This window comes from Saimiri boliviensis, chromosome 21, assembly GCF_048565385.1.
Source record: "Saimiri boliviensis isolate mSaiBol1 chromosome 21, mSaiBol1.pri, whole genome shotgun sequence".
NCBI classification, from domain to species: domain Eukaryota; kingdom Metazoa; phylum Chordata; class Mammalia; order Primates; family Cebidae; genus Saimiri; species Saimiri boliviensis.
Window position 1 is genome coordinate 17,613,622 of NC_133469.1, and position 1,153,433 is coordinate 18,767,054.

Consider the following 1,153,433-nt stretch of genomic DNA (forward strand, 5'->3'; position numbering starts at 1 on the left):
ATTTTTAACAAGAGACGGGATGTCACCATCTCGGCCAGGCTGGTCTTGAATTCCTGACCTCGTGATTCACCCGCCTCTGCCTCCCAAAGCATTGGGATTACAGGCCTGAGCCACCGCGCCCGGCCGACATTCTCTTTTTCGTGTGTGTTATACATAACCTACCCCCACCTGCACTCATGCGAATTCCCCGAAGACAGGAGACTTTGTCTTGTTCCCTGTTGCACTCTGGCCCTGGGGCCTCGCCCACAGCCTGGGGCATTTGCTCACCCGGGGCCCTGGTTTCTCCGAGGTGCCACCTGAGGTCCGGGAGATCAGCTGACTTTCTCAAAACTGAATTCCAAGGACACTGCACTCTTCGCACTCCGCGAGAGGCGTCTAGACACTCTTGGGATCCAGAAGTATCGGAGCTCAGACTGTGTAAGCCACTTTCCCTGCCTGGAGAGGTGAAACCGGCGGGGCAGAGGGGAGAGGCGCGAGGCGCGGGCGGGGGAGGGGGCGGGGGAGGGGGCGAGGGTGGGCGGGGCCGTCCGGGGGCCTCGTTGCCCGAGCCAATGGGGCGCCGCGGCGCGGGGAGGCCCGGACGCCGGGCGGAGGCGCTCGCGCGCCTCGAGGGGCAGAGGCTGAGCTCCCGGGACCCGCAGCGGAGCGACCGGCGGGCGCCGCGCCGAGGCACCACGGGGCGCCGCGTTCCTGGCGGCTCGCACGGTAAGCCGCGCGCCGCCGCAAAGTAAGACTTTGTGGGATTTCTGGCAGCCGGGAGACCCCACCCCAAGCGGGGGCTGCCGGTGCGTTCTCGCGTGGGGCTGCGTCCCCGGGAGCTCCGGCTGTGAGCCCGCGGGACGCGGGCGCCCTGAGGGGAAGGGAGGGAGGCGAGGAGCCGCGCGTCACGGCGTCTCCTCAGGCTGCCGCTGCCGGGCCCTGGGCCGGACTCTGGGCCGGACCCTGGGGCAGACAGACGGGCGTGCGGGGGCTGCCTGCGGGGCCGGGAGCCGGGGGCGCGCAAGACTGTGGATCCTCAGCCTGCCTCCACCCGGCGCCCGGCCCAGGGAAGAGCCTGCGGGGAACCAGGAACCGCGGCGGCCGGACCTCTGCTCTGCGCCGGCTTCTAGCACCTGCCTTAGGTCCCCAGACCCCTCATGACCTGTTGCCTTGGGGTTGGGGGTCAGATGTGTTGTGCCATTTCCGATTTCCACTCAGGGTGAAATGTCAGTGGTTCCCTGGCCAAGCTAGCAGCAGAGAATAGGTCTGGAAACCGCACCGCGTGTATTCATCCGGCACTTACTCGGCTCTTTCTGAGTGTCAGGCCCTGTGCCAAGCCCCTAGCAGCATGAAGAATGGCCTTGGGGAGCTCCTGGGGCTAAGAGGGACAGAAGGAGGAGCCAGTGGTAGTGCAGGGTAGTGTGGAAGACACGAGATGGAGAAGAGGACGGTGAGGAAGCCAGGAAGGCTTCAGAGAGGAGGTGACCATTGACTGGAAGTCAGAGGGTTTGCCAGGCTGAAAACCGTTGGGGGTGGGAGCAGAAATTCCAGGTGGATTTTCTTGTGTTGAAGGTAAAGAAACTGAAAAGGTCCAGTTTCCTGACTGAGAACATCAGATAATTCTACAGCAGATAACGGAGTAGGACTGGATCTTGTTGTAGGCAGGAAATAAGCTGTCGACATGGCAGAGAACTAAAACATGCACAGACCTTAAAAGTGCAACCCTAGAATATTTAGAATTTTATTCTGGAGTGAAGGAGGGCTGTGGAAGAATTCTGATCCTTGACCAGGTCACTTTGGCAGCTCTGAGGACAATGGATGGAGGCCGGAGCATCGGAAAGCTGGTAAGTTGTAGTTACTTTCTGGACCTTGGCTGCAGATACTCTACCCGCTTAAGGGTGGCCCCTTTGCCCGCCAGTCCTGCTCCCTGGCTTCTGGACATGAATTCAGATGATGTCCGTGTAAGGCTTGCTTCTGCAGCCTGCATATTATTTTGATATTGTTTCTGGAGCCTGTGAGCTCGCTCTTGTCATCAGAACTCTGAAGGGTGCCTCTGCTCTTCTTTTCTCATCTTCAGGCCCTCTGTGTGCCCTTCCCCTCTCCCTTCTCCCTGGGTTCCCCTTTCTGTTTCGCAGAGACTCCGTCTCAGGTCTCAGCCGTTGAAGGCAGGGCTGTGTGTAGATTGGGGTAGTAGAAAGAACAAGGGCTTGCTGGGATATCACACCACCAGAAAGTCACTTTAGCTATAGGCTCTAGGGACATTAGCAACCTTCATGAACCTTCTTTCTCTGATTTAAAAGGAAATCATCATGCTTACCTGTCATGGTTCAGGTTCCCTGGAGAAAGACTTGGCACTTCTGACGTTTGGGTGCAGTTAAGGGAAGAAGGATTGGACAGAGGGAGGTGCTGATCTGTGGTGCAGTGCAAGAGAGGCTTCAGTCCATCCCATGAGACAAAGAGAGTGGGCCTTCGAAGCCTAATGTTGACCAGCCAGTGGATACAGCCTGGCTCTAGGGAGGGAGCTAGGATGTCTTTTCAGCAAGCTGGTTCCTGACTAGGGACTCAGCTAGGAGCTGGAGTAATCAACAGTCTGGCAGCTGGACATGGGAGAGTCATGAGTTGGTCTTGGAGAGGGGTTGAGAGCTGCCCCGGGGCATCTGCTGCCCTACCTCACAAATGATGTAGTTCTTTGTACTGTGTCTGGTGCAGTAGTAGATATTTTTTAAATATTCATTTATCTCACCTTTACATCTCATGACTACAACTGAAAATGAGTTTTGGAATTTGAGTTGAGTCAGCTTTTGTGAGGAGCCTTTAATAATAATGGCCACAAAGACTACTGCTTCCCATTTTTGAGTGTCTATTATGTATACACATTCTCTCCTAGTTGTCTGGTAATACTCCAACTTAGGTACTTTTATTCTCATTTTATGGTAAACCCAGCGTTTTCCAAAACCCAACAGAGTTGATGTCCTTTTGCCACAAAGTAATAATTATAATAATAATGATAAAAAATCACCCACAACTCTACGATTTGTAACACTTTCCAAAGTGCTTTTATTGGTGAATTGATTGATCAATCATCCATTCATTCATCTACTAATTAATCAATGAGTGTGTATTGAGTGTCTCCAAGGGGTAGGTGCTGTCCTAGGTGCTGGGGAGAAAGCTCAGTCTGTTAGAGGAGATAGACATTGAATACCTGTACCTGGATTCATCAAAAGCAAATGTTGAGGGATGGAACATCACATTGCATAGCCAGGATGTGATAGAGAATAAAAGACTCTATGTCCAATTGACTCCCTGTCTTTCAGTTTCAATACAACCTTCTCAGAAAGGCCTTCTGTACTCCCTCCCTTTTATTCTCCCTTCATAACAGTCGTTTATCTATTTTATGTACTTTCCTGTTGTTGGCCCTCCCCTTTAGACTGCAGGCTCCAGGGGATCATACGTTGCTTTGTCCCAAGAGCATAACACAGGGTTTAGCACATATTTCTTAAATGAGTGAAATGAATGAAGGGTGGATGTGCTTAACAGGATAGTTAGGGAAGGTCTCCTAAAGAAGTGATATTTACACTGAGATCTGGGGAACGAGAAAGATCCAGCAATGCCAAGATCAAGAGGCAGCAAGAACAGCTTGTTCAAGTACCGTGAGGTGGAGGAATGGAGCCCATTGATTGTGGCTGGCGTTTGTAGTGGGCAAATTGTGTTGAGTGGCCTGAGTTTGAAGGTGATGGGGTCTTGGAGGCCATGCTGAGCTTAGATTTTTATCTAAAGTACAATGAATCATTGAAGGATTTTAAGCTTAGTAATGACCTGATATAATGGTGTATATCTGTGTGTTCTCTGTTATGCCTCTGGGAGGCAAACTCCCTGAAGAAAGGTGCTTAGTAAATTGCTTAAATGAATGGATGATCTGTTTTATGTTTTAAAAGGAGCCCATCTCAGCTACCAGGTGAGAAGTGGAATAGAGAGAGAAAAGAATGAGATCTTATCACAGTTAGAAGCTAGGTGAGAGATATATTGGTGTCTGGGCTAGAGGACAGTAATAGTGTTAGAGAAAAGTAAAAGGATTTGAGCTCAATTTAGGAAGCAAAATGGACAAGACTTGCTGATACTTTAAATGCAGGGAGTACGGGAAAGCGGGGGATGAAGGATGGTGGCCAGGCTTATAATTTAAGATTGGTTGGATACCAAAAGTCTGGCAGCTCCAACACTAAGTGACTGAATAAACAAAATGTAGTATAACATACAATGGAATTTACTCAGTCATAACAAGGAGTCAGGTACTAATACATGCTGCAATGTGGATGAACCTTAAAAATACTATGTGAAAACATGCTTAAAAAGCCAGACACAAAAGGTTACATATTGTGTGATTCCCTTTATGTGAAACATCCAGAATAGGTAAATCCATAGAGACAGAAAACAGATTGGTGTTTGTGCTGGTCTGAGGGGAGAGTGGGACTGGGCTTAACTGCTTAATGTCTAAGTGGTTTCCTTTTGGGGTGATGAAAATGTTTTAGAACTAGATAGAGGTGACAGTTTGCTCATCATCATGGGGGTAGTAAATGCACTGTTACTTTAAAATGGCTGGCTTTGTGTTATGTAAATTTCACCTAATTGGAAAAAACAGAACAGAACAAACAAAAGGTTGAGTGTATGGTAGCTCTATTCACATAATAGAGACTAGGAGCAGGTTGTGCTGAGGATACACAATTCAAATACTCTCTTGGAGATGCCCAAAAGACGTCCACATAGAGACAGGCATTGGCTGTGAGTCTGGAGTCTAGGAGGGGAGTCTGGGCTGGAGATATAAATATGGCAATTGTCAGCACTTAGATGTCAGCCAATAAAATGGATGAGTTCGAGCGGGAGAGAGAGAGGAGGAGAAAAATCAGAGCCTGGATCATTCTTTAATTTGATATTTGTAACTATTCATAGGAGAGTGCTTTTATCCTCATTTTTAGATAAGGACATCAACCCCATCTCCCCTGTCCAAACGAACTTGCCCAAAATCAGTTTATTTCTTTGAGTCTCCAGACGTCCAGTCCTTTGTCTTTTCCACCTCAGCATGATGCCGTTTAGAACTTCGGCAAACACTTTCTCTCCCTTCTTTCAGTCATGATTAAGTGTTCACATGTGGCAGGTACTGTCTGGGTATATGTTAGTACAGAAAGTAGACATGGCTCTAATCTCATGGAGTTAATCCAGTAAACAAGTAACTGCAGCCCACGACTACAGGAGACATTAAGAGCACAGAGCAGGGGCATCTATCCCAGGTTTGGGGGTTGCTGGGTGGTTTGGGAAGGCTTCCAGGAGAAAGTGATGGTTAAGCTGAATTTACAACAGACGCGGAAGGAATGAGACCAAGAAACAGAATAATATGACATTGTCTTCATTTCCCCATTCATCCCAGGTTCCTGGCATTTTCCAGCTTATCAAGAGAGTCCACATTTTCTGTGACTCTAGAGGCAATAAGTAAATAAATGGCTTGGTTTGACTTCAAGCAGGAGCTTCAAAGGGGTAGCAAGGACAAGTCTAAACAGCCTGTCTTTCAAAGCAAGGCTCCATTTCCTTCTCAAGTGACTTATCCTCTCTTAACCTGACTTTATACTTGAGATATGGACCATTGTTCAGTGCAGGGAATAAATTGAGATGAACAGTTTCTGAGTTCATCAGTGGTTGCCACAATGTGTATGCCATTTTAAATACAGATATCCATGCATCCTTTGTAGGTTCTGATGTAGATGACTTGAAGTGAAAAATGATGATCTGTATGTTTAGAAAGCACCCTGGATGAGTCTGATAAAAGCAAGTTCAGGAAGCATTGGTTTAAAACAAATCCTCTTTGAGCATGAAAGGGTTAAGCACTTAGAAGCAGAATTTTGCCTTCTAGGAATTATTAGCCAATGATGGTGCTGACCGATGATGTAATGGCTTTGGCTGGCGCTCCATTGGTTAAGTGTATTGTTTCTCTTGCTTCAGCTGTTTGAGGAGCGGAGCTGGAGCACAAGGGTTAATAATTTTGTGGAAGCAGTTAGAACTCTCTCTCTCTCTTTTTGTCGTTCCTCTTCTGCTAGGTGTGAGTATACAGCAGGGCCCAGCAGATTGTTGCCCTTCTCCTTCCAATAAACGTCCACACTCTCCTCCTTACACATCCACACTCTCCTCTCTACCTCCTCCCAAGTAAAGCACATGTGTCTATAGTACTACGGAGGAGGAGAAGGAGGAGGAGAAGGAAGAGGAAGAGGAGGATTCTTTAGAGAAGAGAGGCCTTTCAAAGTTCCACCCTGCAGTCTCTTACTGCAGTCTCTCCTTGCCACCAGGGACGGGCACAGCCCCAGGTCCCTCTGAATGAATTGCTAAATTGCCACCTGCTTCTGAGCATTGTTCAACCTGGCAGAATCCTTAGAACCAGGAGGTGAGCCCAAGGTTTTGGACGAGGGAGTGGGCTTGGTAAGAAGGAGCTATGGGGTGCGGGGAGGATTAGCCCTAGACTGAAGGTCAGGTGCAGGCTCAAGCCAGTGGCTACCACTGGCTTGTGAAATGAGCTTGGGCAGAATGTCTCCCTCTCTGGGTATGTTTGCTGAAGTACACAATGAGAGGCTTGGATTAGGGCCCTCCTAATCCAAGTTTTAGCAGGCACTAGCTAGGAAGTGTGCTCACTTCAGGTGCTATAAGAAAGCATGTTCTTGGTGTAGCTTTCTGTCAGATACTCCCTGAAGATACATGCTTTCTTTTGGGAATCTGGGTAGGTGGGGAGCTGGTCAGGTTATCCCTGTATCTCTGCAACCAGTTCTAACTCGGTTCCTCCTTATATTGTTTGAGCTCCCTCTAGAGCACTCCAGCTCAGTCCAGTGGCCCTTGTAGAATCTGGGCTGAGGTTTATCCAGAAACTCCTGAATGGTCTCATGGATTTTGATCTTGTCATTTGGGGGGACCTTTGGTTCCGTGACCCTTGAGTTGTTGGTGTTCCTTAATGTATTTGGGTACTTTTCTAGGTGTCCCAGGCTGGGGCCCTTAGGGGTGGAAAGAGGAATTCTTTTTGTATTATGGATGGCGTAATTGTGATTTTGTGTGTGTGTGTTTAATGGAACATGGATTATTGTCTCTGCATAAAACTTCTCGCCTTGCCCAGAAAGGGTCCCAGTGCAGGCATATGTGCCTCAAGATGTAAACTGAAAGAAGTAGATGTGGGGAAGGGAGAGGAGAACAGAACAGCTGGGGAAAACTGCTAGCAAGAAACACTGACCTTCATTTCATAAGTAATTCAAGAAATTCTTGCCTTTCATAGACACCCTGTGATGTTGGCTATCTCTTGTGGTCCTCCAAAAGAGTACAGAAATAGAAAGTTCTTCTATTTTATTTTTTCAGAATTGGTTTATAGATGAGGGGTTCCCAATTTTGGAGCATGGAGCCTACAAAGGGATGTCTTTGTTTGTTGTATGGTCCTTGGTGTTTGCCACCCTGTGTTCTAGGCCAGGTTTGCTGATACAGGTCCTTGAGCAAGTCGCTGAACCTTTCTGAGCCTCAGTGGCCTCACTTGTAAATCACAGAGTTAGAAAGGAGTTGGACTTGTTAATTTTTACAGCCCTTCTAGCTCTGGCCATCTGGGCTTCAGATTGCTATAAGCCTTTGGAATTTGACTTTGTTGATAAAGTGGGTTCAATGGGTAAAGAATGTTTGAATAAAGGGATACACAGCATATGTCCTCTAGGTGCTGGGTGCTTTACACAGGTTTTAACTTATTTTACTATTCCAACTGCACTGGGAGTAGGTAGAATTAACTCCACTCTAAAGATGTGAAAATCAAGGCTAAAGGAGGTTGAGTGACTTGTCCAAGATGATCCACTTGGTCGGTGGCAAGGCTGGTATTTAGACCTGTGCAGGCAGATGTACTGAGGCAGTGATCTATGGCAGGGTAATGGTGGGGCTGGAGCAGGAATCTTTTGTCTGCCTTTGTTTCCTTGCATGGTGTTCTCTGTGGTAAAAATCATGTGCTAGTTTTGAGATAAACTAGCTCAGCCAGGTCACTGAAGATTATCTATTTGCTGCCTGGGACCACACAAGATTGGAGAACTCTGGGTCTAAAAGGAACTTCACAGTTCTTTGGATCAAACCCCTCAATTTGTTTTGCTTTGTTTTGTTTTTCTGAGACAGTCCCGCTCTGTTGCCCAAGCTGGAGTGCAGTGGTGCGATCTTGGCTCACTGCAACTCCTCCTCCCAGGCTCGAGAGATTCTCATGTATCAGCCTCCAGAGTAGCTGAGATTACAGACATGCACCACCACACCCGGCTAATTTTTTGTATTTTTATTAGAGACAGAGTTTTACCATGTTGGCCAGGCTGGTCTCGAACTACTGACCTCAAGTGATCCACCTGCCTCAGCCTCCCAGAGTGCTGGAGTTATAGGCGTGAGCCACCATGCCTGGCCAAGCCCCTCAGTTTGTAGCTGAGAAAATGGAGGTCCACAGAAGTTAGGGGATTTGTTTCATGTCACTTAATGAGTTCACAAATGGGAAGAAGGAGAGACCAAGACTCCTTGTCTTAGGTGTTTGGAGTCGTATTTTTATGAACTTAAAAACAAAAAAAACTCCACAACACTTCTTCATTTAAGACCCGTGGAGTGAGTGAGTTGCATTTAGTTATTCTCACCTCCAGACCCTTTCCAGTACCAAAAGGTTGGAGTAGGCTTAAGGAACACCTCCTCTGCTTGGCATTGTGGCTGGTGTCTGAGACACAGAGGGCGACAGGCAAGCTGAGTATGAGACCTGGTTACTTTCCTCGAGCAGGCTCAGGCTGTGTTTCCTGGGGTCATCTAGCTCACAGGTCACCAGTCCTTCCCAATGGATGGGTCGAGACCCTGACGCTTTCCTCCTGCATGCGGCTGGCACCTAATCTGTGCCACTGTAATAGCATTTGCCACATGGTGTGTGGTTTCTGTTCTTTGTCTTCCCAACTAAGAGGCATGCTTCCAGAGAGCAGCTCCCAAAATATTGAATTTAATTAATTGGTGGAGCTGCCTAATGGGGAGGCAGGTGTCAATAGCTTGAATGAGCACCCAGAATAAAAACCGTCCAGTAGTTATTAAAAAGCACAATGCAGATACTTGACCCATTTCATGATCACTATAGCATTAAGAAAGTATCACCCAAATAACAGGCTTCAAAAATTCAAATTATTATAACAGGAAAGCAGAGTTATAATTATTCTGCAGGGCTGGTAGCTGCAGCAGTGGAAGGTGGAGAGGAGCAGATAGAGGAAGAACATGCTGATGGTGGAGCTGTCCAGCAGGGGGAGTCCACCTTCCAAGCCCCTGTTATCACTGAAGCCTGGGAAGGAGTGGAACTTGGCAATCTGTAACTTCCTTTCTAGAGCTAACATATCTTGATTATTTATCAAGCTGGAGTAAATTAGAGGAAGCTGAGGGTACAGCAACACTGCATCTTACTCATTCTTTAGTTTTTAAACCTGCAGTATAGTGTGAAAATCATGTGTAGCCAAAAATAGCCTCAAAAACATTTTAATCGCCAAAAAATTGCATTAAACATGGTTTTTGTGTATGAAACCCTGAATATTAATTCTCTGTGCTATCCAGTGTGCCAAACTCTGGCCCACAGCAAAAGAAGTAGGAAAAGAAGGTCTATATACAGTTGTCTGCATCTTCATACTGCTCTCTTTTTAAAGGAACTGTCAAATCTCTAGCTGGCATGGGGTGAAGGAGAGGGAATTCTTAAGAGTGTGTACTTGCTTGCAAGGTTTCTGTTATTCAGTCTGGATAAACAGCTTCTAATATATTCATATATATTGTTTCAGTCCATTTTGCATTGCTATTATGGAATGCCTGAGACTGGGTAATTTGTAAAGAAAAAAGTTTTATTTGGCTCAAGGTTCTGCAGGCTATACAAGCATGACACCGGCATCTGCTCAGCTTTTGGTGAGGCCTCAGGAAGCTTAAACTCATGGCAGAAGGTGAAGGGGTAGCAAGCATGTCACATGGTAAGAGAGAGAGCAACAGAGAGGGGAGGATGTGCCAGGCTCTTATTAACAACCAGCTCTGGGCTGGGCATGGTGGCTCATATCTGTAATCCCAGCACTTTGGGAGGCTGAGGTGGGCAAATCACTTGAGGTCAGGAGTTCGAGACCAGCCTGACAAACACGGAGAAACCCTATCTCTACTAAAAATACAAAATTAGCTGGGCGTGGTGGTACATGCCTGTAATCTCAGCTACTTGGGAGGCTGAGGCAGGAGAATTGTTTGAACCTGGGAGGCAGAGGTTGCGGTGAGCCGAGATCACATCATTGCACTCTGGCCTGGACAACAAGAGTGAAACTCCATCTCAAACAAACAAAACAAACCAAACAAACAAATAAACAAACAGCTCTTGTGCGAACTAATAGGGCAAGAACTCACTCATCACCAAGGGGAGAACACCAAGCCATTCATGGGTGATCTGCCCTCATAACCAAAACACCTCCCACCAGACCCTACCTCCAATACTGGGGATCACATTTCAGCATGAGATTTGGAGAAGACAAACATCCAAACTATATCACATGTTAATAGTTTTTTTTAATGATAATGAAAATTAAATGAGATAATATATGTAGAAACCTCCAGCTCAGGAACTATTGCTACATAGTAGGTGTTCAATAAATATTTGCTGGAATGTAATCAGCATCTTGCTTCTGTAGACTGGTCCATGCTGGTCTTTGAAACATTTTAGAGAAGAACCTGACCACTTGTGTCCAGGTTGGTGTTTCCTACTTGAGGTTGGCATGTTCTGCTTGCCTCCTCCAGGCAGTGTTCATTCTCATGCCCCTGAATATTGCTCCTAAAGTCCAAAGTGGAAAAAGAGTGGAGTTGGATGGACTTGAAGGAAACACAGATCTGAGTTCAAAACGCCAGACATTATCTATCACTGTGTGACATCGGGCATGTTACCTAACCTCTGTGTGTGTGTGTGTGTGTGTGTGTGTGTGTGTGTGTGTGTGTGTTTCAAGTGAAAATGGGACTAACAGGACTAACCTTGAAGGATAGGATTAAATGAGAACCTTCAGAGTGCCTGGAACCTGTAGAGCAAGTGTTCTGTAGATGCTCATGCAGTCATTCTCCTTGGAAAGGTGTTACAGAAAGGTGTTTTTATTTTATTTTTTTTCTTTCTTCAATCTCACTTCAAACTTCTTTGCTCACGTTAGTAGCACTTTTAGATAGCTTTCCGTAAGCACTCAGGAAACCTCACATGGCATTACTCTAAAAATGCTGTGCTTACAGCCTGGCACCTTTTGCCAGTTTTCTAACCAAGCACCAGAAAGCCACACTATTTAGGGAGATGTTGAACTTTAACACATTTTTTGAAAGCACCAATAGCTGAATTAAATATTCAGGGGCCACGTAGGCAGGTGATTTGAGGGTGATACAAAGAAATTTTTGAGTCAGAGTATGGCTTCACGGTCAAAGCATTGGAAATTTCATTATTGAATGTTTGTCTCTTGGGTGTGCTCATTCATTCATTCATTCATTCAAAAAATATTATGGAGTTCTTATCCTGTGTTAGGCAGATTCTGTGTGCTGGAGATGTATTGGTGAATAGTACAGATAAGGTTATCCTCATGTATCTTATGTTCTCAGAGGGAAGATAGAAAATAATCACAAAACAAACATATGATGCCACTTAGTAATGAGTGTCATGAAGAAAAACCATATAAGGGAAATACTATTAAAGATACTATTATAGAAAAGTCAGTTAAAGAAGACCTGTCTAAGGAGTGAATATATCAATAGAGCCATCATGTTTGGGAACGAGTTTTGGAAACATCTGTAGAAAAGAGTACCTGGCAGAGGGAACTGCAGGTGAGCTTCAGGATAGATAGAGAGGAAGGGGAGGGAAGGGTTGGAGAAGATGCCTTTAGAGAGGCTCCCAAAGCCAGGCCTAGTGTGGACTCATGGGCTGTGTAAAGGAGTTTGGATTTCATTCTGTGTTGGGGGTCTGAGCAAGGAGCTTACGTAGTTTGAATTGTCCTTTTAATTGATTTTATCTTTTAAAATTGTCGTATGGTAAAGTTGACTTTGTTTTGGTGTATGGCTCTATGACTTTTTTTTTCAGGAGTTTTTAAATTGTATTTTAGGTTTTGGGGTACATGTGAAGAACATGTAAGATTGTTGCATAGGTACACACATGGCAGTGTGATTTGCTGCCTTCCTCCCCATCACCTATATCTGGCATTTCTCCCTATGCTATCTCTCCCCAACTCCCCACCCCTCACTGTCCCTCCCCTAGTTCCCCCCGACAGACCCCAGTGTGTGATGCTTCCCTCCCTGTGTCCATGTGTTCTCTTTGTCCAACACCTACCTATGAGTAAGAACATGCGGTGTTTTGTTTTCTGTTCTTGTGTCAGTTTGCTGAGAATGAGGGTTTCCAGGTTCATTCATGTCTCTACAAAGGACACTAACTCATCCTTTTTTATGACTGCATAGTATTCCATGGTGTATATGTGCCACATTTTCCCTGTCCAGTCTATCGTCGATGGGCATTTGGGTTGGTTCCAGGTCTTTGCTATTGTAAACAGTGCTGCAATGAACATTCATGTGCATGTGTCCTTATAGTAGAACGATTTATAATCCTTTGGATATATACCCAGTAATGGGATTGCTGGGTCAAATGGAATTTCTATTTCTAGGTCCTTGAGGAATCACCACACTGTCTATGACTTTTAACACATGTATGCAGCCACCACCACCACAATGAAGACACAGAACAGTTCCACCATCCAAAATACTCCCTCCAGCTGTGCTTTTAGTCACAAGCTCTCCGCCTCTAACATTTGGCAATGACAACTCTGCACTCTATCACTATAGTTTTATCTTGTCAAATGCTATCTAGGCTGGATGTTTTGGCTCCCGCCTTTAATCCCAGGACTTGGGAGACTGAGGTGTGAGGATTGCTTGAGGCCAGAAGGTTGAGGCTGCAGTGAGCTACAGTTGCACCACTGCACTCCAACCTGGGCCACAGAGCGAGACCCTGTCGCTAAAAAAAGAAAAAAAGAATGTTGTATAAATTGAATCACACAGTATGCAACCTTTGGAGACTAGCTTCTTTCCCTCAGCATAATGTCTTCAAGATTTGTCCATGTTACTATGTGTCATTCACTTTTATTGCTGGCTAGTATTCCACTGTAGAGATGAACCATAGATTGTCTCTCTATTGCTTGGATTGTTTCAAGGGATTATGGACACTTGAGTTGTTTCTAGTTTTTAAGGATTATGAATAAAGCTGCTGTAAACCTTTGTATTTAGGTTTGTGTGTGGATCTGAGGTTTTGCTTCTCTCAGGTAAATACCCAAGCGTTAGATTGCTAGGACACATGCTAAGTTTACATTTAACTTTATGAGAAACTTGCAAACTAATTTCTAGAGTGGCCTTATCATTTTGCCTTTCCATGAGCAACGTATGAAAGTGCCAGTTGCTCTGCACTGGAATCAGTAGTTGGCATTGTTGGTATTTTTTTATTTTAGCTATTTTTATAGTTTAGTGGTATCGCAGTGGTTTAATTTGCATTTTCCTAATTTGCTAATTATGTTGAATGTCTTTTTGAGTGTGTATTTACCGTTCCTATATTCTCTTTGGTGATGTGTCTGTTCAGGTCTATTACACTTAAAAAAAATTTTTTTTTTAAATTGTTGAGTTTTTCTTTATATACCAGTACTTTCTTGGATATGTGACTTGCAAATATTTAACTTGTCTTTAAAGAATCATTCTGAATGCTGTGTGTTAAGAGAGCCATAGTGGGGGAAGGTGGGAGCTATAGGATCAGTGAGTGGGTCATTGTGTAGTTCATGGGGGAGAGATGATGATAGGCTGGACTAAGGTCCTTGGGGTGAAAGAAGTGAGAAGTAGTGAAAAAATTTTTTTGAAAGTAGAACCACCTGATTTGGTTGATGAATGAGATGTGGAATAGGAGGGAAAAGGAAGGTGAGAGTGGAAACACACGTGCAGATGCTGAGAATTTAAATATAAATCAGGCGAAGTTGCTACCCTCAAGTGGCTCACAGTCTGGAGAGAGGGGATATACTGTAAGCAGTTCACAGCCAAGCGTGCTGTCAAAGGTCATGCACAAAGTATCAGAGGAGCACAGATGAGGGTGAAATGACTAAACATAAGGTTTGCAAGGCTAGCTGTCTGGACAGCTGCTCTCAAACTGTGATGTGTTTAAGAATCATCTGGGAAGGGAAGGTTGTTAAAAATGCAAGTGGCTAGGCCCTGATCCCTAAAGTAGGAGACCTGTGGTTAGCAAGCACCAGAAATAATTCTGTGTAGTTGATTGGTTGAACCCACTATGAGAAACCCTGGGGGAGCTGGGGAGACTTCACAGAAGAGGTGATGTTTAAGATGGGATTTCAGTGTTTAGTAGGAATTCTGATTTGGAGAAAGTTGGGGAAATGACAACCAGGCAGAGGCACAAGCAGAAGTGAACATCTGGAATAAGGTTAGAGAATGGCTGGAGGCTAGAATAAACTTATGTTGGGTATTGGTGATGATGATTGATCAAAGAGCATGTGTCTGCTTAGGATGGCATTGGAGTTACTTGACCTCCTGTGCTCAATGAGTCTGTAAGTCTAAAGTGATCAAAGCAATTCATCAGCTCTTCAGTTATTAACAGGGGGCCTAGTGTGGTAAAATGTACCAGGCAGTCCAAGAGCCAGGTGTACAGAACGTCTGTTGTGCCTTCAAAGTCTCACGAGACTAGGCAGGTTTGAGGAACGATACCGCTACGGTGAACCAGCTGGCTGGAGGTGGTGTGTTGGCAGAAGGTTGGTGGAAGAACGCACTGTACCTAGTACCGCTTTAGGCCTTCCTTGAAGCTCACAGACTCTACATCTTCTTTTGTGCATCATCCTGCCCACTTTCTGAAAATACCAGAGCCACATCTAGTTATACTAGGTTGTTGCACCTTCACTGTGTGTGATGCATAGTTCAATGTACTTTATGTGGCTTAATTCACTTAATTCTTGCCGCTAGTTTATAGATGAGCCAGAATTCTTATTCTTGTTTTATGATGAGCAAACTAAGACACAGAAAGATGAATGACTGGCCCAACATCACAGGGCTAAGAAACAGAATTGCTGGGATGTTAACCCAAGTAGTTTAGACTTCATGGCTTGTGTTTTATTTATTGATTATTATTATTTTTGAGATGAAGTTTCACTCTTCTTGCCCAGGCTGATGTGCAATGGCAAGATCTCGGCTCAGTGCAACCTCTGCCTCCCAGTTTAAATGATTCTTCTGACTCAGCCTCCTGTGTAGCTAGGATTACAGGTGCTCACCACCATACCCAGCTAATTTTGTATTTCTGGGAGAGACACGGTTTTGCCATGTTGGCCAGACTGGTCTCGAACTCCTGACCTCAGGTGATCTGCCTGCCTCAGCCTCACAAACTGCTGGGATTACAGGTGTGAGCCACTGCACCTGGCCAGCTTGTGCTTTTAAACATGATACTGCACTAACCGTGTAGGGGCATCGTTAGAGTATGAGAAGGCAGAGAAGTAGTAGTAGCAGCAACAACATGCATAAGGTACTTACTATAGACCAGTCACTGGCTTATGTGTTATTTTCAGAGTTAGTCTTGTTAAGGACTATTTCAATAATATTCTTTTATGTTCTAAAGATTTTTCTTTTTTGATTTTAGTCCTTGGATCGAAACTTTCTCTTTTTCTTCCTTCTTGTCTAGTTAATAACAAAAGAGTATATGGCCAGTAAGACTTGAAGGATCAATAGGAAGTGTTAGAATATCATGGGATCAGGGAGGCAGAAGCCCCAGAACAGCCCCAGGGCTTCCACCTGGAGCTAAGGGATCCTTCCACCTGGAGCTCAGGGCTTCATGGAGCACCCCTTCAGCTAATCATGGCACAGTTTGGAGATGGGAGAGCTGCTCACTTATGACCTGACTCATCCGTTAAATAGGATAACTGGCTGCCTTGGGTTGGGTGGCAGGGGTTCCAGGGTGATTGGATTTCTCCTTCTGCTCCTGGCTGCCTCTTTAACAAAGTAGGGTGCAGCAGCATGCTCAGGACAGGAACACTAATGGGACCAGGTGTCAACTGCCCTTTAGGGTGGTTGTTCTATGTGGGACTGTTTGCTCTTATGAGAAAGGGCCTTGAATTACTATGTTTTTAGAGTTCTTCAAAATCTGTCTTTCTCCCTACCTGCTCTTGCTTTAAGCAGCCAGTGTACTTTCCTCCAGCAAGGTTCTGTCTGATTATTTACCACATCCATTGTTTACTAAGGAATAAGGATCTGACTAAAGGGCTCTGCTTCTTTTTGTAAGATTTAGAGAGGTGCTGTATACAGGTGGGCCTGGAGGCGTTTCCTGCCCCCTACCCTCATACTTTTATTTCCAAGTTATCAATTGTGTTGGTATCTTAGTCAGTTTGCACTGCTATAATAAACTACCATAGACTGGGTAGCTTAACAACAGACAGTTAGGGAGGCTGGGAAGTCTGAGATCATACCAGACTGGTCAGGTTCTGCTTGAGAGCCCTTTTTCCTGGTTTGCAGATGAGAGAGGAAACCAGCTCTGTGTCTTTTCTTTTAAATGCATTAACCCCATCATGAAGGCTCTACCCTTGTGACCTAATCACCTTCCAAAGGCCTCATCTCTAATTACCATAACATTAGGGATTATGGTTTTAACATATGAATTTGGGGGATACACACATTCAGTCATTAGCAGCTGAGTTAGTTGAGTTTGCTGCACAGAAGTCCTCCAGGTGATACAGAAGGAGTACAGCATGATCTTGGACAGAGAGGTGAGTACCTGGGAGGCTTCCCAAATGAGCTAATAACTGAGCTGGGTTTTGAAAAGTGCATGGAGCTCATTAATCCAATGGGATGGGGAGGGATTTTGAAGTGAATTAAAAAGGATGGCATTCCAGGAAGCAGAAACAGGATGTGCAAAGGCATGACATGCATGGCAGGTAAGAGGATCAGTGTCAGTGAGCTACTGTGCAAGGACACCCTGGTGGGAGATGAAGCTGGCACAGGTTAGAGAGTTCCTAGTGCTACATGAGAGCTTGGGCATTGTATTAGTCCACTCTCATGCTACCAGTAAAAACGTACCCAAGACTGGGTAATTCTTAAAGGAAAGAGGTTTAACTGACTCGTAGTTCAGCATGACTGGGGAGGCCTCAGGAAATTTACAGTCTTGGTGGAAGGGGAAGCAAGGCACCTCTTCAAAAGGCAGCAGGAAGGAGAAGTGCAAGCAGGGGAAATGACAGATGCTTATAAATCCATCAGATTTTGTCAGACTCACTCATTATCATGAGAACAGCATGGGGGAAACCACCCCCATGATTCAATTATGTCCACCTGGTCTCCTCCTTGACACCAAATGGGGATTATGGGGGATATATATATTACAATTCAAGATGATATTTGGGTGGGGACAGAAAGCCTAACCAAATCAGACATAAATCAAGGAGAAACTGTGATATTTCAGTGGGGAATGATGTGGTTAAACTTACGTTTTAAAAAAATGTGACAGTCAGTGATATGGAAATGGATTTGAAGGAGAATTAATTGGATGCATGGAGAACAGTGGATGCATAGCTTTGCTGTGGTCCATGGAAGAGATGATGCATGTCTGAGCTAGGGATTGAGAAAAATTAAGGGAGGGTCAAAGCATCCCTTTTATTTGTCCACACTCTCAGAATAAAGTCTTTTTTTTCTGTTGTGGGGCTGGATGGAGGTGAATTTTTAGGATCCCTATCCTTAAAAAGTGTATAATCTAGAGACATCTAAGAAAACAGTGATAATACAAGAGATAGATTCACTCAATTTTTTGATTTACAAATATTTTTTGACCATCTACTATGAGCTAACCCTTACTGGTAGGTGCTGGATATATGACAGTGAAAAAAATAAGCAAAAATACCTTTCTTTGTGTAGGTCACATACAAGTTGGGAGGGCACAGAAGTGATGCATTACAAATGTAAATATATAATATGTTAAATGATAATGGATATGATAGGGAAACTACAGAGAAGGAGAGAAGGGGTGTTGAGGGGAGGACTAACGTCTTTATAAAGGTGACATTTGAGGCTGGGCGTGGTGGCTCACACCTGTAATCCCAGCACTTTGAGAGGTCAAGGCAGGCCGGTCACATGAGGTCAGGAGTTCAAGACCAGCCTGGCCAACATGATGAAACTCCATCTCTACTAAAAATACAAAAAATTAGGCAGGCATGGTGGCAGGTGCCTGTAATCCCAGCTACTTGGGAGGCTGAGGCAGGAGAATCGCCTGAACACAGGAATTGGAGGTTGAGCCAAGATTGTGCCACTACACTACAGCTTGGGCAACAGAGCAAGACTCGTTCTCAAAAAAACCCAAAAGTTGACATTTGAATAAAGAGCTTAAGGAAGTAAGAAAATGTTATAAATATAAAAATATAGAGGCTAAAAACACCTCCTGGAGACATCATGGCATAGTAACTTTGAGCATGGGCTTTGGGGTTAAGCAGACCTAAATTTGCAGGCTGGCTCCACACTGTACTGCCTGGGTGACCTTAGACATGTCTTCTTACCTTGTTGAGTGTTGATGTCATTATTCATACAGTGGGGTTGGTGATGCCCATCTCCCAGGATTGCCGTGAGTCTGGGACACAGAGTCCTTGCTAAATGACTCATTCAGAATGTTGAGGATGATTCACATGGAGGCATCTCATGGGCTCTTATATAGAAGGGGCCTGGGAGATGAGCCCTGGAGACTTTGAAGCAGGAAGGAATTCCTGCCCAGGGCTCTCTGCTCTGCTGTTGCAGGTTTTGCAGAACAGAGTGCCAGGGACTTAGAGCAGAGAGGCAGAAGCCCCAGAACAGCCTCAGGGATCCTTTGGCCAGGGTTTCATAGAGCACTACCTCAGCTAATCATAGCATAGTTTAGAGGTGGGAGAGCTGCCCAGTTCTTTTTTTTTGAGACAGACTTTGCTCTTGTTGCCCAGGCTGGAGTGCAATGGCACGATCTTGGTTCACTGCAACCTCCGCCTCCCTGGTACAAGTGATTCTTCTCCTGCCTCAGCCTTTCGAGTAGATGGGATTACAGTCACCATGCCCGGCTAATTGTGTGTGTGTGTGTGTGTGTGTGTGTGTGTGTGTGTGTGTGTGGTTTCTTTTTAGTAGAGATGAAGTTTCTCCATATTGATGAGGCTCGAACTCCTGACCTCAGGTGATTTGCCCGTCTCGGCCTCCCAAAGTGCTGGGATTAGCCTCAGACTCCCAAAGTGGTGGGATTACAGGTGTGAGCCACAGTGTCCAGCCAAGAGCTGCTCAGTTCTAACCTGACTCTTACTCAAGATTCCCAACTTGACTCTTCTAAAATAGGATGACTGGCTGCCTTATGTTGGATGGCAGGGGCGCCAGGATCATTGGATTTCTCCTTCCATTCCTGGCTGCCTCTTTAATAAAGTAGGGTGTAGCAGCATGTTGGGGATGGGGCAGTCATGGGTTCTGATGTCATGCCCAGTTCTGTGGCCCTAGAGGCTTTCTTGAAGGCCCCCAGAGCTTGCTTTTCTGCTGTTCTGTGAAGGATTGTGTCCCTCAGCAGGTCCAGACCCTGGGGAAAGGATGCGAGAAGTGCTCAGTCAGAGCTCACAGTGGAGGTGAAGAGAGCGTGGGTGGGCTGGAAGGCGAGTCGGCTTTTCTTCAGCAGTTTAGCCAACCAGTGCAGCAGGAATGGTTGTTCTCTGCAGGGCTGGAGGAGGCAGCACCGCAGCAGTAATTCCCATCCTGGCTGTGAAAAATCCCTTCCTTGCCTGTGAGTGACAGCAGCTGGGGATCTTTTCATGGAAATCTTATGCCAGGATGTGAAGGCTCTGCTTCCCTCTGCCTGTGGCATGCCATCAACCTCAGGGATCCTGGTGCCTGGCCTAAGGGGGCATTACTGCTGCTTGGCTAAAGACCAGCCACTTCCCAGGGCTCTGGAAGCAGTTTTTGGTGGGGAGCCTGGGCGGCGGCAGCCCCTGCTGAGAAAGGGAGCCAGCAGGGCACCAGATTGCCTGGGTATTCTTTTAATCTAGTTCTTTTTTCTTGTTTCATTTTCTGGATCTTTTGTTTTCATTCCTTTTTTTTGTTTTGTTTCTTACTTTATTTACTTTTATTATTTCATTCATTCACTGCATTTTTCTTCTTTATTTTATTCCATCCTAATTTTTATCTTTCTTTTTCTCTTCTCCTTTTCTTTCCTGCCTTTCATCTACTTATTTGTTAATTCAGTATCAACCCATCTAGCATTTTCTCAGCCTCCTGCTAGAGCTGGAGGTACAGGTAACACCTTCCTTTCCCACTGGAGGAGCTCAGTGGCTGTGGGACTGTGAGAAGGAGAAACGGGCAAGCAGGCAGCACTAGTAGTTAAGAGCCTGCTAGTTCTAGACTCTGGAGTCCCACCAGCAGCTTCCTCACTGGGTTACCTCAGGCAAATTACTGAACCTTTCTGAGCTTCAGATGCTTCAGCATAAAATCAGGATAATAGAAGCTTCTTCATTGGATTGCTAGAAATACTGGAGAGAGTGCAGGGGAACTGCTTAGCCAAGTGCCTGGCATGTAGCAAGAATGCAACAGACTATGATTAATATAATCTGACAAAGACTATTAGAAATCAGGATAAAGGAAAGCAGAGAAAGAAAATGCTTTTCTGGCTGTGGTTCTTGCTCTTGAAAGTGAGAATCAAGATAGGCACCTGAGTTCTTCAGGACTGAGCTCCTCAATTTCAAATGAAGAAAGAAGCCCATTGGTAGGTTGTGTGGGCAGCAAGGAGCACAGGCTTTGGAGCCAGAACATCTGGGCCCAGTCCTATAGCTGTGGCAGCTGGGCAAGTAACGCCACCTTTCTGAGCCTTAGTTTTTTCCATTTGTGAAACAGAGATAATAACAAAGGATTGCCATATGTGGAGGAAAACAAACCCAAAAAGCCTTTTTCTGCTATTTGTCTTAGTTGCACTGGCCGAGGCCCTGTAACTTAAACTAAAAAAAGATTAACAAGAGAAAAACAAATGGAAGTTTATGAAGTGCATATACTTAATTTATTGAATGCAGCCATGCATGTATTTGGAAGCATTTGGAGTTCAGTAACTCAAAGGGGTGATTAGAACTTGGGCTTTATAGCTCTTAACAAACAAACAAACAAATACATTTTTAGAGAAGGGACAAGACAAAGGAAAAGGATTTTGAATTTCCAGGGCAGCAAATTGTGGGAAGGTAAATATATGGGGAAGCTGATAGAAGCCAGTAAAGTTTGTTATATAGATGCCTCTGGTGCCTTGGGCTGATGAGGGAAGTTATCAGTGATTAATTTCTGTCCTTTCTGCTAGAGGTTTGGGGGATCAGCTTTGCAAATTTCTGCCCTGCTTTTAGGCAAACATAGGGAGGGCAGAGAGCTTTTCTTATATCTGCTGCTTCTCGACTGCCTTCAGCTCAAAATAATCCTTATGCCAAAGTAGTATATTTTGGGATAGCATATTCTGGTCCCCTGTGACAAGTGAAATGAGTGACTGAGGCATAAGTCTCAATCATCGAGGTTTATTAAGACAGCTTCAGGACATGTCTGGGAAAAACATAAGCCACAGACATATCCAAGGCTGCTTTTCCGAAGAGGTTTTCAGGAAATTTAGTCTTCATACATTGTCTTAAAGAGAAGGAAGGCATATACGAAGAGAGGCAGGTAGGCAGTAAGGTAAATGGTTATACTTCTGTGAGACTTTCCTTAGTGCCTGGTAAATCTCCATTTTACAAAAGGTGAATGACTGAAGAGAAAAAAGGAGTAACGGAAGAGTCAGTTATGGATGTCTCTGGGTGGGCGGAGATTGAGTCCTGACTTTGTCCTGGACCTGGGAAGATAAGCTTGTGGTCAACATTATTAGCTTATCATAATGTAGAATCAGAGCTAGACTTAGGCTGGTGCTGTGGCTCATGCTTGTAATCCCAACATTTTGGGAGGCAGAGGCAGGAGGATCACTTGAGGCCAGGAGTTCGAGACCGGCCTAGGCAGTGTATCGAGACCCCTGTCTCTACAATAAAATATAAAAAAAAATCAGCCAGGCCTGGTAGTAGATGCTTATAGTTCTGGTTATTCAGGATGCTGATGTGGGAGGATCACTTGACTCCAGGAGTTAGAGTCTGCAGCCAGCTGTGATCATGCCACTGCACGACAGCCAGGGTGACAGCAAGACTGTGTCTCAAAAAAAGAAAGACCTTGATTTAGATTGTGGACCTAAAGTTACATTTGGCATATCCTTGTTTATGGGAGGCCAGCCAAGGCCACTTATGAATGATCTTTGGGGACAATACTTTGCAGATGCCTGAGGCCTTCTACCTTTCCACAGGGACGTAGCTGATGCATAATGTTAGTAGCAGCTATTCATTTGGAAGAGGGTGTTGCAGTGACTCAGCTTCTGGGCTTAACTGTCCCTTTTGCATAAGAAGTTTGAGGGGGGGAAACTGAAATTTTTAATTTTTTTTCACCTACAACTGTTAGCATTAATTGGTTTAATATATGAATGAAGGTTAAAATAGTACCTAGCACTTAGGAAACATTATATGAATGTTAGCTGCTCTTATTATTGTTAATAATTACTGTCGTCATCATCATTATTATTGTTAACGATCACACAGCAAGCCAGTGCTGGTGACCGCCCAGCTTCCTTTAGTGACAATATGCCCACACTGCTCCTTTTCTTCAGCAGTAAGGCTGCCTGCTTCCTAGCCTACAAATGGGGAACGTGTCCCCGTAATTGCCGCTGAGCCTGCCGTTCATGGAATTTTCTGAGCCAGTGACCAGATTCAAGGTCTCCAAGGTGAAGGGCACTGCAGTGGCTGCCACAGAGTCGAAGGCATCAGGTATCAAGGAGAACCCTATTGATCTTGGCACGAGGAGAGAAAACACGAGGGCCAGGCAGCAGACCAGGATATCACAGTGGTTGAAGGACTGCATCCCGAGATAGACTAAATTGATCCAGAGGCAAGATTTGCCTCTTACCTGGTGCATGATGTTCTGCAAGTTGCTGAAGCCCCCTGAGCTTCAGTTTCCTCATCTGTAAAATGGGTTTAAAAATAATTTCTGCTTTATGGGGTTGTGTGAGGAATGGTGCTTATAATTAGCTCAGGGCTTAATAAACAGTAATTAAAAATTAATTACTATTTTAACCTTCATTCATATATTAATAAACAGCCACATGATGGTTATTTTTATTTAGTTATTTAGGAGAAAAATGATCCCTGTCTGGAGAGAGGGTGAAGTGAGTGGCTAGAAAGTAGTACACACTGGCCTGGCATGGTGGGTCACACCTGTTATCCCATCACTTTGGGAGGCTGAGGTGGGCAGATCACGAGGTGAGGAGATCGAGACCATCCTGGCCAACATGGTGAAATTCCGTGTCTACTAAAAAAAATACAAAAATTAGCTGAGTGTGGTGGCATGTGCCTGTAGTCTCAGCTACTTGGGGGACTGAGGCAGGAGAATTGCTTGAACCCAGGAGGCAGAGGTTGCAGTGAGCTGAGATAGCACCACTGCACTCCAGCCTGGGTGACAGAACAAGACTCTGTCTCAAAAAGAGAAAACAAAAACGAAAACAGAAAGTGGTACACACTGACATCCTGAGAATCTTTTCCTTTCTTCTTTTTTTGAGATAGTCTCAATCTATCACCCAGACTGGAGTGCAGTGACCTGATCTCAGCTCACTGCAGCCTCTGCCTCCTGGGTTCAAGTAATTCTCCTGCCTCAGCCTCCCAAGTAGCTGGGATTACAGGCATGCACCACCACACTCAGCTAATTTTTGTATTTTTAGTAGAGATCAGGTTTCACCATGTTGGCCAGGCTGGTGTTGAACTCCCAACCTCAGACACACCTCTGCCTCCCAAAGTGCTGGGATTACCACTGTGCCTGGCTAGTTGTGATGGTTTTTAATTGTGACAATTGTACCTTGGAGACCAGTGTTGTGGCTTTGGCTTGCGTCTGCTTGACTGAGTGACCCTGGACAAGTTCGTTGTCTGTGCCTAGTCTCCCCGTTGACCAGTCAGAGTTGCAGGAGCTGGAGCCCAAGTGCCACAGTGTACAGTGCTATTATTCCACAGGAATCTCTCTCTTAGAAACTCTGTTTCTACCAGCCCAGAGCTCATGACCTCCTGGAGACCCAGAGTCCTCCAAGACATTTACCCCTTGTGAGTTCTGTGTGCAGGCACTGGATGAGGCACTGAGAATAGGTGGCTGAGTGAGAAGGGTCCCAGGCCATACCATGGGGGAGTGTGACAGGAAATAAAGCCCTTCCTGCTAAACAGAAAATACCATGGGATAATGGAAGAAGCGCGTAGTTGAAGAAGGCGAGAGGTACTGGGGGCTGCAATAATGGAGTGGTTATGGAAGAACTCTGAGGAGGTGACATTGGGGTGGGACCTGATTGACAAGGAGGAAGCAAGGGAAGAACATTCCAGGCAGGGGAACGGCTGGTACAAAGGCCTGTGAGCAGGAAAACCAAGCTTTGTAATGTATTTTAAAGAAGTTTATTCTGGGCTGGGCACGGTGACTCATGCCTGTAATTCTAGCACTTTGGGAGGCTGAGGTGGGTGGATCACCTGAGGTCAGGAGTTTGAGACCATCCTGGCCAACAAGGTGAAACCCTGTGTCTACTAAAAATACAAAAAATTACCTGGGTGTGGTGGCGGGCGCCTGTAGTCACAGCTACTCAGGAGGCTGAGACAGGATAATCGCTTGAACCCTGGAGACAGAGGTTGCAGTAAGCCAAGGTCGCGCCATGGCACTCCAGCCTGGGCAACAAGAGCGAGACCCCATCTCAAAAAAAAATTGTTTATTCTGAGCGCATACGCATGACCATGAACTAGAGAGAAGTCGAGGGGCCCTGAGAACATGTGCCTGAGGCTGTCAGGTTACAGTTCAGTTTCATACATTTCATGGAGACAGGAACTATAAGTAAAATCATAAATCAACACATGGAAGGTGTATATTCTTTCAGCACAAAAAAAGCAGGACATCTTGAAGCTGGTGCAGGGTGATGTTGGGGCACTTACAGGTCATAGGTAGGCTTTAGGGATTCTTTAGTTGGCAATTCGTTGAAAGAGTCCAGCTTTGTCTTAAGGCTTAAAGGAATGCTTCAGTAAAGATACTAGAATCAGGTGGAAGGTAAGCCGTGTTATATGGGATGAACTAAGAAAAAACATTTAATAAGGTTTTATGGTTTGTAAAGCATGACTTAACCTTTGCCTTGCATGGCCTCAGGTCTTGCTTATAATCTGGTACCTTATTGTCACAAAGACTAACATTTTGTCAGTCTAATGATCTTTTTTCCTTTTTTGAGATGCAGTCTTGCTTTGTCACCTAGGCTGGAATGCAGTGGCACAATCTGAGTTCACTGCCATCTCCCTCTTCCGGGTTCAAGCAGTTCTCCTGCCTCAGCCTCCCAAATAGCTGAGATTATAGGCACCTATCAACACACCCAACTAATTTTTGTATTTTTAATAGAGATGGGGTTTCACCATGTTGACTAGGCTGATCTCGAACTCCTGACTTCAGGTGATCCACCTGCCTCAGCCTCCCAAAGTGCTGGGATTACAGATTTGAGCCACCGCACCTGGCCAATGATCTGTTTTTCAACATTGATGCCGGTCAGTTCTGCCTAAACTTCAAAAGAGAGGGTGTAGAATGGGGCATGTCCGGCCTCTCTTCCCATCACAGCCAAGAATTCCGTTTTCAGGTTTCTCTGGGGTCCCCTTGGCCAAGAGAGGATCCAACCAGTTGGCTGGGGGCTTAGGATTTTATTTTTGGTTTACAGCCCTAAGGAGGGCATGGGAGACAGGGGTGCTGGGGGAATAGGGTTGGCTTATTTGAGGAAAGAAAGGACAGCTGGGATGTGGAAAATGAGAGGGGGAAGAGGGCCCTCAGGCCCTGAAGGAAGCTTGATTTACAAAGGACAGGGGGACTCAGAAGGGTTAGAAGAGGGCAGCTGCCTATGAAGAGTAAACAGGGAGAACCTGTGAGGAGGCGAGAAGCCAGAGGAGAGCTGCCTTTGTCCAGGGGAGCAATATTGGTGGCTTGGCTCCCAGTGTTAACCTTGGAATTGAAAGGAGATGGATTCTGAGGCTATTTTAAAGATAAGGGTTGGTAGTGGTTGGGGTCTGAGAGGTGAGAGGAAGGGAGGAATCCTAGAAGACTCCCATATTTCTAGTTTTAACACTGAGTGGGGTCATTTCCTGAGATGGGGAGGGTGGGAAAGGAGCAGTCTGCAGTGCAGGTGGCAGGACCCTAGGAGCTGTGTTGAGGACGTGATGCGTTTCAGACACCTGTTTACTTTGCCTTCCCTGCTTTCCAGAGGGAACTCGCCAAATTATTCAATAGGGCAGCACTCGGCTGCCAGAAGCAATGCCCAGCTGGCCATCTACCCTGCCTTAGGCAGGGGGCCATGGGCAACTGAAGGTGATAAGATTGAGAGCTGCCACGTTCAAAGCTGGCACTCAGCAGGGGCATGTCTCTGTGCCTGTGTCTCTCTGTCTCTGTTTGTCTCTGTCTCTGTCTCTATCTCTCTGTGTTTATCTGTCTCTATGTATATCTGTCTCTCCGTCTCTTTATATATCTTTGTCTCCATCTCTCTCAGTCTCTGTCTAGCTCTTTGTGTCTATTTGTCTCTATAAATCTCTGTCTCTCTGTCTCTGTCACTATCTCTGTATCTCTGTATCTGTTTCTCTCTCTCTGGAGGTCTATTTCTGTCTCTCTCTGCCTCTCTCTCGGTGTCTCTGTCTCTGTCTCAGTCTTTCTGTATCTGTTTCTCTGTGGGTCTCTGTGTCTGTCTCTCTCTGTCTCTATCTCTCTGTGCTTCTATCTGTCAGTCTATATTTCTGTTTCTCTGTGGGTCTCTTTGTGTCTCTCTGACTTATCTCTCTGCGTTTCTGTTGCAGTCTCTCTGTATCTGTCCCTCCGTGTCTATCTCTCTGTCTCAGCCTCTCTCTCTTCTCCGTCTCTCTCTGTTTGTATCTGGCTCTCTCTCCCCTGTAGATAGTTTCATCCAGGTATTCGAGGAGACTGGCATTACCCCTCATTTCAGTGTCTTCCTTTGCACTTCACATACATCATAGGCCTGAGTGAGGCTTCCAAAATGTCCCCTTTGTCTCTAGGAAGGAGGGCAGTTAATTGACACCATGTGTTTTCTTCTCCAGCAAAAAGGAGCAGCTTGTGGAGTCAGGTCTGGTTCCCAGATCTTGGCAGTGCAGGCATCTCTCACTGATGGGGTGCCTGGCTCTGCCTGCTGCTGTCTCCAACTCAGTGAGTCCAAAGCCAGGCTTTTACCTTTGTCCCAAACTCACAATGATGGGCTTGCACAGGGCACTTCAGGAACACACACCAGCTCACTTAGGCCCAATTGGTGGGTGAGGAGTAGTCAGGGAAGCCTTCCTGGAGGAGGTGATGAGCTGAGTGAGGATGAGTCAAAAATAGCCAACTGACGAAAGTAGGAAAACATAGGGAAGGATGTGCCGAAAGAGTGAACAGAGACATGAACCTGCTGTGTGAGGGTCAGGCCATGTGGAATGGTGCTCTAAGTGCCTCTGTATAACTGATCTAAGTTTGAAGCCCAAAAAGTCAGATTCCAGGCTCCTGGAGACCCAAGGCCCAGTGATGTAGTGGAAAATCCATAGGCTCTGGACCCAGTCAGAGCTGGGTTTGAATCCTAATACTGTGGAGGGAAAATGCTGCTTGGTGGTTAGGACTGTGACTACCAGAGCCAGAGTGCCTGGGTTTGAATTGCAGCTCTGCCACTTACTAGTGGGGTCACTTTGGGCTTCAATGTGCACATCTGTGAGGGCGAGTAATACCAGCACACCTGCCTCCTAAGGCTGGAGGGAGGATGGCGGCATGAGTTCAGGTGTCAGAGCAGTGCCTGACAGAGCTGTAATTATTGTAGATAATTACAAGTTAAGTGACTATAAGTAAATTATTTATCATCTTTAGGGTTGGGTCAACCCTGTAATCCCAACACTTTGGGAGGCTGAGTTGAGAGGATTGCTTGAGGCTAGGAGTTCCAGACCAGCCTGGGAAACATAGCAAGACCTTGTCTCTACAAAAATAAAAATAAACATAAACAAAGCTGGAGATAGTGGCCTGTACTTGTAGTCCTGGCTACTGGTAGGCTAAGGCAAGAGGATTGCTTAAGCCAAGGAGTCTGAGGTGACGGTGAGCTATAATTGTGCCACTGCATTCCAGCTGGGGCAACAGAGTGAGACCCTGTCTCAAAAAAAAAAAAAAAAAAAAAAAAAAGTCATCTTTGGACTTCAGTATCCTCATCAGTAATATGAGGTGTTAGCACTTCCTGACTTCCTGACCAGGATTGTCGTGAGAGTTGGAGATCATATAGGGACTGTCTGAGCAGTGACTGATTCTTAAAAGAGGCTCAGTTAATGGAAGCAACACCCCCCACCACCACCACCACTACCATCGTGGTTTTTATTATACTTCCTAGTGGGCTGTGCCAGCCCCTCCTTGCTGCTTACTCCCTTCCTCTGCCCAGCAAGCATCATGGATCATCTAGCCTGCAGACTGGAAATTACAAGCTATAAATATGGGCCATGGTTGCCCTGGAAAGATGATTTGCCTTTTGCTGGGCAGCAGCAATTCAAATGCTTTGCTGGCTGTGCTGGCAGCTGCATCCTCAGCTTCCCCTAAGTCACATGAAAGGCCAGAAGCATGGCCTTCTCTGAAGCTGATGCACATTAGCATTCCACAGATGGCTTCAGGGCTGGGTGCTGAGAAGGAAGGAACTATAAGTTCAGGGAAATCCTGAGGCAGTCTCACTCTCTGCTCCCTCCAATTATGTGGAATTGGATTTCCACGTGTGTTCCTTGCTGACGATGAGATTGGAGCCAGCATGCTGGACGGGAAAGGGCAGGGTGTGGGAACCACAGGCTGGGATTCCTCTCTGCTTTGTCCTTGTCTGCTTCTGATCTGGAATGTGTCCTGGGAAGGCAACATACTGTAGTTAAAAGTGGACCCAGGACCTAGACGGCCTGGGTTTGAATCCCAGCTCCACCACTGAACCAGACACACAGCCTTGGGGAAGGCACTTCTCCCTGTGCCTCAGCACATATTTAAAAGAGTATTAATAAGCTTTTGTGGCTAGGTACAGTGGCTCAGGACTGTAATACCAGAACTTCGGGAGGCTGAGGTGGGCAGATCACGAGGTCAAGAGATTGAGACCATCCTGGCCAATAGGGTGAAACCCCGTCTCTACTAAAAATACAAACATTAACTGGGCATGGTGGCATCTGCCTGTTGTTGTCCTTGCTACTGGGGATGCTGAGGCATGAGAATCGCTTGAACCTTGAACCTGGGAGGCAGAGGTTGCAGTGAGGTGAGATCGCACCACTGCACTCCAGCCTGGTGGCACTATTTCAGCTCACTGAACCTCAACCTCCTGGGTTCAAGTGATTCTCATGCCTCAGCCTCTGGAATAGCTGGGATTACAGGCGTCCGCCACCATGCCTGGCTAATTTTTGTATTTTTTAGCAGAGATGGGGTTTCACTATGTTGGCCAGGCTAGTCTCAAACTCAGGTGATCTGCCTGCCTAAGGTGAGCTGCCTGCCTCAGCCTTCCAAAGTGCTGGGATTACAGGCATGAGACACCATGCCTGGCCTGAAGTTTTCATTTTGTTTGTTTAAAAGAAATGATAATATCACATGACAGATTTTAGTTAACATCTGAATTAGAATATGTATGTCATATATATGTGTATATATATATATATATATATATATATATATATGAGTATGTCAGATAGCTATATATATCAGAGTATTTGGCACTTTATAGGTCCTCAGTAAATGATAGCAATTAATTTGACATTGGAAACACCACAGAGGGAAGTTCTATATTGAGTAAGAAATCATATCAACTCTCAAGTCTGTTTCAGATTCAAATTTAGTTCCTGAAAAAGCAGCTCTGATTTAATGACGAAATGGAAGATATAGAACCAAGAAGGAGGAAAAGAAAGAAGGGAGACTGGAAGTGTTGGAGGGAAGAAGGAAAGAAAGATGGTTTCCCCAAGAATGAGCCTCCTGGGAAGTGCCCTTTTCTAATGGGATAAAAACAGAAAAGATGGAGTTTGTGCAGTAAACAATCGCCAGGTCTTCTCAACAAAAACAGGATACTAATACTTTCTCAGTTTTCTTTGTCAGGGATTGAGGGAGGATTTTTAGCCCTGATTCTGGAAATGACTAGGGTGTGGGTTCCTAACTGGGTTGATGGGCATGGCAGCCATAGCCCTGGGAGCTTTGGATGCTCTCCTAGGAATTGGGGAGTTGATCTTCCCAGGGGCAACAGTACCCAGTCAAGGAGTAATATTCAAGGCAGACGCTAGACATTGGGACTCACTGGATTACCGGGAACTGGCTTCATAGAGAGCCCAGCTGGTAAGAAAAAAGAGGAGCCTAGGCTAAGGTCATCCCTTGGTTCACTCAGATATTTTATTTTTGAGGTAATAGGGTGTAGTATTTTGACCTGAGGATAATGTAGCAGTGCAGGGTACCATTGGATACCAAGCTCTGAGTCTGACTGTCAGAAAAGGTGATCTGGAGCACTCCAGGAGCCTTAGCCCTGGTGGTTGGTTTTGGAAAAATGTGTTGATCATCAACTCTTTCAGACAGGGCCAAAGAGAGTATCTATCAGAATTCTCCCAGAAAATGGAGAAAACTTCCATTTATTCTGTTATTAACTAAGGGCTCACAAGGTGCTATGGGTTCAGAGCTGAAATACAGATACACCCTCAATGAACCTGAGATCTGAACCAATGATCACTGTTAGGAGTTACTATAATAAACAACACAGACTCCCAGTGGCATGAATGAAAGACATTTGTTTTGCTTATGTGTCTTCAGGTTGGCTGGGAGTTGACTCATCTTGGCTGGGCTCTAAGATTCAGCCATCTAGGTAGCTCGAAGGTGCAGCTTGAGTCCAGTTCTTCTCTAACTTGCCCTTTGGATCTGTGGGACAGCCAGGACATGTTTTTCTCATGGCAGTGACAGAGGTGCAAGAGGGCAAGTAGAAACATAGGAAGTCTCTTAAGCCCATGGTTCAACACTAGTTACTATCAAGTCTCCCCTGATCAATCAAAACTGGTCACTTGATGGGGCCGACATAGTCACTACCCAAAATCAGTGAGCAGGAAAGTAGTCACTCAGCTTCTACTAGGAGAACTGCAAACTCACTTGGCAAGCTGCATAGACCTTGGCGGTGCTGGTAAAGAATTGTGGCTGATGATTCAAACTATGAATTGCCCTCCCCAACATAAGCATATTTATTTGTTTATAAATCATGAATACTTCGAAAGTTGCAGAAACCAGGATGAAATCATTTTTGTCAGACTCAGACAAAATGGGGCCAGGAAGGAGAGGAGACTCATACTTACATGTCTGAGATAGGAACTATTTCCAAGGACTTTCTAAAATCACTTTCATGTTCTTCATGCATCTCCTGCTTTGATAAAGCTTATCACTAGACATTCTTTGCTACCGCAGTAATTCACATAAAATGTTCTCAGAAGAACACTTGCCCAGTAATGGCATCTCCCCCAATGAACTAACAGCAGTCCCTGGAACCAGTGAACTGTCTTTCTAAGCAGCTTATGTAAATCTCTGATTGCTATAAAAGCTTCCCTTTATCCTTCCCTCATTGAGTACTGGTTGCTTGTCATTTCATGCATTCTGGATTGTAATCTTTGTAGTATTCCAGGACAAGCCCAGCATAGCTAGAGAGAGTTTTCTCTAGTGTCTTTTTTTTTTTTTTTTTTTTGAGATGGAGTCTCTGTTGTCAGGCTGGGGTGCAGTGGTGCAATCTCAGCTCATTACAACCTCTGCCTCCTGGGTTCAAGTGATTCTCCTGCCTCAACCTCCCGAATAGCTGGGACTACAGACATGCACCACCATGCCCATCTAATTTTTATATTTTTAATAGAGATGGAGTTTCACCATGTTGGTCAGGATGGTCTCGATCTCTTGACCCAGTGATACTCTCGCCTCAGCTTCCCAAATTGCTGGGATTACAGACATGAGCCATAGTGTCCTTTTTAAAGGTTGAAAATACTTTACTAATATATTGTGTCCATAAAATATATGTGCAAAAAAGAAATTTAAGGGGAAATCAAAGATTGGAATGAAAGTACTAGTCATTTTTTTTCTGTATTCCTGCGTATCATCTTGGAAATCCCTAGGGGATAAGTGTCCCATTTTGGAGATCTAAACCAGCTGCAGTGAATCATTTGGGTCATTTAGAGAGCTTCATCACAAGCAGTTTCCAGGCTACTACTTTTCCAGCTTATGGAATCAGAGCCTCTGGAGATGAAGCCTGGGAATCTGTATTGGTTAGAAAACTCCCCAGATGAGATGGGCGCATATTAGAGTTTGATACTTATGAATAAAAAATGCCATTGGTCTGTGATGGAAAGAAACTTGAGTTGACTCTAAGAACACTGGAACCCCACTCCACCATACCCAGCCTGGCGGGGTGCTGGTAGGTGGTCAGGAAAGCCATTCTGAATGATTGCTACAGGAGTTGAGCTCTGAGAAATAACAAGACTTAGTCATGCCACAAAAGAGAAGGAGGCTGTGCCCAGTAGATATTGCTGCCTATGGGAAGAAATGTCATTTAGAGAGCGCCTGACATACTCAGGGAACATATGGTATGTGTCCACACTCAGGAGAGGATCTAGCCCAGAGGGGCCAGCGTTCTAGATGATCACCAAGGCGGACATCTCCCCAGCTCCAGTTTGGAGCCAAAAAGTGCAGAAATAATATTGTGAAATAGACCAGAATACATATATGATTTATTTTACAGTAGGTGAGTATTGCTAAAAATCATTGAAATTTATTGTGAAGGGTTGATCGTGAGCAACAATCACAGAGGGGCTGAGGTGACCTTTGAGCTCCAGACCTCAGCTTACCAAGGGCCTCCATTTAGATTTTGTTTGTTTGTTTGAGACAGCATCTCACTGTCACCCAGTGTTCAGAATCATGTGGATTGTGCAGAGGCACAATCATGACTCACTGCAGTCTTGACCTCCCAGGCTCAAGCAATCCTCCCACCTCAGCCTCCTGAGTTGCTGAGACCACAGGCATGTGTCACCATGCCTGGCACATTTTTTGATTGTTTTATGGAGACAGTGTATTAGCCCATTCTCATGCTGCTAATAAATACATACCTGAAACTGGGTAATTTGTAAAGGAAAGGGGTTTAATGAACTCTCAGTTCCACATGGCTGGGGATCCTCACAATCATGGTGGAAGGTGAAAGAAGAGCAAAGGCATGTCTTACATGGCAGCAGGCAAGAAAGCATATGCAGGGGAACTTCCCCTTATAAAACTGTCAGATCTCATGAGACTTACTCACTATAATGAGAACAGCATGGGAAAAACCCACCTCTGTGATTCAGTTACCTCCCATTGGGTCTCTCCCATGACACATGGGGATTTTTACAATTCAGAGTGAGCTTCGGGTGGGGACGCAGAGCTAAACCATATCAGACAAGGTCTTCCTGTGTTGCCCAAGCTGATCTTGAACTCCTGGACCCAAGCAACCCTCCTGCCTTGGCCTCCCAAAGTGCTGGGATTACAGGCAGGAGCCACCATGCTTGGCCACTTAGATTTTTGACATGACCTTCAGATGAGGGTCCTGATAAGCTAGAGGCAATCCAACATGATTATTAGATAATTCAAAGCTTGTGCCTGGTTCTGGCTAGTGCTGTCTGTAGGGCTCTATAACTTCTGTTCATAAGTAAATCCTGTGACTATTTTGTGGATAATTCAGTTATCGTTACTTTATAATCTTAGGAGGTTAAATGCTTTAATTTGCTAAATGTAAGTGTTCATTTACATGAAATTTTTTTGGACCTTGTTTTGGCATTTCTCTATTTGAATATATTTCAGTTTGTGGGAGTGGTTGCAAATAAATGGAAGAATCTCATCTCCTTTCTTGACTTTGAGGAGACCCCCTCCCACAAAATTTCCTGACACCCTGGAGTGTTCTCCGACCAGAGGAGGGAGTTGTTTGTGCAGGAGGCTCACTCACCTACAAATCCTGTTTCTAAAGTCCAAATTCTTCTTGTCTGGGGACCCATAATGTCCTACTCATGGGAACAATGATGCTGCCCACAGGAGATCAAGGCCTGTGTGGGTGGATTTGAACTTATCAAAGACAGTGAATGTTTTCATGTTGATGTGTCTAGAAGAGAGCTTTGGGGACAAAAGTGCCTGCAGGTCTGTGTGTGAGAAGGGAGTGGGACAGAGCTGCTTCCTCAGCAGATGCATGTTGGACCTGCTTTTCAGGAAGTTAAGCATCTCTTAGCTTTGCAGCTGGAGTGACTCAGTCTATAGGGTTCTCAACCTCTCCCTAGACTTGACTCTCTGTGCTCATTAATACACTGATGAAGCCCAGGTTATGTTGTCTCCATTAATTTTTAAATTTTCTGCTTGTGCAGAGGAGATTTTAGCATTTCAGCATTAATTGCCCAGATACTGATTCCTAATAGGGAAGGAAAAAAATTGTTTTAGCACTCACTGAATGGAGAATTCATGAGCTGTGTTATGTTTACATGGGGGGCAGGGGAAATCAGATAGTCTTTTGTATTATTCCAATTTTGGTTCCACTTAGGCTTACTGTGACAGCTGCTTTCTTTTGTATGATCACAGATTGAATCTGGCCAAAAAACAAGTGAAGATAGTTTAACTTCATCCTTGTTGTTTTAAACAGGTTTACCCCAAAATATTGATTGAGCCTCTACTGTGTGCTAGGCACTGTTCTAGGTGCTTAGAATATATCAGTGGACAAATCAGACAATGTTCTCTCTCCCTGGGGAGCTTACATTCTATGAAAGGGAACAGAAAATGAACAATAAGCAAAAAAAATAAATTACAGTATATAGCTTATAGAAGATGGTGCATGCTATGGAAAAAAAGAACAAGTGGGATCCAAAGTACCAGAAAGTGACAGTCAGAGGGGAGACCTCACTGACAATGTGACATTGCAGGAGGACCTGAGGGAAGGGTGAGTGGGCCATGCGTATGTCTGTAGAGAGTTCCAGATGAAGGAACAGCCAGTGCAAAAGCAACAAATGCACAGGAAGTTCAATCACTGGAAATCATCTTCTTTCTTTGTTATCTAAGAAATGTGCCAGGCCTTGAATGTTTCTTATCTAATGTACCACTGTAGGAGAGTCAGGTGTTAGACTGTGAAACACTATGCCATGAAGATTAAAAAGCAATTTTATCGGGGGTGATAGAACGGTTTCATATCTTGGTAGTGGTGGTTCCATGAATGTGCTAAAATTCATAGAACTATATACCCCCAAAGTCTATTTTATTCTATGTTAACTTAAAAAATAAACATTTGGAAAAGCACTTTAGTGAATTTTATCTTGGTCTGCTCAAAGACCTGTGAAGTAGGAAGAGCAGGGTATTAGTATCCCCACTTCGCAGATGAAGAACCTATGGCTTAGATGTCACTCAGCTGGAAGAGGCAGAGGTGGATCTTAAAGTCAGATCCATGCCAAAGCTCATTCTCATATAAATACTGCTCTTCCTGCTGTGTTGCCTTCTATGCTAATCACACTGTCGGACCTTCTGGCAATGGGAAACACATTGTCTAAAAAGAAATTGGAATAATAGTAGCAGCTGTCACTAATTGTTTACCATGTGCCAGGCACTGTTCTATATTAAGTTGCAGGAACTCTATGAGGTAGTTACCCTTTTACCCATCTTGCAGATGAGAAAACTGAAGCACAAAGAGGCTAAGAAACTTTCCTGAGGCTTTGTAGATGGTAGGTAGCACAGTTGAGATTGGAACCCAAACAATCTGGTCCCAGGATCCATGAGCTTAACCTTCAACCTTACTGCGTACTGTCTACCTGTGTCCAGCACCAGAGTGCTGAGGCCATTGTGGTCCTTAGCCTGGGTTTGGGAGGGGGCTTACACTTGAAGACTTCCTTTTATGTAGTATTTGTTTTCAAAAGGGAAGTAAGGTGCAGTATTCCAGGCAGAGGAAAAAGCATACAAAGGACGTGGACTTTTGGAAGAGCATGACTCATAGGAAGAGTGGTAGAGTTTGGGATTTTTAGGCCTTTTCTATGACCAAATCATGCAAAAGAAATCTCTCCTCTTTTGCCTGTCATGGTGCCCAAAGTACCTTCATTAGAGTCATCTCATTGAATCTTAAAGACTGAGCTAAAAGATTGCTTTCAAGCCTTATACCTTATACCATTGGAAGAATCATTTTAATAGCATGATTGTATTGAAGTGCTGTAGGCTCTGGGCTGGGCATCTGGCCTGTCCTCTTCTTCAGACACCCTCTATTATGCTTACATAACCCATCTGCTATGTCCTGAGGCTTCTCTTGAGTTAGTGGCTTCAATGACAAGGTCCTGCCAAGAGAGCTGATCTTAGGGGTGAGGTATTGAGAGGAACCAGAAGTGAGGAAGAGGGATTTTAAAAGAAGTATAGGATCCAGAAACAAACCCCACCACATTTTCCATTTTCCTAGGATTGGGTCTATGTGAACACACACATTTCTATGGTTAACTATTCAATGGAATACTTCTCCTCTGAAGGAATTAAATCTGAGGGTGTTTGGTTAAGTACTTTGGGGCCCAGACTGAGGGGCCTCTATGTGTTCACAGAGTCTCTAAGCATTAATGACTCTCAGTGATGGTTGAATAATAATTCTGCATCTTGATGATATTATAAAGATGATGTTTTGTTACGATTATTTGTATATTCATTCATTATTTCAAAAGCACAAAGGACATGGACTTTGGTGCATTTTTTCATTTGATCTTCCCGATAGCTTCATGTGGATTGTTAAGAATAAACAATGGGGTTGGGCATGGTGGCTCACACCTACAATCTAAGCACTTGAACCCAGGAGTTGAAGACCAGCCTGGGAAACTTGGTGAAACCCCTCCTCTACAAAAAATATAAACATTAGCCGGGCGTAGTGGCACATGCCTATAGTCCCAGCTTCTTGGGGGGCTGAGGCAGGAGAATGCCTTGAGGCCAGAAGGCAGAGATTGCAGTGAGCCAACATGCACCACTGCCCTCCAGCCTCGACCCAGTCTCAAAAACAAAATCCAAACCAAAAACAACAACAAAATCAATTGTAATAAATAAATAATGGGAGTACTTAGTATGTGTAGTGCCTGACATGTCAGCCATTGCACTGTGTTACATCTGTCCTCTCATTCAGTGTTCACATCAATTTGTAAAGTAGGCATTATTTTTTATCCCTGCTTTAGAAATGAGGAAACCAAGGCACAGAGGTTGAGTAAGCCACCCCAGCTCTCACAGCTATTACATTAATAAGTGGCAGAGCTGGGATTGGAACCAGAGTCTGTCTGCCTTTGAAACCTGTGCTCTCAGCTACTGAGTTTCATGGCCTCTGTAGGTATCCAAGCAGTGAAGGAAAAGGGGAATACGGTGCAGTATTCCAGGCAGAGGAAAAAGCATACAAAAGGCATGGACTTTTGGAAGAGCATGACTCTTTGGAAGAGTTTCATCTTGCATGGCCAAAGTAGCAAGGAAAGAAGATGGCAGTGATGAAACCCTGAAGGTCTTTCTGGGTTAGGGTGTGTCCTTTTTCCTAGGAGTATGTGGAAAGCCATGAGGGGGCTTCCTCTAGTTAAGGCTGTAGTTTAGAAAGCTCTCCTCTCTTCTCTGTGGAAAGTTGATTGAATGATTGAGCTTAGAGGGAGGGAGCTGATTAGGAGGCTGTTGTAATAGGCAAGGGGAGAGAGCTTTAGCACCACATGAACCAAGACTATGGTAGGAATGATGGACAGGAGGGGATGATGCTGAAGATGTTTGTGGAGACAGAGTTGACAGACTTGGAGACTGGACTGAAACTCGCCAGGGTTAAGGAGGAGCAAAGTGTGAGACCTCAGTGAGTGGATGGGTCATAGGGTTTCAGAAGTGGGGAACCCAGGTACATAAACTCATCTGAGGGTGAGCAGGGAAATGAGTTTGGGATGTCTATGAGGCACCCAAGCAGACAGGTCCACTCTTGTCCAGACTCATCAGGGGCTCATCTCTTCTCAAAGTAGCTGTTGCTGCTGTGGGTCGGCTCTCATTCTTCCTGTTTTGATGCAAAACCTGTCCTTATGATTTTCACCTTACTTCTGGCTCTGGCGTCACCACCAAGTATGGAAAGTCTTTCAACCTTTCTTTAACCTTTCCCAATGAAGTTTTTCTTCATGCCACAGCTTCCAATAAGTAAGCTTGCAAAGTTGCCTTATAAAGTCTCTTTTTCCTGTCTGGTTTGGTCACTCCTGCCCTCTAGTGGCTAATGCTAGGGCAGCTGGGTACCCAGTGTGCTTGCTGGTATCCCAGCCTGTCTTCCTGCCCTTCTTTTCCTAGGCCTTCACCAGAATCCCTCTCATCTGCATCTTGTCTTGCCATCAGATTAAGTTTGGCATTGAAGTGATACTCTGTGTCCTGTCCTAATGATTCAAGAGGAAAAGACCTTGAAAATTACATAATCCAGCTCCCCACTTTCACACCTGTGGACCAAAATGACTACAATAGCCTTCTAACCTGTCTGGCTCCTTTCATAGACACATCCTCTAGGTCTATTTCCACACAGTGGTCATGTAGGCCAGATATCCCTGTTGTCTATAACCTCTAATGGTGTAATTTCAGGATTGGCTTCAAATCAAAATTGATTTCAACATGACCCTTCATGATCTGACCCCTCTCTGCTTTTCTAAACATTATCTTATAAGAATTTTGTTCTAACTTCCTGATGGAGCTGGCCATCCTTCTGTTCTTAAAATGTGCTTTGCTTTTTCCTACCTCATTGCCTTTGCATATACACTTCTCTCTCCCCATCCTTTATGTTTCAGCCTAAAGATCACTCCTGAAAGAAGTGAAATTGTCTCTGTTTGCTGATGACATGATCTTATATATAGAAAATGATAAAGATTCTACCAAAAAAAAACTGTTAGAGCTGATAGTCAAATTCAGTGAAGTTGTAGGGTACAAAAGGAACACATAAAAATTACTAGCATTTTTTTTTACACTAACAACAAACTATGTGCAAAGGAACTTAAAGAATCAGTTTCACTCACAATAGCACCCAAAAATGAAATGCTTAGGAGTAAATTTAACCAAGGAGGTGAAAGACTTTTATACTGGAAATTGTAAAACATTTATGAAAGAAATTGTAGGTGACACAAATAAGTGGAAAGGTATCCTGTGTTCATGGATTAGAAGAATTATATGCCCATACTACCCAAAATCATCTGCAGATTCAGTGCAATCCCTATCAAAATTCCAATGTTATTCTTCTTGGAAATAAAAAAAAATCCTAAAATTTGTATAGAATCACAAAAGACTCTGAATAGTCAAAGCAATCTTGAGCAGAAAGAAAGCTGGACACATTTGTAATCTGTTACAAGGCTATAGTAATCAAACAACATAGCCAGGTGCTGTGGCTCACGCCTGTAATCCCAGTACTTTGGGAGGCTGAGGTGGGCAAATCACGAGTTTAGGAGTTTGAGCCCAGCCTGGTCATCATGGCGAAATCCCCGTCTCTACTAAAAATACAAAAAATTAACAGGGTGTGGTGATTGACAACTGTGGTCGAAGCTACTCGGGAGGCTGAGGCAGGAGAATTGCTTGAACCCAGGAAGCAGAGGTTGCAGTGAGCCGAGATTGCACCACTGCACTCTCCAGCCCAGGTGACAGAGTGAGACTCCGTCTCAAAAAGAAAAAAAACAAACAATAAAAGACACAAAAAAAGGACATAATGATCGATAGAACAGCATAGAGATCCCAGAAATAAACTCACACAGTTACAATCAATTGAAATTTGACAAAGGTGACAAGAATACACAATGGAGACAAGACAGTCTCTTCATAAGTGATGTTGAGAAAATTGGATATTCACAGGCAGAGGAGTGAAATTGGACCCTTATCTCACTTCGTATTAAAACAAACCTCAAAATGGATTAAAAACTTAAATATAAGACCTGAAACTATAAAACTACTAAAAGAAAACAAAGGGGGAAAATTCCATGACATTGGTCTGGGCAATTATTTCTTGGACATTGTCCAAGTGTCTCCAAAAGCACAGGCAACAAAAGCAAAAATAAATGGAATTGCATCAAACTAAAAAGCTTCTGCACAGCAAGAATCAATTAACAAAGATGCAGCCCACAGACTGGGAGAAAATATTTGCAAACCATACATCTGATAAGGGGCTAATAGCCAAAATATATAAGGAATTTGGACAACTCTGTAACAAGAAAACAAATAATTCAATCAAATAATGGCAAGGAAACTGAATAGACATTTCTCAGAAGAAGACATACAAGTGGCTAACAGTTATGTGAAAAAAATGCTCATTATTACTAATCATCAGGGAAGTACAAATTAAAACCATAATGAGGTCTTACCTCACACCTGTTAGAATAGTTATTATCAAAAAAGATGTCAGATACCAGTGTTGGAGAGTGTGGAGAAAAGGGAAATCTTGTGTACCATGGGTGGGAATGTAAATTAATACGGCCATTATGGAAAACGGTATGGAGGTTCCTCAGAAAACTAAAAATAGAACTACCATATGATCCAGCAATCCCACTTCTGGGTATGTATCCAAGGAAATTGAAGTCAATGTATCAGAGATATCTGCACTCCTATGTTCACTGCAGCATTATACCCAGTAGCTAAGATGTAGAACCAACCTAGGTGCCCATCATCAGATGATTGGATAAAGCAAATGTGGTATATATACACACAATGGAATACTACTCAGCCTTAAAAGGAGAGCGGGCGGGTTGGGCTCATGCTTGTAATCCCAGCACTCTGTGGACCAAAGCAGGAGAATTGCTTGAGGCTAGGAGCTCAAGACCAGCCTAGGCAACATAGTAAGACCCTCCCCCCACCAAATTTTTTTTTAAAAACAGCTGAACATCATAGTACACATCTGTAGTCCCAGCTTCTCTGGAGACTGAGGTGGGAGGGTCAGTTAAGCCTGGGAGGTTGAGGCTGCAGTGAGCCATGATCATACCACTACACTCCAGCCTGGGCAACAGAGTGAGACCCTATCTCAAACAAACAAACAAACAAAAGGAAGGGAAAATTATTATATTTGCTACAACGTAGATGAACTTGAAGAACAGTATGATAAGTGAGATAAGCCAAGGACAGAAAGACAAATACCACATAATCTCACTTATATGTGGCATCTAAAACCGTTGACCTCATAGAAGTTGAGAGTGGAATAGTGGTTGCCTGAGGCTGGAGAGGTGGCTGAATAGCAAAAAGGGACATACTGGTCAAAGAATACAAAGTTTCAATTATGAGAGAGAAACTCCTGTGATCTTTTGCGCAAAACAGTGACTTCACAGTCACTGTAATGCATTGTAAATAATGAATTGTATATTTCAAAATTGCTAAAAGAGTAGATTTTAAATGTTTTTTTTTTTTCACAGAAAATGATAAGTATGTGAGGTGATAGATTTGTTAATCAGCTTGACTTAATCATTCCACTATGTAAGCATAGCAAAACATCACAGAAATAGATACAATTATTGCTTGTCAATTAAAAATGAAATTTTTAAAAGTAACCTTCTCAGAGAGGCCTTCCCTAACCATCCTATCTGAAGAAGCCCTGCCCCAAAGTGAATTTCAATGACCATACTCTGTGTATTCCTTCCTGCATTTACCCCAAACCATAAATATTTGTTTGCATTTTCATAATTGGCCTCCTTTTGCCAGACTGTAAGCTCCAGTGGAGACTGTAGTGGGAAGAAGTTACCGGGGAAGCCATTGACTAACATTGGAGTAGGTCAAAAGATTATGAGAGGTGATTCTTCTCAAAGTCAGGGAGTTCCTACCAATGGAAGGTTGACCAGAGTTCCTGAAGTAGGAATTGTTAAATAAACTCTTTGGTCCCTTGACCACTAATATTTTGTTAACTTTTCCATCTGGTATTTGAAAAATGGAAGAGGCTCAGTTCCAGTAATGACTCAGTAGCTTGTGTTGGGCTAAACATTTCCCAGATGATAATGATAAACTTTGGACAAAATATTTCAAATGATTTGAGGTTGCTGGAAAAAAACAAAAAATAGAATGTGGACAGGATTTGATCCTTGAAAGAAGGAAGCCACACCCACTTAGTGAAATACGCATTTAGGTGGCTGTTCCCAGGCCACCTGGCATGGGGCAGCTGGAACTAAAGTGGAGAATTGCAGCTTTGCTGGTTTGACAGATCAGTGGGCAGAGAATAAGCTCACAGTATGGCTGGATAATGAAGACATCTAAAGAGATGTCCCAGGTCCACGTGCCCAGTAAGATCAGCTGACGCCTCTGTTGAACGTATGGTAATTCAGTATGTCTCTCAGCCCAAATCTTTTCGTTCTTGCCCACAGCTGTTGAGCATGAATGGAAGCACTGCCTGATAAACTTCCTGTTTACAAGTTACCATGGGAGTGTCAGCTACCTGGGGAATTGGACTTGAAAACAATCTAAGTAATATTTGTAGAGCATTACACCCAACAACTGCAAAATATGCATTCTTTCCAAGTGCATCTGGAACATTGATTGAGATAGACTGTATTGAATTATAGAATTAATCTTAATGAATGGCAAAGGCTTAAAACCTTATAGACTATTTTCACTTATCCCAAATGAATTATATTAAAAGCATTAACAAGACAATATCTAAAGAGCACTGAAATTTGAAAATTAAATGCATGTTTTAGTAATACATGGGTCAAAAAATTATAAGGGATATAGGAATAATTTGAAGTGAATGATAATGAAAATACAACATGTTAAAATTTCTGGGAGGGAAGCACATTGCTTTAAATACTTATATTGGGGAAGTAAAGGGTTTAGAATTAATTACCTGTGTTTCCAGCTTAAGACTCTAGAAAACACACAGCAAATTAAACTTAAAAGTAAAGAGAAGAAAGGAAGCAATAAAAAACAGAAAGAAGTGAAATAGAAAACAGACAACAGAGAAAATTGAAAAGGCTGCAAGTTGGTTCTTTACAAGAGTAATAAAATTTATAAATTCTTAGCAACATGAATCAGTCAAAAAGAGAAAAAGCAAATTACCCGTATCAAGAGGAATCATAAGATCCTACAAGATGAAATGGACAACATACTTGAAATCACATATTGTCAAAATTAAGATAAAAAGAAACACAAAACGTGAATAGCTTTATAAAGGAGATTGAATTCATTATTGAAGACTTTCCCACAAAGAAAAACCAATCCCAGATGGTTTCACTGTTGAATTCTGCCAATAATTTAAGGGGAAAAAAAAACAATGTTACACAGACTCTTTCATAAAATAGAAAAGGAGGGAATACTTCCCAACCTATTTTGTGAGGTTAACATTACCTTGATACCAAAACCTGGCAAAGACATTGTCAAAAAGTAAAACTACAGACCAATGTTTTTGTCATGGACATAGACACAAAAATCCTTAGCAAAATATTATCAGATTGAATCTACCAATATATAAAAAGGGTAACACACTATGATCAAGTATAGTTTATGTAATTTGCTACATTGTTAAGCAAATAAATGGTTTCAAAAACATATAATCCTCTCAATAGATTTAGCAAATCACTTGGCAAATTCAACTTCCATTCATGATACGAACTCACATCCAAATAATAATAGAAAGGAACTGCCTGAATCTAATAAAGTGAATTTACCAAAAATCTACAGTTAACACCACATTAATGGTGAGATACTGAACATTTCCCCCCTAAGATTAGGAACAAGGTAAGGTGCATGTTTTCATGATTTCTATTCAGTATTGGAGGTCCTAGCTGGGACAATCAGATAAAGGAAATTAGTAAGAGGCATTCAGATTATAAAGAAGTAAAAGTCTATTTCTAGATGGCATGATTATTTAAATGGAAAGCATTAAGGAATCTATAAACAACTAGTAGAAACAATACTTGAATTTAGCATGTCAATATATTGAACATAATATTTTACTAGCAGCAAATAAATGGAAAGTGAAATTTAGAAGTGTTAAAAACATGCCAAAAAAATTGGAATAGATTTAGCAAAATATATGCAAGATCTCCATATTAGAAATCACAAAAAAATTTCTGAATGGAGGGGTCTACTGTGTTCATAAAGTAGAAAACCCAATATTTTTCAGCAATAATTCTACTCAGTCTATGCAATCTTGAACAATATCCGCACAGACTTTTTCATAAAAGTTGATTTTAAAATGTATATGAAAATAGGATCATAAGATCTAGGATACCTAAGACAATCTTGAGGCAGAAAATTTAAGTTGGAGGACTCACTTTACTTGAATTTAAAACTTTCCTGGAAAGCCACAGCAATCAAGAAACATAAGAATAGATAGATTAATGGAGCATACTGAACAGTCCAGAAGTAGACCCGTGAGTGTACAGCCAATAGGTGCCAACAAGGCCAGCAAAGCAATTCAGTGGGAGAAAAAATACTTTCATAAATGGTGCTGTAACTTGGATAAATGAGCAGAGGTGAAAATGAACTTCATACCACTCAAAAATCAAGCTTAGATGAATCCCTGACCTAAATAGAAAAGCTAGAACTATAATGCTTCTATAAGACACTATAGAACAGTATGATTGCCATCTTGGGGTTGCAGAGATTTTTAAGAACAGACACAGAAACACTAACCATAAATGAAAAATTTGATAAATTAGGTTTCATAAAATAAAAGTTTCTGTTTAACAAAACATGTATAATTTATTATACATATGCAGATATGTATAATAGATTTTATATATGTATATAGAAGTATATGTTTATATTTACGTATGTGTGTGTGTGTGTGTGTGTGTGTGTGTGTCTAGATACATATATATGAAATGATATGTAAAGTATTCCCAATACTCAAAATATGGAAGTGTGGTCTCATCCTACGGTATATATATTTTTTATTATTGGGTTGCTTTTATCTCAAACAATTCACTTTTTTAAGAGTTGTTTTATTCTGCTATGCTCTGCTCACGAAGAAAATGAAGCAGCAAGCCACAGAATGGTAGAAAATGTTTACAATATATGTATCTGATAAAGGACTTGTATCTAGAATATGTAAAGAACTCGTACAAATCAAAAATAAAAAGATAACCCACCTTTTAGAAATGGGCCAAAGATTTGAATAGGTACTCCACAAAAGATGATATGTTACTGGCCAGTAAACCCATGAAACTTGTTCAGTCTCATTAAGTATCAGACAAAATAAATTTAAAACACAATATGGTGCTATGTTACATGTACTAGAATGGGTAAGATGAAAAAGACTGATAACAACCAAATGTCAGAAAGGATGTAGAGCAGTGTGAACTCTGGAATGTGCAAAATCAAGCAACCACTATGGGAAACTTTTTGGCAGTTTCTTATCAAGTTAGACCTACACTTACCCCATGACCCAACAAATTAACTCCTAGATATTTTACCAAAGAAAAGATCTATTTCTCAATCTATCAATGAATCTATCTATTGATCCATCCATCCATCCACCCATCCATCCATCTATCTGTCTATCTCCACGAAGAGATTTAAATAAAAATTTCTTTTTCATTTTTATTTTTTTGAGACAGATTCTCACTCGTCACCAGGTGCCAGGCTGGAGTGCAATGGCGCGACCTCGGCTCATTGCAACTTCCTGGGTTCAAGCAATTCTCCTGCCTCAGCCTCCCCAGTAGCTGGGACTATAGGTGTGTGCCACCACGCCCAGCTAATTTTTTTGTATTTTTAGTAGAGATGGGGTTTCACCATGTTGGCCAGGATGGTCTCGATCTCTTGACCTCATGATCCTGCCTGAAAACTGGAAACATTTCACATTTCTTGTTCTTCTTATGTCTCTCTCTTTCTTTCTTTCTTCTGTCTGTGTTTCTATCTTTCTCTCTCTCTTTCTCTCTCTCTTTCTTTTCTTTTACTCTTCCTCCTCTTTTTTTGGATAATGTCTTAGTCTGTCACCCAGGCTGGACTGCAGTGGCATGATCTTGGGTCACTACAACCTTTATCTCCTGGGCTCAAGTGATTCTTGTGCCACAGCCTCTCAAATATCTGGTTATACAGGCACATACCACCACACCCAGCTTTTTTTTTTTTTTTTTAATTTTTATCTTTAGTACAGAGGGGTTTTCGCCATGTTGGCCCAGCTGGTCTCAGAATCCTATCATTAAGTGATACATCCACCTCAGCTTCCCAAAGTGCTAGGGTTACAGGTGTGAGCCACCATGCTTGACCTCAGATTTTCATCAACAGGAGACTGGAGTGGCAATTTGTGGTTTACCCATTTTACTGGAAGTAAAATGATATTCAGTGATTTTAAAAATAGAATGACTGCTGATATATACAACATATTGCATCTCAGAACCATTGAGGGAAGAAGTTATTAACAAAAGCATAATATGTTTGATTACATTTATATGAAGTTCAAGAACAGGTAAAATTAATAAATGTGACATGCATCAGAAGTGTATTTGCCTGTTGGGGGTGTGGATGGACTAGAAGGGGCACAAAGGAACTTTCTGAGGTAATATGCATTCTAGGAATATAATAAACATTATACCAATATATACATTTAGCAAAACTCAAAGAAGTGTATACCTAAGAATTGCGCATTTCAATCTTAAGTAAATTTTACTACAGTAAAAATACTGGCTGGGCGCAATAGCTTACACCTGTGATCCCAGCACTTTGGAAGGCTGAAGCAGGGGGATCATTTGAGGCCAGGAGTTTGAGACCAGCCTGGCCAACATGGTGAAACCTCATCTCTACTAAAAATTCAATAATTAGCTGGTTGTTGTGGTGGGTGCCTGTAATCCCAGCTACTTGGGAGGCTGTGGCAGGAGAGTCACGGAATCTGGAAGGTGGAGGTTGCAGTGAGCCAAGATCATGCCACTGCATTCCATCCTGGGTGACAAAGTGAGACTCTTGTCTAAAAAAAAAAAAAAAATACATTGTATATAATAATCATAACAAAAATATAAAGTCCAATTCCATGGTTTAGTCATTGTTCTCAATGAGATATTTTGATCTCAAATGAACTGTTTGGCTTTTTAAACTTGTTACTCTGTTTAGAAAAGCAATAGATGTATATATTGTCTGCTTGTGCTCCTGTAACAAAATACTATAGGCTGGGTGAGTTAAACAACAGATGCTTATTTCTCACATTTCTGGAGGCTGGGAAGTCCAAGGTCAGGGTGTCTGTTTTCCTGGCTCTCATGAGGGCCCTCTCCTGGCTTGTAGATGGCAGCCTTTTACCTTTGCTTTCACATGGTGCAGGGAAAGCAAGCTCTGTGGCATCGTTTCTTATGAGGGCTGTACTTCCATCATGGGGGCCACACCCTAATGACCTCACTAACCATAATTACCTCCCAAAGGGCTCATTTCCAAAGCATCAACATTATCTTCAACATATAAATTTGGTGAGGTGGGTGGCATGCCAGTCCATAGTAATATGCATTCTAGAAAATTTGAAAAATCTAAGTGGAAAGGAAAAGAAAAAATGGCATGTAGTTCTGTTACCAAAATATAATCACTGTTAACATTTTGCTTTCTTTTATTTCCAAAGTTTTTTTCTTTCAGCTTGTACATCTTTGTAGTCACTTGGTTCCTATAATTTTGAATCATTATCTTTTAAATTTATCATTAGAACACAAAATCGTTTCTGTTACTAAAATCCCTTCTTCAGGACACCTTTAAAAATAGCCACAAAAGGTTCATTGAGTAACTGCTGTAGTTGACTTATTTATTAAACTGTGGTTGAATGTTGAGATACTTCCCAGTATTTTGCCAGTGTAAATAATATGTGATAAACATATTTGTGCATGAAGCTTTTTCTGTAACTTAGAGTCTGTCTTTGGGATAGAATTCCAGAAAATGGAAATTGTAGGTTAAAAAGCTATCCTCTGAATACATGTTGCCAAATTCCTTTCCAGAAGGATGTCCTAATTTATGTTGCCACCTGCAGTAGGGCAGGAAAGTGCTGTATCTGTTTGCTGTTAAGGAGGGTGGAGGTCATTTCCACTTATGTATTTATTGGCTTATTTCCAGCAGGTAAATAAAGGCAGCTAAAGCTGACTGCTGGTTGTGCAAAATCCCCCTGGCTCTTCTGGCTAAAGTCCTACCACTCCCTGTACCTGGCAGCCTGTCTTCTGGGCCTCACCTACACACGTCTGGGTAGGAGCCAGTTGTCTCCATCCATCCACAGCCATGAATTTCCTCCGTCGACGTCTCTCTGACAGCAGCTTCGTGGCCAACCTGCCTAATGGCTACATGACGGACCTGCAACGCCCAGATAGCTCGACCAGCTCACCTGCTTCCCCAGCCATGGAGAGGAGGCATCCCCAGCCCCTGGCTGCCTCCTTCTCCTCTCCAGGATCCAGCATTTTTAGCTCCCTCTCCAGTGCCATGAAGCAGGCCCCTCAGGCTTCCTCAGGGCTAATGGAGCCTCCAGGTCTCTCCACGCCTGTTGTTCAAAGACCCAGGATCCTGTTGGTGATTGACGATGCCCATACAGACTGGTAAGCAGGAATTTGCAAATGCTACCGCCTTCTGGGACAAGAGAGGAGTGGGGATTATCTCATCTCTTGGGGAAATAGAAGGGGAGAGCTATGAGAGGCTCAGGTGCTCTCAGAACCTGGCTGGAGAGAAGGAAACTAACACATACTAAGTAGCTGCTGCATGCTAGGCTCACAGCACCTACTTTGTGCCACATTCTCTTCTAAGGGCTTTATATTTTCGAGTCCACAGTCCTTCACCTGCAAATACCAAATCCAATACACTCTGGAAACTAGAAAATATTTTGCAATTCTTTTGGTAGCAAAGCCTAATCTGCAGGAAAGCTAGGCTGTAATTATACTAAGTGTGTTTGTTCATTTGATTTGCTGCAAGCATCTGAATGCATTTGATATGGAGTACAGTTCAGAGCCCACTGGAAGTGTTATAAAAAATATGACATATTCACCATATTACCTTCCTAACAATGGAGAACTTTTAAAATCTGAACTACATCTAGGGGTACTTGCCAGATTAACCTTTCAGCCTCAGCCACCTTCCTCCCATAGAATGAGATTATTGTGAGGATAAAAGAAAGCAATACAAGTCCACAGTCCTTATGCCAAGCCCTTGGGATCAGAGTGCCTGAGTGTGCATCATAGCTCTTCCAGGTACTGGCAGTCTGGCTCCAGAGCCTGTCTTCTGAACACCAAAGGTGGGCAGACATGACCACTGTCAACCTCTTCTCAGGCAGTGCCCCCTAGCTGGTAAGCTTCCCAGGAGCAGAGACCTGACGCTTGTGTCAAGATCACTGCAGCAGTCATTTACCAGGTAGTTTACTGAGCACTGATTAGGTGCCAGGCATAGCTGAGATGTATGGGTATAGTAGGAAACAGGCTCCTGCTTATGTGGAGCTGCATTTGGAGACTTAGTCCCTATCCCAGCTGTTTGGTACTCAGAGGTGGTAAATGTTATCAGTCTAGGTGGAGACACAGAAATTGCAGTTCAGTGGGTGAGCCCAACTGTGGAGACAGGGAAGCATTGCATCCAGCGCAGAGGAATACATGGATGGGAACCAGAAAAGTCTGACAATGGACTCATGGATGGCCTTTGGGGATGGAGAACAGGGTTGCATGTGCATGTCTTCACATAGTAGATGTATTAGTAAATATATTCACCATATTACCTTCCTAACAATGGAGAACTTTTAAAATCTGAACTACATCTGGGGGTACTTGCCAGATTAACCTTTCATCCTCAGCCACCTTCCTCCCTAAAATGAGATTATTGTGAGGATAAAAGAAAGCAATACAAGTCCACAGTCCTTATGCCACATAGTAGATGTATTAGTCCGTTCTCATACTGCTTGAAGAACTGCCTGAGACTGGGTAATTTATAAAGGAAAGAGGTTTAATTGACTTACAGTTCCACGTGACTGGGGAGGCCTCAGGAAACTTACAGTCATGGTGAAAGGCGCCTCTTCACCAGGTGACGGAAGAGAGAATGAATGAGTGCCAAGTGAAGGGGGAATCCCCTTATATAAAACCCATCAGCTCTTGTGAGAACTCACTCACTACCATGAGAACACCAGCATGGTGTTAACTACCACCAGGATTCAATTACCTCCCTTTGTGTCCCTCCCATGATGTGGGGATTATGGGAACTACAATTCCAGATGAAATTTGGGTGAGTATACAGCCAAACCATATCATCCCATGCCTGGCCCCTCCCAAATCTCACATTTCAAAACACAATCATGCCATTCCAACAGTTTCCCAAAGTCTTAACTCATTCCAGCATTAACCCAAGTCCAAAGTCTCATCTGAAACTAGGCAAATCCCTTTCTCTTAGAAGCTTATCAAATTAAAAGCAAGTTAGTTACTTCCTAGACCCAATGGAGGTATAGGCATTGGGTAAATACACACATTCCAAATGGGAGAAATTGGCCAAAACATGCAAGTCCAAAATCCAGTGAGGCAGTAATTAAATTTTAAAGCTCTGAAATAATCTCCTTTGACTCCATGTCTCATATCCAGGTAACACTGATGCAAGAGGTGGACTCCCATGGCCTTGGATAGCTCTACCCCTATAGCTTTGCAGAGTACAGCCCCCCTCCCAGCTGCTTTCATAGGCTGGCATTGAGCGTCTGCGCCTTTTCCAGGCTCACAGTGTGAGCTGGCAATGGATCTACCATTCTGGGGTCTGGAGGACGCTGGGCCCTCTTCTCACAGTTCCACTAGGCAGTGCCCCAGTAGGGAATCTGTGTGGGGGCTCCAACCTCATATTTCCCTTCTCCACTGCCCTAGCAGAGGTTCTCTATGAGTGCCCCACTCCTGCAGCAAACTCCTGCCTGGACACCCAAGTGTTTCCATACATCCTCTGAATTCTAGGTGGAGGTTCCCAAACCTGAATACTGACTTTTGTGCATCTGCAGGGCCAACACTATGTGAAAGCTGCCAAGGCTTGGGGCTTGCACCCTCTGAAGCAACAGCCTCAGCTATACCTTGGCCTCTTTAAGCCACAGATAAAGTGACTGGGACACAGGGAACCAAGTCCTGAGACTGCACAAAGGAGGGGGGCCCTGGACCCAGCCCATGAAACCATTCTTCCCTCCCAGGCCTCCTGGTATGTGATGGGAGGGGCTATCCCCAAGATCTCTGACTTGCCCTAGAGACATTTTCCCTTTTGTGTTGGTGATAAACATTCAGCTCCTTGTTGCTTATGCAAATTTCTGCAGTGGGCTTGAACTTCTCTCCAGCAAATGGATTTTTCTTTTCTATCACATTGTCAGGCTGCAAAGTTATCAAATTTTTATGCTCTGCTTCCTCTTGAATACTTTGCTGTGTAGAAATTTCTTCTGCCAGATACCCTAAGTCATCTCTCTCAGTTCAAAGTTCCACAAATCCCTAGGGCAGGGGCAAATCCTGCTAGTTTGTTTGCGTGGCAAGAGTGACCTTTACTCCAGTTCCCAACAAGTTTTTAATCTCCATATGAGACCACCTCAACCTGGACTTCATTGTCCATATCACTATCAGCATTTTGGTAAAAACCATTCAACAAGTCTCTAGGAAGTTTCAAACTTTCCCACACCTTCCTGTCTTCTGAGTCCTCCAAGCCTCCAGGAAGTTCCAAACTTTCCCACATTTTCCTGTCTTCTTCAGAGCCCTCCAAACTGTTCCAACCTCTGCCTGTCACCCAGTTCCAAAGTTGCTTCCACATTTTTGGGTATCTTTACAGAAGCATTTCACTCTCTGGGGTACCAATTTACTGTATTAGTCCATTGTCACACTGCTATAAAGAACTACCTGAGAGTGGGTAATTTATAAAGAAAAGAGGTTTAATTGACTCACAGTTCAGCATGGCTGGGGACGTCTCAGGAAACTTACAATCATGGTGGAAGGTAGCAGGAGAGAGAATGAAAGAGTGCTGAGCGAAGAGGGAAGACCCTTATAAAGCCATCAGCTCTTGTGAGAACTCACTACCACAAGAACAGCAGCGTGGGGGTAACTGCCCCCATAATTCAATTACCCCCCACCGGGTCCCTCCCACAACACATGGAGATTATGGAAACTACAATTCAAGATGAGATTTGGGTGGTTACACAGTCAAACCATGTCAGTAGGCACCAAGTAACTATGTATTAACTGAATAAATGAATGCATCCCATTCACTAAGCATACCAGATGCTCTGTTAGTCTAATGTGCATGTATACACGCACATTCACTCCTTAAGACATTAACTTAGGTTGGGAATGATTAAACCTATGCTTTGCTATTCATAGTTTTTAATGTATACTCGATATACAGTCAACACAAGTATGTTCAGCCTATTCAGACGTCAGTCTTCACTTACCTGCTCAGAAATTGCCTCTTCTTAACTAGAGTGGTCATGTGAATCACCTCTGTTCTGTTCTGATGCAGTGTGAGTCATCTTAGGTGTTGCTGCTTGCTTAAAGGCATTTATTATGAAACTTTGTTTATCTCTGCTTATGCGTTTATGTGAAGCATCACTGTTAGCCTCTGGGCTTAGGGGTTGATGTCTGCCAGGGTGTTGCTTCCGGGCCCTCTTCCTGAACAATGCCCACCCGCCTATAGTCAGAATGCCTGCATGGTTCTTGAAGTTTTCTATTTCTCTTCAACCCAACATTTGACCTTGATTTTGAGTGTTCTCTGCTGGCTGTGTTATCCCTGGCTCAGCAATTTTCAGAGAAGTTACGTCTTTGCATGGAGGTTGAGCTTAAATGGCAGTATGGTGTAATGATTAAGAATACAGGTGTCAGAGCTAGGTTATCTGGGTTCAAATTCCATCTCTACCCTGAGGTAACTCTATGACTTTTGTAAGTTACTGCACCTAAATGGGAACAATAATAGTACCTATGTCATAGAGTTAATATAGTAAGTAAGTAGGCTTAAGATCTGAGTTAGTATAACAGTGCATAGGGTGGACTTTCAAGATGGCCGCCTAAGAACAGCTCAGGACTTCAGCTCCCAGTGAAAGTGCAGAGGGTGAGTGGACGCCGCATTTCCAGACGAACTCTTATTGCCCACAGACCAGGAGATACCCAGGCAGAGGGGTCGCCAGCGTCGCAGTCCCAGCCGGTGCGGCTGTTTTGGCCCCCGCGGGGCTGATTCCGCCCGCGCGGCTGCTGTGACCACTCCCTGTTGCTGCCATTCTCCGTACAAAAGCCACTGGTCTGGGAGCCCTCTTAGCTGGCGAGCAGAGCCTTGAGACGGCAGAATAGCCCATTCATCTGAAATAGCGAGCCAGGCCAGGAGATTCCTAGGCAAAAAATCCGCCAGGAGCCGGCGCCGCGGTTCGAGCCGACTCCGTGAGTCGCAGCACGGGAGATCCCGGCGCCTTTTCAACAAGCGACCGGAACGCGGGGTCGTTCAACTTAAAAGAAAAGACTCTGAGTCAGGGAGCCAGGTGATCAGGCTCGGTTGGTCCCACCCCTCCACCCCCAACAACAACGAAAACAAAAACAGTAACTGGAAACCCTCTGGGTTGAGCCCTTCAAACCAAGCACAGCTGAACCGGGAGGGTCCGGCTCCGTGGGGGAGGGGCTTCCGCCATTACTGAGACTCTCCACCGCTACGGAGGCAGGCTGCCGTTGCCGAGGCAACCCGCCGTTGCCGAGGCAACCTGCCACAACAGAGAGAGTCCGCCATAACAGAGGCGGGGCCACCATTGCCCAGACAGTTCTAACTACGCCCATATAAAAAGGACTACAGGGAAGAGCTCAGGGCAGCTGGGCGGAGCCCACAGCAGCTCAGCAAAGCCCCTGCGGGCAGGCAGAGGCTAGGCTTGCTGCTAGCTGGGCGGGTCCGACCTGAAAAAAAAAAAAAAAAAATCAAAAAAGGCAGTAGTGCAACGGAAACTCATAAAGCTCCAACTCCCTGGGACAGAGACAGACAACAGGTGGATAAACCCACAAAAATGGGTAGAAACCAGCGTAAAAAGGATGAAAACTCCTGAAACCAGAACACCTCTCCTCCTAAAAGTGATCACAACTCCTCACCAGCAAGGGAACCAGACCGGATGGAGAAGGAGGGTGATGAAATGACAGAATCAGACTTCAGAAGATGGGTAGTAAGAAACTACAATGAGCTAAAAGAACATGTTCTAACCCATCGCAAAGAAAATAGGAACCTTGAAAAAAGATTGGACGAACTGCTGACGAGAATGGACAGCATAAAGAGGAGAATAAGTGAATTGATGGAGCTGAAAAACGCAACACGAGAACTTCGTGAAGCATGCACAAGCTTCAACAGCCGAATTGACCAAGCAGAAGAAAGGATATCAGAGGTCGAAGACCAACTCAATGAAATAAAAAGAGAAGGCAAGAACAGAGAAAAAAGCGCAAAAAGGAATGAACAAAATCTTCAAGAAATGTGGGACTATGTGAAAAGACCTAATCTACGTCTGATAGGTGTACCTGAATGTGATGAAGAGAATGAATCCAAGCTGGAAAATACTCTTCAGGATATTATCCAGGAAAACTTCCCCAACCTAGCAAGGCAGACCAATATTCAAATCCAGGAAATACAGAGAACACCACAGAGATATTCCTCAAGAAGAGCAACCCCAAGGCACATAATCGTCAGATTCACCAGGGTTGAAATGAAAGAGAAAATTCTAAGGGCAGCCAGAGAGAAAGGTCGGGTTACCCACAAAGGGAAGCCCATTAGACTCACAGCAGATCTCTCAGCAGAAACCCTACAAGCCAGAAGAGACTGGGGGCCAATATTCAACATCCTTAAAGAAAAGAACTTTCAACCCAGAATCTCCTATCCAGCCAAACTCAGCTTCATAAGTGAAGGAAAAATAAAATCCTTTGTGAACAAGCAAGCACTCAGAGATTTCATCACCACCAAACCTGCTCTATAAGAACTCCTGAAAGAGGCTCTACACATATAAAGGAACAACCAGTACCAGCCACTCCAAAAACACACCAAATGGTAAAAAAGCATCAACACAATCAAGAATCTGCATCAACTAACCAACAAAACAGCCAGGTAGCATCAAAATGACAGCATCAAATTCACACATAACAATACTATCCCTAAATGTCAATGGACTAAATGCCCCAATCAAAAGACACAGACTGGCAAATTGGATAAAAAGCCAAAACCCATCAGTGTGCTGTATCCAGGAAACCCATCTTACATGCAAGGATACACAAAGGCTCAAAATAAAGGGATGGAGGAAGATCTACCAAGCAAATGGAGAGCAAAAAAAGGCAGGAGTTGCAATTCTCATCTCTGATAAAATAGACTTTAAAGCAACAAAGATCAAAAGAGACAAAGAAGGACATTACATAATGGTAAAAGGATCACTGCAACAAGAAGAGCTAACGATCCTAAATATATATGCACCCAATACAGGAGCACCCAGATACATAAGGCAAGTTCTTAATGACTTACAAAGAGACTTAGACTCCCACACAATAATAGTGGGAGACTTTAACACCCCATTGTCAATATTAGACAGATCAACCAGACAGAAAATCAACAAGGATATCCAGGACCTGAACACAGACCTGGAACGAGCAAACCTAATAGACATTTACAGAACTCTCCACCCCAAATCCACAGAATATACATTCTTCTCAGCACCACATCACACCTACTCTAAAATTGACCACATAATTGGCAATAAATCACTCCTCAGCAAATGCAAAAGAACAGAAATCATAACAAACAGTCTCTCAGACCACAGTGCAATCGAGTTAGAACTCAGAATGCAGAAACTAACTCAGAACCGCACAGCTTCATGGAAACTGAACAACTTGCTCTAGAATGTTGACTGGATAAACAATGAAATGAAGGCAGAAATAAAGATGTTCTTCGAAACCAATGAGAACGAAGACACAACATACCAGAATCTCTGGGACACATTTAAAGCAGTATCTAGAGGAAAATATATAGCAATGAGTGCCCACATGAGAAGAAAGGAGAGATCGAAAATTGACACCCTATCATCAAAATTGAAAGAGCTAGAGGAGCAAGATCAAAAAAACTCAAAACCTAGTAGAAGACAGGAAATAACTAAGATCAGAGCAGAACTGAAGGAAATAGAGACACAAAAAACTCTTCAAAAAATCAATAAATCCAGGAGCTGGTTTTTTGAAAAGATCAACAAAATAGACAGACCACTAGCCAGATTAATAAAAAAGAAAAGAGAGAATAACCAAATTGATGCAATAAAAAACGATAAAGGGGATATCACCACAGATTCCACAGAAATCCAAACCATCATCAGAGATTATTACAAACAACTCTATGCACATAAACTAGTAAACCTGGAAGAAATGGATAAATTCCTGGACACCTGCAACCTCCCAAGCCTAAACCTGGAAGAAGCCGAAACCCTGAATAGACCAATAACATGGTCTGAAGTCGAGGCAGCAATAAAGAGCCTACCACCCAAACAAAGCCCAGGTCCAGATGGGTTCACAGCTGAATTCTACCAGACATACAAGGAGGAGCTGATACCATTCCTTCTGAAACTATTCCAGACAATCCAAAAAGAGGGAATCCTTCCCAAATCATTTTACGAGACAAACATCATCCTGATACCAAAACCCGGCAGAGACTCAACAAGAAAAGAAAATTTCAGGCCAATATCCATGATGAACATAGATGCAAAAATCTTCAATAAAATACTGGCAAACCGATTGCAACAGCATATCAAAAAGCTCATCCACCATGATCAAGTAGGATTCATCCCGGGGATGCAAGGCTGGTTCAACATACGCAAGTCCATAAACGTAATTCACCACATAAACAGAACCAAAGACAAAAACCACATGATTATCTCGATTGATGCAGAGAAGGCTTTTGACAAAATTCAACAACCCTTTATGCTAAAAACCCTCAATAAACTAGGTATTGACGGAACGTATCTCAAAACAATAAAAGCTATTTACGACAAACCAACAGCCAATATCATACTGAATGGGCAAAAACTGGAAGCATTCCCTTTGAAATCTGGCACTAGACAAGGATGCCCTCTCTCACCACTCCTATTCAATATAGTACTGGAAGTTCTAGCCAGAGCAATCAGGCAAGAAAAAGAAATAAAGGGTATCCAAATTGGAAAGGAGGAAATCAAATTGTCTCTATTTGCAGATGACATGATTGTATATCTGGAAGACCCCATCATCTCAGCCCAAAATCTCCTAAAACTGATAAACAACTTCAGCAAAGTCTCAGGATACAAAATCAACGTGCAAAAATCACAAGCATTCCTATACACCAGTAATAGACTTCAAGAGAGCCAAATCAAGAACGAACTGCCATTCACAATTGCTACAAAGAGAATAAAGTACCTAGGAATACAACTAACAAGGAACGTAAAGGACCTCTTCAAGGAGAACTACAAGCCATTGCTCAACGAAATAAGAGAGGATACAAACAGATGGAGAAACATTCCATGTTCATGGTTAGGAAGAATCAACATCGTGAAAATGGCCATACTGCCCAAAGTAATTTACAGATTCAATGCTATTCCCATCAAGCTACCAATGACCTTCTTCACAGAACTGGAAAAAAACACCTTAAACTTCATATGGAACCAAAAGAGAGCCCGCATAGCCAAGTCAATTCTAAGCAAAAAGAACAAAGCGGGAGGCATCACACTACCGGACTTCAAACTATACTACAAGGCTACAGTAATCAAAACAGCATGGTACTGGTACCAAAACAGAGATATAGACCAATGGAACAGAACAGAGGTCTCAGAGGAAATACAACATACCCACAACCATCTGATCTTCGACAAACCTGACAAAAACAAGCAATGGGGAAAGGACTCCCTGTTTAATAAATGGTGTTGGGAAAACTGGCTAGCCATGTGCAGAAAGCAGAAACAGGACCCCTTCCTGACACCTTACACCAAAATTAACTCCAGATGGATTAAAGACTTAAACATCAGACCTAATACCATAAAAACCTTAGAAGAAAATCTAGGCAAAACCATTCAGGACATAGGTGTAGGCAAGGACTTCATGACCAAAACGCCAAAAGCAATGGCAACAAAAGCCAAAATAGACAAATGGGACCTAATCAAACTCCACAGCTTCTGCACGGCAAAAGAAACAGTCAGTAGAGTGAATCGGCAACCAACAGAATGGGAAAACATTTTTGCAGTCTACCCATCTGACAAGGGGCTGATATCCAGAATTTACAAAGAACTAAAGCAGATCTACAAGAAAAAAACAAACAAGCCCATTCAAAAATGGGCAAAGGATATGAACAGATACTTTACAAAAGAAGACATACAGGAGACCAACAAACATACGAAAAAATGCTCATCATCACTGGTCATCAGAGAAATGCAAATCAAAACCACATTGAGATACCATCTCACACCAGTTAGAATGGCGATCATTAAAAAATCGGCAAACAACAGATGCTGGAGAGGATGTGGAGAAATAGGAACACTTTTACACTGTTGGTGGGAATGTAAATTAATTCAACCATTGTGGAAGACAGTGTGGCGATTCCTCAAGGACTTAAAAATAGAAATCCCATTTGACCCAGCAATCCCATTACTGGGTATATATCCAAAGGATTATAAATCATTCTACTACAAGGACACGTGCACACGAATGTTCATTGCAGCACTGTTTACAATAGCAAAGACCTGGAACCAACCCAAATGCCCAACGATGATAGACTGGATAGGGAAAATGTGGTACATATACACCATGGAATATTATGCAACCATCAAAAACGATGAGTTCACGTCCTTTATAGGGACATGGATGAACCTGGAAACCATCATTCTCAGCAAACTGACACAAGAGCAGAAAATCAAACACCGTATATTCTCGCTCATAGGCGGGTGTTGAACAATGAGAACACATGGACACAGGGAGGGGAGCACTACACACTGGGGTCTGTTGGGGGGAAATGGGGGAGGGGCGGGGGGTGGGGAGGTGGGAAGAGATAGCATGGGGAGAAATGACAGATACAGGTGAGGGGACGGAAGGCAGCAAAGCACACCGCCATGTGTGTACCTATGCAACAATCTTGCATGTTCATCACATGTACCCCAAAACCTAAAATGCAATAAAAAAAAAAATACAAAAAAAAAAAACAAACAAAAAAAAAACAGTGCATAGGATGTACCTGGTAGACAGTAAGTGCTGTGTACATGTGCGTTATTATTGAAGACTATTGTGACCCTTCCTGTACAACATAAATAGTAGCCCCTTGTAGGCATGCCTGTTTAATTTCTTAATAGCAGCCCCTTGTAGGCATGCCTGTTTAATTTCTTCATGCCAAATACTGGGCAGTCTGGATTAGGATTTATCCCATTGTGCTATTTATTTCAGCCTTCGATCTATTGGTCACTCTTCCCTGTAGCTCCTGGGTGATAAAGTTGGGTCTTACTAATCTATGTTCCGCCAGTGTTCATGTGGTGTACATAGTGTACAGTAGGGTAGGGGAATAGTGAATGAGGCTGAAATACAATGAATGGCCCCAGCCATAACATTTAAATTTTGACTTTGGCATTCAGTCTCCCTAATTCACAGGAAGGACCAGTGTGTGAATTTTAAGCTATGTGCACTGGTGAGGACACTGCTTTGGCCAGAGAAGTTTTTCCTACTATATTTCAATTGTATGTCCTATGCCCACACTTAATTAGGACCTGAAATCGTTTGGTTTATGGTGTTCTTTTTGCCCCTCAGTAGGTGAAAAAGTGGAGAAGTAAGAAACTAAGACTCATTAACTCACTTGGCAGTTGGCCCTGCAATTATTAGATTTTTGGGACAGAGACCTCCTACCACCAACACATCAGCTTCTCCTACAGAACTCCATCCTAAATTCTTCACGAACTTCCTAACCTCTCTGAATCTCAATGCCTTCCTAGCTTTCTCCAAACTGATGCTGGCTGCTTAGAGTCTCAGTTCTGCCCTGAATAATCCTGGAACAATGCCTTTCCCCTGGCACCAGGAGCGGCCAGCAGGTGGCAGGGCATCCCCACAATGCCTGGGCTATTCTACAGAGCCCGGGTGCCTCTGGGCAAGCCCCCTCCCCAACCCCTCCTGCACTGTGTGAGCTGTCTCCCAGGAGAGGAAGTGGTTAAAAGGAAGCAGCCAGCTCACAGGGCCCCCTTCGTTCCCCTTTCAGATGATAATGAAGGGGAGAGGAGCTGCCTGTCCGGATGGAGAGTGAACCCGCCCTCACCCCAACAGGGACAACGATGCTGCCCCCTTTCTACCCTTCTCAGCCGTTCTCAGGAAGACAGACATTTGTCTGTCTTCCCATTCCTGGTCCAGGCCCTTCTGGTAGAATCAGGTTTCGTTGTGGACAGGTGGGGGAATTGCTGGATACCACTCTTCTCCGCTGGTGTGTCCAGTTTGTAGACTCCGAGCCAGCCTGGGTCCCCTGAGGACAATCTGAAACCTGGCTAGTGAGCTGGAGAAAGACCTTTCATCTTCAGGAGAAAAAGAGGGTCTCTAGTCCCAAAGCTCTTTGCTGGAAGGACTCATGGCCAGTCATTTACAGATCCTGTTAGGGGTGCCTGAGGAGGTTGAGCCTGGTTAGGCAAGGGTGTAAGGCCTGGCTCCGGATAGGTCTGAACTAAAGGTGGTGCTCTCCTTTGGGATGGGGTTGGGGGGACAATCGGCATTTGTTTGTTTTTAAATGAGATGAGGTTTCACTGTATTGCCTAGACTGGTCTTGAACTCCATGGCTGAAGTTATTCTCCCAAAGTGATCCTCCCACCTTGGCTTCCCAAAGTGCTGGAATTACAGGTGTGAGCCACCGTGCCCGGCCTGATCTGTAGGTTTAGAGAACCACAAGAGTAAAGAGAATTACAATTAATTGATACCGAACTCAGTTATTTTCAGCCCCACTGCCATTCCACTGCTTCTCTTGCCTAGAATTTTCTAGCAGCTCCTTGTCTGAAGCCTCCTATCTTGAGTTCACCTCCTGGTTACTTTCCATGTGACCACCCAAGGGTCATCTTTCTGAAACACAAACCTGACAGTTACACTTTGCTCCTGTCGGCTCCCTCCCCATGGATCTGCTTTTATTAATATAATCCTGTGGTGGGGAATTGTTGCCCTCAAAGTTAAAGTCATAAGCATGCCTGCCCTGCCTTCCCTCTAGTTCTGCCTCCAGCTCTGCTTCCTGTGCTGTTGTTTGTTTTTCTTTTGTTTTTTTAGGTACAGAGTCTCACTCTGTTGCGTAGGCTGGAGTGCAGTGGCGCAATCTCGGCTCACTGCAACCTCCACCTCCAAGGTTCAAAAGATTCTCATGTCCCAGCCTCCTGGGCATCTGGAATTACAGGCATGGGCCACCACACTCAGCTAATTTTTGTATTTTTAGTAGAGACGGGGTTTCACCATGTTGGCCAGGTTGATTTCAAACTCCCGACCTCAGGTGATCTGCCTGCCTCGGCTACCCAGAGTGCTGGGATTACAGGTTTGAGCCACCATGCCTGGCCTTGCGCTGTTTATTCTGCAGTAAGAGTAAACAGCTTGTAGTTCTCAAACACCTTTTTGCCTTAGTATATTCTGTTCTGTTACCTGGAATGCCCTGCCCTGTCTTGTACACCTGGCCAATTTCCATTCATCTTTGAAATCCTGCTCAGGTGTCCCTTCTTCTGAGAAGTCTTCCCTGGCATACTCCACACTGCCAACAGTGTTAATATTGACCTCACTTGTATAACTTAAGACATACTTCATTTGTGCTATCGGTGCACATACTATGCTGTATCTGTATTATGATCGTCTCTTCTGCAAGAACAAGGCTGGTCTCTTACTCTTCTTAATATCCCTGGAGCTCAACACACAATAACTGTTCAGTTAGCATATGTCATTGTCCTACCCTAGTCCAAGCAGGATAACTTTTACTGTACATAATGGAGTCTGAAACTCACCTCACCTTAGGCATAAGTAACATAGAACACACATTGGAAGAGTTTCTATTTTTATTCACTTCTGTATAAAATCTTGACTCTTTACTTACCAGGATGCCACAGTCATTGTAAGGCTGCTATTTGAAATTGTGTTTAAAAAGGACAATGGGCCGGGTGCAGTGGTTCACACCTGTAATACGGACACTTTGGGAGGACAAGGTGGGCAGATCAGAAAAGATCACAAAAGATACAAAAATTTAGCTGGGTGTGGTGGCGCACTCCTATGATCCCAGCTACTTGGGAGGCTGAGGGAGGAGAATTGCTTGAACCTGGGAGGTGGAGGTTGTAGTGAGCTGAGATCACGCCATTGCACTCCAACCTGGGTGACAGGGCTAGACTCTGTCTCAAAAAAAAAAAAAAAAAAAAAAAAAAAAAAAAAAAAAAAGAGAGGGAGAGAGAGGGTGGAGAGACTTTGTACTGTTCCTGTAGAGTTTACCAGAATCTCAGGTTTGGTTTTCAAAATGAAAACATTTAACATGACGCCAAAAATAAAACTAAAATAGACATAAGCAGGTGGAGTTGTTGTACCTCCCTGCCCTCAGTTTATCCCACAAGGTTTCTGAAGCCTGGATAAAGCAGGGGGGAGGGGCGTTGGCGTGGTGAATAGAAGCTGTTCCTCCCCAGCCCACCGCAGTCCTCCCCAGGTGGTCGGTCTCTGGAACCCTGACTCTCTTGTCCTCTTCCTCTGCTGGCAGTCTTGTTCTCTGAATATCTGCTATTCTATTTCCGCAGTGATCTATTGTTCTCTTTTATTCCCCACCCTTCCCAATGGTTTCTTTTTTCTTTTATTTGTTGGGGAGAAATGAAAAGGGTGTCCTTGGTTTGAAACCCTCCTCAGTTACCATCCATCCATCCAGTGAAGGGAATATCAGACTATACCTTCCTACTAAACAAGGATTATTGATACCCATTGTTAAGCACCTTGTGCATTTCTAGGTTTTCCAAGAATTATTACGCTGTATGAGCATCACTTGTGGGCCCTCCACCATTATCTGCCCACCCACTTCTACTTGGTGTCTGTATTTGCCCATGCCTAGAACAGGGCAGATAATAGGTACATAGGAAATGTCTGTCGACTAAATGAGGAATTTGGAAAGTGGTGCGATATTGGCAATGGCAAGGTTGGGAGTGTGATGATGAAACCGAAGAATGACATTGGTGGCATTCTTAAAATTCTCTTTTACCCTCTCACCTTGACTCAGTCCAGCAGAAAATCAGTTGGCTGTTGTGGGACCATTTACACTGTGGAAATTGGCAAATGCTAGAAAGCAGGGCTTTTTTTCCCCCATCCAGAGAACTGGTTGTTAAGCATTTGCCAATGAGCAAGAGTTGACTGTTGGCTCATTTAAAGGTGAAGGGGGCAGAGCATAGAGAAACCATGCACCTTCTCAAGGAGACAAAACAGAAGTGGGGCTGGGCTGGGACTTGAACTGGACTCATTCCTTCAAAGGAATTTCTAATGGTGCCACTCTCTTGCTGACCACTGCTAGGGCTTCAGCGTGTAGCACAAGATAGATACTGAAGAATGTCTGTCAAGTGACTGAACAAACACATGAATGACAGAGCTCTTTGAGGATGGGGTCATGTCTACATCATCATTTTTTTGGCAAGTATCTGTGCACTTCCCCGACCAGGGGTTCAATGGCTAGGATCTGGCTCAGGCCCATCCAAAGGACCAGCCTGGGCACTATAGTTCTTATGCCATTCCCCGATTACTCCCACCTGAAGCTCAGCCCCTCCTGTGCTACTCCTGAGGGCATTGGCTTCAGGAAGCAGGACCCTGGGACCTTACAACTCCCCCACACCCAGCGTTTGATAGCAGTGTGAGGCAATGGGCAGCAGCACTCCATGTTACAGTGCACAGCCAAGTGCAGGATTCCAGTGACCTCACCCTCAGAGGAAGGCACCCCACCTCCAGCCAGGCAGCCCCACCCTGCTGGAGCCCTCCAGGCAGCCAAAACATTAAAGGTGCCCAGGGAGAAGGGAATTCCCTTAGCCATACACACCCTTATCAGCTCAGGTTTGTAGATTGGACCTTTTACAAAAATTGTCCCTGAATGTGCATAGAATATTTTCCTCTTTTTAAAGTGCCAAGGATCTTAGGCAAGATCTTTTCTGTTCTTTCCCCTATGTTTTGGTATTAAAGATGTGCATAGAATATTTTCCTCTTTTTAAAGTGCCAAGGATCTTAGGCAAGATCTTTTCTGTTCTTTCCCCTATGTTTTGGTATTAAAGATGTGATTTCCTAATAATACGTGTCAGACATGATTCCCAAGACAGTTAAATGGGAAAGAAGATAATACTCAAGAGAACTCTAGGCTGACAGGTGGCAGTGTGGGCTTGAAGTCCCAGCCACTAACTATCTCTGTGGCCTTAGCCAAGATGCTATACCTTTTGGAGCCTCCGTTTCCTTGTCTGTAAAGTGAGATCACAATGCCACCACCTTCCTTATACCACTAACTTCACAGGGATGTTATGAGTGTCCAGTAAGAATGCTAAGATCCTCTCCTCCACGGCTGTTTTTCAGTGTAGGTGCTTAGTTTACCTGTGACTTTGTTTGGTCTTACCCATATAAGCTTCCCAAGGGCAGAGTTTATGCCTTCCCTATGCAACCACTGACCCTTAGAGCCTTGCACAATGCCTGGCTAGGATAGATGGATGGGAGGTTGGGATCGATGGATGATTTAAGGAATGAATGAATAGATGCTCTTGAATAGATGCTGTTACTGTTATTAAGGGAAAGTTCAGGATTGAGGATGCCTGGAAGAGAGTCTTAGAAATTGTTCCGTTGCCCTGGAATTCAGGGAGAATACCTGATACTTCCATGTTATTTCCAAGGCTTCCCCTCCTCCTTCTGGCATAGCTGGTAACTTGAGGCTAGCCTTTCCTTTAGAGGCCAAACTGCTTTAGCCTGCTTTAACTGAAGGCTTGAGGATTCCAGGGTGTCTTGGTGTGTCCCTGTGAGGACTGCAGTGGGCTTGATCAGCCCTGTAGTGATCAGGACATTTCTCATCTACCTGTGCCACCTGGAAGAAGGATGGGAGGTGAACTCAGAGCTGGCACCACCAGCAGTGGCTTAGGGGTAGGGTTGTCAGATTTAGCGAATAAAAATACAGGACATCCAGTTAACACTTAGATAGACAATGAATGAGTCTATGTCTATCCCATGCGATATTTAGGATAGTCTTATACTGCAAAATGTTGCATTGTTCTTTGGAAATTCAAACTTAACTGGATATCCTGGATTTTATCTTTATCTGGCCTCTCTGCTTATGGAGGGCAGCAACAAGAGATACTACTGGCCCTGCTACCACAGGGCCAGTGAGAGGCTGACCTTACAGCTTCCTTGCTTTCTGGCTGGGAAGAGCCAAACCAGATCCCCCTATTGACCCCATTCACAGAGAGCCACTTTCCCTGCCTGTGACAAGGAATGTGTGTCACCAGCAGGGAGGGAGCAAAGCCGAAGGGACAGTCCAGAGCCAGACAGCCTGGGTACTGTGGGCTCTGGTCCCTGTTTTCCTTCTGAGTTATGTGACCTTGGGCAAATACACCCTACGAACCTCACATTCTTCAGCAGGAAGGCAGGGTCATGGATCATCTTCCTGAAAGAAGAACTGGAAATATTAGAAATAGTGGCATAGGTGGAGCCGGTACATGGCTTAGGTGGTCCTAAGAGGCCCTGAAATGGAACTGTTATTAACAATTAATTGCAATTACTAATTGCTTGTGAATATAATTGTGGAAGCCAGGGGGAAGGAAGCCACTTGGCCTGCTTCGCAGCTTAGCTGGATGTGCTGGAGGGCTGTCTTCCAGAAGCTCTGGAGGAGGGTGTCGAGATCCTGGCGGGCTGGCAGTCCCTCTACTGTGAGGATGAGGTGTGGACTCCAAGTCAGTCCCCTCCTCCTAGAGTTGGTTGAGAGGCTTAGAGTGGAGACACACAACTCTCTGTTGAAGACAGTTGGCTCTGGGGAACAAACTCCTTGTGCCTCTCTCGACCTTCCCCTACCCCTAAGCCTCTCCTTGAACAAGGGCAGGCCCTGCCTGTTTGTTTGGGGAAGTGAAGGGGTTTCTGGGATGGCTGGAGGGGCTGAGGGCGTAATGAAAAGAGTTTTGTCACTTTCTGCTTGCTTCATTCCATGACTCAAACACACCACCCAACACCACCTGCAGTGGCTCTAGACTTCATTCCTTTCCTTCTGGGCACCCATGCTGCACCCCTTGCCCCTCCCTACCCTCTTGCTGTCCTGGCCCTGGAGTCTGGGGGAGGGAGGGGTCCTGGGCATTCCTCAACAGCCTACCCCATTGCCTGGAGACGGCTCCGTTTTCCCAGGCCCGGCCCCTTTTATCAGGGAGACAATGTGCACACAGTGAGGGCCTTGTGCAGCACCCAAGCCCCGAGCCCTTTGACTTGAGGAATTTTTCAAGTGCTGACCCCTCTCCGTGAGGTCTTCATGCCGTCCAATCCAGCCGCCTGATGCCCCTACCACTTCCTACCCAGCTCTTTGTGGGGGGGTGGGGAGGGAGAACAGTGAAGAGCTGTTACCCCCGCCCCGGTGGAGTCTTAGGGGAGAGTTTCACCCTCGGAAACTGGGGCTAGAAAATCTGGGAGAAATGTCTTTGAGCAGAAGAGAGTGTGGGAGAAATCTGATGGGTGCTGTTTCTTCCTAAATTTCTGTCTTGATTGCCTTTCTAAAGAACTCTGCAGATGCTGTGGGATCTTGGGGCTGGTGCTGAGGGGACACCTTCTTCTCTGGTCTCTGTTTCTATGTGAAACAGTGAGGAGGGACAAGGATCATGGCCCCCAAAAGACTTTCATCACAATGACATTAAGATTCCCAGACACCACCTACACCCGCTCTGTGTTGGATACAGTCCTTTGCATGAAAAAGAATTAGACTTTGGCCGGCTTAGACAAAATAGAGGTTTATTGAAAATGTATGGGGAAGCTCCCAGAAGCACAGAAAAATAAGAAGACCTGAGTGTCAGAAAGATGAGTCTGTTGGGTCCCTGGATCCCTGGGCCCCTCCGCAGATCTAGGTGGTAGAAACAGTCTCGAGATAAATCAGCTCCTAATTGCTTTCATCCTTGTTTCTCTCTGTTCAAAAATCAAATTCCTGGGGAAGAACAAGCCCAGCTTGTTCCACTCCTTGCTCTGCAGGCAGTTTGGGACAGTCCCACCAGGACTGCACAAAAAGAAGGCTTGCTTCCACCAATGCAAATACAAACAGAACTGCTGTTACCAGAAGAAGGCAGAATGGATACAGGACAGGCCACATGAAGACATCCCCCTACAGTGATGGAATCAGAATATCTAGACTGGAGCTCAGGAGATGAATTTTTTTAATGATGTAAAAAGTTTAGAAACCCCCAAGCTAGAGAACTTATTTCATGAGGCTCCCACCCGGTAGAACTGGAACCCATGGGGGGAAACAAAGAGGGAGATATATTTCAGCTCAATATACAGAAAATTCATCTAACTGGCAAAGTCATCCAGAGACCGAGTAGGCTGCCTGGTGAGGGAGTAAGCTCCCTGTCACTTGCAGGTGTTCAGACACAGCTTGGCTACCCATTTGGGTAAAATAACGGGGCCAGGCTACAAGCCTTTAAAAAGGAGGCTTGGACCTGAAGCCTTTTATTTTCTCTCTGATGTCTTCTCTAGTCACTTCTCATGTCCTTGCCTTGGGCAAACTCTGAGGAGTTTAATCATTTTACTTGTGAGTCTTGCTTTATCCTCCACAACTTGGCTTTCTGGCTCAGGCCCTCCAAGTGACCTTCTTTCCAAAGAGTCCCTCGGATTCACGGGTCTTCTTGAGCAATAGCTACTCCTGGGGTGGAGTAGATTTCTGCCTGAATAACAGTCTTGCCCTGGGGGAGGCAGGGCTCTGGGCAGATGCCAGCCTCATTACAGAATGTCTAGGAAGCCCTGGGGCCTGTGGAATCCTGCCTGGGACATGCATCCTCGACAGGAGAGAAGCCATCTGTGATGGCAGGAGAAGGGATGGTGCTTCATTTCCATTTTCCTGACTTCCTGCCCTGGGTTTGCAGGAGGGACAGGAGTGTGGGTTTCCTGAAGATTTGCACTGAGCTAATTGCAATCTTCAGAATAGGCTTAGCAAAATTAGGGGTTGCCTGTGCAGCTGCTCATTGGGGACCAATCAGTCAGTGAGTGAAGGGGCAGGTGGTAGGGAAAAGCACAGGCATAGAGAAACATTTCCCTGCTCTAAGAAAAACAGCAGCATAGGCTCTATGACAAATGTTATCTGCCACTTGGCTTCGGTTGCAGAGTTGACGGGGAGCAGTGGGTACTGTGTTGGGCCAATGAACTGATGCCCCCTCTGAGGCAGCAGCTGCAGGCCACGCAGCCAGTTTTTACCACGTGGGAATAAGGGCCTGGTGTTGTCGAGTTATTGATTTTCAAGAAAAGTCAGAAACCTGAATTTTCGTCTGAATGTTCTATTTTGTTTTTTATATGGAGTCTCAGTCTGTTGCCCAGGTTGGAGTGCAGTGGTGCAAGCTCAGCTCACTACAACCTCTGCCTCCTGAGTTCAAGCTATTCTTCTGCCTCAGCCTCCCAAGTAGCTGGAATTATAGGCATGGGCCACCACGTCTGGCTAATTTTTTTGTATTTTTAGTAGAGATATCGTTTCACTGTGTTAGCCAGCCTGGTCTTGATCTCCCTACCTCAAGTAATCTGCCCACCTCAGCCTCCTAAAGTACTGAGATTACAGGCATGAGTCACCTCACTGGTGAATGTTCTATTTTAAAAGTATACAATTTAAGTGCAACAAAACAAGACTGTGGATTCTATGGAGTCTACTAGTTGGCAACTTCTGATAAAGAAGACAGGAGTCAGAGTAACTATTTGGTCTAGTTCCTCTTCTGGGACTCTTTCCTGACTAGACAGTAAACACCAGGATGGGAAGGGGGCTGTTTTGCTCAGTGCAATTCCAAGGGCCTACCTAGCACAGTGCTGAGAATAGAGTACATCCTAGATGGATATGTGGATAAATGGGCAAATGGATGGGTGGATGGGTGTGTGGGCGTGTGGGTGGGTGGATGGATGGTTGGATGGATGGATGGATGGATGGATGGATAGGTGGGTAGGTGGGTGGACAAATGGATAAGAAGTGCTCTCAGTCTCTCTTTGGGTGCTCTGCATTTTTCACCTTGACAGGCTCCAAATTCCCTTCCCAAACAAGACATGCAATATCCCCATGATCCCCTTAACATCCTCCTTATGGCATCAAAAACCCTTTTCTGGAATGGTCAGATATTAGTCACTGGCACCTTGGTATCAATTACCTTTTAGTCTATTACCTTTCCTATGGGCATTTCCCCTGTTGAGCCCTTAGTAGTTGCTCAATAACTGTTTGCTGCAGGTATGATGTAGACTTCCAAATGTTAACCCTTTCTGTGGAATGAAGGTTGTACACTTGTAGACATCTGTAGAAATGAGGGTGACACACTGTCATGTCTTTTGAGAGGAGAAGGGTAGAGACTGGGAGATAACATTCTAGCCTGTCCCCTGCAGTCACTGGGAGTGGGTGTTTGATGACTTTGTTTACCCTAAGGTTCTGTGCTGAAGAGGAAGGGGAGCTTGCAGGGATTAGACAGAGAAGGTCTCCATCGTGCTAGACACCAAGCAGGGTTTCATTTAGAGCAAGGCAGATGCTGCCACCTTCTTCCCTTGGAGAGAGAAAATGTTCTCAGGGACATACCCAGCTAACCTTGACCCTCCACCCATCATGTTGAAGCACAGGAGGGAAAGGGATGAACATTAATTAAACACCTGCCATATGTCAGGAGTATCATTCATGGTATCCTTACAGCAGGTGTAGTAATGTCCTTATTTTTACAGATAAGGAAACCAAGGTTCAGGAATGTTGTTGTTGGCCTTGAGGCAGCACTAGGAAATAAATAGCTGGATGGGACCTGGGCTTGTCTCTAAGGCTAGTGGTGCTCACACACTTCCTTACCTGGGGAGATCAAGTTCCACCCCTGCAGCTCACCAGGGAGCAGCTCACTTGCTAGCACATTCTTGGCAGGTTACAGAGACCTTTAAAACTGTGTCTTCATTTAATCCTGTTGATAGCCCTGTGAGTAGATTTTCTTATCCCCACCTACAGAAGAGGAAGCAGAGGCTGGTCCACAATCAGGCGGCAGGTGCCAGAGCTACCCACTCAGACCCAGGGCTTCTGCTCTGTGCCTGTTGTACATTAAAGGACACACCCAGGAAAATTCATTATTCTTCTGGGTGCCCCCAGGGCATACCTATCTCCTTTGCCCTTGCTTGTGTCCTTTTGGCAGACACACATATCCAGATCCTGCTGTACTAATCATTGCACCCCTGGCAAAGACTGTGTACCAAACAGTGGATGGATGGCTGGATGGTGACCTCAGGAAAGTGGCCCTGGACCCTCAGACTGGGTTGGCTGCTGCTTCTGTGGGATGAGAGGGACTTCTGTGTGAATGCTCAGTGTGGTCATTTTCTGTGTTTGTGTTTGTCCCTCCCATTAAGTAGAAAGCCCCCTGAGACCAAGACCTAGCTATGTTGTCTTCGTGCTTCTTTCCTTAAAGCCTGCAGACTCTGGCGCATAGTAGTTTATCTGTGTATGTTCAGTGTCTTTAAAAGAAATATGTTCTACCAACTGAAGTCCAGTCTCCCCTGCACTCCACACTGGTCGTGCATGTTATCCATAGAACTCATTCTTTTTACCTGTTTTTTAAAAAAATTCTTTTTGTCTTTTTAATGAGCATGTAAGCTCTCCAAGAACAAGCACTACATCTGCTACTATATCTGCTCTATCTACACCTATGCCTGATATGATGCCCAGACCATATAAGTCTCAATAGTTATTGAATGAGGGAGTGAATAAGTGATGTGAATTGTGGGATCAGATCCTGCCCAGAAAAGTCTTCTTCTCTATTGTTCTCAGAGGCAAAAGTTGGGGATCATTTGTCACATCCTCTGGCTCAGGGCCCTGTTGGATCTCAGTTTTGTACCTCTGCAGATCCCCATACAGGTGCAGGGAGTTTCATTACTCATGAAGCATTTCTTTCCTTCCTAGTTCACTGGATGTGGCTAATTGCATGGAGTACTGAGAGGCTGCACCATTGTTTGGGGCATTGGGGGTTCTCTCTATCTGTCAGTGGGATGATGCCAGGAGGGTGAGCTATTCTCAGGAAAAAATAATGGAGCTGGAATCAGATCTGGGGTCCCTCTCTGTTCCAAGGTCTTTCTTCTGCTACGCCTCTGTCCATCCAGCGTGCCACGTGACTCTCTGGCTAACTAGAAAAGCCTGAGTGTTTTGCCTTTAACCATTTTCTGCATGGCCGACTGGCTGTCTCCCCTGCTTCTGCCTGGGTCTCAAATCAGCAAATGACATGTTGTATCAGTAACATGAAAATATCTGTCTCCACCCTAGCCCCTGTAAGGGTGACCTGTGGAAAGACAGCTGTGCCTGGGACAGGATACTCCTGACCTCTCCTTCCTTGTAATGACATCACCAAGCCCTGGCTGCATTGACTCTACATACAGGATCAATTTGTTGGGGAAAAAAAAAAGGCCTGTTTGAACACAGTTAGATCCTGTTTGTAAAAATTCTCCTTATTCTGCCCCTGCTGCAGCCACAAAAGAGCCCCGTACCCATTCCTCATCAGTCTCTCTCGTACACACATCCCACCTCCTCCAACTAGGGATTTCCCACCCCAGGCAGCACCGGTTTTTATGATATTCTTCTTTCTGGGGCCTCAGATGTGGCAGTAAAATATGAGACCACCCACAGAGACAGAATCTTCGTGGAATCCAGAGCTCCCCCCACCTTCTTTCCCAGGCCAAGAACTTGATTGATTGGCTGAGGTATTAAGGGAGCTCGTTATGAGATTGAACATATTAGGGCATGAGGAGGAGACAGCCATGAGAGACAAAGCCCTTGCACAGCGGGTCCGTCCATTTTGCCTGCGGTCGAACAGCCAGTCAATTACAGAGGCAGCAACCCCAGCCCCCAAAGGCATCTAGAATTCCAGACCATCCCTACTCTTCCCTCTGCCAGACAGAACCGTTCAGAGGTGGCTCAAGCCTGAATGAGCCCCCGGCAAGGAGGCAGCAGTCTGTGTGGCCCATCAGGAGACAGACTTCTGACTTGCAGCCAGGCAGGGGGATGGACTGCCTGACCCTCAGCTTCAGCCCCAGTCTGTCTGCCAGGCCCTGCAGTAAACATTCCAGAGATGGGCAAAACAAATGTTTCTCCTGGGAAGGTGAGGCCTCATTGAGACCACAGCTGCTTGGGTGGTATTGGTAGTAGTGCAAAGTGCTTCGGGTTCCAGGTTAGAATCACATTTAGGGCTGCCAGTTGCACAGGTTTGCCTCAGAACATGCCCCCACATCGCAACGGCTGTAGATCTGTAAATTTATTACAGTGGTGTGCCAGTAGATGGCAGTCAAGTGTCTCCAGGAAAGGCCACACTACGGTCAGCGAACATTTGTTAAGCCTACGTCCTCGGCCCTAGCTCATAATGCCGGATACTGAGACACACTGAGCATTGAGACTCAGTTTCTAGTTTCCAGGAGCTCATAGACTAGATGTTTGGGGGCAGAGGACAGATAAGTGATGCATAATGACAACGTGGAGTGGTAAGGGCTGGAATGGCTGTAAGTACACCGTGCTGTAGGAACCAAGGGAGGACACTCAGCCCAGCCAGGGAAGGGGGTGCTATTAAGGAAAACTCAACAGAGTAGATATGACTCATGGGGATCTTGGAGCATGAGAAAGAGGCAACCAAAGAAGTGCCAAGCAGAGGGGATGGCCTGTGCAGAGGCTTAGAGGCATGACAGCACAGGGAGTATTTAGAGAAGCGCAGGAAGTTGAATGTGGCCATGAAGTAGACGGAAGTGGAAGGGGTAAGTGGACCCCAGCCAACAGGGTCCAGATCATGAAGGATGCCAGAGCTCTGGACTGGATCTAAAAAAACCTAAAGATCACTTAGAGAGTATCTCCAGGAGAGGCTAGAAATTCTTCCCTCTAGGTTTGAATACCCAGCTCACTCAAGTGACTTTGAGCAGAGACTTCCCCATCTGGAACATGTGGGGAGTGATCCCTGCCCTACCACCCCTCAGGGTTGGCATGAGGGTCAAATAGGAAGAAGGATGTGAAGGGGCTGGCTGTCCTTATAGAACAAGGCCACCTCTTTATCCCCATCACCAGCCATCATTCCTTGCACTTCTGGGACAGATCAAAGTGAGGTGAACCATAATTCTGCTTTGTCATCCCCAAGAGGGTAAGATTGCTTTGTTTATTTGTGGGTCCCCACAACGCAGCCCCCACTAGGCACAGGGTAAACACTCAATAGCTCTTTGCTGTTGCGGATTCTGTTTCAGGCTGTGGGCTATACACTTTGGAGCTTACTATGTGCCAGGGACTATTTTAAGTGCTTTGTATGTCTTGTTCCATGTAATCCTCATAACAACCCTGTGAGGTAGCTGCTACTGTTATTCTCATTTCCTAAGTGTAGAAACTGAGGCATGTGGAGCTTGACTTACCCAAGCTTGCACAAGTGAGTGGAGGAGTTGGGGTCGTATCCAGGCTATCTATCTTGAAGCCACTGCACTTTCCTCCTTGTTGCACAGAGGATTAAATGACTTTCTCACCACACCCTTCCCTGGTAATGACTATCACCACTTGACAAATGAGGAAACTGAGACCCAGAGGGCTAAGTGTCTTGTCTTAGAACACATGGTTGGTGAATAGCAGAGCTAAGATTTTGCCCAAGCCTGTATGATTGCAAATCCATCGTTTTTTCCAGTATGCTAGTGATTGTAATCATAGGTTACCATTCCCGTTTCCAGGCCCAGCCAGTACTTCTTTTAAATTTGGAGCTTGGATTAAAAGCAAATGACTTGTTTAAATCCAAGAGGGACACCTACCTTGGATCCTGCTCTGGTCCTTATTAGCCACACCTCTCTTGACAGGCAGAGGAGTTAGGACTGAGGGGATGTACCTACAAAGACCCTGCAAATTGTACCCTTAGGTCCTGACCTGGGTACCCAAACTCTAGAATTCCCTCTGCAAAGGGACCTTAGCTCAACTTCAGGGCGTATATAAGCCAATTCCTTGGTCCAACCTTTATGTGGTGGCCAAAGGACAACCATTTGGGGACGGGAAGGGAGTAGAAGAAGCTTGGCCACATGGTCTGGGTCATCTACATACCGCCACCAGGAGCCTCAGTGGTGCAGGACAGAGGAGAGTGGGTGAAGAATTAGGGAGGATCTTGGGTGAGGTCTGAGAACCAAAAGCTGGCAATCCCCATGCTGCCATGTGCTGGGTAGAGTGCAAAAAATTCTGAGAAGTCTACATTCTGAGTCTTTAAGGTCATTATGAAGTTGTGTCTGTCAAGGAAGGAAGACAGACATCTTTTATTCAAATGTTTGCTGGCTTGATTTTGTCAATTTTAAATATTAGACATATGACACATAGGTTTCCATTTGTCACTTTGCCCCAGATGCTGCAAATACTAGATACGGGCCTGTCCCGGTGTCTGGAATTTGCTGATACTACCTTTAAGGATTCCTGATAAAGTTCACAAACTGTGTGAAAAGATTCTCTTTGCATGAGGCTGTCCACACAGGTATTTTATTGAAGACCATTGCTGAGAGAAAAAAAATAAAAATCTTGCTTTTGAGTCCCACTAATGGTTCCTTTCCTACTAAAGTCCTGCCTAGTTGACATCTAAGCCCATCAGGATATAAGAAAAAGTGGTGCTAATATCAGAGCTGTCAGTCAGTCTTGGGAAGAGATTAACTCCACTGGCATCAGCTAAGACTAGGTAGAGAGACTTTGGAAGCAGACAGGCTGAAGCAGTTAGTGAATTAATAGAAAGGATTCTTTCACAAATGAAAGGCTAAAAAAATGGCTGATGACACCAATCTTTGAAGGTAAAGAACAGGAGACTAAGAAGGTTCTTTAATGCTTAAAAAATTATCCATTAGAAATCAATCATGTGGCTGCACCCAGCTGATGGGGGCATTGGGATGCACATTTTTATGTACCAATCTGTAAACTCTCTTACTGAGGAAAAAGGAGATAATGAGTATTAAGAAGCAAAGCACTATCTCTGTCCCAGAGAAGGTTTATGGAAATGCTTAACACCATGCCCAGTTCACAGCAAGTCACCAAGAACTGTTAGTGTCATCATACCAATAATCAAAAAGAGAAAATGGAAACTTTTGTTACTTTTTGTGAGATATCTAAACCCAGAAAGACCCCAGTTTTCACTGCTATTTTTCAGAGTTGCGCAAAAGCACAGATATGGAATTAGAAGTCCTGGGTTCAAATCCCTTAGGCAAAGTATTTAGTCTCTCAGGGTTTCAGTTTCTTCATGTGTAGGTTGGAAATAATAATACCTACTTCATGGTGGTGGTAGTTGTGAGTGTTAATGAGAAAGGCTGTAGGTTAAACTCTATAGCAGAGTTTCTGGCACAGAGTTTGTACTCAACAAGTGTTTTTTCATTGGTCCCTTCACTCATGTATTCATTCAACAAATATTAATTGAGCTCCTACTATGTGTTAAGCACTCGAGTAGGTGTTGGGAAGAAAATGATGAAGACAATAGGTTGTTTTTGACCTCAAGGAGCTATATTATAGTTTAGTGATACACAGGCATTAAACACAGTTACTAATTATAATTAATTATAGTTGTAATAAATAGTATGAAGAAAATGTGAAGAGACTCTCAGTAGAGAGATGAATCATAGGTCAAGATTAGGGTGCTTATGGAGAAAAATGACCAGGTAAGTGAATTTGAGAAATAATTAAAATGTGGAATCAGTGAGTATAGAAAGGGAGAAAGAGATATCAAGGATGATGTCTACATTTCTATCTTAAGCAATGGGTAGACAGAGTTGTCATGTACTGATGATGGGGAAGACAGAGGCAGGGATGTAGAAGAAAGTCTATAGAAAGAAGGATGGACGGATGGATGGATGGATGGATGGATAGACGGATGGATGGATAGATGGTAGATGTTCAAAGGAACAAATGAGGACTGCTTCATTAGACAAAGAAAAATGAGAAATGGGCGAGAGTGGATAACTGATAAGTGTTTGGTGGAGTACATAGGACGTATAGGTATAACTCAATAAAACAATACTGTATTATTTATGCAGTATTCTCTTTTTTGGATAGTTAGAATATTTGGATAATGGGCATCACCAAAACATTGACTTTTGTTAAGAACTAAAATGCTATAACATTTTTAATGTTAAAAGAACACAAAAATATATACTTGAGAATGAAACTAGATTGAACAAAACTGTGTTTTCTAAAGTCTTTAAATTACACACTTTATAGCAATCATCATTCTTTTATACGTTCAACATATTTCTGAAGACTAAATTTCAGGGTGGGAGTATACCAAGATAAACCATGTGTGGTTTTGCCTTCAAAGGGTAGGGGAGACAGGATTAACATATATGTGAAAATCATGAATTTAAGAGAAATGTGGATAAAACACTGTATCCTTTAATTCTTTTAAAAATTGATACACAATGATTTACATATTTATGGGTAAGTAGTGGTGCTGTGACACATGTAATGTATAATGATTGGATTAGGGTAGTTAGCATAGCTTTCATTTAGAACCTTTTTGTGTAGGATTCTTTTTCTTATTTAATCCTCAAAGTAACCCTTAGAAATATGTAGCACAGTTATTAATATTGTTCTTTTACAGAGGCTAAAACTGAGATGCAGGGGGGGTCAAGTGACATGATAGAACCAGAACTTGAAACTGCAGTCTTCCTATCCACCATCTCCCCTCTACCACACACCACCCATAAATGATAAGAAAATCAGCAGTGAAGGTGGGAGGAGAGAGTAGGATGGCGAAGGGTGTGTCTCGGTATGCACCTCTCGGGTAAGGCCTTTGGGAGAAGGGAGAAAAGAGTAAAACAGCCTGCGTCCTTACCCAGCCGATTTCTTCTCCTTTACAGGTCCAAGTATTTCCATGGGAAGAAGGTGAATGGAGAGATCGAGATCCGAGTAGAGCAGGTAGGTGGGAGCTGCGTCTTTAGCACTGTTATATGCCCTTTTCTGCATTTGGGGCTGTTCTCACACTCAATCTTGGTCTCCATCTTATGTGGTCATAGTGAGCTAAGATTACCAGAAAAGTACAAGCTTATACCTGGGAGTCTCATTAAATTTCAGAATTAATTTGGTCCAGTGGTTTTCAACCTTTTGTGTATTAGCAGAGACCCTTTCTTTAAAGGAAATGTCAAACAGGAACTCATTCTACAAAAGAGAGACGTGTAAAGCTGCTCTGATGAAAATGGGTAGGTGAAGCCCAATGTCTGTCTGTTTCATACTGTTCCTTGTGGCCCCAGGGGCATCTCCTTGCAGCCACTGGGGCTAGAGAGCATAGTTTAGGAACATAATGAAGGGCCTTGAACCTGCCTCTCTCATTTTCTAGCTTTTAGACAGATGACTTAATCTCTCTCTGCTTCAATTTCCATATCATTGTGGGGATTAAATTATTTAATTATTTAAAACCTCAGAAGGCATCAGAACCACAAATACTATCTCTTGCTATTTCTTTCTTTGTTTCTTTTTTTTGAGATGAAGTTTTGCTCTGTTGCCAAGCTGTAGTGCAGTGGCATGATCTCGGCTCACTACAACCTCCGACTCCCTGGTTCAGGTGATTCTTCTGTCTCAGCCTTCTGGGTACCTGGGATTACAGATACATGCCACCAAGCCCAGCTAATTTTTGTATTTTTAGTAGAGATGGAGTTTCACCATGTTGGCCAAAATGGTCTCGATCTCCTAATCTCAAGTCATCTGCCTGCCTAGGCCTCCCAAAGTGCTGGGATTACAGATGTGAGCCACAATGCCTGGCTACTGTTGCTATTAATATCAATATCTAGGTCCCCCATTTTATATGAAAAGAAACAGGGATTTGTTTAGGACTGTGTAGGGAGGCAGTGGCAGAATCAAGAGTAGAAGGTGTGGTCTCCTGGGTCCAGATCAAAGCTTTCTCCTATTCATTCAGTGAGAATCTCCTCTCTGTCAAACACTGTGCTCAGCCTTAGGAGAGCACATTTGAGCATGGGCTCATGAGCCATACTCTAGGTTTGAATCCCAACACTACCCCTTATTAACTTTGTGACCTTGGTTGAGTAATACTTATGCTCTCTCCAGCTTGATTTCTTCATCTTTCCAACTAGGTTAATAATAGCATCAGCCTGTGTTCATAGGGTACTGTGAGGATCAAATGGGTTAGTCCATGAACAGGGCACTCAACAGTACCTGGCACATACCGGGCACTTAGTAAATGTTACCCATTTATCATTAGCATCATTATCTTCCTCCTCCTCCTCTTCCTTCTCTCCTCCTCTTCCTGCTTCTTCTCCTCATCAAAGGCAAACAGTAAATAATATAGACAAAGTGTTTGCTGTAAAAATGATTTCAAAATACAATTTTAAGATGGGGGATGTGACTGTTCTTCTCCCTGTACTTTTTGAACTTAGTGTGTCAGAGAAACAGAAAGATCTTCTAAGCATCAAACTGAGTTGGCTTAATAGTAAAACACCTACACTTTGAATTTCAATATGATACTGTGGCTTTCAAGTCAACCCAGTGTCTACTGGTTTTCCTTCCATGGCAAGGAGCAGGTTATTTTTGTTCATTTTGCAAATATTTGTCAAAAGTCTACTATGCTAGACAGCTACTATGTGGAGAACTAGTATATAGAAGCAGAGGCCCAGTCCCCAAATGCCTGTGGTCTAGCAGAGGAGATAAGCTAAGTCTTGTCTTTTCTTTCTTTCTTTTTTTTTTTTCTTTCTTTTTTTTTTTTTTTTTTTTTGAGATGAAGTCTTACTCTGTTGCTCAGGCTGGAGTGCAGTGGAGTGATCTGCAACCTCCGCCACCTGAGTTTAAGTGATTCTTCTGCCTCAGCCTCCTGTGTAGCTGGGATTACAGGCATGTGCCACCATGCCTGGCTAATTTTTTTTTTTTTTTTTTTTGGTATTTTTAGTACAGATGAAGTTTCACTGTATAGGTCAGGCTGGTTTCAAACTCTAGCCTGATCTGCCTCAAATGGTCTGCCCGCCTTGGCCTCCCAAAGTGCTGGGATTACAGGCATGAGCCACCCCACCTGGCCTACAGAACAATAACATTGATGATAGTCTCAAACTTTTATTGAACATTTACTATTTTGCCAGGTGCCACATTAAGTGTTTTCCATGCAACAACTCATTCAATCCACACAGTAGCCTGTTGCTGAGGAAACTGGGGCCCAGAAAGCTTAAATAAATTGCCCAGACAAGTCACATGCAGCAAAGCTGGGATTCTTACAGGTCCAAACTTGGCGCTCCAAGCAGCAGAGGTCACAGTCAACTGAAAGACTCAAATGTGGCCTTGAGAAGGGAGTGGTGTTTGAAATAGATCAAAGGATGGAAGGATGTCAACAAGTGGAGATAGTGGTGTGAAGAGGGTGTGAATAGAGGAGGCAGTGTGAGCAAAGATAAGGAGACCAGAAGTACAGGGTATTGAGTGACAGGGAGTGTGGTGTGGTTCTCCAAAACAGGACACATCATCTTCCCCTGCGCCCATCCTACTCCTCCTAATTCCCTAATTCCCCCTAATTCCCTCTCTCAGTGAAGAGTGTGACCATCTACTTTCCACCTTAGCCAGAAACCTGCACCAGCAGCTCCCAGACGTGTCCCTCTCCCTGTATCACTTCACCCATTCAATGACTGGATCCTCCTGACTCTGCATCTGATATTTCCTACCTTCCACTTCTCCCTTAATCCCCATTACCTAGATACTTGGCTGGACCACCCAAAACTCTTGTCCAGTCTTCCTCATCAACAGCCTCACAATGCCATGTTTTCCACCCATCTCCAATATATTCTTCATATCAAAGCTAGAGTGATCTTCTTAAGAAAGCAGATTCGGTCCTTTGAAATGTTAGCTTTAAAATCCTTTCCTCAAAGATTCCTTCTGAGCCTTTTCCAAATTTAAATGAGGTAACCTGGTTATTCCCTTTCATAGTTCCTCAACTTTTCCTTCCTGACCCTTATCTGAATTTTTACCCATACATTTTGGGTGGGATGATTTGCATGAGGGTAGAGACCATGACTGTCTGGATCTTACCCTAAGTAGCACTGGGCCTGGCACAAAAGAGAATTGAAGGAAATATTTGCTGAATGAATAACTGACAGATTCCACAGATTTCAGGCTGCTTGTCAGTTTCCAAGGGCAATAAGTCAGCACTTCTTAATCTCCCCTCACAAATCTGGGTTTTTCATAAACCATCTGGTAAATGCTTGGTTGCCAGCTGAGCTCACCCTGCCTCATCCCATTTGTGGAACCCCCAGGGGCATGTTTTAATTTTCCCATTTTATCTCAGCAATGCCATTGGCCTACCTTGTAAGGTACAAAATCTATGAGCAGGACCATCAGGGAATTTCTCTAAGAATAACTCCCCCAGGGGCTCTGGGGACCCTCAGCCAGTCTATGAGAGCTACAATCACACTGAAAAACCTTGGCTAATTTAGAGTTGTTCTGATTTCCAGCCATGCCCCTCTGTGAAAGGCAGAAGGTGAATTAGCCAGGAAACCAATTAGCAGGTCATTTGGGCATTTTTCCCCAGCAGACATACCTTTCCAATTCCATCTTGGAATCAGAATCACTTGTCTTTACCCATCTGTATCAATGGGTGGGACACACAAGCAACCCCCCAGGAATCTCACGTGCATCCTTTAGCCCTTGGGAAAAGTCTCAAGATGAAAGCCACTGTTTAGTCTGAGCTGGCTTCACATTTTGAGAGCCTGTTTCCCAACCAAGGGCCAAATTAACCAGATAATTGCACTGTCTGGGTTTTGTTGGACAGAGCGAATGAGTTAGTTGTGGTTGGCCTAGAGGAAGCCTCCGCCCCTTCTCTCAGTCCTCTTCCCCCAAATCTAAAAACTGCTTGCCTCAGCTTTTACGGAGCCAGGAATCAAGAAACCCTGGGGAGGCCCGTTGGGGGACAGCATCATTTTGCATTCTGTTACCCACAATGCCTTACTGGCTCTGCGGGGGCCTCACAGCAGTATGCTAGTAGGATCTGAGAGGATCAGGCCAGGATGGTTGGCATGTCAAACTCTCCTCTGTTTATATTTGAGGCAAAGGGTCTTTTTCTCCACAGGCACAAGTCACCCCTCTGTGGGATCAAGCAATGAGGTTGATGAATGGATTAATATTAAATAGACTCACAGTTCTGGGCCATCAGTGGACTAGGACTTAGTAGGGTAGAGCCTCAGTCTCTAACTTTTAAAATAAAAGACTGAAATCACCGTGGCCAGTCTTTCCTCTTTAATGCAGGTACCAAGGCAGAAAGAACACTAATGCCTTGCTCTAGCAGATGGAGAAAAAGGCAAGGGAAGGTATAAACCATGCTCTTGTGCAACTCCCAATCCAATGAAGAAAGCTGGACAAGCGATGGATTTACATATGAATACTATTTGCTCCTTTGAGTACCTGTCATTGTGTAATGTTGGATTGGGTTGAGGTTGGGATGCTGTCCAGGGAAGCTGCTGTTGGGAGTTCTGTTTATCTTCTGCTTTTTATATATTGAACATAAATGTCTTCAGAATGGAAAGGTGAGCTATTCCCCTTAAAACTTTAAAATTTTAAACACTTCAGACCCCGTATTTACATTTCCTCATACGCACTTCAGCCTTCAACCCTCAACTCTTTCTGGGACAACCTTTCTTAGAATGGTCTTTAGCTGTAGATATTGACCATAAAGACCATGTGATAGTTCAAGAAACAGTGGTCAACAAGGTAGAGAAGTGGAGGTTGGATGTTAATTCAGTTTGGTCAATTGGTAACAGGTTGAACATCATCCTTATTAGGAAATGGTTACTTGATAGAAATAAATTCACCTTGGGAGAAATCTAATGGCTTGCTGAAAGACTTTGTCCTTGGCTTTATTCTCCTTCTTAATAGTGACTTAATTTAAGTCACTATTAAGTGACTCAAATTACATTTGCTAATGACTTTACACTAGATAGGAGAGAGAATATGCCGGATTGAATTTGATGTGATCAAATTGAATAGGAATACAATATAAAGTAGAGTAGGTGGTGGCAGTTCCTGCAGCCTCAGTGAGAGTGAGTGCAGTTTGGGCTGGTTGCTGCAGCTCACGCCTGTATAATCCCAGCACTTTGGGAGACCCAGGGAGGATTGCTTGAGCCCAGGAGTTCATGACAAGCCTAGGCAACCTTGTGGGACTCCATCTCTACAAAAACTGAAGAAAGATGACTGACGACTTTAAGCTGATGGGCTGAGCTGTGAAGGAGCAGGATTGGGGAGACCCAGCTTATAAACATCACATGAGAAAAACCAAAAAGACCTACCATTTGAGTTTTGCACAGCTTAATATGTGTGGGAGGAAAGGTGGTGTAGGCGTTAAGATCATGGCCCCAGAGTAAGATAGACTGAAGATGGAATCTCAGCTCAGTCGTATTTTAGCTGTGCTTTTACTTAAAACATCTCTAAATCAATGTCCTCACCTGAAAATGAAGATAATAAATTTTATTCCCTAGAGTTATTGTGTGAAAAAATGAGTTAATATAATATGCTAAGCATTTTTTCTGGCACATGTATTAGGTGCTCAATAAATTACGGTTGAGATTGCTACTCCCCCAAAACCTGATGCCACTTCAGGCTGCACTATCAAGGCACAGCAGTTAGAATGCAGGAAAGTGATAGTTCTTCATACACCCCTTCTTACACACATGCACACACACACACACATACACACTCACACTGCTAGTGAGATACTCTAATAAGAGATGCAGTTGAGTGTCACACTGGAAGGAGGTTGCAGCAACCTGGAATGCCTTCTGAAAAGGGATTGGAGTAAGAGAAACTAAGGCCAATGAGGAAAGAGGACCTGTTTAAGGAACTAGAGATGTTTAGTCCAGAGGAAGAAAGGTCTCTGATAGGTCCCAGTCTACTCTTTACAAAAATCTACCACTTGAGCAAGTATGGTTGATAAAGTAAGTTACCATTTGTTAAGTCCTTATGAGATAAAGCTAAATGCATTTTATGGCTGAAGTATGTACTGTTACAACCTCCGTCTTTCAGAAACTGAGACTCAGAGAGAGTAAGTGGCTTGTGGCTTGCCTAAGGTTGCCCAGATAATAGGTGGCATGGGTCTGTTTTTGAACCCAGCCAGTCTGACTTCAGGGTCATCTTCTTATCCACTAGGTTTTTCTTCCAGTGTTATAAATATCAAGGACAATAACCAAAAGTATTGGTTAAAGCACTTGACATGCATAATCTTATTTCAACCTCACAATGCCTCTTTAAGGTGGATACTTCGGGCTGGGCGTGGTGGCTCATTCCTGTAATCCCAGCACTTTGGGAGGCCAAGGCAGGTGTATCACCTGAGGAGTTCAAGGCCAGCTGGCCAACATGGCAAAACCTCTTCTCTTAGCTAGGCATGGTGGTATGCACCTGTAATCCCAGCTACTCAGGAAGCTGAGGCACAAGAATTGCTTGAACCTGGTAGGCGGAGGTTGCAGTGAGCCAAGATTGTACCATTGCACTCCAAGCTGGGTGTGACAAGAGCAAAACTCCATCTCAAAAACAAAAACAAAAACAAAAACAAAAAAAAGATGAGTACTTTGTCCCTTTCTGCAGATGAGGAAGCTAGGCTCAGAATTGTTAAACGTGCAGCAGAAATGGGTGACTGAAGAGGAATCTGAACTCTTGAAGAGGTTTCTGTGCTGAGCACCACCCTCTATTGTTTCACTGGGGTTGGAGTTCAGTCTATTGGTGCAATCCTACAGGAAGATAGATTTCAACTTGGTATATACAGAAACTGTTAAGTAGTGCTAACTAATGAGGAATGGGCCATGCCCCTTTGGTAGGTAGGGCACCACTGTAGCAGAAACTGGATGGCTGACTTGGGGAATATTTCACGGAAATTAATGTGCTTAATAGGAGATAACCTTTATTAATCTTTTTCTTTTGGGAGGGTGGTAAAAGTAGTATATTCAAATGGTTAAAAATTGAAAAGCTACACGATAGTATGTGATAAAAAGATTACCCCCACCAATCTAGTTCTCTTCCATGTAGTTAACTATCACTAGTTTCTTGGGCAACTTTCCAGAGAAGTTTTAAGTGAAATGAGCAAATACACATATATGCTTTTCAAAAAAGGTAGTTGGTTAGAAAAACATCAACCATGCTATGTACTTCAGAGGGGAATTTAATAAGGAGGATTGATTACAAATGGATCAAAAGGGGAAATCATTTTACCCAGAGGCACAACAGTACTACATTCACTGTCACTGCCACTATTGTCACCAAGGAATCAGGAGCCTGCACTCTTTCTGTTGTTGTTATTGTTGTTTTGGTTAGTTTAGTTTTTGAGACAGAGTCCCCCTCTCTTACCCAGGCTGTAGTGCAATAGTGTGATCATGGTTTACTGTAGTCTCGAACTCCTGGGCTCAAGTGATCCTCCCACTTCAGCCTCCCAAGTAGCTTGGACCACAGGTTTGCACCAACAAGCCCAGCTTTTTTTTTTTTTTCCTTTTTTTAATTTTTGTAGAGATAAGGTCTCACTGTGTTGCCTATGCTGGTTATGAACTCCTGGGCTCAAGCAGTCCTCCTGTCTGGGCCTCCAAAAGTGCTGGGATTACAGGTGTGTGCTACCATACCTGGCTAAACCTGTGCTCTCACTGAGGCTGCAAGAATTGCCACCACCTGTTCAAACTCCTGTAGCTGTTGGTGAAACTTCTGTAACTACTACCAGAAGCAGAATGGTTGCTGCCTTCTTCCTAGCTTCAATTCCTGCATGGCTCCCATTGGTACAAATGAGCTGAAATCATGTGACAAAATGCAAATTTTAGGTTTTCAGCTCCCATAGCGCAGGAGAGAATATGGAAGGATGCATGGCAGTAGACAGTGACTGGCACAGTCCACCCCTTTGGCTGCTCAACATCTACACATGCCTTTCTACTTACCCAGACTCCTCTGCACCCTCCTTTTCTACTTAATATTTCTTGGCATTTATTCCATGAGAGTATATGCAGACCTGCCTCATTCTTGTTAATGATGGCGTGCGGTCTGTCATGTGGATACACCATATTTTGTTTTCCATAATTTTATGATTACAGATAATGCTAAACTTATGTGATTTCAAGCATTTATTAGTGAATCTGTAGGATTCACTTCTAGCAATAGGATAACTTGTTCCAAAACATTGCAGGTAGTGGATGCTGTATGAAGAACTTTTCTTCCAGCTGCTGGAATTGCTACCAGAAAGTAGCCTTCATCTGTCATTCCCTCTTGAAAGTGCCTCAGGTGAGGAGAGCTGCCTCTCCCAAGATCACATCTCCTTCCCGGTGCCAGTTATATCCAATGACTGGCCGTCAAAGACTATAAGAAATGCCTGTCCCCATCACCCCAGTTTGGGATAACTCTGAAGGGCTATCCAGCTTCAGAGCTTCTTGAAGATTTGCTGGGGACCTCTGCTGAGACTTCTGTGTTGCCCAACTTCTCACAGTCCTGCTTCCTTTCTTTTTTTTTTTACCCCTTCCAGTGATGGAGCTTCTAGAGAATTCCTTAAATAAACCTCCCCCAGGATAATATACATCCCAGGGTCTGCTTTCCAGAGAACCCAACCTGATATAACATATTTATAATTTTGATAGATATTGCAAAATTATTTTCCATTAAGGTCATATAGAATTTTGTGGTCTTGATTTCTAGGACTGTATGTGACCTGTGAGTTCTGGAGTCCATCCTGCACAGAATACTCTCCTGGTTACAGCCCAGGAATGGATGTTGAACTCTGAAGTGCTCCATAATTTGATCTTCCTATTTGACCTCCTCGTGTTTGAAATTCACCAGAGCTTGGTGTTTCTTTGCAGGACTGAGTCAGACAGAACTCTAACCACTCTGATCCACTAAACCTTGTTTTGTTAACACAATCCTGCAAGATTTATTTGTTTGGCTTGGCTTACCCTGACCTCAGACATTCTGTTTTGTGTTATTTTTAAAAGTGTGCAGGTCTCCATGGAGGCCTTTTTCTTTTCAAATCTAAGAACCAGCTGGGGGGATAAAAAAAAAAAGCAGGTGGAATACTAGGGCCCATTAGCTGAAACATAACTCATTAGAGGAGCAAGTGTTTCCCTTCTTAACCATGGCATTGATTAATGTAGGTTTATCAGCTTCCTGGATCTACTGTTAGGCTCAACTTAAGAAGTCTACAGAAAATGGAGAAACAGTAACATTGATGATGGATGATGGTAGCAAACTTTTATTGAACATTTACTGTTTGCTGGGTGCCACGTTAAGTATTTTCCATGTAATAATAACTCATTCAATCCACACAGTATGCCTGTTGCCTGTTACTGGGGCCCTTAAATAAATTGCCCAGGTACATGACACAGCTAGTAAGACTGCAGTGAAGCTGGGGTTTGAACCCAGGTCTGGCTGACTCCAAGGTCCTAGTTCTTAGCCAAAGTACATCTATCAGAATATATATTGGTCATGAATTTGGCTTACAAAGCTTTTTGCCTTTTCCCTCTTAGCTTGAGTATGTATCCCACAGTCTCTTCCTGTCTCACTCCACTCTTTTGATTTACTGAGTAAATTACAAATTCATAAAAGATATTTTCCCAGCAAAATATTCCTCTTTTTCTGATTAATCCCAATGGTTCTTACTCATCATTTCATGTTTCTGGCGTATTCTTGCGCAGTTCCTCTGTTAACAATTCTATTTTTTCTTTGTTTTCCCCCAAGGGTTGATGTTCATTATTGTCTTTAAACATAGCTGTCTGTCTTTATCTTTAAAAAAAAAAAAAAAACATAGAGACAGGGTCTTGCTATGTTGCCTAGGCTGATCTTGAATTTCTAGGCTCGAGTGATCCTCCTGTCTTGGCCTTCCAAAGTGTTGGGATTGTAGGTGTGAGCCACCATGCCTAGCTTAGCTCGGGCTTTGAAATATAATAGCTCAGACTCTGAATCCAGACCATCTAGGTTTGAATCGTGGCTCTGCTACTTCCCAAGTAACCTTGAGGAGGTAATTTAACTGTCCCGTGCCTCAGTTTCTTCATGTAAAATAATAAATGCCCATATAATTGTGGTGAGACTGAAATAAGTTACTGTATGAAGAAATAAGTTTCGGTAAGACTGTATGAAGCATTTGAAGCAGAGCCTAGCATATAGAAAGTGCTTAATAAACGTTAGAACTATTTTTATGCTCAGCCTCATGTCACCGAACACATATGCTGAGTAATTTCTAGGCTTCAGTTGCTTGAATCATTCAGAAATAGGATATAATCCATGCACTAAAGAAGTCTGCAGTGCAGTCTGTGGGATAAAAAAATATAAAAAGCTCATGCTTATATGTATGTTTTGATTATTTATGTGTATGTTCAATTATTAATTTTCCATTAATATACAGCACCCAGTTGGCACCTGCCATACATTTCTAACTTCTCTTTGATAGTAGATAGCACAGATTCCGGACCTGAAGAAAAATACGATGAATGTTTGTTGAGTGAATGTGTGAGTGAGTTGAAGGTGTAACATAGTCATAGAAGGATAGAGCCAAGGAGTGTCCTAGGAGATTATCTAATGCAACTCCCTTGTTTAACCACTGAAAAGTTTAAAGAGGAGAAGTGACTTAGCACACACATGAAATTATTGTTGGAGTCCAAAGTGTGGCGAACACTAGCTTTCATCTCCCAGGTCACCACTTCTCATACTACATTTCTCCCCTTGCCCATGCCATCTTTTGTTTTTCCCTTTCAAGAAGCCATTAGTCCCAAGCAATGAGGGCTGGAGAATGCCAAGACCAAGGCTGAATGAGCCCCACTGATTCTAAACACAACAGGGGCTGCGTTGCCCACTGCATGATCCTTTAGAGGAGAGTACAGCATCCTGGTTTGGTGGCACTATTCAGCACCTGCAATGGAGATGAGAAGGAAGAAGGGATGGGAGTCAAAGGGAGTCCATCCTCTTACACTGGGAAACCCAGCTCAGAGTTCCTTAGCCTTTAGCTGCCGTGTTTGGAAATTCACCTTTCCTCACTGCCATACCACTTCATCAGCATCAGCACTGGCCCTTCTTAGTGCCATTGATAAATGAGACTCCAGTGGAAACTAAGTAGACATTCTGAAGAACTCAGTAAGCCCTTTAATTTCTTGAAGGAGGTATAACAAACAAAACTAACAGAGCTTGTCTTATCTGAACCTGTTCCTTCATTCAAGAAACACTCACTGAGTACCTGCTCTGTACTTTGTCCTAATGACAAAGCCCTCCACACTCAAAGAGTTCTTTATCTGGTGAGAAGATGGACATCGAAGGCAGTGGCCATAATGTGTTGTGATGAGGGCTGTTGTAAAGATTTGTCTAGCCTTGGGATGTTCTTAGGAAATACCTCACAGAGAAGCTGATGTGTAACTGGGTTTCGGGACAAGAATTAGATGAGGGTGAGTAGGTAAATGTGTGTATTGGGCCTTCTAGCTAAAGAGCATGACTCAAGTCTCAGCTTGTCACATACAGGGCAAATGACCAGGGTATGGGGTATATGAGAAGGGGTGGTGGGAGACGAAGCTGACAAAGAAGTTGGAGGGCAGTCTATTCAGGGTGGGCTATTAGTGCAAGGCATGCAACTAAGAATTATGTCTTAGAGGCAGTATGTATGTACTGGACCTTTTAAGCCATGGAGTGCTATGATTGTGGTTTCATTTTAGAATGCACAGGCTAACAGTGGTCTTAGAAGATTTGCTGGATAGGAATGGTGGCTTGAGACTGGAGGCAGAAAAACTCAGCTCTGGATTTGGTGCAGAAGATACCTTATCCTTGAATACAGTGCTTGGGTATGAGGCACATAGAAGGGACTTCATAAGTGTTAAGTGAATGCATGTACATCCTCCCCACTGTGTCCCTTTGCCCCTTGAGCCATTCTCATACCTGTAATTCGCATTTGAAACTAGAAGAGAAGAGATGACCTATTTTCCTTAAGACAGAGAGGATGGAATCAGACCCACATGATGTGTTTGAGTTGGCATTTCTTGAAAGCGAGCCATTGCCAACTTCCTCTTGTTCACCACCTTAGTCCAGCCACTTGGACTGACCTATTTCACGTTGCACATTTCCACTTGCTCCCAATGTGCCTAATCCCCAGCCTTGTGATTCTTTCATCTGTTGATGATCTCCCTCCCCATGCTCTACTGCCCCTGGTTATACCACTTCTCCAGCTTGGCCTTCAGCTTTTGCATGGCTACTTTACATTTTCTGCCAGCTCTGCTGTTATCGCCATCATTTGGGGTCTGGCCCACTCCCTGATGAGAGGAATCCCCACTGGGCTCACCCCAGCCCTGCCAGCAGCCTCTGCCCTGATGTGCTTACACACTGGATTTGAGCCTTTGCATTTCAGTGGGAATCAAGGGTTATTAATTAACCTAGGGTGGAACCTATTATAAAACATCCCAGAAAACTGGAATGAACCAAAGGGACTTCTGAACTCACAGCAGGGAAAAATGCCTTTTAATTGACTTGGATGACTTCACTGCAAAAATCTGTCTGGCTGTTATGCTAAACTGGAAACTAATCTATTAGCTTGTCTGAGGAATCTCCCAGCCCACTCGAAGTAGTCTCCTGAGGAGGGGAGTGGGCTGACATATAAACAGGACTTACACATTGGAATTGCTTCCCTTGGATCATACACAGTCTGGGCAGATTTTCTAGTCCCTCAGGAAGGAGCTGGGAGGCTGATATCAGAGAATGATTTACGTGCCCTGCAATGTCTATCTTTAATATCCCACGTGATTTTAGTAGTTCTAAGGCACTGTTTACTTTAAGATAGAATTCAACCTACACTGGACCTGTCTTGGTCCAGTCTTGGCCCCCTCATCTCATGAGGTTTTAGAGGGTGACATGAGAGTTTCCACTGGTGGTGCGTGAGGCAGATGACAGCTGTACAGCCTGGACTCTGAAGGGATTAATGATAATAGCCAGTGTCTAATCATATGCTTACTAAGTGCCAGGCACATGCTAAGCATTTTATATGGATTAGTGTGTTTAATCCTCATCATCACTCTATGATGAGTAGGTATTATAAGTTGCCCCATTCTCCAGATGAGGAACCTGAGGCTTACCCAAGGCCACGCAGCTTACAAGTGGCAGAGCTGGAATTCAGAGTCAGTTTAACTGCAGAGTCTGTGTTTATGGTTCTTTTTATTTTACTTTATTGTTTTTTGAGACAGGGTCTCAAAGGGCTGGAGTGAGTGGTACAATCAGGACTCACTGCAGCCTCCACCTCCTGGGCTCAAGCCATCCTCCTACCTCAGCATCCCGAGTAGCCGGGATGATGGGTGCTCACCATGACACCTGGCTAATTTTTTAAAAATATTTTGTAGAGACAGGGTCTCACTATATTGCCCAGACTGATCCCAAAGTCCTGTGCTCAAGCAATCCCCACTGCTTGGCCTCCAAAGTACTAAAATTACAGATGTGAGCCATCATGCCTTCCCTGTTTATGGTTCTTAACCTTTATGCTGGCTTATCTGGGAGGGTGTATCCTGAAGAAGTAAAATCCAGGGAAGGCTTGGTGACTTTACTCTCATGCGTAAAATGCTGACTTGTGCATTAGACTTGTTTCATGGGTCTCAAGCTCTGCATACGAGGCCCTCTGTGAGCTCACTCCGCCTGCCTTTGCCTCCTCATCTCCTCCCATACTCTACCCCTAGACTTCAGTCTCACCAAACTGCTATGGTTCCCCAATGCCCACCCATGGTAATACCATCTTGTATTCCATCTCCATGGTTTTGCTTATGCAAGTCTCTCTTCCTGGGACATTCTGTCTTAGATTTGCCATAAATTCTTCAACATTAATTCCAGCATGATGTCTGTGCTGCTTGCTCTGCCCACCTGCTTCTTCCAGCCAAGGTGAGGTGCCTCTTCCCTGTACTCTCACAGCACCTCATCCCTAGTGTCTACCCTGACGCTTCCCAGATGACATTGAGATTACTAATTTACCTGCCACTTGCTCCCTCTAGACACTGGGCTCATTGGGAACAGGAACAGTATCTTTATTCATCCTGCAAATATTCATTGACTGCCTGTGTGCTAGGTGCTCGGATTACAATGGAGATTAAAAACAGGTGAACCCTGTACCTGATGGAACTTAACATCTAATGGCAGGGGACAGAAATTAATCATATTATCTCTCTCTCTTTCTTACACACACACTCATATACGTGCACACGTGTGCACACATACACACACCATAATTACAAACTGTTAGGAGATGTGAAAGTAGGGTACACACTGCTATGGTGGCCTATTGTGGGGAGGCTGGCAGGGCGCTCATTCAGCTACATAATAGGTACTCCAAGGACCCAGATACCTAATCTGTGTTCAATGTATATTTCTCAAACTTATCCGAAGTGGGGAAAAATGAAAGAAGCTAAAGAGAAAAGCTTCAGTCTACTTTAAGAACCCAAAGATCCTTTTGCATGGTAAACGACACAAACAAAGCACTAGCCCTGCAGGAATCTCATGCAGATAAATCACTGATACATTACAGTACAGTGCAGGTAAAGTAAGATTTGACATTAACATTTACACAATGGGCAAGCCACCCTCTTAAGCAGTTTTTCTGTAAACACGTACTTAATTTTCATCACCACCCCACAGAGTAATGATGGAACTGAGACTCAGGTTAAGTGTCCTGACCAAGGAGGCAACCCAGTTAGGAGATGGTAGAGCTGAGATGTGGACCCAGATGCTCCAGAGCCCACACCACTGACCCCTGCATTGAGCACCTTTCTATCTCGTCTGTGGAATGGGGCCTGATCAAGGTGCGGTTCCTTGCTTGGATCATGCTGCTGGTTACTGTAGACTCAAACTACTATCTGCCCTTGTCTCCTCCTTGCCAAGTCTGACTTCGGACCTCCTATGGAGAAGAACTTGGCAATGATAAAAGGTCAGCACCAGACAGGAAAGGGAGCTAAATCCTATCATGGGACATCAAGGGTTGTACTTGGGGAGTTCTGAGAATACAGTAAAGAAGGAAAATAAACTGTTAGTTCAGTTATGTGCTTTTTATTGCCCTAATGTGTTTAACTTCTCAACATATTTCATCCTTCAGCAAGTCCTGAGGTGTAAGTCTCATTATTGTTCAGATGAGGAAATTGAGGCTTGGAGAGGTAAAACAGGTCATTGCTTAGTTAGTGGGAGAATAGTGATCATACCCTGTGTCTGCCTGTTTTCCCCTGACTCACCTGTTGCCTAGATAAGACCTGAAAAATGACCTGCTTCTTACAACCTAAAGCAGTTTTTCAGATCCATGTTCTCAGGGACCACAGACAGCCTCTCTGGGTTTTCTGACCTCTCTTAATCCCTGTAGCTGGAACCTTCCTTTCCTCCCTAAGCAACAACCCTGAGGTTCATCTCGTGAGCTAATGGGTGAGTTCTTGGCCTGTTTAAAATGGAACAGAACCAGTGCCCTCCCCACCCAGCCCACCTCAGGGCCTGCCTTCTGTCCAGACATGGAGGAGACGGGAAGGCTCTCCCCTCTAGTGCTGCCAGGAAAAGCAAGGGAAAGCAGAGGGGCCTGAACCTCCCCTTGCTGGGCCAGCCAAGTGCCAGAAACCCCAAACTTTGCATTCATTGGACAGAACCAAATTTTGATTACTCGTCTTAATTTGCTTATTCTTGTACAATTGCTTTGGTCTCTCACTGGCTCCCTTAGCTCTCCACGGTGCGGGCTCCTCAATGTCTATTGGATGAAAGCCAAAGTCTTTAGGCAGCACCAAGGCCCTTCCTAACCTGGCACCAGCCTTGTTTTCTCACCACCTCTCTTTTCCTCTCTCTGCTTAGTGGTCCCCATGAGAGACATTGGAGGAGGCAAATAATTAATTTAGAAGGTTTCTGTTTATCGTGGCTTTCCCTCAAGTTCTACATGTTGGTATCCAAAAATGTTATTTCTATAAAATGAATACCTATGCATCTGACCATTTGTTCAGTAATCCAGTCATCCATCCGTCCACCCAACCATCCATCCATCCATCCATCCATCCATCCAACCATCCATCCATCCATCCATGTAATTACACTTTCTCCATCTCTCTAGAACCTAACTCTTTCCCCAGGCTTCTGTTTTGTGGTCTCTAATCAGTTCAGAACTAGGGTTTCCTTCCCCTAAACACCTTCATTAAATTTAGTGTTTTGGGCCAGGCATAGTGGCTCATCCCTGTAATCCCAGCACTTTGGGAGGCTGAGGTGGGTGAGTGGATCACATGAGGCCAGCAGTTTGAGACCAGCCTGGTCAACATGTTGAAACCGTGTCTCTACTCAAAGTACAAGTAAATAAATGAACTAGCTGGGCGTGGTGGCACATGCCTGTAATCCCAGCTACTCGGGAGGCTGAGGCACAAGAATCACTTGACACCAGGAGGCGGAGGTTGCCGTGAGCCGAGGTTGCACCACTGCTCTGCAGCCTAGGTGATGGAGTGAGACTGTCTCAAAAAAAGAAAAAATAGTATTTTGTAATAATAATAGAGAATAATAATGTCTTAAGCAATTTCTCTCTCTATATATAAATGTATATACACATATACATACATATACAAATCTATATATATACATTTTATGTAGAGAGAAATTGCTTGTCATTATTATTTATATATATAGACAGATAAATATTTATATAAAGAGAGAGAGATAGGTAAGTAGGTATGTAGGTAGCCAGATAGATGCCAGATACTCTGCCAAGATTTTACTGTATATAAGCAAATTTTCTGCTTACAGTGACCTTGTGAGTTATCTGTTACTATTACACATGAAGAAACTAAGGTTCAGAGAGACCCGGCAACACAGCTTAGAATTGGCAGAGCCAGGATTTGAACTTCTATCTGTCTGGCTCCCAAGATGCCCATGCTCTATAAAACACTGTATCCTCCTCACTCCCACAGCTAACTCACCCCTCATTCCTGGGATCTCATCTGCTCTCCTCATCATGCTGCTTCTGCATGGCCTTGAGTTTCTTTACATTCTTACCTCAACCATGCTCTGCATGTATTTAATGGGAAATTAAGTTAAGATTCTAGAAGTAAACGGGCTCCTTCTCACTGATTCCTATTACTCCTACATAGTATTTTCTTTGTGTAGAGGAACATTTTTTGCTGCCTTAGTAGGAAGAAGCCATATTTCGAGACACTTTAGTCTGATGGACAGAGCCATGCCTGGAATCAGATGGACAAGTGCTTGAATCCTGACTTTGCCCCTTGTTACCTGGGGGACTTCAAGGAAGAGGCTCAAGGTTCCAAGCTTCCATTTCTCTATTCACAAAATGGAGCTAGTAACCGCAACGCTACTATATCCAGCACACATTGAGAGTTTGGTCTGTTTCAGTTAACACTAAGGGAACTTTGGATCTCAGTTGACTAATTTGTAAAAGGAGGAAATGGAAAATATACAGAGCATGTGCAACATCCAGCCCTCCCCGAGCCACGGCAGACACCGCTGCTCAATGAAGGCAACGCCTTCCAGCCCAGCTGAGGGGCGGCCTCATTATCTTTCTCTGCACAGCAGCCAGAGCTGGCAGCAAGACCAAACCCACTGGATGACCTCAAAAGAACTTTCAGTTCTCACATTCTGTGGGGTTGCTACAAGGCTACTTAAACAGGATGGTAAATTATAGATAAGGTGGTTGGATCATGAGATGAGCTCAGTTGGTAAATATATGATGGGGGTGAAACCAAAACCCACTGACAACAAAACTCTACTTTTTCCAGCCTAGAGTGTCTACTAAAACAACTGTTTTCCAGTCATACTCCTTAAAGCCCGAGTGTACCACAGAGGTGCCTGGGATTGAGAACTGTTGGGCATCCTTGGAAGGAGAGAGAGAGAGACAGAGACAGCGACAGACAGAGAGAGAGAGAAAGAGAGAGAAAGAGGGAGAGAGAGAGAGAGAAAGAGAGAGAGACAGAGAGAGAGAGAGAGAGAAAGAGAGAGACAGACAGACAGACAGACAGAGATCTTAGGAAGATAAGCTTAACCCGGAAGATAAGCTTAGCCTAACCTGTCTCCTCTTCTGCATTAGTAGCTAACAACCAGTGATTTTTGCCCCCCTCTCCACAACAGGAAACATTTGCAATACCTGGAGAGATTTTTGGTGGTCACAACAGGGGAAAGCTCCTGACATCAGTGGGTAGAGAGGCCAGGGATGCTGCTAAACATACTGCAATACACAAAATAGCCTCCAGCAACAAAGAATTATCTAGCTCAAAATGTCAATAGTGCCAAGGTTTGAGAAACTGTCTTCTAGACTCAACAACCCAAAAACACATCTTTGTGCAGGAAGCCTCAGGGTGCCCTAAAGACAGTTTATGGTGCTGTGGGCCTCACTCTGGAGAAACTTCACTTTTACTCTCTTCTCCAATTCCTGCTAGCAGCCTCAGGATAGAGACAGGGTCGGGACCTTATGCCCTATTCTTACAGTTAGAGCCACTGAGGCAGAAGGGCCTGTGATTTCCCCCAAGATCCCACAGCTAGGAAGTTCTAGAAATGCATCTGAAACCCAGGTCCATCTGACCCCATGCTCAGGACTATTTGTGACATGAACCGTACCAGTCAGTGTGCCCCAGGCTTTGTACCCAGCAGCCCAGCAGAGACCTGTCAAAATCCTGAGGGGCTTGGTGGAAGCTGGGCAGAGCCTCTTTTTTGTTTTTATTTGTTTATTTATTTATTTATTTGTTTATTTAAAGATGCAGTTTTGCTCTTGTTCCCCAGGCTGGAGTGCAATGACATGATCTCGGCTCACCACAACCTTCGCCTCCCAGGTTCAAGCAATTCTTCTGCCTCAGCCTCCCAAGTAGCTGGGATTACAGGCATACGCCACCAAGCCTGGCTAATTTTGTATTTTTAGTAGAGACAGGGTTTCTCCATGTTGGTCAGGCTGGTCTCAAACTCCTGACCTCAGGTGATCTGCCTGCCTCAGCCTCCCAAAGTTCTGGGATTATAGGCATGAGCCATCACACCTGGCCTCAAGCCTGTTGTTTTAAACATACTCAGGATTTGTTTTACTTGAGCATGGAAGACGCACAGTCACATGAGTGACTGTCAGGAAGGAAGGAGCTCTTATACTCAGTCCACTAGAAGGAGGAGGCACAGCACCCCATGCCATATGTAGGCAGGGGGCCCAGGGGAAGCACCAGGGTTGTTCACAGGCAGGGGGAATGATGGGGAGATGTGGGCAAAAGCCTTTATTGTGGATTTGCAAGGAGGAGTGAGCAAGGCAGGGGAAACAGGTTTAGGATTGGTGAGTTTGAATTATTTCAGCCGGCCCTGGTGAGTAGGGGCTGCTCCTGGTTATCTAGTACCTGTCCCTGGGGTGATCAGGGCAAGTGGGCAGTACCCTGCAGTGTGAGAGCCCCACAGATAGAGGAGGTGGTTGGGAGTATGAGCCTGCATTGGTTGGTTTGCATTCAGAGGGCATGGTCCAGGCATGCTCTTTGGTATCTCCAAGACTTGGCTAACCTAGGAAAGGTAGTCTATCCAGGGCCAACAAGGCCCAGGAGTCAAAGCATCAGAATACAGACAACAAAAGACCTAGTTATGGTATCTGTCTAACTCCAAAGCCTCAGCACACTGCTGCTTTCTAACAGTTTTTCAAAATAGAACACTTTTGTTTCCAATTAAATCTTATGTAAAATTCAATATTTAAGCAGATTAAAAAATTTAAATTACTGCTCTGTTTGAGGCATAGCTGGAAGGTTCTAAACCTTTTGAGCCTCAAAAAGAAGTGTCTGAAGTCAGGCAGGGTGGCTCATGCCTGTAATCCCAGCACTTTGGAAGGCTGAGGCAGAAGGATCACTTGAGCCCAGAAGTTTGAAACCAGCCTGGGCAACAACATAGTGAGATCTTGTCTTCACAAACAAATTTTAAAAATTAGCCAGGCATTGTGGTGCATGCCTGTAGTCCCAGCTACTGGGGAGGCTGAGGTGGGAGAGTTGCTTGGGCCCAGTAAATCGAGGCAGCAGTGAGCTGTGATTGCGTCACTGCACTCCAGTCTTACTGACAGTCTCAAGGAAAAAAAAAGTGTCTGAGGCCTCTCCGTAGGCTGCCTCTTGGGAAGTAATTATTTATTTATTTTGAGACAATGTCTCACTCTCTCACCCAGGCTGGATTGCGGTGGTGCAGTCTTGGCTCACTGCAACCTCTACCTCCTGGGTTCAAATGATTCTTCTGCCTCAGCCTCCCAAGTAGCTGAGGTTACAGAAGCTGAGATTATGCACCACCATGCCTGTGTTAGTTCATTTTCACGCTGCTGATAAAAACATAACCGAGACTGGGCAATTTACAAAAGAAGGAAGTTTAATTGGATTTGCAGTTCCAAGTAGCTGAGGAAGCCTCACAATCATGGTGGAAGGCAAGGAAGAGCAAGTCACATCTTACAGGGATGGCAGAAGGCAAAGATGGAATGTGGAAGATGCAAAGCAGGCGTCCCCAAACTGCGGCCCCCCTGAGGCCATTTATCTGGCCCCCCACCACACTTCGGGAAGGGGCACCTCTTTCACTGGTGGTCAGTGAGAGGAGCACAGTATGTGGCAGCCCTCCAATGGTCTGAGGGACAGTGAATTGGCCCCCTGTGTAAAAAGTTTGGGGACGCCTGACGCAAAGGCAGAACTCCCTGATAAAACCATCAGCTCTCATGAGGCTTATTCACTACCAAGAGAATAATTTTATATATGGAGATAACTGCCCCCATAATTCAATTATCTCCCACTGGGCATTATGGGAGTTCAATTTGAGATGAGATTTGGGTGGGGACACAGCCAATCCATATCAAAACCCTACTATTTTTTTGTATTTTTAGTAGAGATGGGGTTTCACCATGTTGGCCAGGGTGGTCTTGAACTTTTGACCTTAGGGTATCCACCCGCTTCAGCCTCTCAAAGTGCTGGGATTAGAGGGGTGAGCCATTGTGCCCCTCCAAGAAGTAATTCCCTCACTGGGGTTCTTTTGTCCTGCTGCTCCTGTCACCTTGGACTCTACTGCATGTTTGGAGGAGCCTAGTGGAACAGTTGAAAGCAGGGACCCTGGAGTCAGACTCGTGTTTGCATACTTGGTTTGGCACCTCCCTGCTAGGTGACCTCATGAAACATACTCCATCTCATCATACCTTAGTGCCCCTTTCTAAAGTGGGGATACTAAGATCTATCTTATCAGGCTACTGTCAGGATTCATTACTACGTGCAAAGCCCTTAGACAGTGCCTGGCACATAGTAAGTGCTAAAAAAAAACACCATGATAAATTTTAATTTTAATATAAATATAGTATGTAATATTATTATATTGTCACTGGAAATACTACTGGTATTCATACAGCTGCCACATCTAGTGCTATTACTACTGGTATCACCATTTTTGTTTCTACCTCTCAAATGACTGCAACGACTACTTCTACTGATGTACTGGCTGGGATAACTGTTGTCATCACCACCCTTGGGCATTGCTACCATCCACGTGTGAAGATGTAGAAAGCAACATGGGCCGTCAGCGGGAGGCCACTCCAGACACACTTGTCCTGTTTTGCTTGTATCCTGTTTGCACTTCCCTTGCTCTGGGTCTAGGGGGAGTCACTTATGAAGTCCCTGAGATGTGTGGAGCTGCTGTTGATGAGGCTGTGGAAGTGATGCTACATTTATGAGGTGTTTCCTCTGAGCCTGCAGGGTTGGAAATGATCCATTACAGCTATTCGTGGACATTGGACATGTGAATTTCATTTTGAGTGGAGCATGTTGTTGTCTCAGTAGTGCAGAGGTCCTGCTGCTCCTCAAAATGTGGACAGAGAAACCTCCTTGCCTTTGCTTCTGGATGTGGAATGCATTGGCCACCGTGGGTTCTTTCCCCTGTCACTGTCCCTTGCAGTCTCCATTTTGGGGATTAGGTTCAGGTTAGCTCAAAGCTCTATCTGGGTCATGCTGTGTTGGAACCACGGTAGCCCCTTGGGAAGAAAATGAGCATCTGAGAAGAAGAGAAATTCAGCCTTTAGAAATGTAAGTCCCTATTGAGGGAAAAAGGATCAGGGAAACAACCCATTTGCAAGGAGAAAAGTGGCCCTTGGGCTCCCTCTTTCCTGAGCCCAGCCTTAATTTGAAGATATTTCACAGTGGACTTTTGAAGGGGTGACCAGTTCATACGAAGCTGCCTTAAATGCTTGGAGCAAAAGCCTATGGGGACTTGCCAATCAACCTCGGGAAGAGAAATTAGCTGTGTCTTGCTCCAGAGCTTGCTCCAAAATAAACACATAAGCTGTGCCTGCAGGGAGAGCACGGGCCTTTTTTCTTCTTCATTTAAAAAACTCCATGTGTGCATTATTTTAAATAGGCGCCAGCACATGAGGCCCTTTTAACAAGATTGAAAACAGATGGGGCCTTAGGCTGTTCAGTAGCTCTCAGAAACTCACATGAGAAGTGCTAAGCCATCCCGCATCCAGGCGATGCTCGTTCTCTCGTGGAAGCACAAGTCCAGCCAGACCTCTCATTCCCAGAGAGCATGAGTCTGCTTCCTGCATCAGGTGTGTCAGCCGGGGGAAGGAAGTATCTCCTTTCACTGCATTTACCCATGTTTGTATTTACTTAACCCTTGGGCAGCTTGGGAGAAAAGAGGATTGTGCTAGTCTTGGAGGCCCCATGCTTCTGGATTTAGAAGCATTGGGCTTAACTTCCTTATTGTAAATCAGATTATTCCTCTCTGCAGGTCACATCTTTCCAAAGGTGCCAGCCTCACTCCAAGCCTGGCTATCCCAGGCAATAGCCAAATTCCTTCCCACTACCTAAGGGCCCTTTATGATTAGCCTGCCCTCACCTTGTTCCTGACCCTATTTTCCTGGCTTACTCTGATCCAGCCACATAGGTTGCCTTGCTGTTCCTTAAAATCCAACAACAGAAAATAACAAGTATTGGTGAGAAGATGAAGAAATTGGAAGCTTTGTGCACTGATGTGGGAATGTAGAATGATGCAGCCACTGAGGAAAACAGTATGGCAGTTCCTCCAAAAATTAAACTTAGAATTACTGTATGATCCAGCAATTCTGCTTCTGGGAATTTACCCAGAAGAAATGAAACCAGGGACTTGAACAGATATTTGCATACCCGTGTTCACAGCAGCACTATTCACAATAGCTGAAAGGTGGAAACAACCCAGATATGCATCAGCAGATGAATGGATGAACAAAATGTGGTATGTCCATACCATGGAATATTATTCAGCCTCAAAAAAGGAAATTCTGGCACATGCTACAACATAGATGAGCCTTGAAAACATGATATTAAGTAATATAAGCCAGACGCAAAAGGACAGTGTATGATTCCAGTTATCTGAAGTACTCAGAGTAGTCAAATCCATTGAGATGCAGTAGGATAGAAGTTAGTTGGGGCAGCCAGGTGCGGTGGCTCGCACCTGTAATCTCAGCACTTCAGGAGGCTAAAGTGGGTGGATCATTTGAGGTCAGGAGTTTGAGACCAGCTTGGCCAACATGGTGAAACTCTGTCTCTACTAAAAATACAAAAATTAGCCAGGTGTGGTGGTGGGTGCCTGTAATCCCAGCTACTTGGGATGCTAAGGCAGGAGAATCGCTGGAACCTGGGAGGCAGAGGTTGCAGTGAGACAAGATTGTGCCATTGCATTCCAGCCTTGGCAACAGAGCAAAACTCCATCTCAAAAAAACAAAACAAAAGAGTAGATATAACATTTTTATTGGTGTATTAGTCAGATATATATATATATATATATATATATATATATATATATATGGGAGTTTATTAAATAGTATTAACTCACACAATCACGAGGTCACACAACAGGCCATCTGCAAGCTGAGGAGCAAGGAAGCCAGTCTGAGTGCCAAAGTTGAAGAACTTGGAGTCCGATGTTAGAAGGCAGGAAGCATCTAGCATGGGAGTAAGATGTAGGCTGAGAGGCTAGGCCGGTCTAGCCTTTTCACGTTTTTCTGCCTGCTTTACATTTGCAGGCAGCTGATTAGATGGTGCCCACCCAAATTAAGGGTGACTCTACCTTCCCCAGCCCAGTGACTCAAATGTTAATCTCCTTTGGCAACACCCTCACAGACACACCCAAGATCGATATTTTGTATCCTTCGATTCCATCAAGTTGACACTCAGTATTAACCATCACAAGTAGTAATGAAAAGTTCTGGAGGCCTGGCGTGGTGGCTCACACCTGTAATCCCAGCACTTTGGGAGGCCAAGGCAGGTGGATCACCTAAAGTCAAGAGTTTGAGACCAACCTGGCCAACATGGTGAAACCCCATCTGTACTAAAAATACAAAAATTATCTGGGTGTGGTGGTACATACCTGTAATCCCAGCTACTCAGGAGGCTAAGGCAGGAGAATTGCTTGAACCCGGAAGGTGAAGGTTGCAGTAAACTGAGATCGCGCCACAGTACTCCAGCCTGGGCAACAGAGCGAGACTTTGTCTCAAAAAAAAAAAAAAAGTTCTGGTGATGGTTAGTGGTGGTTGCATAACACCATGAATGTACTTAATGCCACTAAAATGTACACTTAAAAAGGATTAAAATGATAAATTTTATGTTGTATATAATTTACTGCAATGAAAAAAAAAACCTTTAAAATATCAAGCGAGTGCATCCTCCATCAAGGCCTTTGCACGGTCCCTTGTCCCCTGGATGTCCGCATGGCTCCTGCCCTCACTGTATTCAGGTGCTTTGCCCAAATGTCATCTCCTCAGAAATGCTTGCCCTTCCCCCAAACCCCTGTCTGAAATGGCACTTCCTTGCACACTTCTTCATCACTCTCTATCACTTCATCTGCCTTGTTTTTCTTCGCAGCATTTAGCATCCTGAGTGCTGAACCTGCTAGCCTTTCAAAGTGTCTGGCCTTCAGCTGGAGCTGTGATAGGAACAGCAGAGTCTCTGCATTTGAGGTTCAAATGCTGTATTCCTGGACGTCCCAGTAGTAGGAAGTGGTAGGTCCTCACCTGGGGGTGCAGGGCTGTCCCCTGGATATGCAGATTGGATCAAGTGGGGAGTAGGTGAGATATAGGGAGACAGCAGTTCTAGAATGAGAAGACAAGGTCTGCAATATGGGGGTAGCAATGAAAATAGAAAAGGAAGTGCCTTTTTTCCTTCCTACAATTCTGAGAATGATTTTGGACCTTTAAAATGAAAAAGAAAAAAAAAAGGATAAAGCATTTGAATTTCTTAGAGCTTTGATGAACAAGATGTTCCTCTCATCACATTATAACTTTGAATTTTCCATTTGGAAAAAAAAATTTACAGAAATATAATTGTACCAGCCCCACCTCAGCTCCTTCAATATGTACCCTCACTATGGTCTGCAGAATTAGAATCGACAGTGCCCAGCTTCAGCAGCGTTCAATGCCTTTTCTCACCCCAAACAGCCTGTCTTCCCGGGCTGCTTTCCTCTTGCAGTTTCTTACGCACCTGTGGTACTACTGAGTGTTAGCCCCCAACAATGGACTGTGCTTCCACCTCTTGATCTTAAAGCACCCAAAACCCATCCATCAGGAGAGCCTGAGGGCTGTCGGGAGAGTTTTCACACACTTTGCTGAACATTCAGCAGAATGGTGTCTAAATGTGTGGAGCCCAGCTCATAGCAATGCGACATGAATGTCAAGGAAACATTACCACTGTTCTAATTGTACAATCTAATTGTAGATTGTAGCTAAGCTGTGGTCTTAAAAATCTCTGAACATTTGACCTATCCACTGCAGATAGCAAAAGTTCATTGTATTTAGCAAAATTTATTGCTAAGTCTCTCAGCCTTCTAAAAGCTCTGGAGGTGGAGAGACGTGAGGCTGTGGTGGTCTGTTCCCCTTAAAGGCTCCCCTTTCTCCCCTTTAATGCACATCCTTGCTGTCCTAGGTACATTATTGAAGGCTCTCCCCAACCTTGACATCTCTCCTGGCATAGGGGAAAGGGCAATGGATATTTTACTTTGATTCTCAGGTGTGGTTGATTTTTGGGGGTACAACTCTCTCAGGAACCCTGAGCAGGAACGGGCAACTATCAGGACAGAATTAGGGCATTCTAGTCCTCTGGCTTCCAGTCACCAGAACCCCACCTCAACCCCTAACAAGTATACATCTAGGCTTTTGGGAACAAAACTTTGCCATTAAGAAATTTCTTAAAAATCAGAACAACACATCTAACTGGTGGTTTTTCTCAAACTTGACTCCCTGACGTGTTATATTGCCAAGTGTGTTGATGATGATAATGTTGATGAAAAAAGAGGAGGGGAATGAGGAGGAGAATCATCTCCATCATTATCTTTATTACAGTGGTGGAGATGATGATGTTGGTGGTAAGGATGGTAAAGATGCTAACATTCCCATCTCATGCAGAATAAAATAATAAATCCCTGCTATGATCCAGTCCATCATCCCCTCTCTGACCTCATCTTCTTCCCTCACCCCCTTACTAGCCCTGTTCCAGCCATACTAGCTTTCTGGCTCTTCCTTGAATTCTGCAAATATACTCCATACTCAGAGTCTTTGCACTTGATGGTCGCTCTGGTTAGAAAGCCCCCATCCTGGCCGGGCGCGGTGGCTCAAGCCTGTAATCCCAGCACTTTGGGAGGCGGAGGCGGGTGGATCACGAGGTCAAGAGATCGAGACCATCCTGGTCAACATGGTGAAACCCCGTCTCTACGAAAAATACAAAAAATTAGCTGGGCATGGTGGCGCGTGCCTGTGATCCCAGCTACTCAGGAGGCTGAGGCAGGAGAATTGCCTGAACCCAGGAGGCAGAGGTTGCGGTGAGCCGAGATCGCGCCATTGCACCCCAGCCTGGGCAACAAGAGCGAAAAACTCTGTCTCAAAAAAAAAAAAAAAGAAAGCTCCCTCCTTTGAACCTTATTAATGAATTTTGCTACCTCACTTTGCTGTTATCACTAATCAGATTTCACCTTCTCCTGACTCCTTTATTTAACACAAAACTCAATTCCTGGCACTTTATCTTCTTGCCAGGATTTCTCTTTCCTCTCCCAAAGTATTATTCATATTTATTGTTAATGATCTGTCTCCTGCAATAGAATATAAGCTCCATGAGGACAGGGAATTTTGTCTGTTACTTTCACTGCTGTGTCACCAGCCCCTAGCCTTGGCAGAGTAGCTGCTCAGTAAGACTGTGCTAAATGAATGAACAGATGCAAACACAGTCAGACTGACCCGAGTTCAAGTCCTTGCTTTCTGGCACATAGCTTTGTGATCTTAGCCAAGTCATTTGCTAAGATCTCCTCTTAAAACATGTCTCTTCTCCAGTTTTGCCATTGTCTGTGAGGAGGATAATACTTATGCTCTATCAGTGTTATTGTGATAATCAAATTAATTAATATAACCATAGTAGCTAACATTCATTACACATTTATTTTCACCTAGGCACCTTGCTAAGAGCTTTCAAGTGTATTAATTCATGTAATGCTCACAACTGCCCTATGAAGGCACCATAGCCTCTTTTTACAGATGAGAGACTGAAACATAAAAAGACTAACTTGCCCAAAGTTGTATATCAAGGCAGGGATGGAGCTCAGATTCAAACTCATTCAAACTCATTCATATCATGTGGTCTGATTCTGGCAAACGTTATGTTATACCAAACATTTTGTAAACTGCAAAACACTGCTGTTTATTTTTAAATTCTATTTATTTATTTGAGATAGGGTTTTGCTCTGTTCCTTGGGCTGGAGTGCAGTGGTGCAATCATAGCTCACTGCAGCCTTGAACTCATGGGCTCAAGTGATCCTTCTGCTTCAAGTCCCAAGTAACTAGGACGATAGGCATGCACCACCATACCTGGCTGATTTTTAAATTCTTTGTAGAGACGAGGTCTCACTAAGTTTGCCCAGGCTGGTCTTTCACTCCTGGGCTCAAGCAATCCTCCTGCCTCAGCCTCCCAAAGTGCTGAGGTCACACATGTGAGCCACTGAGCCCAGTCTGATTTTTCAAATGTAATGTGACTAACCTGTCCTAATTTTGAATATTCTAATATGTGAACATTTAGTAATATAGGTTTTTATTATTTTTTCTGTGTTTTTATATTTAGTTGGACATTTTTAGTATATTTGTTCCTTCCCACCCTGCCTGCCCACACATATACACACACACATTATTCACATGCATACACACACACAGGCATGCTATGATTTTTCTGGTAGGCCAGGCTTTCACTGAGATGCTGGGTGCTGCTCCTAAGCAAGATTTTCTTGTCTGGAATGAGCTACTAGGTGAGTTGGCAGACTCTCAAAGCCTTTTTTGTCTGCAAGGTGAGTCTGAACTGGTGGGAAAGAGCTCAGCCCTGAGATGCCAGCCAAGGAAGTCACTGATCCCCACCAAGTACATTGAACTAAAAATACAGCCTGTGCCGGGAAATGGACAGGAAGCAGGTCTTGCCGACTGCAGGCCTTGGGCCACCTGCCAAGTGTCTATCATCAGTGGAGCAGTCAGAAAAGGCAGAGTGGAGGAGGGGCAGGGGCCCATGGGCTTCACCAACAGATGCTGCAAACTGGTGTGCACAAGGCATGGAAAGGTGAAAGACAAGAGTGACTGTAGGCCAGAAGCTGAGCCTGAGCTGACCCAGCTCTGCACACTGCAATGGGAGTCACCTCAAATAACTGGCATCCACCTGATGTCACCTCCTGCCCATCAGAAAATTACACTTGTGAAGCATGTGGCCTGGGGTATGGGTCCCAGCTGACATAATTACCAGGGTGGAACTTGGGGCAAAGTCTCTGTGCTTCCTTAAGTCTTATCTTTGACACCTGCAAAATGTGCATTGGTTCATTGAGTGGTATTGATGGAGCAGTTGCTGCTGTATACCAGGCACCGTTTTAGGTGCTGAGATAGAGTGGTGCACAAAGCAGACAAAAATCTCTGCCCTGCAGAGCTTCTACTCAAGTGAGAGAGGTAGACCATTATTTAATAGAGATGAACATAAATCTTTATGTCACATAGGGATGAGTGCTGTGGAGAAGAATAAGTAAGGAAATGGGATATGGAGCCCAGCAGGGTGCTTTGCAGGGAGGGTATGGCTGGGGGTGCCACTGAGAATGGCCTGAGGAAGGTGGCCATGCTGCCAGCTCAGGGTGGTGGTGGGGACAGGTGGGGACAGGAGGCTGGAGCTTGCTTGGTGTGTTTGACAGTGTGGCAATGGCTGAGTGAGTTGGAAATGGGGGATGGTGGGAGGCATCAGAGTAAATCATGAGGGACCTTGTAAGTGATGTAGGGCTTGGGTTTTCTTTTTATTATCACTGCTATTGTTTATCCTTTCTGAATGAATCTCTTTGGCTAGGAAGGGACTTAGGAAGTGAGAAAGATCCCAATACATGCAGACTGCTGATGTTTTTTAAAAGGAATTTAATGATACAGTTTCATTCCCAAGAGGAAATATATCAATCTGCTAGGAATTAGGGTAGAATTTTGGTGATAATTTGAGAGGGCTCAGGAATGCCTAATCCTTCCTTGACAATCACCAGTACCACCCCCGCCACACCCATCATTCCAGATTCCTAAAGTGGCTAACAACCAAAGGAGGAACAGCAAATCATGGTTGAAATTACAGTCTAGTGTTAGCTGCCCTGGGCTCTACCTCTAGTTCCAGGTTCTCTGCTAAATCTGGGCAGAATCCCTCAGTTTAGGCTTTAGAACTAAGCAGTGAAGCCTCTTACTCACCCTTGAAGCCAAACCTTATCTGTGGATGTTACTAACTAGATATGTGGCTGTTCTTACTCAGTAGTCACATGGCCTCACAATGACAATATGAAAAAATAGCAGGACATCCAGGCCTCCTGGGAATGAGAAGCTCCTGGGAATTATAATTTACTGGTGCCAACTCATGGATTGGAAGACAGAGTTGCAGAAACATGGATGATTAAAGATAGCATCTTTCAGGACTTACAAAGCAGGAAAGAGGAAGTTAACACAGTGACTACCCAGATCAACAGACACGTAGCTACAGAAAGGCAGAATGTGGAGGCCAGAATCACCCCCGGCCATGACCCACTAGCAAAAGTAGCATTGTGACTACCTGACCAGTAAACTAACTGCTTCTCTTTAGGAGATGCAGTCAGAAAACTTACGGAATACAGCATAGGGTGTGCAGTCCTTCCAGCATTAGGAGAGGTGCTGAGAATGCTGACCCTTTCCTGTGAACTTTCTGTCTGTCTGTCTGTCTCTGTCTCCACCACTCTCTCTTTTTCTCATTCTGTTTCTCCTTCTGCAAAATATGTGAGCACCTAAGGTCATGGGCAGGGGAACACGCCTAAGGGTTGGGTTTAAGGGTATAGTCTGGACCAGATACTTCTTCACCAACTGACGGGAATTTTCAGTATCTTATCAGTCACCCTGGGATTCCAGACAAATCTATCTGCCAGCATCTTGCTTTTCTCAGGAACTCTGGACAACATCTCTTTGCGTCAAAATCCTCCCTCAGTCAGGCTTCAAGGTCAAAGCTGATAGCTGCCACCTCCATATTCTCACACATTCTTGGTTTCTTGTGTACATTCCAGTCAGTCATCCACTTCAAAGTCTCAATTTTTGCTTCTTCCCTATTGACCTGTTGGCCTAATAGCATGCTTCAACTTAGTATTATAATGATGATTACAATTACCATTTTCCATGCTGTCATCAACATTATTATCATCGCAAATGCAATTATTAGTAACTAGACATGAATACCCCATGCTTTAGTAATATTATCTGCTTGGCATTACATACTTGCCAGGTGCCAGTGCCGGTGAAAATGCAGCCAAATACCCTACAGGAAATTGAATGCATTCCATCTCTATTCCTGTGTTTGTGCACGTGTGTGTGTATGTGTGTGTGTTCCTGAAACTGGACATGAGTTTAATTACAAATAGGTGCAAATAGGTTAAGCATCCCAAGTCTGAAAATCCAAAATCCAGAATGCTCCAAATTCCAAAACTTTTTTTTTTTGAGACGGAGTTTCACTCTTGTTACCCAGGCTGGAGTGCAATGGCGCGATCTCGGCTCACCGCAACCTCCGCCTCCTGGGTTCATGCAATTCTCCTGCCTCAGCCTCCTGAGCAGCTGGGATTACAGGCACTCGCCACCATGCCCAGCTAATTTTCTGTATTTTTAGTAGAGACGGGGTTTCACCATGTTGACCAGGATGGTCATGATCTCTTGATCTCATGATCCACCCGCCTCGGCCTCCCAAAGTGCTGGGATTACAGGCTTGAGCCACCGCGCCCGGCCTTGTTTTTTTTTTTTTGTTTTTTTTTTTTGTTTTTTTTTTGACATAGAACCTTGCTCTGTCTCCTAGGTTGGAGTACAGTGGTACAGTTAAAGCTCACTGCAGCCTTGAACTCAAGGCTCAAGCATCCTCCTGCCTGAGCCTCCCAGGTAACTGGGTCTACAAGAGCATACCACCATGCCTGGCTAATTTTTAAAAAAGATATAAGGATCTTACTTTGTTGCCCAGGCTGCTCTTAAACTCCTGGCTTCAAGTGATCCTCCCACCTTGGCCTCCCAAAATACTGGGATTACAGGTGTGACCCACTGCACCTGGCCAAAATCCAAAATTTTTAGTGATATGATGCTGAAAGGATATGCTCGCTGGAGTATTTCAGGCTTTGGATTTTGGGATTAGAGATGCTCAACTGGTAAGTATTTATTTGCCTATAAATATTTATACTTCAAATATTTCAAAATCTGGAAAAAAAAAATCCAAAAGGCAAAACACTTCTGGTCCCAAGCTTTCAGATAAGAGATATTCAACCTGTACCTCCTTCTGACCTAGGAGAATGTCAAAGAGATATTCTTAGTGGATGATTCCAACAATATCTAGCACCTGTAACAGAGCCTGGAACTTAGAACGTGCTGTATAAATATTTGTTAGGAATTGAGTCACTCCCCTCCTCTGCAACCCTTAGTGTTTCCTAGTAGCCCCCGACAGCGTCTATGCCCTAGTCCCTGGAACCTGTGAAAATGTTACTCAAAAGGAAATTAGCAGATGTGGTTATAGTTATGGACCTTAAGACAGGGAGAGGATTCTGAGTATCCAACTAGACCCCATCTAACCATACAAGTCCTTAAAATTAGGAAATTTTCTCACACTGGAGATGGAGATGTGGCAGAAAAGAAGTCAGTAAAAATTTGAAAAGTGAAAAGGACTCCATGTGCCATTACTAGTTTGAAGATGGGAGTACAGCACCATAAGGAAAGCATACTACCCTAAGCAACTGGGATTCTTTCCCAGGAAGCGAGGACCTCAGTCCTATAATTGCAGATCGCTGACTTCTGCCAGTAACCTGGAGGAACCTTGAAGCAGCTTCTTCCCAGAACCTTGCAATAAGAGCCCAGCTGCCCAACACCTTGATTTGGGACTTGTGCAACACAGAACAGAGAAACAAGCCAAGCTAACCTGGACTTCTGACTTACATAGCAGTGAGATAAAATAAGTTTGTGTTGTTCGAAGGCATTAAATTTGTGGTAATTTTTTATGGCAGCAATAGAAGACTAATATGCTATAGAATGATACTCATGTTCCTTCACATGGAACTCAACATCTTCATGAAGTGGTCTCCCAGCAACCTTTGCCTTCTATTATGTTCTTCCATATACTCCATGTCCCAGCTACAAATGACATCTCACCATTCCATTGGCCCCATAGCCCTGTGTTCTCACCTGTGCTTTTATTCATAGAAACGTAGTTTGAGCCCTTCCGCTGCTCTCTGCCTGAAAACATCCTCCTCATTGTCACAGTCTGGAGGTCCTGGCAGTGCAGTTTCAGAAGGCAATTTACTTAATGTGTTTAGGTATCCATTCATCTGTAAAATAGAAAAATGGTATTTTCTGTGATAAGTATTTTTGAATACCTACTGTGTGCCAGGAGCTGGAACAGCTTTCTTTTAAAAAATATTCCCACTTGGCATTTCTTTCTTGTAAAGTATGGTATAATAATGGATGATTTCTTTGATGAGAGTCAGAAAACATTGATTGAGAAAAAGACAGACATGTAACAATTAAATAGACCATGAACATAATTGACTCAATTAATTATAGCTCTTTAAAGACGAAGAGCGTTAAAGAGTAGAGAGAAAGTGAGGGGTTTTCCTAAGGCCATGCACTGGGTCAATGTCAAATTCAAGATTTAGATCTCTGGTCTCCAGACTTCAGGCCAATCCCTTTTCCACTATTTCTTCATTCCTCCAAATACATGTTTAAAGAGTTATACACAAACAGAAAAGCTCAGACAGTCCAGTACATTCAGTTATCATTGAGATCAGTGTAGAAAACCTCTAATAGCTAGTTTAACAAGAGTAGCAAAATATCAAGAGCTCTGTCTGTGCCTATATATAGTCCGATCTAGAGACCAAAGAATTAAAACCAATTTGTTCTTAATGATATCTAGAGGTAATCTCCTACAAATGTGTAACATGGCTATTTTCCCTCCTAAAACAATCAGGGTTACATGCAGCCATCTTCATTTTCCAAAGCAATATATTATGGCATGGGGTCTTTTCTCTGTTAAAAATGAGGGAAAAAAACTTTTTAAAATGCACTGGCTAGCAACAAATGCACCAAAAATAATGCAAGTGAGAGAATGGGCTCACACTTTCAGCAAGGTGGAAAAGAAGTTAAAATGGTAAAGAATGTTTAGAACCATGCTGAGATCTGAAAGTTCATTATAAAGCAAAGAGAAATCTTCAGAGGTGTGTGAGCATGGCAATAGTAAGATGTCATAAGAGCCGTTCCTCAGTATAGGTGATGATCTAAAAGAATAGGTGAATAGATGTGCTTTTTCTCCTCCATTTATCACCCTCTCAACCAGCAGACTATATTAACAAGCTGTTGAGAATTGTGGGGTTTTTTTTATTTAAAAAAAAAAAAACACAACCTTTTCTTAACCGTTAAGAGAAGTGGGGACTTCCTTGAGGAGGTCTTTGAAAGGTCTGGCTGCAATGGTGGGTTGAGTGCAAAGCAAGGAATAGTAGAACACATTGTTTAGTCGATATTGTTAGGGAAACATACAATCAGCTTATTCAGGACAGAGCCTTTGAGGTCATCTGATTAACCAGTGTCTATGTATATTTTGCAGTGAGTAAACAGGAAGGCGTTTTATCTGATCAATAGGTTAAGGGGACAGAAGGTGGTCATCCCACATTGCCTTTGCTACTGTCATCACTAGGACTTGTTTGAGTCACTTCTGCCTTAGGATATTATACTATCTGATGTCAAGACTCACTGTAAAGCTACATTAATTGAGACAGCTTGAAACAGGATAGACAAATTGATAAATAGAATAAAGTAGAGAATTTAGAAACTTCATAGGTGGACTGCCACCTATGAAGTGACTTGATGGCTGGCAAAGGCACCGATGCAATTCTTTTGAGAAGGAGTGCTCATTTCAATAAATGGCACCAAAGCATATGAATAGCCATGTGAAAAAAAACCTGAACCTTAAGTCCTACCTCACATAATATATTTAAAAATTCTAGGTGGATTACAGACCTAATGTGAAATATACAACAATGAAGCTTCTAGCAGGAAACATTGAGAGTGCCTACATCACCTTGGGATGGGTAAACATTTTTTGAGCTAAAGATAATAAAACATTAACTGTAAAAAACATATTAAATTATACTTCATATATACATATGAAGTACAATATTTATTACAATATAAATATATTCTTCATTAAAAACTTAAGAAAGTTAAGAGACAAGTCACAGAATGGAAGAAGAAATTTTCAAATGACTGTATCCAGCAAAGAACTCATATCTAGAATGTATTTTAAGATACCTCTTACAAATTAATAAGATAAATGCACACAAAAATACAAATATAAACAAAAAACTTGAACAGGCACTTCCCCAAATTAAATTACCTAAATTGTTGCTGGGCACAGTGGCTTACACCTGTAATCCCAGCACTTTGGGAGGCTGAGGTGAGCGGATCACCTGAGGTCAGGAATTTAAGACCAGCCTGACCAACATGGAGAAACCCAGTCTCTACTAAAAATACAGAATTAGCCAGTGTGGTGGTGCATGCCTGTAATCCCAGCTATTTGAGAGGATGAGGCAGGAGAATTGCATGTACCCAGGAGGCAGAGGTTTTGGTGAGCTGAGATGGCACCATTACACTCCATCCTGGGCAACAAGAGCGATACTCTATCTCAATATAAATAAGTAAATAAATAACCTAAATTGTTAATTAGCACATGAAAATGTGGTCAGTGTCCTTAATCATCAGAGAAATGCAAACTAAAACCACAATGTATATTACTACACACCCACCTAAAGAATGGCTAAAATTAAAAATATTGACAATACCAAGTGTTGAAAAGACATAGAGCAACTATAATTCTCATGTTGCTCATGGGTATCTAAATTGGCAAAGCCACTTTGGAAAATTCTCCATCTATATCTTATACATACTCTATGCCTATCCTCTGACCTGGCAATTCCACTTCTAGATATATACCCAAGGAAAATCAACGTATATGTCCACCAAAAGAGATGTATAAGAAGGTGCATAGCAACTTTTTTCTTAGTAGCCAATGAGTAGAAATAGTTAAAGTGTCTATTATTGACAGATTGGATAAGCACATTATTGAATATTCAGACAATGAAATACTATGCAGAAATAAAAGAATGACTGCTGCTAACCACAATAGCATGAATGAATCATGGATATGAAAGAAGGCAAATACCAAGGTTCATGTACTGTGAGATTTCATTTATAGCAAGTTCATGAACATGTAAAACTAATCTATGGAGACAGAAGACATTAAAATGGTAGCATCATGGTATGGAGCAATATCAGCTGGAATGAGGATAAGGGAGCATTCAAGGGTTCTAGAAATTATCTATATCTTGATCTCAGGATTGATTACACAGCATAAATATATTAAACTTCTTCAAGCTATAAACTTAAAATTTATGTACTTTATTGCATTTGTTTTATCTCTATTTCCTTTTCAAGGTACTGTTTATGGTTTAAAATATACGTCTTTAGCTCATCAATATTTACCTTCAAATGTATTCCACTTCACGTAGAGTGTGATAACCTTTCAGCAGCATATTTCCATTTCAGTTCCCTTTCATTGTGTCCTTGTTGTTGTACATTTTACGTCTACAGGTTATAAACTCCCATAATGCAGTGAAATGTTCTGCTTTAAACAGTTAATAATCTTTTATAGGACATTTTTAAACTGAAAAATAAATGTTTTGTATTTATCCACATATTTATCATATCTAGAACTCTTTATTTTGTGTTGACACAAATTTCTGTCTGGTATCATTGTCCTTCTATTTGAAGAGCTTCCTTTAACATATTTTGGACTTATAATAAATTCAACTTTTCTTTTTTTTTTTTTTTTTAAGACCGAGTTTTGCTCTTGTTACCCAGGCTGGAGTGCAATGGTGCGATCTTGGCTCACCGCAACCGCCACCTCCTGGGTTCAGGCAATTCTCCTGCCTCAGCCCCCCGAGTAGCTGGTATTACAAGCACACGCCACCATGCCCAACTAATTTTTTGTATTTTTAGGAGAGATGGGGTTTCACCATGTTGACCAGGATGGTCTCGATCTCTTGACCTTGTGATCCACCCATCTCGGCCTCCCAAAGTGCTGGGATTACAGGCTTGAGCCACCGCGCCTGGCCAATTCAACTTTTCTTTGTCTGAAAAAGTCTTTATTGTGCCTTCACCTTTTTTTGTTTTTTGAGACAAAGTCTCACTCAGTCATCCAGGCTGGAGTGCAGAGGCATAATCTCTGCTCATTGCAATCTCCATATCCCAGGTTCAAGTGATTCTTGTGCCTCAGCTTCCCAAGTAGCTGGGACTACAGGTGTGTGCCACCACACCTGGCTGATTTTTTGTATTTTTAGTAGAGATGAGGTTTTACCATGTTGGTCAGGCTGGTCTCAAACTCCTGACCTCAGGTGATTTACCTGCCTTGGCCTCCCAAAGTGCTGGGATTATAGGCATGAGCCACCATGCCTGGCCTATGCCTTCAGTTTTAAAAGATAATTTTACTGGGTATAATATTCTGTATTGACAGTTGTTTTTTGGTTGGTTTTCTTTTCCTTTTTTTTTTTTTAGCTCTTTAAAGAAGATTTACTACTGTTTTCTAGTTTTCTGTTTTCTCACAAGAAGTTGTCTATCATTCTCATCTTTGTTTCTCTTTATATAAAATATATTCTCCCACCTCTGGCTGCCTTGAACATTTGAAGATTTTCTCATCATCACTTGTTAATAAGTTGATTATTATATGCCCTGTTGTTTATTTTCTTTGTTTCTTCTGCTTATGATTCATTGAACTTGTTGGGTCAAGTTTTCATCAAATGTGGAAAAATTCTGGGCATTTTTTTTTAAATTTAAGACAGAGTTTTGCTCTTGTTGCCTAGGCTGGAGTATAATGGTGCGATCTTGGCTCACTGCAACCTCCACCTCCCGGATTCAAGCAATTCTCCGGCCTCAGCCTCCCGAGTAGCTGGAATTACAGGCATGCACCACCATGCCCGGCTAATTTTGTATTTTTAGTAGAGACAGGGTTTCTCCATGTTGATCAGGTTGGTCTCGAACTCCTGACCTCAGGTGATCTGCTTGCCTTAGCCTCCCAAAGTGCTGGGATTACAGGTGTGAGCCACTGCACCCAGTATAATTTTGGTCATTAAAATTTTTTTTTTTATTTTTATTTATTTATTTATTTATTTATTTATTTTGAGACGGAGTTTTGCTCTTATTACCCAGGCTGGAGGGCAATGGCGTGATCTCGGCTTACCGCAACCTCCACCTTCTGGGTTCAGGCAATTCTCCTGCCTCAGCCTCCTGAGTAGCTGGGATTACAGGCACGCGCCACCATGCCCAGCTAATTTTTTGTATTTTTAGTAGAGATGGGGTTTCACCATGTTGACCTGGATGGTCTCTATCTCTTGACCTTGTGATCCACCCGCCTCGGCCTACTGAAGTGCTGGATTATAGGTGTGAACCATCACGCCCAGCCTATTTTTTATTTTTTATGTCTCTACCTCTTCTCTACTGAGACTTTAGACTATTTAATGTCCCATAACTCACCGAGATACTGCTCTTTCTTTTTTTTTTTTTTTTTAAGTATTTTTGTCTCTGTGCTTCATTTTGGATTGTTTTTATTGGTTTCTCTTCAAGTTCACTAGCATTGTTTTCTGCAGTGTGATATGGCTTGGCTCTGTGCCCCACCTAAATCTCATGTTGAATTTTAATCCCCATTGTTGGAGGTAGGGCCTGGCAGAAGGTGATTGGATTAAGGGGTGGTTTCTAATGATTTAGCACCATCCCCCTTGCTATTCTGATAGAGTTCTCACAAGATCTGGGTGATTAAAAGCGTGTAGTGCTTCCCTCTTTGCCCTTTCTCTCATGCTTCTCTGACTTGTGAGGCTGGTACTTGCTTCCCCTTTGCTTTCCACAATGATTGTAAGTTTCCTGACACCACCCCAGAAGCAGAAGTCTGTTCAGCTGACACGACTGGGAGCTGATTACACCTCTTTTCTTTATAAACTACCTAGTCTCAGGTAGTTGATAGCAGTGTGAGAACAGACTGATGCAATTATCTAATCTGTGATTAATCCTAGCAGTGCATTTTCTATTTCAGATATTATAATTTTGATCTCTAGACGTTTTATTTTTAATTTTTAAAATATTTTTCTTTCTCTCCCATTGTGTTGTTTCCCTCTATATTCTTGAGGATCTCTTTATAATAGTTGTTTTAATTCCATTTCTGCTCTTCCCATCATCTCTCCTGCATCTGTTTCTATTGGTTGATTTCTCCTTGTTATGGGTCATATTCTCCTGCTTCTTTGCATGCCTGGTAATTTATGATTGAATATCACTGCTTTTATGTTGTGAATTTGATGTGTTGGGTGCTGGGTTTTGTTCGATTCCTTTAAATAGTGGTTTAGTTTGTTCTGAGATGCCATTAAGTTACTTGTAATAAATTTGATCCATACAAGACTTGCTTTTAAGCTTTTCTTGGGACAGATCTACATGGAATGATCAATTATTCTAGTTTGCCTGGGACTAAGGAGTTTTCCAAGACATGGGACTTTCACTTTAAAACTGGGATTTAAGGGTTTCTGAGAAATGGGGCTTTTAGTTTTAAAGCTGGGATAGCCCAAGGGAAACCAGGACAAGCTGGTTGCCCTAGACCCAGAGCATGCTTTTGGCCGGGGATAATTTAGTCCCACTATGAAATTTTTGAGTAACCTATTCATATGAAAAGGTCTTTACCCTCTAGCTGGTGAGCACATTGATTATTTCCAGCCTTGTGGATTCTGGAGATTGTTTCCTGATGGCTTTTTCCTGGCCTTGATTAGTTTCATGTTTGCTCAAATTAGTACTCAGCAAAAGACGTAGATCCTCCTGCGGTTTCTGAGGTTCCTTTTTCTGTTTCGTTTTTTTTTTTTTTTTTTTTTTTTTTCGGTGGTGGTGGTGGTTGTTTTCTATGCAGATCCGTATTTCCCTATACTTTGTTCTGCAAATTTTAGCCACCATGGCTACCGTGAACTTCAATCTGTGTATCCTCAACTCAGTGAAACCGATGAACTCTATTTGTATTCTCCCATGCTGTTCTGCTGCCTGGAAACTGCCTCTAGGCCAGGCGTCCCCAAACTTTTTACACAGGGGGCCAGTTCACTGTCCCTCAGACCATTGGAAGGCCGCCACATACTGTGCTCCTCTCACTGACCACCAATGAAAGAGGTGCCCCTTCCTGAAGTGCGGCGTGGGGCCGGATAAATGGCCTCAGGGGGCCGCATGCAGCCCATGAGCCGTAGTTTGGGGACGCCTGCTCTAGGCAGTAAGCTAGGATAAACATAGGGATAATTTTGTTCACTTCCTTTTTGCAGGAATCATAGTCCTGAAATGTCTGTTGTTTAGTTCCTGAAAACTGATACTTAATGTAGTTTGTCTGGCTTTCTTGTTGTTTAAGATGGGAGTGTATGTGTAGTCTCTGGTGCTTCATTGTTGCCACATGCAGAAGTCTTTACATTTTACACCTCAATATATATTTTAAATGTATATGTTATAAACACCTGAAGGAGTTTGTCCTTTTTCAGTATATACCAGTTTCGATGCTTTCAGTTTAAGCTGACCAAGACAGTGGAATGTTTGAAAATAATAATGGCAACTATTTACTGAGTCTCAGCCTTGTGCTAGATGTTTCATATACATTGTCTTGAATCATCATAAAAACATTTAAAGATAGATATTATTGATATTATCTCCATTTTAAAGATGTCAAAACTGATATTCAAATCAGTAACTTGACTAAACTCATCAGCTAATATATGAAACAGCTTACATGTAAATGTGGTCTCTCTGAGTACTCATTTATCCATAATACAGTGCCTAATGTGTAGTATTAAAATGATATCACACTGGCTGAGTGTGGTGGCTTTCGCCTGTAATCCCAGCATTTTGGGAAGCTGAGGTGGGTGGATCACCCTGAGGTCAGGAGTTCGACACCAGCCTGACTAATGTGGTGAAACCCTGTCTTTACTAAAAATACAAAAATTAGCTGGACAAGGTGACAGATGCCTATGATCCCAGATGTTCTGGAGACTGAGGCAGGAGGATTGCTTGAACCTGAAAGGCGGAGGTTGCAGTGAGCCCAGATCGCTCCATTGCACTCTAGCCTGGGCAATAAGAATGAAACTGCATCTCAAAAAAAGAAAAAAAAAATCACTCAAAAAACAGTGGAGGTCAAAATAATTTGAGGTCAAAAGGTTAGCTAATGCAGAAAATTCAAGTAATTCTGATAATAGCCTTTTTGTGATACAGGTGAATAACTAACTCTTGTGTGTGTAGGGGGAGGAGAGAGAATGAATGTGGGTGCCGATTTCTGTGTGCCTGTGTTTGGTGAAGTGGGTAAAGGAGCTTTACCCAGCCACATTGACCTTCTTTGAGCCCTGGTGACTTTCAGTATGATACTGAAATTGCATTCAATTCCCAGAGTTACTGTTTTAGTTTCCTAGTTTCCAGGACTGTTCTAATAATTGCCATAAACTGAGTGGCTTAAAACAACAGAAATTTATTTTCTTTCAGTTCTGGAGGCCAGAATTCCCAAATCAAGGTTTCAGCAGAGGTGCATACCCTCCAAAGGCTCTAAGGGAGAATCCTTCCTTAGCTCCTCCAGCTTCTAGTGACTCTTGGCATTTCTTGGCTTGTGGCAGCATCACTCCATCTCTGTTGTCTTCCCGTGGTCGTCTTTCCTGTGTCTTTCTGTCTTTTCCTCGTCTCCTCTCTTCTAAGGACTTGTTAGTGGATTTGGTGTGCCTCCCCCGCAACTCACACCAATCTAAGATGATTTCATCTTGATATCCTTAACTGGATTACATCTGAAAAGACCCTAGTTCCCAAAGAGGTCACATTCACAGGTATTAGAGATTAGGACTTGGACATAGCTTTTTGAGAAATACAATTCCATTCACTACAGTTTTTACAAGAGCTCTGAAAGTTCCAAATGGTGGCTCTTCCATGTTCTACCATGAAAGCTATCAAGCTATCTTGAAGGGGAGGTGGTTTGGACACCTCTGTGTTCATTTCCATGGTGTTGAAGGTTTTAGGCAGTTAAATACAGAAGAATGCCCCTTTTCTTTGCTAGGCCAACTCTCTGCTTGATCCCACAGAGGCTGGCTACCTTGCAGCCCAGGCAGTTATCTCCTGTAATTATTCACAAACCACAACTGAGAAATAACTCTAGACACCCACCTCTGAACGAGATGAACCCCTAACTTGTATATCCAAGCCTGAGTGTGACTTCTCTCCAGGTATCTCTCTTTCCATTTGGGCAGCAAGACAGCCCTTGGGTCAGAGATTCTATCTTCCAAGATTCTGTTTCACTCCCTCTCTGCATATATTTGGTGACCAGGTATCCTGTTTTGCAACTTTCTTCTAATGTCTTTTTATCTGCACACATAAGCAACAACTTTTCTTCTTAATTCTTTGTGACCTTGCCAACTAAGAATCTTGAACGTGATAGGACTGAATTTTTTAAGGCGTTAGACTTAATAACTAGGTCCTTACCACTATTTACTAACCTGGACTCATTCAGAGTGATCTTTTCGCCTTGCCACAGCATAATGAGGTTATTAATTACAGCAAGAGGCTAAGTACTCCCAGTTTGCTTTAATGCTATCTGGGGAGATGGCTGGGTCTTTGGTCATAATTCCTGTTAAATGACTCCAAGGAGATACAGTTAAATTGCCATGAAATGATATTTCCCTTCAATGTAAACTTGTTTCTTCAAATGGGTTGTTTTTTGGGTCCCTAAAATTCCCATTTATACTCCACCAAATGCCTCATTCAGCTGAACAGTGCAGGCCATGGAGGGTGGCAGTTAAAAGCACAGGCCCTGGAGCCATGCTGCCTGGTTTTAAAAACCAGATCTGCTACCTACTATGTGATGTCATGCACATTATTTGTCTCTGCCTCCGTTTCCTCAACTGGACAAGTGCGAGGATTAAATAAATTCATATATGTAAAATGCTTAGGCCAGTACCTGGCACATAGTGAATGCCTTATACAAGTGAGTGGTTATGTTTATCCATTAAACACAAAGAAATTGCTCTTGGTATCTTCTGTGTATAAGGCACAGTTTGGTGCTATGCACTTTAGCTGTTGGTGTTACAGGTTGACTTGTGACCCCGAAAATTCATGTGCTGAAGTCCTAACCCACAGTAGAATGTGACCTTATTTGGAGATAGGGTCTTTAAAGAGGTAATCAACTCAAAGTAAGGCCATTAAATTAAGGGTGGGCTGGGTATGGTGGCTCACACCTGTAATTCCAGCACTTTGGGAGGCCAAGGTGGGCTGATTATGAGGTCAGGAATTTGAGACCAGCCTGACCAACGTGGTGAAGCCCTGTCTCTACAGAAAGTACAAAAATTAGCCAGGCATAGTGGTGGGTGCCTGTAATCCCAGTTACTCAGGAGGCCGAGGCAGGAGAATCACTTGAACCCGGGAGGCGAAGGTTGCAGTGAGCTGAGATCACACCACTGCACTCCAGCCTGAATGACAGAACAAGACTCTGTCTCAATAAAATAAAATAAATAAAATAATGAAGTGAAGGTGGCATATATGACTGGTGTCCTTATAAAAAGAGGAGCTTTGGATATAGAAGGAAGACAATGTAAGGAGACACAGGGAGCAGATGGCCACCTACAAGCCAAGAAGAGAGGTCTGGAACACACCCTTCCCTTACAGCCCTCAGCAGGAACCAGCCCTATCAGCACCTTGATTTTGGACTTTTAGCTTCCAGAACTGTGGAGAATGAATTTATGCTTTTTAATCCACCTGTTAAAGCAGCCCTGGGAGACTAAGACAGATGATCATAGCAAGAAATCCCAAGGAGCATGTCATCTGGTAAGAGAGATGTATGCCATAGGACTCTGGCTGTAAGCAACAGAAATCCACAAAAGCTTGCTTAAACAAATAGGCAACCCAAAAGATGAACTCACAAAATCCAAAGCAGGTCTGTAGCTGGCACATAAACGTCATCTCTTGCCCCTGCCCCTCTCTTGATGACTATGACATTCCTCTCTCTCCCTCTTCCTCTCTATCTCTCTCTCTCTCTCTCTACCCTGGTTTTCTGTGCTTTCCCAGTGCAGATGACAGAGAACATGGTCCTAAATGGCACCCAGGTTTGTGCATTAAAGATACAACCACTGAGAAAGAAACTGCATGACTCACTCACTCATTAATTCAAACTCTCAGGGAAGGATAGCTCATTCTTCCATTCCACGTCAGATGCTTACCCCATCAACTGTGACCAAAAGGGCAGTATGTCAGTGAACAAATAAGATGCTGCTGCTGTAACCAGATGGATGGAGCATTACCAAGCAAAGAAAACTGGGCAGATGACCAGGGTGGAGGGTGAGTCCATTAATAGCAATAAATTATCATGGAGTCATGATGCCATACTACTGTAGAATATGAAGGTAAAAAAAAAATCTAGAGAAAATGTCCCACTGAACAGCATCTGACATATTCTAGTCTTGGATCTGTAGTTGCTTCTTCCACCTTAAAAGAGGCAGAAATTGGCAAGGATTAAAAGCATATGTCCTTTAATCAGAGACACATGGACTTGAATCCTATTTGGCCTTGTATTAGTTATGCTGTCTTGGACTTGTCATCAGGCCTCTCAGAGCCTCAGCTTCCTCATCTTTCAAAAAGAAAGATGAAAATAATATCACCAACTTCCTAAGTTTGAAGTGAGCTTTAAAGGTGTATTTGGCAACTCTAAATACCTAGTATGTGTTAACCAGTGTTACTACCAATGGTATTTGATGAATCCTTTTTTTGTTTTGCTTTCTCCTTCAGGCTGAATTCTCAGAGTTGAACCTAGCGGCCTATGTGACAGGGGGCTGCATGGTGGACATGCAGGTCGTGAGAAATGGGACCAAAGTGGTGAGGTGAGTAGGACTAAAAAAAGCAGAACCTCTGAGAAGTGCATACGTGGAACCTCAGGTAGCCCATCCTTCCGTCCACTGCCTGCAACCTGAATCCTGTGCCACACATACATTCCTGTGCAGAATGTCTGCTTCCCAGGTGTGGTTGCAGTAGTAATCACCAGCGGCACACATCTTAGAGGCAGCACCTGTGGTGTCCTGGAGTGAGCCCTGGACTTAGAGAGAAAAGACTTGGGTTCCATTTCTGGCTTTGAGGCTCTTCTGTCCTCTACTTCTCATTTGCAGCATGATGATAGCAGCACTGAAGTTAGAGGCTGCTAAAGTTTACAGAAACTCATATGTGACAGCACCTTATTAACTCTAAAGTGCTGTACAAATGGAAGAGTTTATTAGAATAAATGAAATTCAGCTTCCTGCAGCATGGCAGACTAAATGTTCATAAAATCATCCCCTAGTAGACCAAAACTAAAAGAACTAGATATATATGTTCAGAAAAATCTGTCTGTAATTTATGCTGAATTGGAGAGCAAGTGAGGGGTTTCTTTAGAAGCCAGAAATGATAAGAATGTGTATATCCATAGGAGAGATAAGCATGTGCATAAATATATTGCTCTCTAGTTAAGTACCCAGAGAACGATACATATTAAATCTCATGAGAGTTTAGAGAAGGAAGAGATAGGATTCAGATTTGGGTAAGGAGGGAAAACAGGAAAAGCTTTGAGGTCACATTTGTTTTGAGCCTGGTCCAGTGGGAGAATGTGGACATTCTCAGATTGGGTATAGGGAAGGAGAAATATATTCTAAGAGTAGGAAACAGCCTCTGCAAATAAAGACAGACCCCCCAAAAAAGGTGCATGTTTGGTATATTAGTTCGTTTTCATGCTGCTGATAATGACATACCCGAGACCAGATAATTAATAAAGAAAAAGAGGTTTAATGGACTCACAGTTCCACATGGCTGGGGAGACCTCATAATCATGGCAGAAGGTGAAAGGCATATCTTACCTGATGGCAGACAAGAGAGAATGAGAGCCTGTGCAGGGAAACTCCCCTTTATGAAACCATCAGATCTTTTGAGACTTACTATCACAAGAACAACATGAGAAAGACCCACCCCCATCCATGATTCAGTTACCTCCCACCACGTCCCTCCCACGACACAGGGGAAATGTGGGAGCTACAATTCAAGATGAGATTTGGGTGGGGACATGGTCAAACCATATCATTTGGGAAATTATGATAATTCTACTAATTCAGCCATTCTTTATTGAGTGCCTGCTGTATGCCATGTAACAAGATGTTACATGGCGTCCTGTTTCCGGTAATGATGGGCTAGGTCATTTGGACCAGCTTTTCTACTGAAAACAACTTAAAAGCTACTAAATAATTACAGTCTTTCAAGGCCTTCTAAGAGTTTGTATGACAGTAAGGAATTACCAGAAAGAGACTGATGGGAAAATGAAAACCCAGAGAGGTAAATGAGTACAAAGCCACCTGTATCCTGAGAATATTTGCGAGGTCAGCCAAATTTGGAACTGGTTTTGAGAGCTTAGTGGGGGCAAGGGAGACAGAAATCAACACTCAGGGCCACTCAGAATAGGGAGTATAACTGTAGACCCTCTCCACAATAAGCTGAGATCCCCCAAAGGACCACACCTTCTAGGTAAACATGAATTACAAGTAGGTGAGCCCTTACAAGTACTTGCAGCTTGAATAACTCAGCCCTCCAGGAAACCTCAAGCCTTAAACTTGGTTTATGGTGATCCCAGACATGCCAGAAATAAGAGAAAATTCTATGTAAAGGAAGGCACTTTGATCCTAGGCTTCAAATGATCCTTCAAATAATTTTTTTGTATAATAGTGCATAGTCAAAGATAACCAGGTGAAACAGGAACAATGGACAATGGAGACAGAAACTCAAAGATAGAATTATCAGATTATTTTTAAAAACTATACATATCAAATTGAAAAAAGTCAGATTTGGAGAAAGCTACAGAGAATAGGATACTATAAACGTGATGTAACTAGGTGTTTTCTTTTATTTTCTTTTCTTTCTTTTATTATTATTTTTTTTTTTTTTTGAGATGGAGTTTTACTCTTTTTGCCCAGGCTGGAGTGCAATGGCATGATAGTGACTCACTGCAACCTCTGCCTCCCAGGTTCAATCAATTCTCCTGCCTCAGCCTCCCGAGTAGCTGGGATTACAGACCCATACCACCGTAACCGGCTACTTTTTTATTTTTAGTAGAAACTGCGTTTTGCCAGGTTAGTCAGGCTGGTCTCAAATGCCTGACTTTAAGCAATCCACTCGCCTCAACCTCCCAAAGTGCTGGAATTACAGGCATGAGCCATGTACCATAAATGAGTTTTTTTTTTAAAAAAACAAACACAACTGCTAGAAATGAAAACTACAATGATCAAAATTATTGTGTTTAACATCATATTGGACACAGCTGAAAAAACATTTATGAAATGACAGGTACAGCTGAAGAGTTTATCCTAAACGAAGCACAGAGAGGAAAAGATTGGAGGTGCAGGAAAGTTTGTTAGATCCTAGGAGAAGGTCTAACATTCATTTAATCAGATTCTCAAAAAAGAGAGGTAAAAAAAGAATACATCAGAGACAGTACTTGAAGAAATGATTCTTTCACAAAGATACCAAACCACAAAAACAGAAGCTCAGCAAATTTCAAGCAGGATAAATAAAAATAATTCCACAGCAAGACACAATAGTGTTATTTAGAAAGAAAAAGAGGAGAAAAGGCACATTACAGATGGTCCCCGGTTTATGATGGTTTGACTTATGATTTTTTTGACTTTATGTTGATGCAAAGCAGCACTCATTCAGCAGAACATTAATAAATTGCATGAGATCTTCAACACTTTATTATAAAATAGGCTTTTTGTTCAAAGATTTTGCCCAACTGTGGGCTGATGTAAGTGTTCTGATAATGTTTAAGGTAGGCTAGGCTAAACGATGACATTTGGTAAGTTAGGTGTAATAAATCCATTTTCAATTTAGGATATTTTCAAATTACAGTGGATTTATTGGGTTGCAGCCCCTTCATAAGTCAAGGAACATCTGTACTTAAAGTAACAGACTGACAGCTTCCAGAGAACAATTGTGGAAAAATGTCTTCGTGTGTTGAGAGAAATTAATTGGCAACCTATAATTCTGTCCTCAGAGTAACATCTTTTATGAATGATGGCAAAATAAAAACATTTACAGACCTTCACAAATGGAAATTGTAAAGCATGTACTTCAAGCAGAAAGAAAATGATCTCAGATAAACAGGGCTGCAAGATTATATGAAGAGAAAAGAAGGTGGTCTTAATAGATGATGTCTTCAAAAGACAATACAAACAATTTTATGGATTTAAAAATATATGAAGGATTAAAGTATACAACATTAAGTTAGTAGAGGTTGAGGGTAAATGGAATTAAGATGTTGGGAGGCCCTTATACTATCAGGGAAGAAAGTAAACATGGCCAGGTATGATGGTTCACACCTGTAAATCCCAGCATTTTGGGAGGCCAGGTGGGTGGATTGCTTGAGCTCAGCAGTTTGAGACCAGCATGGGCAACATGGTGGAACCCAGTCTCTACGAAAAATACAAAACTATAGCAGGGCATGGTGCACACCTGTAGTCCCAACTACTTGGGGAGGCTGAGTTGGGAGAATCGATTGAGCCCAGGAAGATCAAACCTGCAGTGAGTCATGATCGTGCCACTGCACTTTAGCCTTGGTGACAAAGAAAGCCCCTGTCTTTAAAAAAAGCATAAATAAATAAATATATTTATTAATAACAGGCTTTAAAACCCAACACAATAACACAAAGTAAATGGTTGATTTACACCCAGTATATTAACAAGTCTGATCTGATATCATTCTGAATTGCCTGTATAACAGTGCTGGTTATTGAAATCCTGAATTTTTGTTTTTGAGTTGGTAAATAGCCATTGCCTTGAGGCACCCTAACCCCGTGGGACTGTTCCTTTGTCCCCCAGCCCACCACACTCCTATCCTCCAGCCCATATTCTTGTTCTCCCCTGCCCAGATGTTGCCCAGACATTGCAGGGAAGAACCTCAGAAGTAGTAGTAGAACCCCAGAGAGTGAATGCCTGGTTTCTCCTGTCTCTTCAAGGCTATAAATGCCTGTGCATCTTCTGGAGTCGCCCTCTCATGGTCATTTGTGAGAATTGCAAACTTCGCAAAGCACCCTGAGAGTTGTTAAATATTTTTATCACCAAAGTATGTATACCGATAATTACATTAAATGTAAATGGACTAAATGCTCTAATTAAAAAGAAAGATTATCAGTGTAAAGTTTTAAAAATCCAAATGTATTCCATTCAATACATTCATCTAAAACATAAGATACAGAAAATTTGAAAGTTAAAGAAAGGGGGAAATATACTATGCAACTGGAGCAAAAGAAAGCTAACTGATAGAGCTGCATTAATATCTAGGGGAAAAATAGACTCCCAGGTGAAAAGCCTTACTAGGGAAAAAGAAATAAGTTATTATGATAAAGATTCATTTACTGAGAAGAAATAATAATTTTAAATTTATAAGCACTATACAAAAATACCTCAAGATATACATAAAAAATTGACAGAACTACAAGGAGAAATAAAGAAGTTCATGATTATTGGAGAGTTAGTGAATAATGCTAAATATATACATTCGTGTACTTTTTCATGGCACCCTCATTTTTCATATAAGAACTGTAAAAAGCCTAAAATGCTGTTATTTAGGGATCTGTCTGCACTCATATTTTATGAATGATGGCAAAATAAAAACATTAACAGACCTTCACAAAGGGAAATTTAAAAGTATGTACTTTGGGCAAAAGGTAGGACTTGTATCCTACTTCCTTATTTGGAAGGATGGCTGGATCTCCTTCATTTGTAACATGTAGAAACAAGAACATCTATCCCAGCTGGGCATGATGGCTCACACCTGTAATTCCAGCACTTTGGGAGGCTCAGGTAGGTGGATTGCTTGAGATCACGAGCTTGAGACCAGCCTGGGCAACATAGCTGTCTCTAGAAAAAATACAAAAATTATCCAGGTGTGGTGATGCACACCTGTAGTCCCAGCTACTTGAGAGGCTGAGGCACGAGCATTACTTGAACCTGGGAGTGGATGCTGCAGTGAGCCACGATTCCACTACTGTACTCCAGCCTGGGTAACAGAGTGAGACTGGGACACACACACACACACACACACACAAATCTATACCATTGGTCCTCAAATTTAGCTATGGACTGGAATCACTTAGGAATTATTTTAAAATCCTGATACCCAGGCAATGTCTGGGACATATTACACTGGAATCTCTGAGAGTGGGATTTAGGTATTCATATTTTTAAAGTTCCCATGTGATTCTAGTGGCAGCCAAAGTAGGAAACATTCCCAGCTTGTTCTCATGGTGGCCCTGCACTGGGGCTGGATTGGCTGAAAAGCTAAGGACACTCCTAGGTATGCTGCGTGAACACACGAATCACTTTGCAGAAATAGATATCTCCAAGTCTTATTCTAGACCTGCCATATTCTTCCTGAATTTACGAGATTGTTTACAAAAATAAAGTTACAGAAATGTTCCAGGTATTTGTTAATTGGCAGTTCTTCCAGTATTCGGAAATGGCAGACTTTGAAGGCAGTTGTTGTAAGTTGAATTGTGTTGCCCCCAAAAAAGAAAAAGATAAAGTCCTAACTCCTAGCACCTCAGAATGTAACCTTACTTGAAAATGGCATTGCTGCAGATGTGATGATTAAGGTGCAGTCATACTGGAGTCGTGTAAGCCCTTAATCCAATATGACTGGTGTCCTAATAAGAAGAGGGAAATTTAGACACAGGGAAAACGTCATGTTGGAAGCAGAGATTGGGGAGATACATTGATAAGCCAAGAATTGCTGGCAATCATTAGAAGCTAGGCGATAGGCATCTCCTGCCAAGCCCTCAGAAAGAGCCAACTCTGCGAACTTTTTTTTTTTTGAGACAGGGTCTCGCTCTGTCACCCAGGCTGGGGTACAGTGATGTGATCACTGCTCACTGCAGCCTCAACCTTCCAGGCTCAAACGGTCTTACCACCTCAGCCTCCTGAATAGCCTGGACTACAGGCACATGCCACCATGCCTACCTAAGTTTTAAATTTTTGGTAGAGATGGGGTCTTGCTCTGTTGCCCAAGCTGGTCTCTTAACTCCTGAGCTCAGGTGATCCTCCCACCTTGGCCTCCCAAAGTGCTGGGATTACAGGCATGAGCCACCATGCCCAGCCTGCCACCATCTTGATTTTGAACTTCTAACCTCTAGAACCATGAGAGAATACATTTCTGTTGTTTTAAGCCATCAAGTTTGTGGTATTTTACTGCGGCAACCCTAGAGAATGATTACAGCAGTGCCTCTTGAAATTTAATGTGCGTACACACCTCTTGGAGATCTCATGTTAAAATGCAGATCTTCATCCATTAGGTCTTCAGGTAGTGCTTGAGATTTTGAGTTTTCTTTGAACTCCCAGGTGAAGCCAATGCATCTGGTCTTACAGACTCAGTTTGAGCAGCAAGGATGTGAACAGGCTCCTAGATGCTGCTGATGCTGCCATTGGAAGATCACGTTTCGAGTAGCCAGTGTTGTGATGACAGTGCCTGTATAGCCAAAGGCCTGTGTTCACGTACCCAACGGCTGTTGAGATTTATTCTGTCTCATGCCCAGGATGGTGCTTATAATCTCAGCCAGCTAGCTCGCTTTAGCAAGATTTGTTACAGGATGTCAGACTCACAAGAATGTGCACACACACCAAGTAGCTCATGACTCAGTGTGTCCTGCAGTGGGGGGAAATCAGTAGACTCTTCCAAAGTATGATTTGATCTAGCAATCACATTACTGAGTATATACCCAAAGAAATATAAATCATTCTACTGTAAAGACGCATGCATGCAAATGTTCATTGCAGCACTATTCACAATAGCAAAGACATGGAATCAACCTAAATGCCCATCAATGGTAGAATAGATGAAGAAAATGTTGTATATATACATGGAATACTATGCATTCATAAAAAAAGGAGATCATGTCTTTTGTGGGAACATGGAAGGAACTGGAGGCCATTACCCTTAGCAAACTAACACGGGAACAGAAAACCAAATACCACATGTTCTCATTTATAAGTGAGAGCCAAATGATGAGAACTCATTGACACAAAGAGGGGAACAACAGATACTGAGGCCTACTTGAGGTTGAAGGGTAAGAGGAGAGAGAGGATAAAAAAATAACTATTGAGTACTAGGCTTAGTCTCTGGGTGACAAAATAATCTGTACAGCAAACTGCTAAGACACAAGTTTACTGGTCTAACAAACCTGCACATGTACCCCTGAACCTAAAATAAAAGTTTAATAAATAAATAAAAACAGTAGAATCTTCCACAGGCATATAGGGTCATACCAAGCCCTAGCTTTGTCTCCCAAAGCAGTAATCTTGAGCAGTGCTGTTGACTTGCTGTGTATTCTTCCAAAGACAGGTAGACATTGTATTGAAATTGTGTATAAGCACTTCCAGTATGCATGGTGAGCAAGGCCTGTATCTCCTGAAGTCTCTCTCACACAGAGCACCTTGTGAGAGAGTGCTTCTCACAAGTGCTTCCCTTTTGAGCATCTTCTCACAAGGAAAGATGATGTGATGGTTAACTTACCCAGAGAGTTGATAACACGTTATTTCTCTGTGTGTCTATAAGGGTATTTCTGGAAGAGATTAGCATTTGAATCAGTAGGCTGAGCAAGGAAGATCTTCCCTCACCCTGTGGGCAGGCACCATTGGGCGTCTCAGTAGAACAAAAAGACACAGGAAGAGCTAAATCTTTCTCTCTCATCCTGCGATATCTATCTTCTCCTGCCCTTGCACATCAAAGCTCCTGGTTCTTAGGCCTTCAAACTTCAAGACTGGTGCTAGCAGCCACCCAGTTCTCAAGACTCTAGCCATAGACTGGGAAATTATACAGTTGACACTCCTGGTTCTCAAGCCTTCAATCTCTGACTGAATCACACTATGAGCTTTCCTGGTTCTCCAACTCACAGCCAGCATCTCATGGAACTTGTCAGCCTCTGTAATCATGTGAGCCAGTCCCCATATTAAATCTCCTCTTAGATATATCCTGTTAGTTCTGTTTCTCTGGAGAACCCTGACTAATACAGGTGACCAGGATGGATGGCAGACCAGACCACTGCTGGCTTTCTCCATATGCATTCCTTCTCCTTTGGGGTACAGCACCTAGGATTTCATTGAGGTGACCCCCTCCTTAACTTGGCAGTCTGTGTGGTGAGTGCAGCTGATGGCACATGACCGGCCCTAGTCAATTGGAATATCTCACTGGGACACAGGCCAGGCCAATGCCAGAACTCTTGGATGAAAGGCACATGTGTTCTGCTGGGAACACTGAGCTGATGGGATGTATGTCTGGAGCTGCTGGTGGCTATCTCTCTCCTTGAGAGAACCAACTGCCAAGAATGAAGCCAAGGGTAAAGGAAAACACAGCCAGACAGAAACAGTGTTCTGATGATGTTATTCAAGGCTCTGGATCCAGACTCATCCCCAGACTTGAGCCAAAAAAAATCCCTTTTTGTTTAAGCCAGCTTGAATTGCACATACAAAATTCATGAACTTTTATTTATTTAGCAAACAACTTTTATAGCATTTCCTACGTGCTAGGCACTGTTCCAAGCACTTAACATGAATTAACTCATTTCATCCTTTCAACAACCCTATAAGGTGTGTGCTATTAAAATCACCATTTTATAGATTAAAAGGCTGAAACACCAATGGATGGAATGATAACATCCAGTTTTCCAGCCAGTACGTGGCAAAGCTGGTATTCAAGCCCAGGCAATTTGGCTCCAGGGTCTGTGTGTGGCAAGGGGCAAAGCTGCTTAAAGAAGCCATACGTTTCCCACTATGAATGACATGCAAGAGTACAATTGAACAACTACATGGAAGAAAAATAGAGAGAGGATCCATGCGTCTGACTTTTAGGCGGAGAACAAGGAAAAGTCAGTCACCACTATTGATGGGACCTTGTGCACCAGGGCTGTGCTAAGTGCTCATCATGGATGGTCTTCTTATCTAGTAATTACAAACCCATGAGATGGTCTAATAATAATGTAGACAGCCAGTATAGCCTGAAGGTTAAGAACACAGTTCTGGAGCAGGCTGCCTTGGTGAACATCCCAAATCTGCCATGGTAACAGCAGCCGTGTGACCATGGGCAGTAACTTATCTCTACTACTACTACTACTACTACTACTAATAATAATAATAATAAAAAGAAGAATCCTCCTCCTAGGGTTGCAGTGAGGATTACATGAGTTGGTATATGCAAAGTGCTAAGCAGTACCTGGATCAGAATAATCACTAACTTAAGTGTGTAATCATAATTATTATAGCACCATTTACAGAGGAAGAAACTGAGTCACAACTGGAACGATTAAGTCATTGTCATTGATTTCATTGCCTCAGATCACACTTTTAGAAAGTGTCAGCACTTGGATTTGAACCCAGGTCTCTGATTCTATACCAGGAGAATTTCCAAGTGTCTTGGAATCGTTACTCTGTCCACTCCACCAGCCTCTGGTCCTGTTGAGCCCACACCAGGCTGGCGTGAGTAGACACTCAGTCTCTGTACAGAAAGCAGCAGTATGTAGAGATTTCTCCAGGGTACAGAGTGAAGCTACAGCTCATTCAGGGTATAGTATGGGAGTGTTGCCCTCCCTTAGAAATCTATTGCTCAGGTATAAGAATTTACCTCTCTGAGCCTCAGTGTTTTTTAATGTGTAAAAGGTAATAATATTATTTTGCATACTTTTTGTAAGGATGACATGAGGTGTCATATGTGAAAAGTTTGTGTATTCATTCCACAAACATTTATTAAGGACCTACTATGTTCCAGGGACCATTTCAGACATTGGGTATTGTATCAGACAGAGACCAGGCAAAAGACAGAATTCACTCCTAAATGGTCTAAATAAAGAGGATTTAATGAAGGGGCAACTTACAGAAGAGTATGAGGGGCTAAGGGAATACGAGGTATTTAGAATCCAACAAGAGAAGGAAACCATTATCATCCCTAGGGGTGCAGGGACAAAAGGGGAAAATAGAATTACTAGACTAAATCTAGTAGGTTTAATCTATACTTGAGCAGGAGAGCTGGTCCATTGAAGCTATAACTGGGGAGGAACTCAGCTACCTTCCAAGTCATGGCACTAAAGCAGGCTGGGCACTAGAGAGAAGTACCACCCCACTTCTCTCCCTCTGCCTTCCAGTCTCCTGCTAGGACCTCACTTTGGCCGAAAGCAAGCAGAAACTATCAGCAAGGGAACTGAGTTGATGCTGCCCACAGGGACCCATCTTCTGTAGCTTAGAGCAGGGCAGAGAACAGTGGAAAAAGCATAGAGTGGGGTCGGGAGGGCACAAAAAGAGAGTAACTCTTAGGGGACCAGTGAACAAAACAAACCAAGTTTAAGTCCCTGCTCACAAGGTAGGGTTCTAGGAGTGCTTTGTAAATGGCCAAGCATTGCACACAAGTTGGTTAAATCATCAGTATTTGCAGCAGTTGCATTGATAGCCCTCCTTCCTCTGGTTTTTGTCCAAACCCAAACCCAGGGTGGATGACCCGCCAGCTCAAGATGTGTAAGCGCAACCCAGACATCCAGGTTCTCTGTTTAGAAAGCAGAGCAAGGACCATCCGGGGCATGTTAAAATTCATGCTTTGTGGGTGCCTTGGCTGTCCTGGACCCAAATTCCAGCCTGGCTCCACAAGGGAAAGATAAAAAGGGACAGCCATGTTTATACAGACAGAGGGGATTGCAAATACAGGGCAGGAGAAACCAAGAATGAAAAACACCCGAGGAGGCAGACATTAATGAGGCCCCAATCTAATTATGCAAGTCCTGCTCTCAGTTTCCAGCATTAGGCAACACTAAATTACAGGCACCCGTTCAAACCGCAGTGGCTGATAATGTGCTTCCGCTCATTAGAAGGTCAGACCTCAGAGAGGGCTGAAGAGAGGGAGCCAGGAAGCATCAGTAACGCAAGACCTTGAGGAGAGGCATCAGAGACTCTCAAATCCTCCCCCTCCCCAGCGCCCACCCTGGCTTACTGTTTGCAGGGAGGATGTTTGGGGCAAGAGGGAAATGAATGGGCTTGTCCCAGAGGAGGGGATGGTCTATAAAATCTTGGAGTTCCAGAGTCGAAAGAGTCCCTTAGAGTTTTCTATGTGCCCATTTTACAGATGGGCACACTGGCCTGGGGAAGAGAGAAGGGTGGCTTTTCCAAATCCTCTCAGCATATCAGCTCCTGAGCAACAATCAGCCCTCAACTCCTGAATCTCTATCCTGGGACATCTCTAACATCCCATCAAGAAATTTAATTTGTATAATAACATTTCTTTGATCTTACTTCATATATAATTGCCTAGATTCTTGTGGGCCTCCTGAACTTTTAATTTCAAATTCCAGATATTCATTCATTCATTCAACAGAATTTATTAGAGGCAAGTTCTGAGTGCCAGGCAGACTCTGGCAAACATTACACAGAGCAGAGTTCCTGCACTGACTTCCAGGTACCTGTGTGTGTTTGGAAAAGTGTTCCCTTCGCCTCTTCTAAATGTTTCCATATACATTAAGCTGCTTCCGCCTTTCCTTCCTTTCATTCATTATGTGCCAGACACAGAGGGTACAGTGGTGAATGAAACAGACGATAGCTCCTGTGGAGCTGATATTAGAGTTGCAGAAAACAATCAATAAGTAAGCAGACATGTGGGCTAAGGGCAGGTCGTGAGAAACGGGCAAAGCAAACAGAATACAGAGAAGTTGGCATTTGAGATGCATGAAGCAGAGAAGGCCTCTTGAGGAGGTGACTTAAGTGGAGAGGGAAATAGAGTGGGCAGAACGAGCCCTATGTGTATGGGGAGTGGAGCTTCACTCTCTCTTGACTTTGGGTGAACATGCACACAGGAAAGTGGCAGCTTGGGGGCCAGACGAGGGGAAGGAGAAAGGCAGAGACTTCCTTGGCTTGGAGCGTTCCTCACTGTCATCCATCAAGATTGTGCTTCTGTGGCCCCTTCTCTCATCCCACTCCGAAGTCGAATTTGGTGCCAGCTTCTGAACTCATAAAGCATCTAGGACTAGCCCAGGTAGGCGGCCTGGCTTCATGGCACAGAGGCCACCTGCATAGGCAAAGGAGGCTGCCTGGGCTGGATCTCGACTCTGCCTTCTCCCAGCTTCAAGGCCTTGGATCAGTCACTCCCTATTTCTAGCTCTTGGCCTCCCCACCTGAAGTGGGGACAAAGAGTCCTCACTTCCTAGTTGTGGCATATGTAAAGTATGTCCATGGTGTCTGGTGCACCAGCTTGGTGCTTGTTAGCTCTCCTTCTTCCTGAAGCATTCCCATGGATGTGACCACTCTCGCCTATGCACCTTCTGAGTTTCTGATCACATGTCCCGTCCTCAGGGAGACCCTGCCAGACCATACTGTCCCTAATCTCCAGGCCCAACTATTCATTTTTTTTCCTTCAAATGTTGATCACTGCCTGAAATGACTCTAGCTATACTGATAATATATTCACATATAATACTATGTAACATAATACTAAATAATTTAGATATATAAGACACACTATTGTGTAATTTATTTTGTTGTTTATTTTCTAGAACAGAAAGTCTAGATAGGCAGAAAGATTGCCTTGTTCCCACTGTATTCCCATATCACACATCAGGGTCTCAATAACCATTTGCTCAATGAATGAAGGAATGCACCAGCCCTTCACTAACAGCTATGTGTCCTGGTCTTACTGCTCTTCCTGTACTGTAACTGGTTCAGGAGGGTAATTATTATTTACTTCTCTCCTTCTCCCCCTGGACTGAACCTTCCTTGAGGATCAAGTTAAGAACTGTTTTTTCGAATTGTGGCCCCAGCGCCTGGCACAACGCCTAAGTCTTTGCTGAAGGCATTCATGACCAGCCGACTCTTTGCCTGAATAATACAGCTCTGCGAAGTGAAAAGCTCACGGCTGAGGGGAGTCAGGCCTTAGCTTGCACCAGGCACAGACTTCCTGACAGCACACCACCCACAGCTTTCTGTCCCCAGGAGGGGATGGGGTCTGTAAGGCCATGGACTTGGAGTCGTCCAGGGGGTCAGCAGAGCAGCCATGGAGGGGGAAGGCCCCATCTAATCTCTTCGCCCAGGGCCTCTGCCTTTGCCACTGCCGGAGAAAGCAGGATCCCTGGGGACTTGCAGAGGTGGGGCGTGGGAATGGGAAGAAAGCAGCACAAGAAAGAGGCAGTGTGAGTCTGTAAAGCGATGCCAGGCTCCACTGCTGTGCACCTCCAGCCAACAGGCCAATGGCAGATCTGCCAACTCCCCTGGGAGAGAGAGCTCGGGTTCGACGGAGAAAAACAGTGTGGCTCCTGATTCCCAGAAGCACAGAAACTGGGGATGGGAAAGACTGTGAGGCCGCTGGCTGCGCCTTGCCGACCCTGTGCACTTTCCCACATGCTGGAGCCACACCCGGAATGGCTCCAGCTCTGGGTCCCACTCCATCGTTGCACGGGGCCTGTCCTGCTTTGACACATGCCACTGTGTGAGAAATTGCCCAGTGGTCACTTCAGACTTTTGGCCTTAGCATCCTGGCCTATTGTCATTCAGAAGCAAACACCTTTTACTAAACGGCTGCTGGGTACCCAGTACTTCTCAGTGGTAGGACATTTCATCCTTTCTTTGAAAGAAGTGAAAGGACTTTTTTCCAAGGCCACATAGCTGACAAGTGGAGGAATGGGACTCAAACTCTGATGTGATTTCATATCACACGCTCTTTCCACCTGGTTAGCACAGCTTAATATCGGAAAAAACACTAGCACTGGTGTCTGGCAGTCCTGGGTTGAAATCTTGACTCCCCATTTGCTGTTTTTGTGGCCTTGCACAAGTAATCTTACCTCTTTGACTTCCAGGTTCCTTAAAATGGAAAGAATGCCTCTTTTTGAGGACTAAATGAGGAAGTCTTTCAATTGCTAGTGCCTGAAATACAGTGAATGCTCTCTGAATGTTACCTCTACCCCTGCTTTATCTCATACCCCAGGACTAGTGTTGCACAACTTTCCTGGATCCCTGAGATGAGCCTCATGGGGAGAAGAGCTGGGGGGGAGACCACCTTAGGGCCCCCACCTCACCCAGGCAACACAGTGTAGTGAGAAGAGCCCCATAACAGGGATGGACTGCTCCATTTAGTTTTCATTTGCTGTTTGCAAACTCTCCATCTTCATTTAAAATGTCTGTCTGCTTCCTGAGGGCTTGTTGATCCACTAGTTTGTTGACATTCAAACCTTTTGTGATGTGAATAATTTAGGAAACCTCTGCCCTACTTATTAAAATGCAAATGCTTGTGCCCTGGTACCAGAAAGTCAGGTTCCTGGGTGAGACCCAGGAGTGCATGTTTTCAAGCTTCACCTAAGTGACTCCAACACCAGTGGTCTACAGACCCTGCTTTAAAAGCCATTGCACAGCTAGCCTGGAAAAAGTAGCAACATTCAGGCAACTAAAACACAGAATGATATATTGTATGATTTTATTTTGTTCTATGTGGTTTTAAAATAAATTTAGAGATTTTAGTAACAGCCATAAACTAAGAAAAAGAAAAAATTGAACTTGAACTTGCCTAGAGAAGTTGGAGGATCAAAGTCTACCTCAACTACTTATTGACAGTAATTGTTTCCTTTCTGGACCTGTATCCTCATTTATAAAATGGAGATTTGTATAAAACTTATTGTGGAACAAACTACCCCAAATCTTTCTGGCGTAAACCCACAACCATTTATTTGCTTTCAATTTGTGGGCCAGGAATTTGAGCAGGGCTTGGCTGGGTGGTTCTTCTGCTCCATGCAGTGTTGCCTGGGATGACTCACTTGGCTGCATTCAGCTTGTGGCTTGGCTGGGCTGGAAGGTCCAAGTAAGCTTCACACTCAGTCTGGTGCCTTGGTGCTCCTTCAGGTGGCTATTGGGCTTCCTCATACCCACGTAGTCTCAGCATAGTCAGATTTCTCATGTGGGAGCTGGTTTTCAAGAGAGCACATTATAAGAGGGGCAGAAGCTGCAGGTATCTTAAGGACCAGCATCAGAAGTTACAGAGCATCACTTCTACCTCATTCTAGTGGCCAAAGATAGGCACAGGGGAAACCTAGGTTTAAGGACATCCCACCTCTCAGTGGAAGGAGAGCCAAAGAATTTGAAGACATGCTAATCCACAATTTCCCCCTTCAATCTGTTCTGTACACAGCAGCCAGAGTGATTCTTCTGAAACTAAATCAAATGCTAAATGCATCTTTAAAACCCTACAAGGGCTTCCCATCCCTCTTAGAATGAAATTCACAGTCCTGACTATGGTTTGCAAAACCTCATATGATCTAGGCTTCTGCTGCCTCTCCACCCTCCTCCCCCTTACCCACAATGGTACTTCCATCCTTTGCTGTTCTATGTAGGTCAAGCATATTCTCTCCTCAGGGCCTTTGCACTTGCTATTTCCTCAACCTGGAAAACTTTTCCCCTAGATATTAACATGGCTCACCCCTTCACTACATTTTGGCCTTGCTCAAGTATTACCACTTCCTTCTCTGACCATCCTATCAAAAATAACCTCCCAGGTGAATCTTTATACCCTCATCCTGCCTTATTTTTTAACAGCCCTCACTGCTACTGCTAAGCTTGCTTATATGTTCCTTACCTACTTCTGGCACCAGAATATAAGCTCCTTGAGGGCAGGAATTTTATCTGTTTTGCAAATACATCACTCCATCCCTAGAATGAATGGTACTATTTTGGCTGAATGAATAATTCTTAAAGTCTGCTTTAAAAAAATAATTTGCGGCCGGGCGCGGTGGCTCAAGCCTGTAATCCCAGCACTTTGGGAGGCCGAGGCGGGTGAATCACGAGGTCGAAAGATCGAGACCATCCTGGTCAACATGGTGAAACCCCGTCTCTACTAAAAGTGCAAAAAAAAATTAGCTGGGCATGGTGGCACGTGCCTGTAATCCCAGCTACTCAGGAGGCTGAGGCAGGAGAATTGCCTGAGCCCAGGAGGCGGAGGTTGCGGTGAGCCGAGATCGCGCCATTGCACTCCAGCCTGGGTAACAAGGGTGAAACTCCATCTCAAAAAAAATAATAATAATAATAATTTGCATTTGAGCCTACCTCCCCTACCAGACTGGCAGGTCCCTGAAGGCAGAGGTTAAGTTGCTTTCATCTTTGCAGCCAACTGGGTCCTTGGTTTGAGCCCCACTCCTTGCTTGAAGCTCCAAATTTACTCTTTTAGAAATCTCAATAGCCTTCGTTTTCAAACATGTACCAGCTTCTTACTATTTGCCATATAATGTGATAAACTAGTGAGCTTACATGCATTTTCCAAATTGATCCTCAAAATAACTCCACAAGATATGACCTGTTACTATCCCCATATTACTGAGGGGGAAACTGAGTCACCAAATAGCTAAATAACTTGCCTGAGGTCACCCAAAAAATGGAGCAGCCAGAATTTAAATCCAGATTGGCTTATTCTAAATCCATGCTCTTAACTTCTATACAATGCTGCTTTCTACATGATTTAGTCCTTGACTATAACTCATCTTTTTTTGCACTATTTCAAAACTGTTCTATGCATGCTCGTCCCATTTCCTCTGTTAAATTGGGTTTGTATCTTTTGATTCTCTCTTAAGCCAGCTCTGTCACTTACATTGGACAAGTTAATGAATCTCACTGTGCCCCAGTTTCCCCAAACACAAAATGGAGCTAATAATAGAACCTAATCCAAGGTATGGTTGGGAGAGTTAAATGAGCTAATTCACATTAAGCGCTTACCACAATGCCTTGCAACAATGCCATATAGTCAGCACCCAAAAACTCTTAGCTATGAATATTGTTGATTTTCATCAAAGCACAAAACACAGCTTTATGCTTGGAACATACACTTGGATAAATATTTTTGCCTCTTCCATTAAACAGGGAGACTTTTGCTATTTTCATTTGTTCCTGCCAATAAACAGTGAGCCCCGCCACAAAACAGCACCACAGGATGCCCACTCTCCCGCACAAAGAGCTCTTGTGTCCTGACACCTTTTGCGGTTCTTGGCATTGTCAATCTTCCCCACTCTGCCAGCGTGAATTGAACACTGCCCTGTGCCAGGCTTTCTGCAAGGCATTTCCTCACACACTGTGTCACTTTATATTCTTGTCCCCATATCACAGATGAAGAAACTGAAGCTCTCGGAGCATCTGTAACTTGCCCCTAGGAGCCCAGCAAGAAAACAAAAACTTCACTGGTCTACATTCTCCTCTACCCATCCCCAATCTCTTCTCTACATGGCAGCCAGAGAGTTTTTCTGTTTTTTTTTTTTTTTCTTTTTTTTTTTAATTTTTCTTTTTTTTTAAGACGGGGTTTCACCATGTTGGTCAGGCTGGTCTTGAACTCCCGACCTCAGGTGATCCACCCGCCTTGGCCTCCAAAGTGCTTGGATTACAGGCATGAGCCACCATGCCCGGCTTTTTTTTTTCTTTTTTTAAAAAAAGTAATAGACTTTGCTTCTTAGAGCAGTTTTCAGTTCATGGCAAAATTGTGCAAAAAGTACAGTTTGCATAGGCCTCTGCCCCTACACGTGCAGAGCTTCCCTCCCTTACTGTCTTGTACCAGAGGGGTATAGTTGTTACTATTGAACCTGCATCAACACACCATCATCGTCCAAAGTCCATAATTGACCTCAGGGCTGACTTTTGGTGTTATTTAGTCTATGGTCTTTGGCAAATGTATGACATGAATCTATCATTGCAGTATCATACAGAATATTTTTACTCCCCTAAACATCCTGTTTATCGCCCCTCGCACCCAAATCTTGGCAACCACTGATCTTTTCACAAACTTTGTATAGTTTTGCCTCTGCCCTCAGGATGTCATATTGTTGTAATTATCCAGGATTATCAGTATGTAGCCTTGTTAGAGTAAGTTTTTGTTTTTTTTTTTTCCAGAGACAGGGTCTTGCTGTGTTGCCCAGTCTAGAATGTAGTGGTACAATTGTAACTCACTGCAGCCTCTATTTCCTGGGCTAAAGTGATCTGCATGCCTCAGCTTCCTGAGTAGCTAGGACTGCAGATGCATGCCACCACCCCTGGCTAATTTATTATAATTTTTTAGGAGAGATGGAGGTCTCACTGTGTTCCACAGGCTTGTCTCAAACTCCTAGCCTCAACGTACCCTCCTACCTTAGTCTCTCAAACTTCTGGGATTACAGGTGTAAGCCACTGTGCCCAGCCAAGAGTGAGCTTTCTAAAACTTTAATTTGCTGTCTCAGCTTCAGCCACATCAACATTTTCTCAGCTATTCAATCTTTCTCTCTTCTTTCTTTTCCCAGGTCCCCACATATTCTGTTCCCTCTGCCTGAAAAGCTCTTCCCTCCTTATTTCACCTAAAAAAAACTTCTGCTCGTTCTTGCCTCAGCTCAAATGTCACTCACTCCTCAGAGAAACTGCTGATACCCTTTCATATTGACCTTCATTGTGCCCAAAGCTCTGTGGGCAACTGTCCATCTTTGCTGAGTCAGTGCAGGAACTGTATGTATAACTGCCATGTATTAAGCACTTGCTATGTGTCAGGAAACTGTGTTGGGCACTTTGCATTTATTATTGCTAATTCTTACATTCTCTCTGCTTGATTTGTATGATAAGCTACATCTTATAAATGTGAGATCAGGGCTCAGAAAGGTTCAGTGTCTTACCCAAAGTTCAACAGCTTAATGAAGGTGGAGAGTTGATCTTTGAGTCCAGCTCTATCTGAATTTAAAGTCCGTGTTCTGACAACGACACCATGCCACCTTCTTTTTCTTATGTTGGAGTGGGTGTTGGGCCTCTGCTAGTGACAGAGCATTGGGGCTTTCTGAGTGGGTGGGCTGGGGATTGCCCATTTCCATGGTTCAGGGGTCAGAGGAGAGGTTGTCACCTTTTTAATACCGTGCAGCAGCAGCTCTGCAGTGGAGCAATCACAGCATTTGTTCACCACATGATGGTTTGGCTCCTATTCAGTTTCCTGGGGAGAGCCATACAGCCATCTTTTATTACCACCTTCGGAGCTGAGAGAAAGAAACATAAAGAGATAAAGTGACTGTGTGGCTTACATTTGCTTCCTGCCTGTGCCGCCTCCATGCTCCTGCTGCCCCCACCCTGGCCCCCCAGGTGTCAGGGCAAAGTTGAGACCATTCTTTGTCTCCCATCTGGCAGCATTTATTCTCTCTGCACTTCTCTCCAGCAAACACTGAAGCAGGAGAAGAGTCAAGATGGTTGTGTAAGGTTGTGCAGCCTGTGCACTGCACAAAGGCATACGGTGTCTTCCAAGTAGGGGTTGAAAATCAGCCTGATGTCTGCCCATCTGTGCTCTAGCTTGGGGCTGCCTCCACCCTTTTTCTAATTTGGACAGATGTCTTATAGGTCATTAGGAAAGGCTGGAGAACATGGCTTGCAGGAAAGAACATTGTATAACCCTGGGCTCTGATAACCAAATACCTCCTCTTGGTGTAGGATCTGGATTTGCGAAGAGGCCCAGACCCCAGACTGCTGACACCAACCAGATCTCCTATAAGCATAAACCACTGCAGTCATCATTAGCAACTCTTCCATCTAGACTTGGAAACTCCTCGTGCAAATTGCTTTGACCCTATGTCTGCATGTGAATTCCTGGGTCAAGAACAAAGCAGTTTAGGCAGGTTGTTAAGGCCACAAGCCTGCAGTTAAGCTCACGTGGATTCACGTTCTCCCTCTGTCACTTACTATTGGTGTGACCTAAATGCACTTACTTCACCTCTCTGAGCCTCAGCTCCCTTACCTGTAAAACAGAATGGTACTTAGAAAGGTTAGCTATAATCTTCAGCCATGATAACAACTTACTTTCCAGATGAAGAATCTGAGCCACCAAGAGGTTAACAATTAGGTTGGTGCAAAAGTAATTGTGATGTTTGCCATTACTTTCTTTTTTTTTTTCTTCCCCACACCTTTTATTTGTTAATTCTGCTGCTCCACTCTACTTTGGATGTAGCCCCTGCTGCCTCTGACATGCATGCATTAGCAGGGCCTCTCACACTGAGGCTCCACACGCAATTACATTTGCACCAACCAAATAACTTGTCAAAGGTCACACAGCTGCTCAGTTGGTGTAGCTGGGGTTTGAATCAGAGCTCTCTACTAACTCTTGAAGTAAAGGACACAGAAGTAAAGTCCAGTCCCTCGCACAAAGAAAGTACTCAATAAATAATAGCCATTACTGTTATCAGCAGTGGCAGCTGTAGCTACCAGCATCCAAGGCTGCCAGGGCAGATCGTCCATCATGTCATGTGGTTCTCGAACCCTGTTCCACAGAGCTGTCTCCTAGTTTCTTTGAACTTTTGGGGGGTATGGGATAGAGTGGACAGAATTCCAGCTCCCCTCTCCACACCCCCACCTCTTTGAACCAGAAAATTAATTCCACTTTCATCTATTTATATCTCAAAATTCCAAGTAAAAATTTTTCTGGAAAAGAGTTCCACTGCCAGGCAAGAGTTTAGAAACTCATGGGCTAGCCTAACCCATTCATTTCAAAATAAATATGTCACAGAGAGGGCAAGTAGCGTGCTCAATGACACACAGAGTGAGTTGGAGATTGTGCCAGGGCAGAGCTATTTCCTGATTCCCAGAGCAGTGGCTTTTTGCTAAGCCTCCTTCAAGGTCTTGTTTTTTCCCCTCCAGTGCCAACCCGGAGAATGTATTTTGCTTGCATTTCCCAGAGCCCCTCATTCCAACACACCCTCTCCAAGTCTCCGAGCACACTGCCTGTATGTGTGTCTCCTCATGCAAATGCTGACAGGTGCCCCCAGTTCCAGGCTGACCGACCCGGGCACTGCCCTGCTTCACAAAGGTGAGTCTGCGAGGCTGGGCTCATGCTGCTGGCTCTGACTCTTGTCATGATGGTCGGACCTGAGCTCAAAGAGGAGAAAGAAGGCTGACAGGTTCATAGTGTTAATGGGATACATTTGAGAAATGCTAAACCAACAGTGTTTGGAAATTCAGGCCAGCAGCCAGGCACTGAGCTGGCCAAATTTCAGCTGGGGGGGAAGTAAGGGAGGCGGTATATTCTGAGACAGAATTAGAGTGTCTTTTAAAAACTGGATGAAGACATTGTTTGTTCAAGACCCTGGGAGCACAAAGATAAAACATGCATAATGGATTTGGGGTCTTTCAGTAAATGGCTCTCCTAAACTGTCTCCATCATCGTAATAAAGAATTGCTGCCATCCACAGAGGCCTACTTTGTGCTGAGCAGCTCTGCCTAGATCCTGTCCCTGTAGTAAACTAGTGCACAGATTAGGAAACTGAGGTTCAGAGAGGCAAAGTCATTTGCTAAGGGTCACACAGCTAATGATTGTGAAGGAACTGGGATTTAACCTGCCCTTAACCAATGGGGTATATTCAGTGTTCTACACTGAAGCTCAGAGAGTGAGGTTATGTCCACAGCCAGAAGAAAACAGAGATGGGGTATGAATGCAGGTATATCTCTAAAGACCATGACTTGTCAACTGAACCTTGCTCTGTACCTCCTTCATGGGTGCCTATGCATTCTTTTTTTCCCAGGGTTTAGCATGCCGCCTAGTCCAGGGAGGGGGCTCCATAAATGTTGACTGAATGAATGAATGAGCGAACCTCAGTGTATCATATTGTGATGAGGCTTATAAAGCCTAAAGAAAGAATTAGATGGGCCTTACTTGGGAACGTCCAGTGTTTATCTTGAGGTCTCATTGCTATGGTAATCTTCCGTAACAGCCTAAATTAATTGATAGGTTTAGGGTTTCTTAGGATGTCTTAATTCTCTCTTTATCTAGTGTTCTGCCTATCTCAAGTTAGAGTGTCTCAGTGGTCTCCATCTAAAACCATAGTATTAACCAGCTTAAAACACTTTGCCCTTGACCCTAGAGGTCACGGTCCTAGTCTGTTTTCAGCTTTGCAACCCATGTGGTCTCTCACTGCTACTTAACTCTGTCACTACGGCATGACATACACGGTTCACATATGATTAAGTAGAGCTGTGTCCTAATTAAACTTTATTTACAAAAACAGGTGGTAAGCCAGATAGGGCCTATGGGCTATAATTTGCCAACCTCTGGTTAAAAGTATGGCCTTGAGTCAGATGTTGAGCATATCTGTAGTTCTAGCTACTTGGGAGGGTGAGGTGGGAGGATCACTTGAACCCAGGAGTTGAAGGTTGCAGTGAGCTATGATCATACCACCACAGTCCAGCCTGGGTAACAGAGAGACAAAAAAAAAAAAAGAAAGAAAAAGAAAAGAAAGAAAGAAAGGGAGGGAGGGAAGGAAAAAAAGAAGGAAAGAAAGGAAGGAAGGAAGGAAAGAAGGAAGAAAGGAAGGAAGAAAGGAAGGAAGGAAAGAAAGAAAAGGCCGGGTGAGGTGGGTCATGCCTGTAATCCCAGCACTTTGGGAGATTGAGGCAGGCAGATCACTTGAGGTCAGGAGTTCAAGGTCAGCCTGGACAACATGGGGAAACCCTGTCTTTACTAAAAATACAAAAAATAGCCAGATGTGGTGGGCACCTGTAATCCCAGCTACTCAGGAGGCTGAGTCAGGAGAATCACTTGAACCTGGAAGGTGGAGGTTGCAGTGAGGCAAGATTATACCACCACACTCCAGCCTGGGTGACAGAGTGAGACCTCTCAAAAGAAAGAAAGAAAGAAAACAGATATGACCTCTTGGAGTGTGACTGTCTGGGTTAAAAATCCCCACTCCAGCCCTACTGTCTGTGTTGGCATTGGACAAATTAAAAGACTTCTGTGTGATTTAGTTTCACCATTTGTAAAAGGTGGATGATAATGATCCTTGCTTTGTAGGGAGATTGCAAGGAATAAAATAATACTTATAAGGCACTTAAAAATTAGTGTCTGGTACTCCATAATTGTCAGCCTCTATAATCCTCAGTTACCCACAGAGTGGTGTATGTGACCTTGTAATGGTATTAATACAAGCCTTTTAGGGCCATGTATGGTAAGAATTGGATGAGGTCATTTATGTAGCTCCATTAGAGCAAGGTTTTTAGTATTTTGTTCTTTATTGTTTTTTATTTCCCTCAAAACTATTTACAAAAACAGGTGGCCAGCCCATGTGCCATAACCTATTAATTTGATTTTTTAAATATTACACTAAAATACTGTTTCCCTTGATTACTGAATTTTTTGGCTCCCTACTCCCACCCCCATTCAGTTCCCAAGGTGAGTGAGTGCTTCACTCACCTCCCAGCCTGGCCAGATCTTAGAGTAGTTCCTGGCACATAGTAGGCATTTGCTGAATGTTTGTTGAATGCATGAAAGTACCTGGAAATGGGGCCTAGCACAGAGTGAGTCTTCAATAAATGGAACTTCCTACAGTGTTTGCATGCTGTAGGAAGGTCCTGAGAGGCAAAGTCACTTGCTCAGGGTCACACAGCTAATGGTTGTGAAGGAACCAGGATTTAACCTACCCTTACCCCAGCCCTTTAGACGTCAAGCTTGGGAATCAGACTGCCTGGGTCTGTGTTCTGGCCCAGCCACTTACTGTATGGCTTTTTACAGCTTCTTAGCCTCTTTGTGCCTCAGTTCCCTTATATGTAATTTTAGGCTAGTGAAAGTGCCTTCCTTGTAAGGATGTTGTGAGGATATTAAATGACTTAATTCACTTAAAATGCTTACAGGAATCTGGGACACAAGACAAGCACACAATAGATATTAATATATCTATTAATTAATGGTGGGAGTGTAAATTAGTTCAACCGTTGTGGAAGACAGTGTGGCAATTCCTCAAGGATCTAGAACCAAAAATACCATTTGACTAAGCAATCCCATTACTGAGTATATACCGAAAGGATTATAAATCATTCTACTATAAAGACACATGCACACATATGTTTATTACAGCAATATTTACAATAGCAAAGACTTGGAACCAACCAAAATGCCCATCAACGATACACTGGATAAAGAAAGTGTGGCACATATACACCATGGAATACTATGCAGCCATAAAAATAAGAATGAGTTCATGTTCTTTGCAAGGACATGGATAAATCTGGAAGCCCTCATTCTCAGCAAACTAACACAGGAACAGAAAACCAAACACTGCATGTTCTCACTCATAAATGGGAGTTGAACGATGAGAACATATGGACACAGGGAGGGGAACATCACACACCAGGGCCTGTTGTGGGGTGGGGAGCAAGGGGAGGGAGAGCATTAGGACAAATATCTAATGTATGCGGGCCTTTAAACCTAGATGATGGGTTGATAGGTTACAGCAAACCACCATGGCACATATATACCTATGTAACAAACCTGCACGTTCTGCACATGTATCCCAGAACTTAAAGTTAAAAAAATAGATATTAATATCTTTATTATTTTTCCTCTGGGGTTCAAAGTCACTGATGGGCAAAATGACAGAAATGAATAAGGCAGCTAAGGAAGAACTAGGTAGAATCATTTCAAAGAAGTGGGATTTTCCGTTTTTAAATTCTGGTGAGCATTAGAACTATCTGATGAGCTTGGTTACGTGAAGTTTCCTGTTCCCCACTCCAGGGGATCTTGATTCATTATGTTTGAGGCCTGAGAACTCCCTTTTTCAACATGCTAAGTGAGCTGTGTTGCAGAGGGTCCCAGGAGCACACATTGAGAAATGCCAGATCTTTGTTTATAGGGAAAGAGTTTTTTCTCTTCCAGGACGTGCGGCTTCCTGAGAACAACCAGACCAGCTACTTCCTGCCGCTTTTCTTCCCTCTGTGTCCTTGGAGGGGAGCTGCTTCCAGGTGGGGTCAGTTAGTTTCAGCTGCTCCTAGGTCTTTCCCATGGGCCTCCAGCTGTGCAAACCTTGGAATTTTTGTACCAGGATTTCCCAGTTAGAACATCCAGGGCTCTGCCAATGATACCAAACCTGCTGCACCTTTCTGTGAATGTTGGCTCTCTCTGCCGTGGGACGCCCTGCAAGCTGAGGTTTCCCTAGGAGACTTGACTCTTTGATTAATGACTGTTAAAGGACATGAAGCCCTTGGAGGGGGTGCCGGCATCTCTTCTTCAAGATCCAGGGAAGTGAGTGCAGCTTGAATCTCAGGCCAGAGCTGCCTGTATAGGAGGACAGAGGCAGAGTGGAGGGAATACAGGCGCTTGCAGCCACACAGACCTGCTTCAGACTCTGTGGCTCTGGTACTTACCAGCTGTGTGGGAGCCTTGATTAAGTGATGTAGTGTCCATATGCCTCTTAGGTTCCACTTATTTAACCAGATAGAATCATGCCCTCCTGGCAGTGTGCGTGTGAGAATCAAATGCTGTGTGAAAGCAAAACACCCAACCAGTGTCTGGCGCATGGCAAGTGCTCAGAGCGTATCTGTGTCTGCAGTCAGGAATTTTGAGGTGGGGTGGAGGGTGGCAGCCAAGGTAGGTCTCTTTCCCTCTGTCCCCTTTGTCTTCCAGACCATGCAGACTCTATGCCTTTCTCTCTGGCACATTTGTTGGTTCCCTAGGTGTGGTTTTTGTCCTCGCAACCAGATTGCAGGCTCCAGTGAAGTTGCAAGCTAAAGAAATGCTGTGTGTCACTTGCCACTTTACCCTAAAGTTTATTGAATACAAACTTTGTAGGAAACAACTAAAGGTGGTCAATTCCAGTTTCTCTGTTCTTTTCCCCAAAATACCTTATTTGTATCCTGCTTCATTTCATGACTAAGTGAAATAATGTGGGAAAGTGTCTGACTCATACAAAATATTCCTTTTTGTGAGAGTATAGCAAATTAGAGCTGGCAAGAGACTCTAAGTTTACTTAATTCCACCCTGTGGTTTTATAGATGAGAAAACTGAAGCTCAGAGAGGGGAAGGAGCTTGCAATTGGGGGTTCTCGTCTGAACCGCAGAACACAAAAGCACATAATGATGACTGTTTTCACAGTTCTCTGAGGGATGATAAATAATTTGTACCATTATCCATGGACAGGAGAGAAAATAATTCAAAGAATGCCTTACAACACTGATACTTTATTTTCTACCAGGACAATTGAGAAGGGCTGAGCAAATGATACCAGAGCTGTGGCTAGCCCAGACATCTTACCTCACCTGAAAGCTTCCCACAGTGGACAAGAGTCACAGCCCAGTGTTGAGTGGAGTGGAAGGAATAAACCGTCCCATTGCTTGTCCAAGTGCTTTATAAAATCCCATGACTCTATGTGCATAAGGAGATTTTTCTGCCTGTTTGACGGATGGTAGAAAAAAGTGTCACATGTACAAGCAAAATGCCTCTAAAACCCAAATTTTACTATGTATATTAGGGCAGCCTGACTGTTATGAAAACAACCAAAAATCAAACAAACTTGGTGATCTAACACTCACGAAGCCTATGTCTCTTTCACTCAAGAGTTGAGTGTGGCATTCAGCAGATGACCTTCTGCAGAGTTCCTCAGGAATCCAATCAGGCACCTTTCATCTGTGGCTCCACCATTGCTAGGTGCTCAGAGCCCTCTGCAGACTAGCTGCATCTGCTAGCCAAGGGAGGAGGAGAGGATAGACTACTTGGAAAGATTTTTGTGGGCCAGGCCTCATATAGCAGTATCACTAGCATTCCATTCATCCCATTGGCCAGAGCTCAGTCACATGCCCACACTCAACCATGAGGCCTACTGGGAAATGTAGTCCAGTTAGATACCCTGCCAGAAAAAGAAACAACTTTGACCAAATATCTCTGCATGCTGTATAACTTTAAACCTGTCTCATTTATTACACATCTTCAAACCAGGGAAATGAGGCTTACTTACATCAGACTTGTGCTGAGGATCAAGAGAAATAATGTCTGTTGCAGAAATAATGTTCTGAAGCAGGTGAACTGCTAAATACAGGTGAACTGCTATTAATTTCACCACCTCCTGAATGCCTGGCCCAGGGCCCACTACGTAGTAGGTCCAAAACAAACCATTGTGCAGTTGATGGTCTTCCCACCAGCCTCCTGAATGCATGCTTTGCTCCAGCTAGCTGGCGTTTGGTTCACACACACATCTTTTTGACAAGTCACTCATTGTTATCAGTCATTGCCGATTGCCCCTGCCAGCTATGAGCTGGAACACAGGAAGGGTTTTATCTGAAGCCTGAGACATCCTGAAAGGATGAAGCCTCCCTTCTTGGGTCCCTGGAAGGCTTCCCATTGCACCTCACATTCTTTACAGCCTGGAGGCCGATGGTAACTATGAGCTCTGTGAGGGGCTACAGCAGCCAGCCATGGAGGCTGCTGCTGGTCTGCGAAGCTCATGGCTTGTGGCCTAGAGACCTCAGTTCTTTTCCCAAGCTCCCTCCCCCTGACCCACAGGCTCTAGTGTTGCTCAGAAGGAGGAGGAAAAGGCCCCAGAGAAGCTGTCAAAACTTGATCATCAGTGGTGTGTCCAGTTCCCTGTACTATATGTAAGTGGGTGTTTTGAATGTTTAAGACACAGAACTTGTTAGATGGGTATTTTTTTTAAAAAAAATGAATGTTTAAGACAAAGATCATCTTTCAGGTTATAACAGCTTGCACTTACATAATGTTTACTATGTGCCAGGCATGTTAATTAATTTAGCCTTCAAAACAATCCTGTGAGATAGAGATAGTTATAGCAATTTTATAGAGGAGAAAATTGGAGCACCAAATATTCACTGGCCTTACCCAAGATCAGTCACAGGAGGGTCCCTTTAGTCAGGGCATGGACTCTATAGCTCACCATAGTCCCCACCACTCCCTAATGTATCCCAGACATAGAGACTAAGCGTCAATTATCATTTATCTGTACTTGAAAAGCAGTAGAGAGTGTATTACTTAAGACTATGATACTGAATCCAGACCACCATAGTTTAAATTCTGGCACTGTTGCATTTTATCTGTGTAAACTGGGAAAGTTGCTAACTGCTCTAAACCTCAGTGTCTTCAGTAAAATACATCCAGAACTACCAGCTTTTTTTTTTTTTTTTGCCTCCAGGGTTTATACTTAATGCAGCATACTAGTTTGCAAACTCTGAGTTGAGATATATTTACATCTTGTCTATTTGCCAACAGATGTGGAAAATGGAGCTCAGAAAGTTCCAGTAATTTTCCCATGGTCAGTGATGGTATCTAATCTTCAGTTAGAACGTAGGCCCATAAACCTGCCCATGAATCCCATCCTTCTTGCATTTGCTTGTTTTATAAAAGCCTCTATTCTCAGAACCTGGTATGAATGCTTTGGAGTGAACAGCTCTACTATTTATTAGCAAGGTGACCATAAGCAAGATACTACCTGAGCCTCAATTTTCTCATCTGAAAAATAGGCTATTAAAAAAAACAATGTATTTTTCACATCATTTCAGAGATTGAATGGAAGAGGTATTTCAAATGGCTTCCTCTACCTTTAGACCTTGGAGGTACTGGCCAGTCTTGCCTAGAACACCCTATGTCTAGTTCTTAGCTATATTAGCATTTATTGAGCATTTTTCTACATGCTGAGCACTATTCTAAGGGCCTTACATGGATTACTAGTTTAATCTTCTTAACAACCCTATTAAATATTAATAGTACTAGTATGACCTTTGTTATACACAGACAGGTTACATAACAGGCTGGGATGGTGAGCCTGGGCTTCCAAGCTGGGCAAGCCTGGCCCCAGAGTCCCTATTCTTTTTTTTTTTTTTTTCTTACTTTAGGTGTATACTGTATCGAGCATTTCTCCCCATGTTCTCCCTCCCCACCCTCTGCTGTCCCTTTCTACCCCCCACCCAACTGCCCCCAGTGTGTGATACTCCTCTTCCTGAGTCTACATGTTCTCATTGTTCAACACCCACCTATAAGTGAGAACGTGTGGTGTTTGGTTTTCTGTTCTTGTGTCAGTTTGCTGAAAATGATGGCTTACAGATTCATCCAAGTCCTTACAAAGGACATGAACTCATCGTTTTTTATGGCTGTGTAGTATTCCGTGGTGTATATGTACCACATTTTCTTTGTCCAGTCTATCATTGATGGGCATTTGGGTTGGTTCCAGGTCTTTGCTATTGTACACAGGGCTGCAATGAACATACGTGTGCATGTGTCTTTGTAGTAGAATGATTTATAGTTCTTTGGGTATATACCCAGTAATGGGATTGCTGGGTCGAATGGAATTTCTGATTCTCTTAAGCACTACTCTATGACTCCCTTTGAGCTCCTCACTCAGGGCCCCACATCTAGGAAACACTTGGAAGTGTTTGTTGGTTTCATTTAAGACCATTGTATAACCCAAGAAATAAGGCTCAGAGATGGGGGATAATTGCATGGGTCAGGAATGTTTTTAGCTGCAAGAAACAGAAAACTTGACATGTAGCAGCATAGGCAATAAAGACATTTCTTTTTCTCCCACAGCAAGAGTCTAGGTGTTTCCAGATTTGGTGCAGTGAGAGATTTGCCATCAAGGATCAGGGCATTCTTGGCCATTCTTTCCTGTCATCCTTAGATTGTTGGCATTTTGTTATCATGCTCAATACTATACTGTCTTTATTAGCCTGAGTCTCCAGAGCAAAAGAACCAAAGTAGATGATAGGTAAATAGATAGATGTACATGCAGGTATAGCTACAGATTTACTATGAGGAACTGGCTAACTGGATTATGGAATCTGAGAATTCCAGGATCTGCAATTGGCAAACTGGAGACCCAAGAGAGCCAATGAAGCATGTTCCAGTCTGAATCTAAGTCCAGAGTCAGGAGGAGACTGATGTCCTAGCTTTCAACACACCCGCTAATAAAAATTATTAATTACTCATTCATTGATCACCCCACACCATCTAACCGTTCTATGTGATGAAACTTTGGCTCACTTCTTGGTGCCTGCATAGTCCTCCAGTTCATTACAGGATTATTCTTGGTAATGTCCTACACACTAGACACTTAACTGCCTTCCCCTCAGTCACTCATATCAGCCAAGATGTAAAGTACAGCTGAATGGTTTGCTATTTTCATGGTAACAGTGCTTTAATACTTTTCATCTGCCTCTTCTTACACTGAGGCTTATACTACGGATCATCTACATTTCTAGAAACCCCTGAAATATTGGCATTATCCTCCTACTTGCAACTCCGACTTCAGCAGTCAAGCAGGGAGACAGAATTCTCTCTTACTCAGCTTTTTATTCTATGCAGGCCTCCAGCAGATCTGATGAAGCCCACCCACAATGGCTAGGACAACCTATGTTAGTCAGTCTACAGATCCAAATGCAAATCTCATCAAGAAACACCGTTACAGTCATACCTAGAATAACGTTTAATCAGATGTTTGAACACCTGTAACCCAGTCAAGTTGACACATAAGATGAAGCATCATGCTGTCCCAACTTGACTGCCACAGGTGGAGGCATCATGTCAGTGTCAGGTCAGGAGGAAAGGGTCATGCCTGGTGGCTCTTCTCCTCTCAGGCCTCCTCCTTTAAGGAGCAAACACTTTCCCAAAAGTCCCTAGCTGATTTCTGTGTTGGCCTTATTGGTCAGAATTGGGTCCCATGTCACTAGCACTAGTTACAAGAGAGTCTGGCAAGCTTAAATATCTGGATTTCCACCCTCTGCAATAGAAAGAGACAAATGAGAAGGTTGAGTTGTTGGGTTAGCCAACCAACAGCATTTATCACAGCAGCCTGTGCAAAGTCACAGAATCAGTAGTAGGAACAGAATTAGGACCCTTGACTGTTTTCTTCTTTCTATAATATTTAAAAGAGAAGGACATTTTATTCCCTAGGCTACAATTTGGTGACTGAAGCCTTCACTCCACTGTTCCTCCAATTTTTGTTTCTTAGCAGTGATTCACCAGGCCCTTGCTCTCAGCTTATTGTGTAGAAGACATAAGTATTTATTACAAGGTGAAGACTTTCAAAGGATAATCGACATATAAGTAAGCCAGTAACAGGGGCCCAGGATCCCATCTACACTAGAACAAGAGTCGAGATCCAGTTGAACAAATGCTTATTGAGTGCCCACTATCTGACTGTCATAGTATAGGCTGTGATAATGTTGCAAGAAAGAAGGTACCACCATCTGTACCTTCTGAAGGACTGAGGGCCATGAGAGAGGAACGTATGGGATACAGTGAAGCCCAGCGAGGGACAGACCAGCTCATTACCATGTTCAAATAAGACTTCTGTTTCAAAGAAGGGGATGTTGAAGCCAAGTCTGGAAGGATGAGTAGGTATTTTCCAAGCAGACAAAATAGAGGAGGGCATTTTCATCTAAGGGAACAGCCTTATGCATATTATGGAGATGTGGGCCAGTTGGGTTTGCTTAGGCCTAACCAGACTTTGGAGTAAATATGCTCCTTCCCCACACGTGGACAATCAATCACACAGCTGCAAAGTGCTTATACAACTATTCTCTTATTGGAGTTCTTAATTCCTAATCTCTACTTACTGCCAAACTCTACCGATTTAAATTTTAAGACTACTGAAGGATTGGCTCTTCCAGGAGACTATGTCAGCCTCAACTGACATAGGTTCCTTTCTCTGCTCCTGTGGTGTCCTCACCATATCCTTTGCCATGTTAGCAATGTCTGTATCTATGTGAGTCTCTTCCAGGGCTCCATGAGCTCTGTGACAGCAAAGGCTGTATCTCATGCATCTCCACAGCCAAGTGCCTAGGGCAGTGCCAGGTATCCAATTAATCCCAATATGTAGTTGAAGAATGGAGCAAATGGATAATGCTCTGGGAGACAGCAGAGCAAACATGATTATTCTTATATGCAAATGGAGGAAATGCAGATGAAAAAGGGTCAGAGTGTTGGGCCCCTGGTGGTATGAGTGAGAGAGTGAGGCTAGAACCCAGGCAAGCTGACCCTGATTTAGATCTTTCTATTCTACCATGTTGTCTCCAGAAAAAGCAGGACCTATCTCTTTTATTTTATAGGGTCCAGAAATAGATTCCAGACTATCAGAATTTCTGACCATCTCCTGGTTTCTTCTTCTCCCAAGCTTCTCTTTATGGTTCTGTTTCTCATATTATCTAAGCTTTTCCTCTCTTTTCCCCTTAAATTCACTTCTCTAAGTTTTCAGTATTCACTTATTTACCTAGCCCACCCCAGAAATAGATAGCTTCCCCCAGATTACCTCCAGTCTCTAGCAAACTGGCATTCATGAAGCCTCCCTGATAACCCAGGGACAAAGAACTCTTCATCATTTTCCTGGCTATGACCTACAGCAGAAGACTGGAGATGGGAGATGAGTGGGAGGTGATTTGGGGGCTGTGGGTGGCTGTGGTATCCAGTTTATATGTCCATTTAGCAGAAATGAATTCCTAAACCACCTCTTTAAAATAGATCTCTCCAGTACTTTACTTTCAGGGATCATAAAATACATCTCTTTCATGCTGGTACCAATGTCTGGTTTTTAATACTTAAGAGTCTCCAGTTTCCTTCACAGCACTCATCACAATTTGTAATTGCCTGTGTGTGTTTACATAGGTTTTGGATTTTGTCATGTCCCACACTATCCTACCAGACCAAGGATCACATCTATCCCATTCACCTCTGGGATATGGGATCACATCTATCCCATTCACCTCAGTATCCTCAACTCCCAGCACATTGCTTAGAATAGGTGCAGGGCAAGGATATTTGTTGAATGAGACAATGACTGTGCACAGAGTGGCTTTTTTTTTTTTTTTAGATGGAGTCTTGCTCTGTCACCCAGGCTGGAGTGCAGTCATGTGATCTCGGCTCACTGCAACCTCTGCCTCCTGGGTTCAAGCAATTCTCCTGCCTCAGCCTCCCAAGTTGCTGGGATTAGAGGTATGCACCACCATGCCAGCTAATTTTTTGTATTTTTTTTTTCTAGTAGAGACGGGATTTCACCATGTTGGCCAGGCTGGTCTTGAACTCCTAACCTCGTGATCCACCTGCCTCAGCCTCCCAAAGTGCTGGGATTATAGGTGTGAGTCACCATGCCTGGCTGGCTTTTTGGTTTTTTTTCTTCTGAAAAGGAATCTTGAAATGATACCTGGTCCCAAATAATGCTTTTATATAGACCTGGAATTTACTTCCAATTGTCTGATTTCCTCTGGTCCTCACAGCAGTTCTCTGAGGAAGGTATTAAGGTTCCTATTATTAAGGAAGGAAGCCGAGGCTTAGAGGGCTTAGCAACTTTCTTAGAGTCACATTAAGACAGGAAAAGGGAGCTGAATGAGTTATACGGAGGTACGTATTGAGGACCTGCTGCCCACCTTGGTGTGCATGGCCCTGAGAACAGGCCCCTATATTAGGCATTGCCATCACTATGGTGTAATTTTTACAGATAAGCAAACTGAGGCACAGAGAGTTTAAGCACCTTGCTCAAGCAGCAGTGGCTGGTCCAGGATCTGAACCAAAGTCGGATGGGAAACTCATTGGTTTCTACTATATCATTTGCAAAAAAATCTGGATGTGAAGAATTCTATAAATCTTCAGAGAAGTGCTAAATCAGGCGGGCACAGTGGCTCACACCTGTAATCCCAGCATTTTGGGAGGCAAAGGTGGGAGGACTGCTTGAGCCCAGGAGTTTGAGATAAGCCTGGGCAACATGAGAAAATGCTCCATAAAAGATACAAAAATTGCCTGGCACCGTGGCTCACGCCTGTAATCCTAGCACTTTGGGAGGCCAACGTGGGCGGATCACGAGGTCAAGAGATCAAGACCATCCTGGCCAACATGGTGAAACCCTGTCTCTACTAAAAATACAAAAATTAGCTGGGCATAGTGGTGCATGCCTGTAATCCCAGCTACTTGGGAGGCTAAGGTAGGTGAATTGCTGGAACCTAGGAGGCAAAGGCTGCAGTGAGCCAAGATGGTGCCACTGCACTCCAGCCTGGGCTAGAGAAAGACTCTTCTAAAAGAATGAAAGAAAGGGAGGGAGGGAGAAAGGAAGGAAGGAAGGAAAAGATACAAAAAGATACAAAAATTGGCCAGGAAAGGGAGCACATACCTGTGGTCCCAGCTACTTGGGAGGCAAGGTGGAAGGATCATCTGAGCCTGGAAGACCAAATCTGTATTGAGCTGTATTTGCTTCGCTGTACTCCAGACTTGGCAACAGAGTAATACCCTGTCTCAAACAAACAAACAAACAAAAAGCTAAATTTCAATAATTACCCAGGAACAAATGGAGGAAACTAGGAAATATTTTTTTTTTTAGAATCAAAAAATATAAAAGATCAACAGTGTTGCTGAGAGTAGATGAAACTGGCCTTTGAATAAATTATTGATAAACATGGAAATTAATACAAGTATTCCAAGAGGACAGTATACCTTTATACATTCATAACCTTTGATTCAGTAAGTTCCCTACTAATGACTTTTGATAAAAAGTTAGGAAAATCCAAAAAGATATAGAGGCATTCGCCCCAGAAGTCTTTATAACATATATATTTTTAAATCTAAATGCCCACCAACTGTGAAATACTAGATACTCAATAAAAACATCTAAAACTTTATATTTTGGCATGCAAAGATCCCTGGATTTGTTAAGTTTAAAAAAGATTACAGAATGGCATATATGTATGATTCTATTTTATTTACAAATATATGCATTGAAATGTTTACATGTTGAAATATGAGAGGGAACACATTGAAGTACAAACATTATCTTGAAATCCTGGGACTACTGCTTTTACCCTCTTCTTTATATTTTGCTGTGCCATTTGATTTTATTTTCTTTAAATAAGCACATGTCACATTTATTCACAGAAAAAATCCTATAAAAGTTTTTTTTCCTTGTGGAGGAAAACTTGGACCCTGAGAAGCTCATTTTACCCTTATTGCATTCCAGAAGCTTTAGAAAGCAAACCTTTCCAAGGCCCCTTCCCTCCAAAACAAGGGTGTTTAGAACCCAGGAATGGAGCTGGGGGCAAAGGTGAGCAATTACAGTTGCGGCAAGAGGAGAGGTGAGGAGGGAGATGAACTAACTTTAGCCTCCCTGATAGAGAGTTATTCCAAGATCCCTACAATCCTCTTGCACATGCTTAGCTCTGTCCTGCAGCCTCCACCCCAGTGACTGCAGGGCCGACACAGGCATTAATAGACTTCAGATTGTAACAAAATGCTTGAGATCTCCGCTGCTTTAAATAGAGGTGTTTGGCACCCTTTGGGATGCCACGTCTGGCAGAGCTGGGCTCCTCAGCACTCACCCTACTTTGAGACCCAGTGATGAATCCACTTGGAGGGCCAGCTTTCCCTTCAACCTCAATGTCTCTAAGGCAAAACTCATCATCCCCTAAACTGGGCAATACAGATTAACTATCCCTCATCCAAAATGCTTGAGACCAGAAGTGTTTTGGATTTCAGATTTTGGAATGTTTGCATTATACTTAGCAGTTGAGCAACCCTAATGAAAAAAATCCAAAGTCCAAAATGCTCCAGTGACTGTTTCCATTTTTCCATTGAGTATCATATCAGTGCCCCAAAAATTTTGAATTTTGGAGCGTTTTGGAATTCAGGTTTTCAGATTTGAGATGCATGACTGCTACCTCCTGCCCATGAAGTCTTCCATCTCAAATCCTGGGGGCATCTTGTATTCCTGCTTCATGTCCTCTGTTATTTAACCTTTTTCTTCTTTCCCCTTCTCCTCTATTAAACATCACTAATCATCAGGAAAATGAATATACAAACTGTAATGAGATGTCAAATTTAGAAAGACTGATAGTCAAATCTGTCAGTGAGGCTGTAGAGTAACTGTAACTCTCCTGTGTTGCTGGTGGGGATGTAACATGGTGCAGTCTCTTTGGAAAGTAGTTTGGCAGTTTCTTATAAAGTTACATATATAGGCACCATATGATCCAACTGTTCCCCTGCTAGACTTTTCCCCAAGAGAACATGATTTGGAACAGATTCTTGAAAGCATACTTTGTGGGCCCATTATGGAATCATATGACATTATCTCTAAGTGGCCTTAAAAATAATAACATCAAGAATAATAGTTCTCTTTTATTTAATGTCTATTAAATGTCAATCATGTTACATATATATGCTTTCTTAAAACATCCCAGCACTTTGGGAGGCCAAGCCTGGTGGATCACGAGGTCAAGAGATTGAGACCATCCTGGTCAACGTGGTGAAAACTCGTCTCTACTAAAAATACAAAATTAGCTGGGCATGGTGGCGTGCGCCTGTAGTCCCAGCGACTCAGGAGGCCGAGGCAGGAGAATTGCTTGAACCCAGGAGGTGGAGGTTGCGGTGAGCCGAGATCGTGCCACTGCACTCCAGCAAGGGTAACAAGAGTGAAACTCCGTGGAAAAAAAAAAATCCCTAGGGTAGCAATATCTTGAGACTCAAATAGCCACTTGACACAAGCAGATATCCAAAAATAGCCAACAAGCACATGAAATGATATTAAACATCATTAATCATCAGGAAAATGAAAATTAAAACTATAATGAGGTATCGAATTAAAAAGACTGACAGTACAAACTTCGGTGAGGCTGTGGAATAACTAACTTTCCTACATTGCTGGTGGGTATGTGACATGGTGTAGCCTCTTTGGAAAATAGTCTGGCAGTTCCCTCTAAAGTTAAATATATAGGCACCATATGATGCAATCATTCTCCTCTAGACTTTTCCCCAAGAGAAATGAAATATGTTCTCTAAATGACTTTTATAAGAATCTTCATAGCAACTTTACTCATCACAGCCCCAATCTGGAGACAACCCAAATGCCTGTCAACTCGTGAACAATAAACAAAATGTGGTACATGCACATAAGGAAAAGCTTCTTGGGGAACAAACTACTAAGAGATTTATATTAGTTGTCTACAAACTTATCAGCTTCGAACAACACATATTTATTGTCTCGCAGTTTGTGGGGGCAGGGGTTGGCCATGGCTTAGCTGGGTCTTCTGTAAGACTGCCATCAAGATGTCATCTGAGGCTCGGTTCTTATCTGGAGGCTCAACTGGCAATAGAACCACTTCCAAGCTCACTTGGGTTGTTGGCAGAAGTCGTTTTCTTGTGACTATGAGATTAAGGGCCTTGGCTTCTTGCTGGTTGTCAGCAGGAAGTTACACACAGTTCTGTTTTTTTTTTTTTTTTTTTAGTTGAGACAAGATCTCGCTGTGTTGCCCAGGCTGAAGCGCAGTGGAGTGATTGTAGCTTGCAGCAGCCACAAACTCCTGGGCTCAAGTGATCCTCCCACTTTAGCCTCCTGAGTAACTGGGACTACAGATGTGCAGAAAATGTTGTTTATTTTTGGTAGAGATGAGGTCTCGCTGTGTTCCCCAGGCTGGTCTTGAACTCCTGAGCTCAAGTGATCCTCCCACCTTGGCCTCCCAAAGTGCTAGGATTACAGGCTTGAGTAACATGGGCCTTTCCATGGGTCTTGCCATAACACCACAGCTTGTTACTTCACAGCAAGAAAGGGAGAAAGAGAATGCATCTGGGAGCAAGACTGAGACTTAATCTAACATAGCATTGTTATGGAGTGCCATCCCATCTCCTTTGCCATATTCAGCAAGCCAGTCACAGATTCCCACCCCCTCCACCCCCACCCAAGGGAAGAAGCATGTAGGGGCTTGAACGTCAGAGCAGGGTCCTGCAGTCTGCCTTCCAGTCTATACATCACAGTATGTAACTATGCAGACAAATCTCAAAGCCATTATGTTGAGGAAAAAAAAGACTAGACACAAAAGAGTCCATATTCCATGATTCCACTGACATGAAAATCTAGAACAGGTGAAACTAATCCATAGTCACTGAAAGATCAGTGGTGGCCCAGAGCCAAGAGAATAAAGGGCAAGGTAGAGGGGCACAAGGCCACTGTGAAGGTGACAAAAGTATATCTCTTATTTGGCATGATGAGTGTAGGGGTGTTACATTTGTCAAAGCTCATCAAAGTGTACGTTTCAAATGGGTGCATTTTATTTTATCAAATTATACCTCTATAAAGTATATATTTTTAAGTGGCCCTATGAATTGCACATTTTTATTCCCAATTTTGCCAATGAAGAAACTGAAGCTCAAAACGTGTCCACAGTCACACAGCTGGGGGAGCTGGGACCCTAAGCCAGGTCTAACTGCAAAGCAGTTTTCCTTTATGCACGACACCTAATTCTCCTCGAAGCTTCCATTTTCACAAGGGAGAAAAAGTGAGGCCCGAAGAGCTAAAGAAACATTCTCAAGGCCTCGCAGAAGTGACTGAGATTCTCAAGTTTATGTGTTCTGATTCTAAACCAAGGGGTTGCCAGACCTTGTTAAAGTCTTCTAGCAGATTTTGAGTTACTATTCCATTTTTAAAATTTACCCATGTATGTCATTGTAAATATACTTAGCAGTATTGTTCTTTAAAACACATAAGCTTATGAGCCAGTTCTTTACAAGAACCACATATGGCTGTCCGTGAAAATAAAGGTTTCGAAAGGTGTGCTATCTACTGTTGATTAAGCATCTTCTTTCATGCTTGCTAAATCTTGAGTTTATTCAGCTGTTTGGTGGCCATGTGCTTCAAGGAAACATAGGCCCCTCTCTGGTGCCATGAGGTGAATCTTGGTTTGTTTCAGCCAGCTGTGGTCATTCTGTTCCCACTGGGAAAGGGGTGTTTAGAAAAGGGAATATGGGCCAGGTATGGTGGCTCATGCCTGTAATCCCGGCACTTTGGGAGACCAAGACGGGTGGATCACATGAGGTCAGGATTCGAGGTTAGCCTGGCCAACATGGTGAAACTCTGTCTCTACTAAAAATTAAAAAATTAGCCAGGTTTGGTGGTGGGTGCCTATAATTCCAGCTACTCAGGAGGCTGAGACAGAAGAATCACTTGAACCCAGGATGTGGAGATTACAGTGAGCCAAGATCGCTGCCATTGCACTCCAGCCTGGGTGACAAGAACAAAACTCTATCACAAAAAAAAAAAAGAAAAGAAAAGAAAAAATAGAAAGAAAGAAGGAAAGAAAGAAGGAAGGAGAGAAAGAAAAAAGGAAAGACAAAGAAAAGAAAGAGAAGGAGAGAGGGAGGGAGGGAAAGAGAAAGGAAAGAAAGGAAAAAAGAAAGGAATGAAAGAAAAGAAAAGAAAAGAAAAGAAAGGAAGTATGATTCAATTCTGACCAGTGAGTTTTGAGAGGTACCTGCCAGAAGGATTCTGGAACATCCACCATGCTTCTTAAAAGCAACATAAGAAGGAGCTGTTTTTCACAGCCATGAGGGTATGGCGCAGGGCACAGGGGTGGTTCCCTGGTAACGTGAAGGAACAGTATGAGAAAAAAAGTTCATGTTTGAGAATAGAAGTCAGAAGGACACAAAGCATTTAGGTCCTTGAGTCTGTCATTGAGCCTCTGATTTACTCGTCCCTGTGATTGCCCTAGCTCAGTGATGTGAGCTCATACATTTTCTTTATTGATTTAGTCATCACTGTTATTTGAAGCCAAAATCATCTTCATATTCAGAAGATCGAAGCAGATATTGTCTTTTTTTTTTGCACCCAACTCCATGGTGCATAAAATTCTTATGAATACTTTTATGTACCACATTCCATTCAAATTTAATGGCAGGCAATTGAAATTATACGTTATGTGAGTGTTAAGGTTAGTTTCCATCTCAGAAGTACTTGTTAATAGCTAAAGCTTAGAAACAACCTAACTGTCCATCTGTAGGGAGCTGGTTAAATAAATTAGGGTAGAGCCACATACATTGTAAATAAAGAAACATCTCCATTTGTACTGATATGAAATGATTTTCAGGATATGCTACTTTGAATAAAAACAAGTTAGAACTGTATACAGGAGACTTTTAAATCCGTAGTCGTGGAAAAACATCTTAAGTTTATTGTCTCAATTCTTTATGTGGATTGACTTATATGATCTTCTTCGCAACACCATGAAGTACATGTTATTGGTACCATTTTCTTTTTGAAAGATGGGTACACTGAGGCATGGAACTGTTAACTAGTGTTCCTGGGATCACACAGTCGTTCAGTGGTAGAACTGGGACTTGAGCCCAAAGTCCATGCTCTAAACATGCAATTAATTGACCCCTGGGACTATTGGAAGGATTGAATGAGCTCATGTATGCTTAGCCAGTGTTGGCGTTAGCCAGTAGTTCCCAAAGGGTAGTCCATGCTCCAGCAGTGATAGAAATTTGTTAGAAGTATATTTGTTTAGAAATGTATTAGCTTAGAAATGTTTCCCAGGTTCGATCAGACTTTGTCTTACGTGATAGCTGCCTGCTATCTTGTTTCTTGGCTAGTATGAGTATACAAAGTCCCACCTAGCAGGGGAAAGAATAAGTCCCAGCTGAAACTTGAGGAAACATACTGAAGTATTGTTACCACCTTGCTGTCTTGTCCAGCAGCTATTGATCGGCCATCACTGTGGACTCAGCAGCAAGTTATCCTGTAATCAGTGATGTCTGATGTGGGCTTAGAAAGTACCAAGATTCTGCTACCACTCTGAGGCCAGCTCTTGGATCTGTACACACCAAAACTTGCCAAATGATTCCTCTCATCAATTTAGCTATGCCATAGGACAGTAGTCTCAAACCCTTTTCTTCCTCGGTGCATTTTACATAATAGCATAGATGCTCAGTAAATATACATTGAATGAAGACATCATCACAATTCACCTGGTAACAGCTATCTTTTTTTTTTTTTTTTTTTTTTTTTTTTTTACAAAGAGAACCTACCAGGAGTTCTCAGCCTTGGCTGCATATTACAATTACTTAGAAAGCTTCTCAAAATTCCCAAGCCCAGGTGGGCACTTCAGATCAATTCTATCAGAATATCTGGAGACAGGGAAGAGAAGGAAGGACTACTTTTGAGAGCTCCTTGGGTGATTCCAATGTACAGCTAAGATTGGAGAGCCACTAAGCTAGAATGAAGAGGGTTGATCTGACAACTGCCAAACCAGCAAAGACACACAGCCCCAGACACAATGGGTAAAACCCAGAGGGCTTTCTAGAAAGCTGTTCCTACCCTCTGCTTCTTTTGATGGGCATGCAAGCTGAGCTGGAAGCCACCAAGATCCTGTCGTAAGAGGTTCCCAGGTTCCTGTCCTCAGTGGAGGGTGCAGCTGGAAGCATTTATGCTGGAAACCCTTACTGGGTGATGATCCTAAAAATTACTGCCATATGTCGCCAACAGGGAGGTTAGGGCTCACATTTGTTTCCTGCACCCTCTGCAGCCTCATTACATAGCTGCTCAATTCTCACCCATGGGGGCCCCCTAAATAGCTCCTTTTAGTTTAATAATTTTATTGAGCTTCTAGATTCCTTGCAATTGGCCAGACCCTGGAAATTCAGATGTAAATTCAACACCACCCCTCCCTGGTGGAGTTCACAGCCTGGAGGAGGAAATGGGAAGTAAATCAACTGCTAGTATGTGACATGATCAAGGCCTGGTGGAAAATAGTTCAGAGAAGTGATGGCTTAAAGGAGCATATTGGCGGCAGAGGTTTCAGAAGACTTCTGAGGAGAACTGGTAATAGTACTGAGAGGCTTTTTTTGTTTTCTTTTTAAATATTCATGTACATATTGTAAAGTTCAGAACAATCTTAAACACAGATAGTTGAACACGCTAGTTTGACAAATATTAACATTTTGCCATGTTCACTTCAGGTCCTTAAAAAAAAATTCTGAACTATTTTAAGCCTAGAAAAATACAGAGAATAATGTAGCAAACACTCATAAACTACGGTGGTTGAGACTCCCACCCTGGAGCCAGGCTACTTGTGTCTGCAGTGTGACATTGGAGAGGCTACTTGGCCTCTCTGTGCCTCTGTCTCGTTTAAACACACACTTCAAAGGGCAACTGTCAGGATCAATTAAAGTAATACTCTGCAAAATACAAGTGCCCAATGCTCTTAAATGTTAACTGTTGTTTCCCTTATGTTCCCAACTGAGCTTGTCAAATCTTAACATTTTGCTGAATTTGTTTTAGATTTTATTTAAATGAAAAGAAATATCTCATAGATACTTTTAAGAACTCCTGTCTACACCCTTTCCTGTACTGATGACAGATAAAATGTTAGCCGGGCAGTCAGGGTGGGAAAGTCCGTGTTAGAACACAGGAAGAGGGAAGTCCCTGGCTTCTGAGGAAACCCTCCAGTGTGGTCAGAAAGGAAGGTGACCCGACTGACGGGCAGGGGAAGAGGCTGGAGACAGCCACAGCTTGTCAGGAAAGACCTTTGGGTGTTTCACCTGATGTCACATCCTGCCCTCCCCTGTCTCCCAGGAAACCCTCAAGGTTCCTTTTTTTTTTTCTTTTTTTTTTTTTTTTTTTGAGATGGAGTCTCGCTGTGTCCCCAGGCTACAATGCAGTGGCACAATCTCGGATCACTGCAACCTCCACCTCTTGAGTTCAAGTGATTCCCCTGCCTTAGCCTTCCGAGTAGCTGGGACTATTGGCACATGCCACCACACCCCGCTAATTTTTGTATTTTTTAGTAGAGACAGGGTTTCACCATGCTGGCCAGGATGTTCTTGATCTCATGACCTTGTGATCAGTCCGTCTTGGCCTCCCAAAGTGCTGGGATTACAGGCACGAGGCACCACGCCCTGCCTCGAGGTTCCTTTTCACGTCTCCTTTCCTTTAAAAAAACTACCAAACAATGGATAAAATAAAGCTCACCCACTCTTGCCCCTCAACCTGGAAAAGTCCATCCTGTGTCAGTTATCTTTGAGGGTAGATGGAGAAGCTAGGAAACCAGCGAGAAGTGGCTGGGCTGCCTGAGATCAGTGCCACCTGGGTGCTCTGGGGCAGAGATGGGTGATTCAGGGTTGTGGCCCAGGCAGGAGCGTTTAGCATCTTTCAGGCCCAGCTTCTCAGGCTTGCACTGAGTAACCAGCTAGGGAGGGGTACTCTACCAGGCAGATATTTTCTGCTGAGCAAGCTGATAAATGAGCCCTCTAACTAGTTCAATAGTTTACCTGATAGAGCACAGATGTGGCTTGTCAGACAGAGAGATGTTTGGGGAAGGCCTTGGGTATAAGTACATATTAGCACCCAGCCTGGGTTTGAAATGTGCTCTCCTATCACCCCTCAGCCATACCATCATTTTTCATCTCAAATTGGGCTTTCCCCTTCCCCTGCTCCTCTCTCCTCCCCTGACTCCCCCAGCATCCGTTCCAGCCGCTGCCGAGGAACAGCTGCTCTAAGGCCCATCTCTCATCAGCTGCCTTATCTCTCTGATGAATAATGTTCCCCTTCCCCAAGCAGCAGCCTGGCAGGAGGCCCGCCCCAGCGCTGAGCAGGCCGCTGACAGCACTGGAGCTCAGGCAGCTGTCAGAGCAGGACCGCCCCAGGCCCCCACGTGGGTGAGGGCTAACCCCTCTGCCTCCCAGAGACATGCCACCCGAGGCCCCATGGCCCTGGCGAGCTGCAGCTCACAAACTCGGCCCTTCCAAGCACATCTCAGCAGCCCCTGGGTGCAGTTACCTTGCTGGGTGCTGGGGAAACAGGCACTTCAGACATGGGCCCTTTCCTTAAGGGGCGAGGGCTGTTTACGAGACACGTGACTTGTGCCCAACAGTACAGATCTCTGTGCTTAGTAGTTCTTACAAACATACTTAACTACTCCAGGTTTCAGTTCTCCTCATCTGCAAAATGGGCTAGTAATAGTGGAGTGTAAATGTTTGTCGGTTCTCTGCTCATATCCTCTTTGCCAGCAGCTGCAGGTGTCATGGTAACACTGCATCTTTGGCCTTTTCCATTCTTTGGGCTGATGATAACTGCATCCCTGAGATAACTGAGAGGGTAAACCCTCTCCACCACCTCCCATCAGGGGTCAGTCACTGACTGCTCTTGGGGGTACAGAAGCCCAGCCCGCTTTCCTCAAGGTGGGTCAACTCCAAGGTACTGTTTTTGCCCCAGAGGCCACCTGTGGACCAGGCCAAGGCCGGAACTTCTCCAAGATGATGTCCCTCCTTGGCTTCTTCCCCTTCCTTGCTACACTCGACCCTCATGGTTTTCCTGAAGAGCACTCCCTCCAAGACTCACTTGCTCGCAAATCCCTACTTTAGCCTCCACTTCTAGAGAACCCAGCCCAAGAGAGGTACCTACTTATTTTTACTTCACAGGGGTTTAGAGTGAGGATGCTCTGAGATCATGTTGAAATGACACTTTTCAAGTGTCTGGCACTCAGCAAATACCCAGTAGTGGGTAATCCTGATTCTTACTAACCAGTAACACCTGACAGAATGTAGCAGGTGAGCTCAATACACAGCTACGATAGGTGGTGGGAGTTGAAAGCCTTGGCTCCAAGTTCTGGCTTGGGAGACAGTCATCCCAGGATGGTTCCCCAGAGGTCACATAGCCCAACTCTCCTTTGACCAATCAGGAACCCGAAGCTGAGAGAGGAGAAGCCACAATCTCAAAGACACAAGAGCAGAACTGGGACTAGAAGATGTCTTGGATTTTCCCTACCACTCCTCCTGTTATTTTAACCATCTTCTGATCCTCTGTTTTCTGTTATTTTTTTAAACGGTTATTGAATTTCTATCACCAGGACTCTGAGAAGGGAAGCCATTTCCATTGTGGAGCCATTTCCATGTGGATCCCCTGAGTACCTACTATGTGCTTAACACCTGCTAGGTACTCAGGGAAGGGGTCTCAAACGTATCTTTCTGTCCTTACCGCTGTGGCCTAAATGTCTGTGTTCCTCAGAGTTCAAATGTTGAAATCCTAACCTTCAAGGCGATGGTATTAGGAGATGAGGACTTTGGGAAGTGATTAGTCATGAGGGCCGAGTTCTCATGGATGGGATTAATGCCCTTATAAGTAAGAGACCCCAAGAAAGCTGCCTTACCCCTTCCGCTATGTGAGGATGCAATGAGAATGTACCATCTATGAACCAGAAAGTAGGCCCCACCTCCCCCAACACCAAGACCAAGGCATCAGCAGATGTGATGTTGGGGGAGGTGGAGCCTACTTTCTGCTTGGCCTCCAGGACACTTAGTGATTGCAGAGCACTTGACTGTTTTCAAAATGTGTGTGTGTGTGTGTTTATATGTGTGTTGGTTACTTTTTTTTTAAAACAGTCATTAGAGTGATTTTTTTTTTTTTTTTTTTTTTTTTGAGATGGAGTTTCGCCCTTGTTACCCAGGCTGGAGTGCAATGGCGCAATCTCGGCTCACTGCAACCTCCGCCTCCTGGGGTCAGGCAATTCTCCTGCCTCAGCCTCCTGAGTAGCTGGGATTACAGGCACGTGCCACCATGCCCAGCTAATTTTTTGCACTTTTAGTGGAGACGGGGTTTCACCATGTTGACCAGGATGGTCTCGATCTCTCGACCTCGTGATCCACCCACCTCGGCCTCCCAAAGTGCTGGGATTACAGGCTTGAGGTACCGCACCCTGCTAGAGTGATTTAAAAAAAAAAAAAATTTGAATGCATTGTCAACATTTAAGTAATTGAGAATTTCACATAAATATCCAGATTTAGACATCTTTTGGAAAGTCACAGGCCATGTAGGCCCCTCATTTCCACATGGCCGTAATGGCTTAGACCTTAGCCTGGGCCCAGATTTGCTTATTCATCTCTCCTGGTTTCTCTGTCCTCATCCTCCACAGAGGCTTCAGCTAGCTGCCCTTTGTCTTAGCAGTTGTACCTTCCTACAGAAAGGTGAAATATGCCTCATACTCAAGTCACTGTTGAGTGGAAAAATAAAAGACACGTGAAAGGACATGTCTGCTTCCAAAAAAGGTTGAAGAGAGCGTTGTGGAAATAAAGGATATTTCTATGTGCTTTATATGGAAACTGTGCCTGAGAAGAGACAACTGAAGATGTCCATCTCCCTCAGTTCTGATGGCACCTGCTTGGGCCCTTGGGTAGCGGCAGGGAAATCACATAACACTCAGTACTCGGAAGTGCAGACCCTGGACTAGGCCTGGGTCATAGAGAGGAATAAGATGAGGGACTTGTGTTGAGGATTTAGAAGCTATTAAGAAACTGTCTGTTAAGATGTCTCAGGCATGAGGCATTGGAGGAAAAACCAGAGTGGGAATAGGGACTAGGGAGTGTAGGGACCAATCCTAGACACTTCTGGAGGGAAGATTTAGCAGCCCTGGTGGCACCTTACTTAAGGAATGTCAGGGAGAAGAATTGCACATGACTTCAGGGTGACGGATGCCAAGTTCCTGGGAGCATAACAGACCTTTAACAGAAGTCAGCTGATCTACTTTGCGGGAAGCTGATGACTTGGGGTCCAGTCACATCGAGTTGGAGGTGATGAGGAGAGGTTCAGGGTGGTAGAAGGTGCTGGTTGCGTGGTGATTGTACACAGGATGTCAAAGCCCAGAGACTGGCACTCCAGTCTCAGCTGGACACTTTCTTGGCTGTGCCTAATCTCTCTATGCCTTTGTTTCTTGAAAAATGAAGCTGTTATTATAGTATCTACTTTGAAGAGTCATTGTGAGGATAAAGATAACAGAAGTAAAATCCTAAAAATGATTCCTGGCACCAACGAAGTGCTCTGTAAATCCAAATCACACTTTCATTATTGCCTAAGAGAACAAGGTAAGGGAAGTCCCTGAATGGAGATGATTCCGTGAAGCAGAGAACCAAATATTGAGCCTTGGAGAAGAGCTGTAGTAAGGGAGAAAATAGTGAAGGAGCTGGGAATTGGGAAACAAGGGCAGAGGGTGCCTTTGAGGCAAGATGGAAAGGGTCTGTAGAGGAAGGGGGCAATGATCATGCTGCAGAAGCCACAGAGGACAAGAGGAGCTCTGGAGTAGGACTTCTCCAGCAGGGTGTATTTCCACCCAGGGACACTTGGCAATGGCGGGAGACATTTCTTGTTGTCACAACTGGGCATGGGAGTGCTGCTGCATCTAGTGGGTAGAGGCCAGAGATGCTCCTAATATCCTGCAAGGAACAGAACAGCCTCCCACAATAAAGAATTATCCAGCCTGAAAGTGTCCACAGAGCTGAGGTTGACAATCTCTACTCTAGAGCCAACAGGCTGTGAGGTTTGACTCATGGTTCCATCACCAATAGTTGTGTGACCTTGGCGAGTTCCTTAGCTGCTCTGTGCCTCAGATTCGTTGTACAGTTTCCTTGTTAAGTTTAAATGAGTGAAGTTATGCAGAGGGCCTAAAGTCTCATTGTATTTTACTAGAGCCTCATCATATTTTAGCTATAATTAGAAACTGGGTAAGGTAAGGACACAGAAGAAGCCATCTGATCTGGGGGTTTCACACTTAGAAGTTACTTTGGAGCAATTGTATTGGGGTGGAAAGGGGCTAACAACCAGGTGCAGAGGGTTATGGAAATGGGCACGTGGGAATTGGGGCCAGTAGGCATAGACTGCCTTGTCCAACAGGCATAGTAATGGACAGAGGAAGGGAAATGACTAGCTATGGCTGCAAGGCCAAGTACAGGGGACTTATTTCTTTATCTATCTATCTATCTATCTATCTATCTATCTATCATCATCTCTCATCTGTCTATCATTTCTCATCTCTCTACTATTTATCTATCATCTGTCTACTTATCTATTTATGCAAAGTGTACCAACCAAAAGTTTTAGTAAATGCACAAACTGATATATTGAAAATGGAAATTTTCAAAAGAAGAGAAATCACCTCCTACCTGACCACCTTAACAAATGAGCAGCTTTCCATCTCTCCTTCTAGGCCTATCATTTTTACAGTGCTTTAGTCATAAAACAGGTCCTCTTTCCTGTTGTTTTATGTCACATGAAATTGTACCATAAGCATTTTCCATGATATGACTTCATTGTTACATTTTCTATTCTTTTTCCAGAATGAAGATAATCTCATTGTTTTTTCCTGAGTGTAAAAATGCTCTGCCCTCTTTTTTTTTTTTTTAAACACTGCAGACAGTCCAAAAAGTATGAAGAAGAATGTTATCATTCCCATTTCCCATCTCACTCTTCAAACAACCAGGTTAGCATTTTGGTGAACATCCATCCAAACAAACCTCCATGCATTTATCCATTTGTTGACTTATTCTTCTTTTATGTAAACATGAATGTGATTTAACTGCCAGTCCATTTGGAACCTTGAAGTGAAGGTTTTCTTATTGTTGAGGTTTGCTATGGTTTGAATATGTGTGTTCCCCCCAAAATTTATGTTGAATCGTAACCCCCAATGTGATTAGGAGGTGGGGCTATTGGGAGGTGATTAGGTCATGAGGGTGCAGCCCCCATGAATGGGCAGCCCCCATGAATGGGATTTGTGACCTTCAAAAGGGACCCCAGAGGCCGGGCGCTGTGGCTCACGCCTGTAATTCCAGCACTTTGAGAAGCTGAGGTGGGCGAATCACGAGGTCAGAAGTTCAAGACCAGCCTGGCCAACATGGTGAAACCCTGTCGCTACTAAAAATACAAAAAATTAGCTGGGCATGGTAGCAGGCACCTGTAATCCCAGCTGCTTGGGAGGCTGAGGCAGGAGAATAACTTGAACATGGGAGACAGACGTTGCAGTGAGCCAAGATTGTGCCACTGCACTCCAACCCAGGTGACAGTACAGTACGAGACTCTTCAGAAGGTGGGTAGTAAGAAACTACAATGAACTGAAAGAACATGTTCTAACCCAACGCAAAGAAAATAGGAACCTTGAAAAAAGATTGGACGAACTGCTGACGAGAATGGACAGCATAGAGAGGAGTATAAGTGAATTGATGGAGCTGAAAAACGCAACACGAGAACTTCGTGAAGCATGCACAAGCTTCAACAGCCGACTTGACCAAGCAGAAGAAAGGATATCAGAGGTCGAAGACCAACTCAATGAAATAAAAAGAGAAGGCAAGAACAGAGAAAAAATCGCAAAAAGGAATGAACAAAATCTTCAAGAAATGTGGGACTATGTGAAAAGACCTAATCTACGTCTGATAGGGGTACCTGAATGTGATGAAGAGAATGAATCCAAGCTGGAAAATACTCTTCAGGATATTATCCAGGAAAACTTCCCCAACCTAGCAAGGCAGACCAATATTCAAATCCAGGAAATACAGAGAACACCACAGAGATATTCCTCAAGAAGAGCAACCCCAAGGCACATAATCGTCAGATTCACCAGGGTTGAAATGAAAGAGAAAATTCTAAGGGCAGCCAGAGAGAAAGGTCGGGTTACCCACAAAGGGAAGCCCATTAGACTCACAGCAGATCTCTCAGCAGAAACCCTACAAGCCAGAAGAGACTGGGGGCCAATATTCAACATCCTTAAAGAAAAGAACTTTCAACCCAGAATCTCCTATCCAGCCAAACTCAGCTTCATAAGTGAAGGAAAAATAAAATCCTTTGTGAACAAGCAAGCACTCAGAGATTTCATCACCACCAAACCTGCTCTACAAGAACTCCTGAAAGAGGCTCTACACATATAAAGGAACAACCAGTACCAGCCACTCCAAAAACACACCAAATGGTAAAAAAGCATCAACACAATCAAGAATCTGCATCAACTAACCAAGAAAACAGCCAGGTAGCATCAAAATGACAGCATCAAATTCACACATAACAATACTATCCCTAAATGTCAATGGACTAAATGCCCCAATCAAAAGACACAGACTGGCAAATTGGATAAAAAGCCAAAACCCATCAGTGTGCTGTATCCAGGAAACCCATCTTACATGCAAGGATACACAAAGGCTCAAAATAAAGGGATGGAGGAAGATCTACCAAGCAAATGGAGAGCAAAAAAAGTCAGGAGTTGCAATTCTCATCTCTGATAAAATAGACTTTAAAGCAACAAAGATCAAAAGAGACAAAGAAGGACACTACATAATGGTAAAAGGATCACTGCAACAAGAAGAGCTAACGATCCTAAATATATATGCACCCAACACAGGAGCACCCAGATACATAAGGCAAGTTCTTAATGACTTACAAAGAGACTTAGACTCCCACACAATAATAGTGGGAGACTTTAACACCCCATTGTCAATATTAGACAGATCAACCAGACAGAAAATCAACAAGGATATCCAGGACCTGAACACAGACCTGGAACGAGCAAACCTAATAGACATTTACAGAACTCTCCACCCCAAATCCACAGAATATACATTCTTCTCAGCACCACATCACACCTACTCTAAAATTGACCACATAATTGGCAATAAATCACTCCTCAGCAAATGCAAAAGAACAGAAATCATAACAAACAGTCTCTCAGACCACAGTGCAATCGAGTTAGAACTCAGAATGCAGAAACTAACTCAGAACCGCACAGCTTCATGGAAACTGAACAACTTGCTCTTGAATGTTGACTGGATAAACAATGAAATGAAGGCAGAAATAAAGATGTTCTTCGAAACCAATGAGAACGAAGACACAACATACCAGAATCTCTGGGACACATTTAAAGCAGTCTCTAGAGGAAAATATATAGCAATGAGTGCCCACATGAGAAGAAAGGAGAGATCGAAAATTGACACCCTATCATCAAAATTGAAAGAGCTAGAGGAGCAAGATCAAAAAAACTCAAAACCTAGCAGAAGACAGGAAATAACTAAGATCAGAGCAGAACTGAAGGAAATAGAGACACAAAAAACTCTTCAAAAAATCAATAAATCCAGGAGCTGGTTTTTTGAAAAGATCAACAAAATAGACAGACCACTAGCCAGATTAATAAAAAAGAAAAGAGAGAATAACCAAATTGATGTAATAAAAAACGATAAAGGGGATATCACCACAGATTCCACAGAAATCCAAACCATCATCAGAGATTATTACAAACAACTCTACACACATAAACTAGTAAACCTGGAAGAAATGGATAAATTCCTGGACACCTGCAACCTCCCAAGCCTAAACCTGGAAGAAGCCGAAACCCTGAATAGACCAATAACATGGTCTGAAGTCGAGGCAGCAATAAAGAGCCTACCACCCAAAAAAAAGCCCAGGTCCAGATGGGTTCACAGCTGAATTCTACCAGACATACAAGGAGGAGCTGATACCATTCCTTCTGAAACTATTCCAGACAATCCAAAAAGAGGGAATCCTTCCCAAATCATTTTACGAGACAAACATCATCCTGATACCAAAACCTGGCAGAGACTCAACAAGAAAAGAAAATTTCAGGCCAATATCCATGATGAACATAGATGCAAAAATCTTCAATAAAATACTGGCAAACCGATTGCAACAGCATATCAAAAAGCTCATCCACCATGATCAAGTAGGATTCATCCCGGGGATGCAAGGCTGGTTCAACATACGCAAGTCCATAAACGTAATTCACCACATAAACAGAACCAAAGACAAAAACCACATGATTATCTCAATTGATGCAGAGAAGGCTTTTGACAAAATTCAACAACCCTTTATGCTAAAAACCCTCAATAAACTAGGTATTGACGGAACGTATCTCAAAACAATAAAAGCTATTTACGACAAACCAACAGCCAATATCATACTGAATGGGCAAAAACTGGAAGCATTCCCTCTGAAATCTGGCACTAGACAAGGATGCCCTCTCTCACCACTCCTATTCAATATAGTACTGGAAGTTCTAGCCAGAGCAATCAGGCAAGAAAAAGAAATAAAGGGTATCCAAATTGGAAAGGAGGAAATCAAACTGTCTCTATTTGCAGATGACATGATTGTATATCTGGAAGACCCCATCATCTCAGCCCAAAATCTCCTGAAACTGATAAACAACTTCAGCAAAGTCTCAGGATACAAAATCAACGTGCAAAAATCACAAGCATTCCTATACACCAGTAATAGACTTCAAGAGAGCCAAATCAAGAACGAACTGCCATTCACAATTGCTACAAAGAGAATAAAGTACCTAGGAATACAACTAACAAGGAACGTAAAGGACCTCTTCAAGGAGAACTACAAGCCATTGCTCAACGAAATAAGAGAGGATACAAACAGATGGAGAAACATTCCATGTTCATGGTTAGGAAGAATCAACATCGTGAAAATGGCCATACTGCCCAAAGTAATTTACAGATTCAACGCTATTCCCATCAAGCTACCAATGACCTTCTTCACAGAACTGGAAAAAAACACCTTAAACTTCATACGGAACCAAAAGAGAGCCCGCATAGCCAAGTCAATTCTAAGCAAAAAGAACAAAGCGGGAGGCATCACACTACCGGACTTCAAACTATACTACAAGGCTACAGTAATCAAAACAGCATGGTACTGGTACCAAAACAGAGATATAGACCAATGGAACAGAACAGAGGCCTCACAGGAAATACAACATACCCACAACCATCTGATCTTCGACAAACCTGACAAAAACAAGCAATGGGGAAAGGACTCCCTGTTTAATAAATGGTGTTGGGAAAACTGGCTAGCCATGTGCAGAAAGCAGAAACAGGACCCCTTCCTGACACCTTACACCAAAATTAACTCCAGATGGATTAAAGACTTAAACATCAGACCTAATACCATAAAAACCTTAGAAGAAAATCTAGGCAAAACCATTCAGGACATAGGTGTAGGCAAGGACTTCATGACCAAAACGCCAAAAGCAATGGCAACAAAAGCCAAAATAGACAAATGGGACCTAATCAAACTCCACAGCTTCTGCACGGCAAAAGAAACAGTCAGTAGAGTGAATCGGCAACCAACAGAATGGGAAAACATTTTTGCAGTCTACCCATCTGACAAGGGGCTGATATCCAGAATTTACAAAGAACTAAAGCAGATCTACAAGAAAAAAACAAACAAGCCCATTCAAAAATGGGCAAAGGATATGAACAGATACTTTACAAAAGAAGACATACAGGAGGCCAACAAACATATGAAAAAATGCTCATCATCACTGGTCATCAGAGAAATGCAAATCAAAACCACATTGAGATACCATCTCACACCAGTTAGAATGGCGATCATTAAAAAATCGGGAAACAACAGATGCTGGAGAGGATGTGGAGAAATAGGAACACTTTTACACTGTTGGTGGGAATGTAAATTAATTCAACCATTGTGGAAGACAGTGTGGCGATTCCTCAAGGACCTAAAAATAGAAATCCCATTTGACCCAGCAATCCCATTACTGGGTACATATCCAAAGGATTATAAATCATTCTACTACAAGGACACGTGCACACGAATGTTCATTGCAGCACTGTTTACAATAGCAAAGACCTGGAACCAACCCAAATGCCCAACGATGATAGACTGGATAGGGAAAATGTGGTACATATACACCATGGAATATTATGCAGCCATCAAAAACGATGAGTTCACGTCCTTTATAGGGACATGGATGAACCTGGAAACCATCATTCTCAGCAAACTGACACAAGAGCAGAAAATCAAACACCGTATATTCTCGCTCATAGGCGGGTGTTGAACAATGAGAACACATGGACACAGGGAGGGGAGCACTACACACTGGGGTCTGTTGGGGGGAAATGGGGGAGGGGCAGGGGGGTGGGGAGGTGGGAAGAGATAGCATGGGGAGAAATGACAGATACAGGTGAGGGGACGGAAGGCAGCAAAGCACACTGCCATGTGTGTACCTATGCAACAATCTTGCATGTTCATCACATGTACCCCAAAACCTAAAATGCAATAAAAAAAAAAAGACCCCAGATCCCAGAGAGCTGCCTTGCCCCTTCTGCCATGTAAGGACCCAATGAGGAGGCACCAGGTAGGGAACCTCACCAGAGACCAAATCTGCTGATGCCTTGATGTTGGACTTCCTAGCCTCCAGAACGTGAGAAATTAATTTCTGTTGTTTATAAGTCACCCAGTCTATAGTACTTTGTTCTAGCAGCCGAAGCAGACTAAGTTAGGGTTAGGAAGTGGGGAATGGAGCTATGCATGGGTATACACCAGAACAAAGGAAGCTAGAAAGTCCTGAAAGATACTAGAAAAGGGAATAGTGGGGACGTGCACTGTATTAGTTTCCTGAGGCTGCTACAATAAAGCACCACCACCATGGATGGCTTAAATCATAGAAATTCATTCTCCCATAATCCTGGGGTCTAGATGTCTGAAATCAAGACTCCCATGCCATGCTCCCTCCAAAGGCTCTGGAGGAGGATCCTTCCTTGCCACTCTCTAGTTTCTGAATGTCACCAGCAATCCGTGGAATTCCCATATTGTAGACACATCACTCCAGTCTCTGACTTCCTCATCATATGGCATTCTCTTCCTCTATTTGTGTCTATTTCCAAATTACCCTCTTCTCCTAAAGACATCAATCACTGGATTAGGGTTCCCTCTCCTCCAGTATGACCTCATCTTAACTTGATTACATCTGCAAAATCCTATTTCCAAATGAGATCGCAGTCACAGGTATCAGCACTTAGGACCTCAACATATGTTCTTGGGGACACAGTTCAACCCACAGTATGTGAGGTTTCCAGGGTGATCAGGAGGAAGAGGATAGAGCAAGGGCAGAGATTCAAGGACTTAGTCTCTGGAATGACAGGGAAGGAAGAGACCAGGATAAAGATAGCAGGATTCTGAGGCTAAAACAAGAGACAAGGAAGCTTTCTTCCTCCAGCAACTCATGTCTTGTGTTTTATTAACCTTCTAGCACTTTACAAAGAGGGCCCCCAGATTCAACAGAAAGCCAGGCTATCCGTAAACCCCACCAGGCCCCTTCCCCACCAGTGTGCATCTCTGGCAGCTGCCGTGAGGGCCCCACAGCCCTCCCTGCTGCATCCTGTTGTCTGCTCCTCACCAGATTCTTGGTTGGTTGCCACCTAATTTCTTTTCGGCCTGGACTAATTTCTTGCAGTCCTCAGGCTGGTGGGAAGCATCACTAATTCCCAAAATCCTTCCATATGGCCAATTCAAACCCCTCCATCTGCAAAGTGTGCACATTTTCTCGGCTTTATCCTTGCAGCACAATAGCAGTACCCTAAACCTGCAAGAGCATGAAGCTTGTTTCGGTGTTTTGATTCCCCCTCCTCATTTGCTGGTTTACTCAGTTCCCTTTGTCCCCTTCCCCAAGATTTGATACCCAAGGTTGAATTTTCCAAGGTGGAGTGTTATGGAGAGTGTGGAGACAGTTAAGAGAAAGCAAGAAGTCTCTCTGCCATTTGACATGGATGTCAGAAAGTCTGGAGCCTTCCCAGGCCTGGCTGGGATCAGCTCTGGGTGTGATGGGTCTCAGCATGTGAACAAAATCAGCATGAACATCACCCTTTGCCAACTTGGCTCTTGGGGACCAGAGGGCAGTTACGAAATAGTGGTCAAGTGACTGAGAATAATGAGGCTTCTGCTCATTAACTTAGGTCCCAGGCAAAGCCCAGCCAAGAGCTGTTCTTGCCACCACAGGCCTCTGCATATTTGAGGGAATTATTACACTTCTCCAATGGTTAAGAGTCACTTCACCTCTGGCCTTCAGCTTTTTGACGCTGCCAGAAGCATTCAGTAATCCCTCTGTGACGCATCACCTGTCCCATCTTTACCATTAATTATTTCTTGTTCTTGATTTTCTCTGAAGTGCCAACAGCCATTTCTGAGAAAGACTTGGGATCAGGAACCAAAATATTATAGCTCATATTAAGGTTAAAGCTGAAATAACAAGAAAACCCAGCTACAAAGTGTGGCCAGTATGTGCCAGTTTGTGTGAGATTAAAGCAGGTCTTGCCCAGGCACGAGAGACCCAGGTCTTGGGCTCAGTGAAGCTGAGCAGCAGGAAGGGAAGGAAGGGGCTTAAAGAGTTGTGGGATTTCTTTTCTTTTCTTTCCTTTTTTTTTTGGCGGGGGGAGACAGATTCTCTCTCTGTCGCTTAGGCTGGAGTACAGTGGCACGATCTCAGCTCACTGCAACCTCTGTCTCCCTGGTTCAAGCAATTCTCGTGCTCCAGCCTCCGAAGTAGCTGGGATTACAGGTGCACACCACCATGCTCAGCTAATTTTTAAAAAATTTTTTGTAGAGATCGGGTTTTGCCACATTGGCCAGGCTGATCTCAAACTCCTGGCTTCAAGTGATCCATCTGCCTTGGCCTCCCAAAGTGCTGGGATTATAAGCTTGAGCCACCGCATCCAGACAGCTTATCTAATGTCGGCAGATGTCTTGCTTCCCTCCTTATCTCTGTTCCCAGCTGGCACTTTTGCTACAAATGGGATTTCTTCATGTAACAAGAAAATGGTCTCCATCAGCCCAGCTTACACTACTTCAGTGTAGTTGGCCACTCCTGTCTTACAGAGCTTAGATACAACAACCCTGAGAATGTTCTCACAGGCCCATTTTACATCAGGGGTTCTGTCATTAGACCAATTACAGCCCAGGGAAATATGGTTCTGTGATCAGAGAGGATTTCCCCATGGGCTGTTTCTAGAAAAAGGAAGGAGGCAGAGCAGATAAAACAAAAACCAGCACAGTCCATTACACTCCCAACTATGAAGGCCCATTCGTTCAGTCACAGGTGGATGCCTTTCCCCTGGCCTAGAATACTCTCCAAACCTGACCCACTTGACAAACCTCAACTTTTAAGACCAAACCTTCCGGTACACATTTACTCACACTCATCCCTTAACAGAGTTGAATACATCCTTTGGACCACTTTAGCATCTTGTACATGCCTCGGTTATTTCACTCAGTCACTCACTCACTCCTTTATTAATTTAACAAATGCTTAGGGCACATTGCACCCAACGCCTTCTGGATCATGAGTTTCTTAAAATCAGGAATCGTCTCTCTCATCTTGGGTTCTCCAACCTCTGCCAGAATGCTTGGCCCACTGTCAGGGCTTGGTAACTACTAGAGGTCACAACCTTAAATGTTGGGGTGACTGCAGGACTTGGCCACTCGCTGGCCAGATAGAGAACCTGGGGTGCTGGGTGCAGAGGTAGGAACTGAATGCCACAGGTTACCCAGCTCAAGTCAGTAATTACTCTATATTCATTGCAAATCCATCATACCCTAGACTTTCAAGAAGGACTGTATGCATTCTGTAGCAGTGAATGGCAGAATTCAAACCATAGCACATGCCTGGTTTGGCCTGACATATTGTGCATGGAAAGTACTTATTTTTCACATGTTAGATCTGAGACTCTTAAGAGGTCATGGTGGCCAACTTGAATTCCCTGGAGTTACGAACTTCATTGTGGTGTTAACATACCTCCAAAAATGTGGAACTTGTTACCTTATAAGGCAACCCCATAGTTATGAGGGGCTACTTGCTGTCTCCTGGCTACTTTGTCTATCAGTCTAGTTCTCTTCTCTAGGACCACAAGGAAAGTGATCCCTCCCCTTTCCAATGGCCATTTCATATCATGTTCATTCATTGATTCATGTGTTCATATTATGTATTCATTAATGGAATCATTCATTTAAAAATACTTTTAAGGTCCATTTTGTCCAAGACAGTCAGGTCCTCTGTTCACATTGAACTGACATCTTTAGAGAAGAGAACTAGACAGTTAAGCAACTAAACAAAGAGGATAAATAAAATTATCAAAGAGCCATGAATAAAGAAAATAGGGCAAAATGAGGGTTGGGGCAAATTTTGATAGAGTAAATAGAACAGTGGCTTTGATGTTAAGGTGGCTACACACAGTGTGGGAGGAGAGCATCTAGGGAATTGAAGGAAGGAAAGTGGTCAGTGTGGCTCACATGGCAGTGAGGGAGGGAGAAAGACAGAAAATGAGGATGGAAAGCTGGGCAGGGTGGCTTATGCCTGTAATTCCAACACTTTGGGAACCTGAGGCAGGAGGATTACTTCAGCTCAGAAGTTCAAGACCAGCCTGGGTAGCATAGCAAAATCTTGTCTCTTAAAAAAAAAAAATTTAAAAAATTTAAAAAATTAGCTGGATGTGGTGGTGCACACCTGTACTCCAAGCTACTTAGGAGGCTGATGTGGGAGGATCACTTGAGCCCAGGAGTTTGAGGCTGCAGTGAGTGTGATGACACCACTGCATTCCAGCCTGGGCAACAGAGTGAGACCCTGTCTCTAAAATAATAATAATTTTTTTAAAAGGAAAAGGAAATAAGGATGGCATCTCAGGCAGGGGCCAACCGATGTGGGACCTTGTAGCCACAATAAGGAGCTAAGAATCTCTTGTCGGAGAGAGAGAAGCCTTTTGAAGCAGCAGAGTGATAGATAATTTTGAAAGAGCACTTTGCATGTGGGATCTTGAGGTAGATTTCCAAATCCATAAAGACAATGAGGAGCTGCCTGCTACTTTTATTTTGAGGAATCAGAAAGTTTCTGATTTAGAGGTGAGTTTCAGAAGTCCTGGAGAGAGTGCACCGTAATATCTGGAGCCAGAATTGGGGCATCCCAAAACAAGCCATGGGATTCTCCTCCTGGAAGGGCATCCTCCTTTTCCAGATAGCCAGGTTTGGTGTTTTTTGTTTTTCCTATGTCCCTCTTATGAATTCCTAGCAACAGGGAGAGAAATAGGAGGCTAGTCAGCAGGAGTTTTTTTTTATTTCCTCATGGAAAAGGATGGGATTATCCCTAGTGAGATACCAGTTTCGGTGCCACTGTTGTCGGTGATGGAACCTGTGCTGCCAAGGAAGAGTGGATGTCTCATGGTCAGAACCAGGGCCATGAACAATGTATTTATGTGTTGTTTTTTAAGATGCACATTCATTTAAACAAAACACACACAAGCAAGCATCTAGTAAAAGCATTAACACACATGATGGATAAAGGGCAGTATCCTTAATACACAGAACTCACCTCTGTGGGAAACCAGAGGACCTATATTGTCTTGAATGGAAAAGGATGTGAACGGATTTTTTTTTTTTTTTTTTTTTTTTTGAGACAGAGTTTCGCTCTTGTTACCCAGGATGGAGTGCAATGGCGCGATCTCGGCTCACCGCAACCTCCGCCTCCTGGGTTCAGGCAATTCTCCTGCCTCAGCCTCCTGAGTAGCTGGGATTACAGGCACACGCCACCATGCCCAGCTAATTTTTTGTATTTTTAGTAGAGACGGGGTTTCACCATGTTGACCAGGATCGTCTCGATCTCTCGACCTCGTGATCCACCCGCCTCAGCCTCCCAAAGTGCTGGGATTACAGGCTTGAGCCACCGCGCCCGGCTGTGAACGGATTTTTACAGAAAAGGAAATGCAGATGGTTAATAAAATGAATTTAATTTCACTAGAATCAGAGATATGCAAACTAAAACAATAGCAGGATACAGAATGTCTTTTGGGGGGAATTCTCTTGTCAAATTGGAAAAAATTTTTTTTCAAAAACTGCAGTGCTGGTGAGGCTGTAACGAGATGGACACTCTCATAAGCAATTTGTGAGATGTATCTCAAAAAGGGGACACTTTTTCTGGGTATTTTTAAAAAAGCTTATACTCTTTAATCCATTAGTACCACTTCTTAGGATCTATCTTATGAAAATAGTTTAAAATGATGGCACTTATTTGTGTGTAAAATATTGGAAATAGTCTACCTGATAATAGTAGATGATTGGTTGACTTAATTGTGATATATCATTCAGTGAACTATGTGTAGAAATTAAAAATTATATTTTGGAAGATATTTTTGGTAGTAGAGAAAATATTTGTATGATGCTATTATGTGGAAAACATCAAAATCATAATTAATAGAAAGTATAAAGCAATTATGAATGTGAACACATATTATATATTGAAATTGATCATTGGATCAAAAATGTATATACCAAGGTTGTTAGGAACTTTCTCTGCATTGTAAAATTATGGGTACTTTGTTTACTTTTTTGACATTCCAATAAATTTTTATTTGTTTTACACAAGGAATGTGTATTACTTTTGAAATCAGATAAAAGCAGCAAATGGTTATAAGTATTTCTGATTGCCCCAGCCTGGGCAACATAGCCAGACCCTGTCTCTAAAAAATAGAGAGCAGTAAGTGCTCCCTATCGCCTGTCAGAGACACCCACACTCTCCCTTTATTCCTTCTTCCATCACTCTGTTCCTGTAATTCCAAGATTCTAGCTCTAACCATAACCACAGAGTGATAGGAATACTGTCATACCGTTTTGAATATCAGCCTCATTCCTACAGTGAGACTGATTTTTTTTGTGTGACTTAAAAGTTAGGAATCCAAAAACAGTTTGATCTTTGGCAGTGAGAATCAAACAATGTGTGCGTCCTCCTGGGGCCCTATGATGGAGTAAAAAGCATGTGGACTTGGAGCCAGATAACCTGAGTTCAAATGCGGCTCTCCTGCTCCCAAGCTTTGTGATTCAGGAAAGTTCCCTGGGCTGCAGTGTTCCCATCTATAAAATGGGGACATGGTTCAGACCTTTACTAGGGTCTGTTTGTGAGCACTCCTCAGATCCTATCTCTAGAGGGACCTGGCAAACAGCCTGGCATGGACTTGGCCATCACATTGGTACTGTTGCTGCTTTCCAGAGTTTGCTACTTGAAAAAACATAAGACAGGTCATTTGTTTTGAGATCTGCAGGAACAACACCTGGAGCTGTAAGGCTACACAGACCCAGCCCTGCTGCCTCTCTGCAGCGTATCTTTTTGAACAAGTGACTTAGTCTTCCTGAGCCTCAGAGTACTCGTTTGTGTGATGGGAGCTAATGGCAACATCCGCCTCCCAGGGCAGTTGCCCTCACCATGGATAATACATTCAGTATTACATAAAAGAAGAATAAGTCAACAAATGGATAAATGCAAAATCTCAGTCAATTCACTAAGTCAGGCGTCCCCAAACTAAGGCCCACGGGCCGCATGCGGCCCCCTGAGACCATTTATCCAGCCCCCCACCACACTTCGGGAAGGGGTACCTCTTTCATTGGTGGTCAGTGAGAGGAGCACAGTATGTGGCAGCCCTCCAATGGTCTGAGGGACAGTGAACTGGCCCCCTGTGTAAAAAGTTTGGGGACTCCTGCACTAAGTTATTAGATATATTTTTTTCTGATTGCAAATGAAATAGATGTTCAATGTAGGGAATTTAGGAAAAAGCCTTAAAAACAAAAGAAAGAGAGAGAGAGAGAGGCCGGGCGTGGTGGCTCACACCCGGAATCCCAGCACTTTGGGAGGCCGAGGCAGGCAGATCACCTGAAGGTGGGAGTTAGACACCAGCCTGACCAACATGGAGAAACCCTTTCTCTACTAAAAATACAAAATTAGTCAGGCATGGTGGTAGGCACTTGTAATCCCAGCTACTCGAGAGGGTGAGGCAGGAGAATCGCTTAAGCCCACGAGACGAAGGTTGCGGTGAGCTGAGATCTTGCCATTGCACTCCAGCCTGGGCAACAAGAGTGAAACTGTCTCAAAAAAAAAAAAAAGAAGAAGAAAAGAAAAGAGCGAGAGCAAGAGCGAGAGCGAGAGAGAGAGAGGGGGAGAGAGAGAGAGAGAGAGAGAGAGAGAGAGAGAGAGAGAGAGAAAACATATACGTTTCCAGCCCTTTGGCTTTATAATGGAGTAGCTGTGCCTTTGCATCTGAGCCTGACCCTATCCCTCTCCCCCTCCCCCTTCTGAACTAAGCTGCCCACTTGCAGGTGATTGTTATCCCCAGCAAGCTGTGGCTGGACACCCTGGTGTTTCATCAGTGCCCCGGTGTGGTAACACTGCTGTTGGCTCTCTCAGCAGATCCTTCAAGCCAGACTTCATCTTGGTCCGCCAGCACGCCTACAGCATGGCCCTGGGGGAAGACTACCGCAGCCTGGTCATCGGCCTGCAGTATGGAGGACTGCCTGCTGTCAACTCTCTCTACTCTGTCTACAACTTCTGCAGCAAGCCCTGGGTGGTAGGTGACAGCTCAGGCTGACCTGGAGGGATCTGGGAGGCAGTGGGTGGCCTCCCATCCTGTGATGAGCCCACTCCCTAGCATGGAGGCCTCAGTAGTAAACATTCTTACTTAAGCCACTAAACTAAAGTTGAATCTCAGGGCTCTTGTTGGAATTGTTGCCTAACAATTATTATATTAATAATATGTTATATTTTATATATTATATATAATGAATATTTATAATACATTCACATTTATATATAGATGATACATGTTACATGTAATACATGACATGATATATATGTAATAATTGATCTGTGTAATACAGTGACAATATGTACTATTACTAATATATAACAAAACATGTTATTATGTAACATATTATGATACAGTATTATAATAATGTCATAAAGATGCACATATTGTTTTATGAACATTCTGTCATTATTGTTGTTAACAGCAGATACCATTTATTGAGCACTTACTATGTCCCAGAAAACTATGCTACTGGGCACTCATTCTGTTGCTCTCATGTGAAGTGAGTGTTATTCCTTCATTTCACGAAGACAGAAGCTCAGCTTCAGGCTGGTTAAGCAACTTGCCCAGTGAGTGGTAAAACCAGAACTTAAGCCATCTCTCCCCAACATGCAACGTTTAATTTCTCTTTTTTTATTCATTAGTTTTAGTCATTCATTTGATTTATTTGAGTTTCCATCCAAATGTTACTTAAAAGAAAGACTTCTTGGCTGGGTGCAGTGGCTGACACCTGGAATCCCAGCACTTTGGGAGGCTGAAGTGGGTGGATCACCTGAGGTTAGGAGTTTGAAACCAGCCTGGCTAACATGGTGAAACCCCTTTCCTACTAAAAACACTAAAAATTAGCTGGGTGTGGTGACACACACCTGTAATCCCAGCTACTCAGGAGGCTGAGGCAGGAGAATCTCTTGAGCCTGGGAGGTGAAGGTTGCAGTGAGCTGAGACTGTGGCATTGAATATTGAACTCCAGTTTGGGCAAGAGGAGTGAAGAAGAAAGAGAAAGAGAGAGAAGGAAAGAAGGAAAGAAAGGAAGGAAGGGAGGGAGGGAAGGAAGGAAGGAAGGGAGAGAGAAAGAAAAAGAAAGGAAGAAAAGAAAGAAAGAGAAAGGAAGGAAAGAGAAAGAGAAGGAAGGAGGGAGGGAGGAAGGAAGGAAAGAAGGAAGGAAGGAGGGAAGAAAGGAGACAGAGAGAGAGGGAGGAAGGAAGGAAGGAAGTTAGTTAGTTCTAAAAATACCACTCCTCCACTCGCTTGAGTGCTCTCAAATCCCTTACCCTGCTTTATTTTTTTTCCTACTTATCTCCACCTAGAATGATAAATTCATCCATTCATTTGTGCATTATTTGTCCCCCCGATTAGAAGTTGTTCATCATGCAACAAATACTTCTTGGGTACTTACTCTGTTCCAGGTACTGTCCTAAGTCCTAGGAATGTGGCAGTGAGCAAATCAGACCAAAACTCCTGCCCCGTGGATCTTACATTCTAGCGAGCAGGGGCATGTGTAGTGCTTTAATACGTATGCCAGATATACAATATGTGCTGTGATCAGTGGCAAGGGAGAAGATAAAGGATGGAAAGAGGATAGGTAGTGTGGAGTTTAGGGGTATGTAGAATGTGCTCTGTGAAACTCATAGTTGTCTGGTCTGTGGTGTTTCGCTATCTGTCTGTCTGATCACCTGGTGGTATAGGGTGGTAGTTGAGAGTGTAAGCTCTGGAGCCAGACTCTTAGGTCTAGGCTTCTCCACTTGTGAGCTGTGCTACTGTGAGCAACCCCCTTAACCTCTCTGAACTTAGCTTCCTTATTTGGAAAGTTGTGATCATAATAGGGCCTTCCTGGTAGGATTATGATGTAATAGATATAAAGTGCTTATAATGTGGCTGGCACAAAGTACACACTCAACAGGTGATAAAAATTATCACTGCCTTAGGTACCTGGAACAAGTCCCATGCAGAGTTGGGACACTCAGTATTTACTGAATGGCTACATGCATTAATTTAATAAGTATGGATAGACTTTACCACTATCGCTATGGCCCTGGTCTCCTTCTCATCCTGCCCTAACTGAGCTTTTTGGCCATTGGCACCCAAGATTTTCAAGTGCCACTGTTAGGAAAGGATCATAGATAGTTAGCCCTTCTCCACCTTCTTCCAGAGTCATCACAAGAGTAGCAATCACAATTTTTCAGCACTAACCGTGCGCTATCCTGAGCCCTTACCGTGCATACTGCGTTTAATCCTCAGCACCCTTTTGAGTGGGAGTTGCTAATAGCTCCATCTTACAGATAAGGAAACTGAGGCTCACATAGCTAGTAGTAAGTGGTAGAGCTAGGCCTCTTCAAAAGTCATGTGCTTAACTGTGGAATTACTCTCCTTCCTGGACTCTAGTTTCCTTGTCTGCAAGATGAGGGACCCCCCAACCACCCGCCACACACACACACACACACACACACACACACACACACACACATCATTTTCCATAGTTCTGAGTTCTCCTAAGCCCTCCAAATTGACTCCATGTGCTGCATCAGAAGGCTATACCCCAAGGGTTTGCCAACCAATCCTGGGCTGATGCAGAAAGTTCCTAAGTTACTCTGTTCTCAGCGTCCAGGCTCTTAGTATTGAGTGACCCCCAAGTCAGGTTGGCCCCTTCTTTAACCACTGGGCATCCACATGGGACCATAGATTTCTTTATCTTGTTGAGAATCCTATTCACTCTTTGCTTATATCCACCAGAAACTCTCCTTTACCTTCTGGGTGAATTCTAAGCTTTTTGCTCAGGCCTTTAAGGCTGGTAGTCTGTGATGGATCACCCTTCGACCTCATCTGTCATCATCACCTACACCTGATGCCACAGCATGGCAGCAGCAGAGGGTCTCCAGCACACACTGGTCTCAATGCATACCTGGAGTGCCCATTCTCCTTCTCTTATGTCATCTGCTCCGGGGGATCATCCTGATCCCCTACCCCATTCCCCTTCCAGGTCCCATCACCCACCATGCTTCCCTCCAGCAAGACATTAGTATCACAGTCATGCATCTGCAGCTGTCTTCCCTTTGGCCTACTCTCAATGTTCAGCTTGTTGCCTCAATAATAAAGCTTAGTGATGGAGCTCACCTTTGAGCTCTGGAGACAATAGCTAATACCTGGCAAAATAAGCAAGTGTTGAAGCAGGAGGAGAGAAATGGGAAGCTCAGGTGGGCTTGAGCTATTGGAAATGAGAGAGGTTGCAACAGCAGAGAAAATACTAATAATCACATCTAGCATTTTAGCACTGCTGTGGACAAAGCACTGTCTTTGACACGCTGCTTCCTTACAACAGTCCTATGAGTTTGGATCTCTCATTATCTCCAGTTTACAAGTGAAGAAACCAAAACTCAGAAACCTGAACTGATTTCCCAGGTCACACAGCTAATAAGTGGCAAACCGAGAATTTGAACCCAGGGAGGCTGGATCCACATCTACATCATCAATTACCATGCAGCGCTGCCTCTCTAGAAAGAAGGCATTGCAGGCAGGGAGTAGGGCATGAACATCAGCAGGTTGTACCGTGGAGAAGGACCTTGTGTGAAATGCTGAGGTTGTAGTAAGTGCTCATTAAATATGGTTGAGCTGAACCCAGTATTCTGCCTACTTACTAGGACTTGGGCAGAAATGGAGGGGTTAATACATATAGATGATGGAGAGTATGAATGTCCAGCCAAGGAAACTAGTCCTTATCCCATAGGCAGGGAGCACCTACTGAAGCTCAGCTTAGAACAGTCAGATACTTGAGGCCCCAGATCAAGTGGGAGGTTTTGCCATCCTGTGTAACAATGGTTGATCAATGTTCTCTCCTCTTCTATCCTAGTTCTCTCAACTCATTAAGATCTTCCATTCCCTGGGTCCTGAGAAGTTCCCGCTTGTGGAGCAAACATTTTTCCCCAACCATAAGCCAATGGTGAGTGCCCTTTTTTTACTGTTTCTTTTCATGATGCGGAGTGAATAACAGATGTCTTGTCCTCAGTCCCTTTGGACAGAGGAGGTGGACTCTAGGGGTTGTACACTGACCACGCAGACTCTAAAGCAGAGCCACAGTGTCCTTTGGGAATATCTGGCTTTCCTAAGGAAAGTCATCTCTCCAGGTGAAATTCAGGCAGTAGGGCAAATGACAAAGGTGGACCACATTTCTTGGACATTGGAGATTTTCAGCAAGTCAGGGGGCAACTTTTGCTGGAATGTTGGAGCCAGAGGCTGATTATAAAGGTAAAAGATGTTTTCAAGGTTGGATGTTGTTTTACTTGAGCCTTTTGTGGAATCTGATTTCAACTCACATTTTAATAAAAAGCAGTAATATTAATATTTGATTTGCATTGATTGTTGAAGGGCAGTTTCCTTACATGTCCTCTCCACTTTCTAATTTCTGAATGCACCTGAGATCTCCTCTGGGAAGCGGTGAGGGCTTAGCTCAGAGTATGTGGTACAGCTTCCCATTTGGAGGATACCTGGGTGGAAGAGGTGAATGTCTTTTTGAATGAGGTGAAGGATTCTCCACCTCAAGTCAGAAGAAGTTGGGGGTGGGGGAACTCTGAGCAGCAGGAAACAGCCTGCAACATGTCTGCTTGCATAGTTTGTGGTCTTCTTAAACTGGCCAAAGGAATACAAGGCTGTGACCCTGTGCTTGGCCTTGCAGGGAATGAGTCTTTGGGAACAGAATAATTAATAGGGTATCCCACAGTCCCAGCTGGGGACTTAAACTGTGGCTGTTTGTGGAATCCGAGCTCAAGCTGCTGGGCTAGACAGCCCTGTTTGGAGACACTGATGGGTAGGACTGCAGGTTCCAGGAGGAAGCAGTCTAACCAAGCAGAATTTTCTGTTGATGATCTTTCGCAAGAGTCACAGAATCCAGAATGTGCTGGTTGAGATAAGAAAGGCACATGTCGGCCTGGTGCGGTGGCTCAAGCCTGTAATCCCAGCACTTTGGGAGGCCGAGGCGGGTGGATCTCGAGGTCGAGAGATCGAGACCATACATGGTGAAACCCCGTCTCTACTAAAAATACAAAAAATTAGCTGGGCATGGTGGCACATGCCTGTAATCCCAGCTACTCAGGAGGCTGAGGCAGGAGAATTGCTTGAACCCAGGAGGCGGAGGTTGCGGTGAGCCGAGATCGCGCCATTGCACTCCAGCCTGGGCAACAAGAGCGAAACTCCGTCTCAAAAAAAAAAAAAAGAAAAGAAAAAAAAAAAGAAAGGCACATGTGAAATCTAGCATATCCCCAAACCCTGAATTTTCCCCACTATATGCGTGCTTACAGTGGAGAATATTCAGAGTTCGTTATCAAACCAGCCTGAGTTTGAATCCCCGTTGTGTCTACACACTAGGTCTTAGGAAAATGACTTTATCTCTGTGAGCCCCAACTTCTTCAGGTAAAAACTATGGATAATGGTGGAGCAACCTCATTGAGTAGTTGAGATTTCATGGGATCCTGTGTATAAAGTGCTGCACCTGGCATATGATAGGAGTAGCTTTAAAAGAAGGGTGAACACTACAACCTGGAACTTTGTCAACGGTGGGATGAAAGTTGGGTGAGGGGTCTGCAGCCAGCCCAGCCCATTGACAGGGACAGGCTCTGCTGTAAACTCTGAAAGGAGGTTGTTATAAGCACTGGGAAAAGGTCACCAGCTGTCGTGAGACCTCATGAGTCCCTGGTATTCCCAACTAGGCCAAGCCATACTTGGAATTTCAAGCAGGCAATTGACAGCAAAGACTGCTGTTTGCAGGCTGCCCCTCCCCACCTCCACCAGGTTGGATTCTTAGGAAGAAAACAAGGAGGGCTGAGTGAGGACTCCAATCTGGGGATATTTGTACCACTAGTAGGTGATTACATACAGATATATTAATAGATCCAGAGTCAGCAGAACTAGGGAAGACTCTAGCAATAGAATCAGGGAGCAAAGTCAAGGCAGAGCACCTCTCCTGAGATTTCTTCTGCAAGGGAAAAGGACTAGAGTGGGGTGGGGTCAGGCTGCAGAAGTGCATGGCAGGAGGGATGAGTCCAGGCCTGGAGTCGGGGACAGACTTCCAAGGCCTGCTATTGTGTAGGTAACTCCCAGTGGCAGTCAAAAGACAACAAGGCAAGAGACAGCAGATGTGTGATAGAAATAAAACCACTTTACTGTTTAGAATAAAGGACACACTATAAAAAGTGAACATTATGCAATATTACAAGACAATATACATTTACGGAATATAAAATTCATAAATAACATGGAGGAAAACTGTAAACAGTGCTACAAAATTTAGCAACAAATACATTCCTTCTAGACAGGGTTTTCTCTAGTTGGTTTCTCTCCATCACTTCTGGGTTTCAAGACAGCAGACTGGCTAAAGGGAAAGGTAGTTGGGAGAATTTAAGAAGCCCCTACCCCCAAAACATAAACCGTTCTCCAAGTTCTTCCTTTCCTCTTACCTCCAAAGAACCAGTTTGGAAGTTGTTATCACATCTACCTCCCCTACTTTCTCCCATTTTGGTTTGCCTTTGCCATCAGATTTTTATAATTTTCTCTCTGACTCTAGTGACATGTTTACCTTAGGTAGCCGAAGCCAGACACTTGGGTGCCATCTTGGTGTAGTCCAGATTGTCAGTCAGCATGTGCAAGATACAGGTCTGGGCACAGAAGGGTAGTATCTCCTGGGGGACACAGTGTCCCCTAGACAGGGCTATTTCGAAAAGTCATTTGTTTCTTTAATTGTTAAGAACCGTGTTGCCACTACGAGGCAGATCTGGAACTAGGGGAGGGTAAAGACAGGAGTCTCCCAGTATTACCTGCCCTGGACAGAGCAGAGCACTGGCCTGAGAGGTGAGAGCCTGGGCATGGAGCTTCCTTGACTGGAAGGCAGAAGAGATGCCCAAAGGAGGCAATGAGAACTTGGAATTATATCTCTCATGGCCCTGGATTCTTAGGAAAATCATGGCCTCCCAACTGGAAGGATAACAGAACTTGGGGTGAAGTAAATGGTAGTCTCCCCAGGGCCAGGTGGCATAGAACAAGAACATGAATGTACTTTAAACTTTTTTTCCTACTCCAGGAACCATTGGGATTCCAATAGGGAGGAGGCTGGAGGAGTCTCAGTTCCTTCTAGTTCCCTCAATTCACCAGTCTAGCTGCTTGCCTAGAAGTATTTTACTTTCCATTCCACTGTAGAATTTGATTCAGGAAAATGGCGGCATGTGGGTTTCTTTTTTTTTTCTCTTAAACACAATGTACACATATTACAGCCTACACATGACACAAGATTTAGCAAAATAAAATGTTCACGATATGATTGAAATACAGAAGTGTCTCAGCTACATAAATGACTTTAAATTATACAGTAAGTGAACGGGTGAAATAAACAAAGCTATAGCTTATAGAAAGCTCAAAACCGCCCTCTGACATTGCTTTGCGAAAGACCCTTCTTTGTCCAGGGCCTTCTCACCAAGGCCAAACAGATGGGGCTGTGGTTCTGCTAATGTATCAACTCTGCAGGGAAACTTCAGGTGCCTCACGCTCAGCCTTCACCCAGGGCCCTCCTTGTGTGAGAGGGGCTGACCACACCAGGGAGTGAGAATGGCCAGATGCCTCACAGAGAAGACATTGATGTCCTCTTGTGGGATGGAGCTTGCGTAGGTTGGTCAGTCATGCCCCACCATGTGAGACTTTGAGGTTAAAATAAGGACAATCCCAAAATACCAAGTCTGGGCTCATCCCTTAAAAACCACTGACCTGCTGGCCTCAGCTTCGTCCGTTCACACTGCCTCACAGAGAGGGCCAAGCCTCCCATTCCCTCACTGCCAAATGGCATGACCACAAAGGGAAAGGTACAAGGTAATGAAATCGATCCCAAGGAAACCCAATGCCTGTACTGTCTTCCTGATCTGGGGTTCTGCCAAGCACCTTGCCTGGGCATTTGTGTGTGTGCAAGACACTATGATGTGCTGTCTGCTGCTTTTTTTTTCTTCTCCTGTTTCAATTGGCAGCTCTGTTTCCTAAAGTGGAATGAACTGAAGATATAAACACTAATAGAAGATAAATACCCATAAGCTGAAAAAAGAGAGAGCAATCATGTTCCATGTCACCATCCTACCACTCCCCATTCTGTAAAATATACATTATCACCTAATCTTAGCATCTCATTTTTGACACTAAAACTTAAAATAATTTTATTTACTAGGAGAACTTATATTATAGTTTTACTTCAAAACAACACAACAGAAACCCTACAACTCATTGCAGACTCAGGCTTCCCCAGTGACCAACAGTTTTAATTCCAAGAGATGAGGATCTCAGGAGGTGGCATTCACCCACCAGGGAGCTAGGGAAAGGGGACCAACCTGTCTCTACACCCAGGAGAGGAGTCCCTCCAGCCAAGGCAGGACACTGCAGCTCTCCCTCCTGTGCCCAGGCCATTGACTACACTCTCATCTGCCATCTGAGCCAAGCCAGGAAGGCAGTTAAAGGAAGGCCCCCAAATATGAAGCAGGGAAAAGGAGACGGACAGAGGTCAAATGACCTGTGATAGGGAAGAGAGGGTGCTGAGGGTGTTCAGAATTTCAAATTTTAATTAAAATGAAAAAAAAAAAAAAAGTCAACTTGGAATGTCATGATTTTCTTCAAACAAGCAATAACAACAAAATAGAAGAGATTAAACTATTGGCATATTTAACAGCATTGAACAGAATTCTGTGTCCTGTAAAAAAAAATTAGCTTATGTCCCCTTGTGGGTATATGCAAAGGTGTATACAAACATATCCCCCTAGGTGAGCTAAACATTATTCTGGAAATAATATCCTCTACCCAAATCTACTTGGCTATATCTGTGGATAGTGTATGGTGTGTGTAGGTCTCCAATTTACATAAAGGCAAGCTCCCGGCCAAATCTACCAAAGAGTTTTCCAGGAGGAAATCTGGTGGGAGGTGGGGAGAGGAAAGACATTCATCTCAGTCTTTCACCTGAGCTTTTGTACAAGGCAGGCAGATTGCCTCCTGACCTCAGGCAGATGTTTAAGTCTTCACCAACTAAGAAAGCTGTTATTCTGGCTTGGGTGCTTGCTCCAGACTCAGGAACATCTGGTCAACCCAAGCATCACTGGACTGGGGAATTGTGTGTGTGCTGCATCATCTCCGACTCTCTTGTAGTTTCTTCCTTCCCTCCCTCACTCTCACATGCAGACACAGACAGAAACAGTCTGATTGGGATGCAGTGGCAGCTCCTGGTGTATAAGATCTTTCACATACCTTAAGTCTATCTGCTTGCTGCCTTTGACTGATCCTGAAATGGTTGGCCTTTCAGCAACTTCCTTGTCTGTGTCCTTAATGTATTGGAGGAGAAGGGCAAAGAGAGGAGAGTCTGGGAGATGTTGAGGTGGGGAAGAAGAAAAAGCGGTGGGAATTACAATGCCCAAATGGAATAGTTTTTCGATTTCTGTTTTCCTAAAAAAATAGAGATTATATTATCACGAAGAAGAGGAATACAGGTTCCTCATTCTTTCTGGCATGGCACCGGAAATTCCCAGGTGGAAATGAGTGATGTCAAAACCAAAAAGAAGGGGCAGGGTGGGGTCAGGAGGATAGTTCTCACTAAACCCCACATGACAGCATAGACCTTTCTTTAAGTGTTCCAAGTGCTAAATTTGCGAGAAAACAGGCACTAATTTCATTGTCATCATCTGGGAAGAGTTAGTGTCCGAGGGAAGCTCAGCGGGAAGGGAGGGAAGTGAGGTGGGGCAGGGTCTGGCGTTCAGGGGTCTGTGGCATTGATGATGCTTTTGTCTGGGGGGGCCCATCCTCGGTACCAGCTGCAGTAGCCTCCCTTCTGCCGGATGCAGGCATAGTGTTTGGACTGGTAGCCAGGGTAGCCGAAATTGGAGAGCATGTCGGTCCAGAGACACTCATTCTTGGAAGTCACAAAGCAAGGCAGGTAGTAGCAGGACTTGATCTGCAATTAGATAACAGCCAGTGGTTAATAGACTCCTTCATGATATGCCCAGGCCTGAGGCTGCTGAGCCTGGATTCAGACCCTGGGACCCCTGTAGGGGAAGCTAGCCACATCAGTCCCTCAGTGATAATAATATAAATAGCACTAGCAAACATTTGTTAAGCACCTACTATCTAGCAGACATTCTGCTAAGTGCTTTTATATTATTCTCTTTAATTTTCATAACAGTTTTATCTCCCTTTTTACAGATAAAGAAACTGAGGCTGACCTTAACTAACTTGCTGCAGGTCACACAGCCAGTAAGTAGCAGGATTAGACCACTGAGAGGGCTTTTTCATCTCATATAGTTGGGAGACCTCAGTTGTTTAAGGGAATTAAGGAATTAGAAAGGTTAGAGCTTTCTAGCTGCCCTAGGTTGGAAACCAGATTCAGTGAGCTGTGTGACCTAGGGCTAGTTACCTAAGCTCTCTGAGCTCTCATTTACAAAATGGAGATCATAGTAATTAAAACTACACAGGGTTGTTTTGAAAATTAAGTGAGAGAATGGCCCAACTCCCTCCCACAGCAGGAAGGCTGTGCCTTGGCCTCCTATACTTGAGCCAGTGGGGTGGGCCTGGTTGAAGAGAGACCTTCTGTAGCATCTGTTATTTGCAGTCCTGGGCCTGTTTGCCCACCTGGGGTGGGGTTACTGATGAGTCAGCTACCAGGGTGAGCCCACTTGAAACCACTTGGCAGAACCTGCCGGTGTCAGGATCCTATAACTACAGCCTTGAACTGCCAGGTGGGGCAAGGGACTCAAGTACCCTCTTTCTCCAACAGCTTCCAAGTTGTCATCATGGAGGCAGCTGATTACAGCAGAAAGGCATTCTTCCCTTCCTGCCTTCCTCACTGCCCCACCTGGGAGCAACATTCCTTACCATGTCTGCTCAGACCTGCCCCTCTGCCCTGGCTTAACATAAGCATAGCCTTCCCAGCACGAGGGCCTGGTGCCCAGCGTATTGGGAGCTGATGTTTCTGGGGCTGCAAGTCAGCACCTCCCCTCCTTCCCCTAGTGACTCCAGGGCTTACCTTGCAGTTACAACCCAGATGGTACCGATAGTTCAGCCCCTTGCGCTGGGAGAGGGTGAGCTGGTCCCACCTCTCCACAAAGTTGCACAGCCCTGTGTACATCTTGCCATCATAGACACGACCTACAGGAGGGAAGAAAAAACAAGGAGAGGGTTGTTTTGTCCAGAGTCTAACCAGGAAAGAATTCACACCTACTACATTCCCACTTAGCCCATGCACTGTGACTGGGTACTTCTCAGACCCATGATTTTATTTTACTCTCCCTAGTAAAGTGATTTACCAAAGGTCCCAAGCCCATTAAATACTGGAGCTAGGACTAGAGACCAACTCTTTACTCCCTTTATAATGATTTTTTGTTTTTGTTTTCTCCTTTACTACATTGACTGCCTAAAGATGAATACCTTTCAAAGACAGGCCTATCAGGTTGACTGTGAGGTAGAGAGGAACAGACAATCCCTTTTTATTTACAGTAAAGTTGAGAAACTACAAATTAGTAGATTCCTCCACAAGGTGAGTTGTGGAGCTAATTCTAAAGTCCAGCCTAGGTGTAGGAGCCTGAAGCTCTTAGCATTGGGTAAGTAGGATGGATTCAGTATTAGAGACTCCTTATAATTTGCTAGACATCCGATGAGTCAACTACTCCTGTGTTCTTCTGAAGTCAAGAAACATTGGATCTTGGCCAAACCCTGGCCTGGAAGCTAGAGTTGGCCGTTACCTGTCAGCAGGTACTGGTACTTGTTGACCTCCAGCTTAAGGCCACAGAGACTCTCAGAAGCCTCTGTGTGGATGTACTGCACGTGGGGCATCTTGGTGAATCCTCGGTACATCTGTGGGCAAAAGGAACATCATGACTTCTTCCTTTCCAATTTGGACACCCATATGATCCAGAATCCCACTGCTGGGTATATATCCAAAGGAAAGGGAATCTGAATATGGAAGAGGTGTCTGTACTCCCATGTTTACCACAGCAATTTCACAATAGCCAAGATATGAAATCAACCTAAGTGCCCATTAACAGATGAATGGATAAACAAAATCTGGCATCTCTACCCAATGGAATATTATTCATCTATAGAAAAGAATGAAATCTTGTCATTTGTGGCAACACCACTGGAACTGGAGATCATTTTATTAAATGAAATAAGCCAGGCACAGAAAGACAAATATACCATGTTCTCACTCATATGTGGCAGCTAAGAAAGTAAATTTCATGAAGATAGACAGTGGATTGGTGGTTACCAAAGGCAGGAAAGGTAGCAGGAAGGGAGGGAAAGAGACCCAATTAATGGGTACAGAAATACAAGTAGGCAGAATAAGTAAGACCCAGTGTTTGACAAATCAGTAGAATGACTACAGTAAACAATAACTTATTATATATCTCAAAATAGCTGGTAGAGAATAATTCAGATATTCCTAGCATAAAGATAAATGTTTAAGCTTATGAATATCCCTATTTGATTACTATACATTTTAAAATATATCAGAATACCACATGTACTCCCAAAATATGTACATTTATTATGTATCAGTAAAATAAAAGAAACACATGAGAGGAGGCTCAGCACCCAGAAGGCTTGCTGACATTGAGTCTGAGGGAAGCTTGCTACCCTATTCTGCTGTCAAGTGGCTGGTCATTCATCTACCAACCCCAGGGCCCCCTTGACCCCAGATGAAGCCGCCGATCCTCTTGTCTAGCCAGGTTAGTGCCTTTGCAGAGAAACTTTCCTGTGCAACCAGCCACACCCCCATTCCAGCTGCCCCACAACATTTCTTCAGCTACACAATTCTCACATCCCAGCACCTTTTCAGAAATGCAGAGACATAGCTGTGACGAGGGTCCTTTTTCTTTGTCAGCCTCTGGACCTAAGTCCCATGAAGGCAGCCAGCTTTCTCATGATATCTCTGTGACACTTTCCAGCATACAAAAACATTCTCACTCACATTCCCCTTGCGGTATCCTTACAAGGGCCCTGTGAGGGATGTATTATGAACCCCACTTTATAGAAATTCTATTTGACTGGTGAACGTTGAACTCAGGCTAGAATTCTCTATGTTTTTTATTCTTCGGAGCATCTGATGAAAGCATTGGGTTTCTTTATCCCAGATGAAGCACATAACATATCTACAAAGTTCACAGATTTTTAACTGTTAAACACTTATAATTATTAGACTGAACTATATGAAATTGCTGATATTTGGCTATTTGTATCTACGACATGATCTAGTACTGTGGTTCCCAACTAGAGGCATTTTGCCCCCTAGGAAATATTTGGAACATTTGGCAATGTCTGGAGACATTGTTGGTTGTCACAACAGTTAGTAGAGGGCAGGGAGGTGGCTAAACATCCCACAGTACTCCGGGCAGCCCCCAGAACAAAGAATTATCTGGCCCCAAATGTCAATAGTACTGAGGTTGAGAAACCTCCTTTAATATTAGCCCACAAATCCCCATGACAACCGTATGAGGTAGGAACTTATGCCCACTTTATGGATGAGGAGCCTGAGTCACAGGCAGGCTAAGTAACTTGTTAAGGCCATACAGTCGGGAAATGGCAGAGCTAGGATTCTCAGTAGGGGAACCTGCTTTCAGAGACCATGCTCTTACCCATTATCTTAGCCTGGCTTCCAAGACACCCTCAGAAGCCTAGGAAGGTCCCGGAAGCAGGCAAAAGCTATTTCCATTTATGGCCACTACTCCTCCTTCATTGGTGTGTGCTCAGAGTCACTGAGGTGAATGCAACAGAAGCTGAGTTCACTTTGTGATTCCAGGTCAAGTCCACGAGTATTACACAGGTCCAGTGTGCCAAGGCTATGCTGTGAACTGTGGGATCTGGTAAGGGTGGGTGGGGTACCAAGGCGTTGCACAATCTTGTTATCCCCTCAGTTCTCAGAGTACACAGGCCCTGGACCACTGGTGGTCTCTGGGCTTGTCTCGAGGGTTTATAATAGGAAAATGTCTCTACTTTGGTTCCTGGCATGTGTTATTAATTTACTTGTCATTAATATGAAGCCAGACATCACTTCATTGGTGCCTCATCTAAATGTCTCTCATTTGGCCTGTGAGCTCACGTTTTCTCATCTTTTAAGTGGTGACTGGTTGGCGGGGGTAGGTGATCCACAAGACCTTAACATCTTAACTTGGTCTGTTGGACCTACTGAGTTTGGGCGCCCCTGCTTTGTTAAAAGCACACATTGTTCTGATGGACTCAGATGGTCTTCCTTCTGAACCCCTCTTCTCCCCCGCAAAGCTTCCAACTGAGCAAGGAAATGCAGCCAAGTGCTGGAAGAAGGGCTGTCCACACTCAGCCTTCAATTATGCCATGGGGGCGTGGGTTGGGTAGAGTCACGATGATGACTTCCTCGAAGTGAATGGTGCCTCTCTAGCTTTAACAGGAACCATGTTTAAGCATGCTGCTGTGTGCCTGCCATGGAGTATGGCCTTCGAAGAACATCCCCTACTCTGATTTCTGTGCTGAGCAACTTATTTTTGTGTGGGTGTTCCTTGAGGTTTTGGCAGATGTTTCAACTAAGCACTCGCTCTAGGTCTTTTGGACCCAGCCCACTGGAACCTTGTTTCTCTGCGTCAGTCTTTCCCCTTGACTGCCCTACTGCTTTGTGGGTGAAAATGAAGCCCCTGGTTACAGTCCCAGTCACTTGAACTGCTCAGTAAGAACTCAACTCCTCAAAATCAGCTTGGCACCGCAGCTACTTTGAAGTTTGAAGGAACGTGCATTTTAACTCCTAGCATTTCCCTAGAGTAGAAATTTTGACACATTACAAATAACTGGCTCTGGCAAACACAGCGCTGTGTTTTAGGGTCAATTCTGAAAAGAACAACATGGCAAAGGTAGATTCTACTCACTTAGTTGTGTTTTCTAAATAATAATCCTACCTTGATTTAAATACTGATTCTAAAAGTATCATGTCGGTAATCGTAGAGATCTAGAATTGGTTTGACAAATTTAGGAGAGTTATAATAGGTTTAGAATGTCGTGACATCAGAGAATCCTAGAATCTCAGAGCTGGAAAAGATGTTAGAGATAATCTAATCCAAACCAATGCCATGGAGATGAATGGTAAATTCAGGTTTTGGAGACTGACAGCCAGAGTTTGAATCTTGAATCTTTTGTGCCACCTATTAGCCACTTGGAAAGTTGCTTAACCTCTTTGGGCCTCAGTTTTTTCATCTGTAAAATGGGTCAAAATGCTTACTCCATAGGGTGTTTGAGAGAAGCAAATGATTTAGAATAGCATACAACATTCAATAAAACTTAGCTTAGAACCAGTTACAGTGAAAATCGTAAGGAGAGGAGGAAAGAGTTTGATCCCCTTCCTCCTAAGTCCCTTCCTCATCTCTTAACAAGTAGTTAAAGCTGGTTTAGAACTTCAGACATAAGTGGGTTGTTCTTTTTCAGCTGGGTTCTACATGCCTTTGGGCCCCTCTTCTTGGTAGCATCCACACAGAGTTCCAAGAAATTAGCTTCCCTTGGAGTGAAGGGACAAATAAAGTAAAAATGAAGTTTCTGAGACTGGGGACATTTGCATAGTCCTTGTAAAATGTCTGGTCTTTACATTGACAGCACGAGTTGCTACAGTGATGCCAACTATGTCTTGCATGCCTACTGAAGATCAACATTGTTGTGGATGCTGGTTTACATCATGGATGCATTTAAACCCACAACTTCTTATTTACAGACTGACCGAGATACCAGGGGCATGATCTTTCTCCTACAGAGCAGCTTGTCTAGCAGGACAGGCAGAGAATGTGGAAACTGAGCCAGTCTCTGCAAAGGGCTAGATGAGAGTCCTACACCAGGAAGCACCACAGGCATTGCAAGAATGGTTCCCTGTGGGCTGGGGGTCAAAGATGCTTCCAGATGGAGCTTCAAAGGCGAGACCCTGCTATTGCTCATTTGATTAGACAAACCACTAAAGGAAGGAAGTCCCCGGAGGTCTGCTCTGCCTACAGTCAGGACATGCAAAGCACATTAGCAGCGGGTTTCCCCATGGGACCCTACCAGGACCAGCTGGGACATAATGCCCCCCACATTCTGTCCCCTGCAGCCAGCCAGAGAGCATGTCTCCACTACACAAACAATAACTCCTGGCACAGTGGACCAGTTTCTCATGGTCCTGATGGGGAGATAAGGCCCCCACAGCTTAGAGCGGCCAGTTCCGGAAACTTTCACTTTCACCCCACAGCCCAGGGCCTCAGCCCCAGCAAATCTCCAAGTTTGGGTTTGCAATAAGCTCTCTCAGCATTCTGACACCCTTGCTCCCTCCCACACACACATCACAGGTCTCTGCATACTGAAATTGTTCCTGAGAGTTGGGTCAGAGGCTCCAGTGTTAGCAGATGGAGATGCTCTGCTTGCATTTCATCAGTGAGAGAAGACAGAGGTCAGACAGGACAGCTCAAAGTCTCAGGTTCTCCAAGTTCCTTCAGTCCTGCTCTAAGGACTTGCTCACCTCATCTGACTCTCTTAGGGTAGAGTCTCTAATCCACTAGAAGAAAGCCTCCCAGGGACCAGTGCCAAAACTCATGCAGGCTTGCCTCTGTGACCTCTCCCCCTTCCCTCCTACAAAGATTTTTCTGATACACCCTTTGCAGGATGTTACAAGTCCAGCCCTACACTGCTGGATGATAAACCAACAAACCCAAGCCGACCGCTTTTTGCTCCATGGGGAGCTAAATACAAATGGAGTGGGCATTTATCTACCCTAAAGTGGGTAGGAATGATGAAATCAGCCTGCTGCTCCATACTGTGTTATCTCCTTACAGGCAAAGACCCTCTAGTTTTGCTAGGGTTTGCAACTTTCTAGCCATATGATCTTAACTGTTATATGACCTCTCAGGTCTCAGTTGCCTCACCTGTCAAATAGAGGACAAAGTGTTACCTATTTTACAGTGTTAGTATAAGGACTGATCTATCCAAAGGCCTAGCACAGGTGTCCCCAAACTTTTTACACAGGGGGCCAGTTCACTGTCCCTCAGACCGTTGGAGGGCCGCCACATACTGTGCTCTTCTCACTGACCACCAATGAAAGAGGTGCCCCTTCCTGAAGTGCGGCGGGGGGCCGGATAAATGGCTTCAGGGGGCCGCATGCGGCCCGCGGGCCGTAGTTTGGGGACGCTTGGCCTAGCAGAAAGTCTGGCACATAGCAAATGCTCAGTAAGTGTTACTTATGCAGAGTCTTATCATAATTATAACCAGTATTATCTTTGTATCTCCAGCTCAAAGCACAGTACTAAGCACAGAGAGAGGGTAGGAGGGAGCCATGAGAGGATAGATGGACGGACTATTACTTCTACTTCTAGCGTGTATCTTCTCTGACTTGCAGGCTGGTACCTAGAGACAAGCAGATTCCAGTGGCCTCTTTGGATAGAAGGGAACTGACCAGTTCTATGGATCCTAATACCTGACTGTAGGGAGGTCAGAGTGAATAAAAGGCATGAGATGGTGACTGATGATTAAAGTAAGATGGCAGGGAGATTTGGGAGCCATATAAAGAACACAGGATTGGGAAGGAATTCTGATACCTCAGCTTGGGCATTAGATCTGCCCTTAATTAAATGCATGGCTCTGGGCAAGTCATTTCTTCTTTGAGCCTCTGTCAGAAGTAGGACGAGGGATTTTACATCTAATTCCCAGCACCATGATTCATGAGCTCAGGTGAAGGATGGTGAATGGAAAGGCTGAGCTCACCAGTCTGGGGGTGTGAGTATGTATTCTCAAGTGATGGGCTAGCAAATGTTGTTTGGTCTTTAAACAACCCCCAATGGCTGGCCTGACACCAGCAAGGAGAAATGGGATATTCTGCCCACAGGAAGGGCTTCTGGTCACCCTGGTCTCCAGGCCCTGATGGTAGGAAGGAAACTAGGTGGGCTTAGGAACTGCTGCCTTCCAGCTATTTCTTGCTCAGCTCTCTGCTGACCACAAAGTATCTCATAATGAAGACTATTCCAGACCAGGCAGGTTCATGTGTTTTCTGAACCTCTGCTTTGGTCTAATAATCTTTGGCATTCCTGAGCTGGCTGCCAGAGGTTGCAAAGTGGGTTTTTTGGATTGTTGTTGCTCTTCCTGGTTCCCCACCCCCACCCATTCTTCTCTCCCCAGGGCCATCTGAAGACATAAGCTGGTCTCATGACCAAGCTTAGGCAGCCAAGGGCAACTGGCCAGGGCTGACTCTGGACATTACATAACCAGAAGGCTGTGGGTGTTTGCAAAATTGAATCCAAAGCAACAGGTTCCACAAAATTAGTGCATGTAGCCACAGGCCTCTGGACATGGGAATAAGGAAGCCTGGAGGTTGGCCTCAGGGATGGTTGGGTCCCCGACTCCCTTCTACCTGGACATTGTGGCTTGTCTCCTCTGGGGAGTTTCCAGGCCTGTGGAGTTTCACCCTCATGTCCCTATTAGACAGATAAACATTCACTAAGTCCCTTTTGCATGCCAGGTCCTACCCTAATTGCTGGGGATGCAAATATGAGCAGTTAAGTTAAAGGGCTGGACAGTTCCTATGGACCTCAGCACACCCCACATTGAACTTCTGATGAGTCATACACACACATGCCTCTTCTCTCCCACCTTAGGAACTCTAATTCCTAAAGGTGGAAACTATCTCCCTCACGGCCTCCCTGGCCCCTGGCTCAGAGCTCTGCATGTAGAGAGGTGCTCACAAAGATGGAGTGAAGAACCATTTGGTGAATTATTCAAGGTGAAGCCCCAGTCTTCTGTGTTAAGGCAATCACCAGTTTACCCTTCCATTGTATACCACCCGCTCCTCCTTACAAGTATCACAGCCCACATCTCAGGGTGATCAGAATGCCTGAGCTAGCGAGGGGCATCAAGCCCAACCCCACACTGTTAACAGATGGCAAAACTGTGGCCAAGGAAAAGGGAAAAGTTCAAGGTAAGCAGGCTATTTAGGAATGAAGCTGAAACTAGGAGCCAGGTTCTCTAGATTTCAAAGCTGGTGTTCTGTTTCTTGAGACATACCTCCTTACTGTGCTTCATGATGTTCATATGCTAGGTAATATGTTTAATGGTAAGAATATGCTTAGCAAATGTTGCTAATTAGCTAGGATGCAAGAAGACAATCAGCTGGGAAAATAGGGAAAGAAAGTGCAGTTCCTACCTTGGGATGAGCTTCCTGTGATCAGCACAGGTTTCGTGTAAAGATTTGAGGAGTGTAAACCTAAGCTGTAACCTCAGTGACTGCTTGAGACCTGTAAGCACTGTTGAATCCAGGATAGTCAGAGCTCAGAAGAGTCTGTAGAGATGATCTAGTTCAACCCCCTCATTTCACAATTGGGAAGATTAAAGCCCAGAAAGGGGCAGTGACTTGGCCATGGTCTCATGGTTACCAACTAACAAGGCTATCTGCCATCTGGCTCCAGAGCTGAGCCTTCTAACAAGTGCCTTGGAGTGACTACACCTACATGGGCTCTGGGACCAGGCAGCCCCATGCCCCTCCCTATTCATCCCTTAATGCTGCCTTAGCAGCATCCTCTCCAGCAGTTAGAAGGGCTGGGTCTGGCTGGTGCTTAGACACACACCCCAGTTCCAACCCACTTTGTCTCCCTTGGCCAGGTCTTTTCTGGCAAAAACCCAGATGACATTACCTACCTTCATCTGCTTGATGGTGTAGACCAGTGTGCCGAAGGGCCCCTCCTTTACCAACTTCTTCCCCACCACCTTGGCCCGGATCACTGCAGAGACAGCAAGAGGGAGACAATAGGAGGTTAGGGAGGCCCAAGCCACATCCGGAACAGCATCTCAGGGCAGGCGTGCTAACCTCCGTGGGGCCTGGAATTGCTCTCTTACTTTGGAGCCAACTGGAATAGATGATTGTGTTTATAAGAGTGGGAATTCCCGGCCAGGCATGGTGGCTCAGGCCTGTGATCCCAGCACTTTGGGAGGCCAAGGCAAGTGGATCACAAGGTCAAGAGATCGAGACCATCCTGGCCAACATGATGAAACCCCGTCTCTACTAAAAATACAAAAATTAGTTGAATGTGGTGGCACATGCCTGTAGTCCTAGCTACTCAGGAGGCTGAGGCAGGAGAATCACTTTAACCTGGGAGGTAGAAGTTGCAGTGAGTCGAGATCATGCCACTGCACTCCAGCCTGACAACAAAGTGAGACTCTGCCTTAAAAAAAAAAAAAAAGGACTGGGAATTCCCCGGGGTGAGAGGAAGGTTGGAGGAAAAAGCAGCAGCCACCATTCAACTTAATTACCCCAAATGTTCACAATTGCCAGCTCCAGAACTTCCTAGGCTATAGTCACCCCCTGACCCTGGGGGTTTTCCTGACTTTGTGGCTTTACCATAATCCAAAATCTACTTCTCCTATTAGAGCCATTGTCCCCCCTCCATTGCCCACCTGACAATGCCGTGGTCTCCCTGAACTGTTCTCTTTCCACTAGGACCCCTTTCTAACCACCTCATTTGGGGCTCTTCCTTTGCGTGCATTAACTCGCCACATCTTGACATGTCCACAGGATTGTGGTGCACCCCAACTTCCCACAGTGCCCCCATTTAGCATTCTGGTTAAGCCATTGGTATCCAGTGCTTAGATAGCAAGGGATGCATTAGAGTCTAAGCTTTATGGGGATGTGGTAGAAGAAGGAGCAATTGGGAGTGGGGGCTTAGGAGCCAGATTGAACTTTTCTGATCTTTGCTTCTGGTCTCCTCTTCTGTAAAACAGGAATCATACTGATACTAATCTCCTGAATTAAAGGGATTAGTCAAAATGATGAATATGAAACTCTTGACACTGTCTTGGACATAGCTTGTACTAAACAAATGTTATTAATATCATCATCATCACTATCATTACCAAAAATGAAATGGGCTAACCATGGAATGACTGTTCCAATGAAAACAACTCCCATGTATTGCATACCTACTATGTGCATGTACATTTCATTTATTTACTGCTCTTAACTACCTTATCAGGGCAGTATTAGCATCCACATTATCTAGATAAGGAAACTGACTGAGAAGTGAAGCCACTTCCTCTTTTGGAGCCTCAATTTTCTCATCTATAAAGAGGGTGTAACTCTCCTTACATCAGGGAATTGGAATGAGGATTGAACGAAATATCTTATGAAATTTCCCACTACAATGTCTGGCAGAAGGGAGTTACCTGGTAGATACTAGTTGACTATGAGTACAAAAATAATTACACCCAGTAGGTTGAGGGCTGAAAGAGAAACAATTTACCACATGCACTGGGAACACAAAGAAGAGAGGACTTGACTTTTAGATTCTATAAGGCTGTTCTTCTCTTTCTACTTTGTGTGAAAAAGAAGCACCCAAGAGCTGTCTTCAAGTATTTGTAAAATCAGCACACGGAGGAGCAAATGGACAGGTCTTGAAAATAAAAACTGGAAATTGCAGAGAGCAACATTATGAGCTCCACCAAAGAAAAAAATTCATCTAATAATAAAAACCAACAACAAAAGGCAGGGGGGCTGCCATCAGGGCAGAGAGTGCCTCTACCAGGGGGTGCGGTAGGGGTGCTGAACGCTTCCATGCTAGGACCTCAACAGGAATTGGAATGGGGCTTGCCTGTGCAGTCATACTTGGAATTACGAATTGAAATCCTTCAGCCCTGAGATCCTATCATTCTTTCTTATCTCAAGTTGCACTTAGCCCAAAAAGGAGTAGATAATACATGCTTGTTAAGTAAAATACCCTTCTCACTCACACACACACACACACACACACACACACACACTCTCTCTCTCTCTCTCTCTCTCTCTCTCTCTCTCTCTCTCTCTCTCTCTCTGGTAGCTCCATTATCCTTCCTCATTGTGTATATTCCACTATGTTTCCCAATTCTTTGACTCTAATCTCTTTTTAAAAAAAACTCTTTACTAAGAATGGATTCCACATTCTTACTGGATTCTGTCTTGTTTCTTTCCAAATGAGCTTGGATCCTACCCTTGCAGTCAGACATGAAGTCAGGGTTCAGATGAATCAATGGCCCCTTCAGACCTTCCCTGCCAGGGATGGCAAAACACATAGTCATTGGCAAAGTTAGCAATTTAGCTGAGGCAGCTCAAATTAGGAGGAGGCGAGTGGTTGTTTCCAAGTCTGCTGTAAAAACAAGAGGTTGGCAAGATCCCAGGCCAATGTCTCTCAAGATCCTGCATCCACCTCTGTTTCTAACATTGCGGTAGTATTCTCGGCGACATGCCAGCCTCCCGGAGGCCCTGGGGACTGTTTCCTCTATATTAACTCTCACAGACAGGTTATAACAGCTTCACCTCTGGGAGAGGCATGTCTGTCAGGCCTTTATCACTGATTCTTCCTGAAGTGATTTGGACCCATCTTCCCTGCTTCATTAACACAGAAGGTAAACAAGGGAGTGAGTCTTGGCAGGGAGGCAGGAGGGGCAAGGCAAAAGGGATTTCCTTTAAATAGCAACATCCTGGTTAAAAAATGGCTTGACTTGATTTAGACATAAGATGTCATAAGCAGACCTGCCCCGTAAAGCTGGGTGCTGCTGGAAGCTTCTATACCTACAACCAGCCAACTCGTTTCCTTACCCCCAATGGCCTGAGCTTGGAACCATTTCATCGGAGGATAGTTTAGTGAAAAGAATACATTTTTGTAGTCAGAAACCTGCATTGGTGTTTGGGTTCCACCATTACTGTATGATCTCTTTGGGCTTCTTTCCTCCTAAATCTCTCTGGCTTTCTTAGCCCAGTGCCTCTCATGTGGCTTACAAGTGATATGCTTATTACTGTTGGGACAGCAACATAGTATTGCATTGAAGAGCCTAGTCTCTTGAGCCTGATGGCCAAGGTTCAAATCCCAGCCCTGGTGCTGGCTGACCTTCAGGAAGTTGCTAACCTCTCTATGCCTTGGTTTCCCAATCTATAAGATGGGAATGATGGCAACAATGCTTCATAAATTTACTGTGAGGGTAATATTAATATAAGCACTAAGAACAGTGTGTAGTCCATCCCAAACCCCATGTGTTTGCTCTGTAAGCTAAGGCCTGGGAGTTCTCCCTAGGATGAGGAGAAAGACAACCTCATACAAATATTCTAGCCTTGCAGAACTTCAGAGAGAGGTGGAGAAGCACAGATGAAGTAGTCAGAACAAGGGTAGGAGGTATTTTGGGGCCAGGAGTGCCTACTCTATCACAGGTTCCCATCCCATCTCATCACCCATGTGTAACCCAAGAATGGCCTACCAGGACCAGACAAACAAGATCACAGTCATGGTTCCAAACATCTAAGGCAGAGATGGCCCAGTGAAGAGGCCACATCAGTGTTTTTCTTACAAAAACAAAACTTCATCAAACTGAACTAAAATTAAATGACATTCTGCCCTCCAAATAGATTCTCAGAATCCTTCCAAAGTAGAATTGCTGGCCAACCCCAGAGCCTCCTATTTGGTTTGTGTATTAATATGTCTGTATTGCTCCAGTTTCTCCTCTGTAATTAAAATGTGTGCTATTTTGTACTTTCCTGTTTGGCAATCAGGGTTCTCCAGAGGCATTTGCTGGCCTAGGGGCCACAGGGAACAAGGGAAGTGGGGATGGGGGGGGAGGTTGTGGTTTTCCAACAACAGAAGACACTTTTCAAACTGGTAGCTGGCAGCATGTCCAGCCATTCCTTCCACCTTGTGATGGCTAGAAGCCAGCTTTATAGATGGGAGAGGCTGGACACAGGTTGTCTGTATTCCCAATCATGCTGGAGTATGGCCCGACATTGTCTACCCACTGCCCCCTAACAGCCAAACCAACATAGGCGTGAACTAGGTTGGTGTCTAGAACACTGGGTTCGGTGCTGGTGAGGGTGACAACAAGAAATAGAAGTCCAATTTCCTGCTTCCACTAATGGCTAGTCTAGTGGGGAGATGAAGTTTAAAAGTTTATGGCTACAGGACTAATCTCCAAGGTACAGAAGCACCAGTTAGAGAAGGGAGAGGTGGAGCGCAGCCTGAATCTCAGCCTCTGAGCCTCTCTTGTCTCTCTAGAATCTCTTTTGCTCTTAGAAAGAGAATCTGGGTTTCTAGGGGTATGGCGGTCAAAACAAACAAGGAAGAGGCTGGGTGTGGTGGCACATGCCTATAATCTCACCACTTTGGGAGACCAAGGCAGGGGGATCACTTGAGCTCAGTAGTTCCAGACCAGCCTGGGCAATACAGTGGCACCTTGTCTCTGCAAACAATAAAAAAATTTTAAAAATTTGTTAAAATTCCTAGGGCATGGTGCCATGTACCTATAATCTTAGCTACTCAGGAAGCTGAGGTGGGAGGATTGCTTGAGCCCAGGAGTTCGAGGCCACAGTGAGCCATGATCGTGCCATTGCACTCCAGCCTGGATGACAGAACAAGACTCTGTCTCACTGGTTAAAAAAAAAGAAAAGAAAAAAAAAAGGCGAACAAGGAAGAGATTGATTAAGGAATAAGCAGTATTTTAATGTAAAAGTATCTAAGAAGAAACTAACAGGATGTGTGTGCCTAAATAATTGGCACATTGATCTATAAATATACATGGGGCCCTCTTGAATATATCATGCACCTGAGAAGCCAGGCATAAAGCCAGGTATATCTCTATTGAACTGTCTTTGCTTCCTTTGAATATTTGTTTGGGGGAGAGTGCTAGTAAGAGCTTACAAAAGCAAGGCAAACAAAGCACACGTCTTCCATAAATATAACTTCATGCTGCCTCTCCCCACCTCCAGCTCTAGCAATGTGGACCACAGTGGCACAAGTTTTGAACAAAGAACAATTTTCCAATGGCAGTTGGGATTGAGTTTCCAGCACAGCTTACTAGTATATCTCCAGAAACTGTACACGTGCTGTTCATCAGCATATTCAGAGTAGGGGAAGACACCCTTAAGCTGCCCTCCCTTTCTCTCTCTGCTTCCACCCTCCATCCAACCATCATCAACCAAACCCAGATCCTTCCCCCACCCCCCATGACTGATGGTTGGACTTTCCTGCCGGCAGGCTAGAAAGCCAAGCAACAAGCAACAGTGCTACCCATTTGGCTAGTCTGAGGATCAAGGACTCCTTAACTAATTAATGCGTATCAACTTAGGACTCTGAGTTCCGCCCATGGTAGCATCAAGGGAAGAGCAGTACAAATCTTCTCGATGAATTAGGAGTTGATTCACACCACACCACACACACACACACACACACACACACACACACACCCATTCCTGTCTCTCCCTTAGGCCCTGTAGAATGATTTTGCTGGTTTAAGGCATGGTTTCTAGAAGGAGAGCAAGGATAAGTAAGGCACATCTGGTTAGCAGGTAGACTGCATTTCTCCAAAAGCAGAAGTCCCTGTTAGTGTCAACCCCAGGGAAGGGGCTGCTCTTCTCACGGGACCCCAGCAGGCAGGTTTTAGGTAGAAAGAAAAGCCTGGACCATGGGCTCGAATTTTGGGTCTCAACTTGGAGGAAAAGAGGGATCTGGAAGTGTTAGAATGATGCCCATCCCATGAATGCACACTAAAAATGAGGAAAGAGTGATCTCTGTCGCCCAGCGTGTCTCATAGCCCCTTCATGTTTATTTTACCATCTCCCACAGGATGACAAAAGGAGGGGCCTTGCTGAGGCCAGAGTGCTCCTGGCAAAGGCAATTAAGTCAGGGCCCCACAGGGAGGCTGGCCTGGAGCCCACCAAGCCAGTCTTTTTCCTGCCCACCTTGGACACTCCACACTGTAGCCTGCCCAGGAGGGCAGAGCCAGGCTCTCTCACTCTTCCAGCTGCTCACCCATTCAAGAACTACAAACTGCTTGCTTTTCTTAGCATCACATCGGTGAACCTGGAGGAGAGGGAAAGGAACTAGAACATGCCGATAACAACTACTATTTATCCTATGCCTCCTAGGTGCCAAGCAATGTGTGCATGGTTCTTCCACTCTGTCCTCATGGTAACCTGGTAAAGTGGCTACTGTTGTGGTTATTAATGTCCCTATTTTCCAACTGAGACAATGGAGATCAGATAGCCCTGCAAGGAGTTTTGCATCCTAGTGGAAAAAAAAAAAAGGGGAGGTCCCCCAGGACAGCAGACCACCTAAAAACCTTTACATGGGATTCACACTTGTTGCAAAATAGTTCATAATTTTACTGCACCACCCCACTTTCACTGCAGAGGATCAGAGAAGACTGATACCTAAAAGGAAGGACCCTTGATAAGCTCCCAGCGAGCTCCAGATTCCTTTCATCACCCACCTACCACCCTTCCCAATCACTTACACACACACACACACACACACACACACACACACACACACACCCTCTGATTAGTAATAAAAATCTAGAAGTAATTGCCATCAGCAATATAACAATATATCATATCATCAGTTAGCCTTTTGTGTTCCCCAGCAAGGCTTTCATGGAAGAAAAACAAATAACTCAGAAACCACAAAACCACACTCTCCCTAAGGTTTCTCCCAACACTGGGAGTTTGAGGTTAATTAGACTGATTAATTAAATGAGACAATGTATACATACAAAGGTACTTTGTAACCCTGAAGCTAGACAGATGATACACTGTTATATTGCTGATTACTTGTAGGTTCTTATTCAGTCAAAAGCGGGTAATAGCAATTATTGGTTCATAGGGTCAGAAAACAACTGTTCAGCAACCAGGAAGGTGTTTGCGTATTGTGCTAGAAGTATATAGGGATATGGAGATAAATAAGCCCCCTAGGAACTCAAGAGCGAGAGGTAAGAGAGACCGGCAATAACACTCAAATAAGGCAGGCTCAGCAATATAAGCCAGGATGGAAATCCAGGACAGAGCCAAGAGGACATGAAGTCTGTCTCAGGAGAGGGGTGTCAGGAAAGCACCCCAGAGATGGCATCAGATCTGAGCCTCAGCCCATCCTGCAGAAGAGACTCAGTTTGCTCTGTCTGACTCAGTTTAAGGCAGAAGTCTAGACCTGATCTGGGTAGGGGGAGGTAAAGAGAGCATCTGGAAATGAGGCGGAATCACAGCTGGGCTCTGAGCAAAGCCAGAGCAGATATCCTGCCTTTCCAGGAAGATGATGACTCCCCCTTCCCACCACAAGACCACAGGGCCTAGGGGCTGGGGGCGGGGAGCAGCGAGCAGCCTGAGTGAAGAGGAACTCTCTGCTCTCCAGAAAAGTCCCACAAATAATCTCTTCCTGCATCCTACTCTGGTCCCCCAGGGCCCTTCTCTCTTGTCCATTTCAAAGGCCCTTTTTGTTGATGTCAAAGCCAAGGCCAGACCATTAATATGCACTCCCCATCAAGATAAGGAGTCCCAGTTCAAAGCCTGTCCTGACTAACTCTTTCCGTTAAGTAAAAATATTAATCTTGGTTTTATTTAAGTAGGTTTTTTTGGCAAGAAATGAACGCCTGTGGCTAAAAATAAACCCAAAGACACACACTCAGAAAATCTGGAAAGCTGCAAATCATTTCAACCCAAGTTTCCATCTCAGGGAAAGCTATTAAACCTGGAGGATATGAAAACCTCCCTGCCCAGGCACTCCTGCTTCTCAGTGCCTGCCTTGTGTTCCGGGGTCCCCAGGACAGGCCTGTCCTGGGGATGCGCTGTCTTGAACCTCCTGGGGAAGGGGACGAGGAGCCTTTGTGAGCTCCTGGCTCCCCTCACCTTGTGAGCAGGATGGATTTCTGCCTGAGTGGTCTGGGAAACACTCAGGGCCCCTGCTGACATCTGTTGTAGATGAAATGAAAAGCCAGGGAGGGGAGGGAACAGAGGCTCAGGAAGTTCAGGCTGCCTGGAACTTTGAGATTGCCCAAAAGAGCACAACACAAAATCGGCATCCCATGTTGGCTTTCATATGTTAAGCCACAACCTCAATTTTACACAATGAAATGACCAGATTTAAGAGTCACTCCTTCTAGGTATATGCCTAGACTTGGGATGAGTGCATTTGATGTTTAACAGCTTAAAGTCAGCCATACTTGATTTCTTCCTGGGGCCACCAGCAATTTGGCAGAAAGGTCCAGATCCCTTGGCCTGGAACAGGGCAGAAGTCCCAGGGCTGGCTGATTCCTGGATTCAGGGCCAATTTACCTGGAGAGGGAGGACTTTGCATCTCAGAAAAGTGATGGTGTTTCTGTGACCTGGGTTTCTAAGGGTCCATCGAGGCGACTGCCCCAAAGTATTCACCAAGCATGATTAGAATCACTGATGCTTTTACTCTGCAAAGGGCTGTCAGGTGAGAAATGTCAAAGCCCCAAAGGATAGACAGTGGGAAACACAGTCCTTCTCCCATAAGTCACCCAAATTGTCCCAGGAACAAATGGGATCCACAACCCTCATTTACATCCTCACCTACACCTCCCTTGGGTTTGCAGCATCTACAAGATTATTCTGCATTGCTCAGGGACATATATATGGCTCTGCAGAGCTGGGACCACACCTCAAGTCCTGTTACTCTAAAGCTTCCAGCCCATGTCACTATATGAACCTGTCCTATGGTGTCCCTTGCCTGGGTAAGAAGCACTTCCTCCCGGTGCATCTGCCTGCACCTTTGGCTTCCTGCAAGACCCACCAAGCTGAAATGCCACCTCCTACAGGAAGCCTTCTGCCCACCCCAGGCCAAGCTAGTCCACCTCTCTACTGCTTGACTTCCCTCTCTTTCTTTCAGCATGTGTTCTTCTTTAACGATCAGTTCCTTGGACACTCACTAGCATCACTAATTACCAGATGGCAGGGACTATATGTGAGACTCCAGCACCTGGCATAGAGCCTAGAATGTGGCCAGGGTTCCCAAAAATGTTGAATGAATGAATGAGGCTGTGGGAAGGAACCAGAGGTAATACAATAGCGAAGACGGCGGATGGTTTTGTGTTTGTCTTCTCGGAGTGCTTGGTCAGGAGTCCTTGTTCCATAGGGTTACTCAGAAAAGGAAGAGGCAGGTAAAAATGTGATCTGGAGGAGAACTTCTTGATGTGTCTGTGCAAGGACAGCACCCAGATGCTACCAAAACATGAGGAACCCAAAACTCAGCACCCTAAAGGAAGTCAGTGGTGACACCAGAATTAGCCCCAGGGAGTCTCCACCCAAGGCACTCCTTGCCAGACCTGCTGACCCCTCTGCAGGCCTCCTGGCCTGCAGCTGCCCCTCTTCCTGATGGAAGCTCTCAGGAAATATGAAGAGCCTGGCAGGCTGTTTCTTCAGGCCTCATCTCCAGGTCCTGTGTCCCTCTCTGCCTTAGTGTTTGTTGTTTGTTTTATTTTGTTTTGTTTTGTCCTCCTCCTCCCCCTTCTCCTCCCCTTTCTCCTCCTCCTCCTCCCCTTCTTCTTCCTCCTTCCCATTCTCCCCCTCCTCCTTCCCCTTTTCCTCCTCCTCCCTTCTCCTCCTCCTCCTACTACTCCTTTTTCTTTTTCTTCTTCTTCTCAAGTATATTGAAATTCATTGATTCACTCATCTGCTATTTATTCAGAAGTATTTGAGGAACTATGCATCTCAGATCCTGTGCCATGTCTTGGGGATTCAGTAATTAGCAGGCAGACAAAGTTCCTACCTTTAAGAACCTTATTTTATTCTTGTGAGACAAGAAGACAGGCAGTTATAGTCCAGGGAGCCACAGGAGTGTGCAATAGACACACCTGGCCAGCCTGGAGGTGCTGGAGGGAGACATCCTGCCTAAGCTGGGATCAGAAAATCACTCGAGACAGTCAAGAGAAAGAGAAAGGAAAGGCCCTTCTGGTCATGGTTGAAGCAGAAGGAGAGGCCTGGAGGCTGGAGAGTCTGGCCCATTGGGGAGTCAGAAAACAGAGAGTCCAACAAAGAACAGGTGGTAATTCCCAGCTTGTTAGGTTGGGTCTTGCTCCAACATGGGACAGTGCCATTTCTTGGGTGGGCTTCTACTCCCTGAGGCCACTGATAAAGACTTATCACTCTGTCACTGCCCATAGACTTTAGGATTGCATGTATCCAAATGGATGCCCAAACAGTCCATTGATAGGAGGCCCCCAAAGCCCCAAGAAACCCCTAGAAACAAGTCTGGGTCTTTACCTCAGACCCACAAGTGGTCTCATTCCAGCACACATCCCATTTCTAATCTCAAAGTGAATATTTAATGAATCTCTGTCTCCCTCTATACCTTCTCTCCTCCCAAGCCTTTTCACCTCTTGGAGTGGTTTCACCTTGGGTGTTTTGGCTGGGCATCTGTGCTGTGCTCTGAGGAAACACCAAGTCTAAGGGGCACACTAACCTCTCAAAAGATTAAGTCCACTCAGGGGTCAGAGGCGCCAACTTGCTCACTGCCATAAACACGCACTCGGCGAGGGGGGCTGAGACCACCCCCTATCCCCTGAGAGTGCTCTAGCCTCTCCACAGGAGCCCATGGGAAACTTTATCCCACACAAGTGGCCACCAGAATAGCAGCATGGTCTTCAACCACAGCCCCTTTGAAGCAGTGCCCAGAAAAATACCATGCCCTCAAACGGTTCTCAGAACTTCTAGCTTTCAGGTCGGGGCATTTGTGAAGCCCAAACAGCTGGCAACATCTCAGGAGCCATCTATAGCATTTTGATTTTCTCCTAATTGGGATTTTGTTTGCTAGGAGTGCTGAAGGACTCTGGGATAGGTCTAGGAGCAGGTCCACGGTTAGCCAAAGGACCACCCTCCTTTGCACATTAGACCTGCAGATGCGCCTTTGCAGACAGTAAATCTGTTCCCAGAATGCACCAGGAATGGGCAGGAGACTTTCTTGTGGTTTGAACAAGAGTCAATGGCTGCTGTGTCTCTGAAGTTTATACAGCACGATGCCAAGGAGACCCTGATACATCTATAACTTACCCTTCCTGTGGCTTTAAAAATAGTGTGGGCTTTCCTCACCTTTAAGTTCCACAAGCTTCATCCTGAAAGGTTGTGAACGCCCAGGGACATAGTTTGGAAGGCCTACCTGCTTTGGCAGGTGTTCCCTACCCAGGCTCACACAGTACCTCCCCACCAGCTTGCAACCACATCACTCACGTAGTGGGCACTCAGATAGAAACAGGTATGAGAAAAATGAGCCCATACATAGGTCTTCAAGCCCTAAGACTGTTATCAGAAAACCATAATGCTGAGGGTATGGAGGAATGATTAGAGATAAGATCCAAGTCCTTTTAAGGAAACCTTTGTTTTAAATAAAGTAAGTAAAGAATGCTAACTGCTGCCCTCTTTGATCAAAGTGGGTAATGGCAGAATGACAAAGCCAATCCTCTGTTATTTCTGCACAACTTGCCCTGGCCTCGCTGTGTGACAGGGAGATGGAGTTATTGATAAAGAAGAAAAAGACCATCTACCCTATAAACATCTTGTCTGTGCAATCATAGTGCTAAATCTCTTATTCATTCAGTATTCATTGAGCGCTTACTGTGTGCCACACACTGTGTCAGGTGGCAGAAACAGAAAAGCAAACGAGACAGACACACTTTACAAACAGTATATCTTATTCTTAAAACCAACTCCCAAAATGTGTAACTTTCTTTCCACTGAGTATAGAAAGAAAACAAGTCTCAGGATCGTTAAGAAACTTGTCAGAGGTCACACAGCTGGGAATCCAAATATGCATAGCAGCAAAGCTCATTCTCTTTCTACTACAAAACATTTAACAAATCTGAAACACCCCACCCAGTCAAATGCATTGGAAATGCAGAGACAGGGAAAATTCCCAAGGCTGAATTATGAGAGAAGGGCTTGTGTAAGTCACAGTTGGTGAGAACTTTGAGGTGGAGTTAACCCCCCATAACTCTTATAATATCTAAGAATCTCATCCAGTGGTGAAGTCTGGATTTGAATCTCCACTTACAGGCTGGATGGACTCCAGGGCTCTCAATGCCAGGTTGAGGGTACCTTAGCTTGCAGACAAAGGGCAGGAAGAGAGAAGTCCAGAAGCCCCATGGATTGAAGACAGGGAGCTCAGGCCTTAGGACCAAAGAGAATGGCAAGGGGCGAACAAGTATACATTTCTGGACATCTGATCAGCAGCCCTGGTCTAAGTTTCTCAGTTGCAAAGCCTTGGAGTTTTGCACATGCTGTTCTATCTGCATGAGACCCCCTTCTGCTCCCCATTACCTATCAACTGCCACTCATACTTCACATTTAAAATCAAAGGACACTTCCTCACATAAAGCCATCCCCAACCACCTCCTGCAAACATCAGACTAGAACAGAACCACTGTTTTCTATTCTCAGGGGCCCTAGTGTCTACGTAAGTATATGTTTGTAGATTCATTTGAGTAATGTCTGATCCTCATTCCTCCCTGCCCCACACACTCACTAAATTCTGCCAGAATTACATCTTGCTTTGCTCACCAATGTATCTAACTGCAGCATCTCACAGTGTCCGGAACATAGTAGGTGCTCAGTAAATAATTTCTGGGTGAAATAAGACATCTTTTCTATCTTGGCCTTATTGATTGCTTCCTAAGAAGAGTCTGTCACCCTGTTTTTCTCTGCTGTGCACTCTCTCACCCACTATATGCAACTAGCTGTAGCATTCCAATGCCAGTTCCACTGCGTGAGCTGACCCAGAAGAATGTGTAGGGTTTTGATCATGGAAAGAACAGAAGGAGGATGGTCCAGGCAATGAAAACAGCACAAACAAAGGCACAGCAAACAAACCAAGCCTGGCACATCAGAGGTCACATGGCTGAGGACTGCAAAGACCCTGACTGGAGAGAAGAAGAGGAGGCCACTAGTTCATTCTGACTGAAGCGAATGTCCAGTTCCCTGGGTGACAGACATAAGCTTGAATGGAGGACTCCTTAGGTCTGTTCCACAAACTAGGTCTGTTTGTAGATCCAGCAGTTTCTGGGTCTCATACAGACCCCTCTCCACATGCCAGGATGGTACCCTGTATCAGATGGGAATCATATTTTCTGGGCTTATGGGCCACCTGGAGTGCACCTCTTCCCACACAGCATTGAGCCGGCTGTCTCTTTGAAGAAGAGCTGTAATGATAAACTGCACATGCCTGCTTCTGGACACTGGAGTCCTCTAGTGCAATTACCACACCACAAAGTATCTGCAAAGCATACATAGCACCAGCCACCTCCCCCTGCCACCTCCACTGCACATCTGAAGGCTGGTAGGGTTTTGCCTAAGTGACCAGTGACTGCATGTGACACTTCTGGCTCTACCTGCACATGGGAGGCTCCTATTAAAAGGTGGGCTCCGCCAGGTGCAGTGGCTCACGCCTGTAATCCCACCACTTTGGGAGGGCAAGGCAGGCTGATCACCTGAGGTCAGGAGTTTAAGACCAGCCTGGCCAACATAGTGAAACCCCATCTGTATTCAAAATAGCATGCCAGTCTGGTTAGCCTGAATTGGGAGCCCCTCCTTTTCATCTCTGAGTCCTCCCTGCCTTCCAGGCATGTTTTAACTACAGCACAGTGGCATGGGCACATTTCACAGGCCACAGACTCTAGGTTGGGTGGGACCTGCAGGGTCACTCAGTGTAATCTCCTTTGAATTTATTCTACAGTCCCATCCCAAGGATAAGCTGCCCAATGTGCAACCATCTCTGACCTAGGTCAACCTGTTCTGTCAAGCCAGTTTTTTGACTGTAAAAAATTCCCCTTTGGACTGCTTCCCTGTGGCTTTCTCCCACCTAGTTGACATCTTGGGCTTCCAAGAAAACAAGATATTTGAAAAGAGTGGTCATTTTTCCAAGATCATCTCCAGGATAAATATTTTCATAGATTTGGATGGTCTCTCCCTGCTTAAGACATGGTCTCATGTCCTTTGACCATCTCAGCCTTGCTAGGGGCCAATGACTCTCTAACTGTTTTGTCAGGGGATAAATGCAAATTTCTTGGGAGCCACTGGTCGGTATACAAAGTTGAGAGTTCACCTTCCCTACTTGGAATATTTTTACTGCTGGTAGGACAGCTTAAGACTTTACCATCATCCATTAAGTACTTCTAGTGTTAAAACGTGTTAAGATGGTAGATCTTGCTGGGCACAGTGGCTCAGGCCTGTAATCCCAGCCCTTTGGGAGGCCAAGGCAGGTGAATCCCTTGAGCCCAAGAGTTTGAGAACAGCCTGGGGAGCATGGTGAAACCCCGACTGCACAAAACACACACACATACACATACACACACAAATTAGCTGGGTGTGGTAGTATGTACCTGTAGTCCCAGCTACTTGGGAGGCTGAGGCAAAAGGGTCACTTGAGCCTAGAAAGTTGAGGCTGCAGTGAGCCAAGATCACGCTACTGCACTCCAACTGAGCGACAGAGTGAAAAAAGGGGTGGGGGATGCAGATATATCTCATGTTAAGTGTTATCACGGTAAACTAAAATAAAACTGAGGGTTTTCAAACCAGACTCTGACTCCCAACTTTGATGTAATTTGGTAAACAAACCTACTCTACTAAATAACTGTACTCATCTGGGTGGCCAAGTACAATAATTTTTTTTGGAAAAACAAAAGAAAAAAGGCTTATTACGTAGAAAGTGTTGAATAGCAAGAAAAGCCCTGGGCCAGGAGTTGGAAGCTATATTCTCTTTCTACTTCTTCCATTCATTTTCTATATGAGTTTGACAAATCATTTCCTCTTGGAGCCCTTGTTTTTTATTGTACAAAATAAACACATTGGACTGGACATATTCTAGTGTCCCAATTAACCTTAGAATCTAAAAGTCCATCCCATCACCTTATATTTCTAACTCATGCATTTCACCTGTGTTCTACTTTCTCTTCACTGTAATGGTCCAAGTTGTCATGTGCTCCCTGTTTGCTAGGGTCTAGAATCACATGTCTGAAAAGTCAAACTTCAGCAAGACATTACGATGCTTCAGCTGCCTTTTCTGGCTTTGTCTTCAATCTGTTTCTCAGCCTAGGATCTATCTGGATGATCTGCACTTGCCAAAACCAGGAATAGAAACAAATACAGAGTTGGCCCCTAATCATCCCACCTCGTTCATCAGCTGCACCATTCAAACTGAGAGGGGCCCATTTGTTAACTAGTGGGACATTGCTGATCTGTGACAATGCTGACGTCCTGTCATGCCTGCCCCTGCCTGCCACTGAAGAGGGCTCATCATTCAGCTCCTTGCCTCAATTTTTGAGTGACCCTCAACAATCTGTTTTCTTTATTAGCCACTATCTTTCTTTGGTGGAGGTGGTGGCAGGGCAGTAACATCCTATTTTCCAGGTTGACAGTCCAGCCAAGAGTAAATTAGTAACAGTGAAACAAACCTGGGATAACTTCACAGGATAAAGTACATTAGGGGAGCACTGGACGTTAATGCCAGGTAGGGGCAGGTGGAGCCTGGTGTTAATGCTAAGTAAGGTCTTTTGCTCTGCCTGTTCCGAAATCTACATACAGAAGAATTCTAAGGAATGCTGAGAAGATGAGGGCTTCCACCTTCAATCTTCCAATTATATGCTAATCCTCAGTAATAAAAATGCTTCCAGGATAGGATCTCCATGGGGACCAGGCTCTACTGCCCCCCACCTCCACATATCAATTGGAGATGGTCACAGCCAAGAAGAGGAAAATCCAGTCCTCCTGCCCTGATCATCAGGACAGCTCTCACAGACAAGTAGACTCTTCAGAGGACATCAGCTTGCTCTAATGTTCTAAGTTAACTTTAAACAACTCACCTCTCTGGATCTCTTCAATTCTCAGGAACACCATCCAGCCCCATCTTCCCTCTTAAGAAAGGTGGAGCATCTCAGATGGCTGATTTCAAACATTCTTTGAGAGCCTCAGAAAAAAGCTGTTTTTAAAACAGGAAGGAGCTCTCTTCTGCCTCAGGCTCCCACACCCTCCTGAAGAGCATGCTTCAGTCATAAGGCCACGCTGCCACCTTTATCTCCACTTGAACCTCAGCCCAACATGAACCTAGCCAGCCTGCATCCCAGCCATGGAAGCTGTTATTTTTGAAACAGAAGGAATATTCAATATTTTCCCCTCTGTCAATATTTTTACCTTCATTTTTCTCCTTTTCCCCACCCCTGTGCCCCTGATTGAGGAAAAAAACATTTATTTAAAAAAAGGCTAAACAAAAACAAAACCCCATCCAGGCTGAGATCAGCAGATCATGGTGTTCTGGGTGGATTTTGCTACGTGCCAGCAAAGACAGTCAGCAAGATCTGCAGGAAACACCTTGCAGAATCCACTGGGAGAAGCCAGGGGCCGCAGAGAAGCATGCGGCGGATACACTTGTGGTCCATGTGACTGGCTGGCTCCCCAGCCCTGGGTACAGGAAACAACCATGGGATTCCAGGCCCTGGGGGGCAGACACACAGCTGTGCAGCGGGGGCCTGTGGATCCCTCTGGTGTTTTCCAGCGAGAATTCCTTTAACTTGCATATCTATTCCCAGCTGCCAGTGCAGGACCTGTGCTGAGGGGACACAATAAGAAAGGTTGCAAGCAGCTTCCCAATAGCTTTCCTTTCCAGGATTTGGCTGAAGCTCTGACACAGGGCAAGGACATGAGGACTCAGGCATCAGAGATCCTGGCGTTGAATCTCAGCTCCAGCTTCTCCTAGCTGTAGACTGTTGGGCAAAGCATTTAACCTCTTTTCACCTTGAAAAGGGAGACGCTATCATACAAGGCTCATAGCATGTTGTAGGCATTAAGGGAGAGACTGCCCTTGAGGGACTTTGCACAGCACCTGCTACAAAGTAACCACTCAGTAAACAGCAGTGGTGATGACTATTTTGCGAGAGGCCCCCTTTCCCAAGGCAGTGAAGAGGCTAGAGGGCAGTGGGAAAAAGGACGAAGGGGTTCCAAGAAGAGAGAAAAGAAAATGCAAAGTACTAGCTGGGACCCATATGGGGCCTTGCAAGCTCGCAGCAGCCTGGCTGCCAACCTTCCTCCTCCTGAAATGTCGGCTGCCCCACTTACTCTTGTTCGGGGCATTTCAGTTTCAGGTCAGGTTGAAGCGAGGGACATTGACTGGTATCAGTCCAAGTGCAGCGAACACCCCAGAGCAGTGCAGAGAGGCCCAGCAAGAGGCAGGGAGAGGAGGCGTCTCTGAAAAATGCTCGTTTCGCATCTTGGTCCCAACGGTGGGGTCCAGTTTGGTTGGGCCAAAAGTGATTTGTCAGAGTGCATTGTGAGGCGTCCCCCCAAACCTTCCTTCTGGAGGAGCTGTGGGTGTGGGAAGCCAGCGCTGATGTGCAAAGTGAGAAATTAGAGCCATGGAGTTGGCAGGCCTGCCTGGGCCAGGGTCAGTGCCCGGGGACCAGCATTGTCCTGGCTGGAGGAGGGAACAGCTAGTGGTCAGCAGTCTGTGAAGAGGCTGGGGTAGAATGAAGGCCAGACCCAGTCCAATTAGGGTCTAATGGAAACCAGGGCCATTTTTCACGAAACAGGAGGCGGGCAGCCCTGCTGCGGTGGGGACGCTGGCTAGATAGAGCATCTGGCACCGATCAATTCCCAGGCCAAGAAGCGAGCCTACATGTGGGTGCAAATGAAATGCCGAAGGCCTGGGGGCCCCCGCCCCCTCCATCTTTGCCGTAATGAAGTGCCAACTGGGAGCCAGTTGGGCAAAGGGGACATGTTTCCTTGCTCCATCCACTGTTTGGTAATAATTACGGGCATTCTTTCGGCACCAACAGGAATAGTAAGCTGGGGGAGCAGTTCTTTGAACCACCAGGCGTGATGATGAAAGGAGGGCTTAGATCAAAGAGCGTATCAATAATGTTCAGCGCAGCTCATGCTTCCCTGGCTTGGGACTGAAGCCGGCAATGGGGTGGGGGTGCTGCTAAGAAGTACTGAGCTGAATTAAGCAGTCCTCTTTCATCCCCGCCCGTCTTCTTCAGAGGTACACTCTGAGGGTAGAAATTGTGCCAGTTTCAGCTGGTTCCATGTGCCAAGTTCAAGTCCACTACAGGGAACAGGCTGGTGGTCTCCTTCAACCCTCAAGACTGCCCCTGGGGCAAAGTGGAGGTAAAGACCAATGTGCCCAAGATCTTTGTTTTTGTCTTTCCTTCCCCATTGTGGGGACCTCTAATGAGAAGGAAGAATATGAATTTCCACATGTGACTGTCTCCCCAAGCTTGGCTGATGTACTCTTCAGACGCTACACCCCTCCCCACCCCTGGGCTCCAGCATCAAATCTGGGAAGGCTCAGTCCAGCGTGCTGATGAGGCAAACACAGGGAAGGAAAGAACTCTGTCTCCCAGAACCAGCCAAGAGAGCCTATAATGGGTAGGCAAGAACTCCCGCCAGATCAGTAAACCTTGGTTCTAACTTCCTGGGCCACTAACTCATGGGCTAGCATTGGGCAGGTCACTTCCTGCCCCTGGGCCTGCTTTCCCAACTGGAAAGCAAAGAGATTGAATAAAGGTGCTTAAAGTCTAAGCATGAGTATCCCCTGCTTGTGGTCTAGAAAGCTCATCCAGGAGAGTAGAAAAGAATTTCTTCAATTCTGCTCCTTCCTTCCTGGGTACACAGCACCCAGCCAGGAGTTGGATCTCTGACCTCTTTCTGAGGCTGGCTATAACACAGCATCCGACAGATGGCAGAATCTCCCAGAGGCCTGTATCTCTGAAAGATTTTCTACTTCACATCAACATAAAAGAATGTCATCCTGAGAGGCTTTCTGCTCCTAAGTGGCCCCATGAGAACTTTTCTTCTTGAGTTTCACCCACTTGAAGGTTGGAGCACTGGAGCTAAGTTTGAGTTCAGCATAGCCACTCACTAGCTGGGGAACCAGGGCAAGACACTTCACCCCTCTGAGCCTCAATTTCCTAGCTGTCAAAAGGGCATTCTTTCATGCATTTAACAAATGTTAGAGTTTCAAGTATCTTCGAACAAGACAAACAAGATCTCTGCTCTCCTGGTGCCTAAGTAATGGTGGAAGAATCAGATGAAACAGTAAAACAAAAACCCAATGTCATGTCAGGTGCTAGGAGGCATGGGGGAATAGAGAATGAGGCTGGGGGGAGGGAAAGGGAGGCAAGGAAGACCTCTCTACAAAGGTGGCATTTGAGTTGAGACCTTCATGATGAGAAGGGGCCAGCCAATGAGTATCTGGAGATGAGGTGTTCCTGGAAGAGTGGATACCGAGTTCAGTGGAGACAGTGACAAACCTGGAGCCTGGAGAATTTGAGGAATAGCTAGAAGTGTGTGGCAGTAGCAAGCCCAAGGGAGACAGAGGCCAAATCCCATAGAAACTTCTAGAGCCTGCTAAGGAATTAAGCCACTGGAGGGCTTGAGCAGGGCATTGGCAGAGATGTTACTGACATTTTTTAAAGTTCACTGTCTGCTTGTTGAAGAAGGGATTGTGGTGGGGGGAGTAAAAGCAAGGGAGTTCATAATAGTCATGACCACCCCTTCCTTGGTCATTGTAAAGCTCACATGAGATTCATCCTGATGCCTAGAAAAGCCCAGAAGCACGGAGGAGGTAGAGATCATCACATGTTTTAAAATCCATCTGTACAAGTAGGAGCTTGCAGGGCCTGGCACCAGGCTGTTTGGAACTGTGTTCCTGTATAGATTTCAAGGAAACAGGGTAGGGTGGCAGATTCTACCCTGCCTGAGCTATGCAGCTGTCCAGGCCCAGATGAATTCACATATTTAAACTTGGAGCTTTGCTATAGGCCATGCCTGGCTCTGTTTTTGCCGCTGGTGCCGGACAGGGTAAGCTAACACCCAGCAATGTGGAGAAGCTGACACTCTACACAAAATCACTCACTGAATTCCTGGCCAAAGCTCATCTCTCCTGCCCTCATTTTCAGGACTGGGAAGGAAGGAGCAGGAGAGGCTGGAGATTTATTCACTAGGGGATTTTTAACTTCAGTGTGGGCCCCTGTGAGGACAATGATCGGCAAAACTCCAATGTTCCAGTGAACAAATCTCAGTGCTCAGAGCAGCAGGGACTGAAAGCATCTTGGGTTCCAGCTTGCTTCCTTCAGCTAGGGTTTGGAGCTGGAGGCCTGGATTCAAATCCAGTCTCTGCCTCTAGGTTCTCTCAAGTGGAATAAGATCAGTGGCAGCAACGTCCTAGGGCTGTCCTGGGGATCAAGTGGGAGAGCAGGACACAAAAACCCTGCTTCATACCTGCCACATGTACTCACTCCCCCATGAACTTGCTCTCCCACAAACTCCTTCTGAGTGGCAAGCTTGGGACTGGACAGTGGATGCCCTGGTGCCTGAAATGTTCGCAAAATCTGAAGACACATAGTACATTTGATTCCAGCTCACATATAGTGCTAGCTAAGATTCCCGGAAGTTAAGAGAAGACAATAGTCCACAGGATGACATGTAGTGAATATCCAGTTGTTGTTGGTTTTTTCTTTTAAAGTATTGACTTTGCATGACTCTGCCTGCCATCTGTATAATGCAGATACTGAACTTTCCCAAAATTTAACAAATTGGGACTGGCTTCCCACTTTCTCCATGCTCTTTATTTTCTTTTTAAATTTTATTTATTATTTATTTATTTTTGAGATGGAGTTTGCTCTGTTTCCCAGGCTGGAGTGCAGTGGCACAGTCATGACTCACTGCAATCTCCGCCTCCTGGGTTCAAGTGATTCTCTTGCCTCAGCCCTCTGAGTGGCTGGTATTATAGGTGTGCACCACCACACCCAGCTAACTTTTTGTATTTTTAGAAGAGACAGTGTTTCATCATCATGGCCAGGCTGGTCTCGAACTCCTGACCTCAAGTGATCCTCCTGCCTGAGCCTCCCAAAGTGCTGGGATTACAGGTGTGAGCCACCATGCCCAGCTCATTATTTCCTTTTTAACTTAAGTAATACAGCTTCACTAAAGAAAGGATGGGGGGATAAAAGTAAATGAACAAACAAAAATCTATAAAATAATTGTGTAAATAACCTAAACTCCCACTGTCCAGTTATAACTATGCTTTGTGTTTATGTTACCCTCAAGGCTTTTCCCTATGCTAATATAAATCTGTGGATATGTCCCCTCTTAATAGAATCATACAGAAAGTGCTTGGTGATCTGGTTTATTTCAATCCCAATATATCCGTTTATATACTCTGCCTTATCCCTTTGAATGGCTATATTGTTTTCAATTGCATAGGTACAGAACTGTTAGTTGGATACTTTTATAAACAACTTATGAGAAACATCCTTGTATGTTTATATCTGTACATACACATTTATACAGATATTTATTATATATACAAGCGCGCGCACACACACACACACACACACACACACAGCTTAGCATACTTACCTGATTATTTCCTCTGGTTCTAGAATTTATTTCCTCTTTCTAAACCTGTCATTTTAGTTGTAACTGAATCCATGTCAGTAACCCCTTCTGCCAGCCATCAACTGGCCACCCTGAAGACCTCTACATGCAGCATTCGGTATAACTAAGGAAGCCTTAGGTGCAGTTTCTCAGGTCCCACAAGCTTTCTTTTCCCTCCCTCATGTCCTTCTACCCACTGCTCCTGTCCCTACCCCCTAGAAGCCAGCTGTTGACCAAACCTGAAAGAAATCCTATCTGCCCGAGTCCTGTCCCTTTTCTACCCTCATTGTACCCAGCCTGTGATTTCAAAGTTCCAAGGTCTAGGTAGACATCCCAAGACAGGAGGGGCCAGGAAGAGCCTAATCATTTATGTCATAAAGTCACTGCTCAAGGCCACCTCCCCAAACAAGGTCCCTTTCTGCCTTATGTGTGTTCCTTTTCTTATAAAAGCACTCTGGTTGTCATGGGCAATCTTAGTATTCTGGATGAGTAGGGAGCATCTCTTTTGGACAAGGAGTGAATGCAAACTGCCATCTCTTTGCTCAGTATCAAAGACATCTGCTCGAACACTGGTTCAGAAGCAAAAGAACAACATCGAAAGCAGAGGAAATGGATCCAAATGTTTCCTATGAAGGGAGTCATCATAATAACCCATTCAGTGAATACAAGTAACTTCCTTTTATTTGTATACAGGGAATTTACACCATACATGCATGCCTCTAACCAGTCCACATTCGGGGATATATATGTATAATACATACATATATATATATACATATATATATAATACATATATACTCCATTTTAAAAGGGCAATCCTTCCCACCCCTCATTCTTCAGTGAGCTTTAGACAGGGATCTGCTGTTGTCTCTGGTGGTGCCAGTCCATGTCTTTAAACTATGGGGTTGAAAGACAGATCCCAAGATTGACTTTCGTGATACCCTCTCTCTCACACCTCAGCTGCTCAACCTGAGGCTACTTGACAACAAAAAAAATAGTGATCTGTCACAACACTGAAGGAACAGCTGGCTCAGGTGGAGTTATGGAGAGATGGCACTGTGTTTTACAGGAATGTAAGGCTTTTTGACTTTCTATGGGCTGACTTCATAAGACATCACTCCATGACTCTTATAGCTATAGGTGTCAAAAGACCTTCACCTATAATCACCTGTGGCAGGGCACTGTGGGGATGCCCCATCTTAGAGGAGTGGCAGTGGGGCTCTGGAAGTAAAGTGACTTGCCTCTGACCACATGGATGGCTGGGGAGTTCATTCTGACTGCACCCCACATCTTTTCACTCCAAGTCTGGAACTGCCTCCCTTGCTCCTATATGGCCTATTATTAGCACCAAGCGAGCCCACCAAGCTTCTTCAGGCTCTGCCAGTTACCATACTGTCTGTCCAGAGACATGCCCTCACACCCCCCTAAGTTGCTCTTAGCAATGCTTCTCCTTCCCTCCAATTGCTACTCTTGCTGGTGGCTGCTCACCCAATCCCAGACCACCACTCTCCAGGCCTGGTTGGTTCTGTGCTAATCCACTGGACCCTGGCTGTTTTGGGGCTGGGACACAGAGGGCCCACTGCATCCTGGATTCTGAGAGGAGACTCTCTTTGGCCACCTCCAGGTGCAAATTTGGCTCATCTATTTAAGAGAGAGGCAGAGGACATCCACCCCGCCCACAGCTTCCAAATGCAGTAGACATTTAGATTAATTTGGGGATAAACAATGGACTCCATTGCCTGGTTACTTCTTAAAACTAAATTTCTAGAAGTAAGGTTGCTAGTTAAAGGGTATGCACATTCTTCTCGGATGCACATACTTCCCTCCCCAGAAGTCACATCAGTTGCTTTTCCTCAGTGGCCTGTGAAGGTGAGAGACCAAACTCCACGAGGATAGGAAATGCAAGTCCCAGATTCCCCACGCTGCTCTGCCAAGTCCAGGGACATCATCTGGAAATCCCCAAAGGCATCAGCACATGAAGCACATCCCATGCAGGGGAAATGCCCTGTGATCACGATAGCGAGGAAGACTTTGGGCACTGTAGCCAGCCTCGGAGATGAGGAGTTGGGGAAAGGACACACAGAGCTCCAACTTCTTACAGAATAATCAGAAGGAGGCAGTGGGAGTCAGTGAGTGACGGGGGAACCATAAGGCCCTCTTTGTTTCCCAGGAAGTATCCCTCCACTAAGTGGGATATATGGTGACAAGAGGAGCTACATGGGACAGTGAACAAATACCTGGTTCAGAAATCCAACCCATAGAAGCTGCTTTCCCCGACTCCTCGCCCACTGTGTGACTTTGAGAAAGGGCTTCACTTCTCTGGGCCTCCACTTTTCCATCCAATTTGCCTTGCCCCTCAGCTGAGATCTTAATTCTGTGATTTCTGAACCAGCCTGAAGACCAGGGCAGACAGGTCTCCACTCCATCCCTGTCTATTTACCAGGTCATTCACCTTTCTTTGGACCATCCATTCTATTAATAACACACCCACCTTCTTTGACTTCTGAGTTTAATAGCACAGCACTGATGACACCTTAGCAGTTGGTAGAAGAGTAAGTGCAGATCTTCATTGGAATGTAAAGAATGTGCTTTTCAAATTCAGCTTCAGCTCAGCCTTTCCTGAAAGTCCCTGTCACTGCTGGCATCTCTCACCACCTGCATTATAAATGGGGTCTTTCCCACTTTGCAGTTGGGAAAACCAAGACTCAGAATTTACATTTTCGTCAACTAACTCTGTGGTAAAAGGCAAAAATGGGATTCCATCTCAATTTTCTTTGACTTTAAGTTCATCTCTTTCAATATCCTCCACTGTCTCTCCAAACCAGCCCTTCAGAAGAACCTGGGAGACCACACTGGTGGATATTCTTCACACTCAGAAGTATGAATTCTCGGCCGGGCGCAGTAGCTCAAGTCTGTAATCCCAGCACTTTGGGAGGCTGAGGTGGGTGGATCATAAGGTCGAGAGATCAAGACCAACCTGGTCAACATGGTGAAACCCCGTCTCTACTAAAAATACAAAAAAATTAGCTGGGCATGGTGGCGCGTGCCTGTAATCCCAGCTACTCAGGAGGCTGAGGCAGGAGAATTGCCTGAACCCAGGAGGCGGAGGTTGCGGTGAGCCGAGATCGCGCCATTGCACTCCAGCCTGGATAACAAGAGTGAAACTCCGTCTCAAAAAAAAAAAAAAAAGTATGAATTCTCTAGTGCAGGGATGAGATGATACTGAAAGCGCATGAAGCTACCTGGATTTCTCAGATTGGTCATGCTTGGCTCAGAGACCTTGAAGCCAATTAACATGTCTCTCTTTATCCTTTATCATCCATAAAATAAGCAGTGAGAGAATGAATTAGTAATATCTGCCAAAATCTGTTCTTTTTATCCTTCATACATCACTTCCAATCTAAGAAGAACCTCCTTCCCTCCTTCCAAGAATCCACAGCTATTGACTTGGCTTTTTTTTTTTTTTTTTTTTTTTTTTGAGACGGAGTTTCGCTCTTGTTACCCAGGCTGGAGTGCAATGGCGCGATCTCGGCTCACCACAACCTCCGCCTCCTGGGTTCAGGCAATTCTCCTGCCTCAGCCTCCTGAGTAGCTGGGATTACAGGCACGCGCCACCACGCCCAGCTGATTTTTTGTATTTTTAGTAAAGACGGGGTTTCACCATGTTGACCAGGATGGTCTTGATCTCTTGACCTCGTGATCCACTTGCTTCGGCCTCCCAAAGTGCTCGGATTACAGGCGTGAGCCATCGCGCCCGTTCCTTGACTTGGCTTTTAAATAGGTGTGAGTAAGCTTCTGTGATCCTCTACCCTAGAACATATCTCAAGCTCCAAACCTCCCTTTGGTCCCAGGTGCCCCTTGGTGCCAAGGGGTAATCAGGTCCTGGTGATGCCATGACTTGTGTTCTCTGGGACCCTGTCTATCCCTAAGCAAGCATGTGGCAGAAGCAGGATATTCCAACTAAGCATGAGTCAGGAAAAGTCTCAGCCTGACCCTAAAAACTGTCTCCATCCTTAAAGTAATGGGGTTACGGGGAAAAAAAGCCAAATAGCCAGGTGCCCGTGTGTCACAGATTTCAGGTGCAGGTTTTCCAGGCCCCCAGGTGATGCCAGGTGCTGCAATGGAATGGGTAGATGGGCAGAGGAGGAGGACACACACACGCAAAGGAGAAGGACACACAGAGTAGAACACACAACACACACACAGAGGAGAAAGGAAGAATGCTGAGGAACTGCCCTGTGATCATGCCCTGAGGGAGTGAAGAAGGCCTTGGGCACAGGAGCTAGCCTCAGAGATGACCTGAACAGGGTGAAAGGGCTGACTTGGCCCTGCTGAGCCAGAATTGACACACTCCACCTTCATAGGAATCGAAAAAGCACCCTCTCTAGGTGTTGGAAGCTTGCATCACATCATACACCAAAAAAAAAAAAAAAAAAAAAAAATCCCTTCAAGGCCCTAATTCCCTTGGGCTCCAAAACAAACAAACAAAAAAATGCTGATGGGTTTCCCAGGAAGCCATGTGGTAGGATGGATATCACAGAAAACAACCATGGTTGCAAGAACTTCCCTTGTGCCCATGGGCAGAACAGGAAGTCAGGTAGTGAGTGGGCTCCCAGAAAGTTAATTTGTTGGCTGCTTCAGAATCTTCCTCTTCTGTTTTTTGAACTTTTGAAAACAAAGATGTGCTGGGAAGCACAGCCCTAGAGTGTGCTTACTCCAGGTTGTTGATTGTCCAAACTATGGAGGGGGGAGGGCAGATCCATGCAAAGAGGGGGACAGGCTGTAGAGGCCACAGCTGATTCATCTTTGTGACCTTAGCACTCTGCCCAGTGCCTGGAATATAGTAGGTGCTCCATAAATCTGTGTTCAAGGAATGAATCTGTTTATAGCGTATGTATTAATGGGACCTTTACAGTCATTGGACATCCTTGGAAATCACATACCTACAGTTGGCTGGCAGTTGAGAAAAAAGGTAGAAGATGAGATACAGCCTTCTACACATTTGGCCTCACATACGGGGCCAGGCTGGGCCTCAAGAAGGAAACCACAGGACCTAACGAACAAGGCACCCTGGCCTCTTTATGTCCTGAAGATGCCTTCTCACTAAGCCTCTTTCCAGACCTTTAGTCTTGGGGATCTGCAGTGAGCAGAGAGGCAGCTCCTTGCGGGTAAAACCCCGCACCAGCCCAAGAGGCTAAGCCTCACCATGCCAACACAGCTTATTTCCTCTTTCACTACCTCACTCCCTAGTGGAAAAAACAAGAAAACAAAATTCCCTCCAGCAACCTGAAACCCTATGACCCACTGGCCAAGTGGCAGATCGAGCTCCACCTTTATCCCCTCCACTTTCCCCTGGCTCACCTATACTTAAGCGCAGAGGCCAGCCTCAAGGTTATTTATAACTGTGTCAGAGGAGGAGGAGGCAGGAAATAGGAAATTATGCAGGAGGGAGCGAGGAGTAGCTGCAGGGGCCAGGTGACCCCACTAGCTGGCTTGAAATCCACGGCCTGCCTGGCCCTGGCCAGTGGCTTCAGAACCCCATGATGGAATTCTTACCCAGCCTGGATTCCTCCTGGTCTCTGAGCCCTACCTGCTGCTGTCTTGCCAGCCACTTCCCCTTCTCCAGATCCAGGTGGAAGCAGTTTTGTCCTGAGACTTTCCCCCTAGGCCAGCCACAGCAACAAAGGCTTCTCTGACTGCAGTTAATGGTGCAAGAGCTGGAGGCTAAGCAGGAGGCCCAGCCCTGGAGGAGAGACAAACACCCAGCCCTGGGGAGCGAATGGGGTGGCGGCAAACATGCAGCCTTTCAAGTCCACCAGCCCTATCCTTCTGTTTCATTTCCTCCTCCTCTAAATACTCTGAAAGTGAGAGTCTGAACAGTGACTACTTGGGAACCCAAGACTACTTCTTATCTGCATCCGGAGGCCTAAAGGGAAGTCCACTCAACCAGGGTCACACTGCAGAAGGAGCAGAGCCAGGCATTAGGCCCCATCCTCTGGAGGCACTGGCCCCCTTTTTAACACTACCATACTGCCCCCAGCCGCCGGGGTAGCTAAGACTCTCCCAGTACAAATGTGAGTAACTCTGATGGATTGCATAGGCTGGATGTGCCCATCCTTGCTTTGCGCAGCAGAGCCATGTCCAGAAAGATGGCATTCCACCTCAAATCCTGTAGACTGCTGCAAAATATCCATCAGCCAATTTCTTCACCACAGTGTTCTGGGCAGCTGCTGAAGTGGCGATGCCATTAATTTCTAGACACTTTCAGACTAAGTTAGGTTACCTCTTTAGCGGCGGGGTGGGGGGCGGGTGGCGGCGGAGGGGGGTGGTTGTTGCTGTTTAAACACCATCCCTGACTCAGTGATACTCTAGGGCAAGTGTTCTAATGATCCAAGATAGCTTTTAGGAGAATTTCTGAACCTCTTGAAATATGTATGCAAAGCTTTAATCGGAATCTTAAAGGTGCTCGTATCCGTAAAATTATTAGGATGGTGACGTATGAGAATAGAACAGAGAGGGGAGAGATCTGGCCCAGATGACCAGGGAACCAGGGTGGGGTTGCACTGGAATGTGTCCTACTGCTCATTACTTGCTCCCAGAGTGCCTGCCCCATGGACCTTCAATCAGAAACATCTCACCTTCACACTCACCACACTGTCCTTCTATCATATCCTTAATGGTATAAACAAGATACTAGGATTTAAAAATCTGATGTGTGCCCAGAACTGAGCCAAGCACAATTATAAAACAAGTCATGAGTACAGGAAGGAACTTTAAATCTGGCAAATGTGTGACCTTAAAGGTCAGTCTTCCTTCCTCTTTTTTCTTCTAGTCCCTACAAAGCACCCACTGGCACCACTACAGCCATTTCTGTTTGGCAACCGTAGAAGAGCAGCTTCCTTGTGTAATGCAGATGATGTTTCTTACTTTCTTCTTCCCTACTCAGCAATTGCACAGCAGGCAAGTGGGCAAAAGGGGTTTTCAGAATCCTCATCTGGGCAGTGTGTCACCAACTGCATCTATAGGTGCTTTTTGGGAAAATTAGTTCCTTTGCTAGATATGTTCAGAGAACACTGGATTAAACTGAGCTGAACAAGTCACCGTGTAGCAGGATTTATCAGAACCTTTACTATGCTGATAGCCCCATGTATCTCCAAGAGGGCAATACAATAAACAGCTTTCCCAAATAACAGGGGTTTTTTTGAGACCCAAGCTGAGTACAGTGGCACAATCATGGCTCACTGCAGTCTCAACCTCCTGGACTCAAGTGATCCTCCCACCTAAGCCTCCAGAGTAACTGGGACTACAGGTGGAGCCACATTCTTTTTTTTTTAGTAGAGACAGAGAATCTTACCATGTGACCCAGGGTGGTCTTGAATTCCTGGGCTCAAGCGATCCTCCCTACTCAGCCTCCCAAGATGGGGTTACATGTGTGAGCCACTGTGCCTGGCTCCAAAGAACATTTCTTAAGATTGGTGGTGTGAGGATCACACCTTGAGAAACACTGATTTAGGCCTTCTCACTGTACAAAGAAATGTTGCCTGCCCATCCTTACAGCATACCTGATGACTTAATAAGAGGTGCTGCTGAATTCCTGCCAGGAAAGTGACCTTAGTTCTTCTCAGCAAGACAATGAGGCAGCCTTCAGGAAGGACCCGGGAGCTTGGTATTAGAGGACTATCCAAGTCTGATGGCAAATTGAGAGTGTTCCAGGGAACACTGAAGTCTTGAGGATAGGGTAAAAGGGAGTGATTCCATCTTTCTAACCTGGCAGGATAGCAGGTAATGAGGCAGAAACAAGGAAAAAGCAAGCTCAACTTGTCTTTCCCTGACATTTGAACTGCCTGCTCTTCTCCTCACCAAAAATAAAAAAGTTGGTCTCAAGACAACAAAACTGGAGAAGTAAAGCTAATACAGGTCTCCAGCCTGCAGAAAGACTCATGTAACCTCAGTCCAAAGTTCTTTTTATATAGAGCACAGAGTTTTACTGGCTAAGTGCTCATCCAATGTCCCATTTTTCAGTATTTGTTTATTCCTGTATTTCACCCAATTTTACTGAGCACTTACTGAGTATGATGGCTCACAGTCATGGATCTCCATCAATTTCCAGGCAGTGAAGCTATTCTTAGTTTTCTGATGTCTATTTAAAGAGTGTTAATCCTCTGGGCCCCCCGACCCCTGCAATTAGACACATACCACTTTCCAGCCTGGTATACTGACCTTGCCCAACTGGAAAGGCGGAATGAACAAGTGTTCTTCCCACCCTGCTTAACTTGGCCAAGAATCTGGCCTTCATGGGTTAGGGCAGCCTGGGAACCAGCCAAGCCAGAGGAGACGTGCCTGCACTGCCTGGACCCTTCAATCAGTGCTTCAGTCAAAAGCCTCCCTGTTCTGTTCCTTACTGGCAGCACAGTAAGGCAGAAAGTGCTGGGATTCAAGAGCAGAAAAATCTGGGCTGTATAGTGGGGCAGTGAAGACCACAGACCACAGACCAGACACAACTGCTCAAATACTGCTCTGCCATCAAGCAATGGGGTGAACATGGGCAGAACTGGTGAGATAGCTCAGACTCTGGAGTCAGGAGGCCTGGCTCAAATCCGGCTTCACTATGTAGGTACATACTAGCCAAGTTACTTAGCCTCTCTCAGCTTCAGTATTTTCATCTGCAAAGTGGAATGAAGTGGAGGAGGATGATAATACTAATAATTTCTGACACTTAGGTTTATAGTAAATAATAGAATTTATTTGTGTACATATGTATATAAAGATCTTAAAATAGCTGTCAATAAATAGCCGCTTTCATATTTAATTCCTCTTAAGTCTCATTTTTTTTTTTTTTTGATCTGCAAAGTGGAAATAAGAGTGCCAACCTCAGTGAGTGGTTATAGTGAGTTTAAAGGAGATAATGCATGAAAAGGTCTTAGCATATAAAAACAAGTCAATGCATGTTAAATATTATCAAATCGTTATTATTTTTGTTCCAGTTCCATCTCTATCTTTTAAACCAAGCTGCTGTACCTCTTTGGACCTCAGTTTTCCCATCTGTCAAGTGAGTGAACTGGGTCAGATAGCTTCTCCAGGGTCACAGAACTTGAGTTCCCTGCAGTGGGACCCACACGTCCTAGAAGTTACTTGCAGCAAAGCTTTCAGTAGCCTCTGAGTCCTGGTCAGCCCCAAATGTACCTCTAACAGCCCCACATCCCTGTTCACAGTTCGTGAAACAAGTAGAAGTGGGGAGGGGAAGATGCCTTGCCTTTGTGAATATTATCTTGACCTGTGCTGTAGTATTGACATGTTGGCTACTAACCACAGGTAGCTGAAATGCAACTAGTCTAAACTGAGATATGCTATGAGTGTAAAATACATATTGGATGTCAAAAACTTAAAGTATAGATCTCATTAATAAGTTTAAAATCGATGACATGTTGAAATGATCATATTTTATGCATATTGGGTTAAGTATAGTATTAAAATTAATTTCACTTTTTCTTCCTTTCTTGAAACATGACTATGGGAACATTTAAAACTGCATATATGGCTCACATATAGCCACCATACTGTTTCTCCTGAGAATACCAATCTAGCTTTTCTCAATTTCTGTCTCCCTACTCATGAGCCACCCAGTAAGAAACTCTTCTCAGAGGGATACCAAAAGGAATTTGAACTATTTGGAATTAACTTTTTAAAACAAAATAAAAGCCAGATGCTAACTATTCAGGTTGGGCATTGTATTTTAGCCTCCAGTAATGTCCTCTGGCTTAAAGGAGCCCTGAATAAATAAAACTTGTCCAGCTGCCAGAGCAGCCCATGATGTTACCATATTTATCAGCACCTGAAGTTCTAAATCTCCACTCTTAAGATGGGTCAAGCCATCTCTTGTCTTCTCTGTTAGAAAAAGATGGGCAATGGCTCCTGTTTTATTTTCCAAGGTACCTGCCACTGTTTAATATGGTAGCTTAGGAATTAGGAATGGCTTTTTCTCATTAAGCTCAGCTCCCAACATTTCAAATCTGACTCTCTCTCTCTCTCTCTCTCTCTCTCTCTCTCTCTCTCTCTCTCACACACACACACACACACACACACACACACACACACGTACACTATTGCCTAGAAAGGCTGGAATGCTATCTTTCTCAAATGTTCTCATTCATTCATGATCTTTTCATTGAATGCCTACTAACATCAGGCAATGAGCTGGTGAGCAAGACTTGGCTCCCATCTAAGGGGAGGCAGTAATACCAAGCAGTAATAATATGACGGCTGACATTTATCAGGCCCTTACTACATGCCAGGCAATGGGCCAGGCCTTTTATTTCCATTACGTCAGTGAATCCTCCCACAACCTATGGAGTTAAAAGCGCTGTTGCATACTCCATTTTACAGACAGGAAAAAAGAGACCAGGGAGTTAACTTGTCCACGGACAGGCAGCTAGCCATGAATGAAGCCAAGGTTCGAGCCAAGTGGTCTAACTCTGGAACCTGTGCTCCAGCTTAGAAAGTGTGGGAAGTGCAGGACACATTTTGCCAGGAAAAAACTATTGGTGTTACTCACTCAGAGATCTGAGAATTGAAAGGAAATTCGAGAGATCAAATGGACTCCAGGTCATAAAACTGGTGACCCACAAAGCTGAATCTGGCCCATGACATGTTTTGTTGGGTTCGTGGGTGTGTGTGTCTGTGTATGTGTGTGTCTTTTCAGAAGACTTTACATTAAAAATTTGGATTTCTTGCTTATCCTAAGAGACTGGAAATCTAGCATCACTGGGCTCACATTCTGGTAGGCTGGAGCTAGATAGCAGCTGTCCCCTCCAGAAGAGACCTGGACTGTATGGTTTACCACAGTTACTGCCACGCTGTATTGTCTCCCCAGCTCCAAAGGCACAGTTGAGATGCTGTTTATCATCACACTTGCCCACTGTTTTATTGCTTATCTTATAATAAAGAAATCATTTTTAGTACCTGTTTAACCCTCCAAAATGGAAACCAAGAGACTGGGGAACCATATACATACTTGGTAGGAGTGAGTAATATCTCAATATTTCTAATACCCAAGTATCCAGCTTCTTTGCCTGGTCCCTGTGGGTACTGGGTTTGGGACATGGCCAAATGACAAGTGAGGAAATCCAGGCCAAAATAGAATTCGCCAAAGAAGGAACTGGAACCCCCACCTACCTTCCCACCTCAACTATAAGCTTTTCCCACTGCACCCATGTGTTCAGAACTGCACCCTGGACACTGACACGGATTCTGAGATTCTCTCCAATCTCTCAGTCCTTCCAGTGGTGAAGTTTGATTCTCCAAACTTCCACAGGATCTTTGGAGCTTTCTGTCCCATCATTGGGATTTCTCCCTATGAAGGGAGCAGAGAGTGACTGCCCAATGGGGCACATGTTTGATCTGAGTCTTCCAAAGGCCCTCCTCATTCACTTAAACAAAGGTTCCATCAGATAACACATATATTCATGTGAGCCAGTCTTCCACGAGAGAAGTCCTCTCAGCTGCAGAAAATATTTGAGCTGGTCAGGTATGGTGGCTCATGCCTGTAATCCCAGCACTTGGGGAGGCCAAGGTGGGCGGATCACAAGGTCAAGAGATCGAGACCATCCTGGCTAACATAGTGAAACCCTGTCTCTACTAAAAATACAAAAATTAGCCGAGCATGGTGGTGCACACCTATAGTCCCAGCTACTAGGGAGGCTGAGTCAAGAGAATAGCTTGAACCTGGGAGGTGGAGGTTGCAGTGAGCCAAGATTGCAACACTGCACTCTGGCCTGGCAACAGAATGAGACTCCATCTCAAAAGAAAAAGAAAAAGAAAAAGAAAATGTTTGAGCTGAGCCATGAACCAAATTTTCCAGAGTGAGAGATAACTCAGGTAGACTGTGGATAAGGAAAGCCTTATTTGATGAGTATTGAATCTTCTTAATCCCATTTCTTGTCCATCAGTTTCTTTAGTGGTGTTAATGAGGTTCAATATTTACCAGGCCTTCCTACAATCAATGATAGGCCCTAAAGTGACCTTGACTCTTAATTCTTAGCCATCGACTAAGCCTGCAAGGTTGCTCTCTGTTTGGCAAATCAGCCCTGCTCCAACAGGAAGTCTGGTGGTCACATATGTCATCTGATAAAGTATCTCAGCTCATTAGAGGTTTTGTTCAGAACCGCATCCACTTTTGCAACCACAGAGATCCTGGCTCTTACCTTAATAGACAATATTTCTAACAAAGTTACCTACGAAAGGGTGTCATTGACAGATTTAGGTGCTCAGTTGTTCAGCTGAAATAGAGAGCCCTTTCCAACGGAACTTCAAGCCAGAAAAACTTGATTCATAGTAGGCATTCAGTGAAAAACATGTGGAAAAAAAGTGTATACACACCACGAAGAACCAGTCCTGTTGTTTTATAGATAAGAGACCAAAACCCAGGGAGGTCAACACCACCAAGGTGACTCCAGAGTCAGATGATGAAGCAGAACTAGACCTCAGGCCTCCTGACTCCAGCCATTGCTCCTCCTCCATGCCACACTGCACCCCCCAGCCCTGGCAGTGGATAGGGGAGTGGGTGCTGACTCTCCAGCCAAGTTCCTTGTTACCAACCTATTTCTAGGGCCCTCTCTTTGGCTACGCCAGTGACTTCTACTTCTGCTTATCAGTGGGAGATGTCTAAAGAGGTAAGGGCAACACCAGATCCTTGACAAGTGTTGGGCTTGGCCTCAGAAGACATGGGTTTCAGTCTTATTCCATGTATCCGCTGAACCCTGCCATTCTCAATACTGACATCCACTAAATGGGAACTATGACTTGCCCCCCACCACCATCCTGCTTTCCTCGTTGGGAGATTGTCATCAAATAAGATCAAATAGACTAAAGACTCTAAAATATGAAGAGCTGTGAAAATAGAGTAGGAACTTGTTGTTTCTCTGTCCTGTGGGAAGCACTGTGACAAAGTGAAACACATTAGATTTGGAGGTAGTGGGCAGTCAAACCAAGATTTTGAAACTCAGCTCTCTGTATATGACCCTGGAAAACATCACATCACACCTCAGAGCCCTATTTTCCTCACTGAAGATGAAGTGAGAATATCAGCTCTGCTCTATAATATAGCACTACTACTACTAAAAGCTCATGCTTATTATCATGGAGCTATTACTATATGGCAGATTCTGTGCTAAACATTCTGTGAAGTATTTAACTTAATTTCCAATGAAGTTACCACGTGGCACTTAATATATTTCTCCCCATTTTAGAGATGAGGTAACTGAGGCCAAAGAACTTGCCCAAGCTTGGAAGTAGCAGGGCTCACAGGAACTATCATGTTTCCAGATCTAAAAGGCAGGCAGTTTATTCATGATGATAAAGTCTGAGTCAAAAGAGAGCCCTTCCTAATACATGAAATACAAACACTTTAGTCAAACACCTCAAGTCAAGAAACTTAAGTCTTCATGAAGTCTGACCCTTGTTGCAAAACTCACCATCCCCACATCCTAATCCAGGGATTGCAGGAGCCCCTGAAATTTCTGAATGAAACAGCTCTTCTCTCCAGGCAGCTGGGCTGCCCTATGCCTGGCACCCTCATTCTGAGAGGGATCAAAGTTGGGCAGAGGCAGAAGGATAACTGCCATGTAATATTTAAGCTCTCTAGTTCTAGAAGGGCTCTCGGAGGCTTGGTCAGCTCAGGTCTTGCCCTCTCTGCTTCCCAGAACCCTCCCCCCAATCATTCAGGGCTCTGTTTTTCCACCAACTGAACTTTACCTTGGGTTCTCTGAGGCCAAATCATACAGCTTTTCTTCCTTTCCCTACCCCCACAAAAAGCTAGGTGGCTGCAGGCCTGGAAACACTTAAAGTTTCTTGTCTCCAAGCCATGAATGCCATCATTAGGTGATCGGATTTACATGAAGATAAATCAACTTGAGTGTTGGGTAGTGTGGACCATCCCTTCTGTGACAGCAAAGCCATCCTAGCCACACAGATAACCTCTAAATGGGTCAGAAAAGTTTCTCTGGGGCCCCTCTGCAGCTACAAACATTAATTTTTTAACAACTGAACAAAGACCTCTTAGTTCCACTACAGCCCAGATAGACACCTGTTGGCCTCCTGTCAAACAGTATTTAGTAAGTCTCTTTAGGTAGAATCAATACTTTGTGTGCCCCTGGATGCCCAGACATGAACATAAGAAAATACCTGAACCCACGTCCCCTCCTCTGAGAGGATTGGGACCTGAACCAGGACACATCAGTTATCTGCTGTCTATGCCAGGCATGGTGGCAACACTGTGGGTAACAGGGAGAAGTGACAATGGCAGTAAATGCATGGGGCCTGCCCACAGGGAGGAGAGATGCTAAGCTGGCATGAAACTAAAGCACCATTCTCACGAGGGGCAAAGGACAGTGATATACCAAAGAGGCCATGAGCTATTTTTGGCATATCAGTAAGCCAACCGAAATCCAACAATGCAATCACCCAGGAACCCATGAGAAAGCTTCCCAGGCTTATGAAAACACCAACCATCCTTGCTTTGGACTGTAATTAATTAGTGTATTAGCTGATAGTGTCAGAAGAATGACTGGCTAGTATAGGCAGTTCTAGTTATATTTTAATTTTTTTAATGGAAAATTAATCAATGCTCCATACATGAAATTGTGATGGATAATTGTTCCAAACACAGAACTTATTGAAGGGAAAAAGTAATAAGAAAAAATACTCCTTAGTGTTGAAAAAGCTGGGAACCACTGAAACAGTTAAAAGGGCACTGGGTTAGGATGTAAGGCTTGGTTATATTAGGATCCCAGAACTGACTATACAGTAATAAAATTTGGAGACAGCAGGGAAGGCATGTCTGGAGAGGAAGAAAATCAAAGATAAGCAGGCTGAAGGAAGTCAGTGGAAAAGTCACAAAACGGGTAGAATCTTCCCAAGTCTAAAAAGTTGTAGCCCTTGGTCTATGTAAGAGACCGACTGGAAACACAGGTTTTCGAGATAGCTAAGCAAGTGTAGGTTGCAAGTGGTGTGACTGTGGACAAGCCGTTGGCTTCTCTAGCCTGAGACACTTCACCAGGCTGCTGGGATGGACAACACCCACTTCACAGATGACTGAGATGCAAGGAAGGAGCTTGGTACAGTGCCTGGCACATAGTAAGTGCACCATACTTACTAGGGAAAGTAATTACAGTATTATGTTTGGTGATCAAAATATGGGCAAGGTTTCTGACTGTTCATCTGCACCAATGCCAAAGAGTGATCAGGGAAAGGAACCAAAGGAGACCTAGAGAATGAGAAGTTAATGAGGAGTGCTCAAAATCAAGGGGGTGTCATGGGCTAAATGCCAGAGAGACAAGAGTGTGAACAGCTGGAGCAGAAAGGGCCAGTAATGAGACTATGATGATGAGGTAGGCAGGGTCCATATTGGCCCTTGTAAAAGCCATTTTATGATACGAGTCCACTGAAGAGCTTTTATCACAACAGGAATTCTTTCTGGAACCAGCCCTTCTAGCTCCCATAATAATGATAATAATGAGATCCTAGTGTCCTTCTTGGCTGGGCTCCACCCATCCTCCCTCTCAGCAGTCCATCCTCCACCTTGTGATCATCCCACCACTCTCACCCAATCACCATCTATATGCAACAAGAAGGGAGACAGATGAATGCCTTTGCTGCCACCATGAGCCTGGCCAGTGGACAGCTTTGAGTCAGAAAGCAAAATCTTGTGCATATGTGTTCAAAACACAGCCACATATACCTTTGAACCTGAATCCATGTAAGTCCTCAAGGTCAAACAACTTCATGTAATAAATAGTCTACTGCTTATTATGAAAGCAAAATAAATATATAAATAAAACAGTCTTCAACGGAATGACTCCAACACTGCAACAAGTCAAGGGTCACAGCTTTCCTGGCATTGCAGCCTTCCTCTCCCTATGAAAATACTCACATTAACTTGGTCTCCGTGGCCCTAATTTTGCTCCGTTTGAAAGAGACAAAAAGAAGCGAAAAAAGTTCAGAAAGTCAATAAAAAGTATAAATTGTTTTCTATTTGAGAGAAGCATGGAAGTCTCTTAAGCACAGGGCTATAATATTCCTCCATCCCCTCATGTTGAATATACGAAAAGAACTATATTAACACAGTCACTGTGGAGGGCAAATTGGCAGAAACAATTAAAATGGAAAATGCACATTATATGATTATAATAATATGAGTATGTAGTTATATATAATAGACACAGTATAGTGTGATATATACTATAGTTGTTTAATATATTTTAGAGCCAGTGTGCAGAGGCTTAAATACTGCTATTCCTTGCTAGCAGTATAACCTTAAATGAGTTACCTAATTTTTCTAAGCTTCAGTTTCCTCAGCTGTAAAATGGAGATGACAATAGCACACCTCCCTCATAAAACTGAGAGAATTAAATGAGTTAATGTAAGTTAATAACTTAGAATGATACCTGGCACATAATAATCACTCTATAATTATTAGTGGCTTAAAATTATAATCTCATGGAATACATAAAAGAAATATATGTATGTGTGTGTATATATATATATATATACACACACATACATATATATATTTGAGAATATATATTTTGAGGAGATATATATATCTCCTCAAAACCATTAAGCCACAGTAATAAAAGAACTTGGTTTGTCTCACTGTGGCCCAGGGAGAAGTAAAGTTAATAGAGACAAGACATTTTGGGGCTTCAAGACTCTTTGCTTACAGGTGGGGGTGAGTTAGGGCTCCCCAGGGGAGGTATTTACTCTGCCAATGTGGTGGGAGGAAAGCTAGGGAGAGGTCAAGAGACTGGGTTCCAGCTAAAGAAGGTGCCCCTCTGACATCTATATATATATATATATATATATATATATAAACTTAGAAAGAGCTCTACTACACATTGTTGAATGGGAAACAAGCAGAATACTGTATGTGGTATTCCACTATGTTTACTGTCCTACTATTCATGCTTCTAAGGGAAAAACTACTATAAATTTGCTATGGGTACCTATGTATATCAATGTATATGAAGAAAAGGATTTGGAGAAGGGACTAGAGTTAGAAAAAGTAATCAAAAAGGATTTTACTCAGGTAGATAGATAGATGGATAGATAGATACAGATGGATATATCATACATACACACAAAGATACATACATGGACATAGGATGCATTCATATACTTGAAGCTTTTAAAATATAGATAAAAACAGGCCAAGATAGTACAAATTGTTATTCTCCTTATATAAATAAAACTAAAGCTTAAAGATAGCACATATATGCCTAGGCACACACAGCCAGCAAGCCCCAGAAGGAAGGAGTAGAGCTCAGATTTGCCCTCTCCATTGCCTTTCCACTACCCTACCCTGCCTCTCGAGGCCACCTGGGAGTTGACTACCACAAAAGGCAGAAGAAGGAGCCTCCTCATCCATACTGGCTGGAATGGTGAAAGCCAAGTGCAATGGAGAATTGTGTTGTTGTTTTTGTTTTTAATTAATGAACCTGTTGGAATGTGCCATTCAGCAGTGGAGCTGAATGATTCCTGCTGTTCCTGCAAAACAAAAATCCCTCCACCCAAGCCACTTCCATGGCCACTTTTCTAGCCTTATCTATCCAGGGACTATGAAAGGGACACAGAACTGTCAGAGGGACACCTTCTCCAGCTGGGACCCAGTCTCCTGACTCCCCCCTCCCCCACCGGCTTTCCTCCCACCACATTGGCAGACTGGGTACTTCCCCTGGGGAGTCCTAACTCATCCCCACCTGTAAGCAGAGTCTTGTAGCCCTGAAATGTCTTGTCTCTATTAACTTTACTTCTCCCTGGACCACAGTGAGACAAACCAAGTCCTTTCATTACTGTGGCTTGATGGTTTCGAGGGTCTTTTCCGGTTCTGATAGCCAAAGAACATTAGAATTTTCCTCTATGATACTCTAGAATAATAATAAGCTCTCCCTCCCTAAAGATAATGTGTAATGAAAACCTCTGGCCATTCTAGCTGTCTTCATATTTTTAAGGAAAATCCAAATGTAGAAGCAAAGCATTCTTCAAATGTTAACCATCCATTCCAACTCCTGGTCACTTTGGAATATTATGTGTCAAAGTTGAAAAGTTTTTGAAGGATGGTATAACTGATAATACATTTTAGCTTTAACATTTAGCAACTAGGTGGCGTTGGACAAACACAATCTCTTCAACCTCAGTGTTTTTCATCTGAAAAATGGGTATAATACCTACTCTTAAAATTGCTGGGCAGAGGAGGGGGTGAAAGAGAAGGCATTGCGGAAGTGCTTGCCACCAGGAGAGCTGTCTCTTCCCTTCTCCAGCTGCGTAGCAGCTCTCCTCCTTCCATGGTTCCCAAGACATCCACAGCCTGGGTCCCCTAGACTTGCCCTGCCAAGTGCTGGTGCCTCTCCAAAGTCTGATTATTTCTTTTTTCCTTAAGTTGCAAAGCCCAGTGTTGAGGTGTAATTGTGTGTGAGAGGGAGAGGGAATGGATCTGGTTTCTTTGAAAATGGCTTCTTTACTAAAACGACAACCTCAGATCTGATACTGAAAGAATCTGCTGGCACTGGGCCCTGTCAAAACAATTTGGAGATATCCAGGGGCCATCCTCCACGGCTGGCAGCCAGCCCCCAAGCTGAGCCTCACACTCAAATTCCCAGCAGGCACAGAGGCAGGCCCCGAACACGCTCCATCACACAGCCCCATTACTCCCATGCAAAGGATGCTGGAAAGAAAGAGAAGGGCTTGGCATTCTGAAGCAAAATTCTGTCTCTGCTGCACCCCTCACAGCACTGACTGAGAGAGGCACCCGGCCTCTCTACATCCTTTTTAGAGTTAAACATCTCTTTTGTAGAAGCCACACGCGCGCACACACACACACGCACACGCACATTTTCAGAAAGCCCTTGGCATTGCCCAGCCCTTCCTGAGCTGGATAGAGCTGCCAGAGCGGATCTGCCCGCCGAGGCCACCTTCTTCATCCCTAGCCCCCTCCTGTTCCTCCTCTAGAGTCAAGGTTTTTTCAAGAGTTTCAGGGGCAATGACTGGCTGGGGGGTAGGGGGAAACCTCAGATATCCTGCCTGCTGCCAAGTCCCTTTCTTTCCCCCACAGTGTGTCTTATAAGCCAGCACGTAGTTTATTCTTCTCCTAAACACTTCCATAGGGTGCAGGGCCTGGAGTTGCTATAGAAACACCTTTTAACTCCTTCTCCCCCAGAATGCTGTGCCAGGCCCTAGGATTTGGGGGATAAAAGACAAAAAGAGACACCTGTGGATGAGGAAAGAGAGGAAGAAAGGCCATCGGGCAGCCCCCCTGGAGAGGGCCAGGCCAGGCCTGCTGTGCCTTTTGCTAGGCCAACATGGCACCAAGCCATGAAGAGAAAACCACCATGAAGGTTCTAGAAGAGGAAGTTGGTAGGCTGGCATGAACACCTTTAGGGGGCTACAAAGTTGACTGAAAGGATTGTGTGGGTCCAAAGGAATAGGGAGCTCCTACATATTTTCTTGAGGTAAATGGACAGTTTTAAGCCAGACTGGAAACCAGAAAGGCTCTGAGCAAGGATACTTGGGAGCCAAGTACTGGATGCCAGTAGGGTGCTGTGCAGGCACAGGAGGTCGGCAGGCAAGCAGCCCACACCCACACCTCCCATTTTAAAAGCATTAGCTCATCCCTGCCACTAGTGCAGTGCACCAAACCCAGGCAGGACAATTTGGGATTCATGCCAGAGCATCGAAGATTTTTTGTTTCTTTTTTTCTTTTTGCTATCACAATCTCCTGGTCTTTGGGTACTTCCTGGTAACTTAGCTTTTCTCTGGGAAATTTATTAAAAGGCGTGAGGGAGCTATTTATTGAATCAATCCAGAGAAATTGTGAGAAACTTCTGCATCGCTCAGACTCACTGCAGGAAACCCAAGCAGTAAACATACTGGAGGGCCCATACTGGAAGCAGGATCTACTCATGCTTGTTTTCACTTCTCTGTGGTCAATTTCTAGAGTAGAAACCCCAAAGCAAAGGGCAAGGGGGAAAAATGGGGACCCACTCCCACTACATACCAAAAAAAAAAAAAAAAAACCCAGGTGAACCCACCCAGCCCGTTTTCCAGCAGAAGTGGACTTGAGCTGCACCCCTGCACACCCTGATTCCACCTGCCAGCCTCCTGGCCGGCACATGTGTGTGCTCCCGCTGGGCAACACCGGAACTCAGAAGCAGCAGCAACTGCCCATACTAATCAGGTGGGCATGTCACAAACTGGGATGAGGAGGGAAAGAGTAAGTGGAATGTGGGTGGAGGTGGTCAGAGGAGGAGGGAGGAAAACTTCCCCAGGCTTCAGGCTGCCCAAAAGGATCTTTCTAAGCAATCCACAAACCCAGCGCCAGCTAGGTTCCCCAGGGAGAGGGAATGATGCACGCTGCAGCCCCAGGAAACCTCTAACAAGGGTGACCTCAGATCACAAAAACACCTTCAGCTGACAACTGCACTGATTTTCTGGTCACCACACACCCACTCTGACCTCTAGGCTCAGTCCAGCCCACCAGCAGCACCCCTCCCGGCCTCTACTGCCTCCCCTGCCAAGCTCCTGCCTCCTTCCCCTCCTTACCGCAACACACTGGTAGAGTCCCTTACCCAAGACTCAGTGGAAAATTTCCTTCTCCTTTATGACTGTACTTAAAACACACATGCTCCATTCTTCACCTCTGAATCGACACAGGCAGAGGGCGGCAAGGCTGTCCCACCTCACGCCCAGCTCAGCACACACACACTCTCCCATTAGGGCCACTGGACTTGCATGCTTTATAGGCTGGAAAGGAGTAGAGAGATGTTTTCCAGCCAGATGCCACTCTGCCTTTGGCCAACCAAACACGGGTGTCCCAAACCCTCCCAGACAAGCCTCCCAGGATGCTCTCAAGGCCCTCTGTGCATGCTAAGGAGTAGGACCTCCTGCTCCTTACAGGGTCACTCTACTCAAGACACTAGGTCCAGTCTGGAACTGTCACCCTGATGTGACCCTTGGCAGCTTTGTTCTTTGGGTGACAAATCTGTTTTCCACTGCCCATTCTCTCCCTCCCCACACACATTCAAGGAAAAAAAAATAGCCTTCCTGTGAATTTTCACAGCTATGTGATAAGTGATCCCTCACACACGCCACCTTCTGCTGGCTATCAACACTCTCAAATACAGTGCCTCCAGGGGGTGGGTCAACGCCACAGCTTTCTCCTCCTTTTCCCCCTTAAATCCACCCAAACTTGGCAGTCCAAGAAGCTCGGTTTGCGCTTGCTTGGGAAGTCTGCAGTTGGGTTGGGTCTCAGTGAAAAGAATGAATTTCATGGGCACAGGAGATGATGCAAACTCGGAGTACTCCAAGTTTCTCCTGCAACTTTCCGTGCACATGGCTGGCAACTTTTTTTTTTTTTTTTTTTTTAACTAATTAACTTCCCAGCACTTTGGTTAGCATTCCAAGCTTTGGGAACCCTTTCCCCACCCTTCTCTTGTAGCCCTTCCTCCTTTAGTAGTGAATGGGGACATTTTCCAAAGGTCAAAAGAACTGGTAGGAACCTCACGCCCTAACTTAGGAAAGCAAAGGCGACCAAGGGCTCGCTCAGCCACAGCGAGTTTCCTCTGCAGGCCATCTTCACCTCTTGGCTATGCCAGATCCCCCGGCCAAGGACATTGAGTTTCTCCACCCCGTTTGCCCCTTTCTTGGGACAGAGGAAAGGAGTGGGGCTTGCCCTGCCTCCCTGAGCAGCGTTGCAGTCCCGGCTGCAGCGCGGGGCTCGGGCGGGGCACCGGTAGCGCTTACCGATGTCGGAGTTGCAGAAGGCGTCCTGGGGGTGGCTGGGTGAGCATGTGCACGCCTCGGCGCCCCAGTCCCCCAGGCTCCAGCTGCCCAGGAGCACGACGAGCCCGAGCCAGGGAGTCATTGCCGCTGCTGCCGCCGCTGCCGGGGCTGCTGCTCGCCTCTCCAAAGTTGCCGTGCGCACCGCCGGCGGGGCTGCTGCAGCCCGAGCTCGCTCGCCCGCCGGGCCGTGCGGGGCAACTTTGGCCTCCGGCGCGCTGCCCTCCGAGTGCCCAGCGGGACGGGATGGGGCGCGGCGAGGCTGCCTCGGCGCTGGTGCAGGACTCCGCGGGCGGCCTCCCGGCGAAGGAGCAGGAGCTGGAGGAGCAAGAGGAGGAGGAGAAGCCGTCTGAACGCCCGCCGCCGGCCTGCTGCCCGCTCTGCGCCGCTGCCAGGGCGGCCGAGTGATATAGCCTGGGCCCCTGGGGACCCCGCCTCGGGCTCTTGGGGCCCGCCCCCTCAGACCAATGGCAGAGCCGCATTACCTCATCGGCCCTCCAAAAAGGGGGCGGGGCCGGGGGCGCAGGGCAGTGGGGCGGGGCCACCCCCGGACCGTTCAGATCCTTATAGGGAATAATACAGCCGTGGGCACGCGAGTGGGTGGGCTGGGGCGCGCCCGGGACCAGTGATTGCTGCCGGGTCCTCCGAGCGGTGCCCTGGGGCCCCCTCTGATCTGCGCCCTCGCCCCACGCCACTGGGTGCCTCTGACCCAAACCAGAACCAACTACCACTCACCCACCCCAACAGGACCCCTTCCACGAGTCAGGGTTGGCCATGTCCTAGAGTCCTTGACTGCGCCTGGTGGAACAGCTATCGGGGATGCTAACTGCTACCCCTCCGGTTTCTCTGGAGAGAGCAGAGGAGAAAGACCCAAACACTCACTCTCCCTCTCTCTCTCTCTCTCTCTCTCTTTCTTTCTCTCTCTCTGTCTCTCTGTCTCTCTCTCTCTCTCTCTCTCTCTCTCTCTCTCTCTCTGGTTCTTGCTCTCTGGGATATGAGAAGCCATCTGCTGTTTGCAGCTGGCTATGATATATGATAGAAGATTGTTTTGCTGTGCTCCCCCAGAGCAAACGGGGTTCTGTATTCATTCAGCAAACACAGTTCAGGATACTGGGTTAAGCAACACAAAGCTCTTGCCTCCAGGGAAATCCATGAATGCACGGGGTGATTTTCTATGATGCTAGGGCAATGAAGAAAACAGAGTTCTGGGTTGAAGGTGACCAGGGAAGGCGCTGCTCTCTCTGTGCTAGCAAGGGGAGGGCTCCCTAAAGTGCTATCCTTGCTGAGAAGTGGGCAAAGAGGTGGATCCGCTCTGGACAAGCCACGGGAGAGGGTGCCAGGGAGGGGGAACACGAGTACAAAGGTCCTGGGCATGTTTGCAAGATAGAAATTAGAAAGACAAGAGGAAATGGTTCCCCACCCATGGCTGCTGACAGGTCGCCACCCTTCAGCAAGGGATTTGTGAGTGAGCTGATCCAAAACTGTAGTAAAACTAGGAGAACGATCCAGGATCCTAGACGACTAGCTATAATGGATGATTGCAAATAACGAACACAATTACTATCCTTATTATTAACATCTTGATTCTGCTTTGTGTTTTTAAAAACAGGATTTTGTACCTTACCTCATTACAGTGCTCACAATAATCCTTCTAGATTAAAAACAAGCACAGGTATCATTCCCACTTTCCAGGTGAGGAACCGGCACAGAAAGATGAGATGATTGGTGGCCAGCCAGGAACTCGTCACCCCTTTCCACTGTCCCTTCCCATCTGCAGAGAGACTTGCATTTCCCCGAACTTCAGCATCTGTTCCATATAACTGCAAATGGCCGTTTGCAGCTGGGATCTTCCATCTTTCTACACTCGTCTCTCTCCCTTTCTCTTCCACTTTATCCTGTTAGAAAGAGATTCATATGTTCAGGCTGTAGAGGTGCTACAAGTTTGGAACAAATAAAAACAGGGAGAAATGCAAGTTCAGCTTCTTTCTCAGAACTCCTCTGTTTACCTCTCGGAGAAGTGATATTGGGACAGCAGAGGCCAAAGAATTTGTGAGAAGCAGTATTTCCAAGAACGTTTTGAAACTCCTTTTCCCCCCTTGAGCATTTTAGCCATAGGAAAGGGAAACCAGTTTCCACATCATTCTGACTTGTTCCCCACCCAGCTTTAAAAACCCTGCATGTCTTCACTCTGTGTCCTAACCCATAGAGATGTTTCTGTCACTCAATGTTTTTCCAGCACTGTTTTCATTGTTTTATGAGGTATGATTGTATTCTTCCCAACCACAGTAGCAATACTTTGAGGCCTAAGATATTTAGCCACACTGCTTTTTAGCTCTCTGAGAACCAAATAGGGTCTCAGGAGACTGGAGCATGGGTGTGGCCAACAGCCCACTGAGTCCTGAGGAAAATGCCCTGGAGGCCAGTCTAAGGATCCAGGTTGAATGAGGGCATACGTGGTGGAATTTGAGAGATTCGATTATTCCCACACTCCACATGACTTATTCTACAGTCATGTGGAAGGTTTTATAAGACTTTCCAGACCAAATCCACTTTGGATAAGCATCTTACATGATAGAGGCCCTCTCTTGTCTTTCTTTTCATGTTAGAGTTTTGTCCAATCTGCCGATATTTTCTCCAAGAGAAAGCCTTTCCTGAAATATAAGTATCAAGTAGATAAGTTCTGCTGAACTTCAAGCAGCAGTTTCTCATAGAAAGCATCTGAAGTGTTTTATTCCGGCAGTTACTTAATTATGAAAGCGCAAGTGGAATCTGATCTTTTTTCCAGCTGAAAGGTAATGAAATTACCTTTTGGTTAATTTCCTCTCACTCCCTGTCCTAAGCTGGTCCATGCAGTGTCTCGAAGTTTAACGAATTCCAAGAGCTTTTCAGTTAGGATGTTCTGCCTTATTCCTAACCTGAGTCAGTTCTCCTCTGCCCACCATGTGAAGGCCGTTCAGTTCTCACCCTAAGGAATAGAAAGAGCAAACTCCATGAATCCTTGTGTAGGGAAGTCCTCCTGCTAGGGCTACCAGCTTCATGAGCCTAGTAATGTGTAAGAATTGTTTTTTCAATGTCATTTAATAAGCTAGGTGGGGTTGACTTGAGGTTAATGGCAAGAGTGAAGATATAGGCTCTCCTGCTTTCTCTTGACAGCTAAAAACAATGATAGATTTATAAATCTGGGAAGAACTCAGGAAGTTTCAAGATCTATCTGGCCTGTCTACACACCTACCAGAATGACCTGGTATTCCCTTTCCTGGAACTTTTATAGGAAAGATGAGTCCATATCCACCCTCTTTGTATCAAGTTATAGGATGCTGGAGTCTGTAGGAAGAGAAGTCATAAAAAGGACCTCAGAAACTACCCATCCTTATTGTAAATGTGGAAAAAATAGGTTCAGACAGGTGAAGGAACTTGCCCCTTTGCAGGCCTCAGTCCTCCAAGCTCTAGGGTGTGGCCCATGCTTGTACTGTGGCCTTGGACACACCAGCCTTTCACAGATCTCCTATCTGCTTTTGAGATCTGTCGATAGATCCGTTTGAGTCTTTTTGTACGGTGCCCAGCCCACAGAGAACTTTTACCTGCACTGATTAAATAATTCTCTACTATGATAATAATCAGCCTCTGAGCCAATCAGAAGAAATACAGGTTTGTCCTCATGACAGGTTTATCTCTTGTGTGTTTATTTTTTTCCCCTTTCTAAATGACGAGCTAATGCATTCCAAACATATCACTATAAAAAGGCACATGAAAACTTTGTTTCTGGGAAATGAAAAGAGAGTAGAGTGGGGGGAAAAAAATCAATAGACCTGGGATTTTTTCCAAACATTGCAGAATAGTTGTGCACCTGCCTTGGTCAAGTCATTTTGCCTGTCCAGGCGTCAACTTTGACTTCTGTGTTTATTGGACGAAAGATAGAACTTAGTGGTCCCCAGGATCTCTCTCGCCTCAGAAATTCTAAGGTTCCATGGAAAATCCTCAAGGACAAGTGAATATTTCTGAAGGGCAGATGGGTCTTGCTGTTTAAACAGGTTTGAGACACAGGAATGTACTTAAGACTGAAAACCATCCATCAGTTTCTCAGCCAACACTGAGTTCCTAAACTGCTACCTCCCCCAAGAATCAATGCTGAAAACGGAATTTCAGAGAAGACTGTGATGCTAAAGGCCTAAGAGAGACAGGGTCTGGCTTCTGGCGGCGCCCAGTGTAGTTATGTCTTCACCTGCCTGCTTGCCTCTTGGATCATAGCACTAAAAGGTTAGGAAGGTGTCTTTTTTATCTCCATTTTCTTTTTGGTCTTCGAAAGTCATCGAACTCTTCCACATCCTTCAGATCTCAGTTTAGATGTCACCTCCTCTGGGAAACCTCCTCTGATTCCCCTCCCATGTATCCCCACAGCACCCTGTATTAACTTCTTTGACAATGCTTAGCTGACTCGAATGTGATTATTTACCCATCTGTTTCCCTTCCTGAGCTGTAAGCCACTAGAAGACAGGATCAAGTGTTGGTAACAATGAGTTTAATAAGAATTGGTTGAATGGGTCCAGTGATCAGCACCACCGACCCCTTTCCAGCATTCAGACAGGCAGGTAGGTGGTGGGTGGCTCCTTGGAGAGTTCTCGGAGCTCTATCCCTCTGGCCAGTGCTAGGGGGCACTATAAGCCAGAGAACACCCATTTGCTCAGCCGGCAGTCCTGGTCGGTTGTCTCTATGTGAGGGTGGGAGAGCACATTTCCACAGTCATCAGTGGGGCGCGGGTGCCTTTGAGTGGGTAATGCTCACCCCTCCCCTCTGCCATGGCCACAAAGCTCTCAGTCAACATCCCGTCTGGGTTGGTGGCTGCCGGAGCTCCTCCACCCCTGAGCTGGCCACATGTCAACCCAAAGGGGAAACACTCTCTGGGGAAGCAACATAGTTGTGAATCATTGGTTTGGGTGCCTTAGGGCTGTCTGACAACACTGCAGAGGATGCCACAGCCCCACTCTTCCAGGGAAGAGCTGGGCTTTGGAAATTCAACCTGGAGAAGGTGCTGTCATGTCTGTTGCCTGATAGGGAAGCTCCTCTTTGCTTTCCTCCCTCTTCCCCTCCAGACCCTAACCACAGTGCCTTCCCACAAGTCCCATAGCCCATGTGAAAGTCATTATATTCAAAATGGTCTTTTCCAAGCAGCAGACAGCCTGGTCCACCCATTTCCCCATGAGCCCTGGCCAGACCCTCAGTGGGGTTGCTGCCTGGCACAGGGCAATTCTGAGCCTAAGATGCTAGGTACTGCAGGCTCTGTCTGTGTCTGGCACCAGCAGAGGATAAACACCTTTCCTTGCCTCCATCTGAAGCCAATTTCATGGCAGTAAAATTGCCCTAGCTCTCCCCCGGTGTTGCCAGTGAAGTGAAGACTCCTCTGCAAGAGTCTCTGGCTACATTCACGTGAATCCTGGAGTTTTGATAGTTCTTTCCACAGGGATCTACTCCCAGGGTTTTTAAGACAGAAAACACATGTGTGCAGTAAAGCCATGCTGTATCCTATGTTATCTAGGGTGGTGGGAAATAGGAAGCAGAGTCAAATATTCCAGCTTTTGTTTTCATGTGTGTGTGTGTGTTTGTGTGTGTGTGTGTGTGTGTGTGTGTGTGTTTTAGTGACCATATATTCAGCAGTCAATTATTTCTGTGAAGGGTCATATGAAATGGAAGGAGAACTTTTCCCCAACCCTGTTTTAATGTCTTCCTTATGCCCATGGAGTTCATGTGTTTTTCCTTTAAAAACAAGTAGCTCCTTTGTGGTTTCTTTGAAGGTTGCATGCTCAGCTTCACACAGAGAACACACATGAGTGTCTCCACCGGGCGCTCTCATGCCTTGGGAGGGAATGGGATGGACATGTGGTTGGTCTCCTGTTAGACTGGGCTGGAGGTCCTGTTTCTGCAAGGCACTTGAGCTGTCTTCAACGGAACCTGCTGGAACTAACATGGTCTTGTCCTGTGCTGTGGGGACCATCCAAAGGGTAGTTAACACCATTGATCGAATCCTTCTTTAAACTTGGCTGCTGAGACCCTGCTTTCTCTGCGATTTTGCTTTCTCCCTCTCCAGCTGTACCTTCTCAGTCTTCTTGGCAGACTCCTCAGGTTCTTCCTGAAATTAAAATGTAGCTGGATCCCAATTTTCTGTCCTTGGCTCTCTCTCCTACCCTTTTCACCTCTATACTCTCCCTGGCCAACCCCACACACTCCCATGATCTCTACCATGCTCTGTGCACTGGAGGGCACACAGCAAAGAGTGGTGTCCCTCTGATTGCCTGTCTTCTATCTCCAACTTCTTCCTGCCCAGTTTCACTTGGAGATCCCATGACCTTCTCAGACTCCAGGTGTCCAAAACTCATTGTCTTTTCCCCTCAGTCCTCTCTGGGATTACCCATTCCAGAGGATAACACCATCATTCCCCAGGTCCTACAGATTCTCACTCTCCACATCTCTTCTAACCCTCCCTTCCTCTCATGCTTAACATTTCCACCTTGGATCAGGCCCCCAGGGATTCTTTCCTGGCAAATTCAATACTGATATAATTAGTTATCCTCCCCAGAGTCTTTCTCTAGCAACCTCAACTTTTGCATTGCTCCTTCTGTACATTTTTTAAAATATAAATCTGAAAGCATGCTGTCCTTTGCTTGAAATGATTCACTCATGCTCTGTGGCTTTCTGAAAAAAGTCTTAAACTCCAAAGACAAACAAGGCCCTCTGTGATCTGGCTCTTCCCCAGGGCCCCAGATCCACAGCTGGAGGAGACCCTTTTCACATAGAATACAATGAGATGGCTGCCCCTGCATTTATACAACAACAGTCCCTGTTCTTGCTTATCTCTCTAAACCCATGCTACCCTCCTTCAACCCATTATATTCCAGCTATCAGTTTCTTTGAGCCTTGTTCACAATGCACTCTTGGCATGGAATCCAACCTCCACCAATATATTCCCCCACCCTCCTCCACCTCACCTGCCAGGAATCGTGTATTCATCTTTCAGGATTCAGCTAGAGTCACCACTTAGTGAATGTTTTCTGGTCCTCTCTCTGCCCCAGCAGAGTGAACCATCCCCTCTCAGGCCTCTCCTCTTCTCTCACTCATGTCCCACCCACATTGGGTCCGCTGGGCTTCCAGCTGGGCACCTCGCACACTCTGTTGCCCCTAGTGGTTGATATCCCTGGTTCTCCAATAGACAGCAAACAAATCCAGGTGCTTCTGTGACTGCCTAGCACAGCTTCTGCACATCGTAGGCTCTTAACAAATATTAAAGGAATAAACTAACCAATGAATGGAGTGGAGAAAAGGAGGAGTCAGAGTATCACCTTCACACATTCACCCCAACAGAGGTTCTGGGATCCAGCTCCTGGGATTCAGAGACTCAATTAAATGAGGCTCCCTCAGTTGATCAGTCTTGAGAACTGATCCTAAGAGCCCAACCAACCAACCACAATCCCACTGGGCTTGTCTCCCATGAGGTATTTCATTGTCACATAGGCTAGAGAACTCATGTCAACACCACTGCCATATTTTCCTCCTGATAGTCACAGAGAGCTTCATGTGAGGCTAGTTTCTCCTGAGAAGGTTGCTTTGGTGTGTGTAGAGTCAGAACACAGGGATTGAGGGCATCATAGGAAGGGTCTTTCAGCTGAGATACCCTGGAATTCTCCTTTTAATGGAAGCAAAGGCTTTGCTGAGGAAATTCCAGTGCTCACTACCACTGGCCAAAGCCTCTCTTCCTGAACAGTGATAGCGCTGGACACACAATGGCGACTCCGGGCTCTTGGGTCTTCTTGGTTTTTGGCACCAGGCTGGCCACTCTATCTTTCTATTTCTTTCTTTTCTTTGTACTTGGAATACTGGAATTCATTTGGCTCTACATTTTAGTATACAAGTCACCATCCAAAGATTTCCCCCAGTTCAACTAGTATGGGCTCTGGTATTTGCAGATTTTCAACTCTGCCCTTGCTGTGTCTTGATTTACTATCACAGCTGGCTAAGCACATGCATGGTGCATGAACGTATGCCTTCAGTAAGACAGATGGTCTTGTTTCCAAGTTGCGGGTGTGCCCTTAATCATGAATCCCCCACTGACATTCTCTATGGCCTCACAGCTTGTGTGTGTGTCATAGTGTGATGATCAAGTCATTGGAGGAAAGGGTCAGGGTTCTCTCCTCCCTTACTCCTTCCTTCAAATATTCACCAAACATTGACAGAATGTCTACTACTCCATGCTAGGCCCTGAAGATATAACCATGAACAAGGCATAGCCCAGTTCCCAAGGAACTCCAGTCTTCTGGGAGAAAAAGACAAGAAAATAATAGTTGGTGGTAAGAACTACAATGGGATAGTCAAGTGTGCCATGAGATCATGGAGCTAACTATCCAAACAGGCAGGAGGGAGGTGTTTAGGAAGTCGTATCATGGTAAGGCAGAAGGTCAGAGCTAGGAGAGAGCTGTAGGTTACCAAGTTGAACTCCCTCATTTTACAGATACAGAAACAGACCCAGAGAAGTAGACACCAGATTATTGGCAGAAGCAAACAAAGAATCAGACCCCTTAGTACCTCGTCATCTTCCCGTCACTCCAGGCGGCTCTAATTCTGCTGAGCCCATGAGAAATAATCAGTAAATAATTGTCTCCCTGCTCTGCAACTCATCAACCTTGGAATGATAAGCTGGAAAATGTTCCTAAGACAAGTAGAAGAGAAGGAAGCTTGCATTAGTTGAAAACTACTATGTGCAAGGCACTTTCAATGCAGTATTCCCTCTAATCATCACAACCCTTAATAATAGGTACTATTTTATGCCCATTTTATGGTCAAGGAAACTGAGGCTCGAAGAAGTTAAATTGCATGTTCAGTTTCTTACATGCAGGGAAGTGGCAGAGCTGTGATTCAGACACGGGGGTCTCTCTCCAAAACAGCACTATTCTGAAGACTTCAAAGTCAGTGTGCCCACAGGTTCATTGGGGCATTTGCAGTGCTGGTGATACTTTTCTTTGTCTTTTGGGTTCTCGTTGAGTGCTCAGAGCTCTTGATGCAGCCAAGCAGAGAGAAGCATAGTACCTACCTCTGAGGGCCAGGGAGGGAGCTTTATCAGCAGGCAAGCGAGATGCATCTCTGTTTCATTTGATTTGCAGTGGAGAGAAGGCAGGAGAAGTGACTTGGCAGACAATTTCTAATGGTATGGGTGTGTCCTATCTTACTCAAAATTTTGATAGATGCTATAGGAAAATTACATTTGTATTATTACAAAGATAGGGTCCAGAACCCAGAGGCAAGCTGATGGCATACTCATCAGTATATTTTAGCAGCTAATGAACCTGGCTTCATTTCCTCCTGAAATTTCAAGCATGAGATTGTGGCAATATACTAGGTTATTATCCTAGTCTTACCACATAAAATAGCCATGCGACCTTGAGTAAATCAGTGACTCTTTTCTTCAAATGTAAAACCAGGTGGGTTGGATTTAACCATCTCTCAAAATTTCCCATGGAATATTCTAGAAGGCAACCCAACAAGGAGGTTAGAAACCAACCAAGGCCTGTGATATCATAAGCCTGAGTCTTAATCCTTCTTCGCTTTTTCACTGTGACCTTGAACAAGTTCCTTAACCTCCCTCTGAGCCTCAGCTGTCTCATGGTAAAATAGAGGAGAGACGCATACTTTGTAGGATATTCATGAGGATCAAACACTGTAAGCTGAATAAGATGCATGGCACAGTGCCTGGCACATAGTAGATTCTCAGTGAGGACTATGTATACCAGGCTGTGGCCCCAGGGGCATAAAGATGAATGCTTATATCCCATTTGACCTTGTAATTAACTCAAAGAAGGGATGGAAGAAAGGAGGCAAAAGAGAATTAAAAACACTTGATAGTAATAACTAATTCCTATGGAGTACATATTGGGTACCAGGCATTCTTCTAGGTGGTTTGCATATATTAATTTGTACCAATTCTTATAGCAAAAGCTGTGAGGCAGATGAGATCACCATTGCCATCCCTCTTCATCAGCAGTGAAAACTAAGGTACACAAAGATTACATCACGTACTCAAGATTACATGGCCGGTATGCTGCGGTGCTGGAATCAGAAGCCAGAGCCCATCCTCTTAACCATACCACTACCTTGCCTCTTCAAGCAGAAGGCAAACATTTGGAAAATAACAAGATACGAAGGGCAGATGCCCAGTTTCTGAAACCAGCTGGTCTTTCTTCCCGGAATGCCTGTACCCACCAATCAAGGGTGAGGAAACATTACTTAGATATGGCTCCTATCAGAAGCAACACTTAGTAGGGCATTGAGTTTGTCAGCAGGCCCTCCTGGAGAACAGTACTCAGCCAGGTCAATGTGCCTTCCAGTTCTTTGGGGTAAGTGCCGATGTTAGAATCAGAATGTTTGAGTCCACGTCCTCCAGTCTCCTCCATTGCTCTCTAAGCATAAATTGAATCCCTATAAAGTGAAGGCAAATATCTAATTCATAGAGGCAGCTGCAAAGACCAAACAATAAGTAACTAAGGTTTACTGAGCACTGCTATGTGCCAAGTCCTATTCTATGTACTATACAAATGTAAAGGTATGTCATTCTCATAACTCTAGGATGTAGGGGCTATTATGATCATGCCCATTTTATGGAAAAGAACACTGGGACACAGAGATATTTCATAATGTAGCCAAGATTACGCAGTTAATCATTTGGTGGAGCCAGATTTCCAAGTTCAGCATCCAATCCTGCACTCCCCACTATCTCTGTGTACTCCAGTGATCAGTTAAAAAGATGTAAACACTAAATGTGATTGTGTTTTCTTTCTCTGGTAGTCACATCTTAGGTCTTTGTTCATATCGTTCCCTTGATGTTTCCTCCTAGCTACTCTTACTTGTCTGCAGTGGTGAAGAGCAAGGTTCTAGAGACCCCAGTGCTGGGCCAAAGCTGGCTCACCCTGGCTTGCTAGAGCCACTTGTTATATGTTCAGGAATTTTGCAAGTTGGTCATTAAACGTAGGCATTATTTAAAATATTGGCTGGGCACAGTGGCTCACACCTATAATCCTGTCACTTTGAGAGTCTGAGGTAGGTGAGTCACTTGATGCCAGGAGTTCGAGACCAGCCTGGCCAATATGGCAAAATCCCATCTCTACTAAAAATACAAAAAATTAGCCAGGCATGGTAGGATGTGCCTGTAGTCCCAGCTACTGCGGAGGCTAAGGCACAAGAATTGCTTGAACCCGGGAGATGGAGGTTGCAGTTAGCCAAGATCATGCCACTGTACTCTAGTAAACAGAGTCTCAAAAAAAGACGATGGTGACTCAGTCTCAAAAAAAAAATTAAAAATAAATAAAATTTAATTTAATTATATAAAGTTACAACTAATAAATTATATTAATGAACACTTGATACTCCTCACTCCTCAATTATTTATTAAAGCATACCCCATGCCATCAGGGTAATTTCCATTTGTTGTGTCTGTATGGTGGAAATATTACATAACATGCTACTGCATGTTGAGGAGCATCACCTTGATAACTTAAATTGGTCATAATGGGAGTATTTACCCCACAGAAATTGGCAAACACTGCAAATGAGGGCTCTTTGTACTGTAGAGCTACTTGTTAAATATTTAGCACTTCACTGCTGCCATTTCTTGTGTGACATTGGACAAGTAACTTAACTTTCTTGTGCCTCCATATCATGGTCCATAATATAGGGACAATAATAGCGCCTACCTCACAGCATTTCAAGGAATAAATAAGATAACATATATGAAAAGGATTTAGCAGAATTCCTGGCACAGAGTCCACCAATCAGTGAATGGCCACTGTCAAGATTATTAAGACAATCTACAAGTAGCCTTTCCTCCCATTCAAGCTGGGTGTGTCCATCAAAGATGATCTGACTTGAAGTTCATCACCCTGTACTGGGATTGTCAGTTTCTGTGTAACTTTCCCTCTTTAGAAAGTGAGCTAATTGACAGGGCTAATTGAATTTCGTCTTCCAAGAATGTAACACAATACTGATACCCAGTAGGTCCTCAGCAAATTATTACATTAAATTTAGTTCAAAAGTTTAGAGGCTACTGAAAATTCAGAACTAGGAAACGTGGAAGCTTCCCCATCACATAAATATTTAAGTATTAATAGTTCTCCACATAAAAGCATTGCTGGAACATTATGTTTGGGGTTCATTTCTTAGGAGTATCTTATAGTAAAGTCATTTTAGAATTTCAGAAACTGAAAGCACACTAATTTGGTGCCTGTACAGACCTACTGTACACTGAACTCTGTTTTATAACAAAGTTCTCAGTGTATATGATATGAAGCCCTCTGACTGTCTTAGCATGTCAAGTAGGAATATGACCAGTAACTTTCCAAAACACTTGAAGGTAGCTGGAATTACTTTTTGCTTCAACTATTTAGAGAAAAAAGACCTTGATGTCACATCAACAAACTCAAAAAGAGATGGCACATACCTGGAGTGCTTTCCTAGGCCTGGGAGGCAGTGACTGGGGGCCGATTTCAGGGGGAAAGAAGGGGAGAGGCTGAAGGCATGTTGAAAAATCATTTTTTTGTCTGTTGCTCCTTTGTATGAACTGGTCGCTGGCTTATGCAACACCCAGTAATTAAAATGGCTGGAATGCTTTGCATTTTTAAGGCAAAGTGAAGGCGGCTCAGAGGCCTGGAGCTGGAGCCAGCTGGAGGGGACCCAATGATCCTACCCTGGCTGCCCCTTGACCTGGCAGAAGTGACTGGCATCTGGCTTTGGGTGGGGGGGCGTGTGGCAAGGAGAAGGGAGGAAGTCAGAGGTGTCCAGAATTACTCCCACTCCTCTCCCCTTTCCCCAGGTAGGTGGGTACACCATAGTGCATGCCTCTAGAATGAAGGTAGGCACAGGCCACCTACCTTCTAGAAGTTTGTAATGATTAGTGGCAATGCCTAGGAATGATAAACAATAATAAAGCTGTTCTTTATTAAATATCTATCATATTCCAGGTCCTGTAATAATAACATTGATTGCAGGACTTTCACAGGTGCTCAAATTCTTGATGTAAAATAGTATAGTATTTGCATATAATCTACACATACCCTCCCACATACTCTGAATCATCTCTAGATTACTTACAATATCAAATGCAATATAAATACTATGTAAGTAGTTGTTATACTGTATTTTAAATTTCTATTATTTTTTATAATAGTATTGTTATTTTTTATTGTATTTTTTTTCCAAATATTTTCCATCCGTGGTTGGTTGAATGCCAATGTGGAATCCACAGATACAGAGGGCTGACTGTATCATCCAATTTCAAGAGAAAAAAGATGAGATCATATTGCTCTTCTGCTCAAAACTCTGTGGTGGACCTCTAATGCACTTGAAATGAAGTCTAAATGCCTTGACCTTCTAACCCCAGCATGGCATTGCCCCTGCTATGGTTGGCCTTGTCTCTCCCGCTATCACTTGTGTTAACGCTACACTGGCCTCCTTTTCATCGTTTAACCAGGCCAAACTCAGTCCCAGCTCCAGGACTGCCCTAACTTTCCCTCTTCCTCTCTCAGGTCTTGCCATAGCCAGCCAGAACCTTCTAATTCTGCAGCTTCCAGCTCAGATGTTACCTTCTTGGGGAGGTGTGCCCTAACAGAGGAGCACAACCATCCCCAGTCACTGGAGGCTTCCAACACCTCATTTGTCAGATGCATTTTTCTTTTCTGGGTTTATCACTATCTGAAAAAAATCTTATTACAATGTCTATTAATTGTCTTTTAATTCTAAACAATTAGTGTTTCTAATTGCACAAACAAGACAGTGCAAGACGTCTGTCTTGTTCACTGCTCTGTCCCCAGTATCCTATATCAAGGTTCAGTAAATGTTTTTTTGAAACAGAATCTTCACAATAACTCAGTGAGGTAGACATTATTATCCTCATTTTTCCAGATGAGAAAACTGAAGCTCAGGGAGGTTAAGTCACTTGCTCAAGGGCATTCCAGAGGAAGTGATGTCACTGAGGTCTGTCTGGCCCCCAAGCACATATTTTAGGACGAGTACATATAAACTTCCCCCACAGACAGCTACTCTAGAAAACAGTAGAGAGGGTTGGGTGAGGTGGCTCACACCTGTAATCCTAGCACTTTGGGATGCCAAGGTGGGCAGATCACTAGGTCAGGAGTTCGAGACGAGCTTGACCAACATGGCGAAACCCTGTCCCTACTAAAAATACAAAAAATTAGCCAAGCATGGTGGCAGACACCTGTAATCTTAGTTACACAGGAGGCTGAGGCAGGAGAATCACTTGAACCTGAGAGGCAGATATTGTAGTGAGCTGAGATCACGCCACTGCACTCCAGCCTGGGCTGTGGAGTGAGACTCTGTCTCAAAAAAAGGGAAGGATAAGGGAGGGGAGGAAGATGGTATCAAGATGATATCTGTATTACAATGAAAGGACTCAGGATTCAAGGCTGTGAGCCCTTAATAATGAAATGATGGTGGTAGAAAGAAATAAGAAAGTAAGCACTTGGGAACCATGACACTGGTGGTCTAGTTCAATTCTGCCCCCTGTGTGACCTAGGATGAGCTAATTACCCTCTCTGAGCGCTTTCTCAAATGTGTAGAGGGTATTTGCTTCCACTTCCTCAAAGGACAGTTACATGACAAGTGCATAAAGCCCCAGCACTCAGTGCTCCTCTCCTATCTCAGGATGAAGAGGATGGTGTGGTGCCTGGGCGCTAGAGGGAAACCACATGGTGGGAGAAAGATGCTCTTCATAATCACCTGTGTGCTTGCCTGTGGGTAACCACAGAAATAAGCAGTCTGGATTTAGAAGTTGATACCTTTGGGCTGGATGCAGCAGCTCACACCTGTAATCCCAGCACTTTGGGAAGTTGAAGCAGGTGGATCACTTTGAGGTCAGGAGTTTGAGACCAGCCAGGTCATCATGGTGAAACCCTGTCTCTGCTAAAAATACAAATATTAGCCAAGCATGGTGGCACGCACTTGTAATCCCAGCTGCTTGGGAGGCTGAGGTAGGAGAATCACTTGAGCCTAGGAGGTGGAGGCTGCAGTGAGCTGAGATCGCACCACTGCACTCTAGCCTGGGTAACGGAGTGAGATTCTGTCTCAAAAAAGAAAGCGAGAGAGAGAGAGAGAAGATGGAAAGAAGGAAGGAAGGGAGGAAGGGAAGGAAGGAAAAAAGGAAAAAAAAGTTGGCACCTTTGGGATGCTGAAGTATGGGCAGACTTGGTTAAAGATAGAGTATCATCATGGGTCCTATCAGTGTTGAACACTGCCTCCCTGATGAAACCTGATCCTTCTAGCCCCAGAGTCTGCCCCAGCCTCCCATTCCTACCCTTTATTCTAGCCAAGCAAGACCTGTGCCCTTCATCTCATAACACAAGTCTCATCTTCCCACCATGAGCTTTTGAAAATGTTTTATTTTGACACAATTCACTTACATTTGCAAGAATAGTTCAAAGAATTGCCAGATACCTTTTACCCAGATACCCCAAATGTTAACATATTACTAAATCCCCCCTCCTTTAGTTGTTTAAGAAGAAGTTGCAGACCTGATGCCCCTGTCCCCTGAAAATTTCAGTATGTATTTCCTAGAAACAAAGGCACCATCAATTTTGCATTGTGGAGCAACTCTGTCCTGGAGACACACAGGCCTGAATTCCAAACCCTAATTGTACCTCTTACTGTGTGCTCTTATGCAAAAGATTTCACTTCTCTAGACCTCAGCTTTCTCAGCTATAAGTAGGGGCACTAAGAGCACCTACCTCATAGGTGGATCTGAGAATTAAATGAGATATCCCAATTAAATGGGAGCCCTAAGGACCAAGCACTGCTTAGGACGTAGAAAGTGTGCAGTAAATAAATGGGATTGTATCTTGCTAGAATGCTGTATGTTTTCTTCTTCTTCTTTGAAGTGGTTTGAATTCCTTAGATTTCTCCTCCTTCTTCTCAGGCCAAGTCTCAAAGGTAAAAGCAAGACAGGTTCTGTCATTCCTTCAGCCCTTATTTGCTGAGCCCCTACACCAGGCCTGACCTTGTTCCAGGTACAGAGATAGAGCAGGAAGCAAGACAGACACAGTTCTGTTCTGAGAGCTGAAAGGGCTTGCTTTGGCACGGTGGACATAGAAACAGATGGATAAACCATCTCAGCGGGTCACGAGTGCAATGAAGATGATAAGAGAGTAACTTGTGGGATATGGAGCATATAGAGGCTCCTTTAATTAAGATAATCAGAGAAGGGAAAAGTTTGACTACTTTGTTTTAATCTGAGAAAACACCCTCTGGGAAAATGTCAGGCACAATAAATGTTTTCCCAACACTTGAGTGCACAGTGGGATGCATGAACATTTGAAATCCTCACAAGAGAACACACTGATGGGAGCAAGCCAAGTGCTCCTCTCCCACTTGCTGGGATCCATGCGTATATTATTTCATCAGTCCCTCAGGACTCCATTTTATAGAGGAAGAGACTGAGGTTCAGAGGAGGGGATCCTTCTGGCCAAGAACAAAAAGAGAGTAAGAGGCACCCTCTGACAACATGTAGCCAAGATTCTACCCAGAAGCATGATGTCAACTTACTAGTACTCACAAGGAAACAAATGCAGGTTTAATTGAAGGAAAGAGCACTGGGCCAAGTGTCAGAAGACGTTCTAACCCTGGCTCTTGGCACTTAGGAGCCTTGGAGTCTCCGTATAACCCTCCACAACATGGAGCTGCACTGAATGACCCTGCTCATCCCCTCCAGCCATAACAGACCATATGCATCCACTTGTTTCTTCATTCTTTTTTTCTTCCTCTGCCTCCTCTTCAATAAAGAAAAGTAACAAAAAGAACAAAGAGAGTTAGGAAAGAAAACAGATCAGCTGCCAATAGCCCTTGTACCAAGTGATCATACCTGAAGGCAGGAAGGGCGAGATGGCTCTTCAACCTCACAAGATCCAGCCCAATGCTTTGCACACAGTTGGGGCTCAAGACCTGCCCTGGTATAAACAGGGGCATTTGCATGCATTTGTTCTCTCGTGCCCATTAGAAAACCAGAAGCATTATTTTATGGCCACACCTTATGCAGTGTGCAGATAATGCCTTCTGCGATATGCTATTCTCTTCCAGAACTTCTGTTTTATATAGGACACTAACATAAGTAGAGAACTTCCAAAGTAAGGTAGGTGAGCGAGAGTTCCCACTGTTGTTAGTTACCTATCTATTGCTGCGTGACAATATTGCCCTACACGTAGCAGCTTACCATAACACATATTTATTATCTCATGATTTCTGTGAGGCTAGAGTCTGGGCATGACGTAGCTGGCTCCTCTGCAAGGCTGAAATGAAGACGTCAGCCAGGGCTTCAGTTTCATCTGGAACTTAACTGAGGAAGCACCTACTTCCTCATTCACTTAATTGATGGCAACATTTGGTTCCTCAGTTTCTTTCTGGCTGAGAGCTGGAATTCACCCATATTCTCTTGCTATGTGATTATCTCCACAAGCAACTCACCATGTGGCAACCTGCTTCTTCAAAGCCAGCAGGAAAGAGTGCCTCCTCCCAAGATGGGCGTTGCAGTCTCATGTAACATGAGTGTTTGTATTCACATAGTCATGCATGTCCTGTCACCTGTGCGATATTCTATTGGTCAAAAGCATGTCACAAGGCCCACCATCACTCCAGGTGAGGGGATTATGCAAGGCTATGAATACCAGGAGTCAGGGATCAAGGAAGCCACATTGGCTCACCCTCCAAACAGAGTAAAGAGAATGACAAAAGCCCCAGAAAACACAGGGTCTGGAGATAATTGGAAGCACTGCAAAATTGATGGTGCCTTTATTTCTTTTTTTTTTTTTTTTTTTTTGAGACGGAGTTTCACTCTTCTTACCCAGGCTGGAGTGCAATGGCACGATCTCGGCTCACCGCAACCTCCGCCTCCTGGGTTCAGGCAATTCTCCTGCCTCAGCCTCCCTAGTAGCTGGGATTACAGGCATGTGCCACCACGCCCAGCTAGTTTTTTGTATTTTTAGTAGAGACGGGGTTTCACCATGTTGACCAGGATGGTCTCGATCTCTTGACCTCATGATCCACCCGCCTCAGCCTCCCAAAGGATGGTGCCTTTATTTCTAGGAAATATATATTGCTGTAGTCCCAGCACTGTGGGAGGGCGAGGCGGGAGGATCACCTGAGGTCAGGAATTCGAGACCAGCCTGACCAATATGGTGAAACCCTGTCTCTATTAAAAATAGAAAATTAGCCGGGCATGGTGGTGCCCAACTGTAATCCCAGCTACTTGAAAGGCTGAGGCAGAAGAATCTCTTGAACCCGGGAGGCAGACGTTGTAGTGAGCCGAGATCGTGCCATTGCACTCCAGCCTGGGCTACAAAGGCGAAACTCTGTCTTAAAAAAAAAAAAAAAAAAAAAAAAAAAAAAAAAAGGAAAGAAAGAAAAGAATTACAAAGCCTGAAACCTATTTTGTTTTCTTTTTACTATGGAATTTTCCTTCAGAAAAAAAGTTCTAAAGGGGGAAAAAACAACCTTCTGAGAAGATAGAAAGGAGAGGTTGCGTGGAAGGAAAACTTGATTGTGAAATAAGAAATCTTTGCCATTACTTGTCTGTTCTGTTTAAAAAAGAAAACTGTTTTGTAAGAGAATGAAAAAGGAGGAGGAGAAGCATATTCTATTGTAAATCTACTCAGAAATCCAATTCTCTGTGGCCAAGAATCCTAAAGCAGCTCCTGGAGGAGAAAAGTCTCGGAAAATAAACTGGGAGATCCTTAAATAGCAATTGTGCCTCGGCCCTACCTCAGCCAATCAACAACAACAACAATAATAATAATAGCGAACACCTAAGTAGCACTTGCGATGTGCCAAGCACTGATATAAGTATTTTATTATTAATTCCTTGAAGCCTCAGCCCAGCCCTGTGGGGTAAGTGCATTATCCTAACGCCAATTTATAGGTGGGGAAAACTGAAACCCAGAGAGGTTAGGTAACTTTCCCAAGACCACACAACCTATTAATGATAGAGTCAGGATTCAAACCCATGTAGTCTTGCTCTCTAAGATTTGTGTCCTTAACCACCGTCATCTATTTAGGCTCTCAGGGATTTATTGAGGATGTACTTGTTGTGTAAGGTACTATGCTAGACACCATGAGGTGGAAAGGGAGGATGATGGAAGAGTCAGACAAGAGTGAATTCCTAAAAGATGGAACTTCCCAGAGAGTCCACTTTCTGTCTGTGGAACCTTGAATAAGACTATGAGCTATTGAGCCTTGCAGGTCTTGTTAGTTCCAGTGCTTTATACAATTTAAAAAGATTTCTTAATGAAAAGAGAGATGCAGAGAAGGAACAAGGAGGAAGGGATGAAGGAAGGAAGGAAGGTAAGAAGGAAGAGAGGGAGGGAGGAGAAAGAAAAAAGAAAGAGAGGGGGTGGGAGAGAGGAAGAAAGGAGGGAGGGAGGGAAGGAAGGAAGGACAGAAGGAAGGAAGGATGGAAGGCAGGATGGAAGGCAGGCAGGCAGGCAATAATACTACCAACTTGCTCTCATTATCCTGGGTACTACTAAGTGGTTTACCTACACGATATCATTTAATCCTCATAGTAACAAGCCTACAGGTGGTTAATATTACTATTACCTCCATTTTAGGGATAAAGAAACTAAGGCACAGGAAGTTTAGTAGATTGTCCAAGGTCACACAGCTGGTAAGTCAGGGAACCAAGATTCCAAACAGGCAGTGTCATCTCAGTGCCCAGGCTCTGAGCCAGTGATGAAAACAGCGAATATTTGAGGTCAAGGTGTAATCCCTCCCAAATGCAAGGTACTTGGTGAGTTACAAAGCGCTTTGTGGAAAGGCTTCCAAGGTGGAGATGGGGACAGAAATTTCCGAGGTCCTCAGCCAGAGATTCTCTGGTAACACAGGTAGAAAATACCAAGGCCTGCAGCGATGCAAAAAGGAAACTAGAGTGGCTGACAGTGTACTGCACAGAGTGGGTCCACTCAGGCGCTGCTTTGTCTCCATCTCCTATAGCAGTTGTCTGATCACCTGTAATTTTTACCCCATAGAACACACTCCTGAGAACATGGTTCCCCGCAGGGCCAGCTGCAGCCCAAGAAATTCCAGCACAGTTCAGCAAAGTACAAACCAGACGTGGCATCCCACACCAGTGAGCTGGCAGCTGCTTCCTTTGTAACCAGGCAGGTACACAAGGCAAAACAGATCAGGGCAGAAGTCTTTGGGCTCAGTCAGGTCAGGCCATTTCTATATGGGCCTTGGCAAGGCCTGGAGGCAGAGGCAGAGGTTTGCCCAGCCTCACCATAAGAGGGAGCTCTTTGTTCCAGCTTCTCTGCGGTGTTTCACTTTTCTGCCCAGGTTATCCCAGTACAGAATGGAGGTTTGCGTATTTGCCCAACCTGTACCCTCGATGGTACTAAAGCTTGAAGGAGTTGCTAGCAAGGACATCACGGTAGTAACTTGCAAAGCATGTACAGCTAGTGGTCCTGTTCTTCCTTCTTATGCATTTCCTGGGGAGACTGCATTTGGGGGAAAAGCAGTTTGGATTTGATTCCTAGCTCTGCCACTAGCCAGCTGATTGCCCTTGGGTAAGTCGTTACACTGCTCTGAGCCAAGGTTTCCTCTCTTGTAAAATGGGAGTATTAATGCCTGCTCCGGAGAGTTGCAGCGAAGGTTAAATGAGACAGTCTGGTTTGTGGAAGAAACTTGATGAGGGGTGACCAGTGATGTTTCTCATATGGTTGCTTCATATTTTGTTTTGTTTTGTTTTTTTGAGATGAAGTCTCGCTCTGTCACCCAGGCTGAAGTGCAGTAGCATCATCTTGGCTCACTGTAACCTCTGCCTCCTGGGTTCAAGTGATTCCCCTGCCTCAGCCTCCCAAGTAGCTGGGACCGCAGGTGTGCACCACCATGGCCAGCTAATTTGTATATATTTAGTAGAGATGGGGTTTTACCATGTTGCCCAGGCTGGTCTCAAACTCCTGACCTCAAGTGATCCACCCACCTCGGCCTCCTAAAGTGCTGTGATTACAGGTGTGAGCCACCACACCTGACTGGTTACTTCATATTTCAAATCCATCATTTGCCATTGCCATTCACTAAGGGCAGCCTTCTCAGATCCCTGATTCTAGATCAGAAACTGCTGCTGTAAACCAGCACCGTGGATCAATCCTCTGTGGCTACACATCACATTTTACATTCATTTGGATGATGATTTGATTCACGTCAGCCTCCCTCACTAGCAGTGTCAAGGTGGGGACTGTCTGTCTTGAGCCATCATTCTGATCCCAGTGCCTAAGGTAAGCTGGGCACATAAGAGGTGCTTAATAAATATTACGGAATAAATTAATAAAGGAAAAGAGAAGTACCCAATATGATGGTATATTCATTTATTTGGAGGGAGGAGTTACAAATCAGTTTTTATTATTGATATTAAAAATCCTGGTGTTTGTGTGTTGCTTTCTTATTAAGAAATACATTCTGGCACGTTGAAGGTTATCTTTAAAATCATGTCAACCTCTTTTGCTTGCATGTTGGTGTGCTTTCTTGGGTGGGGCTGCAGTTAAATGCAAACCCTGGGGATTACACTTCAGTCAGCACAAATCCCTGAGGCTGGCTCCCAGGGGAATGTCATCGTCATTGCATCTTGATGGAAATAGGAGATTTAAAAAATGCAGTTTTACCTCATAGATCACCTTTGCCTGTAGCCTCTGGTCTAGAAAATTAGGCATGAGAATGGCCTTGTCTCCCACTTAGAGGGCATGAACACTGAGAAGTTAATGTTTCTGAGATCTTTGGGTGAAAGGCACAGACTTATCTGCTTCCTACCATAAAATGTCCTACTTTGAGATGTTATCAAACTGTTAATCCTAATGTGTCTTCACCAACCAGCACTGGATAGGATGAAAGCATCCTCCTCTTGGAGTGGCAGCTGGCAGACTATTCTAACACATATGGGCCTCCTTCGCAATAATGGAGTGTTTCCCACTGGAAGCTTCGCATACCTCTGAAACGCAGGATGGTTTTAGGTGGCATCCAGGAACTCTTTATTTAATGCTTAACTTTTCAGTACAACATGTATTCAGAAAAAACTAGCCAATTAAACCCATGAATTCATGGATATTATTGCTTAGGATAAACCCAAAGCTAGCATTTAAATAAGGCAGAAAAACCTGAGTCAATTCAAAGAAAATACTAAGTAAATATGAAGAGTGAACTGTAACAAGAAAAACGACAAAAGTCATAAGCAGGAAAAGCTAATATGTGAGTTTCAGAAATGCCGCAATTATTTATTTTCTTGTCTATCTCCCTGTTAATCTGGGAGTTCTTTGGGGGTATTCTTTATATCCCAGCATCTAGCACAGTACCCGACATAGGAGCTCAGTAAGGTCAATGAATGCGGGATGTATGGACGCAAAAACGATGAACTGATGACAGAATGTTGAGATAGACTTGGCATCTGGGGCTCTGACAAATCCACTGAGGTAACATCCCTCCTAACATATTGGGGACAATATTGCACTGAGTAAGGACTTCTTTTCCTAAACAGGTTTCTGTGTGATAATAATTGGAAAAAAGAGGGAGTGGGCTGGCTCCAGGCCATGAAATGAAATCTAATGTGCCCAAATGCCAGTTTCTCCTTTTTAGGATTCTTCCAATGAGAAAGAATTTCCAGTTCCCTGAGATGAATGGGGAGCTGAGAATACCGAGACACATAGCTAGGGCACAAAGGATGCTTTAGATAGAATACACTAGCTGTGTGGTCTTGGGCGGCTCACTGAATGTCACCGCCTGTCTCCTTCTCTGTGGATTGAAGGAGTCATTACAGCTAAAGAAATTCTGTGATTCTTGGAGGAATTAGTTCTGAATTTGATGTCACAGAGAAGGGCAGATGGGGAGGAGGTGCTGATGAGCTGGTGCAAGGCTGGATTCAGGTTGAAGAACTCACATGACATCCACTGATCGTGCTGTGAGGTCAGCATCGTGTTGTGGGTGGTAATATCTGTGAGGTTACCCACGGGCACTTCCAGGCTTGGGAACTTTCCTGTGTGTGCTCAAGGGAAAAGGGGTGGCTCCTGCTGCTGGTGACCCCACCTATCTCAGAGTGATGATCAGGGTAACCTTGCCATGGCCAGCCAGGTAAGCAGGTTTGCTTCCACTTTGAATTCTTATGCCTCTTCCTTGCACTGTGCTTCACAGTTTACAAAATGCTTTTCATGCCTTCTGTTCCATCTGATCCTCATGGGATCCCAGAAGAGGCCACTTAGGGTAGTGCAGAGGGAAAGTGGTAAGCCATTGCTCAAGGCTGCATGGCTGGCTCAGGAGAAAGAACATCCACTCTGGTGCAGAAGCTCGCCTCAGAGGTGGCCAGGGCAGTGACTTGGAGCTAGACCCCTCATTCAAAGCCTGGCACAGGTGCCTGCTGTGTGACCTTAGGCATCACTTCTGTGGGCTGCAATTCTTAATCTGTAAAATGGGATGTTGACAGTATCTGCCTCATAGTGCTGTTGGGAATATTGAATGAACACTACCTGGCACCTGGTAAGGCATGAATATCTTATTGCCTCATGGGTCACTTTGAGGATTTATCAAGATAATGGGTGTGTGTTTCTTTCCTTGGGCTGCCATACCCAAGTATCATACACTTAGTGGCTTAAAATGACATAAATTCATTCCCTCACGTAACTGGATGCCAGAAGTCCAAAACTGGTCTCACTGGGCTGAACAAAAGGTGTTGCCAGGGTTGTGCTCCCTCTAGAAGTTCTAGGGGAGATCCTTTCCTGTTTCTGATGGCTGTCCTTGTTCCTTGGCTTGTGGTCACAGAGCTCTGACTTCTGCCACCATCTGCATGGCCTTGTCCTCAGTGAGTGTGCCAGATCTCCCTCTGTCTGCCTCATATAAGGATACATGTGATGGTATTTAGAGCCCACCTGGATGATCTAGGATAATCTCATCTGTAGGTTCTTCACTTAATCACGTTAGCAAAACTCTACCCCCACAGCCCCCTGCCATCCTTTTCATTGGCCACAGGAGGTAACATTCACAGTTTGGGGATTAGGCATGGATGCCTTTTGGAAGTCCGTTTTTCAGCTGACAAGAGATACTAAGCCCTTAGCAGGTACTCAAAAACAAACAGTAGCTATTATTGTTAATTACCCTCTTTTACGTAAAGAGAAACTGAGGCTCTGAGAGGTGGAGGGATTATCTCAAAGGGTCACATCCAGGAAGTGGCAGAATGTAGCCTTGGCAGCAGAACTCCTGATCCCAAGGACTTATGGCTGTACTACCGTGATACCATGAGGTTGGTGGGTTGTTTGGCTGTTGCCAAGTTTGTGTGATTGGGGCCACCCTTCTGGGTAGCACAGACTGGAGGATGCATTAGACTAAGGAAACATGTACTCGCTGCTGCAATACAAGGAGAAGGGGTAGTTTTGCCTTTGTCACCCTCCTCATCAACAGCTTTCAGCTATGGGAAGTGGGGACTGGGAGGACCAGGTCACTATTTTCTTGGAATCCCACAGGTATTTGTGGCTCAGGTGGTGCTAAGGATTGAATTATGTCTCCCCAGAATTCATGTTGAAGTCTTAATCTCCAGTGCAGCTGTATTTAGTGATAGGGCCTGTAAGGAGGTATTCAGATTAGACAAGCTCATAAGAGTGGGACCCTAATCTCATAGGATTAATGTCCTTATAAGAAGAAACTCCAGAGAGCTTGCTCCCTAATCTACCCCTCCATACTCCTGCATGTACACCAAGGAAAGACTACATAAGGACACAGTGAAAAGGTAGCTGTCTACAAGCCAGGAAGAGGGCCCTCACCAGCCAGAGCCTTGATCTTGGACATCCAGCCTCCAGAACTATGAGAAAATAAAATCTGTTGTTAAGTTTGTGGCTGTCCAAGCAGGCTGAGGCAGATGGGTCAGAGCACAAAGCTGGGGGCCTTCCTCAGGACGGGTATTTGTCTTATCATCCCCCAGCTCCATGAAGGCCCTCAGGGAGCATTTGTTTAATAAGTGGAATGGGTAACCGGACAAGACCCCTGCTCAGTTTCTAAAAGTGCAAAGCTTAGAACAGAGGAGAAGGTGAGCATTCATTGAGGCTCTCAAAAACTGTGACCTTTGCTGTTCCAAAAGCACCCTACCCAGCCTTGCATCCAGAGTGTCAGGAGGGCTACATCTCTGCAAAGGCTCTAGAAAAGGAGGGTCCTTCCTTATCTTCTCCAGTTTCTGGTGGTTGCTAGCAATCGTGGGCATTCCCGATTTTAACCTCTACCTCCATCATCACATGGCATTCTCTGTGTGTCTGTGTCCAAATTTCCTCTTCTAAGGACGCCAGTCATTGGATTAAAGCCCACCCTAATCCACTGATTTCATTCTAACTTGATTAAATTTGCAAAGACTCTTATTTCCAAATAAGGTCACATTACAGGTACCAAGAGTGAGGGATTGAATATATATTTTTGGAGGGACATTTTTCAATCCATAACAAACCCTCATAGTTTTTTTTTTTCCCCCCCAGGACAAGATCCATTCATGGCTATCTCATCAAGACCCTCCCTTCCTCTCCCTATAAGCCCATCTCATATTCTTTCCTGTCCTTGAGACCAGCACGCTAGAACTTCTTGCTCCTTAGACACCCTGCTTCCCTGGGTCTCCCTTCCTTTGCTTCTGTCAGCCCTCCTACCAGCAGTTCCATTCCAAACTTTGTCCACTTCTGACTCCAGCTCATCTTGCAAGACTCACTTTGAAAATCAGTTCTTTCTCTAGCCCTTCCTCATTCTCCCTCCTTCCTCTTCAGATAAAAGCAATCCTTCCTCCCCACAGTACCCTCTACCTAATTCAGTTGCAGGCCCTGTAATACTTCACCACAGTCAGTGTGTCTATCTCCCTCACTTGACCATGATCCTGTTATGAACAGACACTGTACTCAAGGCCCACCCCAGAGCCCAGCATGCAGTAGACCAGTGGGTGCAAATTGGAGGCTCAAGGGCTGGATATGGCTGAACAGATGTGTATTTATTCAGTCTGCTTGACATCAACCAGAGTTGAAAATAGCTACCAACAATTAAATCCAGACAATTTCTCATAAAAATCTGTAATTCCCACCTCTTTTGAGAAACAGGAAGGTCTCAGATCTTTATCCCCAGCCAGCAACAACATACTGAAGCTGAATCACTGCTGCATTCTTTAGACTGGGCCTGCGCTCCTCAGTTGTATTAGGACACAACCATGTCTATTCATTTATACCTATGGCTGCTTTTACATGGCAACATCAGAGTTGAGTAGTTGCGAGGGAGACCATACAGCCCCAGATATTTACTATCTAGCTTACACTAGTTTTTTGTGGCTGCTGTAATAAACTACTACAGAGTTGGTGACCCAAAACAACCTAGATTTGCTGTCTCACAGTTATGGAGGCCAGGAGTCTGAAATTAGTTCTACTGGGCTGTCGTGAAGATGTTGGCAGGGCTGGGCATAGTGGCTCACGCTTGTAATCACAGCACTTTGGGAAGCTGAGGTAGGTAGATTACGAGGTCAAGAAATCTAGACCATCCTGGCCAACATGGTGAAACGCCATCTCTACCCAAAATGCAAACATTAGCTGGGCGTGGTAGTGCTCACCTGTAATCCCAGCTACTCAGGAGGCGGAGGCAGGAGAATCGCTTGAACCCAGGAGGCAGAGGTTACAGTGAGCCAAGATTGTGCCATTGTATTCCAGCCTGGTGATGGAGTGAGACTCTGTTTCAAAAAAAAAAAAAAAAAGAAAAAGAAAAAACACACACACACAAAATGTTGGCAGGGCCATACTCCCTTCGGTGGTCTGACGGGAGAGTCCTTCTCTTGCCTCTTCCAGTTTCTCCTGGCTGCAAGCATTCCCAGACTTTTGGCCATATCATCTGATCTCTGGCCTCATGGTCCCCTTGGCTTATCATTTTCTGTCTTAAGTCTCCTTCGGCCTCTCTCTTCTAAGGATTTAGGTTATTGCATTTGGGGCTCACCCAGCTGATTCTGGATAATCTCCTTATCTCAAAAACCTTAACATTATCGCATCTGCAAAGACCCTTTTCCCAAATAGGTTAACATTTACAGGCTTTAGGGGTCAAGATATGGATATCTTTAGTGGAGGGAGGGGGAACACTTTTCAGCCTATCTCATGTCCCTTTACAAAAAAGCTTTGCTGACCCTTGTTCTAGAAAGACAGGGAAGCTTCCCCAAGACGAGTCGGCTCCCACCTCTGATTCTGCCCTTCTGGAAGCCCCAGGCTCACTCCACATTTGTATCTGGATCACACCAGGGTTCACCGTTTTGTTAGATACTTCCTAGGGCTGCCTTTGTCTCCTTCATACCTGCCTCCCTTCTCTTGCAAAAAAAAGAAAGAAAAAAGAAGAACAAAAACACCACCAACATCTGCAGCATTTTTTGACCTTCTAGTCCTGCTTTTCCCCGCTCTGTGTCCCAGTGCTGTTCTCAGGGACAGAAAGAATGAGGGAAGTTTCTAGCAGAGAAGATCTATTTTCCAATGTAGTATGCTTTCTTCACCTTGTTTTTCAGGCTTAATGGCTTTTTCAGATGTCCTAGGAGGGTTTTGCCCCATCCTCTCTGGGATAAAACTGCTCTCCAGACAACCTAGTCCAGCCTCATGCACACAACCACCCTTCCCACATTAAACGGCTGTGCTCCCTAACGCTCATAGAAACCTGCTTCCAAGCAGCAGCTGCCTAAAAAATGTACTCCCTCTCCCCTTTCTAATTTTGACCATGGAAAGAGAGATCTAGGTTCATTTCTAGGTGTCTTCCTTGGCCAGTAAAACTCTAGCACAAATGTGATGAATGATCATTTGCCTTGGGAATGAATGAACACCACATGGACTCATGGGTAATCTCCATGTGGAATGTGCATTGTTTAATATAGTCCCCAAGCTTGAAAATGAATAATGGACATTGTTCATCTTTTTGTAGGGTATTTGAAATGGCTAATCGTGTATGCCGAATATGATGTAGACATTTTGGGGCATCAGTGTGTCCTGTGGCCCTTCCTGTGAGGAAGGCAGGCAGATATTATCTCCATTTTAAAGAAGGAAAATTGTCCTGTCCTTTGCAGGGATATGGGTGAAGCTGGAAGCCATCATTCTCAGCAAACCAACACAAGAACAGAAAAACAAACACTGCATGTTTTCACTCATAAGTGGAAGTTGAACAATGAGAACACATGGACACAGGGAGGGGAATCTCACATACTGGGGCCTGTCGGGGGTGTGGGGGGCAAGGGAAGGTAGAGCATTAGGACGAATACCTAATATATGTGTGTATCTGGGGTTAAAACCTAGATGATGGGTTGATAGGTACAGCAAACCACCATGGCACATGTATACCTGTGTAACAAATCTGCACATTCTGCACATGTATCCTAGAACTTAAAGTAAAATAAATAAATAAATAAATAATAACTAAGGTTTAATTGAACACATACATGCTAGTCACTATTCCATGTGCTACATATCAAGTAACCTACTTAATCTTCCCAGCATCCTTTTAAAATTGATGCTCTAGCTATAGTTACCTTACAGAGGAGAAAAGCCTTGACTCAGGGCCCTACACCTATTAAGTGGTGTATATGGAGTTTCAGAAACCACATAATTGCTGTATTATATAGAGGAGTGATGAAGGTCTCTCCAATGAAGCAGAGACATGAATAAGGGCAGAAAGAGAGAGCCGTGTGGGTTTCTGGGAGAAGAGGTTTTAGAACAAGGGAACATCAAGTGCAAAGGCCTTGAGGTGGTAGCAAACTCGGGGTACTGTAGGAGCAGTACAGGGAGCAGGGGCAGTGAGGAGGAGAGACAGAAGATGAGGGTAGAGATGTTATAAGGATAGGTAAGGACAGATCACACAGGCCCTATGACCCATAGTAAGGAGTTTGTTTTTTTATTCAGTAGGAGATGGGAGTCATTGCAGGTCATTGAGCAGAAGGGTGGCATTTGACTTACAGCTGAAAGCATCACCACTCTGCTTTGAGAAGAGACTGGATGGGGGGCAAGGACAGAAACAGAGAGAGTGTATGGAGGTGAATTTGCCTTAGACAGGAGTTAGCGATAGATGTGGTAAAATGGGGTCAATTCTGATTTTATTTTGAAGGAGAATTTGCCGACGGATTGGATGTGGAGTGCAAGAGAAAAAGTTAAGGGTCACTCCCAGGTTTCGGGGCTGAGCAAATAAAAGGAGTTGCCATTAACTGTGATGGGGAAAGCTGCAGATTGAGCAGTCAGAGGGCTGGAAGTCAGGGTTTGCTTGCTGACATATTAGACTAGAAATGCCTATTAGATGTCCAATGGTAGATGTTGAAGAAGCAGTTGAATCTATGTAAATTTGGGAGTTGTCAACACATGGATGATATTTAGTCGTGAGACTGAATAAGATCAACAGGGGAGGGAGTGTGGAGAGAGAAGAGCAGAGCCAGAAGTGCTGCAGTGTTTAGAAGTCAGGAAGGTAAGGAGCCGTCTGCAAAGATGACTGAGTTCAAGCAGCTGGTGAGAATCAAGAGTGAGAAGGTGGTGTCCCAGAAGCCAAGTGAGGAAAGTGTTTCGAAGAGGTGGAATGATCAACTGTGTCAAATGCAGCTTAGTGGCAAAGTAAAACAAGACCTGAAATTCTGCCATTATATTTGGCAACATGGAGGTCACTGATGACCATGGCAGGTGGAGGGGTGGAAGTGAGGTCAAGAGAGAATGGAAGAGAGATAGCAGAATCCAGAGTTATGGACTTTTTGCTGTAAAGTAGAACAGAGGGAAGTGGGTGGTAATTGATGGATAATATAGAGTCCAGAAAGGGTTTTTATTTTCAAGGAAGATATCACAATGGTTTGTTGAAATGAATGGAAATGATCCATTAGAAAACGAAAAGTAGATGCAGGAGAAAGAGGAGATATGGATGGAGTATTGTCCTAGAATCAGTGAAAGGGTGATATCTAGAGCACAAGTGAAGGGTTTCTATGGAGTAGGAGCACAGGGTTCATTCAAAAGAACAAGCGGGAAAGCAGAATATATGGGATAGGTACTGGAAGGTGGGTAGATGTGGCGCTGAGAACTTTGACAGTTCTCTTCTTACTGCTTCTAATGTTTTCAATTAAATAGGAAACAAAATCAACATCACTGAGAATCTAGAGGAGAAGGACGTATGAGAAGTATGAGATGAAAGGATGCAATGTGAAATAGTTGCCTGGAAGATTGGGAGAGTGAATGGGCTTGGGAAGTACCAGGGATGAGGCCTGCAGTTAATGGTTACAGTTTTCTGTAGCCATATTCAGATGTGGTATATTTTGATCACCTTTGCAACCGAGAGGAAAAATAAGATAAAACTAAGTGTGTATAGTACACAGAAAGGCAAGATCGGTTTTGAACACATGTTTGAAGTGGCCATGGGATACACACATTAAATATCCAGGAAGCAGTTGGTTATATATATATATATATATGGCTTGGAGCTCAGAAGGAGGTCTGGGATAAAGGTAGAATCATCAGCAAAGAGGTGGCAATTGAACCTGAGAAAGTAGGTGAGGTCTCTAAGTAGAGAAGTATAAAGAGAAGAGGGTTGGACATAAATTAGACATCCTAATTTTAGGGGTAAGAGAGGAAAGGCATCCATCAAAGAAGGTAGAGAAAGGGGCTGAATATGTAGATGAAGCATGTTTTTTCTGATGCTTAGAAATGAGACAGTTCAAAGAAAACGAGTGAAAAGTCATTCAGGGAGACCGAGGAGAAGGGGAAAGGCTACTGAATTTTCCCAGAAGGAAGCCAGGGCTGGGTTATCTCAGCCCACTTAGCAGAAATACAAAGAAAAGGAAATCATGAGCAAAAAGATAGGGAGCATGAAGGAACAGACCCAACTGAGCTATATACAAATCATAGGAACTTTGGAAGGAGAGAGAGGAGTAACTGGAAGAGAAGTGATACTTTTAAAAGATAAAATAGAAGAAAATGTCTCTGAACTAAAGACATACCTAAATTGTCTGATCAAAGGGGTGAGATGTTAAACTAGAAATGCCCGTTAGACATCCAAAGGAAAATGCTAAAGAAGCAATTGAGTCTAGGTAAATTTGGGAGTAGTCAACACACAGGTGATATTTAAAGTCATGAGACTAAGATCAGCAAGGAAAGGAAATGTTGATAGAGAAGAGTCCCCAAGTGTCAGAAAGATGAATGATAAAATCAATACAGAGACAAAATCTGGTGACAATTCTGAGGTATAAAGAGAAAATCCTAAGTGTTTTCAGGGAAAGAGAGATTACAGTCTACTCACAAAGAAAAGAAAGCTGATACCAGATCACTCAGGTGCAACAATGGAAGTTCAAAGACAGTGGAACAATGTTCTCATACTAATGAGAAACATGAATATGAGCTAGAATTCCCTTCTCTAGTCATGATGTCATGATGCCATTCATGTTAGAGGGGCTCTAATACTCTAGGATACCATCCACAGGCCCTTTCTGAGGAAATTACTTAAAAATGTATTCCAATCAAATAAAATGTAGTCAAAACACGGATTTCAAAATGGAGATAAATCATACAAATAAGTGTGTGTGTGTGTGTGTGTGTGTGTGTGTGTGTGTGTGTGTGTGTGAAGTTACCAGCAACCATTTGAAGGAGCAATCCTAGGAAAGTAGTGAGAGCAGAAACTGGATTGCAGGGGATATGAAAGCAATAACCAGATAATATTCCTTCAAGAAACATTGAGACTAAAATAAGAAGAGAAGGCTACTTGAAGGAAAGAACACTTGACTTTATTTACAAAGGCAAAACTCCAAGTGTGCTTGTGGGCAGAGGAAAGGAGTTGTGAGTAGCCAGATGTGCAAAGTACACAAATAACTGTGTGGCATCCCGGATGTACAGTAGGGATTGAGTCAATTCCAGTGATTGGAGAATAGGACTCATTCTATTCCAGAAGATACAGGCCTATGACTGATTTGGATTTGGAAGGGAGGGAGAAATGTAAGAATGGTCAGAGGAGAGAAGGAAGTTGAGGCCGTGGGGGAAAGGCAAAAAAAAAAAAAAAGTGTACTATGGATACCCAGCTGTCTATCAGAATTGCACACATAAGGCCTGTATTTTAGTATCAGTGTATTGAATTCTCTAATCAAATGTAGCCCAGTCAGTGCACCATTCAACTGGTATCGGTCTATTATGACCCATTCCCACTCAACTAGAGTAAACTTCTGGAATGGTTTATTCTAAAGGGTACAATTCTGTCTGTCTGTCTGTCTGTCTGTCTTTCTCTTTCTTTCCTTCCTTCCTTCCTTTCTTCCTTCTTTCCTTTCTTTCTCTTTCATCCTTCCTTCCTTCCTTCCTCCCTCCCTCCTCCTTTCCTTTCCTTTCCCCTTCCTTTTCCCCTTCCCTTTCCCCTTCCCTTTCTTTCCCCTTCCTTTCCCTTCTCTTCCCTTTCCCCTCCCCTCCCCTCCCCTCCCCTCCCTTTCCCTTTTCTTTCCTTTCAAGAAAGGATGAATTAGAGCATATCTCAGAATCCTAGACTGGGTATCTGGGGGAAAATATCAACATGTTTGTTTCTCAGTGACGTGATGAAAGTAGAAGGGCTCATGGCAGTGGGAACAGGAACCTAGAACAAAACTAGGTGACTATGTGAAACAGCAGTACGTAAGAATATGATTAGCTGCGTGATGCAATAGGTATGGCCTTCTGGCCACGGAGATTCAAATCTTGGCTTTCATTAATTGTGGGACATTAATAAAATGATTCCACTTCTCTGAGCATCAGGTCTCTCATTTGCAAAAGATGGCAATAGCAGTGGCCTTGCAGAGCTGCTGTATCACACTGATTGAACAGGTTGTTGTGGAGGGCCTACTATGTGCCAGGCATTGTTTCCAGTGCTAGGAATTTCTTGGTAAAGAAAATTTTATGTGTTTCTTCCTCTCGGAGCTTCTATTCTAGGTGATCATGAGAAGTAGAACAAGAAAGCCTGCAGACACATAGCTGGGGTCGTGGAAAGCACAAAAGTTGCTCAGCACATATCCACTTCCACCTGATCCCTTCCCTAAGTGCCTTTTCCAAAGGCTCTATATCTCACCCACACCCCAGTCTTTCTCCCCATGGCTGGCAGAATTGTATGGCTCTGAAAACCTCCTCCCGTTCTCCAAACCGCAAAGGTGCAACCTACCTGGTTTTTCAGAAGACACAAAAAACAAACAAATGAACAACAACACCAACAACAAAAATAAACCTTGAAAACTAACCTCTCCCACCTGGACAAGGAACTGGAAGAGGAAGCCTAGTGCTTGGGGACTCCCTGGGTTTACAGGACTGGAATCTCAGACCCAGCTTATGAGGGATCACTCCCTATGGGTTCTCCATCTCAGGTTGGCAGGAGTCCTTCTCTGATGTTCTTCCACACAGCCTGAATTTGACACACAAGCCCCAACCACTCAAAAACACAAGATCCTGCATTCAATGGTATGTGATCTTGTTTTGAACACCCAGTCTTTGTCTCTGCGCAAAGGGGTGCACGGTCTCCCAGCCCTCCTCCTCCCCTCCTCTGTCTCTAGCCTTTCCCAGGCCTCCCGCTCCTGCCAGCCATGTCCAAAGTCTTCCTCACGTGTCCAGCTCTCCCAGGGGGAGTGTTTCTGTTTGTGCCGAACCCTCCTTGCCATGCGACCCTCCTCCACTGTCACCCTCTCGCCTGTCATTTTCTCATTATCATCACCACCCCAGCATTAAACTTGTCCTCCACTTTCCTGTTTCCAATTAAACCTTATCCTATCAAGAATCCTCAGCCACCTTGTTCTGCGGTTTGCAGAGAGGAAAATGACAGCATGCAGGGGGAAATTCCCACTGACCAGTCTCATGGACTTGGCCAGAGATATCCCAGGAGGAGTGAGTGAGAAGCTGAGGAGACCCTAGGGCAGATGAAGTGGGCGAGCGAGGCTTGTGGTGGGTGTGGGATGGGCTGTATTTTCTTTCCTCGCTTTGTACTTTCTTTTCACAGCTGCTGCTCCTTGAAGACCCTAACATTCCAGTTCCCAGAGCTAATTTTAGCTTCTTGGGACTGGCTTGTCCTGAGTGACCCTCACCACTGCCTCTCTGGCCCTCTGGTGCACACAGTCATAAGCACACCCACTCTCACTCTCAAACCAGGGAAAACTAGTTGTCATCCAGGCCAGCAAACAGTGAGGTCTCAAAGATCCTCAGGAAGCCAGAAACTGAACAGTGGGGTGGGGTGGGGTGGGGGCGCAGGATGGGGACCTGGAAGAACAAGAGAGTGGGGGTAGGGAATGACTTCCCGCCTACCAAATAAGGAGGTGCTGTCAATTGCCTCAGTCATGATTTCACAACCTACTTAGAAGCTTTGAGGAGAGAGACTGAGGGAGGAAGAATGTGCAGACATGAGAATGAGGACAGATGGGGGAGGCCTGCCATTGCTCCCCCACTGCAATATTCACACATGTGAACTTCAACCTGCAGGAGGGGCTGAGCTCAGATTCCCATCTGGGGGTCTCCAATCGTGAGGTAGAATTTGCGCTGAGTTTTAAATGTCTCTAATTCCATAGTTGGAATGCACCAAGACTCAGAGACATCACGTGACTTTTCCAAGTTTGGGTTTATCAATGGGTATTATGTAAATCCACAGCCAGAGCCAACACTGGAACCCTGGCCAAGACCAGAACCTGCCTTCCAGCCCAGTGTTCTTTCAGGCCACCAGGCTGCCTTCTGCTATATTTCTGATCCATTTCTCATGACCCAAAAGCAGGCCACTGGTTCCTCCAGCACCTGCAGCAGCGAACTGTTGGGTTCTTCTCTTCCAAACTTGCTTTCTCTGCACAGCCTTTTCCCACATCTCTACAAAGGGTGAAGTTGGGGGCTGGGGGTTGATATCCATAGGGAAATGAGCTGGCCCCAGCCTGGAAGTAGTGGGCAGTTACAGAAAATGGGGAAATTTTGTTTCTGCACTTAATTCTCTGTCTGCCAGTTCCTCAAGAAAGTTGATTAAAAATGAGGTCTTTGCCAAATTTTGGAGGCCTCAGTCAACAGCAGCAATTGCCCCTTTCCCTCAAAACCTCTCCCCTTGCTATCTGAGCCTGCTTTTCCATACCCTGATCTCCTTCCCCTTTCCTTTCAGCTTTTTCTACTTTCTTCCCTGGTTTTGGGATCCTGGCCTTTTCTTACCTGGGAAAGTAAAAAAAAAAAAAAAAGAAAAGAAAAAAGAAAAGAAAAAAAGGTTCCTACTAAGGCAGAATCCTCCATTGGCTTCACAGGGACCTCTTAGACTCCCAGTCACTCCAAACACCCTCTCCATCTCAATGTGCTGGATCACCCAGGCAGTACTGCATAACTACTAGCATGTGGACTGTCTGGATTTGAATCCTGGCTCTGCCTCAGTTTTCACATCTCTAAAATGGAAATAAACAGTGTAGGTTGTCATGAAGACTAAATGAGCTCATATGGTATGTACAAATGTAAAACTTAAGAAGCACTCTTAAGATTAGAATACTTTACTGATTTACTGTATATATGTTATGTTACACTTAAAAAAAAAAGATGAAATGAGTTCATACATTCAAAGCATTCAAAACAGCGTCTGGCACATAGTAAGCACTCAATAATGGATAATAATTGTTGTTATTGTAGCTACTGTTATTTAGCCTTGGTCCCCTTGAGGACTATGTGATGAATACTCCTGGCTCCAAAGTGTTTAGAGTAATGAAAGTATCTCCTATTTGACTCCTGCTTTATAGCTTACCAAACACTTGCCTGTGCATTCTCTCAATAGCCCTTTGAGATAAGTACTATTTTCCTTACCTTACAAATGAGGAAGCTGAGGCTCAGAAAGAAGAAGTTGACTTGCCCGAGGCCATCCCATCAATAAGTGGAGAATCAGGGCATGACCCCAAGCCCACGTGACTTGCATGCCTGGGCGCCCACCCCACCTTGCTCTGCTCATCTGCAGACCTGTTTTTAGAGATCACCTGACTTCCTGGTTACAGACACTGGGTTTCTGTGACCCTGGGCATCTTTATGCCCTTTAGGAAATGACCTCCCAAGGTCCCATGGCTTAATACACCAAAGCTGAAATACAGCCCAGGTATCCTGAATTAATTTCAAATCTGGCAGCATTTCCACCATAACCTTTTATCTTGTTGGTCCTTTTCCAATTCAGATGGGTCATAACAAAAAGAAAGACATTTTCTGTTTGTTTGTTGTTCCCACTGAGTTACAGGAAGCAAAGCCATTGCATTAGAAACTAGGGGAAGGATGTATGGACAGGGAGCACGAGGGCGTCAATCCTAGCCCACTGCTGTAACCATGCTGCTTTGAGTACCTTCTCTTGCACTTAGAGTTCGCACTACTACCTCATTCTGTCTTCAGGAAGATGGCATCCTCTGGAGTCTGTGAGATGAGAAAACTTATGCCACCACCTACTAAGCCCTCACTGAGGACAGGTGACACTCAGGGCAGGCTCCTGAGAGTACTCACTCCAGCATCTGAGTCCTTCACAAGCCCCACAGGACCCTGTTTTCAGGTCTTCCCTGCACCCGACAATCTCCTGGTGCAGTTATTTTAAGGAAAATTCCACAAGGCAAAACCTCACAGAGACACTAATGTTTGAGGGTTTGGTTCTTCCTGCCTCCTATTGGAGATTGGTTTTGAGGTTGTTTCGCTGAATCACTGGGTGAAAATAAATAAATAAATGGAGGAAGGAAATCTTGCTTTAAAAGGAATTTTGTTGCCTCTCCCCTACCCCAAAACAAAGCAGCTGTTATCACCAAAGAAATCTGCAGGACCTGTCCTTTGTAGGACTATACTGCATTCCGGGGTTTTAGAGGCACCTCCACCAGAAGCACCTGCCCCAGTGCCTCCAGGAGGTACTCAAAACTGGGCTGCCAGCCCTCAGTAGCAAGCTGGCTGCATCCCACGGCCTCTAGGAGGCCTGACCTTGCTGTTGTCCCCCACTCCCTTCCAGGGTCAGAGAAGGGCTAGGAGTGACCTGCCCTGGGGTGTTGACATTCTGCGAATTTGCTCAGCTTCTTCTGTGGATCTCATACCCCTTCTCATGACTCATGCATACGGCTTCCACCAGCCACCCCTTGCCTCTCTCTCTCATGTTCCGTTTCTTCCCATAAAAATCGAAGGATAGAGAGCTCTAGATAATCAACTAGTTCCATCCCCTCATCTTGCCAATATGGAAACTGAGGCCACGAAAGCACAAAGGTCACGCAGCACCTTTTTGGCAGGAAGGGTTAAGACTAGAACTGAAGATGCATTGGCCCCCCTGCAGCATTTGACCAACAGATGACATAGCTCCCAACTCCCCAGCTCCCAGTCCTCAGAGGCTGGCAGCAGCCACTGTCCTCTAGATCGAAGAACTGGCTGGGATACCATGTACCCCAGGAGTTTCCCCTGCTAGAGGGAACAGGCTGAAAATGGGAGATTGAGAAGAACATTGTAAGAAAGAAACCCCTTACAATATCTGTGATGCCAGGTTTCCTTGACCCTGGACCAGCTGCCTGGGCAGTGTGAAGTCTCCTGGCCCATCAGTGTTTTCTAAAGCACCTCACTCTCAAATATACTCAAAGTTTCTCTTTGGTCCTGCTAAAATTCCGTCCATTGATCCAGTTCCAACTCATTCCCAGTACCCCTGGCATTTGATGCCTTCTGACGTTTTCCTCATCTTCTCTCCCTATCTTTATACTGCCCCTCTGCACCAGTGGGGAAGGGCAGAGGAGCCCCACCCTCAGACTCTGGTGAATTTCAGAAGTCTGGGCACTGTGGGTGTGGGCTAAGGTAGACGGTGGAAGGCTGATATGATGTGATCTCTGCCCCTCAGGTGCCCTGCATGTGCCTTCTATCAACCTCCCCTGACTGTGGTGGAAGGAAAGACCGCTCCAGAAGTTTCCATCTCTGAGACCCTGGGCACATGACATTACCTACCATCTCTGAGCCCTGTTTCCTCACATGTGAGATGTTGTTCCCCTTCATCCCATTGTGAGGATGAGATTTAGCAACATAACTTGGGGAAAAATAAAGCTCCAAGCATGCAGGAGGTACTCAGTAATTGTTTGCTTCTCCTCTCCTTCACCTGAAGGGCAGGGCAGGAGCAGAATGGAGGAAGAGCTTCCTTTAGACTCACTGAAGGAAAGGCCACAGGCCTGCATGGTGCTGGCTGGTGGTAGGCACGTGGGAAGCAAGCAGGTCGAGGGTGGATGGGGACATTTTCTCCTCACCACCAGCTCTGAAAGACAAGGGTCTCAGAACGGCCAGAGTTCATGGTTGGAAGAAATTGCCTTCCAAAAAGTCAAGTAGTCTGTTCACAGGCTGATTTGAAAATATTCCTCTGTTATCTGTTCCATGATTGAGAATTTCATCCCAGCCTGATGGTAGCAGGGCCACAGTTTTAATGTCAACTAATAGTCATTGAGTCCCTTGTCCACGTCCTAGGTTTTCTCATATTTGGTCTCACTCAGTCCTCTCAAGAGCCCCATGGTGTGACCATCCATTCACCTTGAGGGAATTGACAGTTCTGGAAGATTAAATAATTTCCCCGAGCCTACATGGCTAATAATTTCATGTCATGAATATTTGTTGAACACCTCATGTGTGCTGGCGAGGCCTGGGAGTGCAGCAGTGAGTAAGGCAAGCTGAATTTCCTGTCTAATTCCGGGGCTCCTTCCACCTCCTCTTGCTTCTGCCTCTTCCATCTGGCTGCCACAACTAAGTACAGGTCTTGAAGAACTTAGAGAGATATTGAGAGGTTAGGATATAATCTTATGAGTAAAGCTTAAAGGTTTGATTAACGGTCCTCCTTGGGGACAGGACTCTCCCTTGGAATGCAGTTTGGAAACTTGTCGGAAGACTCTTGGTTATCATCACAAGCAGTGGGCACTATGGGCAGATAGTCAGGGGGACTGGGAGCACACACAGGAGCATCTGCACAGCCAAGAGCTGTCCTGCTAAACATAGGACTGGTGGACTTGGTCCTACCAGACACCACATAGGTGAAAAGTCATTTATAATTATCTGAGCCTAGAACCTAATTCCATATTAAATTCAAACATGAAGTATTTTATATTTGGGTAGTGTATTAGAGTTCCCTGGAGGGACGAATTAACTTACATAATCACAAGGTCCCACAATAGGCTGTCTGCAAGCTTGAGGAGCAAGGAGAGCCAGTTCAAGTCTCAGAACTGAAAAACTTGGAGTCTGATTGAGAGCAGGAAGCATCTAGCACGGGAGAAAGATGTAGGCTAGAAGCCTAGGCTAGTCTCATTTTTTCACACTGCCTGCTTTATATTCACTGACAGATGATTAGTTGGTGCCCGCCAGATGAACGGTGGGTTTGCCTTTCCCAGCCCACTGACTCAAACGTTAATCTCCTTTGGCAGCACCCTCACAGACACACCCAGGATCACTATTTTACATACTTCAATCCAATCAAGTTGACAGTATTAACCATCACAAGTCCCCCCCTTGTCAACTTGAACCAATACACGTTTCCTGAGATCACATATAATCTTCAAATAAAGACAATACAAGGTCATAAATGTGTCTAACATAATACAGCTATTCTTTGTACAACCAGAAACAAACCAATCCCCAACCAAAATACTATTAAAGTTAACAATACTTAAATGCTGATATAAAGTCAATATATCTTATGTCACCTGATAAAGAAAAAGGAAATAAAATGAAGGTATTTTCTTAGTACAAGTGTATACATGCAAAAACATGTTTTTTAACCAAAGAAGGAAAAAATACTCATGACAGTTACAGTCCTCATTTCTGCAGCAGGTCACGTGGTCGTAGCTGGTATAGATGACTACCTTCTTCTACTACCCATTCTGTATTCCCTTTGTTTGCAGCAAGCACCTCAGCAGGTTGTGTGTGTGTGTATGTTTTTCCTGGTGCAGTGACCCAAACCTTCGTTCCTTAGGGGTCTGGACCACTTGTAGTCCTGCCTGGATTGGGCTGTTGTAGTTTCCCTTTGACATTAATCACAGGATATGGTAATACTAAGAGACACCCTAATGGATCTGTTACGAAGTAGTAAACTGCTTTCATCTTGATAGTCCGGGTCAGTCACCCAAGCCAACACTGTAACTCCCTTCTTAGCCTGTTGACTTAAAGATAGGAGGAGCCCCAAGTGTCCAGGTGGCAATCTTAACTTCCAGTTTAATAGAATCGTGTCTCCTGGTGGCAGCATTCCTTCCTCTGGAACTAAGACCTCTATGCCAGCAGAACATAGTATCATGAGAACAGGAAGCAAAAATTTTGCTAGTGGATCACTAGGGGTGATGGTGAGTGGCAGGAAGCACTTTCAATATTTACTTTTCCTCCAACCCCCACACCCTAAATGCAACCACTGTGTCAATTAAGGGACAATTATCCTTCATTTTATTTGAAATATTTCCAGGAGTTGTTGATTATTTCAAAAAATCAAGTCACTGATGGCAATGGCAGTCCCACTTCTCGCATTTGAGTTACTAATGAAACATTTCAGTCAGTGTGTTAGGCTCTTCTTGCATTGCTGTAATGAAATACCCAAAACTGGATAATTTATAAAGAAAAGAGGTTAACTGGCTCATAGTTCTGCAGGCTGTACAGGACTGGCACTGACATCTGCTTGGTTTCTGGTGAAGGCTTCAGGGAGCTTTTACTCATGGTGGAAGACAGAGTCATATGGTGAGAGAGGGGCCAAGGAATCAGGGGAGGTGTCACATACTTTTTTTTTTTTTTTTTTTTTTTTTTTTTTGAGATGGAGTTTCGCTCTTGTTGCCCAGGCTAGAGTGCAATGGTGCAATCTTGGCTCACCACAACCTCCGCCTCCTAGGTTTGAGTGATTCTCCTGCCTCAGCTTCCCAAGTAGCTGGGATTATAGGCATGTGCCACCATGCCCAGCTAATTTTTTGTATTTTTAGTAGAGATGGGGTTTCTCCATGTTGGTCAGCTTGGTCTTAAACTCTTGACTTCAGGTGATCTGCCTGCCTCAGCCTCCCAAAGTGCTGGGATTACAGGCATGAGCCACTGCATCCAGTGGTGTCATATACTTTTAAACAACCAGATCTCACAAGAAAGAAATCACTTACTATACCGAGGACAGCACCAAACCATGAGGAATCCACTCCCATGACCCAATCCCCTTCAACCAGGCCTCACCTTGAACACTGAGATTACATCTCAACATGAGATTTGGAGGGGACATCCAAACTGACAAATCACAGAAAAGTGAATTCTCAACCTGGAGACTTTGGACAAGGGTTTGGCCAATGTTACATGGAGATGCTCACCTTCCCTTTTAGCAAGTACTGAAGGAACAAAGGCATCAAGGTGTAGGACTGTATGGTATGCTCAGGGAATGTCTGAGGACTTGCTGGAATTTACAGTGCAGATCCGAGTGAGGGGAAGAGCGAGCCAGATGGAGGAGCTAAGACAAGGAGAGATTCTGCAGAACCTTGTTTGCTTTCCTCAGGACGAGCTCTTCACACATTAGGTCTGCGGTGGCAGGAAAGGATGGTCTACTTGGCTTGGGCAGTATTCAGTAGCCCAGGACTGGGAGGATGACCAAAGTGCAGGGAAGGGGAGGAGACTAAAGGATCTGCCACAAGAGAGCCCCTCTCCCACAGTGCCCCCATAGGGCACCTTTAGCAGCAAAGCCTGCAGATGGGAAGTCTTCCTTATGGAAGCCAACACCAGGAGCCTCATCCCACTGATGTTAGTGACCGTCGGGATGGGTAGGCACGTCTGCCGAGGGTCTCTCGACCTGCAAGAGGGTCCCAATACCTGGAAGAGAGAGTGCGCAAAAGAAAGGGAGACAGAAAGCGAGGCGTCTGGAGGGCTGGATAGGCCGTGCCTAAACAGCAGCCTTTATTTTTCAAAGGCCAGGAATAAATACACTTTCTTTGCTCTGGTTTACGTCATTGCAAGAGGAAATGCAAATCTATACCTTACATGGCCTATACAATAGAGAAGTCAGATACACAATCAGTGGTTGTAAAAAGTAACAGAATTTCCTGTGATCACAAAGCTTGTTTACATCCAGACATTATTCCTCGTGGATGCAGGTATTTCTGGTTTGGTCTTGTTTTAGAACTGAGATGTGAAAAGGTCTGGTTTTGCTCATCAGAATATCTTTTAACCAGATTCTCCTTTGTCTGTTCCTGACTCAACTTATCTCAACTCCCCCATTCAGGAGTCTCTGAGTCAGGGATCAAAGCCATCCGTATAGTGGCATTTGCTTTGCAAATATCCTGACAGTTAAACCATTATCTAGGGTACAAGGCAGTCAGGCAAGTAAAGAAAAGGTTAAAGCTATACTTAAAGAAAGAATCATAAAGATTAAAAGCAGAAACTGGTTGCTGGTAGGGAGTCACTCGGTCTAGCAGCACCACATAGTTTTAGGCCCAAACGATATCGTGGTTGATATTAGAAACTGATCATCTGTCTTTCAGTTCCTTCTTCTCAATAGCTCGACTGCCTCCAGTAGGAAACTGTGGGATCAAACTCACCATATAGTGAGACCCACGCCTTTTGGGGGTCTCACACGGGAATGTTCTGCACACACTGAGGTGCAAGGGACTCAGCTGGTTCCTCTCAAGGCCATTTTACTTCAACAGGAATCAAAACTTTTTTCCAGGGGTGTGCTTTGCCAACTATGCCCAGCTGAATCTCAGGATTATGTCTCGGGATTAGGGGAGATTGAGCTGACAGGCTCTGAGCTCCCCAAGCAGCACCCCTTCTGGGCACTGGTGACTCAGACCTCAGGGGACACAGTCCTGCCCACAGGGACCCACATTCTAGCAAAGATGATGCTCAAAGGTGGCATGAGTGACCCCATGGATGGCTGTGAACCTGAGGTGTGCTGAGGTGTCTGGGAGGGTGTATTTATCTGTTCTCATGCTGCTAATAGGAACATACCCAACACTGAGTAATTTATAAAGGAAAGTGGTTTAACTGACTCACAGTTCCACATGGCTGGGGTGGGGGGCCTCACGGTCATGGCAGAAGGCAAAGGAAGAGCAAAGTCACATCTTACATGGCAATAGGCAAGAGAGCATGTGCAGGGGAACTCTCTTTTATAAAACCGTCAGATCTCATAAGACTTATTCACTATCACGAGAACAGCATGGGAAAGACAAGTCCCTGTGATTCAATTACCTCCCTCTGGGTCTCTCCCATGATTCATGAGAATTAAGGAAACTACAAATTCAAGATGAGATTTGGATGGAGACATAGCCAAACCATATCAGAGGGGAAGGCAGAGGAGGTGCCTCTCCCAGACCAAGGAGGAGGAAGAATCAGGAAAGGCTTCCTAGAGGAGGTCAGCAGGAGAAGAGTGTTAAAGAAGAAAGGGATAGCTACTTAGGAGCCATTTCTGGAGATCTCATATACAGCATGGTAACTACAGTTAGTAATACTGTATTGTATACTTGGCATTCACTAAGACAACAGGTCTAAAATGTCTCAGCACAGAAGAATAAGCATGTGAGGTGATGGATGTGTTAATTTACTTGAATGGTGATAGTCACTGCACCATGTTTATGTTTATCAAAACGTCACACCGTGTCCCTCTAATATATGCAGCATTTATTTGTCAATTATACCTCAGTAAAGTTGGGAAAAACAAATTAAAAAAAAAAAAAAAAAAAAAAAAAGCAAACCAGTTGGAGAAGAGATGAGGAGCACATTCCAAGCCAATGGAGCAGTTGTGCAAAGGCCCAGAGGTGTGGACCACCACCATGGTCCGGGGGGCTTCAAGTGGTTCTGAGAAAGGATGGGGATTAAAAGAAGAGCTCTGGAGTCAGACTCTTGGACTCTATGGTATGCTCAGGAAATGTCTGAGGACTTGCTGGAATTTGTAGTGCAGATCAGAGTGAGGGGAAGGGGAAGCCAGGTGGAGGAGCTAAGACAAGGCAACATTCTGCAGAACCTTGCGTGCAGAGCACCGCTGTGCTATCTACACACCAGTTTCTCATATGTAAAATGGGGATGAGAATTCCACACTAGCATGTGAGCTCCATGAGAGCAGGCCCCTATCTCTCTCATTGGCTTCTGTTAGGACAAAGCCTGGAGTGCTTGGCCTGGGGTGACCCCTTGGTCTGTGTTGGCCAAAGGAGGGATCAGATGAAAGGCATAATGAGCATGAAGTGTCTGGGATAAGATGCCTGTGGACTATGGGGCTTCTTGAAGATCCTGTAGATGAGAATGAAAGGGTGGTAGAAACCTTGGAAGGCAGAAATAGGGATTTTTTCCTGTGAAATGTGGGGAACCAGGGACGGTCTTTGGTGGGCTAAGAAGCCCAGCGGTTACTGGGTATAGGCCTCTGGGCAGTGTGTTGGGTCTGGGCCTTTCCTGAGGTGGAGCCAGCCCTTCCCCAGGAAGTTCCCTCTGCGTCATCATCATGGGGCAGTCAGGGTCTTCTGGAGGCAGCTGCAGCCCCTCTCTAGAGACAGCCTGAGTCAGGAATTGAGAATTTCTGGAGGTGGCCAAGTGTGGGCCCCTGGGGTGGTTTCCTGAGGCTAGGAAGGAGCTCCCACCGGCCTGACTTGGAATCATGGAATCTGCATCTGCAGGCCCACAGGACATGTGACCTTTGACCCTTCACACAACCTGACCCTTGGATCCCAACAGCCTCCACTGTTTGGTTTTCTGGGAGGAGAGGAGAGCTCAGGCAGAAAGGGAGAGGGGCAGTATTGCTGGTGGAACCCCCATCACATACATCTTTTTTGGGGGCCCCCAAGGCTCTTGTTGGCCTCTGGTGAGGCTCTCCAGCTGAGCTCACTGCCAGGAGGAAGTCCATGTTGTTTGGGACCAACCCCTGACCCTTCCGGTGGCTTCAGTGGTTCTGAGGGAGGCTGGAGCTGTCCCCAGAGTCTTTGGCTTTCCCCTTGCTACATTCTGGGGCTTCCACTCACCCCTGCTCCACTTCTCTGCTTCCCACTCACTTCTGCCAGAGAAACCAGCCCTCATGCATGCTCCCCATGGTTAAACATGGCGTTCACCACTCTGCACTCCAGCCTGGCCCCACCATCTCTGCTTCAGAAACTCTCCTGGGGACAGAAGAGATCGACACAGGAGCCAGGCCTCCCAGAAGGAGGACAGATGACTGGCCGAGAGCAGGCGCTGCTTATTTGTCGGCAAAATGAAAGAAATAGGATGCACTTCTCAGGGTGGTGCGAGTGTTAAATAAGATGAGGCCTGGAAAGGGACAATAGAGGCCCAGCACGTGGCAAGTGCTCAGAACAAACACAGTCGTACAAATAGTAGTAGCAGCAGTCGTCGTATTATAGGTTTTGTAATTTAATGAGTCATTTTAATTTAATGGCAGCTCAGATCCAAAACCTTGTGCTGAGGAGGCTGAAGGGAGGCTGGGGCCAGAGGCAGGCCAGTTCTATCAGAGGTGGCTCCGTGGAGGAGGAGAGCTCATGTAAATCAGCAAGATTTTGGTAGTGAGGAGAGCAAACGTTTGGTGAGAAGGAGGGAGAGGAATGTTCTAAACTGAGTCAGTGACCAGGAAACATAGCCCTCAGTGGTCGGAGGATATGGACCCATATTTAGAGGGCATAGGCTTAGCACTTTGCACACAGCTGGTGCTTGATAAAGGCTGGCTGATGTTCCCAGCATTCCCCTCAGTAGGAATTCACAGTAAGGGTTCATGAAGTTCAATGCCTAGAGGACTTGTAGTCATGTACTCACTCAACGAGTATTTATTGAGCATCTACTATATTTCAGGCACTGTTTAGGAATTGATGCACCGTTCAACCAATCTTGCCATCAAGAGGTTACCAACTAATGAGGGAGAGGCAGATAATAAATGAACAACCTAGAGAATATGTAGTATGCACTGTTTTTCCTCAAAGAAGTATCATTTATGCTTTCAAATATCAGAACATGCATAAAGCACTCAGACAGTGCCCAGCTGGCACATAGTAAGTGCTAAGTAAATGCTTCCTATTATTTTAGCTCTGGCCTCACCAGTCTGGGAGTAAACAATCATTATGGCTATAATAGAAAAAGATTTCTTTGGCTCCGTTCCCGCTGTTTAAGCATTTTAGCTCCTGCAAGCCTTTCCTTGACCGCTCCGAGAGGGCCTGTCACAAAGGCTCCCAGAATTTGTCCTTTTGGCAAACAAGTGGCATTATTCCTCCTGTACTGATTTTGCCACTCTGACTGAAGGTGATGATATCCCACTGCTGTCAACACCCTCTGCCAAGGTCACCACCAGAAACTGCCCACAGGCCAATTCTGCTGGGCGCTCACGGAGCCCTGCATGCTGACTGGCAATGGCTGAGTCAGAGACACACCTTACCCAAGAGAGTTGTCCCTACATCCCTCCCATGACCACCCGCACCTGGATTCTCCAGATCCCAGGGGAACATTGGAGAAGCATGCCTTGCTTCACTACTCCACCCCTCTCCTTTCAAAAGCACTTTCGCCTTACCCTGGAACTCTGAGTTAACTTCTCAGGGCCAGAGCAGAGGCCACTTTTGAGGGCCCTACCGCCATTTACCACTGCACTGGAACTGCACCTGCCAAGGTCAATGACCTCCAAAGGTCGCTGCTCCGTCTTACCTCGTTTAATCTACAGCTGGTCCATTGCTCTCCTTGAAACAACCCCTTTACTTGGCTCCAGGATGATATATTCACCAGGGTCCCTCCTGGCCTCATTGGATTACCCTTCCCAGCCCCTGCTTGTCGCGGGTCCTCTCAATGCCCCCTGACACTGGCTGGGGACTGGGGTCTGGGGGCTTGGCTCAGGGCTCCTGGTCCTCTTTTCCTTCCTGCCTGCACACATACCTTCACTCCTTTGTTACTCTAACCTAGTGTCATGGTTTGAAAAGTCGGAACTCCAGATTCACATACCAGAGACTGCTATGAGGTGTCTCCCCTGGACATCTGATAGGCCTTCACCTTCACATTTCCAGAACTGAACTTCTGATCTTCTCACCATCCCAAAACCTGTGCCCTCCTCAGCCTTTCTTATCCAAGTTAGCTTAGGCAACTGTGCCTTAGACCCCAAACCTTGAGTCTTCCTTGAGTGCCCCTTCTCTTACCATCCACCCTCACACCCAATCAAATCCATTAAAAAGCCCCGTAATCTCACTGTCCAGATCCCTCCAGAATCCAGCCGTCTCTCACCTGCCAATGCAGTCACCTTCCAGCTGGCTTTCTGGCTTCTGCTCTTGCCTAGTTTCAGTGTATTCTCAGCAGAGCAGAAGGACACTGCGAAGTGTAGGTCACCCTTCTAGCACTCCACCCCATCCAGTGGCCCCATCCCACAAAGAGTCTAAGTCACTGGCATGTCCGACAAGATGCTACATGTTATTTCTCAGACCTCATCCCCAATATGCAGAAGGGGTGTAGGCAATAGGAGCCCTAATAAATATGAAACCCTGGCTGTAGTCTGAACACAACAAGTGTGCTTTAAGTTCAGGGCCATTGCCCTTGCCCTTGCCCTGGAACAGTCTTCTCCCAGATATTCATGTGATTCTGTCCCACACCTAGTTCAGAGTTTTACTCAAATATCACTTTCTCGTGGAGGGCTTCCCTGGCTGCACTATTGAAACTTGAACCCATTCCAACCCATGGCATTCTCTGTCCCCTTCTCCTGCTTTATTTTTCTCTGTCGCTCATTTCTCAGCTAACATACTATATAATGACGTATTTGTGTGTCACCTAGAACAGGGCCTGGCACTTAGCAGGTGCCTACAGAATGAATTTGTAAAAGATACTACCCTTGATATTGACCCTACCTCTACCCTCCTTTAATCCTGGCTCATGGCCTTGAACTCTACTTTTAGGCATTGACTCCTACTGCACTTAGGGAAGGCATCATTCAAACAGACCCCTATCTAGCCCTGCCTTTTTACCATCCAGAGGAGCTTGGCATCCTAAGTTTGACCTGGAACTGCTCACCTCGCTCTTCCCTCCAACCACAGTTCAGTCTCTACCCAACTAATGTTTATCATTGCCAGAGAGGGCTGGGTGGGAGTTTAGACCAACAGTACTGCAAAGCAGGGATCTTCAGATAAGGCTAATGCCATAGACTGAATGTTTGTGTCCCGCCCCCCCAAATCCCCCACCACAACATGTATACATTGAAATTTAACCCTTGAGGTAATGGATTGGGGTGGGGGTGGGGGCTTTGGGAGGTGATTAGGTCATGAAGGCAGAGTGCTCAGGAATGAGATTAATGCCTTTGTATAGAGACGCCAGAAAGAGCCCCTGCTGCTTTTGGCATTTGAGGACACAGTGAGCAAACAGTTGTTTATGAACCAAAAAGTGGACCCTCACCAGACACCAAATTTGCCAACAGCTTAATCTTGGACTTCCCAGCTTCTAAAACTGTGAGAAACTGTGTTTATGAGTGACTCAGTCTTTGGTAATGTGTTACAGCTACCCAGGTGGACAACACAGCTGAGCAGAGTCAGCTATTAATAGAGGGAATTGGGAGCAGTGGGCAGAATGTCCCAGAGTTTCAATAAGCCCCAGAGGAAAACCCAGGAAACAGATCCCAAGAGTGTCACCAGAATGGAGTTTTAGTCACTCACTAAGCCAGAACCGTGCCATGGGATGGCTCAGGAAGGCCGAGGGAGACAGAGGCCACAGGTGTTGCTAGAGATATCTGGGGCAGAGACCAGAGGCTGCTAATGTTCCATCATAGTTGGCCCTTGCCTTCTAGGGGCTACCTTTACTCTGGTAGAAGATAAGGCCTGAGTCTACCTCCCGACAACTGCACTGTCCTCAGATTGGCAGGGCACTTTGCAAACAGCTCAGTCTGTTTGCAAGTTATATCATTATATAACCTTCCAAGTTATATCAATATATAACATTATTATAACCTTCCAAGTTATATCATTATTTATCTACATGGCAGTCAGTCTCTTTTCCAAAAATAGTGAGCTGTAGGAACTCATCCTGGTACCCCCAGAAGTAAGCTAAAAGCCCATAATATAAATAATGTTTGCAAATGTTGGGTGGATGCATGAAAGAATGGATGAATGCTCCCATGCTCCACTCCAAGGAAAGGATGAGGGGAGAATCAACCTTTTACTGTTGGTATAAGATACTCTTCACTGAACTCTGATCACACTCCTAACCCGTTCCTGGTTTTGCCATTTTCTCTAAGGTAGTTGTTGTCAGCCTTGTTTTACTGATGAGAAACCTAAAACTCAGAGAGGTTGATGACTATACAAAGTTAACTTATAGCTGGCAGAACCAGTATTCGGAAACAGATCTGTCTAACCCCAAATCCCATGCTCTTTCTCCTGGGCAACCTCAGGTAGGTTGTTCTAGTTAATCCTCATATTATGAGACTCATCTTATGCCCTTGTTACAAGTGGGAAAACTGAGGTTTGGTGAGATTACCTACCTTTCCCAAGGCCATCCAGCTTCTAAGATTCAGAGCTGGATTGGAACCTGGCTTTTTTTGACCCCAACAGCAAGCTCTTTCCACTGCTCCCCAATGCCAGGACATGAGGCAGTGTCCAGGCTGGTGGACTCTGGGTGATGAGCTCAGGCTGCCAAGAGCAAGGCCTCTGTTTGCTTCTCTCTTGGGTCCATTAGTTTTGTGCTGCTCCAGCTTTGTAAATAGTGGCCAGTTTATCTGTACTGGCCAAGCCAAGGCAAGAATCAGGAATGAGTGGACAGGGCAGGCCCAGGACAGGTCAGTCTCAAAGTCTGGAGACACAGAGCCAAAAACATGCCTCTCCACTGACACTGGTGGATGAGCTCATCGCTGGGTGCTGGAACCCACTCACTGCATGGTTCTTGCTTTGGTGCAGAGAATTAAATCTTAGCAGTATGGTGGGTGGTTGAGAGCTCAGACTCTGGAATCTGACTTCTTGAGTTCAAATCTAGGCTACTCATTGGCTTTATGATTTTCAGTTGGTTCCTCATTTCTTCTGAGCCTTACTTTCCTCATCTGGAAAATAGAGTTAGTAATAGAACCTGTCTTATAGGGTCATAGATCAGATCAAATACAACCATGTTGATAAAGGGCTTACAACAAAGCACTTTACTGGTATCCCATCAATAGCAGCCTCAATTGTAGTAATTTTTAAATATTGATGGGTTAATAAAGACTGAACAATTCATTAAGTCACCAATGAATGGGAAAATAATACAGGCTCATGGATACCACCTCCCAATGTTTTGTTTTTGTTTTTGTTTTTGTTTTTGTTTTTGTTTTTGTTTTTTGTTGTGGAAGAATACTGGACCTGAAATCTGAGGATTCAAGATTTAACTTCAAATCTGGCTGTGTGACTTCTGGCAAGTCACTTTACCTCTCTCAATCTTGTCCAACTTGTCTGAAAAAGAAAAGTCATGATATTGGAACTGCTCTACTTAGCCCTCGGAGTCACATGAGGCTCAAACAAAATAGTGTTGTGGAAAAATTATATAAAGTATAAAATGCTGGAGAAATGCTAGCCATTGTATTGAGTTAGTTCCCCTTTCTTGTCCCCCACCCCACCCGGGCTCCCTCCAGCCAGTGAGTCTACCTCCCACCCTTTTTGGCTCTCAGCTGCCCTGGAATCTCAGTTGGCTCCCAGAAAGCATTTGGAGCACAGCACAAATTGTCCAAAGATTGCTTCCAAAGCCTCCGGCGACTAAGTCTGGCCCCAGCCCTTCCTCCTTGAAAATGTCTGGCTTAATGGGAAAGAATGTGGGTTGGCAATTGAGTCCCGTTCAAGTCCACTAGCATCCACTGACCACCTGCAAATGCCAGGCCTTGGACACTGGGCACCTGGGGCTCAACAAGGTTGTCTCTGCCCTCAGAAGCTCATAGCTTTAATTAGGAAGCAGTCACCTCACAGCCAACCGCACCGTATGTTAGGGTAACAACAGACTGGGGGCCCAGAGGAAGACACTGTCACTGTGCTGGAAGAATCAGAAGAGGCTTCCTAGAGGATGGGACATCTGAGAAGAGCCCAACCCTCACCCAGTCACATCCAAATATGAAAGCCTTCATCCCATGGTGAAGCCCTTACCGCACTAGCACCTCCTATTCCTGTGGTCATGGGTTTGTCCATGCTTCAAGCTAAAAGTAGCTTTAAAGTATTATTTAGTCCAGCTGTCATTTCAGAGAGGCCCAGAGGGCTGAAGTGACTTTCTCATGATTACCCAGCTGGATCTGCTGAAAATATTGGGTGTCTTTTATGTGAAGATTAATGTTTCTTCTTGGGGATCCATTTCCAATCAGATCAACTTCCTGGGACAGGGCACCAACTGGTTGCAAAAGTAAACCCAAAGGGGGGATTCTTGGAGCTCCTTTTCTGCCGCTTAGGCTGCAACAGCGGACCTGATCCTTGCACAGCATCCCACAGTGTACGTGGGCTCCTGCATCCCACTCAGTTCTCATAGCAACTCTGTGAGGTAACTGCCACCTAACTTGTTTTACAGATAAGGAAACTGAGTTTGGACAAAAATTGTTAAGAGGTGACTGTGAAACTGGAAAATTGATCTCAAAAGTCAAAGAGCCCTGAGTCAACATCATGATCCGACTTCAAACTGGAAAGTCAATTTCATTACTTAGTAGTAACTGTTTCCTCACCCTCTCCTCCTTTCTTTTATAAAATTGCCTTCTAAGCCGCGGGAATGACTGGTCAGCACCACACTGGCCGGAGCGTCGTCTCTTTCCTGCCTTTTGATCCTGCCTCTGTCCTTGCTCTCTTCTTGACTTTCTGCCTCTATTCCTGTCTGTGTTTCTTTCTCCGTATTACTTTTCTCTCCCTTCTGTCCCTTATTCTCTCCCCACCTCTGTGTTTTTCTCTGCTCTATCTGGGTGTCTGTGTCTGTGTCTTGTTCTTTCTCTCTGCCTCTGTCTCCTTTCTCCTCTCTTCCCCTTCCCCTCCCAGGAAGGCTCTGCAGGTACTTGAAGGCGCCAAATACCTTGGTCGTGACTAATCCAGGGCTGTGTAGTGGCTGCGTCTTGCAGACCTCTCCGAGTTTCCAGTCACCAGTTCCCAGAGCAGTGGGAGGGGGAATCTGACAAGGCCCCTGCCCAAAGCTGCACATTCCCTGGAAAAGAAAGGAAAGAGTATTACCAGAGAAGAGACAAACAGGAGGCATTGGTCAGCGACAGTTCGCCACCCACCCCCTCCGCCCCTGAACATCTGGTTTGAAGAAGAGTAGAGTCCCACCCTCCAGATGTATGGCCTGAGGCTAAAGCAGCTGACAGGAAAGACAGGCAGTGACTTCACAGCTCGCTTAAGGCTGGGGGAGCCGAGGGTGTGCATGGGGAACAGGAGCCAATATCAGTGAAAGCAAAAGCCCAGGCTCTCCGTCTGTTCTGGATGGGCAGCTGGGTGCTGGGAGTGCAGGGTTTAGAGAGAGAGAGACCTTCATCCGTGCTGGCTGAGTTCAAATTTTGACTTCTCCTGGTTCCTAGCAGTGAACTTCTGCACCACTGATTCCCTTTCCCAGCCCATAATTCCTAACCTGTCAGAAGAGTGCCGCTTCTTCCCCCACAGAGCCATTGTTACATTTTGTTAAATGAAATCACTTCTCTGAAATGCCTAGCACAGAGTGCTGGGTGCCTGGTAAACATTGCTGTCCTTCCTTCACCTTCCAGAAATCCTTCCTCCACAAGCCCAACTCCCCGGCTCTCCCGCTGTCCCGCTCTCCCCTCTCTGCTCCCTGCCTGTCTCATTGGGTCTTTTCTGGCAGGGTTGGCCCTCTTGTCAGACTGCCCTGCTTCATGGGCAATTGCTCTTGTTTCTGCACTTGCCCTTGGTGGTGGCGGTGGTGGTGGTAGTGTTAGTTCTCAGCAGGGTTTCTGTCCAACATCCCGTCTCCTTACTGACACAGTGAGCCACTTCTCTGGGTTGACAGGGTCCTACACTTAAAAAGAGACACTCACAGTAGCATGTTGAGTGAAAGCATGGACTTGAGAGTCCACTAGACCCAAATTTGCATTTGACCATCTCTACTTATTAACCTGTGAAATGAGGATAAGGAGGGAAGGATTAGGTTCTAAAGATTAGGGAGATGAATTTCTTAGTGTTCTACACCCTCAAGAGTGGTGACGTTTAGCTATTATTACACGGCCTGTTAGCTCCCTCAGTACCCAGCATACTGCTAGGTATAAAGCAGGCAATAATGAATAGAGCTAGAATAACACGGAGTAGCTCTCACAGATTGCTTCTTATTGGTGATTTGTCTATTTCAATTTAGCCTGGACTGGGCTCCTGAGAGTGCCCAGCCTCTCAGACTTAGAATAATTTCAGGAGTCATCGTGGTATGCCATCCATTTCCACATTTTGAAGGAAAATATGAGTCACCAACAAGGGAAAGAGATTTGCTTAAACTTCTGATAAACACATTCATAGAGTTGTTTGTTCTCTATCAAAATGCAGAGAAGGTGACATCTGCTCTGAACTCCTGAGGGCCCTAATGTACAAACCACTCTCTACAGCTTTGCACTGAGAAGCGGGAATGAGAGAAACGGGTGGACTGGGCATGAAAGGGGTCATCTCGTGAATAATCCCTCCACCCAGCCGGTGTGGCACCTCCGGTTATTCTTTCTGAAAATTCACTTGCTCAAGATCACGCAGGTAGTAGTGATGAGTCAGGATTTGAACCGAGGTCTGTTTGATTCCAGAGCTTGGTTTTCCGTAACACCTGCTGCCTCTGGAGGGAAACAGCTGTCACCAAAAAGAAAGAGGGGTCCCCAAAATGAGGCTTAGACCCCAGAAGACCGATTCACTGCCTTCTGCAGTGGCCTCCGGCCACCCAGTCTCCAAGAGGGAAGGAACAGGAGAGGGAGGCGATGTTGACAGCCCAGGTGGGCCTTCAAGCCCACCTGTGCAAAACAGAGTCCAAGGAGAGAGGCAGCTAAAGATAGTCATCACCTGAGCCCCAAGGATACAGACCACGCACCTTATCTAGCTCAGGTGGGCAAGTGGCTGGTGAAATTCATGGAACCTGTGAGACTTACCTCTTCCCAAGCAGGTCAGCAGCAGGTAGGAGGGAGAGCTGTCTCAGCTTTCAGCCTCTCCTCCACCTCTCTCTTTCCCTAATGCTCTCTCCCTCTCCTCTGTGTCCAACCTTTCTTTTCTTCCTGTGCTCACTGCCCCTAGTTAGAAGGGATTCTAGGCCACTAGCTGGCTCAGGGCACCAGGATGGCCCGGAGTTGTCTGCAGAAACCACCCAAGGGTTGTTCCTTTATTTCCATTCTGCTGGTGAGATACTGAGTGTTCAGAATTGGAGCTGGGGTGTTAAGCATCAGATGACTGTGACATCCCACAAGGCCACCCCTGCCACCACCAGGGCTTAGGCATCCACCGGCAACTTCCTATATTTCCCAAATCCACGTATGAATCCTACAGTTATACTCACTCAGGGGGAAACTGAAATAGCCAGTGTTAAAAAATGCTGATTATCTCATATTGATCACTTGATTGGCAATTGGAGCAGTCTTTGATTACTTCATGGTTTTCATTGATTTGTTATTCACTATTATTGAATTCACATGCACAATTCACCATGTTACTTTGGTAAGTTACTCAGTTTCTCTGATTTTTTCCCCTCTATAAACAGAGGAGGTCATACGTGATAGGGTCTTAGAATTTAATGAGAAAATACTTATAAAATGCTTACTTAGAACAGTTTCAGGGACCCAATAGCTATTCATGTGAGCTGATTTTGTTGCTAGTGTTGCTATTAATGGCATAAGATGGACTATTTTAAAACTTAGTATGCACTATGGGGAAAGTTGTTAATAGCGTGGACTTCTCGTTTTCCTGATGAAAAAACAACCCAAGGAGGTGAAATGGGAAGACCATAGGATAAAATGGAAAGTACATGGGCTTTGAGAGCTAAATTCACATCCCAGCACATGTGCTTCCTCACTGGGTGACCTTGCGTGAATTGCTTTTCTACTCTGATCCTGTTTCCTTGTCTATAAAGTGAGAAAGAACATGTCTGTGCCTGGCAGAGAATAGGCATTCCAACAGCAGAGTTCTTGGTGGAGATCCTCCCTTCGTTTCTCATCCTCTCCCAACCCTTCCCTTCCTTGCCTCCACTGCCAAGCCAGAGAATATTGAAAGCTCTGAGTTGAGCCAGGTCTCTGGTTCTTTTGTTCTCTACTTTTCCAGAGATTTCCATGAGACCCTGTAAGAGTCCAGCCTAAGACCTAGGAGTCATTCTGGGCTGTTGGGACTAAAGGCTTGATGCTTTAACTTCCTGTCTGGAAAAATGGGAAGTGTTAAACTAGAAAGGTAAATACGTGAGTCAAAGAACTAATTTCCTATTTGCCTTATCTTAGTTATGACGAAGAGTTTGTAACCCTTTTGCTTGGGACATTTGACTATAATCTGATCAACAACACATGTTTGGAAAGATGCTAAAGAGACCCTATGAGAAATTGATACATAAGGTGAACACTGTCTCCCACTAATTTAACTATTGACAAATAAAGGTTTCTACTAATTCATAGAGCTTGTCCTATGAGGTTACTATGGTGTAATGTTTAAGAATTGGGTTCTAGACCCAGAATGCTTGGGTCTGAATCCTAGCTTTGGCACCTTGGGCAAGTTGCCTACCTCTCTGTGCCTCAGTTCCCTCATCTGTAAAATAAAGATAATAATATCACTATGTGTGACTGTGTGTGGACTAAATGAGGTGACCAAGGTAAAATGCTAAGAACCCATGTCTGTAAGTATCAGCCTAATATTGTCAACTCTGCATCCCCCAGAGTTTTGGGGGAAGACATTTGGAACCTGTTTTTCATGCCCTGGGTAAAGATCTAGTGTCTCCCTTTTCTCAGCCACCTGGAAGTAAAATTAAGCCACAGCCCAAATGGTAACGTTTATCTACAGTGTCCTTCCTACTGTGCCCCAACCTTTTTTTGTCCCCGTTGCTGGCAGCCCCCACAGGACTGTGATTTTCAGTTCTCAGAGAAGCCCAAGGTTAGAATGGACCATCAAGATCACCTCATTTGATCCCTCTTTGGATACTGAGATCTGTTGGCTAACATCCCTTCAAAATGGCCCTCCCGTCTCTCCTTGAATTCCTCCAGTGACAGAGTTCATCACCTCCTAGGCAACTCACCACACCTCTAGATGGCTCTAATTCAAGAAAAGGTCTTTTTGAACTGAACTCAAATCTGAGCCTGAAAAAGCATCATAATCAGATCATTTCCCTGTTAGTTAACTTCCAGTCTTTCCTCATTGACCCAAGGGTTATGTCCAAACTCCTAAGACAGCTGCAATTTCCAACTGCATTTCTACCCCACAAGCCTGGTATTCCAGCCACACTCTGGGTCTCACCTGTTTTTAGATGTTGTGCATCTTTTTACAACTCTGCTATTTTGTATATGCTGTTCCCTCTCTCTTCCCTTCTCTGATTGGCAATCTTCTACACATTCTCTAAGATTCTGATCAAAACTCTTATTCTCCAAGAGTTTGCCCAGTCCCTCAAAGGGTTTCAGTGTTCCATTCCCCAAGCTTGTCCATCACCTCTCATTTTCGTGCTGTAATCATCTGTTGATGTGCCCATCTCCCCCATTAGTGGCAGCTCCTTATTCATTTTCAACATTGTACCCCTCAGGCCCAGTTTAGCACCTGCACCAAACAGTTATATCCAGAGATTATTTACCTAGTGAATGAACAAGCACCAAATTGGCTGGTAATCACACCTGTTGGTGCAAGTTCCACTTTGAGTCTAACCCTCTTCGCATAACTGCCCTTCAAATATTAGAAGTCAGTTCTCATGTCCCCTGAATCTTCTTTTCACCAAGTTAACATCTCTGATGCTGCTAGTATTTCCTTAAATTATGTGGTTTCAAGTCGTTCTTTATCTCTGTCACTCTCCTCTGAACAATTCCAGGTATTTAGCATCTTTCTCAACGTATGTCTTTCAAAACTGAATTCTAGACTCCATAGTGGTCTGGCATGTGAAGCAGGCAGCAGGACTATTCTCCACTTGTTCTGGGCTTGATGTGACTCATAGCATGAAAAAAGCACTGGAATTAGAAGCAGCTAGACCTGGGTTCAAACTAATGTTGGCATCCATCAACCATGTAACTAGGGGTAATACTCAAAATATTTAACAACTGACATGGTTCAGGAACTAACTAGTAAATTATAGCTTTGGAGCAGAGTCAAAAACTCCTGCTGTGCCTGATATTATCCTTTTAGTTTTTAGATCACAGGATAGAGGTAGAGGTCGGGGATCAGGGCAGCAGCTAATTAGCAACCAACAAAGAAATATCTGAATATTTTAACAGCTGGTGCAGCCACACCTATGTGGACCAGGTGGATATCAGTAATTGATAAGACCAGATTCAAGTAACTTCAAGTGCTCTGAACTTCAGTTTCATCATCTGTGAAATGGAGTTGAATGTAGTAGCCACTGTTGGGGTCTTTGAAGGGACACTGTATTACTCTATTTTCACACTGCTGATAAAGACATACCTGAGACTAGGTAATTTATAAAGAAAAAGAGGTTTAATGGACTCACAGTTCCACGTGGCTGGGGAGACCTCACAATCACGGAGGAATGCAAAAGGCACATCCTATATGGTGGCAGACAAGAGAGAGAAAGATAGCCAAGTGAAAGGGGAAACTCCTTCTGAAATCATCAGATCTCATGAGACTTATTTACTACCATGAGAACAGCCTGGGGGAAACCACCCCCATGATTCAATTATCTCCTACCAGGTCCCTTCCACAACACTTGGGAATTATGGGATCTATAATTCAAGATGATATTTGGGTTGGGACACAGCCAAACCCCTATCAGACACAATAAGTAACATCCCCTCTTTCCTGCTAACATTTGGAACCAATTAAGAAATAAAAAAGAATGAGCAGATCGGAAAGAAAATATAACCTTTATTATACACGAAAAGTTAGACTGGAATATTCAGCTTTTATCCACAGGTGGAGTGGGCTCCTACCTGTATGCAGGATTAGACCCACTCACCTGGGAGGTCCTGGGCTGTGCTGGACTAGGAGTGCCTCCCTCACTTCCTAAGCCTCCAGCCTGACCTCTATCGCACACTTTGTGTTTCAGCTACACTAAGCTTTTTGATCATTTTTAAACATGCTTACTGCTCTCTTCTGATAAGCCCATGTCTTTGCCTGCTGTTCTTTTATCCTGGAATGTTCTGTTTTCCCTTATCTGGCTGACAAATTCCTACTCATGCATTAATACTTGGCTCACATGTCTCCTCCACCAAAGCCTAACCCTGGCTCTGAACTTACGTTGGGAGCCCAGGATGTCATTCCTAGGGGCAACAGGAAGCCAACAGGGAGTAAATGGAGGGGATTCATTTTTACTGGAAGTCAGATATCAGGAAGCACTTTCTTCAGATTCAGAGTCATGCAGCAGGAGCTTCCTCTTGGTGCTCTGTCTTTGCCAACAGGACAGGGAAGGATCCCACCTGTCAATTTCTTTTTCCTCTTTGAATGTTGTGTTTCTTGTTCATTGATGAAGTAAATCTGCATTCTACTTAGTGCCATCGTGTCCACACTCATAGGAGCAGGCATTTGTCAGGCTTGTGGCTCTGCAGGTGTTATCTCTGGTAGTAGAGTTGCTTAGGGCTGAGAATTCTATCTCCCAGAGATAGTCTTTCCCTCATATGTTATTAACAAACACAGACCACCTCCCCTCCCCGAAACCACACATCTGATAAGTCTGCAGGTAAGCTACTGAAATTTAAGGACTTGACAGTTGTGGAGTGCTTAGCACAGAGCTTGGTACAGGCTCAACATTAAGCAAGTGGTGGTAGCTGTGGTTATGATGACTGTATTACTACCAGGATAATTGATAATTAGTTGCTGCAACAGACAGACCCTGGAAATCTCCGTAGCTTACCACAAGAAGATGTCACAATGTGAGATCTGATATGGGTTGGGCAGTCCTCCTCCATCTGGCCACCACACCCTCTGGAGCTCATGGCCTCCACAATCGTCATGGCAAGAAAGCAGAGCAACATGGAGGAGGCACATCAGCTCTTGCCTGCCTCTGCCCAGAAGTGACATCTCAACCCCTTTGCTCATAGTCCATTTCTCAGAATGAGTCAGTGGCTTGAGCCTGACCTCTAGGGAGGATGAGAAGTAGAGAGGAGCATTGGGAGATGTGGTAGTTAATACCATCTCTGTAACCATTATTTAGGTCAGGCATCCCCAAACTACAGCCCGCGGGCCGCATGTGGCCCCCTGAGGCCATTTATCCAGCCCCCTGCCACACTTCAGGAAGGGACACCTCTTTCATTGGTGGTCAGTGAGAGGAGCACAGTATGTGGCGGCCCTCCAACGGTCTGAGGGACAGTGAACTGGCCCCCTGTGTAAAAAGTTTGGGGACGCCTGATTTAGGTGGACATGAAGAAATATGGCTCCCTCATCTCCTTTGAAAAAGGATTTCAGAATCAGACTATGTATAGGAAAGATCCCGAAGAATGGCTCAGTGACATCACTTAGCTTTACCAATCTCCAGCTTCCTCTTTAGCAAAATGAGAATACGAGTACCTAACCTCATGGGTTGTTTTGAGGTTTGGGTGATAAATATGAGTCTATAAGACCAAGCTGACCTATTAAGACTGTTCTACAAAAATCAGTTGGATTGGGAGCTCAGCTGCAGTTGGCTTGTTGAGTCTATACCATCAGTAAACATTTTGAACTTAGCACACACCAAAATCCTGAACTGCTGTTTGCAATTCTCCCCTTTCTGTTTTTCTGTGGCTGGTGTTTTGGACCCATTGGCTTATGTTCAGAGAGGTCTGTCTGCTTGCTTACTGGTATGCCTGGCTCCGAGCTGGTAAACGTTTAGTGAAAAAATAATAGGAGAGCATTTAAAGAATACACAGGCTTCAGGCAAGTAAGGAAAGTGTTGGTGGGGTCTTTAGGCCCCCTTCAAAGGAAGTCACATGATATGCTAGGAATCTGAGCCCTTAGATTCTCAAAAATATTCTGCTGAAATACAACATAATGCTGGTCAGATTGTTTCCATTCCTGTCTCTGTTTCTCAGTCTGTAAAATGGGAGACAGTAGAGCATGATTCTTAAGGGCAAAGATTCTGGAGTCAGATTGTCTTGTTCCAATGTAGGTTTTAATTTTGTTTGCCCATTGCATTGTTTTGGGACAATTATATTATGACTCTTGAACCTCAGTTTTCCCATTCATGATCTCATAAGATCATTGTAGGGACTCAGAGAAAAAGAAATTATACAAAGCATTAACACTATGTTTGTCTGACGTGAATCCACAATGTTGGATAATATTATCAAAATAATGGGGTAAGTACTTAACAGTATGCAGTAACAAAAGAAGATACATTGCTGTTGATAAAGCAGCAATATAGATGAATCTCAAATACTTTATGCTGAGAAAAACCAGCCAATTGCATGTAATTCTGCTTTTATATGAAACTCTAGCAAAGACAAAATTACCCTGTAGGGGCAGAAAGCAGATAAGGGATTGTCTGGGATCTGGGATGACTACAATGGGGTATCAGGGAATTTCGTGGATGATAGAAATGTTCTATATCTTCATTGTGGCAGTGGTCTCAGGGGTTTATCCATTAGTCCTTTAGTATTTCACACGTGAAATCTGAACACATAAAACTGATGCCTTTATTGCATATAAATTATGTTTCAATAAAGCAGATTTTAAAATTATTAAACAAATAAAAACACAATAAAATGAGAGAGTTGAGCTACATGAGTTCTAACTCTGATTCTAAGAAATCCTCTGCCCACCAAATAGAGCTTCCTGGGCAGGAGCCCCTTGCTCCCATCCCTCTGCCTCTGGGCTTCTTCCTCTGAAAGTCCTGGTCCCTTTCTCTGCCTTTGGACTAGCCAGCTTAAGCTCTCTGCATTGTCAACAAACCAACATAAGGGTGCAGGCTGGAGTGGTTCAAGTTCCCAGACATGAGTGGGAGCCCAAGGTATTAGCTCATAAAAGGATGGAAATGTCACCAGCCTCTCTGTGGGCTGGGAAGCTCAATGACCCCTCTAGCTGCTAGGGGCTGCTGACCATGATTCAGGAGTCAGTGTGGGAGGCCTCAGGGCAGTCAGCTGATGGTGACACTTGAAGATCTGTCATGTTGGGAATAAGACAGATCGCCTCCTAGAGCATCATAACTTCCAGAGCCATCAAATTCCAGGGCTGGATTTGCAGAGAAGCTGGAGGAGAAAAAAAAAAAAAAAACAGGAATGATGTCCCAGCCTATACTAGGTCATTGATACAAATTATTTTGCTTCCCACTGCAACATTATGGGTTTGAACTGCTAATAGTAGTGATAGTAATAATAATAGCTAGCACTGATTGAGAATTTACTATGTGCCAAATACTTCCCTAAGCACTTTACATGTATTACCTCGGCTACCCTGTCATGTAGGTGCCGCCACTATCCCCCTCTTGCTGATGAACTTAGGACACAGAGAGGATAAGTTACTTACCCAAAGTCTCACAGCTAGAAATGCAGATGTGGGGCTTGAACCCACTCCATCTGATGCAGGAGCCTGACAAAAGCAGATGCCTTGTGTCCTGCCCCTCAACACACACAGAGCCAGTGACCAGAAACCAGAGTCTCAGTAAATACTCCCATGGAAGAAGCCAGTGGTGGCAGTGGAGGCACATGGAGTGTGACTGCCTGTCACTTCCACTCCCAAATCCTACACAAGTGCCCCTAATTGGGAAACCTAAACCATACCTGGAGCCTTAGGTCCCAAGAAGCCTAGGTATGTGGATTTAGCTTTTTGTGATCCTTCCAGAACAGGTAGGCACGTTGGAAGGCAAGTAGAATGGATGCTGAAGACCATATCCACCCTGAGAAGCAACATTGAATTGAGGAGAGTCAAAGGCCATGAGGGACACACAGGGTATTAGGAAGAACCCCTTGATAACAAGTAGTAGATACCAGTGTAAGCATGGTCCTATGGGGACCAAGACCTAGGGGGAAATGTTTTGTGGAATCCAAAGGCAACAATAAATCCAGGAATGTCCTAGAATCAGGAAACACTGTCAGGACTTCCTCTTCATCTCTGATCTCAGCCTCACTCTGTGTGTCATCTTTATCCTTCTCTGTCCCTGCAGATGAGGTTCCACTGCTTCTTAAACCCACACAGCAGGAAGCATGACAGCCATCACAGGGCCAGCCTCCCAGGGCGATATCTGTCTGTCTGTCTGCCTCTTCTCTGCTCCTCCATCATCCGTTCCAAGTTCCAGGGAAGAAACCTGATTAAGCTTGGATCGGGATCTGTGCCCTGTCCCTGGGTTCACATGCACAAAGGCTGGGGCAGCTGGGGATGTGTACAAAACAGCAGCCACCCATACTCTTTCCCCACCTTCCCTGCACCTGGAGATAAAGGTGTGTAGTTGAGACAATAGAGGCGATGAGGTTGTTGGCCCCATAGGCTAAGAACACCCTCCAATATATATGCTGCATGTGTGTATCCACTCATACTGTTAATCGACCTAATCAGGGCTCAGGAAGTTTTCCAATTGCTCCCACGTGCAAAGAAACTTCCAAGCTGTTGACATGCAGACACCACATGAGGGATCACATCTGTCCACCCACCCCAGGCCCTCTAAAGCAGCAGACTCAGCTGCTTAATACATGCATGGACCATGACAGCAATGGCCCTAGACAGTTTATTTCCTTCTAGACCTCTTCTCACTCAGATTGCATCTCCTTTAGAGTCTTGGTACTTTGCTTGGCTTATCCCTGGCTATTGGTCCTTTTTTTTATTATTAGATGGAGTTTCACTGTGTCGTCAGGCTGGAGTGCAGTGGGTGCAATCTCAGCTCACTGCCTCTCCGGTTCAACCGATTCTCCTTCCTTAGCCTCCCAAGTAGCTGAGATTACAGGCGCCTGCCACCACACCTGGCTAATTTTTGTATTTTCAGTAGAGACAGGCTTTCACCATGTTGGTCAGGCTGGTCTCAATCTCCTGACCTTGTGATCCGCCCACCTTGGCCTCCCAAAGTGCTGGTATTAAAGTCATGAGCCACTGTGCCTGGCCGGCTTTTGGTCCTTTTGAATAATTGTCAGTCCTCGGTTTCCCTAGCGTAAATCTCTGTCATCTCCACCAGGCTTTGACTAAGTATGGCCCTGTGATCCTATAATGCCCCTCCTTGTCCAGAGTGTCCTCATGAAGGCTACTGCCCATTACTTCAAAATCCACGCCCCACCTCCACCAGCTCTTATCATTCAGCATCCTAGCTGGACGCATGTGAGATATCTACACTGAGGGCTTCAAGAGCATCACATAAGCTTTCAGCCATTTGTACTTGGCCAAACTCTTGGGCTTGGTTCAGCATTTTGTAAATTTGGGCTCCACACCAACCCCTATGCCAGACACTGGAACACAGAGTTGAATAGGATAAGGCTGTTGCCACAGATATGGCAAAGACTGAGCTCCACCAGGCGCCAGCCATGTTAGACATCAGATAGAAACCAAGAGCCAGCTACTAGGTACCACTCTCTTGGACCCAGACAGCCAGAGGAGAACTCACAACAGCCCAGAATGTCAGAGATAATTCTGATGCTGGAATAGGAAGTTGGAAGATAAGACGTCTTTGTTAGTTCCTCTTCCATGGGTACAATGAGGTATTCATGCTGTTTCCCTCGGGACTTGAGCAGCATTTTGCCCAAGAAAGGTCTATACGTCATCACAATTGTGTGATATGGCTGTCCTCTTTCCGCCCTGCCCCTTGACATATCCTGGTTGGGCAAGATAAAGTTCTATTGATGCTGCTGCTGCTGTGATCCCCTTCAATCAAGCTTTGCTTCATGGCATTAGATTTAGACTTCAAGAGCTGGAAATCTGGGAGCCACTTCCTTCCATTGCCTTTGCCCCCCATTCTCAGCCACTGTATAAAGCGGGCATCCCCAAACTTTTTACACAGGGGGCCAGTTCACTGTCCCTCAGACTGTTGGAGGGCCACCACATACTGTGCTCCTCTCACTGACCACCAATGAAAAAGGTGCCCCTTCCTGAAGTGCGATGGGGGGGGCGGATAAATGGCCTCAGGGGGCTGCATGCGGCCCGCGGGGCCGTAGTTTGGGGGACACCTGGTATAAAGGGATCAGCCAATTTCCCCAGTGCTCCAGTTGCAGGCTTTACTGAAAGATACCGTGGCATGGGGAGAAGGACTTGACTTTGAAGTTCATCCTGAATTTGAATCACTTATCAGCTGTGAAGACCTAGATGATTTTTTTTAATCTCTCTGAACCTCAGGTTTTTGTCTTGTTTTGATTTTTTCCAATGGGTAATGTAAGACTTACGGAAATACCTTTATAAAGTTGATCGCAGGATTCAATGAAACAGCATACATAAAACCCTCAGTGCATTGCCTGACACTTAGTGGATGGTTAATAAATATTCTTTCCATCTGTAAGTTCTAAGTACGTCTGGTGAAATAAATGAACATGGTTCTCACCTTCAAGAACCTTATGATCTTCAGCGATTGGGCTCACCTGGGTGAAACATCCTTCTCTGTCAAGTGGGCAGTAAGATTTACCTCATAGAATATGTAGACATGTTAATCCCCATTTTTCAGATAAAATTAGGATACATAGGGAGATTGAATGACTCATCCATGGTCACAGAGTTGGGAAGCAGTAGAGTTGGGATCTGAACCTGTCCTTCTGGCTCCACAGCTCATGGTCCTACCACTTCACTCTGCTGCCTGCACTATCTTACTGAGCTAGACTAGTGTGGGGAGTCACCAAGAAGTCGAAGGTAGTGGAAAAGGTTGGATTTGGAGTTAGGCAGGTGAGAATGTAACTTCACAATAATGGTGAAGGTACTCTGCTCCTCGTTTGCAAAATGGTGAAGGTACTCTGCTTCTTCATTTGGAAAATGGCACCAATAACAACCAGGACCTCCAGAGTTCTTGGGTAGATCTGATCAAATCCATTGGTTCAGCAACCTTGCTGTGTGTTGGGCACAGTCCTAAGTGTTGGGGATGGAGCCTTGAGAAAGACCATGATCTGGCCACAAATGGGTCCCTGCTTTACTATCTAATGAAAGAATAAGATCTCATTGGAGTACATCCCAAACAGAGGTTCACCATTAGTATTAAGCAATAAAAGCATTAAAAATGCTTGCATCTCTACAGGAACTTAGTACAAACAAAACAACACAATAATAATAGCAGTAATAACAAGCATGCATTAAGCATTTTTTGCTGTGTTAAGCTCTTGGCATGCATTTTCTTAATCGCTTCAAAACATTGCATATAGGCATTATCATTGTTCCCCATTTTACACATGAGAAACCTCAGGCCCAGGGAAATTGTTGTTTCACAGCAAGGTGAGCAGTGAAGCTGGTTTTCCAGTGTAGGTGGCCTGCTTTCAGAGCCTTGAGTTCTAAATATCACACCATATGGCCTCTACATCATGCTACTGCCTCTGGTGGCTTGTCTCTTGGTAATATATTTGGAAACATTTGGAAGCATTGTTAAGGGCTTTATCATTAGCCGTGGGGGATCTAGCCCCCAAGTCTCCATACTTGGTCTTGATCCTGTATCTACTTTAGACATAAGACAGACTTTGCTCCATAGGCTGGGAGTAGCACCCCATAGTATTTGCTGGCAAGGCCCCACAGCCTTGGCAGTTACCTCGACTGGCCTTGACATCGCTGCTGGCCAAGCCAAGAGCCTGGGTTGTGTCCTGAATCTAAAAGCCTGATCATAGGCTTTTATGAAGCTGTATCTTTCTGAGAACTTCCTGGATATGACCTCACTTGTCCTCTATCAGCTTCCTCAGAAATGATGGCTGGCAGCTTCATCCCAGATTTATAGATTGTGGAGCTGGGGGTGTCAGAAAGAAGTTACTTTTTCTAGGTCACCCACTAAAGTTGGGTGTGAAGATGCCCCCAACCCCTAAGTGTCCTGAATCCCAGTCCTGAGATGACATCTGAAGCTATAATGACCAGAGAACTGAAGTCACACAGCAAAGGGCAGCTGTTGATTCTCAACCCAAGACTTTTTCCCCTGTGTGGCACTGCAGTCATTGTTTCACTGAAACTACTATGCGCCAGGAGCTGGGCTGGGCACTAGGGATGCCAGGGTGGATGAGGCAGATATGCCCTGCTGTTATGGAGCTCATAGGCCAATAGGAAAGATAGCCAGGTGACAAGCAATCACCACTGGGGTGAGTGTCATGGAGAGAAAAGAACAGGGACTCTGCAACCGTGCATCTGGTGACATACCTTGTCCAGGGGGGTCAGGAAAGGCCATCCTGGAAAATGATGTTTGTGGTGACAGACAAGGTGACAGAGTTTTTCAGGTGAAGTAGAAGATGGGCTCCAGGCAGAGGTACAGTATGTACCACCAGAGAGGGCACTCTAGAAACCAAAATATGGCAAAAGGGAGAGTGGCAAATGATGTGCTGGGTAGGTAAAGGTTAGACAAGGAAGGCTTTGAGATCTGTGTTAGTTCTGTATGCTTCATAACAAATTACCACAAATTTAGCATTGTAAAACAACACCTACTTACTACATCACAATTTCTGTGCCTCAAGAGATGCCAAAACCTGAATTTATCAGCAAATCATGAGCAAATACACCATTCAGGTGGGGATACTTGTTAAGCAAACCCACAACATTACTGTCTAAAAAAGTGAGATGAAAACCTTAAGTAACACTTAGACCAGAATCCTCTTGAACACATTTTCAATTCATCCTCTCCCATCAAGTTATGTAGGAAATCAAATGGAGATCAGAATACCAGTCTACTGATTCATGATGAGAAAATCAGCTGAAATGGGAAGATCCTGGAATCTGCATGTCTAGCCCATTCTCTCTCTAAAGGCAGAAACACATGCAAAGCCACAGCATACTCAGGTGGCTGTTCAGTAAGCCAAGTGTCAAAGTGATGGGAACCAATTAAAGCACATGTTTAATGGTACCCAATCATTATATGGTCTGATGCAGCCACCTCACAGTAGGTTTAGTTGGGGCCATGGGATGAAATATACTTAAGATATGCATTTGGTAAATGGTAGCCACCATTACGATGATTATTCTTTGTCTTAGGCAATGTCATTGTCTAAGGGCAGTAGACTAGATGACTTCTATAGTGCTGATGTACTGTGATCTCAAGGGCAATTAAAACTTACCCAGAGAAATAGTCCAGCATCTGTGCATTATCCTCATGAAAATCTAAGCCTTTACCATTGTTATCCACTTCATGATCATTAATAGTAGTATTACAGAAAGCAGTCATTATCTATGAATGACTGCCTATGTTTAGGACACACTATTAAGTATTACTAAGGTTTACTACAGCCCTATAGGGTAATTTTATCACTCTCATTTCATAATGAAGAAAGAAGAAACTGAGGCTCAAAGTGGCACTATCATTTGCCCAAGGTCACCCAGCAAGTGAATGGAAGAGAAGGGATTCCAATGACCTTCAACACAAACCCTACTGCAGCACAGTCAAAATGGATCATGCTTCACATGCCTGCTGAGCAAGTGCATGCTGTAAATTCAACCTTTTCTCTCCCACTCAAGAAAATAGATTGGATTACAAGTCAGTGAGAGTGATGTCATTATGGGGGTAACCTTGAACCCACTCTAATTTATTAAAAGAGGAAGTATTTGTACAAACATCAGTACTCTTACTTATACAGTGACTCCTGGCTTGAAAGTTCCTAAATGTGTAATAGGAGGACTTCAGTCCCCATCAATGTAGTTCCCAGTTACTTTGGAGGATCCTCTGAAGGTGCCTTCCATCTGCGCACAAAAAGCAGGATACCGTTTGTAATTATGTATAGGTATCAGCCCTCTTCTTCCTCTCCCACTGGCTCTGTCTGCAACTTATCCATGTCCATCATCCACATAGAGTCAACTGTCTGCTGAATTGGGAGCATGCTTTTGCCCCTATGCCAAGAAGTAGTACATTCATTCATTCATTCACTCATTCATTTAACTAGTATTTATTGAGGATCTACTTTGTGCCATGCATTGCTCTCAAGCCTTGAAAGAGGATGGTAAACAAGAATGAGAGGTCCCTGTTCTTGTATAGCTTATCATCTAGTTGTGGGTAGGGGGAACAGGGGGAACAGACAATTAACAAATGGATAGCTGAATAAGTGAGCAAGAAAACTTCAGACAAGAGTTCAGAACTAGAAGGAAAATAAATAAAACTGCCTGGGTGGAGAAGCACTTAACACTTGTTAGGATGGGGTAGCTGCACCCCATGTCTCCTGGGCCCACCATTGAGCTCACTGATACTTTCTATGGTCAGTTCCCAGGCATGCAGACATCATCCCCCTGCATCTCCTCTTCTCCTTCTGAAGGCTTTCTGGTGCCACAGGAGTGTGCTCTGGACACACACAGGGACTGACTACCCCACGGGGCAACCTTCAACCAAGGAGGGCAAGAGTTTGTGGATAAATACTTCAACTCCTGTATCTCTTAGTGGGACAATTCAGAAGCATGTTCCACATGACACCTCAGGAGTTCCCAACAAGACTGAGCCTCAGTTTCCCTCAGGGGTAACCAACTCAGTAACATACCCTGTTAACACACCTATCTGTGTCACACTTTCCTGACTCACCCAACCCCTTGTACTTCCTGAGATGGCCTTGCAAATAATCCACCTATACCAAGTCTTTTTCGGTATCTGATTGGCAGGAACCCAAACTGAGATACACGGTCAAGGTCAGCCTCTCTGAGAAACTGATATTTCAGCCGAGACCCAGATCATGTGTGTGAAGTAACAAAGATGCAGTGGTCTGGAGGGGAGAGTTTTCAGTTAAAAAGAGGAGCAGGAGCTCAAGCCCTGAGACATGAAGGAGCTGGTATGAGCTGGGCCCAGAGGCAGCTGGTTTGGCTGGAGCACAGGAAGCGCATAGGAGCATGATGGGAGATGAAGCTGGAGAAATAGGCAATTAAACTTCATTCCACCATTTTGCTGTGCAGAAGCTCTTTGGTTTAATTAGATCCCACTCATCAATGTTTGCTTCTGTTGCAATTGCTTTAGGCATCTTCATCATGAAACCTTTGCCCATGTCTGTGTCCTGAATGGTATTGCCTAGATTTTTTTCTAGGATTTTTATAGTTTTAGGTTTTATACTTAAGTCTTTAATCCATTTTGAGTTGATTTTTGTATATACTGTAAGGAAGGGTTCCAGTTTCACTTTTTGCATATGGCTAGTTGGTTCTCCCAGAACCACTTATTAAATAGGGAATCCTTTCTCCATTGATTGTTTTGGTCAGGTTTGTCAAAGATCAGATGGTTATAGGTATACAGACAACCTGCAGAATGGAAGAAAGTTCTTGTAATCTATCTATCTGACAAAGGTCTATCATCTAGTATCTACAAGATACTTAAAGAAATGTATAAGAAAAAAACCCAACTCCATTAAAAAGGGACAAAGGACATGAACAGACACTTCTCAGAAGAAGACATACGTGCAGCCAAAAAACATGGAAAAAAGCTCAGCATCACTGACCATTAGAGAAATGCAAATCAAAACCACGAGATACCATCTTATTCCACTCAGAATGACTATTACTGAAAAGTCAAAAAATAAAAGGTGCTGGAGAGGTTGTGAAGGAAAAGGAATGCTTTTACACTGTTGGTGGAAGTGTAAATTAGTTGAACCATTGTGGAAGACAGTGTGGCAATTCCTCAAAAACCTAGAGGCAGAAACACCATTTGATCCAGCAGTCCCATTACTTAGATACATGCATGTGTATGTTCATTGCAGCACTATTCTCAATAGTGAAGACATAGAATCAACCTAAATGCCTATCAATGGTAGACTGGATAAGGAAAATGTGATACATATACACCATGGAATAATATGCAGCTATAAAAAGGAATGAGATCATGTCCTTTGCAGGGACATGAATGGGGCTGGAAGCCATTATCCTTAGCAAACTAACGCAGGAACAGAAAATTAAATACCACGTGTTCTCACTTACAAGTGGGTGCTGAATGATGAGAACATGACACATGGGGAAACAACACGCACTGGACCCTGTTGAAGGATGGGGGATGAGAAAGGAGAGCCTCAGGAACAATAGCTAATGGATGCTGGACTTAAGATCTAGGTGATGGGATAATCTGTGCAGCAAACCACCATGGCCACCTCTGTAAGAAAGCTGCACATCCTGCACATGTATCCCTGAACTTAAAATAACAGGTGAGGAAAAAAAACTTCATTCCAATTTCAGTGCAAGCCTTGGAGGGTTTTAGACAGGGAAGGGACTGCAACTGATTCTGTATTCCATCTGTAGAAGATATTTTGGGTGCTTTGTTGAGAATGGGTTGTGGGATAGTAAGAGTGGGGACTGATAGTAAGTGGGGGGAACCACCTAAGAGGCCAGTCCAGCTGAAACAAGAGTCACTGTTGCCATTAGTTTCATCAGATTTTTCCACCAATGACCTCCAGGCCTTTGAGGATGTAATGCAGACATAAACTAGCCAAGTCCAGATCCATTTTGCCCCTTTCAAGCTTCTTTTCTCCAACCCATGCCCTATCCCAGCACCCTCCCCTTGCAAAACATGGGCTCTCATACATGAAAATAAAAACTGATTCAGGTGCACTGGGGAGGGCTGGAGATAGGAGATGAGAGCTGTTGTCATCAACAGCCAGATCATAATGCCACATTTTGTGGGCATGACACTGTAAAGCCAATATGGATACAGAGTTCAGATCCCCTCTGAGTACCCGAAAAGAACCTATACTGGGTTACTAGTTATTATTATCTAGACTTTATTGACTATTTCATGGGAAATATGAAGACTAGTGCTCACATGGCACACCTAACATATTCCTGTTTTCTCCAAGACCCTCTTCTAGGATAAAAAAGAGATGAAAAAGAGGCATGTGCCAGGAAGAGGCCAGAGCAAACAGGGCCTTCTTTGTCATGCTCAAGAGAAATTTTACTTATGTTGGGGATTGTGCAACAAATAAGACTCAAACTACATATAGTGGAGGACAGGGCTACAATGACCAAGGTCAGACTAAAGGTTGACTAAGCATATATGCTTCCTGAGGCTGCTATAACAAATGACCATACACTTAGTGGCTTAAAATTTATGATCTTACTGTTTGGAGGTCAGAAGTCTAAGCTGGGTCAACAGGACTGGTTCTTTTGGAGGATCTAGGGGAGGACCTGTTTCCTGATCTTTTCCATCTCTGGAGGCTGCCTGCATGCCTTGGCTCATGGCCCCTGCCTCGGGTCACTCGGACCTCTGCTTCTGTCGTCACATCTCCTCCTCTGACTCTGATGCTTCTGCATCCTAATTTCACGGGCCCATCGGCCCACGTGTTGAATGCAAGATAATCTCTCTGTCTCAAGATTGTTCTCTTCATCACCTCAGCAGAGTCCCTTTTGGCATGCAAAGTGGTCTAATTACTGGCTCTGGGAATTAGGACATGGGCATCTTTGGAGTAGGGGAGTGGGGAATTGTTCTAAAGACTGAAAGCAAAAGTTTGTGCCAAGTTTCATAAGAAATAGTTAAATCCTGTTTCATGGCCTCAGATGGCATCCCAGCTCTGGAGCGGGGATGACCCTGTGCATTGTGTCCCGTCCCCTGGGAAACCAGGGCACGCTTTACTGGGATCATCCTCAAAAAGAGCAGAAAACCTGCTGTGGTGTAAAGAAACCCCTGAGCAGGGTTTCTCCTCTGCACGAAAAAGGTGTTTGATGAATGTTTGGCCCACCCATTCCTCTCAGCATCTGCCTCTTCCCTGGGGCCAGGTCCTTCAACTGGGTTGGGGTTCTGATGGCATCCTTTCCTCCCTGGCAGCGTTTCTAGACATGTCATAATTTACTCTCTCTGTCTCCCACACTTGACTGATCTCTTTGTGACAACATGGCTGTCGTTTACTGGGCATTTAATACATGAAAAAAAAAACAACCATATTGAGCTCTTACTATTTGTCAGACACTATACAGAGAGGTTCATATAGATTATCACACGGAATCTTTCCAGAAATCCTATTAGGTAAGTAATGTTCCTGTCCTTCATTTTATTAACAGGAAGAGGAGAAAAAGACAGTGAGGCACAGAAAGGTTAGGTAACTTGCCTAAGCTCACTCAGCTGGAAGTAGGCCATCTTCATTGAACTCTTGTCTTCTGACCTGGAATTTATGCTCTTACAAAATTACCCTTCTGTAGTCCCAGAAACACGGGAGCCTGAGGTAGGAGGATCATTTGAGCCCAGGAGTTTGAGGCCACCCTGGGCAACATAGCAAGACCCTATCTCTAAACAAAACAAAACAAAAAATTACCCTATATTGGAAGAGGTGAATGGATGGGTGGCAGGATATATGCTGACTACTGTTGAACAGCATTAGATTAGGTGCTAGAAAGTGCACATGCATATCCTGCTTCACTACTCCTTGCTGGATGACTTGGACAAGTTGCTACCCCTTTCAGGGCCTCGGTTTCAACAGACACAAACATGAGGGGCTTGCAGAGAAAGGAGAAGGTTTGCTCTGACACTAGCTTTCTGTGTCTAATACTAGCAGCCTGTTGGTCACCACCCTACCTTGCTTTGACCTTAAAATATGCCCACAAGACGTGGCATTTGCTGTCACATGGCCACATACGGTGAGCAGCACCAGGGCTAGGTTCCTGAGGCCCCCTCACGTGGCACGGCCTACAGCTCCCCCATCCCCGGGGCCTCCGGCAGGGATCCAGGCGGCAGCCGGCAGCCACAAGCATGTGCTGTTTCTGTGGTTTCTACTTAGAACAGTTTCCTGTTTCAACCTGCCAGTTCCTTAAAAGCATTAGCTTGAGGTTTTGCCGAATGACTCCGCTCTATTTTCATAAAGGGGTGGAGGGGCTCCTCCTGGGAGCCGAGCCCAAAGCTGAAATTCCACATGAATTAAGGGTATATAGAACTTGGACATCCGTCTCCTGAAGAAAAAATAGTCTGGCTTAGGGTGACTTTCAGAAAATGGGGAGAGTTCCTCCACCAGCCAGATGCTTGGGCCCTACTTGCCTAAGAGGTTGGCTCCATTCCTTTATCTGAGCCTTAGTTTCTCCATCTCTTACATGAGGGGGCTGGATCCTCTCTCCAGATTCTAGGCAGTCCCCAGGTCTCTGTTCAGTGTATGTGAAGTAATGAGCACAGTGGTAGCCAACACATATATAGCCCTTCCTGCACTGTTCTAAGCATGTTATAAATGTTGATCCTCTGAAGTCAACACTCTTTCTGTCCTCATTTTATAGTCGGAAAACAGAAACAAGTGATGTTGACTAATTTGCCCATGGTCACATTACCTTCAAGTGGTCAAGTCAGGAGTTGAACCCTGGCGATCTGTCTCCACAGCCCTTGCTGCTGGCTGTCTCAAAATAAGACCTTTCTGGTGGCAGATGGGTTACTATTGAGCAGAGTGCAGTAGATGTGATGTCAGAGGGCTCAGGTTTGAGTTTTGGATTCATCATCTGGGTGACCTTGGGAAAGTCTCTCAATTTTTGGAGCCCCCATTTTCTCATCAATGAAATGGAGCTAGTTGGACCCATGCTGCTGATCTGCCAGAGTGTGCAGGGAATTTGAGGTGATGATTATTTGTGAAGCAGCTCAGGACCAAGACAAGCAGTCTCCTTGAATAGGTTTTCATTATTAGTCCCATATTTCACATCCCCTACTCCCACCCTCAGTTCTGGAGTTAATAGCTAGGTCTGCTTTTACTAGGAAGGGACTCCAGAAGGAAGGTCCAGTTGAAATGCTGACAACTCCAAAGCCACCTCCTTGACCTAGAGATGGGGTTTGGGGGACTGGCAGTGACTTCTTAGTAGCCTTGAGTCAGCTGCCCAGAGTGGACAGCCCTTTGAGAGCCAGCACTTCCTCCCCACCCCTGTAAGGCATCTGGGTATAGGTGGAGCCCTGTGGGAAACTGGCCTCGGCCACCAACTCCAGACTTCCATCCATCTGACTCCTTGGCACTGTCTGAGTATCTAAGAGACATCTCCAATTTAATCCACCCAAACAGAACTCTTAATTTCCCCCTTGAAATCTACTCTTCCCTCGGTCTTCTCTGTCTCAGTGAGGGGGATAACCCAGATTTCTCAGCCTAAAATCCTCCATTCACCTTTTTCCTTCACAACTCATATCCAAGCCACATGCAAATTATGTGGACTCTCTGATTCTATCTCCAAATTATTTTCTGACTCTGCTCTCTTTTCTCCACCTTGCTATACACCATCAAGAGTGAAGGGAGAGATGCTGGTAGCCACCATCATTGTTTACTTAGTCTACTTAGGCAACCCCAACCCACCACCCTCTGGGTACGTTGCCCCTGCCTCCCCTTGACATAACCAGAGGGATCTGCTTGGGAACATACTTCATCAATCCCCTGCTTAAAACCCTCTATGGCCTCGTCTTCCACCACTCTTTCTCTTGCGCATTTGCTCCTGCCACGCTGGTCTTCTCTCTGCTTCTTAAGCAAGCTAAGCAAGCTCCTTCCTACCACAGAACCATCGCACCAGCCTCTTCCCTGCCTGGAAGGCTTTACCCCCTGATGTTCCTGGGACCAGCCCTTTGTCATCAGTCAGGTTCCAGTTCAAATGTTCCCCTCCCAGAAAGCCTTCCCTGAAAGCCTTCCCTGACCACCCTGTCTAAAGTCATTCCCTACTCTCACTCACTCTTCTCAACACCTCTGTTGTTTTCTCCAAGTATTTATCATCTGACGTTGTCATGTTTATTTAATTGTTCAGTTGTTCACCATCTGCCCCCTTCACTAGAATGATAATGAAGGCTGAGAGACGTGCATGTTTCCACAGTGATATTTATACCGTACCACCAGTGGGGGCTGGGGGAAATCTGGCACATAAAAAGCACTCCATAAGTAGTTGTAAAATGAATCTAAAAGTGTGCTATGTCCTTGAACAAGTTAGCTCTCTAGGCTTCGATTTGTCCATTAATAAAATAAAGGAGAATGAAATGAGTTGCATCAAAGGATTCTCTTCATTCTCACATTTTCTGAATCTCTGGACCCACAAGTTGCTCTTGGAATGGATGGATGGATGGATGGATGGATACATAGATGGATGGGTGGGTAGGTGGATGGATGGATAGATGGATGGATGGGTAGATGGGTGGATGAATGGATGGATGGGTAGATGATGGATGAATGAATGAATGGATGGTTTCTGGGGGTTTTATTGAAGACATCTGGGACAGTGGGACAGAGGAGGTTATCAGGAGCAAGATGGAGGCTGGGAAAGGGGGCAAATAACTCCAGTCAGAATGGGCTTCTTTTACCCCAATTGAGAGAGAGGCACAATCCCCTCTTTCCTCTTTGCCCACTCCACAGTCCATCTTTCCCCATGGCTGCACCAGGGGAGGTGGCAGCAGCAGCTGCCTGCCCACCACCAGGAGCTCCACCTAGGAGATAAAACGAGCTGAAGGAATGTGCTGGCAAAGCTGACGTCCCTGTCTTCTCAAGGGTGTAAATGGCTTTCCTGCTCCCACAGGTTCAAAGAGCACTTCATTTCACAGCAAAAGTACAACTAATGAGAAACAGATTCTCTGGCTCCAGCTGCAGCTCTGAGAGCCCAGGAGGCAAAGGAAAGCCCCCAAGAACCTGGATGTGAACGTGTGCACTAAGGGGCCCTTTCCTTCCCCTCCCTCTGGGACCACAGAGTTATTTCAATGGCAGGGGAAAGGGCTGCAGGGAGGTGAGGGTAGAGGCAAGAGCAATGTCCCCATTGGCAGTTAAGAGGAGCCCACAGGAGGGGACTTCTGAGCTGTGGGTCTTCCAATCATGCTGAGTTCTTTTTAGGTCTGAAAGCCAAGCCAGGCAATGCCTAATAATAATAACAATAGTTTCCTTGTACTGAGAGCTGCCAAAGTGTCACCTGTGAGGTGGCACAGTGGGAAGGCCATGGGCTTTGAGGCCACAAGGCCTGGTTTATGGACTCTGGTCCTCAGTTTCCTCTGGCCAAGAAGCACACTGGTGGTGATCAGTGAGAATCCCAACCCTGCTATTCATTGGGCAGTGAAAATAACACTATTTGGAGGTCCTGAGGATCTAGGCTCTAGCCTTGGTTCAGCCAAGTGTGATTTTGGGCAAGGCAGGCTGGGGCCATGAGCCTTGGATAGCAGAAATAACTTACCTTAAAATTTTGATTCTTCTCACTTGGGCAAGTCACTTGGCATTTCTGAGCATGTGTTTCCTCAACTGTAACCACTACCAGTAATATCAACCTCATGGCATGTGGTAAGAGTCAAATGAGAAGAGACACAAAAACTACTAGCACTTCGTAGATGTAGAAGACAGGAATGGATCCCAAAGGCCTTAGAGGGAACAGGGCAATCTGTGACCAAACCAGAAGACAAACTCAGGCTGGACTCACAGCCAAACAATACAATGAAAGATAACCATTGTAGAGTGGGTACAATGTCCCATGCTCTGTGCTATAGATCTTAGTCTATCCTCACAAAAAGCACACGGGGCAGGTACTACCATTGCCCTTAAATAACTAAAACCAGGACTTAAACTGAAAAGACTGGACTCCAGAGTGTGTGCTAAGTTACTAGGCTATTCTTCAAAGTTTCTCTGCAGCGTCCCCCTCTGCTCTGGGTATCTGTCTGCTTCCTGGGGTCCAATTGTCAGCAGACTCAAAGTGCCCAAACTGGGTAGCCAGCTGTCCCCTTGCTCTGTCACCCAGGCTGCAGTGCAGTGGCCACAGTCATAGCTCACTGTAACCTCAAACTCCTGGGCTCAAGCCATCCTCCCACCTCAGCCTCCTGAGCTCCCGATTCGCTGGGACTACGGGAATGTACTACCACACATGGCTTTTTTTTTTTTCCTTTGTAGAGATGGGATCTTACTGTGTTGCTCAGGCTGGTCTTGAACCCCTGGCCTCAAGCAATCCTCCCACCTTGGACTCCCAAGGTGCTGATATTACAAGTATGAGCCACCATGCTCAGCCTCAATAAATAAGTGTTACAGTGTTCATTTCTTGAACATTTACTATATGCTGGGCATTTGGATACAGTGGGGAACAGAACACACACACACACCCCTATCCTCATGGAACTTACATTTTGGTGGAGTGGTGGAGAAAAGGAACAAATGGACAAATGAGATTTTAAACATCAAGTCACAGTTTCACCAGTATTCGTTTATCAAAGGTTAGTAAGATACTCATCTGTGGACTCTAAAGAAGTTTAGTTCTTGCATTATTCCATATAATATTTAATACCGACTGCATGCTAGGAATTATTCCAGGAACTGAGATGAAAAAGATGAATAACATGTGTACCTTACCTTTGGTGAAGTCCTATTCTAGGAGAGAAATAGACATATTGAGTAATTTTAGTATATGGTGCTAATAACTGTTTTAGAGGAATCCCTCTCTGCCCAGAACCTCAAAAAGGGGTTGAGGGAAGAACAAGAAGAAGCCTAAGGAAGGCTTCATAGAGAAGGTGATAGCTGAGCCTGTCCTTGAAAGATGAAGCTGATCTTCTGTCCACTAGATAAAAATGGAAGTCAAGACTTCCTGGAATGAGGAGCAGACACAGAAGCAAGAATAGGCAGAGTATGTTTGGGAACAGAGAGTAGTCCATTTTTTTCCTGCCTCAGGTTTATTTGTACAAATAGCACAGGAGGACCCCAGTCCCATGCAGATGGCAGCCTGAGGGTCTTACCAGTTCTTCTGTCCCTCACATTGGCAGACAGAGATATCTACTCCAAAGCTTTTGTAGGGGCCTGGGCACCTTTGAGAGCCTGAGCTGGAACTGAAGCTGGAGCTGCTGCCTGGGCCTTGGTTTGATCCTTGGCCTTGGCCTTTGGCCAACACAGCCTGAGCCCCTTGGCAGTGCAGACACTAGCACACTTCCCAAGCTTGGGGTGGGCAGTATAGGCAGGTCGATCGAGCTTGTGGCTGATACCCTTTGGGATCTTCGGCTTCACCTCCTTGGACTTTACAAGGCCCTTGATAGCCTTGCCACCTGCACTCATGACCTTGGTGTTGTTGGCCTGTGTCTTCTTTAGGCCTTTCTTCTTGTGCTTCTTGACAAAGCACATGTTCCTCAGGAACATGCGGTCCACCCCCTTAAGAGATTTGTATCTTTGTAATTGGGGTTTCTTGATACCATTTTTGTGCTATTTTCGGGACTGGTTGTGTGTGGTATAGTTCTTGGACTTGGCCATATCTGTACCTTAAGCTGCGGCTCTTGAAGCGCCAAGAACCAGAAGAGCCAGGGGCAGCAGAGAGCCGTCATTCTTATGTGGGTGAAGAATAAGTTGGATGTAGAGGAGAAATGGGATAGGAGAGAGAATAATATTACTAGGAACCCTGGGTGCCAGCAGGTGAGTCAGGTGGAGTTTTGGGAGATCTCTAAGGATGTGATCAGTCACGCATGTATTTTATCATGTGTCTTCCTGTTCATTGATCCTGTCTTCATCTGTGTCTAAAGTTATATTAAACCTATCTCTTGGACACTTAAAATGAGTTATTTCATTGTTCAAGTCTGGAGTTTCAGGCTGATTTTTTTTTTTTGGTCAGTTTCATTTCTATGTGGAAATTTTCCATCTTTTTCATTTATTTCCTTGAACATATAAATCAATTGCTATAGTCTATGGCTAAAGATGGCCACCTTGGGTCCTACCAGTGACCACCCCTTGCTCAAAGAAGCAGTCTGTAGTATTTCCCTTGGCAGAGCATTGAGGTCAGAACAGTGTTCCTTTAAAGCACACGGTGGACATAGCAGAGATCATGGTGGACTTGGTAAGCAGAATCTGGGGTGATTCCCATGGAGAGGGCAGGGCAGCAGGGAGGGCCCTAGAAGGAGATGTGGGAGAATATGGGGGGCAAGGCCATAGAGTCCCCAGCTTGGGCCCCTCCGTAGTAACTGCCTACTTGCCGAACTGGGAGTAGCACAGCACCAATCACTCTCCACCCCACCCTGTTCCAGCTGGGAAAGACATCCTGGCTGTGTAAACTAACCTTATGAGTCTTATTCCAAGAAGGCCAAGGAATTTGACAGGAAACAACACAAGCTAGTCGCTTCAAATCTCTGTCTGGGCTTGACGTGATTGGATCTGAAATAGCTACAGAGAGCCTCATTCTTAAATGTGTTGAACCCACATGGATACACGCACGTTTGCATGCACAAACAGGAAGGTTTGAGATGAGGCCACCACGGGGTGAGGCCATACAAGGCCTTCATGCAGAAACTGAAACTAAAGCTTCCATTTCAAGTCAGATCCCCAGTGGAAGGTGTTTGACAGGCCTTGTCGGTCAGACTCCAGCAGCCTGTCTCCACAGCCAAGAATCCTTCACCTTTCTCCCCACTCTTTAGCTTGACTTTTCTTGGGAGTTGGAGGCAGCTCAGCAATGGCTGTTTTCAAGTGCAGAGTGAGCCATCTCTGCCAAGAGCTTGTCTTGCCAGCCACTTCCTGGCCCCAGCCCTCAGCTTGCCCAAGTCTGACATCACCCATAACCCCCACCACCACCCCCAGAATAAAGAGCCACCTCAGAGGCTGGGACTGTCAGACCTGGTCCCCCACTCCTTCCTGGACGTGTCTGGCTGCAAATCAGAAAAGCAGCATCCATTCCAGCCACATGCACAGCCCTTACTGTACAGGGTAGCCTGACTACCCCAGATCATCATTGCTAGGACCTCATTCATCTGATATGGGAGAGATGGGTGATGTCAGGTACTGGGCCTAAAACACAGGGCTTCTAGCCTTCATCTACCCAGGAGACTCAAGGGACCTTACAGGGGTCTTTCTTCTTACTGAATTTTAGGTGAGTTCAGACTTGGCCCTGAAGTAGACAGGAGTATAGCATCATGGGCTCAGGGGTCGGATCTACCTGAGCTCTCATTTTGGTCTGCTACTTGCTAGCTCTATGGACTCAAGGAAGCTGCTTAATCTCAGTTTCTTCATGTGTAAAGGGCAGATAGTTACCTTGCAGAGTTACAACAGGATTAAATGAGTTGAAATATGTAAGTTTCTTAGAAGACTGCTTAGGACCCAAGGAGTGGTCAAAAAGTAATAATAGGAGAGGTGAATGGGGAGTTCGCATTTACTGGGTATAGAGTTTCAGTTTGTGGAGATGAAACCATTTTGGAGATGGATGGTGGTGATGGTTATACAGCAGTGTGAGTGTCCTGTATTCCATGTTACTGAATTACACACTTAAAAATAGTTAAAATGGTAAATTTTGTTATGTATGTTACCATAATTTAAAAAAAAAAATTGGGGAAGGCTTGGTGGCTCACATCTGTAATCCCAACCCTGTGGAAGGTTGAGATGGGTGGATTACTTGAGCCCAGGAGTTTGAGACCAGCCTGGGCAACATGACAAAATGCTGTCTCTACAAAAAATTAGCCAGGTATGGTGGCACACACCTGTAGTCCCAGCTACTACAAAGGCTGAGGTGAGACTTGAACTTGGGAGGCAAAAGTTGCAGTGAGCTGAGATTGTGCCACTGTACTCCAGCCTGCGTGACAGAGTGAGACCCTGTCTCAAAAAGAAAAAAAAAAAAGTAACAGCTATGTTATTTCTTGATGGTGTCACCTTCAGCTCCATGTAGAGCCTAGGGTAAACATCAAAACTTTGCCAACTGGACAGAGGAATGGCCTCCTCCTTCAGTATGGAATTTAGACTCCATGGTAAGCTCCAGAAGCTTCTCCTACCCAAGAGCGTTAAACTCTGAAGTTCTTAGTTGTTCTACCCACATACCTGGTTGCCTGGGGAGCCCTCTGAATGACAGACAGGCATTCATACACAGAGATATGTGCCCAGTTTCAGAAAGGCACACACAGGCACATCTTCTAGAGGCAGACAGGAAGGGATGAGGTGCTCAAGTGGGAACTTTGCTCTTTGGAGATGGATGTACCAACTGCTCCAGGCAAGACCCTGAAGGAAATCAGATGGGGTTGGGGCAGGATCACCAAACATAGCTTCATTGTCCCACCCAGATTTTTGTGTGGGCTCTACCCATTTGCGACATCCTTTCTCTCCTCTGATCTTTTCCAAATCCTCCTGAGCCATCCAGTGCTCTGAGGCTCAGCTGGCAGCCACCTCCTTCAGAGGGCTCTCCAGGATTCTCCAGCCCTTTCCAGGCCCATTCTCTGCACTGAGAATCAAAGCCTCCTTGGAGTACTTGGTTCCAGAATGGCTGTTGTTCACCAGTCACTTTGTGTGTGCCATCTCATGTCTTCTCTGCACTTCTTTCCTTGCACATTGCCCCTAATTGTGCAGACCATGCTTTCACTTTTTAAAAATGGTAGCATGCTGATGAATTTTTAGAAATGAACAAGCATATACGATATTTCACATCAGCAATTCCCAAAGTGTGTTTCAGGAAACACCAATACCACAGGATGTCAAGAGGTATTAGGAGACAAAAGGGTTCCATACATTTGGGAAACACTGAACTAGGTAAAGTAAACAGCTTTATTTATTACAGGACATACCAGAGACTACAAAATGCCAACAATTACTTTAGTAGTGTGCTGGAACCAGCTCTTACCATTCAGTGCCACAACTTTGGTAATTTGGACTTGGCCATGGTGACAGTAGTATTTATTCCATGAAAATAAGCAAACACTACATATCTGAGGCTTTTTTTTTTTCAGAGAGTTGGTTTACCAGCACATTACTGAATACCACTTCAAGAAGACACTATGGCATCTAGGTTTTCCTAATGTATTTCACCATAAAATTCCTTTATTACCTTGTGGGAAGCATCTTGGAGGAACTAGTGCTCCACAGAACATACTTTGGGGAAAGTCTTCCCATGCAAAGATACGTAAACTAATTGCCACAGGAGATGAGTGGGAGGATCTTATATTCACTGAGCGTCTACCATATGCTAAGTATGATGTTGGGTGTTTTATGTGCATGGCCTCATGTAATTCCCACAGAAACACTAGAAGAGGTACAAATATTGCCCATATTTTATACATGAGAAAATAAAAGATCAAATGATTTTTCCAACTTCACACAGCCAGGAAGCAGCAGTACAACGCTTATCTTAATCAGAGATTATAATGTCTAGTGGGGTGGCGTTTGCAACAAGATTTAGGTAATCATTTTAGAAGTTTGTTAAATAGCTCATACGCAGGTCATGAGCTATACTTAGAATCTAGTCATCTAGTATTGCCAGAGACACTTCAAGAAAAAAAATAGAAAAGTTACTGAAAGTCTCAGCTGGTCCACAGTCTTCAGTCTTGTCATCTGTCCTGGGCTGGCATTCCAGAATATGCCAGACTTCTGAATCTCTTGGGAATTTTTTTTAAATGCTGGTAGCAGGCCTCTACCCACTCTCCAAGGCAATTCTAACCTGCAATGAGGGTTGAGAACCACTGAAATTGTTATGAAAGTGTCCTTAGAGACCAGCCACACAAACTCCCATTTTACAGATGGAGAAACTGAGGTCCACAGAGTGGAAGTGACTTGACCAGAGTCATATAACAGTTAGTTGCAGAATAAGACTAGAGTCTGGGTCTTTTGGCTCCTCTACAATGCCCTTTCCACTTAGCATGAGGGTCCTTCAAATCTCACTGCCTAAACAGATATAATTTCAGCTGAAATCCAAACCCATTTTGGACAACTGAGGCTTTTCCATAGAAAAGCTAACCTTATCAGCTAAAGGCATTCAGGAGAAGATGCTCTTCCTTGCAAGGAGACCATTATCCTGAGCTGCTTGCAGAATCAAGCCACATGGCTCCTTCTGTGTTCCTTGTCCTCATCTAGTAAGAATCCTCCTTCGTAGTCACTTGTAACTGGGTTACTGGGAAGGTCTCTCCAAGGGGATTTGTCCAGTAGCATTTTATTTTCTGTGGCATGGTTTCCTTTGATGTTGATGCAGATTTGGTGCTTCCTGGGATATCTGTTTGCTAGGACATATTCTCAAGTCCGGATAAGTCTGGATGGAGGCACAGGCCTCCAAGGCAAAGATAGTCAAAATGACCCAAAGACAGAACCCACATGGTCTTCAGCAGTAAGCTGGAGCCCACTGAAGGATTGCATGAGAAGCAAAGGAAGGGCCTGAAAGTTTACCTGGCCATGGAGGAACTGGAGGCAGAAATTTTAAAATGTAGGTGAAGCTGAAAGTCCACAAAACAGTTTCTACAAATCCTATAGTGTTTATTCTTAAGCCCATAACTTTCTGGTGTACCCCTGAAGATGACTGAATGCAGAAAATTTCTGGCAACTGAATTAATATAATATACAGAATTATTGACCATGAGTCAGTTAAATGTTAGAGGTGTCCTATTACAGCGGGCTTTGATTTTAGAATAGCTCATTCATTCATCCATCCATTCAATAAATAATTGCCCAGCATCTGTCCTGTGTTTGACGATACAGTGATAGACCAAAAAAGGGAAAAAATAGGGTGTCTCCACTCATGAAGCTTAATATTTATGGGGAAGAGGTTGGGGAGAGGCACATAATCTAAAAGCAAATTAATAAGGAACTATCACAGCACGTGCACTGAAGGAAGTGTGCAAGTGGAAGTGATAGAGGCCAAGCCTAGTGGAAGAAGCTTTGATATGAAGGTCACAGAAAGTTTCTCTGGACTGCGAATAAAACAGGGATTTGCACATTCCAGGCAGAGGGAACAGTGCATGCAAAGGCCAAGAGACAGACAAAGCTTCTTGACTCAAGGATCTCAAAGAAGGCCAGTGGGGCTGAAGCTGAGTGAGAAAGGGGCAAAGGGAAGGAGAGAGCACTGAGCAGATGAACAGGGGTCAAGCCCTGCAGGCCCTGGTATTTCAAGTGCAGTGGAGAGCCACTGAAAGTTTCAAGCAGAAATGCCACACCTGGTTTTCTGGGAAATACGTCAGAACCCCAAATCACATGATCTTGTGAGCTATCCCCGCTCAGACTGTTTATGACAAGAGGCTAAGCCACTTTTGCTGCAGCAAATTTTATCTGCCTGTCATTAATTAATTAGTTTAGTCAAGCAGTCAGTACCAGCTCACCTGCAAGGCATTGTCATACACGTTGGGGATACAGTGAGCAAGACACCCTAGACAAGTCCCAAGGAGCTTGTATCTGGTGGAGGAGGCAAATAACAAAAATGAATCATATGCTTTGAAATAGTGATAAGTTCTATACAGAAAATCAAACAGCAATGTTAGGAAGAGTGCATGAAGCAGAAGCCTCATTAGTTGAGACAGTCAGGGTAGCCTTCCCAAATGAGCTAATATTTGAGCTGAAACCCAAATAAAAAGGAACCTCTGGCCATGAGAAAACTAAAGAATGCAACTGACACGAGGAAAGACCAAGGGCAAAGGCAGACTTGATTGTGGAGTCAAGGTGAAATTCTTCCTTCTCGGCAGCAGAGATGGGTTTAATCTTGGTGAGGTTGTTAGCCTGGGATTAAAAAGCCAGAAAGACCAAGAAGTAGGACTGTGGCCCATGTGACCACCCTCAGGTCACCAGGCCAGAATGCCAGAAAGCTGAGGCAGGTTGTCAAGCTGAGGTTAAGAAAAGAGGGCATCAGATACCCCATCAAAGCCTCCAGTGAATCTTGCCCTGTACCTCGTTCTTCACCTGCCCATGGCCCACAGACTAACTCCCGGAAGCAAGCATTTCTGAGATGTTCGGACTTGGTATTATACAAGAAATGCAAATTCTAACAAAACTAGATAAGAAGTCCATTTTGGTCAAGCAGGTTGGTTGCCAAGGGTGGAAATGATGGGTGATACCCAGGAGTGTTGAATAGACCTCTTGACTTGCAAGGAATTGAGATTTATTCCAGTGGTAAAGAAGAGGAGCTGTTTCTAAGTAAGAGACAGAGAGAGGGGCAAGCAGAGTAATTCTGTTGTTTTTATGGAGAAGAAAGATTTCTCAATGTTCCTTCACATCCCAAGGCTCTCTTGTTGTCCTTCTCCAGATTCCTGTGCAACTGTCCTCAAAATAAATGCCTATGCCTCTTCCTGCTCATCATCTTGCTACCACTGGGTTTTATGCTAGATTCAGCCATTTGAGCCACTGGTTCCTATTCTTGGTTTAATGCAGTTCAAGTTGTTCCTCAGAATTCCCACAATAACCCTGAATAATTGGAACGAAGGCAGAGAGAGATTTGGAGCCTGAATTATACAGAAAATTGTTGTCTGTCTCATCCTGGAAGGGCCTCCAAGAGGTCATTTTCCCCAGGGCACAGAACAAAGCCACAGCTGGGATATTTCCAGAAGGCCTGTTGGCCCCAACCACAGTGTGGCCAGAGCCACACTGCCCTGGGACCTCAGCTCCTCTGTGCTCTTAGCCTCTGCTTGCTGCTGCAAGATAGGAGATGGCCCCACTTCCTGTCACTGTCTTTCAGGGTCCAGGTGCTTCTCTCTTCCATGCCAGACTCATGCATAGCCCCCAAAGCAGCTCTATCTGGGCTGTGCAGCCTGCAGCAAAACTCCTTCAGCATAGAGTCATCATGCTTCTCATGCCAGGAAATGGCTGGCTCAAGGGCCCTGTGAGTGGTAATTGATCTACTTACCAACGACACATGCATCTTGCTCTTTTTTAAAGGCTAGCCATATGCAGAAGATTGAAACTGGACTCCTTTTCTGGTTATGGGTTATATTTTTCTGCTTTCTTAAATACCTGGTAGTTTTTTATTGGATGCTGGGTATTGTGATTATGTTCTTAGGTGGTGGATTTTGTAGTATGTATTTGAAGAACACTGGATTTTGTTCTGATGAGTAGCTAAGTAATTACATCAGTGGGAGGGCAGTTTCTGTAACAGCTAACTATTCATGGATGGAATCACAAGTCCTCACTGAAGCTTTTTAAACAAGAGTGTGACTGAATCAACTGTGTGTGTGTGTGTGTGTGTGTGTGTGTGTGTGTGTGTGTGGTTTGTTGTTGTTGTTAATCAGTCTTTTTTTTTTATTGCATTTTAGGTTTTGGGGTACATGTGATGAACATGCAAGATTGTTGCATAGGTACACACTTCGCAGTGTGGTTTGCTGCCTTCCGTCCCCTCACCTGTATCTGTCATTTCTCCCCATGCTATCTCTTCCCACCTCCCCACCCCCACCCCTCCCCCATTTCCCCCCAACGGACCCCAGTGTGTAGTGCTCCCCTCCCTGTGTCCATGTGTTCTCATTGTTCAACACGCGCCTATGAGTGAGAATATACGGTGTTTGATTTTCTGCTCTTGTGTCAGTTTGCTGAGAATGATGGTTTCCAGGTTCATCCATGTCCCTACAAAGGACGTGAACTCATCATTTTTGATGGCTGCGTAATATTCCATGGTGTATATGTACCACATTTTCCCTATCCAGTCTATCATCGTTGGGCATTTGGGTTGGTTCCAGGTCTTTGCTATTGTAAACAGTGCTGCAATGAACATTCGTGTGCACGTGTCCTTGTAGTAGAATGATTTATAATCCTTTGGATATATACCCAGTAATGGGATTGCTGGGTCAAATGGGATTTCTATTTTTAGGTCCTTGAGGAATCGCCACACTGTCTTCCACAATGGTTGAATTAATTTACATTCCCACCAACAGTGTAAAAGTGTTCCTATTTCTCCACATCCTCTCCAGCATCTGTTGTTTCCCTATTTTTTAATGATCGCCATTCTAATTGGTGTGAGATGGTATCTCAATGTGGTTTTGATTTGCATTTCTCTGATGACCAGTGATGATGAGCATTTTTTCATATGTGTGTTGGCCTCCTGTATGTCTTCTTTTGTAAAGTATCTGTTCATATCCTTCGCCCATTTTTGAATAGGCTTGTTTGTTTTTTTCTTGTAGATCTGCTTTAGTTCTTTGTAAATTCTGGATATCAGCCCCTTGTCAGATGGGTAGGCTGCAAAAATGTTTTCCCATTCTGTTGGTTGCCGATTCACTCTACTGACTGTTTCTTTTGCCGTGCAGAAGCTGTGGAGTTTGATTAGGTCCCATTTGTCTATTTTGGCTTTTGTTGCCATTGCTTTTGGCGTTTTGGTCATGAAGTCCTTGCCTACACCTATGTCCTGAATGGTTTTGCCTAGATTTTCTTCTAAGGTTTTTATGGTATTAGGTCTGATGTTTAAGTCTTTAATCCATCTGGAGTTAATTTTGGTGTAAGGTGTCAGGAAGGGGTCCTGTTTCTGCTTTCTGCACATGGCTAGCCAGTTTTCCCAACACCATTTATTAAACAGGGAATCCTTTCCCCATTGCTTGTTTTTGTCAGGTTTGTCGAAGATCAGATGGTTGTGGGTATGTTGTGTTTCCTCTGAGACCTCTGTTCTGTTCCATTGGTCTATATCTCTGTTTTGGTACCAGTACCATGCTGTTTTGATTACTGTAGCCTTGTAGTATAGTTTGAAGTCCGGTAGTGTGATGCCTCCTGCTTTGTTCTTTTTGCTTAGAATTGACTTGGCTATGCGGGCTCTCTTTTGGTTCCATATGAAGTTTAAGGTGTTTTTTTTCCAGTTCTGTGAAGAAGGTCGTTGGTAGCTTGATGGGAATAGCGTTGAATCTGTAAATTACTTTGGGCAGTATGGCCATTTTCACGATGTTGATTCTTCCTAACCATGAACATGGAATGTTTCTCCATCTGTTTGTATCCTCTCTTATTTCGTTGAGCAATGGCTTGTAGTTCTCCTTGAAGAGGTCCTTTACGTTCCTTGTTAGTTGTATTCCTAGGTACTTTATTCTCTTTGTAGCAATTGTGAATGGCAGTTCGTTCTTGATTTGGCTCTCTTGAAGTCAATTAGTGGTGTATAGGAATGCTTGTGATTTTTGCACGTTGATTTTGTATTCTGAGACTTTGCTGAAGTTGTTTATCAGTTTCAGGAGATTTTGGGCTGAGATGATGGGGTCTTCCAGATATACAATCATGTCATCTGCAAATAGAGACAATTTGATTTCCTCCTTTCCAATTTGGATACCCTTTATTTCTTTTTCTTGCCTGATTGCTCTGGCTAGAACTTCCAGTACTATATTGAATAGGAGTAGTGAGAGAGGGCACCCTTGTCTAGTGCCAGATTTCAGAGGGAATGCTTCCAGTTTTTGCCCATTCAGTATGATATTGGCTGTTGGTTTGTCATAAATAGCTTTTATTGTTTTGAGATACGTTCCGTCAATACCTAGTTTATTGAGGGTTTTTAGCATAAAGAGTTGTTGAATTTTGTCAAAAGCCTTCTCTGCATCAATTGAGATAATCATGTGGTTTTTGTCTTTGGTTCTGTTTATGTGGTGAATTACGTTTACGGACTTGCATATGTTGAACCAGCCTTGCATCCCCGGGATGAATCCGACTTAATCATGGTGGATGAGCTTTTTGATATGCTGTTGCAATCGGTTTGCCAGTATTTTATTGAAGATTTTTGCATCTATGTTCATCATGGATATTGGCCTGAAATTTTCTTTTCTTGTTGAGTCTCTGCCGGGTTTTGGTATCAGGATGATGTTTGTCTCGTAAAATGATTTGGGAAGAATTCTCTCTTTTTGGATTGTCTGGAATAGTTTCAGAAGGAATGGTATCAGCTCCTCTTTGTATGTCTGGTAGAATTCAGCTGTGAACCCATCTGGACCTGGGCTTTGTTTGGGTGGTAGGCTCTTTATTGCTGCCTCGACTTCAGACCATGTTATTGGTCTATTCAGGGTTTCAGCTTCTTCCAGGTTTAGGCTTGGGAGGATGCAGGTGTCCAGGAATTTATCCATTTCTTCCAGGTTTACTAGTTTATGTGCATAGAGTTGTTTGTAATAATCTCTGATGATGGTTTGGATTTCTGTGGAATTTGTGGTGATATCCCCTTTATCGTTTTTTATTGCATCAATTTGGTTATTCTCTCTTTTCTTTTTTATTAATCTGGCTAGTGGTCTGTCTATTTTGTTGATCTTTTCAAAGAACCAGCTCCTGGATTTATTGATTTTTTGAAGAGTTTTTTGTGTCTCTATTTCCTTCAGTTCTGCTCTGATCTTAGTTATTTCCTGTCTTCTGCTAGGTTTTGAGTTTTTTTGATCTTGCTCCTCTAGCTCTTTCAATTTTGATGATAGGGTGTCAATTTTAGATCTCTCCTTTCTTCTCATGTGGGCACTCATTGCTATATATTTTCCTCTAGAGACTGCTTTAAATGTGTCCCAGAGATTCTGGTATGTTGTGTCTTCGTTCTCATTGGTTTCAAAGAACATCTTTATTTCTGCCTTCATTTCATTGTTTATCCAGTCAACATTCAAGAGCAAGTTGTTCAGTTTCCATGAAGCTGTGCGGTTCTGAGTTAGTTTCTGCATTCTGAGTTCTAACTCAATTGCACTGTGGTCTGAGAGACTGTTTGTTATGATTTCTGTTCTTTTGCATTTGCTGAGGAGTGATTTATTGCCAATTATGTGGTCAATTTTAGAGTAGGTGTGATGTGGTGCTGAGAAGAATGTATATTCTGTGGATTTGGGGTGGAGAGTTCTGTAAATGTCTATTAGGTTTGCTTGTTCCAGGTCTGTATTCAGGTCCTGGATATCCTTGTTGATTTTCTGTCTGGATGATCTGTCTAATATTGACAATGGGGTGTTAAAGTCTCCCACTATTATTGTGTGGGAGTCTAAGTCTCTTTGTAAGTCATTAAGAACTTGCCTTATGTATCTGGGTGCTCCTGTATTGGGTGCATATATATTTAGGATCGTTAGCTCTTCTTGTTGCAGTGATCCTTTTACCATTATGTAGTGTCCTTCTTTGTCTCTTTTGATCTTTGTTGCTTTAAAGTCTATTTTATCAGAGATGAGAATTGCAACTCCTGCCCTTTTTTGCTCTCCATTTGCTTGGTAGATCTTCCTCCATCCCTTTATTTTGAGCCTTTGTGTATCCTTGCATGTAAGATGGGTTTCCTGGATACAGCACACTGATGGGTTTTGGCTTTTTATCCAATTTGCCAGTCTGTGTCTTTTGATTGGGGCATTTAGTCCATTGACATTTAGGGATAGTATTGTTATGTGTGAATTTGATACTGTCATTTTGATGCTACCTGGCTGTTTTGTTGGTTAGTTGATGCAGATTCTTGATTGTGTTGATGCTCTTTTACCATTTGGTGTTTTTGGAGTGGCTGGTACTGGTTGTTCCTTTATATGTGTAGAGCCTCTTTCAGGAGTTCTTGTAGAGCAGGTTTGGTGGTGATGAAATCTCTGAGTGCTTGCTTGTTCACAAAGGATTTTATTTTTCCTTCACTTATGAAGCTTAGTTTGGCTGGATAGGAGATTCTGGGTTGAAAGTTCTTTTCTTTAAGGATGTTGAATATTGGCCCCCAATCTCTTCTGGCTTGTAGGGTTTCTGCTGAGAGATCTGCTGTGAGTCTAATGGGCTTCCCTTTGTGGGTAACCCGACCTTTCTCTCTGGCTGCCCTTAGCATTTTCTCTTTCATTTCAACCCTGGTGAATCTGACGATTATGTGCCTTGGGGTTGCTCTTCTTGAGGAATATCTCTGTGGTGTTCTCTGTATTTCCTGGATTTGAATATTGGTCTGCCTTGCTAGGTTGGGGAAGTTTTCCTGGATAATATCCTGAAGAGTATTTTCCAGCTTGGATTTATTCTCTTCATCACATTCAGGTACACCTATCAGACGTAGATTAGGTCTTTTCACATAGTCCCACATTTCTTGAAGATTTTGTTCATTCCTTTTTGTGCTTTTTTCTCTGTTCTTGCCTTCTCTTTTTATTTCATTGAGTTGAGCTTCGACCTCTGATATCCTTTCTTCTGCTTGGTCAATTCGGCTGTTGAAGCTTGTGCATGCTTCACGAAGTTCTCGTGTTGCGTTTTTCAGCTCCATCAATTCACTTATACTCCTCTCTATGCTGTCCATTCTCGTCAGCAGTTCGTCCAATCTTTTTTCAAGGTTCCTATTTTCTTTGCGTTGGGTTAGAACATGTTCTTTCAGTTCATTGTAGTTTCTTACTACCCACCTTCTGAAGTCTGATTCTGTCATTTCATCACCCTCCTTCTCCATCCGGTCTGGTTCCCTTGCTGGTGAGGAGTTGTGATCCCTTTTAGGAGGAGAGGTGTTCTGGTTTCGGGAGTTTTCATCCTTTTTGGGCTGGTTTCTTCCCATTTTTGTGGGTTTATCCACCTGTTGCCTGTCTTTGTCCCAGGGAGTTGGAGCTTTATGAGTTTCCGTTGCACTACTGCCTTTTTTTATTTTTCTTTCAGGTCTGACCCGCCCAGCTAGCAGCACGCCTAGCCACTGCCTGCCCGCAGGGGCTTTGCTGAGCTGCTGTGGGCTCCGCCCAGCTGCCCTGAGCTCTTCCCTGTAGTCCTTTTTATATGGGCGTAGTTAGAACTGTCTCGGCAACGGTGGCCCCGCCTCTGTTATTGCGGACTCTCTCTGTTGTGCCAGGTTGCCTCGGCAATGGCGGGTTGCCTCGGCAACGGCAGCCTGCCTCCGTAGCGGTGGAGAGTCTCAGTAATGGCGGAAGCCCCTCCCCCACGGAGCCGGACCGTCCCGGTTCAGCTGTGCTTGGTTTGGAGGGCTCAACCCAGAGGGTTTCCAATTACTGTTTTTGTTTTCGTTGTTGTTGGGGGTGGAGGGGTGGGACCAACCGAGCCTGATCACCTGGCTCCCTGACTCAGAGTCTTTTCTTTTAAGGTGAACGACCCCGCGTTCCGGTCGCTTGTTGAAAAGGCGCCGGGATCTCCCGTGCTGCGACTCACGGAGTCGGCTCGAACTGTGGCGCCGGCTCCTGGCGGATTTTTTGCCTAGGAATCTCCTGGCCTGGCTCGCTATTTCAGATGAATGGGCAACTCTGCCGTCTCAGGGCTCTGCTCGCCCGCTAAGAGGGCTCCCAGACCAGTGGCTTTTGTACGGAGAACCGCAGCAACAGGGAGTGGTCACAGCAGCCGCGCGGGCGGAATCAGCCCCACAGGGGCCAAAACAGCCGCACCGGCTGGGACTGCGACGCTGGCGACCCCTCTGCCTGGGTATCTCCTGGTCTGTGGGCAATAAGAGTTCGTCTGGAAATGCGGCGTCCACCCACCCTCTGCACTTTCACTGGGAGCTGAAGTCCTGAGCTGTTCTTAGGCGGCCATCTTCCCAGCATTCCCCCTGTTAATCAGTCTTATTATTACTCTGCAGAGAACAGATTGGAAACAACAGTGGATTCTGTAAGGCCAATTCTGAGTCTATTGAGAAAAGTGATTATGTTGACTTGCTTTCAGGGAAGCAGCAGTTAAGATGGGGCATATTTGAAATATAAATAGAATTTACAGGACTTAGTGATTGACTGAGTGAATGAATATGAGGGGGTTGATGGGGGAGAAGTAGTTATCAAGGATGATTCCCATTTCTGGAATGAGCAACTGAGTAAATGATGGTGTCATTTATTCTAACAGAACCGTGGAAAATTGAGGCAAAAAACCATGAGTCCTGTTTTAAAGATATGTTACCTACGAGACATCCAACTGGTTGATGTTAGGCGGGCTGCTGGTCTGAAGTTCAATGAAGAAATCTAGACTGTGGCTGCTTCATATTATATGGTGTTTAAACCTATTTTTCATTTACACCCTAGAAGCACTGCCCATATGTATGCTGGTCTAATTCCCTAGAACTGTGAGGTCTTAGAGGCCTGGGTTGATGTGTTGTCCTCTTGTGTCTTCCAAAGTTGCCTGACGCATTGGTTGGCACGTGACAAGTGCTTAGAGAGTGTTTATGAAAGAGACAATGGCTGCTGGGGACTCCTTCTTTTATGTTTCTGAGTTCCCCGTTGCCTCCTGGTTATCTAAAAAGTTGCCTTAAATTTCATTGTTCTTCTTTGTTTTTCTAGTCCAGGCAGACTTTTCAAATTAGCATGTTAGTCATTTGTAGAGGGTCATGAACCTCCCTTGTTTACAATAGGGCCATCTCATGCCAGCTCAGAGATCCTATCCTGGAGCTGGAGTTGGGACCAGATATACAGGAGGCCACATCCCTTTCAGGGAGGCTGCTGTCCAAGGCATGGGCTACTTGGGCAAAATCTCCAAGATTCCCAAAGGGATATTTAAGCCTGTGGAATTTCACAAACTTTGTATGAGCTTAAGACTCTCATAGTCTCCATAATCAATCCCTGAGTTAACCTGAAAGTTGCCCAAAGGAGGCAGGAGTCAAGCCTATTTTTAAAAGATGAAGCATCTGAAAGCCTTGGAATTCAGAGACCTTATATGAAATTTCAGGCAGAAATTTTCAATTGTTGGAAAGAACTTTGTTCTGGGATCAGATAACCTGAGTTCTGGGCCTGAGATTCATTGTATAATACTGATAAAACAACTTCCCTTCTCTGGTCCCATTACCCCATCGAAAACTAAGAAGATTGGATTCAATGACCTCAAAGTGCTCTTCTATTTATTATTCAGAGGAATTCTATGTCCTGGGCAGTATGAGTCATAGACCTTGCCTCAAGGTGCTTAAAATTCTAGAATTGAGATGAGGGGAGTCAGAATTGACTCTGATATTCCCATTAAGACAGACACCCTGTTTCCTGCAAATGTGCTTGCATACAAATCTCTCTTGAGGAGAGGCCCTGTAGATTAAAAACAGAATCTTAGCTTGGACTTTACAATTAAAACTTTTAGAGCTTACAACATTTAGCTCTTTCAGAATTTTAGAATTTTACAACTTTATCCAGAAATGACTCTTAAATTTTTTTTTTTTTTGGTCTATCCTCCTCTTTTGAACATAAACAAATTGGGCCCTGAGAAGGAATGTGACTTGCCCAAGGTCACACAGTGAGTCCCTAGTATAGCCTAACTTAGCACCTACCCCCGACCCTGCATACCCACTACCCTAAATCTCATCAAAATTGTTTCTCCACCACTCTCTCCCTTTTGGCACCACCTCCTGTCTCTGCAAGCTCTGCTCTCTCTGCAATGGAACATTCCTGCACAGAGGGGATTAAAAGACCAGGGGTGGAATGCTAAACCTCCCTGCCCATTGGCAAGAGCATTTCTCCTGAACTGAGCCCAGCAGGGTTCAGGGGAACCCAGTGGCCCATGTGAAAGTCTGGGTTGTCAGAACCAACTTCAATCCACATGCCAGGGGCTGTCCACACCCTGCCCTCCATCAAGTAAAGCCCCCAAAACAAGTACCCCATCATGGGGGCACTGCTGAGTTTGGGTGTTGTCCTGGAGCCTTTCTGGGCCAACTCTGTCAATGTGCTCCGCCAAGCTCAATGGAGCCATTGGAGACCCTGGGCCAAGCTCTGTGGGAAGCCCGGCCAAGTTTTAGAGTGTCTAGCGCCAAGGCTGAATGTCTGGTTCAGCGGAGAGTAAGTCCAGATGTTTGTCTCTGGTCAATCTCCTATTGGCTTTCTAATTTTCAACCTGGATGACCTACTGGGGACTCACAACCTTGTGTAGATAAAATGAAGACAATGTGTCACCCCACCATCCTGGAACACATTATCTGCTCTCCTCCATCTCATGTCACTGAGTATTTGCAAAAATTAATATCCCATGTCTTCTTCAAGTACAGAGAAGATAAATAATATTTACTTCCTACAGTTAGCTCTCAGTTCACCACCAAAGAGTGACATTAAGGGTATATATATGCTCTAAAATTCTTTCAATAACAATGCTTATTTCTAATTGCATTTACTAACCACCTAAAATGATTCTGGAGCTTTGCTAGGTACTAAGGATAGCACAGAACTAATAATTCACTTTCATGGCCCTTTACAGACGTCCTAATGATGAAGAAAAACAAACAAGGATTATTATTTATAAAACACTAGCTTCTAAGGAAGTAGGTCCTACAAACAAACAAACAAACTGTCACATTTTTGAGTTTGAAATACCTGGGGAAAGGATGAATTGTTCTGTGAAAGAAAGGGTAAGAGATTTTATGGCAGAGATGAACAGGTAGAGAATAGAATAGACAGATGTAAGTTGGCAGAATGTTGAACACAATTCTGATAAGGTAAGAGTGAAAGAGAAGCTCTAGTTAGCATCTCAGCCAAAGAAATGGAGGATAAAAACCATGATCAGTAGAGATTCATGCAGTTATGTGATGTCACACCCCTTCAGACCTCCCCTTGAAGTTGTCAGTAGAATCTACCATGTGAATTTTTTCCAAGGAATATGAAGAGGTGCAGAATTCTATATGCTCAATGAGTTATGGGATTTGGGAAATTTGATACTTTTGTAAACCTAGCCAACCTAGCCTATCATTACTGATACAGCCATCCTATATGGATTGCTTATCACATGCCAGGCATTATGTTAAGAACTTTATGTATATTTGACATTTATTCTTTCAAAAGATATTGAATGCCTCTTACATGCCTAGAATTGAACTCAATTCATCCTCATAACAACCCAGCAGGATAGATATAATTATCTCAGTGTTATGAATGAAGAAACTGAAGCTCAAATTGCTTGCATAATGTGTCCAAAGTCATACAGCCAGTAAATGGCAGAACAGGATCTAAACACAAATCTGTTGGATTCCAATTATCATACTCTGAGCTCCTCCATTCTACTCCTTTTCTGTTGATGTTTCTTCCTGAGGACTGTCTATTTTAGAAAAGCAATTTGCCACTGTAGGTGGATCTTAATGGAGTGGCCCACTTAGATCAGGGCATTTAAAGCAGGAGAGGGTCTCTTCTTGAGCATGCTCCTTCATACATATTCAATCCACATCCTAGTCCCACAGCATGACTTTTAACACCAGCTGGAGTGATAGGACACCTGGTGTCCTCACCAGTAAGTTATGGTTCCCTGGACAGAGAGAGATTTTTTTCCCCCAGTGTCTTTCCCCTTGCTGCAAGGAGGGACATTGTTAAACGGTTTGGCAGCCAGAAGCCTGCTGCACCACAGGCAAAGCTTGAATGAAATTTCATCACGGGGAGAGGTAAATCAGTGCTGGTGACAGGAGATATAAGCTTTAAGCCAACCACGATAAGAAGGGGAAACAGAGAAAAGAGAATGGAGCCATTGTGACAATTCCTCCTCTTAACTTTCTCCTACAGAGAGAGGAAAGGGGATAGGAAGAGTACATTGAGAATAAGGAAAGTGGGAAGGGCAGTTTTCACCCACTCAGGACAAGAATGCATTCATTCTTTCATCCAAGAAACATTTATTAAGCATGTGCTCTGTGTCAGCCATCATGCTGGGTACTGGAAAATAGAAAACAATTTAAGTCATGGTCCCCATTTAGAGGAGATCACAGATGGGTGGAAAAGACACACTTGTAAACAAGTTAAAAGATGTTTATTGTACTCTCTTCTCTGAAACCCACTGAAAGCAACAAAAAGAATAAAAATATAACAGAAGATTCCATCTTCTGTTATATTTTATCTTGGCTATGGGCTAAGATGATTAACTGCTCACCACAGTTCATTCCTGTCTTTCCATAATAGAGAGGAGTGAGTAAGGACCAACAGCCCAGGCAGAGACCACATTTCTCAGCCTCTTCTTTACATTTAGTTGAGCCATATGACGAGTTCTGAAAGCTGGAATGTGAACAGATGTGATCTGTGTTACTTTTGGGCCAAGATGATCAAGAGATGGGTATACTTTCTCTACTCTCTCTCTTTGCCCTTCTTCTCATAGAATTCAGGGGACTCCAAGACCCCCTCAAAAAAGAAGGAGCCCAGACCTCTGACTCACCATATGGCATCTGCCTGCTGACCAGGAACATCAGCTCTGTACCCTTACACTAGTGACAAATGAATATATAACATGTTAAACCATTGAAATTTGGAGGTGCAGTCAGTTGTTACAGAAGCTAATGTTACTCTAAAGAAAACAGGCTAAAACCATATCTGCCAGTCAGTGAAATTTAGGTTTCATGAAAGGAAGGCAAAAAAATAAGTCCTATGTGTTGCCAGATTTTCTTGAAAGTAAGGTAAAAGATCCCTAAAGGTGGAATAAATGTTTATTGGAGAGAAAAAAAAAGAAGTAGAGAAGTAGGTGAGTCAGAGAAGAGTAAAGTTCCCTGTGGTGATTCATTTCTGTAAGGTGAAGGGCAAGGGAGACAAGGGTGTGGATAGGGAGACACTATGTGGATAGCCTGTAGTACAAACCCTGACCTCCATTGCTTAAATGTCTTAGAGGTGAGGTGGAAGAGAGAGGGAGCAGCAGTCAACATTGCAGCTTGTTAGCAGAAGAGATATATAAACATTAAATGACCAGTCAGAAGACCATGGAGCTATGGTCCTTTCTGGTGATTCACACTGATCTCATACTCATGGGAATGCTTCAAAACCCAGGGAAAATGTGTCCCAGGGAAGAGCATATCTGATAAGAAATTCTGAGACACCATACTCAAAGGGAATCTGCTGGTAGCCCCGGCTCAACCCCATGCCTGAGAAAATAACAGACCAGAACAAGACATTTCCAAAGTAAAACTACAAACAAGCAGAAAGTTCTAACATGGAATGAAAAAGGAAAATGATAATGAAAGCCATTACAGAGGAGAAAATTAGCATCATTAAAATGTGGAATTTATTCAGTTGATAGAGAAATAATAAAAATGAAATAAAATAATTAAAAATAATACTTATGAAATATGAGTATGCATGCTAAGTATTCCTAAAGAAAGGAACAGAGTAATGGAACAGAAACATATTCAAAGACACTATAAAAGAAAACTTTTCTTAATGAAAGAATTGCCTCTACAGAATTAAAAATTGTCTTAATGTATCATGGAACTTTGATGGAGAATGTTCAGTCAAAATTCTGAAGGAAAAATAAGGCTGGCCTCCAACTTCTCTTAATCTTTTAGTGTCAAAAGGAACAGGTACAAAATTCTAAAGGTATTATAAGTAGCACATTTTCAAATGTAATAGCCAGTCTTGTTAACTTTCATGTATAAAGTAGCTTAAAGGCATTCTTCACAGACTCGGAGAAAATAGTGCTTGGCACTCATAAGTTCAACAGAGGAGGTGGACAACTTGATCATGAAATCTAGTCCTCCCCAAAATAGTAGTCATTTCTCAGTATCAATAGGAGATTGGTTCCAGGACCCCCACATATACCAAAATTCATGCATACTTTAGTACCCATGGTTGGCCCTTTGGAACCTATGGATAGAAAATGTTGATCCTGACTATACACAGTTTCATATCCTGAGAATACCATCTTTTTCATCTGCCTTTAGCTGTGGAGGCAGAACTAAGGGACATGGAGGGCCAACTGTATTTATTGGAAAAAAATCTACCTATGAGTAAATGAACACAGTTCAACCGTGTGTTGTTCCAGAGTCAACTGTATCAATTTTATCAATTTAGGAATAGAGAATTTATAGAATGCAAGCATTCATTGATGGCAAACGTTGTATTTATTTAAATACAAAACTAGGGCTAAACAACTGAGGGGCTCCTGGTTAGAAAACAGAAGGTAAATATCCTAAACCATAGAGAATAAAAAGAAATGGCTTCTCTGTGGCAGGGCAAGGGGTATGGCGAAAGGTATACTTGCCCCAGTTTCTACATCTTTCATAGTCGAGAGTCTGTGGATATAGAATAAAATTGATAAATGAAGAAATAGATGTTTAAGTATACTATTTAAAGTATAATGCTAACCAGTTCAAGAATAAAAACTAGACTATAAACCTTCCAAACCATTAGAAAGAGAGAAGACAAAAAAAAAAAAAAAAGGCTCACAAACAAAACAAAGAAACCACAAAAATATGGCAAAAAAAAAAAAAGAAAAAAGAAAACAAACATTTTATTTTAAAAAAGAGAATAAAATAAGATGACAGATTTCAACCAAATATAGCCAACAGAACATTAATGGAAACAGAATGTACATTTCTACAAAAATAAAGATGTTCAATAAAAGTACAAGTTACAGGCCGGGCATGGTGGCTCACGTCTGTAATCTCAGCACATTGGGAGGTCGAGGCAGGTGGATTACTTGAGGTAAGGAGTTCAAGACCAGCCTGGCAATCATGGTGAGACCCCATCTCTACTAAAAATACAAAAATTAGCTGAGTGTGTTGGCACACGCCTGTAATCCCAGCTACTCAGGAGGCTGAGGTGGGAGAATCACCTGAACCCAGGATGCAGAGATTGCAGTGAACCGAGATTGTGCCAGTGCACTCCTGCCTAGGTGACAGAGCAAGACTCCATCTCAAAAAAGAAAGAAAGAAAGAAAAGAAAAGAAAAAGTACAAGTTACAGAAAAATAACATTATATTACCCCATTTGGGTCAAATAACTGCCTATACAGGTTAGTCCTCCTTATCCACGATTTTACTTTTTCCAGTTTTTAGTTACCCAAGCCCAATCTCAGTTCAAAAAACATTAAATGAAAAATTCCAGAAATAAACAATTCATAGTTTCAGTTGCACATTGTTCTGAGTAGCATGATGAAATCCCATGCTGTCCAGCTCTGTCCTCCCAAAGATATTTATCATGCTTTGTCCACTGTACTCATGCTGTCTACACTACCTGCCTGTGAGTCACTTGCAGCCATCTCAATTATCAGATCGACAGTGGTGGTGTCATGGGGCTTGTGTTCAAGTCAACCTGATTTTACTTCATAATGGCCCCACAGCACAAGGGTAGTGATGCTGACGTATTGTTATAATTGTTCTATTATATTATTAGTTATTGCTGTTAATCTCTTTCTGTGCCTAATTTATAAATTAAACTTCATGTATATATGTAATTGGAAAAGGAAAGTGTATATATAGGATTCAGTACCATCTCGGGTTTCAGGAGTCCTCTGGTGGTCTTGGAATATATCCCCCCTCAGATAAGGGGGCTACAGTACATACATCCATCCTTATGTATGCTTACTTATACATGAAAGTTTCTGGAAGCCCTCCAAATATATTACTAATTGTGATTAGCTTTGGGAAATGGTGCTGGAAAGAATTGAGGGGAAGAGGGATTATTTTCTTCACTTTATACCGAAAACATGTAGTACATCTGTATTTTGAAGTGTAACTGAAATATCAAGTATGTATAATAAAATATGAAAAATGCCATAATGGCAGAACCTACAAAAAAAGAGCTTTGGGAAGTGATGGGAGAGTGGAACTAATTATGACTAATTATGCCTGAGGAAGCTAGAAAAGGCTTCAAAAGAGTAGGTGACACATGAGCTGAACTTTAAAGAATGGCTGTCCTTTTTTTTGGTTCAGATCAAGTAGACAAAGCAGAGGCAGTGGAGACAGAAAAGCACGTGGGTCTTTCACAAATGACAAGCAAGGCCTCCAGGGTGGTTGGAGCCCACAGCGCATTTGTCAGTGGCCTGTGTCGGAGGCTTGGGTCTGCTGTTCTAGGGCCTAAACGCAGCTAACTGACAAGCTGTGCTGGAGTCAGAAATGGTACAGAAGAAAGCAGAGGTCATTTCTGAGTAGAGGATCAACTGCTGGCCATCCTCTGAGCTCCAGCAGGCTGACGGGGATGCAGAGGTGGCTTCTCAGGGCTTCCCCACCTCCCAGGCTGCTCTGAGTCTCAGATCCTCTGGACCAGGCAGTGGGTGTTTCTAGCAGTTTCTGAACGGAAGGACCTACTAGCTTGTGTGTTGCATTAAGACTCTTTGGTTGTATGTCCACTTCTCTCTTTTTTCTCCCTGTAGAGCATCTTTTATGTGTGTGCCTTTTTTTTTCTTTTCCTTATCAATGACAAACAAACAACAACAGCAAAAAACAATGACCACACCTGCTCTAGGGTAAAATCACTTCCTTCCTGCAAGGCTATCAATTACCCCAATTATTTTCCTGGTTTTGTTCCAAATCTTCAAGAGAGATGATCTGATTGGCCTGCATGACTCCAGGGTCCAACCGTGGTCCCACCTGCTATATCCAGGGTCTGAAGTCCAGGGAAAGTAAACTTTCACTCCAGGAGCTCATTCCATGGATGGAGGTGAGAGACAGCTTTCAGAAAACATGATGAGGGCCTAGAGTTGTCTTCTAGACTCTGCCCTTATTGTGGGTGTCTTAGCATGTGGCTGCATTTCTTCCTGTTTGTCCCTCTCCCTCTACCCCACGCCTCACTTGTACTTGGCCCCTTCTCTCCCCTCCCAAAACTAAGCCAGCTCACAAGATTCTGAAGGTGTCTTAGCCAAGCTTTCCTCCCCGATAGCTACTTTCCGCTCATTCTCTTCTGATCTGGGATACTCCCTGCAAAGTCTCCCAATCCCAGGCTTTGCCCTCATTTGTTTCACTGAAATGCCCTGAGATTATGCGAGAGTGGATGTAGAAGTATCCATACTTTCTGGGAAGACAAACATCTATTTCTCCTCTGTTAATCAAGACCTTACCTAAATCCTAGCAGACACACAAACATCTGGCTTCTTTTTTTAAAGTTTCCCAGAAAAGTAAAGGCAGCCTATGTCTCTGGCTACTCCTTCCCAGATCTACCTGCTAAGGGAAGTTCTCCCTTACAGCTAACCAGGAGCTCAAGAGGGTGACTGGCTGCCTCTTGCTCAGCCTTCATGGGTGGCCTCCTCTTGGCCAGTCTGACAAGCACAACACTGTCCTGGCCGTAGTCTTCTTCCTGATGTTGAATCAAGCTGTGTTGATGTTCCACAGAGCCCAGGGACCGGGGCACCCAGCAAGGCCACTGGATAGTCTCTGTGAGACTGCAGGAGTGGGAGGGGAATGCAGAGGAGTGACGTTCTGTAGGAGAGAAAAAAGGGAGGCAAGCATGGATTGAGAAACCAAGCTTTAAAGGAGGGACTTATTCCACAAATGCGTCACCGTGAGCTCCCTCTTCTTCACATTTTGACTTTCCCAGCAGCCTAAGCCTCCAGCCTCCCCATCCTCTGGGGCTCAAATTCAATGCCACCTCCTCTTTGCTACCAGTCCAGCCTCTGCCTCTGGAGTGTGTTTATGGACCTATCTCTCCCATTTACAGGGGGCGGGCTCATGAGCCCTTGCTTCCCATGTGGTCAGAAAAGATGAAGGTAAATTGGCCTCTGCCCTAGAATCAGAACTGTCGCCTGGCACCCTCCCTTGATCATCTTTAACTTCTTCCTCACTGTCTTCCTGGGAGCACCTGATCAGCCCTTCTGCCTGCCACAGCTCCCACCTGGTGGAGGGATGCAGGGAAGGTGGAGGATTCCTACCACTACCACCTCCTGATATTGCCTGACTGACCTGCTGGGGACAGTGCAGTTAGTAAACTGGGGGCATTGAGAGCTGGGAGGAGCTCCTGAGTGCACGGAAAGGGGGTGAAATGTTGCTCCCATGGGAGTGACCCCATCCAAATAAGGCCATAACAGCTGGCTCAGGTCCATCTGAGCCTCAAGAATCCAGGCTCAGAGTGGTGGGAAGAGAGTCAGAGAGGAGGTTGGTGTGAGGAAAGAGTACGTGCTGTATGAGTGTCTTAATCCATTTCTGCTGCTGTAACAAAAATAGCATAGGCTGGGAGGTTGAAAAAAATATATTTCTCATCATTCTGGGTCTAGAAGTCCAAGATCAAGGCACTAGCAGATTCAGTGTCTAGTGAGGGGTTGTTCCTTGCTTCATAGATGGCACTTGGTTCATAGATAGCTATATCTCCACAGGGTGGAAGGGGAGATGGATCTCTCTTGGGCCTCTTTTATAAAGACACTGAGAACCCATTCATGAAAACTCTGCCCTCATGATGAATCACTTCCCAAAGGCCCCATCTCCTAACACCATCACATTAGGATTTGGGACTTCAACACATGATTATTGAGAGGACATAAACATTCAGTCCATCATGGGAACCAGACAGTCCAGCTCTCTCCTCGACCCTCTTGGTGACCTTGGACAAGTCACGGCCTCTGGGCTCTAGTCTCCTCACTATCAAAAAACACTAAGAACACTTGGTGCCCAATAAAGAGAAGCTGCTGTAATTTTTGTTATTTAGGAAACAAAGCAGGTAAGAATTCCAGTTCCTATTTGTTTCTCCCCAGGAGATTCCCTGGGGCAGACTCAGGGGCAGAGTAGCCCCATTCCTTTAGAGCAGGAGAAGATCACAGAATAAAGGTCACTGGGCAGAATGAATGGCTTTCTGTATCTTATTCCAATCCTCATTGTACCCTGTGACACAGGAGCCGCTATTTAATAGATGCAGCAACTAAGGCTCAGAGCAGCTGAATCCCCCACAGCCACCCTGCCGTTAGGTTGCACAGCTGGAATTTGAAACAGGTCTGTCTGGCTCCAATGTCCAGAGGTCATTCACTTTTCACTCACACTGACACACAGCAAGGCCAGAGACTGCTATAGCCTCTGACCTAGACTAGACTTCTCAACTGCCCAGTCTCCGCAGAGACCCTCCCTTCCTTAACCCATCACTGTAATGTTCAATGTACTTGCTACCCCACTATCCCTAGGCCTACCAAAAGTTAGGCGAGAAAAGAAAATGATTTTTTAAATTGCCTATTATGTGCTGGGTGTTTCCACCACAAATCCCAAAAGATATAAATGATTATTCCTATTTTGCAGTTAAGGAAATTGAGGCTTGGGATCTTAGGTCAGTTGCCCAAGGCCCCAGTGCTAACACAAGAAACAACAAGCATTCAAATCTGGCTTTGCTCACTCCCAGGCCCCTGCCCACAGCTGCCTCTCCCTAGACACCAGCCGAAGTATTTCACCCGCGAAGGACTGCTTCAGAACAACCACCAGCACTGAAAAACACAGCCCAGCATGGGAGGCAAAAGGGAGGCTTCCGTCCAGTGAGGAAATCAAGAAAGAAGCATGACTGGACAGTCCCCAGGCAGGGAGTTTGGGAGGAATGGGAGGTGTGGAGGACAAGGCTCTGCCTGAGAAGCAAGTGAAAAATAATCTCTCTGAAAAACTGGGTACAGAGACGTGAAATGAAACATGGGCTACCATCCAAGCTTTGGGATTTAGATTGTTTTCCAAATTCCTATCAGAAATCCCATAATTGAAAGGGATTGAAAGCAGGTCATTATGTCCCAAGCAGCAGACAGTGAGGATCAAGAGTTTTCAGGCTGCCCAGAGCCAGCTAACAAAGGGAAAAATATTTTTCTTTCTCCCAGCTATTAACCCAGCAACAGTCCCACCTCAGGCAAGACTTCCTGCCACTGAAAAATATATATGTTGACCAACTCTGAACGGGAAGCAGCAGAAGTAACTTCACGCAGCCAGTAGAACCAGAAGCACAGGCCAGGGCACCATGCTAAGGCCTCAGGGGTAGGAGTTTATGTTCTCATGAGCCACAGACCCATGGTCACTTAGGACCCCCTGACTTTCAGTTTCCTCATCTGAACATGGCCAAGTGATAGTGGGGTTGAAGGCTCCACTGGACATTAGAGTTTACACAGTTGTACAGATGTAAGCATTTACTCAGCAACAGTCAACTGATATTTACTGAGTGCTTTCAAATACATTCTGACATCCACTGGGGATATACAGGATTGAACAAGACTGACTCAGTCTTTGTCTCGAGGTGCCCTGGAGTCTCAAGGAAGCAGTATCTGGGAAACAAATAAGGGCAGTTGGGTACTGAACTATGGCTGTGGCAATTGCTATGAAGGAGAATCACAGGATAACCTAACCTAGGAAGGTGACATTTGGGCTGAGATGATAACAGTAAAAATCACAACAGCTGACACATACATGGCACTTAGGATGGGCCAGCACTATTCAGAGACCATGGGGATTCTTTGGAATTAATAACATGGAGAGATGTGAACAGAGAATGTCAGACAGGTAGGGAGGCACGGACAAAGTCCTTCAAGGTGGGAGGAAGACAGCAGGTTGGAGGAGTTGAAAGACTATAGTAAGGGGGAGAGGGGTACAAGATGAGCTCAAGAGGGAGGTAGGAGTGGAGCAGGGTCTTACCTACTCTTTTTTAAACCAACAAAAGTTTTAAGCAGAAGAGTGACAGGACCAGAGAGTAGTTAGGAAGCTATTGATATGGGCCTGGCAAGAGGTAATGGGGGCTTAGACTTAGAGGATAGCAATGGAAAGAGCGGGAAACAGGATGAAGACAAGATACATTTAAAGGGGAGGCCTGTTGGGTCTTCATGTGTGATGAGTACCAAAGAGAACACTCAGCCTGGGCACCTAGGGTGGTGCTGGCACCACTTTTCTGAGATGGAGAAAGCTATAGGAGGGGAGAGGTACAATGGTCAGTTCTGGTCTGAGAAGCAACAATCCCTCTTTGCTCCAGGTTCGGCTCTGCTGATACTTAGTTGTGTGACTGTGGATAAGGCATGTCATAATATCGAAATCACATGGAGCAGCTAGGCCGGGCGTGGTGCTTCACGCCTGTCATCCCAGCACTTTTGGAGGCTGAGGTGGATGGATCACCTGAGGTCAGGAGTTAAAGACCAGCCTGGCCGATATGGTGAAATCCATCTCTACTAAAAATATAATCCCACCAACTTTGGAGACTGAGGTGGGAGAATTGCTTGAACCTGGGAGGTGGAAGTTGCAGTGAGCTGAGATTGTGCCACTGCACTCCAGCATGGGCACAACAGAGCTAGACTCTGTCTCAAAAAAAAAAAAAAAAAAAAAAAAAAAAAAATTGGAGGAGCAGCTGGACTAGACAATCTGCAGCTATACTTTCAGTGCCAAAATCACATGGCTGTAGAGCAGGCATTTCAAATCGGTGACTTGGGAAGCTGGATTCAGGTGACATGAGTGATTTATTTGACCCACACATATCAGTGTGGTAAATCGCATAACAATCTAAATTTCTGACTTTTCTTAAAAAAAAAAAATGAGATCTAAAAGACGTACAACACTCAGTCTATGTCAGATCTCTGCATAGCGATGGTTGACATAGTTGAGTGGCATCAGTCACTGTCACTGTGGGATACAGACTCCTCCTGCTCCAGGGTCCCTCATCCCCTTCCACTCACCCACATGCCCCACATGGCCCCTGTTGAGGGTAATACCCTGTTTCTGTATGATGATAAGAGGGTAACTCAAATCATCAATTATTTCTCAAGCATATGCCACCCATATTCACTAAATTATTCTTTTTCGGATTAAGAAGAAATAAAGAAAAAGAAAAAATGAAAATTAACATTATAAAAGCCTGTTGTAATCCCCCTACCCAGAGAAAATCACCATGAAATTGGGGTGTGTTTCCTGCTAATTTTGCTTGATAAAATTGGAATCATATTAAATGTATTTTTTAATGAATTTTTTCTCACTAATACTATAACAGGTGCATTTTCTCATCCTATTAAACATTCTTTGGAAACATAATGTGGAAAGACTATATAATTTGCTGAATAATTTAAGTAATTATTCCAGCATCATTTCTTAAATTTGTAGATACATCTCAACTCTGATTGTTTCTTAAGACAACTTCTTAGAAATGGGATGATGAGGTCTAGGTGAATGTTGTATAGTATTGCATCACTTAATGACTGGGATATGGCCTGAGCAATGCATTGTTAGCCAATTTCATTGTTATATGACCATCATAGAGTGCACTTACACAAACCTAGACAGTCTAGCCTGCTACACATCTAGTCGAGATGATATAGCCTGTTGCTTCTAGGCTACAAACCTGTGCAGCATGCTACTATACTACTGAATACTGCAGGCAATAGTACCACAGTGGTATTTGTGAATTTAAACATAGAAAAGGTACAGTAATAAACCTAAAATGCAATAAAAAAAATAAAAAATAAAAATAAAAATAAAAAAATAAAAAATAAAAAAAAGAAAAGGTACAGTAAAAATATGGCTACAAGATAAAAAATGGTACACCTGTATAGGGCAGCTCCGTTATAATCTTGTGGGACCACTGTTGTATATGCGATTCATCATTGACTACAGTGTCATTATGTGGCACATGACTGTATTTTTGAGGCTTTTGAAGTGTTGTCAAATTGCCTTCCAGAAAGTTTGTTCTCATTTGCATCATTCACATTGCCAATTTTGGATGTTATCACTTTAGAAAAGCTCCTTGAAGAAGCTTTCCAGGTAGGGACATAGGGATTACCTAAGGAAACCCTGCTGTCAACAGAAACCATACCTTGTGTTTATAGAGCAGGAGTTGTCGAAGTTCTTCTGTAAAGGCCAGATAGTAAATAGAATAGAAAAATGCCCTTGACATAATGTTGCTTTTCTGCTTGCTGGCCATAAAGTCTCTCACCTGGCTCCGCTGCTGTAGTGTGAATGGAATGGTAGCCATATGTAAATAACGGGACATGGCTGTGTCCCAGTAAAACTTTATTTATAAAAAAGAGTCAGTGGCCCATGAGCCACTGTTTGCCAATTCCTACTTAATCTCATTTCATCCTCCCAACAATCTTGAGAAGTAGAGAGGGCAGGAATGAGTGTGCCTGTTACACTGATAGAGACACTGGGGCTCAGAGAAACCAAGTAAATTTTTGACAGTCAAACTGCTAGTAATTGGAAGAGCCAGAACTTGAACCCACATTTTCTGACTTCTATTTCAGAGCTCTCTTTATTGCATTATGAACCCCTTTTCATGAATGTTGTAGCAATGACAGTTTAAAAGCCATGAATGTAAAAAAATGTCCAAGATATTTTGCCAAATGCCTGGTGTGCTTGAGGGTTCAGAGTTTTCAGCAAGGGGAATCCTAATTCAGTGCTTTCAAGTGCAAGAAAGTGCTTTGTGGAGTGCCTTGCATTAACACTAACTTGTGAAGTTAGTATTAATGGCAATGTTTGATAATGATGTGGTTGTTGTTTTAGAAAAGAGCTTGGTGGCCAGGCCTGGTGGCTCATGCCTGTAATGCCAGCACTCTGGGAGGCCAAGGCAGGTGGATCACCTGAGGTCAGGATTTCGAGACCAGCCTGAACAATATGGTGAAACCTGTCTCTCCTAAAAATACAAAAAAATTAGCCAGGCATGGTGGCAGGTGCCTGTAGTCCCAGCTACTCAGGAGGCTGAGACAGGAGAATCACTTGAACCTGGGAGGGTTCAAGATTGCAGGGAGCCAAGATTGTGCAATTGCATTGCACTTCAGCCTGGGCGACAGAGCAAGACTGTTTCAGAAAAAAAAAAAAAAAAAAAAAAGAGCTTGGTAATGGTGGAAGGCAGCTGAATTAATAAACTCTTTCAAATGAATATAACAGAAACCCAACTCCAAGTAGTTAAAATAAAAAGGAAAGCCATTGTTTTTGTTTCTTAGCTTTCCAGGGGCAATGCCTTCAGGCATAGCTGGATCCCGGGCCTGAAATGATGTCACCAGGGCTCTTATCACTGTCTTCTCTCTCTGTCTGCTTGTCCCTGCTTCATTCTTTAGATGAGTTCACTTTATGTGGTAGACAAGAAGGCTTCTGCAATCTCCAACTGCATTCAAAAGAAAGGAATACCTACTTTCCTAATGCCATACTTCAGTGTTTCATAAAAGAACTCTGATTATCCCTTCTTGGGTCATGTTCCCCCACTGGATCAACCATTGTTCCTGGGAGGGATGCAGCACTCTGACTGAACACTGTTGTTTGGAATTCTATGCATCATATTTCATGCTCAATTAGGATCACATGGGTGGGAAAGGGACTGTTCCTTTTAGGAATGAATAATAATAGACCAAAAGACCACTAATGCAGCAAAGCAACAATCTGAAGGGACCTCCTTCCATCCATTCAGTGAGAGCCTAAGAATTCTCCCAGGGACTGCAGGGCTGGCTTGCTTGCTAGTCTACCTCTAGACTATGAGGGAAAAGTAGAGAAGGATGTTGTTAGGGATTAAATTATATCTCCCCCCCACCCCCACAAAAAATAAGGATAACATTTGCAAGCACCCTACTTCCAAGTAAGTGCTTCCTTCTAAAGTACTGAGCATTAGGACCAGCATGAGGACATCTTATAGATGTCACACAATATCACTGCTGTCCTTATAGGAAGACAGCCATGTGAAAATAGAAACACAGGGGATTATCATGTGGTGACAGAGGCAGAGATAGGAGTGACACAGCTGTAAGCCAAGGAATGCTGAATATTACCAGCAACCACCAGAAGCTAGGGAGAAGAAGCCCCTACAGGTTTCAGAGGGTGGCTCTGACAACATCTTATTTCAGACTTCCAACCTCCAAAGCTGTGAGCATAAATTTCTGCTGTTTTTAAGCCACCCAATCTGTGAAGCAGAGCTAGAGGAGCACTAGGAAACAAGTATTCCAGGCAGAAGAAATGGCACCAGGAAGGTGCTGAGGGCGTGAAACGTATGGCCATGGAAGCCTAGAGAGGAGAGAGTTCCACAGAGGAGGGGCTTGGTCAGCCCGATCACCTATCCCAGGAATGGGGAAGGCAATTAGGATGGAGAAAATGTCATCAGCAGCATCTCCTACACCATCCCCCTCTCCCCACTACCCCCCAACAACCCAGCAGAAGAGAGAGCAGGACCATACCATTGTTGATACAGTTGTGAATTATTTCACTGGCATGACAGAGAAAAGCTTGCTCCATTATCAATTGCTGTGAGTCATCCATCTGGCATTTTATTGGCTGAGCTTCTTGCTCCCCTGCAACCCCCCTCACACCTACTTGTCCACTCTTGCATGATGACCTTCCAGTTCTTGGAGAAAATACCCTGATATAGATATTTTTAAGAGCTTGCCTCTTCCAGGAAAAGTGGCAACAGCTGCCTGGCTTCAGGTGCCCTAGGCAAATGTTTATCTTAATGGAATGTGTAACAGCTAGGCTCACCAAGGCACCTCCCTAGGGCATATTTGCCAAATGATAACACACAGGTACCACAGGAGATCTCTGTCTGGGCTTCTCCAAGAGTTTCTTTGTGGGCTTTCAGTAGGCCATGTGCCTACCTGCAGTCCAGGCATCCACCCTATTGGTGGAGAAATAACATTACCCAAAATAAACACTGAATGGTCAAATGCTGTGTGATAAAAACATTCTCGTCTTTCTACTCAAAGCCTCATTTACATTCGGCGATGTCAAACTACTTAAATAACTTAACTCCAATCTAAGTGCTGGTACTAATAAAGAGATTATGTATATGAAAGCCTAGCACCCTCTGGGTGCTCCATAAATGCTACTGCCCTTCCTCCCTGGCTTCCAGAACCTTCCAACCTAGAAGGGGATGAGTTGCCCTATATCTAATTCCTGGCTGACTGCAGTAATCTCCGGACTGGCCTCCCTGCTTCCTCCCTTACCTCTATCCTTATAGCCTATTTATTCTCAATACATTAGCCAGAAGCATCTTGCAAAATGCAGGCAAATCATGTCACTTCTCTGTTCAAGATCCTCAAAAGGTGTCCCATCTTTCAGCAAAAGCCAAAGTCCTGTAAGGCTCGCAACCAGTTTCTCAGTCTCTACACGATTAATATTTGGAGCTGGATAATTCTTTTTTGTGGGGGCTGACTTGTGCATTGTAGGATGTTTGGCAGAATCCCTGCCCTTTGTCTGCTGCATGCCAGTAGCATCCCACCCCCACTCCTAAGTTGTGACAACCAAAAATGTATCCAGACATTGCCAAGTATCCCCTGGGGTCAGAATGGCCCCTGGTTGGGAACCACTTCTCTACACCCTCTACCTCCACTGCAACACCTACTGGCCCTGTCACCTCATCTCCTATACCCTCTCCTCCTTCACTTTCCCTAGCTGCATCAGCCTTCTTGCCATTCCTCAAACCTGCCAGGCAAGCTCCCACCTCAGAGCCTTTGTACTGGCTGTCTGCCTGGGATGCTGTTTCCACAGACTGAGATCCCAGACTCTTTCCCCAATCCCACGTGACTAACTCTCTTACGTCTGCTAAGTCTCTTACGTCTGCTAAGTCTCTGCTCAAACATCACCATCATGATGTGACTTTGTGATCAGTGTGTTTGAAATTGAGTCCACCATCCCATCCCTCCAGGACTCTGCATCCCACTTTCCCTGCTGTTTGTTTCGTACCTTTTACTTTCTACTACTTCATAACTTGTTTAGTCTATTTATAATTTGTAGTGTATCTTCCACATCTAGAATATAACTATCTATATGCCTTCCTAGACCTATGAAGGCAGGGTCTTTTGTTTGCTATATCCGCTAATGTGTTCTAAGTGCTTAGAACACTGTCTGGTGCATAGGAAGTGTTTACTAAATTTTTGTTGAATAAGTGAGGTACTATTGTGAATGGTGGATTGAGTCAGCAGCGGCAACAACCCAATAGGATGGAGAAAGCACTGTCTTCCCAGTCAGGTGAGCTGAGGTTCAGTCTTGCCATGGTCACATACTGACCAAGAACCTCAGCCTCTCTGAGTGGTAGTTTTCTTATATGGTAAAGGGGATCATATGTTTGTTCAATGGCTGTTGAGAAGATTAGAGGGCATGTAGGTGAAAGTGTATCTAGAACAAATCAAGGCACAAGGTAAATATCCAGACACTGCAAAATATTCCCTGGGATCAAAATGGCCCCTAGTTGAGAACTGCTCCTCTACTTCCTCAAACCTGGTAGGCAAACAGTTTGGCACTATATCTAACCTTTGCCTACTAGATGCCAGTAGCATCCCACCCCCACTCCTGAATTGTAACAACCAAAAACGTCTCCAGATGTTGCCAAATATCCCCGGAGGTCAAAATGGCCCCCAGTTGATAATCACTCTTCTACACCCTCCACAACCCCTGTCAACTATGTCACCTCATCTCCCATACTCTGGCCTCCCTCACTTCACCAAGCTACATCAGCCTTCTTGCCATTTCTTGAGTCTGCCAGGCAAGCTCCCACCTCATCTATCATGACAAGTGATATGTGAAACATAGAAAAGATTGATTGTGCTGAGCCTTAAATAATAAGTAGAATTTAACAAGTGAAGATATGCGAAGAAGCGGAGGAATCACATCTTGCTGAGTTTCACAGCTTTCTTCCAGAGAATAGAAAAAAGCCAGCCCAGCCTACATTTCTGGAGCTGGGACATTTGATGTTAGCAATAGCCTAGATATATGGAAGGAACCTCAAGAGAGAGGAAAAACTAAGTTTGGAAATCCTTTGATTTTTGACTTTAGATGTTGACTTTGAAATATGCCATGAACATAAACGAGAGGATAATGAATGAAGTTGGACTTGTAGCTTGGCACTGAAATTTGCAACTCTGAACAAATAGGAAAATCTGAATCCAAGGATGAAACCCGTTAGCAAGTTGAGTACACAGGGTTGCCTTCTGGAACAGGAAGTCTACCTAGATCTAAGGAGGCTTTGTTGGGCAAACCAGGTAAACCAGCTGGCCAGTCTGTGCAAGCAATGGTGTGAGAGTGCTACCAGCCAGATCCCATCCCATTCAACAAGGTATCTTGATTTGAAAAAAAAAAAAAAAAGAATGAATAAGATGCTGTGGAATACAGACAAAATTACAGCATGATCTCTGTCCTCAAAGAGTTTGCAGTCTTCTAGGGAGGATAAACAAGGAAAAAACAAACAGTACTATACAGTAGAATTAAACAAATGCATGACTTCAGGCAGAGGCAAAGGGTGTGGGAGCACAGAGAAGGGAGTGAATAATTCTGCCATAGAAAGTCAAAGGAGGTCAGGTGTGGTGGCTCACACTTGTAATCCCAGCACTTTGAGAGGCCAAGGCAGGCAGACCACTTTAGGCCAGGAGTTCGAGACCAGCCTGGCTAACGTGGCAAAACCCATCTCTACTAAAAATACAAAAATTAGCCAGGCATGGTGGCAGTTGCCTGTAATTCCAGCTACCTGGGAGGCTGAGGCAGGAGAATCACCTGAACCTGGGAGGCAGAAGTTGCAGTGAGTTGAGATTATGCCATTGCACTACAGCCAGGGTGACAAGAGTGAAACTTTGTCTCAAAAAAAAAAAAAAAAGAAAGAAAAAGAAAAGAAAAGAAAAGTCAAAGGAGACCACATGGAGAAAATTGAATTTGAGCAGGAGCCACAGAAAAGGAAGCAGAATATCTGAGGATGTGGATGGAATGAGAGATTTATCCAAAGCACCATGGTGAGCTGTAGTTTAGAAGTAAATAAAGAAGGACCCTTTAGAAGTAGAAATCAATACTTACTTATTCATTCATTCAATTACAAACTATTTCCTGAACCTCTATTATGTGTCAGGCATTGAGGTGCTGAGAACGTAATTAAAGCAGACTAGACCCTGCCCTCATGGAGTTCATATTCCAGCAGAAGAGACAGAGAAGAAGGCTATAGACAAGGTAAATAAACAAGGTAATTTAGTGCAATAGCATGAAGAAAAGTACTATGGAAGCTGTAAGGGATAAATTTCTAAAATATATAAAGAATTCCTAAAACTCAATAGCAAAAAAAAAAAAAAAAAAGCCAAAAAAACCCTACCCAATTTTAAAGTGGGCAAAAACCTTGAATAGATATTTCTCCAAAGAAGACATACAAATGGCCAACAAGTATATGAAAAGATGCTCAACATGGCTAATCATTAGGAAACAAAAATCAAAACCATACTGACATATCACCTCACACCTGTTAGAATGGCTGTTATTAAACAAAAATCACTGTTGATGAAGTTATGGAGAAACTGAAATACTTACATACTGTTGGTAGGAATGTAAAATGATACAGCTGCTGTAGAAGACAGTATGGAAGTTCCTTTAAAAGTTAAAAGTAGAACTACCATATGATCCATCAATCCCTCTTCTGGATATATATCCAAAAGAATTGAGATCAGGATCTCAGAGAGGTACCTGAACTCTCATGTTCATTGCAGCATTATTCACAATAGCCAAAATATAGAAGCAACACAAAAGCCATCAACAGATGAATGGATAAAGAAAATGTAATATATTAATATGATGAAATATTATTCAGCCTTTAAAAAGAAAAGAAATCCTGCTATTTGCCACAACATGGATGGAACTGGAAGACATGATGCTAAATGAAATAAGTCAGCTACAGAAGGACAAACACTGCAGGATTCCCCTTATATGAGGCATCTAAAATAGTCAAAGAAACAGGGCAGCAGTTAAATTTCAGAGTTTAAAAAAGGAAGAGCCAGAAAAGAAGGTGAAGGACAAAAAGAAAAACCATGAGTTGTCCTGTCACACAAGCTGAGAAGAAAAGTGTTTTGCAAATGAGAGGATGGCTCCTTAGTCAAATGCCTCTGATGGAAGAAGAAGAAAGAAAGAGCAGAAGGAAGAAGAGGAGGAGAGGAAGAGGAAGAAGGAGAGGAAGAGGAGGAAAAGGAAGAAAGAGGAAGAGAAGAAAGAAGAGGAAGAAGAATGAGAGAAAGAAGAAGAGGAAGAGGAAGAAGAAAGAAGAGGAAGAGGAAGAAGAAGGAGAAGGGGAAGGAGGAGGAGGAGAAGAAGGAGGAGAAGAAGAAAGAAGGTGATGGAGGAGGAGGAGAAAATGAGAAGACAGAAGAATAAAGAAGGAAGAAGGACGAGGAGGAAGAGGGATAGGGATGATCTTAGTAAGGGTATTTTCAGTGCAGCAGTGGGGACAGATATTTGGTTAGAGTTTATGGTCTTGACTGGACTAATTGTTGAGGGGCCTTGCCTGGATGTGGCTGGGGTGTAATCTAACAGCACACATTTGAAGAGAGGGTGGAAATAGATAGGAGAGATCAAAAAGAAAGGACATCTGAGAGCCCATAGTGAGTTTGTGCTGGACTGGACTGGACTGGACCGCAGGTGCCTGGATTCTCTTGTCCAGTGTTTTACCTGCCTCACTCCGTTGACCGGACTTCCATTCTAGAGCCAAATTCATTTCCATCCCTTCTGTAGGGCTGTGACCATTACAACACCCATCTCAGTCTGAATTCAACCATAAGTCTCTCCAAATTGGGCCTGTTCCTGAAGATGCCTATCCAATTGCCAAATCAAACTCTCATTCCAACCACACCTACTGTTCAGCTCCTGGGAACCTCCTGCCTCCCTCTGAGGCTTCACCTTCCTCATGACAGTCCAGCAGAACTAAGCTCTTTGTAGTTCTCCAGACATTATTTACATCTCCTTACCTCTGACCATGTTGATTCTTCTGCAGGGAATCCTTTGCTCTAAATTCCTATCAACATATGTAGCTATCTATACACACAGACACACACACACACACACACACACACACACACACACACACACACACTTCTCTCCAGCTTGCTTTTCACTCAATCAATATTGTGTCATTTTGATATGACTCTAATTTGTTTCTTTCAATGGTTTCTAAATATTCTTTGATGTGATTGGGCCACAGTTTGTTCCACCATTTCCCTACCAATGAGCATTTATGATATGCACACCCCCCTGAAAGTCTCCCATGAACAACAGTGCAGTAAACATCCTAGTACAGATGTGTTACATACTAGCACATTTGGAAGGGTCATCTTCCCCTGGCACACTCCTTGAAAGTTGGATGGAGGATCACTGCCTCTGAAAATATCATCACTGATTACCCAGAAAGAGTGAATTCCTCCTTCCTGTATGCCTCCTCAATCCCAGGTGCTAGAGTGTTTTCAGGGATATGTCAAAACTTCTAGTAATCTCCTAGAGGATAGGAAGAGTGTTATCCATCTCTGAAGCTCCTGAGTGTGGCAACATGTCTGCCACAACATATATGTGCAATATGTATTCATTGAGTCAAATTGCAAAGAATTTGAGCTTTGAAAGCATACTGACTCGACTTCAAATTGTCGTGGTTCTGGCACCAGCCTCTGAGCTGAGTTTTCTCACCTGTAAAGGGGAAGAATAATCCCTAAGTGTGCATGGTTGTCAAAAGGATGTGATGAGATCATATAGAGCTGGCTGCACAGGGCCTGTCATGTGGGTGCCATTTGAAAATGGAAGCTGTTATGATTGGTGTGTGTCTGGAGAAGGAGGCTAAATTGAGACTTTGCGTTGGCACAGGGCCGTCCACACACCTCCAGGCTTCTGCAGATAGGGAAACTCCCTAAGACAAGCTGGCAGTTCTCTGACAAATGCCCAGATAAATCTTGCTGGTGCCAAGCTGTCTGGGACCTGTTGCCTCTGCCCAGCTCCTTCCAAATACCCAGGCCCTTCCCTGATGAGATGACTGGCTTCCAGTTCCTGGGACACACCTTAATCAACCAGCATTGTGGACATCACCCAGAACTTCTCTCCAAGTGGGCACACTGTGTTGGGAAGGCAGGAGGCTTGATGAAAGACAGTATTGCTTTCAATATGGGTGCTCAAGAACAGGTACTGGGAGGACTTCTCAGGGGAGATCTTGGGCCAGTATCATCTGAGAAACCTTTCAGGTAGTGGTCTTCATCCTCAGAGTTCATTCTGGGGCTGGAAGAGTGCCCTGGAACACTGGACATGGGATTGATCACACAATGACAGTCTGGATGAGAGCTGAACAATGTCTTCAAGATGGACATTTCCTCCAGTTCACCTGTGGTCCTTAGGCAACAATAACCAGCGGGACACCTGGGGACTGATTAGGTTTCTGGTCATCATGGGGCTCCTAGGACAAAGGGGAAACTCTCCACGCTCACTGGGCCTCTGTCTATGATCTCGCCTCCCCCTTACCACTCACTAGGTCAGGGAGACTTTCATCAAGTTTGCAGTGAGAAGAAAAACAGCATAAGCAGGCAACTGAATCTGTCAGCCTTCAGGCAGCTTAGCTGGCTTTTAGCTTAATAATCAGAAAAGAGGCACCTTTGATTTCAGATTCCATAGTACCTTCATTCCCCCAGAGCAGTGACTCATCTCTCTAGAGCAGGTGTCCCCAAACTACGGCCCGAGAGAGCAGGTGTCCCCAAACTACGGCCCGCGGGCCAGGCCACATACGGCCCCCTGAGGCCATTTATCTGGCTGCACTTCAGGAAGGGGCACCTCTTTCACCGGTGGTCAGTGAGAGGAGCACAGTATGTGGCAGCCCTCCAACGGTCTGAGGGACAGTGAACTGGCCTCCTGCATAAAAAGTTTGGGGATGCCTGCCCTAGAGGGTGCTCTTCGGTGCAAGAGAAGAAATGGGTTACTCTGGGGCTGAGGTGGGGTCCAGAGTTGCATGAAGCACTTTTTAAGAATATCTCCAGCATGAGCCCAGCACCCCAAATGCCAGCCATTCTCTCAGTGGTTCTAGAATCACCCCAGCCTGAGAAGTCAGTGTCCCAGGCAGCTGGACAGTGGCCCCAGGTTGTTGCACTGTGATTCCAGGAGAGGATGTGGCAGGCACCTGCTCCTGGCTCTCCCATCTCAGAGTTGAGGGTGGTTTTGGAAAGACATGAAGCAGGACACAGGGTTGTGTTAGGTGAGGGTCTCTTGGTATTTTGTCAGGTCTAGAAGTTAAATGACAAGGCTTGCATGTGGATGATAAATTAACAAACTCACAAGATGATACTTCCTGCTGACTCTCCAGCCAGTCAGGGGCCAAAGCAAGTTTGCCAGTCCATTTGGACTCTTAACAAACCTAGAGACCTCCTGGGACATTGTAGGGTTTCCTCTCTACCCATAATTTCTGTTTCAACCACATTTGTTTCTTCCATGAAACAAGAGCTCAGAATAGAGGGAAAGTGGTCTTAGATGCAGACAGAACTGTGTTCAGTCACTGGCTCAACACATCTGAGGTGTGTGACAAGGGGCACCTCTGGTACCTCTCTGAGTCTCAGTTTCTGCATAAGTCTAACTATAATCACGACAGGATCTCCTCCATAGGGTTTCTGTGATGATTCGGTGAGATAATGGATATAAAGCACCTGTGAGTTTAGTGTCTGGTACGTGTTAATGTCTCAGTCTAAGCTAGTGATGATACCCATGCTGATGGTGACAATGAAATAGTTATTAAGCCGTCATGGTATATTTCCTTGCTTATCAACTAGGGTGTGTACTTCACAGGCCTACGTGTGCATGCACATGCCATTATTCCTCTTCTCTCCATTCTGGTCATCTGCACCATCCTGGACACACTTTGATCAAAAGGAATGAAACCAGAGTGACATTTCTGTGACATATCAAAGGGATCCAATTATCCTGTTTCACTGATTGGAATCATAAATCTCCCTAATCCTGCACCTGTAACCACCATCATTTTCCCATCCACAAACATTTTCTGTGCATCTCCTGCATGTCGGGCATTAGTCTAGCAACTGGTAGCACTGATAGGCATTATCTGTAGCAACAAAATAAAGCAACGGAAGCAAAGCCCCTCCCCTCATGACATGAACATTCTAGTGGAAGAGTCAGATAAGAAATATGCAGGCTAGAGTCCAGTCTTTCTATCAGAACCACTATCTTCACTGGAACATCCCTTTCCTAGGTACCTCCCCACTCCTAATTCCAACTCCAGAACCATCCCTCAGGTACAGACTAGACTGGCTGCAGAATTGGCTTCCCCAGAGCTGGAAGGGTGCCATTCACAGCTTGGAAAAAATTGCAATCTCTGCTAAACTAGAAACCTGGCATCATCTTTGACCTCTCCGTCTCCCTCTCCCATACACCCCACATCTAGGATGCCCTCCATCTGTGTCTCCTCCCGCACAGCACTTATCCCCAGTGCCACCACCCCACTCTCACCTTTGCCATCTCTTGCCTGGGTTTCAGCAACAGCCTCCCTGCCTTTGGTCTTATCCTCTTGGAGTCCAACTCCCACAGAGTAACCATACCTCTACAGAGTAGCTCACACACAGTCGTGCCACTCTTGAGCTCCATGCCCATCAGGGCCCCCAGGAGATGATTTTGCCCTCAGGAGAAAGCCTACACTCCTCGGCACAGTCCTGCATATCAGAGCCAGGATCATATCTCTGGCATCACCTTATTTGGGGAGCTTACGTATGGTAAAACCTTCAGCCATATTGAACTCCTGGAACTCAACATCTTTCTCTAACTCATAAGCCTTTGCACGTACAATTCCTTCTGTCTAGAATATGCCCTCTGTCCCTCCTTCATCCAACTAAGCCCAAGTCATCCTTGACCTCTCAGCTTAAATGTTGCTTTTTCTAGAAAGCCATCCCTGGCTCTCCCTTTCCTGATGGGATCCCCTCCTGGGAACTGCTGTGGCTGCCAGCTTTCTACTATCATGGTGCTGTGCCAGATTTGCTTGTTGGCTTGCCTGCCTTCCCTAGTACACAGTGAGCTTCTTGAAATTTCTTGTTTATTTTGTTTATTGTGCCTGAAACATGGAAGACAGACCTGTTCATTTCATCCGTGTGGCCCATGCTCTGCATCAAAACCCACAGTGGGGAGGGTCCCACTCAGCTGTGTTGGGAGCAGCCCTTGACTCCTGTTGCTGGGTCACTGTCTGGGGGAGGAGATAGTGAGGAAGGATAAGCTGCCTCCCTTTCATTTCTGACACAACACCGTATATGTGGGAACCTCCCCTCTTCCCTCTCCCCCACAGCTCCATAGAGCACCCTCCTTTTCAAAGCATGACCCCCTTTGCCAAAGAACATCTTACCTACTCTTATTCCCAAGAAACCTCCTTCATCCTGCTGAACCTACTCTACCTCTTAGGTGGAGGAAGGGTTATTGTTTTATGTTCTTCTCAACACCCAGAATGGAATCCACATCACATTCTGCCCTAAGATCCATTTTTTCCCACTTGAACCTCATCTGGAGCCCTCCAAAGGAGACTGGGCTTTGTCCTAACCAGGTGCCAGCCCTGATAAAACAACAGCCACTTATTTCTGCCCACATCAGTGTCAGTGGCTAACCATCCCATGTCCTAATGGGAGGCAACTCTCCACAAAGCTCTCTTTCTCTCACCACTTCTGCATTATATAGAATTCCCAGGGAGGGCCCTGGGTCTGGCTTCTTGATCAAGGCCAAGGGGCTCCCCAGGTCCCACCCAGTTTCCCAATGTGGGAACCACCCAGCTGGCCGCCTCCCCAGCTCACAGGCTGTGGGGAGAAAGAAAGGGCTGTTGAGAGTGACTCTGGGTTCCCACGCAGGAAGGTGCCAGCTCAAGACAGCATGGCTTTGTGCTTGGGAGAGTCTGTCTTCTCACCAGGCAGAAGGGCATAGCAGCCTGTGGGGAGATCAGAGGGATAGCAAAGGATGACTGGGCCCCCCCCGCCCGCCTCAAGCAGCAGGAACACTGGAAGCACGCACCTGCCCCAGGGGAAAAGACACCTGACCCCAAACTTAGCGCTGAGACTTATCCAAGACAAACCATTTCTCTTCAGCCGCACACATCAGTTTCTTTACTTTGGTGACTGTTCACTGAGAAGATAGTTCCAAACCAAAACATAGAAACATAAGTCTGAATTTTTTTCCTTATCTACATATGTTTATTTTATTTTATGTTTTGCCAGATAGTCTGACTGTTTGGATTTTATTTTATATTTACATATGTTTAAAGATAGATCAGTACTGTATACATGGACCCAAGGATGGGCAAGACATTGTATATTAATAGGCTATGCAGATCTTTTTCATAAGTACAGCTCCCCAGGGGACTACAGTTGTTCTTTATCTTTTGTCACTAGTGAAAGGACACATCCTGCTGCTGGCCATGACAGACTGAGGAGGAAGAGCGAGTGAGGGTAGAAAGTCTCCCATAGTTGTTTGGACCCTCTTAATCATTACTCTTCTCTGTATCAACTGCTTTTCTCCAGAATTTAGGGCTCAAAGCCCTGGACAGTTCCCAATTTGAATGGAACCACAGACACTGAGAACTTGTGAGGGACACTTGAGATCATCCAATCCAGCAAGCTCTAGAGAACAAATGTGACTCTGTGTACGCTGTGTGTGTGTGTGTGTGTGTGTGTGTGTGTGTGTGTGTGTGTGTGTAACTGTGAGAGCATGTGGGTGTATCCGTGTGTGTAAGTTAGGGTGTGTTTATAGGTGGGTATGTGAGATGAGTGTGAAAGGATGTGGATGAGTGTGTGTGCAGATGAATGTGAGGAAGTAAGAGTGGGTGTGGTTGTGAGTGGTTATGTGTATGTGATAGGAAATGTGTGAATGTGTGTCTGTGAGCATGGGTGGGAGTGTAAGTGTGTAAGAGTGCATGTGCATGCATGTGTGAGTGTGTATGAAAGTGGGCAGGTCTTGTAGAGAATGGAAAGAAGATCTAGTGAGGATCCCTAGCACCCTAACCCATGCCCCCCAAAATCTCTGTAAACCAAATAAAGCTTTGAAAACATCTCAGCTAATTCAAGCTGATTTAACATCGTCACTTAACAAATGTATAAACTGTAAATAACCCACTGAAGAAAGAGATGTGCCAAATAGCTTTATGGTGCCAGGGCTAGAATCTGGGTCTCTTGACCATATTTTGGTCCATTGCCAATAGAATTGCTCTCACCATTCCTGAACACTGTAGTGGTCACCTAGGGGTGTGCTGTCAGCACTGTCTTTTTAGGAAGCCCATCCCCCAATATCCTCCTACTCACCACGTCCCACACTTACCTCATTACTGCAGACATTCATCTCATCGCTTACGATAAAAGTAACACATGCTCATTATATACAATCCACACAGCCACATTCTGCAAAAACAGTTCATTTACACAGCACGCTTTCTGGCAATGACTGATAGGTCTCTAGGGAGAGCAGCTGAACCAAGATTGGCCAGTTAGAGCTCTTCCCTGAGAGTCCTCACAACAGAGTGAAGAAAGGGAGGCATCCCTCTCCAGTGGCTAATCCTGTAAGATACAAAACTCACCTTGTGGAAGAAGCCACGAAACCACTGTGAAAAGAACGGAATCCAAACTGTAGAGAAGTAGAGTTAAGAGATACAGAGGATCCCTGTTTCCAGCTTTTCAGAGACCCAGCATCATTTCTGGACTTGCTATAACTTTAATGTTTAATCCTCTCTCTCTTTTGTGCTTAAATTAATTAATTAAGCAGGATCTCTTCCCCCTTATAGCCTAAAGCCAAAATACACCAGTGTAATCAGATCGTCTCAGAATTTTTTGTATCCACTCTTCAAATCTCTATTCTCTTCTTTGTGAAATGTATTTTACTATAATATAAAAATCAATGCATGTGAGGGAGATATATCTAGTTCTAATTTCTATATTGGGAACAAGAGAACTTAGAAGCATTCAAGTTAAGGGAAAAGATAGAACTAAAACAAATCTTATTACCAATTCTGATATCTTCCCAAGAAACCATGATGATGTATATAAATTGGTATAAGTAACAAAGACCCAAAATAGTATTCCTTAAACATGATAAAAGTTTAAATCTTTGTGCAATGAAGTCCAGAAGTAAGCAGACTAGGGTTAGTATAATGACACTGTTCCATGAAGACCTCAGGGAGTCAAGCTCCTTCTAGCTTGTTGCTTTCATTGCATTCTCAGTTTTCTTATCTGAAAAGTACACGTGTTGCTATCCCTACCTCACGGCCCAAGATGGCTGCGCTATCCTGCCATCCCATCTGCATGTCAGCCAACAGGAAGAAAAAAACGATGAAGAAGAAGGGAGAGAATGCATCAGCTCCCCTCTAAGGAAGTCTCCCAGAAGTTGTCAGATGACACTTCCACTTTCTTACTCACAAGAACATAATCATATGGCCACAACTAATTTGAAAAGAGTCTGGAAAATATAGCCTTGACTCTGGACCACCATGTGTAAAACTACAAATGAAGAGTTTTTTAACCTTGAAGAAAGTGAAAATGGGCAGTAGAGAACAATGTCCCCATGATTACTGTCACTGTTATGCTTTCTTCTTTGACAGATTCTGCCATCTTTCTAGTGGTCACTCTAACTGTTGCAAATGACAGCCCTTCTCTTTTCTCTGATGCCTAATTTGCATACACCAGTGTTTATGACTCCAAACTAGAGAAGTAATGTTTAGAGCTAGAGAAAATATAATGAACCTTACTTGGAGGTTGGGACCAAATGGATCTGTTGGAGAATTCAGGAATAGACCATGTGGTTCCATTTTTCTCTTCCCCAAAGATTTTTCTCCCTAATCCTCATCAACCTGCTGCCCCATAAGGAATGACAAGCTAGAAAGCTCCCCCAACACACACCTCCCACCCCTATTTTATTAGAGAAAAATATCTCTGATAGGACCCTTATAAGAGCAAGTCTGATTCACTCCTAATTTTTTTTTTTGAGACAGAGTCTTGCTCTGTTGCCCAGGCTGCCAGTCTATAGACTCGGCTCACTGCAACATCTGCCTCCCAGGTTCAAGTGATCCTCCTGCCCAGCCTCTTGAGTAGCTGATAGTACAGGCATGTGCCATTGCACCCAGCTAAATTATGTCCCTTTTTGTCTTATTCGCAGACTTAAGAGCCAAATCTCAGGCAGAGTAACATACAATCTCTCTTCCTTCCTCCCTTCCTTACTTTCTTATTTCATTCTGCCTTCCTCACTTACTCACTCCCTTCCTCCTTTACTTCCTTCTTCATTCCTTCTTCCTCCCTCCCTCCCTTTTCCCCTTTCTTTATTCTCTCCTTCCTTCCAGGATGTTTTCTGTAAGACTGAAGGGATTATACTATGCATATCATTTGGCACTTAGTTTTTTTCAAGATGACAAATATCTTGACATATTTTTCCATCAGCCTGCAGTAGCCTATGGTACTAAAGTTTATTAAATCAGCCCCTGCTGATCATAGAAAAGTGTTGCAAAGTCTTGGCATGCGTGTCTTTGCAACCTTGCTCAGGTTTTTGGGAGGACAAGTTCCTTGAAGTGGATTGCTGGGTCAAAAGGGATGCACATTTTAATTTGCCAAATTGCTGGGTTGCCTTCCAAATACATACCACTGTATACTTTGGGGTGTGTTCATTTTAATCTCTGTAAGACATCATATAAGAGAGCTCTCCTTCTGCATTTTGCTTAGTTTTTTGGAAAAGTAAAAGTCAATCCACGTTGGGAAAGGAAAAGATTGGGGGAGGCTTCCATAAGGAGGTCACTTTTCAACCAGACCTTGAAGGATGCCACAGTATTCAGAGAAACAGACAAAGGACATTCGAGGTAGAGGCTGGAATATGGAGTCAAAGACATTCTTGGAGCTTGGTCGAGTTGGGGAGGTAGTTCATTATTCCTTGGTAAATTCTTGGCCATAATGTTACTTAGACCACAGCCCACTACAAGGCAGATTTAGATACTTGAACAAAATACATAAAAACAGACAGACAAGCAATCACATTCCAACAGGGGGAAACAGACAATAAACAGAAAATAAAGTCAACTAGATGGCATGTCAGATGGAGATCAGTGCTTTGGGGAATAAAAATCAGGGATGGGAGATGGGTAATGTGCATGGGGAGCAGAAGGGGCTGCCGTGTTAAACAAGGTGACAAGAAAAGGCCTCATAAGAGGGTGATAATGACCCATAGCGGGTAAAGGAAAGAACCTTCCAGATTCCTGGGGAAGGAGCATTCCAGAGAGAGGGGCAGCAAGGACAAAGGACCTGAGGTGGGAGAGTCCTCAGTGAATTAGGAGAAGAACAAGAAGGTCCCATGGCCAGAGCAGAGTGAAAGAGGGGACAAAAAAGATAAGGTCCTAAAACCCTGGGGGCTGACTGCTGCCAGGCTCTGTGGCTTGCTCGGCTGTTTGTTTGGTTTGGGCCATTTTTTAGAATAAGATGAAAAACCATTGAGAGGTTTTTAATAAAGGAGTGACACACTCTGACATGTGGTTCAAGGAGATCCTTCTGGACAAGAGAGAGATGAGGACCAAAACGAGACCAATCCAAAGGTTACTGGCATAATGCAGGTAACTTGGACCAAGGTGAAGCAGTAATGGTGGTGGAAAATGACCATATTCTGAACGTATTTTGAAGGTAGAGTCTTCAGGATTTGCTCATGGATTGGGTGTGAGGTGTAAGAGATGAGGAAGCATCAAGATAGCTGCAGAGTTTTGACCTGATGCTGCCATTAACTGAAGTAGAATTCAGTTTGGAGCCAGGGGAGAGATTCAAGGGCTCAGTTACAGATATTAGTGTGTGGTTCCTTTAGACATCAGAGTGCTGTCAAGTAAGCAGTTGGACATGTTAGAACAAATTCAGGGAGAGGTCAGGGCTAGAAATATAAACAGATGAGTCATCAGCATATAGATAGCATTAAGAGTCATTAGGCTACATGAGGTTACCAAAGGAATGAGCGTGGACAGGAAAAGAGAAAAGGTCTGAGAATTGACCCCTGAGACACTGTTACAAAGTCAGGAAGGTGGAAGGGGGGGAGCCTGTGATGGGGACCAGCTAGCAAAGTAGGACATTGGGTCGTCCTAAAGGCCAAAAGACATGAGTGTTTGACAGAAGAGCAGCACGTGCTTAAACACTGCTGCTGACTATTCCCAACTGCAGAAATACGGAACTAGCCCAAATGCTCATTAATCAACGAGATTAATGGATAAAAATGTGTGGTATATACCATGGCATACTACTCAGCCATAAAAAGGAATAAAATAATGGCATTTGCAACAACCTGGAACTGGAAACCATTATTCTATATGAAGTAACTCGGGAATGGGAAACCAAACATCATATGTTCTCCTTCATAAGTGGGAGCTAAGCTATGAGGATGCAAAGGCGTAAGAATGATACAATGGGCCAGGTGCAGTGGCTCTTCCCTGTAATCCCAGCACTTTGGGAGGCCAAGGTGGGTGGATCCCCTGAGACCAGGAGTTCAAGACCAGCCTGGCCAACATGGCAAAACCCTGTCTCTATTAAAAATACAAAAATTAGTTAGGTGTGGTGGCACATGTCTGTAGTCCCAGGTACATGGGAGGCTGAGGCATGAGAATCTCTTGAACCAGGAGGCAGAGGTGGTGGTGAGCCAAGATGGTGCCATTGTACTCTAACGTGGGTGACAGAGCAGGCTCTGTCAAAAAAAAAGAATTATACAAGGGACTTTGGAGATTCAGAAGGAAAGGGTGGGAGGGGTTGAGGGATAAAAGACTACAAATAGAGTACAGTGTATACTGCTTAGGTGAGGGATGTACCAAAATCTCAGATATCACTACTGAGGAACTTACCTATGTAACCAAACACCTCCTGTTCCCCCCAAGACCTATGGAAATGCAAAATAATAAATAAATAAATACTGCTGTTAGGTCAGGAAAGACAAGGACTAAAACTCTGGCCACTTGATTTTCCCCTGAAAATAATTTATTACTTTTAACCAAGTGCTGGTCAAGTCTCCCTAGCCTTGGATGGAAGTCATATCACTTTGCACATCATCAGCCAAGCACTGATTGGATGGTTTCACTTGCAAAGGGGAAATCATATCTCCTAGTCATGAGGTGGGATTTCTGACAGAAGGAAGAGCATATATTAGAAGAAAGCTAGACTAGGAAGGAATGGAGACATCATGGGCACCAGTCTTGGTTTATATATGTGCTCCCTGTGTGACCTTAAGATCCTCTGTAGCTCTCTGCATCTTCACATGTAGTATTGTGGGTAGTGAGCAGAGCAGGATTCCCTGAGACACTTTTCAGAGTCTCTTCCCAAGTCTAAAATTCAAAGACATTTCCCTTTCTCAGTCAGGATGGCTACATAATTTGCAGGATTCCTTTTTCAAAATGTGTTGTGTAGGGGGAAATGCTATTAAAGATACTAAATATAAAGCTTTTTCTTTTCTTCCACTATCTCTCACTTGACTTGTCTTAGTGCTTTTGTAATTGCTATCTAATATCATTCTAGGTAAAATGCATAAATGAAATTGTACATTATTAGTATGGATTTTACCATTTATTTTTACATTATGCAATGCAAAATTTTAAATGCAGATATGAAAACATTGAACTCATAAGCAGAATCAGTAAAATCATGCAATTCCTATTTCATAGTTCATACATGCTATATTAGTCATTTCTCACACTGCTAATAAAGACATACTTGAGACTGGGCAACTTATAAAGAAAATGAGGTTTAATGGACTTACAGTTTCACATGGCTGGGGAAGCCTCACAATCATGGAAGAAGGCGAAAGGCACGTCTTACATGGCAGCAGGCAAGAGAAAAGACAGCCACAACCATCAGATTTCATGAGACTTATTTATGACCATGAAAACAGTATGGGGGAAACCACCCCCATGATTCAATTATCTCCCACCTGGTTCCTCTCACACATATGGGAATTATGGGAGCTACAATTAAAGATGAGATTTGGGTGGCAACACATTCGTATGTATTTCCTTCTGACCTGAATAGTGCAAATGCCGCACAAAACTAACTCAACCACTTTTATTTCGCTTCTTGATGCACACATTTTCTCCATCCCTCTTTACTTGAGGCTTACTGTTGAGTAAGGAAGGACTAAAAGAAAAAGGAACATGAATTGGTGTATCTTTTTCTTTTTTTCTGTGTCATCATGTTCACTATAAATTGTTGGCTAGTAAGAAGGAATATGAGGGAGACTGTTGGTTGGTTGCTTTTCTTAGAATGTGATTGTCTTCTTCATCTGTAAAATGGGGATACTTTGTAAGGCTATTTTAAAACAGAAAATTCATTTATCCACTCATGTAATTCTGTCCCAAGCACAGTGCTTGGAACACATACATGTTCAGTAAATATTTTAAATGCTAAGAATTCAGTGTGGCTCAAGTAGGGTGGATGCTGAGGTACATAATAAAGATCACAGCTGAGCAGTAATTGAGTATTTACTATGTGCCAGGCATTGTGCTAATGCTATTGTATTAACTCATTTCCTCTTAATGACAGCCTTGTGAAGTAGGTATTTTTATTATCCCTATTTTACAGATGAGGAAATTGGAAAGATAAGTAGCTGGGCCAAAGCCCCATAGCCAGTTAAGTGGCATATCTGGGAGTCAAGCCCAGGTCAATAAGATGCCAAAGCACGTGCTTTGGAACACTAACTATACTGGTTCCATAGTTACTTGGTAATAAAATCAAAGTAGTCAAAGAGCTTTGGAGGAAAATGATGAGTTCAGTCTTGGGAATCCAAGAAAGGCACTGAGAAGGCGGCTGTATGTACACATCTGTAGCTCAGGAATGATGAACAGAATATAGATAAAATTTGGGAGTCCTCAGCTGAATGATAGCCAGTAAAACCATGAACATGGATAGGAGTAAGGTAAGAGAGCCCTATAGAACTAAGGAGTCTGAGAGCCAAGGAAGAAAAGAATGCTGAAAAGTAGAAGCTAAGACGTAGGAGGGGATATATAGGGGAAATGCCTAGAAACCCATGGGCATCAATTTCTCATGCTACAGAAATGGCCAATCAGATGACAACTGCAAAAAGACCTTTAGATTTTGCACGTGACCCCACAGATGACTTTGGGTAGAACAGACTCCCTAGACCGGTAGATAAGGGGAAAGGGACAATGGAGAGATTTATAACTAAACTTAGTATGACTTTTCATCTGTCACAGTCCATGGAAAAAAATTATCCTTTGTCACACTACATTTCCTGACTTGGAAGCTAAGAAAATTCAGTCACTGCAGCAAGATGCAAGATGCAACTTGGCTGTGGACATTTGACAAGCCACTCACATCCCCTCTTGAGGCCTCAGTTTCCTCATCTGTACATAGAGTTATTGTACATACTCTTAAGTTTTCTCCCAGATCCAAAATTCTATTCCTTTCCGCTCCAGATGCTCTTTGAGGGTGTTGGTGTTAACAAGAAAGGTGGGGTGAAAGAGAGGGACCCCGCTTGGCTGCAGCAGGTCCCCTTGTATCCTGTTCCTTCTCTGCCTTATTTTCTCCACAGTGCTGTAAGGCAGCTGTGGAGCCAATGATGAGAACCACATGTTTCTGGGCAGCCCTGCTGTTCCTCAATGCCGCCAAGGGGAGGGCAAAAAAGAAAGAAAAAAAAAAGAAGAAGAAAGTAAGAAAGGAAAGAAAAGAGCTTTGGTATTCTCAGCTTCCACAAACAATTCCCCCATTGATGTGCTGTGAGTCAGGGCAGACCGCCAGGCCATCGTGGTTTCTGAATCACTTCCTTCAAGAGGGGCTCTCCACTTGTTCCCGGGCTGACTTTGACCAGGGCTGGAATGCAAGGAGGTTGGACCCTTCGGAGTGGCTCTGACTGCCTTCCTCTTTGCTGGAGCTCCAGAGGGGAAGGTGGAGGTGTTAGCCAGCAGGGCAGAGGGTCTGAATGGAACTTAAGGTGGCAGAGAAGCAGGTTGGACCTGCTTGTCTCAACTGGTGGACCCAACTCATGCCTCTCTGTCCCTGTTAGAGATGAAAATGATGTAAAAACCCATATTAGAGGCCAAAGCTTTCTCTGGTGGACGCTAGACTCAGTCAGATCCGGAATTCCTGTCCTCTCCACCTTGACATCCTGGTTGATGTGGACAAGGTTGACATCTTTTGAGCAGAAATAGATTAAAGTTGATCCTAGCCATTTCTACCATGGCACTCTCAGTCTGCCAACTTGCAATTTCCATCTTGAGATCAAGGATGTTAATAGCCCAAGAAGCCATCACCTGGGTGGTGGTCCTTAGGTGAGAGTCTGTTTTAAGTTCTTGCTTAAAATAAGCTTCATTTTTTCAACAAAGAGCCTTAATCCTTACTCTGGGCTGGACTCTGTGTAGGCACCATGGATTCCAAGAGGAAATAGACATGGTGCCAACTGTATGAAAGATAATGATAAGTAAATAAGTAATGATGCAAATTTATCGCCAAACACAGACTTGGGGACAAGGGGAGCTCCAGAAGGCAGCCAGAAAGGTTTGTTGGATGGAGCATTTAGTGCCATTTTCCTTTTCCCAACCACCATTCCTTCCCCGCAACCCCCTAACTCCAGGACTTTCCAGATCAGTGTGAATGGGCCCTGGATTAGAGATAAAGTGGTCTCTCCCCTCCACCAACACAGAGTGCTGCTTCTCCATGACCCCAGTTGTTAGGGAATCTGCTAGAATGCCGCCACCTGGTGGGCGCATGGAACCATGTCCATTTCACAACTCAGCTGCACCTGGGGCTAGTATCAGAGATGCGATGAACCAGAAACCATGCCCAAAAGAAACCAGGTTTGGCACTGCTACTTATTTGACTGAAGTTACAGGTGACAAGCAAAAGAAGCACCTTTTAAGATGTCCTCCTGTCCACGTTCAGCTGACCGGCTCCTCTTAAGGAGCTGGACTTGGAGGAGAAGCTAGTTTAGAGCAGGAACCGTATCTTAATCTTCTGTATGCCTCTCATAGCCTCTAGCAGAAGATCCAGTAGGTAATGGGTGTTCTGTGCATGGATATTCAAAGGGATCAGTTACTGTATATGATCAGCCAGAATGATAGTGAGGGTTCTCTCTGTCTTGCACCACCATATCCCTAGCACCATGCCTGACTCTACAAATATACATTGAACCATTGAATAAAATTGGACTCTCAGAAGTAAAGGTTCTGGAAATAGCTAACATGATTTGCTGGAGGACAGTTTAGATATTGTCTGTATTGTCCAGTACAGCCTCCGTCCTCTCAGACGCATCCCAGGAAGACACAGTGACTTGCCCAAAGTCACACAGCCAAGCTTTAGAACTGGGACTGGTGAGTGGGTCAACTTGCCACCTGGCTGCCTGGCAGAATCAGCCCATGCATATATAAGAGACAAGGCAAGCAGCAAAGAAAGTAGGGAGGAGGCATTTGTCCAGGGTCGTACCTAGTAGAGGAGCTTCCCACTGAGACTCTAATACTATCCTGTGCTCCTAGAGTAAAAAGGAACACCAGCTACTACATTAAATAAAGAGGTAAAGAACGTCTGTTAATCCAGGTAAAACACAGCTAAATGCAGTTACTGGGAGCATAGAATCTGATGTGGGAGGTACCAGTCATGTCACAGGTCCAGGTGGAGCTCTTGTCTCCTAGGAAGAGTTTGTGAAATAGTATAACCCATGTCCTGAAGTTGAGCTCCACAGTGGGTGATGGTTACCCAAATGGAAAAAGCAGTCTGGCTTACATGTAACCATAAAGGTCTGGCTACCTCCCCAGCACACTCTTCGTGGCTTTATTCTCTCTCAATTCATCTTCCCTGAGCCACATGGACCTTTCAACACTCTTCTGCTTAGACCATCAATGGCTCCCCATTGCCTCTTGGATAAAATCTAAATACCTTCCCTTATCATCAATCCACTCCAACTGTCTAGCCACATGCTTCATCCCTTCCTGTCTAGCCCTTACCACCTTGATTACACTGTCTGACACCTGTCTCTCAAGTAGGTTCCAGTCCTGGCTCCACCGCTTGATCTCATTGCAACACTAAGGAAATCACTTAATTCTCTGTGTCTTCATTTCCTCATCTATACAATGAAGCTCATGCTAGCATCTACCAGATTGGGCTGTTGCAATCACTGATTTGAGTTCAGTATGTGAAGTCCTCCAAACAGCGCCTGGCACATGGTATGCTCACAACGTATGTTAGCAATCATTCCTGTTACTATTGCTAACACGTAACATGCTTCCTCATGACCCCATCCTTTCACACATTTTGTTCTCTGTGCCTGAAATGTCCTTTCTCTGCCTTCTCCCTCAGATGGAGAACAGCTCATTCTTCAAGTTCCAGCTCAATGTCCCCTTTTTAGCAGTAGGCGAAGTTAAGTGCACCCTCATCTTTGTACACATCCCGACCCCATGTTTATCCTAAATCCCATTGTCACCCCGAACATCCTCACTCATCAAATGGGGTATGATAGCATCTATTGATCATGGTACCTGCCTGAAATGCCTTATGGATGAGATGGGTGACTCCATAGTCATTCTGTAGCCTGTGTAAATTACAAAGCCTTCAAAGAGCATGAGAGATGTATATTTTTGCCATCACAGAAGGGCTGTTGACTGTCCAGCATCTAGCCTGCCAATGCAGGGTCAGCATGTCCCTTGCTGACCCGGGGCCCAGTCTCCAGGGGGACCCACCCCTGCCTCTCACAGACACCAACTCACTCTGCAGCCTGCTGGACCACACCTGCTTCTCTCACCCATCTACCCTAAAGTGAGATTCGGGAAGTCAAATACTGGCTATGAGCACAGGGTGCTGCCAGCACAGCCTACCCCGGGATCTCCCACCTGCTTGTCACTGACCACCTGCCTCTGGTTTCTCCTGGACTCTGAGGGAGGGGGGTCTGCAGCCCCCCTGCCCTCACCCTGGGCTCTGCCTTTATCTCCCTCTGCCTCGATTGGCCTGTTCACAGCAAGAATGGAAACATCTCCTGACTCCTGGCCCACCCTCCTTTTCTCTCTCTCTTCCCCATCAGCTTGCTTTAATGTCCTTAAATCCATCCCAGAGGCTTTAACAAGCCTTCTCTCATCCACTCATCAAGCACTGTGTGAGGCACTTACTCTCTGCAGGACACTGAAGGAGACTGAGATGAGCAAGATGCAAACGCTGCCCTAGGAAGAGGGGAGAGGAGAGACAAGAATTTGTTGAAGGTGCCAGCACAATGCCAGAGACTGGGTGGCAAGGGGAAAGAGGGTGAAGGTCTTCTGACATGGTCCTTGCCAGTCTCCACTGGGGGCCTGTAGGTCTGCCTTTGGTTGTGCCTGGCTGGCATGCATTGAGGAGGGGCTGGCCTGATCCTGTCCCATTCAGCTGATGAGTGGCATTGGAGCCCAGTTTGTGGCTGCTGTGTCCTCTGAGCATAGGCAAGACCCTGGGGAGCACAGTCTGCAGCCCTTCTTATCAAGCTCCACCTTGTTCTCAGCGTGGTGCCACCCTGCTGCGCTCTGCCTGGGCAGCCTGAATGCGGGTGACCCCTGGTTGAAGGTCATTTGGCCCTGGGGCAACAACCTTCCTTGACCAGCACCCCTGTGTGAGTCTCAGCTGACTTTTATGTCTCTCTCAGTGGCTTATGGGAGTCTCTGGTTCCCTTCCATGTCAGACAAGAAATGAGGGAGGTTCAAGAGGGCAAATGCAGTCTTAGGCTAAGACTGATGCCGAGTAGGTAGGGCAGGAGATGCCTGGGAGGGGATCTCTTCCCAGAATTCCAAGCCAGAATGGGGCAGAAGCTCCTCACCCACCTTGCCAGCTTTCTTCTCCACCCAACAAGGACCCCTTGACTAATGCTTCAGCTCAGAAGCCTCATGGGCACAGGGGCTTCTCACTTCGCTTTCCCTCTCTCCATGTCTCCCTCCTACAGTGCCCTGCAATTAAAGGCTTTCTTCTTTGTCCTCTCTGGTATGGACGTTCCTACACCCCGTCTTCCTCCTACGGGCGTTCAGCCTCCTGCTCAGCCTGAATAGAAGATATAGCTGCCCTATCCAGAAAAAACCAACACAAAACAAAAACCCTATGTCCTGCTCCCTCTAAGTCAATAGCAGCTAAAATAATTTAGAAATTCTGATTTTGCTTAAGACAAGGCTCCTTTTTTGTTTGTTTTGTTGTTGTTGTTGTTTTGAGACAGAGTCTCTCCCTGTTGTCTAGGCTGGAGTGCAGTGGCACCATCTTGGCTCACTGCAACCTCCACCTCCTGGGTTCAAGTGATTCTTGTGCCTCAGTTTCCCAAGTCACTGGGATTACAGGCTCCCAACACCATACCCAGCTAATTTTTTGTATTTTTTAGTAGACACAGGGTTTCACCAAGTTGACCAGGATAGTCTTGAACCCCTTGACCTCAGGTGATCTACCAGCCTCAGCCTTCCAAAGTGCTGGGATTACAGGTTTGCGCCACCATACCTGTCCAACAAGGCTTCTGTTACAGACTCAAAAACTCCTACTCTGAATGTTAAACGTTGACTTTCGATCTGCGACCTCTCTTTGCTTTGGTAACATCCCAATCCTCAACCTCCCCAAGACAAGCACGTGCTGAATAAATAACAGAAAGTTTCTAGCCAAGGAAATGCAAAGGAGAGCCCTTTCTGCATCATGTTTCAAAAACCACTATCCTGATACAGCAGCTAACATTTACTGGGCATTCACCATGAACCAAGCAGTTGATATCCATCGTATTGCTTCATTCTTTGAACAGTCTATAAGGTGGATTATGTTATTTTTCCCAATTTACGGATGAGCAAACCGAAGCTGCTTTAGCGCCTAGGGTCAAGCAGCAAGTATGTGAGAGAGAAATGGAGAAATGGAGCACAACATGTCTGACTCAGAACCACTGTGCTGAAAGGGGACGTGAGACCTGCCCTGCAGAAATTTGCAAGATGAAAAGATAGACTTGTGAAACAGTACACGGTAGTTTTATGAGCCATTCAAACCCCTTACTAAGGAAGGACACTTAGTATTTGTGGTGCATCTACCACACGGCAGGCATTCTCAGAGACCACATCCTCTCATCCTCACAACAATCCTGCACCCCCAGTTTTACCAGTGAGGTGGGTGACTGGGCTTAGGGAGGTTAGTTCTCCAATGGTCATGAAGTGGTGAAGCTGGGGTTTTGCCTTATTTCAGCAATTTCCAACCTTATTGGCACCAGGGATCAGTTTTGTGGAAGACAATTTTTCCACTGACCAGGGAGGGGGAGGGATGGTTTCAGGATGATGCAAGCACAGTACATTTATTGTGCACCTTATTTCTATTATTATTACATTACAAAATGTAATCAAATAATTATACAACTCACCACCCTAACATAGAATCAGCAGGAGCCCTGCTTGTTTTCCTGCAGCTAGACGGTCCCATCTGCAGGTAATGGGAGACAATGACAGATCATCAGACATTAGAGTCTCACAAGGAACATGCAACCTAGATCCCTTGCATCTGCAATTCACAACAGGGTTCACACTTCTATGAGAATCTAATGCCACTGTTGATCTAACAGGAAGCACAGTTCAGGTGGTAATATGAGCAATGGGGAGTGGGTATAAATACAGATGAAGCTTCACTGGCTCATCTGCTGCTCACCTCCTGCTGTGCGGCCCAGTTCCTAACAGGACACAGATTGGTACCAAGGCCACAGTCTGTGGCCAAGGGGTTAGAGAACCCTGTCTTAGTCCATTTCTGCTTCTGTGACAACATACCTCAGACTGGGTCATTTATAAAGAATAGCCATTTATTTCTCATAGTTCTAGAGGCCGGGAAGTCCAAGCTCAAGGTGCTAACAGCTTCAGTGTCCGGTAAGGATGCTCTGATTCAAAGAGAGCACTTCTTGCTGTGTTGCCACATGGCAGAAGGGGCATAAAAGAAAAGAATGCTGCGTCCTCACATAGCTTGAGACATGGAAGAGCCAAGCAGCTCTCTGAAGCCTCCTAAAGGCCCCACCTCTTTATACCATCACCTTGGGGTTTAAGTTACCATATATAAATTTGTAGGGACATATCCATTCAAATGATAACAGCTTTGAGCCCAGGTCATGTAGTAGAAGCAATGCAACATATACACAAGTAACTACAAAAGGACATAGAACACGGTAAATGTCAGAAGAGAAAGGGACAAGCACCTGGAATATCAAGGAGTGGAGCCCAGCCCCAGCCCAAAGTAGCAGCAGCAAATCGCTACCAAACACATGTCATGGGGCTAGGCAGGCATGCTTGGAAGCATGCTCTCAGCTGGATATGGACATGAATGGGATCTCAGTGTGGAGAGAGGCAGAAGTCCCTCCAAGAGTGACCCAGCCAGAGCAAAGGCTCTGAGCCAGGTAGGCAGGGGACAAGCTGTCCTGTCTGGGTGCCATGTGGGGGGACACAAAAAGGACCAGCAGAATATAAGACTGGGGCCAAATTGCAGGAGGCTCTGAAGGCAGAGTTAAGGAATTTGATTTGGGGATCACTTGAGGAAGTCGCCAATGACAGGTTTATGTTTTAAAATCAGGTATAATTGGAGCCAGGCTTTGAGAAGATGGATATGGCAGAGGGAGCAAGCTGGAGTTGAGAGTAGTAGTGCAGTCCAGGCAAGAAAAACAGCCAGGACCAAGGAACTGAGAAAGTGGAGGGAGGGGAGTGGGTGTCAGGCTGGGGTGGAGGAAATGAAACAGACAAAAAGGGCTTTAGGCAACCTGCCAGGTCCAGGCTGCTCTGGGCTGACTTACCTGGTTGCTGTGTCTTATCTTAACTCTCAGGCATAGGCCTGGCAGGAGACACCTTGGGCGCCACAGGCTCCCAGTGTAGGTACTAGGGCCTGGCATTATAGTAGGAAGATCTTCACCTGGTCCATGTGAGCAGAGAACTTTTCACTGAAAGAAGTGGGGGTCAAGGCCAGGCAGGCAGTAATGGTGCAGTGTCATGTGTTCACAGAACACACCTACCTCTTCCGTTCTGTCAGCCAGAATTCAGACTTCAAAACGTTGGAAAGGAAGCAGGGAGAGAGAGGAGATATCTTGCTTGGGCATCCATTCTGAACGTCAGTACCAGATGAGAAAAGGCACTGTGTGTGGAATTAAGACACTGAGATTCAGAGAAGTTGAACCATTTTCTCAAGGTCACAAAGCTACTAAGTGGCTGTGAGAATTTGGACCCAAGTCTTCCTGATCCAGTTGACTCAACACACTGTCTTCCCCAGAACCACTTCCCACCTCCTGACCCCCAGCCTTTCACCTCCTGCATCTCCTGATGGGAAGCTGGATGCCATGTGTAGCCAACTAAAATTCTCCTCCAAAGGAAGCCTCACCAGAAATACAGAAATACAGCTTGAGCCTGGCCTGGCCCCACGGCCCCTCTCATAAGGGACAATAACTCTAGGTTTGGTTGGAAGCAAAGTCCTAGCATTTTTTTTCCTACCTTGTTTTCTAATCTTTTTACATGCTTTTTTTGTAAACGTTTTTAGTTTGTTTCATTTATCATTGGCAGTACAGGCTTGGCAGTACAGGCCTTTGTTTTTAAAGGCCTGTACTGCCAATCATAAATGAAACAAACTAAAAAGACGTCAACTTCAGAAAATAACTTGATAGGGATTTTTTTAGCTGTCATTTTGCCACCAATAAAAAATTCTAAAGCCCAAGGGCATCATCTTGGCCTATCATGCCTTTTTTTTTTTTTTTTTTTTTTTTTAAGAAAAAGGAGAGAAACTGTGTCCAGTTTGGGAAAAACAGTGATGGGAAAGCAATTTGATAACTCATGATTTTCTGAGTGCTCCAGCCTCAAGGAAACCAACAGCTGCAGCATATTGGTTACATGGAAATCATTAAGTCATTCTGGGAAGAAATGACAAATGTGTGTGCCTGTGTATGGATGGTAGACATGTGTTTACATATGGAGCAAGGCACCCACAGAGGGAATTGCTTCAATATTGCCTCTAGGCCAAGAGAAGAAAAAACACTTGCAATGAAAGCCCCATTGCAAGAGATAGTTCTGAACATTAAATTCTTGTTTACTATGAGGCTTGAATTGAAAATGCAGGGAGATGTCATCTTTTCCTTTACACCTAAGCTCATAGGGACTCCCCTTAGGGAGAGGCAATTCTGTGTGGTGGAGCCAGCCTAGACAGGGTGTCAGGAGCTCTCGGTTCTGATCTCCTCTCTGCTGCTAACAAGGAATTGACCCTGGGGAAGTTTCCCCTCCTTTTGGGCATCAGTTTCTCAAAGGGGGTTTGACATGATGGTCTCTGACATCACTTCCTGCTCTGATGTTCTGTGGATGTGCATTAAGTTTTTATAGCATAAATTCCAAGGAAATGAGCTTCTGCTTCTTAGAACTGAGCTTCTGGTCCCCCAATCCCCACCAGAAAGTGTTTCCTTTAGTAAAATTGCATTTTTATTTTAATCTCATTTGCCTAGTTGCATATAACCATTTGCATGTACAATGTTGTTATGCCCCAACCCAACTCCCCAGTTGAGACAATTAAAGCAAAACAATTACCCGTTTCCAACAAAGGCACTTACATCCCAGACTTAGGTATGGGAAGGATGCCCTTAGCATGGAAGGGCTGAAGCATGTCATGGCTCATGGAACAAATAACCTGCTTGGCCTTAGAACCCATACGAGTTCTGTTCCTGGACCATGGAGAAATCTGGCCGGCTGTTCTACATTGAGTATTTGTGATTTGGTGGGGACTAGCAGGGAAGAGATGGCAGAAGTTGGTTGTTGATAGACCCAATTTAATTATTTTGATGACCCTACAGGTAAATACGATTATCATCTCTGTCGCAATGTAAGTGGCAGAGTCTGGAATCAAACCAGTTCTCTTAAATTCCAGTAAGTATGCTCTGAACCATGACTCTGTAATGCAGGGCCTCTCAACTCTAGCACTATTAACATTTTGGACAGGCTAATTCTTGCAGGAGACTAGCCTGTGCATCTACCCTCAAGATGCCAGTAGCAATTCCAAGAATGTCTCTAGACATTGACTCACGGTGGAACCACTGCTCTAATGTCAGCCCAAGTGAGGAGGAGGAAAGGGCAGCCATGCGGCCCATATGTCACCATCTCCTAAGGTGAATCTCAGGGATCAACACAGAGATGGAATTGGCTGCAGCATCAGCAGCAGTTTGGGAATCAGGGTGCAGGTTAGGAACATGGCAAACTGAGATGTCTAAAGCACCTTCTCATGAGATATCATGCACAGCTAAGTTGATGTATAGCTAAGCAAGCATGGGCCATCCTCATTTTAAAGTCTTTTCATACATTCATTCATTCAAGCGTGTGTTGAAGGCTTGCTGAGTTCCCAGCACTGAGCTGGCCCTGGGGGAGTCAGAGGAATGATCCTGCCCCCACTGTGTGTTCCAGGAGTATGCATACCATGGAAAGAAGCAGGAATGTTAACCACAACATTGAAAATAACAACCCTACCCAGAGGCCAGCTGGAGACCTCCTGACTCGAGGAAAATTCTCTGGCCTTCCTCAGATTCTTGCTCATCACTGGTGGGCTTATCTTCTTCTGTACCTTCTTTGGGTCACTGACTGCCCCATGGCCATCACCCCAAGAGCATCAATGCTAGAACCAAATTCAATGGCTTTTCCTGCTCCCACCACAACCAAAAATGTCTCCCACCAAGGGCAGTGTGTTTAGTAGACTTACTGACCTCCTTAGTGAAGTCCCAAGAAGAGAGTCTTATCTCACAATACAGAGCCCTTCTCTGTCTTGTTGGCCTCCTGTGCTCCTCCATCTCTACTCCTCAGACCCCTCACAATTGGCCATGGTCTCGAATTTCTTCTCCCCAGTCCCTGCCAGCCATGAGGCCTTGGCTCCAGCTGACCCCAGACCTTCAAGAGACTACCTTCTATTCTTATCGCTAAGTATGTTCCCCCCAAAGACTTTCCTCTCTAAGGAGGACTGGGGAAGCAGCTGTTATTATAAGGTAATAAAATAAAATTCATATCAGCATAAGAATACTTGGTATTATAATATTTTTGGTCCTCTCTAATGCTGGACGGTAAGCTAAGTGCTTGGCATGCATTATCTCATTTAATAAGAGACTCAGATTGTCACAGCACTGTACAGTAAACACACGGTATAGTGACTCAGAGCGTACTCTCTCAAATTAGAGTTCCAGCTCTGCCTCTGACCAGCTGTGTGAGGCTGGGCTTTTTAGTTTACATCTCTGGGCTCTGTTTTTCTCCTTCATTTGTATAATGGGAAAGAGTAGGAGTATCTTCTGTTAGGATTATTGTGAAGATTGAGAGGTCCAATGAAAGTGTAAAGTCCAACCGGGTACAGTGGCCTGCCATCCCAGCACTTTCGGAGATCAAGATGAGGGGATTGCTTAAGCCCAGAGTTCAAGACCAGCCGGGGCAACATGGTTAAACTCCATCTCTACAGAAATGCAAAAATTAGCCAGGCATGGTGTTGCACACCTGTGGTACCAGCTACTTGGAAGGCTGAGGCAGGAGAATTGCTTGAACCCAGGAGGCGGAGGTTGCGGTGAGCCAAGATCGCGCCATTGCACTCCAGCCTGGGTAACAAGAGCAAAACTCCGTCTCAAAAAAAAAATAAAGAGAGAGAGAGAGAGAGAGAGAGAGAGAGAGAGAGAGAGAAGAGAAAGGAAGAAAGAAAAGTGTAAAGAGCTTAGAATAGTAAGAGCTTAGAATAGTGCCTGGCAATTAGTACATGCTCAATGAATGCTGGCTGTTGTCTAATTGTTGGAGAATGAATAGAGAAATTTGAGATCACGTCTGTCTTAAGATGGGAGAACTCACAGAGAGGGGGAATTTCGGGAAGAGTTCTAAAGCATGAATAAGAGTTTGCCTCCAGGAACATCTGATGCTCTGAATTTTATGAAACCAAAGCCTGCTCGTCAGGAACCCCTTCTCAACCTCATCAGCTTTTTCTCTTGGCTTTTTCCCCACCGATTTTCTCATTCCCACAAGGCCCAGTGAGACACTTGGGAAAATATTTTCCAAAATAAATTTCAAGTCATTATTTGTCCTAAACCACCCAATTCTGTGGCCCAGCCCTGTCTACTAATGTTACCGCCCTATCCCTATTTAGACTGAGGTTTTATAACCAACCAGCCCCTCACCAGGGCTTCCCTGTCCAGCCACCCCCTGCCTGAGTCATCCTGTGTTGTCACAATCCTAGATTTATGAAGTTGGCTCTTGTGGTCTCAATGATCATTGACTCTAGATGGGACCGGCGTTGGCCCCAGCCGCAAAGCCAGTTTCATTGTGTTCCACCTCCCACCACCCCATTCTTCCGTGGTGTAGTAAGAAGAGCATGTTCTGAAAGTCAGAACAGGGTTGCCTCCAAGCTCAGCTGTTTCCTTTCTGTGTGATGTTGGACCAGGAGGGTTTTCTCAAAGTCTCAGTTTCCTCATTAGTAAATAGGGATATTTGGAGATGAAATTAAATAGGCTATATGATAATGCCTGTACCTAGTACATACTAGAGGTCATTAACATCTATTGTCACAATTTTGAAACATAGTAAACCGTCCTGAAGCTCAGCGGCTTAAAAAATAATTATTCTTGCTCTCACCAATCAGATGGGAATTGGCTGATTTAGGCCTGGCTCTGAGTGGACCAGCAAGCTAGCCAGGACATGTTCTCTGCGTGGCAGTTGCAGCAGTACAAGAGGGTCATACCCAAATGCCCAAGCGCATTTTCAGCCACTGTTTGCGTCATGTTTGCTACCGCCCCATTGGCCAAAATAAATGACATGACCAAGCCCAGAATGAGGGGTAGGGGAAATATACTCCTCCTCTACTAGAAGAAACTGTCAAGACACCTGGCAACAGGTATTGATACAGAGAGGGGTGAAGAATTAGGAACAATGATACAATCAACTGTAATAGGTGTTCAGGAGATATTTGTTTCCTAATTTTGAATGCTCCTCCACATCCAGGGGACTCTTTGTTTTACTTTGTGTTCATCCAAACTCACTGCAAGGAGAGAATGTAAAACACACATTCATTGGTATGAACATCCAGTAACTGTTGTGTAGCACATCAGAGTAAAAGAGGTGCTTCTCAGACAATGACAAAAGTCATAATTGTCCACACTAACAGCAAACACTAAGTATAGCTCTTAGCTCAGCCTGTACTCTGTGTGTATGATGTCATTTAATCTTTCAGCAACCCCAAGAGGTAGTACATTCCCATTTTAAAGCTAATGAAACTGAGGCTTTGAGAGATTAATCAACCCGCCCATGGTCATATAGCTAATATGTGCGAAACAGGGCTTTACAATGCCAAGTCTCAAATGCAGATGTTTCTAACCAATGCTGTGTACTTTCCATTAAACTGCTAAGGACAGGATTTTTACTGGAGCCAAAACTTTAAGTCAAGTTTCCTAAACTTCAATCATTGGTCACAGCCTTTACAATTTTTACCGTATTTATGTACTACATATACTGTAATTCATATAATTATTGATATTTTGAAATTTTCTCTTGAATAAACATATGCAGGTATTGGGGAGGTGTTAAAAAGAGCACTGGCACCAAACTGAGACTCTCCTTGATAGAACTCAAAGGCTAAGCCAGGCGTGGTGGCTCACACCTGTAATCCCAGCAATTTGGGAGGCTGAAGTGCGGAAGATTGCTTGAGGCCAGGAGTTTCAGAACAGCCTAGACAATGTAGTGAGACCTCCCCTCCATCCCTACAAAAACTATCTTAAAATTTAGCCAGACTCTGTGGTATGTGTCTATAGTCCCAGCTACTTGAGAGGCTGAAGTGAGAGGACTGCTTGAGCCTAGGAGTTCAAGATCAGCCTGGACAAGATAGTAAGACTCCATCTCCACCAAGAAAAAAAAAAAAAGTAAAAAATTTAAAAATAGACAGTTGCTTGAAGTCAGGAGGTTGATGCTGCAGTGAACCATTATCATATCACTGCATGCCAACCTGGGCAACAGAGTGAGATCCTGTCTCCAAAAAAAAAAAATCCACACACATACACACACACACACACACACACACCACACACACACACACACACAAAAGAAAAACCTCAAGGCTAAAAAATTAATTAAAAAGGAAATAACTTTCTCAGCATATGGTTCAGTCTATTGATGACATTTTGAAGCATCACCAAAATCATCTCAGGTGCCACCAGGAGTCCTGTCCCTACCTTATATGCCTGTAGCCTTGGAAGAGGAGCCCTCAGTAGACTGAGAAAAGACCACCAAGAGGCCTTCTGAGATCCCTTAGTCCCTCCCCTGCTGACCCTCTTGGATTTGGAATTTATAGACCTGCAGAGGGGCATTCTTCGTGGAGTCTTCCAAGAAGAGCAAAGGCCAGTTTTCTCATGGCATAGAGCATAAGTAGAAGAGGTAAAACCCAGACACATAAAACAGGTGACCAGACAAGCCCCCAAGCCTTTGGTAGTTACAGGGACACACAGATCTGGGCTGATTTAAGTTCAAAAGCATTTTACTTGGTTCCCAGCAACCAACGAAGGCAGGTGGCTTCAGGTGAGCCAGCCGTTGTCTCTTAGCCTGATGGCTTTTTACTCTCCATACAGAACCAAAACCTCTTCCACAAGCCAAATGGGTCTCCACTCACTTCAGCTGCTCCACCTGGAATGTCTCATCCAAAACAGAACCACAAAAGGAGAGGGGGCCTTGTCATTTGCTGTTCTTGTCTTCCTGCAAAACCTGCCTCCATTCTTCCCACTGTTTCATCGTTTCTCAGTCTCTGCTCACAAAGGCAGTCGAATTAGAAGTGCCTCAATCCTTCACTCAAACCTGAGGAAAACCTTATTCATAGTTTATAGGGCCTGGAAAGACTTTCTCAACATCCTCCTGATCCCATAACACTGTATTTGCAATTTTGTTGGAGCACCTATTATAACACATCTGCGCCTTCTTTATCCCGCCATTACTCCAAAATGATCTAGCATAAAGAAGTGCTGGACAGATGTTAAAAACTCAGCTGTAAACATGAAAACTGCCAACACTAAATAAGCTTATGAGTCAGGTTCTCCATCCACCTTCCCAGGGGGACTCAAATGCAAGAAATGTAAGTGGATTTTTCTAAGGTTCATTTTCTATTTTAAGCACAGCACGAATGAAAGTCAGTTTGGGGTTCCCTCCCCTTCTCCTAGAGTTGTGCCAGACTTTTGGAGCTCAAGTTAGTTGCAAGACAGTGGGAAGAAACAGCAATGTTATTGGTCCAAATGGCATTCATGGGGATGTCCATCACTGTGGTGCTCAGCTGATGGTCCACGCAGGTTGCTGTTGAGCCAGGGATCCCTTCCACGCCTCTCCGCTGCTCTGTGCTCTTCCTGGATGCACAGGAATTTTCCTGCTGCTCTCATACCTCAGTAGGCACTGGAAATTCTGTCTGCGGCTCTATCCACTTAGACGCTTCAAGCAGCTACTTCTTCTCCAGTGACACAGTTCTGCCCAGGAAATAGTGTGCGGGTCCCCTCCTTGCCTGGATCCCCCTTGGGACGTGTTCTTTATCCCAAGGCTTTTGCACCAGAAGTGGGGTACAGCTCCCCACCCCACCCAACACCCAAAATATCCCCTTATGTGGATTTACCTTCACATTTCCCCTTTCCCCCAGACGGAATTCTTGTCTCATCTCAGAGGTGAGAAGCCCTGCTCTCATTCAACATATTTCTCCCAAATCTATGGTCTCCTATGCCAAGAGTTGTTTTGATTTTCCTAAGAACTTGGACTTTGGAAACAAAAGCAGAGAGCAGGGAGCAGTTACATCCCTTTCCCAAAGCAGTAGCCACAGAACAGCCCACTGGCTCAAATGGAGAAGGGTCTCAAGAGAGAAAGGACATACCAGGTGCAAAGAATTATCAATTCATGTTTCAGAAATATCATCTGGCCTCACAAGTTTTAAACACACACGAAAGCACATGTTACTTGTAGAGTAAATTACTAAAGCAACCAAGTTTAATATGCAAGGAGGTACTTTTCTGCCATTCCTGGGCCCTTAGCTCTCTTTTAATTACTGGCTTTAATTACTAGGGAGGATTCCGGGCCCCTTGTTTTGCCTGCTTGATTTTCTTAGAAAAATGTTTTGAAGGAAGAATATCACTGTCAAAAGGCCCAGTTTTGCCCCTGAGCCCTCTCTGGACTCTCCCCCAGGGTATTTTCTCTCGGACATGGGAACCTCTTCTCTCCTCCTGTGTCTGCCACCTCTCACCAGCCTCTCCCCAACCACTTCCTGCTATGACATGTGAAGTCATTCTAAGAACTGAACTGAGGCTAGGGAGAGCTAGGCACAGGAGGGCCAAAGGCACCGTGATTCCAAAAAGAGGACTGACCCAGCTTCTCCCCCATCCCTCCCCTTTCCCGGAACAGTCAGAAAAAGAGGAGAAAAGTCACCAAGGCCACAGCACCGGGAGGCCCCAGGCAGCCTCCCCAGGAATGAGGGAGGGAGGAGGCTGTGGGATAGAGGCCGCTGCTGCTCTTCCAATGGGAATTTCGTCACTTCCTGGCAGGCTCTGGTACACAAACCTGTGTGTCTAGGAGGGAAAGGAATGTCAGTGATTGCTCCAGGGGTGGTAGGAAAGGGAAAAACAAAAATAACCTACCCACCAGTTCAGTTTCCTGTGCATGCGCCTGCATGTGTGCACGCCAGTCCATCTGAAGTCCATCCGCCTGCCCAGCACACTTCCTGCTTGTCTCGGCTGGAAGATGTTTACTTGGGAGGGTTACATGGAGTCAGGGCCTGTGGAAAAGGCATCTCCAGCATCCCTGACACTCACGTGGCAGAACAGCTGCCACCTGGCACCTAGAAGGAGTACCTTTATCCTCAGTGTGGTTTCAGGGACTGGTGGAGAGCACCGCCCTCCTCCTCTTCCCCATCTCATGCCCTTCCCCTCCACTCTCAGCCTCCAATCCTGAATATGGGGCCCTGTGCTGAGACTTTCTGCTTATACGTCTTGTCGCCCCACTAAACTTCAAGCTCCTCAAAAGGTAGCAATGAGCTCAAATTCCATTTTGTATGTCCTGCCTAGCACAGTTTCTGGCACTCAGTCGGGACTCAGTATGTTTGTGAAACTGGACTCTGTCTCCCATCCCCCTCCCTGAATAGTTCCTTTCTCCCACCATCAGTCTTATCTCTCTCTCTTTTTGGCGACGACGTCTTGCTCTCTTGCCCAGGCTGGAATGCAGTGGCTCACCACCACCTCCACCTCCTGGGTTCAAGCAATTCTCCTGCCTCAGCCTCCCAAGTAGCTGGGATTACAGGTGCCCGCCCCCATGCCTGGCTATTTTTTTGTATTTTTAGTAGAGATGGCATTTTGTCATGTTGGCCAGGCTGGTCTCGAACTCCTGACCTCATAATCTACCCGCCTCAGCCTCCCAAAGTGCTGGGATTACAGATGTGAGCCACCGCACCCAGCCCCTTATCTCTTTCTTTAAGGACATCCTCTCAGTGAATGCTCTGAACTGTCCTGTAAGAGAAGTATCGTTATCTCTATTTTACAAATGAGAAGGCTGAACTCAAGGTCAAATTCACACCAATAATAAAATATTAGAGCTTTGAAGTATTGAGATTTGAGCATGGGGACTTCTGATTTCTTTCTACTATAACTCTCTTTTCCCTTCTCTGTTCTTCATTTATCTTTTCTTTATGAGCCTGTTCTACCCACCCCCACAACACACACATTCCTAATCTGCCCTCTCATTATTCTTAGAGGTCTTTTGTTTTCTTTTATTATTATTATTATACTTTAAGTTCTGGCATACATGTGCAGATCTTGCAGGATTGTTACATAGGTATACCCATGCCATGGTGGTTTGCTGCCTTCATCCCCAGTCACCTACATTAGGTATTTCTCTTAATGTTATCCTTCCCCAATCTCCCCACCCCCTGCTATCCCTCCCTTAGCCCCCCATCCCCCAACAGACCCCAGTGTGTGATGTTCTCCTCCCTGTGTCCATGTGTTCTCATTGGTCAACACCCACTTATGAGTGAGAACATGTAATGATTTCAAGGACCCTCTGGGTTTTCAGCAGAAGACTTAAGTAGGCCCCTTTGAGGCAAGATTAGGTAGCAACACAGAAGTGTGAAGATAAACTTCCTTCACATCTCTGCTCAAATCTCACAACCTTGGCCAGGCACAGTGGCTCACGCCTGTAATATCAGCACTTAGGGAGGCCAAGGTGGGTGGATCATGAGGTCAGGAGTTTGAGACCGGCCTGGCCAACATGGTGAAACCACATGTCTACTAAAAATACAAAAATTAGCCGAGCATGGTGGCATGCACCTGTAATCCCAGATACTTAGAAGGGGTAAGGCAGGAGATCCCAGAGTGCTAGGATTATAGGTGTGAGCCACCAACACGCCCAGCCCTTAACCAGAAACTTAATCGGCACAGAGTGAGGATTTCCAGAGGAAATGCCCTGGAAATATGGGGGTTTCCATCTTTGGAGGCTGGGGAAGGACAATCAGTATCACTGAAAAGTTTCTCAAACAATGAAGTCCCCCACTTTCTCAGGGGACACATGTTCATTTTCTTAATAACAGTTTGTATTGAGATATAAGTCACTTACCATACAATTTACCCATTTTAAGTGTACAATGAAGTGGCTTTTAGTATATTTGCAGATATGTGCAACCATTACCACCTTCAAATTTAGAGCGTTTTCCTCTCCCCAGTGAGAAACATCACATCCATTAAGCAGTCATTCCCCTTCTCTCCTTCCCTCCTCCCACACCCCAACAGCCCTAGGCAATTATTAATCCACTTTATGTCTCTATAGATTTGCCTATTCTGATCATTTCATAGAAGTCATACATAGCCTTTTGTGTCCAGCTTTTTTCACCAAGCACATCTTCAAGGTTCATCCATGTTGTGGCATGTATCAGAACTTCATTCTTTTTTATGGCTGAATATTATTTCCTTGCATGGACACACCACATTCTGCTTATTCATTCATCATTTGATGGGCACATGGATAGTTTCTACTTTTCCGTTAATGGGAAAATGCCACTATGAACATTCATGTGCAAGTTTCTATATGGACATTATATTTTTGTTTCGCTTTGGTAAATACCTAAAGGTAGAACTTCAGAGTCTGGGGCACTTTTTCAAAATACACATTCCTGGGCTCCCAGACCCTTGAAATCAAGCTTTTTAGGAAGAGACCCAGAACTCACATCTTAACCTTTAGCTCCCCAGGGATTCTGAAGTACGTAGGAGTTGCAGAGCCCTGGACACCAGTGAGCTGATGTTCATTCTGAACACGTGAGCCCCGCGGTTCAGATCACAAGTCAGAAAGAGGCCAGCTCTACCTGACAACAGTAATTTAATCACCATTGTTGACATCCATGCACAATGTATTGAGATTTTTCTCATATATGATGATGCCATGGGACCACATTTAGTCTTCATAATCAATTTGTGAGGCTGGTTTGGTCACCCCCATTTTGCTGCAGAGGCAGAGACATGAGCCAATGTCCAAGTATACCCAGCTTTAAGCTACAGAGTAAACCAGAGCCTCCTGACCTGAAGCCCGATGCTTATTTATAATACCCCTTGGGACTCTGTTTCTAAATCAAGGATGAATTCAAGTGCTATGACAAATATGAATAGATTTATGAAGACTGTGAGGAGCTGGGGACAGGAATCCTGTCTGTTCAGCCTCTGTTCCCCCCCCAGTAGTACTCCTGCAGCCTCTTAGTGGAAGCTCTAGTTCTCTAAAGCACACAGTTTAAAAACCACTGGTCTAGGAGCTCAAAGTCATCCCTCAAGAAGACTTTGATCCAAATGAGATTAATAATGTCTCATTAATTCACCAACCCTTTCTAAATAGCCACCTTGTGCCAGCACTGTGGTCGATTCTGGTTTCACAATAAACAAGGCAGTCCCTGTCTCCAAGGAGCTTACAATCTAGCAGGGAGGCACAGAATAAATGCTATAATAGAAGTCAATTCCTTGGAGTATGGGCAGAGGAAGCAGCCAATGTGGCTTGGGGGGTACCAAGGAAGGCTTCCTGGAGGAGATGAGGCCTCAGTGGAGACTTGAAGACAGTATAGTCCTTCACCAGGCAGAGGGAAGAGAGAAAAAGCACTTCAGATGGAGGATCAGCAGGTGCAAAAGTAAATAGGCAAGAGTGATTTGCGTGTTTGTGGAGAGCACAGTTTTGCAGTTCGAGAATGTATGGATTGTAGAAAGGAATGGCATGTAAGAGGATGAGACTGAAGAATTGGATTAGGATCAAATGGGAAAGGGATAGGACTTTATAACATCCAATAACCACACAAAGTGGCATCTAATTCAGCGCTAAACTACAGGTTCCGACAACAGCACTCATACAAGAAAAAGGGATGTGGTCGCTTACCACCTGTAATCTAAGCACTTTGGGAAGCCAAGGTGGGAGGATTGCTTGAGGCCAGGAGTTTGAAAAAAGTCTGGGCAACATAGCAAGACCCTGCCTTTACAAATATTTAGAAGTTAGCCAGATGTGGTGGCACCTGTAGTCCAGCTACTCAGGAAACTGAGACGCTAGTATCACTTGAGCCCAGGAGATCGAGGCTGAAGTGAGCTATGATAGCACCATTATAGCCATGATCACATTACTGCATTCCATCTTGGGCAACAGAGTAAGAACCCATCTCAAAAAAAGAAAAAAAAAACTTAGTCCACAGACATGAGAGAAGCAAAAGAGGCTACAGTAACCAAAACAGTATGGTACTAGTACAAAAAAACCAGACACATAGACCAGTGGAACGGAATAGACAACTCAGGAGCAAAGCTGCACACCTACAGCCATCTAATCTTTGACAAAATTGCGAAAAATAAGCAATGGGGAAAGGGCTGCCTTATTCCGTAAATGGTGTTGGGATAGCTGGCTAGTCATATGCAGAAGAATGAAACTAGACTCCTACCTTTCACCATATAAAAATCTAATCAAGATGGATTAAAGATTTAAATATAAGACCTCAAACTATACCAATCCCAGAACAAAACCTAGGAAACACCATTCTAGACACAGGCCTTAGGAAAGAATTTATGACCAAGTCCTAAAAAACAATTGCAACAAAAACAAAAATTGACAAGGGGGACCTAATTAAACTAAAGAGCATCTGCACAACAAAAGAAACTATCAGCAGAGTAAACAGACAACCTACAGAATGGGAGAAAATATTCACCAACTATGCATCTGACAAAGGTCTAATACAGGCGTCCCCAAACTACGGCCCGCGGGCCGCATGCGGCCCCCTGAGGCCATTTATCCAGCCTCCTGCACTTCAGCAAGGGGCACCTCTTTCATTGGTGGTCAGTGAGAGGAGCACAGTATGTGGCAGCCCTCCAACGGTCTGAGGGACAGTGAACTGGCCCCCTGTGTAAAAAGTCTGGGGATGCCTGGTCTAATATATGGAATCTATAAGGAATTTAAATGATTGAACACCCAAAAAACTGATAACTCCATTAAAAATTTTTGCAGAAGACATTTACACACACTTCTCGGAAAAAGACATGCAAGTGGCCAACAAACATATTGAAAAACTGCTCATCATCACTAATCATCAGAGAAATGCAAATCAATCAAAACCACAATGGGATACCATCTCACACCAGTCAGAATGGCTATCATCAAAAAGTCAAAAAACAACAGATGTTGGTGAGGCTGCAGAGAAAAGGGAATGCTTATACACTGTCCATGGGAATGTAAATTAGTTCAGCCACTGTGGAAAGCAGTTCGAAAATTTCTCAAAGAACTTAAAACAGAATTACCATTCAACACAGTGATTACTAGATATATATCCAAAAGGTAATGAATCATTCTACCAAAAAGACACATGCACTCACATGTTCATTGCAGCACTATTCACAATGACAAAGTTATGGAATCAACCTAGACACCCACCAATGGTGGCCTGGATAAAGAAAATGTGGTATGTCTATACCATGGAATACTATGGAGCCATTAAAAAGAACAAAATCATGTCCTATGCAGCAACATAGATGCAGCTGGAGGCTATTATCCCAAGCAAATTAATGCAGAACAGTATACCAAATAATGCATGTTCTCACTTCCGGGTGGAAGCTAAACATCAGGTACTCATGGACATAAAGATAACAAGAATAGTCACTGGGAACTACTAAAGGGAAGAGGGAAGGAGGGAACCAAGGGTTGAAAAACTAACTGTTGCTGGGCATGGTGGCTCACACGTGTAATCCCAGCACTATGGGAGGCCAAGGCAGGCAGATCATTTGAGGTCAGGAGTTCGAGGCCATCCTGGCCAACATGGTAAAACGCTGTCTCTACTAAAAACATAAAAATTAGCTAGGCATGGTGACACACGCCTGTAATCCCAGCTACTTGAGAGATGCCTTCAACCCCTCATTCCCATATGCACTATCTCTACGTTGCCTCTGTGAACACAGAAACATATATTTGAATTCAGTGCCACAGCAAGTAGCAGAAGATGCTGAGAATCCTGAACTGATTTGGGTGATCACGCTTCTTTTGAGCCGGATGGCATAGCCTAGTGGTTAGGAGCATAGATTCTGGTGCCTGACTGACTGCTCAGTTTGAATGGGGGCTCTGCTGTTTATCAGTTTTGCAGCCACAGACGAGTTACTTAAACCTCTCTGTGCCTCCAGTTTCCTCATCTATACAATGGGGATAATATTGGTTCCTATTTGGAAAAACAGTTATGAGACTTTAATAAGTTATTACATATACATATAGAGTACTCAGAACAGTACCTTGTAAGCATTCAGTAAATGTTAGCAAGTATTGCTTCCATTTTTATCTCCTACAACTTCCCTCCAAAAGTCCTCTGTCCCAGGTGGCAGTCCCTTGATGGTCCTCTAAATAGGCTGTCCATTTCTAAAACCAAGTCTTTGCCAGTGCCAGTTCCCTCCTAAGATGCCTTTTTTGTGCCAGGTGGGGTGGCTCACACTTGTAATCCTAGCACTTTGGAAGGCTGAGGCAGGTGGATTGCCTGAGCCCAGGAGTTCAAGACCAGCCTGGGCAACATGGTGAAAATACTTCTCTACAAAAAAAAAAAAAAAAAAAAAAAAAAAAAAAAATGGGGTTGAGAAAAACTCACCTGTGGTCCCAGCTACTTTGGGAGGCTGAGGTAGGAGGCTTACTTGGGCCTGGGAGGTCGAGCCTGCAGAGAGCTGTGATCACATCACTGCACTCCAGCCTAGGTGACAAAGCAAGACTCTGTCTCGAAATTTTAAAAAAGATTACTTTTCCTTTCTCTGCTCCTTCTGCCTCAGAGATCAAAATCTGCTGTCCTCAGCATACCACCCGAGGTCCAAAGGCCTTCCCAACAACCAGGATTCCCCTCTTTTCTTAATGCCTAAGCACGTAGGACCAACTTTGTTTTGGGGTTACTTCATCCAATATTGCCTTATTATTCCATGGAGAAATTTGGTCGTGGGGGAAGGGCAGGGGGAGATAGTGGAGCATGGCCTAGCCTAGGTTTCAGAAACCCCAGCTTAGAACCCCAGGGGCTCTACCACTTAACTGTGTGACCCAGGACAAGTCACTGCTCCACAAAGTCTGTTTGCTCCACTAAAAAATTGGGCTAACAAAATCAAACCAGTCCGATGGAAGGGATGGGTGTGACAAGTCAGAAAATGAATATGAAGCATTTTGTAAAAGTAATAGCTGACAATTTAGTTATTACTATTGGCCTGGTGCTAAATGCTGTACATGACATCAAATCCCTTAATCCTTACGACAGCCATAAGAGGCAGAGTGCAGTTATTCCTCCCATTTGATAAATGAGGAAACCAAGGTTCAGAGCGGAGAAGTAATTTGCCTGAAGTCATGAGCCTCTATGTGGAGGAAACGGGTTAGAACCCATGGGTTGTGGCTTCAGAATGAACACACTTGACCGCTATATAAACTGTCAAGCAGCTGGCCAAATGACAGGCTTTGTGTTATTATCCGTAACTACCCAATGAACTAATAGAAGTAGAAGCCAAAGACGTCCACAGCAGTCCTGAGTCTTGCAAACCCTGTATGCGTCACATAAATAGAAAATAATAGTAAGAAAACACAGTGAAGCAGCGATTTTCCTGGATTTGGGGGTTATTTTTCTACCAGTAATACAGTCAAAACTTGAGCCAGGCTGAGAAGTAAATAGGTTAAGGAGAATAATTGCCAAACAGCTGTTGAATGCCTGCAAGGCCTTTGCTCTGCCCCTAATTTCCTGCCCCAAACCATTAAGCACCAGGCTGCAGATTCTCAGTCATCAAACCTCAGGGCAGGCAGGAACTTTGGAGATTCTCTGGCCCATCTCCCATTAGTTCACAGATGAAAGATCAAAGGCCCCAAAGGGAAGGTGTCTCGGCCAAGGTCACACTGCTACTTCCCATTCGTTTAGGATTTATCAAACCCTGCACCACTCACAAACATGGTCTTGTTTGTGCATGAGCCACCGAGACCCTGAAAGAAAAAGTAATTTGCCCAAGGTCTCATGCTTGTAAATGTCAGTGCTGGGATTCCAGATGCCCAGGCAAGAGCTCTCACCACCATAGCACACTGCCCAGTGGAGAGCAGAACCCCAGGTCCAGGTTGCCAGTTCAAGTCTCTTTACCTAATACTAAGCTACTGCCTGCAACATCCTGGAAGATTCATCAACCCTTCCTGGCAGTGAATGCTGGAATACCCCGGGCTCCACACCGTGCCTGGTGATAAGGGCGCAGGCCCACTCACATGCCTCCATTACCCTCACATTGAGCAATGAGACCCCCAGTCCAGAAATTGCCACAAGGCCTTTATCTGTCTGGGACAGCCACTATCTGCCCCTTCAGCATCCCTCCGGCGCCCAGTAAACCCACAGATCCTGGCTCTTCACTCTCTGACTTGTTTTTGTAGGACGTCAATCTGAGAGCCAAAGGCAAATTCCTCACCTCCTAGACTATTTGTTCCTGCCTTTGGTGACATAAAAAGGGCTCTGGCTTGGGCAATGCAGGCTTTAGAGTAGAGGTACTGAAGTTAGATTATGCTGGGTTCAAATAATACATCACCAGTTGTTGCTGTATTACTTTGGGCAAGTTACTTACCGTCTCTGGGCCTCTGTCTTCATCTGTAAAGCAGAAAATCTTAACAGTACCTGCCTCACAGGATGCTGGGAGGATTAAATAAGATACTGAACATAAAGTACTTTGATGCCTGGCACATAGTTGTTTCTCAATAAAAAGTGTAATTATTAGACTACTGCCACTTTAGGAAAGACACAGCACTTCTAAGGTTGCCCATTTTCAAAAGCCCAGAGTTGTATCAGGTGGTTTCCTAAGGTCCTTCCTGCTTTAAACATCTGCAAAATTACTTGACTTCAGGTGAATTTATTTTTCTTTTCTTCTTGCCCCTGAAGGAACTTTAGGATTTGCAGACTTAGCCTTAAGCAGAGTTGTACAGAGGATGTGCTCAATGACTTACGAGCCTAAAGAGACAAAACATTTCAAAACACACACAAAAAGCCAATGTATCAAACATCATCTGGCCTCTGCATATTTTTTTTTTTTTTGAGACAGAGTTTTGCTTTTGTCACCCAGGCTAGAGTGCAGTGATGTGATCTCGTCTCACTGCAACCTCTGCCTCCCAGGTTCAAGTAATTCTCCTGCCTCAGCCTCCCAAGTAGCTGGGATTACAGGCGTATACCACCACACCCAATCTATTTTTGTATTTTTAGTACAGGGTTTCGCCGTGTTAGCCATGCTGGTCTCGAACTCCTGCCCTCAGGTGATCCACCTGCCTCAGCCTCCCAAAGTGCTGGGATTACAGGCGTGAGCCAGCGCAGTGGCCCTCTGCAGGTATTTTTAAATCTCCCTCTTGCTGGGGTTAGCATTAGGGTTGGAATCAGTGTTACTGTTAAATTCAGGGCCAAGGTCAGCTTTGAGAGGCTCAGCAGTGGATGTGCTGGATACACTGGCATTTTCAGGTCAAGCACCTGTATTTGGCTTCTGATAGAAAAGTAGGGAACACACCGGCAGCCTGTGAAAGGGCCAGGACAAAAGGATTTGATGTTTATCTTGACAGCAGTGAACACCCATTGAAGCGTTTTAAGCAAGAGAGGAAGTCCTAAGGGGGAGCTTTCTGCACAGATGGAAATGGCCTATGTCTTGATTAAGGGTTGGTCCCATAGCTGTACATGTATATAAACATTTATTGATCTGTACCTTTAAAAGTATACATTTTACTGTGTGCAATATACACATCAATTATTTTTTAAATGTGCTACAGTTAATAAGAGGCAGAGCTGAGATACAAATTTAGAAAGGACCAGATCAAGGGAGGCAAGTGAGACAGGGTTGGATCCTATCTTCATTAAAATATTAGTATTTTGCTCATGATGAATTTATTTGCATTGATACTCATTTACTTAAATATCACAATAATAAGCCAGGGGTAATGGGACATATGTGTATCCTCAGCTATTTGGAAGGCTGAGGTAGAAGGATCACTTTAGCCCAACCTGGGTAATATAGCAAGACCCCATCTCTAAAAAATACATGCATACACACATACATAAAATCCCATTAAAATATTTATTTTGATTTATGAGTTTGGAGGCACCATCTCAGATTTTTATTTAATTTTCATCTCATTTCATTTTCATTTTTATTTAATTTTCAGGTAAGTGTCTCACCCTCCTTACCCTAGTCCTGGCCCTGATCATCCAGCTCTGTTCCCTTCCAGGGTACATCCTCTTAGCCACTCCACTATGTGGCCTCTCCCAGTCAAGGGCACCATCAGGATTCAAGGAACTTTGAAGGAGATGCCTTATATTGGCAGCTGGATGAGAAGGAAGATTGCAAAGAGACTCCCAGGGAGTGACTCTGGCAAAATACAAAGAAAATAGTTTATGAAGCATTTAAATAAACCTGTGAATCACAAGAACGATAGTAAGAGAAAAAGGAAGTGTTTGGGCCCACCAACCTCCTGCCCACAATGCTCTGCCTGCCTGAGAAAGCCTGGGCTGGCCCTCCCAGGGCTGACTGGGCCAGTCTGCTCTTACATCATTAGGTTCCACCGTTCAATGCACACATTTTATGAAGATTTTTGTATGTATTATAACCAGGATAGCAAATAATTCTTTGCATTACATAGCGGTTAAAGTTTGCAAACACTTTTCCGTATGTTACCCAGATGGCATCTCGGCCCCTCTCCTTGCCTCACAGATCTAGATGCGATTTTCTTGGACTTTCATTCATTTCACAATCTCCTAGTATATTTATGCAAATTTCTAGAGGATCGGGAAACCTCTATTTCTACCTCCAGGGCTGCTCTCGTGCTATCAGTGACCCAGATCCCACACTCAAATCCTAAGCGATTTCTGAGTGGGATGGATTTCACCAAAGATCACAGGGTCAGAGCAGCAGGGGAGGAGCTTCACCTTTCACCTCTCAGGCTCCGAGCTCATAAACCTTCCGAGATTGCCTGGAGAACTCCAGGTTCTCTTTCTAAGAGGCAGAGCAATTCTACCTACCCAGGTGTAGGAGCCCAACTGGGTCTGAGTCCCTCTCTAAAGAACCCAACAGCGCACCTGGGAGACCAGAGCCTCTTCCTCCAGAGGAAAGGCCCTCACTTTTCAGTTACAATTAGGGAAATTGAAAGCACACTACAGGAAGCATGACCAGCAACCAGCATAGCTTACAGGAGGGAGAACCCGGCGTCTTCCAGCTTATAACTAAAGATTTGAATGACTTTTAATCTTTCAGTCTCGTTTTATTGTCAGAGGAATTGTGGGAGTACCCTGAGAGCTTTTCTTCCCAACTCTCTGGCCCAGCCCCTTGGGAAGTCCCCAGGCAGGGACAGGTGACCCAGCTGCTGCCCCCACCAGTCCCAGATGTCTTTCCAGGGCCTCTTCCTCCTCATCTCCCCTCACTTCCACTAATGGTCTTCGATTTACCTTGTGAAAGAAGAATTCAAACTTGTAAATTAAACGAGGGCACGACGTGGAAGCTTTTAGAAACACTAGCATCAAGGGCAAGGGGAAAAGCAAAAGGACTCATTGCCCCCTGTACCGTGGAGCCTCTTTGGAACTGTGTCTTGCCTGACCACACTCTCCCGGAGCCAAGGACAGGGCTGAGGGTGTGCAGACTCCCTGGACCCTTGGGGAAAATGCTCCTCTGTGTCTGTACAGGTGGAGCTTCTTCAAGAGGAGGGGATGGATGTGTACACGAGGCTGCACATATGTGTGTTCGGTCTGGATCTTTCTATAAGTATGGGGGTCTTGGAGTTTCTGAGCATGTCTCTGCGCGTGTCTGTGTGTCTGTACATGGACGTACCACACTTCTACATGTATGTATGATTGCACTTGCCCATCTGCGTGTGTGGATGGCCCTCTGTGGTTAGGTTTGGGAGGTGTCTCTGTGGACCAAAGTCTCAGCTTCTGGGTGTGTCTCTGCCCAGGTAGATGTGTGTCTGCATCCCTGGGTGCCAGAGAAAAGTGCAAGTACAGATGTGTGGTGTGTCCTGCCCGTGTGAGTCTGAGTGTGTAGGTGCGCATAAGCATAGAGGGATAACAAAGCATTAGGGCTCACAGAAGCAGCAGCATATGTACACACTATCTGTTTTCCTGGTTTTGTTTCTTTCTTCCCCATGGACTCTGGACCCTCCTTGAAAACAAAGGGAGCTTTAAAAACGCAGCCCTTCCTGTGTTCCCAAATGTTCAGAATGCTGCGGTGCACTTGAACCGTGCCAGCTCGGATGCCCAGCCCTGCCGCTGTTGCAGGAAGTTACCCTCCCGCCGCATGCCGCCACCCACTTACACAACGAGCCTGCGAGGGCGGGTGGAAAGGAAGGAGGAACTGCACAGCTTGCTGACCCCCGATGCCCCAGCAAGTGGCAGGCCCTCTGTGGGAACTGAGATGCTGTGTGGGGGCATAAGAGTATCATTTGGGGGCTTCCTCCAAAGCTGGGGTTGCAGGGAGACAAAACCTTTACGTGAAAATTATTGCCAACTGACCAGGTGTCCAGGGACATCACTTTCCATTTTACGAGGTCAATTCTAGGTAGACAATGTTTTCATCATTGCAACACACATTGACCAAATACCTACTATATGTTAGATGCTGTGGTGTCCTCCATAACATGAGGGGATTAAACTGGGTAGCACCAAAGCCTCTTCCGCACCAGAAATTCTGTGCCTCTTTTGTGGCAAGTTCGTGAATCCATGCTCCCACACTTCTCCCTACTCCACCGTCCCCTGGTTGGAGCAGGTCAACAGTTTCCCCATCTCTCTCAGCTCTGCCCAAGTGCCCATTCCTATTCTGCCTTCCTGCCTTCCCTTTGAAAAACCTACTCTCAGTCCTTGTTTACTCAAAGGTATAAATTCCTAAAAAACTCTTGTTTCTTTGTCTACACTTGAACAGGTTCCCTGCCTTTTTCCAACCCCACTTTCTACCAGGACAATCAGAACCCTCCCAGAGATGACCGCAGCCCACCTTTGTGACCTTAGGTCCGACGTCATCCCCAACATCTCAGCACACGGAGTTGTCAGGTTTGGGAGGTATACAGAAGTCTCAGCTTCTGAGTATGTCCCTGCCCAGAGAGATGCATGTGTGTCCCTGGGTGCAGAGGAAGGTGCCAGTAAAGATGTGTGGTGTGTCCTGCCTGTGAGTGCTGGCCAAGCTGTGCTGTACAAGGGGCACCCTCAGCACACAGTCTCCTTGCACACCCAGCCTCTTCTCAGGCCATTCCCTCTGCCTGTTGGGAACACCCTTTCCTCCCTCTACCCCCAACCATTTCCTTCCCTTGAAATCAGAGTCATTTCAAGGTCCATCTCAAACACCTCCTCCTTCATTAAGCTTTTCCTCATTCCTCCTTCCCCACCCACTAGACGTGAGCTCTGATTTGAAACCTTTCCTATGATATTTCCTAATATTTGGCCTTGACTTTGAGTTGTCCGTGTCTTTATCTGTTCTGCGTAAGACTTAGATTCTTGAAACTAAGCATCCAAAAATGTGTCTTGCTCATGCTTGAATCCCCACGTAGCATTGATATTGCAGGTGCTCAGTAAGCATCTGCACAACTCAGTACAAAGCTCTGCCGTGGAAAGTCAGGAGTCGGGTAGCCTGGTTGGAGAGCATGGCACTGTTAGGGGAGCAGGTGGGAAGAGCAGAAGGAAGGAGTCTTGGAAGTCACAGCCCAGGTGGTCAACTATTGACTGTCCCTGTGATGAGCCTGAGACCCCAAAAATCTCCTTTATCCAAGAAGTCCTGAACGTGTGGAGAAAGAAAAAGGATGCTAATGTGGTCTATGTATTCCATCTGGACCCCAACTTTTCCAAGAAACAAAAAGCAAGGCCGTGTCATGTACCGAGATAACTCTAGGCCAGGGATGGCAAACTTGGGTGCCTTCAGGCCAGCAGATGACCAAATCCAGCTGGGAGAAAGGAGTGGTTGGTGACAAACTACAGCATTTGTCCCATTTATAGGGAGCTGGCCTTGCCTGCAGAAACGTGGCACGTGGGTGGCTGGATCTAACCATTGTTCCAAAAAGCCCGATGTCCAGGTTTTTATATGAAATCCCTCACTTTGTAAGTTGGGCAGTCTATTCCATTAGAAAGAAAATTCCCCAACACTGGTGGTCCTGATGCAATCAGACTACATTCAGTCTGTGGGCTGCCAGACTGAGGTTCCTACCTAGGTGCATGCCAGGTTATGGAGTGGCATGACTGTGACTGGCTTCCTGCTGAAGCTAACGCTAAAATCCACCCAACCAGAGAAAATGCTGAGTACTCCAGTAAACCAACCCTGGGTACAGAAAGGCAACAGACAAGGGATGGAGAAGATTTAGAATGTCTTCGTGGTCTCTGAAGCCAGGATCTTTGCATGCCTTGGGAATCATGACCCAGAGGTCAAACAAAAGGTTCGGGTCAGTCATCAGCTTACTTAATGACTTGAGCAAGTGACATCCTCTTTCTGAGCTGCAGAGTCTCCTTGTGCAATGAGCAGGCAGGACTAGAATACCCCTGAGGTGCCTTCCAGCCTCTGGTGAGGAAATGCTAACATTTGACTGTGCAAGGAATGGGTCCCACGGTGGCAGGAGGGAATTCCTGTTGGCAGGACCCAGACCTGGGAGGTTCAGATGTGGACTTTGCCTCCTTCCACATGGCAGTGCCTTCCAGCAGGTGCCCAGCCACTAAAGGCCCAGCCCGAGTCCTCACAGCTCCACCCCGATCCTGGAGTCATCACCAAAACTTTTACCCATGGGTGTGGTGCAGGCACCAACAATCAGAGGACTGTTGGACAGGTTCCTACAGGTGTTAGATGGTAGGAGTTATGGAGAGGTGGCCCAGGGGAGAAGCCAGTACAGCTGAGGTGGCAGGAAGTCTCCCCAGTAAATGATTACCAATGAGAAGGAAGTATTTCAATAGACTGACAGTGTGTATGACCGGGCAGGTGTGTATCCACCGACCATCAGTTCAGCCCTCCTCAGAATGCTTCCCTTCCTAAGACTGCAAGGCAGACCCAGATGCTGGGAACAGATTTGAAAGTGACCTGCCACCCAGCCTCTGGGGACTTCCCCAGCAAGCCCAATTCACTCCAGAGCCCCCACCCCAGGCCTCTCTGGGTGTTGGCAGAGAACAGGCATCATTCCAAATCCTGACTTCATGCCTACCACCAAATCCCAAAGCCAGGGAGGGAGCAATGATGTCATTGTCCCCATGTTTCAGAAAAGCAATAATCAGACTCGGAAGAAGATCAACTTTCAAGGCAGAAGTCCAAACAGTTGATCTTGGCAACAGCCTCCAAGGATTGCCTCATAGAAGGAGAGGGCTGGCATGCTTGTGAGCATCGTTTGTTTTTCACTGGGAGGCGGCAGTGTCCTTGGACTCAGGAGAACCTCAGGGACCCTGTCAAGATGGAGAATATAGAATCTGAAACGAATGAGCGGTGGTGTCCTTGATTCCCGTCAGAACCCTCTCTTACAGTGGGAGGAGACATCTCACACTCACAGAGAAGCCTCTTCCTGACATAATTCTGCCACCCCACCCTGGACCCAAGTTCCCTATTATTATTAGAAAAATGCCATCGGTTTCCTCAATTCTAATAAGTCCTATGAAGATGGGGGCCTTGTTCACCACTGCATACCCAACGTCTCTTACAGAGTTAAAGAAATCAATAAATACTGGCTGAATGAATGGCAAGGAGGAGAGGAATGGAGCGGGAAGGGACACGTCTAGATTCCAGGGTTCCAGGAGCATATTCAGGTTTGCCAGCTGGGCCTGCTGGCTGGGCAGGGCAGCAGGTTAGGTTATGGAAGAACTGACATTGATTGCTGGAAGTGCACATTATGCATTTTCAAAAACTTGGTCAGGCGTGGTGGCTCATACCTGTAATCCCAGTGCTTTAGGAGGCTGAGATGGGAGGATCACTTGAGCCCAGGAGTTCAAGGCCAGCCTGAGCAACATAATGAGACTCCATCACTACAAAAAAAATAAAACATAAAATATTAGCCAGTTATGATGGCATGCACCTGTAGTCCCAGCTACTATAGAGGCCAAAGGCAAGAGGCTCACTTGAGCCCAGGAGTTGAAGACTGCAGTGAGTGATGATCATGCCACAGCTGTCCAGCCTGAGCAACAGAGTGACATCTTAACTAAAAAAAAAAAATCTATCCTTTGACAATCTGTGACAACCTTCTCCCTGGGGTTCACGATCTCACTTTTATGCTCCTTCCATTAAATTCTAATCCCTTTTTTCACAGCTGTTTGGCTAACCTATTGTGGTGGACACCGTTGAAAAGGCCCCACTTTAGTAAATGTGTTCAGAAAGAACAAGTCTCCCTCACCCCTCTCAGCCCTAAACTACACTTCCGCTGTGCTCTCAAATGAGCGCAGTCACATCTATGTCCCTGAGCATGTCATGTCCCCTTGCTGGGCCTCAGTTTCCCATTCTACATAAAACTCGAGCTAAACTAGAAACATCCAGTTTCCTTAACCTTTGGGAAGAGTGTCTCAGGCCCCGCTTTTTTTTTTTTTTATTGTACTTTAGGTTCTGGGGTACATGTGCAGATCATGCAGGATTGTTGTATAGGTACATACATGGCAAGGTGGTTTTCTGCCTCCATGCCCCCCATCACCTATATCTGGTATTTCTCCCCACGTTATCCCTTCCCCACCCCCGGCTGTCCCTCCCCTAGTCCCCTCCAACAGACCCCAGTGTGTGATGCTCCCCTCCCTGTGTCCATGTGTTCTCGTTCAATGCCTGCCTATGAGTGAGAGTATGCAGTGTTTGATTTTCTGTTCAGCCCCCTTTAAGAAAAAGAAGCTTGGAGCCTCTCCCTGCAAAAATGCAATTCCCCACTAGTACAGAGGAACGTTTTTTGCATCTATTTCTGGAGCTCCGCAGCTCCCTTGCAGCTCAACAAGGGAACCCAGGGTCACAGCCTTTTGGACTTGCTAATCTGGAAGCCCCTCCCAGCTCTGACTTTCTGGAATGTTAACCGAAGTGTGGCTGTGAGAAAACACATTCCAGCTGCTCTCCTCCGAGGCCAGCACTGGGCCCCCCTCTCAGCTGCCCCTCAGGAAGGAAGCAGCCGTGGCCTTCAGTGGCCCCAAATCAGCCCCCAGTTTCCTCAAGACTCAGGTCCCAAATCAATAAAGGTAGGCTTCATGGAAATGAGGCAGGATGCAAAAGGAAATCCAGGCAGCTTGACCTAAAAGGAATTTCCTCTTCTCTGCCTCTCCTTCCAGTTCTCTCTTTTAAGAGTTTAATAGAGGTGGGAACGGGGATTTGGGGTTTGCAAGGAGTGCTGAGATTTTTCAGCTGAGGCCCAGAGGAGGAAGTGGAGATGGGCCACAAGATAGGTCAGGGTTGGGGAGACAGGGCAGGGGACAGTGATGAATGTGGGTGGGGCCCCTGTGCATTCTCCAGGACAAAGTGGACTTTTCCAGCCGGCTGGTTTTTGAAAGCTATTTACAAAGCTGGACTAATCCGGCCCAGCTGTGCAGGCTGTAAGCAAACAGGGCCTTTTGTGGGGTTCAGATTCCCCACCCCTAGCCTGTACTTACAGAGTGCACTCCACCCTTCCTGTAGCGGGGGAAAATGAGGTGCCCAGGTCAGGCAGAAGAGTTATACCAGGAGTTATACCTGTCTGTCACCACCCTCAGCCTTACCTGTGGGGACCCAGCAAGTCTCACCTGGGGATCAGGATGGACACACAGTAAAGAGGCCTGCTTTTCCTCTTCTTAGCTGGGTGAACATGAATGAGTCTCTTAATTTCTCTGAGCCTCAGTTTTCCCTTCTGTGAAATGGGCATATTTTCTAACTTCAAAATGCTGCAGCCAGTGCTTAAAAGAGGAGGTGCCTAATTCTGCGAACTCCTCTTAGCCTTTCCGTAATGTCTTTCTCCCTCTATCTGGAGTAGAGATTAGCACATAGGGAGACCTTGGTGAGGTAGGTAAAAGCCACCTCCTGGAAGGGAAATTTAGGGAAGGCAGCACTTGCATCAGGCCGAGAAGCAGTTCCCAGCCCCAGGTGCATGGCTGGCTGGGCAAGATCTGCCTCTTCTTACCCCCAAGCCCAGGGCTCCTGTGCAGACCAGCACCCACACAGCATGTGCAAACAGCAGCCACAAAGCCCAGGCTGTCCTGCCTACCCTTAATCTGAGATGGCTTTTCTGTTAGAACCCCAGTCTTTCAGTGAATCATCATCCCCTCTAAAATGCCTAATAAGGGGTAAAATTGGAATATAAGTTCCTGGTTCATTCCTGAAATCACTGGAGTGATGAGACAAATTTTCTTCGTGAAGTCACAGGTCAGAGAGGCCCCTAAAATGAAAACAAACCAAAAAAAAGAAAAATTTTCTTTGTGAAGTCACAGGTCAGAGAGGCCCCTAAAATGAAAACAAACAAATAAAAGAAGTTACCAGGACCAGCTTTACCTGGCCCTCAGCCTGGTTCTAGCCTGTCTGAGCTGCAGTAGCATCATTTAACACAAGTGGCCAAGCAGAGGGAGACTTCCCTGGCTAGAGCTGCTCTCCTGGTAAGCCCCAGGGAGTATGGAGGGTCTGGTATAAATGTCTTATGTGGTCATGCGCGCTTACTTCAGAGTCCTTTTGCATTGGCAACTCACAACAGGAGTCTCTAGCTGTTGACCAACTTCAGCCATCAAAAATGTTTTGTGGCCAGGTGTGGTGGCTCACACCTGTAATCCCAATACTTTGGGAGGCTGAGGTGGGTGGATCATGAGGTCAGGAGATCGAGACCATCATGTCTAACACGCTGAAACCCCATCTCTGCTAAAAATACGAAAAATTAGCCAGGCGTGGTAGTGGACACCTATAGTCCCAGCTACTAGGAAGGCTGAGGCAGGGGATTCGCTTGAACCGGGGAGGCAGAGGTTGCAGTGAGCAGAGATAGCACCATTGCACTCCAGCCTGGGTGACAGAGGGAGACTCCATCTCAAAACAAACAAACAAACAAACAGACAAAAACAGTGTTTTATTTGGGTTGTGAAGCTTCTTAAAACAACTAGAACCCAAGTTTGAAAATTAGTTAAGTTCATATCCAGAAATGCAGGCTTCCAGATTCTCTTGAAAACTGAGAAGATCTGGCAATTTGGGCCCTCTTTCTTTTAAGACAACCACTGACCCACTGAATCCAGGTATAGGCTCCTTATTTTGCCCCAGCCCCCACCACTCCAGCTTATTCCCCCACTCTGAGGCTGCATGTTGGTTGGTCTTGTGATTAAGAAAGAAGAAAATTTGTCGTATTTACCATGTCTATACCAAAAGTGGAGAAACAAAAGGTAAACTGAGAAGATTCAAGGAAAATGGAAGCCACAAGATTTCTTTGTGGAAGTAGAAAAATATGCCTTTCATGATTCACATTTTAAAAAAAGTTTCTGGAGTGCACTGACTCTCTTCACGCAAAGCCCCTGAAGGCATTCATTTTTGACCCTATATTCTAAACCTTTCTTTTGAAAAGAACCATGGCATTTTCAAGCTAGAGGCAATGTTAGAAGTTTGTAATGTTTTTGATTTAAGATCTTTAAGGTTTATGTATCAGTTAGCTATTGGTGTGTAACAAACCACTCAAAACTTAATGGCTTAAAATAATAAGAATTTGTTATTGCTCAGAAATCTATGAGTCAGCTAAGTGGCACTTCTACTCTCAGCTGGGCTTATTCATGCATCAGTGGTCGAATGTGGTCATGTTGGTAGCTCTGATCTTGGCTGGGTTCTCTTCTGTGTTTGGAGGTCAGCTGGCTGTCAGCCAGTCCTGGCTGTCCTCATGTGGGATGAGTAGGCTTTCTTCCATGTGTTCCCTCATCTTCTAGCCAACTAACCCAGGCTAGTTCACATAGTGATGATGAGGGCACCAGAGAGAGCTGAAACATGCAATGTCTCTGGGGACCTAGGCAGAACTGGGATACTTCTGCTGCACTGCCTTGGCCAAAGAAAGTCACAAAGCCAGCCCACATTCAAGGAGTAGGGAAATAGGTGCCATCTCTTGGTGGAAGGAACTGCAAAGTCATGCTGTAAAGGCCATGGACACAGGGAAGTCAGTAATTGATACTATCAGTGCAATCAATCTAACATGAGTTGGGACTGTGTCCGGTGCTACGGGAGCCTCTATTTTCCAAACCAAAATTTGAGATTTAAGGGCTCATAGTGTAACACGGTATTTCCACTGGGTTTGTCCTGGACACTCCAGAATGAATGTTCACATTTATTCCTCCACATCACTCTAGCACAGCCTGGCCCAGTGACTTCCACTGAACATGTCCTTGTTGATTATCTGACCCAATTCAAAACCTTGTATTTCAGAACAGGGGTGGAACTCCTGTGTACATGTTGGGATGCAAGGCTGGTATTTATTAGCAGGCCATGAATTTGAAAGGATTTCAGGTCTATAAGCCATTTAAATTAATCTCTTTTATTTTACAAATGAATAAATTAAAATCCAATACTAAAATGACAGCCACGATCGTATTGTTATATAGGCCAGTGCTGTTGGACCTCAACATGTTCATGAATCATCGAAGCATGTTGTGAAAATCCAGGATGTGAGCAGCAGGTCTGGGGTGGGGCCAGAGAGTCTGCATTCCTAGCAAGAGCCCAGGTGATGCTGATGCTGCTGGCTCTGCAACCAAATGTTGAATATCAAGGGCCCTGGACCTCACAGATTCTATAGAGAGGTCACAGGTAGAAACACCTGCATTTAGAGTCCTCTCTGTTATTTTGCGGTCCTTCCACTTAGACCATTTTTACCAATAGGTAAACTGAGGTTCACAAAGGAAGTATTGGCATTGGTTCTACTCCCTGAGGTTTTACAGAAGGGGACCCAAGGTCCTCCATCACCAAGCAACTCCTAGAGAGCTGAGCTTAAGGAGCTGTTGCCCACTTTGAACTTTCAGCTCTTCAAGGTAGGGGCTTTCTTTCCTGCTGAAACCTTGGGCTGTGGGCCATCTTTTCACTTGCTGGGGACTCAGATCATGATGTTTTCCCGGGGGTCTCTAAGTCCCAGGGCCTGAGATTGTCTGGTTAGTGGTTTAGGAGCTTGGCAACCTCTCTCATTCTATTATGCAGCCTCTGAACATTTTGTCCCAAGGCCTTTTGGCACACCACACGTTTTCTGAATGAAAGGGGGGATAATGAGCATTGCCCTTGCTCATTTGCCTAATTTAAAAGCATCTAGAAGCTTTTTTTAGAAGCGGGAGAGAAACTCCATCCATCTGAAATGGAGGAAGCACCTCATCAAGGAGCCAAGAGAGACCTGGAAACAAGTTTCGAGGGCTGACACATTCATAGACAAACCTTGTGCCCGGTTTGTTTATTCCCATCCACTTTCAGCTTGGAAACCACTGCCTTTTTGGAAGCTCTTGTGCTGGGAGGAAATTGCTTTTTCCTAAGGAGAGATCTGAACCCTCCTCGCCCCACTCAGGCACCAGTTTCCTACAATTTCACATGAGCTCCATTCAGCTCCCACTCATTTATTGAGGGGCTACCCTACAACTCTGTGTCAGGCACTGTGCTGGATTTGGTCATTCCATCCTCAAAGATTTAGTGATTAGGGAAAGCCCTGTGCTATACATTTCTATATTCACTCAGCAGTGATTTATTACCCCATGTCATGCCAGGCTCTGGGGGTAAGAAGACACTGAGATAGGCAAGATCTAGCCAGGGGAGAGTCACTAAGTGATCCTTATTGATGTATTGAATAAGGAATTGCTTATTGTGATAAGAAATCACGATAGAGTACATACTAGAAAGGCAGAGATAGAAGAGTTCTTGCTCAGAAGAGATCCTGCTCCAGTAACAACATAGAGGAGAAGGCAGGTCCCCCACCTACACTCACAGCTGACAAGCTCTCCAGAAGCCTTGGGCAACATACTCTCCCTGACCCCAACCCCTCCTCTCCCTAACCCTGCCTCCCACACACACACCCCTCCCATCTTCCAGGCACCAGCCAGAGAAGGGTTCTTTCCTAAATAAGATTCTAATGGTGTCATTCCCCTGCTAAAAATTCTTTACTGGGCTTCCCACTATTTGCAGGATTAAGTCCAAATTTCTCAGAATAGTTTATGAGGCTTTTTACAATTTGGCTCCAAGTATACCTTTCAGCCCTGGATCCCACCCCGCTCCCCCATCATTCATCCTTCTCTCTCCCTATACTGAACATCCTGAGCTCCACAGGATGACTCAGAACAAGGGGGTCTCTCTCTGTTTAAAAAAAAAAGTGTTATGGAGATCTTCAAACATAGGCAAAAGCAAAGTCAGTGATGTGAGGTGCCTCCGCGTGGCCATCACCCAGATCCAGGAGGTGCCCGATCTCATCACCTCCACATCCCCACCCATCCCTACTCCCACCCCACACTGGATTATTTTAAAGCAATTCAAAACATGTCCTTTCATCTGAAAATATGTCAGCATGTATTTCTGACAGGTGAGGAAAGTCCTTCTTTTTTGTTGAGGCTCCAAGTTGGTTGGAGGCAGAAGAACTGAATTTGTGGTACAGTTTTAATGTGCACATTTAACAAGCCAATGTTTTTAATGCACACCCACTTCCATACACACACACACACAGCACAGGAACTGTGTGTCTACCCTCATTTGGAGAGACCATTGAGGAATCTCTATTTGAGGCCCTTCTTAGATGTGAAACCTGGGCCAGCCCTGCCCTCCCAGGGCACCTTCCACCAACCTCCCACCTCTGTTTCCTGAATCCTCCAACCACTTTCACACCTTTGTGCCTTGTGTCCCTTTTGGTTACTTCTGCCTGGAATGTCCTTTCCTCTGCTTGGCAAACTCCTGCTTGACCAGCAAAGCTCAGTGCAAATGTCTCCTTGTCCACTGTCCATGATGCCTCTTCCAACAACCTCCTCTCCTCTGCAGGTGACCATTCACTCTTCTTTACTTCTGTAGCATTTTTTCTTCCTGATTCTCCTGAATATTTCTATTTCTGGGTTGAAATCATTTGCTTATCGATCTGCTGCTCCCACCAGCCTGGGAACCCCTTGAGGGTAGAATCAGGGTTCTTTCTGTGTCCCCCAGAGAGGAAGTCTAGTCCCCAAGCATGGATTCTGGCTTCAGCCTTGCCTGGACAAGCTATTGAATTCAGTCCCGGTGGTCTTGTTTGTGAACTCTGGATACTATTATATTCAGCACTATGACAGGGCTCTTGTGTGGATTCAACATCCTGTGTCTGTGCAGCTACTGCTGCCTGACCGCCACAAGGAGACACTGAACAATTGTAGCCTCTATCACCATCACCGGGTGTCAGCAATGACTCCTCCTTTAAAGGGGCCCCTGAGCCAGAGACACGTCTCGCCTTTGGCACAAGGCCCCAGTCTTGTTTGGGCTCTGGTCGTTTTCCCCTCTGTGAGAGATGCTGGAAGTTTTCCAGCTTATCCTGGGCCACTGAGCCTGCAATAAAGAACCATGGACCAGCTCACCACCAGGAGGCTCCTGCTACCATTCACCTCCTGCCCCCATGCAGGAGAGCAGGCTCTGCAAACCCTGCACCCTGCACCCTTCCCTGGGTGCTCCTACACAGAAACTCAGCGCTGTCACCCACCTCCAGCTACTGGCTGGGTCCAAGGGAGTACCCCTCTCTCCTCACAGCTTGCAGGGAACTCCTAGCATCCCACATTCCTTGGGAGCCTCAGGTGCCTAGGAAGGCTCCATCTGCCAGGCCAGTTGTGACTCAGGGAGGGTCTTGGAGCTTGGCTTTCAGCCAGTCCATTCCCATGTGTTAACTCACAGAAGTTAGGGAGGCTCCGGTCTCATTGTGTTCCCTCCGCTTTGCGGCTGAGAAACTGTCCCCGTCATACCTATAGATACCCCTTCTCCCAGGAGGACCTCCTCTTGCCCAGCCCTGCCACAAACAAGCCCCAGAATGGCCCTCCTCTTCCCAAATCTCCATTCCCTGCAGACAGGTAAGAAAAAGAGGCTTGTGTCGTATCTCTCTGAACACTGCAGTGATGTTTCAAACACTGAGGTGGGTTTGAAACTGCTTCACGGCCAGCCTCTTACAAGTTTGATTCCCTCATTAGAGCATGCATTCCCTCAAAGCCCACTCCCTAAACTGAGAGCAGTGGCATTCCCACCTGGTGACTGTTCCCACCTCCTCCAGAAAGAAGCAGAGCTGGATAGAGCCAAGCCCTGTTGATTACTGTGACCCTGTACCTCTGTTGTCCCCTTCTGAATCCATTTCCCCATCTGTAGTTTTTTTCCTTTTCCTTTATCTTTTTTTTTCTTTTTTTTTTTTTTTTTTTTTGAGATGGAGTCTTGCTCTGTCGCCCAGGCTAGAGTGAAGTGGCATGATCTCAATGCACTGCAACCTCCACCTCCTGGGTTCAAGCGATTCTTGTGCCTCAGGCTCCCAAGGATTACAGGCACGTGCCACCACACCCGTCTAATTTTTGTATTTTTAGTAGAGACGGGGTTTCACCATATTGGCCAGGCTGGTTTCGAACTCCTGACCTCATGATCTGCCCACCTTGGCCTCCCAAAGTGCTGAGATTACTGGCATGAGCTACTCACACCCAGCCCCCCATCTGTAGCTTTCAAAGGATCATTGCAAGGATCAAAGGAGGTAAATGCACATCAGCCCTTAGCAGTATGTCCATCACTGTTGGCTCCCAACCACATGGGGGTATTTTTTTTTAGCTTCCAACCATTCTTGCACATTGTCAGTATTTTTTTTCAACATTCGTCTGGAATTTGCAGAATAAAAGGTCCCTTGGAGTCAGGGGCTGCTTCCAGAGGCCCAGCACAGTATGTGTTCCATAAATTTTTTTTCCAGTACAAAAGACCTGGGATGGAACAAAACTGCTTCTGGATTCCAAGGAGGGGGCCCTCGCTCTTAAGTTTTAAGGGCTTGGTTTTCACAGCTTTATTTTATAACCTTAAGCCTCCGTTTCCTTATTTATAAGGTTCAGGCAATGCCTTCTGCCCTTTGTATCTCATTAATGATAACTATAAACGTAGAATGAAGTGAAGGATGGTGACTAGAAATGGGACCTGCCCACAGTCTCTGCTTCCCAGGCCTCCGTTTCCTCCTCTGTGTGATGATGGAGCTCTGCTGCTCTGGTTCATCTGTGAGTCCCCACCTAACCACATCTGGTCAGACAGGGTTCACATCCTTGTCCAGTCAAGGGGAGACCCCAGTATAGTGTTATGAAAAAGACTGGGGGTATTGGCAGCTGAAATAAATCTCAAGGGGTCATCAGATCCCTCCACTGTGTCCATGAAGAGCTGTCTGACCCCAGGCCCAGGAAGGAGCTGGAGTGAACCTTGTCCATCTCTCACGTTGCGCTCAAAGTCAGTGTCTCAGGGCATCCTTCCCAGTTACCAACACACATCCATCTGCTGCAGATACACAACACACAGGTAGCCCATTAAACCCCTGCCAGCCTCCACCACGGAAGCCCAGATTCCTCCTGTCGGGTGTCACTTTGGAAAGCTGAGAGCAATGGAATGAGATGGAATAGCAGTTGCAGGAGTGGAGATGGGTTTACAATAATAATACCAAGAGCCAGCACTCCCTGTACACCCAGCTAAGTGCTTTATGTAGGTTAACTCATTTTAACCCTGAGACAACCTCTGTGAAGCCTCCTACTTTTAGCCCTATTTATAAATGCAGAACATGAAGCACAGAGAATTGAAGAAACTAGCCCAAGGACACACAGCTCAGCAGTGGTAGAGTGAGAGTCAAGCCCAGGTGGTCTGGCTTCAAAGCCTGTACTTTTAAGTGCTCACTATGTCTGCAGCCTCTTCCATAAATGGAAGGAAGGGTGAAGGAGAGGCTAAAGAAAGGGTGGTGCACCCTAGGCAGTGTTGAATAACAACAAAGACACCAGGACAGCACCAGTCACCTGGAATAGCAAAGGGTTTGACGCAGGGGGGAGGGCACCTCTAAAGGCAGTTCAGTCAATACGTAATAATGATGATGGTAGCAAACACAGCTCCTGATGTTTATAGATCTCTTGGCAATCTATGTGCCTATATTCGTTCAATGAATCCCATCAACAAATACTTACAGAGCACCTACTCCCTGCTGGGCAACCAATGAGCAAAATGAATACCATCCTAGCCTTCACAAAGCTCAAATAAACATGGAAATCAATATATCAGGGCAAACGCAACTTTAGCTTTCCTTATTGGTAGGATTAACTCCACGCCTCAGAACTTCCCCTTTGAATGACTTCAAAGTTAGTCATGGCATAAGAGCCTTTGAAAAATGAAGGTCATTTTCAGAAGGGAGGAGGCAATGGCATTGTAAGGAGGAGAGAGGGCTAGAGATAATTCTCTCTCCCATCCTGCTCATGATACCCCGTATCTATTTATTTATTTATTTATCTATTTATTTGTTTATTGTATTAGTTCATTCTCACATCACTATAAAGAACTACCTGAGACTGGGCAATTTATTTAAAAAAAAAAAAAGAAAGAAAGAAAGAGATGCTTAATTGACTCACAGTTCCATAGGCTGTACAGGAGGAATGGCTGAGGAGGCCTCAGGAAACTTGCAGTCATGGTGGAAGGGTGAAGGGGAAGCAGGTACATTTGTACATGGTGGCAGGAGAGAGAGAAGAGGGAAGTGCCACACACTTTTAAATCATCAGATCTCATGAGAACTTCCTCACCATCACAAGAACAGCAAAGGAGAAATCTGACCCCATGATCCAATCACCTCCCAACAGGTCCCTCCTCCAACATTGGGAATTATAATTCAACATGAGATTTGGGTGAGGACACAGAGCCAAACCATATCATTTATTTATTTATTTATTCATTTATTTATTTATTTACTTATTTATATTTAGGACACAGGGTCACTTTGTCACCCAGGCTAGAGTGCAGTGGTGCAACTGCTTACTGCAGCCTCCAATTCCTGGGTTCAAGTGATCATCCCACCTCAGCCTCCCAACTAGCTGAGATTACAGGCATGTGCCACCATGTGTGGCTAATTTTTTTTTCTTTTATAGAGAGGTGATCTTACTATGTTGCCCAGGCGGGTCTTTTAACTTTTGACCTCAAGTGATCCTTCTGCCTAGCCTCCCAAAATGTTGGGATTTCAGGCATGAGCCACCATGCTTGGCTTCCAATATTTCTCTATACTTTCTTCTTTAGCCCCTAAAGTGAAACCGTTTTTCTACTCACAATACTCTGACACTAAATGTGTGGATTTTCCATACCAAGCAATTATCCAGTTCTCTGTGGATACCAACCGGGTGTCCTACAAATGAATTCAATTCTGACTCTAACTACTTGGAGTTAGCACGGATCCCACAGGTTAAGGGATCAGTCCCACAAGACTGTCCCCTACTTCAGATGCCAGCTGCAAATTTGGGTTCCCAGGGTACCCACACTGCTATCTGACTTAGCTACAAGTTGGAGTTCCCACAACTCCCTACTCATATTTAATAATGTGCTATAGCTGCTCACATAATTCAGGAGACACTTTGCTTATATTTATTGGTTTATTTTAAGAGATATTAGAAAAGATACAAAGAATAGTCAGATGAAGAGGAACATAGGGCAAATCCAGAAGGGTCCCAAGGACAGGAGCTTCTGTCCCCATGGAGTTGGGGCACACTACCTTCCTATCACACAACGGTATTCAGCAACCCAGAACCTCTCCAACCTCATAGTTTAGGGATTTTTATGAGGCCTCATCACATAGGCATGAACAATTATTAACTTAATCTCCATCCCTTCTCTCCTTCCCGGAGGATGAAGGGTGAGACTGAAAGATTCAAGCCTCCATCTGGTGACCAGCCTCATCCTGAAGCTATCCAGGAGCCCACCAAGAGTGCCCTCATTAGAACAAAAGATGCTCCTAGCACCCTATCTATCGCTCAGGAAATTACAAGGCTTTCAGGAGCTCTCTCAGGAACTGGAAGCATAGACTAAATACATGTTTCTTATCACATCACAGCACCTGAACATTCTTCCTTCTTAGCCCTTCTCTTTATCGGCTTGCTCATAGGATGACAAAGTGAGTAAGAATAAGGCAGAAGCAGAAATCTTGCTCACCCCAATACAAAAGACCTAGCTCAAGCTCTCTGCTCTCAAAGGGCTGAAAATACAATAGGGGATGAGGTTTTACACAGGATACAAGACTCTGCAAACTAGTGTTGGTTCACCTGTAAAATCCTTCTTTCTCCCAAATGTTAAATATTCATAACATGCCCCACATAGTGATCATTTCTGATTGAGGCATTGCCAAAGCATTGCCCGTATTCTTGAGATTTGCTAGGACATTCGTTTGCTTTCATGGTCTGCAATCACTGGAAATACATATCCAAGCCATTCCAAAGTGTATTTAAATGTCAGACACCATCCATACAACATATTGTGTGGCAATAAAAAGTAATGAAGCACTATAAATGTTATAAAATGGATGAACCTTGGAAACACATAGAAAATGAAGGAAACTGGTCATAAAAGTCACATATTATGTGAGTCTGTGTGTGAAATGTTCAGAATAGGGAAATCTGTAGAGATAGAAAGTATAGCATTGGTCATCAGAGGCTGGAAGGAGCTCCAGTGAAATGGGGAAGGACTGGTATTATGTGTCGGGTTTCTTTTTAAGTGATGAAAACATTCGAAAATTAGGTAGTGGTGATGGCTGCACAATTCTGTAAATATCTTACAAGCGCTGAATTGTGTATTTCTAAAAGGGTGAATTTTATGGTATATGAATTGTATCTCAATAAAGCTGTGAAATAACAGCTTTAAACAGTTTAAAAATTCAGGCACCATCTCTGCAGCTATGGTGGGTCAGATTTCACTGAATTACATTAAAAGGTTATGCAAGATTTACAGGATAAAAACCAGGCAGAGGCCAAGTGCAGTGGTTCACACATGAAATCCCAAACCTTGGAGAGGCTGAGGTGGGAGGGTGGCTTTAGCCTAGGAGTTTGAGATCAGCCTGGGCAACCAAGCGAGACCCTGTGTCCTCAAATAAACATTTTTTTTTAATTAGCTGGGAGTAGTGGGACACACCTGTAATCCCAGCTACTGGGGAGGCTGAGGCTGAAGGATCACTTGAGTACAGGAGTTTGAGATTACAATGAGCTGTGATCACATCACTGTACTCCAGTCTGGGCAACAGAGAAAGACCCTGTCTCTTAAAAAAAAAAAACAAAGCACAAGGCAGGGTGCCATCACTAGAGTTTTAAGTATGTTTCTGCACAGGTAAATAAACACATAGAATCATTCTTCATATAAGGAATATCAGATACGTTCGTTATTCGATTTAATGACAACTTTAAAAATAATTTCAAAGCAGGTATTTTTACAATAAATAGTACAAAATGAGTAACTTTTAAAAAGAAAATAAAAAGAGCAATAGCCATGGCTGTATCAAGTTTTGAAGAAGGGGGAATGGTACTTATTTTAACTGCATGTTAGTTTAAATTATCTCCAAAGAATTTCTGGCTAGAATTCAGATATCTATAACTTGTATTTTACATGAAAACTCAAACTCATCTACACAACAGCCTTTCGGTGTGCTTATTCCCATTTACAGATAAAGCAGCTGAGACTGGAAAGACTAAGAAACTTGCCCAAGGCATATGTATACCTATGTAACAGAGCTGCACATTCTGCCCATGTAGCCGAGAAAGTAGAATAAAAAAAAGAAGAAAAGAAAGAAACTTGCCCCAGGGTATCCCCATAGGAACTGACACTATTGGCATTGAAACCCAAGTCAGCCTGCCTTCAAAACCTACCTTCTCTCCTCCACCTAACTTCATGGCACTGCACAAATACTTTCCCTGAACCAGAACAAATGCCTTTGCCTACCGTCCCAAGTAAACAGTATTTGTCCTATGCAATACCAAGACATCAGTACTTTTAAACGAAAGTTTACATTTATCTTTAATCTTAAGACATTATATGTGTGAACATCAACAAAGCAAAGAAATGTGGATAGTGAAGTAATTGCTATTTTACTATTTTCTGAAGTAACTAAGAAGAGCAGTGACTCCCATATTTAGGATCATCTGACCTTAGCCAGGTGCAGTGGCTCACACCTGTAATCCCAACACTTTGGGAAGCCGAAGTGAGTGGATCACTTGAAGTCAGGAGTTCAAGACCACCCTGGCCAATATGGTGAAACCCTGCCTCTACTAAAAATATTAAAAAATTAGCTGAGCATGGTGGCGTGTGCCTATAATCCCAGCTGCTCAGAAGGCTGAGGTAGAAGAATCGCTTGGACCCAGGAGGTGGAGGTTGCAGTGAGCCAAGATCACACCACTGCACTCCAGCCTGGGTGACAGAGTGAGACTCCATCTCAAAAATAAATAATTTTTGAAAGGATCATCTGACTTTGAAAGGGGTGCTTTTCCCTATCTACAGATGCAGCTGGAACAAAGCTATCAAAAAAAGTAAATTGTAGTGGCAAGCCCAGAGGGTTTGCGATCCTGTGGCTGCATGTAGCCATGGGACTGAGGGTGGTCTTCACCTCCCAGTCATTCAGGATCATTCGGACCCTCCCCATAGCCAGTTTGCTGGGGATGTTGTCTGCAGGGTGAGTGTCACCCAGGAGGATCCTTGTAGGAGACTGAGCCTATTCTATGCTATAACATCGCACAGGCAAGAATAAGAAAAGCAGACAAATATTGCCATCCTATCAGTTTGTTTATTTTTTACTATTCCGTTTCTCAGGGAAATAGGAAATGTAAGAGAAAGGAATATTTGTTTTTTGGTAGGGCAGGTTTCGTTTAATTTTTCTGAATATGCTACCGGTATTTTTCCAAGACACACTTAAAGTGGAAGGAGGGAGAGTTCAGAGATGGGATTAGAAGGGCAGAGAGCTCCAGGATGGGTAGGGAGACCACAGACCTCACTCTGCAAACATCTCCTGGGCCCTCCTGTGTGCCTGACCAAGGTCAGCACAGGAGTAAGGATGGAGGCAGGCAGGATCTCTATCTTGGGCACCTGGGTGGGTGGTGGCAGCGTTGACTGAGGCTGGGGTACAGGAAAAGGAGAGAGCATTTTTGATGGGAATTCATGCAGTTGTTCGGAAATGCTGAGTTGCAAGTTCTGCAGGAGCAACTGGTGGCCAGGGTTAGGAGACAGGTCGGCCATTCAGGATAGGCTTGAGGGGTCAATGTTGAGCAGCCACAGACACTGACCCACCACTCAGACATTCCTCAGCAATCACAGGGATCCATTTAAAATGGCTAAGAAAGAGGAAGAGATGAACAGGCTGTGACCGAGGCAGGGAGATGCAAGCCAGCTGCTTGGGGAGGTGACATTGGAGCTGACATCTGAAGCATGCAGAAGAGTTGGCTGAATGAAGAGGAGCAGATTGGGACTTCGCTGCAGGCAACAAAAACACTACAAGCAAAGGACCTGTGGCCAGAGGGGACAGCACTAGTTTCAGGGTTGGGGAGAAAGCCAGTGAGCCTGGGACCGAGAGGCTGATGGGGGAGTATGGGTAAGATGGGTTCAGAGCAGAAGGAAGGCAGGGGTCAGATGACACACAGCCCTGTAAGCCATGGAGTTTTGTCTTAACATATTTGTGTTTCCATGTTTCACTTCTCTTGGTGGCATTTTGTAGATTTGTCACAACATGGCAGAACTGGAGAGGAGTTGCAAAGGTCACCTTGTCTGTGCTTCTCCTGATGGGAGTGTCTCTATGTGCCATGCTTAAAATTCCAAGGAGAGTCTGTCAGATACTACACACCAAGTTTACGCTTTATGAAGCAGCTGTTGGGATACTCCCATGCTCTCTGTTGAATGAGTCTACTTTAAATGTCTACCACAAACCCCATTTCCGGGATGCCCCATTTCTGTTAAAGGCTTCATAATGTGCTCTCTGCTCACAACTAGGCCCCAGGCTTCCTTCCCTTTCCCTTCCCTTCCTGCTTCCAACAAGTGGTGGATCAGCCTTTGACATCGTGGCCCACCCTTGCAACCATGCCCCTGAGATCATAGATGTGGAGGAGATGAGAACAAGGACAGACTGCCGTCCTACTCCAGGGTATCCTCTAAGTTCATTTGCGCCTCTACACTAGAGACAGTCATTCAGTGACCAACTTAGTGACCGAAATCTATTATAATGTCCATTCCTCCCATCAATCTGGTGGGATTCAAGTGATCTTCTTATTTGGACCATGAGGAAACTGAGTCACATAGTGGTTGGTGACTTGCCCAAGGGCTCACAGCTGTAAGTGTTTGAGCCAGAAGTGAACTGGCGTCCTTCTTACCTCTGTTCATGCTGCTGCCACCTTGCCCTGCTCTACCCGGTGATGACAGCAGCCAGTCTTGTCCTAACAGGTCTACTGGCCTCCACCCACGTGCTCCAGTTCTGGGCACAGGGGAAGTGCTGGATGACCATAGTAGTCCAGAAGCAGACGGCTCTGGCTCTAGCTCCTCCATTTTCTTGCGGAGTGATGTTACGTTAGAAACTTCACCTCTCTTTGCTTGTATTTCTAGGTATGTAAAATGAATAAAGATAGCAGCTACCTCATAGAAGCGTTAGAGGCTTACATGGGGCGATCTATGTAGGGTCTTAGCCCCATGCCTGGCACACACTAAGAGCTCCTGAGATGCGAGCTGCTTTTTCCTCAGCCTCCAGATAACTCTTCCTAAAGCCTGCTCTGCAGGTGTCCACCTCACTACATCCAAACCCTTGAAACACCTGTGTTTCACCTGGTGTCCATGAAACACAGTTCAAACTCCTACCTCTGGTGCCAGACCCCTCACAAGCTTGCCATTCCCCATCTGTCCACCCTAATTCTGGCTGCACCCCCAAGAAACCTTCCGCCCAAATCAACCTTTCCGACTCCTTGCCCCCACATTCCTCCTGACTCTGCCTGTTTGCATATGACTTCTCCCACTTGTCGTAGGAGACTTTGACTAACACCCATTCAACAAATGCACCTACTGTGTGCTGGGCCTTGTGGAGAATCTAGAGATGCAGTGGTAAACAAGACAAGCAAAGGTTCCTGCCCTCAGATCACCTGCAGGGAGTAGACAAAGAGTTTTTAAAAAATGGGCTGGGTGTGGTAGCCCACGTCTGTAATCCCAGCACTTTAGGAGGCTGAGGTGGGTGGATCACCTGAGGTGGGGAATTCGAAACCAGCCTGACCAACATGGACAAACCCCATGTCTACTAAAAATACAAAATTAGCCGGACGTGATGGTGCATGCCTTTAATCCCAGCTACTCGGAGGCTGAGGCAAGAGAATCACTTGAACCTGGGAGGTGGAGGTTGTGGTGAGCTAAGACCATGCCATTGCACTCCAGCCTGGGCAACAAGAGCAAAACTCTGTCAAAAAAAAAAAAAAGATTGTATAATTCCAAATGGTGGCTAGAACTAAGAAAGGAGAACTCAGGGTGAGATAGAGAAGATAACCAGAAGCACCTACTGACCTACTGGAGACAAGTGGCCATGGAGGGCTCTTCAAGGACAGAGAATTTCAATGGAGACATGAGTATGCGATGGGATTGGCCTAAAAAAGAGTGTGAGGAAGGGTCTCTCAGGAAAAAAGGGAACAGCATATGCGAAGACCTGTGGCTGGAGGGATCATGGCATATTCAGTAAAGAACTAAAAGGCAGTGGGCTGGAACATAACTGAGAGGTAGGGGTTGGGCTGAGGAGGAGGAGGGAGACACACAAGATGAAACAGAAGACGTCGGGGGAGAGCTGGATCAGGCAGAGCCTTGGAGGCATGGAATGGAGGCTAGCTCCTCCTAGAAGTCTTCCCAGACTTCTGACCTTGATTTCCTCCTCCAGATTCTTCTCCATCTTGCTTTTCCTATCACTTACATAGGACCAGACACTACCTGTTTAAATCTCCAGAGTCAAGAACATAGGAGGAGTTGCCTCCTTTGGAGGGAGCCTGCCTGGACCACTCTAAAGTCCTGGTTCTTTGACTCTGTGGCTTGAGGATGCGGCTTGACGAGCCTGACCTGGGCTTCCACATCTCTGACTCTAATCCTCCCAAGGGAACATCCAGCCTGGCACTGGGCTACCCCCACTTATTTTGGTTTCTTCTTATTATTTTGAGTAAAGCCCTTATCTGGGTGGGGATCTCTGTTTTCCAAAATCATTTTGCCTCTTCTGACAGGATGTCAGGCCTCTCACGCCACTGGGCAGTGCTGCATTCTGGAGTGCCCGGGGCATGTGAGTGGGACAGGGAGCCCATCAGAGGCTGATGCAGACCTCAGCATCCCCAGGGAACTAAATAAAGCTATTGTTGGGAAGGAAAGAGAGAAAATAGCCGACAAGATGTTTTTTGTCCTCTGTGACCTGTCTGTGTTTGGGGAGGGGCTGGCATGTTGTAAAGGGGTAGAAGTGGGAATGGCCGTGAAACCCATTTAACAGCTTAGGAAGTGGGGATGGCAGCAGGGCAGCACCACCATCTTCACTGTCTGGCCTTGAGCAAAGGGCTGTGTTTTCTTATCTATAACATGGGGGAGGGAGAGGATGCTACCATCCATAAAGTGTCTGGTCCCATTCCTGGCCCTTACATGACACTCAATAAATACAGTCATTTTTAGCCTGGCAGTAATAGGGTGGGTGACTCACCCGTATATAGTGCAGTGGCACCCACTTTCATTTCTTGAGCTCTAACGACTGACTTTAGAAACTTAAAGAAGTTCTCCCAAATTCTGCTGGTTCTCCCTTTGAAAATCTCCTAGCCTGTAGGAATTAAAACACTAGCTCATGAGGATGGGTGTATAAAGAGTTTAGTGAAGTCTTGTTTATAGTAGCAGAGAGTGAGGGAGGGAAACAATGAATAATATAAATGTCTCTTATTGGAAAACCAGTGCATGTGTGCATGTGTAGATGGTGCAGCTATTAAAACTATCGGGATAAGACCATCTTTGTTGACATGGGAGGAGGGGCATGTATGGTGTGATTTGAAGAGATAAGAGCTATTTTCAAAAATACAAACATCAGCCTCAGCCACATCCGTGCATACATGATTTGCAAAGATTGCGCATGGTGAGAGATGGGGAGGAGTACACCCCAGACACACTGGTCAGGTGAGATTAGTTACCTGGGCTGGAGAAGGGACATGGAGGATGATAAAAGAAAATAAAATCACCTGTAGAAAAAAATAAGAAAACACGTATGGTATAACATTAAGTAAGAAGACAGATGCAAAATTCTACCTCTAATGTTGTTGTAAAGCATCCTGGGGGTTTTATCGAACATATAAAAATTATAAAGTAACATGGACCAATACAAACACTGATCTAATTAGATGATAAGATTGTAGACAATTTTCTTCTTGAATTTCTATAGTCATTTTAATACTATTATTTCAATAAAGAAGTGTTACTGAAAAAAGAAAAAAGAAAGGCGCCTGGGAGTGCACCCACTCCCTCTACCATCTCTTTCCAATCCAGGCCCAACCTGTGACATTTAGTGTCTTTAGAATCAATTCCAAAGTAGGCTGGCAGGTCACCCTCCAGTTCCAGAACTTTCCTGCTTTCCCACTGTCCGTCCAAGCAACCTTAACTCCCCTCTTTGGTTTCAAATGCCCCCAATAATTTGGCCCCAAATTACCTCTTCTGTGTCCCCAGCACCAGCCCGGAGTCTTGCCAGCCCATACAAGGTTCTGAAAAGAACACTGTTTTCAACAAGTCAAAGTAAAAAATGGCAAAGGAAATTTTTCCCTCGTATCAGGAAAATTCATTGCTTTAGGTGAATTCTGAAATGTTTTCTGTGAAATATCTTAAACATTCTCAGATTTTTCTAGATTGACTTTCCGTGTTCTCTAAATCCAGATACGGCACCTACTCCACGATTTCTAACAATTAATACTTTCCTCCAATTTCATTTAAGAAGCTTGGAGAAGGACATGCAGTTCAAATATAGAATTCCATTCAGAAATGCCCTGCCAAATAGCTTTATTGCAGATAAAATCATATTGAGTGTCTGGTCACAGTGGCTGACACCTGCAATCCCAGCATTTTGGGAGTTCAAGGCCAGCAAATTGCCTGAGGTCAGGAGTTCAAGATCAGCCTGGCTAACATGGTGAAACCCTGTCTCTACTAAAAATACAAAAATTAGCTGGGCATGGTGGCACACACCTATAATCCCATCTACCTGAGGGACTTGGGCCTGGGAGACAGAGTTGTAGTGAGCCAAGATTGTGCCACTGCACTCCAGTCTAGCCAACAGAGAGGAACTCCGTCTCAAAAAAAAAAAAAAAAAAAAAAAAAAAAAGACATTATGTGGCTAAAATAAATCCTTCCTTCCTTCCTGTGGGTCTTTGTTTATTAGAGCTCATGAAAAATCTAAGCATGCCCATGGGAAGACTGTGGTGCTCTGTACTGTTCACCCTTGGGGGAACTCTGTGCCTTCTATCCAGCCACCTACAACCTACTCATCCTTCAGAACCCTGGTCAGAGCCTCATTTCCCACCCAGGGTCACAGACCAGGACAGGTCTATGGCCTGTCATAAACAGGGCTGCATAGCAGAAGGTGAACCACAGGTAAGGGAGCAAAGCATTATCTGTATTTACAGCCACTCTCCATCGCTCACATGAGCGCCTGAGCTCCGCCTTTTGTCAGATCAGAGGTGGCATTAGATTTTCACAGGAGCAGGAACCCTGTTGTGAACTGCACATGCGAAGGATGTAGGGTGCACTCTCCTTAGGCAAATCGAATGCTGCTGATCTGTCACTGTCTCCCATCACCCCCAGATGGGAATTGTCTAGTTGCAAGAAAACAAGCGCAGGGCTCCCACTAATTCTACATTATGGTATGATGTGTAATTATTTCATATATTACAATGTAATGATAATAGAAATAAAGTGCACAATAAATGCAATGCTCTTAAATCATCCTAAAACCATTCCCCCATCCCACTCCAGATCATGTAAAAATTGTCTTCCATGAAACCAGTCCCTGGTGCCAAAAACGTTACTATCTTTGCTCTGGAGACTTGCACATGGCCCCAACCTACCCCACCCCTTCCTACCTTGCTGCCTCACTCTGCTGTTTCATTGTACAGCCCATGGGTCCAAGCAGATGATAAACCCTCTGAGGGCAGAAATCTTGTCTCAACCTTCTGTGTACCCCAACAAGCACAAAACATAGAGCTCGCCACACAGTTCTCATTCAATCATGCCCACGGAATTGATTCTTTTTTTATCACTATCATGAGGGGAAGCATTTATTACACCCCAGCTATGCATATGATTCCCATAAAAGTGTGCCTTTTGATGAGAGGGTGCTTGACTGAGACACATAAACTTGATTAAGAGTCAAGACACATAAATTTGACTTTCCAGTTCTGCCATGAAAACAATCTTGTGCCATGAAAACAATCTCATCCCTCTTTGGGCTTTGGTTTCTACAAAGACATGTGTATTTGTTTTCTATTGCTGCCCTAATAAATCACTGCAAACTTAGCAGATTAAAAGAACAGCTCCTTATTATCTCACAGTTCTATAGGTCAGAAGTCCAGGTGACACAACAGCGTTCTCTGCTCAGGTTCCCACAAGGCTGAAATCAGGACGCATTCTCCTCTGGAGCTCAATTCTCTTCCAAGGTCATTCTTATTACTTGAAGGATTCAGTTTTTTGTGACAGTGGGTGTGGGGTCCCATTTTCTTACTGGCTCTCACCCAGGGGCCACCTTCAGCTCCTGCAGGCCATCGACATGCCTAAACACCTGGTCCCCATTCATCTCAAAGCAGCAATGGTATATTGAGTCATTTACATGATTTGAATCACTCTGACTTCCTCTTCTGCCACCAGCCTGAGAAAGTTATTTGCTTTTAAGGGCTCATATGATTAGATGAGGCCCATCCTTATTTTAAGGTCACCTGTGCCGTATAGCATAACATTATATGACAGTCTCATCACACTCACAAGCTTCAGTGATCACAAGGTGACATCTTCAGGGCCATACCTAGACTTCAACCTATCACAACACAGTAGCATGAGGGTTCCATAAGGTAATTGATCACGTTCTTTCATATTGAAAGTGCCAACCTATTGTCACCCCCTGGCTCCGCGCTGTGGTGTGGTCTCCTGATTTTCCTTTGTTGAACTTCCTTTCATTCCCTCCTTTATTGACAGATGCTGCCAGGCCAGAGCCTTGGCTCTCCTTCCTTAATCATCGAGTCTTCTTTTACCTCTCCCCCAACTCCCCCACCCCCGCCCCGCAAAGCCAGAGTCAGTTCCTTCCTCCCTTTGCTTCCACTTTACACTTTAGGTTTCAGAACCATTTGGTGCTAAGCGGTTTCACATTCCTTATTTCTTCTTGCCCAAATAATCCTATGAGTTAGGCATGATCATCCCCATTTTGCAGATAAGAAAACTGAGGCTCAGGGAGGTTAAATATCTAGCCTGAGATGAAACAGGGAGTAAATGGCAGAGCTGCCGGCACTCCTACAAGTGTGCCCTTTCCAGTTCTCACCAATGTAGCATATGATTAGACTTGAGGGGACAGGGGGCAGAAGGGAAGAGAGAGAACACCTGTTTCCCCTCACCTCAAGCTCCACCTTAAAATGAGATGAAACCAGCTCCAGTAGTGATCCAGGCAGCCCCTGGACTGCTGACAGTTCCCAAGTTCCACATGGGTGGCTGGGTGTGATGATTCAGCCAGGTAACTAAAGTCCTTTGGTGAAAAAAAAAGAGTGTTTGTAGAAGTATTGTTTATAATTTGAAAACAGAAACCACCTAAAGGTTCATCAACAAGAAATGGATAATGATGATGTAATCATGAAATGGAATACTATGCAACAATGAAGATGAATCAGAGCTATACGTATGAATATACATGAATCTCACATACATTGTATGCAAAAAAAAGTTGCGTAAGAGTGTTTTTTATACTACTTAAATAAAGGTTTGTGGGGTTTTTGGTTGTGGGTTTTTTGTTTTTTTGGTGTTTTTTTTTTTTTTTTTTTTGAGACAGGATCTCATGCTATCACCCAAGCTGGAGTACAGTGGTACAACTCACTGCAGCCTCCAACTTCTGGGCTCAAGTGATTCTCCTGTCTCAGCTTCCCTAGTTGCTAGGACTACGAGTGTGTACCATCATGCTTGGCTAATTGTTTTTAATTTTTTGTAGAGATGGGTTCTAACTGTGTTGCCCAGACTGGACATGAACTCTTTGGCTCAAGTAATTCTCCCACCTCAGCCTCCCAAAGTGCTGGGATTACAGGCATGGACCTGGCTTTATAGAAAGTTTAAAATTATGTCATATATATATATATATATATATATATATATATATATATATAACTTGGGAATCATATATAATAGAATTATAAATAAATGCAAGAAAATAATAAACATGTAATTTATATAATGGTTACCTCTGGGATGGGAGTTAAGAGAGTGTGATCAGAAAGAAGAACATCAGGGGCTTCAGCTGTCTAGGTAATGTCTTATTTCTTAAGCAAGCTGATGTCCATAGTATTGGTCTTTAAGCCTTTTTCCATATGTGAAATATTTCTTAATTATTATTAAGTTAATAAGTAATAACCACCAGGAGTATTTTCATCACATAATATTAAGTGGAAAGAACAGGAAACAGGGTTGGATATGCACTATACTTCCAATATTGTAAAAACAGAACAAATCAAGAGAAAACCTAAATATAGATTTTTTTAAGACCAGCAGATAATAAGCCAAAACTGTTGGATGTATGAGAATGATTTTTACTGGCTTCTTTATACTTCACAATAGATTATCTGAAGTTTTCATAGTGAGTACTTACTGCTTTTGGAATCAAAATCAAATGTTGCTGTTTTTTAACATGGATATATTCACTGTAGACACCAGGGTAAGCTGGTCTTAAGAGCTCAGAGCTTCCTTTGGAAGCCAAAAGCACTGACACTGAGGGTGTTTGAGCCATAGCAGGGTGACCATCTGTCAAGGCATTCTTATGGGGATTCCTGATGATATCAGATGAATGGATCTTTCTATGGAATAAGCAGTGCCCAGAGCCTTGGTGGCAATCCTCTAAGATGCTAAGAGTGACTTCCTCTTGCTCTTTCAGGTCACAGCTCCACACTTCCCGGTGGTGGTCAAGCTGGGACATGCCCACGCTGGAATGGGAAAGGTATGAGAAACAGACCTTCTACTCACAGTGGACACACCCACAGATTCCCCAAACCACCTGTTCCTCTCTCCCTCTGTCCTCCATCAACCCTTTAGCACAGGCACCCAGAACAGAGTGTCAAAAAGAATCCACAGTACATCTCCCTCACCTCCCCAGCCCACTTCCTCAGAGCTCCTGGTACACAGAACATCTTTTCAGTTTAGTCCTTCCTTGCCAAACACTACCTGGAATTGCTACCTAATCATTGTCTATGATTGCAGCTGAAGAGAAAGGGATGTGGAGCATTTTATTGACCATAATTCTTTTGTGAGGGATTGCTGTCACCATCTCCACAGCCATGTTGTTAGCCCATGTCTTACTTATCTCTTTACCACTGTATTAGTCCGTTCTCACACTGCTACAAAGAAATACCTGAAACTGGGTAATTATAAAGAAAAGAGGTTTAATTGGCTTGTGATTCCACAGGCTGTACAGGAAGCATGGCTGGGGAGGCTTCAGGAAACTTATAATTGTGGCAGAAGACGAAAGAGAAACAGGCATGTCTTACACATGCTGGAGCAGGAGGAAGAGAAAGAAGGGGGAGGTGCCACACTTTTTTTTGAGACAGAGCCTCACTCTATCACCTAGGCTGGAGTGCAGTAGTGTGATCTCAGCTCACTGCAACTTCCACCTCCCAAGTTCAAGCAATTCTCATGCCTCAGCCTCCCAAGTAGCTGGGACTATAGGTGCATGCCAGCACACTCGGCTACTTTTTGTATTTTTGGTAGAGACTGGGTCTCAAACTCCTGACCTCAAGTGATCTGCCTGACATGGCCTCCAAAAATGTTGGGATTACAGGCGTGAGCTACCACACCTGGCCAAGGTGCTACATGCTTTTAAACAACCAGATCTCATGAGAACTCACTCGCTATTACAAGAACAGTAAGGGGAAAATCCACCCCCATGATCTAATCACCTCCCACCAGGCCCCTCTTCCAACACTGGGGATCACAATTTGACATGAGATTTGGGTGGAGACCTCAATCTAAACCATATCAGTCACTGTAGGGCTGACACCTAGAAAATGGCAAACACATCTGGCTCCATGGAAGAAGCCCCCAAAGTCAGTCAACTGCAAAAGTCAGTAATATATTAATTTCACACAGTCACAAATAACATCCTGACAAACTATATTGGTCAGACTCTTTCAGTTTCAAGTGTCAAAATGTTCAAGACGTTAGGATGTCTGAGATAGTTCTTGGTAGATTTTGAGCAGAGCTGGAGCCAGGAGTTCAAATGAAATAGAGCTTGATCTCCCTCTTTATCTCTTGGCTCTGTTAATCTCTACTTGACATTTTCTTCAGGCTGCCAAAATGGCTGTGAGCCATCCAACCTGGTCCCTAAGCTCACCATCCGCAAGGGATAAAGACCCTCTTTTTGTCCAGCGCTTCTATGTCTAATCTCATGGAACCTTGCTTGGATCAATGTGTTCACCCTTAACAATGGGATGGGGAGATTGTTTAGCTCAAATCAGACCATATGTATCAGAGTTCCACAGGAAAGGGGGCTCTGGGGGTTTCCCACAGTTTGCCTCTCAAGCCTCTAGCTCAGACAGAACCAAGTGGGAACATGTGGATCTCAGTACCTGCCACCCACATTGGAGGGGACCTGAGCCCAGACACAATGCCGAACACAGTGGGTTCTAGATAAAGTACAGCTGGAGCTAAACAATGTGGGGCCAAGTAGGCACCTTGTTTTGAATAAGTCCACCCAGACATGAATAATTCTTCACCTCACACCTATGTTCTTCTCCACCTGTTACGGTTCTGTATGCCTAAACTCTATTCCCTTCAGGCAGCCTAAAAAGGAGTGGGTCAGGCAGGTCAGAGCATGACCCACAGCTTGGACATCTGCATAAACTTGGGTGAGTTGCTATCTAACTTTTCTTGGTTTCCTCATCAGTCAAATGATAATTCTAATAACTGTTTTTAAAAAAGAGTCCTCCCTCCAGACTATATCTCTGTAGAAAGTACACGTCGTGAGGGCAGGAAGTTCTGCCTGTTTTTCCACTCCTGTATCCCAGGGCCCTGAGTGGCACCTGGTACACAGGAGGCCCCCTGCCCTACTTCTTGCTTGAGTGGATGAATGAATAATCCCCTCTTTAGCCATCATCCTATATTTGCCCCCCATTCCCTCTCCTCCCCACCCTCTTCCAGCCCAGCGTATGGCTCCAGCCCCTTCATTCCACTAAAGCTGTCCTCTCAGTGGTCTCCAATGACCCTCTGTTGCTAATTCAGTGGGCACTTTTCCATCCTTATTGGAATCCACCTCTATCATTTAAAGTGTCTGGCCATACTTCTGTCCCAAACTCTCCATGCAGTGGCCTCTGGTGCATGCTCTTCTCCTGGCTTTCCTCATCTCTGTCTCTGGCCACTCCTTCTTGATCTCCTTCAAGAACTTTTCTTCCTGCATCATCCCTAACCATGGCTATTCCATCTGCACACCATCCCCGAGTGCTCTTGTCAACTGCCTCAGCTTCAGCTGCCATCTGCATGCCAACAGACTCCCAAGTTGTCTTTTTCCTTCCCAGAGCATCAGGCTCTTATATCCAGTTACCCCCTCTACATCTCTGCCTTGTCTCCTATGGAAACCTCAGAGCCTAAACATCCCAGACCAGGCTCAACATCTTCCCAGAAACCCTCCCCTCCCTCCTCTTCCTCCACTTCCTCCTGTGACCTCCATCTCTACAGCAGGAACCACCAGTCGTTCAGTTGCCTCAAAACAGAAACCTGGGAGTCATCTCCCCCTCCCCCATGTCCAAATGGTCTCCCAAGTTTTGCCAATTGCCCCTCGTTAATGTTTCTGTAACCTATATCTTTCTTTCCCACCACTTCCACCATCTTGGACAGCTCTGGTGAAGTCAAAGCATTCCCAAGATTAAACTCTGTGCCTAAAGCTTAAAATAATCCCCAACAGGACATAAAAAGAAGGAAATACTTGAAGATACTGGTGCAATAGGGAGCAGGGGTTGTTTCTGAGGCTCAGGTCCAGAGGGGCCTCCCAAAACATGGAAGGGAGGGTGCGCTCCAAGGATTAAAAAAAAGACACAGACCAGAATAAACAGGTTTACAGAAATGCTGAGATCAAGGGAAAAGGGCTTTTCTCCTTATTTTGGAATGAGAAAACTTGCAGGAACAGTCTGGACCAAGTTGACGAAACAAGTGATGTCATATTCATAGTTGAGAGAGAGAGAAAAACAAAGCTGGTCCTGTGGTATTTTTCCCTTCTTTTGGGAATGAAGATTTGTCTTCCTGGAGATTAGCAAAGAGAACATTCCTAGAAGAAAGCTGGTAAGGAGGCTGCCAATGAGCTCAGTGTTGCTTGAAATCTACCCAGGCCCCCGCAGCTGCAACTGCTGACCTATCCCAAATTATACTTCAACTCCTTTGTTCTCATACTTTGGTCCCTACTCTATGCTGAGAATCAGAAAATCGATAGGACCCAGTCCTTGTCCTCAAAGAATTGGAGAGATAGTTGCATAAATATGTGTAATGTGTTTTGGGGAGCCTGGTAGAAGGCTGTGCAGAGGGTATGAGGCTTAAAGAACTTAATTCCACCTTGATAAAAAGGCATCCTGGGAGAATTGAAGCTTGATTTAGAAAGACAAGTGCCTGGCCTTTGTTGGTGCTAGTGATTAAGAGCATGCCCAGGGAAAGGAGAAAACTCAGCTAGTAAGAAGAAACCTGGCATCAGGGGAACTGCGTGTGGTTAGGTGTGCCTGGAGATTTAAGAAATCCTAACAAACAAAAAAGACTAGAAGACAAGAGATAGAACAATTACTCCCTTGTATTAAAGCATAAAGTAGTGGACATCATGAGAAACAGAAATCAAAATATGGTGAAACTCTATGCCATTTTGGGAGTGCCTAGGCAGTGGACCACATTCATGGGGATACCATAAGTACCTTAGAAGTCAGTAAGGTTAGACAGGTGGTTGGGAGGAAAATTATCTGCCCCCGGGTGGGGGGCATTTGGGCGTGTCTGAAGGCAATTTTGTTTGTTACAATTTGAGGACGATGAGGGGCTAGTACTGATATCTGCCAGGTAGAATCCAGGGTTGCTGTTAAACATCCACAGCACATAAGACAGCTTCCTACGACAAATAATTGTACTGCCCAAAATGTTAATACAGTCAATCCCACTTACCTGCTGGGGATACATTCTGGGACCCCCAGTGGATTTCTGAAACCACAGATAGTTCTGAATCATCCTGTTTTCTCCTGTACATACCTATGACCAAGTTTAATTTATAAATCAGTCACAGTTTCTTTGCACTTTGGGGCCTTTATGAAGTAAAATAACAGTTACTTGAACATTCTGTGACAGTGGATCTGGTAACTGAGATGGCTCCTAAGTGACTAATGGGTGGGTGGCGTATACAGCATGGACGTGCTGGACACAGGGGTGATTCACATCCCAGGCAGAATGGACGTGATGGTGCAAGATTTCATCACTCTACACAGGATGGTGCGCACTTTAAAACCCAGGAATCGTTTATTTCTGGAAATTTCCATTTAATATATTTGGACCGCAGTTGACCATGGGTAGCCAAAACCACGGATAAGAAGGGACTACTGGAGTATCAAGGTTGAGAAACATTGGATAAAACTAACTTCATTTCCTTTTCTGAACGTTTTACCAGACTAGAAACCAGAGGAAGCCATGTTGATGATAGAGTTCAGTATGTTTTAAAGTATGTTCTGAAGAATTATAATTACTCCGGATGCTAAAGTCTATTTTTGACATATAGGTTTGGAAAACTCTGCATTAAAGTAAGCTCTTAGTACAAAAATTCTTAGAGTCATAAATTTAGTTGTATACAGTATAGGGGTACAAGATCATGGAAAAGTAAGCAGAAATTCCTGGAGTTATCTGACTCCAGAAACGTTTGGCCATTTTCTGTTGAGATGGTTCTCCACTTATTAATTTGTAAGAACACCACGTTTGAAGAACATTAATCCTTTGTCATACTTTGGAACTGTTTTCTCCTTCTGACAAAGGCATATTTGTCTTATTCCATTTTTAGCAATTTTTAAAGTTTTTTTTTAATGCAGGCACATGCCTCCATCTTTGGAAGCAGAATGTTAAAATGACTAAGGGTGTTGATTTGAATCTAAGTCACACCACTTAATAATTAGAGGACCTTAGGTAAGTTGCCTTCCCAACTTTAGTTTCTTCTTACATAAAATGACCATAGTAATAGTATGAGCTTCATAAGCTGGTTGTGAGCATTAAGAGACATTATGTATGTCAAGTACACAGCTCAGTGCTTAGGACAAGTGGCCACTCAAGAAATATGACCTGTCATTATAAGAATGTTCAGACCTGCTCTAGGGACCCAAAATCCAACCTAAGTCAGTAGGGGAGATATAACTAAAAAGCATCATATGTCAGCAACTTTATTTCACTTGGCTACAAGTTTAGTATGACTCAGATGAGGACTGGGTTGCCAAAGTTCTAATCAACAAATGCCAAACAAATAGATGAACATAGGCTCAACTTTATTAGTCATCAGAGAAATGCAGATTACAACTACAATGAGATGCCACTTGATACCACTAGAATGGCCAAAATTAAAAAGATTAATAATGCTAAGTGTTGGTAAGGACGTGTAGCAATTAGAACATACACACAGAAAGTATAAATTGCTTGTAAAAGCATAAGTTTGTACAACCACTTTGGAATATAGCTTGATATTGTCTACTAAGCTGATTACACAGGAGTTATTTTGGGTATACCCAACCTAAATACATGCATGTGTGACCAAAATGCATGATCATAGTAGCTTTGTTTATAATTGCCAAAAATTCTTATGTCCATTTAATAGGACAGATAAATCAAAAATCAATTGCAGTATATTCATATAAATGAAATATTTTCAGCAATAAAAATTAGTGGACTACAACTACATGTAGCAACTTGAATGAATCTCACAAACACACCATTTAGTGAAATAAGTCAGAAACAAAAGATTGCCTGTTTCTATAGTTCCATTTATATAAAATAGCATTAACTCAGATGCATATTTAGGTGATAAAACTGCTAAGAAAATCAAGAGATTATCACCGTATAAGTCAGAATACAAATTATCTTTGGAGAGGAGGGAGGGGATAATCAGGAGATGAGGCAAAAGTGGGCAAAGTTCTAGTTCTTGACTTAGGGGGTAGTTATGTGGGTGTTTGCTTTGTGGTAGTCCATTGAAGTATTGTTTTTGTTTTTTGCCCTTCTCCATAGTTGTGCTATATTTCAAAATAAGATTTTAACAATGTAATTAACCCTTAGGATATGTGAATGGAAAGATGATACCCAGAACAAAAATGAGAGCCCCATACCTAGCTGGCCAGGCCACAGCCAGAAGATTGTGTTGTTCTGGGTTGCACCAATTTGGGTTGGGTTGTTTAAGAGGGACAGTGACAAATTACTGTATGGAAGAATGAACCAAGTAGTGAAGGGATGAGGCATATACCCCAGAAGGACTAGGGCAGTGTGACCAGCATCTTCAGAAACATGGAGGATTGCCATGGGAAGGTAGATTAGACTGATTTTGCCTATCATTGAGTGGGCAGAGTTGGGACCCACTCAGTGATATCAGTCTTATGGAAAGAGCAACTTTCTAACAATCAGAGGCAAATCTTATTGGACTGCCCCTTTAGGTAAGAGGTTCTCATCACTGGACAGTTGGAGCAAAGATGAGAGAGTTAGGAAATTTATTGAGAGTTTCAAGAGATTAGGTATTATGTGAGGTTCTTAGTCTGAGATGTTTGCACCCCTGAAACGGAGACAAACTTGCATGTGTGTTTATGTGTGAATGTGACATGAACATTTTGGGGGAAAAGGGTTCATAACTTCTTTCAGCTTCTCATTAGTTGCCTATGACCACCCCAATTAAGACACCATGGAGGTGACCCTTACATTATCCTCCAATGATGAGATTCTGTGGTTTTAACCAATGTTATGAGCAGTCAGTCCCTTGGAAGGAATTGCACAATATCATGTTGATGCAGAGCAGGCAAGCCCCACAAATGGGGCCCAGCCTGGGAAGTTTCTTGGCTTTGTTCGGGAAAGAATTCAAGAGCAAGCCAGTGGCAGGAAAAAACAGCTTTATTGAGTCAGCAGCAATACAGCTCCATGACTGCTTCTGCAGATCAGGGCTACCTCACAGGCCATGTGTTGAGAGTAGGAGCTCAGGGGCAGTTCTTCAGTCATATTTATGCCCACTTTTATTTGCATGCAAATTAAGAGACAGGCTATTCAGAAATTTCTAGAAAAGGGATGGACCTGTCATTGCCATGGAAAGCAGCAGTAACTTCCAAGTTACTGGCAAGGGTAAACGGGCATGGCACTGGAGGGCATGTCTTACGGAGAGGTGCTTTTGCCTCTTCCCTGCTTCAGCAGTCTTCAATCTGGTCTGGAGTAAAGACCTGCCTCCTACCTCAGTGTTTCCATCATAGGATTAGAAATTAAGTTCAAGGTCAACTGTTGGTATAGTGTTAGAGTTAAGCTTCTAGAATCTGGAGTCAAGGTTCCTGCTTTGAATCTGGATTTACTATTTACTGGTTGTGTGTCCTTAGGCAAGTTTCATAATTTTTCTCTGTGCCTCAATTTCCTCCTCTCTAACACGGGGACAATAATCTCCCTCCCAGGGTTGTAATAATGATATAATAAATTAATCCAGGCTTAGGAAGGTGGCTAGTTCAGTAAATGGGAGCTTAAAAACCCACTACAGATATTCACTGTTACGTTGATTACTAAACCATTTATCTCAGCTAAGATGGAATAAGCAGTTACTCATAATAGACAAAAAGGGGAGAGGAATTGAATTGAATTATGAGTAAATTTTTAAAATAAGGAAATTCAGCATCCCCAGAAGAGGCTGCAGTAACAAATGAACCCCACTCTAGAAGTCATATTATCCTTATTTCATAGATTCAGGCTGTCAGGGCTTGACTCCCAGCACCTCACTTAGAAGGAAAGAACTAGTGGCCTAGAGAGGACAAGGGCCTTGCCCAAGGCCACACAGCAAGCGAGCATCCCCAGTAACAGAACAGGAAAGGAAAGAAAGGCCTTTGAGATCATTCAGCCTCATTTCATTCTTTAGAGATGAGAAGAGTCATAATAATAAGAGCAATAATAAAAGCCAGTGTACTACAGAGCTTCCTCTGTGCAGGCACTGTTCTAAGTGCTATATGTAAATATGTAGGGCAGTCCTCATAACAACCCTATGAGGAGGGTACTATTAGAACTTACATGTACAGATCAGGAAACTGAGGCACAAGCAGTAAATGGTGGAGCAGGGCACAACTCTCAGGCAGTCTGGCTGAGCTCAGGGGAGTGACATGGTACCAGGTGTTGTAACACTCCCCCATGCAAGCATAGGATTTGTTGTCCTTCTATGAAGACCCTAAAGCAGGCATCCCCAAACTACAGCCCGCAGGCTGCATGCGGCCCCCTGAGGCCATTTATCCGGCCCCCCGCCGCACTTCAGGAAGAGACACCTCTTTCACTGGTGGTCAGTGAGAGGAGCACAGTATGTGGCAGCCCTCCAATGGTCTGAGGGACAGTGAACTGGCCCCCTGTGTAAAAAGTTTGGGAATGCCTGCCCTAAAGTGATGAGTGACAGGTTAGGAAACCTCTGCAGACACCCCTTTCTGTTCTGGGTGATGAGGGGGCTGCTCCTCCACGAGGTGTTTTCAGCAGCAGCAGCATCTTACACACCCCGGTTTGGCCAGGTGCGCTGCTGTCATCAGCTCCAAGTGACCTAGACTCAGATCCCTTCTCTTAGGCTGACTCACTTAATGAGCTTTCTGGGCATGGCCTGCCTTTGGAGTGGGAGTCAGTGGCCCAATAACACAGTGATGAAGAGGTAGTATTAGAAAATAAGCAAATAGAGAAATGGATCCCAGGGGAACAGTTAAGAAATCAAAAGGTCCCCCGCAACTGGGAGACCGCCAGAGAGGAGAGTCTCTGTGTTTCACAGATCACCAGAAGCCCAGCCAAAAAAGAGCAGAGGAGAGACTCGCCCACGAGGTGCTCAGAAGGAGAGGAGTTCTGGGACTCTGCGAATCATGAGGGACCCTCCCCATCCCCACTGTCGTCCCTCTCAATCCCACCTCCTTCCATATGTCCTCTCTCACCCACCAGCCACTCCCTTTTGATGGCCACTGGCCTCCTTTATTCTCTGCTTCTCTTGAACACAGTGGGCCCTCGGGAGGGAATGCATTAGTGCCTTACACCTTAATGAAGATTTTAGGCACTGTGCTCCCTTTACACAGCCTCTGCCATGAAGTTGTCCTCTCCACAAGTGCAATATACACAGTCCATCTCATCATTCAGAGACTCCATGCTTGCCAATTCATCTACTTGCAAAAATTCCTTTGTAGCCTCAAAACGAACTCTCGCAGCATTTTTGTGACCATTCACAGACCTGTTCAGAGTCATGAAAAATTTGAGTCAAATAAGATAACACTCTGCCTCCTGGTTTCAGCTCTCAAACCGTAAACAAGTGTCCTTCTTGCAGACTATTTGGTACCAAATTTATGCATTTTTGTGCTTTTTGTTGATGATCTCACTGTTTAAAATGCCCCTGAAGTGTAGTGTTGAAGTGCTGTCCAGTCTTCTTAAGTTATATGCTTTTTGAAAAAAAATACGTGTTTTGGATAAGTTTCACTCAGACATAAATTACAGTACCATTGATGTTAAGTTTAATGTCAATGAATCAATAATATATATTAAGATGTCTTTCAACAGAAACACACGTAACACGAGTTTATATATTAATCACTGGATGAAAATATTGTGACCAGAGGCTTAGAGGAACCTAACTCTGTATTTCTTCTAGGAGCAATGGGTCAGTATTAGCTTATTCAGTGTTCACCGCAACTTTGTAATACATAACTACCATTGACAATGAGAATCACCTGCATGTGTATATTTGACTGTGTGTGTATATATATACATATGTACATGTATATATGACACACACATCTTGTAAAGAGTCCTTAAATTTGCTTCCTGCCTTTGAAAGCTAAAATGCCGTGATTTTAGTTAGCACAAACAGAGCTAACTAAAACAGTCATTCTATGCCTCCGTGTAACCTGATGTTCACCTGTTGAAGACAGGACCACCTGGATCATGAAGTCATTTTTCTTATGAGGTTTTAGAGCTAAGATCTCTACCTGAGATCTTCCTCTGCCTCCTTCTGCATCCTCACACTATCCCTGGTTCATGGGAAAGAGCGCTGGCCTGGTTTGGGAAATCGGGGTCATCCTGCCAGCCCCACACTTCCTGGGGACAGCAGTAACCACCTGTGCCAGTCTCTTAAACCTGTAAATGTGATTTCCCTTTTTTCATGATTTTCCTCACCCAGTCACTTGGGAGAGCTAATGAGTAAATGTGCATTAGAAAGTCTAAAGCTTCATGGAAATAAGAGATTGGGAAATAAGCAAAAGAGAGTATGGCCAGGTGTGGTGGCTCACACCTGTAACGCTAGCACTTTAGGAGGCCAAGGCAGGCAGATTGCCTTAGCTCAGGAGTTCAAGACCAGCCTGGGCAACACGGTGAAACCCCATCTCTACTAAAATACAAAAAATTAGCTGGCATGGTGGCGTGCACTTGTAGTCCCAGCTATTTAGGAGGCTGAGGCAGGAGAATTTCTTGAACCAGGAGATGGAGGTTGCAGTGAGCTGAGATCATGCCACTGCACTCCAGCCTGGGCAACAGAGCAAGACTCCATCTCCAAAAGAGGGGGAGAGAGAGAGAGAGAGAGAGGGAGAAAGTATGGGCTTTGGGCTTAGACTGATGATGGGGAAAAGCAACTGATACTGGGGTTATGAGCTTGGCTCTACCATTTGCCAGCATTGTGACCTTGAGCAAATTTCTTAGCTTCCCTGGGCCTCAGCTTCTCTGGGATAACTCAGTTCAGATTAAAGAGATGAATAAGCAAAGAGAAGGAGGATATTAACAATTCCCAAGTGCCTGTGCACCACAGTGGGTGCCTTGTGCATCTTCTCTAACCTTCAGAGGCACTTCAGAGGTATCTCTGATCCCTGTTTTGTAAAGGTTCCAAGAGTCATTCTGCCCAAGATCACTGGTAGGTGGTGGAAGCAGAATTTGGACTGAGGTCAGGGACCCTCAAGAACGCCCTGATGGAATCATCTCTTCCCAGTACAAGGCAAGGAGCCAACATAATTGGAGAGTTTATTTATAAAGAATTTCACAAGGCCCCACCCGAGAAACATGTCAGTACCTTTGAGACTAGCACTGACCTTTTGCATATGAACTGCTCTTGTGTTTTGGTCAACTGATCTCACATCAGGCCTGAAGCCAAGACTGAGAACATTTATTTCAAAAGAATGATAAGAAAAGGAAGAATACCACAGCCTGGCCCTGTGTTTTAAAAACAATGTGCACCATCTATGAACCCCATTTTGTCAAGAGGGACAGAGGCCCCAGAACAGACCCATTTGGAAGAAGTAAATTGCCTCTTCTTATGAGCACTGATGCACAGAACCCCTCCGTAAAAAGCAGAGAATATCATTTTTTTAACTGACAGACAATGAAAAGCAATAAGATTTCTTTTTTTCTTTTCTCTGTTTTCATAATGATGTCTGTTGAGCCATCCTGGCATTGCAGCTAACAAAGGCCAGAGAATTCTTCCCCTTAGGAGACCCTCAGACAGAAGAGGGGCACACATCACCCGGTAGGGTGGGAGACATTGTAATTTACCGAATTCCAATCACCAAAAGCTCCTTGCTTTTCCCCAGTATCAGTCACATACAATTTACAAAATATATCCATGTTGGGAACCTTTTGAGGTTCCCAGCAGTCCTCTGAGGTGGATATTGCATCATGATGTAATCGTAATGGGTTTGTTTGCCTGATGCACAGCAAGTCAATGAACCAAGGCAACAGGGAATGCAGCAGAGAAAGAGTTTAATAATCATAGGGCAGCCAAACAAGGAGACAGGAGGAAGCCTCAAATCCACCTCTCTGGGGAGTTTGAAGCTAGAGATTTCAAGGGGTTTGGAGTGGGCCAAGGTGTCCGGATTATTGATTAGGCAAAGAGTGCAAAGTAAAGTCATGGGACAGGGAGAGGAAGAAATTGCATTGTCATGCTGATTCGATTCCTCCGTGGATGTTTTCAAACTAGTTGGCATTAGCTGTTCTTCTGGAATTCAGGATTGGAAGAACATCTTAAGCAATTCTTAAACAAAAAGTTTATGAGTCCATGGTCGCTGATCATATCTATAGGAACAATGGGGATATAAATCAATTTTAAACAAAAATCTATGATTCTAAGGTTAGAAATTCTATCTATGGGAACAATGCTGATGCAGATGGTCAGTATCTAGTGCTACGTGACTTTCAGTTGCAAGGAAGTGGGCCAAAGTGCAGCCTGATTAGTACTTAATACAACCGTATTTCTGCACAGGACCCAGCATGTAATTCTTGTTAACTCTGTGAGGGCAGTTTCAATGGTACTCATTTTACAGATGGGATAAGCAGAGATCAAAGAGGAGAAATGATTTGCACAGGGCTTCATATCACATACACATGTTCTTTCCACTGGTTCTGGCATCCATGCCAGAGGAGGTAAGATTCCAGAGAGTTCTGTCAGACCTTTTGGAACACAGCCTGTGTGTCTATTGAGGGCTTTTCTAGCCAAAATGCTCAGGCATAGCCCATTCTTAGCATTAGCATGCAGGAGAAGCAAGACCCTTCAGCTGCTTCAGGAGAGGAGGCTGCTAACAGCTGAAGAGAAGGACCTAGAGGCTCCCAGCCACTCCAACAGATAACAGATCAGAAGCCAAGGGCACCGATCTAGATGACCTGGGAAATGGGCCCTGAAGTCAGGTAGTCCTTGACAGCCTTGATACTCAGTGTGCCCTATGGAAGTACTGGCAGCATCCGTATCACCTGGGAGTCCCTTAAAAATGCAGAACGTAGGCTGGGCACAGTGGCTCACACCTGTCATCCCAGCAGTTTTTAGGAGGCTGAGGTGGAGAATCCCTTGAGTCCAGGAGTTCAAGACCATCCTAAGCAACACGATGAGACACCCCCCCCACTGCCAAAACCTGTCTCTACAAGAATAAAATAAATAAATAAATAAATAAATAAATAAATAAATAAAAAAATAAAAAAAAATTAGCTGGTTGTGGTAGCATGTGCCTGTGGTCCCAACAACTTGAGAGGCTGAGGTAGGGGAATCACTAGAGCCTGGGAAGTAGAGGCTGCAGTGAGCTGTGATCACACCACTGCACTCCAGCCTGGGCAAGAGCAAGACCCAGTCTCAAAAAAAAAAAAAAAAAAAAAAAAAAAAAACGGAGAATGCAGACCTGCTTCCAGACCTGCAAAATCTGAATCTGCATTTTAACAAAATGCCCAGGTGATTTGCAGGCTGTTCTGCTTAACCACTGGTCTTGACCAAGGGATACAAACTCAGACCAGGCATTAGCATGAGTCAGGGGCCCAGGCTGGGACTTTGAGGCCATCCTGCAAGGGAAGTCACAACTTAGTCCCAGCCAGAGAAGCCTCATCTCCAGATTCTCTCTAAGAACCAGTTCTCTGGGTCCCCAATATCCAGACTCTTGATTTTAAAATATTGACAACTAATATAAAAATCTTTTGAAACACTGTGTATGTCAAATAAAACAGTCAACCACTTAGGGTATCTTAGGATGCCAGTTTAGTGCCTCCAGCTTCAGACAAAAGACACTGAGTTTGACCTTACCCTCTCTGTACAGGGAACCATTGGGCTTAAAGGTTAAGGCCACAGATGTACAAAGGACGTAAGAGTTTAAATCTTACTCAGCCAATTCCTAATTATATGACCTTGGGCGAGCACTTGACTTGCAATCTTTGTTTTTCTCATCTGTAAAATAGCCCCAGTTGGCCGAGAGCAATGGCTCATGCCTATAATCCCAGCACTTTGGGAGGCCAAGGTGGGCCAATCACCTGAGGTCAGGAGTTCAAGACCAGCCCGGCCAACATGGTGAAACCTGTCTCTGCTAAAAATACAAAAATTAGCTGGACATGGTGGTGGGCACCTGTAGTCCCAGCTACTCAGGAGGCTGAGGTCGAGAATTGCTTGAACCTGGGAGGCAAAAGTTGCAGTGAGCCGAGAATGCACCACTACACTCCAGTCTGGGTGGCAGAGTGAGACTCCGTCTCAAAAAAATAAAAATAAAATGAGCCCAATAAATGTTCCTAGTGGAAAAGAGATTAACCTAAAGACTAACTGAGATAACACACTCTTAAAAAGTTGTGGATACTTTAGAGATGTTGATTCGCTTCCTCTAGCACCTGACTATGCACACAGATCCCAGGAGATCTTGTTAAAATGCAGGCTCTCATTCACTAGGTCTGGAGTCCCACCCGCCTGGGCTTCTGAATTTCTAACAAGCTCCCAGGTTATATCAATGCTACTAGACCATGATCTAGGCCGGGTGTCCCCAAACTACGGCCCGCGGGCCGAATGCGGCCCCCTGAGGCCATTTATCCTGCCCCCTGCCGCACTTCAGGAAGGGGCACCTCTCATTGGTGGTCAGTGAGAGGAGCACAGTATGTGGCGGCCCTCCAATGGTCTGAGGGACAGTGAACTGGCCCCCTGTGTAAAAAGTTTGGGGACGCCTGATCTAGGCAAAGGTCATCAAACTTTTCTGCACAGACCGGGACGGTACCTAATTGAGGCTTTGCAGGCCACATGGTTTCTGTTGAAGCTACTCCGTCTACCCTTGTAGTGGGAAAGCAGCCGTAGACAACATGTAATGAATGAGCAGTGCTATCTTCCACTGGAACTCTGCTCGTGGACACTGAAATTTGAATTTCATATCATTTTCACACTTCATGTAATATTGTTCTTTGTTTGATTTTTTTCCCCAACTACACTAGTCCCCCGTTATTGGCAAGGGGATACATTCCAAGGCTCCCGGTGGAGGCCTGAAACCATGAAGAGTACCAAACCCTACATTTACTGGGTTTTCCAATACATACACATCTATGATAAAGTTTAATTTATAAATTAGGCACAGTAAGAGAGAAGAAACAATAAATAATAATAAAATAGGACAATTATAACAATCTACTGTAACAGAAGTCATGTGAATGTGGTCTGTCCCTCTCAATATGTCCTGTTGTATGGTACTCACCTATTTTTGGACCATGGTTGACTGTAAGTAACTGAAACCACGGAAAGTGAAACCATGGATAAGGGTTTAAAATTTAAATTCCTGGACTCAAGCTATCCACCTGCCTCTGCTTCCCAAAGTGTTGGGATAACAGGCATGAGCCACTGCCCCTAGTTAAGCCAATATTTTTCAAACTGTGAGTTTGAAATCGGTCATCAAATCAACTTAATGGATCCCAACCAACATTTAAAAAGTAAAATACACTAGAACTGAAGATATCAGAATGCCTTGAACATAATAAGGGCAACATTTTTAAAACTTTTAAAATTTTAAAAACTCTTCTTAACCCATGAGCTATACAAAAACGGATGGTGGGCTGGCTTTGGCCCTACCACAGACCATAGTTTGTTGATGCATGATCTAGGTTATCTTCAAGTCTGGGCCTGGCCATCTCCTTCCCCCACCAGGCTGTAAGGTCTGTGGATGCACAAGCTGCACCCACTGACCTCAGCTCCCCTCCCTGCCTAGGCCAGGGCCCTGGACAGAGGAAAACCCTGTCCTTTGCCCTACACAATGAGCAGGAGCCTGGGAAGAGGAGGTGTTGCCTTTCAGGGCTGACAGTTCTCTGGTGCCTCCCTTCCCCTCCATTCAATTCCACGGTCACACTGTAACTCTATAAACATGTGGTTTATATGATTCAAAAGAATCAGTGACCCAGGAGCTCCATAACAACAGAAGGAGTTTTCATTTATTAAAGGAAAGAGCTAAGGAAAGGAACCAGCACTGATAAGCAGGTTAATTAGACAGTTTCCCAAACAGTCCATCAAACCCTGTTGTGTCCATCACCTTCCCACCACCCCTTCTGGTCCCTGGCAGCAAGTGACCCAAGCAGCTAGGGCAAGAACATCTTTCGGGCTCTAAGTCCTGGTCTTCAGAAGGGTTGGAGGAGAGGCAAAGGCTTTTAAGAATTTGAGACTAATGGCTTGCCATGGTCTGAATGTTGTTGTCTTCCTAAACATATTAGGTTCATATGTTGGAATCTAATACCCAATGAGATAGGTGGTTCCTCTGGGAAATGATGAAGTCATGAGGACTCCGCTCACGTGAATGGGATTAGTGCCTTTATGAAGGAGGTGTGAGGGAGCTCCCTTGCCCCTTCTGCTGTGTAAGAATGCAGCAAAAGGCACCATCTATAAAGCCCTTATTAGACACTGATCTGCTGGTGCCTAGATCTTGGACTTCCCAGCCTGCAGAACTGAGTAATAAATTTCTGTTGTTTATGAATTATCCAGTCAGATATTTTGTTATAGCAGCCCAAACAGACTAAGACATGGCTCTTACATTCATTCAACAAATAATGATGGATTTGGCACCCAGCTGTTTTGAGTTAGGGAGCCAATAAATATTCACTGAATATATTGGCAAATATTTCACGAACATTTGTTATGTTTAATCAATGGGCTAGATGCTGGGATGACACACTCAATGGTTAAGATTCGGAGATGAAAAAGACATAGCTCCTGTGTAAAGGGAATTTACACATATAAAACATAGACACAGGTTAGACGACAGTCTAGTGCAGGGCTTGGCAAACTACCACCCATAGGCCAAAGCTAGCCCCGCAACCTGATTTTGTTAATAAAGTTTTATTATAACATGGCCCCGCTTATTCGTGTACATAATGTCTATGGCTACTTTCACACTACAGAATCAGAGTTGAATAGTTTTAAGTCCTGCAAAGCCTAAAATATTTACAACTGGACTCTTTACAGAAAAAGTTTGCCAATCCCTGTCTTAACACAATGCTTTTCCAAAAAATGTGTACAACAAACCCCAATGAGGAATACATTTCACCTTGCCACCTGACTTGTAGATACTGTATGTTGACCAAAATAAGTTTTATAGAATAATACTTGCCCTTACTATGTTCAAGGATTTTGATATCTTCAGTTCAAGTGTATTTTATTTTCTAAAATGTTGGTTGTGATCCATTAAGTTAATCTGATTACCAATTTCAAACACAGTTTGAAAAATATTGTCTTGACTAGGGGTAGTGGCTCATGCTTGTAATCCCAACACTTTGGGAGGCAGAGGCAGGTGGATACCTTGAGTCGAGTAGTTCAAGACCAACCTGCACTACATGGCAAAACCCCATCTTTACAAAAAAAAAAAAAAAAAGCCAGGTGTGGTGGTACACACCTGTAGTCCCAGCTTCCTAGGAGGCTGAGGTGGGAGGATCACCTGAGCCTGGGAGATTGAGGCTGCAGTGAGCCATGATCATGCCACTGCACTTCAGCTTAGGCCTCAGAATAAGACCCTATCAAAAAGAAAGAGAGTGAGAGAAAAGGAAAGAAAGAAGGACGGAAGGAAGGAAACAAAGAAGGGAAGGAAGGGAAAGAAAGAATATATACTGCCTTGCTAGAAAGCAAATCATCTTCATCTTCATTCATTTGTTTATTCAAGAAGTATTTATAGCATGCCAGGCACTTTCTTCATGCCAGGCACTATTCTAGGCACTAGAGATGCAATATCAAACACAATCAAATCTCTGTCCCCATGCAGCTTACATTCTATGGAGGGAAGCAAATGAATAAAAGAATAAACAAATAAATCTGCAGTATGTCAGGAGATGAGAAGGACTCTGAAAAAGACACCAAGTAAGAGTCAGAGTGTGACAAACGTGATCAGAGAAGCCTTTCTGTGAGGTGCCGTGTAAAGGAAGGAGAGAGTGAACCACGAGGACATGTGGAGGAAGAGCATGGTAGGAGCAGCACAGACAAAGGCCCTGGGGCAGGAGCCACACTGTGTGGTCAGGAACAGGGAGGAAGCCAGTGGGGCAGGAGTGAGTGCTTGCGGTGAAAAGTGGTAGGAAATAAGCTCCCAGAGTGGGGACAGGTGGTGGAGGAAGATCATGTAGACAGTGTGCTGTGATCAAAGCAGAATGAGTAAATCCTAAAGCAGAAATACAAGCCAAGAGCTGAGAATCCAGAGTCATGATGGAGGACAAATCTCCAATGATATTTTCATTTATCAAAAAAGCATGTGTGTGTAGACACTCCTTAGACAACGTCAACACTGTGCTGATCCAAAGAAGAATGTACATTCATTGGGCCTCCCAAGAATCTAGCCATGCAAATGAATGATTACATTGTCATAGCAGGAAATGTCATGGGCAGTAGGAGCACCTTCAAGGGGTCCCAGGGAAGACTTCTATAAAGGGGGGAAACTTCAGCTGTGTCTCCAAAGATAAGGAGACATCACAGGTAGAAAAAGCAGAGAAAACCATCCAAGACAGCAGGCCCTACACACAAAAGCATAAAAGCCCAAGCAAGCTGCTTGGAATGGGGAAAACAGTGATTCTTAACCCTGGCAGTGCATTTGAAGCGCCCAGGAAGCTTGTAAATTACACTTCTGCCCGGGGCCTCATCCCAGGGACTCTGACGTGATTGACTGGAGTGAGGCCCAGAACTGGCATTGTTTTATCCCCTGGTGATGCTAATATGAAGCCAGTGTGGACAAGCCCTGGGCTGGAGTGAGATCGGGAAGAGAAGATGAGACTGGGGCCAGATCATGAGAAGGTTTCATGCTGCACTCTAGAATACGGGTTTTATCTTTGTGCGAGAGCCCCACTGGTGGGTTTCAAGCAAAGAATAGGCACAGTCAGAATCATAAGGGAAAAAAGCACTCTGGCAGTGGTGTGAAGAGAAGAGTGGAGTGGAGGCTGGGGGGGGGTGGGAATTAGGCCTCCTGGGCCCTAATCTTTCTTCCCATTAGGAAGAAACTATGGCAGTTAAGAGAAGAGATAAGGGTTTGTCCCCAGGCAGTAAGGAAGGCAGAGAGGAATGAGATAAGGATGCAGTCAAGTGATATGAAGACTTGAATGAATTTGGGAACTGACTGAGCCAGGTGGGAGAAGAACTCAAGGCTATCATGATTCCATTACTGAAATACACAATCAAGGAAAATTGGCTTGAAGGGGAAAGAGAATGAGTTCAGGTTTTAACATTTTGAATTTGAAGTGCCTTATGGACAATAATAACCATTATAAACCATGAATTTATTGACTACACACTAGGTGCCAGGCCCTGTGCTTCGTATTTCATGTGCGTTTTCTTATTCAGTTGTCACAGCAGCTCTATGGGCTAGGTAATCTCATTAAACTCATTTACAGAAGGGAAAACTGAAGCTCAGAGAAGCGAAGCCAATGGGAATAATGGTGAATTATGTCGGTTAAGGTGTGCACGGGACACTCTGCACAGAGCTTGACACATGGCGAATGCTCCGAGAATGGCAGTACTATTAATTAGTACTATCTCCTCCCCACGGTGGGAAGACCTCAAGCCAGGTCTGCAGGAGAGGGAACCAGGCATACCTGGGGACCCTGTGAATATGTGGATGCCTCAGTGTGTGCCTATAAGTTGACAGACCCATACTCTGGCTGTTGCTGCATTTTATTTCTGGCTTCCTAATGAGACCATCTCAGATATTCTTGATATTTCCCCCTCACCAGCCCTATCCCACAACCACTCATCATTATTTTATTTTTAAACATTTCTTCCCACAAAGTTAATCTCAATCTACTCACATTTGTTCTGTTCTGTGAGGGAACTTATGTTGTTGGCCATGCAGCCAAAATTGGTTCTTTTTTTTTTCTTGTGGAAAGAAGGGGAACTTTATTTATTTTTTTTAATATAGCTCCTCTTGCCTGGTCCCATGCCAAATAAACAAAGCTGCTATTCATTTCCGTATCTCCCCATCTCTACCATGCCCAGAGTCATTTTAGCAGCAGCGTCTCTTGGGCTACCTCTCCAAGAGCCTGGGACAGCAAATAAGAATGTTCTAAAAGTGAGGGCTGTGAAAATAGAATCCTATTTAATGAGACCGCAGAGAGCAAGACTGTTGCTCTCTTGGTGAGTGCAGGAGCAAACATTATGTTTAAAGACGTGGTCGGAAAATGCTGGATCCTCAAATTGTGACCTCAGCTAAAAGCATCAGCCAGTGCATCACAGGTCATGACTCAGGGGCAGGTAACTGAGGCAGCTACAGGGAAAACTTAGAACCAGGCTACCACCCTCCCGAAGACCCCCAGCACCATGCCTGGGGAACCCCTACCCACTCCCTCTCCAGAACACGTCTGTTATGGTCCTTCTATTCTTGTCACCACATCTCAATATCAAAGCTGACTTGATTTGTGTCTCATTCATGGACTCACTAGTATTGGGGTCAAAGAGGACTTCCAAAGACATGGAGTCCAACCTTCCACCCAATGCTTCCTCGGCAGTGACCTGGCTTTGCTCTTTTGTCTTTGAGCCCTTTGTCCAGCGAACAACGAAAACACTCAGTATATTAAACAGATCCTAGTGGAGCTGTTCTGGATAAAAAAAAAAAAAAAAAAAAAAGGAGATCTAGAGACCCACCCATCCAGTCTCCCAGCATGGCGCCATTCTTTTCATAGAATCCAGTTTGAAAACCACCCGCTTAGGTCAAAAGAGTGCCCAGGTACCAGGGTCAACATCCCTTTATCCCTTCAGTAAATAGTTCCTAAACACCTGCTAATGTACAAGGAGCAAGGAATACAGTTGTGAATTTAAATGACCAAGTCCCTACTCTCATGGAGCCTACATTTTGCTTATTCTTTTGAAGGGTATAGAATACTATTAATAAAAAATAGGCTGAGACAGTGCTAAGTGTGAGGAAGAACACAAAACAGGGTAATGCAATAGTATGTGACCGGGAGTAACAGAAGGGCTGCTTTAGATGGGATGATCCATCAGCTACTCAGATCCTGAGAAGGAGCTGCCTGGCTATGGGACTGGTTGCAGCAAGAGCTTTGCAGGCAGAGGGGGTACCAAGGGCAAAGGCCCTGAGGCAACATTGAGCTTGGTGAGTTCTAGGAACTGAAAGGAGTGGGTTGTGGGGGAAGTGGTAGGAGATGAGGTCAGAGAAATCAGCAAGGCCAAACCACATTAGCCCCTCTAGGTGCACATTATGAAACACTAGCAGGCATGGGTTGTGTTCATGTGCTGTTGGCATCAAACGTGATGGTGATTTATTTTTAAGAGATGGAGTCTGTCTCTGGTGCCCAGGCTGGAATACAGTGATGACCATAGCTCACTGCAGCCTCAAACTCCTGGCCTCAAGTGATCCTCCCACTCAGCCTCCCGAGTGGCTGGGATTGTGGGTGAGAGCCACTGCACCTGGCTCATGGTGGTCATTTTGTTTCCTGCAGAAATAATGAAATTTGGACACTTTCACTTCTATTCTCATCAAGGAAAGGGCCCTGAGAGAGAGATGAAGAGTCCTAACTTAAAAAAAAAAAAAGTGCCTTCCTTCCCTTTCTTCTTGTTCTTTCATTTTCCTTTTCCTCTCCAGTTGTTACCACCAAAGCAGAGTGACTTCCCTCCTGGGGACTTCTGTGTCCTCTTTTGAAACATGAGTGAACTGGGCCACTCAAAACTCTCCTTTCACATGAAATCCTACCGGAAACTTGAAATTATGGTTAAAAGTAGTATTAGTTGATCTGTAATTTTATTCAATAACTTTTCATTTACAACATGTGTGATAGAGTCCATCAAGAGAGCAGTATGACCCTTTGGATGAACCCAGTCCTGTATTAGCCTCAGCACCCAACTTCACTTTATATTTTGTGTCTTTCAATATCATAGTGTGGACAAAATCCCCAGTATTTTACCAGCTTTCTCTGCAATCTCTCCAAATAAAACAAGATGGAACAAAAGGCCTAATTCTGAGGACTGCACCAAAAAGTGTCACCCAGCCAGCTCATATATGTCAAACATTTGAGTGTTCTTTTTTGATGCTTTAAAGTCAAGCTTTTAAATATTTTATTTTAACACACTGACAATCAGACTGTTTGTGCAGCACATCACGTCCTTACCTGGAATACTGGAAACAGTCACTATAAACTGTTGTCCAGAAAGCAGTGTGCTGGCAAACTGGCTCTCTGGGAAAGAAGTGGGGGAAAACCCGAATATGTAGTGTTTGCCAGTTTCTGGGGTATAACTATTTCCACCACAAATGATTTCAAACTAACAGTGATCTAATAACTGGCTCATAAAATGTCTAAATATTTAGCCATCACCTCTTATAAGCAAGTCTGAGCCAGCTCCAGGACACCATTGCTTCCAGCCCTTCTCCGTGGTTGGTGTTCTTGAGTGGAGCCCTCTTGAATGCTATCATCTGAAAACAAACACTTGCAGGGGCAACACAAGGCCCTGAGACCTTGGCTGGAGCCAAGGAGGGTTGGTGAGAATGGGATGGGGAACAGAGCAGTGGAAGACATGAGCTGGAGTTGCTGAAGTCCTGGGGCTGCTTTGTTGTCAGAAATGGCCAGAGAGCCAGATACAGTGTCTCATATCTGTGATCCCAACACTTTTGGAGACTGAGGCAGGAGGATCACTTGAGCCCAGGAGGTCAAGGATGCAGTGAGCTATCCTTGCACCATTGCGCTCCAATCTGGGTGCTTGCTCATGCACAGCTTTCGAGGTCAATTAAACGTGGTATTTAACCAATCTCCCTCCACACACTGCCTTTTAGGGAGGACTAGAAAGCTTGCTGACTGTCCTGCAGAACTTGGGAGGTGTTTGTCCAGATCCAAAAGACAGACAATGAAGGAGGATGCTGAGCATGGGGTCCCACCAGGGGATGGCAAGATTCCTTGTCTGTCTGGCTGTCTTGTGAAATATTGGGATATTAAAGGCCATTGTAAACATTTCCCAAAGGCAGTAAAGATATTTTTTATGCAGATTGGGACGTGACTCACTTTACCAAAGTTGAAAGGTCTAGAGCATTGTGCTGAGGCTAGGAAGAATTGGAGGTTTTAGTTTTCTGATTAAAATACTCAATTTTAATTTTGGAGTTGAAGCTGTGTGGCACCTATCACACCCTCAGCATTGCCCGTATTAAAAACACTTTTCAGAGGACTGGGAGGGAGGTGTCCTTGCCCAGAAAACATAAGCTACCAGAGCCAGGAAAATGAGGACAATAACTTTAATGCAATTAGTGTATCCTGGACTTTACAAAATCTCTAGATACCTTTTTGATAAAGGTGCTTACAGTTAATGACAAACAGCTAACGTTCGTTGCTTTGCACCTGGCACTGTTCAAATCATTGGGCCAGTTTACTTCTAAATTTACACAGTAACTCTGTGAATCATGTACTATTACAAAGTACTATTACAAAGCCCATTTTACGGATGAGAAAACTAAGGTTTAGAGAAGTTAAGAAATTTCCCAAGATCACATAGTTAGGAGGTACAAAGCCTGACTCCCAAGCCATGCTCAAAGCCATATCTTCCATTTGTGGAGTAGTTTGTATTTTTAAAACTCTTATGCATGTAATAATAACAACCATCCCTTAGAAGAAGTAGATAGATGATAGATAGATAGATAGAGGATTGATTGATTGATAGATAGATAGATAGACAGACAGATAGATAGATAGATAGATACAGATAGATACAGACTGATGGATGGATGGATGGATGGATGGATAGATAGATAGATAGATAGAATTTCTAATCCTCCCAACTCTCTGAGGATGAGTATAAATATTATCATCTCCATTTTACACATGAGAAAATTGGACTCCAGAAAGATTTAAGAACTCATTTCAGATCATGGCATTTTTAAGTGCCTAAGCTGGGCTGTGAACCTCAACCATCCTGACCCCTGATCTATACTTTCATTGTGCTGCCTGCAAATTTTTTTTCTGATTTCTCTAAGAACTTTGTGACTTCTTATGCCACACATAGTGCAGCCTAAACACCCATCAGATGGAATTCTATAAACCCAGCCTGATTGATCAGCTTCAGGAGGTCCCTAAATATTCAGGTAATACAAAGTAGTACATTCCCTACCACACATTCCTGTTGTGTTTTCACGGTCTTTGCAAACTAGCTATTTTCTACCAGTTTGTTACCAACCTAGCTAGCTAGCTATCCACCTATCTGTCTGCTATAGCTATGTTAAAATATGTTGTATGCTAAAATCCTACCCCCAAAAGGTGATGGAATTAGGAAGTGGAGCTTCTGGGAGGTGATTGGGTCTTGAGGGCAGATCCCAGAGGAATTGGATTAGTGTCTTTCTGAAATAGGCCCTGGGAGCTTGTTTCTCCCTTCCATCCTGTGAGGTTACAGGAATAAATCAGGCCCTCACCAGACAATGAATCCACCTTGACCTTGGACTTCCTGGCCTCCAGAACAGTGAGATAAATTTCTGTCACGTATATGCCACACAGTTTATGGTATTTGGTGATAGCAACCCCAGTGGACTAAGGTGCTATCTGCTAATTTGTTTTCCATCTCCCTGACTAGAATATACGTGTCTTATTTGTGACTCTATTCTCAGTGCCTAGCACAGTACCCTCAATATAGACTAAATGCAAAGTCCTGTGGGAGTCCAGGGTAGGAAAGCGAAATTCCTAGGAGATGGAAGAAGAACTGAGTTTAAGGGTTTTGAGAAATGAGTAGGAATTAGGTAGAGGAGCAAGGAGAGCATTCCAGGAAGGAAACAAGAGCAAAGGCACAGGGAGCCCAGGCTGGTGTCATTCAGAACCCCCAGAGGCAGAGCTCCCCACAGCAGCTAGGAGCAAAGGTCTGGCTGTGCTTTTGCCTGCCAACCCCAGGAAGATTCTAACAGCCTTGCCTGTCCCATGAGGAGCTTTAATCATCCAGAGGACTTTATGCAGCCACAACTGTCCAGTCCCTTCTGGAACTGGGGATCATCCTCATTAGTAAGCTTCCCCCTGCAAACAGCATCAGTGCATAAATAGCCTGGCTGTGGCCCAAACCAAGGTTGGCAAGAGAAGAAGAAGGGAAGCAGAGAACCTATTTCCACAAGGAGTTCAATAAACCTCCTCTTCCTGGGTTTTATTAGCTTGGGAGTATTAGAAAAGTAAAAACAGCAGACTCTGGGCCCAGACAATCTTTCTACTTTCTGGCTCTGTGACCTCGGGCTGGTCACTTGCTGCCTCTGAGGCTTATCAGCCCCATCTGGGGAAATGTGGATGATAATCTCTACTTCCATAACTTCAAGATTAGTATCCACTGTCCAAAGTAGCCACCCTTTCCCGTGACCACCCAGTAGACCATGCCAGCTCCATAAAATGTTAAATATCAGTTCATCCCAATTTTTTATCTGATTTTCTGAGGCACAGTACATAACCCTTCTCTTCCCCTTCCATATTAAGGACCAATTGAGAATGTGCAGAAAACCGTTGTCATAAGCTCCATGGAGGCAAGAATCTTATGTCATTTGGCTTTGTGTTCTGTTTCCACCATGTAGCACAATAACTGGCATAGAGCAGTCACTTAATACATTTTTGGTGATTTAAGGAAGGAGAGAAGGAAGGAATAATCTCTCTCATCTTTCTATTGTACCTGCCTTAGAACTCTCAACCTTGAATCAATCCACCCATGGGCCTTCTCCTTTCCTAAACTGACACTGCTGAGCACAGCTGGAGAAAACCTCATCACCAATCTCATGCTGCTACTACAAATGCCTCATCACCAACCTCAGCAGGGCCCTAGTGGGTCCTGATGAAGCTTTTACATCTCCCTTTCCCAATCTCACTGTGGCATTTCTAGCACTTTGCTGCTCTCTTCAAGCCCCACATCCTTCCCACCAAAGAAGAGAATCCACTCCCCTGAATCAAAAAGCTCATCTTCCTGCACCTCTGCCTGCCCCCACACCTTCCTTCTCATCTCAGTGGAGTATTTTCTTCTTTCTGGACTTCATTTTACCTCTGAGTTCTTGCTCACATTTCCATCATAGCCTCTGGGACTTGGCTACCTGTCCATTCCTCCTCACCCCTGGCCCTCAATGCTGCTTCCTGACCGGCATCTTTTCAACACTGAAGCATGTTCAAGTCTTACTCAGATTTGGAAAGAATAAATAAGTCTTTGCTGAGCCCTTGTGCCCTCTACCCTACCTTGTCAGCCAAGTTTCTTGAAAAGGAGCCTGTAGTTCCTGTCTCCCTCTCTCCAGCTCCCTAAATCAGCTCCCACCATTCCCAAAGTTTGGTCTGGCAAAGATCATTCATGACCTCCAAACAGAAAAACCTGAGAAAGCCTTCAGCCCCTTGTTTTGCTTGCTCTCCTTGGGCTTGCGTCGCTGTTGTACCTATCTCTTGACACACAATCTTTCCCTCGCCTTCAGGGACACCATGCTGGCCACCTTTCCTCCTTTGTCTCCCGCCAGGCTTTCCTAGGTTCCTTTGCAAGCTCCTCTTCCACCCTTCCCTTGAGTGTCCATGTGCCCTATGGCTCTGACCTTGCCCCCTCTCTCCTTCTCACCATCCAATTCTGTAAGCCACCAGCCACATGCACCCACTGACTGCTTGACATGTGGCTCCACTGAGATAGGCTGAATATAAAATACACACCCAATTTCCACAATAGAGTTACAGAAAAGAGAACATAAAATATCTCAATTATAATTTTTATATAGATTACACATTGAAATTAGAACTTTTTTTTAATATTGGGTTGAACAAAATATCCTGGCCAGGTGCAATGGCTCACACCTGTAATCCTAGTGCTTTAGGATACCCAAACAGGAGGATTACTTGAGTTCAGGAGATTGAGACTGGCCTGGGCAACATGGCAAGACCTCATCTCTAAAAAATAAAAAATAAAAATAACCAGGTGTGGTGGTGCATGCCTATAGTCCTACCTACTTGGGAGTCTGCTACTTGGGAGGATTGCTTGAGCTCAGGAGTTCCAGGCTGCAGTGAGCTAGGATTGCACCACTGAATTTCAGCCTGGGCACGGAGCATGACTCTGTCTCCAAGATGAATGGATGGATGGATAGATAGATGGATAGATAGATGCATGCTAGCTATTTTCTACATATATGTGTGTGTGTATATATATGTACATACATATATACCCTATTAAAATTATGTTCACCTATTTCTTTTTACTTTTCTTAATGTGGCTAATAGAAAACTTATAATTATACATGTGGCTCTCACTAGAGTTCCAGAGACAACAATGCTTTAGACAATCCCATCCACTCCCCCGGTTTCACCTGCATCATTGTGACACCCGAAGCAACTCAGCATAGTGATAAGCAGTGTGGTCCAAGAGCACTGTTTGGGTGCAGTTTGGGAGCACTGTTTGGTTGCATTCTGGGAGCACTATTTGGATGCAGTTCGGGAGCAGTGTTTGAGAGCAGTCCAGGAGCACTACTTGGGTGGAGCACTGTTTGGGTGCAGTTTGGGAGCACTGTTTAGGTGCAGTCTGGGAGCATCGTTTGGGTACAGTCTCCAGGAGCACTGTTTGGGTGCGGTCCAGGAGCACTGTTTGGTTGCAGTCCAGGAGCACTGTTTGGGTGCAATTTGGGAGCACTGTTTGGGTGCAGTCCGAGAGTACTGTTTGGGTGCGGTCTGGGAGCATCATTTGGGTACAGTCTGGGAGCATCATTTGGGTACAGTCCGAGAGCACTGTTAGGGTGCAGTCCGGGAGCACTGTTTGGGTGCAGTCTGGGAGCACTGTTTGGGTGCAGTCCGGGAGCACTGTTTGGGTGCAGTCTGGGAGCATCGTTTGGGTGCAGTCCGAGAGCACTGTTTGGGTGCAGTCCGAGAGCACTGTTTGGGTGCAGTCTGGGAGCACTGTTTGGGTGCAGTCCGGGAGCACTGTTTGGGTGCAGTCTGGGAGCACTGTTTGGGTGCAGTCCGGGAGCACTGTTTGGGTGCAGTCTGGGAGCATCGTTTGGGTACAGTCCCCAGGAGCACTGTTTGGGTGTGGTCCGGGAGTACTGTTTGGGTGCAGTTTGGGTGCAGTCCAGGAGCACTGTTTGGGTGCAGTCTGGGAGCACTATTTGGGTACAGTCCGGGAGCATTGTTTCAGGGCAGTCTGGGAGTACTGCTTGGGTTTGAATCACAGCTCTGTCATTTACCAGTTGTGTGACCTTGGGAAAGTTACTTAGAACAATGCCTGGCATATGGAAAGCAATCAATAAAGGTTGGTCATGGTTACAGAGAAGCAGCCTTGGATTATGGCTGGGAGCTGCAAAGCCAGATATTCCGGGTAAGGCATCCTTCTACTTTGCTCACCAGCTATGTGACCTGGAAGAAGTGACTCAACCCTCCCGGGGCCTCCTCATCTGTAGCAGGCCAGGATTCCCAGTATGAAGGACGTACAGTCACAGCCAGCATGTGGCTCCCCTTTGGGCCCTCACATCTACTTCATGACTGAGTCCTGTGCTCCCAGCTCAAGCATATCTTGCATTTTTCTGCCTCCCCGCTCTGGGTGCCTCAGGTCAGCTCTGCATCACTTCTGGTCTAAACTGCAGCAGTCACTGCCTAAGGATTGTGTGGCCTCCTGGCCGGCCCCTCCCATCCATTTGCCATAGTGGCTGCTGAAGCAAGGATCCTAAAACCCAGAACTGGCTACATCACTTTCTCTGCTTAAAACCCAACATGGCTCCAGATTGTCCAAGGGTAAAGCCTATAGGATACACCCTGACCTGTCAACTCTTCCAGGGTCCTCTCGGCACATGCCTCCTCACACCCGTGCTCCAGCCACACCCAACCACTCTCTAATCCCAGATCACGCCAGGCTGTTCCATGCTTCCCTGCCTTTTCCCTCCATTTTATCTTCCACAAGTGCCCAACACCTGTGTCAGCCTCATCAAGACCAAACTCAGCTCAAGTTCAAGAGTTTCCTGAACTTCTCCCCAACACCTTCTGTTGACATGACCTTCCCTGCTTTGCATCCACACTGTGCTTATGCAGAATTCTGGGGCTCCGTCTGTAACCTACTGGTATACTTTACATTAACATGTCTCACTGCCCTTACAGACTGTGATCTTCATGGTATTATTCATAAAAATCATGATGAACTTATTGAGTGTGTGCTACATGCCAGGCCCTGCCTAGGAAACCTCCCATGGGCTAATTCACTTAAACCTCTTACCTATAGTGCCACTAAGCTGGGTACTAATAATCAGTCAACTGTTGAGAGAGTGGGAATGCAATGAGTTTATGGCATTCGGTGAGTCAGAACTCAAAGCCACATGCTCTGACTCCAGAGGCCACTCTCTTAACCTTGATTTACTTTTATACCCTAAGCTTGCATGGTCGAAATTTGAATCTGAGAGTTGAGAGAGGGAAAGTTACTTGCCAAGGTCACCCAGTGAGGTCTCTTTCCAGCTGGAATTGGAGTTCAGCCTGGTTGGACATGTGTTCTTCCCATGAAAGACCAGGCTGGTGCCCCTTAACAATAGAAAGGAAGGACCCTGGGCCAATCACCTGCAGACATGGCCTGAAGCAATGAAATGTCCACGTGAGACTGAAATAATAAGCAGGGCTTAGGCCAAGCATCTGCTTTGTTTGCTTGGCTTGGTCTGTTTTCATTACAAACAATCTGGAATTGCGCCCGGGGGCACTGATGCTTCCTTTATTCTCCTGTTGGGCAGAAAAGGGAGTAGAGTGGAGCGGCTTAGTGTAGAAGTGCTGACAGCGGGCAGAGCCAGTCAAGTCCACTGTGCGCACTCCCAGTGAAAGACCAGATTGCGGGGAGTGTTAGGCAGAAACCAGGCAGAGAGGCATTCTCTGTCAGGGCCGGTCACTGGGTGGGGTGGGGGGGGCAATCATTTCACGGGTGAGCAATGCCCCTCCAAGCGAACCCAGATGGTTCCTTAACTGAAGGTCAAGTTCTCAGACCATGAAGGGGAAATTTACCAAGGATCACTTTGAGCAAGGGAAAAGTAAACCTTCATAAGTCCTGGAGGAGCCGCTGCCCTGTTGTCAGCTTGACAAAGCCAACGGGTCATGCAATGAATGTGGGAAAGGGCAGGAGGAGGTTTCCAATGGGCTAGAGAAATTTCAGCAACTTTTATAAAACCACAAGCAACGGTGCTATTTGTTATCCATTGTGCAAAGTCTCAAGAGGAACCATTGTATACATGCCTTTCAGAATTAAGTATTGGTAGGGGAGATAGAACCAGGGTGCTTCCTTTTGTCAGATAATAGATTCACTGGATCTCAGATTGGAAGAAGCAGTCTACCCACCTGGTGCTTGGCTTCACTCCTTCAATATGCTCTTCCAACCAGTCAGCCATGTTGCAGGCTCTATGCTGGGGGATCATAAGAGGAAGGAATTTGCAAAATCAAATATATCACCCTAGTACAAATAAAGATGTGGAGGAATGTGGCTTTGATGTGCAGGCAAAGGGGCTCCTCAGGACTGAACCCCAGAATGAGACAGATTTGCCACCCAAGCACTGGAGGCAGCATTGGGCCTCTATAGGCTCCCCCACATAGGAGACTGGCCTGAAAATTCTCCAGTTGGAAGCAAAGTAGATTCCGTGCTCTTTGTGGCAAAGAGAAAGGAGAGAAGAATGGACTGGTCTATACTTGCTGCGTTTCTCCTTCAAACCCTCTGATCAGAATATCACCTGCTCCAGGGAGGACTGAGTGGCAGGCAGCCGACAGGCCAGGGATGTTGTTCCCTCTAAAGAGGAAGGAACTACCAGAGTTTGGAAGTAAGAGATACCCCTAATATCATCCCCTCAACTGAAAGGTCTTCTGCTGCTGAAGAAAACCAGCCAGGACCCTCCAAGTCCCTCCAGAGTGATAAATTCTGGAGACTCGAGCCTCAGTCAAAATACCTTCCCTACAGACACACCCGTAGGCAAGCAAAGCAGGTTTGGGCAGCCAGTAGCCAGTGAAGGCACCAACCCTCTTTCAAGATTATTTGGCTGCACATAATGGAAAATTCCAGCTCAAACTGGCCTAAACACCATGAGGACCTGGTGATGAGTGTCTCAGTGAAGTCACCAATGCCCTAGGCTCTGTCTGTCTCTGCCTGTGGCCTCAGGGGCAGCTTCCTTCTCCAGCGAGTTCCCCTGACCTACGCTGGCTGCTGGTGGCATTCTGGGCTGCAAGGATCTCTGTTCACATCCACTAGGAACAGGAAAAACCTGGAAGGAGACTTTCTGTGTCATTTGATTGGGGCAGTCCACAAGGACTCTGATTGTGAGCACAATTGCTCCTCCACAGCCTTTCCCATTTGTACGGGGGACGGCGGGGAGGGGAGGAAAGCCGAGATCCTGAGATCCTCCTTCAAAGTGCTCCAGCCACAGCTCTTGGAATCATCCTTCTCTCCTGCATTTCTTGCACACCCCACATCCTACCCATCAGCAAATCCTTTCAGCTCTACTTTCAAAATACTTCTAGAATCTACCACCCTCATTCAAGCCACTGTCCCCTCTCAATGGGGATTCTATGATGAAAGAGAGCTTCCAACAGGTCCTTTGCTTTTCAGCCCTTGCTTTAGTCTCCAAACAGCAAAGAAATCCTTTCAAGCCATAGTCTGATCATGTGATTCCCCTGCTTAAAACCCTCCGTGGCTCCTCATGCCATTGGAAGTAAAAACGAATGTCATTGCAGTGGCTCTGAGAGCCTACATGACCTGCCCACTTCCCCGTCTTTCTTTTTTTTTCTTTTTTTCCCTTTTGAGATGGAGTCTCGCTCTGTCGCCAGGCTGGAGTGCAATGGCACGATCTCTGCTCACCGCAACCTCTGCTTCCCAGGTTCAAGTGATTCTCCTTCATCAGGCCCACCAGTAGCTGGAATTACAGGTGCCCACCACCATGCCCTACTAATTTTTGTGTTTTTAGTAGAGACAGGGTTTCACCATGTTGGCCAGAGTGGTCTTGATCTCTTGACCTCGTGATCTACCCACCTCAGCCTCCCAAAGTGCTGGGATTACAGGAGTGAGCCACTGTGCCCAGCCACTTCCCCATCTTTCTAACCTGCAGCCCATCTCTCCTCCCTCCATCCACTCTGTTGCATCCACATTGGCCTTTTCACCAAGCACGCACACCAGTGTCGCACCTCAGGCCTTGGCTCTTGCTGTTGTCTGTCTGGAATCCACAGGACAGGCCCATGACTTGTTTCTCCACTTCCTTTAGGTCTCTCTACTCGACGACGTCTTATTAGGGAGAACTCCAGCTGCTCTATGAGCGATAGTGTCCCAAGTCTGACCCCCAATCATCCCTACCCCACTTCATGTAACTTATTTTCCCCATAGTGTCAGCAGTGGAACGTATCCAAGTCACACAGCACCAAAGTATATTAGTGGCAGTGAATGGATCTTCAGCAGCCTCTATCCTTGCCTTGATTTTGACCAAGAGGCTTAAGGCAGAGGGAGGTAGGCTTTAGAGCAGGAGTGAATGTTTATTTAAAAGCTTTAGAGCAGGAATGAAAGGAAGTAAAGTACACTTGGAAGAGGGCCAAGCAGGCAACTTGAGAGATCAAGTGCATAGTTTGACCTTTGACTCGGGGTTGCTTCCAGGGTCTTGCATTCCTTCTGCCCTGATTCTTCCCTTGGGGTGGGCTGTCCGCATGCGCAGTGGCCTGCCAGCACTTGGGAGGGGCCGCAGGCACAGTGTGTTTACTGAAGTGTGCATGCTCACTGAGGCCTTTTTCCCTTACCAGTCCAGCGTTCCTAGAGGAAGGTCACATGGACCAGTTACACTCCGCCGTTTTGCCTCTTACTGCACATGCTTGAGACCACTCGCCCAGCTCCTAAGATCTTATCGGGAAGCTGCTCATCACCAGTTTCAGGTTTTTCTTATGTATTGGGAGACCATCATTACCTGGTGCCAGCTGCAACCGATTATTATTTTAGCGAGATCATTAAAAACTGCCTGACCATCATCTGAAGGTCGCCTGATGTTTCTGGTGGGTGGTGAAGGGCCCTCTCGGCCCTGCTCGTGTCTGCCTGACTAGCTACTCTAACAGTAGCACTCATCTCCACCTAATATGTCATATATCTATTTGTTTACCTTCTCACCCAAGCCCACCGTTGTCTCCTTGGTGCCTACAACAGTGCCTGGCTTGTAATAGGGGCTCAATAAGTATTAATTGAATGAATGTCTGGGCTTTAGAGTCAGAGGGATCTCAGTTGAAATCTCAGCTTTTTTGTTCCAGCTGTGAGTCCTGCAGCCAGTAACATAACCTTGCTAGGCCACAGCTGTTCATGTATGAAATGGGAATAGTAGTACTGACCTCATACGATTGTTATGAAAGCTAAGTGAATACTGTATATAGTGCATAGAATAGCACCCAGCACATAGAAAGCACTCGTTAGAGGTAGCTGTCACTGTCCATTATTGTTATTACAATCACTATCATCATTATGTATTCACAGGCTGAGTCACAGGGTCCCAGACCAGTGCCCCACCCCAGCCTCCCCAGCCTCTTCTCTCCAGCCAGAGGTGGAGCGGGTGATTCAGGTGGTGGCAGCCTGCCCTGTGAGTCAGCCCTGAGCCCCAGCCATGTTAGGGTCCCCTGGCACAGGCTGCCTTGGCCAGGGGGCCCTTGGGTTGAATCATCAGGACCAGGATTCCAGTGTGGGATACCTTGGCAATAGAGTTTGGCTGGTACAGCTTGCCCTCCTGGGTCCTTCCAAGAAGAAGCTGGGCACCTGCCCCATGGCACTCTTGGGACCTGCACTTTGTCGGCTCAAGCCTATCTGTCACTGGAGCTTGCAAAAGAGCCACATGAGGGTAAGTGGGGAAGGGAAGAGATAGGAGAGAGAAAAGATAGGAAAAGAGAAAAGTTGCCTCCGTCCTCTGCATTCAAACCGGAGCAAGAGCATGGACAGATCATGGGGTTCTGAATTCTCCAGGCCCAGATTCACATCCTCATTCCTCCACTTACTAGCTGGGTGCCCTCAGTCAAGTTCTTCGCATCTCTGAGCCTTATCCATGAAATGGGAAGGACAGCATCTCCCTCCCAACATTGCCAAGAGGTTCTACTGAGTGAACATACATTGTCTTCAAGTCCCTAATCCCTCACAAAGCCTTCTCAGATACACCCTACAGGGTTTCTGAGCTTGAGTAACATTTGTAAAGGGGAAGGAGGAATTGCCTCTCTCCAATTTTGCTTCTCATTTCTTATTCCCTCACTTGCTCCAGGAAGGAGAGGGGCCAATCTAATCCTTCTTCCTTTCATTCATTCAACAGCTATTTATTGAGCACCTACCATGTGCTAGGTGCTGTGCTAAGCCCTGGGTAGAGAAGTCGTAGTCTAGTGGAATAGGCAGACAATGCAAAAGCAATAGCAAATACATACACAGTTACAAACTCAACTTGGTACTAGGTGGAGAAGAAGAAAAAATAGAGACAAACCAGTAGAACTAGCAGAGTAAAATCTTCTGACCTGGTGACACACAAAAAATATAAAAAGTCACAACAAGCCAGCCAGGCACAGAACAATGAAGAACTTTCCAGGTAGAGGGAACAGCAGTTGCAAAAGCCCAAAGGCAGGAAAGAGTTTGGGTTGTTTAGGAAGTGCCACACTAGTAAGTTGGCGTGTCACGGGCCAGGGCAGAATGGCATGTGACAAGGCTGTGAAAGGCGCTGTGTGAACATGGGACTCCCCTCCCAATTCCTCTCTTTAGAATCACAGCTTCGCATTGCCTATTTCTGCTGCCTGGAAACAGTTGCCTCATAAATTATTTCCAGTTTTATAGTTGTTTACAGAGACAGGTCTTGTCTGGGTATATCATGGCCAGAGGCCCATCCAGTTGTTTTGAAGATTCAGTGAGATAATACATGTAAACTGTGCAGTACAGTTGCAGGCACATAATTGATGCCCAATAAAAAGTAGGTAAGACATCTTGAATGAGTGTGAAAATGAGATAAAGCCCCAATGCCAACACCCACTGTGAATTGTCATTTTGCAGTTGAATCTCTATAATCACTACAAAGAAAATTCGGGTGGACTCCATCCCCTCACCAGGGGATGGGCCTTCTGTGCGCATCCCCCCTCTCCTCGTGAATCAGGGTCCCTCGGCCACATGCCCATTGAGGTGTCGGTTACCCTCTACAGAATTATCTGTTCACGTATCTGCCTTTCCCATGGACTGTGAGCTCCTCTATGATAAGAATGGTGCCATAATCCTCTTTTTAATACAGCATTTGAGCAATATTTTCTTTTCAGATATGTTTACCGACTATTCTAAATAGTGAACTAACTCTCACCAACTAACCCGCCTTTGTATGCACTAATAATATGGTCCTGATGCATCTATCTTGAACAGAGTTTATATCATCTTAAAAAGTGTGATATCCTTTTAATTTTCCTAAAATGTGGACTTTTTAAAGTATAGATTGGCTAGGCTGGGTGCAGTGACTCACACCTGTAATCTCAATACTTTAGAAGGTCAAGGCAGGAGTACCATTCAAGGTCAGGAGTTCAAGACCAGCCTGGGCAACACAGCAAGATCCCATCTCTACAGAAAGAAAACCACGAAAACTATAGATTGGATCATTGGGTATACCTCCTCCCCCCACCCCGCCCCACAGGTTTCTCAGACCTGTGTTTTACATGAGGAGCAGGCAGGCTTTTTCCCCTGGGACTCTCCACTAGAGACTTCTGTTATTTACTGTTAGGGGAGAATTCCAAAAGGCATCCCATTAGGGCTCCAGCTCCCAAACTCTACACTGAGAAGTCGTGGAGCACCACAGACTCATGGGGGTAGCACAGTATATTCTTAATTTTCAAGGGAAACATAGAAATTCTCAGCGTCTGTCAGATGCCATGCAAATTAATGGCCAAAGTAGCTCCATCTGTAGATTAGATCATATATTCCCTTCAGTGATGTTGCATCTTTGTGAAACTGAGTTTTTGGTGATGGTTGTGCCAAAAACTAAGTACCATGTGAAAATCATGTGGAACAGGAAATGAGGGTGATGGTGTCCAATCTGATTCTAAGGTTCAGGAATTTGTGCACTGCCCAAGAGGCACACACATCCCATTAGTAAGTAATTGTAGTAATTTAGGAATGAAATAAAAACATTCTGTACCTTTTTTTCAAATGGTTACTAAATTGTTAGGATGTAAACACTTATTAAGCTATTTCGTTTTAACTACTTTTTTTTTTTTTTTTTTTTGAGACGGAGTTTCGCTCTTGTTACCCAGGCTGGAGTGCAATGGCGCGATCTCGGCTCACCGCAACCTCCGCCTCCTGGGTTCAGGCAATTCTCCTGCCTCAGCCTCCTGAGTAGCTGGGATTACAGGCACGTGCCACCATGCCCAGCTAATTTTTTGTATTTTTAGTAGAGACGGGGTTTCATCATGTTGACCAGGATGGTCTCGATCTCTCGACCTCGTGATCCACCCGCCTCGGCCTCCCAAAGTGCTGGGATTACAAGCTTGAGCCACCGCGCCCGGCCCGTTTTAACTACTTAATAAATCAATCTGTTTAGTACTTCTTTGACCCTAGGAATGTCGTGAAAAAATTCCGGAGATGGGCACCATAAGCCAAGAAGGCCTGGGAACCTCTGCTTTAGGGTTACTTCTTCTAAGCCTTTGACGGTGAGCTTGGGAATCAATTCTCAGCTAAACCCTGTGAGCATGGCCTGGTATTAATATTAGTCACACAGAACTTATACTTAATCCTGGCTCGAGAGTCAGGGACATTCAGGCTGGTTAAGAATTTCCTGGGAGGTAAAACAGAGATTTAGTCCATCCCGCTTGACCCCATCCGACTAGTTTCTTAATGAGCTGATACCACTTTGGAATGAGCTGGATGCATGCCTTCCTGTTATAAAAACAGGAAAACAAGCGTTCATTTGTGTGCCTGGGTTATGGTTTATTATCTCCAACTAGGAGTGGCCTGAACATCCAGTTGGCCTTGCCAGCTAATTTTTGCCAAAAAGAAAAGCCACAGAGTGACTGTTCTGAACCTACGATGATTATTTTTGGTAGGCGTCCTTCCGACTTTTCACTGATTTGTAAATAACCTGGTTCAGTAGATTACCTCATGCAGTTATCTTTATTTTTAAAAAACCAGTATGTCCCAGCTATCACACCGGTGGGGAGCATGCTCCAAGCTGGACCTTCTGTGGAGACTTGCTGGAGAGAGACTCAGCAGGGTGAGCAGCTGGTCACAGTTGCCTTAAATGTTTTCTGGTGATTGAAATAGGGCAATGGACTTCAGTTGCTCATGTGTCTCTGTATCAGGGTTGATTTCAAGTCACTTTCTGGGAAGCATCTTGTCCTCACTCCTTGTGTTCATCTCGCAGGGGAGATGGGATGCCCCCTCTTCAAGCATTATTCCCTGTTAGCCCTCAGCTTTCTTAAGAAGATGTTAAGGCCCAGCTTTCTGTTAAAGCTTATGAGTTTCAGCATCAACCTCAGGGCTATTGCACCTCCTTTTTTCCTCAGCCTAGACTCTCTTCCCCCACAGTTCTCGTGACTGGCTCCTTTATTCATTCTTTCAGCAATTATTTATGGAGGACCTACTATGTGTCAAGCCCTATGCTGGATGCTGGGGGTATAAGAGGAATAATAATGATAGTTATAACATTTATTGAGCATTTGTGATGAGCCAGGTGCTCTTTTAGTGCATTTACATGTAGTATCTCATTGAATGCTCAACAGCAATCCAGTGTTCAAGTTATTCACATTTTGTTGATGAAGAAAGCGAGGCACAGAGAGGTTAAGTAACTTACCCAAGGTCATGCAGCAAATAAGTGATGGAGTTGGGATTTGAGCTTGCATTCTTAAACATGCTGGTAAATGGACTCTGTAGTAAGAGGATGTGGAGAAATAGGAACACTTCTACACTGTTGGTGGGAGCGTAAATTAGTTCAGCCATTGTGGAAGACAGTGTGGCAATTCCTCAAGAACTGTGGGAAATAAATGTCTGTGGTTTAAACCGCCTAGTCTCTGGTATTTTGTTATAGTAGCTCCAGCCGAGTAAGACAGGAGCCTAACTAAGGGACATTATAGGAAACAGCCAATCGTCAGAGGGCATTGTTGAGGCTTACTTTTGTTACATGTCAGTATCCTCTATAGGAGGAGCTCAGGAGAAAAATCATACAATTTTATTGCAAGAATGGGTTGTAATTCTCTTAGGCATATAGTGCTTTTTTCTCTTAGGGAGACTGAATCATATTACTGATCAAAGTTTCTTTGCTTCAACAGACACACAAAAAAAGGGGTCACTTCTGTATCCAGAGATAACCACTGTTAACCCCAGTCCAAGTGCAGCTTTATGTTCTCATCTTTTTCTCCTTTAGTCCTGCTTGTTTTTAATTTTTGTTATGGAAATTTTCAAACATACACAAAAGAAGAGAAAATGGTAAAATGTAACCCCATGTACCTTTTGCCTTGTACTCGAAAAAAAAACCTTTTGACTCAACTTCGACCACCATCCACTGATGGTCAATTTTGTTTTATATGCATCTCCAATCTTCCTCCCAAACACCTCTGGATACTTTTTTCGGATTTAATTCTCATGCTATAAAATTCACCCTTCCAAAGTGTACAATTCAGTGGTTTTTTTAGAATAATCTACAAGTGGAACCATCACCAGCATCTAATTCTAGCACATTTTCATCACCCCATACCAATTAGCCCGTCACTACTCATTCCCTCCCTCCTGGTCCTCAGCAATCGCTCCTTTGCTTCCTGTCTCTGTAGATTACTGGAATATTTTAAAGCAAATCTCACATATCACGTCATTCCACCCATAAATATTTCAGTGTGTATTTCTAACACATAAAAGCTTCTTTTTTGTCTCTAGCATAGCCAAAGACCATTATTAGACCTAAAAACATAATAATTCTTTAATATCGTCTAGTATATCGTCAGTGTTCAATAGCCTCCTGTTCATTGACGTGTTCCATTGTATGCAGACAAGGCCTTCATATTCACGTGGTTAGTATGACATAAGCCTCTTATGATCTATAACAGTTCCCTTTCCTCTGTTTTTTTTTTTTTTTTTTTTTGCCTTGTCATTTATTTATTGGTGGGAGAAGGCCATTTATCCTGTAGAATTTCCTACATGCTAATTTGGCCAGTGGCAGCTCCATATTGTTCCTCTATCACATGTATTTCCTGTAAACTGGTAGTTAAATGCAGAGATTTTTATCTGAATCAGGTTCTGGATTTTGGCAAGAATACTTCCTAGGTGCGGGGTGAGGGTAAGTGCTATTCTCTTGCATCACAACTGACTGACAAGTCTCTCTTCTGAGATGTTAAGATTGGTCCCTGAGCTCAGGTATTGTCTGCTGATCCACACATTATCAAGTTTCACTTCAGCCTTTCACCAATGGCCTTGGCATTAAACATCATTCCCTCAATCTGTTATTGCATTAGGGGCTGCAGAAAGGTGATGTTCTAATTCTCTTGCCCTTGCATTTAGTAGCTGGAAATCATCAAAGAGAACATTTCTTCATCACTTTATTTATTCATTTTTTTTTTCAGAATAATGAGATAGTGTCTTAGCATCCTTCAAAAATGACCAATGACCTTTTTGTCATTGGTTATTAACAATTTCATGCATGCATACACACATAAACACATATGTGCATACAAGCACACAAGGCAGGTAAAGCAATTCAGAAAGCAGGAGAGAAGAGTGGAAACCTGACTGGGGAAGTGTGAGGGGAAGGAGACAGGAAAGACAGAGAGGAAGGAATGAAGAAGAATGGGAAGCAGGAGAAGAATGGCAACATTGAAAAGAGGTCAGGAAAACTGAAGGAGAGAAGGAGGTAGAAGGGAGAGACTGGAGAAAGATAAGAGAAAGAGTAAGCAACAAGGAAAAATCAAGGAGGAAAGAGGTGCAAGAGGGAGACAGATGACATTAAAAGTAAGAGGAAGAGTGGCCGGGCACGGTGGCTCATGCCAGTAATCCCAGCACTTTGGGAGGCCAAGGTGGGAAGATCTTCTGAACCTAGGAGTTCGAGACCAGCCTGGGCAACACAGGGAAACTCTATTTCTACAAAAAATATGAAAAAGAAAAAATAGCCAGGCATGGTGTCCTCTGCCTGTAGTCCCAGCTACTCAGGAGGCTGAGGTGGGAGGATTGCTTGAGCCTGGGAGGCAAAGGTTGCAGTGAGCCCCGATGGCGCCACTGTGCTCCAGCTTGGGCAACAGAGCGAGACTCTGTCTCAAAAACAAAACAAAACAGAGTAAGAGAGAAGGCAAGGAGTGTGGGAGAGGGGAAAGGGGAGAAAAGGGAGGGAGGAGAGAGTGAGAAGGCAAGGAAGGAAGAGAAGGAGAAAGAGGAGAGAGAAGATAAGAGAAGGGAGAAGAAGGGCAAGGGAGGCAAGGGTGTGAGTCTGTTTTCAGAGTTAAAGAGTTCACAGTGGCCCAATCATAGCCCCTGGGGAAGCAAATGGGCAATCTTGAATCACAGCTCATTGAGGGCTTCCTGTTTTCAGCTTGTCTTTGTGAACCCTTGGAGGGATTTCCAGCCAGTAAATAAAGCGGAGTGCCAAGACTCCTTGCCCAGGCCAGCAGCCATTTCACCATCCTCAGGGCTGTGTCCCCGGTGCCCTCTCGCCTCACCTACCCTCTGGCCTGAGGACCATCCCAGAGTCCCCTCCAGCACCCACCCACCCAGGCTCCAGACCACCTGCCCCCTTTACCAGAATCCTGGAATTCTTCCGGTTCGCAAGAACTCATGAAGGAGGCAGTAACCCTAGGAGAGCTTAGCACCCACCCAAGAATGCATGGAAATATCCACTTTGTAAAAGATAAATTTCCTTGAAACACAGTTTCTTTGCCTTTTTTTTTTTTTAACTCCTTTGTATTTCCTTCCAGTTTCTTGCCTCCCCTCCCCAAATTATAAGCAGATCTTGATCCAGCCTTCTTAAATTCAATCCAGCAAACTCGTGTAGAGTGTGTGCAGTGTACCTGGCACCAATACGACAGCTGGGAACAACACTCATCTGCCCTCAAGAAGCTCACAGTCTAACGGGAGACAGAAATGGTGGTTCCAGGGGTAGAACCAGTTTTATATTGCCCAGGCATCATACAGTGTAGGAGGCCCTCTGTAAGGAAAAAGAACATAAAATTGGCTGGACGTGGTGATGCCTGTAGTCCCAGCTACGCAAGTGGCTGAGGTCGGAGCATCGCTTGAGCCCAGTAGTTCAAGGCAGCAGTGAGTCATGACTGTGCCACTGCACTCCAGCCTGTGTGACAGAGTGAGACCCTGTCTCTTTAAATAAACAAATAAATAATAAAATTAAAAGGGACATTTGGGGCCAGGGCCTCTCCTGAAGCTTTGAAAAACCTGTGTAAAAGAGACCTGCACTCATGCCTGTAATCCCAGCACTTTGGGAGGCAGAGGCAGGCGGATCACTTGAGGTCAGGAGTTCAAGACCAGCCTGGGCAACATGATGAAACCCCATCTCTACTAAAAATACAAAAATCAGTCAGGTGTAATGGCACACACCTATAGTCCCAGCTACTCAGGAGGCTGAAGCAGAAGAATCGCTTGAACCCAGAAGGCGGAAGTTGCAATGAGCCGAGATCATGCCATTGCACTCCAGCCTGGGCAACAGAGTAAGTGAGACTCTGTCTCAAAAAAGAAAAAGAGAGGGAGAGAGACACCTGGGTTCCATGCTGACTGTTGGAGAGGAAAGAATGGGAACCCTCATGCAAAACCACTCAAACTAAGACAGAAGACCAGGGTTCCCAGAGGGCGGCTGCCCACTCCTGAATTAATTAAACTACTATGTCTTTGCTTTCTCCCTTTGCCCCCTTTGTCTACCCTGTGAAAGAATGCATGATGTAGTCAACAAAAATTTATTTACGGCTTGTATAATCATTGGGATAAATTTCAGCTTCCATAACAAAGACTTAGAATGGTGTAAACAAACGAGGACTTCCTTTCTCTGGTCTGCACAAAAGCAGCCCAGGGCTGGTGTGGAACCACCATGGTTTCAAGAACATGGGCTTCTTCCATCTTTTTGGTCAACCATCCCTGGTGTGTTGTCCTCTGCTACACTGTCAAAGATGGTCCACACTCCAGCCAGGAAGAGGAGAGAGGAGGGGAGTAGAAAGCTCTCCCCTGCTCTTGAACAGCACATCCTGGAAGTTCATACATCTCTTCTGCTCACATCTTGTTGGCTAAAATGTGGGCACACAGCCGTACAAAGATGCCAGGGAGAGGAGAGAGTGTCAAGTGCACCCTGGGTGGACACATGCCCCTGTATCAGGGTGTATCATGACTGTAAGGCAGGAAAATGATGCTGTGGACAGCTGGATATCTCCGAGGTAGCCCACTGCTCAGGGCCATCTAGGAAACCAAGGTGCCAAAGAAGTTCTGGTTCTTCCCAAAGCCACCAAGGACAGAAATGTGAATTAGAAAAGCTGTCCCTGCAAACACTCACCTCATTCTTTAATTTTGGCACTTCTGATTCTCTCCACCTGACCCTGAATATTGGCTGAGATGAAACCCCAGGACCATCAAAGGGGCATTGGTGGAAGAGGTGGCAACATAGACTGTAAAGAAGTTGCCAGAAAGGAAGGGTGAGAACTGGAAAAACAGTGCTATGGAAATCGTACTTCCCAAAGTTCACCAATTTCAGGTGCTACAAGGACCAAACGCCCTCTGTGGGATTTGCCAAAGAGGGGACCAAACAAGACCTTCGCCAAATCAGTCTCAGGGGAATGGTAATGAGTAAAACGTAAAGAAAGTGGGTTGAGGGGCCAGTGGGGAATGAAGGTGTAGAAATAGGTAGTGGCAAGTCACTGAGGTTCTGAAAAGCAGGAACATGTTGAGGAGAATGGTGGATTCTTGATCATGTTAATCCAAAGCATAAAGAATCAATGAAAAGCAAGAGACTAAAAAAAATGAGCAGAAATGTCGTTTGGCTGCTTTAACAAAGACCCACATAAGAGGGGCCAGGCGCAGTGGCTCGAGTCTGTAATCCCAGCACTTTGGAAGACCAAGGCGGAAAGATCACTTGAACCTAGGAGTTTCAGACCAGCATGGTCAACATAGTGAGGCCCTGTCTCTACAAATAATAAAAAATTAGCAGGGAGTGGTAGCGCACACCTGTAGTCCCAACTACTCGGCAGGCTGAAGCAGGAGAATTGCTTGAGCTCAGGAAGTCAAGGCTGCAGTGAGCCATGATCATGCCACAGCACTCAGTTTGAGTAACATATTGAGATCCTATCTCAAGAAAGAAAAAAAAAAAGACCAAGAGAATAGTGGCTTAAACAAGATTAAAGTTTTTTTCTCTCTCATGTAAGAGTCCAAGTCAAGGGCTAATAAGGAGCTTCACAGTGTAGGTGACCCAAGTCCTTCCATCTTTCTACTCAGCCATCCTCAACATGCAGCTTCCATCTCATGGCCCAAGATGGCTGCTGCTGCTCATACCATCATGTTCACATTCCTAGCCAGAGCAAAAGGACAGGAAGATTATCTTCATCTTCAGGCCACCACCCAGAGGTTGCTCATATCACAGCTACCCAGTTTTCATTGGCCAGAGCTTGGAGATGGGCACATTTACCTGCACGAGAGACTAAAGCAAAGTAATCTCTAGCTGAGGAGGCCAGGTACCCAGCTGAAACCAAGGGGTCCTGTTATTAAAGGAAGTGGGGACAGGGAGGAGGCACACCACCGCCACTGAAGCTGGGAGGATGAAGTGGGACAACTGATGAGTTTGAAAGGGTTGGAAGACAGGGAATTCTCGCCTGGTCACCTTTATTTTTCCTGAAAATTGAGACTTGGAGTCATCACTCAGAGAGCCGAGAAGGGAGACGGCTTGTCCATCCTCTCTCCTGTTGCTGATTATGTTCATTATGGTAGAACCGGCAGGCCCCTATGTAGAGACCCCTGAGATAGTGCAAGGAAAAGCCGTGCCTTCAGAGTCCAGAGTTTCAAGCTGAGCTCCGGGCTCAGCTGCTTTATAACGTTGAGCAAGTCAAGAAATCTCAGTTTCTATATCTGTTAAGTGACCACGACAATGCCCAGCCTGCCTGCCTGCTCACAATCCTGTTTGGGCCCCATGGAGAGCTGTAAAGACCCTGTGTAAGTGCCGCAGCTGGTACAAGTGTGAGTGGACATTCTTGTGGGAGGGATGGAGTTGTCAAGGCAGCACTGAGCCTCGAAGGGCAGGCAGGAAAGGGCTGAGAGGGAGATCAGAAGGACGTGAGATGAGGTGTGGTCTGAGACCAACCCCACATGGACCGCCCAGTGCCCAGCCGCTCCACAGGGCTCTGCCCATCTCTGACTCAGCATCAGAACTCCTCTGCTGTCGGGGTGAGGGTGACAGGGAAAGTGGAAGCCACTTCTGAACAAGGAGGGCTCCCATGGCCAGTGGAAGGGAGCAGCTGGCCCAGCTGTCCATAGCCACTGGGAGTCAGCCTCTGTTCTGTCTTAAGATCACTATTATGGAACCTTGGCCTTGTCCTCTGTGCTTGGCCTTGGAAGCTCTCCTGGGACCTCTCCCCAAGCCCAGGACACCTCTCTGTGTTCCTGGCTCAGCCGAGTAAACAGTGTGAATTTCTCCCCCAGCCTCTGGCCTAGAGAAGCTAGACTCTCCAATGCATGCCTGCATGCACACACACATACACACAGAAGCACCACATATCACACACCACATGTACAACACACAGCCACAGCACATACAGCAAACACACCACACATATCGCACACTACATACGCACACCATATGAACACATGAAGAACATACTACACATACCATACATCAAACACATGCAAACACACCACACACAGACATCTCCCACAAACTCCCCCTACTCTACGCATGTATGTACCTTACACATACATACACACACATGAACACTCCCTTCTTCCTAACTGGTCTCTCTGTGTCACATATCACACCCCTCCATTCAATGCTCTACACAACTGCTTCATGATTTTGCTTAAACACAAACTAAGCCATTTCCTTGTTTAAACTCCACTCCCTCTTTCAGTGGCTTTCCAGAAAATTCAGGCTAAAATCCTAGCTCCTTCCCAGAGACTGTGGCCCTCCACAGTCTGTCCCCCAATGGCCCGTGCAGTGTCCCTTATCAGTGAGTCTGCACCACCTGCCCTTTCCCCCACTGTGGGTTCCTCACGCATCTCTGGAGGATGGCCCCACTACCTCACCCATCTGAAACGTGTTCATCCTTCCAAACCCAGTGCAGAACTCACCTCTTCTATGAGGCTTTCTCGAACACCCGAGTGGAATTGCTCCCTTCCCCTCTGTAGCTTGTGCAACGTGTGGTGGAATGATTTACTTCCTGTGTCTGTCTGCCCTGCGGGGAGGTGACCTTCTAAAAGAAATTTATGTGAGATGAGCACTCGTTCCTGGCACAGGGTGGGCTCGGTGAACGCAGGGTGGGTGGCACTTATCCCCCTCGTCCTCCCACACAGATCAAAGTGGAAAACCAGCTTGACTTCCAGGACATCACCAGCGTGGTCGCCATGGCCAAAACCTATGCCACCACCGAGGCCTTCATCGACTCCAAGTATGACATCCGCGTCCAGAAAATTGGATCCAACTACAAGGCATACATGTGAGTCTCTGGGGAAGGGGCTGGGGGAGCATGGGAGGAAGGGAGACCAGAAGTGCGTGTCCAGCCACTGTCTCCTCCACGGGAGCGTCATTCTCCTCCTTCCCGTATCCTTACTGCCCTTCTTCTCTGGTCAGTGCAGCTAATTGGCTGATGTTTGATCACTGCTTATCGCTGGGCAGGTATCTGTCTATCCAAACAAGGGCAGTTTCCTCCAGAGCAAGAAAGGTGCTTACCATGTCTAGGGAACTGCAAGTACACACAGGATACATGTCTTTGAAAGGGACATTTAGGGACAAATCAAGGAAGGCTTTAGATACCTTGCTGAAGGTTTTGGATTTTTTTTTTCTCTTTCCTTCTGAGCAAAGGATCTGATCTGTGTTTATAAAAAGGTGACCATGAGGCTATGAGTTGCAAAGGGGTTTCTCTGAAGCCAGTAAGACCAATTATGAGGTTATGCCAGGTTTGTCTGCCTGCAAGCAACAGAAACCACATCTCATTAATTTAATGGGGTTTTTTAAAGGGAATTTATTAGAAAACCATGGGTTATCAGAAGCTTCAAAAAAGCGAATAAAACGTCTCCCACCTAAATTATCAATTTCAGAAATATTAGGACACAGAGCAGCCCCAGGAATTTGGGCAGCCAGAAATAATAAATGATTTTTGGGCATCCCCACTGGTAAATGAATCTGCTCTAGTCATTTTCAGGGCTTTACTCAAGATTGCAATTCCATGGAAAAAGTACTGATTAGTTCAACTTTGATCATGTTTTACTGATTAAAGAAAAGCAGAAAACCAGTATGGAGAGTCCCACCATGAAAGCATGCAATGTGGGCAGGGCCATTGCCCAGTGGAAACAGAGGTGCTGAATCTAAAGGAAAAGGAAAGAATGCCAGGCAGAAAAAAGCAGCCTGCATTCACCCTAGAGATGGTTCAGCAGAGGATGTATTACATGGGGCTGTGGTTATAGGGATGAGTGGGGCCTTCTGGGATAGGTAGACTGTCTTGTTCTTGGGAGAGGTCTTTGCTCCAAGCCCTCTCTGTCTTTCACTCTGGAATGTTATCGTTAGTTCCACTTGAAATGAGACCACAGAGGGCTAATCATTGCCTAGTTGCCAAGCATTTATTGGGCACTGACTGTGTGCAGGGCTCCATATCTGAGAACTGCAAGGGTTAGCCTTGGACAGATGCAAAGTCCCTCCATCCATGGACTTCTGTGTGAAGTAGCTGTGCTTTATGCTAGGGTCGGCAAACCACAATCACAGGCCAAATCCAGCTTTTACCTGTCTCTAAATACAGTTCTGTTGATCACAGCCATGCACACCTATTTATGGATTGCCAATGGTTGCTTTTGCACTACCTAGATTGCCTAGACCAAGGGTCAACATACTTTTTTCCGTAGAGGGCCAGGTGGTCATTTTAGGCTTGATGGGCTATACAGTCTCTGTTGCAACTACCGCACCCTGTCATTGCTTGAGAAACTAGAGGAGATGCAGGCAGTTGGCCTAGAAGGATGTATTTCCAGGAAAGGGATGGAGCTCATTCTCAAGGAGTAACTCTGCCTTATTCTATCAATCACCCTCTTCCTCCCATGAGGCAGGCCAGACCTGCCACTGCTCTCAGATGGCCTTGGGGTGATAACATCACCTTCTCCCTGCCCCGTCTGAGTTATAGCCCATTCCAGTGCATTCCTGAGGCCCCTGCCGTCAGTCATGATATCATTTCCCTCCTCTCTTCATTGTTAGAGCTTCCACTTGACATTGACGACACCTTGTCCCAGTTTCTTTTCTTGAGGATTACCTCATTGCTGCATTTTTTTCTGCTGAGCCTTTCTGGCCTGACAGCTCTACTTTGTCATTACTTACAGACTTTCCTGGACCTTGGGCTGGCCCACCTCCAAGTGAGGGGGTTTGTGTCAGACTTCAATGTAATGTCTCCAGCCATTGAGCCTCCTCTCTGGCCCACTCCCTGCCCTGCACTCGGGCCTTTGTGCTTGTTGCTACTGGGCTGTCATTCTTTCTATGTCCTAGCAGACACAGTAATGAAATACATGTGTGTATCCTTACCCATGTATGCACATATATCCATAATTATTTATATATATCTCCATCCCCATCTCTATGAAGCTAGACAGAGTCATATTGATGTCCCTGACTTTCATCCAGTACCCCGATACCACTTGGTTCATTTTAGCCTTTCCTGATTGCTAATCTATAACTTCCCATTCCAACAGACAAAAACCTGGCTCCCCATCCACCATCTATCTACTTTTTTGTTCCTTCTCAGTGTATGTGCCCAGCCTCAGAACTGTGCACCTGTAGCCCCGTGGGAAACAACTTTTCCAACTACAGTACAGTGCCTCATGGCTCCTGGTGGTCATCTATTCTCAGCATCTTTACATATGGTTTTCTCTTTTACAAATGATATGTTTTTGTGTCAATTCCTCTCCCCAGTTCACCCTTTGATCTCAACCACATACTTTCCCTTGACCATAAGACAAATACCTTTACCACCACCACTGTGCTTAAACTTGTTCAATCTTTGCCAGGGTGCAGCATTAGTAATAGATAGCTTGTCTGGATTCTCCCTCAATGTACACATTTCCTCACCCAGTAGGTACCCACTGGGCACCTACTACCTGCCAGGTCCCACTGGGAATACAGGGGATGCAGTTAACCATGTCCCCTACCCTCAGGGTTCCCCACCATCAAAGAAGAGAGGACACTAAAGTCGTCATCAGAAGGGAGATGAGCATTACTGAGCATTAGTGTAGGGTGGAATAGTGAGCAGTCTATTTTTGCTGAGGAAGCCAGCCTGTCAGGAAGTCGTATGTCAGATGAAACCTGATGGATGATAAGACTGAGGGAGGCAAAGATGGAGGCAAAGACTATATGGGGCAAAGGGAAGAAGACATGCAGAGGCCATGACACTGGGAAAGAGCTGTGGGCAGCACAGCATCAGAAGGGAGGTCGGTTGTTACTGGAGCAGAAAGGGCAGGGAACCGAGAAGGGTGACGAGACAGTCAGAGACCAGAAGGCCTTCCTAATCCTCACCATAGAAAAGTAGTCTTCTCTCTTAGGATCACTTTTCTAACTTTTTGGGGCTTTCAGAAAATTCCAGAATCAACAGAGGCTACACACACTGCCCTCATTCTCCTCAAAAACAGAAGGCCAAAGTTTGTGATATTTCATCTGATGATGTAGGCATTTTAAAATTTAATATTTCAATTTCAAAAATGACTTAGAAAACAATATGTAAGGTCCAACAAATAAAAAAGACAAACAGCATGAAGGGAAATAAACATAGAAAAATATAGTTGAAGACAAGATGTGTACCTAAGAATACACGCCATTATGTGAGCTAGATATTTGAATGAGAACTTCCTAACAGTCAAAGCAAAGAACGAAACCAGATCAGTGACAAGGGTCCCTAATTCCCTCAATGTGTTATTTGTTCTGGTACAGGAGAACCTCTATCTCTGGGAACTGGAAGGCCAACACAGGCTCTGCCATGCTGGAGCAGGTAGCCATGACGGAGAGGTAAGAGACAAAGGAGGTGTAGGGAAAGGCACTGGCCATGGTAGGAGTTGAAGGGGGAATGCAACAATGATCCCTGAAAAGATGGCCACTCTGCCCTCTGTCCAGTGCCTCACCATCCACAGAGCACTTTTCTAGGCATGATCACCTTCACTGCCTACAGCAACCTACTGGGCAGGTATTCAAATAACCCCATTTCACAGATGGGAGAAGAAGTTCAGAGAGGGGAAGTGATTTGTCTAGGCTAATTAGTGACAGAGCTGAGAGTAGAACCCCGCTGTCATGACTCCAAGTCCAGGATCTTTCCAGCCCTGACCAGCTGCTATAGGAAGAGGTCAGGAAGCCCTGGCCAGTCCCTCCAGTGCTCTGACAGCTGCAAGGAAACATTATTAGGGGACCGGGGGTATTGTAGAGTCCACTCCTCTCCCAGGCTTACTTCCATCTCAATACGAATAGGGAGAGGTTGACGCCCCATGAATCATGCATGTTTTAGGGATACTCTCTGACTGAAGGTTTTTTGGGGGTCTTTCACCCTTTAGACAATGTGTGCCAGTCCCCCTAAGGAAGGGCCAACCAGGCACAGTGGCTCATGCCCATAATCCCAGCACTTTGAGAGGCTGAGCTGGGGTGGAACACCTGAGGTCTGGAGTTCAAGACCAGCCTGGCCAACATGGTGAAACCCTGTCTCTACTAAAATACAAAATTAGCTGAGCATGGTGGTATGCGCCTGTAATCCCAGCTACTCAGGAGGCTGAGGCAGAAGAATTGCTTGAACCCAGGAGACAGAGGTCGCAGTGAGTTGAGGTCACACCATTGCACTACAGCCTGGGCAAAAAGAGTAAAATTCCATCTCAAAAAAAAAAAAAAGGCCAAGTCAGCTGGTCTCAGGGCCTGCCACATACATACCTTCTTGCCTGCATGCCCTATGACCTCTGCCAACAAGCGTGCAATAGCAGTGGACGGAGGATGGGCTGTGAGCTCAAAAAGCTCTGTTCAGTAAACACTTACCGAGTACCTACTGCATGCCATGTTGTGCTGAGCACTCAAGGATAAAAAATATCTAATCCTTCCCTCTAAGAACTCTGTATCTGTTGCAAGTGCCATGACACAAATCAGACTGGTTTGCACAAAAAGGGGAATTTACTGGCTCATGTCACTGACAACTCCTGATGTACAGTGTCAGTAAGGCTTTAGGATGCCTTCTCTGCCCACGCTAGTTCGGCTTCTTTCTGTGTTGGCTTCATCCAGGCAGGCTCTTTCATGTGGTGGCACATAGTGGCTCCAGGCCTCTATCCTCACAGTGTCCAGTTAAAAAGAAAGAAAACTTCTCTTTCCCAACCATTTCAACCAAAGCCTGAAATTGAGCCATATGTACTGATTGGCCTGGCTTAGGTCACGTGACCATCCCTGAACCCATCACTATGGCCCAAGACATTGCAGTGCTGTGATTGGAGGCCTGTGTCAGGTCTGCACCCCTGGAGATTGGAGCAGGACCACCCCCTACAGCAACCAAGACAGAGTGTGACCTTGGGCATGCTCATTAACATTTCTGAACTTCTTCAACTGCAAAATGAAAGCAGTAATACCCAAGTCAGAGTGCAGGTGTGAGGACTGAATGAGAGAGGGATGTGCAGCACCTAATCCAGAACCAGCCCCTGGCAAGGAGGCACACCTGCCCTTCCCATCCACCCCAGGGGGCAGCTGCCACTTTCAACCTGGGAACCCATCTGTGCTAATGAGTCTCCTGGCAGCTGTGCTCATGACCTGGCACAACTGAATCATGTGGACTGTGGCCTGTCACCTCCTTCCCCCAACAGGTGTTCACGGGATAGTCATGGCTGTCTCCTCTATGGTCCTTCCCCAATGTGAGTCCTGCCTTCCCCAGTGCCTCCTGAGCCACTCACAGATGTCCCCAGCAGGCCACCTATCCCTGGCTCTGCTCAGTCCTCTGGTGCATAGGCCATCCCTGGAGGAACCTCCCATGGGAATGGGCCTGCTCAGGCCTGGAATCCGCTTTCCCCTTTGCAGTCACAGGAAGTACTCCAGGGTCTGGGATGGAGAAATCCCCAGTCCTACCCCCAGGGGCAAAATCCATACAGGGACTCATACACAGGCCCTGATCCTGCCTTCAACCTGGTCTTGCCTGCTTGCTAGGTGGCCTGACTCCTGGGCAAAACCAATGATGTCGCTTGGTCGATGCTAATCCCACTTGGCAGGAGGGGAGCAGAGGCCCCCCATTCTCCAAGCTCTCTCACACTACCATACGCCTGCAGCCCCTTCTTAGACCTTGGGGTGCCTGTGCCCCATGGGCTGCATCCAGCAGGAGACCCTGAGGTTTGTCATTTGAAAACATCCTCTGGAAACAGTTGCCTCCGGACCTCGGCTCAGACTTCCACATTTCCATTGAGTAGAAACCTGATTTATGAGTATGTCTCAAGGCACAGTTCACCCTAAGTATGTGGCACCCACAAGTAAGCCACTGGTGCCAAAAACAAGGACTCTGATCAGAGATTCCAGAGGACTCTCTGAGCTCCGAGGACCCAAGGTTGTCCCCAAACATGGCCATATATCAGAATCACATGGAATGCTTTAAAGAATTATAGAAATTACTCTAACACAGGGTGGAGCCCCAAGTCTGCCTATTTGTTTGTGCATTCAACTCTCCTGGTGATTCTGAGGTACAATCAGAATAAGATCTAGGCTTTCCTATTTTATGATAAGAGGGAGAGGCTTCTCCAAAATTATTAAGGAATGAATAGCAAGAATGTAGGTCCCTGGCCTCCCATGCTGAGTGAGAATGGATGTGCTGGGGCACCTGCAGAATGAGAGGAAGGGTGGCTTGCTGGGAATCTGGAATCAGACAGGATCTGGGTTTGGAAACTTCAGAGTCACTTACTCATTTCTCTGAGCCTGCTCCTTCATCAGTAAATGGGTTAAAACCTTCCTCATAAAGTTGTGCTGGGATTTGAGGGAATGAGGAGTCAGGCTCCGGGCGCAGAATGCCTGGAACATTGCAGCTCCATGGGTGTGAGTTTCCATCCTTCCTTTCACTTTGATGATCTCACATGCTCCTTGCTACAGCTGAATGAGAAAACTGGACTGAGAGCCAAGGAGATCGAGGTAATCCTGTGGTTCTTACTGCCTTGCTGTGTGAGCTGGGCCTCGGTAGGCCTTGGTGGAGAAGAGGAGAATCCATTCTGAGAGCGTTCCAGCCACAATTCCTCCTCATCCCAGCACTTACGGCTCAGAAACACAAAGCAATGTGAGAGTAGGCATGCCCTGTGTGACCCTGGAGAGTGGGTAGAGAAGCAAGAACATTGACACAGAGTCCGCTGTGACTCCCAAATCCAGCCCACAAGGGAAGCTAAGTGCAAGCTGGGACGGTTTCTTCAGATACAACCACTCCCTTGTTGCGGGGTCAAAGTCCAGTGCTGAGATCTGTCCCCAGCAAAGCAAACTGGCCTTGCAGACATCAAGTGGCTGGAAAGGGAACAAAAGCAGTGGGTCTAGAGGGCCAGGCAGAAGCAGCCTGCCAGGCTCCCCAGCCTACCCGCCCCAGGCCAGGGGAAAATGCACCCTTTGTTCCCCACAGCCTCCGGTCCAGCCAGGGCTGGGACTGGAAGGGCAGCCTGGGAGGGATTTCTGGAGCCCTTAGAGCAGCTTTCCCAAGGGAAAAGGGACACAGGTGGCTGGGTGTCTGGGATGGCTCTGGATGGGGGCAGGGCAAGCTCCCCATTACTGTACATCCAGCAAGTCTTGGGGTTGGGGGAGATCTCTCCCAACTCTGGTTCCTTCTCTCCCTCACCCTGCCTCTCTTCCCTCCTTCTTGGCTCTCTCTTATTCTTTCTCTGGGTTTCTCTCTCACTGTTGTCTGTGTCCCTGCCTCTCTCCCTCCCTCTCTGTCTCTGAGTCTTGGACTCGAACTCTCTCTCCATCTTTCTGTCTCTCTTGCTGCTTCTCTGCCTCTCTCTGTCTCTGTCTGGATGTGTGTGTCACTGTCTCTCCCTACCTGTTTTTCTGTGTGAATTCACTTCTCTCCCTCTACCCCGCTTCCCCACTTTCCCAGGCCACTTTACTCTCTGTCCATCTGTCCCTGCAGGTACAGGCTGTGGGTGGACAGCTGCTCGGAGATGTTTGGCGGCCTGGATATCTGTGCTGTCAAGGCCGTCCACAGCAAGGATGGCAGAGATTACATCATAGAGGTGAGGGATGAAGCAGGCAGTCCTCCTGGCTGGTCCAGCCTGGCAGGCATGCCAGCAGGAGGGAATCCCTGCGTGGTCTTTGGCACCATCAGCTGTGTCCTGGCTCCAGGGCACATGCAGCCCAGGTCTCAGTGAGCTGCTTCTGGAGGCTCCTTCCCACCCTGAGAGGCATCGAAAGCCTTCATGCCATGACTCAAAACTGAGCCAGGAGACCTCTGGGCATGAGGTTTAACAACTTCCCCAACTCCCAGGCCTAAGGGAAGGGAAAGAGCATCTGCCCAAGTGTCAGCAAGATTCTGTCCCACGAGGCCCCTTCCATTTCCTCAGTGTCCAAGCATGTAAAATGGGCACCCATCCTTGGTCGCCATACAAAGAGCCTATCATTTGTTCATTCAACAAACATGGCTTTAGGGGTCTCCCATGGGCTAGGCATGGGTGTGGCTCTGGGGATGCAGCATGGACATAATAGACATGGGGTGCGCGGGCTGGCAGGGAAGAGGGTGAAAAACAGTGGCCAAGTATTGAAGGTTTGGAAGAAGGATGGAGTGGTGCAGGGGCATGAATAGAGGGAAAGATGTAGGGAAACAGAATGGTAAGAGAGGGCTCACAGAGGGGCTGTGGGTCCTGGAGTCTCTCAAGACCCTCCCAATCCTCCAGCCTCCCACCTCCGCCGCTTCCTCTCCATGCTTCCCCGAATCCCACCAGCCCCCACCTCTCCTCCATGTCCTCCTGGTGTCTCTCAGGATCCCACAACCATCCCGTCCCCTCCCCAGCCCCTCTTCCCTGCCCCCTACCCCACACCCCATGGCTCTCCACCTCCACTGCTTTCCCCTAAAAAGGCCCCTCTGGCCTCTCCCTCCTCTATAACTTCCCATGTCCACACTCTCAGCCCCAGCTCCACTCTCAGCCCTCTCCTCCCATGGGCGGTGCTAACGCAAGACCAGGACACGTGAGGGAGAGCACTGTGGCTGTCCCCTCCCCGGGGTGTGGGCAGCTAATGGGAAGCACATGGCTGGGGTAACCACAGGAGCCAGCTGGTCCTCTCGTCCCTCATGTCTGCCTCACTCCCCAGGGGCCCACGGCTGAGCAGGACCAGGTGACTCAGTGGGTGGGAGCCCAGCCATGCCAGAAGGGTATTCATGCCCAAGCCTTGGAGGTAGGAGGAGGGAGTCAAGGATGAACACAGCTCTGTCTCCTCCCCAGAGAGGCCAGGAGGCTCCTGTAGGAAGAGCTGCATCTGTGTTAGTAGACCCAGTCCCACTCTGGAGAACAGCTCTCTTCTCAAGGCCCGGAATGGCCTTCCCTCCGGCTGCCACACCTGAAACTCTCCCAGTAGCCCCTTCTCGGAAGAGCCATGGAAGGGGCTGGGAACAGATTCCTTGACCTGTACAGTTGCTCCCTGGAGGAGCCAGTCCCCACCTTCCTGGGGATACCCTGGGAGCTTCAGACCAGAAGTGGGGCCAGAACCACCAGCACAGCAGCTCCCAAGACCCCACCCAGCCCTCCTTCCTCTGTATCCCCTCACGAGGACCACCAGACATGAACCCAGATTTGGCACACAAGCACTCATTCATTGATTCACTGAGCTGCTGCTCTGGGAGCCAGCCCCCAAGCCGGTGAACACAGTACAATGGCAAACACAGGAGCAGGGGCCTGTCTCCTGGAGCTCCTGGACTCCCTTGACCCCCCAAAGCCAGCTCCTCCCTTGCACCAGCACTCTCTCTGTCCCCTTTGAGTTCCTGCCTCTCCAAGTCTCAGCTTTCACTCTTAGGAAAAAAACAAAAAATCTGTGCTCATGGGCCCAGGCTTCCTGCCTTTAGCCATTCAGAGGGTTGGGGATGAAAGACCTTTCACATTTAAAAAAAAAAAAAAAAAGTAAAAGTAGTGGGCTTGGGCTTCAAAAAACAAGAAAACAACATCTCCCAAAAATGTTCCAGAGGAAAAATGAAAGACAACTTTTCAGATTTTTTTTCCCCCACAGAAACATTGCAGAGCTGTTTCCTTTGCTTTTGAGTTTGGAGTGGGGTCAGGGAGATGGGAAGCTTGTTACCAGAAATATAAAAGGTATTTTCCCCCAGTTAGGGGAAAAAAAGGCAGAAGAGGTCCCAAAACACTGATTTTTTCAGCCACCTCTGTGGTGAGAACAGAAAATGTGTGTGAAATGTTTTGTGAAGAGCCTCACAGTGAAATACTCATGGGGAAAGACCCTTGAACTTGTCCTCTCTGACCTGTCCAGGGAATGACTTGGCTCGCTGGAAAATGTTTCCCTGGGGAGACCAGCACAGCCACTTCCTTTGGCCATGTCTACCCTCGGGATTCCAAAACGAACCTCAGCTTCCTTGTGGCTGTTTTCCACTGCAGGGAATGTAGGAAACAGACTGGAGCAAAATGGGGTGGGCAGGGCATGGGGAGAGAGTCTGCAGGAAGCCTGTGTACCTTCGGGGCAGACCCCACAGTCAGAGCTCAGCCAGTGGTGACTGAGAGCTGGGGGCGCTGTTGGGGGCGCTGGGATCCCAGAGTCCCCAGTCCCAGGTACCACCTGCACAGAGCTCAGGACTCTTCTAGAAGTAGTATTCACTTTCTTAAGCTAGGCTTTCAGTTTCCTAGTCAAAGTGGGTGCTCAAACTCACAGATCCCTGCAAGTCCCAGCTGGAAGAGTCTTAGCAGCTGCCCAAACCCCTCAGTTCACTGTTGAGAAAAAAAAAAAAAAAAAAAAAATAGGCCTGTAGAGGAAAAGAAACTTGCTCAAGACGACACGCAGACTTCTGCAAGTCTACCGCAGAAGCCAAGCCTGGAACCCAGGTTCCCTCTTCCCAGTTCTTACCCTGGTGTACTGCTCCAATGGTTAGTGGGAATTAGCCTGAGGCAGTGGGAGGAACATGGGTTCTGGATGCTGTGTCCTTGACCTTGCCACTTCTTTGACCCTTTGCTTCCTCATCATTACAATGAGGATAATAGTACCTGCCTCAAAGAGCTGTTCTGAGGTTTATTAGAGATCCTCCATACCTGATGCTTAGAATAGTGCATAGCACATAGGAGGTCCCCCATAAAATACAGCACTTCTTAGTATCCTTATCCTTATGAGCAAGGCTTATTGCAAGGGCCTCTTATTCCTCCACTACACAGGTATCTACTGAGGGCACACCTGTTTATCAGGACACAGGGCCCATCCCTGACCTTGGGGGCTCACAGTCTGGTTGTGGAGACATAGTAAGCAGGGGGTGACAGTGCTGTGGATAAGCTGTCCAGTGTGAAACCAAGTAAGACTGACAGGCTACAGATGTGAGGTGGCTCATAGAGCTTGCACAGTCAGAGAGGGCTTCCTGGAGGAAGACCTAGTTAACCGTTCCCTGCTGGATGAAAAGGAGTTGGCCAGGTAAAGAGTGGGTAGAGGGAATACATAAGAACCTGGAGGAGAGAGAAAACCTAATGAGTTCAGAGTGTGGGAACAGGGAAGACAAGACAGTGAGTCTGATGGGGGTGATGTGGGTGAACGCAGGTCGCCACTCCTACAGTGGAGCACAGAAGGTGGGTGGCAAGGCCAGCTGTTTTGCAGATCCACCAAGGTCCAACAGACATCCCTTCAAGACCTCCCATAGCTTCCCTGTCCAGAGAATCACGTGGAGCATTGGCCTGTGTGACCATGGGCAAGTCCCCTCCCATCTCTGGGCCTCAGTTGCTCTATCTGTAAAAAGAGCAGGAGAAATAGGATCCCTTACACCCCGCCCATACAATCACCTCACTTCCTTTGAGACCAGCCCAGCTCCCTATGGAATGCGTTTCCCTCCTGCCTGTGTTTTGCCAGGGCCCTGGAGAACGGGGCCTTTCCTCTTCCCTCTTCCCTCTGAATCCTGGGTCAACTCCAGCCTGTGTCACATTTTTGTCATGATCGAGCCCCCATCTTTACTGTTTCTGCTCTACAGAAACGCTTGACCTGGGGCCAAAGGAGAGGCAGCCAGCCCCTACCCTGGGAGGGGGCCAGGGTGAGAAAGGAGGGGGCGGAGAGCAGCTCCCCGAAGAAGAGTGCAGAAAAGGTCAGCAGAGGCTCCCTGGTCCTGGTCGCACGGCTGTCATCCAGCAAACGTGGGCCGAATTGAACTGCATCCAGCGAGTGGTTTAGACTGAACAGAAGGGAACTGATGTCTCTGCGGGCCCAGTGTCAGCTGGAGGTGGTTTGCATGGAGGACATTGCCATCTGGTGGTCACTTCTGTCCTGAGCCCAGAGCCCTCACTTCGGGGATGTGATGCCCAATCGCCAGCCTCTCCTGGCATGGGGGTCCCTCAGCTCTCCCTTCTTCCCCACAGGTAATGGACAGCTCAATGCCGCTGATTGGAGAGCACGTGGAAGAGGACAAACAGCTGATGGCCGACCTTGTTGTCTCCAAAATGAGCCAACTCCTGATGCCAGGAGGCACAGCGCCCTCGCCCCTGAGACCTTGGGTAAGACCCTCAGGATCGAAGGAGACTCTGTAGCCATGAGAAATGCCAGGCTCTCTGGAAAAGGGGATCCCCTGGATCCAAAAGAGATACTGCAGGAAGAACCTACCTTGGGGAGAAGGAATGGGGAAGGCCAGACATGGGGGAGAGCTTCCAGAGCCTGCCCCAGTAGGAGAATTTAGGAGGCTTTTTGGGGCCCCTTCCCTTGCTCACCATCCTGGGGAGAACAGTCTTGTCTCAGGTGGCCTTTGGGCATCTGTGGGCAGAGATGATTGACTGCTGTCCCTTCCATGCCCTCGGTGCCGGGCCTGAGCAGGATGTGTGTGCGTGCATGTCTGAGACCATATGGACACACAGGCCCTCTGTGTGCTCCCAGGGAACCAGTCAATGGACACCATTGTGTCTCCCATTTCCCCAACCTCGATGAGCTCCCACATCACTCCTCTCCTCCCCTCCACAGTTCCCAGCAGGGACTACCAGACTGCTCTCCAAAGAATTTGCCAGCTCCCCAGCTTTATGTAAAAGCGAGTACCCAAACCTCCACCTCCCACCCCAGATTTCCCCACAGAAAGTGACCTATGATAATAGACATCAGAATCATAGTTATTATACTGATGGGGCTGGGAAGGCTCATGGGGCAGGCTTCACCACAGGGAATGGCCTATGTCTTGATCCAGGCAGTGGTTACACCAATATATACATATGTAGAATTTCACTACACTGTCCACCCCAGAACTGTACACTAAAAAGATCTTCATAAATGCTGCCTTCTCATCCAAGAAGTAAAGGGCTGTGGTGATATCAACAGGCTTCTTTTCTCTTCTACTCTAGGCTCCACAGACTAAATCAGTGAAATCTCCTGGGCAAGCCCAGCTGGGGCCTCAGTTAGGACAGCCCCAGCCACGCCCACCTCCACAAGGTAGGACCCAGGATGAGCTACTGAGAGAAAGCAGGCCACGAGGTACTGTAATGCACTGAGAGATCCACATGTGATTCCCACAAGGGGCTCTGGGAAACTGCATCTGAATACTTTATCCTCAGAATGAATGAGATTATGGGGTTGGTCTACCTCTTTAAAAAGTAAAGAAAGGAGAAGGGAAATAGAAGGTTAATTTATTAAGTACCTACTATGCAACAAGCACTGTGCCAGGGAATGTCCCACCTATTTCCTCACTTTTATTTTCCCAGCCATTATACAGTGAAAACATCAGTATTTTCTTTTTTTTCTTTTTCTTTTTTTTTTTTTTTTTTTTTTTTTTTTTTTGAGACAGAGTCTTACTCTGTCACCCATGCTGGAGTGCAGTGGTATGATCTTGGCTCACTGCAACCTCCACCTCCCAGGTTCAAGCGATTCTCCTGCCTCAGCCTCCTGAATAGCTGGGATTACAGATGCACAGCACCACACCTGGCTAATTTTTGTATTATGAGTAGAGACAGGTTTTCACAATGGTAGCCAAACTGGTCTCGAACTCCTGACCTCAGGTAATCCACCCACCTTGGCCTCCCAAGTATTTCCTTTTTACAGAGAGGTAAAAGTTGAGGCTTTGCCCAGGGAGGCAGAAAATGGTAGATTCACAAGTCTGGCCTTTCAGACCTTCTAGAAAGTATTTATTCATAGCAATGAGTGGTGCCTGATGATAGATTTGTGAGTCAACCAGCTAGAGTAAGAAAGAAAGAAAAATGGAACATCATCTAAACCTTGGCCACGAAATTCCTCCTCAACTATATTCCAGCATTACTATACCACACAAGTGCTAACCACTTATTAGAGAATGGACACACTGTTGATAAAAGGATGAAAACCAATCATGGCAATGGCTAACTTTCTCCACGAATGTCAGCTGCTCCAGTGTTCTTGCATGCAGGCCTTAAGAGAAATCCACCCTGTATCCTTTCACAATCAAAACCTCCCAGACACACTCGCTCTAGCACCAACGTGGAGCTTCAGAGCACCTGTGCATGAAGAAACCAGAGCAGGCAGTTTCACTGAAATCTTTTAAGGATCTTCTTAAAAACATATCAGAAAGAAGTCATTACTATCATATGGCCTTCCTGGTCACTGTTATTAAAAGCAACCGATTCATTACTTCTTGAAAAAAAGTCAACCTTGGCCACCAAATGGCTTCCTCTTGCACAGGTCTTAGATAAAATGCCTCATTCATCTTTCTTGTGTGTGTTTCTCTTTCTGGAAAACAGAAGATATTTTTAAGAAAAGCGAAATTGTATAATTGTACACAACTGAATACAGACATACCTCAGAGACATTGCACGTTCAGTTCAAGACCACCCAGTATAAAGTAAATATCACAATAAAGTGAGTCACACAAATGTTTTGGTGCATATAAAAGCTATGATTACACCATACTGTAGTCTCTTAAGTGTACAATAGCATTATGTCTGAAAAAACAAAGTACATACCTTAATTATAAAATGCTTTATTGCTAACAATAGTCTGAGCCCCAGGTGAAGAGTAATCCTTTTGCCCATGGAGGGTCTTGCCTCAATGCTGATGGCTGCTTACTGACCAGGGTACTGGTTGTTGAAGCAAGGGGTGGCTGAGGCAATGTTTTAAAATAAGGCAGCAGTGAAGTCAGCTGCATGAATTGACTCGTCCTTTCACAAAAGATTTCTCTGCAGCACTTGATGCAGTTTGATAGCATTTTACCCATAGTAGAACTTCTTTCAAACTTGGAGTCAATCTTCTCAAACCTGCTTCTGCTTTATCAGCTAAGTTTATGTACTATTCTAAATCCTTTGTAGTCTTTTCAACAGTCTTCATAGCATCTTCACCAGGAATAGATTACATTGGAAGAAATCACTTTATTTGCTTATCCATAAGAAGCAGCTCCTCATCCAGTCAAGCTTTGTTTTTTGTTTTTTTGTTTTTGAGATGGAGTCTTGCTCTGTCACCCAGGCTGGAGTGCAGTGGTGCCATCTCAGCTCACTGCAACCTCCGCCTCCCAGGTTCAAGTGATTCTCCTGCCTCAGCCTCCTGAGTAGTTGGGACTACAGGTGCGTACCACCATGCTCAGTTAATTTTTTGTATTTTTGGTAGAGATTTCACTGTATTAGCCAAGATGGTCTTGATCTCTTACCTTGTGATCCACCAGCCTTGGCCTCCCAAAGTGCAGGGATTACAGGTGAGAGCCATTGTGCCTGGCCCCATCCAAGTTTTACCATGAGGCTGCAGTAATTCAGTAACATCTTCAGACTTCACTTCTAATTTTAGTTCTCTTGCTGTTTCCACCACATCTTCACTTACTTCCTCCACTGAAATCTTGAACCCCTCAAAGTCATCCATGAGGATGGGAATCAACTTCTAAACTCCTGTTATGTTGATATTTTTATTCCCTGCTATGAATCCCAAATATTCTTAATGGCATCTAGAAAGGTAAATCCTTTACAGAAGGTTTTCAATTTCTTTTCCCAAGATCGATCAGAGGAATCACTGTCTATGACAACTATAGCTTTATGAAATGTATTTTTAAAATAGCACCGCAAATTCAAAATTATTCCTTCATCCATGAGCTGCAGAATAGATGTTGTATTAAAAGACACGAAAACAAAATTATCTTGTAAATCTCCATCAGAATTATTGCATGGGCAGATGCATTGTCAATGAGCAGTAATATTTTGAAAAGAACCTTTTTTCTGAACAGTAGGTCTCAACAGTGGGCTTAAAATATTCAGTAAAACATATTGTAAATAGCTGTTATCCAGGCCTTGTCGTTCCATTTACAAAACACAGGCAGGATAGATTTAGCATCATTCTTTTTTTTTTTTTAAATTTTATTTTTTTACACATACTTTTTTTTTAATTGCATTTTAGGTTTTGGGGCACATGTGAAGAACATGCAACATTGTTGCATAGGTACACACATGGCAGTGTGATTTGCTGCCTTCCTTCCCCTCACCTATATCTGTCATTTCTCCCCATGCTATCTCTCCTCACCTCCCCACCCCGCCATCCCTCCCCCATTTCCCACCAATGGACCCCAGTGTGTAGTGGATTTAGCATCATTCTTAAGGGCCCTAGGATTTTCAGAATGGTCAGTGAGCACTGGCTTCAACTTAAAGTGACCAGCTGCACTAGCCCCAATAAGCGAGTCAGCCTGTCCTTTGAAGCTTTGAAGCCAGGCATTGACTTCTCCTCTCTAGCTTTGAAAGCCCTAAATAGTATCTTCTTCCAATAGAAGACTGTTCCATCTATACTGAAAATCTGTTGTTTAGCACAGTCACCTTCTTCAACTATCTAAACTAGAATTTCCTGATAACTTGCTGCAGCTTCTTCATCAGCACTTGCAGCTTCACCTTGCAGCTTTTGTTATGGAGACAGCTTTCCTTAGACCTCAGGAAGCAACATCTGCTAGCTTCCAACCTTTCTTCATGGCTTTCTCACGTCTCAGCCTTCATAGAATTGAAAGTAGTTAGGGCCTTGCTCTGGATTAGGCTTTGGCTTAAGGCAAAGTTGTGTCTGGTGTGATCTATCCAGACCACTCAAACTTTTTCCATATCAGCAATGTGGCTGTTTTGATTTCTCATCATTTGTGTGTTCACTGGAGTAGCACTTTTAATTTCCTTCAAGAATTTTTCCTTCACATTGACAACTTAGCTAACGTTTTGGTGCGAGAGGCCTAGTTTACAGTTTGTCTTGGCTTTCTACATGTCCTCCTCACTAATCTTAATCATTTCTAGCTTTTTCTTTAAAAGTAAGAGATATGTGACTCTTCCTTGAATTTTTTCACTTGAATATTTAGAGGCCACTGTTGGGTTATTAATTGGTCCAATTTCAATATTGTGTCTAGGGGAAAGGGAGGCCCAAGGAGAGGAAGAGAGACAGGGAAATGGCTAAATGGCTGGCAAATGGAGCTGCCAGAACACACACATTTATCAAGTAAGTTCACTGTGTCTTTTTTTTTTTTTGAGATGGAGTCTTGCTCTGTCCCCTAGGCTGAAGTGCAGTGGCATGACGTGATCTCAGCTCACCGCAACCTCTGCCTCCTGGGTTCAAGTGATTCTCCTGCCTCAGCCTCCCAAGTAGCTGGGACTACAGGTGTGTGCCACCACACCCAGATAGTTTTTTGTATTTTTAGTAGAGACGAGGTTTCACTGTGTTAGCCAGGATGGTGTGGATCTCCTGACCTCATGATCTGCCTGCCTCGGCCTCCCAAAGTGCTAAAATTACAGGCGCTAGCCACCGTGGCCGGCCAGTTCACTCTCTTATATGGGTGTGGTTCATGCCACCCCAAAACAATTATTAACACAATAGTATCAAAGATCACTGATTACAGTTCACCATAACAGATAAAATAAAAATTTTAAAGTGTGAAATTTGTGACAGTTGCCAAATGTGATGCGGAGACACAAAGTGAGCACATGCTGCTGGGAGAACAGCATTGACAAACTTGGTGAATGCAGGATTGCCACAACCCTCCAATTCTGAAAAGACATGGCATCTGCAAATTGAAATACAACAAAGTATGCCCATATAAATGCACATCAGTATTCTCCCTCAGGCAGATCTAGTGTGTTTGAATCCGGTTCCATGTCTCACTGCCTTTACAGTGTTAGGCAAATCACATTACTGCTCTGGACCTCAGTTTCTTCAGTGTAAAGGAGGAAATAACAGCTGCCATGTTTAAAGATGGGGTGTTTGTTAATGAGATAAATGCAGGTGAAACAATTAGCAAGGTATCAGACACAGAGGTAGTGCTTAGAAGGTGTTAGTTCTTACTACTAATAATTTACTATTAATAACTATGACATCATGCTTACTATTAATAACATATGGCTGATACATATTGCTTTTCATAGTTTATTATTATTATACTTCAAGTCCTGGAATACATGTGCAGAACGTGCAGGTTTGTTACATAGGTATACATGTGCAATAGTGGTTTGCTGCACCCATCAACTCGTCAGTCCTTATAAGTAATGCAGTGCCCCCATGCCCAGCAACAATTCTATAGTAATAAGTGTTCCAAAACTACATTTTCCTCACTCTACCAGGCTCCTGGCTGTGCCTCTGCCCCACACCCTCCTCTCTCCTCTGCCCTGGGACCTACTTTTTAAAAGCACATTTGAACAGAGCCCTTTTAAAACAGAGAGCTACTGTACTCTAATTTCCTCTCTGGCCCAGAGTAAACCATGCTTGATAAAGAGATATTATTTTAAGGGAAATGAGGCTAAACACACTTTTAGTCAGTTGAAAAACAATCAATTTAAAACCAATTAAGGTAATTAAAGAAAAAGCCCAGTGAATTAACACTCAGATTAAAAATAACAAGGCTAATTAAAAAACAACGCTTTCATTGAGTTCCCCAATTAACAAGATCACATTATTATTTGAACTCGCTGTTCATTTCAAGTCGGTAAAAGTGAAATTTTCTTTTAATAAGCTTTGTTATTGGCACTATTTCTGTGCTTAGGCAAATACTTTCTATATATAAGTTATTATTTTTTTGTATGTGCTCAAATAAAAAATACTAAATTGTTTGCTTTGCCAAGAAGCTGCAAGAAATAACTAGGGTGGCGGTTCCATGGTGTAATGGTTAGCACTTTGGACTCTGAATCCAATAACTACGGTGTCTCTTGATAAATCCCAGGTGTATTGTAGGAACTCAACAAAGAGTTCATGAATTAATGAATGGGCATCCAGATTTTCTAAGATATCAACCTGGGAAGGGGAGTGAGTCAGGGAAAACTGAAGATAAAAGTAGAAAACAAATGTTTTCTTTGAACTGCAGTAGGTTTAGAAAACCCAAAAGTAACCAACTTTTAAAAATCAGGAGGTGGGCTGGGCGCAGTGGCTCACACCTGTAATCCCAGCACTTTGGGAAGCCGAGGCAGGCAAATCACAAGGTCAGGAATTCGAGACCAGTCTGGCCACCATGGTGAAACCCTGTTTCTACTAAAATGTAGCTGGGTGTGGTAGCAGGCACCTGTAATCTCAGCTACTCAGGAGGCTGAGGCAGGAGAATCTCCTGAACCCGGGAGGTGGAGGTTGCAGTGAGCCGAGATCATGCCACTGTACTCCAGCCCAGGCGACAGTGTAAAACTCTGTCTCCAAGAAATAAAATAAAATAAAATAAATCAGGAGGTGTTACTTAAACATCTAGACTTCCAGCACCTCTTGACAGCACAGAAGCTCTAGAAACAATGGGCCTGTGTTTCTGTACAGCAGCTGTCCCTGGCGTTACTAACAGCATCTCCCTTGGGCAGAGCAAGGACTCCTAGGGGCTCCTGCATTTGCCTCCAGCCCTACTCCTCACTCCCATAGTGACAGGGAGTAGCAATTGCTATGTTCTTTGTGCTTGCGCCTCTTTAGAGAAAAGTTCTCTGGACTATGTTTTTATCTCAAGTGGGAAAATTTTTGAAAGCCACATTACTTTTCTTATATTTGCCTGCTTTATTTATTTACATACCTGGCTGGCCCTAGAGGTGTTTGAGTTTGAAGTAAATGTGACCTCCCATCTACTGGGATGACACAGTCATGAAAGAGCTAATGAATGAAAGCTGTGTAACACAATCAGCTGCTAAACTGCTGCCGCAGTGTAATCCAGTTTCGTGTTCCACAAGCTTACGAAAACGTTCAGATTGGGAAGGATGTTTGATGTACAGTCCAATGACCTGATTTTACAAACGAGGGCCCCAAAGCCCAGAGAAGGGGAGTGACTTACCCACGGTCACACAGTGAGTTAATGGCAAGGCTTTGAGTCAGGACCTGAGGCTCCTTGTGCCAATGGGGAGTCAGGGCCACAAGGCTCCACAGGTCATGGAGGTTATACAGATGGCATGTCCTCTGAAAATGTACTCAGCTGACATGACATGTGATAGGGAAGCTGGCTGAAATCTAGTCCTTGCTCCCTGGGCATCTGGCTCTGAGCTGCTTCTGCTGAAGGAAGCCACCTTTTCTTAATTAGCAATACAGATGTTATGAGGACTCAGGGCAGCCCTGTGTGCTATAGTTTTTAAAAAGGAAAAAAGAAACAAAACAGGGCTTTTGAGTCAAAGAGATCTAGGTTTGAATCTGGGCTTGTCTCCTTATTCGTAGTGACATCTTAAGCAAGTCACAGTATAGCTGGGTCTCAGTTCCTTTGTAAAAATGGGGGCCAAGCACAGTAGCTCACACCTGTAATCCCAGCACTTTGGGAGGCCAAGGTGGGAGAAGTGCTTGAGACCAGGAGTTCAAGACCAGCCTGGGCAACATAGCGACATCCCAACTCTACAAAAAAAATGAAAAAGTTGTGGTGGGCCTGTAGTCCCAGCTACTCAGGAGACTGAGGCAGGTGGATGGCTTCAGCCCTGGGGTTCAAGGGTGCAGTGTGACCACGCCACTGCACTCCATCCTGGGTGACAGAGACCCCATCTGTTTAAAAAAACATTACACATATAAATACATACATACACACACACACACACACACACACACACACACACACACATTAAAATTAAGCTTAACTATTTCTTTTTACTTTTTAAAATGTGCCCATTAGAAAATTTATAATTACACATGGCTCTCTGTAGAGTTCCAGAGGCAGCACTCCCATGGCCGGGAGTAGGGGATGAAAATCATGCCTAACCCACAGAGCTGTTGTGGGGATGCCCAGTCCAAAGCTAGCGACATAACAGATGCTCAGCAGGAGCCCCATTGTTAAAAGTCACAGAAATGGGTTCCAGCACCTTTTAATTCTCGGTCTCCTAACCTGCCTAAAGTGCTCTCAAAAAAAAAAAATAAAATGTAGCAAGAATAACCCCAGCACAAGCCCACTCCCCTAGCCGCAGCAGGTCCTAGGGAGGAGAGACCAGCGGGCAGCCAGTCAGCTTTGGCAAAATGCAATTCACCATCAACAGTGCTGACACCCAGAATTTCAGGACAAGGAGGGTGTACCTTGATGGTTTTGGGCCTTGAAATTCTACTCAAAGTCATTTCTAGGTGGATACAACATCCCCAAGCTTAGATGCCCCTTGGCTTGCATGAGAAAGCCCGTGTGCCCTGTGTGGTGACAGGGAGAAACCAAGATTCTCTTTGAGCTTTCTGTGGCTACTCTTCCAGTTGGAAAACCTTATAAGACTCAGTCTTCACCACTATGTGATGAGAAGAATGGTATCTTCCCTACTGGCCTCTCTAGATCAGATGATACGCTGCTTTTTAAAGTTCTTGGAAAAGTTTAGAGAGCAACCCAAAAAGTAAGAGTTAATTGTTTTCATTGTTTCCAAAGAAACGCATCTTCAGTGTGGAAGATATCAGCGAGAAAAAAAAGAGAATTAAAATCCTTCATAATCGCACCCCTTTTGTAATTATTATTTAGTGCCTCATTACTCAAAGTAGGATGAGCTGGGAACCCATCAGAAATGTAGCATCGCAGACCCTACCTATGTTCATCTTTTCAGGCTGCCTCAATAACAAAATGCCATAGACTGGGGGGCCTTAAACCACAGACATTTTTTCAAAGTTCTCTGGAGGCAGCAGGTTCAAGATCAAGGTTCTGGCAGGGTTGGTTTTGGGTACAGCTTCTCTCCTTGGCTTGCAGATGGCAGCCTTCTTTGTGTATCCTCGCATGTCCTTTTCTCTGTGCCCGGGTACGTGACACTCTTGATGTTTCTTTCTCCTCTTAATAAGGACACCAGACCTATCAGATTAGGGTCCCACCCTATCACCTCATTTAACTTCGATTACCTCTTTAAAGATCCTATCTCCAAACAGAATTGCATTGAAGGTGAGGGTTAAGCTTTCAACATATGAATTGGGACAGGACGAACACAATTCATTTCGTAACACAGCCCAAGACCCACTCTAACAGAATCTTTATTTTGACCAGATGCCCAGTGATTCATATGCACATTAAAGTCTGAGACACACTAGTTTTAGAGTACAATCTTCCAGTCTTTCTTTTTTTATATATGTTTATACATGTGCCAAAATAAAACCGTATGTACTGTATTCTAAGCTACTTTGTTCAGTAGTATATTTAGCATATGTTATCAACAGTATTCTATGTCATGTAATATTACTCAGCCACATCCTATGTGATGACCACAGCATATTCCATTATACAGATGTATCTTAATGTTCCTAATTACTTCCTTATGGTTAGGCATTTATATGGTTTTCAATTTTTCACTGTTATAAGAAACACTGCAATCAACATCCTTGAAGCAACATTATTTGTGTACAGCCGTATTTATCATAAGAAAAAAATTGAACTGAACCTTTTATCTTCTGGCCCTTTAGGAGGCCCTCGCCAAGCTCAGTCTCCTCAGCCCCAGAGATCTGGAAGCCCCTCCCAACAGAGGCTCTCCCCACAAGGCCAGCAGCCCCTGAGCCCCCAGTCGGGATCTCCACAGCAGCAAAGGTCACCAGGCTCTCCGCAGCTCTCCCGGGCATCCAGTGGCAGCTCCCCAAATCAGGCCTCCAAGCCAGGTGCCACCCTCACCTCACAGCCCCGGCCCCCTGTGCAGGGCCGCAGCACCTCCCAGCAGGGTGAAGAGTCCAAGAAGCCAGCACCACCTCATCCACATCTCAAGTAAGTGCTCTGAGAATTGGAAAAGGTATAGGATAGCGCTAGGGTGTAGGCAGAGCTTGACTGATTCAGGGTTAGGGACTTGGAGACAAAGGAGGACCCAACGAGGCCTTGCCTAGAATTTAAATAGGTAAAAAGAGAACTAGAGGATGGAATTTTGGGGGGAGGCCTAGCAAGGTGAGAGTATAGATTAGGCACCACCATGACCCTCCATGTAACACATATCAGTTACCTTTTGCTGCAAAACAAACCACCCCAAAACTCTGTGGCTGAAGAAAATAACCATTTTCTTTGTTCATAGTGTTTTGGTTCAGCTGCTTATTCTGAGTTTAGCTTAGCTGGGAGGTTCTTGTGCTAGTGACTCCTATAGAGTTACAGGATACCCAGTTAGATTTATATTTCAGATTTAAAAAAAAAAAAAAAAACAGATAATTGTGAGTATAAGTGTGCCCCAAACATCATGGAATATACTTACACTAAAAAAAGGTCTTAGCTTTTCATCTGAAATGCAAATTGATCTGCACATTTTTATTCACTAAACCTGGCAACCCTACTTTCCTGGGGTCACTCATACAACTGCAGTCATCCAGCAGCTTCACTGAGGCTGGATGGTCCAAGAAGGCCCCCCGCCCACTTTTGGTTGTTGGTGCTAGCTGTCAGCCAGGCCTCTCTCTCCATGGGGTCTCATCCTCTCCAAGGCTAAGCCGAGCTTTCTCACATGGTAGAACTGCTTTTAAAAAGGGAAAAAAGTACAAGTTGCAAGGCCTCTTGAGGCCCAGCCTTGGGGCTTATAAAGTGTTATTCTATCACATGCTTTTAGTCAAAGCAAATCACAGGGCCAAACCCACATTCAAGAGGTAGGAAATAAACTCGGTGGGAGGAGTCGGGAAGTCACATCTCAAAAGGGCAGGCTACAGGGACAAGAGGAATCACTGCAGTCATTTTTGTAAGCCATCCATCACAATACACACATACATCCTGTTTCCTCTCAGGCCCATCTCTTGGTTTGAGGTTGTAAAGAGAGGTCCCAAGTAACGGTTCTTTAGAAAGCTCTACCTTCCTTCAAGGCCAAATGTTGATCATCACAGTTCACTGCTAACAGCTGTTGTCTACTTACTATGTGCCAAGCACTTTACCTACTTGTTTTTTTTTAAGTTCTCACAAGCTTAGGAGTTAATAACTATTTATTATCCCCACTGTACAGATGAGTAAGAAAAGAAAGATTAAATAACTTGCCCAAGTTTCCAGTTAATAACTAAAAGAGCTGGGATTGAACCCAGGATATCCAGTCTAGGGATCATGCTAACAACAATTTTTTTGATTAGGTAATATCTTCACATGGTTCAAAGATCTAAAAAAAATATCAGGCCAGGTATGGTGGCTCTCGCCTGTAATCCCAACATTTTGGGAGGCCAGGGTGGGTGGATCACCTGAGGTCAGGAGTTTGAGACCAGTCTGGCCAACATGGTGAAACCCCATCTCTACTAAAAAATACAAAAATTATATGGGTGTGTTGGTGCACACATGTAGTCCCAGCGACTCAAGAGGCTAAGGCAGAATAGCTTGAATCTGGGAGGCAGAGGTTGCAGTGAGCTGAGATTGCGCCACTGCACTCCAGCCTGGGCAACAGTGAGACTCTGTCTCAATAAAAGAAAGAAAGAAAGAAAGAAAGATATCAAAGATTTATGTTGAAAAGCCTCATTCCCACCCCATTCTCATCCAATGCTTCACTGCACCTTGTCCCCAGAAATGACTTTTGTTGGTTCCTATGTGTCCTTTCAGTGCTTCCTTACGCAAATGAAAATATTTGCACAATTATTTTTGCATAATTTTGCATGGTTTGCATAATTATTTATGCAAATAAAATATTTGCATGAATAATTTTAAACATGTTCGAATCCTCTCCCTCATTTTCTTACATACACAGGAGTATTCACTATCCACACCATTCTGCTCCCCGCTTTTCATGTTTAATAATAAATCCTGGAGCACCCAGTTAATTGGAATTTTATTTTTTATGGCTATATAGCATTCCACTGTACAGTTGTACTATAATTTATCTAAATAATCCACCACAAATAGAAACTTGGTTTCATCTTACAAATAATGCTACAGTTAATAAATCTGAACATATTTCATAGTTGCAAGACTCACTCTAGAGAAAATAACCTGACATGGTATTGTTAGATCAAAGGATAAATGTATTTTTTAGTTTGACAAATGCTAGCAAATGGCCCTCCTGGTAATATGAAATAGGAGCTGACACACAGACTCTAGAGTCAGAATGCCTGGGTCTTGAAAACTACACGACCTCAGCTAAGTTGCCTAACCTTGCTGTGCTTCAATTTCCTCACATGCAGAATGGGAACAACAGCCTCACAGGGTTATTATAGGTATTGCAACAAATTTATGCACAGTTCGTGCTTAGAATGCTGCTGGCACTACAGACTTATCTGCGTACAGCCTGTCACCACATAAGGAGATCAGCCCAGCTAATCACTGGAGAGACAAGGGCTCTGAGCCTTCAACCAGGTTTGGTCATTGACCTTACAGTATTCGAGCTAAAAACATGTAAATTTCCTGACTTACTGCTTTAAAGAATTTGGTTCAAGTCAAGTCAGCAGGTATTTACCGAATACCTACTCTGTGCCTTGTTCTAGATAAGACTCTCTGAGGGGCAATAAGCAAGGAATAAAAGACAGTCCCTGCTTTAAAGTCCCAAGTTTTTAATGTGATGACAGCATCCCATGCAGAGCTCTTGAACTTTTGACATATTTACATCATCTCTTCCTATGTCTGTTGCCTCCCCTCCTATGACTGTGAGCCTCCGGAGGCAGGGCCTGAAGCATATTCATCTTTATACCCCTGTCCCCTAGCACGGGGGAAGTGTTCAGCAAGCAGTTGCTACAGGCTACCATTTGGGAAGCACTCAGAATGGCACCTGCCATTCAAAAAGTTGGCACTAAAAAAGAATTCCAAAAGGGGGTAGGGGACAGATTGGCCATAAAGGTGTTGGAGAAGAGGTGGGAATTGAAGCCCTGAATGTCAGAGCTGGAAGAAGCCTGAGGGTCAGCAGGACATAGCCTGCACTCTACAGGTGAGGTAAAGGAAGCCCTGAGAAGGTAAGTTCCTTGCCCAAGGCCACAGACATCAACGAGCAGAGTAGGTTCTAGAATACAGGCCTCCTGATACCTAAACAAATGCTGGAAATAACTATAACCTGATGCTGATACAGCACATTGCAGTTTACAAAGTGGGTTTGTATCCATAGGCAGGAGAGCAGCCAAGCTACTCTCCAACAGTGCCTGCTGCCTAAAGAGCCTGGTGTAATGGAAAGAATGCGAGCTCTGGGTGCTTCCCCCATTACTTGCTGTGAGGACCTGAGCAAGTTACTTGACTCTGTGAACCCCAATTTCTGAACCTAAAAAATGAGGAAAACAACCACCTTGCAGATTAAACTGTGTATGTGATGTACCTAACGTTGTGTAAGCATTGGAATGCCTGGTTTCCAGTCTTAACGTCCTTATGGTGATGGGGTTGCCCATCTGGCTTACAGGCAAGCCCCCAGGACCCATTTCTTTGATAGTCTTCACCTTGTCTTCCCCAACCCCCCTGACTTTCTGTTTCAGCAAATCTCAGTCCCTGACTAACAGCCTCAGCACATCCGACACCTCCCAGCGTGGGAACCCCAGTGAAGATGAAGCCAAGGCCGAAACCATCCGCAACCTGAGGAAGTCTTTCGCCAGCCTGTTCTCTGACTAACGCCATCCAGGCTGGGACGGGAAGAGTGCTCTGCTACACTCGTCCCCCTCCTGCCTCATCTTCCTTCTCAGCCTTGGTTCCTGATGGGAACAGAATGGAGGGCCTGAGAACATACTTTCTAAATGCCTTTGACCCAGGATCTGATTATCTATATGTTTTCCCATTTTCCTTTACAGTGACATTCCAGCATTGTCTGACTGAGAGGTGGGCCTTTGAGAGCCTCCAGGTTTCTCAAAACAGGCCTGAGAGATGGGTATCACATCCCTCTGCCTACCCACATGCCTGCTTCCCTGCCAGATAACCAAGTGAGATGTCTGCGAATGGCTAGTTTTCACATTTCTTATTAGCATTTTGCTCACCTCTGGGCAAAGGCCCCCTCTAGGCCTTGCCCCACCTCCATCAAATGCGGACACTGTAGTTGAACCTCAGCAATATAGGAGGCAATAATCTTTTAACAGTGTTTTGCAAACAAAAAGAGAAAATCCCAGCCAGGGGAACTCACCACCTGCCCATGCTAGTTCCATCCACGCTCAAGACCTGCCCTTAGACCAGGCAGGCAAAGGCCCCCATCACATCCAGCCACTAGTGGGGTCCTGAGGCCAAAAAAGAAACCAGACCCTGTGTGACAACTGGGGTCTTTCGGAACACAAAAGAAACAGAGGGACCCTTGTAATGCCACTCATACCCAGAGCATTATTCTTATTTGGACAGCCAAGAGCAGATCACAAGTTCTTGTAGGAATAACAACTAGTTCATAGAAGAGAAGGAGGCCCTGGACTTCCCAAGAAAAGGGTTAGGTTAGGGCTTCTGTACCCATTCTGTTACACCACTGTTTGGTCTCTCTGGCCTCCCACTAGGGATGCCATTTCCTTTTTACAGCTCTACTGGGAACCAGAGAGAATCAACAGATCAATGCCATAGAATCCAAAGTGTAATGATAGTCACTTCTAGTGTGGCATTTCACAAACTCTGTACAGCAAGATGTTGGTAAGTTACTCAGTTTCAAAATGGCCCCATGGTCAAATGTGTTTAAGAATCAGTTTGTATTTCTTTTTTGGAGATGCACTGTATATAATATACGTCAAAGGCTTTTGGAATTCCTGCAGGAAAGAAATCAGCTTTGTTAAATCGAAACTGATTTGACTCAACAAGTTAGTTGCGGAGCTGGAAAAAGTAGTCTCCCTTCCCAGCGATCTTTCCCTCATGCCACCCTGCCTCTCATGCTCAGATAGAGTTCAGGGGTGATCCAAATCACCAAGCACCTGGTGCTAGAAACATTGTAGGTGCCAGAAGTTCTCCTGGTCCCAAAGAGAGACCAAGAAGCTATAACATAGCCATGCTAGCCCTTTACCTGCCACTTTGCAACCTGAGATATGTCTTCCCCTTGCTGTCCATAGGGAAGGGAGAGAGGGAAGTAAAAATGGAAGTGGCTCTGGCATGGAGCAGCTTCTGATTGTGTCCAAGTAATGTAGATTGCTTGGTAATCAATCAGCTGAGATCCATCCAGGCCCCTAGGAGCATAAAAGTAATCACCTCCTTTTTGGTCCTCCAAAACCAAACTGGAGTGGTTTTGGGCCAGAGACTCTCTCCTTCTGTGGGCATTGGGTCACTTAGAACGCTCAATCTCAGAAAAGCCTACCTTCAAGCTGGTTTTTGACAGGCTATTGGCTGGAGACTGGCTCAGTATCAAAAGCACTAGCTGTGCACCTGGCTGTCAGAGAGCCACATGGCCTTTAGGGTGGTCATCTTCACATTGCTGTCTTCCCTCACTCATGATCAGGTCAGTATTTAAGAGCAAGAGAGCCCAGGCTAATTCAGAAGTCCTCTCGCCTCTTGCTCAAGACCCTTGGTCTTGGATTCAATAATAAATAGTAGACCTGGCATAAGAAAGATCAGATAGGTCCAATTGCCAGTGACCACTGGGAGCCAGAATTTGGCAGCTGGAGACTGGTAGGCTCAGGCCTGATTAACACCAGCAAGGATCAGTGGCAAATAAAATAGCCATGGTATGAGGTGAGAGGTGAACAAGCAAAGGCCTGGTAGCCTTTCCAGTGCCCAAAAAGCCCACCAACCTTATTCCGTCCTATGTTTGGCTGAGTTCTGTGTTATAGAACAGTCCCCGAGTGTCTGGCATGTCTGGAGCTCACTGTGCCCAGTAACACATCTCCCTTCTTTTTGCTCAGCCTGTGCAAAGCAACAGAACTAGTTTGGCCAGGAGCTGCCAGAATCCTTTCCAGAGGCAATTGAGATGATGCAGTGGGCAGTCAGACACATGAAGCGGCTGCTTTGCAGGTATCACTCTCAACACATTCTTCTAAACCCCCAAGGTGGTAGAGATGGGGGTCCCAGGGTCAACATCCCAGTCATGCTTGGGGGAGGTCAGGTGATGGCAGGGAATAGATCAGACCATTTATAATCCGGTAGAACTTTGCTTCATCCTCCTGCTGCTGCTCACTTAATTCTTTTACCACTCCCTTGCAACTTCTGAAGAAAGCCAAGGAAAAGAGACAGGGGCATAAGGAAAAGAGACAGGAGGTGAAATTCAAAATGTCAGATGTGGGTACTTTTAAAAGCTATTCTGTTAAAAGAAATCTAATAGAAGAGAGTGTAAATATTGATGAATGTGAGGTCTGATGATTTGCCAGTGGTTCTAGGAGTCCCATTACTTAAACACACACACACACATATACATGCCTGGATAATAACTGGGAATTGACAAGTGCACATCCTAAAATTCCGTAGCTTCATTATCTGTTCATAGTTCTCTAGAGATCTGCTTCAAGAGGAGAATGGCTTCCCCACTTGTCCCTGAGAAAATAGGGGTCACTAGTATAATTCACATATTGAGAGAACCAAAATACCAGCCTCTCAGGCCTGGAGGTTCCTGGGCGCTTCTTTCCTGACAAGGGCAGCTGAGGTTCCCCCATTAAAGGACTTGGAGCTCTGCTTATAACAGTAGTCTATTACAAGATTCAGACAGAGAGAGCTATAGGAGTTGAAGTTTGGTTTCTTCCACTTAAAAAAGAAAATCCACCCTTCTTACTCTGGGGTAGACCTTTCAAATATTAATAAGTAATGCCATTAGACATCCTGAATAAAAGGGTAAGACTTGTAGGGCAGGGTGTGACCATGAGGTCCACAAGTTTCAGATTAAGAACACAGGAAACACCTGGGACAATTGTCTCTCTTCAACAATCTCACCCAATTTTCACTTAGTAATAAAAGATAGCTCGAAACACATAACTGAGTGGTAATAGGCTGGACAAAGTTTCTCAAAGTGTGGACCATGGCAATGGGCAGAGCTATTTACAAAGGCAGATGAGACTTCATTTCATAACAAAGGAGTCAGAATTTCTGGTCACAAGATCCAGAACCTGCATCTTTGTCAATCTCCCCACTTTAAATGCACTTAGAAGTAAGAGCAGCAGCCCTGAGCTGGGCTGTGTGGGAAAGTCACTGAATGAGAAACTATGCTACATGTATGGATGTGCTATAGTCTCCAATGCAGCTAGGAACCCAGCCCTTTAGTGAGTAAAACTAGTGGCCCATGAATAATGACTGCATGGCCTAAATTTTCCTATATTCCTATATTCTGTCCCTTGGCCTCAGACACACCTCAGCATTCAAAGGATACTCCAGTATCTGTGTACTGCAGTAGCAGAAACTCTTTCCAAACTCCAAATCAGGCCAGGGATCCTGATTTTTATAATCATGCACATATATATCCAGATCCATGACATGACGCTAGTTTATAGCCAACACATGTAAATCATTTTCCCACTGATCTGTATATGAATATAGAAACCAAGGACACATAGGTCTCATAGCAACCACAGATCCCCAAAATAGTCTGTTTTCTCACAGAGGCTAGCACATGTTCCTTCCAAAAATGTAACCTTTAGTAATTGTGACATTTTGAAATTGGAAAGGGCAAAAAGGAGGGAGAGGGGAGTCATGCTATATAGATTCTAAAACGTTACGTTTTTTTTTTTTTTTTTTTTTTTTTGAGACGGAGTTTCCCTCTTGTTACCCAGGCTGGAGTGCAATGGCGCGATCTCGGCTCACCGCAACCTCCGCCTCCTGGGCTCAGGCAGTTCTCCTGCCTCAGCCTCCTAAGTAGCTGGGATTACAGGCATGCACCACCACGCCCAGCTAGTTTTTTGTATTTTTAGTAGAGACGGTGTTTCACCATGTTGACCAGGATGGTCTCGATCTTTCGACCTCGTGATCCACCCGCCTCGGCCTCCCAAAGTGCTGGGATTACAGGCTTGAGCCACCGCGCCCGGCCTTAAAACGTTACGTTTGTTGTTTTTTGCTTTGTTTCACAACTTTGACCCAGAGAAAGGTTAGCATTTTCCCTCCAAGCTGACTCGGGGAAGCTAAAACACAACAAAGGCTTATTTGATCTCTGCACAATGAGCAGGGATTTAAAAACGCAGCCTTAGTGGACAACTCTACCAGCCAGTGAACATTTCTTCCAGCTCTTCCTCCTGTCAGCATGATAAAATGGTACTGTACTTTGGTTAAATGTAAAATCAGCTTTCCAGGAACCATGGAATATCCTTTCTCTTCCATCAGTTCCTTATATTCTCTTTATTACTACATTCTCTAGCCTAACATTCAGTCCCTGCTGAATTAACTACTATTCAGATCCATTCAGGCTACAACTAACATTCAGTTCTTTCTTTCCAAAATTTAAGGGATGATAGCTCTTCACTCACATGGTAACAAACACAGCAGCAAACCCCATAAAACTGAACATCAGCTGCCTTCTGGAAGTTTTTGGAGTCCCGGGGAAAGCAAGCTAGTGCAGGTGTCTTGTGTATGACCCATAAGAGAGACGCTCAGAACACATTGCTTGGCACCCAGCAGGTGTTTAGGTCATGTTTTAGCTTGGCCCTCCTAGAAAACTATGAAATAAAATCCAAACAAAAGTATTAAGATTGGAGTAAAAGGATGTTTTTCTAAGAGCATCAATATATGGAAGTCACTTGCCTAGGAATAGAATCAAATCAACAGAAACCCAATCAAATGAGATAATTGAGAAAAAAAGCTGAAGAAAATCAATGGCAGGTTTTCAACCTCAAAAAGCGTTCTAAATTGAATCTGAAAAAGAATGGGAGCAGGCAGAGTGAGAACATGAGACCACTCCTTGGGGCCCACAAGAAGGTGAGGTGACTGCAGGGCTGTGAGCCGCAGGGCAGTTGCCATTGTCAGCACTGGTCAGGGAGGTTTTAGTGAGCAGAACAGGACAACCCCACAGCTTACACAGCAAAGGTCCAGGACCAAGGAAAGGAAGTACACAGACTGTGCATCACACAACGGGAACAGTTTCCAAACAGCACAGCCTCAGCTCAAACCAGCCCAGGAACATACAGAGTCCTTTCAGGACCTGCCCCTTCCAGCACCTGAGGACAGACTAATCTCTTATGCTTTATTCAACTTCATAAAACACTGGTGGCTCATTTTACATGTTTTGAATTGGTGAAAGGATGCAGGTTAGTCATGGGTTAAGCTCATTAAGTCAGCCTTGCAGATACAAGTGGTGGCTTAATTATCCTGGAGATATGGCTCACTGCCTAAGAGCACTTTCACTTGCGTCTCTGCTTTTCCTTTATCCTAGAAGGCAAGCTAGCTGGTTACTGACTATACTAAGTGTCAAAAGCTGTCCTAGACTCCTAAGTCACTGCTGATTAAATTGTTTCGGTCTAATAGAAGGTAGCACTTTTGGTTTGGTAAAAGACAAATTGGAAGGCTGGGCAACAAGCAAGTTAAAGCTGTTCATTTCTCAAACACAATGCATAAGAGACACAGAAGCTCCCTTCTGTTTCCATGGACAAGACACGCAGCTTAAAGAGATGAGATACGGACACTTAGACCTTGCATTGAGATGAATTATCAGGCCAAGAGGAAAAGAAGAAAGGGGTTGGGAAATATTTCTTGGAACTGGTGAGGCATTCCTGTAAGGGAAATCAATCTAAAACTAAACGTTCTTTCTACAACACATGTATAAAATACATTTATTTTATAGAGATGAGGTTTTGCTATGTTGCCCAGGCTGGTCTCAAACCCCTGGCCTCAAGCAACCCTCCCACCTAGGCCTCCCAAAGTGCTGGGATTACAGGTGTGAGCCACTGCATCTGACTACATGTGTTTTAATCCTTGAAAATCCTAAATCCCTTTCATTATTTTTATACAGATTGGTCTTCCCAATTTGTTTCCAGACTCTCATATTCTCAGTGTCTGCTCTCCGCGGTTGTTCACCGAGTCTAGAGCAGAAGCAAGGTCATATTTCTTTGGCACTCAGTTAACATACTATGTTTTGCTATGGAATAGCAGAAACTAAGTACTGTAACCTGTTGGAGAATCTCAGGAGTGACATTTAAGCTAGTCAGTTAAAATTAATTATTTCTTCTATGTGACTCACCCAGCACTTCCCAATAATCTTATCCACTCCATATCTTCTACAGTCAACTGAAGACTACCCAAAGAAGCACTGCTCATGCATAATGCAAGCAGAGCACTGGGACCTGCCCAGCTCCTCTCTGAAGCTCTGTAATCATGCAGCTACTGCCTAGAGTAGGAGGAAGGCAAGCCTTAGTGGTGGGCCTTGAGAATAGTGAGCAAAAAGTAGAAATGTCCAGCTCCGCTAACGAATTAGAGGCAACAAGCAAAGCAGTGGTCTCAGGAATTGGAAAGACCCAAGCAAGAGTCAGAGTCAGAACTCAACACTTTTTACACAAGGAATCTCAAAATCTTAAGTTGGAAGGACACCTTCCATGATTTGATTCCCAGCCATGTCAAATCTGTATCTTTCATTTATAAATGGGGGGAATGGGGCAGAGGAAGCCCCTGTTAATAAAAGTAAAGGGAAAAATAAAGGGCTACAGAAAGTCGTAGGACAAGTCAACAACGTTGAACCACATCTTACTAAGATGTTTGCTATGGCACTGTAACCGCTCTTGCTTCCATTATAATACATCCAGGTGATCTCAGAAAATCATGCAGTGAATAGGTTAATTGCTAAACTATTGCTTCCCTCTCATTACACACCAGCAACACATACAGCTCAACAGTCTCAGCTGAATGACAAGAAGGTAGGATTTCACAAGCTTCTAACTATAAATTCAGGTTTTCAAGAGGAAATGCTTTGAGGATTGTCTTAAGAATTATAAAAAACTATTGTGAGAGATCTGCAAATTTAGATTTAGGCAAACTGCCAATATCCTAAACTACGAGAGATTTGAAACATCTGCAAGTTAGTCTGAGGTGAGGATGGAGAGCAGCACTAGTATCCACAGGACACCAGCACCATCCATAGAGTTCTCAAGGACCACTCAAAAAAGACTGCGTTCTGAACACTTGTTTTATAGTATTTGGTGCTTCTGGTCATCACTATGTCCTCCCATGCCCACTACACACATACATACACTCCCGGCATAGTGCAACATTGCAAAGCCACAAAGAAAAGCAGAATATATATTGACCCAACAAAGCTTCAGGACGACCTTGTTAATCAGACCCAGTTAAAGCCATATGGCATCTAGTGAACACATTTTTAAAAGGCTGTACTGTAGCTCAGATATTACAAAATACCACAGAAAGAAATGTTAACAACCCCCACCTTTTAACATATATTAAGCTACTAAAAGTAACATGGCCTCAAGAAAATCATATTGACTGAATTTTCTTCACTGTGATGAAAAAAAAAACTCAATATACGTGTGTAGCAAAAAAAAATTCACTTGTATGTAGGACTCAAAATATTCTTGCAGCACATAACATTCCAAGCCATTTCCTTATATGCAAAACAGAATTTTTAAAAAAGCAGGAAGACATTGGCAATATTCCAATTTTCTGCAGATGCTAGTAGTGTTTTATTCCTATGTTGTGATTCAGATTTTGTCACTATAGCATGTTTCTATAGTCATTTGTATAAGTCATTTGTGTTTGGCCTTTTTCTTGTTGTAGAAGAAATAAATCTTGAATTTTGTGTATTTAAGTCTGAAAAGCAAAATATTCTTCAAATAAAAAGAGGCTATCTTTGAAGAACAAGTACCTGATTAGCACTCAAAGCAGCAAAACTTATTTAAAAGAGATCTTCTACTTAGACTACAAATTAGGGGCTAAGTGTTCAAAACACAAGGAAAACAAAATCATAACCACCTCATCCCAGGAGCCACAACAAGAGTCCCTAATACCGAATGGCCTTTGAACAGCATTGCTTCATAGCCCAGAAAGTTTTACCACAGAAACCAAGAAAGACCTGAAGAGAGAGAAAAGAGATGGACTGAGTGGGTGTGTGGCCAAAGCACCCACCCCAAGTCCAGTTCAACCAAACTAGCTCTGCTTTCATTCATTTCATAAATCAGGCCATTATCAGAAGACAGAGTACCACTTAAAAAACAACAACAACAGAAACCCCTTATAAAAATTATCTGCCTACACTATGTTCTCTGATAATTCTGAAATGTCCAAGTAACATTGTGAATCTGTTCTGAGTATTTATTACATATCTTTCTGTAATAAAAGTCAAGAACACCATGTCATTTACACTTTTCTTTTAATCTGGTACAGAACATCATCAGGAAACAACCTTCAATCTAGAGGGGAACCCAGAGCAGGGAGGTCAGCAGCCAACTTATTCCCAAGGCCAACCTTGTCACAGAGGAACCTTTGGATCATACCACTCCTACAACTATAAATATATCTATTAAAAGGCTTCTGGGAGTGCAAGTCTCACCACCACAATCAGAAAATAAGACTAGAGATCAGCACCCCAAGGAGTTGACATCTGTAATTTAGAAACAAAAACAAATGGAGCTCGAGAAATGTGCTTACGAAGCAATCACATGAAGGAAAGCCGGCCGTCAGCTGGCCGACCCCTGCTGGGTCTAAAGGGAAATCTGTCAGTGGGGCTGCCTCGCCCTGGCAAGATGGGGTTAGGTCCTGGAAGTGGGCCAATTGGATCAAATCGTGGTCTGAGTGGAGGAAACTGGCTGGGTGTTTCCCCAGGCCCAGGGATGAGTGAATTGATTGGGTCTCCAACATAGGGAAGTATTGGTCTTTGGTCATACTCACCCCCGATAATTCCCGGAGGAAGGAGGGAGCTAGGAAATGGCCTAGGGTGCAAAGGGTTGGGACAGAATGGAATCGGGTGAGGTGACGGTGGCAGGAGCAACACAAACCGCCCTCTTGGGGATTCTTTTCTTTGTATGTGCCTCTTCCTGTACAGCTGCAGAAAAAAAGAAAAATAAAAGAACAAGATAAGGTCAGTGATCTGCATGTTTCCCTATAGTTCTAATTTGCTTTGATGGTAAAGATCTATAGACACAACCCAGAGATATTGTGGATTTAGTCCCAAACCAATGGAATAAAGCGAGTCACACAAATTTTTTGGTTTCCCAGTGCATATGAAAGCTATGTTTACACTATGCTAAGTGTGCAAAAGGATATCTAAAAAGACAATGTACATACCTTAATTTAAAAATACTTTATTGATATAAAATGCTAACAATCACCTGAGCCTTCAGCAAGTTGTAATCTTTTTTGCTAGTAGAGGGTCTTGCCTCCACGTCCATTGCTGCTGACTGATCAGGGTGCTGGTTGCTAAAGGCTGAAGTGGCTGTGGCAATTTCTTAAAATAAGACAACAGTGAAGTTTGCCACATTGACTGACCCTTCCTTTCATGAAAGAGTTCTCTGTACATGCGATACTGTTGGATCGCATTTCACCCACAGTACAATTTTCAAAATCAGAGTCAACTTTCTCAAACCCTGCCTCTGTTTTGTTAACTAAATTTATGTAATATTTGAAATCCTTTGTTGTCCAGGAATAGAATCCATTTCAAAAAACCACTGATAAAGAAAATGTAGTAATATATACACCATGGAATACTACTCGGCCATAACAAGGAATGAAACAATGTCTTTTGCAGCAACTTGGATGGATCTGGAGGCCATTATTTTAAGTAAATCTCGTATGTTCTCACTTATACGTGGGAGCTAAGCTATGACATAAGAATGACACAATGGGCTTTGGGGACGGAAGGGGACTTTGAGGGAGGTGAGGGCTAAATGACTACATATTGGATACAGTGAACACTGCTTGGGTGACAGGTGCACTAAAATCTCAGAAATCACCACTAAAGGACTTACCCATGTAACAGAAAACCACCTTAACCCAAAAAATACTGACATTTTTTAAAAAAGAAACCACTTTCTCTGTTCATCCGTAAGAAGCAAATTCTCATCCATTCAAGTTTGATTATGGGATTGCAGCAATTCAGTCCCATTTTCAGGCTCCACTTCTAATTCTAGCTCTCTTGCTAGTTCCATCACATTTGCACTTCCTCCACTGAGGTCTTGAACCCCTCAAAGTCATCCATGACTATTGGAATCAACTTCCAAACCCCTGTTCATGTTGACATTTCGATCTCTTCCCATGAATCCTGAATATGCTTAATGACATCTAGAAGGGTAAATCCTTTCCAAAAGGTTTTCGATTTCCTTTGTCCAGATCCATCACCTCTGACAACATCAATGTCTATGGCAACTACGGCCTTACAAAATGTATTTCTTAAATAATAAGACTTCAAAGTCAAAATTACTCCTTGACCCATGAGCTTCAGAATGCAGTTGTGTTTGCTGACATGAAAATGTTAATCTTGTACATCTCCATCAGAGCTGTGAGATGACTGGCTGCACTGTCAATGAGCAGTAGTATTTTAAAAGGAATATTTTTTATAAGTAGTAGGCCTCAATAGTGGACTTGAAATATTCAGTAAATGCCATAAATGATGTACTGTCATCCAGGCTTTGTTGTTGCATTTACAGAGCAAAGGCAGAGATTTAGCATAATTCTTAAGGGCCCTAGGAATGGTCAATGAGCACTGGCTTCAAAAACCACCACTGCATTAGCCCCTAACAAGAATCAGCCTGTCCTTTGAAGCTGGCACTGACTCCTTCTCTCTAGTTATGGAATAGATGGCATCTTCTTCCAACAGAAAGCTGTTTCATCTACACCGAAAATCTATTGTTTAGTCCAGCCACCTTCATCAGTGATTTTAGCTACATCTTCTGGATAACTTGCAGCAGCTTCTCCATCAGCACTTGCTGCTCCACCTTGCAGTTTTTGTTACGGAGACATTAGAACAGTACTTCATGAAACAATATAATTTATTCTTTTCATAAGGTCCTATTCTAACTAGCTGAACAGATGACGACTACTCCAGCACAAAGACAACTCATTTAAATTTTGTTGCAACAGAAGAATGTTTCATAATAAGTAAAGATGAAAATCATTGTGTTAACATTTTTCCATGTAAGAAAATAAGGACTGAGTCTAAAAAAGTTGAAAACATTTTCATTTACTGAAAGTTTACAATAAATTAAATGAAAAGTTTTCATTACATCATATAAAAGTGAAAGTACACCCCTAATATATTAATTAACCAGTCATTTCTATGCTATGGACATTAGCGTTACTATTTAAAAATACCTACTTCTTTCCAATCTGTGTCTTGAACTCTGACAGTACTGTCTACAAAGGAAAAACAAGAAATATTGATTTAAAAATACTTCATTTATCCAACATTAAACAATGGATTTTTTCTTTCTCCTAAAAAAAGTGAAACTTACCCATTAAGCATAAGAAAAAAAAACACTCATCATTTATATAATACACACTATATCATTTGTACTTTCTCATCTAAATTCAAACCCTTCATTGATGGTTAAGGGTGCTCTGTGCCACATGGTAATTCAGTGCAGTGATTCCTCAGGGACAACAGAGGAACATGTGGCTACTCTCTTCCTGCATTAACTGGTCCTGGTCCTACACTATATCTTCTTCCCTAATTTCATCTAGGTATGTCACCTACTTCTAATCGAATGTCTCATCTTACACCAAACTGGGTAACAGCCTCTGAGTTTCTGTATTACAGCCCACCTTCATTACTGGAGGTCAAAGTGACTTAGGCTTCCATCCATATTCCAGTCAGACTATTTTTTCCCAACCATGTTCTGAATGACTTGGCTATCAGAAGCATGACCATAACTGAGTATTTTTTTAATGTACTTATTTACTGGAAATATGTGAAACAAGGAAAGAGAAACCCATTCAACTTTAAGTATACAAAAGAGTTTGGATAAAAGATGCTCATATCTTCTCTACAAGTTATTACATTAGCATGGAATAAGATTTATAAAAGCTCTGGCCTCATAACAGTATAGAAAAAAATTCATTATAAAATCTGAACAACTTATAAATGAACTTGCGGATCACAATCTGGAAATTAGAGAATGATTGTGCTTTAATCCTAAATTTGAATATATAAGTGAAAGGGTATTTGTTCCTTTTATGACTATTTATATCATACCCTGCTTTTTGTCAGTCCTTCCATATACATCAGTCATTCTGTCTTCTCTTTTTGACTATAATTTATTTTTAATTCTTTTTTTTTTGAGTTTGAGAACAGCCTGGGCAACATTGCAAGACCTTGTCTGCAGTAAAAATAAGCGAACAAACAAAAAAGTTAGCCAGGTAAGGGGGCGCATTCCTATGGTCTCAGCTACTCAGGAGGCTGAGGAGGGGGGATCACTTGAGCCCAGGAGTTGGAGGTTGCAGTGAGCTATGTTTGTGCCACTGCACTCCAGCCTGGGCAACAGAACTAGACCCTGTCTCAAAAAAAATAAAATAAAACAATTATTTTTGAGATGTTAAAGTTGCTGCCAGCTTTAACAAAATAACATTTTATACTTCAAATTCAGGGACATATATAAAGCGGAAAGAGGACCTCAGGAATCAAAGAAGAGGAAAAGGAACAAACCAGGTCATTTACACTTCTTATATTTTGAAATTTTAAAAGAAAAAATTTTTATCAATCTAAATGACTCTACATATCCTTTTGTTGTTGTTGTTGTTGTTAAAGGGAGGTACCTACCCACCAGATTTTTACAGTTAACTAAGGTGGTATGTGTTAACATCACATATGGCATTATCATTCAAACATTTTTTATATGAACCACATAAAAATTTTACACTGCAACACTTTATACACCTACCTCTACATAATTGAAATAAAAGTTTACTCCTACTTTATAAATAGGCATGCTATTTATAAAATAAATACAGATTTTTCCATTGTGGGTTTTGTTTTTTTGTAATATGATCCATTAAATGGATTTCATGACTCATCCCAGGGTCAAATCTAAAAACACTAATATGTAGTAAAATGGTGATGGCAGAAAAAAAAATTCCAAATCAGGCTTTTGGTCTTGTAGCAGGAAATCCTGATGCACAAGTTCTACCATCATCACTGCCACAGTGATTACCAGGTCACCATAATGTGACCATACAGAAATAAAGCTGCCCTAGCAACATGGCACAGGTCAACAAAACTCCATTGACTTACACATTGTTTTCAACTGTGAAAGTAATTCAGAAATGCCAGCTCGTTTCTAAGTCAGATACTGAGTATGGTCTCTAGAGAGAAAATAAGCCTGTTTTACTTCCATTTTTCTATCCTGAAATCACTCATTAGACTATTCTTCTTAGTCTAATGAGCGATTTCTCTTGTGCAAAACACAAAAATGAGAGAGTTTTGGGGACACAGGCAAAGGTACATGAAGCTTAGAGTCTCTTTAAAGCTATTTATTATAATCATTTCCAACAGAAAAATCCGATAACTAAAAACTTTTGGTAAGCTGAGCAATTAAGACAATGTTAAGAAAAAGCCCTTTCTTGTGAGTATGCCATTAGGGAAATCACCTCGAAAATCACGAAGATATAAAAACCTCCACAGGAGTGGGTCATTTGAAGCAGTAAAGAGGTCACGACAAACTGCAGACAAAGACAGGATGGAACGAACATCCAAAAGCCGGAAGATCCGTAGTTTCAGTTCCAATGGGAGGACGACCAAACCAAATACATCTGGTAGGTTCAGTGCTAAAAAGAAAAAAAGAGAAGTAACAGGTATTACCGAGTAAAGAACATCTGGCTTTCTCTACATAGTCAACAAAGTTGCCACCTGTTCCTTTCTAAAGAGGCAAAAAATTAGATGGTACTCTTAATTATCCCCAAGTATGCATCATTTACAACAAATTTTTAACCCCAGCTTGACTGTAATTACTACTAACTCATACAACTCTAGGCCCTTATTCCTTTTATGTTTTAGTAGAAAGACAAATGCTTTTTAATATAAATCGAATAATTATGACAACTGCTAAATACTAGCCAATGGCCTCTTCTGTCTCAAACAAGATTCAATGCAACAAAATTTCTCTATTCAACTACTGAAAATGAATGATTCATTGGCTTTTGTAACTGGTTCCCTGCCAGTTATTAACTGTATGCCTTTGGACAAGTTATTTAAACTCTAACTTAATTTCATTTGTAAAATGGATTAATATTACATCCCACCTACTTCAATAAGTTGTATGAGAAGTAAATGTATTAATACATATTAAGTGCTTAGAACAATGTTTGGTACACCAAGCACAAGCACTCAAGTGTTAGCAATTATTATTATCTGAAGCCTAGCAGGCTAAAAAGAGATAAATTCAGAAACAAAGCCAAGAAAGGAAAAGAAAAATAGTATGTTCTAAGTCAAATAAAAATTATGTTTTGGTTATTAGCACCTTCAAAATATTTGTGGTACTGTTCTCCACTAGCAAAGATAATCGAAATCCAACAAAGACATATCTACATGTGTTTTTCAATTCACATTACTCCCTTTCCCTCATCACCAACTAAAGGGAAGACTACTGTACTAACAGACATGCCACCATTCAACTTGACACCAAAAATATTACTTATTTCTCTGCATACAGAGAGCAAATAAAAGCCACATATGTATTCACAGAAGTCAGAAACTACCTGCTAGTTGGAGAATTGTGGTAGATTGTATTATAGTTCTCAGTCACTTCCTACACATAATTATACTTCCCCACCCCACTACCATAAGGCTTGGCCACTTTTGTCTTACTTTTTCCAATGAAATGTGAGTTGAAGTGACATACATTTTCTGAGCAAAAGCACTGAACCAACCAACACATAATTGGGCCATTGGCACTCTTTTCCTTCTACCACAAGAGGAGCATGTCCTGGATAAAGACAACCCTTCAGCCAAAGTAAACCAACACACAACATGTACATGAGTGAGAAATAAATTTCACTGTAAGTCACTGAGATTTCAATTTTTTTTTACTGCAACACAAGTAAAAGAAAGCTAATACAAGGACCTTGAGTGAATTGTAAACCTTACTAAATTATGATTTTGTCATGTATAAAATGAGTACAATAAAATTTACTTCAAAGTCATTAGCAGTAAATAAGAATGCATGTGAAATATCCAACAAAGTGCCTGCATACAGCCTCCAATAAATGATCTTTAAAAAGAAAAAACCTTAGATTCAATTACAGACCATACATATTCCTATCCAACATAAAAGACTTTATTAAAAATACTTCATTATAACAGTCCATAAACTTTTAATTTAGCAGTATTTAATGTCCTTTCTCCCTTCCATTTCCTTTTTCCTTATGTGTATATATATGTATGAAATACACACACACACACATATATATATATATATATATATATATATATCTAGAGAGAGAGAGAGAGAGAGAGAGAGCGAGCGCATCTATTATGTTCCTGACCCCATGCTAGACCACAAGAATACAAAAGTAAGACATATTACCTACCCTCAAGGTATTCCCAACCTTAGGTGGAAAAAAATCATATCAACAATTACAGCACATGGAAAAAAGACTACAATAAAAATATGTGCAAAATGGTATGGAGATACAAAGAGTGTAAATAGCATTTAAGGAATTAATATTAAGCTCAGTCTTAAAAGAGGAACATTTTGCTAGGAGGAGAAAAGAGGGCAGTCAGATGTCATACTCACCAAGAATACTAAGTATGCTTACTATTCTTTATAGCCATTTGAACTGTGACAATGTTTCATCTCTTACCTTGTCGTGTAAAAGCCAGAAGAGGATACACCAGCTGGTCTTTAAAGAGGCGGGAGAGCTTCTGAAGATCTTTGTATATCTTGGCTACATTTTCCCCTAGAATATTTTTTAATGAAAAATCAAAGCCCAAAATCAAGTACAAAAAACTGTCCTTTATTTCTCCCAAACCCAATCAACATGGTAAATAAATATTCAAAAATAATTCATAAAGATTAGCATGAACCAAATTCTCTCATAGAAGTATGGTGCAAGACTTTGATAAAACTGAATCTTAGATATAAAAGCTAAAAATCCCATGATATCAAATTAGTAAGCTGTGCCCAACCCTCTATAGCTCATAGACTGCAATTGTAGACAAAAACTACTGTGTGAGATTCATACACACAATTAAGATTTCCTGAATAGCTATTAATCTGTTCTGGGCACTGAGGATAGAGTGAGGAACTGCTCCTGTAATGCTTGGATCCTGATACATTAATAGCATTTATCACATGATATGTGTCAGCATCTGTGTCAAGCATTTTTCAAGCTTTCAACATCAGAAGTTCTTTCCTAAGTAATTACTATCTCCATTTTAAAAACAGGTCACGGTACAGAGAGCCTGTCCAAAGCCCCATGGTAAGTGGCAGAACAGTGCACAAACACAAGTCTGTGTGGCTCAAAAGCCCTCATTTTTAGTCACCACACTGCTACTCAAAGTGTGGCCGACAGATCACCAGAATTGACAATACCTTCAACTGTTTAGAATTACTGAATCTCAGGCCCCAGCACACCTACTAAATCAGAACCTGTAGTTTAATAAGATCCTCAGGTGACTCACATGTACATTAAAGTATGGAAGCTTTACTACCAAATTGCAACTGAGGTTTCCACTTGTTTTGCTACTTACCAAGTGTATAGCCTTGGACAAATAACCTGCCCCTCTGATTCTCATCTTTTTGCTCACCTATTTCAAGGAGATATCATCACTACACCAAATAAGTGTTGTTGTAATTTAAAGCTCCACAAGCAGTGCCTAGTGTATCAGTAGATAATTTAGGCTTGCTCCTTCCATATTTATGTGTTTCACTATTTATAACAAATAAAACATTCAGTATTATGGAATTGATAAGGAGGAGAGATATGCAGCTGGAGTCTAAATCTTTGTTGTGTGACTTGTAATCTTGAGTTGAAATTTGCTGTCAAGATACCACTTTTTTAAATCAATCTGGCTCAAGGGCTTTTTTCAAGTGTGAAAACTGATTTTCTTTAAATGAATTTTTTCCTTCAGCAACCTGACATATAACTATTTAATTAGGAACTTATGAATAAAAGGATAAATAACATGCCTAGTTGTAGTTACTAGGTGCTATAAGCCACAGTAAAAAAAAAAAATCATTAAAATGACTTGCCAAATGAGCAGCATACTCCTACCCAACATAAAAGACTTTATTAAAAATACTTCATTGTAACAGTCCATAAACTTGTAATTTAGTGGTATTTAACATCCTTCCTCCCTTCCATTTCCTTTTTCCTTATTTAAGAGAAACCAGCTAAAGAATAGCAATCTGAACTACATTCCTGTAAAGGTTGTTTTAAAAGCCTGGGAGTCAGCCAATCTATTCCAATTCTGTATTTCACCATTTATTAGCCCTGTGAACCTTAAGTAACTTAGCCTCCTCTAGACCTATTTCCTGATCTATAAAATAGGCATAAAAACCTCTACTGTTGTACAGTGTAGAGTATTTCTACTCCCTATAACAAGGTCCTCCCTAGACGGTGAGAAATGTGGAGTGTCATGGCCAAGGAATTTCAAGTTGTTCTGATCCTAATGATAAAAGAGTCTAAACAGATTCATCTGTCCAGTTTATGCATCTTCAGTGGGAGCAAAAACTGGTCCTTGAGTGGTTAAAAAACTATTATATTGGTTTGTGATCCTTCAAAGGGTCACAGTATATAAATAAAAATATACTATATTTATAGTATTAAAATTTCATGAAGGAGAAAGATTGGGGGGGGAAATCTCCAAAGATTCCTTTGGGAAGTGATAATAAAACCATTGAAAACCTCTGGCCTAGTCTGACATTAAATGTTCAACTTGGCTGGGCACGGTGGCACACATGTGTAATCCCAGCACTTTGGGAGGCCGAGGTGGGCTGATCACGAGCTCAGGAGTTTGAGACCAGCCTGGCCAACATGGTGAAGCTCCATCTCTACTAAAAATACAAAAAAAAATAGCCAGGCGTGGTGGTGCACACCTGTAGTCCTAGCCACTCGGGAGGCTGAGGCAGAAGAATCAATTGATCCTGGAAGGCGGAGGTTGCAGTGAGCCAAAATTGCACCACTGCACTCCAGCCTGGGTGACAGAGCAAGACTCCATCTCAAAAAAAAAGAAAGAAATGTTCAGTTCAGCTAATGTCCAAGTTCTGATTCTATGTCCAACCACAGACCAGTATAAATATGTATTCTGCTGTCTCCTTTTCCTATCAGTTTTAGTTAATATCAGTCAATATCTCAGCGCTGATCTCCCCTAGGAATGAACAAGAATAAGTCTTTAGGTCTTCAAAGCAACAATATCAATCTAGCCAGCCTTTCCTAAAGGACTGCTATAAATACCATCTTCCCACTGTACCATAACATTCCCACCTGGCTCTTAAAACCCTTCTAAGTTTACTAAGATTAAATGGAATAACATGTAAAGGCACAACTCCAAAACGAAACAGGCACTTAAATAATGTCAGTTCCGCTTTCCAACTTATCTCTTCTCCTCCAACCACCTATAACTGCCTCTCACAATTTGGGTTTAACTGAAAAATGATAAAAAGAAAAACCTGTCTTCTATTAATAATTTTATAGACTTTAGGCAAAAACATACCTAGAATGCAAACTTTTGGTAACATATCAATCTGTATAAAATAGCAATTAAATTTATATAGGTTTAAACAAACATTTTGCTTGCAGCTTTTCCTCCAATAATCTTCGATAATACACTTGACATTGAATTACTTCCACGAAACACAGATCCCTTCCATATTGGTTAAATACAATGCCAGAGAGATCTCCAAAAATTAGTACAGAAACTATGAACTACCATCAGAGTGTAACAATTTACTTATATTTTATGAAATAACTTAGTGTTATTTCATAAAATATAACATGAAATATTATAACTTAGCCTTATTTCATAAAATATAATTCAGCACTCTATGACCCTAAGAAAAACAGGAAGGAAGGTCCTCAAATTATAAGCAAAACTTTCACATTTTTGAAATCTTTGTGTTCTTAAACAGACCACATTGTCTTCAATATGCTTTAATCTCATAGAAATTTTCAGCCTTTTGAACATTATCTTTCAGCTTCTTTTCTTACATGAATTTAACAAAGCTTCACCCCAAAAGTTAAATCATGTTTATATTACCTAGTTTCTCTTTGCAAATAAAAGATTCTGGTAGCAGCTGCAATCTTTTCACACTTCTAATCTCACTGTTGATTTTTAGCGTAGCTGTAAATAAAAGAAGGATGACAAAAAATTTTGTCACTTCATCGATTGCCTTTTTTAGTATGAGCTTGCATTTCCTTGCTCCTAATATACTAAGGACACATTATACAAAACAAACTGTTCTTCGCCTATTTCTTTCTCTCATAGCAAGTTCAAAAGTGTAAACCTGGCATCAGATGAAGTAAAATCACTCTACAACACCACCTTTAAAAACTATAGTAAGCATCTTTATATAAAATCCACTAAGTGTTACCAGCAGCAGCTTATTAGTAATTGAAAGATATGCAACAAGGTTAATCAGAGGCAACTAAACACAGTAAAATCATTATTTCTAATGAAGTCACTAAAAACTCCATTTATTTTTTTATTTAACCCTTGGCAATGAGTCTTCCCTTGTTCATTAAAAGAATCTTGCTAGTTTTCATAGCATCATCTCTCTTCCAGACCCAAAGGACCAATATTCTTGACATCACCAGAGGGTTCAATTTTACTCATGTATACAAAGACGCACTTCATCTCATTCCATGAAAGAACCCAGTGATGTGCTTATGTACATGTGACCAAGCAGGATGCCTTGGGTGAAGGAAAGATTTAAAGACACACTGCTCCTTTTCAAAGAATCAATCCTGGAATGGCTAGCTGCCATGCACATCTGCCAGGAGCTGATTTGCCAAGAATAGTAAAGAAACAGAACATCAGAAATTAAGAAATCATCAAGACATTTAGCAGCTATTCTTTTTACATTAAGTATCCTGAAACTAGTGAATAGAGGTTATTATACACGTCATTAAGAAATCAAAATAAAAATTAGAACTTTACATTTACTATCTGGTAACTTCAACCTTGCAAGTTTGATATGATATAGCAGAATGATTATCAGATGAAGGTGGTAGCTGTTGACACTCTGTGTACAAGAATGCCAAACTAAAAGCTACATTTGCTAATTATGATGAACTGCTGAAGAGACATTGCTAGGTCCTAGTGTCATCAGGCAGTCATGCCCTGACAAATGTGAAGTAACCACCAAAGCTGTTAAAGCTAAAGTTTTGAGATTTTTTAAAAATAACATTTCAAAGAACCTCATAATTAAAGAAATAGAAATTTCATAAGAGGCCAGGCGTGTTGTTGGTTCACGCCTGTAATCTCGGCACTCTCGGAGGCCAAGGTAGGAATATTGCCTGAACCCAGGAGTTTGAAGCCAGCCTGGGCAACAAAGTGAGACTTCATCTCTACAAAAAATAAAAAACAGCCAGGTGTGGTGGCACACACCTGTGGTCCCAGCTACCCAGCAGGCTGAGGAAGATCGCTTGAGCCCAGGAGGTCAAGGATACAATGATCCGTGCTGTGGCTACTGTACTCCAGCCTTGGTGACAGAGTGAGACCCTATCTCAAAAAAACAAAACAAAACAAAACAAAACAAACAAAAAAAAACAACAAATAAAAAGAAAAAAGAAATTTCATAAGAGGGGCAATAAGAACTATCCTTCATTTCAAAGATCAAGGCAGCACAGGTCAGTAGCTTTCAAAATAGATTTTAGCAGAAAAAAAATTTTTTCTAACAGAACCTTACACAGAACTTCAATAAATGAAACAGATTTGCTGCTCAAGGTTTAAGTGGTGACAGGGCTTCTACCTAACTTTCAGAAATGAGTAGCTGCAGAACATACTAAAAACCTCTGACCTAAACCTTTGACCTAAGCCTTACCAAAGCAACTGGCTTTGCTAAACAAAAAAGATGAGCTATACTGAATAAATAAAACAAAAAATGCAGTCTTCCCAATCTTACCATACTATCTTTCTAACTAAAAGTCTAAAAAACAAACAGAACAGAGTAAAAATGAAAGCTACTACCCATTCAAATGGATCTCCGGTATGTGTAATTATGATAGACCACTAGGAGTTGGTATGAACCAAAGTGGTATCTGAACTAAAATGAAATACAAAGATGGAATGCATTGCTATCCCAGTGAAATTTCTCAATATAGAAAAGGAGAAACAGAAGTTCTTTATACAGAGTGACATTTGTAGGGGGAGGCCCTGGCAAATAAAATGCACACTTACTAAGGCCTCGGTAACCTTAACGCTGTTGCTGTGCATGGCTAGCCAGAGATGCCAATTTGGATAAATGGCGACACCAGCTCTAGCTCCTCGTGTCTCAGTTCAAGACCTTCATTAACAAAATAAAGCCATCCACAGGCATAAAGAAAAAATCTTCACAAAAGAGTTCATGTGTAATAGGCTCATTTCACTCCTATTATCACACCTCCCCTTAGAGCAAAATATTACAAAGATTAAGACATCAAAAAAAATGGATACCCTAAGAGTGAAGGGTGCTAGCCTAAACAACCCAAAAACCTCATATTCTTTGATCTCCCAGAAACATGCTGTCAGTGGTCTAGGAATTAAAGTTGAGAAAGACGCACAACTGTATCATGATAGCCAATCACTGAAGTGGCTATAAAACATTTGGAAAGAAACGTAAGAATCCATAAACTAGCAACCATAACTATGTTATCCAGTTACCATTTACAACAATCAGGCTTCCCAAAGGCACACAGGTGAGAGCAGCAGAGCCGCCCTCGCAGAGAGGATGCACGTACTGCAGCTTATACACCCCACTCGACTTCCACTTCTCCGGCATGGACATTGCTTTGGCTTCAGTGCCCTGGTGAACGAAATGAAAGGGAAACAAATAATGAAGAAAGGTGTTACTCTCAAAAAGATTAAAAACCAAAAAGACTCCTGACTTGTTTGAAATAATCATTCCACATAGTCCTCTTAATACATCAAATCATTAACATTGCCAATTTATTTTATATTGTAGGATAATTACATTGTATATTATAGGAAAATATAACACTTTTAATCAAAATTTTTGTTCATAGGTAAAATTGCATCATGTAAACAGGGACTAATTTATCTCTTCAAAGACTTACTTCTCTGCCTAGCAAAGCCATATGATTATTTAAAACTCCAGCTCAAATATCACTTCCTCTGTAAAGCCTTTTTCAAAGAAAAATTGTTTGCCATTTCCTTTTGTCCCCTAACATTCTATTCATATTTCCATTACATTTCTATTTTATTATTATCTATGTTTACTTATGTTATTTATAATTATCTTTTTATTTGTCTCTCCCCCATTTATGTATGGACTGCTTGAGGACAAGAAATAGCCCAATATTTTTATACCCTAATTCCTGGCTCAGTGCATCTCATGCTGCAGCTGTGCACTGATCACCGAATTACTCTAGACCTCTGTAACTTACAACATGGCCCACAGACCGGCAACATCGGTATTACGCAGGCATATGCAGAAGTTCACGGTCCAGTATACAGTTACTAAATCAGAATCTGCATTTTAATAAGATCCCCGGCTATTCCAAAGCACATTAAAGTTTGAGAAGCTCTATTCTAAACGTTCTCCTCCATGAATCCCTGTCATCCTATATATGCATATGTCTCTCCCAGAACTTCACCAACACAGTACAGTGCTTTATATATTTGTCTATCTCTGCCACTCTCAGACTACGGGCAACCTGAGAGCAGGAACCATCCACATGTAGGAGCAATGATGTTTGTGTTTTGCTTGCAGTAATTACCTGAGGTGTGTAACCTGACTCCAACATGAGAAGATGTATCAACACTATCAAGGCATCACTGGCATCAGAACAGTCGGCTGATTGATACAAGGTCTCTAATGAATGTGGCACTTGCCCTTCCACCGATTCACTGCAGAGCATGGGTTCTGAGGGGTAGAAACCTGTGCTCTCTTCCATATCCGCAATATCTTGAATTGACTCAGCTTCAAAATTTTGACTGGGCCCTGACTGAAAAAGGAAAACAAAACAATGAATTCATTAAAAAGACTTATTTTTACACAATATATTTTTGTATTCTAAAGTGAACTAAGTGCTGACAGTCAGAGTACATCACTGGGCTCAGAAATGGGAGACATTTTAAGTGAGTCCTCATAAATAAATAAGCCTGTGACCTACTCTTCCACCCTGAATTCCTTACCTCCATTAATTCTAGCTGATATGCCAAAAACCTGGAAATCATCCTAGACTCCTCCCTCTACCTAGCTAAACCTTATCCCAAATCTGATCAGTCTTCAAAGTTCCATGGAAATTAATTCCTAAATATGTCTAAAATTTGCCCCTTTCTACTCCATTGGTACTTCAGACTCTCATCATTTATTTCCTGACCTCCAGCCAAAGCTTCCCTTACAAGTACCCCTGCTTCCACTTTATTGTCTTCTAATACATCCCACCCCCTGCTGCCAGTTTTCTTGACAATTAAGAATCTGATCATGCACTATGTTCCAGCTTAAAATTCACCAGTACCCCCCACAACACAGACAAGAGCATTTCCCTCAATTGTGCCTTAGATGCTCTTAGGAACAAAGGTGGTCCACATGGAACAAATGTGGAAAATGCTATATGCTGCAGCCACCTAACCTCACCCTCCATATTCACAAAATACACTCTTAGCATTATAAAAGCACTGAAGAGTCTAATAACAGTAATAGCAGTGTGTGTATAACACTTTACCAAAAAACATTATCTTCAATCCTCAACAGTCAGTATCCTTGTAGCACAATCTCATAAAATGCAATTTTCAGAAGACACCGAGACACACAGGCCTACAAATTAAGCCCAAACTTCTAAATCCCTTAGCACCCAAAGTCCTTCCTCACCTGATTGCTGACTCATTTATCAAGTTCACTTTCTGCCAGTGCCTTCTTACTCACTGCAGTATTCTCTACTTCTTCAAAAGACGTAACACAGACCACAACTCTGTCTTGCAACGGCCTTAATTATTGTACCTTATCAAACTGTATTGCAATTTTCTGATTACATATCTACATCCTTCCATGACTGCAAACTTATAAAAAAACAGAATATATGTCACCCATTTTTGTAATTCCAGTAAAGTACTAGCACATTGCAAGTATTCAATTAATGTCTGCTGAACAAATGCTGAAGGATAATATCTTACAATTTCATAATGTCTTTATTTCCAAAATGTTTTCTTATTTGCACCTTATAACAATCCTGTAAAATAGGCATGGCAGATATTGCCTTTTTATAGATCCTATAATTGTAAATCAGAAAGATTAAATAACACAATCAAGGCTATTCAGCTAATAAAAATTTGAAATGAACCCAGATCTCCAAACTTGCAGTTCAGGGCTTTCAGATGTAATACATGGCTTCAAAAAAACTAAGTTACCTATATTAAATTTGCCCAGAAAGCTTGTTTCCTAGGCATATGCTCAACTCTTAATGCAAAACATACATTTCTTTTTTTTTAGGCTTTGTATTTCCATTAAAGGGGCAAAGGAAATTAAAAGTCCACAACGTGTGTAAAAGGTTGGAAGAATGTAAGGGAGCCGGAGGTGACAGCTGTTCTTCCAAAATCTCTGAGGACCTAATCCCTATGACTTATGGAAAAGCTCCACAGTCACTTCTTCAAACCTAGAAGCCAATGACACTTAAATGATACTTAAAAAGGAGGTATGGCACAAAAATATTTCCATGTTTTCTGAGAAAACAGACTACACTGAAAACCACTTAATATCAAGCTGAACTATGAAACACAGGTTTGGCTTCTTTGCCATTACGTCTAACGTTTGGCCATTTACTACTTACTGGCAGTTGCGTGGGACAGAATATATGTGGAAAATGAGTACATGAGAGGGAGATCTCAAAATCCTCTGGTGGGCTTGTCAAACCTTACTCCTACTCCATGAGAACCACTGACATTCTCTGAGCTATTCTGATATGGATATTTATCAAAATCTTCACATGCGTGAAAATGAAAAAAAAAATGGTGAGCCCCACACCTCTCTGAACAGATCATTTTGCCATATGGCATTTACAAAAGACTAAAACAAGTGACTAAGATGCATGAGAGCTAATGTTAGGTTCTGATACATGTTACCTCGCTTCTCATTAAAGACTCAAGAGGTAGATGAATTCTCAAATATGATGAAATAAGAAAATTTTATATTTAACTACAGGAGTAAAATTTACCTCCTATGGATTCAAGCTTTACTCATCCATTTTCCTTTTCTAATGTTCCATTCTACATCAGCAGAGTGCAGTGTACGTGAAAACATTACTTATGAAATCTCGAGCTCAGTTTTCATACTTAAGATTTTCCTATGACCCTTGACAAGTCTTAGAATATAACGCAATATGCAAAATTTTAGAACTGAAATTAGTAACTTCAGGCAACATTAATTTCTCAAAATTTTCCAAAAGAAAACTAGCAAACTGGTCAGGTTTGCAATCCCAGCAGTTTGGGAGGTCGAGGCAGGTGGATCACCTGAGGTCAGGAGTTTGAGACCAGCCTAACCAACATGGAGAAACACCATCTCTACTAAAAATACAAAATTAGCCAGGTGTGGTGGTACATGCCTGTAATCCCAGCTACTCAGGAGGCTGAGACAGGAGAATAGCTTGAACTTGGGAGGCGGAGGTTGCAGTGAGCCGAGATCGTGCCATTGCACTCCAGCCTGGGCAACAAGAGTGAAACTATGTCCCCCACCACCAAAAAAAAAAAAAAAAAGGAAAAGAAAAACTAGTAAACTATCACATACACTATGAAAAGCTTCATCTTACTCCTAGACAATCTTAAAAGTACACAGAAGTAAAAGTAATAGGCCCTACTAAGTTATCCCAGAACAAGTCTATCAGCAAAAAAGACTCAGAAATGTAACTTAAATATACAGCAAAATATTCTTACTCATTCCCCAGTTTGCCTCTGTGAAGCAGAAACACACAAATACAATAATAATTTTAAAAATAAATTAAAATACCATTATCTGGACATAGATAATTTTCATAATTTGCCAATCTATTAAAAAGTATTTTTAATACGTCTATACTTAATGCCATGACAGTTACCATGAATACTTATACTCAAAAATGTTTAGGGCCAGCAATTAAGTGAGGTGATAAGCATACATGCCCAAAACAATTAACAAGATGACACATGTATTGGTATTTTTTTTAAAAAAAGGTGATCATTTGTACCATTCAAAAAATTAAAAGGTGGGATAAAGGCTGGGCACAGTGGCTCACGCCTGTAATCCCATCACTTTGAGTGGTCAAGATGGGCAGATCACTTGAGGTAGGAGAGTTTAAGACCAGCCTGAACAACATGGTGAAACCCCATCTCTACCAAAAATATAAAAATTAGCCAGGTATGGTGGCGCCTGTGGTCCCACCTACTTGGGAGACTGAGATGGGAGAATCGCTTGACCCCAGGAGGATAAGGTTGCAGTGAGCTGAGACTGTACCACTGCACTCCAGCCTGGGTGACAGAGTGAGAACCTGTCTCAAAAAAAAAAAAAAAAAAAAAAAAAAAAAGTGGGAAAAATGATGAGGCATGTATAAGGCAATAAAGATAATCAGATAATCAATACGAAAAAATTAAAGAAAACTGTTGGGGTATGGTTGTCAATGGTTCAGGAAGATGAGTAGAAATACAGACAAGAGAGGGAAGAAAGGTAATAGGTTCCCGTCTGGGTGAACAGCAAGAGCAAAGTCACAAAAGCGGTCACCAGGTTGTGTGTGCACACACACATGCAAGCAGGTGAATGTGTTAGCTGGTGGAGGGGACAATGATGGTCTGTTCCAACTGGAGATGACAGTTTAAAGGAGGGAAGAACAGAAACTAGCCCTGAAAAAGTTGGGTGGAGTAACTTTTCACAAAGCCTTGAACACAAGTACAGGAGGATAGACATCATTTTCCTCTTCTGTAAAATGATAGGGTTGAACTAGAGATATACGGTCTTTTTCAGTTCAAAATTTATGAGCACAAGTTTATCTATGAGGTAGAGTTATGAAAGAGATCATGGGAACAACAGAATCAGAACTATGTAGGAAGAAGGCAAACCTACAAAGTAGACTGAGGAACAGAGCCATTGGAACCTGAAATGGAAAAGCTGACAAAACTTATTACGGCTGCATATAAGGAGTCAAAAATCACAGAAAATCAGCAGTGGCAGTGACAGAGAAGGGAATATCAGCACACATATTTCCAAATTTATGTTCCACATATAAAGTCTGTAATGACAATTTAAAAATCCAGGTATGTATATCCTGCAAGTCATTTGGAAATAACTGGACCACATCTACAGCCTTAATGAGCAGACTAGACCAGAGAAGCAAGGCTAGGAATCATGAGCTTAGGAACAATAATAGAAGACAAGGGATAATTGATGTAAAGGACAGTATCTGAACAAACAGGTAGAAACTAGGTACTTTCGGATGCCAGCCCCAAATTGGACAGGTATTTTGCCCTTAAAAAAAAGTTTTATAAAAATATAGTCGGCAATCTGTTGAAGATAACTATCCTGACTGGCACAGAATTCAACTGAGGTGTTCACTATGACTTATCACCTACTCTATTTGATATTTTAGTCTTTAATACCCACCATATTGTCGTCATTCCAGACATCAGACTGGGCTGCCTGTCCTTGAAATGAATCACTCAGTTGTTCATCCTGTATGCTGGTCTGATTGGAGCTAGTGGCCAAAGAGGGTTGGTCATTATTCTGGAGTGAAGAATGCTCTGAATCTGTGGATGAAGGTAAATTAGGTGCTGGAATGGCATCTTCAAGAACCAAACATATCAAGTCCCCAGAAACAATCCCATATGAAGCCAAGGTCTCTTCATCTCCAGTGAGGGCATCCTTGTTGTTCAATGTAATTGCAAATCGGGTATCAGAACTGCCAAGAAAGACGGATAAGCATAGTAAGAGCTACCTACTTCTATTACCTTCAATGACACATCTGAAACATACATATGTGCATAATATGACCTTAGAAGAACTAAGTAATGAAAAGACTAGGTCTCACTATGTTGTCCAGGCTGGAATCAAGCTCCTGGCCTCAAGCAATCTCCTGCCTCAGCCTCCTGAGTGGCTGGGATTACAGGCATAAACCACCATGTCCAGCTACATTTTAGTTTTTGTTTTTGTTTGTTTTTTAGAGACAGGAACTCATGCTGTTGCCCAGACTGAAGTGCAGTAACATGATCACAGCCCACGGCAGCTCAAATTCCTGGGCTCAAGCAGTCCTCTCACCTCAGTTCCAGAGGAGCTAGGACTATAGGACGAAACACCGTATCAAGCTTAAAGTTGTGAGAAAAGTATCAAAACTATTTATCAATGAAGGGCTAGGTTATAGATTTCTAACAGCTAAAACTCTCCCCCTGGCGGATAGGACACAGTAATTCTCTATCATTAATCCATGTTTTCCTCAATTCTAAGATGCATATTTTTTATTATGACACCTTTGAAATTAGGATACTTTCTAAAATCAATGACATATCAACTGACAGCATTTTTTTCTACTGTTACATAAAACAATATGTGTCTTACAAGTGATAGCAACTAAGATGCAATGAATACCTTTAAAATACAAATTAGATCCCATTATTCCTTTACTTAAAATCTTCCAATGGTTTCTATTTGGAATCCTTAACATAATTTCCAAAGCCCACCATTTGCCCTCTTCCCATTTCTCCTACTGCTCTTGTCCCATCCACCTTCTCTCACTGTTCTCTATTCACAAGAGCTTTCCATCCCTTCCAAAAGGCAGATCAACTTCACTGCAGCCTTCCGGCCTCTGCATTTTCCTTTCCAGATCTTTAATGACTGACTTCTCCTCATCATTCCTGTCTCAGCTCAAATGTCACCTCTTCAGAGACGCCTTTCATTCAGACTCCAGCACTCTCTATTTTGTTATGTTTTGTTTTTACTGTAGCACCACTACTTGAAAACATCGTATTTAGTTGTCTATTATCTGTCTACCATACCCCTACCACCAGAACTTAAGTTTCATAAGATCAGGGATCTTGCCTGAACAGTTCAAACCATATCTTCAGCACTGGCAAATAAACAATTTGTGAAATAAATGCAACCACCAAATATTAGCTGGGAAGATCAAAATGAGAGGGAAATCAGGGATGTCTATTTAATATCCTTACAGGACAGTTTACTTACATTGGTTCCAAAATACCAGATCCATATATTCATAATCACAAAAAGTTAGAGGAGTGTATGTATATGACTGAGTATAAATTTGTCCCTCTTACTGATGACAAGCTAAATTCATCCTTCTACTGATGATCAGTTATGATGCCTTTTAGTGGAACGTAGTACAAACCCAAAAGCCCACTGCTAAACAAGCTCAGATTCAAATAAGCCTGAAACAACAAACTCCCATTCTTTCTGCACCACAGATTATTTGACATTAGATAAATACAATGTTTTTCATCACATAGTAAGGGATAATTAACAAAACATGATAAAACATTTTAAAAGATATGTACACTTGGCAATGCTAATTTCATTAATTTTTTGAGAGGTAAACAAAAGATGAAGGCCTTTAAAAATTATGTTGTTTACTTATTCTCACAAAGCTGCATTTTGAAAAGTGCTCCAAATAATTCATGTTTTTATTTCACTCATAAATATATTTTTTCTTACTAATTGAAGTGTCTTTGGGAAAGAAATTAAAATTAGTGAAATAGAAGCCATTTCTGTTTGTTAGAAAACAAGCAGCCCTGTTTCTGTTTTCAAAATGCTTTGATAAGCAAAAAGTTGAAAATCTGCCACTAGCCCACAAAAACACCATCCCAACTTTGGCAGAAAAAGGAAAAACACCTCAAATGAACTACGTGTTTATAGGTCATCTGTCACAGCAAAAGCTTGCTTTTTTAAACAGCATCTAGTACAATGTACGTTCAAATATCTGTTTGCAGAAAAGGTCACGGTCTGCTTAATAAATATACCAGCTTTTCCTCCCACTTTAGAAAAAAGGAAAAGCTATTTCTAAAGACATACATAGTTTTCCAGGGTTCTATCTCTGAAATTGGGGAGTTAAGAGGAGTATTTAATTCTAGGAAATGAAATTCTAGAAACTCCAGGCTTTTTCAAAGTATTTCATGGCTGCTTTGCCTATGGAGTAGCCATTCTTTTCTTCTTTTAGTTTCTAAATAAACTTGCTTTCACTTTTCTCTTAAAAAACAAAACTGAAACAAAAGTATTTCATGACAATCCTAGATCCACTTGCTCAGTAAAGATATTTTTAAAATAATATCATATGGACATATTTTAAAACTGCTCATTTAGTAGAAGATGAGCATACTTTCAGAAAAAAGAGTTTACTTTCACAAGCTGATGCTTAAATTCTTTCCAAGTAAGCAACCTCAACTGTAAAAACATCTGAAAGAGAAACCAACTTGCCCCTTTGGGCAAACAGTCATACTGAGTTTCACAACCTTTCAAGACTACCTAATTTAAAAATAATAAAATATATATACACCTTTAAAAGATAAGTTAATTTTGAAGATTTATTCAATCTTCTACTGGTAACCTACTGGTAATGATGCCAGTATGTAAAACACACAGGTCTAACAACAAGAAATAACAGTAGGCATGTCGCTTACTATAATGTTTAAAAGGAGTTATATCGGTATCTTATTTAAGGTTTTTGTTTTGTTTTTTAATCTGGAAGAAAACAGGCTTACTTTCAACCTAATAATGTCTTAACTTGAAAAATGAAAGGGTGAGAAGTTCGGAATAACGGCCTCACATTACGCAGTCCCTAAAAATAAGGTGAAAACGGGGGAACATCTTTTTTATTTTTCCGTAGCACACTCAAGTTTCAACTTCACTAGCTCAGTATTTGAAGATCACTCTTTCACTGCCGCTTTACTCCCAAATTATTGTCCCCCGCAAAAAATACCTTTTGGGGAAACAAAGCACCTTATCTGGAGTCCCATAAACGAATAATCGAATATGATCCTTTCTCAACTTTATGCCCCCAAACTGCAAGCTCTCAAGATCAACGTTTTCCTCAGCTTAACAAAAAGCAACATTTCGCCCAGGAAAATCAAATGGTCTGAAACACGACTACACGCTGTACTTTCTAAAACTTTCCAGCAGCTAAGTCCAAGCACTCACCGCGGTGCCTGGCGCACGAACCACTCTGTAAGAGTCCTAAAATTGCTGCCGCTTCACAGCAGCGATATAAGCTGCCTCGGATGGAGGGCAGATTTTTAACTTGTAGCAATTGCCAAACTTTTTCATTGAAATAACTCCAACAGCTGAAGAAATTAACTCGGACCGCTGACAGTCCAGAAAGGTTTAACCTAAGCCTAGCTCATCAATTCCAACCTGAAATTTAACCCGTTGTGGGAACTGTGAGATCCCTCTTCTCCCTGGTTTCGTTTACTGCAAAAACCAGAAGCCATGACTCACCAAGCAGGGGACCAGAGCCCCCAGGAGGCTGGGCCATGTTCTCCAGGAGCCGGACCCCGACGACCACCTGCGCTTCCAGTCGCCGGCAGCCTAGGGCTCCGAGACGTTCGGGAGAGCCCGGGCCTCACGTGATGGCCCCGGGGCGTCCCCGCACCTAGCCCAGCGCCCGGCCACGCCCTCGCCTGCAGCCCGCAGATGACTCCAAGCCGCCCGGCACCCCGCCCCACCCCGAGCACTCCCCACTCCCCACGGGCCGCTCCGCCCCGGCCCCCGCCTACCTGTAGCCCCAGGTGGGCAGCAGGGCCCGGCTCAGGTGCGTGCGCAGCTGCCCCAGCGTCGGCTCCGCCTCGGGCACCTCCAGCGGCTGGGTCCGCTTCTCAAGCCGTACCCGCAGCCTCATGACGGCGGCGGGATCCGCGAGGAGCCTGGACCCAGCGTGGGGGCCGAGCCGCTCTCGTTTCAAACGGCGGCGACCCCGGAGTGGCGACTACGGAGCTGAGGGATTGCTGCGGCGAAAAGAGGAAAGAGCCCCGCCACGGTGGCCGCCCTGCCGGCCGGTCTCCGGAATGGGAGCAACCGCCCCTCTCCCGAGGGCGCCCCCTGGAGCCGACCCCGAGAGCGGGCGGCAGGCCGCTGCTTACAGGAGCCTGGCTGCGGGGCTCGGGCGGGTGGGAAATTGACCGATCGATGACTCGGCGCGCAACGGCGCTACCTGAGAGCACGGGCACAGTGCGCAGGCGCCGAGATGCAGCCGTGCGCCAGCGTCCCGCCTCTTCCGCCGCGGTGGCTGAGACTTCCTGAACTTGGTAACGTGGGACGACCGTGGTGCTGACAGGGGTGCTGCGGCCCATACAGTCGTCACTCCCCGGGACCTACGGTCGCGCTATTTCTTCCGCGGCCCCCAGCTCCAGCGGCATCTGCTCTGAGAAGCCTTAGGTTAACAGTCCTTAGGTTGGCCGGGCGCAGTGGCTCACGCCTGTAACCCCACCATTTTGGGAGGCCGAGGCGGGTGGATCACTTGAGCCCAGAAGTTCGAGACCAGCCTGGGCAACATGGCGAGACCCCGTCTCTTAAAAAAAATAAATAAATACAAAAAATAAGTCAGACGTAGTGGTGCGTGCCTGTAATCTCAGCTACTTGCGTGGCTGAGGCGGGAGGGTCGACTGAGTCCAGAGGTTGAGGCCTCAGTGATGGCACCACTGCACCTCGGCCTGGTTCCACAGAACGAGACCCTGTCTTTAAAAAAAGTAGAGCTATTTGTAGCCAGCTATCTATGTTGGACAGTTTATTAGAAATCTGTTGTTGCATAACAGTCACCTCGAAGTTTAATGCAATAAACAATTTGTCGTCCCACAGGTTTTAGAGATCAGGGATTTGGGGATACGTAGCTGGGTGGTTCTGTCTCCAGGCCTCCCATGAGGTTACAGTCAAGGTGTAGGCCAGGGCAGCAGTTACTGGCTAGGGCCAGAGGATCGGCTTCCAGGATGACACAGTACTGTTGGCTGGAGACCTGTTTTTCACCCCATGAACCTCCCCATAGGGCTGTTTGAGTGTCCCCATGACACGGCAGCTGGCTTCCCTCAGAGCAATTGATCTCAGAGAGACCAAAGCATAAGCCACAATGTTTTTTATGACCTAGCTCCAGAGGTCACATATGGCTATTGTCATATTTACAAACCAACCTTCTGTGTGAGGGGATCCACTCAAAGGTATGAATGCCAATAGATTGGGATTGCTGCGGGCCGTCCTGGAGGCTGGCTACCGTAGAGGGTCTAACTACTGATAACTTAGATGAGAAAGAATAATCAAGTTTCATCTTGTATGATAAGCATAGTCCCAAAAAATCCTTATAAAAGAGTCACAAAACGTTTCTACCAGTAGGTGGCAGCACTTGTCCACATCGTGCCCTTGATTCTGCAAATAAATATGTACTGTACTTTGTAACAGATGCCCCACATGCTGGAGACTCAGAGACCAAAAAGACGTGTTTCTGCCCACGCAAAGTTTATAGTTGAGTGAATCAGCTCTTGCAGTAGAGTGTAAAAAGTCTTTGCTTTATGATAGACATAAATACAGATCTGAGGATTAGGGTACAGAGAGGAGGGTTGCCACGACTTAGGATTTTTTTTCCCCCTGGACAGTCTCATTCTGTCGTCCAGGCTGGAGTGCAGTGGCGCGATCTCGGCTCACTGCAACCTCTGCCTCCCGGGTTCAAGCAATTATTTGCCTCAGTTTCCCGAGTAGCTGTGATTACAGGCGCTCGCCACAATGCCCAGCTGATTTGTGTATTTTTAGTAGAGACGGGGGTTTCACTATTTTGGCCAGGCTGGTCTTGAACTCCTGACCTCGTGATCGACCCGCCTCGGCCTCCCAAAGTGCTGAGATTTACAGGTATAAGCCACCGTGCCCCGCCGAGGATTTTTTAGTAGTGAGCAATGAGGAATGGTGGCAGGACCAGAAAGACTGTGTATGACCAGAGTGAAGGACAGTATAGGTACATCCCAGATAAAGAAGAACCTTGGGCTAAGCAGAGGGTTTGGGACATATTCTAGAATGTATGGAAAGCCACTAGACAGTTTTTAGAAGGGGAATCTTTACACTCAGGGTTCTTAATTTTCAGCAATAGAAGCTGACTCTGGCTGACTAAGCAGAAAAGGTGTGCATTAAAAGGATGCTGTGGCTAGGCACAGTGGTTCACGTCTGTAATCCCAGCACTTTGGGAGGCCGAGGTAGGTGGATCACGAGGTCAAGAGATCGAGACCATCCTGGCCAACATGGTGAAACCCCGTCTACTGAAATAGAAAAATTAGGTGGGCGTGGTGGCGCACCTGCAGTCCCAGCTACTTGGGAGGCTGAGGCAGGAGAATTGCTTGAACCTGGGAGGTGGAGGTTGCAGTGAGCTGAGATTGGGCCATTGCACTCCAGCCTGACACCTGGCAACAGAGCAAGACTGTCTCAAAAAAAAAAAAAAAAGAAAGGATGCTGTATAGCTCAGGGAATTCTAGGGAGGATGGAGAAATGGCCCTAGGCTAAGCTTCCAAGAATGAAGCTCAGAACCAAGCTGAATACTGGCCTGGTGAGGAAACTACTATGACTGGGATTGCTACTGGAGGAAACTGCCATCACCACTGCTGAGAATCACTGGGGAATGGCTGCCACTGCCACTGCTAACGTCAAATGCCACATGCTCTTGCAGCCTCCTACAAAATGCCAAACTTCCAGAAGAGTCTGTTTCTTCACCTTGCTCACTTCCACATAAAAAGCTCATGGGGCATCTGATTGAGGAAGTCTGGGCCCCACACCTGAGTCCTGGCTACAAAGGAGACTGGGAATTGGGGTCTGAACTCCTTCCTTGGGGAGGCAGGATACTCCATATGGGAATTCCACCCACGCACCCCACCCCCCGCGCCAAAAGGGAAGGCTATTCAGAAGATGGTAGGAAGCCATGAATCTGACAGGTGTACACTACTAGGGGCAGGCTCAGATCTGTAATATGAATCTATCACTAGAGAATGTGATAGGATGCGGGGGATTGACTGGGGTTTCTCAGCCTCAGCACTATTGACATTTTGGACCCCATAAGTCTTTGTTGTGAGAGGCTGTTCTGTGCATACAATGTTTAGCAGCATCCATGGTCTCTATCCGCAAAATGCTAGTAGAATCCTCCCCAGTTGTAAGAGCCAAAGATGCCAAATATTCCCTGGGAGGAAAAGCCACCTTGGGAACCACTGGATTAGAGACCAGCTCTGTCTTCTTAGAAAGTTTTTTTAAAAATCAACCGAGCATGGTGGCACGCACTTACAGACCAGTTAACTAGTGAGGCTGGGGTGGGAGAATGCTGGAGCCTGGGAGGTCGAGGCTGTAGTGAGCCATGATCACAGCACTGCACTCCAGCTTGGGGGACACAGTGAGACCCTGCTTCAAAAACTAAAAATTAGAAATAAAAAGAGTGAGAGAGAGACCAGGGACAAAGTTGGCGGGGGCGGGGGGGCAGTGGTTGCGGTAAGAATTTTCCCAATTTGATCTGTAAACTTCAGTAATTATTTGACTCTTTTATCACAAGAATCTGTTCCCATATTTATTGGATAGTTAAGAAAAATGTTAGTAGGAATATTAGCATCTGATCACAGAGAGAAATGCTGTTTTCTGCTGCAAGGGGTAGATAGAATCCTTGTGTATACTTCATTTCAGTGGCTCTCAACTGTGGTGACTTTGCCTAACAGGAGACGTTGTCACAACTAGGGTAAGAGGTTGTGGTGCTAATAGGTAGTGGTAGGGATGCTGCTAAACATTCTTGTATTTATTTATTTGTTTGTTTTTGAGACGGAGTCTTGCTCTGTTGCCCAGACTGGAGTGCAGTGGCACAATCTCGGCTCACTGCAACCTCTGCCTCCAGGGTTCAAGCCATTCTCCTGCCTCAGCCCCCCAAGTAGCTGGGACTACAGGCGTGTGCCACTACACCTGGCTGATTTTTGTATTTATAGTAGAGACAAGGTTTCACCTCTTTGGCCAGGCTGGTCTTGAACTCCTTACCTCAAGTGATCCACCTGCCTTGGCCTCCCAAAGTGTTAGGATTACAGGCGTTAGCCACCAGGCCTGGCCTGCTAAACATTCTATAATAGACAGGACAGCCCCCTACAACCAAGAATTTTGTAGCTGAAAATGCCAACAGGGCCAAAGTAGGGAAATCTTGGTTTACTTCAATTAGGCTCACCATTGATTCCCAGATGTTTCAGAGTAATATCATACTATCTTGTTTGCTTCCATAATATCCTTCATGTCTCAAAAAGTCATACACAGATGCATTTAAATTTTAGCATGAATTTAAACTCATTTTGAACTGCAATAATATAAAGTGACTCCCTTCTAGATAACTAGTAACAATGGAAGGAACTGATGGGGGAGTAAGTTCATTTGTGAAAACCAAGAGTGCGTCACTACTGTAAACCATTCCAGAGCGTGAATGGTGGGAGGAGTCGCAGCCTGGGTCAGGCGTTGATATCCACCCAGAAACATCATTACACAGATATCAGTGGAGTGTGGCCTGGGACAGAGCAGGGACAAGAGAAGGAGCTGCTGCTGGATGATAGGATGATTCTGCCAGACTTCTCCCCAGCCCTCCCAGGGTGAACTGTAAGATGACTCATCACCTCCAGAGCTACATGAATTCCAGGCAGCTTGCTCTGGTTAGAAACAAACTAGTTATTTCAAACAAACACATAAATCTGTGCTACAAAGATTCAATTAGCAGCTCAGAGAACCAGATGGGTTGCCTAGCAACAGCATCCTTCTCAGTTCCCACCTTCTGTATACCCTGGGTTGTGGATTACCCTTTAGTGACCTTCCTAAAAAGGCAGCATAGTATAGTGGTTTAAAAGGCAGACCATTGAAGATGGAACACCTGGGTCCTGAATCCTGACTCCACAACTTGCTAGCTGTATTGTCTAAGCTTAGGCAAGTTGTCCCATCTAGCAAATGGAAATAATATCAGGTCCTCATACAGTTTTGATGAGTATTTAGTGAATTCATTTATGGATGGTGCCCAGAACATAACAAACACTCAATAAATGTTAGCTCTTGCTTTTCTCTACCCTATATATCCCTCTTCAGGGTTTCCTTTTAACCAGATTTCACCAACACAAATATTGGGGGGCAATGAGGGATTAGAACTCATGTCTCTTGCCCCAAGACTGCCCTATGTGGCTCCTCTCTCCATATGCACATAATCCCTCTTCCTTCCTACTGTTGTCTCCTACCAAGAATAATATAATTTGTCTTCCAATCTCAAAAATGTTTCATCTTCAGTTAGCTCTTTCTATATGGTTATAGCCCAGGCATTCTAGAAACCAAGAACAGGGATGCTCAGTTCCCTATCACTGTCTCCTGACATCTCCCCTTAATGAACATGCATTTCTACCTAGTTATTTATGATTTTTCTTTTGGAGTCTTAATTAAGAGTGTTTTCTGATCTGCAAAGACAAACACACTGTCAGCTGTTCAACAGTATAGTAATTACTCTTGCATTTTAGATTGCCATCGTGAGTAGGCTAAAGAAGCAGGCGTTCCCAGCAAATCTTCAGTTAAATATGGAAAGCTAAAACAAACAATGAAACTGGATAGAGTGCTGCTGTTGATGTTTTTAAAGATGAATTTGGCAAATGTGCCCTAAACAGCTAATTAGGAAAGCTAATTAGCTGATTTCTAAGGCCTCTTCCAAATAAAAGACAACAGACTAGCTACAGTCTCTTCTTAAATCTTTGTTTCCTAGACTCTAATTATTTGAGCCCTTTTTTCAAAAATTATAATATGTCCTAAGGCTGGGCACGGTGGCTTACACCTGTAATCCCAGCACTTTGAGAGGCCAAGTTGGGTGGATCACCTGAGGTCAGGAGTCCAAGACCAGCCTAGTCAATATGGCAAAACCTCATTCCTACCAAAAATACAAAAATTAGCTGGGCATAGTGGTGGCACCTGTAATCCCAGCTACTCGGGAGGCTCAGGCAGGAAAATGGCTTGAACCCAGGAGAGGAGGTTGCAGTGAGCTGAGATCACACCCCTGCACTCCACCCTGGGCAACAGTGAGACTCCATCTCAAAAAAAAAAAATCTATGTCCCATGTGAGCTGTACTGTTCTTTACTTTTTTTTCCCATAAACCAACCCACTTCATAAAATATATATAAATTTATTTTTATTATTTTTATTTTTGAATTGTACTTTAGGTTCTGGGGTACATGTGCAGATCATGCAGGATTGTTGCATAGATACATACATGGCTATGTGGTTTGCTGCCTCCATCCCCCGTCACCTTTATCTGGCATTTCTCACTGTGTTATCCCTCCCCAACCTCCCTACCCACTGCTATCCCTCCCTTAGTGCCCCCCCAGACGCCAGTATGTGATGCTCCCCTCCCTGTGTCCATGTGTTCTCACTGTTCAACACCCATCTATGAGTGAGAACATGTGGTATTTGATTTTCTGTTCTTGTATCAGTTTGCTGAGAATGAGGTTTCCAGATTCATCCATGTCCCTACAAAGGACACGAACTCACTGTTTTTTATGGCTGCGTAGTATTCCATGGTGTATATGTGCCACATTTTCCCCATCCAGTCTATCATGCTTTCAGACTGAATCTGATGATCCATCACCAGTCCCAAAGGTATTCAGGGCAGTAGAGCCATCCACTGCAGGCACCCTGACCAGAAGGAACCAGCTTATTATTCCAGAAAAGAAAATTCTTCCTCTTCCAATTCAGTTTAACACCGTTTTCAATGATTTTGGTAAAGTAGCCGTCACAATTTCACAAGGTGTGGCGTGTGTGTATGTGTGTGTGTGTGTGTGTGTGTGTGTGTGTGTGTGTTGCAGGAAGGTAATTATTGCATAGGTGGCATTGTCTGTTCATCTGGGTAGAAACTGTAGTGTTCATTCCTGCCATTGGGTAATTGTAGTGAAGCAATTATGTATCACATTTTGAAAGAGGCATTAAAAAAATCCACGGCTGAGATGAGTCAGACTTAATTATCTTGGCTTTTCAGCAGCTGAGTTTAAGGCGCAAGGTGGAGACCACATCAGCTTCAAAGGCAGAGGGAATTGAACGTGCTCCCAGCTTTGGACACTTCCTCTGCTTGAGGTAAGAATCATGAACAAACTTCGGGTCTCTGGCAGCTGCCATCTCCAAACCGGAGATGTCTCAGATTTGATAGAATACCTTGAACAGGCAGCTGTCATATATCCTGGGTTATTATTATTATCTGCCTAGAATTTTCTGTGTCTTTGTTTGTGTGTGTGTGTGATGTCACACATGCCCACCTCGAGGCTTCTTAGGCAAGAGCTTTAGTGAAAACTAAACGGCTATAAGAAAGAAAAAAGAGTTGGTTTAAACTCCCTATTTCATTTTGCATCATGGAACAATGTTAAGAGGGTTGCTAAGTGATCTGGACTGACTTTTGCCTCTGTTTCAGAGGGGAGCCCAGCACAGTGGCAGAAAATTCTATCTTGTCTCTCAGAATCAGCATGGTTAGGACTAAGGAGTTATGATGATCTCTTCGCTTTCAAGGCAGGTCTTAAAGTACATCGGTGACCTAGATGCTGCCAGAGCAAAACTATCCACCCACTTGCCTGGATTGTTGAACTTGTTGGTGTTAGGCATAGGGGAAAGACCTGGGTATGAATTCTCAAGCTCCTTGTCATTAGAGATCTTGCTATAAAACTAGATGTGAGGACTGGATCCCTTGAGATATTCTGCCCATATTCCATACTCGTCGATTTATTATGCACGGTCATTTTGTCTTAACCCAGATGTTGGAATACCCTTCTAGTCTAGACTTCTTTAAACCTGTTGAACTTAAGTTTTCAACCTGCGCCTCTGTTTTGAAGGCTACATTTTATTCATTCATTACTCCCTTAATCAGTGTTTCCAGAGTCAGTCAAAGCTCTTATCAAGGAGCAGTAGTATTAAGCCCACCTGTGAGTGTCAAGTGTTTTCTAAATTGGACTGGCATTTTCTTATCCCTAGTTGTCAGGATGACTCACACAAGAACCATTTAATTTAGGATTATTATTCTGTCTGTATATTTGTATGGAAAAATGATGACTACTGAGATTTTGAATCTTGGAAAGAAGCAATTCCCCAGAAGCAACAAAATAGATAACTTGCTGGCAGGGTTAAGTGATTGTGGATCCTTTTTAACAGGCAACTAGCCCTGCCTGCACTTGTCAGCCAAATTACTTAACCTTTGGTCGTCATCACCTTGCTTGACAAGGTTCCTTTCCTCCCCTGCCCATAAGTTATCATCCTAACTGAACGATTCAACCAAAAGTTATGTACAGTTCACCCCTTCGTGCCCCAGTAATTTCTTTCACTCATAAAATTTCTAGAGGAAAAAAAAATGTTTTCCTGTCTGCAATTTTGGGTTCCTGGATCTCTGTCAAAGTGTACCCCTTCAGAAACTTTTTTTAACCAAGAAGGGAACACAGGTTTTGCTGCTGACAAGGAGTTTAAAACTCCAGTTGTGTCCGTGAAAATAAGAAGGGGTTTGCATTGTGATGCTTGAACATTTCTAGATGCTTCTTGAGTTTTTCCATCTTGAAAATGGTGTCGATCAACTCTTATTTAACATTCCCAGAAGAAAATAAAAACCCCAGCATTTATCAAGTCATTCTATAAAAATAAATCCATCAGCACTAGAATTAGGAACCAGAAAAACAAGGTTGGGTTTCCAGGTGCCTTACCTACTGTGAGATCTTGGCCTAGTCATCAGATTCTCCAAGCCTCCATGTCCACGTGGCTAAAACCAAAGAAAGATAATAATAACATCTACTTCAAAGAAATGTGAGTTTTGTAAAGGGCAAAGAAATAAAAATGTATTATTTTAGTTATTATTCACAAGTAATATCTCTTCTTTGGTTTATTGTGGTTTTTTTTTTTTTTCACTGTGGAAATGGAGAGTTCTATATGAAATGTATAATGGTTTGGTTTTAACAAGACTGCTTTTTAGTTTGGCCTCGCCATATGTTAAAATGTGGAAATGCTTCTATACCGGTGGGTCAGTAGCCACTAACCTGAGCCCCAGAAGTGTTCTCCCTATTCCTGTAATTCATCTCTACGAATCCCCCTTTCCAGGACACCTTGACCAACCCCCAGGGGCAACTAAAGGGTCAAGAAAGGCCCAGCACAGCAGAAGACCAGCTGGACCTAGTTCCTGCAGGAGGTACAGGCATCCATTCTGAGTGTTAAGATGCTTTGACTATCAATCCGCCTCCCAGGACACAGAGGGCCTTACACTCCCTTGTCCCACCCACCACGTTTCCTCCAACCCTCAGATCACTCGTTGCTGGGCCAGAGATCCTCCTCTCCCACCCAAACCCCTTCCCCTCGGCTCTCCACTTCCCTGTGCTTTCCTTAGTGCTGTCTGCACCCTGATCATCCTCAAGTCATCCTTTCTTAGCTCTGCTCCCAACGCTGCTGCTCGGGTTCCTTCTGTAATGTGTCCTGTGGCACCCAAACCCACTCTTCAGGGCTGAAATCTCAAACTGGATTCATAAGGCCATATCAGTGGTAAAATATTAAAATGCCTTAATAGCTAATGGTAAAAAGCCATTACTCTGAGTGTTCCTCGCCTATTCCCAGTACCCCCAACTACCCTGGACACCCCTTCAAGATCTAGCCCTCAAATTCCTGGCCCCTGCTCCAGGACTGTGGCCGACATCTGTTTTGATGGTTCCCTTCAGTTTACTAGACATAAATACTTGCTTACCCATCTCTGCAAAGAACTGTAATACATGATAGAGTAAGGTAAGGGATATTCCTTCATTTATTAATGTATTGATTCATTCTACCAACACTTTTCATTCACTCACTCTATCCCAGGCACTGAGCCAGACCTAGGACTTCCAAACCAGATGCAGTCTATGCCTCCACGCACTTATATTCTGGTAGGGAAGGCAAATAATAAGCAAGAAAAGAAACATACACGTGTGAATAAATATGTATTTTGATCAAGGGGTCAAGAGGAAATGAAATTAGCTCAGGGAAGTCATAAATGGCTTTAGAAAGAAGACGGTGTTTTAAATGGGCCTTAGGGATGTGCAGGGCTTCTCCAGGCCTAGATGGAGGGCAACAACATAGGCAATAGCATTAGGCAGAAAACGTGGCATGCGTTTAGGGACCAGTACAGGGGCTTCTGGGAGATCAGGTGAGAGATGTCAGCAGGTTGACCCAGCCAGCCTTCTCAGACTTGAAGATGAGCTTATGCACAGACAGGTTAAGACCCTATTTCTAAACCTTTGGCCTCAAGCAAAATACCCACATGAGCGTTCACGAAGCTAAGCACAGGGCCCCTGTATAAGTTGGGAAGTTTGTGCACTAGACAAAATTCTGGCCAAATGGGTACATAGGGTAGCCCTTCTACCTCCCACCCAGCTGCACACACTGGTGTGGGGTTTTCCTAAAATGCTTTCCACTGGCTCCACTTTGTGCCAAGAGGCTGGCATCTCTCCAGAGGGACACCTTCCTATTTCACACAAAACCCCAATATAGGCTAGCAGCGGCCTTGCCTGGACACCCATCCCTAATCATGCTGCTCTGTTCTTTTCAAGCAAATTCTCTAGAAGTCCCCTTTATCTACATTTCCCCGTTCCAACCTCCATGGCCTCACCTTTAAGCCTACCCACCCCCCTTAATGAAACCTCTCACCGACTTCAGCTGAGTGCTCCACCTTTTACAATGACCTCTTTTCCTTCACCCAGGCTGCTACTGAAGCCTAGTCCTGTCTGAATCCTTACCTGACCACCTGGTCTGACCCCTCCCTCTGTCTAAACACATGGCTCTCACAGTTTTCTCTCTCTCTCTCTCTTAATTTTAAGACAGGGTCTTTTTCTGTTGCCCAAGCTGGAATGCAGTAGCATGATCGCAGCTTACTGCAGCCTCCACCTCCCAGGCTCAAGCAATTCGCCCACCTCAGCCTCCGAAGTTGCTGGGTCTACAGGTGTGCACCACCACACTCAGCTAATTGTTTATTTTTTGCAGAGATGGGGTCCTGCCATGTTGCACAGGCTGGTCTCAAACTCCTGGGCTCAAGCAGTCCTCCTGCCTCAGCCTCCAACAGTGTTGGTATTATAGGCATGAGCCACCACACCTGGCCTACTTCTTCCTCTTTGACCACATCCACAAGGTCACCTTCCTGGTCCTTCCTTGATTTGTTTCATGTTTGTGTGATATCTTAGTGGTATCTGCCACCTGTGAGTCTTTTGCATGTGTGAATGCAGAAGTGATAGCTCACCCAGATTGTAATTTCCAAGCTAGAAACAAGGCCTGTGAATGTATTACTCACTTGATTTTCATTCAGAGAAACCCAAATTACTGCTGCTGTTGGGACCCATGCTTGATCTCTCAAGAAAATGGGATGGCATTAATTTGTTTGGTCTATTAATTCAACAAGCATACATTGATTATTCATGCATGCCAAACATGGCTGATAGAACAGTGAATAAGAAGTGATCCCTCTTTTTGCAGAGAACGTCTGTTTAACCAAAAATTTTTGCATGCCTACTATGTGCTAATGGACTCTGGAGTTGTAGAAGTAAGACACAATCCCCATGACAAAGGGGTAGACAAGTAAAAAGGCAATCACAACACCGGATAGTGTATACTAAGATCAAGGGTTTCCCAGGTGCTGGAGAACCCATAAGGCACACATGGCCCAATTCACAGCTTGTGAAGAGAGTTTATTCATTCATTCATTCATTCATTCATTTTGTCATTCTGTCATTTTGTCATTCGGTAGTTCCCTATTGCTTACTGTGTGCCAGTCGCTATTCAAGGTGCTGAAGTGATGAAGTCCTTCCCCATGAAGCCTAAAAATTCCAGTAGAGGAGACAGACAATACACACGTTAGTAACTGTATACTACCCTAGATGAAGACAAGTGCTTTGGAGAAAATAAAGCAAGGGTGGAATCATCATTAAAGAGCCACAGGAAGATGTTCATGTTCTGCATAGAGTGACTAGGAAAGACTTTGCTGAGATGGCACTTGAGGCGGTATCTGAAGAAGTGCAAGACCTGGTTCTCTGAGAAAGAACATGCCAGGAAGAGGGAACACCAAATACAAAGATCCTGGGGTACAGGCTACTTAGATCATTCAAGAAAGATCAAGCTAGCCAGTGATACTGGGACCCTCAGAGCCAGGTGTGTGTGTTAAGAATGGAGGTCAATGGGGAAGTAGAGGCACAGAGTCATTCCATCAGCTACAAGGCCCTCTACACCTTGTAGCTAATGAAACGACTTTGGTGTTTACACTAAGATGGGGAACCACTGAAGGGTGTTAATGGGGGCAAGGAGTAACGTGATCTAACTTTCATTTTAAGAGGCTCACTCTGGCTGTGGTGTGGAGAATGGCCAGAAAGGAGCAATGGCTGAAGCAGGGAAACCAGTAAAGATGCTATCACAAAAATCTATGTGAAATGGTTCTGGCTTGAATCTGGGTGTAGCAGTGAAGAGGAGGAGTCCTGCCTACAAACAGACAACATTGTGTGTCAGGTGTTCTAATGGACACATACGCATTCTGCAAAGTGTGGTGGGATCCCAGAGAAGAGTGTGATGAGGACAGGGTAAAATGACTTGGTGAGGGACGTTTTCACAGAGAGAGACATGGAGCTGGCCCTAAAGGATGCATATTTACCACTAGTCTGTGAAAAACGTAGGTCAGGGGCCATGTGTAGGTCAACACCATACTCTCAGCACCTAGAACACATTCTGGTATGTTCAGTAAATGAATTGCTGAATGAATGGACGGATGGATGGGTGGTTGAGTGGATGGATGGATGGATGGATGGATGGATAGATCATGGATGGATGGATGGATAGTTGGATGGATGAATGAATGGATGGATGGATTGAGTTCTGGAAGTAAACAATAAAAATGAGAAAACCTATAAATATTTGATTTAATTGATCAAAGAGAAAGTCAAGACTAATAAAGGAACCATAACTGTCAGTTAATTTCAGATGTGCACAAAGATAATCCCAGTCCTCTGGGGATGTTTCCTCCTGTGGAATCTCTACATATCATCTTCTCAGACCATTTACCCTGGAATCAAGGCAAGGATTACTCAGAGGGCACTTGACTATGGTGAGTTGGATACTTTCAGAAGCAGACCTCAGGCCCACTAGGTGGGACCTGTGACCTAAACTCAACAGCTTATAACTTGGGCCATCACATAACTGAGACAAACTCTACTATAGGGTGATCCAGTACCTTTTGCAGAAACTGCTAAGATGGCTGTGAAGAAAGTGTTGCCCAAAAAATAGTCAACTTGATGGGAGACATGTCCAAACAGCACAGATTCTCACTCTCTCTCTTTCCCATGTATACACATAATGAACATCTGAGGGTTCTAAGTAAGAACACATTTATAGGATAGAGGAAAAAAGATTTGAAAGTAAAAGTAACATCTTGGAGCTTCAGAAAGGATTTGGTTTCAAAAGGGACTTAGAATCCCCTAAAACTGGCTTAAAATGCAATATGGGTGACTGTGCATTTCTCTGAGGAGAGGCTGCATATTTATTGGATGTGCAAAGGAGTCTGAGACACCAAAAGGTTAAAAGGCAGTTCTTTAGAGAACGTTTATAAATACTAGGGAGAGACAAATGTTGGGATGTGATTTTAACTTGGGCTAAGATGAGGTGGGAGCAGAAGATTGCAGAGAGGGAACAGACTGCAAAATCAAAGTATATGGACCTATTTTCTCCTGTGAAATTTTGCCTAAGATTAGCTAAAGTAGGTTGATGGATCTTTCTCAACCTCTTTAACTAAAGCAGTCAACCTAAGCACTGCTAGTCTAACCAAGTAATACCTAACTAAGCCTAACCAAGAAATGCTGCTTCTACTATGCCAGAAAAAAAAAAATAAATAAATGAGGGAGTTTCTCTCCTAGTACATCATCTAGTGCAGGTGATCTAAAATTGAGCCATCTTGCATAAATGTTATGTGAACAATGATGTATAGAAATACGTACCAGGCATATATGTGTGTGGATATACATGTGTGTCTTGTTACTATACCGATGTGCTGATGTGCATAGAAATATATATCAGAAATAGATATCTTGTAACAGTATTCAAGTTGTGAAGCTTCTTTTTCACCCCCTAGAGCAGAGTCATTAAAAGAACAGATCTGAAGTCTATCCACGTGGCTTGTAAATGTCAGTTCTGTCGCTTTCCTTGATATATGGCCTTGGGCCAGTGGATTTTCTTATATGGAAAATAGGATGATAAAAATGGTGCCTACCTACCTACACTTAGTGTGAGGTAAGGCTCAAATGGGATCATCCATGGGCATATTCCCATCCATGGGCAATATGGCATGGGTTAGTGGAGAAGGGCAGGCTTTCAATTCAGAATCATTTTTGAGCATATACCATGGCCAGGCTCTTTAAATGTGCTTTCTGGGCTGTGTGTTGATCTGATACCACAAACGACCCTACAAGAAGCTGTTGTCATTTTATAGAGGAAGAATATGACATTTTCCAAGTCTCACAGCAGTAAGGGACTCAGGCAAATGTGAACTCAGGTCTGTGCTGCCTAATACTGAAACCTACATTCTATCATCTACTCCCTCTTCCTCCAGGCTCTGGATAATGCTGCTCACTAGCTGTGGGCTCTTGGGCAAGTTACTGGCCTCCCTGAGTCTCAGCTGCCTCCTATGTGAAACAGGGTTAATAACACCTTACCATTGGTTTGCTGTGAGGACCCAAGGAGAGAGGAGAGAATGTATATGGAGTCCTCATATATATAGGCACTCAATACAAATTAGGTATTTTTTGAATTTTATCAATGATTTATGCTCCCACATTTCCTAGAAAGAGATCTGATGTGTCTATTATTAGTAATACCTGCAAGATACTTATTAAAATGGATGTGAGAATCATAGTACCGCCCATAGGATTGTTGTGGAAAATAAGTGAATTAACATATGCAAAGCGCTTAGAATGGTGTCTGGCCGTAGCAAATATGGCCCCACAAGTATCAGCTACTGTCATTTTCACGTGCGAACAGACCCCTCCAATATTACTAATGTCCCCATGTCATAGAAGAAGAAAGTAAGGGACAGAGAAGCTATGTAACTTGCAGAGTCTCACAAGCTATTCAGTGGCAAAGTTGGGATTCAAACCTAAGCTGTCTGATAGTGCCCTTGGTTCTAGCTTCTCATCCTTCATATCTATCTTTGCACCGCCATATTGCAATATTTTTTCTGGCATTTTAGAGGATAAAACCTGCTCTTCATCATCCCCAACAGGGATAGAATAACTGGAAAGGAACTTAAAATGCAAAATAAGGGATAAAGGCAACTGTGGAGATCACTTTTCTCAGTGCTTTAACGTGCGAAAGGTCTCTTTTCCCCAGTGAGCTCAGAGAAATCCGTCCTGTGATGCTTCCATATAAAGAAGCTGAGGGGTTATTCCAGGGTGAAACAAAAGCAGTGGTTATTGACTTTTTAAAAAATCTCAGGATCCTCTGACAATCTGGTGAAAATGTAGATTCTCTCCCCCGAGAAATGAGACACATATGCACTCATGACTCACTCACAGTTTTTTTTATTAGAATTTCCTGTGATTCGAGAGTTTCCTACAGCCCATGAACCTCAGGCCAAAAATTCTTGAACTTAAAGAATTTGAAAGGAAATAAGAGTGTGGCATAACCTCCTGGAACTGGCCATAGCATACAGATTCTGGAGCCAACGTGTCTGAATTTGACCACTGGCTTCCCCAGTTCTCAGCTGTATGATTTGGGCAACAGTGAACCCCTCTGAGGCTCAGGGTTTCACTTTATTGCTCAGGCTAGAGTGCAGTGGTGCAAGCATGGCTCACTGCAACCTTGACCTCCAGGACCCAAGCAATCCTTCCAACTCAGCATACTGAGTCACTGGTACTATAGACATGTACCATTATGCCCAGCTAATCTTTAATTTTTTTTTCCCCTGTAGAGACAGGGTCTTAGTGTTGCACAGGCTGATCTCAAACTCCTGGGCTCAAGCGATCCCCCTGCCTCACCTCCCAAAGTGCTGGGATTATAGGCATGAGCTACTGCTCCTGGCCTGAAGCAAATGTTATACTTTTCCTCTCATTCTGTCCTGTGATGAAACTCTTTAGTACGCGCGACATAATGAAAATTTCTCATGCTAGCTCTGTAGTCTTGGACAAGTTCCTTAGCCTCTCTGAGAACCAGTTTTCATCTGTAAACCAGGGACAATATTACCCATATTTGTGGGGTTGCCATTTTCTAAGTATCTAAGGGCATGTCTTACTCAATAAATTTCATTTGTGTGGTTAATGTTATTACATTATTATTACCTTTGTCATTACCAACAGATACTTTATTGTTTCTTCACAGGTGTTCAAGCTGGAATGGAGATGATTGAGCAGATGCTAAGGCAAAAGAACCTCCCAGATTTAAGCGGTTCTGAGTCTCTTGAATTTCTAAAGGTTGATTATGTGAACTACAATTTTTCAAAGTAAGTAAAAGAGGAGAGCACTTTGTCTCTTATAAGAAGCGCAAATGAAACAATGGAGGAATTCTATGGATGCCCCATGATTTCATCAGAACCCATCCTTCCTATATTTTTCTGTTCTGCTATCCTTAGCCCTGGTTTCTACTCTCAAGTTTGCCTCATGGCTCAATATGGCCACTGTGGTTCCAGCCATCAAATCATGTTTCAGGTAGCTAAAAGGAAGAAGAGACAAGGGTAAACAGGCTCTTACAAGTCGAGTCAGCTTTCTTTTTTAATGAGTTTTTCTGAATCTCTATCCTAATAAGATCCTGCCTAACCAACAATGGACAGAACTTAATAATATGGCCACATTTATTAGCAAGGGAGACTGGAAAACTAGTTTTCCAACCAAACAATTTTGTCATTCCCAATAAAATCAGGGATGTTTAAGAAAGAAAGTGAATTGGAAGTCTACCACAAAGTGAATTCAAAGACACCAACTGACAGTCTTTCATAGTCTCCAGCAAAAGTCCCAAAGGCAGTATAAGGAGGGGATAGCTTTGTCATCTGGAACTCAGTCTTAAAAAGCAAGGGAGAGTCAAGCAGAACTTAAAGTATAATAATAAAAATAGAAATAAATAAATGAATAATACAATCAACATCAACAAAAGCTTTTCTAAGGAATTCCCTCTGACTGGGACTCACAAGTTGCCCCAAAACTTTAATAGTCCAGCGATAATACCTTGCTACGCCAACCCTTTGGAGTGATCATTCCCCTGCTGTCAGTGAGAACATTTATAAAGCCAAGAGATTTTGGCAAGGAGTAAGAGAGATGATGACTTAGGTAAAGTTCCTGGCTAATGCCCTGGTCTGTATAAAGTTAGCCATTTAACAAGTATTTATTGAGCACCTACTACATACCAAGCCTTGTCCTAGGAATAGGGGATATTAGGCTGGGTGCAGCTCATGCCTGTAATCCCAACACTTTGGGAGGCCAAGGTGAGAGAATCATTTGAGCTCAGGAGTTTGAGACCAGCCTGGACAACATGGCAAAAGCCCACCTCTACCAAAAATATAGTAATTAGCCAGGCAGGGTGGTGCACACCTATAGTCCCAGTGACATGGGAGACTGAGGTGGAAGGATCACTTAAGCCCAGGTCAAGGCTGCAGTGAGCCATGATTGCACCACTGCACTCCAGCCTGGACAGAGAGACCCTGTCTCAAAAAAAAAAAAAAAAAAAGATAAAGGAATAGGAGATATTGTAGTGAACAACATACCTGCTGTTAAAGTCCAGTGGGAGAGATGGACGTTAAATATATGTTTACAAAACTAATTTCTTAAGTACAATCATAATACCATAGCAGAAGAGTACAGGAAGAATTGTACAATATCATGTGTAGGTGGAGATAGAGAAAAACAGGCATTCTCATACATTGCTAGAGGGGGTAGATAAACCAATATAGTAATTGTAGGCCTGTGCTGTTCAAACAGTCGCCACTAGCCACAGTTGGCTATTAAACACTAAATGCAACTAATACAACTGAGGAAATACATTTTTACTTATTTAATTTTTAATAATTTTAATCATAAAAATCTGATGCTCAGTTTGGCTGCTGAAAAACTTTGAAGTATGTTTGGAACAATTTTGTAAGTTTACTTTTTCGCCTGAAATGTTATCAAATCTAAACACAGGTTGAGTATCCCTTATCCAAAATGCTTGGGACAAGATGGACAACAAATTTTTTATTTTTTTAAATTTTGGAATATTTGCATTATACTTACTTACCAGTTCAGCACCCCCAAGGGGCATTTCCTTTGAGTATCATGTCAGCACTTAAAATTTTTTGATTTGGGATACTGAAACAGGTATAGGTCATGTATCTCTCATAAAATCCATTGTTTGAATTCAGGTGTATCACGAGTATAAAATACAAACCAGATTTTGAAGACTTACTTTTTTAAAAAAAGAAAATGAGATATCTCACTAGTAATTTTTATATCAGTTATATATTGATATGACAATGTTTTGGATATATTGGCTTAAGTAAAAATATTAAGAAAATTAATTTCACCTCTCTTCCCTTTTTAAAATGTGATTACTACAAGATTTTAAATTACTGTCATACATCGCTTAACAATAGGAATATGTTCTGAGAAATGCCTTATTAAGTCATTTCATAATTGCACAAACATTATAGGGTGTACTTACACGAACCTGGATGGTATAGCTAACTACACACCTAGGCTATATGAAATAGCCTATTGCTTCTAGGCTACAAACCTGTATAACATGTGACTGCACTGAATATTGTAGGCAATTGTAACACAATTGTAGTACAAGTAGTAAGTACTTGTGCATCTAAACATATTTAGTCATAGAAAAGGGACAGTCAAAATACAGTATGCAATCATATGTGTATGTCTGTATATATATTAAAAACATATATATGCTCTTTGACCCAACAATTCCACTTCTCAGCATCCTTCTTAGAGAAGCACATATACATAAGCAGTGTGAGTGAGAATGTTGACTGCGACGCTGTGTATAATAATACAGAAGTAGTAGAAAGAACCTAGATGTCCACCAACATGGGAATGATTTTTTTTGAAATGGTACATCCACTGTTTGAAATGCTCTGCAGCAGTTAGGAAGAATTGGTTAGATCTGCATGTATCAAAGGAAAATATTTCTGAGATATAGTCAATGAATCTCTGCCTTCCACTTCCCACAGTGGGACTCAGGGTGTGTGACAGAGAATAGGTAGGAAAGGACGCATCGGAGAGGAAAAGCAAATAATTGTTTCTTATCAGCTATTACATTTATGTTTGGGATTTTTCCTGATCTTCATTTACAACAATGCCTTTCTTGGGTGCAGTAATTATGTACAGATGAAATCATTTTGTCTCCCCAACCCACTTGTGAGTAGCACTTCTTTTGAGTGATTGAATGTGGTTAAGTGCCTTGCCCAAGTTTTTACAGCTGGTACTAAACTTGGCTCCAAGCCAAGCACTCTTTGCATGCTGTGTGAAGTAGCATAGCCTTGTGGTGAAGAGTACAGTCTGAAGTCAGACTGGGGAGGGTTCCGGGTCTGGTTCTGCCACTTACACATGACTTCAGCCACTTTTGTTATCTCCTTATCTCTGAAATGGGGATTGCAAAAACAGCACCTGCCTCCCAGGATTGTTGTGAGAGTTAAAAAGAGCTAACGCATGGAACGCGCTTACCACAATGCCTGGCAGGTAGCACTCACTCAAGAGATGTTCATAATAATTTATTATGATGCATGTGGCCATGTACCTTTGCAGATTACATGCAACTCGCTGCCTCCTGGTTACCCTTTTGACAGTCCAGAGAATCCTAGGGGAAGTCAATTCTTTAACTTTCTCCACTAGCGGAGATACTATCCACATAGAGGACATTTGGAAACAAGAGGAAGGCATGTTTCTGATCGTCACAATGACAGGTGGGGAGGGACACTGCTGGCATGTGCACCAAATGTCCTGCAACGTGGGACGGTCCTCTATGAAAAAAGCTGTGACATGCAAAATACGAATATCACCCCTTTTGTGAAACACTGGAACTGCTGAAGGAAAAATAATGATGGCAACGTTGTGCCTCTCTTTGTCTTTAGATAAACTAAAGAAGTAGATTGTTTGATTAGTTACAAATGTGTTTCTAGGCCAGGTGAGGTGGCTCAGGCCTGTAATCCCAACACTTTGGGAGGCTGAGACAAGAGGCTTACTGGAGGTCAGGATTTCAAGACCAGCCTGGGCAACATAGTGAGACTCTGCCTCTACAAAAAAATAAAATATATTATCCCAGTGTGATGGCACATGCCTGAAGACCCAGCTATTTGGAAGGCTGAGTCAGGAGGATTACCTGAGCACAGGAGTTCAAGGCTGCAGTGAGCTATGATCGCCCCACTGCACTCCAACCTGAGTGACAAATGAGACCCTGTCTCAAAAACAAAAAAAGAGAGAGAGAAGAAAAATTATACATATATATATATTTCTAAGCTTGCCTATTTCCCTCATCAAATGGATTCGAGGGACTTCCTGCTAAGAGTTTGAGGAGAATTAGGAGGCAGTGCCCAGAGACGGCCCTGCAGACAGGAGGTTCTTCTCTCTGTAGGAATTCACAGTGGCCTCAGTGGTAAGAGTTCTACAACTGTGTTCCCAAGTTTGCTTGAATGAAGAGATGTGCTGGAAGAGTTGCCCTAACTTCTGTTTCTGGTTTTACAGTATAAAAATCAATGCCTTTTCATTTCCAAATACCTCACTGGCTTTTGTGCCTGGGGTGGGAATCAAAGCACTAACCAACCATGGCACTGCCAACATCAGCACGGACTGGGAATTCAAGTCTCCAATTTTGTGAGTATTCCACTGACATGTCTGCAGCTGTTCTGGGAGAATGTGGAGCAAAATGGAAAATGTAGAAATTCGCCAATGTTTTTGGCATTGGGCTTCTTTCCCTCGCTATTAACAATCTTTCTTAAAATCTTTTTTTTCCAGGTGAGGTTTAAATTAGGAAATCCCTGCTAGGGAGTCGGGGTGAAAAACATTCTTCCCTCAGAGGCAGAGCCAATGATCAAATGTCATTTGAGATTCTCTAAGAACTAGAAGTCCCTGACTATCAGAGAAACAGATCCATGCTCAGCATTGTAGATCCACCCACAAACGCTGCATGATCTTGAGCCAGTCGTTCAATGCACTTCCCCATCTGCAGGAGTAACTAATGGGAAATGGAGACTTCCTACCTCACACAGAGGTTGAAGGTTGAAGGATGGTAGTCAGCTTAAGGCCAAGCCCAACTGAAAGGCCTTCGTACCCTTGTATAGAAGAAAGGGATCAGGTTCAAGGTACTTTTACAGGCCAGCTACGATGTGTAAACCACTATTCTGAGTGTAATGTTTAGGTCTGCCTTGGTTGGTGCCACAGGATAACATGTTCATTCATCCACGAAGTCAGTCAACAACCATTTACTGAGTGCTTACTACGTACCATTCATCCCCAGCTCAAGAACTCCAGTCTTATAGATTGTAGAGAAATGGCATGTTCCCCACAGCAACATAGGTTCATGTATTCATTCATTTATTCAATGACTCATCAACCATATAGTGAGTACCTACTCTGTGTCAGGCTGCATGCTAAGTCTTGTGAACATGGAAATAAGTAACACACAATCCACTCCCTCAACAAGTTCACAGACTACATCTAAGCATTACTTTCTCATCTGTGCCCCTCCTGAATAAAGCGTTGCCAATCTTACTTGTTATTTTCTCTCCCCAAACATTGTATACGAAGGATACTCAGTACAAGCTCGCTCATTGCCAGGGCCAGAGCACTCAGGGTGAAATAATTAGAATGTCCCAACAGCTGTTAGCTTTCACATACTTAGTACTTCATCTGTTCTGTAAATATTCATTCAGCACCTACTCTACTCCTACCTGTTGTAGGTGCAAGGAAGTCAGAAGTGAGCATGACAAAGTCACTGCAGTCCAGGAGCATAAAGTCTCCGGGTAGTCAGAGAAACAAGATCCATCTCTGTGCCTGACTCAGGCTTAGATAACCTCGCACTTTTTCTCTAAACAGCCAAGACACAGGAGGAGCTGATCTGTTTCTGTCCGGCGTCTACTTTACTGGTATCATTATTCTAACCCGAAACAACTTTGGTCATCCTATCCTGAAGCTCCAAGATTGCTATGCCCAAGTGAGCCATGCCCACATTTCATTTTCCGGAGAACTCAGGTGAGTGAGAGCCCCGGATTGGACCGTGTCTAGTCAGGGGCTGGATATTCAGGCATCGCCTAGGAAAGGTTTATAAATGGCCGAGTATGGTCTCCAAGTAACCTCTTTTGTTCATTTTTTCCACAGTGTCCTGTATAACTCATTTGCTGAGCCCATGGAGAAACCCATTTTAAAGAACTTAAATGAAATGGTGAGTCTTTAGAGGTTAGACAACCACAGTAAAATGCCATCAGTAGCAGTTCTATCATCCGTTAATTAATTCTTAGTAAGGAACCTTTATTGAGCACCTACTGTGTGTTAGGAACTATCCAAGGCACTTCCACATACATTAAGTATCCTTTTCAACTTCATAACGGTTTCTCAAATCCCTACCAGGTGTCAAACATGGTGGTAGGTGCTGGGGATGCAGAGATAAAGAAAACAACAGCACAGCTCTCAGATTTCTTACCATAGGGTGGGCAAACAACCAACAGGAATTTACTTACTATGTACCTATTGCATGCCCAGCTACCATGGTAGGGTCTGTTGGGAACAGGAAAAAGGGATAAACTTGTCTATTCAGAAAAAACAAATTCGGGCTTCTGAAACAATAACTAACTGAGTGCTTGAACTCAGTACGTAGTTACACGATCATTAGATGGAACAGGAGAGGTTCAGAGAAATAGAAAGTTGTAAAGAAATAGGGCCTGGAAGTGTCCTGGGAGATAATTTTTAGAGGATGCAGAACTTGAACTAGATCTTAAGGTATAGGTGGGATTTGTGTATGTAAGGAATGAAGGATATGAAAAGATATTTTCAGGAAATACAATAGGATTAAGTTAAGAAAATGGAATCCATTAAGGTACCTTCCAAAGTTCTAAGTCTTCCAATCTCAAAAGTCAGTGTCTGAAGAAGGGAAAGATGGAATTGGCTATTCACTGTCTTTCCAATCCTGGCCACACCTTCCCTGAACCCTTTACCTATATTTTGGGGGAGATAAGAAGAGGGATGAGGAGGACTAGAAAAGAAGGAAGACTCTTCTGGAAAAGAAGGGACAAAGATGGTGTCTGGCCATCTCCATCTCTCTAGTGCTCAGCTCGGTGCTTGACAGACATTAGGTGCTTAATGAAAGTCAGCAAGGAAATCAACACTCAGAAGCCTCAAGCAGCTCATCCTGGGAGGTGGCACAGCTGTCCAGGATGCTGAAGCCTTACGGTCCTTCCCTATCCTTACCTGACATGCTGAGAGCCAATGAATGTGCACATTACAGACTCCCTGGCAAAGTGCACTGTCATCCTCAAGCACCCAGACTTGATCATTCCACTGTTTGAATCGAGGCATGGTCCTTTGGCCTCTGACAGGAGGCCAGTGAAGAATGAGTTATGTCACAGAAGCCAATAATTAAGTTTGCCTGAAATTGATATATGGCTTAAAGATAACGGACGCTTCCATGATTCTCTCTGTGCCACTGCAAGATAGAAAAGAATGCTGAGACCACAGCTGTCGAGCTGTGTAAGACCAGAGTTCAAATCCTAGTTATGTAACACCTGGCAACTCACTTAACCTCTCTAAGCTTTGGTTTTCCCGTCTGTAATCAGAAGACAGTCATGCCCCCCAACTCAAGGCTGTAGTGAAGACGAAATGGGGCTAAAACAACAACAGATAAGACCTATTGAATGCCTACTATAAGCTGGGCAATTTTACATGAATTACTTCCATTTTTACTCACAACAACTTGATGAGGTGGATATAATTATTACCCCCATGCAAATGTTGCAGATGTGGAAACTGAGATCAAAGAGTACAAGTAACTTGCCAACGAATTCAACTCTAGGCCCCAGGCACCCAAGCCTCTGCTGGAACCACTATGCTAATCACATCAATGAGCACACAAGAGACACGTCAGTGCTGATACCTATGCCCTCTCATTCCAGGCAAAACATCAGTCTGACTCAAGGCTAATTTTCAAATTCCAAAAAGGTGGCAACAAAATAGATCTCAAAATAGATTTCTGATATAATGTACTCTCCATCTAGCCCAGGGAGAAAGTAAAAGCTTCAGCTCCAACCATTCAAGGCAGGACATGCCGCTGCTCCGAGAGGAGACGGCAAGCTGGCAGCACCCCCAGCAGTGAGGAAAGACACAGCCGCTCCAGCAACAGGTTCCTCAGCTGTAATGCATGGACTGGAGCACATGCCCTATCACATCACAGGGAGAAAAGCCAAGGGCTCACGCGCTCCTTACAGGGCTTACTGGGTGTAGTCCCAGTTGCTACAAAGTGGAGCTGGCATTCAGTGACATACCACCCATACCTACATAATGTGAGCCCCATAGACACCAACAAATTTAAGGGAAAGTCTTGATGACCAAAGGAATCATGACCGCTAAGCGGAAGGCCTCTGTTTGCAGGGTCTAGGTCCATCAGTAAGGGTTTCCAGTACAACATGGTAACTTTTATTTTTTATTCCTTTGTGGCCAGCTCTGTCCCATTATTGCAAATGAAGTCGAAGCACTGAATGCCAACCTCAGCACACTGGAGGGTGAGTCTTAGAACTGTCTTTTCCAGATGGTTGTCTTCCCACCTTCGGAAGCTGGCGCTCTCTGGGTTTGCTATACAAGGCAGTATAGTTCAGGCTCTTCATCCTGCTTCATATTCTGCAAATTAGAGCCCCAGAAAGGTTCATGGGAGGGCATGCCTTGTGCATAGGGCATGCACTCTTTGATTAATAACTAACTTCACTGCTGCAAGACGGGTAGCTCCAGAGGATGAGAGGTCGGTCCAGGAATTCAACCTTCATGAGCACTAACCCAAGCTGTAGCACTACCTTCCTCCTCTTCAGAGGGATTAACACTTATCTTGACCAGGTTATTCTCGGGTCCTCAGCCTGCAGTGGCTGCCCTGAGCATCAAGTCCACGCACCTTAGCATGGGCCACAAGACTCACCACCCCCCATCTCCTCCTTACCTCTCTCTACTTCATTTTTCTCTTTACCTTTCTCTGCCCCAGCAATCAAACTGCTTCCACTGCTCTCCTCGCCCCTTGCCTTTGCTTTTGCTGTCTTCTCTGCCTGGAAGAGTTTCCTCTCGCCTCCATCTTTTCATTCCTTTAGCACAGGAGTCCCCGGTCCCTGGGCCACAGACTGGTTAGGAACTGGACCGCACAGCAGGAGGTGAACAGTGGGCAGGCAACTGAGCATTACTGCCTCAGCTCCATCTCCTGTCAGATCAGTGGTAGCATTAGATTCTCACAGGAGTGCAAACCCTGTTGTGAACTGCTCATGCGAGGGATCTAGATTGCATATGCCTTATGAGAATCTAATGCCTGATGATCTGAAGTGGAGCAGTTTCATCACGCAATCATCCCCTCAACCCCAGTCCCCAGGAAAAAATCATCTTCCATTAAACTGGTTCCTGGTGCCAAAAAAGTTGGGGACCACTGCTTTAACAGATATGTGTTGAGTGCCCATTTCTAAACCTGCAGTTTAGCCAGCACTGTGCTAGACCCTGGAGGATTTAATCCTTTCCATTCTCTATCCCTCTTTATATTTAAGACTCAGTTCAGGCACAGCCTCTTCAAGGAAACCTTGACTGAGAGCCCCCACTCCATAAAGTTATGACTCGTCTATGCTCACATGATACTTTGGACAGCTCTCTCTCTCTTTGCACTCCATCCATTCATTCACCAGTGGCATGCTGAGCACCTGAAATAGACTGAGCACTGTTCTTGGTGCTGGAGATGCAGCAGTATTTCTAGGCAACAGACATACCTGCCCTCATGGGACTAGTGGGAGGAGACAGACAGCAAGCAAGTTAAATAAGTAAAATCTATGTTATGGCAGTGATAAGTGGTAAGAAGAAGAATAAAGCAGTGGAGGAGCTGGAGAGGAATTTCCATTCTAGAGAGAGTGACCAGGAAAGCCACCACTGAACAGGTGAAGGACCCAAGTGGAGTAGAAAGTGAGCTGCTGTTCAATCTAGATGAAGATTCCAGATTGAGGAAACAGCAAGCACTTTAAAGACCCTGAAGCTGAATATCTCAAGTGTGCTGGGAAGGCTGTGAGGACACACTAGGAGCAGGGGTTGGGGAAAGCAGGCCAGAGATGGGGAAAAGGGATGGTTTGATCTTCAGGGCTGTGTAGGGACTGCAAAGTCCACCCCTTAGACTAAGATGGGATGTCTTTGAAGAGTAAGGCCGGCATGACTTAACTTACAGTTTAGGGAGGTCAGTCTGGCTTCTGTGCTAAAAATAAACAGGAAGGGGGTCAAGGTCGAAAGCAAAGAGACTGTTTAAGAGATGAGTATGGTGACCCACACAAGTAATGATGTTGGCTGGCCTAGGGCAGAGTGATGAAGATGGTAAGGCATGCTGGGATTCTGGAAATACCTCGAAGGTCAAGACAGTGGCATTTGTCCAACAGATCAAATGTGTGTCGTGAGAGGAGGAAAGGGTGACTTTGGTGAGTAAAACCCTCAGCAACTGGAAAATTGGAAGAACAGATTTAGCATTTACTGAGATGAGAAAGAACATAAGAACAAGTTTGTAGCAGGGCCATCAGGAGCTCAGTTCAGATCAGCCCTTGCTATGTTGTATTATAATTTCCTATTGATACATCTGTCTCCTCGCCAAGACTATGATTTCCTTGGGTTCAGGAACTTTGACTCACCTCTGTGCTCCCAGCATCAGGCACAACACCTAGCCCATTAGGTTAAGAAATATAGGTGCAGTGGCTCACTCCTGTAATCCCAGCACTTTGGGAGGCCAAGGTGGGAGGATTGCTTGAGGTCAGGAGTTTAAGACCACCTGGGCAACATAGTGAGACCTTGTCTCTATTTTAAAAAAAATTTTTTTTTAAATCAACCAGGCATGGTAGCATGCACCTGTAGTCCCACCTACGAGGAGGCTGAGGTAGGAGGATTACTTGAACCCAGGAGGTTGAGGCTGTAGTGAGCCAAGATCATGCCACTCCACTCCAGTCTGGGAGTATATAAATATATATAAATATATATATTCGACTGATAAATGGATGCAGATGGATGAAAGAAATACAAGGGATTGGAGATGTAGGGAAAGAAAAAGAGATGTAGTAAAGAAAGAAATAGCCAAGAATTCCCATGTTCTAGCTTTCCTTGAGCAAGTTCCTTTACCTCTGAGCCTCACTCACCTCACCCATGAAATGATTACTGTCCTGCTTCCCTCAGATTTAGGACTTAAAAGCATTTTAAAAACTGTGGCAATAGCCAGGCATAGTGGCTCATACCCGTAATCCTAGCACTTTGGGAAGCTGAGGCAAGTGAATCACTTGAGGCCAGGAGTTCAAGACCAGCCTGGCCAACAGGGTGAAACCCTGTCTCTACTAAAAATACAAAAATTAGCCAGACATGGTGGCACATGCCTCTCATCCCAGCTACTCGGGTGGCTGAATCAGAAGAATTGCTTGAATCTGAGTGGCGGAGGTTGCGGTGAGCCGAGATCGCACCACTGCACTCCAGCCTGGCTGACAGAGCAAGACTCTCTCAAAACAAAAAAAGGTGAAAAATAAAAATGATGGTGGCTTAGGATAATATTGTTCCTTTATCTTAGCAAGATCCTTCATCTTTTCTTGCTTTTCATCTCCCTCTGTGGCATGCAAGAATAGAGAAGACGTGATGCTCAGGTAACTTTCTGTAGAACAAGGAGTAGATCTTCATACTGTAGAACACGTGATGGTGATCAGGAGAGCAGCTCTCCAAAGCCAAATGGGAAACCTGAGCCCCGCGTCACTGCACATACAACTAGCTTCAGACACTAAAATCTGTGCTTTCTGGAACTTCACCCAGAGCTTCACCCAGCACTGTACCCTGGTCCCCTTGACTTCTGCTTTATTCTGAAAATGATAACACATAAAGTTATTTGAATTAATAGCACTATGCATAAGAATTTCCTTGACCTCTCCAATTTAGTGAATTTTATTTTCTCTCACACAATCTGTTATTAGAAATATTTTAATGACAACAGTAGTGCATACTCCTTGTAAAAAAAAATGAAGTTCTAACTGCAATTTATAACATGCAAATGAAAAGTCTTTCATTATAACAACCCAATATGTACAGCTAAATGTTGACTTAAGTTTTGTATTTGTACTAACTTCCTTAAAAAAAAAAAAAACTATATAGGGCCAGGCACAGTTGTTCATGCCTCTAATCTCAGCACTTTGGGAGGCTGAGATGGGTGGATCACTTGAGATTAGGAGTTCAGGACCAGCCTGGCCAAAATGGTGAAACTCCATCTCTACTAAAAATACAAAAATTAGCTGCGTATGGTGGTGGGCACCTGTAATCCCAGCTATTAAGGAGGCTGAAGCAAGAAAATCTCTTGATCCCAGGAGGCAGAGGTGGCAGTGAGCAAAGATTGCACTACTGCGCTCTGGCCTGGGTCACAGAGTGAGACTCTGTCACACACACACACAAAAAAAAGAAAAGAAAAACAACAACTATACATGCATTTTGTGTGTTTATATGCGTGTGTCCCTTATCTGCAGTTTTGATTTCTGCAGTTTGAATTACCCATGGTCAAACGTGGTTTAAAAATATTCAATATCTAAATGTGAATTTGAGACAAAGAGAAACCACATTCACATTCACGTTCCTTTTATTGCAGTGTATATAGGAGTTGGCACCGTCCACAGTTTCAGGCTTCCACTGTGAGTCTTGGAACATATCCCCTGCAGATGAGGGGGACCACTGCAAACCAAAATTGTGGTGATGGTTCTCTCAGAGTAATATGATTAGAAAAAGTGTTCACTTTCTTCTTTTGATTTATCTACTTTTCCTGGGTTTTCAAAAGATAACATGTATTACTTATGAAAAGCAGGAATTTGTCTTTTAAACAGAGAATTTAAAATTATATTGTTCTAGATAGACATCATTCATATATTATACTATGCTTTTAATGAATATGGATTTTCTTTTTTCTTTGTTGGTTATTTAGTTTTAACCAAGATTGACAACTACACTTTGCTGGATTACTCACTAATCAGTTCTCCAGAAATTACTGAGAACTACCTTGACCTGAACTTGAAGGTAACTTTATCATCCTCAGAATCTTCAGCCTGGCTGTCAACAGCCAATATTAAGAAAACAGTGATTATGGGCAGGGCACAGTGGCTCACACCTGCAATCCCAGCACTTTGGGAGGCCCAGGCAGGTGGATCACTTGAGCCCAGGAGTTTGAGACCAGCCTGGCCAACATGGTGAAACCCCATCTCAATTAAAAACACAAAAATTAGCCAGGTGTGGTGGCACATGCCTGTATTCCCCACTGTTTGGAAGGCTGAGGCAGGAGAATCGCTTCAACCTGGAAGGCAGGGGTTGCATGAGCCAAGATGGTACCACTGCATTCCAGCCTGTATGACGGAGCGAGACTCTATCTCAAAAAAAGAAAAAAAATGATTATGTACAGAAGGAAATACACATACGTACTCTTCAAATAATTTAATTTTCTTTCATGCAACTCCCTCATGTTTACACCTTTTCAAAAGACTCTTGAATGTTTTCTTGATAGGCAAATGATTGTATTGTACAACATATGTCTGCCCTCTTCAGAAGTATCATATGTCTTTGCCTCTAGGAGTAGGTTTGAGGTTAGGAGGCAGCAAGTAGAGTGGTCTACATTTATTGGAATTTAACACATCAGTAGATGCTACACACTGGCACTTCTATTCCTAAGTGTCAGGTTAGTGGATTTAACCGGAAATTATGCACATGGAAACAGTATTCACTGATCACAGAAAAACAATCATTGTGCTTATGTTTAATTTTGCCCCAAAGCTAATATCATTGTCTTTTAAAGTGCATATTGGCTTATATTTCACTCACCAGAGTCTTTCAACTCAGTTCAATGTTGGACAAGATAGGATTTTGTAATAACACCCTATAGCTAACAAGAGCAGTGCTAAAAATGCCACAAAAATGCTTTAAACCATTTGGATTCTTGGCTTCTTCTTTCTATGATTCCTCAGGTACTCAGCAGACACAGATTTTGAAGGTCAAGTGCTTGATACTACCACATGGCACCTCAAGAACTAGTCAGAGGTGTCCTTCCAGCTAAATGCACCTCCTTTTTTGTCTGAGAAACGTTCGAACAAGGATTCTCATTGGATTATACCCTGGGGTGAACAGATACACCTAAGTATGCTCAAGAATCATCCGAGCTTTGAAATATAGTCACTGGTCAAGAAGTCAGAAGGCCTTATCAGTTTTTAATCCTTACTGAGTTTCTAGAATAATTCTTCTTCTCCTTCTTTTCCTTCTCCTTCTCCTTCTCCTTCTCCTTCTCCTTCTCCTTCTCCTTCTCCTTCTCCTTCTCCTTCTCCTTCTCCTTCTCCTTCTCCTTCTCCTTCTCCTTCTCCTTCTCCTTCTTCTCCTTCTCCTTCTCCTTCTCCTTCTCCTTCTCCTTCTCCTTCTTCTTCCTTCTTCCTTCTTTCTTCCTCTTCTTCTTTGTGGCAAGGTCCCCCTTTCTCACCCAGGGTGGAGTGCAATGGCACAGTCACAGTTCACTGCAGCTTCAGCCTCCCTGGCTCAAGCCTCCCAAGTAGCTGGAACTACAGGTGCATGCCACCACACCTGGCTAATTTTGGTATTTTTTATAGAGACGGGACCTGCCATGTTGCCCAGGTTGATCATGGAAAAACAATCATTCAATCAATTCAAACTCCAGGGCTCCAGTGATCCACACACCTCAATGCTATGATTATAGGCATGAGCTACCATGCTTGGCCCAAGCTTCTGGAATTATTCTGACTTCAGAGAGTCAACCTTCTTAGTCTTAGAATTTGAGTTTTCACCTAATACACTGGTCTTTCTCTCTGTTTTCTCCCAGGGTGTATTCTACCCATTGGAAAACCTCGTTGACCCCTACTTCTCACCAGTTCCTTTTGTGCTCCCAGAACGCAGCAACTCCATGCTCTACATTGGAATTGCCGAGTATTTCTTTAAATCTGCATCATTTGCTTATTTCACAGCTGGAGCTTTCAATGTCACTCTCTCCACCAAAGAGGTGAGGAAAGTTAATTGAGGATGTCAATGGGCACCATCATTCAGTCTTTTTATAAGTATCCTGTTACAGGATTTTTATATCATAATTTCGATTCCTGGGCCTTTTTAGGCTATCATTCCCAACAAGACAGTGAAGAAATGAAGGAATTGTGGAATAAACATTGTTACGAGTTGAGCATCCCTTATCCAAAATACTTGGGACCAGAAGGATTCTGGATGTCAGATTTTGTCAGATTTGGGGATATTTTCATTATTTATACTTACCAGTTGAGCAGCTCTAATCCAAAAATACAAAATCTAAAATGTTACAATAAACATTTTCTTTGAGTACCATGTTAGCATTTAATAGTTGGATTTTGGAGCACTTTGAATTTCAGATATTCAGATTATGGATGTTCTAGATGTATTAGCCGGGGATTTGTCAAGTTTCCAGTTCTGCTAAAATTGTCTTTTCATGATACTTCACCACTTACCACTGTTCTAGATTAATCTCAGATAATATCAAGACCCCTTTCCATCATTTATTGCCTGTGACCTTAGAGGTAATTTCACTTTATTTAACTTCTATGTGCCAGGATTTCTTCATCTGGAAAAGGCAGATAATAATAATTCCATACTCAGAGATTATGTGGGCATTACAAGGTTTAAATACATGTCAAGCATTCAGATCAATGCCCAATACAGAATAAGTGCAATATAACTGTTGCTTTTAATCATCATCATCATCATTCCCTGTATTATGCTAACATAAAGAGTTATCCTCATTGCAATTATAGCTGGTTTATCTACAATGATCAGTAATAATACAGATATTCATTGACTCTCTGTCATGCACCTCCTTTTTATAATGACAGCACTGTCTCTAGCCAGTCAGCTAAAAACTTTTGTTGAGCATCTCTTTTTGAATCTTCTCATTCTATATCTTAATGATATAAGTAATTATAATGCTTATGTTCAAAATGGTAAGTATTGCAGCAGTGGCTACCTTACTATGCTGAGAATTAGCTGATTCTAGGAGCTGCAGACTTGAAAATCATGCATCTGCAAAGGTAAATTATGTAAGCATCCTGTATCTCAGTAATCCCTAAAAGTGAGGACAATAACACAAGACTTATTGTTAATGACTGTAGAATATGTACACAGAGAATGTTATACATATATATGTATCAATAAAAAATTCTTATATTATATACATACAATTCATGTGTAAACACTCTACAGTTATTAACAATAGACTATCGTTCCCAGAGTTAAAAGAAATATAACTTCCTGTGTGACCTTGGGCAAGTCTCTTTACTTCCCTGAACCTTGGATTCCCTATGATTGGGCTATAAAATGATGGGTCACCTTTAAACACTGAATATTTTATGGTGTAACAGCTTCACAATTCAGAAAATTATAGGGAACACTACATTTTTCCCTGAGTAGACAATCCAGATAAAATCCTAACAGTGACATCGGGTGGACTTTATTTTCCAGATTTCCAACCATTTTGTTCAAAACTCTCAAGGCCTTGGCAATGTGCTCTCCCGGGTAAGTGCTCAGGGTTTGAGTCTTGATAGACTCAAACTGCAATTTTGATAGACTCCACTGCAATTACTTCTGCAAGACTTGTGAGTTCTATGTATTCATTTTTGGTCCATGCTTAAGCCCCTCTGTCTATTTTTGGGAGTTTTTTCTCTTTATCAAACATCCAGAAATATTTACTGAACAGTACAGGTTGAAGTGCAATGAGCACACAAGTTAGAGTATAATTGTAAGTTCCCAAAATAAATCACCTGTGCCTTTCACAATGTTCCACCACACTTGAAATAATTTGTTTAAATAAAGGATTTATTGATGTAAATGGAGGATTTAATTCTTAAAGGAAGGATTAGTGCACACACTTGTAACTTTAGTAAAGTAGCTGTTAATATTGTGCCTTCATAACACACTAAGTATTGAACATAATGAACCTACAAGCTAGGGATTGCCCTGGAAGAAAGAGATGTTCATGTAGCATCCTGGTTTTAGAGCAAGGATCTTGAGTCAGAGAGACCTAGATTTGTTTTTGTCTGTTTTTTTGAGATGGGGTCTCACTCTGTCGTCCAGGCTGAAGTGCAGTGGCATGATCTTGGCTCACTGCAATATCCGCCTCCCCAGCTCAAGTGATCCTCCCACCTCAGCCTCATGAGTAGCAGGAACTACAGGCACGAGCCACTATGCACAACTAATTTTTCTATTTTTTTTTTTTGTAGAGACAGGGTTTTGCCATGTTCCCCTGGCTGGTCTCAAACTCCTGGGCTTAAGTGATCCACCCATCTCAGCCTTCCAAAGTGTTAGGATTACAGGCGTGAGCCACTGGGCCCAGGCCAGACCTAGATTTGAATCCCAGTTCTACCACTTATTCCCCTAGAACCTTGAGAATGTCAACCTCTGTAAGACATTCTCCATTATAAAACAGGGATGCTGATAGAATCTGCCTCACAGGGATTTTGTGAAGATTAAATGTGATAATACACTAAGCCCCTGGCACAGTGGGTAGTATCAAGTATTGTGTCCAGTTACTGCCGATTGTTATCATCGTTTGATTTTTGTGTGTAATTGTTATTATTATTAAAGAGCTTCTTTTCTATTCTAACTGCACAATGTAAGATTTAGTCACCACAGGCCATTCTAACCTTGTGATTTCCCTTCATCAACTCATGTCTCACAGACTTTATTTCTTTTTCGGAATATGGGCAGATTGCAGAGATCTACATCTTGTCCCAGCCCTTTATGGTGAGGATCATGGCCACAGAGCCTCCTGTGATCAATCTACAACCAGGCAACTTCACCCTGGACATCCCTGCCTCCATCATGATGCTCACCCAAACCAAGAACTCCACAGTTGAAACCATCGTTTCCATGGACTTCGTAAGTCTGGGGAGACAGTGGGGCAGACTGTAGATGCCAATCCTGCTCCTGCTGTGACTGTTGGCCAGCAGCTTTTAAATGTTTGAAGAGGGTGGGGATGATACATTGATTAAGAATGAGGATGGAGGCTGGACAAGATGGCTCATGCCTACAATCCCCATGTCTTGGGAAGCCGAAGCAGGAAGATTGCTTGAGGCCAGGAGTTAGAGACCAGCCTGGGCAATATAGCAAGACCTTATCTCTACCAAAAAAAAAAAATTAATTTTAAATTTATTTAAGTTTTTTAAATTAGCCAGGCATGGTGGTGTTATGCATCTGTCATCCTAGCTACGCAGGAGGCTGAGGTGGGAGGATTGCTTTAAACCCAGGAGTTTGAAGCTGCAGTGAGTTATGATTGCACCACTGCTCTCCAGTCTATGCAGCAGGGTAAGACCCATCTCAGTGAAGACAGAGCTGAGGGAAGGGTATGTGTGGCAGGATGGGAGGCCAGCTCACACTCTCATACATTGTAAAATTTCTCTCCAATCTCTACTTCATGCATGCTCTTCCCACCACCTCCATTACATAGAGAGCTGGATTTCTTTCTTTTTTCTTTCTTTTTTTTTCTAAATAATTCAATCAAGGTAGAATTCGTATTTACTTGAGCAGATGAAGGCCAAATGCAATCTGATAGAAGGGAAAATATAATGAACCTAATAAAAATGTCATACACACACACACATACATAGAGAAGAGAGATTAGGAGAAAAAAAAATAATTCCAAGGGGATCATCAAACAAAAATTCTTTGCAGGTAGTTTCCCTAACTACAAGAGAGAATTTTCAGAGGTATTTATTTCCAGTGTCTTTTGGACTTCCAACATCTTTAGACTAAGAGGGAAAGTTGGGCCTATAATGTTTCAACTATTGGAAACTATATTGGTAGCCAAAATGGACAGACTGACTCATCTTAATAAATGCTTTTATTGTCTATAGGTTGCTAGTACCAGTGTTGGCCTGGTTATTTTGGGACAAAGACTGGTCTGCTCCTTGTCTCTGAACAGGTAAGATCAATCAATTTGACTGCTGAGACACCTTAGTAATAAGTGAGTCAACTGACCAGAGACAAAGTGACCATTGAGAAAACACTGTGATCTATAATCCCAGCTACACAGGTGGCTGAAGCAGGAGAATTGCTTGAACCCGGGACGCGGAGATTGCAGTGAGCCAAGATCACACCACTGCACTCCAGCTTGGGTGATAGTGAGACTCCATCTCAAAAAAAGAAAAAAAGTGAAGTTAAGCATTATGTGAACATGAGTCAATTAAGCACCTCTCCTGTAATGGGCCAGATAACTTTAAAGTATATACTTAACTAAAAAGTGTACTGTCAAGCTTTTCTTTTTTCCATTACAGTAATATATCAATAAAATGGGGAACAAAATAATTATGAATATAATCCCGTAACATGGCCAGATGCCATATTACAGGCTCTTGCCTGTAATCCCAGCAATTTGGGAGGCCAAGGTGGGAGGATTGCTGGAGGCCAGGAGTTTGAGACCAGCCTGGACAACAAAGTGAGTTGCCCATCTCTACAAAAACTTTTTTTAAATTTATATTTTTATTTTTGTATATATTTTATTGCACTTTAGGTTCTGGGGTACATGTGAAGAACATGCAGGATTGTTGCATAGGTACATACATGGCAATTTGGTTTGCTGCCTCCATCCCCATCACCTATATCTGGCATTTCTCCCCATGTTATCCATCCTCCACTCCCTACCCACTGCTATCCCTCTCCTGGTCCCCACCAACAGACCCCAGTGTGTGATGCTCCCCTCCCTGTGTCCATGTGTTCTCATTGTTCAACACCTGCCTATGAGTGATAACATGTGGTGTTTGATTATCTGTTCTTGTGTCAGTTTGCTGAGAATGATGGTTTCCAGATTCATCCATGTTCCTAAAAGGACATAAACTCATCGTTTTTTGTGGCTGCATAGTATTCCATGGTGTATATGTGCCACATTTTCCCTGTCCAGTGTATCATCCATGGGCATTTGGGTTGATTCCAGGACTTTGCTATTGTAAACAGTGCTGCAATGAACATACATGTGCATGTGTCTTTATAATAGAATGATTTATAATCCTTTGGATATATACCCAGTAATGGGAATGCTGGGTCAAATGGAATTTCTACTTCTAGATCCTTGAGGAATCACCACACCGTCTTCCACAATGGTTGAACTAATTTGCACTCCCACCAACAGTGTAAAAATGTTTCTATGTCTCCACATCCTCTCCAGCATCTGTTGTCTCCAGATTTTTTAATGATTGCCATTATAACTGGTGTGAGATGGTGTCTCAATGTGGTTTTGATTTGCATTTCTCTAATGACCAGTGACGATGAGCATTTTTTCATATGTTTGTTGGCCTCATATATGTCTTCTTTTGAAAAATGTCTGTTTATATCCTTCACCCACTTTGGAATGGGTTTGTTTTTTTCTCATAAAATCTGTTTTAGTTATTTGTAGATTTTGGATATTAGCCCTTTGTCAGATGGGTAGATTGCAAAAATTTTTTCCCATTTTATTGGTTGCCAGTTCACTCTAATGATTGTTTCATTTGCTGTGCAGAAGCTCTGGAGTTTAATTAGATCCCACTTGTCTGTTTTGGCTTTTGTTGCCACTTGCTTTTGGTGTTTTAGTCATGAAGTCCTTGCCTATGCGTGTATGTCCTGAATGGTTTTGCCTAGGTTTTCTTCTAGGAATTTTATGGTGTTAGGTCTTACATTGAAGTCTTTAATCCATCTGGAGTTAATTTTAGTGAAGGGTGTCAGGAAGGTGTCCAGTTTCTGCTTTCTGCACATGGCTAGCCAGTTTTCCCAACACCATTTGTTAAACAGGGAATCCTTTCCCATTGCTTGTTTTTGTCAGGTTTGTCAAAGATCAGATGGTTGTAGATGTGTGGCATTGCCTCGGAGGCCTCTGTTCTGTTCCATTGGTCTATATCTCTGTTTTGGTACCAGTACTATACTTTTTTTTTTTTTTTTTTTTTTTTTGAGATGGAGTTTTGCTCTCGTTACCCAGGTTGGAGTGCAATGGCGCGATCTCGGCTCACCGCAACCTCCGCCTCCTGGGTTCAGGCAATTCTCCTGCCTCAGCCTCCTGAGTAGCTGGGATTACAGGCACGCGCCACCATGCCCAGCTAATTTTTTGTATTTTTAGTAGAGACGGGGTTTCACCATGTTGACCAGGATGGTCTCGATCTCTTGACCTCATGATCCACCCGCCTCGGCCTCCCGAAGTGCAGGGATTACAGGCTTGAGCCACCGCGCCCGGCCTAGTACTATGCTTTTTTGATTACTGTAGCCTTGTAATATAGTTTGAAGTTAGGTAGTGTGATGCCTCCAGCTTTGTTCTTTTTGCTTAGAATTGACTTGGCTATGTGGGCTGTCTTTTGGTTCCATATGAAGTTTAAGGTTTTTTTTTCCAGTTCTGTGAAGAGGGTCATAGGTAGTTTGATGGGGATAGCATTGAATCTATAAGTTACTTTGGGCAGTATGGCCGTTTTCACAATATTGATTCTTCCTAACCATGAACATGAAATGTTTTTCTATCTGTTTGTGTCCTCTCTTATTTCCTTGAGCAGTGGTTTGTAGTTGTCCTTGAAGAGGTCATTTACATCCTTTGTTAGTTGTATTCCTAGGTATTTTATTCTCTTTGTAGCAATTGTGAATGGCAGTTCATTCTTGATTTGGCTCTCTTTAAGTCTGTTATTGCTGTATAGGAATGCTTGTGATTTCTGCACATTGATTTTGTATCCTGAGACTTTGCTGAAGTTGCTTATCAGTTTCAGGAGATTTGGGGCTGAGATGATGGTGTCTTCTAAATATACAATCATGTCATCTGCAAATAGAGACAATTTGACTTCCTCCTTTCCTAATTGAATACCCTTTATTTCTTTTTCTTGCCTGATTGCTCTGGCTAGAACTTCCAATATTATATTGAGTAGGAGTGGTGAGAGAGGGTATCCTTGTCTAGCACCAGATTTCAAAGGAAATGCTTCCAGTTTTTGTCCATTCAGTATGATATTGACTATGAGTTTGTCGTAAATAGCTTTTATCATTTTGAGATATGTTTCGGCAATACCTAGTTTATTGAGAGTTTTTAGCATAAAGGGCTGTTGAATTTTGTCGAAGGCCTTCTCTACATCTATTGAGATAATCATGTGATTTTTGTCTTTGGTTCTGTTTATGTGGTGAATTACATTTATAGACTACAAAAACTTTTTAAAACTTAGCAAGGCATCGTGGAGCACCCCTGTAATCCCAACTACTCAGGAAGCTGAGGGGGAAGAATTGCTTTAGCCCAGGAGTTACAGTGAGCTATGATCATGCCGCTGCACTCCAGCCTGACAAATAGAGTGAGACCCTGTCTCTCAAAATATATCTCTCTTATATATTTTACTTTTTATATGCATATATAAATTAAATACATAAAATATTACATAAATATTATATATTTCCCAGAGTGCAGTGTCGTGATGTGGGACATAGTATTTGTAGGCTGGGCACGATGGCTCATGCCTGTAATCCCAGCACTTTGGGAGGCCGAGGTGGGTGGATCATAAGGTCAGGCGATCAAGACCATCCTGGCCATGGTGAAACCCCGTCTCTACTAAAATACAAAAAATTAGCCAGGCCTCGTGGCGTGTACCTATAGTCCCAGCTATTCAGGAGGCTGAGGCAGGGGAATCGCTTGAATCTGGGAGATGGAGACTGCAGTGAGCCGAGATCATGCCACTGCACTCCAGCCTGGCAAAAGAGCAAGCCTCCCTCTCAAAAAAAAAAGAAAGATTATTTATATAATTATATAAATATTATATTTATAACATAATATTTATATAATATTAATATTATATGTAACATTAATATATTATATATTTATATTAGTATATTTATATATTTACATATAAATAGATGAAACATTATTTATATGTAAATATATAAAATACTATGTTTTATTTAAATATTTAAAATACATTTCCTATATTTTATTTATTTTGTCAACATATAAAGTGTATATATACATATATAATTCTGTAGTAGAAGGGCACATTCTAATGGTACGGCAATATAAACTGAGATTCTTCTTTATCAAATTCATAGAGTGTGCTAGTGAGGAAAGAGCGTAAAGCTTTGGGAGTTAAGGAACCAAGTTTCCAGTTCTTACTCACAGGCTTCATGACTGTGATCAAGTCTATTAACCTCCTTGAACTTCCGTTCTCTTATTAGTGAAATCATAAAGTTGAACTGGATCATTCCTAAGGTACCTCCAGACTCTGACAACCTGCTCCCATTACTAGAACCCAAAATTTAGCAAGATCTGCGCCACGGCCTGCCTGACTGTCAAATGCATGCAACGTACTGTGAAAGGGCATAAGCAGGCCATGTACGCAGATCATTCAACACTAAGTGCCATTCAGCAGAACCATCTGCAAAGCCCATTTTCCTCAGCCCTATAAAGCTGGTAGTTGAAGTCATCAATCAGACTACCAGGGGGAGAATTTACAGAAAGATCAGGTGGCCCAGACAAAATGTGTGGAAGAAAGAAATGAAAGCAATGAAACAGACATAAGCAGAGTCAGAAAAGAATTGAGAAACCAGCAGGGGGGAGTCAATCAATCACAAGTCAACATGGAGGCCTCAGGCCTCCAGACTCTATTTCTAGGGAATCAGGCTGATGAAACTCTGAGTCATGAAGGGTGATCTTTATTTGGCAGTTCTAATAGAGAGGACAAAAGCCAGAGAGCAGGAGGGTGAGGGGGCAAGGAAGCAAAGGTAAGAAATTGGCAGCATCTGAGATAAGCCATGAGCAGCAGGACTGGGAATGCAGGTGAGACCTCAGTCTATTGGAAGACAAAGAGGAACGGACCAGGAGGAAAGGCAAGGCTGGATACCGGGGGTGATTCAGGGCAGGGCACAGGGGCAGGGATGCTAACTGAGGCCGCAAGTTCATAGAGAAGGTAGAAACAGCATTTGCATCCGAGCAGGTGTCTGGTTTACTGGCAGGATCTCAGGGAAGGATTTAATAGTGATTCAATTTCAGGCCTGTGGCAAGGAGGTACAACAGATTTTAAGAAGCATAGAGACCAGGTTCACTTTTCTGCTTAAATCAAACTGATCCTTATCTCTAATGTTTCTATAATACTAGTAAGCAACAGCACCTTCAATGGATGTTATGTTTATTTATGGGAGTAATTGAAAAACCTATTTTAAGCTAATACATTTACACCATGCCAGAAAATGCGTGAATTCATCCTCTTGCCTCCTAGAGTCCACAGAGTGCTCTGGCCTCATGAACGTGAACCCTGAAATTAGGATCCTGGCTTGTAGTCTGTAGCCCAGCACAGTCTCCTACAGATTCTCTGCTGGGGAGGCGTTGAGTGCTCTGATGCCTTAGTCGTGTCTGAGCAGGACTGGCTACATAATTTGTAGGGCTCACAGCAAAATGAAAATGCAAAGCCTCTTTTCAAAAAGGAATAAGAAATTCAAGATGGAGATAGCAGGGCATTAAACCAAACAGAGGGGCGTTCCAAGCACAAGGCCCTGCCATGGCCATTGAGCCTGAGGTGGCTCCCGCATGGGGTGTTATAGCAAACCTCAGGCATTGAGCCTCCTGGGGGCAAGGCAGGAGGGCTGGGCCTCACTCAGGCTTAAAGCAGCCAAACCAGGAGCCAAGAAGGCAGAGGAGCAGACACTGTGTTGAAATGACAGCCCTGGGCTCTGGCAGCAGGAGCCTTAGCCCTGCCTCCCATGCAGCCTGCCCCAGCTGGCTCCTCCACTCCTGGGCTCCCCAGGCTTTTCAGGATGAGCTGGTTTGGTCTTGGATGATGTCAGAGAGACGCAGCAGGAAAAGCATCAAGTGGGTGGGGATCAGTGGAAGATCCCTGAGAAGAATCAGGGAACACGGGGGCTCCAATTACTCTCCTCAGAACAACACGGCCTCTCTAACTATCCCCTGCCTGAATGTGCCTCTTCCTGGAGTTGCTTGGGGCTGGCTTCATGGTCAGAAAATACAGAAATGAGGACAAACCCAGTGTTGGTGGTCTAGACAGGTGGTAGGAGCACATGCTTTGGAGTCAGACTAGCTGTTTTGATTTTGATACAAGTGGGGCCACTAATTAGCTGTGACATCTCAAGTCAAGTTTCTAAACCGCTCTTGGACTCCATTTCCTACTCTGTAAAATGGTGTAATAAAGCTTACTTCAGAAGGTTGTGAGAAATATGAGAGTTAATATAAGTAAAGTGTGTGGTAGCCATTCAATAGCTGTGATCTTAAGTTATTTAATCTCCATAAACCATAAAATGGGGATAATAGTACCTCCTTCCAGGACGATTCCTTTAACCTATTGATGGTTATTGAGCACTGTGCCAGGCTCTGGAGACACAGAGTTGTAAGGTTTGGATGAAATAACAAAGATGCTGGGCTTGGCATGGGACCTAGTAGAAAATAAACAGCCAATAATAAAGAATAGTCTGGGCGCAGTGGCTCACGCCTGTAATCCCAGCACTTTGAGGGGCCAAGGCAGACGAATTACCTGAGGTCAGGAGTTTAAGAGCAGCCTGACCAACATGACAAAACCCCATATCTACTAAAAATACAAAAATTAGCTGGGGCTGGTGGTGGGCGCCTGTAATCCCAACTACTCGGGAGGCTGAGACAAGAGAATCGCTTTTACCCAGGAGGCAGAGGTTGCAGTGAGTAGAGATCATGCCATTGCACTCCAGCCTGGGCGACAGAGTGAGACTTTGTCTCAAAAAAAAAAAAAAAAAGAAGAATCATAGTACCAAAAAATGACTATTTCTTAGCCATTGGCATTGACTATGATTTCAAATTTAGAGCCAGCCTCAACCAGGACAAGGAAGTGCTCAGTTGTACAAGACCATTTCCAGAGTCCCACAGTTCAGAATACACCTCACTCCCCTGTATCCTGCCCATGAATAGCTAAAAGAGAAATAGTCTTTTTTTGCATAATTCATGACTATTCTTTATTATTGGGTCTTTATCGTCTGCTAGGTCCTGTGCCAAGCCCAACACCTCTACTATTTCATTTAAATCTTACAACTCTGTGTCTCTAGGGCCTGACACAGTGCTCAGTAAATGTCAATAGATTAAATGAACGGTCGTAAATGTAGGTACAATTATCTCCATTTTACAGTTTGTAGAGATTAAATAACTTACTCAAGGTCACGGAGCTATCAAATGGCTGAGCCAAAACTTGAACCTTAGTTAGTCTGCTTTCAAAGCCATGCTTACTTACCACAGTATACTGTCTTTGATGTAGCAAAGAGCTACAACTTAGAAAATAAGACTTAAGATTTAGGAAATAGGCTGGTTGCGGTGGCTCACGCCTGTAATCCCAGTACTTTGGGAGGCAGAGGCGGGTGGGTCATGAGATCACGAGTTCAAGACCAGCTTGGCCAACAGTGAAACCCCATCTCTACTAAAAATACAAAAATTAGCCAGGCATAGTGACAGGTGCCTGTAGTCCTAGTTACTTGGGAGGCTGAGGCAAAAAAACATTGCTTGAACCTGGAAGGCGGAGGTTGCGGTGAGCTGAGACCATGCTGTTATACTCCAGCCTGGGTGACAGAGCGAGACTACATCTCAAAAAAAAAAAAAAAAAAAAAAAAAGATTTAGGAAATAAATACCCTTGCCGGGAAGAGGAAGCCTATGAGTATGGAGTCACGCTAAATTGAAACAGGCAGCATGGCCTTTTTCAATCATCAGCATTGATAAAAGAAAGAGAAAACACTGGTCGTGGTGAAATAGAAAAAAACACACAGCACTTTTCTCATTGCATCGAGGAATCAAGGGGAGGAAATGGTAAAGAAAGTAAAAGCTAGGAATTCTAATAATGCACTTGAGCCCTTTGAGCATGTCTAGTTAAGAGCACAGTCTCCAGAGTCAGGCATATCTGGATTTGAATTCTACCTCTGCCACTTGCTACCTGTGTGACCTTAAGCAAGTTACTTAACCTCTTTAAGTATCAGTTTCCTCATCAGCAAAACAGAACACCTCTCCATAAGGCTGTTGGATGGGTGGATGAGATAATGTATGTAAATCACTTAGTACAAGAGTCAGCATGTAGTCATTGATCAAGAAGTATTTGTTCCTTATAGTACTAGTATTTCATTCTCTTTCCGCATTCTAAGATCAAATTTTGACCAAATAAGAGAGAGAAATTGATCTCAAGAGACATGACAAGTCAGGATGGTTTTTAAAGCTGTGGAGTTTTAAACCAGACTCTTAAGGCTCCATCTACAATTGAGAGTTGTTCCAAACATAATTCTCTTTGAAGGCAACCTCAGCACAGTTTGGTCCACATGGGAGACATGTTTTAGGTTACTTCAGAGGCCAAGTTAAATGACACTTTCCCTTTTGGGGTCTTTATCCAGATGACTTAATTCTAACCCTCTTTTCTTAATCCCATGCAAAGCTCAAGGCAATCAGATGCACATTATTGTTGAACCATTTATAACTCTGGAGTTTCTTTTTCTTTTAACATTGCATTGATTGAGGCTTTGTACACTCTCAAACTGAACTCCACCATCAACACACATGTATAACACACACACACACACACACACACACACACACACACACACACCCCACAACTCCTCCCAAGCAACATAGTCACAGAATGCAAATATCGCTGACTACAAGCAGGTGGAATTACTACCTAAGTCTACTCAAGCTTGGGCAGATAAACATTTCCCAGTGATGCTTTGGACAGGTCAGTGGAGCTCAGACTTGGCATCTGGGCTGATCCCAACTCTACCCTTCCTCTGAGCTACTCTTGAAGCCATGGCGGAAGAATGCCACAGTGGGGTAGCCCCTGCCACAGGAGGAAATCCCAAATGGAAGCTTCTTCCAGAATTTCCAGGCTGCAGGAAACAATGAGATTCAAACATCTGATAACTCTTACTCATCAAGAAGGTCCTTTAATAGTGGAATGGGTTCAACACATTCTTTCCCTTAAAACTTTCATCACTGGATTAAATCCACACCCCGAGGTTTTCCAGCTCTTCATCTACTGCTCCTACTTCTCAAGTCAGCCAACCTTATCTTCCTCAGCTCACTAAAATGACCATTCTGCTTTAGACTGGCTCACCTTCAAAGTGACGCCAGTTTCAACAAATACTACCCAACCCGTGTTCTTCGTCTGCTCATTTATCCATACATCCATTCAGGAAGAATTTACTGAGCACCTGTTATGTCTCTGCACCGTTTTTAACACTGAAGGACAATGGTTTCTATTTTCCAGGTCCATAGCCTGGTGGGAGAAACACTACTAGGTGCCAGGGGGCATGCTAGAGGGGTGTACAAAGTCTTCTGTCAAAGGGAAACTTGCTTTCCCCCCATGATATGCCCCATATCACACACGCATGCATGCTCACACACACAACTCTAGCCTATGCTGGTTTCTTCATCTTTTCACACCTCTTTTTTTTTAAAACAGAGTCTCACTCTGTTGCCCATGCTGGAGTGCAGTGTTGTGATCTCAGCTCACTGCAACCCTGTCACCCCCACCTCCTGGGTTCAAGCGATTCTCCTACCTCTGCCTCCCTAGTAACTGGGATTACAGGGGCGCACCACCATGCCCAGCTAATTTTTGTATTTTTAGTAGAGATGGGGTTTCTCCATGTTGACCAGGCTGGTCTTGAATTCCTGATTCCTGACCCGTCTCAGCCTCCCAAAGTGCTGGGATTACAGGTGTGAGCCACAGCGCCCAGCCTCACATCATTTTTAGAATTCCTGCAGCAAGTCTGTGTGGTATGTAAACCCATGAAGAAGCACCTGAATATACATCGCTTTGTGTCATTCTCTAATTACCTCCTACAAATGACTTGTTGCCATCCCTCATAATTATAGATAGAAGTTAAATTCTTCACATTGCCTCACACATTTCTTAGTCTGGGTAGCCTCTTGGCCCGCCAATCTTTTCTGCAGGCTGCAGCCAGAGCGTTCTTTACAAAACACAGACACCATCTCCTGTCTTAAAATACCTTCATGGATTTCTTGCTGTGAGGATAAAGATGAAACTTGTAACACAGCCAGAGGAACTGAGCCTGGCCAATCCTGTCTGCCTCTCGCATGCCCCTGCTATGCTCTCCCAGCTCTCGGTTCCCTCCATGGGACTTTTGCAACCCTGCCTGGAACCCTCCCCACTCCTTTCCCCATTTTGCCTTTTGAAGCTTACTCATCCTTCATATTTCAGCTCAAGCAGCCCTCCCCTGGAAATCTTCCTACATCTACCAAGTGAGGTCAAGTTCCTTTGTCTTTGGACTCCATGAAATTGTTTCTTTCCTTCAGAGCATTTATCTCAATTGTAATTAATCCTTAATTAGTGGGATGATTTGATTAATGACTGCTACCCCACTAGGCTGTAAGCTACTTGAGAACAGTGGCTGTGTCTAGCTTTGCTAGCAATGCTGCTATCTCTAGCACCTGTCGCAATACTGACACATATTAAGTGTTCAGTAGATAACTGCTGGATGACTCAATCAATGAACAAGTGAACACTAAATGCCTAAATGTACCAAGCTCTGTACTCAATCCTGGGAATACAAAGATAATTAAGACTGGATCTCTGCTCTCAAGGAGTTCAGAGTCAGGGGGCAAAGACATAAACAAAAGTTCAAAAGGTGCTGAGTGGTGGGATTGATTTTCAACATCTGCCATGGACACAGAGTTGGAGGAATAATGCTGAGTGCTGTGGCACTCGATCTTGACACTTAACCTTGACACCTGGTTATCATTAGGTCATATTTGCTATTCACCCAGAAGTGCCTTTGCCATGCTTAAGAGTTTGCACTTTAGCTCCGGTTTCAATTTGGGGCAATAATTCTTCTATAAAACTTTTTTAAGTTTTGTGTTTTAATAGACACATAATAATTGTACATATTTGTGGGGTACAGTGAAAATAGACTACACTTTTGTTTGCTTGTTTGTTTGTTGAGAGAGGATCTCACTTTGTCACCCAGGCTGGAGTGCAGTGGTACAAATATGGATCACTACAGCCTCAACCTCCTGGGCTCAAACAATTCTCCTGCCTCCGCTCTGCAAGTAGCTGGGACTACAGGTGAATGCCACCACACTGGGCTAATTTTTTATTTATATTTTTGTAGAGTTGGGGTTTCACCATTTTGCCCAAGCTGATCTTGAACTCCTGAGCTGAAGCCATCTGCCCACCTCACCCTCCTGGGATTACAGGTGTGAGCCACCGTGCTGGGCGGATACACTTTTATGTGTCTGCAAAGTAGGGCTATGTGAACTCCCTTCCTCCCCAGTGACTCCAGGGTTCTGCAGGAAGAATCAGTTTCCAGTAGCAGGACTTTAAGTAACAGTTAGGGATCTGGCAGAGGATAAAAGGTCAAGGGACTGGAATCGGGTGCCACCTGGTGGCCTGAGTTGAGCTTACTTGCTTTTCAGCACTAGCGAGCAAGGAGAGTTTGCCTTTTTTTTTTTTTTTTTTTTTTTTTTTTTTTGAGACAGAGTCTCACTCTGTCATCCAGGCTGAAATGCAGTGGTGTGATCTCAGCTCACTGCAGCCACAGCCTTCTGGGCTCAAACAATCTTCCCACCTCAGCCTCCTGAGGAACTGGAACTACAGGCATGCCACACTTTGCCTGGCTAACTTTTTTTTTTTAATTTAGTTGGGGTTTTGCATGTTTCTCATGCTGGTCTTGAAGTCCCAGGCTCAAGTGATCTGCCCGCCTCAGCCTCCGAGGGTTCTGAGAGAGTTTACTCTTTGCTCTACCTGTTTCTCTGCATTTAGTGAAAAGCATTCATCAGTACTCGAAACCAGTAAGTATGCCTAGAGAACTAGGAAAGAGACAGAATTAGTATGTCCATAGGAAGAAAGGATAGCCAGGTTCATAGAAAATCCCAGACAAGCTCACCCATAGCAGGCGGTCTTGGGGTGGCCAGGCATGGCTTGGACTTGGAATGAAAGGAAAACTCTCAGGTGCAGGCTGAATTTCTAAACTGGAATAGGTTTGCCCATCGTAAGAGGTGGTGTAACCAGAGGGAGGAATCCCCTCATATTTCATCAGAACTGCCTTCATAGATGCTCTACAGATTCTGGTGCTCGTTTTCCATGGAGACAATCAGTTCGAGCCTCCATGCCACTGATATTCCTTTTGTTCTTTACCAGATATAGTTGTCTCTCTTTCTGATTCTCAGTCGTCACTCTGAAACAATCTCAAAGCCTAATTTGCACAAACATGACACTGGTTGAGTATGAGCAATCTTACCTCTACTCTGAATACCCACTTTTTAAATGCAGTAACAGAAAGATTCTTAGAGGAGGCAACCCTGAGTTAAATCTTAAGAGATTACAAAGAGTTAACCCAGGGCCAGGAACAGTGGCTCATGTCTGTAATCCCAGCACTTTGGGAGGATGAGGTAGGAGGGTCATTTGAGTCCAGCAGTTCAAGACCAGCCTGGGCAACATGTCAAACCCCACCTCTACAAAAAATGCAGACATGCATGATGGCACACACCTATAGTCACAGCTACTTGGGAGGCTGAGGCAGGAGGATTGCCTGAGCCCAGGAGGCAGAGGCTGCAGTGAGCTGAGATTGCACCACTGCACTCCACCCTGGTTGACAGAGCAAGACTCTGTCAAAAAAAAAAAAAAAAAAAAAAAAAGGTATCAGGTATCTGGTCAAAGAGACGGGGAAAGAGGAAGTCTATCAGTTGTTAAGGTCTTCTTTGGCTGTAGCCCTTCTAATGCATGGAGACTCCAGCCGAAGATATATTGCATTTATTCAAATACAGTTCACATTAAATATAAATGATATTTAACTATGACGGGGTTGAGTTGCAGTGACTTATAGCCATAATGTTACTTTTTGTAGGCATGTACTAATTTTAATTATTCAAGATTTTTTGGTATGTGTTTTGAAGCCAATACATTTTTTTTAAACCTCAGGTCTATATAGCACCTGATGAATAAAACAGCATAGCACTGAGTGGTTCAGAGTTACTGAGCTTAAAATTCGAGGTAGAGAACGATGGGTTGAGAGCAGAGAAGAAAGTGGGAGCCAGGGCGCAGGAAGGCTCATGTGCCATGTAAGTGACTTGGACTTTATTGCAGCACTGCATAATGTTAATTATTAGTATTAACAGTATTCATTTACTTACAAATACTTATTGAGCCTGGAACTGTTCTAGACAAAACGGAATCTCTACCCTCAAGGCACTTACATTATCACTAGTCATTAAAGAATTTTGATCAGGAGAGTGTCTCCATCAGACATGCCTGTAACATAGCTCACACTGGGATGGTATAGAAGTTGGATTGGAGAGGGTCGAGACTGGATACAGGGAGACTCGTTAGAAGGCTGATGCAGAAGTGAGCAGAAGTGAGCCACAGAAAGCTAAGAGGAAAAGCAAGATGCGAAAAAGAGAGCTCTGGGATGGGCCTCAGGAGATCTGAGTCCCAGTAACAAATCTGCCATTAATATTTCTCCTCTTTCAGCCTCAGTTCTCCATCTGCAAAATCAAGGCATCTTCCTTATTCATTACTATTTCTTCATAGTACTATTATTATTGCATAGAAGAATCAAGTGTGTATATTGGGAGGATTACTTAGGGATCAGCCCTTGGCAAAATGGGAAAACAGACAATGTTGGCTTTAGTTTTTATGAATATACCCATAAAATATCAAGCAATGGGACACACTGTAACTCAGTCTTACCAGGCTGGGAGAGGGGTCAGGGAGGAGGGCTCCCCTCTACTTGGACCTACAGCAAGTGCTCTGTTGATACTTGAAAAAGAATATCAAGGACACTATATTCTGTTCTAACTGTTAGCATTTCTCTTCCCAATAAAAATGGTTCATATTTCAAGTGATAAGGATATGCTAAGTACAGTTCTAAGCATTTTATGTGCATCATTTCATTCCATTTTCATGACAGCCCTATGAGGCAGGTACTGTTCTTTTTTATTTTTATTGTTTAATGGGCATATCATAATTTTACATACTCATGGAGTACATAGTGATGTTTCAATATGTATCAATGTATAGTGATCAGATCAAGGCAATTCGTGTGTCTATTATCTCAAACATTGTCGTTTATTTGTGTCCAGGGTGTTCTATCTTCCCTCTAGCTATTTGAAACTATACAATATATTATGTTAACTACAGTCATTTCACATATTCTTATTCATATGTCATAGTTGAGAAAATTAAGATCCAGAGAGATTAAGTGAATCTATAGAGTTAATAAGAGGCAGAAATGGGGTTCAAACCCAGGCATCTTACTAACAATTATACTGTACCTTTCACATCAGACAGATTTCTTAGCTAATGCTTCCCTTATGTGCTACAATTGAACAGCTTGAAAAACGGTGTGAGTAGTAATGCTGCCTTCTGAGGGGTGTGGCCTAGACTGAGCATAGGATTTGGCATCAAGTACACTGGGATTATAAGGGCTCAGGGAAGTTACAAGGCTGAGTTCAGAGCTAGAAGGCTGAAAATTGTTTCTTAAGATTGTTCTGGCTGGGTGCGGTGGCTCACTCCTGTAATCCCAACACTTTGGGAGGCCAAGGCGGGTGGATCCCAAGGTCAAGAGATCGAGACCATCCTGGTCAACATGGTGAAACCCTGTCTCTACTAAAAATACAAAAATTAGCTGGGCATGGTGGTGCGTGCCTGTAATCCCAGCTACTCAGGAGGCTGAGGCAGGAGAATTGCCTGAACCCAGGAGGCGGAGGTTGCGGTGAGCCGAGATCACGCCATTGCACTCCAGCCTGGGTAACAAGAGCGAAACTCCGCCTCGGAAAAAAAAAAAAAAAAAAAAAAAAAAAAAGATTGTTCTACATTCCAAGTTGCCAATATTAAGTCCTGTATAGCAAACATACTTGGGGTACCCACCCTGGTTACCATTCCAAGCCCTAAACTATTCCTGCTCTGCTTCTTAAGCAGCAAAATATAGAGATAGAAGATGTAATAGAATTCAATGTCTTCCCAATTTTATTTGTGTGTGTGTGTTTTATCTTTATCTTTTTTTTTTTTTTTTTTTTTTTTGACAGGGACTCTGATACCCAGGCTGTAGTACAGTGGCGTAATATTGGCTTGCTCACTGTAGTCCCCACCTTCCAGGTTCAAGCAATTCTCCTGCTTCAGCCTTCTAAGTAGCTGGGACTTACCGGCACATGCCACAACTCTCAGCCAATTTTTTCATTTTTTCAGTAGAGTCGGGGTTTCACCATGTTGGCCAGGCTGGTCTCAAACTCATGACCTCAAGTGATCTGCCCACCTTGGCCTCCCAAAGTGCTGGGATTATAGGTGTGAGCCACCATGCCCGGCCTTGTGTGTTTTTTTAAATAGTGACTTTCAAACTAAAAATATCCTCTTTCTTTTTGGTTTCTTTCTACTAAGACTGTTGTTTTTAAATTTACCCTCCTTTAAACTTTTCTTGTTTTCTTTTAGATTCCGCCTCGCTTTGCCAGAGTCCAATCGCAGCAATATTGAGGTAGGAGTCCGAGCTCTTGGGGTTACCTGTCACTGGAAGAATGAGGATTCTCCTACTACATATAACAGCGAGTTGATTGTTTTCTGTGCCTCGGAGTCCTTGATTTCTCCATAACTGTAGGACCTAACTTTGAAATTCTGTATGTAGCTACTCAACAGTTGAGCCCATTAACCATTCAAGAGAGGAACTCTATGGTTTACTTTTATTTATACAGAAATACTTTTTTAAAAAAAACTCAGAAGACTGTTGGGACATTGTATAATGCTAGAACAACAGGCATTCTCAGGGAATGCCTGTTTTCTCAATACAATAATCCTCTAGAGTTAATTTATAGACAAGAATCCCAAAGGAATATGTAAATTGTTAGGCAATGATTAGGTTTACTTTTTGAACACTTTCTGCCCATCTCCTAAAATTAGGTCAAAGTTGCCTATATGGATCCCTTTGTGGGAGGGGTATTCCCAGCCTGGTGACTTCCTGATTGGAAGAGGGCACCCCAACATTCAACCTGAAATCCCCCTTCCCTCAAGTTTCAGGAAGATCAGCTAAATCACTACCTCATACATTCATGGATGCCACTATCACAGAGAATTTATGTGGATTTTGGTGTCAGAATGCCCTGATAGAATAGTGCCTAGTTCATGGGCAGCACTACATAATGTTAATTACTAGAATTAACAGCATTCATTTACCTACAAATACTTATTGAGGCTGGAACTGTTTTAGACAAAACGGATAAAATCTCTACCCTCAGGGTACTTACATTCTAAAGCAGTGGTTCTCAACTAGTGATTCTCACCTAGGAACATTTGGCAATGTCTGAAGACATTTTTGTTTGACATGGCCTGGGATGGCAGGAAAGATGCTAATGATGCTTGATGGGTAGAGGGCAGGGATGCTTCTAAACATCTCACAGTGCTCTCAACAACAAAGAATTCTCCATCCCAAAGTGGCAGAGTGCCACTCTTGGGAAATCCTTTTCCAGAGTGTGTGTGATTGTGCTTACATGTGTGTGACAGGCTGAGAATAGCAGACAACAAACAAATATATATTGTGTGTACCTAAAAAAACGCTGTAGAGAAAGGGAAATCAGAATAGGCGGGGCAAGTAGGTAAGGAGCTGGAAATTACAACCTTGGGGTGTTGAAAGGATTAGCTGAGATTATACAAGAAATGCACTTAGTACATTGACTACATAGTAGGCCATAGTGGCCACTGTTTTCATATTTACAAAAACTAGTTATTGTCATTTCTGTGTTTTCATATTCACAATAACTATTTCAGTTATTGCCATTTTTATGTCAAGAGGCAGTGTAGCATAATAGTTTCATACATAAACTCTGAGGCCAAACTACAAAAGTGAATTCCCACCATATTAGTCCATTTTCATGCTGGTGATAAAGACATTCCCTGAACCGGGAATAAAAAGGAATTCAATTAGATTTCCAGTTCCACGTGGCTGGGGAGGCCTCAGAATCATGGCGGGAGGTGAAAGGTACTTCTTACATGGCAGCGGCAGGAAAAAATAAGGAAAAAGCAAAAGCAGAAAGCCCTGATAAACCCGTCAGATCTTGTGAGACTTATTCACTATCACGAGTATAGCACAGGAAATACCAGCCCCCATGACTCAATTACATCCCTCTGGGCCTCTCCCACAATATGTGGGAATTCTGGGAAACACAATTCAAGTTAAGATTTGGGTGGGGACACAGCCAAACCATACCATTCCTCCCCTGGCTCCTCCAAATCTCATGTCCTCACATTTTAAAACCAATTATGCCTTCCCAACAGTCCCCCAAAGTCTTAACTCATTTCAGCATTAACCCAAAAGTCCACAGTCCAAAGTTTCATCTGAGAGAAGGCACGTCCCTTCTGCCTATAAGCCTGTAAAATAAAAAACAAACTAGTTACTTTCTGCATACAATGGGAGTACAGGTATTGGACAAATACAGCTGTTCCAAATACACCTGTAACCAAAACAAAGGGGTTACAGGGCCCATGCAAGTCTAAAATCCAGTGGGGCAGTCCAATTTTAAAGCTCCAAAATAATCTCCTTTGACTCCAGGTCTCACGTCCAGGTCATGCTGATCCAAGAGGTGGGTTCCCATGGTCTTGGGCAGCTCTGCCCCTGTGGCTTTGCAGGGTACAGCCTCCCTCCTGGCTGCTTTCACAGGCTGGCATTGGAGGTCTGCAGCTTTTCCAGTCACACAGCACAAGCTGTCAGTGGACTGCCATTCTGGGGTCTGGAGGATGGTGGCCCTCTTCTCACAGCTCCACTAGGCAGTGCCCCGTAGGGACTCTGTGTGGTGGCTCTGACCTGACATTTCCTTCTGCACTGCCCTAGCAGAGTTTCTCCATGAGGGCTCTGCCCTGCAGCAAACTTTGGCCTGGGCATCCAGGCATTTCCATACATCTTCTGAAATCTAGGCGGAGGTTCCCAAACTCCAGATCTTGAGTTCTGGGCACCCACAGGCTCAATACCAACCTGGAAGCTGCCAAGACTTGGGACTTCCACCCTCTGAAGCCACAGCCTGAGCTCTACATTGGTCCCTTTCAGCCATGTTCAACAGAAACAGTTACAAGACAGGAATAGATCTGGAGAAAAAAGCCCAAAAGAGAATTTAACCAAGAAGCCAAATGAGATGTACATATGTCTCAGTAGATTAGTGCCTAGTTAATGGGCACTATTCAAGTGGGAGGATCACTTGAAGCCAGGAGTTCAAGACCAACCTGGGCAACACAAAAAGTCCTCATCTCTAATAAAACAAGTTAGCCAGGCTTGGTGGCACACTCCTATAGCCCCAACTATTCAGGAGGCTCAGGCGAGAGGTTTCCTTGTGCCTGGGATTTTGAGGCTGCAGTGAGATATGACCTATCTCCAAAAAAAAAAAAAAATTAAGATATTTCCTTGTTTAATTTTAGGAAAGCATCCTGATTTTTAGGTTGAGAAGATTAGGAGCCAGGAGTAACAATGTTAATAAGCTTGAAAATAAGTCATACCTTTCATACCAGACATTGAGGTCTAAAATATTATTGACTAGTGCACTGCTGGTTAGCAACCCCAGAGCATAGCTATTTCATAGATGACAGACTGTCGTCCATGGGAATGCATAGCTGACTGCCTCACAAATAGTACTTCCTGAGTCCAGAGAGGAGGCAAAATGAGCCCAGGGCTTCCAGGAAGATCCAGCTTAACTGCTTAGTATCAACAGCAGAGTGTGCTGTAGCATTTTAGAAAAAAAATGACGATGGTATACATCAAGCGTTTCACGTAATGTTAACTTATTTAATCCTGACAACAACCCTATGAGATTAGTAGTATTATCTTTATTTTATGGTTGAAGAAATTAAGACACAGAGAGGTTAAGTAACTTTCCCAACATCATATAGTTAGTGAGTGGTAAAACGAGAGGTAAACCCAGGAAGTCTGACTTTAAAGACACCCTTAAGCTGCAAAGATGTTCTTATTATTGCTAAGTGTATGTGATGCTCAAAAAATGTTCATTGATGAATTAGTGTTCATTATAGTCCATTTAATACCTGAATCTTCCCAAGATCAAACATTTTGCTTACATTATACGACTATCATAGTTTATTAAAGATAAATTGGAGTCAGGCGTGGTGGCTCACGCATATAATCCCAGCACTTTGGGAGGCCAAGGTGGGCAGATCAGCAGTCAGTAGTTTGTGGCAGCCTGGCCAACATGGTGAAATCCTGTCTCACTAAAAATCCAAAAATTAGCCAGGCATGGTGGCGTGTGCCTGCAGTCTCAGCTACTCAGGAGGCTGAAGCATGAGAATTGCTTGAACCCAGGGGGCGGAAGTTGTAGTGAGCTGAGATGGTGCCACTGCACTCCAGCCTGGGTGACACAGTGAGCCTCCATCTCAAAAATGTAAATAAAATAAAATAAAATAAAATAAAATAATTTTAAAAAGATAAATTGGGTATTCTGGGGATGGCATTAGCTTTGGGCATGATGTAATACAAGAGAACTCCTGTGCTGAGATTCCCAGTAAGTAAAAGGAAGATTGCTAATTGAGAAATTAATAGTTGTTCTTGATTGTCTTGGTAGACATCTGAGCTGCCACGTTTGCTGCCACCATGTGGTCCCTCTGAATTTACTATCACCAAAATCCACTGCAGAGGGAAGCAGAAGTGTCCATCCTCAAGAGGAAAAAAGTTAGAAAACCCTGTAATATGATTTTCTACAAACCTAGTATATCCCTCTGAGAAGATCCTAGTTATTGCTTTCTATCCTGATAAGTTCTGGGAAAGTGCACATCCAAACCAGGCATAGTCCTTTAGAAACACCCATGATTGGTCAGGCGTGGTGGCTCTCACCTGCAATCCTAGCACTTTGGAAGGTCAAGATGGGAGGTTCGCTTGAGTCCAGGACTTTGAGACCGGGCAACATAGTGAGACTCTGCCTCTAAAATTGTTTTATTAAACTTAGCCAGTTGTAGTGGTGCACACCTGTAGTCCCAGCTTCTTGAGAGGATGAGGCAGGAGGATCGCTTGAGTCCAGGAGTTCAAGGCTGGAGAGAATCTCTACCACACTCCAGCTTGGGTAACAGAGCAAAAAAAAGCCCGATTTGGCAACTGATTCTATTTCCTCTTTTATTTTAGGTCTTGAGGTTTGAAAATATTCTGTCCTCTATTCTTCACTTTGGAGTCCTCCCACTGGCCAATGGTAAGGGATTATTGGGAAACAATGTGACTAACATCGGCTCACATCTAACATCTGCATCAGCTGCACTGGGGATTGTTTGGGACTTTCCAGCCTGAAGCTTGTACATCTATCATGTTATAATGAATCCAGGCCAGCCAAAGTTTGTACCATCAATGACATGGTTGCACAGTTAGTTATTCTAGGTCCAAGCCCAGTTAGCAATTCTATTTGCAAACTCAGCAAGATTGGCTAACTCTGGTTAAGTTAAGGAGATTGAAACCATGCTCCTTAGGCAGTAAAGAATCTCCTTCCAGTCAACTGGAAATGAGATCATTTTCCCTACAGGATTTTTATGTCGTTCTTATGCAAGGACCCCTAACTGGATAGACACAGTTTTCATGAATGACAATCCTGGGCCTTCTCCTTGCACAGCAGTTATTCACAAACTGTAGCATCTTGAGTCTGGCCAGTGAAAATATTTTTTATATTAGACACCACATGTTCTTAAGAGTCACTAATCAGGTATTTTCACAACATACATTGGGCAGTTTAAAAATGGACAGCATTTCTCTGCTGTCCAAATGAACATAATTGTAGGTGCATTTTTATTGATCAAGGATTAATGAGCAATTCTTCCAGGAAAATTCTAAGGACATTATCAGAGAGAATGCAAATGTGGAACCAGAGACAATGAAAAGATCAACTATTAAAAAGCTGTCTGGGCTGGGCGCAGCGGCTACGCCTTTAGTCCCAGCACTTTGGGAGGCCGAGGCAGGTAGATCACTTGAGGTCAGCCTGGCCCACAGGCAAAACCCCATCTCTACTAAAAATACAAAAAAAAATTAGCCAGGGATGGTGGTGGGCACCTGTAATCCCAGCTACTCAGGAGGCAGAGGCAGGAGAATTGCTTGAACCTGGGAGGCAGAGATTGCAGCGAGCCAAGATCATGCTATTGCGCTCCAGCCTGGGCAACAAGAGCAAAACTCTGTCTTAAAAAAAAAAAAAAGCTATCAGTCATTCTCTTTCTAAAAAGCTTTATAAAGCCTCTTGTGTTGAGGCCGGGCGCGGTGGCTCAAGCCTGTAATCCCAGCACTTTGGGAGGCCGAGACGGGTGGATCACGAGGTCGAGAGATCGAGACCATCCTGGTCAACATGGTGAAACCCTGTCTCTACTAAAAATACAAAAAATTAGCTGGGTGTGGTGGCGTGTGCCTGTAATCCCAGCTACTCAGGAGGCTGAGGCAGGAGAATTGCCTGAACCCAGGAGGCGGAGGTTGCGGTGAGCCGAGATCGCGCCATTGCACTCCAGCCTGGGTAACAAGAGCGAAACTCCGTCTCAAAAAAAAAAAAAAACCCTCTGTGCTTGTCCCCAATTATTTTACATCTTGTTCTACATTTCAGCAAAATTGCAGCAAGGATTTCCACTGCCCAATCCACACAAAATTTCATTCGTCAATTCAGATATTGAAGTTCTTGAGGTAAGAATGCAAATCTCGCCTCTTAACTGACCCATTTCTTTTCATAGTAGACTAAGCCTGCTCCTGTTTTGCTTGTTTTTGTTGTTGTTTATTTTTGCCCTGCTTTGCTTTTTCCCAGACGAAGGAATTTTATAAACATGTTTAACTCTTAAATAACAATTAACAGAAAGCATTTACAATTGAGTTTAAAAATCAGACCAAGATCAATTTCACTTAGCAGCCAAATTCACAGTATAAGAAGATGCCCTTTAGCATGCTTTATTTTACTTATTCCATAAGACAACCTGTAAGGCTGGGATTATTAGTCCCATTTTACAGATGAGGAAAGTAGGACTCAGAGAGAAGCAGCTCAGGCAGCTGGAAAGGAGCGTGGCTGGGAACAGGACTGGCTCTTCTGATTCTCCCAGTCAGGTGACTTTTTCCTGAACCAAAGACACACCTCTGAGTTCAGGGATCGAACTGTTTTCTAGCTGATCGTATGAATTAACTTCAGAATACCTTTTTTTTTTTCTTTCTTATTGGCATTGTTGTTTGTTTAGGGAGGTGGAAATATGTTTCTAAAGAAATTCTCCAATCCCATACAGTCCAAGGGTCCCCAATACCCAGGCCCAGGACCTGTCTGGGTCTGTGACCTGTTAGGAATCCAGTTGCACAGTTGGAGGCGAGTGACCGAGGAGCGAGCATTACCGCCTGAGCTCCGCCTCCTATCAGATCATCAGCAGCATTAGCTTCTCATAGGAGCACAAACCCTACCGTGAACTGCGTATGGGAGGTATCTAGGCTGCACGCACCTTGTGAGAATCTAACTAATGCCTGATGATCTGAGGTGGAACGGTTTCATCCCGAAACCAACCCCCAATCCCAGTCGGTGGAAAAACTGTCTTTCATGAAACCTGTCACTGGTGCCAAAATGGCTGGGGGCTGCTGCCCTATGCTACTGTGCATGCCCTCTCACCTCCCTGCTTCTAAATAGCTAAGTCACATCAGGTGACAGTACTCCAAAATGGCCTTTCCTTTGTCTGGGGTGTTCACAAAGCAGGGCAAGGGTAGAGGAGGGCCTGACTCTGTAGGATCTGGTAAAGAAACCATCTCTTAGACGGGCATGATGGCTCTACTTGTAATCCCAGCACTTTGGGAGGCTGAGGTGGGTGGATCACTTGGGGTCAGGAATTTGAGACCAGCCTGGCCAATATGGTGAAATCCCATCTCTACTAAAAATACAAAAATTAGCCAGGTATGGTGGTGCACACCTGTGGTCCCAACTGCTCAGGAAGCTGAGGCACAAGAATCACTCAAACCCGAGAGGTGGAGGTTGCAGTGAACCGAGATTGCACCACCACACTCCAGCCTGGGCGACAGAGTGAGGCTTGGTCTCAAAAATAAAAAATAAAACGACAGAAAAAGAAACCATCTCTTCCTCACCCCTCAGACAAACCCTGACATGCCCAAGGTTTGACATTATCTTCATTGCCACATTCTTTTCAGGGGTTCCTTTTGATTTCCACCGACCTGAAGTATGAAACATCCTCAAAGCAGCATCCAAGTTTCCATCGTTGGGAAGGTCTGAACCTGATAAGTGGATGGTGGAGGGGGAAGTCAGCCCCTTGATTGCTGGTTTACGATTCACCCCAGGCAGTAAATGGTCCTTAATCCCACAACTACTGTAAACCCAGAAGGGGAAGACACTACACACTAGAATTGTAAAGCCCTTGTGAATTGCTTAAGCAGAAAGTTTTCTTTCTCAAGCCTTCAGGAACCTAGATTAAGGCAGACTGTGTTAAAGGGCTAAATAGAGGTGTCAGAATGTGAGTGTAAGTATGCTGTGTGTGCCTTTGTGTTTGTTCGTTTGTTTGGGACAAGAGCTAGGCATGTACTTCTGACCAGGTAGGTAAGAAACTGTAAGCCTGTATTTGTATTGGTCATTCTCAGTGGAGATCCCTTAGGCCCTCCGTGGATTTTCCCCTGTCTACATATTGGATTTCACATTTTATATTCACTGTTACTGTCTTCTGTGTTTAATTAAAATTGTTTTCTATCGATTTCAATCTTGCTTTTTTAAATTTGGTAAATATCCTGCCCTGAAGTTTTTAAAAATACAATAAGACTTAAAAAAAAGCAAAGAGACCGAGGTTGTACAGATGTCAAGGCTTGATTTTCAAAGAGAATTCTTTACCTCTGAAATCTTTCCAAAAATAAACAGGGTAACTACAGGAAACTCTAGAAGTTGCATCACTTCAAGTTTTAGGATTTTTCACCCTCAGCAGATTCAATGAAATGGCAGTGCAGAGTACTAAACCCAAACGATCCATAATTGATCATGATATTAATGTGTCAAAGCACCTAATCAACAGGGAGAAATCGGGGCAGAAGAGAAGAAAAGCAGAACCAGTGTAGATAATGTAAGAAATGAATGGCAACCATAAACTATTTTTGCAGCACTTTCAGTCTAGTGGGGGAATGGAAGGAGGAGCGTTGTGTATGGAGTGCTTGCCATGTGCCAAGCCCTGTGCTGATTACCCCTCCAGTCTCACTTCATTTAGTCTTCTACTCAAGAAAGAATTATGATCCCATTTTAGGGATGACGAAACAGACATAAGAGAGGTTAATCACACCAAGCCAATAAATGGCACAAATAGAAATTGAATCCAAGTCTTTCTAATCCCGAAGTTGCAGTTGTTTACGTGAGGCAGAACTCGAAACTGAAATCACTTAAAGCTCGCTTATCACTATGAACAAGAGACATGGCATATGCAAGCATGATCAAAGAGGTCTTGATCATTAAAGGAGGCTAGACTGGGAGTTCTAGTGATCCAGAAGGGCTGTGATTTGATCATTTTGTATTACATATCTGGCCATAATAGATGCACCCACAAGTGTTTGTTGGAATAAATGATAAGCTATCATACTTCATTCTTTGGGATGCTTCTTTCTGACAAAAAAAAAAAAAAAGTTATTTGATGTATATCCAGATTCATTCTGAAACATAAATGTTCAGCTATGGTATTTATTCAAACAGGTTTTCTTTCTCAGCTGCCGGCTTATCTGTTTCCCCTCCCTGCCCGGGGTATAAACTCCAAGCTGGTGCACTGGACCTGACCCAGACTCAAGGTATTTTCGTAAGCTGCTAAAAAGCATTTCCAAAACAAAACTAAAAACCCCTAGATTTCGCTTAGCTGTAGCTTAGGGGAAATTGACTAATAAAGATCCCAAAGGGAGGGAGAGGAGGGATAACATGGGGAGAAATGCCAGATACAGTATGCACCTAAATTTAATTAAACCAAAATAAATAAATAAATAAGATCCCCAAGGGAAACACTAGAGGGCAGTATAACTTAAACAGAGGAACGACATTGGCCTGAAGAGTTTCGAGCCTCGACGCTTGCCGTCGCTCATCCTGCTGCGTCGCCGGTCGCGCGTGCGCTGTGGTTCTTGGAAAGCAGTGAAGCCGGACAACGCGGCGGCGGCTCTTCAAAGCGGAGCGCGTTTAGCTACCGTTGTCGCCGCCATGAGTCGCAACTATAATGATGAGCTGCAGTTCTTGGAAAAAATCAATAAAAACTGCTGGAGGATCAAGAAGGGCTTCGTGCCCAACATGCAGGTGAGGCGGAAGAGCAAATGGTTGGGCCTTCCCTGCTCCTTCTCCCGCCCGGCCAGCGTCCACCGCGCCCTCCGGACCTCTCTCGACCACTGGGTCCGCCCCCGTCCCTTGCAAAGTTTACCTCATCCCCTCCTTCTCCCCTCACAGTTCTGGGACCGCCCAGCCTGTATGTCCCAGATGGAGACTTGAGGGCTCAGGACCTCCCGCCAGGAGAGGTCCCCGAACCACGAGGACAGCCTAAGAGCGATGTATATGGGGAAGCCAAATAAATACGAAATTGGGGTTTCCAAAGCGTTTTCATAGATCAGCCGCGTAAACGCTTCGTTGACGTTCCTGATCTTCAGAAACTTCAGGTGGGACTCCCAAGGTGGGACAGCCAGCCCCGGGTCCCATTGCTGGGACTGGAATTCACCTCCTCTGAGTCATGCTGGTTATTTATATAACGTTTACGGACCTTTGGTCACTGAACCAAGTTTTCAGTATTCAGTCTTCCATGTTGGTTTTTAATAAAGCCATGTCATTTCTTGCAGTAGCACAGGGCAGGGATTTTTTTTAATAGTCGCTTCACAGAAGGACCTCGAGGATCTGTCAGTGACACAGCTTCCTCTACCCACCTAGGAAGAATCTTAGCCAGGACTTGATGCCTGGTTCACTACTTTTTCCTCTGACGTCCCAGATGGAGACTTGAGGGCTCAGGATCATCAGATAGTTGAAAGCCTGGGCTCTGTTGTCTTTCAGGCTTCATCACCATCTGTGTTCATACTTTTTATTAATGTGAAAAAAGAAAACATTTGTGAAGTTTCGCAACTTATTTTTAAACAGTTTTTGAAATCCCTGAAGGTGCCAAGTCCGTCTTGGTAAACGGTTCCCAATAGCCACTCCGCTCTTTCATTCAGAATCAAAGCGTATTGAGTTTCCCTTGTTGGCAGGTCACTTACACTGAGGGGAGAAAAAGCCCACAGAGATGAATACATGTTCTGTTTCCTGTTTGGCCACTTCCTTTGTATGGAAACCGATACCCTGAAGGAAGGAATAGAAAATCTAACTTGGGGGCAGCGCAGTGGTTCACGGTATGTAATCACTTTGGGAGGCCTGGCAGTGGTTCACGGTTTGTAATCACTTTGGGAGGCCTGGCGGGAAGATCCTTTGTGCCTGGGACATCGAGACTGGCCTGGACAATATAGTGGGACTCCGTCTCTACAAAAAAAAAAAAAAAAAAAAAAAATTAAATTGGCCAGGCGTGTTGATGTACACCTGTAGTCATAGCTACTTATTGAGGCTGAGGCAGGGGAATTGCTTGAGTCTGGGAGACTGAGGTGCAGTGAGCCATGATCATGCTAACTGCACTCCAGCCTGGGTGACAGAGTGAGTCTCCAAAAAAAAAAAAAACCACACATGACATGATCGTCTGTAGGATATAATAACAGACTGTCATTGTCTGGCAGGTGTTCTAACTGAACCTTTGATGCTCACAGTGCTGCTCATTTTATCTAGGGGCAAGTCTAATTTTGCTTGGCAGTTCTGGGTTAAGTGTGTATGCAGCACTTTACTACCACCCATCCTTTGGGAATAGAGACTTGAAATGTTGATGCATTGCTCTTAAAACGCAATTGACGTCTAAGAATGAATTGTGTGTTCATCCTCATGGGAGCAGTGAATTTCACACTGATAATCATCTCTGTTACTAAATCTTCATTTCTCCCCCAAGACCCACATGTTGCACTAAAAATTTTTTTGTTCCCTTAAAATGCTCCCCTCCCATCTTTATGTCATTTTTGTGTTCAGTTCCTAGATGTTCTGCTGCACCAGTGAATGTCTCTTGTATTTAAAGAGCCAGCTCGGCAGGATCTCTGTGAAGCCTCTCCCAGCTTCCTCCTAGACAGTTGAGCCACATCCTCATCAGACTTTTTCATAGCACTGTGTACTTACATTATGGCACTTGTCTCATTACACTCTGATATTCTTATCTGAGTATAAGGGCTGTATTGTGCACTAGAAGCTCCTTGGAAGCAAGATCCTGTCATATCCTTTGTGTCTCCCCTAGTGCCCAGGACGGTGCCTCACGCATAGTAAATTCTCAGTGAATGTTTGGTGAATTAATAAATGTGACCCCTAAGAAATTGTACTGGAAACATTTTCCATCAATGGGTATCCTTATTTATGCAGCGGTGATAAAGTCATCTTTCTGATAAAAACTACATTCTGTTGATTAAGTGTTAAATTTTTGGTTCTTTATTACTGGACAGCTTCAAAATATCTGACCTGTGAGAAAAACGTTCTGCTCTTTATTGTTACTTAGCGGGTGACTTAAGTACGTCGTCCGTTGCCTTTTGTGTTCCACCTCTATTGTCAAGCTTTAAAATTACATAGTTTTTTAAAAATTTATTTATTTCTGGAGACCAGTCTTGCTATGTCGCCCAGGCTGGAGTGCAATGGCACGATCTCTGCCCACTGCAACCTCCCCCTCCTGGGTTCAGCAATTCTCCTGCCTCAGCCTCCTGAGTAGCTGGGATTACAGGCACGTGCCACCATGACCAACTTTTGTATTTTTAGTAGAGACGGGGTTTCACCATGTCGGTCAGGCTGATCTCGAACTCCTGACCTCATGACCCACCTGCCTCCACCTCCTAAAGTGCTGCAGTTACCGACGTGAGCCACCGCGCCCAGCCTATAGATTATTTTTTAAATTATATAGCTAATAGAACTAAGCTCACAACTACATAGCTGCATGTTAAATTTTTCTTCTCACTATTAACCTAACTAGAGATTTGTAAGTCATCACTAGAGCACAATAAAGTGTAATTTGCTATTGGCTTAAACACAGAATAAGTATACTACGGTCAGATGACTTCATGAGAACCTGAGTTTTTAATTCATCTGGGTTTTTTTGTTTCTGTTTTTGTTTTTAAAAATCCATTGATGTTTTAGAAGCCTGAGGATTAAGACCTTTGGGCTGTGTGAGAGCATAGCTGGAAGGCTTTTCTTAATCACACAGAAAGATGTTTGATCTATTAAATTCTTAAATGTGGCTTTGAGACTATGAGAATAAACAAAACAGTTTTTGAACATTGCAACATTTTTCTTAAGGTGTATTTTAAGATGGGAGCAGCTCATAGTCTTCGATAGGAAGTTTTCTACATGCTTAAAGTAATGTGAAAGTGTTTCATAAAGTACAGAAAATATTACATACAGTATATTCTGTCCAGTACCTGTGCTTGCCATACATGTATTCAAACATTGTTTTTCACTTTCTTTGGTACCAGGTTGAAGGCGTTTTCTATGTGAATGATGCTCTGGAGAAACTGATGTTTGAGGAATTAAGGAATGCCTGTCGAGGTGGTGGTAAGTGCATTAGATTTTCCCTTGTGTTAGTGTAGTAGTGCCTTCCTGTGGCCTGAACAGTGGTAACTCAAGTAATTGTAATTTTAAAATCTTATCAAGGGGTGATTACAACTTAATATAAGACCAAAATAACTTACTTATTTGTGATCACATTGTTAGACGGTTGGCGTTATAGAACGATTTGAAACAGGGTGGAACTCGTTTTCTTGAACAAGTTCAGCTAACCTTGAACAGTAATAGCACAACCTACCATTTGTTTTGCACTTACTATGTACCAGGCATTTTACTAGGTGCTTTCCATAGATTATCTCTTGTAATACTTACAGTAACCCTAAAAGGAAGATATTGTTTACAGTTTACAGATGTGTAAGTCACAGCTCAGTGACGTTAAATAATTTTAATTTGCCCAAAGTCACATAGCTTTTTGGTGACAGAGCCAGAATTCAGATCCAGGAGTGTCTGATTTCAAAGACAGTGTTCTTAACCAGCACACTAATTACTGAACTTCAGTTATTTCATCATAAAATCATTACATCTGTCTTGCAGGGCTGCAGCAAAGTTTAAAGATAAAATGCGTAAAGCTTTGTGATAATCTAATGGTGATGATACAGAAATCATCTGTTAGCCCTTTCATTTTCTAGATCAGCAGGCTAAAGCCCTCCCTCCCCAACCAGGGTATGCTCAGTTGTCTAAAATAACACAGCTGCCAAGTGGCAGAAATGGGACTGCAGCCGCATATTCCTTGATTCTCAGTGCAGTGTTGCAGCTCTTCCACATAGCCCTTTGTCACTTAGAACAAACCAGCATTGATTTTCTTTATAAATACTGTGAACTACTGAAATATTTTTTAGAATATTAATAACGTAAAATTTGGTAGTTATATTTTACATCTCCCAATTCAACATTTGCAAGCAACTTTCTCATGGTATACACAGAACACTGACAGCATGTTTGTGACTATCTTTTCTGTGTATGTACTTCCTTCTTGAAGAAGCTCTCTTCCATCTTGCATGTCAAACATCCTTCTAGCCTCTGTTGTCTTAGTAGCCCTAATGACTACCTCTTCAGGTTTTACAGTCTAGAAATGTGAATATAATTAATGCTAAAAATCATGTCATCTTTTCTAACACTCAATTTTTGTCTTCAGGTGTTGGTGGCTTCCTGCCAGCCATGAAACAGATTGGCAATGTGGCAGCCCTGCCTGGAATTGTTCATGTGAGTCAGAGTTCAGAGCTTTAATCATTTATGTTTCTCAAAGTCCATTGAATGGATGAGTGGCCATACCTGATAGTGATGTCATTTAGACAATGACCACTGGACAGCCAGACATAACCATGAAGCCAGGCTAAGTGGCTTATCCACTTCCAACACTTTAGGAGTCCAAGATAGAAGGATTGCATGAGCCCAGGAGTTCAAGACCAGCCTGGGCAACATGGCAAGACCCTGTCTCTAAAAAAAAAAATTAGCCAGGTGCTATGTCACATGCTTCTAGTCCCAGTTACTCAGAATGCCGAGTGGGAGGATTGCTTGAGCCCAGGAGTTTGAAACTGCAGTGAGCCGTGATCACGCCACTATCCTTTTAGCCGGAACAACAGCAAGACCTGTCTCTAGAAATAAAAAATAAAAAGAAATAACCATGGACCTAAAGAAATAATTGAATCTGGATGGCATTTCAGTTTCTGGATGCCTTTGGCTAGAATCTATAAGTGTTCAAGAACCTTAGAAGTCGTTTTTATGTTTTCTTGTTTCTTTATCATGGTAACATCATTATTCCTGGATCAGTGTACCACCATTGTAAGTTTCACTGTGGCTCTATCAAGAGGATCACTGAAGAAGAAATGGAAAGAAGTTTAAGGGTGAAGACTGAGGGGAGGCAGAGAGGACACAATAGCTATTCATAAGCCCCCACCACAGTCTAGCACTCATATTCTATCATTAGAGGTGGATGTTGAAAATGAATCTATTCAGCAGACATTTTTGAGGTCCTCTTTATGCCAGTTACCATGTTGGGCACTTGGTAGGGGGAATGAAATCGTATGGCTTGTGCATATAAGGAACTTGTTAGGGTCTGGTATCTTCATATATGCTATGTTTGACCTGCATTCTTCCTGGGTCAGGTACCTTTTCTAGGCTTTATGTGTAGAAAGTTTACAGCCTTTATCCCATCAAATGGATTACATGTCTGTGATTACTTGAACTAATGACCTACATAAATCAGTTATTTTCCCCTTCATAAGCTGACAAACCACAGTTTGTCAATGTCTTATGATTTTTTTTTTTATTGTAATAGTACATTAAGCTTAGTATTTGTTACTCCTGTATCATATTTTTTTTGAGGCTTTTCTGTTTTGGATTTTCTTAATTAACATTTAGAACTTATAAAAAGGTTTTTTTCTCACTGTATTTAGCTTTGTGATTAGGTGTTCTTAATGATTTCCATCAATAGAGATTTTGTGAAAACAATCTTGATTTAGGAAGCTTCAGCCTGCAGCTTGAGAATCAGTGTCGGGTCCGTCAGGCAACCAGGTGGCAGTTCAAAACCGCTATATTTATTTTCTAATTCTCTTTCAGCGATCTATTGGGCTTCCTGATGTCCATTCAGGATATGGGTTTGCCATTGGAAATATGGCAGCCTTTGATATGAATGACCCTGAAGCAGTGGTATCCCCAGGTAAGGTCACTGTGCATGTCTGCTGTTAAGTGTGTAGCTTTTCTCTATGGGCCACAGCCTTTGGGAAACAGAGCACTTCTTCCCATATGCATGAGTCAGTCTCATCATGTTCTGTCATTTTTTTCTTTGACATTTACTGCAAGTATTAATTGTGGATACTGAGAGGCTATTAAAACATCAAGCAAAGCATATTTTTATTGAAAATTTTGGGAGGCTTCTACCAGATGTCACAGTATTAAGCAAACTGGCAAGTTTTTTTAATCTTTATAACTCAGTTACCTCATGGACAGGTTTGTGTTAATGACCACACATTATTAGTAGATGAGTTCAGCTCTAAAATATTTAGAACAGTGCTAAGCACATAGAACATATTCAGTAATATCATCATTGTAATTCAGTGATGTACAGAAGGTTGTATACGCCTTCTGTTGTGGTATGGGGTGCTTTCAATGAAAACATTCTATACCAGAAGTAATTGCTGTTAAAGAGTGTCAATTTATGAACGAAGTTTAAATGACATCTTGAGAGTTCTGCTTCTAGCAGTGGTGGAATGGGTTGTTTCAGACCAATCCCTTGCTGAAAATAATGAGAAAGGCTAGATAAAGTATTTTTTCTTAAATCTGTTTGAAGACAGAAAATCTGCTAAGGCAATAAGAATTTGCATGGTCAAGATCTAGAGGAAAAGAAGAAAAAGGTCCAGATAGGTGAGCCCTACATGTAGGGCTGTTTTGAGGTGACTGCAAATTTCAGTCAGTAAGAATATACGTTATTTGAATGATCCAGTAACAAACTTGACACCTTGACCTCTAATATATATGTGTGGTTGTATGCTTATGTGCACATGCATTGCTGTGCAGCCAAGCAGTACAGAGTTTACCAAAGCTGACCACATGCTGAGCCGTAAAGCAGGTGTCAAATTTCAAAGCCCTGAAGTCATATAGACCAGCAGTTCTCAAACAAATTATTGAGGATTGAGCTCAAAGACTCATCAATGTTTACCTCATTAGAAGTTAAAACAAAAATTTAAAGACAGGAATACATAAGTACATGCTTCATTATCCATTAGAACAAAGATGTTATGTCGTATAGCTTTTGAAAAATCTCACTGTACAGTCATGGGAGAATATGAATAAAAGAGGCAAATAATGTCTTAGTATTATAAAATGAATCTTACAGACCTGAAATGGTCTTCCCCCTAACTCCCACCCCAGGGTCTCTGGCCCATACTAAAGAACCACTCATGGGACAGACCCACAGGGCCCAGCCTGGGAGTATGTGAGGCCAGGTGGCCAGTGACCTGCAGAGGGCTCCAGTGCCTGATCCCAAGAGGGAGAAGCCCACCTTCTGTCTTCTGAGAAGCTCTGAGTCTGGGGTCCTGTTCTTTGAACACCATCTTCATCCCCTCCCCCACACGTATACTTGACATTTTCTAAGAAAATAGATCTTAAATGTTTTCACCAGAAAAAACAGAAGGGAGGTAACGGTGAGATCATGAGTATGATAGTTTGATTGTGGTAATTATTTCTCAATGTATACGTACATTGTGTATACCTATATATATATATACAGTTTTTATTTGCCATTTATCTCTCAAGCTGGGGGTAAATGGTTTAAAAAATGCTTACAAGCTGGGCAAAGTGGCTCACACCTGTAATTCCAGCACTTTGGGAGGCTGAGGCAGGAGGATCACTTGAGCCCAGGAGTTTGAGACCAGCTTAGGCAACATGGTGAAACCCCATCCCTACAAAAAATACAAAAGTCAGTCAGGTGTGGTGGCACACACCTGTAGTCCCAGCTACTCAGGAGACTGTGGGGAGAGAATTGCTTGAGCCCTGGAGGTAGAGGCTGCAATGAGAGTTTAGCCTACGTGACAGCAAGACTCTGCCTCAAAAAATAAAAGTCCTTATGTCTAAAAATTTGAGGTTATTGTTAATGTCCTTTTTGAATGGAAACATGTAGCCTTAAATGCGCAAACTAGGAAAGAAGAAAGGCTGGAATATCAGTGATCTTAGAAAGTTAAAGAAAGAACAACAAATTCTACCCTAAAAAAGTAGAAAGATGGAAATAATTAGGAGTAAAATTAATGAAATATAAAGATATATGATAGAAAGGGCCAACAAAGTCAAAAGTTGATTATTTGTAAAGACTGAAAAAATTCATCAATCCCTGACAGCAGTAGTCAGGAAAAAAGAGAAGCACATTTTGATCTCTTGTTTTACATATTACTCATTGTTCATTGCCGCCTCCCTGGCCCATAAAGTGCCTTTAGTGTGTATCTTACTTTAGATTATCTTGGTGTCATCAGGCTTTACAGAGAACCACTTTGTTGTCTACTTTAAAACATAGTTATCTTTAAAAGAGTGGGTATCTTTCCAGCCCCATATTAATGGTGAGAAACTGAAGGTAACAGTGCCTGACCACCTGGTTTTGCGAACTTTTCTCTATTTTGTAGGTGGTGTCGGATTTGACATCAACTGTGGTGTCCGCTTGCTAAGAACCAATTTAGATGAAAGTGATGTCCAGCCTGTGAAGGAGCAACTTGCCCAAGCTATGTTTGACCACATTCCTGTTGGAGTAGGATCAAAAGGTGTCATCCCAATGAATGCCAAGTAAGAGCACACATTTCCAGTAAATGGAATGGGAGAGATAGTAACCACATGACCTTCAGCTTCCTTTCCAGTGCAGTACACTGGAGAGATGAGGATTGTTCCGTTACTTTTCAGGAAGTAGTAAGAACTGTTTTCTCAGCAGGAGGTTCAGCGCATTTTTTGGAGACATTATTCAACTGATGTTGTAACAGCCTTTGACATTAGAGTAGTATTTATAATAAAATCATATCCACCAACGTTTATCAAGCACTTTCTATGTGTAAGGCACTGAGCATTGATTGTATCACTTCATGTAGACAATAACCCTATTATATTCCCTAACTTACAAGAAAGAAAACTGAGGTTTAGAGAGGTAATAAGCTTAGTGCCAGGCGTGGTTGGGTTTACAGAATCCCAACAGTTTGGGGGGCCAAGGCAGGAGGATTGCTTGAGTCCGGGAGTAAAAGATGAACCTAGGCAACATAGTGAGACCTTGTCTCTAAAAAAAAAAATTAGCTGGGCAAGTGGCTTACGCCTGTAGTCCCACCTACTCAGGAGGCTGAAGTGGTAGGACCCCTTGCGAGCCCAGGAGTTCAAGGCTGCAGTGTGTTGCGATGTCAGTACTGCAACCCAGCCTGGGCAACAGAGTGACTCTGTCTCCATTTTTTTTTTTTTAAATCTTAGTAGGTGATAGCAGTATTCAAACCAAAGATCCTTTGACTTCAGAAACTATATTCTGAATCCCACTGCCTTTTGTCATTAGCCTATTTAACCACAACCTTCCTTTTTGAATGATAGCAAAATGTGTTCTTTGGGTAAGTAGAGAATTAAATATAATGCTATAGTGTATCTCTCAGATGGCCATAGACTTTACTGTGTCATAGCTTAGGCAAAACAGTGTACCCTAAATTTTGCAGAGTGCTTCAATAGCAGAATAGTATGCTAGGTATGTTTCTTTAATGTTTTGCTTTATCCTTCAAATTTATGTGAATTTTGCATTCGAATCAAATGTGTACATAATAGGAAAAACATGTTTTTAGCTGTTACTTGTAACAGCTAAAATGTTACGTAACAGCTAAAAACATGTTTTTCTGATTATGTACACATTTGATTCAAATGCAAAATTCACATAAATTTGAAAGATAAACAAACTCCTCCCAACCACCCAACCAAAACCACACACACACACACACACACACACACACACACACACACACACACGAAGTATAATCGATACACTTGAAAGATACTTGGTCTGTGATTTCGCATTATCCCTGACAGGCAGCCCCAGTTTTAAAAGCATACTTGGTACTTGGAACACACAAATAAATTTCAGACATCTTTGCAAACGTTTTACATAGGAATTTTGTCGAAATGAGGCTACTCTGGGCACACTGCCTATGGGGTAGCGTGGCTCTGCAAGGAACAGTAAAAAATAATAAAAATAATAATATTGAAATGGGCTGTCATCTAGGGTAGTGGGGAGAGAACACTGAAACAGTCTAGTTTTTCCTGCCAGTGTTTTAGAAGACAGCTGGACCTTGGATGAAGATTAAAGTTTGTTCCCACTAGGGGTTTAATGTATGTATACCTCAGCTTCAAAATGGAGGTGCAGTAAGTCACTCAGAACTTTTGTGAAGATGTGAATAGAGCTTAAAATTTAACCTGTGTTGGCTGGGCGCAGTGGCTCACACCTGTAATCCCAGCACTGTGGGAGGTCGAGGTGGGTGGAACATGAAGTCAGGAGATCGAGACCATCCTGACTTAACATGGTAAAACCCCATCTCTACTAAAAATACAAAAAATTAGCCAGGTGTGGTGGGGTGTACCTGTAGACCCAGCTACTCAGGAGGCTGAGGCAGGAGAATCGCTTGAACCTGGGAAGCAGAGGTTGTGGTGAGCCGAGATCATGCTACTATACTCCAGCCTGGGCAACAGAGAGAGATTCAGTCTCAAAAAAAAAAAAAAATTTAACCTGTGTTGTTTGAGGAATTCTAGATACCCTCATTTATTTGACCACAATTCTTTATAAATTATTAATCAAGTTGTGTACTTGGTCGAATTAGTGGTAGAGATTGATAGCTTGTTAAGGTTACAAAGTTTTGGGGTTTTTTTTGTTTTGTTTTTTTGTTTTTTTGTCTGCTTAATCACTGCCTCATGGAATTCAGGATCAGAGAGGCAAACTGAATATAAAAAAGACTTGAAAATTAACAAAGAGCCATATAAGTGTCAAGTAGAACTAGAATCATAGCTAATAAGGCATTTACTATTTTATATTGCAATTATTTATGTGACTGCATTACTCAAAAAAAAAACCAGTTATGGAGAGCTTAAACTTTGTATCTGACTTAAGGAACACAGGAGATAGTAAATGTCCAGTTTTCCTCTGCCCTTTAAAGATGTGGTCATCCTTAGGTTTTGATCTGCCTTTGCTGTGAAGTGACTAGCACCTTTTATACTCACCCAGAGACTTGGAGGAGGCCTTGGAGATGGGGGTGGACTGGTCCTTAAGAGAAGGGTATGCCTGGGCTGAAGACAAGGAGCACTGTGAGGAGTATGGAAGGATGCTGCAAGCTGACCCCAATAAGGTCTCTCCAAGGGCTAAGAAAAGAGGCCTTCCTCAGGTAACGCACTTTGGAGGGGCAACCTGTTCATTTTTTTCTCATATTTTGTTTTTGTTGGGGGGAAAAAAATCTATATCTTACATTTAGCAAACATATTCCCAGGTTTCTTTATGGTATATCAAAAAATACAAATTTGTTTATGCTTTCATTTATATTAAAAAAAAAAAAAAAAAACTATCAGGGCTGGATGCGGTGACCCCCACCTGCTTTGGGAGGCCATTGAGGATGGATTGCTTGAGGCCAGTAGTTCAAGACTAGCCTCGGCAACGTAAGGAGACTTTGTCTCTAAAAAAATTAAAAAAAAAAAAAAGCACATACCAGTAATCCCAGCTGCTCACAGGCTAAGATAGGAAGATCACTTGAGCCTAGGAGTTTGAAGCTGCAGTGAGCTGTGATCGCGCCACTGCACTCCAGCCTGGGTGACAGAGCAATCAGGAGCTTGCAAATTTTCATAAAATAAATAATGAATTCGAAGTGAATGGGAGAAAAATAGAATATATTTATAAGGTTTATATGTTAAAATTATATATATATATACTTTGCCAGTCTACAAATGGTATCCATGAGATAAGAATATACTAGATGTTTGAAATTACAGCTAGTTCTGAAGGCTTTGCCACTAATTCACTGTGACACATGGGCAAGACTGTCTTCTCTGGATCTGTTTCTTCTAGAAAACTGGGATGGTTAAAACTAGGCAACCTCAAAAAAAAAAGCATCGATGATAGACTGGACAGGGAAAATGTGGCACATATACACCATGGAATATTATGCAGCCATCAAAAATGATGCATTCATGTCCTTTGTAGGGACATGGGTGAACCTGGAAACCATCATTCTCAGCAAACTGACACAAGAACAGAAAATCAAACACCACGTATTCTCACTCATAGGCGGGTGTTGAACAGTGAGAACACATGGACACAGGGAGGGGAGCATCACACACTGGGGTCTGTTAGGGGGAAATAGAGGAGCGACAGCAGTGGGGGGTGGGGAGTTGGGGAGAGAGAGCATGGGGAGAAATGCCAGATACAGGTGAAGAGGAGGAAGGCAGCACATCACGCTGCCAGGTGTGCACCTATGCAGCAATCTTACATGTTCTTCACATGTACCCCAAAACCTAAAATGCAATTAAAAAACAAACAAAAAAAAACTAGGCACCCTCTAAAGACACTTCCAGAACTGACATTCTCTGGCTCTCTAAATCATCTATTGATATCAGCTCTAGTTGTCGTGTATGTTCTTTCAGTTATAGATAATGTTCATGGTGGATGTCCATGAACTCATAGGTGTTTTAAAAACCGTTTGAACTTGGATCTTGTCTAAGTTTCAACATTCACCAACATTATCCCAAAATTTGACTCTTTGTGATGTTTAAAATATCCCATGAACCATTTAAAAGCTTGTTTTTTTAATGAAGCTTTTTTCTTTAATTTGTTTTACTCTAAGTTCCGGGATACATGTGCTGAACGTGAAAGTTTGTTACATCGGTATACATGTGCCCTGGTGGTCTGCTGCACCCATCAACCCACCATATGGGTTTTTTTTTTTTTTTTTTTTTTTTGAGACGGAGTTTCGCTCTTGTTACCCAGGCTGGAGTGCAATGGCGCGATCTCGGCTCACGGCAACCTCCGCCTCCTGAGTTCAGGAAATTCTCCTGCCTCAGCCTCCGGAGTAGCTGGGATTACAGGCACGCGCCACCATGCCCAGCTAATTTTTTGCACCTTTAGTAGAGACGGGGTTTCACCATGTTGACCAGGATGGTCTCGATCTCTTGACCTCGTGATCCACCCGCCTCGGCCTCCCAAAGTGCTGGGATTACAGGCTTGAGCCACCGCGCCCGGCTCCATATGGGTTTTAAGCCTCACAGGCTTTAGGTGTTCATCCTAATATTTTCCCTCTTCTTTCCCCCCATCCCCCGACAGGCCCCAGTATGTGATGTTCCCTTCCCTGTGTCCATGTGTTCTCATTGTTAAGCTCCCACTTATGAGTGAGAACATGCAGTGTTTGGTTTTCTGTGTTTTTTTTATATGTGTATACCAAGCATATAAAGATATAATAAAATTCAGGAGTTAGTCTACGTTATTTTGTTGTGTAGACTATTGTAAACGAGGCACTTGGACAGCTTAGGAATTTTTTTGTTACTGGAACGCTATTTGTTATTCTCCTGTTAGTTTGTTTTTATCTTTTTGGTTTTTAAATAGATTAAAACAAAAACTAGAATAAAAACTATGTTATCAGACATTTTTACATTTGCAGTTGGGGACCCTGGGAGCAGGCAACCATTATGCAGAAATCCAGGTTGTGGATGAGATTTTCAATGAGTACGCTGCTAAGAAAATGGGCATCGACCATAAGGGACAGGTGTGTGTGATGATCCACAGTGGAAGCAGAGGCCTGGGCCACCAAGTAGCCACAGGTAGATTCTAGACTTCATACCAAAATGTGCATTTTATGGGCAACCAGATAGAAATTTAAGAGAACAAAAACCCTGAAATATACTGCATGGGTTTTATCCTGAGTCCTCAACAATTAAATAACAAACAAATTAACTTCACTGGGCTATAACTTTCTTTTAAAAAAAAATGTGTATAATAATTATTTTATATGGGATTATCATGGAAAGTTAATGTATGTAAAGCACTTAAATCAGTGTCTGACAGTAAGCATTCAATACACGTTAGTTGCAGTTATCGTTACATTTACTCTGAAGGGTTACTATCTGGCCAAGAAAGAGCAAGCAAATATTTAAACAGTGGAATTTATGAAGTAGGCATTCATTTAGCAAATGATGTATGTATTATATACCTGCTCTGCAACATTAGGTGTTACGGTGGATTTGCTGACGAAATAGGCAGATACTTTGTACTCACATTGTCTCATGACATTGTCATGTCATGTTCATTTAAAAGGAAAAGTAAATATTAAAAGGTGGCAATTAATATAGGGGAGACAAGCAAAACACATTTAGGAAAAAGATTTTGGAGATGGCTTCATGGATCCAGTGTTGAGCTTTCATAGTTTACAAATGGTATCCATGAGCTAGGAACAGTTTGGACAATTACACACAAAGAACATTGGTGACAAAAAGGCAGCATGAACAGAAGCAGGAAGCAGAGAAATCATGGATAGGTCCTTTCGGATAGCTTGGAGGATGTGTGAAAGAGTTAATGTATCAATGAAAAGGTATATAGACACCTGGAAATTGCTATAAGCTTTAAATGTCATGTTACAGATCAGCCTCTAGTCCATTTTATTGTGTGAGAATTTAATAATTTGTGCCAGCCTGACCCTTTAGACTACTTAATCTAGCAGATGTATGAAGTGTCCACTGGTATTCCAGGGTATTCCAGAGCATTCCACTGCGTGCTTCTCTGCACTTTTTCATGAATTTGGTTAACCATGATGGTGACACAATGTATTTTACTACTACTATTCTCATTCATTCGCATACTGAGAAAGGAGTAATTGAGATCATATTGTGGTTATTTGTTTACACATCCCATTCTCTTTCAAGTTCCAAGAGGACGAATGTTGACTTTGTGTCCCATATACTATCACTGTGCTCTTAAGAGATCCTCACATTCATCTTGGCCGAGCAAATAGATGAACTCAGAAACAAAGGGAAAGTTGTGTTTCACTTGTTTTTTTGTGGAATGAGTTTGAATGTAGCCTGCCTTTCTGCAGTAAATCTGAACTCTTCATTTAAGGGAAACCTAACTGGTTTGGACTTTGCTGCTCTCGTTCCAGATGCTTTGGTAGCTATGGAGAAGGCCATGAAGAGAGACAAGATTATAGTCAATGATCGGCAGTTGGCCTGTGCTCGAATCGCTTCCCCAGAGGGTCAAGACTACCTGAAGGGAATGGCAGCAGCTGGGAACTATGCCTGGGTCAACCGCTCTTCCATGACCTTCTTAACCCGGCAGGTACAGTTGAAGTTGCTTTTCTGTCTGAGTCATTCATGATGAAGTTAAGTGCTTTAAAACGTAGTGCAGTTCAATCAAAGCCTATGGTGTTTGGTTTTGGTGTCTTCTTAAACCAAATAATCAGAGTATCAGGCATAAGGAATGAGAGAAGAGAATCAAAATTACTCCTAGAATTTGTCTTGAACAGCACAGAGAATAGGAGTACCACTGACTATGATTCAGAAGGCTGGGGAAGAAGCAACTTTGAAGGGTGGGATCAAATATAGCCAGGCAGCTTTTTAACCAAAGAGGAAAATGATGTGGTAGCATTTGCTGTGTGGTCTAAAAGACAACTTTTGTCCTTTACGTAAAGATAATCTTACTGCTATTTTTGAATGATTAAATCTTTTACCCCATTCAGAACAGACTACCTGAAATCAATAAGGTAAGTCACAAAGAGCTGAAGATCAGTCTGAAGCTCTGGCTGCTTTTAACTTCTACATTTTCTCCTAGGCTTTTGCCAAGGTCTTCAACACAACCCCTGATGACTTGGACCTCCACGTGATCTATGATGTTTCGCACAACATTGCCAAAGTGGAGCAGCATGTGGTGGACGGAAAGGAACGGACACTGTTGGTACACAGGAAGGGATCCACCCGCGCATTCCCACCTCACCATCCACTCATTGCTGTTGATTACCAAGTATGTAGCCCTGTGTTTGTGGTTTTAAGCAGCGGGAGTATGATTTAGATTGTTGCAAATGTAAACTACATTTAAGCCGAAAAGCAGCAATTGTGAAAGTAAAATATTGTGTCACCCATGAGAACAGCGATTCCCAGTCTTCTCTGAAGCAGTAACTCCTCCCCCGTCCGTGCTTGCAGTGGTGCCACGTGCTAACTACAAAGTGCTCATGAAGTATGTATTACTCCACTGCTGTGAATTGAGGCCTTTGAATTAGTGGAAGACGGGAGTAACTCAGTTATAGAAGGCAGAGTAAACTCAGCCTGTTTCATTCCTCCTATCCTCTTGGTGTCTGCCTGTGGTGGAGTCAGACTCCGTAGTCTGCTTGCTCCTTTTACAGATGAGAAACCCAAAACAGAGAAGAAAATCCCTTTCCTCAGGATGGTTGTTCTAGTAACACTTCCCTACACTTTTGGATTTCGCTTTGCTCTTATTTTGACTCTTCTGCATTTTTACTGGTCCTCACATTTTCACTCTTGTCCTCTTCCTTCACTTCTGAATTATCAAAGTACTATCTTAATAATTGTTTACAAGCTGCATGTTTAGAGGTCTGGGTTTCTCCTGCAATTCTACAGTGCAGAAGAAAATTTAAATTTTTTGACTAAAAAGCTTATGCTTTTCTGATTGTTAACATGTTTGGCTTATGTGCATCCTCAGCTCACTGGACAACCAGTGCTCATCGGTGGCACCATGGGAACCTGTAGTTATGTTCTTACTGGCACTGAACAGGGCATGACTGAGACCTTTGGAACAACCTGTCATGGAGCGGTAAGGAAAACAGAAACTTCCTTAGAAATGTTCTCTTCAGTTTAGCTATTGTTTTCCATTTCGACTGGTAAATGTAGCCGATTGAACATTAACAGAATTGAGACTTGGGTCTATCCTGTCTTGTACTTCAAATTGTTCCTCATCATGTATACTATTTAGTGAACTGACAGGGCCACCTAGTGTCTCTACCTAAGTGATATCTGGTAGGGTTAGGGACCGTTTCTTACCTCCGCAAGTCTGGAAAATCCAGACTGGGAAATTATCACAGTAGCTGAGCTTACTGTAACTGGTTTAAAGTGATGGAACTTTAACTGATGTTAATAGCACAGTTTATCTCAGTAATTGACTGGACCTGCTCATTTGTTTAATTTACCCCTTCCTATTGTGTAGGTCCACTCAGGATTGGAAGAATAGGCCCTGTTTGCAAATTAGAGCCTATGTGCAGTCTACACACACACGCATTTCAAAACACTGCCTCTCATCTTCTAAGCCCAGGGGTCGGTAAACTCTTTCCATAAAGGGCCAGCCTATGAATATTCTGGCTTTGGGGACCAGATGGTCTCTGTACCAGCTATTCAGCTGTGCCATTTCAGTGCAGAGGCAACCTTAAGCACTGTGTAAATGGGCACTGCTGTGTTGTCTTAAAACTTTTAGACCAGGCATGGTTGCTCACACCTGTAATTTTAGCACGTTAGGAGGCCAGGGCAGGAGGAACACTTGAAGCCAGGAGTTCAAGAACAGTCTGGGCAACATTAGCGAGACACTGTCTCTACAAAAAATTTTTTGATCAGCCAGGTGTGGTGACACACCCGTAGTCCTGGCTAAGGCAGGAGGATTGCTTGAGCCCAGGAGATCAAGGCTGCAGTGAGTTATGATTATGCCACTTCACTCCAGTCTGGCTGACATAGGGAGACCGTTTCTCAAAAAATGAAATCGTTTCTTTTAAAAAGCAGATGGTAGACCAAATTTGGCTCATCCACTGTAGTTTGACAGCCCCTTTTCTAAGCCATCCAGAGTGTTGACCCAGTGTTGAAATGGGAAAGAGAAACTGTCTAGAATACCTTCTCGTAGGACAGACCTTCACAAAGGTACCTTAACCCTACTTTTTTCTCTGTTTCTCATTTCTAGCTGCCTCCCAACTCCTAATTTTAACCCAGTGGTTCTCAACAGGAAGATGAACCCCCTACCCCCATGGGGACATTGGCCATTTCTGGAGGCATTTTTTTATTGTTACGGTTTAGTGGGAGTTGCTATTGGCATTTTAGGGGATAGAGGCCAGGGATGCTGCCCTGCCCAGGACAGCCTCCCAACAGAATTCTGTGGTCCAAAATCCAAAAGGATATGAGGAGGCTTAAAACAAAAGGCATGTTATCAGTTTGATAAAGTAAAAAAAGATGGGTTTTTAAGCTCCTTTTTAGTTTAAGAGAACATCAAGGAAAGGGCATATAATCTTAGGGTTTCAGGTAAAGTTCATTCCTTTCCCATTCTAGGGCCGTGCATTGTCCCGAGCAAAATCTCGACGTAATTTAGATTTCCAGGATGTCTTAGACAAATTGGCAGATATGGGAATTGCAATCCGTGTTGCTTCACCCAAACTGGTTATGGAAGAGGTAAGTGAAATTTTGATAAATATTCATTATTTCCCATTTGTAATTTATGCCAGTCTACAGAGATAGCAGTTTGGGGTATTACTAACTGAAATTGTTTGGGTTGTTATTTTTTTTTATGACCTCAATTTTGGCATATCTTTTTTGGTTTATCTTATTTCAGTTTTATATTTTGTTTTCTTTTGGTTAGAGTTAAATTACGAGCCAAGTCCTTAAGAATGATTTTTCACTATTTATATATAATCTCCATCTCCGTATTAAGCTTTCAAAAGTAGTTTGAGCTAACTCTTGCTTTTATACAGTTGTATACCTAGGTTTCAATTTGAAAGCAAGTTTGAAAAGGAAGGCATAAATATTTGGGGAAAGTTTTATTGATTGACAGGAGAACAGATTTTGTTTAAATTCTGTATATATGTGTATACATATGTACATATTTAAATTAAAAGCAACATCATTTCTTTCTTAAAGATTTAAGAGAAAAGAAAGCCTTCCAGAAACTCAGTGCCCTGACATAGTTATTACCTTATCTTTTAGAATACTTATTATCGTCAGCTGGGTGTGGTTGCTCACACCTATAATCCCAGCATTTTGGGAGGCCAAGGTAGGTGGATCAGTCGAGGTCAGGGGTTTGAGACCAGCCTGCTCAACATGGTGAAACCCCGTCTCTACTAAAAATACAAAAATTAGCTAGCCATGGTGGTGAATGCCTGTAATCACAACTACTCAGGAGGCTGAGGCAGAAGAATCACTTGAACCCAAGAGGCAGAGCTTGCAGTGAGCCAAGATCATGCTACTGCGCTCCAGCCTGGACGACAAAGCAAGACTCCATCTCAAAAAGAAAAAGAAATACTTACTGTCATACTTTTTTCCTAAATGCTTTTTTTTAAAGCCAGTCATAATTATAATTAATATACATTTTGTAGTTCTTTTAAAAATTTAGCACAATATTATGAAATTGTTTGTGCCACCTTTTAAAATCATTGCGGAATATTCTACCAGAGTATCTTTTTCCCTGTAGTAGACATTTAAGTAGCTTTCAAATATTTGCTACTATAAATTAAATTTTAATGAGTATCTTCATGCATGAAGCTTTTTTCCAGTTGTTTTAGTAATTAGAACAAAGTCTCAAAAATGGGAATTACATGGTGGCTCATGCCTATAATTCCAGTACTTTGGGAGGCCAATGCAAGAAGATCTCTTGAGGCCAGGAGTTCAAGGTCAGTCTGGGCAAAGATTAGGCAGGTGTAGTTCTGTCTACTCAGGAGACTGAAGCTGGAGAATAGCTTGAGCCCAGGGGTTTGGGGTTACAGTGAGCTATGCGATTGTGCTGCTGCATTCCAGACTGGATGGCAAAGCAAGACTCATCTCAAAAAAAAAGAAAGAAAGAAAGTGAACTACTGACTCAGAGTATGACAAAGACTTATTTTTTAAATAACTTATTAGTTTTTCCCCTAAATAATACATGTTTAATTTAAAAGATTTGGAAAATGCAAAGAAGAAAACAGAAAACATTTAGAATTCAATCAGCCAGAATGACTACAGTTCACATTTGGATTTTTGGTTGTTTGGTTTTGTTTTTTTCACCTGCAACACGATTGTTTCATTCACTCATTCAGCTAACACTTAGTAAACATCTGCTATAGTTAGGTACTTTTCTGTGTGCTAGAGATAACGCAGTGGACAAAAGAAATATGAATCCCTTCCTTGTGGAGCTTTCCAAATAACAAAATATACAGTGTGTTAACGACCATACAAGTTCTGTGAAATAATAATGAAGCAGGGAAAGGGGGTAAGGAAAGGTGGGGAGGGGGACAGTTTTAAACAGGTGGTTGGAGCAGACTTCAGTGAGGTGACAAGAGAGCAAAGACCTGAAGAGAGAGAGGTAACAGGCTACCAGGGTATCTGGTGGTGAGCGTTCAAGGCAGAGAGAACAGCAAGCACAAAATCTGTGCGCCGAGGTTATGCCGAAGCAGCCTAAGGCGGCCAGGCATGACAAGAGCAAGCCAGAGGGAGATGAGGTCAGAGAGGTAGGGGGCGCCAGAGCATTTGGACTTTTGCATTTACTGTGATTAAAATGAAAAGTTTTGGAGGATTTTGAACAGAAATCCTGTGACATGATCTGACAAACGTGTTTTCATGTTAATGAGAAGAATCTGCAAGAGAAATTAATGATGCAGGAAAGAGGGAGGAAATTGCTGGAGAAGTGTCCTTGAATAGAGATAGGGTCTGATGTACAAGTTAATAGGGCTGGTCTTTGCTAGGAGCACAAATAATACATCCTTTATAAAAGGAGAGAAGAGGCTGGGCACAGTGGCTGACGTCTGTAGTCCCAGTACTTTGAGAGGCTGAGGTGAGATTGCTTAAAGCCAGCAGTTTTGAGACCAGCCTGGGCAACAAAGCAAGACCCCATCTCTATAAAAATAAAAAAATTAGCCTGTAGTCTCAATGACTTAGAAGGCTGGGGCAAAAGGATCGATTGAGCCCAGGAGTTGGTGGCAGCAGCAAGCTGTGATTGTGCCACTGGACTCAACCTTGGGTGACAGAATAAGACCCTGTCAAAAAAGGAGAGAAGGTATAGATACAGATATGTGGGGAAGATAAAGTGAGCACATTTATGAATATTCTGGCTGCTTTTTTTTTTTTTTTTTTTTTTTCTGTGTATTACATAGTAAGGTCAGCAAGTGACAGTAAGGATCTGAGAAAAGGTATGAAATACTCATCTAGGAGAGAGAGAGAGAGTCATTGGCCCAGTGGAATTTTATCTGATTGCCAGGAGCTAGAATCAAGTAATGCTAGGGAGTGATTGAGGCTCCCACAGATAACTGTAGCCAAAGATAGTTTGTGGTATGATGTAATGACTGCAAGATTCAAAACTGGGAGTGCCTAGGGAGAAAGGGACAATAGAAACAAGCCAAAAAACAGCCACCTGTCTCACGTCTGGGACCAATGGCTTGACCTGGTTTGGGAGAGAAAACAGCTGCCACTTCAGAAAGTTGGAGGTGAAAGTGATATCCTCAAGAAAGATCCATGTTTCAGTAAAACAAGAAGGTGAAGGGAATGTTAAAGGGAAGGAGGGGATTTTGCTCCTTCTGGAAGGAGTTCCAGAGGCCACAGTGGGAAGGTTTCAGACATTGGAAGGGAATGGGAGATGGGATAGAAACGGGAATTACGTACAGAACAGTATGAGAATCAGTCTGGTTGGCCTAAGCTTGAATTGACATGAATAAAGATAAAGTGAGTGTGTGAGGAGATTAGTGCTAATGGTGGCAAGGCAGTATGGGTAGGATGGAAGGCTGGGAATGTGACTAGAAAGTCACAGAAATTGTATGTGAGTGTAGTTGCACATATATACACACATATACACATGCACACATACAGTTTTTTATACATATATGAATTTTATAACTTACTTTGAGGGTACCAGATGTTCATTCCAAAAATTTTTGATAACTGCATAAATATATAAAGAAAGAAAATTAAAATTGCCAGTAATTCCACCATGAAGAGATAATTATTCCTAACATATGATGGTTTCGTGCATTTCCTTCCAGTCAGGTACCGGTGTGTGTTTTATTTAATTACATTTACACATTTTCTAGTTATACAAGTAATACATGTTCTTTGGAGATGTTTCAAAAAATACACAAAAAAATATAAAACAAGATGAAAGTGTTCTGGAAGCTACCACAGACCAACATCAGGCCTACTCATTTTTTAAATGTTTGCTAATTTGATAGGCAAAAAAACTCCCTGTATTATTTTAGTGTGCATTTGTTTAATCACAAGTGAAGTTTGGTGCTTGCAAAGACCGCATTTTCAGTGGACTTGTACAATGTTTAATTCCTCTCCTGCAGGCTCCTGAGTCCTATAAGAATGTGACCGATGTGGTGAACACCTGCCATGATGCTGGAATCAGCAAGAAAGCCATTAAACTGAGACCAATCGCTGTGATCAAAGGATAGAACCTTGGACAGCAGGGCCACTAGACACCACTGACCCTCTGTGAAATGGAAGTAGACGGACATGCCCTTCCAAACCTCAGACTCAAGTCAGGACAGGTTCCAAAGCGTGCTGCTGTAACTGCTCGTGCCAAAATGGCTGACGGGGAGGCTGCTGCTTTCAGGAGCCAGTGCTTGTGAAATAATCTTCCAGGAAGAGGAACCTCTGGAAAGGGAGGAATACACCTTCTCCTTGGTTGTTCCACAGAGTTTTAGGAAAATCTGTTAGGGGTGGGTAGGTGTCAAGAAACTGCCTTACGCAGTCATACTCTTTAGCCATCAGATGGAACTTCGCTACGCCAAGCTGTGTTTACATTCCGAGAGGTGTCATGAAGAAAGTTCTATTAAATATGGTTTTGGAATGTTCCCTTTCGTCCCTTGCTTTGTCAGTTTGTCCATTCATCCACCCATTTAGACATCACCCCTGCACTGAGCAAAACCTTAAATACCCCTCTCACTTGGAGAGCACCCAGGGGGTTTTAATCGGGCTGTTAGATGAATAGCAGTGGGACACACACTGAAGAGGGGGTATGTGGAGGTGTAAGGAATAGGGACCACAACGACAGAATGGTATTTCCTAGCCTTGCTGCCTTTCTTACTCTAAATAGGAGGCAGGGTTTCTGCTCATTTGCCACATGGCATCTGCTGGTATCTCATTAATTAGGCCTGGATAATTTTTTTTTTAAGTTTTGCACAGCAGTAGCAGAAAACTCTCACATAAGACCGAGTATCTTTACATTTTATGGTTGCATTATTATAAAAGCATTAAACGACCAAAGCTGTGACATTAACAGCTGCACTGTGTTGACAGGTTGACTAGTCTTGTGTCGTGTAATCAGATTTCATATGTACGGTGACACCTCAAAGATGTTAAATGCTGCAATTAAAGGTTAATAAGGCTTTGGTTGAATCTGAACTCACCTAAAACTTACCACTCAGTTTGAAACCCCCCATTGGAGTATCTTCTAGATTTTGCTGTTTGGAAGGGTAGAGAAAAGTAGAATTCCTCTGGAAAATGTATGAAATAACATTTCTTTAATCTGAGATCTCAATAACTTAAATTTTTTGGCTGGTGGAGTTTGCAAGATATCAATAAACTAGTAATCTCCATATGACAGTTATGGATTACCCATGCCTTCACACTGGCCTGGCCACTGTGTAGACACATAAGGAAGCAGAGCTACCAGCACCTACCTGGACAACACGGTGAAACCTTGTCTCTACTAAAAATACAAAAAATTAGCTGGCTGGCACATGCCTATAATCCCAGCTATTCGGGAGAGTGAGGCAGGAAAATTGCTTGAACTCGGGAGGCAGAGGTAGCAGTGAATCGAGATCACACCACTGCACTGCAGCCTGGGCAAAAGAGCAAGACTCCATCTGGGGGGAATACAACACACTGAAAAGTCCTCCTATTTTTAACTCAGTTTTGGATTGTTGTCTGTGAAGGCCATTGCTTGGGATACCAAAAACAAAGGGAGGAGGAAGAGAAACAAGAACAGATGCTGTTGCATAAGAAATGAAGACAAGAAAACGATTAGGAATAGAAAAACTAGACTGGAGGAAAGGAAAAAGAACAGGTAAGGGAATCAGGAGGCCTATTATACCTTTCCACCTCTCACTGATTCATGAAATTTGATGAAGTCCAAGACTATCTCAATAAAAAAAAAAAAAAAAAAAAAAAAAAAAAACAAGCAAAAAGATACAGTCACCCCCCAAACATTATTAATGACACAATGCTGCCACTGATGCCTGGCTTAGGTTCCAGCAGGTGGAGGGCGCCCTCCAGATTCTGCAGGAGAAGCAGGGAAGACTCCTTGTCCTGGCTGCGAATCTGCTGCTGCCACAGAGGCCCACGGAACAGCACCCACAGCTTCCGACCCACCCCAAGCCAGGCCAACCCGCAGTGCTCCTACCAGCCTTCACGGCCCCCAGACTTGCTGCTGCTGCCACCACTACCGCTGATGCCAATACCACTGCTGTTGCTCTCAAAGCAGTGGCCCATCCTATAAGGCTCTTACCACCTGGCCACCGCCACAGCCCTGTCCCTGCCCTGGTGGCAGCCAGCCACCCTCCTACCTCTTCAGTGCTCTGCAGTGTCCATCACTGCCACCATTGCAGCGAGGTGAGCCGTGGTGCCACAGGATCCAGCCTCCAGCATACGGCAGGTGGCTCTTTTTTTTCCCGGCAAGGAACAGCTGGATGGGTAAAGCCAGAAAAGGCTAGAACAGGAGGCGAAGAGTGCTAGTGTTAGAGCCCTACCTTGTCATGCTGGCCACTGGCTGGCAGGGGCCGGTTTCAGCTAAGGCACTCACACCCACGCTCCAAAGTCCAGCCTCTCCTTTGGCCCAAGCTGGCCAGGAACTGGGGCCTGGAGACACCTTGGTGCCTGGGCTTCCCACTCCACAGGAACTGCTGGGCCCACCGGGCTGCGCTCTGGAAGCAGGAGCAGCAGAAACTCAGCCCCAGCCAGCCCTCCCCACCAAAGTGCAGGTTCCCATTCCAGAGGCCTCCACCACAGGGCCCTGTCACCCCATGCTGTCTGCTACTGTGTAGTTAGGGTTCCCAGACGGTCTCCACAAAACAGAGAGAGCACGGGCCTGGGAACCATGGCGGGTCTCGGCGCCCTGCTGTGCTCAGGATTTTCATGGAAACGTGTGCCCGCCACACAGGAGATGGCCCTCTAGAGTCCGGAGTCTGGCGAGTGGAGGACCACTCCTCTCTCAGAGACCACCACTGTCACTGACACCTCCGCCACCTGCCGCTGGCAGTGCAGCCCCCAAAAGAGTCTCTTATCCGCCACCATCAGTTTAGACCCAGGTTAGTGCCAACACTCCGTCCCCCACCGCCGGCAGTGTAGCACCTGACGGCAGCCCCCAACCTGCCCCTGCCTTAGACCCTGCAGCACCCGATGGTGCCCACAACCCTCCCCCTTGCCATGGGCAGCACAGCCCGGGATAGCACCCCCAACCCATTCCCTGCCATGGGCAGTGAAGCCACAGATAGCGCCCCCAATCAGACCCCTGCTGCAGGCAGAGAGATGTCCCCACATGGTGTCCATCCCGCTCCCACCGCAGGCAGTGCAACCCGGGATAGCGCCCCAACCTGCTCCCCGCCGGGAACAGTGCAGCCCAGGATAGCACCCTCAAACCCACTCCCTGCCTCCGACAGTGCAGATGGCACCCCAAACTCCTTCCCCACCTCAGGCAGTACAGCCACGGATAGTGCAGGTAACCCCCAACAGCACACCCACCTAACCTGCCGGTTCCACAACCAATGTGGCCCGAATAGCACACTCACCCATTCCTTGCCAGGCAGTGCAGACCCCCAATAGCACCTAACCTGCCCGCCACCCCTCCCAACTCAGGCAGTGTATCCAGCCCCACTAGCGCCCTCAACCAACCCTCCATCCCCTCTCCACAGGCAGTTTGGCCCCCAGCGCTCCCAACAACCCCCACCTCTGCCTCAGTGTAGTCCCTGATATCGCCCTCAACACCCCCTCCCCGCCACCAGCAATGTAGCACCCTATAGTGCCCCCAACCTGCTCCCTGCTGTGGGCAATGCAGCCATGGATAGTGCCCCCAGCCAGCTCCCAGAAGCAGGCAATGATGCCCTGGATATCACACCCCCCACCCACCGTGGGCAGTGTAACACCCGATAGTGCCCCCAACCTGTCGCTAACCAGGACACTGTAGCACCTGATAGCTGCCCCAACTAGCCTCCCACCATGGGCAGTGCATCCCTGGATAGTGCCCCCAAAATGCCCCACTGCTGCTGGCAGTACAGCTTGGAATAGTGCCCCGACCCACCCCTAGCCACTGGCAGCGCACCCCTCCCCATAGGGCCCCCAACCCTCTCTCCACCTCGCGGGTAGTAGCGCCCTAGATAACACACCCAACCAGTCCCCACAACACAGGCAGTGACACCCTGGATAGCGCCCACTGGCCATGGCAGGGCGCCCCCAACTCGCCCCCAACGCTGCAGGCAGTGTGCCTGGGATAGCGAACCTATCCTGCCACCTTTTTTATCCTTTTGGCTGTGCTGTAGTCTCCTCTGCTGCCACCAACCGCAACAGCGAGGCGAGCCACGGCACTGCAGGCTCCGGCCTCCAGCGTGGAGGAGCACGGAGCAGCTAAACGTGCTGACCCAGAAGGGCCAGAAATGATTAAACTTCCCCTTAGCAACTTTTACATACCGAGATTACGCAAAGGAAGTTTCCGGACTACATGCTCTGATTGGATGAGAGAAACCTCTACGCTGATTGCTCTTTGTTTCTCGTGTTCTGATTGGTTAGCCTAAGACTTGCTCTCATCCAGTCAGAACATGAAAATAAGGCCCAATTAGAGTAAACCTAGAGGTTTTTCTCTCATCCAATCAGAACAAGTAGTCCAAGCACCTCGTTTGCATGAACGCCGTATATAAAGGAAGTAAAGTGGTGCGGTTCCGCCATTCCAGACTTTTCTCGGTCGGCCTGAGTATCTGGTTGGTGCCTAGTTTACAGCAGAAGGTGAACTAGCCAGCCTACTGCCAGGCATGCTGGAGCCTGGAGCCTGGAGCCTGGAGCCTGCAGCCTGCAGTGTCATGGCTGGCCTGGCTGTTGCGGTTGGTGGTGGCGAGGGAGACTCCAGCGCAGCCGGAAAGGTAAAAAGGTGGCGGGATAGGTTCGCCACCGCAGGCCGCACTGGCTGCTGTGTAGGGGGCGGGTTGGGGGCGCCCTGCCGTTGGCAGTGGGCGCTACCGAGGGCGTCACTGCCTGTGTTGGGGGCCAGGTTGTGTGCTCTGTGGGGCGTCGCTGCCCGCGCAGGGGAGTGGGTTGGGGGCGCCAGCTGGGTTTGCGCTCGTCGTGGCTGGGGGCGGGTCGGGGCACTATCCCAAGCTGCACTGCCAGCGGCAGTGGGGCGTTTGCGGGCACTGTCTGGGGATGCACTACCCGCCGTGGAGGCCGAGCTGTGGGAGCTGTCGGGTGCTGCAGTCCCTCTGTCGGGGACAGGTTGGAGGCGCTATGGGGTGTTACACTGCCAATGGTGGTTGGGGGGAGTGATATCATGGACGTCATTACCGGTGTCTGGGAACTGATTAAATCGAGTAATTCCACTTCTAGAACTTTGTCTTGAGGAAATAAACCCTCAGTTAAAGATTATAAATGCGTTCATGGGGGAAAAGTGAAAACAGCCTAAAATGTCTGGGAAGTTAAAATAAACGTACACGACATCCTTGGTAGGGAATATTAACAGTCATTCAATATATTTTTCATGGTTGTAATAAAATAATAAACATTTTAAGACAGACTACAGTATTTTAATGATTTCTATCTTTAGTAATTTATAAAGTCTACTCCTTTTGTGTAAGAAAAAAAGTAGAATTTCCTTTTGAAATCGCTGAATTATGTAGTCATTACAGTAGAGATACAGCGTATTTCCACCCCCCCCCCCATTTCTTCATGCTTTTTTAGTAGTCAAAGCCTGTCTGTAACCCAGCCGTGGAAACCACTGATCTCTTTTTGATCCTATAGTTTTTCTTTATCCATAATAGTATAGAAGTACAATCATAAAGTATATAACCTTTCTTTAAAAAGTTAATCTTGTATTTTGAGATAATTGTAGCCTTCCCGTGCAGTTGTGATAATACAGAGGGATCCTTGGTGCTCCAGCCAGTTTCCTCAAGGGTAACACCTTGCAGCACTATAATAACAGATCACAGCCAGGATATTGACATTAATACAGTAAGGACCAGAACATTTCCCTCTCAAACTTCCCTCATGTTGCCCTTTTACAGAAACACTCAAGGCCCAAACCCTTCCTTAACCCCTGGCAACTAATCATTTGGTCTCCACATGTATGATTTTGTCCAGAGTGTTATATGGATGAATCATAAAGTAAGTAACCTCTGGGGACGGGCTTCCTCCCACTGGGCACATTTCTCTGGATGTTCTTCCAGGTGGCTGGTTACATCGTAGTTTCTTTCTATTGTTGAATAGGACTATAAGTAAGTAGACTTTTGAGTCTGGCTTCTTGAATTCAGTGTAACAATGTTAGCGATTCACCGAAGTTGTCTTATTTATCAATAGTTTGTTGTCTTTTATTGCTGAGTAGGATTCCATCTGTGGAGGCCTCAGTTTGTTTCTAGGATTGTGTCCGTTTAGTACACATTTAAAATATATTGGCATAAAGTTATTTGTAAGATCTGCTTACCCATCACTGCTGCTTTTGTAGATGTGTTCTCTTTTTAATTTTTAGTTTAATCTTCTTTTAAACTTTCGTTTTAGTTTCAGGGATACACCTGCCGATTTGTTCTGTAGATAAATTGCATGTCCTGGGGGTCTGATGTACACATTACTTTGTCACAAGGTAATAAGCATAGTACCCGATAGGTAGCTTTTGTTTTATCCTCACCCTCCTTCCACCTTCCACCCTCCACCCTCCACCCTCAAGTCATCACCTGTTGTTCCCTTCTTTGTGTCCATGTGTACACAAAGTTAACTTCCATTTATAACTGAGAACCTGTGGTGTGTGTTCTTGTGTTTCTGTGTCTGCATGAGCTCACTTAGAATAATGGCCTCCAGCTCCGTTGTTGTTGCTATGAAGGACATTAACTCATTCTTTTTTATGGCTGAGTAGTATTCCATGGTATGTATATACACCGTATTTTCTTTATCCAGTCTAGTGTTGATGGGCATTTAGGTTAATTCCATGTCTTTACTGTTGTGAATAATGCTGCAATGAAGATGCATGTACATGTCTTTATGGTAAAACAATTTCAATTCCTTTGGGTATATAGCCAAGAATGGGATTGCTGAGTTGAATGGTAGTTCTGCCTTAAATTCTTTGAAGAAATCTCCAAACTGCATTTCACAGTGGTCGAAATAATGTATTTCCCAACCAGTGGTATGCCCACAAGCAGTGTGTTTCATATTCTCCAGTCTTGCCAGCCTCTGTCATTTTTTTGAATTTTTAGTTATAGCCATTCTAAGTGGTGTGAGATACTAACTTATTGTGGTTTTTACTTGGATTTCTCTAATAATTAGTGATGATGAGTGTTTCTTCATATGCTTATTGGCTGCATATATGTCTTCTTTTGAAAGGTATCTGCTCATGTCCTTTGCCCACTTTTTAATTGGGTTATTCATTTTTTCCCTGTTAATTTAAGCTCCTTAGAGATGCTGGATATTAGACCTTTGTCAGAGGTATAGAATATAATTATTTTCTCCTATTCTGTGAGCTGTATTTAATGTGTTGAGAGTTTCCTTTGCTGTACAGAAGTTTTTTAATTCGATCCCATTTGTCAATTTTTGGTTTTGTTGCAATTGCTTGCTTTAGGCATCTTTGTCAAAAATCTTTGCCAGTGCCTCTGTCTAGAATGGTACGTCTGTGTTTTCTTCCAGGGTTTTTATACTTTGAGTTGATTTTTATTTTATTTTATTTATTTATTTATTTTATTTTATTTTATTTTATTTTATTTTTTGAGGCGGAGTTTCACTCTTGTTACCCAGGCTGGAGTGCAATGGCGCGATCTCGGCTCACCGCAACCTCTGCCTCCTGGGTTCAGGCAATTCTCCTGCCTCAGCCTCCTGAGTAGCTGGGATTACAGGCACGTGCCACCATGCCCAGCTAATTTTTAGTATTTTTAGTAGAGACGGGGTTTCACCATGTTGACCAGGCTGGTCTCGATCTCTTGACCTCGTGATCCACCCGCCTCGGCCTCCCAAAGTGCTGGGATTACAGGCTTGAGCCACTGCGCCCGGCTATTTTTATTTTTATTTTTTTATAAGAAAAAGAATAAAGAGGAAGAGGGAGAGAGGATGGGGGTATTCCTTTATTGTCCGGGCTAGAATGCAATCTAAATATGGGTATGCCTACAATTGTCATTAATAATAAAGATATAAAAGAAAATGAGGGAAGAGAGTAACAAACAAGGAGCCAACCAAGATTTCGTTTAAACTTCTAAGTTGATATGATGTGGTACTGATAAGAGTATATATTTTGTATATTTAAAGTGGAGAGTTCTATAAATGTTAATACATTTACTTGTTCCAGATCTGAGTTCAAGTCCTGGATATAGTTGTTAATTTTCTGTCTCACTGATTTGTCTAATATTAATGTTGAAGTCTCCCACTATTATTATGTGGGAGTCTAAGTCTCTTTATGAGTCTTGTATGTCTGGGTATTCCTGTATTGGGTGCGTATATATTTAGGATCTTTAGCTCTTCTTGTTGTTGCATTGATCCTTTTATCATTATATAATGTCCTTCTTTGCTTCTTTTAATCTGTGTTGCTTAATTGTAACTTCTGCTTTTTATTTTTGTATTTTAGCTCTCTGTTTGGTTGGTAAACCCTTCTCCATCCCTTGTTTTGAGTCTTTGTGTATCCTTGAATGTGAGATGGGTCTGGATGCAGCATACTGATGGGTTTTAGTTTTTTATTCAAATTGCCTGTCTGTCTTTGGATTGGGGGATTTAGTCAATTTAAATTTAGAATTAATAATGATATATGTGAGTTTAATACTGCCATTTAATATTAGCTGGCTCTTTTGCCCATTAGTTTATGTAAATTCTTCATTATATTGATGCTCTTTTTGATAATTTTTTTAGAAAGGCTGATACTGTTTGTTCCTTTCTATGTGTAGTGGTTCTTTCAGAAGCTCTTGTAAAGCAGGCCTGGTGGTGATGAAATCTCTGAATGCTTGCTTATTCACAAAAAACTTTATTTTTCCTTCACTTGTGAAGCTTAGTTTGGCTGGATGTGAAATTCTGGGTTGAAAGTTCTTTTCTTTAAGGATGTTGAATATTGGTCCCCACTCTCTTCTGGCTTGTAGGGTTTCTGCTGAGAGATCTGCTGTAAGTCTGATAGGCTTCCCTTTGTGGGTAACCTGACCTTTCTCTCTGGCTGCCCTTAGTATTTTCTCCTTCATTTCAACCCTGGTGAATCTGACGATTATGTGCCTTGGAGTTGCTCTTCTTGAGGAATATCTCTGTGGTGTTCTCTGTATTACCTGGAGTTGAATATTATCCTGCCTTACTAGGTTGGGAAAATTTTCCTGAATAATGTCCTGAAGCGTATTTTCCAGCTTGGATTCATTCTCTTTGTCACATTCAGGTACACCTATCAAGCGTAGATTAGGTCTTTTCACATAGTCCCATATCTCTTGGAGACTTTGCTCCTTCCTTTTCATCCTTTTTTCTCTAATCTTGTCTTCTTGTTTTATTTCATTGAGTTGGTCTTTGACCTCTGATATCCTTTCTTCTGCTTGATCAATTCGACTGTTAAAACTTGTGCATACTTCACAAAGTTCTCGTATTGTGTTTTTCAGCTCCATCAATTCACTTATATTCCTCTCTAAATTGTGTGTTCTTGTTAACATTTCGTCAAATCTTTTTTCAAAGTTCTTAGTTACTTTAGATTGGGTTAAAACAAGTTCTTTTAATTCACAGAAGTTTCTTATTATCCACATTTTGAAGCCTGCTTCTGTAATTGCAACACACTCGTTCTCCATCAGGCCTTGTTTCGTTGCTGATGAGGAACTGTGATCCCCTGCTGAGGGAGAGGCGTTCTGATCTTGGGTATTCTCAGCCTTTTTTGACCGTTTTCTTCCCTTTGTTATAAATTTATCCATCTGTGGTCTTTGTATTTACCGTCTTTGTAATTGGGTTTCTGAGTGGACGTCCAACTTATTGATTCTTAGCGCCGAAATCTGAGCAACCCACTGCGCTGACTAAATCAGCAGCGTTAAGATTGATGGTGCTTTTCCGACTCTGCACCAAGAACCGACGCGCCTCGCCGCTCACAAGAGTCGCGCTGGCGACCCGTGGGGCTCCTCCGCTGGGAATCTCCTGGTGCGTGAGCAACAAGAATTCATGTGACGGTGTGGCGTCCTCTCGTTCTTTGTGCTTTCACTGGGAGCTACAATCCTGAGCTGCTAGTGATCAGCCATCTTGTATCTCTCTCCCGAGTTGATTTTTTTGTATGGTGTAAGGAAGGGGGAAACTTTCAGTCTTCTGCATATGAGTAAGTAACCAGAAATCCAGGCATCATTAACTAGGGAGTCCTTTCCCCATTGCTTTTTTTGGTCAACTTTGTGAAAGATCAGATGGTTGAGTGTACAGCTTTATTTCTGGGTTCTCTACTTCATTCCATTGGTCTACGTGTTTGTTCTTCTATCAGTCTGATGTTATTTTGGTTACTGTGGTCTTATTGTACAGTTTGAAATCAGGTAATGTGATGCCTTCAGCTTTATTCCTTTGGCTTAGAATTGCTTTGGCTATTTAGGCTGTTTTTCAATTCCATTTGAATTTTGGAATAGTTTTTCTAATTCTGTGAAGAATATCATTGGTAGTTTGAGAAGAAGAACCCTGAGAGAGGCTGCAGGAGATGGGCCTGATGCTCTACCAGTGCTGTTCAGGAAGGAGTGACTGTGGCGCTGAGAGAAGAGAGAAGGTGCTGTCATGGTAAGGGGGTGTCAGTCTGTGGTCAGTCATGGAGGCTGGGGCCCCCGGGTCCCACCCTACCCTGCTCCAAAGGCCAAGCAGGCGGTATCCGAAGAATCCGGGGGTTCCCCTCTGCTCTTGCCTCACCTGGCTGGTCAGACTGGACAGTACTGCCCAGAGCCTTGGTGCCTGCTGCACAGGTTGGGAAGAGCACCCCACATCCTCTTACGCATCTGCTCAGCTGGAGACTCCAGGCTCCATGTGCCAGCAAGGCAGGCAGGGCAGCTAGACGGAGCAGGCCCAGTGCCCACACTGGCAAGGACGTCGTCCTCTGGAGGAGCTGGAGGAACTAGATCATCTGGGGCACCCTTCCCTGACTCGCCATTGCTGGGAAGGCCCTGTCCAAGCTTCTGCTCTCCTGCTGTCTCAGCTCAGGGGTGAGTGGCATCCAACAGTCCCACAGAGACAAAATTAGCCAGGCCTGGTGGCACACACCTGCAATCCCAGACTATAGTGCAGTGGTTCAGTCTTGGCTCACTGCAATCTCTGCCTCCTGGGTTCAAGTAGTTCTCCTGCCTCAGCCTCCCAAGTAGCTAGGACTACAGGTGTGTACCACCATGCCCACCTTTTTTTTTTTTTTTTTTTTTTGTATTATTAGTAGAGATGGAGTTTCACCATGTTGGGGAGGATGGTCTCGATCTCCTGACCTCATGATCCGCCCACCGCAGCCTCCCAAAGTGATGGGATTACAGGCATGAGCCCCAGCCTTTTTTTTTTTTTTTTTTTTTTTTGAGAGAGGGTCTCGCTCTGTGGAGGTGCAGGCTGTGCTGAGTTCTGACTGTACTACTGCACCCAGGCTGGAGTGCAGAAGTGACATCATGGCTCACTGCAGCCTCCACCTTCCCTGGATTCAAACGATCCTCCCCCTTCAGCCTCGTGAGTAGCTGGCTACAAGAACATGCCACCATGCCTGGCTAATTTTTTTGTGTTTTTTGTAGAGACTGGGTCCCTCTATGTTATGCACGCTGGTCTCAAACACCTGGCTTCAAGCAGTCCCCCTGCCTTAGCCTCCCAAAGTCCGGAAGTCTGGATATTACAGCGGTGAGCCACTGTACTCAGTCTGTATTATCGTTACAAACGAATTTTTTTTTTTTTCTTTTTTGAAGGCAGGGTATCAGTCTGTCATCTAGGCTCACTGCATCCAGGTGCAATTGTGGCTCACTGCAGCCTCCACCTCTCAGGCTCAAGCAGTCCTCCTGCTTCAGCCTCCCAGTAGCTGGAACCACAGGTGCACCACCATGTAAGACTAACTTATTTTTTGTAGAGATGGGCTTTCACCCTCCTGCCTGGGCTGATCTCAAACAGTTGGACTCAAATGATCCTCCAGCCTCAGCCTCCCAAAGTGCTGGGATTACAGATGAGAGCTGCCAAACCCAACCTGTTTTATTGCTTATAGTAGTTACCTGTATTAGAAGACATTCCAAGCCGGGCGCGGTGGCTCAAGCCTGTAATCTCAGCACTTTGGGAGGCTGAGGCGGGTGGATCACGAGGTCAAGAGATCGAGACCATCCTGGTCAGCATGGTGAAACCCCGTCTCTACTAAAAAATACAAAAAATTAGCTGGGCATGGTGGCACGTGCCTGTAATCCCAGCTACTCAGGAGGCTGAGGCAGGAGAATTGCCTGAACCCAGGAGGCGGAGGTTGCGGTGAGCCGAGATCGCGCCATTGCACTCCAGCCTGGGTAAACAAGAGCGAAAACTCTGTCTCAAAAAAAAAAAAGAAGAAGAAGAAGACATTCCATTGTGTTCAAGCCCCTGGCTGACCAAAAACTCCACGGCCATCACTCTGAGCCTGCTTATAGAGAAGACTAGTAGGGGTTGCGTTGCCTTTTCTTTTTTCTTTTGAGATGGAGTCTTCTCTGGCCCCCAGGCTTAAGTGCAGTGGCGTGATCTAAGCTCACTGCTACCTCCACCTTCGGGGTTCAAGTGATTCTCCTGCCTCGGTCTCCCAATTAGCTGGGATTACAGGCACATGCAACCATGCCCGGTTCATTTTTGTATTTTTAGTAGAGCCAAGGTTTTGCCATGTTAGCCAGGCTGATCTTGAACTCCTGACCTCAAGTGATGTGCCCACCTCAGCCTCCCAAAGTGCTGGGATTACAGGCATGCACCCCCATGCGTGGCAGAAGGATCAGATTTTCTCATTTTATTTTTTAGATGGAGTCTCACTCTGTCACCCAGGCTGGAGTACAATGGTGTGGTCTCAGCTCACTGCAACCTCCACCTCCCGGGATTCTCAGGCCTCAGCCTCTTGAGTAGCTGTGACTACAGGCATGTGCCACCACACCTGGCTAATTTCTGTATTTTTAGTAGAGATGGGGTTTCTATGTTGGCCGTGATGGCCTCAAACTCCTGACCTCTGGTGATCTTCTCACCTCCACCTTCTAAAGTGCTGAGATTACAGGCGTAAACCACCGTGCTGAGCCATGGGTTTTCTTGAACCAAGGCATATTCCTTGTCATGTTTAACAAAATTGTGCCCCAGCCCTGTACTTTCCTTGATTCATCCTCCTTTAAATAGTGAACCTCTCAAAAGCTGTAAGGAACATGGAAGAGCCACTGGCCAGGTGGGCTGGGGTCCCAGCAGTTGCCACCCCCTTTCCCAGGATGTACACGGGGTCTCATGTACCTGTCCTGTTATCTCCTAGGTCAGCTCGTCGACACCGTCTGGGTGAAAAAAGGAGACCAGACCTTGTTTTCTTCCATGTTCAAAGCCAGTATCACCATCCACAACATTGCTGTCAGTGCGTGCCTGACCCACCAGTAGCCTGGAAATATTTAGGCCTGGTTTATTAACCACACACCTGCCAGACCCAACCCAGCCAAAACACGAAATCGACCGAACGCAGTGACCCACACCTGTAATCCCATCACTTTGGGAGGCCGAGGCCGGTGGATCTCCTGAGGTCAGGAGTTTGAGACCAGCCTGGCCAACATGGTGAAATCCCATCTCTACTGAAAATATAAAAATGAGCCGGGTGTAGGGGTGCACACCTGTAATCCCAGCTACTTGGGAGGCTGAGGTGGGAGAATCACTTGAACACAGGAGGTGGAGTTGCAGTGAGCTGAGATTGAACCACTGCACTCCAGCCTGGGCAGAGCATGAGACTCCATCTCAAAAAACAACAGTAATGAGGCTGGGCCCGGTGGCTCACGCCTGTAACCCCAGCACTTTGGGAAGCCAAGGCGGGTGGATCACGAGGTCAAGAGATTGAGACCATCCTGGTCAACATGGTGAAACCCCGTCTCTACTAAAAAATATAAAAAATTAGCTGGGCATGGTGGCGCGTGCCTGTAATCCCAGCTACTCAGCAGGCTGAGGCAGGAGAATTGCCTGAACCCAGGAGGTGGACGTTGCGGTGAGCCGAGATCGTGCCATTGCACTCCAGCCTGGGTAACAAGAGCGAAACTCCGTCTCAAAAACAACAACAACAACAACAACAGTAACAACAACAAAAACACAAACTCAAACTCCAGCCCTTTTTTTGTTTTTGTTTTGTTTTGTTTTTTTAAGAGATAGATAGGGATTTCCTGTGTTGTTCAGCCTACAGTGCAGTGGTATAATCATAGCCCACTGCAGCCTCTTACTCCCAGGATCAAGCAGTCCTCCCACCTTAGCCTCCTGAGTAGCTGGGATTACAGGTGAATGCTACCATGCCCAACTAATATTTGTGTGTGTGTGGAGATGGGGTCTCACCATGTTGGCCAGGCTGGCCTCGAACTCTGAGCTTCAAGTGATCCTCCCATCTCAGCCTTCCAAAGTCCTGGGATTACAGGTATGAGCCTCTGCTCCTGGCCAAAACCTAATTACACATTCGTGAATGACAGAGAGCATGAGCTTCTGTGTCCTTTAACAATGAAATGCAAAACCCATTGGTATGCTGCATCCAGACCCATCTCACATGCAGGGATACACAAAGACTCAACATAAATGGATGGAGAAAGATTTACCAACCAACTTGAGAGCAAAAATAAGTTAATTAATAAAAAGCAGGAGTTGCAATTCTCGCCTCTGATAAAATAAACTTTAAAGCAACAAAGATCAAAAGAGGCAAAGAAGGACATTACATAATGGTCAAAGGATCAATGCAACGAGAAGAGCTAACGATCCTAAATATATACGCACCCAATACAGGAACACCCAGATTACGTAAGACTTATAAAGAGACAGACTCCCACACAATAATAGGGGGAGACTTCAACATCAATATTAGACAGATCAACGAGACAGAAAATTAACAAGGATATCCAGGACTTGAACTCACATCCGGAACAAGTAAACTTAATAAACATTTATAGAACTCTCCATTTTAAATACACAAAATATACACTCTGATCAGTACCACATCATACCTGCTTACAGGTTTAAATGAATTATTGGTTGGCTGCTTGTTTGTTATTTTCTTTCCTCATTTTTTTCCTGTCTCCATTATTAAGCAAAACTACTGGCATAAAAGACGTTTTCAATACCCGTTTTTAGACTGCATTCTAGCCTGGGCAATAAAGCAACACTCCCGTTCTCTCTCCCTCTTCCTCTTTCTTCCTCTCCTTCATTCTTTTTAATTATTATTTTTTCTTTCTTTCTTTCTTTCCTTTTTTTTCCCCTTAAAAACAACAACGGCCGGGTGTGTGTGTGTGTGTGTGTGTGTGTGTGTGTGTGTTTGTCTGTGTGTGTGTGTGTGTCTGTATTTCTGTCTCCATTTCTGAGCAGCAAATCTTTTTTCCTCTTTTAGCATGTTACTCAGAACCATGGATGAAGCCCAGCACTCCTGAAAACACAATCCATGTATGGTTGAAGGAATTTTTCTTGATGATGAGTGAGTGGGTGGTGACTGAAACCAGCTCATTTCCCATTGACCACTGAGGGCACATCTCTCAGGTGAGAAGCAAAGTGAGAATTTGAACCAGGCACATTCTCCTTAGAGACAATGGGCCAAAGACAGGTCCGATGGAATCTAATGTCTTTTCATGTTGACATCAATCCCGTCAAGCTCTCGTTAAGCCATTGAAGTGTCACATTGGGCCTGGGGGAGGCGGTGCACCCTGTGGAATTACACGTCCGAAGATTTGGATTTGATTTCCAGCCCTCTGCCAGTCAGTCTGCCAGGCACTTTCAAGTGACAAGCCTTAGGCGAGTCCCTTTATGTCTCTGTTTCCCGATTCCTTCACAGGGATTTACATGGGCCTTAAGGCCCACTGGGAAAAGATCCCTCTTCCAGCTCAGTGCCTGCTTTCTTGATTTGACTTGTCAATCTGGACTTGAATACACCTTTGGTTTTGGATTGACTCTATTCCTCTCCTAGAAATTAACACACAAAACTGACAGTTGATTGACAAGATGAGAAGCAGTTTTCCAGAATTCAAATAGAACTTAATCCTTTCTTACTAAAAGAATGCTCAACTCAAGGGGACACAGATCACTCCTTTTGACTTCATGAGCTATGGCATGCAGAGACAACTTTTTGAAAATACACAGCTAAAACTGTCCGTGCTTTGAATGCTAGACAAGTTTTAAAGCACTTAAAGCGGGAACCGTTTTAGCTGTGTATTTTGAAAAAGTTGTGTGCTCTTCAAAGAGAAAGCTACTTTTGCTGTGACTTTGGGTTCGAGGGGAAATGGGAGTCCTCTTCAGTCAGCAGGGACGACACCTGAGTCCTTTGCAGTCCCCTTGTCTGCCTCTGAGGGTGAAATGAGAGTGGTCCCTGTCATCATGACCAATGTCTGAAATAAATATTCACATTTTCTATGAGAATAGACGGGTGAAATAGCGAAAGGTGTGTCTTCCTTTGGAGCATGGACGGGTTAAAAGCCCACCTCATACCACTTAGTATTTTGCTGAACACGAGCAGTTGTGTGTGCGGCCTGTGTTTGGGTGATTTTTGTGTCACTGTGTGTGTGTGTGTGTGTGTGTGTTTGTTTGTATGTGTGTCTGTGTTTCTGTCTCCATTCCTGAGCAGCAAATCTTTTTTCCTCTTTTATCATGTTACTCAGAACTGTGGATGAAGCCCAGCACTCCTGAAAACACAATCCATGTATGGTTGAAGGAATTTTTCTTGATGATGAGTGAGAGGGTGGTGACTGAAACCAGCTCATTTCCCATTGACCACTGAGGCCACATGTCTCAGGTGAGAAGCAAAGTGAGAATTTGAACCAGGCACATTCTCCTTAGAGACAATGGGCCAAAGACAGGTCCGATGGAATCTAATGTCTTTTCATGTTGACATCAATCCCGTCAAGCTCTCGTTAAGCCATTGAAGTGTCACATTGGGCCTGGGGGAGGCTGTGCACCCTGTGAAATTACACGTCCGAAGATTTGGATTTGATTTCCAGCCCTCTGCCAGTCAGTCTGCCAGGCACTTTCAAGTAACAAGCCTTAGGCGAGTCCCTTTCTGTCTCTGTTTCCCGATTCCTTCACAGGGATTTACATGGGCCTTAAGGCCCACTGGGAAAAGATCCCTCTTCCAGCTCAGTGCCTGCTTTCTTGATTTGACTTGTCAATCTGGACTTGAATACACCTGTGGTTTTGGATTGACTCTATTACCTCTCCTAGAAATTAACACACAAAACTGACAGTTGATTGTCAAGATGAGAAGCAGCTTTCCAGAATTCAAATAGATCTTAATCTTTTCTTACTAAAAGACTGCTCAACTCAAGGGGACACAGATCAGTCGTTTTGACTTCATGAGCTCTGGTAGGTAGAGACAACTTTTTGAAAATGCACAGCTAAAACTGTCCGTGCTTTGAATGCTAGACAAGTTTTTCAGAATACACAGCTAAAGAGGTCCCCGTTTAGCTGTGTATTTTGAAAAAGTTGTGTGCTCTTCAAAGAGAAAGCTACTTTTGCTGTGACTTTGGGTTCGAGGGGAAATGGGAGTCCTCTTCAGTAAGCAGGGACGACACCTGAGTTCTTTGCAGTCCTCTTTTCTGCCTCTGAGGGTGAAATGAGAGTGGTCCCTGTCATCATGAGCCATGTCTGAAAGAATTATTCACATTTCCTACGAGGATAGATGGGTGAAATAGCGAAAGGTGTGTCTTCCTTTCGAGCATGGATGGGTTCAAAGCCCACCTCATACCACTAAGTATTTTGCTGAACACGAGCAGTTGTGTGTGCGGCCTGTGTTTGGGTGTTTTTTGTGTCACTGTGTGTGTGTGTGTGTGTGTGTGTGTGCGTGTGTGTGTCTGTGTGTCTGTGTTTCTGTCTCCATTCCTGAGCAGCAAATCTTTTTTCCTCTTTTAGCATGTTACTCAGAACCGTGGATGAAACCCAGCACTCCTGAAAACGCAATCCATGGTTGAAGGAATTTTTCTTGATGATGAGTGAGAGGGTGATGACTGAAACCAGCTCATTTCCCATTGACCACTGAGGCCACATGTCTCAGGTGAGAAGCAAAGTGAGAATTTGAACCAGGCACATTCTCCTTAGAGAGAGGCGGAGGTTGCAATGAGCCGAGATCATGCCATTGCATTCCAGTCTGGGTGACAGAGCAAAACTTCATCTCAATGGAAAAGAAAAAAGAAAGAAAAAAAAAAGGAAATGAATGTATGGGCAGCTGAGAAGGATCGAGGAGACACAGAGACTAAAGATGACAGGCAGCCAGCTGGACAGCCGCAGCCTCATCTGCCCAAACGTGCAGAGGCTGGCCTAGGGGGTGACACAGAAATAGCCAGGTGTGGTGGCTCATGCCTGTAATTCCAGCATTTTAGGAGCCCAGGTGTGCAGATCACTTGAGACCAGGAGTTCAAGACCAGTCTGACCAATACGGTGAAATCCTGTCTCCACTAAAAGTACAAAATTAGCCAGGCATGGTTGCAGGTGCCTGTGACTCCAGCTACTTGGGAGGCTGAGGCAGGAGCTCTGCATAGAGACAATGTCAGTGCAGAATTGTGTCTCTCCTTTTGGGGGCAATGTCAGGGGATTTCTAGTATCTAGGAGCGGGCACCGAGCATGTGGCTGAGAATCCTTTACAGCAGCAACATCCAGATGTACTTACCAGAGGAATCGGGGATGTGCCTGGCTGGGGTATCAACAAAGCCATCAATTCTAGCTGGCTGTTGGTGTTGATGCTATACCTCCTGTATATGAATTCTCCCATCAGAAACTCGTCTAGTTAGAAAGGCAAAGAAGAACGACAATCATGCTCCCGTTCCCCAAAGGAAAGGGCAAGGAGGCGGAAGGGAACTTCCTGGTGCTGTGGCCTGAATCTCCACTTGTGCTGCTGTCTTCCCCACTAGACTCTGGACTTCCAGAAGGGGCTGGAGATGGACACAATGTGAGCCCCTCCCTTCTCTCCAGAAGTGTTCCGCAACCCTGACATTCACAGTAATTGCTTCTTTCTGTTCGTCTTTTTTTTGAGGCAGGTTCTTGCTCAGTCACCCAGGCTGGAGTGCAGTGGTGTGATCATGGCTCACTGCAGCCTTGACCTCTTGGGCTCAAGTGATCATTTCCCCTCAGCCTCCTGAGTAGCTGGGACTATAGGTGTGCACCACCATTCTGGGCTAATTTAAAAGTTTGTTTTTTCCTGTAGAGACAGGGTCTTACTATGTTGCCAGGCTGGTCCCAAACTCCTGGGCACAAGCGATCCTCCCTTCTTGGCCTCCCAAAGTGTTTGGTGTTACAGGTGTGAGCCACCACACCTGGCCTCTTTGTGTTTCTTTAGAGTAGAGCCGTCCTAGTATGCATCTCTAGCCCATAACTGTTCCCCAGCATTGTTATGTCTTTTAAACCTCTTTCACTCTCCAAGTTTGTTGGCTGGGTGAGTGCTCACACTTGTAATCCTGATGTGATAGGATCATTTAAGTTCAGAGGTTTGAGACCAACCTGGACAACACTGGGAGACTCCTGTCTACAAAACCTAATTTTCTTCTTTTTTTAAAACTGTACCCAGGCTGCCGTGCAGTGGTGTGATCTCACCTCACTGCAACCTTCGCCTCCTGGGTTCAAGCCATTCTTCTGTCTCATTCTCCCAAGTAGCTGAGATTATAGGCCCATGGGACAATTCCCAGCTAATTTTTGTACTTTTAATAGAGCTGGGGTTTCACCATGTTGGCCTGGCTGTCCTCAAACTCCTGACCTCAGGTGATCTGCCCATCTCAGTCTCTCAAAGTGTAAAGATTGCAATCACAGGTGTGAACAACCATGCCCAGCCAAATACTAAAATTTAAAAAAAGACACAATTTATAAGTTTCTCCTGTATTCCTTTTTCTTTTTCTTTCTTTCTTTTTTTTTTTTTTTTTTTTTTTTTTTTTTTTTTTTTGTGTGTGTGTGTGTGAAACAGAGTTTTGCCCTTGCTGGAGTGCAATGGCGCCATCTCGGCTCACCGCAACCTCTGCCCTCTGGGTTCAGGCAATTCTCCTGCCTCAGCCTACTGAGTATCTGGGATTACAGGCATGCGCCACCATGCCCAGCTAATTTTTTGTATTTTTAGTAGAGATGAGGTTTCACCATGTTTACCAGGATGGTCTCGATCTCTTGACCTTGTGATCTACCCGCCTCGGCCTCCCAAAGTGCTGAGATTACAGGCTTGAGCCACCGCGCCCAGCCCTTTTCCTTTTTTTTTTTTTTTGTTCTTGTTGAGACAAGAGTCTTGCTCTGTAACCCAGGCCAGAGTGCAATGGCAAAATCTCAGTTCACTGCAACCTCCGACTCCCAGGTTCAAGTGATTCTCTTGCTTCAGCCTCCTGAATAGCTGGAATTACAGGCATGGTGCTACCATACCTGGCTAATTTTGGTATTTTTGGTAGAGATGGGGTTTCTCCATGTTGGTCAGGCTGGTCTCAAACTCCTGACCTTGTGATCTGCCCACCTTGGCCTCCCAATGTGCTGGGATTACAGGCCTGAGCCACCTTGCCTGGCCTCTCCCTTTTCCTTTCGATGGATTTTGGAAGACTCCACACTGTTGGGCCTGTAGCATTTCTCAAAGTCTGGATTTCCCTGGTGCAGGTGAACCCATTCTCTGTCTTTTGTATTTGCGGCATATTTGCAGCTGGATTTATGCTCACCCCATTAGAGTTTGATGATGTTGGCAAGATTCAGTGGGTGATGTGATTGATTTCTTATTGGTGATGAATACTATCATATTGTCTCTCTTATTTTGTTAACTTTTTAAATTAGTTTTTTAGAAATAGGGGTCTTATTTGGTTACCCAGGCTGGAGTGCAGTGACTCCACCATAGCTCCCTAAAGCCTCAAACTCCTGGGCTCAAGTGATCCGCACACCTCAGCCTCCTGAGTAGCTGAGACTACACACACCACACTCAACTTTTTTTCTTTTTTGAGATGAAGTCTGTCTCTGTCGCCCAGGCTGGAGTACAGTGGCATGATCTCAGCTCATTGCAAACTCCGCTTCCCAAGTTAATGCAATCCTCCTGCCTCAGCACTCTGAGTAGGTGGAATTATAGGCACCCACCACCACACCCAGCTAATATTCATATTTTTAGTAGAGATGGGCTTTCACCATGTAGGTCAGGCTGGTCTGGAACTCCTAAACTCAAGTGATCTGCCTGCCACAGCCTCCCCAAGTGCTGAGATTACAGATGTGCCATTGCACCACACCTGGCCAATGTCCAGCATTTTCTTTTTATAGACTGAGTGTTTTTTTGTCACCCAGGCTGGAGTGCAGTGGTGCAATCTTGGCTCGGTGCAATCTCCGCCTCCTGGGTTCTAGCGATTCTGTTGCCTCAGCCTCCTGAGTAGCTGGAATTACAGGCACCCGCCACCACGCCCAGCTAATTTTTGTATTTTTAGTACAGACGGGGTTTTGCCATGTTGGCCAGGCTGGTCTTGAACTGACCTAGTGATCCACCCACCTCAGCCTCCCAAAGTGCTGGGATTCCAGGCTTGAGCCACCACGCCTGGTACCTAATTCCTATTCACTGGTCATGGATGGGAGCTATGGAACCTTTCCCCAGAATACATGCTGACCCCATCAGAACTTCAGGATTTGGTCTCCTAAGAGATGTTCCTCTGTGCTACACACCCAAATAATCCATCTCAGTCCACTGTCAGACAACTTCCAGGAATGACAGTGGCTGTAGTCTAGCTGGAAAAACACTGAAGTAGGAGTCAGCAGACCCCGGGACTCTCTTGACTCAGCCACTAACAACTTAATGTGGCCTTGGGGAAAAAAAAGCTGGAACAACCATGCCTGTAATCCCAGCACCTTGGGAGGTCGATGTGGGAGGATTGCTTGAGCCCAGTAGTTTGAGAGCAGCCTGGGCAACATAGCAAGACCCCATTTCTACAAGAAATTTCAACAAATTTTCCAGGTGTGGCAGTGTCCCCCTGTAGTCCCAGCTACTCGGGAGGCTAAAGTGGGAGGATCACTTGAGTCCCGGAGGTCAAGACTGCAGTGAGCCAAGGTCATGCCACTGCACTCAAGCTTGGGCTTCAAAGTGAGACACTGTCTCAGGAAAAAAAAAAGCTGGAGCTTTTGTTTCGCATTTGTAAAAGGTAAATGACATTATCTCCTTTATGGAGTTACTGTGAGGATGGAAATGCAATTATTTCTTTTCCCTCCCCTTTTAGAAATACAATGAGATAGGCATAGTGGACTATAGGCATAGTGGACAGCTGGCATGCAGGGAGGAGTGTGAGGCTCCCTGTCCCTCCTCAGGCTCTCAGAATTCAGAAAAGCCACGCTTTTTTGTCGTTGCCCTGCTGGGCCAAAGACGCCCTGCCTTCGTTATTCTCTAGGGTAGACACCCTGCGCTTTTGTTGTGCACCTGCCGTGTGGAACAGGGAGCTGCCCCGGGCCCTGCCCTCTGTAGCTGACTCCGGCTTCCCTGGCCACCCTCAGCTCAGCAGGGCCCCGGGAGCCCCAATGCTGTGTGACACCTTCCGCAAGTGTGGAATTGACAAGAATGAGCTTTTCGTCCCTGAGTCACCATGTGGCTGGCATGTGCCCTGGCACAAGGGTCAGTGGCGGGCAGGGGCGAGCAGGAAGGCACCTCCGCTGTGCCCCTGCTTTTGCCTTTTCCTGACTTCTCTGGCCAGCTCTTAGGTTGAAATAAGTCCTGCCTGTTTTAACAGATGTTTATTAAACATCTGCGCTGGCCAGGCTCTGAGCAGCCTCCAGGGTCTCTGTCCTGAATACAATAGGCCCTTCCTGGTGCTGGCGGGTGGAGGCGGGGAGATTAAGTCCAGTGTCCCACAGGTGACTGCGTAATTCCACATGGGGCAATAGGGAGAAAGAGCAGACCTTCCCTCTTATTTTTATTTATTTATTTATTTTCTTTAATTGAGACAGAGTCTCGCCCTGTTGCCAGGCTGGAGTGTAGTGGCACGACCGGCTCACTGCAACTTCCATTTTCTGGTTTCAAGCAATTTTTCTGCCTCAGCCTCCCGAGTAGCTGGATTACAGGCACACGCCACCACGCACGGCTAAACAGACCTTTCCTTTTGTGAGACGGATGCCGGTGGGGACAGCCGGGAGAGGGGATGAAACTGAGTGGAAGTGAGAGTCACTTTGGTGCTCAGCATGTTGTCTCACACCTGTAATCTCGGCACTTTGGGAGGCTCAGGCTGGGGCGTCGCTCTAGCCTGAGAGTTTGTGACGGGTCTGGTCAGCATCAGACTGCAGTCTCTACTTTTAAAAATAAAAATAAGATATTCGGGGCAGAGAGAAGTCCCTGTGCAAAGGCCCAGAGATGAGTGTTTGCCTGTTCTTTTTTTTTTTTTTTTTTAGACGGAGTTTTGCTCTTGTTACCCAGGTGGGAGTGCAATGGCAGGGTCTCTGCTCACTGTAACCTCCACCTCCTGGGTTCAGGCAATTCTTCTGCCTCAGCCTGCTGAGTAGCTGGGATTACAGGCACGAACCACCATGCCCAGCTGATTTTTTTGTGCTTTTAGTAGAGACCGGGTTTAACCATGTTCACCAGGATTGTCTCGATCTCTTGACCTCGTGATCCACCCGCCTCGGCCTCCCAAAGTGCTGGGATTACAGGCTTGAGCCACCGCGCCCAGCCTTGCCAGATTTTTCAAGGAGCAGAGGGAGGGTGTGAGGGGGAGAGGGCCTGGGGACTTCGTGCTCATCTGAGGGTGATGGGAAAGGAGTGTCACTTGGGCCTCCCACGTGCTGTGAGAAAAGCTCTTCCTTGTTGGTGGGAGCAGGCCTCGAGGCCAAGGCGGGTGTGGGGGCCCCATGGCCCAGCTGGTTTGAGAACCTCACAGCTCCCAGGCCCTTCTCCCCCTCCAGCCTCCCTGTCCTTCGCTGTCCTGTCGCTGGTGAACACCTCATATAACCGAAGATTTGACTGTGGGGATGACTCCATCCGGTACCCCTATCGTCCAGACACCATCACCCTTGGGCTCATGGCCGGGGTCACCATCATGGCCACCGTCATCCTTGTAAGGCAGGAGGGGTTGAGAGGGACAGGTAGGGGGCAGGATGGGGTACAGCGTAACCCTGGGTTACTGATGGGGGTGGCCTGGAGGTCTGTGAGGGGCTGGGGGACACAGCCTTGTCCCGAGTGGTAATTGTTGGTAATAGGAACCCCGTTTTGTGTTTTGAGATGGAGTGTTGCTCTTGTTGCCCAGGCTGGAGTGCAATGGCAGGATCTCCGTTCACTGTAACCTCCGCCTCCTGGGTTCAAGTGATTCTCTTGCCTCAGTCTCCCCAGTAGCTGGGACTACAGGCGTGCTAATTTTTGTATTTTTAGTAGAGACAGGTTTCACCATGTTGCTCAGGCTGGTCTTGAACGCCTGACCTCAGGTGATACTCCCGCCTCAGCCTCCCACAGTGCTGGGCTGGCATGCGTGAGCCACCGAGCCCAGCTAGGGCACCTTTAGAGTCCCCAGCTCTGCAGCAGCCTTGGGGAGGCCCGTGGGGAGGACTGAGGCACACTAAGGGCCCATGGGATGACCAGGATTCCCTCTGGTCACCGCGGCTGCCCCACACGCAGGTCTCGGCGGGAGAAGCCTACCTGGTGCCCACAGACCGGCTCTATCCCTGCTCTGACTTCAATAATTACGTGGCTGCCGTGTACAAGGTGCTGGGGACCTTCCTCTTCGGGGCGGCTGTGAGCCAGTCTCTGATGGACCTGGCCAAGTACACGATCGGCCACCTGCACCCCAACTTCCTGGCCATCTGTGACCCCGAGTGGAGCTGGGTCAACTGCTCGGTCTACATGCAGCTGCAGAGCGTGTGCAGGGGAAACATGGCTGGCGTCACCGAGGCCAGGTGACTGTGGACGAGCAGCCTTCACTCTGGGGGCAGTGGGAACTGAAGAAGCTGCAGAAGCCAGATGATTAGGAGCCAGCAGGCAGGGGGTCAGGCAGGAGTGGGGCCTCAGGGCTCCAGGTGCCCCGCAGACAGCAGGAGGCCGCGGGGAGCATGCTGTCTCCCTTGAGTCTCAGCTCTGCCCTCTACTGCGCTGTCGTCTTCTTCTTCTTTTTTTTTTTAAAGATGGGGTTTCACCATGGTGGCCAGGCTGGTCTTGAATTCCTGACTGCAGGTGATCCACCCACCTTGGCCTCCCAAAGTGCTAGGATTACAGGCATAGGCCACCGCGCCCAGCCATGCGCTGTCTTCTTACCATTTCTACTGATAGGTCCTTAAACGTTTCAACTCATCGCTGTCCTTTTTAAAAAAATCAAAATATTGACTGACAAGCCTAGGGTAATGTCAGACCAAAATAAATAAATAAATTAATTAATTAAATAAATCGAAATAAAAATTGTATAAGATAAGTCACCATTTCTTCCATTTTAATGTGTACAGTTCATTTTTAGTACATTCACAACGCTGTACAGCCATCTCCTCTACCTAATTCCAGAATCTTTTCATCTCATCAGAAGGAAACCCCGCAACATAGGTAACATGGCAAAACCCCGTCTCTATGACAAATCAAAAAATTAGGCCGAGCTAGGTGGCTCTAGCCTATAATCCCCGCACTTTGGGAGGCTGAGGCGGGCAGATTACCTGAGGTTGGGAGTTCGAGACCAGCCTGGCCAACATGGAGAAATCCTGTCTCTACTAAAAATACAAAATTAGCCAGGCATGGTGGCACACACTTGTAATCCCAGCGAATACCACACCATGAGCAAGAGAACCCTGCAGTGCTCTAGTTGCCATCATGGGAGTGTTGCCAGGACGCTATGGGCAAGAGGGTCTTGCAGTGCCCCAGCGGCCAGCAGGGGGCGTGACCCCACTACACCGAGAGTAAGAGTGCCCAGTAGCACAGGCACCACACTGTGAGCAAGAGGATGTAGCACTGCCCTGTTTGCCAGCAGCGGGCATATTGCCACTACACTGAGCAAGAGGGCCCTGCAGTGCTCCAGCTGCCAGCAGGTGATGCCGGTCACCACACTGTCAGAGGGCCCTGCAGTGGACCTAGCCAGAAGGGGGCGTGGGCACAGCATCGTGAGCAAGAGGGCCCTGCAGTGCAGGCCCCCAGTAGGGGCCCCCACACCCACCTTTCAGATTCTTGAGGCTCTTCCACCGGTGTGCATCCTGTCACACCACCAGCGTGCATTGAGTCACAGCGGTCTGCAGAGTTGCGTTCTCCTCCTTACAGAACTGGGGGGCATTGTGAGGGTGGAACTGCGTCCTCCTCAGCACACACCTTGGGGCGGGGTTCTTACTGCAAGAGGGGCTTGCGGTGGCCCCAGCTGCCATCAGGGGGGTGCAGACACAGGACCATGAGCAAGAGGGCCCCCACCGCCTGGCCACCAGCAGGGGGCGCCCGAGCGTGCCTTTTCAGTGAGCGTCAGGGCGCCGGCGTGCATCGCCTCAGGGCAATCTGCGGAGCTGCGTTCTGCACGGCACAGACGTAGCGGGCACAGCCTCGGTTTGGGACAACTCTGGGCCGTGTCCAGGGTGAGTAAAATCCTTCCTGTCTGCATTCCTGACTGCTGAGGGTCAGAGACTAGTACCAAGAGCTCTGTGTGGGAAACTGGACACGAAAAGCCCCTCTGAACCCTGCGCACCTGGGTTCTCCCGCCCAAGGCCAGGCGGCTGCGGTGTGAGGTGCACCCAGCAGCCTCAGAAGACAAATGGAGCGTTCCTGAGGCAGAGATGGCCTCTGAAATACGGATACGATAAGCCCAGTGCTCAGGTAGGAAACACCTAATGCTAATGCAAGGCCCCAGTCCAAACATGTTACTATAAAATCCGCACTAGTCATGTGGCCCTGCCAGTACCGCAGTTTCAATACTCAACACGGACATATCAGTGCAAACGTAAAAACTAACATATGGTGAGGGTTTAGGGTGAGGATTAGGGCTAGCGGATAGGGTTAGAGTTCGGGGTTACCAGTTAGGGGTTAGGATACAGGGGTTAGAAACATTTTAGGCCAAATACATTTAAACAGTTTGAGCACAGGAATGATTCACGAATCATGCCTGAAGCAGGAGAATGGAAAAAAGGGCTTGGGGCTTCGAGCTTTTAGTGGAGGCAGCTGAGTGAGGTTTCTCGTTGGCTCCAGCTGGGCGACCGCCGGTTGTGGGGATGGTTCCCTCAGCGTCCCTAATCATACAGCCAGCTGGCAGCTGGGCTTTTTGTTATTGACTGGTTGGTTGGTTAATGTTTTAAAGTCCGTTTAAATGACTCCAAGTTTGGTTTCCATTTGCTTAGGCAAGACCTCAGGCTAACGGCTTCTTCTTTCTTTGCTTTAATGTATCAGAACCATAATTCATTTTCATTTTACTTTACTGACATTAACAAAAGTAAGTTTTTTGCTGTTGTTGTTATTGAGAAAGTCGATTTTATTGGCAACCTACTTCTGATGGTGCATAAAATAATGTTTGTTAATCATTAGCATCTTAGATTAGATGAAATGTGTTAACTCTATTAAGCTTTGTTATTAAACCATAACAGGAGTTCAGTTGCTTTTCTTTTCCTCCTAGGCTTTAACCATTTAAAACACAGTGATGCATCTCCTAACGATGTGGATACTTTCTGAGAAATGTGTCCTTAGTGATTTCATCTTTGTGCACACACCATCGAGTGTCCTTCTAAAACCTGGATGGTGTAAGTGATATGGTATAGCTTCTTGCTTTCAGGCTATATACCATACCTGTATAGCTCATCTCTGTACTGAATGCCGTAGTCAAATGTCACACCATGGTGCTTGTGGATTGTGATCCCTAAATATCTGAGTCAGGTCTCAGTCAGGTAGAAAGTTTATTTCGCCAAGGTTATGGACAAACCCATGACACAGCCTCAGGAGGTCCTGACGACATGGGCCCAAGGTGGTCAGGGTAGAGCTTGCTTTTATATATTTTAGAGAGACATGAGACACCAATCAATATGTGCAAGATGTAAAGTCATTCGGTTCAGTGAGGTGGAACAACTGGAAGTAGGAAGGCGGGGTGGGGGGTGGTTCTAGGTCAGAAGTAGATAAAACAAAAGTTGCATTCTTTTGAATTTTTTCATCAGCCTTCCACTGAATACAATTTAGTCTGGTTCAGTGAATTTGCATTTTTACACATACAGTAGGGCAGAGGAATGGTGTGATCTTGGGGCAGCACACCCACCTCCTCCCTGGTTTAAGCGATTGTCTTGCCGTATCCTCCCCAGTAGCTGGGATAACAGGCATGTACCACCAAGCCTGGGTAATTTTTGTATTTTTAGTAGAGATGGGGTTTCTCCGTGTTTGTCAGGTGGGTCTCGAGCTCCCGACCTCAGGTCATCCACCTGCTTTGGCCCCTCACAGTGTTGGGATTATAGGCATGAGCCATCGTGCCTGGTCAGGAAGCTTATTTTGATTCTGATATTGTCAGCTGTATTTCAGGTATAACATATTTTCCTTGGAGCGTTAAATACTGCATTGGTATTGTATTACAGAAATAAAACACAGATCCCTTTTTATCACATTCATTGCTAGTGATATTGACAACTAAATTTAGACGCATTCCAGAGTCTGGGCTTCCAGTAATTCTTAGCGATCCTCTAAAGGTAAATTACTTTTTCTCACGAGACACGGTGACATCTAATGTCGTATTGATTGTCCTGCCACTTTTGTTTCTCTAGTTCCATCAATTTCTTCAAAGCATCTTTGGGGGAATAACTTTGACTATCCCTTTAAACTCTTCAGTGTTAGAAAGCATCGTCATGAAACATTGAATAATTGTGGTCACAAATTCCCTTTACAGTCTTTCTTTGAATATTTTTTCCAGTGGCAAATACTTGCTTTTGTTGTATTATAGCTAAAAGGAATGCTGGGAAACAAAACAAAGACAAGCATTCATTATAATAAGTGATTCAGTCACAATCAATTGCTATTTTAATTTTTTTTAAAAAAGTTATACCTTTGAAAATGTCCCGCTGTAAATTGAAATAGTCTCCAAAATCTGAATTCTCTCCTTGGTTCTAAGGTGACCAGATTTCCTATAGAGTGAACCACACCACAAGAGAAAAGATATGATAAATATGTTTACATGGATGTGTTATTTTAACGTAAATCTTGTAAAATAGGCATTTCATTGAAATTATATATGTTTGCATAAATTACTTTGCAGCATCATGAATACCCTTGTTTTGAAAAGTAGCAGTAGTTAGTGTCAATTACTACTTATTGTTAGTACAAATAAGGAGATATTTTTAAAAATTACAATTTTTAAATAAAGGTTTTATTTTAAATTAGTTTTAGAATCACACTGAAATTGGGAGGAAAATGCAGATTTCCTGTGTAGACCCGAACTAGTTTTCCCTCGTATTAACATATCAACACGTATCAGCTATGTAATTAATTATTATTATTATTTTTTGAGATGGAGTCTTTCTAGCTCTGTAACCCAGGTTGGAGTGCAATGGCACGATACTGGCTCATTGCACCCTCTACCTCCCATGTTTAAGTGATTCTCCTGCTTCAGCCTCCCAAGCAGCTGGGATTACAGGTGCCCACCAGCATGTGTGGCTAAATTTTTGTATTTTTAGTAGAGATGGGTTTTTGCCATGTTGGCCAGGCTCATCTCAGATTATTTACCCGTCTAAACCTTCGAAAGTTGTGGGATGACAGGCATGAGCCACCATGTCCAGCCTACTATCCGTATATTTGCTTTGGTTAGGTATCTGTTCAGGTATTGACCCAGTTTTAAAATCACGTATGTGTTTTGTAAATATCTGCTCACATCTCTCTTGTCTTTTTGTTCTCTGAACACAGTTTTGCACAGTAGAATACTTAGTTTTATAAAGTCTGTGTTATCAATATTTTCATGAATTGGCATTTAATGTTTCAATACCAAACTCAACGTCATATAGATTTTCTTTTAGATTTTTTATAGTTTTGCATTTAAAATTACAGTCTCTGGACTATTTCGAGGAGGTTTTTGTTTTTCTTAATTTGTGTATATATTCATTTGATTCTACATGGCTTCCAAAGTCTTCCATCGCCGTCTTTGGGAAGAAATGATTACAGTGGGCTTCATTTTGGTTTCAATTTCTACAATTACTACATCGAGTAAAGTCAATATTGAATTTTATAGGTATTTTAGGACAGCCAGGCGGGGTTGCACGTCCACCTAGAAACTGAGCAAGAGTGTCTGTGCTGAGCTCTGGCGTCACCAGAGGGCGCACGAACCCACCCCTGACCAACTTCTGTCTGAGATGCCAGAAGCCGCAAGGAGCTTTATCTTCCTCAGGGCAGCATGAAGGTCGTGTCAACTTGGTGTTGTTCATTGGTGAGTAACAAACTTCCCGTCCAAAGCCCTGAGTGCAGAGGAGAGAGAGTACTTTAGAGAGTACTCGGCAGAGGAAGGATTTCAGTTAGAAAAAGGAAAACCTCACATCCACTGTTTTGACTACATTCTGATCTTTCCAGTGTCCAAGACACAGTGGCTGCTAATAAGTATTCTCATAGTGGTCTGTAATACAGTCACCACACCATGCCCTAACACCAATATAATATTCACACCATGTCCTAACACTAATATCCACATCATGCCATAACACTAATATATCCACGCAGTAGCTAATACTAGTAAATACAGTAGTATCTACTAAGTGGACTCTGTTGACATGGAGATTTTTATAAGGATTTCACAGCTTTGGTTGAACTATAGCCTCTATAATGGACTTTGATGAGGTCTTTGCTTTCCTGGCATGGTATTGATATGGTTGTTCTAAAAAGTAGTTTACTTTCCAGTAATGTCATACTTGTAAGAATCTTCCAATAGCAGTACGAAGTATAACCTGTTTCTTCTCTTAGATTTTGCAGCTGTTGTTGCTGTACCAGATTTACAATGTCCCAGAAAATACTTCAGTATATTTTACCCAAAGTACACTCTCCCAGGTAACCACCACATAACCCCTAGATCAGGAAATCCTCACGGTTCCTACATGATAATTCAGTCTACAAACTCATTTCACTTTTACCTTCTGCACCAGCTGAGAGTATGATGTATTTTTTCATTTTTCTGATCCAGTTTTCCTTTCCTGGCACTGTTCCCCAGACTTTCCTGCATATTTGTCACCTTGACACATTTAAAGAGCATACAGGTTTTTGTTTGAACACCTGTCTTCAGTTCTTTGCGGTATATGCCGTGGAACAGAATCATTGAGTCAGATGGCAAATCTATTTGTAAGTGTTTGAAGAAACACCAAATGATTTTACACATAGGCTGGACCGTTTAATACTGTCAGAAGCAGTGTTTAAGGGTTCAAGTTTCTTCACATCTTTGTCAACTCTTTTTTTTTTTTTAGTATAACTATTCTAGTGTGAAATTATTTGAATGTTTTTGAGACAGAGTCTTTCTCTGTCGCCCAGGCTGGAGTACAGTAGCACGACCATGGCTCAGTGCAAACTTCACGTCTTGGGTTAAAGTGATCATCCTACTTCAGCCAGCTGAGGAGCTGGGATTACAGGCACATGCCACTATGCCCGGCTGATTTTTGTATTTTCCATAGAGACAGGTGTTCTTCATATTGGTCAGGCTGGTCTCGAACTGCTGACGTGCTCTGCTCGCCTCAGCCTCCCAAATTGCTGGGATAACAGGCGGGAGCCACTGCACCCTGCCACTCTCAGGCATTTTCGTTTTCTTTCCTTTTTCCTTTTTCAGACGGGCTCTTGCTGTGTCAGCCAGGCTAGAGTGCAGTGGCTCGATAACGGCTTACTGCAGCCTCCACTTCCTGGGTTCAAGCAGTTCTCCTGCCTCAGCCTCTCAAGTAGCTGGATTTTAAGTGCATGCTAGCAAGCCCTGGTAATTTTCATGTTTTCAGTAGAGACGGGGTTTTGCCATATTGGCCAAGCTGGTCTTGAACTCCGAATTTAAATGATTTGTCCGTCTCAGCCTACCAAAGTGCTGGGATTACAGGTGTGGGTCACCATGAACTGGCTAATTTTGGTATTTTCAGTAGAGAGGTGGTTTTGCTATGTCGTCCTTGCTGGTCTTGAACTCCTGGAGTCACATGATGCACCTGCATCAGCTTCCCCTTGTGCTGGGATTACAGGCATGAACCACCATGGCCATGCTTTCTTTTTTGAGACAGGATCTTATGCTGGCACCCAAGCTGGAGTGCAGGGCTGTGATCCTGGCTTACTGTGACCTCCACATTGTGGGCTCAAGCAGTCCTCTCGTTTTGGCCTCCCAAATAGCTGGGACTGAAGGTATGTGCCACCATGAACTGGCTAATTTTTGTATTTCCAGTAGAGAGGTGTTTTTGCTTTGTCATCCTTGCTGGTCTTGAACTCCTGGAGTCACGCGATGCACCTGCCTCAGCTTCCCCTTGTGCTGGGATTACAGGCATCAACTGATGTACCCAGCTAGTTTTTTTTCTTTTTGAGGAATTACGGAACTATGTTAAACACAGGATGCACCGTTTTTGTTCCCTGTACAGTATTTAAAGATTGTGGTTTCTTTCTCACCTTGCCAATGCTTGTTAATTAACATTTGTTGGATTATATCCTTTCTAGTGTGTGTGAGTATGTCATAGTTTCAGTTTAGATGGCCATAATCATGATAGTGATCATCTTTTTATGTGCTTGTTTTCCATTTACATGTATTTTTGGCAAAGCGTGTGTATGTCATTGTGTATGACATTGAGTATGTCATACAGTTAAGATGGCCGTAATGATAATGATATTATCCATCTCTTATGTGCCTGTTTTACATTTCAGTGTTTTATTGGCGGAGTGTGGGTTCAGCTGTTTCTCCATTTAGTAATTTGGTTGTTTTTGTTGTTGATTTATACAAATTACACATCGTGGCTAACAGACTGTTAGACATGTAATGCACAAATATTTTCTTCCTTTCTGTGGGTTGTGTTCCCCCTATCTTTTTTTTTTTTTTTTTTTTTTTTTTCATGAGATGGACAGAGTCTAGCTCTGTTTCCCCGGCTGGAGTGCAGTGGTGTGATCTCGGCTTACGGCAACCTCTACCTCCTGGTTTCAGATGATTCTCCTGCCTCAGCCTGCCAAGTAGCTGACATTACATACTCCCAGTACCATGCCCAGCCAATTTTCTGTATTTATTTATTGATTTTTGAGATGGTGTATTGCTGTTGCTGTGTCACCCAGGCAGGAGTGCATTAGTGCAATATCGGCTCACTGCAACTTCCACCTCCCGGGTTCATGCGATTCTTCTCCCTGAGCCTTCTGACTAGCTGGGATTACAGGCCTGTGCCACCACACCCGGCAAATTTTTGTATTTTTTATAGAGATGGTGTTTCTCCACAATGGTCAGGCTGGTCTCAAACTCTCAACCTCAGTTGATTTGCTTGCCTCAGCTCCCCATAGTGCTGGGATTACAGGCGTGAGCCACTGCACCTGCCACTCCTAGGTATTTTGGTTTTCTTTCTTTTTAATTTTGAGATAGGTCTTGCTCTGTCGGCCGGGCTGGAGTGCAGTGGCCTGACAACTGCTCACTGGAACCTCTGCCTCCTGGGTTCAAGCAATTCTTGTGCCTCAGCCTCCCAAGTAGCTGAGATTACAGGTACCTGTTGCCATGCCTGACTAATTTTCATGTTTTTAGTAGAGATGGAGTTTCACCATGTTGGGCAAGCTGGTCTCGAACTCCTGACCTCAAGCGATCTTTCTGCTTCGGCCTCCCAAAATGCTGGGATTACAGGCATGAGCTGCCATGCCCGGCCTTTCTTTTTTGAGACAGGGTCTTGTGCCGTCTCGCAGGCTGGAGTGCAGTGGTGTGATCTTGGCTTGCTGCAACCTCCACATTCTGGGCTCAAGCAATTCTCCTGTGTCAGCCTCCCAAGTAGCTGTGACTACAGGTGTGTGCCACCATGCCTGGCTAATTTTTGTATTTTTAGTTGAGACGGGGTTTTGCTAAGTCGTCCTGGGTGACCTTGAACTGCTGGACTCAATGTGATTTACCTGTCTCGGCCTCCCAATGTGCTGTGGTTGCAGACATCAGCTATTGTGCCCAGACTATTTTTCACTTGTGAGTAAATACGTAACTATGTTAAAAATAGGCTGCACCATTTTATATTCACATATGGTATTTAAGGATGGTGATTTCTCTCTGACCTTGCTAACACTTGTTATTTTCTATTTATTTGGATTATAGCCTTTTGAGTGTGTGTTAAAGGAGTTTATCATTGTGGTTTCCATGTAGATTGCCATAATGAGAGTTATATTGATCATCCTGTTATGTGCTTGTTTTCCATTTGCATGTCATATTGTTGAAGTGTGTGTTCAGCTGTTTTTAGATTTTGTAATTTGGTTGCTTTTGTTGTGGAGTCAGACAAATTATACACTGTGGTTAACAGACTGTTGTTAGATATATAATGCACTGTGTGCTATCTTTTCACTTTCTTTTTTTAAGTTGAGATGGAGTCTTGCACTTTTACCCAGGCTAAAGTACAGTGGTGCGATCTCAGCTCACTGCAACCTCCCACTCTTGGGTTCACATGACTCTTGTGTCTCACCTTTCGAGTAGCTGAGATTACAGGCTCCTGTTAACACGCCCAGCTAAGTTTTTGTATTTTTTTTTTCTTTTGGAGACGGAGTCTCGCTCTGACACCCAGGCCTGGAGTGTAGTAGCACAATCGGCTTACTGCAACTTCCACCTCCCAAGTTCAAGTGATTCCTCAGGTGAGCACCACCACGCCCAGTTAATTTTTGTATTTTCAGTAGAGACAAGGTTTCTCTATGTTGGTAAGGCTGGTCTCAAACTCCCAACCAGAGGTACGTGCTCGTCTCAGTCTGCCAAAGTGCTGGATTATAGGCATGAGCCACTACACTCCTCCAGTCCCAGGCATTATGGTTTTCTTTTCTTTTCTTTCTTTCTTTCTTTCTTTTTTTTTTTTTTTTTTGGTGCGATCTTGCCTCTGTTGGCCAGGCTGGAGTGCAGTGGCCTGATATCAGCTCACTGGAACCTCAGTCTCTTGGGTTCAAGCAATTCTCCTGCCTCAGCCTCTGAAGTAGCTGGGATTACAGGTGCATACCACCACACCCGGATAATTTTCATATTTTTAGTAGAGACCGGGTTTTGCCACGCTGGCCAAGGTGGTTTTTAACTTCTGACTTCAAGAGATCCTTCTGCCTCCACCCCTCAAAGTGCTGGGATTACAGGTGTGAGTCACCATGTTTGGCCTTCCCATTTTGAGATGAGGTCTTGTGCTGTCTCCTAGGCTGCAGTGCGGTGATACAATCTCAGCTTACTGCAGCCTCCACATTCTGGGCTCACGCAATCCTCCTGTCTCAGCCTCCCATGTAGCTGGGCATGGTGGCAGGTGCCTGTAATCCCAGCTACTCAGGAGGCTGAGGCAGGAGAATTGCCTGAACCCAGGAGGCGGAGGTTGCGGTGGGCCGAGATCGCGTCATTGCACTCCAGCCTGGGTAACAAGAGCGAAACTCCGTCTCAAAAAAAAAAAAAAAAAAAATTAAAAAATAAGCTAACATTCAAGGTGTGTGTATGTGTGTGTGTATGTGTATGTGTGTGTGTGTGTGTGTGTGTGTGTGTGGTGGGAGGTGCCGCACCTGCATGTCTATATTTAAAAAACCTTTTTTTCATTCTTGCACCTTGTATTTTTTTGGTTGTGTTAATTTTTATTTATTTTTTATCTTTAAGATTGTCTTTTTCTGAGCAGAGTTTTTTTTCTTCTCAGTGGACTGAATTCCATTTTCTTCATTTGCTTCTGCTGTTTCTCCTTTCTCTTGCATTCTGCGACATGAGTGACCTGAAATAGTTTATAATAGCCTGGAGTTTCTTAAAGAAAATGGAGAAAGTTGCAGGCTTCCTTTTAGGAGAAACCTCTGTTTTTTTTTCTTGTGATAAACAAGTAAGTTCATCTCAGCTCTTAAAAGAGTTGCTTTTGTATTGTTTCATCTCAATTTTTTTTTTTTTCTTTTGAGACGGAGTTTCGGTTTTGTTACCGAGGCTGGAGTGCAATGGCGCGATCTCGGCTCACTGCAACCTCCTCCTCCTGCGTTCAGGCAATTCTCCTGCCTCAGCCTCCCGAGTAGCTGGGACTACAGGCGTGCGCCACCATGCCCAGCGAATTTTTTATTTTTATTTTTTGTATTTTTAGTAGAGACGGGGTTTCACCATGTTGACCAGGATGGTCTCGATCTCTTGACCTCGTGATCCACCCGCCTCGGCCTCCCAAAGTGCTGGGATTACAGGCGTGAGCCACTGCGCCCGGCTCGTGATTAGTTTTTTGAGACAGAGTCTTGCTCTGTTACCAGGCTGGAATGCAGTGGCACGATCTTGGCTCACTGCAACCTCTCCCTCGCAGGTTTAAGCCATTTTCCTGCCTCAGCCTCCAGAGTGGCTGGAATTACAGGTGCTCGCCACCATGCTCAGCCAAGTTTTTGTATTTTTAGTAGAGACGGGGTTTCAGCATGTTGGTCAGGCTGGTCTTGAACTCCTGACCTCAAGTGATCCACCTGACTCGGCCTCCCAAAGTGCTAGGATTACAGGCGTGAGCTACTGTGCCCTGTCGAGGATTAATTTTTATTTTTTTGAGATAGAGTTTCACTCTCGTCGCCCAGGTTGGAGTGCAGTGGTGTGATCTCGACTCACTGCAACCTCCACCTCTTAGGTTCAAGTGACTCTCCTGCCTCAGCCTCCTGAGTAGCTGGGATTACAAGCAGGCGCCATCATGCCCAGCTGATTTTTTGTGCTTTTAGTAGAAATGGATGTTTCACCATGTTGGCCAGCGTGGTCTCCAACACCTGACGTCTGGTGATCTGCCCACCTTGGACTCCCAAAGAGCTAAGATTACGGGCATGAGCCACTGCGCCCGGCCTAATGCTTAATCATAACCATGTCTGTCCAGAGTTCTTGTTAACACTGTGAGGACAGCTTCACCCCACCCTCAGGCTCCACACGCAGGAAGAGCGCGTTTCCAGAATGAGCTGGAATTGACAAGGTTTGCGTCCTGCCCCAAAAGAAAGAAGCTGATACTTGTTTTCTGTAGTGCTGTAATGGATGACCACAAACCAGGCGGCTTCAGACAACGGAAATGTATTTTTGCACAGTGCAGGAGGCCAGAGTCGGGGTGTGGGCAGGGCCACCGCGCTCCCTCTGAAGGCTCCAGGGAGGATCCCGCCTGCCTCCTCCAGCTTCTGGTGGTGGCCGGCAGACTTTGGTGTGGCCTGGCTTCACTCCAGCTTCTGCTTCCATCACTGCATGGCTTTCTTCCCTGTCTCTGTCTCTGTATCTGCGTCCAAATTTTCCTCTCCTTAGGAGAATGTGAATCATTAGCTTTAGGGGCTGCCTCGAGAATTGCTTGAACCTGGGGAGTGGAGATTGCTGTGGGCCAAGATGGCGTCACTGCACTCCAGCCTGGATGAGGGAGCTAGATGGTCTCAAAAAAAAAAAAAAAGAGAAAAGAAAAAGGCCGGGCGCGGTGGCTCAAGCCTGTAATCCCAGCACTTTGGGAGGCCGAGGCGGGTGGATCACGAGGTCGAGAGATCGAGACCATCCTGGTCAACATGGTGAAACCCCGTCTCTACTGAAAAAAAAAATACAAAAAATTAGCTGGGCATGGTGGCACGTGCCTGTAATCCCAGCTACTCAGGAGGCTGAGGCAGGAGAATTGCCTGAACCCAGGAGGCGGAGGTTGCGGTGAGCCGAGATCGCGCTATTGCACTCCAGCCTGGGTAACAAGAGCAAAACTCCGTCAAAAAAAAAAAAAAAAAGGCAGGGCATTGTGGCTTCTGCATGTAATCCCAGCACTTTGGGAGGCTGAGGTGGACAGATCTCCTGAGGTTCGGAGTTCGAGACCAGCCTGACGAACATGGAGAAACACTATCGCTACTAAAAATACAAAAAAATTTAGCCAGGTGTGGTGGTGAGTCGCTGTAATCACAGCCACTCAGGAGGCTGGGCCCTAGAATTACTTGACCCTGGGAGGCAGAGGTTGCAGTGAACCAAGATTGTGCGGTTGCACTCCAGCCTAGACAACAAGAGGGAAACTCCATCCCACAAAAAAAAAAAAAAAAAAAAAAAAATTAAGAGCTGCCTTAATCCAATGTGACCTGCCTTAGTCCAATGTAACCTCATCTTAACTAATCTTTTTTTTTTTTTTTTTTTTTTTTGAGACAGGGTCTAGCTCTGTCACTCAGGCTGTAGTACAGTGCCACCATCTTGGCTCACTGCCACCTCTGCCTCCCAGGCTCAAGTGATCCTCTTACCTCAGGCTCTCAAGCAGCTGGGACTACAGGTGTGAACCACCACAGCTGGCTAACTTTTGTTTCTTTGTTTTTTTGTAGAGAAGAGTTTCTCTATGCCCAGAGGAGTCTCAAACTCCTGGCCTCAAGTGATCCACCCACCTTGGCCTCCCAAAGTGCTGGAATTACAGGTGTGAGTCCCTGTACTGAGCCCTAACTCATTCTATGTGTAGTGACCCTATTTCGAAATCACGTCACATCCCCAGGTACGGCGGATGGAGGGGGCTTTTGGACTTCAACAGATACTTTGAGGGGAGGAAGTTCTACGCCACAACGAGGCTCAAAGAAGAAATTGTCAACCTAAATAATAAACGGGGAGAAGCTCTCTAAAACGGAAGATGTATTTGGACGTAGGCTTTGCGGTGGGAAAGGAGTGCTGTAGTAAATAAAGTGTGCATATTGAGGGAGGTAATGGAAGACAGAGATTCTGAAAGAAGAACTCAGGAGGAGGCCATAATTGTTTTGAGATGATTATCCTTGGCGACAAAGATCAATAGCAATGGTAGGCTTGGCATGGTGTGGCTCACTCCTGAAATCTCAGGACTTTGGGAGGCTGAGGTGGTTGGATCCCCTGCACCCAGGAGTTCAAGACCAGACTGACCAACATAGTGAAACCCTGTCTTTACTAACGTCACAAAAATTAGCCGAAGCAGGAGAATCACTTAATCAGGAGGTGGAGGTTGCAGTGAGCCAAGATCTCACCACTCCAGCCTAAGCAAGAGAGCAAGACTCCATCACACACACACACACACACACACACACACACACACACACACACACACACACACACAAGTGGGTTTTGAATGTCCTCCTGGACATGGCTTTTCCTTCCAAAGAAATCTAGGCCAGGTGCGGTGGCTCAAACCTGTAATCTCAGCAGTTTGGGAGGCTGAGGAGGGTGGATCATGAAGTCAAGAGGTTGAGACCATCCTGGCCGACATGGAGAAACCTCTTCTCTACCAAAAATACAAACATTTACTGGGTGTGGTGGTGTGTGCTTGTAGTCCCAGCTACTCAGGAGGCTGAGGCAGGAGGATCACTTGAACCCAGGGGGTGGAGGTTGCAGTGAGCCAAGATCAATCACGCCACTGCACTGCAGCCTGGCAACAGAGCAAGATTCCATTTCAATGAAAAAAAAAAAAAAAAGAAAAATAAATCTAGAGATACTAGTTAGTTATTGCTGTATCACAAATTGCCCCTACACTTGGTGGGCCATTTACGTGAATTGTTGAAACAATTAACATTTATTATCTTACAGTTTTTGGTTCAGGATCTGGGGGCAGCTTTGTTTGTTCAACATAGGGTCACTCATGAATAATTATTCATGTTCAGGCCTCTGTTTTTTGTGTGTTTTTTTAAAAACAGACTCTCAGACTCACAGGTTGAATACAGTGGAGCGATCACAACTCACGGCAGCCTCAACCTCCCGGGCCCTAGCGATTCTCTGGCCTCAGCCTCCTGAGTAACTGGCACCAGAGTCCCCAGCCACCGTGCCCAGCTAATTTTTGGTTGCTTGGTTGTTTTTGTAGAGACGAGGTCTCCCTATATTGCACAAGCTGATCTTCAACTTGTAGATATTTGAGTCTCTCTTTAGACCCCCTACAATGAAACACCTGTCATCCAGAACTCAATTAGCAAATCTCTTCTCGGCTGGGTGCGGTGGCTCATGTCTGTAACGCCAGCACTTTCGGAGGCTGAGGTGAGCGTATCACGACGTCAGGAGTTCAAGACCAGCCTGGTCAAGATGGTGAAACCCCATCTCTACTTCAAATACAAAAACAGTAGCAGGATGGGTGGCAGGTGCCTGAATCGCAGCTACTTGGGAGGCTGAGGCAGAAAATCACTTGATCCCAGGAGGCAGAGGTTGCAGTGGGCTGAGATGGCATCACTGCACTCCAGCCTGGCCGCCAGAGCGAGACTCCATCTCAAAAAAATAAAAAATAAAATAAGAGAAACCTACACAGGGGGTTGGTGAATGGTGCCGACGGCGGCCATCGCAGTCGGAGGCTATTTTTTTGTGGGGGTGAGTAGCGTCCATGGAGTTACTTTGCGCCCACTCCTAGTGGCACCCGCTCAGGTCTGGCGGGTTGACTGTCCCCGGCGGGGAGGCCACGGGCCCCGCCGCCTCCCTGGCCGCGACCCCGGATGGATGAGCGCCCCCCGCCCTCCCGCGCCGGCCCCGGGAGCTCCGGGCTTCGGGAGCCTCCTTCCCGCGCCGGTCCCTGCAGCGGCGCGTAACGGTGGGCAGCGCCCCTCAGGGGGGGACCGCGGAGCAAGACGGAAGAGAAGAGGCGAAAAGACCCCATCGGCAGTGACAACTCTGCCACCACTGACAGTCACGCGACATCTACATCCGCCTCGAGATGCTCCAACCTGCCCAGCAGCACCAAGTCGGGCTGGCCCCGACAGCACGAAAAGAAGCCCTCGGAGGTTTTCGGGACAGATGTCATCACAGCCATGAGGATCCCGGACTCACACCAGCTCAGCCCGGATGACTCCTGCATCCTGGCAGACCCATGGCGACAGGAATGGGAGAAAGGGGTGCAGGTGCCTGCCGGGGCAGAGGCCATCCCAGAGCCCCTGGTGAGGACCCTCCCACCTCTGGAAGGCCCCCCTGCCCGGGCATCCCCAAGCAGCCCCACGCCCGGGGAGGGCTCCCGGCCGGATTGGCCAGGAGGCAGCCGCTAGGACCCGGACGAGATGGACGCCTACTGGCTGCAGCTCATCGACTCAGAACTTCAGGAGATGGAGAGGCCAGAGCTGCATGAGCTGACGCTGGAACGTGTGCTGGAGGAGCTGGAGACCCTGTGCCACCAGAATAGGGCCAGGGCCGTCGAGACGCAGGAGGGGCTGGGCATCGAGTGTGATGAGGATGTCGTCTGTGACGTGTGCCGCTCTCCTGAGGGCGAGGATGGCCACGAGATGGGCTTCCGTGACAAGTGCAACGTCTGTGTGCATCAGGGGGGCAGATGCCCCAGTCACCCTCACCCGTGCCATGTTCACGCACGCTGCCTGGCAGACCCCCGCTTGGCTCTCCAGGGGAACCATGGGCAGAGGCCCTTAAGAAGGAAGGAGCAGGAAGGGAATGGGGAGCGTGCTTCCCGGTGCCATATGCACCCAGGGCCCCTTGGCTTAGGCCTGCCAGCCAGACTCAAGCCCGTGCCAATTGGCTGATCTTTCTGTCCTCTCCCATCGGCCTCCCTCAGACACTCCCCACCTTGCACCCTTTCCCTGCCCCTCCTCCTCTGCTCCTCATGTCCTGAATTTACCAAAAGGCAGCCCACTGATGTCACCGAGAGCAAAGCTGCCTGGATTCAAATCGTGGCTGTGCCCTTCACAAGCTGTGTAACTGTAGACAAGTTTCATAACCTCTCTAGGCCTGTGTTTTCTCAATTATGCATAAATAAGACTGGTTGCATGGATTAAAAAAATAAAATAAAATAAAAAATAAAAACTTCCCAGTGACGCTTCTCTTATTTATTATTTTGAGTTTTATTTATTTTATTTTATTAGTTTTTTCCATGAGCACGTGCACTTTATTGAACCACTGGAGAAAAGTGTGTGAGGGTCAAGGGTTGATACGGGATGGGCTGGGGACAGGGCGAGCGATGGAATCCGGATACCAGGGAGACATACAGGTCACGAGCAGAGCCTCTGGCCCGGGTCATTCCTCTGGATCTACCGATAGGCTTGCAGAATCGGGATTGGGATGATGATCATCAGAATGGTCATGACGATGCCCAAAATCAGGGCCCAGATGTTTAGGCACTTGGCGGTGGAGGCGTAGGCCTGGTCCCCGGTCAGGTTGCCAACCATCTTCCTGTCCCCTTCACGGAGTAGGCGAACGCTAGGAAGCCCCAGGCAGCAGGAGTTCACGAAGAGGGTGTCGAACAGGGACCAGACGACGTGGTCGGGCACGGAGGCCTCGCTTCGGATGTGGATCACGGTGGAAGTCGGAGTGCAGGGTCGTTTGGGGGACGGTCGGTGCCGGCAGGAGTGAAGAAGGTTTGGACGGTGTGGTTCGTGGTGTCCGGAAAGACCGGCCGTGGTGGGGTTGCTGGGATGCTTCTCCGAGTTTTATTTCTTGAGACAGGGTCTTGCCCTTTCACCCAAACTGGAGTACAGTGGTGAGATCTCAGTTCACCGCAACCTCTGTCTCCCGGGTTCAAGCAATTCTCCTGCCTCAGACTCCTGAGTAGCTGAGATTACAGGTGCCTGCCACCACACCGGGCTAATTTTTGTCGTTTGGTTTAGTAGAGACAGGGTTTTGCCATGTTGGCCAGGCCGATCTCAAACTCCTGACCTCAGGTGATCCACCTGCCTTGGCCTCCCAAAGCACTGAGATGACAGTTGTGAGCCACTTCGCACAACCAACACTGGTGTAATTTCCATCACTCCGTCTCTCCCGAGGTTTCCTAACCCACCCCTCGTGATAGTTTCTTGTTTGTTTCCTTCTTTCCTGTCTACTCGGGACATGCTCTGTACATTATTGCTAGAAGGAGATGAGCGAGTGAGTGGTCCTTTAACCCATCCAGCTGCATGCTTTTGAGTGTTTGTTTTCCTTGGATTCCTGGGTTGGCTTTGCCCCTGTGGCATGCCTGGGCCTGATGGGGCCCTGCACTTCCTCTGGGCACTTGGTTTCATCAAGTCCAGGCACGGTAGCTCACACCTGCAGGACCAGCACCCTGGAGACTGTGGCAGAAGGCTCACTTCAGCCCAGGAGTTTGAGACCAGACTGGGCAACATAGCAAGACCCCATCTCTACAGAAAACATAAAGAAGGAAGGAAGAAAGGAGAAACGGAAGGAAGGAAGGGAAGGTGGGGAGGAGAGAAAGAAGGAAGAAAAATTTTTTTTGAGATGGAGTCTTGCTTTGTCACTCAGGCTGGAGTGCAGTGTGACATGATCTCTGCTCACCACAACCTCCACCTCCTGGAATCAAGTGATTCTCCTGCCTCAGCCTCCAGACTAGCTGGGATTACAGGTGCCCGCCACCACACCCAGCTAATTTTTTGTATTTTTTTTTTTGTTTTTTTGAGACGGAGTTTCGCTCTCGTTACCCAGGCTGGAGTGCAATGGTGCGACCTCGGCTCACCGCAACCTCCGCCTCCTGGGTTCAGGCAATTCTCCTGCCTCAGCCTCCCGAGTAGCTGGGATTACAGGCACGCGCCACCATGCCCAGCTAATTTTTTTTTTTGTATTTTTAGTAGAGACGGGGTTTCACCATGTTGACCAGGATGGTCTCGATCTCTCGACCTCATGATCCACCCGCCTGGGCCTCCCAAAGTGCTGGGATTACAAGCTTGAGCCACCGCGCCCGGCCAATTTTTTGTATTTTTAGTAGAGATGGGTTTTCACCCTGTTGGTAGGCTGGTCTTGAACTCCTGACCTTGTGATCTGCCTGCTTCGGCCTCCCAAAGTGCTGGGATTACAGGCAAGAGCCACCACACTTGGAAGGATTGGGGTCTTTTGAAGGTCAAGCTATGGATCCTCATTTACATTTTACCCTGCAAGGATCATCCCAGCAGGGTTCAGTGGCACATACCTGTAATCCCAGAACGTTCCAAGTCTGACGTGGGCAGTTCACCTGACGTTGGAAGTTTGAGACCAGCCTGGCCAACATGGTGAAACCCCCTCTCCACTAAAAATACAAAACTTAGCCAGCTGTTGTGGTGCACATCTGTAATCCAAGCTCCTTGGGCGGCTGAGGCAGAAGAATTACTTGAACCTAGGAAGACTCCATAAGAAAGAGAGGGATGGAGGCAGAGAGGGAGAGAGAGAGAGAGAGAGAGAGAGAGAGAGGAAGGGAGGGAGGGGGAGAGAGTGAGAGAGAGAGAGAGAAGGGGAATGAAAGAAGTGAAAAAGAGGGCAGTGCACCATGGCTCACATCTATAACCCCAACATTTTTGGAGACTTAGGTGGAAGAATTGCTCGAGCCCAGGAGTTTGAGACCAGCCCTGGCAACACAGCCAGTTCCCGTGTGTACTAAAATGTAAAAACAATTAAAAAGTTGTCCGGGCATCGTGACGGCAGGCGCCTGTAGTCCTAGCTTTTTTGGAGCCCGAGGTGGGAGGATTGCCTGAGGTCGGGAAGTGGAGGCTGCCATGGGCCTTGGCCAGACGAATGCACTGCAGTCTGTTGCCTGGGCTGGTCTTGAACTCCTCGGCTCTAACAAAGTACCCGCCTCACCTCCGAACTTGCACCCACCATATTCATCTGTCCCGGAGGTGTCGTTTAACTCTGTAAGTTGAATGCACAGATTGATAACCATTCTGCTGGATAGCTCCGTTTTTGTTATAGAGCCAGATATTTCTCTTTACATCCTGTACTCCCATCCACTCTGGAATGTCCAAATGCACCTTTTAGAAGAAATGTGTTTCTTTTTTTTTTTTTTTTTGAGACGGAGTTTCGCTCTTGTTACCCAGGCTGGAGTGCAATGGCGCGATCTCGGCTGACCGCAACCTCCGCCTCCTGGGTCCAGGCAATTGTCCTGCCTCAGCCTCCTGAGTAGCTGGGATTACAGGCACATGCCACCATGCCCAGCTAATTTTTTGTATTTTTAGTAGAGACGGGGTTTCACCATGTTGACCAGGATGGTCTCGATTTCTCGACCTTGTGATCCACCTGCCTTGGCCTCCCAAAGTGCTGGGATTATAGGCTTGAGCCACTGCGCCCGGCCAGAAGAAATGTGTTTCTAACTCGCTGAATCTAAACATAGTTGCAACTTCCTAAAAGGAACCAACACACAGCAGATCAGTTTGTAAGAAGCGGGTCTTCTGTGTTTTAAACGCATTCTTACTGTTAACTCTTATATGCCAGTATAGGGCTGGAAATGACTGTTTCTACATTCTCCAAAGAAAGGGTTTCTGGCCGGGCGTGGTGGCTCAAGCCTGTAATCCCAGCACTTTGGGAGGCGAGGCGGGTGGATCACGAGGCCAAGAGTTCGAGACCATCCAGGCCAACATGGTGAAACTCCGTCTGTACTAAAAATACAAAAAATTAGCTGGGCATGGTGGCGTGTGCCTGTAATCCCAGCTACTCAGGAGGCTGAGGCAGCAGAATTGCTGGAACCCAGGAAGCGGAGGTTGCAGTAAGCCGAGATGGCTCCATTGCACTCCAGCCTGGGTAACAAGAGAGAAACTGTCTCAAAAAAAAAAAAAAAAAAGAAAGAAAAAAGAAAAGGAAGAAAGGGTTTCTGAACTCCTGCAAACACACATCCCTTCACCTCTGGAAGTTGAATGCACACATTGACACCCATTCTGCCGGACAGCTCCGTTTTTGTTTTAGAGCCAGATAATTCTCACTACAGCCTGTACCCCCATCCACTGTGGAATGTCCAAACGCACCTTTTAGAAGAAACGTGGGTAACAAGAGTTTTATAAACCTTAAGAGTTAATAAACTGCTTAAGGTTTTTGTATAAACGTGGGCCTTAAGAAACGAATGCCTTTAAAACACAGAAGACCGGCTTCTTACAAACTGATCTGCTGTGTGTTGGTTCCTTTTAGGAAGTTGCAACTATGTTTCGATTCAGCGAGTTAGAAACACATTTCTTCTAAAAGCTGCCTTTGGGCATTCCAGAGTGGATGGGAGTACAGGATGTAAAGAGAAATATCTGACTCTAAAACAAAAACGGAGCTATCCAGCTGAATGGTTGTCAATGTGTGCATTCAACTTCCAGAGTTAAACTGATTTGTATTTCAGCAGTTCAAAAACCCTTTCTTTGGAGAATGTAGAAACAGTCATTTCCAGCCCTATAGTGGCATATAAGAGTTAGCAGTAAGAATGCCTTTAAAACACAGAAGACCGGCTTCTTACAAACTGATCTGCGTGTGTTGGTTCCTTTTAGGAAGTTGCAACTATGTTTCCATTCAGCGAGTCAGAAACACATTTCTTCTAAAAGCTAGGTTTGGGCATTCCAGAGTGGATGGGAGTACAGGATGTAAAGAGAAATATCTGGCTCTAAAACCAAAACGGAGCTATCCAGCAGAATGGTTGTCAATGTGTGCATTCAACTTACAGAGTTAAACTGATTTGTATTTCAGCAGTTCAGAAGCCCTTTCTTTGGAGAAGGTAGCAACCGGCATTTCCAGCCCTATAGTAGCATTTAAGCGTTAACAGTAGGAAAAGCGTTTAAAACATAAACTACCTAAAACAAACTATGAACTGTCTGCTAATGTATAAGATGCAATGGTTGCAAGTATTTTAAACATTAATTTAGTATTAACTGGCCTTTTCATACAAACACTTACCTTGTGAACCCATGCTAAACAGCATAATCTTCAGCACTGCATCCACATCTATTTTGAGTAAAGACAAATACTATTTTGCTGAAGAAGAATGTTGACCATACCTGATGAGCCATCATGTATGGCAAGCAGGAGGGTTGTTCTAAAATAACAAAGAAAGAAATCCACTCAAGAATTTTAATAAAGACATTTCTAAGCAACTAGTCTGATACACTTTATACATTTAATATCCTGCCTGTCAATGTAAACATAATAACCATTTACATGTACTAGCTTGTGTCTATAAGCATGTTGGGTGCTCGTGTTCCTCTTTGTAAATTATCACCAAGGCTAAAAGAAAGGGATAGCAAGGAAGCCTCTCGTTCCACTGGGTTATGACATCATCTAAGTTGCTTCTCTGATGGCCGAGAAACTGTGCTGAGGTCACTGATCTAAAGTAGGCAAAGATTGAAATGAAAATTTCCCCATTGCATTCCTAGTCTGATATATTGTCATTCATATCGGCTAGCGGTCAGATAAGAGCTATCTGCTGCCTGAAAATGATAAATAATAATCATGGCAATACTAGTAGTCATAAACTAAAAGTCTACACTTTAAAAATTCATAAAGCTAATACAAAAACCTTTAGCTACTATAAGATTACCAGACCTAAAACATCAGATTACAAATAACGAACACTCTGTGTCGGAAGATGAGCCCTTCTATATTCTTTATGTTGCTCTGTCCAAATATTTGCTTTTATACCTGATTATTTGTGTCATTTTTTACTATATGCCAAGAATTATGTTCATCTTATTAATATTTCTGATGAGTGACTCTTGCCACTCTAGAACACTCAGGTTTTTATTTTACAAAAGAACTACTGTACCATCTCAGCCTATCAACGGCATGTACATTTGCTTGATTTTTCACTAAAAATTCTACCATTTGCTGTCTCTTGCAAATTATAACAAGAAGTGGTGTGTTTCTGTCCTGTAAAACGTCAGAAAAAATTAGTAATTAACAAAATTATGTATTTCTCAAATGAACCGTAAGTCTTTTCTAAGATGCTTTGAACTTCAGCATACAGTACAGAAAGGAAGTAAATGAAAAGCAGGCCCTTCCCTCTCACTCCCCTAGGCTTTCCGATGTGCTACTCTTTGCCTTGTAAACATCCCTCCTCTGCCCTCCTGCATTAACCGTGGTCATTGCCAGAATACCTTCCAAACATTTACCAGTTCCAAGAATCCTTGCTTTGATCACCGCACTTAGCATGCTGTATTGTAATCACTTCATTGCTTCCAACTGAAACCAAGAGCTTCTTCAGGGCAAGGGCTGTATCTTTGATCTTTATAGGCCCAAAGAAAAACGAAAACATAGTAGGAAATACTTTAAGTTTTTTACAGAAATTAATAATCTAAATTATTATCTTTAGAGCACTGTTTCTTATAGTCCAAATAATATTCGCTTATTGTACCCCAAGAGAAAGACTCCATGACAATCTGCTCGTGAGAAGTATTGCAAAACTCTATTTTATATCCAATCATTAAGAAATCTTTTGAAATTTACCTAATCCCCATTTGACAATACTTTTGTGGCCAATATTAACATTTAAGAAATTAAGAGTTTCAGAGATACAGTTTCCAGAGCTTCCCAATACATTTGGAGTTTTCCTCTGGGTGGTACAAACTTGCTTGATTCACTTCTATCAACGATGTTAGGATCCCAGATGTCAATGTTAGGCACTCCTGCTCCAAAGGGGTTACTAAGAAAATGACCTCTGAATTAAAAGTGATTGGCTTCAGATATACTTATTTTCCATATTATTAAATAGTCCATGGGGTTTTTTTTAAATACAAGAGAACAGATTTTCATTTTAACTGTTAGAAAGCTCAGTATGTTTTGTGTAAGAGAGAGATTTGAAAAGCTTAAAAATAAATATTAAGAAAACCAAAGCTCAATAAGAAATTCCATTCTCAATTATAATGGTAATCCTGGGACCCTACTGCAACTATACATTTTAAATCCATTTTTATTGGTTTCCATTTAAATGGCAATTTAAATTCTTTTTAGGTAGAATATAAATTAAAAAATAGAATGGCTTATCAATAAAAGTTCTCATACTGATCCATATGGGTTTTTCTTTTTCTTTTTCTTTTCTTCTTTTTTTTTTTTTTTTTTTTGAGACAGAGTTTCACTCTTGTTACCCAGGCTGGAGTGCAATGGCGCGATCTCAGCTCACCGCAACCTCCGCCTCCGGGTTCAGGTAATTCTCTTGCCTCAGCCTCCTGAGTAGCTGGGATTACAGGCATGCGCCACCACGCCCAGCTAGTTTTTTGTATTTTTAGTAGAGACGGAGTTTCACCATGTTGACCAAGATGGTCTTGATCTCTCGACCTCGTGATCCACCCGCCTCGGCCTCCCAAAGTGCTGGGATTACAGGCTTGAGCCACCGCGCCCAGCCTTTTTTTTTTTTTTTTTTTTTGAGACGGAGTTTCGCTCTTGTTACCTGGGCTGGAGTGCAATGGCACGATCTCGGCTCACCGCAACCTCCGCCTCTTGGGTTCAAGCAATTCTCCTGCCTCAGCCTCCTGAGTAGCTGGGATTACAGGCACGTGCCACCATGCCCAGCTAATGTTTTGTATTTTTAGTAGAGACGGGGTTTCACCATGTTCACCACGATGGTCTCGATCTCTCGACCTCATGATCCACCCGCCTCGGCCTCCCAAAGTGCTGGGATTACAGGCTCGAGCCACCGCGCCCAGCCAAAATATAGCCCTTTTGTTTTTACATTTGCTATGAATGTGTAACTAAATGGTTGCATATAATCCAAGTATTTGCATGTAAAATATGTTCCTTCTCTAGTATTATGTGTTTTACCAAAAAATCAGGCCCCAGTATATAATAAAAGCTGCTAAAAAGCCATAATACCCACTTCAAGAGTTTTTCTGACAATTATTAATTTACAATCTGTTTTTATATATTTTTCCCGGATTGTAGCCAAATAGATAATTAATTTATAAGATTGCCAAAACTAAATGTTTTTTTCAGATTTCTATCTGTTTTCTTATCGACTTCATGGATTTCAGTGTTTAAAGCTGACATCCTGGTTATGCTAAAGCCCTATAAACATAATAGACATACTGAGATAGTTCATCATACAAATTCAACTCAAAAACAATGTTTAAGGTTGGCTACTATTTTAATTGAGAAAATCCAGTTGTAATTATATGTCAACGTTTGTTGACATATAATCAGCTGTATGGTGACAAAGGAACATGAAATCATTAAAGGATCAGCCTCTACCTAGTGAAAGATTACTCAGAAGCAAATTTGTAAAGACTCTCTGAATGGCAGTGAAGGATCAATGATGGGAAGAAAAAGGTGTCATTCTGTAAGCTGAGAGATATTGCCAAGGATATGCCCTTTCACTTCGCAGCCACAGACGTAGAGAAAGACAGGTAAGTCAGGCTAATTTTATTGAAAAGGAGAACGTTGAAGAAAGTAGCACCTAGCAACTCTTCTGGAGATTTCTTACATTTTTGAGATACAGAAATTTATCTATTGTACTTATCTATTCTGGGGTGCTTCATCAGGCGTATATCCAAACCTTGAGGGTTTTTTTTTTTCTTTCATTATTGTTAAAGACAAGAGTCTCACTATGTTGCTCAAACTGGATGCAAACTCTGAGGCTCAAGCTGGGACTAAAGGAACATGCCACTATGCCCAGCTTCAAGAAAACATTTTTAAACATGGACTTTCAGGCCTTATTAGATCTATTGTATCAAACTTTTCAGGGGAAAACCTACAATTTTAGAATTTTTAACAAAATTAGCTCAGGTCACTATAATGCACAATTCTGAGAATTAGTGCGGCAGGCAGTCCCTTCAGTCTGATCCTTCACCCACATGGCTAATTCCCTTTATCAGTTATAGATGTTGCCAAAAAGAGAAAAGAGTAAGAGATAGAGTTATTTATGAAACTTCCATTTCATTTTTATGGGTATGAGTAGAATAGAAACAATACACTTAAAATCCAACTCGATTTTGCTATTAATAAGCTCCTTATCTCCCACCTTCCCATCAAGACATTTTCGACTTCAGAGGAAAGTTTAGACTCTTATTTAAGTGGCTGTTTCTGCCTGCATGAGTAGTAAGTCGGTTAATAATTTGTTTCACCTTCTGCTGAAGTGTTTCTCACTCTGTCATCACACATTCACTGCCAATACGGTTTTCTCAGAGTCCTCCTAAAATTAATCTCTAGATAAGTTTAAACTCACTCTCTTTTTCAAACCAAAATTGATCAGCCCCAAAGCTAAAGAGCACTTTTTCTCAACCCATAAACTGGAAGAACAACAAACTTTTTAAAAAATTCTTCTTGGCATTTTCCCTTATTACCCAATTTCCAAGTGACCTGCATATTTCTGATGGCTCTCCTTTTCCTTTCTCATTTTTGTCTCTTAAGCCTTGCCGCTGAGAGATGATACATGTTTTTTAGAAAATTGTCAGCAGCAGCAAATTTTCCATTTATCATAAGTTGCTTTAGTTTTGTTTGAGTTTTAAGAGAAAGCCTATTTTCAGGGCACATTTTCATTCCTGTGTTGTTTTACATTCATTAGAAGAAAAAAAAAAACCCTGTATTTAAAAAAAAATTGAAAAGCTTTTACTTTTAGCATGGGGAGAAATGCCAGATATAGGGGAGGGGAAGGAAGGCAGCAAATCACACTGCCATGTGTGTACCTGTGCAACAATCTTGCATGTTCTTCACATGTACCCCCAAACCTAAAATGCAATTAAAAAAAAGATTTAAACCAATAAATAAATAAATAAATAAATAAATAAATAAATAAATAAATATTGCTGCTGTGAACACATCCCACACATGGTACCTGGTTTACATGTGTAAAAGTCTCTTGAAGGTAATTATGTAGAAATAAAAATGCTGGTTCATAGAGTGTTTAACTCTACCAGATACTGTTGAATTGTTTTTCTAAGAGTTTGTATCAGTTTATATTCCTTCAGCACTGCATATCATTTTTGATTTTTTCAGGCAGAATCTTAACGATGTCACCCAGGCTGGAGTGCAGTGGTGCAATCTTGGCTTACTGTAACCTCAGATTCCTATGTTCAAGTGATCCTCCCACCTCAGACTACGAAGTAGCTGGGACCACAAGCATACACCATCATACCTGACTAATTTTTGTATTTTTTGTAGAAATGGAGTTTCACCATGATCTCCAGGCTTGTCAAAAACTCCTGGGCTCAAGTGACCCTCCTGCCTCAGCCTTTCAAAATATTAGGATTACAGGCATGTGCCACTGTGCGCAGCTTATAATCATTATTAACACAGCTTTATTGAGCTTCAATTTATATATTACAAAATTCACCCATTTTATGCAGTGATTCTTGTGCAGCCATCGCCAGTCTAGTCACAGAACATTTCCACCCACTGAAAAAGCTTCTTCATGCAGAGCCACAGTCGTCAGCACTTAATATTGTTCATCTTACTACTTGATGTCATTCTCGTGCCTGTAAGATATGGGATATGAGTTTACACCTCTCTGATTAAAAATGGCTTAGAATGTTTTTTCATTTATCAGCCATTTGTATTCCTGCCTTTATGAACTGGTCTCTATTTTTCTATTAGATTGTGTGACTTTTTCTTTACTCGGAATTCTTTATGTATGATGGATACCAAAACTATGTCAGTTATATTTGTTGAATTATTTGCTCCAGTTGTGGCTATTCTTTTCATAATTTTGTTTATTTGTGGTGTCTTTTAAAGAACAAATGTTTTAATTTTAATGTAATAGATTTTTATGAATTTGTTTAGTTTTTTTGTGTTTCTCATTGTTCCTGGAACTGATAACGAACTGTCTTAGAATCTTGGGTATTCTAGCCTCAGTATTGCTTAATTTACCTTTCAGGTTTTCTTTTTTTAATTATTATTTATTATTTATTATTATTTTTTATAAGACAGGGTTTCATCACATTGGTCAGGCTGGTCTTGAACTCACAACCTCAGGTGATCCGCCCGCCTTGGCCTCCAAAGTGCTTGGATTACAGGCGTGAGCCACCACGCCGGGCCAGCCTTTCAGATTTTCTCTGTCTCACTGTATTTCTGTAGTGGGCTGTGTTAATGTCCTAAATATTATCTTCTGGTTAACCAGTTTTCTTGCTTGTTAATACTGGTTAACTGCTTTTCTTATTGAACTCCTTCACTCAGTTTTTAGTTTAATGATGATATATTTGTTTTCTAGGAGTTCACCTCTCTTTTCCGGTTGGAGGGCACATTCCAAATAGTTTATTTTTCTTTGCTTGTTTGAGCTTCCATTTTTTATTTCTTGAAACATTTCTTATTCCTCGGTGACAGAATGATACAACGGAATATTGGCGGTCCTGCTCGAGGGGGTGGTCTGAACGATTCTTTCACTGGCTTTCCTCCCTGTACGCACGGTAATCTTTGTTTGTATGCTTAGGCCTGATCTTAATTTGTGGAATAATTCCAGATCTAAATGTATGATTCTTTTCTCCCAAGAGGACTGGAGTTATTCTGCCTAGAACCAGGAACTCCATTAACTTCACACTCTCAGTAGTCTAGACTCAAGATGGAGTCTCAGGCTCTCTGAGGTTTTTCATTTGCCTTGACGTTTCCCCCTTTCTTCTCTGTCCTTTTTGTATTTCTGTTTGCCTTTATCTTTTTATGTGGCACTTTCACTGCAGAATTATTTTGTTTCTTTCAAAACTTGCCGTATGTTGGTTAGTGTTGAGAATTCCAAAACAGAAAGCACTGCTGTAAAATTGTAGGTATTTGCTGTATAAAAATGCCAAAGATAAAATCGTTTCATTTTAAAATAAAGGTTTAGTGAATGTGGGACATTTTAGAAAAGAAGCAGCAAAAATGCTATTATGTCAAACATTGTAATTAACGATAAGCAAAATGTACTCCATATGGGTCTAATCGTATTCTTATTGTGTAAAGATCCAGGGAAATCCTCAGTCTATTTTAAAGTGTAGACCAGAGCTTTCAATTTAGGTATTGGGAGGCACTATTTTCTTTTATAGAGAAAAGACTATACGTTATGCTGTGATGTGGATTGAATTTTGAAATCTATAAAGAACTAGCCCATTTTATTTTATTTTCTCTATGTGTGCTATCTTTGAAACTTCAAAGACTTCTTCCAGCCTTTTTAATTTGGGGCAGTAGTTTACATTAGCCTAGCTTTAACTTGTCAGCACAGAAGTGGAGTGCGGTCGAGCCACCACGCCCGGCCGATCTTTTTTCTTTAAAGATACAATGTTCTAGGCCGGGCGCGGTGGCTCAAGCCTGTAATCCCAGCACTTTGGGAGGCCGAGGCAGATGGATCACGAGGTCGAGAGATCGAGACCATCCTGGTCAACATGGTGAAACCCCGTCTCTACTAAAAAATAGAAAAAACTAGCTGGGCGTGGTGGCGCGTGCCTGTAATCCCAGCTACTCAGGAGGCTGAGGCAGGAGAATTGCCTGAACCCAGGAGGCGGAGGTTGCGGTGAGCCGAGATCGCGCCATTGCACTCCAGCCTGGGTAACAAGAGCGAAACTCCGCCTCAAAAAAAAAAAAAAAAAAAAAAAAAAGATACAGTATTCTAGTCTGGGCCTGGATAAGAGTCCTAAAACAGGATGATAGAAGTCAAATGAGGAAAGGCATAAATTATTTTTTTCCCCTTGATACAGGGTCTCACTCTGTTACCTAGGCTAGAGTGCAGTAGTGCCATCGTTATTCCCTGCAGCCTTGGCTTCGTGGGCTCAAACCATTCTCCCACCTCAGCTTTCCTAGTAGCCGGGACTACAGGTACATGCCACCATACCTGGTTATTATTTTTTGTTTTTCACCAATTTTTTTTTTTTTTTTTTTTTTTTTTTTTTTCTGGCAGATACAGGCTCCCACTGTGTTACCCAGGCTGGTTTTAAACTTCCGGACTCAAGCAATCCTTCCACCTTGGCCTCCCAAAATGCTGGGATTATAGGCATGAGCCACCACTCCTGGCCAGATTTGTCTTTTTTTGTATTTTTCTAGACAGAGTCTTGCGCTCTTGCCCAGTCTGGAGTGCAGCGGTGTGATCTCTGCTGACTGCACCCTCTGCCTCCAGGGTTCAAGCGATTCTCCTGCCTCAGCCTCCTGAGTATGTGGGATTACAGGCCTGCGTCCCCACACCCAGTGAATTTTGTGCACTTTTACTAGAGATGGGGTTTCACTATGGAGGTTGAGTTGTTGTGGAATTCCTGACCTGCTGATCCACCCACTTCAGCCTCCCACAGTGCTGGGATGATAGGCGTGAGCCACCGTGCCCGGCCCAAATTTTTCTTTTTAAAAATAGTTAAAAATGATTATTTTTTACCTAAAATTTTTAAGTTGTTTTTAATACTGCACAATAATCTGTTAATGAGAAACACCATGTCTCGAATGCTGAAATACAAAAATGAGACCAATACCGTATTTATGAAGGGATTGTTTACAAAGATCTATGATATCCCGGACAGACAGTACATTTGTTGTTGAGGAGACTCACTGCTCGGTTCTAATTTTCTTGTTTTTTTTTTTTCTTCTTCTTCTTTCTCGAGACAGGGTCTCACTCTGTGACCCAGGCTGGAGTACAGTGGCACAGCTGTGGCCCACTGCAGCCTCGACCTCCCAGGCTAAGGTGCTTTTCCCACCTCAGTCTCCTGAGTCTTTAGGGCTACAGGCGACTGTCACCATACCCAGCTAATTATTGTGTATTTTGTAGAAACGGGGTTTTGCCATGTTGCAATGACTGGTCTTGAACTCCTGAGCTTAAGTGATCTGCGTACCTCGGCCTCCTGAAGTGTTAGGATTACAGGCATGGGTCACCACACCCGGCCTCTGTTCTAATTTTCTTTTCTTTTCTTTTCTTTTCTTTTTTTTTTGAGATGGAGTCTCACTCTGTTGCCCAGGCTGGAGTGCAGTGGCATGATGTTGGCTCACTGCAACTTCTACCTCCCGGTTCAAGCAATTCTCCTGCCTCAGCCTCCTGCTTAGCTGGGACTACAGGCGCCTGCCACCATGCCTGACTAATTTTTGTATTTTTAGTACTGACGGGGTTTCCTCATGTTGGCCAGGCTGCTCTCAAACTCCTGACCTTGTGATCTGCCTGCCTTGGCCTCCCAAAGTGCTGGGATTGTAGGCGTGAGCCGCTGTGCTTGGCCCTCTCTTCTAATGATCAAACCAGGAGTCCTGTGAGTCACTGACTGGGCACCTTGCGTTCATCTGTAGAATGAGATCGTGTTTTGCGTTTGTTTTCCCAGCGTGGGGGTTATCCCACCACTTGTTTCTTTTCAAGTATTCCATGTGAGTTGGTGGTGCATGCCAGATTATTAGATGTGTCCCCAACCCTACAGTTAACAAGCTTTGAGAGAGACAATTTAAATGGGTGCTAGTTATGTCAGCCCTTTGAAAGTCCGAGAGCACATCTCAGTGTAACTTGGTGATGGCATTTTCGTGGTGGATGAAAGTCCTGCCCATCTGTGGATTCTTTTTGATGACTTCACTGGAGTTACAGGATAGACCTGGAAACTTGAGAATCTTTAACAGGTCCTTTCAGTATTTTCTCAGATCCTCACAGAATCTAGGTGGTGGATCTTCTGTTTTTAATAATTGGATTTTCTAATGAAGTGGTATTTCCCCCTGGGAATTCTTGTGTTTCAAAAATTTTTCTTGGTCATTATTGGCCCTGTTTGGAGTTGGGTGTGTGGCACTGAAACTCAGGAGAAAGATGGGGGTTCTCAGTTTTGTTTGGAGATCAGCCCATGAGGATAATACTGAAGGTGCTGAGGGTGACAGCAGGAAATGGGAAGGTCGTTGCTGAGGACGGACTATAGACTGATAACGGTGAAGATGTGGAAAGACTTAGTGAGAGAGAGACAGGTGAGTGGTTTTGACCTAATTTGGGGAACCAGGTCCATATAGACTTTTCCTCTTCTATTATATGGAAAGTACCATAAAAATATGATTAATAGGCTGGGCGTGGTGGCTCACACCTGTAATCCCAATACTTTGGGAGGCCAGGACGGGCAGATCACGAGGTCAGAAGTTTGAGAGCAGCCTGACCAAGATGGTAAAACCCCAACTGTACTAAAAACACCAAAAAAAGCAGCCGAGTGTGATGGCACGTGGCTCTAGTCCCAGCTACTCGGGTGGCTGAGGCAGAAGAATCACCTGAACCCGGAAGGCGGAGGTTGCAGTGAGACAAGGTCGTGCCATTGCACTCCAACTTGGGGGACAGAGTGAGACACCGTCTCAATCAATCAATCAATCAATCAATAAAAGATTAATAGGCCAGGCACGATGGATCACAAGGTCAGAGTTCGAGACCAGCCTGGCCAACATGGTGAAACCCTGTCTCTACTAAAAATACAAAAATTAGCTGAGTGTGGTAGTGCACGTCTGTAATCCCAGCTACTGGGGAGGCTGAGGCAAGAGAATGGCTTGAACCCAGGAGACAGACGTTGCAATGAGCTGAGATCCTGCCGCTGCACTCCAGCCTGGGTAACAGAGCAAGACACTGTCTCAAAAAAATAGAAAAAGATGAGTCAGAATTGTGTGTGTCAGTTTCATCAATTTTTCTGTAGCCACCTATGCTTTTATGTAAAGCAAATGAAAAAGCAGCCCCTAAAATATGTCAGAGTGAAGAAAATCACTGTTTCGTGTGTTCACTTGGAAGTGTTTGTGGTCATCCAGGGCTGCTTTCACAGTCTCAGTGTTGATATTGGAGCCGTTTCTCAGGTTTACGGGCAAGTGACTGTAGCTATTCCACTTGGTGGACAAAGCAGAATGCATTATCAGGCTGTCTTCGGTGCCGCTCACAGAACTGTCACCTGTGCCTGGCAAGTGGCTGAGTTCTAGCCGAGCCTCCCTGCCGTTCTGCTGCCTCACAGAGACTCTAAGAAGTTATGCAGTTTTGTTCAGGGCTGCGCTAGATCCCACTTACTCTGGAGTTGGTTATTCAGTTTTCAGAATTGCCCAGGCTTTGCATTTTACCATTTTACTTTGTTTTTCTTCTGCCATTTGGGTATTGGTGATGGAACAGAGAGATAAAACATGCACATAGAGCGAATTCCTGTTGGGTTCCTGCCACCTGTACAATCTCACTCCAGTCACAAAATATGTTTATGGAGTAACTAACACAGCTATTTAGTGTTGGACCAATGCGTGATTGATTAAAGTAGTTCTCTCTGTCCCAAGCTCACAACCACTAGCCTGATATTTATAGTCTGTCTCCAAAACTCCTCCTTTTTAAAATTACTGTAATAAATATGGACTCTTAAATGCCTGCTATATGTTTTTGCAGATTTGGCCACAGATTTATTTTCTTTTATTTACCGTTTTGTTTTTTTTTTTTTTTCTTTTTTGAGATGAAATCTTACTCTGTCACCCAGGCTAGAGTACAGTGGTGCATGATCCTGGCTCACTGCAACCTCTGCCTCCCAGGTTTAAGTGATTCTCCTGTCTCAGCTTCCTGAGTAGCTGGGATTACAGGTGCTTGCCACCATGTCTAATTTTTTAATTTACTTTAATTTTATTTATTTATATTTTTTTTAGCTTTTAGTAGACGTGAAGTTTCACGATGTTTACCAGGGCAGTCTGAAACTGATCCCAAGTGATCCGCCTGCCTTGGCTTCCGAAAGTGCTGGGATTACAGACGTGAGCTGCTGCACCCAGCCTGATGCACGTTTGTTTTTTCATTTGTTAAATAATGTGTCGAATACCATAAAGAAAATAGATGTTTAATCCATATGGCCATAAATAAAATACTTATATATTATAGACATACAAGATGTATTTTTTCTTAGTATCATAAGATCTCACTAACCAAGAAAACCAATGTGAATTAGGGAAAAGATACAATGACAGAACTCCTATTTTATTGCCTACACTTCAGCTTTTTTTAAAAATGTATTGCGTTTTAGGTTTGGGGGTACACGTGAAGAGCGTGCCAGATGATGGCACAGGCACACACATGGCAGTGCGGTTTGCTGCCTTCCTCTCCATCATCTATATCTGGCATTTCTCCGCAATGTTAACATGTTTTTAAAAGTTGGTTAATGTCACGTAAAATTGGAATTTGGGGCTTAAAAAATCAGAAAATCTGGAAGCGTTCCCAGTGACTAACGGCTGTCTCCTTTAGACAAGATAGTAGATTGTCTCCAAATACACGTCACCTCCCATACCCACCTTTTTTGACATACAACTGGCTGCCTACACTAATTGCCATGACCTGCTTGGCTCTTTGGGCACTGAGGTTGTAATTCCTGCTTCATTACTCAGCTGTCCACTTCTGCTGTGCTTTATGCAATTTGTGGTTTTTTTTTGTTTGTTTGTTTTGTTTTCTTTTTCTGAGATAGTCTTGCTCTGTTGCCTACGCTGGAGAGTGTAGTGGTGCAGACTCTTACTTTGTCACCCAGGCTGGAGTGTACCCGTAGTGGTGCAGTCTTGGCTTACTGTACCTTCTGCCTTCTGGGTTCAAGTGATTTTCATGCCTCAGCCTCCCAAGTAGCCGAGATTATAGGTGCATGCCACCATGCCTGGCGAATTTTTTATTTTTATTTTTTGAGACAGAGGTTTATGTTGTCCAGGCTGAAGGGCAGTAGTGTGATCTCCGCTCACTGAAACCCCAGCCTTCCGGGTTCAAGTGTTTCTCTTGCCTCATACTCCAAAGTAGCTGGGATTACAGGCACGCACCACCACACCTAACTGATTTTTGTATGTTGACTATAGATGGGGTTTCTCTATGTTGGCCAGGCTGGTCTTGAACTCCTGACCTCATGATCTGCCCACCTTGGCCTCTCAAAGTGCTGGGATTACAGGCGTGAGCCACTGTGCCCGGCCTAATTTTGGTATTGTGACAGAGATGGAGTTTTACCATGTTGGCCAGGATGGTTTTGAACTCCCGACCTCAGGAGATCCTCCTGTCTCTTCCTCCCAAAATGCTGGGATTACAGGTGTGAGTCACCGTGCCTGACCTCCTGCTGTGCTCTTTGGAACAGGATGCTGACAACCTTCTCTGAGGTGGAATGGGCTATGAGTCCGTGGAGATGCCACCGAAAAACCTGTGGTCTGAAGCTTCTCCCCATCTTTTAAAATGAAAAATTTAGGTAAGCAATTTTTCCACATATTTTCACGCGTGTTTTGCAATAGTGTCTTATAAGGTAGCCACATTTGGATTTATGTGCTATTTGGAAGCCTTAGGACTTTCTTTACTTCTGCTAGGAAAGGTGTTTTGTTGTTGTTGTTGTTAAATAATTTCAGTGAAAGACTGGACTTTTCCTGTGGTCCTTCAGAGGTGGTCACAGTCCTCTCGGGGCCGAGTTTGCAGTGTTGAACCCTGGGCACAGCTCTGCCATGAAAGGTCATTGAGAAACCATCAGATCCTATAATTGGTGAGTGGTGGAGCCGGCATTTGGTTGGAGAACGTTGGATTCCAGTGTAGCATTGTGTTATTCTGACACTGGGTTACCCTTTCAGATGGAAATTCTTCATTCCATTTTACTGTTTGCTGGGTGAGTGCAGCAGTGACATGATTGTCAAAAGTGTACTAATTGTCGATTCTTTGTCTCAAAAAAAAAAAAAACCTTTTTGTAGTATTTGATGGACATGGCCATCTTTTTCTTTTTGAGAAATTATCTGGGCATGGTAGTCTCACTCTGTTGCCTAGGCTGGAGTGCAGTGGCACAATCATGGCTCACTGCAATCTCAACGTCCTGGGCTCAACCCATCCTCCTTCCTCAGCCGACTGAGTAGCTGGGACCTCTCTGACATGTGCCCCAACACTGGCCAATTTTTTAAATTTTGAGTAGAGATGAGGTCTCTCTCTTTGTTGCCAGGATGGTCTCAAACTCCTGGTCTCAAGCGATCTTCCTGCCTCAGCTTCCCAAAGTGCCGGTATTACAGGCATCATTTTTATGTACTTTAGAAAAAGCTTATTCTCTGTTTTTCAGTACATTTTATAGTTTTATAAAGTTTGATTGAGTCTCCTCTTTTGTCTTCTTAGTTTTAATCCTTTCGACTTTCTTCATTTACAGATATCTTTTGTTGTTTTAATTGCTTCAAGTTTATATCACCTCTTTTTATTTTTAGGTGACATAACCAAATTACATATGTGTATTTCGATAATAAATGTGGCCATACTCCAGCCACCCCCTCACACACCCCGGGTTCTGAAATGCATCTCTGATGTGGTCACAGTGATGTTTTGTTTTACCGAGTTAGGTTTGCACTCCAGTGTTTAAGGAACTACCTACCGTAATGCTTCCTTGAATATGGTATCCCACACAGTACTGTTTTATGTGATGTAAATACGCTAAATAAACAATCTTCCATGGTCAAATGATTTTTGGAAAATGCAGAGCTCAGCAAAGTTAAACAGGTTTCCTTTTGGGTGCCCTTGGGGATGCCTGTTAGCACCGTGACTGTCTAAGAGCCATAGTAAAAGGGGCCAAAGTTTTTTGACCACGGCACCTGCTAGGACTGATAAAATTTTCTTTTCTTTTTTTTCCTCTTCTCTTCTCTTCCCTTTTTCTTTCTTTCTTTTCTTTCTTTCCTTTTTTATTTATTTTTTTTTTTTGATGGAGTCTGGCTTTGTCGCCCAGTCTAGAGTGCAGTGGCGGGATCTCTGCTCACCACAACCTCCTCCTCCTGGGTTCAAGTGATTCTCCTGCCTCAGCCTCCTGAGTAGCTGAGATTACAGGCACCCGCTACCATGCCCAGATAATGTTTGTATTCTTGGTAGAAATGGGTTTCACCATGTTGGTTAGGTGGGTCTCAAACTCCTCACCTCGTGATCCGTCTGCTGTGGCCTCCCAAAGTGCTGGGATTACAGGTGTGAGTCACTGCGCCTGGCCTAGGACTGACATTGCGTCGGAAATATTTTGAAAGAAATCGAGCTACTATGATTTTCACGTTATTTTTTTGTATAGGTAGAAATGGCTCATTATTTCTCAAGGTTTCTAACATGGCATGTTGCTGCATTGTTCCATTCAGTTTTGCAGAGACTAAGTGTAGAGAGAGTCCAGGATGTCCTGGTTGAGACATTGAAGACTTAGGAATGCATTGATTGATTGGTTGGTTGACTGAGACAGGGTCTTGCTCTGTCACCAAGGCAGGAGTGCAGTGGCTCACTTCAGCCTTGACCTCCTGTGCTCAGTTGATTCTCCCACGTCAACCTTCCACGTAGCTGGGATTACAGGTACGAGGGACCACACCTGGCTAATTTTTAAATTTTTTGTAGAGACATGGTCTCATTATGTTGCACAGGTTGATCTTGAATTCCTGGACTCAAGTGATTCTCCTACCTTGGCCTCCCAAAGTGTTGGGATTACAAGCCTGAGCCACTGTGCCTTGCCTAGGAGTGGTTTTAAGCCACTGTCTGATTCCTGATAGGAGGAAGATACTATCACTGATTCAACAGAATATCCCTGACAAAGTTTTCAGTTATACCTATGTGCTCAAGTCATGGTCCAATTGTGAGTTATTTCAGAAAACAGTTGCAGGGTACGTAGAAGAATGGGGCAGGACAGGCTCCATCTGGGTAATTGATGTGAAAGGAGAAAGGGGCCTGGCAGATGTGGACTCCCAGGCCTAGGACTCCATTCAGTCCACTGGAGGTCAGGTGAGTTATGAATATTGCTCATGTGCCTGCTGAACACGTGTGGGAGAGTTTTATTCAAGGGAGACAGACTCTAGGAGGAGACAGAATCCAGGAGGAGACAGAATCTAGGAGGAGACTTTTGTTTGCAAACTTGGGCTGGTATGCAGACCTTCTGCCGAAACCTGACGGAGTTAAGCTATGAAGTGTTTGGCAGATTCTAACTTGTCATTGTGGGGCTTGTTCGTAGCTGGGGTTTGGCGACTGTTTTTACACTAAATCATTCCTGTCACGGCCCTCAAGTGAAGCAGTCTTAAGTATAAGCCTTGCTGCTATTTGCGTAGAGTGGCTGTGCCCCTGGTGGGAAGGATGTAGCAGCTTCACCTGTTTGACACTCCTGAACCTCAGATCTTTGTTGACAGTGATGCTGAGAGAAGAGGATGATATGTTGTATTTTAGAAGGATTAAAACTAGAAGCATAGGCCGGGCGCGGTGGCTCAAGCCTGTAATCCCAGCACTTTGGGAGGCCGAGGCGGGTGGATCACGAGGTCCAGAGATCGAGACCATCCTGGTCAACATGGTGAAACCCCGTCTCTACTAAAAATACAAAAAATCAGCTGGGCATGGTGGTGCGTGCCTATAATCCCAGCTACTCAGGAGGCTGAGGCAGGAGAATTGCCTGAACCCGGGAGGCGGAGGTTGTGGTGAGCCGAGATCGCGCCATTGCACTCCAGCCTGGGTAACAAGAGCGAAACTCCGTCTCAAAAAAAAAAAAAGAAAAAGAAAAAAGAATGCGTTTAAAACTGAAGACATTGGTTCTTACAAACTGATGTGCTGTGTATTGGTTCCTTTTGGTAGTTGCATCTATGTTTCGATTCAGCGAGTTACAAACACATTTCTTCTAAAAGCTAGGTTTGGACATTCCAGAGTGGATGGGAGTACAGGATGTAAAGAGAAATATCTGGCTCTAAAACAAAAACGGAGCTATCCAGCAGAATGGTTGTCAATGTGTGCATTCAACTTACAGAGTTAAACTGATTGGTATTTCACCAGTTCAGAAACCCTTTCTTTGCAGAATGTAGCAACAGTCATTTCCAGCCCTCTACTGGCATATAAGAGTTAGCAGTATGAATGCGTTTAAAACACAGAAGACCAGTTTCTTAGAAACTGATCCGCTGTGTGTTGGTTCCTTTTAGGAAGTTGCAACTATGTTTCGGTTCAGTGAGTTAGAAACACATTTCTTCTAAAAGGTGCGTTTGGAGCACTTTTTCTCAACACATAAACTGGGAGAACAACAAACTTTTTAAAAAATTCTTCTTGGCAATTTTCCCTTATTGCCCAATTTCCAAGTGACCTGCATATTTCTGATGGCTCTCCTTTTCCTTTCTCATTTTTGTCTCTTAAGCCTTGCCACTGCGAGATGATACATCAGTTTTTTAGAAAATTGTCAGCAGCAGCAAAGTTTCCATTTATCGTAAGTTGCTTTAGTTTTGTTTGAGTTTTAAGAGAAAGCCTATTTTCAGGGCACATTTTCATTCCTGTGTTGTTTTACATTCATTAGAAAAAAAACAAAACAAAACAACCCTGTATTTTTTAAAAAATTGAAAAGCTTTTACTTTTAGCATGGGGAGAAATGCCAGATATAGGGGAGGGGAAGGAAGGCAGCAAATCACACTGCCATGTGTGTACCTGTGCAACAATCTTGCATGTTCTTCACATGTACCCCCAAACCTAAAATGCAATTTAAAAAAAGATGTCTAGAAATAAGCTGATGAAGAAAAAAAAAAAAGAAATTCACAAATATTTTCCAAAGAGTATTTTAAAAAGCTGTTCCCTGTAATGCTTCTAAGTATCGACATTTAAAATACGATTTTAGACCATTATTTCAGAATTATTAATTTGCTTGCATTCGGGGAACGCTTGAGCTTCTGAATATAAAAGTTGACTCTTACCTATGTTAAGGTTAAAAGAAATGTTTTGAAAAGAAAGTTAATTGATCTGTCCCTTGTCCAGTGCTTCAATACTTACATCACAAAAAAGTAGTTTTTCTGCCAGTAATGTAGTCTTATTATATACAGCATAATCGGCAGAATGATGGTAAAAGTCTCTTCCTGGCAATGTGCAGCCTTTCCATATTAGATCGAGAAATAGAGTGTAAATTCTAACAATTCAAAATACACATTCCACAGGTTTCACTAACTAGTTATATTTAAAGAAGATAAATTTATTTTAATTCTATGTGTAAAAATCAAACCCATGTCATGCTGAAAGAGTTGGCTACTATATGCCTGTATCAAAGGCATGCTGATTTGTTTGTCACAAATGTCAACCTGGCATCTTCTGTTTGCCAGGAGAGTGACCGGTTCCACACAGCCACTAGCAAAGGTCAAATGTAGAGCAGCAGTTCTACGAGAGGAAGAGGACTTTTTAGAAAATGGTAGTGCAATATCTCAAAACATACAGTTATTCCCATGATCGTAAACATCGAACAGCATATTTTTCCTCTTCCTTCAAAACAAAAACTTCATTTTTTCTGAAAAAAGTACAGTATTTGCTAGTTCTTATTGCTCACTACTGTAGTGAAAACAGCAGCCTATTTGAATAGAAAGAGCTTGGTCTTTGGATTCAGTTCAAGTAGGGCTTGAGTTGTACTTTAAACTCTGTCATTGACCAGCTATCGCTTACCCTTTCTGTGCCTCAACTTCTTCATGAATAAAGACAACGATCATAGCTATCTCATAGGACATCATGATGCTTAAATGAAAAACTATGTAGTCTTTAGAATAGTTGCTACAGCAACAACTTAAAAATCATTAGATTTTTTTTGTGTTTTGAGAGAAGGTCTCCCTCTTTGTTCAGGCTGGAGTGCAATGGTGTCATCATACCACGCTGTAGCCTGGAACTCCTTGGTTCAAGCTGTCCTCCATTCCCAGCCTCCTGAGTAGTTGAGACTACAGATGTGCACCAGCATGTCCAGCTACTAATTTAAATTTATACGTAGAGTAAGAATCTCACTTTGTTGCTCAGGCTGGTCTCAAACTCCTGGCAGTAAGTGATCCTCCCACCTTAGCCTCCCAGAGTGCTGAGATTACAGGTGTGAGCCACTGCACTCGGCTAGATGTTATCGCACTTACTACTACTACTACTTATCGATGACATTTTAATTAAGTAAAATAATACAATTCTACCTACTTTGTAGGATGACTTAAATAGGTGGCATTTTAACACCTCCAATATTGGAATGCCACCTATAATTTGTGATTTATTACAACTATAATTGGTAGTATTTTAAAAATTATTTTATTGATATATAAAATAATGGGGCATCACACAATCCATGAGACCTTACGTTAAGTAGAATACGGTCGACTCAGCAGATCTAGGGCAGTTCTAGGCATATAAGTGGCACTTAAATACATTTTAGTTCTTAAAGGTGCTATGGGAAAAGATCATTGAAATAACTAACACATTTTCTAAACAATTTAATTATTTGATTTTCAAACAATTTGAAGTCAAAGGCATCTCCTGATTCCAATGAATAGGTATGACTCATATTTACAGAATATATGCAGATCAGACTTTCCATTAATTAATATTAGTATTTTTAAATGATAAACTTTTGAAAGGGCAGTTAAAGGTGATCTTCTATTTTCTAACTTCATAAATTCATTTGTTTGAAAGGTGGGAGATGAAGTTTAAATGAGACTAAGTATCCCCATTTTCAATCTCTCAGCTTGTGCAGGCAGGGCAGGTAAACATAAAGTTTGAAGGATGGAAGGGTCCTGAGAGATAGTAGATTATGTCTGCTACATAATAGGTACTCAGGTGACATTCGATGAATACATGGAATGAAAGAACGGATAAACACAGATGGGGAATTCAATATTTTAAAATAATATACATTTAACAAAAATGTATTTCCTATAAAGCAGCATTTTTGCAATAGTGATTACTTATATTTTTTATTTTTATTTTTAAAGAATACAAGTACAATGAAATGATTAATCTATCATTGTTTACAATCATGGAATAAATCTATATATGTGAAAAATATACGTACATGTTATATACATAAAATCTGGAAACACAGAGAAAAACATTCCCTTTTTATTTCTGAAGAGGAAAAGTGTTCAAATATGACACACAATAATGACAAAAATATAAAGTGAGAAATTATTTTTGTCTGTACAAGATTCACAGTCCTCTCTCCCCAAGGATGATTCCATTAATAATTAACTTTTACTAAAAGTGTTATACATGCTCACTGTAGCAATTATAGATAAGAAAAGGAAAATAAAATAACCTTACTTAAAATAGCCCCAGAAATTACAAATTTTATATTTTGTGCACTTTTTTGCTAACACAAGACCATGATATGTTGTGTGTATGTGTAATCAAACTGATTTTTTTTTCCTTGCTGGCTGTAACAAAATACATCTTCGCACATTAACATTCTTCTATATCTATTGACACATTCAGTGGCCACCTATTATTCCATCCTATGGATACAACAGAAATTTATTTATAGAATTTATTCTATGTGTTCTTTTTAAAAGAAGTGCTGCGAAAAACAAAGTGCATGTATCTCTACTTCCTAAGGGTGTTTTAGTATAATGGAATACTGAGTACCAGCTCAGCCACAGAGACCCCCATCCAGGTGGCGCTGAAGGAATTGAGAAGCAGACATCCAGATCGAACAACAAAGTGAGCTATCCAAGGGACCACCAGCCTTCCAAGCTGACAGCTCAGGGGGCTGACAGCATTCGAGGCTGTGGGCCTCAAGCACACTCTGACCCATGCAGTTATTCTCTCTGAACAGGTGATGATTATGAACAAACAGATGTTCAGTCGTTTCTCATAACACAAAAATAGACCACGCAGGCAGCTGGTACCCACTTACCACTGATCACAGACCAACTGAACGTATTCTCCACGAGGAAGCCATGGGGCAGGGTCCCATACTTAAAGAAGTGTTTTAACCAGTGTATGACATTTATATATTGTCCTGCCACTTTTGAACGCCCCAAGTCATTTTCTACTCAGAGTGGGGAAGGCAAAAAGGTTTTCCTTGCCATCTTTCTTCCCATCAAACAATAGGTTCTGTCATACACTCGGCATTTCGCAATATTCGTGCACTTAGCGTTTCACAACAACTTAACATTTCTCAACGATGGAATTGATGGGTAAAGGGTATACACATTTTTAAAATGTAGTACTTGCCACCAGTTATCTATTTGAAAAGTAATAGGTAACTTAAACTGTAAGCAGCAGTACAAAACCCTCACACATACTGAACAGAAAACAGTTTCATTCCTCTTTTAATTTAAATCCTTATACCAGGGACACAAAGGATTTTTTCCTATGTACATAAGTAACTTATAGATCTGAAAAAAAGTACTTTGCCCACTTTTAGAGTTTTATTTGATTTGAAAAAAATTCCCTGTAAAATGAAGATGCTCTTTTTATCTAATGTGTGTATACATAAATTTTTATCTAATTTGTACATATAACTGATATAACATTTTATCTGTAATGTATGTTATATATATCAGTACTCTCTAGGTATGATATATAAGGAATTCCCTGTAAAATGAAAACACACTTTTCCTCGGAATATATATAATACAGTAAACACTTTTCAAGTGTATATATATATATTTTTTTTTCTGATGTGCAGGCAGTTTTAATTTTTAGTTTGCTAAATCAACCTTCAGAATGCCTGTCTGTGAGGTAATTCTTAGGAAGGTCTTTGTCAACATAAAATGTACCTGTAAAATAAGCATTTGTGTTTTCTTCTGGTACTTTTGTAACTTGCATATGTAAAAATTTCAATCTGCATTCCATCAGGAACTCATGTTTGTGACAGAAAATTTGATTAGTCGTCTTCAAAAAGCAGGCATGTTTTCATCCGTAATTAATCCTTTCCCATTCATAACTGTTATGATCAATTCTTACATATATCTTATAGAATTTCAGCGTTTCTGGATTTCCTGTACTATTCCATGCATTTCTCTGTCTTTCCAGCTATTAGTAAACAATTGAAGAAATTAGTAGCACGTTTTCATATCTAGAGAAGCAAGTGTTTTTTTCACTCAATGATGACCTTTTTAAAAATGTCGTCAGAATACTACAAGACAGCAGGTGTCATGCAACAATGCTAAAACCCTGATATTTTCATTCGGTTTATGCAAAATTGATAAACACAGAAAGAGCTCACATTTTGAGAAAAACGTGTCTTTCCATCGAAGAACACAGAACCCACTCCCACTTCCAAGTCTCCCTCTGAGAACCTTCAGTAAAGAACCGATGGACACAGGTGGATTTCGATGTCAAACGGGCAGTTTTACCTGAGAACTCTTCGCTTACTGAAAATGACTCCCGGGATTTTTGAGAGGGGAGTGAGTTCTCTCATCAGGAACCTCCTATCATGTATAAAGCACCGTGTTTTCAACGTGAACGGTAAGAACAGCAACAACCAAACACTGCATCTGCTGCACTTAATGAGTTCCATCTTCCGCCTTCTCCACCAAGTGCCCCGGCCGGGAATTAGGAGGGACGGAAAGCAGCCGAGGCTCCGTTCGGCTCCGCTGCTCCGAGGGGGCCGGTCCCCAGGGCTGCGGGGAAGCCGCGCCTCGGGACCCTCCCAGCCCGGGCTGAGCGCCGGTACCTGAGCGGCTTGTCCGGGCGTCCAGGTCTCAGCTCCGGCGCGCCCGGCGGCTCCACCTCTGCAGCGTCGCCCCTGACAGCCGCCCTGCGGATCCTCCGCGGTTCCGCGTCCCGGATTCGGTGCGTGGACGCAGTGTAGACCAGGCCTAGGAAGCCCAGGACCGCCTGGCCCCTGCGGCTCCGAGGCGGAGGAACTTCACGGCGGTGACTTCTCAGATCCCCAGCCACCCGCTCCTGGGCAGCGGTGGGTTCCTGTCACCTTTTCACCGCCCACACCCCAGCCCCAAATCCCCGATCCACCCCCCGATCCGCAAAGCCGATTTCTAGTCCAGAATCCGCGATCCAGCCGGGTCCACCACAGCTGTCAGCAGCGAGCTTGCAGCCTCCGACCTCTCGGACCGAGCGAGCCGGGCGAAGCCTTTAGGCGCGCGCCCGCCCCTCGGTGGCCCCCAGGCTCCGAAGTCACTCCCGTGCACGCGCAGGCGGGTGGGGCTGCAGCTCCGGGCAGGCGCCGCTGGGCTCCAGGGTCTTCTGGGCTCGCCCGGGCGGCCCCAGGACCGCAGGCGCAGGATCGCAGGCGCGATGCCCCGTCTCACGGCGCGGCGCCCCACTCCCCCTCGGAAGGGAGATTGGGTCTGGCACGGGCACTCCGGGCCACGGAACGGCTTCGCGGATGGCCTGGTTTCAGCCCTGAGGCTCTGGCCCCGGGTTCTGCCCGGCAGGTGTCCGGCAGCGAGAGAGTCAGCGGTTGCTCCTTCCCCGCCCCGCCCCCACCGCTGCCCACGTCGGACGCGCAGGTTGCAGGTGCAGCTCTGGCACTGGCGCGGGATGGCGGAGCTTCCCTTGGATGGCGTCAGTGTCGCTGAGTGAACAGCCCAAATGGCATGCGGGTGCGCTTCTCTTGGAAACCTCTCGGGGTCCTGGGCCCCTGCGCTGGGCACTCTGAATCCACACCGATGAGACTGAGTGGCTGCTGGCGGGGCGACTGCCTGACATTGCCGCCTGGGCGCCCGGCCGCAGGATCCCTGCTGCTGGGGGGCTAGCCTGGTCTGGGGTGCCCAGCCACTTTCTGCCGGCGCCAGGTCTAGGCTGCAGGGGCAGCTCGGGCGCGGGGGGCGGGGGGGGGCGGGGGCGGCTGGCGGGCCTGGTACCTGATGTCCTCAGGGTCGAGTGCATTGCCTGCTATCTGAGGGTCTGCTGTACCTTGGCCTCCTCCAAGAGCTCACGGTTTACTGGGCAGCAATTTAGGAATGCCTAAATGGAAGGAAATATTCTTTCTCTGTCTTTGAGAAATAAGTGGTGTGTGTGTGTGTGTGTGTGTATTCATAAAGCAAATAAAATGTTACTTTTGTTCCTGACCCCTCAGGGGGGAAAAAATTTAAGAATCGGTGTCACATTTACAACCTGAGGTATTGTCTCAAGTAAATCCTGAGGTTTGGGCCACACAGGCTCTGGGAAACACACTGAAGACCACCCCGATTCAAATCCAACTTCAGCCTCATGCTCCTCACCCTCGGAAAAGACAATACACTTTAAGGCAGGGAGCAGGAGAGGAAATTCAACCCCTTATTGCCAAATTCTTGCCATTTGACTTATTAAGACCATGAGAGTTTCCTTATGATCCCATGTTACCAGATCAAAAGCCTACAGATTTGTCAGAAACTTAGAGCATTAATAAATGCAGTTGTTGTCTCCATACACCCCATTGTCCCCAATTCTTACCCAAGTCTCGGGGGATGCAAGCTGGTTTACATTCTTAGATATGAAAGACACATTTTTCTGCATCTCAACGCATCCAGATTCACCATATGTTTGCCTTTGAATGGACTGATCCAGATATTCATTTAGCCTCCAAACTAACCTGGGCAGTCCTCTCTGAAGAGTTCTGGGTTAGCCCCAATTATTTGAAAATGTTCTGGCTAAGGACATAAAAAATTCACAAGTTCAAAGGGGCACAGTTATTCAGTATGTAGATGACTTGCTCGTTGCTAACCTGACTAAAAAAGACTCAGATAATAATACTGTTAAATGGATCAATTTCCCGGGAAATGGCAGCCATAGGGTATCACCCTACAAGGCTCAGATTATGATTCAAAGACTCAAATATTTGGACTCAGTCTTAACCTCTGGAACTGATCAACATCCCTTGAAGGAAAAAAAGTTTTTTTAGTCATCCAAGAGTCCCAGTCCAACAAATGACTGTGGGCCTTATTAGGGGACAGTTGGGTACTGCAGTTTATGGGTGCCCAGATTTGGACATCTAGCCAAGCCTTTCTATTACACACTCAAAGGAAAATATTAGAGCTCCTTGAATGTAATTAGAACCGCAAGCTAACCTTCAATACTCACAAAGAGAAATGAGGCTCTGCTGCAGCCTTGGATGTCCATAAGTGAGATGAACCATTTTTTCTTTATGTGGCCAAAAAGCAAGGCATAGGCCTTGGGTAATCTTGTCCCAAAACTGGGGAACATTCCAAGGCCAGGAGCCGACTTTTCTGAGCAGATAGACCGGGTGGGTCCAGGGTGTCCTAGGTTTCTTAGCGCTGTTGCTGCTACAGCTTTTCTAGCAGGCAAGGCTAATAAGCATTAGGACAGCACCTAAAGGTTTTTTGACCCCATACCAAGGGAAGGTGGTTCTAGAAGCTAAAGGGCACCAGTGGATGATAGGAGAACATTTATTAAAGTCTCAGTTCTTATTGCTAGACACTCCAGACATAACCCTTGAAGTCTGACAAACTCTAAACCCAGCTACTTATCTGCAAGAGCACACAGGTGCTCCCAGCCTTCCCAGCATACAGGTTGTTTTCATCTGTTCTCATGCTGCTAGTAAAGACATATATGAGGCTGGGTAATTCATAAATAAAAGAGGTTTATTGGACTCACAGTTCCACATGGCTGGGGGAGCCTCACCATCATGGCATAAGGCAAACGAGGAGCAAAGTTACATCTCTTACATGGCAGCAGGCAAAAGAGCTCGTGTCGAAAAACTCCCCTTTATAAAGGGGAGTAATCCCAACACTTTGGGAGGCCAAGGCGGCAGGTGGGTCACCTGAAGTCAGGAGTTTGAGACCAGCCTGGCCAATATGGTGAAACCACGTCTCTACTAAAAATACAAAAATTAGCCAGGCATGGGGGTGGGTGCCTGTCATCCCAGCTACTCGAGTGGAGACAGGAAAATCCCTTGAACCCAAGAGACAGATGCTGCAGTGAGCTGACATCATGCCACTGCACTCCAGCCTGGGCAACAGAGCAAGAATATGTCGCAAAAAATAAAATAAAAATAAAATCATCATATCTCATGAGGCTTATTCACTGTCACAAGAACAGTGTGCGAAAGACCCGCTCCACTCCCCGATTCAATTACCTCCAACCGGGTCCTTCCCAAGACACAAGGGAATTATGAGAGCTCTAATCGATAAGATTTGACTGGAGACACAGCCAAACCATGTCACAGGTCATGAAACAAATTTATTCTAGCAGGCCAGACGTGAAATGAGCTCCTTGACCATCCCAAGGAAGAGCGGTTCACAGATGCAAGTTGTTTTATGCATCAAGAAAACAGGAGGGCGAATGCTCTGATTAGTCAGCACAAGTGAATCAAGTCACATGCCTCGCCGACCTCGACCTCAGCTCAAAAAGCTGAGTTAATGGAACTTACCAGAGCCCTGTAGTCAAGGAAAAATTTAAAAGTTAACATTTACACTAAGTATGACTTTTGAGTGCTTCATGCTTATGCTGTGATTTGGAATGGGTAGGGACTCTTGACCACAAAGGGCTTTTCCGGACAACATCACTCCGATTTTGAGCTTGTTAGAATGCTGCTTGGCTGCCGAGGAAAAGTGACTATAATTGATTGCAGAGGACATCAAAAGAGAGATTGACCACGTGAAAGAAACTGCCCTTGCAGATGTGATAGTCAAGGTCACTACACTGAAGCCGACGGGCATGCTGGTCAGCGTACCTGGAGCTGAGACAGAATGCTCCGAAGAAGAACAAAAACGGGCCAGGGATTCCAGTTTAGTCCAGAACCCCTCTGGCTGGCTGACTCATGGTAATACATTACTAATGCCAAGTACTAATCCTAGGAAAATAGTAACACTTACACGATTATTTTCATCTTAGAAGGGATTCTTTGTTTCAGTTAATGTCTCATTGGTTTTTGGAGATAAATCTTTTCAAGACACTAACACGGGTGACTCTGCCCTGAGCTCTGTGCCTGAAATAACACAAACAGCCAGCAGTTTTCTCCTCGTCTAGTTTAACCTGTCCAACACTAAGAAACCTCTCCAGGTGAGGACTGAAAACTCTGATTTACTCAGGCACCTTTCTATAGGAAATTAAAATATTTGCTAATGCTTACTGATACCTTCACTGGTTAGATCAAGGCATTCCCCATCCTATCTGAAAAGTGTTTACAAGAAGATATAATTCCTCAGTTTGTATCATCTGAAAGCGTGCAAAGTGACAATGGCCCATCTTTCACAGCAGGCATATCCCAACACCTGTTCTCAGCGTCAGGAATCAAATATCACCTTCACTCTTTGTGGAGATTGCAGTCCTCTGGAAAGGTGGAAGAACGAATCAAACTCTAAAGAAGGCTAACGACATCAGAAGCCTGGCTTTCTCTAACACCCATAGCTTACTATGGGCTTGAGCTGCTCCAAAGGAAAACTTCTAATTAGATCCTGTTGAGTTGGCACACAGAAAGCCTTTTCGAACCACAGGTCTCCTAAGAGATGAAAGGACTCATCCATTGCAAAAGTATGTCATCAATCCAGGACACATGCAAAGGCACTCTGTGAATGTGGAAACGAAAGTCTTCCCCTCCCACATGGGAGGAAAATTCAGTTTCAGCTCAGCTAGGGATTTAGTCTCACTAAAGACGTGGGAGGAAGTTCTTCAGCTGCCCAGCTCTCCCCAGCGTGGAAAGGACCCCAGCAAGGCCACCTGAGCTCTCCAATGGCCATTAGCCTCCAAGGGAGTCACAGGTGGGCACACCTGTGTAAAAGTCAAGCTGTTTCTTATTCTGGGAGCCCAATCCAAGGCTGGGGGAGGAGGGTGTGGGGCTGCTTAAGCATTGGCGGACTGCGGGCCGAGTCGTCGTGCGGCTGAGTCTCCTGGCCTTTCTTTTGCTGGCCTAGCCCTGCCTTGGCCATGCGGGAGATTGTGTTTACCCAACTCGGACAGTGCGGGAACCAGCTCGGCGCAAAGGTTGGCAACTAGGGCTCGGAGGGTCCAGCTCGGGCCTGCAGGGTGGTCGGTGAAGATGTTGGCAGTGGAAGGGGTGGTGCCTCTGCATTGCAGTCCCTGGGCTCCCTGCCGAGGATGTGGTAGAGCTGGGTGGCTGGCAAGGCTGCCAGGGTGAACACCAAGGGACCCAGCGGCCTGAGGAAGGGGAGTGGAGGTGGGAGAAGGACGGGGACAACTCCCGCTTCCTGAGCTCCATGACTCAGCCCTGGCCTGTCTGGCCTCTTGCATCTCTCGCAGTTCTGGGAGGTGATCTCTGATGAACATGGCATTGACTCTACTGGCAGCTACCACGGGGACAGTGACCTGCAGCTGGAACGCATCAATGTGTACTACAACCAGGCCAGCGGTGAGACCCAAGTCTGTTCCCGACTGCCCTCCTGGGAATACCAACCCTCTCCTCACCCATTCCCTTCTGTTCTGTTAAGGCGGCAGGTATGTGGCCCGCGCTGTGCTCGTAGATCTGGAGCCAGGCACCATGGACACAGTGCGTTCAGGGCCCTTCTGGCAGATCTTCAGACCAGACAACTTCGTCTTTGGTGAGCTGTGGATGAGGACTTGGGTGTGGCTCCTTAGCCAGGGCAGCTCAAAGTCAGCGAGTGCCCCAAGGTCATCTCTGTGGGAACTGTGGAACTGGGGCCCCTGAACACCCTCCCATACTCTGAGTCATGCAATCCCCCTCTCCTAAACGGGCTATGGGAAGAAAGTCCAGCTGTCTCCTCAAGGTGAGGAGCTGCTGATGCAATCTCCCTGCAGGGAGCTGAGGTGGGACAGTGACTATGGCCTTTTCTGGGACCGGGCAGGAGCCACCTGCAGCGAGTCTGTTGTTAGGCCGTCTCAGGTTTGGCTCCTGATCTAGGTTCTAACAGGCAAGGCTGCTGTCCTGTGACTTTAGGGGAGAGGGTTTCATTCGCTCCACCTGCCGTGTGAATGGTGCTTTTTGCCTTGTGGCGACCACTGATGACCACATACCTGGCCATCAAGCGACTGGCTACATACGACCTTACAAGTCAGCACGGGGCCTCAAACAACTGGGCCAAGGGGTACTACACAGAAGGCGTGGAACCGATGGAGTCGGTGATGGATGTTGTGAGAAAACAAGCTGAGAGCTGTGATTGCCTGCAGGGTTTCCAGCTGATCCACTCCCTGGGTGGGGGGACTGGGTCTGGGACGGGTCGCCTTCTTATGGACATAATTCGGGAGGAGTACCCAGACAGGATCATAAACACATTCAGCATCCTGCCCTCACCCAAGGTGTTAGACGGCCTGGTGGAGCCCTATGATGCCACCCTCTCCGTCCACCAGCTCGTACAAAATGCAGACGAGACGTTCCGCATTGATAATGAAGCACTCTACAACATCCGTTTCAGGACCTGAAAACTGACCACACCCACCTATGGCGACCTGAATCACCTGGTGTCTGCTACCCTGAGTGGGGTCACCACGTGCCTGCGCTTCCCAGGCCGGCTGAACGCCGACCTGCGGAAGCTGGCCATGAACATGGTTCCATTTCCCCGGCTGCACTTAAACTGATTTGTATTTCACCAGTTCAGAAACCCTTTCTTTGTAGAATGTAGCAAGAGTCATTTCCAGCCCTGTAGTGGCATATAAGAGTTAACAGTAAGAATGTGTTTAAAACACAGAAGACCCGCTTCTTACAAACTGATCTGCTGTGTGTTGGTTCCTTTCAGGAAGTTGCATCTATGTTTAGATTCAGCGAGTTAGAAACACATTTCTTCTAAAAGGTGCGTTTGGAGATTCCACAGTGGATGGGGGTGCAGGCTGTAGTGAGAATTATCTGACTATAAAACAAAAACGGAGCTGTCCGGCAGAATGGTTGTCAATGTGTGCATTCAACTTACAGAGGTGAAGGGATGTGTGTTTGCAGGAGTTCAGAAACCCTTTCTTGCTTTCTTTCTTTCTTTTTTTTTTTGAGACAGAGTTTCTCTCTTGTTACCGAGGCTGGAGTGCAATGGCGCGATCTCGGCTCACCGCAACCTCCGCCTCCTGGGTTCAAGCGATTCTCCTGCCTCAGCCTCCTGAGTAGCTGGGATTACAGGCACACGCCACCATGCCCAGCTAATTTTTTGTATTTTTAGTACAGACGGGGTTTCACCATGTTGGTCTGGATGGTCTCGATCTCTTGGCCTCGTGATCCACCCGCCTCGCCTCCCAAAGTGCTGGGATTACAGGCTTGAGCCACCGCGCCCGGCCAGAAACCCTTTCTTTGGAGAATGTAGAAACAGTCATTTCCAGCCCTATACTGGCATATAAGAGTTTTTTCTTTTCTTTTTTTTTTTTTTTTGAGACGGAGTTTTGCTCTTGTTACCCAGGCTGGAGTGCAATGGCGCGATCTCGGCTCACCGCAACCTCCGCCTCCTGGGTTCAAGCGATTCTCCTGCCTCAGCCTCCTGAGTAGCTGGGATTACAGGCACACGCCACCATGCCCAGCTAATTTTTTGTATTTTTAGTACAGACGGGGTTTCACCATGTTGGTCTGGATGGTCTCGATCTCTTGGCCTCATGATCCACCCGCCTCGCCTCCCAAAGTGCTGGGATTACAGGCTTGAGCCACCGCGCCCGGCCAGAAACCCTTTCTTTGGAGAATGTAGAAACAGTCATTTCCAGCCCTATACTGGCATATAAGAGTTTTTTCTTTTCTTTTTTTTTTTTTTTGAGACGGAGTTTCGCTCTTGTTACCCAGGCTGGAGTGCAATGGCGCGATCTCGGCTCACCGCAACCTCCACCTCCTGGGCTCAGGCAATTCTCCTGCCTCAGCCTCCTAAGTAGCTGGGATTACAGGCACGCGCCACCACGCCCAGCTAGTTTTTTGTATTTTTAGTAGAGACGGGGTTTCACCATGTTGACCAGGATGGTCTCCATCTCTTGACCTCGTGATCCACCCGCCTCAGCCTCCCAAAGTGCTGGGATTACAGGCTTGAGCCACCGCGCCCGGCGGCATATAAGAGTTAACACTAAGAGTGCGTTTAAAACACAGAAGACCGGCTTCTTACAAACTGATCTGCTGTGTGTTGGATCCTTTTAGGAAGTTGCAACTATGTTTCGATTCAGCGACTGAGAAACACATTTCTTCTGAAAGCTGCCTTTGGACATTCCAGAGTGGATGGGAGTACAGGATGTAAAGAGAAATATCTGGCTCTAAAAGAAAAACGGAGCTATCCAGCAGAATGGTTGTCAATGTGTGCATTCAACTTACAGAGTTAAACGACACCTCCGGGACAGATGAATATGGTGGGTGCAAGTTCGGATGTGAGGCGTGTACTTTGCTAGAGCCGAGGAGTTCAAGACCAGCCCCGGCATCAGTGCATTCGTCTGGCCAAGGCCCATGGCAGCCTCCACTTCCCGACCTCAGGCAATCCTCCCACCTCGGGCTCCAAAAAAGCTAGGACTACAGGCGCCTGCCGTCATGATGCCCGGCGAACTTTTTTTTTTTTTTTTTTTTTGAGACGGAGTTTCGCTCTTGTTACCCAGGCTGGAGTGCAATGGCGCGATCTCGGCTCACCGCAACCTCCGCTTCCTGGGTTGAGGCGATTCTCCTGCCTCAGTCTCCCGAGTAGCTGAGATTACAGGCACGCGCCACCATGCCCAGCTAATTTTTTGTTATTTTTAGTAGAGACGGGGTTTCACCATCTTGGCCTGGTTGGTCTCGATCTCTTCAACTGGTGATCCACCCGCCTCGGTCTCCCAAAGTGCTGGGATTACAGGCTTGAGCCGCCGCGCCCGGCCTTTTTTTTTTTTTTTTTTTTTTGAGACAGAGTTTCACTCTTGTTACCCAGGCTGGAGTGCAATGGCGCGATCTCGGCTCACCGCAACCTCCGCCTCCTGTGTTCTGGCAATTCTCCTGCCTCAGCCTCCTGAGTAGCTGGTATTACAGGCACGCGCCACCATGCCCAGCTAATTTTTTTTTGTATTTTTAGTAGAGACGGGGTTTCACTATATTGACCAGGATGGTCTCGATCTCTTGACCTCGTGATCCACCCGCTTCGGCCTCCCAAAGTGCTGGGATGACAGGCTTGAGCCACCGCGCCCGGCTATATTGACATTTTCTATAAGTTGGCCTACGTTTCTAGCTTGTGTGGGTATGTGTAAAACAGAGAACATTTTGAGGCATTCAATTTTACAACTGATAGATGCTGACATCAACCTGCCCCTTTCTACACTATATTCTTGAAAGTTGAATCACAGTGAAATTTTAAAAGTGGATTTTTTTCTCATAAAAAGCAGAAATTTCTCAAAAAGGTAATTGTAGAATTATCATATGATGCAAAAACTCTACTCCTAAGTATACACCTAAAAGAATTAAAAGTAGGGACTCAGCTACCGATACATCAGTGCTCATTCTAGCATGATTCAATCGCTGAAAGGCAGAAAAACTCACATGCCCGTCCGCAGGTGAATAAATTAATAGGATACATTCATATCATGGAATAGGATTCATCCTTTAAAAATAAAATTTTGATACATGCTATTAACATGGAAGAACCTAGAAAACATGACAGGTGTAATAAACCAGACACAAAAGAAAAAAATGTGGCATGATGATCCTTATGTAAAACATCTAGAATAAGCAAATTCATAGAGACAGAAGGTAGGTTAGAGGTCATCAAGGACCATAGAGGGGGTGGGGGCAATCAGGCGTTCTTGTTTCACGGTCCAGAGTTTCTGCTTGGGGAAAATGAAAAAGTTGAGAAATAAATCGTGGTGATGGTCGAACAACATTATGAATATAATTAATCCCACCAAATTGTATACTTAAAAATAGCTTGAATGGCAAAATTTATACTATGTGTCTTTGACTACAATAAACAATTTTAAACGAGGTTTCTTCAAACTCATCCTCCAACAAAGTAACAAATACTCCTTGAAGAAAGCTAGGAAAACTTTAAAAAGTAAAATGAAATGAAAGCCACCTGTTCTTCCACCAAGTAGTGATAACATGTGATTAATGTGTTGTACAATTTGCTCTTCTGACCAGTAGTATAGATACATGCAGATACACACACACACACACACACACACACGCTCGCTCGCTCTCTCTCTCTCTCTCTCTCTCTCTCTCTCACAGCGTTATGCCGACCCTGCTTTTCTCTGTATGTTGTTACAATCAATCTTAGCCATGAGCCTTAATTTATTTAAACGTATCAACTCCCCCAACCCCCGCGCCGTCCGCGCAGAGCCAGAGAAGCGGGCGGGGAGCAAAGGTTGGCGTCCTGGCGCTCGGACCTTCGCCAGAGGGTCCGCGGCATCGTGACGGTGGGAGCCGGGCTCCGATCCAAGGCGGAGAGCAGCCTCCTGCGCCGCGGGCCCCGAGGGCGAGGGCGGACCGAGGGGGACGACGAGGAGGCGGTCGCCATCCTGGGCCACCTGGAGTCGGGAGACGAGGCGGCGGCGGCGGCGAGGGAGAGCGGGGCGAGCGCGGTGGGCGCGCGGAACGTGCACCTCGCCCCCCTGCCCGAGCGCTCCGAGCCGCCGGAGGAGCCGGCGCAGGGCGAGCAGCCCAGGAGGAGGTACCGGCGGCAGCTGCAGAAGTGCCGCAAGAACGTCGGGAGGGTCCTGACGAAAGGAGGCCGCGACGCCGTCATCGGGCCGCAAGGCTTCGCTGCAGCCTACTCCGCCCCGTTTGGGGCAGCCGCCAGTGTGGATCCTCCGTGCGCTGACGGGATTCCCTGCGGTGGGAACCGTGTGAATCGGGAGCATCTCAGCCTTGAGCGCACACAGCATACCTGGAAGAGAAAACACGCCTTTCTTTGCTCCATCACATGAGTAGGATGAATGAGTCACCCCTGCCCATCGGCTGAGCTGCTCACGTGTCTCAGTCCTCCGTGGACCCAATGGTCGATCCTGCTGAGAATTGGGCGGAGGTTAGGTTTGAGAGTGGAGCTGGTGTGCTGAAGCCAGAGCCTTCACGTGAAGGTGGCAGGTGCCGGGGTGGAGGCCCACACTCGACAGATCCGAGCAGTACGGGCGTACGGTAGAATCTTGGGGGGAGGAAGAGGATGTTACTGGAGTCAGATGATGGATTTGCTGCATTCTCCCGGAAAGGTTGTGGGCTGAAGGCACTCACGTTCCTGGGCTGCCTCGGTTCCGAGGGCAGCTAAGGAGCTGTTTATTTCTCAAGTCATTCTCCCCATCTCCTGCCTCTGCCACTCTGCCACCAGGAGTTTAATTACAGGCTTGAGAAGAGGGAAGGAAGACAGCTCTTTGAAGGCTACGATGCTTTGAAAACTGGGTTGGCAGTGTGGAACGACTGTTTACAGTAGACAAAAACTTGTCATTTTACCCCATCCCGAACGGCCGTGCGGCTGGCGAGAAAGGAGGGAGGAGGGCAAGTTCAGGCGCAGGCTGGGTGGGCGGCTGGGACGGGTCGGCCAAGGGACCACTCCTGAGGGCTCTTGTGCCCGGCGATGCCCACTTCGGCCCAGCCATGTGTTTGCAGCAACCAGAGTCCCTGCAAACATGCGACTGGCTGCAGTCAGGGCCTACTGACACCATCAATGCACTCCCGCCAGAGGCTCAGCTGCTCTCCGCCAGGCCAACCGAGAGCGCCTGTCCTGGGTGGGACATAGGTGCTGAGACAGATGGAGGGAGACATAACACATCAGGAATGGAAATCCAGATTGAGAGAAGGAAGCAGTAAGTAGGAGACAGATGTGAAGGAAGCGGACACAAGGCAAGAAGATGTTGGAAGGGAGAAAGGAGGTGGCCATCCAGGAGCCAGGCCTGGAGCATCAGGGTGGGGGAGTTCATGTAGGCTGGGCCTGTGCCAGTAGTAGGGACAGGGGACGCTAGGTGGCCAGGGGTGTCATAGCTGGTGCTTAAAACCGCTGAGGCGGGGTGCGGTGGCTCAAGCCTGTAATCCCAGCACTTTGGGAGGCCGAGGCGGGTGGAACACGAGATCGAGACATCGAGACCATCCTGGTCAACATGTTGAAACCCCATCTCTACGAAAATACAAAGAAAATTAGCTGGGCATGGTGGCACGTGCCTGTAATCCCAGCTACTCGGGAGGCTGAGGCAGGAGAATTGCCTGAACCCAGGAGGCGGAGGTTGCGGTGAGCCGAGATCGCGCTACTGCACTCCAGCCTGGGCAACAAGAGCGAAACTCCGTCACACACACACACACACACACACACACACACACACACACAAAGTCTCTGAAACTGATGAGAATAAATTCCATAGAAATATGACATCGGACCAATGATAGTATTGGTATAGAAAGGAAAAAAGAGCCGGGCGTGGTGGCTCAAGCCTGTAATCCCAGCACTTTGGGAGGCCGAGGCGGGTGGATCACGAGATCGAGACATCGAGACCATCCTGGTCAACATGGTGAAACCCCGTCTCTACTAAAAATACAAAAAATCAGCTGGGCATGGTGGCACGTGCCTGTAATCCCAGCTACTCAGGAGGCCGAGGCAGGAGAATTGCCCGAACCCAGGAGGCGGAGGTTGTGGTGAGCCGACATCGCGCCATTGCACTCCAGCCTGGGCAACAAGAGCGAAACTCCGTCTCACAGAAAAAATAAAAATAAAAAAAATAAAAAAAGTCTCTGAAACTGATCAGAATAAATTCCATAGAAATATGACATCGGACCAATGATAGTATTGGTATAGAAAGGAAAAAAAGATGAACTTTTATAGATTAAAAGTGGATGGAAGACATTGATAGCAATTTGTCCCATTCGAATTATGAGCCGTTCTCTGACACTTTTATCTGTACCGAGATGCCCTTAGGGTTTACCTTGCCCAGGGGGTTACATTTGCCATCCTTAGCCATCCAAGCCTTCCCCAAGTCATAAGCAGAAGCGAGCACGGCTCTTACCCTCCTTCTAGTTTTGGCTACTGTCATTCTCTTTGCCACGAAATGCTTTTGCACTTCCTCAAGTACAAACCCATTCAATCCTCCGCATCCATCTAATGAGATGCTGTGGGCCAGAGGTCAGCAGTTTGGGGCCATGGGGGAGAAGAAACATCATAGGTGCAAATTCCACCCACGGATGATCGGGAGTGGTGAGCTCCCTCTAAAACAGGTTTTGAGGAGAGCCTGGGGATTGCCAAAGGCACCGAATCCTTTGAAAGGAGCGGGAGGCAGGGGCGAGGAAGCTGGGAACTGGGAGGGGGCGAGCTGGGAGTGAATGCGGGAGGGGCGCGGCGCGCGGCTGCTGCACCGGACTGAAATTTTGTACCTTACGGGAGTAGGTGAGCCAGGCTTGGGAATGGGGACCGGGAGGCAGGGTGGGATGGACAGACAGCCCCACTCCCGGGAGCACAGTATGTTTTATACTGAGTGCGCAATGCTCGAAGAGCGCTCAGATTTTCCAATATAAGAAATGTCGTTTTCAGGTATTGTGGAAGAAGAACGTGTTTGTACAGCGCCTTATCATTGACGTATGTTATCTAGTAAACAAATTTCTTGAGTCTTAGAACTAATGCGTAATGTGTCAACTGTCATGATTATTACCCCTATTTATTTGTTTACTTCTTTCTTTGTTGATTATTTTTTGAGGCAGGGCCTTGCTCTGTCGCCCAGGCTGCATCGCAGCTGCAGAGGCGTCAGCTCGGCTCACTGCAAGCTCTGCCTCCCGGGTTCAGGAGATTCTCGTGTCTCAGCTGCCTGAATAGCTGGGATGCTCAGCACGGCTCTGCGCTCGGCTACATTTTTTGCATTTCGAGGAGAGACGGGATTTTGCATGTTGGCCGGGATGGTCTCCAACTCCTGGCCTCAAGCGATCCACCCGCCTCGGCCTCCAAAGTGCTACGATTCGAGGCGTGAGTCACCGCGCCGGACCTATTAACCCATTTTGTATGTGAGGACTCTGAGGTCTGGGAAAACTGGACAAAGCAGAAACTCATGCCAAAGCCTTCTGTCCCCGTGTCCAGAGAGCGCTCCGTGACAGCCCAAGCTGATTTTCCAAGAATGTGATCACGCTTTGTCAGATTTGCAACGTTTCTGATATTAAGACATCAGGTCCAAGTGCAACGTTCATAGAGAACTGAAGGGCTTGCATTCAAACAATTCTTCTGAAAATATAAGAAATGGCTTTGTAGGCCGGGCGCGGTGGCTCACGCCTGTAATCCCAGCACTTTGGGAGGCCGAGGCGGGTGGATCACGAGGTCGAGAGATCGAGACCATCCCGGTCAACATAGTGAAACCCCATCTCTACTAAAAATACAAAAAATGAGCTGGGCATGGTGGCGCGTGCCTGTAATCCCAGCTACTCGGGAGGCTGAGGCAGGAGAATCGCCTGAACCCAGGAGGTGGAGGTTGCGGTGAGCCTAGATCGCGTCATTGCACTCCAGCCTGGGTAACGAGAGCGAAACTCCGTCTCAAAAAAAAAGGTTATATATATATATATATATATTTAAAAAATGCATTCTGGAGCCAGGCACAGTGGTGTGTGCCTGTAGTCCCAGCTACTCGGGAGGCTGAGGCTGTTGTACTATCAGCTGCCAGGTCTTAATCTTTCCATTATTTTGAACCCATGCAGTGAACGTTTTCCTCGAAAGGGCACGTTGGTGCTCAAAATGTTTTCACCTTTTGGGCTCGATGCGATGGCTCACGCCTGTAATCTCAGAATTTTTGGGGGCCGACGGGGGCGCATCACAAGATCAGGAGTTCAACACCAGCTTGGTAGACATGGTGAAACCCCGTCTCTACTAAAAATACAAAAATCAGCTGGGCGTGGTGGCACGAGTCTATAATCACAGCTACTTGAGTGGCTGAGGCAGGACAATCTCTTGAACCGGGGAGTCGGAGATTGCAGTGAGCCAAGATGGTGCCACTGCACTCCAGTCTGGCAACAGAGCAACAGTCTGTCTTAAACACCATAAAAAATTTCACCCTTTGTTGCGTTTCAGAGTTCAGATTTGTTTTTATCAGCGATGTTCAGTCTGTACTAAAATCCCTGTGTAAGGTGTAAAAGAGCATCCCTGACCGACCTTCCTTCCTTCCTTCCTTCCTTCCTGCCTCCCTCCCTCCTTTCCTTCCTTCCTTATGAGACAGAGTCTTGCTCTGTTGCCCAGGCTGCAGAGACTTGATCTTGGCTCACTACAACCTCTGCCTCCCACGTTCAAGCAATTCTCCCACATCAGCCTCCCAAGTAGATGGGATGACAAGCACCTGCCATCACACCCAGCTGATTTTTGTATTATTAGTAGAGACGGGGTTTCACCATGTTGACCGGGCTGCTCTTGAACTCCGGACCTCAGGTGATCCACCCATCACGGCCTCCCAAAGTGCTGGGATTATAGGCCTGAGCCACCACGTCTGGTCGTCTTTGACACTTAGCAGTAACTGCCAGTTGGCAGGGCAGGGAACAGTGGTCCCCTTGCATGTGATTGAATACAAAGGTTTCCATGGATCTTGGAATAACGGTGGAGGAGGGTGATGGTATTTTCCTTGAGGGGAGGTGACAGATGGGGTGGGCTGTCAGCAAAGGAACAACTTGGTCATAACAGGAATTGAAAAGAGGCCCACTCTTTCTTTTTTATTTACTTATTTTTAATTTTTTATTTTTTGAGACAGAGTTTCGCTCTTGTTACCCAGGCTGCAGTGCAATGGCACAATCTTGGCTCCCCGCAACCTCCGCCTCCTGGGTTCAGGCGATTCTCCAGCCTCAGCCTTCTGAGTAGCTGGGATGACAGGCACACGCCACCACGCCCAGCTAATTTTTTGTATTTTTAGTAGAGACGGGGTTTCACCATGTTGACCTGGGATGGTCTCGATCTCTCGACCTCGTGATCCACCCGCCTGGGCCTCCCAAAGTGCTGGGATTACAGGCTTGAGCCACCGCGCCCGGCCGATGAGCATTTTTTTATATGTTTGTTGGCCTCATGTAATTTTATCATTTTTTAATGTTTTATGTTTGGAACTTATAACCTGGGGCCGAAGCTCCATGACTTTTACTCTGGTCATCACAAGTGGTGGGTCCAACGCATTCGTGGGTCCAACACCACTGCTAAATACTTACCTGCGTCCGGAGTCACTGAAAGCACCTTTGTCTTGAGGAGCACTGCTGTATCATATCATACTCCCTCCTCCATCTTTACGATATATATGGTGTTGGGCTTTGTGGCGGTGTTTTGGTTTTTTTCTTTTGTTTGAGATGGAGTTTCACTCTCGTTGCCCAGGCTGGAGTGCAATCGTGTGATCTCGACTCACCGCCGCCTCCGCCTCCCAGGTTAAAGTGTTTCTCCTGACTCAGCCTCCCGAGTAGCTGGGATTCCAGGCATGCACCACCATACCGGAATAATTTTGTATTTTTTGTAGAGACGAGGATTCTCCATGTTGGTCAGGCTGGTCTCGAACTCCTAACCACAGGTGATCCCTCCGCCTCAGCCTCCCAAAGTGCTGGGATTACAGGCATTAGCCACCACGCCCTGCCCATGTAGTTCTTATTTTAGAGTCCCAGTTGTTGGCTGATGAGCAACTCTGAACTGATTGCTGCTTGTTTTTGCTATAGTCGGACCCATTGTTCTTATAAGCCACGGCCCCAGGATATCCAGAATCACCTCTTCCCGCTGTAGAAGGAATACCAAGTTTCCTAAGATAATTAGATAGATCTATATTTTATGTGAATTGTTAATAAAGTGCAGACATTTATTTATTATTTTATGAAAAGATTTAATGACTACAAAGAGCAGTCACATATCAAAGACCTATAAATCAAAGACTGAGTCTGCGTCCTCATGGGATTTTTATGGTAGCAATTGCAATTACAAGCTAAATATTGTGCAAGTTCTTTGATAATTTTTTATTTGCTAAACGCTATAATAAATGTAGCAACCAAAATTTATTATAAATGGGGCATCTAATAATTTAGAGGCAATGGAAAACTTATATGGGTATGTAGCTTTAAATTAATTATTTTAAAATGTGATGGGAGGCTCATAGGTACAGCAAGATGGCAGAAGAGAAGGTCTCACCAACCACCCCCTCTGCAAAAACACCCATTTAACAACTGCCTACATTTAAAAAGCACCTTCATGAGAACCAAAAATTAGATGAGCACTCATATACCTGGTTTTAACTTCATAGTGCTGAAAGAGGCACTGAACGGATGGGAAAAATGGTCTCGAATATCTTACACGTTTTCTCCCGTATCCCCAGGCATTGAACTCAGTGCTGTTCTATTACAGCACATAGAAAAACCAGACCAAACTCAGTTTACACCTGCTGACAGAGGAATTATTTAAACCATGTAGTTGCTGGTAACAGTAAGTACACAGAAAAACTAATTTTCGTATTTTGAGTAGAGGTAGGGTTTTACCATGTTGGTCAGGATTGTCTCGATCTGTTGTCCTTGTGATCCGCCTGCCTCAGCTTCCCAAAGTGTTGGGATTTACAGGTGTGAGCCACCACGTCCGGCAAGAAAATTCATTTTTCACAAAGGTGTCAAGAACGTACACTGGAGAAAAGACAGTCTCCTCATAAATGGTGCTGGGAAAACTAGATATCCATATGCAGAAGAATAAAACTTGCTTCTTCTAGCCTAAGCTGGAGTGTAGTGGTGTGATCTCAGCTCACTGCAGTCTCTGCCTGCCTTGTTCAATCAATTCTCCTGCCCTAGCCTCCAGAGTAGCTGAGATTATAGAAGCCCATAAACACACTGTACAGAAAAAATAATTTTTTTTTTTTTTTTGAGACAGAGTTTCTCTCTTGTTACCCAGGCTGGAGTGCAATGGCGCGATCTCGGCTCACCGCAAACTCCGCCTCCTGGGCTCAGGTAATTCGCTTGCCTCAGCCTCCTGAGTAGCTGGGATTACAAGCACGCGCCACCATGCCCAGCTAATGTTTTGTATTTTTAGTAGAGACGGGGTTTCACCATGTTGACCAGGATGGTCTCGATCTCTTGACCTCGTGATCCGCCCGCCTCGGCCTCCCAAAGTGCTGGGATTACAGGCGTGAGCCACAGCACCTGGCAAAAAAAAAAAAAAAAAAAAAAAAAAAAAAAAAAAAAAAAAATTAACATATCCAAAAAATACAAGGTGCTAGAAAGAAAAAAAGAAGGTATTTTAAATATAGACATGCAGGTGCGGCACCCCCCACCCCACTCACACACACACATACACAAGCCTTGAATGTTAGCTTATTTTTTAATTTTTTTTTTTTTTTTTTTAAGACGGAGTTTCGCTGTTGTTACCCAGGCTGGAGTGCAATGGCGCGATATCGGCTCACCGCAACCTTCGCCTCCTGGGTTCAAGCAATTCTCTTGCGTCAGCCTCCTGAGTAGCTGGGATTACAGGCACCTGCTACCATGTCCAGGTAATTTTTTTTTTTTTTTTTTTTTTTTTTTTGAGACGGAGTTTCGCTCTTGTTACCCAGGCTGGAGTGCAATGGCGCGATCTCGGCTCACCGCAGCCTCCGCCTCCTGGGTTCAGGCAATTCTCCTGCCTCAGCCTCCTAATTTTTTTGTATTTTTAGTAGAAACGGGGTTTCACCATGTTGACCGGATGGTCTCGATCTCTCGGCCTTGTGATCCACCCGCCTCGACCTCCCAAAGTGCTGGGATTACAGGCTTGAGCCACCACGCCCGGCCCAATTTATTTATTTATTTTTAAAGACAGGGTTTCACTATGTTGGTCAGGCTGGTCTTGAACTCTCGACCTCAGGTGATCCACCTGCCTTGGCCTCCCAAAGTGCCTGGATTACAGGCATGAGCCACCACACCCAGCCATGAATGTGAGCTTTTAATTAAGCTGACTTTAACTATTGAGCTCTTCAAAAACATTTTTTTTTTTTTTTGAGACGGAGTTTCGCTCTTTTTACCCAGGCTGGAGTGCAATGGCGCCATCTCGGCTCACCGCAACCTCCCCCTCCTGGGTTCAGGCAATTCTCCTGCCTCAGCCTCCTGCGTAGCTGGGATTACAGGCACGTGCCACCATGCCCAGCTAATTTTTTGTATCTTTAGTAGAGACGGGGTTTCACCAGGTTGACCAGGATGGTCTCGATCTCTTGACCTCATGATCCACCCGCCTCGGCCTCCCAAAGTGCTGGGATTACAGGCTTGAGCCACCGCGCCCGGCAACATTTTTTAATCTCATTACCATATGTAAGCTGCAGCAAATTCCTGCTATTTCAGAAGTACCAACTATCAAGCTAGAACAGGATTCATTTAGGAAGCAAACCCAGCCTGTCATGGTGGAAAAGAAAAATCTTAGCTCTCCAACTACAGCATGGGATAGTAGCCATTGCTCTTCAGTTTTGTGTGACTAGTAAAAAGGTGGCCTTGTTATGTAAATAAAGCCCTTTCAGTAATCAACATCAAGTCTTTCCTCTTTTTATGTTGCTGGCTGTTTTTCTTCTGGGGAATGTAGAAAATTTGCCGACTTCAAAGGCCTTGTTCGCCATAATAGGGAACTTTCTTTATCAAGTCAGATAGAGTTGGTTTAACTCAATGAGAGAAAGACTGGAAAAACAACAAAAATAGAAACATTTAACTAGAAAAACCGGTGAAGCAAAACAAGCAATCACAGAACTCAGTGCTATAATTATAAAAAGAAATTAAGATAAGCTGGTTGGGGCCGGGCACGGTGGCTCAAGCCTGTAATCCGAGCACTTTGGGAGGCTGAGGCGGGTGGATCACGAGGTCAAGAGATGGAGACCATCCTGGTCAACATGGTGAAACCCCGTCTCTACTAAAAATACAAAAAAATTAGCTGGGCATGGCGGCACATGCCTGTAATCCCAGCTACTCAGGAGGCTGAGGCAGGAGAATTGCCTGAACCCAGGAGGCGGAGGTTGCGGTGAGCTGAGACCGCGTCATTGCACTCCCGCCAGGGTAACAAGAGCGAAACTCCGTCTCAAAAAAAAAAAAAGAGAGATATTGATGTGAACATTTTAATTCTCTTAATGCCTTCACCTGGTTTAGGTATTAGGACCCCATAGTACCCAGGAAATGTGTCTGACCTTCCATTTTCTGAAAGAAATTGGCCGGGCGCAGTGGCTCACGCCTATAATCTCAGCACTTTGGGAGGCCGAGACGGGTGGATCCTGAGGTCAAGAGATCGAGATCATCCTGGTCAACATGGTGAAACGCCATCTCTGCTATAAATACAAAAAGTTAGCTGGGCATGGTGGCGCACGCCTGTAGTCCCAGCTACTCGGGAGGCTGAGGCAGGAGAATTGCTTGAACCCAGGAGGCGGAGGTTGCGGTGAGCCGAGATCGCGCCATTGCACTCCAGCCTAGGTAACAAGGGCAAAACTCCGTCTCAAAAAAAAAAAAAAAAAAAAAGAAAAGAAACTATAAGTAATTGATATCATTTCTTTCTTAAATATTCTATAGAATTCACCAGTGTAATGATCTCGTTCTGCTGCTGTCTTCGAAAGCTGTCAATTATTTATACGTTTCTACAGTAGATAAAAACCAATTCAAATTATCTATTTCTCTTTTTGTAAATGCTATAGACTAAATGCTTGTGTCTCCCCAGATTTATGTGTTAAAGCTTAATCCCCAATGTGACAGTATTTGGAGGGACTTTTGGGAGGTGCTTAGATCATGAGGATGAAGCTCTCATAAATGGGATTAGTGTGGTCCCTCACCCCTTCTGATACGTGAAAACATAGTGACATGATGCCTCCTAGGAACTGGAAAATGGGTCTTCATCAGACACCAAATCTCCTGATGTCTAAAATTGATCTTTAACTTCTCACACTCCAGAAATGTGAGAAATAAATTGCTGAGTATATGAGCCACCCAGGTTATGGCATTTGGTATAGCATCCCAAAATCTAAGACAGAGTCTTACTCTGACACCCAGTGGCCCAATCTCACTTCACTGCACCCTCCACCCACTGGGTTCAAGTGATTCTCCTGCCTCAGCCTCCTCAGTAGCTGACATTAGGTATAAAAAAGGCATAATAGGTGGCATGTACCACCACACCTGGCTAATTCTTGTATTTTTAGTAGGGATCGGGTTTCACCATGTTGGTCAGGCTGGTGTCGAACTCTTGACCTCAGGTGATTCATTCACCTTGGCCTCCTAATATGTTTGGATAATAGGTGTGAGGCACTGAACCAGCCTAAGACAGTGAGTTTTGGTAGTTTGTGTCTATTAGGTTTAAGTATTTAGGCTGGGTTAGGAGTTTGAGGCCAGCCTGGTCAACATGGTGAAACCCCATGTCTACTAAAAAATTATGAAAATTAGCTGGGTGTGGTGGTGAGCCTGTAGTAGCAGTTACTCAGGAGGCAGAGGTAGGAGAATTGCTTGAACCTGGGAGGTGAAAGTTGCAGTAAGCAGAGATTGCACCGCCGCACTGCAGCCTGGGTGACAGAGCAAGTCTCCATCTCAAAAAAAAAAAAAAAAAAAAAGAAAAAAAGTGCTCGCTTCAGCAGCACATATACTAAAATTGGAATGATACAGAGAGAGAAGACTAGCATGGTCCCTGCGCAAGGATGACACGCAAATTCGTGAAGCGTTCCGCATTTTTTTTTTTTTTTTTTTTTTTGAGACAGTTTTTTTGCTCTTGTTACCCAAGCTGGAGTGCAATGGAGCGGTCTCGGCTCACCGCAACCTCCTCCTCCTGGGCTCAAGGCAATTCTCCTGCCTGAGCCTCCTAAGTAGCTGGGATTACAGGCACGCGCCACCATGCCCAGCTAGTTTTTGTATTTTTAGTAGAGACGGGGTTTCACCATGTTGACCAGGATGGTCTCGATCTCCCGACCTCGTGATCCACCCGCCTCGGCCTCCCAAAGTGCTGGGATTACAGGCTTGAGCCACCGCGCCCGGCTCGTTCCGTATTTTTAAACGATGAGTTTGGGTCCTTTGTAGGGACATGGATGAACCTGGAAATTATCATTCTCAGCAAACTGACACAAGAGCAGAAAATCAAACACCGCATGTTCTCACTCATAGGTGGGTGTTGAACAATGAGAACATATAGACACAGGGAGGGGAGCACTACACGCTGGGGTCCGTAAAGGGAAAATGGGGGAGGGACGGGGAGGTGGGGAGGTGGGAAAAGGTAGCATGGGGAGAAATGACAGATACAGGTGAGGGGAAGGAAGGTGGCAAACCACACTGCCATGTGTGGACCTATGCAACAATCTTGCATGTTCTTCACATGTACCCCCAAACCTAAAATAAAAAATAAAAAAAAATACAGCGCCGGGCGCGGTGGCTCAAGCCTGTAATCCCAGCACTTTGGGAGGCCGAGGCGGGTGGATCACGAGGTCGAGAGATCGAGACCATCCTGGTCAACATGGTGAAACCCCGTCTCTACTAAAAGTGCAAAAAATTAGCTGGGCATGGTGGCACATGCCTGTAATCCCAGCTACTCAGGAGGCTGAGGCAGGAGAATTGCCTGAGCCCAGGAGGCGGAGGTTGCGGTGAGCCGAGACCGCGCCATTGCACTCCAGCCTGCGTAACAAAGGCGAAACTCTGTCTCAAAAAAAAAAAAAAAAAAAAAAAAAAATTAAAAAAAAAAAAAAAACCAATACAATACAATCTAGCTCATTCCTTTTACTTATATGTTATGTCTAGATTTGAAAGAAAAATAACAAGGGAAGATAGAAGACAAGTAAAAAGACACTCTAAAGAGACAAAGGTGGCACTAAAAACAGACCCATATGGCCGGCAGACCCATACCAGAGAATTGCAAAAGGTGTAACATGCACAGTGGAAATACTAGAAACAAAATAGATAAACAGGACCACATAAATATTTTAAGCAACATTGAGAATTTTCTAACATTGATTCTAGAAACCAACCCCAAATCCAGGAAGTTCAGAACAATAAAAACTGTCATATAGACATAGGCAAATCATGTTGAAACTGCAGAATACCAAAGACAGAGAAAATATTCAAAATCAGAGGAATAAAATATTTTATTTATAGAAGAACAAAAATGAAACTTAACACTGGATTTCTTCACAGAAGCCATGCAATCAGGAAGAGAGTGAGATCATAGATTTTAACTATAAAAACAAACAAAACCACGAACTGATCATGTTGAACCTAGTAAAGTTATCCTTCAGAAGTGAAAGGGAAAAAAAGACTTTCTCATAGAAACAAAAACTGAGAAAACGTGTCCTGAGTAGACCTATCTTGCAAGAAATTTTAAAGCAGATTTTCAGGAAGAAGGAAAATGATAAGTAAAAAATTCATATCTACACAAAGAATGGATAGCATTAGAGAAGGAATAAGCAAAGGTTCAGAACAATCTTCATTTTTCTTAATTCTATCTAATCTAAATGCATAAGAATAAGATGGAGGAGGAGAAAGAGGGAAAAGCTGAGGAAAAGAGAGAATGAGAGAGAAAAAGGCACAGAACAAGACAGAGAGACAGACAGGGAAGACAAAAATGACTGACTTCAGAAATGAAAGAGGTCATCGTTACTAATGCCGTGGGCGTTAAAGGGATCATACATGAATATTATAAAAACTATATGCTTGCAAACTTGCATACTTACACCTTTTGCAAATGTCGCAGAGTTTCTAAATATTCTAGGTTTTTTTTCCCCCATGTTTTTCTGTTTGCTTTTCAATTTGGGACGGGTCTGTTGACTGACCTTTAAGGTTATTGATTCTGTTCTCCACCATGTCCAGTTTTTCTGGTGCACTTATTAAAAACATTCCTACTGGGCGCGGTGGCTCAAGGCTGTAATCCCAGCACTTTGGGAGGCCGAGGCGGGTGGATCACGAGGTCGAGAGATCGAGACCATCCTGGTCAACATGGTGAAACCCCGTCTCTACTAAAAGTGCAAAAAATTAGCTGGGCATGGTGGCGCGTGCCTGTAATCCCAGCTACTCAGGAGGCTGAGGCAGGAGAATTGCCTGAGCCCAGGAGGCGGAGGTTGCGGTGAGCCGAGATCGCGCCATTGCACTCCAGCCTGGGTAACAAGGGCGAAACTCCGTCTCAAAAAAAATAAAAAAACATTCTTAGGCCAGTCACCGTGGCTCACACCTGTAATCCCAGAACTTTGGGAGGCCAAAGCGAGTGGATCACCTGAGGTCAGAAGTTCAAGACCAGCCTGGCCAACATAGCAAAACCCCATCTCTACTAAAAATACAAAAATTAATACCGGGCGCAGTGGCTCACGTCTATAATCCCAACACTTTGAGAGGTCAACGTGGGTGGATCACGAGATCAAGAGATCAAGACCATCCTAGTCAACGTGGTGAAACCCCGTCTCTACTAAAAATACAAAAATTCACTGGGCACAGGAGTGCAGACCTGCAGTCCCAGCTACTTGGGAGTCTGAGGCAGGAGAATTGCTTGAACTCAGGAGGCGGAGGTTGCAGTGAGCCGAGATCGCACCATTGCACTCTAGCCTGGGTAACAAGAGTGAAACTCCATCTCAAAATATAAAAAAATACAAATATTAGCTTGATGTGGTGGCACATACTGTAGTCCCAGCGACCCAAGAGGCCGAGGCAGAAGAATCGGTAACCCCAGCTACTCAGGAGGCTGAGGCAGTAGAATTGCCTGAACCCAGGAGGCAGAGGTTGCAGTGAGCCAAGATCAAGCCACTGAACTTCAGCCTGGGTGACAGAGCAAGTCTCCGTATCAAAAAAAAATTTTTTTTATTTCTGTTACGAAGTTTTGAATTGTAGCTTTTTTTAAAATTCTTTGTTAAAATCTCAATCTTTCTGCTTACATTTCTTATACATTATTGCATCTTGCTTACTTTTCCAGTAGACATTTTACATATAATTTTAGTTATTTTAAATCCCTGGTCTGGTAATTCTCACACGTTTGCCATATGAGTCTGTTTTTAGTGCCACCTTTGTAACTTTAAATTGTCTTTTTAATTGTCTTTTAAGATCCCTTGTTATTTTTCTTTGAAAGCTTGACCTAATATATAAGGTAAAAGGAACTGAGCTAGATTGACTTTAACTGTAGGCTTTTGTGTTTATTTGGCTAGGAGTCAGGCTGGGTTTGCTGTTTGCATTAGCTGTAGGTGTCCCAGGATATAATTTCCTCTAGTGTTTTTGCTTTTATCTCCTCTGCTGTCTTTGGGTCTCCCTAGAAACTACTTCATATGTGGAGTCTGAGCCTTGCTGTTCTTCCAGCTGTAACCCACACTGCAGTATCGTAGCCCCGTTGACGCATCGTGGGAGGAGGAGATGCATTCTGCTCTGCTCTGCTGAGGTCTCAGTGTTTAGTGGATCTGTGCCTCTGGGCTCTGACATTCACAGGGGCTTCTCAGCTTTTTTTTTTTTTTTTTTTTTTGAGACGGAGTTTCGCTCTTGTTGCTCAGGCTGGAGTGCAATGGCGCCATCTCGGCTCACCGCAACCTCCACCTCCCGGGTTCAAGCAATTCTCCTGCCTCAGCCTCCTGAGTAGCTGGGATTACAGGCACGCGCCACCATGCCCAGCTGATTTTTTGTATTTTTAGTAGAGATGGGGTTTCACCAGTTTGACCAGGATGGTCTCGATCTCTAGACGTCGTGATCCACCCGCCTTGGCCTCCCAAAGTGCTGGGATTACAGGCTTGAGCCACCGCGCCCGGCTTTTTTTTTTTTTTTTTTTTTTTTTGAGACGGAATTTCGCCCTTGTTACCCAGGCTGGAGTGCAATGGCGCGATCTCCGCTCACCGCAACCTCCGCGTCCTGGGCTCAGGCAATTCTCCTGCCTCAGCCTCCTGAGTAGCTGGGATTACAGGCACGTGCCACCATGCCCAGCTAATTTTTTGCACTTTTAGTAGAGACGGGGTTTCACCATGTTGACCAGGATGGTCTCGATCTCTTGGCCTTTTGATCCACCCGCCTCGGCCTCCCAAAGTGCTGGGATTACAGGCTTGAGCCACCGCGCCCGGCCCTTTTTTTTTTTTTCTTTGGCGGAGTTTCGCTCTTGCTACCCGGGCTGGAGTGCAATGGCGCGATCTCGGCTCACGGCAACCCTCGCCTCCTGGGTTCATGCGATTCTCCTGCTTCAGCCTCCTGAGTAGCTGGGACTACAGTCGTGCACCACCATGCTCAGCTAATTTTTGTATTTTTAGTAGATATGGGGTTTCACCATGTTGACTAGGATGGTCTGGATCTCTTGACCTTGTGATCCACCCGCCTTGGCCTCCCAAAGAGCTGGGATTACAGGCGTGAACCACCGCTCCTGGCTCAGCTTTTAAATTCTATCCTTACATGAGATAGCACGGCGAGAGAGGGCTAGAGTTAGGAAATTTTCATTCCCTCAACGTGGCTAAGGCTTTGCTGAAGTAATTTAGCTTGCAGTAAAGGCCTTTGTTGAGGAGATGCTCTTTGCTTATTTCAAAATGGCTGCTTTTTTTTTTCTGGGAATATTTCACAATAGTTACTTTTTCTATCCCCTTGACAAAACAGGAAGGGGAATTCCTCAGTTTGTAACCACGAGATCCTGGTGGGCCTTCTGGAGGTAAAATTCATAGAGGTCGCCGGGCGCGGTGGCTCAAGCCTGTAATCCCAGCACCTTGGGAGGCCAAGGCGGGTGGATCACGAGATCGACAGATCGAGACCATCCTGGTCAACATGGTGAAACCCCGTCTCTACTAAAAATACAAAAAAAATTAGCTGGGCATGGTGGCTCGTGCCTGTAATCCCAGCTACTCAGGAGGCTGAGGCAGGAGAATTGCTTGAACCCAGGAGGCGGAGGTTGCGGTGAGCCGAGATTGCGCCATTGCACTGCAGCCTGGGTAACAAGAGCGAAACTCCGTCTCAAAAAAAAAAAAAAAAAAAAAAATTCGTAGAGGTCTAGGACCCCCATAGATTGTGCCCATAGGAGCCTTTAACTCTGAAGCTAGTCCACAGTAAGCTTAATAAAGCTTTCTTGAGGGGAGAACATATGAACATCATTTTATCTATAACAAGCTGCAAGTGAAGAATAAGAAATAAGACATTTCATAAAGAGACCAGATGTGGTGGCTCATGCCTGTAATCCCAGCACTTTGGGAAGCCAAGGAGAGGGGGAGTGGATCACCTGAGTTAAGAGTTTAAGAACAGCCTTACCAACATAGTAAAATCCCATCCCCCGATGTGCTAAAACAGTACTTTATATCATCTTTGGTGAAGTCAATCAGTATAATCCTGTAATAGAAATGATTGCACAGTAGAATATTTTTCAAGCATAAACAACATGTATGGTGTGATACTGTAGTGATACACTTGCAGTGTCCGTTATTATTCTAACCTTATTACATGATTAACCTTAATTATTTGTGTAAAAATATATTCATGTAGAATGGAGGCACGGAGCATCATGCTACGTTGTTAAGTATTAAATAATAAGCATTAATTTAAATAAATGCTCAGTGCTGTGCTTGGTATATGTCCCTACTCAGCGATTTTGTTTTTCAGAAGTTATGTCATTTCAGCGCAAGTGGATCCTTTGTGATTACCTGATCAGTGATGTCGATCCTCTTCATGCTGAATGAGCTTATTCAATTTCCAGTGAGGCCATGAGTGCCAGCTGTTGCCATAGCTCTAAAGAAATTTCTGCCAAATCTTTTACAAATGCTGGTTTATGGGCCAGGTGCGGTGGTTTAAGCCTGTAATCCCAGCACTTTGGGAGGCCGAGGCGGGTGGATCACGAGGTCAAGAGATCGAGTCCATCCTGGTCAACATGGTGAGACCCCGTCTCTACTAAAAAAAGTGCAAAAAATTAGCTGGGCATGGTGGCACGTGCCTGTAATCCCAGCTACTCAGGAGGCTGAGGCAGGAGAATTGCCTGAGCCCAGGAGGCGGAGGTTGGGGTGAGCCCAGATCGCGCCATTGCACTCCAGCCTGGGTAACAAGGGTGAAACTCCGTCTCAAAAAAAAAAAAAAAAAAAAGTCTTCTACTGCAAATACCTGATCTCTACACTAAAGGACATTCTTTGCTTGGAGTATGCTTGGTGAGAAGGCATCCGTGACAGGGAGGTAACATCCCTGGGAACAGTCCTCAGTGGCTGCTGGAAAAGAGTAAGCAGATAAATACAAAGCTGCTTTGCCCTCAGGTGTGACAACTTGCAGACAGTGCTAACAATTTCCCAGAGGTTTACTGTGAGTCCCAGTTGCCTATATAGGAAATTTTCCATTTGATCCCTTCATTATCTTACATTTCTCCCTACTCTTTCACATGAAATCACATCCTATAGAAACTACCTGCATTTGAACCCTTGTCCCAGGGTCTCGTTTAGGGATAACCAAGCCTCATCTATTTGCTCTTCATTAGGACTGCCTAAAATAATTTCCCTTTTTTTTTTTTTCCTTAAGACAGTGTCTTGCTCTGTCACCCAGGCTGGAGTACCATGGTGTGATCTCAGCTCACTTCAACCTCCATCCCCAAGTTCAAGAAATTCTCCTGCCTCCGCCTCCTGAGTAGCTGGGATTACAGGCATGCACCACCATGCCCAGCTAATTTTTTGCATTTTTAGTAGAGACGGGGTTTCACCATGTTGACCCGGATGGTCTTGATCTCTTGACCTCGTGATCCACCCGCCTCAGCCTCCCAAAGTACTGGGGTTACAGGCTTGAGCCACCGCGCCCGGCGTTGCATTTATTACAATTGGCTTCATTCTTTCCAGGGAAACTTTCTGAGAATTTGGAAGGATGGAAAAGTCACAGTTTCTAGAGATTTGTCATCTTGGTCCCTGAATTTAAGAAACAATGGAACATTGTTCATTGGAACGATGAAACATCAGAGAGCCGGGCGCGGTGGCTCAAGCCTGTAATCCCAGCACTTTGGGAGGCCGAGGCGGGTGGATCACGAGGTCAAGAGATCGAGACCATCCTGGTCAACACGGTGAAACCCCGTCTCTACTAAAAATACAAAAAATTAGCTGGACATGGTGGCGCGTGCCTGTAATCCCAGCTACTCAGGAGGCTGAGGCAGGAGAATTGCCTGAACTCAGGAGGCGGAGGTTGCGGTGAGCCGAGATCGCGCCATTGCACTCCAGCCTGGGTAACAAGAGCGAAACTCCATCTCAAAAAAAAAAAAAAAAAAAAAGAAAAAAAAAGAAACATCAGAGAAAGTTGCTGCCTTATTCTTCAAAAACAGATACCCAATCATTCCCTCTCCGTTTGTCTCTTATCAGTTCACATCTGCTTGAAGAAGTCTTTGAAAGATTTGTCTAGATGAGGTTATAAAGTGTTTGGCTTCTGTGCATTAATTTGAGGCTGGTATGTCATCTTTCTGTGCATAATTTTTCTGGGAGTTCAGAATGATAAAGCCCACAAAAGCTGGAACCAGCCTTCTGCTACCAGTTTGAACCGAAGCTTTACTGAGATGTTCCTTTCTTTTCTTTTCTTTTTTTCTTTCTTTTTTTTTTTTTTTGAGACAGAGTTTCGCTCTTGTTACCCAGGCTGGAGTGCAATGGCGCGATCTTGGCTCACCGCATCCTCCGCTTACTGGGTTCAGGCAATTCTCCTGCCTCAGCCTCCTGAGTAGCTGGGATTACAGGCACGCACCACCATGCCCAGCTAATTTTTTGTATTTTTAGTAGAGACGGAGTTTCACCATGTTGACCAGGATGGTCTCGATCTCTTGACCTCATGATCCACCCGCCTCAGCCTCCCATAAAGTGCTGGGGTTACAGGCGTGAGCCACCGCGCCTGGCGAGATGTTCCTTTCATAGACAACTTTGAGTTACTGTCCGGTACCCTTTAATTTCCCCAAGAGAACATGAGCATTTTTTTTGCAGGGTGGGCCTAGTGTTAACAAACTCTGTTAGTTGTTATCTATCTGAGAATGCCTCAATTTATCTCTCAGTTTTAACGAATAATTTATTATACTTATGGAATTCTTGGTTAACTATTCATTTGTTTGTTTGTTTAATATTTTGACTCTATGGGCCCACTTACATCTCGTCTGCAAAGCTTCTGATAAGAAATCTTCTAGGCCGGGTGCGGTGGCTCAAGCCTGTAATAGGCCGGGCCCTGTGGCTCAAGCCTGTAATCCCAGCACTTTGGGAGGCCGAGGCAGGTGGATCACGAGGTCGAGAGATCGAGACCATCCTGGTCAACATGTGAAACCCCGTGTCTACTAAAAATACAAAAAAACTAGCTGGGTGTGGTGGCACGTGCCTGTAATCCCAGCTACTCAGGAGGCTGAGGCAGGAGAATTGCCAGAGCCCAGGAGGCGGAGGTTGCGGTGAGCCGAGATCGCGCCATTGCACTCCAGTCTGGGTAACAAGAGCGAAACTCCGTCTCAAAAAAAAAAAAAAATCAAGTCACTAAAAGAAAGAAAAAAATTCAAGTATTCGCTGATGTCATTTCTCAGTGGAAAATAGAAATTAATAAATTATATTGAAAATAACATTTAATAGACTTGTCTGGCATTTTATATATTTTGTTGCATGGGGTTTCAGAGATGTCTTTTTCTTTGTTTATCATTTGATTCTTATAGTTGACTGTTGGCTGAATATATTGATAATGACTATGAAACTCATAGCTCCTATTCCTGTTCTTAAATCTTCATGTAAAATGTAAATCTCCCACTGATCTATCTGCCTACTTCTTTCTCAGAGTTTCTGAGGGTGTCTCACGTATCTGATAACATTAACATGTCCGATACTTTATAGCACCTACCGGCACCTTCATGTCCTACTTTTTCTCTTTGCATGTGATATCACTTTGAGACACTTGGTTGAAGTTGCCCATTTCTGCTCTCCTGTAACTATCAATGATGGTACCAACAAAAGATACGATCACCTTGTTGGTGTCACATACCTCAGTGCATTTTATTTTGTGTGAACTTACTCTAGTGGAAGAAAATGTTTCAGAAATTCTTGGTAAGACTGCTTCTAATCCTGCAAAATGCATAGGGCAATGTCTTAGCCCTGTGGTAGACCAAATGCAGGTTCAAGTTCGAACCACTTATCTAAGGGTGCAGCATTGATATCGGAGAGAACAAACCAACTGTGGCTGGCTGAAGTTTGTTTTTTTTTCTTTTTCTTTTTTTTTTTTTTTTGAGACGGAGTTTCGCTCTTGTTACCCAGGCTGGAGTGCAATGGCGCAATCTCAGCTCACCGCAACCTCCGAATCCTGGGTTCAGGCAATTCTCCTAACTCCGCCTCCCTAGTAGCTGGGACTACAGGCATGCGCCACCACGCCCAGCTAATTTTTGTATTTTTAGTAGAGACGGGGTTTCACCATGTTGACCAGGATGGTCTCGATCTCTCGACCTCGTGATCCACCCGCCTCGGCCTCCCAAAGTGCTGGGATTACAGGCATGAGCCACCGCGCCCGGCTGAAGTTCTTCTTATAATTCCTGACTTTGTGTTTATTTTTCCCCAAATTGTTTTCATGTTCTCCTTCATTCCACTTTTCTTTGAAATCCATATTCTCTCTTCTTCTTTCTCAATTCTTCTGAAGCCACAACACTAAATTATCTTCTTTCCTTTCACATCCTCCAAGCAAAAAATAAGCCCGCAAGTCTCTAAGACGTAAGAAAGCAACACAGCCTGTTTCTCATTCAAAATTTATTTTTACATCGAAGATTTTTCAACTCAGAGTCTCTTGGATTTGGGTGAGTTATTAAAGGCTGATCAGTTTCAAAGGCGATAGAGTTATGTCTTTGTGCAGATATGTTCTTTCATTTTTACTGATTCGCTTTCTCTCATCCTCAGGATGCTCTTCTTTTAAACTCAAGGGATATAAACATGACTAATATGGTTACCATCTGTGTCCCCACCCAAATTGATGTTGAATTGTGATCCTCAGTGTTGGAGGAGAGGCCTGGTGTGAGGCCGTTGGATCCTGGGGGCCGATTTCTCCCTTGTTGTTCTCCTGATAATGACTTATCAGGAGAACTGGTTGTTTAAAAGTGGTGGCCCTTGTCCCTTATATCTCTGTCTCCTGCCCTGCTATGTGAAGATGTGTCTGCTTCCCCTTGGCCTCCCACCATGATTGTCAGTTTTCTGAGGCCTCCACAGCCATGCTTCCTGGACAGCCTGTGGAATTGTGAATCAATTAAACCTCTTTTTTTTTTTTTTTTTTTTTTAATAAATTGCCCAGTCTCAGGTAGTTTCTTATAGCATTGTGAGAACAGACTATTAAAATGACTCAGGTATGGATTATATATTTTGTAATAATTAGACACTCAGAGAGTATGATTAATCATGTGTATGTAGCACAGAGATCTGCAAACCACAACCCAAAGACTATTCTAGGGCTTAGCCATTTCTTTTTGTAAATAACATTTTATTGGAACAAAGCACCACCCATTTATATACTCCGAGGAGAAACCAGGATGAATCAGGTCACGGCCCAAGGCACAAAATTGCCGGAGGCATTCACTTGCAGCAGCCTGCCTAGAAATGATTCTGAAAATGAGGGTCTCTTTAAGTTTTGTTCCTCAGGCACTCAAGTTGCTATCTAGGCCACACCCTTTGGTTGCATATTCTCTGTGGCTACTTTGACTTTATAACCTTAGAGTTTAGTCATTGTCACAGAGATTGTATGTCCTGGAAATCCTAAGATATTTACTCCATGACCATTTGTGTCAATTTTTGACCACCTGATTGAGAGTTTAAAAGAGCTATAAATTTGAGACTTCTGAACAAAACATAGACTATCATTAGTAAAACCTTCACTTGGAGTTTCTCAGAATGTACGGTGATATCCAATGGAAGAAAACTGGTGGCCAGGTGCGGTGGCTCAAGCCTGTAATCCCAGCACTTTGGGAGGCCGAGGTGGGTGGATCACGAGATCAAGAGATCGAGACCAACCTGGGCAACATGGTGAAAACCCGTCTCTACTAAAAATACAAAAAATTAGCTGGGCATGGTGGCATGTGCCTGTAATCACAGCTACTCAGGAGGCCGAGGCAGGAGAATTGCCTGAACCCGGGAGGCGGAGGTTGCAGTGAACCGAGATCGCGCCATTGCACTCCAGCCTGGGTAACAAGAGTGAAACTCCGTCTCAAAAAAAAAAAAGTCAGGAAGTGAAAATGATAGTGCCTGCCTCAAAGGATGTGAATTTGCAGTAAACAAGATATTTCATGGAAATAATTTAAAACAGTGTTTGGCACATGGTAAGATCGTAAGTTCTGTATAAGTATTAGCAGTTAGTGTTATTATGTGAGGCTGTGAAAGTTAGGTGGCTAGCCGAAAAAAACTGAAGCGACAAGTTTTATTAAATTTTATAACACATCAGGGAAATATGTTGTTATATTATGGCCACCTTTCCTATAATTTGTGATAAAAGGAAATAAGTCTCAAACGCCACATGTTCTCACTCCTAAGTGGGTGTTGAACAATGAGAACACATGCACACAGAGAGGGGAACATCACACATTGGGGCCTGTCAGGGGTTGGGGACTAGGGGAGGGATAGAAGGTGGTGCGGAGATTGGGGAGGGATAGCATTAGGAGAAATATCTAATGTAGATCACAGGGGGATGGATGCAGCAATCCACCATGGTATGTGTGTACCTATGTAACAAACTGACACATTCTGCATGTGTACTCCAGAACTTACGAGTTTAATTATATATATATATATATATATATATATATATATATATATATATATATAAAACAAAAATAAAATAAAGATACTAAAGTTTCATAGGAAGTTTAAGGTGTTTTTTTTCCAATTCTGTCAAGAAAGTCATTGGTAGCTTGATGGGGATAGCACCGAATTGAGGCGCTGCCGATCAGCCGCTGTGGGCTCATGGTACCTGGGCCTGGAGGAGCCTTCCCACTGTCCTTACCCTGCAGAGCCTGGCCCAAGGTGCCCGCTGTGGTCCCAGAGGCACAGGGTGCTGCCCTTGCTCCTGCAGGCTTTTCCCGTTCCCAGTGAGCACCGCACAGGCCAGTGTGGAGGACGCAGCACGAAGAGCAGCAGCAACGCTGGCGAACCCACAGGGACTGCTCGGGGAGAGCGTGAAGGGCGCCGCACGGCCCCTTGGCCAGAGAATCTGTGCAGATGCCCACTAAGCATGTCACATGTATAGCGCATCGAGAGTCTCCAGTGGAAAATTGAGTCGTCATGCTGTCTCGTTACACAAACACGACGATGGCGCAGAAGGAGTCAAGCATGAAGATCTCTTGGCGGGATGTGGACAAGCTCATCTCTGTTACCCCCTGCCAGGACAACAGCCGCTCTGCAAATGCTTGCTCACTCTCCCCAAAGCTCACAGAGACTCTGCCCGAAGGTACCTCATTCTAGCCTTGTGAAGTGCCCAAGAGAAACAAAACCGTGTGTCCACATAATGTCCACAGAGGAAGGGATGTTGCAGGATTGTTCATAATGGATTAAGCCGGACACAACCCAAGTGATTGCCGGTAGGGGAATAGATGAAAATAGATCCATCCAGTGCAGCCCTGCACAACATAAACACACAACAACACGAGTGAATTTCAAAGCGGCCGTGTTGAGAGCTAGAAGGTCGGTATGACAGAGGATGTGTTACGTGTTTCTACCCAGATGAAATCCTCCACGAGAGAAATCTCACTGTAGTGACAGAAAGCAAATTCCTGGCGCTTGGGGCGAGGGACGGTCTGTACGTTCATTGTGGGGCAGTTAAGAGATTTTCCCTCTCTGTCTCTCTCTCCACACACACACACGCACACACACATACACACACAGTCACACACACACACATTTGTTTATCCATTTCTACATATTAGTCATTTCTCATAAGCTGTGCTTTTAATATAGACACATATGATTTCATATGAAGCCAACTTCCATAACACTGATTTCAACGTAGAACGATTGTGCTGTCTGCAGCAAAGCAGCCCATGGCCGAGTCATGGAGAGGTGGAGAAAAGAGGCAATGGCATTCTCAGGACTGTCAGGCCTTGTACCCTGGGTTGGGGTGGAAGAACTCCCCCAGCTGGAGTCGGGGACGGCCCCAGCCCTGACAGTGCAGGAAAATTGAGGGCTTCCTTTCCCGTGGTCTTGAACACTGTGTCCTCAGCACTGAGTCTGTTGTCCTAGGTCCATGTCATCATCGACCTCCTGCACTTACGGGAGCCCAGGGAAGCTCTGGAAGGCTGAGCTCCTGACTGGGGCTGAGACCTGCCCTGGGATTCAGAGCAGACTCCTCCCAGCAGAGCAGATGTTGAGGCATTTCCTGGCTGTCCTGGCAGCAGGACCCCAGTGACCCTCGATGTTGCTGGTGTTTTCTGAGAGTGGAGATTCTGCCTCGTGGAGACTCAATCCTTAGGACTGCTGGGTCAGCACAGTCTGAGACCTGACTTCTGGAGGGACAGAGAAGAGGAAGACGGCTTTCTTTCTTTCTTTTCTTTTTTTTATGAGAGGGAGTTTCGCTCTTGTTACCCAGGCTGGAGTGCAATGGCGCGATCTCGGCTCACCGCAACCTCCGCCTCCTGAGTTCAGGCAATTCTCCTGCCTCAGCCTCCCGAGGAGCTGGGATTACAGGCATGCGCCACCATGCCCAGCTAATTTTTTGTATTTTTGGTAGAGACGGGGTTTCACCATGTTGACCAGGATGGTCTCGATCTCTTGACCTCGTGATCCACCCGCCTCGGCCTCCCAAAGTGCTGGGATGACAGGCTTGAGCCACCGCGCCTAGCCAGACCGCTTTCTTACAACCTGATCTGCTGTGTGTTGGTTCCTTTTAAAAAGTTGCATCTATGTTTACATTGAGCGAGTCAGAAACACGTTTCTTCTAAAAGCTGCGTTTGGACATTCCAGACTGGATGGGAGTACAGGCTGTAATGAGAAATATCTGGCTCTAAAACAAAAACGGATCTATCTAGCAGAATGGTTGTCAATGTTTGCATTCAAGTTACAGAGTTAAACTGATGTGTGTTTGCAGCAGTTCAGAAACCCTTCCTTTGGAGAATGTAGAATCAGTCATTTCCAGCCCTATACTGGCATATAAGAGTCCGCAGTAAGAATGCGTTTAAAATACAGAAGTCCTGCTTCCTATAAACTGATCTGCTGTGCATTGGTTCGTTTTAGGAAATTGCAACTATGTTTAGATTCAGCAAGTTAGAAACACATTTCTTCTAAAAGCTGCCTTTGGACATTCCAGAGTGGATGGGAGTACAGGATGTAAAGAGAAATATCTGACTCTAAAACAAAAAGGGAGCTAAGCAGCAGAATGGTTGTCAATGTGTGCATTAAACTTACAGAGTGAAACTGATTTGTATTTCAGCAGTTCAGAAACCCTTGGTTTGGAGAATGTAGAAACAGTCATTTCCAGCCCTATAGTGGCATGTAAGAGCGGTAAGAATGCCTTTAAAACACAGAAGACCGGCTTCTTACAAACTGATCTGCTGTGTGTTGGTTCCTTTTAGGAAGTTGCAACTATGTTTCGATTCAGCCAGTGAGAAACACACTTCTTCTAAAAGCTGCCTTTGGACATTCCAGAGTGAATGGGAGTACAGGATGTAAAGAGAAATATCTGTCTCTAAAACAAAAACGGAGCTATCCAGCAGAATGCTTGTCAATGTGTGCATTCAACTTACAGAGTTAAGCTGATTTGTATTTCAGCAGTTCAGAAACCCTTTCTTTGGAGAATGTAGAAACAGTCATTTCCAGCCCTATAGTGGCATATAAGAGTTAGCAGTAAGAATGGGTTTAAAACACAGAAGACCCACTTCTTACAAACTGATCCGCTGTGTGTTGGTTTCTTTTAGGAAGTTGCAACTATGTTTATATTCAGCCAGTTAGAAACAGGTTTCTTCTAAAAGCTAGGTTTAGACATTCCAGAGTTGATGGGAGTACAGGATGTAAAGAGAAATATCTGGCTCTAAAACAAAAAAGGAGCTATCCAGCAGAATGGTTGTCAATGTGTGCATTCAACTTACAGAGTTAAACTGATTTGTATTTCAGCAGTTCAGAAGCCCTTTCTTTGGAGAAGGTAGCAACGGTCATTTCCAGCCCTATAGTGGCATTTAAGCGTTAACAGTAGGAATGCGTTTAAAACATAAACTACCTAAAACAAACTATAAACTCTCTCCTAATGTATAAGATGCAATGGTTGCAAGTATTTTAAACATTAATTTAGTATTAACTGGCCTTTTCATACAAACACTGACCTTGTGAACCCATGATAAACAGCGTAATCTTCAGCACTGCATCCACATCTATTTTGAGTAAAGACAAATACTATTTTGCTGAAGAAGAATGTAGACCATACCTGATGAGCCATCATGTACGGCAAGCATGAGGGTTGTTCTAAAATAACAAAGAAAGGACCCAAATGCTAATCCCCAAGATGATGGGATGAACAACTCTAGCCCATTTCATGACATCCCTTCCCTTCACAGGTCTGGAGGCCCAGGAGGAAAATGTGGTTTTGTTGGCCAGACCCAAGTACCCCATGCTGTGTGCAGCCTAGGGATTTGGTGCCCTGTGTCCCAATTGCTCCACCCATGGCTGACAGAGGCCAAGGTAGACCTCAGGTTGTAACTTCGGAGAGTAGAAAGACCAAGCCTTGGCGGCTACCACTGGGTGTTGAGACTGAAGCTGCGAGTGCACAGAAATAAAGAATCGGGGTTTGGGAACCTCTGCCTCGATTTCAGAAGATGTACGGATATGCCCGGGTGCTCAGACAAAATTGGTCGCAGGGCAGGCCCTCTGCTAGGGCAGTGCAGAAGGAAATGTGGGGTTGAAGCCCTCACACAGAGTCCCTACTGTGGCACTGCCTCATGGAGCCGTGAGAAGACAGCCACCATCCTCTGAACCCCAGAATGCTAGATTCACCAACAAGCACCTGGAAAATCTACAGACACTCAACACCAACCCAGGAAAGCAGCCAGGAGAAAGGCTGTACTCTGAAAAGCCACAGGGTCAGAGCTTCCCAAGACCATGGAAACCCACCTTTTGAATCATAGTGACCTACGTGTGACACCCGGAGTCAAACTAGTTTGTTGCGGAGCTTTCAAATTTGATTGTCTCACTGGGTTTTGGACTTGAATGGGCCCTGTAACTTTTGTTTAGGCCAAATTTTCCAATTTGGAATGGCCCTACTTACCCAGTACCTGTACCCCCATTGTATCTAGAAAGTCATTAGCTTGCTTTGATGTTACAGGCTCACAGGCAGAAGAGACTTGACTTGTTTCAGATGAGACTTTGAACTGTGGACTTTTGGTTTGATGCTGAAATGAGTTAAGACTTTGGGGAATTTTGGGGAAGGTATGATCGGTTTTCAGATGTGAGGCCATGAGATATGGAGGGGCCAAGGGCCGAATGATATGGTTCGGTTCCGTCCACACCCAAATATTAACTTGAATCGTATCTCCCAGAATTCTCACCTGTTGTGAAAGAAACCCAAAAGAAGGCAATTGAACCATGGGCATCAGTCTCTCCTGTGCTATCCTCGTGATAGTGAATAAATATCACAAGATCTGATGGGTGTAGCAGGTATTTCTTTATCAACAGCATGAAAACAAACTAATACAATTTCTAAAGTCACCTCATTTTGAAAAGAAAATTTAAGGAGGAGACAACGTGCTTAACCACTGTGTATCTGAATATTAGAGATGTAGATATACTTTAATATGTCACATATTTTTAATTTTGTGTATCTTTTCATTGTTAAATATGATTGTCCTTTTTTTTTTTTGAGATGGAGTCTTGCTGTTTCCCAGGCTGGTGTGCAGTGGCATAATCTCAATTCACTGCAACCTCCGCCCCTCTGGTTCAAGCAATCTCTTTCAGCCTCCCAAGTAGCTGGGACTACAGGTGCCTGCCGCCATGCCAGGCTAATTTTTGAATCTTTAATAGAGATGGGGTTTCACCATATTGGGCAGGCAGTTCTCAAACTCCTGACCTCAGGTTACCCACTCGGATTGGCCTCCCAAAGAGATTACAGATGTGAGCCACCACACCCGACCATATGACTGTACTTTTCAAAAAGTTTTCATGGTGGCCATTTCTCATTTAAATCTAATTAAATTAAATCTAACCATTAATTATAAGAAAAATTAGTTTTTTAAATAAATAAAAACATCAAGTGAAGTTATTTTTGTGTTAGAATTATTAAATATATTGCAACAAAAATCAATTTTGAATAGAAAACCCAAAAGCAAAAACAATTATTTACAGAACTAATTGAAATAGATGAATATGAAGCCTGGCAATGGTGTTAGAATATTCTTAAACTCAGAAGAAATGTAGCAAACAATTAAATTCTGAAAACTACTGGTTTATAATATTGTTCGAATGTGGAAAACTAAAGTTAATGTTACCTTTCGTTGAATGCTTCATCCTTAATTTCATGAAGAAAATAGTCTTGTCATAATGGACAAAGGCCAAACGTTTTCTGTTATCATCTAGTTATAATCTGTATCAAGTATATAATATGCCCTAGTAGGTAAAACAACAATGTCAAAGAGGCCTAAATTTATTAATTTGAAAACAATAAGATAATTCAACTAGATTATTTCTTGTATTTTACAAGCAGGAAGGTATTCTGGAAATACATCTACTAATATTGGAAATGTTAGTCCTGACTCTTGTTGGGAAGATAAAATAGCTAGCAGATTAATTGCCAAATCATATTCAAGAACTTTTTAGAAAACAGATTTTATGGCTTAATACATCACAAAGCAACAATAATGAGCACTGAAAATTATATTATTTTAAATTAGGATGAGTTAGGAACTGGCTTATATTTTTGATATTATTGACACCCATTCTGCTGGATAGCTCCGTTTTTGTATTAGAGTGAGATATTTCTCTTTACATCCTGTACTCCCATCCACTCAGGAATGTCCAAAGGAAGCTTTTAGAAGAAATGGGTTTGTAACTCGCTGAATCTAAACATAGTTGCAATTTCCTAAAAGGAGCCAACACACAGCAGATCAGTTTGTAAGAAGCGCGACTTCTGTGTTTTAAACTCATTCTTACTGTTAACTCTGATATGCTAGTATAGGGCTGGAAATGACTGTTTCTACATTCTAGGAAGAAAGGGTTTCTGAACTGCTGAAATACAAATCAGTTTAACTCTGTAAGTTGAATGCACACATTGACAACCATTCTGCTGGATAGCTCCATTTTTCTTTTAGAGTCAGATATTTCTCTTTACATCCTGTACTCCCATCCACTCTGGAATGTCCAAAGGAAGCTTTTAGAAGAAATGTGTTTCTAACTCGCTGAATGGAAACATAGTTGCAACTTCCTAAAAGTAACCAACACACAGCAGATGAGTTTGTAAGAAGCTGGTCTTCTGTGTTTTAAACGCATTCTTACTGTTAACTCTTATATGCCACTATAGGGCTGGAAATGACTGTTTCTACTTTCTCCAAAGAGAGGGTTTCTGAACTGCTGAAATACGAATCAGTTTAACTCTGTAAGTTGAATGCACACACTGACAACCATTTTGCTGGATAGCTCCGTTTTTGTTTTAGAGCCAGATATTTCTTTTTTTTTTTGAGACGGAGTTTCGCTCTCCTTACCCAGGGTGGAGTGCAATGGCGCGATCTCGGCTCACTGCAACCTCCACCTCCTGGGTTCAGGCAATTCTCCTGCCTCAGCCTCCTGAGTAGCTGGGATTACAGGCACGTGCCACCATGCCCAGCTAATTTTTTTGTATTTTTACTACAGACGGGGTTTCGCCATGTTGACCGGGATGATCTCGATCTCTTGACCTCGTGACCCACCCGCCACGACCTCCCAAAGTGCTTGGATTACGGGCTTAAGCCACCGTGCCCGGCCGTATTTTAAAATTCTTATTATTTATTATTATCATTTGAGATGGAGTCTCACTTTGTCACCAGGCTGAAGTGCAATGGCATGATGTCTGCTCACTGCAACTTCTGCCTCCTGGGTTCAAGCGATTCTCCTACCTCAGCCTTCAAAGTAGCTGGGATCACAGGCATGTGCCACCATGCTTGGCTAATTTTTGTGTTTTTGGTAGAGAAGGGGTTTAACCATGTAGCCCAGGATGGTCTTGAACTCCTAACCTCAAGTGATCTGCCTGCCTAGACCTCCCAAAGCGCTGGGAATACAGACATGAGTCACGGCACCCGGACAATTTTTTTTTTTTTTGAGACCGAGTTTTGCTCTTATTACCCAGGTTGGAGTGCAATGGCGTGATCTCGGCTCACCCCAACCTCCTCCTCCTGGATTCAGGCAATTCTCCTGCCTCAGCCTCCTGAGTAGCTGGGACTACAGGTGTGCGCCACCATGCCCAGCTGATTTTTTTTTTTTTTTAATTTTTGGCAGAGACGGGGTTTCATCATGTTCACCAGGATGGTCTCGATCTCTTGACCTCGTGATCCACCCGCCTCGGCCTCCCAAAATGCTGGGATAACAGGCGTAAGCCACCGCGCCCGGCTCATTATTACTTTTTTGAGACGGAGTCTTGCTCTGTTACCAGGCTGGAATGCAGTGGCACGATCTCGTTGCCCAGGTTGGAGTGCAGTGGTGTGATCTCGACTCACTGCAACCTCCACCTCCCAGGTTCAAGTGACTCTCCTGCCTCAGCCTCCTGAGTAGCTGGGATTACAAGCAGGCGCCATCATGCCCAGCTGATTTTTTGTGTTTTTAGTAGAAATGGATGTTTCACCATGTTGGCCAGCGTGGTCTCCAACACCTGACCTCTGGTGATCTGCCCACCTTGGACTCCCAAAGAGCTAAGATTACGGGCATGAGCCACTGCGCCCGGCCTAATGCTTAATGATAACCATGTCTGTCCAGAGTTCTTGTTAACACTGTGAGGACAGCTTCACCCCACCCTCAGGCTCCACACGCAGGAAGAGCGCCTTTCCAGAATGAGCTGGAATTGACAAGGTTTGCGTCCTGCCCCAAAAGAAAGAAGCTGATACTTGTTTTCTGTAGTGCTGTAATGGATGACCACAAATCAGGTGGCTTCTGACAACAGAAATGTATTTTTGCACAGTGCAGGAGGCCAGAGTCGGGGTGTGGGCAGGGCCACCGCGCTCCCTCTGAAGGCTCCAGGGAGGATCCCGCCTGCCTCCTCCAGCTTCTGGTGGTGGCCGGCAGACTTTGGTGTGGCCTGGCTTCACTCCAGCTTCTGCTTCCATCACTGCATGGCTTTCTTCCCTGTCTCTGTCTCTGCGTCCAAATTTTCCTCTCCTTTGGAGAATGTGAATCCTTAACTTTAGGGGCTGCCTCGAGAATTGCTTGAACCTGGGGAGTGGAGATTGCCGTGAGCCAAGATGGCGTCACTGCACTCCAGCCTGGGTGAGGGAGCTAGACCGTCTCAAAAAAAAAAAAAAAAAAAAAGGCAGGGCATTGTGGCTTCTGCATGTAATCCCAGCACTTTGGGAGGCTGAGGTGGACAGAACTCCTGAGGTTGGGAGTTCGAGACCAGCCTGACCAACATGGAGAAACACTATCTCTACTAAAAATACAAAAAAATTTAGCCAGGTGTGGTGGTGAGTCGCTGTAATCACAGCCACTCAGGAGGCTGGGCCCTAGAATTACTTGACCCTGGGAGGCAGAGGCTGCAGTGAACCAAGATTGTGCGGTTGCACTCCAGCCTAGACAACAAGAGGGAAACTCCATCTGAAAAAAAAAAAAAAGGTTAAAAGCTGCCTTAATCCAGTGTGACCCGCCTTAGTCCAATGGAACCTCATTTTAACTAATCTTTTTTTTTTTTTTTTTGACAGGATCTTGCTCTGTCACTCAGGCTGTAGTACAGTGGTACCATCTTGGCTCACTGCCACCTCTGCCTCCAAGGCTCAAGCGATCCTCTTAACCTCAGCCTCTGAAGCAGCTGGGACTACAGGTGTGAACCACCACAGCTGGCTAATTTTTTTTTGTTTGTTTGTAGAGAGGAGTTTCTCTATGTTGTCCAGAGGAGTTTCAAACGCCTGGCCTCAAGTGATCCACCTACCTTGGCCTCCCAAAGTGCTGGAATTACAGGTGTGAGTCCCTGTACTGAGCCCTAACTCATTCTGTGTGTAGCGACCCTATTTCGAAATCACGTCACATCCCCAGGTACGGCGGAGGGAGGGGGCTTTTGGACTTCAACAGATACTTTGAGGGGAGGAAGTTCTACGCCACAACGAGGCTCAAAGAAGAAATTGTCAACCTAAATAATAAACGGGGAGAAGCTCTCTAAAACGGAAGAAGATGTATTTGGACGTAGGCTTTGCGGTGGGAAAGGAGTGCTGTAGTAAATAAAGTGTGCATATTGAGGGAGGGAATGGAAGACAGAGATTCTGAAAGAAGAACTGAGGAGGAGGCCATAATTGTTTTGAGATGATTATCCTTGGCGACAAAGATCAATAGCAATGGTAGGCTTGGCATGGTGTGGCTCACTCCTGAAATCTCAGCACTTTGGGAGGCTGAGGTGGTTGGATCCCCTGCACCCAGGAGCTCAAGACCAGACTGACCAACATAGTGAAACCCTGTCTTTACTAACGTCACAAAAATTAGCCGATGCAGGAGAATCACGTAATCAGGAGGTGGAGGTTGCAGGGAGCCAAGATCTCACCACTCCAGCCTAAGCAACAGAGCAAGACTCCATCTCACACACACACACACACACACAAAAGTGGGTTTTGAATCTCCTCCTGGACTTGGCTTTTCCTTCCAAAGAAATCTAGGCCAGGTGCGGTGGCTCAAACCTGTAATCTCAGCTGTTTGGGAGGCTGAGGAGGGTGGATCATGAGGTCAAGGGGTCGAGACCATCCTGGCCGACATGGAGAAACCTCTTCTCTACCAAAAATAAAAAAATGTACTGGGTGTGGTGGTGTGTGCCTGTAGTCCCAGCTACTCAGGAGGCTGAGGCAGGAGGGTCACTTAAACCCAGGGGGTGGAGGTTGCAGTGAGCCAAGATCAATCAGGCCACTGCACTCCAGCCTGGCAACAGAGCAAGATTCCATCTCAATGAAAAAAAAAAAGAAAAATAAATCTAGAGATACTAGTTAGTTATTGCTGTATCACAAATTGCCCCTACAATTGGTGGGCCATTTACATGAATTGTTGAAACAATTAACATTTATTATCTGACGGTTTTTGGTGGTTCAGGATCTGGGGGCAGCTTTGTTTGTTCAACATAGGGTCACTCAAGAATAATTATTCATGTTCAGGCCTCTGTTTTTTTTTTTTTTTTTTTTTAAACAGGCTCTCAGACTCACAGGTTGAATACAGTGGAGTGATCACAACTCACGGCAGCCTCAACCTCCCGGTTCCTAGCGATTCTCTGGCCTCAGCCTCCTGAGTAACTGGCACCAGAGTCCCCTGCCACCATGCCCAGCTAATTTTTGGTTGCTTGGTTGTTTTTGTAGAGACGAAGTCTCCCTATATTGCACAAGCTGATCTTGAACTTGTAGGCATTTGAGTCTCTCTTTAGACCCCCTAAAATGAAACAGCTGTCATCCAGAACTCAATTAGCAAATCTCTTCTCGGCTGGGTGCGGTGGCTCATGTCTGTAACCCCAGCCCTTTGGGAGGCTGAGGTGAGCGTATCGCGACGTCAGGAGTTCAAGACCAGCCTGGTCAAGATGGTGAAACCCCATCTCTACTTCAAATACAAAAACAATAGCAGGATGGGTGGCAGGTGCCTGAATCGCAGCAACTTGGGAGGCTGAGGCAGAAAATCACTTGATCCCAGGAGGCAGAGGTTGCAGTGGGCTGAGACGGCGTCACTGCACTCCTGCCTGGCAGACAGAGTGAGACTCCATCTCAAAATAAATAAATAAATAAATAATAAGAGAAACCTACACAGGGGGTTGGTGAATGGTGCTGACCGCGGCCATCGCAGTCGGAGGCTATTTTTTTGGGGGGGGGGGGGTGAGTAGCGTCCATGGAGTTACTTTGCGCCCACTCCTAGTGGCACCCACGCAGGTCTGGCGGGTTGACTGTCCCCGGCGGGGACGCCACGGGCCCCGCCGCCTCCCTGGCCGCGACCCCGGATGGATGAGCGCCCCCCGCCCTCCCGCGCCGGCCCCGGGAGCTCCGGGCTTCGGGAGCCTCCTTCTCGCGCCCGTCCATGCAGCGGCGCGTAGCCGCGGGCAGCGCCCCTCAGGGGGGGACCGCGGAGCAAGACGGAAGAGAAGAGGCGAAAAGACCCCATCGGCAGTGACAACTCTGCCACCACTGACAGTCACGCGACATCTACATCCGCCTCGAGATGCTCCAGCCTGCCCAGCAGCACCAAGTCGGGTTGGCACCGACAGCACGAAAAGAAGCCCTCGGAGGTTTTCGGGGCAGATGTCATCACAGCCATGAGGATCCCAGACTCACACCAGCTCAGCCCGGATGACTCCTGCATCCTGGCAGACCCATGGCGACAGGAATGGGAGAAAGGGGTGCAGGTGCCTGCCGGGGCAGAGGCCATCCCAGAGCCCCTAGTGAGGACCCACCCACCTCTGGAAGGCCCCCCTGCCCGGGCATCCCCAAGCAGCCCCACGCTCGGGGAGGGCTCCCGGCCGGATTGGCCAGGAGGCAGCCGCTAGGACCCGGACGAGATGGACGCCTACTGGCTGCAGCTCATCAACTCAGAACTTCAGGAGATGGAGAGGCCAGAGCTGGATGAGCTGACGCTGGAACGTGTGCTGGAGGAGCTGGAGACCCTGTGCCACCAGAATAGGGCCAGGGCCATCGAGACGCAGGAGGGGCTGGGCATCGAGTGTCATGAGGATGTCGTCTGTGACGTGTGCCGCTCTCCTGACGGCGAGGATGACAACGAGATGGGCTTCCGTGACAAGTGCAACGTCTGTGTGCATCAGGGGGGCAGATGCCCCAGTCACCCTCACCCGTGCCATGTTCACGCACGCTGCCTGGCAGACCCCCGCTTGGCTCTCCAGGGGAACCATGGGCAGAGGCCCTTAAGAAGGAAGGAGCAGGAAGGGAATGGGGAGCGTGCTTCGCGGTGCCATATGCACCCAGGGCCCCTTGGCTTAGGCCTGCCAGCCAGACTCAAGCCAGTGCCAATCGGCTGATCTTTCCGTCCTCTCCCACTGGCCTCCCTCAGACCCTCCCCACCTTGCACCCTTTCCCTGCCCCTGCTCCTCTGCTCCTCATGTCCTGAATTTACCAAAAGGCAGCCCACTGATGTCACCGAGAGCAAAGCTGCCTGGATTCAAATCGTGGCTGTGCCCTTCACAAGCTGAGTAACTGTAGACAAGTTTCATAACCTCTCTAGGCCTGTGTTTTCTCAATTATGCATAAATAAGACTGGTTGCATGGATTAAAAAAATAAAATAAAATAAAATAAAAACTTCCCAGTGACGCTTCTCTTCTTTATTTATTTTTTTGAGTTTTATTTTTTTATTTTATTATGTTTTTTCCGGGAGCACGTGCACTTTATTGAAATACTGTAGAAAAGTGTGTGAGGGTCAAGGATTGATACGGGATGGGCTGGGGACAGGGCGAGCGATGGAATCTGGATACCAGGGAGACAGACAGGTCACCAGCAGAGCCCCTGGCCCTGGTGATTCCTCTGGATCTACTGATAGGCTTGCAGAATCAGAATTGGAATGATGATCATCAGAATGGTCATGATGATGCCCAAAATCAGGGCATCATCAGTTTAACTCTGTAAGTTGAATGCACACATTGACAACCATTCTGCTGGATAGCTCCGTTTTTGTTTTAGAGCCAGATATTTCTCTTTACATCCCGTACTCCCATCCACTCTGGAATGTCCAAAGGCAGCTTTTAGAAGAAATGTGTTTCTCACTGGCTGAATCGAAACATAGTTGCAACTTCATAAAAGGAACCAACACTCAGTGGATCAGTTTGTAAGACGCAGGTCTTGTGTGTTTTAAACGCATTCTTACTGCTAAGTTTTATATACCAGTATAGGGCTGGAAATGACTGTTGCTACATTCTCCAAAGAAAGGGTTTCTGAACTGCTGAAATACAAATCATTTTAACTCTGTAAGTTGAATGCACACATTGACAACCATTCTGCTGGATAGCTCCGTTTTTGTTTTAGAGCCAGATATTTCTCTTTACATCCTGTACTCCCATCCACTCTGGAATGTCCAAAGGCAGCTTTTAGAAGAAATGTGTTTCTAACTCGCTGAATCGAAACATAGTTGCAACTTCCTAAAAGGAGCCAACACACAGCAGATCAGTTTGTAAGAAGCGCGACTTCTGTGTTTTAAAGGCATTCTTACTGCTAACTCTTATATGCCAGTATAGGGCTGGAAATGACTGTTTCTACATTCTCCAAAGAAAGGCTTTCTGAACTGCTGAAACACAAATCAGTTTAACTCTGTAAGTTGAAAGCACACATTGACAACCATTCTGCTGGATAGCTCCGTTTTTTTTAGAGTCAGATATTTCTCTTTACCTCCTGTACTCCAATCCACTCTGGAATGTCCAAACGTAGCTTTTAGAAGAAATGTGTTTCTAACTGGCTGAATCTAAACATAGTTGCAACTTCCTAAAAGGAACCAACACACAGCAGGTCAGTTTGTAAGAAGCTTGTCTTCGGTGTTTTAAACGCATTCTTTTTTTTTTTTTTTTTTTTTTTGAGACAGACTTTCGCTCTTGTTACCCAGGCTGGAGTGCAATGTCGCGATCTCGGCTCACCGCAACCTCCGCCTCCTGGGTTCAGGCAATTCTCCTGCCTCAGCCTCCTGAGTAGCTGGGATTACAGGCACGAGCCACTATGCCCAGCTAATTTTTTGTATTTTTAGTAGAGACGGGGTTTCACCGTGTTGAACAGGATGGTCTCGATCTCTCAACCTCGTGATCCACCCGCCTCGGCCTCCCAAAGTGCTGGGATTACAGGCTTGAGCCACTGTGCCCGGCCCACGCATTCTTATTGTTAACTCTAATATGCCTGTATAGGGCTGGAAATGACTGTTTCTACATTCTATAAAGAAAGGGTTTCTTTCTTTTTTTTTTTTTTTTTTTTTTTTTGAGACGGAGATTCGCTCTCGTTACCCAGGGTGGAGTGCAATGGCGCGATCTCGGCTCACCGCAACCTCCGCCTCCTGGGCTCAGGTAATTCTCCTGCCTCAGCCTCCTGAGTAGCTGGGATTACAAGCACGCGCCACCATGCCCAGCTAATGTTTTGTATTTTTAGTAGAGACGGGGTTTCACCATGTTGACCAGGATGGTCTCGATCTGTCGATCTCGTGATCCACCCGCCTCGGCCTCCCAAAGTGCTGGGATTACAGGCTTGAGCCACCGCGCCCGGCGACCTCTATGAATTTCACCTCCAGAAGGCCCACCAGGATCTCGTGGTTACAAACTGAGGAAATCCCCTTCCTGTTTTGTCAAGGGGATAGAAAAAGTAACTATTGTGAAATACTCCCAGAAAAAAAAAAAAGCAGCCATTTTGAAATAAGCAAAGAGCATCTCCTCAACAAAGGCCTTTACTGCAAGCTAAATTACTTCAGGAAAGCCTTAACCACGTTGAGGGAATGAAAATTTCCTAACTCTAGCCCTCTCTCGCCGTGCTATCTCATGTAAGGATAGAATTTAAAAGCTGAGCCAGGAGCGGTGGTTCACGCCTGTAATCCCAGCACTTTGGGAGGCCGAGGCGGGTGGATCACGAGGTCGAGAGATCGAGACCATCCTGGTCATCATGGTGAAACCCTGTCTCTACTAAAGATACAAAAAAATAGCTGAGCATGGTGGCACGTGCCTGTAATCCCAGCTACTCAGGAGGCTGAGGCAGGAGAATTGCTTGAACCCAGGAGGCGGAGGTTGCGGTGAGCCGAGATCGCGCCATTGCACTCCAGCCTGGGTAACAAGAGCAAAACTCCGTCTCAGAAAAAAAAAAAAAAAAAAAAAAAAAAAAAAAAAAAAAAAAAAGCTGAGAAGCCCCTGTGAATGTCAGAGCCCAGAGGCACAGATCCACTAAACACTGAGACCTCAGCAGAGCAGAGCAGAATGCATCTCCTCCTCCCACGATGCGTCAACGGGGCTACGATACTGCAGTGTGGGTTACAGCTGGAAGAACAGCAAGGCTCAGACTCCACATATGAAGTAGTTTCTAGGGAGACCCAAAGACAGCAGAGGAGATAAAAGCAAAAACACTAGAGGAAATTATATCCTGGGACACCTACAGCTAATGCAAACAGCAAACCCAGCCTGACTCCTAGCCTGATAAACGCAAAAGCTTACAGTTAAAGTCAATCTAGCTCAGTTCCTTTTACCTTGTATATTAGGTCCAGATTTCAAAGAAAAATAACAAGGGATCCTAAAAGACAATTAAAAAGACAATTTAAATTTACAAAGGTGGCACTAAAAACAGACTCATATGGCAAACGTGTGAGAATTACCAGACCAGGGATTTAAAATAACTATAATTATATGTAAAATGTCTACTGGAAAAGTAAGCAAGATGCAATAATGTATAAGAAATGTAAAAAGCCGGGCGCGGTGGCTCAAGCCTGTAATCCCAGCACTCTGGGAGTCCGAGGTGGGTGGATCACAAGGTCGAGAGATCGAGACCAACCTGGTCAACATGGTGAAACCCCATCTCTACTAAAAATACAAAGAACTAGCTGGGCATGGTGGCGCATGCCTGTAATCCCAGCTACTCAGGAGGCTGAGGCAGGAGAATTGCCTGAGCCCAGGAGGCGGAGGTTGCGGTGAGCCTAGATCGCGCCGTTTGCACTCCAGCCTGGGTAACAAGAGCGAAACTCCGTCTCAAAAAAAAAAAAAAAAAAAAAGAAAAAGAAATGTAAGCAGAAAGATTGAGATTTTAACAAAGAATAAAAAAAAATGCTACAATTCAAAACTTCATAACAGAAATAAAAAATTTTTTTTTTTTTGAGATGGAGACTTGCTCTGTCACCCAGGCTGACGTTCAGTGGCTTGATCTTGGCTCACTGCAACCTCTGCCTCCTGGGTTCTGGCAATTCTACTGCCTCAGCCTCCTGAGTAGCTGGGGTTACCGATTCTTCTGCCTCGGCCTCTTGAGTAGCTGGGACTACAGCATGTGCCACCACATCAAGCTAATATTTGTACTTTTTTTTATTGTTTGAGATGGGGTTTCACTCTTGTTACCCAGGCTGGAGTTCAATGGTGCGATCTTGGCTCACTGCAATCTCCGCCTCCTGGGTTCAAGCAATTCTCCTGCCTCAGACTCCCAAGTAGCTGGGACTGCAGGTGTGCACTCCTGTGCCCAGTGAATTTTTGTATTTTTAGTAGAGACGGGGTTTCACCATGTTGACTAGGATGGTCTTGATCTCTTGACCTCGTGATCCACCCACGTCGGCCTCCCAAAGTGCTGGGATTATAGACGTGAGCCACCGGGCCCAGTATGAATTTTTGTATTTTTAGTAGCGATGGGGTTTTGCTATGTTGGCTAGGCTGGTCTTGAACTTCTGACCTCAGGAGATCCACTCGCTTTGGCCTCCCAAAGTTCTGGGATTACAGGTGTGAGCCACCATGACTGGCCTAAGAATGTTTTTATTAAGTGCACCAGAAAAACTGGACATGGTGGAGAACAGAATCAATAACCTTAAAGGTCAGTCAACAGACCCGTCCCAAATTGAAAAGCAAACAGAAAAATATGGGGGAAAAAAACCTAGAATATTTAGAAACTCTGTGACATTTGCAAAAGGTGTAAACATGCAAGTTTGCAAGCATATAGTTTTTATAATATTCATGTATGATCCCTTTAACGCCCATGGCATTAGTAACGATGACCTCTTTCATTTCTGAAGTCAGTCATTTTTGTCTTCCCTGTCTGTCTCTCTGTCTTGTTCTGTGCCTTTTTCTCTCTCATTCTCTCTTTCCTCAGTTTTTCCCTCTTTCTCCTCCTCCATCTTATTCTTATGCATTTAGATTAGATAGAATTAAGAAAAATGAAGATTGTTCTGAACCTTTGCTTATTCCTTCTCTAATGCTATCCATTCTTTGTGTAGATATGAATTTCTTACTTATCATTTTCCTTCTTCCTGAAAATCTGCTTTAAAATTTCTTGCAAGATAGGTCTACTCATGGCACGTTTTCTCAGTTTTTGTTTCTATGAGAAAGTCTTTTTTTCCCTTTCACTTCTGAAGGATAACTTTACTAGGTTCAACATGATCAGTTCGTGGTTTTGTTTGTTTTTATAGTTAAAATCTACGATCTCACTCTCTTCCTGATTGCATGGCTTCTGTGAAGAAATCCAGTGTTAAGTTTCATTTTTGTTCTTCTATAAATAAAATATTTTATTCCTCTGATTTTGAATATTTTCTCTGTCTTGGGTATTCTGCAGTTTCAACATGATTTGCCTATGTCTATATGACAGTTTTTATTGTTCTGAACTTCCTGGATTTGGGGGTTGGTTTCTAGAATCAATCTTAGAAAATTCTCAGTCAATGTTGCTTAAAATATTTATGTGGTCCTGTTTATCTATTTTGTTTCTAGTATTTCCACTGTGCATGTTACACCTTTTGCAATTGTCTGGTATGGGTCTGTCGGCCATATGGGTCTGTTTTTAGTGCCACCTTTGTCTCTTTAGATTGTCTTTTTACTTGTCTTCTATCATCCCTTGTTATTTTTCTTTCAAATCTAGACATAACAGATAAGTAAAAGGAATGAGCTAGATTGTATTGTACTTTTTTTTTTAAAAAAATTTTTTTTTTTTTTTTGGGACGGAGTTTCACTCCTGTTACCCAGGCTGGAGTGCAATGGCGCGATCTCGGCTCACCGCAACCTCTGCCTCCCGGGTTCAGGCAATTCTCCTGCCTCAGCCTCCTGAGTAGCTGGGATTACAGGCACGCGCCACCATGCCCAGCTACTGTTTTGTATTTTAGTAGAGACGGGGTTTCACCATGTTGACCAGAATGGTCTCGATCTCTTGATCTCATGATCCACCCGCCTCGGCCTCCCAAAGTGCTGGGATTACAGGCTTGAGCCACCGTGCCCGGCTGTATTTTTTTTTTTTTTTTTTTTTTTTTTTTTTTGAGACGGAGTTTCGCCCTTGTTACCCCGGCTGGAGTGCAATGGCGCGATCTCGGCTCACGGCAACGTCCGCCTCCTGGGTTCAGGCAATTCTCCTGCCTCAGCCTCCCGAGTAGCTGGGATTACAGGCATGTGCCACCATGCCCAGCTAATTTTTTGCACTTTTAGTAGAGACGGGGTTTCACCATGTTGACCAGGATGGTCTCGATCTCTCGACCTCGTGATCCATCCGCCTCGGCCTCCCAAAGTGCTGGGATTACAGGCTTGAGCCACCGCGCCCGGCGCTGTATTTTTTTTTTTTTATTGTATTTTAGGTTTGGGGGTACATGTGAAGAACATGCAAGATTGTTGCATAGGTCCACACATGGCAGTGTGGTTTGCTACCTTCCTTCCCCTCACCTGTATCTGTCATTTCTCCCCATGCTACCTTTTCCCACCTCCCCACCTCCCCGTCCCTCCCCCATTTTCCCCCAACGGACCCCAGCGTGTAGTGCTCCCCTCCCTGTGTCTATATGTTCTCATTGTTCAACACCCACCTATGAGTGAGAACATGCGGTGTTTGATTTTCTGCTCTTGTGTCAGTTTGCTGAGAATGATGGTTTCCAGGTTCATCCATGTCCCTACAAGGACGCAAACTCATCGTTTAAAAATACGGAACGCTTCACGAATTTGCGTGTCATCCTTGCACAGGGGCCATGCTAATCTTCTCTGTATCGTTCCAATTTCAGTATATGTGCTGCTGAAGCGAGCACTTTTTTTTTTTTTTGAGATGGAGACTTGCTCTGTCACCCAGGCTGCAGTGCGGCGGTGCAATCTCTGCTTACTGCAACTTTCACCTCCCAGGTTCATGCAATTCTCCTACCTCTGCCTCCTGAGTAACTGCTACTACAGGCTCACCACCACACCCAGCTAATTTTCATAATTTTTTAGTAGACATGGGGTTTCACCATGTTGACCAGGCTGGCCTCAAACTCCTAACCCAGCCTAAATACTTAAACCTAATAGACACAAAGTACCAAAACTCACTGTCTTAGGCTGGTTCAGTGCCTCACACCTATTATCCCAACATATTAGGAGGCCAAGGTGAATGAATCACCTGAGGTCAAGAGTTCGACACCAGCCTGACCAACATGGTGAAACCCGATCCCTACTAAAAATACAAGAATTAGCCAGGTGTGGTGGCACATGCCACCTTTTATGCCTTTTTTATACCTAATAGCTACTGAGGAGGCTGAGGCAGGAGAATCACTTGAACCCAGTGGGTGGAGGGTGCAGTGAAGTGAGATTGGGCCACTGGGTGTCAGAGTAAGACTCTGTCTTAGATTTTGGGATGCTGTACCAAATGCCATAACCTGGGTGGCTCATATACTCAGCAATTGATTTCCCACAATTCTGGAGTGTGAGAAGTTAAAGATCAATTTTAGACACCAGTAGATTTGGTGTCTGATGAAGAGCCATTATCCAGTTCCTAGGAGGCATCATCTCACTGTGTTTTCACATATCAGAAGGGGTGAGGGACCACACTAATCCTATTTATGAGAGCTTCATCCTCATGATCTAAGCACCTCCCAAAAGTCCCTCCAAATACTGTCACATTGGGGATTAAGCTTTAACACATAAATCTGGGGAGACACAAGCATTTAGTCTATAGCATTTACAAAAAGAGAAATAGATAATTTGAATTGGTTTTTATCTACTGTAGAAACGTATAAATAATTGACAACTTTCTAAGACAGCAGCAGAACGAGATCATTACACTGGTGAATTCTATAGAATATTTAAGGAAGAAATGATATCAATTATTTATAGTTTCTTTTCTTTTCTTTCTTTTTTTTTTTTTTTTTTTGAGACAGAGTTTCGCTCTTGTTACCCAGGCTGGAGTGCAACGGCGCGATCTCGGCTCACCACAACCTCCGCCTCCCGGGTTCAAGCAATTCTCCTGCCTCAGCCTCCCAAGTAGCTGGGACTACAGGCGTGCGCCACCATGCCCAGCTAACTTTTTGTATTTATAGTAGAGACGGCGTTTCACCATGTTGACCAGGATGATCTCGATCTCTTGACCTCAGGATCCGCCCGTCTCGGCCTCCCAAAGTGCTGAGATTATAGGCGTGAGCCACTGCGCCCGGCCAATTTCTTTCAGAAAATGGAAGGTCAGACACATTTCCTGGGTACTATGGGGTCCTAATACCCAAACCAGGTGAAGGCATTAAGAGAATTAAAATGTTCACATCAATATCGCTCTTTTTTTTTTTTTTTTGAGACGGAGTTTCGCTCTTGTTACCCAGGCTGGAGTTCAATGGCGCGATCTCGGTTCACCGCAACCTCCGCCTCCTGGGTTCAGGCAATTCTCCTGCCTCAGCCCCCTGAGTAGCTGGGATTACAGGCACGCGCCACCATGCCCAGGTAATTTTTTGCACTTTTAGTAGAGACGGGGTTTCACCATGTTGACCAGGATGGTCTCGATCTCTTGACCTCGTGATCCACCCGCCTCAGCCTCCCAAAGTGCTGGGATTACAGGTTTGAGCCACCGCGCCCGGCTCAATATCTCTTTTTATGTAGTCTGAGCTCACTCCTAGTGGGGAAGACAGGTTTGAAATTTTATTCTTCTGCTTCTAGGATGGCAGAGAACAGTCTTCAGCCTGAGACCCATCCCTAGGTAAGTGGCTGAACTGCGGTTTTGCCTTTCCTGAAGTTTAACAACCAGCTAATCTTTTTTTTTTTTTTTTTTTCCTGAGACGGAGTTTCGCTCTTGTTACCCAGGCTGGAGTGCAATGGCGCCATCTCGGCTCACCGCAACCTCCGCCTCCTGGGTTCAGGCAATTCTCCTACCTCAGCCTCCTGAGTAGCTGGGATTACAGGCACGGGCCACCATGCCCAGCTGATTTTTTTGTATTTTTAGTAGAAACGGGGTTTCACCATGTTGACCAGGATGGTCTCGATCTCTCGACCTCGTGATCCACCTGCCTCAGCCTCCCAAAGTGCTGGGATTACTGGTGTGAGCCACCGCGCCCGGCCCTAACCAGCTAATCTTAATTTATTTTTATAGTTATAGCACTGAGTTCTGTGATTGCTTGTTTTGCTTCACCGGTTTTTCTAGTTAAATGTTTCTATTTTTGTTGTTTTTCCAGTCTTTCTCTCATTGAGTTAGACCAACTCTATCTGACTTGATAAAGAAAGTTCCGTATTATGGCGAACAAGGCCTTTGAAGTCCACAAATTTTCTACATTCCCCACGAGAAAAACAGCCAGTAACATAAAAAGAGGAAAGACTTGATGTTGACTACTGAAAGGGCTTTATTTACATAACAAGGCCACCTTTTTACTAGTCACACAAAACTGAAGAGCAATGGCTACTATCCCATGCTGTAGTTGGAGAGCTAAGATTTTTCTTTTCCACCATGACAGGCTGGGTTTGCTTCCTAAATGAATCATGTTCTAGCTTGATACTTGGTACTTCTGAAATAGCAGGAATTTGCTGCAGCTTACATATGGTAATGAGATTAAAAAATGTTTTTGAAGAGCTCAATGGTTAAAGTCAGCTTAATTAAAAGCTCACATGCATGGCTGGGTGTGGTGGCTCATGCCTGTAATCCAAGCACCTTGGAGGCCAAGGCAGGTGGATCACCTGAGGTCGAGAGTTCAAGACCAGCCTGACCAACATAGTGAAACCCTGTCTTTAAAAATAAATAAATAAATTGGGCCGGGCGAGGTGGCTGAAGCCTGTAATCCCAGCACTTTGGGAGGCCGAGGCGGGTGGATCACTAGGCCGAGAGATCGAGACCCTCCGGTCAACATGGTGAAACCGCGTCTCTACTAAAAATACAAAAAAATTACCTGGACATGGTAGCACGTGCCTGTAATCCCAGCTACTCAGGAGGCTGACGCAAGAGAATTGCTTGAACCCAGGAGGCGAAGGTTGCGGTGAGCCGAGATGGCGCCATTGCACTCCAGCCTGGGTAACAACAGCGAAACTCCGTCTCAAAAAAAAAAAAAAAAAATTAAAAAATAAGCAAACATTCAAGGCGTGTGTATGTGTGTGTGTGAGTGGGGTGGGGGGTGCCGCTCCTGCATGTCTATATTTAAAATACCTTCTTTTTTTCTTTCTAGCACCTTGTATTTTTTGGTTATGTTAATTTTTTTTTTTTTTTTTCCGGCCGGGTGCGGTGGCTCACGCCTGTAATCCCAGCACTTTGGGAGGCCGAGGCGGGCGGATCACGAGGTCAAGAGATCGAGACCATCCTGGTCAACATGGTGAAACCCCGTCTCTACTAAAAATACAAAACATTAGCTGGGCATGGTGGCGCGTGCTTGTAATCCCAGCTACTCAGGAGGCTGAGGCAGGAGAATTACCTGAGCCCAGGAGGCGGAGTTTGCGGTGAGCCGAGATCGCGCCATCGCACTCCAGCCTGGGTAAGGAGAGCGAAACTCCGTCTCAAAAAAAAAAAAAAAATATTTTTTCTCTACAGTGTGTTTATGGGCTTCTATAATCTCAGCTACTCTGGAGGCTAGGGCAGGAGAATTGATTGAACAAGGCAGGCAGAGACTGCAGTGAGCTGAGATCACACCACTACACTCCAGCTTGGGCTAGAAGAAGCCAGTTTTATTCTTCTGCATATGGATATCTAGTTTTCCCAGCACCATGTATGAGGAGACTGTCTTTTCTCCAGTGTATGTTCCTGACACCTTTGTGAAAAATGAATTTTCTTGCCGGACGTGGTGGCTCACACCTGTAAATCCCAACACTTTGGGAAGCTGAGGCAGGCGGATCACAAGGACAACAGATCGAGACAATCCTGACCAACATGGTAAAACCCCACCTCTACTCAAAATACGAAAATTAGTTTTTCTGTGTACTTACTGTTACCAGCAACTACATGGTTTAAATAATTCCTCTGTCAGCAGGTGTAAACTGAGTTTGGTCTGGTTTTTCTATGTGCTGTAATAGAACAGCCCTGAGTTCAATGCCTGGGGATACGGGAGAAATCGTGTAAGATATTCGAGACCGTTTTTCCCATCTGTTCAGTGCCTCTTTCAGCACTATGAAGTTAAAACCAGGTATATGAGTGCTCACCTAATTTTTGGTTCTCACGAAGGTGCTTTTTCAATGTAGGCAGTTGTTAAATGGGTGTTTTTGCAGAGGGGGTGGTTGGTGAGACCTTCTCTTCTGCCATCTTGCTGTACCTATGACCCTTCCATGACATTTTAAAATAATTAATTTAAAGCTACATACCCATATAAGTTTTCCATTGCCTCTAAATTATTAGATGCCCCATTTATAATAAATTTTTGTCTGCTACATTTATTTATTATAACATTCAGTACATAAAAAAGTATCAAAGAACTTGCACAACATTTAGTCTGTAATTGCAGTTGCTACCATAAAAATCCCATGAGGACGCAGACTCAGTCTTTGATTTATAGGTCTTTGATATGCGACTGCTCTTTGTAGTCATTAAATCTTTGCATAAAATAATAAATAAATGTCTGCACTTAATTAACAATTCACATAAAATATAGATCTATCTAATTATCTTAGGAAACTTGGTATTCCTTCCACAGCAGGAAGAGGTGATTCTGGATATCCTGGGGCCATGGCTTATAAGAACAATGGGTCCGACTATAGCAAAAACAAGCAGCAATCAGTTCAGAGTTGCTCATCAGCCAACGACTGGGACTCTAAAAAAAGAACTACATGGGCAGGGCGTGGTGGCTAATGCCTGTAATCCCAGCACTTTGGGAGGCTGAGGCGGAGGGATCACCTGTGGTTAGGAGTTCGAGACCAGCCTGACCAACATGGAGAATCCTCGTCTCTACAAAAAATACAAAATTACTCCGGTATGGTGGTGCATGCCTGGAATCCCAGCTACTCGGGAGGCTGAGTCAGGAGAAACACTTTAACCTGGGAGGCGGAGGCGGCGGTGAGTCGAGATCACACGATTGCACTGCAGCCTGGGCAACGAGAGCGAAACTCCATCTCAAACAAAAGAAAAAAACCAAAACACCGCCACAAAGCCCAAAACCATATATATCGTAAAGAGGTAGGAGGGAGTATGATATGATACAGCAGTGCTCCTCAAGACAAAGATGCTTTCAGTGACTCGGGACGCAGGTCAGTATTTAGGAGTGGTGCTGGACCCACGAATGTGTTGGAACCACCACTTGTGATGACCAGAGTAAAAGTCATGGAGCTTCTGCCCCAGGTTATAAGTTCCAAACATAAAACATTGAAAAATGATAAAATTACATGAGGCCCCCAAACATATAAAAACATTCTCATCCTCACTGGTCATTAGAGAAATGCAAATCAAAACTACATTAGGATACCATCTCACGCCAGTTAGAATGGCGGTCATTAAAAAATCTGGAGACGACAGATGCTGGAGAGGGTGTGGAGAAATAGGAACAATTTTTCACTGTCGGTGGGAGCGTAAATTAGTTCAACCATTGTGGAAGACAGTGTGGCGATTCCTCAAGGACCTAGAAATAGAAATTTCATTGGACCCAGCCACCCCATTAGTGGGTATATATCCAAAGGATTATAAATCGTTCTACTATAAGGACACATGCACACGAATGTTCACTGCAGCACTGTTTACGACAGCAAAGACTCGGAACCAACCCAAATGCCCATCGATGATGGACTGGACAGGGAAAATGTGGCACATATACACCATGGAATATTATGCAGCCATCAAAAATGATGAGTTCGTGTCCTTTGTAGGGACATGGATGAACCTGGAAACCATCCTTCTCAGCAAACTGACATTAGAGCATGAAATCAAACACCACATGTTCTCACTCATAGGTGGGTGTTGAACAATGAGAACACACGGACACGGTGAGGGGAGCACCACACACTGGAGTCTGTTGGGGGAAATAGGGGAGGGACAGCAGGGGGTGGGGAGTTGGGGAGAGACAGCAGGGGGAGAAATGCCAGATATAGGTGAAGGGGAGGAAGGCAGCAAATCACACTGCCACGTGTGTACCTATGCGACAATCTTGCATGTTCTTCACATGTACCCCCAAACCTAAAATGCAACAAAAAAAGAAAAAAGAAAACAATGATAAAATGGCAGCATGCGATGAATGTGGAATTCTGTTATTAACTACTCCAGAAGAGTGTTTGAAATAATTTTTGTGCTGCTTGTGGTGTTCCACTTGCCAGGAACATGCACAGGAATAATGATATTTACAAGCATATTCCGAATTCAGCACAGAATTAGGATATTAAGACTCAAGCCTATGTGGAAGCATGTAGTTTAAGCTCTGCCCACCTGATGTTTTGGGGGCTGACGGTGATGGCATGGGAGATACTCACATGGGAGATGGTGCCAATGCTCACGCTCCGGCCCACTCTGTTGTGAACATAAAAAACAACTTTCTATCTGATATTACCGAAAAAATGGATCAACGCCAAGGCAGTCCTTCTCTGAAGAAGTTTCTTAGAGAGTTCCAGGAGTAGAGCACGTTCAGGTGCTTGAGAATCAAATCCATGCGTCGTAACGTTCGTCTCATAAATAAAGAAAACCGTGATGTCAAGAAGAACATTTGAGCTATTTAACTATCATCTGGGATAAGAAGATCATTTTTACTGCTATAATACTGGAGGTAATGTGTTATTTTCAAGTAATTGATCATTGCATTCCAAGTGAGGAGATTGTTTATGAACACATCAGGTCTGTTTCATGGGGGAAACCAAAATACCCTATTGTGTACTTGCTATTCTTTCTAGCCCAGATATATTTTGTTAAACTTCATTATTCTTTCGACAAGAGCTTTGCTCTAAAAAGAAAAACATATGTTCTCACTGTAGTACTATGCTAGAGTATTATGACAGTGTTTCACATGTATTTTTATGAGAAATTCATCATGTGCTTTATTGTTCCCTTTTCTTTTTTTTTTTTTTTTTTTTTTTGAGACGGAGTTTCGCCCTTGTTACCCAGGCTGGAGTGCAATGGCGCGATCTCGGCTCACCGCAACCTCCGCCTCCTGGGGTCAGGCAATTCTCCTGCCTCAGCCTCCTGAGTAGCTGGGATTACAGGCACGCACCACCATGCCCAGCTAATTTTTTGTATTTTTGGTAGAGACGGGGTTTCACCATGTTGACTAGGATGGTCTCGATCTCTCGACCTCGTGATCCACCCGCCTCGGCCTCCCAAAGTGCTGGGATTACAGGCTTGAGCCACCGCGCCCGGCTATTGTTCCCTTTTCACAGGGGAGGAGATTTCAAACATAAAAAGATCGAATGACATTTTGGATCTAATTTGGCTGTGTCCCTACTCAAATCTAAACTTGAATTGAATCTCCCAGAATTCCCATGTGTTGTGGGAGGGACCCAGAGGGAGGTGGTTTAATCACGGGGGCCAGTCTTTCCTAGTCACATGACAGTAAAGAAGTCTCATTAGATATTAGATATCAACAGTTTCTGCTTCTGTCTTCTCCCCTTTTTCCTCTTGCCACCGTTATGGAAGAAGTGCCTTTCACCTCCCGCCACAATGCTGCAGCCTCTTTAGCCATGTGGAACAGTAAGTCAAGCGAAACTTCTTTTTGATTCCAGTTTCAGGTATTTATTTATCAGCACCATGACAATGAACGAATACCGTAAATCTGTACTCGTAGAGTGGGGCATTCCGGAAAGATACCGAAAAATACGAAAGCAATTTTGGAACTGGGTCACAGGCAGAGGCTGGAGCAACTTGGAGGGCTCAGAAGAACACACAAAAATGTGGGAAAGTTTGGAACCTCCTCGCGGCTTGTCGAGTGGCTTTGACAAAAATGCTGACGGTGATACGAACAATAAGGTTCAGGCGGAGGCAGTCTCAGACAGAGAAGAGACACTTGTCGGGAACTGGAACAGAGTTGACTCTTGTTACGTTTCAGCAGAGAAACCGGTGGCATTTTGCTCCTGCCCTAGAGATTTGCGAAACTTTGAAATTGAGAGAGGTGATTTACGGTGTCTGGTGGAAATAATTTCTGAGCAACAAAGCGTTTAAACCACGACTAGGGTGCTGTTAGAAGCATTCTGTCTTAAAAGGGAAACAAAGTATAAAAGTTCAGAAAATTGGCAGCCTGAGAATGCAGTAGAAAGGAGAATTCCAGACAGGTGTGGTCGCTCACACCTGTCATCCCAGCACTGTGGGAGGCCAAGGCGGGCAGATCACCTGAGATCGGGAGTTCAGGATCAGCCTGGGAAGCATGGAGAAACTCTGTCTGTAGAGAAAATACAAAATTAGCCGGGTGTGGTGATGGACTCCTGCAATCCCAGCTACTTGGGAGGCTGGAGCAGAAGAACTGCTCGAACCTGGGAGGAAAATGTTGTGAGCCAAGACTGCGCCATTGCACTCGAGCCTGATAACAAGAGCGAGACTCCTCAAAACACAAAAACAAAAATGAAAAGAAAAGCCCATTTTTTTGTGGGGAAATTCAAGCCAGCTGCAGAAATTTTTATAAGTAGCAAGGACCCAATGTTAATCCCCAAGATGGTGGGATGAACAACTCTAGCCCATTTAATGACATCCCCTCCCTTCACAGGTCTGGAGGCCCAGGAGGAAAATGTGGTTTTGTTGGCCAGACCCAAGTACCCCATGCTGTGTGCAGCCTAGGGATTTGGTGCCCTGTGTCCCAATTGCTCCACCCATGGCTGACAGAGGCCAAGGTAGACCTCAGGTTGTAACTTCGGAGAGTGGAAAGACCAAGCCTTGGCGGCTACCACTGGGTGTTGAGACTGAAGCTGCGAGTGCACAGAAATAAAGAATCGGGGTTTGGGAACCTCTGCCTCGATTTCAGAAGATGTACGGATATGCCCCGGAGCTCAGACAAAATTGGTCGCAGGGCAGGCCCTCTGCTAGGGCAGTGCAGAAGGAAATGTGGGGTTGAAGCCCTCTCACAGAGTCCCTACTGTGGCACTGCCTCATGGAGCCGTGAGAAGACAGCCACCATCCTCTGAACCCCAGAATGCTAGATTCACCAACAAGCACCTGGAAAATCTACAGACACTCAACACCAACCCAGGAAAGCAGCCAGGAGAAAGGCTGTACTCTGAAAAGCCACAGGGTCAGAGCTTCCCAAGACCATGGAAACCCACCTTTTGAATCATAGTGACCTACGTGTGACACCCGGAGTCAAACTAGTTTGTTGCGGAGCTTTCAAATTTGATTGTCTCACTGGGTTTTGGACTTGAATGGGCCCTGTAACTTTTGTTTAGGCCAAATTTTCCAATTTGGAATGGCCCTATTTACCCAGTACCTGTACCCCCATTGTATCTAGAAAGACATTAGCTTGCTTTTGATGTTACAGGCTCACAGGCAGAAGAAACTTGACTTGTTTCAGATGAGACTTTGAACTGTGGACTTTTGGTTTGATGCTGAAATGAGTTAAGACTTTGGGGAATTTTGGGGAAGGCATGATCGGTTTTCAGACGTGAGGCCATGAGATATGGAGGGGCCAAGGGCCGAATGATATGATTCGGTTCCGTCCACACCCAAATATTAACTTGAATCGTATCTCCCAGAATTCTCACCTGTTGTGAAAGAAACCCAAAAGAAGGTAATTGAACCATGGGCATCAGTCTCTCCTGTGCTATTCTCGTGATAGTGAATAAATCTCACGAGATCTGATGGGTTATCAGGTATTCCTTTATCAGCAGCGTGAAAACAAACTAATACAATTTCTAAAGTCACCTCATTGTGAAAAGAAAATTTAAGGAGGAGACAACGTGCTTAACCACTGTGTATCTGAATCTTATAGATGTAGATATACTTTAATATGTCACATATTTTTAATTTTGTGTATCTTTTCATTGTTAAATATGATTGTACTTTTTTTTTTTTTTTTGAGATGGAGTCTTGCTGTTTCCCAGGCTGGTGTGCAGTGGCATAATCTCAATTCACTGCAACCTCCGCCCCTCTGGTTCAAGCAATCTCTTTCAGCCTCCCAAGTAGCTGGGACTACAGGTGCCTGCCGCCATGCCAGGCTAATTTTTGAATCTTTAATAGAGATGGGGTTTCACCATATTGGGCAGGCAGTTCTCAAACTCCTGACCTCAGGTTACCCACTCGGATTGGCCTCCCAAAGAGATTACAGATGTGAGCCACCACACCCGACCATATGATTGTACTTTTCAAAAAGTTTTCATGGTGGCCATTTCTCATTTAAATCTAATTAAATTAAATCTAACCATTAATTATAAGAAAAATTAGTTTTTTAAATAAATAAAAACATCAAGTGAAGTTATTTTTGTGTTAGAATTATTAAATATATTGCAACAAAAATCACTTTTGAATAGAAAACCCGAAAGCAAAAACAATTATTTACAGAACTAATTGAAATAGATGAATATGAAGCCTGGCAATGGTGTTAGAATATTCTTAAACTCAGAAGAAATGTAGCAATCAATTAAATTCTGAAAACTTCAGGTTTATAATATTTTTCTAATGTGAAAAACTAAAGTTAATAAGTTACCTTTCCTTGAATGCTTCATCCTTAATTTCATGAAGAAAATAGTCTTGTCATAATGGACAAAGGCCAAACGTTTTCTGTTATCATCTAGTTATAATCTGTATCAAGTATATAATATGCCCTAGTAGGTAAAACAACAATGTTGAAGAGGCCTAAATTTATTAATTTGAAAACAATCAGATAATTCAACTAGATTATTTCTTGTATTTTACATGCAGGAAGGTATTCTGGAAATACATCTACTAATATTGGAAATGTTAGTCCTGACTCTTGTTGGGAAGATAAAATAGCTAGCAGATTAATTGCCAAATCATATTCAAGAACTTTTTAGAAAACAGATTTTATGGCTTAATACATCACAAAGCAACAATAATGAGCACTGAAAATTATATTATTTTAAATTAGGATGAGTTAGGAACTGGCTTATATTTTTGATATTATTGACACCCATTCTGCTGGATAGCTCCGTTTTTGTATTAGAGTGAGATATTTCTCTTTACATCCTGTACTCCCATCCACTCAGGAATGTCCAAAGGAAGCTTTTAGAAGAAATGGGTTTGTAACTCGCTGAATCTAAACATAGTTGCAATTTCCTAAAAGGAACCAACAAACAGCAGATCAGTTTGTAAGAAGCGCGTCTTCTGTGTTTTAAACGCATTCTTTTTTTTTTTTTGAGACGGAGTTTCGCTCTTGTTACCCAGGCTGGAGTGCAATGGCATGATCTCGGCTCACCGCAACCTCCGCCTCCTGGGTTCAGGCAATTCCCCTGCCTCAGCCTCCTGAGTAGCTGGGATTATAGGCACGCACTTAAACGCATTCTTACTGTGAACTCTGATATGCCACAATAGGGCTGGAAATGACTGTTTCTACATTCTCCAAAGAAAGGGTTTCTGAACTGCTGAAATACAAATCAGTTTAAGTCTGTAAGTTGAATGCACACATTGACAACCATTCTGCTGGATAGCTCCGTTTTTGTTTTAGAGCCAGATATTTCTCTTTACATCCCGTACTCCCATCCACTCTGGAATGTCCAAACGAAGCTTTTAGAAGAAATGTGTTTTTAACTCGCTGAATCTAAACATAGTTGCGACTTCACAAAAGGAACCAACACACAGCAGATCAGTTTGTAAGAAGCGGGTCTTCTGTGTTTTAAACGCATTCTTACTGCTAACTCTTATATGCCACTATAGGGCTGGAAAGGACTGTTTCTACATTCTCCAAAGAAAGGGTTTCTGAACTGCTGAAATACAAATCAGTTTAGCTCTAAGTTAAATGCACACATTGATAACCATTTTGCTGGATAGCTCCGTTTTTGTTTTAGAGCCAGATATTTCTCTCTCTTTTTTTTTTTTTAGACAGAGTTTCGCTCTTGTTACCCAGGGTGGACTGCAATGGCGCGATCTCGGCTCACTGCAACCTCCACCTCCTGGGTTCAGGCAATTCTCCTGCCTCAGCCTCCTGAGTAGCTGGGATTACAGGCACATGCCACCATGCCCAGCTAATATTTTGTATTTTTACTATAGACGGGGTTTCACCATGTTGACCGGGATGATCTCGATCTCTTGACCTCGTGATGCACCCGCCTCGGCCTCCCAAAGTGCTCGGATTACGGGCTTGAGCCACCGTGCCCGGCCGTGATTATTTATTATTATCATTTGAGATGGAGTCTCACTTTGTCACCAGGCTGAAGTGCAATGGCATGATGTCTGCTCACTGCAACTTCTGCCTCCTGGGTTCAAGTGATTCTCCTGACTCAGCCTTCAAAGTAGCTGGGATCACAGGCATATGCCACCATGCTTGGCTAATTTTTGTGTTTTTGATAGAGAAGGGGTTTAACCATGTTGCCCAGGATGGTCTCGAACTCCTCACCTCAAGTGATCTGCCTGCCTAGACCTCCCAAAGCGCTGGGAATACAGACATGAGTCACAGCACCCGGTCAATTTTTTTTTTTTTTTTTTTTTTTTTTGAGACGGAGTTTCGCTCTTTCCAGGCTAGAGTGCAATGGCGCAATCTCGGCTCACCGCAAACTCCGCCTCCTGGGTTCAGGCAATTCTCCTGCCTCAGCCTCCCGAGTAGCTGGGATTACAGGCACGCGCCACCATGCCCAGCTAATTTTTGCATTTTTAGTAGAGACAGGGTTCCACCATGTTGACCAGGATGGTCTCGATCTCTCGACCTCGTGATCCACCCGCCTCGGCCTCCCAAAGTGCTGGGATTACAGGCTTGAGCCACCGCGCCCGGCCCGATATTTTTAATACATATGTAATTTGCTTTCGTTTTTGGCTGATTTTCCCTTTTAAAAGTTTTCTTTCAAAAAACTGGAAAGCCATTTATACCTCTTTGATAAAAGGCCATTGATAAAAAGCCATTTATAAATATTTATATACAAAAATAAAAATATGTAAATATTTATATACGTAAATAAAACCATACATATTTATAAACATAAATACAAATATAGAAGTATATAAATTTATATACAGTATTTATATGTATTTGTGAAATATAAATGTATTAGTATATAAATTTACATACGGTATATATTGATAAGATACGTAAGTATGAAATATATATTTATATATAAATACAAGATATAAATAAAGAATTATATATATATTTATTTTATTAATAATGATTCTCCAGAGTTAGTTAACAGAAAGCACTGGAATTATAGTCTGTGTCCAGTCTGTGTACATGGATTCCATACACAAAGTTTTCTGTTTCAAAAGTGGCACCATACACGGTGTTTCACTATTCAATTTTTTCACTGTACAACATTTTTTGGGACATTTTCTAAGTCAGTAAATTAAATTTTTCCGGTTATTTATTGCTGCATAACAAAAATTCATCCCAGAAGGAAGTTAGTTAACACAATAACTGATGACTGACTCTTGGAGTTAAGTGGACTGAGAATTCAGATAGTGCATGCTGTCGGTGGCTGGTCCCTGCCCCACATAATCTGTGGACTCCTTTGGGAAGACACTCAACAGCAGGGGCTGGAATAGCTATGGACAGGTCCCTCAAAGCCTATCTTTCTCTTTCTCTCTCTTTTCCTCTTCGAAATCACACCTCTGCGCTTCATTCTGGAAAACAGAGTGAGACTCTGTCTCGAAACAAACAAATAAATAAAAATTGAAAACAAAAAACTAGATTTTTTTTTTTTTTTTTTTTTTTTGTGACCGTGTTTTGCTGTTGTTACCCAGGCTGGCGTGCAATGGCCTGATCTCGGCTCACCGCAACCTCCGCCTCCTGGGTTCAGGCAATTCTCCAGCCTCAGCCTCTTGAGTAGCTGGGATTACAGGCATACTCCACCATGCCCAGCTAAGTTTTTGTATTTTTAGTAGAGACGGGGTTCCACCATGTTGACCAGGATGGTCTGGATCTCTTGACCTCGTGATTCACCCGCCTCGGAAGTGCTGGGATTACAGGTTTGAGCCACAGCACCCGGCCAAAAACTAGATCTTTCTTTATCTTTAGGCTCCTATGAAGCTGCTGAGTGAGGCACAGTGTCTTTAAATATGTAGAAGCTGCCAGGCGTGGTGGCTCACATCCGTCATCCCAGAACTTTGGGAAGCTGAGGTGGGCAGATCACCTGAGGTCAGGAGTTGGAGAGAATAGAATGGCTAACTTGGTGAAACCCAATTTCTACTAAAAATACAAAAAATCAGCCGGGCGTGGTGGCCTGTAATCCCAGCTACTCAGGAGGCAGAGGCAGGAGAATCCCTTGAACTCAGGAGGCAGAGTTCGTAGTGAGCGGAGATGGTGCCACTGCACTCCCTCTTGGGCAAGAAGAGTGAAACTTCATCTCAAAAAAGATATGCGGAAGTTCTCTTTGATATGTCCTTAAACATGTCTGAGGCCTCAGCAAAGGATGGTACAGCCCTATTCTTGAGGTCATCCTTCCCAGAGATCAGATTTTACTGCCCTAGATTTGAAGGTTTTGCATGGAGACACCAGAATGAGAAACAGCGGTCCGTTCTCACCCAGCAAATCCTGGGTCCTTGCTATTCCATCTTAATTCCACTGAGAAACCGGAATCGCTTCTTTAATTAATGTCTCTCTGCTTATCTTTGCTCATAGGCATCTTGAACAATCCAGCTGGCCTTTTCTATCTCCCACTCGGACATTGCCCTAGTCAGATCCAAGAGGTGATTAGGTATCCTTACCATCGGTAATACTGATTTCTTGTTTTTTGAAATGGAATCTCACTCTGTCACCCATGCTGGAGTGCAGTGGTGTGACCCCAGCTCACTGCAACCTCCGTCTCCTGGGTACAAGCGATTCTCCCGCCCCAGCCTCCTGAGTAGCTGAGATTATAGGCGCCTCCCACCAAGCCCGGGTGAGTTTTTGTAATGTTAGCAGAGAGATGGTTTTGCCCAGGGTAGTCACAAACTCCTGAACTCGAGTGGTCTGCCCGAGTCGGCCTCCCAAAGTGCTGGAATTCAGGTGTGAGCCACCGAGCCCAGCCCACCATTGGTCATATTGTTACAGGCAGCAATTTTGTATACCGTTCTGCTGGGACGTGACTCAGGTGTTCTCAGGTGTCAGTCTTTCTGCCACCAAGACGGGACAAGAAACTGGACACCAGGGAAAGGAGGGTGCTGTAAGGAAGGACTAGCCTGCTTCAGCCAGGTTGTTCTTTTTCTTCTTTATTGGCACACCTTTGGGAGCAGCAGAGAGGGACTGGCAAGCTCTGATCTGTCTACGGGACAGCCTGAGAGACCCACCTTGCTGCTTTGATTCTTTCTCGTTTTTTTTTTTTGAGATGGAGTTTCGCTCTTGTTACCCAGGCTGGAGTGCAATGGCGCGACCTCAGCTCACCGCAACCTCCGCCTCCTGGGTTCAGGCAATTCTCCTACCTCAGCCTCCTGACTAGCTGGGATTACAGGCACGCACCACCATGCCCAGCTAATTTTTTGTATTTTTAGTAGAGACGGGGTTTCACCTTGTTGACCAAGATGGTCTCGATCTCTTGACCTTGTGATCCACCCGCCTCGGCCTCCCAAAGTGCTGGGATTACAGGCTTGAGCCACTGCGCCCGGCCTCTTTCTCATTTTTTTGCCAAGACAATCTTTGGTTGCACTGTGTGTTTCATCAGCTCCCAGGAGGCAGGCAGACAGGGACTAGGAAAGGTGACTGCTCACTCCAAGCAAATGTGTTCCCCTTGAGACCCGGGGCAGGGGAGACAGGGCTCTGCCTGTGTGTAGACTCAGCAGAGGTCAGCACATGGCGGGCTGTGGACAGTCTGCGAATTTGTAGCTCACACCTGTGCCGAACCACCCTCTCCCTCATATCGAATCCATTTTATGACCTTGGAAGAAGTGGGTGCCACGCCACGTTATCAGGTCCCGGAGGAGAGAGATCGTGGTGGATGGCTGGTGCCCCGAGCCTGCCGTGCCTCCCTGGATGTCGCCAGGGGCAGTTGTGTTGAATCCTTCCCTCTCTCCACTGTTTCAGCGCTGGCTGTTCCCCTCGATGCCCTGCCTTCCTTCTGTACTGAGGTGTGATCGTGGCCCTGGGGTGGGGGCACTCGGGATGAAGTCATGAAGGCTGCAGGCGCTCCGGTGAGTTGTCCTGTGCCAAGGAGCACCAGTTTGCTGGAGTTATCTTGGGCAGCTTCCTTGGGAAGGAAAGGAAGGAGCACCGTTCGCCAAGCTCCTGCTCGCCTCCTCGCGTGTCTGCCTGTGTGCGCGGTGTATGTGCGTGTGTGCGTGCAGGCGCGTGCACGTGTGAGTGCGCGTGCACCGAGGCGCTCCCCAGGTTGTGCAGCTGGAAACCGAGGAGTCATAGGAGACGTGAAGGGTGGTGTTGGGGCCTCCCCGACCCTCGGCGGAGCCAGGAGGCAGGAGGCCGAGGTGAACCGAGAAGCCCTGCTCCTGAACTCGGGCGTGGGCAGAGCGGGAACGGGGCTGCGCAGGGCATCCAGGCTCCCGGGGCCCCTCGGAGAGGTGGCGAGGGGGCTGAAGGGAGTTTCTAGCGCGCGAAACTCTGGCCCCGGCCACTGGGCTCCTGGGCGGGGCGAGGCAGCCGCGCAATGGGCGGATCTCACCGCGCGCTGAGAGTGGGTGGGGTCGAGGAGGGTGAGGTCCAGGGGTTGAGGGTCACGCCTCCCCACAGAGGCGCGCACCCAGATCGCGCTTGGAGTTGACGAGGGTGCTGGCGCCGATCTGCCTGCTCCCTCCCTGCGGGCGTCGGTGATAGCATCCGGCGCGGTGCAGAGACGACTTGGTTGCAAAGCGGACCCAGCTCTAGGTAAGTGACGCCGCTCGCTGCCCCGCGCGCTCTCTCGGCTCCTCTTCAATGAGTCCTTGCCCTTCTCCAGGGTGCCGCAACGCCCCGGCTGTCGCGGGTCCCCGTGTTCGGAGTGGGCGGGTGATCAGCAGGCAATGCGTCCCGTAACTGCAGGCTCCGGCATCGGACACCCACCCGTCGGGCTGGGGGCCGCCCGCCCCGGCCAACTTGCTCTCGGTGGAGCAGCTGGCTTGTGGCCGCCTGCCTTGGGGGACGGTGTTAGGGAACGGCTGCGGCTCACTCGGGTGTCCCGGTACAGCGCTGGCTGGAAACTGGGAACCAACCGTCTATCCCCCAGGCACCGGTGGCTTTTAAAAATGCGCTCTTTGAATGATGAGACCCCCCAAAACAGGCTTGGTGTGAGCAACATGGCTTTGTATTTACGTCGGTAGAGGTGGGCTGATGCAGAAAAGGGCGGAGGGATATCAGTTGGTTTTGTAGGTTGATGGAAGTCTTTTGGGCCGGAGGCAGGGGTGATGTACAGGTTAAGTTCTGTAACGGTCCTGAGGCTAGGGGCAACAGATGTACATGACCATAAGTTCAGTTACGATGGCGGGTGGGGTTAACGTGTCAGAGTAGTTAAGACTGCAGGATAGGGTGAGTAGAATTCACATTATCATAATAACAGTTAAGATGGCAGGGTGGGGTGAGGAGGATTCATATTACTATAATAATAGTTAAGATGGCAGGGTGGGGTGAGGGGACGCTTTTGTTCTGCTGGGAAATGAGCGATTCTGGCGAAGGCAGTACGGTGGCCACCAGGCTCTGCGCCCCTGGCCACAGGCTCCCGGGTGGTGGGGAGAGAAGGCAGGGATCCGGAGCCCCACCGCAGCCCAGGCGGGAGCTCCTGGCAATAACCGGCTCTCTTGGGGAAGCCGGAGACGTGGTGATTTGGGTAGGTGGGAGGCAGGGTTCTCTCCATCTCTGGCCTCAGTAGACTCCTCGCCTTCCCGGGCGCGCATGCTCCTCGCTGCCGCCCACTGCGGGTCTGGGGGCCCTGGGCTGTGCAAGGGGTGAGCAGAGAGGCCTCTGCCGTCAGGCTGGGGCCTAGTGCCTGAGCTCCAAGCAACTGGATGGGTCTGGCGCCCAGGCAAAAGTGGGCTCCCTCTTCCCCAGACAGTCTCGGTTGACCGAGATTGGGACTCCAGCCATTCTCAGGCCCTGGGCTAGTTTTCTGCAAAAACGAGACTTTCTTGGGCTCAGGGAACAGCAGCCTAGCGCTGGGTATGTGGCCAGGAAGCCTGTTTCGTGGTGATAATAACATTCTAAGGTGACCCACAGTAATTTCTGAGACAGAGTTGAGATGACCTTCCTAGAAAGAATGGGTAGATTTCTGCTCTGCGTGTGTTCAGAGAAATCCAACATTTTCGCACATATGAGAGCTCATGAGCTTCTAGGATTTTCAGATTCTGCCTCTTCAACAGCTGCCTTTTGCTAAAAAAGGAAAATTATTTTTCCATTTGGGCATCAGAGCTTTGGAAAAATAATTTAAAGCCATTTGATGTGAAATTATTTTAAGGCTGGAACTGGACGTTTTTCATAGAAGTTCGATTCCAGCTTGTAATCTCAGCACTCTGGGAGGCCAAGGTCGATGAATCACCCGACGATAGGAGTTTGGGAACAGCCTGGCCAACTTGGTTAAAGCCATTCTCTACTAAAAATACAAAACTTAGCCGGGTGTGGTGGCAGATGCCTCTGATTGTAGCTACTGGGGAGACTGAGGCTGAAGCATCCCTTGAACCCAGGAAGCGAAGGTTGCAGTGAGTCTAGATTGCACCACTGCACTCCGTCTTGGGTGACAAGAGTGAAACTCTGTCTCAGAAGAGAGAGTAACAGACAGAGAGAGAGAAATAAAAAATCATAATAAACAAAAATTAGAGCAGAAATAGATTTCATAGATATTTAAAAGACAAAAATCAGAAACAATTTACATATAAAAGCTCTCCAGATTCAATGTTTTAAGAAGAGCGATTTTCTTTTTTTTCTTTAAAGTTAATCGATAAAAAGTCTCATTTTTATTTTCAATTTATGCTTAGAATAAGTAAGTCCAAATAATGTATTCTGAACTCGTGGACTTTGGATTTTCAGGAGGGTTTGTATTTAGGTATCAGATGTTTGGCTTTGGGATCCTGAAACAGCATTTGTGGAAAAAAAAAAAAAAAAGGCAGAATAAGAGGACTTGCTATGAAAATCTCATAGGGCCAGATGCCGTGGCTCACTCCAGTAATACCAGCACTTTGCGCAGGCCGAGGTGGGTGGATCACCTGAAGTGGAACTTGAGACCAGCCTGGCCATCAAGGTGAAACCCCATCTCTACTAAAAATACAAAAATTAGCTGCGAGTGGTGGCACACGCCGGTAATCCCAGCTACTCGGGAGGCAGAGGCAAGAGAATCTCTTGAACTCGGGAGGCAGGGGGTTGCGATGAGGAGAGATACTGCCACTGAATTCCAGCTCGGTGACAAGAGTAAAACTTAGTCTGAAACAAACAAACAAACAAGCAAACAAAGAAAAAACTTCTGGGTAGGGAAGAGTATAGAGTTACTGGTCCAGGCAGGCGGGGTAGGTCTGACTTAGAAATGCGTGCATGCAGGCAAATGGGGGGGACGGATGACCAGGAAGCCTAGGCTAGTGGAAGAAACAGGTGACTGCTGCAGATTCAAGATCTGGGGCTACAAGTAAGCCGTGAATCCTCAGGGCACTTACATAGCCTGTTGGCAGAAAGCTCTAGAAGCAGAAGTTCTCTCGGCACGATCTCCGAAGGTGAAGCATCGTCGTAGGAGGAGTGCGGCTACATCGCTGTCAGTGTGCACGTGTGTGGGTGTTCAGGAGTCACCGTACTGCAGCAGGTGGGGGGGGGGAGACGCTCCCCGGGACTTCTTTCCTTTGAGTTCTCAGCTCCCTCTGCCGGTGAGACCTGGAATGACAGGACAGTTCACAGTGCAGCAGCGTGTGTGCGGGAGAGAATAGTCTCCATTCCCCCAAAGACCCGCAGTCTCCCTCCCGCCGAGGCTGCTGTGATGTCTTCGTTCTCACACCACATATAAGACGTTTGCTGAACACCAGCCAACTCTTCGACACCACTGGGTGTTGAACAACTCCATTCTCACACCATCCAGAGTCACCATAGACCCGACCGCTGCAGGACTCAGTTCCTCAATACCGTCCCCACTGCACAGGCCAGTGACAAGCATGAGAGGCCCCTCTATATCTCAGCCACTGTCTACACATCATGGGCTTTTATCAGTTTCTCTCTTTTTTTTTTTTTTTTTTTGAGACGGAGTTTCGCTCTTGTTACCCAGGCTGGAGGGCGATGGCAGGATCTCGGCTCACTGCAACGTCCGCCTCTTGGGTTCAGGCAATTCTCCTGCTTCAGCCTCCTGAGTAGCTGGGATTACAGGCATGCGTCACCATGCCCAGCTAATTTTTCGTATTTTTAGTAGAGATGGGGTTTCACCATGTTGACCAGGATGGTGTCGATCTCTTGACCTAGTGATCCACCCGCCTCAGTTTCTCTTTTAAGTGCAATAATTTGATCAAACTAATTACAGAACTTGGCCAAACGCTCCACCTATGTTTACCAGGTAAACATAAAGATCACCATTCAGGAAATGCCAACTGGCAAAAATGTATAGGGCACAGAAGTGGGAGAGAAAGACAGGGTGGGCAGTGAGTCCTGATGATTAGCTACAATTAAGAAAAGTCCCTAATGCTTTGTGTTCTGACAGTGATGTAGCTACACTCCTCCTATGACGACACTTCACCTTCAGAAGTTGTGCCGAGAGAACTTCTGCTTCTAGAGTTTTCTGCCAACAGGCTATGTAGGAAGAGCTTGCTGTAAAGAAATACCCTTACCATTATGATCTATTTTAGACATGGCGTCTTTTAGATATCAGGGATTCACAGACTCTCCATTCCTATTGTTCTTCGTAAATAAATTTGTCTTCAGGGTTCAGAAGAAAACGGTCGTTAAGCAAACTTGGCTTAAGTTTCCTTCTCCCGGACTCCTGAACTCTGCTCCACATCCAGTGTGAGCAAACATACAACCCCCCTTCTTTTTTTTTTGAGACGGAGTTTTGCTCTTGTTACCCAGGCTGGAGTGCAATGGGGCGATCTTGGCTCACCGCAACCTCTGCCTCCCGGGTTCAGGCAATTTAACTTTTCATCCAGCAGGCATTTGGAGTATATAAAGATCATTTTTGGCCAATCAGTTATTCAGATCATTTAAGACTGAACTTGATTCTTCAAGGACTTTTCTTTGTCCTTAATGCATGTGGTATTTCAAAGTCTTCAATGGAAACCCTGGGGTGCATATCAGTGCCCCTCCTCCCAGGGAGCTTCTAGAATACAATTTCCCAAGAATCCTCCTTCTCTTTTTAGGGTGAATCCAAGCCTCCCATGAGCTGCTCGGATTCTTCCTTTTCCTTCCTGCCTTTCCCTGCCTCTCTCCCTCCCTCCCTCCTTTCTGTCATTTCTTCCTTCTCTTTTTCTTTCTTCATTTCTTTGTTTCTTTTTCTTTCTTTCTTTCTTTCTTTCTTTCATGTTCCCTTTCTTTCTTTCATTCCTTTCCTCTTTTTTTTTGGGCTTTCTGTTTTTCTGTCATTTTCTTCCTTCCCTCCATCCTGTTTTCCTCCTTCCTTTCTCATTTACCTTTTTCTTTCCTTCTCTCTCTCTCTCTCCCCCTCTGTCTCTCTCTGTCTTACACACACAACGTTCACCATGTGCAGTTTCGAGACAAGCGAATGAATATCTTTAAGAGAAAATGGAGAAGAATGGTGCCGTCACTTTTCCAGGGTTTCCTTTTCCTTCTATGCCCGTGATACTCTGAAGATCTCTAAGATGTCACTTCCTTTTGGCATGGTGGGTTAATGCTACTTGGAAATTAGCTAACATTTAAGCGGAAAGCCAGCAGAGAAAGCAGGGTTATTCACTCAAATGCCTTTCCCTTCTCTGGTTTTCTGAGCGTATTCTTTTTTTTTTTTCTTCTTCTTCTTCTTTTTTTTGAGATGGAGTTTCGCTCTTGTTACCCAGGCTGGAGTGCAATGGCGTGATCTCGGCTCACTGCAACCTCCGCCTCCTGGGTTCAGACAATTCTCCTGCCTCAGCCTCCCGAGTAGCTGGGATCACCGGCATATGCCACCATGCCCACCTAATTTTTTGTATTTTTAGTAGAGACAGGGTTTCACCATGTTGACCAGGATGGTCTCGATCTCTTGACCTCGTAATCCACCCTCCTCAGCCTCCCAAAGTGCTGGAATTACAGGCGTGAGCCACCGCGCCTGGCTTCTGAGCCTATTCTTGAAGTCATAACTTGGATTCCAGTTTTTTGGCTGGATAATGCAAGTTTTTGAGAAATTTTTTTCAGACAAAACAGCCATTGACATTCGGACCTATTGCATTAGGAAAATAGCTTTCTCTTACTTTCATACAGAATATCCTAACTGAAAATACAATCCATTGCTGAATGAGACAATGTTATCCTCTAATAGTATTTTTTTTTGAGACGGAGTTTCGCTCTTGTTACCCAGGCTGGAGTGCAATGGCGCGATCTCGGCTCACCGCAACCTCCGCCTCCTGGGTTCAGGCAATTCTCCTGCCTCAGCCTCCTGAGTAGCTGGGATCACAGGCACGCGCCACCATGCCCAGCTAATTTTTGTATTTTTAGTAGAGACAGGGTTTCACCATGTTGACCAGGATGGTCTCGATCTCTCCCTCGTGATCCACCCGCCTCAGCCTCCCAAAGTGCTGGGATTACAGGCTTGAGCCACCGCGCCCGGCTCCTCTAATAGTATTGATTTCTTTTGTGTGTGTGATCTAGTGTTTTTGAAGCCAACTTTGATTTCTTTTCCCTTTGTTTATATGTTGGGTTTTTGTCTGATCTGAATTTTAGAAATTTGAAAGATTGTCAGCATATGTGTGAATATAATCTGTTTGCTAGAGATCCTGTAACAGAATAAAACCTTACTTGATTTCCTAAGGCAGTGACTGTGTTATTCTTTTCGTGAGCCTATATCACATAGTCATTGCTTTGAAAAAAAGTAAATGCAGAACATTTTTTTCATTAAAAATGAAGCAGATTTTTTTTTATACACATATAAGTGGGCTTTCACCATGTTTTTCGGTTGGTCTTGAACTCCTAACTTCAGATGGTTAACCCAGTTGGCTTCCCAAAATGCTGCCATTATAGGCAAGAGCCACTTTGCCCAGCCACCAACTTTAAATGTACTGAAAATTTTTCTGATTGGAAAATTCTTGGTATTTTTCTTTACTATTTTTGTGAAACTTTTGGTTCAGGGGTACATGTGCAGGTTCATTATATAGGTAAGTTGAGTCTTGCAGGGGTTTATTTTACAGATTGTTTCACCAAACATTAATGAGCATAGTATCTGATAGCTAGTTTTTTGATCCTCTGCCTCCTCCCGCACTTCACCCTCAAGTAGGCCCTGCTGTGTGTTGCTGTCTTCTTTCTGTCTATATGTACTCAGTGTTTAGCTGCCACTTATAAGTGAGAACATGTAGTATTCCATTTTCTGTCCTGCCTTAGATTGCTTAGGATAATGGCCTCCAGCTCGATTCATGTTGCTGCAGAAGACATGATCTCATTCCTTTTTTTCCAGTCTACCATTGCTGGTACTTAGGTTGATTCCATGTCTTTACTATTGTGAATAGTTTTGTGGTGGACATACGGATGCATGGGACTTTATGGCAGAAAGGTTCATATTCCTTTGGGAATATACCCAGTGGTTTGCTGGATAAAATGGTATTTCTGCTCTAAGTTCTTTGAGTAATCTCCAAACAGCTTTTCTGATTTGAAGGATTCCCTTTTCAATCAATGTTGCTGGGATAAGTGGCTATCTATCCAGTGCAGAAGATTGAAACTGAGGCCGGGCACGGTGGCTCAAGCCTGTAATCCCAGCACTTTGGGAGGCCGAGGCGGGTGGATCACGAGGTCAAGAGATCGAGACCATCCTGGTCAACATGTGAAACCCTGTCTCTACTAAAAATACAAAAAAGGAGCTGGGCATGGAGGCGCGTGCCTGTAATCCGAGCTACTCAGGTGGCTGAGGCAGGAGAATTGCCTGAACCCAGGAAGCGGAGGTTGCGGTGAGCCGAGATCGCGCCATTGCACTCCAGCCTGGGTAACAAGAGCGAAACTCCATCTCAAAAAAAAAAAAGATTGAAACTGGACCCCTTCCTTTTACCGTATGCAAAAATCAACTTAAGATGGATTCGAGGCTTAAACCTAAAACCCACAGTGTTCTTGGGGCTATAAAAAGTAGTGAAGCAAACCTAGAAGACACCGTTGTGGACATAGGTCCTGCAAAGATTTCATGACAAAGATGCCCAAAGCAATGATAAGAAAAATATATTGACAGATGGGACCTAATTAAAAACTCAAGCGCATCTGCAAAGTGAAAGGAACTAACAAAGTCAACAAACAACCTACAAAATGGGAGAAAAGACTTGCAAACCATGCACCTATCAAAGGTCTGATATCGAGAATCTATAGGGAACTTAGGTGAAGTCTTGCAGCAGCTGTTATTCTAGAGCTGGTTTCTTCCTGCTGCCAGGAAGGTGCCATCCGTCTGTGTGCTTGCTTGTACTCCCCAGGCGTTCAATGAGTTTTCTCACTCAGGATCCTCAGAGCTTGTCTACGTTCCGGTTCTTTCTTACATCCAGAAATTGTTGGACTTACACCTCTCCACTAACTGCGCTCCTCCTAGCTGCATGAGATTGTGGTCGTCTTATGCACATCTTAGTTGTCAGCTAGGAACTTCAAGAAATCTTTATGAAAAATTGCTAGCTTTTTATCTGTATGCCCCTTGCCTCTCCAGTTCTCTGCCCCCCAAAATGTAGCTACCTAAGCCTCCATGAGCTCTGATCCCTCAATTTACTGAGAACGCTGTGTTCTGTTTGGTTTCCTTCTCCTTTACAGTGATGCCGAAAATATCTCCAGGTCGAAAGCTGGATAGTCTCAGGACACATGTAATTTATTCTCTTCTCACTTGGATCACAGCCCTGTACTATCTGTTGTCTAATTACAGGAAACGCTTATTTTGTACGTTTGTTTAGTTTCCAATTGTTAATAGTGGGAGGGAAACTGACTTATTATGTTGTTTGGTGCAAACATAACTGAGGTTTCTGAAATTATCTATCTTTTTTATTTTTATTTTTGAGGTGGAGTCTTGCTCTGTTGCCAGGGTGGAGTGATCTCAGCTCATGGCAATGTCCACCTCCTGGTTTTAAGCAAGTCTCCTGTCTCAGCCTGCCAAGTAGCTGGGATTACAGGCACCCGCCACCATGCCTGGCTCATTTTTGCATTTTTAGTTAAGACAGAGTCTCAGCATGTTGGCCAGGGTGGTCTGAAACTCTTAACCTCTCAAGTGATCCACTTGTTTTGGCCTCCTTAGTGCTGAGATTACAGGCACGAGTCACTGCGTTCTACTTCCATTACTTTCAGTGGCAAAAACTGGAATTACTTTTGCACCAACCTCATAACATGGAAGCAAAAATTGCTCAGTTTTGATTTTAGTGGGCATGTTCTCTGCATTCAGAATTTAGTGGATAGCTCTTTGATTTTAGTGCACCAAAGATGATGCCAATCATTGTAAGTTGTACTAGGTTTTTAAATTTTTGTTGACATGTTGTCTGTCAGGTGAATCATTCCTTTCAGAGATGTATGTGTGTATGAAAGAGAGGGGACCTGGCTGCTTTTAATATTTAGTCTTTGGGTTTAAGAAATGTAATGTTGGCTGGGTGCGGTGGCTCATACCTGTAATCCCAGCACTTTGGGAGGCCGAGGTGGGTGGATCACGAGGTCGAGAGATCGAGACCATCCTGGTCAACATGGTGAAACCCCGTCTGGATAGCTCACCTCACAACTGCCAGCGGCTCTCCTGGGCAGCACTGGCAAGGTCAGCCAGCAAGTCCGGAACTGCTTGTCGGAAAGGAGGCTGGGGCTCTGAAAGGGGTTCCCAGCTAATTACAAACAATGCAGAGAGGACAGGGTGTAAAGCCTGTCGCTTATCCGGGCTATTTTCTTTTTCTTTTTCCTTTTTTTTTTTAAAAAAGTCTCACTCAGTGGCCAAGGCTGGAGTGCAGTGATGTGATCACAGCTCACTGCAGCCTCCAATGTCTGGGCTTCAGCAACCCGCCTGCCTCAGCCTCCTGAGTAGTTGGCACAATCGGCGTGTGCCACTATACCTGGCTCATTTTCTTTGAGACAGAGTCTCACTCTGTTGCCTAGGCTGGAGTGCAATGGCATAATCTTGGCTCACTGCAACCTCCGCCTCCCGGGTTCAAGCAATTCTCCTGCCCCAGCCTCCCGAGTAGCTGGGATTACAGGCATCTACCACTACATACGGCTAATTTTTGTATTTTTAGTAGAGACAGGGTTTCACCATGTTGGCCAGGCTAATCTGGAACTCCTGACCTCGAGATTCACCCGCCTTGGCCTCCCAAAGTGCTTGGATTGCAGGCATGAGCCACTGCACCCGGCCAATTAGTTTTATTTTTTTGTAGAGACAGGGTCTCACTATGTTGCCCAGGCTGGTCTTCAACCAGTCCTCCAGTTTCAGCCTCCCAAAGCATTGGGATTACAGGTGTGAGCCACCACGCCCAGCCTCTGAACCATTCTCATAAATCCAGGGAACAAAACCCTTAGCCAGATGTGCCTCCAAGGAGGCAGTAGACATGCAGAAGCAGAGACAAACACAGCTCTGCAGGAGGGTTTGCAAGGTGAGTGACGGAGCCAATGCAGGGCACTGGAGGCGTGCAGATGACACAGCCCAACCTGTGCCCCTTAGTACCGTGGTCTTCGGCCGCCGCTCCACGTCCACCATGTCAAGCAGGGGGAAGGCCATCTGCAGCTCATCCATGGTAAGAACATTCTGGAATCCCAGTCTGGAGCGAGCTCAGGGAAGTAATGCTGGATAGTTTTGGGGGAAGATGCCTTTCTGAATGTATCACATCAGAAGTGAAGGGAACACAACCCAGTCCTGATCAAGCCAGGCAGGAGGGCAGCAAGCAGAGCCCAGCAAGGATGGCACAAATCCTGCAGGTGCTGGCGAGCAGGCTGCAACTGCACAGGTAAAGAGGGCAGCTCCTGGGCAACCCACCAACAGTCACCAGGCACATGACAGGTACCAGGTCCTATGCCAGACATGGCCCAGAGGGCAAAAGCACATAAAAATTTCTGTCCCCAGCTGAGTGCAGTGGCTCACACCTGAAATCCCAGCACTTTGGGAGGCTGAGGTGGGAGAATTGATGGAGCCCAGGAGTTCCAGGTCATTCTGGGCAACATAGTGAGACCTTGTCTCTACAAATAAAACAGTCAGCTACACAAGGTGGCGTATGCCTGTACTCAGGAGGCTCCTCAAGAGGCTGGGGCAGGAGGATCAGTTGAGCCCGGGAGGTCAAGGCTACCATGAGCTACGATTGCGCCCCTGTACCCCAGCCTGGGCAACAGAGTGAGACCCTTTCTCAAAAAAAAAAAAGAAAAAAAAAAAAGGAAAAAAAAAAAAGGAAAAAAAAAAAAAGGAAAAAAAAAAAAGGAAAAAACTGTCCCGAGGAGCCCAGCACATTCAGAGCCCATCAAAACCAGTGTTCTGAGAACAGTGCTGCCAGTCAGTGCTGAGTTCAGAAGAGACTCCTCAGTGGGCTGGGGAGTCCAGCAGAGGGAGGAGGGCTGGAGCTAAAATCTTGTAAGATGAACATGAATCAGCAAGGAAGAAGAGACCCTGGGGAGGGCCAAGCCAGCTTCAGCCTATCTCCTCTAAGATCTGCCTCCATCTGCCTGTCCTCAATTCCAACTCGCAGTGTTAACTGGATGTGGTTTTGGATTAATCTCAAAATGAATTTTCCCCAAATCCTGATTCTATCAGATTGCCCCATCAGCAATAAAGCCTGCCCTGCCCTCCACTGCCCTGAGACTCCTCAAGTTCACTTGCAAGGTTCCAGACACGCTGGCACCGCCCCTCCTGTTCTCATTCCTCTCCCTATCCCATTCCAACCTCCTATTTCCCCTGCCTGGGAAACCTTAGCTATCTGCTGGGCTCCACTGTACCCTCCAAGAAGCCAAGGCAATTCCTGCCCCAGGGATACTCCACTGCCCCCCCCAATACCTGTGGCACACTCCTGTGAGCTTATGAGCCTTTAATCATACGCCTTGGTAAACGCTCCTTTATTGCACATGGTGTTATTCTTGCCTCCTCAGGCACAAGCCCCTGATTCATTCGTAAGCCCTGCACCTCATCCCGGTCCTCGTCCTGTTCGGTGTGTGACACACCTCTGGTACAGAGGACAGGCTCAGCACGACCCAGCTGCTTGAGAACAGGGGCCTGGTATTCTGCAGGCTCCCAAAGACAAGCTCCCTGTAACTGCTTCACTACCACTGGCTAATAAGCTGACTGAGCACCCCAAGGAAGAGACGAGAGCAGGGGTTCCCAAACCTAGTTACAGAACCACTAGGAGAGGTATTTTGGTTTTTTAAAAATACAGATTCCTGAGTTTTACCCTAGACCTAGTCAACCAAGGCTCCAGCGCAGAGACCATGGAATCTGCATTTTATGCTCCCCAAAGGATTCTGACGCAGGGGTAAGAAGACTGGCTTTTGGAAACCACCAGACATGAGGACCGACCACACTCGGGAGCTGTCCTCCCACCCCTCAGCCCGCAGCATCACCCATGCACCCCAGCACCCAGCATCCCTCACTACAGTCCCCACTCAGCTAAGGGAGGGAAGGCTCCAGCCCTGCCCCTTCCCTTCAGACAGAGTAAGACCAAAAGGTTACCCCTGGACATTCTCCAGCACGGGTCCCTGCCCAGACACCAGCATCCGCTTCTCGTGGTACTTTGAGAAGAGCTTCACGGGGGCTGTGAGACAGAATAACCTGATCTGCATCCACCTGTGGGACAGCCAGGACACGGGAGGGCAGAGGAAGACAGAACCATTGAGGGAAATAATGAGACAGGTGACAGGCCCTTTAGCCTAGGGAAGGGAAAACCCACTCAGAAAAAGAACGACACAAAGCCCTCTCTAGCACCCAGCGGCACTTCTAAGATGCACCTTTCCAGATGTGAGAAGAACCCGTCTCATTTGGTTCTTGCCACACAAAACAAGAGGCCAGAAATGTCACAGATGTGGGTTCCGGCCACTTGCCACGTCGTCAGGTGGAGCTATATTTCCCAGGCCCCCACCTGGAAGCCACAGGGCTCACATGTGCTCCCTGTCACTGTCACAGAAATCGGTGTTTTACTTTCTATTTTCAGACATGATGTGCAGCCCAGAGGTCAGAGCTGGGCTCCAGAGCCAGACCGCTGGGGAGCTCTACCACCTCCAGTGGGGACTCCCTGGTGAGTCACCTCCCACAGGATCCCCCCATCTCCCACCCTCATGGCCTCTAGGGCTCTTGGGGGCAGTGGCCTGAGTACCGCAGACAGCAAAGGTCAGGCGGGGCTGGGAACCGGTGGCCCTGAAAGCCTGTGCCCTGGGGCCCTGCTGCCCAGGAGCATCTTGGGTTGGATTGGAGAGGAAGGCAGCCCTGCTCTGGGGCTGTGAGGGGCCACAGCCTACCTCTACAACAACCAGGCCCCCCACACCTTCTTAGGAACTGTAGACCCCTTTATTTATTTATTTACTTATTTATTTATTTTTTTGGGGATAGAGTCTTGCTCTGTAGCCCAAGCTGGAGTGCAATGGTGCAATCTTGGCTCACTGCAGCCTCCATCTTCCAGGTTCAAGCAATTCTGCCTCAGCCTCCCAAGTAGCTGGGATTACAGGTGACTGCCACCATGCCCAGCTAATTTTTTGTATTTTTACTAGGGACAGGGTTTCACTATGTTTGTCAGGTTGGTCTCGATCTCCCGTCCTCGTGATTCGCCCAACTCGGCCTCACAAAGTGCTGGGATTACAGGCGTAAACCACTACACCTGACCCACTTTCTGAATTTTGAGGATCTCTATGGGTCTTCTTGTCTCCAGTGAAACCCACCCCCACAACCATGGGAGGACAATTTCAGGTGGCCTACAGTTGTCACCCCCAAAATATATCTGCAGACATCCTGAGATTTCCACGGACTGACGGTGAAACAGCTCTCTCTGCCTCTGCCTAGACTGACAGTGCAGTTTTATTTTCCTTGGGGGAAGGGATGGAGTCATCCAGTTCTGCAGAAATTTCGTTGGAGTCAAGGGCCCTTTCCTACAGAAAGTCATGTCCACCCTGCATTATCAGTGCCACAGCCTGGGGTTCAGAATCTCAGTCCAAAGAATGAGAGATAGGGCTGTGTTCATACCCCAACCTGGGTGCTGGGCAGGCAGTGGCTTTTCAGTGGAGGGAGAAGCCTGTGGTGAAGGCTGCGCTGTCTGCCCAGAACCCTGCCCTGGGCCCAGCATCCAGTGCTAACGGAATAGCCCCCACCAGCCTGTGCCCTCCCACTGCACAGAGCCCCCACCAGCCTGTGCCCTCCCACTGCACAGAGCCCCCACCAGCCTGTGCCCTCCCACTGCAGAGCCCCCACCGGCCTGTGTCCTGCCACTGCAGAGCCCCCACTGGCCCGTGTCCTCCCAGTGCAGAGCCCCCACTGGCCTGTGTCCTCCCCCTGCAGAGACCCCACCACCTTGTATCCTCCCACTGCACAGAGCCCCCACCAGCCTGTTTTCTCCCACTGCACAGAGCCTCCACTGGCCTGTGCCCTGCCACTGCAGAGCCCCCACCGGCCTGTGTCCTCCCACTGCAGAGCCCCCACCAGCCTGTGTCCTCCCACTGCACAGAGCCTCCACTGGCCTGTGTCCTGCCACTGCAGAGCCCCCACCGGCCCGTGTCCTCCCAGTGCACAGAGCCTCCACCGGCCTGTGTCCTGCCACTGCAGAGTCCCCACCGGCCTGTGCCCTCCCACTGCACAGAGCCTCCACTGGCCTGTGTTCTGCCACCGCAGAGCCCCCAGCGTCCTGTGTCCTCCTACTGCACAAACCATCCACTATCCTGTGTCCTCCCCCTGCAGAGTCCCCACCGGCCTGTGTCCTCGCCTTGCTGAGCCACCACAGGCCTGTGTCCTCCCACTGCAAAGAGCCTTCACCGGCCTGTGTCTTCCCACTGCAGAGTCCCCATCGGCCTGTCCCCTCCCACTGCAGAGTCCCCACTGGCCTGTGTCCTTCCCCTGCTGAGACCCCTCCAGGTTGTAACCTCCCACTGCAGAGAGCCCCCACCAGCCTGTCCTCTCACTGCACAGAGCCCCTTCCAGCCTGTGCCCTCTCACTGCAGAGTCCCCTCCAGCTTGTGACCTCCCATGAGCCTGTGTCCTCCCACTACAGAGCCCCCAACAGCCTGTGGACTCCCACTGCAGAGCCCCCACCAGCCTGTGCCCTCCCACTGCACAGAGCCCCCACCAGACTGTGTCCTTCCACTGCAGAGCCCCCACTAGCCCATTTTCTCCCACTGCAGAGCCCCCACCAGCCTGTGCCCTCCCACTGCAGAGCCCCCACTGGCCCGTGCCCTCCCACTGCAGAGCCCCCACCAGCCTGTGTCCTCCCCCTGCAGAGACCCCACCACCTCGTATCCTCCCACTGCACAGAGCCCCTACCAGCCTGTGTCCTTCCACTGCAGAGCCCCCACCAGCCTGTTTTCTCCCACTGCACAGAGCCTCCACTGGCCTGTGTCCTGCCACTGCAGAGTTCCCACCGGCCTGTGTCCTCCCACTGCACAGAGCCTCCACTGGCCTGTGTCCTGCCACTGCAGAGTCCCCACCAGCCTGTGTCCTCCCACTGCACAGAGCCTCCACTGGCCTGTGTCCTGCCACTGCAGAGCCCCCACCAGCCTGTGTACTCCCAAAGCACAGTCTCCACCGGCCTGTGTCCTGTCACTGCAGAGCCCCCACCGGCCCGTGTCCTCCCACTGCAGAGCCCCCACCAGCCCATGTCCTCCCAGTGCACAGAACCTCCACCGGCCTGTGTCCTGCCACTGCAGAGTCCCCACTGGCCTGTATCCTCCCACTGCACAGAGCCCGCACCGGCCTGTGCCCTCCCACTGCACAGAGCCTCCACTGGCCTGTGTCTTCCCACTGCAGAGTCCCCATCGGCCTGTCCCCTCCCACTGCAGAGTCCCCACTGGCCTGTGTCCTTCCCCTGCAGAGACCCCTCCAGGTTGTAACCTCCCACTGCAGAGAGCCCCCACCAGCCTGTCCTCTCACTGCACAGAGCCCCTTCCAGCCTGTGCCCTCTCACTGCAGAGTCCCCTCCAGCTTGTGACCTCCCATGAGCCTGTGTCCTCCCACTACAGAGCCCCCAACAGCCTGTGGACTCCCACTGCAGAGCCCCCACCAGCCTGTGCCCTCCCACTGCAGAGCCCCCACCAGCCTGTGTCCTCCCACTGCAGAGCCCCCAGCAGCCTGTGCCCTCCCACTACAGAGCCCCCACCAGCCTGTGCCCTCCCACTGCAGAGCCCCCAGCAGCCTGTGTCCTCCCACTGCACAGAGCCCCCAAAGTGCTGGAACCCAGCTCTGGGCTGCATCAGGGATGAAGTCCCGGATCCTCGACACAGCCCTAGAGGGTCAAGCCTACCTACCCTCAAAAGGGGTGGGGAGAGACAGGGAAGCCCCACCATGAGAACCCTGACCCCCTACAGCCCATCACCTGTCCCCTCACCCTGCTGTCATGGGTTAGCAGGATTGAGTCACTCTTGATGTCCAGTTGGATGACCTCCTGGTTGTGGAGCACCAACAGGGCCTGGAGCACAGCCAGGCATGGCCGAGATCTGCTCCTCATTCATCCTGCGGGTGGGGGTGAGCAGGTGGGTGGACAGCTCCCCAGGGGCAGAGAGGAATGAAGCCCTGCCTTGGGCTGGGAGGAACCTGAGCCAGCTTGACCCCACTCTGAAGCTGGAGGAATGGAAGACATGACCCCATGCCCAGGGGGTAAAGGGGGACACCGCACCGCTGGTTTGGAGATGTGGCCCCACCCCAAGTGGTCTGCAGGGGACCTGGTCATGTCACAGGAGGAGTCTGAGGCCCCAGCAGTACCTGGTGTGGGTGACCATGTTGGTGAGATAGTCTCCTTCCAGAAACTCCATGACCATCCAGAGCTTGTCCCTCATCAGGCAGCTGTAGTACATCACCACATTCTCATGCTCATAGTCCCACATGATCACCACCTGTGCAGGGGCCGGGTCAGCGGTGAAGGTGGCCAGAGTGGAGCAGAAAGGGGCAGGAGGGCTGCCCAGGCCTGCCTCACACCCAGCCACTGCCTCCCCTTGGGTCCCCTTGCAGTAGTTCTACATGGAGCCTGTGCCCATGGGGCCACCTGGCCTGCCCTCCCCTAGTACTGCCCCAGCCACATGGCCCTCAGAGGCAGCCTAAAGCCCACACCTCCCTTCTGAGTGCTCCCCTGGGACAATGCCCATCTCAGGTCAGTCCTGGGTTGGTGCTGAAGGGAGGTGGGAAGAGCATTTGAGCTCAGGGCTGAGACCCTGGACAAGCAAGTATTGGGCAAAGATGAGAGAAGCGGCGCGCACGTGAGGGCAAATGAGGAACCCAGGCGGGGGAGCTCCTGGTGCAGCTGGGTGCTGTGACGCATGGCAGGGCGAGAGGGGCCTCATACACCGGGCAAAATGGGTGCAGGCTTCCTCTTGTCAGGATGCTGCAGGGCACTGCCAGGGTCTAAGGTGGAATGGGGGTGGGGTGGGCCTGAACGTGAGAAACTTCCTTTTGGTGGTTGTGTGGGCTGTGCTGAGGACTTGGTTGTTGCTTGGAGCCTGGGGCGGGGCCTGGACTGGGAGACAATGGACTGTGCAGACATAGGGAGAAGTTGCCGGCCCAGGGCTGACAGACTGGGGTGGGACACGGGGAACCCAGGAGGGGCAGGTCTGGAGGACACTACCCTGGAGTCCAGGTAGGCCTCAATGGGTGTGAGGGGACTGGACGACACTGGGTGGGTAGTCAGTGGGCCGAGGAACCCTGGGTCAGAGGCTCAGGGACAGAGATGTGAGTGAGGATGCTGTGAGGACAGGCAGGGACCTACCCGGGGTGGAGATGGCCTGGGGGTGGGAAGCAGTGAGGAGAGCAGGGGGGCCTGGCGCAGCACAGAGGAGTGCAGGGAGAGGAGGGAGGGCAGGGGGGGAGCACAGCAGGGAGAGGAGGTAGAGCGGGCGCAGGGGGAAGCAGTGAGGGAGGATGGCAGGAGAAAAGGAAGGGCAGGGCAGGAGGGTGGCAGGGAGAGGGTACAGCAGGGCAGCAGCTCTCGCACCTCTCTGAAGAGCAGCTCATGCATCTGCTGCTTGCACAGGTCCATCTCCTTGATGGCCAGCAGGTTGCCCGAGCTGCGCACGGTGGCAATGCACCTAATGCCCGTGGAGCCGTCGCCTATTTTGAAGTTGTCCATGTAGGATCAGGGGTCGCCTGGGTCCACCACCAGCTGCAGGGCAGCCCGGAAATACTCATGGGATACGTGCTGTGGCTCCCGCTGTGGCAAGCGGGTAACAGGGGGCCCAGGAAGAGCAGGGGTGATGAGAGCGGCAGGGTCTCGGGCTGGAAGGACCAGCTGGGGCTCTGAGGCTTGGGGGGTCTAGCACTCCAGTGCTGGGGGTACCTTGGGCTCAGGCGGGAGGCCAGGAGGAGGAGGAGAAGTGCTGGTCGGCCAGGCCACCTGTTGATGGCCCATTAGGGGCCACGTCTTGAGGCTCTACATGAAACAGAAAGCAGAGGTAACTGTCAGTGAAGGGTGCCTGGGCCCAGCTCTGCTCCCTAAGTAGGGGAGAGGCCCAGTGATGAGACAGACACATTGGTGGTCAGGATTAGATGCACAATGGGTCTGGCAGGGCTGGAAGGTGGCGATGGGAGAGCAACAGTTAGGGGACCTCGGAGGCCCTGGGGCGGGGGACGGGTCACCCTTCACCCCGGCATGGGTGGTTGGTGTCAACCCTCTCATAGGTGTTTAAGGGCCAGCCAGCTGCCAATTTCACCCCACTGGCCAGACCAACGGGCTGAGGGGTGCCGATGTCAGGCCCAGAGAAAGGGGTTCGCCTGAGCCCTCCCTGGAAGACTTGGGCCTTTTCTCTGGCCCCACTTGTCGCCTGTCACTACTGTCACCATCTGCCTCACTATGACTGGTGATCCAGCCTAGACTGCCTGCCTTCCCCAGGACCACTCTGGCCGTGGTGGCCAGCTCCTCCATTATTCCATTTTCCTGGCGGGCACAGGCGGGCGCTGGAGGGCTGTCTCTCTGAAGAGAGTTGGAGCGCGTCACCGACATGTTCTCAAACTCGCCCAGAAGCCGCATGAGGGCCCCATTTTTGGTACCTTTGCTGCCCCACATGATGGTCTGGGGTCCCGGGCAATGGTGGGTGGGGGTGCAGCAAGAAGTCGGGGACACAGAATGGGCATCCAACACAGGGACATGATGGCATGACACACACAGAGATAAGAGAGAGACAAAATGAGATACTGTGGAGTAAGGACGGCATGGGCGGTGGCCCGTCCCCCTCTGGGATGCCGCTGCAGGGTCAGAGGAGTGATGGCTACGGCCAGGCTGCCGCCTCCCTGGGCTGGGTGGGATCCCAGAGAGGCACCCCTTGTTATTATCCTGTTCCCCAGATGGGCGGCACAGTCGTGCCCTGTGGGGTGGAAGGGAAGGAGGGCAGAAGCTAACTCACCCCATAATCAGGCTGAAGGCTACAAATTACAGGATGCTGTGGCCAGGCCTGGGCTGGCACTTCCTCCCCTGTGGGAGCCAGTGTTCATGAGCCCCAAAAACCACACTCTCTGCTCCCACAAAGGACAAGGGGTGGAGGACAGGGAGAGTCACAGAGGCCTGGCCCCAAAGTAGAGGTCAATGGGGTCCCAGGAGCCGGGTGCCAAATACAAACCATGTGGAAACCAGGCAGGGCGTCCAGTGCATTCCAAGTCTCTACCGTCCCCACTCTCCATGGTCTGAGTTGTGTCATACACGCCCACTCTGCCTTTGCTCTATTCCCACGCACACAGGTGTTCTTGCTGCTCCGCCCCCTCCTGCCCTGTTGGCTGCTCCTTCTGCTTGGAACTTCAACTCCCAGGGTCCCTGTGGCTCTCTCCGTCCACTCTTTCAGGTCTTTGCTCAAGCTTCCACTGGCCACCCATCTAAAATGCCAGCCCCTGCCCTGCCTGTGTTCCACCTAGATCACCTGACAGCGGCTGACATGGAGCACGCAGGCATCTGTCTGCTCCTGCCTCTGTCCAGTGCATGCTCCTGGGGGCAGGGATTGTTTTTTCCTGTCTCCTTCGGGTCCCACTATATCTCAGCACCTATAAGCATCTGGCGCACAGCAGGGGCTAAGTGAACTTTTGCTAAACCACGGATTGATGAGGTGGTTGTGCAGGGGCCACAGTGAGCTGAGTACAGTGGTCCTGCTGACAGGGACCTTCCCCAGGCTGCCAGGCATCTGTAGCTGGATGCCTGCCTCTAATATGCAGGAAACACTGATCCCCCAAAACCTGTGGCCTTCTGCTGCCCCATCTCTCCTGGCCATGGCTGTCTGTCGGAACCCGGATCCTACCCAGCGGCCCCAGAAAAGCAAAGTGGACACAAGGCCAGACTTTGCTGTTAGAACAGGGGGTTGAGGCTGGGTACGATGGCTCAACCCTATAATCTCAACACCTCTGGGGGGCTGAGGTGAGAGGACCACCTGAAGTCAGGGTTCAAGACCATCCTGGCCAACATTGTGAAAAAGTCTCCACTAAAGATAGCTGGGCATGGTGGTGGGTGCCTGTCATCCCAGCACTTTGGGAGGCCTAAGGCAGGAGGATCACCTGAGGTCAGCAGTTCCAGACCAGTCTGGCCAACATGATGAAACCCCTGTCTCCACTAAAAATACAAAAATTAGCTGGCCATGGTGGTAGGCACCTGTAATCCCTTGGGAGTTACTCCAGATGCTGAGCCAGGAAGGAGGCTGAGACAGCAGAATTGCCTGAACCTGGGAGGCGAAGGTTGCAGTGAGCTGACATCGCAGTGGCACTGCACTCCAGCCTGGGCGATAGAGCGGAACTCTGTCTTAAAATGAAACAAAACAAAAGCCAGGGGGTGGAGAGGGCCCTGGGAGACCTGGGTCCTGGCCAAGGGCAGCAAACACAAGCACCCATGGGGCTCCAGGTCAGCACTGGCCACGAGGCACTGTGTGTGAATTCAGGTGCCCTATTTCCTGGTGGACAGTCACAGCCAGGCCTCTCATCTGGCGAGCCAAGCAGGGGCTGGGATTTTGGAGACACATGCCAGTGGCCACAGAGCCAGGCAGGTCCTGGAGCAGAGGGGGTCGTGTGCGGCCTGTGGCCCACAAGAGCCAGGGCCACGCCTGTGGAGGCAGCTGCCACTCAGCTCCAGCTGGTCTGTCACCAGAATCCAACAGCTTTGAAAAGTGAAGTCTGTCACTTTTTAAGTGGTGGCAAAGAAGTCAAGGCATTCAAAAGCGCCCTGCGTGGGCCACACGGGCCCTTCCATGGGCTGCCAAATGGAGGCTGTACTTGTGTCTATGGCCAACTTGTGGGTCTTGGCACTCCTCCTTGCCAGTCTGGGCTGGGCACCGGGAGAGGCGAGTCCAGGCACATCCATCTACACCCCCTGGAAACAAACCTGGCGAGCTCCCCCTGCCTGCAACCCTTCCCAGTCCCCACCGACCATGGGAGAGGGTCCAGGCTGTGAGGCTGGTTTCCCGAGGTCCAGCACAGTTTCCTGCCAGGCCAGCCTCATGCCGCCCACAGCCAGACACCAGCTCTGCAACTCTTATAATTTCACATGGAGGCAGGAGAGGGATTAAGAGCATGGGGCTTGGAAACAGAAGTTGGTTCAAATCCCAACCTTGCCATTTTGCTCTAGATGGCAGGAAAAAAAAACCCAAAACCAAAAAGTCCGCAGTGTTCCACAGGGGTGGTTTCCTACATGAAAGCTCAGCTTCCCCTCAATCTGCTGCCATTCCGCCTCCTCCTCCTCCTCCTCCTCCTCAGCCACGGTGTCCCCTCCTCCCAGAAGCTTGCCTGGACCCCTGGTCTGGTTCAGTTACCTCCTCCAGGCTCCTCGATCCAAGTCCTCAGCACTAGGGACTGTCACCCTGTGGGAATGGGTCCGTTCCCCACTGCCAGGAGCTCTGGGAAGGCTCAAGGGTGGGATGGGTGTGGTCCAGGGACAGGAGCATACTGCCCAGGGTATGAGGCTCAGGTTGGAGGCTGGTGTGGGGACTGTCAGACGGGTCAGGGAAGCCTCAGGTTGGGTGGCATGGGGTTCTCAGAACTTGGAGGCAGTGGGTGGAGGGTTGGAGAAGGGCCAGCCTGGGACCCAGGATCAGGGTGAAAGCTGGGATTACATCTCCGTTTCCATGTAATTGAGAAGGTGTTGGTTATAGGGTCGAGTGTGGGGTGAGGGCCAGGCCACTCGGGGTGGGGGTGGGCTGGGGGAGGTGGTGGTGGGTGCCGCATACCTTGGGGGCCATGGGCTGGATGGAGATGATGCAGGTAGGGTCGATGAGGTGCTTGGGCTGGCGAGCCGACTCTTCCATCAGCCTCTGCCACTGGCGCGCAGCCCAGTGAACTTCTGCTCATGGTGATCGAAGCCCATGTGCACGCAGTGCTCAAAGTTGGATGGTGCACAAGATTGCCACCTGCTTCTTCCTCTTCCCAAACATGGTTCCAGGGTCTCAGTGCGGACTGCGTGAGAGAATCATGGTGGCTGGGTGGCAGCAGTGAGCCTGCCCACATCTTTCTCCTCTGCCCCAACCTGTGCCGTCCACCCTCATCTTCCACTGGGACCCACAGGAGGCAGCAGCCTCCTTCCCGTCTCCCTGCTCACCCCCTACCCCATCTGCATGGCAGACGCAGCCAGAGGGCACTTTTGATGGCAGACGCAGTGAGAGGGGCCATGTCCCCTTCCTCAGAACATTACTGCCTGTGTCTTACGGGCCCACGAGGCTCCGTCGCCTCTCTGTTCACATCCCCTGGAGGCCTCAGGGCCTTTGCAGGGACTGGTCCCTCTGCCTGGAGCTCACTTTCTAGTGTCTGCACAGGGCTGCCCCTCCCCTCCTTCAGGTCTCAGAGCAGCAAGGACTCCTCTCCTGACCACCCCAACTTCGAGACCAGCGTGGTCAGCATGGTGAAACCCTAGCTCTACTAAAAATATAAAAATTAGCGGGGTATGATGAGATGCACCTGTAATCACAGCTACCTGGGAGGCTGAGGCAGGGGAATTGCTTGAACCGGGGAAGTGGAGGTTGCAGTGAGCTGAGATTGAGCCACTGCACACTCCAGCCTGGACGACATAGTGAGACTCCATCTCAAAACAAAACACAAAGGGGTGAAGGGGAGATATGCTGGCCGAGGCGTCACACACAGAGCCGGGAGAAAGATGGGACGGGGAGCCAGGCAGCCAGAGTTTCACTCTCCACACACGCTGCCGTGACCTTGGGCAAGTAACCACCTCTCTGTGCTGTGGATGAACCACCACAGGGCTGCTGTGAGGGGTAGTGAGTGACTGGGAGCAAAGAGCTCGGGGTGAAGCTGGGCATATGTGGGGGGCCTGTCTGTGGGGGCCGCTGTGATGGCTGGGGTGGTCCTCGCAGTGCCTGTGGAGGAGGGGCCCCGGTCCTGCTCTCCTGGAAGCCCCCATTCCAGCTGTTCCAGGCCTGGGCTCTGGGGTTGCACATACCTGGTCTGATATTGGTGAGATAGAAGTGCCCTGAGGCAGGTGACCTCTTCTCTGGGGGTGTCAGGTTGCTTATCTGTAAAATGAGAAGAATGCATCTATTCACTCATTCATTCATTCATTCATTCAGTAAGCAGTCAGCAGTGGGCTTCCTCTGTGGCCACTGTAGTCACCCAGCCAGCCTTTGACCTCATGGGAAGTTCTCGTGGGGCACAGACCTGTCCCCATGCAGCAGTAGCCCAGAGTGGTCAGGGCTGAGTGGTGGGAGCATGGGACCCTGGAGGGATGTCAGGGTGGGCAGCAGGGAGGCTTCCTGGATGAGGGGAAGCGTGGACAGCAATGGATGAGGGCATACGCAGGTGTAGTTTCTGTGTTGTTCTCAGCTGGCTACCCCGCACCTGGCATGGCACCTAGCCCTATGCCTCTAGTGAGAGGATGGAGGATGTGCAGATCCATGTGGCCCCTCCACACCTGCTCCTTCTGGCTCAGGCTGCTTTCCTGGTAGCAGCTGGGAAGGTGAGGCCCTGAGATAGGACCATCGATGGGAGCCAGCCAGGGGAACTGGTTTGGCAGCGGGAGCCCCAATGGAGGCAGGTGGGGACCCAGCAGCCAACCTGTCTCAATTGGTCCCAAGTGGCCAGTGGGTGGTCAGAGCCAGGCCTGACCAGAGCCCCCGGGGTTGGCCCAGTTTCCCTGCTTCCCCTGGGGCCTGGGATGGAGGGTAGGCAGGGGGAGGGGCTCCTATGTCTCTGCCCAGCCTCTTCTCTGAGCCCAATGCCAGTGCCCTCACAGTCTACTAGGTGTGCCCACACCCTGGTGGCCCTAACCTATTCTCTTAGTATTTTCCAGGCCCAGCTCCTAGGGTCATCCACACACCCCGAGTGTCCCCATCTCTCCACTCTGCCTGCTGACACTCCAGATCTGCATCCTCTGTCCTCCGGCCTCTCTGTCCTCCCATCGGTCCCTCCACCCGCTTTGTCCCCCATGACCTTCATCATGAACTTGTGGCCATGCCCATCCTGCTCCCTCCTCCACTGTGGGGCACTAGGCAGTTCCCATAGCCACAGGAACAGGATCAGCCTTGTGACCCTTCAATAAACCCATAGGGTGGAGAGTGGGGCAGATCCAGAGGTTCAGGATGCCTGGGACTGATGGGAGCAGCCTGGAGGGTGGGCGGCCAACCCAGTAAGCAGCACAGGTGCCCGGGATGTCCTCTGAAGCTTGGGCTCCTGCCCTCCCACCCATATACCCCCAGGGAAGGGGACCAGGACACACTTCCAGATGTTTGCCCGGCGCCACCCCTTCCCTCTGGGCACTGCACAGAGGGGAGGATAAATAGAGGAACTGACTGTGGTTATTAATGACCAGGCAGGGGTCCCACCCTGGCCCCTTCTGGGCAGCTCCGAGCCCTGCTAGCTCCCCCAGCAGGCGCTCCCTTCCTACCCTAAGCTCCTGACCTCCCGGGGGCCCACAGAGGCAGTGCTGGGCCTGGGAGGAGCAAGAAGAGCTGAGCAGAAAGGCTGTAAAACAAAAACAAGGCTATATCTAGCAGAATGGTTGTCAATGTGTGTATTCAACTTACAGAGGTAAACTGATGTGTGTTTGCAGCAGTTCAGAAACCCTTTCTTTGGAGAATGTAGAAACAGTCATTTCAAGCCCTATAGTGGCATATAAGAGTTAGCAGTAAGAATGCATTTAAAACCCAGAAGACCCGCTTCTTACAAACTGATCTGCTGTGTGTTGGTTCCTTTTAGGAAGTTGCATTTATGTTTAGATTCAGCGAGGTAGAAACACGTTTCTTCCAAAAGTTGCGTTTGTACATTTCAAAGAGGATGGGAGTACAGGTTGTATTGAGAAATATGTGGCTGTAAAACCAAAACGGAGCTATCTAGCAGAATGGTTGTCAATGTGTGCATTCAACTTACAGAGTTAAACTGATGTGTGTCTGCAACAGTTCAGAAACCCTTTCTTTGGAGGATGTAGAAACAGTCATTTCCAGCCCTATAGGGGCATATAAGAGTTAGCAGTAAGAATGCGTTTAAAACACAGAAGACCCACTTCTTACAAACTGATCTGCTGTGTGTTGGTTCCTTTTAGGAAGTTGCATCTATATTTAGATTCAGCGAGTGAGAAACACGTTTCTTCTAAAAGCTGTGTTTGGACATTCCAGAGTGGATGAGAGTTCAGGCTGTAATGAGAAATATCTGGCTCTAAAACAAAAACGGAGCTATCTAGCAGAATGGTTGTCAATGTGTGCATTCAACTTACAGAGTTAAACTGATGTGTGTTTGCAGGAGTTCAGAAACGCTTTCTTTGGAGAATCTAGAAAGAGTCTTTTCCAGCCCTATAGTGGCACATAAGAGTTAGCAGTAAGAATGCATTTAAAACACAGAAGACCCGCTTCTTGCATACTGATCTGCTGTGTGTTGGTTCCTTTTAGGATCTTGCATCTATGTTTAGATTCACCGAGTTAGAAACATGTTTCTTCTAAAAGCTGCGTTTGGACATTTCAGTGTGGATGGGAATACAGGCCGTAATGAGAAATATCTGGCTCTAAAACCAAAACGGAGCTATCTAGCAGAATGGTTGTAAATATGTGCATTCAACTTACAGAGTTAAACTGATGTTTGTTTGCAGCAGTACAGAAACCCTTTCTTTGGAGAATGTAGAAACAGTCATTTCCAGCCCTGTAGTGGCATATATGAGTTAGCAGTAAGAATGCGTTTAAAACACAGAATGCCCGTTTCTTACAAACTGATAGGCTGTGTGTTGCTTCCTTTTAGGTAGTTGCATCTATGGTTAGAATCAGCGTGTTAGAAACACGTTTCTTCTAAAAGCAGCGCTTAGACATTCCAGAATGTATTGGCGTACAGGCTGTAATGAGAAATATCTGGCTCTAAAACAAAAACGGAGGCCGGGCGCGGTGGCTCAAGCCTGTAATCCCAGCACTTTGGGAGGCCGAGGCGGGTGGATCACGAGGTCAAGAGATGGAGACCACCCTGGTCAACATGGTGAAACCCCGTCTCTACTAAAGTGCAAAAAATTAGCTGGGCATGGTGGTGCGTGCCTGTAATCCCAGCTACTCCGGAGGCTGAGACAGGAGAATTGCCTGAACCCAGGAGGCGGAGGTTGCGGTGAGCCGAGATGGCGCCATTGCACTCCAGCCTGGGTAACAAGAGCGAAACTCCGTCTCAAAAAAAAAACCATTTCTTTGGAGAATGTAGAAACACTCATTTCCAGCCTTATAGTGGCATATAACAGTTAGCAGTAAGAATGCATTTAAAACACAGAAGACACGCTTCTTACAAACTGATTGGCTGTGTGTTGGTTTCTCTTAGGAAGTTGCATCGATGTTTAGATTCAGCGAGTTAGAAACGCATTTCTTCTAAAAGCTGCATTTGACATTCCAGAGAGAATGGGAGTACAGGCTGTAATGAGAAATATCTGGCTCTAAAACAAAAATGCAGCTTTCTAGCAGAATGGTTGTCAATGTGTGCATTCAACTTACAGAGTTAAACTGATGTGTGTTTGCAGCAGTTCTGAAACCCTTACTTGGAGAATGTAGAAACAGTCATTTCCAGCCCTACAGTGGCGTATAATAGTTAGCAGTAAGAATGCATTTAAAACACAGAAGACCCACTTCGTGCAAACTTATCTCCCGTGTGCTGGTTCCTCTTAGGAAGTTGCATCTATGTTTAGATTCAGCGAGTTAGAAACACTTTTCTTCTAAATGTTGCGTTTGTACAATCCAGAATGAATGGGAGTACAGGCTGTAATGAGAAATATCTGGCTCTAAAACAAAAACGGAGCTATCTAGCAGAATAGTTGTCAATGTGTGCATTCAACTTCCAGAGGTAAACTGATGTATGTTTGCAGCAGTTCAGAAACCCTTTCTTTGGAGAAACAGTCATTTCCAGTCCTAAAGAGGCATATAAGAGTTAACAGTAAGAATGCATTTGAAACACAGAAGACCCGCTTCTTGCAAACTGATCTCCTGTGTGTTGGTTCCTTTTAGGAAGTTGCATTTATGTTTAGATTCAGCGAGTTAGCAAAACGTTTCTTCTAAAAGCTGCGTTTGGACATTCCAGAGTGAATGGGACTATAGGCTGTAATGAGAAATATCTGGCTCTAAAACAAAAACGGAGCTATCTAGCATGATTGGTTTTCAAAGTGTTCATTCAACTTACAGAATTAAACTGATGTGTGTTTGAAGCGTTTCAGAAACTCTTTCTTTGGATAGTCTAGAAATAGATGTTTCCAGTCCTTTACTGCCATATGAGAATTAGCAGTAAGACTTCGTTTTACATATAGAGGAAAAGTTTCTCTCAAATTGCACTGCTGTGAGTTTGTTCACCTTCGGGATCTGCATCTATGTTTAGATTCAGTGAGTTAGTAACACATTTCTTCTAAAAGCTGCGTTTGGATATTCAAGAGTGAATGGGACTATAGGCTGTAATTAGAAATAACTCGCTCCAAAACAAAAATGGAGCTGTCTAGCAGATTGGTTTTCAAAGTCTACATTCAACTTACAGAGTTGAACTGATGTGTGTATAAAGCGTTTCAGACACCCTTTCTTTGGAAAGTCTAGAAATAGATGTTTCTAGCCGTATACTGCCACATGAGAATTAGCAGTAAGACTGCCTTTTAAACACAGAGGAAACGTTTTTCTCAAATAGCTCCACTGTGAGTTCATTCACCTTAGGAAGCTGGATCTATGTTTAGATTCAGTGAGTTAGTAACACATTTCTCTCAAAAGCTGCGTTTGGATGTTCCAGAGTGAATGGGACTCTAGGCAGTAATGAGAAGTATCTGGGTGTAAAAAAAAAAAAAAGAAAAAGAAAAGAAATAAAACGGAGCTATCTAGCAGATTGGTTGTCAAAACATACATTCAACTTACAGAGTTAAACTGATACGTTTGTGATGCGTGTTTCAGAAACATTTTCTTTGGAGAGTCTTGAAATAGGTTTTTTCAGCCGTATACTACCATGTGAGAATTAGCAGTAAGACTGCGTTTTAAGCACAGAGGAAACGTTTCTTCTAAAAGCTGCGTTTGCATATTCCAGAGTGAATGGGATTATGGGCTGTAATGAGAAATATCTGGCTCTAAAACAAAAAGGGATGTATCTAACAGAATGGTTGTCAATGTGTACATTTAAATTAAATAGTTACGCTGATGTGTGTATGAAGCGTTTCAGACACCATTTCGTTGGAGTGTCTAGAAATAGGTGTTTGCAGCCATATACACTCGTGTGAGAATTAGCAGGAAGAATGCATTTAAAAAACCGAAGAAACATTTCTCTCAAATGGCTCTGCTGTGAGTTCATTCACATTAGGAAGCTGCATCTATGTTTAGATAATGCGAGTTTAGTAATACGTTTCTTCTAAAAGCTGTGTTTGGATATTCCAGAGTGAATGGGACTATAGGTTGTAAAGAGAAACATCTGGGTCTAAAACAAAAAGGGAGCTGTGTAACAGAATAGTTGTCAAAGTGTACATTGAACGTAAAGAGTTACACTGATGTGCAGGGCGCGGTGGCTCAAGCCTGTAATCCCAGCACTTTGGGAGGCTGAGGCGGGTGGATCACGAGGTCGAGAGATTGAAACCATCCTAGTCAACATGGTGAAACTCCGTCTCTACTAAAAATACAAAAAACTAGCTGGGCATGGTGGCTCGTGCCTGTAACCCCAGCTACTCAAGGAGGCTGAGGCAGGAGAATTGCCTGAGCCCAGGAGGCGGAGGTTGCAGTGAGCCGAGATAGCGCCATTGCACTCCAGCCTGGGTAACAAGAGCGAAACTCCGTCTCAAAAAAAAAAAAAAAAAAAAAAAAGAGTTACACTGATGTATGTTTGAAGCGTTTCAGAAACCCTTTCATTGGAGAGTCTAGAAATGGTTGTTTGCAGCTGTATATAGCCATATGAGAATTAGCAGTAAGAATGCAGTTAAAACCCAGAAGAAACGTTACTCTCAAATGGTTCTACTGTGAGTTCGTGCACTTTGGAAGCTGCATCCAAGTGTAGATTCAGCGACTTAGTAACACATTTCTTCTGAAAGCTACATTTGGATAATCTAGAGTAAAGGGGACTATAGGCTGTAATGAGAAATATCTGGCTCTAAAACAAAAACCGAGTTATCTAGCAGAATGGTTGTCAAAGTGTACATTGAACTTACAGAGTTAAACTGATGTGTGTTTCAAGCTTTTGAGAAACTCTTTCTTTAGAAAGGCTAGAAATAGATGTTTCCTGATGCATTGAGTCATATGAGAATTAGCAGCAAGACTGCATTTAAAACAGAGAAGAAAGGTTTCTCTTCAATTACTCTCCTGTGATTTCGTTCACCTTAGGAAGCTGCATCTATATTTACATAAAGCGAATTAGGTATGCGATTCTTCTAAAGGCTGCGTTTGGATATTCCAGGGTGAATGAGACTACAGGCTGTAAAGAGAAATATCTGGCTCTAAAAAAAAAAAAAAAAAAACAACGGAGCTAACTAACAGAATAGTTGTCAAAGTGTACATTGAACTTGCAGTGCTAAACAAACTTTTGTATAAAGCGTTTCAGAAACCCTTTCTTTGAAGTGTCTAGAAATAGATGTTTCCAGCCGTATAAGAATTAGTGGTAAGACTGCATTGAAAACAAAGAAGAAACATTTCTCTCAAATTGCTCTGCTGTGAGTTTGTTCACCTAAGGAAGCTGCATCTATGTTTAGATAAAGTGAATTAGTAATATGATTCATCTAAAAGCTGCTTTTGGATATTCCAGAGTCAATTGGACTATAGAGTGTAATGAGAAATATCTGGCTCTAAAACAAAAATGCAGCTATCTAACAGAATTGTTGTCAAAGTATACATGGAACTTACAGAGTTAAACTGATTTGTGGATGAAGCTTTTCAGAAACCCTTTCTTTGGAGAGTCCAGAAATAGATGTTTACAGCCGATAACAGTCATATAAGATTTAGTAGTAACACTGAGTTTAAAACAAAGAAACGTTTCTCTCAAATTGCTCTGCTGTCAATTCGTTCACATGAGGAAGCTGCATTTATGTTTAGATTCAGCGAGTTACTAACATGTCTCTTCTAAAAGCTGACTTTAGATATTCCAGAGAGAATGCAACTATAGGCTTCAATGAGCAATATTTTATTCTAAAACAAAAACGGAGGTCTCTATGATTGTCAAAGCGTTGTCAAAGTGTACATTCAACGTAGAGTGTTAAACTGATGTGTGGATGAAGCGTTTCAGAAACCCTTTCTTTGGAAAGGGTAGAAATAGATGTTTGCAGCCGTAAAAAGCCATATGAGAATTACCAGTAAGACTGTGGTTAAAACACAGAAAAACCTTTTCTCTTAAATTGCTCTGCTGTGAGTTTATTCACCTTAGGAAGCTGCACCTTCGTTTAGATTCTGCGAGTTAGTAACACGTTTCTTCTAAAAGGTGCATTTGGATATTACAGAGTGAATGTGACTACAGGTTGTAATGAGAAATATCTGGCTCTAAAACAAAAACGGAGCTATGTAGCAGAATGGATGTCAAAGTATACATTCAACTTACAGAGATAAACTGATGTGTGTATCAAGTGTTTCAGAAACCCTTTCTTTGTAGAGTCGAGAAATAGATGTTTCCAGCCCTATACGTCCAGAAGAGAATTAGCAGTAAGACTGCGTTGATAACACAGAAAAAACGTTTCTGTCAAATTACTCTGCTGTGATGTCGATCACCTTAGGAAGTTGCACCTATGTTTAGATTCAGCTAGTTAGTAACACGTTTCTTCTAAAAGCTGCGTTTGGTTCTCCAGAGTGAATGGGACTATAGGCTGTAATGAGAAATATCTGGCTCTAAAATAAAAACGGAGCTCTCTAGCAGAATGGTTCTCAACGGGTAGGTACATTCAACTTACAGAGTTAAACTGATGTGTGTATGAAGCGTTTCAGAAACCCTTTCTTTGGAGAATCTAGAAATAGATGATTGCAGCTGTATACAGCCAGATGAGAATTAGCAGTAAGACTGCTTCTTAAACACAGAAGAAACAATTCTTGAACTGAAGGAAATAGAGACACAAAAAACTCTTCAAAAAAATCAATAAATCCAGGAGCTGGTTTTTTTGAAAAGATCAATAAAATAGACAGACCACTAGCCAGATTAATAAAAAAGAAAAGAGAGAATAACCAAATTGATGCAATAAAAAACGATAAAGGGGATATCACCACAGATTCCACAGAAATCCAAACCATCATCAGAGATTATTACAAACAACTCTATGCACATAAACTAGTAAACCTGGAAGAAATGGATAAATTCCTGGACACCTGCATCCTCCCAAGCCTAAACCTGGAAGAAGCCGAAACCCTGAATAGACCAATAACATGGTCTGAAGTCGAGGCAGCAATAAAGAGCCTACCACCCAAAAAAAGCCCAGGTCCAGATGGGTTCACAGCTGAATTCTACCAGACATACAAAGAGGAGCTGATACCATTCCTTCTGAAACTATTGCAGACAATCCAAAAAGAGGGAATTCTTCCCAAATCATTTTACGAGACAAACATCATCCTGATACCAAAACCCGGCAGAGACTCAACAAGAAAAGAAAATTTCAGGCCAATATCCATGATGAACATAGATGCAAAAATCTTCTATAAAATACTGGCAAACCGATTGCAACAGCATATCACAAAGCTCATCCACCATGATCAAGTAGGATTCATCCCGGGGATGCAAGGCTGGTTCAACATACGCAAGTCCATAAACGTAATTCACCACATAAACAGAACCAAAGACAAAAACCACGCGATTATCTCAATTGATGCAGAGAAGGCTTTTGACAAAATTCAACAACGCTTAATGCTAACAACCCTCAATAAACTAGGTATTGACGGAACGTATCTCAAAACAATAAAAGCTATTTACGACAAACCAACATCCAATATCATACTGTATGGGCAAAAACTGGAAGCATTCCCTTTGAAATCTGGCACTAGACAAGGGTGCCCTCTCTCACCACTCCTATTCAATATAGTACTGGAAGTTCTAGCCAGAGCAATCAGGCAAGAAAAAGAAATAAAGGGTATCCAAATTGGAAAGGAGGAAATCAAATTGTCTCTATTTGCAGATGACATGATTGTATATCTGGAAGACCCCATCATCTCAGCGCAAAATCTCCTGAAACTGATAAACAACTTCAGCAAAGTCTCAGGATACAAAATCAACGTGCAAAAGTCACAAGCATTCCTATACACCAGTAATAGACTTCAAGAGAGCCAAATCAAGAACGAACTGCCATTCACAATTGCTACAAAGAGAATAAAGTACCTAGGAATACAACTAACAAGGAACGTAAAGGACCTCTTCAAGGAGAACTACAAGCCATTGCTCAACGAAATAAGAGAGGATACAAACAGATGGAGAAACATTCCATGTTCATGGTTAGGAAGAATCAACATCGTGAAAATGGCCATACTGCCCAAAGTAATTTACAGACTCAACGCTATTCCCATCAAGCTACCAATGACCTTCACAGGACTGGAAAAAAACACCTTAAACTTCATATGGAACAAAAAGAGAGCCCGCATAGCGAAGTCAATTCCAAGCAAAAAGAACAAAGCAGGAGGCATCACACTACCGGATTTCAAACTATACTACAAGGCTACAGTAATCAAAACAGCATGGTACTGGTACCAAAACAGAGATATAGACCAATGGAACAGAACAGAGGCCTCACAGGAAATACAACATACCCACAACCATCTGATCTTCGACAAACCTGACAAAAACAAGCAATGGGGAAAGGACTCCCTGTTTAATAAATGGTGTTGGGAAAACTGGCTAGCCATGTGCAGAAAGCAGAAACAGGACCCCTTCCTGACACCTTACACTAAAATTAAGTCCAGATGGATTAAAGACTTAAACATCAGACCTAATACCATGAAAACCTTAGAAGAAAATCTAGGCAAAACCATTCAGGACATAGGTGTAGGCAAGGACTTCATGACCAAAACGCCAAAAGCAATGGCAACAAAAGCCAAAATAGACAAATGGGACCTAATCATACTCCACAGCTTCTGCACAGCAAAAGAAACAGTCAGTAGAGTGAATCGGCAACCAACAGAATGGGAAAACATTTTTGCAGCCTACCCATCTGACAAGGGGCTGATATCCAGAATTTACAAAGAACTAAAGCAGATCTACAAGAAAAAAGCAAACAAGCCTATTCAAAAATGGGCAAAGGATATGAACAGATACTTTACAAAAGAAGACATACAGGAGGCCAACAAACATATGAAAAAATGCTCATCATCACTGGTCATCAGAGAAATGCAAATCAAAACCACATTGAGATACCATCTCACACCAATTAGAATGGTGATCATTAAAAAATCGGGAAACAACAGATGCTGGAGAGGATGTGGAGAAATAGGAACACTTTTACACTGTCGGTGGGAATGTAAATTAATTCAACCATTGTGGAAGACAGTGTGGCGATTCCTCAAGGACCTAAAAATAGAAATCCCATTTGACCCAGCAATCCCATTACTGGGTATATATCCAAAGGATTATAAATCATTCTACTACAAGGACACGTGCACACGAATGTTCATTGCAGCACTGTTTACAATAGCAAAGACCTGGAACCAACCCAAATGCCCAATGATGATAGACTGGATAGGGAAATTGTGGTACATATACACCATGGAATATTACGCAGCCATCAAAAACGATGAGTTCACGTCCTTTGTAGGGACATGGATGAACCTGGAAACCATCATTCTCAGCAAACTGACGCAAGAGCAGAAAATCAAACACCGTATATTCTCACTCATAGGTGGGTGTTGAACAATGAGAACACATGGACACAGGGAGGGGAGCACTACACACTGGGGTCCGTTGGGGGGAAATGGGGGAGGGGTGGGGGGATGGGGTGGTGGGAAGAGATAGCATGGCGAGAAATGACAGATACAGGTGAGGTGACGGAAGGCAGCAAACCACACTGCCAAGTGTATACCTATGCAACAATCTTGCATGTTCATCACATGTACCCCAAAACCTAAAATGCAGTTAAAAAAATAAAAAGAGGTGGGGCCTAAGGAAAAAAAAAAAAAAAACGATTCTCTCAAATTGCTCTGCTGTAAGTTCCTTCACCTTAGTAGGCTGCATCTATGTTTAGATTCAGGAGTTAGTAACACGTTTCTTCTAAAAGCTGCATTTGGATATTCCCGAATGAATGGCACTATAGGCGGTAATGAAAATTCTCTGGCTCTAAAACAATAACGGAGCTACCTAGCTGAATGGTTGTCAAAGAGTACACTTAATCTACAAAGGTAAACTGATATGTGTATGAAGAGATTTAAAATCCCTCTCTTTGGAAAGTCTACAAATGGATGTTTCCAGCCCTATACAGCAATACGAAAATTAGCAGAAAGAATTCGTTTAAAACACAGAAGTAATGTTTCACTAAAATAGCACTGTTCTGAGGTCGGTCACCTTAGGAAGCTGCATCTGTGTTTAGATTCAGCGTGTTAGGAACTAGTTTCTCCTAAAAGCTGCGTTTGGATATTCCAGAGTGAATGGTACTACAGGCTGTAGTGAGAAATATCTGGCTCTAAAACAAAAACGGAGTTATCTAGCAGAATGATTATGAGTGTACATTGAACTTACAAAGTTAAACTGATGTTTATATTAAGTATTTCACAAACCCTTTCTTCGGACAGTCTAGAAATAGATGTTTCCAGCCGCTTAGAGTCATAGCATTTAAAACACCGAAGAAAAGTTTCTCTCAAAATGCTCTGCTGTGAGTTCGTTCACTTTAGGAAGCTGCATCTAAGTTTAGATTCAGCGAGTTAGTTACAAGTTTCTTCTAAAAGCTGCGTTCGGATATTCCAGAGTGAATGGGACTATAGGCTGTAAAAAGAAACATGTGGCTCTAAAACAAAAGGGAGTTATATAACAGAATGGTTGTCAAAGTGTACATTGAACTTACAGAGTTAAACAGATGTTTGTATACAGCTTTTCAGAAACCCTTTCTTTGGAGAGTCTAGTAATAGAGGTTTCCAGCCATATGCAGCCATAGGAGAATTAGTAGTAAATCTACTTTTAAAACACAGAAGAAACGTTTCTCTCAAATTGCTCTGCTGTGAGTTCGTTCACACTAGGACGAAACATATATGTTTAGATTCAAGACTTAGTAACATGTTTCTTCTATAAGCTGGGTTTGGATATTCCAGAGTGAATGCGACTATAGGATGTAAGGAGAAATATCTGGCTCTCACACAAAAACAGAGCTATCTGGCAGAATGGTTGTCAAAACATACATTCAACCTGGAGAGTTACACTGATGTGTGTTTGAAGCATTTCAGAAACCCTTTCGTTGGCGAGTCTAGAAATAGGTGTTTGCAGCCATATACAGCCATATGAGAATTAGCAGTAAGACTGCGTTTAAAACCCAGAAGAAACGTTTCTCTCAAATTGCTCTGCGGTGAGTTTGTTGACTTTGGAAGCTGCATCTATGTTTAGTTTCAACGAGTTAGTAACACGTTCCTTCTAAAAGCTGCATTTGAGTATTCCAGAATTAATGGGACTATAGGCTGTAATGAGAAATATCTGGCTCTTAAACAAAAATGGAGCTATCTAGCGGAATTGTTTTTATAGTGTGCATTCAACTTACAGAGTAACACTGATGTGTGTATGAAGCATTGCAGATACCCTTTCTTTGGAGAGTCTAGAAATAGATGTTTGCAAGCGTATACAGGCATATGGGAATTATCAGTAAGACTTCGATTAAAACACAGAATTCTTAAATTGCGCTGCTGTGAGTTCGTTCACCTTGGGAAGTTGCATCTATGTTTAGATTCAGCGAGTTAGTGACACGTTTTTCTAAAAGATGCGTTTGGATACTCCAGAGTAAATTGGACTGTAGAATATAATGAGAAATATCTGGCTCTAAAACAGAAATGCAGCTATCTAACAGAATGGTTCTCAAAGTATACATGGAACTTACAGAATTAGACTGATTTGTGTATGAAGCTTTTCTGAAACCTTTTCTTTGGAGAGTTCAGAAATAGATGTTTACAGTCGACAACAGTCATATGACATTCAGCAGTAACACTGAGTTTAAAACAAAGAAATGTTTCTCTCAAATTGCTCTGCTGTCACATCGTTCACATTAGGAAGCTGCCTTTATGTTTAGATTCAGCGAGTTACTAAGATGTCTCTTCTAAAAGCTGACTTCAGATATTCCAGAGTGAATGCAACTATAGGCTTCAATGAGAAATATTTTGCTCTAAAACAAAAACGGAGCTCTCTATGGTTGTCAAAAGGGTTGTCAAATTGTACATTCAACGTAGAGTGTTAAACTGAGGTGTGTATGAAGCTTTCAGAAACCCTTTCTTTGGAAAGGGTAGAAATAGATGTTTGCAGCCGTAAAAAGCCATATGAGAGGGCCGGGCGCGGTGGCTCAAGCCTGTAATCCCAGCACTTTGGGAGGCCGAGGCGGGTGGATCACGAGGTCGAGAGATCGAGACCATCCTGGTCAACATGGTGAAACCCCGTCTCTACTAAAAATACAAAAAATTAGCTGGGCATGGTGGCACGTGCCTGTAATCCCAGCTACTCAGGAGGCTGAGGCAGGAGAATTGCCTGAACCCAGGAGGCGGAGGTTGCGGTGAGCCGAGATCGCGCCATTGCACTCCAGCCTGGGTAACAAGAGCAAAACTCCGTCTCAAAAAAAAAAAAAAAAAAAAAAAAAAAAAAAAAAAAAAAAAGCCATATGAGAATTAGCAGTAAGACTGCGGTTAAAACACAGAAAAAACTTTTCTTTAAATTGCTCTGCTGTGGGTTTGTTCACCTTAGGAAGCTGCACCTTTGTTTAATTCTGCAAGTTAGTAACACATTTCTTCTAAAAGCTGCATTTGGATATTCCAGAGTGAATGGGACTATAGGTTGTAATGAGAAATATTTGGCTCTAAAACAAAAACGGAGCTATCTAGCAGAATGGATGTCAAAGTCTACATTCAACTTACAGAGTTAAACTGATGTGTGTATGAAGTGTTTCAGAAATCCTTTCTTTGTAGAGTCGAGAAATAGATGTTTCCAGTCGTATACAGCCAGATGAGAATTAGCAGTAAGACTGCGTTGATAACACAGAAGAAACGTTTCTCTCAAATTACTCTGCTGTGAGGTCAATCACCTTAGGAAGTTGCACCTATGTTTAGATTCAGCAAGTTAGTAACACGTTTCTTCTAAAAGCTGTGTTTGGTTCTCCAGAGTGAATGGGACTATAGGCTGTAATGAGAAATATCTGGCTCTAAAACAAAAACGGAGCTATGTAGCAGAATGGTTGTCAAAGGTGTATATTCAACGTACAGAGTTTAACCGATGTGTGTAGGAAGGGTTTCAGAAACTCTGACTTTGGAGAGTCTAGAAATAGATGTTTCCAGCCATATATAGTCATTTGAAAATTAGCAGTAGGACTGCGTTGAAAACACCAAAGAAGTGTTTATCTCAAATTGTTCTGCTGTGAGTTTGTTCACCTTAAAAAGCTGCATCTATATGTAGATGAAGCGAGTTACCAATACTTTTCTAGTAAAAGCTGCGTTTGGATATTCCAGAGTGAATCGGACTATAGCCTGTAAGTAGAAATATCTGGCTCTAAAACAAAAATGGAGCTATCTAAGCAGAATGGTTGTCAAAGCGTATATTCAACTTACAGAGTTAAACTAATATTTGTATGAAGCGTTTCAGAAACCCTTTCTTTAGCAAGTCTAGACATAGATGTTTCCAGCCGTATGCAGCCATATGAGAATTAGCAGTGACACTAGGTTTAAAACACAGAAGAAACGTTTCTCTCAAATTCCTCTGCTGTGCGTTCGGTCACCTTAGGAAGGTATATCTATGTTTAGAGTCAGCAGGTTAGTAACACGTTTCTTTTAAAAGCTTCGTATGGATATTCCAGAGTGAATGGGATTATTGGCTGTAAGGAGAAATATCTGGCTCTAAAGCAAAAAGGGAGCTATATAGCAAAATGGCTGTCAAAGTGTACATTCATCCTACAGAGATAAACTGATGTGTATATGAAGCATTTCAGAAACCCTTTGTTTGGAGAGTCTAGAAATAGATGTTTTCAGCCTTATACAGCCATATGAGTATTAGCAGTAAGACTGTGTTGAAAACACAGAAGAAACGTTTCTCTCAAATTGCTGTGAGGTGAGAATGATCACCTTAGGATGCTGCACCTATGTTTTAATTCAGCGAGTTAATAACACATTTCTTTTAAAAGCTACATTTGGATATTCCAGAGTGAATGGGACTATAGGCTGTAATGAGAAATACCTGGCTCTAAAATAAAAACGGAGCTCTCTAGCAGAATGGTTCTCAATGAGTAGGTGCATTCAACCTACAGAGTTAAACTGATGTGTGTATGAAGCGTTTCAGAAACCCTTTCTTTGGAGAATCTAGAAATAGATGATTGCAGCCGTATACAGCCAGATGAGAATTAGCAGTAAGACTGTGTATTAAACACAGAAAAAACGATTCTCTCAAATTGCTCTGCTGTGAGATCGTTCACCTTAGTAAGCTGCATCTATGTTTAGATTCAGCGAGTTAGTAACACGTTTCTTCTAAAAGTTGCGTTTGGATATTCCAGAGTGAATGGGACCATAGGCTGTAATGAAAATTATCTGGCTCTAAAACAAAAACGGAGCTACCTAGCAGAATGGTTGTCAAAGAGTACATTCAACCTACAAAAGTAAACTGATATGTGTATGAAGAGATTTAAAATCTCTCTCTTTGGAGAGTCTACAAATAGATGTTTCCAGCCCTATACAGCAATATGAAAATTAGCAGAAATAATCCGTTTAAAAGGCAGAAAAAATGTTTCACTGAAATAGCACAGCTCTGAGGTCCCTCACCTTAGAAAGCGGCATCTATGTTTAGATTCAGTGAGTTAGTAATACGTTTCTTCTAAAAGCTGCGTTTGGATATATCAGAGTGAATGGTACTAACGGCTGTAGTGAGAAACATCTGGCTCTAAAACAAAAACGGAGTTATCTAGCAGAATGATTATCAAAGCGTACATTGAACTTACAAATTTAAACTGATGTGTATATTAAGCATTTCATAAACCCTTTCTTTGGTCAGTCTAGAAACGGATGTTTCCAGCCACTTAGAGTCATATGAGAGTTAGCAGCAAGACTGCATTTAAAACACTGAAGAAAGGTTTCTCTCCAAATGCTCTGCTGTGAGTTCGTTCATTTTAGGAAGCTGCATCTATATGAGATAAAGCAAGTTAGTAATAGGTTTCTTCTAAAAGCTGTGTTTGGATATTTCAGAGTCACTGGGACTACAGGCTGTAAAGAGAAACATCTGGCTCTAAAACAAAAGGGATCATATAACAGAATGTTTGTCAAAGTGTACATTGAACTTACAAGTTAAACGGGTATTTGTATAAAGCTTTTCAGGAACCCTTTCTTTGGAGAGTCTAGTAATAGATGTTGCCAGTCGTATGCAGCCATAGGAGAATTAGTAGTAAATCTACTCTTAAAACACAGAAGAAACGTTTCTCTCAAATTGCTCTGCTGTGAGTTCGTTCACATTAGGAAGCAGCATGTATATTTAGATTCAGGAGTTAGTAACATGTTTCTTCTAAAAGGTGCATTTGGATATTCCAGAGTGAATGGGACTATAGGTTGTAAGGAGAAATATCTGGTTCTAAAACAAAAATAGAGCTATCTAGCAGAATGGTTGTCAAAACATACATTCAACCTAGAGAGTTACACTGATGTGTGTTTGAAGCATTTTAGAAACGCTTTCGTTGGCGAGTCTAGAAATAGGTGTTTGCAGCCGTATACAGCCATATGAGAATTAGCAGTAAGACTGCGTTTAAAACCCAGAAGAAACGTTTCTCTCAAATTGCTTTGCTGTGAGTTCGTTGACTTTGGAAGCTGCATCTATGTTTAGTTTCAGCGACTTAGTAACACGTTCCTTCTAAAAGCTGCATTTGGATATTCCAGAATTAATGGGACTACAAGCTGTAATGAGAAATATCTGGCTCTTTTACAAAAACGGAGCTATCTAGCGGAGTTGTTCTTAAAGTGTACATTCAACTTACAGAGTAAAACTGATGTGTGTATGAAGCATTGAAGATACCCTTTCTTTGGAGAGTCTAGAAATAGTTGTTTCCAGCCATATACAGCCATAAGGGAATTATCAGTAAGACTCCGATTAAAACACAGAAGAAAAGTTTCTCTTAAATTGCCCTGCTGTGAGTTCATTCATCTTGGGAAGCTGCATCTATGTTTAGATTCAGCGAGTTAGTGACACGTTTTTCTAAAAGATGAGTTTGGATATTCCATAGTGAATGGGTCTTTAGGCTGTAATGTGAAATATCTGGCTCTAAAACAAAAACGGAGCTGTGTAGCAGAATAGTTGTCAAAGAGTACATTCAACTTACTGAGTTAAGTTAATGTGTGTATGAAGCGTTTTAGAAATCCTTTTTTTGGAAAGTCTAGGAATAAATGTTTCCAGGCGTATACAGTCATATGATAATTAGTAGTAAGATGGCATTTAAATCACAAAAGAAACGTTTAGCTCAAATTGCTCTGCAGTCAAGTCGATCACCTTAGGAAGCTGCATCTAAATTTAGATTCAGCAAGTTAGTAACAAGTTTCTTCTAAAAGCTGCGTTCGGATATTCCAGAGTGAATTGGACTATAAGGTGTAATGGGAAATGTCTGGCTCTAAAACAAAAACGAAGCTATCTAGCAGAGTGCTTGTCAAAGTGTACATTCAACTTACAGAGCAAAACTGATGTGTATGAAGCATTGCTAAAACTCTTCCTTTGGAGAGTCCAGAAATAGATGTTTAAATCCGCATACAGCCATATGAGAATTAGCAGGAAGAATGCATTTAAAACACAGAAGAAACGATTCTCTCATACTGCTCTGCTGTGAGTTTGTTCACATTAGGAAGCTGCATCTATATTTAGATAAAGTGAGTTAGTAATACGTTTCTTCTAAAAGCTGTGTTTGGATATTCTAGAGTGAATGAAATTATGAGCTGTAATGAGAGATATCTGGCTCTAAAACAAAAAGGGAACTATCTAACAGAATTGTTGTCAAAGTGTACATTCAACGTAGAGTGTTAAACTGATATTTGTATGAAGCGCTTCAGAAACCCTTTCTTTGGAGAGGTTAGAAATAGATGTTTGCAGCCCTATACAGTCATATGAGAATTAGCAGTAAGACTGCGGTTAAAACACAGAGAAAACTTTTCTCTTAAATTGCTCTGCTGTAAGTTTGTTCACCTTAGGAAGCTGCACCTTTGTTTAAATTCTCCGAGTTAGTAAAACATTTCTTCTAAAGGCAGCATTTGGATATCACAGAGTGAATGGGACTATAGGTTGTAATGAGAAACATCTGGCTCTAAAACAAAAACGGAGCCATCTAGCAGAATGGTTTTCCTAGTGTACATTCAACGTACTGACGTGTGTATGAAGGATTTCAGAAACCCTTTCTTTTGAGAGTCTAATAATAAATGTTGCCAGCGGTATACAGTCAGATGAGAATAAGCAGTAAGACTGCGTTTACATGTTCTCACTCATAGGCGGATGTTGAACAATGAGAACACATGGACACAGGGAGGGGAGCACTACCCAGTAGGGTCCATTGAGGGAAAATGGGGAAGGGACAGGGTGGTGGGGAGGTGGGAAGTGATAGCATGGGGAGGAATGACAGATGCAAGTTACGGAAAGGAAGACCGCAAAGCACACCACCATGTGTGTACCTGTGCAACAGTCTTGCATATTCTTCACATATACCCCAAAGCCTGAAATGCAATTAAAAAAAAAAAAAAAAAAGACTGCGTTTAAAACACAGAAGAAACGTTTCTCTCAAATTGCTCTGCTGTGAGTTCATTCACCTTAGGAAGCTGCATCTGTGTTTAGATAAAGTGAGTTAGTCATAGGATTCTTCTAAAAGCTGCGTTTGGATATTTCAGAGCAAACGGGGCCACAGGCTGTAATGAGAAATATCTGGCTCTAAAACAAAAACGAAGCTACCTAACAGAATGGTTGTCAAAGTGTACTTTGAACGTACAGAGTTAAACGGATGTGAGTATGAAGCTTTTCAGAAACCCTTTCTTTGGAGAGTCTAGAAATAGATGTTTCCAGACACATGCAGCCATATGAGAATCAGCAGTAAGACTGTGTTAAAACACAGAAGAAACGTTTCCCTCAAATTGCTCTGCAGTGAGTTCGTTCACATTAGGAAGCAGGATTCATGTTTAGATTCAGCAAGATAGTAACACGTTTCATCTAAAACCTACGTTTGGATATTCCAGAGTGATATTCCAGCACTATAGGCTGTAATGAGAAATATCTGGTTCTAAAATAAAAACGGAGCTATCTAGCAGAATGGTTGTCAATGTGTACATTGAACTTACAGAGTTAAACTGATGTGCGTATGAAGCGTTTCAGACACCCTTTCTTTGGAGAGTCTAGAAATAGATGTTTCAAGCTATACATTGCCATGTGAGAATTAGCAGGAAGAATGCATTTAAAACACAGAAGAAACGTTTCTCTCAAATGGCTCTGCTGTGAGTTTGTTCACTTTAGGAAGCTGCATCTATGTTTAGATTCAGCGAGTTAGTAACATGTTTCTTCTAAAAGCCGAGTTTGGATATTCCAGAGTGAATGGGATTATGGGCTGTAATGAAAAATATATGGCTCCAAAACAAAAAGGGAACTATCTAACAGAATGGTTGTCAAAGTGTTCATTCAATGTACAGTGTTAAATTGATGTGTGTATGTTGCGCTTCAGAAACCCTTTCCTTGGAGAGTCTAGAAATAGGTGTTTGCAGCCGTATACAGCCATATGAGAATTAGCAGTAAGAATGCATTTAAAACCCAGAAGAAATGTGACTCTCAAATTGGTCTTCGGTGAGTTCCTTCACTTTGGAAGCTGCCTCAAAGTTTAGATTCAGCGAGTTAGTAACATGTTTCTTCTTAAAGCTGCATTTGGATATTCTAGAGTGAAGAGGACTATAGGCTGTGATGAGAAATATCTGGCTCTAAGACAAAAACAGAGCTATCTAGCAGAATGGTTACCAAAGTGTACATTGAACTTACAGAGTTAAACTGATTTGTGTATGAAGCGTTTCAGAAACTCTTTCTTTTGATAGTCTAGGAATAGTTGTTTCCAGACGCATTGAGCCATATGAGAATTAGCAGCAAGACTGCATTTAAAACAGAGAAGAAATGTTTCTCTCAAATTGCTCTGCTGTGATTTCGTTCACGTTAGGAAGCTGCATCTATGTTTAGATAAAGCGAGTTACTAATATGATTTTTCTAAAAGCTGCATTCGGATATTCCACAGTGAATGGGACTACAGGCGATAATGAGAAATATCTGGCTCTAAAACAAAGAAACAAGCAAACAAACAAACAAAAAACAACAACAACAAAAAAAATGGAGCTATCTAACAGAATAGTTGTCAAAGTGTACATTGAACTTACAGTGTTAAACAAACTTGTGTATGAAGCTTTTCAAAATCCCTTTCTTTGGAGAGTCTAGAAATAGATGTTTCCAGCCGTATACAGCCTTATGAGAATTAGTGGTAAGACTGCATTTAAAACACAGAAGAAACGTTTCTCTCAAACTGCTCTGCTGTGAATTCGTTCACTTTAGGAAGCTGCATCTCTGTTTTGATAAAGCAAGTTAGTAATACGATTCATCTAAAAGCTGCGTTTGAATATTCCAGAGTGAATTGGAGTATAGAGTGTAGTGAGAAATATCTGGCTCTAATACAACAATGCAGCTATCTATCAGAATGGTTGTCAAAGTATACATTGAACGTACAGAGTTAAACTGATTTGTGTATGAAGCTTTTCAGAAACCCTTTCTTTGGAGAGTCTCGAAATAGATGTTTACAGCAGAGAAAAGCCATATGAGATTTACCAGTAACACTGCGTTTAAAACACAGAAGTAACTTTTCTCTCAAATTGCTCTGCTGTCACTTCATTTAGATTAGGAAGCTGCATTTATGTTTTGATTCAGCGAGTTACTAACATGTCTCTTCTAAAAGCTGAGTTTGGATATTCCAAAGTCAACGGGACTATAGGCTGTAATGAGAAATATTTTGCTCAAAAACAGAAATGGAGTTCTCTAGCAGAATGGTTGTCAAAGTGTACATTCAATGTAGAGTTTTAAAGTGATATTTGTATGAAGCGTTTCAGAAACCCTTACTTTGGAGATGGTAGAAATAGATGTTTGCAGCCGTATACAGCCATATTAGAATTAGCAGCAAGACTGCAGTTAAAACACAGAAAAAACTTTTCTCTTAAATTGCTCTGCTGTGAGTTTGTTCACCTTAAGAAGCTGCACCTTTGTTTAGATTCTGCGAGTTAGTAATACGTTTTTTCTAAAAGCTGCATTTGGATATTCCAGATAGAATGTGAGTATTTGTTGTAATGAGAAATATCTGGCTGTAAAACAAAAACGGAGCTATCTAGCAGAATGGTTTTCAAAATGTCCATTCATTCACCTTCCAGAGTTAAACTGATATGTGTATGAAGCATTCCAGAAACTCTTCCTTTGGAGATTCTAGAAATAGATGTTTCCAGCCGTCTACGGCCATATGAGAATTAGCAGTAAGCCTGCGTTTAAAACACAGAAGAAACGTTCCTCTGAAATTGCTCTCCTGTTAGTTCGCTCATCTTAGGAAGCTGCATCTACTTTTAGATTCAGCAAGTTAGTAACACCTTTCTTCTAATAGCTGTGTTTGGATATTCTAGAGTGAAGGGTGGTATAGGCTGTAATGAGAAATATTTTGCTCTAAAACAAAAATGGAGCTATCTAGCAGAATGCTTGTCAAAGTGCACATTCAACTTCCAGAGTTAAGCTGATGTGTGTATGAAGCATTTCAGAATACCTTTCTTCGGAGATTATATATAGAAATAGATATTTCCAGCCATATACAGCAATATTGGAATTAGCAGTAAGAGTGCGTTTAAAACACAGAATAAACGTTACTCTCAAATTGCTCTGCAGTGAGTTCGTTCAACTTTAGGAAGCTGCATCTTTGTTTAGATTCAGCGAGTTACATGTTTCATATAAAAGCTGCGTTTGGATATTCCAGAGTGAATGGGAGTATAGGCTGCCATGAGAAATATCTGGCTCTTAAACAAAAACGTAGCCATCTAGCCGAATGGTTGTCAAAGTGTGCATTCAAGTTAGAGTTAAACTGATGTGTGTATGAAGCATTTTAGAAACCCTTTCTTTGCAGAGTCTGGAAAAAGAAGTTTCGAGTTTTATACACCCATATGAGAATTAGCAGTAAGACTGTGTTTAAAACACAAAGTGTGGCGATTCCTCAATGACCTAAAAATAGAAATCCCATTTGACCCAGCAATCCTATTTCTGGGTATATATCCAAAGGATTATAAATCATTGTACTATAAGTACACATGCACACGAGTGTTCATTGTAGCACTGTTCACAATAGCAAAGACCTGGAACCAATCCAAATGCCCATCGATGATTGAATGGGTAAGGAAAATGTGGTACACATACACCATGGAATATTACGCAGCCATCAGAAATGGTGAGTTCGTGTCCTTTGTTAGGGACATGGATGAACCTGGAAACCATCATTCTCAGCAAACTGACACAAGAGCAGAAAATCGAACACCGCATGTTCTCACTCATAGGCAGGTGTGGGAGGGAAGGGAGGTAGGGAGGTCGGAGGAGATGGCATTGGGAGAAATGACAGATAAAGGTGAGGGGAAGCAAGGCAGCAAACCACACTGCCATGTGTGCACCTATGTAACAATATTGCATGTTTGTCACATGTACCCCAAAACATAAAATGCAATAAAAAAATAAATAAATAAAAGGAAAGGACTAAATTTTATAACCCCTCAATTCTATGAATTCGAAAACCATAAAATGTCTGAATTCAAGAATACGAGGATGTCCATATTCTAGAATTCTAGAATTATAAGATATATTAATTCTGAAATCCTAAAATGTGTTAGTTCTAGAATTGTAGAAAGTCCTAGTTTTAGAAACCAATGCTATCTGAATTCTAGAACTTTAGAATGACTGAATTCTAGAATCAAGGATTTCTGAATTGTACATTCCTAGAATGTATGCATTCTGGAATCCTATAATGCATACATTCTAGAAACCTAAAAATGTCTGAATTCTAGAATGCTAGAATATATTAATTCTAAAATCTAAAAATGTGTAAATAACAGAATCCTAGAATGTATAAATTTTAGAATCCTAAAAAGGTCCGAATTAAAGAATCTTAGAATGAATGAAATCTAGAATCATAAAATGTCTCAATTCTAGAATCCTAAAATGTATGACTTCTAGAATCATATAATGTTTAAATTCTAGAATCTAAGCATGTCCAAATTCTAGAATTGTAGAATCAAAAAGGTCTCAATTCTAGAATCATAGAATGTATGAATTCTAGATTACTAAAAAGTTTGAATTCTAGAATCCTAGAATGAATGAATTCATGAAGGTCTGAATTCTAGAATTCCAGAATGTATGAATTCTAGAATCCTAGAATGTATGATTTCAAAATCCTAAAACGTGTGAATACTAGATGCCTAGAATCTATGAATTCTAAAATCCTAAAAAGGTCTGAAATCTAGAATCTTCGAATGTATGAATTCTAGAAGCATAAAATGTTAGAATTCTAGAATCTCTGGATGTCTAAATTCTAGAATTGTAGAATCATAAAGCGTCTGAATTCTAGAATCTAAAAATGTGTGTGTTCTGGAATTGTAGAAAGTTAAAATTCTAGAATCCAATGATGTCTGAATTCTAGAATTTTCGTATATGTGAATTCCAGAATCTTGGAATGTATACATTCTAGAATCTTAAGGAGGTCTGTATTCTACAATGTTAAAATGTCAAAATCCTAGATCCATAAAATGTCTGAGTTATAGATTCCTAGAACATAAGAATTCTAGAATCTTAAAATAGTGTGAATTCTAGAACCATAAGATGTCTGAATGTGAGAATCATATAATATCTGAATGCCAGACTCCTAAAATGTGTGTTGTAGAATATCTCAATTGTAGAATCCAACGACGTCTGAATTCTTTAATTTAAGAATGTCCGAATTCTAGAAACAAATATCTGAATCCAAAAATCATAGAACGTGTGTATTCTAGTATCCTATAATGTATAAATTCTAGAATCCTAACAAGATCTGAATTCTAGAATTTTAGAATGATGAATTCCAGAATATTAAATATGTCTAAATCCCAGAATCCTAGAATGTATGAATTCTAGAATTTTAAAAATGTCTGCATTTTTGAATCCTGGAAAGAATGGATTCTATAATGTTAAAAAGGTTTGTATTCTAGAATTCTAGAATGTATGAATCCCAGAATGCAAAAATGTATGAATTCTAGAATCCTAAATAGGTCTGAATTCTAGAATCTTAGAATGTATGAATTCTAGAATCATAAAATATTTGAATTCTAGAATCATAAAATGTCTGAATTCTAGAATCATAAAATGTTTTATAGATTCATAAACTATTTTAATTTGAGAATCTAAAGACGTCAATATCTAGAGTTGTAGAATCATAAAATTCCTGAATTCTAGAATCCTAGAATGTGTGAGTTCTAGAATTGTAGAAAGTTAAATTTCTAGAATCCAATGATGTGTGAATTCTAGAATTTTAGAATGTCTGAATTCTAGAATCATAGAATGTATAAGTTCTCAAATCTTAAACAGGCCTGAATTCTACGATTTTAGAGTGTATGAACTCTAAGAATCATAGAATGTCTGAATTCTCAATTGTCAGAATATATGAATTCTAGAATCCTAAAACTGTTTGAATTCTAGAATCCTAGAATATATGAATTCAGGAATTGTAGGGTGTATGAATTCTAGAATCTTAAAAAGGTCTCAATTCTAGAATCTTTGAATGTATGAATTCTAGAGTACTAAAAAAGTATGAATTCTAGAATCCTGGAATGAATGAATTCCAGGATCCTATAAAGGTCTGAATTCTAGAATTCCAGAATGTCTGAATTCTAGAATGCTAGAATGTATGATTTCCAGAATCCTAAAATGTATGAATTCTAGATTCCTAGAACGTATGAATTCTACAATCCTAAAAAGGTCTGAATTCTAGAATCTTAGAATGTATGAATTCTAGAATCCTAAATAGATCTGAATTCTAGAATCTTTGAATGCATGAATTCTAGAATGATAAAAAGTCTCAATTCTAGAATCCTAAATAGGTCTGAATTCTAGAATCCTAGAATGTATGAATTCTAGAGTCATAAAAATGTCTGAATTCTAGAATTTTAAAATGTATAAATTTTAGAATCTAAAAACGGTCTCAATTCTAGAATAGTAGAATGTAACAATTGTGGAATCATAAAATATCTGAATTCTAAAACATGAAAATATCCAAATCCTAGAATTGTAGAATCATAATGTGTTTAAATTCTAGAATACTAAAATGTGTGAGTTCTAGAATTTTAGAATGTTTGAAGTCCAGAGTCCAAGGATGTCTGAATTCTACAATTGTAGAATGTCAGAGTTCCAGCACCATAAAATGTCTGTACTTTAGAATGATAGAATGTCTGAATTCTAGAATCCTAGAAGTATGAATTTCAGAATTCTAGAGTGTATGAATTTTAGATGCTTGAAAAGGTCTAAATTCTAGAATCCAAGAATGTATGAATTCAAGAATCCCAAAAATGTCTGAATTTTAGAATCCTAGAAAGAATGAATCAATTATAGAATCATTAAATGTCTCAATTCTGGAAACCTAAAATGCATGAATTCTAGAATCGTAAAATATTTAAATTCTAGAATCTAAAAAATGTCCAAATTCTAGAATCGTAGAATCATAAAAGGTCTGAATTCTAGAAACCTAGAATGTATGAATTCTAGAATCATAAAGGATGTTTAAATTCCAGAAGTCCAGAATCATAAAATGTCTGCATTTTAGAATTTTTAAATGTGTGACTTCTAGAATTGGAGAAAGTCTGAATTCTAGAATCCAAGCATGTCTGAATACTAGAATTGAAGTATGTCTCAATTCTAGAACCATACAATATCTGAATTGTAGAATCCTAGAATGTATGAATTCTAGAATTTTTCGGTGTATGAATTCTAGAACATTAAACTGATCTAAATTCCAGAATCTTAGAATGTATGAGTTCCAGAATCCTAAAAATGTCTCATTTCTAGAATGCTAGACTGTATGAATTCTAGAACCCTAAAGACGTCAGAATACTAGAATCCTAGAATGTGTGAATTCAAGAATCCCAAAAAAGTGTGAATTTTAGAATCCTAGAACAGAATAATTCTAGAATCATTAAATGTCTCAAATCTAGAATCCTAAAATGTATGAATTCTAGAATCATAAAATGTTTGAATTCTAGAATCTAAGGATGTCCAAATTCTAGAATTGTACAATCATAAAAGGTCTGAATTCTAGAAACCTAGAATGTGTGAATCATAGAATCCTAAAATGTCTGAATTCTAGTATCTTAGGATGTTTAAGTTCCAGTAGTCCAGAATCATAAAATGTCTCAATTTTAGAATTTTAAAATGTGTGAATTCTAGAATTGGAGAAAGTCTGAATTCTAGAATACAAGCATGTTTGCATTATAGAATTGTAGTATGTTTCAATTCTAGAACCATGAAATGTCTGAATTGTAGAATCCTAGAATGTATGAATTCTAGAATTTTTGAGTGTATGAATTCCAGAATATTAAACCGGTATAAATTCCAGAATCTTAAAATGTATGAGTTCTAGAATTTTAAAAATGTCTGAATTCCATAATCCTAGAATGTATGAATTCTAGAACCCTAAATAGGTATGATTTCTAGAATCCCAGAATGTATGGATTCAAGAATCCCAAAAAAAGTGTGAATTTTAGAATCCTGGACTAGATCAATTCTAGAATCATTAAAGGTCCTAATTTTCGGATCCTAAAACGTATGAGTTGTAGTGTCCCCTGCTGGCAGCAGTGTAGCTGGTGGGCATGCCACCACTACACTGTGTGCAAGAGGGCCCTACAGTGTCCCAAGCAGCCAGCAGGGGGCTTCATGCCAGTACACTATGAGCAAGATGGCCCTGTAGTGTCCCAGCTGCCATCAGGGCCACTACACTGTGAGCCAGAGGGCCCTACAGTGCCCCGAGCAGCCAACAGCGGGCACACGAATACAACACCATGAACAAGAGGACCCTGCAGTGCTCTAGTTCCCATCACGGAAATGCTGCCAGGACACGATCGGAAAGAGGGTCTTGCAGTGCCCCCAGCGGCCAGCCACCACCATCACCCAGCTAATTTTTTTGCATTTTTAGTAGAGACGGGGTTCACCACCACACCCGGCCACCATCCAGGTTTTATAAGGACACTCTATGGTGTTTGCACAAAGATGAAATCATTAAGGAAACATTTCTCAGAAAGTATGCACATTGTTAGGACATGCTTGAGTGTATTTTAAATGTTTAAAGCCTAGTAGAAGAAAAAAGCAACTGAATTCCTGTTATGGTTTAATAACAAAGCTTAATAGAGTTAACATATTTCATCTACTCTAAGATGCTAATAATTAACAAACATTATTTTAACCACCATCACAAATAGGTTGCCAATTAAACCGACTTTCTGAATGAAAGTTTACAAAAATGGGCCGGGCGCGGTGGCTCAAGCCTGTAATCCCAGCACTTTGGGAGGCCGAGGCGGGTGGATCACGAGGTCAAGAGATCGAGACCATCCGGGTCAACATGGTGAAACCCCGTCTCTATTAAAAATACAAATAATTAGCTGGGCATGGTGGCGCGTGCCTGTAATCCCAGCTACTCAGGAGGCTGAGGCAGTAGAATTGCCTGAACCCAGGAGGCGGAGGTTGCGGTGAGCCGAGATCGCGCCATTGCACTCCAGCCTGGGTAACAAGAGCGAAACTCCGTCTCAAAAAAAAGGAAAGTTTACAAAAATGTAAACTTACTTTTATTAATGTCAGGAAAGTAAAATGAAAATGAATTATGGTTTTGACATGTTAAAGCAAAAAAGGAGGAAGCCGTTAGCGTGAGATCTTGCCTAATCAAATGGAAACTGAACTTTGAGGCATGTAAACTGACTTAAAAACATTAACCAATCAACCAGTCAATGACAAAAAGCCCAGCTGCCAGTTGGCTGTATGACTATTGACGCCGAGGGAACCATCCTCACAACCAGCGGTCACCCAGCTGGAGCCAATGAGAAACCTCGCTCAGCTGCCACCGCTAAGAGCTCAAAGCCCCAAGCCCTGTTTTTCATTCTTGTGCTTCAGGCATGATTCATGAATCATTTCTTTGCTCAAACAAACTGGCCTAAAATTTTTCTAACCCCTATATCCTAACCTTTAACTGGTAACCCCTAACTCTAACTCTATCCGGTACCCCTAATCCTCACCCTAAACCTTAACCATACGTTATTTTCTATGTTTGCATTGATATGTCAGTGTTGATTATTGAAACTGCTGTACTGGCAAGGCTGCATGAGTATTGCAGATTTTATAGTCACATTTTTGGATGGAGGCCTTGCGTTAGCATTAGGTGTTTTCTACCCGAGCACTGGGGTTATTGTATTCGTATTTCAGAGGTCATATCTGCCTTAGGAACGCTCCATTTGTCTTCTGAGGCTGCTGAGTGCACCTCACACTGCAGCCACCTGGCCTTGAGTGGGGAGAACCCAGGTGCGCAGGATTCAGAGGGGCTTTTCGTGCTCAGTTTCCCACACAGAGCTCTTCTTACTAGTCTCTGACCCTAAGCAGTCAAGAATGCAAACAGGAAGGATTTTACTCACTGTGGACATGATCCAGAGTTGTCCCAAACCGAAGCTGTGCCCACTACATCTCTGCCATGGAGGACGCAGCTCCACCCTCACGGTGCCCCACAGGTCTGTACTGAGAATGAAACTCCACAGATCGCCGAGACGCAATGTGCATGGTGAAGCAATGCACGCTGGCGCCGTGACGCCAACTGAAAACACAGGCTCGGGCCCCCCTGCTAGTGGCTAGGGCCACTGCAGGGCACTCTTACAGTGTGGTGACAGGCATCACCTGCTGGCAGCTGGAGCACTGAAGGGCCTTCTTGCTCACATTGTAGTGGAAATATGCCCGCTGCTGGCAACCAAGGCAGTGCTACATCCTCTTGCTCACGGTGTGGTGCCTGTGAAGCTGGGCACTCTTACTCGCGGTGTGGTGGGGGCATACCTTCTGCTGGCCACTGGGGGCACTGCAAGACCCTCTTTCCGATCGTGTCCTGGCAGCATTTCCGTGATGGGAACTAGAGCACTGCAGGGTCCTCTTGCTCATGGTGTTGTATTTGTGTGCCCGCTGTTGGCTGCTCGGGGCACTGTAGGGCCCTCTGGCTCACAGTGTAGTGGCCCTGATGGCAGCTGGGACACTACAGGGCCATCTTGCTCATAGTGTACTGGCATGAAGCCCCCTGCTGGCTGCTTGGGACACTGTAGGGCCCTCTTGCACACAGTGTCGTGGTGGCATGCCCACCAGCAACACTGCTGCCAGCAGGGGACACTGCAAGACCCTCTTGCTCAGTGTTGTGGCAGCACGTTCGCTGCAGGCAGCTGAGACACCGCAGGGCCCTCTTGCTCCCTGTGTGATGGCTGGAGCCCCCTACAGGCCTCCTGCAGCACTTAAATTCAGAAAGCCAGTTTATTCAACACCCACAGTTCTGGAAACTCAAACTCAAACGGAGCTATTACTGGAAAGAGCTGATGTCGCAGTTCTTGTCTAACGTGGAAGAAAGATTTTAACCAAAAGGCAGTACAAAGATGGCAGATAACTTTACTGAAAATAAATACAGGCCGGGCGCAGTGGCTCACACCTATAATCCCAGCACTTTGGGAGGCCCAGATGGGTGGATCACGAGCTCAAGAGATCACATCCTGGTCAACATGGTGAAACCCTGTCTCTACTAGAAATACAGAAATTAGCTGGGCATGGTGGTGTGCACCTGTAGTCCCAGCTACTCGGGAGGCTGAGGCAGGAGAATCGCTTGAACCCAGGAGGCGGAGGTTGCGGTGGGCTGAGATCCTGCCAGTGCACTCCAGTCTTGGTAAAAACAGTGAAACTCTGTCTCAAAAAAGAAAATAAAATAAATGCAGTGTAAAGAGCTTCTTATAGAAAATATAAGTAGACCCCAAGGGAGGAACGTGCTGACTGTGCAGGAAAACAGCCCAAGAGTCCTGTGCAGGGAATTTTATTATGTACTTCTTCACATTCCTGCCTCTGTCTCAACTCTCCACCTGCTCTGTCTGGTTTTTCTGCTCCCACCTTTGGTCCCTGATGTGCCTCTCTTTGGCTTGTGGGGCTTCCTCACTGTTGGTTAAGGCACATGTGTGGTGATCAATCCGATTCCACTGTTGCAGCTGGCTCCTTCCTGCCTCCCAGGAAGACCCTGCAGCAGTCCCGTCTGTGCCTCCTGTGCCTCCCTCTCTCTTTCGGATGCCCTTCCCTGCCCTCATCTGAGAAGACAATTCTTCCCCACGTTTCTCTTAAAAATGTCCCCTTTGTCCTTCTTATCAGCATGTAGCTAGCAATTTTCTGACATTTTAACCGTAGACTGAATGATGATCGGGGCATCCTAAGAGGAGTTCTAGGGTGTTTCTTTCTGCATAGGTACCTCTTTTTCCTCCGACCCACAACTGACAAGCGCCCATCCACTCCAGCATTAGAGATGCTACTAATATATAAATTTTTGATGGTCCCTCCAGGTGAGCCTTCCCATCATGTTCATGTCTAGCTATCTACCAACTCTAACAAAGCCCACTATCCTGTGTCTTTCTCAAAATAAGCGAAGGAACAATTCATTGGAAACCATAGGAAATAAGTGTAGATGAAAACTTTGCAACTTATTCAAATAATCAATCAAAATCATCCTTACACTAAAAATGCAAAACTATACAATTTCGAGAAGAAAACATAGAATAAAAGATATCTGCTCTTGGGTTCAGTAACGAATTTTAACAAACAACACAAACTGTCAATACACACCAAAGGAACAATTGGGTGAATTTTTTTTTTTTAATATTAAAAGTGTATACTTTGGAAAATATCTTGTTAAGGGAATAAAAACACAAACCACATATTGAAAGAAACTATTTGCAAAATACAGATCTGAGAAAGAATTTGTATTCAATATACAAAAATATCTTAAAACCAAGTAAAGCAGGCTGTGTGCGGTGGCTCAAGCCTGTAATCCCAGCACTTTGGGAGGCTGAGGCGGGTGGATCACGAGGTCAAGAGATCGAGACCATCCTGGTCAACATGGTGGAACCCCGTCTCTACTAAAAATACAAAAAATTAGCTGGGCATGGTGGCACGTGCCTGTAATCCCAGCGAATCAGAAGGCTGAGGCAGGAGAATTGCCTGAACCCAGGAGGCAGAGGTTGCGGTGAGCCGAGATCGTGCCAGTGCACTCCAGCCTCGGTAACAAGAGTGAAACTCCGTCTCAAAACAAAACAAAACAAAATAAAAACAAGTAAAGCAGCCCAATTAAAGATGCACACAAGTCAGAACAGACACCTAACCAAAGGATTTAAGAGAAACCAGCCCCTTCAAAAGACTCCACCACTGATATCAACCATTTGCCTGAAGCTGCCTTTCCTTTCTTGCTTGATAAGAGACCACCCATGACAGAGAGGGTCTGGACAGTATACAGTGGATGCACAGAGCAAGTTTTCACATCCTTTGCTTCACCTTTTGATGTCAGAAGGCTGAAAACTTCACCCTTTACCTGTCATCATGGTAACACTGCCATTTTTTGTACATGGGACCCACGAGGAAGTAAGAAACTCAACTGTGATTGCACTCATTTCTCCTTTCATAAATATTCATGACGCCTCCTAGAGCTTATTCAATATTTGTATTTGGCCATGCCACTCAGCATAAATTTCTGTTTTCTTTATCTCTCCCTTAAAGTGTCTGCTTCTGGCTTCTGGCTGGAGTCTATGCTTCCCAGCCTATTAAAAGGATTTCCCTGCAGGCTGCAACCCTTTACAGGAGGTAAATCTCTCACTGGGTGCAGGCACTCATGCCTGTAATCGCAGCATTTTGGAAAGCCAAAGTGGGTGGATCACCGGAGTTCAGGAGTTTAACACCAGCCTGGCCAACATGGTGAAACCTTGCCTCTCCTAAAAATACAAAAAATTAGCCAGGCTTGGTGATGGACATCTGCAATCCCAACTAATTGAGAGGCTGTGGAAGGAGAACTGCTTGAACCCGGGAGGTGGAGGTTACAGTGAGCCAAGATCCCACCATTGTACTCAAGCCTGGGCAACAAGAGTGAAACATCTTCTCAAAAAAAAAAATAAATAAACCAAAATGTAAAAAACAAAATCATTCCTGAACTCTCATCAGATCTTTTGTCATAGTCATTTCATGCTCTTTGTCATTTAGATATTATTTAGGCCTGATGCTTTCCTACCAGCTCCTGCAATCAGCTATGGATCAGAATGTCCTCCAACACAGGACTCCCTCTGAGACTCACAGAAAAGACTATGACAGGTACTCTGGTTACAGGCTCCTGATGATATTGCTCAAATAACTTTAAGACCATACACTTGACTCAGTGAAGCTGTCCAGAAGTCTAGTTGAGAAACTGATGGGTTCATGACACGGCTAACCCAAGATTCAGCAAGACTGGAATTGAGTACACGGCACTGAATAAACTGATGAAAATGGATTATAATTTTATAGCTTCTTTTGATCACTGCTGGTTCTTTAATGTTATACTTTCTGGATTTAAGAAATCTCTTTCCCTTCAGCTAACTATAACTCACAACAATTAAGATTACGTTTAATTAAATAAAAATAAAGCATTTATCTTTTTCCTCGACTGATTTCTCCAGAATTTTGAAATTCTTACTGAACACTCTTATTTTCCTGACAATATAGTTTTTAGCAGAAGTCCAAAAAGAATCTGTTCACCTTAGAACAGGACATAATTGGAAACTTTGTTTATATTATCAAGGCTTTTACTGGAATACTATATTTAGCAATAGTGTACCTAAGATCAGGTACGACCAGCAATTTTAAGGAACTAAGGTTGATTTTTACGGACCCAATCCTTACAAAGCAGTCTGAGAAAAGCCAGCCTGATACCTAGATTACAAGAGTCACATCCATACAGATTAGTAAGAAAGGTCCTTTCCTTGCAGGCCCAAGAATTTGGGGATAGTTTTAGGGCCTCAAGAAGAGAGGAATTCACTCAAAGTTTTTAGGACTGCAGCTGAAATTTGATAGGATGTTCTGGGCTTGGCTTTTAGCCTCAATGAGGCCTTTAAAACTCCAATCTGAGATTCTGTAGGAAAACTTGCAGCAAAGAAGCTTGAAAGCACCTATGTGGTCAGCTCCTGTTCTTGCTGCACTTACGTAAATAGTCAGGCAAAATCTAACGAAACTTGAACTTATTTTTAAAACAAGAATAATCTTTGATTATCTATGATCAAAAATGATGGTTACTACAGAGAGAAATTTTATGTTTCAATGAAAAACTCAGCCAGGCATGGTGGCACATGCCTATAATTCCAGCAATTTGGGATGCCAAGAGTTCAAGACCAGCCTGGGCAACATGGCAAAACCCTGCCCCCTGCCTCTATTAAAAATCCAAAAATTAGCTGGGCATGATGGCATGTGCCTGTGGTCCCAGCTAATCAGGAGGCTGCGGAGGGAGGCTTTCTTGTACCCAGGAGATAGAGGGTGAAGTAAGCTGAGCACTCCAGCCTCAGACGTAGAGCCAGACCCTGTTTCCAAAAAAAATTTTTTTAAATAGGAAAACTATAGCCCTTGTGGGTTCTCAGATTCTAGTCTTGTTTCTTTTCTTTGGGCTATTTTTACCTCTTTGTAAACTGGATCCTGCCATCTGATGAATTTTGTCACATGATGATACATGTGGAACAAGCAGCCAAGTATTGTCTCCCCTATTAATGTATCTATTGTCAGATAATTTGAAGGCCTCCAACCCTGGACCAAAGAAGAGGAAGGTTTGGTCCCGAAAATGCATAACAAAATTGTAATACATTGATGCAATGAAATACTATTTCGCCATAGAAAGGAACAAGCTATAAACTCACATGAAGACATGAGTGATCTTTTATGCACATTGCTAAGTGGAATAAGACAGTGTGAGGAGAATCCTCACAATGTGACCTTATTTAATGAGATTCTGGAGAAGGGAAACTACACAGATGCAAAGCCATTGGCTGCATGGGGTGGGAGTTTGAAGTGTTCCATATGTTTTTTTAATAGTATATACCGGCCACTAACCATTTGTAAAAGAATGCAGAATTATACAGCTAAATGGGTAAATCAAACTCTATTCAAGTTAAATAATAATATTCAGAATGGGGAGTATCCCAGCACAGAATCCATAATGTGAAAAATAATTTAACTATGTTACAAATTACAATGGTTTGGATGTGGTTTGTTTCTGCAAAAACTCATGTTGAAATTTGACCCCCGAGGTGGCAGTGTGAGGAGGTGGGGCCTAGTGGAAGGTGTTTGGATTATGGAGATTGATTCCTCATAAATAGATTAATGCCCTCCCATGGGGGTGAGTTCTGTCTGCTCTCACAGGAATGGATTAATTCCTGCAAGAGTAGATAGTCAAAGAGTCTTGCTTCCTTGGCTTTCCTCCTGCTTTCACTCTTGCTGTGATCTCTGGTGCACCCCTTGCTCCCCTTCCACTTTCCACCATGAGGCAAAAAAGACTGAGGCCCCACCAGATGCAACTGCCCAATCTTGAACATTCCAGCCACCAGCATTGTGAGCCAAATGAATCTTCTGTACTAAGAAATTACCCTGTCTCAGGTATTGTGTTACAGAAGCACAAAATGGACTAAGACACAAATGTGGGAAACAACTCTCTGAAGGTGTAGGGAAAACGGTGCTGACCTAAGTCTCCTTACCAATGAATAGAATCTGTAGGCTGAAGGAATATAAACTATACTTCATCATTGGATTCCATTTTATAAAGTTTCTTCCAACAGGGATAATTGTGAACAATTGTAAAACCACAGTATCTGTATCTGGAATCAAACAATGAGTTATGTAAGTCACAGATGGTCAAAACCAGGTCCCTCACTGTTGATGTGGGAGGTTATAAATTAGCAAGGGGAGAAGGGTAGAAAGATTCGTGTGATAGTAGATCAGGGGTGAAGACATCAACATAAACTTATGTTTAGTTTAATACAGATACAGTTCCACATCAAAACCTTCCTAACTAGGTGTGTATAGGTAGGTGACATACACACATATACTTCCTAGCATTGCTAATGAGAGACAAGACACAATGTGCTCACTCAGCAGCCAGATATAAGTTTTTCTACCATTCTGAAAGGAATCAGGCTCTTTGAATAAATGTGTGATACTAGAACTGGGACAGTAAATATATGAACCAGGATAATCTTGAAGTATCAAAAAGTAAGTACTAAATAAAAATTGAAATGTGTCAAAGGAAAATTGGAGCCAATAAAAAGAGCTACTGCTGACCAACACAGGAATGAACTGTTCAACATACTGCTGCAGTGTTTAATACTAACTAAAGCTTCAAGTAATTATCTAGGTGTCTCCATTTGCATGTGTAGGTGAATAAGCAAATGGAGTTGAATAGAAATCTTCTTTGCAAAAGAATTCCAAATACTTAATGTAGACAGTTAACCATCAAGATGGTGGAGCTAACGCCTCACTCCTTGAGTATGGGCTTCACCTATGTGTAAATTTATTTTTCACATATTTTTCTTGTGCTGTGGATGTGTCCTGGGTTCATTCTCTAAAATGCTGTTCACCCTAGATCAGGAAAAAAAATAACAACCTTACAGATTTGATTTCAATTCATGGATAAATATTTTAACAAGAGTGACTTTGTAAAAATATGTTCCAGTGGCTGATTGACTCATTGTGACTGGATCACTTATTCCAAATTCTTCTTGCCTTTATTTTTTTCCAGTGTCTACCTTTTAGCCATAATACACCAGACTGAAATATTGGCCACTAAGAAAAAATATTCAAAGAAAAAAAGAACGTGAACCGAACTTGTGACCATGATAATTCAATGTTTCAACACAACACTTTCTAAAACAGAAAAGTTTAAAAGGATATTCAAAGTCAATTTCCTCAATAAGGCTTTGCAGAAAATAAGGAAACTAGAGAAACAAAATTGGTGGGACATCCTATGGGTGATTTTAGATGTTTCTATGTTTTATGGGGAAAAAATACTTTACGTTTAAAATAGTCACAAAAAATTATTGGAAACCCAAACTCTGGAATGTTTACAAATTTAGTTGAACTTCTATGTAATTATTTAGCTTAGTCATGAAGTTGATACTTTTTAAAAAATCTCGGCCTTATTTGTGTAATAAAATACATAATGAATAATGAATGTTCATAGGAAAACATGTTAGACCTTGTGAAAAAAATCTTGGAGACCCAAAATCACTAAGCTAAAGGGAGAAGTCAAGCTGGGGACTGCTTAGGGCAAACCTGCCTCCCATTCTATCCAAAGTCACCCATCTGCTCACAGAGATAAATGCATATCTGATTGCCTCATTTGGAAAGGTTAATCAGCAACTCAAAAGAATGAAACCATTCATCTTTATCTACTTATGATCTGGAAGACCCCCGTTTGGCCTCTCTTCAAGTTGTCTCACCTTTCTGGACTGAACCAATGTACATATTACACATAATTGATGTCTCATGACTTCCTGAAATGTATAAAACCAAGCTGGACTCCTACCACCTGGGGCACATGTTGTCCGGACCTCATGAGGATACATCACGGGTGTGTGCATCCTCAAACCTGGCAAAATAAACTCCCTAAAAAATCTAAAGCCTGTCTCAGATTTTCTTGGTTCATACATGTAATGTAGGATGTTAATGTTTATAAAACACACATCATTCTATCTACTATTAAAACTATACTGTCAATTAACCTGAGACTTTTCAACAAAAGAAAATGTTGATGAGGTATGAATAATATATTTAAATTTAAATAATGTTGCAAGTTTTAATATGCCTACTTTTCATTTTTTAATACGCCTGTTTTGACGACTTTAATGCTGTAAGACAAATGAGTAATTAAAACATGAATAAGGCCGGGCGCGGTGGCTCAAGCCTGTAATCCCAGCACTTTGGGAGGCCGAGGCGGGTGGATCACGAGGTCGAGAGATCGAGACCAACCTGGTCAACAGGGTGAAACCCCGTCTCTACTAAAAATACCAAAAATTAGCTGGGCATGGTGGCGCGTGCCTGTAATCCCAGCTACTCAGGAGGCTGAGGCAGGAGAATTGCCTGAACCCAGGAGGCGGAGGTTGCGGTGAGCCGAGATCGCGCCATTGCACTCCAGCCTGGGTAACAAGAGCGAAACTCCGTCTCAAAAAAAAAAAAAAAAAAAAAAAAAAAAAAAAAAAAAAAAAACATGAATAAAAGTGTTTACAGGGGGTGGCCATGTTTCCTCCAGCCTCAGGCTTGGGGTGACTTGAAAGGCACCTGCCCATCCCCAGCTTTCATCCCAGCTGTCCTGATGGTGACTCTAAGCATTTCTCCTTTCTCTATATGTAGACCTCATGCCCAAAACAACCCAAATCTTACAATATGTTAGGGCACACTATGATGATAAGCAGCCAAAGCCTCAAGCAAGAATGTGCTGACCTTATACATGGGAGAATGAAGGTGGTTAAAATGTTCACATTAAAGAGCTTCCACACAGATTGCAAGAATACAAGGAAGAATGGAGATGGCAGCACGAGTCGCTAAAATAAAAGCAGATGTTTTGAAATCAGTTACATTCTTTACTTCAAAAATTAGAGACAGAAACCGAAGTTTAGTCTGAGGCAACAATTTACTGGGCAATAAGCCAGAGGCACATGTGTCGTAGACAGATTTCAGCATTCTTCCTTATATTAAGATAAATACTAAATTAATGTCATATAAATATAAACACTTGGTTCTACAGTAGTTTTAAAGGAGATCTCACAAATGGGTTTGGCTTTTGAAGGTTAGCACTGATGGTCCAGAGAATTCATTTTGTTCCAGAGAGAGAGAGAAAAGAATTCATTTTGTTCCAGAGAGAGAAAGAGAAGAATTTCTTGGGTCCCTTCAGGAAGGCGTCTGGCTTTGCCTCGCGTTGCATATTTGAACTATGTGTACGGCAGAAGACAGAATTTCACAGATTTAAGGTGCGAAAAGTCACTGGGTTCTTCAAGAAGCCTGGGATTCTTCTTGGAAAAAATAAGTTTGTGGAGACAAAATGAGTTGGAGAAGATTGTTATTGAAGTGAAGCAGAATTGGTTTTAGTAATCTGCTTATTACCCTCACCCTCACCCCCTTAACCTCTAACCCTAAACCCTAACCCCGTGACCCTAACCCTACCCCTACCCAATCCCTCATCCTACTCTTTAGCCCTGACCCTTGACCCTTGACCCCAATCTCCAAACCCCAACACCAAACCTAAACTTAACCCCTAACCCTACCACTAACCTTAACCCTTTACATCTGCCTAGATTCTCCAGCAGAAGCAGAGACCCTTGGCTCCCAGCTGTGCACCACTGCATCTGGCACAGGACTCCGTAGCAGTCCCCAAATAGGCATCCGAATGTCCACTGTGCCAGCCATGCAGTGGAAGCCCGCGCTATATTCTCACTTCCAGAACCAAGGCCCAGTGCCTGCATCAGGCTGCTCAGGGCTGAAGTGAGCTGGGACACCCAAGGTCTTCATAAGACCAAGGCTCTTTCATGCCTCCTGTCACAGAGTGAGATGCAGACCCAGCAGCACCACACGTCCCCTCCTTCCCACCGTAGCAGCTCATCAACCTTCCAAGCCAGGGGCCCTTCCCTGATGACACTCCAAGCACAAAGCACTGGACTTCCACACAGTGAGGCTGCACACATTATTCTGTGTAGATGCCCACTTAGGCCGCTGGGAGAAAGGGCGGTAGAGGGACCCTCATGTTGCTCTGTGGTATACATGCTCTGGTTTATACGACAGCAAGCCATTTACGAGAAACTCAAGCTGAACTACTACTTGTTTCCAACGTTTTGTCAGCAGAGGATTTACAATGTATGCTCCCAAATAAGCTAGCCACAGAGCACACCGACTACTTCCCCTCTTAAGTCGCTCCGAGGGCCTCTGCATCAGTCCTAGAATTGGAAGATTGGTGGAGAAGAACTGGGATGTTGAGGGGGTACTGGATACTTGCTTGATACCAGCCCCCCCTTACCTAAGCTTACAGACAGCCCAGATCCCGCCTGACAAATTAGACATTTTAACACACACAGTTCTCGATAGCAGGACTTAACAGATGCAAAACTCGAAGGCAACGATTGTCTCAATTCCTTGGTGTCTCAGGAACTAAAACACTGCCTAGCACAGGTGCACCATCAACCTTATTATTAAATATGCTCTATATTTTATTCATCTTTGATTGTGGAAGAGGTGTGATAAACACTGTGGACTAACAACCTTTGAGATCTCTTCACGGGATCCTATCTGGATCCCCAGATCAGCCAACACAGAGAAGGCACCCATAAACATGTGCAGGACAGAGGTGAGATAAAACTGTCTCTGAGCCTCAAAGTGGTCTGGCAGTCACAAGAACGGCCACGTAGGGTCTGGCCCATATGAGGAGTCAGGCTTTCAGCTTGAGGCACCCCACTGCACCTGCAAAACCGAGTTGTGCCTAACAAAGAAGAATCAGCCAGCCTACTCTATTTAATGAAAGATTCTCCCTGGGGCCTGAAAGCTTGGGGGGATTACTCCTCCCTCCTCAGGCTGGGTCCCAAGGTACAAGACCACGTGCACCAGCAGCATGGGTCAGCAAACGAGCAGAAGCCAGAAAAGGGCAGTCCGGAAGACAAGGACCCCTTGAAGATCAAGAGAGAGGCCGTTTAGGTACCACGGAGCAGTTACATCAGACTGGAACACGTCCCATTTACAGGAGACTAGAAAACCCCACCCTCACCCTCACTTGGGGCTGATACCATTTTAGGCCTCAGCCCGTCTGCACCCAGGTGCTCATGAAAACAGCATGTTGCTCCACACCACCTCGAGCTGTTTACTGGTGCTCTCAGGGTTCGAACCAATAATAGAGCCTTGTGCCTAATATCTCAGGTGGTAATCCAAGAGCGATATCTGCGTGACACGCCTCCTCCTTCACCCTCCATATCTAAGTGATCACCAAGGTTGCAAGCCAGCCAGGCAAGGTAGCTCATGCCTGTCAGCCCAGTACTTTAGGCGGCTGAGGCATGTGGATCACCTGAGGTCAAGAGGTCAAGACTGCTCTGGCCAACATTGAAAAAGCCTGTCTCTACTAGAAATTCAAAAATTAGCAAGGGTGGTGGCAGACGCCTGTAATCCCAGCTACTCAGGAGGCTGAAACAGGAGAATCGCTTGAACCTGGGAGGCACAGGCTGCAGTGAGCCAATATAATGCCGTTTCACTCCAGCCTGGGCAACAGAGCAAGACTCAGTCTCAAAAAAAAAAAAAAAAAAAAAGAATTAGTATAATTTTGTCTCCAGAAGAGGGGTCTTGTCCCAGACCCCAGCAACAGGATTTTGGGTCTCACACGAAATGGAATTTATGGCAAGTCGCACAGTCTAGTGATATTAAAAGAGTTTATTAGCCACTACTAAGTGACAGAGCAAGGAGTCCTCAGAAAGCAAGAGGAGGAACGCAGCTGTTTTAAAAAACAAAGGTTTTTTTCAGACGGAATTTTACCCTTGTCACAATGACATGATTACAGGCTTGAGCCACCGTGCCTGGCCAGCAAAAAGCATTCTTAGTTTACAAATAAGTTTTAAAGATAATAGTACACTCATAAATTATTGTTAAAATCAATAGTAACAAAGAAAAGTAGCAATACTAGTAGCCTGACACAAATTGATCACAATCCTTCATAAGAGACAACACTCTTCTTAATGACCTATATAAACAAACATTAAGTAATTCTGTTTGTACGTTAATGTGCTGGGATTACAAGTGTGATTAATTAATCACTTATCCACCGAGGAGGGCGGATAACATGAGGCCAGGAGTTGGACACCAGCATGGCAAACATGGTGAAACCCAGTCTCTACTAAAAATTAAAGAAAAATAGCTTTGTGCAGTGGCAGTATCGTAGCCGGTGAGGTTTATCTGAGGTGCGATTATTGCTAATTGAAAACTTTTCCCAATACCCCGCCATGACGACTGGAAATATAGTCAGCATTGGCAATTTTTGGAATTTACAGAGATGGAATAAAGAAAATTAAATAAAAAAATAAATTATAATGGAAAAGAAATACAAAAAAAAAATAGCTGGACGTGGTGGTGCAGACATGTAATCCCACCTATTCAGGGGAATCCTTAAACCCAGGAAGCAGGGGTTTTAGTGAGCCGTGATCATGTCATTGTAACAATCAGTAAAACTCCGTCTCAAAAAAAATTTTTGTTCTTTAAAACAGGTGCATTCCTCCTCTTGCTTTCTGAGGACTCCCTGCTCTGTCACTTAGTAGTGGCTAATAAACTCTTTTAAAGTCACTAGACTGTGCGACTTGCCATAAATTCCATTTCGTGTGAGACCCAAAATCCTGTTGCTGGGGTCTGGGACAGGACCCCTCTTCTGATGTCAAAATTATATTAATTCTTTTCTTTTCTTTTCTTTTTGAGACCGAGTCTTGCTCTGTTGCCCAGGCTGGAGTGAAATGGCGTGATCTCGGCTCACTGCAGCCTGTGCCTCCCAGGTTCAAGCGATTCTCCTGTTTCAGCCTCCTGAGTAGCTGGGATTACAGGCGCCTGCCACCACACTGGCTAATTTTTGAATTTCTAGTAGAGACAGGCTTTTCCAATGTTGGCCAGAGCAGTCTCGAACTCTTGACCTTAGGTGATCCACATGCGTCAGCCGCCTAAAGTACTGGGCTTATAGGTGTGAGCTACCTTGCCTGGCCGGCTTGTAACCTTGGTGATCACCTGGATATGAAGGGTGGAGGAGGAGGCGTGTCACCCAGGTATCGCTCTTGGATTACCACCTGGGATATTAGGCACAAGGCTCTATTATTGGTTCGAACCCTGAGAGCGCCAGCAAACAGCCTGAGGTGGTGTGGAGCAACATGATGTTTTCATGAGTGCCTGGGTGCAGACGGGCTGAGGCCTAAAATGGTATCAGCCCCAAGTGAGGGTGAGGCTGGGGTTTTCTAGTCTCCTGTAAATGGGATGTGTTCCAGTCTGACGTAACTGCTCCATGGTACCTAGACGGCCTCTCTCCTGATCTTCAGGGTGTCCTTGTCTTCCGGCCTGCCCTTTTCTGGCTTCTGCTGGCTTGCTGACCCACGCTGCTGGTGCACGTGGTCTTGTACCTTGGGACCCAGCCTGAGGAGGGAGGAGTAATCCCCCCAAGTTTTCATTAGGGAGAGTAGGCTGGCTGATTCTTCTTTGTTAGGCACAACTCGGTTTTGCAGGTGCAGTAGGGTGCCTGAAGCCGAAAGCTTGACTCCTCATATGGGCCAGACCCCACGTGGCCGTTCCTGTGACTGCCAGGCCACTTTGAGGCTGAGAGACAGTTTTATCTCACCTCTGTCCTGCACATGTTTATGGATGCCTTCTCCATGTTGGCAGATCTGGGGGTCCACAAGAAAGGATCCCGTGAAGAGATCTCAAAGGTCATTAGTCCACTGTGTTTATCACATCACTTCCACAATCAAAGATGAATAAAATATAGAAGCGTATTTAATAATAACTTTGATGGTGCACCTGTGTTAGGCAGTGTTTTAGTTCTTTGAGACACCAAGGAGTTGAGACAATCCTTTGCCTTAGAGTTTTGCATCTGTAAGTCCTGCTATCGAGAGCTGTGTGTGTTAAAATGTCTGATTTATCAGGCGGGATCTGGGCTGTCTGTAAGCTTAGTTTAGGGGAGGCTGGTGTCCAGCAAGTATCCAGTACCCCTCAACATCCCAGTTCTTCTCCACCAGTCTTCCAATTCTAGAACTGATGCAGAGGCCCTCAGAGCGACTTAAGAGGGGAAGTAGTCACTGTGCTCTGTGGCTACCTTGTTTGGAAGAGTACATTGTAAATCCTCTCCCGACAAAACGTTGGAAACAAGTAGTGTTTCAGCTTGAGTTTCTCATAAATGGTTTGCAGTCGTATAAACCAGAGCATGCATACCACAGGGCAACGTGAGGGTCCCTCTACCACCCTTTCTCCCAGCGCCCTAAGTGGGCATCTACACAGAATAATGTGTGCAGCCTCACTGTGTGGAAGTCCAGTGCTTTGTGCTTGGAGTGTCATCAGGGAAGGACCCCTGACTTGGAAGGTTGCCGAGCTGCCACAGAGGGAAGGAGGGGGCATGCGATGATGCTGGGTCTGCATCTCGCTCTGTGACAGAAGGCATGAGAGAGCCTTGGTCTTATGAAGACCGTGGGTGTCCCAGCTTACTTTGGCCCTGAGCAGCCTGATGTAGGTGCTGGGCCCTGGTTTTGGAGGTTAGAATATAGCACGGGCTTCCACTGCATGGCTGGCACAGTGGGCATTCAGGTGCCTATTTGGGGACTACTATGGAGTCCTGTGCCAGATGCAGTGGTGCACAGCTGGGAGCCAAGTGTCCCTGCTTCTGCTGGAGAATCTGGGCATATGTAAAGTGTTAAGGTTAGTGGTAGGGTTAGGGGTTAAGTTTGGGGTTGGTGTTGGGGTTTGGGGGTTGGAGATTGGGGTCAAGGGTCAAGGGTCAGGGCTAAAGAGTAGGATGAGGGATTGGGTAGGGGTAGGGTTAGGGTCACGGGGTTAGAGTTTAGGGTTAGAGGTTAAGGGGATGAGGGTGAGGGTGATAAGCAGATTACTAAAAGCAATTCTGCTTCACTTCAGTAACAACCTTCTCCAACTCATTTTGTCTCCATAAACTTATTTTTCCAAGAAGAATCCCAGCCTTCTTAAAGCACCCAGTGACTTTTCACACCTCAAATCTGTGAAATTCTGTCTTCTGCCATATGCATAGTTCAAACATACAAGGAGAGGCAAAGCCAGACGCCTTCCTGAAGGGACCAGAGAAATTCTTCTCTTTTTCTCTCTGGAACGAAATGGATTCCTCTCTTTCTCTCTCTGGACCAAAATAAATTCTCTGGACCATCAGTGCTAGCCTTCAAAAGCCAAACTCATTTGTGAGATCTCCTTTAAAACTACTGTAGACCCAAGTGTTTATATTTATATGACATTAATTTAGTATTTATATTAATATAAGGGAGAATGTTTAAATCTGTGTACACCACATGTGCCTCTGGCTTATTGCCCAGCTAATTGTCACCTCAGGCTAAACTTTGGTTTCTGTCTCTAATTTTTGTCGGAAAGAATATAACTGATCTCAAAACATCTGCTTTTATTTTAGGGACTCGGGCTGCCATCTCCATTCCTCCCTCTTTTCTTGTGGTCTGTGTGGAAGTTCTTTTTTGGTAACTGTAGACAAGTTTCATAACCTCTCTAGGCCTGTGTTTTCTCAATTATGCATAAATAAGACTGGTTGCATGGATTAAAAAAATAAAATAAAATAAAATAAAAAATAAAAACTTCCCAGTGACGCTTCTCTTATTTATTATTTTGAGTTTTATTTATTTTATTTTATTAGTTTTTTCCATGAGCACGTGCAGTTTATTGAACCACTGGAGAAAAGTGTGTGAGGGTCAAGGGTTGATACGGGATGGGCTGGGGACAGGGCGAGCGATGGAATCCGGATACCAGGGAGACATACAGGTCACGAGCAGAGCCTCTGGCCCGGGTCATTCCTCTGGATCTACCGATAGGCTTGCAGAATCGGGATTGGGATGATGATCATCAGAATGGTCATGATGATGCCCAAAATCAGGGCCCAGATGTTTAGGCACTTGGCGGTGGAGGCGTAGGCCTGGTCCCCGATCAGGTCGCCAACCATCTTCCTGTCCCCTTCACGGAGTAGGCGAACGCTAGGAAGCCCCAGGCAGCAGGAGTTCACGAAGAGGGTGTCGAACAGGGACCAGACGACGTGGTCGGGCATGGAGGCCTCGCTTCGGATGTGGATCACGGTGGAAGTCGGGGTGCAGGGTCGTTTGGGGGACGGTCGGTGCCGGCAGGAGTGAAGAAGGTTTGGACGGTGTGGTTCGTGGTGTCCGGAAAGACCGGCCGTGGTGGGGTTGCTGGGATGCTTCTCCGAGTTTTATTTCTTGAGACAGGGTCTTGCCCTTTCACCCAAACTGGAGTACAGTGGTGAGATCTCAGTTCACCGCAACCTCTGTCTCCCGGGTTCAAGCAATTCTCCTGCCTCAGACTCCTGAGTAGCTGAGATTACAGGTGCCTGCCACCACACCGGGCTAATTTTTGTCGTTTGGTTTAGTAGAGACAGGGTTTTGCCATGTTGGCCAGGCCGATCTCAAACTCCTGACCTCAGGTGATCCACCTGCCTTGGCCTCCCAAAGTACTGAGATGACAGTTGTGAGCCACTTCGCACAACCAACACTGGTGTAATTTCCATCACTCCGTCTCTCCCGAGGTTTCCTAACCCACCCCTCGTGATAGTTTCTTGTTTGTTTCCTTCTTTCCTGTCTACTCGGGACATGCTCTGTACATTATTGCTAGAAGGAGGTGAGCGAGTGAGTGGTCCTTTAACCCATCCAGCTGCATGCTTTTGAGTGTTTGTTTTCCTTGGATTCCTGGGTTGGCTTTGCCCCTGTGGCATGCCTGGGCCTGAGGGGGCCCTGCACTTCCTCTGGGCACTTGGTTTCATCAAGTCCAGGCACGGTAGCTCACACCTGCAGGACCAGCACCCTGGAGACTGTGGCAGAAGGCTCACTTCAGCCCAGGAGTTTGAGACCAGACTGGGCAACATAGCAAGACCCCATCTCTATAGAAAACATAAAGAAGGAAGGAAGAAAGGAGAAAAGGAAGGAAGGAAGGGAAGGTGGGGAGGAGAGAAAGAAGGAAGAAAAATTTTTTTTGAGATGGAGTCTTGCTTTGTCACTCAGGCTGGAGTGCAGTGTGACATGATCTCTGCTCACCACAACCTCCACCTCCTGGAATCAAGTGATTCTCCTGCCTCAGCCTCCAGACTAGCTGGGATTACAGGTGCCCACCACCACACCCAGCTAATTTTTTGTATTTTTTTTTGTTTTTTTGAGACGGAGTTTCGCTCTCGTTACCCAGGCTGGAGTGCAATGGTGCGACCTCGGCTCACCGCAACCTCTGCCTCCTGGGTTCAGGCAATTCTCCTGCCTCAGCCTCCCGAGTAGCTGGGATTACAGGCACGCGCCACCATGCCCAGCTAATTTTTTTTTTGTATTTTTAGTAGAGACGGGGTTTCACCATGTTGACCAGGATGGTCTCGATCTCTCGACCTCATGATCCACCCGCCTGGGCCTCCCAAAGTGCTGGGATTACAAGCTTGAGCCACCGCGCCCGGCCAATTTTTTGTATTTTTAGTAGAGATGGGTTTTCACCCTGTTGGTAGGCTGGTCTTGAAATCCTGACCTGTGATCTGCCTGCTTCGGCCTCCCAAAGTGCTGGGATTACAGGCAAGAGCCACCACACTTGGAAGGATTGGGGTCTTTTGAAGGTCAAGCTATGGATCCTCATTTACATTTTACCCTGCAAGGATCATCCCAGCAGGGTTCAGTGGCACATACCTGTAATCCCAGAACGTTCCAAGTCTGACGTGGGCAGTTCACCTGACGTTGGAAGTTTGAGACCAGCCTGGCCAACATGGTGAAACCGCCTCTCCACTAAAAATACAAAACTTAGCCAGCTGTTGTGGTGCACATCTGTAATCCAAGCTCCTTGGGCGGCTGAGGCAGAAGAATTACTTGAACCTAGGAAGACTCCATAAGAAAGAGAGGGATGGAGGCAGAAAGGGAGAGAGAGAGAGAGAGAGAGAGAGAGAGAGAGAGGGAGGGAGGAAGGGAGGGAGGGGGAGAGAGAGTGAGAGAGAGAGAGAGAAGGGGAATGAAAGAAGTGAAAAAGAGGGCAGTGCACCATGGCTCACATCTATAACCCCAACATTTTTGGAGACTTAGGTGGAAGAATTGCTCGAGCCCAGGAGTTTGAGACCAGCCCTGGCAACACAGCCAGTTCCCGTGTGTACTAAAATGTAAAAACAATTAAAAAGTTGTCCGGGCATCGTGACGGCAGGCGCCTGTAGTCCTAGCTTTTTTGGAGCCCGAGGTGGGAGGATTGCCTGAGGTCGGGAAGTGGAGGCTGCCATGGGCCTTGGCCAGACGAATGCACTGCAGTCTGTTGCCTGGGCTGGTCTTGAACTCCTCGGCTCTAACAAAGTACCTGCCTCACCTCCGAACTTGCACCCACCATATTCATCTGTCCTGGAGGTGTCGTTTAACTCTAAGTTGAATGCACAGATTGACAACCATTCTGCTGGATAGCTCCGTTTTTGTTATAGAGCCAGATATTTCTCTTTACATCCTGTACTCCCATCCACTCTGGAATGTCCAAACGCACCTTTTAGAAGAAATGTGTTTCTTTTTTTTTTTTTTTTTTTGAGACGGAGTTTCGCTCTTGTTACCCAGGCTGGAGTGCAATGGCGCGATCTCGGCTGACCGCAACCTCCGCCTCCTGGGTCCAGGCAATTCTCCTGCCTCAGCCTCCTGAGTAGCTGGGATTACAGGCACATGCCACCATGCCCAGCTAATTTTTTGTATTTTTAGTAGAGACGGGGTTTCACCATGTTGACCAGGATGGTCTCGATTTCTCGACCTCGTGATCCACCTGCCTCGGCCTCCCAAAGTGCTGGGATTATAGGCTTGAGCCACCGCGCCGGGCCAGAAGAAATGTGTTTCTAACTCGCTGAATCTAAACATAGTTGCAACTTCCTAAAAGGAACCAACACACAGCAGATCAGTTTGTAAGAAGGGGGTCTTCTGAGTTTTAAACGCATTCTTACTGTTAACTCTTATATGACAGTATAGGGCTGGAAATGACTGTTTCTGCATTCTCCAAAGAAAGGGTTTCTGTCCGGGCGCGGTGGCTCAAGCCTGTAATCCCAGCACTTTGGGAGGCGAGGCGGGTGGATCACGAGGCCAAGAGTGCGAGACCATCCAGGCCAACATGGTGAAACCCCGTCTGTACTAAAAATACAAAAAATTAGCTGGGCATGGTGGCGTGTGCCTGTAATCCCAGCTACTCAGGAGGCTGAGGCAGCAGAATTGCTTGAACCCAGGAGGCGGAGGTTGCGGTAAGCCGAGATCACTCCATTGCACTCCAGCCTGGGTAACAAGAGAGAAACTCTGTCTCAAAAAAAAAAAAAAAAAAAAAAAAAGGAAGAAAGGGTTTCTGAACTGCAAACACACATCCCTTCACCTCTGGAAGTTGAATGCACACATTGACACTCATTCTGCCGGACAGCTCGTTTTTGTTTTAGAGCCAGATAATTCTCACTACAGCCTGTACCCCCATCCACTGTGGAATGTCCAAACGCACCTTTTAGAAGAAACGTGGGTAACAAGAGTTTTATAAACCTTAAGAGTTAATAAACTGCTTAAGGTTTTTGTATAAACGTGGGCCTTAAGAAACGAATGCCTTTAAAACACAGAAGACCGGCTTCTTACAAACTGATCTGCTGTGTGTTGGTTCCTTTTAGGAAGTTGCAACTATGTTTCGATTCAGCGAGTTAGAAAGACATTTCTTCTAAAAGCTGCCTTTGGGCATTCCAGAGTGGATGGGAGTACAGGATGTAAAGAGAAATATCTGACTCTAAAACAAAAACGGAGATGTCCAGCAGAATGGTTGTCAATGTGTGCATTAAACTTAGAGTGAAACTGATTTGTATTTCAGCAGTTCAAAAACCCTTTCTTTGTAGAATGTAGAAACACTCATTTCCAGCCCTATACTGGCATATTAGAGTTAGCATTAAGAATGCTTTAAAACACAGAAGACCAGCTTCTTACAAACTGACCTGCAGTGTGTTGGTTCCTTTTAGGAAGTTGCAATTATGTTTAGATTCAGCAAGTTAGAAACACATTTCTTCTAAAAGGTGCCTTTGGACATTCCAGAGTGGATGGGAGTACAGGATGTAAAGAGAAATATCTGACTCTAAAACGAAATGGGAGCTAACCAGCAGAATGGTTGTCAATGTGTGCATTAAACTTACAGAGTGAAACTGATTTGTATTTCAGCAATTCAAAAACCCTTTCTTTGGAGAATGTAGAAACAGTCATTTCCAGCCCTATAGTGGCATGTAAGAGTTAGCAGTAAGAATGCCTTTAAAACACAGAAGACCGGCTTCTTAGAAACTGATCTGCTGTGTGTTGGTTCCTTTTAGGAAGTTGCAACTATGTTTCGATTCAGCGAGTTAGAAACACATTTCTTCTAAAAGCTGCCTTTGGGCATTCCAGAGTGGATGGGAGTACAGGATGTAAAGAGAAATATCTGGCTCTAAAACCAAAACGGAGCTATCCAGCAGAATGGTTGTCAATGTGTGCATTCAACTTACAGAGTTAAACTGATTTGTATTTCAGCAGTTCAGAAGCCCTTTCTTTGGAGAAGGTAGCAACCGTCATTTCCAGCCCTATAGTAGCATTTAAGCGTTAACAGTAGGAAAAGCGTTTAAAACATAAACTACCTAAAACAAACTATGAACTGTCTGCTAATGTATAAGATGCAATGGTTGCAAGTATTTTAAACATTAATTTAGTATTAACTGGCCTTTTCATACAAACACTTACCTTGTGAACCCATGATAAACAGCGTAATCTTCAGCACTGCATCCACATCTATTTTGAGTAAAGACAAATACTATTTTGCTGAAGAAGAATGTTGACCATACCTGATGAGCCATCATGTATGGCAAGCAGGAGGGTTGTTCTAAAATAACAAAGAAAGAAATCCACTCAAGAATTTTAATAAAGACATTTCTAAGCAACTAGTCTGATACACTTTATACATTTAATATCCTGCCTGTCAATGTAAACATAATAACCATTTACATGTACTAGCTTGTGTCTATAAGCATCTTGTGTGCTCGTGTTCCTCTTTGTAAATTACCACCAAGGCTAAAAGAAAGGGATAGCAAGGAAGCCTCTCTTTCCACTGGGTTATGACATCATCTAAGTTGCTTCTCTGATGGCCGAGAAACTGTGCTGAGGTCACTGATCTAAAGTAGGCAAAGATTGAAATGAAAATTTCCCCATTGCATTCCTAGTCTGATATATTGTCATTCATATCGGCTAGCGGTCAGATAAGAGCTATCTGCTGCCTGAAAACGATAAATAATAATCATGGCAATACTAGTAGTCATAAACTAAAAGTCTACACTTTAAAAATTCATAAAGCTAATACAAAAACCTTTAGCTACTATAAGATTACCAGACCTAAAACATCAGATTACAAATAACGAACACTCTGTGTCGGGCTGCCATCTCCATTCCTCCCTCTTTTCTTGCGGTCTGTGTGGAAGTTCTTTTTTTTTTTTTTTTTTTTTTTGAGGCGGAGTTTCGCTCTTGTTACCCAGGCTGGAGTGCAATGGCGCGATCTCGGCTCACCGCAACCTCCGCCTCCTGGGTTCAGGCAATTCTTCTGCCTCAGCCTCCTGAGTAGCTGGGATTACAGGCACTCACCACCATGCCCAGTTGATTTTTTTTTTTGTATTTTTAGTAGAGACGGGGTTTCACCATGTTGACCAGGATGGTCTCGATCTCTTGACCTTGTGATCCACCCGCCTCGGCCTCCCAAAGTGCTGGGATTACAGGTTTGAGCCACCGCGCCCGGCCGGAAGTTCTTTAATGTGAACATTTTGACCACCTTCATGCTCCCATGTCCATTTTCAGCACATTCAGACTTACCCAGCCAAGGTTGTCATCTTAGGCCAGGGATTTTTTAGGGATCTTTATTTTGCTGTGATACGGTTGGCACTTCTTTGACTCACTGTATCGCCCCCGAGTTATTTTCATTTTAGGAGCCCAAGAAGGCAGAAAAAGAAGTAGGTGAGCAATTAAACCTTCTGAGTCGGGAGAGAGTCCCGTTGTGTTAAGCAACGTTGCAGAACACTGTATGTAATAATCTAGCAGATGAGCCACGTGGCTGCTGAGCACACATGCCTGCTTGCTGCTGTGAACTCAGACTCCCTCATCATTAGTCTTTTCTATCTCTGGAGGGAATTATAAGGGCCATTTATCAACTTGTAAGTCATAGAGAGTTAAAGGTGTTTCCCAAAAACACTGAGGACAGAATGAAAGGTGAGGAGTGTTAGCCACAGCTCAGATGTGCAGGAAAGTCTCTCGATGTAGGTTGTTGGAGAAATGCAGGTCTTTTTTCTTTTGGAAGTCTCCCTAGAATGGGGTCAAGGACTCTGCCCATTCTAGGATGAATAATTGGTATATTAGACACCCTCAGATATTTATCCCAAGCCTTCATTTAGGGTTCTTAATGAGTTTGTTCAGCCATCACAGTCTCAAGTGCTAAGTAGGACATTGGAGTCTCTCTACAGTCCAAATTAGCACTGTCTTTAAAGTTGAGTTTCTCATTATTCTCACTTTACATACTTTATGTATCCCACACACATGCTAATAACGCATCGTGCTCACTGTTACCTTTGCAACAAGATTTAAATTTTACTTAGCCTGGAGGAGTGCACTTCACACGTCCAGACCCCGTTCTGACTCATTCTTCAGCCCTGCATCAGTCAGTGGGGGCTAGGTTAAACCACGGTGACAAACAACATCCACATTTCAGTGGCTCAAAAATCTTCTTCCTCATTGATTTGCATCTCATCATGGGTCAGGTGAGTGGTCGCTCTGTGCTGTGTCGTCCTAACACAGGAATCGAGGCTGAAGAAGGTACCATCAATAAGATCCCCATTGCTCTAGAAAAGACAAAAAGTATGCTGGATAGAACTCTTTCTTGGAGATTTCTCCTGAAAAAGTCACATATTATTTCTTCTCACCTGCGATGGCAAAAAATTTAAGTAGGTGTGATGGAATAGTCAGAATGCATTCATAAAAAATGATCTGAAAATATGTGGAGAACAGCGCCAATGACTCGTGAATGCCAACATGCATTCCTGACAACCTAGTGCTGCTACCCTTCACACTTCTGTGTGGCAAAGTATTAGAACTTCTTATTTGAAGCCATGCCACTCAGAGGGACTGCAGAATACATAATGACATCTCATTTAGGATGTCCTTAGAGAATTCAAGAAAAAGAAGTTGAATAATCAAAAAGTGTTTTGGGGTACAGCTGTTTAGCACTAGAGGGTAAGATTAGAGATAGAGTGTAGTGATAATAATAGGGTTAGAATTGGGGACTGGGTCAGGGTCGGGGCTGGAAGTATGGTTAGAGGTACAGTCATGGTCAGGGTCAAGATAAAAGTCAGGGTCAAAGTGAGGATCAGGGTTTAGGGTCAGGGTCAAAGTCTAGGGGCAGGGTTAGGATTAGAAGCAGAGCTTTGTTCTCCTCAGGACCCACCTGAGGAGAGGCCATGGCCTTGGAGAACCTGGTAGTGTGTCCACAGTGAAGACCAAAGTTTTGTTCTTCTCAGGTCTGACCTGGGGAGACGTGGCTGCAGACCACGTGAGGAAGGTGAGACAAAAGCTTCCTGTCTGCTCCCCGTGTGCAGAGGAAGGAAATCCAACACTGGCTTTACTTCCACACATTATAGTCTAAAAGTCTTGTTTTCAGAAGCCTCCCTTGCTTGAGGCTTTGGCTCCTCATCATCGTAGCGTGCCCTAACATATTGTAAAATTTGAGTTTGCTTTTGGGGTGAGGTCTACATATGGAGAAAGGAAAAATGCTTAGAGCCACCATCAGGACAGCTGGGATGAAAGCTGGAGATGGGCAGGTGCCTTTCAAGTCACCCCAAGCCTGAGGCTGGAGGAAACATGGCCACCCCCTGTAAACATTTTTATTCATGTTTTAATTACTCATTTTTCTTGCAGCATTAAAGTAGTCAAAACCGGTGTATTAAAAAATGAAAAGTAGGCATATAATAACTTGTCACATTATTTAAGTTTAAATATATTATTTGTACCACATCAACATTTTTATTTTGTTGAGAAAGTCTAAGGTTAATTGGCAGTACAGTTTTAATAGTAGATAGAATAATGTGTGTTTTACAAACATTTACATCTTACATTACATGTATAAACCCCGAAAATCTGAGACAGGTCTTGTATTTTTTTAGGCAGTATATTTTACCAAGTTTGAGGATGCATGCACCCGTGATGTATCCTCATGAGGTCTGGACAACATGTGCCCCAGGTGGTAGGAGCACAGCTTGGTTTTATACATTTCAGGAAGTCATGAGACATCAATTATTATGTGTAAGATGTACATTGGTTCAGTCCAGAAAGGTGAGACAACTTGAAGAGAAGGCCAAATGGGGGGCTTCCGGATCATAGGTAGATCACGATGAATGGTTTCATTCTTTTGAGTTGCTGATTACCCTTTCCAAATGAGGCAATCAGATATGCATTTATCTCGGTGAGCAGATGGGTGACTTTGGATAGAATGGGAGGCAGGTTTGCCCTAAACAGTTCCCAGCTTGACTTTTCCCTTTAGCTTAGTGATTTTGGGTCCCCAAGATTTATTTTCTTTTCACAAGGTCTAACATGTTTTCCTATGAGCATTAATTATTCATTGTGTATTTTATTACACAAATAAGGCAGAGATTTTTAAAAAGTATCAACTTTATGACAAGCTAAATAATTACATAGAAGTTCAACTAAATTTGGACACATTCCAGAGTTTGGGTTTCCAATAATTCTTTGTAATTATTTTAAAGGTAAAGTATTTTTTCCCCATAAAACATAGAAACATCTAAAATCACCCATAGGATGTCCTGCCAATTTTGTTTCTCTAGTTTCCTCATTTTCTGCAAAGCCTTATTGAGGAAATTGACTTTGAATATCCTTTTAAACTTTTCTGTTTTAGGAAGTGTTGTGGTGAAACATTGAATTATCATGGTCACAAGTTTGGTTCACATTCTTTTTTTCTTTGAATATTTTTTCTTAGTGGCCAATATTTGATTCTGGTGTATTATGGCTAAAAGGTAGACACTGGAAAAAAAGACAAGAAGAATTTGGAATAAGTGATCCAGTCACAATGAGTCAATCAGCCATTGGAACATATTTTTACAAAGTCACTCTTTTTAAAATATTTATCCATGAATTGAAATAGAATCTGTCCGGTTATTATTTTTTTTCCTGTTCTAAAGTGAACAGCATTTTAGAGAATGAACCCAGGACACATCCACAGCACAAGAAAAATATGTGAAAAATAAGTTTACACATATGTAAAGCCCATACTCAAGGAGTGAGGTGTTAGCTCCACCTTCTTGATGGCTGAGTGTCTACATTAAGTGTTTGGAATTCTTTTGCAAAGGAGATTTCTTTTTTTTTTTTTCTTTTTTTGAGGCGGAGTTTCGTTCTTGTTACCCAGGCTGGAGTGCAATGGCGCGAACTCGGCTCACCACAACCTCCGCCTCCTAGGTTCAGGCAATTCTCCTGCCTCAGCCTCCTGAGTAGCTGGGATTAGAGGCACACGCCACCATGCCCAGCTGATTTTTTGTATTTTTAGTAGAGATGGGGTTTCACCATGTTGACCAGGATGGTCTCGATCTCTTGACCTCATGATCCACCCGCCTTGGCCTCCCAAAGTGCTGGGATTACAGGCTTGAGCCACCGCGCCCTGCCTTTGCAAAGGAGATTTCTATTCAACTCCATTTGCTTATTCACCTACACATACAAATGGAGACACCTAGATAATTACTTGAAGCTTTAGTTAGTATTAAACACTGCAGCATTATGTTGAACAGTTCATTCCTGTGTTGGCCAGCATAGCTCTTTTTATTGGCTCCAGTTTTCTTTTGACATATTTCAATTTTTCTCAGTACTTACTTACTTTCTGATACTTCAAGATTATCCTGGCTCATATATTTACTGTTCCAGTTCTAGTATCACACATTTCTTCAAAGAGCCTGATTCCTTTCAGAATGGTAGAAAAACTTATATCTGGCTGCTGAGTGAGACATTGTGTCTTATCTCCCATTAGCAATGCTAGGAAGTATATGTGTGTATGTTACCTACCTATACACACCTAGTTAGAAAGGTTTTGATGTGGAACCTCAGATGTATCTGTATTAAACTAAACATAAGTTTATGTTGATGTCTTCACCTCTGATCTACTATCACATGAATCTTTCTACCCTTCTCCCCTTGCTAATTTATAACCTCCCACTTCAACAGTAAGGGACCTGGTTCCTACCATCTGCGACTTATATAACTCACTGTTTGATTCCAGATACAGATACTGTGTTTTTACAATTGTTCATCATTATCCCTGTTGGAAAGAACTTTATAAAATGGAATCCAATGATGAAGTATAGTTTATTTTCCTTCAGCCTACAGATTCTATTCATTGTTAAAGAGACTTAGGTCAGCACCGTTTTCCCTACACCTTCAGAGAGTTGTTTCCCACATTTGTGTCTTAGTCCATTTTGTGCTTCTGTAACACAATACCTGAGGCAGGGTAATTTGTAAGTAAAGAAGGTTCATTTGGCTTACAATGCTGGTGGCTGGAATGTCCAAGATTGGGCAGCACATCTGGTGGGGCCTCAGTCTTTTTCACCTCATGGTGGAAAGTGGAAGGGGAGCAAGGGGTGCACCAGAGATCACAGCAAGAGTGAAAGCAGGAGGGAAGCCAAGGAAGCAAGACTCTTTTTGACTATCTACTCTTGCAGAAATTAATCCATTCCTGTGAGAGCAGACAGAACTCACCCCCATGGGAGGGCATTAATCTATTCATGAGGGATCGAACTCCATAATCCAGACACCTTCCACTAGGCCCCACCTCCCCACACTGCCGCCTTGGGGGTCAAATTTCAACATGAGTTTTTGCAGAAACAAACCACATCCAAACCATTGTAATTTGTAACATAGTTAAATTATTTTTCATATTATGGATTCTGTGCTGGGATACTCCACATCCTGAATAATATTATTTAATTTGAATAGTTTGATTTACACACTTAGCTGTAAAATTCTGCATTTTTTTTTACAAATGGATAGTGGCCGGTATATACTATTAAAATATCATATGGAACACTTCAAACCCCCACCCCAGGATCCAGATGGCAGGATCCAGTTTACAAAGAGGTAAAAATAGCCCAAAGAAAAGAAACAAGACTAGAATCTGATAACCCACAAGGGCTATAGTTTTCCTATTTGAAAAACTTTTTTTAAATCAGGGGCTGGCTCTATGGCTGAGGTTGGAGTGCTCAGCTTACTTCACCCTCTATCTCCTGGGTACAAGAAAGCCTCCCTCCACAGCCTCCTGATTATATGGGACCACAAGCACATGCCATTATGCCCAGCTAATTTTTGGATTTTTAGTAGAGGCAGGGTTGTGCCATGTTGCCCAGGCTGGTCTTGAATTCTTGGCCTCCCAAAGTGCTGGAATTATAGGCATGTGCCACCATGCCTGGCTGAGTTTTTCATTGAAACATAAAATTTATCTCTGTAGTAACCATCATTTTTGAATATAGGTAATGAAAGATTATTCTTGTTTTAAAAATAAGTCTGGTTTTGTGAGATTTTGCCTGACTATTTACGTAAGTGCAGCAAGAACAGGAGCTGACCACATAGGTGCTTTCAAGCTTCTTTGCTGCAAGTTTTCCTACAGAATCTCAGATTGGAGTTTTAAAGGCCTTATTGAGGCTAAAAGCCAAGCCCAGAACATCCTATCAAATTTCAGCTGCTGTCCTAATAGCTTTGAGTGAATTCCTCTCTTCTTGAGACCCTCAAACTATCCCCAAATTCTTGGGCCTGCAAGGAAAGGACCTTTCTTACTAATCTGTAAGGATGTGAACCTTGTAATCTAGGTATTAGGCTGGCTTTTCTCAGACTGCTTTGTAAGGATTGGGTCCATAAAAATCAACCATAGTTCCTTAAAATTGCTGGTCATAACTGATCTTAGGTACACTATTGCTAAATATGATATTCCAGTAAAAAACCTTGATAGTATAAACAAAGTTTCCAATTATGTCCTGTTCTAAGGTGAACAGATTCTTATTGGACTTCTGCTAAAAACTATATTGTCAGGAAAATAAGAGTGTTCAGTAAGAATTTCAAAATTCTGGAGAAATCAGTGGAGGAAAAAGATAAATGCTTTATTTCTATTTAAATAAATGTAATCTTAATTGTTGTGAGTTATAGTTAGCTGAAGAGAAAGAGATTTCTTAAATCCAGAAACTATAACATTAGAGAACCAGTAATGCTCAAAAGAATCTATAAAGTTATAAACAATTTTCATCAGTTTATTCACTGTCATGTACTCAATTCCAGTCTTGCTGAATCTTGGGTTAGCCGTGTCATGAACCCATCAGTTTCTCAACTAGACTTCTGGACAGCTTCACTGAGTCAAGTGTATGGTCTTAAAGTTATTTGAGCAATATCATCAGAAGCCTGTAACCAGAGTACCTGTCATAGTCTTTTCTGTGAGTCTCAGAGGGAGTCCTGTGTTGGAGATGAACATTCTGATCCATAGCTGATTGTAGGAGCTTGTAGGAAAGCATCAGGCCTAAATAATATCTAAATGACAAAGAGCATGAAATGACTATGACAAAAGATCTGATGAGAGTTCATTATACCACAAATGAGAAGGATATTCAATTTTGTCTGTGGCATATGACATTTAAAATAATAATTGAAAATATGACGCATAACACTATACCAGCACATAGCATGGATAAGGAAGACATTGATAAATTTCCAGAAATTTTATATAATTTCTGAAAACATAACATTTTACCAATTCCAATATAACACAAGGAAGGTTAGTTATCTTTTTTACTTGTGTAGTAGACAAAAAAAAAAAAGTTTATTAACAGGCCAAAATATCTTTATTCTCTCCATAAAAATAGGGGACAAAACTATATAAAATTGAATTAGTTATGTTCACTAAAATGTTTTAGTATTGTATCTTATTTATAAATGATCTAGATATTTAATGCAAATGTTTTAGTTAGCTCACTTTTAAGATTAAAAATTACCAAAAGTACTTTGGAAACTATTATTAGGCAGACGTATTGTAAAAAATTATTATTGAAATAATGTTTTTTTATAAGAATAAGGACTTAATTAGAATCAATCTATAAGCTTTAAGATTTTAAGTATCTAGTAAGTATATTAGCTTATTTGAGTAGAACTCAAGAAGAATATAAATTTATGTTTGTTTTATATTCAATGGTGATAGCTCTGAAGGCATAGTTGCTTTATTATACCAAAAATACTAAATTGATCTTATTTAATTATGTTTTATGTACATTGTGTTAACTTGAAAAACATTTATATCAGTTTCCACATTTCTAGGAGTTTGGGGAATATTTATGTATAAATGCCTAATTTTTTTTCCAAGCTAAGTTAGAATAGAGCATTTTTAGAGTATTTTATAACTGAATTTTGCATTGTTATCTGGAGTTAAGAAAACATCACATATACATAACATACATGAATAGGCAAAAAACTCAAATAGAGATCTCGTAGGTTTCATCCTAAAATTTTAGCCGTGAATCAGGCATATGTATTCTCATGGTTAATTTTAGAGATCTGGGTGATTGGATTACGAGACACGTAACTGGTAAAACACAGTCTCAATATTTCTACTCATTTGATTACAAGTTCTCACACATCAATACTAATTAACAAAATGACAATTTCTAGGACTTCTGTGGGAGAGTATAGAAGGTCTTTTGAACTTTGTAATATTGTCAACTGAAGAATGATGAGGTTCATAAATTTGGAAAGGAGTGATTTTGTTTTTTACATTTTTATTTATTTTTATTTTTTTGAGAAGGTGTTTCACTCTCGTTGCCCAGGCTTGAGTACAATGATGTGATCTTGGCTCACTGCAACCTCCACCTCCCGGGTTCAAGCAGTTCTCCTTCCTCAGCCTCTCAATTATTTGGGATTAGTCACCAAGCCTGGCTAATTTTTTGTATTTTTAGTAGAGGCAGGGTTTCACCATGCTGGCCAGGCTGGTCTCAAACTCCTGAACTCAGGTGATCCACCCACTTTGACTTTCCAAAATGCTGCGATTACAGGCATGAGTGCCTGCACCCAGTGAGAGATTTACCTCCTGTAAAGGGTTGCAGCCTGCAGGGTAGTCCTTTTAATAGGCTGGGAAGCATAGACTCCAGCCAGAAGCCAGAAGCAGACACTTTAAGGGAGAGATAAAGAAAACAGAAATTTATGCTGAGTGGCATGGCCAAATACAAATATTGAATAAGCTCTAGGAGGAGTCATGAATATTTATGAAAGGAGAAATGAGTGCAATCGCAGTTGAGTTTCTTACTTCCTCGTGGGTCCCATGTACAAAAAATGGTAGTGTTACCATGATGACAGGGTAAAGGGTGAAGTTTTCAGCCTTCTGACATCAAAAGGTGAAGCAAAGGACGTGAAAACTTGCTCTGTGCATCCACTGTATACTGTCCAGACCCTCTCTGTCATGGGTGGTCTCTTATCAGGCAAGAAAGGAAAGGCAGCTTCAGGCGGATGGTTGGTATCAGTAGTGGAGTCTTTTGAAGGGACTGGTTTCTTTTAAATCCTTTGGTTAGGTGTCTGTTCAGATTTAAGTGCATCTTTAATTGGGCTGCTTTACTTGTTTTTTTTTTTTTTTTTTGGTTTTTCTTCTTGAGACGGAGTTTCGCTCTTGTTACCCAGGCTGGAGTGCACTGGCATGATCTCGGCTCACTGCAACCTCTGCCTCCTGGGTTCAGGCAATTCTCCTGCCTCAGCCTCCTGAGTAGCTGGGATTACAGGCACGTGCCACCATGCCCAGCTAATTTTTTGTATTTTTAGTGGAGACGGGGTTTCACCATGTTGACCAGGATGGTCTCGATCTCTTGACCTCGTGATCCAACCGCCTCGGTCTCCCAAAGTGCTGGGATTATAAGCTTGAGCCACTGCACCCAGCCCACTTTACTTGGCTTTAAGATATTTTTGTATATTGAATACAAATTCTTTCTCAGATCTGCATTTTGTAAATAGTTTCTTTCAACATGTGGCTTGTGTTTTTATTCCCTTAACAAGATATTTTCCAGGGTATACACTTTTAATATTAAAAGAAATTCACCTAATTCTTTCTTTGGTGTGTATTGACAGTTTGTGTTGTTTGTTAAAATTCATTACCAAACCCAAGAGCAGATAGCTTTTATTCTATGTTTTCTTCTAAAAATTGTATAGTTTTGCATTTTTAGCATAAGGATGATTTTGGGTGATTATTTGAATAAGTTGCAAAGTTTTCATCTACATTTATTTTATTTTCTATTGTTTCCAATGAATTGTTCCTTCACTTATTTTGGGAAAGACACAGGATAGTGGGCTCTGTTAGAGTCGGTAGATAGGTAGACATGAACATGATGGGAAGGCTCACCTGGAGGGACCATCAAAAATTTATATATTAGTAGCATCTCTAATGCTGGAGTGGATGGGCACTTGTCAGTTGTGGGTTAGAGGAAAAAGAGGTACCTATGCAGAAAGAAACACCCTAGAACTCCTCTTAGGATGCCCCGATCATCATTCAGTCTACAGTTAAAATGTCAGAAAATTGCTAGCTACATGCTGATAAGAAGGACAAAGGGGACATTTTTAAGAGAAACGTGGGGAAGAATTGTCTTCTCAGATGAGGGCAGGGAAGGGCATCCGAAAGAGAGAGGGAGGCACAGGAGGCACAGACGGGACTGCTGCAGGGCCTTGCTGGGAGGCAGGAAGGAGCCAGCCGCAACAGTGGGTTTGGATTGATCACCACACATGTGCCTTAACCAACAGTGAGGAGGCTCCAGAAACCAAAGAGAGGCAGGTCGGGGACCTAAGGTAGGAGCAGAAAAACCAGACAGAACAGGTGGAGAGTTGAGACAGAGGCAGGAATGTGAAGAAGTACATAATAAAATTCCCTACACAGCACTCTTGGGCTGTTTTCCAGCACAGTCAGCACGTTCCTCCCTTGGGGTCTACTTATATTTTCTATAAGAAGCTCTTTACACTGCATTTATTTTATTTTCTTTTTTGAGACAGAGTTTCACTGTTTTTACCCAGACTGGAGTGCACTGGCACGATCTCTGCTCACCGCAACCTCTGCCTCCTGGGTTCAAGCAATTCTCCTGCCTCAGCCTCCCGAGTAGCTGAGACTACAGGTGCACACCACCATGCCCAGCTAATTTCTGTATTTTTAGTAGAGACAGGGTTTCACCATGTTGACCAGGATGGTCTTGATCTCTTGACCTCGTGATCCACCCGTCTCGGCCCCCAAAGTGCTGGGATTATAGGTGTGAGCCGCTGTGCCTGGCCTGTAATTATTTTCAATAATATTATCTGCCATCTTTGTTCTGCCTCTTGGTTAAAATCTTTCTTCCAAGTTAGATAAGAACTGGGACATCAGCTCTTTCCAGTAATAGCTCCGTTTCAGTTTGAATTTCCAGAACTGTGGATGTTGAATAAACTGGCTTTCTGATTTTAAGTGCTGCAGAAGGAGGCCTGTAGGGGGCTCCAGCCATCACACAGGGAGCAAGAGGGCCTTGCAGTGTCTCAGCTGCCTGCAGGGAACGTGCTGCCACAACACTGAGCAAGAGGGTCTTGCAGTGTCCCCTGCTGGCAGCAGTGTAGCTGGTGGGCATGCCACCACTACACTGTGTGCAAGAGGGCCCTACAGTGTCCCAAGCAGCCAGCAGGGGGCTTGCCGCTAGTACACTATGAGCAAGATGACCCTGCAGTGTCCCAGCTGCCATCAGGGCCACTACACTGTGAGCCAGAGGGCCCTACAGTGCCCCGAGCAGCCAACAGCGGGCACACAAATACAACACCATGAACAAGGGGACCCTGCAGTGCTCTAGTTCCCATCACGGAAGTGCTGCCAGGACACGATGGGAAAGAGGGTCTTGCAGTGCCCCCAGCGGACAGCAGGGTGCATGCCCCCACTACGTCACGAGTAAGAGTGCCCAGCAGCACAGGCACCACACCGTGAGCAAGAGGATGTAACACTGCCCTGGTTTCCAGCAGCGGGCATATTGCCACTACACTGTGAGCGAGAGGGCCCTACAGTGCTCCAGCTGCCAGCAGGTGATGCCAGTCACCACACTGTAAGAGCGCCCTGCAGCAGCCCTAGCCGCCAGAAGGGGGTGCGGGCACAGCATCATGATCAAGAGGGCCCTGCACTGCCTGCCCCCAGCAAGGGGTGCCCACGCCCACCTTTCAGAATCCTGAGGCTCCGCCACAGGTGTGCATCATGTCACACCACCGTGGTGCATTCCATCACAGCAGTCTGCGGAGTTGTGCTCTCCTCTGTATAGAACTGGGGGGCAGCCGGGCGCGGTGGCTCAAGCCTGTAATCCCAGCACTTTGGGAGGCCGAGGCGGGTGGATCATGAGGTCAAGAGATCGAGACCATCCTGGTCAACACGGTGAAACCCCGTCTCTACTAAAAGTGCAAAAAATTAGCTGGGCATGGTGGCACGTGCCTGTAATCCCAGCTACTCAGGAGGCTGAGGCAGGAGAATTGCCTGAGCCCAGGAGGCGGAGGTTGTGGTGAGCCGAGATCGCGCCATTGCACTCCAGCCTGGGTAACAAGGGAGAAACTCCGTCTCAAAAAAAAAAAAAAAAAAAAAAAAAAAAAAAAAAAAAAGAACTGGGGGGCATTGTGAGGGTGGAGCTCCGTCCTCCTCAGCACAGGTCCTGGGGCGGGACTCTTACTGCAAGAGGGCCTTGCAGTGGCTCTAGCTGCTACCAGGGGGTGTGGGTACAGGACAGTGAGCAAGAGGGCCCCGCACTGCCTGGCCACCAGCAGGGGGCTTCCGAGCCTGCCTTTTCAGTTGGTGTCATGGCACCTGCGCAGTGATCTGTGGAGTTGCATTCTCAGTACAGGCCTGTGGGGCACTGTGAGAGTGGAGCTGCGTTCTCCACGGCCCAGACATAGCGGGCACAGCCTCGGTTTGGGACAACTCTGGATCATGTCCACGGTGATTAAAATCCTTCCTGTTTGCATTCCTGACTGCTGAGGGTCAGAGACTAGTATGAAGAGCTCTGTGTGGGAAACCGGACATGAAAAGCCCCTCTGAATCCTGCACACCTGGGTTCTCCCGCCCAAGGCCAGGCGGCTGCAGTGTGAGGTGCACTCAGCAGCCTCAGAAGACAAATGGAGCGTTCCTAACGCAGACATGACCTCTGAATACGAATACAATTACCCCAGTGTTCAGGTAGAAAACACCTGATGGTAATAAGGGGCCTCAGTCCAAAAATGTTGCTATAAAATCCGCACTACTCATGCGGCCTTGCCAGTACAGCAGTTTTAATACTCAACACGGACATATCAGTGCAAACGTAGAAACTAACGTATGGTTAGGGTTTAGGGAGAGGATTAGGGCTAGTGGATAGGGTTAGAGTTAGGGGTTACCAGTTAGGGGTTAGGATATAGGGGTTAGAAAAATTTTAAGCCAAATAAATTTAAACTGTTTGTTTGAGCAAATGAATGATTCATGAATCGTGTCTGAAGCACAAGAACGAAAAACAGGGCTTGGGGCTTCGAGCTGTTAGCGGTGGCAGCTGAGTGAGTTTTCTCACTGGCTCCACCTGGGCAACCGTTGGTTGTGGGGATGGTTCCCTCAGCGTCAATAGTCATACAGCCAACTGGCAGCTGGGCTTTTTGTCATTGACTGGTTGTTTTGTTAATGTTTTTAAGTCAGTTTACATGCCTCGAAGTTTGGTTTCCGTTTGCTTAGGCAAGACCTCAGGCTAACGGCTTCCTCCTTTTTTGCTTTAACATGTCAGAACCACAATTCATTTTCATTTTACTTTCCTGGCATTAATAGAAGTAAGTTTACATTTTTGTTGTCATTCAGAAAGTCGGTTTAATTGGCAACCTATTTGTGATGTTGCGTAAAATAATGTTTGTTAATTATTAGCATCTTAGATTAGATGAAATATGTTAACTCTGTTAAGCTTTGTTATTAAACCATAACAGGAGTTCAGTTGCTTTTTTTTTTTTTTCCGCCTAGGCTTTAACCATTTAAAAGACAGTGATGCATCTCCTAACAATGTGGATACTTTCTGAGAAATGTGTCCTTAGTGATTTCATCTTTGTGCAAACACCATCGAGTGTCCTTATAAAACCTGGATGGTGGCTGTGTGTGGTGGCTCACGCCTGTAATCCCAGCACTTTGGGAGGCCAAGGTGGGTGGATCATGAGGTCAAGAGATTGAGACCATCTTAGTCAACATGGTGAAATGCCGTCTCTACTAAAAATAAAAAAAATAGCTGGGCATGGTGGCGCGTGCCTGTAATCCCAGCTACTCAGGAGGCTGAGGCAGGAGAATTGCCTGAACTCGGGAGATGGACTTTGCAGTGAGCCAAGATCACGCCATTGCACTCCAGCCTGGGTAACAAGAGCGAAACTCTGTCTAAAAAAAAAAAAAAAAAACAACAACCAAAAAAAAAAACCACCTGAATGGTGTAGCCCACTTCACACATAAGTGATAGAGTATAACTTCTTGCTTTCAGTCTACATACCTGTATAGCTCATCTCTGTACTGAATGCTGTAGTCAAATGTCACACCATAGTGATTGTGGATTGTGATCCCAAAATATCTGAGTCAGGTCTCAGTCAAGTAGAAAGCTTATTTCGCCAAGGTTAAGGACATGCCCATGACACAGCCTCAGAAGTCATGACACCGTGGTCCCAAGGTGGTCAGGGTGGAGCTTGCTTTTATATATTTTAGAGAGACATGTTACACCAATCAATATGTTTAAGATGTAAAGTCATTTGTTTCAGTGAGGTGGACAACTAGAAGTAGGAAGGCAGGGTGGGGCGTGGTTCTAGGTCAGAAGTAGATAAAACAAAAGTTGCATTCTTTTGAATTTTTTTTTTCTTGAGATGAAGTTTCACTCTTGTTACCCAGGCTGGAGTGCAATAGCGCGATCTTGGCTCACCGCAACCTCCGCCTCCTGGGTTCAGGCAATTCTCCCACCTCAGCCTCCAGAGTAGCTGGGATTACAGGCACATGCCACCATGCCCGGCTAATTTTTTGTATTTTTAGTAGAGACGGGGTTTCACCATGTTGACCAGGATGGTCTTGATCTCTCGATCTCGTGATCCACCCGCCTCGGCCTCCCAAAGTGCTGGGATTACAGGCTTGAGCCACCACGCCCTGCCTCTTTTGAATTTTTTGATCAGCCTTCCACTGAATACTATTTAGTCTGATTCAGTGAATTTGCATTTTTACATATACAGTAGGGCAGTGGAATGATGTGATCTTGGCCCAGCACACCGGCCTCCTCCCTGGTTTAAGCGATTGTCTTGCCACATCCTCCCCAGTAGCTGGGATTACAGGTATGCACCACCAAGCCTGGGTAATTTTTGTATTTTTAGTAGAGATGGAGTTTCTCCGTGTTTGTCAGGTGGCTCTCGAGCTCCCGACCTCAGGTTATCCACCTGCTTTGGCCTCTCAAAGTGTCGGAATTACAGGCGTGAGCCACCATGCCTGGTCAGGAAGCTTATTTTGATTCTGATATTGTCAACTGTATTTCAGGTATAACTTGTTTTCCTTGGAGCGTTAAATACTGCATTGGTATTGTATTACAGAAATAAAACACAGATCCCTTTTTATCACATTCACTGCTAGTGTTATTGACAACTAAATTTAGATACATTCCAGAGTTTGGGCTTCCAGTAATTCTTAGTGATCCTCTAAAGGTAAATTACTTTTTCTCACAAGACACAGTGACATCTAAAGTCAGATTGATTGTCCTGCCAGTTTTGTTTCTCTAGTTTCATCAATTTCTTCAAAGCATCTTTGGAGGAATAACTTTGACTATCCCTTTAAACTTTTCAGTATTAGAAAGCATCGTCATGAAACATTGAATAATTGTGGTCACAAATTCCCTTTACAGTCTTCCTTTGAATATTTTTTCCAATGGCAAATATTTGCTTTTGTTGTATTGTAGCTAAAAGAAATGCTAGGAAACAAAACAAAGACAAGCATTCATTATAATAAGTGATTCAGTCACAATGAATTTTAATTTTATCTTTTTTAAAAAAGTTATACTTTTAGCCAGGCACGGTGGCTCAAGCTTGTAATCCCAGCACTTTGGGAGGTTGAGGCGGGTGGATCATGAGGTCAAGAGATCGCGACCATCCTGGTCAACATGGTGGAACCCCATCTCTACTAAAAATACAAAAAATTAGCTGGGCATGGTGGCGCGTGCCTGTAGTCCCAGCTACTCAGGAGGCTGAGGCAGGAGAATTGCCTGAACCCAGGAGGTGGAGGTTGTGGTGAGCCGAGATTGCGCCATTGCACTCCAGCCTGGGTAACAAGAGCGAAACTCCATCTCACAGAAAAAAAAAAAAAAAAAAGTTATACTTTTGAAATCACCCCGCTGTAAAAGGAAACAGTCTCCAAAATCTGAATTATTTCCTTGGTTCTAAGGTGACCAGATTTCCTAGAGAGTGAACCACACCACAAGAAAAAAGATACGATAAATATGTTTACATGGATGTGTTATTTTAACATAAATCTTGTAAAATAGGCATTTCATTGAAATTATGTATGTTTGCATCAATTACTTTGTAGCATCAGGAATGCCCTTGTTTTGAAAAGTAGGAGTAGTTAGTGTTAATTACTACTTATGATTAGTACAAATAAGTAAGCAGATATTTGAAAATATTTACAATTTTTAAATAAAGGTTTTATTTTAAATTCGTTTTAGATTCACACTGAAATTGGGAGGAAAATGCAGATTTCCTGTGTAGACCCAAACTAGTTTCCCCTTGTATAAACATATCAACTTGTATCAGATATGTTATTAACATTTTTTTTTTTTGAGATGGAGTCTTGCTCTATAACCCAGGTTGGAGTACAATGGCACACTACTGGCTCATTGCACCCTCTACCTCCCATGTTTAAGCGATTCTCCTGCTTCAGCCTCCCAAGTAGCTGGGATTGCAGGCACCCACCAGCACGCTTGGCTAATTTTTTGTATTTTTTAGTAGAGATGGGGTTTTGCCATGTTGGCCAGGCTGGTCTGGAAGTCCTGACCTCAGATTATTTACCTGTCTAAGCCTTCGAAAGTTCTGAGATGACAGGCATGAGCCGCCATTCCCAGCCTACTATCAGTATATTTGCTTTGGTTAGGTATCTGTTCAGATATTTACCCAGTTTTAATCATGTATTTTGTAAATATCTTCTCACATCTCTGTTGTCTTTTTGTTCTCTGAATACGGTTTTGCACAGTAGAATACTTAGTTTTATAAAGTCTGTGTTATCAATATTTTCATGAATTGGCATTTGATGTTTTGTGTTACAACTCAACACCAAACTCAACGTAATATAGACTTTCTTTTAGATTTTTTGTAGTTTGGCATTTAAAATTACAATCTCTGGACTATTTTGAGTAGGTTTTTTTTTTCTTAATTTGTGTATATATTCATTTTATTCTGCATGGCTTCCAAAGTCTGCCATCACTGTCTTTGGTAAGGAATGGCTACACTGGGCTTCATTTTGGTTTGAATTTCTAAAACTATTACATTGAGTAAACTCAATATTGAATTTTATAGGTATTTTAGGACAGCCACGCGGGGTTACACGTTCACCTAGAAACTGAGCAAGAGTGTCTGTGCTGAGCTCTGGCGTCACGAGAGGGTGCACAAACTCACCCCTGACCACGTTCCCTCTGAGGTGCCAGAAGCAGCAAGGAGACTCTGATCTTGTCAGTGTCCAAGACACAGTGGCTGCTAATAAGTATTCTCACAGTGGTCTCTAATATAGTCATCACCCCGTGCCCTAACACCAATATAATATTCACATCATGCCCTAACACTGATATCCACATCATGCCATAACACTAATATAGCCACACAATAGCTTTTAATACTAGTAAATACAATAATGTCTACTAAGCGGACTCTGTTGACATTGAGACTTTTCTAAGGATTTCACAGCTTTGGTTGAACTATAGCATCTATAATGGATTTTGATGAGGTCTTTGCTTTCCTGGAATAATATTGATATGGTTGTTTTAAAAAGTAATTTACTTTCCAATAATGGCATACTTCTAGGAATCTTCCAATTGCAGTACAAAGTATAACCTGTTTCTTCTCTTAGATTTTGCAGCAGTTGTTGCTGTACCAGATTTACAATGTCCCAGAAAATACTTCAGTATATTTTACCCAAAGTACATTCTCCCAGGTAACCACCACATAACCCCTAGATCAGGAAATCAGCATGGTTCCTACATGATAATTCAGTCTACAAACTCATTTCAGTTTTACCTTCCGCACCACCTGGGAGTATGATGTGTTTTTTCATTTTTCTGATCCAGTTTTCTTTTCCTGGCCCTGTTCCCCAGACTTTCCTGCATATTTGTCACCTTGACACACTTAAAGAGCATACAAGCATTTGTTTGAACACCTGTCTTCAGTTCTTTGGGGTATATGCCGAGGAATGGAATCACTGAGTTATGTGGCAAATCTATTTGTAACTGTCTGAAGAAACACCAAATGATTTTACACATAGGCTGGACTGTTTAATACTGTCAGAAGCGGTGTTTAAGGGTTCAAGTTACTGCACATCTTCATCAACCCATTTTTTGTTTTGTTTTTTAGTATAACTATTCTAGTGTGAAATTATTTGAATTTTTTTGAGACGGAGTCTTTCTCTGTCGCCCAGGCTAGAGTGCAGTAGTACCATCTTGGCTCACTGCAAACTTCACCTCCCAGGTTGAAGTGATTTTCCTACCTCAGCCAGCTGAGGAGCTGGGAATACAGGCACATGCCACTCTGACTGACTAATTTTTGTATTTTCAGTAGAGACACGTGTTCTTCATGTTGGTCAAGCTGGTCTCGAACTGCTAACATCAGGCACTCTGCTCGCCTCAGCCTCCCAAATTGCTGGGATAACAGGCGTGAGCTATTGCACCCTGCCACTCCCAGGTATTTTGGTTTTCTTTCTTTTTTTCTTTTTCAGATGGGATCTTGATGTGTCAGCCAGGCTGGAGTGCAGTGGCTCGATATCGGCTTACTGCAGCCTCCACCTCCTGGGTTCAAGCAATTCTCCTGCCTCAGCCTCCCACGTAGCTGGGATTCCACGTGTGTGCTAGCAAGCCCTGCTAATTTTCATATTTTTAGTAGAGTCGAGGTTTTGCCATATTGGTAAAGCTGGTCTTGAACTCCTAACGTTAAATGATTTGTCCGTCTCAGCCTTTCAAAGTGCTGCGATTACAGGCATGAACCACCATGCCCGCCCTTTCATTTTCGAGACAGGGTCCTCTGCTGGTGCCCAAGCTGGAGTGCAGGGTTGTGATCTTGGCTTACTGTGACCTCCACATTGTGGGCTCAAGCAGTCCTCCCATTTCGGCCTCCCAAGTAGCTGGGACTACAGGTGTGTCCACCATGAACTGGCTAATTTTTGTATTTCCAGTGGAGAGGGGGTTTTGCCATGCTGTCCTTGCTGGTCTTGAACTCCTAGAGTCACATGATGCACCTGCCTCGGCTTCCCCATGTGCTGGGATTACAGGCATCAACTGATGTGCCCAGGCAGTTTTTAACTTTTTGAGGAATTACCAAACTACGTTAAAAACAGGCTGCATCATTTCCGTTCCCCGTACAGTACTTAAGGGTTGTGATTTCTCCCTGGCCTTGCCAACACTTGTTAATTCACATTTCTTGGATTATAGCCTTTCTAGTGTGTGTGAGGGAGTATGTTGTGGTTTCAGTTTAGATGGCCATAATGATAATCATACTGATCATGTTTTTATGTTCTTGTTTTCCATTTGCATGTACTATTGGCAAAGTGTGTGTTTGTCATTGTGTATGACAATGAGTATGACATTGAGTATGTTATTCAGTTTAGATGGCCATAATGATAACGATAATATTCATGTTTTATGTACCTGTTTTTCATTTGGATGTCTTATTGGCAGAGTGTATGTTCAGCTGTGTCTCCATTTTGTAATTTTTGTTGTTGAGTTATACAAATTATATTATACATTGTGGTTAACAGACTGTTAGATATGTAATGCACAAATATTTTCTTCCTTTCTGTGGGTTGTGTTTTCACTTTTTTCTTTTTTTTTTTTGAGATGGAAGGACTCTTGTGCTGTTTCCCAGGCTGTAGTGCAGTGGTGTGATCTCGGCTCACGGCAACCTCTACCTTCTGGTTTCAAATGATTCTCCTGCCTCAGCCTCCCAAGTAGCTGAGATTACAGTCTTCCACTACCATGCCCAGCTTATTTTCTGTATTTATTTATTTATTTATTTATTTATTTATTTTTGAGACTGTGTGTTGCTCTGTCACCCAGGCGTGAGTGCAGTAGTGCAATATCGGCTCACTACAACTTCCACCTCCCAGGTTCAAGAGATTCTTTTTCCTGAGCCTCCTGACTAGCTGGGCTTACAGGCCTGTGCCACCACGCCTGGCAAATTTTTGTATTTTTCATAGTGATGGTGTTTCTCCACAATGGTCAGGCTGGTCTCAAACTCTCAACCTCAGTTGATCTGCTTGCCTCAAATTCCCATAGTGCTGGGATTACAGGCATGAGCCACTACACCTGCCACTCCTAGGTATTTTGGTTCTCTTTCTTCTTTATTTTGACATGGGTCTTGCCCTGTCAGCCAGGCTGGAGTGCAGTGGCCTGATAACTGCTCACTGGAATCTCTGCCTCCTGGATTCAAGCAGTTCTCTTGCCTCAGCCTCCCAAGTAGCTGGGATTACAGGTGCCTATTGCCATGCCTGACTAATTTTCATGTTTTTAGTAGAGATGGGGTTTCACCATGTTGGGCAAGCTGATCTCGAACTCCTGACCTCAAGAGATCTGTCTGCTTCAGCCTCCCAAAATGCTGGGACTACAGGCACGAGCTACCATGCCTGGCCTTTCTTTTTTGAGACGGGGTCTTGTGCTGTCTCCCAGGCTGGAGTGCAGGGGTGTGATCTTGGTTTACTGCAACCTCCACGGTCTGGGATCAAGCAATGCTCCTGTCACAGCCTCCCAAGTAGCTGTGACTACAGGTGTGTGCCACCATGCCTGGCTAATTTTTGTATTTTTAGTTGAGATGGGGTTTGGCTATGTTGTCCTGGCTGGTCTTGAACTCCTGGACTCACGTGATCCACCTGTCCCAGTCTCCCAATGTGCTGTGATTGCAGGCATTAGCTACTGTGCCCAGACTATTTTTCACTTGTGAGTAAATACAAAACTATGTTAAAAATAGGCTGTACCATTATATATTCACATATAGTATTTAAGGATGGTGGTTTCTCTCTGACCTTGCTAACACTTGTTTTTTTATATTTCTTTGGATTATAGCCTTTTGAGTGTGTGTTAAAGGAGTTTACCATTGTGGTTTCCATGTGGATTGCCATAATGAGAATTATATTGATCATCCTGTTATGTGCTTGTTTTCCATTTGCATGTCATATTGTCAAAATGTGTGTTCAACTGTTTTTAGATTTGGTAATTTGGTTGTTTTTGTTGTTGAATCAGACAAATTATACACTGTGGTTTATAGACTGTTGTTAGATATATAATGCATTGTGTGTTGTCTTATCACTTTCTTTTTTTTTTATTTGAGATGGAGTCTTGCTCTTTTGCCCAGGCTAGAGTGCAGTGGTGCAATCTTGGCTCACTGCACCAGCTGAGATTACAGGCTCCTGTTAACATGCCCAGCTAAGTTTTTGTATTTTTTTTTCTTTTGGAGACAGAGTCTTGCTCTGACACACAGGCCTGGAGTGTAGTAGTGCAATCTTGGCTTACCGTAACTTTCACCTCCTGAGTTCAAGGGATTCCTGTGCCTCAGGTGGGCACCACCACACCCAGCTAATTTTTGTATTTTCAGTAGAGATGAGGTTTCTCCATGTTGGTAAGGCTGGTCTCGAACTCCCAGCCTGAGGTACGTGCTCGTCTCGGTCTCCCAAATTGCCGGATTATAGGCGTGAGCCACTAAACTCCTCCATTCCCAGGCATTTTGGTTTTCTTTCTTTCTTTCTTTTTTTTCTGAGGTGGGATCTTGCCTCTGTTGGCCAGGCTGGAGTGCAGTGGCTTGATATCAGCTCACTGGAACCTCAGTCTCTTGGGTTCAAGCAATTCTCCTGCCTCAGGCTTTGAAGTAGCTGGGATTACAGGTGCATGCCACCTCACCCGGTTAATTTTCATATTTTTAGTAGAGACTGGGTTTTGCCACGTTGGCCAAGGTGGTCTTTAACTGCTGACCACAAGCGATCCTTCCGCCTCCACCTCTCAAAGTGCTGATCGGAGTCACCATGTCCGGCCTTTCCTTTTTGAGATGAGGTCTTGTGCTGTCTCCTAGGTTGAAGTGCACTCGTGTGATCTCAGCTTACTGCAGCCTCCACATACTACGCTCAAGCAATTTTCCTGTCTCAGCCTCCCATGTAGCTGGGACTACAGGTGTGTGCCACCATGCCAGGCTAATTTTTGTATTTCTAGTAGAGATTGGGTTTTGCTGTGTCATCCTGGCTAGTTTTTAACTCCTGGACTCACGTGATCCACCTATCTTGGTCTCCCAGTGTGCTGTGACTATAGGCATTAGCTCTCGTGCCCGGTGTATTTTTAACTTTTTGAGGAAGCAACAAACTATGTTAACAATAGGCTGCACTAGAGAAATCCAAATCAAAACTACATTGAGATACCATCTCACACCAGTTAGAATGGCAATTGTTAAAAAATCTAGAGACGACAGATGCTGGAGGATGTGGAGAAATAGAATACTTTTACACTGTTGGTGGGAGTGCAAATTAGTTCAACCATTTGACCCAGCAATCCCATGACTGGCTATATATCCAAAGGATTATAAATCGTTCTATTATAAAGACACATGCACACAAATGTTCATTGCAGGACTGTTTACAATAGCAAAGACTTGGAACCAACCCAAATGCCCATCGACGGTAGACTGGACAGGGAAAGTGTGGCACATATACACCATGAAATACTATATAGCCATAGAAAATGACGAATTCATGTCTTTGTAGGGACACGGATGAACCTAGAAACCATCAATCTTGGCAAACTGACAGAAGAACAGAAAATCAAACACTGCATGTTCTCACTCATAATTGGGTGTTGAACAGTGAGAACACATGGACAAAGGGAGGGGGGCATCATACACTTGGGTCTGTGGAGGGCATGTAGTGGCAGCTGGGGAGGGATATCATGGGGAGAAAGGCAGCAAACCGCATTGCCAAGTATATACCAATGCAACAATCTTGCATATTCTTCAAATGTACCCCAAAACCTAAAACACAGTAACATACATATTTTTTTAAAAAATGGCTGCACTATTTTATATTCCCCATACAGTGTTAAAGGATGGTGATTTCTCTCAGACCTTGCTAACACTTGTTATTTTACATTTCTTTGGGTTACAGCCTTTCTAGTGTGTGTCAAAGGTATATGCCATTGTGGTTTCGTTGTAGATGGTCGTAATGGTAATGATACTGATCATCTTGTTATGTGCTTGATGTCTGTTTGCATGTCTTATTAGTGAAGCGTGTGTTTAACTGTGTCTCTATTTTCTTTTGGAGACAAAGTCTTGCACTGTTGTCCAGGTTGGAGTGTAGTGGGGTGATCTCAGTTCACTGTAACCTTTGTTTCCTGGGTTCAAACAAGTCCCCTGCCTCAGCCCCCTAAAGTAGTTGAGATTACAGGATTCCACTACCATGCCTAGCTAATTTTTTTGTATTTTTTCTTTTTGAGACAGTGTAGCTCTGTTGCCAAAGTTGGAGAGCATTAGCACAATCTAATCTAATCCAGTTGCTCATTGCAGCCTGTCCTTAACGTGGTTAGGCTCAGGGTTAGGGTTAGGGACTAGGGATTAGGGGTTAGGGGTTAGGGGTGCATGGCACAGCATCCCAGTGCCAGCGTGCATCATGCCTGAAGCACCAGAACAAAAAATAGGGCTTGGGGTTTCAAGCTCTTAGCGGTGGCAACTAAGTGAGGTTTCTCATTGGCTGCAGTTAGGCAACCGCTGGTTGTGGGGATGGTTCCCTCAGCGTCAATAGTCATACAGCCAACTGGCAGCTGGGCTTTTTGTCATTGACTGGTTGTTTTGTTAATGTTGTTAAGTCAGTTTACATGCCTCGAAGTTTGGTTTCCGTTTGCTTAGGCAAGACCTCAGGCTAACGGCTTCCTCCTTTTTTGCTTTAACATGTCAAAACCATAATTCATTTTCATTTTACTTTCCTGGCATTAATAGAAGTAAGTTTACATTTTTGTTGTCATTCAGAAAGTCTGTTTAATTGGCAACCTATTTGTGATGTTGCATAAAATAATGTTTGTTAATTATTAGCATCTTAGAGTAGATGAAATATGTTAACTCTATTAAGCTTTGTTATTAAACCATAACAGGAGTTCAGTAGCTTTTATTTTCTCCTAGGCTTTAACCATTTAAAATACACTCAAGCATCTCCTAACTATGTGGATACTTTCTGAGAAATGTTTCCTAAGTGATTTCATCTTTGTGCAAACACCATCGAGTGTCCTTATAAAACCTGGATTGTGTAGCTCACTTCACATGTAAGTGATATGGTATAGCTTCTTGCTTTCAGGCTACATACCTGTATAGCTCATCTCTGTACTGAATGCTGTAGTCAAATGTCACACCATGGTGATTGTGGATTGTGATCCCAAAATATCTGAGTCAGGTCTCAGTCAAGTAGAAAGCTTATTTCACCAAGGTTAAGGACCTGCCCATGACACAGCCTCAGGAGGTCCTGACACCATGGTCCCAAGGTGGTCAGGGTAGAGCTTGCTTTTATATATTTTAGAAAGACATGAGACACCAATCAATATGTGTAAGATGTATAGTCATTCGGTTCAGTGAGGTGGAACAACTAGAAGTAGGAAGGTTGGTGGGGGGAGGTTCTAGGTCAGAAGTAGACAAAACAAAAGTTGCATTCTTTTGAATTTTTTGATCAGCCTTCCACTGAATACAATTTAGTCTGGTTCAGTGAATTTGCATTTTTGCGTAGACAGTAGGGCAGTGGAATGGTGTGATCTTGGCCCACCACACCCACCTCCTCCCTGGTTTAAGCAATTGTCTTGCCGCATCCTCCCCAGTAGCTGGGATTACAGGCATGCACCACCAAGCCTGGGTAATTTTTGTATTTTTAGTAGAGATGGGATTTCTCCATGTTTGTCAGGCCGCTCTCGAGCTCCCGACCTCAGGTGATCTGCCTGCTTTGCCTCTCAAAGTGTTGGGATTACAGGTGTGAGCCACCGTGCCTTGTTAGGAAGCTTATTTGATTCTGATATGGTCAACTGTATTTCAGGTATAACTTGTTTTCTTTGGAGCATTAAATACTGCATTGTTATTTTATTACAGAAATAAAACACAGATCCCTTTTTTATAATATTCATTGCTAGTGATATTAACAAGTACATGTAGATACATTCCAGAACCCGGGCTAGTAGTAATTCTTAGTGTTCCTCTAAAGCTAAATTACTTTTTCTCACAAGACACAGTGACACCTGGAGTCACACTGATTGTCCTGCCACTTTTGTTTCTCTAGTTTCATCAGTTTAACTCTGTAAGTTGAATACACACGTTGACAACCATTCTGTTAGATAGCTCCATTTTTGTTTTAGAGCCAGATGTTTCTTATTACAGCATATATTCCCATTCACTCTGGAATGTCCAAACGCAGTTCCTAGAAGAATAATGTTTCCAACTCGCTGAATATAAACATAGATGCAACTCCCAAAGGTGAACAAACACACAACAGAGCAGTTTGAAACATATGTTTCTTCTCTGTTTTAGTCGTAGTATTACTGCTATTTCTTATATGCCAGCATTTGGCTGGAAATGTCTGTTTTTAGATTCTCCACAGAAAGGGTATCTGAACTGTTGCACACACACATCAGTTTAACTCTGCTAGTTGAATGCACACATTGACAGCCATTCTGTTAGCTCAGTTTTCATTTTAGAGCCAGCTATTTCTCATTACAGCATATATTCCCATTAATTCTGGAATGTCCAAATGCAGCTCCTAGAATAAATGTTTTTCTAACTCGCTGAATCTAAACATAGATGCAACACCCTAGGGTGAACCAACACAGACCAGAGAAATTTGAACAATACATTTCTTCTGAGTTTTAGACAGAGTCTTACTGTTAATACTTATATGCCAAATTTGGCTGGAAATATCTGTTTTTAGATTCTTCACAGAAAGGGTTTCTGAACTGCTGCCCACACACATCAGTTTAACTCTCTAAGTTGAATGCACACATTGAAAACCATTCTGTTAGATAGCTCCATTTTCGTTTTAATGCCAGATATTTCTCATTACAGCACATACTCCCATTCACTCTTAAATGTTAAAACGCAGTTCCTAGAGGAGTCTTTTTTCTAACCAGCTGAATCTAGACTTAGATGCAACATTTTAATTAATTTATTTATTTTTATTGCATTTTATATTTTGGGGTACATGTGAAAAACATGAAAGATTGTTGCATAGGTACACACATGGCTGTGTGATTTGCTGCCTTCCTCCCCTTCACCTATATCTGACATTTATCTGCATGCTGTCTCTCCCCACCTTCCCACACCTCCGTCCCTCCCCCATTTCCCCCCAACAGACCCCAGTATGTAGTGCTCCCCTCCCTGTGTCCATGTGTTCTCATTATTCAACACCCGCCTATGAGTGAGAATATACAGTGTTTGATTTTCAGCTCTTGTGTCAGTTTCCTGAGAATGATGGTTTCCAGGTTCATCCATGTCTCTACAAAGGACATGAACTCATCGTTTTTGATGGTTGCATAATATTCCATGGTGTATATGTACTGCAATTTCCCTGTCCAGTCTATCATCAGTGGGCATTTGGGTTGCTTCCAGGTCTTTGCTATTGTAAACAGTGCTGCTATGAACATTCATGTGCATGTGTCCTTATAGTAGAACGATTTATAATCCTTTGGATATATATCCAGTAATGGGATTGCTGGGTCAAATGGAATTTCTATTTCTATGTCCTTAAGGAATCACCACACTATCTTCCACAATGGTTGGACTAATTTACACTCCCACCAACAGTGTAGAAGGTTTCCTATTCCTCTACATCCTCTCCAGCATCTGTTGTGTCCAGATTTTTTTAATGATCGCCATTCGAACTGGCGTGAGATAGTATCTCAGTGTAGTTTTGATTTGCATTTCTCTAATGAGCAGTGGTGATGAGCATTTTATCATATTTTTGTTGGTCTCCTGTGTGTCTTCTTTTGTAAAGTGTCTGTTCATATCCTTCACCCACTTTTGAATGAGCTTGCTTTTTTTTTTTTTCTTGTAGATCTGTTTTAGTCCTTTGTAAATTCTGGATATCAGCCCCTTATCAGATGGGTAGACTGCAAAATTTTTCCCCATTCTGTTGGTTGCTGATTCACTCTAATGATGGTTTCTTTTGCTGTGCAGAAGCTGGAGAGTTTGATTAGGTCCCATTTGTCTATTTTGGCTTTTGTCGCCTTTGTGTTTTGGTCATGAAGTCCTTGCCTATGCCTATGTCCTGAATGGTTTTGCCTAGATTTTCTTTTAGGGTTTTTATGGTGTTAGGTCTTATGTTTAAGTCTTTCATACGTCTGGAGTTAATTTTAGTGTAAGTTGTCAGGAAGGGGTCCAGTTTCTGCTTTCTGCACATGGCTAGCCAAAAATCGGATGGTTGTAGATATGTTGTATTTCCTCTGAGGTGTCTGTTCTGTTCCATTGGTCTACATCTCTGTTTTGGTACCAGTACCATGCTGTTTTGATTACTGTAGCCTTGTAGTATAGCTTGAAGTCCAGTAGTGTGGTGCCTCCTGCTTTGTTCTTTTTTGCTTAGAATTGACTTGGCTATGCGGGCTCTCTTTTGGTTCCATATGAAGCTGAAGGTGTTTTTTTCCAGTTCTGTGAAGAAGGTCATTGGTAGCTTGATGGGAATAACGTTGAATCTGTAAATTACTTTGGGCAGTATGGCCATTTTCACAATAATGTTTCTCCATCTGTTTGTGTCCTCTCTTATTTCGTTGAGCAGTGGCTTGTAGCTCTCCTTGAAGAGGTCCTTTACATTCCTTGTTAGTTGTATTCCTAGGTATTTTATTCTCTTTGTAGCAGTTGTGAATGGCAGTTCCTTCTTGATTTGGCTCTCTTTAAGTCTGTTATTGGTGTATAGGAATGCTAATGAGAATGGACAACATAGAGAGGAATATAAGTGAATTGATGGAGCTTATAAACTTAGATACAACTTTTTAAGGTGAATGAACGCACAGCAGAACAGTTTGAAAGACGTTTCTTCTGTGTTTTAGGTGCTGTCTTACTGCTAATTATTATATGTCTGGATTTGGCTAAAAATATCTGTTTTTAGATTCTCCAAAGAAAGGGTTTCTGAACTGCTGCATACACACTTCATATTTCTGATTACATCATATACTTCCATTTACTCTGGAATGTCCAAACGCAGCTCCTAGAAGAAACGTGTTTCTGACTTGCTGAATCTAAAGATAGATGCAACTTCCTAAGGTGAATGAGCAGAAAGCAGAGCAGTTTGAAAGATAGGTTTCTTTTGTGTTTTACATGCAGTCTTACCACTAATTCTCATATGCCTGGATTTGACTGGAAATATCTGTTTATAGATTCTCCAAGGAAGGGTTTCTGAACTGCTGCATGCACACATCAGTGTATCTCTGTAAGGTGAATGCACACATTGACAACCATTCTGCTAGATAGCTTCCTTTTTATTTTAGGGTCAGATATTTTTCATTACAGCATATATTTTCACTATGGAATGTCCAAATGCAGCTCCTAGAAGAAATGTGTTTCTAACTTGCTGAAACTAAAAATGGATGAAACTTTCTAAAGAGAACGAACACAGCAGAGCAGTATGAATGACATGTTTCTTCTGTGTTTAATATGCAGTCTTATTGCTAAATATCATATGTATGGATTCGGCTGAAAATATCTGTTTTTAGATTCTCCAATGAAAGGGTTTCTGAAGTGCTGCATAAACACATCAGTGTAACTCTGTAAGGTGAGTGCACACATGGACAGCCATTTTGCAAGATAGCTCCGTTTTAGTTTTAGAGCCAGATATTTCCCATTACAACATATACGCCTTCTCACCCTGGAATGCCCAAATGCAGCACATAGAAGAAACGTGTTTCTTACTAGCTGAATCTAAATATAGATACAACTCTCTAAGGTGAACGAACACACGCTGTTTGAAAGATACATTTCTTCCATGTTTTAGATGCTGTCATACCGATAATTCTCATATGCCTGGATTTGGCTGGAAATATCTGTTTTTAGATTCCAAAGAAAGGGTTTCTGAACTGCTGCATACACACATCAGTGTAACTCTGTAAGATGAAAGCACACATTGACAATCACTCTGCTGGATAGCTTGGTTTTTGTTTTAGAGCCAGATATTTCCCATTACAGCCTATACTCCCATTCACGCTGGAATGTCAAAATACAGTTCCTCCAAGAAACGTGTTTCTTCCTCACTGAATCTAAAGATAGATGGAACTCCCTAAGATGAATGAGCACACAGCAGAGAATTTTGAAAGATACGTTTCTTCTGTGGTTTAGATGTAGTCTTACTGCTAATTCTCATATTCCTGGATTTGGCTGTAAATATCTGTTTTTACATTCTCAAAAGAAAGGGTTTCTGAGCTGCTCCATATATACATCAGTGTAACTCTGTAAGGTGAATTCACACATTGACACCCATTCTGCTAGATAAGCTCCATTTTAGTTTTAGAGCCAGATATTTCCCATTACAGCATATACTCCCTTTCACTCTGGAATGTACAAATGCAGCTTTTAGAAGAAACGTGCTGCTAACTCGTTAAATATAAAGATAGATGCAACTCACTAAGGTGAATGAACACACAGCAGAGCAGCTTGAAAGATACGTATCTTCTGTGTTTTACACACTGTCTTACCGCTAATTCTCATATGCTGAGATTTAGCTGGAAATACCCACTTTTACATTCTCCAAAGAAAGGGTTTCTGAACTGCTGCATGCACACATCAGTGTAACTCTGTAAGGTGAATGCACACATTGACAACCGTTCTACCAGATAGCTCCGGTTTTATTTTAGAGGCAGATATTTCTCATTGCATTATATAATCCCATTCACTCTGGAATGTCCAAACGGAGCTCCTAAAAGAAATGTGTTTCTAACTCGCTGAATCTAAAGATGCATGCAACTCCCTAAGCTGAAGGAACACACAGTAGAGCAGTTTGAAAGATAGGTTTCTTCTGAGTTTTAGACGCAGTCTTACTGCCAATTTTCATTGGGATTGGGATTTGGATGGAAATAACAGTTTTTAGATACTTCACGTAAAGGTGAAGTATCTAAAAACTGCTGAATGACATATCAGTGTAACTCTGTAAGGTAAATGCCCACATTGACAACCATTCTGCTAAATAGCTCTGTTTTAGTGTTAGAGCCACTTATTTCTAATTACAAGATATACTTACATTCACCTTGGAATGCCCAAATGCAGCTCTAGAATTCATACATTCTAGGACTCTAGAATTCAGACATTCTAAAATTGTGTAATTCAGACCTGTTGAAGATTCCAGAATTCATACATTCTATGATCCTAGAATTCAGACCTTCTAATATTCTAGAATTCAAACATGGTGGTATTCTAGAATTTTAACTTTCTACAATTCTAGAACTCACACATTTTAAGATTCTAGATTTCAAACATTTTATGATTCTACAATTCTAGAATTTAGACATCATGAGATTCTAGAATTCAAACATTTTATGATTCTAGAATTCAAACATTATAAATTCTAGAATGCAGACACTTTATTATTCCAGAATCCATACATTCAAAGATTCTAGAGTTCAGACCTATTTAAAATTCTAGAATTCATACATTTTAGAATTGTAGAATCCATTCATTCTAGGATTCTAGAATTCACACCTTTTTAGGATTCTAGAATTCACACATTCTAGGATTCTAAAATTCATACATTCTAGAATTCTAGAATTCAAACTTTTTTAGGATTCTAGAAATCATTCTAAAATTTTATAATTCAGACTTTTATGGATTCTAGAATTCATATATTCTAAGATTATGGAATTTAGACATTTTTAAGATTCTAGAATTCATACACACTAGAATTCTAGAATTCATACATTCTAGAATTCTAGAAATCAGACATTTTATGGTTCTAGAATTCAGACACACTACAATTCTAGAATTCTGACATGCTTGGATTCTAGAAATCAGAGTTTCTACAATTCTAAAATTCACACATTTTAGGATTCTAAAATTCAGACAGTTTATGATTCTACAATTCTAAAATTTAGACATCCTTATAGTTTAGAATTCATTCATTTTATGATATTAGAATCCATACATTTTAAAATTCTAGAATTCAGATCTTTTAAGGATTCTAGAATTCATATATTATAAGAGTCTATAATTCTGACATTCTATGATTCTAGAGTTCATACACTCTAAAATCATAGAATTTAGACCTGTTTAAGATTCTAGAACTCATACATTCTATGATTCTAGAATTCAGACATTTTAAAATTCTGGAATTCAGACATCATTGGATTCTAGAAGTTTACCTTTCTACACTTGTAGAACTCACATGTTCTAGGATTCTAGAATTCAGAAATTTTATGATTCTACAATTCTGGATTTTGACGTCCTTAGATTCTAGAATTAAAATATTTAATGAATATAGAATAAAAACATTTTATGATTCTAAAATTCAGACATTTTATGATTCTAGAATTCAGATATTTTATGATTCTAGAATTCATACATTCGAAGATTCTGGAATTCAGATCTATTTAGGATTCTAGAATTCTTTGAAGATTCTACAATTCAGATCTATCTAGGATTCTAGAATTCGTACATTTTAGCATTCTGGAATTCATACATCCTAAAATTCTAAAATTCATACATTCCAGAATTCTAGAATACACACCTTATTAACATTATAGAATACATTATCTCTAGGATTCTAGCATTCAGACCTTTTTAAAATTCTAGAATTCATAGATTCTAAGATTCTAGAATTTAGACATATTTAAGATTCTATAATTCGTACATTGTAAAATTCTATAATTTCAAATCTTGTTAGGATGCTAGAATTTATACATTATAGGATACTAGAATTCACACATTCTATGATTCTAGAATTCAGACATTTTTTGTTTTTAGAATCCAGACATTCTAAAATTCTAGAATTCAGACATCGTTGCATTCTAGAATTGAGACATTCTACAACACACATTTTAAGAGCCTTGTATTCAGATATTCTATAATTCCCACATTCGGACATCTTATGATTCTAGAATTCATACATTCTAGGATTCTAGAATTCACACTATTTTAAGAGTCTAGAATTTATACATTCTAGGAATCTATAATTCAGATATTCAATAATTCCAGAGTGCATATATTCTAAAATCGTAGAATTTAAACCTGTTTATGATTCTAGAATGCATATATTCCAAGATTCTAGAATTCACACATACTAATATACGAGAATTCAGGCATCATTGGATTCAAGAATTTTAACTTACTACAATTCTAGAACTGACACATTTTGAGATTCTAGATTTCAGACACTTTATGCTTCTAAAATTCTAGAATTTAGACATGTGGATTCTAGAATTCTAACATTTTATGAATCTAGAATCCATACATTTTAGGATTCTAGAACCCAGACGTTTTATGATTCTTGAATTGATACATTCTAGGATTCTAAATTGAGACCTTTTTAGTATTCAAGAATTCATACATTGTAGGAATCTAGAATTCATATATTTTAGGGTTTTGAAAATCATACATTGTAGGATTCTAGAATTCATACATTTGAAGATTCCAGCATTCAGAACTTTTTAGGGTTCTAGAATTCGTACATTCTAGGAATCTATTATTAATATATTTTAGTATTCTGGAAATCATATATTTTATGATTCTATAATTCATATATTTTAGGATTCTGGAATTTAGACGTTTTGAAAACACTAGAAATCATGCATTTAGGATTCTAGAATTCAGACATTCTATGATTCTGGAATTTAGAACTCTTTAAGGGTCTAGAACTCATACAATCCAGGTTTCTGAAAATCAAAGATTCTAGGATTCTAGATTTCAGATGTTTTATGGTTCTAGAATTCAGACTTACTACAATTCTAGAATTCCGACATGCTTGAATACTGGAATTCAGATTTTCTACCATTCTAGAATTCTAGAATCCATACATTCTAAATTCTAGAATTCTAGAATCATTCTATGATTCTAGAAATCTTACGTTCGAAGATTCTAGATTTCAGACATATTTGGGATTCTAGAAATCATACATTCTTGGAATCTAGAATTCATACATTTTAGGATTCTGGAATTCATACATTCTAAAATTATAAAATTCACACATTCCAGAATTCAACAATACATGCCTTTTCAACATCGTAGAAGCCATTCTTTCTAGGATTCCAAAATTCAGACATTTTTAAATTGGTAGAATTCATACATTCTAGGATTCTAGGATTTGGACATATTTAAGACTCTAGAATACAAACATTCTAAAATTCTAGAATTCAGGTCTTGTTAGGATTCTAGAATTTATACATGATAGGATACTGGAATTCACACATTCTATGATTCTAGAATTCAGGCACTTTATGTTTCTAGAATTCAGACATTCTAATATTCCAGAATTCAGACATGGTTGGATTCTAGAATTGAGACCTTCTACAACACACATTTTAGGAGTCTTGCATTCAGACATTCCATGATTCCCACTTTCAGACATCTAACGATCCTTGAATTCAGACATTCTAGGATTCTAGAATTCGCACTATTTTAAGATTCTAGAATTCATACATTCTCGGAATCTACAATTCAGACATTTTATGATTCTAGGATTTCGACATTTTAACATTGTAGAATTCGGACCCATTTCAGATTCTAGAATGCATACATTCCAAGATTCTAGAATTCACACCTGCTAAAATTCTAGAATTCAGACATCGTTGGACTGTGGAAATTTAACATTCTACAATTCTAGAACTCACGCATTTTCAGGTTGTCGAATTCAGACGTTTTATGATTCTACAATTCTAGAATGTAGACATCTGGAGTTTCTAGAAGCTTCTCACATTTTTTTGATTCTAGAATTCAGACATTTTAGGATTCTAGAATTTATGCATTCAAAGATTCTAGAATCCAGATCTTTTTAGGATTCCAGAATTCATACATTCTAGGCACCTAGAATTCATACTTTTTAGGATTCTGGATTCATACATTCTAGGATTCAAGAATTCCAGAATTCAGACCTTTAGAGGATTCTGGAATTCATTCATTCGAGCATTCTAGAATTCAGACTTTTCTAGCGTTCTAGAAGTCATGCAATCTAAGCTTCTAGAATTGAGACCTTTTTCAGATTCTAGAATTCATACACCCTAGGATTCTAGAATTCATTCATTTTAGGATTCTAGAACTCAGACATTTTATGGTTCTAGAATTCAGACACACTACCATTCGACACTTCAGACATGCTTGCATTCTAGAATTCAGCCTTTCTTCAATGGTAGAATTCACACATTTCAGAATTCGAAAATTTTGACATTTTAACGATTCCACAATTCATACATTTTTCGGAGTCTAGAATTGAGACATTTTATGATTCTAGAATTCATACATTCCGGGATTCTAGAATACAGACTTTGTAGGATTCGGAATTTTTTACATTCTAGGATGCTAGAATTTAGACGTTTTTAAAATGCTAGAATTCAGACTTTTTTTTTAGGATTCTAGAATTTGTGCATTATAGGATTCCAGAATTCACACATTCTAGGATTCTAGAATTCAGACATTTCTTGATGCTAGAATCCAGTCATTCTAAAATTCTAGAATTCAGACATCATCGTTGGATTCTAAAATTAAGACTTTCCACAATTCTAGAACTAACACTTTTTAGGGTCTTAGAATTGAGACCTTTTATCATTGTAGAATGCTAGAATATGGACATCCTCATATCCTAGAATTCAGACATTTTATGATTTTCGGATTCATACAGTCTAGGACTATAGAATTCAGACCTTTTAAAGATTCTAGAATTCATACATTTCAGGATTCTAGTATTCAGACATTCTATCATTCTGGCATTCATAGACTTTATGATTCTAAAGTTCATCTGTTCTAGGATTCTGGAATTCATCCTATATTATAATTCCCGAATTCAAACATTCTAGTATTCTAGAATTTAGACATTTTGTGATTCTAGAATTCAGACATTCTAAAACTCTAGAATTCAGATACTGTTGGAGTCCAGATTTCAGACTTTCTACAATTCTAGAACTCAAACATTTTTGGATTCCAGAGATTCACATATTCCAGGATTCTAAAGTTCAATCCTGTCTTAGGATTCTAGAATTCATATATGTTAGGGTTCTAGAATTCATACATTCTAGGATTCCAGAATTCAGAACATTATAGGATTCTATAATTCATACATTCTAGGATTCTAGAATTCGGACCTTTTTAGGATTCTAGAACTCATGCATTCTAAGATTCCGGAATTTAGACCAGTTTAAGATTCTAGAATTCATATGCTCTAAAATTCTAGAATTCATACATTCTAGGATTCCAGAATTCAGATCTTTATAAGGTTCTAGAATTCATACATTCTAGGATTCTAGAATTCGGACCTTTTGAGGATTCTAGAACTCATACATTCTAAGATTCCGGAATTTAGACCAGTTTAAGATTCTAGAATTCATACACTCTAAAATTCTAGAATTCATACATTCTAGGATTCTAAAATTCAGACTTTTTATGGTTCTAGGATTTGGACATACTACAATTTTACAATTCCCACATGCTTGGATTCTGAAATTCAGACTTTCTCCATTTCTACAATTCATGCATTTGAAAATTCTAAAATTCGGATATTTGAGGATTCTAGAATTCACACATTCTAGGATTCTAGAATTCAGACCTATTTTGGATTCCGGAATTTAGACGTTTTATCATTCTAGAACTCATGCATTTAAAGATTCTAGAATTCGGATCTATTTAGGATTCTAATATTCATGCATTCTAAGAATCTAGAATTCAGACCTATTTAGGATTCTAGAATTCATACGTTTGGGCATTCTGGAATCCATACATTCTAAACTTCCAAATTTCATGCATTCCACAATTCTAGAATACACGCCTTTTTCACCTTGTGGAATCCATTCTTTTGAGGATTCTAAAATTCAAGCATTCTTAAAATTCTTGAATTCATACATTCTAGGATTCTAGGATTTGGACACACTTAAGATTCTAGAATTCATACATTCTAAAATTCTGGAACCCAGATCTTGTTAGGATTCTAGAGTTTATACATTATGGGATACTGGAATTCACGCATTCTGTGAGTCTAGAATTCAGACATTGTTTCTGGCATTCAGACATTCTAAAATTCTAGAATTCAGACATCGTTGGTTTCTGGAGCGGAGACCTTCTGCAACACACGTTTTAGTAGTCTTGCGTTCAGACATTCTGTGAATCTCGCATTCAGACATCTTATGATTCATGGAATTCAAACCTTCCGGGATTCTGGAATTCACACTGTCTTAAGATTCTAGAACTCAGACGTTTTAAGATTCTACAATTCTGGAGATTAGACATCCGGAGATTCTAGGATTCTAACATTTTATGACTCTGGAATTCAGACATTTTAGGATTCTAGAATTCAGACATTCGAATATTCTAGAATTCGGACCTTTTAAAGATTCTAGAGTCCATACATTCTAGGAATCCATAATTCAGACATCTTCTGATTCTAGGTTTTCCACATTTTCACATTGGAGAATCCAGACCTGTTGAAGATTCTAGAATGCATTCATTCCGAGATTCTGGAATTACACATACAAAAATTTTAGAATTGAGACATCCTTGGATTCTAGCGTTGTAACTGTCTACCATTCGAGAACTCATATATTTTCTGATTCTAGAAGTCAGATGTTTTATCGTTTTACAATTCTGTAATTTGGACATGTGCAGAGTCTAGAATTCCAGCGTTTTATGATTCTAGAATCCATTCATTTTTGGATTCTAGAATTCAGACACTTTATTATTCTAGAAATCTTACATTCGAAGATTCTAGATTTCAGACATATTTGGGATTCTAGAATTCATACATTCTTGGAAACTAGATTTCATACATTTTAGTATTCTGGAATTAATACATTATAAATTATAAAATGCACACATTCCAGAATTCTAGAGTACACGCCTTTTTAATATCGTAGAAGCCACTCTTTCTAGGATTCCAAAGTTCAGACGTTTTTAAAATGGTAGAATTCACACATTCTAGGATTCTAGGATTTAAACATATAGAAGACTCTAGAATACATACATTCTAAAATTCTAGAATTCAGATCTTTTTAAGATTCTAGAATTTATACATGATAGGATCCTAGAATTCATACACTCTATGATTCTAGAATTCAGACACTTTATGTTTCTAGAATTCAGACATTCTAAAATTCTAGAATTCAGACATTGTTCTATTCTAGATTTGAGAACTTCTACAACACACATTTAAGGATTCCTGCATTCAGACATTACATGATTCTGCATTTCTACAATTCACGCATTTTATAATTCTAAAATTCAGATATTTTATGATTCTAGAATTCAAACATTCTATGATTTTAGAATTCAGTCCCATTTAGGATGCTAGAATTCATACGTTTGAGCATTCTGGAATCCATACATTCTAAACTTCCAAATTTCATGACTTCCAAATCTAAACATAGATGCAGCTTCCTAAGGTGAATGAACTCACAGCAGAGCAATTTGAGACATATGTTTCGTCTGTGTTTAAAATGCAGTCTTACTGCTAATTCACATATGGCAGTATACGGCTGGAAACATCTACTTCTAGACTCATCCAAGGAAAGGGTTTCTGAAATGCTTCATACAAACCTAAGGTTAATTCTGTGAGCTGAATATACACTTTGACAACCAATCAGATAGAAAGCTCCGTTTTTGTTTTAGAGCCAGATATTTCTCATTACAGCCTACAGTCTCATTCACTCTGGAATATCCAAAGGCAGCTTTTAAAAAAACGTGTGACTAACTCTCTGAATCTAAACATAGATGCAGCTTCCTAAAGTGAAGGATCTCACAGCAGAAAAATTTGAGAGAAACGTTTCCTCTGTGTTTAAAACTCAGTCTTACTACTAATTCTCATATGGCTGTATACGCCCGGAAACATCTTTTTCTAGAATCTCCAAAGAAAGGATTTTTGAAACACTTCATACACACATCAGTTTAACTCTGTAAGGTGAATGTACACTTTGACAACCAATCTGCTAGATAGCTCCATTTTTGTTTTAGAGCCAGATATTTCTCTTTACAGCCTATAGTCCCATTCATTCTGGAATATCCAAACGCAGCCTTTAGAAGAAACGTGTGACTAACTCACTGAATCTAAACATAAATGCATCTTACTGCTAATTCTCATAAGGCAGTATACAGCTGGAAACATGTATTTCTAGACTCTCCAAAGAAAGGGATTCCTAAACACTTCATACACACATCAATATAACTCTATAAGTTGAATGTACAGTTTGACATCCAATCTGCTAGAGAGTTCCGTTTTAGTTTTAGAGCCAGATATTTCTCATTATGGCCTATAGTCCCATTAACTCTGGAATATCCAAACACAGCTTTTAGAAACAACGTGTGAATAACTCACTGAATCTAAACATATATGCATCTTACTGCTAATTCTCATATGGCAGTATGCGGCTGGAAACATCTATTTCTAGACTCTCCAAAGAAAGCGTTTCTGAATTACTTCATACTCACATCAGTGTAACTCTTTAAGTTGAATGTACTCTTTGACAACCAATCTGATAGATCGCTCCATTTTTGTTTTAAAGCCAGATATTTCTCTTTACAGCATATAGTCCCATTCACTCTGGAATTTCCCAACTCACATTTTAGAAGAAACGTGTGACTAACTCACTGAATCTAGACATAGATGCAGCTTGCTGAGGTGAACGAACTCACAGCAGAGCAATTTGAGAGAAACGTTTCCTCTGTGTTTAAAACGCAGTCTTACTGCTAATTTTCATATGGCAGTATGCGGCTGGAAACATCTATTTTTAGACTCTCCAAAGAAAGGGTTTCTGAGTTACTTAATACTCACATCAGTTTAACTCTGTAAGTTGAATGTACTCTTTGACAACCAATCTGCTAGATAGCTCCGTTTTTGTTTTAACGTCAGATATTTCTCTTTACAGCTTATAGTCCCATTCCCTCTGGAATATCCAAACACACATTTTAGAAGAAACGTGTGACTAACTCACTGAATCTAAACACAGAGGCAGCTTCCTAAGGTGAACGAACCCACAGCAGAGCAATTTCAGAGAAACGTTTCCTCTGTGTTTAAAACGCAGTCTTACTGCTAATTCTCATATGGCAGTATACGGCTGGAAACATCTATTTCTAGACTCTCCAAAGAAAGGGTTCCTGATACGCTTCATACACACATCAGTTTACTTCTGTAAGTTCAATGTTCACTTTGACAAACAATGTGCTAGATAGTTTCGTTTTTATTTTAGAGCCAGATATTTCTCAATATAGCCTATAGTCCCATTCACTCTGGAATATCCAAACGCAGCTTTTAGAAGAAAGGAATGTTCATTGCAGCACTGTTTACAATAGCAAAGACCTGGAACCAACACAAATGCCCAACGATGATAGACTGGATAGGGAAAATGTGGTACATATACACCATGGAATATTAAGCAGCCATCAAAAATGATGAGTTCACGTCCTTTGTAGGGACATGGATGAACCTAGAAACCATCATTCTCAGCAAACTGACACAAGAGCAGAAAATCAAACACCGTATATTCTCACTCATAGACGGGTGTTGAACAATGAGAACACATGGACAGAGAGAGGGGGGCAGTACACACTGGGGTCCGTTGGGGGTATTTGGGGGAGCAGTGGGGGGGGTGGGGAGGTGGGAAGTGATAGCATGGGGAGAAATGACAGATACAGGTGAGGGGACAGAAGGCAGCAAAGCACACTGCCATGTGTGTACCTATGCAACAATCTTGTATATTCATCACATGTACCCCAAAACCTAAAATGTAATTTAAAAAAAAAAGAGGAAGAAACATGTGACTAACTCACTGAATCTAAACATAGATGAAGCTTCCTAAGGTGAATGAACTCACAGCAGAGCAATTTGAGAGAAACGTTCCCTCTGTGTTTAAAACGTAGTCTTACTGCTAACTCTCATATGGCAGTATGCGGCTGGAAACATCTATTTCTAGACTCTCCAAAGAAAGGGTTTCTGAAACGCTTCATACACACATCAGTTTAACTCTGTAAGTTGAATGTGCACTTTGACAACCAATCTGCTAGATAGCTCCGTTTTTGTTTTAGAGACAGATATTTCTCATTACGGCCTACAGTCCCATTCACTCTGGAATATCCAAACGCAGCTTTTAGAAGAAACGTGTGACTCACTCACTGAATCTAAACATAGATGCAGCTTCCTAAGGTTAACTAACTCACAGCTGATCAATTTGAAACAAACGTTTCCTCTGTGTTTAAAACGCAGTCTTACTGCTAATTTTCATATGGCACTATACGGCTGGAAACATCTTTTTCTAGAATCTCGAAAGAAAGGGTTTCTGAAACGCTTCATACACATCAGTTTAACTCTGTAAGTTGAATGTACACTTTGACAACCGATCTGCTCGATAGCTCCGTTTTAGTTTTAGAGCCAGATATTCCTCATTACAGCCTATAGTCCCATTCACTCTGGAATACACAAACACAACTTTTTGAAGAATCGTGTGTATAACACACTGAATCAAAACATAGATGCAGCTTCCTAAGGTGAATGAACTCACAGCAGAGGAATTTGAGAGAAAAGTTTTCTCTGTGTTTAAAACGCAGACTTACTGCCAATTCTCATATGGATGTATACGGCCGGAAACATCTATTTCTAGACTCTCCAAAAAAAATGGTTTCTGAAGCGCTTCATACACACATCAGTTCAACTCTGTAAATTTTATGTACACTTTGACAACCAATCTCCTAGATAGCTCCGTTTTTGTTTTAGAGCCAGATATTTCTCATTACAGCCTATAGTCCCATTCACTCTGGAATATCCAAAGGCAGCTTTTAAAAAAACATGTGACTAACTCTCTGAATCTAAACATAGATGCAGCTTCCAAAAGTGAATGATCTCACAGAATAGGAATTTGAGAGAAATGTTTCCTCTGTGTTTAAAACTCAGTCTTACTACTAATTCTCATATGGTTGTATACGCCCGGAAACATCTTTTCCTAGAATCTCCAAAGAAAGGGTTTCTGAAACATTTCATAAACACATAAGTTTAACTCTGTAAGTTGAATGTACACTTTGACAACCAATCTGCTAGATAGCTCCATTTTAGTTTTAGAGCCAGATATTTCTCATTACAGCCTATAGTCCCATTCACTCTGGAATATCCAAAGCAGCTTTTAGAAGAAACTTGTGACTAACTCACTGAATCTAAACATAGATGAAGCTTCCAAAGTTGAACGAATTCACAGCAGAGCAATTCGAGAGAAACGTTTCCTCTGTGTTTAAACGCAGTCTTACTGCTAATTGTCATACGGCAGTATACGGCTGGAAACATTTATTTCTAGACTCTCCAAAGAAAGGGTTTCTGAATTACTTCATACTCACATCAATTTACCTCTGTAAGTTGAATGTACTCTTTGACAACCAATCTGCTAGATAGCTCCGTTTTTGTTTTAGAGCCACATATTTCTCATTACAGCCTATAGCCCCATTCCCTCTGGAATATCCAAACGCAGCTTTTAGAAGAAACGTGTGACTAACTCACTGAATCTAAACATAGACGCAGCTTCCTAACGTGAATGAACTCACAGCAGAGGAATTTGAGAGAAACGTTTCTTCTCTGTTTAAACGCAATCTTACTGCCAGTTCTCATATGGCAGCATACGGCTGAAAACATCTATTTCTAGACTCTCCAAAGAAAGGGTTTATGAAACCCTTCATACACACATCAGTTTAACTCTGTAAGTTGAATGTACACTTTGACAACCAATCTGTTGATAGCTCCATTTTTGTTTTAGAGCCAGATATTTCTCTTTACAGCCTATAGTCTCATTCACTCTGGCATATCCAAACGCAGCTTTTAGAAGAAAAGTGTGACTAACTCACTGAATCTAAACGTAGATGCAGTTTCCTAAGGTGAACGAACTCACAGCAGAGCAATTTGAGAGAAACGATTCCTCTGCGTTTAAAAAGCAGTCTTACTGCTAATTCTCATATGGCAGTATGCGGCTGGAAACACCTACTTCTAGACTTTCCAAAGAAAGGGATTCTGAAACGCTTCATACACACATGAGTTTAACTGTGTCAGTTGAATATACACTTTGAAAACCAATCTGCTAGATAGCTCCGGTCTTTTTTTTTTTTTTTTTTTTGAGCCAGATATTTCTCATTACAGCCTATAGTCCCATTCACTCTGGAATATCCAAACGCAGCTTTTATAAGAAACGTTTGACTAACTCACTGAATCTAAATATAGATGCAGCTTCCTAAGGTGAACGAACTCAAAGCAGAACAATTTGAGAGAAACGTTTCCTCTGTGTTTAAAACGCAGTCTTACTGCTAATTCTCATAAGGCAGTATACAGCTGGAAACATGTATTTCTAGACTCTCCAAAGAAAGGGATTCTGAAACACTTCATACACACATCAATTTAACTGTGTAAGTTGAATGTACAGTTTGACATCCAATCTGCTAGATAGCTCTGTTTTAGTTTTAGAGCAAGATATTTCTCATTATGGCCTATAGTCCCATTAACTCTGGAATATCCAAACACAGCTTTTAGAAACAACGTGTGAATAACTCACTGAATCTAAACATAGATGCATCTTACTGCTAATACTCATATGGAAGTATGCAGCTGGAAACATCTATTTCTAGACTCTCCAAAGAAAGCGTTTCTGAATTACTTCATACTCACATCAGTGTAACTCTGTAAGTTGGATATACTCTTTGACAACCAATCTGATAGATCGCTCCGTTTTTGTTTTAAAGCCAGATATTTCTCTTTACAGCTTATAGTCCCATTCCCTCTGGAATATCCAAACACACATTTTAGAAGAAACATGTGACTAACTCACTGAATCTAAACACAGAGACAGCTTCCTAAGGTGAATGAACCCAGAGCAGAGCAATTTCAGAGAAACGTTTCCTCTGTGTTTAAAACGCAGTCTTACTGCTAATTCTCATATGGCAGTATACGGCTGGAAACATATATTTCTAGACTCTCTAAAGAAAGGGTTCCTGAAACGCTTCATACACACATCAGTTTAATTCTGTAAGTTCAATGTTCACTTTGACAACCAATCTGCTAGTTAGCTTCGTTTTTATTATAGAGCCAAATATTTCTCAATACAGTCTACAGTGCCATTCACTCTGGAATATCCAAACGCAGCTTTTAGAAGAAACGTGTGACTAACTCACTGAATCTAAACATAGATGCATCTTACTGCTAATTCTCACATGGCAGTATGCGGCTGGAAACATCTATTTCTAGACTCTCCAAAGAAAGGGTTTCTGAAACGCTTCATACACACATCAGTTTAACTCTGTAAGTTGAATGTGCACTTTGACAACCAATCTGCTAGATAGCTCCGTTTTTGTTTTAGAGACAGATATTTCTCATTACGGCCTAGAGTCCCATTCACTCTGGAATATCCAAACGCAGCTTTTATAAGAAACGTGTGATGAACTCACTGAATCTAAACATAGATGAAGCCTCCTAAGTTGACAGAACTCACAGCAGAGCAATTTGAGAGATACGTTCCCTCTGTGTTTAAAACGTAGTCTTACTGCGAATTCTCATATGGCAGTATACGGGTGGAAACATCTATTTCTAGACTCTCCAAAGAAAGGGTTTCTGAAACGCTTCATACACACATCAGTTTAACTCTGTAAGTTGAATGTACACTTTGACAACCAATCTGCTAGATAGCTCCGTTTTTGTTTTAGAGACAGATATTTCTCATTATGGCCTATAGTCCCATTAACTCTGGAATATCCAAACACAGCTTTTAGAAACAACGTGTGAATAACTCACTGAATCTAAACATAGATGCATCTTACTGCTAATTCTCATATGGCAGTGTGCGGCTGGAAACATCTATTTCTAGACTCGCCAAAGAAAGTGTTTCTGAATTACTTCATACTCACATCAGTGTAACTCTGTAAGTTGAATGTACTCTTTGACAACCAATCTGATAGATCGCTCCGCTTTTGTTTTAAAGCCAGATATTTCTCTTTACAGCATATAGTCCCATTCACTCTGGAATATGCAAATGCAAGTTTTAGAAGAAACGTGTGACTAACTCACTGAATCTAACCATAGATGCAGCTTCCTAAGGGGAATGAAATCACAGCAGAGCAATTAGAGACATACGTCTCATCTGTGTTTAAAACGCAGGCTTACTGGTAGTTCACATATGGCAGTATACGGCTGGAAACATCTACTTTTAGACTCTCCAAAGAAAGGGTTTCTGAAACGCGTCATACACATCTGTGTTTAACTCTGTTAGTTGAATATACACTATGACAACCAATCTGATAGAAAGCTTCGTTTATGTTTTAGAGCCAGATATTTCTCATTACAGCCTATAGTCCCATTCACTCTGGAATATCCAAACGCAGCTTTTAGAGGAATGTGTGACTAACTCACTGAGTCTAAACATAAATGCATCTTACTGCTAATTCTCATAAGGCAGTATACAGCTGGAAACATGTATTTCTAGACTCTCCAAAGAAAGGGATTCCTAAACACTTCATACACACATCAATTTAACTCTCTAAGTTGAATGTACAATTTGACATCCAATCTGCTAGATAGCTCCGTTTTAGTTTTAGAGCCAGATATTTCTCATTATGGCCTATAGTCCCATTAACTCTGGAATATCCAAACACAGCTTTTAGAAACAACGTGTGAATACCTCACTGAATCTAAACATAGATGCATCTTACTGGTAATTCTCATATGGCAGTATGCGACTGGAAACATCTATTTCTAGACTCGCCAAAGAAAGCGTTTCTGAATTACTTCATACTCACATCAGTGTAACTCTGTAAGTTGAATGTACTCTTTGACAACCAATCTGATAGATCGCTCCGTTTTTGTTTTAAAGCCAGATATTTCTCTTTACAGCATATAGTCCCATGCACTCTGGAATATCCCAAAGCACATTTTAGAAGAAACGTGTGATTAACTAACTGAATCTAAACATAGATGGTTTAGGGTTTCTGAAACGCTTCATACACACATCAGTTTATCTCTTTAGATTGAATGTACTCTTTGACAACCAATCTGCTAGATAGCTCCGTTTTTGTTTAAGAGACAGATATTTCTCATTACGGCCTACAGTCCCATTCACTCTGGAAAATCCAAACGCAGCTTTCAGAAGAAACGTGTGACCAACTCACGGAATCTAAACATAGATGCAGCTTCCTAAGGTTAACTAATTCACAGCTGATCAATTTGAAACAAACGTTTCCTCTGTGTTTAAAACGCAGTCTTACTGCTAATTTTCATATGGCAGTATACGGCTGGAAACATCTCTTTCTAGAATCTCCAAAGAAGGGGTTTCTGAAACGCTTCATACACATCAGTTTAACTCTGTAAGTTGAATGTACACTTTGACAACCAATCTGCTAGATAGCTCCGTTTTAGTTTTAGAGCCAGATATTTCTCATTACAGACTATAGTCCCATTCACTCTGGAATACACAAACACAACTTTTTGAAGAATCGTGTGAATAACACACTGAATCTAAACATAGATGCAGCGTCCTAAGGTGAATGAACTCACAGCAGAGCAATTTGAGTTAAAAGTTTTCTCTGTGTTTACAACGCAGATTTACTGCCAATTGTCATATGAAAGTATAGCTTATTTTTATAGACAGGTTATAGTTCACAAATTCTCAGATTTTCAGTCAAATTTGTTAATCCATACTATTTTTAAGTCATTTAATAAGCATATATAATTTGTCTTTATATATCATCATTTATACCTACTGAATACTTTGAATAAAATATCTTCACTCAGAAAAAAAAAAAAAAAAAAAAAAAAAAAAAAAAAAAGAAAGTATACAGCTGGAAACATCTACTTCTAGACTCTCCAAAAAAATGTTTTCTGAAGCGCTTCATATACACATTAATTCAACTCTGTAAATTTTATGTACACTTTGACAACCAATCTTCTAGATAGCTCCGTTTTTGTTTTAGAGCCAGATATTTCTCCTTCCAGCCTATGGTCCCATTCCCTCTGGAATATCCAAACCCAGCTTTTAGAAGAAACGTGTGATTAACGCACTGAATCTAAACATAGATGCAGCTTCCTAAGGTGAACGAACTCAAAGCAGAGCAATTTGAGAGAAACGTTTCTTCTGTGTTTAAAAGGCAGTCTTACTGCTAATTCTCATATGGCAGTACACGGCTGGAAACATCAATTTCGAGACTCTCCAAAGAAAGGTTTTCTGAAACGCTTCATACACACGTCAGTTTATCTCTGTAAGTTGAATGTACACTTTGACATCTAATCTGCTAGATCGCTCCGTTTTAGTTTTAGAACCAGATATTTCTCATTACAGCCTACAGTCCCATTCACTCTGGAATACACAAACACAAATTTTAAAGAATCGTGTGAATAGCACACTGAATCTAAACATAGATGCAGCTTCCTAAGGCGAACGAACTCACAGCAGAGTAATTTGAGAGAAGCGTTTTCTCTGTGTTTAAAACGCAGTCTTACTACTAATTCACATATGGCAGTATATGGCTGGAAACATCTACTTTTAGACTCTCCAAAGAAAGGGTTTCTGAATCGCTTCATACACAACTAAGTTTATCTCTGTTAGTTGAAAATACACTTTGACAACCAATCTGATACAAAGCTCCGTTTTTGTTTTAGAGCCAGATATTTCTCATTACAGCCTATAGTCCCATTCACTCTGGAATATCCAAAGGCAGCTTTCAAAAAAACGTGTGACTAACTCTCTGAATCTAAACATAGATGCAGCTTCCTATAGTGAACGATCTCACAGCAGAGGAATTTGAGAGAAACGTTTCCTCTGTGTTTAAAACTCAGTCTTACTACTGATTCTCATTTGGCTGTATACGCCCGGAAACATCTTTTTCTAGAATATCCAAAGAAAGGGTTTCTGAAACACTTCATACACACAGCAGTTTAACTCTGTAAGTTGAATGTACACGTTTTCAACCAATCTGCTAGATAGCTCCGTTTTTGTTTTGGAGCCAGATATTTCTCATTACAGCCTAAAGTCTCATTCACTCTGGAATATTCAAAGCAGCTTTTAGAAGAAACTTGTGACTAACTCACTGAATCTAAACATAGATGAAGCTTCCTAAGTTGATCGAATTCACAGCAGAGCAATTCGAGAGAAACGTATCCTCTGTGTTTAAAACGCAGTCGTGCTTCTAATTGTCATACGGCAGTATACAGCTGGAAACATCTATTTCTAGACTTTCCAAAGAAAGTGTTTCTGAATTACTTCATATTCACATCAGTTTAACTCTGTAAGTTGAATGTACTCTTTGACAACCAATCTGCTAGATAGCTCTGTTTTGGTTTTAGAGCCACATATTTCTCATTACAGCCTATACTCCCATTCCCTCTGGAATATCCAAACGCAGCTTTTAGAAGAAACGTGTGACTAACTCACTGAATCTAAACATAGATGCAGCTTCCTAACGTGAACGAACTCACAGCAGAGGAATTTGAGAGAAACGTTTCTTCTCTGTTTAAGAGCAATCTTACTGCCAATTCTCATATGGCGGCATATGGCTGAAAACATCTATTTCTAGACTCTCCAAAGAAAGGGTTTATGAAACCCTTCATACACACATCAGTTTAACTCTGTAAGTTGAATTTACACTTTGACAACCAATCTGTTAGATAGTTCCGTTTTTGTTTTAGAGCCAGATATTTCGCTTTACAGCCTATAGTCCCATTCACTCTGGAATACCCAAACGCAGCTTTCAGAAGAAAAGTGAGACTAACTCACTGAATCTAAGCGTAGATGCAGTTTCCTAAGGTGAAAGAACTCACAGCAGAGCAATTTGAGAAAAACGTTTCCTCTGTGTTTAAAACGCAGTCTTACTCTCATATGGCAGTATGCGGCTGTAAACACCTATTTTTAGACTCTCCAAAGAAAGGGTTTCTGAATTACTTAATACTCACATCAGTTGAACTCTGTAAGTTGAATGTAGTCTTTGACAACCAATCTGCTAGATAGCTCCGTTTTTGTTTTAATGCCAGATATTTCTCCTTACAGGTTATAGTCCCATTCCCTCGGGAATATCCAAAAACACAATTTAGAAGAAACGTGTGGCTAACTCACTGAATCTAAACGCAGAGGCAGTTTCCTAAGGTGGACGAACCCACAGCAGAGCAATTTCAGAGAAACGTTTCCTCTGTGTTTAAAACGCAGTCTTACTGCTAATTCTCACATGGCAGTATGCTGCAGGAAACATCTATTTCTAGACTCTCCAAAGAAAGGGTTCCTGAAACGCTTCATACACACATCAGTTTACTTCTGTAAGTTCAATGTTCACTTTGACAACCAATCTGCTAGATAGCTTCATTCTTATTTTAGAGCCAAATATTTCTCAATACAGCCTATAGTCCCATCCACTCTGGAATATCCAAACGCAGCTTTTAGAAGAAACGTGTGACTAACTCACAGAATCTAAACATAGATGCAGCTTCCTAAGGTGAATGAACTCATAGCAGAGCAATTTGAGAGAAACATTCCCTTTGTGTTTAAAACGTAGTCTTACTGCGAATTCTCATATGGCAGTATATGGGTGGAAACATCTATTTCTAGACTCTCCAGAGAAAGGGTTTCTGAAACGCTTCATACACACATCAGTTTAACTCTGTAAGTTGAATGTACACTTTGACAACAATCTGCTAGATAGCTCCGTTTTTGTTTTAGAGACAGATATTTCTCATTACGGCCTACAGTCCCATTCACTCTGGAATATCCAAATGCAGGTTTTAGAAGAAACGTGTGACTAACTCACTGAATCTAAACATAGATGCAGCTTCCTAAGGTTAACTAATTCACAGCTGATCAATTTGAAACAAATGTTTCCTCTCTGTTTAAAACACAGTCTTACTGCTAATTCTCATATGGCAGTATACAGCTGGAAACATCTATTTCTAGAATCTCCAAAGAAAGGGTTTCTGAAACGCTTCATACACATCAGTTTAACTCTGTAAGTTGAATGTAGACTTTGACAACCAATCTGCTAGATAGCTCAGTTTTAGTTTTAGAGCCATATATTTCTCATTAAATCCTATAGTCCCATTCATATGGAATACACAAACACAACTTTTTGAAGAATCGTGTGAATAACACACTGAATCTAAACATAGATGCAGCTTCCTAAGATGAAGGAACTGACAGCAGAGCAATTTGAGAGAAAAGTTTTCTCTGTGTTTAAAACGCAGACTTACTGCCAATTCTCATATGGAAGTATATGGCTGAAAACATCTATTTCTAGACTCTCCAAAAAAATGGTTTCTGAAGCGCTTCATACACACATCAGTTCAGCTCTGTAAATTTTATGTACACTTTGACAATCAATCTCCTAGATAGCTCCATTTTAGTTTTAGAGCCAGATATTTCTCATTACAGCCTATAGTCCCATTCCCTCTGGAATATCCAAACGCAGCTTTTAAAAGAAACGTGTGACTAACTCACTGAATCTAAACATAGATGCAGCTTCCTAAGGTGAACGAACTCAAAGCAGAGCAATTTGAGAGAAACGTTTCCTCTATGTTTAAAACGCAGTCTTACTGTTAATTCTCATATGACAATTTATGGCTTGAAGTATCTATTTCTACACTCTCCAAAGAAAAGTTTTCTGAAGCGCTTCATACACACATGAGTTTACCTTTGTAAGTTTAATGTACACTTTGACAACAAATCTTCTAGATAGCTCCGTTTTTTTTTTTTTTTTAGAGCCAGATATTTCTCATTACAGCCTATAGTCTCATTCCCTCTGGAATATCCAAACACAGGTTTTAGAAGAAACGTGTAACTCACTCACTGAATCAAAACATAGATGCTGCTTCCTGAGGTGACCGAATTCATGGCAGAGCAATTTGAGAGAAACGTTTTCTCTGTGTTTGAAACGCAGTCTTACTGCTAATTCTCATAAGGCAGTATACGGCTGGAAACATGTATTTCTAGACTCTCCAAAGAAAGGGATTCTGAAACACTTCATACACACATCAATTTAACTGTGTAAGTTGAATGTACAGTTTGACATTCAATCTGCTAGATAGCTCCGTTTTAGTTTTAGAGCAAGATATTTCTCATTGTGGCCTAAAGTCCCATTAACTCTGTAATATCCAAACACAGCTTTTTAGAAACAACGTGTGAATAACTCACTGAATCTAAACATAGATGTATCTTACTGCTTATTCTCATATGGCAGTATGCGGCTGGAAACATCTATTTCTAGACTCTCCAAAGAAAGCATTTCTGAATTACTTCATACTCACATCAGTGTAACTGTGTAAGTTGAATGTGCTCTTTGACAATCAATGTGATAGATCGCTCCGTTTTTGCTTTAAAGCCAGATATTTCTCTTTACAGCATATAGTCCCATTCACTCTGGAATATCCCAACGCACTTTTTAGAAGAAACGTGTGACTAACTCACTGAATGTAAACATAGATGCAGCTTGCTGAGGTGAACGAAGTCACAGCAGAGCAATTTGAGAGAAACGTTTCCTCTGTGTTTAAAACGCAGTCTTACTGCTAATTCTCATATGGCAGTATGCGGCTGGAAACATCTATTTTTAGACTCTCGAAAGAAAGGGTTTCTGAATTACTTAATACTCACATCAGTTTAACTCTGTAAGTTGAATGTACTCTTTGACAACCAATCTGCTAGATAGCTCCGTTTTTTTTTCTTTTATTGCATTTTAGGTTTTGGGGTACATGTGATGAACATGCAAGATTGTTGCATAGGTACACACATGGCAGTGTGGTTTGCTGCCTTCCGTCCCCTCACCTGTATCTGTCATTTCTCCCCATGCTATCTCTTCCCACCTCCCCACGCCCCTGTCCCTTCCCCATTTCCCCCCAATGAACCCCAGTGTGTAGTGCTCCCCTCCCTGTGTCCATGTGTTCTCATTGTTCAACACCCGCCTATGAGTGAGAATATACGGTGTTTGATTTTCTGCTCTTGTGTCAGTTTGCTGAGAATGATGGTATCCAGGTTCATCCATGTCCCTACAAAGGACGTGAACTTATCGTTTTTGATGGCTGCGTAATATTCCATGGTGTATATGTACCACATTTTCCCTATCCAGTCTATCATCGTTGGGCATTTGGGTTGGTTCCAGGTCTTTGCTATTCTAAACAGTGCTGCAATGAACATTCGTGTGCACGTGTCCTTGTAGTAGAATGATTTATAATCCTTTGGATATATACCCAGTAATGGGATTGCTGGGTCAAATGGGATTTCTATTTTTAGGTCCTTGAGGAATCGCCACACTGTCTTCCACAATGGTTGAATTAATTTACATTCCCATCAACAGTGTAAAAGTGTTCCTATTTCTCCACATCCTGTCCAGCATCTGTTGTTTCCCGATTTTTTAATGATCGCCATTCTTACTGGTGTGAGATGGTATCTCAACGTGGTTTTGATTTGCATTTCTCTGATGACCAGTGATGATGAGCATTTTTTCATATGTTTGTTGGCCTCCTGTATGTCTTCTTTTGTAAAGTATCTGTTCATATCCTTCGCCCATTTTTGAATGGGCTTGTTTGTTTTTTTCTTGTAGATCTGCTTTAGTTCTTTGTAAATTCTGGATATCAGCCCCTTGTCAGATGGGTAGGCTGCAAAAAGTTTTTCCCATTCTGTTGGTTGCCGATTCACTCTACTGACTGTTTCTTTTGCCGTGCAGAAGCTGTGGAGTTTGATTAGGTCCCATTTGTCTATTTTGGCTTTTGTTGCCCTTGCTTTTGGCGTTTTGGTCATGAAGTCCCTGCCTACACCTATGTCCTGAATGGTTTTGCCTAGATTTTCTTCTAAGGTTTTTATGGTATTAGGTCTGGTGTTTAAGTCTTTAATCCATCTGGAGTTAATTTTGGTGTAAGGTGTCAGGAAGGGGACCTGTTTCTGCTTTCTGTACATGGCTAGCCAATTTTCCCAACACCGTTTATTAAATAGGGAGTCCTTTCCCCATTGCTTGTTTTTGTCAGGTTTGTCGAAGATCAGATGGTTGTGGGTATGTTGTATTTCCTCTGAGGCCTCTGTTTTGTTCCATTGGTCTATATCTCTGATTTGGTACCAGTACCATGCTGTTTTGATTACTGTAGCCTTGTAGTATAGTTTGAAGTCCGGTATTGTGATGCCTCCTGCTTTGTTCTTTTTGCTTAGAATTGACTTGGCTATGCGGGCTCTCTTTTGGTTCCATATGAAGTTTAAGGTGTTTTTTTCCAGTTCTGTGAAGAAGGTCATTGGTAGCTTGATGGGAATAGCGTTGAATCTGTAAATTACTTTGGGCAGTGTGGCCATTTTCACGATGTTGATTCTTCCTAACCATGAACATGGAATGTTTCTCCATCTATTTGTATCCTCTCTTATTTCATTGAGCAATGGCTTGTAGTTCTCCTTGAAGAGGTCCTTTACGTTCCTTGTTAGTTGTATTCCTAGGTACTTTATTCTCTTTGTAGCAATTGTGAATGGCAGTTCGTTCTTGATTTGGCTCTCTTGAAGTCTATTACTGGTGTATAGGAATGCTTGTGATTTTTGCACGTTGATTTTGTATGCTGAGACTTTGCTGAAGTTGTTTATCAGTTTCAGGAGATTTTGGGCTGAGATGATGGGGTCTTCCAGATATACAATCATGTCATCTGCAAATAGAGACAATTTGATTTCCTCCTTTCCAATTTGGATACACTTTATTTCTTTTTCTTGCCTGATTGCTCTGGCTAGAACTTCCAGTACTATATTGAATAGGAGTGGTGAGAGAGGGCATCCTTGTCTAGTGCCAGATTTCAAAGAGAATGCTTCCAGTTTTTGCCCATTCAGTATGATATTGGCTGTTGGTTTGTCGTAAATAGCTTTTATTGTTTTGAGATACGTTCCGTCAATACCTAGTTTATTGAGGGTTTTTAGCATAAAGCGTTGTTGAATTTTGTCGAAAGCCTTCTCTGCATCAGTTGAGATAATCATGTGGTTTTTGTCTTTGGTTCTGTTTATGTGGTGAATTACGTTTATGGACTTGCGTATGTTGAACCAGCCTTGCATCCCCGGGATGAATCCTACTTGAACATGGTGGATGAGCTTTTTGATATGCTGTTGCAATCGGTTTGCCAGTATTTTATTGAAGATTTTTGCATCTATGTTCATCATGGATATTGGCCTGAAATTTTCTTTTCTTGTTGAGTCTCTGCCGGGTTTTGGTATCAGGATGATGTTTGTCTCGTAAAATGATTTGGGAAGGATTCCCTCTTTTTGGATTGTCTGGAATAGTTTCAGAAGGAATGGTATCAGCTCCTCTTTGTGTGTCTGGTAGAATTCAGCTGTGAACCCATCTGGACCTGGGCTTTCTTTGGGTGGTAGGCTCTTTATTGCTGCCTCGACTTCAGACCAAGTTATTGGTCTATTCAGGGTTTTGGCTTCTTCCAGGTTTAGGCTTGGGAGGATGCAGGTGTCCAGGAATTTATCCATTTCTTCCAGGTTTACTAGTTTATGTGCATAGAGTTGTTTGTAATAATCTCTGATGATGGTTGAATTTCTGTGGAATCTGTGGTGATATCCCCTTTATCGTTTTTTATTGCGTCAATTTGGTTATTCTCCCTTTTCTTTTTTATTAATCTGGATAGTAGTCTGTCTATTTCGTTGATCTTTTAAAAAAACCAGCTCCTGGATTTATTGATTTTTTGAAGAGTTTTTTGTGTCTCTATTTCTTTCAGTTCTGCTCTGATCTTAGTTATTTTCTGTCTTCTGCTAGGTTTTGAGGTTTTTTGATCTTGCTCCTCTAGCTCTTCCAATTTTTTTGATAGGGTGTCAATTTTAGATCTCTCCTTTCTTCTCACGTGGGCACTCATTGCTATATATTTTCCTCTAGAGACTGCTTTAAATGTGTCCCAGAGATTCTGGTATGTTGTGTCTTCGTTCTCATTGGTTTCGAAGAACATCTTTATTTCTGCCTTCATTTCATTGCTTATCCAGTCAACATTCAAGAGCAAGTTGTTCAGTTTCCATAAAGCTGTGCAGTTCTGAGTTAGTTTCTGCATTCTGAGTTCTAACTTGATTGCACTGTGGTCTGAGAGACTGTTTGTTATGATTTCTGTTCTTTTGCATTTGCTGAGGATTGATTTATTGCCAATTATGTGGTCAATTTTAGAGTAGGTGTGATGTGGTGCTGAGAAGAATGTATATTCTGTGGATTTGGGGTGGAGAGTTCTGTAAAGGTCTATTAGGTTTGCTTGCTCCAGGTCTGAGTTCAGGTCCTGGATATCCTTGTTGATTTTCTGTCAGGTTGATCTGTCTAATATTGACAATGGGGTGTTAAAGTCTCCCACTATTATTGTGTGGGAGTCTAAGTCTCTTTGTAAGTCATTAAGAACTTGCCTTATGTATCTGTGTGCTCCTGTATTGGGCGCGTATATATTTAGGATCGTTAGCTCTTCTTGTTGCAGTGATCCTTTTACCATTATGTAATGTCCTTCTTTGTCTCCTTTGATCTTTGTTGCTTTAAAGTCTATTTTATCAGAGATGAGAATTGCTACTCTCTCCATTTGCTTGGTAGATCTTCCTCCATCCCTTGATTTTGAGCCTTTGTGTATCCTTTCATGTAAGATAGGTTTCCTGGATACAGCACACTGATGGATTTTGGCTTTTTATCCAATTTGCTAGTCTGTGTCTTTTGATTGGGGCATTTAGTCCATTGACATTTAGGGATAGTATTGTTATGTGTGAATTTGATACTGTCATTTTGATGCTACCTGGCTGTTTTGTTGGTTAGTTGATGCAGATTCTTGATTGTGTTGATGCTCTTTTACCATTTGGTGTTTTTGGAGTGGCTGGTACTGGTTGTTCCTTTATATGTGTAGAGCCTCTTTCAGGAGTTCTTGTAGAGCAGGTTTGGTGGTGATGAAATCTCTGAGTGCTTGCTTGTTCACAAAGGATTTTATTTTTCCTTCACTTATGAAGCTTAGTTTGGCTGGATAGGAGATTCTGGGTTGAAAGTTCTTTTCTTTAAGGATGTTGAATATTGGCCCCCAGTCTCTTCTGGCTTGTAGGGTTTCTGCTGAGAGATCTGCTGTGAGTCTAATGGGCTTCCCTTTGTGGGTAACCCGACCTTTCTCTCTGGCTGCCCTTAGCATTTTCTCTTTCATTTCAACCCTGGTGAATCTGACGATTATGTGCCTTGGGGTTGCTCTTCTTGAGGAATATCTTTGTGGTGTTCTCTGTATTTCCTGGATTTGAATATTGGTCTGCCTTGCTAGGTTGGGGAAGTTTTCCTGGATAATATCCTGAAGAGTATTTTCCAGCTTGGATTCATTCTCTTCATCACATTCAGGTACACCTATCAGACGTAGATTAGGTCTTTTCACATAGTCCCACATTTCTTGAAGATTTTGTTCATTCCTTTTTGTGCTTTTTTCTCTGTTCTTGCCTTCTCTTTTTATTTCATTGAGTTGATCTTCGACCTCTGATATCCTTTCTTCTGCTTGGTCAATTCGGCTGTTGAAGTTTGTGCATGCTTCACGAAGTTCTCGTGTTGCGTTTTTCAGCTCCATCAATTCACTTATACTCCTCTCTATGCTGTCCATTCTCGTCAGCAGTTCGTTCAATCTTTTTTCAAGGTTCCTATTTTTTTTGCGTTCAGTTAGAACACGTTCTTTTAGCTCACTGTAGTTTCTTACTACCCACCTTCTGAAGTCTGATTCTGTCATTTCATCACCCTCCTTGTCCATCCAGTCTTGTTCACTTGCTGGTGAAGAGTTGTGATCCCTTATAGAAGGAAAAATGTTCCGGTTTCGGGAGTTTTCATCCTTTTTGCGTGGGTTTCCTCCCATTTTTGTGGGTTTATCCACCTGTTGTCTGTCTCTGTCCCAGGGAGTTGGTGCTTTATGAGTTTCCGTTGCACTACTGCCTTTTTTGATTTTTCTTTCAGGTCTGACCCGCCCAGCTAGCAGCAGGCCTAGCCACTGCCTGCCCGCAGGGGCTTTGCTGAGCTGCTGTGGGCTCCGCCCAGCTGCCCTGAGCTCTTCCCTGTAGTCCTTTTTATATGGGAGTAGTTAGAACTGAGAAATGGTGGCCCCGCCTCTGTTATGGCGGACTCTCTCTGTTGTGGCAGGTTGCCTCGGCAACGGTGGGTTGCCTCAGCAAGGGCAGCCTGCCTCCGTAGCGGTGGAGAGTCTCAGTAATGGCGGAAACTCCTCACCCACCGAGCCGGACCCTCCTGGTTCAGCTGTGCTTGGTTTGAAGGGCTCAACCCAGAGGGTTTCCAATTAATGTTTTTGGTTTCGCTGTTGTTGGGGGTGGAGGGGTGGGACTAACCTAGCCTGATCACCTGGCTCCCTGACTCAGAGTCTTTTCTTTTAAGTTGAAGGACCCCGCATTCTGGTCGCTTGTTGAAAAGGCGCTGGGATCTCCGGTGCTGTGACTCACGAAGTCGGCTCGAACTGCGGTGCTGTCTCCTGGAGGATTTTTTGCCTAGGAATCTCCTGGCCTGGCTCGCTATTTCAGATGAATGGGCAACTCTGCCGTCTCAGGACTTTGCTCGCCAGCTAAGAGGGCTCCCAGACCAGTGGCTTTTGTACGGAGAACCGCAGCAACAGGGAGTGGTCACAGCAGCCGCGCGGGCGGAATCAGCCCCACGGGGGCCAAAACAGCCGCACCGGCTGGGACTGTGACACTGGCGACCCCTCTGCCTGGGTATCTCCTGGTCTGTGGGCAATAAGAGTTCGTCTGGAAATGCGGCATCCACTAACCCTCTGCACTTTTACTGGGAGATGAAGTCCTTAGCTGTTCTTAGGTGGCCATCTTCCCAGCATTCTCCAAAACACGTTTCTTCTACAAGCTGCGTTTCGACATTCCTGAGTGGATGGGAATACTGGCTGTAAAGAGAAATATCTGGCTCTAAAACCAAAACGGAGCTATCTAGCAGAATGGTTGTCGATGTGTGCATTAAACCTACAAATTTGAACTGATGTGTGTTTGCAGCAGTTCAGAAACCCGTTATTTGCAGAATGTAGACAGAGTCAATGATAGCCCTATAGTGGTATATAAGAGTTAGCAGTAAGAATATGTTTAAAACACAGAAGACCTGCTTCTTAAAAACCGATCTGCTTTGCATTGGTTCCTTTTAGGAAGTTGCATCTATGTTTAGATTCTGCGAGTTAGAAACACGTTTCTTCCAAAGGCTGCGTTTGGACATTCCAGAGTGGATGGGAATACAGGCTGTTATGAGAAATATCTGGCTCTAAAACCAAAACGGAGATATCTAGCAGAATGGTGGTCAATGTGTGCATTCAACTTACAGAGTTAAACTGATGGGTGTTTGCAGCAGTACAGAAACCATTTCTTTGGAGAATGTAGAAACAGTCATTTCCAGCCCTATAGTGGCATATCAGAGTTAGCAGTAAGAATGCATTTAAAACACAGAAGACACGGTTCTTACAAACTGATCTGCTATGCGTTGGTTCTTTTAGGTGGTTGCATCTGTATTTAGATTCTGTGAGTTAGAAACACGTTTCTTCTAAAAGCTGCATTTGGACATTCGAGACTGGATGGGAGTACAGGCTGTAATGAGAAGTCTCTGGCTCTAAAACAAAAACAAAGTTATCCAGCAGAATGGTTGTCAATATGTGCATTCAAATTACAGAGTTAAACTGATTTATATTTAAGCAGTTCAAAAACCCATTCTTTGGAGAATGTAGAAACAGTCATTTCCAGCCCTATGCTGGCATATAAGAGTTTGCAGTAAGAATGCCTTTAAAACACAGAAGACCCCTACTTACAAACTGATCCGCTGTGTGTTGGTTCCTTTTAGGAAATTGCAACTATGTTTAGATTCTGCCAGATAGAAACACATTTCTTCTAAAAGCTAGGTTTGGATATTCTAGAGTGGATGGGAGTACAGGATGTAAAGAGAAATATCTGACTCTAAAACAAAAACGGAGCTATCCAGCAGAATGCTTGTCAATGTGTGCATTTAACTTACAGAGTTAAACTGATTTGTATTTCAGCAGTTCAGAAACCCTTTGTTTGGAGAATGTAGAAGCTGTCATTTACAGCCCTATAGTGGCATATTAGAGTTAACAGTAAGAATGCCTTTAAAACACAGAAGACTCACTTCTTACAAACCGATCTGCTGAGTGTTGGTTCCTTTTAGGAAGTTGCAACTATGTTTAGATTCAGCGAGCTATAAACACATTTCTTCTAAAAGCTGCGTTTTGACATTGCAGAGTGGATGGGAGTATAGGCTGTAATGAGAAATATCTGGTCCTAAAAAAAAAAAAGGGAGCTATCTAGCAGAATGGTTGCCGATGTGTGCATTAAACTTACAGATTTAAACTGATGTTTGTTTCCAGCAGTTCAGAAACCCTTTCTTTGGAGAATGTAGAAACAGTCATTTCCAGCACTATAGTGGCATATAAGAGTCAGCGCTAAGAATGCGTTTAAAGCACGGCAGACCAGCTTCTGACAAACTGATCTGCTGTGTGTTTGTTCCTTTTAGAAAGTTGCATCTATGCTTAGATTCAGCGATTTAGAAACTCGTTTCTTCTACAAGCTGCGTTTGGACATTCCTGAGTGGATGGGAATACCGGCTGTAATGAGAAATATCTGGATCTAAATCCAAAACGGAGCGATCTAGCAGAATGTTTGTCGATGTGTGCATTAAACCTACAAATTTGAACTGATGTCTGTTTGCAGCAGTTCAGAAACCCGTTATTTGGAGAATGTAGAAGCAGTCAATTATAGCCTTATAGTGGCATATAAGGGTTCGCAGTCAGAATGCCTTCAAAACAGAAAAGACCTGCTTCTTACAAACTGATCTGCTGTGTGTTGTTTCCTTTTAGGAAGTTGCAAGTATGTTTAGATTCAGCGAGTTAGAAACGCGTTTCTTCAAAAAGCTGCGTTTGGACATTCCAGAGTGAAAGTTTCAGGCTGCAATGTGAAATATCTACCTCTAAAACAAAAATGGAGCTATATAGCTGAATGGTTGTCAATGTGTGTATTCAACCTACAGAGTTAAAATGATGTGTGTTTGCAGCAGTTCAGAAACCCTTTCTTTGGAGAGTGTAGAAACAGTCATTTCCAGTCCTATAATGGCATATAAGAATTAGAAGTAAGAAACCCTTTAAAACGCAGAAGACCCGCTTCTTACAAACTGATCTGTTGTGTGTTGTTTCCTTTTAGGAAGTTGCAACTATGTTTAGATTCAGCGAGTTAGAAACACGTTTCTTCCAAAAGCTGCATTTGGACATCCCAGAGTGAAAGGGAGTTCAGGCTGTAATGTGAAATATCTGGCTCTAAAACAAAGGCGGAGCTATGTAGCAGAATGGTTGTCAGTGTGTGCATTCAATTTACAGAGTTAAAATGATGTGTGTTTGAAGCAGTTCAGAAACCCCTTCTTTAGAGAATTTAGAAACAGTCATTTCCAGCCCTATAGTGGCATAAAAGAGTTAGCAGTAAGAATGCCTTGAAAACACAGAAGACCCGCTTCTTACAAACTGATCTGCTGTGTGTTGGTTCCTTTTAGGAAGTTGCATCTATGTTTAGTTTCAGCAAGTTAGAAACACTTTTCTTCTAAAAGCTGCGTTTGGACTTTCCAGAGTGAAAGGGAGTTCAGGCTGTAACGTGAAATATCTGGCTCTAAAACAAAAAAGCAGATATCTTGCAGAATGGTTGTCAATGTGTATATTCAACTTAAAGATTTAAACTGACGTGTGTTAGCAGCAGTTCCAAAACCCATTCTTTGGCGAATGTAGAAACAGTCATTTGCAGCTCTATAGTGGCATATAAGAGTTAGCAGTAAGAATGCCTTTATAACACAGAAGACCCGCTTCTTACAAACTGATCTGCTGTGTGTTGGTTCCTTTTAGGAAGTTGCAACTATTTTTAGATTTAGCGAGGTAGAAACACGTTTCTTCCAAAAGCGGCGTTTGGAGATTCCAGACTGAAAGGGAGTTCAGGCTGTAATGTGAAATATCTGGCTCTAAAATAAAAGCGGAGCTATCTAGCAGAATGGTTATCAGTGTGTGCATTCAATTTACCGAGTTAAACTGATATGTTTTTGTAGCAGTTCAGAAACCCTTTCTTTAGAGAATTTAGAAACAGTCTTTTCCAGCCCTTTGGTGGCACATTAGAGTTAGTAGTAAGAATGCCTTGAAATCACAGAAGACCTGCTTCTTACAAACTGATCTGCTGTGTGTTGGTTCCTTTTAGGAAGTTGCATCTATGTTTAGATTCAGCGAGTTACTAACAAGTTTCTTCCAAAAGCTGTGTTTGGGCATTTTAGAGTGAAAGGGAGTTTAGGCTGTAATGTGAAATATCTGGCTCCAAAGCAAAAATGGAGCTCTCTAGCAGAATGGTTGTCAATGTGTGCATTCAAGTTACAGAGTTAAACTGAGGTGTCTTTGCAACAGATCAGAAACCCTTTTTAAAAGAATATAGAAACAGTCATTTCGAGCCCTATAGTGGCATATAAGAGTTAGCAGTAAGAATGCCTTGAAAACACAGAAGGCCCGCTTCCTACAAACTGATCTGCTGTGTGTTGATTCCTTTTAGGAAGTTGCATCTATGTTTAGTTTCAGCGAGTTAGAAACACGTTTCTTCCAAAAGCCGTGTTTGGACATTCCAGAGTGAAAGGGAGTTCAGGCTGCAATGTGAACTATCTAGCTCTAAAACAAAAATGGAGCCCTCTAGCAGAATGTTTGTCAATGAATGTATTCACTTTACAGAGTGAAACTAATGTGTATTCGCAGAAGTTCAGAAACCCTTTAATTGGAGGATGTAGAAACAGTCATTTCCAACGCTTTAGTGGCATATAAGAGTTAGCAGTAAGAATGCGTTTAAAACACAGAAGACCCGCTTCTTACAAACTGATGTGATGTGTGCTGGTTACCTCAAGGAATTTGCATCTGTGTTTAGATTCAGCAAGGTAGAAACAAGTTTCTTCCAAAAGCTGCATTTGGACATTCCAGAGTGAAGGGGATTTCAGGTTGCAATGTGAAATATCTGGCTCTAAAACAAAAACAGAGCTATATAGCAGAATGGTTTTCAATGCGTACATTCAACCTACAGAGTTAAAATGATGTGTGTTTGCAGCAGTTCAGAAACCCTTTCATGGAGAATGTAGAAACAGTCATTTCCAGTCCTATAATGGCATTTAAGAGTTAGAGGTAAGAATACCTTTAAAACACAGAAGACCCGCTTCTTACAAACTGATCTGCTGTGTGTTTTTTCCTTTTAGGAAGTTGCAACTATGTTTAGGTTCAGCGAGTTAGAAACACGTTTCTTCCAAAAGCTGCGTTTGGACATTCCAGAGTGAAAGGGAGTTCAGGCTCTAATGTGAAATATCTGGCTCTAAAACAAAAGCGGAGCTATCCAGCAGAATGGTTGTCAGTGTGTGCATTCAACTTACAGAGTTAAACTGACGTGTGTTTGCAGCAGTTCAGAAACCCTTTCTTTGGAGAATGTAAAAACAGTCATTTCCATCCCTCTAGTGGCATATAAGAGTTAGCAGTAAGAATGCCTTTAAAACACAGAAGACCTGCTTCTTACAAACTGATCTGCAGTGTGTTGGTTCCTTTTAGGAAGTTGCATCTATGTTTAGTTTCAGCGAGTTAGAAACACGTTTCTTCCAAAAGCTGCGTTTGGACATTCCAGAGTGAAAGTGAGTTCAGGTTGCAGTGTGAAATATCTAGCTCTTAAACAAAAATGGAGCAATCTAGCAGAATGTTTGTCAATGGGTGTATTCAGTTTACAGAGTTAAACTGACTTGTGTTTGCAGCAACTCAGAAGCACTTTAATTGGAGAATGTAGAATCAGTCATTTCCAACGCTATAGTGGCATAAAAGAGTTAGCAGTTAGAATGCCTTTAAAACCCAGAAGACCCGCTTCTAACAAACTGATGTGATATGTGTTGGTTCCTCTTAGGAAGTTGCATCTATGTTTAGTTTCAACGAGTTAGAAACAGGTTTCTTCCAAGCGCTGCGTTTGAATATTCCAGAGTGAAAAGTAGTTCAGGCTGCAATGTGAAATATCTGGCTCTAAAACAAAAATGGAGATATCTAGCAGAATGCTTGTCAATGTGTATTTTCAACTTAAAGGGTTAATCTGATGTGTGTTTGCAGCAGTTCCGAAACCTATTCTTTGGAAAATGTAGAAACAGTCATTTCCCGCCCTATAGTGGAATATAAGAGTTAGAAGTAAGAATGCCTTTAAAATACAGAAGACCCTCTTCCTAGAAACTGATGTCATGTGTGTTGTTTCTTTTTAGGCAGTTGCATCTGTGTTTAGATTCAGCGAGTTAGAAACACGTTTCTTCCAAAAGCTGCGTTTGGACATTCCAGAGTGAAAGGGAGTTCAGGTTGCAATGTGAAATATCTGGCTCTAAAACAAAAACGGAGCTATATAGCAGAATGGTTGTCAATGTGTGCATTCAACGTACAGTGTTAAACTGATGTGTGTTTGCAGCAGTTCAGAAACCCTTTCTTTGGAGGATGTAGAAACAGTCCATTCTAGCCCTATAATGGCATATAAGAGTTAGAAGTAAGAAAGCCTTTAAAACACAGAAGACCCGTTTCTTACAAACTGATCTGCTGTGTCTTGTTTCGTTTTAGGAAGTTGAATCTATGTTTAGATTCAGCGAGTTACTAACACATTTCTTCCAAAAGCTGCGTTTGGGCATTCCAGAGTGAAAGTGAGTTCAGGCTGCAATGTGAAAGATCTGGTTCTAAAACAAAAATGGAGCTTTCTAGAAGAATGGTTGTCAATGTGTGCATTCAACTTACAGAGTTTAACTGACGTGTGTTTGCAGCAGTTCAGATACCCTTTCGTTGGAGAATGTAGAAACAGTCATTTTCAGCCGTATAATGGCATATAAGAGTTAGAGGTAAGAAAGCCTTTAAAACACAGAAGACCCGCTTCTTACAAACTGATCTGCTTTGTGTTTGGTTCCTTTTAGGAAGTTGCATCTATGTTTAGTTTCAGTGAGTTAGAAACACGTTTCTTCCAAAAGCTGCGTTTCGACTTTCCAGAGTGAAAGGGATTTCAGGCTGTAATGTGAAATATCTGGCTCTAAAACAAAAAAGGCGATATCGAGCAGAATGGTTGCCAATGTGTATATTCAACTTAAAGAGTTAAACTGACATGTGTTCGCAGCAGTTCCGAAACCCATTCTTTGGAGAATGTAGAAAGAGTCATTTCCAGCCGTATAGTGGCCTATAAGAGTTAGCAGTAAGAACGCCTTTAAAACACAGAAGACCCGGTTCTTTCAAACTGGTCTGATGGGTCTTGTTTCATTTTAGGAAGTTGCATCTATGTTTAGATTCAGCAAGTTACTAACACGTTTCTTCCAAAAGCTGCGTTTGGGCATTCCAGAGTGAAAGTGAGTTCAGGCTGCAATGTGAAATATCTGGCTCTAAAACCAAAATGGAGCTTTCTAGCAGAATGGTTGTCAATGTGTCCTTTCAACTTACACAGTTAAACTGACGTGTGTTTGCAGCAGTTCAGAAACCCTTTCTTTGGAGAATGTAGAAACAGTCATTTCCAGCCCTATAGTGGCATATAAGAGTTAGCAATAAGAATGCCTTTAAAACACAGAAGACCCGCTTCTTACAAACTGTTCTGTTGTGTGTTGTTTCCTTTTAGGATGTTGCAACTATGCTTAGATTCAGCGAGTTAGAAACACGATTCTTCCAAAAGCTGCGTTTGGACATTCCAGAGTGAAAGTGAGTTCAGGCTGCAATGTGAAATATCTAGCTCTAAAACAAAAATGGAGCAATCTAGCAGAATGTTTGTCAAAGAGTGTATTCAGTTTAGAGAGTTAAACTGACGTGTGTTTGCAGCAATTCAGAAACACTTTAATTGGAGAATGTAGAATCAGTCATTTCCAACGCTATAGTTGCATATAAGTGTTAGCAGTAAGAATGCGTTTAAAACACAGAAGACCCGCTTCTTACAAACTGATGTGATGTGTGTTGGTTCCTTTTAGGAAGTTGCATCTGTGTTTAGATTCAGCAAGGTAGAAACACGTTTCTTCCAAAAGCTGCGTTGAGACATTCCAGAGTGAAAGGGAGTTCCGGTTGCAATGTGAAATATCTGGCTCTAAAACAAAAACGGAGCTATATAGCAGAATGGTTGTCAATGTATGCATTCAACGTACAGAGTTAAACTGATATGTGTTTGCAGCAGTTCAGAAACCCTTTCTTTGGAGAATGTAGAAACAGTCAATTCTAGCCCTATAATGGCATATAAGAGTTAGAAGTAAGAAAGCCTTTAAAACACAGAAGACCCGGTAGCGGCAGTGGCCGTCCTCGGAGCAGTCTGAGCCCGACGATGAGGCCAGGGACGGGAGCTGAGCGTGGAGGCCTCATGATGGGGCGCCGTGGCATGCATTATGCCCCGATGGGAATGCACCCTATGAATCAGAGAGCAAATATGCCTCCTGTCCCTCAGGGAATGATGCCTCAGATGATGCCCTCTGTGGGAGGGCCACCAAAGGGACAAAAAATAAAATAAAACAATTTGCTACTGCCAGATGCTTCTCTCTTTTCTGGGGCCTTCTGTTTCCATTGGGCCAATCAAGGATATTCGGCTGTATTTGATTTAGGACTTGCGGATTCGTTTGTCAGGTAAAACAGGATAAACTAGTTTTCACCTCCAGAATTTACAGAGATCTCTGAGGGAGAAGATGCCTGGAATGATGTCATCAGTAATGCCTGGAATGATGATGTCTCATATGTGTCCACCTTCCATGCAGCCTGCCTTACCGCCAGGAGTAAATAGTATGGATGTAGCAGCAGGTACAGCATCTGGTGCAAAATCTATGTGGACCGAACATAAATCACCTGATGGAAGGACTTACTACTACAACATTGAAACCAAACAGTCTACCTGGGAGAAACCAGATGATCTTAAAACACCTGCTGAGCAACTCTTATCTAAATGCCCCTAGAAGGAATACAAATCAGATTCTGGAAAGCCTTACTATTACAATTCTCAAACAGAAGAATTTTGCTGGGCCAAACGTAAAGAACTTGAGGATCTCGAAGGATACCAGAATACCGTTGTTGCTGGAAGTCTTATTACAAAATCAAACCTGCATGCAATGATCAAAGCTGAAGAAAGCAGTAAACAAGAAGAGTGCACGACAACGTCAACAGCCCCAGTCCCTACAACAGAAATTCCAACGACAATGAGCACCATGGCTGCTGCAGAAGCAGCAGCTGCTGCTGCTGCGGCCAATGCTAATGCTTCCACTTCTACTTCTAATACTGTCAGTGGAACTGTTCCAGTTGTTCCTGAGCCAGAAGTTACTTCCATTGTTGCTACTGTTGTAGATAATGAGAATAGAGTAACTATTTCAACTGAGGAACAAGCACAACTTACTAGTACCCCTGCTATTCAGGATCAAAGTGTGGAAGTATCCAGTAATACTGGAGAAGAAACATCGAAGCAAGAAACTATAGCTGATTTTACTCCCAAAAAAGAAGAGGAGGAGAGCCAACCAGCAAAGAAAACATATACTTGGAATACAAAGGAGGAGGCAAAGCAAGCCTTTAAAGAATTATTGAAAGAAAAGCGGGTACCATCGAATGCTTCATGGGAGCAAGCTATGAAAATGATTATTAATGATCCACGGTACAGTGCTTTGGCAAAGTTAAGTGAAAAAAAGCAAGCCTTTAATGCCTATAAAGTCCAGACAGAAAAAGAAGAAGCAAGATCAAAGTACAAAGAGGCTAAAGAGTCCTTTCAGTGTTTTCTTGAAAATCATGAGAAAATGACTTCCACAACTAGATAAAAAAAAGCAGAGCAAATGTTTGGAGAGATGGAAGTTTGGAATGCAATATCAGAACGTGATCATCTTGAAATCTATGAAGATGTTTTGTTCTTTCTTTCAAAAAAGGAAAAGGAACAAGCAAAGCAATTGCGAAAGAGAAACTGGGAAGCCTTAAAAAACATACTTGACAACATGGCTAATGTAACATACTCTACCACTTGGTCTGAAGCCCAGCAGTATCTGATGGATAATCCAACTTTTGCAGAAGATGAGGAGTTACAAAACATGGACAAAGAAGATGCATTAATTTGCTTTGAAGAACACATTCGGGCTTTAGAAAAGGAAGAAGAAGAAGAAAAACAGAAGAGTTTGCTAAGAGAAAGGAGATGACAGCGAAAAAATCGGGAATCCTTCCAGATATTTTTAGATGAATTACATGAACATGGACAACTACATTCTATGTCATCTTGGATGGAATTGTATCCAACTATTAGTTCTGACATTAGAATCACTAATATGCTTGGTCAGCCTGTTTTTTCATTAGGATCAACTGCACTTGATCTTTTCAAGTTTTGTGTTGAGGATCTTAAAGCACGTTATCATGATGAGAAGAAGATAATAAAAGACATTCTAAAGGATAAAGGATTTGTAGTTGAAGTAAATACCACTTTTGAAGATTTTGTGGCAATAATTAGTTCAACTAAAAGATCAACTACATTAGATGCTGGAAATATCAAATTGGCTTTCAATAGTTTACTCGAAAAGGCAGAAGCCCGTGAACGTGAAAGAGAAAAAGAGGAGGCTCGGAAGATGAAATGAAAAGAATCTGCATTTAAGAGTATGTTAAAACAAGCTGCTCCTCCAATAGAATTGGATGCTGTCTGGGAAGATATCCGTGAGAGATTTGTAAAAGAGCCAGCATTTGAGGACATAACTCTAGAATCTGAAAGAAAGCGAATATTTAAAGATTTTATGCATGTGCTTGAGCATGAATGTCAGCATCATCATTCAAAGAACAAAAAACATTCTAAGAAATCTAAAAAACATCATAGGGAACGTTCCTGCTCTCGATCGGGGTCAGATTCAGATGATGATGATAGCCATTCAAAGAAAAAAAGACAACGATCAGAGTCTCATTCTGCTTCAGAACATTCTTCTAGTGCAGAGTCTGAAAGAAGTTATAAAAAGTCAAAAAAGCATAAGAAGAAAAGTAAGAAAAAGAGACATAAATCTGACTCTCCAGAATACGATGTTGAGCGAGAGAAGGATAAAAAAGAAAAAGATTGGGAAAGTGAAAAAGACAGAACTAGACAAAGATCAGAATCAAAACACAAATCGCCTAAGAAAAAGACTGGAAAGGATTCTGGTAATTGGGATATTTCTGGCAGTGAACTGAGTGAAGGGGAATTGGAAAAGTGCAGAAGAACCCTTTTGGAGAAACTGGATGATGATCAATAAATTATACCAAATATATGTTTACAGTATGATTTAAAGTCTAATTCAGACCAGGGACTATATTTTAAGTTCAACTGAAATAACAATGGGTTTTAATTGTATCACAGGAAAAAAAGTGCATTTAGGTATTGTTATCATGGACTTTATAAAAGCAAAGGAAATTGAAAATAACTTTGATTCTGTATCAAGAATCATATTTTCATACAGTCATAACTGTCTTTCTGTGACCCTTTCACAGGGCACTGTAGGATGGATTAAAGGTGGCAATTTACTGATAACTGCAGATGTCTCTACTTTGTTCTAAAATCTAAGTCATGAGGTGATTTGATTTACTTTACTTTATAGAAGCTGGATTTTGAAGATATAATGAAAATTTTTTTGATAATACATTAGTACAAAAAAAGCACCAGCAACTGATAAAACTGCTTTTTTGAGCACTACACAACTGATTAAAGCCAATGTGATCTTTCATGGTGAAACTCCTAAGAAATAGGTGTTTTTGCTGGAAACTTGGTAGACCCCTAATTATAGTGGTGCTAATGAGCACCACTATAATAAAGCCACCATTATTTTTTATCAAACATCTGAATACATTTTAAAAAGGCTATTGTGAGGGCATTATTTTGAGCGTCTATTTTGAGGTGATGTTTAAAAAAAAAACTTTAACATCAAATCAAAATGTAAAATAATTTAAATATATTGCCTTAAGGACCTACTAAAGAATGTGCCACCAGACTTTAAGTGATAGTTGCAATATCCCTGTCTTAAAAAAAAAAATGGACTTAAACATTTTCTTTAACAGTTGTCTTTTTTTTCTAAATTCAGTCTTTCTCTGGCTTCTTTTCCCCTGCTATTGAGGAAATATTTTGCCTCCCCTACTCACTGAGAAGCATTGACTTCGTGGTACACATTCTAAAGCATTTCTGATTTGAATATTTTTGTATATTTTTATCAATTATTAAACCTTCTCTTCTAGTGAAAAAAAAAAAACACAAAAGACCCGCTTCTTGCAAACTGATCTGCTGTGTGTTGTTTCCTTTTAGGAAGTTGCAACTATGTTTAGATTCAGCGAGTTAGAAACACGTTTCCTCCAAAAGCTGCGTTTGGACATTCAAGAGTGAAAGTGAGTTCAGGCTGCAATGTGAAATATCTAGCTCTAAAACAAAAATGGAGCTATCTAGCAGAATGTTTATCAATAAGTGTATTCAGTTTACAAAGGTAAACTGATGAGTGTTTGTAGCACTTCAGAAATCCTTTAATTGGAGAACGTAGAAACAGTCATTTCCAATGTTATAGTGACATATAAGTGTTAGCAGTAAGAATGCGTTTAAAACACAGAAGACCCGCTTCTTACAAACTCATCTGCTGTGTGTTGGTTCCTTTTAGGAAGTTGCATCTGTGTTTAGATTCAGCGAGGTAGAAACACGTTTCTTCCAAAAGCTGCCTTAGGACATTCCAGAGCGAAAGGGAGTTCAGGTTGCAAGGTGAAAAACTTGCTTTAAAACAAAAACGGAGCTATATAGCAGAATGGTTGTCAAAGGGTGCATTCAACCTACAGAGCTAAACTGATGTGTGTTTGCAGCAGTTCAGAAACCCTTTCTTTGGAGAATGTAGAAAAAGTCATTTCCAGCCCGATAATGGCATATAAGAGTTAGAAGTAAGAAAGCCTTGAAAACAAAGAAGACCCGATTCTTACAAAACTGATCTGCTGTGTGTTGTTTCCTTGTAGGAAGTTGTAACTATGTTTAGACGCAGCGAGTTACTAATAAATTTCTTCCAAAAGCTGCGTTTGGGCATTCCAGAGTGAAAGTGAGTTCAGGCAGCAATGTGAAATATCTGGCTCTAAAAAAAAATGGAGCTATCTAGCAGAATGGTTGTCAATGTGTGCATTCAACTTACAGAGTTAAACAGATGTGTGCTTGCAGCAGTTCAGAAACCCTTTCTTTGGAGAATGTAGAAAGAGTCATTTCCAGCCCTATAGTGGAATATAAGAGTTAGCAGTAAGAATGCCTTTAAAACACAGAAGACCAGCTTCTTACAAACTAATGTGATGTGTGTTGGTTCCTTTTAGAAAGTTCCATCTATGTTTAGATTCAGCGAGTTAGAAACACGTTTATTCCAAAAGCTGCGATTGGACATTCCAGAGTGAAAGGTAGTTCAGGCTACAATGTGAAATATCTGGCTCTAAAACAAAACCGGAGCTATATAGCAGAATGGTTGTCAATGTTTATTCAACCTATAGAGTTAAACTGATGTGTGTTTGCAGCAGTTCAGAAACCCTTTCTTTAGAGAATGTAGAAAGAGTCCTTTCCAGACCTATAATGGCATATAAGAGTTAGAAGTAAGAAAGCCTTTAAAACACGGAAGACCCGCTTCTTACCAACTGATCTGCTGTGCGTTGTTGTTTTTTAGGAAGTTGCAACTATGCTTAGATTAAGCGAGTTAGAAACACGTTTCTTCCAAAAGCTGCGTTTGGACATTCCAGAGTGAAAGGGAGTTCAGGCTGTAATGTGTAATATCTCGCTCTAAAACAAAGGCGGAGCTATCTAGTAGAATGGTTGTCAGTGTGTGCATTCAATTTACAGAGTTAAACTGATGTGTGTTTGCAGCATTTTAGAAACCCTTTCCTTAGAGAATGTAGAAACAGTCATTTCCAGCTATATCGTGGTATATAAGAGTTAGCAATAAGAATGCATTGAAAACACAGAAGACCCGCTTCTTACAACCTGATTTGCTGTGTGTTTGTTTCTTTTAGGAAGCAGCATCTATGGATAGTTTCAGCGAGTTAGAAACAGGTTTATTCCAAAAGCTGCGTTTGGACATTCAAGAGTGAAACGTAGTTCAGGCTGTAATGTGAAATATCTGGTTCTAAAACAAAAAAGAACATATCTAGCAGAATGTTTTTCAATTTGTATATTCAACTTAAAGAGATAAACTGATGTGTGTTTGCAGGAGTTCGGGAACCCTTTTTTCAGAGAATGTAGAAACAGTCATTCCCAGCCCTATAGTGCCATTTAAGAGTTAGCAGTAAGAATGCCTTGAAAACACAGAAGACCCGCTTCCTACAAACTGATCTGCTGTGCCTTCGTTCCTTTTAGAAAGTTGCATCTAAGTTTAGTTTCAGCGAGTTAGAAACATGTTTATTCCGAAAGCTGCGTTTGGACATTCCAGAGTGAAAGGGAGTTCAGGCTCTAATGTGAAATATCTGGCTCTAAAACAAAGGCGGAGCTATCTAGCAGAATGGTTGTCAGTGTGTGCATTCAATTTACAGAGTTAAACTGATGTGTTTCTGAAGCAGTTCAGAAACCCTTTCTTTAGAGAATGTAGAAACAGTCATTTCCAGCCCTATAGTGGCAAAAAAGAGTTAGCAGTAAGAATGCCTTTAAAACACAGAAGACCCGCTTCTTATAAACTGATCTGCTGTGTTTTGGTTCCTTTTAGGAGGTTGCAACTATGTTTAGATTCAGTGAGTTAGAAACACGTTTTTTCCAAAAGCTACGTTTGGACTGTCCAGAGTGAAAGTGAGTTCAGGCTGTAATGTGAATTATCTGGTTCTAAAACAAAAGCGGAGCTATCTAGTAGAATTGTTGTCAATCTGTCCATTCAACTTACAGAGCTAAACTGACGTGTGTTTGCAGCAGTTCAGAAACCCTTCCTTTGGAGAATGTATAAAGAGTTATTTCCAGCCCTATAGTGGCATATAAGAGTTTGCAGTAAGAATGCTTTGAAAACACAGAAGACCCGCTTCTTACAACCTGATCTTCTGTGTGTTGTTTCCTTTTTGGGTATTGCAACTACGTTTAGATTCAGGGAGTTAGAAACACGTTTCTTCAAAAAGCTGCGTTTGGACATTCCAGAGTGAAAGGGAGTTCAGGCTGTAATGTGAAATATCTAGCTGTAAAACAAAAGCAGAGCTATCGAGCAGAATGGTTGCCTGTGTGTCCATTCAATTTACAGAGTTAAATAGATGTGTGTTTGCAGCAGTTCAGAAATCCTTTCTTTAGAGAATGTAGACACAGTCATTTCCAGCCCTATAGTGGCATATAAGAGTTAGCAGTAAGAATGCCTTGAAAACACAGAAGACCCGCTTCTTACAAACTGATGTGATGTGTGTTGGTTCCTTTTACGAACTTGCATCTATGTTTAGTTTCAGCGAGGTAGAAACACGTTTCTTCTAAAAGCTGCGTTTGGACATTCCAGAGTGAAAGGGAGTTCAGGCTGTAATGTGAAATATCTGGCTCTAAAACAACAAAGGAGATATCCAGCAGAATGGTTGTCAATGTTTATATTCAACCTAAAGAGTTAAACTGATGTGTGTTTGCAGCAGTTCAGAAACCCTTTCTTTGGAGAATATAGAAACGTCAATTATAGCCTTATAATGGCGTATAAGAGATAGCAGTAAGAATGCCTTTAAAACACAGAAGACTGGCTTCTTACAAACCGGTCTGCTTTGTCTTGGATCCTTTTAGGAAGTTGCATCTATGTTTAGATTCTGCGAGTTAGAAACACGTTTATTCTAAAGGCTGCGTTTGGACATTCCAGAGTGGACGGGAATACAGGGTGTAATGAGAAATATCTGGCTCTAAAACCAAAACGGAGGTATCTAGCAGAATGGTTGTCAATGTGGGCATTCAACGTACAGAGTAAACTGATATGTGTTTGCAGCAGTTCAGAGAACCTATCTCTGGAAAATGTAGAAATAGTCATTTCCAGCCCTATAGTGGTATATAAGAGTTAGCAGTAAGAATGCGTTTAAAACACAGAAGACCCGCTTCTTACAAACTGATCTGCTTTGTGTTGTCTCCTTTTAGGAAGTTGCATCTATGTTTAGATTCAGCGACGGAGAAAAACGTTTCTTCTAAAAGCTGCGTTTGGATATTCCAGAGTGGATGGGAGAACAGGCTGTAAAGAGAAATACCTTGCTCTAAAACGAAAACGGAGCTATCTAGCAGAATGGTTGTCAATGCTTGTATTCAGCTTCCAGAGTTAAACTGATATGTGCTTGCAGCAGTTCAGAAACCCTTTCTTTGGAGAATGTAGAAACAGTCATTTCCAGCCCTAGAGGCGCATATAAGAGTTAGCAGAAAGAATGCATTTAAAACACAGCAGACCCGCTTCTTACAAACTGGTCTGCTGTGTGTTGGTTCCTTTTAGGACGTTGCATCTATGTTTAGATTCAGCGAGGGAGAGGAACGTTTCTTCTAAAACCTGCGTTTGGACATTCCAGAGTGGATGGGAGAACAGGCTATAAAGGGGAATACCTTGCTTTAAAACAAAAACGGAGCTATCTAGCAGAATGGTTGTCAATGTGCGTATTCAACTTTCAGAGTTAAACTGATGTGTGTTTCCAGCAGTTCAGAAACCTTTCTTTGGAGAATGTAGAAACACTCATTTCCAGCCCTAGAGACGCATATAAGAGTTAGCAGTAGGAATGCGCTTAAAACACAAAAGATTCGCTTCTTACAAACTCATCTGCCGTGTGTTGGTTCCTTTTAGGAAGTTGCATCTATCTTTAGATTCAGCGAGGTAGAAACACGTTTCTTCTAAAAGCTGCGTTAGGACATTCCAGACTGGAGGGGGGAGCAGGGTGTAAAGAGAAATACCTTACTCTAAAACGAAAAGGGAGCTATCTAACAGAATGGTTGTCAATGTGTGTATTCAACTTCCAGAGTTAAACTGATGTGTGTATGCAGTAGTTCAGAAACCCTTTCTTTGGAGAATGTAGAAACAGTCATTTCCAGCCCTAGAGACACCTATGAGAGTTACCAGTAAGAATGCGTTTAAAACACAGAAGACCCGCTTCTTACAAACTGATCTGCTGTGTCTTGGTTCCTTTTAGGAAATGGCATCTAGGTTTAGATTCAGCGAGGTAGAAACACGTTTCTTCTAAAAGCTGCGTTTGGACATTCCAGAGTGAACGGGAGAACAGGTTGTAAAGAGAAAGACCTTGCTCTAAAACAAAAACGGAGCTATCTAGCAGAATGGTTGTCAATGTGTGTATTGAACCTCCAGAGTTAAACTGATGTGCATTTGCAGCAGTTCAGAAACCCTTTCTTTGGAGAATGTAGAAACAGTCATTTCCAGGACTAGAGACGCATATAAGAGTTAGCGGTACGAATGCGTTTAAAACACAGAAGATTCGCTCCTTACAAACTCATCTGCTGTGTGGTGGTTCCTTTTAGGTAGTTGCGTCTATGTTTAGATTCAGCGAGGTAGAAACACGTTTCTTCTAAAAGCTGGTTTGGGCATTCCAGAGTGGATGGGAGAAGAGGCTGTAAAGAGAAATACCTTGCTCTAAAACCAAAACGGAGCTATCTGGCAGAATGGTTGTCAATGTGTGTATTCAACTTCCAGAGTTAACTGATGTGTGTTTGCAGGATTTCAGAAACCCCTTCTTTGGAGAATGTAGAAACAGTCATTTCCAGCCCTAGAGACGCATATAAGAGTTAGCAGTAAGAATGCGTTTAAAACACAGAAGACCCACTTCTCACAAACTCATCTGCTGTGTGTTGATTCCTTTTAGGAAGTAGTATCTACGTTTAGATTCAGCGAAGTTGAAACACGTTTCTTATAAAACATGCGTTTGAACATTCCAGATAGGATGGGAGAACAGGGTGTAAAGAGAAATACCTTGCTCTAAAACCAAAAGGGAGCTATCTAGCAGAATGGTTGTCAACGTGTGTATTCAACTTCCAGAGTTAAACTGATGTGTGTTTGCAGCAGTTCAGAAACCCTTTCTTTGGAGAATGTAGAAACAGTCATTTCCAGCCCGAGACGCATATAAGAGTTAGCAGTAAGAATGCGCTTAAAACACAGAAGACCCGCTTCTTACGAACTCATCTGCTGTGTGTTGGTTCCTTTTAGGAAGTTGCATCTATGTTTAGATTCAGTGAGGTAGAAACACGTTTTTTCTAAAAGCTGCATTTGGACATTCCAGAGTGGATGGGAGAACAGGCTGTAAAGAGAAATGCCTTGCTCTAAAACCAAAACGGAGCTATCTAGTAGAATGGTTGTCAATGTGGTATTCAACTTCCAAAGTTAAACTGATGTGTGTTTGCAGCAGTTCAGAAACCCTTTCTTTGGAGAATGTAGAAACAGTCATTTCCAGACCCAGAGACACATATAAGAGGTAGGAGTAAGAATGCGTTTAAAAAACAGAAGACCCGCTTCTTACAAACTCATCTGCTGTGTGTTGGTTCCTTTTAGGAAGTGGCATCTATGTTTAGATTCAGCGAGGTAGAAACACGTTTCTTCTAAAAGCTGCGTTTGGACATTCCAGAGTGGATGGGAGAACAGGCTGTAAAGATAAATACCTTGCTCTAAAACCAAAACGGAGCTATCTAGCAGAATGGTTGTCAATGTGTATATTAAACTTCCAGAGTTAAACTGATGTGTGTTTGCAGCAGTTCAGAAACCCTTTCTTTGGAGAATGTAGAAACAGTCATATCCCGCCCTACAGAAGCATATAAGGGTTAGCAGTAAGAATGTGTTTCAAACAAAGAAGACCCGCTTCTTACAAACTCATCTGCTGTGTGTTGGTTCCTTTTAAGAAGTTTCATCTATGTTTAGATTCAGCGAGGTAGAAACACGTTCCTTCTAAAAGCTGCGTTTGGACATTCCAGAGTGGATGGGAGAACAGGCTGTAAAGAGAAATACCTTGCTCTAAAACCAAAACGGAGCTATCTAGCAGAATGGTTATCAATGTGTGTATTCAACTTCCAGAGCTAAACTGATGTGTGTTTGCAGCAGTTCAGAAACCCTTTCTTTGGAGAATGTAGAAACAGTCATCTCCAGCCCTAGAGACGCATATAAGATTTAGCAGTAAGAATGCGTTTAAAACACAGAAGACCCGCTTCTTACTAACTCATCTGCTGTGTGTTGGTTCCTTTTAGGAAGTTGCATCTATGTTTAGATTCAGCGAGGTAGAAACACGTTCCTTCTAAAAGCTGCATTTGGACATTCCAGAGTCGAAGGGAGAACAGGCTGTAAAGAGAAATACCTTGCTCTAAAACCAAAACGGAGCTATCTAGCAGAATGGATGTCAATGTGTGTACTCAACTTCCAGAGATCAAGTGATGTGTGTTTGCAACAGTTCAGAAACCCTTTCTTGGGAGAATGTAGAAACAGTCATTTCCAGCCCTAGAGACGCATATAAGAGTTTGCAGTAAGAATGCGTTTAAAACACAGAAGACCCGCTTGTTACGAACTCATATGCTGTGTGTTGGTTCCTTTTAGGAAGTTGCATCTATGTTTAGATTCAGCGAGGTAGAAACACGTTCCTTCTAAAAGCTGCGTTTGGACATTCCAGAGTGGATGGGAGAACAGGCTGTAAAGAGAAATACCTTGCTCTAAAACCAAAACGGAGCTTTCTAGCAGAATGGTTGTCAATGTGTGTATTCAACTTCCAGAGCTAAACTGATGTGTGTTTGCAGCAGTTCAGAAACCCTTTCTTTGGAGAATGTAGAAACAGTCATTTCCAGGCCTGGAGACGCATATAAGAGTTAGCAGTAAGAATGCGTTTAAAACACAGAAGACCCGCTTCTTACGAACTCATCTGCTGTGTGTTGCTTCCTTTTAGGAAGTTGCATCTATGTTTAGATTCAGCGAGATAGAAACACGTTCCTTCTAAAAGCTGCGTTTGGACATCCAGAGACGATGGGAGAACAGGCTGTAAAGAGAAATACCTTGCTCTAAAACCAAAACGGAGCTATCTAGCAGAATGGTTTCAATGTGTGTATTCAACTTCCAGAGCTAAACTGATGTGTGTTTGCAGCAGTTCAGAAACCCTTTCTTGGGAGAATGAATAAACAGTCATTTACAGCCCTAGAGACGCATATAAGAGGTAGCAGTAAGAATGCGTTTAAAACACAGAAGACCCGCTTCTTACGATCTCATCTGCTGTGTGTTGGTTCCTTTTAGGAAGTTGCATGTATCTTTAGATTCAGCGAGGTAGGAACACGTTTCTTCTAAAAGCTGCGTTTGGACATTCTAGAGTGGATGGGAGAACAGGCTGCAAAGGGAAATATCTTGCTCTAAAACCAAAACGGAGCTATCTAGCAGAATAGTTGTCAATGTGTTTATTCAACTTCCAGAGTTAAACTGATGTGTGCTTGCAGCAGTTCAGAAACTCTTTCTTGGGAGAATGTAGAAACAGTCATTTCCAGCCCTAGAGACGCATATGAGTTAGCAGTAAGAATGCATTTAAATCACAGAAGACCCGATTCTTACGAAGTCATCTGCTTTGTGTTGGTTCCTTTTAGGAAGTTGCACCTATGTTTCGATTCAGCGCCGTAGAAACACGTTACTTCTAAAAGCTGCGTTTGGACATTCCAGAGTAAAAAAGGGAACAGGCTGTAAAGAGAAATAACGTGCTCTAAAACCAAAACGGAGCTATCTAGCAGAATGGTTGTCAATGTGTGTATTCAACTTCCAAAGCTAAACTGATGTGTGTTTGAAGCAGTTCAGAAACCCTTTCTTGGGAGAATGTAGAAACAGTCATTTCCAGCCCTAGAGACGCATATAAGAGTTAGCAGTAAGAATGCGTTTAAAACATAGAAGACCCGCTTCTTAAGAACTCAGCTGCTGTGTGTTGGTTCCTTTTAGAAAGTTGCATCTATGTTTAGATTCAGCGAGGTAGGAACACGATTCTTCTAAAAGCTGCGTTTGGACATTCCAGAGTGGATGGGAGAACAGGCTGTAAAGAGAAATACCTTGCTCTAAAACCAAAACGGAGCTATCTAGCAGAATGGTTGTCAATGTGTGTATTCAACTTCCAGAGCTAAACTGATGTGTGTTTGCAGCAGTTCAGACACCCTTTCTTGGGAGAATGTAGAAAGAATCATTTCCAGCCCTGGAGACGCATATAAGAGTTAGCAGTAAGAATGCGTTTAAAACACAGAAGAACCGCTTCTTACGAACTCATCTGCTGTGTGTTGGTTCCTTTTAGGAAGTTGCATCTATGTTTAGATTCAGCGAGGTAGAACACGTTTCTTCTAAAAGCTGCGTTTGGACATTCCAGAGTGGATGGGAGAACAGGCTGTAAAGAGAAATACCTTGTTCTAAAACCAAAACGGAGCTATCTAGCAGAATGGTTGTCAATGTGTGTATTCAACTTCCAGAGCTAAACTGATGTGTGTTTGCAGCAGTTCAGAAACCATTTCTTGGGAGAATGTAGAAACAGTCATTTCCAGCCCTAGGACACATATAAGAGTTAGCAGTAAGAATGCGTTTAAAAGACAGAAGGCCCGCTTCTTACGAACTCATCTGCTGTGTGTTGGTTCCTTTTAGGAAGTTGCATATATGTTTAGATTCAGCAAGGTAGAAACACGTTCCTTCTAAAAGCTGCGTTTGGACATTCCAGAGTGGATGGGAGAACAGGCTGTAAAGAGAAATACCTTGCTCTAAAACCAAAACGGAGCTATCTAGCAGAATGGTTGTCAATGTGTGTATTCAACTACCAGAGCTAAACTGATGTGTCTTTGCAGCAGTTCAGAAACCCTTTCTTCGGAGAATGTAGAAACAGTCATCTCCAGCCCTAGAGACGCATATAAGATTTAGCAGTAAGAATGCGTTTAAAACACAGAAGACCCGCTTCTTACTAACTCATCTGCTGTGTGTTGGTTCCTTTTAGGGAGTTGCATCTATGTTTAGATTCAGCGAGGTAGAAACACGTTCCTTCTAAAAGCTGCGTTTGGACATTCCAGAGTCGATGGGAGAACAGGCTGTAAAGAGAAATACCTTGCTCTAAAACCAAAACGGAGCTATCTAGCAGAATGGATGTCAATGTGTGTATTCAACTTCCAGAGATCAAGTGATGTGTGTTTGCAGCAGTTCAGAAACCCATTCTTGGGAGAATGTAGAAACCGTCATTTCCAGCCCTAGAGACGCATGTAATAGTTAGCAGTAAGAATGAGTTTAAAACACAGAAGACCCGCTTCTTACGAACTCATCTGCTGTGTGTTGGTTCGTTTTAGGAAGTTGCATCTAAGGTTAGATTCAGCGAGGTAGAAACACGTTTCTTTTAAAAGCTGCGTTTGGACATTCCAGAGTGGATGGGTGAACAGGCTGTAAAGAGAAATACCTTGCTCTAAAACCAAAACGGAGCTATCTAGCAGAATGGTTGTCAATGCGTGTATTCAACTTCCAGAATTAAACTGATGTGTGTTTGCAGCAGTTCAGAAACCCTTTCTTGGGAGAATGTAGAAACAGTCATTTCCAGTCCTAGGACGCATATAAGAGACAGCAGTAAGAATGCGTTTAAAACACAGAAGACCCGCTTCTTACGAACTCATCTGCTGTGTGTTGGTTCCTTTTAGGAAGTTGCATGTATGTTTAGATTCAGCGAGGTAGAAACACGTTCCTTCCAAAAGCTGCGTTTGGACATTCCAGAGTGGATGGGAGAACAGGCTGTAAATAGAAATACCTTGCAATAAAACCAAAACGGAGCTAACTAGCAGAATGGTTGTCAATGTGTGTATTCAACTTCCAGAGCTAAACTGATGTGTGTTTTCAGCAGTTCAGAAACACTTTCTTCGGAGAATGTAGAAACAGTCATCTCCAGCCCTAGAGACGCATATAAGAGTTAGCAGTAAGAATGCGTTTAAAACACAGAAGACCCGCTTCTTACGAACTCATCTGCTGTGTGTTGGTTCCTTTTAGGAAGTTGAATGTATGTTCAGATTCAGCGAGGCAGGAACACGTTTCTTCTAAAAGCTGCGTTTGGACATTCCAGAGTGGATGGGAGAACAGGCTGTTAAGAGAAATACCTTGCTCTAAAACCAAAACGGAGCTATGTAGCAGAATGGTTGTCAATGTGTGTATTCAACTTTCAGAGCTAAACTGATGTGTGTTTGCAGCAGTTCAGAGACCCTTTCTTGGGAGAATGTAGAAACAGTCATTTCCAGCCCTAGAGACGCATATAAGAGTTAGCAGTAAGAATGCGTTTAAAACACAGAAGACTCGCTTCTTAAGAACTCATCTGCTGTGTTGGTTCCCTTTTGAAAGTTGCATCTATGGTTAGATTCAACGAGGTAGAAACACGTTTCTTCTAAAAGCTGCGTTTGGACATTCCAGAGTGGATGGGAGAACAGGCTGTAAAGAGAAATACCTTGCTCTAAAAACAAACCGGAGCTATCTAGCAGAATGGTTATCAATGTGTGTATTCAACTTCCAGAGTTAAACTGATGTGTGTTTGCAGCAGTTCAGAAACCCTTTCTTGGGAGAATGTAGAAATAGTCATTTCCAGCCCTAGAGACGCATATTTGAGTTAGCAGTAAGAATGCGTTTAAAACACAGAAGACCCGCTTCTTCCGAACTCATCTGCTGTGTGTTGGTTCCTTTTAGGAAGTTGCATCTATGGTTAGATTCAGCGAGGTAGGAACACGTTTCTTCTAAAAGCTGCGTTTTGACATTCCATAGTGTATGGGAGAACAGGCTGTAAAGAGAAATACCTTGCTCTAAAACCAAAACGGAGCTATCTAGCAGAATGGTTGTCAATGTGTGTATTCAACTTCCAGAGTTAAACTGATGTGTGTTTGCAACAGTTCAGAAACCCTTTCTTGGGAGAATGTAGAAAGTCATTTCCAGCCCTAGAGACGCATATAAGAGTTTGCAGTAAGAATGCGTTTAAAACACAGAAGACCCGCTTGTTACGAACTCATATGCTGTGTGTTGGTTCCTTTTAGGAAGTTGCATCTATGGTTAGATTCAGGGAGGTAGAAACACATTTCTTCTAAAAGCTGCATTTGGGCATTTCAGAGTGGATGGGAGAACAGGCTGTAAAGAGAAAAACCTTGCTCTAAAACCAAAACGGAGCTATCTAGCAGAATGGTTGACAATGTGTGTATTCAGCTTCCAGAGCTAAACTGATATGTGTTTGCAGCAGTTCAGAAACCCTTTCCTGGGAGAATGTAGAAACAGTCATTTCCAGCCCTAGAGACGCATATAAGAGTTTGTAGTAAGAATGCGTTTAAAACACAGAAGACCCGCTTCTTACGAACTCATTGCTGTGTGTTGGTTCCTTTTAGGAAGTTGCATTTATGGTTAGATTCAGCGAGGTAGAAACACGTTTCTTCTAAAACTGCGTTTGGACATTCCAGAGTGGATGGGAGAACAGGCTGTAAAGAGAAATACCTTGCTCTAAAACCAAAACGGAGCTATCTAGCAGAATGGTTGTCAATGCGTGTATTCAACTTCCAGAGTTAAACTGATGTGTGTTTGCAGTAGTTCAGAAACCCTTTCCTGGCAGAATGTAGAAACAGTCATTTCCAGCCCTAGAGGCATATAAGAGTTAGCAGTAAGAATCAGTTTAAAACACAGAAGACCCGCTTCTTACGAACTCATCTGCTGTGTGTTGGTTCCTTTTAGGAAGTTGCATCTATGGTTAGATTCATCGAGGTAGAAACACGTTTCTTCTAAAAGCTGCGTTTGCACATTCCAGAGTGGATGGGAGAACAGGCTGTAAAGAGAAATACCTTATTCTAAAACCAAAACGGAGCTATCTAGCAGAATGGTTGTCAATGTGTGTATTCAACTTCCAGAGTTAAACTGATGTGTGTTTGCAGCAGTTCAGAAACCCTTTCCTGGGAGAATGTAGAAACAGTCATTTCCAGCCCTAGAGGCATATAAGAGTTAGCAGTAAGAATCCGTTTAAAACACAGAAGACCCACTTCTTACGAACTCATCTGCTGTGTGCTCGTTCCTTTTAGGAAGTTGCATCTATGTTTAGATTCAGCGAGGTAGGAACACGTTTCTTCTAAAAGCTGCGTTTCGACATTCCAGAGTGGATGGGAGAACAGGCTGTAAAGAGAAATAGATTGCTCTAAAACCAAAACGGAGCTATCTAGCAGAATGGTGTTCAATGTGTGTATTCAACTTCCAGAGCTAAACTGATGTGTGTTTGCAGCAGTTCAGAAACCCTTTCTTGGGAGAATGTAGAAACAGTCATTTCCAGCCCTAGAGACGCATATTAGAGTTAGCAGTAAGAATGCGTTTAAAACACAGAAAACCCGCTTCTTACGAACTCACCTGCTGTGTGTTGGTTCCTTTTAGGAAGTTACATCTATGGTTAGATTCAGCGAGGTAGAAACACGTTTCTTCTAAAAGCTGCGTTTGGACATTCCAGAGTGGATTGGAGAACAGGCTGTAAAGAGAAATACCTTGCTCTAAAACCAAAACGGAGCTATCTAGCAGAATGGTTGTCAATGTGTGTATTCAACTTCCAGAGTTAAACTGATGTGTGTTTGCAGCAGTTCAGAAACCCTTTCTTGGGGGAATGTAGAAACAGTCATTTCCAGCCCTAGAGACGCATATAAGAGTTGGCAGTAAGAATGCGTTTAAAACACAGAAGACCCGCTTCTTACGAACTCATCTGCTGTGTGTTGGTTCCCTTTAGGAAGTTGCATCTATGGTTAGATTCAGCGAGGTAGAAACACGTTTCTTCTAAAAGCTGCGTTTGGACATTCCAGAGTGGATGGGAGAACAGGCTGTAAAGAGAAATACGTTGCTCTAAATCCAAGACGGAGCTATCTAGCAGAATGGTTGTCAATGTGTGTATTCAACTTCCAGAGTTAAACTGATGTGTGTTTGCAGCAGTTCAGAATCCCTTTCTTGGGAGAATGTAGAAACAGTCATTTCCAGCCCTAGAGACGCATATAAGAGTTTGCAGTAAGAATGCGTTTAAAACACAGAAGACCCGCTTCTTACGAACTCATCTGCTGTGTGTTGGTTCCCTTTAGGAAGTTGAATCTATGGTTAGATTCAGCGAGGTACAAACAGGTTTCTTCTAAAAGCTGCGTTTGGACATTCCAGAGTGGATGGGAGAACAGGCTGTAAAGAGAAATACCTTGCTCTAAATCCAAAACGGAGCTATCTAGCAGAATGGTTGTCAATGTGTGTATTCAACTTCCAGAGTTAAACTGATGTGTGTTTGCAGCATTTCAGAAACCCTTTCCTGGGAGAATGTAGAAACAGTCATTTCCAGCCCTAGAGACGCATATAAGAGTTTGCAGTAAGAATGCGTTTAAAACACAGAAGACCCGCTTCTTACGAACTCATCTGCTGTGTGTTGGTTCCTTTTAGGAAGTTGCATCTATGTTTAGATTCAGCGAGGTAGGAACACGTTTCTTCTAAAAGCTGCGTTTGGACATTCCAGAGTGGATGGGAGAACAGGCTGTAAAGAGAAATACCTTGCTCTAAAACCAAAACGGAGCTATCTAGCAGAATGGTTGTCAATGTGTGTATTCAACTTCCAGAGTTAAACTGATGTGTGTTTGCAGCAGTTCAGAAACCCTTTCCTGGGAGAATGTAGAAACAGTCATTTCCAGCCCTAGAGACGCATATAAGAGTTTGCAGTAAGAATGCGTTTAAAACACAGAAGACCCGCTTCTTACGAACTCATCTGCTGTGTGTTGGTTCCTTTTAGGAAGTTGCATCTATGGTTAGACTCAGCGAGGTAGAAACACGTTTCTTCTAAAAGCTGCGTTTGGACATTCCAGAGTGGATGGGAGAACAGGCTGTAAAGAGAAATACCTTGCTCTAAAACCAAAACGGAGCTATCTAGCAGAATGGTTGTCAATGTGTGTATTCAACTTCCAGAGATAAACTGACGTGTGTTTGCAGCAGTTCAGAAACCCTTTCCTGGGAGAATGTAGAAACAGTCATTTCCAGCCCTAGAGACGCATATAAGAGTTTGCAGTAAGAATGCGTTTAAAACACAGAAGACCCGCTTCTTATGAACTCATCTGCTGTGTGTTGGTTCCTTTTAGGAAGTTGCATCTATGGTTAGATTCAGCGAGGTAGAAACACGTTTCTTCTAAAAGCTGCGTTTGGACATTCCAGAGTGGATGGGAGAACAGGCTGTAAAGAGAAATACCTTGCTCTAAAACCAAAACGGAGCTATCTAGCAGAATGGTTGTCAATGTGTGTATTCAACTTCCAGAGTTAAACTGATGTGTGTTTGCAGCAGTTCAGAAACCCTTTCCTGGGAGAATGTAGAAACAGTCATTTCAAGCCCTAGAAACGCATACAAGAGTTTGCAGTAAGAATGCGTTTAAAACACAGAAGACTCGCTTCTTACGAACTCATCTGCTGTGTGTCGGTTCCTTTTAGGAAGTTGCATCTATGGTTAGATTCAGCGAGGTAGAAACACGTTTCTTCTAAAAGCTGCGTTTGGACATTCCAGAGTGGATGGGAGAACAGGCTGTAAAGAGAAATACCTTGTTGTAAAACCAAAACGGAGCTATCTAGCAGAATGGTTGTCAATGTGTGTATTCAACTTCCAGTTAAACTGATGTGCGTTTGCAGCAGTTCAGAAACCCTTTAATGGGAGAATGTAGAAACAGTCATTTCCAGCCCTAGAGACGCATATAGGAGTTTGCAGTAAGAATGCGTTTAAAACACAGAAGACCCGCTTCTTACGAACTCATCTGCTGTGTGTTGGTTCCTTTTAGGAAGTAGCATCTATGGTTAGATTCAGCGAGGAAGAAACATGTTTCTTCTAAAAGCTGCGTTTGGACATTCCAGAGTGGATGGGGGAACAGGCTGTAAAGAGAAATACCTTGCTCTAAAACCAAAACGGAGCTATCTAGCAGAATGGTTGTCAATGTGTGTATTCAACTTCCAGAGTTAAACTGATGTGTGTTTGCAGCAGTTCAGAAACCCTTTCCTGGGAGAATGTAGAAACAGTCATTTCCAGCCCTAGAGACGCATATAAGAGTTTGCAGTAAGAATGCGTTTAAAACACAGAAGACCCGCTTCTTACGAACTCATCTGCTGTGTGTTGGTTCCTTTTAGGAAGTTGCATCTATGGTTAGATTCAGCGAGGTAGAAACACGTTTCTTCTAAAAGCTGCGTTTGGACATACCAGAGTGAATGGGAGAACAGGCTGTAAAGAGAAATACCTTGCTCTAAAACCAAAACGGAGCTATCTAGCAGAATGGTTGTCAATGTGTGTATTCAACTTCCAGAGTTAAACTGATGTGTGTTTGCAACAGTTCAGAAACCCTTTCTTGGGAGAATGTAGAAACAGTCATTTCCAGCCCTAGAGACGCATATAAGAGTTTGCAGTAAGAATGCGTTTAAAACACAGAAGACCCGCTTCTTACGAACTCATCTGCTGTGTGTTGGTTCCTTTTAGGAAGTTGCATCTATGGTTAGATTCAGCGAGGTAGAAACACGTTTCTTCTAAAAGCTGCGTTTGGACATTCCAGAGTGGATGGGAGAACAGGCTGTAAAGAGAAATACCTTGCTCTAAAACCAAAACGGAGCTATCTAGCAGAATGGTTGTCAATGTGTGTATTCAACTTCCAGAGATAAAGTGATGTGTGTTTGCAGCAGTTTAGAATCCCTTTCTTTTGAGAATGTAGAAACAGTCATTTCTAGCCCTAGAGACGCATGTATGAGTTAGCAGTAAGAATGCGTTTAAAACACCGAAAACCCGCTTCTTACGAACTCATCTGCTGTGTGTTGGTTCCTTTTCGGAAGTTGTATATATGGTTAGATTCAGCGAGGTAGGAACACGTTTCTTCTAAAAGCTGCGTTTGGACATTCCAGAGTGGATGGGAGAACCGGCTGTAAAGAGAAATACCTTGCTCTAAAACCAAAACGGAGCTATCTAGCAGAATGGTTGTCAATGTGTGTATTCAACTTCCAGAGCTAAATTGATGTGTGTTTGCAGCAGTTCAGAAACCCTTTCCTGGGAGAATGTAGAAACAGTCATTTCCAGCCCTAGAGACGCATATAAGAGTTAGCAGTAAGAATGCGTTTAAAACACAGAAGACCCGCTTCTTACGAACTCATCTGCTGTGTGTTGGTTCCTTTTAGGAAGTTGCATCTATGTTTACATTCAGCGAGGTAGGAACACGTTTATTCTAAAAGCTGCGTTTGGACATTCCAGAGTGGATTGGAGAAGAGGCTGTAAAGAGAAATACCTTGCTCTAAAACCAAAACGGAGCTATCTAGCAGAATGGTTGTCAATGTGTGTATTCAACTTCCAGAGTTAAACTGATGTGTGTTTGCAGCAGTTCAGAAACCCTTTCTTGGGGGAATGTAGAAACAGTCATTTCCAGCCCTAGAGACGCATATAAGAGTTTGCAGTAAGAATGCGTTTAAAACACAGAAGACCCGCTTCTTACGAACTCATCTGCTGTGTGTTGGTTCCCTTTAGGAAGTTGCATCTATGGTTAGATTCAGCGAGGTAGAAACACGTTTCTTCTAAAAGCTGCGTTTGGACATTCCAGAGTGGATGGGAGAACAGGCTGTAAAGAGAAATACGTTGCTCTAAATCCAAGACGGAGCTATCTAGCAGAATGGTTGTCAATGTGTGTATTCAACTTCCAGAGTTAAACTGATGTGTGTTTGCAGCAGTTCAGAATCCCTTTCTTGGGAGAATGTAGAAACAGTCATTTCCAGCCCTAGAGACGCATATAAGAGTTTGCAGTAAGAATGCGTTTAAAACACAGAAGACCCGCTTCTTACGAACTCATCTGCTGTGTGTTGGTTCCCTTTAGGAAGTTGAATCTATGGTTAGATTCAGCGAGGTACAAACAGATTTCTTCTAAAAGCTGCGTTTGGACATTCCAGAGTGGATGGGAGAACAGGCTGTAAAGAGAAATACCTTGCTCTAAATCCAAAACGGAGCTATCTAGCAGAATGGTTGTCAATGTGTGTATTCAACTTCCAGAGCTAAATTGATGTGTGTTTGCAGCAGTTCAGAAACCCTTTCCTGGGGAATGTAGAAACAGTCATTTCCAGCCCTAGAGACGCATATAAGAGTTAGCAGTAAGAATGCGTTTAAAACACAGAAGACCCGCTTCTTACGAACTCATCTGCTGTGTGTTGGTTCCTTTTAGGAAGTTGCATCTATGTTTACATTCAGCGAGGTAGGAACACGTGTCTTCTAAAAGCTGCGTTTGGACATTCCAGAGTGGATTGGAGAAGAGGCTGTAAAGAGAAATACCTTGCTCTAAAACCAAAACGGAGCTATCTAGCAGAATGGTTGTCAATGTGTGTATTCAACTTCCAGAGTTAAACTGATGTGTGTTTGCAGCAGTTCAGAAACCCTTTCTTGGGGGAATGTAGAAACAGTCATTTCCAGCCCTAGAGACGCATATAAGAGTTGGCAGTAAGAATGCGTTTAAAACACAGAAGACCCGCTTCTTACGAACTCATCTGCTGTGTGTTGGTTCCCTTTAGGAAGTTGCATCTATGGTTAGATTCAGCGAGGTAGAAACACGTTTCTTCTAAAAGCTGCGTTTGGACATTCCAGAGTGGATGGGAGAACAGGCTGTAAAGAGAAATACGTTGCTCTAAATCCAAGACGGAGCTATCTAGCAGAATGGTTGTCAATGTGTGTATTCAACTTCCAGAGTTAAACTGATGTGTGTTTGCAGCAGTTCAGAATCCCTTTCTTGGGAGAATGTAGAAACAGTCATTTCCAGCCCTAGAGACGCATATAAGAGTTTGCAGTAAGAATGCGTTTAAAACACAGAAGACCCGCTTCTTACGAACTCATCTGCTGTGTGTTGGTTCCCTTTAGGAAGTTGAATCTATGGTTAGATTCAGCGAGGTACAAACAGGTTTCTTCTAAAAGCTGCGTTTGGACATTCCAGAGTGGATGGGAGAACAGGCTGTAAAGAGAAATACCTTGCTCTAAATCCAAAACGGAGCTATCTAGCAGAATGGTTGTCAATGTGTGTATTCAACTTCCAGAGTTAAACTGATGTGTGTTTGCAGCAGTTCAGAAACCCTTTCCTGGGAGAATGTAGAAACAGTCATTTCCAGCCTTAGTGACGCCTATAAGAGTTAGCAGTAAGAATGCGTTTAAAACACAGAAGACCCGCTTCTTACAAACTCATCTGCTGTGTGTTGGTTCCTTTTAGGAAGTTGCATCTATGTTTAGATTCAGCGAAGTAGGAACACGTTTCTTCTAAAAGCTGCGTTTGGACATTCCAGAGTGGATGGGAGAACAGGCTGTAAAGAGAAATACCTTGCTCTAAAACCAAAACGGAGCTATCTAGCAGAATGGTTGTCAATCTGTGTTCAACTTCCAGAGCTAAACTGATGTGTGTTTGCAGCAGTTCAGAAATCCTATCTTGGGAGAATGTAGAAACAGTCATTTCCAGCCCTAGAGACGCATTTTAGAGTTAGCAGTAAGAATGCGTTTAAAACACAGAAGACCCGCTTCTTACGAACTCATCTGCTGTGTGTTTGTTCCTTTTAGGAAGTTGTATCTATGGTTAGATTCAGCGACGTAGAAACACGTTTCTTCTAAAAGCTGCGTTTGGACATTCCAGAGTGGATGGGAGAACAGGCTGTAAAGAGAAATACCTTGCTCTAAAACCAAAACGGAGCTATCTAGCAGAATGGTTGTCAAAGTGTGTATTCAAATTCCAGAGTTAAACTGATGTGTGTTTGCAGCAGTTCAGAAACCGTTACTTGGGAGAATGTAGAAACAGTCATTTCCAGCCCTAGAGACGCATATAAGAGTTAGCAGTAAGAATGCGTTTAAAACACAGAAGACCCGCTTCTTACGAACTCATCTGCTGTGTGTTGGTTCCTCTTAGGAAGTTGCATCTATGGTTAGACTCAGTGAGGTAGAAACACGTTTCTTCTAAAAGCTCCGTTAGGACATTCCAGAGCGGATGGGAGAACAGGCTGTAAAGAGAAATACCTTGCTCTAAAACCAAAACGGAGCTATCTAGCAGAATGGTTGTCAATGTGTGTATTCAACTTCCAGAGTTAAACTGATGTGTGTTTGCAGCAGTTCAGAATCCCTTTCTTTGGAGAATGTAGAAACAGTCATTTCCAGCCCTAGAGACGCATATAAGAGTTAGCAGTAAGAATGCGTTTAAAACACAGAAGACCCGCTTCTTACGAACTCATCTGCTGTGTGTTGGTTCCTTTTAGGAAGTTGCATCTATGTTTACATTCAGCGAGGTAGGAACACGTTTATTCTAAAAGCTCCGTTAGGATATTCCGGAGCGGATGGGAGAACAGGCTGTAAAGAGAAATACCTTGCTCTAAAACCAAAACGGAGCTATCTAGCAGAATGGTTGTCAGTGTGTGTATTCAACTTCCAGAGTTAAACTGATGTGTGTTTGCAGCAGTTCAGAAACCCTTTCCTGGGAGAATGTAGAAACAGTCATTTCCAGCCCTAGAGACGCATATAAGAGTTAGCAGTAAGAATGCGTTTAAAACACAGAAGACCCGCTTCTTACGAACTCATCTGCTGTGTGTTGGTTCCCTTTAGGAAGTTGCATCTATGCTTAGATTCAGCGAGGTAGGAACACGTTTCTTCTAAAAGCTGCGTTTGGTCATTCCAGAGTGGATGGGAGAACAGGCTGTAAAGAGAAATACCTTGCTCTAAAACCAAAACGGAGCTATCTAGCAGAATGGTTGTCAATGTGTGTATTCAACTTCCAGAGTTAAACTCATGTGTGTTTGCAGCAGTTCAGAATCCCTTTCTTTGGAGAATGTAGAAACAGTCATTTCCAGCCATAGAACGCATGTAAGAGTTAGCAGTAAGAATGCGTTTAAATGACAGAAAACCCAATTCTTACGAACTCATCTGCTGTGTGTTGGTTCCTTTTAGGAAGTTGCATCTATGTTTAGATTCAGCGAGGTAGACACACGTTCCTTTTAAAAGCTGCGTTTGGACATTCCAGAGTGGATGGGAGAACAGGCTGTAAAGAGAAATACCTTGCTCTAAAACCAAAACGGAGCTATCTAGCAGAATGGTTGTCAATCTGTGATCAACTTCCAGAGCTAAACTGATGTGTGTTTGCAGCAGTTCAGAAATCCTATCTTGGGAGAATGTAGAAACAGTCATTTCCAGCCCTAGAGACGCATTTTAGAGTTAGCAGTAAGAATGCGTTTAAAACACAGAAGACCCGCTTCTTACGAACTCATCTGCTGTGTGTTTGTTCCTTTTAGGAAGTTGTATCTATGGTTAGATTCAGCGACGTAGAAACACGTTTCTTCTAAAAGCTGCGTTTGGACATTCCAGAGTGGATGGGAGAACAGGCTGTAAAGAGAAATACCTTGCTCTAAAACCAAAACGGAGCTATCTAGCAGAATGGTTGTCAAAGTGTGTATTCAAATTCCAGAGTTAAACTGATGTGTGTTTGCAGCAGTTCAGAAACCGTTACTTGGGAGAATGTAGAAACAGTCATTTCCAGCCCTAGAGACGCATATAAGAGTTAGCAGTAAGAATGCGTTTAAAACACAGAAGACCCGCTTCTTACGAACTCATCTGCTGTGTGTTGGTTCCTCTTAGGAAGTTGCATCTATGGTTAGACTCAGTGAGGTAGAAACACGTTTCTTCTAAAAGCTCCGTTAGGACATTCCAGAGCGGATGGGAGAACAGGCTGTAAAGAGAAATACCTTGCTCTAAAACCAAAACGGAGCTATCTAGCAGAATGGTGGTCAATGTGTGTATTCAACTTCCAGAGTTAAACTGATGTGTGTTTGCAGCAGTTCAGAAACCCTTTCCTGGGAGAATGTAGAAACAGTCATTTCCAGCCCTAGAGACGCATATAAGAGTTAGCAGTAAGAATGCGTTTAAAACACAGAAGACCCGCTTCTTACGAACTCATCTGCTGTGTGTTGGTTCCCTTTAGGAAGTTGCATCTATGCTTAGATTCAGCGAGGTAGGAACACGTTTCTTCTAAAAGCTGCGTTTGGTCATTCCAGAGTGGATGGGAGAACAGGCTGTAAAGAGAAATACCTTGCTCTAAAACCAAAACGGAGCTATCTAGCAGAATGGTTGTCAATGTGTGTATTCAACTTCCAGAGTTAAACTCATGTGTGTTTGCAGCAGTTCAGAATCCCTTTCTTTGGAGAATGTAAAAACAGTCATTTCCAGCCATAGAACGCATGTAAGAGTTAGCAGTAAGAATGCGTTTAAATGACAGAAAACCCACTTCTTACGAACTCATCTGCTGTGTGTTGGTTCCTCTTAGGAAGTTGCATCTATGTTTAGATTCAGCGAGGTAGACACACGTTCCTTTTAAAAGCTGCGTTTGGACATTCCAGAGTGGATGGGAGAACAGGCTGTAAAGAGAAATACCTTGCTCTAAAACCAAAACGGAGCTATCTAGCAGAATGGTTGTCAATGTGTGTATTCAACTTCCAGAGTTAAACTGATGTGTGTTTGCAGTAGTTCAGAAAACCTTACTTGGGAGAATGTAGAAACAGTCATTTCCAGCCCTAGAGACGCATATAAGAGTTAGCAGTAAGAATGCGTTTAAAACACAGAAGACCCGCTTCTTACGAACTCATCTGCTGTGTGTTGGTTCCTTTTAGGAAGTTGCATCTATGTTTAGATTCAGCGAGGTAGGAACACGTTTCTTCTAAAAGCTGCGTTTGGACATTCCAGAGTGGATGGGAGAACAGGCTGTAAAGAGAAATAGATTGCTCTAAAACCAAAACGGAGCTATCTAGCAGAATGGTTGTCAATGTGTGTATTCAACTTCCAGAGTTAAACTCATGTGTGTTTGCAGCAGTTCAGAATCCCTTTCTTTGGATAATGAAGAAACAGTCATTTCCAGCCATAGAACGCATGTAAGAGTTAGCAGTAAGAATGCGTTTAAATCACAGAAAACCCACTTCTTACGAACTCATCTGCTGTGTGTTGGTTCCTTTTAGGAAGTTGCATCTATGTTTAGATTCAGCGAGGTAGGAACACGTTTCTTCTAAAAGCTGCGTTTGGACATTCCAGAGTGGATGGGGGAACAGGCTGTAAAGAGAAATACCTTGCTCTAAAACCAAAACGGAGCAATCTAGCAGAATGGTTGTCAATGTGTGTATTCAACTTCCAGAGTTAAACTGATGTGTGTTTGCAGCAGTTCAGAAACCCTTTCCTGGGAGAATGTAGAAACAGTCATTTCCAGCCCTAGAGACGCATATAAGAGTTAGCAGTAAGAATGCGTTTAAAACACAGAAGACCCGCTTCTTACGAACTCATCTGCTGTGTGTTGGTTCCTTTTAGGAAGTTGCATCTATGTTTAGATTCAGCGAGGTAGAAACACGTTTCTTCTAAAAGCTGCGTTTGGACATTCCAGAGTGGATGGGAGAAAAGGCTGTAAAGAGAAATACCTTGCTCTAAAACCAAAACGGAGCTATCTAGCAGAATGGTTGTCAATGTGTGTATTCAACTTCCAGAGTTAAACTGATGTGTGTTTGCAGCAGTTCAGAAACCCTTTCCTGGGAGAATGTAGAAACAGTCATTTCCAGCCCTAGAGACGCATATAAGAGTTTGCAGTAAGAATGCGTTTAAAACACAGAAGACCCGCTTCTTACGAACTCATCTGCTGTGTGTTGGTTCCTTTTAGGAAGTTGCATCTATGTTTAGATTCAGCGAGGTAGGAACACGTTTCTTCTAAAAGCTGCGTTTGGACATTCCAGAGTGGATGGGGGAACAGGCTGTAAAGAGAAATACCTTGCTCTAAAACCAAAACGGAGCTATCTAGCAGAATGGTTGTCAATGTGTGTATTCAACTTCCAGAGTTAAACTGATGTGTGTTTGCAGCAGTTCAGAAACCCTTTCCTGGGAGAATGTAGAAACAGTCATTTCCAGCCCTAGAGACGCATATAAGAGTTAGCAGTAAGAATGCGTTTAAAACACAGAAGACCCGCTTCTTACGAACTCATCTGCTGTGTGTTGGTTCCTTTTAGGAAGTTGCATCTATGTTTAGATTCAGCGAGGTAGGAACACGTTTCTTCTAAAAGCTGCGTTTGGACATTCCAGAGTGGATGGGAGAACAGGCTGTAAAGAGAAATACCTTGCTCTAAAACCAAAACGGAGCTATCTAGCAGAATGGTTGTCAATGTGTGTATTCAACTTCCAGAGTTAAACTGATGTGTGTTTGCAGCAGTTCAGAAACCCTTTCCTGGGAGAATGTAGAAACAGTCATTTCCAGCCCTAGAGACGCATATAAGAGTTTGCAGTAAGAATGCGTTTAAAACACAGAAGACCCGCTTCTTACGAACTCATCTGCTGTGTGTTGGTTCCTTTTAGGAAGTTGCATCTATGGTTAGATTCAGCGAGGTAGAAAAACGTTTCTTCTAAAAGCTGCGTTTGGACATTCTAGAGTGGATGGGAGAACAGGCTGTAAAGAGAACTACCTTGCTATAAAACCAAAACGGAGCTATCTAGCAGAATGGTTGTCAATGTGTGTATTCAACTTCCAGAGTTAAACTGATGTGTGTTTGCAGCAGTTCAGAAACCCTTTCCTGGGAGAATGTAGAAACAGTCATTTCCAGCCCTAGAGACGCATATAAGAGTTTGCAGTAAGAATGCGTTTAAAACACAGAAGACCCGCTTCTTACGAACTCATCTGCTGTGTGTTGGTTCCTTTTAGGAAGTTGCATCTATGGTTAGACTCAGCGAGGTAGAAACACGTTTCTTCTAAAAGCTGCGTTTGGACATTCCAGAGTGGATGGGAGAACAGGCTGTAAAGAGAAATACCTTGCTCTAAAACCAAAACGGAGCTATCTAGCAGAATGGTTGTCAATGTGTGTATTCAACTTCCAGAGATAAACTGACGTGTGTTTGCAGCAGTTCAGAAACCCTTTCCTGGGAGAATGTAGAAACAGTCATTTCCAGCCCTAGAGACGCATATAAGAGTTTGCAGTAAGAATGCGTTTAAAACACAGAAGACCCGCTTCTTACGAACTCATCTGCTGTGTGTTGGTTCCTTTTAGGAAGTTGCATCTATGGTTAGATTCAGCGAGGTAGAAACACGTTTCTTCTAAAAGCTGCGTTTGGACATTCCAGAGTGGATGGGAGAACAGGCTGTAAAGAGAACTACCTTGCTATAAAACCAAAACGGAGCTATCTAGCAGAATGGTTGTCAAAGTGTGTATTCAACTTCCAGAGTTAAACTGATGTGTGTTTGCAGCAGTTCAGAAACCCTTTCCTGGGAGAATGTAGAAACAGTCATTTCCAGCCCTAGAGACGCATATAAGAGTTAGCAGTAAGAATGCGTTTAAAACACAGAAGACCCGCTTCTTACGAACTCATCTGCTGTGTGTTGGTTCCTTTTAGGAAGTTGCATCTATGGTTAGATTCAGCGAGGTAGAAACACGTTTCTTCTAAAAGCTGCGATTGGACATTCCAGAGTGGATGGGAGAACAGGCTGTAAAGAGAAATACCTTGCTCTAAAACCAAAACGGAGCTATCTAGCAGAATGGTTGTCAATGTGTGTATTCAACTTCCAGAGTTAAACTGATGTGTGTTTTCAGCAGTTCAGAAACCCCTTTCTTAGGGGAATGTAGAAACAGTCATTTCCAGCCCTAGAGACGCATATAAGAGTTTGCAGTAAGAATGCGTTTAAAACACAGAAGACCCGCTTCTTACGAACTCATCTGCTGTGTGTTGCTTCCTTTTAGGAAGTTGCATCTATGTTTAGATTCAGCGAGGTAGAAACACGTTCCTTCTAAAAGCTGCGTTTGGACATCCAGAGTCGATGGGAGAACAGGCTGTAAAGAGAAATACCTTGCTCTAAAACCAAAACGGAGCTATCTAGCAGAATGGTTTCAATGTGTGTATTCAACTTCCAGAGCTAAACTGATGTGTGTTTGCAGCAGTTCAGAAACCCTTTCTTGGGAGAATGAATAAACAGTCATTTACAGCCCTAGAGACGCATATAAGAGGTAGCAGTAAGAATGCGTTTAAAACACAGAAGACCCGCTTCTTACGATCTCATCTGCTGTGTGTTGGTTCCTTTTAGGAAGTTGCATGTATCTTTAGATTCAGCGAGGTAGGAACACGTTTCTTCTAAAAGCTGCGTTTGGACATTCTAGAGTGGATGGGAGAACAGGCTGCAAAGGGAAATATCTTGCTCTAAAACCAAAACGGAGCTATCTAGCAGAATAGTTGTCAATGTGTGTATTCAACTTCCAGAGTTAAACTGATGTGTGCTTGCAGCAGTTCAGAAACCCTTTCTTGGGAGAATGTAGAAACAGTCATTTCCAGCCCTAGAGACGCATATGAGTTAGCAGTAAGAATGCATTTAAATCACAGAAGACCCGATTCTTACGAAGTCATCTGCTTTGTGTTGGTTCCTTTTAGGAAGTTGCACCTATGTTTCGATTCAGCGCCGTAGAAACACGTTACTTCTAAAAGCTGCGTTTGGACATTCCAGAGTGGATAAGGGAACAGGCTGTAAAGAGAAATAACGTGCTCTAACACCAAAACGGAGCTATCTAGCAGAATGGTTGTCAATGTGTTTATTCAACTTCCAAAGCTAAACTGATGTGTGTTTGAAGCAGTTCAGAAACCCTTTCTTTGGAGAATGTAGAAACAGTCATTTCCAGCCCTAGAGACGCATATAAGAGTTAGCAGTAAGAATGCGTTTAAAACATAGAAGACCCGCGTCTTAAGAACTCAGCTGCTGTGTGTTGGTTCCTTTTAGAAAGTTGCATCTATGTTTAGATTCAGCGAGGTAGGAACACGATTCTTCTAAAAGCTGCGTTTGGACATTCCAGAGTGGATGGGAGAACAGGCTGTAAAGAGAAATACCTTGCTCTAAAACCAAAACGGAGCTATCTAGCAGAATGGTTTTCAATGTGTGTATTCAACTTCTAGAGCTAAACTGATGTGTGTTTGCAGCAGTTCAGAAACCCTTTCTAGGGAGAATGTAGAAAGAATCATTTCCAGCCCTGGAGACGCATATAAGAGTTAGCAGTAAGAATGCGTTTAAAACACAGAAGAACCGCTTCTTACGAACTCATCTGCTGTGTGTTGGTTCCTTTTAGGAAGTTGCATCTATGTTTAGATTCAGCGAGGTAGAACACGTTTCTTCTAAAAGCTGCGTTTGGACATTCCAGAGTGGATGGGAGAACAGGCTGTAAAGAGAAATACCTTGTTCTAAAACCAAAACGGAGCTATCTAGCAGAATGGTTGTCAATGTGTGTATTCAACTTCCAGAGCTAAACTGATGTGTGTTTGCAGCAGTTCAGAAACCATTTCTTGGGAGAATGTAGAAACAGTCATTTCCAGCCCTAGGACACATATAAGAGTTAGCATTAAGAATGCGTTTAAAAGACAGAAGGCCCGCTTCTTACGAACTCATCTGCTGTGTGTTTGTTCCTTTTAGGAAGTTGCATATATGTTTAGATTCAGCGAGGTAGAAACACGTTCCTTCTAAAAGCTGCGTTTGGACATTCCAGAGTGGATGGGAGAACAGGCTGTAAAGAGAAATACCTTGCTCTAAAACCAAAACGGAGCTATCTAGCAGAATGGTTGTCAATGTGTGTATTCAACTACCAGAGCTAAACTGATGTGTCTTTGCAGCAGTTCAGAAACCCTTTCTTCGGAGAATGTAGAAACAGTCATCTCCAGCCCTAGAGACGCATATAAGATTTAGCAGTAAGAATGCGTTTAAAACACAGAAGACCCGCTTCTTACGAACTCATCTGCTGTGTGTTGGTTCCTTTTAGGGAGTTGCATCTATGTTTAGATTCAGCGAGGTAGAAACACGTTCCTTCTAAAAGCTGCGTTTGGACATTCCAGAGTCGATGGGAGAACAGGCTGTAAAGAGAAATACCTTGTTCTAAAACCAAAACGGAGCTATCTAGCAGAATGGTTGTCAATGTGTGTATTCAACTTCCAGAGCTAAACTGATGTGTGTTTGCAGCAGTTCAGAAACCATTTCTTGGGAGAATGTAGAAACAGTCATTTCCAGCCCTAGGACACATATAAGAGTTAGCAGTGAGAATGCGTTTAAAAGACAGAAGGCCCGCTTCTTACGAACTCATCTGCTGTGTGTTTGTTCCTTTTAGGAAGTTGCATATATGTTTAGATTCAGCGAGGTAGAAACACGTTCCTTCTAAAAGCTGCGTTTGGACATTCCAGAGTGGATGGGAGAACAGGCTGTAAAGAGAAATACCTTGCTCTAAAACCAAAACGGAGCTATCTAGCAGAATGGTTGTCAATGTGTGTATTCAACTACCAGAGCTAAACTGATGTGTCTTTGCAGCAGTTCAGAAACCCTTTCTTCGGAGAATGTAGAAACAGTCATCTCCAGCCCTAGAGACGCATATAAGATTTAGCAGTAAGAATGCGTTTAAAACACAGAAGACCCGCTTCTTACTAACTCATCTGCTGTGTGTTGGTTCCTTTTAGGGAGTTGCATCTATGTTTAGATTCAGCGAGGTAGAAACACGTTCCTTCTAAAAGCTGCGTTTGGACATTCTAGAGTCGATGGGAGAACAGGCTGTAAAGAGAAATACCTTGCTCTAAAACCAAAACGGAGCTATCTAGCAGAATGGATGTCAATGTGTGTATTCAACTTCCAGAGATCAAGTGATGTGTGTTTGCAGCAGTTCAGAAACCCTTTCTTGGGAGAATGTAGAAACCGTCATTTCCAGCCCTAGAGACGCATGTAATAGTTAGCAGTAAGAATGAGTTTAAAACACAGAAGACCCGCTTCTTACGAACTCATCGGCTGTGTGTTGGTTCGTTTTAGGAAGTTGCATCTAAGGTTAGATTCAGCGAGGTAAAACACGTTTCTTTTAAAAGCTGCGTTTGGACATTCCAGAGTGGATGGGTGAACAGGCTGTAAAGAGAAATACCTTGCTCTAAAACCAAAACGGAGCTATCTAGCAGAATGGTTGTCAATGTGTGTATTCAACTTCCAGAATTAAACTGATGTGTGTTTGCAGCAGTTCAGAAACCCTTTCTTGGGAGAATGTAGAAACAGTCATTTCCAGTCCTAGGACGCATATAAGAGACAGCAGTAAGAATGCGTTTAAAACACAGAAGACCCGCTTCTTACGAACTCATCTGCTGTGTGTTGGTTCCTTTTAGGAAGTTGCATGTATGTTTAGATTCAGCGAGGTAGAAACACGTTCCTTCCAAAAGCTGCGTTTGGACATTCCAGAGTGGATGGGAGAACAGGCTGTAAATAGAAATATCTTGCAATAAAACCAAAACGGAGCTATCTAGCAGAATGGTTGTCAATGTGTGTATTCAACTTCCAGAGCTAAACTGATGTGTGTTTTCAGCAGTTCAGAAACACTTTCTTCGGAGAATGTAGAAACAGTTATCTCCAGCCCTAGAGACGCATATAAGAGTTAGCAGTAAGAATGCGTTTAAAACACAGAAGACCCGCTTCTTACGAACTCATCTGCTGTGTGTTGGTTCCTTTTAGGAAGTTGCATGTATGTTCAGATTCAGCGAGGCAGGAACACGTTTCTTCTAAAAGCTGCGTTTGGACATTCCAGAGTGGATGGGAGAACAGGCTGTTAAGAGAAATACCTTGCTCGAAAACCAAAACGGAGCTATGTAGCCGAATGGTTGTCAATGTGTGTATTCAACTTTCAGAGCTAAACTGATGTGTGTTTGCAGCAGTTCAGAGACCCTTTCTTGGGAGAATGTAGAAACAGTCATTTCCAGCCCTAGAGACGCATATAAGAGTTAGCAGTAAGAATGCGTTTAAAACACAGAAGACCCGCTTCTTACGAACTCATCTGCTGTGTGTTGGTTCCCTTTAGGAAGTTGCATCTATGCTTAGATTCAGCGAGGTAGGAACACGTTTCTTCTAAAAGCTGCGTTTGGTCATTCCAGAGTGGATGGGAGAACAGGCTGTAAAGAGAAATACCTTGCTCTAAAACCAAAACGGAGCTATCTAGCAGAATGGTTGTCAATGTGTGTATTCAACTTCCAGAGTTAAACTCATGTGTGTTTGCAGCAGTTCAGAATCCCTTTCTTTGGAGAATGTAGAAACAGTCATTTCCAGCCATAGAACGCATGTAAGAGTTAGCAGTAAGAATGCGTTTAAATGACAGAAAACCCACTTCTTACGAACTCATCTGCTGTGTGTTGGTTCCTCTTAGGAAGTTGCATCTATGTTTAGATTCAGCGAGGTAGACACACGTTCCTTTTAAAAGCTGCGTTTGGACATTCCAGAGTGGATGGGAGAACAGGCTGTAAAGAGAAATACCTTGCTCTAAAACCAAAACGGAGCTATCTAGCAGAATGGTTGTCAATGTGTGTATTCAACTTCCAGAGTTAAACTGATGTGTGTTTGCAGTAGTTCAGAAAACCTTACTTGGGAGAATGTAGAAACAGTCATTTCCAGCCCTAGAGACGCATATAAGAGTTAGCAGTAAGAATGCGTTTAAAACACAGAAGACCCGCTTCTTACGAACTCATCTGCTGTGTGTTGGTTCCTTTTAGGAAGTTGCATCTATGTTTAGATTCAGCGAGGTAGGAACACGTTTCTTCTAAAAGCTGCGTTTGGACATTCCAGAGTGGATGGGAGAACAGGCTGTAAAGAGAAATAGATTGCTCTAAAACCAAAACGGAGCTATCTAGCAGAATGGTTGTCAATGTGTGTATTCAACTTCCAGAGTTAAACTCATGTGTGTTTGCAGCAGTTCAGAATCCCTTTCTTTGGATAATGAAGAAACAGTCATTTCCAGCCATAGAACGCATGTAAGAGTTAGCAGTAAGAATGCGTTTAAATCACAGAAAACCCACTTCTTACGAACTCATCTGCTGTGTGTTGGTTCCTTTTAGGAAGTTGCATCTATGTTTAGATTCAGCGAGGTAGGAACACGTTTCTTCTAAAAGCTGCGTTTGGACATTCCAGAGTGGATGGGGGAACAGGCTGTAAAGAGAAATACCTTGCTCTAAAACCAAAACGGAGCAATCTAGCAGAATGGTTGTCAATGTGTGTATTCAACTTCCAGAGTTAAACTGATGTGTGTTTGCAGCAGTTCAGAAACCCTTTCCTGGGAGAATGTAGAAACAGTCATTTCCAGCCCTAGAGACGCATATAAGAGTTAGCAGTAAGAATGCGTTTAAAACACAGAAGACCCGCTTCTTACGAACTCATCTGCTGTGTGTTGGTTCCTTTTAGGAAGTTGCATCTATGTTTAGATTCAGCGAGGTAGAAACACGTTTCTTCTAAAAGCTGCGTTTGGACATTCCAGAGTGGATGGGAGAAAAGGCTGTAAAGAGAAATACCTTGCTCTAAAACCAAAACGGAGCTATCTAGCAGAATGGTTGTCAATGTGTGTATTCAACTTCCAGAGTTAAACTGATGTGTGTTTGCAGCAGTTCAGAAACCCTTTCCTGGGAGAATGTAGAAACAGTCATTTCCAGCCCTAGAGACGCATATAAGAGTTTGCAGTAAGAATGCGTTTAAAACACAGAAGACCCGCTTCTTACGAACTCATCTGCTGTGTGTTGGTTCCTTTTAGGAAGTTGCATCTATGTTTAGATTCAGCGAGGTAGGAACACGTTTCTTCTAAAAGCTGCGTTTGGACATTCCAGAGTGGATGGGGGAACAGGCTGTAAAGAGAAATACCTTGCTCTAAAACCAAAACGGAGCTATCTAGCAGAATGGTTGTCAATGTGTGTATTCAACTTCCAGAGTTAAACTGATGTGTGTTTGCAGCAGTTCAGAAACCCTTTCCTGGGAGAATGTAGAAACAGTCATTTCCAGCCCTAGAGACGCATATAAGAGTTAGCAGTAAGAATGCGTTTAAAACACAGAAGACCCGCTTCTTACGAACTCATCTGCTGTGTGTTGGTTCCTTTTAGGAAGTTGCATCTATGTTTAGATTCAGCTAGGTAGGAACACGTTTCTTCTAAAAGCTGCGTTTGGACATTCCAGAGTGGATGGGAGAACAGGCTGTAAAGAGAAATACCTTGCTCTAAAACCAAAACGGAGCTATCTAGCAGAATGGTTGTCAATGTGTGTATTCAACTTCCAGAGTTAAACTGATGTGTGTTTGCAGCAGTTCAGAAACCCTTTCCTGGGAGAATGTAGAAACAGTCATTTCCAGCCCTAGAGACGCATATAAGAGTTTGCAGTAAGAATGCGTTTAAAACACAGAAGACCCGCTTCTTACGAACTCATCTGCTGTGTGTTGGTTCCTTTTAGGAAGTTGCATCTATGGTTAGATTCAGCGAGGTAGAAAAACGTTTCTTCTAAAAGCTGCGTTTGGACATTCTAGAGTGGATGGGAGAACAGGCTGTAAAGAGAACTACCTTGCTATAAAACCAAAACGGAGCTATCTAGCAGAATGGTTGTCAATGTGTGTATTCAACTTCCAGAGTTAAACTGATGTGTGTTTGCAGCAGTTCAGAAACCCTTTCCTGGGAGAATGTAGAAACAGTCATTTCCAGCCCTAGAGACGCATATAAGAGTTTGCAGTAAGAATGCGTTTAAAACACAGAAGACCCGCTTCTTACGAACTCATCTGCTGTGTGTTGGTTCCTTTTAGGAAGTTGCATCTATGGTTAGACTCAGCGAGGTAGAAACACGTTTCTTCTAAAAGCTGCGTTTGGACATTCCAGAGTGGATGGGAGAACAGGCTGTAAAGAGAAATACCTTGCTCTAAAACCAAAACGGAGCTATCTAGCAGAATGGTTGTCAATGTGTGTATTCAACTTCCAGAGATAAACTGACGTGTGTTTGCAGCAGTTCAGAAACCCTTTCCTGGGAGAATGTAGAAACAGTCATTTCCAGCCCTAGAGACGCATATAAGAGTTTGCAGTAAGAATGCGTTTAAAACACAGAAGACCCGCTTCTTACGAACTCATCTGCTGTGTGTTGGTTCCTTTTAGGAAGTTGCATCTATGGTTAGATTCAGCGAGGTAGAAACACGTTTCTTCTAAAAGCTGCGTTTGGACATTCCAGAGTGGATGGGAGAACAGGCTGTAAAGAGAACTACCTTGCTATAAAACCAAAACGGAGCTATCTAGCAGAATGGTTGTCAAAGTGTGTATTCAACTTCCAGAGTTAAACTGATGTGTGTTTGCAGCAGTTCAGAAACCCTTTCCTGGGAGAATGTAGAAACAGTCATTTCCAGCCCTAGAGACGCATATAAGAGTTAGCAGTAAGAATGCGTTTAAAACACAGAAGACCCGCTTCTTACGAACTCATCTGCTGTGTGTTGGTTCCTTTTAGGAAGTTGCATCTATGGTTAGATTCAGCGAGGTAGAAACACGTTTCTTCTAAAAGCTGCGATTGGACATTCCAGAGTGGATGGGAGAACAGGCTGTAAAGAGAAATACCTTGCTCTAAAACCAAAACGGAGCTATCTAGCAGAATGGTTGTCAATGTGTGTATTCAACTTCCAGAGTTAAACTGATGTGTGTTTTCAGCAGTTCAGAAACCCCTTTCTTAGGGGAATGTAGAAACAGTCATTTCCAGCCCTAGAGACGCATATAAGAGTTTGCAGTAAGAATGCGTTTAAAACACAGAAGACCCGCTTCTTACGAACTCATCTGCTGTGTGTTGCTTCCTTTTAGGAAGTTGCATCTATGTTTAGATTCAGCGAGGTAGAAACACGTTCCTTCTAAAAGCTGCGTTTGGACATCCAGAGTCGATGGGAGAACAGGCTGTAAAGAGAAATACCTTGCTCTAAAACCAAAACGGAGCTATCTAGCAGAATGGTTTCAATGTGTGTATTCAACTTCCAGAGCTAAACTGATGTGTGTTTGCAGCAGTTCAGAAACCCTTTCTTGGGAGAATGAATAAACAGTCATTTACAGCCCTAGAGACGCATATAAGAGGTAGCAGTAAGAATGCGTTTAAAACACAGAAGACCCGCTTCTTACGATCTCATCTGCTGTGTGTTGGTTCCTTTTAGGAAGTTGCATGTATCTTTAGATTCAGCGAGGTAGGAACACGTTTCTTCTAAAAGCTGCGTTTGGACATTCTAGAGTGGATGGGAGAACAGGCTGCAAAGGGAAATATCTTGCTCTAAAACCAAAACGGAGCTATCTAGCAGAATAGTTGTCAATGTGTGTATTCAACTTCCAGAGTTAAACTGATGTGTGCTTGCAGCAGTTCAGAAACCCTTTCTTGGGAGAATGTAGAAACAGTCATTTCCAGCCCTAGAGACGCATATGAGTTAGCAGTAAGAATGCATTTAAATCACAGAAGACCCGATTCTTACGAAGTCATCTGCTTTGTGTTGGTTCCTTTTAGGAAGTTGCACCTATGTTTCGATTCAGCGCCGTAGAAACACGTTACTTCTAAAAGCTGCGTTTGGACATTCCAGAGTGGATAAGGGAACAGGCTGTAAAGAGAAATAACGTGCTCTAACACCAAAACGGAGCTATCTAGCAGAATGGTTGTCAATGTGTTTATTCAACTTCCAAAGCTAAACTGATGTGTGTTTGAAGCAGTTCAGAAACCCTTTCTTTGGAGAATGTAGAAACAGTCATTTCCAGCCCTAGAGACGCATATAAGAGTTAGCAGTAAGAATGCGTTTAAAACATAGAAGACCCGCGTCTTAAGAACTCAGCTGCTGTGTGTTGGTTCCTTTTAGAAAGTTGCATCTATGTTTAGATTCAGCGAGGTAGGAACACGATTCTTCTAAAAGCTGCGTTTGGACATTCCAGAGTGGATGGGAGAACAGGCTGTAAAGAGAAATACCTTGCTCTAAAACCAAAACGGAGCTATCTAGCAGAATGGTTTTCAATGTGTGTATTCAACTTCTAGAGCTAAACTGATGTGTGTTTGCAGCAGTTCAGAAACCCTTTCTTGGGAGAATGTAGAAAGAATCATTTCCAGCCCTGGAGACGCATATAAGAGTTAGCAGTAAGAATGCGTTTAAAACACAGAAGAACCGCTTCTTACGAACTCATCTGCTGTGTGTTGGTTCCTTTTAGGAAGTTGCATCTATGTTTAGATTCAGCGAGGTAGAACACGTTTCTTCTAAAAGCTGCGTTTGGACATTCCAGAGTGGATGGGAGAACAGGCTGTAAAGAGAAATACCTTGTTCTAAAACCAAAACGGAGCTATCTAGCAGAATGGTTGTCAATGTGTGTATTCAAATTCCAGAGCTAAACTGATGTGTGTTTGCAGCAGTTCAGAAACCATTTCTTGGGAGAATGTAGAAACAGTCATTTCCAGCCCTAGGACACATATAAGAGTTAGCAGTAAGAATGCGTTTAAAAGACAGAAGGCCCGCTTCTTACGAACTCATCTGCTGTGTGTTTGTTCCTTTTAGGAAGTTGCATATATGTTTAGATTCAGCGAGGTAGAAACACGTTCCTTCTAAAAGCTGCGTTTGGACATTCCAGAGTGGATGGGAGAACAGGCTGTAAAGAGAAATACCTTGCTCTAAAACCAAAACGGAGCTATCTAGCAGAATGGTTGTCAATGTGTGTATTCAACTACCAGAGCTAAACTGATGTGTCTTTGCAGCAGTTCAGAAACCCTTTCTTCGGAGAATGTAGAAACAGTCATCTCCAGCCCTAGAGACGCATATAAGATTTAGCAGTAAGAATGCGTTTAAAACACAGAAGACCCGCTTCTTACTAACTCATCTTCTGTGTGTTGGTTCCTTTTAGGGAGTTGCATCTATGTTTAGATTCAGCGAGGTAGAAACACGTTCCTTCTAAAAGCTGCGTTTGGACATTCCAGAGTCGATGGGAGAACAGGCTGTAAAGAGAAATACCTTGTTCTAAAACCAAAACGGAGCTATCTAGCAGAATGGTTGTCAATGTGTGTATTCAACTTCCAGAGCTAAACTGATGTGTGTTTGCAGCAGTTCAGAAACCATTTCTTGGGAGAATGTAGAAACAGTCATTTCCAGCCCTAGGACACATATAAGAGTTAGCAGTAAGAATGCGTTTAAAAGACAGAAGGCCCGCTTCTTACGAACTCATCTGCTGTGTGTTTGTTCCTTTTAGGAAGTTGCATATATGTTTAGATTCAGCGAGGTAGAAACACGTTCCTTCTAAAAGCTGCGTTTGGACATTCCAGAGTGGATGGGAGAACAGGCTGTAAAGAGAAATACCTTGCTCTAAAACCAAAACGGAGCTATCTAGCAGAATGGTTGTCAATGTGTGTATTCAACTACCAGAGCTAAACTGATGTGTCTTTGCAGCAGTTCAGAAACCCTTTCTTCGGAGAATGTAGAAACAGTCATCTCCAGCCCTAGAGACGCATATAAGATTTAGCAGTAAGAATGCGTTTAAAACACAGAAGACCCGCTTCTTACTAACTCATCTGCTGTGTGTTGGTTCCTTTTAGGGAGTTGCATCTATGTTTAGATTCAGCGAGGTAGAAACACGTTCCTTCTAAAAGCTGCGTTTGGACATTCTAGAGTCGATGGGAGAACAGGCTGTAAAGAGAAATACCTTGCTCTAAAACCAAAACGGAGCTATCTAGCAGAATGGTTGTCAATGTGTGTATTCAACTTCCAGAGTTAAACTGATGTGTGTTTGCAGTAGTTCAGAAAACCTTACTTGGGAGAATGTAGAAACAGTCATTTCCAGCCCTAGAGACGCATATAAGAGTTAGCAGTAAGAATGCGTTTAAAACACAGAAGACCCGCTTCTTACGAACTCATCTGCTGTGTGTTGGTTCCTTTTAGGAAGTTGCATCTATGTTTAGATTCAGCGAGGTAGGAACACGTTTCTTCTAAAAGCTGCGTTTGGACATTCCAGAGTGGATGGGAGAACAGGCTGTAAAGAGAAATAGATTGCTCTAAAACCAAAACGGAGCTATCTAGCAGAATGGTTGTCAATGTGTGTATTCAACTTCCAGAGTTAAACTCATGTGTGTTTGCAGCAGTTCAGAATCCCTTTCTTTGGATAATGAAGAAACTGTCATTTCCAGCCATAGAACGCATGTAAGAGTTAGCAGTAAGAATGCGTTTAAATCACAGAAAACCCACTTCTTACGAACTCATCTGCTGTGTGTTGGTTCCTTTTAGGAAGTTGCATCTATGTTTAGATTCAGCGAGGTAGGAACACGTTTCTTCTAAAAGCTGCGTTTGGACATTCCAGAGTGGATGGGGGAACAGGCTGTAAAGAGAAATACCTTGCTCTAAAACCAAAACGGAGCAATCTAGCAGAATGGTTGTCAATGTGTGTATTCAACTTCCAGAGTTAAACTGATGTGTGTTTGCAGCAGTTCAGAAACCCTTTCCTGGGAGAATGTAGAAACAGTCATTTCCAGCCCTAGAGACGCATATAAGAGTTAGCAGTAAGAATGCGTTTAAAACACAGAAGACCCGCTTCTTACGAACTCATCTGCTGTGTGTTGGTTCCTTTTAGGAAGTTGCATCTATGTTTAGATTCAGCGAGGTAGAAACACGTTTCTTCTAAAAGCTGCGTTTGGACATTCCAGAGTGGATGGGAGAAAAGGCTGTAAAGAGAAATACCTTGCTCTAAAACCAAAACGGAGCTATCTAGCAGAATGGTTGTCAATGTGTGTATTCAACTTCCAGAGTTAAACTGATGTGTGTTTGCAGCAGTTCAGAAACCCTTTCCTGGGAGAATGTAGAAACAGTCATTTCCAGCCCTAGAGACGCATATAAGAGTTTGCAGTAAGAATGCGTTTAAAACACAGAAGACCCGCTTCTTACGAACTCATCTGCTGTGTGTTGGTTCCTTTTAGGAAGTTGCATCTATGTTTAGATTCAGCGAGGTAGGAACACGTTTCTTCTAAAAGCTGCGTTTGGACATTCCAGAGTGGATGGGGGAACAGGCTGTAAAGAGAAATACCTTGCTCTAAAACCAAAACGGAGCTATCTAGCAGAATGGTTGTCAATGTGTGTATTCAACTTCCAGAGTTAAACTGATGTGTGTTTGCAGCAGTTCAGAAACCCTTTCCTGGGAGAATGTAGAAACAGTCATTTCCAGCCCTAGAGACGCATATAAGAGTTTGCAGTAAGAATGCGTTTAAAACACAGAAGACCCGCTTCTTACGAACTCATCTGCTGTGTGTTGGTTCCTTTTAGGAAGTTGCATCTATGGTTAGATTCAGCGAGGTAGAAAAACGTTTCTTCTAAAAGCTGCGTTTGGACATTCTAGAGTGGATGGGAGAACAGGCTGTAAAGAGAACTACCTTGCTCTAAAACCAAAACGGAGCTATCTAGCAGAATGGTTGTCAATGTGTGTATTCAACTTCCAGAGTTAAACTGATGTGTGTTTGCAGCAGTTCAGAAACCCTTTCCTGGGAGAATGTAGAAACAGTCATTTCCAGCCCTAGAGACGCATATAAGAGTTTGCAGTAAGAATGCGTTTAAAACACAGAAGACCCGCTTCTTACGAACTCATCTGCTGTGTGTTGGTTCCTTTTAGGAAGTTGCATCTATGGTTAGACTCAGCGAGGTAGAAACACGTTTCTTCTAAAAGCTGCGTTTGGACATTCCAGAGTGGATGGGAGAACAGGCTGTAAAGAGAAATACCTTGCTCTAAAACCAAAACGGAGCTATCTAGCAGAATGGTTGTCAATGTGTGTATTCAACTTCCAGAGATAAACTGACGTGTGTTTGCAGCAGTTCAGAAACCCTTTCCTGGGAGAATGTAGAAACAGTCATTTCCAGCCCTAGAGACGCATATAAGAGTTTGCAGTAAGAATGCGTTTAAAACACAGAAGACCCGCTTCTTACGAACTCATCTGCTGTGTGTTGGTTCCTTTTAGGAAGTTGCATCTATGGTTAGATTCAGCGAGGTAGAAACACGTTTCTTCTAAAAGCTGCGTTTGGACATTCCAGAGTGGATGGGAGAACAGGCTGTAAAGAGAACTACCTTGCTATAAAACCAAAACGGAGCTATCTAGCAGAATGGTTGTCAAAGTGTGTATTCAACTTCCAGAGTTAAACTGATGTGTGTTTGCAGCAGTTCAGAAACCCTTTCCTGGGAGAATGTAGAAACAGTCATTTCCAGCCCTAGAGACGCATATAAGAGTTAGCAGTAAGAATGCGTTTAAAACACAGAAGACCCGCTTCTTACGAACTCATCTGCTGTGTGTTGGTTCCTTTTAGGAAGTTGCATCTATGGTTAGATTCAGCGAGGTAGAAACACGTTTCTTCTAAAAGCTGCGATTGGACATTCCAGAGTGGATGGGAGAACAGGCTGTAAAGAGAAATACCTTGCTCTAAAACCAAAACGGAGCTATCTAGCAGAATGGTTGTCAATGTGTGTATTCAACTTCCAGAGTTAAACTGATGTGTGTTTTCAGCAGTTCAGAAACCCCTTTCTTAGGGGAATGTAGAAACAGTCATTTCCAGCCCTAGAGACGCATATAAGAGTTTGCAGTAAGAATGCGTTTAAAACACAGAAGACCCGCTTCTTACGAACTCATCTGCTGTGTGTTGCTTCCTTTTAGGAAGTTGCATCTATGTTTAGATTCAGCGAGGTAGAAACACGTTCCTTCTAAAAGCTGCGTTTGGACATCCAGAGTCGATGGGAGAACAGGCTGTAAAGAGAAATACCTTGCTCTAAAACCAAAACGGAGCTATCTAGCAGAATGGTTTCAATGTGTGTATTCAACTTCCAGAGCTAAACTGATGTGTGTTTGCAGCAGTTCAGAAACCCTTTCTTGGGAGAATGAATAAACAGTCATTTACAGCCCTAGAGACGCATATAAGAGGTAGCAGTAAGAATGCGTTTAAAACACAGAAGACCCGCTTCTTACGATCTCATCTGCTGTGTGTTGGTTCCTTTTAGGAAGTTGCATGTATCTTTAGATTCAGCGAGGTAGGAACACGTTTCTTCTAAAAGCTGCGTTTGGACATTCTAGAGTGGATGGGAGAACAGGCTGCAAAGGGAAATATCTTGCTCTAAAACCAAAACGGAGCTATCTAGCAGAATAGTTGTCAAAGTGTGTATTCAACTTCCAGAGTTAAACTGATGTGTGCTTGCAGCAGTTCAGAAACCCTTTCTTGGGAGAATGTAGAAACAGTCATTTCCAGCCCTAGAGACGCATATGAGTTAGCAGTAAGAATGCATTTAAATCACAGAAGACCCGATTCTTACGAAGTCATCTGCTTTGTGTTGGTTCCTTTTAGGAAGTTGCACCTATGTTTCGATTCAGCGCCGTAGAAACACGTTACTTCTAAAAGCTGCGTTTGGACATTCCAGAGTGGATAAGGGAACAGGCTGTAAAGAGAAATAACGTGCTCTAACACCAAAACGGAGCTATCTAGCAGAATGGTTGTCAATGTGTTTATTCAACTTCCAAAGCTAAACTGATGTGTGTTTGAAGCAGTTCAGAAACCCTTTCTTTGGAGAATGTAGAAACAGTCATTTCCAGCCCTAGAGACGCATATAAGAGTTAGCAGTAAGAATGCGTTTAAAACATAGAAGACCCGCGTCTTAAGAACTCAGCTGCTGTGTGTTGGTTCCTTTTAGAAAGTTGCATCTATGTTTAGATTCAGCGAGGTAGGAACACGATTCTTCTAAAAGCTGCGTTTGGACATTCCAGAGTGGATGGGAGAACAGGCTGTAAAGAGAAATACCTTGCTCTAAAACCAAAACGGAGCTATCTAGCAGAATGGTTTTCAATGTGTGTATTCAACTTCTAGAGCTAAACTGATGTGTGTTTGCAGCAGTTCAGAAAACCTTTCTTGGGAGAATGTAGAAAGAATCATTTCCAGCCCTGGAGACGCATATAAGAGTTAGCAGTAAGAATGCGTTTAAAACACAGAAGAACCGCTTCTTACGAACTCATCTGCTGTGTGTTGGTTCCTTTTAGGAAGTTGCATCTATGTTTAGATTCAGCGAGGTAGAACACGTTTCTTCTAAAAGCTGCGTTTGGACATTCCAGAGTGGATGGGAGAACAGGCTGTAAAGAGAAATACCTTGTTCTAAAACCAAAACGGAGCTATCTAGCAGAATGGTTGTCAATGTGTGTATTCAACTTCCAGAGCTAAACTGATGTGTGTTTGCAGCAGTTCAGAAACCATTTCTTGGGAGAATGTAGAAACAGTCATTTCCAGCCCTAGGACACATATAAGAGTTAGCAGTAAGAATGCGTTTAAAAGACAGAAGGCCCGCTTCTTACGAACTCATCTGCTGTGTGTTTGTTCCTTTTAGGAAGTTGCATATATGTTTAGATTCAGCGAGGTAGAAACACGTTCCTTCTAAAAGCTGCGTTTGGACATTCCAGAGTGGATGGGAGAACAGGCTGTAAAGAGAAATACCTTGCTCTAAAACCAAAACGGAGCTATCTAGCAGAATGGTTGTCAATGTGTGTATTCAACTACCAGAGCTAAACTGATGTGTCTTTGCAGCAGTTCAGAAACCCTTTCTTCGGAGAATGTAGAAACAGTCATCTCCAGCCCTAGAGACGCATATAAGATTTAGCAGTAAGAATGCGTTTAAAACACAGAAGACCCGCTTCTTACTAACTCATCTGCTGTGTGTTGGTTCCTTTTAGGGAGTTGCATCTATGTTTAGATTCAGCGAGGTAGAAACACGTTCCTTCTAAAAGCTGCGTTTGGACATTCCAGAGTCGATGGGAGAACAGGCTGTAAAGAGAAATACCTTGTTCTAAAACCAAAACGGAGCTATCTAGCAGAATGGTTGTCAATGTGTGTATTCAACTTCCAGAGCTAAACTGATGTGTGTTTGCAGCAGTTCAGAAACCATTTCTTGGGAGAATGTAGAAACAGTCATTTCCAGCCCTAGGACACATATAAGAGTTAGCAGTAAGAATGCGTTTAAAAGACAGAAGGCCCGCTTCTTACGAACTCATCTGCTGTGTGTTTGTTCCTTTTAGGAAGTTGCATATATGTTTAGATTCAGCGAGGTAGAAACACGTTCCTTCTAAAAGCTGCGTTTGGACATTCCAGAGTGGATGGGAGAACAGGCTGTAAAGAGAAATACCTTGCTCTAAAACCAAAACGGAGCTATCTAGCAGAATGGTTGTCAATGTGTGTATTCAACTACCAGAGCTAAACTGATGTGTCTTTGCAGCAGTTCAGAAACCCTTTCTTCGGAGAATGTAGAAACAGTCATCTCCAGCCCTAGAGACGCATATAAGATTTAGCAGTAAGAATGCGTTTAAAACACAGAAGACCCGCTTCTTACTAACTCATCTGCTGTGTGTTGGTTCCTTTTAGGGAGTTGCATCTATGTTTAGATTCAGCGAGGTAGAAACACGTTCCTTCTAAAAGCTGCGTTTGGACATTCCAGAGTCGATGGGAGAACAGGCTGTAAAGAGAAATACCTTGCTCTAAAACCAAAACGGAGCTATCTAGCAGAATGGATGTCAATGTGTGTATTCAACTTCCAGAGATCAAGTGATGTGTGTTTGCAGCAGTTCAGAAACCCTTTCTTGGGAGAATGTAGAAACCGTCATTTCCAGCCCTAGAGACGCATGTAATAGTTAGCAGTAAGAATGAGTTTAAAACACAGAAGACCCGCTTCTTACGAACTCATCGGCTGTGTGTTGGTTCGTTTTAGGAAGTTGCATCTAAGGTTAGATTCAGCGAGGTAAAACACGTTTCTTCTAAAAGCTGCGTTTGGACATTCCAGAGTGGATGGGTGAACAGGCTGTAAAGAGAAATACCTTGCTCTAAAACCAAAACGGAGCTATCTAGCAGAATGGTTGTCAATGTGTGTATTCAACTTCCAGAATTAAACTGATGTGTGTTTGCAGCAGTTCAGAAACCCTTTCTTGGGAGAATGTAGAAACAGTCATTTCCAGTCCTAGGACGCATATAAGAGACAGCAGTAAGAATGCGTTTAAAACACAGAAGACCCGCTTCTTACGAACTCATCTGCTGTGTGTTGGTTCCTTTTAGGAAGTTGCATGTATGTTTAGATTCAGCGAGGTAGAAACACGTTCCTTCCAAAAGCTGCGTTTGGACATTCCAGAGTGGATGGGAGAACAGGCTGTAAATAGAAATACCTTGCAATAAAACCAAAACGGAGCTATCTAGCAGAATGGTTGTCAATGTGTGTATTCAACTTCCAGAGCTAAACTGATGTGTGTTTTCAGCAGTTCAGAAACACTTTCTTCGGAGAATGTAGAAACAGTTATCTCCAGCCCTAGAGACGCATATAAGAGTTAGCAGTAAGAATGCGTTTAAAACACAGAAGACCCGCTTCTTACGAACTCATCTGCTGTGTGTTGGTTCCTTTTAGGAAGTTGCATGTATGTTCAGATTCAGCGAGGCAGGAACACGTTTCTTCTAAAAGCTGCGTTTGGACATTCCAGAGTGGATGGGAGAACAGGCTGTTAAGAGAAATACCTTGCTCGAAAACCAAAACGGAGCTATGTAGCCGAATGGTTGTCAATGTGTGTATTCAACTTTCAGAGCTAAACTGATGTGTGTTTGCAGCAGTTCAGAGACCCTTTCTTGGGAGAATGTAGAAACAGTCATTTCCAGCCCTAGAGACGCATATAAGAGTTAGCAGTAAGAATGCGTTTAAAACACAGAAGACTCGCTTCTTAAGAACTCATCTGCTGTGTTGGTTCCCTTTTGAAAGTTGCATCTATGGTTAGATTCAGCGAGGTAGAAACACGTTTCTTCTAAAAGCTGCGTTTGGACATTCCAGAGTGGATGGGAGAACAGGCTGTAAAGAGAAATACCTTGCTCTAAAAACAAACCGAAACTATCTAGCAGAATGGTTATCAATGTGTGTATTCAACTTCCAGAGTTAAACTGATGTGTGTTTGCAGCAGTTCAGAAACCCCTTCTTGGGAGAATGTAGAAACAGTCATTTCCAGCCCTGGAGACGCATATAAGAGTTTGCAGTAAGAATGCGTTTAAAACACAGAAGACCCGCTTCTTACGAACTCATCTGCTGTGTGTTGGTTCCTTTTAGGAAGTTGCATCTATGGTTAGATTCAGCGAGGTAGAAACACGTTTTTTCTAAAAGCTGCGTTTGGAAATTCCAGAGTGGATGGGAGAACAGGCTGTAAAGAGAAATACCTTGCTCTAAAACCAAAACGGAGCTATCTAGCAGAATGGTTGTCAATGTGTGTATTCAACTTCCAGAGTTAAACTGATGTGTGTTTGCAGTAGTTCAGAAACCCCTTCTTGGGAGAATGTAGAAACAGTCATTTCCAGCCCTAGAGATGCATATAAGAGTTTGCAGTAAGAATGCGTTTAAAACACAGAAGACCCGCTTCTTACGAACTCATCTGCTGTGTGTTGGTTCCTTTTAGGAAGTTGCATCTATGGTTAGATTCAGCGAGGTAGAAACACGTTTCTTCTAAAAGCTGCGTTTGGACATTCCAGAGTGGATGGGAGAACAGGCTGTAAAGAGAAATACCTTGCTCTAAAACCAAAACAGAGCTATCTAGCAGAGTGGTTGTCAATGTGTGTATTCAACTTCCAGAGTTAAATTGATGTATGTTTGCAGCAGTTCAGAAAACCTTTCTTGGGAGAATATAGAAACAGTCATTTCAAGCCCTGGAGACGCATATAAGAGTTAGCAGTCAGAATGCGTTTAAAACACAGAAGACCCGCTTCTTACGAACTCATTGCTGTGTGTTGGTTCCTTTTAGGAAGTTGCATCTATGGTTAGATTCAGCGAGATAGAAACACGTTTCTTCTAAAAGCTGCGTTTGGACATTCCAGAGTGGATGGGAGAACAGGCTGTAAAGAGAAATACCTTGCTCTAAAACCAAAACGGAGCTATCTAGCAGATTGGTTGTCAATCTGTGTATTCAACTTCCAGAGTTAAACTGATATGTGTTTGCAGCAGTTCAGAAACCCTTTCTTGGGAGAATGCAGAAACAGTCATTTCCTGCCCTAGAGACGCATATAAGAGTTAGCAGTAAGAATGCGTTTAAAACACAGAAGACCCCCTTCTTACGAACTCATCTGCTGTGTGTTGGTTCCTTTTAGGAAGTTGCATCTATGTTTACATTCAGCGAGGTAGGAACACGTTTCTTCTAAAAGCTGCGTTAGGACATTCCAGAGTGGATGGGAGAACAGGCTGTAAAGGGAAATACCTTGCTCTAAAACCAAAACGGAGCTATCTAGCAGAATGGTGGTCAATGTGTGTATTCAACTTCCAGAGTTAAACTGAGGTGTGCTTGCAGCAGTTCAGAAACCCTTTCTTGGGACAATGTAGAAACAGTCATTTCCAGCCCTAGAGACGCATATAAGAGTTTGCAGTAAGAATGCGTTTAAAACACAGAAGACCCGCTTCTTACGAACTCATCTGCTGTGTGTTGGTTCCTTTTAGGAAGTTGCATCTATGGTTAGATTAAGCGAGGTAGAAACACGTTTCTTCTCAAACTGCGTTTGGACATTCCAGAGTGGATGGGAGAACAGGCTGTAAAGAGAAATACCTTGCTCTAAAACCAAAACGGAGCTATCTAGCAGAATGGTTGTCAATGCGTGTATTCAACTTCCAGAGTTAAACTGATGTGTGTTTGCAGCAGTTCAGAAACCCTTTCCTGGGAGAATGTAGAAACAGTCATTTCCAGCCCTAAAGGCATATAAGAGTTAGCAGTAAGAATGCGTTTAAAACACAGAAGACCCACTTCTTACGAACTCATCTGCTGTGTGTTGGTTCCTTTTAGGAAGTTGTATCTATGTTTACATTCAGCGAGGTAGGAACACGTTTCTTCTAAAAGCTGCGTTTGGACATTCCAGAGTGGATGGGAGAACAGGCTGTAAAGAGAAATACCTTGCTCTAAAACCAAAACGGAGCTATCTAGCAGAATGTTTGTCAATGTGTGTATTCAATTTCCAGAGCTAAACTGATGTGTGTTTCAAGCAGTTCAGAAACCCTTTCTTGGTAGAATGTAGAAACAGTTATTTCCAGCCCTAGATCCGCATATTAGAGTTAGCAGTAAGAATGCGTTTAAAACACAGAAGACCCGCTTCTTACGAACTCATCTGCTGTGTGTTGGTTCCTTTTAGGAAGTTGCATCTATGGTTAGATTCAGCGAGGTAGAAACACGTTTCTTCTAAAAGCTGCGTTTGCACATTCCAGAGTGGATGGGAGAACAGGCTGTAAAGAGAAATACCTTATTCTAAAACCAAAACGGAGCTATCTAGCAGAATGGTTGTCAATGTGTGTATTCAACTTCCAGAGTTAAACTGATGTGTGTTTGCAGCAGTTCAGAAACCCTTTCCTGGGAGAATGTAGAAACAGTCATTTCCAGCCCTAGAGGCATATAAGAGTTAGCAGTAAGAATCCGTTTAAAACACAGAAGACCCACTTCTTACGAACTCATCTGCTGTGTGCTGGTTCCTTTTAGGAAGTTGCATCTATGTTTAGATTCAGCGAGGTAGGAACACGTTTCTTCTAAAAGCTGCGTTTGGACATTCCAGAGTGGATGGGAGAACAGGCTGTAAAGAGAAATAGATTGCTCTAAAACCAAAACGGAGCTATCTAGCAGAATGGTGTTCAATGTGTGTATTCAACTTCCAGAGCTAAACTGATGTGTGTTTGCAGCAGTTCAGAAACCCTTTCTTGGGAGAATGTAGAAACAGTCATTTCCAGCCCTAGAGACGCATATTAGAGTTAGCAGTAAGAATGCGTTTAAAACACAGAAAACCCGCTTCTTACGAACTCACCTGCTGTGTGTTGGTTCCTTTTAGGAAGTTACATCTATGGTTAGATTCAGCGAGGTAGAAACACGTTTCTTCTAAAAGCTGCGTTTGGACATTCCAGAGTGGATTGGAGAACAGGCTGTAAAGAGAAATACCTTGCTCTAAAACCAAAACGGAGCTATCTAGCAGAATGGTTGTCAATGTGTGTATTCAACTTCCAGAGTTAAACTGATGTGTGTTTGCAACAGTTCAGAAACCCTTTCTAGGGAGAATGTAGAAACCGTCATTTCCAGCCCTAGAGACGCATATAAGAGTTTGCAGTAAGAATGCGTTTAAAACACAGAAGACCCGCTTCTTACGAACTCATCTGCTGTGTGTTGGTTCCTTTTAGGAAGTTGCATCTATGGTTAGATTCAGCGAGGTAGAAACACGTTTCTTCTAAAAGCTGCGTTTGGACATTCCAGAGTGGATGGGAGAACAGGCTGTAAAGAGAAATACCTTGCTCTAAAACCAAAACGGAGCTATCTAGCAGAATGGTTGTCAATGTGTGTATTCAACTTCCAGAGATAAACTGATGTGTGTTTGCAGCAGTTTAGAATCCCTTTGTTTTGAGAATGTAGAAACAGTCATTTCTAGCCCTAGAGACGCATGTATGAGTTAGCAGTAAGAATGCGTTTAAAACACCGAAAACCCGCTTCTTACGAACTCATCTGCTGTGTGTTGGTTCCTTTTCGGAAGTTGTATATATGGTTAGATTCAGCGAGGTAGGAACACGTTTCTTCTAAAAGCTGCGTTTGGACATTCCAGAGTGGATGGGAGAACCGGCTGTAAAGAGAAATACCTTGCTCTAAAACCAAAACGGAGCTATCTAGCAGAATGGTTGTCAATGTGTGTATTCAACTTCCAGAGCTAAATTGATGTGTGTTTGCAGCAGTTCAGAAACCCTTTCCTGGGAGAATGTAGAAACAGTCATTTCCAGCCCTAGAGACGCATATAAGAGTTAGCAGTAAGAATGCGTTTAAAACACAGAAGACCCGCTTCTTACGAACTCATCTGCTGTGTGTTGGTTCCTTTTAGGAAGTTGCATCTATGTTTACATTCAGCGAGGTAGGAACACGTTTATTCTAAAAGCTGCGTTTGGACATTCCAGAGTGGATTGGAGAAGAGGCTGTAAAGAGAAATACCTTGCTCTAAAACCAAAACGGAGCTATCTAGCAGAATGGTTGTCAATGTGTGTATTCAACTTCCAGAGTTAAACTGATGTGTGTTTGCAGCAGTTCAGAAACCCTTTCTTGGGGGAATGTAGAAACAGTCATTTCCAGCCCTAGAGACGCATATAAGAGTTTGCAGTAAGAATGCGTTTAAAAGACAGAAGACCCGCTTCTTACGAACTCATCTGCTGTGTGTTGGTTCCCTTTAGGAAGTTGCATCTATGGTTAGATTCAGCGAGGTAGAAACACGTTTCTTCTAAAAGCTGCGTTTGGACATTCCAGAGTGGATGGGAGAACAGGCTGTAAAGAGAAATACGTTGCTCTAAATCCAAAACGGAGCTATCTAGCAGAATGGTTGTCAATGTGTGTATTCAACTTCCAGAGTTAAACTGATGTGTGTTTGCAGCAGTTCAGAATCCCTTTCTTGGGAGAATGTAGAAACAGTCATTTCCAGCCCTAGAGACGCATACAAGAGTTTGCAGTAAGAATGCGTTTAAAACACAGAAGACCCGCTTCTTACGAACTCATCTGCTGTGTGTTGGTTCCCTTTAGGAAGTTGAATCTATGGTTAGATTCAGCGAGGTACAAACAGGTTTCTTCTAAAAGCTGCGTTTGGACATTCCAGAGTGGATGGGAGAACAGGCTGTAAAGAGAAATACCTTGCTCTAAATCCAAAACGGAGCTATCTAGCAGAATGGTTGTCAATGTGTGTATTCAACTTCCAGAGTTAAACTGATGTGTGTTTGCAGCAGTTCAGAAACCCTTTCCTGGGAGAATGTAGAAACAGTCATTTCCAGCCTTAGTGACGCCTATAAGAGTTAGCAGTAAGAATGCGTTTAAAGCACAGAAGACCCGCTTCTTACAAACTCATCTGCTGTGTGTTGGTTCCTTTTAGGAAGTTGCATCTATGTTTAGATTCAGCGAAGTAGGAACACGTTTCTTCTAAAAGCTGCGTTTGGACATTCCAGAGTGGATGGGAGAACAGGCTGTAAAGAGAAATACCTTGCTCTAAAACCAAAACGGAGCTATCTAGCAGAATGGTTGTCAATCTGTGTTCAACTTCCAGAGCTAAACTGATGTGTGTTTGCAGCAGTTCAGAAATCCTATCTTGGGAGAATGTAGAAACAGTCATTTCCAGCCCTAGAGACGCATTTTAGAGTTAGCAGTAAGAATGCGTTTAAAACACAGAAGACCCGCTTCTTACGAACTCATCTGCTGTGTGTTTGTTCCTTTTAGGAAGTTGTATCTATGGTTAGATTCAGCGACGTAGAAACACGTTTCTTCTAAAAGCTGCGTTTGGACATTCCAGAGTGGATGGGAGAACAGGCTGTAAAGAGAAATACCTTGCTCTAAAACCAAAACGGAGCTATCTAGCAGAATGGTTGTCAAAGTGTGTATTCAAATTCCAGAGTTAAACTGATGTGTGTTTGCAGCAGTTCAGAAACCGTTACTTGGGAGAATGTAGAAACAGTCATTTCCAGCCCTAGAGACGCATATAAGAGTTAGCAGTAAGAATGCGTTTAAAACACAGAAGACCCGCTTCTTATGAACTCATCTGCTGTGTGTTGGTTCCTTTTAGGAAGTTGCATCTATGGTTAGACTCAGTGAGGTAGAATCACGTTTCTTCTAAAAGCTCCGTTAGGACATTCCAGAGCGGATGGGAGAACAGGCTGTAAAGAGAAATACCTTGCTCTAAAACCAAAACGGAGCTATCTAGCAGAATGGTTGTCAATGTGTGTATTCAACTTCCAGAGTTAAACTGATGTGTGTTTGCAGCAATTCAGAAACCCTTTCCTGGGAGAATGTAGAAACAGTCATTTCCAGCCCTAGAGACGCATATAAGAGTTAGCAGTAAGAATGCGTTTAAAACACAGAAGACCCGCTTCTTATGAACTCATCTGCTGTGTGTTGGTTCCATTTAGGAAGTTGCATCTATGCTTAGATTCAGCGAGGTAGGAACACGTTTCTTCTAAAAGCTGCGTTTGGTCATTCCAGAGTGGATGGGAGAACAGGTTGTAAAGAGAAATACCTTGCTCTAAAACCAAAACGGAGCTATCTAGCAGAATGGTTGTCAATGTGTGTATTCAACTTCCAGAGTTAAACTCATGTGTGTTTGCAGCAGTTCAGAATCCCTTTCTTTGGAGAATGTAGAAACAGTCATTTCCAGCCCTAGAGACGCATATAAGAGTTAGCAGTAAGAATGCGTTTAAAACACAGAAGACCCGCTTCTTACGAACTCATCTGCTGTGTGTTGGTTCCTTTTAGGAAGTTGCATCTATGTTTACATTCAGCGAGGTAGGAACACGTTTATTCTAAAAGCTCCGTTAGGACATTCCGGAGCGGATGGGAGAACAGGCTGTAAAGAGAAATACCTTGCTCTAAATCCAAAACGGAGCTATCTAGCAGAATGGTTGTCAGTGTGTGTATTCAACTTCCAGAGTTAAACTGATGTGTGTTTGCAGCAGTTCAGAAACCCTTTCCTGGGAGAATGTAGAAACAGTCATTTCCAGCCCTAGAGACGCATATAAGAGTTAGCAGTAAGAATGCGTTTAAAACACAGAAGACCCGCTTCTTACGAACTCATCTGCTGTGTGTTGGTTCCCTTTAGGAAGTTGCATCTATGCTTAGATTCAGCGAGGTAGGAACACGTTTCTTCTATAAGCTGCGTTTGGTCATTCCAGAGTGGATGGGAGAACAGGCTGTAAAGAGACATACCTTGCTCTAAAACCAAAACGGAGCTATCTAGCAGAATGGTTGTCAATGTGTGTATTCAACTTCCAGAGTTAAACTCATGTGTGTTTGCAGCAGTTCAGAATCCCTTTCTTTGGAGAATGTAGAAACAGTCATTTCCAGCCATAGAACGCATGTAAGAGTTAGCAGTAAGAATGCGTTTAAATGACAGAAAACCCACTTCTTACGAACTCATCTGCTGTGTGTTGGTTCCTTTTAGGAAGTTGCATCTATGTTTAGATTCAGCGAGGTAGACACACGTTCCTTTTAAAAGCTGCGTTTGGACATTCCAGAGTGGATGGGAGAACAGGCTGTAAAGAGAAATACCTTGCTCTAAAACCAAAACGGAGCTATCTAGCAGAATGGTTGTCAATGTGTGTATTCAACTTCCAGAGTTAAACTGATGTGTGTTTGCAGTAGTTCAGAAAACCTTACTTGGGAGAATGTAGAAACAGTCATTTCCAGCCCTAGAGACGCATATAAGAGTTAGCAGTAAGAATGCGTTTAAAACACAGAAGACCCGCTTCTTACGAACTCATCTGCTGTGTGTTGGTTCCTTTTAGGAAGTTGCATCTATGTTTAGATTCAGCGAGGTAGGAACACGTTTCTTCTAAAAGCTGCGTTTGGACATTCCAGAGTGGATGGGAGAACAGGCTGTAAAGAGAAATAGATTGCTCTAAAACCAAAACGGAGCTATCTAGCAGAATGGTTGTCAATGTGTGTATTCAACTTCCAGAGTTAAACTCATGTGTGTTTGCAGCAGTTCAGAATCCCTTTCTTTGGATAATGAAGAAACAGTCATTTCCAGCCATAGAACGCATGTAAGAGTTAGCAGTAAGAATGCGTTTAAACCACAGAAAACCCACTTCTTACGAACTCATCTGCTGTGTGTTGGTTCCTTTTAGGAAGTTGCATCTATGTTTAGATTCAGCGAGGTAGGAACACGTTTCTTCTAAAAGCTGCGTTTGGACATTCCAGAGTGGATGGGGGAACAGGCTGTAAAGAGAAATACCTTGCTCTAAAACCAAAACGGAGCAATCTAGCAGAATGGTTGTCAATGTGTGTATTCAACTTCCAGAGTTAAACTGATGTGTGTTTGCAGCAGTTCAGAAACCCTTTCCTGGGAGAATGTAGAAACCGTCATTTCCAGCCCTAGAGACGCATATAAGAGTTTGCAGTAAGAATGCGTTTAAAACACAGAAGACCCGCTTCTTACGAACTCATCTGCTGTGTGTTGGTTCCTTTTAGGAAGTTGCATCTATGGTTAGATTCAGCGAGGTAGAAACACGTTTCTTCTAAAAGCTGCGTTTGGACATTCCAGAGTGGATGGGAGAACAGGCTGTAAAGAGAAATACCTTGCTCTAAAACCAAAACGGAGCTATCTAGCAGAATGGTTGTCAATGTGTGTATTCAACTTCCAGAGATAAACTGATGTGTGTTTGCAGCAGTTTAGAATCCCTTTCTTTTGAGAATGTAGAAACAGTCATTTCTAGCCCTAGAGACGCATGTATGAGTTAGCAGTAAGAATGCGTTTAAAACACCGAAAACCCGCTTCTTACGAACTCATCTGCTGTGTGTTGGTTCCTTCTCGGAAGTTGTATATATGGTTAGATTCAGCGAGGTAGGAACACGTTTCTTCTAAAAGCTGCGTTTGGACATTCCAGAGTGGATGGGAGAACCGGCTGTAAAGAGAAATACCTTGCTCTAAAACCAAAACGGAGCTATCTAGCAGAATTGTTGTCAATGTGTGTATTCAACTTCCAGAGCTAAATTGATGTGTGTTTGCAGCAGTTCAGAAACCCTTTCCTGGGAGAATGTAGAAACAGTCATTTCCAGCCCTAGAGACGCATATAAGAGTTAGCAGTAAGAATGCGTTTAAAACACAGAAGACCCGCTTCTTACGAACTCATCTGCTGTGTGTTGGTTCCTTTTAGGAAGTTGCATCTATGTTTACATTCAGCGAGGTAGGAACACGTTTATTCTAAAAGCTGCGTTTGGACATTCCAGAGTGGATTGGAGAAGAGGCTGTAAAGAGAAATACCTTGCTCTAAAACCAAAACGGAGCTATCTAGCAGAATGGTTGTCAATGTGTGTATTCAACTTCCAGAGTTAAACTGATGTGTGTTTGCAGCAGTTCAGAAACCCTTTCTTGGGGGAATGTAGAAACAGTCATTTCCAGCCCTAGAGACGCATATAAGAGTTTGCAGTAAGAATGCGTTTAAAAGACAGAAGACCCGCTTCTTACGAACTCATCTGCTGTGTGTTGGTTCCCTTTAGGAAGTTGCATCTATGGTTAGATTCAGCGAGGTAGAAACACGTTTCTTCTAAAAGCTGCGTTTGGACATTCCAGAGTGGATGGGAGAACAGGCTGTAAAGAGAAATACGTTGCTCTAAATCCAAAACGGAGCTATCTAGCAGAATGGTTGTCAATGTGTGTATTCAACTTCCAGAGTTAAACTGATGTGTGTTTGCAGCAGTTCAGAATCCCTTTCTTGGGAGAATGTAGAAACAGTCATTTCCAGCCCTAGAGACGCATACAAGAGTTTGCAGTAAGAATGCGTTTAAAACACAGAAGACCCGCTTCTTACGAACTCATCTGCTGTGTGTTGGTTCCCTTTAGGAAGTTGAATCTATGGTTAGATTCAGCGAGGTACAAACAGGTTTCTTCTAAAAGCTGCGTTTGGACATTCCAGAGTGGATGGGAGAACAGGCTGTAAAGAGAAATACCTTGCTCTAAATCCAAAACGGAGCTATCTAGCAGAATGGTTGTCAATGTGTGTATTCAACTTCCAGAGTTAAACTGATGTTTGTTTGCAGCAGTTCAGAAACCCTTTCCTGGGAGAATGTAGAAACAGTCATTTCCAGCCTTAGTGACGCCTATAAGAGTTAGCAGTAAGAATGCGTTTAAAACTCAGAAGACCCGCTTCTTACAAACTCATCTGCTGTGTGTTGGTTCCTTTTAGGGAGTTGCATCTATGTTTAGATTCAGCGAGGTAGAAACACGTTCCTTCTAAAAGCTGCGTTTGGACATTCCAGAGTCGATGGGAGAACAGGCTGTAAAGAGAAATACCTTGTTCTAAAACCAAAACGGAGCTATCTAGCAGAATGGTTGTCAATGTGTGTATTCAACTTCCAGAGCTAAACTGATGTGTGTTTGCAGCAGTTCAGAAACCATTTCTTGGGAGAATGTAGAAACAGTCATTTCCAGCCCTAGGACACATATAAGAGTTAGCATTAAGAATGCGTTTAAAAGACAGAAGGCCCGCTTCTTACGAACTCATCTGCTGTGTGTTTGTTCCTTTTAGGAAGTTGCATATATGTTTAGATTCAGCGAGGTAGAAACACGTTCCTTCTAAAAGCTGCGTTTGGACATTCCAGAGTGGATGGGAGAACAGGCTGTAAAGAGAAATACCTTGCTCTAAAACCAAAACGGAGCTATCTAGCAGAATGGTTGTCAATGTGTGTATTCAACTACCAGAGCTAAACTGATGTGTCTTTGCAGCAGTTCAGAAACCCTTTCTTCGGAGAATGTAGAAACAGTCATCTCCAGCCCTAGAGACGCATATAAGATTTAGCAGTAAGAATGCGTTTAAAACACAGAAGACCCGCTTCTTACTAACTCATCTGCTGTGTGTTGGTTCCTTTTAGGGAGTTGCATCTATGTTTAGATTCAGCGAGGTAGAAACACGTTCCTTCTAAAAGCTGCGTTTGGACATTCCAGAGTCGATGGGAGAACAGGCTGTAAAGAGAAATACCTTGCTCTAAAACCAAAACGGAGCTATCTAGCAGAATGGATGTCAATGTGTGTATTCAACTTCCAGAGATCAAGTGATGTGTGTTTGCAGCAGTTCAGAAACCCTTTCTTGGGAGAATGTAGAAACCGTCATTTCCAGCCCTAGAGACGCATGTAATAGTTAGCAGTAAGAATGAGTTTAAAACACAGAAGACCCGCTTCTTACGAACTCATCGGCTGTGTGTTGGTTCGTTTTAGGAAGTTGCATCTAAGGTTAGATTCAGCGAGGTAAAAGACGTTTCTTTTAAAAGCTGCGTTTGGACATTCCAGAGTGGATGGGTGAACAGGCTGTAAAGAGAAATACCTTGCTCTAAAACCAAAACGGAGCTATCTAGCAGAATGGTTGTCAATGTGTGTATTCAACTTCCAGAATTAAACTGATGTGTGTTTGCAGCAGTTCAGAAACCCTTTCTTGGGAGAATGTAGAAACAGTCATTTCCAGTCCTAGGACGCATATAAGAGACAGCAGTAAGAATGCGTTTAAAACACAGAAGACCCGCTTCTTACGAACTCATCTGCTGTGTGTTGGTTCCTTTTAGGAAGTTGCATGTATGTTTAGATTCAGCGAGGTAGAAACACGTTCCTTCCAAAAGCTGCGTTTGGACATTCCAGAGTGGATGGGAGAACAGGCTGTAAATAGAAATACCTTGCAATAAAACCAAAACGGAGCTAACTAGCAGAATGGTTGTCAATGTGTGTATTCAACTTCCAGAGCTAAACTGATGTGTGTTTTCAGCAGTTCAGAAACACTTTCTTCGGAGAATGTAGAAACAGTTATCTCCAGCCCTAGAGACGCATATAAGAGTTAGCAGTAAGAATGCGTTTAAAACACAGAAGACCCGCTTCTTACGAACTCATCTGCTGTGTGTTGGTTCCTTTTAGGAAGTTGCATGTATGTTCAGATTCAGCGAGGCAGGAACACGTTTCTTCTAAAAGCTGCGTTTGGACATTCCAGAGTGGATGGGAGAACAGGCTGTTAAGAGAAATACCTTGCTCGAAAACCAAAACGGAGCTATGTAGCCGAATGGTTGTCAATGTGTGTATTCAACTTTCAGAGCTAAACTGATGTGTGTTTGCAGCAGTTCAGAGACCCTTTCTTGGGAGAATGTAGAAACAGTCATTTCCAGCCCTAGAGACGCATATAAGAGTTAGCAGTAAGAATGCGTTTAAAACACAGAAGACTCGCTTCTTAAGAACTCATCTGCTGTGTTGGTTCCCTTTTGAAAGTTGCATCTATGGTTAGATTCAGCGAGGTAGAAACACGTTTCTTCTAAAAGCTGCGTTTGGACATTCCAGAGTGGATGGGAGAACAGGCTGTAAAGAGAAATACCTTGCTCTAAAAACAAACCGAAGCTATCTAGCAGAATGGTTATCAATGTGTGTATTCAACTTCCAGAGTTAAACTGATGTGTGTTTGCAGCAGTTCAGAAACCCCTTCTTGGGAGAATGTAGAAACAGTCATTTCCAGCCCTGGAGACGCATATAAGAGTTTGCAGTAAGAATGCGTTTAAAACACAGAAGACCCGCTTCTTACGAACTCATCTGCTGTGTGTTGGTTCCTTTTAGGAAGTTGCATCTATGGTTAGATTCAGCGAGGTAGAAACACGTTTTTTCTAAAAGCTGCGTTTGGAAATTCCAGAGTGGATGGGAGAACAGGCTGTAAAGAGAAATACCTTGCTCTAAAACCAAAACGGAGCTATCTAGCAGAATGGTTGTCAATGTGTGTATTCAACTTCCAGAGTTAAACTGATGTGTGTTTGCAGTAGTTCAGAAACCCCTTCTTGGGAGAATGTAGAAACAGTCATTTCCAGCCCTAGAGATGCATATAAGAGTTTGCAGTAAGAATGCGTTTAAAACACAGAAGACCCGCTTCTTACGAACTCATCTGCTGTGTGTTGGTTCCTTTTAGGAAGTTGCATCTATGGTTAGATTCAGCGAGGTAGAAACACGTTTCTTCTAAAAGCTGCGTTTGGACATTCCAGAGTGGATGGGAGAACAGGCTGTAAAGAGAAATACCTTGCTCTAAAACCAAAACAGAGCTATCTAGCAGAGTGGTTGTCAATGTGTGTATTCAACTTCCAGAGTTAAATTGATGTATGTTTGCAGCAGTTCAGAAAACCTTTCTTGGGAGAATATAGAAACAGTCATTTCAAGCCCTGGAGACGCATATAAGAGTTAGCAGTCAGAATGCGTTTAAAACACAGAAGACCCGCTTCTTACGAACTCATTGCTGTGTGTTGGTTCCTTTTAGGAAGTTGCATCTATGGTTAGATTCAGCGAGATAGAAACACGTTTCTTCTAAAAGCTGCGTTTGGACATTCCAGAGTGGATGGGAGAACAGGCTGTAAAGAGAAATACCTTGCTCTAAAACCAAAACGGAGCTATCTAGCAGATTGGTTGTCAATCTGTGTATTCAACTTCCAGAGTTAAACTGATATGTGTTTGCAGCAGTTCAGAAACCCTTTCTTGGGAGAATGTAGAAACAGTCATTTCCTGCCCTAGAGACGCATATAAGAGTTAGCAGTAAGAATGCGTTTAAAACACAGAAGACCCCCTTCTTACGAACTCATCTGCTGTGTGTTGGTTCCTTTTAGGAAGTTGCATCTATGTTTACATTCAGCGAGGTAGGAACACGTTTCTTCTAAAAGCTGCGTTAGGACATTCCAGAGTGGATGGGAGAACAGGCTGTAAAGGGAAATACCTTGCTCTAAAACCAAAACGGAGCTATCTAGCAGAATGGTTGTCAATGTGTGTATTCAACTTCCAGAGTTAAACTGAGGTGTGCTTGCAGCAGTTCAGAAACCCTTTCTTGGGACAATGTAGAAACAGTCATTTCCAGCCCTAGAGACGCATATAAGAGTTTGCAGTAAGAATGCGTTTAAAACACAGAAGACCCACTTCTTACGAACTCATCTGCTCTGTGTTGGTTCCCTTTAGGAAGTTGCATCTATGGTTAGATTCAGCGAGGTGGAAACACGTATCTTCTAAAAGCTGCGTTTGGATATTCCAGAGTGGATGGGAGAACAGGCTGTAAAGAGAAATACCTTGCTCTAAAACCAAAACGGAGCTATCTAGCAGAATGGTTGTCAATGTGTGTATTTAACTTCCAGAGTTAAAGTGATGTGTGTTTGCAGCAGTTCAGAAACCCTTTCTTGTGAGAATGTAGAAACAGTCATTTCCAGCCCTAGAGACGCATATAAGAGTTTGCAGTAAGAATGCGTTTAAAACACAGAAGACCCGCTTCTTACGAACTCATCTGCTGTGTGTTGGTTCCTTTTAGGAAGTTGCATCTATGGTTAGATTAAGCGAGGTAGAAACACGTTTCTTCTCAAACTGCGTTTGGACATTCCAGAGTGGATGGGAGAACAGGCTGTAAAGAGAAATACCTTGCTCTAAAACCAAAACGGAGCTATCTAGCAGAATGGTTGTCAATGCGTGTATTCAACTTCCAGAGTTAAACTGATGTGTGTTTGCAGCAGTTCAGAAACCCTTTCCTGGGAGAATGTAGAAACAGTCATTTCCAGCCCTAAAGGCATATAAGAGTTAGCAGTAAGAATGCGTTTAAAACACAGAAGACCCACTTCTTACGAACTCATCTGCTGTGTGTTGGTTCCTTTTAGGAAGTTGTATCTATGTTTACATTCAGCGAGGTAGGAACACGTTTCTTCTAAAAGCTGCGTTTGGACATTCCAGAGTGGATGGGAGAACAGGCTGTAAAGAGAAATACCTTGCTCTAAAACCAAAACGGAGCTATCTAGCAGAATGTTTGTCAATGTGTGTATTCAATTTCCAGAGCTAAACTGATGTGTGTTTCAAGCAGTTCAGAAACCCTTTCTTGGTAGAATGTAGAAACAGTTATTTCCAGCCCTAGAGACGCATATTAGAGTTAGCAGTAAGAATGCGTTTAAAACACAGAAGACCCGCTTCTTACGAACTCATCTGCTGTGTGTTGGTTCCTTTTAGGAAGTTGCATCTATGTTTACATTCAGCGAGGTAGGAACACGTTTCTTCTAAAAGCTGCGTTAGGACATTCCAGAGTGGATGGGAGAACAGGCTGTAAAGGGAAATACCTTGCTCTAAAACCAAAACGGAGCTATCTAGCAGAATGGTTGTCAATGTGTGTATTCAACTTCCAGAGTTAAACTGAGGTGTGCTTGCAGCAGTTCAGAAACTCTTTCTTGGGACAATGTAGAAACAGTCATTTCCAGCCCTAGAGACGCATATAAGAGTTTGCAGTAAGAATGCGTTTAAAACACAGAAGACCCACTTCTTACGAACTCATCTGCTCTGTGTTGGTTCCCTTTAGGAAGTTGCATCTATGGTTAGATTCAGCGAGGTGGAAACACGTATCTTCTAAAAGCTGCGTTTGGATATTCCAGAGTGGATGGGAGAACAGGCTGTAAAGAGAAATACCTTGCTCTAAAACCAAAACGGAGCTATCTAGCAGAATGGTTGTCAATGTGTGTATTTAACTTCCAGAGTTAAAGTGATGTGTGTTTGCAGCAGTTCAGAAACCCTTTCTTGTGAGAATGTAGAAACAGTCATTTCCAGCCCTAGAGACGCATATAAGAGTTTGCAGTAAGAATGCGTTTAAAACACAGAAGACCCGCTTCTTACGAACTCATCTGCTGTGTGTTGGTTCCTTTTAGGAAGTTGCATCTATGGTTAGATTCAGCGAGGTAGAAACACGTTTCTTCTCAAACTGCGTTTGGACATTCCAGAGTGGATGGGAGAACAGGCTGTAAAGAGAAATACCTTGCTCTAAAACCAAAACGGAGCTATCTAGCAGAATGGTTGTCAATGCGTGTATTCAACTTCCAGAGTTAAACTGATGTGTGTTTGCAGCAGTTCAGAAACCCTTTCCTGGGAGAATGTAGAAACAGTCATTTCCAGCCCTAAAGGCATATAAGAGTTAGCAGTAAGAATGCGTTTAAAACACAGAAGACCCACTTCTTACGAACTCATCTGCTGTGTGTTGGTTCCTTTTAGGAAGTTGTATCTATGTTTACATTCAGCGAGGTAGGAACACGTTTCTTCTAAAAGCTGCGTTTGGACATTCCAGAGTGGATGGGAGAACAGGCTGTAAAGAGAAATACCTTGCTCTAAAACCAAAACGGAGCTATCTAGCAGAATGTTTGTCAATGTGTGTATTCAATTTCCAGAGCTAAACTGATGTGTGTTTCAAGCAGTTCAGAAACCCTTTCTTGGTAGAATGTAGAAACAGTTATTTCCAGCCCTAGAGACGCATATTAGAGTTAGCAGTAAGAATGCGTTTAAAACACAGAAGACCCGCTTCTTACGAACTCATCTGCTGTGTGTTGGTTCCTTTTAGGAAGTTGCATCTATGGTTAGATTCAGCGAGGTAGAAACACGTTTCTTCTAAAAGCTGCGTTTGCACATTCCAGAGTGGATGGGAGAACAGGCTGTAAAGAGAAATACCTTATTCTAAAACCAAAACGGAGCTATCTAGCAGAATGGTTGTCAATGTGTGTATTCAACTTCCAGAGTTAAACTGATGTGTGTTTGCAGCAGTTCAGAAACCCTTTCCTGGGAGAATGTAGAAACAGTCATTTCCAGCCCTAGAGGCATATAAGAGTTAGCAGTAAGAATCCGTTTAAAACACAGAAGACCCACTTCTTACGAACTCATCTGCTGTGTGCTGGTTCCTTTTAGGAAGTTGCATCTATGTTTAGATTCAGCGAGGTAGGAACACGTTTCTTCTAAAAGCTGCGTTTGGACATTCCAGAGTGGATGGGAGAACAGGCTGTAAAGAGAAATAGATTGCTCTAAAACCAAAACGGAGCTATCTAGCAGAATGGTGTTCAATGTGTGTATTCAACTTCCAGAGATAAACTGATGTGTGTTTGCAGCAGTTCAGAAACCCTTTCTTGGGAGAATGTAGAAACAGTCATTTCCAGCCCTAGAGACGCATATTAGAGTTAGCAGTAAGAATGCGTTTAAAACACAGAAAACCCGCTTCTTACGAACTCACCTGCTGTGTGTTGGTTCCTTTTAGGAAGTTACATCTATGGTTAGATTCAGCGAGGTAGAAACACGTTTCTTCTAAAAGCTGCGTTTGGACATTCCAGAGTGGATTGGAGAACAGGCTGTAAAGAGAAATACCTTGCTCTAAAACCAAAACGGAGCTATCTAGCAGAATGGTTGTCAATGTGTGTATTCAACTTCCAGAGTTAAACTGATGTGTGTTTGCAACAGTTCAGAAACCCTTTCTAGGGAGAATGTAGAAACCGTCATTTCCAGCCCTAGAGACGCATATAAGAGTTTGCAGTAAGAATGCGTTTAAAACACAGAAGACCCGCTTCTTACGAACTCATCTGCTGTGTGTTGGTTCCTTTTAGGAAGTTGCATCTATGGTTAGATTCAGCGAGGTAGAAACACGTTTCTTCTAAAAGCTGCGTTTGGACATTCCAGAGTGGATGGGAGAACAGGCTGTAAAGAGAAATACCTTGCTCTAAAACCAAAACGGAGCTATCTAGCAGAATGGTTGTCAATGTGTGTATTCAACTTCCAGAGATAAACTGATGTGTGTTTGCAGCAGTTTAGAATCCCTTTGTTTTGAGAATGTAGAAACAGTCATTTCTAGCCCTAGAGACGCATGTATGAGTTAGCAGTAAGAATGCGTTTAAAACACCGAAAACCCGCTTCTTACGAACTCATCTGCTGTGTGTTGGTTCCTTTTCGGAAGTTGTATATATGGTTAGATTCAGCGAGGTAGGAACACGTTTCTTCTAAAAGCTGCGTTTGGACATTCCAGAGTGGATGGGAGAACCGGCTGTAAAGAGAAATACCTTGCTCTAAAACCAAAACGGAGCTATCTAGCAGAATGGTTGTCAATGTGTGTATTCAACTTCCAGAGCTAAATTGATGTGTGTTTGCAGCAGTTCAGAAACCCTTTCCTGGGAGAATGTAGAAACAGTCATTTCCAGCCCTAGAGACGCATATAAGAGTTAGCAGTAAGAATGCGTTTAAAACACAGAAGACCCGCTTCTTACGAACTCATCTGCTGTGTGTTGGTTCCTTTTAGGAAGTTGCATCTATGTTTACATTCAGCGAGGTAGGAACACGTTTATTCTAAAAGCTGCGTTTGGACATTCCAGAGTGGATTGGAGAAGAGGCTGTAAAGAGAAATACCTTGCTCTAAAACCAAAACGGAGCTATCTAGCAGAATGGTTGTCAATGTGTGTATTCAACTTCCAGAGTTAAACTGATGTGTGTTTGCAGCAGTTCAGAAACCCTTTCTTGGGGGAATGTAGAAACAGTCATTTCCAGCCCTAGAGACGCATATAAGAGTTTGCAGTAAGAATGCGTTTAAAAGACAGAAGACCCGCTTCTTACGAACTCATCTGCTGTGTGTTGGTTCCCTTTAGGAAGTTGCATCTATGGTTAGATTCAGCGAGGTAGAAACACGTTTCTTCTAAAAGCTGCGTTTGGACATTCCAGAGTGGATGGGAGAACAGGCTGTAAAGAGAAATACGTTGCTCTAAATCCAAAACGGAGCTATCTAGCAGAATGGTTGTCAATGTGTGTATTCAACTTCCAGAGTTAAACTGATGTGTGTTTGCAGCAGTTCAGAATCCCTTTCTTGGGAGAATGTAGAAACAGTCATTTCCAGCCCTAGAGACGCATACAAGAGTTTGCAGTAAGAATGCGTTTAAAACACAGAAGACCCGCTTCTTACGAACTCATCTGCTGTGTGTTGGTTCCCTTTAGGAAGTTGAATCTATGGTTAGATTCAGCGAGGTACAAACAGGTTTCTTCTAAAAGCTGCGTTTGGACATTCCAGAGTGGATGGGAGAACAGGCTGTAAAGAGAAATACCTTGCTCTAAATCCAAAACGGAGCTATCTAGCAGAATGGTTGTCAATGTGTGTATTCAACTTCCAGAGTTAAACTGATGTGTGTTTGCAGCAGTTCAGAAACCCTTTCCTGGGAGAATGTAGAAACAGTCATTTCCAGCCTTAGTGACGCCTATAAGAGTTAGCAGTAAGAATGCGTTTAAAACACAGAAGACCCGCTTCTTACAAACTCATCTGCTGTGTGTTGGTTCCTTTTAGGAAGTTGCATCTATGTTTAGATTCAGCGAAGTAGGAACACGTTTCTTCTAAAAGCTGCGTTTGGACATTCCAGAGTGGATGGGAGAACAGGCTGTAAAGAGAAATACCTTGCTCTAAAACCAAAACGGAGCTATCTAGCAGAATGGTTGTCAATCTGTGTTCAACTTCCAGAGCTAAACTGATGTGTGTTTGCAGCAGTTCAGAAATCCTATCTTGGGAGAATGTAGAAACAGTCATTTCCAGCCCTAGAGACGCATTTTAGAGTTAGCAGTAAGAATGCGTTTAAAACACAGAAGACCCGCTTCTTACGAACTCATCTGCTGTGTGTTTGTTCCTTTTAGGAAGTTGTATCTATGGTTAGATTCAGCGACGTAGAAACACGTTTCTTCTAAAAGCTGCGTTTGGACATTCCAGAGTGGATGGGAGAACAGGCTGTAAAGAGAAATACCTTGCTCTAAAACCAAAACGGAGCTATCTAGCAGAACGGTTGTCAAAGTGTGTATTCAAATTCCAGAGTTAAACTGATGTGTGTTTGCAGCAGTTCAGAAACCGTTACTTGGGAGAATGTAGAAACAGTCATTTCCAGCCCTAGAGACGCATATAAGAGTTAGCAGTAAGAATGCGTTTAAAACACAGAAGACCCGCTTCTTATGAACTCATCTGCTGTGTGTTGGTTCCTTTTAGGAAGTTGCATCTATGGTTAGACTCAGTGAGGTAGAAACACGTTTCTTCTAAAAGCTCCGTTAGGACATTCCAGAGCGGATGGGAGAACAGGCTGTAAAGAGAAATACCATGCTCTAAAACCAAAACGGAGCTATCTAGCAGAATGGTTGTCAATGTGTGTATTCAACTTCCAGAGTTAAACTGATGTGTGTTTGCAGCAATTCAGAAACCCTTTCCTGGGAGAATGTAGAAACAGTCATTTCCAGCCCTAGAGACGCATATAAGAGTTAGCAGTAAGAATGCGTTTAAAACACAGAAGACCCGCTTCTTATGAACTCATCTGCTGTGTGTTGGTTCCATTTAGGAAGTTGCATCTATGCTTAGATTCAGCGAGGTAGGAACACGTTTCTTCTAAAAGCTGCGTTTGGTCATTCCAGAGTGGATGGGAGAACAGGTTGTAAAGAGAAATACCTTGCTCTAAAACCAAAACGGAGCAATCTAGCAGAATGGTTGTCAATGTGTGTATTCAACTTCCAGAGTTAAACTCATGTGTGTTTGCAGCAGTTCAGAATCCCTTTCTTTGGAGAATGTAGAAACAGTCATTTCCAGCCCTAGAGACGCATATAAGAGTTAGCAGTAAGAATGCGTTTAAAACACAGAAGACCCGCTTCTTACGAACTCATCTGCTGTGTGTTGGTTCCTTTTAGGAAGTTGCATCTATGTTTAGATTCAGCGAGGTAGGAACACGTTTATTCTAAAAGCTCCGTTAGGACATTCCGGAGCGGATGGGAGAACAGGCTGTAAAGAGAAATACCTTGCTCTAAAACCAAAACGGAGCTATCTAGCAGAATGGTTGTCAGTGTGTGTATTCAACTTCCAGAGTTAAACTGATGTGTGTTTGCAGCAGTTCAGAAACCCTTTCCTGGGAGAATGTAGAAACAGTCATTTCCAGCCCTAGAGACGCATATAAGAGTTAGCAGTAAGAATGCGTTTAAAACACAGAAGACCCGCTTCTTACGAACTCATCTGCTGTGTGTTGGTTCCCTTTAGGAAGTTGCATCTATGCTTAGATTCAGCGAGGTAGGAACACGTTTCTTCTATAAGCTGCGTTTGGTCATTCCAGAGTGGATGGGAGAACAGGCTGTAAAGAGACATACCTTGCTCTAAAACCAAAACGGAGCTATCTAGCAGAATGGTTGTCAATGTGTGTATTCAACTTCCAGAGTTAAACTGATGTGTGTTTGCAGCAGTTCAGAATCCCTTTCTTTGGAGAATGTAGAAACAGTCATTTCCAGCCATAGAACGCATGTAAGAGTTAGCAGTAAGAATGCGTTTAAATGACAGAAAACCCACTTCTTACGAACTCATCTGCTGTGTGTTGGTTCCTTTTAGGAAGTTGCATCTATGTTTAGATTCAGCGAGGTAGACACACGTTCCTTTTAAAAGCTGCGTTTGGACATTCCAGAGTGGATGGGAGAACAGGCTGTAAAGAGAAATACCTTGCTCTAAAACCAAAACGGAGCTATCTAGCAGAATGGTTGTCAATGTGTGTATTCAACTTCCAGAGTTAAACTGATGTGTGTTTGCAGTAGTTCAGAAAACCTTACTTGGGAGAATGTAGAAACAGTCATTTCCAGCCCTAGAGACGCATATAAGAGTTAGCAGTAAGAATGCGTTTAAAACACAGAAGACCCGCTTCTTACGAACTCATCTGCTGTGTGTTGGTTCCTTTTAGGAAGTTGCATCTATGTTTAGATTCAGCGAGGTAGGAACACGTTTCTTCTAAAAGCTGCGTTTGGACATTCCAGAGTGGATGGGAGAACAGGCTGTAAAGAGAAATAGATTGCTCTAAAACCAAAACGGAGCTATCTAGCAGAATGGTTGTCAATGTGTGTATTCAACTTCCAGAGTTAAACTCATGTGTGTTTGCAGCAGTTCAGAATCCCTTTCTTTGGATAATGAAGAAACAGTCATTTCCAGCCATAGAACGCATGTAAGAGTTAGCAGTAAGAATGCGTTTAAACCACAGAAAACCCACTTCTTACGAACTCATCTGCTGTGTGTTGGTTCCTTTTAGGAAGTTGCATCTATGTTTAGATTCAGCGAGGTAGGAACACGTTTCTTCTAAAAGCTGCGTTTGGACATTCCAGAGTGGATGGGGGAAGAGGCTGTAAAGAGAAATACCTTGCTCTAAAACCAAAACGGAGCAATCTAGCAGAATGGTTGTCAATGTGTGTATTCAACTTCCAGAGTTAAACTGATGTGTGTTTGCAGCAGTTCAGAAACCCTTTCCTGGGAGAATGTAGAAACCGTCATTTCCAGCCCTAGAGACGCATATAAGAGTTTGCAGTAAGAATGCGTTTAAAACACAGAAGACCCGCTTCTTACGAACTCATCTGCTGTGTGTTGGTTCCTTTTAGGAAGTTGCATCTATGGTTAGATTCAGCGAGGTAGAAACACGTTTCTTCTAAAAGCTGCGTTTGGACATTCCAGAGTGGATGGGAGAACAGGCTGTAAAGAGAAATACCTTGCTCTAAAACCAAAACGGAGCTATCTAGCAGAATGGTTGTCAATGTGTGTATTCAACTTCCAGAGATAAACTGATGTGTGTTTGCAGCAGTTTAGAATCCCTTTCTTTTGAGAATGTAGAAACAGTCATTTCTAGCCCTAGAGACGCATGTATGAGTTAGCAGTAAGAATGCGTTTAAAACACCGAAAACCCGCTTCTTACGAACTCATCTGCTGTGTGTTGGTTCCTTCTCGGAAGTTGTATATATGGTTAGATTCAGCGAGGTAGGAACACGTTTCTTCTAAAAGCTGCGTTTGGACATTCCAGAGTGGATGGGAGAACCGGCTGTAAAGAGAAATACCTTGCTCTAAAACCAAAACGGAGCTATCTAGCAGAATGGTTGTCAATGTGTGTATTCAACTTCCAGAGCTAAATTGATGTGTGTTTGCAGCAGTTCAGAAACCCTTTCCTGGGAGAATGTAGAAACAGTCATTTCCAGCCCTAGAGACGCATATAAGAGTTAGCAGTAAGAATGCGTTTAAAACACAGAAGACCCGCTTCTTACGAACTCATCTGCTGTGTGTTGGTTCCTTTTAGGAAGTTGCATCTATGTTTACATTCAGCGAGGTAGGAACACGTTTATTCTAAAAGCTGCGTTTGGACATTCCAGAGTGGATTGGAGAAGAGGCTGTAAAGAGAAATACCTTGCTCTAAAACCAAAACGGAGCTATCTAGCAGAATGGTTGTCAATGTGTGTATTCAACTTCCAGAGTTAAACTGATGTGTGTTTGCAGCAGTTCAGAAACCCTTTCTTGGGGGAATGTAGAAACAGTCATTTCCAGCCCTAGAGACGCATATAAGAGTTTGCAGTAAGAATGCGTTTAAAAGACAGAAGACCCGCTTCTTACGAACTCATCTGCTGTGTGTTGGTTCCCTTTAGGAAGTTGCATCTACGGTTAGATTCAGCGAGGTAGAAACACGTTTCTTCTAAAAGCTGCGTTTGGACATTCCAGAGTGGATGGGAGAACAGGCTGTAAAGAGAAATACGTTGCTCTAAATCCAAAACGGAGCTATCTAGCAGAATGGTTGTCAATGTGTGTATTCAACTTCCAGAGTTAAACTGATGTGTGTTTGCAGCAGTTCAGAATCCCTTTCTTGGGAGAATGTAGAAACAGTCATTTCCAGCCCTAGAGACGCATACAAGAGTTTGCAGTAAGAATGCGTTTAAAACACAGAAGACCCGCTTCTTACGAACTCATCTGCTGTGTGTTGGTTCCCTTTAGGAAGTTGAATCTATGGTTAGATTCAGCGAGGTACAAACAGGTTTCTTCTAAAAGCTGCGTTTGGACATTCCAGAGTGGATGGGAGAACAGGCTGTAAAGAGAAATACCTTGCTCTAAATCCAAAACGGAGCTATCTAGCAGAATGGTTGTCAATGTGTGTATTCAACTTCCAGAGTTAAACTGATGTTTGTTTGCAGCAGTTCAGAAACCCTTTCCTGGGAGAATGTAGAAACAGTCATTTCCAGCCTTAGTGACGCCTATAAGAGTTAGCAGTAAGAATGCGTTTAAAACTCAGAAGACCCGCTTCTTACAAACTCATCTGTTGTGTGTTGGTTCCTTTTAGGAAGTTGCATCTATGTTTAGATTCAGCGAAGTAGGAACACGTTTCTTCTAAAAGCTGCGTTTGGACATTCCAGAGTGGATGGGAGAACAGGCTGTAAAGAGAAATACCTTGCTCTAAAACCAAAACGGAGCTATCTAGCAGAATGGTTGTCAATCTGTGTTCAACTTCCAGAGCTAAACTGATGTGTGTTTGCAGCAGTTCAGAAATCCTATCTTGGGAGAATGTAGAAACAGTCATTTCCAGCCCTAGAGACGCATTTTAGAGTTAGCAGTAAGAATGCGTTTAAAACACAGAAGACCCGCTTCTTACGAACTCATCTGCTGTGTGTTGGTTCCTTTTAGGAAGTTGTATCTATGGTTAGATTCAGCGACGTAGAAACACGTTTCTTCTAAAAGCTGCGTTTGGACATTCCAGAGTGGATGGGAGAACAGGCTGTAAAGAGAAATACCTTGCTCTAAAACCAAAACGGAGCTATCTAGCAGAATGGTTGTCAAAGTGTGTATTCAAATTCCAGAGTTAAACTGATGTGTGTTTGCAGCAGTTCAGAAACCGTTACTTGGGAGAATGTAGAAACAGTCATTTCCAGCCCTAGAGACGCATATAAGAGTTAGCAGTAAGAATGCGTTTAAAACACAGAAGACCCGCTTCTTACGAACTCATCTGCTGTGTGTTGGTTCCTTTTAGGAAGTTGCATCTATGGTTAGACTCAGTGAGGTAGAAACACGTTTCTTCTAAAAGCTCCGTTAGGACATTCCAGAGCGGATGGGAGAACAGGCTGTAAAGAGAAATACCTTGCTCTAAAACCAAAACGGAGCTATCTAGCAGAATGGTTGTCAATGTGTGTATTCAACTTCCAGAGTTAAACTGATGTGTGTTTGCAGCAATTCAGAAACCCTTTCCTGGGAGAATGTAGAAACAGTCATTTCCAGCCCTAGAGACGCATATAAGAGTTAGCAGTAGGAATGCGTTTAAAACACAGAAGACCCGCTTCTTATGAACTCATCTGCTGTGTGTTGGTTCCATTTAGGAAGTTGCATCTATGCTTAGATTCAGCGAGGTAGGAACACGTTTCTTCTAAAAGCTGCGTTTGGTCATTCCAGAGTGGATGGGAGAACAGGTTGTAAAGAGAAATACCTTGCTCTAAAACCAAAACGGAGCTATCTAGCAGAATGGTTGTCAATGTGTGTATTCAACTTCCAGAGTTAAACTCATGTGTGTTTGCAGCAGTTCAGAATCCCTTTCTTTGGAGAATGTAGAAACAGTCATTTCCAGCCCTAGAGACGCATATAAGAGTTAGCAGTAAGAATGCGTTTAAAACACAGAAGACCCGCTTCTTACGAACTCATCTGCTGTGTGTTGGTTCCTTTTAGGAAGTTGCATCTATGTTTACATTCAGCGAGGTAGGAACACGTTTATTCTAAAAGCTCCGTTAGGACATTCCGGAGCGGATGGGAGAACAGGCTGTAAAGAGAAATACCTTGCTCTAAAACCAAAACGGAGCTATCTAGCAGAATGGTTGTCAGTGTGTGTATTCAACTTCCAGAGTTAAACTGATGTGTGTTTGCAGCAGTTCAGAAACCCTTTCCTGGGAGAATGTAGAAACAGTCATTTCCAGCCCTAGAGACGCATATAAGAGTTAGCAGTAAGAATGCGTTTAAAACACAGAAGACCCGCTTCTTACGAACTCATCTGCTGTGTGTTGGTTCCCTTTAGGAAGTTGCATCTATGCTTAGATTCAGCGAGGTAGGAACACGTTTCTTCTAAAAGCTGCGTTTGGTCATTCCAGAGTGGATGGGAGAACAGGCTGTAAAGAGACATACCTTGCTCTAAAACCAAAACGGAGCTATCTAGCAGAATGGTTGTCAATGTGTGTATTCAACTTCCAGAGTTAAACTCATGTGTGTTTGCAGCAGTTCAGAATCCCTTTCTTTGGAGAATGTAGAAACAGTCATTTCCAGCCATAGAACGCATGTAAGAGTTAGCAGTAAGAATGCGTTTAAATGACAGAAAACCCACTTCTTACGAACTCATCTGCTGTGTGTTGGTTCCTTTTAGGAAGTTGCATCTATGTTTAGATTCAGCGAGGTAGACACACGTTCCTTTTAAAAGCTGCGTTTGGACATTCCAGAGTGGATGGGAGAACAGGCTGTAAAGAGAAATACCTTGCTCTAAAACCAAAACGGAGCTATCTAGCAGAATGGTTGTCAATGTGTGTATTCAACTTCCAGAGTTAAACTGATGTGTGTTTGCAGTAGTTCAGAAAACCTTACTTGGGAGAATGTAGAAACAGTCATTTCCAGCCCTAGAGACGCATATAAGAGTTAGCAGTAAGAATGCGTTTAAAACACAGAAGACCCGCTTCTTACGAACTCATCTGCTGTGTGTTGGTTCCTTTTAGGAAGTTGCATCTATGTTTAGATTCAGCGAGGTAGGAACACGTTTCTTCTAAAAGCTGCGTTTGGACATTCCAGAGTGGATGGGAGAACAGGCTGTAAAGAGAAATAGATTGCTCTAAAACCAAAACGGAGCTATCTAGCAGAATGGTTGTCAATGTGTGTATTCAACTTCCAGAGTTAAACTCATGTGTGTTTGCAGCAGTTCAGAATCCCTTTCTTTGGATAATGAAGAAACAGTCATTTCCAGCCATAGAACGCATGTAAGAGTTAGCAGTAAGAATGCGTTTAAATCACAGAAAACCCACTTCTTACGAACTCATCTGCTGTGTGTTGGTTCCTTTTAGGAAGTTGCATCTATGTTTAGATTCAGCGAGGTAGGAACACGTTTCTTCTAAAAGCTGCGTTTGGACATTCCAGAGTGGATGGGGGAACAGGCTGTAAAGAGAAATACCTTGCTCTAAAACCAAAACGGAGCAATCTAGCAGAATGGTTGTCAATGTGTGTATTCAACTTCCAGAGTTAAACTGATGTGTGTTTGCAGCAGTTCAGAAACTCTTTCCTGGGAGAATGTAGAAACAGTCATTTCCAGCCCTAGAGACGCATATAAGAGTTAGCAGTAAGAATGCGTTTAAAACACAGAAGACCCGCTTCTTACGAACTCATCTGCTGTGTGTTGGTTCCTTTTAGGAAGTTGCATCTATGTTTAGATTCAGCGAGGTAGAAACACGTTTCTTCTAAAAGCTGCCTTTGGACATTCCAGAGTGGATGGGAGAACAGGCTGTAAAGAGAAATACCTTGCTCTAAAACCAAAACGGAGCTATCTAGCAGAATGGTTGTCAATGTGTGTATTCAACTTCCAGAGTTAAACTGATGTGTGTTTGCAGTAGTTCAGAAAACCTTACTTGGGAGAATGTAGAAACAGTCATTTCCAGCCCTAGAGACGCATATAAGAGTTAGCAGTAAGAATGCGTTTAAAACACAGAAGACCCGCTTCTTACGAACTCATCTGCTGTGTGTTGGTTCCTTTTAGGAAGTTGCATCTATGTTTAGATTCAGCGAGGTAGGAACACGTTTCTTCTAAAAGCTGCGTTTGGACATTCCAGAGTGGATGGGAGAACAGGCTGTAAAGAGAAATAGATTGCTCTAAAACCAAAACGGAGCTATCTAGCAGAATGGTTGTCAATGTGTGTATTCAACTTCCAGAGTTAAACTCATGTGTGTTTGCAGCAGTTCAGAATCCCTTTCTTTGGATAATGAAGAAACAGTCATTTCCAGCCATAGAACGCATGTAAGAGTTAGCAGTAAGAATGCGTTTAAATCACAGAAAACCCACTTCTTACGAACTCATCTGCTGTGTGTTGGTTCCTTTTAGGAAGTTTTATCTATGTTTAGATTCAGCGAGGTAGGAACACGTTTCTTCTAAAAGCTGCGTTTGGACATTCCAGAGTGGATGGGGGAACAGGCTGTAAAGAGAAATACCTTGCTCTAAAACCAAAACGGAGCAATCTAGCAGAATGGGTGTCAATGTGTGTATTCAACTTCCAGAGTTAAACTGATGTGTGTTTGCAGCAGTTCAGAAACCCTTTCCTGGGAGAATGTAGAAACAGTCATTTCCAGCCCTAGAGACGCATATAAGAGTTAGCAGTAAGAATGCGTTTAAAACACAGAAGACCCGCTTCTTACGAACTCATCTGCTGTGTGTTGGTTCCTTTTAGGAAGTTGCATCTATGTTTAGATTCAGCGAGGTAGGAACACGTTTCTTCTAAAAGCTGCGTTTGGACATTCCAGAGTGGATGGGAGAACAGGCTGTAAAGAGAAATACCTTGCTCTAAAACCAAAACGGAGCTATCTAGCAGAATGGTTGTCAATGTGTGTATTCAACTTCCAGAGTTAAACTGATGTGTGTTTGCAGCAGTTCAGAATCCCTTTCTTTGGAGAATGTAGAAACAGTCATTTCCAGCCCTAGAGACGCATATAAGAGTTAGCAGTAAGAATGCGTTTAAAACACAGAAGACCCGCTTCTTATGAACTCATCTGCTGTGTGTTGGTTCCCTTTAGGAAGTTGCATCTATGCTTAGATTCAGCGAGGTAGGAACACGTTTCTTCTAAAAGCTGCGTTTGGTCATTCCAGAGTGGATGGGAGAACAGGTTGTAAAGAGAAATACCTTGCTCTAAAACCAAAACGGAGCTATCTAGCAGAATGGTTGTCAATGTGTGTATTCAACTTCCAGAGCTAAACTCATGTGTGTTTGCAGCAGTTCAGAATCCCTTTCTTTGGAGAATGTAGAAACAGTCATTTCCAGCCCTAGAGACGCATATAAGAGTTAGCAGTAAGAATGCGTTTAAAACACAGAAGACCCGCTTCTTACGAACTCATCTGCTGTGTGTTGGTTCCTTTGAGGAAGTTGCATCTATGTTTACATTCAGCGAGGTAGGAACACGTTTATTCTAAAAGCTCCGTTAGGACATTCCGGAGCGGATGGGAGAACAGGCTGTAAAGAGAAATACCTTGCTCTAAAACCAAAACGGAGCTATCTAGCAGAATGGTTGTCAGTGTGTGTATTCAACTTCCAGAGTTAAACTGATGTGTGTTTGCAGCAGTTCAGAAACCCTTTCCTGGGAGAATGTAGAAACAGTCATTTCCAGCCCTAGAGACGCATATAAGAGTTAGCAGTAAGAATGCATTCAAAACACAGAAGACCCGCTTCTTACGAACTCATCTGCTGTGTGTTGGTTCCCTTTAGGAAGTTGCATCTATGCTTAGATTCAGCGACGTAGGAACACGTTTCTTCTAAAAGCTGCGTTTGGTCATTCCAGAGTGGATGGGAGAACAGGCTGTAAAGAGAAATACCTTGCTCTAAAACCAAAACGGAGCTATCTAGCAGAATGGTTGTCAATGTGTGTATTCAACTTCCAGAGTTAAACTGATGTGTGTTTGCAGCAGTTCAGAATCCCTTTCTTTGGAGAATGTAGAAACAGTCATTTCCAGCCCTAGAGACGCATATAAGAGTTAGCAGTAAGAATGCGTTTAAAACACAGAAGACCCGCTTCTTATGAACTCATCTGCTGTGTGTTGGTTCCCTTTAGGAAGTTGCATCTATGCTTAGATTCAGCGAGGTAGGAACACGTTTCTTCTAAAAGCTGCGTTTGGTCATTCCAGAGTGGATGGGAGAACAGGTTGTAAAGAGAAATACGTTGCTCTAAAACCAAAACGGAGCTATCTAGCAGAATGGTTGTCAATGTGTGTATTCAACTTCCAGAGTTAAACTCATGTGTGTTTGCAGCAGTTCAGAATCCCTTTCTTTGGAGAATGTAGAAACAGTCATTTCCAGCCATAGAACGCATGTAATAGTTAGCAGTAAGAATGCGTTTAAATGACAGAAAACCCACTTCTTATGAACTCATCTGCTGTGAGTTGGTTCCTTTTAGGAAGTTGCATCTATGTTTAGATTCAGCGAGGTAGACACACGTTCCTTTTAAAAGCTGCGTTTGGACATTCCAGAGTGGATGGGAGAACAGGCTGTAAAGAGAAATACCTTGCTCTAAAACCAAAACGGAGCTATCTAGCAGAATGGTTGTCAATGTGTGTATTCAACTTCCAGAGTTAAACTGATGTGTGTTTGCAGTAGTTCAGAAAACCTTACTTGGGAGAATGTAGAAACAGTCATTTCCAGCCCTAGAGACGCATATAAGAGTTAGCAGTAAGAATGCGTTTAAAACACAGAAGACCCGCTTCTTACGAACTCATCTGCTGTGTGTTGGTTCCTTTTAGGAAGTTGCATCTATGTTTAGATTCAGCGAGGTAGGAACACGTTTCTTCTAAAAGCTGCGTTTGGACATTGCAGAGTGGATGGGAGAACAGGCTGTAAAGAGAAATAGATTGCTCTAAAACCAAAACGGAGCTATCTAGCAGAATGGTTGTCAATGTGTGTATTCAACTTCCAGAGTTAAACTCATGTGTGTTTGCAGCAGTTCAGAATCCCTTTCTTTGGATAATGAAGAAACAGTCATTTCCAGCCATAGAACGCATGTAAGAGTTAGCAGTAAGAATGCGTTTAAATCACAGAAAACCCACTTCTTACGAACTCATCTGCTGTGTGTTGGTTCCTTTTAGGAAGTTGCATCTATGTTTAGATTCAGCGAGGTAGGAACACGTTTCTTCTAAAAGCTGCGTTTGGACATTCCAGAGTGGATGGGGGAACAGGCTGTAAAGAGAAATACCTTGCTCTAAAACCAAAACGGAGCAATCTAGCAGAATGGGTGTCAATGTGTGTATTCAACTTCCAGAGTTAAACTGATGTGTGTTTGCAGCAGTTCAGAAACCCTTTCCTGGGAGAATGTAGAAACAGTCATTTCCAGCCCTAGAGACGCATATAAGAGTTAGCAGTAAGAATGCGTTTAAAACACAGAAGACCCGCTTCTTACGAACTCATCTGCTGTGTGTTGGTTCCTTTTAGGAAGTTGCATCTATGTTTAGATTCAGCGAGGTAGAAACACGTTTCTTCTAAAAGCTGCCTTTGGACATTCCAGAGTGGATGGGAGAACAGGCTGTAAAGAGAAATACCTTGCTCTAAAACCAAAACGGAGCTATCTAGCAGAACGGTTGTCAATGTGTGTATTCAACTTCCAGAGTTAAACTGATGTGTGTTTGCAGCAGTTCAGAAACCCTTTCCTGTGAGAATGTAGAAACAGTCATTTCCAGCCCTAGAGACGCATATAAGAGTTAGCAGGAAGAATGCGTTTAAAACACAGAAGTCCCGCTTCTTACGAACTCATCTGCTGTGTGTTGGTTCCTCTTAGGAAGTTGCATCTATGGTTAGAATCAGTGAGGTAGAAACACGTTTCTTCTAAAAGCTTCGTTAGGACATTCCAGAGCGGATGGGAGAACAGGCTGTAAAGAGAAATACCTTGCTCTAAAACCAAAACGGAGCTATCTAGCAGAATGGTTGTCAATGTGTGTATTCAACTTCCAGAGTTAAACTGATGTGTGTTTGCAGCAGTTCAGAATCCCTTTCTTTGGAGAATGTAGAAACAGTCATTTCCAGCCCTAGAGACGCATATAAGAGTTAGCAGTAAGAATGCGTTTAAAACACAGAAGACCCGCTTCTTATGAACTCATCTGCTGTGTGTTGGTTCCCTTTAGGAAGTTGCATCTATGCTTAGATTCAGCGAGGTAGGAACACGTTTCTTCTAAAAGCTGCGTTTGGTCATTCCAGAGTGGATGGGAGAACAGGTTGTAAAGAGAAATACCTTGCTCTAAAACCAAAACGGAGCTATCTAGCAGAATGGTTGTCAATGTGTGTATTCAACTTCCAGAGTTAAACTCATGTGTGTTTGCAGCAGTTCAGAATCCCTTTCTTTGGAGAATGTAGAAACAGTCATTTCCAGCCCTAGAGACGCATATAAGAGTTAGCAGTAAGAATGCGTTTAAAACACAGAAGACCCGCTTCTTACGAACTCATCTGCTGTGTGTTGGTTCCTTTGAGGAAGTTGCATCTATGTTTACATTCAGCGAGGTAGGAACACGTTTATTCTAAAAGCTCCGTTAGGACATTCCGGAGCGGATGGGAGAACAGGCTGTAAAGAGAAATACCTTGCTCTAAAACCAAAACGGAGCTATCTAGCAGAATGGTTGTCAGTGTGTGTATTCAACTTCCAGAGTTAAACTGATGTGTGTTTGCAGCACTTCAGAAACCCTTTCCTGGGAGAATGTAGAAACAGTCATTTCCAGCCCTAGAGACGCATATAAGAGTTAGCAGTAAGAATGCATTCAAAACACAGAAGACCCGCTTCTTACGAACTCATCTGCTGTGTGTTGGTTCCCTTTAGGAAGTTGCATCTATGCTTAGATTCAGCGAGGTAGGAACACGTTTCTTCTAAAAGCTGCGTTTGGTCATTCCAGAGTGGATGGGAGAACAGGCTGTAAAGAGAAATACCTTGCTCTAAAACCAAAACGGAGCTATCTAGCAGAATGGTTGTCAATGTGTGTATTCAACTTCCAGAGTTAAACTCATGTGTGTTTGCAGCAGTTCAGAATCCCTTTCTTTGGAGAATGTAGAAACAGTCATTTCCAGCCATAGAACGCATGTAAGAGTTAGCAGTAAGAATGCGTTTAAATGACAGAAAACCCACTTCTTACGAACTCATCTGCTGTGTGTTGGTTCCTTTTAGGAAGTTGCATCTATGTTTAGATTCAGCGAGGTAGACACACGTTCCTTTTAAAAGCTGCGTTTGGACATTCCAGAGTGGATGGGAGAACAGGCTGTAAAGAGAAATACCTTGCTCTAAAACCAAAACGGAGCAATCTAGCAGAATGGGTGTCAATGTGTGTATTCAACTTCCAGAGTTAAACTGATGTGTGTTTGCAGCAGTTCAGAAACCCTTTCCTGGGAGAATGTAGAAACAGTCATTTCCAGCCCTAGAGACGCATATAAGAGTTAGCAGTAAGAATGCGTTTAAAACACAGAAGACCCGCTTCTTACGAACTCATCTGCTGTGTGTTGGTTCCTTTTAGGAAGTTGCATCTATGTTTAGATTCAGCGAGGTAGGAACACGTTTCTTCTAAAAGCTGCGTTTGGACATTCCAGAGTGGATGGGAGAACAGGCTGTAAAGAGAAATACCTTGCTCTAAAACCAAAACGGAGCTATCTAGCAGAATGGTTGTCAATGTGTGTATTCAACTTCCAGAGTTAAACTGATGTGTGTTTGCTGCAGTTCAGAAACTCTTTCCTGGGAGAATGTAGAAACAGGCATTTCCAGCCCTAGAGACGCATATAAGAGTTAGCAGTAAGAATGCGTTTAAAACACAGAAGACCCGCTTCTTACGAACTCATCTGCTGTGTGTTGGTTCCTTTTAGGAAGTTGCATCTATGTTTAGATTCAGCGAGGTAGAAACACGTTTCTTCTAAAAGCTGCCTTTGGACATTCCAGAGTGGATGGGAGAACAGGCTGTAAAGAGAAATACCTTGCTCTAAAACCAAAACGGAGCTATCTAGCAGAACGGTTGTCAATGTGTGTATTCAACTTCCAGAGTTAAACTGATGTGTGTTTGCAGCAATTTCGAAACCCTTTCCTGTGAGAATGTAGAAACAGTCATTTCCAGCCCTAGAGACGCATATAAGAGTTAGCAGGAAGAATGCGTTTAAAACACAGAAGTCCCGGTTCTTACGAACTCATCTGCTGTGTGTTGGTTCCTTTTAGGAAGTTGCATCTATGGTTAGATTCAGCGAGGTAGAAATACGTTTCTTCTAAAAGCTGCGTTTGGACATTCCAGACTGGAAGGGAGAACAGGCTGTAAAGAGAAGTACCTTGCTCTAAAACCAAAACGGAGCTATCTAGCAGAATGGTTGTCAATGTGTGTATTCAACTTCCAGAGTTAAACTGATGTGTGTTTGCAGCAGTTCAGAAACCCTTTTCTGGGAAAATGTAGAAACATTCTTTTCCAGCCCTAGAGACGCATATAAGAGTTTGCAGTAAGAATGCGTTTAAAACACAGAAGACCCGCTTCTTACGAACTCATCTGCTGTGTGTTGGTTCCTTTTAGGAAGTTGCGTCTATGGTTATATTCAGCGAGGAAGAAACACGTTTCTTCTAGAAGCTGCGTTTGGACATTCCAGAGTGGATGGGAGAACAGGCTGTAAAGAGAAATACCTTGCTCTAAAACCAAAACGGAGCTATCTAGCAGAATGGTTGTCAGTGTGTGTATTCAACTTCCAGAGATAAACTGATGTGTGTTTGAAGCAGTTCAGAAACCCTTTCCTGGGAGAATGTAGAAACAGTCATTTCCAGCCCTAGAGACGCATATAAGAGATAGCAGTAAGAATGCGTTTAAAACACAGAAGACCCGCTTCTTACGAACTCATCTGCTGTGTGTTGGTTCCTTTTAGGAAGTTGGATCTATGTTTAGATTCAGCGAGGTAGGAACACGTTTCTTCTAAAAGCTGCGTTTGGACATTCCAGAGTGGATGGGAGAACAGGCTGTAAAGAGAAATACCTTGCTCTAAAACCAAAACGGAGCTATCTAGCAGAATGGTTGTCAATGTGTGTATTCAACTTCCAGAGTTAAACTGATGTGTGTTTGCAGCAGTTCAGAAACCCTTTCCTGGGAGAATGTAGAAACAGTCATTTCCAGCCCTAGAGACGCATATAAGAGTTAGCAGTAAGAATGCGTTTAAAACACAGAAGACCCGCTTCTTACGAACTCATCTGCTGTGTGTTGGTTCCTTTTAGGAAGTTGCATCTATGTTTAGATTCAGCGAGGTAGGAACACGTTTCTTCTAAAAGCTGCGTTTGGACATTCCAGAGTGGATGGGAGAACAGGCTGTAAAGAGAAATACCTTGCTCTAAAACCAAAACGGAGCTATCTAGCAGAATGGTTGTCAATGTGTGTATTCAACTTCCAGAGTTAAACTGATGTGTGTTTGCTGCAGTTCAGAAACTCTTTCCTGGGAGAATGTAGAAACAGGCATTTCCAGCCCTAGAGACGCATATAAGAGTTAGCAGTAAGAATGCGTTTAAAACACAGAAGACCCGCTTCTTACGAACTCATCTGCTGTGTGTTGGTTCCTTTTAGGAAGTTGCATCTATGTTTAGATTCAGCGAGGTAGAAACACGTTTCTTCTAAAAGCTACCTTTGGACATTCCAGAGTGGATGGGAGAACAGGCTGTAAAGAGAAATACCTTGCTCTAAAACCAAAACGGAGCTATCTAGCAGAACGGTTGTCAATGTGTGTATTCAACTTCCAGAGTTAAACTGATGTGTGTTTGCAGCAATTTCGAAACCCTTTCCTGTGAGAATGTAGAAACAGTCATTTCCAGCCCTAGAGACGCATATAAGAATTAGCAGGAAGAATGCGTTTAAAACACAGAAGTCCCGCTTCTTACGAACTCATCTGCTGTGTGTTGGTTCCTTTTAGGAAGTTGCATCTATGGTTAGATTCAGCGAGGTAGAAATACGTTTCTTCTAAAAGCTGCGTTTGGACATTGCAGACTGGAAGGGAGAACAGGCTGTAAAGAGAAGTACCTTGCTCTAAATCCAAAACGGAGCTATCTAGCAGAATGGTTGTCAATGTGTGTATTCAAGTTCCAGAGTTAAACTGATGTGTGTTTGCAGCAGTTCAGAAACCCTTTTCTGGGAAAATGTAGAAACATTCTTTACCAGCCCTAGAGACGCATATAAGAGTTTGCAGTAAGAATGCGTTTAAAACACAGAAGACCCGCTTCTTACGAACTCATCTGCTGTGTGTTGGTTCCTTTTAGGAAGTTGCGTCTATGGTTATATTCAGCGAGGAAGAAACACGTTTCTTCTAAAAGCTGCGTTTGGACATTCCAGAGTGGATGGGAGAACAGGCTGTAAAGAGAAATACCTTGCTCTAAAACCAAAACGGAGCTATCTAGCAGAATGGTTGTCAGTGTGTGTATTCAACTTCCAGAGATAAACTGATGTGTGTTTGAAGCAGTTCAGAAACCCTTTCCTGGGAGAATGTAGAAACAGTCATTTCCAGCCCTAGAGACGCATATAAGAGATAGCAGTAAGAATGCGTTTAAAACACAGAAGACCCGCTTCTTACGAACTCATCTGCTGTGTGTTGGTTCCTTTTAGGAAGTTGGATCTATGTTTAGATTCAGCGAGGTAGGAACACGTTTCTTCTAAAAGCTGCGTTTGGACATTCCAGAGTGGATGGGAGAACAGGCTGTAAAGAGAAATACCTTGCTCTAAAACCAAAACGGAGCTATCTAGCAGAATGGTTGTCAATGTGTGTATTCAACTTCCAGAGTTAAACTGACGTGTATTTGCAGCAGTTCAGAAACCCTTTCCTGGGATAATGTAGAAACAGTCATTTCCAGCCCTAGAGACGCATATAAGAGTTAGCAGTAAGAATGCGTTTAAAACACAGAAGACCCGCTTCTTACGAACTCATCAGCTGTGTGTTGGTTCCTTTTAGGAAGTTGCATCTATGGTTAGATTCAGCGAGGTAGAAACACGTTTCTTCTAAAAGCTGCGTTTGGACATTCCAGAGTGGATGGGAGAACAGGCTGTAAAGAGAAATACCTTGCTCTAAAACCAAAACGGAGTTCTCTAGCAGAATGGTTGTCAATGTGTGTATTCAACTTCCGGAGTTAAACTGATGTGTGTTTGCAGCAGTTCAGAAACCCTTTCCTGGGATAATGTAGAAACAGTCATTTCCAGCCCTAGAGACGCATATAAGAGTTTGCAGTAAGAATGCGTTTAAAACACAGAAGACCCGCTTCTTACGAACTCATCTGCTGTGTGTTGGTTCCTTTTAGGAAGTTGCATCTATGTTTAGATTCAGCGAGGTAGGAACACGTTTCTTCTAAAAGCTGCGTTTGGACATTCCAGAGTGGATGGGGGAACAGGCTGTAAAGAGAAATACCTTGCTCTAAAACCAAAACGGAGCTATCTAGCAGAATGGTTGTCAATGTGTGTATTCAACTTCCAGAGTTAAACTGATGTGTGTTTGCAGCAGTTCAGAAACCCTTTCCTGGGAGAATGTAGAAACAGTCATTTCCAGCCCTAGAGACGCATATAAGAGTTTGCAGTAAGAATGCGTTTAAAACACAGAAGACCCGCTTCTTACGAACTCATCTGCTGTGTGTTGGTTCCTTTTAGGAAGTTGCATCTATGGTTAGATTCAGCGAGGTAGAAAAACGTTTCTTCTAAAAGCTGCGTTTGGACATTCTAGAGTGGATGGGAGAACAGGCTGTAAAGAGAACTACCTTGCTCTAAAACCAAAACGGAGCTATCTAGCAGAATGGTTGTCAATGTGTGTATTCAACTTCCAGAGTTAAACTGATGTGTGTTTGCAGCAGTTCAGAAACCCTTTCCTGGGAGAATGTAGAAACAGTCATTTCCAGCCCTAGAGACGCATATAAGAGTTTGCAGTAAGAATGCGTTTAAAACACAGAAGACCCGCTTCTTACGAACTCATCTGCTGTGTGTTGGTTCCTTTTAGGAAGTTGCATCTATGGTTAGACTCAGCGAGGTAGAAACACGTTTCTTCTAAAAGCTGCGTTTGGACATTCCAGAGTGGATGGGAGAACAGGCTGTAAAGAGAAATAATTTGCTCTAAAACCAAAACGGAGCTATCTAGCAGAATGGTTGTCAATGTGTGTATTCAACTTCCAGAGATAAACTGACGTGTGTTTGCAGCAGTTCAGAAACCCTTTCCTGGGAGAATGTAGAAACAGTCATTTCCAGCCCTAGAGACGCATATAAGCGTTTGCAGTAAGAATGCGTTTAAAACACAGAAGACCCGCTTCTTACGAACTCATCTGCTGTGTGTTGGTTCCTTTTAGGAAGTTGCATCTATGGTTAGATTCAGCGAGGTAGAAACACGTTTCTTCTAAAAGCTGCGTTTGGACATTCCAGAGTGGATGGGAGAACAGGCTGTAAAGAGAAATACCTTGCTCTAAAACCAAAACGGAGCTATCTAGCAGAATGGTTGTCAATGTGTGTATTCAACTTCCAGAGTTAAACTGATGTGTGTTTGCAGCAGTTCAGAAACCCTTTCCTGGGAGAATGTAGAAACAGTCATTTCAAGCCCTAGAGACGCATACAAGAGTTTCCAGTAAGAATGCGTTTAAAACACAGAAGACCCGCTTCTTACGAACTCATCTGCTGTGTGTCGGTTCCTTTTAGGAAGTTGCATCTATGGTTAGATTCAGCGAGGTAGAAACACGTTTCTTCTAAAAGCTGCGTTTGGACATTCCAGAGTGGATGGGAGAACAGGCTGTAAAGAGAAATACCTTGTTGTAAAACCAAAACGGAGCTATCTAGCAGAATGGTTGTCAATGTGTGTATTCAACTTCCAGTTAAACTGATGTGCGTTTGCAGCAGTTCAGAAACCCTTTAATGGGAGAATGTAGAAACAGTCATTTCCAGCCCTAGAGACGCATATAGGAGTTTGCAGTAAGAATGCGTTTAAAACACAGAAGACCCGCTTCTTACGAACTCATCTGCTGTGTGTTGGTTCCTTTTAGGAAGTAGCATCTATGGTTAGATTCAGCGAGGAAGAAACATGTTTCTTCTAAAAGCTGCGTTTGGACATTCCAGAGTGGATGGGAGAACAGGCTGTAAAGAGAAATACCTTGCTCTAAAACCAAAACGGAGCTATCTAGCAGAATGGTTGTCAATGTGTGTATTCAACTTCCAGAGTTAAACTGATGTGTGTTTGCAGCAGTTCAGAAACCCTTTCCTGGGAGAATGTAGAAACAGTCATTTCCAGCCCTAGAGAAGCATATAAGAGTTTGCAGTAAGAATGCGTTTAAAACACAGAAGACCCGCTTCTTACGAACTCATCTGCTGTGTGTTGGTTCCTTTTAGGAAGTTGCATCTATGGTTAGATTCAGCGAGGTAGAAACACGTTTCTTCTAAAAGCTGCGTTTGGACATACCAGAGTGAATGGGAGAACAGGCTCTAAAGAGAAATACCTTGCTCTAAAACCAAAAAGGAGCTATCTAGCAGAATGGTTGTCAATGTGTGTATTCAACTTCCAGAGTTAAACTAATCTGTGTTTGCAGCAGTTCAGAAACCCTTTCCTGGGAGAATGTAGAAACAGTCATTTCCAGCCCTAGAGACGCATATAAGAGTTTGCAGTAAGAATGTGTTTAAAACACAGAAGACCCGCTTCTTACGAAATCATCTGCTGTGTGTTGGTTCCTTTTAGGAAGTTGCATCTATGGTTAGATTCAGCGAGGCAGAAACACGTTTCTTCTAAAAGCTGCGTTTTGACATTCCAGAGTGGATGGGAGAACAGGCTGTAAAGAGAAATACCTTGCTCTAAAACCAAAACGGAGCTATCTAGCAGAATGGTTGTCAATGTGTGTATTCAACTTCCAGAGTTAAACTGATGTGTGTTTGCAGCAGTTCAGAAACCCTTTCCTGGGAGAATGTAGAAACAGTCATTTCAGCCCTAGAGACGCATATAAGAGTTTGCAGTAAGAATGCGTTTAAAACACAGAAGACCCGCTTCTTACGAACTCATCTGCTGTGTGTTGGTTCCTTTTAGGAAGTTGCATCTATGGTTAGATTCAGCGAGGTAGAAACACGTTTCTTCTAAAAGCTGCGTTTGGACATTCCAGAGTGGATGGGAGTACAGGCTGTAAAGAGAAATGCCTTGCTCTAAAACCAAAGTGGAGCTTTCTAGCAGAATGGTTGTCAATGTGTGTATTCAACTTCCAGAGTTAAACTGATGTGTGTTTGCAGCAGTTCAGAAACCCTTTCCTGGGAGAATGTAGAAACAGTCATTTCCAGCCCTAGAGACGCATATAAGAGTTTGCAGTAAGAATGCGTTTAAAACACAGAAGACCCGCTTCTTACGAACTCATCTGCTGTGTGTTGGTTCCTTTTAGGAAGTTGCATCTATGGTTAGATTCAGCGAGCTAGAAAAACGTTTCTTCTAAAAGCTGCGTTTGGACATTCCAGAGTGGATGGGAGAACAGGCTGTAAAGAGAACTACCTTGCTATAAAACCAAAACGGAGCTATCTAGCAGAATGGTTGTCAAAGTGTGTATTCAACTTCCAGAGTTAAACTGATGTGTGTTTGCAGCAGTTCAGAAACCCTTTCCTGGGAGAATGTAGAAACAGTCATTTCCAGCCCTAGAGACGCATATAAGAGTTAGCAGTAAGAATGCGTTTAAAACACAGAAGACCCGCTTCTTACGAACTCATCTGCTGTGTGTTGGTTCCTTTTAGGAAGTTGCATCTATGGTTAGATTCAGCGAGGTAGAAACACGTTTTTTCTAAAAGCTGCGATTGGACATTCCAGAGTGGATGGGAGAACAGGCTGTAAAGAGAAATACCTTGCTCTAAAACCAAAACGGAGCTATCTAGCAGAATGGTTGTCAATGTGTGTATTCAACTTCCAGAGTTAAACTGACGTGTGTTTGCAGCAGTTCAAAAACCCTTTCCTGGGAGAATGTAGAAACAGTCATTTCCAGCCCTAGAGACGCATATAAGAGTTTGCAGTAAGAATGCGTTTAAAACACAGAAGACCCGCTTCTTACGAACTCATCTGCTGTGTGTTGGTTCCTTTTAGGAAGTTGCATCTATGTTTAGATTCAGCGAGGTAGAAACACGTTTCTTCTAAAAGCTGCCTTTGGACATTCCAGAGTGGATGGGAGAACAGGCTGTAAAGAGAAATACCTTGCTCTAAAACCAAAACGGAGCTATCTAGCAGAACGGTTGTCAATGTGTGTATTCAACTTCCAGAGTTAAACTGATGTGTGTTTGCAGCAATTTCGAAACCCTTTCCTGTGAGAATGTAGAAACAGTCATTTCCAGCCCTAGAGACGCATATAAGAGTTAGCAGGAAGAATGCGTTTAAAACACAGAAGTCCCGCTTCTTACGAACTCATCTGCTGTGTGTTGGTTCCTTTTAGGAAGTTGCATCTATGGTTAGATTCAGCGAGGTAGAAATACGTTTCTTCTAAAAGCTGCGTTTGGACATTCCAGACTGGAAGGGAGAACAGGCTGTAAAGAGAAGTACCTTGCTCTAAAACCAAAACGGAGCTATCTAGCAGAATGGTTGTCAATGTGTGTATTCAACTTCCAGAGTTAAACTGATGTGTGTTTGCAGCAGTTCAGAAACCCTTTTCTGGGAAAATGTAGAAACATTCTTTTCCAGCCCTAGAGACGCATATAAGAGTTTGCAGTAAGAATGCGTTTAAAACACAGAAGACCCGCTTCTTACGAACTCATCTGCTGTGTGTTGGTTCCTTTTAGGAAGTTGCGTCTATGGTTATATTCAGCGAGGAAGAAACACGTTTCTTCTAGAAGCTGCGTTTGGACATTCCAGAGTGGATGGGAGAACAGGCTGTAAAGAGAAATACCTTGCTCTAAAACCAAAACGGAGCTATCTAGCAGAATGGTTGTCAGTGTGTGTATTCAACTTCCAGAGATAAACTGATGTGTGTTTGAAGCAGTTCAGAAACCCTTTCCTGGGAGAATGTAGAAACAGTCATTTCCAGCCCTAGACACGCATATAAGAGATAGCAGTAAGAATGCGTTTAAAACACAGAAGACCCGCTTCTTACGAACTCATCTGCTGTGTGTTGGTTCCTTTTAGGAAGTTGGATCTATGTTTAGATTCAGCGAGGTAGGAACACGTTTCTTCTAAAAGCTGCGTTTGGACATTCCAGAGTGGATGGGAGAACAGGCTGTAAAGAGAAATACCTTGCTCTAAAACCAAAACGGAGCTATCTAGCAGAATGGTTGTCAATGTGTGTATTCAACTTCCAGAGTTAAACTGATGTGTGTTTGCAGCAGTTCAGAAACCCTTTCCTGGGAGAATGTAGAAACAGTCATTTCCAGCCCTAGAGACGCATATAAGAGTTAGCAGTAAGAATGCGTTTAAAACACAGAAGAACCGCTTCTTACGAACTCATCTGCTGTGTGTTGGTTCCTTTTAGGAAGTTGCATCTATGTTTAGATTCAGCGAGGTAGGAACACGTTTCTTCTAAAAGCTGCGTTTGGACATTCCAGAGTGGATGGGAGAACAGGCTGTAAAGAGAAATACCTTGCTCTAAAACCAAAACGGAGCTATCTAGCAGAATGGTTGTCAATGTGTGTATTCAACTTCCAGAGTTAAACTGATGTGTGTTTGCTGCAGTTCAGAAACTCTTTCCTGGGAGAATGTAGAAACAGGCATTTCCAGCCCTAGAGACGCATATAAGAGTTAGCAGTAAGAATGCGTTTAAAACACAGAAGACCCGCTTCTTACGAACTCATCTGCTGTGTGTTGGTTCCTTTTAGGAAGTTGCATCTATGTTTAGATTCAGCGAGGTAGAAACACGTTTCTTCTAAAAGCTACCTTTGGACATTCCAGAGTGGATGGGAGAACAGGCTGTAAAGAGAAATACCTTGCTCTAAAACCAAAACGGAGCTATCTAGCAGAACGGTTGTCAATGTGTGTATTCAACTTCCAGAGTTAAACTGATGTGTGTTTGCAGCAATTTCGAAACCCTTTCCTGTGAGAATGTAGAAACAGTCATTTCCAGCCCTAGAGACGCATATAAGAGTTAGCAGGAAGAATGCGTTTAAAACACAGAAGTCCCGCTTCTTACGAACTCATCTGCTGTGTGTTGGTTCCTTTTAGGAAGTTGCATCTATGGTTAGATTCATCGAGGTAGAAATACGTTTCTTCTAAAAGCTGCGTTTGGACATTCCAGACTGGAAGGGAGAACAGGCTGTAAAGAGAAGTACCTTGCTCTAAAACCAAAACGGAGCTATCTAGCAGAATGGTTGTCAATGTGTGTATTCAAGTTCCAGAGTTAAACTGATGTGTGTTTGCAGCAGTTCAGAAACCCTTTTCTGGGAAAATGTAGAAACATTCTTTACCAGCCCTAGAGACGCATATAAGAGTTTGCAGTAAGAATGCGTTTAAAACACAGAAGACCCGCTTCTTACGAACTCATCTGCTGTGTGTTGGTTCCTTTTAGGAAGTTGCGTCTATGGTTATATTCAGCGAGGAAGAAACACGTTTCTTCTAAAAGCTGCGTTTGGACATTCCAGAGTGGATGGGAGAACAGGCTGTAAAGAGAAATACCTTGCTCTAAAACCAAAACGGAGCTATCTAGCAGAATGGTTGTCAGTGTGTGTATTCAACTTCCAGAGATAAACTGATGTGTGTTTGAAGCAGTTCAGAAACCCTTTCCTGGGAGAATGTAGAAACAGTCATTTCCAGCCCTAGAGACGCATATAAGAGATAGCAGTAAGAATGCGTTTAAAACACAGAAGACCCGCTTCTTACGAACTCATCTGCTGTGTGTTGGTTCCTTTTAGGAAGTTGGATCTATGTTTAGATTCAGCGAGGTAGGAACACGTTTCTTCTAAAAGCTGCGTTTGGACATTCCAGAGTGGATGGGAGAACAGGCTGTAAAGAGAAATACCTTGCTCTAAAACCAAAACGGAGCTATCTAGCAGAATGGTTGTCAATGTGTGTATTCAACTTCCAGAGTTAAACTGACGTGTATTTGCAGCAGTTCAGAAACCCTTTCCTGGGATAATGTAGAAACAGTCATTTCCAGCCCTAGAGACGCATATAAGAGTTAGCAGTAAGAATGCGTTTAAAACACAGAAGACCCGCTTCTTACGAACTCATCAGCTGTGTGTTGGTTCCTTTTAGGAAGTTGCATCTATGGTTAGATTCAGCGAGGTAGAAACACGTTTCTTCTAAAAGCTGCGTTTGGACATTCCAGAGTGGATGGGAGAACAGGCTGTAAAGAGAAATACCTTGCTCTAAAACCAAAACGGAGCTATCTAGCAGAATGGTTGTCAATGTGTGTATTCAACTTCCAGAGTTAAACTGATGTGTGTTTGCAGCAGTTCAGAAACCCTTTCCTGGGATAATGTAGAAACAGTCATTTCCAGCCCTAGAGACGCATATAAGAGTTTGCAGTAAGAATGCGTTTAAAACACAGAAGACCCGCTTCTTACGAACTCATCTGCTGTGTGTTGGTTCCTTTTAGGAAGTTGCATCTATGTTTAGATTCAGCGAGGTAGGAACACGTTTCTTCTAAAAGCTGCGTTTGGACATTCCAGAGTGGATGGGGGAACAGGCTGTAAAGAGAAATACCTTGCTCTAAAACCAAAACGGAGCTATCTAGCAGAATGGTTGTCAATGTGTGTATTCAACTTCCAGAGTTAAACTGATGTGTGTTTGCAGCAGTTCAGAAACCCTTTCCTGGGAGAATGTAGAAACAGTCATTTCCAGCCCTAGAGACGCATATAAGAGTTTGCAGTAAGAATGCGTTTAAAACACAGAAGACCCGCTTCTTACGAACTCATCTGCTGTGTGTTGGTTCCTTTTAGGAAGTTGCATCTATGGTTAGATTCAGCGAGGTAGAAAAACGTTTCTTCTAAAAGCTGCGTTTGGACATTCTAGAGTGGATGGGAGAACAGGCTGTAAAGAGAACTACCTTGCTCTAAAACCAAAACGGAGCTATCTAGCAGAATGGTTGTCAATGTGTGTATTCAACTTCCAGAGTTAAACTGATGTGTGTTTGCAGCAGTTCAGAAACCCTTTCCTGGGAGAATGTAGAAACAGTCATTTCCAGCCCTAGAGACGCATATAAGAGTTTGCAGTAAGAATGCGTTTAAAACACAGAAGACCCGCTTCTTACGAACTCATCTGCTGTGTGTTGGTTCCTTTTAGGAAGTTGCATCTATGGTTAGACTCAGCGAGGTAGAAACACGTTTCTTCTAAAAGCTGCGTTTGGACATTCCAGAGTGGATGGGAGAACAGGCTGTAAAGAGAAATAATTTGCTCTAAAACCAAAACGGAGCTATCTAGCAGAATGGTTGTCAATGTGTGTATTCAACTTCCAGAGATAAACTGACGTGTGTTTGCAGCAGTTCAGAAACCCTTTCCTGGGAGAATGTAGAAACAGTCATTTCCAGCCCTAGAGACGCATATAAGAGTTTGCAGTAAGAATGCGTTTAAAACACAGAAGACCCGCTTCTTACGAACTCATCTGCTGTGTGTTGGTTCCTTTTAGGAAGTTGCATCTATGGTTAGATTCAGCGAGGTAGAAACACGTTTCTTCTAAAAGCTGCGATTGGACATTCCAGAGTGGATGGGAGAACAGGCTGTAAAGAGAAATACCTTGCTCTAAAACCAAAACGGAGCTATCTAGCAGAATGGTTGTCAATGTGTGTATTCAACTTCCAGAGTTAAACTGATGTGTGTTTGCAGCAGTTCAGAAACCCTTTCCTGGGAGAATGTAGAAACAGTCATTTCAAGCCCTAGAGACGCATACAAGAGTTTCCAGTAAGAATGCGTTTAAAACACAGAAGACCCGCTTCTTACGAACTCATCTGCTGTGTGTCGGTTCCTTTTAGGAAGTTGCATCTATGGTTAGATTCAGCGAGGTAGAAACACGTTTCTTCTAAAAGCTGCGTTTGGACATTCCAGAGTGGATGGGAGAACAGGCTGTAAAGAGAAATACCTTGTTGTAAAACCAAAACGGAGCTATCTAGCAGAATGGTTGTCAATGTGTGTATTCAACTTCCAGTTAAACTGATGTGCGTTTGCAGCAGTTCAGAAACCCTTTAATGGGAGAATGTAGAAACAGTCATTTCCAGCCCTAGAGACGCATATAGGAGTTTGCAGTAAGAATGCGTTTAAAACACAGAAGACCCGCTTCTTACGAACTCATCTGCTGTGTGTTGGTTCCTTTTAGGAAGTAGCATCTATGGTTAGATTCAGCGAGGAAGAAACATGTTTCTTCTAAAAGCTGCGTTTGGACATTCCAGAGTGGATGGGAGAACAGGCTGTAAAGAGAAATACCTTGCTCTAAAACCAAAACGGAGCTATCTAGCAGAATGGTTGTCAATGTGTGTATTCAACTTCCAGAGTTAAACTGATGTGTGTTTGCAGCAGTTCAGAAACCCTTTCCTGGGAGAATGTAGAAACAGTCATTTCCAGCCCTAGAGAAGCATATAAGAGTTTGCAGTAAGAATGCGTTTAAAACACAGAAGACCCGCTTCTTACGAACTCATCTGCTGTGTGTTGGTTCCTTTTAGGAAGTTGCATCTATGGTTAGATTCCGCGAGGTAGAAACACGTTTCTTCTAAAAGCTGCGTTTGGACATACCAGAGTGAATGGGAGAACAGGCTCTAAAGAGAAATACCTTGCTCTAAAACCAAAAAGGAGCTATCTAGCAGAATGGTTGTCAATGTGTGTATTCAACTTCCAGAGTTAAACTAATCTGTGTTTGCAGCAGTTCAGAAACCCTTTCCTGGGAGAATGTAGAAACAGTCATTTCCAGCCCTAGAGACGCATATAAGAGTTTGCAGTAAGAATGTGTTTAAAACACAGAAGACCCGCTTCTTACGAAATCATCTGCTGTGTGTTGGTTCCTTTTAGGAAGTTGCATCTATGGTTAGATTCAGCGAGGCAGAAACACGTTTCTTCTAAAAGCTGCGTTTTGACATTCCAGAGTGGATGGGAGAACAGGCTGTAAAGAGAAATACCTTGCTCTAAAACCAAAACGGAGCTATCTAGCAGAATGGTTGTCAATGTGTGTATTCAACTTCCAGAGTTAAACTGATGTGTGTTTGCAGCAGTTCAGAAACCCTTTCCTGGGAGAATGTAGAAACAGTCATTTCCAGCCCTAGAGACGCATATAAGAGTTTGCAGTAAGAATGCGTTTAAAACACAGAAGACCCGCTTCTTACGAACTCATCTGCTGTGTGTTGGTTCCTTTTAGGAAGTTGCATCTATGGTTAGATTCAGCGAGGTAGAAACACGTTTCTTCTAAAAGCTGCGTTTGGACATTCCAGAGTGGATGGGAGAACAGGCTGTAAAGAGAAATACCTTGCTCTAAAACCAAAACGGAGCTATCTAGCAGAATGGTTGTCAATGTGTGTATTCAACTTCCAGAGTTAAACTGATGTGTGTTTGCAGCAGTTCAGAAACCCTTTCCTGGGAGAATGTAGAAACAGTCATTTCCAGCCCTAGAGACGCATATAAGAGTTTGCAGTAAGAATGCGTTTAAAACACAGAAGACCCGCTTCTTACGAACTCATCTGCTGTGTGTCAGTTCCTTTTAGGAAGTTGCATCTATGGTTAGATTCAGCGAGGTAGAAACACGTTTCTTCTAAAAGCTGCGTTTGGACATTCCAGAGTGGATGGGAGTACAGGCTGTAAAGAGAAATACCTTGCTCTAAAACCAAAATGGAGCTTTCTAGCAGAATGGTTGTCAATGTGTGTATTCAACTTCCAGAGTTAAACTGATGTGTGTTTGCAGCAGTTCAGAAACCCTTTCCTGGGAGAATGTAGAAACAGTCATTTCCAGCCCTAGAGACGCATATAAGAGTTTGCAGTAAGAATGCGTTTAAAACACAGAAGACCCGCTTCTTACGAACTCATCTGCTGTGTGTTGGTTCCTTTTAGGAAGTTGCATCTATGGTTAGATTCAGCGAGCTAGAAACACGTTTCTTCTAAAAGCTGCGTTTGGACATTCCAGAGTGGATGGGAGTACAGGCTGTAAAGAGAAATGCCTTGCTATAAAACCAAAACGGAGCTATCTAGCAGAATGGTTGTCAAAGTGTGTATTCAACTTCCAGAGTTAAACTGATGTGTGTTTGCAGCAGTTCAGAAACCCTTTCCTGGGAGAATGTAGAAACAGTCATTTCCAGCCCTAGAGACGCATATAAGAGTTAGCAGTAAGAATGCGTTTAAAACACAGAAGACCCGCTTCTTACGAACTCATCTGCTGTGTGTTGGTTCCTTTTAGGAAGTTGCATCTATGGTTAGATTCAGCGAGGTAGAAACACGTTTCTTCTAAAAGCTGCGATTGGACATTCCAGAGTGGATGGGAGAACAGGCTGTAAAGAGAAATACCTTGCTCTAAAACCAAAACGGAGCTATCTAGCAGAATGGTTGTCAATGTGTGTATTCAACTTCCAGAGTTAAACTGACGTGTGTTTGCAGCAGTTCAGAAACCCTTTTCTGGGAGAATGTAGAAACAGTCATTTCCAGCCCTAGAGACGCATATAAGAGTTTGCAGTAAGAATGCGTTTAAAACACAGAAGACCCGCTTCTTACGAACTCATCTGCTGTGTGTTGGTTCCTTTGAGGAAGTTGCATCTATGGTTACATTCAGCGAGGTAGAAACACGTTTCTTCTAAAAGCTGCGTTTGGACATTCCAGAGTGGATGGGAGAACAGGCTGTAAAGAGAAATACCTTGCTCTAAAACCAAAACGGAGCTATCTAGCAGAATGGTTGTCAATGTGTGTATTCAACTTCCAGAGTTAAACTGATGTGTGTTTGCAGCAGTTCAGAAACCCTTTCCTGGGAGAATGTAGAAACACTCATTTCCAGCCCTAGAGACGCATATAAGAGTTTGCAGTAAGAATGCGTTTAAAACACAGAAGACCCGCTTCTTACGAACTCATCTGCTGTGTGTCGGTTCCTTTTAGGAAGTTGCATCTATGGTTAGATTCAGCGAGGTAGAAACACGTTTCTTCTAAAAGCTGCGTTTGGACATTCCAGAGTCGATGGGAGAACAGGCTGTAAAGAGAAATACCTTGCTCTAAAACCAAAACGGAGCTATCTAGCAGAATGGTTGTCAATGTGTGTATTCAACTTCCAGTTAAACTGATGTGTGTTTGCAGCAGTTCAGAAACCCTTTCCTGGGAGAATGTAGAAACAGTCATTTCCAGCCCTAGAGACGCATATAAGAGTTTGCAGTAAGAATGCGTTTAAAACACAGAAGACCCGCTTCATACGAACTCATCTGCTCTGTGTCGGTTCCTTTTAGGAAGTTGCATCTATGGTTAGATTCAGCGAGGTAGAAACACGTTTCTTCTAAAAGCTGCGTTTGGACATTCCAGAGTGGATGGGAGTACAGGCTGTAAAGAGAAATGCCTTGCTCTAAAACCAAAATGGAGCTTTCTAGCAGAATGGTTGTCAATGTGTGTATTCAACTTCCAGAGTTAAACTGATGTGTGTTTGCAGCAGTTCAGAAACCCTTTCCTGGGAGAATGTAGAAACAGTCATTTCCAGCCCTAGAGACGCATGTAAGAGTTTGCAGTAAGAATGCGTTTAAAACACAGAAGACCCGCTTCTTACGAACTCATCTGCTGTGTGTTGGTTCCTTTTAGGAAGTTGCATCTATGGTTAGATTCAGCGAGGTAGAAACACGTTTCTTCTAAAAGCTGCGATTGGACATTCCAGAGTGGATGGGAGAACAGGCTGTAAAGAGAAATACCTTGCTCTAAAACCAAAACGGAGCTATCTAGCAGAATGGTTGTCAATGTGTGTATTCAACTTCCAGAGTTAAACTGATGTGTGTTTTCAGCAGTTCAGAAACCCCTTTCTTGGCGGAATGTAGAAACAGTCATTTCCAGCCCTAGAGACGCATATAACAGTTTGCAGTAAGAATGCGTTTAAAACACAGAAGACCCGCTTCTTACGAACTCATCTGCTGTGTGTTGGTTCCTTTTAGGAAGTTGCATCTATGGTTAGATTCAGCGAGGTAGAAACACGTTTCTTCTAAAAGCTGCGTTTGGACATTCCAGAGTGGATGGGAGAACAGGCTGTAAAGAGAAATACCTTGCTCTAAAACCAAAACGGAGCTATCTAGCAGAATGGTTGTCAATGTGTGTATTCAACTTCCAGAGTTAAACTGACGTGTGTTTGCAGCAGTTCAGAAACCCTTTCCTGGGAGAATGTAGAAACAGTCATTTCCAGCCCTAGAGACGCATATAAGAGTTTGCAGTAAGAATGCGTTTAAAACACAGAAGACCCGCTTTTTACGAACTCATCTGCTGTGTGTTGGTTCCTTTGAGGAAGTTGCATCTATGGTTACATTCAGCGAGGTAGAAACACGTTTCTTCTAAAAGCTGCGTTTGGACATTCCAGAGTGGATGGGAGAACAGGCTGTAAAGAGAAATACCTTGCTCTAAAACCAAAACGGAGCTATCTAGCAGAATGGTTGTCAATGTGTGTATTCAACTTCCAGAGTTAAACTGATGTGTGTTTGCAGCAGTTCAGAAACCCTTTCCTGGGAGAATGTAGAAACAGTCATTTCCAGCCCTAGAGACGCATATAAGAGTTTGCAGTAAGAATGCGTTTAAAACACAGAAGACCCGCTTCTTACGAACTCATCTGCTGTGTGTCGGTTCCTTTTAGGAAGTTGCATCTATGGTTAGATTCAGCGAGGTAGAAACACGTTTCTTCTAAAAGCTGCGTTTGGACATTCCAGAGTGGATGGGAGAACAGGCTGTAAAGAGAAATACCTTGCTCTAAAACCAAAACGGAGCTATCTAGCAGAATGGTTGTCAATGTGTGTATTCAACTTCCAGTTAAACTGATGTGTGTTTGCAGCAGTTCAGAAACCCTTTCCTGGGAGAATGTAGAAACAGTCATTTCCAGCCCTAGAGACGCATATAAGAGTTTGCAGTAAGAATGCGTTTAAAACACAGAAGACCCGCTTCATACGAACTCATCTGCTCTGTGTCGGTTCCTTTTAGGAAGTTGCATCTATGGTTAGATTCAGCGAGGTAGAAACACGTTTCTTCTAAAAGCTGTGTTTGGACATTCCAGAGTGGATGGGAGAACAGGCTGTAAAGAGAAATACCTTGCTCTAAAACCAAAACGGAGCTATCTAGCAGAATGGTTGTCAATGTGTGTATTCAACTTCCAGAGTTAAACTGATGTGTGTTTGCAGCAGTTCAGAAACCCTTTCCTGGGAGAATGTAGAAACAGTCATTTCCAGCCCTAGAGACGCATATAAGAGTTTGCAGTAAGAATGCGTTTAAAACACAGAAGACCCGCTTCTTACGAACTCATCTGCTGTGTGTCGGTTCCTTTTAGGAAGTTGCATCTATGGTTAGATTCAGCGAGGTAGAAACACGTTACTTCTAAAAGCAGCTTTTGGACATTCCAGAGTGGATGGGAGAACAGGCTGTAAAGAGAAATACCTTGCTCTAAAACCAAAACCGAGCTATCTAGCAGAATGGTTGTCAATGTGTGTATTCAACTTCCAGAGTTAAACTGATGTGTGTTTGCAGCAGTTCAGAAACCCTTTCCTGGGAGAATGTAGAAACAGTCATTTCCAGCCCTAGAGACGCATATAAGAGTTAGCAGTAAGAATGCGTTTAAAACACAGAAGACCCGCTTCTTACGAAGTCATCGGCTGTGTGTTGGTTCCTTTTAGGAAGTTGCATCTATGGTTAGATTCAGCGAGGTAGGAACACGTTTCTTCTAAAAGCTGCGTTTGGACATTCCAGAGTGGATGGGAGAACAGGCTGTAAAGAGAAATACCTTGCTCTAAAACCAAAACGGAGCTATCTAGCAGAATGGTTGTCAATGTGTGTATTCAACTTCCAGAGTTAAACTGATGTGTGTTTGCAGCAGTTCAGAAACCCTTTCCTGGGAGAATGTAGAAACAGTCATTTCCAGCCCTAGAGACGCATATAAGAGTTTGCAGTAAGAATGCGTTTAAAACACAGAAGACCCGCTTCTTACGAACTCATCTGCTGTGTGTTGGTTCCTTTTAGGAAGTTGCATCTATGGTTAGATTCAGCGAGGTAGAAACACGTTTCTTCTAAAAGCTGCCTTTGGACATTCCAGAGTGGATGGGAGAACAGGCTGTAAAGAGAAATACCTTGCTCTAAAACCAAAATGCAGCCATCTAGCAGAATGGTTGTCAATGTGTGTATTCAACTTCCAGAGTTAAACTGATGTGTGTTTGCAGCAGTTCAGAAACCCTTTCCTGGGAGATTGTAGAAACAGTCATTTCCAGCCCTAGAGACGCATATAAGAGTTTGCAGTAAGAATGCGTTTAAAACACAGAAGACCCGCTTCTTACGAACTCATCTGCTGTGTGTTGGTTCCTTTTAGGAAGTTGCATCTATGGTTAGATTCAGCGAGGTAGAAACACGTTTCTTCTAAAAGCTGCGTTTGGACATTCCAGAGTGGATGGGAGAACAGGCTGTAAAGAGAAATACCTTGCTCTAAAACCAAAACGGAGCTCTCTAGCAGAATGGTTGTCAATGTGTGTATTCAACTTCCAGAGTTAAACTGATGTGTGTTTGCAGCAGTTCAGAAACCCTTTCCTGGGAGAATGTAGAAACACTCATTTCCAGCCCTAGAGACGCATATAAGAGTTTGCAGTAAGAATGCGTTTAAAACACAGAAGACCCGCTTCTTACGAACTCATCTGCTGTGTGTTGGTTCCTTTTAGGAAGTTGCATCTATGGTTAGATTCATCGAGGTAGAAACACGTTTCTTCTAAAAGCTGCGTTTGCACATTCCAGAGTGGATGGGAGAGCATGCTGTAAAGAGAAATACCTTATTCTAAAACCAAAACAGAGCTATCTAGCAGAATGGTTGTCAATGTGTGTATTCAACTTCCAGAGTTAAACTGATGTGCGTTTGCAGCAGTTCAGAAACCCTTTCCTGGGAGAATGTAGAAACAGTCATTTCCAGCCCTAGAGACGCATATAAGATTTAGCAGTAAGAATGCGTTTAAAACACAGAAGACCCGCTTCTTACGAACTCATCTGCTGTGTGTTGGTTCCTCTTAGGAAGTTGCATCTATGGTTAGATTCAGCGAGGTAGAAAAACGTTTCTTCTAAAAGCTGCGTTTGCACATTCCAGAGTGGATGGGAGAACAGGCTGTAAAGAGAAATACCTTGCTCTAAAACCAAAACGGAGCTATCTAGCAGAATGGTTGTCAATGTGTGTATTCAACTTCCAGAGTTAAACTGATGTGTGTTTGCAGCAGTTCAGAAACCCTTTCCTGGGAGAATGTAGAAACAGTCATTTCCAGCCCTAGAGACGCATATAAGAGTTTGCAGTAAGAATGCGTTTAAAACACAGAAGACCCGCTTCTTACGAACTCATTTGCTGTGTGTTGGTTCCTTTTAGGAAGTTGCATCTATGGTTAGATTCAGCGAGGTAGAAACACGTTTCTTCTAAAAGCTGCGTTTGGACATTCCAGAGTGGATGGGAGAACAGGCTGTAAAGAGAAATACCTTGCTCTAAAACCAAAACGGAGCTATCTAGCAGAATGGTTGTCAATGTGTGTATTCAACTTCCAGAGTTAAACTGATGTGTGTTTGCAGCAGTTCAGAAACCCTTTCCTGGGAGAATGTAGAAACAGTCATTTCCAGCCCTAGAGACGCATATAAGAGTTTGCAGTAAGAATGCGTTTAAAACACAGAAGACCCGCTTCTTACGAACTCATCTGCTGTGTGTTGGTTCCTTTTAGGAAGTTGCATCTATGGTTAGATTCAGCGAGGTAGAAACACGTTTCTTCTAAAAGCTGCGATTGGACATTCCAGAGTGGATGGGAGAACAGGCTGTAAAGAGAAATACCTTGCTCTAAAACCAAAACGGAGCCATCTAGCAGAATGGTTGTCAATGTGTGTATTCAACTTCCAGAGTTAAACTGATGTGTGTTTGCAGCAGTTCAGAAACCCTTTCCTGGGAGATTGTAGAAACAGTCATTTCCAGCCCTAGAGACGCATATAAGAGTTTGCAGTAAGAATGCGTTTAAAACACAGAAGACCCGCTTCTTACGAACTCATCTGCTGTGTGTCGGTTCCTTTTAGGAAGTTGCATCTATGGTTAGATTCAGCGAGGTAGAAACAAGTTTCTTCTAAAAGCTGCGTTTGGACATTCCAGAGTGGATGGGAGAACAGGCTGTAAAGAGAAATACCTTGCTGTAAAACCAAAACGGAGCTATCTCGCAGAATGGTTGTCAATGTGTGTATTCAACTTCCAGTTAAACTGATGTGTGTTTGCAGCAGTTCAGAAACCCTTTCCTGGGAGAATGTAGAAACAGTCATTTCCAGCCCTAGAGACGCATATAAGAGTTTGCAGTAAGAATGCGTTTAAAACACAGAAGACCCGCTTCTTACGAACTCATCTGCTGTGTGTCGGTTCCTTTTAGGAAGTTGCATCTATGGTTAGATTCAGCGAGAAAGAAACACGTTTCTTCTAAAATCTGCGTTTGGACATTCCAGAGTGGATGGGAGAACAGGCTGTAAAGAGAAATACCTTGCTGTAAAACCAAAACGGAGCTATCTCGCAGAATGGTTGTCAATGTGTGTATTCAACTTCCAGTTAAACTGATGTGTGTTTGCAGCAGTTCAGAAACCCTTTCCTGGGAGAATGTAGAAACAGTCATTTCCAGCCCTAGAGACGCATATAAGAGTTTGCAGTAAGAATGCGTTTAAAACACAGAAGACCCGCTTCTTACGAACTCATCTGCTGTGTGTTGGTTCCTCTCAGGAAGTTGCATCTATGGTTAGATTCAGCGAGGTAGAAAAACGTTTCTTCTAAAAGCTGCGTTTGCACATTCCAGAGTGGATGGGAGAACAGGCTGTAAAGAGAAATACCTTGCTCTAAAACCAAAACGGAGCTATCTAGCAGAATGGTTGTCAATGTGTGTATTCAACTTCCAGAGTTAAACTGATGTGTGTTTGCAGCAGTTCAGAAACCCTTTCCTGGGAGAATGTAGAAACAGTCATTTCCAGCCCTAGAGACGCATATAAGAGTTAGCAGTAAGAATGCGTTTAAAACACAGAAGACCCGCTTCTTACGAACTCATCTGCTGTGTGTTGGTTCCTTTTAGGAAGTTGCATCTATGTTTAGATTCAGCGAGGTAGGAACACGTTTCTTCTAAAAGCTGCGTTTGGACATTCCAGAGTGGATGGGAGAACAGGCTGTAAAGAGAAATACCTTGCTCTAAAACTAAAACGGAGCTATCTAGCAGAATGGTTGTCAAGGTGTGTATTCAACTTCAAGAGTTAAACTGACGTGTGTTTGCAGCAGTTCAGAAACCCTTTCCTGGGAGAATGTAGAAACAGTCATTTCCAGCCCTAGAGACGCATATAAGAGTTTGCAGTAAGAATGCGTTTAAAACACAGAAGACCCGCTTCTTACGATCTCATCTGCTGTGTGTCGGTTCCTTTTAGGAAGTTGCATCTATGGTTAGATTCAGCGAGGTAGAAACACGTTTCTTCTAAAAGCTGCGTTTGGACATTCCAGAGTGGATGGGAGAACAGGCTGTAAAGAGAAATACCTTGCTGTAAAACCAAAACGGAGCTATCTCGCAGAATGGTTGTCAATGTGTGTATTCAACTTCCAGTTAAACTGATGTGTGTTTGCAGCAGTTCAGAAACCCTTTCCTGGGAGAATGTAGAAACAGTCATTTCCAGCCCTAGAGACGCATATAAGAGTTAGCAGTAAGAATGCGTTTAAAACACAGAAGACCCGCTTCTTACGAACTCATCTGCTGTGTGTTGGTTCCTTTTAGGAAGTTGCATCTATGGTTAGATTCAGCGAGGTAGAAACACGTTTCTTCTAAAAGCTGCGTTTGGACATTCCAGAGTGGATGGGAGAACAGGCTGTAAAGAGAAATACCTTGCTCTAAAACCAAAACGGAGCTATCTAGCAGAATGGTTGTCAATGTGTGTATTCAACTTCCAGAGTTAAACTGATGTGTGTTTGCAGCAGTTCAGAAACCCTTTCCTGGGAGAATGTAGAAACAGTCATTTCCAGCCCTAGAGACGCATATAAGAGTTAGCAGTAAGAATGCGTTTAAAACACAGAAGACCCGCTTCTTACGAACTCATCTGCTGTGTGTTGGTTCCTTTTAGGAAGTTGCATCTATGTTTAGATTCAGCGAGGTAGGAACCCGTTTCTTCTAAAAGCTGCGTTTGGACATTCCAGAGTGGATGGGAGAACAGGCTGTAAAGAGAAATACCTTGCTCTAAAACCAAAACGGAGCTATCTAGCAGAATGGTTGTCAATGTGTGTATTCAACTTCCAGAGATAAACTGATATGTGTTTGCAGCAGTTCAGAAACCCTTTCCTGGGAGAATGTAGAAACAGTCATTTCCTGCCCTAGAGATGCATATAAGAGTTTGCAGTAAGAATGCGTTTAAAACACAGAAGACCCGCTTCTTACGAACTCATCTGCTGTGTGTTGGTTCCTTTTAGGAAGTTGCATCTATGTTTAGATTCAGCGAGGTAGGAACACGTTTCTTCTAAAAGCTGCGTTTGGACATTCCAGAGTGGATGGGAGAACAGGCTGTAAAGAGAAATACCTTGCTCTAAAACCAAAACGGAGCTATCTAGCAGAATGGTTGTCAATGTGTGTATTCAACTTCCAGTTAAACTGATGTGTGTTTGCAGCAGTTCAGAAACCCTTTCCTAGGAGAATGTAGAAACAGTCATTTCCAGCCCTAGAGACGCATATAAGAGTTTGCAGTAAGAATGCGTTTAAAACACAGAAGACCCGCTTCTTACGAACTCATCTGCTGTGTGTTGGTTCCTCTTAGGAAGTTGCATTTATGGTTAGATTCAGCGAGGTAGAAAAACGTTTCTTCTAAAAGCTGCGTTTGCACATTCCAGAGTGGATGGGAGAACAGGCTGTAAAGAGAAATACCTTGCTCTAAAACCAAAACGGAGCTATCTAGCAGAATGGTTGTCAATGTGTGTATTCAACTTCCAGAGTTAAACTGATGTGTGTTTGCAGCAGTTCAGAAACCCTTTCCTGGGAGAATGTAGAAACAGTCATTTCCAGCCCTAGAGACGCATATAAGAGTTAGCAGTAAGAATGCGTTTAAAACACAGAAGACCCGCTTCTTACGAACTCATCTGCTGTGTGTTGGTTCCTTTTAGGAAGTTGCATCTATGGTTAGATTCAGCGAGGTAGAAACACGTTTCTTCTAAAAGCTGCGTTTGGACATTCCAGAGTGGATGGGAGAACAGGCTGTAAAGAGAAATACCTTGCTCTAAAACCAAAACGGAGCTATCTAGCAGAATGGTTGTCAATGTGTGTATTCAACTTCCAGAGTTAAACTGATGTGTGTTTGCAGCAGTTCAGAAACCCTTTCCTGGGAGAATGTAGAAACAGTGATTTCCAGCCCTAGAGACGCATATAAGAGTTAGCAGTAAGAATGCGTTTAAAACACAGAAGACCCGCTTCTTACGAACTCATCTGCTGTGTGTTGGTTCCTTTTAGGAAGTTGCATCTATGTTTAGATTCAGCGAGGTAGGAACCCGTTTCTTCTAAAAGCTGCGTTTGGACATTCCAGAGTGGATGGGAGAACAGGCTGTAAAGAGAAATACCTTGCTCTAAAACCAAAACGGAGCTATCTAGCAGAATGGTTGTCAATGTGTGTATTCAACTTCCAGAGTTAAACTGATGTGTGTTTGCAGCAGTTCAGAAACCCTTTCCTGGGAGAATGTAGAAACAGTCATTTCCTGCCCTAGAGACGCATATAAGAGTTTGCAGTAAGAATGCGTTTAAAACACAGAAGACCCGCTTCTTACGAACTCATCTGCTGTGTGTTGGTTCCCTTTAGGAAGTTGCATCTATGTTTAGATTCAGCGAGGTAGGAACACGTTTCTTCTAAAAGCTGCGTTTGGATATTCCAGAGTGGATGGGAGAACAGGCTGTAAAGAGAAATACCTTGCTCTAAAACCAAAACGGAGCTATCTAGCAGAATGGTTGTCAATGTGTGTATTCAACTTCAAGAGTTAAACTGACGTGTGTTTGCAGCAGTTCAGAAACCCTTTCCTGGGAGAATGTAGAAACAGTCATTTCCAGCCCTAGAGACGCATATAAGAGTTTGCAGTAAGAATGCGTTTAAAACACAGAAGACCCGCTTCTTACGATCTCATCTGCTGTGTGTCGGTTCCTTTTAGGAAGTTGCATCTATGGTTAGATTCAGCGAGGTAGAAACACGTTTCTTCTAAAAGCTGTGTTTGGACATTCCAGAGTGGATGGGAGAACAGGCTGTAAAGAGAAATACCTTGCTGTAAAACCAAAACGGAGCTATCTCGCAGAATGGTTGTCAATGTGTGTATTCAACTTCCAGTTAAACTGATGTGTGTTTGCAGCAGTTCAGAAACCCTTTCCTGGGAGAATGTAGAAACAGTCATTTCCAGCCCTAGAGACGCATATAAGAGTTAGCAGTAAGAATGCGTTTAAAACACAGAAGACCCGCTTCTTACGAACTCATCTGCTGTGTGTTGCTTCCTTTTAGGAAGTTGCATCTATGGTTAGATTCAGCGAGGTAGAAACACGTTTCTTCTAAAAGCTGCGTTTGGACATTCCAGAGTGGATGGGAGAACAGGCTGTAAAGAGAAATACCTTGCTCTAAAACCAAAACGGAGCTATCTAGCAGAATGGTTGTCAATGTGTGTATTCAACTTCCAGAGTTAAACTGATGTGTGTTTGCAGCAGTTCAGAAACCCTTTCCTGGGAGAATGTAGAAACAGTCATTTCCAGCCCTAGAGACGCATATAAGAGTTAGCAGTAAGAATGCGTTTAAAACACAGAAGACCCGCTTCTTACGAACTCATCTGCTGTGTGTTGGTTCCTTTTAGGAAGTTGCATCTATGTTTAGATTCAGCGAGGTAGGAACCCGTTTCTTCTAAAAGCTGCGTTTGGACATTCCAGAGTGGATGGGAGAACAGGCTGTAAGGAGAAATACCTTGCTCTAAAACCAAAACGGAGCTATCTAGCAGAATGGTTGTCAATGTGTGTATTCAACTTCCAGAGTTAAACTGATGTGTGTTTGCAGCAGTTCAGAAACCCTTTCCTGGGAGAATGTAGAAACAGTCATTTCCTGCCCTAGAGATGCATATAAGAGTTTGCAGTAAGAATGCGTTTAAAACACAGAAGACCCGCTTCTTACGAACTCATCTGCTGTGTGTTGGTTCCTTTTAGGAAGTTGCATCTATGTTTAGATTCAGCGAGGTAGGAACACGTTTCTTCTAAAAGCTGCGTTTGGACACTCCAGAGTGGATGGGAGAACAGGCTGTAAAGAGAAATACCTTGCTCTAAAACCAAAACGGAGCTATCTAGCAGAATGGTTGTCAATGTGTGTATTCAACTTCAAGAGTTAAACTGACGTGTGTTTGCAGCAGTTCAGAAACCCTTTCCTGGGAGAATGTAGAAACAGTCATTTCCAGCCCTAGAGACACATATAAGAATTTGCAGTAAGAATGCGTTTAAAACACAGAAGACCCGCTTCTTACGATCTCATCTGCTGTGTGTCGGTTCCTTTTAGGAAGTTGCATCTATGGTTAGATTCAGCGAGGTAGAAACACGTTTCTTCTAAAAGCTGCGTTTGGACATTCCAGAGTGGATGGGAGAACAGGCTGTAAAGAGAAATACCTTGCTGTAAAACCAAAACGGAGGTATCTCGCAGAATGGTTGTCAATGTGTGTATTCAACTTCCAGTTAAACTGATGTGTGTTTGCAGCAGTTCAGAAACCCTTTCCTGGGAGAATGTAGAAACAGTCATTTCCAGCCCTAGAGACGCATATAAGAGTTTGCAGTAAGAATGTGTTTAAAACACAGAAGACCCGCTTCTTACGAACTCATCTGCTGTGTGTTGGTTTTTCTTAGGAAGTTGCATCTATGGTTAGATTCAGCGAGGTAGAAACACGTTTCTTCTAAAAGCTGCGTTTGGACATTCCAGAGTGGATGGGAGAACAGGCTGTAAAGAGAAATACCTTGCTCTAAAACCAAAACGGAGCTATCTAGCAGAATGGTTGTCACAGTGTGTATTCAAATTCCAGAGTTAAACTGATGTGTGTTTGCAGCAGTTCAGAAACCGTTACTTGGGAGAATGTAGAAACAGTCATTTCCAGCCCTAGAGACGCATATAAGCGTTTGCAGTAAGAATGCGTTTAAAACACAGAAGACCCGCTTCTTACGAACTCATCTGCTGTGTGTTGGTTCCTTTTAGGAAGTTGCATCTATGGTTAGACTCAGTGAGGTAGAAACACGTTTCTTCTAAAAGCTCCGTTAGGACATTCCAGAGCGGATGGGAGAACAGGCTGTAAAGAGAAATACCTTGCTCTAAAACCAAAACGGAGCTATCTAGCAGAATGGTTGTCAATGTGTGTATTCAACTTCCAGAGTTAAACTGATGTGTGTTTGCAGCAGTTCAGAAACCCTTTCCTGGGAGAATGTAGAAACAGTCATTTCCAGCCCTAGAGACGCATATAAGAGTTAGCAGTAAGAATGCGTTTAAAACACAGAAGACCCGCTTCTTACGAACTCATCTGTTGTGTGTTGGTTCCCTTTAGGAAGTTGCATCTATGCTTAGATTCAGCGAGGTAGGAACACGTTTCTTCTAAAAGCTGCGTTTGGTCATTCCAGAGTGGATGGGAGAACAGGCTGTAAAGAGAAATACCTTGCTCTAAAACCAAAACGGAGCTATCTAGCAGAATGGTTGTCAATGTGTGTATTCAACTTCCAGAGTTAAACTCATGTGTGTTTGCAGCAGTTCAGAATCCCTTTCTTTGGAGAATGAAGAAACAGTCATTTCCAGCCATAGAACGCATGTAAGAGTTAGCAGTAAGAATGCGTTTAAATCACAGAAAACCCACTTCTTACGAACTCATCTGCTGTGTGTTGGTTCCTTTTAGGAAGTTGCATCTATATTTAGATTCAGCGAGGTAGGAACACGTTTCTTCTAAAAGCTGCGTTTGGACATTCCAGAGTGGATGGGGGAACAGGCTGTAAAGAGAAATACCTTGCTCTAAAACCAAAACGGAGCAATCTAGCAGAATGGTTGTCAATGTGTGTATTCAACTTCCAGAGTTAAACTGATTTGTGTTTGCAGCAGTTCAGAAACCCTTTCCTGGGAGAATGTAGAAACAGTCATTTCCAGCCCTAGAGACGCATATAAGAGTTAGCAGTAAGAATGCGTTTAAAACACAGAAGACCCGCTTCTTACGAACTCATCTGCTGTGTGTTGGTTCCTTTTAGGAAGTTGCATCTATGTTTAGATTCAGCGAGGTAGGAACACGTTTCTTCTAAAAGCTGCCTTTGGACATTCCAGAGTGGATGGGAGAACAGGCTGTAAAGAGAAATACCTTGCTCTAAAACCAAAACGGAGCTATCTAGCAGAACGGTTGTCAATGTGTGTATTCAACTTCCAGAGTTAAACTGATGTGTGTTTGCAGCAGTTTCGAAACCCTTTCCTGTGAGAATGTAGAAACAGTCATTTCCAGCCCTAGAGACGCATATAAGAGTTAGCAGTAAGAATGCGTTTAAAACACAGAAGTCCCGCTTCTTACGAACTCATCTGCTGTGTGTTGGTTCCTTTTAGGAAGTTGCATCTATGGTTAGATTCAGCGAGGTAGAAACACGTTTCTTCTAAAAGCTGCGTTTGGACATTCCAGACTGGAAGGGAGAACAGGCTGTAAAGAGAAGTACCTTGCTCTAAAACCAAAACGGAGCTATCTAGCAGAATGGTTGTCAATGTGTGTATTCAACTTCCAGAGTTAAACTGATGTGTGTTTGCAGCAGTTCAGAAACCCTTTTCTGGGAAAATGTGGAAACATTCTTTTCCAGCCCTAGAGACGCATATAAGAGTTTGCAGTAAGAATGCGTTTAAAACACAGAAGACCCGCTTCTTACGAACTCATCTGCTGTGTGTTGGTTCCTTTTAGGAAGTTGCATCTATGTTTAGATTCAGCGAGGTAGGAACACGTTTCTTCTAAAAGCTGCGTTTGGACATTCCAGAGTGGATGGGAGAACAGGCTGTAAAGAGAAATACCTTGCTCTAAAACCAAAACGGAGCTATCTAGCAGAATGGTTGTCAATGTGTGTATTCAACTTCCAGAGTTAAACTGATGTGTATTTGCAGCAGTTCAGAAACCCTTTCCTGGGATAATGTAGAAACAGTCATTTCCAGCCCTAGAGACGCATATAAGAGTTAGCAGTAAGAATGCGTTTAAAACACAGAAGACCCGCTTCTTACGAACTCATCAGCTGTGTGTTGGTTCCTTTTAGGAAGTTGCATCTATGGTTAGATTCAGCGAGGTAGAAACACGTTTCTTCTAAAAGCTGCGTTTGGACATTCCAGAGTGGATGGGAGAACAGGCTGTAAAGAGAAATACCTTGCTCTAAAACCAAAACGGAGCTATCTAGCAGAATGGTTGTCAATGTGTGTATTCAACTTCCAGAGTTAAACTGATGTGTGTTTGCAGCAGTTCAGAAACCCTTTCCTGGGAGAATGTAGAAACAGTCATTTCCAGCCCTAGAGACGCATATAAGAGTTTGCAGTAAGAATGCGTTTAAAACACAGAAGACCCGCTTCTTACGAACTCATCTGCTGTGTGTTGGTTCCTTTTAGGAAGTTGCATCTATGTTTAGATTCAGCGAGGTAGGAACACGTTTCTTCTAAAAGCTGCGTTTGGACATTCCAGAGTGGATGGGGGAACAGGCTGTAAAGAGAAATACCTTGCTCTAAAACCAAAACGGAGCAATCTAGCAGAATGGTTGTCAATGTGTGTATTCAACTTCCAGAGTTAAACTGATGTGTGTTTGCAGCAGTTCAGAAACCCTTTCCTGGGAGAATGTAGAAACAGTCATTTCCAGCCCTAGAGACGCATATAAGAGTTAGCAGTAAGAATGCGTTTAAAACACAGAAGACCCGCTTCTTACGAACTCATCTGCTGTGTGTTGGTTCCTTTTAGGAAGTTGCATATATGTTTAGATTCAGCGAGGTAGGAACACGTTTCTTCTAAAAGCTGCGTTTGGACATTCCAGAGTGGATGGGAGAACAGGCTGTAAAGAGAAATACCTTGCTCTAAAACCAAAACGGAGCTATCTAGCAGAATGGTTGTCAATGTGTGTATTCAACTTCCAGAGTTAAACTGATGTGTGTTTGCAGCAGTTCAGAAACTCTTTCCTGGGAGAATGTAGAAACAGTCATTTCCAGCCCTAGAGACGCATATAAGAGTTAGCAGTAAGAATGCGTTTAAAACACAGAAGACCCGCTTCTTACGAACTCATCTGCTGTGTGTTGGTTCCTTTTAGGAAGTTGCATCTATGTTTAGATTCAGCGAGGTAGGAACACGTTTCTTCTAAAAGCTGCGTTTGGACATTCCAGAGTGGATGCGAGAACAGGCTGTAAAGAGAAATACCTTGCTCTAAAACCAAAACGGAGCTATCTAGCAGAACGGTTGTCAATGTGTGTATTCAACTTCCAGAGTTAAACTGATGTGTGTTTGCAGCAGTTTCGAAACCCTTTCCTGTGAGAATGTAGAAACAGTCATTTCCAGCCCTAGAGACCCCTATAAGAGTTAGCAGTAAGAATGCGTTTAAAACACAGAAGTCCCGCTTCTTACGAACTCATCTGCTGTGTGTTGGTTCCTTTTAGGAAGTTGCATCTATGGTTAGATTCAGCGAGGTAGAAACACGTTTCTTCTAAAAGCTGCGTTTGGACATTCCAGACTGGAAGGGAGAACAGGCTGTAAAGAGAAGTACCTTGCTCTAAAACCAAAACGGAGCTATCTAGCAGAATGGTTGTCAATGTATGTATTCAACTTCCAGAGTTAAACTGATGTGTGTTTGCAGCAGTTCAGAAACCCTTTTCTGGGAAAATGTAGAAACATTCTTTTCCAGCCCTAGAGACGCATATAAGTGTTTGCAGTAAGAATGCGTTTAAAACACAGAAGACCCGCTTCTTACGAACTCATCTGCTGTGTGTTGGTTCCTTTTAGGAAGTTGCATCTATGGTTATATTCAGCGAGGAAGAAACACGTTTCTTCTAAAAGCTGCGTTTGGACATTCCAGAGTGGATGGGAGAACAGGCTGTAAAGAGAAATACCTTGCTCTAAAACCAAAACGGAGCTATCTAGCAGAATGGTTGTCAGTGTGTGTATTCAACTTCCAGAGTTAAACTGATGTGTGTTTGAAGCAGTTCAGAAACCCTTTCCTGGGAGAATGTAGAAACAGTCATTTCCAGCCCTAGAGACGCATATAAGAGATAGCAGTAAGAATGCGTTTAAAACACAGAAGACCCGCTTCTTACGAACTCATCTTCTGTGTGTTGGTTCGTTTTAGGAAGTTGCATCTATGTTTAGATTCAGCGAGGTAGGAACACGTTTCTTTTAAAAGCTGCATTTGGACATTCCAGAGTGGATGTGAGAACAGGCTGTAAAGAGAAATACCTTGCTCTAAAACCAAAACGGAGCTATCTAGCAGAATGGTTGTCAATGTGTGTATTCAACTTCCAGAGTTAAACTGATGTGTGTTTGCAGCAGTTCAGAAACCCTTTCCTGGGAGAATGTAGAAACAGTCATTTCCAGCCCTAGAGGCATATAAGAGTTAGCAGTAAGAATCCGTTTAAAACACAGAAGACCCACTTCTTACGAACTCATCTGCTGTGTGCTGGTTCCTTTTAGGAAGTTGCATCTATGTTTAGATTCAGCGAGGTAGGAACACGTTTCTTCTAAAAGCTGCGTTTGGACATTCCAGAGTGGATGGGAGAACAGGCTGTAAAGAGAAATAGATTGCTCTAAAACCAAAACGGAGCTATCTAGCAGAATGGTGTTCAATGTGTGCATTCAACTTCCAGAGCTAAACTGATGTGTGTTTGCAGCAGTTCAGAAACCCTTTCTTGGGAGAATGTAGAAACAGTCATTTCCAGCCCTAGAGACGCATATTAGAGTTAGCAGTAAGAATGCGTTTAAAACACAGAAAACCCGCTTCTTACGAACTCACCTGCTGTGTGTTGGTTCCTTTTAGGAAGTTACATCTATGGTTAGATTCAGCGAGGTAGAAACACGTTTCTTCTAAAAGCTGCGTTTGGACATTCCAGAGTGGATTGGAGAACAGGCTGTAAAGAGAAATACCTTGCTCTAAAACCAAAACGGAGCTATCTAGCAGAATGGTTGTCAATGTGTGTATTCAACTTCCAGAGTTAAACTGATGTGTGTTTGCAACAGTTCAGAAACCCTTTCTAGGGAGAATGTAGAAACCGTCATTTCCAGCCCTAGAGACGCATATAAGAGTTTGCAGTAAGAATGCGTTTAAAACACAGAAGACCCGCTTCTTACGAACTCATCTGCTGTGTGTTGGTTCCTTTTAGGAAGTTGCATCTATGGTTAGATTCAGCGAGGTAGAAACACGTTTCTTCTAAAAGCTGCGTTTGGACATTCCAGAGTGGATGGGAGAACAGGCTGTAAAGAGAAATACCTTGCTCTAAAACCAAAACGGAGCTATCTAGCAGAATGGTTGTCAATGTGTGTATTCAACTTCCAGAGATAAACTGATGTGTGTTTGCAGCAGTTTAGAATCCCTTTCTTTTGAGAATGCAGAAACAGTCATTTCTAGCCCTAGAGACGCATGTATGAGTTAGCAGTAAGAATGCGTTTAAAACACCGAAAACCCGCTTCTTACGAACTCATCTGCTGTGTGTTGGTTCCTTTTCGGAAGTTGTATATATGGTTAGATTCAGCGAGGTAGGAACACGTTTCTTCTAAAAGCTGCGTTTGGACATTCCAGAGTGGATGGGAGAACCGGCTGTAAAGAGAAATACCTTGCTCTAAAACCAAAACGGAGCTATCTAGCAGAATGGTTGTCAATGTGTGTATTCAACTTCCAGAGCTAAATTGATGTGTGTTTGCAGCAGTTCAGAAACCCTTTCCTGGGAGAATGTAGAAACAGTCATTTCCAGCCCTAGAGACGCATATAAGAGTTAGCAGTAAGAATGCGTTTAAAACACAGAAGACCCGCTTCTTACGAACTCATCTGCTGTGTGTTGGTTCCTTTTAGGAAGTTGCATCTATGTTTACATTCAGCGAGGTAGGAACACGTTTATTCTAAAAGCTGCGTTTGGACATTCCAGAGTGGATTGGAGAAGAGGCTGTAAAGAGAAATACCTTGCTCTAAAACCAAAACGGAGCTATCTAGCAGAATGGTTGTCAATTTGTGTATTCAACTTCCAGAGTTAAACTGATGTGTGTTTGCAGCAGTTCAGAAACCCTTTCTTGGGGGAATGTAGAAACAGTCATTTCCAGCCCTAGAGACGCATATAAGAGTTTGCAGTAAGAATGCGTTTAAAACACAGAAGACCCGCTTCTTACGAACTCATCTGCTGTGTGTTGGTTCCCTTTAGGAAGTTGCATCTATGGTTAGATTCAGCGAGGTAGAAACACGTTTCTTCTAAAAGCTGCGTTTGGACATTCCAGAGTGGATGGGAGAACAGGCTGTAAAGAGAAATACGTTGCTCTAAATCCAAAACGGAGCTATCTAGCAGAATGGTTGTCAATGTGTGTATTCAACTTCCAGAGTTAAACTGATGTGTGTTTGCAGCAGTTCAGAATCCCTTTCTTGGGAGAATGTAGAAACAGTCATTTCCAGGCCTAGCGACGCATACAAGAGTTTGCAGTAAGAATGCGTTTAAAACACAGAAGACCCGCTTCTTACGAACTCATCTGCTGTGTGTTGGTTCCCTTTAGGAAGTTGAATCTATGGTTAGATTCAGCGAGGTACAAACAGGTTTCTTCTAAAAGCTGCGTTTGGACATTCCAGAGTGGATGGGAGAACAGGCTGTAAAGAGAAATACCTTGCTCTAAATCCAAAACGGAGCTATCTAGCAGAATGGTTGTCAATGTGTGTATTCAACTTCCAGAGTTAAACTGATGTGTGTTTGCAGCAGTTCAGAAACCCTTTCCTGGGAGAATGTAGAAACAGTCATTTCCAGCCTTAGTGACGCCTATAAGAGTTAGCAGTAAGAATGCGTTTAAAACACAGAAGACCCGCTTCTTACAAACTCATCTGCTGTGTGTTGGTTCCTTTTAGGAAGTTGCATCTATGTTTAGATTCAGCGAAGTAGGAACACGTTTCTTCTAAAAGCTGCGTTTGGACATTCCAGAGTGGATGGGAGAACAGGCTGTAAAGAGAAATACCTTGCTCTAAAACCAAAACGGAGCTATCTAGCAGAATGGTTGTCAATCTGTGTTCAACTTCCAGAGCTAAACTGATGTGTGTTTGCAGCAGTTCAGAAATCCTATCTTGGGAGAATGTAGAAACAGTCATTTCCAGCCCTAGAGACGCATTTTAGAGTTAGCAGTAAGAATGCGTTTAAAACACAGAAGACCCGCTTCTTACGAACTCATCTGCTGTGTGTTGGTTCCTTTTAGGAAGTTGTATCTATGGTTAGATTCAGCGACGTAGAAACACGTTTCTTCTAAAAGCTGCGTTTGGACATTCCAGAGTGGATGGGAGAACAGGCTGTAAAGAGAAATACCTTGCTCTAAAACCAAAACGGAGCTATCTAGCAGAATGGTTGTCAAAGTGTGTATTCAAATTCCAGAGTTAAACTGATGTGTGTTTGCAGCAGTTCAGAAACCGTTACTTGGGAGAATGTAGAAACAGTCATTTCCAGCCCTAGAGACGCATATAAGAGTTAGCAGTAAGAATGCGTTTAAAACACAGAAGACCCGCTTCTTACGAACTCATCTGCTGTGTGTTGGTTCCTTTTAGGAAGTTGCATCTATGGTTAGACTCAGTGAGGTAGAAACACGTTTCTTCTAAAAGCTCCGTTAGGACATTCCAGAGCGGATGGGAGAACAGGCTGTAAAGAGAAATACCTTGCTCTAAAACCAAAACGGAGCTATCTAGCAGAATGGTTGTCAATGTGTGTATTCAACTTCCAGAGTTAAACTGATGTGTGTTTGCAGCAATTCAGAAACCCTTTCCTGTGAGAATGTAGAAACAGTCATTTCCAGCCCTAGAGACGCATATAAGAGTTAGCAGTAAGAATGCGTTTAAAACACAGAAGACCCGCTTCTTATGAACTCATCTGCTGTGTGTTGGTTCCATTTAGGAAGTTGCATCTATGCTTAGATTCAGCGAGGTAGGAACACGTTTCTTCTAAAAGCTGCGTTTGGTCATTCCAGAGTGGATGGGAGAACAGGTTGTAAAGAGAAATACCTTGCTCTAAAACCAAAACGGAGCTATCTAGCAGAATGGTTGTCAATGTGTGTATTCAACTTCCAGAGTTAAACTCATGTGTGTTTGCAGCAGTTCAGAATCCCTTTCTTTGGAGAATGTAGAAACAGTCATTTCCAGCCATAGAACGCATGTAAGAGTTAGCAGTAAGAATGCGTTTAAATGACAGAAAACCCACTTCTTACGAACTCATCTGCTGTGTGTTGGTTCCTTTTAGGAAGTTGCATCTATGTTTAGATTCAGCGAGGTAGACACACGTTCCTTTTAAAAGCTGCGTTTGGACATTCCAGAGTGGATGGGAGAACAGGCTGTAAAGAGAAATACCTTGCTCTAAAACCAAAACGGAGCTATCTAGCAGAATGGTTGTCAATGTGTGTATTCAACTTCCAGAGTTAAACTGATGTGTGTTTGCAGTAGTTCAGAAAACCTTACTTGGGAGAATGTAGAAACAGTCATTTCCAGCCCTAGAGACGCATATAAGAGTTAGCAGTAAGAATGCGTTTAAAACACAGAAGACCCGCTTCTTACGAACTCATCTGCTGTGTGTTGGTTCCTTTTAGGAAGTTGCATCTATGTTTAGATTCAGCGAGGTAGGAACACGTTTCTTCTAAAAGCTGCGTTTGGACATTCCAGAGTGGATGGGAGAACAGGCTGTAAAGAGAAATAGATTGCTCTAAAACCAAAACGGAGCTATCTAGCAGAATGGTTGTCAATGTGTGTATTCAACTTCCAGAGTTAAACTCATGTGTGTTTGCAGCAGTTCAGAATCCCTTTCTTTGGATAATGAAGAAACAGTCATTTCCAGCCATAGAACGCATGTAAGAGTTAGCAGTAAGAATGCGTTTAAATCACAGAAAACCCACTTCTTACGAACTCATCTGCTGTGTGTTGGTTCCTTTTAGGAAGTTGCATCTATGTTTAGATTCAGCGAGGTAGGAACACGTTTCTTCTAAAAGCTGCGTTTGGACATTCCAGAGTGGATGGGGGAACAGGCTGTAAAGAGAAATACCTTGCTCTAAAACCAAAACGGAGCAATCTAGCAGAATGGTTGTCAATGTGTGTATTCAACTTCCAGAGTTAAACTGATGTGTGTTTGCAGCAGTTCAGAAACCCTTTCCTGGGAGAATGTAGAAAAAGTCATTTCCAGCCCTAGAGACGCATATAAGAGTTAGCAGTAAGAATGCGTTTAAAACACAGAAGACCCGCTTCTTACGAACTCATCTGCTGTGTGTTGGTTCCTTTTAGGAAGTTGCATCTATGTTTAGATTCAGCGAGGTAGGAACACGTTTCTTCTAAAAGCTGCGTTTGGACATTCCAGAGTGGATGGGAGAACAGGCTGTAAAGAGAAATACCTTGCTCTAAAACCAAAACGGAGCTATCTAGCAGAATGGTTGTCAATGTGTGTATTCAACTTCCAGAGTTAAACTGATGTGTGTTTGCAGCAGTTCAGAAACTCTTTCCTGGGAGAATGTAGAAACAGTCATTTCCAGCCCTAGAGACGCATATAAGAGTTAGCAGTAAGAATGCGTTTAAAACACAGAAGACCCGCTTCTTACGAACTCATCTGCTGTGTGTTGGTTCCTTTTAGGAAGTTGCATCTATGTTTAGATTCAGCGAGGTAGAAACACGTTTCTTCTAAAAGCTGCCTTTGGACATTCCAGAGTGGATGGGAGAACAGGCTGTAAAGAGAAATACCTTGCTCTAAAACCAAAACGGAGCTATCTAGCAGAACGGTTGTCAATGTGTGTATTCAACTTCCAGAGTTAAACTGATGTGTGTTTGCAGCAATTTCGAAACCCTTTCCTGTGAGAATGTAGAAACAGTCATTTCCAGCCCTAGAGACGCATATAAGAGTTAGCAGGAAGAATGCGTTTAAAACACAGAAGTCCCGCTTCTTACGAACTCATCTGCTGTGTGTTGGTTCCTTTTAGGAAGTTGCATCTATGGTTAGATTCAGCGAGGTAGAAACACGTTTCTTCTAAAAGCTGCGTTTGGACATTCCAGAGTGGATGGGAGAACAGGCTGTAAAGAGAAATACCTTGCTCTAAAACCAAAACGGAGCTCTCTAGCAGAATGGTTGTCAATGTGTGTATTCAACTTCCAGAGTTAAACTGATGTGTGTTTGCAGCAGTTCAGAAACCCTTTCCTGGGAGAATGTAGAAACAGTCATTTCCAGCCTTAGTGACGCCTATAAGAGTTAGCAGTAAGAATGCGTTTAAAACTCAGAAGACCCGCTTCTTACAAACTCATCTGCTGTGTGTTGGTTCCTTTTAGGAAGTTGAATCTATGTTTAGATTCAGCGAAGTAGGAACACGTTTCTTCTAAAAGCTGCGTTTGGACATTCCAGAGTGGATGGGAGAACAGGCTGTAAAGAGAAATACCTTGCTCTAAAACCAAAACGGAGCTATCTAGCAGAATGGTTGTCAATCTGTGTTCAACTTCCAGAGCTAAACTGATGTGTGTTTGCAGCAGTTCAGAAATCCTATCTTGGGAGAATGTAGAAACAGTCATTTCCAGCCCTAGAGACGCATTTTAGAGTTAGCAGTAAGAATGCGTTTAAAACACAGAAGACCCGCTTCTTACGAACTCATCTGCTGTGTGTTGGTTCCTTTTAGGAAGTTGTATCTATGGTTAGATTCAGCGACGTAGAAACACGTTTCTTCTAAAAGCTGCGTTTGGACATTCCAGAGTGGATGGGAGAACAGGCTGTAAAGAGAAATACCTTGCTCTAAAACCAAAACGGAGCTATCTAGCAGAATGGTTGTCAAAGTGTGTATTCAAATTCCAGAGTTAAACTGATGTGTGTTTGCAGCAGTTCAGAAACCGTTACTTGGGAGAATGTAGAAACAGTCATTTCCAGCCCTAGAGACGCATATAAGAGTTAGCAGTAAGAATGCGTTTAAAACACAGAAGACCCGCTTCTTACGAACTCATCTGCTGTGTGTTGGTTCCTTTTAGGAAGTTGCATCTATGGTTAGACTCAGTGAGGTAGAAACACGTTTCTTCTAAAAGCTCCGTTAGGACATTCCAGAGCGGATGGGAGAACAGGCTGTAAAGAGAAATACCTTGCTCTAAAACCAAAACGGAGCTATCTAGCAGAATGGTTGTCAGTGTGTGTATTCAACTTCCAGAGTTAAACTGATGTGTGTTTGAAGCAGTTCAGAAACCCTTTCCTGGGAGAATGTAGAAACAGTCATTTCCAGCCCTAGAGACGCATATAAGAGATAGCAGTAAGAATGCGTTTAAAACACAGAAGACCCGCTTCTTACGAACTCATCTTCTGTGTGTTGGTTCGTTTTAGGAAGTTGCATCTATGTTTAGATTCAGCGAGGTAGGAACACGTTTCTTTTAAAAGCTGCATTTGGACATTCCAGAGTGGATGTGAGAACAGGCTGTAAAGAGAAATACCTTGCTCTAAAACCAAAACGGAGCTATCTAGCAGAATGGTTGTCAATGTGTGTATTCAACTTCCAGAGTTAAACTGATGTGTGTTTGCAGCAGTTCAGAAACCCTTTCCTGGGAGAATGTAGAAACAGTCATTTCCAGCCCTAGAGGCATATAAGAGTTAGCAGTAAGAATCCGTTTAAAACACAGAAGACCCACTTCTTACGAACTCATCTGCTGTGTGCTGGTTCCTTTTAGGAAGTTGCATCTATGTTTAGATTCAGCGAGGTAGGAACACGTTTCTTCTAAAAGCTGCGTTTGGACATTCCAGAGTGGATGGGAGAACAGGCTGTAAAGAGAAATAGATTGCTCTAAAACCAAAACGGAGCTATCTAGCAGAATGGTGTTCAATGTGTGCATTCAACTTCCAGAGCTAAACTGATGTGTGTTTGCAGCAGTTCAGAAACCCTTTCTTGGGAGAATGTAGAAACAGTCATTTCCAGCCCTAGAGACGCATATTAGAGTTAGCAGTAAGAATGCGTTTAAAACACAGAAAACCCGCTTCTTACGAACTCACCTGCTGTGTGTTGGTTCCTTTTAGGAAGTTACATCTATGGTTAGATTCAGCGAGGTAGAAACACGTTTCTTCTAAAAGCTGCGTTTGGACATTCCAGAGTGGATTGGAGAACAGGCTGTAAAGAGAAATACCTTGCTCTAAAACCAAAACGGAGCTATCTAGCAGAATGGTTGTCAATGTGTGTATTCAACTTCCAGAGTTAAACTGATGTGTGTTTGCAACAGTTCAGAAACCCTTTCTAGGGAGAATGTAGAAACCGTCATTTCCAGCCCTAGAGACGCATATAAGAGTTTGCAGTAAGAATGCGTTTAAAACACAGAAGACCCGCTTCTTACGAACTCATCTGCTGTGTGTTGGTTCCTTTTAGGAAGTTGCATCTATGGTTAGATTCAGCGAGGTAGAAACACGTTTCTTCTAAAAGCTGCGTTTGGACATTCCAGAGTGGATGGGAGAACAGGCTGTAAAGAGAAATACCTTGCTCTAAAACCAAAACGGAGCTATCTAGCAGAATGGTTGTCAATGTGTGTATTCAACTTCCAGAGATAAACTGATGTGTGTTTGCAGCAGTTTAGAATCCCTTTCTTTTGAGAATGCAGAAACAGTCATTTCTAGCCCTAGAGACGCATGTATGAGTTAGCAGTAAGAATGCGTTTAAAACACCGAAAACCCGCTTCTTACGAACTCATCTGCTGTGTGTTGGTTCCTTTTCGGAAGTTGTATATATGGTTAGATTCAGCGAGGTAGGAACACGTTTCTTCTAAAAGCTGCGTTTGGACATTCCAGAGTGGATGGGAGAACCGGCTGTAAAGAGAAATACCTTGCTCTAAAACCAAAACGGAGCTATCTAGCAGAATGGTTGTCAATGTGTGTATTCAACTTCCAGAGCTAAATTGATGTGTGTTTGCAGCAGTTCAGAAACCCTTTCCTGGGAGAATGTAGAAACAGTCATTTCCAGCCCTAGAGACGCATATAAGAGTTAGCAGTAAGAATGCGTTTAAAACACAGAAGACCCGCTTCTTACGAACTCATCTGCTGTGTGTTGGTTCCTTTTAGGAAGTTGCATCTATGTTTACATTCAGCGAGGTAGGAACACGTTTATTCTAAAAGCTGCGTTTGGACATTCCAGAGTGGATTGGAGAAGAGGCTGTAAAGAGAAATACCTTGCTCTAAAACCAAAACGGAGCTATCTAGCAGAATGGTTGTCAATTTGTGTATTCAACTTCCAGAGTTAAACTGATGTGTGTTTGCAGCAGTTCAGAAACCCTTTCTTGGGGGAATGTAGAAACAGTCATTTCCAGCCCTAGAGACGCATATAAGAGTTTGCAGTAAGAATGCGTTTAAAACACAGAAGACCCGCTTCTTACGAACTCATCTGCTGTGTGTTGGTTCCCTTTAGGAAGTTGCATCTATGGTTAGATTCAGCGAGGTAGAAACACGTTTCTTCTAAAAGCTGCGTTTGGACATTCCAGAGTGGATGGGAGAACAGGCTGTAAAGAGAAATACGTTGCTCTAAATCCAAAACGGAGCTATCTAGCAGAATGGTTGTCAATGTGTGTATTCAACTTCCAGAGTTAAACTGATGTGTGTTTGCAGCAGTTCAGAATCCCTTTCTTGGGAGAATGTAGAAACAGTCATTTCCAGGCCTAGCGACGCATACAAGAGTTTGCAGTAAGAATGCGTTTAAAACACAGAAGACCCGCTTCTTACGAACTCATCTGCTGTGTGTTGGTTCCCTTTAGGAAGTTGAATCTATGGTTAGATTCAGCGAGGTACAAACAGGTTTCTTCTAAAAGCTGCGTTTGGACATTCCAGAGTGGATGGGAGAACAGGCTGTAAAGAGAAATACCTTGCTCTAAATCCAAAACGGAGCTATCTAGCAGAATGGTTGTCAATGTGTGTATTCAACTTCCAGAGTTAAACTGATGTGTGTTTGCAGCAGTTCAGAAACCCTTTCCTGGGAGAATGTAGAAACAGTCATTTCCAGCCTTAGTGACGCCTATAAGAGTTAGCAGTAAGAATGCGTTTAAAACACAGAAGACCCGCTTCTTACAAACTCATCTGCTGTGTGTTGGTTCCTTTTAGGAAGTTGCATCTATGTTTAGATTCAGCGAAGTAGGAACACGTTTCTTCTAAAAGCTGCGTTTGGACATTCCAGAGTGGATGGGAGAACAGGCTGTAAAGAGAAATACCTTGCTCTAAAACCAAAACGGAGCTATCTAGCAGAATGGTTGTCAATCTGTGTTCAACTTCCAGAGCTAAACTGATGTGTGTTTGCAGCAGTTCAGAAATCCTATCTTGGGAGAATGTAGAAACAGTCATTTCCAGCCCTAGAGACGCATTTTAGAGTTAGCAGTAAGAATGCGTTTAAAACACAGAAGACCCGCTTCTTACGAACTCATCTGCTGTGTGTTGGTTCCTTTTAGGAAGTTGTATCTATGGTTAGATTCAGCGACGTAGAAACACGTTTCTTCTAAAAGCTGCGTTTGGACATTCCAGAGTGGATGGGAGAACAGGCTGTAAAGAGAAATACCTTGCTCTAAAACCAAAACGGAGCTATCTAGCAGAATGGTTGTCAAAGTGTGTATTCAAATTCCAGAGTTAAACTGATGTGTGTTTGCAGCAGTTCAGAAACCGTTACTTGGGAGAATGTAGAAACAGTCATTTCCAGCCCTAGAGACGCATATAAGAGTTAGCAGTAAGAATGCGTTTAAAACACAGAAGACCCGCTTCTTACGAACTCATCTGCTGTGTGTTGGTTCCTTTTAGGAAGTTGCATCTATGGTTAGACTCAGTGAGGTAGAAACACGTTTCTTCTAAAAGCTCCGTTAGGACATTCCAGAGCGGATGGGAGAACAGGCTGTAAAGAGAAATACCTTGCTCTAAAACCAAAACGGAGCTATCTAGCAGAATGGTTGTCAATGTGTGTATTCAACTTCCAGAGTTAAACTGATGTGTGTTTGCAGCAATTCAGAAACCCTTTCCTGTGAGAATGTAGAAACAGTCATTTCCAGCCCTAGAGACGCATATAAGAGTTAGCAGTAAGAATGCGTTTAAAACACAGAAGACCCGCTTCTTATGAACTCATCTGCTGTGTGTTGGTTCCATTTAGGAAGTTGCATCTATGCTTAGATTCAGCGAGGTAGGAACACGTTTCTTCTAAAAGCTGCGTTTGGTCATTCCAGAGTGGATGGGAGAACAGGTTGTAAAGAGAAATACCTTGCTCTAAAACCAAAACGGAGCTATCTAGCAGAATGGTTGTCAATGTGTGTATTCAACTTCCAGAGTTAAACTCATGTGTGTTTGCAGCAGTTCAGAATCCCTTTCTTTGGAGAATGTAGAAACAGTCATTTCCAGCCATAGAACGCATGTAAGAGTTAGCAGTAAGAATGCGTTTAAATGACAGAAAACCCACTTCTTACGAACTCATCTGCTGTGTGTTGGTTCCTTTTAGGAAGTTGCATCTATGTTTAGATTCAGCGAGGTAGACACACGTTCCTTTTAAAAGCTGCGTTTGGACATTCCAGAGTGGATGGGAGAACAGGCTGTAAAGAGAAATACCTTGCTCTAAAACCAAAACGGAGCTATCTAGCAGAATGGTTGTCAATGTGTGTATTCAACTTCCAGAGTTAAACTGATGTGTGTTTGCAGTAGTTCAGAAAACCTTACTTGGGAGAATGTAGAAACAGTCATTTCCAGCCCTAGAGACGCATATAAGAGTTAGCAGTAAGAATGCGTTTAAAACACAGAAGACCCGCTTCTTACGAACTCATCTGCTGTGTGTTGGTTCCTTTTAGGAAGTTGCATCTATGTTTAGATTCAGCGAGGTAGGAACACGTTTCTTCTAAAAGCTGCGTTTGGACATTCCAGAGTGGATGGGAGAACAGGCTGTAAAGAGAAATAGATTGCTCTAAAACCAAAACGGAGCTATCTAGCAGAATGGTTGTCAATGTGTGTATTCAACTTCCAGAGTTAAACTCATGTGTGTTTGCAGCAGTTCAGAATCCCTTTCTTTGGATAATGAAGAAACAGTCATTTCCAGCCATAGAACGCATGTAAGAGTTAGCAGTAAGAATGCGTTTAAATCACAGAAAACCCACTTCTTACGAACTCATCTGCTGTGTGTTGGTTCCTTTTAGGAAGTTGCATCTATGTTTAGATTCAGCGAGGTAGGAACACGTTTCTTCTAAAAGCTGCGTTTGGACATTCCAGAGTGGATGGGGGAACAGGCTGTAAAGAGAAATACCTTGCTCTAAAACCAAAACGGAGCAATCTAGCAGAATGGTTGTCAATGTGTGTATTCAACTTCCAGAGTTAAACTGATGTGTGTTTGCAGCAGTTCAGAAACCCTTTCCTGGGAGAATGTAGAAAAAGTCATTTCCAGCCCTAGAGACGCATATAAGAGTTAGCAGTAAGAATGCGTTTAAAACACAGAAGACCCGCTTCTTACGAACTCATCTGCTGTGTGTTGGTTCCTTTTAGGAAGTTGCATCTATGTTTAGATTCAGCGAGGTAGGAACACGTTTCTTCTAAAAGCTGCGTTTGGACATTCCAGAGTGGATGGGAGAACAGGCTGTAAAGAGAAATACCTTGCTCTAAAACCAAAACGGAGCTATCTAGCAGAATGGTTGTCAATGTGTGTATTCAACTTCCAGAGTTAAACTGATGTGTGTTTGCAGCAGTTCAGAAACTCTTTCCTGGGAGAATGTAGAAACAGTCATTTCCAGCCCTAGAGACGCATATAAGAGTTAGCAGTAAGAATGCGTTTAAAACACAGAAGACCCGCTTCTTACGAACTCATCTGCTGTGTGTTGGTTCCTTTTAGGAAGTTGCATCTATGTTTAGATTCAGCGAGGTAGAAACACGTTTCTTCTAAAAGCTGCCTTTGGACATTCCAGAGTGGATGGGAGAACAGGCTGTAAAGAGAAATACCTTGCTCTAAAACCAAAACGGAGCTATCTAGCAGAACGGTTGTCAATGTGTGTATTCAACTTCCAGAGTTAAACTGATGTGTGTTTGCAGCAATTTCGAAACCCTTTCCTGTGAGAATGTAGAAACAGTCATTTCCAGCCCTAGAGACGCATATAAGAGTTAGCAGGAAGAATGCGTTTAAAACACAGAAGTCCCGCTTCTTACGAACTCATCTGCTGTGTGTTGGTTCCTTTTAGGAAGTTGCATCTATGGTTAGATTCAGCGAGGTAGAAACACGTTTCTTCTAAAAGCTGCGTTTGGACATTCCAGAGTGGATGGGAGAACAGGCTGTAAAGAGAAATACCTTGCTCTAAAACCAAAACGGAGCTCTCTAGCAGAATGGTTGTCAATGTGTGTATTCAACTTCCAGAGTTAAACTGATGTGTGTTTGCAGCAGTTCAGAAACCCTTTCCTGGGAGAATGTAGAAACAGTCATTTCCAGCCTTAGTGACGCCTATAAGAGTTAGCAGTAAGAATGCGTTTAAAACTCAGAAGACCCGCTTCTTACAAACTCATCTGCTGTGTGTTGGTTCCTTTTAGGAAGTTGAATCTATGTTTAGATTCAGCGAAGTAGGAACACGTTTCTTCTAAAAGCTGCGTTTGGACATTCCAGAGTGGATGGGAGAACAGGCTGTAAAGAGAAATACCTTGCTCTAAAACCAAAACGGAGCTATCTAGCAGAATGGTTGTCAATCTGTGTTCAACTTCCAGAGCTAAACTGATGTGTGTTTGCAGCAGTTCAGAAATCCTATCTTGGGAGAATGTAGAAACAGTCATTTCCAGCCCTAGAGACGCATTTTAGAGTTAGCAGTAAGAATGCGTTTAAAACACAGAAGACCCGCTTCTTACGAACTCATCTGCTGTGTGTTGGTTCCTTTTAGGAAGTTGTATCTATGGTTAGATTCAGCGACGTAGAAACACGTTTCTTCTAAAAGCTGCGTTTGGACATTCCAGAGTGGATGGGAGAACAGGCTGTAAAGAGAAATACCTTGCTCTAAAACCAAAACGGAGCTATCTAGCAGAATGGTTGTCAAAGTGTGTATTCAAATTCCAGAGTTAAACTGATGTGTGTTTGCAGCAGTTCAGAAACCGTTACTTGGGAGAATGTAGAAACAGTCATTTCCAGCCCTAGAGACGCATATAAGAGTTAGCAGTAAGAATGCGTTTAAAACACAGAAGACCCGCTTCTTACGAACTCATCTGCTGTGTGTTGGTTCCTTTTAGGAAGTTGCATCTATGGTTAGACTCAGTGAGGTAGAAACACGTTTCTTCTAAAAGCTCCGTTAGGACATTCCAGAGCGGATGGGAGAACAGGCTGTAAAGAGAAATACCTTGCTCTAAAACCAAAACGGAGCTATCTAGCAGAATGGTTGTCAATGTGTGTATTCAACTTCCAGAGTTAAACTGATGTGTGTTTGCAGCAATTCAGAAACCCTTTCCTGTGAGAATGTAGAAACAGTCATTTCCAGCCCTAGAGACGCATATAAGAGTTAGCAGTAAGAATGCGTTTAAAACACAGAAGACCCGCTTCTTATGAACTCATCTGCTGTGTGTTGGTTCCATTTAGGAAGTTGCATCTATGCTTAGATTCAGCGAGGTAGGAACACGTTTCTTCTAAAAGCTGCGTTTGGTCATTCCAGAGTGGATGGGAGAACAGGTTGTAAAGAGAAATACCTTGCTCTAAAACCAAAACGGAGCTATCTAGCAGAATGGTTGTCAATGTGTGTATTCAACTTCCAGAGTTAAACTCATGTGTGTTTGCAGCAGTTCAGAATCCCTTTCTTTGGAGAATGTAGAAACAGTCATTTCCAGCCATAGAACGCATGTAAGAGTTAGCAGTAAGAATGCGTTTAAATGACAGAAAACCCACTTCTTACGAACTCATCTGCTGTGTGTTGGTTCCTTTTAGGAAGTTGCATCTATGTTTAGATTCAGCGAGGTAGACACACGTTCCTTTTAAAAGCTGCGTTTGGACATTCCAGAGTGGATGGGAGAACAGGCTGTAAAGAGAAATACCTTGCTCTAAAACCAAAACGGAGCTATCTAGCAGAATGGTTGTCAATGTGTGTATTCAACTTCCAGAGTTAAACTGATGTGTGTTTGCAGTAGTTCAGAAAACCTTACTTGGGAGAATGTAGAAACAGTCATTTCCAGCCCTAGAGACGCATATAAGAGTTAGCAGTAAGAATGCGTTTAAAACACAGAAGACCCGCTTCTTACGAACTCATCTGCTGTGTGTTGGTTCCTTTTAGGAAGTTGCATCTATGTTTAGATTCAGCGAGGTAGGAACACGTTTCTTCTAAAAGCTGCGTTTGGACATTCCAGAGTGGATGGGAGAACAGGCTGTAAAGAGAAATACCTTGCTCTAAAACCAAAACGGAGCTATCTAGCAGAATGGTTGTCAATGTGTGTATTCAACTTCCAGAGTTAAACTCATGTGTGTTTGCAGCAGTTCAGAATCCCTTTCTTTGGATAATGAAGAAACAGTCATTTCCAGCCATAGAACGCATGTAAGAGTTAGCAGTAAGAATGCGTTTAAATCACAGAAAACCCACTTCTTACGAACTCATCTGCTGTGTGTTGGTTCCTTTTAGGAAGTTGCATCTATGTTTAGATTCAGCGAGGTAGGAACACGTTTCTTCTAAAAGCTGCGTTTGGACATTCCAGAGTGGATGGGGGAACAGGCTGTAAAGAGAAATACCTTGCTCTAAAACCAAAACGGAGCAATCTAGCAGAATGGTTGTCAATGTGTGTATTCAACTTCCAGAGTTAAACTGATGTGTGTTTGCAGCAGTTCAGAAACCCTTTCCTGGGAGAATGTAGAAAAAGTCATTTCCAGCCCTAGAGACGCATATAAGAGTTAGCAGTAAGAATGCGTTTAAAACACAGAAGACCCGCTTCTTACGAACTCATCTGCTGTGTGTTGGTTCCTTTTAGGAAGTTGCATCTATGTTTAGATTCAGCGAGGTAGGAACACGTTTCTTCTAAAAGCTGCGTTTGGACATTCCAGAGTGGATGGGAGAACAGGCTGTAAAGAGAAATACCTTGCTCTAAAACCAAAACGGAGCTATCTAGCAGAATGGTTGTCAATGTGTGTATTCAACTTCCAGAGTTAAACTGATGTGTGTTTGCAGCAGTTCAGAAACTCTTTCCTGGGAGAATGTAGAAACAGTCATTTCCAGCCCTAGAGACGCATATAAGAGTTAGCAGTAAGAATGCGTTTAAAACACAGAAGACCCGCTTCTTACGAACTCATCTGCTGTGTGTTGGTTCCTTTTAGGAAGTTGCATCTATGTTTAGATTCAGCGAGGTAGAAACACGTTTCTTCTAAAAGCTGCCTTTGGACATTCCAGAGTGGATGGGAGAACAGGCTGTAAAGAGAAATACCTTGCTCTAAAACCAAAACGGAGCTATCTAGCAGAACGGTTGTCAATGTGTGTATTCAACTTCCAGAGTTAAACTGATGTGTGTTTGCAGCAATTTCGAAACCCTTTCCTGTGAGAATGTAGAAACAGTCATTTCCAGCCCTAGAGACGCATATAAGAGTTAGCAGGAAGAATGCGTTTAAAACACAGAAGTCCCGCTTCTTACGAACTCATCTGCTGTGTGTTGGTTCCTTTTAGGAAGTTGCATCTATGGTTAGATTCAGCGAGGTAGAAACACGTTTCTTCTAAAAGCTGCGTTTGGACATTCCAGAGTGGATGGGAGAACAGGCTGTAAAGAGAAATACCTTGCTCTAAAACCAAAACGGAGCTCTCTAGCAGAATGGTTGTCAATGTGTGTATTCAACTTCCAGAGTTAAACTGATGTGTGTTTGCAGCAGTTCAGAAACCCTTTCCTGGGAGAATGTAGAAACAGTCATTTCCAGCCCTAGAGACGCATATAAGAGTTTGCAGTAAGAATGCGTTTAAAACACAGAAGACCCGCTTCTTACGAACTCATCTGCTGTGTGTTGGTTCCTTTTAGGAAGTTGCATCTATGTTTAGATTCAGCGAGGTAGGAACACGTTTCTTCTAAAAGCTGCGTTTGGACATTCCAGAGTGGATGGGGGAACAGGCTGTAAAGAGAAATACCTTGCTCTAAAACCAAAACGGAGCTATCTAGCAGAATGGTTGTCAATGTGTGTATTCAACTTCCAGAGTTAAACTGATGTGTGTTTGCAGCAGTTCAGAAACCCTTTCCTGGGAGAATGTAGAAACAGTCATTTCCAGCCCTAGAGACGCATATAAGAGTTAGCAGTAAGAATGCGTTTAAAACACAGAAGACCCGCTTCTTACGAACTCATCTGCTGTGTGTTGGTTCCTTTTAGGAAGTTGCATCTATGTTTAGATTCAGCGAGGTAGGAACACGTTTCTTCTAAAAGCTGCGTTTGGACATTCCAGAGTGGATGGGAGAACAGGCTGTAAAGAGAAATACCTTGCTCTAAAACCAAAACGGAGCTATCTAGCAGAATGGTTGTCAATGTGTGTATTCAACTTCCAGAGTTAAACTGATGTTTGTTTGCAGCAGTTCAGAAACCCTTTCCTGGGAGAATGTAGAAAGCGTCATTTCCAGCCCTAGAGACGCATATAAGAGTTAGCAGTAAGAATGCGTTTAAAACACAGAAGACCCGCTTCTTACGAACTCATCTGCTGTGTGTTGGTTCCTTTTAGGAAGTTGCTTCTATGTTTAGATTCAGCGAGGTAGGAACACGTTACTTCTAAAAGCTGCGTTTGGACATTCCAGAGTGGATGGGAGAACAGGCTGTAAAGAGAAATAACTTGCTCTAAAACCAAAACAGAGCTATCTAGCAGAATGGTTGTCAATGCGTGTATTCAACTTCTAGAGCTAAACTGATGTGTGTTTGCAGCTGTTCAGAAACCCTTTCCTGGGAGAATGTAGAAACAGCCATTTCCAGCCCTAGAGACGCATATAAGAGTTAGCAGTAAGAATGCGTTTAAAACACAGAAGACCCGCTTATTACGAACTCATCTGCTGTGTTGGTTCCTTTTAGGAAGTTGCTTCTATGTTTAGATTCAGCGAGGTAGGAACACGTTCCTTCTAAAAGCTGCGTTTGGACATTCCAGAGTGGATGGGAGAACAGGCTGTAAAGAGAAATACCTTCCTCTAAAACCAAAAGGGAGCTATCTAGCAGAATGGTTGTCAATGTGTGTATTCAACTTCCAGAGCTAAACTGATGTGTGTTTGCAGCAGTTCAGAAACCCTTTCTTGGTAGAAAGTAGAAACAGTCATTTCCAGCCCTAGAGACGCATATTAGAGTTAGCAGTAAGAATGCGTTTAAAACACAGAAGGCCCGCTTCTTACGAACTCATCTGCTGTGTGTTGGTTCCTTTTCGGAAGTTGCATCTATGTTTAGATTCAGCGAGGTAGGAACACGTTCCTTCTAAAAGCTGCGTTTGGACATTGCAGAGTGGATGGGAAAACAGGGTGTAAAGACAAATACCTTGCTCTAAAACCAAAACGGAGCTATCTAGCAGAATGGTTGTCAATGTGTGTATTCAACTTCCAGAGTTAAACTGATGTGTGTTTGCAGCAGTTCAGAAACCCTTTCCTGGGAGAATGTAGAAACAGTCATTTCCAGCCCTAGAGACGCATATAAGAGTTAGCAGTAAGAATGCGTTTAAAACACAGAAGACCCGCTTCTTACGAACTCATCTGCTGTGTGTTGGTTCCTTTTCGGAAGTTGCATCTATGTTTAGATTCAGCGAGGTAGGAACACGTTTCTTCTAAAAGCTGCGTTTGGACATTCCAGGGTGGATGGGAGAACAGGCTGTAAAGAGAAATAGATTGCTCTAAAACCAAAACGGAGCTATCTAGCAGAATGGTTGTCAATGTGTGTATTCAACTTCCAGAGTTAAACTCATGTGTGTTTGCAGCAGTTCAGAATCCCTTTTTTTGGATAATGAAGAAACAGTCATTTCCAGCCATAGAACGCATGTAAGAGTTAGCAGTAAGAATGCGTTTAAATCACAGAAAACCCACTTCTTACGAACTCATCTGCTGTGTGTTGGTTCGTTTTAGGAAGTTGCATGTATGTTTAGATTCAGCGAGGTAGGAACACGTTTCTTCTAAAAGCTGCGTTTGGACATTCCAGAGTGGATGGGGGAACAGGCTGTAAAGAGAAATACCTTGCTCTAAAACCAAAACGGAGCAATCTAGCAGAATGGGTGTCAATGTGTGTATTCAACTTCCAGAGTTAAACTGATGTGTGTTTGCAGCAGTTCAGAAACCCTTTCCTGGGAGAATGTAGAAACAGTCATTTCCAGCCCTAGAGACGCATATAAGAGTTAGCAGTAAGAATGCGTTTAAAACACAGAAGACCCGCTTCTTACGAACTCATCTGCTGTGTGTTGGTTCCTTTTAGGAAGTTGCATCTATGTTTAGATTCAGCGAGGTAGGAACACGTTTCTTCTAAAAGCTGCGTTTGGACATTCCAGAGTGGATGGGAGAACAGGCTGTAAAGAGAAATACCTTGCTCTAAAACCAAAACGGAGCTATCTAGCAGAATGGTTGTCAATGTGTGTATTCAACTTCCAGAGTTAAACTGATGTGTGTTTGCTGCAGTTCAGAAACTCTTTCCTGGGAGAATGTAGAAACAGGCATTTCCAGCCCTAGAGACGCATATAAGAGTTAGCAGTAAGAATGCGTTTAAAACACAGAAGACCCGCTTCTTACGAACTCATCTGCTGTTTGTTGGTTCCTTTTAGGAAGTTGCATCTATGTTTAGATTCAGCGAGGTAGAAACACGTTTCTTCTAAAAGCTGCCTTTGGACATTCCAGAGTGGATGGGAGAACAGGCTGTAAAGAGAAATACCTTGCTCTAAAACCAAAACGGAGCTATCTAGCAGAACGGTTGTCAATGTGTGTATTCAACTTCCAGAGTTAAACTGATGTGTGTTTGCAGCAATTTCGAAACCCTTTCCTGTGAGAATGTAGAAACAGTCATTTCCAGCCCTAGAGACGCATATAAGAGTTAGCAGGAAGAATGCGTTTAAAACACAGAAGTCCCGCTTCTTACGAACTCATCTGCTGTGTGTTGGTTCCTTTTAGGTAGTTGCATCTATTTTTAGATTCAGCGAGGTAGAAATACGTTTCTTCTAAAAGCTGCGTTTGGACATTCCAGACTGGAAGGGAGAACAGGCTGTAAAGAGAAGTACCTTGCTCTAAAACCAAAACGGAGCTATCTAGCAGAATGGTTGTCAATGTGTGTATTCAACTTCCAGAGTTAAACTGATGTGTGTTTGCAGCAGTTCAGAAACCCTTTTCTGGGAAAATGTAGAAACATTCTTTTCCAGCCCTAGAGACGCATATAAGAGTTTGCAGTAAGAATGCGTTTAAAACACAGAAGACCCGCTTCTTACGAACTCATCTGCTGTGTGTTGGTTCCTTTTAGGAAGTTGCGTCTATGGTTATATTCAGCGAGGAAGAAACACGTTTCTTCTAAAAGCTGCGTTTGGACATTCCAGAGTGGATGGGAGAACAGGCTGTAAAGAGAAATACCTTGCTCTAAAACCAAAACGGAGCTATCTAGCAGAATGGTTGTCAGTGTGTGTATTCAACTTCCAGAGATAAACTGATGTGTGTTTGAAGCAGTTCAGAAACCCTTTCCTGGGAGAATGTAGAAACAGTCATTTCCAGCCCTAGAGACGCATATAAGAGATAGCAGTAAGAATGCGTTTAAAACACAGAAGACCCGCTTCTTACGAACTCATCTGCTGTGTGTTGGTTCCTTTTAGGAAGTTGGATCTATGTTTAGATTCAGCGAGGTAGGAACACGTTTCTTCTAAAAGCTGCGTTTGGACATTCCAGAGTGGATGGGAGAACAGGCTGTAAAGAGAAATACCTTGCTCTAAAACCAAAACGGAGCTATCTAGCAGAATGGTTGTCAATGTGTGTATTCAACTTCCAGAGTTAAACTGACGTGTATTTGCAGCAGTTCAGAAACCCTTTCCTGGGATAATGTAGAAACAGTCATTTCCAGCCCTAGAGACGCATATAAGAGTTTGCAGTAAGAATGCGTTTAAAACACAGAAGACCCGCTTCTTACGAACTCATCTGCTGTGTGTTGGTTCCCTTTAGGAAGTTGCATCTATGGTTAGATTCAGCGAGGTAGAAACACGTTTCTTCTAAAAGCTGCGTTTGGACATTCCAGAGTGGATGGGAGAACAGGCTGTAAAGAGAAATACGTTGCTCTAAATCCAAAACGGAGCTATCTAGCAGAATGGTTGTCAATGTGTGTATTCAACTTCCAGAGTTAAACTGATGTGTGTTTGCAGCAGTTCAGAATCCCTTTCTTGGGAGAATGTAGAAACAGTCATTTCCAGCCCTAGAGACGCATATAAGAGTTTGCAGTAAGAATGCGTTTAAAACACAGAAGACCCGCTTCTTACGAACTCATCTGCTGTGTGTTGGTTCCCTTTAGGAAGTTGAATCTATGGTTAGATTCAGCGAGGTACAAACAGGTTTCCTCTAAAAGCTGCGTTTGGACATTCCAGAGTGGATGGGAGAACAGGCTGTAAAGAGAAATACCTTGCTCTAAATCCAAAACGGAGCTATCTAGCAGAATGGTTGTCAATGTGTGTATTCAACTTCCAGAGTTAAACTGATGTGTGTTTGCAGCAGTTCAGAAACCCTTTCCTGGGAGAATGTAGAAACAGTCATTTCCAGCCTTAGTGACGCCTATAAGAGTTAGCAGTAAGAATGCGTTTAAAACACAGAAGACCCGCTTCTTACAAACTCATCTGCTGTGTGTTGGTTCCTTTTAGGAAGTTGCATCTATGTTTAGATTCAGCGAAGTAGGAACACGTTTCTTCTAAAAGCTGCGTTTGGACATTCCAGAGTGGATGGGAGAACAGGCTGTAAAGAGAAATACCTTGCTCTAAAACCAAAACGGAGCTATCTAGCAGAATGGTTGTCAATCTGTGTTCAACTTCCAGAGCTAAACTGATGTGTGTTTGCAGCAGTTCAGAAATCCTATCTTGGGAGAATGTAGAAACAGTCATTTCCAGCCCTAGAGACGCATTTTAGAGTTAGCAGTAAGAATGCGTTTAAAACACAGAAGAGCCGCTTCTTACGAACTCATCTGCTGTGTGTTTGTTCCTTTTAGGAAGTTGTATCTATGGTTAGATTCAGCGACGTAGAAACACGTTTCTTCTAAAAGCTGCGTTTGGACATTCCAGAGTGGATGGGAGAACAGGCTGAAAAGAGAAATACCTTGCTCTAAAACCAAAACGGAGCTATCTAGCAGAATGGTTGTCAAAGTGTGTATTCAAATTCCAGAGTTAAACTGATGTGTGTTTGCAGCAGTTCAGAAACCGTTACTTGGGAGAATGTAGAAACAGTCATTTCCAGCCCTAGAGACGCATATAAGAGTTAGCAGTAAGAATGCGTTTAAAACACAGAAGACCCGCTTCTTACGAACTCATCTGCTGTGTGTTGGTTCCTCTTAGGAAGTTGCATCTATGGTTAGACTCAGTGAGGTAGAAACACGTTTCTTCTAAAAGCTTCGTTAGGACATTCCAGAGCGGATGGGAGAACAGGCTGTAAAGAGAAATACCTTGCTCTAAAACCAAAACGGAGCTATCTAGCAGAATGGTTGTCAATGTGTGTATTCAACTTCCAGAGTTAAACTGATGTGTGTTTGCAGCAGTTCAGAATCCCTTTCTTTGGAGAATGTAGAAACAGTCATTTCCAGCCCTAGAGACGCATATAAGAGTTAGCAGTAAGAATGCGTTTAAAACACAGAAGACCCGCTTCTTATGAACTCATCTGCTGTGTGTTGGTTCCCTTTAGGAAGTTGCATCTATGCTTAGATTCAGCGAGGTAGGAACACGTTTCTTCTAAAAGCTGCGTTTGGTCATTCCAGAGTGGATGGGAGAACAGGTTGTAAAGAGAAATACCTTGCTCTAAAACCAAAACGGAGCTATCTAGCAGAATGGTTGTCAATGTGTGTATTCAACTTCCAGAGTTAAACTCATGTGTGTTTGCAGCAGTTCAGAATCCCTTTCTTTGGAGAATGTAGAAACAGTCATTTCCAGCCCTAGAGACGCATATAAGAGTTAGCAGTAAGAATGCGTTTAAAACACAGAAGACCCGCTTCTTACGAACTCATCTGCTGTGTGTTGGTTCCTTTGAGGAAGTTGCATCTATGTTTACATTCAGCGAGGTAGGAACACGTTTATTCTAAAAGCTCCGTTAGGACATTCCGGAGCGGATGGGAGAACAGGCTGTAAAGAGAAATACCTTGCTCTAAAACCAAAACGGAGCTATCTAGCAGAATGGTTGTCAGTGTGTGTATTCAACTTCCAGAGTTAAACTGATGTGTGTTTGCAGCAGTTCAGAAACCCTTTCCTGGGAGAATGTAGAAACAGTCATTTCCAGCCCTAGAGACGCATATAAGAGTTAGCAGTAAGAATGCATTCAAAACACAGAAGACCCGCTTCTTACGAACTCATCTGCTGTGTGTTGGTTCCCTTTAGGAAGTTGCATCTATGCTTAGATTCAGCGAGGTAGGAACACGTTTCTTCTAAAAGCTGCGTTTGGTCATTCCAGAGTGGATGGGAGAACAGGCTGTAAAGAGAAATACCTTGCTCTAAAACCAAAACGGAGCTATCTAGCAGAATGGTTGTCAATGTGTGTATTCAACTTCCAGAGTTAAACTCATGTGTGTTTGCAGCAGTTCAGAATCCCTTTCTTTGGAGAATGTAGAAACAGTCATTTCCAGCCATAGAACGCATGTAATAGTTAGCAGTAAGAATGCGTTTAAATGAAAGAAAACCCACTTCTTACGAACTCATCTGCTGTGTGTTGGTTCCTTTTAGGAAGTTGCATCTATGTTTAGATTCAGCGAGGTAGACACACGTTCCTTTTAAAAGCTGCGTTTGGACATTCCAGAGTGGATGGGAGAACAGGCTGTAAAGAGAAATACCTTGCTCTAAAACCAAAACGGAGCAATCTAGCAGAATGGTTGTCAATGTGTGTATTCAACTTCCAGAGTTAAACTGATGTGTGTTTGCAGTAGTTCAGAAAACCTTACTTGGGAGAATGTAGAAACAGTCATTTCCAGCCCTAGAGACGCATATAAGAGTTAGCAGTAAGAATGCGTTTAAAACACAGAAGACCCGCTTCTTACGAACTCATCTGCTGTGTGTTGGTTCCTTTTAGGAAGTTGCATCTATGTTTAGATTCAGCGAGGTAGGAACACGTTTCTTCTAAAAGCTGCGTTTGGACATTCCAGAGTGGATGGGAGAACAGGCTGTAAAGAGAAATAGATTGCTCTAAAACCAAAACGGAGCTATCTAGCAGAATGGTTGTCAATGTGTGTATTCAACTTCCAGAGTTAAACTCATGTGTGTTTGCAGCAGTTCAGAATCCCTTTCTTTGGATAATGAAGAAACAGTCATTTCCAGCCATAGAACGCATGTAAGAGTTAGCAGTAAGAATGCGTTTAAATCACAGAAAACCCACTTCTTACGAACTCATCTGCTGTGTGTTGGTTCCTTTTAGGAAGTTGGAACTATGTTTAGATTCAGCGAGGTAGGAACACGTTTCTTCTAAAAGCTGCGTTTGGACATTCCAGAGTGGATGGGGGAACAGGCTGTAAAGAGAAATACCTTGCTCTAAAACCAAAACGGAGCAATCTAACAGAATGGGTGTCAATGTGTGTATTCAACTTCCAGAGTTAAACTGATGTGTGTTTGCAGCAGTTCAGAAACCCTTTCCTGGGAGAATGTAGAAACAGTCATTTCCAGCCCTAGAGACGCATATAAGAGTTAGCAGTAAGAATGCGTTTAAAACACAGAAGACCCGCTTCTTACGAACTCATCTGCTGTGTGTTGGTTCCTTTTAGGAAGTTGCATCTATGTTTAGATTCAGCGAGGTAGGAACACGTTTCTTCTAAAAGCTGCGTTTGGACATTCCAGAGTGGATGGGAGAACAGGCTGTAAAGAGAAATACCTTGCTCTAAAACCAAAACGGAGCTATCTAGCAGAATGGTTGTCAATGTGTGTATTCAACTTCCAGAGTTAAACTGATGTGTGTTTGCTGCAGTTCAGAAACTCTTTCCTGGGAGAATGTAGAAACAGGCATTTCCAGCCCTAGAGACGCATATAAGAGTTAGCAGTAAGAATGCGTTTAAAACACAGAAGACCCGCTTCTTACGAACTCATCTGCTGTGTGTTGGTTCCTTTTAGGAAGTTGCATCTATGTTTAGATTCAGCGAGGTAGAAACACGTTTCTTCTAAAAGCTGCCTTTGGACATTCCAGAGTGGATGGGAGAACAGGCTGTAAAGAGAAATACCTTGCTCTAAAACCAAAACGGAGCTATCTAGCAGAACGGTTGTCAATGTGTGTATTCAACTTCCAGAGTTAAACTGATGTGTGTTTGCAGCAATTTCGAAACCCTTTCCTGTGAGAATGTAGAAACAGTCATTTCCAGCCCTAGAGACGCATATAAGAGTTAGCAGGAAGAATGCGTTTAAAACACAGAAGTCCCGCTTCTTACGAACTCATCTGCTGTGTGTTGGTTCCTTTTAGGAAGTTGCATCTATGGTTAGATTCAGCGAGGTAGAAATACGTTTCTTCTAAAAGCTGCGTTTGGACATTCCAGACTGGAAGGGAGAACAGGCTGTAAAGAGAAGTACCTTGCTCTAAAACCAAAACGGAGCTATCTAGCAGAATGGTTGTCAATGTGTGTATTCAACTTCCAGAGTTAAACTGATGTGTGTTTGCAGCAGTTCAGAAAGCCTTTTCTGGGAAAATGTAGAAACATTCTTTTCCAGCCCTAGAGACGCATATAAGAGTTTGCAGTAAGAATGCGTTTAAAACACAGAAGACCCGCTTCTTACGAACTCATCTGCTGTGTGTTGGTTCCTTTTAGGAAGTTGCGTCTATGGTTATATTCAGCGAGGAAGAAACACGTTTCTTCTAAAAGCTGCGTTTGGACATTCCAGAGTGGATGGGAGAACAGGCTGTAAAGAGAAATACCTTGCTCTAAAACCAAAACGGAGCTATCTAGCAGAATGGTTGTCAATGTGTGTATTCAACTTCCAGAGATAAACTGATGTGTGTTTGAAGCAGTTCAGAAACCCTTTCCTGGGAGAATGTAGAAACAGTCATTTCCAGCCCTAGAGACGCATATAAGAGATAGCAGTAAGAATGCGTTTAAAACACAGAAGACCCGCTTCTTACGAACTCATCTGCTGTGTGTTGGTTCCTTTTAGGAAGTTGGATCTATGTTTAGATTCAGCGAGGTAGGAACACGTTTCTTCTAAAAGCTGCGTTTGGACATTCCAGAGTGGATGGGAGAACAGGCTGTAAAGAGAAATACCTTGCTCTAAAACCAAAACGGAGCTATCTAGCAGAATGGTTGTCAATGTGTGTATTCAACTTCCAGAGTTAAACTGATGTGTGTTTGCAGAAGTTCAGAAACCCTTTCCTGGGAGAATGTAGAAACAGTCATTTCCAGCCCTAGAGACGCATATAAGAGTTAGCAGTAAGAATGCGTTTAAAACACAGAAGACCCGCTTCTTACGAACTCATCTGCTGTGTGTTGGTTCCTTTTAGGAAGTTGCATCTATGTTTAGATTCAGCGAGGTAGGAACACGTTTCTTCTAAAAGCTGCGTTTGGACATTCCAGAGTGGATGGGAGAACAGGCTGTAAAGAGAAATACCTTGCTCTAAAACCAAAACGGAGCTATCTAGCAGAATGGTTGTCAATGTGTGTATTCAACTTCCAGAGTTAAACTGATGTGTGTTTGCTGCAGTTCAGAAACTCTTTCCTGGGGGAATGTAGAAACAGGCATTTCCAGCCCTAGAGACGCATATAAGAGTTAGCAGTAAGAATGCGTTTAAAACACAGAAGACCCGATTCTTACGAACTCATCTGCTGTGTGTCGGTTCCTTTTAGGAAGTTGCATCTATGGTTAGATTCAGCGAGGTAGAAACACGTTTCTTCTAAAAGCTGCGTTTGGACATTCCAGAGTGGATGGGAGAACAGGCTGTAAAGAGAAATACCTTGCTCTAAAACCAAAACGGAGCTATCTAGCAGAATGGTTGTCAATGTGTGTATTCAACTTCCAGTTAAACTGATGTGTGTTTGCAGCAGTTCAGAAACCCTTTCCTGGGAGAATGTAGAAACAGTCATTTCCAGCCCTAGAGACGCATATAAGAGTTTGCAGTAAGAATGCGTTTAAAACACAGAAGACCCGCTTCATACGAACTCATCTGCTCTGTGTCGGTTCCTTTTAGGAAGTTGCATCTATGGTTAGATTCAGCGAGGTAGAAACACGTTTCTTCTAAAAGCTGCGTTTGGACATTCCAGAGTGGATGGGAGTACAGGCTGTAAAGAGAAATGCCTTGCTCTAAAACCAAAATGGAGCTTTCTAGCAGAATGGTTGTCAATGTGTGTATTCAACTTCCAGAGTTAAACTGATGTGTGTTTGCAGCAGTTCAGAAACCCTTTCCTGGGAGAATGTAGAAACAGTCATTTCCAGCCCTAGAGACGCATATAAGAGTTTGCAGTAAGAATGCGTTTAAAACACAGAAGACCCGCTTCTTACGAACTCATCTGCTGTGTGTTGGTTCCTTTTAGGAAGTTGCATCTATGGTTAGATTCAGCGAGGTAGAAACACGTTTCTTCTAAAAGCTGCGATTGGACATTCCAGAGTGGATGGGAGAACAGGCTGTAAAGAGAAATACCTTGCTCTAAAACCAAAACGGAGCTATCTAGCAGAATGGTTGTCAATGTGTGTATTCAACTTCCAGAGTTAAACTGATGTGTGTTTTCAGCAGTTCAGAAACCCCTTTCTTGGCGGAATGTAGAAACAGTCATTTCCAGCCCTAGAGACGCATATAAGAGTTTGCAGTAAGAATGCGTTTAAAACACAGAAGACCCGCTTCTTACGAACTCATCTGCTGTGTGTTGGTTCCTTTTAGGAAGTTGCATCTATGGTTAGATTCAGCGACGTAGAAACACGTTTCTTCTAAAAGCTGCGTTTGGACATTCCAGAGTGGATGGGAGAACAGGCTGTAAAGAGAAATACCTTGCTCTAAAACCAAAACGGAGCTATCTAGCAGAATGGTTGTCAATGTGTGTATTCAACTTCCAGAGTTAAACTGACGTGTGTTTGCAGCAGTTCAGAAACCCTTTCCTGGGAGAATGTAGAAACAGTCATTTCCAGCCCTAGAGACGCATATAAGAGTTTGCAGTAAGAATGCGTTTAAAACACAGAAGACCCGCTTTTTACGAACTCATCTGCTGTGTGTTGGTTCCTTTGAGGAAGTTGCATCTATGGTTACATTCAGCGAGGTAGAAACACGTTTCTTCTAAAAGCTGCGTTTGGACATTCCAGAGTGGATGGGAGAACAGGCTGTAAAGAGAAATACCTTGCTCTAAAACCAAAACGGAGCTATCTAGCAGAATGGTTGTCAATGTGTGTATTCAACTTCCAGAGTTAAACAGATGTGTGTTTGCAGCAGTTCAGAAACCCTTTCCTGGGAGAATGTAGAAACAGTCATTTCCAGCCCTAGAGACGCATATAAGAGTTTGCAGTAAGAATGCGTTTAAAACACAGAAGACCCGCTTCTTACGAACTCATCTGCTGTGTGTCGGTTCCTTTTAGGAAGTTGCATCTATGGTTAGATTCAGCGAGGTAGAAACACGTTACTTCTAAAAGCTGCTTTTGGACATTCCAGAGTGGATAGGAGAACAGGCTGTAAAGAGAAATACCTTGCTCTAAAACCAAAACGGAGCTATCTAGCAGAATGGTTGTCAATGTGTGTATTCAACTTCCAGAGATAAACTGATGTGTGTTTGCAGCAGTTCAGAAACCCTTTCCTGGGAGAATGTAGAAACAGTCATTTCCAGCCCTAGAGACGCATATAAGAGTTAGCAGTAAGAATGCGTTTAAAACACAGAAGACCCGCTTCTTACGAACTCATCTGCTGTGTGTTGGTTCCTTTTTGGAAGTTGCATCTATGGTTAGATTCAGCGAGGTAGGAACACGTTTCTTCTAAAAGCTGCGTTTGGACATTCCAGAGTGGATGGGAGAACAGGCTGTAAAGAGAAATACCTTGCTCTAAAACCAAAACGGAGCTATCTAGCAGAATGGTTGTCAATGTGTGTATTCAACTTCCAGAGTTAAACTGATGTGTGTTTGCAGCAGTTCAGAAACCCTTTCCTGGGAGAATGTAGAAACAGTCATTTCCAGCCCTAGAGACGCATATAAGAGTTTGCAGTAAGAATGCGTTTAAAACACAGAAGACCCGCTTCTTACGAACTCATCTGCTGTGTGTCGGTTCCTTTTAGGAAGTTGCATCTATGGTTAGATTCAGCGAGGTAGAAACACGTTACTTCTAAAAGCTGCTTTTGGACATTCCAGAGTGGATGGGAGAACAGGCTGTAAAGAGAAATACCTTGCTCTAAAACCAAAACGGAGCTATCTAGCAGAATGGTTGTCAATGTGTGTATTCAACTTCCAGAGTTAAACTGATGTGTGTTTGCAGCAGTTCAGAAACCCTTTCCTGGGAGAATGTAGAAACAGTCATTTCCAGCCCTAGAGACGCATATAAGAGTTTGCAGTAAGAATGCGTTTAAAACACAGAAGACCCGCTTCTTACGAACTCATCTGCTGTGTGTCGGTTCCTTTTAGGAAGTTGCATCTATGGTTAGATTCAGCGAGGTAGAAACACGTTACTTCTAAAAGCTGCTTTTGGACATTCCAGAGTGGATGGGAGAACAGGCTGTAAAGAGAAATACCTTGCTCTAAAACCAAAACGGAGCTATCTAGCAGAATGGTTGTCAATGTGTGTATTCAACTTCCAGAGATAAACTGATGTGTGTTTGCAGCAGTTCAGAAACCCTTTCCTGGGAGAATGTAGAAACAGTCATTTCCAGCCCTAGAGACGCATATAAGAGTTAGCAGTAAGAATGCGTTTAAAACACAGAAGACCCGCTTCTTACGAAGTCATCGGCTGTGTGTTGGTTCCTTTTAGGAAGTTGCATCTATGGTTAGATTCAGCGAGGTAGGAACACGTTTCTTCTAAAAGCTGCGTTTGGACATTCCAGAGTGGATGGGAGAACAGGCTGTAAAGAGAAATACCTTGCTCTAAAACCAAAACGGAGCTATCTAGCAGAATGGTTGTCAATGTGTGTATTCAACTTCCAGAGTTAAACTGATGTGTGTTTGCAGCAGTTCAGAAACCCTTTCCTGGGAGAATGTAGAAACACTCATTTCCAGCCCTAGAGACGCATATAAGAGTTTGCAGTAAGAATGCGTTTAAAACACAGGAGACCCGCTTCTTACGAACTCATCTGCTGTGTGTTGGTTCCTTTTAGGAAGTTGCATCTATGGTTAGATTCATCGAGGTAGAAACACGTTTCTTCTAAAAGCTGCGTTTGCACATTCCAGAGTGGATGGGAGAGCATGCTGTAAAGAGAAACACCTTATTCTAAAACCAAAACGGAGCTATCTAGCAGAATGGTTGTCAATGTGTGTATTCAACTTCCAGAGTTAAACTGATGTGCGTTTGCAGCAGTTCAGAAACCCTTTCCTGGGAGAATGTAGAAACAGTCATTTCCAGCCCTAGAGACGCATATAAGAGTTAGCAGTAAGAATGCGTTTAAAACACAGAAGACCCGCTTCTTACGAACTCATCTGCTGTGTGTTGGTTCCTCTTAGGAAGTTGCATCTACGGTTAGATTCAGCGAGGTAGAAAAACGTTTCTTCTAAAAGCTGCGTTTGCACATTCCAGAGTGGATGGGAGAACAGGCTGTAAAGAGAAATACCTTGCTCTAAAACCAAAACGGAGCTATCTAGCAGAATGGTTGTCAATGTGTGTATTCAACTTCCAGAGTTAAACTGATGTGTGTTTGCAGCAGTTCAGAAACCCTTTCCTGGGAGAATGTAGAAACAGTCATTTCCAGCCCTAGAGACGCATATAAGAGTTTGCAGTAAGAATGCGTTTAAAACACAGAAGACCCGCTTCTTACGAACTCATCTGCTGTGTGTTGGTTCCTTTTAGGAAGTTGCATCTATGGTTAGATTCAGCGAGGTAGAAACACGTTTCTTCTAAAAGCTGCGTTTGGACATTCCAGAGTGGATGGGAGAACAGGCTGTAAAGAGAAATACCTTGCTCTAAAACCAAAACGGAGCTATCTAGCAGAATGGTTGTCAATGTGTGAATTTAACTTCCAGAGTTAAACTGATGTGTGTTTGCAGCAGTTCAGAAACCCTTTCCTGGGAGAATGTAGAAACAGTCATTTCCAGCCCTAGAGACGCATATAAGAGTTTGCAGTAAGAATGCGTTTAAAACACAGAAGACCCGCTTCTTACGAACTCATCTGCTGTGTGTTGGTTCCTTTTAGGAAGTTGCATCTATGGTTAGATTCAGCGAGGTAGAAACACGTTTCTTCTAAAAGCTGCGTTTGGACATTCCAGAGTGGATGGGAGTACAGGCTGTAAAGAGAAATACCTTGCTCTAAAACCAAAATGGAGCTTTCTAGCAGAATGGTTGTCAATGTGTGTATTCAACTTCCAGAGTTAAACTGATGTGTGTTTGCAGCAGTTCAGAAACCCTTTCCTGGGAGAATGTAGAAACAGTCATTTCCAGCCCTAGAGACGCATATAAGAGTTTGCAGTAAGAATGCGTTTAAAACACAGAAGACCCGCTTCTTACGAACTCATCTGCTGTGTGTTGGTTCCTTTTAGGAAGTTGCATCTATGGTTAGATTCAGCGAGCTAGAAAAACGTTTCTTCTAAAAGCTGCGTTTGGACATTCCAGAGTGGATGGGAGAACAGGCTGTAAAGAGAACTACCTTGCTATAAAACCAAAACGGAGCTATCTAGCAGAATGGTTGTCAAAGTGTGTATTCAACTTCCAGAGTTAAACTGATGTGTGTTTGCAGCAGTTAAGAAACCCTTTCCTGGGAGAATGTAGAAACAGTCATTTCCAGCCCTAGAGACGCATATAAGAGTTAGCAGTAAGAATGCGTTTAAAACACAGAAGACCCGCTTCTTACGAACTCATCTGCTGTGTGTTGGTTCCTTTTAGGAAGTTGCATCTATGGTTAGATTCAGCGAGGTAGAAACACGTTTCTTCTAAAAGCTGCGATTGGACATTCCAGAGTGGATGGGAGAACAGGCTGTAAAGAGAAATACCTTGCTCTAAAACCAAAACGGAGCTGTCTAGCAGAATGGTTGTCAATGTGTGTATTCAACTTCCAGAGATAAACTGATGTGTGTTTTCAGCAGTTCAGAAACCCCTTTCTTGGGGGAATGTAGAAACAGTCATTTCCAGCCCTAGAGACGCATATAAGAGTTTGCGGTAAGAATGCGTTTAAAACACAGAAGACCCGCTTCTTACGAACTCATCTGCTGTGTGTTGGTTCCTTTTAGGAAGTTGCATCTATGGTTAGATTCAGCGAGGTAGAAACACGTTTCTTCTAAAAGCTGCGTTTGGACATTCCAGAGTGGATGGGAGAACAGGCTGTAAAGAGAAATACCTTGCTCTAAAACCAAAACCGAGCTATCTAGCAGAATGGTTGTCAATGTGTGTATTCAACTTCCAGAGTTAAACTGACGTGTGTTTGCAGCAGTTCAGAAACCCTTTCCTGGGAGAATGTAGAAACAGTCATTTCCAGCCCTAGAGACGCATATCAGAGTTTGCAGTAAGAATGCGTTTAAAACACAGAAGACCCGCTTCTTACGAACTCATCTGCTGTGTGTCGGTTCCTTTTAGGAAGTTGCATCTATGGTTAGATTCAGCGAGGTAGAAACACGTTTCTTCTAAAAGCTGCGTTTGGACATTCCAGAGTGGATGGGAGAACAGGCTGTAAAGAGAAATACCTTGCTCTAAAACCAAAACGGAGCTATCTAGCAGATTGGTTGTCAATGTTTGTATTCAACTTCCAGAGTTAAACTGATGTGTGTTTGCAGCAGTTCAGAAACCCTTTCCTGGGAGAATGTAGAAACAGTCATTTCCTGCCCTAGAGACGCATATAAGAGTTTGCAGTAAGAATGCGTTTAAAACACAGAAGACCCGCTTCATACGAACTCATCTGCTCTGTGTCGGTTCCTTTTAGGAAGTTGCATCTATGGTTAGATTCAGCGAGGTAGAAACACGTTTCTTCTAAAAGCTGCGTTTGGACATTCCAGAGTGGATGGGAGAACAGGCTGTAAAGAGAAATACCTTGCTCTAAAACCAAAACGGAGCTATCTAGCAGAATGGTTGTCAATGTGTGTATTCAACTTCCAGAGTTAAACTGATGTGTGTTTGCAGCAGTTCAGAAACCCTTTCCTGGGAGAATGTAGAAACAGTCATTTCCAGCCCTAGAGACGCATATAAGAGTTTGCAGTAAGAATGCGTTTAAAACACAGAAGACCCGCTTCTTACGAACTCATCTGCTGTGTGTCGGTTCCTTTTAGGAAGTTGCATCTATGGTTAGATTCAGCGAGGTAGAAACACGTTACTTCTAAAAGCTGCTTTTGGACATTCCAGAGTGGATGGGAGAACAGGCTGTAAAGAGAAATACCTTGCTCTAAAACCAAAACGGAGCTATCTAGCAGAATGGTTGTCAATGTGTGTATTCAACTTCCAGAGATAAACTGATGTGTGTTTGCAGCAGTTCAGAAACCCTTTCCTGGGAGAATGTAGAAACAGTCATTTCCAGCCCTAGAGACGCATATAAGAGGTAGCAGTAAGAATGCGTTTAAAACACAGAAGACCCGCTTCTTACGAAGTCATCGGCTGTGTGTTGGTTCCTTTTAGGAAGTTGCATCTATGGTTAGATTCAGCGAGGTAGGAACACGTTTCTTCTAAAAGCTGCGTTTGGACATTCCAGAGTGGATGGGAGAACAGGCTGTAAAGAGAAATACCTTGCTCTAAAACCAAAACGGAGCTATCAAGCAGAATGGTTGTCAATGTGTGTATTCAACTTCCAGAGTTAAACTGATGTGTGTTTGCAGCAGTTCAGAAACCCTTTCCTGGGAGAATGTAGAAACAGTCATTTCCAGCCCTAGAGACGCATATAAGAGTTTGCAGTAAGAATTCGTTTAAAACACAGAAGACCCGCTTCTTACGAACTCATCTGCTGTGTGTTGGTTCCTTTTAGGAAGTTGCATCTATGGTTAGATTCAGCGAGGTAGAAACACGTTTCTTCTAAAAGCTGCGATTGGACATTCCAGAGTGGATGGGAGAACAGGCTGTAAAGAGAAATACCTTGCTCTAAAACCAAAACGGAGCCATCTAGCAGAATGGTTGTCAATGTGTGTATTCAACTTCCAGAGTTAAACTGATGTGTGTTTGCAGCAGTTCAGAAACCCTTTCCTGGGAGATTGTAGAAACAGTCATTTCCAGCCCTAGAGACGCATATAAGAGTTTGCAGTAAGAATGCGTTTAAAACACAGAAGACCCGCTTCTTACGAACTCATCTGCTGTGTGTCGGTTCCTTTTAGGAAGTTGCATCTATGGTTAGATTCAGCGAGGTAGAAACAAGTTTCTTCTAAAAGCTGCGTTTGGACATTCCAGAGTGGATGGGAGAACAGGCTGTAAAGAGAAATACCTTGCTGTAAAACCAAAACGGAGCTATCTCGCAGAATGGTTGTCAATGTGTGTATTCAACTTCCAGTTAAACTGATGTGTGTTTGCAGCAGTTCAGAAACCCTTTCCTGGGAGAATGTAGAAACAGTCATTTCCAGCCCTAGAGACGCATATAAGAGTTTGCAGTAAGAATGCGTTTAAAACACAGAAGACCCGCTTCTTACGAACTCATCTGCTGTGTGTCGGTTCCTTTTAGGAAGTTGCATCTATGGTTAGATTCAGCGAGAAAGAAACACGTTTCTTCTAAAATCTGCGTTTGGACATTCCAGAGTGGATGGGAGAACAGGCTGTAAAGAGAAATACCTTGCTGTAAAACCAAAACGGAGCTATCTCGCAGAATGGTTGTCAATGTGTGTATTCAACTTCCAGAGTTAAACTGATGTGTATTTGCAGCAGTTCAGAAACCCTTTCCTGGGAGAATGTAGAAACAGTCATTTCCAGCCCTAGAGACGCATATAAGAGTTTGCAGTAAGAATGCGTTTAAAACACAGAAGACCCGCTTCTTACGAACTCATCTGCTGTGTGTTGGTTCCTCTCAGGAAGTTGCATCTATGGTTAGATTCAGCGAGGTAGAAAAACGTTTCTTCTAAAAGCTGCGTTTGCACATTCCAGAGTGGATGGGAGAACAGGCTGTAAAGAGAAATACCTTGCTCTAAAACCAAAACGGAGCTATCTAGCAGAATGGTTGTCAATGTGTGTATTCAACTTCCAGAGTTAAACTGATGTGTGTTTGCAGCAGTTCAGAAACCCTTTCCTGGGAGAATGTAGAAACAGTCATTTCCAGCCCTAGAGACGCATATAAGAGTTTGCAGTAAGAATGCGTTTAAAACACAGAAGACCCGCTTCTTACGAACTCATCTGCTGTGTGTTGGTTCCTTTTAGGAAGTTGCATCTATGTTTAGATTCAGCGAGGTAGGAACACGTTTCTTCTAAAAGCTGCGTTTGGACATTCCAGAGTGGATGGGAGAACAGCCTATAAAGAGAAATACCTTGCTCTAAAACTAAAACGGAGCTATCTACCAGAATGGTTGTCAATGTGTGTATTCAACTTCAAGAGTTAAACTGACGTGTGTTTGCAGCAGTTCAGAAACCCTTTCCTGGGAGAATGTAGAAACAGTCATTTCCAGCCCTAGAGACGCATATAAGAGTTTGCAGTAAGAATGCGTTTAAAACACAGAAGACCCGCTTCTTACGATCTCATCTGCTGTGTGTCGGTTCCTTTTAGGAAGTTGCATCTATGGTTAGATTCAGCGAGGTAGAAACACGTTTCTTCTAAAAGCTGCGTTTGGACATTCCAGAGTGGATGGGAGAACAGGCTGTAAAGAGAAATACCTTGCTGTAAAACCAAAACGGAGCTATCTCGCAGAATGGTTGTCAATGTGTGTATTCAACTTCCAGTTAAACTGATGTGTGTTTGCAGCAGTTCAGAAACCCTTTCCTGGGAGAATGTAGAAACAGTCATTTCCAGCCCTAGAGACGCATATAAGAGTTAGCAGTAAGAATGCGTTTAAAACACAGAAGACCCGCTTCTTACGAACTCATCTGCTGTGTGTTGGTTCCTTTTAGGAAGTTGCATCTATGTTTAGATTCAGCGAGGTAGGAACACGTTTCTTCTAAAAGCTGCGTTTGGACATTCCAGAGTGGATGGGAGAACAGGCTGTAAAGAGAAATACCTTGCTCTAAAACCAAAACGGAGCTATCTAGCAGAATGGTTGTCAATGTGTGTATTCAACTTCCAGAGTTAAACTGATGTGTGTTTGCAGCAGTTCAGAAACTCTTTCCTGGGAGAATGTAGAAACAGTCATTTCCAGCCCTAGAGACGCATATAAGAGTTAGCAGTAAGAATGCGTTTAAAACACAGAAGACCCGCTTCTTACGAACTCATCTGCTGTGTGTTGGTTCCTTTTAGGAAGTTGCATCTATGTTTAGATTCAGCGAGGTAGGAACACGTTTCTTCTAAAAGCTGCGTTTGGACATTCCAGAGTGGATGGGAGAACAGGCTGTAAAGAGAAATACCTTGCTCTAAAACCAAAACGGAGCTATCTAGCAGAATGGTTGTCAATGTGTGTATTCAACTTCCAGAGTTAAACTGATGTGTGTTTGCAGCAGTTCAGAAACCCTTTCCTGGGAGAATGTAGAAACAGTCATTTCCAGCCCTAGAGACGCATATAAGAGTTAGCAGTAAGAATGCGTTTAAAACACAGAAGACCCGCTTCTTACGAACTCATCTGCTGTGTGTTGGTTCCTTTTAGGAAGTTGCATCTATGTTTAGATTCAGCGAGGTAGGAACACGTTTCTTCTAAAAGCTGCGTTTGGACATTCCAGAGTGGATGGGAGAACAGGCTGTAAAGAGAAATACCTTGCTCTAAAACTAAAACGGAGCTATCTACCAGAATGGTTGTCAATGTGTGTATTCAACTTCAAGAGTTAAACTGACGTGTGTTTGCAGCAGTTCAGAAACCCTTTCCTGGGAGAATGTAGAAACAGTCATTTCCAGCCCTAGAGACGCATATAAGAGTTTGCAGTAAGAATGCGTTTAAAACACAGAAGACCCGCTTCTTACGATCTCATCTGCTGTGTGTCGGTTCCTTTTAGGAAGTTGCATCTATGATTAGATTCAGCGAGGTAGAAACACGTTTCTTCTAAAAGCTGCGTTTGGACATTCCAGAGTGGATGGGAGAACAGGCTGTAAAGAGAAATACCTTGCTGTAAAACCAAAACGGAGCTATCTCTCAGAATGGTTGTCAATGTGTGTATTCAACTTCCAGTTAAACTGATGTGTGTTTGCAGCAGTTCAGAAACCCTTTCCTGGGAGAATGTAGAAACAGTCATTTCCAGCCCTAGAGACGCATATAAGAGTTAGCAGTAAGAATGCGTTTAAAACACAGAAGACCCGCTTCTTACGAACTCATCTGCTGTGTGTTGGTTCCTTTTAGGAAGTTGCATCTATGGTTAGATTCAGCGAGGTAGAAACACGTTTCTTCTAAAAGCTGCGTTTGGACATTCCAGAGTGGATGGGAGAACAGGCTGTAAAGAGAAATACCTTGCTCTAAAACCAAAACGGAGCTATCTAGCAGAATGGTTGTCAATGTGTGTATTCAACTTCCAGAGTTAAACTGATGTGTGTTTGCAGCAGTTCAGAAACCCTTTCCTGGGAGAATGTAGAAACAGTCATTTCCAGCCCTAGAGACGCATATAAGAGTTAGCAGTAAGAATGCGTTTAAAACACAGAAGACCCGCTTCTTACGAACTCATCTGCTGTGTGTTGGTTCCTTTTAGGAAGTTGCATCTATGTTTAGATTCAGCGAGGTAGGAACCCGTTTCTTCTAAAAGCTGCGTTTGGACATTCCAGAGTGGATGGGAGAACAGGCTGTAAAGAGAAATACCTTGCTCTAAAACCAAAACGGAGCTATCTAGCAGAATGGTTGTCAATGTGTGTATTCAACTTCCAGAGTTAAACTGATGTGTGTTTGCAGCAGTTCAGAAACCCTTTCCTGGGAGAATGTAGAAACAGTCATTTCCTGCCCTAGAGATGCATATAAGAGTTTGCAGTAAGAATGCGTTTAAAACACAGAAGACCCGCTTCTTACGAACTCATCTGCTGTGTGTTGGTTCCTTTTAGGAAGTTGCATCTATGTTTAGATTCAGCGAGGTAGGAACACGTTTCTTCTAAAAGCTGCGTTTGGACATTCCAGAGTGGATGGGAGAACAGGCTGTAAAGAGAAATACCTTGCTCTAAAACCAAAACGGAGCTATCTAGCAGAATGGTTGTCAATGTGTGTATTCAACTTCAAGAGTTAAACTGACGTGTGTTTGCAGCAGTTCAGAAACCCTTTCCTGGGAGAATGTAGAAACAGTCATTTCCAGCCCTAGAGACACATATAAGAGTTTGCAGTAAGAATGCGTTTAAAACACAGAAGACCCGCTTCTTACGAACTCATCTGCTGTGTGTTGGTTCCTTTTAGGAAGTTGCATCTATGGTTAGATTCAGCGAGGTAGGAATACGTTTCTTCTAAAAGCTGCGTTTGGACATTCCAGAGTGGATGGGAGAACAGGCTGTAAAGAGAAATACCTTGCTGTAAAACCAAAACGGAGCTATCTCGCAGAATGGTTGTCAATGTGTGTATTCAACTTCCAGTTAAACTGATGTGTGTTTGCAGCAGTTCAGAAACCCTTTCCTGGGAGAATGTAGAAACAGTCATTTCCAGCCCTAGAGACGCATATAAGAGTTAGCAGTAAGAATGCGTTTAAAACACAGAAGACCCGCTTCTTACGAACTCATCTGCTGTGTGTTGGTTCCTTTTAGGAAGTTGCATCTATGGTTAGATTCAGCGAGGTAGAAACACGTTTCTTCTAAAAGCTGCGTTTGGACATTCCAGAGTGGATGGGAGAACAGGCTGTAAAGAGAAATACCTTGCTCTAAAACCAAAACGGAGCTATCTAGCAGAATGGTTGTCAATGTGTGTATTCAACTTCCAGAGTTAAACTGATGTGTGTTTGCAGCAGTTCAGAAACCCTTTCCTGGGAGAATGTAGAAACAGTGATTTCCAGCCCTAGAGACGCATATAAGAGTTAGCAGTAAGAATGCGTTTAAAACACAGAAGACCCGCTTCTTACGAACTCATCTGCTGTGTGTTGGTTCCTTTTAGGAAGTTGCATCTATGTTTAGATTCAGCGAGGTAGGAACCCGTTTCTTCTAAAAGCTGCGTTTGGACATTCCAGAGTGGATGGGAGAACAGGCTGTAAAGAGAAATACCTTGCTCTAAAACCAAAACGGAGCTATCTAGCAGAATGGTTGTCAATGTGTGTATTCAACTTCCAGAGTTAAACTGATGTGTGTTTGCAGCAGTTCAGAAACCCTTTCCTGGGAGAATGTAGAAACAGTCATTTCCTGCCCTAGAGACGCATATAAGAGTTTGCAGTAAGAATGCGTTTAAAACACAGAAGACCCGCTTCTTACGAACTCATCTGCTGTGTGTTGGTTCCTTTTAGGAAGTTGCATCTATGTTTAGATTCAGCGAGGTAGGAACACGTTTCTTCTAAAAGCTGCGTTTGGACATTCCAGAGTGGATGGGAGAACAGGCTGTAAAGAGAAATACCTTGCTCTAAAACCAAAACGGAGCTATCTAGCAGAATGGTTGTCAATGTGTGTATTCAACTTCAAGAGTTAAACTGACGTGTGTTTGCAGCAGTTCAGAAACCCTTTCCTGGGAGAATGTAGAAACAGTCATTTCCAGCCCTAGAGACGCATATAAGAGTTTGCAGTAAGAATGCGTTTAAAACACAGAAGACCCGCTTCTTACGATCTCATCTGCTGTGTGTCGGTTCCTTTTAGGAAGTTGCATCTATGGTTAGATTCAGCGAGGTAGAAACACGTTTCTTCTAAAAGCTGCGTTTGGACATTCCAGAGTGGATGGGAGAACAGGCTGTAAAGAGAAATACCTTGCTCTAAAACCAAAACGGAGCTATCTAGCAGAATGGTTGTCAATGTGTGTATTCAACTTCCAGAGTTAAACTGATGTGTGTTTGCAGCAGTTCAGAAACCCTTTCCTGGGAGAATGTAGAAACAGTCATTTCCAGCCCTAGAGACGCTTATAAGAGTTAGCAGTAAGAATGCGTTTAAAACACAGAAGACCCGCTTCTTACGAACTCATCTGCTGTGTGTTGGTTCCTTTTAGGAAGTTGCATCTATGTTTAGATTCAGCGAGGTAGGAACCCGTTTCTTCTAAAAGCTGCGTTTGGACATTCCAGAGTGGATGGGAGAACAGGCTGTAAAGAGAAATACCTTGCTCTAAAACCAAAACGGAGCTATCTAGCAGAATGGTTGTCAATGTGTGTATTCAACTTCCAGAGTTAAACTGACGTGTGTTTGCAGCAGTTCAGAAACCCTTTCCTGGGAGAATGTAGAAACAGTCATTTCCAGCCCTAGAGACGCATATAAGAGTTTGCAGTAAGAGTGCGTTTAAAACACAGAAGACCCGCTTCTTACGAACTCATCTGCTGTGTGTCGGTTCCTTTTAGGAAGTTGCATCTGTGGTTAGATTCAGCGAGGTAGGAACTCGTTTCTTCTAAAAGCTGCGTTTGGATATTCCAGAGTGGATGGGAGAACAGGCTGTAAAGAGAAATACCTTGCTCTAAAACCAAAACGGAGCTATCTAGCAGAATGGTTGTCAATGTGTGTATTCAACTTCCAGAGTTAAACTGATGTGTGTTTCCAGCAGTTCAGAAACCCTTTCTTGGGGGAATGTAGAAACAGTCATTTCCAGCCCTAGAGACGCATATAAGAGTTTGCAGTAAAGAATGCGTTTAAAATACAGAAGACCCGCTTCTTACGAACTCATCTGCTGTGTGTTGGTTCCCTTTAGGAAGTTGCATCTACGGTTAGATTCAGCGAGGTAGAAACACGTTTCTTCTAAAAGCTGCGTTTGGACATTCCAGAGTGGATGGGAGAACAGGCTGTAAAGAGAAATACGTTGCTCTAAATCCAAAACGGAGCTATCTAGCAGAATGGTTGTCAATGTGTGTATTCAACTTCCAGAGTTAAACTGATGTGTGTTTGCAGCAGTTCAGAATCCCTTTCTTGGGAGAATGTAGAAACAGTCATTTCCAGCCCTAGAGACGCATATAAGAGTTTGCAGTAAGAATGCGTTTAAAACACAGAAGACCCGCTTCTTACGAACTCATCTGCTGTGTGTTGGTTCCCTTTAGGAAGTTGCATCTATGGTTAGATTCAGCGAGGTAGAAACACGTTTCTTCTAAAAGCTGCGTTTGGACATTCCAGAGTGGATGGGAGAACAGGCTGTAAAGAGAAATACCTTGCTCTAAATCCAAAACGGAGCTATCTAGCAGAATGGTTGTCAATGTGTGTATTCAACTTCCAGAGTTAAACTGATGTGTGTTTGCAGCAGTTCAGAAACCCTTTCCTGGGAGAATGTAGAAACAGTCATTTCCAGCCTTAGTGACGCCTATAAGAGTTAGCAGTAAGAATGCGTTTAAAACACAGAAGACCCGCTTCTTACAAACTCATCTGCTGTGTGTTGGTTCCTTTTAGGAAGTTGCATCTATGTTTAGATTCAGCGAAGTAGGAACACGTTTCTTCTAAAAGCTGCGTTTGGACATTCCAGAGTGGATGGGAGAACAGGCTGTAAAGAGAAATACCTTGCTCTAAAACCAAAACGGAGCTATCTAGCAGAATGGTTGTCAATCTGTGTTCAACTTCCAGAGCTAAACTGATGTGTGTTTGCAGCAGTTCAGAAATCCTATCTTGGGAGAATGTAGAAACAGTCATTTCCAGCCCTAGAGACGCATATAAGAGTTAGCAGTAAGAATGCGTTTAAAACACAGAAGTCCCGCTTCTTACGAACTCATCTGCTGTGTGTTGGTTCCTTTTAGGAAGTTGCATCTATGGTTAGATTCAGCGAGGTAGAAACACGTTTCTTCTAAAAGCTGCGTTTGGACATTCCAGACTGGAAGGGAGAACAGGCTGTAAAGAGAAATACCTTGCTCTAAAACCAAAACGGAGCTATCTAGCAGAATGGTTGTCAATGTGTGTATTCAACTTCCAGAGTTAAACTGATGTGTATTTGCAGCAGTTGAGAAACCCTTTCCTGGGATAATGTAGAAACAGTCATTTCCAGCCCTAGAGACGCATATAAGAGTTAGCAGTAAGAATGCGTTTAAAACACAGAAGACCCGCTTCTTACGAACTCATCAGCTGTGTGTTGGTTCCTTTTAGGAAGTTGCATCTATGGTTAGATTCAGCGAGGTAGAAACACGTTTCTTCTAAAAGCTGCGTTTGGACATTCCAGAGTGGATGGGAGAACAGGCTGTAAAGAGAAATACCTTGCTCTAAAACCAAAACGGAGCTATCTAGCAGAATGGTTGTCAATGTGTGTATTCAACTTCCAGAGTTAAACTGATGTGTGTTTGCAGCAGTTCAGAAACCCTTTCCTGGGAGAATGTAGAAACAGTCATTTCCAGCCCTAGAGACGCATATAAGAGTTTGCAGTAAGAATGCGTTTAAAACACAGAAGACCCGCTTCTTACGAACTCATCTGCTGTGTGTTGGTTCCTTTTAGGAAGTTGCATCTATGTTTAGATTCAGCGAGGTAGGAACACGTTTCTTCTAAAAGCTGCGTTTGGACATTCCAGAGTGGATGGGAGAACAGGCTGTAAAGAGAAATACCTTGCTCTAAAACCAAAACGGAGCTATCTAGCAGAATGGTTGTCAATGTGTGTATTCAACTTCCAGAGTTAAACTGATGTGTGTTTGCAGCAGTTCAGAAACTCTTTCCTGGGAGAATGTAGAAACAGTCATTTCCAGCCCTAGAGACGCATATAAGAGTTAGCAGTAAGAATGCGTTTAAAACACAGAAGACCCGATTCTTACGAACTCATCTGCTGTGTGTTGGTTCCTTTTAGGAAGTTGCATCTATGTTTAGATTCAGCGAGGTAGGAACACGTTTCTTCTAAAAGCTGCGTTTGGACATTCCAGAGTGGATGGGAGAACAGGCTGTAAAGAGAAATACCTTGCTCTAAAACCAAAACGGAGCTATCTAGCAGAACGGTTGTCAATGTGTGTATTCAACTTCCAGAGTTAAACTGATGTGTGTTTGCAGCAGTTTCGAAACCCTTTCCTGTGAGAATGTAGAAACAGTCATTTCCAGCCCTAGAGACCCCTATAAGAGTTAGCAGTAAGAATGCGTTTAAAACACAGAAGTCCCGCTTCTTACGAACTCATCTGCTGTGTGTTGGTTCCTTTTAGGAAGTTGCATCTATGGTTAGATTCAGCGAGGTAGAAACACGTTTCTTCTAAAAGCTGCGTTTGGACATTCCAGACTGGAAGGGAGAACAGCCTGTAAAGAGAAGTACCTTGCTCTGAAATCAAAACGGAGCTATCTAGCAGAATGGTTGTCAATGTATGTATTCAACTTCCAGAGTTAAACTGATGTGTGTTTGCAGCAGTTCAGAAACCCTTTTCTGGGAAAATGTAGAAACATTCTTTTCCAGCCCTAGAGACGCATATAAGAGTTTGCAGTAAGAATGCGTTTAAAACACAGAAGACCCGCTTCTTACGGAGTCATCTGCTGTGTGTTGGTTCCTTTTAGGAAGTTGCATCTATGGTTATATTCAGCGAGGAAGAAACACGTTTCTTCGAAAAGCTGCGTTTGGACATTCCAGAGTGGATGGGAGAACAGGCTGTAAAGAGAAATACCTTGCTCTAAAACCAAAACGGAGCTATCTAGCAGAATGGTTGTCAGTGTGTGTATTCAACTTCCAGAGTTAAACTGATGTGTGTTTGAAGCAGTTCAGAAACCCTTTCCTGGGAGAATGTAGAAACAGTCATTTCCAGCCCTAGAGACGCATATAAGAGATAGCAGTAAGAATGCGTTTAAAACACAGAAGACCCGCTTCTTACGAACTCATCTTCTGTGTGTTGGTTCGTTTTAGGAAGTTGCATCTATGTTTAGATTCAGCGAGGTAGGAACACGTTTCTTTTAAAAGCTGCATTTGGACATTCCAGAGTGGATGTGAGAACAGGCTGTAAAGAGAAATACCTTGCTCTAAAACCAAAACGGAGCTATCTAGCAGAATGGTTGTCAATGTGTGTATTCAACTTCCAGAGTTAAACTGATGTGTGTTTGCAGCAGTTCAGAAACCCTTTCCTGGGAGAATGTAGAAACAGTCATTTCCAGCCCTAGAGACGCATATAAGAGTTAGCAGTAAGAATGCGTTTAAAACACAGAAGACCCGCTTCTTACGAACTCATCTGCTGTGTGTTGGTTCGTTTTAGGAAGTTGCATCTATGTTTAGATTCAGCGAGGTAGGAACACGTTTCTTCTAAAAGCTGCGTTTGGACATTCCAGAGTGGATGGGAGAACAGGCTGTAAAGAGAAATACCTTGCTCTAAAACCAAAACGGAGCTATCTAGCAGAATGGTTGTCAATGTGTGTATTCAACTTCCAGAGTTAAACTCATGTGTGTTTGCAGCAGTTCAGAATCCCTTTCTTTGGAGAATGTAGAAACAGTCATTTCCAGCCATAGAACGCATGTAAGAGTTAGCAGTAAGAATGCGTTTAAATCACAGAAAACCCACTTCTTACGAACTAATCTGCTGTGTGTTGGTTCCTTTTAGGAAGTTGCATCTATGTTTAGATTCAGCGAGGTAGACACACGTTCCTTTTAAAAGCTGCATTTGGACATTCCAGAGTGGATGGGAGAACAGGCTGTAAAGAGAAATACCTTGCTCTAAAACCAAAACGGAGCTATCTAGCAGAATGGTTGTCAATGTGTGTATTCAACTTCCAGAGTTAAACTGATGTGTGTTTGCAGTAGTTCAGAAAACCTTACTTGGGAGAATTTAGAAACAGTCATTTCCAGTCCTAGAGACGCATATAAGAGTTAGCAGTAAGAATGCGTTTAAAACACAGAAGACCCGCTTCTTACGAACTCATCTGCTGTGTGTTGGTTCCTTTTAGGAAGTTGCGTCTATGTTTAGATTCAGCGAGGTAGGAACACGTTTCTTCTAAAAGCTGCGTTTGGACATTCCAGAGTGGATGGGAGAACAGGGTGTAAAGAGAAATAGATTTCTCTAAAACCAAAACGGAGCTATCTAGCAGAATGGTTGTCAATGTGTGTATTCAACTTCCAGAGTTAAACTCATGTGTGTTTGCAGCAGTTCAGAATCCCTTTCTTTGGAGAATGAAGAAACAGTCATTTCCAGCCATAGAACGCATGTAAGAGTTAGCAGTAAGAATGCGTTTAAATCACAGAAAACCAACTTCTTACGAACTCATCTGCTGTGTGTTGGTTCCTTTTAGGAAGTTGCATCTATATTTAGATTCAGGGAGGTAGGAACACGTTTCTTCTAAAAGCTGCGTTTGGACATTCCAGAGTGGATGGGGGAACAGGCTGTAAAGAGAAATACCTTGCTCTAAAACCAAAACGGAGCAATCTAGCAGAATGGTTGTCAATGTGTGTATTCAACTTCCAGAGTTAAACTGATTTGTGTTTGCAGCAGTTCAGAAACCCTTTCCTGGGAGAATGTAGAAACAGTCATTTCCAGCCCTAGAGACGCATATAAGAGTTAGCAGTAAGAATGCGTTTAAAACACAGAAGACCCGCTTCTTACGAACTCATCTGCTGTGTGTTGGTTCCTTTTAGGAAGTTGCATCTATGTTTAGATTCAGCGAGGTAGGAACACGTTTCTTCTAAAAGCTGCGTTTGGACATTCCAGAGTGGATGGGAGAACAGGCTGTAAAGAGAAATACCTTGCTCTAAAACCAAAACGGAGCTATCTAGCAGAACGGTTGTCAATGTGTGTATTCAACTTCCAGAGTTAAACTGATGTGTGTTTGCAGCAGTTTCGAAACCCTTTCCTGTGAGAATGTAGAAACAGTCATTTCCAGCCCTAGAGACGCATATAAGAGTTAGCAGTAAGAATGCGTTTAAAACACAGAAGTCCCGCTTCTTACGAACTCATCTGCTGTGTGTTGGTTCCTTTTAGGAAGTTGCATCTATGGTTAGATTCAGCGAGGTAGAAACACGTTTCTTCTAAAAGCTGCGTTTGGACATTCCAGACTGGAAGGGAGAACAGGCTGTAAAGAGAAGTACCTTGCTCTAAAACCAAAACGGAGCTATCTAGCAGAATGGTTGTCAATGTGTGTATTCAACTTCCAGAGTTAAACTGATGTGTGTTTGCAGCAGTTCAGAAACCTTTTTCTGGGAAAATGTGGAAACATTCTTTTCCAGCCCTAGAGACGCATATAAGAGTTTGCAGTAAGAATGCGTTTAAAACACAGAAGACCCGCTTCTTACGAACTCATCTGCTGTGTGTTGGTTCCTTTTAGGAAGTTGCATCTATGTTTAGATTCAGCGAGGTAGGAACACGTTTCTTCTAAAAGCTGCGTTTGGACATTCCAGAGTGGATGGGAGAACAGGCTGTAAAGAGAAATACCTTGCTCTAAAACCAAAACGGAGCTATCTAGCAGAATGGTTGTCAATGTGTGTATTCAACTTCCAGAGTTAAACTGATGTGTGTTTGCAGCAGTTCAGAAACCCTTTCTTGGGGGAATGTAGAAACAGTCATTTCCAGCCCTAGAGACGCATATAAGAGTTTGCAGTAAGAATGCGTTTAAAATACAGAAGACCCGCTTCTTACGAACTCATCTGCTGTGTGTTGGTTCCCTTCAGGAAGTTGCATCTACGGTTAGATTCAGCGAGGTAGAAACACGTTTCTTCTAAAAGCTGCGTTTGGACATTCCAGAGTGGATGGGAGAACAGGCTGTAAAGAGAAATACGTTGCTCTAAATCCAAAACGGAGCTATCTAGCAGAATGGTTGTCAATGTGTGTATTCAACTTCCAGAGTTAAACTGATGTGTGTTTGCAGCAGTTCAGAATCCCTTTCTTGGGAGAATGTAGAAACAGTCATTTCCAGCCCTAGAGACGCATATAAGAGTTTGCAGTAAGAATGCGTTTAAAACACAGAAGACCCGCTTCTTACGAACTCATCTGCTGTGTGTTGGTTCCCTTTAGGAAGTTGCATCTATGGTTAGATTCAGCGAGGTAGAAACACGTTTCTTCTAAAAGCTGCGTTTGGACATTCCAGAGTGGATGGGAGAACAGGCTGTAAAGAGAAATACCTTGCTCTAAATCCAAAACGGAGCTATCTAGCAGAATGGTTGTCAATGTGTGTATTCAACTTCCAGAGTTAAACTGATGTGTGTTTGCAGCAGTTCAGAAACCCTTTCCTGGGAGAATGTAGAAACAGTCATTTCCAGCCTTAGTGACGCCTATAAGAGTTAGCAGTAAGAATGCGTTTAAAACACAGAAGACCCGCTTCTTACAAACTCATCTGCTGTGTGTTGGTTCCTTTTAGGAAGTTGCATCTATGTTTAGATTCAGCGAAGTAGGAACACGTTTCTTCTAAAAGCTGCGTTTGGACATTCCAGAGTGGATGGGAGAACAGGCTGTAAAGAGAAATACCTTGCTCTAAAACCAAAACGGAGCTATCTAGCAGAATGGTTGTCAATCTGTGTTCAACTTCCAGAGCTAAACTGATGTGTGTTTGCAGCAGTTCAGAAATCCTATCTTGGGAGAATGTAGAAACAGTCATTTCCAGCCCTAGAGACGCATTTTAGAGTTAGCAGTAAGAATGCGTTTAAAACACAGAAGGCCCGCTTCTTACGAACTCATCTGCTGTGTGTTTTTTCCTTTTAGGAAGTTGTATCTATGGTTAGATTCAGCGACGTAGAAACACGTTTCTTCTAAAAGCTGCGTTTGGACATTCCAGAGTGGATGGGAGAACAGGCTGTAAAGAGAAATACCTTGCTCTAAAACCAAAACGGAGCTATCTAGCAGAATGGTTGTCACAGTGTGTATTCAAATTCCAGAGTTAAACTGATGTGTGTTTGCAGCAGTTCAGAAACCGTTACTTGGGAGAATGTAGAAACAGTCATTTCCAGCCCTAGAGACGCATATAAGCGTTTGCAGTAAGAATGCGTTTAAAACACAGAAGACCCGCTTCTTACGAACTCATCTGCTGTGTGTTGGTTCCTTTTAGGAAGTTGCATCTATGGTTAGACTCAGTGAGGTAGAAACACGTTTCTTCTAAAAGCTCCGTTAGGACATTCCAGAGCGGATGGGAGAACAGGCTGTAAAGAGAAATACCTTGCTCTAAAACCAAAACGGAGCTATCTAGCAGAATGGTTGTCAATGTGTGTATTCAACTTCCAGAGTTAAACTGATGTGTGTTTGCAGCAGTTCAGAAACCCTTTCCTGGGAGAATGTAGAAACAGTCATTTCCAGCCCTAGAGACGCATATAAGAGTTAGCAGTAAGAATGCGTTTAAAACACAGAAGACCCGCTTCTTACGAACTCATCTGCTGTGTGTTGGTTCCCTTTAGGAAGTTGCATCTATGCTTAGATTCAGCGAGGTAGGAACACGTTTCTTCTAAAAGCTGCGTTTGGTCATTCCAGAGTGGATGGGAGAACAGGCTGTAAAGAGAAATACCTTGCTCTGAAACCAAAACGGAGCTATCTAGCAGAATGGTTGTCAATGTGTGTATTCAACTTCCAGAGTTAAACTCATGTGTGTTTGCAGCAGTTCAGAATCCCTTTCTTTGGAGAATGAAGAAACAGTCATTTCCAGCCATAGAACGCATGTAAGAGTTAGCAGTAAGAATGCGTTTAAATCACAGAAAACCCACTTCTTACGAACTCATCTGCTGTGTGTTGGTTCCTTTTAGGAAGTTGCATCTATATTTAGATTCAGCGAGGTAGGAACACGTTTCTTCTAAAAGCTGCGTTTGAACATTCCAGAGTGGATGGGGGAACAGGCTGTAAAGAGAAATACCTTGCTCTAAAACCAAAACGGAGCAATCTAGCAGAATGGTTGTCAATGTGTGTATTCAACTTCCAGAGTTAAACTGATGTGTGTTTGCAGTAGTTCAGAAAACCTTACTTGGGAGAATGTAGAAACAGTCATTTCCAGTCCTAGAGACGCATATAAGAGTTAGCAGTAAGAATGCGTTTAAAACACAGAAGACCCGCTTCTTACGAACTCATCTGCTGTGTGTTGGTTCCTTTTAGGAAGTTGCGTCTATGTTTAGATTCAGCGAGGTAGGAACACGTTTCTTCTAAAAGCTGCGTTTGGACATTCCAGAGTGGATGGGAGAACAGGGTGTAAAGAGAAATAGATTTCTCTAAAACCAAAACGGAGCTATCTAGCAGAATGGTTGTCAATGTGTGTATTCAACTTCCAGAGTTAAACTCATGTGTGTTTGCAGCAGTTCAGAATCCCTTTCTTTGGAGAATGAAGAAACAGTCATTTCCAGCCATAGAACGCATGTAAGAGTTAGCAGTAAGAATGCGTTTAAATCACAGAAAACCCACTTCTTACGAACTCATCTGCTGTGTGTTGGTTCCTTTTAGGAAGTTGCATCTATATTTAGATTCAGCGAGGTAGGAACACGTTTCTTCTAAAAGCTGCGTTTGGACATTCCAGAGTGGATGGGGGAACAGGCTGTAAAGAGAAATACCTTGCTCTAAAACCAAAACGGAGCAATCTAGCAGAATGGTTGTCAATGTGTGTATTCAACTTCCAGAGTTAAACTGATTTGTGTTTGCAGCAGTTCAGAAACCCTTTCCTGGGAGAATGTAGAAACAGTCATTTCCAGCCCTAGAGACGCATATAAGAGTTAGCAGTAAGAATGCGTTTAAAACACAGAAGACCCGCTTCTTACGAACTCATCTGCTGTGTGTTGGTTCCTTTTAGGAATTTGCATCTATGTTTAGATTCAGCGAGGTAGGAACACGTTTCTTCTAAAAGCTGCCTTTGGACATTCCAGAGTGGATGGGAGAACAGGCTGTAAAGAGAAATACCTTGCTCTAAAACCAAAACGGAGCTATCTAGCAGAACGGTTGTCAATGTGTGTATTCAACTTCCAGAGTTAAACTGATGTGTGTTTGCAGCAGTTTCGAAACCCTTTCCTGTGAGAATGTAGAAACAGTCATTTCCAGCCCTAGAGACGCATATAAGAGTTAGCAGTAAGAATGCGTTTAAAACACAGAAGTCCCGCTTCTTACGAACTCATCTGCTGTGTGTTGGTTCCTTTTAGGAAGTTGCATCTATGGTTAGATTCAGCGAGGTAGAAACACGTTTCTTCTAAAAGCTGCGTTTGGACATTCCAGACTGGAAGGGAGAACAGGCTGTAAAGAGAAGTACCTTGCTCTAAAACCAAAACGGAGCTATCTGGCAGAATGGTTGTCAATGTGTGTATTCAACTTCCAGAGTTAAACTGATGTGTGTTTGCAGCAGTTCAGAAACCCTTTTCTGGGAAAATGTGGAAACATTCTTTTCCAGCCCTAGAGACGCATATAAGAGTTTGCAGTAAGAATGCGTTTAAAACACAGAAGACCCGCTTCTTACGAACTCATCTGCTGTGTGTTGGTTCCTTTTAGGAAGTTGCATCTATGTTTAGATTCAGCGAGGTAGGAACACGTTTCTTCTAAAAGCTGCGTTTGGACATTCCAGAGTGGATGGGAGAACAGGCTGTAAAGAGAAATACCTTGCTCTAAAACCAAAACGGAGCTATCTAGCAGAATGGTTGTCAATGTGTGTATTCAACTTCCAGAGTTAAACTGATGTGTATTTGCAGCAGTTCAGAAACCCTTTCCTGGGATAATGTAGAAACAGTCATTTCCAGCCCTAGAGACGCATATAAGAGTTAGCAGTAAGAATGCGTTTAAAACACAGAAGACCCGCTTCTTACGAACTCATCAGCTGTGTGTTGGTTCCTTTTAGGAAGTTGCATCTATGGTTAGATTCAGCGAGGTAGAAACACGTTTCTTCTAAAAGCTGCGTTTGGACATTCCAGAGTGGATGGGAGAACAGGCTGTAAAGAGAAATACCTTGCTCTAAAACCAAAACGGAGCTATCTAGCAGAATGGTTGTCAATGTGTGTATTCAACTTCCAGAGTTAAACTGATGTGTGTTTGCAGCAGTTCAGAAACCCTTTCCTGGGAGAATGTAGAAACAGTCATTTCCAGCCCTAGAGACGCATATAAGAGTTTGCAGTAAGAATGCGTTTAAAACACAGAAGACCCGCTTCTTACGAACTCATCTGCTGTGTGTTGGTTCCTTTTAGGAAGTTGCATCTATGTTTAGATTCAGCGAGGTAGGAACACGTTTCTTCTAAAAGCTGCGTTTGGACATTCCAGAGTGGATGGGGGAACAGGCTGTAAAGAGAAATACCTTGCTCTAAAACCAAAACGGAGCAATCTAGCAGAATGTTTGTCAATGTGTGTATTCAACTTCCAGAGTTAAACTGATGTGTGTTTGCAGCAGTTCAGAAACCCTTTCCTGGGAGAATGTAGAAACAGTCATTTCCAGCCCTAGAGACGCATATAAGAGTTAGCAGTAAGAATGCGTTTAAAACACAGAAGACCCGCTTCTTACGAACTCATCTGCTGTGTGTTGGTTCCTTTTAGGAAGTTGCATCTATGTTTAGATTCAGCGAGGTAGGAACACGTTTCTTCTAAAAGCTGCGTTTGGACATTCCAGAGTGGATGGGAGAACAGGCTGTAAAGAGAAATACCTTGCTCTAAAACCAAAACGGAGCTATCTAGCAGAACGGTTGTCAATGTGTGTATTCAACTTCCAGAGTTAAACTGATGTGTGTTTGCAGCAGTTTCGAAACCCTTTCCTGTGAGAATGTAGAAACAGTCATTTCCAGCCCTAGAGACCCCTATAAGAGTTAGCAGTAAGAATGCGTTTAAAACACAGAAGTCCCGCTTCTTACGAACTCATCTGCTGTGTGTTGGTTCCTTTTAGGAAGTTGCATCTATGGTTAGATTCAACGAGGTAGAAACACGTTTCTTCTAAAAGCTGCGTTTGGACATTCCAGACTGGAAGGGAGAACAGGCTGTAAAGAGAAGTACCTTGCTCTAAAACCAAAACGGAGCTATCTAGCAGAATGGTTGTCAATGTATGTATTCAACTTCCAGAGTTAAACTGATGTGTGTTTGCAGCAGTTCAGAAACCCTTTTCTGGGAAAATGTAGAAACATTCTTTTCCAGCCCTAGAGACGCATATAAGAGTTTGCAGTAAGAATGCGTTTAAAACACAGAAGACCCGCTTCTTACGAACTCATCTGCTGTGTGTTGGTTCCTTTTAGGAGGTTGCATCTATGGTTATATTCAGCGAGGAAGAAACACGTTTCTTCTAAAAGCTGCGTTTGGACATTCCAGAGTGGATGGGAGAACAGGCTGTAAAGAGAAATACCTTGCTCTAAAACCAAAACGGAGCTATCTAGCAGAATGGTTGTCAGTGTGTGTATTCAACTTCCAGAGTTAAACTGATGTGTGTTTGAAGCAGTTCAGAAACCCTTTCCTGGGAGAATGTAGAAACAGTCATTTCCAGCCCTAGAGACGCATATAAGAGATAGCAGTAAGAATGCGTTTAAAACACAGAAGACCCGCTTCTTACGAACTCATCTTCTGTGTGTTGGTTCGTTTTAGGAAGTTGCATCTATGTTTAGATTCAGCGAGGTAGGAACACGTTTCTTTTAAAAGCTGCATTTGGACATTCCAGAGTGGATGTGAGAACAGGCTGTAAAGAGAAATACCTTGCTCTAAAACCAAAACGGAGCTATCTAGCAGAATGGTTGTCAATGTGTGTATTCAACTTCCAGAGTTAAACTGATGTGTGTTTGCAGCAGTTCAGAAACCCTTTCCTGGGAGAATGTAGAAACAGTCATTTCCAGCCCTAGAGACGCATATAAGAGTTAGCAGTAAGAATGCGTTTAAAACACAGAAGACCCGCTTCTTACGAACTCATCTGCTGTGTGTTGGTTCGTTTTAGGAAGTTGCATCTATGTTTAGATTCAGCGAGGTAGGAACACGTTTCTTCTAAAAGCTGCGTTTGGACATTCCAGAGTGGATGGGAGAACAGGCTGTAAAGAGAAATACCTTGCTCTAAAACCAAAACGGAGCTATCTAGCAGAATGGTTGTCAATGTGTGTATTCAACTTCCAGAGTTAAACTCATGTGTGTTTGCAGCAGTTCAGAATCCCTTTCTTTGGAGAATGTAGAAACAGTCATTTCCAGCCATAGAACGCATGTAAGAGTTAGCAGTAAGAATGCGTTTAAATCACAGAAAACCCACTTCTTACGAACTAATCTGCTGTGTGTTGGTTCCTTTTAGGAAGTTGCATCTATGTTTAGATTCAGCGAGGTAGACACACGTTCCTTTTAAAAGCTGCATTTGGACATTCCAGAGTGGATGGGAGAACAGGCTGTAAAGAGAAATACCTTGCTCTAAAACCAAAACGGAGCTATCTAGCAGAATGGTTGTCAATGTGTGTATTCAACTTCCAGAGTTAAACTGATGTGTGTTTGCAGCAGTTCAGAAACCCTTTCCTGGGAGAATGTAGAAACAGTCATTTCCAGCCCTAGAGACGCATATAAGAGTTAGCAGTAAGAATGCGTTTAAAACACAGAAGACCCGCTTCTTACGAACTCATCTGCTGTGTGTTGGTTCCTTTTAGGAAGTTGCATCTATGTTTAGATTCAGCGAGGTAGGAACACGTTTCTTCTAAAAGCTGCGTTTGGACATTCCAGAGTGGATGGGAGAACAGGCTGTAAAGAGAAATACCTTGCTCTAAAACCAAAACGGAGCTATCTAGCAGAACGGTTGTCAATGTGTGTATTCAACTTCCAGAGTTAAACTGATGTGTGTTTGCAGCAGTTTCGAAACCCTTTCCTGTGAGAATGTAGAAACAGTCATTTCCAGCCCTAGAGACCCCTATAAGAGTTAGCAGTAAGAATGCGTTTAAAACACAGAAGTCCCGCTTCTTACGAACTCATCTGCTGTGTGTTGGTTCCTTTTAGGAAGTTGCATCTATGGTTAGATTCAACGAGGTAGAAACACGTTTCTTCTAAAAGCTGCGTTTGGACATTCCAGACTGGAAGGGAGAACAGGCTGTAAAGAGAAGTACCTTGCTCTAAAACCAAAACGGAGCTATCTAGCAGAATGGTTGTCAATGTATGTATTCAACTTCCAGAGTTAAACTGATGTGTGTTTGCAGCAGTTCAGAAACCCTTTTCTGGGAAAATGTAGAAACATTCTTTTCCAGCCCTAGAGACGCATATAAGAGTTTGCAGTAAGAATGCGTTTAAAACACAGAAGACCCGCTTCTTACGAACTCATCTGCTGTGTGTTGGTTCCTTTTAGGAGGTTGCATCTATGGTTATATTCAGCGAGGAAGAAACACGTTTCTTCTAAAAGCTGCGTTTGGACATTCCAGAGTGGATGGGAGAACAGGCTGTAAAGAGAAATACCTTGCTCTAAAACCAAAACGGAGCTATCTAGCAGAATGGTTGTCAGTGTGTGTATTCAACTTCCAGAGTTAAACTGATGTGTGTTTGAAGCAGTTCAGAAACCCTTTCCTGGGAGAATGTAGAAACAGTCATTTCCAGCCCTAGAGACGCATATAAGAGATAGCAGTAAGAATGCGTTTAAAACACAGAAGACCCGCTTCTTACGAACTCATCTTCTGTGTGTTGGTTCGTTTTAGGAAGTTGCATCTATGTTTAGATTCAGCGAGGTAGGAACACGTTTCTTTTAAAAGCTGCATTTGGACATTCCAGAGTGGATGTGAGAACAGGCTGTAAAGAGAAATACCTTGCTCTAAAACCAAAACGGAGCTATCTAGCAGAATGGTTGTCAATGTGTGTATTCAACTTCCAGAGTTAAACTGATGTGTGTTTGCAGCAGTTCAGAAACCCTTTCCTGGGAGAATGTAGAAACAGTCATTTCCAGCCCTAGAGACGCATATAAGAGTTAGCAGTAAGAATGCGTTTAAAACACAGAAGACCCGCTTCTTACGAACTCATCTGCTGTGTGTTGGTTCGTTTTAGGAAGTTGCATCTATGTTTAGATTCAGCGAGGTAGGAACACGTTTCTTCTAAAAGCTGCGTTTGGACATTCCAGAGTGGATGGGAGAACAGGCTGTAAAGAGAAATACCTTGCTCTAAAACCAAAACGGAGCTATCTAGCAGAATGGTTGTCAATGTGTGTATTCAACTTCCAGAGTTAAACTCATGTGTGTTTGCAGCAGTTCAGAATCCCTTTCTTTGGAGAATGTAGAAACAGTCATTTCCAGCCATAGAACGCATGTAAGAGTTAGCAGTAAGAATGCGTTTAAATCACAGAAAACCCACTTCTTACGAACTAATCTGCTGTGTGTTGGTTCCTTTTAGGAAGTTGCATCTATGTTTAGATTCAGCGAGGTAGACACACGTTCCTTTTAAAAGCTGCATTTGGACATTCCAGAGTGGATGGGAGAACAGGCTGTAAAGAGAAATACCTTGCTCTAAAACCAAAACGGAGCTATCTAGCAGAATGGTTGTCAATGTGTGTATTCAACTTCCATAGTTAAACTGATGTGTGTTTGCAGTAGTTCAGAAAACCTTACTTGGGAGAATGTAGAAACAGTCATTTCCAGTCCTAGAGACGCATATAAGAGTTAGCAGTAAGAATGCGTTTAAAACACAGAAGACCCGCTTCTTACGAACTCATCTGCTGTGTGTTGGTTCCTTTTAGGAAGTTGCGTCTATGTTTAGATTCAGCGAGGTAGGAACACGTTTCTTCTAAAAGCTGCGTTTGGACATTCCAGAGTGGATGGGAGAACAGGGTGTAAAGAGAAATAGATTTCTCTAAAACCAAAACGGAGCTATCTAGCAGAATGGTTGTCAATGTGTGTATTCAACTTCCAGAGTTAAACTCATGTGTGTTTGCAGCAGTTCAGAATCCCTTTCTTTGGAGAATGAAGAAACAGTCATTTCCAGCCATAGAACGCATGTAAGAGTTAGCAGTAAGAATGCGTTTAAATCACAGAAAACCCACTTCTTACGAACTCATCTGCTGTGTGTTGGTTCCTTTTAGGAAGTTGCATCTATATTTAGATTCAGGGAGGTAGGAACACGTTTCTTCTAAAAGCTGCGTTTGGACATTCCAGAGTGGATGGGGGAACAGGCTGTAAAGAGAAATACCTTTCTCTAAAACCAAAACGGAGCAATCTAGCAGAATGGTTGTCAATGTGTGTATTCAACTTCCAGAGTTAAACTGATTTGTGTTTGCAGCAGTTCAGAAACCCTTTCCTGGGAGAATGTAGAAACAGTCATTTCCAGCCCTAGAGACGCATATAAGAGTTAGCAGTAAGAATGCGTTTAAAACACGGAAGACCCGCTTCTTACGAACTCATCTGCTGTGTGTTGGTTCCTTTTAGGAAGTTGCATCTATGTTTAGATTCAGCGAGGTAGGAACACGTTTCTTCTAAAAGCTGCGTTTGGACATTCCAGAGTGGATGGGAGAACAGGCTGTAAAGAGAAATACCTTGCTCTAAAACCAAAACGGAGCTATCTAGCAGAACGGTTGTCAATGTGTGTATTCAACTTCCAGAGTTAAACTGATGTGTGTTTGCAGCAGTTTCGAAACCCTTTCCTGTGAGAATGTAGAAACAGTCATTTCCAGCCCTAGAGACGCATATAAGAGTTAGCAGTAAGAATGCGTTTAAAACACAGAAGTCCCGCTTCTTACGAACTCATCTGCTGTGTGTTGGTTCCTTTTAGGAAGTTGCATCTATGGTTAGATTCAGCGAGGTAGAAACACGTTTCTTCTAAAAACTGCGTTTGGACATTCCAGACTGGAAGGGAGAACAGGCTGTAAAGAGAAGTACCTTGCTCTAAAACCAAAACGGAGCTATCTAGCAGAATGGTTGTCAATGTGTGTATTCAACTTCCAGAGTTAAACTGATGTGTGTTTGCAGCAGTTCAGAAACCTTTTTCTGGGAAAATGTGGAAACATTCTTTTCCAGCCCTAGAGACGCATATAAGAGTTTGCAGTAAGAATGCGTTTAAAACACAGAAGACCCGCTTCTTACGAACTCATCTGCTGTGTGTTGGTTCCTTTTAGGAAGTTGCATCTATGTTTAGATTCAGCGAGGTAGGAACACGTTTCTTCTAAAAGCTGCGTTTGGACATTCCAGAGTGGATGGGAGAACAGGCTGTAAAGAGAAATACCTTGCTCTAAAACCAAAACGGAGCTATCTAGCAGAATGGTTGTCAATGTGTGTATTCAACTTCCAGAGTTAAACTGATGTGTATTTGCAGCAGTTCAGAAACCCTTTCCTGGGATAATGTAGAAACAGTCATTTCCAGCCCTAGAGACGCATATAAGAGTTAGCAGTAAGAATGCGTTTAAAACACAGAAGATCCGCTTCTTTCGAACTCATCAGCTGTGTGTTGGTTCCTTTTAGGAAGTTGCATCTGTGGTTAGATTCAGCGAGGTAGAAACACGTTTCTTCTAAAAGCTGCGTTTGGAAATTCCAGAGTGGATGGGAGAACAGGCTGTAAAGAGAAATACCTTGCTCTAAAACCAAAACGGAGCTATCTAGCAGAATGGTTGTCAATGTGTGTATTCAACTTCCAGAGTTAAACTGATGTGTGTTTGCAGCAGTTCAGAAACCCTTTCCTGGGAGAATGTAGAAACAGTCATTTCCAGCCCTAGAGACGCATATAAGAGTTTGCAGTAAGAATGCGTTTAAAACACAGAAGACCCGCTTCTTACGAACTCATCTGCTGTGTGTTGGTTCCTTTTAGGAAGTTGCATCTATGTTTAGATTCAGCGATGTAGGAACACGTTTCTTCTAAAAGCTGCGTTTGGACATTCCAGAGTGGATGGGGGAACAGGCTGTAAAGAGAAATACCTTGCTCTAAAACCAAAACGGAGCAATCTAGCAGAATGGTTGTCAATGTGTGTATTCAACTTCCAGAGTTAAACTGATGTATGTTTGCAGCAGTTCAGAAACCCTTTCCTGGGAGAATGTAGAAACAGTCATTTCCAGCCCTAGAGACGCATATAAGAGTTAGCAGTAAGAATGCGTTTAAAACACAGAAGACCCGCTTCTTACGAACTCATCTGCTGTGTGTTGGTTCCTTTTAGGAAGTTGCATCTATGTTTAGATTCAGCGAGGTAGGAACACGTTTCTTCTAAAAGCTGCGTTTGGACATTCCAGAGTGGATGGGAGAACAGGCTGTAAAGAGAAATACCTTGCTCTAAAACCAAAACGGAGCTATCTAGCAGAATGGTTGTCAATGTGTGTATTCAACTTCCAGAGTTAAACTGATGTGTGTTTGCAGCAGTTCAGAAACTCTTTCCTGGGAGAATGTAGAAACAGTCATTTCCAGCCCTAGAGACGCATATAAGATTTAGCAGTAAGAATGCGTTTAAAACACAGAAGACCCGCTTCTTACGAACTCATCTGCTGTGTGTTGGTTCCTTTTAGGAAGTTGCATCTATGTTTAGATTCAGCGAGGTAGGAACACGTTTCTTCTAAAAGCTGCGTTTGGACATTCCAGAGTGGATGGGAGAACAGGCTGTAAAGAGAAATACCTTGCTCTAAAACCAAAACGGAGCTATCTAGCAGAACGGTTGTCAATGTGTGTATTCAACTTCCAGAGTTAAACTGATGTGTGTTTGCAGCAGTTTCGAAACCCTTTCCTGTGAGAATGTAGAAACAGTCATTTCCAGCCCTAGAGACCCCTATAAGAGTTAGCAGTAAGAATGCGTTTAAAACACAGAAGTCCCGCTTCTTACGAACTCATCTGCTGTGTGTTGGTTCCTTTTAGGAAGTTGCATCTATGGTAATATTCAGCGAGGAAGAAACACGTTTCTTCTAAAAGCTGCGTTTGGACATTCCTGAGTGGATGGGAGAACAGGCTGTAAAGAGAAATACCTTGCTCTAAAACCAAAACGGAGCTATCTAGCAGAATGGTTGTCAGTGTGTGTATTCAACTTCCAGAGTTAAACTGATGTGTGTTTGAAGCAGTTCAGAAACCCTTTCCTGGGAGAATGTAGAAACAGTCATTTCCAGCCCTAGAGACGCATATAAGAGATAGCAGTAAGAATGCGTTTAAAACACAGAAGACCCGCTTCTTACGAACTCATCTTCTGTGTGTTGGTTCGTTTTAGGAAGTTGCATCTATGTTTAGATTCAGCGAGGTAGGAACACGTTTCTTTTAAAAGCTGCATTTGGACATTCCAGAGTGGATGTGAGAACAGGCTGTAAAGAGAAATACCTTGCTCTAAAACCAAAACGGAGCTATCTAGCAGAATGGTTGTCAATGTGTGTATTCAACTTCCAGAGTTAAACTGATGTGTGTTTGCAGCAGTTCAGAAACCCTTTCCTGGGAGAATGTAGAAACAGTCATTTCCAGCCCTAGAGACGCATATAAGAGTTAGCAGTAAGAATGCGTTTAAAACACAGAAGACCCGCTGCTTACGAACTCATCTGCTGTGTGTTGGTTCGTTTTAGGAAGTTGCATCTATGTTTAGATTCAGCGAGGTAGGAACACGTTTCTTCTAAAAGCTGCGTTTGGACATTCCAGAGTGGATGGGAGAACAGGCTGTAAAGAGAAATACCTTGCTCTAAAACCAAAACGGAGCTATCTAGCAGAATGGTTGTCAATGTGTGTATTCAACTTCCAGAGTTAAACTCATGTGTGTTTGCAGCAGTTCAGAACCCCTTTCTTTGGAGAATGTAGAAACAGTCATTTCCAGCCATAGAACGCATGTAAGAGTTAGCAGTAAGAATGCGTTTAAATCACAGAAAACCCACTTCTTACGAACTCATCTGCTGTGTGTTGGTTCCTTTTAGGAAGTTGCATCTATGTTTAGATTCAGCGAGGTAGACACACGTTCCTTTTAAAAGCTGCATTTGGACATTCCAGAGTGGATGGGAGAACAGGCTGTAAAGAGAAATACCTTGCTCTAAAACCAAAACGGAGCTATCTAGCAGAATGGTTGTCAATGTGTGTATTCAACTTCCAGAGTTAAACTGATGTGTGTTTGCAGTAGTTCAGAAAACCTTACTTGGGAGAATGTAGAAACAGTCATTTCCAGTCCTAGAGACGCATATAAGAGTTAGCAGTAAGAATGCGTTTAAAACACAGAAGACCCGCTTCTTACGAACTCATCTGCTGTGTGTTGGTTCCTTTTAGGAAGTTGCGTCTATGTTTAGATTCAGCGAGGTAGGAACACGTTTCTTCTAAAAGCTGCGTTTGGACATTCCAGAGTGGATGGGAGAACAGGGTGTAAAGAGAAATAGATTTCTCTAAAACCAAAACGGAGCTATCTAGCAGAATGGTTGTCAATGTGTGTATTCAACTTCCAGAGTTAAACTCATGTGTGTTTGCAGCAGTTCAGAATCCCTTTCTTTGGAGAATGAAGAAACAGTCATTTCCAGCCATAGAACGCATGTAAGAGTTAGCAGTAAGAATGCGTTTAAATCACAGAAAACCCACTTCTTACGAACTCATCTGCTGTGTGTTGGTTCCTTTTAGGAAGTTGCATCTATATTTAGATTCAGGGAGGTAGGAACACGTTTCTTCTAAAAGCTGCGTTTGGACATTCCAGAGTGGATGGGGGAACAGGCTGTAAAGAGAAATACCTTGCTCTAAAACCAAAACGGAGCCATCTAGCAGAATGGTTGTCAATGTGTGTATTCAACTTCCAGAGTTAAACTGATTTGTGTTTGCAGCAGTTCAGAAACCCTTTCCTGGGAGAATGTAGAAACAGTCATTTCCAGCCCTAGAGACGCATATAAGAGTTAGCAGTAAGAATGCGTTTAAAACACAGAAGACCCGCTTCTTACGAACTCATCTGCTGTGTGTTGGTTCCTTTTAGGAAGTTGCATCTATGTTTAGATTCAGCGAGGTAGGAACACGTTTCTTCTAAAAGCTGCGTTTGGACATTCCAGAGTGGATGGGAGAACAGGCTGTAAAGAGAAATACCTTGCTCTAAAACCAAAACGGAGCTATCTAGCAGAACGGTTGTCAATGTGTGTATTCAACTTCCAGAGTTAAACTGATGTGTGTTTGCAGCAGTTTCGAAACCCTTTCCTGTGAGAATGTAGAAAGAGTCATTTCCAGCACTAGAGACGCATATAAGAGTTAGCAGTAAGAATGCGTTTAAAACACAGAAGTCCCGCTTCTTACGAACTCATCTGCTGTGTGTTGGTTCCTTTTAGGAAGTTGCATCTATGGTTAGATTCAGCGAGGTAGAAACACGTTTCTTCTAAAAGCTGCGTTTGGACATTCCAGACTGGAAGGGAGAACAGGCTGTAAAGAGAAGTACCTTGCTCTAAAACCAAAACGGAGCTATCTAGCAGAATGGTTGTCAATGTGTGTATTCAACTTCCAGAGTTAAACTGATGTGTGTTTGCAGCAGTTCAGAAACCCTTTTCTGGGAAAATGTGGAAACATTCTTTTCCAGCCCTAGAGACGCATATAAGAGTTTGCAGTAAGAATGCGTTTAAAACACAGAAGACCCGCTTCTTACGAACTCATCTGCTGTGTGTTGGTTCCTTTTAGGAAGTTGCATCTATGGTTATATTCAGCGAGGAAGAAACACGTTTCTTCTAAAAGCTGCGTTTGGACATTCCAGAGTGGATGGGAGAACAGGCTGTAAAGAGAAATACCTTGCTCTAAAACCAAAACGGAGCTATCTAGCAGAATGGTTGTCAGTGTGTGTATTCAACTTCCAGAGATAAACTGATGTGTGTTTGAAGCAGTTCAGAAACCCTTTCCTGGGAGAATGTAGAAACAGTCATTTCCAGCCCTAGAGACGCATATAAGAGATAGCAGTAAGAATGCGTTTAAAACACAGAAGACCCGCTTCTTACGAACTCATCTGCTGTGTGTTGGTTCCTTTTAGGAAGTTGCATCTATGTTTAGATTCAGCGAGGTAGGAACACGTTTCTTCTAAAAGCTGCGTTTGGACATTCCAGAGTGGATGGGAGAACAGGCTGTAAAGAGAAATACCTTGCTCTAAAACCAAAACGGAGCTATCTAGCAGAATGGTTGTCAATGTGTGTATTCAACTTCCAGAGGTAAACTGATGTGTGTTTGCAGCAGTTCAGAAACCCTTTCCTGGGAGAATGTAGAAACAGTCATTTCCAGCCCTAAGACGCATATAAGAGTTTGCAGTAAGAATGCGTTTAAAACACAGAAGACCCGCTTCTTACGAACTCATCTGCTGTGTGTTGGTTCCTTTTAGGAAGTTGCATCTATGGTTAGATTCAGCGAGGAAGAAACACGTTTCTTCTAAAAGCTGCGTTTGGACATTCCAGAGTGGAAGGGAGAACAGGCTGTAAAGAGAAGTACCTTGCTCTAAAACCAAAACGGAGCTATCTACCAGAATGGTTGTCAATGTGTGTATTCAACTTCCAGAGTTAAACTGATGTGTGTTTGCAGCAGTTCAGAAACCCTTTCCTGGGAAAATGTAGAAACATTCATTTCCAGACCTAGAGACGCATATAAGAGTTTGCAGTAAGAATGCGTTAAAAACACAGAAGACCCGCTTCTTACGAACTCATCTGCTGCGTGTTGGTTCCTTTTAGGAAGTTGCATCTATGGTTAGATTCAGCGAGGAAGAAACACGTTTCTTCTAAAAGCTGCGTTTGGACATTCCAGACTGTAAGGGAGAACAGGCTGTAAAGAGAAATACCTTGCTCTAAAACCAAAACGGAGCTATCTAGCAGAATGGTTGTCAATGTGTGTATTCAACTTCCAGAGTTAAACTGATGTGTGTTTGCAGCAGTTCAGAAACCCTTTCCTGGGAGAATGTAGAAACAGTCATTTCCAGCCCTAGAGACGCATATAAGAGTTTGCAGTAAGAATGCGTTTAAAACACAGAAGACCCGCTTCTTACGAACTCATCTGCTGTGTGTTGGTTCCTTTTAGGAAGTTGCATCTATGGTTAGATTCAGCGAGGTAGAAAAACGTTTCTTCTAAAAGCTGCGTTTGGACATTCCAGAGTGGATGGGAGAACAGGCTGTAAAGAGAACTACCTTGCTATAAAACCAAAACGGAGCTATCTAGCAGAATGGTTGTCAATGTGTGTATTCAACTTCCAGAGTTAAACTGATGTGTGTTTGCAGCAGTTCAGAAACCCTTTCCTGGGAGAATGTAGAAACAGTCATTTCCAGCCCTAGAGACGCATATAAGAATTTGCAGTAAGAATGCGTTTAAAACACAGAAGACCCGCTTCTTACGAACTCATCTGCTGTGTGTTGGTTCCTTTTAGGAAGTTGCATCTATGGTTAGATTCAGCGAGGTAGAAAAACGTTTCTTCTAAAAGCTGCGTTTGGACATTCCAGAGTGGATGGGAGAACAGGCTGTAAAGAGAACTACCTTGCTATAAAACCAAAACGGAGCTATCTAGCAGAATGGTTGTCAATGTGTGTATTCAACTTCCAGAGTTAAACTGATGTGTGTTTGCAGCAGTTCAGAAACCCTTTCCTGGGACAATGTAGAAACAGTCATTTCCAGCCCTAGAGACGCATATAAGAGTTTGCAGTAAGAATGCGTTTAAAACACAGAAGACCCGCTTCTTACGAACTCATCTGCTGTGTGTTGGTTCCTTTTAGGAAGTTGCATCTATGGTTAGACTCAGCGAGGTAGAAACACGTTTCTTCTAAAAGCTGCGTTTGGACATTCCAGAGTGGATGGGAGAACAGGCTGTAAAGAGAAATACCTTGCTCTAAAACCAAAACGGAGCTATCTAGCAGAATGGTTGTCAATGTGTGTATTCAACTTCCAGAGATAAACTGATGTGTGTTTGCAGCAGTTCAGAAACCCTTTCCTGGGAGAATGTAGAAACAGTCATTTCCAGCCCTAGAGACGCATATAAGAGTTTGCAGTAAGAATGCGTTTAAAACACAGAAGACCCACTTCTTACGAACTCATCTGCTGTGTGTTGGTTCCTTTTAGGAAGTTGCATCTATGTTTAGATTCAGCGAGGTAGGAACACGTTTCTTCTAAAAGCTGCGTTTGGACATTCCAGAGTGGATGGGATAACAGGCTATAAGAGAAATACCTTGCTATAAAACCAAAACGGAGCTATCTAGCAGAACGGTTGTCAATGTGTGTATTCAACTTCCAGAGTTAAACTGATGTGTGTTTGCAGCAGTTTCGAAACCCTTTCCTGGGAGAATGTAGAAACAGTCATTTCCAGCCCTAGAGACCCCTATAAGAGTTAGCAGTAAGAATGCGTTTAAAACACAGAAGTCCCGCTTCTTACGAACTCATCTACTGTGTGTTGGTTCCTTTTAGGAAGTTGCATCTATGGTTATATTCAGCGAGGTAGAAACACGTTTCTTCTAAAAGCTGCGTTTGGACATTCCAAACTGGAAGGGAGAACAGGCTGTAAAGAGAAGTACCTTGCTCTAAAACCAAAACGGAGCTATCTAGCAGAATGGTTGTCAATGTGTGTATTCAACTTCCAGAGTTAAACTGATGTGTGTTTGCAGCAGTTCAGAAACCCTTTTCTGGGAAAATGTAGAAACATTCTTTTCCAGCCCTAGAGACGCATATAAGAGTTTGCAGTAAGAATGCGTTTAAAACACAGAAGACCCGCTTCTTACGAACTCATCTGCTGTGTGTTGGTTCCTTTTAGGATGTTGCATCTATGGTTATATTCAGCGAGGAAGAAACACGTTTCTTCTAAAAGCTGCGTTTGGACATTCCAGAGTGGATGGGAGAACAGGCTGTAAAGAGAAATACCTTGCTCTAAAACCAAAACGGAGCTATCTAGCAGAATGGTTGTCAGTGTGTGTATTCAACTTCCAGAGTTAAACTGATGTGTGTTTGAAGCAGTTCAGAAACCCTTTCCTGGGAGAATGTAGAAACAGTATTTCCAGCCCTAGAGACGCATATAAGAGATAGCAGTAAGAATGCGTTTAAAACACAGAAGACCCGCTTCTTACGAACTCATCTTCTGTGTGTTGGTTCCTTTTAGGAAGTTGCATCTATGTTTAGATTCAGCGAGGTAGGAACACGTTTCTTCTAAAAGCTGCATTTGGACATTCCAGAGTGGATGTGAGAACAGGCTGTAAAGAGAAATACCTTGCTCTAAAACCAAAACGGTGCTATCTAGCAGAATGGTTGTCAATGTGTGTATTCAACTTCCAGAGTTAAACTGATGTGTGTTTGCAGCAGTTCAGAAACCCTTTCCTGGGAGAATGTAGAAACAGTCATTTCCAGCCCTAGAGACGCATATAAGATTTAGCAGTAAGAATGCGTTTAAAACACAGAAGACCCGCTTCTTACGAACTCATCTGCTGTGTGTTGGTTCGTTTTAGGAAGTTGCAAATATGTTTAGATTCAGCGAGGTAAGAACACGTTTCTTCTAAAAGCTGCGTTTGGACATTCCAGAGTGGATGGGAGAACAGGCTGTAAAGAGAAATACCTTGCTCTAAAACCAAAACGGAGCTATCTAGCAGAATGGTTGTCAGTGTGTGTATTCAACTTCCAGAGTTAAACTGATGTGTGTTTGCAGCAGTTCAGAAACCCTTTCTTGGGAGAATTTAGAAACAGTCATTTCCAGCCCTAGAGACGCATATAAGAGTTTGCAGTAAGAATGCGTTTAAAACATAGAAGACCCGCTTCTTACGAACTCATCTGCTGTGTGTTGGTTCCTTTTAGGAAGTTGCATCTATGTTTAGATTCAGCGAGGTAGGAACACGTTTCTTCTAAAAGCTGCGTTTAGACATTCCAGAGTGGATGGGAGAACATGCTGTAAAGAGAAATACCTTGCTCTAAAACCAAAACGGAGCTAACAAGCAGAACGGTTGTCAATGTGTGTATTCAACTTCCAGAGTTAAACTGATCTGTGTTTGCAGCAGTTCAGAAACCCTTTCCTGGGAGAATGTAGAAACAGTCATTTCCAGCCCTAGAGACGCATATAAGAGTTTGCAGTAAGAATGCGTTTAAAACACAGAAGACCCGCTTCTTACGAACTCATCTGCTGTGTGTTGGTTCCTTTTAGGAAGTTGCATCTATGGTTAGATTCAGCGAGGTAGAAAAACGTTTCTTCTAAAAGCTGCGTTTGGACATTCCAGAGTGGATGGGAGAACAGGCTGTAAAGAGAACTACCTTGCTATAAAACCAAAACGGAGCTATCTAGCAGAATGGTTGTCAATGTGTGTATTCAACTTCCAGAGTTAAACTGATGTGTGTTTGCAGCAGTTCAGAAACCCTTTCCTGGGAGAATGTAGAAACAGTCATTTCCAGCCCTAGAGACGCATATAAGAGTTTGCAGTAAGAATGCGTTTAAAACACAGAAGACCCGCTTCTTACGAACTCATCTGCTGTGTGTTGGTTCCTTTTAGGAAGTTGCATCTATGGTTAGACTCAGCGAGGTAGAAACACGTTTCTTCTAAAAGCTGCGTTTGGACATTCCAGAGTGGATGGGAGAACAGGCTGTAAAGAGAAATACCTTGCTCTAAAACCAAAACGGAGCTATCTAGCAGAATGGTTGTCAATGTGTGTATTCAACTTCCAGAGATAAACTGACGTGTGTTTGCAGCAGTTCAGAAACCCTTTCCTGGGAGAATGTAGAAACAGTCATTTCCAGCCCTAGAGACGCATATAAGAGTTTGCAGTAAGAATGCGTTTAAAACACAGAAGACCCGCTTCTTACGAACTCATCTGCTGTGTGTTGGTTCCTTTTAGGAAGTTGCATCTATGGTTAGATTCAGCGAGGTAGAAACACGTTTCTTCTAAAAGCTGCGTTTGGACATTCCAGAGTGGATGGGAGAACAGGCTGTAAAGAGAAATACCTTGCTCTAAAACCAAAACGGAGCTATCTAGCAGAATGGTTGTCAATGTGTGTATTCAACTTCCGGAGTTAAACTGATGTGTGTTTACAGCAGCTCAGAAACTCTTTCCTGGGAGAATGTAGAAACAGTCATTTCCAGCCCTAGAGACGCATATAAGAGTTAGCAGTAAGAATGCGTTTAAAACACAGAAGACCCGCTTCTTACGAACTCATCTGCTGTGTGTTGGTTCCTTTTAGGAAGTTGCATCTATGTTTAGATTCAGCGAGGTAGGAACACGTTTCTTCTAAAAGCTGCGTTTGGACATTCCAGAGTGGATGGGAGAACAGGCTGTAAAGAGAAATACCTTGCTCTAAAACCAAAACGGAGCTATCTAGCAGAACGGTTGTCAATGTGTGTATTCAACTTCCAGAGTTAAACTGATGTGTGTTTGCAGCAGTTTCGAAACCCTTGCCTGGGAGAATGTAGAAACAGTCATTTCCAGCCCTAGAGACCCCTATAAGAGTTAGCAGTAAGAATGCGTTTAAAACACAGAAGTCCCGCTTCTTACGAACTCATCTGCTGTGTGTTGGTTCCTTTTAGGAAGTTGCATCTATGGTTAGATTCAGCGAGGTAGAAACACGTTTCTTCTAAAAGCTGCGTTTGGACATTCCAGACTGGAAGGGAGAACAGGCTGTAAAGAGAAGTACCTTGCTCTAAAACCAAAACGGAGCTATCTAGCAGAATGGTTGTCAATGTGTGTATTCAACTTCCAGAGTTAAACTGATGTGTGTTTGCAGCAGTTCAGAAACCCTTTTCTGGGAAAATGTAGAAACATTCTCTTCCAGCCCTAGAGAGGCATATAAGAGTTTGCAGTAAGAATGCGTTTAAAACACAGAAGACCCGCTTCTTACGAACTCATCTGCTGTGTGTTGGTTCCTTTTAGGATGTTGCATCTATGGTTATATTCAGCGAGGAAGAAACACGTTTCTTCTAAAAGCTGCGTTTGGACATTCCAGAGTGGATGGGAGAACAGGCTGTAAAGAGAAATACCTTGCTCTAAAACCAAAACGGAGCTATCTAGCAGAATGGTTGTCAATGTGTGTATTCAACTTCCAGAGTTAAACTGATGTGTGTTTGAAGCAGTTCAGAAACCCTTTCCTGGGAGAATGTAGAAACAGTATTTCCAGCCCTAGAGACGCATATAAGAGATAGCAGTAAGAATGCGTTTAAAACACAGAAGACCCGCTTCTTACGAACTCATCTTCTGTGTGTTGGTTCGTTTTAGGAAGTTGCATCTATGTTTAGATTCAGCGAGGTAGGAACACGTTTCTTCTAAAAGCTGCATTTGGATATTCCAGAGTGGATGTGAGAACAGGCTGTAAAGAGAAATACCTTGCTCTAAAACCAAAACGGAGCTATCTAGCAGAATGGTTGTCAATGTGTGTATTCAACTTCCAGAGTTAAACTGATGTGTGTTTGCAGCAGTTCAGAAACCCTTTCCTGGGAGAATGTAGAAACAGTCATTTCCAGCCCTAGAGACGCATATAAGATTTAGCAGTAAGAATGCGTTTAAAACACAGAAGACCCGCTTCTTACGAACTCATCTGCTGTGTGTTGGTTCGTTTTAGGAAGTTGCAAATATGTTTAGATTCAGCGAGGTAAGAACACGTTTCTTCTAAAAGCTGCGTTTGGACATTCCAGAGTGGATGGGAGAACAGGCTGTAAAGAGAAATACCTTGCTCTAAAACCAAAACGGAGCTATCTAGCAGAATGGTTGTCAGTGTGTGTATTCAACTTCCAGAGTTAAACTGATGTGTGTTTGCAGCAGTTCAGAAACCCTTTCTTGGGAGAATGTAGAAACAGTCATTTCCAGCCCTAGAGACGCATATAAGAGTTTGCAGTAAGAATGCGTTTAAAACACAGAAGACCCGCTTCTTACGAACTCATCTGCTGTGTGTTGGTTCCTTTTTGGAAGTTGCATCTATGTTTAGATTCAGCGAGGTAGGAACACGTTTCTTCTAAAAGCTGCGTTTAGACATTCCAGAGTGGATGGGAGAACACGCTGTAAAGAGAAATACCTTGCTCTAAAACCAAAACGGAGCTAACAAGCAGAACGGTTGTCAATGTGTGTATTCAACTTCCAGAGTTAAACTGATCTGTGTTTGCAGCAGTTCAGAAACCCTTTCCTGGGAGAATGTAGAAACAGTCATTTCCAGCCCTAGAGACGCATATAAGAGTTTGCAGTAAGAATGCGTTTAAAACACAGAAGACCCGCTTCTTACGAACTCATCTGCTGTGTGTTGGTTCCTTTTAGGAAGTTGCATCTATGGTTAGATTCAGGGAGGTAGAAACACGTTTCTTCTAAAAGCTGCGTTTGGACATTCCAGAGTGGAAGGGAGAACAGGCTGTAAAGAGATGTACCTTGCTCTAAAACCAAAACGGAGCTATCTAGCAGAATGGTTGTCAATGTGTGTATTCAACTTCCAGAGTTAAACTGATGTGTGTTTGCAGCAGTTCAGAAACCCTTTCCTGGGAAAATGTAGAAACATTCATTTCCAGACCTAGAGACGCATATAAGAGTTTGCAGTAAGAATGCGTTTAAAACACAGAAGACCCGCTTCTTACGAACTCATCTGCTGTGTGTTGGTTCCTTTTAGGAAGTTGCATCTATGGTTAGATTCAGCGAGGAAGAAACACGTTTCTTCTAAAAGCTGCGTTTGGACATTCCAGAGTGGATTGGAGAACAGGCTGTAAAGAGAAATACCTTGCTCTAAAACCAAAACGGAGCTATCTAGCAGAATGGTTGTCAATGTGTGTATTCAACTTCCAGAGTTAAACTGATGTGTGTTTGCAGCAGTTCAGAAACCCTTTCCTGGGAGAATGTAGAAACAGTCATTTCCAGCCCTAGAGACGCATATAAGAGTTTGCAGTAAGAATGCGTTTAAAACACAGAAGACCCGCTTCTTACGAACTCATCTGCTGTGTGTTGGTTCCTTTTAGGAAGTTGCATCTATGTTTAGATTCAGCGAGGTAGGAACACGTTTCTTCTAAAAGCTGCGTTTGGACATTCCAGAGTGGATGGGAGAACAGGCTGTAAAGAGAAATACCTTGCTCTAAAACCAAAACGGAGCTATCTAGCAGAACGGTTGTCAATGTGTGTATTCAACTTCCAGAGTTAAACTGATGTGTGTTTGCAGCAGTTTCGAAACCCTTTCCTGGGAGAATGTAGAAACAGTCATTTCCAGCCCTAGAGACCCCTATAAGAGTTAGCAGTAAGAATGCGTTTAAAACACAGAAGTCCCGCTTCTTACGAACTCATCTGCTGTGTGTTGGTTCCTTTTAAGAAGTTGCATCTATGGTTAGATTCAGCGAGGTAGAAACACGTTTCTTCTAAAAGCTGCGTTTGGACATTCCAGACTGGAAGGGAGAACAGGCTGTAAAGAGAAGTACCTTGCTCTAAAACCAAAACGGAGCTATCTAGCAGAATGGTTGTCAATGTGTGTATTCAACTTCCAGAGTTAAACTGATGTGTGTTTGCAGCAGTTCAGAAACCCTTTTCTGGGAAAATGTAGAAACATTCTTTTCCAGCCCTAGAGACGCATAGAAGAGTTAGCAGTAAGAATGCGTTTAAAACACAAAAGACCCGCTTCTTACGAACTCATCTGCTGTGTGTTGGTTCCTTTTAGGAAGTTGCATCTATGGTTAGATTCAGCGAGGTAGAAAAACGTTTCTTCTAAAAGCTGCGTTTGGACATTCCAGAGTGGATGGGAGAACAGGCTGTAAAGAGAAATACCTTGCTCTAAAACCAAAACGGAGCTATCTAGGAGAATGGTTGTCAATGTGTGTATTCAACTTCCAGAGTTAAACTGATGTGTGTTTACAGCAGTTCAGAAACTCTTTCCTGGGAGAATGTAGAAACAGTCATTTCCAGCCCTAGAGACGCATATAAGAGTTAGCAGTAAGAATGCGTTTAAAACACAGAAGACCCGCTTCTTACGAACTCATCTGCTGTGTGTTGGTTCCTTTTAGGAAGTTGCATCTATGTTTAGATTCAGCGAGGTAGGAACACGTTTCTTCTAAAAGCTGCGTTTGGACATTCCAGAGTGGATGGGAGAACAGCCTGTAAAGAGAAATACCTTGCTCTAAAACCAAAACGGAGCTATCTAGCAGAACGGTTGTCAATGTGTGTATTCAACTTCCAGAGTTAAACTGATGTGTGTTTGCAGCAGTTTCGAAACCCTTTCCTGGGAGAATGTAGAAACAGTCATTTCCAGCCCTAGAGACCCCTATAAGAGTTAGCAGTAAGAATGCGTTTAAAACACAGAAGTCCCTCTTCTTACGAACTCATCTGCTGTGTGTTGGTTCCTTTTAGGAAGTTGCATCTATGATTAGATTCAGCGAGGTAGAAACACGTTTCTTCTTAAAGCTGCGTTTGGACATTCCAGACTGGAAGGGAGAACAGGCTGTAAAAAGAAGTACCTTGCTCTAAAACCAAAACGGAGCTATCTAGCAGAATGGTTGTCAATGTGTGTATTCAACTTCCAGAGTTAAACTGATGTGTGTTTGCAGCAGTTAAGAAACCCTTTTCTGGGAAAATGTAGAAACATTCTTTTCCAGCCCTAGAGACGCATATAACAGTTTGCAGTAAGAATGCGTTTAAAACACAGAAGACCCGCTTCCTACGAACTCATCTGCTGTGTGTTGGTTCCTTTTAGGATGTTGCGTCTATGGTTATATTCAGCGAGGAAGAAACACGTTTCTTCTAAAAGCTGCGTTTGGACATTCCAGAGTGGATGGGAGAACAGGCTGTAAAGAGAAATACCTTGCTCTAAAACCAAAACGGAGCTATCTAGCAGAATGGTTGTCAGTGTGTGTATTCAACTTCCAAAGTTAAACTGATGTGTGTTTGAAGCAGTTTAGAAACCCTTTCCTGGGAGAATGTAGAAACAGTATTTCCAGCCCTAGAGACGCATATAAGAGATAGCAGTAAGAATGCGTTTAAAACACAGAAGACCCGCTTCTTACGAACTCATCTTCTGTGTGTTGGTTCCTTTTAGGAAGTTGCATCTATGTTTAGATTCAGCGAGGTAGGAACACGTTTCTTCTAAAAGCTGCATTTGGACATTCCAGAGTGGATGTGAGAACAGGCTATAAAGAGAAATACCTTGCTCTAAAACCAAAACGGAGCTATCTAGCAGAATGGTTGTCAATGTGTGTATTCAACTTCCAGAGTTAAACTGATGTGTGTTTGCAGCAGTTCAGAAACCCTTTCCTGGGAGAATGTAGAAACAGTCATTTCCAGCCCTAGAGACGCATATAAGAGTTAGCAGTAAGAATGCGTTTAAAACACAGAAGACCCGCTTCTTACGAACTCATCTGCTGTGTGTTGGTGCGTTTTAGGAAGTTGCATCTATGTTTAGATTCAGCGAGGTAAGAACACGTTTCTTCTAAAAGCTGCGTTTGGACATTCCAGAGTGGATGGGAGAACAGGCTGTAAAGAGGAATACCTTGCTCTAAAACCAAAACGGAGCTATCTAGCAGAATGGTTGTCAGTGTGTGTATTCAACTTCCAGAGTTAAACTGATGTGTGTTTGCAGCAGTTCAGAAACCCTTTCTTGGGAGAATGTAGAAACAGTCATTTCCAGACCTAGAGACGCATATAAGAGTTTGCAGTAAGAATGCGTTTAAAACACAGAAGACCCGCTTCTTACGAACTCATCTGCTGTGTGTTGGTTCCTTTTAGGAAGTTGCATCTATGTTTAGATTCAGCGAGGTAGGAACACGTTTCTTCTAAAAGCTGCGTTTAGACATTCCAGAGTGGATGGGAGAACACGCTGTAAAGAGAAATACCTTGCTCTAAAACCAAAACGGAGCTAACAAGCAGAACGGTTGTCAATGTGTGTATTCAACTTCCAGAGTTAAACTGATGTGTGTTTGCAGCAGTTTCGAAACCCTTTCCTGGGAGAATGTAGAAACAGTCATTTCCAGCCCTAGAGACCCCTATAAGAGTTAGCAGTAAGAATGCGTTTAAAACACAGAAGTCCCGCTTCTTACGAGCTCATCTGCTGTGTGTTGGTTCCTTTTAGGAAGTTGCATCTATGGTTAGATTCAGCGAGGTAGAAACACGTTTCTTCTAAAAGCTGCGTTTGGACATTCCAGACTGGAAGGGAGAACAGGCTGTAAAGAGAAGTACCTTGCTCTAAAACCAAAACGGAGCTCTCTAGCAGAATGGTTGTCAATGTGTGTATTCAACTTCCAGAGTTAAACTGATGTGTGTTTGCAGCAGTTCAGAAACCCTTTTCTGGGAAAATGTAGAAACATTCTTTTCCAGCCCTAGAGACGCATATAAGAGTTTGCAGTAAGAATGCGTTTAAAACACAGAAGACCCGCTTCTTACGAACTCATCTGCTGTGTGTTGGTTCCTTTTAGGAAGTTGCATCTATGGTTAGATTCAGCGAGGTAGAAAAACGTTTCTTCTAAAAGCTGCGTTTGGACATTCCAGAGTGGATGGGAGAACAGGCTGTAAAGAGAACTACCTTGCTATAAAACCAAAACGGAGCTATCTTGCAGAATGGTTGTCAATGTGTGTATTCAACTTCCAGAGTTATACTGATGTGTGTTTGCAGCAGTTCAGAAACCCTTTCCTGGGAGAATGTAGAAACAGTCATTTCCAGCCCTAGAGACGCATATAAGAGTTTGCAGTAAGAATGCGTTTAAAACACAGAAGACCCGCTTCTTACGAACTCATCTGCTGTGTGTTGGTTCCTTTTAGGAAGTTGCATCTATGGTTAGATTCAGCGAGGTAGAAAAACGTTTCTTCTAAAAGCTGCGTTGGACATTCCAGAGTGGATGGGAGAACAGGCTGTAAAGAGAAATACCTTGCTCTAAAACCAAAACGGAGCTATCTAGCAGAATGGTTGTCAATGTGTGTATTCAACTTCCATAGTTAAACTGATGTGTGTTTGCAGCAGTTCAGAAACCCTTTCCTGGGAGAATGTAGAAACAGTCATTTCCAGCCCTAGAGACGCATATAAGTGTTTGCAGTAAGAATGCGTTTAAAACACAGAAGACCCGCTTCTTACGAACTCATCTGCTGTGTGTTGGTTCCTTTTAGGAAGTTGCATCTATGGTTAGATTCAGCGAGGTAGAAAAACGTTTCTTCTAAAAGCTGCGTTTGGACATTCCAGAGTGGATGGGAGAACAGGCTGTAAAGAGAACAACCTTGCTATAAAACCAAAACGGAGCTATCTAGCAGAATGGTTGTCAATGTGTGTATTCAACTTCCAGAGTTAAACTGATGTGTGTTTGCAGCAGTTCAGAAACCCTTTCCTGGGAGAATGTAGAAACAGTCATTTCCAGCCCTAGAGACGCATATAAGAGTTTGCAGTAAGAATGCGTTTAAAACACAGAAGACCCGCTTCTTACGAACTCATCTGCTGTGTGTTGGTTCCTTTTAGGAAGTTGCATCTATGGTTAGATTCTGCGAGGTAGAAACACGTTTCTTCTAAAAGCTGCGTTTGGACATTCCAGAGTGGATGGGAGAACAGGCTGTAAAGAGAAATACCTTGCTCTAAAACCAAAACGGAGCTATCTAGCAGAATGGTTGTCAATGTGTGTATTCAACTTCCAGAGTTAAACTGATGTGTGTTTGCAGCAGTTCAGAAACCCTTTCCTGGGAGAATGTAGAAACAGTCATTTCCAGCCCTAGAGACGCATATAAGAGTTTGCAGTAAGAATGCGTTTAAAACACAGAAGACCCGCTTCTTACGAACTCATCTGCTGTGTGTTGGTTCCTTTTAGGAAGTTGCATCTATGGTTAGATTCAGCGAGGTAGAAAAACGTTTCTTCTAAAAGCTGCGTTTGGACATTCCAGAGTGGATGGGAGAACAGGCTGTAAAGAGAACTACCTTGCTATAAAACCAAAACGGAGCTATCTAGCAGAATGGTTGTCAATGTGTGTATTCAACTTCCAGAGTTAAACTGATGTGTGTTTGCAGCAGTTCAGAAACCCTTTCCTGGGAGAATGTAGAAACAGTCATTTCCAGCCCTAGAGACACATATAAGAGTTTGCAGTAAGAATGCGTTTAAAACATAGAAGACCCGCTTCTTACGAACTCATCTGCTGTGTGTTGGTTCCTTTTAGGAAGTTGCATCTATGGTTAGACTCAGCGAGGTAGAAACACGTTTCTTCTAAAAGCTGCGTTTGGACATTCCAGAGTGGATGGGAGAACAGGCTGTAAAGAGAAATACCTTGCTCTAAAACCAAAACGGAGCTATCTAGCAGAATGGTTGTCAATGTGTGTATTCAACTTCCAGAGATAAACTGACGTGTGTTTGCAGCAGTTCAGAAACCCTTTCCTGGGAGAATGTAGAAACAGTCATTTCCAGCCCTAGAGACGCATATAAGAGTTTGCAGTAAGAATGCGTTTAAAACACAGAAGACCCGCTTCTTACGAACTCATCTGCTGTGTGTTGGTTCCTTTTAGGAAGTTGCATCTATGGTTAGATTCAGCGAGGTAGAAACACGTTTCTTCTAAAAGCTGCGTTTGGACATTCCAGAGTGGATGGGAGAACAGGCTGTAAAGAGAAATACCTTGCTCTAAAACTAAAACGGAGCTATCTAGCAGAATGGTTGTCAATGTGTGTATTCAACTTCCAGAGATAAACTGATGTGTGTTTGCAGCAGTTCAGAAACCCTTTCCTGGGAGAATGTAGAAACAGTCATTTCCAGCCCTAGAGACGCATATAAGAGTTTGCAGTAAGAATGCGTTTAAAACACAGAAGACCCGCTTCTTACGAACTCATCTGCTGTGTGTTGGTTCCTTTTAGGAAGTTGCATCTATGGTTAGATTCAGCGAGGTAGAAACACGTTTCTTCTAAAAGCTGCGTTTGGACATTCCAGAGTGGATGGGAGAACAGGCTGTAAAGAGAAATACCTTGCTCTGAAACCAAAACGGAGCTATCTAGCAGAATGGTTGTCAATGTGTGTATTCAACTTCCAGAGTTAAACTGATGTGTGTTTGCAGCAGTTCAGAAACCCTTTCCTGGGAGAATGCAGAAACAGTCATTTCAAGCCCTAGAGACGCATATAAGAGTTAGCAGTAAGAATGCGTTTAAAACACAGAAGACCCGCTTCTTACGAACTCATCTGCTGTGTGTTGGTTCCTTTTAGGAAGTTGCATCTATGTTTAGATTCAGCGAGGTAGGAACACGTTTCTTCTAAAAGCTGCGTTTGGACATTCCAGAGTGGATGGTAGAACAGGCTGTAAAGAGAAATACCTTGCTCTAAAACCAAAACGGAGCTATCTAGCAGAATGGTTGTCAATGTGTGTATTCAACTTCCAGAGTTAAACTGATGTGTGTTTGCAGCAGTTCAGAAACCCTTTCCTGGGAGAATGTAGAAACAGTCATTTCCAGCCCTAGAGACGCATATAAGAGTTAGCAGTAAGAATGCGTTTAAAACACATAAGACCCGCTTCTTACGAACTCATCTGCTGTGTGTTGGTTCCTTTTAGGAAGTTGCATCTATGTTTAGATTCAGCGAGGTAGGAACACGTTTCTTCTAAAAGCTGCGTTTGGACATTCCAGAGTGGATGGGAGAACAGGCTGTAAAGAGAAATAACTTGCTCTAAAACCAAAACGGAGCTATCTAGCAGAATGGTTGTCAATGTGTGTATTCAACTTCCAGAGTTAAACTGATGTGTGTTTGCAGCAGTTTCGAAACCCTTTCCTGTGAGAATGTAGAAACAGTCATTTCCAGCCCTAGAGACCCCTATAAGAGTTAGCAGTAAGAATGCGTTTAAAACACAGAAGTCCCGCTTCTTACGAACTCATCTGCTGTGTGTTGGTTCCTTTTAGGAAGTTGCATCTATGGTTAGATTCAGCGAGGTAGAAACACGTTTCTTCTAAAAGCTGCGTTTGGACATTCCAGACTGGAAGAAAGAACAGGCTGTAAAGAGAAGTACCTTGCTCTAAAACCAAAACGGAGCTATCTAGCAGAATGGTTGTCAATGTGTGTATTCAACTTCCAGAGTTAAACTGATGTGTGTTTGCAGCAGTTCAGAAACCCTTTTCTGGGAGAATGTAGAAACAGTCATTTCCAGCCCTAGAGACGCATATAAGAGTTTGCAGTAAGAATGCGTTTAAAACACAGAAGACCCGCTTCTTATGAACTCATCTGCTGTGTGTTGGTTCCTTTTAGGAAGTTGCATCTATGGTTAGATTCAGCGAGGTAGAAACACGTTTCTTCTAAAAGCTGCGTTTGGACATACCAGAGTGAATGGGAGAACAGGCTCTAAAGAGAAATACCTTGCTCTAAAACCAAAAAGGAGCTGTCTAGCAGAATGGTTGTCAATGTGTGTATTCAACTTCCAAAGTTAAACTAATCTGTGTTTGCAGCAGTTCAGAAACCCTTTCCTGGGAGAATGTAGAAACAGTCATTTCCAGCCCTAGAGACGCATATAAGAGTTTGCAGTAAGAATGTGTTTAAAACACAGAAGACCCGCTTCTTACGAACTCATCTGCTGTGTGTTGGTTCCTTTTAGGAAGTTGCATCTATGGTTAGATTCAGCGAGGTAGAAACACGTTTCTTCTAAAAGCTGCGTTTTGACATTCCAGAGTGGATGGGAGAACAGGCTGTAAAGAGAAATACCTTGCTCTAAAACCAAAACGGAACTATCTATCAGAATGGTTGTCAATGTGTGTATTCAACTTCCAGAGTTAAACTGATGTGTGCTTGTAGCAGTTCAGAAACCCTTTCCTGGGAGAATGTAGAAACAGTCATTTCCAGCCCTAGAGACGCATATAAGAGTTTGCAGTAAGAATGCGTTTACAACACAGAAGACCCGCTTCTTACGAACTCATCTGCTGTGTGTTGGTTCCTTTAAGGAAGTTGCATCTATGGTTAGATGCAGCGAGGTAGAAACACGTTTCTTCTAAAAGCTGCGTTTGGACATTCCAGAGTGGATGGGAGTACAGTCTGTAAAGAGAAATACCTTGCTATAAAACCAAAATGGAGCTTTATAGCAGAATGGTTGTCAATGTGTGTATTCAACTTCCAGAGTTAAACTGATGTGTGTTTGCAGCAGTTCAGAAACCCTTTCCTGGGAGAATGTAGAAACAGTCATTTCCAGCCCTAGAGACGCATATAAGAGTTTGCAGTAAGAATGCGTTTAAAACACAGAAGACCCGCTTCTTACGAACTCATCTGCTGTGTGTTGGTTCCTTTTAGGAAGTTGCATCTATGGTTAGATTCAGCGAGCTAGAAAAACGTTTCTTCTAAAAGCTGCGTTTGGACATTCCAGAGTGGATGGGAGAACAGGCTGTAAAGAGAACTACCTTGCTATAAAACCAAAACGGAGCTATCTAGCAGAATGGTTGTCAAAGTGTGTATTCAACTTCCAGAGTTAAACTGATGTGTATTTGCAGCAGTTCAGAAACCCTTTCCTGGGAGAATGTAGAAACAGTCATTTCCAGCCCTAGAGACGCATATAAGAGTTTGCAGTAAGAATGCGTTTAAAACACAGAAGACCCGCTTCTTACGAACTCATCTGCTGTGTGTTGGTTCCTTTTAGGAAGTTGCATCTATGGTTAGATTCAGCGAGGTAGAAACACGTTTCTTCTAAAAGCTGCGATTGGACATTCCAGAGTGGATGGGAGAACAGGCTGTAAAGAGAAATACCTTGCTCTAAAACCAAAACGGAGCTATCTAGCAGAATGGTTGTCAATGTGTGTATTCAACTTCCAGAGTTAAACTGATGTGTGTTTGCAGCAGTTCAGAAACCCCTTTCTTCGGAGAATGTAGAAACAGTCATTTCCAGCCCTAGAGACGCATATAAGAGTTTGCAGTAAGAATGCGTTTAAAACACAGAAGACCCGCTTCTTACGAACTCATCTGCTGTGTGTTGGTTCCTTTTAGGAAGTTGCATCTATGGTTAGATTCAGCGAGGTAGAAACACGTTTCTTCTAAAAGCTGCGTTTGGACATTCCAGAGTGGATGGGAGAACAGGCTGTAAAGAGAAATACCTTGCTCTAAAACCAAAACGGAGCTATCTAGCAGAATGGTTGTCAATGTGTGTATTCAACTTCCAGAGTTAAACTGACGTGTGTTTGCAGCAGTTCAGAAACCCTTTCCTGGGAGAATGTAGAAACAGTCATTTCCAGCCCTAGAGACGCATATAAGAGTTTGCAGTAAGAATGCGTTTAAAACACAGAAGACCCGCTTTTTACGAACTCATCTGCTGTGTGTTGGTTCCTTTGAGGAAGTTGCATCTATGGTTACATTCAGCGAGGTAGAAACACGTTTCTTCTAAAAGCTGCGTTTGGACATTCCAGAGTGGATGGGAGAACAGGCTGTAAAGAGAAATACCTTGCTTTAAAACCAAAACGGAGCTATCTAGCAGAATGGTTGTCAATGTGTGTATTCAACTTCCAGAGTTAAACTGATGTGTGTTTGCAGCAGTTCAGAAACCCTTTCCTGGGAGAATGTAGAAACAGTCATTTCCAGCCCTAGAGACGCATATAAGAGTTTGCAGTAAGAATGTGTTTAAAACACAGAAGACCCGCTTCTTACGAACTCATCTGCTGTGTGTTGGTTCCTTTTAGGAAGTTACATCTATGTTTAGATTCAGCGAGGTAGGAACCCGTTTATTCTAAAAGCTGCGTTTGGACATTCCAGAGTGGATGGGAGAACAGGCTGTAAAGAGAAATACCTTGCTCTAAAACCAAAACGGAGCTATCTAGCAGAATGGTTGTCAATATGTGTATTCAACTTCCAGAGTTAAACTGACGTGTGTTTGCAGCAGTTCAGAAACCCTTTCCTGGGAGAATGTGGAAACAGTCATTTCCAGCCCTAGAGACGCATATAAGAGTTTGCAGTAAGAATGCGTTTAAAACACAGAAGACCCGCTTCTTACGAACTCATCTGCTGTGTGTCGGTTCCTTTTAGGAAGTTGCATCTGTGGTTAGATTCAGCGAGGTAGGAACACGTTTCTTCTAAAAGCTGCGTTTGGACATTCCAGAGTGGATGGGAGAACAGGCTGTAAAGAGAAATACCTTGCTCTAAAACCAAAACGGAGCTATCTAGAAGAATGGTTGTCAATGTGTGTATTCAACTTCCAGAGTTAAACTGATGTGTGTTTGCAGCAGTTCAGAAACCCTTTCCTGGGAGAATGTAGAAACAGTCATTTCCAGCCCTAGAGACGCATATAAGAGTTTGCAGTAAGAATGCGTTTAAAACACAGAAGACCCGCTTCTTACGAACTCACCTGCTGTGTGTCGGTTCCTTTTAGGAAGTTGCATCTATGGTTAGATTCAGCGAGGTAGAAACACGTTTCTTCTAAAATTGCGTTTGGACATTCCAGAGTGGATGGGAGAACAGGCTGTAAAGAGAAATACCTTGCTGTAAAACCAAAACGGAGCTATCTAGCAGAATGGTTGTCAATGTGTGTATTCAACTTCCAGTTAAACTGATGTGTGTTTGCACCAGTTCAGAAACCCTTTCCTGGGAGAATGTAGAAACAGTCATTTCCAGCCCTAGAGACGCATATAAGAGTTTGCAGTAAGAATGCGTTTAAAACACAGAAGACCCGCTTCTTACGAACTCATCTGCTGTGTGTTGGTTCCTTTTAGGAAGTAGCATCTATGGTTAGATTCAGCGAGGAAGAAACACGTTTCTTCTAAAAGCTGCGTTTGGACATTCCGGAGTGGTTGGGAGAATAGGCTGTAAAGAGAAATACCTTGCTCTAAAACCAAAACGGAGCTATCTAGCAGAATGGTTGTCAATGTGTGTATTCAACTTCCAGAGTTAAACTGATGTGTGTTTGCAGCAGTTCAGAAACCCTTTCCTGGGAGAATGTAGAAACAGTCATTTCCAGCCCTAGAGACGCATATAAGAGTTTGCAGTAAGAATGCGTTTAAAACACAGAAGACCCGCTTCTTACGAACTCATCTGCTGTGTGTTGGTTCCTTTTAGGAAGTTGCATCTATGGTTAGATTCAGCGAGGTAGAAACACGTTTCTTCTAAAAGCTGCCTTTGGACATTCCAGAGTAAATGGGAGAACAGGCTGTAAAGAGAAATACCTTGCTCTAAAACCAAAACGGAGCCATCTAGCAGAATGGTTGTCAATGTGTGTATTCAACTTCCAGAGTTAAACTGATGTGTGTTTGCAGCAGTTCAGAAACCCTTTCCTGGGAGAATGTAGAAACAGTCATTTCCAGCCCTAGAGACGCATATAAAAGTTTGCAGTAAGAATGCGTTTAAAACACAGAAGACCCGATTCTTACGAACTCATCTGCTGTGTGTTGGTTCCTTTTAGGAAGTTGCATCTATATTTAGATTCAGCGAGGTAGAAACACGTTTCTTCTAAAAGCTGCCTTTGGACATTCCAGAGTGGATGGGAGAACAGGCTGTAAAGAGAAATACCTTGCTCTAAAACCAAAACGGAGCTATCTAGCAGAATGGTTGTCAATGTGTGTATTCAACTTCCAGAGTTAAACTGATGTGTGTTTGCAGCAGTTCAGAAACCCTTTCCTGGGAGAATGTAGAAACAGTCATTTCCAGCCCTAGAGACGCATATAAGAGTTTGCAGTAAGAGTGCGTTTAAAACACAGAAGACCCACTTCTTACGAACTCATCTGCTGTGTGTTGGTTCCTTTTAGGAAGTTGCATCTATGGTTAGATTCAGCGAGGTAAAAACACGTTTCTTCTAAAAGCTGCGTTTGGACATTCCAGAGTGGATGGGAGAACAGGCTGTAAAGAGAAATACCTTGCTGTAAAACCAAAACGGAGCTATCTAGCAGAATGGTTGTCAATGTGTGTATTCAACTTCCAGAGTTAAACTGATGTGTGTTTGCAGCAGTTCAGAAACCCTTTCCTGGGAGAATGTAGAAACAGTCATTTCCAGCCCTAGAGACGCATATAAGAGTTTGCAGTAAGAATGCGTTTAAAACACAGAAGACCCGCTTCTTACGAACTCATCTGCTGTGTGTCGGTTCCTTTTAGGAAGTTGCATCTATGGTTAGATTCAGCGAGGTAGAAACACGTTTCTTCTAAAAGCTGCGTTTGGACATTCCAGAGTGGATGGGAGAACAGGCTGTAAAGAGAAATACCTTGCTGTAAAACCAAAACGGAGCTATCTAGCAGAATGGTTGTCAATGTGTGTATTCAACTTCCAGTTAAACTGATGTGTGTTTGCAGCAGTTCAGAAACCCTTTCCTGGGAGAATGTAGAAACAGTCATTTCCAGCCCTAGAGACGCATATAAGAGTTTGCAGTAAGAATGCGTTTAAAACACAGAAGACCCGCTTCTTACGAACTCATCTGCTGTGTGTTGGTTCCTTTTAGGAAGTAGCATCTATGGTTAGATTCAGCGAGGAAGAAACACGTTTCTTCTAAAAGCTGCGTTTGGACATTCCGGAGTGGATGGGAGAACAGGCTGTAAAGAGAAATACCTTGCTCTAAAACCAAAACGGAGCTATCTAGCAGAATGGTTGTCAATGTGTGTATTCAACTTCCAGAGTTAAACTGATGTGTGTTTGCAGCAGTTCAGAAACCCTTTCCTGGGAGAATGTAGAAACAGTCATTTCCAGCCCTAGAGACGCATATAAGAGTTTGCAGTAAGAATGCGTTTAAAACACAGAAGACCCGCTCCTTACGAACTCATCTGCTGTGTGTTGGTTCCTTTTAGGAAGTTGCATCTATGTTTAGATTCAGCGAGGTAGAAACACGTTTCTTCTAAAAGCTGCGTTTGGACATTCCAGAGTGGATGGGAGAACAGGCTGTAAAGAGAAATATTTTGCTCTAAAACCAAAACGGAGCTATCTAGCAGAATGGTTGTCAATGTGTGTATTCAACTTCCAGAGTTAAACTGATGTGTGTTTGCAGCAGTTCAGAAACCCTTTCCTGGGAGAATGTAGAAACAGTCATTTCCAGCCCTAGAGACGCATATAAGAGTTTGCAGTAAGAATGCGTTTAAAACACAGAAGACCCGCTTCTTACGAACTCATCTGCTGTGTGTTGGTTCCTTTTAGGAAGTTGCATCTATGTTTAGATTCAGCAACGTAGAAACACGTTTCTTCTAAAAGCTGCGTTTGGACATTCCAGAGTGGATGGGAGAACAGGCTGTAAAGAGGAATACCTTGCTCTAAAACCAAAACGGAGCTATCTAGCAGAATGGTTGTCAATGTGTGTATTCAACTTCCAGAGTTAAACTGATGTGTGTTTGCAACAGTTCAGAAACCCTTTCCTGGGAGAATGTAGAAACAGTCATTTCCAGCCCTAGAGACGCATATAAGAGTTTGCAGTAAGAATGCGTTTAAAACACAGAAGACCCGCTTCTTACGAACTCATCTGCTGTGTGTTGGTTCCTTTTAGGAAGTTGCATCTATGGTTAGATTCAGCGAGGTAGAAACACGTTTCTTCTAAAAGCTGCGTTTCGACATTCCAGAGTGGTATGGAGAACAGGCTGTAAAGAGAAATACCTTGCTCTAAAACCAAAACGGAGCTATCTAGCAGAATGGTTGTCAATGTGTGTATTCAACTTCCAGAGTAAAACTGATGTGTGTTTGCAGCAGTTCAGAAACCCTTTCCTGGGAGAATGTGGAAACAGTCATTGCCAGCCCTAGAGACGCATATAAGAGTTTGCAGTAAGAATGCGTTTAAAACACAGAAGACCCGCTTCTTACGAACTCATCTGCTGTGTGTCGGTTCCTTTTAGGAAGTTGCATCTATGGTTAGATTCAGCGAGGTAGAAACACGTTTCTTCTAAAAGCTGCGTTTGGACATTCCAGAGTGGAAGGGAGAACAGGCTGTAAAGAGAAATACCTTGCTCTAAAACCAAAACGGAGCTATCTAGCAGAATGGTTGTCAATGTGTGTATTCAACTTCCAGAGTTAAACTGATGTGTGTTTGCAGCAGTTCAGAAACCCTTTCCTGGGATAATGTAGAAACAGTCATTTCCAGCCCTAGAGACAGATATAAGAGTTTGCAGTAAGAATGCGTTTAAAACACAGAAGACCCGCTTCTTACGAACTCATCTGCTGTGTGTTGGTTCCTTTTAGGAAGTAGCATCTATGGTTAGATTCAGCGAGGAAGAAACACGTTTCTTCTAAAAGCTGCGTTTGGACATTCCAGAGCGGATGGGAGAACAGGGTGTAAAGAGAAATACCTTGCTCTAAAACCAAAACGGAGCTATCTATTAGAATGGTTGTCAATGTGTGTATTCAACTTCCAGAGTTAAACTGATGTGTGTTTGCAGCAGTTCAGAAACCCTTTCCTGGGAGAATGTAGAAACAGTCATTTCCAGCCCTAGAGACGCATATAAGAGTTTGCAGTAAGAATGTGTTTAAAACACAGAAGACCCGCTTCTTACGAACTCATCTGCTGTGTGTTGGTTCCTTTTAGGAAGTTACATCTATGTTTAGATTCAGCGAGGTAGGAACCCGTTTATTCTAAAAGCTGCGTTTGGACATTCCAGAGTGGATGGGAGAACAGGCTGTAAAGAGAAATACCTTGCTCTAAAAGCAAAACGGAGCTATCTAGCAGAATGGTTGTCAATATGTGTATTCAACTTCCAGAGTTAAACTGACGTGTGTTTGCAGCAGTTCAGAAACCCTTTCCTGGGAGAATGTAGAAACAGTCATTTCCAGCCCTAGAGACGCATATAAGAGTTTGCAGTAAGAATGCGTTTAAAACACAGAAGATCCGCTTCTTACGAACTCATCTGCTGTGTGTCGGTTCCTTTTAGGAAGTTGCATCTGTGGTTATATTCAGCGAGGTAGGAACACGTTTCTTCTAAAAGCTGCGTTTGGACATTCCAGAGTGGATGGGAGAACAGGCTGTAAAGAGAAATACGTTGCTCTAAAACCAAAACGGAGCTATCTAGCAGAATGGTTGTCAATGTGTGTATTCAACTTCCAGAGTTAAACTGATGTGTGTTTGCAGCAGTTCAGAAACCCTTTCCTGGGAGAATGTAGAAACAGTCATTTCCAGCCCTAGAGACGCATATAAGAGTTTGCAGTAAGAATGCGTTTAAAACACAGAAGACCCGCTTCTTACGAACTCATCTGCTGTGTGTCGGTTCCTTTTAGGAAGTTGCATCTATGGTTAGATTCAGCGAGGTAGAAACACGTTTCTTCTAAAAGCTGCGTTTGGACATTCCAGAGTGGATGGGAGAACAGGCTGTAAAGAGAAATACCTTGCTGTAAAACCAAAACGGAGCTATCTCGCAGAATGGTTGTCAATGTGTGTATTCAACTTCCAGTTAAACTGATGTGTGTTTGCAGCAGTTCAGAAACCCTTTCCTGGGAGAATGTAGAAACAGTCATTTCCAGCCCTAGAGACGCATATAAGAGTTTGCAGTAAGAATGCGTTTAAAACACAGAAGACCCGCTTCTTACGAACTCATCTGCTGTGTGTTGGTTCCTTTTAGGAAGTAGCATCTATGGTTAGATTCAGCGAGGAAGAAACACGTTTCTTCTAAAAGCTGCGTTTGGACATTCCGGAGTGGTTGGGAGAATAGGCTGTAAAGAGAAATACCTTGCTCTAAAACCAAAACGGAGCTATCTAGCAGAATGGTTGTCAATGTGTGTATTCAACTTCCAGAGTTAAACTGATGTGTGTTTGCAGCAGTTCAGAAACCCTTTCCTGGGAGAATGTAGAAACAGTCATTTCCAGCCCTAGAGACGCATATAAGAGTTTGCAGTAAGAATGCGTTTAAAACACAGAAGACCCGCTTCTTACGAACTCATCTGCTGTGTGTTGGTTCCTTTTAGGAAGTTGCATCTATGGTTAGATTCAGCGAGGTAGAAACCCGTTTCTTCTAAAAGCTGCCTTTGGACATTCCAGAGTAAATGGGAGAACAGGCTGTAAAGAGAAATACCTTGCTCTAAAACCAAAACGGAGCCATCTAGCAGAATGGTTGTCAATGTGTGTATTCAACTTCCAGAGTTAAACTGATGTGTGTTTGCAGCAGTTCAGAAACCCTTTCCTGGGAGAATGTAGAAACAGTCATTTCCAGCCCTAGAGACGCATATAAGAGTTTGCAGTAAGAATGCGTTTAAAACACAGAAGACCCGCTTCTTACGAACTCATCTGCTGTGTGTTGGTTCCTTTTAGGAAGTTGCATCTATGGTTAGATTCAGCGAGGTAGAAACACGTTTCTTCTAAAAGCTGCCTTTGGACATTCCAGAGTGGATGGGAGAACAGGCTGTAAAGAGAAATACCTTGCTCTAAAACCAAAACGGAGCTATCTAGCAGAATGGTTGTCAATGTGTGTATTCAACTTCCAGAGTTAAACTGATGTGTGTTTGCAGCAGTTCAGAAACCCTTTCCTGGGAGAATGTAGAAACAGTCATTTCCAGCCCTAGAGACGCATATAAGAGTTTGCAGTAAGAATGCGTTTAAAACACAGAAGACCCACTTCTTACGAACTCATCTGCTGTGTGTTGGTTCCTTTTAGGAAGTTGCATCTATGGTTAGATTCAGCGAGGTAAAAACACGTTTCTTCTAAAAGCTGCGTTTGGACATTCCAGAGTGGATGGGAGAACAGGCTGTAAAGAGAAATACCTTGCTGTAAAACCAAAACGGAGCTATCTAGCAGAATGGTTGTCAATGTGTGTATTCAACTTCCAGAGTTAAACTGATGTGTGTTTGCAGCAGTTCAGAAACCCTTTCCTGGGAGAATGTAGAAACAGTCATTTCCAGCCCTAGAGACGCATATAAGAGTTTGCAGTAAGAATGCGTTTAAAACACAGAAGACCCGCTTCTTACGAACTCATCTGCTGTGTGTCGGTTCCTTTTAGGAAGTTGCATCTATGGTTAGATTCAGCGAGGTAGAAACACGTTTCTTCTAAAAGCTGCGTTTGGACATTCCAGAGTGGATGGGAGAACAGGCTGTAAAGAGAAATACCTTGCTCTAAAACCAAAACGGAGCTATCTAGCAGAATGGTTGTCAATGTGTGTATTCAACTTCCAGTTAAACTGATGTGTGTTTGCAGCAGTTCAGAAACCCTTTCCTGGGAGAATGTAGAAACAGTCATTTCCAGCCCTAGAGACGCATATAAGAGTTTGCAGTAAGAACGCGTTTAAAACACAGAAGACCCGCTTCTTACGAACTCATCTGCTGTGTGTTGGTTCCTTTTAGGAAGTAGCATCTATGGTTAGATTCAGCGAGGAAGAAACACGTTTCTTCTAAAAGCTGCGTTTGGACATTCCGGAGTGGATGGGAGAACAGGCTGTAAAGAGAAATACCTTGCTCTAAAACCAAAACGGAGCTATCTAGCAGAATGGTTGTCAATGTGTGTATTCAACTTCCAGAGTTAAACTGATGTGTGTTTGCAGCAGTTCAGAAACCCTTTCCTGGGAGAATGTAGAAACAGTGATTTCCAGCCCTAGAGACGCATATAAGAGTTTGCAGTAAGAATGCGTTTAAAACACAGAAGACCCGCTCCTTACGAACTCATCTGCTGTGTGTTGGTTCCTTTTAGGAAGTTGCATCTATGGTTAGATTCAGCGAGGTAGGAACACGTTTCTTCTAAAAGCTGCGTTTGGACATTCCAGAGTTGATGGGAGAACAGGCTGTAAAGAGAAATATTTTGCTCTAAAACCAAAACGGAGCTATCTAGCAGAATGGTTGTCAATGTGTGTATTCAACTTCCAGAGTTAAACTGATGTGTGTTTGCAGCAGTTCAGAAACCCTTTCCTGGGAGAATGTAGAAACAGTCATTTCCAGCCCTAGAGACGCATATAAGAGTTTGCAGTAAGAATGCGTTTAAAACACAGAAGACCCGCTTCTTACGAACTCATCTGCTGTGTGTTGGTTCCTTTTAGGAAGTTGCATCTATGGTTAGATTCAGCGACGTAGAAACACGTTTCTTCTAAAAGCTGCGTTTGGACATTCCAGAGTGGATGGGAGAACAGGCTGTAAAGAGAAATACCTTGCTCTAAAACCAAAACGGAGCTATCTAGCAGAATGGTTGTCAATGTGTGTATTCAACTTCCAGAGTTAAACTGATGTGTGTTTGCAACAGTTCAGAAACCCTTTCCTGGGAGAATGTAGAAACAGTCATTTCCAGCCCTAGAGACGCATATAAGAGTTTGCAGTAAGAATGCGTTTAAAACACAGAAGACCCGCTTCTTACGAACTCATCTGCTGTGTGTTGGTTCCTTTTAGGAAGTTGCATCTATGGTTAGATTCAGCGAGGTAGAAACACGTTTCTTCTAAAAGCTGCGTTTCGACATTCCAGAGTGGTATGGAGAACAGGCTGTAAAGAGAAATACCTTGCTCTAAAACCAAAACGGAGCTCTATAGCAGAATGGTTGTCAATGTGTGTATTCAACTTCCAGAGTTAAACTGATGTGTGTTTGCAGCAGTTCAGAAACCCTTTCCTGGGAGAATGTAGAAACAGTCATTTCCAGCCCTAGAGACGCATATAAGAGTTTGCAGTAAGAATGCGTTTAAAACACAGAAGACCCGCTTCTTACGAACTCATCTGCTGTGTGTTGGTTCCTTTTAGGAAGTTGCATCTATGGTTAGATTCAGCGAGGTAGAAACACGTTTCTTCTAAAAGCTGCGTTTGGACATTCCAGAGTGGATGGGAGAACAGGCTGTAAAGAGAAATACCTTGCTCTAAAACCAAAACGGAGCTCTCTAGCAGAATGGTTGTAAATGTGTGTATTCAACTTCCAGAGTTAAACTGATCTGTGTTTGCAGCAGTTCAGAAACCCTTTCCTGGGAGAATGTAGAAACAGTCATTTACAGCCCTAGAGACACATATAAGGGTTTGCAGTAAGAATGCGTTTAAAACACAGAAGACCCGGTTCTTACGAACTCATCTGCTGTGTGTTGGTTCCTTTTAGGAAGTAGCATCTATGGTTAGATTCAGCGAGGTAGAAACACGTTTCTTCTAAAAGCTGCGTGTGGACATTCCAGAGTGGATGGGAGAACAGGCTGTAAAGAGAAATACCTTGCTCTAAAACCAAAACGGAGCTATCTAGCAGAATGGTTGTCAATGTGTGTATTCAACTTCCAGAGTTAAACTGACGTGTGTTTGCAGCAGTTCAGAAACCCTTTCCTGGGAGAATGTAGAAACAGTCATTTCCAGCCCTAGAGACGCATATAAGAGTTGGCAGTAAGAATGCGTTTAAAACACAGAAGACCCGCTTCTTACGAACTCATCTGCTGTGTGTTGGTTCATTTTAGGAAGTTGCATCTATGGTTAGATTCAGCGAGGTAGAAACACGTTTCTTCAAAAAGCTGCGTTTGGACATTCCAGAGTGGATGGGAGAACAGGCTGTAAAGAGAAATACCTTGCTCTAAAACCAAAACGGAGCTATCTAGCAGAATGGTTGTCAATGTGTGTATTCAACTTCCAGAATTAAACTGATGTGTGTTTGCAGCAGTTCAGAAACCCTTTCCTGGGAGAATGTAGAAACAGTCATTTCCAGCCCTAGAGACGCATATAATTGTTTGCAGTAAGAATGCGTTTAAAACACAGAAGACCCGCTTCTTACGAACTCATTTGCTGTGTGTTGGTTCCTTTTAGGAAGTTGCATCTATGGTTAGATTCAGCGAGGTAGAAACACATTTCTTCTAAAAGCTGCGTTTGGACATTCCAGAGTGGATGGGATTACAGGCTGTAAAGAGAAATACCTTGCTCTAAACCCAAAACGGAGCTTTCTAGCAGAATGGTTGTCAATGTGTGTATTCAACTTCCAGAGTTAAACTGATGTGTGTTTGCAGCAGTTCAGAAACCCTTTCCTGGGAGAATGTAGAAACAGTCATTTTCAGCCCTTGAGACGCATATAAGAGTTTGCAGAAAGAATGCGTTTAAAACACAGAAGACCCGCTTCTTACGAACTCATCTGCTGTGTGTCGGTTCCTTTTAGGAAGTTGCATCTATGGTTAGATTCAGCGAGGTAGAAACACATTTCTTCTAAAAGCTGCGTTTGGACATTCCAGAGTGGATGGGAGAACAGGCTGTAAAGAGAAATACCTTGCTCTAAAACCAAAACGGAGCTATCTAGCAGAATGGTTGTCAATGTGTGTATTCAACTTTTAGAGTTAAACTGATGTGTGTTTGCAGCAGTTCAGAAACCCTTTCCTGGGAGAATGTAGAAACAGTCATTTCCAGCCCTAGAGACGCATAAAAGAGTTTGCAGTAAGAATGCGTTTAAAACACAGAAGACCCGCTTCTTACGAACTCATCTGCTGTGTGTTGGTTCCTTTTAGGAAGTTGCATCTATGGTTAGATTCAGCGAGGTAGAAACACGTTTCTTCTAAAAGCTGCGTTTGGACATTCCAGAGTGGATGGGAGAACAGGCTGTAAAGAGAAATAACTTGCTCTAAAACCAAAACGGAGCTATCTAGCAGAATGTTTGTTAATGTGTGTATTCAACTTCCAGAGTTAAACTGATGTGTGTTTGCAGCAGTTCAGAAACCCTTTCCTGGGAGAATGTAGAAACAGTCATTTACAGCCCTAGAGACACATATAAGGGTTTGCAGTAAGAATGCGTTTAAAACACAGAAGACCCGCTTCTTACGAACTCATCTGCTGTGTGTTGGTTCCTTTTAGGAAGTTGCATCTATGGTTAGATTCAGCGAGGTAGAAACACGTTTCTTCTAAAAGCTGCGTGTGGACATTCCAGAGTGGATGGGAGTACAGGCTGTAAAGAGAAGTACCTTGCTCTAAAACCAAAACGGAGCTTTCTAGCAGAATGGTTGTCAATGTGTGTATTCAACTTCCAGAGTTAAACTGATGTGTGTTTGCAGCAGTTCAGAAACCCTTTCCTGGGAGAATGTAGAAACAGTCATTTCCAGCCCTAGAGACGCATATAAGAGTTTGCAGTAAGAATGCGTTTAAAACACAGAAGACCCGCTTCTTACGAACTCATCTGCTGTGTGTTGGTTCCTTTTAGGAAGTTGCATCTATGGTTAGATTCAGCGAGGTAGAAACACGTTTCTTCTAAAAGCTGCGTTTGGACATTCCAGAGTGGATGGGAGAACAGGCTGTAAAGAGAAATACCTTGCTCTAAAACCAAAACGGAGCTATCTAGCAGAATGGTTGTCAATGTGTGTATTCAACTTCCAGAGTTGAACTGATGTGTGTTTGCAGCAGTTCAGAAACCCTTTCCTGGGAGAATGTAGAAACAGTCATTTCCAGCCCTAGAGACGCATATAAGAGTTTGCAGTAAGAATGCGTTTAAAACACAGAAGACCCGCTTCTTACGAACTCATCTGCTGTGTGTTGGTTCCTTTTAGGAAGTTGCATCTATGGTTAGATTCAGCGAGGTAGAAACACGTTTCTTCTAAAAGCTGCGTTTGGACATTCCAGAGTGGATGGGAGAACAGGCTGTAAAGAGAAATACCTTGCTCTAAAACCAAAACGGAGCTATCTAGCAGAATGGTTGTCAATGTGTGTATTCAACTTCCAAAGTTAAACTGATCTGTGTTTGCAGCAGTTCAGAAACCCTTTCCTGGGAGAATGTAGAAACAGTCATTTCCAGCCCTAGAGACGCATATAAGAGTTTGCAGTAAGAATGCGTTTAAAACACAGAAGACCCGCTTCTTACGAACTCATCTGCTGTGTGTTGGTTCCTTTTAGGAAGTTGCATCTATGGTTAGATTCAGCGAGGTAGAAACACGTTTCTTCTAAAAGCTGCGTTTGGACATTCCAGAGTGGATGGGAGAACAGGCTGTAAAGAGAAATACCTTGCTCTAAAACCAAAACGGAGCTATCTAGCAGAATGCTTGTCAATGTGTGTATTCAACTTCCAGAGTTAAACTGATGTGTGTTTGCAGCAGTTCAGAAACCCTTTCCTGGGAGAATGTAGAAACAGTCATTTCCAGCCCTAGAGACGCATATAAGAGTTTGCAGTAAGAATGCGTTTAAAACACAGAAGACCCGCTTCTTACGAACGCATTTGCTGTGTGTTCGTTCCTTTTAGGAAGTTGCATCTATGGTTAGATTCAGCGAGGTAGAAACACGTTTCTTCTAAAAGCTGCGTTTGGACATTCCAGAGTGGATGGGAGAACAGGCTGTAAAGAGAAATACCTTGCTCTAAAACCAAAACGGAGCTCTCTAGCAGAATGGTTGTCAATGTGTGTATTCAACTTCCAGAGTTAAACTGATGTGTGTTTGCAGCCGTTCAGAAACCCTTTCCTGGGAGAATGTAGAAACAGTCATTTCCAGCCCTAGAGACGCATATAAGAGTTTGCAGTAAGAATGCGTTTAAAACACAGAAGACCCGCTTCTTACGAACTCATCTGCTGTGTGTTGGTTCCTTTTAGGAAGTTGCATCTATGGTTAGATTCAGCGAGGTAGAAACACGTTTCTTCTAAAAGCTGCGTTTGGACATTCCAGAGTGGATGGGAGAACAGGCTGTAAAGAGAAATACCTTGCTCTAAAACCAAAACGGAGCTCTCTAGCAGAATGGTTGTAAATGTGTGTATTCAACTTCCAGAGTTAAACTGATCTGTGTTTGCAGCAGTTCAGAAACCCTTTCCTGGGAGAATGTAGAAACAGTCATTTACAGCCCTAGAGACACATATAAGGGTTTGCAGTAAGAATGCGTTTAAAACACAGAAGACCCGGTTCTTACGAACTCATCTGCTGTGTGTTGGTTCCTTTTAGGAAGTAGCATCTATGGTTAGATTCAGCGAGGTAGAAACACGTTTCTTCTAAAAGCTGCGTGTGGACATTCCAGAGTGGATGGGAGAACAGGCTGTAAAGAGAAATACCTTGCTCTAAAACCAAAACGGAGCTATCTAGCAGAATGGTTGTCAATGTGTGTATTCAACTTCCAGAGTTAAACTGACGTGTGTTTGCAGCAGTTCAGAAACCCTTTCCTGGGAGAATGTAGAAACAGTCATTTCCAGCCCTAGAGACGCATATAAGAGTTGGCAGTAAGAATGCGTTTAAAACACAGAAGACCCGCTTCTTACGAACTCATCTGCTGTGTGTTGGTTCATTTTAGGAAGTTGCATCTATGGTTAGATTCAGCGAGGTAGAAACACGTTTCTTCAAAAAGCTGCGTTTGGACATTCCAGAGTGGATGGGAGAACAGACTGTAAAGAGAAATACCTTGCTCTAAAACCAAAACGGAGCTATCTAGCAGAATGGTTGTCAATGTGTGTATTCAACTTCCAGAGTTAAACTGATGTGTGTTTGCAGCAGTTCAGAAACCCTTTCCTGGGAGAATGTAGAAACAGTCATTTCCAGCCCTAGAGACGCATATAATTGTTTGCAGTAAGAATGCGTTTAAAACACAGAAAACCCGCTTCTTACGAACTCATTTGCTGTGTGTTGGTTCCTTTTAGGAAGTTGCATCTATGGTTAGATTCAGCGAGGTAGAAACACATTTCTTCTAAAAGCTGCGTTTGGACATTCCAGAGTGGATGGGATTACAGGCTGTAAAGAGAAATACCTTGCTCTAAACCCAAAACGGAGCTTTCTAGCAGAATGGTTGTCAATGTGTGTATTCAACTTCCAGAGTTAAACTGATGTGTGTTTGCAGCAGTTCAGAAACCCTTTCCTGGGAGAATGTAGAAACAGTCATTTTCAGCCCTTGAGACGCATATAAGAGTTTGCAGAAAGAATGCGTTTAAAACACAGAAGACCCGCTTCTTACGAACTCATCTGCTGTGTGTCGGTTCCTTTTAGGAAGTTGCATCTATGGTTAGATTCAGCGAGGTAGAAACACATTTCTTCTAAAAGCTGCGTTTGGACATTCCAGAGTGGATGGGAGAACAGGCTGTAAAGAGAAATACCTTGCTCTAAAACCAAAACGGAGCTATCTAGCAGAATGGTTGTCAATGTGTGTATTCAACTTTTAGAGTTAAACTGATGTGTGTTTGCAGCAGTTCAGAAACCCTTTCCTGGGAGAATGTAGAAACAGTCATTTCCAGCCCTAAAGACGCATAAAAGAGTTTGCAGTAAGAATGCGTTTAAAACACAGAAGACCCGCTTCTTACGAACTCATCTGCTGTGTGTTGGTTCCTTTTAGGAAGTTGCATCTATGGTTAGATTCAGCGAGGTAGAAACACGTTTCTTCTAAAAGCTGCGTTTGGACATTCCAGAGTGGATGGGAGAACAGGCTGTAAAGAGAAATAACTTGCTCTAAAACCAAAACGGAGCTATCTAGCAGAATGTTTGTTAATGTGTGTATTCAACTTCCAGAGTTAAACTGATGTGTGTTTGCAGCAGTTCAGAAACCCTTTCCTGGGAGAATGTAGAAACAGTCATTTACAGCCCTAGAGACACATATAAGGGTTTGCAGTAAGAATGCGTTTAAAACACAGAAGACCCGCTTCTTACGAACTCATCTGCTGTGTGTTGGTTCCTTTTAGGAAGTTGCATCTATGGTTAGATTCAGCGAGGTAGAAACACGTTTCTTCTAAAAGCTGCGTGTGGACATTCCAGAGTGGATGGGAGTACAGGCTGTAAAGAGAAGTACCTTGCTCTAAAACCAAAACGGAGCTTTCTAGCAGAATGGTTGTCAATGTGTGTATTCAACTTCCAGAGTTAAACTGATGTGTGTTTGCAGCAGTTCAGAAACCCTTTCCTGGGAGAATGTAGAAACAGTCATTTCCAGCCCTAGAGACGCATATAAGAGTTTGCAGTAAGAATGCGTTTAAAACACAGAAGACCCGCTTCTTACGAACTCATCTGCTGTGTGTTGGTTCCTTTTAGGAAGTTGCATCTATGGTTAGATTCAGCGAGGTAGAAACACGTTTCTTCTAAAAGCTGCGTTTGGACATTCCAGAGTGGATGGGAGAACAGGCTGTAAAGAGAAATACCTTGCTCTAAAACCAAAACGGAGCTATCTAGCAGAATGGTTGTCAATGTGTGTATTCAACTTCCAGAGTTGAACTGATGTGTGTTTGCAGCAGTTCAGAAACCCTTTCCTGGGAGAATGTAGAAACAGTCATTTCCAGCCCTAGAGACGCATATAAGAGTTTGCAGTAAGAATGCGTTTAAAACACAGAAGACCCGCTTCTTACGAACTCATCTGCTGTGTGTTGGTTCCTTTTAGGAAGTTGCATCTATGGTTAGATTCAGCGAGGTAGAAACACGTTTCTTCTAAAAGCTGCGTTTGGACATTCCAGAGTGGATGGGAGAACAGGCTGTAAAGAGAAATACCTTGCTCTAAAACCAAAACGGAGCTATCTAGCAGAATGGTTGTCAATGTGTGTATTCAACTTCCAAAGTTAAACTGATCTGTGTTTGCAGCAGTTCAGAAACCCTTTCCTGGGAGAATGTAGAAACAGTCATTTCCAGCCCTAGAGACGCATATAAGAGTTTGCAGTAAGAATGCGTTTAAAACACAGAAGACCCGCTTCTTACGAACTCATCTGCTGTGTGTTGGTTCCTTTTAGGAAGTTGCATCTATGGTTAGATTCAGCGAGGTAGAAACACGTTTCTTCTAAAAGCTGCGTTTGGACATTCCAGAGTGGATGGGAGAACAGGCTGTAAAGAGAAATACCTTGCTCTAAAACCAAAACGGAGCTATCTAGCAGAATGCTTGTCAATGTGTGTATTCAACTTCCAGAGTTAAACTGATGTGTGTTTGCAGCAGTTCAGAAACCCTTTCCTGGGAGAATGTAGAAACAGTCATTTCCAGCCCTAGAGACGCATATAAGAGTTTGCAGTAAGAATGCGTTTAAAACACAGAAGACCCGCTTCTTACGAACGCATTTGCTGTGTGTTCGTTCCTTTTAGGAAGTTGCATCTATGGTTAGATTCAGCGAGGTAGAAACACGTTTCTTCTAAAAGCTGCGTTTGGACATTCCAGAGTGGATGGGAGAACAGGCTGTAAAGAGAAATACCTTGCTCTAAAACCAAAACGGAGCTCTCTAGCAGAATGGTTGTCAATGTGTGTATTCAACTTCCAGAGTTAAACTGATGTGTGTTTGCAGCCGTTCAGAAACCCTTTCCTGGGAGAATGTAGAAACAGTCATTTCCAGCCCTAGAGACGCATATAAGAGTTTGCAGTAAGAATGCGTTTAAAACACAGAAGACCCGCTTCTTACGAACTCATCTGCTGTGTGTTGGTTCCTTTTAGGAAGTTGCATCTATGGTTAGATTCAGCGAGGTAGAAACACGTTTCTTCTAAAAGCTGCGTTTGGACATTCCAGAGTGGATGGGAGAACAGGCTGTAAAGAGAAATACCTTGCTCTAAAACCAAAACGGAGCTCTCTAGCAGAATGGTTGTAAATGTGTGTATTCAACTTCCAGAGTTAAACTGATCTGTGTTTGCAGCAGTTCAGAAACCCTTTCCTGGGAGAATGTAGAAACAGTCATTTACAGCCCTAGAGACACATATAAGGGTTTGCAGTAAGAATGCGTTTAAAACACAGAAGACCCGGTTCTTACGAACTCATCTGCTGTGTGTTGGTTCCTTTTAGGAAGTAGCATCTATGGTTAGATTCAGCGAGGTAGAAACACGTTTCTTCTAAAAGCTGCGTGTGGACATTCCAGAGTGGATGGGAGAACAGGCTGTAAAGAGAAATACCTTGCTCTAAAACCAAAACGGAGCTATCTAGCAGAATGGTTGTCAATGTGTGTATTCAACTTCCAGAGTTAAACTGACGTGTGTTTGCAGCAGTTCAGAAACCCTTTCCTGGGAGAATGTAGAAACAGTCATTTCCAGCCCTAGAGACGCATATAAGAGTTGGCAGTAAGAATGCGTTTAAAACACAGAAGACCCGCTTCTTACGAACTCATCTGCTGTGTGTTGGTTCATTTTAGGAAGTTGCATCTATGGTTAGATTCAGCGAGGTAGAAACACGTTTCTTCAAAAAGCTGCGTTTGGACATTCCAGAGTGGATGGGAGAACAGACTGTAAAGAGAAATACCTTGCTCTAAAACCAAAACGGAGCTATCTAGCAGAATGGTTGTCAATGTGTGTATTCAACTTCCAGAGTTAAACTGATGTGTGTTTGCAGCAGTTCAGAAACCCTTTCCTGGGAGAATGTAGAAACAGTCATTTCCAGCCCTAGAGACGCATATAATTGTTTGCAGTAAGAATGCGTTTAAAACACAGAAAACCCGCTTCTTACGAACTCATTTGCTGTGTGTTGGTTCCTTTTAGGAAGTTGCATCTATGGTTAGATTCAGCGAGGTAGAAACACATTTCTTCTAAAAGCTGCGTTTGGACATTCCAGAGTGGATGGGATTACAGGCTGTAAAGAGAAATACCTTGCTCTAAACCCAAAACGGAGCTTTCTAGCAGAATGGTTGTCAATGTGTGTATTCAACTTCCAGAGTTAAACTGATGTGTGTTTGCAGCAGTTCAGAAACCCTTTCCTGGGAGAATGTAGAAACAGTCATTTTCAGCCCTTGAGACGCATATAAGAGTTTGCAGAAAGAATGCGTTTAAAACACAGAAGACCCGCTTCTTACGAACTCATCTGCTGTGTGTCGGTTCCTTTTAGGAAGTTGCATCTATGGTTAGATTCAGCGAGGTAGAAACACATTTCTTCTAAAAGCTGCGTTTGGACATTCCAGAGTGGATGGGAGAACAGGCTGTAAAGAGAAATACCTTGCTCTAAAACCAAAACGGAGCTATCTAGCAGAATGGTTGTCAATGTGTGTATTCAACTTTTAGAGTTAAACTGATGTGTGTTTGCAGCAGTTCAGAAACCCTTTCCTGGGAGAATGTAGAAACAGTCATTTCCAGCCCTAAAGACGCATAAAAGAGTTTGCAGTAAGAATGCGTTTAAAACACAGAAGACCCGCTTCTTACGAACTCATCTGCTGTGTGTTGGTTCCTTTTAGGAAGTTGCATCTATGGTTAGATTCAGCGAGGTAGAAACACGTTTCTTCTAAAAGCTGCGTTTGGACATTCCAGAGTGGATGGGAGAACAGGCTGTAAAGAGAAATAACTTGCTCTAAAACCAAAACGGAGCTATCTAGCAGAATGTTTGTTAATGTGTGTATTCAACTTAAAGAGTTAAACTGATGTGTGTTTGCAGCAGTTCAGAAACCCTTTCCTGGGAGAATGTAGAAACAGTCATTTACAGCCCTAGAGACACATATAAGGGTTTGCAGTAAGAATGCGTTTAAAACACAGAAGACCCGCTTCTTACGAACTCATCTGCTGTGTTTTGGTTCCTTTTAGGAAGTAGCATCTATGGTTATATTCAGCGAGGTAGAAACACGTTTCTTCTAAAAGCTGCGTGTGGACATTCCAGAGTGGATGGGAGAACAGGCTGTAAAGAGAAATACCTTGCTCTAAAACCAAAACGGAGCTTTCTAGCAGAATGGTTGTCAATGTGTGTATTCAACTTCCAGAGTTAAACTGATGTGTGTTTGCAGCAGTTCAGAAACCCTTTCCTGGGAGAATGTAGAAACAGTCATTTCCAGCCCTAGAGACGCATATAAGAGTTTGCAGTAAGAATGCGTTTAAAACACAGAAGACCCGCTTCTTACGAACTCATCTGCTGTGTGTTGGTTCCTTTTAGGAAGTTGCATCTATGGTTAGATTCAGCGAGGTAGCAACATGTTTCTTCTAAAAGCTGCGTTTGGACATTCCAGAGTGGATGGGAGAACAGGCTGTAAAGAGAAATACCTTGCTCTAAAACCAAAACGGAGCTATCTAGCAGAATGCTTGTCAATGTGTGTATTCAACTTCCAGAGTTAAACTGATGTGTGTTTGCAGCAGTTCAGAAACCCTTTCCTGGGAGAATGTAGAAACAGTCATTTCCAGCCCTAGAGACGCATATAAGAGTTTGCAGTAAGAATGCGTTTAAAACACAGAAGACCCGCTTCTTACGAACTCATCTGCTGTGTGTTGGTTCCTTTTAGGAAGTTGCATCTATGGTTAGATTCAGCGAGGTAGAAACACGTTTCTTCTAAAAGCTGCGTTTGGACATTCCAGAGTGGATGGGAGAACAGGCTGTAAAGAGAAATACCTTGCTCTAAAACCAAAACGGAGCTATCTAGCAGAATGGTTGTCAATGTGTGTATTCAACTTCCAAAGTTAAGCTGATCTGTGTTTGCAGCAGTTCAGAAACCCTTTCCTGGGAGAATGTAGAAACAGTCATTTCCAGCCCTAGAGACGCATATAAGAGTTTGCAGTAAGAATGCGTTTAAAACACAGAAGACCCGCTTCTTACGAACTCATCTGCTGTGTGTTGGTTCCTTTTAGGAAGTTGCATCTATGGTTAGATTCAGCGAGGTAGAAACACGTTTCTTCTAAAAGCTGCGTTTGGACATTCCAGAGTGGATGGGAGAACAGGCTGTAAAGAGAAATACCTTGCTCTAAAACCAAAACGGAGCTATCTAGCAGAATGCTTGTCAATGTGTGTATTCAACTTCCAGAGTTAAACTGATGTGTGTTTGCAGCAGTTCAGAAACCCTTTCCTGGGAGAATGTAGAAACAGTCATTTCCAGCCCTAGAGACGCATATAAGAGTTTGCAGTAAGAATGCGTTTAAAACACAGAAGACCCGCTTCTTACGAACGCATTTGCTGTGTGTTCGTTCCTTTTAGGAAGTTGCATCTATGGTTAGATTCAGCGAGGTAGAAACACGTTTCTTCTAAAAGCTGCGTTTGGACATTCCAGAGTGGATGGGAGAACAGGCTGTAAAGAGAAATACCTTGCTCTAAAACCAAAACGGAGCTCTCTAGCAGAATGGTTGTCAATGTGTGTATTCAACTTCCAGAGTTAAACTGATGTGTGTTTGCAGCAGTTCAGAAACCCTTTCCTGGGAGAATGTAGAAACAGTCATTTCCAGCCCTAGAGACGCATATAAGAGTTTGCAGTAAGTATGCGTTTAAAACACAGAAGACCCGCTTCTTACGAACTCATCTGCTGTGTGTTGGTTCCTTTTAGGAAGTTGCATCTATGGTTAGATTCAGCGAGGTAGAAACACGTTTCTTCTAAAAGCTGCGTTTGGACATTCCAGAGTGGATGGGAGAACAGGCTGTAAAGAGAAATACCTTGCTCTAAAACCAAAACGGAGCTCTCTAGCAGAATGGTTGTCAATGTGTGTATTCAACTTCCAGAGTTAAACTGATCTGTGTTTGCAGCAGTTCAGAAACCCTTTCCTGGGAGAATGTAGAAACAGTCATTTACAGCCCTAGAGACACATATAAGGGTTTGCAGTAAGAATGCGTTTAAAACACAGAAGACCCGGTTCTTACGAACTCATCTGCTGTGTGTTGGTTCCTTTTAGGAAGTAGCATCTATGGTTAGACTCAGCGAGGTAGAAACACGTTTCTTCTAAAAGCTGCGTGTGGACATTCCAGAGTGGATGGGAGAACAGGCTGTAAAGAGAAATACCTTGCTCTAAAACCAAAACGGAGCTATCTAGCAGAATGGTTGTCAATGTGTGTATTCAACTTCCAGAGTTAAACTGACGTATGTTTGCAGCAGTTCAGAAACCCTTTCCTGGGAGAATGTAGAAACAGTCATTTCCAGCCCTAGAGACGCATATAAGAGTTTGCAGTAAGAATGCGTTTAAAACACAGAAGACCCGCTTCTTACGAACTCATCTGCTGTGTGTTGGTTCCTTTTAGGAAGTTGCATCTATGGTTAGACTCAGCGAGGTAGAAACACGTTTCTTCTAAAAGCTGCGTTTGGACATTCCAGAGTGGATGGGAGAACAGGCTGTAAAGAGAAATACCTTGCTCTAAAACCAAAACGGAGCTATCTAGCAGAATGGTTGTCAATGTGTGTATTCAACTTCCAAAGTTAAACTGATCTGTGTTTGCAGCAGTTCAGAAACCCTTTCCTGGGAGAATGTAGAAACAGTCATTTCCAGCCCTAGAGACGCATATAAGAGTTTGCAGTAAGAATGCGTTTAAAACACAGAAGACCCGCTTCTTACGAACTCATCTGCTGTGTGTTGGTTTCTTTTAGGAAGTTGCATCTATGGTTAGATTCGGCGAGGTAGCAACACGTTTCTTCTAAAAGCTGCGTTTGGACATTCCAGAGTGGATGGGGGAACAGGCTGTAAAGAGAAATACCTTGCTCTAAAACCAAAACGGAGCTATCTAGCAGAATGGTTGTCAATGTGTGTATTCAACTTCCAGAGTTAAACTGATGTGTGTTTGCAGCAGTTCAGAAACCCTTTCCTGGGAGAATGTAGAAACAGTCATTTCCAGCCCTAGAGACGCATATAAGAGTTTGCAATAAGAATGCGTTTAAAACACAGAAGACCCGCTTCTTACGAAATCATCTGCTGTGTGTCGGTTCCTCTTAGGAAGTTGCATCTATGGTTAGATTCAGCGAGGTAGAAACACGTTTCTTCTTAAAGCTGCGTTTGGACATTCCAGAGTGGATGGGAGAACAGGCTGTAAAGAGAAATACCTTGCTCTAAAACCAAAACGGAGCTATCTAGCAGAATGGTTGTCAATGTGTGTATTCAACTTCCAGAGTTAAACTGATGTGTGTTTGCAGCAGTTCAGAAACCCTTTCCTGGGAGAATGTAGAAACAGTCATTTCCAGCCCTAGAGACGCATATAAGAGTTTGCAGTAAGAATGCGTTTAAAACACAGAAGACCCGCTTCTTACGAACTCATCTGCTGTGTGTTGGTTCCTTTTAGGAAGTAGCATCTATGGTTAGATTCAGCGAGGAAGAAACACGTTGCTTCTAAAAGCTGCGTTTGGACATTCCGGAGTGGATGGGAGAACAGGCTTTAAAGAGAAATACCTTGCTCTAAAACCAAAACGGAGCTATCTAGCAGAATGGTTGTCAATGTATGTATTCAACTTCCAGAGTTAAACTGATGTGTGTTTGCAGCAGTTCAGAAACCCTTTCCTGGGAGAATGTAGAAACAGTCATTTCCAGCCCTAGAGACGCATATAAGAGTTTGCAGTAAGAATGTGTTTAAAACACAGAAGACCCGCTTCTTACGAACTCATCTGCTGTGTGTTGGTTCTTTTTAGGAAGTTGCATCTATGGTTAGATTCAGCGAGGTAGAAACACGTTTCTTCTAAAAGCTGCGTTTGGACATACCAGAGTGGATGGGAGAACAGGCTGTAAAGAGAAATACCTTGCTCTAAAACCAAAACGGAGCTATCTAGCAGAATGGTTGTCAATGTGTGTATTCAACTTCCAGAGTTAAACTGATCTGTGTTTGCAGCAGTTCAGAAACCCTTTCCTGGGAGAATGTAGAAACAGTCATTTCCAGCCCTAGAGACGCATATAAGAGTTTGCAGTAAGAATGCGTTCAAAACACAGAAGACCCGCTTCTTACGAACTCATCTGCTGTGTGTTGGTTCCTTTTAGGAAGTTGCATCTATGGTTAGATTCAGCGAGGTAGAAACACGTTTCTTCTAAAAGCTGCGTTTGGACATTCCAGAGTGGATGGGAGAACAGGCTGTAAAGAGAAATACCTTGCTCTAAAACCAAAACGGAGCTATCTAGCAGAATGGTTGTCAATGTGTGTATTCAACTTCCAGAGTAAAACTGATGTGTGTTTGCAGCAGTTCAGAAACCCTTTCCTGGGAGAATGTAGAAACAGTCATTTCCTGCCCTAGAGACGCATATAAGAGTTTGCAGTAAGAATGCGTTTAAGACCCAGAAGACCCGCTTTTTACGAACTCATCTGCTGTGTGTTGGTTCCTTTTAGGAAGTTGCATCTATGGTTAGATTCAGCGAGGTAGAAACACGTTTCTTCTAAAAGCTGCGTTTGGACATTCCAGAGTGGATGGGAGTACAGGGTGTAAAGAGAAATACCTTGCTCTAAAACCAAAACGGAGCTTTCTAGCAGAATGGTTGTCAATGTGTGTATTCAACTTCCAGAGTTAAACTGATGTGTGTTTGCAGCAGTTCAGAAACCCTTTCCTGGGAGAATGTAGAAACAGTCATTTCCAGCCCTAGAGACGCATATAAGAGTTTGCAGTAAGAATGCGTTTAAAACACAGAAGACCCGCTTCTTACGAACTCATCTGCTGTGTGTTTGTTCCTTTTAGGAAGTTGCATCTATGGTTAGATTTAGCGAGGTAGAAAAACGTGACTTCTAAAAGCTGCGTTTGGACATTCCAGAGTGGATGGGAGAACAGGCTGTAAAGAGAACTACCTTGCTATAAAACCAAAACGGAGCTATCTAGCAGAATGGTTGTCAAAGTGTGTATTCAACTTCCAGAGTTAAACTGATGTGTGTTTGCAGCAGTTCAGAAAACCTTTCCTGGGAGAATGTAGAAACAGTCATTTCCAGCCCTAGAGACGCATATAAGAGTTAGCAGTAAGAATGCGTTTAAAACACAGAAGACCCGCTTCTTACGAACTCATCTGCTGTGTGTTGGTTCCTTTTAGGAAGTTGCATCTATGGTTAGATTCAGCGAGGTAGAAACACGTTTCTTCTAAAAGCTGCGATTGGACATTCCAGAGTGGATGGGAGAACAGGCTGTAAAGAGAAATACCTTGCTCTAAAACCAAAACGGAGCTCTCTAGCAGAATGGTTGTCAATGTGTGTATTCAACTTCCAGAGTTAAGCTGATGTGTGTTTGCAGCAGTCCAGAAACCCCTTTCTTGGGAGAATGTAGAAACAGTCATTTCCAGCCCTAGAGACGCATATAAGAGGTTGCAGTAAGAATGCGTTTAAAACACAGAAGACCCGCTTCTTACGAACTCATCTGCTGTGTGTTGGTTCCTTTTAGGAAGTTGCATCTATGGTTAGATTCAGCGAGGTAGAAACACGTTTCTTCTAAAAGCTGCGTTTGGACATTCCGGAGTGGATGGGAGAACAGGCTGTAAAGAGAAATACCTTGCTCTAAAACCAAAACGGAGCTATCTAGCAGAATGGTTGTCAATGTGTGTATTCAACTTCCAGAGTTAAACTGACGTGTGTTTGCAGCAGTTCAGAAACCCTTTCCTGGGAGAATGTAGAAACAGTCATTTCCAGCCCTAGAGACGCATATAAGAGTTTGCAGTAAGAATGCGTTTAAAACTCAGAAGACCCGCTTCTTACGAACTCATCTGCTGTGTGTTGGTTCCTTTTAGGAAGTTGCGTCTATGGTTAGATTCAGCGAGGTAGAAACACGTTTCTTCTAAAAGCTGCGTTTGGACATTCCAGAGTGGATGGGAGAACAGGCTGTAAAGAGAAATACCTTGCTCTAAACCAAAACGGAGCTATCTAGCAGAATGGTTGTCAATGTGTGTATTCAACTTCCAGAGTTAAACTGATGTGTGTTTGCAGCAGTTCAGAAACCCTTTCCTGGGAGAATGTAGAAACAGTCATTTCCAGCCCTAGAGACGCATATAAGAGTTTGTAGTAAGAATGCGTTTAAAACACAGAAGTCCCGCTTCTTACGAACTCATCTGCTGTGTGTTGGTTCCTTTTAGGAAGTTGCATCTATGGTTAGATTCAGCGAGGTAGAAAAACGTGTCTTCTAAAAGCTGCGTTTGGACATTCCAGAGTGGATGGGAGAACAGGCTGTAAAGAGAACTACCTTGCTATAAAACCAAAACGGAGCTATCTAGCAGAATGGTTGTCAATGTGTGTATTCAACTTCCAGAGTTAAACTGATGTGTGTTTGCAGCAGTTCAGAAACCCTTTCCTGGGAGAATGTAGAAACAGTCATTTCCAGCCCTAGAGACGCATATAAGAGTTTGCAGTAAGAATGCGTTTAAAACACAGAAGACCCGCTTCTTACGAACTCATCTGCTGTGTGTTGGTTCCTTTTAGGAAGTTGCATCTATGGTTAGATTCAGCGAGGTAGAAACACGTTTCTTCTAAAAGCTGCGATTGGACATTCCAGAGTGGATGAGAGAACAGGCTGTAAAGAGAAATACCTTGCTCTAAAACCAAAACGGAGCTATCTAGCAGAATGGTTGTCAATGTGTGTATTCAACTTCCAGAGTTAAACTGATGTGTGTTTGCAGCAGTCCAGAAACCCCTTTCTTGGGAGAATGTAGAAACAGTCATTTCCAGCCCTCGAGACGCATATAAGAGGTTGCAGTAAGAATGCGTTTAAAACACAGAAGACCCGCTTCTTACGAACTCATCTGCTGTGTTTTGGTTCCTTTTAGGAAGTTGCATCTATGGTTAGATTCAGCGAGGTAGAAACACGTTTCTTCTAAAAGCTGCGTTTGGACATTCCAGAGTGGATTGGAGAACAGGCTGTAAAGAGAAATACCTTGCTCTAAAACCAAAACGGAGCTATCTAGCAGAATGGTTGTCAATGTGTGTATTCAACTTCCAGAGTTAAACTGACGTGTGTTTGCAGCAGTTCAGAAACCCTTTCCTGGGAGAATGTAGAAACAGTCATTTCCAGCCCTAGAGACGCATATAAGAGTTTGCAGTAAGAATGCGTTTAAAACACAGAAGACCCGCTTCTTACGAACTCATCTGCTGTGTGTTGGTTCCTTTAAGGAAGTTGCATCTATGGTTAGATTCAGCGAGGTAGAAACACGTTTCTTCTAAAAGCTGCGTTTGGACATTCCAGAGTGGATGGGAGAACAGGCTGTAAAGAGAAATACCTTGCTCTAAAACCAAAACGGAGCTATCTAGCAGAATGGTTGTCAATGTGTGTATTCAACTTCCAGAGTTAAACTGATGTGTGTTTGCAGCAGTTCAGAAACCCTTTCCTGGGAGAATGTAGAAACAGTCATTTCCAGCCGTAGAGACGCATATAAGAGTTTGAAGTAAGAATGCGTTTAAAACACAGAAGACCCGCTTCTTACGAACTCATCTGCTGTGTGTCGGTTCCTTTTAGGAAGCTGCATCTATGGTTAGATTCAGCGAGGTAGAAACACGTTCCTTCTAAAAGCTGCGTTTGGACATTCCAGAGTGGATGGGAGTACAGGCTGTAAAGAGAAATACCTTGCTCTAAAACCAAAACTGAGCTATCTAGCAGAATGGTTGTCAATGTGTGTATTCAACTTCCAGTTAAACTGATGTGTGTTTGCAGCAGTTCGGAAACCCTTTCCTGGGAGAATGTAGAAACAGTCATTTCCAGCCCTAGAGACGCATATAAGAGTTTGCAGTAAGAATGCGTTTAAAACACAGAAGACCCGCTTCTTACGAACTCATCTGCTGTGTGTTGGTTCCTTTTAGGAAGTTGCATCTATGGTTAGATTCAGCGAGGTAGAAAAACGTGTCTTCTAAAAGCTGCGTTTGGACATTCCAGAGTGGATGGGAGAACAGGCTGTAAAGAGAACTACCTTGCTATAAAACCAAAACGGAGCTATCTAGCAGAATGGTTGTCAATGTGTGTATTCAACTTCCAGAGTTAAACTGATGTGTGTTTGCAGCAGTTCAGAAACCCTTTCCTGGGAGAATGTAGAAACAGTCATTTCCAGCCCTAGAGACGCATATAAGAGTTTGCAGTAAGAATGCGTTTAAAACACAGAAGACCCGCTTCTTACGAACTCATCTGCTGTGTGTTGGTTCCTTTTAGGAAGTTGCATCTATGGTTAGATTCAGCGAGGTAGAAACACGTTTCTTCTAAAAGCTGCGATTGGACATTTCAGAGTGGATGAGAGAACAGGCTGTAAAGAGAAATACCTTGCTCTAAAACCAAAACGGAGCTATCTAGCAGAATGGTTGTCAATGTGTGTATTCAACTTCCAGAGTTAAACTGATGTGTGTTTGCAGCAGTCCAGAAACCCCTTTCTTGGGAGAATGTAGAAACAGTCATTTCCAGCCCTCGAGACGCATATAAGAGGTTGCAGTAAGAATGCGTTTAAAACACAGAAGACCCGCTTCTTACGAACTCATCTGCTGTGTGTTGGTTCCTTTTAGGAAGTAGCATCTATGGTTAGATTCAGCGAGGAAGAAACACGTTTCTTCTAAAAGCTGCGTTTGGACATTCCGGAGTGGATGTGAGAACAGGCTGTAAAGAGAAATACCTTGCTCTAAAACCAAAACGGAGCTATCTAGCAGAATGGTTGTCAATGTGTGTATTCAACTTCGAGAGTTAAACTGATGTGTGTTTGCAGCAGTTCAGAAACCCTTTCCTGGGAGAATGTAGAAACAGTCATTTCCAGCCCTAGAGACGCATGTAAGAGTTTGCAGTAAGAATGCGTTTAAAACACAGAAGACCCGCTTCTTACGAACTCATTTGCTGTGTGTTGGTTATTTTTAGGAAGTTGCATCTATGGTTAGATTCAGCGAGGTAGAAACACGTTTCTTCTAAAAGCTGCGTTTGGACATACCAGAGTGGATGGGAGAACAGGCTCTAAAGAGAAATACCTTGCTCTAAAACCAAAACGGAGCTATCTAGCAGAATGGTTGTCAGTGTGTGTATTCAACTTCCAGAGTTAAACTGATGTGTGTTTGCAGCAGTTCAGAAACCCTTTCTTGGGAGAATGTAGAAACAGTCATTTCCAGCCCTAGAGACGCATATAAGAGTTAGCAGTAAGAATGCGTTTAAAACACAGAAGACCCGCTTCTTACGAACTCATCTGCTGTGCGTTGGTTCCTTTTAGGAAGTTGCATCTATGTTTAGATTCAGCGAGGTAGGAACACGTTTCTTCTAAAAGCTGCGTTTAGACATTCCAGAGTGGATGGGAGAACAGGCTGTAAAGAGAAATACCTTGCTCTAAAACCAAAACGGAGATATCTACCAGAATGGTTGTCAATGTGTGTATTCAACTTCCAGAGTTAAACTGATGTGTGTTTGCAGCAGTTCAGAAACCCTTTCTTGGGAGAATGTAGAAACAGTCATTTCCAGCCCTAGAGACGCATATAAGAGTTTGCAGTAAGAATGCGTTTAAAACACAGAAGACCCGCTTCTTACGAACTCATCTGCTGTGTGTTGGTTCCTTTTAGGACGTTGCATCTATGGTTAGATTCAGCGAGGTAGGAACACGTTTCTTCTAAAAGCTGCGTTTGGACATTCCAGAGTGGATGGGAGAACAGGCTGTAAAGAGAAATACCTTGCTCTAAAACCAAAACGGAGCTATCTAGCAGAATGGTTGTCAATGTGTGTATTCAACTTCCAGAGTTAAACTGATGTGTGTTTGCAGCAGTTCAGAAACCCTTTCCTGGGAGAATGTAGAAACAGACATTTCCAGCCCTAGAGACGCATATAAGAGTTTGCAGTAAGAATGCGTTTAAAACACAGAAGACCCGCTTCTTACGAACTCATCTGCTGTGTGTTGGTTCCTTTTAGGAAGTTGCATCTATGGTTAGATTCAGCGAGGAAGAAATACGTTTCTTCTAAAAGCTGCGTTTGGACATTCCAGAGTGGATGGGAGAACAGGCTGTAAAGAGAAATACCTTGCTCTAAAACCAAAACGGAGCTATCTAGCAGAACGGTTGTCAATGTGTGTATTCAACTTCCAGAGTTAAACTGATGTTTGTTTGCAGCAGTTTCGAAACCCTTTCCTGTCAGAATGTAGAAACAGTCATTTCCAGCCCTAGAGACGCATATAAGAGTTAGCAGTAAGAATGCGTTTAAAACACAGAAGTCCCGCTTCTTACGAACTCATCTGCTGTGTGTTGGTTCCTTTTAGGAAGTTGCATCTATGGTTAGATTCAGCGAGGTAGAAACACGTTTCTTCTAAAAGCTGCGTTTGGACATTCCAGAGTGGAAGGGAGAAAAGGCTGTAAAGAGAAGTACCTTGCTCTAAAACCAAAACGGAGCTATCTAGCAGAATGGTTGTCAATGTGTGTATTCAACTTCCAGAGTTAAACTGATGTGTGTTTGCAGCAGTTCAGAAACCATTTTCTGGGAAAATGTAGAAACATTCTTTTCCAGCCCTAGAGACGCATATAAGAGTTTGCAGTAAGAATGCGTTTAAAACACAGAAGACCCGCTTCTTACGAACTCATCTGCTGTGTGTTGGTTCCTTTTAGGAAGTTGCATCTATGGTTAGATTCAGCGAGGAAGAAACACGTTTCTTCTAAAAGCTGCGTTTGGACATTCCAGAGTGGATGGGAGAACAGGCTGTAAAGAGAAATACCTTGCTCTAAAACCAAAACGGAGCTATCTAGCAGAATGGTTGTCAATGTGTATATTCAACTTCCAGAGTTATTCTGATGTGTGTTTGCAGCAGTTCAGAAACCCTTTCCTGAAAGAATGTAGAAACAGTCATTTCCAGCCCTAGAGACGCATATAAGAGTTTGCAGTAAGAATGCGTTTAAAACACAGAAGACCCGCTTCTTACGAACTCATCTGCTGTGTGTTGGTTCCTTTTAGGAAGTTGCATCTATGGTTAGATTCAGCGAGGTAGAAAAACGTTTCTTCTAAAAGCTGCGTCTGGACATTCCAGAGTGGATGGGAGAACAGGCTGTAAAGAGAACTACCTTGCTATAAAACCAAAACGGAGCTATCTAGCAGAATGGTTGTCAAAGTGTGTATTCAACTTCCAGAGTTAAACTGATGTGTGTTTGCAGCAGTTCAGAAACCCTTTCCTGGGAGAAGGTAGAAACAGTCATTTCCAGCCCTAGAGACGCATATAAGAGTTTGCAGTAAGAATGCGTTTAAAACACAGAAGACCCGCTTCTTACGAACTCATCTGCTGTGTGTTGGTTCCTTTTAGGAAGTTGCATCTATGGTTAGATTCAGCGAGGTAGAAACACGTTTCTTCTAAAAGCTGCGATTGGACATTCCAGAGTGGATGGGAGAACAGGCTGTAAAGAGAAATACCTTGCTCTAAAACCAAAACGGAGCTATCTAGCAGAATGGTTGTCAATGTGTGTATTCAACTTCCAGAGTTAAACTGATGTGTGTTTGCAGCAGTTCAGAAACCCCTTTCTTGGGAGAATGTAGAAACAGTCATTTCCAGCCCTAGAGACGCATATAAGAGTTTGCAGTAAGAATGCGTTTAAAACACAGAAGACCCGCTTCTTACGAACTCATCTGCTGTGTGTTGGTTCCTTTTAGGAAGTTGCATCTATGGTTAGACTCAGCGAGGTAGAAACACGTTTCTTCTAAAAGCTGCGTTTGGACATTCCAGAGTGGATGGGAGAACAGGCTGTAAAGAGAAATACCTTGCTCTAAAACCAAAACGGAGCTATCTAGCAGAATGCTTGTCAATGTGTGTATTCAACTTCCAGAGTTAAACTGACGTGTGTTTGCAGCAGTTCAGAAACCCTTTCCTGGGAGAATGTAGAAACAGTCATTTCCAGCCCTAGAGACGCATATAAGAGTTTGCAGTAAGAATGCGTTTAAAACACAGAAGACCCGCTTCTTACGAACTCATCTGCTGTGTGTTGGTTCCTTTTAGGAAGTTGCATCTATGGTTAGATTCAGCGAGGTAGAAACACGTTTCTTCTAAAAGCTGCGTTTGGACATTCCAGAGTGGATGGGAGAACAGGCTGTAAAGAGAAATACCTTGCTCTAAAACCAAAACGGAGCTATCTAGCAGAATGGTTGTCAATGTGTGTATTCAACTTCCAGAGATAAACTGATGTGTGTTTGCAGCAGTTCAGAAACCCTTTCCTGGGAGAATGTAGAAACAGTCATTTCCAGCCCTAGAGACGCATATAAGAGTTTGCAGTAAGAATGCGTTTAAAACACAGAAGACCCGCTTCTTACGAACTCATCTGCTGTGTGTTGGTTCCTTTTAGGAAGTTGCATCTATGGTTAGATTCAGCGAGGTAGAAACACGTTTCTTCTAAAAGCTGCGTTTGGACATTCCAGAGTGGATGGGAGAACAGGCTGTAAAGAGAAATACCTTGCTCTAAAACCAAAACGGAGCTATCTAGCAGAATGGTTGTCAATGTGTGTATTCAACTTCCAGAGTTAAACTGATGTGTGTTTGCAGCAGTTCAGAAACCCTTTCCTGGGAGAATGTAGAAACAGTCATTTCCAGCCCTAGAGACGCATATAAGAGTTTGCAGTAAGAATGCGTTTAAAACACAGAAGACCCGCTTCTTACGAACTCATCTGCTGTGTGTCGGTTCCTTTTAGGAAGTTGCATCTATGGTTAGATTCAGCGAGGTAGAAACACGTTTCTTCTAAAAGCTGCGTTTGGACATTCCAGAGTGGATGGGAGAACAGGCTGTAAAGAGAAATACCTTGCTCTAAAACCAAAACGGAGCTATCTAGCAGAATGGTTGTCAATGTGTGTATTCAACTTCCAGTTAAACTGATGTGCGTTTGCAGCAGTTCAGAAACCCTTTCCTGGGAGAATGTAGAAACAGTCATTTCCATCCCTAGAGATGCATATAAGAGTTTGCAGTAAGAATGCGTTTAAAACACAGAAGACCCGCTTCTTACGAACTCATCTGCTGTGTGTTGGTTCCTTTTAGGAAGTAGCATCTATGGTTAGATTCAGCGAGGAAGAAACACGTTTCTTCTAAAAGCTGCGTTTGGACATTCCGGAGTGGATGGGAGAACAGGCTGTAAAGAGAAATACCTTGCTCTAAAACCAAAACGGAGCTATCTAGCAGAATGGTTGTCAATGTATGTATTCAACTTCCAGAGTTAAACTGATGTGTGTTTGCAGCAGTTCAGAAACCCTTTCCTGGGAGAATGTAGAAACAGTCATTTCAAGCCCTAGAGACGCATATAAGAGTTTGCAGTAAGAATGCGTTTAAAACACAGAAGACCCGCTTCTTACGAACTCATCTGCTGTGTGTTGGTTCTTTTTAGGAAGTTGCATCTATGGTTAGATTCAGCGAGGTAGAAAAACGTGTCTTCTAAAAGCTGCGTTTGGACATTCCAGAGTGGATGGGAGAACAGGCTGTAAAGAGAACTACCTTGCTATAAAACCAAAACGGAGCTATCTAGCAGAATGGTTGTCAAAGTGTGTATTCAACTTCCAGAGTTAAACTGATGTGTGTTTGCAGCAGTTCAGAAACCCTTTCCTGGGAGAATGTAGAAACAGTCATTTCCAGCCCTAGAGACGCATATAAGAGTTTGCAGTAAGAATGCGTTTAAAACACAGAAGACCCGCTTCTTACGAACTCATCTGCTGTGTGTTGGTTCCTTTTAGGAAGTTGCATCTATGGTTAGATTCAGCGAGGTAGAAACACGTTTCTTCTAAAAGCTGCGATTGGACATTCCAGAGTGGATGGGAGAACAGGCTGTAAAGAGAAATACCTTGCTTTAAAACCAAAACGGAGCTATCTAGCAGAATGGTTGTCAATGTGTGTATTCAACTTCCAGAGTTAAACTGATGTGTGTTTGCAGCAGTCCAGAAACCCCTTTCTTGGGAGAACGTAGAAACAGTCATTTCCAGCCCTAGAGACGCATATAAGAGGTTGCAGTAAGAATGCGTTTAAAAAACAGAAGACCCGCTTCTTACGAACTATCTGCTGTGTGTTGGTTCCTTTTAGGAAGTTGCATCTATGGTTAGATTCAGCGAGGTAGAAACACGTTTCTTCTAAAAGCTGCGTTTGGACATTCCAGAGTGGATGGGAGAACAGGCTGTAAAGAGAAATACCTTGCTCTAAAACCAAAACGGAGCTATCTAGCAGAATGTTTGTCAATGTGTGTATTCAACTTCCAGAGTTAAACTGACGTGTGTTTGCAGCAGTTCAGAAACCCTTTCCTGGGAGAATGTAGAAACAGTCATTTCCAGCCCTAGAGACGCATATAAGAGTTTGCAGTAAGAATGCGTTTAAAACACAGAAGACCCGCTTCTTACGAACTCATCTGCTGTGTGTTGGTTCCTTTTAGGAAGTTGCATCTATGGTTAGATTCAGCGAGGTAGAAACACGTTTCTTCTAAAAGCTGCGTTTGGACATTCCAGAGTGGATGGGAGAACAGGCTGTAAAGAGAAATACCTTGCTCTAAAACCAAAAGGGAGCTATCTAGCAGAATGGTTGTCAATGTGTGTATTCAACTTCCAGATTTAAACTGATGTGTGTTTGCAGCAGTTCAGAAACCCTTTCCTGGGAGAATGTAGAAACAGTCATTTCCAGCCCTAGAGACGCATATAAGAGGTTGAAGTAAGAATGCGTTTAAAACACAGAAGACCCGCTTCTTACGAACTCATCTGCTGTGTGTCGGTTCCTTTTAGGAAGTTGCATCTATGGTTAGATTCAGCGAGGCAGAAACACGTTTCTTCTAAAAGCTGCCTTTGGACATTCCAGAGTGGATGGGAAAACAGGCTGTAAAGAGAAATACCTTGCTCTAAAACCAAAACGGAGCTATCTAGCAGAATGGTTGTCAATGTGTGTATTCAACTTCCAGTTAAACTGATGTGTGTTTGCAGCAGTTCAGAAACCCTTTCCTGGGAGAATGTAGAAACAGTCATTTCCAGCCCTAGAGACGCATATAAGAGTTTGCAGTAAGAATGCGTTTAAAACACAGAAGACCCGCTTCTTACGAACTCATCTGCTGTGTGTCGGTTCCTTTTAGGAAGTTGCATCTATGGTTAGATTCAGCGAGGTAGAAACACGTTTCTTCTAAAAGCTGCGTTTGGACATTCCAGAGTGGATGGGAGAACAGGCTGTAAAGAGAAATACCTTGCTCTAAAACCAAAACGGAGCTATCTAACAGAATGGTTGTCAATGTGTGTATTCATCTTCCAGAGTTAAACTGATGTGTGTTTGCAGCAGTTCAGAAACCCTTTCCTGGGAGAATGTAGAAACAGTCATTTCCAGCCCTAGAGATGCATATAAGAGTTTGCAGTAAGAATGCGTTTAAAACACAGAAGACCCGCTTCTTACGAACTCATCTGCTGTGTGTCGGTTCCTTTTAGGAAGTTGCATCTATGGTTAGATTCAGCGAGGTAGAAACACGATTCTTATAAAAGCTGCGTTTGGACATTCCAGAGTGGATGGTAGAACAGGCTGTAAATGAAATACCTTGCTCTAAAACCAAAACGGAGCTATCTAGCAGAATGGTTGTCAATGTGTGTATTCAACTTCCAGAGATAAACTGATGTGTGTTTGCAGCAGTTCAGAAACCCTTTCCTGGGAGAATGTAGAAACAGTCATTTCCAGCCCTAGAGACGCATATAAGAGTTTGCAGTAAGAATGTGTTTAAAACACAGAAGACACGCTTCTTACGAACTCATCTGCTGTGTGTTGGTTCTTTTTAGGAAGTTGCATCTATGGTTAGATTCAGCGAGGTAGAAACACGTTTCTTCTAAAAGCTGCGTTTGGACATACCAGAGTGGATGGGAGAACAGGTTCTAAAGAGAAATACCTTGCTCTAAAACCAAAACGGAGCTATCTAGCAGAATGGTTGTCAATGTGTGTATTCAACTTCCAGAGTTAAACTGATCTGTGTTTGCAGCAGTTCAGAAACCGTTTCCTGGGAGAATGTAGAAACAGTCATTTCCAGCCCTAGAGACGCATATAAGAGTTTGCAGTAAGAATGCGTTTAAAACACAGAAGACCCGCTTCTTACGAACTCATCTGCTGTGTGTTGGTTCCTTTTAGGAAGTTGCATCTATGGTTAGATTCAGCGAGGTAGAAACACGTTTCTTCTAAAAGCTGCGTTTGGACATTCCAGAGTGGATGGGAGAACAGGCTGTAAAGAGAAATACCTTGCTCTAAAACCAAAACGGAGCTATCTAGCAGAATGGTTGTCAATGTGTGTATTCAACTTCCAGAGTTAAACTGATGTGTGTTTGCAGCAGTTCAGAAACCCTTTCCTGGGAGAATGTAGAAACACTCATTTCCAGCCCTAGAGACGCATGTAAGAGTTTGCAGTAAGAATGCGTTTAAAACACAGAGGACCCGCTTCTTACGAACTCATCTGCTGTGTGTTGGTTCCTCTTAGGAAGTTGCATCTATGGTTAGATTCAACGATGTAGAAACACGTTTCTTCTAAAAGCTGCGTTTGCACATTCCAGAGTGGATGGGAGAACAGGCTGTAAAGAGAAATACCTTGCTCTAAAACCAAAACGGAGCTATCTAGCAGAATGGTTGTCAATGTGTGTATTCAACTTCCAGAGTTAAACTGATGTGTGTTTGCAGCAGTTCAGAAACCCTTTCCTGGGAGAATGTAGAAACAGTCATTTCCAGCCCTAGAGACGCATATAAGAGTTTGCAGTAAGAATGCGTTTAAAACACAGAAGACCCGCTTCTTACGAACTCATCTGCTGTGTGTTGGTTCCTTTTAGGAAGTTGCATCTATGGTTAGATTCAGCGAGGTAGAAACACGTTTCTTCTAAAAGCTGCGTTTGGACATTCCAGAGTGGATGGGAGAACAGGCTGTAAAGAGAAATACCTTGCTCTAAAACCAAAACGGAGCTATCTAGCAGAATGGTTGTCAATGTGTGTATTCAACTTCCAGAGTTAAACTGATGTGTGTTTGCAGCAGTTCAGAAACCCTTTCCTGGGAGAATGTAGAAACAATCATTTCCAGCCCTAGAGACGCATATAAAAGTTAGCAGTAAGAATGCGTTTAAAACACAGAATACCCGCTTCTTACGAACTCATCTGCTGTGTGTTGGTTCCTTTTAGAAAGTTGCATCTATGTTTAGATTCAGCGAGGTAGGAGCACGTTTCTTCTAAAAGCTGCGTTTGGACATTCCAGAGTGGATGGGAGAACAGGCTGTAAAGAGAAATACCTTGCTCTAAAACCAAAACGGAGCTATCTAGCAGAATGGTTGTCAATGTGTGTATTCAACTTCCAGAGTTAATCTGATGTGTGTTTGCAGCAGTTCAGAAACCCTTTCCTGGGAGAATGTAGAAACAGTCATTTCCTGCCCTAGAGACGCATATAAGAGTTTGCAGTAAGAATGCGTTTAAAACACAGAAGACCCGCTTCTTACGAACTCATCTGCTGTGTGTTGGTTCCTTTTAGGAAGTTGCATCTATGGTTAGATTCAGCGAGGTAGAAACACGTTTCTTCTAAAAGCTGCGTTTGGACATTCCAGAGTGGATGGAAGAACAGGCTGTAAAGAGAAATACCTTGCTCTAAAACCAAAACGGAGCTATCTAGCAGAATGGTTGTCAATGTGTGTATTCAACTTCCAGAGTTAAACTGATGTGTGTTTGCAGCAGTTCAGAAACCCTTTCCTGGGAGAATGTAGAAACAGTCATTTCCAGTCCTAGAGACGCATATAAGAGTTTGCAGTAAGAATGCGTTTAAAACACAGAAGACCCGCTTCTTACGAACTCATCTGCTGTGTGTTGGTTCCTTTTAGGAAGTTGCATCTATGGTTAGATTCAGCGAGGTAGAAAAACGTGTCTTCTAAAAGCTGCGTTTGGACATTCCAGAGTGGATGGGAGAACAGGCTGTAAAGAGAACTACCTTGCTATAAAACCAAAACGGAGCTATCTAGCAGAATGGTTGTCAAAGTGTGTATTCAACTTCCAGAGTTAAACTGATGTGTGTTTGCAGCAGTTCAGAAACCCTTTCCTGGGAGAATGTAGAAACAGTCATTTCCAGCCCTAGAGACGCATATAAGAGTTTGCAGTAAGAATGCGTTTAAAACACAGAAGACCCGCTTCTTACGAACTCATCTGCTGTGTGTTGGTTCCTTTTAGGAAGTTGCATCTATGGTTAGATTCAGCGAGGTAGAAACACGTTTCTTCTAAAAGCTGCGATTGGACATTCCAGAGTGGATGGGAGAACAGGCTGTAAAGAGAAATACCTTGCTCTAAAACCAAAACGGAGCTATCTAGCAGAATGGTTGTCAATGTGTGTATTCAACTTCCAGAGTTAAACTGATGTGTGTTTGCAGCAGTCCAGAAACCCCTTTCTTGGGAGAACGTAGAAACAGTCATTTCCAGCCCTAGAGACGCATATAAGAGGTTGCAGTAAGAATGCGTTTAAAAAACAGAAGACCCGCTTCTTACGAACTCATCTGCTGTGTGTTGGTTCCTTTTAGGAAGTTGCATCTATGGTTAGATTCAGCGAGGTAGAAACACGTTTCTTCTAAAAGCTGCGTTTGGACATTCCAGAGTGGATGGGAGAACAGGCTGTAAAGAGAAATACCTTGCTCTAAAACCAAAACGGAGCTATCTAGCAGAATGGTTGTCAATGTGTGTATTCAACTTCCAGAGTTAAACTGACGTGTGTTTGCAGCAGTTCAGAAACCCTTTCCTGGGAGAATGTAGAAACAGTCATTTCCAGCCCTAGAGACGCATATAAGAGTTTGCAGTAAGAATGCGTTTAAAACACAGAAGACCCGCTTCTTACGAACTCATCTGCTGTGTGTTGGTTCCTTTTAGGAAGTTGCATCTATGGTTAGATTCAGCGAGGTAGAAACACGTTTCTTCTAAAAGCTGCGTTTGGACATTCCAGAGTGGATGGGAGAACAGGCTGTAAAGAGAAATACCTTGCTCTAAAACCAAAAGGGAGCTATCTAGCAGAATGGTTGTCAATGTGTGTATTCAACTTCCAGATTTAAACTGATGTGTGTCTGCAGCAGTTCAGAAACCCTTTCCTGGGAGAATGTAGAAACAGTCATTTCCAGCCCTAGAGACGCATATAAGAGGTTGAAGTAAGAATGCGTTTAAAACACAGAAGACCCGCTTCTTACGAACTCATCTGCTGTGTGTCGGTTCCTTTTAGGAAGTTGCATCTATGGTTAGATTCAGCGAGGTAGAAACACGTTCCTTCTAAAAGCTGCGTTTGGACATTCCAGAGTGGATGGGAAAACAGGCTGTAAAGAGAAATACCTTGCTCTAAAACCAAAACGGAGCTATCTAGCAGAATGGTTGTCAATGTGTGTATTCAACTTCCAGTTAAACTGATGTGTGTTTGCAGCAGTTCAGAAACCCTTTCCTGGGAGAATGTAGAAACAGTCATTTCCAGCCCTAGAGACGCATATAAGAGTTTGCAGTAAGAATGCGTTTAAAACACAGAAGACCCGCTTCTTACGAACTCATCTGCTGTGTGTCGGTTCCTTTTAGGAAGTTGCATCTATGGTTAGATTCAGCGAGGTAGAAACACGTTTCTTCTAAAAGCTGCGTTTGGACATTCCAGAGTGGATGGGAGAACAGGCTGTAAAGAGAAATACCTTGCTCTAAAACCAAAACGGAGCTATCTAACAGAATGGTTGTCAATGTGTGTATTCATCTTCCAGAGTTAAACTGATGTGTGTTTGCAGCAGTTCAGAAACCCTTTCCTGGGAGAATGTAGAAACAGTCATTTCCAGCCCTAGAGACGCATATAAGAGTTTGCAGTAAGAATGCGTTTAAAACACAGAAGACCCGCTTCTTACGAACTCATCTGCTGTGTGTCGGTTCCTTTTAGGAAGTTGCATCTATGGTTAGATTCAGCGAGGTAGAAACACGATTCTTCTAAAAGCTGCGTTTGGACATTCCAGAGTGGATGGTAGAACAGGCTGTAAATGAAATACCTTGCTCTAAAACCAAAACGGAGCTATCTAGCAGAATGGTTGTCAATGTGTGTATTCAACTTCCAGAGATAAACTGATGTGTGTTTGCAGCAGTTCAGAAACCCTTTCCGGGGGGAATGTAGAAACAGTCATTTCCAGCCCTAGAGACGCATATAAGAGTTTGCAGTAAGAATGTGTTTAAAACACAGAAGACACGCTTCTTACGAACTCATCTGCTGTGTGTTGGTTCCTTTTAGGAAGTTGCATCTATGGTTAGATTCAGCGAGGTAGGAACCCGTTTCTTCTAAAAGCTGCGTTTGGACATTCCGGAGTGGATGGGAGAACAGGCTGTAAAGAGAAATACCTTGCTCTAAAACCAAAACGGAGCTATCTAGCAGAATGGTTGTCAATGTGTGTATTCAACTTCCAGAGTTAAACTGACGTGTGTTTGCAGCAGTTCAGAAACCCTTTCCTGGGAGAATGTAGAAACAGTCATTTCCAGCCCTAGAGACGCATATAAGAGTTTGCAGTAAGAATGCGTTTAAAACACAGAGGACCCGCTTCTTACGAACTCGTCTGCTGTGTGTCGGTTCCTTTTAGGAAGTTGCATCTATGGTTAGATTCAGCGAGGTAGGAACAAGTTTCTTCTAAAAGCTGCGTTTGGACATTCCAGACTGGATGGGAGAACAGGCTGTAAAGAGAAATACCTTGCTCTAAAACCAAAACGGAGCTATCTAGCAGAATGCTTGTCAATGTGTGTATTCAACTTCCAGAGTTAAACTGATGTGTGTTTGCAGCAGTTCAGAAACCCTTTCCTGGGAGAATGTAGAAACAGTCATTTCCAGCCCTAGAGACGCATATAAGAGTTTGCAGTAAGAATGCATTTAAAACACAGAAGACCCGCTTCTTACGAACTCATCTGCTGTGTGTCGGTTCCTTTTAGGAAGTTCCATCTATGGTTAGATTCAGCGAGGTAGAAACACGTTTCTTCTAAAAGCTGCGTTTCGACATTCCAGAGTGGATGGGAGAACAGGCTGTAAAGAGAAATACCTTGCTCTAAAACCAAAACGGAGCTATCTAGCAGAATGGTTGTCAATGTGTGTATTCAACTTCCAGTTAAACTGATGTGTGTTTGCAGCAGTTCAGAAACCCGTTCCTGGGAGAATGTAGAAACAGTCATTTCCAGCCCTAGAGACGCATATAAGAGTTTGCAGTAAGAATGCGTTTAAAACACAGAAGACCCGCTTCTTACGAACTCATCTGCTGTGTGTTGGTTCCTTTTAGGAAGTAGCATCTATGGTTAGATTCAGCGAGGAAGAAACACGTTTCTTCTAAAAGCTGCGTTTGGACATTCTGGAGTGGATGGGAGAACAGGCTGTAAAGAGAAATACCTTGCTCTAAAACCAAAACGGAGCTATCTAGCAGAATGGTTGTCAATGTGTGTATTCCACTTCCAGAGTTAAACTGATGTGTGTTTGCAGCAGTTCAGAAACCCTTTCCTGGGAGAATGTAGAAACAGTCATTTCCAGCCCTAGAGACGCATATAAGAGTTTGCAGTAAGAATGCGTTTAAAACACAGAAGACCCGCTTCTTACGAACTCATCTGCTGTGTGTTGGTTCCTTTTAGGAAGTTGCATCTATGGTTAGATTCAGCGAGGTAGAAAAACGTTTCTTCTAAAAGCTGCGTTTGGACATTCCAGAGTGGATGGGAGAACAGGCTGTAAAGAGAACTACCTTGCTATAAAACCAAAACGGAGCTATCTAGCAGAATGGTTGTCAAAGTGTGTATTCAACTTCCAGAGTTAAACTGATGTGTGTTTGCAGCAGTTCAGAAACCCTTTCCTGGGAGAATGTAGAAGCAGTCATTTCCAGCCCTAGAGACGCATATAAGAGTTTGCAGTAAGAATGCGTTTAAAACACGGAAGACCCGCTTCTTACGAACTCATCTGCTGTGTGTCGGTTCCTTTTAGGAAGTTGCATCTATGGTTAGATTCAGCGAGGTAGAAACACGTTTTTTCTAAATGCTGCGTTTGGACATTCCAGAGTGGATGGGAGAACAGGCTGTAAAGAGAAATACCTTGCTCTAAAACCAAAACGGAGCTATCTAGCAGAATGGTTGTCAATGTGTGTATTCAACTTCCAGAGTTAACCTGACGTGTGTTTGCAGCAGTTCAGAAACCGTTTCCTGGGAGAATGTAGAAACAGTCATTTCCAGCCCTAGAGACGCATATAAGAGTTTGCAGTAAGAATGCGTTTAAAACACAGAAGACCCGCTTCTTACGAACTCAGCTGCTGTGTGTCGGTTCCTTTTAGGAAGTTGCATCTATGGTTAGATTCAGCGAGGTAGAAACACGTTTCTTCTAAAAGCTGCGTTTGGACATTCCAGAGTGGATGGGAGAACAGGCTGTAAAGAGAAATACCTTGCTCTAAAACCAAAACGGAGCTATCTAGCAGAATGGTTGTCAATGTGTGTATTCAACTTCCAGAGTTAAACTGATGTGTGTTTACCGCAGTTCCGAAACCGTTTCCTGGAAGAATGTAGAAACAGTCATTTCCGGCCCTAGAGACGCATATAAGAGTTTGCAGTAAGAATGCGTTTAAAACACAGAAGACCCGCTTCTTACGAACTCATCTGCTGTGTGTCGGTTCCTTTTAGGAAGTTGCATCTATGGTTAGATTCAGCGAGGTAGAAACACGTTTCTTCTAAAAGCTGCTTTTGGACATTCCAGAGTGGATGGGAGAACAGGCTGTAAAGAGAAATACCTTGCTCTAAAACCAAAACGGAGCTATCTAGCAGAATGGTTGTCAATGTGTGTATTCAACTTCCAGAGTTAAACTGATGTGTGCTTGCAGCAGTTCAGAAACCCTTTCCTGGGAGAATGTAGAAACAGTCATTTCCAGCCCTAGAGACGCATATAAGAGTTTGCAGTAAGAATGCGTTTAAAACACAGAAGACCCGCTTCTTACGAACTCATCTGCTGTGTGTCGGTTCCTTTTAGAAAGTTGCATCTATGGTTAGATTCAGCGAGGTAGAAACACGTTTCTTCTAAAAGCTGCCTTTGGACATTCCAGAGTAAATGGGAGAACAGGCTGTAAAGAGAAATACCTTGCTCTAAAACCAAAACGGAGCCATCTAGCAGAATGGTTGTCAATGTGTGTATTCAACTTCCAGAGTTAAACTGATGTGTGTTTGCAGCAGTTCAGAAACCCTTTCCTGGGAGAATGTAGAAACAGTCATTTCCAGCCCTAGAGACGCATATAAGGGTTTGCAGTAAGAATGCGTTTAAAACACAGAAGACCCGCTTCTTACGAACTCATCTGCTGTGTGTTGGTTCCTTTTAGGAAGTTGCATCTATGGTTAGATTCAGCGAGGTAGAAACACGTTTCTTCTAAAAGCTGCCTTTGGACATTCCAGAGTGGATGGGAGAACAGGCTGTAAAGAGAAATACCTTGCTCTAAAACCAAAACGGAGCTATCTAGCAGAATGGTTGTCAATGTGTGTATTCAACTTCCAGAGTTAAACTGACGTGTGTTTGCAGCAGTTCAGAAACCCTTTCCTGGGAGAATGTAGAAACAGTCATTTCCAGCCCTAGAGACGCATATAAGAGTTTGCAGTAAGAATGCGTTTAAAACACAGAAGACCCGCTTCTTACGAACTCATCTGCTGTGTGTTGGTTCCTTTTAGGAAGTTGCATCTATGGTTAGATTCAGCGAGGTAGAAACACGTTTCTTCTAAAAGCTGCGTTTGGACATTCCAGAGTGGATGGGAGAACAGGCTGTAAAGAGAAATACCTTGCTCTAAAACCAAAACGGAGCTATCTAGCAGAATGGTTGTCAATGTGTGTATTCAACTTCCAGAGCTAAACTGATGTGTGTTTGCAGCAGTTCAGAAACCCTTTCCTGGGAGAATGTAGAAACAGTCATTTCCAGCCCTAGAGACGCATATAAGAGTTTGCAGTAAGAATGCGTTTAAAACACAGAAGACCCGCTTCTTACGAACTCATCTGCTGTGTGTTGGTTCCTTTTAGGAAGTTGCATCTATGGTTAGATTCAGCGAGGTAGAAACACGTTTCTTCTAAAAGCTGCGTTTGGACATTCCAGAGTGGATGGGAGAACAGGCTGTAAAGAGAAATACCTTGCTCTAAAACCAAAACGGAGCTATCTAGCAGAATGGTTGTCAATGTGTGTATTCAACTTCCAGAGCTAAACTGATGTGTGTTTGCAGCAGTTCAGAAACCCTTTCCTGGGAGAATGTAGAAACAGTCATTTCCAGCCCTAGAGACGCATATAAGAGTTTGCAGTAAGAATGCGTTTAAAACACAGAAGACCCGCTTTTTACGAACTCATCTGCTGTGTGTTGGTTCCTTTTAGGAAGTTGCATCTATGGTTAGATTCAGCGAGGTAGAAACACGTTTATTCTAAAAGCTGCGTTTGGACATTCCAGAGTGGATGGGAGAACAGGCTGTAAAGAGAAATACCTTGCTCTAAAACCAAAACGGAGCTATCTAGCACAATGGTTGTCAATGTGTGTATTCAACTTCCAGAGTTAAACTGATGTGTGTTTGCAGCAGTTCAGAAACCCTTTCCTGGGAGAATGTAGAAACAGTCATTTCCAGCCCTAGAGACGCATATAAGAGTTTGCAGTAAGAATGCGTTTAAAACACAGAAGACCCGCTTCTTACGAACTCATCTGCTGTGTGTTGGTTCCTTTCAGGAAGTTGCATCTATGGTTAGATTCAGCGAGGTAGAAACACGTTTCTTCTAAAAGCTGCGTTTGGACATTCCAGAGTGGATGGGAGAACAGGCTGTAAAGAGAAATACCTTGCTCTAAAACCAAAACGGAGCTATCTAGCAGAATGGTTGTCAATGTGTGTATTCAACTTCCAGAGTTAAACTGATGTGTGTTTGCAGCAGTTCAGAAACCCTTTCCTGGGAGAATGTAGAAACAGTCAGTTCCAGCCCTAGAGACGCATATAAGAGTTTGCAGTAAGAATGCGTTTAAAACACAGAAGACCCGCTTCTTACGAACTCATCTGCTGTGTGTTGGTTCCTTTTAGGAAGTTGCATCTATGGTTAGATTCAGCGAGGTAGCAACACGTTTCTTCTAAAAGCTGCGTTTGGACATTCCAGAGTGGATGGGAGAACAGGCTGTAAAGAGAAATACCTTGCTCTTAAACCAAAACGGAGCTATCTAGCAGAATGGTTGTCAATGTGTGTATTCAACTTCCAGAGTTAAACTGATGTGTGTTTGCAGCAGTTCAGAAACCCTTTCCTGGGAGAATGTAGAAACAGTCATTTCCAGCCCTAGAGACGCATATAAGAGTTTGCAGTAAGAATGCGTTTAAAACACAGAAGACCCGCTTCTTACGAACTCATCTGCTGTGTGTTGGTTCCTTTCAGGAAGTTGCATCTATGGTTAGATTCAGCGAGGTAGAAACACGTTTCTTCTAAAAGCTGCGTTTTGACATTCCAGAGTGGATGGGAGAACAGGCTGTAAAGAGAAATACCTTGCTCTAAAACCAAAACGGAGCTATCTAGCAGAATGGTTGTCAATGTGTGTATTCAACTTCCAGAGCTAAACTGATGTGTGTTTGCAGCAGTTCAGAAACCCTTTCCTGGGAGAATGTAGAAACAGTCATTTCCAGCCCTAGAGACGCATATAAGAGTTTGCAGTAAGAATGCGTTTAAAACACAGAAGACCCGCTTTTTACGAACTCATCTGCTGTGTGTTGGTTCCTTTTAGGAAGTTGCATCTATGGTTAGATTCAGCGAGGTAGAAACACGTTTCTTCTAAAAGCTGCGTTTGGACATTCCAGAGTGGATGGGAGAACAGGCTGTAAAGAGAAATACCTTGCTCTAAAACCAAAACGGAGCTATCTAGCACAATGGTTGTCAATGTGTGTATTCAACTTCCAGAGTTAAACTGATGTGTGTTTGCAGCAGTTCAGAAACCCTTTCCTGGGAGAATGTAGAAACAGTCATTTCCAGCCCTAGAGACGCATATAAGAGTTTGCAGTAAGAATGCGTTTAAAACACAGAAGACCCGCTTCTTACGAACTCATCTGCTGTGTGTTGGTTCCTTTCAGGAAGTTGCATCTATGGTTAGATTCAGCGAGGTAGAAACACGTTTCTTCTAAAAGCTGCGTTTGGACATTCCAGAGTGGATGGGAGAACAGGCTGTAAAGAGAAATACCTTGCTCTAAAACCAAAACGGAGCTATCTAGCAGAATGGTTGTCAATGTGTGTATTCAACTTCCAGAGTTAAACAGATGTGTGTTTGCAGCAGTTCAGAAACCCTTTCCTGGGAGAATGTAGAAACAGTCAGTTCCAGCCCTAGAGACGCATATAAGAGTTTGCAGTAAGAATGCGTTTAAAACACAGAAGACCCGCTTCTTACGAACTCATCTGCTGTGTGTTGGTTCCTTTTAGGAAGTTGCATCTATGGTTAGATTCAGCGAGGTAGCAACACGTTTCTTCTAAAAGCTGCGTTTGGACATTCCAGAGTGGATGGGAGAACAGGCTGTAAAGAGAAATACCTTGCTCTTAAACCAAAACGGAGCTATCTAGCAGAATGGTTGTCAATGTGTGTATTCAACTTCCAGAGTTAAACTGATGTGTGTTTGCAGCAGTTCAGAAACCCTTTCCTGGGAGAATGTAGAAACAGTCATTTCCAGCCCTAGAGACGCATATAAGAGTTTGCAGTAAGAATGCGTTTAAAACACAGAAGACCCGCTTCTTACGAACTCATCTGCTGTGTGTTGGTTCCTTTCAGGAAGTTGCATCTATGGTTAGATTCAGCGAGGTAGAAACACGTTTCTTCTAAAAGCTGCGTTTTGACATTCCAGAGTGGATGGGAGAACAGGCTGTAAAGAGAAATACCTTGCTCTAAAACCAAAACGGAGCTATCTAGCAGAATGGTTGTCAATGTGTGTATTCAACTTCCAGAGCTAAACTGATGTGTGTTTGCAGCAGTTCAGAAACCCTTTCCTGGGAGAATGTAGAAACAGTCATTTCCAGCCCTAGAGACGCATATAAGAGTTTGCAGTAAGAATGCGTTTAAAACACAGAAGACCCGCTTTTTACGAACTCATCTGCTGTGTGTTGGTTCCTTTTAGGAAGTTGCATCTATGGTTAGATTCAGCGAGGTAGAAACACGTTTATTCTAAAAGCTGCGTTTGGACATTCCAGAGTGGATGGGAGAACAGGCTGTAAAGAGAAATACCTTGCTCTAAAACCAAAACGGAGCTATCTAGCACAATGGTTGTCAATGTGTGTATTCAACTTCCAGAGTTAAACTGATGTGTGTTTGCAGCAGTTCAGAAACCCTTTCCTGGGAGAATGTAGAAACAGTCATTTCCAGCCCTAGAGACGCATATAAGAGTTTGCAGTAAGAATGCGTTTAAAACACAGAAGACCCGCTTCTTACGAACTCATCTGCTGTGTGTTGGTTCCTTTCAGGAAGTTGCATCTATGGTTAGATTCAGCGAGGTAGAAACACGTTTCTTCTAAAAGCTGCGTTTGGACATTCCAGAGTGGATGGGAGAACAGGCTGTAAAGAGAAATACCTTGCTCTAAAACCAAAACGGAGCTATCTAGCAGAATGGTTGTCAATGTGTGTATTCAACTTCCAGAGTTAAACTGATGTGTGTTTGCAGCAGTTCAGAAACCCTTTCCTGGGAGAATGTAGAAACAGTCAGTTCCAGCCCTAGAGACGCATATAAGAGTTTGCAGTAAGAATGCGTTTAAAACACAGAAGACCCGCTTCTTACGAACTCATCTGCTGTGTGTTGGTTCCTTTTAGGAAGTTGCATCTATGGTTAGATTCAGCGAGGTAGCAACACGTTTCTTCTAAAAGCTGCGTTTGGACATTCCAGAGTGGATGGGAGAACAGGCTGTAAAGAGAAATACCTTGCTCTTAAACCAAAACGGAGCTATCTAGCAGAATGGTTGTCAATGTGTGTATTCAACTTCCAGAGTTAAACTGATGTGTGTTTGCAGCAGTTCAGAAACCCTTTCCTGGGAGAATGTAGAAACAATCATTTCCAGCCCTAGAGACGCATATAAGAGTTTGCAGTAAGAATGCGTTTAAGACCCAGAAGACCCGTTTCTTACGAACTCATCTGCTGTGTGTTGGTTCCTTTTAGGAAGTTGCATCTATGGTTAGATTCAGCGAGGTAGAAACACGTTTCTTCTAAAAGCTGCGTTTGGACATTCCAGAGTGGATGGGAGAACAGGCTGTAAAGAGAAATACCTTGCTCTAAAACCAAAACGGAGCTATCTAGCACAATGGTTGTCAATGTGTGTATTCAACTTCCAGAGTTAAACTGATCTGTGTTTGCAGCAGTTCAGAAACCCTTTCCTGGGAGAATGTAGAAACAGTCATTTCCAGCCCTAGAGACGCATATAAGAGTTTGCAGTAAGAATGCGTTTAAAACACAGAAGACCCGCTTCTTACGAACTCATCTGCTGTGTGTTGGTTCCTTTCAGGAAGTTGCATCTATGGTTAGATTCAGCGAGGTAGAAACACGTTTCTTCTAAAAGCTGCGTTTGGACATTCCAGAGTGGATGGGAAAACAGGCTGTAAAGAGAAATACCTTGCTCTAAAACCAAAACGGAGCTCTCTAGCAGAATGGTTGTCAATGTGTGTATTCAACTTCCAGAGTTCAACTGATGTGTGTTTGCAGCAGTTCAGAAACCCTTTCCTGGGAGAATGTAGAAACAGTCATTTCCAGCCCTAGAGACACATATAAGAGTTTGCAGTAAGAATGCGTTTAAAACACAGAAGACCCGCTTCTTACGAACTCATCTGCTGTGTGTTGGTTCCTTTTAGGAAGTTGCATCTATGGTTAGATTCAGCGAGGTAGAAACACGTTTCTTCTAAAAGCTGCGTTTGGACATTCCAGAGTGGATGGGAGAACAGGCTGTAAAGAGAAATACCTTGCTCTAAAACCAAAACGGAGCTATCTAGCAGAATGCTTTTCAATGTGTGTATTCAACTTCCAGAGTTAAACTGATGTGTGTTTGCAGCAGTTCAGAAACCCTTTCCTGGGAGAATGTAGAAACAGTCATTTCCAGCCCTAGAGACGCATATAAGAGTTTGCAGTAAGAATGCGTTTAAAACACAGAAGACCCGCTTCTTACGAACTCATCTGCTGGGTGTTGGTTCCTTTTAGGAAGTTGCATCTATGGTTAGATTCAGCGAGGTAGAAACACGTTTCTTCTAAAAGCTGCGTTTGGACATTCCAGAGTGGATGGGAGTACAGGCTGTAAAGAGAAATACCTTGCTCTAAAACCAAAATAGAGCTTTCTAGCAGAATGGTTGTCAATGTGTGTATTCAACTTCCAGAGTTTAACTGATGTGTGTTTGCATCAGTTCAGAAACCCTTTCCTGGGAGAATGTAGAAACAGTCATTTCCAGCCCTAGAGACGCATATAAGAGTTTGCAGTAAGAATGCGTTTAAAACACAGAAGACCCGCTTCTTACGAACTCATCTGCTGTGTGTTGGTTCCTTTTAGGAAGTTGCATCTATGGTTAGATTCAGCGAGGTAGAAACACGTTTCTTCTAAAAGCTGCGTTTGGACATTCCAGAGTGGATGGGAGAACAGGCTGTAAAGAGAAATACCTTGCTCTAAAACCAAAACGGAGCTATCTAGCAGAATGATTGTCAATGTGTGTATTCAACTTCCAGTTAAACTGATGTGTGTTTGCAGCAGTTCAGAAACCCTTTCCTGGGAGAATGTAGAAACAGTCATTTCCAGCCCTAGAGACGCATATAAGAGTTTGCAGTAAGAATGCGTTTAAAACACAGAAGACCCGCTTCTTACGAACTCATCTGCTGTGTGTTGGTTCCTTTTAGGAAGTTGCATCTATGGTTAGATTCAGCGAGGTAGCAACACGTTTCTTCTAAAAGCTGCGTTTTGACATTCCAGAGTGGATGGGAGAACAGGCTGTAAAGAGAAATACCTTGCTCTAAAACCAAAACGGAGCTATCTAGCAGAATGGTTGTCAATGTGTGTATTCAACTTCCAGAGCTAAACTGATGTGTGTTTGCAGCAGTTCAGAAACCCTTTCCTGGGAGAATGTAGAAACAGTCATTTCCAGCCCTAGAGACGCATATAAGAGTTTGCAGTAAGAATGCGTTTAAAACACAGAAGACCCGCTTTTTACGAAATCATCTGCTGTGTGTTGGTTCCTTTTAGGAAGTTGCATCTATGGTTAGATTCAGCGAGGTAGAAACACGTTTATTCTAAAAGCTGCGTTTGGACATTCCAGAGTGGATGGGAGAACAGGCTGTAAAGAGAAATACCTTGCTCTAAAACCAAAACGGAGCTATCTAGCACAATGGTTGTCAATGTGTGTATTCAACTTCCAGAGTTAAACTGATGTGTGTTTGCAGCAGTTCAGAAACCCTTTCCTGGGAGAATGTAGAAACAGTCATTTCCAGCCCTAGAGACGCATATAAGAGTTTGCAGTAAGAATGCGTTTAAAACACAGAAGACCCGCTTCTTACGAACTCATCTGCTGTGTGTTGGTTCCTTTCAGGAAGTTGCATCTATGGTTAGATTCAGCGAGGTAGAAACACGTTTCTTCTAAAAGCTGCGTTTGGACATTCCAGAGTGGATGGGAGAACAGGCTGTAAAGAGAAATACCTTGCTCTAAAACCAAAACGGAGCTATCTAGCAGAATGGTTGTCAATGTGTGTATTCAACTTCCAGAGTTAAACTGATGTGTGTTTGCAGCAGTTCAGAAACCCTTTCCTGGGAGAATGTAGAAACAGTCAGTTCCAGCCCTAGAGACGCATATAAGAGTTTGCAGTAAGAATGCGTTTAAAACACAGAAGACCCGCTTCTTACGAACTCATCTGCTGTGTGTTGGTTCCTTTTAGGAAGTTGCATCTATGGGTAGATTCAGCGAGGTAGCAACACGTTTCTTCTAAAAGCTGCGTTTGGACATTCCAGAGTGGATGGGAGAACAGGCTGTAAAGAGAAATACCTTGCTCTTAAACCAAAACGGAGCTATCTAGCAGAATGGTTGTCAATGTGTGTATTCAACTTCCAGAGTTAAACTGATGTGTGTTTGCAGCAGTTCAGAAACCCTTTCCTGGGAGAATGTAGAAACAGTCATTTCCAGCCCTAGAGACGCATATAAGAGTTTGCAGAAAGAATGCGTTTAAAACACAGAAGACCCGCTTCTTACGAACTCATCTGCTGTGAGTTGGTTCCTTTTAGGAAGTTGCATCTATGGTTAGATTCAGCGAGGTAGGAACACGATTCTTCTAAAAGCTGCGTTTGGACATTCCAGAGTGGATGGGAGAACAGGCTGTAAAAAGAAATACCTTGCTCTAAAACCAAAACGGAGCTATCTAGCAGAATGGTTGTCAATGTGTGTATTCAACTTCCAGAGTTAAACTGATGTGTGTTTGCAGTAGTTCAGAAACCCTTTCCTGGGAGAATGTAGAAACAGTCATTTCCAGCCCTAGAGACGCATATAAGAGTTTGCAGTAAGAATGCGTTTAAAACACAGAAGACCCGCTTCTTACGAACTCATCTGCTGTGTGTTGGTTCCTTTTAGGAAGTAGCATCTATGGTTAGATTCAGCGAGGTAGAAACACGTTTCTTCTAAAAGCTGCGTTTGGACATTCCAGAGTGGATGGGAGAACAGGCTGTAAAGAGAAATACCTTGCTCTAAAACCAAAACGGAGCTATCTAGCAGAATGGTTGTCAATGTGTGTATTCAACTTCCAGAGTTAAACTGATGTGTGTTTGCAGCAGTTCAGAAACCCTTTCCTGGGAGAATGTAGAAACAGTCATTTCCAGCCCTAGAGACGCATATAAGAGTTTGCAGTAAGAATGCGTTTAAGACACCGAAGACCCGCTTCTTACGAACTCATCTGCTGTGTGTTGGTTCCTTTTAGGAAGTTGCATCTATGGTTAGATTCAGCGAGGTAGAAACACGTTTCTTCTAAAAGCTGCGTTTGGACATTCCAAAGTGGATGGGAGAACAGGCTGTAAAGAGAAATACCTTGCTCTAAAACCAAAACGGAGCTATCTAGCAGAATGGTTGTCAATGTGTGTATTCAACTTCCAGAGTTAAACTGATCTCTGTTTGCAGCAGTTCAGAAACCCTTTCCTGGGAGAATGTAGAAACAGTCATTTCCAGCCCTAGAGTCGCATATAAGAGTTTGCAGTAAGAATGCGTTTAAAACACAGAAGACCCGCTTCTTACGAACTCATCTGCTGTGTGTTGGTTCCTTTTAGGAAGTTGCATCTATGGTTAGATTCAGCGAGGTAGAAACACGTTTCTTCTAAAAGCTGCGTTTGGACATTCCAGAGTGGATGGGAGAACAGGCTGTAAAGAGAAATACCTTGCTCTAAAACCAAAACGGAGCTATCTAGCAGAATGCTTTTCAATGTGTGTATTCAACTTCCAGAGTTAAACTGATGTGTGTTTGCAGCAGTTCAGAAACCCTTTCCTGGGAGAATGTAGAAACAGTCATTTCCAGCCCTAGAGACGCATATAAGAGTTTGCAGTAAGAATGCGTTTAAGACACAGAAGACCCGCTTTTTACGAACTCATCTGCTGTGTGTTGGTTCCTTTTAGGAAGTTGCATCTATGGTTAGATTCAGCGTGGTAGAAACACGTTTCTTCTAAAAGCTGCGTTTGGACATTCTAGAGTGGATGGGAGAACAGGCTGTAAAGAGAAATACCTTGCTCTAAAACCAAAACGGAGCTATCTAGCAGAATGGTTGTCAATGTGTGTATTCAACTTCCAGAGTTAAACTGATGTGTGTTTGCAGCAGTTCAGAAACCCTTTCCTGGGAGAATGTAGAAACAGTCATTTCCAGCCCTAGAGACGCATATAAGAGTTTGCAGTAAGAATGCGTTTAAGACACAGAAGACCCGCTTTTTACGAACTCATCTGCTGTGTGTTGGTTCCTTTTAGGAAGTTGCATCTATGGTTAGATTCAGCGAGGTAGAAACACGTTTCTTCTAAAAGCTGCGTTTGGACATTCTAGAGTGGATGGGAGAACAGGTTGTAAAGAGAAATACCTTGCTCTAAAACCAAAACGGAGCTATCTAGCAGAATGGTTGTCAATGTGTGTATTCAACTTCCAGAGTTAAACTGATGTGTGTTTGCAGCAGTTCAGAAACCCTTTCCTGGGAGAATGTAGAAACAGTCATTTCCAGCCCTAGAGACGCATATAAGAGTTTGCAGTAAGAATGTGTTTAAAACACCGAAGACCCGCTTCTTACGAACTCATCTGCTGTGTGTTGGTTCCTTTTAGGAAGTTGCATCTATGGTTAGATTCAGCGAGGTAGAAACACGTTTCTTCTAAAAGCTGCGTTTGGACAATCCAGAGTGGATGGGAGTACAGGCTGTAAAGAGAAATACCTTGCTCTAAAACCAAAATGGAGCTTTCTAGCAGAATGGTTGTCAATGTGTGTATTCAACTTCCAGAGTTTAACTGATGTGTGTTTGCAGCAGTTCAGAAACCCTTTCCTGGGAGAATGTAGAAACAGTCATTTCCAGCCCTAGAGACGCATATAAGAGTTTGCAGTAAGAATGCGTTTAAAACACAGAAGACCCGCTTCTTACGAACTCATCTGCTGTGTGTTGGTTCCTTTTAGGAAGTTGCATCTATGGTTAGATTCAGCGAGGTAGAAACACGTTTCTTCTAAAAGCTGCGTTTGGACATTCCAGAGTGGATGGGAGAACAGGCTGTAAAGAGAAATACCTTGCTCTAAAACCAAAACGGAGCTATCTAGCAGAATGCTTTTCAATGTGTGTATTCAACTTCCAGAGTTAAACTGATGTGTGTTTGCAGCAGTTCAGAAACCCTTTCCTGGGAGAATGTAGAAACAGTCATTTCCAGCCCTAGAGACGCATATAAGAGTTTGCAGTAAGAATGCGTTTAAGACACAGAAGACCCGTTTTTTACGAACTCATCTGCTGTGTGTTGGTTCCTTTTAGGAAGTTGCATCTATGGTTAGATTCAGCGAGGTAGAAACACGTTTCTTCTAAAAGCTGCGTTTGGACATTCCAGAGTGGATGGGAGAACAGGCTGTAAAGAGAAATACCTTGCTCTAAAACCAAAACGGAGCTATCTAGCAGAATGGTTGTCAATGTGTGTATTCAACTTCCAGAGTTAAACTGATGTGTGTTTGCAGCAGTTCAGAAACCCTTTCCTGGGAGAATGTAGAAACAGTCATTTCCTGCCCTAGAGACGCATATAAGAGTTTGCAGTAAGAATGCGTTTAAGACCCAGAAGACCCGCTTTTTACGAACTCATCTGCTGTGTGTTGGTTCCTTTTAGGAAGTTGCATCTATGGTTAGATTCAGCGAGGTAGAAACACGTTTCTTCTAAAAGCTGCGTTTGGACATTCCAGAGTGGATGGGAGAACAGGCTGTAAAGAGAAATACCTTGCTCTAAAACCAAAACGGAGCTATCTAGCACAATGGTTGTCAATGTGTGTATTCAACTTCCAGAGTTAAACTGATCTGTGTTTGCAGCAGTTCAGAAACCCTTTCCTGGGAGAATGTAGAAACAGTCATTTCCAGCCCTAGAGACGCATATAAGAGTTTGCAGTAAGAATGCGTTTAAAACACAGAAGACCCGCTTCTTACGAACTCATCTGCTGTGTGTTGGTTCCTTTCAGGAAGTTGCATCTATGGTTAGATTCAGCGAGGTAGAAACACGTTTCTTCTAAAAGCTGCGTTTGGACATTCCAGAGTGGATGGGAAAACAGGCTGTAAAGAGAAATACCTTGCTCTAAAACCAAAACGGAGCTCTCTAGCAGAATGGTTGTCAATGTGTGTATTCAACTTCCAGAGTTCAACTGATGTGTGTTTGCAGCAGTTCAGAAACCCTTTCCTGGGAGAATGTAGAAACAGTCATTTCCAGCCCTAGAGACACATATAAGAGTTTGCAGTAAGAATGCGTTTAAAACACAGAAGACCCGCTTCTTACGAACTCATCTGCTGTGTGTTGGTTCCTTTTAGGAAGTTGCATCTATGGTTAGACTCAGCGAGGTAGAAACACGTTTCTTCTAAAAGCTGCGTTTGGACATTCCAGAGTGGATGGGAGAACAGGCTGTAAAGAGAAATACCTTGCTCTAAAACCAAAACGGAGCTATCTAGCAGAATGCTTTTCAATGTGTGTATTCAACTTCCAGAGTTAAACTGATGTGTGTTTGCAGCAGTTCAGAAACCCTTTCCTGGGAGAATGTAGAAACAGTCATTTCCAGCCCTAGAGACGCATATAAGAGTTTGCAGTAAGAATGCGTTTAAAACACAGAAGACCCGCTTCTTACGAACTCATCTGCTGTGTGTTGGTTCCTTTTAGGAAGTTGCATCTATGGTTAGATTCAGCGAGGTAGAAACACGTTTCTTCTAAAAGCTGCGTTTGGACATTCCAGAGTGGATGGGAGTACAGGCTGTAAAGAGAAATACCTTGCTCTAAAACCAAAATGGAGCTTTCTAGCAGAATGGTTGTCAATGTGTGTATTCAACTTCCATAGTTTAACTGATGTGTGTTTGCATCAGTTCAGAAACCCTTTCCTGGGAGAATGTAGAAACAGTCATTTCCAGCCCTAGAGACGCATATAAGAGTTTGCAGTAAGAATGCGTTTAAAACACAGAAGACCCGCTTCTTACGAACTCATCTGCTGTGTGTTGGTTCCTTTTAGGAAGTTGCATCTATGGTTAGATTCAGCGAGGTAGAAACACGTTTCTTCTAAAAGCTGCGTTTGGACATTCCAGAGTGGATGGGAGAACAGGCTGTAAAGAGAAATACCTTGCTCTAAAACCAAAACGGAGCTATCTAGCAGAATGATTGTCAATGTGTGTATTCAACTTCCAGTTAAACTGATGTGTGTTTGCAGCAGTTCAGAAACCCTTTCCTGGGAGAATGTAGAAACAGTCATTTCCAGCCCTAGAGACGCATATAAGAGTTTGCAGTAAGAATGCGTTTAAAACACAGAAGACCCGCTTCTTACGAACTCATCTGCTGTGTGTTGGTTCCTTTTAGGAAGTTGCATCTATGGTTAGATTCAGCGAGGTAGAAACACGTTTCTTCTAAAAGCTGCGTTTGGACATTCCAGAGTGGATGGGAGAACAGGCTGTAAAGAGAAATACCTTGCTCTAAAACCAAAACGGAGCTATCTAGCACAATGGTTGTCAATGTGTGTATTCAACTTCCAGAGCTAAACTGATCTGTGTTTGCAGCAGTTCAGAAACCCTTTCCTGGGAGAATGTAGAAACAGTCATTTCCAGCCCTAGAGACGCATATAAGAGTTTGCAGTAAGAATGCGTTTAAAACACAGAAGACCCGCTTTTTACGAACTCATCTGCTGTGTGTTGGTTCCTTTTAGGAAGTTGCATCTATGGTTAGATTCAGCGAGGTAGAAACACGTTTATTCTAAAAGCTGCGTTTGGACATTCCAGAGTGGATGGGAGAACAGGCTGTAAAGAGAAATACCTTGCTCTAAAACCAAAACGGAGCTATCTAGCACAATGGTTGTCAATGTGTGTATTCAACTTCCAGAGTTAAACTGATGTGTGTTTGCAGCAGTTCAGAAACCCTTTCCTGGGAGAATGTAGAAACAGTCATTTCCAGCCCTAGAGACGCATATAAGAGTTTGCAGTAAGAATGCGTTTAAAACACAGAAGACCCGCTTCTTACGAACTCATCTGCTGTGTGTTGGTTCCTTTTAGGAAGTTGCATCTATGGTTAGATTCAGCGAGGTAGCAACACGTTTCTTCTAAAAGCTGCGTTTGGACATTCCAGAGTGGATGGGAGAACAGGCTGTAAAGAGAAATACCTTGCTCTTAAACCAAAACGGAGCTATCTAGCAGAATGGTTGTCAATGTGTGTATTCAACTTCCAGAGTTAAACTGATGTGTGTTTGCAGCAGTTCAGGAACCCTTTCCTGGGAGAATGTAGAAACAGTCATTTCCAGCCCTAGAGACGCATATAAGAGTTTGCAGAAAGAATGCGTTTAAAACACAGAAGACCCGCTTCTTACGAACTCATCTGCTGTGAGTTGGTTCCTTTTAGGAAGTTGCATCTATGGTTAGATTCAGCGAGGTAGGAACACGATTCTTCTAAAAGCTGCGTTTGGACATTCCAGAGTGGATGGGAGAACAGGCTGTAAAAAGAAATACCTTGCTCTAAAACCAAAACGGAGCTATCTAGCAGAATGGTTGTCAATGTGTGTATTCAACTTCCAGAGTTAAACTGATGTGTGTTTGCAGTAGTTCAGAAACCCTTTCCTGGGAGAATGTAGAAACAGTCATTTCCAGCCCTAGAGACGCATATAAGAGTTTGCAGTAAGAATGCGTTTAAAACACAGAAGACCCGCTTCTTACGAACTCATCTGCTGTGTGTTGGTTCCTTTTAGGAAGTAGCATCTATGGTTAGATTCAGCGAGGTAGAAACACGTTTCTTCTAAAAGCTGCGTTTGGACATTCCAGAGTGGATGGGAGAACAGGCTGTAAAGAGAAATACCTTGCTCTAAAACCAAAACGGAGCTATCTAGCAGAATGCTTTTCAATGTGTGTATTCAACTTCCAGAGTTAAACTGATGTGTGTTTGCAGCAGTTCAGAAACCCTTTCCTGGGAGAATGTAGAAACAGTCATTTCCAGCCCTAGAGACGCATATAAGAGTTTGCAGTAAGAATGCGTTTAAGACACAGAAGACCCGCTTTTTACGAACTCATCTGCTGTGTGTTGGTTCCTTTTAGGAAGTTGCATCTATGGTTAGATTCAGCGAGGTAGAAACACGTTTCTTCTAAAAGCTGCGTTTGGACATTCCAGAGTGGATGGGAGAACAGGCTGTAAAGAGAAATACCTTGCTCTAAAACCAAAACGGAGCTATCTAGCAGAATGGTTGTCAATGTGTGTATTCAACTTCCAGAGTTAAACTGATGTGTGTTTGCAGCAGTTCAGAAACCCTTTCCTGGGAGAATGTAGAAACAGTCATTTCCAGCCCTAGAGATGCATATAAGAGTTTGCAGTAAGAATGCGTTTAAGACACAGAAGACCCGCTTTTTACGAACTCATCTGCTGTGTGTTGGTTCCTTTTAGGAAGTTGCATCTATGGTTAGATTCAGCGAGGTAGAAACACGTTTCTTCTAAAAACTGCGTTTGGACATTCCAAAGTGGATGGGAGAACAGGCTGTAAAGAGAAATACCTTGCTCTAAAACCAAAACGGAGCTATCTAGCAGAATGGTTGTCAATGTGTGTATTCAACTTCCAGAGTTAAACTGATCTCTGTTTGCAGCAGTTCAGAAACCCTTTCCTGGGAGAATGTAGAAACAGTCATTTCCAGCCCTAGAGTCGCATATAAGAGTTTGCAGTAAGAATGCGTTTAAAACACAGAAGACCCGCTTCTTACGAACTCATCTGCTGTGTGTTGGTTCCTTTTAGGAAGTTGCATCTATGGTTAGATTCAGCGAGGTAGAAACACGTTTCTTCTAAAAGCTGCGTTTGGACATTCCAGAGTGGATGGGAGAACAGGCTGTAAAGAGAAATACCTTGCTCTAAAACCAAAACGGAGCTATCTAGCAGAATGCTTTTCAATGTGTGTATTCAACTTCCAGAGTTAAACTGATGTGTGTTTGCAGCAGTTCAGAAACCCTTTCCTGGGAGAATGTAGAAACAGTCATTTCCAGCCCTAGAGACGCATATAAGAGTTTGCAGTAAGAATGCGTTTAAGACACAGAAGACCCGCTTTTTACGAACTCATCTGCTGTGTGTTGGTTCCTTTTAGGAAGTTGCATCTATGGTTAGATTCAGCGAGGTAGAAACACGTTTCTTCTAAAAGCTGCGTTTGGACATTCCAGAGTGGATGGGAGAACAGGCTGTAAAGAGAAATACCTTGCTCTAAAACCAAAACGGAGCTATCTAGCAGAATGGTTGTCAATGTGTGTATTCAACTTCCAGAGTTAAACTGATGTGTGTTTGCAGCAGTTCAGAAACCCTTTCCTGGGAGAATGTAGAAACAGTCATTTCCAGCCCTAGAGATGCATATAAGAGTTTGCAGTAAGAATGCGTTTAAGACACAGAAGACCCGCTTTTTACGAACTCATCTGCTGTGTGTTGGTTCCTTTTAGGAAGTTGCATCTATGGTTAGATTCAGCGAGGTAGAAACACGTTTCTTCTAAAAGCTGCGTTTGGACATTCCAAAGTGGATGGGAGAACAGGCTGTAAAGAGAAATACCTTGCTCTAAAACCAAAACGGAGCTATCTAGCAGAATGGTTGTCAATGTGTGTATTCAACTTCCAGAGTTAAACTGATCTCTGTTTGCAGCAGTTCAGAAACCCTTTCCTGGGAGAATGTAGAAACAGTCATTTCCAGCCCTAGAGTCGCATATAAGAGTTTGCAGTAAGAATGCGTTTAAAACACAGAAGACCCGCTTCTTACGAACTCATCTGCTGTGTGTTGGTTCCTTTTAGGAAGTTGCATCTATGGTTAGATTCAGCGAGGTAGAAACACGTTTCTTCTAAAAGCTGCGTTTGGACATTCCAGAGTGGATGGGAGAACAGGCTGTAAAGAGAAATACCTTGCTCTAAAACCAAAACGGAGCTATCTAGCAGAATGCTTTTCAATGTGTGTATTCAACTTCCAGAGTTAAACTGATGTGTGTTTGCAGCAGTTCAGAAACCCTTTCCTGGGAGAATGTAGAAACAGTCATTTCCAGCCCTAGAGACGCATATAAGAGTTTGCAGTAAGAATGCGTTTAAGACACAGAAGACCCGCTTTTTACGAACTCATCTGCTGTGTGTTGGTTCCTTTTAGGAAGTTGCATCTATGGTTAGATTCAGCGAGGTAGAAACACGTTTCTTCTAAAAGCTAGGTTTGGACATTCTAGAGTGGATGGGAGAACAGGCTGTAAAGAGAAATACCTTGCTCTAAAACCAAAACGGAGCTATCTAGCAGAATGGTTGTCAATGTGTGTATTCAACTTCCAGAGTTAAACTGATGTGTGTTTGCAGCAGTTCAGAAACCCTTTCCTGGGAGAATGTAGAAACAGTCATTTCCAGCCCTAGAGACGCATATAAGAGTTTGCAGTAAGAATGCGTTTAAAACACAGAAGACCCGCTTCTTACGAACTCATCTGCTGTGTGTTGGTTCCTTTTAGGAAGTTGCATCTATGGTTCGATTCAGCGAGGTAGAAACACGTTTCTTCTAAAAGCTGCGTTTGGACATTCCAGAGTGGATGGGAGTACAGGCTGTAAAGAGAAATACCTTGCTCTAAAACCAAAATGGAGCTTTCTAGCAGAATGGTTGTCAATGTGTGTATTCAACTTCCAGAGTTTAACTGATGTGTGTTTGCAGCAGTTCAGAAACCCTTTCCTGGGAGAATGTAGAAACAGTCATTTCCAGCCCTAGAGACGCATATAAGAGTTTGCAGTAAGAATGCGTTTAAAACACAGAAGACCCGCTTCTTACGAACTCATCTGCTGTGTGTTGGTTCCTTTTAGGAAGTTTCATCTATGGTTAGATTCAGCGAGGTAGAAACACGTTTCTTCTAAAAGCTGCGTTTGGACATTCCAGAGTGGATGGGAGAACAGGCTGTAAAGAGAAATACCTTGCTCTAAAACCAAAACGGAGCTATCTAGCAGAATGCTTTTCAATGTGTGTATTCAACTTCCAGAGTTAAACTGATGTGTGTTTGCAGCAGTTCAGAAACCCTTTCCTGGGAGAATGTAGAAACAGTCATTTCCAGCCCTAGAGACGCATATAAGAGTTTGCAGTAAGAATGCGTTTAAGACACAGAAGACCCGTTTTTTACGAACTCATCTGCTGTGTGTGGGTTCCTTTTAGGAAGTTGCATCTATGGTTAGATTCAGCGAGGTAGAAACACGTTTCTTCTAAAAGCTGCGTTTGGACATTCCAGAGTGGATGGAAGAACAGGCTGTAAAGAGAAATACCTTGCTCTAAAACCAAAACGGAGCTATCTAGCAGAATGGTTGTCAATGTGTGTATTCAACTTCCAGAGTTAAACTGATGTGTGTTTGCAGCAGTTCAGAAACCCTTTCCTGGGAGAATGTAGAAACAGTCATTTCCTGCCCTAGAGACGCATATAAGAGTTTGCAGTAAGAATGCGTTTAAGACCCAGAAGACCCGCTTTTTACGAACTCATCTGCTGTGTGTTGGTTCCTTTTAGGAAGTTGCATCTATGGTTAGATTCAGCGAGGTAGAAACACGTTTCTTCTAAAAGCTGCGTTTGGACATTCCAGAGTGGATGGGAGAACAGGCTGTAAAGAGAAATACCTTGCTCTAAAACCAAAACGGAGCTATCTAGCACAATGGTTGTCAATGTGTGTATTCTACTTCCAGAGTTAAACTGATGTGTGTTTGCAGCAGTTCAGAAACCCTTTCCTGGGAGAATGTAGAAACAGTCATTTCCAGCCCTAGAGACGCATATAAGAGTTTGCAGTAAGAATGCGTTTAAAACACAGAAGACCCGCTTCTTACGAACTCATCTGCTGTGTGTTGGTTCCTTTCAGGAAGTTGCATCTATGGTTAGATTCAGCGAGGTAGAAACACGTTTCTTCTAAAAGCTGCGTTTGGACATTCCAGAGTGGATGGGAAAACAGGCTGTAAAGAGAAATACCTTGCTCTAAAACCAAAACGGAGCTCTCTAGCAGAATGGTTGTCAATGTGTGTATTCAACTTCCAGAGTTCAACTGATGTGTGTTTGCAGCAGTTCAGAAACCCTTTCCTGGGAGAATGTAGAAACAGTCATTTCCAGCCCTAGAGACACATATAAGAGTTTGCAGTAAGAATGCGTTTAAAACACAGAAGACCCGCTTCTTACGAACTCATCTGCTGTGTGTTGGTTCCTTTTAGGAAGTTGCATCTATGGTTAGATTCAGCGAGGTAGAAACACGTTTCTTCTAAAAGCTGCGTTTGGACATTCCAGAGTGGATGGGAGAACAGGCTGTAAAGAGAAATACCTTGCTCTAAAACCAAAACGGAGCTATCTAGCAGAATGCTTTTCAATGTGTGTATTCAACTTCCAGAGTTAAACTGATGTGTGTTTGCAGCAGTTCAGAAACCCTTTCCTGGGAGAATGTAGAAACAGTCATTTCCAGCCCTAGAGACGCATATAAGAGTTTGCAGTAAGAATGCGTTTAAAACACAGAAGACCCGCTTCTTACGAACTCATCTGCTGTGTGTTGGTTCCTTTTTAGGAAGTTGCATCTATGGTTAGATTCAGCGAGGTAGAAACACGTTTCTTCTAAAAGCTGCGTTTGGACATTCCAGAGTGGATGGGAGTACAGGCTGTAAAGAGAAATACCTTGCTCTAAAACCAAAATGGAGCTTTCTAGCAGAATGGTTGTCAATGTGTGTATTCAACTTCCAGAGTTTAACTGATGTGTGTTTGCATCAGTTCAGAAACCCTTTCCTGGGAGAATGTAGAAACAGTCATTTCCAGCCCTAGAGACGCATATAAGAGTTTGCAGTAAGAATGCGTTTCAAACACAGAAGACCCGCTTCTTACGAACTCATCTGCTGTGTGTTGGTTCCTTTTAGGAAGTTGCATCTATGGTTGGATTCAGCGAGGTAGAAACACGTTTCTTCTAAAAGCTGCGTTTGGACATTCCAGAGTGGATGGGAGAACAGGCTGTAAAGAGAAATACCTTGCTCTAAAACCAAAACGGAGCTATCTAGCAGAATGATTGTCAATGTGTGTATTCAACTTCCAGTTAAACTGATGTGTGTTTGCAGCAGTTCAGAAACCCTTTCCTGGGAGAATGTAGAAACAGTCATTTCCAGCCCTAGAGACGCATATAAGAGTTTGCAGTAAGAATGCGTTTAAAACACAGAAGACCCGCTTCTTACGAACTCATCTGCTGTGTGTTGGTTCCTTTTAGGAAGTTGCATCTATGGTTAGATTCAGCGAGGTAGAAACACGTTTCTTCTAAAAGCTGCGTTTGGACATTCCAGAGTGGATGGGAGAACAGGCTGTAAAGAGAAATACCTTGCTCTAAAACCAAAACGGAGCTATCTAGCAGAATGGTTGTCAATGTGTGTATTCAACTTCCAGAGCTAAACTGATCTGTGTTTGCAGCAGTTCAGAAACCCTTTCCTGGGAGAATGTAGAAACAGTCATTTCCAGCCCTAGAGACGCATATAAGAGTTTGCAGTAAGAATGCGTTTAAAACACAGAAGACCCGCTTTTTACGAACTCATCTGCTGTGTGTTGGTTCCTTTTAGGAAGTTGCATCTATGGTTAGATTCAGCGAGGTAGAAACACGTTTATTCTAAAAGCTGCGTTTGGACATTCCAGAGTGGATGGGAGAACAGGCTGTAAAGAGAAATACCTTGCTCTAAAACCAAAACGGAGCTATCTAGCACAATGGTTGTCAATGTGTGTATTCAACTTCCAGAGTTGAACTGATCTGTGTTTGCAGCAGTTCAGAAACCCTTTCCTGGGAGAATGTAGAAACAGTCATTTCCAGCCCTAGAGACGCATATAAGAGTTTGCAGTAAGAATGCGTTTAAAACACAGAAGACCCGCTTCTTACGAACTCATCTGCTGTGTGTTGGTTCCTTTCAGGAAGTTGCATCTATGGTTAGATTCAGCGAGGTAGAAACACGTTTCTTCTAAAAGCTGCGTTTGGACATTCCAGAGTGGATGGGAAAACAGGCTGTAAAGAGAAATACCTTGCTCTAAAACCAAAACGGAGCTCTCTAGCAGAATGGTTGTCAATGTGTGTATTCAACTTCCAGAGTTAAACTGATGTGTGTTTGCAGCAGTTCAGAAACCCTTTCCTGGGAGAATGTAGAAACAGTCATTTCCAGCCCTAGAGACACATATAAGAGTTTGCAGTAAGAATGCGTTTAAAACACAGAAGACCCGCTTCTTACGAACTCATCTGCTGTGTGTTGGTTCCTTTTAGGAAGTTGCATCTATGGTTAGATTCAGCGAGGTAGAAACACGTTTCTTCTAAAAGCTGCGTTTGGACATTCCAGAGTGGATGGGAGAACAGGCTGTAAAGAGAAATACCTTGCTCTAAAACCAAAACGGAGCTATCTAGCAGAATGCTTTTCAATGTGTGTATTCAACTTCCAGAGTTAAACTGATGTGTGTTTGCAGCAGTTCAGAAACCCTTTCCTGGGAGAATGTAGAAACAGTCATTTCCAGCCCTAGAGACGCATATAAGAGTTTGCAGTAAGAATGCGTTTAAAACACAGAAGACCCGCTTCTTACGAACTCATCTGCTGTGTGTTGGTTCCTTTTAGGAAGTTGCATCTATGGTTAGATTCAGCGAGGTAGAAACACGTTTCTTCTAAAAGCTGCGTTTGGACATTCCAGAGTGGATGGGAGTACAGGCTGTAAAGAGAAATACCTTGCTCTAAAACCAAAATGGAGCTTTCTAGCAGAATGGTTGTCAATGTGTGTATTCAACTTCCAGAGTTTAACTGATGTGTGTTTGCATCAGTTCAGAAACCCTTTCCTGGGAGAATGTAGAAACAGTCATTTCCAGCCCTAGAGACGCATATAAGAGTTTGCAGTAAGAATGCGTTTAAAACACAGAAGACCCGCTTCTTACGAACTCATCTGCTGTGTGTTGGTTCCTTTTAGGAAGTTGCATCTATGGTTAGATTCAGCGAGGTAGAAACACGTTTCTTCTAAAAGCTGCGTTTGGACATTCCAGAGTGGATCGGAGAACAGGCTGTAAAGAGAAATACCTTGCTCTAAAACCAAAACGGAGCTATCTAGCAGAATGATTGTCAATGTGTGTATTCAACTTCCAGTTAAACTGATGTGTGTTTGCAGCAGTTCAGAAACCCTTTCCTGGGAGAATGTAGAAACAGTCATTTCCAGCCCTAGAGACGCATATAAGAGTTTGCAGTAAGAATGCGTTTAAAACACAGAACACCCGCTTCTTACGAACTCATCTGCTGTGTGTTGGTTCCTTTTAGGAAGTTGCATCTATGGTTAGATTCAGCGAGGTAGCAACACGTTTCTTCTAAAAGCTGCGTTTGGACATTCCAGAGTGGATGGGAGAACAGGCTGTAAAGAGAAATACCTTGCTCTAAAACCAAAACGGAGCTATCTAGCAGAATGGTTGTCAATGTGTGTATTCAACTTCCAGAGCTAAACTGATCTGTGTTTGCAGCAGTTCAGAAACCCTTTCCTGGGAGAATGTAGAAACAGTCATTTCCAGCCCTAGAGACGCATATAAGAGTTTGCAGTAAGAATGCGTTTAAAACACAGAAGACCCGCTTTTTACGAACTCATCTGCTGTGTGTTGGTTCCTTTTAGGAAGTTGCATCTATGGTTAGATTCAGCGAGGTAGAAACACGTTTCTTCTAAAAGCTGCGTTTGGACATTCCAGAGTGGATGGGAGAACAGGCTGTAAAGAGAAATACCTTGCTCTAAAACCAAAACGGAGCTATCTAGCAGAATGCTTTTCAATGTGTGTATTCAACTTCCAGAGTTAAACTGATGTGTGTTTGCAGCAGTTCAGAAACCCTTTCCTGGGAGAATGTAGAAACAGTCATTTCCAGCCCTAGAGACGCATATAAGAGTTTGCAGTAAGAATGCGTTTAAAACACAGAAGACCCGCTTCTTACGAACTCATCTGCTGTGTGTTGGTTCCTTTTAGGAAGTTGCATCTATGGTTAGATTCAGCGAGGTAGAAACACGTTTCTTCTAAAAGCTGCGTTTGGACATTCCAGAGTGGATGGGAGTACAGGCTGTAAAGAGAAATACCTTGCTCTAAAACCAAAATGGAACTTTCTAGCAGAATGGTTGTCAATGTGTGTATTCAACTTCCAGAGTTTAACTGATGTGTGTTTGCATCAGTTCAGAAACCCTTTCCTGGGAGAATGTAGAAACAGTCATTTCCAGCCCTAGAGACGCATATAAGAGTTTGCAGTAAGAATGCGTTTAAAACACAGAAGACCCGCTTCTTACGAACTCATCTGCTGTGTGTTGGTTCCTTTTAGGAAGTTGCATCTATGGTTAGATTCAGCGAGGTAGCAACACGTTTCTTCTAAAAGCTGCGTTTTGACATTCCAGAGTGGATGGGAGAACAGGCTGTAAAGAGAAATACCTTGCTCTAAAACCAAAACGGAGCTATCTAGCAGAATGGTTGTCAACGTGTGTATTCAACTTCCAGAGCTAAACTGATCTGTGTTTGCAGCAGTTCAGAAACCCTTTCCTGGGAGAATGTAGAAACAGTCATTTCCAGCCCTAGAGACGCATATAAGAGTTTGCAGTAAGAATGCGTTTAAAACACAGAAGACCCGCTTTTTACGAACTCATCTGCTGTGTGTTGGTTCCTTTTAGGAAGTTGCATCTATGGTTAGATTCAGCGAGGTAGAAACACGTTTCTTCTAAAAGCTGCGTTTGGACATTCCAGAGTGGATGATCGAACAGGCTGTAAAGAGAAATACCTTGCTCTATAACCAAAACGGAGCTCTCTAGCAGAATGGTTGTCAATGTGTGTATTCAACTTCCAGAGTTAAACTGATCTGTGTTTGCAGCAGTTCAGAAACCCTTTCATGGGAGAATGTAGAAACAGTCATTTCCAGCCCTAGAGACACATATAAGAGTTTGCAGTAAGAATGCGTTTAAAACACAGAAGACCCGCTTCTTAAGAACTCATCTGCTGTGTGTTGGTTCCTTTTAGGAAGTTGCATCTATGGTTAGATTCAGCGAGGTAGAAACACGTTTCTTCTAAAAGCTGCGTTTGTACATTCCAGAGTGGATGGGAGAACAGGCTGTAAAGAGAAATACCTTGCTCTAAAACCAAAACGGAGGTATCTAGCAGAATGCATTTCAATGTGTGTATTCAACTTCCAGAGTTAAACTGATGTGTGTTTGCAGCAGATCAGAAACCCTTTCCTGGGAGAATGTAGAAACAGTCATTTCCAGCCCTAGAGACGCATATAAGAGTTTGCAGTAAGAATGCGTTTAAGACACAGAAGACCCGCTTTTTACGAACTCATCTGCTGTGTGTTGGTTCCTTTTAGGAAGTTGCATCTATGGTTAGATTCAGCGAGGTAGAAACACGTTTCTTCTAAAAGCTGCGTTTGGACATTCCAGAGTGGATGGGAGAACAGGCTGTAAAGAGAAATACCTTGCTCTAAAACCAAAACGGAGCTATCTAGCAGAATGGTTGTCAATGTGTGTATTCAACTTCCAGAGTTAAACTGATCTGTGTTTGCAGCAGTTCAGAAACCCTTTCCTGGGAGAATGTAGAAACAGTCATTTCCAGCCCTAGAGACGCATATAAGAGTTTGCAGTAAGAATGCGTTTAAAACACAGAAGAACCGCTTCTTACGAACTCATCTGCGGTGTGTTGGTTCCTTTTAGGAAGTTGCATCTATGGTTAGATTCAGCGAGGTAGAAACACGTTTCTTCTAACAGCTGCGTTTGGACATTCCAGAGTGGATGGGAGAACAGGCTGTAAAGAGAAATACCTTGCTCTAAAACCAAAACGGAGCTCTCTAGCAGAATGGTTGTCAATGTGTGTATTCAACTTCCAGAGTTAAACTGAACTGTGTTTGCAGCAGTTCAGAAACCCTTTCCTGGGAGAATGTAGAAACAGTCATTTCCAGCCCTAGAGACGCATATAAGAGTTAGCAGTAAGAATGCGTTTAAAACACAGAAGAACCGCTTCTTACGAACTCATCTGCTGTGTGTTGGTTCCTTTTAGGAAGCTGCATCTATGGTTAGATTCAGCGAGGTAGAAACACGTTTCTTCTAAAAGCTGCGTTTGGACATTCCAGAGTGGATGGGAGAACAGGCTGTAAAGAGAAATACCTTGCTCTAAAACCAAAACGGAGCTATCTAGCAGAATGATTGTCAATGTGTGTATTCAACTTCCAGTTAAACTGATGTGTGTTTACAGCAGTTCAGAAACCCTTTCCTGGGAGAATGTAGAAACAGTCATTTCCAGCCCTAGAGACGCATATAAGAGTTTGCAGTAAGAATGCGTTTAAAACACAGAAGACCCGCTTCTTACGAACTCATCTGCTGTGTGTTGGTTCCTTTTAGGAAGTTGCATCTATGGTTAGATTCAGCGAGGTAGCAACACGTTTCTTCTAAAAGCTGCGTTTTGACATTCCAGAGTGGATGGGAGAACAGGCTGTAAAGAGAAATACCTTGCTCTAAAACCAAAACGGAGCTATCTAGCAGAATGGTTGTCAACGTGTGTATTCAACTTCCAGAGCTAAACTGATCTGTGTTTGCAGCAGTTCAGAAACCCTTTCCTGGGAGAATGTAGAAACAGTCATTTCCAGCCCTAGAGACGCATATAAGTGTTTGCAGTAAGAATGCGTTTAAAACACAGAAGACCCGCTTTTTACGAACTCATCTGCTGTGTGTTGGTTCCTTTTAGGAAGTTGCATCTATGGTTAGATTCAGCGAGGTAGAAACACGTTTCTTCTAAAAGCTGCGTTTGGACATTCCAGAGTGGATGATCGAACAGGCTGTAAAGAGAAATACCTTGCTCTATAACCAAAACGGAGCTCTCTAGCAGAATGGTTGTCAATGTGTGTATTCAACTTCCAGAGTTAAACTGATCTGTGTTTGCAGCAGTTCAGAAACCCTTTCCTGGGAGAATGTAGAAACAGTCATTTCCAGCCCTAGAGACGCATATAAGAGTTAGCAGTAAGAATGCGTTTAAAACACAGAAGAACCGCTTCTTACGAACTCATCTGCTGTGTGTTGGTTCCTTTTAGGAAGCTGCATCTATGGTTAGATTCAGCGAGGTAGAAACACGTTTCTTCTAAAAGCTGCGTTTGGACATTCCAGAGTGGATGGGAGAACAGGCTGTAAAGAGAAATACCTTGCTCTAAAACCAAAACGGAGCTCTCTAGCAGAATGGTTGTCAATGTGTGTATTCAACTTCCAGAGTTAAACTGATCTGTGTTTGCAGCAGTTCAGAAACCCTTTCCTGGGAGAATGTAGAAACAGTCTTTTCCAGCCCTAGAGACGCATATAAGAGTTAGCAGTAAGAATGCGTTTAAAACACAGAAGACCCGCTTCTTACGAACTCATCTGCTGTGTGTTGGTTCTTTTTAGGAAGTTGCATCTATGGTTAGATTCAGCGAGGTAGAAACACGTTTCTTCTAAAAGCTGCGTTTGGACATTCCAGAGTGGATGGGAGAACAGGCTGTAAAGAGAAATACCATGCTCTAAAACCAAAACGGAGCTATCTAGCAGAATGACTGTCAATGTGTGTATTCAACTTCCAGTTAAACTGATGTGTGTTTGCAGCAGTTCAGAAACCCTTTCCTGGGAGAATGTAGAAACAGTCATTTCCAGCCCTAGAGACGCATATAAGAGTTTGCAGTAAGAATGCGTTTAAAACACAGAAGACCCGCTTCTTACGAACTCATCTGCTGTGTGTTGGTTCCTTTTAGGAAGTTGCATCTATGGTTAGATTCAGCGAGGTAGAAACACGTTTCTTCTAAAAGCTGCGTTTGGACATTCCAGAGTGGATGGGAGAACAGGCTGTAAAGAGAAATACCTTGCTCTAAAACCAAAACGGAGCTATCTAGCAGAATGCTTTTCAATGTGTGTATTCAACTTCCAGAGTTAAACTGATGTGTGTTTGCAGCAGTTCAGAAACCCTTTCCTGGGAGAATGTAGAAACAGTCATTTCCAGCCCTAGAGACGCATATAAGAGTTTGCAGTAAGAATGCGTTTAAAACACAGAAGACCCGCTTCTTACGAACTCATCTGCTGTGTGTTGGTTCCTTTTAGGAAGTTGCATCTATGGTTAGATTCAGCGAGGTAGAAACACGTTTCTTCTAAAAGCTGCGTTTGGACATTCCAGAGTGGATGGGAGTACAGGCTGTAAAGAGAAATACCTTGCTCTAAAACCAAAATGGAGCTTTCTAGCAGAATGGTTGTCAATGTGTGTATTCAACTTCCAGAGTTTAACTGATGTGTGTTTGCATCAGTTCAGAAACCCTTTCCTGGGAGAATGTAGAAACAGTCATTTCCAGCCCTAGAGACGCATATAAGAGTTTGCAGTAAGAATGCGTTTAAAACACAGAAGACCCGCTTCTTACGAACTCATCTGCTGTGTGTTGGTTCCTTTTAGGAAGTTGCATCTATGGTTAGATTCAGCGAGGTAGAAACACGTTTCTTCTAAAAGCTGCGTTTGGACATTCCAGAGTGGATGGGAGAACAGGCTGTAAAGAGAAATACCTTGCTCTAAAACCAAAACGGAGCTATCTAGCAGAATGGTTGTCAATGTGTGTATTCAACTTCCAGAGTTAAACTGATGTGTGTTTGCAGCAGTTCAGAAACCCTTTCCTGGGAGAATGTAGAAACAGTCATTTCCAGCCCTAGAGACGCATATAAGAGTTTGCAGTAAGAATGCGTTTAAAACACAGAAGACCCGCTTCTTACGAACTCATCTGCTGTGTGTTGGTTCCTTTTAGGAAGTTGCATCTATGGTTAGATTCAGCGAGGTAGAAACACGTTTCTTCTAAAAGCTGCGTTTGGACATTCCAGAGTGGATGGGAGAACAGGCTGTAAAGAGAAATACCTTGCTCTAAAACCAAAACGGAGCTATCTAGCAGAATGCTTTTCAATGTGTGTATTCAACTTCCAGAGTTAAACTGATGTGTGTTTGCAGCAGTTCAGAAACCCTTTCCTGGGAGAATGTAGAAACAGTCATTTCCAGCCCTAGAGACGCATATAAGAGTTTGCAGTAAGAATGCGTTTAAAACACAGAAGACCCGCTTCTTACGAACTCATCTGCTGTGTGTTGGTTCCTTTTAGGAAGTTGCATCTATGGTTAGATTCAGCGAGGTAGAAACACGTTTCTTCTAAAAGCTGCGTTTGGACATTCCAGAGTGGATGGGAGTACAGGCTGTAAAGAGAAATACCTTGCTCTAAAACCAAAATGGAGCTTTCTAGCAGAATGGTTGTCAATGTGTGTATTCAACTTCCAGAGTTTAACTGATGTGTGTTTGCATCAGTTCAGAAACCCTTTCCTGGGAGAATGTAGAAACAGTCATTTCCAGCCCTAGAGACGCATATAAGAGTTTGCAGTAAGAATGCGTTTAAAACACAGAAGACCCGCTTCTTACGAACTCATCTGCTGTGTGTTGGTTCCTTTTAGGAAGTTGCATCTATGGTTAGATTCAGCGAGGTAGAAACACGTTTCTTCTAAAAGCTGCGTTTGGACATTCCAGAGTGGATGGGAGAACAGGCTGTAAAGAGAAATACCTTGCTCTAAAACCAAAACGGAGCTATCTAGCAGAATGGTTGTCAATGTGTGTATTCAACTTCCAGAGTTAAACTGATGTGTGTTTGCAGCAGTTCAGAAACCCTTTCCTGGGAGAATGTAGAAACAGTCATTTCCAGCCCTAGAGACGCATATAAGAGTTTGCAGTAAGAATGCGTTTAAAACACAGAAGACCCGCTTCTTACGAACTCATCTGCTGTGTGTTGGTTCCTTTTAGGAAGTTGCATCTATGGTTAGATTCAGCGAGGTAGAAACACGTTTCTTCTAAAAGCTGCGTTTGGACATTCCAGAGTGGATGGGAGAACAGGCTGTAAAGAGAAATACCTTGCTCTAAAACCAAAACGGAGCTATCTAGCAGAATGGTTGTCAATGTGTGTATTCAACTTCCAGAGCTAAACTGATCTGTGTTTGCAGCAGTTCAGAAACCCTTTCCTGGGAGAATGTAGAAACAGTCATTTCCAGCCCTAGAGACGCATATAAGAGTTTGCAGTAAGAATGCGTTTAAAACACAGAAGACCCGCTTCTTACGAACTCATCTGCTGTGTGTTGGTTCCTTTTAGGAAGTTGCATCTATGGTTAGATTCAGCGAGGTAGAAACACGTTTATTCTAAAAGCTGCGTTTGGACATTCCAGAGTGGATGGGAGAACAGGCTGTAAAGAGAAATACCTTGCTCTAAAACCAAAACGGAGCTATCTAGCACAATGGTTGTCAATGTGTGTATTCAACTTCCAGAGTTGAACTGATCTGTGTTTGCAGCAGTTCAGAAACCCTTTCCTGGGAGAATGTAGAAACAGTCATTTCCAGCCCTAGAGACGCATATAAGAGTTTGCAGTAAGAATGCGTTTAAAACACAGAAGACCCGCTTCTTACGAACTCATCTGCTGTGTGTTGGTTCCTTTCAGGAAGTTGCATCTATGGTTAGATTCAGCGAGGTAGAAACACGTTTCTTCTAAAAGCTGCGTTTGGACATTCCAGAGTGGATGGGAGAACAGGCTGTAAAGAGAAATACCTTGCTCTAAAACCAAAACGGAGCTCTCTAGCAGAATGGTTGTCAATGTGTGTATTCAACTTCCAGAGTTCAACTGATGTGTGTTTGCAGCAGTTCAGAAACCCTTTCCTGGGAGAATGTAGAAACAGTCATTTCCAGCCCTAGAGACACATATAAGAGTTTGCAGTAAGAATGCGTTTAAAACACAGAAGACCCGCTTCTTACGAACTCATCTGCTGTGTGTTGGTTCCTTTTAGGAAGTTGCATCTATGGTTAGATTCAGCGAGGTAGAAACACGTTTCTTCTAAAAGCTGCGTTTGGACATTCCAGAGTGGATGGGAGAACAGGCTGTAAAGAGAAATACCTTGCTCTAAAACCAAAACGGAGCTATCTAGCAGAATGCTTTTCAATGTGTGTATTCAACTTCCAGAGTTAAACTGATGTGTGTTTGCAGCAGTTCAGAAACCCTTTCCTGGGAGAATGTAGAAACAGTCATTTCCAGCCCTAGAGACGCATATAAGAGTTTGCAGTAAGAATGCGTTTAAAACACAGAAGACC

General features: G+C 43.6%; 6 protein-coding genes, 3 non-coding genes and 2 pseudogenes across 16 annotated transcripts; 8 read left to right on the forward strand and 3 right to left on the reverse strand.

The window, feature by feature from the left end:
• The first annotated feature begins 604 nt into the window (after nt 1-604).
• On the forward strand, nt 605-510,597 carry SYN3 (synapsin III). Of its 6 annotated transcripts, none has more exons than XM_074391364.1 (14): nt 605-705; nt 48,088-48,557; nt 76,950-77,007; nt 121,352-121,443; nt 182,885-183,044; nt 186,907-186,996; nt 430,064-430,126; nt 475,454-475,596; nt 479,058-479,132; nt 483,229-483,331; nt 487,637-487,771; nt 488,600-488,729; nt 498,003-498,294; nt 501,921-510,597. In XM_074391364.1, exons 2-14 carry the CDS (start codon nt 48,247-48,249, stop codon nt 502,051-502,053), a joined length of 1,785 nt encoding a protein of 594 aa, XP_074247465.1. In that variant the 5' UTR covers nt 605-705; nt 48,088-48,246; the 3' UTR covers nt 502,054-510,597. The 6 variants fall into 6 exon arrangements, with proteins under 6 accessions (XP_074247465.1, XP_039319182.1, XP_074247468.1 ...); XM_039463248.2 differs by having other exon boundaries at nt 488,600-488,687; XM_074391367.1 differs by having other exon boundaries at nt 182,888-183,044.
• On the reverse strand, nt 191,613-246,439 carry TIMP3 (TIMP metallopeptidase inhibitor 3). The gene is made up of 5 exons (XM_003932933.4): nt 246,022-246,439; nt 202,713-202,795; nt 194,798-194,909; nt 194,083-194,204; nt 191,613-193,014 (listed from the first exon to the last, which is right to left on the reverse strand). Exons 1-5 carry the CDS (start codon nt 246,140-246,142, stop codon nt 192,817-192,819), a joined length of 636 nt encoding a protein of 211 aa, XP_003932982.1. The 5' UTR covers nt 246,143-246,439; the 3' UTR covers nt 191,613-192,816.
• A 2-nt stretch (nt 510,598-510,599) lies between the features above and the next one.
• Nucleotides 510,600-534,491, reverse strand: FBXO7 (F-box protein 7). 2 transcript variants are annotated; one of them, XM_039463032.2, is made up of 9 exons: nt 534,071-534,491; nt 529,959-530,253; nt 525,112-525,339; nt 524,036-524,177; nt 521,432-521,515; nt 518,035-518,130; nt 515,824-516,000; nt 513,557-513,594; nt 510,600-511,288 (listed from the first exon to the last, which is right to left on the reverse strand). In XM_039463032.2, exons 1-9 carry the CDS (start codon nt 534,190-534,192, stop codon nt 510,902-510,904), a joined length of 1,569 nt encoding a protein of 522 aa, XP_039318966.1. In that variant the 5' UTR covers nt 534,193-534,491; the 3' UTR covers nt 510,600-510,901. The 2 variants fall into 2 exon arrangements, with proteins under 2 accessions (XP_039318966.1, XP_003932981.2); XM_003932932.4 differs by lacking the exon at nt 534,071-534,491 and adding an exon at nt 533,793-533,923 and having other exon boundaries at nt 529,959-530,101.
• Nucleotides 534,492-541,344: 6,853 nt separating this feature from the next.
• Nucleotides 541,345-593,144, forward strand: BPIFC (BPI fold containing family C). The gene is made up of 16 exons (XM_039463173.2): nt 541,345-541,419; nt 547,284-547,417; nt 550,678-550,798; nt 555,018-555,146; nt 556,368-556,523; nt 556,650-556,713; nt 558,982-559,042; nt 563,470-563,561; nt 565,360-565,536; nt 567,015-567,068; nt 568,260-568,430; nt 569,405-569,472; nt 584,916-584,958; nt 589,585-589,648; nt 591,029-591,105; nt 592,591-593,144. The coding sequence occupies exons 2-16, from the start codon at nt 547,294-547,296 to the stop codon at nt 592,711-592,713; spliced, it is 1,524 nt and encodes a 507-aa protein (XP_039319107.1). The 5' UTR covers nt 541,345-541,419; nt 547,284-547,293; the 3' UTR covers nt 592,714-593,144.
• Nucleotides 593,145-594,519: 1,375 nt separating this feature from the next.
• On the forward strand, nt 594,520-617,319 carry RTCB (RNA 2',3'-cyclic phosphate and 5'-OH ligase). Of its 2 annotated transcripts, XM_074391300.1 has the most exons (13): nt 594,616-594,703; nt 595,633-595,773; nt 597,967-598,045; nt 599,193-599,260; nt 600,617-600,716; nt 603,169-603,325; nt 605,772-605,928; nt 608,188-608,347; nt 609,679-609,854; nt 610,347-610,535; nt 611,232-611,342; nt 612,833-612,952; nt 616,804-617,319. In XM_074391300.1, exons 3-13 carry the CDS (start codon nt 598,009-598,011, stop codon nt 616,909-616,911), a joined length of 1,383 nt encoding a protein of 460 aa, XP_074247401.1. In that variant the 5' UTR covers nt 594,616-594,703; nt 595,633-595,773; nt 597,967-598,008; the 3' UTR covers nt 616,912-617,319. The 2 variants fall into 2 exon arrangements, with proteins under 2 accessions (XP_074247400.1, XP_074247401.1); XM_074391299.1 differs by lacking the exon at nt 595,633-595,773 and having other exon boundaries at nt 594,520-594,703.
• A 73,354-nt stretch (nt 617,320-690,673) lies between these two features.
• Nucleotides 690,674-692,299, forward strand: LOC141582569 (tubulin beta-8 chain-like; annotated as a pseudogene).
• A 2,833-nt stretch (nt 692,300-695,132) lies between these two features.
• Nucleotides 695,133-696,550, forward strand: LOC141582570 (required for drug-induced death protein 1 pseudogene; annotated as a pseudogene).
• Nucleotides 696,551-707,103: 10,553 nt separating this feature from the next.
• Nucleotides 707,104-707,214, forward strand: LOC141582668 (U6 spliceosomal RNA). Its single transcript, XR_012515551.1, has one exon. It is a non-coding gene; the product is annotated as a U6 spliceosomal RNA (small nuclear RNA).
• Nucleotides 707,215-738,081: 30,867 nt separating this feature from the next.
• On the reverse strand, nt 738,082-738,188 carry LOC120363179 (U6 spliceosomal RNA). Its single transcript, XR_005578836.1, has one exon. It is a non-coding gene; the product is annotated as a U6 spliceosomal RNA (small nuclear RNA).
• Nucleotides 738,189-818,948: 80,760 nt separating this feature from the next.
• LOC120363022 (U4 spliceosomal RNA) lies at nt 818,949-819,089 on the forward strand. The gene has a single exon (XR_005578755.2). It is a non-coding gene; the product is annotated as a U4 spliceosomal RNA (small nuclear RNA).
• A 73,361-nt stretch (nt 819,090-892,450) lies between these two features.
• Nucleotides 892,451-895,461, forward strand: LOC120363037 (pre-mRNA-processing factor 40 homolog A-like). The gene is given in 2 exon segments (XM_074390916.1): nt 892,451-892,652; nt 892,837-895,461. Coding segments are annotated over 2 exon segments (2,718 nt in total). The 5' UTR covers nt 892,451-892,483; the 3' UTR covers nt 895,386-895,461.
• The last annotated feature ends 257,972 nt before the right edge of the window (nt 895,462-1,153,433 follow it).

What these genes read in the sequence shown, in the direction of transcription:
- SYN3 (XM_074391364.1), top strand. Translation starts at nt 48,247, where the DNA reads ATGAATTTCCTCCGTCGACGTCTCTCTGACAGCAGCTTCGTGGCCAAC. An exon ending in CCCACGCTGGAATGGGAAAG is followed by an intron (nt 430,127 to 475,453) that starts GTATGAGAAACA and finishes CCTCCCACACAG; the next exon opens with ATCAAAGTGGAAAACCAGCT. An exon ending in CAGGTAGCCATGACGGAGAG is followed by an intron (nt 479,133 to 483,228) that starts GTAAGAGACAAA and finishes CTGTCCCTGCAG; the next exon opens with GTACAGGCTGTGGGTGGACA.
- TIMP3 (XM_003932933.4), bottom strand. Translation starts at nt 246,142, where the DNA reads ATGACTCCCTGGCTCGGGCTCGTCGTGCTCCTGGGCAGCTGGAGCCTG. An exon ending in GTACCAGTACCTGCTGACAG is followed by an intron (nt 194,205 to 194,797) that starts GTAACGGCCAAC and finishes TCCCTCCTGTAG; the next exon opens with GTCGTGTCTATGATGGCAAG. An exon ending in ATCTGGGTTGTAACTGCAAG is followed by an intron (nt 193,015 to 194,082) that starts GTAAGCCCTGGA and finishes ATCTAATTGCAG; the next exon opens with ATCAAGTCCTGCTACTACCT.
- FBXO7 (XM_039463032.2), bottom strand. Translation starts at nt 534,192, where the DNA reads ATGAGGCTGCGGGTACGGCTTGAGAAGCGGACCCAGCCGCTGGAGGTG. An exon ending in AGTCAGGTTACACACCTCAG is followed by an intron (nt 524,178 to 525,111) that starts GTAATTACTGCA and finishes TTCGTTCACCAG; the next exon opens with GGCACTGAAGCCAAAGCAAT. An exon ending in TATTTGCAAAGAGAAACTAG is followed by an intron (nt 518,131 to 521,431) that starts GTAATATAAACA and finishes AAAATATTCTAG; the next exon opens with GGGAAAATGTAGCCAAGATA.
- BPIFC (XM_039463173.2), top strand. Translation starts at nt 547,294, where the DNA reads ATGTGCACAAAGATAATCCCAGTCCTCTGGGGATGTTTCCTCCTGTGG. An exon ending in CCATCGTTTCCATGGACTTC is followed by an intron (nt 568,431 to 569,404) that starts GTAAGTCTGGGG and finishes TATTGTCTATAG; the next exon opens with GTTGCTAGTACCAGTGTTGG. An exon ending in AGTCCTCCCACTGGCCAATG is followed by an intron (nt 589,649 to 591,028) that starts GTAAGGGATTAT and finishes TCTACATTTCAG; the next exon opens with CAAAATTGCAGCAAGGATTT.
- RTCB (XM_074391299.1), top strand. Translation starts at nt 594,611, where the DNA reads ATGAGTCGCAACTATAATGATGAGCTGCAGTTCTTGGAAAAAATCAAT. An exon ending in GCTTCGTGCCCAACATGCAG is followed by an intron (nt 594,704 to 597,966) that starts GTGAGGCGGAAG and finishes CTTTGGTACCAG; the next exon opens with GTTGAAGGCGTTTTCTATGT. An exon ending in TCATTGCTGTTGATTACCAA is followed by an intron (nt 610,536 to 611,231) that starts GTATGTAGCCCT and finishes GTGCATCCTCAG; the next exon opens with CTCACTGGACAACCAGTGCT.